The 1,153,433-nt window shown below is 45.0% G+C and overlaps 2 protein-coding genes across 40 annotated transcripts; one reads left to right on the top strand and one right to left on the bottom strand.

The window, feature by feature from the left end:
• The first annotated feature begins 10,709 nt into the window (after positions 1–10,709).
• On the top strand, positions 10,710–432,549 carry LOC119965493 (protein diaphanous homolog 1-like). 4 transcript variants are annotated; one of them, XM_038796349.1, is made up of 29 exons: positions 10,710–11,043; positions 110,940–110,966; positions 127,126–127,269; positions 130,183–130,284; positions 144,640–144,770; positions 149,404–149,484; positions 151,140–151,200; positions 152,809–152,948; positions 154,318–154,426; positions 156,285–156,395; positions 157,721–157,839; positions 167,855–167,971; positions 189,216–189,331; positions 189,562–189,626; positions 198,976–199,155; positions 211,922–212,509; positions 222,923–223,037; positions 228,951–228,959; positions 318,403–318,501; positions 318,801–318,895; positions 319,537–319,638; positions 325,487–325,726; positions 335,493–335,622; positions 346,838–346,962; positions 354,405–354,569; positions 359,795–359,927; positions 396,914–397,003; positions 421,440–421,483; positions 426,715–432,549. In XM_038796349.1, the coding sequence occupies exons 1-29, from the start codon at positions 10,939–10,941 to the stop codon at positions 426,736–426,738; spliced, it is 3,567 nt and encodes a 1,188-aa protein (XP_038652277.1). In that variant the 5' UTR covers positions 10,710–10,938; the 3' UTR covers positions 426,739–432,549. The 4 variants fall into 4 exon arrangements, 3 of the variants coding, with proteins under 3 accessions (XP_038652277.1, XP_038652275.1, XP_038652276.1); XM_038796347.1 differs by lacking the exon at positions 421,440–421,483; XM_038796348.1 differs by lacking the exons at positions 110,940–110,966; positions 421,440–421,483 and having other exon boundaries at positions 426,715–426,887.
• Positions 432,550–507,901: 75,352 nt separating this feature from the next.
• LOC119965489 (protocadherin-10-like) lies at positions 507,902–1,139,680 on the bottom strand. 36 transcript variants are annotated; one of them, XM_038796308.1, is made up of 6 exons: positions 1,136,552–1,139,634; positions 570,288–570,346; positions 562,968–563,197; positions 526,602–526,712; positions 516,363–516,462; positions 507,902–511,152 (listed from the first exon to the last, which is right to left on the bottom strand). In XM_038796308.1, exons 1-6 carry the CDS (start codon positions 1,139,135–1,139,137, stop codon positions 510,996–510,998), a joined length of 3,243 nt encoding a protein of 1,080 aa, XP_038652236.1. In that variant the 5' UTR covers positions 1,139,138–1,139,634; the 3' UTR covers positions 507,902–510,995. The 36 variants fall into 36 exon arrangements, with proteins under 36 accessions (XP_038652236.1, XP_038652237.1, XP_038652256.1 ...); XM_038796309.1 differs by lacking the exon at positions 1,136,552–1,139,634 and adding an exon at positions 819,076–821,764; XM_038796328.1 differs by lacking the exon at positions 1,136,552–1,139,634 and adding an exon at positions 800,050–802,711.
• Positions 1,139,681–1,153,433: the final 13,753 nt, after the last annotated feature.

Below are 1,153,433 nucleotides of genomic sequence, written 5' to 3'. Positions count from 1 at the left end.
CTACGCAGCCGGCCCGCCGATTCTCGGCCTGGGATGGGCCGAGCAGCCGTCGTGAAAACGCCGAGTCCCGCCGGCGCCATCCACACCCACTCTCAGCCGGCAGGAAGGGTCAGGGGGTGTCCGACCCCGGGGGGGGGGGGTGTTCCAATGTAGCCTGGCCCGCGATCGGGGCCCACCAATCGGTGGGCCGGCCTCTCTGGCTGGGGGCCTCCTTTCTTACGTGCCGGTCCCTGTAGTCCTGCGCCATGTTGCGTCGGGGCCGGCTCGTTGAAGGAAGCCACTGCACATGCTCCCGTTGGCACCGGTGCCACTGCGCATGCGCGGAAATGCGGTGCCCAGTTTGCGCTGGGATCCACAGCTGGAGCGGCGTGAACTGCTCCAGTGCCGTGCTGGCCCTCTGTTGGGGCCAGAACTAGTTGTGGGGTCGGCCCATTCACGCCGTCGTAAAACGCGACGGCGTTTACGACAGTGTGGACACTCTGCTGCAGGATTAGAGAATCCCGCCCAGGAGGTTTGAGGCCCAACATCTAGGCTGAGGCTCCAGTTGTTGCATTTCCTCCATTACAACACAACCCACACTTCAAAAGCATTTCATCATTTGGAAAGTGCAAATCCCTAGATCCACCTTTCTTTCTTCTACAGATCTTCCTGTTGGTTAATCTAACGTAACTGTACAACCTGTTTCAATCTTCTTCACCGTACCCGAGTTTCCTGGGGGCACGTCACTTTCAAACAGATTTGAGCAATGTTTTACATTTACAATAACAATTACATTTAAAATGAATTTGCTTGTATTTTCACGCAGCAGACTTTCTCAGAACACAAACCATGCCACAAGGTCTAAAACTAGCAAACCTTTAAACTCAAAATTCTGTCATGCAGAAAAGAGGCATTAAAGATTAACCACAGGTGAATAAGTCATTGGCTTCCGGGCTTGCGTTGAAAAACTGTTCATGTAGCTGTTCCACCTTTAACCTGTCAATGGTGTCACTTGACCTCCTCATTCTGTGAGATGTATCACTTTTTATCAGGTACAAAACAATCCAGAGTACACATAATGCTGGAATCAGCCTTGAGTTCTGACATGCCTTTGGTCCTTCCGATTAAAATTCACAGAAAACTTTAATAACTATTGCCATTGCATGTGTATAATATGGCAGTAAGTAGGGAGCACCAGGTTTTCAAGGAAAAAGTAGATTTTTGCTTACATTTGAGAAACTTTCAAACAATGCACTCAAAAGGGAATACAAGTCATACCTCCCTCTGTGCAGTACTAATACAGAATTTGTAAAAAAAATATATAAAGGACGTAGAGGGAGGGAGTGAGAAAGAGAGAGAGAGAGAGAGACAAAGACTGATTACCATCTCTGGTCAAGACAAAGGAACACGATGGCTGTCTCATGTAAAAGACCTGTTGCTTGTTGTGTTCTCTCCTTAATTGGCTCTGTTTATGGCGGTTAATATGATCGCCTTTCTTAATTCTAATTACATGTGCTCAAGAGTCGCCAGATATTGGGCAGCACGGTAGCATTGTGGATAGCACAATTGCTTCACAGCTCCAGGGTCCCAGGTTCGATTCCGGCTTGGGTCACTGCCGGTGCGGACTCCACATCCTCCCTGTGTGTGCGTGGGTTTCCTCCGGGTGCTCCGGTTTCCTCCCACAGTCCAAAGATGTGCAGGTTAGGTGGATTGGCCATGATAAATTGCCCGTAGTGTCCAAAATTGCCCTTAGTGTTGGGTGGGGTTACTGCGTTATGGGGATAGGGTGGAGGTGTTGACCTCAGGTAGGGTGCTCTTTCCAAGGGCCAGTGCAGACTCGATGGGCTGAATGGCCTCCTTCTGCACTGTAAATTCTATGATAATCTATGATAATCTTTCGATACCGCCACAAGGTTCAAAACCGAATACTGATCAAAAACTCGATACACCAGTTAGTAAGTTCAAAATCAATGCTCATTTCTTTACACACACAGTCAATTATACTCATGCACAAACTCTACCAACTAAACTATCACTACAGTAGTCCCCCTTTATAACGCGGGTGTTGGGGTCCAAGACCCCCACCCGCGTTGTAACCGAGCCGCGGATATCCATGATGGGGGTTTTAAATTTATTTAAAAATCTATGCTAGCGCTTCCCATTGAGTGTCTAGGGGGGGGGGGGGGGGGGGGGGGGGGCGGGGGGAGAGGTCAGACCCCCGTAGACTCACAATGGGAAGCGCTAGCATAGATTTTTAAATAAATTTAAAACCCCCATCGTGGATCCAATTAAAATTTCAGCGGCCGGCTCACTTTGATCCGGAGAGAAGCTGCTCTCAGTGAAATAATCAGCCGGCCGCTGAAATTGACACTGCCCGCTGCTCTCTCCCTCCAATCCAACTTTTAAGTTTTAATGTTTCTGATTGGAGGGAGAGAGCAGCCGGCAGTGTCAATTTCTTTTTTTTTCCTCCGGCTTGCCCCCTCTCCCCCCACATCCTCCAACTAGACCCCTCTCCCCCACACCCTCCGGCTCGCCCCCTCTCCCCCCCCAACAACCCTCCGGCTCGCCCCCGCAGGGGGGTCTCCCCACACCCGCAGGGGGGTCTCCCCCACACCCGCAGGGGGGTCCCCCCCCCACACCCGCAGGGGGGGTCCCCCCCCACACCCGCAGGGGGGGTCCCCCCCCACACCCGCAGGGGGGGTCCCCCCACACCCGCAGGGGGGTCCCCCCACACCCGCCCCCCCTCCTCTCCCCCCCAACACCCGCCCCCCCTCCTCTCCCCCCCAACACCCGCCCCCCTCCTCTCCCCCCAACACCCGCCGCCCTCCTCTCCCCCCCAACACCCGCCCCCCTCCTCTCCCCCCCAACACCCGACCCCCCCAACACCCGACCCCCCCGACCCCCCTCCAACACCCCCCTCCAACACCCCCCTCCAACACCCGCCCCCCCTCTTCACCCCCCTCCAACACCCGCCCCCCCTCTTCTCCCCCCCAACACCCGCCCCCCCTCTTCTCCCCCCCAACACCCCCCTCCTCTCCCCCCCTCCTCTCCCCCTCCTCCCCCCCCTCCTCTCCCCCCCTCCTCTCCCCCCCTCCTCTCCCCCCCCCCTTCTCCCCCCCTTCTCCCCCCTCTTCTCCCCCCCTTCTCCCCCCCTCTTCTCCCCTCCCTCTTCTCCCCCCAACACCCGCCCCCCCCTCTTCTCTTCTCCCCCCCAACACCCGCCCCCTCCCTTCTCCCCCCCCAACACCCCCCCCTCCCTTCTCCCCCCCCCAACACCCGCCCCCTTCCTTCTCCCCCCCCAACACCCGCCCCCCCTCTTCTCTTCTCCCCCCCAACACCCGCCCCCTCCCTTCTCCCCCCCCCCAACACCCGCCCCCTCCCTTCTCCCCCCCCAACCCCCGCCCCCTCCCTTCTCCCCCCCCCCCCCAACCCCCGCCCCCTCCCTTCTCCCCCCCCCAACACCCGCCCCCTCCCTTCTCCCCCCCAACACCCGCCCCCTCCCTTCTCCCCCCCCAAACACCCGCCCCCTCCCTTCTCCCCCCCCCAACACCCCCCCCTCCCTTCTCCCCCCCCCTCCCTTCTCCCCCCCCCTCCCTTCTCCCCCCCCCTCCCTTCTCCCCCCCTCCCTTCTTCCCCCCTCCCTTCTCCCCCCCCCCTTCTCCCCCCCTTCTCCCCCCCCCCTCCCTTCTCCCCCCCTCCCTTCTCCCCCCCTCCCTTCTCCCCCCTCCCTTCTCCCCCCCCTCCCTTCTCCCCCCTCCCTTCTCTCCCCCCCTCCCTTCTCTCCCCCCCCTCCCTCCTCTCCCCCCCCTCCCTCTCTCCCCCCCTCCCTTCTCTCCCCCCCCCTCCCTTCTCTCCCCCCCTCCCTTCTCTCCCCCACTCCCTTCTCTCCCCCCCTCCCTTCTCTCCCCCCCCTCCCTTCTCTCCCCCCCCTCCCTTCTCTCCCCCCCCCCTCCCGTCTCTCCCCCCCCCCTCCCTTCTCTCCCCCCCTCCCTTCTCTCCCCCCCTCCCTTCTCTCCCCCTCCCTCTCCCCCCCCTCCCTTCTCTCCCCCCCCTCCCTTCTCTCCCCCCCTCCCTTCTCTCCCCCCCCCTCCCTTCTCTCCCCCCCCTCCCTTCTCTCCCCCCCCCCCTCCCTTCTCTCCCCCCCCCCTCCCTTCTCTCCCCCCCCCCTCCCTTCTCTCCCCCCCCCCCCTCCCTTCTCCCCCCCCCCCCCCCTCGGCAGTGTCAATTTCAGCGGCCAGCTGATTGTTTCAGTGAGAGCAGCTTCCCTCTCTGGATCAACGTGAGCCGGCCGCTGAAATTGACACTGCCCGCTGCTCTCTCCCTCCAATCCAACTTTTAATGTTTCTGATTGGAGGGGAGAGCAGCCGGCAGTGTCAATTTCAGCGGACGGCTCACTTTGATCCGGAGAGGGAAGCTACTCTCTCACTGAAACAATCAGCTGGCCGCTGAAATTGACACTGCCGGCTGCTCTCTCCCTCTAATCAGAAACATTAAAACTTAAAAGTTGGATTGGAGGGAGAGAGCAGCGGGCAGTGTCAATTTCAGCGGCGGGCTGATTATTTTAGTGACAGCAGCTTCCCTCTCCGGAGCCGGCCGCTGAAATTGACACAACTGACAGTTGGGGTCCATCAGCCCCCCCGCGGTATATCGCGAACCGCGGTATTGCGGAGCGCGGTATAACGGGGGACTACTGTACTACTAAAGCCTATACTTAGCTTCGGGCGCCCACTCAGTCAGAGGAACAATGGCCGTTGTCCGGTTCTGAGGCTGCTGGGGTCGAGCTGCTACGGAATAGTAGCTAGGAGCGTCTATCTCGTAGCGTGCGTTGACTTTAGACTTACTTGTTCTGGTGCAGCTGCTAGGCAGGCCTCTCGTCGCTGAGAGCCAAGGCCAAGAAGAGCGATTCTCTCTTGGGGGCTTCTTCTTATACCCAAAGGGGGCTTCGCACGCTTTTGGGCGGTCCTTGAACTTGGTCCCAATTAATTGGACCATATCCAGATCATTGGTATCGATTTCCTCCAACAAAGGGGTGGCTGCCCTGATTGCTGGGCGGGCCCTAGGTGGCCGTTGGCCTGCTTTGTTCTAGTCTCCCCTGGCGCCGGGGTGTCTGCTTTAGTATCGTTTACATAAATGTTTATCTTTTGTCCCCGGAGATGGCTCATTAGTATGGTAATGGCTTTGCAGTATCGGTCGTCTGGGAGCTGCAAACTCCAATCAACAGACAAACCTTGCACCTGCTTACTTTCTCAGCATTGTCCATTTTTCCCTTCATTCTCTGCAAGTGTCCAATTTGTAATCGGGACGTGGCCACCCCAGGTGGCTACAGACCCAGGGGGTGTAATTGCCTCCCTAGACTGATGAGTGGACTCAGGGTTCAGTTAGAATACACGAAGAAGGGAGTTAAAAAGCTAGCCGAGAGAGTTGCCCTGTGCCTGCCTGCCTGTCTGTGTCTGCCCTAATGATCTGATCTGTCTGTGTGTGTGTGTGTGTGTGTGTATGTTCTGTAAGGAAAAGCAGCTGGAGGGTTTTCCATACTGAGGATGTATGATACAGTTCCCCTTAAAAAGGGAAATACACATCTTTTGCAGGAAAGTTAAAAACTTTCCAGCCAGCAAATAAAAACGCTCGCAGCTGGAAAAATTAACTGAAATCTCTGCCAAACTACAGAACGTTTTAGCTTTTTAACTCCCTCCTTTGTTTATTCCAACTGGATTTGAATCCACTAGTCAGTTTAGGGAGGCAATTACACCAAGGGTCTTTTAGATGAGATAGCCATTGTGTTCCTTTGTCTTGACCAGAGATGACCTGATTCAAAGCATCAACTACTCACCTGCAGATACTGGAATCAATCCATAATGACTGCAACACTTTATCGTCTACTCCTTACAATTTACAAACTGTCCCATAGAACCTTTGATTTATGTTTACTTACTATTGGATTCAGTTCTGATTTGATTTGATTTGATTTATTGTCACATGTACTGAAGTACAGTGAAAAGTATTTTCTGCGATCGAGGGAACGTACACAGTACGTACATAGTAGACATACGTACTCCCTACACACACATAACTGTGTGGCAAGATTTAACTCCAACTCAATCTATAAGTTTGCGGATGATATGACTGTGGTGGGCCGTATCTCAAACAAATCAGACTACAGGAGGGAGATAAATCACTTGGTTGCATGGTGTACCGAAAACAACCTCTCTCTAAATGTTGGAAAGATCATCGACTTCAGGAAGCGCAGCACGATACACACTCCCATCTGCATCAATGGCTCCGAAGTGGAGATGGTCGATAGCTTTAAGTTCCTGGGGGTCACCATCACCAACAGTCTGTTCTGGTCCACTCACATTGATGCAACAGTCAAGAAAGCCCAACAATGTCTCTACTTCCTACGGAAGATAAAGAAATTTGGCATGTCTGCATCGACTCTCACAAACATCTATAGATGTGCGATAGAGAGCATCCTATCCGGCTGCATCACAGCCTGGTATGGCAATTGCTCGGTCCAAGATCGCAAGAAACTGCAGAGTGTGGTGAACTCAGCCCAATGCATCACACAAGCTTGCCACCCCCACATTGATTCTGTATACACCACCTGCTGCCTCACGAAGGCAGACAGCATTATCAGAGACACCTCCACTCAGGCTTTGCCCTCTTCGAGATGCTTCCATCAGGTAGAAGGTACAGATGTCGGAAGACTCGCACATCCAGACATAGGAACAGCTTCTTCCCCACAGCTACAAGACTCCTCAATGACTCCCCCTCGGACTGATCTCTTCCCTGTAAGAACACTATTCATGGTGCCCTATGCTGCTCTTGGCCATGTATTTACTTTGTTTGGCCCCTTGTTCCACACTGTAACCAATCACTGTTTGTCGATGTACCATTTGTCAATGTACTCTGTTGATTATTCTTTTTGTCTACTATGTACGTACTGTGTACGTTCCCGCGGCAGAAAAATACTTTTCACTGCACTTCGGTGCATGTGAGAATAAATCAAATCAAATAAATCATATTAAATCAAACAAAAAAATTTGTTTCTCTCTCTGGGATAACTAGATCCCCGACTCTGTAGGCTTTAGCCTGGCCCCCGATACGACACCCCCTCAATCCGGAGTCAGCCATTTGCATCAAGAGGGATTATCCAATAGTAACATAGAAAGCACGGCAACCAGGCCGACCCAAAATGGCCACCAAACCCACGAACAAGATTAAATAAAGAAATGTCTGCAGTCACCATCAGCGAACTTCCCCTACCCCCTGCCTAACACCCCCCTCTTCCCCGCCCTGAGATACTACACCCAAACACGCATACAGAAAACAGCAAGGCGAACGTAAACAACAAAAACCTACTCTCACTAAACCTAACCCCAAATAGAACAACAACACTAAGCTCATTTTCAAAAATAGAACTACTATAATGAGCTGCAGTTAACCACACAATGCTGCTCCTGTTACCTAACTCTTTGACACAGGGCGGCTCCAAGTCAGAGTGAAGAAAAATGCTTCCAGCACAACAAAACACAAAGTATAAAAATCCCTTCAAACATAGTACTCCAGTACATTCTTCCTGTGTCTGCGTGGGTCTCTCCCCCACAACCCAAAGATGTGCAGGCTAGGCACATAAATCCTGTCTCCTCAAAGCTGTGCACCATCTGCAAGATACAAGTCCAGAATGTGACGGAATATTCTCCCAACGTTCCTGTTAGCGAAAACAGGAATATAAGTTTAGAATGCGACAAAGGTAAAGTTCAATAAGAAATTGCAGCTAAGTTCTGTTATTAATTGCTATGACTGTGCTTTGAACGGCACTGCCAATCGGATGATCATGAAAACATAAGAACATAAGAACTAGGAGCAGGAGTAGGCCATCTGGCCCCTCGAGCCTGCCCCGCCATTCAATGAGACCACGGCTGATCTTTTGTGGACTCAGCTCCACTTTCCCGCCCGAACACCATAACCCTTTATTCCTTTATTCTTCAAAAAACTATCTATCTTTATCTTGAAAACATTTAATGAAGGAGCCTCAACTGCTTCACTGGGCAAGGAATTCCATAGATTCACAACCCTTTGGGTGAAGAAGTTTCTCCGAAACTCAGTCCTAAATCTACTTCCCCTTATTTTGAGGCTATGCTCCCTCGTTCTGCTTTCACCCGCCAGTGGAAACAACCTGCCCGCATCTATCCTATCTATTCCCTTCATAATTTTATATGTTTCTATAAGATCCCCCCTCATCCTTCTAAATTCCAACGAGTACAGTCCCAGTCTACTCAACCTCTCCTCATAATCCAACCCCTTCAGATCTGGGATTAACCTAGTGAATCTCCTCTGCACACACTCCAGTGCCAGTACGTCCTTTCTCAGGTAAGGAGACCAAAACTGAACACAAAAGAAACAGTCTGAACGTATTGCACAAGAGAGTAAATCAGTTTATTGATTGATGTTTAATCCAGATATAAAACCATTGTTTAAACAATTGGCATGTAATCAGTGGTGTAATTTACCTCTTTGCATTACTACAGCGACTCCATTTGAGAACTCCTCATTGGCTTCAGGGAGTCCTGAGGTTGTGAAAGTGTCATATAAATGCAAATCTATCTTTCTTGGCCATTACATTGAAAGCCTCTTCCTGCCAGTAGGGGGAGAGTTAATACAAAATATACACCAGACAGAGAAAATATATAAATGAGAGATTGAAACAATATAAACATTCACCAGAACCGGAGATTACTGTCCCTGTGCTGTGGAAGCCGTTTGGGAGCCTGGGGTTAGCTTAAAAAGCAATGAGGAACAGAGTGGATATACAGTGTGTTGGGCCCCGTGCTCACCTTCAATTCTGCGTCACCCAAACTTCACGCCCCTTCCGACCACACCTCACAAACTATCCCTCCCCGATCACCACCAACACATCACAAACTGTACACCCCCCTCCCCCCCGCGCCCACCTCCCCCCAGACCCCCAGCCCAATCACAAACTCTAGTCCATCTCCCAGATCCCCAACCCGATCACAAACTCTACCCCCCACACCCCCGGAACACCAACCCCATCACAGACTCTACCCCCACCCCCCCCCCCCCCCCCGGAACACCAACCCCATCACAAACTCTACCCCACCTCCAGACGCCCAACCCCATCATAAACTCTACACCCACCCCCCACCCCCGGACCCCCAACCCCATCACAAACTCCCCCCTTCCCCCGGACCCCCAAACCCATCACAAACTCTCCCCCCCATGATCCCCAACACCATCACAAACTCCCCCCTTCTCCCGGACCCCCAACCCCATCACAAACTCCCCCCCCCATGATCCCCAACCCCATCACAAACTCCCCCCTTCCCCTGGACCCCCAACCCCATCATAAACTCTGACTCCCCCCCCCGCCATAGATCCCCAACCCCATCACAAACTCTCCCTCTGTGGACCCGAAACCCTATAACAAACGCTCACCCCATGGTCCCCCAACCACTTTTGTAAGTTGCCTCAGGGTGTAATTCCAGTGCATGTACTTTCACTCTGCGTTACAAGTGGTGTAATTCCAGTGCATGTACTTTCACTCTGCGTTACAAGTGGTGTAATTGCAGTGCATGTACTTTCACTCTGCGTTACAAGTGGTGTAATGACAGTGCATGTACTTTCACTCTGTAGTAGTGGGGAAACTATTGGATAACTGTTCGATTCACATTTAAAAAGTATTCAGATGAGCACCTGAAATGTCAGAGCATAAAAGGCTGTGGGCCAAGTGCTGGAAAATTGGATTAGAGTAAATAGGTGCTCGATGGCTGGCGTGATGATGGGCTGAAGGGCCTCTTTCCGTGCTGTGAATACTCTGTGACTCTGTTCATTGCGATCTCTCTTCCAGTTTGCAGAGCTTGTTTTAAATAAAACACAAAAAGCTGAGTTTGAGAATTAGGACAAGGAAAATATTACCCAGTGTGAGCAGTGGGCACGTCCATCCAAATGAAAATCTCTTATTGTCACGAGTAGGCTTCAATTAAGTTACTGTGAAAAGCCCCTAGTCTCCACATTCCGGCACCTGTTCGGGGAGGCTGGTAAGGGAATTGAACCGTGCTGCTGGCCTGTCTTGGTCTGCTTTAAAAGCCAGCTATTTAGCCCAGTGTGCTATACCAGCCTCTGGTCATCTAAACCATCCCTTAACTTTCCGACTGCACTGCAAACATTTATACAAGCCTTGGAGTCGCTGCGGGTGCAGCGCTGCGGGAGCGCGGCTGTGCCACGGGTGCAGTGCCCCGCCCCCGACCTGTCAATCACCGCCACCACGCCCCCCCCACCTCCGCCCCGCCCACCGCGCTGTCACTCAGCCTTGCGCCCCGCTCCCCGCGCTCCGAGCTGTCACTCAGCGCCTCGCTCCGCCCCCGGGCTGTCACTCAGCATTCCCGTGCCCCGCCCGGTTCGAGCTGCCACTCAGCGATCCGGCCCGCCTCCCGCGCTCCGGCCCGCCCCCCCCGCCCTCCGGCCCGCCCCCCCCTCCCGCCCCGCCCCCCCCCCGCGCTCCGCCCCGCCCAGTCACTCAGCGTTGCGCCCTGCTTCCCGCGCTCCGATCAGTCACTCAGCGCCTCGCTCCGCCCCCGGGCTGTCACTCAGCATTCCCGTGCCCCGCCCAGTCCGAGCTGCCACTCAGCGGTCCGGCCCGCCCCCCGCGCTGTCACTCAGCTCTGCGCCCCGCCCCCCCCCGCGCGGTGACAGCCCATTACAGACTGCTTCAAAAAAAACGTCAGCCAGCGAGAAAGGTGCTCACACCCAGCCTGCTGCCCTCGGCGGGCTTGCGTAGGATTTACAGCCGGCAGCCTGAGCCTAGGCCTCCACCCCACAGCCCGGGAGAGGTTCTTTTTTAAGAAACAGGAAAAAGGAGGCAAGGCAGAAAAAAAAACCCCCTCCCGCCAGCAAAAATAAACTCATCAAAAGTTTAAATTGGCAAGAAAATAAAGCGAGATGGAGGGACATCAGAGGAGTGAGGCTTCGGCTCCTTCCAGAGGCAAAGAGAAGTCCGGCAAGGCGAAGAAAAGCCTGGACGAGGGCGAGAAGAAAACCAAATTTGTGAGTGTCTATCAGCTCTAGGTTTGTCTTGAACCGGGTTGGAGGAAGAGTCCAGAGAAGGTCCTGAGGGAGGGAGTGAGAGAGAGAGGGACTGAAAGAGGGACTGAGTGAGGGAGAGAGGGAGGGACTGAGTGAGTGAGTGAGGGAGGGAGGGAGGGAGGGTGAGGGAGGGAGGGAGGGAGGGTGAGTGAGTGTGAGAGACAGGGAGGAAGAAAGTGGGTGAGTGAATGTGAGTTACTGAGGGAGTGGGTGTGAGAGTGAGGGAGAGAGGGTGTGAGGGAGGGAGTGAGGATGTAAGAGTGAGGGAGGGAGTGTGAGTATGAGAGAGGGAGTGTGAGATGGAGGGAGGGAGTGGCTGAGGGAGGGAAAGGCTGAGGGAGGGAGTGAGGGAGAGGGAGGGAGTGGCTGAGGGAGGGAGTGGCTGAGGGAGGGAGTGTGGGAGAGGGAGGGAGTGGCTGAGGGAGGGAGGGAATGACTGAGTAAGTGAGTGTGGGTGAGGGAGGCAGAGTGACGGAGGGAGACACGGCTGCTCCCCCACCTTGCTGTGCAGGTACCCCCGAGGCCCCTCTTCCCTCAGAGCCTCCCTCCAGGTGTGTGTGGAGGACATACGGCTCTCTCCTCCTCGCCTTGCCCACGAACATCCCTCCCTCCCATTCACTCACTCTTCACGCCGAAGTTTAAACACTCCACTGCTGCTTCCGAATTGTGTCCCTGTGAACTTGTTCTCGTTTTATTCACATATTTCCCGCAGTGCCAGGTCGCTGCTCTTAATTCAAATTGCCGAGCAAAGGGGGTCATTCCTCCAGCATTCTCAGCTACGATTTGAAGTCAGGGAACTTTAAAAAAAAATACAACGAAAAAGTCTGCAAAGTTCCCCCTCTGTTCACCGAAACTTGCTTTACACGTGTTCACCGATTCTGCGGTGCCAACATGTCTCCAGCCAGCTAAATGGAGAAATCATGAGTGCCTGGATTGCACATTAGACAGCAACCTGTAGCCTGACTGTTTGAGATAGGTACAGCAGTTGGGTGCTTGTTCATTCCACTACATACATATGTAACCAGTTGTTTAAGTGTGTCCTGTACGAACTATACCACAGTAGATTCTCTTTCTACTTCGGTCTGTCACCTAATTTGCCTCAATGAAGTTGTCCACTGAGGGAAATACTGTAGATTTTATTATTGATGTCTCTATTCATATTTTGTCCAATTAAAACAATTTTTTTTTGCAAATGTTATGTTCTCTTTGTGTACATCTGAGAAACTTCACAACAACATTCTATCATTTGGCTGCCTGGCCTGTTGCTTTTGATAGATGTAATTTGTTTACCTTTAAACTACAGCCCTTGGTGTCTTTCTCTAATTATCAATCATTCTATTGTTTTTATGCTCTCTCGTGATAGTTATGTCATGGGTTATTCATTGCATTGCTTTCTGCGGGTTCTTGCTGTGCTTGGATTGGTTGCCACATTTGCTTGCAAAAATAATAATGACGATGTTTAGGAATAAAATTTCTTATGTTGCAAAAGACACCATATAAATTTAAGTCTTTGTATCTTGGCAAGCTTATTGGGTCATCTGGAACATTGTGTTTGCAGTGAAAATTATCTCAAATTCCATCAAATTTCAAACTTCAGATTCCTGTGACCGAGCATTAGCTTTATTATACTACAAAGGAGCTATTCAGTAACCTCTGCCTTGTGGGTGCTTGCAGTGGCTCACACTGAAATCTCATCTTTAATCCAGAGGGTTGTGGCCTCAAATCTCGGATTGAGATTTAAGCACAAAATTAAGGCTGACAATTCAGGCCAAGGTTGGATGCAGTTCTTCTGGTATCCAGGTAAATATCGCTCAATCAGCATTTAGGGGTGGGCAATACATGGTGACCGAGCCAACGATGCCTACATCAATAAAATAAATAAAACAAAACTAAAAATACTGACCAGAGAATCTGGTTTTAATCACCTTGGTCACTCCCTCAGGGTCGCGGGTGAGTTGCTTCCACTTCGGGGAGGTGGGTTCTGCAGTGACTGAATCGTCCAATCCTGGATCCGCAGATTCTGCCACAGGTTTGACAGGTGGTGTTTGATGAGGTGGGTGGGTGGGATTCTCTGGATTCTGCACTCTTTCTGCTGATTACACTTGGCCTCTGTGTCCTCCACCCTGCGACGCTCAGTTGATTGGCGTCTTAGCGCTGCTTCTTCCCCAGTTTGTGCATTCTAGGGCAAGCGATTTCCACGTGTCGGTGGGGACTTATTTATGCAGCCTGTCAAGAGTGTCCTTGTAGCGTTTCCTCGGCCATCTTAATGATTGCTTGCCATTGTTTTGGAAGTCTTGTGTTGGGCATGCGGGAATGTGACTGACCTATCGCAGCTGGTCACGGGTGAACGGTGCCTCGATACTGGGGATATTGGCCTGAGGGAGGATGCTCACAGTGGTACACCTATCCTTATTGTCACAAGTAGGCTTCTAATGAAGTTGCTGTGAAAAGCCCCTAGTCGCCACATTCCGTCGCCTGTTCGGGGAGGCTGGTACGGGAATTGAACCCGCACTGCTGTCCTTGTTCTGCTTTACAAACCAGCTGTTTAGGCCGCTGTGCTAAACCAGCCCCTAACATCCTGTCAATGGATTTGCAGGATGTTGCGGAGGCAACGTTGGAGATATCGCTCCTGGATTGGAGGTCTCTGCTGTACGTTTTTCATGCATCTAGGAGGGTGGGGACAACGGCTGCTTTGTAGACAATGAGATTGGTGCTGGATTTAAGGTCTTGGTCTTCGAACACTGTTCCTCAGGTGTCTGACGACTGCACTGGCGCATTGTAGTTGATGTTGGATTTCATTGATGTCTGTTCGTGCCGCGAGGAGGCTCCTGAGGTAGTGAAAATGATCCACAATGTCCAAGGGCTCACCGTAGATCTTGATAGTTATGGTGCAGTTTTGTGTATCAGGAGAGGGTTGGTAGAGGACCTTGTTTTCCGCCGTCTGAGGCCCATTCTCTCATATGCCTTGATGAATGTGTCAATGATGGTTTGTAGCTCAGCCTCTTGAGTGTGCGCACACAGGCGTTGTCTGCACACTACTATCGAGAGGTTGGGCGGTCTTGGTTCTAGTCTAGAGGCATTGGTAGGTTAGCTTCACTCTACCGGAAGCTTCTGGCTGATGGGGTTGAGTGTCCTGCAAGAAAGATGGAGAAGCACGCTGGTGTAATCATGTACCCCTGTTTGACCCCAGTTTACTCACACATTGGGTCTGTGGTGGTTCTGTTGGTGAGGATCACAGCTTGCACATCACCATAGAGCAGGCAGAGAATGATGAAGAATTTCTGCGGGCAGCCGAATTTGAGGAGCATGTCCCACAATTCATCACGGTTGACAGTCGAAGGCCATTGAGAAATCAAAAAAGGCTGCATACGGAGGTTGACGCTGCTCCCTGCACTTTTCCTCGCTTTGTCGCTCACTAAAGATTATGTCCATTCTTTGATGGGCGGAAGTCTCACTGAGACGCAGGGAGCAGCTCTTCAGCCACTGGGAGGAGTCAGTTAAGGAGCGTTCTTGTGGTGATGTTTCACGTGGCAGAGAGTAAGGAGGTCCCTCTGTAATTTCTGACTCAAACCTGTCTCCTTTCTTGAAGATGGTCACAATTAAGGCATGTCTGGGATCACCCTCCATGCTCTCTTCCTTCTAGACAAGGGTGATGAAGTTGTGGATTCTTGCCAAAGAGTGTGTCTCATTTTAATACTTCTACAGGAATTCCATCTGCATCAGGGGCCTTGTTGTTTTTCAGCTGTTGAGTGGCCTATTTGATCTCTCGGCGAGCTGGGGTTGCGCTGAGATAGTGGCAGGTAGTGTGCTGGGGGATGGTGTCGAGGGCACTTGCGTCAAAGGCTGTGCCTTGGTTGACGAGGTCCTCAAAGTGCTCTCTCCAGCGAGCGTTTACTGTATCCCAGCATTTGGTGAGCGCCTCTAGACTTTTCTGCTCTTTGTGGTGATCCTTGGGTAGTTAGACCATAGATGGTTTTAATTGTGCTGTAGAAGTCGAGCGCATAATGGTTAGCAGCGAATTGCTGAGTCTCGTCTGCTCTTTCCACCCACCACCTGTTCATTAGGTCGCGGGTTCTTTGTTGCACCTTGGCCTTCGGTTGCCCGTGGGCTTGCTTCCGCTCACTTGAGTTTTTGTGGAGCTGCCAGTTTAGGAGCGTGTGCAGTTGAGGTCAAGGAGATCCTGGATCTCCTGATCCTTCTTGTCTTCGTGTTTCCTTGCCGAGAGCCCGAGCGTCTCCTCGCAGGTGCTCATTATGGTGGCTCTTCAGGTGATCCGGGCGCGGTGAACACTCTGCGCTCTCGTTCGTTGGTCGTCAGCAGGTTAGCTGTGAGGCGCCAACTGAGTAGCTCTTTCTTCTTGGTGTCATTGAGTCCAGTGACATGGAGTCTCCTGCAGCAGAGATTTTTCTGCCTCAGCGGGTTTGGGGCCTGGGTCATGTTCTAAACATTTTTTGAGGTAGAGATCTCCCTGGCACACCTTTCCAAAGGTTTGCACCCTTCCTGACTCTAGCATTGAAGTTGAGGCGAATCAGCTTGTCTTCCTTTGGTTTGGGGATTTTTTTCTTTTAATGTAAATAATCTTTATTCGAGTTGCAAGCAGGCTTAAATTAACACTGCAGTGAAGTTACTTTGAAGATACCCTAGTCGCCACACTCCGGTGCCTGTTCGGGTACTCGGAGGGAGAATTCAGAACATCCAGTTAACCTAACAAGCACACCTTTTGGGACTTGTGGGAGGAAACCGGGGCGCCCGGAGGAAATTCATGCAGACACTGGGAGAATGTGCAGACTCTGCACTGACGATGACCCAAGCCAGGAATCGAACCCTGGTTCCTGACACTGTGAAGCAACAGTGCTAATCACTGACCCCTACTGACCAGAGAATCTGTTTTTAATAGCAAATTGCTCTTTATGGGAGCTTGCTCTGCTCAAATTGGCTTCCATGATTCATACATTACAACCGTGGCTATGTTTCAAAATTATTTGCTTGGCTTAAAAGGACTTTAGGAAGTCATAAAGTTGAGGGATGCTGTATAAACTGTGATGCTATGTTGATGACACCTAATTTTGGAAATGGCTTATCGAACTTTTGCAGTTTTAGAGTGTGACATTCTTTGGAAATGTCCTTGTGAATGTGGCACTTTAAAATATAAATGCCAAATCGCTAACAAAATGATGAATGTTGGCAAGATGCATGCAGATGAGGAACAAGTTTATATGTAACTGGTGCCTTGGACAGTAACAGTATTTGAAAGCTGAATTATGCATTTCTCAGGCTATATTTTGAGTGCTTTACAGCATTCAGTTCAGCAGAACAATTGTCCTTGGCAGTGATAGAAGTGCTTAATTATTGGATTTATTTTACACTCTGTATCTGAATTTGTCCGGAGGTGGGGAATTGTAAGATTTCCAGTGGCAATATAGTTTGAAAAAGTTTAACTATTAAGACTTTTTTTGCCTCCAGTCAGTGATAGTTGAAAGAATTTCTGCACAAAATGGTCTATGTAGCCTTGATTTCTGTGCATTTTCAAATGGAAGTAATTGAAAAAATGAAAAATACCTGAAATATTTGTCATATTTCAAATGTTAGAAAGTTTTACAACCAATGCTAACCTTGAATTTTTTCTCCCACGCTTTTATAATCTATACTTGAGGTATAACTTGAGGTGGTGCAAAAATCTCTTTTTCCCCCCCCCCCCAACCACCACCACCACATACTGTGGACAGTACAGATCCAGGATAGGAAATCAGTGGATTAAGCTAGGATTAAATTAGAAAATGTTGAAAACGCATGGCAGATCGGGTGGCATCTCTACAAGAGCAAAATGACCTTTTTATCAAAATATTATTTTAGACTTCGTGCAGCTGCAGTATTCTGGTGAATGAAGCTGTTCAGTACCAACACATGCTGAAAGACAGAGGATTAAACACATTGTGAACCAGGTTAAGTTGAATTGAAATAATGATTCACTAGTATTGTTTTCATGGTGTTTGCCATAGTCACAAGTATGACCCCCAGCTCAATAAAGCTGCGCTTGATTAACAAATCATTTGCGGAATGGTCATGGAATAGCAATGGGGTAACACCACCCTTGTTATCATTCCTCTACTTGGACCGTGTGCTGATTTTTATTAGTAAGTGACGTGTGCTGATCCCATGTTGTGTTGTGTCCTGCTGCATGGTTTTTTAATAAATTCCTTCTTGGGATATGAGCATCGCTGGCAAAGCCAACGCTTATCGCCCATGTCCTTGAGCAGGTGGTGGTGAGCCACCTTCAGCTCAGTGACTTGTTGGGCCTTTTTAGAGGGATGTTCAGAGTCAACCACATTGCTGTGGGTTTGGAATCACATGTACATCATACTGGGTAAGGATGGCAGACTTCCTCCCCCACAGGACAGTAGTGAACCCTGTGGAATTTTATGGAAAGCCAGTAGTTTCATGATCTTTCTGAGTGAGACTAACATTTTACTCCAGATTTAGGAATCCAATCTAAATTCCTCCAGCTGCTGCAGTGCAATTTGAACATCTGTCTTCAGATGGTAATGCAATGAAAATCGCTTATTGTCACAAGTAGGCTTCAAATGAAGTTACTGTAAAAAGCCCCTAGTCGCCACATTCCGGCGCCTGTTCGGGGAGGCTGGTACGGGAATTAAACCGTGCTGCTGGCCTGCCTGGGTCTGCTTTAAAAGCTAGCGATTTAGCCCTGTGCTAAACCAGCCCCTCTAGCCTCTTGGGTACTAATATGTTAACATTAGCATCATGCTACTGTTTCCATCCTTGCCACATTGATGAGGTTCAGCTGCCAGTTGTGTACAGACCAACCAGTTATTCCTTTCTTTGGAGGAGGAAATGGAGATAAGCTGAGTCTTTTTGAGGTCCAATTGGTGACACGAGTTCAAAAAACAAGTCCAGGAGCCCTCTGGGAAATCTTGTATGTAGGCTGGGTGGTATGGTTCCTTTTGGAACTCGAAGGGTAGACCTGTTATGCAAAAGGTGTTGATGATCTTTTTCTTGATTTAACTGGAATTTGCACTTTGGGGCGTAATCCTAGGCCAACACAGTATAGAGCATAGTGTAAACTGAAGGGACAATACCTAATCTTCTCATTTTCATTTCTTTCTCTTTGGCACTTTGCAACCCTTGGGCCATAATAATTTTAGACCTCAACTATAGTTCTCATTTTCTCTGGCAGTACATGGAGAATGAGTGTGCCAGAGTCTCTGGTAATGTGGGAAGATAATACCTAGGCACTTGTTGTTGGGACTCTGTGATGGTATCTGTTCTCTTCCATTGAATCTCTGCAGTACAGAAGGAGGCCCTTCGGCCCATCAAGTCTGCACCGACCCCTTGAAAGAACACCATACCTGGCCCATTCTCCTGTCCTATTCCTGCAACTCCACCTCAAAGGGGAAATTTAGCTTGGCCAATCCACCTAACCTGCACATCTTTGGACTTTGGGAGGAAACCCACGCAGACACTGGGAGAATGCGTAAAGTTTGCACAGTCACCTGAGGTCGGAATCGAACCCAGGACCCTGGTGCTGTGAGGCAGCAGTGTTAATTGCCGTGCCACACTAAATTCTGTGTTCTGCCTTGCCAGATTTTTTGGTGCCTTTCCATTTTCGCATTGTTTTTCTGTTCCTTTTTATCTTTATTATTGTCGCATGTAGGTTTACATTAACACTGCAGTGAAGTTTTGTGAATATCCCCTAGTCGTCACTCTCCAGCGCCTGTTCGGGTACACTGAGGGAGAATTCAGAATATCTAATTCACCTAACCAGCACGTCTTTTGGGACTTGTGGGAGGAAATCGGAGCACCTGGAGGGAACCCATGCAGACACTGGGGGAACATGCAAAGTCTGCACATTCAGTGACCCAAACAAGAATCGAACCTGGGGTCCTGGCGCTGTGAAGCAACTGTGCTACCATGCCACCTTTTTTTACACACTCTTCTATCTTATACATTTTTAACATTTCTGTTCTTTCTCTCATTGTACCTCTTTTTGTCACTCAGTGCATTTCACTTCTCCCATTTACCCATCAAACCATTTTACAGAATATTCTACTTCTTGTGCCATGTGTACACTTGTGTGTTATCTTGACAAATTATCTTGACAAATGCTCGGTTGACTGTTTCCAGTGTTTCAAGTTCCTCTTGAAGCTGAACATTACATGATGCTTGTAGGCTGCATGGTTTTACATCCTTTAATGCTACTATACCTGTACACTTGGGTCTTTGCGCCTTGATCCTGCAACCTCTACCGTTATTTGCTGATTTTTCTAAATTGTGGAGAGAGCTTACACCGCTACACTGGGAAACTGAAACTCTCCCTGGATGTATTTCTCAAGAACTTGCTTTGGAGACTCCATTTTTGTGTCAGGCACTTGGTTGACTTGAAAAGTGAGAAATTGTTTTGATTGTTCACGTTCAGGAATCTGGTGCTGCATTGGGCAATTTGCGATTCTACAGTGCAAAAGAAAGAATGTGCCTTTAAATAGCACATTTCGCTACACTGGGACATTCTATATACTTCGTAATGTTGTCACCGTGGGAAACAGGGCAACAATTTGTGTGGAACAAGGCCCCACAGACTAGCAAAGATGCAGTGGTCAGATAATCTGTGCTAATGATGCTGGTTGATGGATAAATATTACTCGACTGTACGGGGGAGCTCGACTACTCTTTGAAATAGAGCCATGGGACCTTTTACATCAACGTGACAGATTTATTGTCCTACCCAATGAGCTGCAATGCTGTCAGTGCAGCGCTCTCAGATTTGTTTTTGCTTTGAATGAAATTTGAACTCTTGTCCTGACAGTGCTGTCACTGAGTTGACGCCATTCATAGGAATGTAAGAAAATCCAATGTAACCATTAATCATCACATTTTGCCAACAAGGTTTGTTGTAATAACAGTATCGATATAAGATCAGTTTCCCCTATGTAGAATATATAGATTTTTTTAAGGTTCTTCAAGTGGTTGTTGGGACAATGGGTACTAATGGCATTGGCGTGCAGTGCTACCATTGAAATATTTCTGCGTTAGCACCAGGATCTACAAAAAAATAACCTAATGATATTTCAGTAGCTGCCTGTTGATTTGGGGTGTGGAGATGGAGAGGTTGTTGCCAGAGGGCTAATCCTGCACACGGTACAATTGGAGTGAAATTCAGCTGTGTCTTATTAGCGTATAAAACCTGAAACCTATTCATGAAGTTATGTTCAATTTCTGATGCTGTTTTTAAAAAATAGTTTTAACCCCTGTATAAAAGATTTTCAGATCGAGAAATTTTATCTGCTGGTATTCCACCTTGGCACAGCAGGTCCTCTGAGCCAGAAGCTCTGGGTTTGAGCTCCACTTCAGGACTTGTTGGCCATGGATGATGTGTTCACAACATGGCCAAACAGGTTGATTGTCAACCTGAAAATCCTTCCAACATCCCTAAGGCAGGTGGAAGAATGGGAGACGACATCTATGAAAAACAGATGCAAGCATGTGCTTTATCTACTTCCAGCTTTTATGTGTGGAAAGTCTTCTAAGCCCAAGTCTCTTTCCAATGTGTAATTTTTAAAAAAAGTCCATGCAAGGGATGTGGGCTACGCTGGCTAGGCCAGCATTTATTGCCCATCCGTAATTGCCCTTGAGAAGGTGGTGGTGAATTGCTGCAGTCCAAGTCATGCAGATGTACCCACAAAGTTGTTCGGCAAGGATTTCCAGGAATCTGACCCAGCAATAGCGAAAACGGCGGTACACTTCCAAGTCAGGGTGTTCAATAGCTTGGAGGGGAACTTGCAGGTGGTTGTGTACCCATATGTCTGCTGCCCTTGTCCATTTTAGATAGTACTGGTCATGGGTTTGGAAGGTACTGTTTAAGACCATAAGACATAGGAGCCGAATTAGGCCACTTGGCCCATTGAGTCAGCTCTGCCATTCGATCATGGCTGATATTTTTCTCATCCCCATTCTCCAGTCTTCTCCCCATAACCCATGATTCCCTTATTGATCAAAAACCTAGTTATCTCTGTTTTAAAGACACTCGGTGATTTGGCCTCCACAGTCTTCTGCGGCAAAGAGTTCCACATATTCCCACCCTCAGGCTGAAGAAATTCCCCCTCATCTCTGTTTTGAAGGATCGTCCCTTTAGTCTGAGATTGTGTCCTCTGGTTCTAGTTTTTCCTATAAGTGGAAACATCCTCTCCACGTCTACTCTATCCAGGCCTCGCAGTATCCTGTAAGTTTCAATAAGATTCCCCCTCATCCTTCTAAACGCCAATGAGTACAGACCCCCAGAGTCCTCGACCGTTCCTCATATGACAAGCTCTTCATTCCAGGGATTATTCTTGTGAACCTCCTCTGGACCCGTTCCAAGGCCAGCACATCCTTCCTTGGATACGGGGCCCAAAACTGCTCACAATACTCCAAATGGGGTCTGACCAGAGTCTTGTATAGCCTCAGAAGTACATCCCTGGTCTTGTATTCTAGCCCTCTCAACATGAATGCTAATATTGCATTTGCCTTCCTAACTGCCGACTGAACCTGCACGTTAACCTTAAGAGAATCATGAACAAGGATTCCCAAGTCCCTTTGTGCTTCTGATTTCCAGCATCTTCCCATTTAGAAAACAGTCTGTGCCTCCACTTCTCCTTCCAAAGTGCATAACCTCACACTTTTCCACATTATATTCCATCTGCCACTTCTTTGCCCACTCTCCTCGCCTGTCCAAGTCCTTCTGAAGCCTGCCTGCTTCCTCAATATTACCTGCCCCTCTACAGATCTTTGTATCAACTGCAAACTTAGCAACAGTGCCTTCAGTTCCTTCCTCCAGATCATTAATGTATATTGTGAAAAGTTGTGGTCCCAGCACCGACCTCAGAGATACACCACTAGTCACTGGCTGCCATCCTGAAAAAGACCCCTTTATCCCCACTCTGCCAGTCAGCCAATCCTCTATCCATGCCAGGATCTTGCCCTAAACACCATGGACTCTTAACTTATTTAACAGCCCCCTCTGTGTCACCTTGTCAAAGGCCTTCTGGAAATCTAAATAAATCCGTCCACTGGTTCTCCTTTGGCTAACCCTTGCTACTTCCTCAAAGAACTGTAACAGATTTTTCAGACATGACCTCCCCTTGACGAAGCTGTACTGACTCAGTCCTATTTCATCATGCACTTCCAAGTACTCCGAGATCTCATCTTTAATAATGGACTCAATCTTACCAATGACTGAATAACCGACCTATAATTTCCCGTCTTCTGCCTCCCTCCCTCCCTTAAACAGTGGTGTTACTACTTTCCAGTCCTCTGGGACCCTTCCTGCCTCCAGTGATTCCTGAAAGATCATCACCAATGCCTCCACCATCTCCTCAGCTACCTCTTTTAGAACCGTGAGATGTAGTTAAGGAGCCTTTGTGAGTTCTTGCTCGGCATCTTGATGGCACACACTGCTGCCAGCGTGCATCGGTGGTGAAAGGTGTGAATGTTTGTGGATGGGGCGCTAATCAAGCAGCCTGCTTTGTCCTGGGTGGTGTTGAGCTTCTTGAGTGTTGTTGAAGCTGCACTCATTCAGGGAAGGAGAGAGTATTCCATCACGTTCCTGACTTGTGCCGTTAGATCATGATAAGACTTTAAGGAGTCATTTGGTGAGTTAATTGCCACAGAATTCCTAGCCTCTGGACCTGCTCTTGTAGCCACAGTATTTATCTGGCTATTGCCTCGTGCTCATGTGGCACAAATGTTACTTGCCAGCAGGAGCCGGGGTATTGTCCAGGTCTTCATCTACAAAGACCAATACAGCAGAGGAACAGACCCGTCGGCCCTCTAAGCCTGTACTGGTCACGATACCACCCTTGGCCAAAACCCTCAGCACTTCCTAGTGCCGTATCCCTCTATACCCATCCTATCCATGTGTTTGTTGAGATGCTTTTGAACGGCGCTAATGTATCTGCTTCCACAACCTCCCCTGTCAGCACGTTCCAGGCACTCGCCACCCACCTCTGTGTAAAAAGAAAAACCTGCCTCGCACATCTCCTAAAATTTGCCCCATGGACCTTAAACTTATGCCCCCTAGTGACTGACCCCTTCACCCTGGGAAAGAGTGCATTCCCATCCACTCTATTCATGTCCCTCATAATCTTGCTGCATTTGGACATATACTGCCTTCGTACTGTACCAGTGATTTCCTGTTGATTTTCAGTGGTGGAAGACAGTAAATATATGGCTAGCATTATTGACTCTTTTTCTCTATAATAACTGATCAACAATTGTCACACTTGGTGGAATCATCTGGTTAAGTTTTAACATCACTGTGATTTTCTGCTGTGCTGAAAGTTGCAATTAATTACTACCTGTACTTGTATTTGCTTCTGGGTAATACCAGGTCTACAAATGGGAAGTATTTGTAACCATTGTTGATATTGGTGTTGCTTTGAATGACGTGATTACTGGGCAAACTTGATTTTCAACATTGCAGAGCAGTTGTTTCTTGAGTTGTGTAGAGCAATAACTTTGAGCAATGCTGGAAATGTGACACAGTTTGATTTTTAATGCTACACTTCCTTTATGCTGACATTTTAAATGATTTCCCTTCCTGGGGCACTCGCTTCCTCTCGTTCAATATAACTGTCATCACCTTCCTTCAGAAATTCCATCTGTCACCCTGATGATCTTGTGGACTATCACCGTATCAGCTTTTCCCCTTTCCAAATTCCTACAAATCTTACACATTCCTGATCTATGCCCATCCCTCCTGCAATTCCCTTTTGGAATCACTCCACTCAGATTTCCTGCTTGTGGCACACCATCGAAAATCAAAGTCACAAAGGACCTTCTCTGCAATTGTGACCTGTGGTACATTATTTCTTGACCATCAACCTTACTGTATTCAAATCTTAACCATCTAAGCAACAGCTGATTCCCACCTTTGCATCATCTTGAATATATCCTTGATTTCCCCACCCCCACCCTAGTAAATTACTTCATATCTCTTGGCGATACCAAGGAGTGAATTTCAAAATATTATGCTGATAACATACAACTCTACCCTTTACAATGTGAATATAGGAATTTTAGACGTGTGGATTTGGTTCAGTAAGCATTAAAAACCTGGGTTAGTGTGTGTGACTGCTGTAGTACTCTTTTAAAAATCCTAGTTTGCAAGATAGCCAGGCTTTTTGGCTACAAGAGGCGAAATTAAAGCATCATAAAAGTTGGGCTAATGGAATTTTGTTTAAAAGAAGAAGGTTCCCTGGGGAATACTTAATTAGAGATATTGTGTTTAGTTTTACTAAGATGTAGTTAATGGGATGAGCCAGGGACTGAAGCCGTCAGGTGTTGAAGTTTCAGTTTGTTGTTCAGTTAAAGATTTGACTGTGAGCAGACCAGCAGCTGCCCTCACAACAGCGTGCTCTGCTCTGTCTGTGAACAGGAGCAGTTTCTCTCAAAACAATAAGTTAAAGATTGTCTGTGAACAGGACAGGAAAGTGTCTCAAAGGCTGGCAGGTTAAACAATAGTTTGAGACAGGTGGGAATCTGCAAATTGTGTCCTGAGGTATATCTCTTTCTCAAAGCGGGGTATCCAAGCCATTTTTATTCAACAGTTTTACCTGGGTCTGCTAAATGCATTGTGGATTTTACTTCAGTGGAGATAAAAGATAATTGGAAATGTTTCATTGTCATTGTTGAGCATTGTTTGTCAGTTATTTTCTTGTGTTGAAGTTAGTAATGCTGTGCTAGTAATAAGGTTTGTTTAATAATCCGTATCCCTATTTGTGCATGGATGAAACGAGGTATCCTTTCCTCACAGTCTTAAAAATTAAATTAAATATTGGGGTGCCTGTCTGGAATCCTAACAGCTGCTGAGGTCTGGTCTGGGATCATAATAGAATCATAGAATTTACAGCGCAGAAGGAGGCCATTTGGCCTATCTAGTCTGCACCGGCTCTTGGAAAGAGCACCCTACTTAAGCCCACACCTCCACCCTATCCCAGTAACCCCATTTAACCTTTTTGGACACTAAAGGCAATTTATCCTGGTCAATCCACCTAACCTGCACATCTTTGGATTGTGGGAGGAAACCCACGCAGACACCGCAAATACAGTGACCCAAGCAGGGAAGATAGCTGCCTATATTGATCCCTCCACTTCCTCTGAAATGTCAGGCTGCTTGATGACCATCCAGCCTGGGATGAGCCATGAGTTAATTCAATCAAGCACTGGAAAAACTAGTTGCCATTCCTCACTTCCACCACATACTCAGTGGCCTGTACCACTGACTCCATCTCTCTTCTTAACCAGTCTCTTTGGCTGAACCCGCTCTTCACGACCAAGGTAGTTCACCCTGATCTGACCTCTGAACTTCTTAACTCCATGTCCGCTCCATACACTTCCACCTCTTAATAATGTATGCCTCCTCCGTCCATGGCTCAGGCATGCCTTGTAACCTTTCATCACCTATCTGATGCTGTCTTAATGGATTACCTTCCTCCACATTGCTGCAATTTTAGTTCCTACAAAATCCTACTGCCCAAATTGTGACCTGCAACAAATTCCTGTCTGACATCTTCCCTGTTCTCACACTCTATCAGCATCTCAAATTTAAAATTCTAATTATTGTGTTTAAATTCCTCTGCTGCCCTTTCCCCTCCCTAACCACAACACTTCCTCAAACTCTTTCTCTGACTTTCCTTCCCCTTTTCCAATTAACATTAATTTGTTTGGCCTCCTGGCTTGCAAAACTGCCGCAGCACTCCTTCTCTTGTATTCACTTTAAAATCTACTTCTTTGACCAAGTATTTGACTTTCCGTCCCATACTGCTCGGCTACCTTGGAGCAAGGAAAAAGTTGAAATGGAACCTGAAAAGGAGTGCCAATATGGTTTTGAGAAATTAACATTCACACGCCAGGTGTTTAGTAAGGCTAAATAGATGCTCATTTGTCCTGAAGAAAGTGATGCCTTGTTTACGAGAGAGTGGATGACACACAGATTGGCCAGGTGGTTAACAGTGAGGTTAAGTGACTTGGGTTACAGGAAGATATAGACGGGATGGTTTAATGGGTGGATAAGTGGCAAATGGAATTTAACCATGAAAAGTGTGAGGTAATATACTTTGATGTGGAGATGCCGGTGTTGGACTGAGGTGAGCATGGTAAGAAGTCTTACAACACCAGGTTAAAGTCCAACATGTTTGTTTCAAACACTAGCTTTCGGAGCACTGCTCCTTCCGCAGGTGAAGGATTCTTTAACCTGTTGTAAGACTTCTTACTGTGATATACTTTGGAAGGGGTAATTTAACAAGGAAGTGTACTATGAAAGGTCTGACACTGGGGAGTTCCAAAGAACAAAGGGATGTTGGCGTGATTGTCCATAGATCTCCTGAAGGCAGAAGGACAGGTTAATAGGATGGTGTAAAAGGCATATGGAACACTCGCTTTTATAAATCGGGGCATTGATTAGGGAGGTCACGTTGAAGTTGTTTCGAACTTTGGTGAGTCCACAGCTGGAGTACTGTGTGCAATTCTGGTCGCCATATTATATAAATAGGAGTAGGAGGAGGTTTTTTGGCCCTTCGAGCCTGCTCCACCATTCATCACGATCATGGCTGATCATGCAACTCAATAGCCTAATCCTGCTTTCTCCCCATAGCCTTTGATCCCATTCTCCCCAAGTGCTATATCCAAGCCGCCTCTTAAATATATTCCAAGTTTTAGCATCAACTACTTCCTGGGGCAATGAATTCCACAGGCTCACCACGAGGGGCTGTTAAGCATAGGGCTAAATCGCTGGCTTTGAAAGCAGGCCAGCAGCACGGTTTAATTCCCGTAACAGCTTCCCCGAACAGGCACCGGAATATGGTGACTAGGGGCTTTTCATAGTAACTTCACTGAAGCCTACTCATGACAATAAGCGGTTTTCATTTCATTTTTCATTTCTGTGTGAAGAAGTCTCCTTATCTCTGTCCAAAATGGTTTACCTGAATCCTCCAGCTGTGACCCCTGGCTCTGGACACAGCTATCATTGGTAACATCTTCCCTGCATCTACCCTGTCTAATCCTATTAAAATGTTATAAGTCTCTGAGATCCCCCCTCATTCTTCTGAGCTCCAGCGAGAACATTCACAACCTAGTCAATCTCTCATGTTTACGGTAGCATGGTGGTTAGCACAATTGCTTCACAGCTTCAGGGTCCCAGTTTCGATTCCAGGCTTGGGTCACTCTCTAGTGCGAGTCTGCACGTTCTCCCCGTGTGTGCGTGGGTTTCCTCCGGGTGCTCCGGTTTCCTCCCACAGTCCAAAGATGTACAGGTTAGGTGGATTGGCCATGTTGAATTGCTCTTAGTGTCCAAAATTGCCCTTCATGTTGGGTTGGGTTGTGGGGATGGGGTGGAGGTGTGGGCTTGGGTGGAGTGCTCTTTCAGCGAGCCGGTGCAGACTCGATGGGCTGAGTGGCCTCCTTCTGCACTGTAAATTTTATGATTCTCCAGACAGTCCCGGCAGCCCTGGAATCAGTCTGGTAAACCTTCGTTGCACTCCCTCGAGAGCAAGAACATCCTTCCTCAGAGACGGAGACCAAAACTGCACACAATACTCCCAAGTATGGCCTCACCAAGACACTGTACAATTGCAGCAACCCATCCCTGCTTCTATACTCAACCTCTTGCAACGGAAGGGTGTAATTGTACTTGAGGGGGTGCCGAGAATATTCGCCAGAATGTTGCCTGGGGTGAAACATTTAAGTTATGAAAAGAGGTTGGATAGGCTTGGGTTGTTTTATCTGGAGCAGAGAAGACTGAGGCGTGACCTGATTGAGGTGTACAAGATTGAGTGGCATGGACAGGGTGGATAGGGAACAGGTGAAGGGTCAGTTACAAGGGGGCAAAGTTCAAAGTGAGGGGTGAGAGGTTTTTTTTTTATAAATGTTTTTATTCAGTTTTCATATTTTATATTGAACAAATTACAAATTGTTAGGAGAGAAAAAGAACAAAAAAAACAAACAAACACGCAAAAATTAACATACATATTTACAGGTAAGCATCTTCGTAGTAGTAACTGCGCCTGCCCCCCCCTCTCAACATGTTTATTTAGTTTGGTTTTGGGCCTTAGCTAGCCATCAAACCCCCGTACCGAACCTGTAGCCCCCCCCCCCCCTCCCGCTACCTTCCCCCGACTATTCTTCCTCTTGTGCATTGGCCACAAATAGGTCCCGGAACAGTTGCATGAATGGCTCCCACGTTCTGTGGAAGCCGTCGTCCGACCCTCGGATGGCAAATTTGATTTTCTCCATTTGGAGAGATTCCGAGAGGTCGGACAGCCAGTCCGCAGCTCTGGGCGGTGCTGCTGACCGCCAGCCAAACAGGATTCTACGGCGGGCGATCAGGGAGGCAAAGGCAAGGGCGTCCGCCCTCCTCCCCAGGAATAGATCTGGCTGTTCTGAAACCCCGAAGACCGCCACTATCGGGCATGGCTCCACCCTCACTCCCACCACTTTGGACATAACCTCGAAGAAGGCTGTCCAGTACTCCACGAGTCTGGGGCAAGACCAGAACATGTGGGCGTGGTTGGCCGGGCCTCTTTGGCACCGTTCACATCTGTCTTCCACCTCCGGGAAGAACCTACTCATACGGGTTCTTGTTAAGTGGGCTCTATGTACCACTTTTAGTTGCGTCAGGCTGAGCCTTGCGCACGTGGAGGTGGAGTTGACCCTATGCAGTGCTTCGCTCCAGAGTCCCCACCCTATCTCCATCCCCAGGTCGTCCTCCCATTTCCTTCTTGTTGCGTCCAGTACGGTGTCGTCCCTATCTACCAGTCGGTCATACATGTCACTACAGTTCCCTTTCTCTAGGATACTTGCGTCCAGTAGGTCTTCCAGTAGTGTCTGTCGTGGCGGTTGTGGGTACGTCCTTGTCTCCTTTCGTAGGAAGTTTTTGAGCTGCAGGTACCGTAGCTCGTTCCCCCCAGCTAGCTGAAATTTCTCTGTCAGTTCGTCCAGTGTTGCGATCCTGTCGTCCGTGTATAGGTCCCTGACTGTCAGTGTCCCCCCGTCCTGCCTCCACCTTTTGAAGGTGGCGTCAGTCAGTGCTGGTGTGAACCTATGGTTGTTGCAGATGGGAGCCCTGTTCGACATTTTGGTCAGGCCAAGTTGCTGCCGCAGTTGGTTCCAGGATTGGAGGGTGGCTGTCACCACTGGGCTGCTGGAGTGTTTTTTGGGTGGGGATGGGAGTGCTGCCGTGGCGAGGGCCCGGAGGGAGGTTCCCATGCAGGAGGCCTCCTCCGCACGCACCCACTCAGCCTCTGGCTCCTGGATCCATCCCCTTACTCGCTCGGCTGTTGCTGCCCAGTGGTAGAATTGTAGATTCGGGAGGGCTAGCCCTCCCCTGGTTTTTGTTTTTTGTAAGACCTTCTTTGGGATCCTAGCATTTTTACCCCCCCATACGAACGCCATGATGAGTTTGTCCAGCGCTTTGAAAAAGGCCTTGGGGATGTAGATCGGAATGGATCTAAACAGGAAGAGGAACCTGGGCAGTACGTTCATTTTGATCGTCTGAACTCTCCCCGCGAGGGAGAGCGGGAGTGTGTTCCATCTTTGCAGGTCCTTTTTAACTTCCTCCGTCAGGCTGGTGAGGTTCCATTTGTGGATCCCTTTCCAGTCATGGGCTATTTGGATCCCCAGGTAGCGGAATTTATGTCGGGCTTGATTGAACGGCAGCCCCTTTAGTGCTGCCCCCCCCCCCCCCCCCCCCCTTGCGGGTGTACTGGGAAGATCTCACTTTTGCTCATGTTGAGTTTGTAGCCCGAGAAGGCTCTAAACTCTTTCAGGAGCGCGATGATTCCGTCCATGCTGCTTTGTGGGTCCGAGATATGGAGGAGCAGAGCATCCGCATAGAGTGAGACTCTGTGCTCTCTACCTCCCCTTCGGATCCCCCTCCAATTTTTTGCTGCCCTGAGCGCGATTGCTAGCGGTTCAATTGCTAGTGCGAACAGCAGCGGGGACAGTGGGCATCCTTGTCTGGTGCCCCTGTGCAGCTGGAAGTATTGGGAGTTGGTATTGTTGGTCTGTACACTCGCCATGGGAGCGTTGTACAGGAGCTTTACCCAAGCGGTGAACCCTGTTCCAAGCCCGAACCGCTCCAGTACCTCTATGAGGTATTTCCACTCGACTCTGTCGAAGGCCTTTTCTGCGTCCAGGGAGACGATCACCTCTTGTGTTCTCTCCCCGGAGGGGGTCATTATCACGTTCAGCAGGCAACCTGATGTTCGCGGTAAGCTGTCTACCTTTGACAAAGCCCGTCTGGTCCTCTGTGACCACCTCAGGTACACAGTCTTCTAGCCTCTTGGCTAGGATTTTGGCCAGTATTTTGGCGTCTGCATTCAGCAGAGATATGGGTCTGTATGACCCACATTCCGTTGGGTCTTTGTCTTTCTTAGGTATCAGCGAGATTGAGGCCTGTGCTAACGTGGGTGGCAACGTGCCCCTAGCTAGCGAGTCTGTGAACATCTCCCGCAGGTGCGGGGCCAGCGCTGTCGCAAATTTTTTGTAGAAGTCCGCCGGGAATCCGTCCGGTCCCGGCGCCTTCCCCGCCTGCATGGAGCTAATGCTGTCCATGATCTCTCCCAGTGCTAGTGGTGCTTCCAGATCCCGTTTTCTGCCCTCTCCCACAACTGGTATGTCCAGTCCGTCAAGAAACCGGTTCATCCCAGCCTTCCCCGTTGGGGGCTCTGAGGTGTACAGCTCTTGGTAGAAGGCCTTGAAGGTTTTGTTAATCCTCTCTGGTTCTGTTTCCAACGTGCCTCTGGTATCTCTGATTTGCGCAATTTCTCTGCTGGCTGCCTGCTTTCTCAGCTGGTGGGCCAACAGGCGGCTGGCTTTGTCTCCGTGTTCGTATAGGGCCCCGCGTGCCTGGCGGAGTTGGTGTACTGCTTTCCTGGTGGAGAGCAGGTCAAAGTTCCTTTGTAATTCTTTCCTCTCCGCCAGGAGTTCTACGGTCGGGGCCTCGGAGTATTTATGGTCTACCTCCAGTATGGAGTCGACCAGCTTCTGCCTAGCCACCCTTTCCTCCCTATCTCTTTGCGCTTTGTAGGCTATGATTTCCCCTCTTAGTACGGCCTTAAGCGCTTCCCAGAACGTGGAGGGTGAGACCTCCCCGTTTTGGTTGATCTCAGTGTACTCCGCTATGGCCTGCGCTATCCTTTCGCTGAAGGCCTTGTCAGCTAGTAAGGCACCGTCCAACCTCCATTTGGGGTGCTGGGCCCTTCCCGTCTCTAGCCGCACATCCATGTAGTGTGGAGCGTGGTCTGATATCACAATTGCGGAGTATTCCACCTTGTCTATCTCTGGAAGCACCGTTTTCCCCACCACAAAGAAGTCAATTCTGGTGTACACGTTGTGTACTGGGGAGAAGAAAGAGAATTCTTTCTCCCCCGGGTGGGCGAATCTCCAGGGGTCTACTGCTCCCATCTGCTCCATATAGTGACTGAGTTCCCTTGCCATGTTTGAGGTTTTCCCCGTTCTGGGGTTTGATCTGTCCGTCGTTGGGTCCTGTACACAGTTGAAGTCCCCCCCCATGATTAGTCGGTGCGTCGCTATGTCCGGGATTTCTGCCATGGTCTTTTGGATGAAGCTCGTGTCGTCCCAGTTGGGCGCATACACGTTAACTAGAACTACCGGCGCCCCATCCAGGGCCCCGCTGACCATGACATACCGTCCCCCTGGGTCCGTAACCGTCTTTGTCGCCGGGGGTGAGAGGTTTGAGGGGATTTAAAGAAAACCTGCTTTACCCAGAGGGTGGTGACAGCCTGGAATGCACTGCCTGGGAGGATGGTAGAGGCAGGGTACCTCACATCCTTCAAAAAGTACCTGGATGAGTACTTGATATCTTACAACATTCAAGGCTATGGGCCAAGTGCTGGCAAGTGGGATTAGGTGGGCATCTCGGGGCCTTTCATGCGCCGGTGCAGACATGATGGGCCGAAGGGCCTCTTCTGCACTGTTATGTTCTGTGGACATTTTGTTGGGCAGTCGATCTGGCGGTATGGCTACTGAGGAGCTCAATCATGGTGGTTAGCAGGGCAGCACAGTAGCATAGTGGTTAGCACAATTGCTTCACAGCTCCAGGGTCCCAGGTTCGATTCCCGGCTTGGGTCAATGTCTGTGCGGAGTCTACATGTTCTCCCCGTGTCTGCGTGGGTTTCCTCCGGGTGCTCTGGTTTCTTCCCACAGTCCAAAGATGCGCAGGTTAGGTGGATTGGCCATGCTAAATTGCCCTTAATGTTGGTTGGGGTTGGTGGGTTATGGGGATAGGTTGGAGATGTGGACTTGGGTCGGGTGCTCTTTCCAAGAGCCGGTGCAGACTTGATGGGCTGAATGGCCTGCTTCTGTACTGTAAATTCTATGAATTACAGGAGAAGGCAGAGTAAAACGGGTAATGGAGAAGGTTAGAGGAATCTCATAGCCCTGAGTGGGGCTCTGTGACTGGAAAAGGGGATACGGTTACTTTGTGACAGCCAACAATGGGAGATGTATTGACTTGGTGGTGCTGGCATGTCTGGAGAAGGGTCACCGAACTGAAACATTGACCACTTCCTTCGTTGCAGATGCTGCCCGATCTGAGTATTTTCTGTGATTTTTGCTTTTTAGTTCAGATTTTGAGCAGTATTTTGTTTTTGTTTTGGAAGATGCCTAGATTGGAACAGGGAGAAGCTTTCGGCCTGTCGAGGAATCTGTGGGATGGCAGGATCAGAAAATTAGCGAAGGATAAGAGTGGGGGGCAAAATGGAGCAGGATAAGCTGTAGGAATGATTTGAGGTGAGAGTTGTGAGAAGGCGTGATCGTAATCTCCACAGGCAAATTAGGTTTTATGCTCCAAGTTCATTTCCTGCTTCCAGCTCTGAAGCCTGTGCTGGGGTGTGGTGTACTTTTGCAGTTTCTGGCAGTGCACTGTTATGTAAACTGAGAGGCTATTCTTCACATGAGCAGTGATATTGGTGATCAACAGGCTGTTCAGTCATGTGATCTGCAGCACGTGAATCACTTGCACACTTTCGACAGTCATTGGATTGCAATCAAGCAGGAAACAGTTGCTAGACAATGCTGCCTTCCTAGTTGTGAACTCCCAGCACATAAGGCAGCATCTCTAAAGAGAGAAACAAGACTTAACCATTAAGGTTGATGACCTTTTCATCAGTACTAAGTTGTTCGGGATGAGTAATTTATAAGGGCGTATAGGTGTCTGTGGCTCAAGATCAACCATTACGCCAAGATGCAATTGGCTGTATACTCCTAAGCAAAGAAAAGTAACAACTTATAGTGTCCACTTTAAGTTTAAAAAAGAACTGGTGATTTAATTTGTTACTGTATTCGCATCCATCCAAGGACTCACCACTCCTTATCTCTGCAAGCTTCTCCATCCTGACAACCCTCTTGAGATGTCCGTGCTCCTCCAGCTATGTGATTTTCTTCCCTTCACTGATGTAGCCTTGCCTTCAGCTGCAAAGTCCCTGAGCTCTGGAATTCCTTCCTTAAATTTCTCTGCCTCTCTACCTCTCTCCTTTTTAAGATGCTTCTTAAAGCCTACATCTTTGTTTACGTTGTTGGTCACCTGCCCGAGAGGTTCCTTTAGTGGTTTGTCTCAACTTTTATTCTGTGTTTTATTATGTTAACTGTGTTATATAAATGTTTTTTTTTGGACTTAAGTGTTTTCTTCTGTTTTATGCTGTTGCCTTTTTTAAAATAGCTGCAGTTCAACTGTTTTCTTGTGCTTTGTCTTAGTTCTTGTCTTGTACCTTGCTTTGAACTAGTGCAGTGATGAATTTTGCAACAAGCTGCTTAGGCGTGGTTCAGTTGGCGTGGCACTTTCACCTCTGAGCTAGAAAGTTGAGTTCAAGTTCCCTTCCAGGACTTCAGTACTTCAGTGCAGTATTTGCAGGGGGGCTGTGCTACAGAAACATAGAATTTCTACATTGCAAAGGCCATTCCGCCCATCGAGTCTGCACTGACCCTCCGACAGAGCATCATATCTCGGCCTCACTGCCTTGCCCTATCCTCATAACGCCATGACCCCACCTAACCTGCGTATCCTTGCACACAAGAAAGAATTTAACATGACCAATCCACCTAATTTACACATATTTGCATGTGGGAGGAAATCGGAGCACCTGGGGTCAGGGGGAGAGTGCAACTCTGTACAGTCACCCAAGGCCGGAATTTGAACCCGGGTCCCTGGCATTGAGGCAGTAGTGCTAACCACCGTGCTGCCATCTGAGGAAATATTTGTCAGATGAGACATTAAACCTTTCATTTGGATGAAAAAGGTTGTTTTAAAAGTACCACATTGGCTGTGACGCTCTTTGAGATCTCCTGTAGTTGTGAAAGCTATATAAATGCATTTCTCTTTCTTTGCCTTGCTACTGGAAATAAGATTCTGGTGCAGTGCTTCATGTGTCAGTGGGGGAAGTTGATGCATTTTATCATAGCAAATAAAAACCACAATATCATCTATTTCCAGCTAAAGAAAGTAAATGATGTCACAGACAGGTGTACTGTGGCTTGTTCATAACTTAATTTCGGATGGATTTTAATAAAATTGTAGTAAATGCAATATGTGAGACTAGATTGCTTAACTTTTCATGGATAATTATCTTTGTTCAAATACGTATTGTAGAGTTTTTGCAGCTCTTTGCTACATTTTCCAGGGCTAGGATTATGTTTAACGTGAAAAATCCATCTATCCTCATCAGCGATGGGTAACTGCAGCCAACATTATAATGAAAATCCCAGGATAAATCACAGCTCCATGAGAAGATAAAAGTGTACCCTGAGTCAGAGGGAATGGTGGAGCAGTGAATAAAAGTTTGATTATTGAGTTATATTTTAAGTGTCTTAAAATTGGGCGAGTGTGTGTGGTTAGGGAGGCTCGGAACCTGGCTGACAGCAGTGAGGTGATAGAAGTGAGGTTACTTGAGACCAGAGTTGGAAAAGCTTTAAATCCTTGGAAGGTTGTGTAGGCTAACAAGTTGCAGAGAAATAGGGAGTGAGGTGGTAAAGAGATTTGAACATGAGGATAATTTTAAATTTGAGGAGTTGTGGATGGGGAGTATACAGGTCAGGGAACATGAGAGATGGATAAGTAGGAATTAACTCCATTACTTGCAACCTTAGTTTGGATGAGTTTAAGTTTATATAGGCTGGAATGTGGGAGATTGGCTGTGACAGAATGGGAACAGTTGAATTAGGAGCTGACAAAAATATGAATTAGAGTTGCAGCTAGGAGGATTAATTAATGTAAGGAAAGAGTAGGGATAAATGTGGAATTTTCAACTTAACAGGCTGTGACTATTGGAGTGCCGCAAGAACATTACAGCGCAGTACAGGCCCTTCGGCCCTCGATGTTGCGCCGACCTGTGAAACCACTCTGAAGCCCATCTACACATTTCCCTTATCATCCATGTGTTTATCCAATGACCATTTAAATGCCCTTAATGTTGGTGAGTCCACTACTGTTGCAGGCAGGGCATTCCACGCCCTTACTACTCTCTGAGTAAAGATCCTACCTCTGACATCTGTCCTATATCAATCTCCCCTCAATTTAAAGCTATGTCCCCTCGTGCTAGACATCATCATCCGAGGAAAAAGGCTCGCGCTGTCCACCCTATCTAATCCTCTGATCATCTTGTATGCCTCAATTAAGTCACCTCTTAACCTTCTTCTCGAACGAAAACAGCCTCAAGTCCCTCAACCTTCCCTCATAAGATCTTCCCTCCATACCAGGCAACATCCTGGTAAATCTCCTCTGCACCCTTTCCAATGCTTCCATATCCTTCCAATAATGCAGCGACCAGAACTGCACGCAATACTCCAAATGCGGCTGCAACATGACCTCATGGCTCCGGAACTCAGTCCCTCTACCAATACAAGCTAACACACCGTACGCCTTCTTAACAACCCTCTCAACCTGGGTGGCAACTTTCAGGGATCTATGTACATGGACACCGAGATCTCTCTGCTCATCCATACTTCCACGAATCTTACCATTAGCCTAGTACCCTGTCTTCCTGTTATTCCTTCCAAAATGAATCACCTCACACTTTTCTGCATTAAACTCCATTTGCCACCTCTCAGCCCAGCTCTGCAGCTTATCTATGTCCCTCTGTAACTTGCAACAACCTTCTGCACTGTCCAAAACTTCACCGACTTTAGTGTCATCTGCAAATTTACTCACCCATCCTTCTACGCCCTCCTCCAGGTCATTTATAAAAATGACAAACAGCAGCAGCCCCAAAATAGATCCTTGTGGTACACCACTAGTAACTGAACTCCAGGCTGAACATTTCCCATCAACCACCACCATTTCTCCTCTTCCAGCTAGCCAATTTCTGATCCAAACTGCTAAATCACCCTGAATCCCATGCCTCCGTATTTTCTGCAATAGCCTACCATGGGGAACCTTATCAAATGCTTTACTGAAATCCATATACACTACATCAACTACATCATTACCCTCATCCACCTGTTTGGTCACCTTCTCAAAGAACTAAATAAGATTTGTGAGGCACGACCTACCCTTCACAAAACCGTGTTGACTATCTCTAATCAAATTATTCCTTTCCAGATGATTATACATCCTATCTCTTATAAACCTTTCCAAGACTTTGCCCACAACAGAAGTAAGGCTCACTGGTCTATAGCTACCGGGGTTGTCTCTACTCCCCTTCTTGAACAAGGGGACAACATATCCTCCAGTCTTCTGGCACTATTCCTGTAGACAATGATGACATAAAGATCAAAGCCAAAGGCTCAGCAATCTCCTCCCTAGTTTCCCCAGAGAATCCTTGGATAAATTCCATTCCTTGACCACTTCCTCCCTGCCTGACAGGTACATACTCTCGAGCGCCCAAACTGAACCTTCACGTCTCATCTTTACATAAGCCTCCTTTTTCCTCTTGACAAGTGATTCAATTACTTTAGTAAACCACGGTTCCCTCGACCGCCCACTTCCTCCCTGCCTGACAGTAGCTGTTCCCTGAACAAGCTCCACATTTCAATTGTGCCCATCCCCTGCCAGGATCCATGCTCGGGCCTCAGCTATTTATAATCTATATCAATGATTTGGATGAAGAGACATGCACTAATCTTGGTGTGCATGTAAGCTGTGAGGAGGACACGGAGAAGCTGCAAAGAAATATAGACGGATTAAGAAATATAGACAGGCTGAGTGAGTGTGCAACAAGACGGCATATACAGTATAATGTGGGGAAATGTGAGGCTATTTATGTTGTAAGACTAGATTAGCAGAATTTTTAAAAAGCAGTGTGAAACTTGTACAAGGTGTATAAAAAGATACCACGCAGTTAGAGCAAGCAATTATGAAGGCAAATTGCATGTTCACCTTTATTGTACCAACCCTCATTCATTGTACCAAGACTCATTCTCCCTTCATCAAGATCAACGGAGAAACATCACCAAACATTCCTGATAGTGCCGCCACCTCTTCTCTCAGGCTGACATCTATGCGGAGGTGCAATGTTGTATCCAATCCGCGAGCACCTCCTTTTGCACGCCTAAGGGCGAGAGTCTTTGACGACCACTACATCTGTGCTGACGCCAAGATCATCAGGTGCAAGGTGGTTGATGGATCTCTGTGTCTATTCAGAACCCTGGATATCCATTATCCCGTCTCAGTTCCCAAATAACAGAGGTCAAGTCTGCTTTTTGGCAAAGTCCACTGGAACTTTATTAGTTAGCTGTAGTGTCCACTGGTAACTTTATTTTCAATACAACATTAAGAGAATTCCGACTAGTCCTTTAGCAAGCTAGTCAGATTGATTGTCTTTATCAAATACAGTAGTTGAGTTTTCATTCAATTACAAATCGTGGTAATTCTTCAAAATAATACACAGTATAAATTGACTGATTTAAACAAATGAAGATGGCGATTTAGCAAAAGCAAGCAAAGAAAATAGGTTTCAGAAAGAGATATATTGATTCGGGAATGATTTTTCCATCCTGACAAGTGTTTCTTAAGGAGATCATTATCTTTAAGGTCTCGCCGCCTTTACAGCTGTGATTGTCTTCAACTAATTTGTAATTCACTCAATTCGGCCAAACTGTCTGTTAATTTGAGAGAGATATGTATTTAAATATATTGATACAAACTTTCCCATACCATCGCCTGAGACAAACACATTCTTCGGTAGGACTTATCGCTCTAGACTGGTTGTTGCCATAGAAACGGAACTGTCCATTCTTTCACACAATGGGGCCTTTTAGCTGGTTGATGTCACTGTCCTTAATCTTAAGCAAGCCTCAAGCAACTTGCAAAATGTTCCCAGCTATTCGGATTTCCTCACTCTCCTGGTTAATATAATTTAGTTAATTACTCTTAATGAGTTTCCAATTAAATCTTTTACCTATATCATCGAGAGCTAACTTGAAAGCCAATTTCTATCAGTGGTCATCCTCCCAACGCTTCTATGCAGCACAGAAACTTGGGCTATGGACAGATACCACCTCAAGGCTCTTGAGATATATCATTGATGCTGTCAGTGACGATTCTCTGCATCAGTTGGGAGGACAGGCTTGCTATCATCAGTATCCTTGAAGGTGCCAAGAGCACCAGCATCGAGGCCATGATCGTCCAAAACCGTGCTGGACATGTCCTTGGGTGCTTAGGGTGTCAGAATCCCAACCTCCAACGCAAATCATCTTTGCCCAGTTCAAGGAAGAATCCCAAACAAGAGGAGGACGAAGGAAGTGCTTCAAAGATACTCTGCAGGCTTGCCTCAAGGAATGCAACATTGATGTTAACGCCTGTGAGGTCATGCTCAGCAGAGACCTACTTAGGCAAAACCTCCTGATTGAAGGAGCACAATTCTTCGAGGACATCCGACGGCAAGAGGAGGCCCGGAAAGAAGTTCGAGAAAGGAATGCCAGCAATCTAAAGTCCAAGGTCCGATCCCATCACCCGGAAACACCTGCCAAACGTGCTGTCGAAGATGCAACTGTAGGATCGGGATCATCAGTCATGCAAAATCTCATAACCATTAAAATGGCATTTCTTAGGTGGATAATCATACTCGTGAGCGAGTAATCACCGAAGAAGGGCATTGGAATGCATGAATAAGTAAATATTACCAGAATTGTAAAGGGTTTTGGTGAGACCACTCTTGGGGTGTACTGTATGCAGTTATGGTTTTTATATTTAAGGAAGGATATACTTGCCTTGTAGGTGGTACAGCAAAGCTTCACTGGATTGCTCCCTGTGTTGATGGGGTGAGTAAGTTGGACCTATACTATCTGAAGTTTAGAAATGTGACTGGTGATTATCATTGAAACATGCATGATACTAAAGGGACTTGACAGTATAGACTCGGTGGCTGCTTCCCCTGGCTGGGGGCGCAGTCACAGGATAAGATGAGAAATTTCTTCACTCAAGAGGGTTGTGTAACTTTGGAATTCTCTACCCCCGAGGATTGTGGATTTATCCATCAATGAATTTATTTAAACCCGAATGGACAGATTTTTGGTTTCTTGGAATCAAGGAATAGGGGGAGTAGGTGCGAAAATGAGGTTGAGGCAGAAGGTCAGCCATGATTGCATTGAATATTATGGCATCTGGGCGTCTTGTGCTCCTATATCTTCTGTTCTGGTGAGCACTGGATATAGGGCAAATCCAAATCGTTGGGATTGTAAAATGTTGAAATCCTCCTTTCAGTACAACAGAATTTCAATTAGTGCAATATACTGTTGGTGATTTGACAGTGGAAAATTCTTTAACAAAAATCAAAATGTTGGGAACATATAACGGATCAGGTGACAAGATGCCGGATGAGAGAAATTTGAGACGGAAAAGTTATGAGGTACATTTGATGACTTGTACACAGTTCCTCCTTTTTATCTGACCATTTTTGTTTCCATCTCCAGTTTCCATGATCTGCTAACTCCCCTAACTTGCTCATCTTCACATATCCCAGTTCTGGTGGACCGTCATCACACTGAAACTTTTACATAACCGTCGTCATTTCTTCTCAGATGCTGACTTAACTGTTGCATTTGTAAATTCTTGCCCTATAAATTCTTCACCTTAGTGGTTGGAAGCTGGTGCTGCTGCACCTCAATTGACTGTACTTGTCTTTTGGTAGTGAAGGATTAAAATATTCAGCTTTAGACCTATGCGTTTTCTCACTAATTTTCTCCTCTGCAATCCGATTATATAAAGTATTAACTGTTAATTGGAAACTCGAGATCATAGCTCGGGAGCCATGCATAATTACCGTGTTGAAATTGTTAAGGACTCGAAGAAATAATTCGGTGAAACTTTTAGTTAATAGGATTAGGGTTTTAGTCTTGGATCTTGAGATACAAGTTTGTCATGAATCATTGCATGGTGAGAAATTAATTTGGCAACAAACTTCATAGCTTGTGTGCATTTAAGTCTTGATGTCAATACATATACATGTACACAGACACACATCTAGCAAATTTTTCTGCATTATTCGATATGCCGTTCACACAGATACACTTAAGCGAAGAAAGCGAAGATACACTGCAGCACTAAAGGGGCTGCCGTTCAAACAAGCCCGACATAAATTCCGCTACCTGGGGATCCAAATAGCCCATGACTGGAAAGGGATCCACAAATGGAACCTCACCAGCCTGACGGAGGAAGTTAAAAAGGACCTGCAAAGATGGAACACACTCCCGCTCTCCCTCGCGGGGAGAGTTCAGACGATCAAAATGAACGTACTGCCCAGGTTCCTCTTCCTGTTTAGATCCATTCCGATCTACATCCCCAAGGCCTTTTTCAAAGCGCTGGACAAACTCATCATGGCGTTCGTATGGGGGGGGGGTAAAAATGCTAGGATCCCAAAGAAGGTCTTACAAAAAACAAAAACCAGGGGAGGGTTAGCCCTCCCGAATCTACAATTCTACCACTGGGCAGCAACAGCCGAGCGAGTAAGGGGATGGATCCAGGAGCCAGAAGCTGAGTGGGTGCGTGCGGAGGAGGCCTCCTGCATGGGAACCTCCCTCCGGGCCCTCGCCACGGCAGCACTCCCATCCCCACCCAAAAAACACTCCAGCAGCCCAGTGGTGACAGCCACCCTCCAATCCTGGAACCAACTGCGGCAGCAACTTGGCCTGACCAAAATGTCGAACAGGGCTCCCATCTGCAACAACCATAGGTTCAAACCAGCACTGACCGACGCCACCTTCAAAAGGTGGAGGCAGGACGGGGGGACACTGACAGTCAGGGACCTATACACGGACGACAGGATCGCAACACTGGACGAACTGACAGAGAAATTTCAGCTAGCTGGGGGGGAACGAGCTACGGTACCTGCAGCTCAAAAACTTCCTACGAAAGGAGACAAGGACGTACCCACAACCGCCACGACAGACACTACTGGAAGACCTACTGGACGCAAGTATCCTAGAGAAAGGGAACTGTAGTGACATGTATGACCGACTGGTAGATAGGGACGACACCGTACTGGACGCAACAAGGAGGAAATGGGAGGACGACCTGGGGATGGAGATCGGGTGGGGACTCTGGAGCGAAGCACTGCATAGGGTCAACTCCACCTCCACGTGCGCAAGGCTCAGCCTGACGCAACTAAAAGTGGTACATAGAGCCCACTTAACAAGAACCCGTATGAGTAGGTTCTTCCCGGAGGTGGAAGACAGATGTGAACGGTGCCAAAGAGGCCCGGCCAACCACGCCCACATGTTCTGGTCTTGCCCCAGACTCGTGGAGTACTGGACAGCCTTCTTCGAGGTTATGTCCAAAGTGGTGGGAGTGAGGGTGGAGCCATGCCCGATAGTGGCGGTCTTCGGGGTTTCAGAACAGCCAGATCTATTCCTGGGGAGGAGGGCGGACGCCCTTGCCTTTGCCTCCCTGATCGCCCGCCGTAGAATCCTGTTTGGCTGGTGGTCAGCAGCACCGCCCAGAGCTGCGGACTGGCTGTCCGACCTCTCGGAATCTCTCCAAATGGAGAAAATCAAATTTGCCATCCGAGGGTCGGACGACGGCTTCCACAGAACGTGGGAGCCATTCATGCAACTGTTCCGGGACCTATTTGTGGCCAATGTACAAGAGGAAGAATAGTCGGGGGAAGGTAGCGGGAGGGGGGGGGGGCTACAGGTTCGTTACGGGGGTTCGATGGCTAGCTAAGGCCCAAAACCAAACTAAATAAACATGTTGAGGGGGGGGGGGGGGGGGCGCAGTTACTACTACGAAGATGCTTACCTGTAAATATGTATGTTAATTTTTGCGTGTTTGTTTTTTTTTTCTCTCTCTCCTAACAATTTGTAATTTGTTCAATATAAAATATGAAAACTGAATAAAAACATTTATTAAAAAAAAACAAAATATATAGATTTCAAGGTGCATAAGCCCATAAATCGGGAAGGCTTCTTTCATTCTGTCTGCTAATTGATTATTTTGGGATCCAACTTCCATTGCTGAATATGCAAAAAGGTGATTAGGGTCATCAGTATTCGCATTATCTATTCGATGGGAAAAACTAACCTCTTTAACTAGTATTCCTAGCTTCGACAGAGGCAGGACACTTATGACAAAAACGGATAAATGGTCACCTGGACTCAAAACGTTAGCTCTACTCTCTCCCTACAGATGCTGCCAGACCTGCTGAGATTTTCCAGCATTTTCTCTTTGGCTTTGGAACAATTAATTCCTCCTAAAGAGAGGCAAATAAGCAGCAGGGCCCTCCCTAGCGCAACCCTCCTGCCAGCTCCAAAGATTCATTTGAATGTGACGATACTGAAGTCCAAAATAAATACTTCCCGTAAGGGTGAAAAACAGCCCTGACTGATCCCTCCAGTAGTGTGACCAGAAAGATGGTTGAAGGACGAAACTTAAATACTATCCATCTCCAAGAACAGTCAGTGGATGGGAGAGAGAATCATGTCGAGGCTGAGAAAGAGGAATGCAGCAAAGGCAGAGAAAAGTAACGTAACGTTCAATAAAGAGAAGCTCAATGGCACAGGTTAAAAAAAAAAAAACGATAAAAGAAAATTACGGCAGGTGCTCGAATCTGAAACAACCAAACCAAAACATTTGGACAGTCACAGCAGGTCTGACAGCATCTGTGGAGAGAGAAGGGAGCTGAAGTTTCGAGTTTGGGTGACTTTGTCAAAGCTGGAGACAACAATTGTTGCTGGGGGGGGGGGGGGGGGGTGGGGGGGCAACGTGGGGCTGGATAGGTGGGCAGTGACGGGTGGAGATCGACAAAGCTGTCGTGGACAGAAAGGCAAAAGGAATGTAAATTGGGGTAATCCGTGCTAAGGAGGGTGCGGATAGTGGCACATTAGCAAGTGTTAATGGCAGAACAAAGGTAAACAGTGTGTCGAAGGACAACTAGGAAGAAGGAGCAGATTATCCAAGTGGAGTGGGGAGGGGAAGACAATGGTGAGGGGAAAAAGGATCAATGGAAAAAATGAAAATAAATTCATAGAAATACAAATAGGCTGAAGGTGGAGGAAAGCGTTCACAGTCTGAAGTTGTTAAACTCGAAGTTAAGTGGAAAACATTACTTGGCAAAGGCAGATGGAACAAGGATACCCAATGGGTATGCCTTGCAAAGTGGTGGTAGCAGAGATAGGCAGGAGGGAAAGCAGATAATCTGTCTTGCTGTGAGAAATGTCACGGGTTGCTGAGCTGCCCGATTTCTTTGCTTCCAACATAGTGGGTGATTCAAAATTAGTAGTTTTGAAGAATATTTTAAAAGTTTACTTAAGCTCCCCAAGTGGATAAAGACATAGAGGGTTGTTGTGCAGAAGAGGTCTAATTCTCAACTGTTGCTATGCTTGATCTTAGACAGGCCAAGGGTGTTGCCATTTCATTTAGTAATCCAGGGCTAGACAGGATTTAAACCTGTTTCTCATCACAGCACAGCAACTTGCAATTTTACGTAGTTGTTAACTTAATTCTAAGGCATTTAGACCATATAATGCAGGAGCAGAGATAGGCCATTCAGCCCATCGAGTCTGCCCCAATATTCAATGAGATAATGGCTGATCTGATATAATACTCAACTCTGCTTTCTCATCTTATACCCAAAACTCTTGATTCCCTTACTGATTAAAAAAAAATCTGCCTAGGGCATACTTAACAACCTGGCCTCTACAGCTCTATGCTGTAAAGAATTCCACAGATTCACCACATTCCAAGAGAAGAAATTCCTCCTTATCTCTGCCTTAAATGGGTGATGCCTTACTCCTGCGATTGTGCCCTCTGGTCCTAGACACTCCCACAAGTCGAAACATCCTCTCCACATCACCCTGTCAAGTCTCCTGAGAATCTTGTTTGTCTCAATAAGGTCGCCTCATTCTTCTAAACTCCAAATGAATACAGACCACCCTACCTAATTTCGCTTCTTAAGAAAATTCCGAGTGAACCTTCTCTGGACTGCCTCCAATGCCAATATATCTTGCCTTGGATAAGGGGACCAAATTGTTCACGGTATTCCAGGTGTGGTCTAACCTGCGCCTTGTATAGTTTTGGCAGGACTCCGGCAACACTCCACTAGTTACAGATTGCCATCCTGAAAATGCCACTCTTTTCCCAACCCTCTGTCTTCAATTCATCCTATATCCATGTCAGTGTACTACTCCCAACACCATGGGTTCTTGCCTTATTCAGTAGGCTTTTGTGTGGTACCTCATCGATCGTTTTTTGGAAATCCAAGTCTAGTACATCTATTGGTTTCCCTTCACCTAACCTCACATGGAAAAGAATTGGTGCTGAGTAATGGAAAAGATTAGTAGGATGGGAAACTGAGTTTGATGGAGAGTTGGACCATGGCTTTTTGAGTTCAAATTGAGATGAGATTAATGGTGTGATATTCTCCTCGGTTTGTTGGTTGTAATTCTGGGTGCTAACAGTCCAGTTCCTACTGTATGTGGAATAAAATCAGAAAATGCTGGAATAGCTCCGCAAGTATGGCAGCATCTGTGGAGAGAAAAATAATTAACGTTTCGAGTCCCTTTGACTCTCCTTCAGAGCTGAGGAGTGTAAGGATAATTGTGTTCCCAGTGTATACTGACTGATTGCATGCAACCAACTGTTTCTGATCTGGAATCAATTATTACTGTTGCATTGGAGGTCACAGGATGGCTGGTGTGGGAAATGGAGAAGTGAAATGTGGAGTAACTGATGTTGGGATTCGATTAAGGCATGTTATTGGGATAATGTAGAGGGAACGTACTCTGCATCAGGCTGTGTTACTGACCTGGGACTGAGGAGAGCACCATTTATTTTAAAAAAAAATTATTTTTAGAAAAGCCCTTGCTTTGAGCCCAAAATACAAAGACGGAGGTGCTCATAGGTGTGACATTGAGAGAGCGGTAACGGGGCAGAAATTTAAGTTATAAACAGCTGCAATTGCTGTGTAGATTAATTTTATGCATAGTGTGCTTGAGGAAGTGGCAATAATAGAATAAGACAGACCAGGGTAAATGCAGCTCCAGTTTATCAGCAAATCAACACATTTGTACGCTATACTATCGGTGAGCAATAACTCAGTCTGTTGTATGAAATGTAGCTAGGTGATTTGGACATTCCGAATACCCCCTCAGTGTACCCGAACAAGCGGCAGAATGTGGCGACTATAATAATTATTGTCACAAGTATGCTTCAATGAAGTTACTGTGAAAAGCCCCCAGTTGCCACATTCCGGCGCCTGTTCGGGGAGGCCGGTACCGGAATTGAACCCGCGCTGCTGGCATTTTTCTGCATTACAAGCCAGTTGTTTAGCCCACTGTGCTAAGCCAGCCCCTAGGGGATTTTCACAGTAACTTCATTGCAGTGTTAGTGTAAGCCTACTTGTGGCAATAAAGATTATTATCATTATTATTGTGGCACCACCATTTTAAAATTGATTTGGCAAAATGTAAAGTCTTCTGAAATCAATGTATAAAGTTCTGCACCATATAATTGAATATGTGAAGGATTTCTGAATCCTTATTAAAATACTTATGTATAATCTGACATTCAGGATATAGAATCATCACCAGATTGGTAATTAACAAAACTTGTTTTGTGACTTTTTTTGTAAACATTAGTATGTTACAATGGAATGAACTAGGCTTGTTGTAGATTGTAATGTATCTACAAATAAGATAGAACATGGGGGAGAGCGCTAGTGGGTTGGCATTAGTTTAATGTTTACTGGCCCATCTAATAGTTTGTATTTCTCAAAATCTTGTCAATTTCCTTTCCTTGGGCGTTAACTGCTTGCTGGAATATTGCTTCTGGCATTTCCTCTTAGGCATCTGTTTGTCCACCTCTTTCTCTCTTTTCCCCCATTATGATGCTCCTGAAAACCTACCTCTTTGACCAAGCTCTTGGTCATTTGCCCTAATTCCTCCTTTATGTGGTTTGGTGTCACATTTTGTTCGATGGTGCTCCTGTGAAGCACCTTTGGACATTTTACTATATTACAGGTGTGATATAAGGACACATTGTTGAATGGCTCAGCTGTTCACTTGATTATTGTGTTACATCTTGCAGGATCCATACATTTCCTTAGGCCAAACTACTTTGTCAGTATACTTGATGGTTAATTATGAGCCTCTTTGAAATCAAGACTTATTTGTCCATTTGTAATAGCATTGTAATATCCTCATACAGTATTTGAGTTCATCGGAGAGTCACATTCTCAGTAGCAATTTAGGCAGAAAATGAAAGATTTTTGTGTGGCAGTCCTGGATGTCATCAAGTGCTCTGTCAAAAGCCTGCGGTGAGCAAGAATAGTGGAAATACTGCGGTTGTAAAATGAAACTGAATTAATAGCAGGATTTCATGTCAATGCCTAATCTGTTGATGATTTTAAAGGATGATAAGCCAAGGATTAATGTGGAATTTGTAGCTAGATTCTTATCTCCTAAGTAGATTGTGCTATGGGTGACCATATTATCCTATCGTTTAGCATCTGTTTTTAAGCAGAATCATGGGATCATCACAGCACAGGAGGTGGCCATTTGGTCCGTGGTGTCTGTGCTGGATCTCCTAAGTAGCAATTCGCTTGGCTTGAGAGATGTGCAAGAGGGTGAGATTCAAATTCCTGGGACATTGCAACCGGTTCTGGGGGAGGTGGGACCTGTACAAACCGGACAGTCTGCACCTGGGCAAGGTCGGAGCCAATGTCCTCGGGGGAGTGTTTGATTGTGGTGTTCTGGAGGTTTTAAACTAATGTGGCAGGGGGATGGGAACCGATGCAGGAAGTCAGAGGGAAGTAAAGTGGGGACAGATAGCCCTGGGGAATGATAGGTCTGACCCAAAAGTTAAAATTCTAAATTGGGGCAAGACCAATTTTGATGGTATTAGATGGGAACTTTCAAAAGTTGATTGGGGGAAGTCTGTTTGCAGGCAAAGGGACGCCTGGTAATTGGGAGGCTTTAAAAGTGTGTTAACCAGGGTTCAGGGTAAGTATATTCCTTTTAGAGTGAAGGGCAAGGCTGGTAGAAGTAGGGAACCCTGGGTAACTCGGGATATTGAGGCTCTGGTCAAAAAGGAGGAGGCATATGACATGCATAGGCAGCTGGGATCAAGTGGATCCCTTGAAGAGCTTGGAGGTTGTTGGAGTAGAGTTAGGAGAGAAATCAGGAAGGCAAAAAGGGAACATGAGATCGCTGTGGCAGATAAAGCAAAGGAGAATCCAAAGAGGGTCGACAAATACATAAAGGGCAAAAGAGTTACTAGGGAGAGAGTAGGCCTTAAGGATCGAAAGGTCATCTATGCGTGGGCCCACAAGCGATGGCTAAGATCCTAAATGAATATTTCTCAATGGTATTTACTGTAGAGGAAGTTATGGATGTTGGTGCTCTTGGGGAAATAAATGGTGATGTCTTGAGGAGTGTACATATTACAGAGAAAGAGGTGCTGGAAGTCTGAAAGCACATCTTATAGGTAGATAAATCCCCGGGACCTAATGAAATGTATCCCAGGACGTTTTCGGAGGCTAGGGAGGAAATTGCAGGTCCCCTAGCGCAGATATTTGTATCGTTGCCAGCCACAGGTGAGGTGCCTGAAGATTGGAGGGTAGCAAATGTTGTGCGTTTGAGTAAGAACGGCCGCAGGGAAAAGCCTGGGAACTACAGACCGGTGAAAAGAAAAGAGTATTGTAAGAGTGGGTAGAGATATCGGGAAGGACTGTTCTAGTCATTTTGTATAGCAGAGTGAAGAGTTTACAGTGTCAGTGCAGATAGTGACGAGGACAATTGGCAATTGTATCAAAGCAAGAAGACTGAATAGTTAGTTTACATATGTTATCTCTATTTAATCTATATTTTTCAAAATTGGTAATTTTGTTAGCTCCCAAAATTCAGTTGTTTAAAAATAAAAGGGCTATTTCCTTTCCTTGCCAGTTGTGAAGAAAGAAGGATGCTTCCAACACGTCAAGTCAATTGCCCAGTGGCCATGTCTCTAGAGGGTTTGGTCCTGATAATACTTCCACCCTTCTGAACATCAAGCTCTCTACGTCATGTGCTATCGTTAACCTGCCTTCGCAAACAAATGGTACCTTGCACATTGGGGGAAACAAATTTTAAATACATTTAAGATGGTGACTTTAAACTCGGACAGATATTTTGAGTTACTGCTGTGATTTGGGAAGAAACATTTTATAAATTAAGGTGGAAGCCGCATATCCCACTTTCTACAGCTCAGATGCTGCAACTGGTAATTCAAGTTTACAGACATGCACAAGGTGAATTTGGAATAGATGCAACTTAGCTTCATTGGCAATGTCTGAAAATTATTTTATTTGGCTTGAACTCTTTGCTCTATTTTGCCATTATTGCCTATTGTATGTTCTAAATGTACCTTGAATTGTGAATATGCTATAAATATGTAAATTTTCTTAGTTGCTTGTGGTGAGGGAGGAGGGTGGTAGGAGAAAGAGAAGGAATCTTCCAAAGCGATTACTTTGCAGTCTTCTAATTCATGTCTGCAAATTGTCAGCTCTGTTTATTTGAAGGGCGTTTGTTTTTGCACTGTTTTAATATTTTCCTTCTCTGTCTTTACTCAAGCCTTCATTACTTCATTATTCATTTGTATTCTGGTCTCATTGGGCACTGGTTTCCCTAGAGAGAGAGACTTTGTTTGCAAAACTCTCTTGTATTTTTTTGAGCTAAGGTTTAAAATAGTGCTTTATGCTTATAATTTCCATTCCAATTAGTATCCTTGATCTTGTAAAATTTCCCTCTTATGCACGGGCTGAGTTTTAGACCCTGGTGCTGGACATCAGCTTTGAGGCTCTTTCCTGACTCCATGTCTTCATGCTTCCCCATAGTTTTGGTGGCCACAATTGAATGTAATTTAGAACATAGAACATACAGCGTAGTGCCTCTCACAGCCTCTGAGTATTCCAAAGCACTTCACACCAATGAAATACAGTTCATTTTAAAGTTTTCTTTTATTCTGTGGGAGTCACGACAGCCGATCTGTCCAAAGCAAGCTCCCGCATAGAGCATTATTACAATAGAACATACAGTGCAAAAGGAGGCCATTTGGCCCATCGAGTCTGCACCAACCCACTTAAGCCCTCACTTCCACCCTATCCCTGTACCCAATAATCCCATCTAACCTTTTTAGTGACTAAGGGCAATTTATCATGGCCAATCCACCTAACCTGCACGTCTTTGAACCGGAGCACCTGGAGGAAACCCACGCAGACAGGGGGAGAAGGTTCAGACTCCACACAGACAGTGACCCAGTGGGGAATCGAAACTGGGACCCTGGCGCTGTGAAGCCTCAGTGCTATCCACTTGTGCTACCATGCTGCCCTTTATTCAAGGCGTGGCTTGACGAGCACACTGCATGGTTTCAGCACGAGGATCACAATTTGTAATCGACTGGCTGATTTAGCTTTCTTTTTAGCTTCTCTGATTCCTGTGCTGCAGTGATTTGGCTATCGTCGTTTAGATTTCTCTACTGGTATTGTTTTAACATGCAGCAATTGGGACTCGCTTAGTGGTAAAAACTGGACGCCATGGACAACTTGGACCAAAGGGCATATTTCCATGCTGTAAACCTCTATGACTCGATGACCAACATTAACCCCCATTTCAGATTTGTCCTGGAATGAATGAATCAGAAAATCTAGATTAAGTATGATGCATTTTGTAGCCCCTCAAATTAATTACAACATTCATTCAGTAAGTAGGTCTCCCATTGTTTGTTCCAGTGTGTAATAACTTGTACATATTGAATTTCGCCTATCATTGTTCTGTTCTATTGTAAAATTTAGTTTCCTGGTCTTTAGCTTCTTGGTTGCTTCATTAGACTTGCCCTGAATTTAGTGTCCCCAGAAAACTATGCCAGATTGCATATGGGTGGCACGGTAGCACAGTGATTAGCACTGTTGCTTCACAGCGCCAGGGACCTGGGGTTGATTCCAGGCTTGGATCACTGTCTGTGCAGTGTCTGCACATTCTCCCTGTGTCTGCATGGGTTTAATCCGGGTGCTCCGTTTTCCTCCCATAAATCGCGGAAGACGTGCTGTTAGGTGAATTGCACATTCTCAATTCTCCCTCTGGGTACCCGAACAGGTGCCGGAGTGTGGCGACTAGGGGCTTTTCACGGTAACTTCATTGCATTGTTAATGTAAGCCTACTTGTGACACTAGTAAAGATTATTATTATTATTATCATCATCATCCTGTTTCCCAATCAAGTTGGGACCAGTCCAACCTAATTGCCATGGGTAATGATTTATCTTTTTTGTAGGAAGAGAACTGTTTGATTGAAAAGAGGGCAAGGATAGATTTGGTCCACACCTGCAGTCTTTCATAATTGCATGTTGTGTTAGACAGCTACCTGGGTTTTATACAGATTTAAAGGGAATGCCTGTTTTTTCCAGATTAAAAGGATGTTTAGGCCTAGCGGCTTTGGAACTATCTAACATGAGATATGAAATAGAAGTCCTGTTGAAAATACTTGTTTTTATTCCTTTTTCTTTCCCTCCTTTTCAACCATACAACAATGATGTGGAGATGCCGGCGTTGGACTGGAGTGAGCACAGTAAGATGTCTTACAACACCAGGTTAAAGTCCAACATGTTTGTTTCAGACACTAGCTTTCGGACCACTGCTTCACCTGAGGAAGGAGCAGTGCTTCGAAAGTTAGTGTTTGAAACAAACATTTTGGACTTTAACCTGGTGTTGAAAGACCTCTTACCGTGCAACAAAGCATCGACTTGCATTTATATAAAATGGGCAGCATGGTACCATAGTGGTTAGCACAATTGCTTCACAGCTCTAGGGTCCCATGTTCGATTCCTGGCTTGGGTCGCTGTCTGTGCGGAGTCTGCACGTTCTTCCCGTGTGTGCGTGGGTTTTCTCCGGGTGCTCCAGTTTCCTCCCACAGTCCAAAGATGTGCAGGTTAGGTGGATTGGCCATGCTAAATTGCCCTTTAGTGTCCAAAATTGCCCTTAGTGTTGGGTGGGGTTACTGGGTTATGGGGATAGGGCGGGGTGTGGGCTTGGGTTGGGTGCTCTTTCCAAGAGCCGGTGTGGACTCGATGGGCCGAATGGCCTCCTTCTGCACTGTAAATTCTATGAAAACCATGAATGCGCTAAACTATCTCGAAGCTCTTTGCAGGAGTATAATCCTAAAACGTGGGCATTGAGGAGCCATTGATGGAATATTCTTCTTGGCCTTTTCGCTCCTTGATGGAGCACAGGCCATGGACAAATTCTCTCCATCTGAACCTGTCTTGACAACAGTTGGAGAGTTTGCTTATATATTGCCTTCTGTTCTCATCTTTTTTGTGTCCCACTTCCATGTGTTGCTTGGTCTGCTTTGCTTTCTCTTTCCTTGCAGGTTCCATCTGAGAGCTTGCCATGTAATGTTGTTCCATCATTTCCTCAAAGTATGGCCAGTCCAATCCCAATTTCGCCTTTTTGTTTGGAGGGCTCCTCTATGCAAGACTTGACAGCTCATTCCATCATGGATATTCATCTTGAGTGAGATTATTTTCCCTGGGATGCCATAGCACGCCATCAACTTCCACAGTGTGCTTTGCTCAGTGCTGTCAAATTGTAGTCTGCAAAATTAATGTAGATTGATAAGTTCCATTCTAATAATAGTTCGATCATTATCCGTAGGGCTGCTGTCTGATCCATACAACATTATCCTTGCTTAGCAACCGGCTCTGGGTCACTGTCCGTGTGGAGTTTGCACGTTCTCCCCGTGTCTGCGTGGGTTTCGCCCCCACAACCCAAAAATGTGCAGAGTAGGTGGATTGGCCACGCTAAATTGCCCCTTAATTGGAAAAAATAATTGGCTAATCTAAATTGAAAAAAAAAAAAAAAATCCTTGCTTGGCAATACCCTGCCTGGTTGTCCCTGAAGATACCTTCTACTGCCCCTTTCATTCTATCCATTATGATGTGGTACAGTACTTTTCCTGGTACAGAGAGAGCAGCATTAACCCACGATAATGCTTACGAAGACCAAGATTGCCCTTCTTTGGAAGATTTGGAAGACTTTGGAAGTAGGGCAGCACGGTAGCATTGTGGTTAGCACAAATGCTTCACAGCTCCAGGGTCCCAGGTTCGATTCTGGCTTGGGCCACTGTCTGTGCAGAGTCTGCACATCCTCCCCGTGTGTGTGTGGGTTTCCTCCGGGTGCTCCGGTTTCCTCCCACAGTCCAAAGATGTGCAGGTTAGATGGATTGGCCATGATAAATTGCATTTAGTGTTGGGTGGGGTTACTGGGTTATGGGAAAAGGGTGGAGGTGTTGACCTTGGGTAGGGTGCTCTTTCCAAGAGCCAGTGCAGACTCGATGGGCCGAATGGCCTCCTTCTGCACTGTAAATTCTATGAAATTCACCATATAACCTTCCTTCCAATCCTATCCTCCTCCTCCTCCTAGTCCGTGTCTCCCCCCCCCCCCCCCCCCCATATTTTCCTCTGGGGTCCATGGAGGATATCCACCAAAATGTTACTTTCCACCTTGAGAGCTTCTGCTAGTATGTCATCTGGTCCAGTTGAATGGCTTTCATTTCTCTGTCAGCCTCTTTGTATTCCCTTTGTGCACTTACTTTTTGAGACATTCATTCACCTCCTCTTTCTTCCTCATTCTGAATTCAATTTTTCCAAGAGTAGCATTTTAAATTCAAGACTTGTGTTGTCTTTCCTTCCGTCCCAATTCATCCTCACATGTTCTCTTCCAAGCAGTCTTTAGGTGTTGCCATAAATGCTCTAATGATGCTTCAATAACCTTCACTGTTGCTTCACAGCACCAGGGTCCCCGGTTGAATTCCCGCTTGGGTCACTGCCTGTGTCTGCACATTCTCCCCGTGTCTGTGTGGGTTTCCTCCAGACTCTCCGGTTTCCTATCTCAAGTCCCGAAAGACGTGCTTGTTTGGTTTCATAGATTATCATAGAATTTACAGTGCAGAAGGAGGCCATTCGGCCCATCGAGTCTGCACTGGCTCTTGGAAAGAGCACCCTACCCAAGGTCAGCACCTCCACCCTATCCCCATAACCCAGTAACCGCACCCAACACTAAGGGCAATTTTGGACACTAAGGGCAATTTATCATGGCCAATCCACCTAACCTGCACCTCTTTGGACTGTGGGAGGAAACCGGAGCACCCGGAGGAAACCCACGCACACACGGGGGGGATGTGCAGACTCCGCACAGACAGTGACCCAAGCCTGAATCGAACCTGGGATCCTGGAGCTGTGAAGCAATTATGCTATCCACAATAGCGTAAATAGCCGGTGAAGTGGACATTCTGAATTCTCCCTCAGTGTACCCAAACAGGCGCTGGAGTGTGGTAACGAAGGGACTTCATAGTGTTAATGCAAGCCTACTTGTGACAATAATAAAAGATTATAACCTGTAACTCATGAAGAGCTTGGAATCTGTTTTGCAATGTGAATTGGTACAAGTCTGATATTGTCCGTGAGATTGTTGATGTTAAATATTACTCTAGCTAACTCTATTTGTGCACCTCTCGAGCTTCAGTTGGACTCTGGCTACGAGATGGTGATGGTCTGAACATGCATCTGCTCCCCCCATTTGACTCTGACATCGAGTAAAGATTTCCTGACGGTCTTACTGATGCAGATGTGATCAGTTTGGTTCTCTGTTGTGTGATTTGCAACTATCCATATGGCTTTGTGGACATCCTAAGAAAAAAGAACAAAGAAACGCACAGCACAGGAACAGGCCCTTCGGCCCTCCAAGCTTGTGCCGACCATGCTGCCCATCTAAACTAAAATCTTCTGCAGTTCCCGGGTCCGTATCCCTCTATTCCCATTCTATTCATGTATTTGTCAAGGTGCCCCTTAAACGTTTATCCCTCTTTGGGGAAAATCGGCCCTCCAGCACCCAGGCCGCTTTCTGCACATACATCTGCCAACTTCTCTCCGTTGTTGCTCGTATCTCCTAAAACATCATTCCCTATAACTAGCTCATGTCCTGTGTTTATGTTACGTCTCTTCGTGTTTATGTCCCCCATCAATGTTATGATCTCTTTCTGTGAGCTGTTGTTTCCTATCACCTGTTGCAGCTTGTTGGAGAACTTGTCTTTATAGTTGGCATTTTTTTTGTGGGAGCATAACACACGGTGACACGGAATTGTATCCTTTGATGCTTTGTTCTGAAGGTTGCTGTTATTATTCGGGAGTTGATTGGTTCCCAACAGATAAATGCTTTGAGCTTCACTGGACAGCATGAATCATAGAATCTACAGTGCAGAAGGAGGCCATTCGGCGCGTCGAGTCTGCACCGGCCCTTGGAAAGAGCACCCTAGCTAAGCCGACACCTCCACCCTATCCCTGTAACCCCACCCCTTTTTGGACACGAAGGGTAATTTAGCATGGCCAATCCACCTAAAATGCACATCTTTGGACTGGGGGGGGGGGGGGGGGGGGTGAGAGAACCGGAGGAAACCCAGGCAGACACGGTGCGAACGTGCAGACTCCCGCACAGTGACCCAAGGCGGGAATCGAACGTGGGACCCTGGAGCTGTGAAACACCTGGTCTAACCACTGCTATGTTCCGCCCTCCTTGTGAGGTGATCGTTCTTTGTCATGCCCAGAGTACAAAACCCATTTGTCATGGGAGTGTCCCTTTAAGAAAGATTTTTGTCTTATCACATGGCTTCAGTAATGTCGTTTTGTGGGTGGAGCTGAGCTGTGGCTGTGAGCTGTTTTTACCTTCGCTTTCAGTTTTGACAGCTGTGGACTACAGATGGAGAACAGAAGTGTTTTAGCCTGTCTCTCCCTATTTTCATTTTAAATATCTGTTCCAGAAGTAAGCAGGTTGTGACTACCTGCTTTGGAACTTAAAAGATATATTCAGGGTAAGCCAGTCTCATTCAAGTGAGAATACAGTGTGCTGGGCCTGTTTACCAACATTACCCATTACCCTTTCCCATGGCATGGATGTCCGGATAGATTCTGGGAGGCAATGATGGAATATTCTAGCAAGATAATCAAAAGATTGGTCAGAGGTAGCTTTTAAGGAGCAACTTAAAGGAGGAGTGGTCTGAAGTTTCAGGGAAGAAAATCCAGAACATGGGGTCTGGGTCATTGAAGCGGTAGCAAGACGTTAGTCAGCACAGAATTCCAGGGAGGTGTAGAGCTGAAACAGGTCGCAGAAGTAATCAGGAGTGAGCCCATGAGGTTATTTGAGCAGCCGTTGAAAATTTTGAAATTAATGATTTGGTGGACTGAGAAACAATATCCGGCAATGCTGACAGAATTAATGGAATCTGGTGCTTGCTAGGGTATTAGTTAGTAGCAGAGTTTGAATGAGCCCAAGTTTGCAGAGAGTGAAAGATGGAAGGATAAGCTGGGAAATCATTGGAATAGTCGAGCTTGGTGGTAACACAGACATGAATGAGTGCTTCAGCATCAGATGGGTTGAGGCAGGAACAGTGATGGGTGATATTGCAGAAGTGAAAGTAGGCCACCTTTTTGGAAATTATATCCAAGAACTAGTGTAAACTTAGGATACAAGCTGCTTATTTCCGCCTGAGCGAGTGACCAGGAAGACGCATGAATCCAAGGTAAGGTAATGGAGTTTGCAGTGTAGAAACCTCTATGTATGCTTTCAAGAAGCAGTTAGATATAGCACTTGGGGTGAAGGAGATCAAAGGATATAGGGGAAGGCGGGATTAGCCTGTTGAGTTCAATAATCTGCCATGATCATAGTGAATGGCAGAGCTGGCTTGATGGGCCGAATGGCCTCCTTGCTCTATTTTCAATGTTTCTACTTTGGTCCTTGCCTCGGGTGGAGCAGCATCCTCGGATGTTCCGGCCAGCTGTGTCGTGTGACCCAAAATATCCAATTAAGAGGAAAATTATGTCATCTGACCAAACAGAACGGTGCGTTCCAACTCCTATTGTCTCTGTGGGGGGGGGGGGGGGGGGGGGGGGGGAGAGGAGAGCTTCACTGCTAATTCAGAGCTATAATGAAACTGCAATTTAAAAAAACAAAGTCTGAAATTTTAGAAAGGGGTTTTAAAATATGGAGGAGACAACCTGTTCATGTTCAGTGTCTTGACATTTTTATCATGATGTGCCCTTTTTACTGCCTAATGCCTATAATGGGATGTTTAAGGAGTGCAAAAGGTTTCAGTGAATATAAAAGATCAGTAACAACACCGCCATGAGTGGCGTGAGGAAAGAACTAGTCTTGTGACTGGACTGTTCCCAATTAATCTGGTATTACTGTAGTACCCCTACCATACCCCAGACTCTACCAGAATATACTTTAGACTGGAGAGTTGACTGGATTAACCCTTCACTTGTTACAACACTGGAGCTTTGTAAGAATTTTTCTAAAATGTTTTTTATTTGCATTTCTCCACAAAACACATTTGGCTAAGTCTTGCTGGCTGTACAATAGTTGAATAGCCCATGACAAATAATGTTCTGTTGGCAAGAAGTAGTGGTAGTTCAACGAAGATTTGCAGCATGAATTGTTCCATTTTAATCATATAATCACCAAAAAAAACAGAAGGAGGCCCTTTGTGTCAGTGCTGGCTCTTTGAAATAGCTATCCAATTAGTCCTATTCCACTGCTCTTTCCCCATTGCATTGCAAATTACTCCTTTTCCAACATTGTATCCAGTTTTCTACTGAATCTGCTTCTGCGTGCCATCTGGTTGCGTACATAACTCTTCACGTTAAAAAACCTTCGCATTCTCCCAGTTCTTGGATTTTCTTTTGTATTTTAAATCTGTGTCCTTTGGTTACAATTCTGTCAGTGGAAACAGTTCATCTTCTATACATCAAAACCCTTCATCATTGTGAACACTTCTAACTCTTGCTTTAATCTATTGCTCGATAGAGAAAAATCCAAACTTTAAAAAATTAATGCATTTGCGAGATGTGGGTACTGTAGGCAAGGTTGGCACTCCATCTGCCTTCACCGTCTGCCATCCCACAAGGTGAAGGTATTCCCACAGTATTGTAAACATATTTCATGGTGGAAAAGGTCATGGGTTAGGGTAATGCTACTAAGAGAGCCTGAGCAAGTTGCTTCCCTGTTCCTTGTAGATGGCACACGGTGTGCTAGTGATGGAGGGAGTGAATGTTTAAGCAGGTGGATGGGGTGCCAACCAAATGGGCTGCTTTTTTGCTCCCTGTTCAAGGCCTTGATATTCTTCTGAGCTGTGTACTGAGGAGTTAAGTGCATGCTGCTTTCTGTTGATAAAACCCGTTGGTTACAGTTACAACAGAAAGCCTTATCGCCTGATTGATTTTCTGTGAGGGCTCTTTTGTTGTCCGAACACAGTTTAGTGGTGTACAAGTTGTCAGTGTTTCAAAATATGAGCACACAGGGCAAGGCTCAGGATTTATAGCCAAACTTGAATTATTTTAAGGCGTTGGTTACTAAATAGAACTGAAAAGGGCGGGGTGCCATTCTTTTGCTTAGTGGAATATTTGTTGCATTGAATTTTGGTAGGTCTAACATAGAGGGGAAATATATCGTAAATGGCAAAACTCTTAGGAATATTGAAAGTCAGAGAGATCTGGGAGAACATTTCCACAGATCGTGGATGGTGGCAACATAAGTGGACAGGTTAATCAAGAAAGCATACAGAATACTTGCCTTCGTTGGATGGGGCATCGAGTGTAAAAACTGGCAAATCATGCTTCAGTTGTATAGAACCTTGGTAAGGCCGCATTTGGAATATTGCGCCCAATTCTGGTCGCCACACTACCAGTCGGATGTGGAGGCTTTGGAGAGGGTACAGAGGAAGTTTGCCAGGATGTTGTCTGGAGGGTGTTTGCTGTGTGGAGAGGCTGAATAGACTGTTTTCATTAAAAAGACGGAAGTTGAGGGGTGACCTGATAGAGGTCTACAAGATTGAGGGACATGGTGTTGCTAGTTTCTTTTCTACTTGGTCTTTTCTGTGGTTCTGTTCCAATTATGGCAATCAGTGAGTTTGCCCTTCTTTCTATGTTATCTGTGTCTGAATGGTTAGAGTCGCCAGGTATCAAATGATACCACCACAAGTTTCAACTGGCTACCGATCAAAGAGCCAAACACCAGCTAGTTAGTTCAAGGTCAAGGGTACTTTATTTACCCACAATTAGTCATGCAACATAAATACTACTAAACCTATCAACTAAGACAACCTGTACTTGACTTCGGGCACCCGGGTTAGGTCAGAACAGTGGCCGCTGTTCAATTCTGGATCTCTTGGTTCGAAGAAGTAACTGCTACTCAGCTGGGCTCATCCGTCTGGTAGCGGGCGTTGAACTTGGACTCGCTTCTGGTGTTGCTGCAATTGGCGATGGCTGTGACCGGAGTACCAAGGCCAAAAAAGAGCGAACATATGGCAAACTCTTCTTCTTCTTCTACTCGGGGGGGGGGGGGGGGGGGGGGGGTTTCGCGCTCTTTTGAGCGGTCCTTCGATTTGGGCCTTAGTAATTGGGTGATCCCTGATCACTCCGTTCTATTCTTTAACCAATAAGTGGGCGGGGATCTGGATGGCCGGGCGTGTCCCCAGCGGCCACTGACTCCGTTGTTTACGCGTCCCCTGAACAGGGAGTGGCGCTAAAATGTCTGGGACTGTCCCGGTTGCTCGAGTACCAGTCCTTTGTCTTAGTGAGGATGGGCCATTAAATGCTAATCGGCCCCATTAAAATGCTAATTGGACGGAGTTTCGATGCCGTCTGGACTTTTTGCTGACAAATATGCATTCCAGGCTCTGAGCCTGCCTGAGTCTTGGCTTCTCCATTTTACCCACCAGGCTTTGCGAGTTTCTCTGTACCTCGTTGGAGGTGGCCATCCCAGATGGCTACAGTGGTTAGAATGGATGGGCAGGCACTCTTTCCTAGGGTGGAGGGGTCAGTTACCGGGGGCTTAGGTTTAAGGTCCGAGGGGCAACGTTTAGAGGAGATGTGCGAGGCAGATTTTTTACGTAGAGGGTGGTGAGTGCCTTGAAAGTGTTGCCGGGGAGGTTGTGGAAATAGATACATTAACGGCGTTCAAAAGGCATCTTGACAAGTGCATGGATAGGATGGGTATAGAGAGATATGGCACAAGGAAGTGATGAGGGTTTTTGGCAAAGGTTGGTATCATGACCGGTACTGGCTTGGAGGGCCGAAGGGTCTGTTCTTGTGCTGTATTGCTATTTGTTCTTGAAAGTTTAAAATATTACTGTACTCCTATGGAGGTATATCTGTAAATGCTGGAATGAATACCTTTTGTGGTATTGTCTCTGTTTCTGCAGGTTTTGAGATGTTCCAGTAACTAGACTGAACAAACCACCTTGATACTGCAATGTACTGTAATACAGGGCTGGAAGCTATTTTAGGAGAGTGATTCTTTCAGCTTACTTGTGCCTCCCTGTTTTTAAGTGGACCAGTTTTACCAACAGGAATACAATAGCACCAGCCAAGGTCTCCTCCTCATCTCGGATTAGAATGGATGATCCCTTGTTCTGGACTCTTCTTCCCTCCCCCACCTGGCATTCCCTGCCTACCCATCCTTCCTGACCCATCCATTTCTCATGGGGTGTCTTCATACGGCAGACCTTTGTTGATGGCAGAATTGGTGAAATCTTTAGAGGCAGGTTCTGTCACAGATGCCACACATGAAACTATCAGGTGCTGTGATGAATTGTTGTCTGTTTCCACGCCTCTGCCGCCATTGGTTGTCATGGTAGTGCATGCCGAGAGCAGCACGGTGGCGCAGTGGTTAGCACTGCTGCCTCACGGCGCCACGGTCCCAGGTTCGATCCTGGCTCTGGGTCACTGTCCATGTGGAGTTTGCACCTCCTCCCCGTGTTTGCGTGGGTCTCACCCCCACAACCCAAAGATGTGCAGGATAGGTGGATTAGCCAATCTAGATTGCCCCTTAAATGGGAAAAAATGAATTGGGCACTCTAAATTTAATTAACAAAATGGTAGTGCATTTTTTCTCTCATCAGCTACTGAATCCCAGGTGTGATGATCAATGTTCAGGGCCTTCATGTCATGTTAAGTTTACACGCATCCTTACAGTGGAGCTCTGGGTGTCCTACTGGTGATCTTGCTTTGGCCCCCTTTCCAGACAAAGTCCATGGGCATGTAGCATAAGGCATAATAGCAGGGGTAGACCACATAGTCCATCAAGCCTGTTCCGCTATTCAGTACGATCACCGTTGCTCTTAGGCTTCAACTCTCTTTACCTGGCTGCTCCCCACATGCCTTAATTCCCTGTCTATCTGTCTATCCCAGCTGTAAATGTACTCAACGATGGAGCATTCACAACCCTCTTTGGTAGAGAATTCCAAAGATTCACAACTTTTTCTATCAAGTAATTTCTCTTCAACTCAGACTGGCCCCTTATCCAGAGACTGTGCTCCTGTGTTTTATATTCCCCTGACCAATGGAAGCAATCTGTCAGCATTCACTCCATCAAAGCTCTTTGGAATTTTGTAAGTTTCAATGGGATTGCCACTCATTCTTCTAAACTCCAGAACAGAGAATACAAGCTCAATTCACTCATCACAGGACCATCTTCCATCCTGTGGATGTGCCCAATACAATTACGCTGCCTCTGTTTGATGAATGCAAACAAACTAGGGTGTTCTACCTTGAGATGACTGCCACATTTGTGATTTTGCCCTGCTAGGATATCCCATAGTATATGCAGAGGAAAATTGTTGAGCTTCTTTTCTGAATAGCTGCAAGACATCCATTTTTCACAGCCATACAACAAGGTGCTAAGAACACAGGCCTTATAAACCATTACCTTGGTCCGAAGGGCCATCTTGATATTCCATGCACAATTTGTGAATTAGCCACATTTCGTGAATTAGCTAAAGGTGGTAGCTGCTTTCCCAATCCATGTACATGTTTTGCATTAAAGAATAGATTGTCGCGAGGCAGCAAACTTTGCAGGGTGTTATTCAGTGTGATCAGGGGCAGAGATGCAAAACTTAACCAGGGTGTTCTTAATGCTCTTACTCAGGAAGAACAAATTGAAGACGTGAAGGCATGTCTGTGGATGGTGGTACGGGATTTAGGGAATAGTTAGATTAGTAGACTACTTTTCTGTTATTCCCATTACATGTTTAACCCTTGTAGTAAATAAACAATTCTTCCTTTGTGTTTCACTTACGAATCTGGTGCCTGTAAGTCATTGGAGCAGTCGAGGGTCAAAGATCTCCAAGAAAATATCCAAATTATTGGTTAATTCGCACTTATGTTGGGACTCCGGGGTCTGTGGGGCTGGATCTGACCCCCAGGGTTCATAACACTCTTAAAGGAACAAAGAGGTTCAGAGAGGGAATTGGAGACCTTCAGGAGTTGTAATGCAAAATACTTGCATTAATCAGCAGTGGCTGGTCGGGAACTCCAGTGCCCAGAGGGGCCTTGGATCTTCTGCGGTGCGCTGGCCAGGAAATGCCTGCACATTGCAGTTGAGTTTTTTTTTCCTACATTTTTCAGCTGAGAACCGGTCCTGCTTGGAAGAGAGGACATCAAATGGCATGAAAAGCCAGGACCAGGAACCAAAGTGCCATCACTGAGGAAGGTGTCTCAGAAGAACATCTCAAGCAGTGACCAAGATATGAAAAAAAAGTCTCGGGGGAGGGAGGGAGAAAGTCCCAGCTATAGGACCAAGTTGGGGATCACAAATTCTTTCTGATAAGCAAGTGAAGGAAAGGAGTAGAGAGATCGGCTGAGTTAAAGAAAGAGCTGCAGGAAGCAGACTTGAAGCAAAGTGGGCTTGCAAGCATCCTTGAAGATCAGACAGCCGAAGGTCAGTGTCTCCTTACTGCAGGACTCTTGCAGCAGTTGTGTTCAGCTTGGCATGGCTGACGATTTGAAATTGTGCTGGGAAGGTGAAGCTTGAGTATACTCTGAGATCGAGGGGAATGGAATCTTGGAAGGTGATTGAAACTCTGGAGGTGCATCTTTGTTGAAGCCGTCAGAGTGTGAGCGACGTTCAAAGATAATTCCTCAGCTGTTTTTCAAATGTGGAGATTGGACTCCCTCGTGAGAACGGCAACGTTTCCACAAGACTGGTTGTCTCACAATGTGACAAATGTTTGGGTGGATTGTTGAGAAATTCATGGAATCTGCTTTGGTAGCATCTGTCATTTACTTTGCAGTGTGCGGTGTCTGGCCACAGCTCTGCCTGTTATTTCACACATTACTCATTCTTACCCATAATATTCGAGTATAAGATAGGTAGCGCAAATTGTTTTAGCTTTCTGAATTTGTATGTGTCTGTAAAGACATAGTTATGGTGAAGTGGTCGAGTATATTTGAATAATTCCCTTGTGTGCATTGAGATTTTTCCAACCTTTTTGTCTGGTGTTATTTCATTTTCCTTCAATAAATATTTTAATTTTTGTGTTTAACATTCATTAGCAGACTCCTGTGAATTTGTTCAGTAACTTTGCTACATATTTTTGAAAAATTAAGTTTTTAAGATCTATCAAGCCAGGTTCCACTAAGATCTGACTTGCCCAGTATTGTCAGCTTATTGTAACAGGATTGTAACACTCTGCAGCTAAAGGCCCAGCTGCCAATAATGAAGTGTCTAAAATTAAGAATGTCTAAAAGACCAGAATTAGTACAGAGCAGATATGGTTGTGGGTCTGAAGGGGATTACAGAGCGAGGGAAGGGTGAGGCCATGAAGGGATTTGAAAGCAAGGATGAGAATTTTAGAATTGAGTTGTTTGATCAGGAACCAATGTAGATTTGAGCACTGAGTTAGAATTAGACTTCTTGCAGTGCAGAAGGGGCCATTCGGCCGATCGAGTCTGCATCAACCCTCTGAAAGAGCACCCTATCTTGGCCCACCTCCCACCCTATCCCTGTAACTCTATCTAACCTGCGCATCTTTGGACACTAAGGAGCAATTTATTAGCACAGCTAATCCGCCTAACCTGTACAACTTTGGGAGGAAACCAGAGAAAACCCACGCAGGCACTGGGAGAAAGTACAAACTCCACACAGCCACGCAAGGCCAGAATTGAACCTGGGGAATCAGTACGCCATGATGAACACCATTTGCGAGAAGTACTGGGGATGGCAAGGTCACAGAATATAGTTTAGGTGGGGACTTCAATGTCCATCATCAAGAATGGCTCAGCAGCACCACTACTGGTCGAGCCCTAATGGACATTGCTGACAGACTGTCTGCAACAGGTGTTGAGGGAACCAACAAGAGGGAAAAACCTACTTCACCGCATCCCACCAATATACCTGTTAAAGAGGCCATAGGTGGCCACTGCACTGTCCTTATGGGGACAAAGTCCTGTTTTCAAATTGAAGATGGCCGTCTTCATGTTGTGTGGCACAACCATTGCGCCAAATGCAATAGAATTCAAACAGACCTAGCAACTCAAAACTGGACATCCATGAGACACTGTGGGCCATCAGTAGCAGCAGAATTGTACTCCACCGCAATCTATAACCTCATGGTCCGACATATCCTTATCTCTACTATTACCATCAAGCCGGAGGATCAACCCTTATTCAGTGAAGAGGAGGGCATGCCAGGAGCCAGGTATACCTAAAAAAATGGGGTGTCAACCTGGTGAAGCTGCAACACAGGATTGCTTGCATACCAAGCAGCAAAAGTAGCATGCGATAAGCATAAAGCGATCCCAAAACCAATGGATCAGATCTAAGCTCTGCAGTCTGGTGGTGAACAATTAAACAACTTGCTGGAGGAGAAGGGTCCTTAAATATCCCCACCCTCAACGATGTGGGAGTCCAGCATATCAGTGCAAAAGGCACGGCTGAAGCTTTTGCAGTCTCTTCAGCCAGAGTTGCCCAGTGGATGATCCATCTTAGTCGTCTCCTCCGGAGGTCCTCAGCATCATGGTTGCCAGTCTTCAGACAATTCTATTTACCGGCATGTGATATCAAGAAACAGTTGAAGGCGCTGATACCGCAATGACTTTTAGCCCTGGCGATGTTCCAGCAATAGTACTAAAGACTCGCGCTCCGGAGTTAGCTGCACCCTTAGCCAAGCTGTTCCAGTACAGCTGCAATGTTGGCATCTGTTCAACAATGAAGAAAAGTGCTTGGGTATATCGTCTTTCCTGAAAGCAGGACAAATTCAGCTCTGCCAGTTACTGCCTCAACTATCTACACTCAAATCATTAGCAAATTGATGGAAGCAATTTTCGACAGTGCTGTCAAGAGCAAAAACCTGTTCAATAATGCTCATTTTGGCTTGGCCAGGGATGCCCAGCTTGATCAGCCCATCTGCCAATTCAACTTGGACACCTCCATCACTGACAGTGTGTGCAATCTACGAGATGCACTGGCACTTCCAGGTTTCTTCTACAACACCCTCCAGACTCTCAACCTCTACTACCAAATGCATGGGAACATCCAGCTGGAGGTTCCCCTCCAAGCCACACACCATTTTGACTTTCACTGCTGCTGGGTTAGAATTCTGGAACTGCTTTCCCAGCAGCACTGTGGATGTACCTGCACCACATGGACTGCAGTGGTTCAAGAAGGTGGCTTGCCGCCACCACCTTGAGGGCAAGTAGAGTTGAGCGATAAATGCTGGTGGAACCAGTGACGCCTATATCCTGTGAAAGAATAAGCAAAAATATATATATTTTTGTAAGATTTACTGGTGAATGGGAACGGAATTTGTAGCTCTTTAAGCGTCCGGACTATAGTTGCTCAGTGGCGACACTTTACCTCCGAATCGAGGCAAGGGACTGAGCGCATAATCTGAGATGCACTCCATTGCAACATTGTGGGCAACTGCATACTTGGAAGTACTGTCTTTTGGATACTTCCAAGATCCTGTAGCACTATTAAGAAGAGCAGTGGGATTCTTTAGTTGTGCCAGCTGATATTTATCTTGCAACCAACATCACTGAAGATGATTAGCTTCCCATTTTATTTATTTGAGTTCAAGCTGTATCCCATGTTCCCCTACATTGCAACACTGGCACTTCAAAAGTACTTAAGTGGCTGCAAAGTCCTTTTGGATTCTGGAAGACTCTATACATATACAAGCCTAGGATGACATTTAATCACAAGTAGATAGTTTGAGTCGGAATATTATTTGGCATCTTGGCCAGTATTACAGATCAGCGAGGAAGATGTGTTTTAGGACCGCCATAGATGTCAATTTACCAGGCTGTTGTCTGAATTGTTTAAATTCTCTAAATTCCACTTATCCACTCTCAAAACTCTAAGTCACTAATCTTCATTGATCATGCTGCCATTATCTTCATCTGCATCAGAAAGCGCTTGCTCAAAACTGTGTCACTGGGTGCATGAATCATAAAACTGAATGCATTTTATACTTCAAAACCTGACTCACCTTTACATGTTTAACTGTTTTGGTATCTGATTTGCCAAACCAACTGTTTTCAAGGTAATCACTGTACTCCAGATTTGATCAAGTGCATTGGGCGCCCTTGCAACATTTGTGGCAACTCACTAAATTTTGTACTGGGGGTGGGGGGCGGTGGCACAGTGGCTAGCACTGCTGTCCCACAGCACCAGGGACCCGGGTTCAATTCCAGACTTGGGTAGCTATCTTTGTAGAGTTTGCACGTTCTCCCCATGTGGGCATGGGTTTCCCCCGGGTCCTCCAGTTTCCCCCCTCAGTCCAAAGATGTGTAGGCTAGGTGGATTGGCCATGCTAAATTACCCATTAATGTCCAGAGATGTGTAGATTAAGTTTGGGTTATGGCAATAGGGCCGGGTGGACGGGGTAGTGTAAATGGGTGTGGTACTCGCTCGAAGGGTTGGTGCACACTCAATGGGCCAAATGGCCTCCTCCTCCACTGTACGGATTCTATGATTCTCCCCACTTAGTCTTCTGGGTTTAAAAAAAAAACACTATAGCTGTTCGAGAGTTTTGCATTATCTTGACCGGCAAAGCCCTTCAACCGGGGATGACAATTTGCTAGTTAAAGTGTGGTGGGGGTGGGGGGGTTAACTGACTGTGTTTGAAACCTTCAGCGCGTGCTTGAACCAATGAATTGGACAGATTGAGTCTGTTTGTTTACTTACCCAGTGGACAATAATGCAGCAATCCTTTGCTATTGCATTGGCCTGCTAATAGAACATAGAACAGTACAGCACAGAACAGGCCCTTCGGCCCTCGATGTTGTGCCGAGCAATGATCACCCCCTACTCAAGCCTAACATATCCACCCCATACCAGTAAACCCCCCCCAATTAACCTTACTTTAACACTAAGGGCAATTTAGCATGGCCAATCCACCTAACCCGCACATCTTTGGACTGTGGGAGGAAACCGGAGCACCCGGAGGAAACCCACGCACACACGGGGAGGACGTGCAGACTCCGCACAGACAGTGACCCAGCCGGGAATTGAACCTGGGACCCTGGAGCTGTGAAGCATTTATGCTAGCTACCGTGCTGCCCTATATGACTCCTATAGTGTTGGGCTAGTTATATATGCACACTAAGAGTCCCCAAATTTATGCTTGGATATTTCCAGAGTTACCTTAGCTCACAACGGTAGCAATTGGTTGCCTAAACCGTCCTCCAGGCCTCTGTAAAGGAAGAGAACAATCAAATACCCAGCAATGACCTCTGCAACTGGGACATGCATAGAGATAAACATCAACTGCAGCTGGAGGAGCATAAAGTTGGTGAGAACTTGTTGGCTTTCCTGTGCAAATAGTACCAAGGGCCTGGAAACCTCATCTCGGGCTGTATAATTGGAATGTAATGATTTGTGTAAATATTAACACATTATAAATGTATGTTAACTTTATAAATGTAATGAGTAATATCCAGCATTGGAAGAAACAAATTTGGTTGTCAACGTTTAGAGGTTATGTAATATATCTCCTTCATAAAAGTACATTGTGGTAGAAAAAAATGCCTGGATATTGGTTGATTGAAGGAAAGATTGCCTTGGGTTCTTGGTTTCCTCCGGGTGCTCCGGTTTCCTTCCACAAGTCCCGAAAGACGTCAATGTTAGGTAAATTGGACATTGTGAATTCTCCCTCTGTGTATCCGAACAGGCGCTGGAATGTGCCAACTGGGGGATTTTCGCAGTAACTTCATTGCAGTGTTAATGTAAGCCGACTTGTGACAATAAGAAAGATTATCATTATTATTATGGTGAAATATTCTGTTAGTTTTTGCTGCCAGAGGTCTCATGGGGATTGACCTCTTGGGCAAGACATTGTTGCTATCTTCAACACAGCAAGAATCGACACCTTTACAGGAGAAAATCCAAGATTTTTTTAAAAATATTTAATTTTAAGCTTTCGGTTACAACGTTTGAGGAAAATTCATTACTCGTTTTAATCCCGTCAGAATCCTCAGCTAAACTACAAATCAAAGAATTTAACCTGGTTATTGTCAAATGGCACTCTGCAATTGCATGCTCAGCGGGAGGATGTAAAAGCCCACATACATTTTCAGATTCAAGCACCAAAGTTAGAAGCTGATATTTCCTGTGATGGCAACCACAAAAGAGAAGTAGCAAAAACGACTATTTCTCTGGAATCAACAAGGGTTGTGGCTCAACCTAGCACGTCATGTAATGCTTGCTTAAACATGCTGCAGCGGATTCAAAACATACTTTTTTATTTCATGGTTTTTAAAAAAATGAGCATTAATTGATTGTGTTTCTGAACCAAACCTTAACAATCCGCACTCTGAATGATTAAGAACTGCATATGGGAAATGTGGTGCGAGTTTGAAAGTCATTTGCAGTTGCACCATTGGCTGCAACAAATTTGTGAACTAACAGTCATTGCTCGTATATTTCGTCATTCACGGAATTATAGGACATGCTAACAGGAAACTATTAATTTTATAGAGTGTGATGAGTCTAGGACTTTCTGTAAAAAATAAAATAAATTTTTTTTTTTAAATTTCTCTTTGAAACTTTACTATCACTGGTTATATCAATCTTCTTATTTTCCTTCAATGCCGTGTTTGTGAAAGTGTTTCCAAATGTCTTTGCTGCTATTTTTAAAAATAATTTTCATTCCTCTTTTCTTGTAAGCTATTCCGTAACAAAAGAGTAATCAAAGAATTCTTCCTTAACTGACTACTTTGAGGTGATTGATGCCTCCTCGACTATCCAGCAACTTGCATTTATTTATTTTTAATGTTGAAAAGCATCTCGGGCACTTTACGGGAGATTATCAAACAAAGTTCGATACCCAGCGCATAATGAAGTATTAAGACGGGTGGTTAAGGACTTCAAACTATTGCTAAGAATCTATTAATTCATGGAATGTGAATGTCGCAGGCTAGGCCAGCATTTATTGCCAATTCCTAATTGCCCTTGAGAAGATGGCAGTGAGCTGATACCATGAACTGCTGCAGTCCTTGTGGTGTAGGTACACCCACGGTGCTGTTGGGGAAAGAACCCAGCGACAGTGAAGGAACAGGAACTGCAAAATAGTTCCAAGTCAAGATAGTGTGAGGCTTGAAGGGGCACAGGTAGTCGTGTTCCCATGCACCTGCTCTTGTCCTTCTAGGTGGTAGAGGTTGTAGGTTTGGAAGATGATGTTGAAAGAGTCTTGGTGAGTTGCTGCAGTGCACCTTCTCAACGGTACAGAGTAACTGTGTTGGTGGTGGATGGTGCCAATCAAGTGGGCTTTTTTATCCTGTTGAGCTTCTTGTGTTGTTGGAGCTGCGCTCCATGGCAAGTGGAAACTATTCCATCATTTAAGTGGCAAGTTTCAAGGAGCATTTAAAAGAGGTGAGAGTGGGTTGGAGAGATTTAGGCAAGGAATTATAGAATATATGGCCCGTGTAGCTTTCGACCTGATTTCCAATGGTGGAACTATTAAAATTAGGATGCGCAAGAGGCCAGAAGTGAAAAAGTGCATGGAATGTTCTGGGGTTAGAGGAGGCTAAAGAGATGGACAAGAGAGAGGCCATGGAGGGATTTGAAAACCAGGATCAGAAATTTTAAATTGAGATGTTGCTTGGCAGTAGGTCAGAAAACATGGGTGATGGTGAATGGGATGCAAGTTTGGACGAAGATAGCAGAATTTTGGATGAGTTGAGATTTATGCGGACAGAAGGGAGAAAACTGCTCCTGTACTAGAATCTTCTCGTAATGAACGCCGGCATAGCATTAGCCTTTCTGCCTGCTGTACCTGCATGCTTACCTTCAGTGTCTTCAGAGGACACCCAGGTCTCATTGCACATTTTCTTCCCTGCCTAATTTCTGACCATTCGGATAATAATCTGCCTTCTTGCTTTTGCTACCAAAGTTGATAACCTAACGTTTCTCCAAATTATACTGCATCTGCCATTCATTTGCCCACTCACTCAATTTGTTCAAATCACATTGAAGGATCGCTTCATCCTCCGACCCAATTTGGTGTCATCTGCAAATTTGGTGATATTCCATTTTGTTCCCTGATCTAAATCATTAATATATATGTGAATAGCTGGTGCCCTCGAACCGATCCCTAAAGTATCCCACTTGTCACTGCCTGCCAATTTAATAAAGACCCGTTAATTCCTACTCTTTGTTTCCTGTAAGCCAACCAGTTTTTTGTCCATCTCCATACACTGCCCCTAATCCCATGCACTTTAATTTTACACGCTCATCTCTTACGTGGGACCTTGTCAAAAGCCTTACGAAACTCCAAATATACCACATCCACTGGCTCCCTCTCGTCAACTCTACTAGTTGCATCCTTTGGTGACTGAGTTATTCAGAACTCTTGAAGAACTCTTGACAGTAGGGTTAAATAAATAAAACTAGTAAAGTATTTTCATCTTTTATTGTTTTCTTGCCCGATTGGCAGTTATCTGTCACAGATAATGAGAGTCTTGCACCGGAAGATAAATGTTCTGACTAATTGTGGTTTTGTTAGTTGATGCTGTAAACGTTATAAATAATGTTTTACGGTTAAATATTCAAACCGTCATTAACAATCTAATCAATACTGATCAGATTGAAATAGTGTTGATTTAATTTTTAAGCACTTAAATAAGCTAATTTTACATGATGTCTGTTAATCTCTCAACTTCCTGTATTCTAAGTAAATGCAAAAGGTGTGGCTTCTTTGCTTGGTGGTTGAGTCATTTTTATAAAAGACACACCAAAAGAGTTCAGAGGAACTTCATAAAACTGTAAACCATTGTTGCTTCCCTCATGCTATTTCTCTTGGTTGGTGCTGAGTTCAAGAGACTGGATTGCACAAGGATTGACTGTGCTCCAAAGAGAAGCAAGGACTTGTGATGATCATTACCTCCTGTTCACTGCAATTGTCTTGTGTGAAAGAGTTTATGACGATACCAATTTAATTTCTAATACTGCACAAAGTCCCTGAAGCAATGGCTTAATTTGCTACAAGATTGGAATTGTCAGACAAAACGATAGGATGTGTGTGGGTTTGGGGAATGAAAGGTACATTGTGGTGCTGATGAGTTGTTCTTGTAGAATAACATAGTACAGAATGAAGCCATTTGGCCCATCATGCCTGTTCCAGTAGGTTGCTTGGTTTTTTGAGGTTGGACTTGAAACACACTGGTTTGGGATGAGTAAGGAGCGATTTACATTGCTTTCAATTTTGCTGTACCTTGCCTGGGAGTACTTCATGCTGCTGTAATATGTTAGCACTAACCATCTTCATCTCGATCCATAAAATGTAGGAAATTCAAAATATGTGCAGAACTGATGACATTCACTGCTCAGATTTCCTGTTTACAAAGTAACCAGAATTTCAAAAATAGATGCGCAAATTGTTTCAATTTTGCCATTTTTTAAACAAAATATCCACGCAGTGTATTTTTTATTTAATCACATGATACCGGCGGAATTGCAGTTAAATGAATAAAAGTGGGGGCGGTGTAGTGGTTAGCACTGCTGCCTCATGGCGCCGAGGATCCGGGTTCGATCCCGGCTTTGGGTCACTGTGCGTGTGGAGTTTGCACATTCTTCCCGTGTCTGCGTGAGTCTTGCCCCCACAACCCAAAGATGTGTAGGGTAGGTGGATTGACCACGCTAAATTGCTCCTTAGTTGGGAAAATAAAAAAAAAATGAATAGAAGTTAGAGGCAGTAAGCATTGTACTGGAGTGTGCCTCTTATTGTTTATTATTGAGGCTTAGTGACACAAGCTGCATATTCCCTAAGAAACAAATTTGGGAACATTTCATTCCCAGAAGTCAAGCTTAGACATTACATGGGAATGGGGAGGGACAGCGAAGGGTTGGACGAAGCTCCTCATTCCTTGCACTCCCTGGGTTGTATGTGCAACCTTTTTGCTAGCCAAGAGCACAGGCAATAAATAAGAAGATAAATTGCTGGAAAAACACAGCAGGTCTTGCCAGACCTGTGTCGAGAAAAAAAGTTAATGCTTTGCATTCATCTTCAAGTTCAGAGCATAGGAAAGAGCCAGTTTGATCCATGTGGGACTTAAGAGAAAATGCTGTGAAATCTGAGCAGGACTGGCAGCATCTGTAGGGAGAGAAAAGAGCTAACATTTCGAGTCTGATCACTTTGTCAAAGCTGACAGACCGAGAAAGCGGGAAATATTTATACTGTGGAGTGAGAATGAAAGCTTTGATCCATGTGGGCAGTCGTTCCATAAAGACTTGGGTGCCCTCATCACATTGAATGATTGAAGTGCTTTTACCTCTAGTGCTCTATCTGGAAGGCTATTTCTGATATTGGTTGCTTATTTCACAAACGAATCCTCCTGACATCAATTCTGCCTGCTTTTTGATACAAGTTAAAGCCCATGTTCTTGCCTGGAGTTCTTGCGTTCGAGTTGACAGAAGTATGAAATGCAGCTCCCGAAAAAATAGTAGCTACCCTGAAATCTGAGTAATAAATGTAGTATTTGAATTATTGGTGGCTACACTTGAGGGATTTGAAGGCTTTGGAGAGGTACAAAAGAGAGTTGCTAGAATGGTTCCAGGGAAGAGGAATTGATTGCAGTTATGTGGATAGACCTGGAGAAGTTGAGTTTGTTCTCCGTAGAGCTGCAAGGCTAAAAACATTAATTGGAGCAAGGAGGCCATTGGCCCATTGAATCTGCACCAGCCCTAGGTCACCCTGTTTAAGCCCACATCTCCACCCTATCCCCGTAACCCAGTAATCCCACCAAATCTTTTTGGACACTAAGGGCAATTTATAATGCCAATCCACCTAACCTGCACATCTTTGGACTTGTGGGAGGAAACCGGAGCACGCGGAGGAAACCCACTCAGGCACTGGGTGAACATGCAGACTCCGCACAGACAGTGAACCAAGTTGGGAATCGAACCCAGGTCCCTCGCACTGTGAAGCAACAGTGCTAACCACTATGCTGTCCTTGAGAGATTATGAAGGTTTTAAATAAAGTAAAGAGAAATTGTTTCCATTGGCTGAAAGTGTCTATCCCGAGGGCACAAATTTAAGGTGATTGTTAAAATAATCAGGAGAGAGATGAGGAAAAACATTTTATGCAGCTTCTGATTAGTTTCTGACTGCTCACCTGTTAGGATGGTGAAAGAGGTTGTCAGCTCTACTCAGTGGATGAGGTCCCTGGGACCTGTAGCAAGTTACATATGCAGGTGCCTTTGGTTGTATGGAGTTCAGTATGTTTTATTTACCAGTGAGCAGTTCATGAAAAACATGAAGAAGTCATAGCATCTTTGAGGCGCATGCGCTCTTGTTTCCAACTTGTATTTTTGAACTGATTTGAGTTGAAACGTTTTGCTGGGGGGCTAATTGTTGGGCTTTTTTAACGTAGGAAACGGGGTTCAATCCATGAAGAAAGAAATGTACTTGGCATTTGATTGACTTGTTTTTCTTGAGTTTTTTTGTCTTGTAACCACAGTCTATTTCATCAGAAGATAATTTCCTCAGTTGAAAAGACGAACACTAGTAATGCTCTCTTGCTGTCTCTTCAAGTCCTCACCCTCCCTATCTCTCTGACCTCCTCAGGGCCTACAAACGAACAGATCTCTGTGCACTCCTCCAATCCCAGTTTCTTGTGTGTCCCTGATTTTTTTGACCATACTTTGGCTGCCGTACCATCTCCAATAATACTTGACGCATCTTAGAATATTTTTATTGCAATGTCGGTGCTTCACCGAAGAGCTGGCATGGACTTGATGGGCCAAATAACAACCACCTGTGAGTTACCATTCTGTGATTATAAATGCAAGTTGTTGTTGATCTTGGATAGCACCTGCCATTACAGAGAGTGATGATGCAATTATAGATCAAGCTCATTATGCTAAGGAGATTTAATGCAGATGTTTAAAATCATGAAGGTTTTAAAATAATTAAGGTTTAAAGAGTAAGTAGATTATGTGCCTGAAGGATTGATAACCAGAGGACATAAATTTAAGATGAACTTCAAAAGAACCATTAGCAATATGAGGATTTTATTTTGGCCAACGAGATGTTAGGATTTGGAACAGTGTGACTGATAAATACTTAAAATAACAGCAAAATGCCGCACATTTTGGAAATCTGAAATAAAAGCACAAAATGCTGGAAAAATCTAGGATGGTCTGGCAGCATCTGTGGAGGGGGAAACAGTGTTAGTGTTTTGAGTCCAATATGACTCTGCTTTAGAAACCAGAATAAGAAGCATTCCATATGAGAGATATATTGGATTCCATGCTGCCGCACCTGCAGCATTTTCCCAGCACTTAGTTTTTATTTCCGATGTAAAGTGTGCAATTAAAGCATCGTAAAAGTAAGGGTTAATTGAATTTTGTTTATATAAAGAAGGTTCCCTGGGGAGCAGATAATGCTTTATCTTAGTAAGGTGATGTAGTTGATGTGAGCAGCCAGGCGCTGAAGCAGTCAGGTGTTGGTGTTTTAGTTCAGTTAACGATTGGGATGATATCAAGCCAGCAACGTCTCTCAAAACGGGTTCTTAAAATGATTTTGTCTGTGTTCTTAAAATGATTTTGTCTGTGAACAGAAGAGCAGATTCTGAAAAGGCTGGAAAGTTGAACAATGGTTTGACACAGACCAGAATCTGAAATTTGGTTCCTGAGGGTTTTCTTTCTCTAAAGGCAGTTTATCCAGACCTCTCTTTCCAGCAAGTATTCCTCAGTCGGCTAACTGCATTAAAAGTGGTTTGCTTGACTGGAGATCAAAAATAGCTGTTTGGAGCTAGTGTTTTTGTTTCATTTTTAAAAAAAAGTCCCAATTATGGGCAATTTAGCGTGTCAATCCACTTACCCTGCACATCTTTTGGTTGTGGGGTTAAGACCCACGCAGACACGGGGAGAATGTGCAAACTCCACATGGACAGTGACCGGGGGCTTGGATCAAACCTGGGTTCTCGGCGTAGTTAGGCAGCAGTGCCGCCTTTTTTTCTTTCTTGAGCATTATTTAACTGATAATTGTAAGAGGAGGAGAGGAAAAGGACAAGGAAAAAGGCCATCGTTTGCATTGATAACGATTTTATAATTGGACTGTTATGTTACATGGATACCACTACCTGCTCAAGTGTGATGCAAAGCCACACTACTGAGTCATCGGGCTTGCCAACACCCTAAAATTTGGCAGGATGTTCATGGAAAAGCATGATTACGAGCCTGTCCGAGCTGTGCAGTAACTCCCAGTGAAACTCTTAGCTTCCCACACTTTCTTACCTGATAAGACAGGAGAGGGGTAGGGCTTTGGCAACCATATTAACAGTAAAAAATGTAAGAAAAAGGTGCCATTTGAGTTGCGGGTTGCGGAAGAGTTAGGCTGAAAACCACCTGCAAATACAAAAATGATTTGAATTATGAAGAAAAACTTTGATAAAAGTCCAATTTCTCATTCAGAATTAATTTTCTGTTGTACGCATACACATTTGCTAAACTGTTTTAACTTCCTGCCTCTTTCACTGTATTCAATTTATCCAAGTACCTTTCTAATTCCCTTTTGAAGGTTGCCAATTTAATCTGTGCACACAAATATTTATCAGGTAATTCATTCTCAGCCCTAACCACTCGTTGGCCAAATAATGTTGTCTCTGGCTCGATTGATACCACTTTAAATTAGTGCTCTGTGGTTATCAACCCTACAGACATTGGGAACAGTTTCTCTTTATTTACTCTATCTAAACATTGCATGATTTTCAATACCTCTATCAAATCTCCTCTTCGCTTGAAGGGGATCCCAGTTTATCTAGTCTATTCATTAACTGTTCACATCCTCTGTGACATATTTAATCCCGGAAATGAGCTTTCAGCGTATATCTGCACCATCAGTGACTGTCTATTTCCACCTCCCTTGACTTTGTCCAGTCTCAGCTCATTGTTACTGAAACCCTTATCCATGCCTGGCTTCCTCCAGGCTTGACTATTCCAAAGCTCCCCTGGCTGCCCTCCTGCATTCTATGCTCAAGAAACCCGAGGGCATCCACAACTCTGCTGTCCATGTCCTAACTTGCACCGAATCCTGTTCAACCATCACCTCTGTGCTTGCTGACCTACACTGACTCCCAGTTAAGCAACACCACAAAATTATTGCCCTTATTTTCAAATCGTCCATAGTCAGGTCTCTCCTCACTGAAATTTCTTCCAGCCCCTGAAATATTTGCATTTTCATAACTCTGGCCTCTTGAGCATCCCTGATTTTAATTGTCACGCCTTCACCTTGTCCTTCCACCTTTAAGACTCCTTAAAACGTACCTATCTTTTAGCCTTCTCCCTAATACCTCCTTACGTTGCCTGGTATCATATTCTGTTTTCTAATGCCTCTGTGAAGTGCCTTAGAACGCTGTTAAAGGCTGTATGAATATAGTTGTCGTTGTCCTAATCCCCCATCTCTGGAATTATTCCAGTTAATACCTTCTGTACCCTCTCCAAGGTCTTTGCAGTCCTTTTATAAAATGTGGTGCCCAGAATTTGACAATACTCCAGTTGGGACGGCTTAGCTTCCTGGCTTTTGTGTTCTATCCCTCTGATTATAAGGTGTAACATCTCTTATGGTTTATTGACTGTTTTGTTAATTTCTCTTGCCAGCTTTTGAAATGTTGTATACCAACTCCTCACTCTTCTTGCACCCCTTTTAAAATTGTACCAGTTAGCCTAGATTGTCTCATTAATTTTTCCTGCTGAAATGCATCAGCTGAGAGTTTTCATCTGCCAGGTAAACTCCCTCTCTCCCAGTCTGACTTTGTCCTCTTGCTACCTTCCAAGATTTGTCATCTGCAATTTTTAAATTTGTTTCCTGTACCCATAAATCTAAGTCATTAATGTGTTACAAAATCAGCAGCTTTTACTGAATCTAGGGGAACTCTAGACCTGCCTCATAATCACAGGAGGAGGCCATTTGGCCAATCATGACTGCACCAGTTCTCCAAATAAGCATCATGACAGTTCCATTCCTCTGCCTTTCCCCCGTACTCCTGAACATTATTTCTGTGCAAATAATCATCTAATGCCCTCAATGCCTTGATTGAGTCTACCTCCACCACACTTCCATGAATGGCATTCCAGACCCAAACCACTCGTTCTGTGAAAAGGTTTTTTCCTTCTTTTGCAAATTACTTTATATCTGTGCCCTCTGCTTGATCGTTAGGAGTAGGAGCAGTTTCTCCCTATGTACTCTGTCCAGCACCCTCATGATTTTGAACACCCCATCAAATCTCTTCTTCACTGCCTTCTCTCCAAGGGGAACAGTTCCAACATCTGCAATCTGTCCTCATAACTGAAGTCCTCATAACTGAAGTTTCTCATCCCTTTAACCATTCTTGTAAACCTCTTCTGAGGTCTAACTTGTGTCTTGTATAAGTCCAACATAACCCTTGAACCCTTTGCCCCTATTAATAAAACCTAGAATACTATATGGTTTGTTAACTGCTCTCTCCTGCCACCTTCAATGATCTATACATATATACACCCAGGTCCCTCTGATCATGGATTCTTTTAAGAATTTTACCCCTTATTTTATATTGTCTCTCCATGTTCTTCCCATCAAAATGCATCATCTCACACTTCTCAGCATTGAACTTCATCTACCACCTATCTGCCCACTCAGTCAACTTGTCTGTGACTTTTTGAAGATCTACGCTGTCCACTTCACAGTTTACAATATTTCCAAATTTTGTGCCATCCACAAACTTTGAAATTGTTCCCTCAATGCCAAGATCTAGATCAGCAATGTGTGTCAGGAAAAGCAAGCTTCCCGATACTGACTCCCAGGGAGCACCACTAGAAACTTTCCTCAAGCTCGAAAAATATCCATTGACCGTTACTCTCTGCTCTTTATTATTCAACCAATTTAGCTGCTGTCCCTTTTGCTCTGTGTGCTTTAACTTTTCTTGCAAGTCTGTTGTGTGGCACTGTATCGAATGCCTTCTGAATGCCCACGTACACCACATCAGCAGTATTATCCTCATCGACCCCTTCTGTTACTTCAAAAACCTCCAGCAAGTTAGTTAGACGCAATTTCCCCTTTATAAATCCATGTTGGCTCTTCCTAATCAACCCACATGTGACTACTAATTCTATCCTGAATAACTGGGGCTGTTTAGCACAGGGCTAAATAGCTGGCTTTGAATGCAGACCAAGCAGGCAAGCAGCACGGTTCGATTCCCGTAACAGCCTTCCCGAACAGGCGCCGGAATGTGGTGACTAGGGGCTTTTCACAGTAACTTCATTTTGATGCCTACTCGTGACAATAAGCGATTTTCATTTCATTTCATTTCAATTGTTTCTGGAAGCTGGTACACCACTGATGTTTTTTTTAAAATTTAGATTAGCCAATTATTTTTTCCAATTAAGGGGCAATTTAGCGTGGCCAATCCACCTACTCTGCACATTTTTGGGTTGTGGGGGCGAAACCCACGCAGACACGGGGAGAACGTGCAAACTCCACACGGACAGTAACCCAGAGCCGGGATCGAACCTGGGACCTCAGCGCCGTGAGGCGGTTGTGCTAACCACTAGGCCACCGTGCTGCCCACACCACTGATGTTTAACTGACTGACCTGTAATTGCTGGGGCTATACTTATAACCTATTTTGCGAACAAAGGCTCACCATTTGCAATTCTCCAGCCCTCTGGTACCTCCACTGAGCCGAGAGAAGACTTGAAGATTATGGATTGAGCCCCTTGCGACAACAGTCCTGGAGCCGTGTCAACTTTCAGCACCGGCAGTCCATCCAACACTTACTCCTGATCAATTTTGCTGCTGTCCCTTTTGCTCTGTGTGCTCTAACTTTTCTTGCAAGTCTGTTGTGTGGCACTGTATCGAATGCCTTCTGAAAGTCTATGTACACCACATCAGTATTACAGGAACAGAATTTCCTTGTCTGTCACCATGTCCTGGGTAGCATCTAACTCCTTGGTAAAGATGGTTACAAAGTATTCATTTAACACCTCAGCCATGCACCCAGCCTCCATTTGTAAATTCCCTGTTCGGTCCCTAAACGGCCCTATTTGTCCTTTTTCCACCCTTTTACTATTCATACGTCTACAAAAGATTTTGAGATTCCCTAATCAGTTGGCTGCCAGACTTTTATCATATTCCCTCTTTGCTTCTCTAATATGCTTTTTCACCTCTCCTCTGAACTTTATGTATTCCTCTTTGTTCCAACTGCATTTTCTACCTGACACCTGTCAGAAGCACACTTTTTATTCTTTGTCTTAATTTTATCTCCTTTTTCAGCTAGGAATCTCTGGATTTATTTACCCTATGCCTTTCTCTTTTAAGGGGATATATCTCGACAGTGTCTGGACCATTTCTATTTTGAAGGTAACCATTGTTCAGCTGCAGCACTTCCCGCCAGCCCTTTGTTCCTGTCTAACTGGCCTAGTCTGTTCTTGCCCCATTGAAGTCCATTCTACCCTCCATTAGTTATTTTGACTCAGAACAGGAAAATAGCAATTCAATCATCATCCTAAATCTTACAAATGATTGCCTCCTAAATGCTCTCCCACTGACATTTGAGCTGCTTGTCCCACCTCATTTCCAAGAACCAGGTCCAACAGTGCATCTATTCATGTTGGATTGGACACATACTGATGTAGAAAATGTTCCTGAGCACAATCTAGCAACCTTTGCCCCTCTGACTTTTATACTAGCACTGTCCTGGTCTACATTCAGGTAATTAAAGTTCCCCATTTAAGCCACTCTATAATGTTTGCATCTCTCTGTAGATTTAGAACAGTACAGCACAGAACAGGCCCTTCGGCCCTCGATGTTGTGCCGAGCAATGATCACCCTACTCAAACTCACATATCCACCCTATACCCGCAACCCAACAACTTCCCCCTTAACCTTACTTTTTACGACACTACGGGCTATTTAGCATGGCCAATCCACCTAACCCGCACATCTTTGGACTGTGGGAGGAAACCGGAGCACCCGGAGGAAACCCACGCACACACTGGGAGGACGTGCAGACTCCACATAGACAGTGACCCAGCCGGGAACCGAACCTGGGACCCTGGAGCTGTGAAGCATTGATGCTAACCACTATGCTACCGTGCTGCCCGTGCTGTAGTTTCTCTGCAAATTTATTCTTCGACATCCTTCTCACTATACTGAGCAATGTTATTGCATCCTTTCTTGTTCCTTGGCTCTAACCAAATTTATTCCATCCTTGAATCCTCTGGGGCATCTCCTTTCTCCAACACTGCAATGCGCTCACAAACCAATTCTGCCACTCCTCCTTCCCTCCTGATGAGATCAACCATGCGGAGTTAGTGAGGTCTTGCAACACTAAAACTCAGTAGAAATTTGAGTTAAACTTCTCAGATGCAAACAAGCATCTTTATTGCCTCTATTTGATTACAATTGGGAGAAACTTAAATCTATTCTCAATAAAGTCCGGCTAGCAAAAGGACTTAAAGAGAAGTAACTTGTACACAATTTAACTTTCAAAATAATACAGAAATGGTTTCTTGCTTAAGGCAAAACAGCTTGCATTTACTTCAAGAGTTAGAGTGGAGAAGTGAAAATATGAAAAATAGAGATGGCGAATAGTTAGATCAAAGTATAGGATGATCCCAGAATAAAGATGGCCTTATGGGCCATCATGTTTAAAGGAAATCTTATCAGTCTTGAGCCATCTATCTACACCTCTACGTCGTCCCAATTGGTTTGGGTTAGAATCAAATATATTTGATTCGATGGTCAACTGTCAATCCTTAATGTGCTGCATAAGTTCTGATTGTTTCATGTTTGAATATTTGTGTATGTTACGGAATGTGATTCTTTGCTTTTATCATGACTGGTTTCTGCTGGTTTTCTGTTGGCTTTGCTTTTATACATATTCTGGACAATGGTGTCTTTTTATTGCTATGGTGCCTACTTGGCCTTGATCTGATTACTGGTACAGCTCATTTCTTAATGTCAAACTATCTTTGAAAATATGTTTATTAGAACAATGGCTTTTTCATCTTGCTTAGTCAAAATGTTGTTTTAATCTTCAATTAGTTTATGCATGTGTCAGGCTTTTTGTGTCTCTGTTGAAGCTGTGTTTTATCATGACCTGAGGTTGAGTGCTGAAACCCTCATTATATAATGGCTATTAAAACCGGGGCTTAATATTTACACTAAATAGCCTCCTTTGATCTATCAGGAAATAGTCTATTACTATCAGCTCCCTTTCCCATCTGTTTTGAACACATTTGTGCCCAGGAATATTTAGCACCCAGTCCTGCCCTTCCTTGAGTTAGATCTTTGTTATCGCCATAACTGCGCCTGTAACTCCCCAATCTTATTTACTTTCAGCATTCGCATACATGCACAAGTAACCCTGATTTAAACGTCATTACTTTCTCCCTTGCTCCAACTCCACTTATTAACGTGCTATTCTCTACACTATTACTATTTGTTCCTCCCAATATTTGTGCTTCCGGGTATTACTCCCTATTTTCCTCCTCGTTCCCACAACCGATAACTCACCTTTTTGGTCCATGAACCAATTTTTTATTTTTATTCCATTAACTGACTGCAGTTTTGATAGCGAGCCTAATATGTGATGTTTTCTGAGACTCCTTTTGAAAGTTCTGAACACACCAGCAGCACAGCCTTTTAATAAGTTCCCACACAGGCGGTTAATAAATTAAAGCGCAAGGGATTGGGGGAGATGCACTAGTATGGACCCAGAATTGGTTAGCAGGCAGAGTAGGAATAAACGGATCATTCACCAGATGGCAGGCTGTTACTGGTGGTGTACAGTGGGAAGTAAGAAGAAACAAAGGGATTTCTGTGTTCAGGATCATATATCAGAAAAAGCTGGTACGTAGCTACAAATGGAATGAAAACCAAAAATGTTGGAAATACTCAACAGCTCTGGGAACATCTGTGGAGTGAGTAATGGGAGTTAACGTAACAGGTTGATGACTCCACCAGAAATTCAGCAAGAAGTCAAAGAAAGGAAGTGAAGAGTTGGAAATGAGCGATCTAAAGGCAAGGAAAAGGTGAAATTTGGAAGCAAAGTTACAAATGGAATGTTGGTCTTAATTCCGAAAGAGCTGTAATCCAGTAATTTACAAAGCTTCAATTACAGATGGGCTTGGTCAGATCGTTTCTGGAGTAATCGACTGTTTTGGGCACCGCATCTCAGGAAGGATATGTGGCATTGGAGGGGGTCGAGCAGAGGTGGAGTTCAGATGAAAGGTCACTGCTCTGAAGCATTAATAATCTTTATTTGTGTCACAAGTAGTCTTATATTAACACTGCAATGAAGTTACTGTAAAAATCCCCTAATTGCCACATTCTGGCGTCTGTTCTGATACACTGAGGGAGAAATCAGAATGTCCAATTCACCAATCAAGCACGTCTTTGGGGACTTGTGGGAGGAAACCGGAACACCCGGAGGAAACACACGCAGACACGGTGACAATGTGTAGACTCCGCACAGACAGTGACCCTAACTGGAATCTAATATGGGGACCCTGGCTCTGTGAAGCAACAGTGCTAACCACAGTACTACTGTGCCACCCTACTCTATATCCAATATTTTCTGTTTCTATTTCATTAACAAGTACTAGGGCTTTATTGTTAAGTGATTTGAACATCGGGCGGCACAGTGGTGCAGTGGTTAACACTGCTGCCTCACGGCGCCGAGGACCCGGGTCCGATCCCGGCCCTGGGTTACCGTCCATGTGGAGTTTGCACGTTCTTACCGTGTCTGTGTGGGTCTCACCCCCACAATCCAAAGATGTGCAGCGCTGGTGGATTGGCCACGATAAATTGCCCCTAATTGGAAAAATAAATAAAAAAAGATTTAAAAAAAAATTATTGGAACAGGTTGCAAAAATGCGACTTGGATTGTCTCTGGTTTAGAAAGTTGAGGGATGATTTGATGGGGTGTTTGAAATGGTGCATGGTTTTGAAGTGAATACAGTAGTATTATACAAGTACCAGGCAACGACCATGTCCAAGATCTAACATCTTCTCTTGGCAATCAATGGCATTGTCATTACTGAATGCTCCAGTATCCACATCTTGGGAGGTTACCATTGACGAGAAACTGAGCTGGACTAGCCATCTAAATACTGTGGCTACAAAGGCAGGTCAGAGGCTTGGATTCCTATGGCTAGCCACTCTCCTCCAGTTCTTTAAACCCTGTCTACCATCTACAAGTCAGGAGTGTGGTGGAATGCTTTCCACTTGCCTGGGTGACTGCAACTCCAACAGGACGCAGGGGTAGCACAAGTGGATAGCACTGTGGCTTCACAGCGCCAGGGTCCCTGGTTCAATTCCCGGCTTGGGTCACTGTCTGTGCGGAGTCTGCACGTTCTCCCCATGTCTGCGTGGGTTTCCTCCGGTTTCCTTCCACAGTCCAAAGATGTGCAGGGTAGGTGGATTGGCCATGATAAATTGCCCTTAGTGACCAAAAATGTTAGGAGGGGCTATTGGGTTGCGGGGATGGGGTGGACGTGAGGACTTAAGTGCAGACTTGATGGGCCGAATGGCCTCCTTCTGCACTGTATGTTCTATTACCCTATTAGGACAGGAGAAGCTGGATGCCAACCAGGACAAAGCACAATTATTGGTATCCCATCCATCAGCTTCAATGATATTGTCCACCACCAGTACACAATGGCAGCAGTCGTGTTTGCCATCTTTGTGCAAACTCCACATAGCCAGTGACCCGGAGCTCGGGTCCTCGACACTGAGGCAGAAGCGCTAACCACTGCGTCACCGTAAAGTCCCATCAAAGTGAATGTTGAGTTATTACAGATCAACCATGATGTAATTCGATGGTAGAATGGTCTCCAAGGACTGAATGGCCTTGACCTGTTTGTGTATTCCAACAGTCAGAAGGATACAAAAAAACAAGTTTTGTTTGTTTTTAATTTATGATATTGAGCTAAATTCTTTTCAGCTCTGTAATGAAAAGTTTTACATAATCCACGTGACATGCAAACTGGTCTTTAAAAGAAACCAAAACGGTTGTTTCGTTGATGCTGTGCCTCATCTTATTTCGTAAACATCTGTTCTGAAGGCAGTAATGGAGACAGTACAAGAAATGTATGATATGATTTATTTCTGTTGTAGGCTGTTTGTTCCAAGCAATTCCATGATCAGAGCAAAGTGAGTTCTCCAGGATGTGTGCTGAGGGAATCTGTCCGTGGATCCACTGCCACGATTGGACTTTCTCTTTGTCCGCTAATAAATTTCACTTGACTGCGTCAAAACGTTTGGAATTAGTTGAATGTCAAAGGACAGATTTGCAAAGATTTCCGAGCTGGAAGGGTTTTCAGGAAATAGGTAGCCAGGGTTTGTGTCCTGTGTACTAACAATAGACTGCATGTATGTAACGAGTCCTGGCATTGAGAATGGGATACTCCCAATGTAATTTCTTTGGTTGTATTCTGATAGCACCGGCATCTAATGGAATGTTGGTTGAGTAAAACCTTTTTATTTTAATGGTATTCAGAATTACTGTCAGGAGTTTGTTACAGTGGACAGGCATAGACAATTTAGCCCCTTGAACCTGTTCCACCATTTTGTCACAGCTGATTTGCGACTGAACTTAATATGCTCATCTTTTCCCTGGCTAATCTGTTTTAAAATTATCAATGTAGCATCAATTGTTGTTTGTGAAAGGGAGTCCCAAACTTAGCCACTTTTTGAGTGAAAAGTGTTTCCTAATTTCACAGCTGAACAGTCTGCCTTTTAATATTTTGATTTGCCCCCAGTCCTAGTCCGAGACACTCCAACTCGCAAAAATATTTTCTCCCAATCTACCGTATCTGTCACCTTTATCTCCATGAAACTTTGCATTGGGGTAGCACAGTGGGTAGCACTGTTGCTTCATAGCGCCAGGGTCCCAGGTTCAGTTCACGGCTTGGGTCACTGTGCGGAGTCTGCACGTTCTCCCTGTGTCTACGTAGGTTTCCTCCGGGTGCTCCAGTTTCCCCCCTCAAGTCCTGAAAGACGTGCTGTTAGGTAATTTGGACATACTGAATTCTCCCTCATTGTACCCGAACAGGCGCTGGAGTGTGGTTACTCAGGGCTTTTCACAGTAACTTCATTGCAGTGTTAATGTAAGTCTATTTGTGACCATAAAGGTTATTATATTATTGAAATAGCTCATCTTGAAGCATATACCAGTAGCTGTTATGTTGTACTCTAACTGACAATTCAGGTTAATTGAGGGTTTTAATAACTACATAATTGGTTGGCCATATAAAACCATTAATGCGGCATTTAAATGTGGAAATGAATGAGAGGAGGCTCCATTTACTTTATTGCTGTGGTTGGACAAAGCACTCTGGCACTATTTGCTGCTTTTATCCTAGCCTGTGCAGGCCTTCTCCTGTTGTCCACAATAATAACTTCAGAACATCCTTGCCACGCTCAAGATTTCTCCTTTCACATGACTGATATGACTTTTCAGAAACTGCATGTGTATTTTATTCAGCATGGAAAATGGAGGCAAATTCAAAGCACTAGCTGCCATAACCAATTGCTTTGACTGGTCCTGAGAATTAAATGGGTATGTTAAGGATTATTTTAGGTGGAGAAAAACACTTTGGCACAGCAGGATTTAAGATTTCGGAACATACTGGGATAGAAAAGACTGCTGTCGTCCATCTGAATATTGAAGAGATCTTTAATGAAGATTCCATTGGTACATGGACCATGATTGCACTACACTCTTTCCAAGTGTCATCCAGCCTCAGTTGGGAATACTTCCACCTCTGACTGAGAAGGTTGGGTTCACTTCCTATATCAGTATGGAATCTTGAGTATTGTCTGAGGTGCCATTCTTCAGATAATTTAAATTGAGCCTCTGCCAAACTGTTCGGGTAGATGTCACAAATCCCAAGCGACTATTTAAAGAATGGCAAAGTATTCTCCCAATTTGTCCTGACCAATTTTCCTCTATCAATAAATACTGCCAAAAAACCTACTCGGATTTGGTTTTTGCAAAGCCTTGCTCTGCTCAAATTTACATCTGAATTAGCCTATGCATCGGAAACCCAATACTATTTAAATGTACAAAGAACAATACAGCACAGGAACAGATCCTTCGGCCCTCCAAGCCTGCGCCGACCATGGTACCTGGTTAAACTAAAACCGTCTGCACTTACGGAGTCCGTATCCTTCCATTCCTACCCTATTCGTATATTTGTCTAGATGCCCCTTAAATGCCTCTATTACACCTGCTCCCACCACCTCCCCAGGCAGTGCGTTCCATATATTTACCGCCCCCTGTGCTTTTAAAACAAAACTTGCCTCGCACATCAGTTCTAAACTTTTCCCCATGTACTTTAAACCTATGTCCCTAGTACTTGACTCTCCTACCCTAGGAAAGAGCATCTGACTATCCATTCTGTCCATACCACTCATTTTTTAAAATATAAATTTAGATTACCTAATTATTTTTCCCAATTAAGGGGCAATTTAGCGTGGCCAATCCACCTACTCTGCACATTTTTGGGTTGTGGGGGCGAAACCCACGCAGACACGGGGAGAATGTGCAAACTCCACACGGACAGTGACCCAGAGCCGGGATCGAACCTGGGACCTCAGCGCCGTGAGGCAGTTGTGCTAACCACTAGGCCACCGTGCTGCCCTTGTCCATACCACTCATAATCTTGTAGACCTCTATCAGGTCGCCTCTCAACTTCCGTCATTACAGTGATGACAGACTGAGGTTATCTAACCTCTCCTCATAGCTATTGCCCTCCATACCAGGGAACATCCTAGTAATCCACTTCTGTACCCTCTCCAAAGCATCCACATCCTTGTAGTGTGGCGACCAGAATTGTACACAATATTCCAAATGAGGCCTAACTAAGGTCCTGTGCAGCTGCAACATGACTTGCCAATTTTTATATTCAATGCCCCGACCGATGAAGGCCAGCATGCCATATGCCTTCTTGACCACTTTATCCACAGGCGTTGCCACTTTCTGTGATCGTTGGACATGCATGCCCAAATCTCTCTGCCTGTCAGTTCACGCAAGAGTTCTACCATTTATTGTGTAATTCCGACATGCATTGGACCTTCCAAAGTGCATTACCTCTCACCTGTCCGGATTAAACTCCATCTACTATTTCCCCGCCCAACACTCCAGAGAGAGAGTGTTCTGCAGCATAAGGGACTTGGGTATCCCTGTACATTACTTTAAAAACTTGATTGTGTGTCTACAGTGAGTCATCAGGAAGGAAAATGGATATTGGCCTTTATAGCAAGGGGGATGGAGTGTAAAAGTCGGACGTCTTGTTAAAATTGTAGAGGGCATTGATGAGACTGCACCTAGAATACTGAGTGCAGTTTTGGTCACTTTATTAAAGGAGGGTATTTTTGCATTGGAGGTTGGTAAGAGAAGGTTCACCAGATTGAACATTTGGAATTGTCTTCTTGAGAGAGCAGTGGAGGCTGGATTATGATTAACAAGGGAGTTGATGGTTTTGTAGGGAAGTAGAGTTGAGGCCACAATCTGAACAACTGTTTTCAAATTGAATTGAAGGGCCAAATGGCCTACTCCTGTTCTTGTGATTCTAATAATCTTTATTAGTGTCACAAGTAGGCTTACATTAACATTGCAATGAGGTTACTGTGGAAATCCCCTTGTCGCCACACTCCGGCACCCGTTCTTGTACACAGAATTCAGAATGTCCAGTTCATATAACAAACCTGTCTTTCGGGACTTGTGGGAGGAAACCGGAGCACCCGAAGGAAACCTACGTAGACACTGGGAGATTGTGCAGACTCCGCACAGACAGTGTCCCAAACCAGGAATCTAGCCCGGGTCCCTGGCGCTGTAAAGCAGCAGTGCCAACCACTGTGCTACCTAGCCGCCCATGAGGTGAAGGGCATTGTCTTATGAGGGAAAAGTTGAGCAGGTTGGGCCTGTATCCATTCGAGTTTGGAAGAATGAGGTGATATTAGTGAAACATAAGATTCTGAGGCTAGTTAGAATTTTGAATTCTCTTCCAGAGCGAGCAGTGGAGGCTGGGTCAGTGAATAGATTCAAGGCCGAGTTGGATCTACAAAGGAATTGAATGTCATGAAAGTGGAAATGAGGCCCCTATAATCAGCCACAATCTTATCGAATGACAGGAGCAGAGTCAAAGGGCAGAATGGGCATATTTCGTCTGATCTATGACATTGCCAAAATAATTCAGTTTGGCAAGTTCAGTGGGAATATAAGATGTTACATTAATGTGAATATCTTTCTTCCTTTTCTCTATTTATCCCAGGCCAATGAAAACTTACACCTTTTGTGTATTCACCCAGTCCATTTGGGAATTTTATTATGCTACAGACAGAATAAATGGATAAATGGAACCAATTTATTAATAATACAGAGGAGTACTAACTATTGGTTCTATTGGTTTGAAATGCTCGAATACGTTACATAAAGGAATTTTGTAGCTTGAGGTTCCCCCCACCTTCCCTGATGCAGAGCAAATGAGAACATACTTGAAGCTAGTGAATTAATTCTAATGCAGTTTGATCATTTTACTTTGGATAATGGCAAGATTAGAGAATGAACTTGATTTTTTGTTTTTGATTTTTACCACTGCCAGAGATTTAATGAGAAGCGCCACCTGAAACGACTTCAGACTTCTCAACATGCAAACGTATTTATGCAAAAACATTTATGCAAAAACATTAGTGGCTTAAGGAAAGGCTGTTGCCAGTGCTCAGTTTCACAGTTTTGACTTTGTCATTTATCTTTTCTATATTAACTTGCTCAGAATGGCAGAGTAGGATTTATGAATACAGCTATGATCCGTGCCACTCATCATACAACCTAAACATAGGAACTAGGGAAGGAGCCTGTTCCCGCCATTCAACAATATTGTAGCTGAATTCTGACTGAATTCCATGTGTCCACCTTTGCCCCATTTCCCTTGATACCTTTTGGTTAATAAAAATCTATCAATCTCCGATTTAAAGTTAGCAATTGTCTTGGCATCAATTACTATTTGCGCAAGCGGAGGGATTTGCTGGTGCTATCTTTTCTTCTCACCCCTTCCCTTCTCAATGGAACCAAACAAAAAGGAGAAAGGCCATGTGGATCATCTACACTCATTCATATTTTGAAAACCACCACACTTTTTTTTTATTGCAATTTTTTTTGCCTTCGCTACCTTAACTGGAACCACATTGCGAATATTAGATCACCGTGTGTGAATGTTAACTTCCTGGTATTGATTCTAAATTATTTACTCATTATTAGTTTGTACCAGTGCCTGCTTGTCTACTCCACTCCTTCACCTTTTCTGTTCTATGCTGCTCAGTTTTAAATAGGATTATTTCCAGTCACTTTCTTTTAAGTCAAAAGAATCCAGTTTTTTCTCATCATTCTGTCCTTTTAGCCAAAACCTTGTGACTTACCTCCGTCGCCTCCTAAACTGGTGCACTGTCTACATGAAAGTACGTCATTTAGACCAGGAAGTTTCCAACTTTGATCTCCTGTCTATGTTGAGTTAACTGATTTCTGCTGAACAGCAAGTTGCAATATGTTGATTTTAAAATTCTCAGCTGTTTTCAGATTTTTCATTGCCTTGCTCCTCCCCATCACTGACTTCTTTCTGCCCGAGACCTGTGAGATACATGCGGTTCCAGAATCCTGGCCCTGTATTTATTGCCTATTTTGATGGCTCCATCGTTGGCTACGGTGTCTTCAACTATCCGACCCCTAAGCTCTGGAATTCTCTTCCACCTCTCCTTTTTGTGGCGCTTCCTTAAGCCTACCTTTTGGCCCAAACATTTGGTTATCTGTGTTAACGGATCCTAATGTGTTTGGTTGTTTGTTGACATTTCTGTGATGTGCCTTAGAACATATTTACTTCCGTACGACACTTACTTCAGCACTGCACTATATAAATGCAACTTCCCGTTCCTGTTGTGGGCAGCACGGTAGCATTGTGGATAGCACAATCGCTTCACAGCTCCAGGGTCCCAGGTTCGATTCCGGCTTGGGTCACTGTCTGTGTGGAGTCTGCACATCCTCCCTGTGTGTGCGTGGGTTTCCTCCGGGTGCTCCGGTTTCCTCCCACAGTCCAAAGATGTGCAGGTTAGGTGGATTGGCCATGATAAATTGCCCTTCGTGTCCAAAATTGCCCTTAGTGTTGGGTGGGGTTACTGGGTTATGGGGATAGGGTGGAGGTGTTGACCTTGGGTAGGATGCTCTTTCCAAGAGCTGGTGCAGACTCGATGGGCTGAATGGCCTCCTTCTGCACTGTAAATTCTATGTAAATATGTTATATTCCATGCTTTTGGGTTAGTGAGGGTAGACCAGCCAAAGCTCCTCTTGCCACAGTGCAGTGACCCCTGTAGGGAAGCTGAATTAGGGCTCAATTGAGGTGGTCCCATGGCCCAATAACCCGCTGACACTTTGAGGCCACAGAAATAATGGGCACTTGGATAAGATACCAGAGGACTGCTGGTAGCCGATCATGCAAGCAAGTACCCCAGCAGTCACCTCCTTAGTCGGTAGCGATTTTGGAGAAAATTTGGAAAGAAAAAAGATGAAACCCTCTGGTTTGGAACCTTGATTTTAGTTAGCATGTTGCATTATTTTCCTAACCTTTAATTGAAGGGAGGAGATTGGAGTTACAGCGATCGTAGGACATTTTGTACAATTAAACAACTAACTGGACAACTAACACGGAGTTTTTAAAATTCTGGAAGTGCAGCCATGGTAACTGGAGAGGAGGCTCTGGCAGGCCAACAGTTGACCCACTGGATGGATGACACCGAAAAGCACAGGGCGGATGGTGATCCCAAAATATTGTTAAACATCAAGAGAGCACTTGTAATGGAGAGTTCAATGAGGCAGCACTGTGGCATAGTGGTAAGCATTGCTGCCCCATGGCGGCAAGGTCCCTGGTTCGATCCCAGCTCTGGGTCACTCTCCATGTGGAGTTTGCACATTCTCCCCGTGTTTGCCTGGATTTCGCCCCCACAACCCAAAGATGTGCAGGGTAGGTGGATCAACCACGCTAAAGTGCGCCTTAATTGGAAAAAAATCAATTGGGTACTCTAAATTTTTTTTTAAAATGGAGAGTTCAAGTTGGCCTGGGATGTTTGTGCAACAGCTTTATGCATCCAGAGTGCAAGGAAAACCAGTAGGTCTTGTACTTGAGTTGGGAAGGTGAAAACATCACTATTTCTGCTCCTGTCCACCTGTTGTAAAGGCTTCTTACCCCCAATTGCTTCTACCAGAAACTAGACCAAAAGGGGTTTGGGAAGAGGGGTGCGTGTATATGTCGGAGCCGATTACAGTGTGTGAATGCAAGGTGAGAGGGCGAGAGATGTCACTGAGTCTTCTATCACCAGGAAATACGGAGAGCCTAAATGAGCTCAAAAACGAATCACATTTTTCCAAAGTACTTTAGAAAGCAGATTTTCCTATTTCTATCATGTTTTATTATATATGATCTATGAATTTCAAGGATTATCTACTGAATATCACGATGCAGATTATTGCTGTTTTCGTTTTGCTTGTACCTGGGATCAAGTTAATTTTCACATCTTAAAATGGGTCACGTTTGTTGCTCATTGTGTTCTCTCTTTAATTGGTTCTGTTTATGGCGGTTAATATGGTCGCCGTCCTTAATTCTAAATATGTTTGCTCAAGAGTCGCCAGGTATCTTTTCGATACCGCCACAAGGTTCAAAACTGAATACTGATCAAAGACTCGATACACCAGTTAGTATGTTTGAAATCAATGCTCATTTATTTACACACACAGTCAATTATACTCATGCACAAACTCTACCACTAAGCTATCACTACTACTAAAACCTATACTTAACTTCTGGTGCCCACGCAGTCAGAGGAACAATGGCCTTTGTCCGGTTCTGAGGCTGTTGGGATCGAACTTGTACGGAATAGTAGCTAGGAGCGTCTATCTCGTAGTGTGCGTTGACTTTGGACTTACTTGTTCTGGTGCAGCTGCTAGGCAGGCCTCGCGTGGCTGAGAGCCAAGGCCAAGAAGAACGATTCTCTCTTGGGGGCTTCTTCTTATACCCAAAGGGGGCTTCGCACGCTTTTGGGCGGTCCTTGAACTTGGTCCCAATTAATTGGACCATATCCTAATCATTGGTATCGGATTTCCTCCAGTAAAGGGGTGGCTGCCCTGATTGCTGGGCGGGCCCTAGGTGGCCGTTGGCCTGCTTTGTTCTAGTCTCCCCTGGCGCCGGGGTGTCTGCTTTGGTATCGTTTGCTTAAATGTTTCTCTTTTGTCCCATAGCTCATTAGTAATGGCTAATGGCTTTGCAGTATCGGTCTTGTCTGGGAGCTGCAAACTCCAATCAACAGACAAACCTTGCACCTGCTTGCTTTCTCAGCATTGTCCATTTTTCCCTTCATTCTCTGCAAGTGTCCAATTTGTAATCGGGACATGGCCACCCCAGGTGGCTACACGTTGGAAAATTGTCTGGGAAGTACCGCTCTGCTGCTTGATTTGGTGCACATCTTCTTGACAGTCTCAAGTATTCTCTCTCTTCATCTTCTGGCCCAGCTCTCACTATCTTGCTTTCTTGCTCTTTTTTTTCCTTCTCCATTTCTCTCCTCTCCCTTCCCTTTCTTCCTTCTTCCCATCAAGGAACTTTGAGTACAGGAATAAAGATGTCTTGCTGCAATTGTATGAAATCTTGGTGAGACCACACCTGGAGTTATGATGTCCTTGACATCGAGGGAGTGCAACAGAGGTTTACCAGACTAATCCCTGGGATGGCGAGGTTGTCGTATGAGGAGAGACTGGGGAGTTGGGATCTGTATTCCCCAGTGTTTTGAAGAGTAAAAGTGGCCTCATTCAAATGTACAAAATTCTTCCAGAGTGTAGCAGGGTGGATGTAGATCAGATGTTTTCCCTGGCTAGTATTCCAAAATAGCAACAGCCATAAGCAGCATTTAAACAGGAATAATCTGCACAGTGACGTTCAGTTCCAGGGCCACTCGGCTCCTGACCTTATTACAGTCTCGATTCAGGCATGGAGGAAAGAGCTGAACTCTTAGAGAGGTGTGGTGAGGAACTGCTCTGATATCAAGGCAGCATTTGACCGACTATGGCATCAAGGATTCCTAACAAAACTGGAGTCGATGGGAATTGTGGGGAGGAGAGGTGGAGTTCTGCTCTGATTGGAGTCATACCTGGCACAAAGCAAGGTGAGGCCAATCATCTCCGTCCCAGACCATCACTTGGGAGTTCCTCAGGGTAATATCCTAGGTCCAAACATCTTCAGCTGCTGCAAAAATGACCGTCCCTCCATCATAAGGTCAGAAATTAGGATGCTTTCTGATGATTGCAGTGTTCACTCCATTCACAACTCCTCAGACACTGAAGCTGTTTGTGCCCTTGAGTAGCAAGACCCGGAGATCAAGTCTTGGGCTGATAGACAATTTATATTCATCCCACACAAGTGGCAGGCATTCTCCAACAAAAGGGAATCTGACCACCGTTCCTTCACGTTAAATGGCATTATCATCGCTGAATCCCGTACTATCAACAGCCCAGAGGTACTGTGATGAATACAAAAAGTTTCATACTTCAAATTTGTGTTTTTGCAGTAATATTACTAAAACCAAGAGCTGTGATTTTATTTGTTTATGGGATGTGGACATCGCTGGCTGGGCCAGCATTTATTGCCCATCTCAGAGGGCATTTAAGAGTCAACCACACATTGTTATTGATCTGGAGTCGATGTAGGCCAGACCAGGTAAAGACAACAGATTTCCTCCCCTAAAGGGCATTAGTGAACCAGATGGGTTTTTACAACATCAACAATGGTTTCCTGGTCATTATGAGACTTTATTTCCAGATTAAATTTTTATTGCGCCATCAAACCCAGTCCCCAGAGCAGTTAATCAATGGGTTTTGTAGAAGTGTTTTGCTAATGGACATTAAAAGCCATTTTACCTTTTTGCAGTTCGAGATCGAATGTAAGAACGGATTAAGCCTGTCTAAACAAATCAAGGCAAATCTTGTAATAAGAGGCAAAATAATGGTGTGTGTTTTGAGTGCTGCAAGTGTAGCTAATGGGAGAGGTTAGACCTGTTAGGACAAAAGTGTTGTTTTCAGGGGTCTAAATGGAGCAGTTTTTCAGTTTGGTCCTAAAAAAAGGTTTCTCTCTCCAAGGGCTCTGCACCGAGATAAGCAGGTAAAACCTGGTTGTTAACTTAAGTGGTATTTGAAATATATGGGTTGCTTAATTGGAATATCGAGACAGGTTTCAGGAAGCAAGTTAAGATGCTGTACCTGTTAACTGGAAAACTATTACTTTGTTGCTAATGTGCTTAATTCTGTGTTCAAATTAAAATGTGTTTTGATATAAAAGTTGTCAGCGGTATCGCAGTTTTACCAAATGCAAATAGTTGGCTTCTAATCTGGGGTCTTGACTAAAATTGGGTTCATGGTCCAGACCCATAACATTATCGTTGACCAGAAACTGAACTGGACCAGCAGTAAAAATACTGTGGCTACAAGAGATATCCGAGACTGCGAGTAAATCACTCTGGTCTCCCGTCAGCGGACCAACATCTACAAGGCACAAGTCAGGAGTGTGATTGAATGCTCTCTGCTTGCCTGGATGAGTGCAATAACACTTAAAGCTTTGCACAATGCAGGACAAAGTAGCCCACGTGACTGGTACCCCATCCGCCCCCCCCTTAAATGTTCACTCTCTCCACCACTGATGTGCGGTGGCAGCACTGTGTATCATCTACAAGATGATATGCATCAAGACTCTTTCAATGGCACCTACAAAACTTGCTACATAACCACCAAGAGAAACAAAAGCAGCTGATGCATGGGAACACCACCTTGAAGTCCTCTCCATCCTGACTTGTAAATATACCGCCGTTCCTTCACTGTTGCTTTGTCAAAATCATGGAACTCCCTCCCTAACAGCACAGTGGGTGTACCTGCACCACCTGGACTGCAGCGATTCAAGATATGGCTCACCACCGCCTTTGAGGGCAATTAGGGGTGAGCAATAAATGCTAGTCCAGTCAGCAGCACCCACATTTCAGTCAATTTGTGCCATTTTGTGCACTGCATGTGAGTCTCTTCATATCTTTCTTTATTCTGTCAACGTCGCCTTCCCTTTCTTTCTCCCTCATGTCTCCCTCATATATCCAGCTCCCTTAAATAGAATTATCTGTTTTCATCAATGGTTTCATGTGGCATCCGGTTCCGCATGGTAATCTTGCTTTTCTCCACTATTATTATCCATTTGGTAACACTGGTGCCGTCACTTAGCCTTGATGAGATGAGGTGGTCTTATCTTAGATGCTAGTACTGCAGCAAGAAACAGCTGCGGTGTCATTTTGTTCTGGCAACTACATTTAATTCAAAGTCGTTTTGGTGCTTAAAATAATTCATATTATCCATTAACTTAATTACATTAACATAGCAGAGGGCCGTCCTTTAGCACAAAATGCACTTCGATTACCTGTTTTTTTGAGATGACATGTGAACTGTACTCGGGTGGGCTCGGAGACACCAATTGAGGGAATCGGGTGGGTCCCAGACTTGAAATCTTAGCTGTTTCTCTCTCCACGGATGCTCCCTGATCCGCTGAGAGTTTCCAGCATTTCCTGTTTATATTTCTAGCTTCCAGCATCTTGCCATTGTCTTCATGTTGGTTTTGCTGAACATACAATTTAAAAATTGCACGGTGCCTATAAAATTTCCACCTGCTGGATATGGAAATGCATAGCACCTTTATTTATAATATTTTCAAATCACATTTCTTATAAAAATGGAGCATTTCAGCGGCATGGTGGCACAGTGGTTAGTGCTGCTCCCTCAGAGCTATGGGCCTGGGTTCAATTCTGACTTGGGTGATTGCCTGTGTTGAGTTTGCATGTTCTCCCCAATGCTATCAAGCACTCAGTTTGGGTTTTGCCAGGGTCACTCAGTTCCTGACCACAATACAGCCTTGGTTCAAACATGGACAATTGAGCTGAATGCCAGAGGTGAGGTGAGAGTGACTGTCCTTGACATCAAGGCAGCATTTGACCGCATATGGCATCAAGGAACCCTAGTAAAACTGGAGTCAAAGAAAATTGGAGGGGGGTGGGAGGCTGTCAATCATCTCAGCATCAGGACATATCACTGCAGCATTTCCTCAGGATAGTGTCCTTGGGCCAACCATCTTCAGCTGCTTCATCAATGACCTCCCTTCCATCATGTCAGAAATGGGGATGTTTACGGATGACTGCAAAGTGTTCAGCACCATTCACAACTCCTCAGATAATGAAGCCGTCCACATGTCCAAGTAAGACTAGACCTGGACAATTTCCAGGCTTGGACTGACCAATGGCAAGTTACATTTGCGCCACGCAAGTGCCAGACAATAACCAGCTACGTTGAGAGAGGATCTAACGAACGCCCTGTGACATTCAATGATATTATCATCGCTGAATCAGTGGGGTTCCCATTGATCAGAAACTGAACTAGACTAGCCATATCAATACTATGGCTACCAGGGCAGGTCAAAGGCTAGCCATCCTACGGCGAGTAACTCGCCTCCTGCACCCACGCACACACACACACACACCCTCAGGAAGCGTAGCACGACACACACTCCCGTCTGCATCAATGGCTCCGAAGTGGAGATGGTCGATAGTTTTATGTTCCTGGGGGGGGGGGGGGGGGGGGGGGGGGGGTCACTATCACCAAGTCTGTCCTGGTCCACTTGCGTTGATGCAACAGTCAAGAAAGCTCAACAACGTCTCTACTTCCTTCAGAAGCTAAATAAATTTGGCATGTCTGCATCGACTCTCAAACTTCTCTAGATGTGCGATAGAGATCATCCTATCTGGCTGCATCATGGCTTGGTGTGGCAACTGCTCGGTCCAAGATCGCAAGAAACTGCAGACTGTGGTGAACTCAGCCTAACGCCTCAAACAAGCTTGCCACCCTCCTCTTGCTGCCTCAGAAAGGCAGACAGCATTATCAGAGACCCCTCCCACCCAGGCTTTGCCTTCTTCCTGACCCTTCCATCAGGCAGAAGTCTGAAGACCCGCACATCCAGACATGGGAACAGCTTCCCCAAAGCTACAGGACTCCTCAACGACTCCCCCTCGGACTGATCTGTTCCCTGTAAGAACACTCTTCGCGGCGCCCTATGCTGTTCTTGCTCATGTACTTGCTTTGTTTGGCCCCTTGTTCCGCACTGTAACTAATCACTGTTTGTCGATGTACCATTTGTCAATGTACTTGGTTGATTATTCTTTTTGTCTGCTATGTACGTACTGTGTACGTTCCCTCGGCCACAGAAAAATACTTTTCACTGTACTTCCGTACATGTGACAATAAATGAAATCAAATCACCCTGACTTGGAAATATGTCGCCGTTCCTTGAAACAAAATACCAACGCTCTCTCTCTTCTCTTATCTCTCTTCTCCCCCCACCCCACACACACACACGCACACACAGCGGATGTACCTACACCTCAAGGACTGCAGTGGTTCAGGAAGGCAGCTCACCACCACTTTCTGAAGGGCAACTTGGGATGGGCAATAAATGCTGGCCTAACCAGCGACGCGCACATCCTGTAAATTAATTTTTTTTTAAATTGGAAAGGCAAATGGAATGCTGTCCTTTATTTCAAAGACAGCAGAGTATAAAAATAGGGAAGTCTTGCAAAAACTATACATAGCACTAGTTAGACTACACCTGGAACACTGGTCAGCTGGCACTGGAGGCAGTTGAGAGAAAGTTCACTGGGTTAAGATGGATATGGAGAGATTTTCGTAGGAGAGATTAAGTGGGTTGGGCCTGTATGCTGAGAGACTGTTCCTCTTGTAAGTGATTTTAAGACCAGAGGGCATAATCTCAGTAATCATCAGCCCTTTAAGGCAGAGAGGAGGAGGAATTTCTTCTTATGGTAGTGAAACTGTGGAATTCATTACTGTAGAGGCAGGGTCGTTAAGTATGTTTTCGGCCAAGATAGACAGATTTTTAAACAGGAATGGAACCTGGGGTTATGGGGTCAGTGAAGTCGAGTTAAAGATCATATCGAATTAACCATTATTTCAATAAATGGTGGGCAGACTCGTGGGTCGAATGGCATACTTCTGCTCCTATGTTTTATGGTCCTATCGTCTTCCTCATTCTTCTCAACTTATTTGCAGCCGTTGACATGTTTGACCAGGAATGGCAATATATTACCAAGTTAAGATGGTGAGTGACATGGAGAGGAACATCCAGGTGGTGGTATTCCCATGTGTTTGCTTCCCTTCTCCTTCTCGATGATAGCAGTCATTGGTTTGGAATGTGCTGCCTAAGGAGGCTTGGTGAGTTCCTGCAGCGCATCTTGTAGATGGAACATACTACTGCTGCCGTGCGTCGGTGGTGGAGACAGTGAATGTTTGTGGAATAGATGCCAATCAAGAGGGTCAGCTTCTTGTGTTGTAAGAGCAGCACTCATCCAGGCAAGTGGAGGGTGTTCCACCACACTCTTGAATTGTGCCTTGTATCAATATTAGCCACAGTATTTATATGGCTAGTCCAATTCAGTTTCTGGTCAAGGGTAATCCCCAGGATGCAGGGGAATCAGCAATGGGGAATGTCATTAAATGTCAAGGGGTGAGGATTAGATCCTCTCTTGTTAGAAATGGTCATTGCCTTGTGAGGTGTGAATGTCACTTGCCACTTGTCAGACCAAGTCTAGGTTTTGTCCAGGTCTTGCTGCATTTGGACATGGACTGCTTCAGTATCTGAGGAGTCGCAAATGATGCTAAACATTGTGCAGTCATCAGCAAACACCTCTACTTCTGACCTTATGATGGAATGGAAGTCATTGATGAAGCAACTGGAAATGGTTGGGCCGAGGACACGAGCATGATCAATTCCTGCAGTGATGTCCTGAAATTGAGATGATTGATCTCCAACCACCATTCGTTTCCTCTACTGGCACATTGCTGTGCACAGGTTTCAGTTGTTCTGTCCAGCCAAACTGTACTTCACTAGCTACCAAGTACTTGGTACATTCTGCAAATACTATTTGCATGCAATCTATCTGAATCCAAGTTCCTTTCATTCAAAACAGATTTAATTTGAACAACACAACGGATTATTTTAGTTGCGCTCCAGATGACATCCCACATCTCTTTACCGGCACAAGTGAAAAGAGTTGCAGTAATTTACTTTTTGCAACCGTTTTCTGTGATTCACCAGAATGATTGGCGGGCAGAAGTCCTGTAATTTGGCACATGAAATGTGTGTCCACCGCGTGTTTGATTGGATGGATGGGACTTCAGACGACTGAGCAATTGTGAATCTTCGCTAACTTGGTTGGGCTTCCCGTAAAGAAATGGTAGACCGAAAATAACTTTGTTTGAATGATGCTAGCATTCTCAGAATTTGTCTGCCACCTTTGCTCTGCTTATACAATACACGTTAGTACTTTCTGAACTGATGGTCAGAAAATCCATTCGAACAAACAGTAACTGGCTGAGTTTACATTGGTGAAAGTTTTGGCCATTGATTGTTGTGCACTTTCTGTTTATTTTAGTTGGTTTATTTAAACAGAGTTAAGCGTATATGAGGAAGGAAGTGCAGATCAGACTTTGAAAGATTTTATTTTGCGACAGTGTATTTTAGAACATTACAAACATTTCAAAATGGCCATCAGAGTGCAGTGATATTCAGGTATTCTATGTAGATCATGTTGCAGTCTGGAGGTGCTTCAATCCAGTCAAAAAAAATTACAGCCATTTCAAAAAGGTAATTACAAATGGTGCAAAGGCATTTAAGTTGTCGACATTAATCAAGTTGCACTCTTGAGGTGTTTCGATACAATAGTGACACATGTAATATTTACTGTATACATTCAATGTGAGTCACACAGCCAGAGGAGTTTCATCCACTTCCCTTCCCCTTGGTGCACTATGAAGTCTTATACAGTGACCTTCCTCATGGCTAGAAGTCAAGTAGAACTACGCTGTGCGTTCAATCCACATTGTCCTAGTTGGCACAGCAGCTGCTTTGTCAAGTGACGATTCATTCACATTCATTACATTCATTATCACCAAGTATTTGTTGTAATCTGGATTGTAAAAATGTGAGACCAAAAAAATGTAACAAGGTTAAAGTGCCCTTCAATGGGGAAACGTTTTAATTACTGCACTAGTTCCTGTATTGTGTCTATTCAGCTCGTTTACCGCTACAGCACTGCATAATTTACATCGCAAAACTGTGTTTGATCCAGACTACGGCACATAGTTCGGGTGCAAAGGAGATCAAATTACATAAAATGCACAAAGACGTTGTGAGGGAAAGCTCTTCCGCCACATCCCTCCCACATGCCCATCAGCAAAGTGTTTATGTGCAAAAAATAAACATTGCAGGTAATTCACGGGTCACCTGTCCTGCATGACAGGCTGGTCCACCCTGTTACATCGCCTCAGGATCTTATCTTTTTGTCTTGGGATGTGTTCTGCCCAAGAGGGCAAAAGAAAGTCTGAGTGTCAGTGAGGTTTTCAATCAAGCATCTGAAGTGACTGCCCCAGTTCTCACCTGATGATCAGGAAGGCGCCAGCCAGAGAAGGCATCATTGAACAACACAAAAGCTAAAATACTCTGGATGCGAGAAATCTGAACAAAAAGCAGAAAGTGCGAAACCACTCTGGTCAGTCTGCATCTGTGAAGGGAGAAACAGATTAAACATTTCAAATGTATGACCTGTTTCTCTCCACACCGACATGTCAATAGGGATCAAAACAGTACAAGAGCAGAGATGTACCTCTGAGGTGGTATAATAATAAACTCTGGATACAAACCTAACCTCCAACCTTTCCTCATAAGACAACCCACCCATTCCTGGTATTAGGGAAGTAAACCTTCTCTAATAATCTTTATTGTCACAAGGAGGCTTATATTAACACTGCAATGAAGTTACTGTGAAAAGTCCCTAGTCGCCACATTCTGGCACCTGTTTGGTTACACAGAGGGAGAATTCAGAATGTCCAAATTACCTGCAGCATGTGTTTCTGGACTTGTGGGACGAAACCGGAGCACCCGGAGGAAACCCACGCAGACACAGGGAGAGCATGCAGACTCCACAGACAGTGACCCAAGGCAGGAATCGAACCTGGGACCCTGATGCTGTGAAGCAACTGTACTAAGCACTGTGCTACCGTGCCGCCCATAAGGCTCTGGTCAGACCCCGTTTGGACTATAGTGAGCAGTTTTGGGCCCCGTATCTAAGGAAGGATGTGCTGGCCTTGGAAAGGGTGCAGAGGAGGTTCACAAGAATGATCACTGGAATGAAGAGCTTGACATATGAGGAATGGTTGAGGACTCTGGGTCTGTACTCGTTGGAGTTTAGAAGGATGATGGGGGGGTCTTATTGAAACTTGCAGGATACTGCGAGGCCTGGATAGAGTGAAGTGGAGAGGATGTTCCCACTTGTAGGAAAAACTAGAACCAAAGAACACCATCTCAGATTAAAGGGACGATCCTTCAAAACAGAGATGAGGCGGAATTTCTTCAGCCAGAGGGTGGTGAATCTATGGAACTCTTTGCTGCAGAAGGCTGTGGAGGCCAAATCACTGAGTGTCTTTAAGACAGTGATAGATATGTTCTTGTTTAATAAGTGGTTCAGGGTTAATGGGGAGAAGGCAGGAGAATGGGGATGAGAAAAATATCAGCCAAGATTGAATGGATTCGATGGGGCCGAGCGGCCTAATTCTGCTCTTGTCTCATGGACTGAATGGCCTCTGTGCTGTATGATTCTACATATCGGTTGGTTACCTCACTTAGCTAGATGGCTAGGATGCGGTGTAGAATAATGCTAACGACAAAAATTTAATCCACTTGCTGACTGGTAGTTCATGGAAGACTCTCCTCACCTTGCCCCACACTTAGAGTGGTGTCCCTTGAAGTATCTAACAAATTGTCTCTAATGGGGAGAGATGTCCATGGTCCTTTGTGGGCTGTGACTAATTGCCTAGGTCCATGTCCATCTGTTAAAGAAGGTTGAAGTTTTGAGCGTAATGTCACTCAGTTCTGATTTATATGAAGTATTTGCCCTTTGGTTTTTTTTCTTGCATCTTTCTTTTGGGTAAAAATACTGAAGGGATAAGGAGCTGTGTTTTCTGTGACTGCACAGTTTGTAAACAACTTGGTTTCCCGTTGTGCCGTCAGTACGCTGCTCAGACACAGCAGACTCATTCATTCCAAAATTGTCAGTCTTCTATACAGATGAGTAATCCTGTCAACATTTGTTCAGACTGGGCGTGTTTGAATTGCTTGCTAGTCATTGCTTCTTTTTATTTCCTTTTTCTATGGTTCTAATGAAGCCAAGTTAAAACATGTGTCAGACTTTAACATGAAAAAAAATAGTTTTCATTAGATATTTCACTTTCAAGTTTGGTTTCTAAAGCTTAATCGGGAAGACAGGTTCCAACAGCCAGCGGGAGATAGAGGAACAGATAGGTAGACAGATTTTGGAAAGGAGTAAAAGCAACAGGCTTGTTGTGATGGGAGACTTTAACTATCCCCCCTCTCCTCAATATTAACTGGGACTCACTTAGTGCTAGGGGCTTGGACGGGGAGAGTTTGTAAGGAGCATCCAGGAGGGATTCTTAAAACAATATGTAGATAGTCCAACAAGGGAACAGGCTGTACTGGACCTGGTATTGGGGAATGAGCCTAGCCTAGTAGGGGAGCATTTCGGGAACAGTGACCACAATTCAGTCAGTTGTAAAGTGCCAGTGGACAAGGATAAGAGTGGTCCTAGGGTGAATGTGCTAAATTGGGGGAAGACTAATTATAATAATATTAGGCGGGAACTGAAGACCCTCGATTGGGAGCGGATGTTTGAGGGTAAATCAACATCTGACATCTGGGAGGCTTTCAAATGTCAGTTGAAAGGAATTCAGGACCAGCATGTTCCTGTGAGGAACAAGGATAAATACGGCAAATTTCGCAAACCTTGGATAACGAGAGATATTGTAGGCCTTGTCAAAAAGAAAAAGAGGCATTTGTCAGGGTTAGAAGGCTGGGAACAGACAAAGCCTTTGTGGAATATAAGGAAAGTAGGAAGAAACTTAAGCAAGGAGTCAGGAGGGCTAAAACGGGTCACGAAAAGTCACTGGAAAATAGGGTTAAGGAAAATTCCAAGGCTTTTTACATGTACATAAAAAGCAAGACTGTAGCCAGGGAAAGGGCTGGCCCACTGAAGGACAGGGGAGGGAATCTAGTTGTGGAGCCAGAGGAAATGGGTGATGTGCTGAATGACTACTTTGCATCAGTGTTCACCAAAGAGAAGGAATTGGTGGATGTTGAGTCTGGAGAAGGGTGTGTAGATAGCCTGGGTCACATTAAGATCCAAAAATATCCAAATATCCAAAAATGGGCAGCATGGTAGCATTGTGGATAGCACAATCGCTTCACAGCTCCAGGGTCCCAGGTTCGATTCCGGCTTGGGTCACTATCTGTGCGGAGTCTGCACACCCTCCCCGTGTGTGCGTGGGTTTCCTCCGGGTGCTCCGGTTTCCTCCCACAGTCCAAAGATGTGCGGGTTAGGTTGAATGGCCATGATAAATTGCCCTTAGTGTCCAAAATTGCCCTTAGTGTTGGGTGGGGTTACTGAGTTATGGGAATAGGGTGGAGGTGTTGATCTTGGGTAGGGGGTAGGGTGCTCTTTCCAAGAGCCGGTGCAGACTCGATGGGCCGAATGGCCTCCTTCTTCACTGTAAATTCTATGTAAAAAAAAAAAAGATGAGGTGTTGGGCGTCTTGAAAAATATTACGGTGGATTTGTCCCCAGGGCCTGATGGGATCTACCGCAGACTACTGAAAGAGGCAAGAGCGGAAATTGCTGAGGCCTTGACAGAAATCTTTGGATCCTCACTGTCTTCAGGTGATGTCCCGGAGAACTGGAGAATAGCCAATGTTGTTTCTTTGTTCAAGAAGGGTAGCAAGGATAATCCAGGGAACTACAGGCCGGTGAGCCTTACGTCAGTTGTAGGGAAATTACTGGAGAGAGTTCTTCGAGACAGGATCTACTCCCATTTGGAAGCAAGTGGTCATATTAGTGAGAGGCAGCACGGTTTTGTGAAGGGGAGGTCATGTCTCATTAACTTGACAGGGTTTTTCGAGGAGGTCACAAAGATGATTGATGCAGGTAGGGCAGTGGATGTTATCTATATGGACTTCAGTAAGGCCTTTGATAAGGTTCCTCATGGCAGACTGGTACAAAAGGTGAAGTCACACGGGATCAGAGGTGAGCTGGCAAGGTGGATGCAGAACTGGCTAAGTCAGAAGCAGACAGTAGCAATGGAAGGGTGCTTTTCTAATTGGAGGGCTGTGACTAGTGGTGTTCCGCAGGGATCAGTGCTGGACCTTTGCTGTTCGTAGTACATCAATGATTTGTAGGAAAATGTAACTGACGACACAAAGTTAGGTGGAATTGTGGATAGCGATGAGGACTGTCAGAGGATACAGCAGGATTTTGATCGTTTGGAGACTTGGGCGGAGAGATGGCAGATGGCGTTTACTCCGGACAAATGTGAGGTAATGCATTTTGGAAGGTCTAATACAGGTAGGGAATATACAGTGAATGGTAGAACCCTCAAGAGTATTGACAGTCAGAGAGATCTAGGTGTACTGGTCCACAGGTCACAGAAAGGGGCAACACAGGTGGAGAAGGTAGTCAAGAAGGCATACGGCATGCTTGCCTTCATTGGCCAGGGCATTGAGTATAAAAATTGCAAGTCATGTTGCAGCTGTATAGAACCTTAGTTAGGCCACACTTGGAGTATTGTGTTCAATTCTGGTCGCCACACTACCAGAAGGATGTGGAGGCTTTAAAGAGGGTGCAGACGAGATTTGCCAGGGTGTTACCTGGTATGGAGGGCATTAGCTATGAGGAGAGGTTGAATAAACTTGGTTTGTTCTCACTGGAACGACGGAGGTTGAGGGACGACCTGACAGAGGTCTACAAAATTGACCTCTAGACAGAGTGGATAGTCAGAGGCTTTTTCCCAGGGTAGAGGGGTCAATTACTAGGGGCATAGGTTTAAGGTGCGAGGGGCGAGGTTTAGAGGAGATGAACAAGGCAAGTTCTTTACACAGAGGGTAGTGGGTGCCTGGAACTCTCTGCCGGAGGAGGTGGTGGAAGCTGGGGCGATGGTGACGTTTAAGGGGCATCTTGACAAATACATGAATAGAGGGATACGGACGCCGGAAGTGTAGAAGATTTTAGTTTAGACGGGCAGCATGGTCGGCGCAGGCTCGGAGGGACGAAGCGCTTGTTCCTGTGCTGTACGTTTCTTTGATGTGGAGATGCCGGCGTTGGACTGGGGTGAGCACAGTAAGAAGTCTTACAACAGGTTAAAGTCCAACAGGTTTGTTACAAACACTAGCTTTCAGAGCACTATTCCTTCCTCAGGTGAATGAAGAGGTATGTTTCAGAAACATATATATAGACAAATTCAAAGATGCCAGACAATGCTTAGAATGCGAGCATTTGCAGGTAATTAAGTCTTTACAGATCCAGAGATAGGGGTAACCCCAGGTTAAAGAGGTGTGAATTGTCTCAAGCCAGGACAGTTGGTAGGATTTCGCAAGCCCAGGCCAGATGGTGGGAGATGAATGTAATGCAACATGAATCCCAGGTCCCGGTTGAGGCTGCACTTCTGTGCGGAACTTGGCTATAACTTTCTGCTTTGCGATTCTGCATTGTCGCGTGTCCTGAAGACCACCTTGGAGAATCACCGAACAGAAACTTATAGGCAAGTTCTGCACACATGAGTTCGGCCTCAAACGGACATGGGATTCATGTCGCTTAACATTCACCCCCCACCATCTGGCCTGGACTTGCGAAATCCTACCAACTGTCCTGGCTTGAGACAATTTGCACCTCTTTAACCTGGGGTTGCCCCTATCTCTGCATCTGTAAAGATTTGATTACTTGCTAATGCTCGCATTCCAAGCATTGCCTGGCATCTTTGAATTTGTCTGTATCTATGTTTCTGAAACATACCTCTTCATTCACCTGAGGAAGGAGCAGTGCTCCGAAAGCTAGTGTTTGAAACAAACCTGTTGGACTTTATTTAACCTGGTGTTGTAAGACTTCTCACTGTACTTTTCTTCTTTGTAATCCTGCTGAATCTTCAGAAGCAAGTCTAATATCTCTGACATGAACTCCACAGCTCCCATTCTCCATAGATAATTGGCCAAAGCTTACAAACATTGCACAACAGTAAAATACACAGGGAAATCTAAAATGAAAACGGAACATTCTAAAAACACAGTAGGTCAGACAGCATCAAATTCTTCCACTTGTTGATCTGCTCCTCTATATCTCGGACCCACAAAGCAGCATGGACGGAATCATCGCGCTCCTGAAAGAGTTTGGAGCCTTCTCGGGCTACAAACTCAACATGAGCAAAAGTGAGATCTTCCCAGTACACCCGCAGGGGGAGGGGGGGGGGGGGGGGGGGGCAGCACGAAAGGGGCTGCCGTTCAAACAAGCCCGACACAAATTCCGCTACCTGGGGATCCAAATAGCCCATGACTGGAAAGGGATCCACAAATGGAACCTCACCAGCCTGACGGAGGAAGTAAAAAAGGACCTGCAAAGATGGAACACACTCCCACTCTCCCTCGCAGGGAAGTCCAGACGATCAAAATGAACGTACTGCCCAGGTTCCTCTTCCTGTTTAGATCCATTCCGATCTACACCCCCAAGGCCTTTTTCAAAGCGCTGGACAAACTTATCATGGCGTTCGTATGGGGGGGTAAAAATGCTGGGATCCCAAAGAAGGGCCTACAAAAAACAAAATCCGGGGGGGGCTAGCCCTCCCGAATCTACAATTCTACCACTGGGCGGCAACAGCCGAGCGAGTAAGGGGATGGATCCAGGAGCCAGAAGCTGAGTGGGTGCGTGCGGAGGAGGCCTCCTGCATGGGGACCTCCCTCCGGGCCCTCGCCACGGCAGCACTCCCAACCCCACCCAAAAAACACTCCAGCAGCCCAGTGGTGACAGCCACCCTCCAATCCTGGAACCAACTGCGGCAGCAATTTGGCCTGACCAAAATGTCGGACAAGGCTCCCATCTGCAACAACCATAGGTTCACACCAGCACTGACTGACGCCACCTTCAAAAGGTGGAGGCAGGACGGGAGGACACTGACAGTCAGGGACCTATACACGGACGACAGGATCGCAACACTGGACGAACTGACAGAGAAATTTCAGCTAGCTGGGGGGAATGAGCTACGGTACCTGCAGCTCAAAAACTTCCTACGAAAGGAGACAAGGACGTACCCACAACCGCCACGATAGACACTACTGGAAGACCTACTGGACGCAAGTATCCTAGAGAAAGGGAACTGTAGCGACATGTATGACCGACTGGTAGAAAGGGACGACACCGTACTGGACGCAACAAGAAGGAAATGGGAGGACGACCTGGGGATGGAGATAGGGTGGGGACTCTGGAGCGAAGCACTGCATAGGGTCAACTCCACCTCCACGTGCGCAAGGCTCAGCCTGACGCAACTAAAAGTGGTACATAGAGCCCACTTAATGAGAAACCGTATGAGTAGGTTCTTCCCGGAGGTGGAGGACAGATGTGAACGGTGCCAAAGAGGCCTGGCCAACCACGCCCACATGTTCTGGTCTTGCCCCAGACTTCTGGAGTACTGGACAGCCTTCTTCGAGGCTATGTCCAAAGTGGTGGGGGTGAGGGTGGAGCCATGCCCGATTGTGGCGGTCTTCGGTGTCAGACCAGCCAGATCTATTCCTGGGGAGGAGGGCGGACGCCCTTGCCTTTGCCTCCCTGATCGCCCGCCGTAGAATCCTGTTTGGCTGGCGGTCAGCAGCACCGCCCAGAGCTGCAGACTGGCTGTCCGACCTCTCGGAATCTCTCCAAATGGAGAAAATCAAATTCGCCATCCGAGGGTCGGACGACGGCTTCCACAGAACGTGGGAGCCATTCATGCAATTGTTCCGGGACCTGTTTGTGGCCAACGAACAAGAGGAAGAATAGTCGGGTGGCCAAGAATCAGGGGAAAATGGATGGGAATCGGGGGAAGGTTGCCGGGGGGTGGGGGGAGGAGGGCTACGGGTTCATTATGGGGGTTTGATGGCTAGCTAAGGCCCAAAACCAAACTGTAAATAAATGCCAATAAACATGTGCCTCGTCCATATTGGGGAATGTAAAATATGTATGCCGGCTAAAGGGGGGAGGCCACAGTTATTATTACGAAGATGCTTACCTGTAAATATATATGTTAATTTTTGCGTGTTTTTTTTTTTCTCTCTCTCTAACAATTTGTAATTTGTTCAATATAAAACATGAAAACTGAATAAAAAACATTTATAAAAAAAAAAAATTCTTCCACTTGTTCAATACTCAGGAAGTAGGCCAGGGTTTCCCAAAGTTTTTAAGGCAGCCTTTTAACTCCTAAGATTCTGGAGAATCCAGCTGCTGATTGGAAGAGTTGGAAATCGCATGCAACCCAAACTGTACAGGTCTGTCTGCCCTTCCGCAGAACTCCAGGGAGGATCTTCAGGAGCCCAGTTTGTGTACCCCTCAACTCCCATACAGTACTTTATCAATTGTGAAACAGGTGACCTTGGGCAGGAGATGTGGAAAAATAACCTGGACATACTGCTCTTGAACTCTTTCCGGTAACACATGCGGAAAATGCACATGTAATGTCAAATTGGACAAAATTTGACTTGGGGGGCAATGCCCTGCATAAACCGAAAGAATGAATGTAATCCTGGAATCTTGGTACAGTGTGTGTAATAACCCTCACCAGACCGTTTGTTTTAAGAATAAATCTGTGTTTACCTCACCTTCTCTGGTCTCCTGAAGAATTTATAGTATGCCACAGCACTTTTGTAGTTGGATGGGGCAGTGTGACATGTATAATTGACAAGTTATCTTTGCAAATCGATGTATTTGCTGTCTGCAGAAATCAAACCTAATCATGAAATACATTTTGTGGGTTGTGTAAGCATTTCAAATGCACCAGCCCCCTCTGGTGGAAATAATCCAGCACTGCATCTAAATCACCCACAACAGCAGTTAGTATTTCCTATAGCTCCTATTCCGCTCCTATATCTTATGAACTTACCAATGTGACCAAAGCATTGATTCAGTAAATCGCGTACTCCCAAGTATTTGGATGTCCAAGAAACCACCTCAATCCCTACAACTGTTTCACAATGATATATTATTATTCTTTTATTTGTTTGTACAATATGGGTGTTGCTGACCAGGCCAGCATTTATTTCCCTTGAGAAGGTAGATGAGCTGCCTCCTTGAACGCTGCAGTCTGGTAGGAAGTGTATTCCAGGATTCTGACCCACAAGGGACAGTAATATATTTCCAAGTCGGGATGGTGGGTGACTTGGACCAGGTGGGGTGTTCCCATATAGCTTCTGCCCTTGTCCTTCTAGATGGTAGAGGTCGTGAATTTGGCTGGTGCTGTTGAAGGAGCCTTAGTGAGTTGCTGCAGTGCATCTTTTAGAGGTTATATGTTGCTGGTGGAGGGAATGAACATTGAAGGTAATGGGTAGGATGACAAACAAGCAGGCTGTTTTGTCCTGCCTGGTGCTGAGCTTCTTGAATGTTGTTGGAGCTGCACTCACCCAGGCATCGAATCATAGAATTTACAGTGCAGAAGGAGGCCATTCGGCCCATCGGGTCTGCATTGGCCCTTGGAAAGAACACCCTACTTCAGCCCACGCCTCCACTCTATCCCCTTAACACAGTAACCCCACCTAATCTTTTGGACACTAGTGGACAATTTAGCATGGCAATCCACCTAACCTGCATGTCTTTGGACAGGTGGGAGGAAACCGGAGCAAGTGGAGATTATTCCATCACGCTCGTGACTTGTGCCTTGTAGATCGTGGGCAGGCTTTGATGGGGTTAAGAGATGAGTTACTTGACGCAGAATTCCCAGCCTCTGATCTGTTCTTCTACCACAGTATTTATATGGCTGGTGCGTTTTAGTTTCTGGTCAATGGTAGCCCCAGAATGTTAGTAGTTGGGGATTCAGCGATTGTAATGCCATTGAATGTCAAGGGGAGATGGTTCAATTCTCTGTTGTTGGAGATGGTCATTGTAAGGCATGAATGGCACTTGCCACTTATCAACCCAAGCCTGAATATTGTCCATGTCTTGATGTATATGGGCACTTGACTGCAACAGTCTATTTTTTTTTCTCAAAATTTAGAGTACCCAATTCATTTTTTTCCAATTAAGGAGAAATTTAGCGTGGCCAATCCACCTGTCCTTGGGTTGTGGGGCGAAGCCCATGCAAACACGGGGAAAATGTGCAAACTCCACACGGGACAGTGACCCAGAGCCGGGAACGAAGCTGGGACCTGACTGCAACAGGTGCAGAAGATGTGAAACAGACACCTTCAAAATCAGGATTGGGGTCAAGCAAGGCTGTGCGCTAGCCCTCATATTATTTGCAACATACCCAACGGTGGCTACCCATCTGATTCAAAATCAATTGCCCTCTTGGTATCAGCATTAAAACTCTCCATGAAAAGTTCAATTAATAGGCAAGGTTATAAAAGTTGAGTCGGGTGATAGAGTTACAATACAGATAGCCATTATCTTACTCAATGGTGGAGCAGGCTGGAGTGGCTGAATGATCTGTTCCCAGTGTTGATTCCTGATGGCAGGGCCAATTTCTTAGGGATTGCTAAAAACATAGTGTTAAGTCCCAAGTGCTCCCTTTCTCTATCTCTGTACCATTAATTATGCATTGGAGCTAAAATGCTGATTATTCCCGATATCACACAATTTGATTTGTCACATGTACTGAGGTACAGTGAAAAGTGTTCTGCATACAGTCCAGACAGATGGTTCCATAACATAGGGCATGCATAAATACACAATGTAAATACGTAGACACAGGCATCGGGTGAAATGATTTCCTTAAAGCTGCTGGAAGGGTGCTGTTTTTGCAGATTGGGTGTTTTGGCTGTTTTCTGAACTGTATTTTCTCTTTGGTGGTGGACTGACACTTATCTGTTTTTCTTTCTACTTACTTCCAATCTATAGACTTTTAAGAAGCTGATTCCCGATGAGGTGAGCATCTTGCATGATTTTATTTTGTTCTGCTCTTCTTTGGTTGTGCTTTCATGTTTTTGCACCTTGTAAATGGCACCTTGTAAATTGCACCTTGTAAATTGCTGTTGTAATGTACGTTATTTTGTGACAACTTCAAGTGTTTTATTTCTCTGATTAGTTGCAAAATGTAGATAAATACTGTAAAAACAGTAACTGTGATGTGTGGAACTTGTGTTATTTACAAATGGATTTCCTACTGTAAACACTCATGAAATGTAATTTTCTTGTGTATATACATCATAGTCAATCTCATTGAACTCGGATAGTTAAAACCCTGTGCTGTTTTTAGATCAGGGGAGGGCGGGAGAAATTACCTGAGTTGGGAGCACAGTAAATCCTTTATTAACGTTGTCTCGCTTTATGCTGGTAATTTAATAGGGCCTATAATCTCATTGATCATCACAAATTTAATTTTAATATTTCTCGTATGGCCATTTAGGAGTGGCCTCTCTCCCTTCCTGGGCCTTGGGCTCTTCCTCCTCCCCCTCCCCCTGGGTCACGATCTCGTTCTCTTTTTCTTTCTCTCTCTCTCTCTCTCTCTCTCTCTCTCTCTCTACTGGCGACAAAAAGATCTTCAAACAAGGATAGAAAAATCCTCCACCAAACATAAAACCCCACCAACCTTAAAAACACATATTTTATTTTCTCCAGACTTAAGAACTTCAATAAATCCCCTAGCGGCGCTGCAAGACCTCCAACTCAATAAAATTCCCAGCGGCCACGACATCGGCCCCTTTCCCCTCCAGCTCCGGCAAATCCGAAACCCCACAAATCACCACCAAAAGGGCACGACGATACCCTATTTCTGACAGGGTCTCGAAAACCGCTGCCCAGAAACTGCTCAACTTCACGCATAAGAACATAAGAACTAGGAGCAGGAGTCGGCCATCTGGCCCCTCGAGCCTGCTCCGCCATTCAATGTGATCATGGCTGATCTTTTGTGGACTCAGCTCCACTTTCCGGCCCGAACACCATAACCCTTAATCCCTTTATTCTTCAAAAAACTATCTATCTTTACCTTAAAAACATGTAATGAAGGAGCCTCAACTGCTTCACTGGGCAAGGAATTCCATAGATTCACAACCCTTTGGGTGAAGAAGTTCCTCCTAAACTCAGTCCTAAATCTACTTCCCCTTATTTTGAGGCTATGTCCCCTAGTTCTGCTGTCACCCGCCAGTGGAAACAACCTGCCCGCATCTATCCTATCTATTCCCTTCATAATTTTAAATGTTTCTATAAGATCCCCCCTCATCCTTCTAAATTCCAACGAGTACAGTCCCAGTCTACTCAACCTCTCCTCATAATCCAATCCCTTCAGCTCTGGGATTAACCTAGTGAATCTCCTCTGCACACCCTCCAGCGCCAGTACGTCCTTTCTCAAGTAAGGAGACCAAAACTGAACACAATACTCCAGGTGTGGCCGCATTAACACCTTATACAATTGCAACATAACCTCCCTAGTCTTAAACTCCATCCCTCTAGCAATGAAGGACAAAATTCCATTTGCCTTCTTAATCACCTGTTGCACTTGTAAACCAACCTTCTGTGACTCATGCACTAGCACACCCAAGTCTCTCTGAACAGCGGCATGCTTTAATATTTTATCGTTTAAATAATAATCCCGTTTGCTGTTATTCCTACCAAAATGGATAACCTCACATTTGTCAACATTGTATTCCATCTGCCAGACCCGAGCCCATTCACCTAACCTATCCAAATCCCTCTGCAGACTTCCAGTATCCTCTGCACTTTTCGCTTTACCACTCATCTTAGTGTCATCTGCAAACTTGGACACATTGCCCTTGGTCCCCAACTCCAAATCATCTATGTAAATTGTGAACAATTGTGGGCCCAACACGGATCCCTGAGGGACACCACTAGCTACTGATTGCCAACCAGAGAAACACCCATTTATCCCAACTCTTTGCTTTCTATTAATTAACCAATCCTCTATCCATGCTACTACTTTACCCTTAATGCCATGCATCTTTATCTTATGCAGCAACCTTTTGTGTGGCACCTTGTCAAAGGCTTTCTGGAAATCCAGATATACCACATCCATCGGCTCCCCGTTATCTACTGCACTGGTAATGTCCTCAAAAAATTCCACTAAATTAGTTAGGCATGACCTGCCTTTTACGAACCCATGCTGCGTCTGCCCAATGGGACAATTTCTATCCAGATGCCTCGCAATTTCTTCCTTGGTGATAGATTCCAGCATCTTCCCTATTACCGAAGTTAAGCTCACTGGCCTATAATTTCCTGCTTTCTGCCTACCTCCTTTTTTAAACAGTGGCGTCATGTTTGCTAATTTCCAATCCACCGGGACCACCCCAGAGTCTAGTGAATTTCGGTAAATTATCACTAGTGCATCTGCAATTTCCCTAGCCATCTCTTTTAGCACTCTGGGATGCATTCCATCAGGGCCAGGAGACTTGTCTACCTTTAGCCCCATTAGCTTGCCCATCACTCCCTCCTTAGTGATAACAATCCTCTCAAGGTCCTCACCTGTCATAGCCTCATTTCTATCAGTCGCTGGCATGTTATTTGTGTCTTCCACTGTGAAGACCGACCCAAAAAACCTGTTCAGTTCCTCAGCCATTTCCTCATTTCCCATTATTAAAACTCCCTTCTCATCCTCTAAAGGACCAATATTTACCTTAGCCACTCTTTTTTGTCTTATATATTTGTAAAAACTTTTACTGTCTGTTTTATATTCTGAGCAAGTTTACTCTCATACTCTATCTTACTCTTCTTTATAGCTTTTTTAGTAGCTTTCTGTTGCCCCCTAAAGATTTCCCAGTCCTCTAATCTCCCAGCAATCTTTGCCACTTTATATGCTTTTTCCTTCAATTTGATACTCTCCCTTATTTCCTTAGATATCCACGGTCGATTTTCACTCTTTCTTCCGTCCTTCCTTTTTGTTGGTATAAACCTTTGCTGAGCACTGTGAAAAATCGCTTGGAAGGTTCTCCACTGTTCCTCAACTGTTCCACCATAAAGTCTTAGCTCCCAGTCTACCTTAGCTAGTTCTTCTCTCATCCCCTTGTAATCTCCTTTGTTTAAACACAAAACACTAGTATTTGATTTTACTTTCTCACCCTCCATCTGTATTTTAAATTCCACCATATTGTGATCGCTCCTTCCGAGAGGATCCCTAACTGTGAGATCATGAATCAATCCTGTCTCATTACACAGGACAAGATCTAGGACCGCTTGTTCCCTCGTAGGTTCCATTACATACTGTTCTAGGAAACTATCGCGGATACATTCTATAAACTCCTCCTCACGGTTGCCTTGACCGACCTGATTAAACCAATCGACATGTAGATTAAAATCCCCCATGATAACTGCTGTACCATTTCTACATGCATCAGTTATTTCTTTGTTTATTGCCTGCCCCACCATCTCGTTACTATTTGGTGGCCGATAGACTACTCCTATCAGTGACTTTTTCGCCTTACTATTCCTGATTTCCACCCAAATGGATTCAACCTTATCCTCCATAGCACCGATGTCATCCCTTACTATTGCCCGGATGTCATCCTTAAATAACAGAGCAACACCACCTCCCTTACCATCCACTCTGTCCTTCCGAATAGTTTGATACCCTCGGATATTTAACTCCCAGTCGTGACCATCCTTTAACCATGTTTCAGTAATGGCCACTAAATCATAGTCATTCACGATGATTTGTGCCACCAACTCATTTACTTTATTCCGAATACTACGAGCGTTCAGGTAAAGTACACTTATGTTGTTTTTTTTTACCTCTGTTTTGAATCTTAACATCTCCAGTTTTATTCCTTTTGTTATTACTGGGCCTATTCACTGTGCTCCCCTCAGTCACTGTACCTTGTACTGTCGCCCTTATGGATTTCTGACTATGTCTTCTCTGCCTTGCACTTTTCACCTTACTTCCTTTTGTTTTGTCCCTGTTTTACTACCTTCCAACTTCCTGCATTGGTTCCCATCCCCCTGCCACATTAGTTTAAACCCTCCCCAACAGCTCTAGAAAACACCCCCCCCCCCCCCCAGGACATTGGTTCCAGTCCTGCCCAAGTGCAGACCGTCCGGTTTGTACTGGTCCCACCTCCCCCAGAACCGGTCCCAATGCTCCAGGAATTTGAATCCCTCCCTCTTGCACCATCTCTCGAGCCACGCATTCATCCTATCTATCCTGACATTCCTACTCTGACTCGCTCGTGGCACTGGTAGCAATCCTGAGATTACTACCTTTTGAGGTCCTACTTTTTAGTTTAACTCCTAACTCCCTGAATTCCGCTTGTAGGACCTCATCCCGTTTTTTACCTATATCGTTGGTGCCTATGTGCACCACGACAGCTGGCTGTTCACCCTCTTCCCCCCCCCCCCCCCCCCCCCCCCAGAATGTCCTGCAGCCGCTCCGAGACATCCTTGACCCTTGCACCAGGGAGGCAACATACCATCCTGGAGTCTCGATTGCGTCCACAGAACCGCCTGTCTGTTCCCCTTACGATCGAGTCCCCTATCACTATAGCCCTGCCATTTTTCTTCCTGCCCTGCTGTGCAGCAGAGCCAGCCACGGTGCCATGAACCTGGCTGCTGCTGCCTTCCCCTGGTGAGCCATCTCCCTCAACAGTATCCAAAGCGGTATATCTGTTTTGCAGGGAGATGACCGCAGGGGACACCTGCACTGCCTTCCTACTCTTGCTCTTTCTTTTGGTCACCCATTTTCTATCTCCCTCAGTAACCTTCACCTGCGGTGTGACCAACTCGCTAAACGTGCTATCCACGACCTCCTCAGCATCGCGGATGCTCCAAAGTGAGTCCATCCGCAGCTCCAGAGCCGTCAAGCGGTCTAACAAGAGCTGCAACTGAACACACTTCTTGCACGTGAAGGAGCCAGGGACAGTGGACGTGTCCCTGAGCTCCCACATCGCACACGAGGAGCATGACACGGGTCTGGGATCTCCTGCCATGTCTTAAACCCTTGGTAAACTTAAACAACTACAATTTCAAAATAAAAATAAATAAATTAGACAATGAAAAGAAAAAGAGAGACTACTTACCAGTCACTTAACAGGGTTAAAGAGCACCTCCTCACACTCTGCACCGAATTACCTCACTGCACCAAATTACCAAGTTTCAATCTCCCACTCTGGATGAGTCTCACTCAGGATGAGTCTCCTGGAAAAGTGCTCGCTCCAGAACAAGTGAGAGTGGTTTGCTGGCACTCTCCCAGATCTTTCACATACATCCTCCAACCCCGGGAAAAACCTCCTCATGCGGACCCGAGTCCTGTGTGCCCTTCCCAATACCTTAAACTGTATAAAGCCCACACAGCATAGGACGAGGTTGAATTGATCGGATGCATTATTTCAATCCAGGCCCCCCCCACCCAAGCTCAATCCCCAATTCCTTCTCCCATTTCTAGTTTATCCCCTGCACCGGAGCCTTCTCCGTCTTCGTCAACCACCCGTAAATATCTCCAATCCGACCCTCTGGAGTTGACACCTTATCTAACAGTGTGTGCTTTGGCAGCTAAGGGAACAAGGGCACCTCCTTCCGTGCAAAGCCCCGAACCTGAAAATATCTAAACTCACTCCCTCTTGACAATTCAAATTTTGCCTTTAATTCTGCTAGCACCGCGAACCTCCCCTAAATGGAAAGGTCCCTTACCTGATCTATCCCTTGCCTATGCCAAATCCTGTACATCACGTTCATCCCTTCTGGAATAAACCTGTGGTTGCTAATACTGACATATATCCTACATTGAAGTGCCACCTCAACTGACTCCTAGCTTTGAGAGACGACCCAACCTGCCGGGAGAAAACAGGAGACAGGGCCCTCCAGCTTGACCCACACACGAGGCCTCCTCCACCTGTACCTACTCTCACACCCCTCCCCACCTTCCCCACCAACATCTCACCTTTTGCCGTCTGCCGCCCTGTAACAATACAACAGGTTTGGGAGCGCCAACACCTGCACTCTGCAAAAAGGTCCTCTGAACCCTAGGTGTTTTGCCTGCCCAAACAAATTCCAAAATCAACTTAGCCACCCTCCGGAAAAAGGCCTTCGCAAGGAATGTTGGAAGGGATTGAAAAATACACAAAACCCTCGACAAGACATTAATGTTCACAGTTTGTACCTTTCCTACCAGAGACAGCCGCAGGACATCCCACATCTTCAAATCTCCTTTGACGACCTCCACCAGATTGGCCAGATTCCATTTGTGCCTCCTGCATACCCAAATACCGAAACTGTATCCTGGCCACTTTGAATGGCAGTGCTCAGAAATTCACTCCTTCCCTGGGCATTCACTGGGAATACCTCGCTTTTCACCACGTTCAATTTGTACCCTGAAAATGCACCAAATTTCCCCAGCAGGTCCATAATCTTCCCCATATTCCAGTGGGTTTGGGACATATAATAACAAATCATCCGCATATAAAGACACCCTATGCTTCCTGCCTCCATCCACAATGCCCTCCCATTCTCTGGAAGCCCACAGCGCAATCGGCAAGGATTCTATAGCCAACTTGAACAACAGTGGGGTCAGTGGGCATCCCTGCTTTGTTCCCCTATATAACATGAAATACCCTGAATTTATCACATTTGTCCTCACACTCTCCATGGGGGGCGCATATAGCAATCACACCCATGAAACAAACGTTGGCCCAAACCACCTCAGAACCTCAAATGGGTAGGGCCATTCCACTCGGTCAAAGATCGTCTCCACATCAATTGAAATGATCCTCGGGCACTCTGCCCTGTGAAGGAGTCAACAGCACATTCAACAACTTCCTGATATTGTCTGACAATTGCTGCCCCTAAACAAACCCTGTCTGGTCCTCCGAGACCACCTCCGGTACACACCCTTCCAACTGCTTCACAAAAACGTTTGCCCATACCTGAACATCTGTATTTAGTAGGGAGATGGGCCTATAAGACCCACACACATTAGATTTTATCCTGCTTTGGGATCAGCGGAATAGAAGCCTGAGCCAGTGTGATCAGCTACTTCCTCTTCGCCACAATTTATTATACATATTCAGGAGGTGTGGTTAACTCTGACCAAAACTGCTTATAAAATTCGACCGGGAAGCCATCCGGCCCCGGTGCCCTCCCCAACTGCATCAACCCCACACACACTGTTATCTCCTGCAACCCCAATGGCTCCAATCCCTGTCTCTTCCCATTCTTTACCTGCGAAAAAACCCAACCCATCCAAAAAAAGTGCCCAATTCGGTGTCCTCCCCCATCCACCAACTCCCGGGGGCTCTGGCCTATACAGCCTCTGAGAGAGAGCCTCAAATGCCGCATTGATCTTTTCCGGTGGCGTCACCAACCCTTGTCCCTTACCTGCGGAATCTCCTGAGCAGCCACCTGCAACCTCAACTGATGGGCTAGCAGCCAACTGGCCTTCTGCCCATACTCATACGGGGCACCCTTGATCAGCAAAATTGACCCACCCTCTTCTCTATTGTCAAAGAGTCCCTGCTGTTTGTTCCTTTCTGCAACAGCTCCATAATCGGTGCCTCGGAGTACCTCCATTCCACTTCTACAAATTAACCTCCCTCCAGACCACCACCTTCAACGCTTCCCAAAATGTGGAGGCAGAAACCTCCCTGTCCTGATTAAGTTCCACCTAATTCCTTATCGTCAATGTGTCTTCCCCCCCCCCCCCCCCCCCCCCCCCCCCCCCCCCCCAAGTTCCTTTGCCACCCCCGAGTTGACCATTGACTTGGGGCCTACAGTCCAACACAATTATAATAATCTTTATTGTCACAAGTAGGCTTACATTAACACTGGAATGACGTTATGACGAGACACCTCTAGTAGCCGCATTCCGGCGCCTGTTCGGGTACACGGAGGGAGAATTCAGAATGTCCAATTCACCCAAAAGCACATCTTTCGGGACCTGTGGGAGGAAACCTGAGCACCCGGACGAAAATCACGCAGACACTGGGAGAACGTGCAGACTCCGCGCAGACAGTGACCCAAGCTGGGAATTGAACCTGGTACCCTGGTGCTGTGAAACAAGTGTTAACCAATATGCTACTGTGCCGCCCATTAAAATTGTCTTCCATAATCAACTGATGAGAATCTAAGTCTGGTCTGGGCGCTATTAAGTTCTGAACAAGGCCAGCATTGTTCCAATTGGGCGCCTATACATTCACTAGCACCACCGATGCCCTGACCAGGACCCCACTCACCATCACACACACATCTCCCCTCCCCCCACCCGCCTCACACCTCCCTATCCATCATAAATGGCACATTTTTTCTGAATAGGGTTGCTACTGTCCCTTGACTTAGAGTTAAAATCCGAGTGGAATGTCTGCCCCACCCAATCCTTCCATAACCTTGTTAGGTCCTTCACCCGTAAATGTGTCTGCTGAAGGATAACCACATCTCTGGACCATTTTAACCTTGCACTTCCATGTTACCAACTTCACCAAGGGTTTCTGACCCCCCCCCCCCCCCCCCTCCTCTTCCCCCACCCTCTACTAAGGCCTGCCGTTGTCACCTAGATCCCAGCCAACCACCTGACACACTCTCACCTGGGCCCACCCAAAATGGCCACCTCCTCTATCCCCTCTTAATCTCAACTAAAGTATCAATTGCGTCACCAGCCTCCCCTTCCCAACCCACCCCACCCTCTCTGGCCACCCACCCCTGCTCTGCTTCCATTTACTAGCATTCCCTGCTGGCCTGGCACCTCCCACCTGGAGATTCAAACAAAGGACCTTACCCAAACTAGCCCTCCCCACTCTGCTTCCACCGCCTTACTCGAACCCAAAGCTCCGCCCCATCCCCTCGTCAACCCAACCCACACTAAGCCAACATGTGCAAATAACAACCGAACGCGCACACATCATGTATAGACATTTAACTACAAAATAACTTGGACCAAAACCCAGCATGTGCAAAAAAACAACATATCAATTACAAAACTAGCATGTACATAACAGGTCATAAAAAAACATAAAAGTTCCCAACATTAACTCTCCCTGAAGCCATGCTCATTGACAAAGTCATCCACCTCCTCGGGCGTCATGATATATTTTCCCTGCCTGTAAAAGTCACCCAAGGTTTTGCTGATAACAACACCCCAAAACGAACCTTGCTCCGAAAGAGCGGCACTTGGCTGTATAATCTTTTTATTGTCACACGTACACTTACATTAACACTGCAATGAAGTTACTGTGAAAAGCCCCGAGTCACCACATTCTGACGTCTGTTTGGGTTCACAGAGGGAGAATTCCGAATTCTCAGCTAGTATGAGAATTGAACCCGCGCTGCTGGCCTTGTTCTGCATCACAAACCAGCTGTCTAGCCCACTAAGCTAAACCAGCCCGTGGTTTGGCCAGCTCAGCACCAATGTTCTGATAGTACCAGATCCGACTCGCTACAGTCTCTAGTTGCCTTCCCCCACCTCAAAATCTTGTCCTTTTCCTGGAACTTGCCTTATCCTGGAACTTCTGCTTAGCACAATCACAGCTCTGAACTTCTATCTCAGTGACTGATGGACATGACGCATCTCTGGGGCCTTCTTGAAGACTCTGCTTCAACCAACTTCTCGATCATCCTCGAAACTTAGCACGTAGTATTCTTTCCCGCCACACCATCTGGCAGACCTACGATTCACAAATTCTGCCGTCTAGATGAATTCTTTGGCAGGTGTTGATGAAGGCCCTTTCCCCTCCGTCATTCTTTCCCCTGGTGTTTCACCAAGTGTATCCTCTAATTCTTGGCCAAGGGCTCTCACCGACTTTTGCCGGGTGTGATACCGTGCTAATATATGACATTCCCTCAGGGTAAAAGAACAAGCCAAAGCCACACCTCCATGCGGGAGGCGCCTTGTGTGTGACCAAAGCTCATGGCCGCCTCTGGAAGTCCTTATTGTCCATTCTTAATTGCCTTTTGAGAAGGTGGTGCTGAGCTGCTTTCTAGAATAGCTACAGTCCGTGTGGTACAGGTACACCCACAGTGCTGTTAGGGAGGGAGTTCCAAGATTTTGACCCATCGACAGTGAAGGAACAGCGATATGTTTCCAAGTCAGGCTGGTGAACGGCTTGGAGGGGAACTTGCAGTGTTTAAAAGTTTTTTAAAAATCAGTCATGGGATGTGGGCCTCAAAGGCTCCGCTGGCAATTATTGCCCATCTTGCCCTTGGACTAGGCCAATTCAGAGAGCATTTAAGAGTCAACCACAGCAGATCTGGAGTCACTAGTGAACCAGATGGATTTTCATAATCATCAACAATGGTTTCATGATCATCATTAGACTTTTAATTCCACAATTGTTTTACTGAATTTAAATTCAGCCACCTGCCGTGGTTGTATTCGAACCGGGTCCCACAGCATTATCTCTCCATTATTCGTCCATTGACAATAATACTACATCACTGTCATGCATCTGCTGCCCTTGTCCTAGCTGGTAGAGGGCACAGATAACAGGTGCTGTCTCATGATCCTTGGGTGAGTTGCTGCAGTGTATCTTGCAGTTGATGCACACTGCTGCCACATCGATGGTGCAGGGAGTGAATGCTTGTGGATTGGGTGCCAATTGAGTGGACTGCTTTGTCCATTCATTTTTTGATTACTTCCTGTACATGTGCACAGGCATTTAATACTTTCTGTGCATAACACCTAAATCTGGTTGTATTTTGAACTGTGAGGAGGATAGTTATGGAATTTATGGTGGCCTAGGCTGCTGGAAGGGGTGTTGTATACAAACCTATGAATTAGGAGCAGGAGCAGGCCACTCAGCCGCTCAAGGCTGTTCCCCCATTTGATAAGCTCATGGCTGATCCGATTGTAACTTCAACCCCACATTCCTGCCAATCCCAGATAACCTTTCACCCCCTTGTTAATCAAGAATCTATCTCGCTCTGCCTTAAAAATATTCGAAGAGTCTGCTTCCACTGGCTTTTGAGGACGAGAGTTCCAGACACTCGGGACCCTCAGTAAATTTCTCATCGTCACTGTCTTAAATGAATGACCCTTACTTTTAAAAGTGACCCCTAGTACTAGATTCTCTGACAAGTGGAAACATCCTCTCCACATCCATCCTGACAATACTCATGAGGAACTTAAAGGTTTCGATCCTGTCTCCTCTGACTCTTCAAAACTCTAGTGGATACAAACCTAACCCCTCCAACCTTTCCTCATGAGACAACCTGTCGATTCTTGGTATTAGTCCAGTAAACCTCTCTGATGTGCTCTCATCAATATTCTGTACAACTGGATCATAACACCCCTACTCTTGTAATCAATTCCCCTCACAATAAATAATAGCATTCTATTAGTTTTCCTAATTACTTGCTGTACCTGTTAACTAGCCATTTGTGAATTCACTAGGGCACCCAGATCCCTCTACACCTCAAAACTCTGCAATCTCTCACATTTAGAAAATAAACTTTTTTAATTTCACATTTGCCCACATTATACTACATTTGGCAGATTTGTGCACACTCAATTAACCCATCGTCTGTACCTTTGCCGCCTCCTTACCTCCTCGTCACAATTTACTTTCCTTCCTATCTTTGTGTCATCAGCAAATTTAACATCCATTCCTTTAGTCTCCAAGCCATTTCTAGAAATTGTGAAAAAACTTGAGGCCTCAGCACTGATCCCTGAGGCACACCACTCGTTACATCCTGCCAACTCAATAAAGACCCATTTATGCCAACTGTCTCCTATGAGTAGCCAATCTTTAATCCATGCTAATATCTTGCCCCCTGCACCGTGTGCTTTTCTGCAATAAACTTTGATGTGGCACCTTATCAATTGCCTTCTGCAATCTTAAGTGCAGTAAACCCACTGGTTTCCCTTTATCCACAGCATGTGTGACTCCAATCAGTTCACCCACCCTGCAGCCCCCCACTCTCATCCAGACAAGCTGAGAGAACCTCAAACCTGTTAAACAATTGCAGAGGTTGATGCACCCTGTCCTCTGGGTTCCCTTACCTACCAGGACTTGTTGGTCTGAGTTATTAGGAGAAGCTGGATAGGCTGGGACTTTTTTCCCTGGAGCGTAGGAGGCTTCAGGGTGATCTTATTAAAACAACGCTGGATCTATTCTTATTGTCAACAACTGGTTATTTCCATTAAATGGCCTGTGTCTTTTAGATCTTTAAGTCCCTTGCGTACCTGCTCTTCCAGGTCCACCACTGAGCACATTGTTTGTCTCTCTGCAGTTTTGTGATGAATATCAAGTCGCTGTTGCGGTGTGAAGTTGTCACTTCTCTTTTTCGAGAACAGAACTTAGTTGGCTGAATTTGATTAACAACTTTTCTATCCTAGCTATCTGTATGACTTGGATTTTCCTCAACTATAGAGTCATAGAGGTTTACAGCATGGAAACAGGCCCATCGGCCCAACTTTCCGTACTGCCCATTTTTACCACTTAAGCTAATCCCAATAGCCTGCATTTTCCCCGTATCCCTCAATACCCACCCTGCCCATGCAACTGTCTCGATGCTTTTTAAAAGACAAAATCACACCCGCCTCTACTATGCCTGTGGCAGCTTATTCCAGACACTCGCCATCCTCTGTATGAAAGATTTGCCCCCCTGGACCCTTTTGTATCTGTCCCCTCTCGCCTTCTAGTTTTAGACTCCCCTACCTTTGGGGAAAAAATGTTGACTATCTACCTTATCTATGCTCCTCGTTATTTTGTGGACCACTGTAAGATCACCCCTAAGCCTCCGAGGCTCCAGTATATCCAGCCTCTCCTTTTAAGTCAAACCATCAAGTCCCGGTATCATCCTAGTAAATCTTTTCTGCACCCTTTCTGGTTTAATAAAGGTCTGTCTTAGCAATATTAGCAAAATGGATGACTTTTGGCATTAGACCACCGGGAAGAACAACCCTTTACATGTTATGATTTGTGAACAAGAGTGACCCCTGCACTTCATTCTTGTCGAACACCTCGTCCTGCCTTTTGCCAGTCTGATTAGGACCGCTTGGCTGTTTCTCTATACTTGTCTACTTTTGCTGCAGGTTTGGGGTGGGAGTGTGATCTGGTGGGTGTATATGGATAAATATTTGGCACATCAGTTTTCCCCCACAAGTGCATGATGTAGCTAGTTGGGAGAAAGCACAGTTTACCTGTCGGTGTCAGTTCGGGCCCTCAGCTGGGATGTGAGCCATTGGGATGGGGTTTCGGGGAGTTAGGCAGGCCATAATACAGGAAAGTTATGTCACTTTAAAACTTGGATGCTCGAGTTTGACTTTTTTTGTGAATATTTTTTCCCCTGCTTTTTCCATCCTATTCCCATTGAATTATTGACCTCTGAGTTTCCCCCCTTGGTCTCCATGTTAGTCGATGTTGGTAATGGCGTGCTCTCTTCAGGTGTTGTCTCTCCTTTTAAACATGCCATCATAACTGCCTCCTCAAAAAAAAACATCTTCCTGCACTGTCTCTGCAAACTTACTCCAACCTTGGTATTCTCTCAAGTGCTTGAATGTGTTATCACCTCCCAAATGCTTGCCAATCTTTGCCAGGGCTCTGAATTCTTCAAATTTGTTTTCTGCCCTGCCAAAGTACGAAAATGACTGATGTGCTTCGTCCTCTACTGTACTCCCTATATACACACGACTGTGTGGCAAGATTTAACTCTAATTCGATCTATAAGTTTGCGGATGATGCGGCTGGGGTGGGTCGTAACTCAAACGACAAGTCAGACTACAGAAGGTTGCATGGTGTACCGAAAACAACCCCTCTCTAAATGTCAGCAAAACCAAGGAACTGATCATCGACTTCAGGAAGCATAGTATGACACATGCCCCTGTCTACGTCAATGGCTCCAAAGTGGAGATGGTCAATCGCTTTAAGTTCCTGGGGGTCACCATCACCAACAATCTGTCCTGGTCTACTCGCGTTGATGCAGCAGTCAAGAAAGCCCAATAACGTCTCTATTTCCTACTGAAGTTAAAGAAATTTGGCATGTTTGCATCAACTCTCAAACTTCGACAGATGTGCGATAGAGAGCATCCTGTCCGGCTGCATCACAGCTTGGTATGGCAACTGCTCGGCCCAAGATCGCAAGAAACTGCAGAGTGTGGTGAACTCAGCCCAAGACATCACACAAGCTTGCCACCCTTCCATTGATCCTGTCTACACCTCCCGCTGTCTCAGGAAGGCAGACAGCATTGTCAGAGACCCCTCCCACCCAGTCTTTGCCCTCTTCCAGACACTTCCATCAGGCAGACGATACAGAAGTCTGAAGACCCCGCACATTCAGACATAGGAACAGCTTCTTCCCCACAGCTACTAGCTTCCTCAATGACTCTCCCTCATCTGTTCCCTGTAAGAACACTATTCACAATGTCCTATGCTGCTCTTGCTCAAGTTGTATTTGCTTCGTTTGGCCTTTTTCCGCTATACTCGATGTACTTTGTCGATTATTCTTTTTGTCTACTATGTACATTCCCTTGACTGCAGAAAAATGCTTTTCACTGTACTTCGGTACATGTGACAAATCAATCAATCAAAACAGCTCTTATCAAAGTTAGAAATGTATCCTGTGTCACTTTGACAAAGGTAAACTATTTCTGTCCTTGACTTGTCTTCAGCTTTTGGCATGGCCGAACACACAATCTTCCTCCAAGGTTTCTCCACAATTGTGCAGGTGGGTGGGCTTTCTCTCACCCTGGTTTCATTCTGCTCCATTGGAACGCAGTCAGTATTATTTGCAGTTGCTTTTTTTCTTGCTCCTGGATAATTATTTATGGTGTTTTGCCCGCCTGCCCTCCAGAGATCTAAACTTCTTTCCCACTTGCGTGCACTCGGTGACATTATGTGGAAGTTTTTGCATGTACATTGAAGCCACCCAGCTCAATCTTGCCACCATCTTTCTCAATTCCTGCTGCACTATTGCTAAATTATTAGGTAACTCAGCTGACATTCCGTACTGGATGAAGAGCAATTTCTTCCAGTTTAATTATTGAAGATTGAAGCCATTGTTTTGAGTCCCCACTCTAAATTCCATTTTCTAGTTACTGACTCCATCCCTCTCCCGAGCTGCACTCTGACTAAAGTTTGTTGGTGCGTTATTTGACCTGTGATGAACTTTATTTTTAATTTAAATTTTAGAGTATCCAATTCTTTTTGTTTCCAATTACGGGGCAATTTAGTGAGGCCAATCCACCTAACCTGCACATCTTTGGGTTGTGGGGGTGAAACCCACGCAGGCAGAGAGAGGACGGGCGTACTCCACACAGACAGTGACCCGGGGCTGGGATCGAACCTGGGTCCTCAACGCCGTAGGCAGCAGTGCAAACCACTGGGCCACCGTGCCGCCCTTCTGTGATGAACTTCTGACCACCTATTTTCATCATCTCTGAGACTGCCTGTTTTCAGTTATGTACTTCATCCCTGCCTCAACTCGTCTGCTGTTGACACCCTCAGCTATTCCTTCATTACCTCTAGGCTTGGAATGTGGCGACTAGGGACTTTTCACAGTAACTTCATTGAAGTGTTAATGTAAGCCTACTTGTGACAATAAAGATGATTATATTATTAAAAAGTCCAATTTTTCCCCATCACCTTTGTGCTTAGTGTTCAGCATTAGCTCCTGGTGAAGAGCATCTTTATTTTAAAATTCTCGCTCGGTTTCAAATCCTTCCATTATCATGTTCCTTCGGATTTGGATTTTGTTTATTGTCACGTGTACCGAGGTACAGTGAAAAGTATTTTTCTGTGAGCAGCTCAAAGATCATTTAAATACATGAAAAGAAAAGAAATGCGTAATAGGGCGACACAAGGTACACAATGTAACTACGTAAACACCGGCATCGGGTGAAGCACACAGGGGTGTAGAGTTCTTATCTCTTCAGACCTTCAGCCTCGCATTCCTTTGAGATATCTGCACTCATCTAATTTTGGTCTCCTGAACACCCTTTTGTGGCTATGCCTTGAGCTGTGTTGATCCGCTCTCCGCTCCTCCCCCTCTCTACCCCGCCTTCCTCTTTTGAGATGCTCCTTAAAACTTTGATCAAGCTTTGGAGAATCTGACCTGATATCTCCCAATATGCCTCTGTTATAATGTTCCTGTGAAATACATTGAGCTTTGTTATATTAAATGGAGTACAGGTGGTTTATTATTTTCTGATCCTGTGTTGCAGCTGGAACGATTCACCAGTATGCGGAAGAAGGAGAAGCCGTACGTTCAGTCAAAACACCCACCAACACCAATTTATGAAACCCAAACCTCCGCGCTGAACTCGCTGTCTGATGCTGAGGTGCTCGATCTGTTTGAGCAGATGTTGGTAGGTGCTCGTCCTTTCAGCATTTTACAATTTGATATTAGATGGCTTCAAACCTTTAAACATACTGTAAATGTGAAATAGAACTGTAAGGTACTGGAGATATGCAGAAGATCCAACAATGTATGGTGGGAGAAAAACTGGCTTATGTTTGAGGTGGTACAGAGTTTCAACAAATTTTATATCCATAAAATGGATATAAATTTTTGTTTGGGAGTCCAGAGCTTCAGCATGCTGTTGAAGCTTTCCATCTTGCTCTCTTAGGACAGATTGATACGAATATCAATTGTAAAAGGCACAACAATGTGTACTGCATGAGAAGAGAGTGCTGATTTCATCAAAGAATATTAATTTGTATGATAAGATAAGTTAAACTGCAAATGACCAGTATTCACTTTGAGACAAGACATTAGGCAGTGGGGTATGCAGGTAATTAGGGGAGCGGGCTTGTGCAGTATGGTTCGATTGAGGCATTGGTTTTACGTTGGTGTTTGCATATTTTTGTCTTTTTTTTCTATTTGTTATCTGTAACTGTTTACAATGCCGAAAAATACCTCCATAAAACTGTTTGTTTAAAAAAAAGGTAAGTAATTAGGTTCTCGTGCTATTGAAAATGAAATGAAATGAAAGTCGCTTATTGTCACAAGTAGGCTTCAAATGAAGTTACTGTGAAAAGCCCCTAGTCACCACATTCTGGTGCCTGTTCGGGGTGGCTGGTACGGGAATTGAACCGTGCTGCTGGCCTGCCTTGGTCTGCTTTCAAAGCCAACGATTTAGCCCTGTGCTAAACCAATCCCTATTGAGCCACATTGGAAGTCTTGGGTTCAATCTATTGTTGGGACCTGGTAGGGACAGGGATATAGTGTTGGCCCAAACCTTGCAATGGTCCTTCAATATAGTGTATAACATTTTTACTTGATAATTAACTTTAAGTAAAGTGTGATGATCAGATTTGCTTTGGATCGTTAGAATCTGAAACTCCACTACCACTAGTTGAGGCGATTGGACAGATAATGCATTTAAGGGGAAACTAGAAGTGAAAATGAGGGAGAAAGAAATAGCATATTGGGCTGATAATTAGCTGGACAAGGGCTGCAAGAAAGTTCAGGTGGAACATATTGGCATACTAGCATAAATTTGTTGGGTTGAATGGCATGTTTCTGTACTATAAATTCTATGTAAGCTTGGAAATTGTGCTCCTGCTGTTGAAGAGGCAATATCTTGTTTCGATTCACACAAGCAATGGCTGGGGGAAGTCGGTCTATATCTGTACCTCAGCGTGACCTTCAGGAAGTGAGGGTAGGGCAGAACAATGGCACAGTGGTTCGCACTGCTGCCTCACAGCACGAGGACCAAGGTTCGATCCCAGCCCCGGGTCACTGTCTGTGTAGAGTTTGCATACTCTCTCCGTGTCAGCATGTGTCTCACCCCCACAACTCAAAAGATGTGCAGGGTAGGTGAATTGGCCACGCTAAATTGCCCCTTAATTGGAGGGAAAAAAAGAATTGGGTACTTTAAATATTTTTTAAATGGAAGCGAGTGTAGAAGTTTGAAGTTTTTACTCCTGTCCATGAGTATTTTTTCCCAGGATTATTATGCTACACTATGTTAGGGAGAGATTTGGGTTTCCGGTGTGCACCATGGAGTAAGTGGTCACACAAAAGGCAGCTCCTGCCCAAGGTTACAGAAAAGAGCTCTTTTTTTAAGCAATACGGGGTGGAATTTTGATGAAACGGCATAGGTGAATGTTGGAGGAGTACTTTCCCCCAGGAATGGTATGTTTCTTGGTTACCAGACCCGCAGAAACAGTGAAAGATTTGGCTGAAGCTACAACAGAGACAAAATCCTCTTCCAGCATGCAGGCGAGGGAAGGGCGAACTTAAAGGCCTCAAGCTGACTTGAGGGCCTTCATGAAAGCTGAATTCTAGCAGCAGAGGGAACAACTGTGAAAAGATCTCACCAAGGCCATTGTAGAAGCGGCGACGGCTGATTTCCGGTGACGGCGGGCGGGAGACAGCCGCGCGTTGGAGGGCTCCCGTTCGGGAACAGCATTGTCGGGAATTGACGCCCGGTCCTAGGGGCGGCGAAGGCCAGGAAAAAGTACAGGGAAGGGATATGTCGAGGACCAGTAAGAAAACGGCTCTGAAAACAGCTGAAAGTTTGTCGGGGAGTGGAGGGGTCACCGCGGGGTCACCAAGGAAAATGGAGGCTGGAGCATCAGGGGAGGCCGCATTGCTTATGGCTGAAGAAATAACTAGTGATGGCTGCGGAATTCGAAAGGCAGTTTACAAAATGCATGGAGACAATGAGGAAGGAGATGAGGGAGATTTTGAGTGTGCTGGTGGAGGAGGCGATTTCCCCGGTGATGACGGCGGTGGCGAGCGCAGTGGCAGAGGTGTGGGAGCAAAGGGAGGAGCTGAAGGAAGTAGAGGAGACATTATTGCAGCATGGTGAACAACTTGCGTAGATGGGGAAGGAGTTGTGGAAGGTACTGGAGATTAATATGGATCTGCGAGGAAAAATGGAAGACCTGGAAAACAGGTCCAGGTGACAGAATTTGAGGATTGTGGGGCTGCCCGAAGGAGTTGAAGGGCCGAAACCGACGGAGTATTTTGCTGCGATGCTGGCGGAACTATTGGGGGAGGGGGAGGATCCTGGGCAATTGTTTGGGGTGGTGGGAGGATGGGATCGTTGTTATTGTTAAGGGGATTGATTTTGTATTTGTTACTGTTTACTGTTTGTGGGTGGGGTGTAAATTTTGGAGGAAAATGCGAAAATGGAGAATAAAAACATTTTAAAAAAAGTTAGGGAGAGATTTTTGAACGTGAGTAAACTGTTGTAAATTAACAACGACCACAACTGTTAATTTCCATTCAAGAAGTAAAGTTGTGAAATTTATTTTTCATTTTTCAATAGCTTGACATGAATTTGAATGGAGAAAAGCAAATGCCTTTGAGAAACAAAGATATGACGATAAAAAGAGAAATGGTTTCGCAGTATCTGCATACCTCCAAAGCAGTAAGTACTGAACTATCTCTGCTACTGAACTCGAGAGGTTCTATGAATTATAATTTCAAGATTTCATGTCATAACTTAATTTCAATGTATTTTGGGATCCTCTTTTATTGTGCTGTTTAATGTATTTAAGCTCCTTCCACAGGCCTATTTGAGTTTGTGGAATTATTAAACATAGAACCATCGACAGGTTATGGCACAGAAAGAGGCCATTCAGCCCACCGTACTGACCAAAAGAAAAGGAAAAAAGGAACTAGTTGCGCATGTATCCCACTTTCCAGCATCTGGTCCATAACCTTACAGGTTACAGCACTTAAGGTACAGATCCAGGTACCTCTTCAATTAGTTGAGCCTTTCAGCCTCGACCATCATTGCAGATGTCCACCACCTTCTGGATGAACAAAGTTTTTCCTCGTGTGCTCTAATCTTTCTGCCAATCGGCTTAAATTGAAGCCCCCTGGTAATTGACCTTTCAGCTAGGGGCAGCAGGTCTAACCTGTCTACCATATCTAGGCCTCTCATAAGTTTGTACACCTCAATCAGGTCACCCTTTAGCCTTCTCTGTTCAAAGGAAAACATTAGCCTATCCAATTTATCCTCATAGCTGTAATAGTCAATCCCTGGCAACATCCTTGTAAATCTCCTCTGCACTCTCCAGAGCAATTATGTCCTACGTGTGATGTGGTGACCATAGCTGCACTCAAAATTCCAGCTGTAGTCTAACCAGTGTTTTATACAGTTCCAGAATTCGATCCCTCCTTTTGTATTCAACAGCACATTCAATAAAATAAAATATTCCATATGCTTTATTTACCACATTCACCTATCCACCTTGTGGTCCTGTATTCCAAGGTCTCTCTCACTTCCTCTACCACTCTCAATCCCCTCTCATTGCATATTCCCCAGTTTTGTTTGCCCTCTCCAAATGACTTACTTGAGATTCTCTGGATTGGATTCCATTTTCCTCTTTTCCGTCCACTCAACCAAACTATTACTATCCTGAAGACAACAACTATCCTCTTTACTGTCAACTACATGAGGGTGGCATGGTAGCACAGTGGTTAGCACTGTTGCCTCACAGTGCCGGGGTCCCAGGTTCGATTCATGGCTTGGGTTACTGTCTCTCCGGAGTCTGCACGTTCTCCCCGTGTCTGCTTCGGTTTCCTCCCACAAGACCCGAAAGACTAGAGAACAGGCCATCTTAGACTGGGTACTGTGTAATGAGAAGGGAATCATTTTCAATTTGGCTGTACGAGACCCCTTGGAAATGAGCGACCATAACATGATAGAATTTTTTATCAATATGTAGAGTGAAGTAGTTGATTCGGAGACTAGGCTGCTAATCTTAATAAAGGGAACTATGAGGATATGAGGTGTGAGTTGGCGTTGATAGATTGGAGAGCATTACTTAAAGAGGTGACAGTGGATAGACAATGGCAAACATTCAAGGAACGCATGGGGGAACTACAGCAACTGTTCATTCCTATCTGGCACAAAAGCAAAGGGGGTAAGAGGGCCAATCCATGGCTTACAAAGGAAATTAGAAATAGTATTCGATACAAGGAAGAAGCATACAGATTGGCCAAGAAAAATAAGAGGTCTGCGGATTGGGAGCAGTTTAGAATTCAGCAAAGAAGGACGAAGGGATTGATTAAGAAAGGGAAAGTACAGTACGAAAGGAAGCTTGCAGGGAACATAAAGACTGACACTAAGAGTTTCTACAGATATGTGAAGAGAAAGAGATTGGTAAAGAGAAATGTAGGCCCCCTACAGACAGAAACAGGGGAATGCATAATAAGGGACAAAGAAATGGCTGAGCAATTGAATACATACTTTGGTTCTGTCTTCACAAATGAGGACACAAATCAGATCCCAGAAATGTTGGAGAATGAAAGGTTTAGTGAGAGGGAAGAACTGAGGGAGATCAACATTAGTAGAGAAATGGTGCTGGGAAAACTGATGGGATTGAAGGCAGATAAATCCCCAGGTCCTGAGAACCTGCGTCCCAGAGTGCTTAAGGAGGTGGCTCTCGAAATAATGAATGCATTGGTGGTCATCTTCTGGGATTCTATAGACTCTGGAACTGTCCCTGCAGATTGGAGGGTAGCTCACGTCACGCCAATATTCAAAAAGGGAGGTAGAGAGAAAGCAGGGAATTATAGATCAGTAAGTCTCACATCGGTAGTGGGGAAAATTAATTATCAAGGACTTTATAGCGGAACATTTAGAAAGCAGTGGCAGGATCAGTCAGAGTCAGCAGGGATTTATGAAGGGAAAATCATGCTTGACAAATCTGTTGGAATTCTTTGAAGAGGTAACCACTACAGTTGACAAGGGGGAGCCAGTCGATGGGGTATATTTGGACTTTCAGAAGGCGTTTGACAAAGTCCCGCATAAGAGATTATTGTGAAAAATTAAAGCGCATGGGATTGGGGGAAATGTATTGAGGTGGATAGAAAACTGGTTGGCAGAGAGGAAACAAAGAGTAGGGATTAATGGGTCCTTTTCAAATTGGCAGGCAGTAACTAGTGGGGTACCACAGGTGTCGGCCAGCTATTCACAATATAAATGATTTGAAATGATAAATGAGGGAACAAAATGTAACATCTCAAAGTTTGCAGATGATACTAAATTAGATGGGATGGTGAATTGTGACGAGGATGCAGGGATCCTACAGCAAGATCTGGACAGGTTGGGCGAGTGGGCAAACCAATGGCAGATGCAGTATAATTTGGACAAGTGTGAGGTTATTCATTTTGGAAGCAAAAACAGGAAGGCAGATTACTATCTGAGTGGTTGCAAATTGGGAGAGAGGAGTGTGCAGGGGGACCTGGGTGTCCATTCGCTGAAGGTAAGCATGCAGGTGCAGCAGGCGGTAAAGTAGGATAATGGTATGTCGGCATTCATTGCAAGAGGTTTCGAGTTTCGAAGCAGGGATGGGTTGCTGCAATTGTACAGTGTCTTGGTGAGGCCACACCTCGAATATTGTGTGCAGTTTTGGTCTCCTTCTTGGAGGAAGGAAGATCTTATGAGGAAAGGCTGAGGGTCTTGAGGCTGTTTTCATTAGAGAGAAGAAGGTTAAGAGGTGACTTAATTGAGGCATACAAGATGATCAGAGGATTAAATATGGTGGACAGTGAGAGCCTTTTTCCTTTTTTGCGGGGAGGTAGGTTCTTTACTCAGAGTAGTAAGGGTGTGGAATGCCCTGCCTACAACAGTAGTGGACTCGCCAACACTAAGCGCATTCAAATGGTCATTGGATAGGCATATGGACGATAAGGGAATAGTGTAGATGGACTTTAGAGTGGTTTCACAGGTCGGCGCAACATCAAGGGCCGAAGGGCTTGTACTGCGCTGTAATGTTCTATGTTCTATGCTCTCGAGGGAGTACAGCGAAGGTTTACCAGACTGATTCCAGGGATGGCGGGACTGTGATACGAGGAGAGATTGACTAGGTTGGGATTGTTCTCGCTGGAGTTCAGAAGAATGAGGGGGGATCTCATGGAGATTTATAAAATTCCAACAGGACTAGACAGAGTAGATGCACGGAAGATGTTACCAATGATGGGTGTGTCTGAAACCAGGGGTCATAGCCTAGGGATTCAGGGTAAACCATTTCGGACAGAGATAAGGAGACACTTCTTAACACGTGAATGGTGAGCCTGTGAAATTCATTACCACAGGACGTAGTTGATGCTAAAACTTTGAATATATTTAAGAGGCGGCTGGATATAGCACTTGGGGAGAATGGGATCAAAGGCTATGGGGGCAAAGCAGGATTAGGCTACTGAGTTGGATGATCAGCCATGATCGTGACGAATGGCGGAGCAGGCTCGAAGGGCCAAAAGGCCTCCTCCGTTCTTCTATGTATCTATGTAAGATGTGCTGTTAGGGGAATTGGACATTCTGCATTCTCCCTCTGTGTGTACCCGAACAGGCGCCGGAATGTGGCGTCGAGGGGCTTTTTACATTAACTTCGCTGCAGTGTTAATGTGATAATAATGGGGATTATTATTATTATGACCAATTTTTGTGTCATCAGCAGATTTCCCAATCATGCCTCCCACATTTAAGTCCAAATCATTAATGTATACAACAATCGGGAATGGCCCCAACACTCAGCCCTGTGGAGCACCACTGGAAACTGCTTTTCATTGGTAAAAACCTTCATTAAACTGCCCTATGTTTCTTGTTGTTTAGCCAATGCTGGATCCACCTTCCTCTATATCCCATGGATTTCACTTTTCTGTGCCTTGGAAGTGATTCCAATAATTCTCCCATAGCCGCATAGCCTATAATTATTTGGCCTAGCCCTCGCACTCTTTTTAAATAATGGTACAATATTTGCTGACTTCCAGTCACCTGGTAACTCACCTGCATCAAGTGAAGATTGGAAAATTATCCTCTGAGTATCTGCTGTTCCTTCCTGGCTTCGTTTAATAGCCTGGGATACAAGTAATCCGGCCCTGGTCACCTTCAAAGATGTCAGTTCCTCTCGTGCTTATTGTATCTAAAATGTCATGCTCCTCTTTAACTAGAAAGTCTCTGTAATAACTTCAAGAATTGGCTCCATCAGTTAACTTATAAAGAAGTGAATTCCCAACTCTCTCCCTGATTGGACTAGTGGGTCACATGACCCTTCCCTCCAAGAATATCCTTTTAAGGGGCTGAGCCCCTTAAAGCGGTGTTACTCCAGTTCCCTTAGCGAGAAAAGGGACAAAGTATTCATTGATAACCTGCCCGCATCTGCTTCACTGCATAAGGCGGCACAGTGGCCCAGTGGTTAACACTGGTGCCTCATGGGCTTCTGGTGGCAGCAATGCGGAGCTAAGCCGCACGCTTGGCAGCTCCCGCTTTTTTTCGGAATTTCGGGCTCTTTTAAGAGCCCGCAACGGCACTGTTTCGACTTTCCCCCGGGGGGAAACGCAGCCAGAGTGCCCAGCGGCCGGTGGATGGGCTGGACTCGCAGTGGACGGTCCAGAAGTCGGCATTGCCACAGAGAAAAGATGAGATGCAGAAAAAGCAAGATGGCAGCAGGCGGGGAAGCAGCAGCAGAGTGGCAGCAGTGGGCGCGGGAGCAGCAGGAGCTGCTTCAGCGCTCCTTCAAAGAGCTCAAAGCCAAGATTTTGGAGCCGTTTAAGGCATCGCTGGACAAGCTGGTGGCGACTCAGACGGCTCAGGCCGTGGAGATTCGGGAGCTGCGGCACAAGGCTTCGGAGAATGAGGATGAGCTTTTGGGCCTGGCAGTGAAAGTGGAGTTGCACGAGGCACTGCACAAGAAATGGAAGGCGAGGATGGAGGAGATGGAGAACCGCTCCCACCGGAAGAATCTACAGATTTTGGGCCTCTCGGAGGGGGTGGAAGGTTCGGATTTGGCGGCCTATGTGGTCCTAATGTTAAATTCGCTGATGGGTGCGGGGTCGTTTCGAGGTCCCCTGGAGCTGGAAGGTGCCCATCGAGTGCTGTAGCGGAAGCCCAGGCCGAACGAACCGCCCAGGGTGGGTGCTGGTCCGTTTTCACCGCTTGGTTGACCGGTTGAGGTGGGCGAAGAAGGAGAGGAGCAGCAGGTGGGAGAACACGCACGTTCGGATTTTTCAGGACTAGAGCGCGGAGGTGGCGAGGAGAAGAGCTGGCTTCAATCGTGCAAAGGGAGTGCTCCACTGGAAGGGGGTGAAGTTTGGCCTTCTACAGCCGGCTCGCCTCTGGGTCACGTACAAGGACCGCCAGCTCTATTTTGACTCTCCGGAGGAGGCCTGGGCTTTTGTCCAGGCTGAGAACTTGGATTCGGACTGAGGAACGGGGGGAAATGTACTTTGTTTGGAGGCTTTGCCCTCTTAGATATCCTTTTGCCTATATTGGCTGTGTTTGCTGATGGTTGTTTCCGGTTTGTTTTCGCTGTTTTTGCTATTTTAGTTATGGTTATTTGGATTCTTTCGTGGTTATGGCAGGAGTAGCCGGGGTCAGCAGAGTCAGCTGACTCACGGAAGCATAATGTTGGGGGTAACGCAGCTCGAGGGGGGGGCTAGCTTGGGGGGAGGAGGGGGGGGGCGTGCCGGGTTGTTGCTGCGGGGACTGAGGGAATGGATGGTGAAGGGGGGAGGGGGGTTTGCCACTGTGGGGAGCGGGCTGGGGGGGGGGGTTCCCTGGGCACATGGTGGGTTGAGGAAGGGCTATGGCTGATCGGCGTCGAGGAACGGGGACGGCCCCTCGGGTTCGGATGGTCACATGGAACGTGAGGGGGCTGAATGGTCCGGTGAAGCAATCCCGGGTCTTGGCTCACTTGAGGGGGCTGGGAGCGGATGTGGCTATGCTCCAGGAGACGCACCTCAGGGTTACGGATCAGGTGAGGCTAAGAAAAAGTTGGGTGGAACAGGTGTTTCACTCTGGGCTTGATGCAAAGAACCGTGGGGTGGCAATTTTGGTGGGTAAGAGCCTGACGTTCGTCGCGTCCAAAGTGGTGTCGGATAGTGCAGTTCGATATGTGATGGTGAGTGGGAGACTTCAGGGGGAGCGGGTGGTCTTGGTTAATGTTTATGCCCCCAACTGGGATGATGCGGGCTTCATGCTGCGTATGCTGGGCCTGATCCCAGACCTGGAGACAGGGGGATTGATTCTGGGTGGGGACTTTAACACGGTGCTGGATCCGGCTCTGGATCGCTCGAAGTCTAGGACGGGCAGGAGGCCGGCAGCGGCCTCGGTGCTGAGGGGGTTCATGGATCAGATGGGAGGGGTGGACCCTTGGAGGTTTTTGAAGCCGGTGGGGTAGGGAGTTCTCCTTTTTCTCTCATGTTCATAAGGCGTACTCCCGGATTGACTTTTTCGTGCTTAGAAGGCCGCTGATCCCGAGAGTGGTGGGAGCGGAGTTTTCGGCGATAGCCATTTCTGATCATGGTCCACATTTGGTGGACCTGGAGCTGGGGGAGGGGAAGGATCAGCGCCCGCTGTGGAGGTTGGATGTGGGGCTTTTAACAGAGGAGGAAGTGTGCGGGCGGATCCGTTGGGATATAGAGGGGTATCTGGAAACCAATGACAACGGGGAGGTGCAGGTTGGGATGATTTGGGAAGCGCTAAAGGCAGTAGTTAGAGGGGAGCAAATATCTAATCGAGCGCACAGGGAGAGGGCCGAGAGGGAGAGGCTAGTGGAGGAGATGGTCAGGGTGGATAGGAGATCTGCAGACACCCCGGAAGCGGGGTTTCTGAGGGAGCGGCGCAGTCTCCAGGCGGTGTTTAACCACCCGTAAGGCGGAGGCGCAGTGGAGGAGGGCACAGGGGGCGGTGTATGAGTACGGGGAGAAGGCAAGTCGGATGTTGGCTCATCAGCTCCAGAAGCGGGAGGCAGCTAGAGAAATTGGGGGAGCCACAGATGCAGGTGGGAACTTAGTGCGGGGTGGAAAAGACATCAACGGGGTGTTCAGATCCTTTTATGAGGGGCTGTACCGGGCGGTACCCCCCGGGGAAGCAGGCGGGATGGACCGCTTTTTGGATAAGCTGTAGTTCCCAAGAGTAGGGGACGAGCGGGTGGAGGGTTTGGGGGCCCCAATTGAGTTGGAGGAGCTGGTGGAGGCGTCGGGAAGCATGCAGACAGGGAAAGCGCCGGGGCCTGACCGGTTCCCGGTGGAATTTTACAAGAAATTTTCAGATTTGCTGGGCCCGCTGCTGGTGAGGACCCTGAATGAGGCCGGGGGGTGGGGGGGGGGGCAATTATCTCTTTGCTCATGAAGTGGGACAAGGACCCCCTTCAGTGTGGGTCTTATAGGCTGATCTCGCTCCTTAAAGTAGATGTCAAGTTGTTGGCAGGAGGGTGGAGGATGTGGTCCCGACGGTGATCCATGAGGACCAAATGGGGTTTGTAAAGGGGAGACAATTGAATGCCAACGTGCGGAGGTTCCTGAATGTTATGATGATGGCGCCGGTGGCTGGGGAGTCTGAAATAGTGGCATCCATGGATGCGGAGAAAGCTTTTGATAGGGTGGAGAGGAGTTACCTGTGGGAGGTGTTGCGGAGGTTTGGGTTTGGTGAGGGGTTCATTAGCTGGGTGAGGTTGCTGTATAGCTTCCCGGTGGCGAGTGTGGTGACGAATGGGAGGAGGTCAGAGGACTTTCGGCTTTCCAGAGGGACGAGGCAGGGGTGCCCCTTGTCTCCCCTGCTCTTCGCGCTAGCAATTGAGCCCCTGACCATGGCGCTGAAGGACTCGAAGAGTTGGAGGGTGATTGTGCGGGGGGGGGGGGGGGGGGGGGGGGGGGGGGGGGGGGGGGGGAGGAGAGAAGAGAGGAGCAGCGGTTGTCGCTGTTTGCAGATGATCTGCTGCTGTATGTCGCGGACCCGGCTGAGGGGATGCCAGAGGTGCTGAGGTTACTTGAGGAGTTTGGGGACTTTTCGGGATATAAGCTCAATGTGGGGAAAAGCGAGCTGTTTGTCCTGCACTTGGGGGGTCAGGAGAGGGAGATAGGGGAACTCCCGTTGAGGAGGGCTGAGGGGAGCTTTAGGTATCTTGGGGTCCAGGTGGCTAGGACCTGGGGGGCTATGCATAGGCTTAACTTTTTGCGGCTGGTGGGGCAGATGGAGGAGGAGTTCAGGAGGTGGGATGCGCTGTCGCTCGTTGGCGGGCAGGGTCCAGTCGGCTAAAATGACGGTGCTCCCGAGGTTTTTGTTTCTTTTCCAGTGCCTCCCCATATTGATCCCGAAGGCTTTTTTCAGAAGGGTGAATAAGTCGATTCTGGGATTTGTGTGGGCGCGGAAGGCCCCGAGAGTAAGGAGGGTATTTTTCGAGCGAAGAAGGGAGGTAGGGGGCCTGGCGCTGCCAACCTGTGGATATTATTGGGTGGCGAACGTGGCGATGATTCGCAGGTGGGTGATGGAAGGGGAGGGTGACGCATGGATGAGACTGGAGGTAGCGTCCTGTGCGGGTACGAGTCTGGAGGCTTTGGTGACGGCCCCACTTCCACTCCCCCTGGCAAAGTACCCCATGAGTCCGGTGGTGGTTGCGTCCCTCAAAATCTGGGGACCGTGCAGGCGGCATAGGGGGGAAGTGAAGGCCTCCGTTTGGGCCCCGATACGGGGCAATCACCGTTTTGCGCCAGAGAGAACGGGTGGGGGATTTGGGAGTTGGCACAGGGCAGGCATCAGACAGTTTGGGGACCTCTTCTTGGATGGGAAGTTCGCGACTCTGGAGGAGCTGGTGGGGAAGTGGAACCTCCCCCCTGGGAACGCTTTTAGGTATATGCAGGTCAGGGACTTTGTTAAGAGGCAGGTGGCGGAGTTTCCGCGGCTGCCGCCAAGGGGGGTGCAGGACAGGGTGCTTTCGGGGACGTGGGTCGGGGAAGGTAAGATCTCGGCTATCTACCAACTGATGCAGGAGGAGGAGGAGGCCTCAGTAGATGAGCTCAAAGCGAAATGGGAGGAAGAACTAGGGGAAGAGATTGAGGATGGGACGTGGTCGGACGCCCTGGAGAGGGTGAATTCTTCCTCCTCTTGCGCACGGCTCAGCCTAATTCAGCTGAAGGTGCTGCACAGGGCTCACATGATGGGGGCAAGGATGAGCCGGTTTTTCGGAGGGGAAGACAGGTGTGGGAGGTGTTCGGGTGGCCCGGCAAACCACACCCATATGTTTTGGGCATGTCCGGCTCTGGAGGGGTTTTGGAAGGGGGTGGCGGGGATTTTGTCGGAAGTGGTTGGGTCTAGGGTCAGGCTGGGCTGGGGTTTCGCGATCTTTGGGGTAGCTTCGGAGCCGGGAGTGCAGGAGGTGAGAGAGGCCGGCATTATGGCCTTTGCGTCTCTAGTAGCCCGGCGCAGGATTCTGTTACAGTGGAAGGATGCGCGGCCCCCGAGTTCGGAGACCTGGGTCAATGACATGGCTGGGTTCATCAAGTTGGAGAGGATGAAATTTGCCCTGAGGGGGTCGGTACAGGGGATCCTTCGGCGGTGGCAGCACTTTCTCAATTTCCTGGCGAAGGGGTAGAGAGTGGTCGGTCTCGGCAGCAACCCGGGTGGGCGGTGGTTGGGGGTTTGTTTTTGCGGCGGTGGGTTTGTTATGTTATTTTCTTCTTTCTTGTATTGCTATTTGTTATTATTTATTTTGCGGGGGGGGAAGAGTTCTTTTCTTGTTTTGGTGTGGGAACACGCCTTGTTTTAATTTGCGGGGAGAAAATTTGTTAAAATCTGTTATTATTAAAAACTTGAATAAAAATTATTTAAAAACAAAAAACACTGGTGCCTCATAGCGCCAACGACTGGGTTTGATTCTGACCTTGGGTGAATGTCTGTATCGAGTTTGCACGTTATCCCCATGTCTGCATGGGTTTCTTCCTGGTGCTCCGGTTTCTTCCCACAGTCCAAAGATGTGTAGGTCAGATGGATTGGCCATGCTAATATTGCCTCTTTAGTGTCCACAGGCTCTGTGCAGATATGGGAATAGGGTGGGGGATTGGGTCCAGTTGGGGTGCTCTATCGGAGCAGCGACCGGTGCAGATTTACAGACCAAATGGCCTCCTACACTAAAGGGATTCTATGATTCTAAGTTACCATGTGCACCTCTGATAAACCATATCCTTCCCTTAGTTATTCTCTTGCTCCTAATGCACTGGTAAAGCATCTTTGGGTATTCTTTGATTTTACCTGCCATATCCTCTCTTTGCTTTCCTAATTTTTCTTTGCTTTCATAATTTCTGTTTTTACTTCATCCCTGTACTTTATATGCTCCTGTAGGCTTTCTACTAGATTAAACCTCCTTGTGACTGTCAGAAGCTTTATTTTTCTGCTTTTTCTTTCCCTGTCTGCTTCTGGATAACCAGTTCTTTAGATTTGGCAATACCGCCCTTATTCTTTGTGGGAACATGACTGCTGTGCCTGTAGAGTCTCCATTTTGAATGCCAACCACTGATTTGACACCGTTTTCCCTTCTAGTAGCTGTATCCAGTACACTAGTGCACCTCAGCTTTGTAAAGTTTGCTTTCATTTTTGCTACCATTTTTGGCCTCCTTTGAGCAAAGTTTCTATTTCGTGATGATATCATGCTGCCATGTATCTGTCTGCATCCTCCACTCATTTGCTTTATTTGCTATACTCCTTGCATTTACATATATATCTCTTAACACTGCCAAATTCCTGTGTTGTACACTTGTTAACTTGTGCTTCATCTGTCTTTCAGAGTCGCTTAACTAATTTTCCTCTGGTTCCCACTCCCTGCCAATCTAGCTTAAACCATCCCCAACAGCACTAACAAATCTCTCGGCGAGGATGTTTGTCCCAGTCCTGTTCAGATGTCGACAGTCGGGCTTGTACAGGCCCCACATTCCCCAAAACTGGTCCCAATGCCTCTGAAATCTGTAGCCTCCTCCTGCACCAACTTTCCAGCCACATGTTCGATTGTACAATTCTCCTCTCCAAATCCATGTAGACTTGGTGTAACCCTGAGATTACTGCTTTAGAGGTCCTGTGTTTCAATCTCCTTCCTAGCTCCCTGATATCTGCTTTCAGGACTTTATCACCTTTCCTGCCTATGTCATTGGTATCCATGTGGATCATGACCTCTGGCTGATCGCCCTTCTCCAGAAGAATGTCCTGCAACTGCTCCATGATGTCCTTGATCCTGGCACCAAGGAGGCAACATACCATCCTGAAGTCACATCTACGGCCACGTAATCGCCTATCTGTTCCCACAACTGACAAATCCCCTATCACTACTGCTCTTCCTTCCATTTTCCCCTGCTTCCTGTACGTAAGAGCATCCTATGATACCGGAAACCTGGCTCTGGCTGCACTCCGCTGAGGAACCAATGCTCTCTCCAGTATCCAAAATGGAAAATTGATTGGTGAGAAGGATCCCAGAGGACTCCTGCTTTACCTGTTTAGTTCTCTTTGACTGCCTGGTGGGTATCCATTCCATTTCCGCCTCTCGGTTCCGAAATTGCATGTGACCACCTCTCAGTACATGTTATACACGTAGCTCTCAGCCTCGCAGATGCGCCACAGTGACTCTATATGACCCTTGAGCTCTGAAACCTGGAGCTCCTGTTTCTGCAGCTGGTGACACTTCTTACACATGTGGTTGTCTGGGGCGCTGGCAGCATCCACAACTTCCCACACATTACAGGACATGCATTCCACATGACCAAGCTGTCTTGTCATGGCTTCAGTTTACTCCCCCTTATGTTAACTTTATTTTACCTTTGGTTTACTTATATAATTTTATTTCACCTTGCCTTGACTTAAGTTTACTTCCCGATTGCTTGTGTTTCTTCACTCTAAGTAGCAATGTCTTTTAAAAATAATGCATTTTTCTAACTTTCAGCTTAGTAAGGACACTCCCTAACCGCAGTTTTGTCACCAAACAATGAACTTGTGTATCTTCTAAGGTGTCACTCTTTGATTTAGTTTTTCAAACTTTAGCCCTTTCGTGCAGCTTTTCAACTCCTGGCCTCCTGGAGGCTGGGAAAAATAGGAAAAAGTGCAAGGAAAGAGCTGCTCTCCTCCCTTACTCCCCTGACTTGCAGTAATTACACTTGGTACCAGCTGCACCCCAAACAAGTGTAAGCTTGTGACTTGTATGCATTTCAGGGGATGTTGACACAGAACGTAACTTCGTTATAATTTTATGACCTATCAGTCCTGCATACGGATTAACGGTTAATAGGTTGGCGGAAGATCTTATTACATTGGCTGTAATAATAGTTGATTAATATCTGCCTGTAGGATCTGATGATGTGCATTTATTGGCAGTTTGAACATGGGACAACATCCCAAAGTGCTTCACAGAGCAAACAAAAACGTTTATAGAGCCAAAGCAGGAGATGTTATGGGTGACTCTTTGGTTAATTGATTGGCTTCGAGGACGACCTCAAATTTGAGGGAGCTGGGAAGTGTAGCCACCTAAGATGGACACTGGGCTACCAAAATGGAGAACTGCTAAGACTGTAGGGAGAAAACAGTTTTAGCCAGGACAAGCAGTTTGCAAAAGGCTAATTAGCATTCTGCACGTATCAAAACCAGTTTATGGCCAGGTGCAAGATCTCAACCAAAGGTGTAAATGGCAACAACGCTTTGCATAGTAATGAGGTGATCCAGATCTGGGCCCACACAATAGAAACATTTGGGTTTGAATGGATACTTTGAGTGGACGCCCAGACGAAACGGCACCAGAAGTATCCATCACAAAAGACCCTAGAGACCGCCCCACCCATCGAGAAGAGACCCTCAGATTGGGGGATTTGTAAGATATCGATTGGGAAATGGCCCAATCGATACATGGCAGGTAAAGGCCCGCCCCGAAGAGGCACGGACATTGGGGGACCTATAAAGGTAGACCCCGCACATGGTTCTGTCTGTTTTTGTGCTCCGGCTTGGACTGCTGTTTTGACTCCGACTCCAGCCTCCAGATCCTGTCTTTCATCACCGGCCGTTGAGCACCAGCCATCGTTCAGTAAGTGCCAAACGACGCTCGCTACGTGACCCCGGCATTACCAATACTCTAGCCGACTATTAGAGAACAGAAGGTGCAGTCCGGAAAGGAACAAAGGCCTTGTCCCCTGACCTTGCTGGTTCCTACTTAGATAAGTATTTAGTCGTTTGATAGTAGAAATAAGTATTAGTCTTTAGCGTATGCATGCGTATTTATTATATTTGTATAATAAATATCAATCGTTTGAACTTACTAATCGGTGTATAGTTTTATTACTTTGAACCTGACCTTGAAATACTTGTGAGGTGTCTAAATACAGCACCTGGCGACTCCGAGCTGAAATTACATACACAGAGCTGTAGTAGTGTTAAGCACACGGCCTTTAAACGGAGGCGTGTTAATACACTCCAATAAACGCGTAATACACTCAAGTAAAACGTGCAACAGAAGGCAAACAACAGCTTTAAGGAGTGAATTCTAGGGTTTGGTGTCTCGATTATGAGGTCTCTATTACTAATGGTCTTCTCTCCACAGCCTCAACCTGAATCTAATATGTTGTGCTTTAGGAATAAATTGGCCCCAAACTAGAGTTGAAATATAGCATTGTCCAGGATTAATCTTCCTAATTTTGAGCACCAAAATGTCCTTTTTGGGAAGATAATTTGGAAAGGACAGCTGCTTGTACTGGGAAATTCAGTACAGGTCGTTTCTTTCCCTCAATTCAGCAGCTAACTCACTTTGCGGATATTGTAAAGGAAGAATCACTGACTGTTTAGTAAACGTAGTATTTATTTTACAAAGAAGATTTGGAATTTGGAGTTTAAAATTCTTAGTAAGTTTACTACAAAATGAATAGCTCTCTTATAACTCTCGCCTACCTTGCTGTTTGTTAAGTTCTATCTCCCTCAGTTGTTCAATCTGAATGAAGTCTTTCTCATGTGAAATTCACTTTTCTCTTTTAGGGGCAAAGTCAGAAAGAAAGTTCCAGATCAGCATTGATGTACATCCAAGAATTGAAGTCGGGAGTACGGGACAATCAGCTGCTAAGTTGTTTGGAGTCCTTGCGTGTTTCTCTCAGCAATAACCCAGTCAGGTAATGCAAACAATAGGATTCCACCAATATGGATTGTTACATTATTGAACAATTTTGCTGACTGTCAGATCTAGTTTGACACCCGAGATATCCATTAAAAATAACCCATGTCTGCTCGTAGCAGCTTATGGGAGGTCTCAATTAAAATGCTGACTTTGATAGGGCACTCGTAGAATGCCTAATCTGAATAGGCATTTCTAATTAGCTTCACATATGTTGAAGAGATGGAATTAAGGTTCTGTTATTAACCTAGAGTATTAAGTTATTTGAGCAAACAATGCCCATGCTTTCACAAACTTTTCAATTCATTCATGGGATGTAGGTATGGTCGCAAGGCCATCATTCATTGCCCATGCCTAATTGTCCTTGAGAAGGGGGTGCTGAGCCACCTTCCTGAACCATTGCAGTCCGTGTGGTGAAGGTTTGTCCATAATGCTGCTAGGAAGGTATTTTCAGGTATTTGACCTAGCAACAGTGAAGGAACGGTGAGGTGTTTAGTTGATGTAGCACGTGACATGGTGGGGAACTTGAAGATAATGGTGATCGCAAATTATTATGACACCCTGGGCGGATGCGCGGTCAAATTCCAGCCCCACAGACCCCAAATAATAATAATCTTTATTACTGTCTCAAGTAGGCTTACATTAACACTGCAATGGCGTTACTGTGAAAATCCCCTCATCGCCACCCTCTGGTGCCTGTTCGGGTACAGAGAGGGAGAATTCAGAATGTCCAATTCACCAAACAAGCATGTGTTTCGGGACTTGTGGGAGGAAACCTAAGCACAGGGAGCAAACCCACACAGACACTGGGAGAACGTGCAGACTCCTCACAGACAGTGACTCAAGCCGGAAAGTGAACCCGGGTCCCTGGCGCTGTGGAACAGGAGTGCGGACCATGGTGCTACCATGCCGCCCAAAGTCCCAACACAAGTTAATTGACCAAGATTTTGCGTATTTTCCTGAGATATTTAACCCTTGACTATTCCAATGAGTTACAGACACCAGATTTATAAGTAAAACTTAAAAAAAAAACATTTTACTAAGGCCTTTGTAATTTTGTAACAGCAATTTCAAAAGCCAACATAACACCCCTTCCAAACCAACAATCACACCCAGCCAACATGGCTAACACACCCAGTTCCCCAATCCCCCTCCTCCACTCACTGATCTCCCCCTCCTCCACCCTATCGTATCTGCTGACAGCATAATTTTCTCCAAAGAAGTCGACAAACGGCTGCCACCGCCAGATGAACCCTAACGTTGATCCTCTCCGGGCAAACTTAATCTTCTCAAGCTGAGAAACCTGGCCATGTCGCTAACCCAATACCCCCAATTTCGGGTGCTCGAGTCCCTCCACACCAGTAAGATGAGCTTCTCTCACCCCCTGGACTCTCGGGTCTTCCGATGCTCCAAACCCTGCCACTTCTGGACTCGGTGCCACTCTTGTTTTGAATACTGTGGACATGACATCGGCAAATCCTTGCCAGAATCCTCCAAGCTTCGGACGTGCCCAGAACATGTGGACATGATTTGCAGGCCCTCCCGTACAACGCCTCTATCCTTTCAAAGAGCCTGCTCATACGGGCCACAGTTAGATGCTCCCTGTGGGCCACCTTGAATTGTATCAGGCTGAGCCTGGCACACGACGAGGATGTGTTGACTCTACTCGGGGCGAAAAAAAAACACAAACTTTATTTATAACGAGGAAAAAGATATGTAAGAATCGAACAATGGTCTGCTAATATAACTATTCCCCAAACCCCATCCCATTTTCCACCCAGCCACACACAAGACAAACATACGGTAGGGTTATAGAGAGGAGTGAAAATAACAGGGATTAAAAGGCGTGAGATGGTTCTTTGCTGCTGAGGTAGCGATCTTTGTAGCCAGCAATCTAATAGTGGTCTTCGACCAGAACCTGCAGGCTGCAGATTGCTCTCTGGTAAGTCACTTTGAACAATGGGGGGTCTTCACACTGAGAATTCCCCCTCCCCAGTTTCAGCTCCCTCGCCTTCAGTCTGAGATTTAAACCGTTGCAGGTCTGATAGGGAGAGCGTGACTAAACCAGCTCTGGGCTGTTCTTGAGGTCTGAACAGAACTGAGATGAAACTGGAGGCTCTGCTCCTGATCAGCCTTTCTTCTAGAAGATTCTGAATGGCGGCACTAATCAGAAGCAAGAATAGGAGATGTCCCAAAATTTCAGATGCACTGATTGCCTGCTTTCAAAGTTCATTAAAATGACATCAGGGGCCATTCCACAGAGCAATCCGCCCAGTACATTAGACCAGGGGTGTTTTCAATTTGACCAAAGTCTGCAGGTTTACAACAAAAATTGCAATGTTGCAGGGACAGGGATTGAAAAGAGAATCACAAAACAGACAAGGATTTAGCCAGTTCCTTACAAAATGGCTGTTGCTCGTGTCTTTTTGAGGGGCAGAAGTTAAAGTTTGGGAGGTTCGTTCTTCTGCATTCCATGAACAATGCTGATTCCAGGCTCTAGATCATGCATCAAAAACGCTAGTCTCCTGAATGTTTCCAGGCAAGCTTTTGTGCTTTTGAATACGGCAAAATAATATGGGCAGTTTCGATACGAAATGAAAAGTGAGCCTAAAATATTTTATTTAGTACTTGCTAATCTCCTACTCAGTAAAGTTTATAAAATAAATATAAAATATATTTTGTTCGTAAGGTCTATGATTCAGGATGTTCTTCACCATGACATAACTATTGGTTTAGATTTGCAGTAAGCACATACTTCTGCACAGTATGCAGACTTTGACCATGTGTTGGTTCATGTTCTTTACACCGCAACCTTAGCAACCCAAAGATGTCTATTTGCTTTACCAATTAGATACTTATGTAACATAGTTACTGTTGTAATGTTGGTGAATGTGGCAATCAGTTTGCACAGAGCCAAGTCACACAGGCACCAATGAGATAAATGTGAAGATAATGTATTTTGGGAGACGGTTAGTCATTGACTATGATGTTGAGAGAACTCCCTTGTTCTTCTTTGAAAATGCCCTATGATCTTTTTCACTCGTCGAAGAGGACAGATGGGTTTAATGAAGATTCACTTGAGGAGACTGGGCCTGTGCGTCAGTCTAGGTTGTGTTCAAGTATCTTCAGTGGGATTCTACCCATCTTCTGACTGATGAAAGTGCTGTGCACGAAACCAAGACTGACTTCTTTAAGACAATTTTTGGCTTCTATCACAGCACAGTGACATTGAGATATGAAACATGCTGTTGTTTAATCTGACTCCTCTGGGACTTTTATGCTTACTTTTTAGTTTCCCAGGAGCCTGCAGTGCTTAATTTTGGTGAACCAGCTGATTTTTTTCAGAACACCAAAGTGATGAAAGATGATCTCACAGCTGGTATATTAGTGGCATGGACCCAAAATAATAATGTTATGACATTCAAAATTGAATATGATTTTGACATTTAACAAGTCAAAGAAAAGCCTTGCATTTATGTTGTACTTTTCACAACCTTGAATTTACCTTGTGTTTGCAGCCAACTAAGTACTTTTGAAGTATGGATAATATTGTAATATAGAAAACATGTAAGGCGCAACAAGAGCAACTTGTATTTTTGTAGCCACTTTACTTTTATTTTTAAGATAGAGATAGATAATTTTTTGAAGAATAAGGGGGTTAAGCGTTATGGTGTTTGGGCCGGAAAATGGAGCTGCGTCCACAAAAGATCAGCCATGATCTCATTGAATGGCGGAGCAGGCTCGAGGAGTTCTTATGCTCTTATGTTCTTACTGTAGTTAAACTGCTCATGGTACTTCACAGGGGTGTAATTGGACATTAATATGTCAAGCCAAAGGAGACATTTGGACAGCCTAGTGAAAAATTGGTATGGAGATACTTAATAGGAGGAGAGGGAGATTTTAGGATGGCACAAAATGAATAGGGGGATTCACAGATTACACTTTACACTGTGCAGGTTTGGTGTCCATGTTGATCCTGAGGTCCAGTGCATTCTTCAGCATAGACTAATACAAAGCAATACCTTTACCAAAAGACACATCCTCTGGAGTTTTCAGCTTGTTTGTACTAACACAATTTTTTTGAAAAAGTAAATGCTGTGCAAAAAGCGTTTGCCTTTTAGCGATTTCTGGTACTCAGTCAGGTTAAGTTTTTGTTCCCCAACACAAAACTGCAACTTGCAAAATCTACCTAAGTTCCTAAGCTGAAACAGTAAGGAATGATTGAAGCTGGTTTCTATGTCGCTCAGGTCATAATAAGGCAAAAACAGTAAACCTAAAAATGCACTGATACACATTTGGTTGTTATTGCACATAGTGGTACCCATTGGTGTCGGGGAAACACTGGCATGATTCAGCACCAAGATGTTAATGCCTTTGGTCAACATTAGCCCTTCACTGACATTGAATAGCATTCATCTATTACCCGAACCAGCTGCTGCTGAGCAAGTCTTGCTATTGGGCACCTTCAGGTTATCTTCAGAGGTCATCAGAACTATGAATATATATTCCTCTGAGTAACATTGGAATGTCCACTGAGCCATAACCCAAGAATTGTCTGAAGCCAAGTCTCACATTTTGTTCCAATGGCTGCAAACCATAAAATAAATAATTGTTTTTTTTCCCTTAAACAGCTGGGTGCAGAACTTTGGTGCAGAGGGGCTAGCAACGCTATTGAATATATTGAAAGGATTGCAGGATGAGCAGGATCAAAGGTAAAGTAATCACACTATTTAGTGACCTCCTTTTCACACCTTGAGTTTGTCTTTGCTGACTTGATCTCCTTGAATCAAGTATCTTCATTAAAAACAGTAATAATGATCTTTATTAGTGTCATAGGTAGTCTTGCATTAACACTGCAATTAAGTTACAGTGAAAAGCCCCTAGTTGCCACACTCCAGCACCTGTTTGGGTACACAGAGGGAGAGTTCAGAATGTCCAATTCACCTAACAAGCATGTCTTTCAGGACTTGTGGGAGGAAACCGGAGTGTCTGGAGGAAACCCACGCAGACACTGGGAGAACGTACAGGCTCCGCACGGACGGTGACCCAAGTGGGAATCAAACCTGGGATCCTGGTGCTGGGAAACAACAGTGCTAAACACTGTGCTACCCTGCTTAAGTGGTCTGCTCTTCAATCTCAGAACAGACTTATTTTAAACCCTGCCTCTTTTCAAACTGTTTGCCTTCTTTAGAAAGTTGTAAATATCCGAACAAAAATTGAAAATACCAAGTGTGCCAAAGGGTTGGCTTGGCAAAGGCACTCCTCCTGTGGCACTGAGGGATGGTCCCAAGTGCAGTCCCTGGTCTGTGTTCAGTGTGTTGATCTCTTCTTGAGATGATCCAGTTTGCAACAGAAACCCTTGGGTCAGGTCTCTTGATAGTAGATACCAAAAATCCCATGCTGGAGGGTGAAGGTAGTGCTGACCTGCCCAAAAGCAGGTCCTCTGCTCGTTTCTCCATGACTTACTGCCCTGCACTTCCTCCATCAGTTTCTCTCAAAAACTTCTCATTTTTCAACATTAGCAAGCAATATGATAGGGAAAGGAATGTACAAGGTGGTTTCCCGTTTCATTCCTTGAGTGCTTAAAGGAAACACAGATCCTTTTCCCAAACCTTTTCCATCTGTTTGATCCTCGAGATACTAACTCTTCCGCCACCATCGGCAAAACTTCACTAATTCTGCAATTCGCCGTGGCTCATAACCATGGACCCTTAGCTGGGCCGGCGTCCATACATGCAGAATAAAAAGTGATGCACCATTGCATACAAGGCTAAGTGTTGGAAAATGAGGGAGAATAGATAGGTACCTGATGCCTGGCAAAGACACAATGGGCCCAAAGACCTCTTTTTATATTGTAACGACGCTGTTAAAATGCTGCAAATGCTCAAGACACCTGGCAGCGTCTAAGAAGAGAGAAGCAGATGCAATGTTTGAGATTGATAGCCTTTTAAAACTGTGTAGAGGTTGGAGATGTACCAGTTTTTAAACATGTGCAGTTGCAAAGACAGGGAGGTGAGGAAGGAACTTCAGGAAGGTTTGTGATCAGGCAGAAGGCAGGAATAAATGAATGACAAAAGGGAAGTTGGTGCAATGCAATTGGGGGTTGTTAGTGGAACAAATGAAAGGTGGGTCATGTGAAGATATGGAACGTATGAAGATGTCAGTAAGGTCAATGCTGAGCTCTTTGAGGAATGGTGCTAAAGCCTGAAAAGTGAGCAGGCGCTTGTTTTTCCACAGCTGCTGTCTTTGCAGCTTTATCTGCGCTGGTTGACCTGTTGCAGTTAGTTGGCCACTGGATTGAAAGCACAATTGGTTGCAGCGCCAACTTCTGCTTACGTGTACTAATAGTGCGTTATTCTCTTTACAGTATGAGCTACAAAATCCAACATGAAATTATTAGGTGCCTGAAAGCTTTTATGAACAACACGGTGAGTGTTTCATTAACAACGGATAGGTTGGTGCTGGAGCTAATTGATGGAACTTCAATTTCTTAACATTTGGAATTTTATCTATATCCTTATTAACCTTGTTTAATTACCTGTAAGTGTCAAATAATATCAACCATAGACCAACTCAGGAATGCAGAAGAGGGGCAGTTTATGCTTTGCAAAAGCATCAGAGACTCTGCGGCTCTCGGAATGTTCAGCTTCTGACTGCAGCGTCACTGAAGGTAGCGCCCAAGGGGGAGAAAATCCACCACATGCGGTGAAATAAAGACTGGGCGGAGTGCTTTCTGCCCTCCTTTGCCCATTTCTCTCTGATTTTTCCCATTGACAAAGATCACTTCTGGCAGCTCGCCACCATCTTCTCGAGGGCAGCCCGCCGTGGCCACATCCCATGAAAGAATAAATTTAAAAAAATAAATAATCTCATGGGTACTCCATTTTTGGATACTTCCTCCTCTGGTTACTGGACAGAATAGGCCACTCGGCCCCTCGGGCCTGTTCTGCCATTCAATAAGATCATGGTTGATCTGATTGTGACCTCAACCCAACACCCTGCCTAGCCCTGATAACCAAAAATCTATCTTGCTCTGTCCTAAAAGCATTCAAACACTCTGCTTCGACTCAGAGATTCACTGCCCTATGAGAAATAAATTCATCTGTCTTAAAAGAGCAACCCTCTATTTTTAAACAATGACTCCCTAGTTCTAGTTCTCCGACAAGACGAAACACCCTCTCCACATCCACCCTGTCAATACCCCTCAGGATCTTAAAGGTGTCGATCAAGTCACCTCTTACGCTTCTAAACTCTGGATACAAACCTAACCTCTCCAACCTTGACAACTTGTCCATTCCTGGTATTAGTCAAGTAACCCTTCTCTAATAATCTTTATTGTCACAAGTCGGCTTACATTAGCACTGCAATGAAGTTACTGTGAAATGCCCCTAGTCGCCACATTCTGTCGCCTGTTCGGATACACAGAGGGAGAATTTAGAATTTCCAAATTACCTGACAGCATGTCTTTTGGGATTTTGAAGTGCTTCTTGCGTATTTACATATTTCCTTAAATAAGGAGACCAATTCTGTACACAATACTCTAAATGTGGTCCCACCAATGCCCTGTACAACTGGAGCATAACCTCACTACTTTTGTGATCAATTCCCCTCATAATTAACAACAACATTCTTTCCTAATACTGTAAATTTTATGCGAAGCCATTCTAAGATTTGCAGAATATTAGAATGTGCATCTGTTAAGATTTGTACAAATTTTGGAGTTGGGTGTAAACCACTAATTCTGCAGAATAATCTGGCTTTGAGTTCTCCACCTAGTCCATGCTTCAGAGCTCTGTTGGGATTAACGGCTCTCCTGAGGCAAGGCATTGAAGATGTGTAAATAAAACACAATGAAAATAAATAATTTGGGCATGAAGAAAGGGCCTCTTAGATTGTTAAATTAGCAAACATAGCTTCATCTTTCTGGTACACACCCTTTATTGGAACACATTTTAACGCTGGCAACTTTTTCTTAACTTATTCACGAGTCCTACTTGTAGAAGGTGATGTTCTTTCTTTCAAATTTCACTTTGCAGTATGGGATAAAAAGGATGCTGGATTCAGAAGATGGCATTCTGTTGTTGGTGAAAGCTGTTGATCCCAATGCTCCAGCCATGATGATTGATGCTGCCAAGCTCCTATCTGCTATCTGCATCATACAAGGTCCCGAGAATATGTAAGCATTCATTAATGATTTATTGATAGCATTGCATGTGTTTTGGTACCAAGGCAGTGTAAACCTTTCAAAACTGCCACCAATGTTTTATCATGCCATTTTCTGAACCTGTGTTTATGCAGTCAGATGTGAATGTTAAAAGGAAGCTGAAGGTGGAAAGGTTAGCTATGCATTTAAAAAAAATGTTTTTCATAGACTGGGCCAGTGTTTATTGTCCATCCCTAATTGCCCAGATCGGAGTGGCTTGCTAGGCCATTTCAGCGTCAACCACATTGCTGATGTTCTGGAGCCACATTTCGGGGAGGCAGTGGCATAGATCATAGAATTTACAGTGCAGAAGGAGGCCATTCGGCCCATCGTGTCTGCACCGGCTCCGGGAAAGAGCTCCCTACCCAAGGTTAGCACCTCCACCCTATCCCCATAACCCAGTAACCCCACCCAACACTAAGGGCACTTTATCATGGCCAATCCACCTAACCTGCACACCTTTGTACTGTGGGAGGAAACCGGAGCACCCGGAGGAAACCCACGCAGACACAGGGAGGATGTGCAGACTCCGCACAGACAGTGACCCAAGCCGGAATCGAACCTGGGACCCTGGAGCTGTGAAGCGATTGTTCTATCCACAATGCTACCATGCATCTAATGCATAGTGGCATTGTCACTGGACTAATAATCCAGAGACCCAGGGTAATGCCCTGGGGACGTGTTCGAATCCCACAAGAGAAGATGGTGGGTTTGGAATTCAATAAAAAGTCTAGACTTAAAAAAGTCTAGTGATGGCCATGCAACCATTGTCGATTGTCGTAAAAACCCATCTGGTTCACTCGTGTCATTTAGGGAAGGATTTCTGCCATCCAGTGACACCAGACCCACAGCAATGTGATTGACTCTTAAATGCCCTCAGGGAATAAGTTCTGGCCCAACCAGCGATGCCCACATCGCCTGAACGAATAGAAAAAAATCTACAGTAAGGATCGCAGATTTCCTTTCCTAAAGGACATCATTACTGAACCAGGTGGGTTTTTACGACAATGGTTTTATGGTCGGCATTAGACTTCTAATTCCAGATCTATTATTGAATTAAAATTTCTACATCTGCCATGGGTTTCGAACCTAGGTTCCCAGAGCGTTACCCTGAGTCACCAGATTACCCGTGCAGCGATAATACCACTATGCCATTGCCTCCCCTTTGAAATTAATTGCTGTGAGCAGGGTTCGAACCTGCTCGAGGAAATCCCATTGGAATTCAAATCCAACACCTTAACCACCCGGCCGTCATAGTTGTGCTTTGTGAAGTGATTATTGGAAATGTTGGCTTGCTCGTGGCTGCTCAACACTAATTTCTGTTAACACACTCCCCTTCTAGACATGAAAAAGTACTGGAAGCAGTGACAGAGCGAGCGGAGCAGAAAGATTGTGAAAGGTTCAAACCACTGTTGGATGGATTAAAGAAGGAACAGAGCATACCACTGAAGGCAAGTCATACTTGTGAGAAAACAAATCGGATAAAAACTCAGTCCATTTTTTAAAATAGTGTAGTTTTACCCTGATTTATGTTGAAGTTATCAATTTCCTTTTGATGAAAAGTACATACCCGTTTCACTGGTCCTGTTATACTTCAAACATACCCTTTTATTCATTTAGAATAGACTGGGTATTTACACATGGATGGTGGTAGGAATGGAGATTTGTGAAGTAATGATAAAAGTTTGAACATCCAGGATGCCGTAATAATGTTGCTCAAATGGCACTTTAACTTGTTACACTGTGATGTGAATCTAACAAGTGATATTTAATATTGGTGTTGATGTAACATGTCGAAGAGAGAATTGTGGGATGTTGTAGTGACATGGTCGCCAAACGCATTGACATCATCAACCTGCAGAGTAAAAAATATTCACGCTCACTTTTCAACCTCTAATACTTGAATGTTTTTATTGCTGTATTCTTTTGTAAATAAAGTAATAAATATCAAATTAAGTACCTGCTGATTGTGAGGTAGAAATATGGCACCATGCCTCAGTAAGTTTGCTGCTGTATCTTTGTTGGACCTTTTCTGTGCAATATCTCTTTCCGGCGAAGTCTCTCCTAACTGCAGTGCATGAGGGAATCGGCAAAGAGGGAGAGTTAATGCAACAATTTAATTGGATTTTTTCCCCATGGTACATGTGCTGTACTGAGCTCAGAGACTCAGTACAGAACTGTACATAGCCGTATGGGCTATGGCTTTGGATTGTGTTTTTTAAACCTAGTCATTCTGTTACCTTTTCGGCTGATGGGCTGCATCTTTAAGGAGGAAACACTTGTAATTATCTCTTGTGTCTGCGTAAAGGAACTTGATGGGCCTCTTCAACCTCCCACCAACCCGATTGAATCTATACCCCGAGCAAGCTCCTCAGCTGCATAAAATTGCCCTAAAGAATTGGGGCACTTCCAGAAAAAACATCCACCACCATCACTCTGAGCAGCTGGTGACGGCCACTAAATGCCAGTCTTGCCAGTGATGCCCAGATCCTCTTTACAATTTTACTTTGATTTGGGCACCATCAATCTCAACAATTACCTTGCAGTTTTACGATTAATGTATATTTTGCTGACGTGCCCAATTTTCTTTCTCTCCACTCATTTTATTTTATTTTTTTCTTGGAGTTTGATTCCATGAGGTACTGGCAAATCAACGCTGACTGTGAACTTTGGCAGTGAGGACCTTTGGGTAGATCACACTTGAACACAGTTGACATCTGGCTTATAACAAAAACAGAAAATGCCGGGCAATCTCAGCAGGTCTGACAGCATCTGTGGAGAGGGAACGGAGCTAGCATTTCGAGTCTGAAAGCCTGGCTTAACAGCGTCCTGTGCCTATTTTCCAACAGGGTTTGATAAAGAGGGAAAATAGTTATATAATATGAGGAGAGTTTGCATAGACTACATCAATAGAGCAGATAAAGATATGATTTAATTGATGTGTTTAAGATGACTGAAGCAGTTGATAGACAGAGAAACTATTTCCTCTGAAGGAAGAATTCAGTACAAAGGGGTGTGGTGTTAAAATGAGTTCAGGAGCAATGTCGTGAAGCACAAAGGGTAGTGGGAATCTGAAACTCTCTCATCCTCAAATTCAGGTGGAGGAACGCAGGCCAATGTTTTTTCTTCTTTTTCTGCTCAGTGGCAACACTCTGACTCCTGCCCTGACTGTGATCAGCAGTCGAACCCGTTGGTTCTTTAAATTATCTCGGCTATATATGTTGTGAAAATAATTGGGTTTTCAGTAATGAGGCGCCGTCGGTAAAACTGTCTTTCAACTGCTCTGCAACTCTTTTCTCTTTTGGTCAGGTGGCATGCATGCAGTTCGTTAATGCCCTCATCATTCCTGCAGATGAACTCGATTTCAAGATTCACTTGCGGAGCGAGTTCATGCGCTTAGGTCTCCAACAGATCTTACCGGTAAGCGCTTTATTATACTCCCTATAGCTGCCGATGAAAGAAGAAACCGAAGCTAATCTTTACTTAGAATAGATTTATTCACAGAGTGAAACATTAGAGGTTTGGACATCCTGATTACATTCGACTCTTGTCCACCTGTAGAAACTCAGTCAATACAATAACACTCATCTCCCGGGGACGTCAGTTTCTATGTGATTTCAAATGAACTTTGCTCGTGCAAATGATCAACAATTTTGATTGGGTAGATGACTTGTAAGCAAATTACACAGAGAAGGAATTATTAGGTTGCATCAGATTCATGACTGATGAGAACATTTTTAAGGGGGGCTGTTAATGGAGGAGATGGAAATGAAGAGATGTTGGGAATCCCGAAGGGAATTCCGGAGTATTCGTCTCAGTTAGCTAGATGTGTCTTTGTTGGTGTTGAGGCAAAGGGAGGAAACATGTTCAAGAGGTCATAGTCTGAAGATCTAAAGTATTTGGGAGTTGTTGAAAGGATGGTGTGAAGGGAGGCGATGGATTTGAACTGTGCAGTGTTTAACTGCGAGAAATTGTGGCTGATCCAATGTTGGATAACGGATGAGTAATCTAACAACGAAGTGGTCAAGAGAGGTGCTGAAGTGTGCGCACACTGTGATCGGCATATACTTGAAGTTTACCTCATGCCATCCCTTTTCTCAAAGCATCTAAACAATTCTCATTTTAAAAAACTTGCCTCCTTGTAGAGAAGATGATCCAAATGTTCACTCGGTTGATCCTGGGTTTTGAGGGATTTTCTTTGAGGAGAGGTTGAGAAGGTTGGGCCTGTACTCACTGGAGTTTTGAAGAATGAGAGGTGACCTTATTGAGACATGGGGTTCTCGGGTGGCCTGACCGGGTAGATGCTGAGAGGTTGTTTCCCCTTGTGGGGGAGTCTAGGATCAGAGACATAATCTCAGAGTTAGGGGTCGCCCACTTAAGACACAGATGAGGAGGAATTTCTTCTCGGAGCGTAGTGTGTCTATGGAACTCTTTACCGCAGAGGGCTGTATAGGCTGGGTCGTTAAGTATGCTCAAGGCTGAGATAGACAGATTCTTAGTCAGTAAATGAAACGAGGATTATGGGGATAAGGTAGGAAAGTGGAGTTGAGGATTATCATTTCTGAATGGTGGAGCGGACTCGATGAGCTGAATGGTCTACTTCTCTTGCATTTTATGGGCATTTGGATTTCTATAATTCTCTACACATCTTGGCATGCTAAGGCGCAAAGTGTTTAAGGGTCAGAAGTGTTAATGCATCCACAGCACCAGGAAGTATTTGTATTGCCTCATTTACTGTTTTCTAGGAATTGAGGAAAATTGGAGCTGAAGAACTAAATGTGCAGCTATCTGTTTTTGATGATCACGCAGAGGAAGATTCGGAAGATTTGAAAAGCCGCCTCGAAGATGTTCGAATAGAAATGGAATATCCTTTCAATCGCACGTGGTAGTGCCCGGTAGCTGTGTGTCTGTCTGTGGCCAGAATGTTTCCGGCCCCATTGTAATGGGTCCCGCTGCGAGAGATTCGGCACCCCACTCAGAAGTATTAGCATCCCTACAGTGCAGAAGGAGGCCATTCGGCCCAGCGGGTCTGCACCAACCCTCCGAGACAGAACCATACCTCAGCCCAATCCCGCACCCTGTCCCTCTAATACCACCTAACCTTTGGGCACCGAGGGGCAATTTCACATGGCCAATCAAAATAACCTGTACATCATTGGACTGTGGGAGGAAACCGGAGCACCTGAAGGAAACCCACACAGGCACGGGGAGAAAGGACAAACTCCACATACACCCAGTCACCTGAGGTTGAAAGTGAACCCAGGTCCCTGCGTTGTGAGGCAGAAGTGCTGACCATTGTGGCGCCAAGCAGGACCAGATGATCCTGACAGCGAGCGGCGAGAAAGTCCAATCCGGTGTCTTTTTGCATGGAGGTAGATTTAGTTTCAAAAGAAAAACCTTGGCACACACAAGGTGTTGAAACCTTCCCACTTTGTGTAGAAATGAACAGTTAAATGTGTTCAAATTCTGTGCACGGTGATCAGGCTGGGCAGCAATCTGGTTTCAGTTGGTTCTTGTGGAGTCTGTTGAACTCCGAATTTCCTTTTCACAATATCCTAGTGTACTGAACTAAAACCGTGGATATCACAGGGACACAATATATGCTCTTTGGAGTTTCACTTGGCCCAAAGGAGAATGCTGCTGGTTGTGGGAAGCCAATCATTTCAGTCCCATGACATTGTAGGAGTTCCTCAAGGTAGTGTCCAAGATTAACCATCTTCACCTTTCCTCCATAAAGTCAAAGTGGGGACATTTGCTGATGATCGCATTGTATTTCATGACCGATACCAAAAACGTTCATGCCCATAGGTAGCAAGACCTCGGCAACATTCAGTCTTGGGCTGTTAAGTGGCAAGTAACATTCATGCCACACAAGTGACCATCTCCAACAAAAGTGAATCTAACCATCTCCCTTCGATGTTCAATTATATGACCATAGTTTAATCTCCCACCATCAACATCCTGGGTGCTGTAGTTCACCATATATTAATTGGACCAACCATATCAATGCTGTGGTTACATAAACAGGTCAGAGGCTGATAAATTTGTAGAGAGTAATTCATCTCCTGACTCCCCCAAAGCCTGACAACCATGTTCAAGGCACAAGTCAGGAGTGATGGAATCCTTTTCACTCACCTGGATGAGTGCAGTTAGAAACTTGATACCACCCAGGACAAAGCAACCGGCTTGATTGGCGCCTCGTCCACCACATTAAGCACTTACTCCCTCCACCGCTGTGCCACGGTGGCAGCAGAATGTTCCATCTGCGCTGCAGCAGCTCGCCCTCCTTCAACAAGTTCTTCCTGACCTCTACTATCTCGAAGGACAAGGGCAGCAGATACAACATGGGAGCACCTTCCCCTCCAAGCCACACACCACCCTGACTAGGGAATATACCACCGTTCCTTCACTGTGATTGGATCAGCATTCTGAAACTCTTGCTGTCTAAAAGCTTTCCTATCTTATTGGGGTGCTCTAATCATAGTTCTTTTAACGTCCTGATTTGCCTGGTGCTAATGCAGTGTTTTTACCCCACCACCCCTGCACTCAGCCTCCAGTTTCTTCTCTTGTTCTGATCACCATGGTTTGCGCAATGCAGGTGGTTAGAACAATGTACTTTTTCTGTTTGTGCCACTGCTTATCTAGTGACCATTCATGTCTACATTGGAGCTGGCTTGAGATTTATTTTATTGCTTTAATGGTGCTATATGAAAGCAAGGAGTTGTTGCATTAATGCCTAAGAGAAATAAAGTGCCGCAGGAGGTGCTGGGAAGTAGTACAAAAGTGTCCGCGCTCGGATGCCACCCGATTTGAATGAGCCCAGAGCGATCTAGTGGAACGTGCTGCTAAAATCCAATTAACTGATAGTAATCAGCCTGGTGTGTGGCACAAACATCTCCCAAGGTAGCTTTATTTATTGGCCTGTTTTGCTTCTCGCTTTCCATCAGGGATTCACCTTCCTAAAAGCTTGTTGTTATTTAAATTATGAGAGTTAATGAACTGATCAAAGATAAACCACTGGACTGCTGTGGCATATTTTTGTGTGATGAAGTGGGCCTCCTGGAATAAAACTGTTTACAGATTCCAGTATGCAAAGTATGTGAAAGTTACTGTGTTATGTCAGAAAGAACAGAAAACTTCCTGTCGTCACTCCTGGGATAGAAATTGCCTGTTGTGCACTCTGAAGGGCCTGTTCTAATCTTAGTTTCTTATGAAATTGGCCTTCTTGGCAACACTGTTTTTTCAGCGAGCTGTCCAAAACACTACGCCAGCTGAAGTTGCTTCAACAGATAAACAACGTTTAACAGGCCTCCTTTATCTTAGGGTATACTCGATTGGTTTTTTTTCCCCCTGGTATCTACCTTAAACATGTGTGATGACTTTCTGAAACCAGTTTTAATTGCCGATCTTAAAAGCTCCAAATTCACTTTATTTTCAACATTAAAAGGTGGGCGAAGATTGAGAGGGGTCCTGCGAGTGGGGGTGGAGAATGATGGGTGCTCATGGTGAAGGTAAATTAAGGCCTAAATAACCAGGGTAAATTCAGAGGAAATCTATGTTTCATTTCAACACTGTGAAAACATCAAGACCATTAACCTCGAAGATAAACGCAAATTACTGCGGAAATTGGAATCTAAACAAAAACAGAAAATACTGGACAATCTCAGCATTAGAGATAGTATTAGATTTAAAGCAGACGCATACAAATTAGCAAGGCCTGGGTCACTGTCTGTGCGGAGACTGCACATCCTCCCCGTCTGTGCGTGGGTTTCCTCCGGGTGCTCCGGTTTCCTCCCACAGTCCAAAGATGTGCGGATTAGGTGGATTGGCCATGATAAATTGCCCTTAGTGCCCAAAATTGGCCGTAGTGTTGGGTGGGGTTACTGAGTTATGCGGATAGGGTGGAGGTGTTGACCTTGGGTCGGGGGTAGGATGCTCTTTCCAAGAGCCGGTGCAGACTCGATGGGCCGAATGGCCTCCTTCTGCACTGTAAATTCTATGTAAAAGCAACAGACCTGAGAATTGGGAAAAACTCAGCCAACGGGGACCAAAGGGTTGATTAAGAAGGGGAAAATACAATATGAAAATAAAAAATCATAGAATTTACAGTGCAGAAGGAGGCCATTTGGCCCATCGAGTCTGCACCGGCCCTTACAAAGAGCACCCTACTCAAGCCCATGTATCCACCCTATCTCCGTAACCCAGTAACCCCCACTTAACCTTTTTAATTAGCAGAGAACATAGAAATTTAGTTTTTATCGGTATGTAAAGAGAAAAAGATTGATAAAAACTAATGTAGGCCCCTTACAGACAGAAACAGGGTAATTTAGAACAGGGGACAAAGAAATCGCTGAGGAACTAAATTCATACTTTGCTTCTGTCTTCACAAAGGAAGACATGAATAATGCACCAGAAGTTCTGAGAAACACCAAGTTTCAGGGAGGAGCTGAAGGAAATTAGTATTAGTCAAGAAATGGTTTGGGAGAAATTAATGAGATTGAAGGCGGATAAATCTCCAGGACCTGATAATCTTCATCCCAGAATACTTAAGGAAGTGGCCCTTGAAATAGTAGATCCATCGGTGGTTGTTTTCCAAAATTCTTTGGACTCTGGAATGGTTCCTTCAGATTGGAGGGTAGCTAATATAACTCTGCTATTCAAAAGGAAGGTAGAGAGAAAACGGGGAACTGTAGACTAGTGAGCCTAACATCTGCAGTAGGGAAGTTGCTAGAGTCCATTATTAAGGATTTCATAGCACAGCATTTGGAAAGCTGTGGTATAATCAGACAAAGTCAGCATGGAATTACGAATGGGAAATCGCGCTCGAAAAACGTACAAAAAATCTTTAAAGATATAACTGACAGAGTTGACCAGGGAGAACCCGTGGATGTGGTTTATTTAGTCTTTTAGAAGTTCTTGCTATGGAGGGAGTGCTTGCTATGGAAGGTTTAACAGGCTGATTCCTGGGATGGCGGGACTGTCATATAAGGAGAGACTAAGTCGATTATGATTATATTCCTTGGAGTTTCAAAGAATTAGAGGGGATCTCATAGAAGCAAAGAATAACATTCTAACAGGATTAGACAGGGTAGATTCAGAAAGAATGTTCCCGATGGTGGGGGAGTCCAGAACTAGGGGTCATAGTTTGAGGATAAGGGGGGAACCTTCTAGGACTGAAGTGAGGAGAAATTGTTTCCACCCAGAGAGTGGTGAATCTGTGAAATTCGCTACCACAGAAAGTAGTTAGGGCCAAAACATTGTGTCATTTCAAGAAGGAATTAGATATAGCTCTTAGGGCTAAAGGGATCAGGGATATGGGGGGGTTGGAAGGTGGGGTCAGGGTATTGAATTTGGTGATCAGCCATAATAATGAATGGTGGAGCAGGGCCGAATGGCCTCCTGCTTCTATTTTCTATGTATGTTTCTATGTCGATGTGACAGCATCTGAATAGAGAGAAGGGAGCTAATATTTTGAATCTGGATGACTCTTTGTTCTTAAGTTCCAACAAGACACAGTTAAGTTGAATGAATTATTTACACAGTTAACAGAGATCACATTTGAGAGTTGGACATTTGGAGGTGCCAGTGTTAATAAAACCTTTAACCCCTCACACTCGAGTTCTGAAATGATACCCTTATTCTTTTATTCAGTATGAGACTTGACCCATGCCAATTTCCACTTTGGGGAGTCTAGGACTAGGGAACATAGTCTGGTTATTCGTTATGTGAGGGACCAGGAAACAAATATTCATATAGCACCTTTACCATAACAAAATATCCCAAGTGACTTCACAGCATAAAGGACTGAGAGAAAGAAAGCTCAGGGGAGACCTTCTCTCTGTTCAAGGCTCTAAGGGTTCTAAGAGGTAACTATTTGCTCGGCCTTGATGACCACACACGGCAAACTCTACCATATAGTAGAAACGATAAAGACTTAACATAAAATGCATGGGCCTGAACACGAGTATTGTCAGCAAATTCAAATACAGTCTAAATTTTCTTTTTCGCAAAAGAAACAGTTTGAACTGCAGACGTTTGGAACATAGAAGGATGAGAATTGTGCTGCCTGTTTGTGCCCCTCATTGCCAGAACTAATATGGCAGGGAGATAACGTGTGGTATTTTGCTTATAACGTTGAGATTGACTGCGTGGACTACAATTTTCTTTACAGCTCCAGGATAACATATTTTATGGGTAACTCTTAGAAATTCAGTTTTTTATTTTTCTTATGCCTGTGTCTGCGTGCTTCATGCCGAGTTGGTGCTTTTGAAGGAATTTTAACCCAACCACTTCTTACGCACATCATTCATTCCTCTGGTGCATTGGTGGTGATTTTAGGTTTGCCTGGTTACTTCATATTTCTGTTTTTGCCACACCCTCAAGAAATCCCCCTCGAGTTAGAATGTGCCCCGATGTCTCCGGACTTGGAAGAAAATTGAGTTTGGTTTTAGTTCAGCTTTGAAGTCGATGCACAACAAAACTTGGCTAAATTATATGTCGTTCAATCAAAAGACCCGGTGTGTGCACGGGGCCTTAATGTAGCACAGTTCAGATTTATCAATGATTTAAACTTTGCCCCATTTTCCCATTAACAGAAAGCAGCCCGGCTTTTCAGTTGTGTGAACCAGTGTTTTGAGAGTGGCCTGTGCTAGGGCAGCTTGCTATGATGAAGTTGAGCCACAGGAGGGCAGCAAAACCACAGCAAAAGGAAACACCCTGAAACTTTTGCAACGATGCTGGAAACATCTGGTTTGAATCTTCTGGAAGCCATGTTCTGGTGAAAGCAGATCTGCAATTCATAAACGCAGTGGCGCCTGCTCAAAATGGATACATAGCTCATTCGTGGAATTTCCTGGTCTTGGCTACTAGCATTTAGCAATAACAGCATAAATCCTGTCCTGAAACTTTCCGTTTCAACAATCTGTCATTCATTTGAGGCTGATCATCATAAACCTAGAGTCTCGAAAATAGCTTTGAGGTAGTAATTAATGGGCTGAAAGCTGGCACAACATGGACAGCCACTAGTTCATTTTACGTTAATTACATGCGCAGAATCAAGTCGGTTTTAATTGTGGGACTAATTTCTGTGCCACCAGGTTTGTTTTTTCTGTGCCCCACCTCCTGCCAGCTTTTTGGTTGTTTTTGGAACAGAGTCCCACAGGCCTTGCATTCTCTCGGTCAGCATTCGTTACTCATTTCTAATTACCACGGCTAAGTGGCTCCCTGAGCCTTTACAGGATAGTCGAGCACAGTGCCTGTGCCTTGCCCATATCATTGCTTGGGTGTGAGTCTAGTTGGTCAGACGTCAGCAGGGAGCGTGCTAATGACAGTTGTTGTTGCTTCTGTGCTCAACTGGAGCACGGTTGGGAGAACAGCTGCCATTTGTTAACATTCCTGGGATCAAATTTAAAAGCGTAGTCGCGAATTTGAAACCAGTCACTGACTTTTTTTCCAAAAGATTCTGCATGGAAACAATGTGGGTGAAAGTGATGGAGTTTGACGTTTGTTTTGCAGAAGATTTTCAAGCTATCACGATGTGATTTGCAGTTTCTGGCAAATCCTTTAGTGACAAATTTCACGGCCGTGAGAGAATTTGAGAAAGGAAACCACCCCCATTGACTCACTTAGGCTGTTTCAGTAGTATTTCTGTTTTCTGCCTTCACATCATCAAGGTTTGGGGCGGGCCAGGCATCAAGTCCTGATCAAACTGCACAGAGCTGTGGTCAGATTGTGTTTTGAGAACAGAGCTCTGGAGACCATGAGTATTAACAACGAATGACAGGAAAACAACTCCTTTGTGCAACAGTCATAATTGCACCTTTTATTTTCTGATCCCAGTACCAGGCTCACAAATTTTGGTCTGATCCAATTTTGGGACCATGGCTTTTTGTTTAAACTGGACAAAGTTTCAGATCCAAAGTCCTCACTAAGAGAATATCACCACTAGATTCCATAGATTTCGAACAAATAAAATAAACAACTGTGCAAGGCCAGAAAAATAAAACAATTTACAATGGGTGCGATCAAATGGCCTCGTCGCACCCGACTTGTTGATTGGATGAGGCCTTTAAATCGCACAATATTCCTCTCCAGAATTGTGAGAAATGGAATACCTGGCGAGATCTCGTCGCGATCTGGATGTCGCCCTTGTTGGGTATGATCCAGATTGACGTATTTAACTGAGCCATTCGGCTAATTTAAATATGTCAGTGCCCGATTCTCCCGAGGCTTCGGAGTGAACCTCCATGTCTGGGAGACCTCACCACGGTGCCGTTTAGCACTGGTCCACACAAACATGGATCAGGCGTAACAGCACCTTGGGGGGGGGGGGTCTCCAGGCCGTCTAGCTCTGGGCAGGACGGTACCCTGGCACTCCCACTGGCACCTTGGCACTGCCAGCTTGGCACTTGGCAATGACACCCTGGTTATGCCAGGATGCTTGGAAAGGCACTGACAAGCTGGCAAGGCACTTCCAGGGTACCAGGCATATTGCCCATGCCAGGGACCGGGTCTGAGACATAACATGGCTCAGCTAACATTCACTTCCATTTATATAAAGTCTTTGTAAAGTAGTGAAATGTCCCAAGGTGCTCTAGTGGTTGAGTGGAATATTTAGATCTGTGACTTAGGCATGCAACTTATGCACTAAATCATCAAATATAACAGTGCAGACAGATGCCATTCATCCCTTCACACCTATGGTAGCTATCCCATTAAGTCAGTATTTTTTTAAACTCAAAATGGGATGTGAAATCTACTGGCAAAGCCAGTAGACGGGTGTGAATCTGCACATCTCTTATAAATCAACTTTGTATTTGCAGTTTGAGCGTTAAACTTTGTAGCACTTTCTTTTAAAAGTTTTAATCGTTTTGATGGTATTTTTAGTTGGGCAAAGCGATTGGGCTATTGAGATTATAATTGTTCTGTAGATGTTATTTGTTCCTTCAAAAAGAAATTGTGTGTGGTTCAGGTAAGACATTCCGACTCCTTCAATTAGAATTGCAAATGAATAGGCAGGGGATAAAAAGGATGTTTCTATTTCACATGCAGATGTATGAATTGTGCAGTGATAATGGGGGAATATTTAAGACCTTGTAATTATGACAGTAGTGCTGAATCATTTAAATTCTGTGGCATTATAAAATTCATGGCAGAGTTCTCTCCTAATTTTGCATTGAAGACTGGTATTAGATACATAATGGGCGCACTAAATGTGGATCCTTCAAACAACGCGGTGTGATTACCAATCAGTGTGTCTGCCTCGTGCATGCAGTTTCCATACTAAAGTGCTTAGTCTATGACAGCAAATGATTCATTTATATAAAAAGGAAAGGATTGTGTCTATATTGCTGCTCCATTAGTTCTGTCATCCTCAGTCACTGAGCTCATCTTGGCCTGCAATACGAATAGAAACCACACCAATTAACCGCTGCTCAAAATCAACTGTTAACTGCGAGGGCTTGCTAGCTCTTAGTCTACTGTTCAGCTTTGGTTAATTTTTGCCTTTTTTCATGGTTCTATCTGGGTGGGTCTAAAATAAAAAGTTGAAATAAATTGTTGAAAATTCTCTGCTATAAACAGAAAGTACTGGAAATGGACACCAGGTTTGTTGGCACCTGGGAGAGAAAAGATGGGTTATGATTTGGGGTTTGGCTGTAATCAATGGAGGAAACGCGTAGGACTATGAGGGTATTGTCGACAGGGAGGGAATGCAGGTTTGTGGGTGTGTTGACTGGGAGGAATGCATGGTGTAGCTATTACTGGCGGGTGGGAGCATAATGAGTAGAGGGAGGCCATATTATTTACGAGGGAAGTGCAGGGATACAGGTATCAGCAGGGGGAGACGTAGTGCAGGGTTAAGGGGTATCATCAATAATGTACTCCCTTACCTTTCCAAACCACTTAGCCCACCATCACTCCCAGAATTGTCCTGATATTAAACTTGGCTTGTTCAGCATTTTTGTGGGCGTCCACAAGTGGGCTGGATGCTATTCGTGGCCATCGGTAGTTGGGTTAATGACAGCAATCACTAAGAATGAGAACTTGCATTTATAAAAAGTGCTGATCCCACAATCCCATAAAATTTTCAATTGAACATAGCACTACAGTATCGCTAACAGAGGCTTCAAGCACGTAACACCTTTTAACATTGCACCAATAAAAATTCAGACATTGACAAAATAAATCATAGAGCAATTTATTATAACCACTTAAAGATATCAATCAAACAAAGTTGCCAATTCCCCTCCAGCTGTCAGAACTGAAATCCCTGCTGAAAACAATATTTTTGAGTCTGGGTTTTCACCCAAACATACATAATGAGGCCAACTACTGTTCTACTGAAAATTGTCTTACATCTGTCCTCATTGTCTGTATTATCCCATATGTGAGGGGCCAGGGCTGGGGGGCGGGAAGGTAACAGTCTTATGCACTGGGGCAAAGAGTCAGAACTGTGTGGACCTGTGAACCAGTCGTTCCTGTGGCTGCCTCCGATTTGCTTCTGGGGGCAGTGGGCCTGGCTCTGTCGTTCATCCATTTCTCCACTGCTCCACCACCCCCGGATGCCCAGAGTGAAAGCCATGCCATTCAGGGGGCTTTTCTACCAAGGTGACTCCGGAGAGCCGGGAGATTTCCCTCGAGCTTCCTCCTTCAGTAGTGAAAACCTGGGCCTGGTTCTCTTCTGTCATGTGGTGTTCCCTCAACCTTTCTGTTTTAATGTGGTAGACATGTCCTTTTACGTTGGAAGGATTTCTTTCCTCCCCGTCTTCCGTTCAACTTTCAGCAACATTCTATGGGATCCTGCGATGCGGAACTGAATAGACTACTTTATCCACAAGAATCAAGGTATTGTTGATATGTTCCCTTAACAATAGCTGTACAGATGTGAATGAAATCTTCCAGATGCTGCTGAACACTGTGAAGGACTCCAAAGCAGAACAGTACTTCCTGTCCATCCTTCAGCACTTGCTTCTGATTCGCAATGATTACCAAGTCAGGTAGGTGTCTTCAGTGTCAGTTTGGAATGCTACTTACCCATAAACATTTCATAATATTTACATCGGGTTGTAAATGTCACTTGTAACACACTAGGATTTTTTCCTGCTCAATACTTGTTTAGGTTTATACCCTGTGTCTGCTCCATCTTGGTTTTGGGTTCTCTGTCCTATATATATGGAAGAATATTTGCAGATTACTCGAGCAATAGTCCAAGCGAAAACAAGCCTGTAACTAGCGCAATGGGTGAGAGGTTGGAGGGATTAAAATTGGCGGAAAATAATGAATGTCTGTGTTTCAAAGATCAGTGAGGAAGAATACTTTGATGATAGGAGTTCATATAATGATCGAGATAATTTTTTGACAATGAAAAAGGCTGATTATCTGCAGCAGATTTAAACAATTTCTCCTGTGTTCTTTCATTTTGTTGATTTTTGTTGGGTGCAGTTCAAGCAACCACTCTCCCAGTACTTCAACCACTCTCCCAGTACTTCAACCACTCTCCCAGTACTTCAACCACTTTTAAAGCATCAGTTTGGTTCATAGTTTTTGGAAGGGTATTCGACCAAGTGCCACTCATCGCCACATAACAGTCCTTTTTATTTGACGTGCGATGTCGACAGAAAGAGTTGGCAGAAAACCTTTGCTGCGGGGATGTCTTTGAGTAGAGAGTGGATTATTGTGCTTCCTGTTAAATTTCATAAGAAAACACACTGGCTGAGAAATCCCACAGATGTGTTGTAGGTGACAGAATACGTTGACCATCACTGATGTAAGTTGTCATGGTAACTTTGCCTCCCCTACAAATGACAATTCTTTTCAGCCTCCTACTTAAAACCTTGTTCGGGTACACGAAGGGAGAATTCAGAATGTCCAATTCACCTAACCTGCACGTCTTTCAGGACTTGTGGGAGGAAACCGGAGCACCTGGAGAACATGCAGACTCTGCACACACAGTGACCTAAGCCGGGAATCGAACCTGGGACCCTGGTGTTGTAAAGCAACAGTGCTAGCCACTGTGCTGCCATGCCGCCACCAAGAAATTCTACCCATTTCCAAGACGCTAAACTCTGCTCTTCCAATTCTGGACTCCTGCACATCCCTCTGTTTCCTTTGCTGCATCGTTGTCGGTCGTGCCTTCAATTTCCAAGGCCCTCGTCTGCCCCAAAACCACGCACACTTTCCCTCGCTCCCTATTCTTTTAATAATAATAGTAATAATCGCTTATTTCACAAGTAGGCTTCAATGAAGTTATTGTGAAAAGCCCCTAGTCGCATTCCGGCGCCTCTTCGGGGAGGCTGGTACAGGAATTGAACCCGCGCTGCTGCCGTTGTTCTGCATTACAAGCCACTGTGCTAAATCTGTGTTTGCTGTGTTTGCACCAGCATTTGTTGCCCATCCCTAATTGCTCTTGAACTGAGTGTCTTGCTAGGCCATTTCAGCAAGGGGGCGGGGGGGGGGGGGGGGGGGGGGGGGGGGGGGGGGGGGGGGCTTTTAAGAGTCAACCACATTGCTGTGGACCTGGAGTCACATGTAGGCCAGACGAGATAAGAACAGATCAGATCTCCTTCCATAAATGACATTAGTGAACCAGGTGTGTTTTTGGAGGTTGAGGGGCGACCTGATAGAGGTCTGCAAAATTGTGAGGGGCATAGACAGAGTGGATAGTCAGGGACTTTTTCCCAGGGTAGAGGGGTCAATTACTAGGGGGCATAGGTTTAAGGTGCGAGGGGCAAGGTTTAGAGAAGATGAACAAGGCAAGTTCTTTATACAGAGGGTAGTGGGTGCCTGGAACTCGCTGCCGGAGGAGGTGGTGGAAGCGGGGACGATAGTGACATTTAAGGGGCATCTTGACCAATACGTGAATAGGATGGGAATAGAGGGGTATGGACCCCGGAAGTGCAGAAGATTTTAGTTTAGACGGGCAGCATGGTCGGTGCAGGCTTGGAGGGCCGAAGGGCTTGTTCCTGTGCTGTACTTTTCTTTGTTCTTTGTTTTTTTCAGCCCGTCGATCCTGTCTGAATTTTGAGGCTGGAAGTTTAGAGGAGCTTTTTTTTTGTAGTGTTCGATCACTAGTATTTGGACCCTCAATCTGAATGCGAAGATCTGTCGGGAAGCTGGGGTTGTTTTTATAGAATAGCTCACAGAATTTACAGTGCAGAAGGAGGTCATTCGGCCCATCGGGTCTGCACCGGCCCTTGGAAGACCACCATGCCCTTTTTAAAAATAAATTTAGAAACCCAATTTTTTTTTCCCAATTAAGGACAATTTAGCGTAGCCAATCCACCTAACCTGGACATCTTTGGGCTGTGGGGGTGAAACCCACGCAGACACAGGGTGAGTGAGCAAACTCCACACAGACAGTGACCCTGGGCCGGGATTCTAACCCGGGTCCTTAATGCTGCATTCTCAGTGATACCACTGCATCACGTGCCGCCCTGGAAGAGCACCATGCCCAAGCCCACACCGCCACCCCATCCCCATAACCCAGTAGCCCCACCCAACCTTTTTGGACACTAAGGACAATTTACCATGGCCAATCCACCTAACCTGCACATCTTTGGACTGTGGGAGGAAACCAGAGCACCTGGAGGAAACCCACGCAGACACGGGGAGAACGTGCAGACTCCGCACAGACAATGACCCAAGCCGGGAATCGAACCTGGGAACCTGGAGCTGTGAAGCAACAGTGCTAACCACAGTGCTATCGTGTTGCCCTTTTGAGATGAAAAGAACAAACGAAGAAAGGTACAGCACAGGAACAGGCCCTTCGGCCCTCCAAGCCTGTGCCGACCATGCTGCCCGCCTAACCTTAAACCTTTTACACTTCCTGGCCCTGTATCCCTCTATTCCCATCCTGTTCATGCATTTGTCAAGATGCCCCTTAAACGTCACGATTGTACCTACTTCCACCACCCCCTCCTCCAGCAGTGAGTTCCAGGCACCCTCTACCCTCGGTGTACAAAACAACTTGCATCGCACATTTCCTCTGAACTTTGTCTCTCGCATCTTAAACCTTTGTCCCCTAGTAATTGACTCTTCCACCCTGGGAAAAAGCTTCGGACTATCCACTCTGTCAATGCCCCTCATAGTTTTTGTAAACTTTTGTAAAGGTTGAGAGAAGATTTGATGGATGTGCTCAAAATGTTTAGGGGCCAGTAGGTGAGGAGAAACTATTTCCACCGGCAGAGGGATAAACTATCTGAGGATACTGTGATTGGCCGAAGAAGTGTTGAGGACAATATTTCTTACATAACAAGTGCTTACAATCTAAAATGCACTGTCTGAAAGGGTGATGGGGGAAGATTCAATCGTGGCTTTCAGAAGATAATTGGATGAGAACCCGGAAAAGGGAAAAGTAATTTGTGGGGGTACAGGAGAAGGACAGAGGAGTGCGACTTACTGAGCTGCTCTTGAACCTAAACATGAGAACTAGGAGCAGGAGGAGGCAATTCAGCCTCTGGGGCCCGCTCCACGTTTCAATCCGACCATGTCTGACCTCATCTCCACCTTCCTACACGCTCCCCACAATCCTTCATCCCATTGCTAATTGAAAACCTATCTATCTCCTCAAATTTGTTTACTATTCAGGCATCCACTGCACCCTGAGCTCGAGAATTCAACAGGAGTGAAGTCATTCCTCCTCATTGCGGTTTTAAATCAGCCCCCCTTACGCTAAAACTATGGCCTCTTGTTCCAGAGTGCCCAACAAGGGGAAACATCCACTCTACGTCCACCCGGCCAATCCTCTATAGCAGTGATTCTCAAACTATCTGATGTGGCGGACCGGCAGTTTTTTTTTTCAGTGTGCCAGGGACCGGCAGTTTCCCATTGCGTTGAATATCACTACTGTCTCTTTCTTTTCTGGAAACACTCCACGTACCGGCAGACGATGGCTTGCGTACCGGTACGCGTACCACACTTTGAGTAGCACTGCTCTATAGCACCTTATAATCCTCAATTAGATTTCCTATCATTCTTCTAAACTCCAGAGAGGACAGGGCTTAACGGCTCAGTCTCCCTTCATAATACAAGTCCTTCATCCCTGGAATCAATCCAGTGCACCTTCTGTGAACAGTCTCTAATGCATCTACATCCTTCCTCAAATAATGGGACCCAAGCTCTGCGCAGTACTCCAGATGCAGTCTCACCATGTCCTGTGCAATTGCAACAGCGCCTCAATTTTATACTCTATTCCATTAGCAATGAATGCCAAAATTCAATTTGTCCTCCTTACTACCTGCTGCACCTGCTCACTAACTTTCTGCGATTTATGCACGAGGACACCCGTATCCCTCTTCTCCGAAGCATTTTGAAGTTTCTCTCCATGTAGATAATTTGCCTTTTTATTCCTCTGACCTAAATGGATAAATTCACACTTCGCCACATTAAATTCTTATGACCGAATATTGGCCTATCTATATCCATTTGTAAATTTCTTATTTCCTCATTGTAACTTGCTTTCCCACCTATTTTAGTGCCATCTGAAAATTTGGCTCCCTGTATCCAAGTCATCAATATAGATTGTAAATAGTTGGGGCCTGAGGACCGAACCCTGTAGCACCCCACTAGTTACAGCATCCCGTCCAGAAAAAGGACCTATTTATCCCGACTCTCTGCTTTTTGTTTGTTTGCAAATTCTCTGTCCAAGCTAAAATATTACCCCCAATCCCATGGGAACTTATCTTGTGCACTAACCTTTTGTGTGTTACCTTATCAACTGCCTTCTGGAAGTCCAGGCACCCTATATCAACAGGATCCACTTGGCTTGTTACATCTTCGAAGAAAATTGAAATGAAATGAAAATCACTTATTGCCACAAATAGGCTTCAAATAAAGTTACTGTGAAAAGCCCCTAGTCGCCACATTCCGGCGCCTGTTCGAGGTGGCTGGTACGGGAATTGAACCGTGCTGCTGGCCTACCTTGGTCTGCTTTCAAAGCCAGCGATTTAGCCCTGCGCTAAATCAGCCCCTCATTAGTCAAACATGATTTACCCTTCATAAAGCCATGCTGACGCTGATGGATTGCGATTTGACTTTCCAAATGTCCTGTGACTAATTCCTTAATAATGGATTCCAAGAGTTTCAAAATAACAGGACATTAAACTAACTGGTCGATAATTTCTTACTTTTTTGCCTTTCTCTCTTTTTGAATATTATTAGCCTTTCCAGAATCCATGGAATTTCAGGAATATTATAGCCTATCCCTCCACTATCTCTGCTGGTACTTCCTTTAAAGACCTGAGGATGTAGGCCATCAGGCCCTGGGGACTTGTCTGCCTTTAATCCCAATAGCTTGTTCAGTATTTTATCCCTCGTGATGGCTTGCTAGGCCATTTCAGGGAGGGGCAGTTAGTCAACTGCATCGCTGTGTGGGTCTGGAGTCACATATAGCCAGGACAAGGACGGCTGGTTTCCTTCCCTGAAGGACATTAGTGAACCAGATGGGTTTTTACGACAATCGGCACTGGTTTCATGGTCATCATTAGACTTTTAATTCCAGATTTTTCAAAAATGTAATTCTTACTTGACCACCTGCCGTGGTTGGATTTGAACCCTTTTCACCTTCTGGTAACAATCAGCCTCATTGACCTGCCCCTCTATCTTCTCACATTTTGATATTTTAAATATCCATGCAACTGACCCCCTCCCCCACTCCCCCGGGCATTCAGTTTGAAGAGCATATGGGCTTGATGGGCCGAATAGCCTCTATGCTGTAACGATTCTCTTGCGATGTTTTCAAGATGCTGCAAATGTTCATTTTAAACTTTTATCGCTGGTAATGAGACTCCCTGGTACACACCTGTGCAACCCACAGAATTGCATACCCTGCATTATTGAATATTGGGAAATCTACTGGAATAGCATTTACTGTCCTCCAAAACAGAGCTTTTCATGTTCGAATGTTTGGGGTTATGTCAGTTCTGATTGTAGTGAATGATGTTGAACAGCAGGTGGCACTATTGCTTTATCAATGAAGATGCTGTCTGGTTTATTCAGTGTGACAATTGTTGATGTCCTTATTCTAGCTGTCTTACAGTCTCTGAAGCATTTATTTTATATTTTTGCAGTTACTTTTCAGATGTCTGGCAGCCTGAATAAATTGCTGATAAACTAAATACAGGGACCATAACGTCCTTGTTCCCCAGCGTCGCATTTAGGGTGGACCCCAAATCCCTCGAAGGAAGTTCCCACGTGAGGGTTTACCCAGCAATGGCCCAGAAGCGCTAACTTCCTCTGGGCAATTGGGCTGGGCTGGGAACCAGCTGACAAGCAATTTAAATCGCTAATGGGTGACACGGTCGCACAGTGATTAGCACAGTGACTTCACAGCGTCAGGGTCCCAGGTTCGATTCCTGGCTTGGGTCACTGTCTGTGCAGAGTCTGTGCACTGACTGTCCTCCCTTCCCGACCCTCACCCCTCATGGTGCGACCTCTTCCCAATGTGACAACTCCTCTTTCCCAATACCATCAGAGAGTTTTGTGAGCATGACCTGAGGGTGGGAGAGAGGACAGAAAGAAGAGTTGTTGCCTGAGAATGCCTGAAGACGGGGGCTAGACAGCTGAACATATGACCACCAATGATGGGGTGAAGAGAAAGGAGGATGGCCAAGAGGACAAAGTGAGCAAAAGTAAGTTTGAGGGGAGGGTGTAGGGCTGGAAGGGATTAGACAGAGTGGGGGAATTGAGGCCGCGCAGCAACTGTAAATAGTTGGGGTTGTCAAACCCAGGAGGACCAGTTGCTTCTGTAAACCTGTCGCACTGTGCGGATTGGAGCAGCCTTATTATTCACTGCTCCCTCTCTCTGCATGGCCATTTAATCTTTTTGGGAGACCAGACAGAAACCCAAGACTGATGAGGGAAGCAATACTCCGGAAATTTCCTCCGAAACCCTCAGGCAATCTATAAAAGCACTTTGCTTTGCCTTCCACACGATGTGACCTCTGTTCAGGATGTAATGAATGCATTATTCTCCTGCGTACTATGCTAGCCCTTGTTTTTCCACAGTGTGACAGCTCTTGCTAGACACAGTAAATTGTTTTGATTTTTGACTGAAGAGTTTTTTTTTTAATGAAAGAAGCATTTCAACATCTGATTAATAAGTTCAGACTGTAGGAAAACATTTCCTCATTGTTCTGAGTGCATGTCAGGTCAGATATACAGGAATTGAACATGGGCTTTTAATGCGTCAATTCTGCTCTTTGTGAAAGCCTTGGCGATACAATATTCTTTTTGTACAAGCTCGCAGACTGCGGTTGAGACAAGTCGCCCATTACCTCATTGTAACTTGTGACCCTTTTCAAATTTGAAACTTGCAGCCTCCAATCAGAATGGCTTGAAGCAAAAGGAGGCCTTGGTCAGTGCTGATTTATTGAATTCATGTCAGAACGTTGCTGAAGAAAAGAACAGTTTCAATATGAGTGACCGAGTGCAAGCGCAAAATTTTACATGAGTTATTTATATACTCCCATTTCAAACCAGCCATTGTAAGTGATGAAGCCTGTAGGTGGCAGTGTTGTTCCATCATCAGAACCACAGTTTTTCCACACAGCGATATGCTTTTAGACTTTGTCCTGAAGTACAGTTTTTAAAAATATAGATGGAATAATTTTCTGTGAAAGGTTCATTATTCTTCCTCCCGATACTTACTTTGGAGTGACAGATTCTGATCGACCCGGAGATGCGTTATCTTGTTTTGTATTCTCTAAACCACTCGAGTCTCTGTTTAGCTGGGGTTCAGTACGCACGCAATTCCCCCCAAAATACCGCACTTGCCCAAAACCCAGAGGATACAGCATCAGCCCTGCCTCACTCTGGAACTTTGCCCTCTGAGCCAGAGGGCTGTGAATTCAGGTCCTACTGCCAGTGACCTGACCGCATAATCTAGGCCGAAATGCTGCCAGTGTAGTACTGAGGAAATGCTGTACTGTCAGGGTACCATCTTTTGCATGAGATATTACACTGATACCTGTTTACCCCCCATGAAAGATGAAAGTTTCTTTGGCATAGCGCAGAAGAGCAGGTGAGTTCTGCTACGGACCCTGGACAATATTTATCTCTCAACGAACGTCGAACATAGCAAAACAGACTTAGTCATTCATCTCCCTGCTGTTTGTGGCAGTTTGCTGTGGATATACTGGTTCCTGCATTTGCCCACATTGCAATAGTGACTACCCCAATGACGATAAAGGGCTTCAGAGGCTTTCTGCAGCTGTGATTGCCGATGTATACATGCAAGCGCTTTCTCTTTTTCAGAACTTAAATGCAGGTTTGCTAGCGCTGACGTGCCCGGGAAGTGTTTGTTTTGACTTTTTTTTTTAAGAATCCACACTCGGTGTGCTGTCCGATTGCTGAGTTCTCCCTCTATGCTTCCAGAGAATCCCTCCAATCACGAAGGAGGCCAATCAGCCCATTGAGTGTACACCGACCCTCCAAAAGACCATTCTACCTAGACCCATTCCCCTGCCCTATCCCCGTAGCCGCCGCACGTTGATTATAGCCAATCCACTTAACCTGCACATCTTTGGACAATGGGAAGAAGCCGGCACACCCGGAAAGAACCCACGCAGTTAAAGTTGCCTCCAAAAACCCTTAAATGTGATGTAGAATTAGCAGTGTAGATCTGCCATAGTGTTTCGTCAGGGGAATAAAGCATGAATTGTCACAATTTGTTGAAATCTTTCAATAAATTGTTCGTATAAGTATTTAATAACCGTTTTGAGTCGTATTTAAACATTTTTAAAAAATAATTTCAGGTGACAGACCAGCTTTAAAAAATAATATATGCAGGGAGTGGGGGCGTGGTTTCTCTCTGACAGGCAGCTGTCAGATTCCAGAGGGCTGTGGTACCGACTGCTTTGAAACAGTAGGTGTCACTGTTGCCCTTTAAGTAAAAGGCTGGGTGTTGTCCCTGTTTAAAAAAAATGCACAATGAAATCTTTATTTTTCTTTATTTTTCTCACTGTTTTACATTTTAAAATGTTCTTTTGCGTGTTTTTCAATTTCCCCATATGCTGTAAGAGACGGCAGTCCGTTACACGATGTTGTTTATGTTTCTGAATTGAACCAAAGTGCACGTCTCTAATTCTGGACAGATGGTCGTAACAATGAATGCAGCTGCATTGCCAAACCACAGTCAGTTTTTATAAAATCTTTTTTAAAAAAAATTCCGAGAAATGTTTTAAACCAAAAAATGCTTGAAACCCTTCCTTTGTTTCTTCCCCAACCTTTTCTGGGAATTTTTGTCCGAGAAAAGCCCTGTTTTGGTGGTGTTATTAAAAAAAAACACATGCAAGCTCCTTTGTGTTCAGTGATTCATTTTCCTTCATGTCTCCTTCACAAACTCCATTTTGCAGCATTCTGCGGTACTGGCACCAATATTATAACGCAGCTCTCTCTCACCCCCCCCCCCCCCCCCCCCCCCCCCCCCCCCTGCACTTCATTCTCTCTCTCCCCCCTTCACTTCATTCTCCTCACCCCACCCCCAGGAGGAACCTGGCAGCTTCAATTTGCGAGAAAGCTTTTTCGGGGATTATTGAGCAAAGGCTTACTCGTGAGCCTCTCTCTAATAAATTAAATTGCGAGACAGTTCGATTAAAGCTATTTTCATCCCTCGCCACCATCACACCAGACTGTCAGCAGTCAGACTGAAAATTGAGGCTGATGAAAATGGGGGAAAATGCAGCGAGTGACTATTATCCTGGAATATGTTGTGATTTTTTTTTTAAAAAACCATTTATTTCTATAAACATACACATTTTTGCAAATAAAATCTTGAGCACACACATCTTGCATGGAATGAATTGGTAATGGCAGTGTAGTTCTGTGTCTGTGTGCTGCACATACTGCAGTCGCAGTGTGCCCTGCTTCAGTGCCCCTCCCTCCTTTGTCTGTCTCAAGGCTGCAGCAGGATTTTCCCATTCTTTCAACTGTTCATTAATCTTTGAATTGCTGAGGATTTTTTAGCGGCGCCCGTTAGATAAATATTTGTGTAAAGTTGATTCTTAATATTAAGTCTGCTGCTGGGGGAAAAACGATTCGGTGGAGGTGAAATAGAGGACATGTTCTGCTCGACCAGAGACGGAATCCAGCCTTTAACCCTCCCAGTCCCAAAGCAGCTTTAACAGTCAAGCAGAATGAGTTTAACATGACCTTTATTTAAAAAACACTATTAAAAGGCAACTCCTTTTTCAGTTCAGGAAGGTTGAATGTTTATTGACGTGGATTTTACTCCACATACTGTTGCTTTCTGTTGACTTCATTCCCCCCCCCCACCTCGCCCCTAAAATGTGATCCATTCCCAGTAGATGCTGGCAAAATGTGTAACCTCAAAAGCCTAAATCCTGAGTGCTAACAGGCGTTCAGTTGAGGTTAGGGATGCTGTCGTCGAACCAATTTAATTCAATCTACACGTAGTTACTACATTGTTACGGGGCTACCAGAGGGTCGGGAGTGTTGGCGTTATGTTGGTCAGTTACCACATTGTTGAGTGCAGCAGAGTCTGTAGACTAGCTGGTGTCCCCTCTGTTTGACCTTTTGTCTGTTTGCCTGTTGATCAGGAGTAATTTAATAGTATAATAAACTGACACCTCTGCAGTATTGAGGGAGTGCTGCGACACTGCAGTTGCTGTCCTTTAGGCGAGGCATCAATGGGAACCCTGATTGTCCTTGTAAGTGGGCATAAAAGACCCCATGGCAGCTATTTCTAAGATGATCAGTGGTATTCTCCCAGGTCAATATTTACCCTTCAAGCAACATCAATAAAGAGCTTGGCTGTCCACAATCTCGTTGCTATTGATGGGACGTTGAAGTATGCATATTGCCTGCTGCATTTCTACATTCGAGCTGTGACTGCATATCAGAAGTACTTTGATTGTGAAGCATTTTCCACAAGCAGCAATTAAATAATGGCTGCTTTTTTTCGACATGCTGATTGGGGGGGGGGGGGGGGAGTGAATATTAGCCGGGAGAAAGAGCATTATATCTGAGTACGTGCTATTGGAGAGTTTGGAAAGGACAGGTCTCTGCAGGAGCTGCTTTGTATCACCATTTCAAAATATACAATCCTTCTGCTTTAATAATGCAGAGGAATTACTGCCAGGAAACGACTGTTCCCTTAAACAGGAGAAGATAGTTAAAGTAAAATTGAGCTGAATGTGGAAAAATGATTTCCTTTCTGAATCATCCGTCAGCGTCCTGTTTACGGAGCAGCACCGGCCAAATCCCTGACCTGTGACAACCTTGAATTGAGGCACAAGAGCAGGAAGCTGGATTCAGTGCTCAGCAACCTTCGATCACGCATACACAATGAATGTTATGTTCTGGCTGATGCCTCTTTGAGGTCCTTCATTTATTAACTGTTTAAATTTTATTTCCAAATATAATGATTGTCATCCAGCCTTGGAGCACATTTTCCATGTACTGAAGTCAGAGGTGGGTTGAGACTTGGACTTGGGAACAATTATTTTGTTTGGCAAAGCTTACTGAAATTGCCTTCAGGAGACCATGGCTTTGCTGTCATAGAGCCATGGAATCTACAGCACAGAAAAAGGAGGCCATTTGGCCCATTGTACCATCCCAGCTCTGCACTTTGCCCCATTCCTGAACTGTTTGCTCAGTGCCATGCAGGTTTTTCTCTTTCAAGTATATATCCGATCCCCTTCACTGCGCTACAGATCACAGCACTCCTTGCAGATGTCACCCAGCTAGCTGGGAGGGTGAGCTCTGAGGGGGTTGCAGAAATCCTTCAGTGTGATTTGAACAAGTTGAGCGAGTGGGCAAATGAGAGGCAGCTGCAATATAATTTGGAGAAATGCGAGGTTATCCACTTTGGGAGCAAAAACAAGAAGGCAAACTGTTACCTGAATAGCCATAAATTAGAAGAGGGGAATGTGCAATGAGACCTGGGTGTCCTCGTACGCCAGTTGCTGAAGATAAGCATGCAGGTGGTAAAGAAGGCAAATGGTGTGTTTGCCTTCATAGTGAGAGGATTCGAGTACAAGAGCAGGGATGTCTTGCTGGAATTATACAGAGCCTTTGTGAGGCCACACCTGGAATATTATGGAATATTGCAGTTTTGGTCTCCTTATCTGAGGAAGGATGTTCTTGCTCCAGAGAAAGTGCAGCAAATGTTTACCAGACTGATTCCTGGGATGGCAGGACTGACGTACGAGGAGAGATTGAGTCAGTTAGGATTGTATTCACTGGAGTTCAGAAGATTTGGGGAGGGGGGGGGGGGGGGGAATCTCGTAGAAACCTTTTAAATTCTAATAGGACTGGACAGGAAGATGCAGGAAGGATGTTGCTGATGGGGAGTATCCAGAACCAGGGGTCACAGTCTGACGATACAAGATAGACCATTTAGGATAGAAATGAGGAGAAATTTCTTCACCCAGTGTGTGGTGAGCCTGTGGAATTTGTTACCACAGGAAGTGGCGAAGCCAAAACATTGTATTTTTCAAGAAGCAGTTAGATATAGCACTTGGGGTGAAGGCGATCAAAGGATATGGGGGGAAAGTGGGATTAGGCTATTAGTTGGATGATCAGCCATGATAATGAATGGCGGAGCAGGATCAAAGGGCTGAATGACCTGCTCCTATGTTTCTATTGTGTAAAACAAAAAAAAGTCTCCCTGTGGTAAGTTTGCAAATTACCTTAATTCTGTGTCTCCTGTTTGGCAACACTTCACTGAATCACGATTGTCACCGTGTAGAAGGAGGCCATTTGGCCCATCATGTCTGCACCAGCTCTCCAAATGAGCATCACAACTTAGTACCATTCCCCTGTCTTTTCCCCATACCCCTGCACATTGTTTCTAGTCAGATAATCATGTTTCCCCCTCTCTATGCACTCGGTCCAGTCCCTCATGATTTTGAACATCTCTATCAAATCTCCCCTTGGCCATCTCTCCAAGGAGAACAGTTCAAACCTCCACAGTATATCTGGATAATTGAATTTTCTCAACCCTGGAACCATTCTTATAAATCTCTTCTGCAGTCTCTCCAATCCATACACATCCTTCCTATAGTGTGGCACCCAGAACTGTGCACAATATTACAGCTAGTGTCTTGTGTAAGTTCAGCAGAACCTCCTTGCTCTTGTACTCTACGCCCCTATTAATAAAGCCCAGGATGCTATCTGCTTTCTTAACTGCTCGCTCCACCTGCCCTGTCACGTTCAATGATCTATGCACATATACATGCAGGTCCCTCTGATCCTGCATCCTTTAAGAATTTTACTCCTGTGTCTGCGTGGGTTTCCTCTGGGTGTGCCGGTTTCCTCACACAGTCCAAAGATGTGCAGGTTAAGTGGATTGGCCATGATAAATTTGCCCCTAAGTGTTCAAAGCTTAGGTGGGTTACAGGGATAGGGTGGGGGAATTGGGCTGAGGTAGGATGCTCTTTCGAAGTGTTGGTGTAGACTCCATGAGCCAAATGGTCTCCTGTGCTACAGGGATTCTATGATTCCATTTTGTATTGCCTGTCCATGTTCTTCCTATCATAACGCATCACCTCACACTTCTCCACATTGACCTTCATCTGCCACCCATCTACCCACTTCCCCAACTCATTCTGTCATTTGAAATCATTACTCTTTCTTTACCCTATCAAGACCTCTCATCGTTTTATGCACTTTAATTATATCTCCCCTTGCCCTTTGCTGCTCTAAGGAAAACAACCATAAACTAGTCTCTTCATCTAACTGAAATCTCTCACACCTGCTAACATTCGGCTGAATCTCTGTATACACTCCCAAGGTCTCCACATCCTTCCTCTGTTGTGATGCCCGTAATAGTTCCCCAGATGAGGCATAACCAGAAATATTTAACGTAATTTCCTTGCTTTCCTGCTCTTCTCTATTTATAAAGCCCAAGGCCATATATGCCTCTTTATCAGCCTTGTTAATTTTTTATAATAATCTTTATTATTGCCACAAAGTAGGCTTACATTGATACTGCAATGAAGTTACTGTGAAAATTCCCTAGTCACCACACTTGGGCGCCTGTTCGGGTACACAGAGGGAGAATTCAGAATGTCCAATTCACCTAACAAGCACGTCTTTCGGGACTTGTGGGAGGAAACTGGAGCACCCGGAGGAAACCCACGCAGACACAGGGAGAACATGCAGACAGTGACCCAAGCCGGGAATCGAACCCGAGACCATGGCGCTGTGAAGCAATTGTGCTAACCACTGTGCTACAGTGCCGTCCTGCCACCTTTTAAATATTTTCATACGTGAGCCCGGTTCTCTTTATTCCTGCACCTCTTTTAGGATGGTACCATTTAGTTAACATTGATTTTCTCATCCTTCCTTCCAAAATGCACCTCCCATTCTGTTGCATTAAATTGCATCTAATTTCGTCAGTATGCCTGTGGCCTCTGTCATTTGCAAAGTGTTTTTATGCATACAGTTGATCTCTGGAACTAGTTGATGTCATCGGGGGTAAGTTGTGGGTTCATTGGGAGTACAAGGATTTGTGGCTCTGCCTGATGCACTGCCTGATTGCCTTGGGGAATGTGCCGGAGCAATTCTTAAACTTGGCTGATTTTTTTTTTACCCTCGAGATTATTTCATTAGGAAGGTGGCTCAATTGTATACGTGGCTGCATTGGAGTCATCGGAGGTGGAAAAAAAAAACATTCATTAGGATGTTCACAGAAGAGTGATTAGCACTATCAGGAAAAACTGAACAAGCTGGGACCGTTTTCACTCGGAAAGTGAAGGTGGCCCAATCGCGAGAATCAGAGTGTTTCACTTGTTGAAGATGCCAATCGAAGCATCATCAATAGAAGGGAACCACCAATAATTCCATTGGAGCATTCTGGAGAAATGTGTGCACTTGGTGTGGTAAGAATGTGGAAGTTGCTATTGCAAGAAGTAGTTAAGGCAATTGGAGCAGATACATTTAAGAATAAACTTAGCACATGAGGGAGAAAGGAACAGAAGATTTCAAGAAGTAAAAATATATTTATATCGCAGCCTCCATGCACACAGGATGTCCCAAAGCACTTTACTGTGTAGTTACTGTTGTACTGTGGGAAGTGGGGAACACGTAATCTACTTGAATTCAGAAACTCCTATAAACAGCAATGTGACCTGGAGTGTCCACATAATACAGTCATAGAGTTTTACAGCCCAGAAACAGGCCCTTTGGTCCATCGTGTCTGTGCTGGCCAGCGAACACCTATCTACTCTAAATCCCATTTTTCAGCACTTGGTCCATAGCCATGTAAGCTCGGGCATTCCAAGTGCTCATCGAAATGCTTCTTAAATGTTGTGAGGGTTCCCACCTCAACCACCCTTCCAGGCAGCGAGTTCCTGTCTCCCACCACCCGTTGGATGAAAACATTTTTCCTCAGATCCTCTCTACATCCCCTGCCTCTCACCTTAAATCATCTTCCTGGATATTGACCCCTCTACTAAGGTGGAAAGTATTCTTCCTATCTACTCTATCTTTTTCCCTCAGAGGTTTGTACACCTCCAATGAGGTCCTCCCTCAGCTTTCTCTGCTCCAAGGAAAACAACCCCAGTCTACCAGCTGCCCTTCATAGCTGAAATGCATCCTATTCAAGTTGAAAGACATCCTATATTCTGGTGACCAGAGCTGCACACGGTACTCCTAAATGTAGCTCCATCATAACCTCCCTGACTTTGTATTCTGCTAATAAAGGCAAATATCCCATATTCCTCTCAACCACCTTTTCTCCCTGTCTTGCTGCCTTCAGGGATCTTTGGCCATGCGTTCCAAGATCCCTCTGGTCCTCTGTACCTCCCAGCATTGTACCATGAATTGTTTATTCCCTTGCCTTGTTAGTCCTCTCAAAATGCAGCACCTCATTTTTCAGGGGTTAAATTCCATTTTCCTCTGTTCTGCCCATCAGATCATCTCACTGTTCTGATGTGAATCTTCCTCCAAATAGCTGCTCCCGTTCCACTTTCACCTATTAAAATCGGCCTTCCCCCGTTCGGAAACCTTGGCTGGATTCTCTGTTTGAGACTGTCCCCACGCCGTTGTAAAAACTGTGGACTTTCACGCCAGAAAAACTGGCATGAAAGGGCCACATATTCCTAGCTCTGCAGGGGGCTAGCATGGACCCCATGTGGATTTAGCAGCTTTTGCTGCAGATACGGGCCCCTGCACTTCTGGGTCGGAGGCCGCGCACAGCTACGGCCTCCAGTGGCCGCGCCGTACTCCATGGTGGACTTGGACCATGGGGCTGGACCCTGAACATTAACCCCCCCCCCCCCCCCCCCCCCGGATCACCCGGACCACCCGCCCAAGACTTTCCCGGCCGCCTATAAGGCTCTCCCTGCCCTCCGATCGGCCCGCCCCCCGACCAGGGCGCCTGCGGACTCAGTATCCTGACCGGCAGAACCATATTAGATCCACGCCATCGGGACTTCGGCCTGTTGGGGGCCGAGAATGGCAGGGCGGCCGTCCAACAATGGTCCCAGATAAGGGGATGTGCGACGCGGCGTACTGTCCGGGTATGCCGCTTTTCGGGCCCGAGAGGATCGGGGAACTGCCACCGGTCCCGATTCCATGCGGGGAACTGGATTCTCTGCCCCGACGCCGGCCGCGATCTACTATCTGCTCTTCTATCTGTCCATGATTGTTTGGAGGCCTATAGAACACTCCCAGGAATGTGCTTGCCACCTTTTTAGGTGTAAAATTTCACCCATATGCCATATGACCTCAACTGAGGCAAGAGCTAAGATATCAGTCCTCACTGCAGTCCCCCCCCCCCCCCCGTCCCCCCCACAAAACAAACCCCTCCGCAGGGGTATTCGTCACATTCTGGTCAGGTGCAACCCGTCTGACTTGTACAGGTCCCAACTTCCCCAGAAACCGATTAAGTGAAATTAAAGACATCACTCGTGCACCATCTCTTTAGCCACAGCTCTTTCCTCCTATTCCTATACTCACCAGCGTGTGGCACCGGGTGTAATCCAGAGATTACAACCGTCATTGTCCTGCTTTACAACCTGCTACTTAGCTCTTATTGCAGGATCGCATCCCTCTTTGTACTTATGTCGTTGGTGCCAATGTGAAGCACGCCCTCTGGCTGTTCACCCTCCCCCTTCAGAATGCTCTGCAGCCATTCAGAGAAAACCTTGACCCAGGCACCACACCATCCTGGAGTCACATCTGCGGCAGCAAAAACACCTGTTTGCACCCCCCCCCCCCCCCCCCCCCAATTGCTCTTCTACTTTTACTCCTGTTCCTTCGTACAGCTGAGCCAGAGCCACACACAGTACCGTGAACTTCGCTCTAGCTGTGCTCCGCAGAGGAGCCGTCACGCTCATCCTTTTCCCACGCAGAAAAATGGTTCTTGGGTGTAATGCACTCTCGGGCTTCCCTGGCTACCTTCCTGCCTCCCTTCTGACTGCACTTCCTTAAGCTGCTATGTGACCACATCTAACAAATGCTGTCCACGACCCCCTCTGCCTCAGTTCTTTTGTGGCAATGATTAAAATGTATTTGTACAGATACCTGGGGTAACCTGCTTGCTCCTCTTCGAGAAAATGCTGTGGAATCTTTTGTGCCCACCTGAGTGGGAGGACGGCACCTTAACCTAACATCTCGCAAAACAAGTCAGGGTAAGGACAATAGATTTCCTTCCCTCAAGGATATTAGTGAACCAGATGGGTTTTTGTGACAATCATGCTCACCGTTACTGAGACTAACTTTTTATTTCAGCCTTATTAAATGACTTGACCAGCTGTTGAGGTGGGATTTGAACCCGTGTACCCAGAGCATTAACCCGGGCCTCTGGATTACTAGTCCAGTGACATTGCCGCTACGCCACTGCCACCTGTAACAGTGCAAAGCACTGTTCAGTTAATCGTAGTGCACAAAGTAACAGTTTGGAAGCATTTGGATCTTGGATACTGGAATTTTATGTTGCGTCCTAGTTGTAGAACTTTGCCTGTAGAATATGGAGAGCCAAGGCAATCTGCAACTGAAGCAGAATTGGAGAACAAGGAGATTTTCAAAGTCTTTATTTTTATATTGTGCATTCCGTCCTCTTTATACTGGCATTATAAACTCCTATATCACCCATTTAGAACAAAAAAGTCAACATAATTGCAGCCACAAACCAGTGGTGACATTGTAATCCTTGTTTGGGATGGAAGGGTGTAATTACAGTGTGACAGGTCGACATAGTCAGTTTCCATTGTACATGTAGACCCAGGAATCTGTGCAGTTTACTTTTTCAAAACATTTAAGTACATATAATGTTAGCAAGAGCTTGCAACCTGCTTCAAAAATAACTCCTTTGTTGAAGGGTCGTAGAGCTTTTGTTGCTTCCATTAAACAAAACTTATCCCGTGAACAGGTTTAATGCAAACCACTCATTCTTTGATTTCACACTGCCACAAATTTCAATATTGGCTTTATGGAAGGAAATATGCAACAAAGGTTTAATTGGCCGAGCTGCCTGGGTCTGAGAATTGATTGTGCTCCTGATTGTTTATTGTTGTGCATCTGTTCATCACAGAAGCTGTTGACCAAGGAAAAAACCAAAAGCCGAAGGAGGAATATGGGCCGTTTTATTTTCCCCTCTTACCCCTGCCCACAAGAGGTGCTGATACATTCTGGGGTGCTACTTGCCTTTATTAATCTCGCTTCTGTCCCTATTTTGTGTGGGTCAACCTGAGTGAATGTTGGCTCTAGTGAGTAGAACATATCACAGGCAAATCTCATTTTCAAGAGGAATTCGGCAGCCCCTGAAGAAGGCGAGCCACCTTTTGTTGATGTTTGTGTCCTTTCCTTCGCCCCTTCTTCCTGTCTGTGGGGGCTCTTATTTTACCTGCGAAGAAGAATCGGTTGTCTGGTTGGTGGGAGATGTCAAAAATATGACTTTATTGCTGATCACTTGGATAAGAACTCCTGGCTTGTTCAAATGAATGTCTGTTACTTAGAGGATAACTTGTTAATCAAACATTGGACATTCCTTAAGATTAACTGATGTCTATCAAAACTAGCTTAGAGTCTGCGTGCGCAGTCTTGGGAAAAGTACTCAATATGTTTTCTCTCACCAGCTATATCTCATATCTTGGCAGAGACCTAGCTAGAAATGATTTGATTGGACAGAGAACAATAAGTTCTCAGTGCTGAATACCCTAGAATGCAATGGTTAATTCATTATGAGAAAATGACTGCGTTCCCATGGTCAAGACACTTTTAATATTTTGCTTCTTTAGCTGTATGCATTCAACTAGCCCCTATATGAATAAAACTAGACTGTATTAATGTCAAAGAGCATTGTGATGAAAGGTCATCTCACACTGAAATATTGGGCCAAATGCTCCCATTTTGAAACTAAGTGCTGTGGTGGGGTCAGGAACATGGTGTGTTGCGGTGGCGAGCGGGAAAACATGCCAAAGCTTTCAGCTCCAATCTCATTAATTATACACCAAGGTGTTTTACAACTTATTCGGTGCACACCTGGATAGTGTATAATGTGCTTGAATGCCAGAATGAAAAGGTGTCCAACATCACTAACCCATCATTGGATAAAGAAAGTGGACCATCTAAAAATGAAGATAGATCTCTGGGGGGACTCTGAGACCAGAATATGGATCCCCAGGAATATTCTGAGGCTGAAAGATTGACCTCCTCCAGGACATCTGATCCATTGCTGTGATGTTCCAGGGTTGCAGGCAGTGCCTATCCCCAACTCCGGAGGCAACCCCAAACATTGATTCCCGACATCTGTATGTTATTCTGAGTGGGTTTCACGTTGGCGTGTTTTCCTGCTGACACCACAGAGAATCTGTCATGGGAGGGCAGGGGGGATGCATTAACACTCTTTCTCTCCACAGAAGCTGCCTGACTTGCTGAGTATTTCCAGCATGTTCTGCTGTTGTGGTAAAATAGTTGTACTTTTGGGCAGCATGATGGCATCATGGTTAGCACTGCTGCATCACGGCGCCAAGGTCCAGGTTCGATCCCGGCTCTGGGTCACTGTTCGCGTGGGGAGTTTGCACATTCTCCCCGTGTTTGCGTTGATTTCGCCCCCACAACCCAAAAGATGTGCAGGGTAGGTGAATTGGCCACGCTAAATTGCCCCTTAATTGGAAAATATGAATTGGGTACGCTAACTTTATTTAAAAAAAATAGTTGTGCATTTCTAATGTACAATTGGGGTCAAACCTGGTCTGTCTAAAAACAAAATTGATTTACTAATAGTCTGGCTGGCAGACTGAAATCTTTAAAAGCAGTGTATTCTGGATATCTGTTGACAGCAGTGACTATTGTCTGGACATTAGATCATACAGATGACCAGAAGCTGCCTAAAATGTTGCCTGTTAACTCTGGACAAAGGCTGTGATGGCTAAGTTTAACTGGCAGTGATCGTACTGGAGCCTTTTCCTTATCACTGCATTCATCACCACTAATTAGCATTACTACACTCTCTCCCAATTTCCAGCTAACTGAAGCCAGTTTTCATGTTCCTGCAAGCTTACTCTCGTACTCTATTTTCTCCTTCTTAATCAATCCCTTTGTTCTTCTTTGCTGAATTCTAAACTGCTCCCAATTCTGTGGACTTTTCCCAGAAAATTTGCATGCCTTTTTCTTGCCTCTAATACTATCTCTAATTTCCCCTGTAAGCCATGATTAGATAATAGTTGATTTGAATAGTAGCTTGAAAAGTACAAGTTTATAGCATGTCAGAAAAAATGTGTAATTTTTGCCAACACAAAAAGGAAAAGTTACATTTATACAGCGCTTTCAAAATCTCTGGATGTCCCAAAATACTAATGAAGTTCTTTTGAAGTGTAGCTACTGTTGTAATATGAGAAATGGAGCAACAAATTTACACACAGCAAGCTTCCACAAAAAGCTTTGTGATAATGACCTGGTAGTCTGCTTTGGTGGGGTTGGTTGAGGGGTAACTGTTTGGCTGGTCATTGGGAAGAAATGTCTTGCTGCTCTTGGAATAGTTCGATGGGAACTTTTACATCCAACTGAGAGGGATGAGGGGGCCTTTGGTTTAATGTCTCACTGAGAGATGAAGCCTCCAACAGTACAGCACTCTGTCCGGGCACGGCATTGGAGCATCAGCTGAGCTTGTGTGTTCAAATCTGGGCTTGTGCTTGAACTCAAATCCTCTTTACCACCTCCACACTGAGCTAATGCCAAAACTAAACCAAATACTGTGCAAGTTGGTTTACTTATCATTTCCCAGAATGAAGCCGGAAAGAAAATAATTGTGTAAAATGTCGTCTTTGTTTTCAGGCCACAGTATTACAAACTTTTAGATGAATGTGTCTCTCAGGTAGTCCTACAGAAAAATGGATCTGACCCTGACTTCAAATGCAGAAAATTCACTCTGGACGTGGAGCATTTAATAGGTAAATAGAGTTTCTGATCATCTTTCTCAAATTGATTTTGCCCCGATAACTACCACTGTGTTGCAAAGTAAACTAATTGTATGTAGTTTTTTGAGACTCCCCAATGAAGTATTAAGATATTGTACAAGGACTAGCATTTATTTTTCCTTTGTTTTGTTTCAATGTTGGAACTGCACAGTGTGTCAGGTTGGAAGTGCCTAACAACATTTGGATGGGTTTATGTTTTGCAGACAACTTGATTGACAAAACCAAAGTGCAAATCAGTGAAACTAAAGCCGCAGAACTGGAAAAAAAGGTAATTCAGCTAAAAAAGTTAATTTAGTTTTGAAGGTAGGTATGGCCTTTGCACAACATGTGATAGACAGCTCTACTCCGAGCCAGCCTTGGAAATGTCAAGCAGTCAGGCTTTTAATAAAACGTTGTTGGAACATTCAAATAGCTGGCTGTTAATAGTTTCACATAGAGATGTTTGCATTTAATAGTTTGACAAAAAAGGTTAGCTGCAGCAGTGCTTAGGAAATAGCATAGTACATTTTCATTAAAAAATTAATTTAGCTGTCAGTGGAAGTACACTTCAAACTGACCCCTGTATTCCATTGCAAGGTGATTCTGGTCTACATCTTCCACACGCACTTCCTGTATTTTTATTAATTTAGGAGTTGTTTTGATGACTGCTAATAATCTGTTAATTTTTTCTGAGATTATTGTTTCCAGTGTTTGATTGGCTGTCGTTAATTTGGTTTAACGTTCTCCCTGTTTTTTGAGCCAGGGTGTAATATTTGCAAACCTCTAGTACTGTGGCACCATCCGTCTTTCTATGGAAGGTTGGAAAATCAGTATCTCTGCACCCTTCTACTCTTACTGTCCTCCGCTGAAATATCTCACCTGAGGCAGGATGGCCCCATACACCCGGAATGAAGTAAAAAAAAAAAGCACAAAACAATTGGCCTCTGCGGGAAAGGGAGGACTGAGTCAATTAGGCAAATGGACAAATAAGACACGGTTTGGAGAAATTGCCAAATTTTAAGTGATTCAAGAGGTTGTCAAAGCCCAGATCATCCATCACTTTATATTTACAGCATTGGTTTGATTGTTACTTGACCTTGCTTTCACTAACCTCCGTGGAATAAGATTGAGTGAGGAAGGAAAGAACAGATGAAAGAGGAAACTGATGAAGATACCCTGATATTCCGGTCTAGTCTCTTTCTTTTTTATAAGGTCCTTTTACTTGATTCTCCAAAAATCATACACTGGGTTATTTTAGTTTATTGTAATTGAAAATGCTTCTGCTTGTGTACAGAATTTATTTTTGTTTCTCATTTTCTCTTTATACCACCTATTTCTTCTCTCTCTTTCCCTATATTTCTCTCTCTGTCTAATTTTCTTCCCTTCTCTTTTCTTATCCTATTCCAAATCTTCATCTTTTCAATGAAAGATATTTGGTGAGTTGGTGCATACATGATGGGTCGAATGGCCTCTGCACAGTAACAATTCTGTGATTATGGATGAATGTTCAAATCCCACCTAGGCAGCTGGAGGATTTTAAATTCAATTAATTAATAAACATGGAATGAAGTGCTGGTCCTATTAATAATCATCACGAAATACCAGATTGTCATGAAAACACACTGGCCCACTCTTGTCCTTCAGGGAAGGAATTCGGGCATCCTACATACAAACCCAGACCGATAGCAATGTAGTTGACTTTAACTGCCCTCTGAAATGGCCCAGCAAGTCGCTCACCACCATTCAAGGGGAAATAGGGATGGGCAATCAATGCTGGCCTTGCTAACAATGCCCATATGCTCAGAAAAAATACTTTATAAAGTACCTATTTGTGATTTTTAAAGCGTTATTCGAACTCTACGTCTTTCTGTAGTTTCTCTCCATTGTTTGTTCATGCCCTTTCTGAGCTCATCATATATGAGGCGCACCTCCTGCTCCATTGACGCTATTTCTACTAAACTGCTGACCGACCAACTTCCCCTCCTTGTCCCCATGCTAGTCAATATTGTGAACGGTTTTCTCTCTCTGTGTCTCCAATTATTGTCACTCTCTCTCTGTCTCCAGTTATTGTCACCACTCTCCTTGTAAAAAAAAAACAATCTGACCTTGCAAACTTTCTTCTCCAAAGACTTTGGATGTGATGTCACCTCCAAAATCCGATACCATCTTTCCTTGACCTCTCTATTTGAATTTCTCCAGTTCAGTTTCTGTTCCTGCCACAGGACTGCAATAGCACTTATCAAAATCAGAGGTGACATTCTGCATGTCTGATAAAGGTAAACTGCCCTTCCTTATCCTTTTTGATGTGTCTGCAGCCTTTGACACTCTCTCTGGTAACAGTCTGAGACTAGCTCATTCTTTTGCAATCTTTAAATTCATGTTTGTCCTCTGAAATTACCTTCCAACAACATACTCACATCATTACTAATACCCTCTATATTTACCTCCAAGATCATCTGACTTTGTCCCCACCTCAGCTCTTCTAATGCTGAAGCACTCATTCTTGCCTTCGCTACCTATGTAATTGATCAATCCAACACCCTCCTGGCTTGTCTCCCACTTTCTACCTGGCATAAACATGAAGTAGTTCAAACCTCTGCTGCATGTGTCTTAACTTGAACCATCTGGTTCACCTATGCCCTTTAGGGAAGGAAATCTGCCATCCTTACCTGGTCTGGCTTACATTTGACTCCAGACCCACAGCAATGTGATTGACTCTTAACTGCATCTTCAAGGGCAACTGGGGATGTTTGTCCAGTTAGTGACACCCATATTCCAAGATCAAATTTAAAAATATATATTGTTCCCCTATCACCCCGGTGCTTGCTGGCCTATATTGGCTTTCAGATGACCAAATGACCAAGTGGCTTGATTTTCGAATTCTCATCCTTGTTTTCAAGTCCCTCCAGGGCCTTGCTCCTCATTACCTCTGTAATCTCCGCCAGCGCCCGCCACCCCAAAAACAACCTCCCAAGATATCTATGCTCTTTTAATTCTAGTCTCTTGAGCATCCCTGATGTTAATTGCTCTACCATTGGTGACTTGACCTTAACCTGTCCATCTCTGGAAATTCCTGAATTCCTTACTGCACCTTGCGCCACTTCTCAACCTCACTTTTTCTCCTTTAAGGCACTCCTTGAAATCTACCTCTTTTGCCAAACTTTTGGTCATTTGACATAATCTCCCCTTATGCCACTCAGCAATGTATTTTATAGTGCTTCTGTGAAGAGCTTTTGGATGTTTTATCATGTTAAAGATGCTATATGAAAGTATGTTGCTTCTATGTTAACTGGAATACATAATTGCCAATGAGTCTGTTATATGGTAGTGAGCAGTACAATATGCTGTCTGGTAATTATGTAGTCCCATCACCAAACTGTCGTCTTAACTCTCGTCCCAGTCACTGTCTCCATTCACATCATCTTTTTTTTTTACAAACAATTTTATTGAGGTATTTTTCGGTATTGTAAACAGTTACAGATAACAAAAAAAAAGGCAAAAATGTGCAAACATCAACCTAAAATCAATACTTCAATCAACCCATACAGCACAAACCCGCTCCTCTCCCATAGACACTACCGGCCTATTTATCCCTCCTACTCTGCTGTAATCTTCCTCCTCCTCCACCCCCCCTTGCTGACGTTCACTCTCCCGCGAAGAAGTCGATGAATGGTTGCCACCTTCGGGCGAACCCCAGTACAGATCCCCTCAAGGCGAACTTAAGTTTTTCCATACCCAGAAAACTTGACATGTCCGAAAGCCATAGTTCGGTCTTCGGGGGTTTTGAGTCCCTCCATGCCAGCTGTATTCGCCGCCGGGCTATTAGGGAAGCAAAGGCCAAAACATCGGCCTCTTTCTCCCCCTAGACTCCCGGGTATTCCGAAACCCCAAAAATTGCCACGCCTGGACTCATCACCACCCTTGTTTTTAGCACCTGGGACATGATCCCTGCAAATCCCTCCCAGTACCCCCTAAGCTTAGGACATGCCCAGAACATGTGAACGTGGTTCGCTGGTCCTCCCGCGCATCTAGCGCACTTGTCCTCTACCCCAAAGAATTTGCTCATCCGAGCCACCGTCATGTGGGCCCGGTGAACGACCTTAAATTGAATCAGGCCGAGCCTGGCACATGTTGCGGTTGAGTTTGCCCTACTCAGGGCTTCTGCCCACAGCCCGTCCTCCATCTCCCCGCCAAGCTCCTCCTCCCATTTGAGTTTCAGTTCCTCCGTCTGGGACCCTTCCCCCTTCATGAGCACCTTATAAATACCCGAGACTCTACCCTCCCCTCCTTCCCCCCTAGAGACTATTCTGTCTTGGATCCCCATTGGTGGGAGGCGTGGGAAAGATGGGACCTGTCTACGGACAAAGTCTCGCAACCGTAGGTACCTAAAGTCATTACCCCTTAGCAGCCCAAGTTTCTCCTCCAAGCTCCTCAAACTCGCAAAGCTCCCCTCCAGGAACATATCGCCCACCCTCCTCACCCCCGCCCGCCGCCATGTTCGGAACCCTCCATCCATGTTCCCGGGGGCAAATCGATGATTATCACATATTGGAGCCCAGACAGACGCACCCACCTCCCCCATATGCCTCCTCCACTGGCCCCATATCCGCAGGCTGGTGGAGTACCTGGCCGGCGACAGCGGTAGGGAAGCCGTGACAGGGCTGCCAGACTGGTGCCCCTGCACGAAGCCGCCTCCACCCGCTCCCAAATAGACCCCGTACCCACCATCCACTTCCTTATCATGACTATGTTAGCCGCCCAGTAGAAGTTGATCAGACTCGGCAATGCCAGCCGTCCCTCGCTGCGGCTCCTTTCAAGCATCACCTTCTTCACCCGCGGGGATTTCCCCGCCCAGACAAAGCTCATGATTTTGCCAGTCCTTTTGAAGAAGGACGGTGGGTTAAAGATCGGGAGGCACTGGAAGATGAACAGGAATCTAGGGAGTATTGTCATCTTTACAGTCTGAACCCTCCCCGCCAGTGACAGCGGGAGTGCATCCCATCTCCGAAACTCCCTCTTCATTTGTTCCACCACTCTGGTCAAATTTAACTTGTGCAACCTGCCCCAGTCTCGTGCCACCTGTATCCCCAAGTACCGGAAACTTTCCTCAACCAGCCTAAATGGCAGCTCCTTCAGTCTATTCTCCTGGCCCCTTGCCTGCACCGCAAACTTCTCGCTCTTGGCCATATTTAATTTGTACCCTGAAAACCGGCCGAACTTCCTCAATGTTTCCAGTATATTTTCCATCCCGGCCAGTGGGTCCGACACGTACAGGGACTAGGTCGTCCACATAGAGAGAGACCCTATGTTTCTCCACACCCCCACCCCTTCGCAGCTCTCAACGCAATCGCCAACGGCTCTGGCCAGCGCAAACAGCAAAGGGGAGAGTGGGCATCCATGTCTGGTCCCGCGATGTAGTCTGAAATAATCTGACATTACCCTGTTCGTCCTAACGCTAGCTTTTGAGGCCTGGTACAATAGTCTGACCCAATTCACCAGTCCCTCCCCGAACCCAAACCGTCCATGCACCTCCCACAAATAGCCCCACTCCACCCGGTTGAAGGCCTTCTCAGCGTCCATTGCCACCACTACCTCCACCTCCTTGCCCTTCGGGGACATCATGATCACATTAAGCAATCTTCTCAAGTTAGCTGTCAGCTGCCTACCTTTCACAAACCTTGTCTGATCACCTCCGGTACGCAGTCCTCAATTCTAATCGGCAGGACCTTTGCCAGGAGCTTGGCATCCACATTAATCAGGGAGATTGGCCTGTATGACCCGCAGGATTCCGGGTCCTTGTCCCGCTTCAATATCAGCGAGATGGTGGCTTGCGACATCGACGGCGACAGGGTCCCTCTGTCCTTTGCCTCATTAAAAACCCGAGTCAAGACCGGTCCCACTATCTCCGAGAACTTCTTCTTAAACTCTACTTGGTATCCATCCGGCCCCGGGGCTTTAACCAACTGCATGGCCTTTAGGCCCCCCAATATCACCTCCGCTCTAATCGGGGCCCCCAGCCTGTCCACTAGTCCCCCGCCTACTTTTGGGAATGTTAGCCCGTCAGGGACCTTTTCATCTCCTCCGGCTCTTCCGGGGGTTCTGAAGTATACAGCTTACTATAGAAATCCCGGAATGCCTTATTCAGTCCTGCCGGGTCCTCCACTCAGCTCCCCTCCCCATCAATCACTCTACTTATTTCCCTGTCCGCCTCCCTCTTCCTGAGTTTCTGCGCTAGCAATCTGCTAGCCTTCTCCCCATGCTCATACACCACTCCCCTCGCCTTCCTAAGTTGTTCCACGGCCCTACTTGTGGATAGCACCCTCAGTTCTGCCTGTAATCTCCGTCTCTCCCTGAGTAGGTCCTCCCCCGGGGAGCCCGCATGCTCCTCGTCTATCCGATAAATTTTCCTAACCAATCTGTCCATTTCTGCTCTGTCCGCCCTGACCCTGTGAGCCCGAATTGAGATCAGCTCCCCCCTCACTAGTGCCTTCAACGCCTCCCACAGGGCCGCTGCTGAAACCTCTCCCGTATCGTTCACCTGCAAGTAGTTTTGCATACACTTCCGAAGTCTCTCACATATCCCCTCCTCCGACAACAATTCTACGTCTAACCTCCATTGCGGGCGTTGGTAATTCCCCCCCGACGTGCAGGTCCACCCAATGCGGGGCACGGTCCGAGATAGTGATTGCCGAATATTCCATATTCTTTACCTCCCCTGCACAGTCCCTGCTCAAGATAGCGAAATCAATCCTAGAGTATACTTTATGAACATGAGTAAAACGAGTAACCCCTTCCCGTCAGCTGTCTGGCTCTCCATGGGTCCACTGCCCCCATTTGCTCCATGAACCCTTTCAGCTCCCTTGCCATTGATGGGAGTCTACCCCTTCTGGGACACGACCGGTCCAGCCCGGGTCAAGAACCGTATTAAAGTCCCCCCCCCAGCCCGGGTCAAGAACCGTATTAAAGTTCCCCCCCCCCCCCCCCCCCCCCCCCCATTATCAACCTACTTGAGTCTAGGTCCGGGATCTTCCCCAGCACTCTTTTGATAAAGTCCATGTCGTCCCAGTTCGGAGCATATATATTCACCAGCACTACTCTTCTCCCCTCCAGTTTTACCCTTACCATAAGGAATCTGCCCCCGCTGTCTGCAACTACGCCTTCCGCCTCAAATTGAACCCGCTTATTGATCATAATTGCTACCCCCCGGACTTAGAATCCAAGTCCGAGTGGAAAACCTGGCTAATCCAGCCCTTCCTTAGCCTAGTCTGGTCAGACACTTTCAGATGTGTCTCCTGCAACATAATTACGTCCGCCTTCAGAGCCCGCAAATGTGCGAACACACGTGCCCTTTTATCTGGCCCATTTAGTCCCCTGACATTCCAGGTGATCAGCCTGGTTGGGAGGCACAACCCCCCCCAACGCCGGTCAGCCATAACCTTTCTCAGGCCCGGCCCGTGCGCCACGCCATTCTTGGCCGCCTCCACCCCTGACCTCCTTCCCATTGCCTACTTCAGATCCCCCCCCACGTCAGCAGAATAACTCCCCCCTCCCCCCACGTCAGCAGAATAACTCCCCCCTCTTTCCCTCCCCCACCCCCCAAGCAACATCCCCCGGTAACCCCACCCCTGCCATCCTTTGGCTGTATTCTACCCCCCCCCCCCACCTGACTCCCTTGACTAGCCAATCTGCTAGCCCGGTGACTCATCACTCCGGCGCCCACTTGTCCCATTTCCATTGTTTCCCCGACCTCATCCCCACTCCCCAGCACACCATCCCCCACTCCAACCCACTGGAGCAATCTCACTAACACAGGAAGGTCAGACAAGATGTAAACCTCAAACCGCCCCGCGAGGCTGCTCCAGGTGCAATACCGTTCCCGCCATGTACACAGAAAAGTGTTAACCCCCGTCCCTTTCCGAGCATCAATAAAATAACACCACAATAACCCAGTACCCGTACAACACCCACCCGCAACAAACATAAAAATAATAAACGTAAATGAAACGAAGCCCCCAACCAACGTCTTTAATCCCCATTGCTGACCGGCCACCCCTTTGTTACAATACCGACTCAGGGAGCCCAACAAAAGGTACCCACCACAGCAGAAAGACCAAGAGAAAAAATAAAAAATAAATAAATAAAAGCAACAAAAACAGGAAAAAGACCATCTGGGGGGGGAGGAGGGGATTTCTCCCCCCCCCCCCCACACAAAAAATACCCCACACGGTACCTTTACAACAGTAAACAGTCGACCAGCATTCCAGGCACAGTCGGCATCCCTTCAAACGGTAGTTCTCGGACTCTAGCTTGCGTCCGTGGGACCTCTTTTTGAGACCAGCCCCTGATCCCTTGCAAAGTCCATTACTTCTTCCGGCTCGGAGAAGTAGTGGTGTTGGCCCTGACGCGTAACCCATAGACGGGCCGGGAAGAGCAGACCAAACTTCACGTGCTTCTTGAACAACACCTCCTTAACTTGTTTAAAGGCTGCTCGCCGCCTAGCCACCTCCTGGCTTCGGTCCTGGTAGATGCGAAGAACACTGTTATTCCACGTGCTGCTCTTGGCGCTCTTTGCCCACCGCAGCACCTGCTCCTTTTCCACAAACCTGTGGAACCTAATCACCATGTGCCCCCTCCAGCTCCGGCGGTCGCGGGAAGGCTTCAGCCCCCATCAGCTGCATCAACAGGTCTGCCACCAACGCTGTGGCATCAGCTCCCTCAGCCCCCTCCGGGAGGTCAATGATCCTCAGATTTTGTCTGCGGGCTCTATTTTCCAGCTCCTCTACTCTGTCCAGCAGTCTTCTCTGTCTCTCCTTCAACCCGTCGACTTCTAGCGCCGCAATCGTCTGCGCATCCGCCTGCTCCTCCACCGCCTCTCCCAGCTCCTTAACTTTTTCGCCCTGGGCATGCAGCCTCTGGTTCAGCTGATCCAGTGCCTTCTGAAGTAGGTCCACGTTATCCAGCTTCAACGACTCAAAGCTGCTCTTAATAACCTGCAGCATGTTTTCCAACGCCTGCTGGGTCCGAGGTCTGTAGGTCCGCCATCTTGGGTCCCGGGTCAGCTTCCCCTGCACCTTGTCTTTGTCCTGTTTACGCTGCTTCCTGCTCTCCCACGGTTCCATGCAGCTCTGCCCGCACCTCCGTGGCCGTCCTTTCACCGCTCCACAATCCCGCAAAACCGGGGAACCAGGTCCTCGAGTCCCGCCGGAGTGAGAGCCCCCGAATGTGCGGCTCACTCACTCATTGCCGCAAACGGAAGTCCATTCACATAATTTTAATTTTTCCTAATCGTGCGTACAATGCTATGTGGAGAGAACAGGTGAATAGCAATCATTAGATAAAAGCAAATTGCTGCAGATGCTGGAATCTGAAACCAAAGAGAAAATGCTGGACAATCTCAGCAGGTCTGGCAGCATCTGTAGAGAGAGAAAAGAGCTAACGTTTCGAGGGTCATCTGGACTCAAAACGTTAGCTCTTTTCTCTCCCTACAGATGCTGCCAGACCTGCTGAGATTTTCCTGCATTTTCTCTTTGGTTATGGGAATCATTGAATGCCTCTACCAAAGAGATATGATTGGCTGAATGGCTGCCTCTGCTGGACTCTTCTGTTTGCGATAAATACTTTTGTTATTTTTACAACAGCTTGATTTGGAATTGACAACTCGACATGAACTCCAGGTGGAAATTAGGAGAAAAGAATCCGAATTTGAAGTGAAGGTCTCTGAGTTTCAAACAAAGCAACAGGTGCTAGAGACTGATAAAACCGAGGTGGAGACTAACAATAAGAAACTGCAGAACGAGATTAGTCAACTAAAGGATGAGGTAATTCACTCAAAATACTGTGTAACATGCTGCATGTTAACTCCCTGGAGTGCTGCAATCTCTCTCTAGCTTTCCAAATGTGCTTTAGTTTGGTAAGGGGTGATCGAATCAAGATGATTGAAATTATAAATGGATTAGGTAGAGCAGAAAAGGAGAAGACCTGTTGGGGAAAATGGCCAAGGCGTGGTGGTACTCAGAAAATTAGGGCCAAGCCATTTGGAGGTGAAATAAGAGATCCTTTTTCACACAAAGGGTGATGGAAACCTGGAACATTCTGTCTCCAGCTGAAGCTTTCAGGACTGCGAGTGATAGATCTTGTTGGGTGAGGTCACCTGGGATATGAAGCATTGGGAAGGGGAATTGAGTTCGGAAATAGATCTGACCTAATTGAATGACAGAAGAGGCTTGAGAGCGCTGAATAGCCTTCTCCAATACCCATGTGTCAATTTTTTCTTAATTAACTATTATTGGAGTGAATGTGAAGCGATGTATAAATAAACATTGTGACTTGTCCTAATACTTTAAAACAAACCTGACAAAACATCCTAAATATTGACTTGTACAGCTGTTTGATCATAAGATATGTTTTTTGTAACTGCCAAACAATGTTTGTTGATGGTAAAATCCAACTGGGTCAGGATTAAGACGGGCAGCATTTGATCAGCCATTTACAACCCACCATGTCCTCTGTTCTTTCTACTACGGTCAATGGCAAGTATGACCTGGGTAGAAGGAGAGTATACTGGGTGATCCATCAGCTACCCTGTTGTCTTCACATTTTAATTACCTGCTTTGGTGACGAGGATGTTTGTCTATCAAGAGTAAAAAATATATTTTGCCACCATACTGTCAAAAATGTAGCCTCTAAGCATTTTGTCATAGGAAACATAAAAATAGGAAAACGCTTTGAAAACACACTGATGACCGTCAGCAGCAGGCCAGGCAGCCTCTCGGAAGAAGACTTAGCCAGCAAACCGCTCAGATTAGAATCCATCATCAAAATTGGTTTTGACTTTGACCACGTCCCGGCAGTTAACATTGCTGCCGTCTGCTCTGATGCAGTCTCACCTGTTGAGTGTTTCCAAAACCTTTTTCTTGCCAGATTTTCACCATCTGCTGCCTATTTATGCTTTTGTGTAACCCGAGTTCAGTTAGTAGTTAATGGCCACGGTGTGCATGTTTCACTTGTGGCTGCCTCTATTCCCGTTGGCGGGGATATCAAAAGGGTTGAGCATTTCTTTCAGTCTGTAGCAGAAACTTGATCTCTTTAACAAACTTATTTTTAATGGATGTCGCATTTGTGCAGACATTCCTCTCATGATAATAATCCACACATGGTAAAACTGCGCCTGGATGCTTACTGTGTTTCCACTTTATAACCGATTAATATTTAGCCAGCCTGGGGCAAGAGTACATTCTTTTCAATCTTTATTAAAATGTTGTCTATTAATAGTGTCATGAAATTGCAGTCATATGTTTTTCAAGTGCATGCCTCAGCCCCATTTGTAACACTGTTTCCCCACCAGAATTCTGTTCACATTTATATAATATCTGACTGCACATCTCCTGGTGCGAGCAACCCAGGAGCGACCCTGATGGCAGTCCCATCTCGTATTTATTACTTGACCTACATATTAAAGCAGTATCTCACAGCAGCGGGTATTTACCTTTCCCCCTTTGCGTTATTCACTCCCGATGAGGGACAGCCAAGGTTTCAGCTTGCTAAAGCAACCCTTTATCAGACTCTTGGGTTAAAAAAGCAGTTCCTTTCTCGACGCTGCCAATTCTCCCACAAATTTGAACATGGATCATATCTCTAGTATTCCACACGGGTGAAGTACGTTAGATTCTTGGTTTTCTATTCCATGTTTTGAAATGAAATGAAAATCGCTCATCATCACAAGTAGGCTTCAAATAAAGTTACTGTGAAAAGCCCCTAGTCGCCACATTCCGGTGCCTGTTCGGGGAGGCTGGTACGGGAATTGAACCGTGCTGCAGGCCTGCCTTGGTTTGCTTTAAAAGCCAGCTCTTTAGCCCTGTGCTAAACCAGCCCCTCTAGGGTGTTTGGCGGTGGAAGAGCAAGGGATTGAGACTAGTTGGATCGCTCTTTCCAATAGCTGTTATAGGTTTGATGGATCAAACTACATCCTTTCGTCTCGAATGATTCTATGGTTCCTAACGCCAACTGATGAGTAAAGTGACCAATGGACCTCTTGCCTGCTTTCCTTGCATTTTTCAAAAGCTTAGCAATAGCTGACTTGTGAAATCATGAATTTGCAAAGATTCTTGGAATGGAAGCTGTCATATAGAATCGTATTGTTGCTCAGGATTTTCTGAAGCATACTTGGCATAAATACTTAGGTGTGGAAATTTGTCATTATCCTATAGCAAATCCTCAGTACTCCTTGCAGTACTCATTGAGTGGTCATTTAAACTCAGCTTCTGTGGTCAATGGGCGTGTTGATTAGCAGAGATTCAGGCAAGGCGCATTATACTTTGGTCTTCAAGAAGGAGACTTAATTTCTGACCAAAGACCCTTTCCTCTCAAAGTCCACCAACTACAACAAGATGACCCCTTTGGCTGAAACGATGGAGCAGGCACTGCACTTGGGTGCTGATACTTGTTTGATATATGGATGATAACCTGCTTCTCAACAGTCACCCTTTTGTTATGGTTCATCTTCATCCTGACTTTATTTTTTGAGTCAGCTTCTTGTAACTTCTATTGAACACCTTCCTCTTTCTAAAGCAAGTACTCTAAAACAGCTCTTGATATTTTTGGACATGTTGGGGATCTGCTTTAGAACTTCTTGCAGTGTCCCAGATTGCTCACTGGCTGTTCCTCTTGTGAAGGAAGGTGACGAGTAGCAGCAGCTGAATATAAATGGGAAGCTGTTGCAAGTGGGCACTGGTGGCACTATATGCCCAACCTTTAGGTTGCAGTTCCATCTCGAGACATTGTATCGTCACAGTTGCTCTTGCTGGTCTGGCAGTATGATCCTGCTGGTATTTGGAAACAGAAGTCCAGTATTTTATTAGCTATTTAAACCATTTGTCAAAATGAGATGTACTTGCCAACAGAAAATTAAAACTCTGAGCCTTCCTTTTCATGTGCATGTTAAGAAAAAATACAGTTCCCTCTAGTTGGAAGTGCACTCCAGAAAAAATAGATCAGTTCATAACATGGGACGGAAATCTTTGACAGAACGGAAGACTTTATTGAACAACTTTCGGAAATTATGCAGTGTTCTGGCAAGTGGAAGCCACACCTGGACTTCTAACCTGCCGTCTTCCTTTGTAGACATTGATGATCCTGCCTGATGTTTCCTGTGTTCACAGTTTATTATATGTAGCTATTTAAGGTGTGGGATATCTGTTCTCTTCCGTTCTGCTCTGGAATTTGCAGACCCACAGAATTCTGAAGTGTGGCCGCTCTGCCAGAGCACTGATCTCCCCCCACCCCCTCAATGGACTGCCCTCCTTTGCAGCTGAAAACTTTCTCATCTGCTTTACACAAATTACCATTCCAAACTTGAAGTCTGGCACGGGCAGTGGGATTATCTCCCAGGAGTTTATGTATAGCATGAAAACATCCCGTGTGCTACTCTAGCTACGGGGATTGTCTTTTTTTTCCTTTTGGGCAGCTTCCTTGTCTGTGGCAAGAATGCTGCATCTGTTCCTGCTGTTATTTCCCTTTCAGTGTATGTGATCCTTCCTCCCAAGTCACAATGGATAATGGGGAAGCAGAAATCTGCTCTGCATCATGACCATTGTTGGCCCTTGTTCTGGTGAATGTGTGTATTTAATGTGATTAATGTAGAACTATGCTGACTTAGGGTGGAGGTTAGAGATGAGCAGAAAAGTTAGTTTGTTTTGAGTCAAACTAACGTGTTTTTTTTTAAACCAAAAACTTAAATTTTCAGTGCTTCGTTGTGATTAGTAGATGCTATAATTTGTACTTCACTGCTGATGTTTAGGGAACAGCTGATTCCTAATGTTGCTGAAAAGATAAAAGAGAGGCAGAACCAACACTATTACCCAGTTTACTTTCGCAGCTGTTCTATTCACTGATCAAGAACAGTGCTTTTTTGTGCACTTTTTTTCTTTGGTGTTTAAAAAGTGCTGCCAGTAATGTTTCAGTCCATTTTTCTTTCTGCGTCAGCACAGTTTCGCAAACAAGTTCACTTTAAAAGTAGATGTTGGTTTGAGATGAATTTCTTTCCAGCAATAATGAACTATGCTTGACTTGATTATAGATTACTCTTATTTTCAATTAATTAGAATTGAGACTGCTGTTTTATTCAAATTGTTTGTTCCATGCTATTAGGCAATTCAATTTTTTTGGGTTTAAAATTATTTTAAATGAACAATAAATTGTTTGTTTTAAACCATTTGAGCCCTGCAGCCTGAAAAGTAAAACTTATCCAGAATTTTTAAATATCTTTCTTAAGCCATTGTAATTTCTTGTGGAAGCCGACAGATTTTGTCGGTGCCACATTATTTTTGAGGCTTGAGCAAGGTATTTAATCAGGAGTTAAAGTTGAATCGATCACTTTCGCGAGAAACATGCTCAACAATAGTTTCTTATAACAAAAACTGAATTAATGAGGTCCATTGCATTTGTAATCTGAGTTCATGTTTAAGTCATGCTTCCTAAATGCGCTCCCTCCCCTTTACTCCAGTCCTTTTAAAGCAAAGTTTCCATATGTCGTGCCTTTGACCTTTCATTCCTGTTGCAGCGCTGTCTGCACCAAATAGCAGAAATTCGGAGTGGCAGACACGGGCCATCTGGCCAACTGTTGCAAGTTGGCTATTATGGTACCATTGTGGCATCCAGAAAGCCGACAGCTTAATGATTGTAATAAACTAGGCACTAATGTAGAGACAGAATAGAGAAGAAAATACTTTTGTGAATTCCATAAGACATCTGCCCAAGCCTCCTGCATTCCACACAAACCCCATTGGATGAAGACACAGCTTTATCATGTTCGTCCATATGTTTGGCCAGGCCTGCTTCAACTGTTTTGCATTACAACGCTGTACCAAAATCCAGCTCACGGGAAGAATCAATATCGTTTCAGTAGCTCCAAGATATGTCATCCTGTGGAAGAGAGAATTTGAAAACCGAACTGCCCACCACGTTGAAATGAAAATGAAAATCGCTTATTGTCACGAGTAGGCTTCAATGAAGTTAATGTGAAAAGCCCCTAGTCGCCACATTCCGGCGCCTGTTCGGGGAGGCTGTTACGGGAATCGAACCGTGCTGCTGGCCTGCCTTGGTCTGCTTTCAAAGCCAGCGATTTAGCCCAGTGTGCTAGATGATGGACAATCTGGGTGAAAGAGAGAAACCAAGTGTATATCTCTGCTGTTAACTCTTGGCTGTCGACTGAGGCAAAGTTGTATCAGATTCCAGCCCACCTTAATTTGAAACGTTTTGTGTCCAAATTAGAGAAGAGCCTATGCCAGATCAATTTCCAGTCTGTTTCTTGTATCAAAGCTAGTGATTCCTTTATGTTAGTTGGGAGGGTAAATTGGTTGCATGCCTTGCGTAGTCACGAAGAAGAATTAAGCAGAACTTAGACAATGTAAAAATAAAATCTGCCTGTAGTTGAGTCTAAACTTGTTTATTCTCCCAAATAATCCATTGGCTCCCTTGTTTTCCAGCCTTTGTTAAATTAAAATAGATATCTGCTTGTACCACATGAATGAGAGGCATTCTGTCTTATTCTGATAGTGAAGGGCAACCGATTAAGATTGAAATTGAAAGAGAGATAAAGATGAAAAATCTCAATAAATGATCAGGTAATACCAGGCCCTGGTTTTAAATGCCTTTTTATATTGTTGGATAAAAGAAAGATTATGGGGGGGGGGGGAAGGAATTCCACAATTTTGTGATTTGAGGAGTTAACATATTAGATGGAAGAATGTTCTTTTTCACAACAAGGAGGCAGGGAGAAGGAAGCGTGCTCTGTTGTTGTACTGGCCAACAAATGGATTGAGCTTTCCACTTGCTGCGGAGAGTGGTTATTCCTATCAAGGTGACATAAACAGCAGCTTGTTGGCAGCGCTCTGAGCAGGATACTGAGAACATAGGAAATAGGAGCGGGAGTAGACCACATGGCACCTTGAACCTGCTCTGCCAATCAATAAGATCTTGGCTGATCGTCAGCATCTACTCCACCTTTGCGCCTGCGTGTCATATCTCTTGATTCCCTGAGAGACCAAAAATCTGTTTATCTCAGTCTTAAATGAATTCAACAATAGAGTACCAACACTCTCGGGTGGAGAATTCAAAAGAATTTAAAAATGTTTGAGTGAACAAACTTCTCCTCCTCTTAGTCCTCAATGAGTGGCCACTTGTACTGAGAATGTGTCCCGGTGTCCTGGATTGGCAGTATGGGGGGGGGGGGGGGCAACCTCTCAGTGTCGACCCTATCAACCCCCTTCAGAATCTTGTACGTTTCGATGAGTTTGATTTTGCAGTGCAAGATTGATGTTTGGCATGTAGATAAAAGGATTCCATGAAATGGTGTAAAATTATCCAATACCTTCCCGTGGGGCAGCACGGTAGCATGGTGGTTAGCATAAATGTTTCACAGCTCCAGGGTCCCAGGTTCGGTTCCCGGCTGGGTCACTGTCTGTGCGGAGTCTGCACGTCCTCCCCGTGTTTGCGTAGGTTTCCTCCGGGTGCTCCGGTTTCCTCCCACAGTCCAAAGATGTGCGGGTTAGGTGCATTGGCCACGCTAAATTGCCCGTAGTGTCCTAAAAAGTAAGGTTAAGGGGTGGGGGGTTGTTGGGTTACGGGTATAGGGTGGATACGTGGGTTTGAGTAGGGTGATCATTGCTCGGCACAACATCGAGGGCCGAAGTGCCTGTTCTGTGCTGTACTGTTCTATGTTCTATGTTCTTTGCCTCAACACTCAGCTATTTCCTTCTAAATGGTGCCTTGTGGATGCGAGAGGATGGGTTGATGGTAAATGAGGTCATGCGTTTTGGAACCGGTATTGATTTAGTTAAGTGTAGCTTTCATGGGATAAAAGTTTATTGGCACCCCACCCACTTTAAGCATTCGCTCCCTCCACCGATGCACAGCGGCTGTGATGTGTATCATCCACAAGATGCACTGCAACAATTCACCAAGGCCTCTTAAATAGCACCTTCCAAACCTGCAACTCTATCACCAAGAAGAACAAGAGCAGCAGGTGCACGGGAGCACCACCACCTGCAAATTCCCCTCCTGATCCACATGCCATCCTGCTTTGGAACTATATCGACGTTCCTTAACTGTGGCTGGGTGAAAACCCTGGAACTCCCTCCCTAACACGTGCTGTGGATGTACCTAGACCACATGGACTGCAGCAATCAAAAAGGTGTCTGAAGGGCAGTTGGGGTTGGGTGATCAATGCTGACCTAGCCAGTGCTGCCCACATCCTCTGAATTAATAAAAACAATGAAATGTTTTTTCACCTGCTTTTCATTCACCCTCCACCGATGCACAGCGGCTGTGATGTGTACCATCTACAAGATTTCATAGAATTTACAGTGCAGAAGGAGGCCATTCGGCCCATCGAGTCTGCACCGGCTCTTGGAAAGAGCACCCTACCCAAGGTTAACACCTCCACCCTACCCCATAACCCAGTAACCCCACCCAACACTAAGGGCAATTTTGGACACTAAGGGCAATTTATCATGGCCAATCCACCTAACCTGCACATCTTTGGACTGTGGGAGGAAACCGGAGCACCCGGAGGAAAACCACGCACACACGGGGAGGATGTGCAGACTGCGCACAGACAGTGACCCAAGCCGGAATCGAACCTGGGACCCTGGAGCTGTGAAGCGATTGTGCTATCCACAATGCTACCGTGCTGCCCCTTGCCAAATTAGATGCACTGCAACAATTCACCAAGGCCTCTTTTGATTTTTAATTCAGAATATTGTTTTGTTTCTGCATTTTTGACTGTGCCCCGATGAATGTACAATGGTTTGAATCAGCATCTGATACTCGCTTCAGATTTCATATCCTCTGAATTATTCAGTGATGCCTTCATAAAGCAATATTATCACCAAATTGTGAAAAGCTTTCATTACAGGAGCTGTTCCATGAACTGCCCTGGTGAAACCAGTGGAACATTGTATGTTTTGTTTCCTTTGCTGCATTGCACAGTCTATCCACACACCATAATGCTTCAACACTGTCTCAGCTCCTCACCTCAGTATATTAGAGGGGCACTGCAGCCAACTTGGTGTCCTTTGAGAAGCAATGACTCATTTGCCAGAAGATTTTAATTGCACCAAGACTGCTAATCTGCAATCTTGATGACCCGAGTTATAAAAACACATTTTTTGACTTTTAGTTACTTGTGGCAAGAAATCATTGTTTTTTTCTTTCCCTGTGAAGTGCAGATAACGATGTTTTCTTTGCTTCAATATAGAAGAATCAATGCAAACACCTTGGTTAATGTACGAAAAGACCAGTCCTTTCTGCTATTGTTATGAGAAGCTTCTGTTCTGAACAGAATCCCGGTGTAAAAATAGCATTCCACTTTTGTGACCCTTTATGCTTCGACCTGTTCAAATTGCATCCAAAAACATAACGTGAGAAATTTGCTTTTGATTTCCTCCACTCCGATGATGTAAGAAAAATGAAATTCTCTCAACGAGTCAAAAGTGCTTCCATTTTATAAATGACACTATGACTATTGATGCGAAGCTACATGTTCTTTCATATTACATACTGGTGTTCAAATGAAGACTTTTTGCAGCATCACTAGTTTAAACCCCCCCCCAGGGAAATTAAAACTTTATACTTTTTCAACTTCCCCTTCCTCCGAATGCCTTTTAAACCCAGGCTTGGCATTGTGATGTTTTCGGTTTGATTTACTCTTCTCTTGTTTTCTGGACTCCTCAATTGAAATGAAAGTACAGAATTTAGTGCTCTATATCTTAAACACGAAATAGAAGCTTGGGTAGACTGACATTTTTGAGCCTGCTCCGCCATTCTCGGGTCATGGCTGATCTTCTCTCTCAATTCCACTTTCCTGCCCTATCCACAAATTCCTTGATTCTCTTGGAGATCGGGTAATCTTGGTCTTGAATATGCTTATATTCTGATTTCTAAAAGGTATGGGTAAAGTGCCATCTAAAAGGTTACTGTGATGTGGAGATGCCGGCGTTGGACTGGAGTGAGCGCAGTAAGAAGTCTTGCAACACCAGGTTAAAGTCCAACAGGTTTGTTTCAAACACTAGCTTTCGGAGCACTGCTCCTTCCTCAGGTGAGCAGTGCATAGAAAGCTAGTGTTTGAAACAAACCTGTTGGACTTTAACCTGGTGTTATAAGACTTCTGACTAAAAGGTTACTGCACAAGCTAAGAACTCATTGGGGTGATATACCAGCATGAATAAAGGATTGGCAAACAGGCAACCAGAGTCTGGATAAATGGGTAATTTGCAGATTGGCAAATTGTATAGGTCATTGGTGAGGCCACATTTGGAGTGCTGTGTGCAGTTTTGTTGTCTATGGAGGGAGTGCAACGAAGGTTTACCAGGCTGATTCCTGGGATGGCGGAGCTGTCATACGAGGAGAGACTAAGACGGTTAGGATTATATTCATTGGGTATTTAAAACAGTGAGCAGGGAAATCATAGAAACTCATAAAATTGTAACAGGATTAGACAGGTAAGTTCAGAAAGTGTGTTCCCGTTGGTGGTGGAGTCCAGAACTAGGGGTCATAGTTTGAGGATAAGGGGTGAACCTTTTAGCACCGAGGTGAGGAGAAATATATTCACCCAGAGAGTGGTGAATCAATGGAATTCGCTACCACAGAAAGTAGTTGAGGCCAAAACATTGTGTAATTTCAAGAAGGAATTGGATATAGCTCTTGGAGTTAAAGGAATCATGGGATATTGAGGGGGAAGGTTGGATATGGGGATTTAACTTGATGATCAGCCATGATCATTATGCATGGCGGAGCAGGCTCCAATGGCATCCTGTCTATTTTCTATGTCGCTAGTGGGTACCACATGTATTAATGCTGGGGTCTCAACTAAATAAAATCTATAGTAAAGATTTGGATGAAGGGACCAACTGTATTGTAGCTAAATTTGCTAGCAATACAAAAGATCGATAAGAAAGCAAATTGTCAGAAGGATATAAAATGTCCGCAAAGGTATATAGATAAGTGAATGAGCAAAAGTTTGGTAGATGGAGTGGGAAAATGTACTGTTATGTCCAGATTGGTATGTAGAATAGAAAAGCAGCATATTATTTAAATAGAGATCGACTACAGCATAAAGAGATCTGGGTGTCCCTTGTACAAGAGTCACTAACAGTTAGCGTGCAGGTACAGCACATAATTAGGAAGCAAAATGGAATGTTGGCCTTTATTGTGTGGAGTCTGGACTTGAAAAAGTATAGAAATCATGCTGCTGAAGGTACAGGGCTTTGGTGGAACTACACCTGGAGCACTGTGTGCCATTTGATCTCCTACTTGCATTGGAAGCGGTTAAGAGAAGGTTCAGCAGGTTCTATTCCTGGAGGACTTGTCGTATGAGGAAAGGTTTAACAGGTTGGGCTTATCCTAAGTATGAATGGTGATCTTCTTGAAACATAAGATGCTGAGGGGGCGGATGTTGCGAGCATGTTTCCTAAGGGGCAATTTAAAACGAAGAAGCATAGTTTAAAAATTAGTGGTCTCCCATTTAATATGACAAATGAGGTGAATAACTCCAGTGAATCTAAGCCCATTGAACTCTATCTCTCTCTCTCCTCACCAAATAGCCCCTCTTCTCAAGAATCAACCTGAACCTTGGTGGCATTTCCTGTTAGGCAAGTTAGGGTAACAAAACTGCCCGCAGTACTCCACAAGGGCTTCACCAAAGCAGCAATTTAATTGCAGCAAGACTTCCTTTCTGTTGCACTTTAATATCTCACCTTCAAGGCTAACATGCTGCTTGGCTTCCTAATTACTTGCTGCACCTGCATGTTAACGTTGCTGGTTCATGTACCAAGACACTCCAATTTCTGAGTTCTTGCTTTTGTAGCTGAGGTTGCCTGCAAAGCAGACGCGTGCTTGAACTAATGTTCTCATGCATTGACTAAAAGGTCCAAGAAATTTGCAAGTGGAACATTTGAGATCATTTCCATTTGATAGTAATGATTCACCAGGGAGCCTCCTGTGGTGCTGGCGGAATATGGAGCATCTGGTTCATATTGGGACTGTATTTGCGGTGTGTAATTTGGGAGGAGAAAATTAGTGTACGTGCTTATTGGCCATGTGAGTTCCATTAAAGAGCCAGTCTCACTCAAATCATGTTGAAATACCCGACTTTGAGAAAACGTTCAGAGTCATGGCAGCAACTTGTCCTTACATTTTAAAAAATGGGCCCTTCGGGGAAACTGGAACCCGACGGCTTGAGAAGCTGTTTAATAATATTTTGGAATCATGAAGCACAGAAGAAAGCCATTGGGCCCCTTATGCCTGTGCTAGTTCTCTGAAATCTGCTCCACTAACCTGTTTCCCATGACCATGCAAATGTTAATTTGCTGGAAGAACAGCATCTCACCTTCCCATTAGGCACCTTACAGACTTCTGGACTAACATTGAGCCCGACAACTTCAGACCATGAACTCTGTTCTCCATTGTGAATTCCTTCTCTCTCTCTCTCTCTCTCTCTCTCTCTCTCTTCCCCCCCCCCCCCCAAGCAAAGCCAGTCTGTATCTTGTTCTCACGTTTTTGCTTTCAGATAGCTCTGGCCTTTATTCTGCTATCAACACCTACCCTGGATCAACGCTTTATTCTTTAATAAAAGCAAAATAGTGCAGATGCTGGAGATCTAACATGTCTGGCAGCATCTGTGGTAAGGAAGCAGAGTTAATGTTTTGAGTCTGAAGAAGTATAATGTCTCCCCTGTATCGAGAAGACGAGCTGCTATCTCACTTGATTTTACACTCTTTCCAGCTAAGTGTGTTTCGCACCAAACTCTCTCAGCAAGTGTTTCATGTGCCAGTAGTTTATTCCTGTTGCAAAATTTCTTCCAGCCTTGCCTCTGAACTGATGAAACTGTGCCATGAAAGAACCCTATTTTGCCATTCATGTAATATTAGTGCATCAACTTGACTGAAAATATTGAGTCACGCGCATCTTGTTTAAAGTCTAGAGTCTGTTGAAGAAACAGTGGTCAAATTAGCATGCAAATTGGTACAGATCTTTGTCCAGCCTCTGTGGCTGTCTTTGTGCACAAGTAAAAGCACTCAGAAGTCATGGGATTATCTACCTCAGTTGGATATGAATCGATTGTTGATTAATGTTTTTTACTTCTTGTACAATTATTCTTGATTTGTTTAAATCATTAGTGTTAGTAAGAAGGCACCATCAAAGATCAGATCGTTAGCTTAAATGTTCGAAGTCTATTATGTAACTGAGTACTCTGCCCTTGGTGGACCTGGCAAAGTTCTGTATTTAGTTACCTTGACTAAAGTTGTTTTCTCCTCAAAGAAAATACATTTTCAGGTTTTTCTGTATTTTTGGTCCTTCTTACATTGTTCCTCTTGTTACTGTGATATGGACAATTAGACCTGTTGAAGACATTGTACCAATATTACTTGTGACTTTGAAATATTAATTTTGTGTTTCTTATCAAGTTATTAGATTTGTGTTTAATTCTAATGTAAGATATTTTTAACTTGATCAATTATTTTGTGAAAACTGCAATAGTTATTTAATTCTGTAACTTCATGAGTTGACAATGTGTTAATTTTGCCACAGCGTACGCAATTATCCAAGGACTTGGAAGATGCAAAGACAAAGTTGGCCAACATTCCAAAAGAGTTGCCCCCAGCACCTGATCAGATGAACAGGCCATCACCACCACCAGCACCACCTCTACCAGGCCAAACGGGAATACCTCCTCCACCTCCATTACCAGGCCAGATGGGAATTCCTCCACCACCGCCTCTACCAGGCCAAACGGGAATACCTCCTCCACCTCCATTACCGGGCCAGATGGGAATTCCTCCACCACCGCCTCTACCAGGCCAAACGGGAATACCTCCTCCACCTCCATTACCGGGCCAGATGGGAATACCTCCTCCACCTCCATTACCGGGCCAGATGGGAATTCCTCCACCGCCTCCGCTACCAGGGCAAGGTGGACCGCCACCACCACCTCCACTACCAGGACAAGGTGGGCCGCCACCACCACCACCACCACCTGGGTTCCCTGGAATTCCTCCTCCACCACTTGGATTTTTTGGCGCTCCTGTTGCTCCAGCTGCTCCCGTTTTGCCATTTGGGCTGGCACCAAAAAAAGAGTACAAACCGGAAGTCCAACTCAAAAGGCCTAACTGGCCAAAAGTAAGGATATCCTGCTTTCAATATTTTAAGTGTTGAACTAGCATATTTATTTGGTAGTTGCCATTGTTGTTTTGATGTTTTATTGGCAAATAATATAATCTGTCATTTTTATTTCAACATTTAACTTCAGAATGTTCGCAAATAATTCCCCTCTTTTCATAGCAAGCACATTATAATTACAAACACTTTGTGGTTGAGATTTTGCTCACCTGTAATACTAAACTAGTTTTTCTTGCTGATGGGTTCAAACTGCTCTTCCCTTGTGTGGGATACCTAACAACACCATAATATATTGTGCTCTGTTCACCATAACTTGTACTGTAGTGTATCTTCGCTTTAGCCTTTCTGCTCAGTTTTTTTTAGTTGTCATTTTGCCATATTTCTCTCTTACAGTGAAGTCACTTGCAATGTGATTATTGGTACTGAAGTTTTTGTATCTGATGCATTCCTCATCTCATAGATGGTGCATAGTCTTGGTTGAATCATGCCTCGCCTTCTGTTTAATCCAACCAAGTGCAGCAGTGGTCCCTTGCCAATGCTGTGACTCATGATCTATCTGAATTATTTCCACCCTCTTACACACCAGGGATACAATTCTATCTTGAGAGTTGACTTTTATGATTCAACTATCTCTTCCAACTGGAATTTGAATGATCTTGGTTAAAAATAAATTATCTTGCTTTGTTCGATGTTACTGTTAAGGCCAATACAGGTCCCTTGAGTTTCTAGATATTTCCAGATCTTTGACAAGATGTGGAATTGCATCCTCTCCCAAGGCTATTAGGCTGTACTCTAGTTGATGGCACTTAACTCAACTAGAGAATAGACTATCATCTCAAGTTAGATGGTTGTGCATTCAGGTCCTACTCCAACTCTCAAGCAGAAAATCTGCTGGCACTTCAGTACATAACTCAGTGACTTATGGCATATGTGCTGGAATTTGGCTGATATTCCTTAATTAAAATTAGCTAACATTTCTTTCCTGCCAAAATAACACCACCGAAACAGATTATTTTTCTGCCTGCTGTGACTTTTAGTCATAGAGGTCCACAGCACAAAAAAGGCGCTTGAGTCTGTCGCATCTGCACCAGTCAAAAACGACCACCTATTCTAATCCCATTTCCAGCACTTGGTTCACCTTGTCTGCCTTGGCATCACAGGTGCACATGGCAATGCTTCTTAAATGTTATCATGTTCTCTGCCTCCACCACCCTTTCAGGCAGTCAGTTCCAGATTCCCACCACCTGCTAAGTGAAAAAGATTTTCCTCACATCCCCTCCAAACCTTCCGCCCTTGCCTTAAATCTCTCTCTTCCTTCCTTTCCCCCCCCCCCCCCCCCCCCCCCCCCCCCCCAAGGTCATTGATCCTTCCATCAAGCAGAGAAGTTTCTTCCTGTCTATCTATGTCCCTCATAATTGTATACATCTCAATCATGTCGCCCCTCTGCTCCAAGGAAAACAACCCCGTCTATCAAATCTCTCTTCGTAACTAAAATTCTCCAGCCCAGGTGATATCCTGGTAAATCTCCTCTGCATCCTTTCCAGTGCTATCATATCCGTCCTAGAATGTGGATCCCAGAACGGCACACAATGCTCTAACTGTGGCCTAACGAAAGTTTATACAATTCCAGCATATCCTCCCATGCTCTTAAACTCTATGCCTTGACTAATAAAGGCAAGTATACCATATGCCACCTTAACCACTTTATCTACTTGTCCTGTGACCTTAAGAGACCGGTGTACATGCACACCAAGGTCCCTCTGATCCTCGATGCTTCCCAGGGTCCTGCCATTTATCACGCAACCAATTTTCATATAATCAATGAACTTACTGATTAACCTTCCTACATTTATGTCTAAATTATTTATATAAACCACAAACAGCAAGGACCCCAACACTGATCCTTGCAGCACCCCACTGAGCACCGGCATCCAGTCAGAAAAACACCCCTTGACCATCACCCTCTGCTTCCTGCCACTTAGCCAATTCTGGATCCAATTTGTCACATTTTCCTGGCTCCCATGGGCTTTTACCTTAGTCTCCCATGTGGGAAGTCATCAAAAGTCTTGCTGAAGTCCAAGTAGACTAAGTCCAATTCATTGCCCTCCTCTTACACACCTGATCACCTCTTCGAAAAACTCTAACAGACATGACCTCCCCTTAACAAAACCACGCTGACTGTTCCTGATTAATCCCTGTCTCTCCAAATGCAGATTGATTCTGTCCCTCAGAATTGCTTCCAATAGTTTCCCCACCACTGAGGTTAGACTGACTGGCCTGTAGTTTCCTGGTTTATCGCTTCTTTCCTCTTTGAATAATGATACCACATTGACTATCCTCCAATCCTCCAGCAGCTCTCCTGTGGCTAGAGCGGAATTTAAAATTATTGCCAGCGCCCTTGCTATTTCCTCCCTTGCCTCACTCAATACCCTGGAATACATTTCATCTGACCCTAGAGATCTATGTACTTTAAGCCTGCCAGACCACTCGGAACCACCTCATCTGTTAATTTATTTAATCTTATCGTAGTCCTTCTCCCTGATTACCCACATTATCCCTCTTTCTAGTGAACACCAACAAAAAGTATTCATTTAGAACTATACCTATGTCCTCCGGTCCATGCACAAATTACCACTGTGGTCCTTAATGGGCCCGACTCTTTCCCTAGTTATCCTTTTACTCTTAATGTACTTGTAAAACATTAGGATTTTACTTTATTTTACCTGCCAGTATCCTTTCATCTCCCCTTTTTGCTCTCCTATGCTGTTTTGAGCTCTCTATATCTGCCATAAGCCTCCCCTTTTCTCTTTATCCAATGCTGTATATCCCTCAGTACTGCTTGATGTATTGAACATAGCTGTATAATATTTGCTTAGATGTGCCTGCATGGGAAAGTGATTTATTTATGTGTGAAGTAATGTGAGATGTTAGTGAGAACTCAAATCATCTAGCCACCCTTTGCACTTTGTGTTACTTGGCAGTTGAACTGTAAATTATCATCTTTCTTTTCATTTTGCTTTTCCACTTCCCTACTTTTTCATCTCCTCCCCACTCCCCCCTCGGCATGCCTCCAGTACGGTATTAGAGAAGTTCTACATTGTCAGGTGCCATCTTTCAGACCTGGTATTAAAACAAAATACCTTCTGGCTTTCCAACTTGACATAAACCGTCACACAAAGACGGGCAGGGGTTGTTATCCCAAAGCTGTGCCCAATATTTATATCTGACTCAGCACTGTTAAAATAGCAAATTAATCATTTTCTTCTTGTTATTTGTGCGACCTTGCTCTGCGCAAAATTGTTGTCATATTTCCATACACCAGTACTGTGACTGGTGGTAGCTTGCTCAAGAGTATGTTCAAGCTGTAAATGGCTTTGTCATCTACTGTGAGCTTTTGTCATGACTAAAGAGTCTGATGCGAGATCAGCATTGACACCCATAATTGCCACCTCTGGGCACATTGGATGTTGCGAGTTTGGTGCAGGCGATTCTTGAAGCACGTTGAACCAAATTTATCTACAGGACAAATGCTCCCATTTCTTTTCTTTTCTAAGTATCTATAGAAACTCTGCCTATCTTTTTATTTCCAGCTAGCTTTCTCTCGTACTTTAATTTCCCCCTCCTTATTCATCTTTTAGTCATTTTCATATTCTGTCCAATTCTTGAGCAATTATATACTTTAAGTTTGGTGTTACCTAGCATTTTTATTAGTGACGGATGGTGGGTCCTCGCCTTTGGATTTTTGTATCTCGTTGGATGTATCTATTTTGTGCATTCTGAAATGTCTGTTTAAAAGTCTGCCACCGCTTCTCTCTAGCCCTGTTCCTTAACTTAATTTGCCAATTCACTTTAAACAGTTGTGCTTTCATACCTTCATAATATATCCCTTATTTAAGTTTAAAATACTAGTCTTGGACCTACTGTTCTCTTCCTCAAACTGAATGTTAAATTCAATCCAATTATGTTTGCCTGCTACCTCAGGGCTCCTTCACCATGCGGTCATTAATTAATCCCACCTCATTGCACAATACCAGGGGGGTCGGAGAATCGCCCGGGACCAGCGTCAATCCCGCCCCCGCCGTGTCCCGAATTCTCCGCCCACCCGAGATTCGGCAGGGGCAGAAATCGTGCTGCGCCGGTCGGCGGGCCCCCCACGGCGATTCTCCGGCCCGCGATGGGCCAAAGTCCCACCGCTGACAGGCCTTTCCTGCCAGCATGGTTTAAACCACCTCTGGTACCGGTGGGATTGGCGGCGCGGGCGGGCCCCGCGGTCCTGGGGGTGGGGGAGCGGGGTGATCTGACCCCGGGGGGGGGGGGGGGGGGTTGCCCCCACGGTGGCCTGGACAACGATCGTGGCCCACCAATCGGCGGGCAGGCCTATGCCGTGGGGGCGCTCTTTTTCTTCTGACCCGCCATGGCCTTCACCATGGCGGGGGCAGAAGAGACCCCCTCCCCTGCGCATGCGCCAGTATGACGTCAGCAGCCGCTGACGCACCGGCGCATGCCTGCCAGCGAAGGCCTTTCGGCCCCGGCTGGCGGGGCGCCAAAGGCCGTTCGCGCCGACCGGCCAGTGGAGCGGGAGCCACTCTGGCGCGGGACTAGCCCCTCAATGTGAGGGCTTGGCCCCTAAATGTGCGGAGAATTCCGCGCCTTTGGGGAGGCCCGACGCCGGAGTGGTTCACGCCTCTCCATCCCGCCGGGACCCCCCCGCCCTGCCGGGTAGAGGAGAATCCCGGCCCTGGTTCGAGGACCATCCAGGACAAAGCCGCCCATTGATTGGCATACCATCAACAAACTTGCAGCATCAAATCACAGTGGCAGCACTGCTTCCCTCCATCATCAGCGCACAGTGGCAGCAGTGTGTACTGTCTACAAGATGCACTCCAGGCCCTCTCCAAGGTGCCTTAAATAGAACCACTCTTCAAGCCAATCATAATCCTGACTTGGAAATATAGTGCCATTCCTTTACTGTCGCTGAGTCAAAATCCTAGAACTCCCTCCCTAACAGCACTGTGGGTGCACCTACACCACATGGATTGCACAGGGTTCAAGACAGCAGCTCACACCACCTTCTCAAGGACAATTGGTGATGGCTGATAGGAGCTGGCCTAGCCAGCAGCGCCATATCTCTTGAATGAATAGTTTTAAAAGTACACTCTGCAGGGAGGTGAAATGTTCCCTTTTGCTGTTCACTGATCCCTGCCGCACACTGGGCTTAGCTGAGAGGCTTGCCTGTTCAAATAGCCTGCAGATCTTCTTAGGTGAAAAGTGGTCAGTGATGTGTTTACCAAGAGACATGAAACTACACATCACTAGGAATCAAAATCTTCGGAAAGTTGGCATGGAAATCAGGATTTCAAAAGAACTTTTTTGATGGGAAAGTTGTTCATACACATTCAGTGATAGCTGAATTTTCAACACAAACTAACATCTAAATTAAGTGTAAATTGCAGCTGCTACATTGTAGCCAGTTGCATCGCATATAATTTGAGACGGGTTTTGGGTAATTTAAAATATAATGTATGGCTGGATCAGTGACTTTGATTAATTAAAAAGCAATTAATCCGAGAAAGAAGATAGAAAAATGTGATTAACAGATTATCAGAAAGCTAGGTACGCACTTGTTGAGTGTCAATTTTAATTTTAAAATTAATGAATAATAATTACTTGCATCTAAATGCTAAGTAATGCTTCACACAGACGTTATGATGACAAGCATTTCTAATAAACCTGGGACACAATTCTCTGGCCTCGTTGCGCTGTCGCTCAAGCACAACGAGGCAGGTGAATAGCGAGAGAGGCCGAAAACAGGAACCGCGCCAGGCAGCAAACCGTTTGCGATGGAACCAGCCAGCTCCCGTAGGTGAAATCGGGATCCTGGAGAGAAACCAATTATCACCACTTAAACCCTATTTCCATACAATTTATGGGAGTCCAATGGCCTCCCGTGATTCAGCGGCCTCCCCAGTAAATGGTCACACTGGTGCTAATTAGTACTCCTTTTTTAAAAAAAAAACATGAACCTGGCGGATGGGCTGCAGAGGAGGTGAGCAGTCATCTTCGCTCATAATAAGCTCTGGGGCACTGGGCATGCTGCCCTTGAGCTCGGGGGGGGGGGGGGGGGGGGGTGTTCGGCCGCCATGGGGCTAGGGATATCTGAGCTGGAGGAGTCGGACATATGCTGGTCTGCTATGCCAACCACTGGACCGTGTGTTCCCATTCTGGGGCCAAACCTAGCCCCTGCATATCTCCTCCACCAACCACCCCTAACTCCCACTGACTGCAGAGTCCTCTGGCCTTGCGGCAGAAGGCTATTTGCTAACAGGGAGATAGATGGAGGTTTGGGGGGTGCTGGTCATGTCTGGGTGGGTGGGTTTCGGTGGGCTGTGGGGGGGTTGTCATCTCAACCGTGCTGCCTTGTGTAAATTGTTGAACTGCCAGTCCCCTTCATCACGTTTCCCAAGCTAACGGCCATTACCATTTCTTCATAAGCGCCACTGGCTGCCCTGTGGCTCAATCTAGGACCCTCGAGGGAACAGGACATTCCTTCTGACCTCGACCGCATCTGTGAGCCTCCTCAGGTCCACGTCTCCAAACCTTAGGGCCGGTCATCAGGGACGTGGCTGTGAGCTGAATGGGGTTGGCTGTGCAAGTACTGAACTCAACCTTGTTAGGGGAGCTGGTGAGCGCGGTCCTGGCAAATCGGTTGACGTGCCTTCATTTGCAGCGTGAAACCCGTGGAGCCTCATTAAATGGACCAAATAATGTTGAATAGACTTGCCGGCATCATCGGGTCAAGCGCTGGGAAGCTCGCAGCAGTTCCCGCTTGCTTCTACGCTTGGAATTTGTTCCGGAGAATTGTGCCCTTGGTATTTTTTATAGTTAGCATTTCATTAATTTTCTCCTGCAAAGGCTTCTGCAACTCAGTTAACCTATCAAAAAGAAAAATTTTTTCAAAATCTGTTGCCTCAGAAAACTGTGCTAATGATGAAATTGGGGTTTTCTCTTGATTTTGTTTAGTTTATATTTTTCCTTCTCTTTCATATCTTTGAGTAAGCGTCCCAATTGGGCAATATGATTGTTTTGGTGCTGAACCAGTTCTTTTGCTGTGAGAGTTTTGCTCCTGATGAATGGAAGTAAGCTAACTCGGCAGGGGTGTGGGAACCAGGAGTAAGTATTAGAGAGAAATATCTCCATGCACAAATACTGGGAGGGACAGAGAGGACTATTATAGAGAAAAATAAGTTAATAGATGAAGTAGGAGAAAGATAGAAACAAATGTGCAGGGAAATCACAATGGGAAATTGTACAGGGAAATGACGGAGTGGGCGGCATGGTGGCGCACTGGTTAGCACTGCTGCCTCAATGGCAGGGACCCGGCTTGATTCCGGTCATGGGTGACTCTGGGAGTTTTCACGTTCTCCCCGTGTCTGCGTGGGTTTCCTCCGAGAGCTCCGGTTTCCTCCCACAGTCCAAAGATGTGCACATTAGATGGACTGGCCATGATAAATTGTCCCTTAGCATCCAAAAATGTGCATGTTGGATAGATTGTCCCTAATCAATGCACAGGGTTATGGGGATAGGGGCAGGAAAATGGGCCGAGGTAGAATGTTCTTTCGGTGGGGTGGTGCAGACTCGATGGGCCAAATGGCCTCATCCTTCACTGTAGGGATTCTGTGGAGATACAAACATTGTCGAATAGTTATAATGGGGGAACTTTTAATGTCAAATGTCGTCTTCAAGACTATAAAGAGGAAAAAGGTAGTAAAAAGGGGCTGGTTTAGCACAGGGCTAAAGAGCTGGCGTTTAAAGCAGACCAAGGGTGCTCCGGTTTCCTCCCACAGTCCAGAGACATGTGGATTGGCCGTGATAAATTGCCCTTAGTCACCAGAAAGGTTAGGCGGTGTTATTGGATTACGGGGATAGGGTGGAAGTGAGGGCTTAAGTGGATCAGTGAAGACTCGATGGGCCGAATGGCCTCCTTCTGCACTGAAGCAGAATGTTCTATGTTCTATCTTCTCTGGCCCCTTTCTGCTTTTTGAGACTGCTTGCATGTGGCCAGAGAGGAATTAAAAATTTGAGTCAGATCCCCTGTAATTTCCTCTTGCCTCCCACTTGTGAGAAAAGTTATAACTCGTGGAATAAAAGGGCCAGTAACAATGTGGATGTAAAATTGGCTGAGTAATAGGAAACCGAGTAACGGTCATTGGATATTTTTCGAGTTGGAGGAAGGTTTGTAGTGGTGCTCCCCAGCGATTAGATTGGGTTGCTTGCTTTTCCTGACCCACATTAATGATCTAGACCTGGCTGTGCAGGGCCAATTTAAAAGTTTGTGGATGATACAAAACCTGGAAGTATTGTGAATGATGCTGAGGATTGTGAGGTATTTTAAAAGGACATAGACAAGTTGGTGAAATGGGCAGATAAGTGGCAGATGAAGTTCAGTGCAGAGAAGTGTGAGGTGATGCATTTTGGTAGGAAGAACATGGAGAGACAATATAAAACAAGGGGTAAAATTCTTCAGGAGATGTAGGAGCAGAGGGACCTGGGTGTATATGTGCATAGATAATAGAAGATGGCAGGACAGGTGGAGAGGGCAGTTAACAAAGAATATCGTACTCTGATGTTTATTAAGAGGGATACAAGAGCAAGGAGAAAAATGCTAAAATTAGTGTACACTTGTGTACAGTTCTGGGTGCCACACTTTAGGAAGGATGCGAACACATTGGAGCAAGTACAGAAGAGGTTAACAAGAATGGTTCCAGGGATGAGAAACTTCAGTTATGAAGAGCCAAATGACCACCTCCTGTGCTGTAACAATTCTGTAATTCCAAATCCGATTTCTGCCAGTTGTATTGGCAACTGCTCCACCCCCATCCCCTCGCCGATAAATCTGTATATCTATGTATCATTCCACCGGATATTATCTCAACAGTGTGATGTAATTTTTTAAAAATCCAATTAAGGGGCAATTTAGCATGGCCAATCCACCTACCCTGCACATATTGGGATTGTGGGGGTGAGACCCATTGAGAAGGGCAGAATATGCAAACTCCACACTGACAGTAGGCTGGGATCGAACCCGGGTCCTCGGCGCCGTGAGACAGCAGTGCTGACCACTGCATCACCGTGCCGCCCTAGTGTGGTGTAGTTAAGATGAAACAACTTTTCTCTAATCCTCATCAGAATACATGCCAGACACCGTTCAGCTTGAAGACAGGAATGGAAAATCAATCAATCGCAGCAGTCCACGGCCAGAATTGACTCTGAATTTGTGAGTCAATAGCAGCCCTCTAGTTGAAAGACAGTGGGAAATACGGTATTGTGACAGACTACCAATTTTTAAATCATACTGTTGATTCATAAGATAATCACGAATGAGCAATGACCATTCAGTCCATTTAAATACATCCACCTTGAAAGATCCTGGGGGGATTCTCTGTCCCGCCGCGCATATTTTCTGGTGTGGCGCGCCCCTGACGTCAGCAGGATTCTCCGTCCCGGCAGCTGGCCAATGGGGTTTCCCATTGTGAGCACACCCACGCCATCGGGAAACCGTGAGCGAGCTGCTGGCGAAATAGAGAATCCCGCTGATGTACAATATTGCCCCCTATCTTTTGTGAATTCTAGTGTTCAGCTTTTTCTTATAGTTCCTGGGTTCAGTCTTGTTTCTATTCTTATTCCGAGGCCACTCTTTGTTATTAACTTCCTGATATCCCAGATTTTCCGTCAACTGGTTTCAACATGTATCTCTTTAGTTTTTTTTATAAATTTAGAGTACCCATTCATTTTTTCCAATTAAGGGGCAATTTAGCATGGCTAATCCACTTGCCTTGCACATCTTTGGGTTGTGGGGGCGAAACCCACGCAAACACAGCGAATGTGCAAACTCCACACAGACAGTGCCCCAGAGCAGGGATCGAACCTGGGACCTTGGCGCCGTGAGGCAGCATTGCTGATCACTGCACTACCGTGCTGCCCTTCAACATGTATCCCTTTTTACATCCTGGCTTGTTTAAGTTGACTTTCCTGATTTTCTATAGGCTTTAACCATTTTACTTATCTCTATAAAGTCACCTCTCCTATGCCCCTTTCCAGTCTGAAAAGCCAAAGGTTCTCCAATCTCGGCCTGTCATTTGGACCTCAGGACCAGGATTAGTTCTTTTGCATTTCCTCCAGACCTTGAATACCTCCTTTGTTTCTCTGCTGCTGAAAGTGGGCATCAAACTCAAAAGGGATGTATGCCTAGCGCACTATCGTTTAGATACACCCTTCTCTAACTTGTATCCTACCAGGTTATCCCTTCGTAATAACTAATCTATCGTCTCTGTAAATCAAGCCCTTTACAATGCTTTGATCCTTTTTTTTCAAAGTAGCTGGTTATATCATAAACGTATTCTTCTTTGCTTTCAGCTTGTGCCGAAAGATATGAATGAAAAGTGTTTCTGGGTCAAGGTGAAGGAGGACAAATACGAAAGTAAAGAGCTCTTTGCGAAACTCACTGTTGCATTCTCTGCACAGACAAAATGTAAGTAACTGGTTGGACTTTCAATTTGTTTGTTCAAATTTTCTCCTCCCAATTTAGATTTGAATTGATCAAGGCGAAGACTAAATCAGATTTTTTAAAAAAAGAAGCTAGATGTGAGGAGATAGAACCTTGGACGTGCTTAAATTGGGATCAATGGGCAAGAGTTTCATCAAAGCATTCCCAAGTTTGGCATCAAATTAGTGGGCTCTGTGTTTCTGGGGCTTGGAATGAAGGAACAGCAAATTTGACGACAAATGTTATAGAACCTAATTATATTGTCAAAATCTTTTCCTATTGCCAAATAATGGAATGGCTGGGGAGAATGGTTATTATTGCACTCAACACACATCTTCAAACTACAAAGCTTGGAAACGGAATAATGCCAGCTCCATTGTCAGAGAAGCTTGATCCTGTTAAATTTGGAAAACCACAGTTTAATCATACCAGATAGTAGAATAGTAATCTGCTGAATTATTCACAAGAAAGGGGGTTAGAAGGGCATGCTAACTGATGGCACATAACCACTATAAAATTTCCAAGGGCGATTATAAATACGACATTCCGACAATGGATATATCGTTAAACAAGTGATCCATTTTGCCTGCCAGACATGTACAATCACCACACGTTTTAAATTCCGTTCAGATTCCACGTCTGCTGTGGTGGATGAAGTGTGCATCTACCTATTCTATTGAGACCAAAAAGCTGATTTCGACTTCAATCCCTTACTTGATTAAACATCACAGTGCACTGGATATAACATTTCTTAGTCTCATCGATAGTATGTGTTTAATAAAGCACAGGAAACGCCATACCAAAATGTGTGCATGCTGTTGAGAATCCTACATCTTCATCTGAGCTCTTGAATTTCAGTGCAACGATGAAGGTCATTGCCTGTTGAAATGAATGCCAGACAGGTTAGGGGTAGACTAATTGACAGCACAAAATAACTTCGTAATGCAACACTACACTGACACTTTTACATTGGGTAGAATCAGAGAATAAAATCATAGAATCACTACAGTGCAGATCGTGGCCATTCGGCCCATCGAGTTTGCACCGACCTAGGCCCATGCCCCCACCCTATCCCTGTAACCCAGCAACCCCACCTAACCTTTTGGACACTGAGGGGCGATTTATCATGACCAATCCACCTAACCAACACATCTTTGGACTGTGGAAGAAAACCAGAGCACCTTGAGGAAACCCACACAAACACTGACCCAAGGCTGGATTGAGCCTGGGTCCCTGGTGCTGTGAGGCAGTAGTGCTAATCACTGTGTCACTATGCCGCCCATAATCCAAGAAATAGCTGAGGACTTAGAAGGATTGGTTGCACTTTTGTATTCTATCTGCTTTCTTGCACTAGCATCTGCTGTGAATTTCTGTCATCTTCAGTCTGGATCAGAGTCAGTGCAGCTGCCATTTTAACTGTTATTAAAACTGAAATGTGTTCACTACACACACTGCAGTAGTTTAAGAATCAGGATTACCATCACCTTTGCAGAAGCAACTATGGACAGGAAATAAATACCGACCTTGACAGCAGGACCCACATCCTGAAAATTAATTATGAAATGGGCAGCACGGTAGCATTGTGGATAGCACAATCGCTTCACAGCTCCAGGGTCCCAGGTTCGATTCCGGCTTGGGTCACTGTCTGTGCGGAGTCTGCACATCCTCCCCGTGTGTGCGTGGGTTTCCTCCGGGTACTCCGGTTTCCTCCCACAGTCCAAAGATGTGCGGGTTAGGTGGATTGGCCATGATAAATTGCCAATTAGTGTCCAAAATTGCCCTTAGTGTTGGGTGGGGTTACTGAGTTATGGGGATAGGGTGGAGGTGTTGACCTTGGGTAGGGGGTAGGGTGCTCTTTCCAAGAGCCGGTGCAGACTCGATGGGCTGAATGGCCTCCTTCTGCACTGTAAATTCTATGTAATTCTATGAAAGGAGTGCAAAGATGAAGTCTGGTCTCTGCAATGCTTTTTGGCCAGAGCATACTGTTGATCCGCCATCTTATCTGGCAGGGCGATACCAAATTCAGAAAGTCCTCTAATATTCCCTAATTCAGTAAACCATAGAATTATAACATTTACAGTGCAGAAGGGGGCCATTCGGCCCATTGAGTCTGCACCGGTCCTTGGAAAGAGCGCCCCATTTAAGCCCACACCTCCACCCCATCCCCGTAACCCAGTAACCCCACCTAACCATTTTGGGCACTGGCAATTTAGCATGGCCAATCCACCTAACCTGCACATCTTTGGAGTGTGGGAGGAAACCGGAGTACCCGTAGGAAACCCACACAGACAACGGGCAGACTCTGCACAGACAGTTACCCAAGCCGGGAAATCAGCCCGGGGCCTGGAGTTGTGAAGCAACAGTGCTAACCACTGTGCTATCGTGCCACCCAATCCAATGTTGGGGTTCACATGCTGGGTCAAAGTTTCGCTCTTTACATTGAGATATCGGTTGGAGTGTGCATTAGGTTATTTTTGTTTCATCAGTGGATGTGGTTGATACTGTGGCATGGCCATATTTATTGCCCATTCCTAGTTGTCCCAAGAAGGTGGTAGCAAGCTTCTTTCTTGAGTAGTAATTGTATTTCCAACAGGTAAGCAACTTCTGAGGGCATTCAGACAGTGTGATGTGTAAGACAAACCCCTCTGGGTGGGGGAGAGATATGAATGGTCAACATAATCAACAAATCTCCATAGAGTTTGAACAGAAATCACTGTGGGATCTTTATCTCCGATTTTATAAAGATCAGAGAATGCTGGAAAATCTTCAGGACTGGCTGCGTTTGTAGGGAGAAGAGTTTTCGAGTCCATATAACTTTGTTGGAACTAAAGGGAATGGAAACTGTATTGGATTGTATACTGTATAAAATTACAGCTCCTCACACTCTGCTTCCTGTAAGGATTCCACCTCCTCACAGTTTCTCCCCCTGCTTCACATCAGTTCTAATGATGCCACCTTCAAAATGGCACTTCTGGCCTCAACATTGAGTTCCACAAGTTTAGAACATAGAACATAGAAAAATACAGCACAGAACAGGCCCTTCGGGAACTTTTGTCCTAGATTAAGAACAAATTAATCTACACCCCATCATTCTACCATAATCCACGTACCTATCCAATAGCCGCTTGAAGGTCCCTAATGATTCTGACTCGACTACTTCCACAGGCAGTGCATTCCTTGCCCCCACTACTCCCTGGGTAAAGAACCTACCTCTGACATCCTCCCTATATCTTCCACCATTCACCTTAAATTTATGTCCCCTTGTAATGGTTTGTTCTACCCAGGGAAAAAGTATCTGACTGTCTACTCTATCTATTCCCCTGATCATCTTATAAACATCTATCAAGTCGCCCCTCATCCTTCTCCGTTCTAATGAGAAAAGGCCTAGCACCCTCAACCTTTCCTCGTAAGACCTACTAACAGTAGATTAAAATTTAATCTGACCTTTCTCCTCTACCATGACGTTTTTATATCCCAAACATTTTTGTTCCTTTCCAAAAACCCTTCCTCCCCCACCGGGCCACCTGTCACTTGTTCTTAAATTTTGCTACAGCTTTGTTGCAATCACTCCCAGCTCCCATTGTCATCCCCCTCATACAATACATAATTCAACAAATGACTCCCTCTGCTTCGTTCTGAGTAAGAGTCATACCGTCTTGAAATGTTAACTCTATGTTCTCTCCCGACAGATGCTGCCTGATCTGTGTTTTTCCAACATTGTTTTTTTTTTCCTGATCCCAGCATCCAAAGTATTTTGCTTTATTTATCAAGATCTGCATCACTATCTCATAAAATGCCTCCAAATTGCAATGCCGGCTCCTACATGTAATATTCATCATAGAAACATTGTGCATATGAAATTAACCAACTTTAATCATATCCCATTGTAATCCTCTGAATGGAAATGGTATTAAAAGGATGCCCAGCCATGCCACTTCAATAGTGAAATAAACAGGAACAGTTGAAAATTCACTTTGCTTTCTAGCCGCTCCTGATAACAGTCGTTAAGGACTATAACCATTACCATCGTTTTGCTAGTCTTGCATCTTGCCAGTCCTCTGTGACGCATCCATATCTTTTTGTTCGGATTCTTGGCTATATTCTGATCACATTGTTTTCCCATCAGCTTGTTCCTGTTCTAGCAGAAGGCTATGGAAGCCAAATCATTGAGTGTCTTTAGGACAGTGATGGATAGGTTCTTGATTAATCAGGGATTATGGGAAGAAGTCAAGAAAATGGGGATGAGAAATATATCAGTGATCGTTGAATAGCAGAGCAAACGCACTGGGCCGAATGGCCTAATTCTGCTCCCATATCTGATGGTGTCATGGTTTCAATTGCCTTCCAGTGAATTCCCTTTAATTGTATTGTAGTTCATTTGTAAATATTACATGTTGATGTCCATCTTTAGTGAAACTAGAGTTTAATTGAATGATCGAGAATATTGTTTCAACGTGCACAATATTATCTCAGTTATTTCTATTCTATCAAATGATAGAACAGTTCTAAGAGCAGAGGAATTAGGAGCAGGAGGAGGCCATTTGCCCCCTCGAGCCTGATCTGCCATTTGATAAGATCATGGCTGATCTGATTGTGACCTATACTTCCCTGCCTTACTCCCAATATCTTCTGACTCCCTTGCCAGTCAGACATTTATCTAACTCGACCTTGAAGATATTCAATGACCCTGCTTCCACTGCTCTCTATGGAAGAGACATGAAAGAAAAGATTTCTCTTCATCTCCGTTTTAAAAGGGAGACTTTTTATTTTTAAACTTGTCGCCTAGTTCCAATCTCTCCCACAAAGAAAAACATCCTTTCAGCATCCACATTGTCAGAATCTTGCATGTTTCACAAAGGTCAACCCTCATTTTTCTAATTTTCAATGGATACAGGCCCAACCTGCCCAGCATTTCCTTGAAAGCCAACCCCTTTGTCCCAGGAATCCGTCAATTGAACGTTCTCTGAACTGCTTCCAATGCAATTATCATAAAAGAATCCTCGAATCGCTGCAGTGCAGAAGGATACCATTCGGCCCACTCCCCTATCGTCATAACCCCACCTAATCTTTGGACCCTAAGGAGCAATTTTAGCATGGCCAATTCACCTAACTTGGACTGTGGGAGAAACCGGCGCACCCGGGGGAAACTTCACAGACACGGGGAGAACATGCAAACTCCACAGATAGTGACCCAATGGTGGACTCAAACCCAGATTCCTAGCGCTGTGAGGCAGCAGTGCTAACCACTTGGTATTGGCCAAAGCTGTACATACTAGTCCAGATACAACACCCTGCACCCTAACAAAGCTTCCCTACTGCTATACTCCTTTTCCCTTGCAAGAAATTACATTCCTTTTATCTTCCCAATCATTTGCCACACCTGCATATTAACATATTTCTGATTCACATACCAGGATATCCAGATCCCTCTACCGTTGAGTTCTGCAATCATTCTCCATTTACATTAAATGCTGCTTTTCTATTCTTCCTGCCAAAGCGAGCAAGTTCACAGTTTTCCAGATCAATTTTAAATTTAGCAGCAAATTATCTCCCTGGTATTGAAAAGTTACTCTAATGGGCTGGCTTAGCACACTGGACTAAATCGCTGGCTTTTAAAGCAGACTTAGGCAGGCCAGCAGCACGGGTTCAATTCCTGTACCAGCCTCCCGAACAGGCGCCGGAATGTGGCGACTAGGGGCTTTTCACAGTAACTTCATTTGAAGCCTGCTGGTGACAAATAGCGATTTTCATTTTCATTTCATTTAATGATCCAACTTGCATTTCTGTAGCTCAACAGGTTGAAGTTTTATTTGTAAAATGGTATTGTGCTCTGGTACTGACGACGACTTTCCTTTCCTTTTCCTGCTTTGAATTTCTCCACAATGGTGACCTGTGCAGCGAGTAAAGGTAAGATCATGTTTTATTTTTTCAAAACTGGTTTTGTCGATATACTTGGTGGTTCCTCAAGCACACCGGTATTGCAGCTTCTTGAGCAGACTGAAGCTTTTGAGAGCTGCAAGAGAGGTTCCATGCACCGCGACTGAGCATGTTTAGAAACAGCTGGCCCATTATTTAGCTTTTGGATTGCACGTTTCAAGTATGAAAAAGAAAACTGGAAATGTTTAATACAAATAGCTAAAAAAGACCAATTTGGTCAAATAATTGGGCACAAAAGTTTAAAAAGAAGTTGCTGGAAACTCCAATCTGAATTTACTTCATGTGGGAGGGAGCTAAGCCAAAATAAATCCGTTTTGATTGCTTTCCTCATCCTTGAGGGATTATCTAATTTATGAGTCTGGAACAAATCTGTTCTTCATATTTCTTATCCTGACTTTATTGAGAGTAATATTGGATTGATTATGCTATTAGTTGCTATTTAATAACGTGTGTTATCCAAACCGACCCAGTAGTTTAAAAAGGAAGCCTTGACTAAAGTATTGACTGGCTGAAATTTCATTTTGTTCCATTTTGTTTTTGCTGGATGTGATTGATATTGAACCATTCACTGCAGTCTTGAACATTCATTTAGATCTTCTTTTATTGTTCCATCGCAATGCCTGGTTTGCATAAAATGGTAAAATTTAAATGAAAGTAAATTAATCCAAACTCTTTATTGTTTTCCTTTCATTGTCATTAAACCACGAGAAAAGTTGCCTACTGGGGAGATGTTTGTAATAACTGATCTCAATTTAATTAGCTTGTGTTGAATAATTGTACGCCTGCAAGCTTGTGGTGAGTTTAGTTTTTGTTTAAAGGTGAAAGCTAATGAACAAATGTTTATTTATTTGGAGAATTGGTCTGTATTGGCATTAAAGTACAGCTGAGGCGTGAGTGTTTTTTCTTGTTTCGGATTATATTTATTTGGTAAATATGGCTGGATCTGGTTCTTCAGATTTAACCTGACTCCAGAACCAGGCGGAGGGCAATTCCTTGGAGGAGAGGATCTTGCTCTGCTTCAACTTTGAGTAAATGTGGATCTTCACATTATTTTATGACACGAAGCGACTTTGAGAGTTGCAACGCTACTTAACTTGTGGAGTGTGAATATCCTCCAAGGGCGTGTATGCTGTGGCTAGCCATGATATATTCTGTTTATAAAGCTTGTAGAGTTTTTCATTTTTGGGACAGGAAGAGGGTTTATTATTTACAGATGAAGAAATCATTTGAAGCTGCTTTGTAATGATGCTGTAATATTCCACAGCAATTCCAAATCAGAGTACAAACTTGTTTACATCTTTGTCACAACGTATATTTCATTCAGTATATGCATTTAACTATGCACCTGAGAAATTGCGCAGTTTCATTGTGTGCATTTTGCATGGTTCTGCTCAAACTTTCTTTGCTGCTATTTGAAGAAAAGTTATGAAGTAGAGAAACTTCACATAGCTCATTAATAATTAGGTTGTGTGATGGAACACAGCAGAATTCTGAGGCTTGGATAGCAATTCAAATGTGAGAATTTAGCTTCAGTGTGGTTTGGACAGTATTCAACAGTATTTAACTCCACAAGCTAAAGATTTAACACCAAATTGAACTTCATCCGAAGGAAGTGGGGTTGTATGTGGGAGCTGACTGGAGGGGTTCATTGTATCAATTGGGTTCATAAAAGGGCCTGAATGCCTGACACTTGTGACATTTCAGTGGTATCTTCGCTGAGTACCCTGTATTTAAAATGGGGGTAAACCCCCTCATTGTTTTCAAAGCTACCCTTTGTTGTTTCCTCTGAGCAGGCTAGCTATTGCATCTGAACTGTCATTGACATAATTCCACAACCCATAAGGATCTGTACACATTTTCAGTAAGATTTGTAATATGCACTTAAATGTACCTCTGTGTCCATGTTGCCAGCTTGTGACAGAGAGCTTATTGTTCACTGCAGTCAGACTGTTTTACCAGCTAGAACAGTCTGCATATATTTGACTTTAATTGTCAGTGTTGTTTATCAAAACAAAGCAGCTTTTTCAAGGACTTTCGTTCTGGAGAGAACCTGTCCGTGCTTCATGTTTGAAACACAAATATCCTGATCTGTGGTGTTTGACTTTGTAACGACAATTTCAAACGATAAATTTATCTACATGTTTTCACTAGCCAGATAACCAAAATATGATCTGTTTTGACCATCCCATTTTAACAGACTCTTGCTTTTGGTGCATGGGGAAAATAAGTTATTTTTCTAAATATTCTTTCTCCTCCTATTGCTTATACAGCACCAGATAGTCCAAATAAATGAGAGGGAGGGGAGTTGTGGGGGTGGGGAGCCCTGTTGGCAGGGAGGAAATCAGCGAAATGCATGTTTACTTTCAAGGTGCTTTGAAACAGCTAATTATAAGCTCCCCACCCCCTCTCCATTGTCCCCTATTGGCCTGTTCCTTAATCTACTGCCCCATCCTGTGTCTCCTGTCACTGCTGTGTGGAGGAACAGATTGCCACAATTTAAATAAAATTGCAGCACGAGTGCAACATTCCATTCCCTCCACATTGGCAGGCCTAGCTCACAGTAAATGATGGCTCCATTGCTGTGGCATCACCCACTCTATCTCCCAAGGCCTGAGGGCACCAATTCTTTCCAATGCAATGTCTTTATCCAATGATCAAGGTACACACTCTCCCTTTACAAGCCTTCCCTCTCTCTCTCTCTCTCTTCAGTCCCTCTGCCACCCCAAGCAAACATTTCTGGACTAATGACCTTATGAATGGATAGATTGGGTCAGAACTGCCCCCCCCCCCCCCCCCCCCGCCTTTGCTCCACCTGCCCACAATTTTAAACTGGTGTCCCCTATTCACCTCTGCTTCAGACCATCTTGAACTTCCATTCCCCATTGAATTTCTTGGATTCCCCTTTATCCATGTTTCTCCTACCTTTCTTTGGCTAGCCTCCACCACCCACCATCCCCAATCCCATACCACTTTCACCTGTTTTAACACGTGACCACATACTGTGAAAACCCATCTGATCCTTTAGGGAAGGAAATCTGGCCTGGCCGACGCATGACCCCGGGCGCAATGAAAGGTGGCTGACTCTTAAATGCCTTCTGAAATTTCCCAACAAGCCACTCAATTGTAGCACACCACTAGAAGTGAAACTAGGCGGACCACCTGGCATTGACCTAAGCATCAGAAACAAAACAGCCCTGTCAACCTTTCTAACATCTGATATCTTGTGCCACAATTGGGAGAGTTGCCCCACAGAATAGTCCAGCAACAGTCTGACATAGTCGTATTCACGGAATCCGAGCTCCCAGCCACCACCATCCTTTGTTATGTCCTGCCCCACTGACTGGACGGATCAACCAGAGATGGTGGCACAGTCAGGAGGAAATTGCCCTGCGAGCCCTCGACATAGACTCTAGGTCCTGTGAAATCTCTCGGTATCAGGTGAAATATGGGCAACAAAAACTCCAACTTATTCCCACCTACATCCCCCCCACCCCGATGATTAATCTACAACTAAGGAGTCACTGTTTAAAAATAAGGGCTCTCCCATTTCAGACAGATGAGGATCATTTTTTTCTGTGGGTAATAATTCTTTGGAACGCACTTCCTCAAAAGACAGTGGACGCAGAGTCTTTGAATATTTTTAAGGCAGAGCTAGATAGACAAAGATAAACAAAGAGGTGAAATGTTATCGGGAGTAGGTGGGAGGTTACAATCAAATTGGCCATGATCTTTTTGAATGACTGAGCAGACTAGAGGGGCCGAGTGGCCTACTCCACCTAATTCGAATGTTCACATGAATCTGTACGATTCCATGTTGAATACCACTCGGAGGAAGCATTAAGGGTAGTGAGGGCAAAGAATGTACTCTGGGTGGTTTATTAAATGCTTGCGACACCTAACTCTCAAAACCAAAGGTGCCATTGCTAAGATAATGTAATTACAAAGTTTATCAACATCTGGGTTTGGCTGTTAAATCTGCAATCATGATTCGGATCAAATGATTTATTCTGGCCAATAATTAACTCAGACCTCAAGGTAATAGCATCAAAGCTGAGGGCAGCACGTTAGCACTGTTGCTTCACAGCACCAAGGTCCGGGTTCGATTCCCGGCTTGGGTCACTATTTGTGCAGAGACTGCACGTTCTCCCTGTGTCTGAGTGGGTTTCCTCCGGGTGCTCCGGTTTCCTCCCACAAGTCCCGAAAGACATTCAAAATTTTCCCTCTGTGTACCTGAACAGGCGCTGGAATGTGACGACTAAGGGTTTTTCACAGTAACGTCATTGCAGTGTTAATGTAAACCTACTTGTGACAAAGATTGTTATTATTAAAACAGCATGATGACTACAATCTGTAAAAGAAAGGAGATGTTCTATTGTTTTATTTGGGGATTTAAATCATAGGGTTGTCCAGCATTTAGTGTACATGCTTTCTTTAAAAAAAAAAGACTAATTTAACATTAAAATATCCAGTTCTGAAATATCAATCCTTATTTTTCTGTTTCATAGTTTACACTGTTGACTTGTATTGACAATTGACAAGTTGAGTCTTGTTGAATGTCGCCACTCTCCAACACTTGTTATTTTCTCTCGACCTTCAATTTCTCTCATCTGGTTGTTTCCCTTACTCCTTGTGAAAGCTGAATCATACTAAGGTGTGGTTCTGCTCTCCTTTACTATTTGTACGCTGGTGTTCTTCATGTACAGATCTGGATAGTGAGTGTTAGTGGCTAGTTTCAACAAAGGAAAGAGAGATGGTGGTGTAGTGGTAATGTCCCTACGGGCTAGTAATCCAGAGGTCCAGGATAGTGCTTTGGGGACAGGGGTTCATATCTGATGGAATTTAAATTACGTTTGTGCAACAAACACTCATCAATTGTTGAACCCATCTGGTTCACTAATGTCCTTTAGAGAAATAAATCTGCCTGCCTTACCTGGCCTGGCCTACATGTGACTCCAGATTCACAGCAATGGCGTTGAGTCTTATCTGCGCTCTGAACTGGCCTTACAAACCACTCAGTTTGATGGCAATTAAGGATGGGCAATAGGTAATAGATGCTGACCTGGCCAGTGGTACCCACAGCCCATTAAATATATATATTTAAAAATAACAAATGATCTCTCCGCTTCCCAACTGCATTTGCTCCAATTGAAAACAAAAAGGAAAAAACTTACATGTAACTGCTTTCACGGCAATACATGGCATCCTAAAGTGTTTCCCAGCCAACAAAATACTTCAGAGGTATTGACAGAAAATTGTGGAAATAGTCACCAAATCGGGCAGTTTTAATGGAGGGGATTTGTAGATAGAATCGGGCACATCACACGATACCTGTCCAGTGTCATTTCTGGACCTTGCTGTTTGTTGGTCATTATCACCCAATGCGGTTTACTGATCTGACTGAGATAAATAGAATTTTAAAATGTACCTTAAATTGAATGTTTAATCCTTCAAGACTTGAGCAATTTTAAAAACAGCATTTCAATAATAAAAGGTGCCACAATCCATTATTCATATCAAAAAATGTTTTGAGTGCAGAAATGCACAATTTGCCATGCCAACGACAATCAAAACAGACAGTATTGGTACTGGAACAGATCTTAGCACCCTTGGTGCTTTTATAGTGTTTAATTGTGCGCTGTTGAGATAATTTAGATGCTTGCCAGATTGTTTGTTCAATGATTCAGATCCAGTCTCTTGGACTCTGTCCCCCACTGAACATTCTTTCCAGAATTTCTTGCATAAGTTGCTGAGGTTTTTTGAACTCGTGATTGCATTTGCAATGGTATAATTTGTTACGAAAGCTTTGATTGCACACTGTGGTTTTAGAATAATTAGTTTATAGTAATTAATGGGACTCAGCATGGTGAGGCCATTTGCAGTGAAACTGGTGCCATCATTAACTGAACTGCTCCCAAGCAGCAGTGCCTGATGAGAGATCAGTTCATACTTTTCCTGTTAGAGTTTCTTTTTCCCCCAACAAAACTCCTGTTAAAAGATATTTTCATGAACAGCAGCCTTCCAGCTCCTCGCCTGAAGAGAGAACATTCTAAATTTTGGAGTAATGGACCTGTTGGCAATGAAAGGACTTCACAGAAGTGTGAAGTAACAAACTTTCAAAGTAAGAATGAAGAATAAGGCAGTAGACACTGTTCAGTTCTGTTGAAAAGCCATCAGTTTGAAGCAGTGACTCAGTTTACCTTTTCACAGATGTTGCCAGATCTGCTGAGTATTTCCAGCATTTTCTGTTTTTATTTTATAAACTACCTGGTACTATTTTTAAGGAGATACAACAGCAGTGAGATCTGGAAGATTACACAAACTTTCAAAAGAAGTAGGTAAAGTTAATAAACTGTAAAATACATGTGCTCCTAGAGTCTATATATAGAGTACAAAAGCAAGGACGTTATGCTAAAACTTCATAAATCACTGGTTAGGCTCAGTTTGGATATTGTGCTCCGTTCTGGGAACCACACTTTGAAGGATGTCATGATCTTGGCGAGAGGTCTGGAAGAGAATTGCCAGAACGTTATCAGAGAAAAGAAACTTCAGTTATGTGAAGAGAATAGAGGAATAGTTCTCCTTCAAAAAGAGAAAGTTAGGAGATTTAATGGAGCTGTTCAAAGTCATGAAGGGTTTTGATATAATTAAGAAGAAACTGTTTCTAGTGTCAGGACGGTAACTAACAAGAGAAGACATGTTTAAAGTAAGCGACTAAAGTAATGCAGGAGAGTTGAGAATTGGTTTCATGCACCAAGCTGTAACAATCTGGAATATACAGTCTGAAATTGTGGTGGATGCAGATTCAATACCATGGAAGCTGGTAGAATTTTTAAAATCAATTGATCAAAATCTAGGATATTGAAAAAAAATTGGCCTCCGCAACAGTGACCATGCAATTATCATTGATTGTTGTGAAAACCCATCTGATTCACTCGTCCTTTAAGGCAAGGAGATTTGCCATCCCTACCAGTCCTGGCCGACATGTGACTCCAGACCCAAAGCAATGTGGTTAACTCCTAACTGTTCTCTGAAATAGCTTAGCAAACCACACAGCTCAGGGGTAGTTAGGGATGGTCAACAAATGCTCACCTTGCCAGAGACACCCACATCTCATGAGAGAATAATTGAAAAAGTAGTAATTTTCAAAAGGAAAATTGGAAACTCGAAGAAATGTATGTAGAATTATAGGTAAAAAGCCTGGCTGGAGGCCTAATTAGAGATGGCACAGGTAGAGTGGGACAATTGGCCTCCTTTGTCCCACATGATTCTATAGTCCCAATCCTGTTCTGTATCCAGTGCCCACAAGGCTCACTTTTTTTGCAAGAAGTCAATGAAAATTGGTCCGTCATGGGAGTCCTGATATAAATAAAATGCACATACAATACTTTGAAAAATATATTGATATTTGGTCATCCAAAGGTTAAGTTTTATAAAGACCACATCTAATCTAATGAACTAGCCTGAAGCAATTCCATTACCAGGGTGATTTGGTAATCTGGCTACAGCTGTTGCATTCAAATATTAATTTGAAAACAAGGTTAGGACCGAATGTGCCAAGTACACTTAATGTGTCAAGTTCACTTGCCAGATAAAACAACAGTATCTGTGGGTGGAAATAATTTAGAAATGCATCACAATTGGGACGGAAACTAAAATGGAGCTCATTGTCCCAATTACAATTTATCGGATCCGTGTGCATTTGGAACTGAGACAAGCTGACTGCAGTTTCATAATCCCCCTGAAAGGTTTTGGTTGCATCAATCTCTGTTGTCCTCGTCTTGAATATTCTTTGGAACACTAGTTTCTATTAAATTATCTTAAATACACAGAAAATGTATTTGTAACTTGCTTTGTTCATTTATATTTCTGGCAAATTACCCTTTTATTGCTAGCACTCTGCCTCATGCCCCCTGTAGTTTTCAAGTCGTGTCTCATTCAGCCACTGCAAAGTTTATACTGTTGATTTGCACAGTTGATTTCCACAATATGAAATATTTTCTAGACCCAAGTGCAAATCAAATTGTGCTCGAGGATAATTGAAAATTGATTTTGAAGGAACAGAGGAAGAAGATCAGGCCATTAAAGCCCTCAAACCTGATGATGCCATTCTGTGAGAGAGCTTATTTGTATCCTAATTGATTTACCTGCTGTGGTGGTATAACTAGGACGTTTACGGTACCTATCTGCCATTGGTGCAGAGCACTCGCTGCCCATTGGCTCAGTTCGGTCATGTGCCTCTCTGCTGATTGGTTGAGGCTAGTCATGTGACTGCTCACCCATTGGCTGAGAGGCAAGTAGTCCCACCTACGAGGCTGGGTATAAGAACCCGTAGGACCCGGCAGTCGGCCTTTCTCTGTAAGTCGACTGTCGGGCACACAACTAGTTGATTAAAGCCTGATATATGGAACTTCTTCACGACTCGAGTCCAATTGATGGTACATCACCTGCAATGGCTCCAACTTCATTCTCGCTCAAAAGTTTATCAATTCCAAATTTGTAGTATCTAACTTCTTTCGTAATTGCGCACTCTGATTTTAAGCTTGTATTCACTTGTCCTATACTCGTTCCTCCAGATAAAAATGTTTCTCTCTCCCAACACACTCCATTCCTTTCAAACTGCTTAAAAAAGAACTAAATTAAATGAACTCTTAATCATCCACGTTCTTCGGAATGCAAACTTAGTTCATGGAACCTTTCCATAATTTGTGGAAACTCTGCTACAGCTTTGAATTCAATGTCAATTTTTTTGGCAAACAGCTCTTTGAGCTCCTTGCAATGTCCACACTGCTGTACAGGTCAGTGTCCGCAAGTTTGACCTTGTGGGCAGAAACAGGTAATGTACACAAAGTTTCAGTTGATCCCTCTTTAGCAGCTGAGTGGACTGGACCTTACTCACACAGTCATTTCCTTAAGGGGATTATTGGGGAGGAACATTTGGCTGTGGATTTGAAAGCGGGTTGAAAGCTCCAGCTTCTGACCACAATGCCATTTGAGTGCATCTTGGCTTTCATTGAAGAGCTATAGGGTCATAAATAACACATCACCCATGTAATGCAAACACTATTGATGAATGAGGTTTAACCCTCAGATCTGTAAAAGAATTGTTAATCAGGTCCAAGTTACAAGCAGAGTTTGAGTAATGGTGTAAACAGAGATTTATTTTCAAGATGTAAATTCCTATTGCCATTTTATCACAGACATGCTATGTTTATCAATAGTTCTTGACCCGTGGCGTTTTGCAAGTAGTTAAGAATTTTCTGAGGTGTATTGATTGTTGTATTGTAGGAAATATGGGAGCCAATTTGTGCACAACAAAGTTCCACAAACAATAATATAATGGCGAGAAAACAAATGTTTGTTGAGGGATGAATACTGGGCAGGGCAGCCCTACTCTTCTTTAAAGGGGGGAAAACTCTTCTGCAAAATGGTGCCGGGGGTCATTTACACCCTGCGAAGACAGGACTTTGATTTAACATCTCGTCCAAAAGATGCCACTTCCAGCACAGCACTGGAGTGTCGGCCTGGAGTTGTTTTGCTGAAGTCCCTGAAATAGAGCTTCGAGTAGTGGATAGCACAACTTGTCCTTGTGAATATTTCTGCCTTTCGTTGTCACACTCCAAATTCTATATTTTGGATAACAATTCATTGGAATGCACACTCGTATGAAATGTAGTTAAGGAAATCCTGTGATTATGAAAGACTATATGCATAGCTATTTATTTATATTATACAGAGACTACAGATATTTCTTGTACTACCCCATTTTTTCCTGAAGTGTTAGTTAAATTTATCATTGATTTTGAGCTCCTGAATATAAATTTTGTTAACTTTAATATTTTTTAATATTAGCACGCATGTGGAGAATAAATGTCAGAACGGTGGTTAAAACAAATTGAATTATGCAGACAGTGTGATATATATGCCTAGCGCATGATGTTTGAACCATGTTCCTTTTGAAGGTTACATCAATATGTTTTCACCCAAAGTACATCAAGCTGACAGCTTTTCAGTTTGTTGGAAAAATGCTATGAATTTAAACTTGTTTTGTGGTTGCTTTTGTTCATCATAGGCCTGGTTTGTAATTCCCAGAACAATAATGTAGACATTGGAAGATCTATGGTTTGGAAGTGGTGAATGAAATTAATTACTCCTGAGCTTTAATGTAGGTTAAGGGTTATGGTAGATTGTTTAAAGCAATATTCAGTGAATAGTCAAGGTTAGGGCCCTATCTGCTCTCAATGCTTGAATATTCATGTCTGATGTTTTGCGTTCCCGTAATCTGAAAAAAAATCTTGCTGGCTGATTGACATATCCACCTCTTAATTGCTTTTCGGAGATTTGCCGTGGAAAGGTCACATCTAGGAGAGTTGTCAGGTTCTGAGAAGCTCAGCTTGAAAAAGTGGCAAAAGCTTAGGGCACAAAAATAATTTTAATGGGGGGGTTGAGGATGAGGAACTTGCAGGGTTACGGACTGAAAACTGGGTGGAAGACTATTCTTTCCAAGAGCCAGCACAGGTTTGACTGGCTGAATGACATCATTCTGTGCTGCGCGTTTCTAAGATTCTATGTAACTTTGGCTTATTTCAGTTTTTTGAGTTGTTTTAAAGTGAAAGAAAATATTTTACGTGCAAATAGAGAACAAATCCTATAATTAAAGCTTCATATTCATGACTATAAAGTTAGTCGCTTTCCGTGTACCAAGCTATTGAGTTCAAAATAAGTACTTTTATGCTCTCAAAGTTTGCGACGCTAATTTTGACTGGGGGAGCATTTTTAACAAAACCAAGCTGAAATTGAATAGTAAATGGCATTAAACATGTGCTTGAAGAGGACTAATTTTCATGGAAAAAGCTAGGAGGTGAGATTAAATTGGACTGCTCTTTCAACGAGCTGCCACAGACCGGTCAGGCCGCATGGCCACCTATTCTGTAGGATTCCATGCAACACCATGGGGATTCAAAGTAGATCATGCTTTTTACACTGATTGTCAACCCGTCAAAAGAGGGAAGTTTCCCCAGTGGCTTCACAGGCAATTGTTAACTCTGCTGTTGACGAGACAAACCACCAGCTCACTAATAGAGGCCAAAAATGCAGTTTCTCACTTGCTGGCTTGTATGTAGAATCTTACCCACTGGAGAAGGTCCAACAGCTGGAAAAGAATGTTGCCATTTGAATACTGTGTGTGTGCAGGTATCTGTGTGTGAGAGGCATGTAGGATCTGGCCCACAACATAAAAACTCCATATTATCTGTGTAAACTGTCTCTTGTTTGCTTGTGGAATAGGAAAGGAGCATTTTGTCTGTCATGCCCAGGAGGTACGTTGCCAACCATAAAACATACAGTGCAGAAGGAAACCATTCAGCCTATCGAGTCTGCACCAACTCACTTAAGCCCTCACTTCCACCCTATCCCCGTAACCCAATAACCCCTCCTAACCTTTTTGGACACTAAGGGCAATTTAGCATGGCCAGTCCACCTAACTTGCACGTCTTTGGACTGTGGGAGGAAACTGGAGCACCCGTAGGAAACCCACGCAAAACGCGGAGAAAGTGCAGACTCCGCACAGTGACCCAGCAGGCAATCGAACCTGGCGCTGTGAAGCTACAGTGCTATCCACTTGTGCTACCCTTTTTTGCATGCTTCGACGGATAGCTGTTCACAACTGTGAAGAAGAGGGGAGGGGAGGAAAGGATGGCCCCATTTGCAACGATAATGTTGTCTCAAATGGCATGACCATAAATGCTAAGAATATAACTTCCAAATTTGATAATGAAGTATAAAACTATTGCATATGAACTGGGGCAAATCAAATACCGGGCCACAGAGGGACAATAGATGGTTTAAGTTATGATCCTTCCTCTTACTATCATAGGAAATGTGTTCCTCTGTAGTTTGCCAAATCCTACATTAGGTTAACACTGCCCTGAAGCACTTACATCTTGAACAAGAGCTACACAACTGTCACTATTTTATAAGCATCATAAAATCAAGCATCTGTGGGAATGGTCTCATGGTTATGTTCCAAATTCTGTGCTAGAGTACTCTTATGAAATAAATTTCTCAATTTGTAGGAAAAACTAAGCTCATGAGAAAAGTATTTTGGATGGGGGGGAGAGAGGAAGTGCATTGATCCAAACAATTATTTGGTCTTGTAGAAATTTTTGTTGGAAGCTTAAATTTCCATTCAATATTATTTTTTAAGTGTTCCATTTTTGTTTGTTACATGACTAAAACAAAATGGTGTAGACTTAATCTATTCCGTAGCCTATTGGAATGATATCTGATTTGAATAAACATATTTTCTGTACTGCAGCTTTTGTTAACTCCATATTCATGCGGCAGTCGCTGCCAAGTTGAGCAGCATCTGGGTAGCAGTGAGGGGCTGTTCAGGTTAAATGGCTCTATTGGGAATGTGAGTGCCATAAAAGAGATGGGGACAGCTGATCTTTAGAGAAAACTGGTTCTGTAAAAAAAAATGTTTTCACAAGACTCTGTGAGCTGTAATCAATTATGGAAGAAAAATGTTGGAGTGAGGTGGGATGAAAGGATCCTTTCAGCATAATAAATATTTCTCAGCTTTTGTCGTCTTTTTGAATGGGCGATTTAAAAAAAAAAAGAAGCCTTTTCCGTGTGAGCAGTGCTTCTGTGCTAATCCTTTATCCACAGTTTGGGGAGACAGAGACATGATGAGAACAGATGTGCCCAATTGATGTCACCACTTTTTCGGTCAGGGAGCACCTCTTCAGGGAATTGCAGATTTTTGTTGCTTTTAAAAAAAAAAAATTCTCATGCAAATCGAGTGCAGCAATTGGCATCATTAGCTCAAGTGTTCCTCTGTTCACAACTAACCAGCAGCGCAACAATGACAGTCCTACTTCAGAAAATGTGTTGCTGCTGCGCCACTTTCTTCTGGAGGCTAATCCTCACGTTGCTTGATGAGCCTTTTCGTTAATAATTTCTGGAGTTGACATCAGGCAGTCATCTCCATTCTTGTGGTGTTTCTCCCCTGGTTTGGTATGTACACTGATAAGATTTCCAAAGTTCAAAGAACACCGGATTACATGGGTGGAGTTATAGAACATAGAAAAAATACAGCATAGAGCAGGCCCTTCGGCCCACGATGTTGTGCTGAACCTTTGTCCAAGATTAATCATAGATTATCATAGAATTTACACTGCAGAAGGAGGCCATTCGGCCCATCAAGTCTGCACCAGCTCTTGGAAAGTGCACCCTACCCAAGGTCAACACCTCCACCCTATCCCCATAACCCAGCAATCCCACCCAACACTAAGGGAAATTTTGGACACTAAGGGCAATCCATCATGGCCAATCCACCCAACCCGCACATCCCCGGACTGTGGGAGGAAACCCACGCACACACACGGAGGACGTGCAGATTCCGCACAGACAGTGGCCCAAGCTGGATTTGAACCTGGGACCCTGGAGCTGTGAAGCAATTGCGCCATCCACAATGCCACCATGCTGCACTTGAGAACAAATTAATCTACACTCCATTATTCTACCGTAATCCAATAGCTGTTTGAAGGTCTCTAATGTTTCCATCTCAACTACTTCCACAGGCAGTGCATTCCATGCCCCCACTACTCTCTGGGTAAAGAACCTGCCTCTGACATCCCCCCTATATCTTCCACCATTCACCTTAAATTTATGTCCCCTTTTAATGGTTTGTTCCACCCGGGGAAAAAGTCTCTGACTGTCTACTCTATCTATTCCCCTGATCGTCTTATAAACCTCTATCAAGTCGCCCCTCATCCTTCTCCATTCTAATGAGAAAAGGCCTAGACCTACTCTCCATTCCAGGCAACATCCTGGTAAATCTCCTTTGCACCTTTTCCAAAGCTTCCACATCCTTCCTAAAATGAGGCGACCAGAACTGTACACAGTATTCCAAAGTGGCCGTACCAAGGTTTTGTACAGCTGCATCATCACCTCACAGCTCTTAAATTCAATCCCTCTGCTAATGAACGCTAGCACACCATAGGCCTTCTTCACAGCTCTATCCACTTGAGTGGCAACATTCAAAGATCTATGAACATAGACCCCAAGATCTCTCTGCTCCTCCACATTGCCAAGAACCCTACCATTAACCCTGTATTCCGCATTCATATTTGTCCTTCCGAAATGGACAACCTCACACTTTTCAGGGTTAAATTCCATCTGCCACTTCTCAGCCCAGCTCTGCATCCTATCTATGTCTCTTTGCAGCTGACAACAGCCCTCCTCACTATCCACAACTCCACCAATCTTCGTATCGTCTGCAAATTTACTGACCCACCCTTCAACTCACTATGAAAATCACAAACAGCAGAGGACCCAGAACTGATCCCTGCGGTACGCCACTAATAACTGGGCTCCAGGCTGAATATTTGCCATCTACCACCACTCTCTGACTTCTATTGGTTAGCCAGGTCGTTATCCAACTGGCCAAATTTCCCACTATCCCATGCCTCCTTACTTCCTGCATAAGCTTACCATGGGGAACCTTATCAAATGCCTTACTAAAATCCATGTACACTACATCCACTGTTTTACCTTCATCCACATGCTTGGTCACCTCCTCAAAGAATTCAATAAGACTTGTAAGGCAAGACCTACCCCTCACAAATCCGTGCTGACTATCCCTGATCAAGCAGTGTCTTTCCAGATGCTCAGAAATCCGATCCCTCAATACCCTTTCCATGACTTTGCCTACCGCCGAAGTAAGACTAACTGGCCTGTAATTCCCAGGATAATCCCTGTTCCCTTTTTTGAACAGGGGCACGACATTTGCCACTCTCCAATCCCCTGGTAACACCCCTGTTGACAGTGAGGACGAAAAGATAATTGCCAACGACTCTGCAATTTTATCTCTTGCTCCCCATTGAATCCTTGGATATATCCCGTCAGGCCTGTGGGACTTGTCTATCCTCAAGTTTTTCAAAATGCCCAACACATCTTCCTTCCTTACAAGTATCTCCTCAAGCTTACCAGTCTGTTTCACACTGTCCTCTCCAACAATATGGCACCTCTCATTTGTAAAAACTGAAGAAAAGTACTCGTTCAAGACCTCTCCTATCTCTTCAGACTCCATACATAATCTCCCACTAATGTCTTTGATCGGACCTACCCTCGCTCGAGTCATTCTCATATTTCTCACATATGTGTAAAAGACCTTGTGGTTTTTCTTGATCCTACCCGCCAAAGATTTTTCGTGCCCTCGCTTAGCTCTCCTAATCCCTTTCTTCAGTTCCCTCCTGGCTATCTTATATCCCTCCAGCGCCCTGTCTGCACCTTGTTTCCTCAGCCTTACATAAGTCTCCTCCTTCCTCTTAACAAGACATTCAACCTCTCTTGTCAACCATGGTTTCCTCACTCGACCATCTCTTCCCTGCCTGACAGTGACATACATATCAAAGACACGTAGTACCTGTTCCTTGAACAAGTTCCACATTTCACTTGTGTCCTTCCCTCACAGCCTATGTTCCCAACTTATGCACTTCAATTCTTGCCTGACAGCATCGTATTTGCCCTTCCCCCAATTGTAAACCTTGCCCTGTTGCACGCACCTATCCCTCTCCATTACTAAAGTGAAAGTCACAGAATTGTGGTCACTATCTCCTCCACAATGCTCCCCCACTGACAAATCTATCACTTGCCCTGGTTCATTACCAAGTACCAAATCCAATATGGCCTCCCCTCTGGTACAAGCTACATACTGTGTTAGAAAAGCTTCCTGGACACACTGCACAAACACCACCCCATCCAAACTATTTGATCTAAAGAGTTTCCACTCAATGTTTGTGAAGTTGAAGTCACCCATGACTACTACCCTGTGACTTCTGCACCTTTCCAAAATCTGTTTCCCAATTTGTTCCTCCACATCTCTGCTGCTATTGGGGGGCCTATAGAAAACTCCCAACAAGGTGACTGCTCCTGTCCTATTTCTGACTTCAACCCATACTACCTCAGTCGGCAGATCCTCCTCGAACTGCCTTTCGGCAGCTGTTATACTATCTCTAATTAACAATGCCCCCCCCCCCCCCCCCCCCCCAACCCACCTCTTTTACCATCCTCCCTAATCTTATTGAAACATCTATAACCAGGGACCTCCAACAACCATTTCTTCCCCTCTTCTATGCAAGTTTCCGTGATGGCCACCACATCGTAGTCCCAAGTACCGATCCATGCCTTAAGTTCACCCACCTTATTCCTGATGCTTCTTGCATTAAAGTATACATTCTTCAATCCATCTCCGTGCCTGCAAATACTCTCCTTTGTCAGAGTTCCCTTCCCCACTGCCTCACTACACACTTTGGCGTCCTGAATATCGGCTACCTTAGTTGCTGGACTACAAATCCGGTTCCCATTCTCCTGCCAAATTAGTTTAAACCCTCCCGAAGAGTACTAGAAAACCTCCCCCCCAGGATATTGGTGCCCCTCTGGTTCAGATGCAACCCGTCCTGCTTGTACAGGTCCCACCTTCCCCAGAATGCGCTCCAATTATCCAAATACCTGAAGCCCTCCCTCATACACCATTCCTGCAGCCACGTGTTCAACTGCACTCTCTCTATTCCTAGCCTCGCTAACACGTGGCACCAGCAACAAACCAGAGATGACAACTCTGTCTGTCCTGACTTTTAACTTCCAGCCTAACTCCCTAAACTTGTTTATTACCTCCACACCTCTTTTCCTACCTACGTCGTTGGTACCAATGTGCACCACGACTTTTGGCTGCTCACCCTCCCCCTTCAGGAACCTGAAGACACGATCGAGACATCCCTGGCACCCGGGAGGCAACATACCTTCCGGGAGTCTCGCTCGCGACCGCAGAATCTCCTATCTATTCCCCTAACCATTTAATATCCTATTATTGCTTTTCTTAGAATTTACAGTGCAGAAGGAGGCCATTCAGCCCATCGAGTCTGCGCCGGCTCTTGGAAAGAGCACCCTACCCAAGGTCAACACCTCCACCCTATCCCATACCCCAGTAACCCCACCCAACACTAACACTATTTTCCCCCCTTCCTTTCTGAGCCCCAGAGACCTGGCAGCTAGGGCCTTCCCCCGGTAGGTCATCTCTCTTTCCCCCCCCTCCCCCCCCCCCCCCCCCCCCCCCCCCCCGGCAACAGCATCCAAAACGGTATACTTGTTTTGAAGGGGAATGGCCACGAGAGATCCCTGCACTGTCTGCTTGTTCATTTTCTTTCCCCTGACTGTAACCCAGCTACTCTTGTCCTGTACCTTGGGTGTGGCTACCTCCGCGTAACTTCTCTAAAACCCCCTCTGCCTCCCGGATGATCCGAAGTTCATCCAGCTCCAGTTCCCTAACACGGTCTCTGAGGAGCTGGAGTTGGGTGCACTTCACGCAGGTATAATCAGCGGGGACACCGGTGGTATCCCTCACCACCCACATCCTACAGGCGGAACATACAACTGCCCTAGCCTCCATCCCCTCTTACCTCACAGAATACAGCTGCACTGTGGACCAACTGGAACTCCGCCCTCCGACTGTGCTCCCAATCAGCTGCACTCTGTAAACTCCTGGTTCCCTTCTCACTCTTTGAGGAAATGAAATGAAAGGAGCACCTTGCTCCTTCCTCACCTGACTCACTCAGTCACCAAACTCTCACTACAGCACTCAAATGCATCAAATTCAGCACTCCCTCAGTCACCGAACTCTCACTGTAGCACTCAAATGCATCAAATTCAGCACTCGGTGCAAACAAAGTCTGCACTGTCGCTAGATCCCTTTTCTCCTATGAATCTAGCCTCTGAAAACTGGCCTAATCCAATCAACTAATTAACAAGCTGCAAGTACCTACAATTAGAACCTTTGTTTAAAGCTGATTGAAAATTCAATTTCTTCTAAACCAATCAGCAACTTTTAAGTTAATTACCTAAATAAAAGAAAGACTAGACTTTAGATAAAAATGAACCCTTATACTCCCTCAGTCACCAAACTCTCACTATAGCAGCACGGTAGGATGGTGGTTAGCATAAATGCTTCACAGCTCCAGGGTCCCAGGTTCGGTTCCCGGCTGGGTCACTGTACGGAGTCTGCACGTCCTCCCCGTGTGTGCGTGGGTTTCCTCCGGGTGCTCCGGTTTCCTCCCACAGTCCAAAGATGTGCGGGTTAGGTGGATTGGCCATGCTAAATTGCCCATAGTGTCCTAAAAGGTAAGGTTAAGGGGGGGGGGGGGGTTGTTGGGTTACGGGTATAGGGTGGATACGTGGGTTTGAGTAGGTTGATCATTGCTCGGCACAACATCGAGGGCCGAAGGGCCTGTTCTGTGCTGTACTGTTCTATGTTCTATGTATAGCACTCAAATGCACCAAATTCAGCACTCAGTGCAAAAAAAACCCAAAAAAAAAACCATGAGTTCTCCCATGACCCCATCAGCGAGTTCAGTAGCAAGCTGGGGGGGGGGGGGGGGGGGGGGGTGGCTGTAGAATTCAGCAGCAGTCCAAAAATTGGTTTTACACCAGTTCCTGCCCCGCTCCCAGCTGTCCATGACACCAATCAGAAAACATGCCAGTTCCAACACGTCCAGAACAACATGGACTGCAGAAGCCGGAACTGAGCTGGTGAATTAATGAAATCAGAATGCCAGTGTAATGGTGACTACAAAACCATGGTCCTAAAAACTCCACCTGGTCCTTTGGGGAAATAAATCTTTCTCACTATACATGACCACAGACTCACAACAAGGTGATTGACTCTAGGTGGAGTCAGTTGAATCAAACTACTAGAAAATCAATAAAAAGGAATGAAACTCGATGAACCACCCAGCATCACTAAGGCAGTGGAAAAATCAATAGCAAACCTAGCCCTGTCAACCTTGCAAAGTCTTCCTTACTAACATCTGGGGACTCGTGCCAAAATTGGGACAGCTGTCTCACAGACAAGTGAATCAAAAACCTGACATACGGAAACCTTTTAATACCTTTTAATGTCCCAGATACCACCATCCAACCAGCAGCGCAGACCCAACCAAGGTGGCAGCATCATTTCTCACCATCCTACACCATATGGACTGCGCTGTCACAAAGACAGTAACCCACTACCTTCTCGAAGGCAATTAGGAATGGGCAATAGATGCTGCCCTAGCCAGCAAAGCACTCCTCTCATAAATGAATGGTTCAAGTTATGATCCTTTCTGGGCCAAGTCTGTCTTTGCGGATCAATTTTTACATGTTCTGAAACCAATGCATATTTTTCTCAATATCCATCTTCACATTTATATATCTGTTTGTAACAATGCAATTCTCAAATTCTGTGTTTTGGCGTGTAAGTACAGTACAGGGTGCACATGGAAACATGCAAACCAAGAAGGTTCCATGTTGAATTCCTGGTCTGTGTTGAGTTTGTCAGGCTGGCTGGAGACGGAATAGTTTGTGGCAATGCACTCGGAGGATTTCTCTCAATGATGTTCCGTATCCCTGGCATTCTGTTGAGTAATTGCTGTGTGGACATATGTGTGCATGCATGTATTAGGCAGAATAAAACTGAAGTACTGTCCACCATAATTTTAGGGTAGCACGGTAGCTTTGTGGATAGCACAATTGCTTCACAGCTCCAGGGTCCCAGGTTCGATTCCGGCTTGGGACACTGTCTGTGCGGAGTCTGCACATCCTCCCCGTGTGTGCGTGGGTTTCCTCCAGGTGCTCCGGTTTCCTCCCACAGTCCAAAGATGTGCAGGTTAGGTGGATTGGCCATGTTAAATTGCCCTTAGTGTTGGGTGGGGTCACTGGGTTATGGGGATAGGGTGGAGGTGTTGACCTTGGGTAGGGGGCTCTTTCCAAGAGCCGGTGCAGACTCCTTCTGCACTGTAAATTCTATGATAATCAAAACACCCATTGGCATTCACGGTCTAAATTTGCAGGTGAAGCATACAGGCAGGGGGTGTACCGAGGGTTGCTTACACTTCTTGGACAACGCAAACTCAGCAAATAGGGGGGAGAGGTTCAATGTTTTTTTTTTAAAAGTTGCCTAACCTGTGTTCATAAACTATTTGTAAATGTAACCCCAATCACAAATATTGTTATCCTGTATATTGAGAGTTTCTCAATATGTACTTTAGGTTATGCAAAGTTTGGAAGAATACGTCTGCTTTTACTTCAGCATTTAATACTAAGCCACCTGATTGAGCAATGTTGCTCTAGAATTCTATTATTTTGGAGATGCCTGATGTGCCTTGCATGTTGTTTCTGAGCAATCTGAGAAACTGTGTCTGACTAACTGACAAAGGCAAAATGAAAGTATTGCTGCATTATCAATATTCTTTTGTCAGGCTGGATGATGCTTCCTTGATATTCTGACTTGGTACGATTGTGCCGCAGACCAGCCCTGAAGACTGAAATAATGCTTGGAGGAGACAAATGTTTTCACCTCTCTGCACCTGCCCAGAGTGTTTAGAAAAAATATGCAATGATCCCCTTGATCTTTGAGAACAATGGGGATTGCAGGAGACGAAAATCAAATGACAAAATTGGCTTTTGTTGCTGCACCGCGAAATAGACACTGAAATCCTCAGTGAAATAGACTGAAAAACCATTAAGCAATTTGTGATTTTTTTTATTAATGTGTTCAAAGTACATAGACTTGGAATGCTTCTGTCTTTTTGTGCCCTGATGCTAATCTGAAATCTTTCCATTAAATACGTAAAAAGGAACGCTGCCAACATGATCTGTGAGGAATCCGTGCAGGATTATCTCCAGTGGTTTTGCTTCTGCCTAATGGTACCTGAGGAACTTACCTTTTATCTACATTTTAATTACTTCCTGATTTTAAAAAGCCAGCAATCCCTCCAAAAATCAGAGTAAAGTTTGCATGTGTTAAGTGGCAGATGAATTGAGCATGCTTTTTGTGAGGTTCTTTCCTCATTCCTACCTCTCCCAGACAACAACTAAACTTTTGAAAGACTTTTATTACTCTACTAAAGTGGGCGGCATGGTGGCTTAGTGGTTAGCACAGTTGCCTCAAGGCCAGGGACCCATGTTCAGTTCCAACGTTGGGTGACTGAGTGGCGTTCGTATGTTCTCCTCATGTCTGCGTGGGTTTCCTCCAGATGCTCCGGTTTCCTCCCACAGTCCAAAGATGTACAGGTTAGGTGGAATTGTCATGATAAATTGCCCCTTGGTGTCCAAAGATGTGTAGGTTAGGTGGCGTTACTGGGATGGGGCGGGGGGTTGTGCCGAGGTAGGGTGCTCTTTCAGAGGGTTAGTGCAGACTCGATGGGCCGACTGGCCGCCTCCTGCACTTGTAGGAATTCTATGATTCTAAATCAGCAGTGGTCTTTATAAGGCTACAGCAGTGTTGGACCAACTTCTGTCCAGTAACTCAGCTGACTGAGAATTCCCTTGTGTAGAATTTGGAAAATTGTAATGCCTGCTTGGTGCTGCACTTAGTTTAATTGCCATGATCACTTGCTTTCTTACCCCAGCTAATGATATGAAGGTTATTTTGAAGACCTGAAAATGTTTGTTGCAAATATAATTTTTTTTTAAATAAATTTAGATTACCCAATTATTTTTTCCAATTAAGGGGCAATTTAGCGTGGCCAATCCACCTACTCTGCACATTTTTTTTTGGGTTGTGGGGGCGAAACCCACGCAGACACGGGAGAATGTGCAAACTCCACGCAGACAGTGACCCAGAGCCGGGATCGAACCTGGGACCTCAGCGCCGTGAGGCGGTTGTGCTAACCACTAGGCCACCGTGCTGCCCTGTAGCAAATATAATTGAACAGCAATTTGAGCTGACACAATTTGTTTTTGATTTCCTTAAACAGTCAAAATACTCAATTTGTCATTTTATTCAGTTGATTTCTCACCAGCCACCTGTTTTATCACTGACCTGCTAATTGTGTTTTTGCCTGACGTATTGAGCACCATGTGCAAACAAAACCTCAGGGCTACGTGGGTTTAAAAGATCTAATGGATGTGGCATATTTGATCTATAGCTTGTGTATTCCTCTGTTGATTTGTATATTGACCGTATTAACAAACTTGGAGAAAGTCATAATCTAAATACATTCTGTCGTGATTCTTAATGAGAAAATATAATTTTTAACATTTAACCAGAAGCTCCGAGTCTGTACTTGGTGAGTTGAGCTCAGTTGGGATGTTGGGTGCGACTTCTTTCGTCTTGGCCAGTAACTCCCACAGTAAAAGATCCGAGGCAGCCATCTGGTGAAATAGCTCGCCTGCAGTGTCTTGGGTGTAAAGCAGAGTTGTCAGGTGAAATACCAGAGAGTATTCATGCGTCTGTTTCCCAGCATGGGTCAGCGCCTTCAAGTGAAAAGAAAATAGGATGGGGAATCAATCCGAAAAGTCAAATTTCCTGAGAAAAGAAGTGCTTGAAAGGCCCACGAGTGTTGCTCCTTGCAATTTTGTCATTGCGATTGCAAATGTGGACGGCCCTTGGCTGCATCTGTAACACAAGTTTTCTTGGATAAAGAGGGCAGCCTAGGTGTTTATTTTCAGTTCAAATTTAAGATTGACCATGATCCAGGGATGAAATTGACAACGGCTACAAGCTGTAACAATATGAAACCACATGTACTGTATTTCAAACTGTCAGAATGTGGTTTGCTACCATTTATCCAAATCGAGAGCTCCCCTGTCCCAGAAAATCCTGCTTCAATATCTGCGATGCTGGAGCAAAAGGCGGGCAGAGTCTGATTCACTAGCCCTATTCAATGCTTCATTTTCACTGAACTTTTTTCCTTCAGGAAAGAAAAGCTAGTTTTCACCTTCCAACACATGAGGAAATGTATTTTCAACCATTGCAAAATCAATATTGAATTCACCACTTGGAGAAGTACTGAATGCTCAAAATGTGATGAAACTCCTGATATTACAGAACAGTCCATTCAGCATCCAAAAGGAAAATGCAGGAGATAAGACCCTCCAGGAGTTCAAATGAAGGGTTTTGCCTGAAATAAGCTTTCTTTTCTCATTCCGATACAGGCTGTGTTCTCTATAGTGGGCGGCATGGTAACACAGTTGCTTCACAGCGCGAGGGATCTGGGTTTGATTCTCGGCTTGGGTCACTGTGCAGAGTCTGCACGTTCTCCCCGTGACTGCGTGGGTTTCCTTCAGGTGCTCCGGTTTCCTCCCACAAGTCCCAAAAGGCATGCTATTGGGCGAATTGGACATTCTGAATTCTCCCTCTTTGTACCCGAACAGGTGCCGGAAAGTGGTGACTAGGGGCTTTTCACAGTAACTTCATTGCAGTGTTAATGTAAGCCTACTTGTGACACTAATAAAGATTATTATTAGTTCCAGTATTTCCGAATTTTATTTCCACTTCCATGAGAATTAGGTATTCTCAACCTCTCGCTCAAAACAATAAAAGTTGCCATAGTTCCACATGACCAAAGGCTGCTTTCCCCTTTGAGGGGGAGAGCTGACTGGTAGTGATTTAACCTGAGGGTCACTGTACCTCGGGCAAGGGGCAAGGTTGAGAAGGTGAGCCTTCATTAGTAACTTCAGCCTGTACGGGGGTTCAACCGGCGCTGTTTGCTTTCCTCTGCATCAAGAACCAGCCGTCCGGCCAACTGAGCTAAACTGGCTCCCTCAAAACAGTAACGTGCATTTCAAACTATTTGTGCCATGTTTTTCTCTTTCACTATCTTGCCCTCCCACGCCCCAACTCTACCCTGAGTAATGAATAGCTGATTTGAAGCGAACCCAACCCACCACCTATTGATGTAAGATGGCTCTTGTGGCAGTCAGCAATTGAGTGTCCATTTAAAAAAAAAAAATCTTTCTATTCTGTGGCTACATGCACAGGTGAGCTTGAACTAATCTTCACTTTCGTTTTGAATTTTTAACCAAATAAAAATTAAAAATTCTGCCCTGCTTTCAGCAATGGCTAATCTGTGCCCATGTGCACACTGCTTTGAATCCCACTCTTGTCATTAAGTAGACTAATCACATTTTTACATTTATTTCTAATGTATTATTCAGGACTGCTCTCAATAATGTATTGCCGACTGTGAAATGAGAGCAGCCAAAAAAAAGAGGAGGAAAAAGCCTTAGACTAATTGAAGAAAATTGCTCTTTACAAATCTCAGAGACAGCCAAGCAAGCGGCAGGGACTGCAATAGCTTGTATCAATAATTACAACCACCCCTCACTTACTTCCAATTACTTGAGAGATCTTCAACTTCCAGCAACAAATCATCTGAAAGAAGTATATCCCACATTGAAACCAGATGTTTGTTTTATTTTCTAATGTTCTGTTTATTTGAGCAATGCGTAATCACTGCTGCTGAGACTGAGATCGAATCAGATACTGATTAGTAAAACTCCTTTTGTTCTAGCGACTTAATTTCCTGTTTTAAGAATTATATTTTTCAGTGTCAGTATGCCTTCTCAAATGTAAAAGCTATCTGGATTATGGTAAAATGTAACACATTTACCCTATTTTCTTTTCTTTCCCCTGAATCATTGTGATCCTGTCTGTAGTCATTGAGCTTTCCCAAAGCCCTGCTGCTTGGCAGAGAGATAATCGGTTTATCCCTTCAAGTATGTAACATCAGTTGTGGGTGTACTTTTGATGTTTCAGCTTTCAGAACATCTTACGTTTTCAGTATGAATCACTACAATTTCCATAAATTCCTCTGTGCTAAATTTTCTCTGTGTCGATACACTCCTTAACTCCATACATTAAATAGAAAATGATTGTTAATTAACCTCGCCAGATCTATGATTGCCCATAGGTCTTGCAGTCTGCCCTATGCTTCTGCACATAGATTAAAAATTAACTACATTCCTTTTGAGTGGCTTCAATTTTAAAAGCACAAGTTTACAATGCTGGCTTACATTAATGGTGTCTGAAAAATGGCTCAAAGGAATTCTGTGGCCAAGTGTTAGTCATGTTGCATGCCTAAAGCAATGCTACCAATGTCCTGGAAGTCAGGAGTAAGACTGGGATTTAATATCTTGTATGTATGGGAGCTTTTGTCATCAACAAGGATAACTTCAACTCATTTCATTCATCTTCACTGCTGCTTCAGCTCAACTATATCTGAAACCCCTCAAGCATGCCATTGTTAGCTCTAGACGTAACTATTCCAGAGCTCTCCTGAACAGCCTCCCAGCTTCAACTTAAAATTTGAATTCTAATTATCCTTATTATTGTCACAAGTATGCTTACGTTAACACTGCAATGAAGTTACTGTGAAAAGCCCATAGTTGCCACGCTCCGGCGCCTGTTCAGGTACACAGAGGGAGAATTCGGAATGCCCAATTCACCTAACAGCATATCTTTCAGGTCTTGTGGGAGGAAACTGGAGCACCCGGAGCAAACCCACGCAGGCATGGGGAGAATGTGCAGACTTCGCACAAACAGTGACCTGAGCCGGGAATTGAACCCAGGACCCTGGTGCTGTGAAGCAACAGTGCTAACCACAGTGCGACCGTGCCGCCCATTCATCCAAAGCCCCTCTGTCGGTATTCTAACTCCAACTCCCACCAAATCGCACTATTCTTGTGCTTGCCGACCCTACATTACCTGCAAGTCTGAAAACTTCTTGATTTTAAAATTCTCATCCTTCATTTCAGCTTTCTTCAAGGGCTCACCTGTACCTATCTCTGTAACCTCCAGCAGCCCCAACCATGCTCCACAACATCTCTGCCCTGCTCCGTGGCCCTTTGGCCCATTCTCGATTTTAATAGCTTCACAATTAGTCGTATGCTTCAGCTGCTGAGGTCTAAAATCTGCGAATGCCCTCTCTAAACATTTCCACCCCTCAACTTGACCAAGCTTTTGGTAAAGTGTCCTAATATGTGGCTCTGAGTCAAATTTTGTGAATGCTCTTGTGAAATGCCTTGGATCTTTTACTGCATTGAAATTCTACATAAATGCATGCTGTTTTGTAGTGACTTCAATGGAGAAAATGACTCGAAGCATTTCCATGAAGAGGAGGAAAACAAAATAAGAAAAATAATGGTTAAAAAGAAACAGACCAGCTGTCAAGCCAGGTTCAAAGAGTTTCAGTAGAAAGGAGTTTTGAAACGGCCATTTAACAATCTTCAGCCAGAGGTGCCGAGTGGATGGTCCATCTCTCTCTCTCTCTCCTCCGGAGGCCCCAGCATCACAGGTGTCAGTCTTCAGCGAATTCAATTCACCCCACGTGATATCAAGAAAAGGCTGGAGACACTGGGTACCGCAAAGGCTCTGGGCCCCAACAATATTCTGGCAATAGTACTGAAGACTTGTGCTCCAAAGCTTTCCACACCCCTAGCCAAGCTGTTCCAGTACAGCTACAACACTGGCATCTACCCAGCAATGTGGAAACTTGCCCAGGTATGCACTGTACACAAGAAACAGGACAAATCCAACCTAGCCAATTTCTGCCCTATCAGTCTACTCTCAGTCATTAGTAAAGCGATGTAACATGTCATCAACAGTGTTATTAAGCTGCACTTAGTCAGCAATAACCTGCTCACTGACACTCAGTGTGGGCTCCACCAGGGTCACTCAGCTCATGACCTTCTTAAAGCCTTGATTTAAACATGGACAAGAGTTCAACTCCAGAGATGAGAACGATTGCCCTTGGCATCAAGGGAGCATTTGACCAGATATGGCATCAAGGAGAGCTGGAGTCTGTGGGAATCAGGGTGAAAACCCTCTGCTGATTGGAGTCATAAGGAAGGTAATTGTGGCAGTTGGAGGTTAATCATCAGTTTAATCATTAGGGCAGCATAGTGGTTAGCAACGTTGCTTCACAGCACCAGGGTCCTAGGTTCGATTCCCTGCTGGGTCACTGTCTGTGCGGAGTCTGCACGTTCTCCCCGTGTCTGCTTGGGTTTCCTCCAGGTGCTCCAGTTCCCTCCCACAGTCCAAAGACATGCAGGTTGGGTGGATTAGCCATGCTAAATTGCCCTTTGTGTCAAAAAAAAAAAGGTTAGGAGTGGTTATTGGGTTCATGGGATAGGGTGGAAGTGAGGGCTTAAGTGGGTCGGTGCCAACTCGATGGGCCGAATGGCCTCCTTCTGCACTGTATGTTGCATGTTCTATCTCGGCTCCAGGACATCACTGCAAGAGTTGTTCAGGGTAGTGTCCTAGGCCCAACCATCTTCAGCTGCTTCATCAATAACCTCCCTTCTATCATAAGGTCAGAAGTCGGGGTGTTTGCTGATGAAGGCACAATGTTCAGTTACGGCCCCCTCGGATGCCACGGATTGTGCACCATGACTGCCACTGAGTGTGAACTCCCCCGGTAAAACAGGGGAAACCTCATTGTATAAAACCTGGATGCAGGTCAGAGAGGATGACCCTTCAGAGTTAGTTGTGTCAACCTGAATTCATTTTATCCTACCTTGCATTCCTGTGTCTCTTCATTGGATTCTACATTGGTGACGAGGCTGAAGTGGAGCTGCCGCAGGCATTGTGTACTGCACCGCTGAATCATTTTGTCTAGGTCCAAGGAGGCCTCTACTTCAGCCATAGAGATGCTGCACATCGGGAAACTTAACTGTTCACTTGTGAGTTTGGGTACACATTGACTGAATCCCTGCAAGACTATTTCATTTGTGCGCTCTGCAGTGCAGACACCCAATGTAAGTTACTGACAGAAACCCACTTGACCCTTCAGTGGGCGATTGACATTGTCATCTCCCTGGAGAGCGCAAGAGTGTGGTGTTCAAGAGCTTCAGGACATGGCAGGCCTGAACCTCAGCCATCGGAGCGACCACCAGCTGGCCGGGACAGTACCCGAAGGACACGACCCCCCTCAGTGTGGGGCCCGCCGCAGGAACAGAGGCTGTTGCCATGGCGTACCTGGGATCAACCGGGAAGAGTCATCCGAGCCGGAAGAGCAAGACGGTTGCCGCAGACAGCAGACCTGGCACCGGGACCGCTGGATGGCCCGTGAAAATGTTGCACCCCACCAGCCCCTCCCCAGACGTTACTGCACTCCCTAGAGGCAGGCACACCATGTCTTGGTGAGAGACTCTTTTGCAGACACTATGCCGTGCCTGGTATTGGTGCAGTGCAATTTTAGAATATTATCAGTGCAATTCCTATATAATATGGATGTGAATTCATCCAAATTGCATTCAGGCAAATGATAAGACACTGGATTGGAATTCCCCAGTTTTGTGTTTCTCGGCGACGTGCCGTTCACTGGTGGCAAGATTCTATCTTCCTGCCGCTTGTCAATGGGATTTCACATTGAAACCACCCCACGCTGCCGGGAAACCCGCTGACAGGGGTACACTGCCATCGGGAAAAGAGAATCCCAATGGCCGGAGAATTCCGGCCACTCTCTGACTGGAGTGTAATTGTAACCTTAGACTTGACTCATTACCATCAGGAATATGCCACGCTGAGACTCTTGTCAAATTGACCTACTTCAAATTTTCTTGTTAGTCTCCTCTTCCTCCCTTAATACAATGAAGTAGGGCAGCATTCACAAGCATAGAAGAGCAGATATGCGAGTACCTTTGAATTAGGTTGCAATTCATTGGCACTCTTTCACTGAGCAGCATGAACTCAGCCTTGCCAGTGGACTCCGCTTAGCTCCAAGTATGTGTATTATACCGGGTAGCACAAGTGGATAGCACTGTGGCTTCACAGCCCCGGGGTCCCAAGTTCGATTCCCCGCTGGGTTACTGTCTGTGCAGAGTCTGCACGTTCTCCCTGTGTCTGCGTGGTTTTCCTCCGGTTTCCTCCCACAGTCCACAGATGTGCAGGTTAGGTGGATTGGCCATGTGTCCAAAAGATTTGGAGGGGCTATTGGGTTAAGGGGATACGGTGGAAGTGAGGGCTTAAGTGGGTCGGTGCAGACTCGATGGGCCAAATGGCCGCCTCCTGCACTGTATGTTCTATGTATATCTACACTTGCCATCATGACTGTGATCTGCCATGTGACTAGAGAGGTGGCTACTAATCATTCCACGACAAAGTGCACTGACCATGCAATGTCATAATAAAATTAATCAACTTGTATAGGAGGTTTTTAATCAATTCAACTTAAGTTAACTAAGTGTGCTGCTGTTAGTTTTATGGTACACTGGGCCAGTAAACCAATCTATTAATTGTTTTCCACATCAAAAGGTTGGCTAGACAGCTTAATTTTCTATTTTATCTCCTGTCTACCCTTGTTCCCATTCTATTGCTGACTGAAATTTGCAATACTTTGACACAGCTAGAATACACCTACTCTCAGTTAATTCAATAAGTAATTACTTGGGCCATTCTAAATGGTAAATTTGTACAATAATCCATAGCAAGCAGGTGCCCTGCCTTTCGCGGTGTAATCAATTGCATTGTTCTCACATCAGTGGTTTATGAAGAAAGTAGTGTACCGTATACTTTTAAGGGATGTGTATTTTTTTTCTCGGTGGCAGGTTTTTCAGCCTTAATTTAAAGCAGCTGAATTCTTTCCAAATTCATTTTGCCCTGGGTTCACACGAGCCTAGATTTCTGAAGAGAGATTTAATGAAACTATTCCTAGTGAAGAGGATAAAATAAACACCATTAATAATGGATCTAAAATAAAGGCCAGCAAGGTCAGTCGACATCTATCTGAAAAAGAAAAGGTAGTTTAATGTTTCAGTTGCAATCTTTTATTGGATTAACTTGCACCTGGAGATTAATCTGTCTTTCCCTTTCCCCTTTCCGAAAACATTCCTGCTAATGAACTGGATAATAATTTCAGGGCCAATGCATTTGATATTAGTATTCCATATCCATACATAACTAGGAAAGTAATTTTGTATGTATGAAGTTGTACACTTACCAAGTATCCATTATCGTGCTGAATATACATGAGGCGCCTATTCCATTAGTTTGATGTTGAATTAACGTAGAAAGACCATGGGACTTCATAAAACGCATGCTTACTTCCAGCTTCCTTCCATGTCGATTTTATTTGTAAATTAGGAGCATAAATGCACAATTTTTCTGACTGCTGTTTTCTCTGTATGGAACGATCATCTATGAAACGATCTGCCTGGACTGTATGCAGAACAATACTTTTTACTATACCTCGGTACACGTGACAATAAATCTAAATCGCTGGTAGTGTCGTGGTTATATTTCTGAATGAGTAAATCTGTAGGCCTTTACTAGTAATTCCAAAAATGCGCGTTCAAATCCTACCACAGGTTCAATTTTAAAATAAAATTCTGGAATCAACAAGCTGGTTCATGAAGAAGTTTGAGTCTGGAGTATAAATGAGTTGCCAAACTTGTTGTAAAGATCCAGCTGCTTACTTATGTCCTTTAGTGAAGGAAATCCACCATCTTTATCCACTATGGCCTATTGATAGCATTATTCCCACATCGTTGTTGACTTTTGGCGGTAGAATTCCATCCAGATGTGGCCAATCAGGGCAGCTAAGGGTGTGCAACAAATGCAGGCCTTGCCAGTGAAACACGTATCCTTAGAATGAATTAAGTGAAGAGAAACATCTTTCTACTTGTTTCACTTCATCCTTTGTCAAAAGTAACTTCATTTTGCTCCATGAATTGCGCTGAAGTCCTTGGAAAATGAACCTCTGGTTTTGATACCCAAATTTTTACAACTTTAAACTAAGTTTGTGGCATACGGTTTGCTCAAATATTTGGGGGAATGACTCTGCTTTCATTGCTCTTTAAGAAGTCTTACAACACCAGGTTGAAGTCCAACATGTTCATTTCAAACACTAGCTTTCGGAGCACTGCTCCTTCCTCAGGTGAATGCTCTTAGCAGAAAAAAGTACTTTTGTCAGATTTAAACTGTTACCAGCAGTTACTATAACACCAAATAAAAAAAAAGGAACCATCTGATAAGGCTTTATTTAGTGTTTAACAGCCTTAAACTTGAGGGTGTAATTCTCACCATCACTGACTATAACTATGCTGCTTTTCACTCAGATCATCCTTTATCACTATACTTTCCTAAAGAGAAACCAGATTAGTTTCTGTCAGATAAATTGAAACTTCAGGTTTTAGGAATCATAAGGAATCCATATTCTTTTTTAAAAAAGATTTTTCACTCTTGCTACTTTTGATTATTTACATGCTTCTTTTACTTTGGTTTCTTTGCCTGATAAACATTTAAGCCTCAGAATTTTTAGCCGATGAATTTTCAAGGAGTGGGCACAGTTCAGTGACTGGTTTTAACCATTAAATGATAGATGCTTGTTGTTGGATTTTTGACTTTCGAATGTTGACTGACTGCCTGTGAATGTACATTCTTTTCTTTTTGCTGCACCGACTTTCACACACACTTTTCAACATAGCGAGTCAACCCTAGGGTGGCTTTGGGCGGTGGCTGGATCTAAACTGGAGGAGAGGACGGGGTTTGGTGGAGCAGAGGGTTGGGGAGGTTGACTTATAGACACTTAAGTACTGCTTGTGAATTGTCCAAGATTATTATATGCAAAGGCCTTGCACCTGTTAAAGAGAGGTCTTTAACGTGTTGGTGATAAGTTCCCGAATTGAAAGGCCAGTGAGCTTGACCCACTGCACTTTCCAGTTCTTTTCATCCAGACCCTTTGAGTACTCATTCTAAGAACAGTAACATGAAATGCGGACCTTGCATTGATACCAGATGTACACTGTTCATTTGTTTCTTAAATCCAAAAACCAGATGTTTAGGTGGGAGAAGTAGGATTTCTGAATTTCTGTAGAGGTTTTCCAGCTAAACAATTAAGACTAATAGAGACTTCTATTCATGGATTGAAATTGTATGATATAAAATGCATTACCTGTGCAAGAAACCAAAACTAGGGTCATAAATATAAGGTGGTCAGTAATAAATCCAGCAGTGAAATTCATGGAAGTATGACCAAATTAAATAATTAAGGTGAATAGCACAACTGCATTCAAGGGGAATGAAGAATGCACAAGGGAAAATGGAGATGATGATTATGTTCAAATGAAATCAGGTGGGAGAAGGCCCCTGTGGAGCTTAAATATTGGAGTGGACCAGTCAGGTGAATGGCCTGTTTCTATGCTGTAAATTTGATGTAATCACTTGGTATGGTAACAACTTTTGAGTTGGAAATGGCAATGAAAAGCTTTTGCAACTGCCTGACATTCAAGCCACTGCACAACTGTTCAAGTGTCACTCTTTAGAAACAATTCACTTTGTTAGCTCTGCCAATAAATGTGGTGAGAAGCCATTACAGCCCAGGAAGGACCCAAGCTTTAATCCACGAGGATTTGTGCTGAGTTAGTGGCTCTCAGCCAGGAGTGCAGTCAACTTCAGATGTCTTTGGATAAATTAGCCAACCGCCTCTGCTCTTACTGGCTATCCTGAGAGTCTTCTGGAAAAATGCATCTCTGGGAGTCAAATGAGGACGAGATTCAACTTGCTGACAACTACTGTCCATGTTTTGTGCATGAAATTGGCACCCAGTGAGGTACTGAAGGCCAGCCAGCATATGTAAAGTCAAGAATCCTTAATTGGAATTGATAGTCATCTTTAAGCTTGTAATTATTAAATATTTGTATTTGGTGTACTGGGATATTTTTTGTCGGTATGGTGTGTGACATCATAAATGTAAGAATTGCAAGGGTTAACAAAATGTCTAAATCAACCACTAGGGGAGCTAGATGTACAACTATATAAGGCATTAATGCTAAGCCTTGTGGGCGAGAGGTTGAGGAGAAAGCTAGAGTGCATCTGAAGGAAAGATAGTGTGAGTGAGAGCAGATCATAGTTAATGTTATAGTGTAGAGATAAGTAGTGCATCAGTTTACATTATATGTTAATTATCAACTGTATTAAATAGGAGTAAGTGTCAAATCCAATTAAGTAGTCTTAATAAATTTATAGCTTTGTTCAATTTAAAAGCTATGTGTGACTACGCCAACCATCCTGAATTTAGCAACACAAAGAACCCCACATGGTGTACATCCAAGTGTTTTTGTTTTTAAAAAATGAGACATATGCTTCCTTCCTCTTTGAAAATATAATTGGCAAATACATTTCAGTATTGGTAATTGTAAGAGGTTACATTTTGGTAAGGAGATCACAAAAGACTTGGGAAAATAAGTATCTAAGTAAGGTATCGGACCAAAAGGATGTGCAGGCAAAAACCTGGGCTAATAGGATCTAGGCCTGTGGTGTATTCTCCCAACCGTGGGTCCTGTGCTATCTTGTTCTGGGGTTAGAGGTGGTCGGGTCGCACCGCTGCCATTTGCAAGGAAGTGAATGGTGTAGAGGTGATGATCGCCTGTACCGTTGATTGTCCGGATTTAACAAGTTCATTTCATGTTTTACCAAAGTTGAATGCGGAATTTGTGCACAATATTTATTCTTTATCCTAAATGTTGGGTTTTCTGTTGGGTTTTACATGGTCTGATAAACCTTAGCGGGGTGCTTTTTGTTGCTTCCTGCTGAGGAGAAAGGTGAACAGAGCCGGAGAGGTGGAACCTGGGAGTTAGTAGAGTAAGTTTGTCCTCTCTATGATTGAAGGAGCTCTCCCCAGTTAGAGCTAACTAGTTTTTGGTTTTTTATCTTTTGACTCCAATCCAGGGCATCCGTGCTCTTATCTTTTTAGGTCCAGGAGATTGCTTGTTATCCTGATGAGGACTGGGCTATATTTGTTGCTTCCCTTGGGTCAAGTCTGTCTTTTCTACTGAGACAGGTCACCTTCTCTAACTGATCTTGCGTGAATGTTCCGTGATCCGGCTGGGTGCTCCCCTGCGGCGTGGGGGGGGGGGGGCTGATTCTTCTCTTTTCCTCCCATCTAGCAGGGCCTGGTGCTTGCCTGCTGTTGGCTTGGGATCATGCCATCCCAGGGGTGACGGGGGGGGGGGTGTACCTTTAAGAAATGGGTCTTGATGACTGCAGTGATGTCAGTGTGTGGGTGGAGCTGAGCTCTGGCTCTGCTTTTTAGTTTCACTTTGAGATCTGTGTTTTTTTGGTTTTGTGTTAGTGTTGGAGCTGCAGCCAGCCAGAGAAGATGTAATGTTGTTCTCTCTGCCATGTAAAGACTATCTCTTCATCATTTGGTTGAATTCAGAGAGACAACTGTTCTCAGTAGTGAATTTAAACCAGATGTGCTTCTGTTAAAATGTTTTTTTTAATGTCTTATGGATGTTAAAAGGAAAGCTTAAGGATTACTTAGTGTTGAATTCTTTGGGGGTTCTTTTTGAATTGTTGGTCGCTCAGATGTTCACTGTGTATTAAAAAGGTTAACTTGAGTTCAGAGAATAATCATTGTTTTGCTTTAAAAAATACTTTTCGATTTCTGCTGTACCACACCTGTAGAGTGGGCCGTGTGCTCCCCATACCACAATCTAGTAAAAGTTGTGGGTCAGGTGAACTCCATGATATACTTTGGGGTTCTCTAAACCCTGGCCCATAACACTGGTAGTGCCATCTTCCTTGGTGCTGGGGTTCCCCATTGGTTAGAGCCAATCTGCATGTCATTTCTTCCAGGGTTGGGAAAGGGAGTGGGTACGAAGTGACTTTTATGATGCTGGGCTAGACTAAACCCAGTACTATAGTTGGTATCCTGCTGTCCCAAGGCAAGGCAGGGAGTGGGGGCATCCTCTCTCAGGTCTCCTGTAGGGGAGTCCGTTGTGTCTGGAACCCGGATGAACAATAACTTTGGGATGGACCGAGCATTGTACATGTGTTACCCTTTTCTTTTTATCCAGGGTTGGAGTGTAGTGCTCATGAGGTTCAGTTGCTAGGCTCTTGTCCATTTTATGTGCCTTGGGTGATAGCCCAGACAGTTCTGTCATCTGAACAAATTGTTCTTGTTCTTTCTTGTCTTTTTCTTCCTGAGAGAACCTGCAGGTGTGGCTTCTGTTGAGTCCCTCACTTTGTTCTTGGTTTTCCCCTGAGCAATTGAGCACAGAACATATAGAACATACAGTGCAGACGGAGGCCATTCAGCCCATCGAGTCTGCACCGACCCACTTAAGCCCTCACTTCCACCCTATCCCCATAACCCAATAACCCCTCCTAACCTTTTTGGTCACTAAGGGCAATTTTTTTTTATCATGGCCAATCCACCTAACCTGCACGTCTTTGGACTGTGGGAGGAAACTGGATCACGCAGAGGAAACCCACGCAGACACGGGGAGAACGTGGAGACTCCGCACAGACAGTGACCCAGCGGGGAATCGAACCTGGTACCCTGGCGCTGTGAAGACACAGTGCTATCCACTTGTGCTGCCCACGGTAGCACAAGTTGTTTGGATGATGGATCTCGGTGCCATGGTTAAAGGAGCAGGCCTCCTTGATAGGTGGTCTTGTATAGCTGTACTGCATTTCCTGAATGATCCTGGTTGTCGAGGTGGGCTCCCAGGTGCTGGAGGTATACTTTTTTTTAAATAAAGGGTCTCCCTTTAAGGCGGAAATGTGAGAAATAATTTTCAAGGGTTGTTAATCTGTGGAACTTTCTTCCTCCGAGGGCTGTGGAGGCAGTCTTAAATATTTTTACGGCAGATGTAGATAGGTTCTTGATTGAGAAGGGAGTCAAAGGCAGGCAGGAGAGTAGAGTTTTTTTGAATTTGTTCATGGGATGTGGAGTCACTGACTAGATCAGCATTTATTGCCCATCCCTAATGGCCCTTGAGACCATGTGTTGCTGGACCACCCGTGGTGCTGAGGCCACAATCAGATCTTATCAATGGCCTACTCCTAATTTGTTTGTTTGTATGTAGGTTGACACCCAGAAGTGTGTCAACAACACCTCTTATTGGACAGCTCTACAACCAGAATTGCCTCCAAGTAAGCATTGTTGTCTCTGCCCTCACTGCAAACTCTGTTCCTTCGTCATTGGTTGCATCTGTCACCCAAACCACTGCCTTAGCTGAACCTGACTCTTGAGTTCATCCAGGGCTCTGCCCTTATCCCAACCCACACGTGGGTTTCTGCTCACCCATGTCCCCTATAATCACTGAGCTACATTGCACCCTAGTCCACCAACGCCGTAAGATTAAAGATATAAGAACATAAGAACTAGGAGCAGGAGTAGGCCATCTGGCCCCTCGAGCCTGCTCCGCCATTCAATGAGTTCATGGCTGATCTTTTGTGGACTCAGCTCCACTTTCCAGCCCGAACACCATAACCCTTAATCCCTTTATTCTTGCCTTGCTCATATTCTTTCATGACATTCTCACCCATCTCTCCATACCTGGAGTCTCCTCCATCCTTCCCCATTTTCTGCACCTTACCTTTCAGCCCACTATTAGCAGCCATGCCTCCAGCTAAGGAGGCACTAAGTTGTGGAATTCCCTCAATAAACCTCTCTGCTTCTTCACACCTCCTTCTTTAAGACACTTGCTAAAACCCATTTCCTTGTCCAGGCTTTTAGTCACCAATCCCAATATATTTTTTCAGCTTTCTGTCTGATTATGCCTGTTAGGATATTTTGCCATAAATGCAGAATTGTGTTAATCTATGATTCTGAGAGATTCAGGAGGCATAGGGGGAAAAGGAATACCGTACACTTATTTTAAAAATAACATTGAGCAAATAAAATGGAGAAGTAGATCTGTTTGGTGGGCAGCACGGTAGCAGAGTGGCTAGCACTATGGCTTCACAGAATTCAGAATGTCCAATTCACCTAACAAGCATGCCTTTTGGGACTTGTGGGAGGAAGCCGGAGCACCCGGAGGAAACCCATGCAGACACTGGGAGAACGTGCAGACTCTGCACAGACAGTGACCCAAGCCGGGAATAGAACCTGGCATCCTGGAGCTGTGAAGCAACAGTGCTAACCACTGTGTTACCGTGCTGCCCCTTTTGAGTATTACCTGCCTCACTTGCTGTAATTTGGGTCAGTAAAAGACTCCCAGCTACTGACCCAAACATTGCTTCAGTGAATCAAACTATGCATCTAGATGAATGCACTGTAGCTTTAATTGTTTCCAAGATTTCTGTTTTTTATTCAGATTGCAGGCTGATAAAGTCTCTTGAGTGGTTTTTACACAATAATAAAATGTCATTGCAGCAGCTTCATGCTGCTTGGTTCCCTGGCAGCAGACATTCATCTTACTGTGCCTAATAGCACAAAGCATTATTTCAAATGCCAGCGACCCTACTGGGTAAGAGCTTCTGCAGCAGAAAACCCATTTGTTTCGATGAAAGAACATTGCGTTTGCTTCTAGCTTGTTTTGGCTGGTAAAAATACTTTTACATAATACTCCTTTATTTGATTCCCATCAGCCTTTGAATAAAGAGGATATGACCTATTGAAGATTGGTATCCTTTTATTCAAGCCTCAATTCTTAAATAGAATATGGAGTTGCTTTCTTCCAGAAATGAGTTACCACTTCTACAGCAATACCTTACCACTTCTACAGCAATACCTATCCACTTCTGCAGCAATACCTCAACCACTTCTACAACAATACCTCAGCCACTTCTACAGCAATACCGTACCACTTCTATAGCAATACCTCACCACTTCTACAGCAATACCTCACCACTTCTACAATAATACCTCAACCACTTCTACAGCAAATACCTCAATCACTTCTACAGCAATACCTCAACCACTTCTACAGCAATACCTCAACCACTTCTACAGCAATACCTCAACCACTTCTACAGCAATACCTTACCACTTCTACAGCAATACCTCACCACTTCTACAGCAATACCTATCCACTTCTGCAGCAATACCTCAACCACTTCTACAGCAATACCTCAACCACTTCTACAGCAATACCTTACCACTTCTACAGCAATACCTCACCACTTCTACAGCAATACCTATCCACTTCTGCAGCAATACCTCAACCACTTCTACAGCAATACCTCACCACTTCTACAGCAATACCTCAACCACTTCTACAGCAATACCTCACCACTTCTACAACAATACCTTACCACTTCTACAGCAATACCTCAACCACTTCTACAGCAATACCTCAACCACTTCTACAGCAATACCTCAACCACTTCTACAGCAATACCTTACCACTTCTACAGCAATACCTTACCACTTCTACAGCAATACCTCACCACTTCTACAGCAATACCTCAACCACTTCTACAGCAATACCTCAACCACTTCTACAGCAATACCTGAACCACTTCTACAGCAATACCTCAACCACTTCTACAGCAATACCTCACCACTTCTACAGCAATACCTCACCACTTCTACAGCAATACCTCAACCACTTCTACAGCAATACCTCACCACTTCTACAGCAATACCTCACCACTTCTACAGCAATACCTCACCACTTCTACAGCAATACCTCACCACTTCTACAGCAATACCTCAACCACTTCTACAGCAATACCTCACCACTTCTACAGCAATACCTCACCACTTCTACAGCAATACCTCACCACTTCTACAGCAATACCTCACCACTTCTACAGCAATACCTCACCACTTCTGCAGCAATACCTCACCACTTCTACAGCAATACCTATCCACTTCTGCAGCAATACCTCAACCACTTCTACAGCAATACCTCACCACTTCTGCAGCAATACCTCACCACTTCTACAGCAATACCTATCCACTTCTGCAGCAATACCTCAACCACTTCTACAGCAATACCTCAACCACTTCTACAGCAATACCTCAACCACTTCTACAGCAATACCTCACCACTTCTACAGCAATACCTATCCACTTCTGCAGCAATACCTCAACCACTTCTACAGCAATACCTCAACCACTTCTACAGCAATACCTCAACCACTTCTACAGCAATACCTCACCACTTCTACAGCAATACCTCACCACTTCTACAGCAATACCTCAACCACTTCTACAGCAATACCTCAACCACTTCTACAGCAATACCTTACCACTTCTACAGCAATACCTTACCACTTCTACAGCAATACCTCAACCACTTCTACAGCAATACCTCACCACTTCTACAGCAATACCTCACCACTTCTACAGCAATACCTCAACCACTTCTACAGCAATACCTCACCACTTCTACAGCAATACCTCAACCACTTCTACAGCAATACCTCAACCACTTCTACAGCAATACCTTACCACTTCTACAGCAATACCTCACCACTTCTACAGCAATACCTCAACCACTTCTACAGCAATACCTCACCACTTCTACAGCAATACCGTACCACTTCTATAGAAATACCTCACCACTTCTACAGCAATACCTCACCACTTCTACAATAATACCTCAACCACTTCTACAGCAAATACCTCAATCACTTCTACAGCAATACCTCAACCACTTCTACAGCAATACCTCAACCACTTCTACAGCAATACCTCAACCACTTCTACAGCAATACCTCACCACTTCTACAGCAATACCTCAACCACTTCTACAGCAATACCTCAACCACTTCTACAGCAACACCTCACCACTTCTACAGCAATACCTCACCACTTCTACAGCAATACCTCACCACTTCTACAGCAATACCTCAACCACTTCTACAGCAATACCTCACCACTTCTACAGCAATACCTCACCACTTCTGCAGCAATACCTCACCACTTCTACAGCAGTACCTATCCACTTCTGCAGCAATACCTCAACCACTTCTACAGCAATACCTCACCACTTCTGCAGCAATACCTCACCACTTCTACAGCAATACCTATCCACTTCTGCAGCAATACCTCAACCACTTCTACAGCAATACCTCAACCACTTCTACAGCAATACCTCAACCACTTCTACAGCAATACCTCACCACTTCTACAGCAATACCTATCCACTTCTGCAGCAATACCTCAACCACTTCTACAGCAATACCTCAACCACTTCTACAGCAATACCTCAACCACTTCTACAGCAATACCTCACCACTTCTACAGCAATACCTCACCACTTCTACAGCAATACCTCAACCACTTCTACAGCAATACCTCAACCACTTCTACAGCAATACCTTACCACTTCTACAGCAATACCTTACCACTTCTACAGCAATACCTCAACCACTTCTACAGCAATACCTCACCACTTCTGCAGCAATACCTCACCACTTCTACAGCAATACCTCAACCACTTCTACAGCAATACCTCACCACTTCTACAGCAATACCTCAACCACTTCTACAGCAATACCTCAACCACTTCTACAGCAATACCTTACCACTTCTACAGCAATACCTCACCACTTCTACAGCAATACCTCAACCACTTCTACAGCAATACCTCACCACTTCTACAGCAATACCTATCCACTTCTGCAGCAATACCTCAACCACTTCTACAGCAGTACCTTTAGCATACTGCCGATGTGAAGCTCTACTATGCAGAGCAGGAAGGTCCAAAGTTCAAATTAGGAGTGAGCCAGGATAGTGTTTTGGGGGGGGGGGGGGTTTGCAGGTAGATTTTAGCTCAGTGAATGAGGCAGAGCAAATTAGCCATGATTGACACTATTTTCTCGGGCCAGTAACACTGGTTCAAAAATACTCTTGCACAAAGATTGGATAAGCTTAATAGTGGGTTGAGGATTGGGCCGAGGTAGCATGCTCTTTGAGAGAGTGGATGCAGATTTGATTGACCAAATAGCCTCCTTCTGCACTGTAGGGATTCAAAGGTTCTAGTAAATTCCAATAGCAAAATACTAATAGAAATTCAGAACAGGTGTTCTGTTTTTAAGTAAATAAATAAATAAATCTGTGTTAAATAAAGACAGACCAAAAGAATGAATAAAGATACACAAAAAAAAGAACAACAGAATGTTGGAAATGAAGAACGATTAAGAGGCATCTTGACAAATACATGAATAGGATGGGAATAGAGGGAAACGGATCCAGGAAGTATAGAAGATTTTAGTTCAGACGGGCAGCATGGTCGGCACAGGCTTGGAGGGCCGAAGGGCCTGTTCCTGTGCTGTACTTTTCTTTGTTCTTTGTGTTGGCATCTGGCAGATATAATGGGTTCATGTTGCGGGAGATGGTCCTTTGTCAGCTGTTACTGGCAGCTTTCATCCTTCTCTTGCAGGCGCTGATCAATGCGTCCAACATTATTTCAAATTTCTAGCACCCCTGATATTTCTGTTCTCCAAAGAATACAAAGGTTCAGAGAATTACAGGGACTTCAATTAACACAAGTACTCACAGTGGATCAAACCAGATAATGAACCAGGTGACATAATCCAGCAGCTATGAAAGCCACTGTGAATGGAGAAGTGCTGTGGGTGACTTGGTTCTTCTCCGGGATGGTCGGAATCTAGCAATATGAACAAGTAACGTTTGGGGAGTGTTGTACTTTCTAAAAGGTGCTTGGGCCATTCAGGGAAATTAACTAAATCTGTTGAGCATGCTTGGATGATGTGTTCAGCCAGATCAAATTGACCTTCCATTGAAAGCTGCCTTCCATCTCCTATTAATGGCTAGATTAATTGAACACATATTACCTAGAATTTACAGTGCAGAAGGAGGCCATTCAGCCCATCGAGTCTGCACTGGCTCTTGGAAAGAGCACCCTACCCAAGGTCAACACCTCCACCCTATCCCCATAACCCAGTAACCCCACCCAACACTAAGGGCAATATTGGACACTAAGGGCAATTTATCATGGCCTATCCACCTAACCTGCACATCTTTGGACTGTGGGAGGAAAACAGAGCACCCGCAGGAAACACCCACACACACGGGGAGGATGTGCAGACTCCGCACAGACAGTGACCCAAGCCGGAATCGAACCTGGGACCCTAAAGCTGTGAAGCGATTGTGCTATCCACAATGCTACCGTGCTGCCATGTGTTGCAGCCCAGTTGTGGAGCACTTCCAAACTAAAAAAAAAATGATATCAATTGGGATTTATATGCCAAAGTGCAATTCTTTAATAGGTTTTTGCAAGGTTTAATGGAACTGTCTGTTCAGTTTCTGTCGATAGACTTTTGTTCTTTCAGTTTTTTTATAAACTCAATCTTGGGACACTTCTTAGATAATTGATGCATCCAATAGCACAGCTAATTACTGTATCGCACTTTTGGATGGGTATATCAAAGCAAATTATGTATGAAATTATTCAGCAACCAGGTATCTAACGACTCTCAGCACTGCTTTAATTAGCTTTACAAATCCTGTCCTTGATGTACTGTGAAGCCCAAACTATGGGTTCTGTCAGTGTTTTGTGTGTTTAAGTTGAATGTTACGGGAATTATAGGGAGATTTTTGTTGCAGAGCATATTCAATAAGAAAAGGGAAAGACAAGCTTCCCACCTTCTTTGGCCCCTCGCCACATGTCCTCTCCATATCATCTATCATGCTGTCATCTCTCTTTTATTCCCAACTCTCTCGCTCTCATCTCTTCCCCCTCCCTCTCGCCTCTCTCCCCCACGCTCTCGCCTCTCTCCCCCACGCTCTCATCTCTTCCCCCTCCCTCTCGCCTCTCACCCCCACGCTCTCGCCTCTCTCCCCACGCTCTCGCCTCTCTCCCCCATGCTCTCGCCTCTCTCCCCCATGCTCTCGCCTCTCTCCCCCAGCCTCTCGCGCCTCTACCCCATGCTCTCGCCTCTCTCCCCCTCTCCCCCTCTCCCCCTCGCCCCTCTCCCCCTCGCCCCTCTCCCCCTCGCCCCTCTCCCCCTCGCCCCTCTCCTCCTCGCCCCTCTCCTCCTCGCCCCTCTCCTCCTCGCCCCTCTCCCCCTCGCCCCGCTCGCCCCTCTCCCCCGCTCGCCCCTCTCCCCCGCTCGCCCCTCTCCCCCGCTCGCCCCTCTCCCCCGCTCGCCCCTCTCCCCCGCTCGCCCCTCTCCCCCGCTCGCCCCTCTCCCCCGCTCGCCCCTCTCCCCCCGCTCGCCCCTCTCCCCCGCTCGCCCCTCTCCCCCCGCTCGCCCCTCTCCCCCGCTCGCCCCTCTCCCCCGCTCGCCCCTCTCCCCCGCTCGCCCTTCTCCCCCGCTCGCCCCTCTCCCCCGCTCGCCCCTCTCCCCCGCTCGCCCCTCTCCCCCGCTCGCCCCTCCCACACCCTCTCCTGCTCATTTGGCCTCACTCTGCATCTTGGGCTCTCTTTTGTCGTTGCAGCTTGTCACGCAATCGCTTTCTCATTCCTTCTGAAACCTATTGACACTCCCTTAATGGCCTTCTGTGCTAACGTATCCCACCAATCTAATCCCTTTAGGTGATTTTCATTCCTATCCTCATTATAAAATAAAGCAAGATATCGGAGCAGCACAGTAGCATGGTGGTTAGCATAAATGCTTCACAGCTCCAGGGTCCCAGGTTCGATTCCCGGCTGGGTCACTGTCTGTGCGGAGTCTGCACGTCCTCCCCGTGTGTGCGTGGGTTTCCTCCGGGTGCTCCGGTTTCCTCCCACAGTCCAAAGATGTGCGGGTTAGGTGGATTGGCCGTGCTAAATTGCCCGTAGTGTCCTAAAAAGTAAGGTTAAATGGGGGGTTGTTGGGTTACGGGTATAGGGTGGATATGTGGGTTTGAGTAGGGTGATCATTGCTCGGCACAACATCGAGGGCCGAAGGGCCTGTTCGTGCTGTACTGTTCTATGTTCTATAGTGGAGAAGCTAGATGTGTGAAACAATAGCACAAAGCATCAAGCAGGTTAGAACATATAGGAAGCATCTGTGGGAAGAAATATTGTTTTGGGTCTATATCCTTCCGATAAGAGTTGCAAGAGCTTCTGAATAAAATCAGAAAAAGCGACAGGGAGGGAAAAATAATTATCAAGCAGACTCCTTGAAAGGTCTATCTAATAGGCTCACGCCCCTACAAATTTTTCCATGGGAAGTAAATGTCAAAGTCCTGGACTGCTGGATGATTTTTTTTATATCTCCCTAGTAATATTGCGCATCTCTCGCTTTATTGTTTTATTTAATGATTTAACTAATTGAGATATGGGAGTATTACTAGGAGGCATCATGTAACAATTAAAATCATTCGAGTGACACAGCCTGGTGATTTTGGTACCTCACTCGCAAGGTTGTGCGTTCAAATTGCACTTTGACAAGCTGTGAAACTCGGTTTAATAAATCGTGTAATTTGTGGGCCTGAAGCAGAAAGATAACCATTGCAACTTCCGGATGGTGGTAAAAACTGATCAGTGCTTTCAGGGAAGGGAACTGGTCACCTCATCAACCTGCGTAATTTCAGCTTTTTGTTTTCAATCTCCAATTTCAGTTTTCATTTCGGCAGCTCGAGAAAAGCGTGGTCGGATCACATGGAAACATAATTTTCATTATCTCACAAACGTATCCAGCTATAAACCTAACAGCAAGCCATGCCCATGCTTTAATCTTTGAATTCTGTGACAAACTGCAGACACAGCTTTTAACTATTTACTACAGCACTGAAATGTAAACCCTGCTTCATTTCACAGAACTGTAGGAGTCAGCTGAGTCAAAATGGCTGGCTGGCTTTTTCACGGCAATACAACAGATATTCATCCAGCAATCCTCTCTGGAACAGCAGTGAGAACTGAAACCTACATCAGTGCTGGACAGCTATTTGGACCCAGCTGTCACTTAAGTACAGCAGTAAAATTTTAATTTACCGAGAGCCAAGAGGAGGGTAAACCTATTAAAAGCCAATTAAATTTGTTTTCTCGGAATTGCAACTTAATACTGAACAGAAAATTGCAAATGCCTGGTGTCATGCTTTTACACTTTATCCAAATTCTATATTTACTGGGTTCTTGTGGATGTGAGTGGATACAGTACTTTGACTTTCTACCGATACCCTAGATTTGCACTCTGGATGGGCAGTTGTGTGACCACATGTCTGAACTGACTGATTGCTAGCTACCCCACCCTTGACAAGTTTTGTAAATCATATTGATGCAAGGCCAAGTGTGCAGTTACCCAGTTGTTGAATGAAAAGTAGCGTGCGAGGAGTCTGGTGTGAAGCTTAAATGCCAGGGATGATGGTGACCTATTGGTAATGTCATTAGATTCTTAATCCAGAGGTCAAGGTTAGTGCCCTAGGGACCTGGGTTCACATTCCACCATGGAAGCTGGTCAAATTTGAACTCCGTTAATCAAATCTGAAATTGCAAGCTAGCCTCCGTAATGGAGATCACGAAACCATCATCAATTGTTGTAAAAAAACAACATATCTAATTCACTAATTAAGGAAATCTGCTGTTGTAGCCACCTGGGGTGGCCACTGCCCAACTCTAAATGGAAGATTACAAAGAATGCAGGGAAAATGGACATGTTGCAAAAGGAAGCAGCTTGCAAAAGCACTTTTGTATTCTGACTGCTGCAGAAACCAGACAGCACTGTGAAAGAAAACAAGTTAACATACTAATGAGGCGATACCAGGTGATTCCCAGGTACAATGGAAACAAGTTAACTCAAATCGCTACAGTGAATAGAAGGCCAGACTTCTCGGCGCCAAGAAACGTCCTAAACAATAAGCCCCAAGAACCGCCCAGTGATCGAGCAACTGCCCCGTTATTGGGGAAATTCAAATCAATCGATTGGGAAGGAACCCAATCGATTGCGAGTGTATAGAGGGTCCGCCCAGGTGGGTGCGCGACCCTGGGAGAGGTATAAGACAGAGACCCCGACCCCAGCTCTCTCTCTTAGACAGCCTCTCCTTGACCAGCTCTCTCTGCCGGCCCTCCCAACAAGAACACCTTTGTAGCAGCTCTCGAACTTGACCACGGAGAGGAGAGGCCTGGCCAGCAGCTGCCATCAAGTAAGTGTCACACAACGCATGCTACGAGAGTAGACACTCCTGACCCCTTTAGTCCACACCGACTGGAAGCCTGCGGATCCAGGACAAAGCTAGAGGCCGTTGTTCCCTGATCCGGCAGTTCCCTTATCCAGATAAGTACTGGCCTGTTAGTGGTAGGATTAGCCTAGTCTTGTAGTGTTATCTGCATAATTAGTAGATAACTGTATTATAATAAACGTGTCTTGTTTGAACTTACTAACTGGTGTATGGAGTTATTGGTCTGAACTTGAACTTGAAACTTATGGGACTATCTTAACGATACCTGGCGACTCTAGAGCTAAGGAACGAAACAGAGCCAAATTGAGTGTAAGCACACTCACCCAGAACGAGCAACACTGTCCTTGCCCGATCTGACCTCAATGACTGCAGATCCACATCAATGTGGTTGAATTTTAACTGTTCTCTGAAATAGCCCATTAAACCATCATTCAGTTGAAGAGCAATTGGGGATCGGTAGCAAATGCTGATCTTGCCGGCGTTTCCCACATCCCACCAAATAATTTTTTTTTAAAGACGTGCAGGGTTGAACGGCTTGTAATGTGCTGCATATTCGGTGCACATTGTGTTTTCCTTGTTTTTTTTATGGGGGTACATAGATGAATAAGTAGATTGTCAAAATATAATTTTTCTTAGTTTGAAAGTCTTTTAATGTTCCTGCGTTGATTTTGAAAAGGTGTGTACCTGCGCTCCTGTTCGACTGGAAAGAAAAACACTTGAAAATTTATGATGAATTATGCTCCATATCACATTAGCTTTTCAACTCTGAATAACATTTTGAATTGAGCTGGTCATATTTAATTATGTAATGCAGAAAAAAAAGGTTGAGGTTAATGCTGCTGGAGAAGGGGCGAGGGGGGGGGGGGGGGGGGGGGGGTTCAGGTCCTGCTGAGTACATAGTGTCAGTGTACCTCTGCCAAGGATGTTGGGAATGCTGTGCTTGCTGTAACGTCAATCTGATTTTGCAAGAGGGAAGTAAAAGTGAATGCACCAAGCAAAACACAGAAAACTCACACCATCTTGTTTCGACTGATGGCTCTTTTAGTGACTTTACTCTTTGTGCTCCACCCATAAATTCATAAAACTGGAGTTGTGGGCCTGTGAAGTTAATGGAACTGCAAAGTCAATATGGTGCATTACAGGGTGAATTAATATATAGATCAACGATGATGTGAAGCCTGCATGCATATCACTACACAATTGTAGATACTGTTGCAAACAAAGTGAGATGGAGAACTCGAGTTGACGCAATCTTGACCGTTTAGGTCAGCATTATAGAATCATGAAATCATATAATCCTTACATCACAGAAGGCCATTTGACCCATCATGCCCACACCAGCTCTCCTAAGGTGCAACTCACTGCCACTCCCCCACCCTCTCACCACCTTCCTCCTTTTCAGATATTTAGAAAAGTTAGTAAAGGTTTATGGCACAGAAGGAAGCCACACTGCGGTTGGTATTCGGTTGGTCAAAAATGAGCCTCCGGCCATATTATGAAGACTGTGTGCGAAAGATCAAGATACATGGTTTCAGCCAATGTGGCACTGGGAGCTCACCAGTTAGATTCATTGACTTGTACCGACAGAGGTAACCATCCTGCTCCATTCCATTCCTGTCTAATACTTTCCTCTGGAAAACCACATGTATAGATCGAATTTAGATAGGATCAGGATTGGACTGTAAAGTCAAATAACCTTCTAACGTACTCCATCTTGGCTCCCATACAAACAGTGACCATTTGGAAAGGTAGAAAAAGGATCCTAACCCACTCCCCCTCACCTGCCACCCCCATGGAAAACTACACCAACACGAATCAACATTTCAAACGTTGGACAGGGTGTTAGGAATGGGAAAGCCTGGAGTATATTTCGCAATTGGGGAAAAAAGTAGCTTTGAATTCAACAATTAAATCCTTAAAAAAAAAAGTGCTGTGACTACTGTTAGTAGTAGGAATTTACAGGAAACACAATGAAAATAAATAAATATTCTGTGCTTTGTGAAAATTGTTTGTTCTCAAAATATTGAAGTCAGTTATGTATAATTATTATGTAAATGTATTTTTTTCCATTTTCAATGATTTACAAATGTCACTCCTTTAAATTGCAGGCACAAGGGTATGCTAAATGTTATTTAGATGTTTAAAAAAACAGCTGAATAAACTAATTCAAAATAGTGATTATTTAGATTACTTTAAATGAATAAACTTTCAAGGCGCACCAAATGTCACAGCTAGGGGCAGAATCTAAATTATTTCTCCATGGGAACCCAGGTTCTCCTTGAGGGTGTTAAACGTCCTTTGTGTTAAAAGGGCACTAGAACAAAACAAAATACTTGGCAAAACATGTTTTTGTTTCTAAATACAACATGATGCAACTGCCCCAAGAAAGCATTACCTCACTTGCATGTAGCCAAAGTGGCACGTAACCTGCACAGGGTCTTCTCTGCTCAAACAATAGAAAGTTTGCCAGAAAATCTTTATCAGAAGGTGGTGCCTCCTTTCAGAGCCTCTCTTTGTCAAGTATCCCTCGTAATTTATTGTTCATTTGAAATTTTGGGCATATTTGTAAGTATATCCTTATAAAAAAACCCACACTGTGAAGCTTATGGTCTTGGGAATGGGAAAGAGAGCAACTTCTTTTAAAAATGTATTTTATTACTTGTATGCATCAAAACAGGTTACAGCAAATAAACACCCCCGGAAACTTACTCCCCAGCAATCAACTATACGGTCTGTACAGATATTTTCCCTTTTTCACCCTCCCGTGACAAACAGCTCCTCAAACATGGTCACAAACATCCCTACCTTTTCTCAATCCCCCCTGCAGAGCCCCTTAACTCGTACTTTTATCTTCTCTAACCGTAGGAAGTTGTGCAGGTTGTTCCTCATTCTGGGTGAGTGTGCTTAACACTCAATTTGGCTCTGTTTCGTTACTTAGCTCTGGAGTCGCCAGGTATCGTTAAGATACCGACACAAATTTCAAGGTCAAGTTCAAAGCAATAAACCATACACCAATTAGTAAGTTCAAACAAATGAGTTTATTATAATACAATTATAATACTACCCATGCACACGCTAAGATGATTAAACTATTCCTACCACTAAATAAACCAATACTTATCTTAAAGGGAACTACCGGATCAGGGGACAAGGCCTCTTGCTCTGCACTGGTCCGCAGACTTCAGGTTGGTACGGGTTAAAAGGGGGTCAGGAGTGTCTATCTCTGGTAGCAATCGTTGTGAGACACTTACTTGCTGGCGGCTGCTGTCCCAAACCTCTCCTCTCTCTCGGTCAAGGTCTTCTTCGGTAAAAGGCTGGTCCAGAGAGGAGGGCTGGTCAAGAAGAACAAACTAAGTGTGGGACCTGTCTTTTATAGGTCCTAGGGCTTTGCGCCCTTTTGGGTGGACCCTTTACCTGCTGGGAATAGATTGGGTCTCTTCCAAATCGATTTGTTTGAATCCCCCCAATACTGAGGCTACCCCTCGGTTGCTGGGTTGGCCTTCAGGTGCTTTGTTTTCGAACCCCGCTGGTGCCGGGGTGTCTGGTTTCCCATACACTGTTGCAATCACTTCCCAATTTGTGTCCATTGTCCCTGGGATCGTTCCATTGCTATGTTAACTATCCCGGAGATTGCCTCATTAGTATGCGGAATGTTCGTTTCGGTGCTGTCTGCTCTCTTAGCAGACAGAATACACATTGGCTTGGTGCAGCCTGCTTGTGCTGCAAACTTTGTCCATTTTAACCTGCAAGCTTTGCGTTCCTCAATTTTGTATTGCGGGAATGGCCAACTTCGGTGGCTACAAGGTCACCCAACCAAGCTGCTACCCCCCACGGCGATGCCAACCGCCATTCCAGTAAAATTCACCACCGTGCAATCCGAGAGGCGAAGGCCATGACATCGGCCTTCCTCCTCATCCTGCGCTCCGGCTTCTCTGAAACCCCAAATATCGCCACCAAAGGGTCCGGCTCCACCTCCACTATTCTGGCTAAGATGTGGAGATGCCGACATTGGACTGGAGTGAGCACAGTAAGAAGTCCTACAACACCAGGTTAAAGTCCAACAGGTTTGTTTGGAATCACTAGCTTTCGGAATGCAGCTCCTTCATCAGGTGAGTGAAGAGGTGGGTTCCACAAACACAACATATATACACAAAGTCAATGATGCAAGATGATAATTTGAATGCGAGTAATTAAGTCTTTACATGTCCAGTTGGTGTAACTAGAGAGAGGGATAATCACAGGTTAAAGAGGTGTGAAGTGTCTCAAGCCAGGACAGTTGGCTGGATTTCACAAGCCCAGGCCAGATGGTGGGGGGGGAGAGGGTGAATGTAATGAGACATGAATCCAGGATCCCGATTGAGGCCATACTCATGAGTGCGCAGCTTGGCTATCAGTTTCTGCTTGGCCATTCTGCATTGTCACGCGCCCTGGAGGCAGTCTTGAAGAACGCTTACCCGAATATCAGAAGCTGAATGCCCTTGACTGCTGAAGTGTTCCCCGACTGGAAGGGAACATTCCTGCCACTAGGCAGATGCTCCACCCATAATACCTCACTACAAGATCCCTCCAATGTGTCCTCCCTCAACACAGCTGTGATCTGCTCCCTAATCCGCTATGCAACTCCCCCACCTCTTTTGTTTCTCCTTCTGCCCTGGCTAAAACAACGATATCCCAGAATGTTAAGCTGCCATTCTATCCTTCCTTCGACCAGGTTTCCATAATTGCAATTAATATTGCATAAAGTTATTCTGATTGCGTTTTTAAGTCCTATCACATGAATTGCTCTAGGAACTTCAACTTGCCTTGAAATAAAGCAGCTTTATGATTGACATTTTTTTTGCTAATTGCTTTCACAAAGATTGAAGGGTGTTGTGTATACTGGTAAAGAACATCAGTGTTCAATTCTAAGCACATTGAGATTCTATTCTTGTATATCCGGGCTGCTCACTTACCGAGTAGTGCAGACAGACCCTCCAGAAATCAGATACTCGTTGCTAACAGGAGGTGAGAACAAAACGATAGCCAAGAGAAGACCCTAAATTTGTTACAAATTTATTCTAATGCTGGAAATGCCACACTGCAGTCGTGCTCACCTTTCCTTGTGAAATTATGAAAATTTATCATCTTTATATTTTAATGCAAATGGAGCATAAAACCCAGTTGCAGATGGTTATAAAAATGAGTGATAATGGTTCTGAAAAGTAAAGCTTGCTGCACAGAATTCCCAGCTGTGACTGAGTTATAATTACACTCTGTGAGCTAAATACCATATGGCATTTAATCAGTGAAGGAGTTGATCACGGTCTTAGAAAATTAAAGAAAAGGAGGGAGAAAAGTCTGGATGGAATGTTTAATGTTACATTTTGGAGAAGGGAGAATATGGGTATTGACAAATTTAAAAAGCTTTACTCAAATATAAACTCCTACATAGTGGGCCTTAACAGCCCACTGAAGACCAGTCGAGTAAACTATAGCAAGCACCTTTATTGTCACCACAGTCGCCATTAGTGTGGTTTGAAATTATATCCTGTATCATCCATCCCTGAGGAAAAATTCACTGCTATCTGGATGTGTGATTTCTGTACCTTCCTCCTCTTTAAAAATGCAGATAATGTTTTTTAAAAGTTTAATTTGTAGAGGACAACTCACCCCAAATATTTTAAATACATATTTGTGTTGACGCCGGCCAGAGGGCTCCCATCTTGTTCTTCCTTCTGTGTTTACCTAGTATTTGTTCTCACTGACAAAACCTGTGAACTAAATGAGGGCACAAGTTGGAGACAAGCGTTTTACATTCATCTAGCACCTTTCATGAAATAAAAGTCTAGATGTTTACTTGGAGAACAGGTAGATAATGATCAATAAGTGGGCCAAATGTTAAGCTCGGCTTCAGCTAAAGAGGTACTTTTTTTGGGTAATGTTGACTACTCAGATTATGTGCAAGAGAGGGAGAGAGTTAGCAGAGGTTAGAGTGTTTTGGAAAATAATTCTAAAGTGCAGGAGTTTATGGCTGATATATTGTTGCCAGCAGTCGGGTAGGGGGGTTTCTTTGGTAAGCCCAAAAACTTTAAGCCACCAAGAATTGCTGACCATATGAAATGAGCAAGTTACGGCAGCCTTGATATGAACCACCAGTCCCCAGTGCATGCTGTCTGTGGAGCTGGTTGGAGCCTAAAGGGAACTGTTACAAGCATTAATCTCCTCTTATTTTGCTAACGTTAGGTCTACGTATGGTGCAACTGCAGTGAGAGAGGCTGTAGGGAGAATAGCAAAGTAGCAGAAAATAAATTATTGTACCTAGTATAGAAAGAAAAAAGCTGTGATTAAATGGAGTGAAAATTTTCCAAAAAACTTAAATCGCCCCTTTCCTGCCAATCTGGAAGCATTTCCAGCGGTGTCACGGTGGACAGCAAGTGTGTATGTTTTCTCTATTTTTCAGCCTTCAGTTGAAAGATACGCAGTTCCCCAACTAAGGAATGGAGAAGGTTGGAGAGTGGTGCTCATTGAAAAAGATGCACATTACTTCACAAGCGTACAAATAGAACAAAAATGTTTTTGTAGGAGGTGGGCTTGAGAGTTCATTTTGTTCAAAATAATTTTCTGTGGCAAAAGGTGAATTCCTGTTAAATTGATTGTAAAACTATGGAACTTCATAGCACAGGACACCACCGGTTCCTTTGTGCCTGAGAGCAATTTTAAACTAATCCCACTGCCCTGTGCTTTCCACCCTGCACTCTCCTCTACCCCTCCTCCATTGCCTCATGTTATCATTGACTTCAGATGTTTGTCCAGTATCCTTTAACTGATGCATTGGCTTCAACTGCTCCCTGTGGCAAAGCATTCCACCCTGCCACAACTCTGCATTTCCCCTACTGTTCCTCACTGAGATTGATGCATCCTCCTCACTGCCTCCCTAACCAGGCAAAGTAATCTCATGATTTTTAGAAACGTGATTAAATTTATTCTTTATTCGCATCAAGGGATTTGCTCCCTGTAGCACAAGCCTGCCCTCATAAAAGCTGCAGCTTCTGGTCCCTGTTTTGAAATTTAAATATTGCACAGTATGGATAGTTTAGGATTCGCTTGTCGTAAGGCCATGGGTATCAATTCAGTTGTATGCGATTTGCCTCCTCATGGTTCAGTGGGTAGCATTCTCCCCACCTTTCAGATGAAAAGTTAAACTGAATTTCTTGCTGCACTCTCGGGCTGTCATAAAAGGTTCCACAATACCATTTCAAAGTCATACTTTTATTTAATATAAATTTAGAGTACCCCGTTCATTTTTTCCAATTAAGGGACAATTTAGCGTGTTCAATCCACCAATCCTGCACATCGTTGCGTTGTGGGGGTGAAACCCACGCAAACACGGGGTGAATGTGCAAACTCCACACGGACAGTGACCCAGAGTCAGGATCGAACCTGGGATCTCGGCGACATGAGGCATTTCAAAGTCATACTTGCCCTTGGATAACTGTTGTCACCTGGCCTAATGAAACCTTGGCCCAACAATTACTCTTTAACCAACACCACTAAAAAAAGATTATTTGGACAGTTATCTTTTCCTGGTTTGTGGGAGTAGCTGTGTGAACACAGGTTGCCATGTTCCCTATGTTACAGCAATGGCTTCACTTCTAAAAGTTCTTAACTTGCAGTGAAACACTTTGGGTCGTTTCAAAGCCTTGAAAAGTGCCAAAAAAATGCAAATTCTTTTTTTGTAGATGAAGTTAACTGATTTGGCCTAAGTTTGGGGAAGACTATTCTACAGGAGCCAGCAGCTGCACATTGGAGGAACCTTTATAATGCAGATTTTTAAAATGCAACATTTTTTCCATATGAAGACTTCAAAAAAGACCATTTAGTTTTTAGTAAGGGTCGTTCAGATTGAATCTGTTTCCCACAGCTGGGTTGTGTTTCTCCTCTGCTGGACTTCTAAGACCAGCACCTCACAATATGCTGTACCTCGGGGAACAGCAGTGTTGACATTAACTGTTTAATCTTGTTTGTACTTCCTGGAAATTGGGCCAAATGGTGCCCTGACTTGACCTTTCAACCCCAGGAGGTCACATGGAATCTGGACTCCTATTGTGTGCAGGGCACAGCAGGGTAGGCAAGAAGTGAAAAGATATTTGAGAGTTTTAGTATAACGGATACCTGGGAGTGATTACAAGGCTGTGCTGTTATTAAGGGACTCTGAAGTTACAAAGAGCAGGCAATTTAGAACTGTTACCTGATCCCATGAGATGAGACTGCTGCCTTGAAAGGTCATGGAGTGCATATATTTCTGTTTCGGGTGCCTTTGTTTATTGTTGGTCAGATGTGCTTATTTTGGTAACCGTGTAATGTTCGTATTGATGGATGGATAACTGATGGAATCACCAAAAGCTTACTGTCAACGAATAGTTGATTACTGGCCGTAGGTACATGATGGCGTATTGCTTTTTCTCCTGTTCACAAAATGGATTCAGCATACAGGAAAGATTGAAATGAATTTTTGTTTGCCTTTCTCAAAAAACCTTTTTCTTGGGCAATTTCCTACAGTTTGAGGATTATTACTCTTGCCTCACAAAGCAGATAGCACTGTTTAAGTTTATCAAAGTCTAGTTGTGGACTGCTAGACTCCCCAAGATCACAAGACGTGTGCTACATAACAAGAGTGACTACAGTTCAAAAGTATTTAATTGGCTTTCATGCATCTGAGGTTGTGAAAGGCACTGTATAAATACAATTCTGCTGTAGGGGAGATGGTTGGCCCATTGTACCTGTGCTGGCGATTAGATCCCCTCCCTGCTCTTTCCCTATAGCCCTGCAATTGTGTCCTTTTTTTGTTATATATCCACTACAGGTTTGAAACTTATTGCTGCACCCACCCCTGGCTTTTTGTGTCCTCTGGTTACTGACACCCCCGCTGCCACGATGAGCAGTTGCTCTGAAGGAGAACAATTCCAGTCTCTCCACATAACTAAATTCCCTCATGTCTATTTGGTACTTTTGTTTTGCACCTTCGTCAAGGCAAAAAAAAAAGGAATGCCAGTCTTTTATCGATATTTCCTGGCACATTAAGAGATTGATTAAAAGGAGGAAAATAGAAGACAGTAAAAGCTTCTATAATTATATGAAAAGCAAAAGATTAGTGAAGACCATACTTCCAAAAAGAAGTAATTGTGATTTTAAACCGACCTCAAAGACTATGCTTTTGGTAAATATTAGTGTCCACTGTGAAGTCGTAAAGTTCGAAAAGCTATCATTGGCCTGCATTGGCACAAAACCGAGAAAAGTGACCCAGCCAGACTTACAAAATAAATTACAGATAGTATTAGATCCAAAGGGAAATCATATAAAGTTGCTAGAAAACGTAGCAAGCCTGAGGATTGGGAGCAGTTCCGAATTCAGCAGAGGAGGATTAATAGACTGATTAAATGGGGAAAAATAAAGTATGAAAGTAAACTTGCAAGTAACATACAAGACAGTAAAGGCTTCTACTATAAGTATATGAAAAGCAAAAGATTAGTGGAGACAATGTAGCTCCCTTATAGTCTGAATGAAACAGAATAATTTATAATAAAGGACAAGGAAATATGGCAGAACAATTAAATAACTACTTATGATGGAAGACACACACAACTTCCCAAAAATGCTCAGAAACCAAGGAGGAGGACTAATTGAAGGTAATTCGTATTACTAGAAGAATGGCGCTGGACAAATTAATGGGCCTTAAAGGCAATAAAACCACAGGCTTCATAATCTACAGCGATGGCACGAAAGGATGTGGCGGTGGAAATAGTGGATGCTTTGATTGTCATCTTCCAAAGTTCTATTTATTCTACATTGGAGATTGGAGGGTGGCAAATATAACCCTGCTATTTTAAAGAAAGGATGGAGGGTGAAAACAGGGAATTACAGAGCGGTTAGCATAACCTCAACAGTAGGGAACCTAGACTCTATTATAAAGGATGCAATAACAGGGTACTTAAAAGGCATCAACGGGATCAGACAAAGTCAACATGGATTTATAAAAGGGAAATCATATTTGACAAACCTATTGGAGTTTATTGAGATCTGAACAAGTAGGTGTCCGGCGTGTGGATGGTCCAGCACCGGCACAGTAGCACAGTGATTAGCACTGCTGCCTCACAGCTCCAGGGAGCCTCGGGTAACTGTGTGCAGTTGAATTTGCTCCCCGTCTCTGCGTGGTGCTCCGGTTTCCTCCCACAGTCCAAAGATGTGCAGGTTAGGTGGATTGGCCCAGATCAATTGCCTCTTAGTGTCCAAAAGGTTAGGTTGGCAAGGGGATAGGGTGAAGGTGTTGGCTTAAACTTAAGTAGGGTACTCTTTCCAAGGGCCGGTGGGGTCCAGCAGGGATCAGTGTTTGGCCCCAGCTATTCGCGATATACACCAATGATTTGGATGAGAGAAGCCAAAGTAATATTTGCAAGATTGGTGAGGAGGATGTCAAGAGTCTTCAAGGTGATTCAAGCTGAGTGAGTGGGTAAATACATGGCAAATGTAGTATAAATGGATAAATGTGCAGTTATCCACTTGGTATGGGGGAACGGAATGGCAGAGTATTATTAAATTGTGATAGATTAGGAAATATATGTTGACTTACAAAGGGACCTGGGTGTCCTGGCACACCATCACTAAAAGTAAGGATGCAGGTCCAGCAAGCTGTTAGGAAGGTAAATGGTACATTGACCATCATTGCAAGAGAACTTGAATATAGGATCAAGGATGTTTTATGCCCCTGTGCAAGGCCTTGGTGAGATCACACACAGTATTCTTTTGCAGTTTTGGTCCCCTTATCTAAGAAAGAGGGAATGCTGTGAAGGTGCACCAGACTAATTGCTGGGATGGCAGAATTTTCGTATGAGGAGAGAGTGGGTCAACTGGCCCTGTAATCACTGGAGTTTAGAAAAATGAGAGGGGATATATTAGAAATGTATAAATTTTGACGGGGCTGGATGCACTCGTTGCAGGGATGTTGTTTCCTCCGGCTGGGGGATCTTGAATCAGGGGTCACAGCCTCGGGGTACTGGGTAGGACTGCGATGGGGAGAAAGGTTTCACTTTTTATAGAATCTATACAATGCAGATTGAGGCCACCGTGTGCATTGAGTCTGCACCGACCCTCTGAACGAGCACCGTACCTAGGTCCACTCCCTTGCGCCATCCCTGGAACACCACCTAATGCAAGTTAGCATGGCTACTCCACCTAATCTGCACATCTTTGGGCTGTGGGAGGAAACCGGCCCGCCCGGAGGAAACCAACGCAGACACGGGGGGAACGTGCAGACTTCACACAGACAGTCAAACCTCTTCACTCAAATGTGGACTGGTGGAACTTTCCACCACAGAAGTCTGTGGGTGGCCAAATCACTGAATATATTTAAGAAGGAAATAGGTTTCGAGACTCTAAAGGTGTCGAGGAATATGAAGAGAGCACTGGAATATGGTGTTGAGATAGAGGATGAGCCATGATATAATTGAATTGCAGAGCAGGTTCGAAGGGCCAAATGCCATACTCCTCCTATGTTTCTATATTAATTGACTTCAGCCAGACCCGAGAGTGAAATGAAAAAAATGAAATGAAAATCGCTTGTTGTCACAAGTAGGCTTCAAATAAAATTACTGTGAAAAGCCCCTAGTCGCAACATTCCGGCGCCTGTTCGGGGAGGCTGGTACAGGAATTGAACCTGCGCTGCTGGCCTGCCTTGGTCTGCTTTCAAAGCCAGCGATTTAGAATCAGCCAGAGCTTCTATCAACCCTTGCTGAAAGCTGTATCTGTGTGGATATCTGTCAGAGAGCCAACTTTAATTGTTCTGGCTGTCACCCACCTCCCATCCTACCCTTGATTTGACTTTCCACAAACAATATCTTGACTTGCAGGTGAAGAATGTGCATCGAGAGGGGATTCAGAAGGCTGCTGCCTCATGAAATGATGTACTTCGGTGGGGTTGAGAGAAACTTGGACAAGAAGTGCAAGCCATTAAAAACGCGACTTTAAACTTTATTTCTGATTACTAACTCAGCTGGATATAAAGTACTTCTATTTCGTGTATAGTTAATTCGTAGTGTGTCACAGATATGCACACCATCAGTGATTTGACCAGTCCTGACATTTTGTTAAATCTGTAATGTGTTTTTCTGAACTTCAGAAAATATTTTTTTTTTTTGCTGATTTAGTGCTTGAGCTCTCGGTCTGTGTAATTTTAAATTTGTTTTTCAAATGTCAATTTGCAATATCTGTCTTGGCTGACATTTCCAAGTGGTATTCTCATTACTCAGTGCCTGCAGATAGATGATAAGGAACCAGCCTTATGTAAATAGATGAAAAAGGAAACAGGAACACGTGGGCAGAATCATTTTGGGTTTTCACGTTGGGAGAGTGTGGAGGGTGGGGTGAGGTATGGCAGCTTTCCAAATGTTTTCACAACTTCTCAGTCACAATTGTTCCACCTTCGCGCAACTTTCGTTAGCCAGGGGAGCAGGATGGAGCAAATTAAAATGAGTCTCATGATCGCCCTGATCACTGCACGAGCAAGTTCAGCTGTCCCGCGACATGTCTTCTGGATCAGGTCAACTACTTCCTTCTAAGGTTCTCACAGTGAAGTGCCTTCTTTGTGTCATGGCTTTTAATAAAACTTCACTCCCAGTGTCTTGTGTGAGTGAATGAATTGCTCAAATTGTTGAGTGACATGGTGCAGAAATGTATCAGGCTTTATATCTGATGCTCATCCACCTGAACTTTATTCTCAGTCAGGTTTCTTTGTAATCAGTCTGTGTTCTTGCTCCTGATTGCTTTCTGATAACTTACGATGAAGTATGTGTGCGGATAGGATTATGTTTGGCAAATGCCTTCTCAATTGCTTTAATCCGCTACCACCAAAGATTTACTATCAAGGCTCTATGAGGAGTATTGGCTCAGTGAGGTATTGAACGGGAGTCATCTGCATGAAACTTTATCCCAACATGAGCATCTAGGGTATAATAGTTCTTTCTGGATAAAAGTGTGAAGAGGGAATGATCAATTATATATCTCTCTTCTTTAATTTCTATTGACGGGCAGCTGAAGCAGTTTTGCCCATCCTTTATTGTCATCCAAAATCCAAATGATCTCTTTCGCCAAGATAAAAGAGTAAAACTCCCACCTGTCATCACACACAGCTGTTGAATTAAGAGGGGGAGTGGAGAGATGGCAGACTTTGCTCCTAATTCAGTGCTTCAAAATAAAGGAGCTGATTCATGGGCTTCACTGCATTAATTTTATCTTCAGGTAAACTTAAGCATAAGTGAATATCAAGAATTGTTCCTAAAACAATCACAGCAATCACAGGATTAAGAAGACATTGTGTTTGAGGGGCACCAGAGGGGCTGTCACAAATAATGTGGGATTGTTTGGGCCCCAGGAACTCTGATCATCTAAAATGTACCGCAAGATTGCAATTTTATATCTTGGGATTAGTGTCTGACATTTCTCTGGGTCAGCGCAGTAGCCACAGTGATGTAAAATGAAGTATCTTAACTTGAGCACTATTAGACTGCTCATGATAAGCTAGCTTTTACTTGGAGATTGACTTGTCACTATGCGTTTTGATCTGCTTTCAGCCCATGCGCAGCAATTTAATTGGTAATAGAGAAAGGAAAACTTAAGCTACATTTGCTGAGCAGCAACTTCCTAAAGAAAAGCAACACTGGACTTTTGTTCATGTTTTTGAAATGAGCAGCCATGTACTTTAGCCAAGCAAGGATTACAGATAAACCGCCGCAAAATAGCGTTTTCCACCTTTACAATAAGGCGACATTGTTGGTTTATTGTCAAGGTTCTTCAATTCTCAAATAAACTTAACTGGCTCTCAGTCGATGTATTATCACAGAGTGCGGGGGTTGAAATGCCACATTTTGCAATAGAAATAAATTGGAATAAGAGCCAGGCGGTGTCCGGGTTTAACCCCATTATGGGCAAATTATCTCGCACTTTTTATGCTTCACTAAATATTTTCATGATGCAGCCATAGATTTATTTTTGCTTAATGCAGTTCTTGAAAGTGTTTGTTATTGGGAGTCATTTTTGAAAGCCATGGCTGTCTTCTATTCTATATACTCTGATAAAAACATTTGTCAATGTGAAAGGAGGGCTGGGAAGTGGTGGAGGTGAGGGCTCACAATGGGGCAAGGAGGATGATGAAAGTGCTGAACAATGGAAGCCAGAGGGAATACCATGCGGATGGAAGCTGTACCCTGAAAAGCTGCATGAAAATCTCACAAACAAGGGGGTCAGAAAGATACTACATACTGAAGGGGGAGGGCAAACAGAGAGATAACATTGTTCACATTGGTACCAATGATATAGACAGAAAAAGGGATGAGGTCCTGTAAACAAAATTAAGGAGCTAGGAAATAGATTTAAAAAACAGGACCCAGAAGGTAGTAATCTCTGGATTACTTCCGGTTCCACGTGTGAGTATAGAAACCGGAGGTTAGTCCAGATGAATCAGTGGTTGGAGAAATGGTGCAGGGGGGGAAGGGCTTTAGGTTTCTGGGACATTGAGACAATTTTGGTGGATGGTGGAACCTGTACAAGGGTTGCGGTTTCTACCTGAACCAAAATGGGACCAGTGTCCTTGCAGGGACGTTTGCAAGTACTGTTGGGGAGGGTTTAAACTAACTAGACAGGAGGCTGGATTTCTGAGAGAATGTTCAGCAGAGCGAGATGCAGAGCCAAAATTAGAAGAGACATCACTAAGTCAGGAAGGCATAGATGCCTGGGCCAGTTAGGTCACAAGGGTGCTTGGCAAAGGTTGGATGATATTTATTTTAATGCAAGGAATCTGACAATCAAGGCAGATTAATTAAGAGCACAAATTAAAACATGGGGGTATGATGTCATCTAAACTGGAGAGGCATAAATATCCTGGCCCCGAGGTTTGCTGCTGTCACACGGGAGGGTTTAAACTAGTTTGGCAAGGGGGTGGGAACCGGAGCTATAGGCCAGAAGGTGAAAAGATTGAGGGAGAACCAGGGAATAGGGCTAGTATAGCTCTGAGGAAGAGCAGACTGGGAGATGCTGCTGAAACAGCGGGACTGGTGGCCTGAAGTGCATATGTTTTAACACAAGACGTATAACAGGTAGGGCAGGTGAACGTAGAGCTTGGATTAGTACTTGGAACTATGTTGTTGCCATTACAGAGATCTGGTTGAGGGAAGGACAGGATTGGCAGCTAAACGTTCCAGGATTCAGATGTTTCAGGCGAGATAGAAGGGGATGTAAAAGGGGTGGAGGAGTTGCGCTACTGGTTAGGGAGAATATCACAGCTGGACTACGGGAGGACACCTCAGAGGGCAGCGAGAACATAGACCATTACAGCGCAGTACAGGCCCTTCGGCCCTCAATGTTGCGCCGACCTGTGAAACCCCTCTAAAGCCCATCTACACTATTCCCTTATCGTCCATATGTCTATCCAATGACCATTTGAATGCCCTTGAGTTCACTACTGTTGCAGGCAGGGCATTCCACGCCCTTACTACTCTCTGAGTAAAGAACCTACCTCTGACATCTGTCCTATATCTATCTCCCCTCAATTTAAAGCTATGTCCCCTCGTGCTAGACATCACCATCCGAGGAAAAAGGCTCTCACTGTCCGCCCTATCTAATCCTCTGTTCATCTTGACTGCCTCAATTAAGTCACCTCTTAACCTTCTCTCGAACAAAAACAGCCTCAAGTCCCTCAGCCTTTCCTCAGAAGATCTTCCCTCCATACCAGGCAACATCCTGGTAAATCTCCTCTGCACCCTTTCCAATGCTTCCACGTCCTTCCTATAGTGCGGCGACCAGAACTGCACGCAATACTCTGTGGGTAGAGATCAGGAATAAGAAGGGTGCAGTCACAATGTTGGGTGTTTACTACAGGCCACCCAACAGCCAGTGGGAGATAGAGGAGCAGATAGGTAGACAGATTTTGGAAAGGAGTAAAAGCAACAGGGTTGTTGTGATGGGAGATTTTAACTTCGCCAACATTGACTGGGACTCACTTAGTGCTAGGTGCTTGGACTGGGCAGAGTGTGTAAGGAACATCCAGGGGGGCTTCTTAAAACAATATGTAGATAGTCCAACGAGGGAAGAGGCTATACTGGACCTGGTATTGGGGAATGAGCCCGGCCAGGTGATGGAAGCTTTAGTAGGGGAGCATTTCGGGAACAGTGACCACAATTCAGTCAGTTTTAAAGTGCTGGTGGACAAGGATAAGAGTGGTCCTAGGGTGAATGTGCTAAATTGGCGGAAGGCTAATTATAACATTATTAGGCAGGAACTGAAGAACCTAGATTGGAGGTGGATGTTTGAGGGTAAATCAACATCTGACATGTGGGACACTTTCAAATTCCAGTTGAAAGGAATTGAGGACCGGCATGTTCCTGTGCGGAAAAAGGATAAATATGGCAAATTTCGGGAACTTGGATAACGAGAGATATTGTAGGCCTCGTCAAAAAGAAAAAGGAGGCATTTGTCAGGACTAGAAGGCTGGGAACAGATGAAGCCTGTGTGGAATATAAGAAAAGTAGGAAGGAACTTGAGCAAGGAGTCAGGAGGGCTAAAAGGGGTCACGAAAAGTCATTGGCAAATAGGGTTAAGGAAAATCCCAAGGCTTTTTGCACGTACATAAAAATCAAGAGGGTAGCCAGGCAAAGGGTTGGCCCACTGAAGGACAGGCGAGGGAATCTATGTGTGGAGCCAGAGGAAATGGGCGAGGTACAAAATGAATACTTTGCATCAGTATTCACCAAAGCGAAGGAATTGGTGGATGTTGAGTCTTGAGAAGGGTGTGTAGATAGCCTGGGTCACATTGAGATCCAAAAAGACGAGGTGTTGGGCGTCTTAAAAATACTAAGGCGGATAAGTCCCCAGGGCCTGATGGGATCTACCCCAGAATACTGAAAGAGGCTAGAGAGGAAATTGCTGAGGCCTTGACAGAAATCTTTGGATCCTCACTGTCTTCAGGTGATGTCCTGGGGGACTAGAGAATAGCCAATGTTGTTCCTTTGTTAAAGAAGAGTAGCAAGGGTACTCCAGGGAACTACAGGCCGGTGAGCCTTACGTCTGAGGTAGGGAAATTACTGGAGAGAATTCTTCGAGACAGGATCTACTCCCATTTGGAAGCAAATGGACGTATTAGCGAGAGGCAGCACGATTTTGTGAAGGGGAGGTCGTGTCTCACTAACTTGACAGGGTTTTTCGAGGAGGTCGCAAAGATGATTGATGCAGTTAGGGCAGTGGATGTTGTCTATCTGGACTTCAGTAAGGCCTTTGACAAGGTCCCTCATGGCAGACTGGTACAAAAGGTGAAGTCACACAGGATCAGGGGTGAGCTGGCAAGATGGATACAGAACTGGCTAGGTCATAGAAGGCAGAGAGTGGCAATGGAAGGGTGTTTTCTGATTGGAGGGCTGTGACTAGTGGTGTTCGGCAGGGATCAGTGCTGGGACCTTTGCTGTTCGTAGTATATATAAATGATTTGGAGGAAAATGTAACTGGTCTGATTAATAAGTTTGCAGACGGCACAAAGGTTGGTGGAATTGCGGATAGCGATGAGGACTGTCTGAGGATACAGCAGGATTTAGATTGTTTGGAGACTTGGGCAGAGAGTTGGCAGATGGAGTTTAATCTGAACAAATGTGAGGTAATGCATTTTGGAAGGTTTAATGCAGGTAGGGCAGGGGTGGGCAAACTACGGCCCGCGGGCCGCATGCGGCCCGCCAAAGGTATTTCTGCGGCCCACCAAGACATTAAAAAAAAAAAAAAATTTTTTTTAATTTTTTTTTTTTTTTTTTAATTTTTTTTAAAGGTTAATGGGGGGGGCTGTTGGGTTACTTACTGGTATAGAGTGGATACGTTGACTTGAGTAGGGTGATCATTGCTCAGCACAACGTCGAGGGCCGAAGGGCCTGTTCTGTGCTGTACTGTTCTATGTTCTATATGAGGCGCCCAGAATCATAACCGGGTGAAGTAATTATTTTACTTAATATACTATGCGGCCCTTTGTGAATTGTGAATTTCTGAATGTGGCCCTTGCACGGAAAAGTTTGCCCACCCCTGAGGTAGGGAATATACAGTGAATGGTAGAACCCTCAAGAGTATTGACAGTCAGAGAGATCTAGGTGTACAGGTCCACAGGTCACAGAAAGGGGCAACACAGGTGGAGAAGGTAGTCAAGAAGGCATACGGCATGCTTGCCTCCATTGGCCAGGGCATTGAGTATAAAAATTGCACGTCATGTTGCAGCTGTATAGAACCTTAGTTAGGCCACACTTGGTGTATCATGTTCAATTCTGGTCGCCACACTACCAGAAGGATGTGGAGGCTTTAGAGAGGGTGAAGAAGAGAATTACCAGGATGTTGCCTGGTATGGAGGGCATTAGCTATGAGGAGAGGTTGAATAAACTTGGTTTGTTCTCACTGGAATGACGGAGGTTGACGGGTGACTTGATAGAGGTCTACAAAATTATGAGGGGTATAGACAGAGTGGATAGTCAGGCTTTTTCCCAGGGCCGAGGGGTCAATTACCAGGGGCATAGGTTTAAGGGGCAAGGTTTAGAGGAGATGTACGAGGCAAGTTATTTACACAGAGGGTAGTAGGTGCCTGGAACTCGCTGCCGGAGGAGGTGGTGGAAGCAGGGACGATAGTGAAGTTTCAGGGGCATCTTGACAAATACATGAATAGGATGGGAATAGAGGGATACGGACCCTGGAAGTGTAGAAAATTTTAGTTTAGACGGGCAGCATGGTCGGCGCAGGCTTGGAGGGCTGAAGGGCCTGTTCCTGTTCATTGAGACATGGTTGATAGATTCAGGATTGGCTCAATATTCCCGGTTATAGGATCTTCAGACTAGATAGGTAAGGAGGTAAAAGAGGAAGGTGATTTCGCAGTTTTGATCAGGTAATCAATTACAGCAGTAAGGAGGGACGATATCTTGGAAGGCTCTTCAACTGAAGCTCTATGGGTGGAACATAAAAAGCAAAAAGGACCAATCACATTGTTGGGAGTGTTCAATAGGCCCCCTTAAAGTCCGAGATAAATAGAAGGGCAGATAGAACCATAGAATTCCTGCAGTGCAGAAGGAGGCCATTCAACCCATCGACTCTGCACCAACCCTCTGAAAGAGCACCCTATCTAGGCCCGCTCCTCTACCCTATCTCTGTACCATAACCCCACCTAACCTGCACATCTTTGGTCTGTGGGAGGAAACCAGAGCACCCGGAGGAAACCCACGCACACGTGGGGAGAAAGTGTAAACTCCACACAGATATTCACCCATGGCCAGAATTGAACCTGGGTCCCTCGCGTCATGAGGCAGCAGTGCTAACCACTGCGCAACTGTGAATCAAGAAACAGACTTCTTGAGACTGCAACCTTTTTCCTCTGGATTTCTGACTTCCTGCACATTCTGGAGACCTCCCAAAGTGCTATGCTATACTAATTAAGCAATTTTTTTAAAAAACGTAGGGCTGAAGTTTATGCTTTCCTGCTGGCGGGAATGATTGCAGGAGGGCACATAATATTCAGCAGGTATCCTGGTTGTTGGCACCTGCCGCAAGTAAGATCATGAGGACCAAGCAGGCTCACCTGCCACAATAAAGGTGGGTCACGAAGGCAGGCCGGTTGTTAAAAATGGCTCCTGGGGAAAAAAGTTTGAAAAACACTGACTTCATCCATAGCTCCCAGAACTGTGGGGAATTGGTATTAACAAATTTTTTTTCAGCTCAAGCACTAGGATGTAGAGGTTAATCATAATAGGTCAACGCTAGCTAACTCATGTTTGTGGATGAGATCTGGAGCCAGACTTTCCTGGCCTCAATTCATGCTCCATCCTGCATTGGGCATACCCAACATGTTATTCGGGGAATGGAAAATGACTTCTGTTAGTCACTTGTTCGGTCTTAAGTCTCTGTGTAACCCTGTAATTCACAGTACAACAGTATATTGTGAAGTAATGCTAAATACCATCAATGGACCTCTTTGCTGATCTCCTGTACAAGTTGTTGAACTCTTATTTCCCCTCTAGAATAAAATCATGTATTGTATTGCGGAATTCATTGAGTTCGAGTTGGTTAACCAAGCAGTGGCGTGTCCTTGAATGACAGGACAGCTGAGTCAGTATCAGTATAATGTCGGTTTGTCTCTGTGTTTTCAGTTTTAGACTCTGGCAAGGCTCTTTTCAAACTGAGAACATATTTTGCTAAAGTTCTTGGGCAATGGAACCTTATGACAATTTTTCGGTGTAAAATTAATGTTTCAAAACAGCAAAATTAGCAATTGCATGACTCTTTACACAAAGAAACCTTCTAGAGCTTTAACCCTGTATTTTCTGTAGATCTGACTGCTTAATTCTTCCTGCCGTCTGATCACAGTGCTTTAGGTAATAGATGGGGTTGCCATGACTACTAAAAGCTGAGGTTGTAAGCACCAACGCTTAATGACTGGACGTTGTTCTCTCACTGTGCAATCCCAAAATATTTTATTTGTGTTTCTTCATGAATATTCTTTTGTTTCTAGCTTCATGTGGAAAATTATTGGTCTGAAAATTGTGGTTTTGGCAGCCAACAAGGTATCACATTGCAGGTAATGCAATGAACAAACTAAATATCTTAAATGAGGACAGTTACATAAAATTATGTTTGACAGTTTTATTTTTGACTTAACAGTTCAGTGACTCTGCATCTGTATAACCTTTTTAGTACTTTTCGATGGTCTTAAAATGGCCATGATTTTGCCAAATAATTACAAAAACTTACAGCAATCTTCTTGAAAGGATAATTCTCAATAAGTGGGTGTCCAAATTTATTACCCATCCCTGTTTGCCCCAAGATTATGATGCAGCGGTGATGAACTTTCTGCTTGAAGAGGTACTGTCCTGCTTGTCACTGTTGCTTCACAGCGCCAGGGTTCCAGGTTTGATTCCCGGCTTAGGTCACTGTCTGTGAAGAGTCTGCACGTTCTCCCCATGTCTGCGTGAGCTTCCTCCGGGTGCTCCGGTTTCCTCCCATAAGTCCCGAAAGACATGCTTCTCAGTTGAATTGGACATTCTGAATTCTCCCTCAGTGTACCCGAACAAGCGGCGGAATGTGGCGACTAGCGGCTTTTCATAGTAACTTCATTGCAGCGTTAATGTAAGCCTACTTGTGACATTAATAAAGATTATTATTATCTGTGCTCCCATGATGGTGATTTTGACCCAGTGACATTGAAGGAACAGCCATATGTATCCAGTTCAGGATGGTGTTTGACTTGGCAAAGAACCTGGAGACGAAGATGGTTTCATGACCTTGCTGTTCTTGTCCTATTTTGTTGCCAAGGATGCAGGGGGCAGAGGTACGGTCAGAATAAGCTTACCTGTTGCAATGCATTCCATAATTAGGACATGCTTCAGCCAGAGTATACAGGTGGAGGAGGGTGTTCACACTTGAGTTCTGTTTCTATATGCTCTAACAGGTGTTGGGATAATTGTGGGTTTCAATTATTTGCTTGTTTTTTTTTGCAATATTCTTATGTGCAAATGTTATTTATCTGCTCATTTGTGCTGTCAAAGCTGATTGGTTCATGGTAACTGTGTGACTGCATTCTGGTCATGAATATTTTCCATATATTGGTTGCCTAGCACAGTTCTGCTCCCAGTGATTCCGTTCTTGCCCTTCTCCAAGTCACCACCCCCCCCCCCCCCCCCCCCAGCACTTGGATTCATCATCCATGATTATTTGCTTCAAGTTCCCCCCAGCCCCACTCTACATTTTCCAGGCCACATACTAATGCTGTTGCAACCTAAATCTGGAAGAAATTGTGATTTGCAAAATAGAATGCCAGAGACTTGTTTATGTTAAATGCATTTCTGTTTCCGTGGAAATGATTGCATTAATACATTTTTCTGGGGTTTTTTTTTGGAGTTTGCAAAGCCTTAAAAGGTAGAAACAAATTTTATTTTTGTCTGTCGGCATCGCATTGGGAGATAATTAAGCAAAGGGGATAAATAATTGGAATTCTAGTGTAATAAAATGCCTCTGGGTAGGACTGACCTATATTTTATATTGAAATGCTCTTGAGTTTCTTTTGCTGTCAGTTATGTACATTTGTTCAATGTATACAGCTAAGTCAGATGTGTTTGAATAAATATTTTTTAGGCTCCAATTTTCTCTGTACTCCTGTTCTGAAGGAATTGACTCCAAACAAATGCAGGAATTCTTCATCTGACAACTGTCAAGGTGCAGCAAATGCCCTTTGTTGTCTTGCATTCGTTCTCACATCTAATGCCTGTTCACTGACTCCCTACTGGAAATTGCATGGTGTGGATAACACCAGGCTTGGCCATAATGCCTTTATGTTTGATTAGTTTTCCAGCACTCGCTGTCCAAGCCAGCACTTAAAGACTAGCCACTTGGATGAGCTCTTGGAAGATGGTCTGTCCCTTGGTGTGGTCATTTAATATGGTAATTTAAAGTGTCAGCTATGGCTCAGTGGTAAGCAAACTCGTCACTAAGTCAAATCCCACTCCAGAGACTTGAGCACAAAAATCCTAAGTACTGGACTGACAAAGCTGCTATCTTTCAAATCAGATGAAAAACCCTCTGTTCTCTCAGGTCAATGTAACAAATCTCCAGCACATTTTCTAAGAATAGGAGAGTCTCCCCAGTATCCTGGACTGTCTTTATCCCTCAATCAGTCACTTTTAAAGAAAACCAATTATCTGGTAATTATCAAATGGCTGTGTGCAGGAGCTTGTTTTGTGCAAATTGGTTCCCATGTTTCCTACGTTACAGCAGTGACTTACATTTCGAAAGTACTTAATTGGCGGTAAAGCACTTAAAGAACTTGCATTTATGTCCTTATTAATCTCAGCATCAATTGGAACCTTCAGAGGAGGGAAGAAAATGGTCAGGATAAAACACACTCTGAAGTACAAAGGCTCAAAAGTACAGCAGATGCTGGAAATCTGAAATAAACACAATGCTGGAAAAACCCAGCAGGTTTGTCAGCCTCTGTGGAGAGAGAGAACGGAGCTGACGTTTCGATTCTGGATGGCTTTGACTGAGTCACCCAGACGCAAAACATTCAGCTGCCTTCTCTCTGCACGGCTGCTGTCAGACCTGCTGAGATTGTCCAGTGCTTTCTCATGATAGTTGGCTGCAGTTTGCTTGGAGATATCGGAGCACTGCTCCTTCCTCAGGTGAATTCATTCACCTGAGGAAGGAGCAGTGCTCCGAAAGCTCGTGTTTGAAACAAACCTGTTGAACTTTAACCTGGTGTTGTAAGACTTCTCACTGTGCTCACCCCAGTCCAACGCCAGCATCTCCACATCTTGGAGATATGAACAGTATTTAACTGCTAAATACTGCCAATTGAATTGAGGATTTTCTTTTTGCCGTGAGTGCATTTCGAGTACACACAGTTCTGCATTCTAGCATTGGAAATTCTGTTCGAATTTTAGACATTTAGAATAAAATTCACAATGCGAACAATGAAGTGATATTCAACCCTCTGTAATTTTCTTTTCAGACATGTTGAATGTTCCTCTTTAGTGAGAAAGTAACAATGTAATCTTTTTCTTTTATGTCTGTAATTAGACTGCCCATGCGATTGTTACTTCATGTGTGCGAAGCTCAAAGGAATCACATCCGTGAGCAACACTTAATAGTAATAGTGTAGGTGTTAAACTGACACTAAATACTGCATCTTATCGTGAAATGTTGTCAATGCCAAATCTGCCTCCAATCATTATTTCAATATTAAGTCAGTATCAGTCCTAATCAACCCATTTTAAGTGATGGTTTCCCCAGATAGTAGGTAAAGTGCCACCAGTGGCAATGATGAGCTGCCATTTTGTTTCACCCTGAACCTTCTAGCTAGATGAGCTGTACGGTCCTCCTCTCATTGTGCCAAGTTTCATAGGCACATGCATCAAAATTGCAAGTGCCACGTAGAAACAACTGCTTGTGAACTGCAATTGTTTATTATGGTTATTTTCAGGTTGCTTCTATAAGCTTTGAACAAATGTTTGTATGACCCTGTATATGCCCCGATTATCCAAATTACACTCTGTAATACCACCAGGGTTATTCAGAGAGTCGAAACTAACAGTACTGGGGTTAAACATCCTGGAGGATTCCCTGGGAGTTGGTCACCTGATAAGCAAAGCTTATCACTGAATGATTGAGAGCGCCAAATCACTCATGGAATAAAGGGATCTGAGTGCACTGCACCTATCACTAAAGATTGTGCCGCCGTTTAGGAAGGCAATAACGAGCAACCAAAACACTTGGTTTTGTTTCTAGAGGGATAGAATTGAAACGTAGGGAAGTTGTGCTAATTCTTTATCGAGCCTTGGTCCAAGTGTTGCTTGGTGTTCTGGTCGCTACACTATGGAAAGCATATGGAGGCTGCAGAAGAGATGTACAAGGATGATATTAAATATTCATGGGTCTGCATATCAGAAAAGGATTGATAGGCTCTCCTGAAAGAAGGTGGCTGAAGGATGATCTAATAGAGTTCTTCACCATTATGAAAGGCTTTGATACAGAATACTGGATACAGAAAGAATGTTTCCTCTTGTGGGTAAGAATGTAACTGAAGATCATCAATTTAAGATGGTCACCAAGAACTCCAGGAGGGAATTTAGAAGAAATCTCTTCATGTGAAGACTTTTAGTAGAATCATAGGATCCCTACAGTGCAGAAGGAGGCCATTCAGCACACCAAGTCTGCACTGACCCTGTGAGAGAGCACTCTACCTAGGCCCACTCCCCTGCCCTATCCCCATTACCTCCCTTAATCTTTGGACACTAAGAGGCAATTTAGCATGGCCCATCCACCGAATCTGCACTTTGGACTGTGGGAGGAAACCGGAGCTCTGGGAGGAAACCCATGCATTCTGGGGGAATGTACAGACTTCACACAGTCACCCAGGGCTGGCATTGAACCCAGGTCCCTGGTGCTCTGAGGCTGCCACTTTGCTGCCCCATGTGGAAGTCAATATCACAGTGCGTGGCTGAAGCGAAGCATTTAAGGGGAAACTGAACAAACCAACAAGGGAGAAGGGAGTAGGGGTTATGCTGAAACATTTAGATGAGAAAAGATGGAGAACAAACATTTGTATGGACCCATTGGGTGACATACTTCATATGTCATGAACCTTCGGCATCATACAGCAAATGTCCCCTCACCCCTTTAGATAACCAAATAGAAACCAGAATTTCCACCATGATCCATGAACTGGACTAGTAATCCAGAGACCCACGATAATTCTCTGGGGATCTGGGTTCAAATCTCACCACGACAGGTGGTGAAATTTGAATTCAATAAAGATCTGGAATTTCAACTCTGATCATGTCCATGAAACTATTATCGATTGTTATAAAAACCCATCTGGTTCACTAATGTCCCTAAGAGAAGGAAATCTGCCATCCTTGCCTGATCTAGCCTATGTGATTCCAGATCCACAGCAATGTGGTTGACTCTCAAAAGCCCTCTGAAATGGCCTAGCAAGCCACCCAGTTAAAAGGCAATCGGGGATGGGCAATAGACGATGCACATATCCCATAAATGAGTTTAGAAACTGCAATGTGAATTAGCAGGGAGCAGATCTGTTAGAATTCAAAGAAAGCTTGGCATGTATTTGTTGTTTCACAGCACCAGGGTCCCAGGTTCGATTCCCAGCTTGGGTCACTGTCTGTGCAGAGTCTGCACGTTCTCCCCATGTCTGCGTGGGTTTCCTCCGGGTGCTCCGGTTTCCTCCCACAAGTCCCGAAAGATGTGCTTGTTAGGTGAATTGGACATTCTGAATTCTCCCTCTGTTTATCCGAACAGGTGCCGGAATGTGGTGACTAGGGGCTTTTCACTCACGTCATTGCATTGTTAATATAAACCTACTTGTAACAATAATAAAGATTATGATTGTTATTTTGTCTTCATTTGTGGTTAACATTTCTTTTAGTTTAAATCTACGAGTCATTTCTCAGTAATAAACAGATCTCATCAAAGCATTAGAATTGCTTGATTAATTTCACAATATTAAGGCAGACGAGGATGTTCAACAGCTAAAATAGACTTAACTAATATAGCTAGGACCTTGATTCAAATAGCTTAATGAAGTTTTCTGTAATTTATTTGCTAAATGCTGATTTTAAAAAAAAATTATAAGCTCCACCTTTTGTCATATTCTTTTGAGTTGGAGTACCCCAGTCTTTATACATCTCTGCATTTTAAACAGCAGATCGAATTGATGGGAACTAGTCGCAGATTGAAGTGCTAAATGGGAGCTGAACAACTTTTTAACCCTTTGACTGTACAAAATCCTTTGTTGCTTTGTGGTTTCTTTGCCACAAGGAACTGTAAATGCATTCCTCTGTTAAACTGCAAATGTAATAAAATTGCCAAAGCACATTACAGCTTCATCTGAAATAAAATATGATGTAATTCACGATTTGACATCTGGTCCAGTCATTGTTCAACTCGAACTAGATTCTTATCTGTTCTATTTGGAATTTAGTTATATTTTTCTGGGGAAAAAAAAGTTATGTATTTTTTAAAAGTCATACTTATGAGTAATCTGAATATTCTTCAGTAAATCTGTTATGAATTAATTGTGGATTTTGGTATCCAAATATGGTGCCATAAATTCTATCTATAACTGTGGTTGGTGCATGTGTATCTCATTTTTCACGTTTTTATTTTCTTGTCGATTGATATCATAGTCCTGCAAGAGTTCAAAGGCAGTATAGCTGTGGAATATTTTATCGTACATTTGGAATATCTTCTGCAGTTAGATAGTAGAACTTCAAACCAAAGGTTGCCTATAAAGCAAACTTGGTTCTGAAGGGAAGATCAAAGGAACATTTTAAATTTATTACAGAGCAAACAAAAAACTAGAAAAAGCTCGAAGGGCTTGAAGGCTCACTGACTTCCTATTGAAACCAGATGTTTGTAATTTGGTTTGCTTTATTTTCTCCTATAATGAACATGAGGAAGACCAAAATGAGCAATGTTATATTTATATATCGTGTAACATGCAGCTGCCATTGGTGCGTCATACCTAAAGATCTGTAGCAGTAAATCGCTGCCAATGGTAGAATGTGTAATACTTTTTAAATGCCAAGGAGTATATGATGTATCCAATGTCTCTCAGTCCTGTGGCATTTTAATCATCCTCATTTAAATTGCTTACAGGGGCACTGTTCTAAGCTTAGCACCACATTCCTGCAGGAAACTTTATGCACCAGGAATTGTACTGCTGAAAGGGACCACGGTAGATTGAAGAGCTGTAATTTTCATTGCACGCTCTGTAATTTGCTGATGTTTCTGGGTTAGGCAGCTTGGTCCTTGGGGATTTCAGCAACACAGATGTGCAAGTAGAGAAAATCAATGGCCTTGCAGCAAATGATTTCAGGACAAGTGAGATCGCATTCGAGAATGGAATATTTTTTTGTCGCTCTATTGTAATATTGCTTTCTTAAGTTACAACTCGAGAAAATATCATAAACAGCTTTGCTAACTAATGATTTGATAAAACTGGTAGATAAGCACAGAGAAAATGTCAGTGAACATACTTCAAGGGTGTGGAAAGGGGGTCAATTGTTGATAAGAGCTGTTTTCATTTTGTTGCCTTGCTGATTGGATGGTTGGTGTGTGAACCTGGACAATATCGGCATGGGATTGTGACCCATAAGCCCCATTTCTATTACAACAACTCTTTTAGCATAATAAAACATCCCAAAGCATTTTAGAGAAGCACTATGAAACAAAGGTTGGCACAAAACCACACAGCAAGGCTTCCATGAAACACCTAGAGATGTTTTACTGCATTATAGGTGCCATACAAACACAAGTGATGTTATACAATGCTGAATTCAATGGCCATCCTCATTACTTCATCCAACATCTTTACAACCATTTTGACTCCCCTTGTTCCCTCTCCTGTTTCCCAGTATTTAAACCGTTGACCACTGTGAGTGGTTTGTCTGGATTCTCTGAACCATACCACTTAGTGTTTTAGTTATGCAGTACATGAGTTAATGACAGTTCTGAGGGTATATACTCTATGAAATAATTAAATGCTTGACATTTATATTTGTGGATGTGAAATGTAAAATAACGGGGCAACAATAGCACCCTGACATTGAAGATGTGCACTTGAGAACAGAGGTTTGCATTCACGCCTGCCAAACGTAGAGCATAAATAATTTTGTGGCATTGTCTCACCTTTGTTTTTTAAATACCCTTGCACGGGACGTGGGCAACACCAATGGGACCATCGTGGTCACTGAGTGACTTCCTCGGCAACCTTGGAGAATGCTGAGTATTAACCATGTGCTGTGGACTGGAGTCATGTAGACCAGATGAAGTTGGCAGATGACACTAACGAACCTGGACCCTGGTGGTGTTTGAACTCTCTGCCTCTGTGTTGTTAGTTCTGTGCCATTGGTATTGAGGTGTTTGTTCAGCAGCAAATCAGTTACCCAATCTGAAACCCATTTTGATCCGTATGGGTAAGGAGGAGAGAGGAATTTCTCCAATTCTATTCCAAAAAACTTAACGGTCCAAAGTCTTGGGTAACTGTTCTGAACGAGGTGGAGTAATTTCAATTGTGATATCATCAGAGATGAGTTTATCATTTATGCCATTTATGACTTGAAATTGACCAGGTTTATTTCTCTGTCAGGTCTATTGTAATTATCCTGGCATGGGCTTCATAGTGCTATTTGCAGATGTATTTTCTTCATTTTAAGGTCCACTGTTGATGTTGATATTTTTACCTTCCACATACTTCTTGACACAATTGTTCTTCCTTCCACAAAATTCTTAGTTTTTGCTGCTAAATTACAATCTGCCAATTTTGAATTGGGACAGAATAGAGGCAAGCAAGCCAGTCACACATTTTGCATTGACGTTATGTGAATGTTTGTTGGTTTTACATCAAATAACTAGATGACTCAGGTTGATGGAAAAAGTGAAATTGTATGGGGTTCAGGGTGTACTAGCTAGATGGATAAAGAACTGGCTGGGCAACAGGAGACAGAGAGAAGTGGTGGAAGGGAGTGTCTCAAAATGGGGAAGGGTGACTAGTGGTGTTCCACAGGGATCCGTGCTCGAACCACTGTTGTTTGTGATCTACATAAATGACCTGGAGGAAGGTATAGGTGGTCTGATTAGCAAGTTTGCAGATGATACTAAAATTGGTGGAGTTGCAGATAGCGAGGAGGACTGTCAGAGAATACAACAAAATATAGATAGATTGGAGAGTTGGGCAGAGAAATGGCAGATGGAGTTCAAGCCAGGCGAGGTGATGCATTTTGGAAGATCAAATTCAAGAGCGGACTATATGGTCAATGGAAGGGTCTTGGGGAAAATTGATGTGCAGAGAGATCTGGGAGTTCAGGTCCATTGTACCCTGAAGGTGGCAACGCAGGTTGATAGTGGTCAAGAAGGCATACAGCATGCTTGCCTTCATCGGACGGGGTATTGAGTACAAGAGTCGGCAGGTCATGTTACAGTTGTATAGGACTTTGGTTCGGCCACATTTGGAATACTGCGTGCAGTTCTGGTCGCCACATTACCAGAAGGATGTGGATGCCTTGGAGAGGGTGCAGAGGAGGTTCACCAGGATGTTGCCTGGTATGGAGGGTGCTAGCTATGAAGAAAGGTTGAGTAGATTAGGATTGTTTTCGTTGGAAAGACGGAGGTTGAGGGGGGACCTGATTGAGGTCTACAAAATTGAGAGGTATGGACAGGGTGGACAGCAACAAGCTTTTCCCAAGAGTGGGGGTGTCAGTTACAAGGGGTCACGATTTCAAGGTGAGAATGGGAAAGTTTAAGGGAGATGTGCGTGGAAAGTTTTTTACGCAGAGGGTGGTGGGTGCCTGGAACGCTTTACCAGCGGAGGTGGTAGAGGCGGGCACGATAGCATCATTTAAGAAGCATCTAGACAGGTATATGAATGGGCGGGAACAGAGGGAAGTACACCTTGGAAAATAGGAGACAGGTTTAGATAAAGGATCTGGATCGGCGCAGGCTGGGAGGGCCGAAGGGCCTGTTCCTGTGCTGTAATTTTCTTTGTTTCTTTGTTTCTCTTTGACTCGAATGTAAAGCCACCCAAATCAAATGTAAGTGAGTGGAGTCAGAGCACCTTGAAAAATTGGTTATCTGCAACTTGTGCAAAATGAATTTTCTTTTACATTATCGGGGAGCTGACTGTATTGTAAGTGCATGCTTAGAGTGGGCGTGATATGCTGTCGGCAGTGCAATTCTGACCTTCCCTTAATCAGTAGGTAATGACTTCAAACCACTATCCGTGGCATAACGTTGCATTTTATGTTGCTACAAAAACCTTTTGCACTTCTATATCACTGTTTAACATGCAATGGGGCGGCATGGTGGCACAGTGGTTAGCACTGTTGCTTCACAGCGCCAAGCACCCAGATTCGATTCCCGGCTTGGATCACTGTCTGTGTGGAGTCTGCATGTTCTCCCCGTGTCTGCGTGGGTTTCCTCTGAGTGCTCCGGTTTCCTCCCAGAAGTCCCGAAAGACATGCTTTTTGGGTGAATTGGACATTCTGAATTCTCCCTCGGCGTACCCGAACGGGTGCCGTAGTGTGGCGACTAGGGGATTTTCACAGTAACTTCATTACACTGTTAATGTAAGCCTACTTGTGACACTAATAAAGATTATTATCAAAACAACTTGGCAGGCATAGAAGTCATTAAGACAGATGGCCAATAGCTTAGTCAAGAGCACGTTTGAAGGAGCATTTCCATAGAGGTAAGAAAGCTGGAGAGGTTAAGTGGGGGAATTTGAGAGCTTCGGGCCCAGATAACTGAAGGTACTGTTGCAAATGATGTAGCAATAGAAGTTGAAGATGCACAAGATTCTTGAAGTGAAGGAAGACTGAGATTCCAAAGCATTATTGTGCTGGGAATGTCACAGACTTTGGAAAGAGGAGGCCATGGAGGGATATGCACACAAAGTTGAGAATTTTAAAATTGAGACATTATGGACCATGAGCCAGTGTAGGCCAAAGAGCTGAAGGGTGATTCAGGGATGGGACTTGGTGCAAGTTGGACATGGGCAGTAAAACTTTGGATGAGATCAATTTTATCGGGTGTGAAATTAGGTTAGGTGGATTGGCCATGATAAATTGCCCTTGGTGACCAAAATGGTTAGGAGGGGTAATTGGGTTACGGGGATAGGGCGGAAGTGCGGGTTTAAGTGGGTCATTGCAGACTCGATGGGCTGAATGGCTTTCTTCTGCATTGTATGTTGTATGACTATGAAAGATGGAGGAATAGAATAATGAAGTCTAGAGGTAATGAAAGCAGGTAAGAATGTTTCAGCAATGCACAAGCTCGGGTAGGATTGGTGATGGGGAATGCTTTGATGGTAGATGCAGCCAGTTTTAGTGATGGGGTAGATATCGGATTGGAAGTGCAGCATAGAATTATTAAAGATGTAAATCATCCCGCTCTTGTCACCTAAACATATTGCTTCATATTATAATTTCCTTGCAGACCAGTCAGTTTTAGCCACTTGTGACAAGAAAGGTTATTTATTTATTATTTATTTTCCTTGCTTTTGTTGACAGAAAATCAAGGCATACAGACTTCTCAATCCATTACTGATTTGGAATTTTCAGCTTCTGGTACTAATGATGCCCCCATCAAAAGGCAAAGAAAGTTCACTTAAATTTTGCAAGGCGTCTTGCTGTGCTCAATATAAAGCAGATTTCCTTCAATTTACGAAGCTAAATTTTATGTTAATCTTTGTTGGTCTTCTGTATCGTTATTCTGACCTACTTGGCTGTAAGATTAATTAAGGAAAGAATTGAAATTCTAATGACTCTTCTTGGGTCTCCTGCACACACAGCCTTGTTCTAATGAAATTGATTGATTGGGTTTTTTTTTTCCTTTGATGAAGATAGCGGTCTTCCTCCCCCGAGAGAGGAGACCTGTTTGTACATTTTCTTCTGTGTGGGCTAATGAATGAGATATAGTAATCAGCTAGAATCTTACTTTTCTGACCTGTTTGATCCAAGAAAATTACTATTCTGAATAGCTGCTGTGCATTAGTTTAATTAAAAAGAGGAAAGGAAGGGGGAAAAAAGACTCAGTGGAGCCAGATTAGACTCTCGTTAATACTGGTACTGAAATACTTGTTGAGAGTTCTTTTTTGATCTTTGGTAAATTGCATATCATCTATTTCTGAAATGATGTTCAGACACAAAGATACGTTCTTTTTGAATTAGATGAAAGGGTGCCTTTTCGTTAGTCCATGGTCTTTCTGCGTCCAGTCATATTAAATTCCAAAAAAAGAGCATCTGCAAATTACTGGCCCAGATCTCTAGTGTCTTTAAGACAGAAATTGATAAATTCTTGATTTCTCGAGGAATTAAGGGCTATGGGGAGAGAGCGAGTAAATGGAGTTGAAATCAACCATGATTGAATGGTGGAGTGGACTCGATGGGCCGAATGGCCTTACTTCCGCTCCTATGTCTTATGGTCTTATGTTCTCTTTGGTGTCATGAGAGATGGAAAAAGAAAGAAAATTTCTATATTGTAATTTATCCAGTCTCTCTCCAATACACCGAGAGTTTTGCATACATTGTATTATGTCAGCGTAGTGGCCGTTGATGTATAGGAAAGTGCAGCAACAATTCTATAGAAATTAAACTTGGGTTGATTAACCTCTGAAGTCGCCAACCCAGATTTTGTGTTAAAGTGGGACTCGACCCCTTGCCTTTTGCCCAGGAACAAGGCTGGTAAAAATTGAACCACAATGATACACCAGACGTATACAGACAGCTGGATCACTCTTGCCCTTAAAAATAACACATGGAGGGAATATAAATGCTGATTTGGCAGATCACTGCTCTGACCACTGTGGTTTTCAGTTGGACAGACCCAGTGTTTGATCCACAACCTGTGCTAAATTGATGCACTCAATCAGGATAGCGGTCAAGCAACTGCAGTCATCTTTAGTGTCCCTCACTACAATATCCAGTTCCCCATATTGAAACGTACCATGTCAGGATGCCCGATGAGGACAGGATTTTGATCGTCTGCAATTCATCTGCCGACCGGTCATTTAAGCTCAAGCATGCAGAATGGTGTTCAGACAAAATACCAGTGATGGGGAGGAGTTCAAAATGCTGCACCCCAGTAAGAGTCATTTGTTTAGGAGGTTAAAAAAAGAGTGACAGTTAGAACAAAAAGGAGAAAACCGAAATGCTACAGAAGCTGCTTTTTAAAGACAGTCTGATGAGGTTTCTGGCATGTTGAACAGTCTGAGCAACAGCAGTAACTAAATCCAGCGTTAGCCAATGTGATGGCAGACTGATGGCCATTTCATCTTAAATGACACATCTTGGTTTTTTGGGGGGAGATTTATAAATTCAGGACACTCAATCTTGATAAGAAACAGTTCTGACTTGTACTTCCTGTTGCTTGATCATTGAGTGACCTGGTTAGGGGCCACAGGGAAGGCCACATTCCAGAATTTCCTGTTGCCTTTGTTGAAGAAGTGAAATCTGTCAGAAGGAAGCATTCAGCCGAAAATTAAAGCAAGAAGCCACGTTATAGTTCCGCCTCAAGTTCTCAAAACCCTTCTCAGCTTTTATTTCTAAGTTCTAGCATCATTGCTAAATTCAAATGAGGCGAACGACGAATTAATCACTTGTATTTTTAAATAGCCATTTGCGAGTAGAGGACTTGAGTATTACTGAAAAACTACATTTTGTCAAAGCTTTTTGACTTGCACTCATCAGGAATATAGTGAGAATGCCAATGTGAGGGGAAACAACAACTTTATACTGAGTGGAGGACAGCACAGTGGCGCCATGATTAGCACATCTGCCTCATGGTGCCGAGGACGCGTGTTCGATCGTGACCCCGTGTTACTGTCCACGCTAAATTGTCTCTTAATTGGGAAAGTTTTTTTTTAATTTATACTAAGTATGCACTGATTTGTTGGCACGTGGACTCTAATTGGTAGAGGTGAGAATTGTTTGCAAATTTGAACGAGGCAGTTTAACCCTTGTCAAAGCATTGCCCTGAGGAATGAACCAATGAATGGCTTTCACTTATTTTGTGTAGCTGTTCCAGCACACAGGCATCAAATCGGCAATGTAGAAAATTGTCCAGATATATCCTGTATATAATGTGTGTTCATGTTCTTTGTCTGCAAAGCTCAGACACCTGTGTATTCATATATGCAACTTTCAGTACATGCAAACAAGCTGCACCTTGAGCCCGACTGACCAGGGTAATTTTTTGCATACTGAGGATTATGTAGTAAATGTTGTCCAAGTGCAAATAGCATCTAATTTTGGACACTTTTGTGTTTTGCAATGGGCTGGTTGGGTCCGGTGTGTACCTTATTCATTGCAAATGATTGAAGGCACATACTGTTTGATACAATCCACCAGTCTTTGGGACGGAGGTATGGCCGACATATCAAGCATCACACTGGCACTGAAATTCATATACCACGTTACTGATGTACTATTACAAGGTGCATGCTCCATGGCACACCTCAACCAATCAGAATCCACTTGCCAACCAATCAGTACTGTTTTCGCATACAATTTGTTGTTTCCCCTGACATTATCCTGATGAGTGCAAGATGAAAAGCTTCAATAAAATGCCTTTTTTTCTACATTTGTATATACTTGTGTTCGACATGTTGGCCAGGACACCAGGAAAAATTCCTGCTATTCTTCAAAGAGTGCTGTAGGATCTTTAGTGCCTAGCTGAACAGGGAGACATTTAACATTTCAGAAGACAGCAGTTCCATGGTGAAGGGGTAGTGCATAAGTATTTAGCTTCATTATAGCTCAAATTCCAGAGTAAGGCTTGAATGTCTTCGAGATGACTTCTGTCAACGAAACCAAACGTTCAAACGCCAAGTGAGCTAAAATGGATGAGGTGATGGTTAACACACAAGAATGATAAAGACCACTGTGCCTGCCCAAATAACTTTCCAACAGATATGCAATGGAGAAAATAAAGTATAAGAGCTTTATGGAGATCAGTAGAACCACAAAATTGAATGACGTATGTATGTACTATTGAGTGAGACTGCAAGAGTAATACACATCTGACAGGTTCCAGTCACCTGCTATTTCTTTGCTGTGTTCTCACTTTCCTCTTTCAAAAATTAGTTTCAATTTCAAAGTGAACCAAAACACAAGCTCTTCACAAATGTTAGAAGTAATGAAAACTTAGGGTTTGTAAAACTTCCCTTGTGTCTGAAATGAATTGACATATTTACTGTTAGATGCATGGTGGAAACAGGTGAGAAATGGTTGAAAACTAGTGTCTTGTAGAACTTTTAATGTTTATCCATTTTGCAGGACATGGGTGTCCCTATTTATGGCCAGTATTGATTGCCCATTCCTAGTTGCCCTTCAGAGGTGGTGCTAAGCTGCCTTCTTGTGCCGCTGCAGTCCCTGAAGTGTAGGTACACCCACAGTGCTGCTGGGGAGGGAACTTCAGGATTTTGAGCCAGTGACAGCAAAGGAACAGCGATATATTTCCAAGTAAGAATGGTGAGTTACTTGAAGGGGAACTCCCAGATGATGGTGTTCCAAGGTATCTGCTGCTCTTGTCCTTCTAGATGGTAGTGGTCTTGGGTTTGGAAGGTACTGTCTAAGGAACCTTGGTGAGTTACTACAGTGCATCTTGTAGATGGTACACTCGGCTGCCACTGTTTGTCAGTGGTGGAGGGTTTGAATGTTCGTGCACTACGTAGCAATCAAGCGGGCTGCTTTTTCCTGGAAGATGTTGAGCGGTTTGAGTGGTATTGCTAAATGCCACTTTATAGCACTGTTAATGACACTTTCCATCACTGCTGATGATTGAGAGTACACTGATGGGGCGGTAATTGGCCAGGTTGAATTCTTGCTGCTTGTGTACAGGATATATCTGGACAATTTTCTACATTGCAGGTTCGATGCCTGTGTGCTGGAACAGCTTGGTTAGGTTCACGGCATGTTCGACTATCGCTGGAATATGGTCAGGGCCCATAGCCTTTGCATTATAGAGTGTCTTCAACCGTTTCTTTATCTCGCGTGAAATGAGTCAAATTGGTTACCCGACGCCGGGCGGCGTGGCGCCAAAGGCCGTTGGCGGCAGTTTTGCCGCCAGTCGGCGGAGCGGGAGCCACTCCGGCGCAGGCCTAGCCCCTAAAGGTGCGGAGAATTCTGCACCTTTGGGGAGGCCCGACACCGGAGTGGTTGGCGCCACTCCGCTACGCCGGGACCCCCCGCCGGGTAGGGGAGAATTTTGCCCCTTGAATCTGTTATCCCTTTGCAAGATTATCCGTCCAAAGATATTTAGCTGCAAAGTGCACCATTTATTATTAAGGCGTTCATTGTAATAAATAAAACCGATGGATCCAAATTAAATGCATTCCCAATGCAATCATAAAATTTCATTGTGCAAAACCATTGCAGATTAGTTTCCAGAAGTAGAGCTTCTGATGTAGCTATGATGTTTAAACATGTAGTCCTGATTCAGAATACAGTGAAAGCTTCCTGTTATTTATGGCTTCTTGCTTGCACGTTGATGATTTGGTGTAACCTACTCAGTTGGTTGAAAGGGAATATTCTTACACAGGGTTTGCAGTCGATTTCTTGTGATAATGCTCCAGGACAGAGTGGGGCAAGGAAGGCAGGAAAATGCAAAGAGGTGAGTGGGTGAAGGAAGGTAGGTGAGCGAGGAAAGCACAATACCACCTCTGTGGCGGACTTCCTTGACTGGGAGGTGGAAACATGGAAAATTTGTTCAACTGACAGGTTGGGAAGGGGTAGGCCTTGTTGTATTCTCAATTTAAATCAAATGTAACTAATTTTTGAAACTTTTTATTCCTCATTAGTGGGGGGGGGGGGGGTGTTGCAGGCGGTGGCAGTACTGGAAACTTCTTGGGGGAATGTGGGAATCTACCAGTGGAAGCTGGGGGGGGAGATGTGTGAGAAACTCCAGAGAGGGGAGTTGGAGTGTTGGGGTAAGCGGAACCAAAGGCCCTTAGGTGAGGGTTGGGGAAATGGTCAGAATGCTCTATTAACATAGGTGGAGATGAAAGATCCTCAGTGGTAGGAAGGATTAATGTTCTTGTGAAGTGAGGCAAAAACTGCTTTAGTGGGGTCGGATTGAAAAATTACTTGATCCCGGGAGGATGCATTCAGAGAAGTCACCAGTGTATGTGGGGTAGGGCTCAATCTATAGAGGGAAAGGCTTCTTGATGTGAGGCGCGGGTTTCAAGGGGATTTCTATATTGCACAGGTCTAAATTTATGGACATTAATGCAGGTTCTGGTTCTTGAGCAGTTTTAACTTGACGCCTAATTCATCAAGATTAATCCAAATGCTGTACAGACTTCATATGTGGACAGAAAGCATTTACAGCTATTATAAATGTTAGTGGAAAACAAACAATTGTCAGCAACAGCAAGACTAATAGTCAAGGTGAGAAACGGAAAGTTCAGATACTGAATGATTATGTTTTGGACCTCATTAAGAAGATTCTGCTGGTGAAGGGAAGGCCAACTGCTGAAAGTGTAATTAGCATTTTATTAATTGCTTAGCGTTAAACTTGTGGCCTGTATTAGCAGCGCAGGTGGTTACTGATTGTTTTTTTTCTACTGAATACGCCACCTCTGTAGGATCTGATTCCAAAGACATTGACTGATGCCTAGTACCTGCCTGTTTATAATCAATTTAGAGTGCCCAATTAATTCTTTCCAATTAAGGGACAATTTAGCGTGGCCAATCCACCTAGCCTGCATATCTTTGGGTTGTGGGGGCGAAGCCCACAAAAACACGGGGAGAATGTGCAAACTCCACACGGATAGTGACTCGGAGCCGGGATCAAACCTGGGACCTCGGCACCATGAGGCAGCAGTGCTACCTGTCTAGTGCTTGCCGAATGGCCATTCCTGACTCGAGTGTTGGAAATTAGCTTTGACAAATTTCACCATTTAGATGAGGCGGGGAAGAGGAAATCTCACCCAAGTGTGATTCTATCCACAGCCTCCATTTTCCGGTAAGACTCATTAGATCGTGAAGTGGAGCAGGAACCCTGTGTCGGCTTTTTTCAATTTTTTTATATTTAACTTGAGCTTATCTCTCGTCCAAGAGCTCTGAGGCCAATTATAACATCCCTACCAGCATCCTGCCTGATGAGATCAGCTAATTAAGCACAGCTGTTTTTCTAAAGCTTGCAGGAACCTTCATAAGTTGAGGTATTGAGCAAAAAAAAAACACAAGGAAGGTATGCTAAATCTTTCTGAGTCACTGGTAATGCTACAGCTGGAGTATCATGTCCAATACTGGTTTCCACAATTTATGAAGAATGTCAAAGCCTTAGCTGGAGACAGCAGATTTTCTATAATGGTAACCAGGTTGAGGGACCTGAGATATGTTGAGAGACTGCAGAAGCTGGAGTTGTTTTCCTTTGAGCAGAAAAGGTTAAAAGAAGATTCAATAGGGGTGTTCAAAATCATGAAGTCTTTTGATGAGCATAAGTGAGAATTATTTTCAGCTTCTGCTGACATTGGGATTGGTACCCAAAGGACACAGATTATCTTGATTAATAGGGGGATTAGGGGTTATAGGGAGAAGGCAGGAGAATGGGGATGAGAAAATATCAGCCATGATTGAATGGCGGAGCAGACCCAATCGGCCAAGGGGCCTAATTCTGCTCCTATGTCTTATGGTCTTGAGGTATTTGATAGGTCAGCCAGAGATCAGATGAGATTTTTTTATTGTGCACCACGTTGTGATCTGGAATGCTTGACCTGAAAGGCTGGTGAAAGATTCAATCATGACTTGCAAAAGGGAATTAGATAAATATTTGAAAGGGAATTATTTGCTGGGTTATGTAGAAAGGGCAAGGTGTGCGACTAATTGGATAGGTCTTTCGTAGAACCAGAAAGGGCATTGTGAGGAAAATGTCCTGTCATGTCCTGTATCATGTATATCACAGGAATCTAAGACTAAAGGTGTTCAATATGGCCCAATATTGAGCCTTGACGGACGCTTTCAGGCGTACAATCTAGCACTCTCCCTCCTGATTCAGAAGCCATTAGGGTTTAAACCCTACCCTAAAAGTTTCTGAATCTGGAGGGCGAGTGCTAGTTTCACTTCAAAGACTTGCACAAAATCAGAGCTGACACTTTCAGTGCAGTACTGAGAAGGGTGCTGTCAATCGAGTGAGACATGTAACTGAGACACCGTCAGCTCTCTCTGATGTACATAAAAGATCCTAAGATACTATTTCAAAAATAGTGAGTTTCCTCTGGTTCCTGACCCATATATATCTCTCAACTAAAATGAATGAAATACTGATTATCTAGTCGTTATTACATGCCGATTTGTGGGACCTTGCTGTCTGAAAATTGGCTGCCGGCTTTCCTGCATGAATAACAACTTTGGTTTACATAGGGTATTTAATGTAATAAAATATCCAAAGATGCTTCGCATGAGGATTACCAAATAAACTTTGACATCAAGCCACATAAGAAAGTAAAGATGGATGAAAGAGGTAGGTTTTAGTAAAGACATTGAAATATCAATACTTCAAGAATATTTAATTGATTACAAGGCTCTTTGGAACTCCAAAAGTACAAGATCATCTTTCTTTACGTAGTACTCAGCAAAAACTTAGAATAGATTCTTAAAATATACATTAAAGCTCGCATACCTGAAAGACAATAAATTGGATAACACTGAAATATCTAATGCCCAGCTTTTATGACTGGATAAACATAGTTACATAAAGTGTTCAGGATTTACTTTCATGGTTACATACATTCTCTGCAATAAGTAAGATGGAAAAACTGCACTGCATTGCAGTACTGCAGATAAATACAGTGGCTGGAGTGTGTCTCCATAAATGTGCTGCTTGTCGTGCAAGTGCAGGCTCAGTCTTGCATGGCTGAATGCCCATTTGTCCTTGGGCCTCTCTGGAAAAACTGTTTGCTTCTATATATAAGAAATATGATGAAGTGTGATTTAGTTCTTGATGAAGCTCATTCAATTCTCCTTCAGTGATGTGCAGCGAACTGAATCTTCAGTATTGAACCAAACATAATACCAGTAGTTGAATATGTCAGGTTTCTGAAGCAGCACTGAAGATCTGATGTTGGATTTGAAAGAAAATTACCGGGGTCAGCCAGTGGTGTAGCCTGATCATCAAATTTAGAATATTTTTAAAGTGGTGTTCAAAACGAATGATTTTTAAAAAAATTGCATGTAATGCTATACAGATGGTTGATATCAGTTTATTGATTCAACTTTTAGCTTCCCTCGGTGTTTTGAGCCCGTGTACGTGTTGTGAGATAGAAATAACGGCAGTAGCAACACAGGAACAGACTATTCTTATCAATCCATATCTGACTAATTACTTAATCAAAAAGCAGAATACTGCAGATGCTGGAAATCTAAAACAGGAACCGAATTCCTGGAAAACTCAGTAGGGTTCAGCAGCATCTGTGGAGAGAAATAGAGATAAGGGGCGAAATTCTCCGACCCCCCGCAGGGTCGGAGAATCGCCCGGGGCCAGTGAAAATCCCGCCCCCTCCAATTCCCAGGTGGCGGAGAATTTCTGCCACGGCGGGGGCGGGATTTATGCCGGCCCCGGGTGATTCTCCAACCCTGCCCCGCCGATTGGCGAGCCCCCCGCAGCAATTCTCCGGCCCGCAATGGGTTGAAGCCCCGCTGCTGAGAGGCCTCTCCCGCCGCCGTGGTTTCAACCACCTCTGGTAGCGGCGGGATTGGCAGCGCGAGCGAGCCCCTGGGGTCTTTGGGGGGGGGGGGCGATCGGACCCCAGGTTTCCCCACCGTGGCCAGGCCCGCGATCGGGGCCCACCGATTGGCGGGCGGGCCAGGGCCGTGGGGGGCACTCTTTTTCTTCCGCCGCCGCCACGGCCTCCACCATGGCGGAGGCGGAAGAGAATCTCTCAGCGCGCATGCGCCGGTGGTGACGTCAGCACCAGCTGACGCACTGGCGCATGCACAAACCAGCGAAGGCCTTTCGGCCAGCCCCGGCGGCGGGCGTCAAAGGCCGCTGGCGCCGGTTTTGGCGCCAGTCAGCGTGGCGCCAACCACTCCGGCGCGGGCCTAGCCCCCAAAGGTGCGGAGAATTCCGCATCTTTCGGGAGGCATGACGCCGGAGTGGTTGCCGCACTCCGCTACGCCGGGACCCCCGCCCCGCCGGGTAGGGGAGAAACCCGGCCAAGGATTCCAGACTGTGAGCTTTCATTAGAACTCCTTGCATTTAAAAAGTACTTGGGTATACTTTTGAAGTGTCATAACCCACAAGGCTACAGACCAGGAGCTGGAAATTAGGATTAGGTGGATAACTCTTTCTTTTGTCCAGCACTGACATGATTAGTCACATGACCTCTGGTGTTGTCAATTTCAATGATTCAATCTGGGACCTCGCTGTGCGTAGATTGGATACCATATTTCCCTGCATTATAACAGTGACTAAACTCCAAACATTATTCATTAATTGCCCCTGATTTGCTTTCTCAGACCCCTGGACTCTGAAAGGTACTACATAAATATAAATTCCTTTCTTTCCAATCCTCTTGTCTTACCAGTTCCACATATCTCATGAAGCTCAGTTGAGGGGCAGAGAGAGGCAATAATCTCTTTTTAAAAATAAATTTTTTAACGCAATGTGTGTTGAAGGCGAGGCTAGCATTTGTTGCAGCCCTTGTGGTGTAGGTGCGTCTAACAACCAGTTAGGAAATACATTCAGATAAAAGTCTTCTCTCAAAAATTGGATCAAGTAAGGTAAACATTTTGATTGAAACATATATGTAAGATCCTGAAGGGTCTTGATAGGGTCGATGTGGAGAGGATATTTCCTCTTGAGGGAATATAGTCCAAAGGATTACTGTTCAGGACCGAGATGAGAATTCTTTTCTGAGGGTGTGGAGTCTTTGGAACCCTCTTCCTCAAAGGACACCAGAAGCTGAGTTCCTGAATATTTTTATGGTCACAGTACACAGATTGTTGATGAGCAAAGGGGCAAAAGATTATCAGGGGTAGGCAAGAATGTGGAGTTGAAGTTGAAATCTGACCAGCCATGATTTTGAATGGCCGAACACGCTCAGGCCGAGTTGCCTACTCCTAATTCATATGGTGAGAGCGCTATGGTTGGTAATTGTCCCAGCTGCTACTCGTTACTCATACGAGAAAAGGAAAACCACGTGCTTGACTGCTTTATTCTTTGATCATAACTGAATTGTTACTTGTTTCCCAAACTTTAAGCCCAGTCTCCAATGCGATCTTCAGCATTTCTTTTCAACGCTTTGTTGACTGAACAGACTGATGATCAGCTTCTTTGTTTATGACCTAATGAGATTTGGGGTATCAGCATAGTGATGTTACCAGTAAGGCATCCCAAAATCCGGAAGGATCCAAAAACCAAACTACATTTGAATGTAATTGGTTTTCAGGTCCTTCAATTTGAATAAGATTCTTTTATTCTTTAGTCTTCATACTTTTTACATGCTTGGCCTGGGACCCAAACCTGCCAATCCCCAAACCTGGCACACGTCTGGTCCTGAGCTGATATAGGGTCTGATAACGTATTGTATTAGTGTAGTGTCTGTCACAAGTTCAGCAACAGTGGCTAAAGGGCGACCGGGGACAAGCAACAAATCCTGGCCCAGTTAGTGAAGTAAAAACACAACTCTTCATAAAGAGCAAATTATGATTCATAACCAATTGAACTTGATCAATTATGTAGAAATGGCGAGATACAAGCTGTTTTGAAAGAAGGAAGTTACATTAATGTTGTGCCTTTCATAACTCAAAGAACTTCATAAATAAAAAGGTCTGGTTACTATTTCATTTAGGAAATGTGACAGCCGGTATGCATTTAGCAATATTCACATACAACAATGTGATGACGACCAGATAATCTATTTTAATGACGGTGTTTGAGTGATAAATAGATGTCATTTTTGTTCTTAAAGTGCCCTTCGATCATTGAGTTGGTAAACAGGGTCTCGGTTTAATATTTCATCCAAAAGAGAGCTCTTTTGACAATCACTCCCTCGGTAATGTTTCAGCTCATCTGATCCTGAAACCCTCATTCATAACCTCTAGACTTAACTATGCCAATGCAGTCCTGACTGGTCTCCTTCATTCTACTTTCAGTTAACCTTTAGTGCTCCCAAACCTGTTGCACATGTGTTGTCTCATGGCAAGTCCATTCCCCTATTATCGTTGACTTACTTTGACCCGTGCAGACACTGGGAGAATGTGCAAACTCCACACGGACAGTAAACTGGGGCTGGGACCAAACCCCGATCCTCGGCCCCGTGAGGCAGCAGTGCTAACCACTGCTCCAGATTTGTGTTCCCTCTTGACTCAATGGCGCTTTGAAGTGTGGTTGTAGTATATATCTAAAAGGAAAACTATTGCGTCCTTATATCGCATTTATCATTTTGATTGTTTAGCCCTCATTGTTAAACATCAAATCTGAGAAACATTGCATGCATTTGTCGGCAGTGGCACAGTAACATAGTGGTTAGCACTGTTGCTTCACAACGCCAGGGTCCCAGGTTTAATTCCCACTTAGGTCAGTCTGTGCAGAGTCTGCACGTTCTCCTCGTTTTCCTCGGGTGCTCTGGTTTCCTCCCACAAGTCCCAAAAGATGTGATGTTAGGTAAATTGGACAATCTTAATTCTCCCTCAGTGTACCCGAACAGGCGCCGCAGTGTGACGGAGTGTCACAGTAACTTTATTGCAGTGTTAATGTAAGCCTACTTTTCACAATAATAAAGATTATTATTATAATTATTATTATAGCCAAGAAGGAGCAACAAGACATGAATGACAACAAAACAACGCAGAAGAAGAAAGTGAAAGAGCTAAAGGTGATGGATGGCAAAACAGCACAAAATCTATGTAAGTACATGGAGAGAATGCAAAAGTATTTATTAGTATGCAATGATATTGATGTGTCTAATCCACTTTTTGTCTCTCTAAAGTAACATCAGTAACTTTATTCAGTGACAAAACAAAATAATCAAAACTAGATAAAATGTTTACTTAATTGAAATTATTGTTTGTGGTGAGTAAACTGCTGAAATAGGTCCTGTGTAGACTGGTTTGAATTTGTCAAATTGCTTCCTGTTTTATCTGTTTGGCCAAACCCGCATGTGGATTGCACTGTATGTATGCATGATGTGTTTTGTTTTATATAGCAATCTTCTTGGGTTCTTTCCGTTTGTCATACGATCAAATCAAAAGAGTAATTCTTGAGGTGGATGAGAAGGTTCTGACAGAATCACTAATCCAGGCAAGTTTTTGCTTTTATCTGGTGTGTAGCTCTGATTTTATCACAAGTATTAAGAGTGGGATGGATGGAAAGCACCTTACAGCAGGAACTTTATGTAGTGGCTTTAGTTTCCCATGCTGCACTCATTCAGGCAGGATGGGATACATATTCCATCACAATTCTGTGTGCTTTTTGAGATGGCGGACAGACTTTAGCGAGTCAGTAGGTGAGTTACTCACTACAGAATCCCCAGCCTCTCAGCTGCTATTGTAGCCACAGTATTTACATGGCTGGACCAGTCATGTTTCTGGTCAATGCGTCCTCTCCCTTCCTCCTCCTCCTCCTCCCCCCACTCCCCCTCCCAAGCCATTGATGAAGCAGCTGAGGATGGTTGAGCCTGGGATGCTCTTCTGAAGAGGTTGAGAAGTGATGTCATGTCAGTGAAATAATTGGCCTCCAACAACCACAATCATGTTATTTTATGACTCATGGCTTCAGTCAATGGAGCATTTTTTTCCCTGACTAATTATGATGCACCAGTGATTACATACTGGTCAACCGGCCATGGTTTCTGGAGTGCATTGGAAAATTTTATGCAGTTTGGCATTGTTAAAATATTACTGGGTACCGTGGATAATAACGTGAATTGATCTTCTTTTCAGAACCTTATTAAACAGCTTCCTCAGCAGGAACAGTTGAATGCATTAGCTGAGCTGAAAGAAGAATACAATGATCTCTCAGAACCAGAGCAGTTTGGAGTAATTGTATGTATTCATTTCTTGCCAACACTATGACAAATGAGCAAATGGTGTGTCATTGTTGTGCAGTTCTGCTGCACGTATCACTCTTGCACTAACACCACAGAGAACATGGGAGACCCCAATTATTTTTGCAGCCCCTGGATTGCTCTAAGCCAGTGACAATGTGTTAACTTTTATTCACTATTATATATAAAGTTACCTTTGCACTGCACTGCTGCATCGGGGAAGCACGGTAGCATGGTGGTTAGCATCAATGCTTCACAGCTCCAGGGTCCCGGGTTCGATTCCCGGCTGGGTCACTGTCTGTGCGGAGTCTGCACGTCCTCCCCGTGTGTGCGTGGGTTTCCTCCGGGTGCTCCGGTTTCCTCCCACAGTCCAAAGATGTGTGGGTTAGGTGGATTGGCCAGGGTAAATTGCCCGTAGTGTCCTAAAAAAATAACGTTAATGGGGATTGTTGGGTTACTGGTATAGGGTGATACGTGGGCTTGAGTGGGGTGATCATTGCTCGGCACAACATTGAGGGCCGAAGGGCCTGTTCTGTGCTGTACTGTTCTAATTCTAATTCACTCAACTGCAGTTATTCTATCACCAGCATGTAACCCAATAGTTCATGAGGCTACCTTCGATAGCGTCACATCTCTTGCATTCCAGTTACCAGCCTAACTCCTGGGTCATACCAACCGTTATGCATTGATACTCAAAGCCTCTTACAATCGATGCAAAACGTAATGAAGCCAGTCTATGAGCTGCCAGTAAATGCTTGTTCGGGCTTAATTCTCAGACTTTGACTGTTACAAGGAAGTCATGCTGTGGATGGTATTAATTGTGCTTTGCAATGTCACTGAAGGATGATACTCCGTGATTATGCTCAAAGAAAATTGCTCACATTTCGCTTCCAGTCTTTGGAATGCATCCAACAGAACTGGTTCAGAGCTGTGACAGTAGATTATTTGAAGCACTGCGGGACTTGACTTTTAGTTGATCACCTTTTATTGCTGTGCCTCTTATCTCACCCTAACATTGCCTGGCAGTACATTAATATTGTATATGTTTTCCCTTTGATAAATATGCTCTTTCATTGTGAGGAGATTTGATTCCACACAAAAAAGTACTTGGTAAAATTCTGGGTATATTTGGATTTCCTCCCATGTTCTGCATTGGAAAGGTTTGAGCAAATGTATTTTATTTCCTCTTCATTTGAGTGCTTTTTAATGATGTGGTTTATAAAAATCAATGCTTTGTATTTCACCTGCCTATCATCCAGCTCCTCGTGTCAGTGGACTTGATACTTATGACTTTCAATATTATATCGGCCAATTATATCTCTTTTTGCTTCAGTTATGATCCTGGACCAGACTCCCCAAGTTTTTGTGGGATCTGATTAGGGACCAATAACCGTCAATTAAGGTAGGCAATGTTTGAAATTCAAGAACTTGCAAAGAGAACAGAGGCACTAGATTTCACAGGTGCTGAACAAACAAAAGTATACAAGTTCAAAAAGATAAAAGAATTTACAATATATATCTTCTACCCAAACATTCAGTATTAGTCTGAGGTACGTGTGAATTAACAAGCAAACTGTGATTAAACACACCACGTTGTTTAAGAAATAGCAAATATGACCAAGATCGATTACGTGGATTTCTCAGCAACCACTCAGACCTCAATAAATACTGTGAGTCAACCAATCTCACAAAGTCTGTCTCTCTCGTGAGAGACTCCAAACGTTTCACTTTTGAAAATTAACGAGCAGAAACTTGTAGCCAAATTCCGCACACGGCCCCATCCCTTGGATTCATGTCGCATTACATTCAACCCCCCACCATCTGGCCTGGCTTGCAAAATCCTACCAACTGTCCCGGCTTGAGACAATTCACACCTCTTTAACCTGTGAATCCCTCTCTCCAGTTGCTCCGTCTGTAAAGACTTAATTACCTACAAAGACTCGCATTCAAAGTATCGTCTTGCATCATCGACTTTGACTATATATATCTGGAGCCCACCTCTTCATTCACCTGAGGAAGGAGCTGTGCTCCGAAAGCTAGTGATTCAAAAACAAACCTGTTGGACTTTAACCTGGTGTTGTAAGACTTCTTAGTTTGCTCAGACCAGTCCAACACCGGCATCTCCACATCTCTGAAAATTAAGCCTCTGAATTCACTCAAGTCACTCCAACTTGGACTATCTCGGTGACTGCACACTTCACAGGGTTTTCAGTCTTGTCTCCCAAGTTTCTGTTCCCCTAGGTTTCCGAATACGCACTCCAGCCTCTACTTACTGGCACAATTTTAGCTCTTTAATATCTGGCTAGCTTCACTGGGCTTACGCTGCCCCTGGGTTTCATCAAGCTCCAATCTCCCCAGCTACACCAAGCTATCAATGACTCCCAAGGCTTCTTCTGAGCCCTAACTACACAGAGTCAACTTAGAGCAGCACCTTTCCATCATGGTTTCGAAGGAGGAAGATGATTAGCGGAATTGTCACTGGACTAGTTATCCGGAAACCCAGGCTAATAGTCTGGGGACCCGGTTCAAATCCCACCAAGGCAGGTGGGAAATTTGAATTCAATAAAAATTCGAAATTAAGAATCTATTGAGATAAATTATCATAACGTATCTGGTTTGTTAATGTCCTATCGGAATATCTGCTGTCCTTCCCCATTTTGGCTCACATGTGACTCTAGACCCACAGCAATACGGTTGACTCTTAATGCCCTCCAGGATGGGCAGTACGTGCTGGCCCAGCCAGTGACGCCCACATCTCATGAATGATTTTTATTTTTTTAAACTAACCCTTTCCAACATGGAGCCCGTCACCTGGCACCTTCACGGCTCCCCAGGTCTTTTCCTAAGCCCTAACTACACAGCCAACTAGCAGCTGCACCTTTTCAGTGGCCTTTTCCCATGCTTCAGAATACTCGCTCCACAACAAACACACACATACATAGAAACCAAGCACTTTCTTAAGCTTCAGCCATCTCCATGACGACATATACAATAACTTTCTATGGGCGCTACGATAGCACAGTGGTTAGCACTGTTGCTTCACCGCACCAGGGACCAGGGTTTGATTCCCAGCTTAATTCACTGTCTGTGCGAAGTCTGCACGTTCTCCCCGTGTCTGCGTGGGTTTCCTCCGGGCGCTACGGTTTCCTCCCACAAGTCCCGAAAGACATGATGTTAGGTGAATTGGACATTCTAAATTCTCCCTCTGTGTACCCGAACAGACGCTGGAATGTGGAAATGTCAGCCTCCTTGTGACAAAACGATTATTTAAATAAGATTATTATTATTTTGCCAATCCTTTAAGATCTTCTCTGTTAATCCTGATGCGTTCAGCCTTAATTTCCAATTGGTAGGTGAATTTTTATGTCTTGCTTGTCTGGTCCCGACACGCCTAAATCCAGAAACTATCGCTCAGAATGCTATTGAAAAATTTGGATAATAGGTCAGCTGCATCCCAATTCAAACTGGAGAATTTTATGACAATTACCTTTTGATCCTCCTTCTGTATTACCTGGGATGGGTGTCACTATAGCCGCTTTTGTGCACTTTTCTGAAGGTCTGCCCACAAAAGACATGTTATGACAGAAACTAGTAATGCCATCATTTGCCTTGCGTTCAATTTATTGTTCAAGTTCTGAAGGCAGGGAAGGTCATCGTCACAACCTTCCCTGGCCCAATTATTATGGCTTTTTTTGTTTGACTCTTGCTTGCTGTTGATCTGGCCCACACCCTGGCCACTCTCCTTTCCTGACTGAGCTAACCAAGTGCCTGTCCTTTCGACATCTTGTTCTGCTTAGCACTGTTGCTTCACAGCACCAGGGACCAGGGTTCAATTCCCGGCTTGGGTCACTGCACGTTCTTCCCGTGTCTGCGTGGATTTCCTCTGGTTTCCTCCCATACATCCCAAAAGATGTGCTTGTTAGGTGAATTGGACATTCTAAATTCTTCCTCGGTGTACCTGAACAGGCGGCAGAATGTGGCGTCGAGGGGATTTTCGCAGCAACTTCGTTGCAGTGTTACTGTAAGCCTACTTGTGACAATAAAGATTATTATTATTACGTAATTGACCAGCTGTAAGCTTGCCACAATAGACCTGTCTACCAGCTCTTTATTTGAGCAGGAGCTCGAAGCTGTGTCTCCGAAGCTTTTCTTTACAGTTGCCATGCTGCGCTCTCAACATTCCAAGGCTGCAGCTTTGTTGCAGTCTGACCAGTCAAAGGTCTTCTCATGCCATGTAACCCAATCTAAGGCTGTTCACCATATCGTACCTGTACTTAATCTTGCTGCCACCATCTCATGATCATCATTGTTGCAATAATACCTTAAGCTTAGTTACTGTACAAGGCACCAATTGCTCAAAAGGGATTTGGTAAACACATTATGGATTCATTTGATAAGACTAGGCTCAATGGGAACAGTAATACATTGATATAAAGTTTGAAGTATCAGAACTCTACCTGTATTCGGCTCAAAAGCAAAAGTGAAACCAAAATTGGATCACATGACACATTTCCCTTCCAGTAATGTCACGCTGATGTCCCTTAAAGACATATTATACAAGCCCCAACCATTTAAGTGTAATAGTTTTAACTGCTTTAGTTGCATTTATCTATTTTCTACAGCTAGGCTTTAATATTCCCAAAACTAAAAATTTATCTCCCAAATTGTAACTGTTATTTATAACACTGTGCTGTGTGAGGAATAAATACAGCTAATGTAAAGTTAAGTTTATAACTTCATTATCTTGTTTCATTGTTAACAAAGTTGAGCTAATTGTATTCCTATTCTATCCTACCTGCTGGGCTTTGCCAGAAGATTGGAGGACTGTTTTAACCTTGACTGAGACAGCCTGCAACTGTTGAGGATAACCAGGGCTCCATTGCTCAAAACAAGGGTTTGTTGCAAACAGTTGTGGGCATTATAATTCCTCATTCTTCCATTGCTTTCCATGATTTCCTGTCTTCCCTTATCAACAACAGGAATTTTTATTTACTTAGCATCTTTGGTGTAACAAAACATGTCAAGGTGCTGATTCAAAGCCTATCTAAGAATAACATGGACTGTGCACTTCTCCCCAACTGTTTGAATGTTACAAAAGCAAAAAATTTTAATCCGACACAAAAACAGAAAATGCTGGAAATAATCTTTATTGTCACAAGTAGGCTTAACACTGCAATGAAGTTACTGTGAAAATCCCCAAGTCGCCACATTCTGGCGCCTGTTCGGGTACACTGAGGGAGAATTCAGAATGTCCAATTCACCTAACAGCACGGCTTTCGGGACTTGTGGGAGGAAACCGGAGAACCCGGAGGAAACCCACGCAGACACCGCGGTGGAGAACGTGCAGACTCCGCACAGACAGTGACCTCAGCCAGGAATGGAACCTGGGATCCTGGCGCTGTGAAATACCCAGCAGGTCAGGAAGCTTCTGTTGAGAGAGAAACAGACTTCACTGTTTCAGTGATTTTTTAATCCAAATTCTAAGTTGCTATTTCCACAAATCAAAGCAAATGTTAGTCATCCCTTTCAAATGCAAGGTTTCTGCGCACTTCTCATAAAAGTTATGTTGGAACAGATGCAAGGAAATTCCCAAACTTTATTTTGAGACCAAAAAGATGGCCTGAATTCAGCTCTAGCCTGTGCTGGGTTAGTTAATCTCATGTGTAATGACTGTCATCCAAAAGATGGCACCTCCTATACTGCTACACTCTTTCAGTGCTTGCACTGGAGTGTCACCCTAGATAATGTGCTTAAGTCTCAGGCTCACAACTGTTTTAGTCTGTAACAAAGATTTTTGTTTTACCTTCTCAGTCACAATTAACCACTTCTGTCCTTTCTAATTGCAGATCAGTTCTGTGACTCGTCTGAGGGCGCGGCTGAACGCAATTCTATTCCTGCTCCAGTTTGAAGAGCAGGTGAATAACATTAAACCAGACATTGTATCGGTGAAGGCAGCCTGTGAGGAAGTGAAGAGCAGTGAAAATTTTTCCAAATTGATGGAAATTGTTCTGTTAGTGGGAAATTTCATGAATGCAGGATCGCGGAATGCTGGAGCGTTTGGGTTCAGCATCAGCTTCCTTTGTAAAGTAAGTGCTATCATCAAAATATGATTACCTAAGTTAGTTTTGTCACCTGGATTGCTTGAAAAATTTGGTATTAATAAGAAAGACTGATTGTAGGCTGTTTCTGAACCTGAGGGTATTTCAGCCTTACTGGCCAGGACTGAACAGATTCATTTACAGTTGTCGGTGTGTGCTTATATTGATGAACCATGCTGAAGGATGATGAATAATGCAATCAACAGTGCTTTGCAACTTCCTTCGTTCCTGTTTGTAGGGGGAGAGTGAGAGAGAGCCAGAGGCTACCCTGATGTTGTAATGATCTTGTCGAATTGTATGCCTCGTGTTCCTTCCTTTTCGTTTAACCCCACAGCTTGACCCCCTTTTTGTTTCAGAACCTTCCCCAGTTATACAGCTTTCTGCCTAAATCAACCAGGCAGTGAAAACAAAGACCAAATTGTATCAACAGGTTCCCGGGACAGAGAGCTTTGTTTGAATGTGGGTGTTTTCTCACCCCCTTGTCTAACTGGTATTGTGGAATAATACGAGCTCCTGATCTGGAATATCATACGATGCGTGAACTGCCATCTGATGGGCCCATCAGCTCCTTCGGTTGATGTCATTGCCTCGCTCTCCTATTTGGAGCTGGCGATTAGGTGATCATAGTCTTTGTTGGGTGGGGATGGATTTGGTTTAGCATTGGAAAAGGTTTTGTCCTTTCTGAACTTGGGACCAACAACCTGTGTTTTGACAGGGTCCTCTTTCCTAAAGCCATGATTTTCTTGGCGAAAACCTGGATTAGCAAAATGATGACCCTACAGGAATTGCATTTATACCATGTCTTTCACAATCTCAGTCAGAATCATTGTGCCTTACAACAAATTAAGTATTTTGGAAATGTCGTCGCTGATGTCATTTAGGGAAATGCAGCATTCAATTTCCAGGCTTCCACCCACTGCCAATGTGGTAATAACTGGGTAATCTGGTTTTGCTGTGATGTGGCTTGAGAGTTATGTATTGACCAGATCGCCATGAAGAATTCTCCTGTTTTTTTGGAAATAGTGCCAAGGAATCTTTTGCATCCTCTCAGAGAGCACTCGAGGACTTAGTTTCATGAGGATGCAGAATAAGGCACCTCGGACCGTGCAGAACTTCCTCTTTAATGTACAGGAGTATCTAATGTAGATTTTGTGCTCCAGTCTCCACTTTGGGATTTGAACCGGCAACTTTCTGACTCTGACAAGAGCAGCAGCGCGAAGCTATAGCTAAAACCTAATACAAAGTGATGCAATAACGCCTAATAGTAACTAGCTGTGATTTTAGTTATATCGAGTTGCGAATGAAGTGATGGCCATTGTTTTTTAAAATAAATTTAGAGTACCCGTTTCATCTTTTCCAATTAAGGGGCAGTTTTAGCTTGTCAATCCACCGAGCTTGCACAGCTTTGGGTTGTGGGGGTGATACCCATGCAAACGCGGGGAGAATGTGCAAACTCCATATGGGCAGTGACCCAGGGCCGGATCGAACCTGGGACATCGGAGTCATGAGGCAGCAGTGCTAACCGCCATACCACCTTGCTCCCCTAAAGTGATGGCCATTGTAACAAAACGTTTGACTGTACATTTGGAGTTAAGAGATGAATAAAAATCATGCCAGTTTTATTTTCTGTATTTCAGATTTATATTTTAATCCAGAAACTAAGATGAATTGATACTTGTGTGGCAGGATATATTAAAGGCTAAAATAATTCTGACTGCCCCGTGCACATTCTCCGTGGTCTTCAGATCTGCTGTTCCATTAGACCTCTATTCAAAGGGTACCCAGTTGTAGGCTGCATTGAGAGCTGTGATTCAGTGCAACTGCCTGCCTTCCTTACAAGAGAAAACTTCTATCCACCACTTACACAGTGAAGGGAGAGGCACACTCCTAAGCTGCCAATTTAAAATTGCACATCTTAAATTGCCAATTCATAGCGTATTTAAAAAATCAGCTTCTGACTCTATTTCGTCCTCTCTTGTCCCATTTTCTCTTCATTTCCCAATGCATCCTTTTTTGATTAAACTTTCTTTAATAATGCAGAGGAGGTATTTCTGTTTTCTTTTCTCTTAGGTACTTTAGCTGCCAAATATTTCAGATACTTAATTGCTAAGTTCTGTATTTCCTTTTAGTCAAAGATAGGTCGGAATTAGGTCATTCTATGTATTTGTACGGTGCTAGCATTTTCCCCCACACCACCTTTTAAATGAATGCCCAAGTACAATATTCAGCCTTTTAAACTGAGAGAATGCCAGGTTTTGTGAGCATGATTAATTCTGCCAAAAAAAATACATCCTGCCAGAGACAAAATGCATTTGTACTTCCTTTTACAGGCTAGAGGGTAAAAGTGCCAAATAAACAAGTTGGAATTTGACAAAAGAGCTAGACATAATAAGAAAATAACATTTTTTTTAAAAAAAGCTTTTAAGGGAGAAATCAAAACAAAAATTGTACCATTAATGAACACATATATATTGCTCCACACAGTGCACATTAACAATTTGAATTAGAGTAGGAATTTGATCCTGTAGCGTCCATCTGGTTTGGCCATTAAACAGCCTCCTGACATACCAATATGGCGGGCAGGAAAAGAACACATTTTGAACCAAAATTGTGGTGCAGGCTGATACGTTGGTGTCAGGGTTGCAGAAATTGCAAACAGCAGAATATTGTATTTAAATTGGCATCCTGCAAATCTTACTGGTCCGTTTTCAATATCAGTGTATTACTCGACACTTGCAGAATATAACCCAAACTGGCAAGGAGGCCCCCTCACTAGCCATATCAGTGCGATCATACTCTGCTTCCAGGTTAGTTGATGGTTTGTCATTTCAGGCTGCTGATTAATTTTTGGGAGGTTTATTTGCCTGTTTTATCACAGAATCCAAAAATGATTGAATTATGGAGTGAGGTCATTCGGCCCATCATTTCTGTGCTGGAACTCTGAAGGAACAATTTACTGAGTGTCACTCCCCATCATTCTCTCCATAGCCCTGCACATTCTTCTTTTCCAGAGAATCTAATTTCTTCTTGAATGGCTGGGTTGAACCTGCCGCCACCACACTTTTCGACGGAATCCCAGATCCCAACCGCTCATCATGCAAAAACGTTTCTCATGTTGTTCTTATTCTTACTGCTTATTCTTTATCCTATTTGAAGCATAGCCATATGTTATCAGGCGATGATAACTTGTCAGAAGTTAGAGTGTGTTACCTTATTCAAGAGATAGCATGGCAGGGAAAAGATAGTTGAAGATGCAGGCAAGAATTTCTTCCTCACTGAACATATTGGGAAGCAATGAAACCTGAGACAATGTCCAGTTTCCACATGGGCACCATAGAATTTCACAACACAAAGTCCACCTCCGTACCTGTTCTCCATATCCCTTTAACCTGTTTGTTTAATCAGAAATATATCTGTCTCCTTGAAACCATTTAATGACTCGGACTCCACCTCACCTCGATATTGAATATCAATCAGAGATGGTTAGATTCTCAGATGTTGATGATGGTCATTGGTGTGGCACAAGTTCACTACCCTCTGTGAGATATAATTCCTCCACATCACAGTTCTAAATCTACCGCCTCTGTGACCCCTAATTCTAGATTGTCCAACACTGCGATGAGGAGGAATTTCTTCACTCGGGGTGGTGAATCTTTGGAATTCTCTACCCTAGAGGGATGTGGAAGTCATTGGGCCATGTTCACAACAGAAATTGATGCATTTCGTGAGAACAATGACATCAAAGCATGGTCAGGAAAATTATGTAGCGGTAAATGATCAGCCGTGATCTGTTTGAATGGGAGAGCAGGCTCAATGGGCCGAATGGCTTACTCCCCACTCCTGTCTTCCTACAAATCGGGCGGGTGGTAGTGGCCGCAAGTTTGGAAGGTGCTGTCGAAGGAGCCTTGGTGAGCTGCTGTAGTGCAACTTGTATACGGTACACACTGCTGCCACTGATGTAGGTGGTGGATTGGACTAGGTTGGTGGACTGTATGTCAATCAAACAAGCTTCTTTGTCCTGGATGTGTCGGGTTTCCTGAGTGTTGTTGGAGCTGCACTCATCAGGCATACTCATCGGAGTTACATTACACTCTTGACTTGTGCCTTGTGGGAGGCTTTGGAGAATCAATGGGTTAGTTACTTGCCTTCCAATTCTCTGCCTCTAACCTGTTGTTGCCACAGTATTTATATGGCTAGTCCAGTTCAGATTCTGGTCAATGGTAAATGCAGGATGTTGATATTGGGGATTCAGTGGTGGTCATGCTATTGAATATCAATCAGAGATGGTTAGATTCTCAGGCGTTGATGATGGTCATTTGTGTGGCAGAAATGTTACTTGTCACTTAACTACCCAGGCCTGAATGTTGTTTGGGTCTTTTATAAATTCATTTGTAGGATGTAGGCATCGCTGGCAAGGTCAACACTTTTTGCTCATCCCTAATCGTCCTTGAGTGAGCTGCCGTCTTGAACCGCTGCAGGCCTTGTTGTGCATATACACCCACAGCGTGCATGTGGACATTGACTGCTTCAGTAGCTGCGGATGGTTACGAATGGTAATAAATATTATGCAATCTTCAGCAAGTCCCCAGTTCTGAATGTGTTATGAAGCGAAGGTGATTGATGAAGCAGTTAAAGATGCTTGGGCCTGGGATACTATCCTGACGAACTCCTACAGCTCCGTGAGGCTGAGTTGGCTGACCTCCAAACATCTTCTGTTTTGCTTGGTTTGATTCCAACTAATGGAGTATTTTTCCCCTGATTCTCACTGACTTCCAATTTTGAAGGGCTCCTTGATGCCACACTTGGTCAAATTCTGCCTTGATGTCTAGGACAGTCACTCGCCTCACCTCACCTCTAGAATTCATTCCTTTTGTCCTTATTTGAACCAAGGCTGTAATAAGGTCAGGAGCTAAGTGACCCTAGCAGACCCCAAATTGAGCATTGGTGACCAGATTATTTCTAAGGAAATGCCGCTTCATAGCACTATTGAACACCCCTTCCATCACTTTGCTGATGATTGATAGGAGAATGAAGGGGCGTAACTGACTTTATTGAATTTGTTGACTTGATTTTAGTGGATAGGATTTTTGTGGACAGGACACACCTGGGCGATTTTCCACATTGTCGGGTGTTTTAGCTGGACTGAAACAGCTTGGTTACGGGAGTGACGGATTTTGGAACACAGATGTTCAGGACTATTGCAGGAATGTGGTCAGTGCCCATAACCATTGTAGTATCCAGTGCTTTCAGCTATTTCCTCTTATCAAGTGCAGTGAAGCACATTGGTTGAAGACTGGAATCAGTAATGCTGAGGACCCTCAAGAGGTGTTCTCCCCTTCCTGCTAGTGGGCAGCACGGTAGCATTGTGGATAGCACAATGGCTTCACAGCTCCAGGGTCCCAGGTTCTATTCCGGCTTGGGTCTCTGTCTGTGCGGAGTCTGCACATCCTCCCCGTGTGTGCGTGGGTTTCCTCCGGGTGCTCCGGTTTCCTCCCACAGTCCAAAGATGTGCAGGTTAGGTGATTGGCCATGATAAATTGCCCTTGGTGTCCAAAATTGCCCTTAGTGTTAGATGGGTTACTGGGTTATTGGGATAGGGTGGAGGTGTTGACCTTGGGTAGGGTGCTCTTTCGAAGAGCCGATGCAGACTCGATGGGCCGAATGGCCTCCTTCTGCACTGTAAATTCTATGATCTGTACCTGCGACAGCAGTTGCAATGTTCTCCTACTGCAGTGCTCTGAGCGATTGAAGAAACTGCTGATGCTCAGTGCTGAGATTTGCGCCTGCAGTATACGTCAGAAACTGATCCCTGAGAAACTGTGTATGCCAACACAACTTGGAGCTCGAGGAAAAACTGGAAAGGGCTCAAGTCGCAACGTTTTTTTTCCAAAATCCTAATATCTGGAGTTTGATTTACGCTGTGTAATGTTCTGAGCAAATTACTGCCTTTCTCCCTCATGTGAGACAGTAACTAGTGAAATCTGTAATTTTGAAGTTCCCATGTTTCTAATCTGTAATTTTAAAATCCTTACTAGTTTAGCATACTTTCTCATTGCATTCATGCACTTTGAGTTTCTTTAAAAGCACAATTTATAAAATAACATGTCAGAAAGTGATTATCGAGGTGGTTGTAATTAAGATTTCCATTTACAGTCACGCAAACCTGATCTATAGCCAACAGCATTTACCCCTGTAAGGTCATTCCTGGGATCGATAGTCTTTGCAGCAGAATGAATTGGATCATTGAATCCACTTCAATATTTTGTCAAGTGAAAGGGCGGCATGGCGGCGCAATGGTTAGCACTGCTGCCTACGGCACCAAGGAGCCAGGTTCGATCCCGGCCCTGGGTCACTGTCCGTGTGGAGTTTGCACATCCTCCCCGTGTCTGCGTGGGTCTCACCCCCACAACCCAAAGATGTGCAGGATAGGTGGATTGACCACACTAAATTGCCCCTTAATTGGGGAGAAAAAGAATTGGGTACTCTAAATTTATATTAAAAAAATGTTTTGTCAAGTGAAGATCCCAAATGCCAACTGAATTAAATAAATCTTTCCATGAAAGAAAGAAAAAGGCTTGCACCCCATCACACTTTACAGCCAATTAAGTACTTTATGAAGTATAGTCATAGAATTTACAGCGCAGAAGGAAGCTATTTGATACATTGAGTCTGCACAGGCCCTTGGAAAGAGCACCCCATTTAAGCCCCCACTTCCGACCTATCCCCATAACCCAGTAACCCATCCAACCTTTTTGGACACTAAGGGCAATTTAGCATGGCCAATCCACCTGACCTGCACACCTTTGGACTGTGGGAGGAAATCAGACCACCTGGAGGAAACCCACGCAGACAAGGGGAGAACGTGTAGACTCCACTCAGACAGTGACCCAAGCCGTGAATCGAACCTGGGACCATGGAGCTGTGAAACAGCAGTGCTAACCACTGTGCTACCGTGCTGCCCACAGTAGTCACTATTGTCAGTTGGAAATGCAGCATGTGTGCTGCAGGGTGCCACATACATGCAATGTGATGATGATCAGATTGTCTGTTTGACTGACATTGGCTTCGGGATAAATATTATTCAAGACACTGAGGAGAGCTCCCTGCTTTTGTTCAAGTGTCATTCAACCAAGAGGACAAGATAGGAAGATGGGAACAGGAGTAGGCCATTCAACCAGTCGAGCCTGTCCCGCCATTTAATGAGATCATGGCTGATCTGTGGTCTAACTCATACCTGCCTTGGTTTAACGTTTCACTCAAAAGATGTTACCTCCAACAGGACAACACCCTCAACGCTGCAGTGAAACATAGCATCAGCCCAGGTCACATCCTCATGTCTCTGGAGTAGGACTTGAACACACAGGCTGCTGACACAGAGACAGGAGTGCTTCCAACAATGATTTCATGATGATTCACTTGAAATTAGGCATTTCTTTATGATGTGCCATCTAATATGTTAAGTTCTGTGAAGTTTAAGTTTTTTTCTACAAACCAGTATTTGTTTTACCTGTGTTAATATGTACTGCTATTGAGAAATTCTGACACCATTAAATGCACCATGTGTTTAACAAAATCAACGGCAAGTTTTTGGAAATAAGTTTGTGATTTCGATACATAGTGCAGGCATGACAAGAATATAATAACAAAATGTGGGTCAGTAATGCCGAATGTCCTTGTCAGCAGAGTTGCCCAGGAAATATGCAAAGAGCCAGTTATGCAAATTGCTTTGCAACACTTTCTCTCCTGATTTATTGATCAGATGGAGACCATCAAGGTCTTCTGAAATAGCCCATTGTATACCCCCATGCACCCGTCTCACACTCGTACATCTAAACAAGCAGCCAACTGAGTTGGAAGAGTAACATTCTGGGAGCGGGTTGCTGTATCTTTATTACAAATGATGGATGGCATGGATCAACTATAAAAGGGAGTGAAAGTCAGTGCAGCTGTCTGAAAATATGATTCTGAACTTTATGCAAGTGTTTCAAAATCGTTGTTTTAACACCACAGTTTTTGCCACTTTTCTCCTTCCTGGTTTTAAACTAGTGCTGTATCATGGACACCTATTATGCCTCAGCTGTGTGCCTGGACAGTGAACATAGCAGGCTATTTGACCATGGGGTGAGAGAAGACCATTGCAGCCAAACTCAATCTTGTCTTCAGCCAGTGATTGCACACTCATTTCTACAACAATTTCTGCAGAGTGATCAGAAATTAGGTCACGGAACTATTGATACTGCTAGCTAACACACTGCCATAAGCACACTTACATCTCTAGTTGCTTCATCTGCAAGACCCACCATGCTTGTGCTTATTATTGGGAGACTTGCATTATAAGACTGTCACAAATTAGCAATAATGCATTTGTGATTGAGTTGGCAAAGCATTTATTGAGTGTGCTTTCAGTATCTATAATCCAAAGTGTTTGCAGCTTTATGGTGAGGATGTGCGTTATGTTGATCTGAGCCACAAAGATTAGGTGGCTCTCCGGATCAATTTCTGATCTGGACTGAGGTATCTGGGCCAGAATTCTCTCTTCCCGCTGGCAGTGCACCCCTGCCCACAGGCTGCAATGGAAAATCCCATTGACAAGTGGCGGTAGTACAGAATCCTGCCGCCAGCGAGCGGCGCTGCTGGGAAACCTGTTGCTGGGGGAATGGAGAACCCCGCCCCTTATTTCGATTAGGGTGGCAGTGAGGTAGACCTCAATAACTCTGAGCAAAGGAAAAGACCAGTAGGTAGACCCAACACTCTTAAGGCAAGGTAAAGTCGCCATAGTCCCAGATGACATTAGGCTGCTTTCCCCTTTGAGGGGGAGAGCTGACTGGTGGTGATTTAACCTGAGGATCACCACATCTCCGTTGAGACTGCGAAGGCGGGACCTCAATGAATAACCTCAGCCAGTACGGGAATTGAACCTGCGCTGCTGGACTTGCTCTGCATCACAAATCAGCTGTCTAGCCATGTGAGCTAAACCGGCCCACAACACTTAAACACTGGTGATGACTGTTGAAGATGAGATTGGTCTTGGCCGAGATTGTTATTTAGACTCCCTGGGGATAATTTTGACTCGGTCGGTAATGTAAAGGTGGTGGCACTGAGTTGGCAGCTCGTTTTATATACCGCCCAAGTTCATTTGCCCCTGACATCAATGGCAAATATCAGGCGAGATGTAAAACTGGCTGCCATTTCATTGTTGCTCACTTTACACCATCTCACAGTCAGAATTGCCCCATCATAGCACGATGAAGAATGGGAGATTGAACAAAATACTTGGAAGTCCAGCATCTTTCAGAATGTGCCACAGCCAGAGTATTGTGCCACTAAATTTTTAGTTTCCGAGGGTGGCACGGTGGCAAAGTGGGTAGCACTGCTGCCTCACAGTGCCAGGGCCCCGGGTTCGAATTCCAGCCTTGGGTGACTATCTGTGTGGAGTTTGCACTTTATGACTCTGCTCCTCCGGGTGCTCCGGTTTCCTCCCACACCAAAGATGTGCAGGTTAGATGGATTGGCTGTGCTAAATTGCCCCTAAGTGTCCAAACATGTGGAGGTTTGGGGGTTAAAGGGATAGGGTGGCGAGTGGGCCTAGTGGGGTGCTCTATCAGAGGTCGGTGCAGACTCAATGGGCTGAATGGCCTCCTTCTGCATGGGATTCTATGGATTCTTTGCAGACAAAAATATATTTGCTTCTCCTGACCATGGATTTAAAATATAACTCGTGTTCCATACTTATTTTGCTTCCTTTTCTTAACAGTTAAAAGATACAAAATCCGCTGATCAGAAGATGACACTGATGCACTTTATAGCGGAAATGTGTGAGGAACAATACCCCGAAATTATTCACTTCATAGAAGAGCTAAATCACGTGGAAAAAGCAAGCCGAGGTAAGAAATGTATAAAGCTTTTACATAGAGAGAGTGACCTAGATAATAAGAGGTAGAAAATATTACACTCATCATCCATTAATGCTCCTGAAAAGTGTGTAGCCATTGATCAGAGCTGGCACAGCAATCCTCTCTGCTCCTGACCTACTTAGCACTGAAAACTCTGCCTCCAGCATTCAATTTGTTTTACAAGCACAGGCGCATTGCACAATGATTTTTGGTTTCTCTAATGTATAATAAAATGCATGATCACATTAAAAGGAGCAAATAACTTGAGATTGATACAAACCTACTGATGTCAGAGGGGTAGGGCTGCCTGCCTGGAGATGTACACCAACAGGGATGTGTGCATGCTTCAATTAGTAATCAGAGCATGGTTTAAAATTTATCCGTTTGGTAATAAAGATTATCATCGCTAGGGCCCACTGTAGCTCCATCAAAAGCTTTCACTGCTTCAACTTGCAGTGTGTGCCTTAACCCTTTGAGGTATTGCCTGCATTAAAAAAATTATCGACGCGCAAATACCATCTAGTTTATTAAACCTGGCCTACTTGTGATGCATGAATCATCATGATTAGAAAGACCCTGATCCACCCACAGACATGTAACCTCCTCAGGAAGCAGAATTGCTGCACCTGCGTATTTGAAAACTTGCACAAATACATGTTTTGTATGGGAACTGGCTTCTGCTGAAATGTTCTTGTGCTATTTAAGCAGCTGTGTTTCTACCAATAGCAGGTTATATTTATAGAGTCACTTTAATGTAGTAAAACATCTCAACATGCTTCAGGGGACAATTGTTTAATAACTATGCCACCGAAGAGATTTTAGGACAAGTGACCAACAATTTGGTCAGAGTTAGGTTTTGTTTTAAAATATTTTTATTCAAGGCATTTTCACATATATGCACAAAATATCAGATTAACAGCAAAACAACTCAATAAACACCCATGACTTGCCTACTTCCTCCCCCCCCACCCCCGGACACCAATTCCCCACCACATCCTGCCTTCCCTGTTTTAACCCCCTTACCCCATCCCCGCTTTGCTGACTCCTCAATCCTCCTCCAAGAAGTCGATAAATGGCGTCCACCTCCGGATGGGTGAATCTCTCTGCTGACCCTCGCAGAGCGTCTTTGACCTTTTCGAGCCTCTGGAATGCTACCTTTTCGCTCACCCACACTACTGCTTTCGGAAGCTCCGAGTCCTGCCACCCCAGCAAAATCCTTCTCACAGCTATCAGGGAGGCAAAGGCCAAAACACGGGTCTCCCTCACCCCCGGTACCCCCGGCTCTTCCAACACCCCAAATATCGGCAGCTCCGGCTTCAATCCCTGCCTGCTGTCCACACCGAGGCACCTTCCAGCCCCAAATGCTGCCTCCACTTTCCCCCCGCACCCTTAGGGCCAATACCACTGCTGGGCTCACAGAGTATTGGCCAATAATAAAGCCTTCAGCCCCGTTCCCCTACATGACGCCACCTCCACCTGTGCCCAAACTGACCCCCCTCCCCCAAGGCTGTTTAGCTCACAGGGCTAAATCGCTGGCTTTGAAAGCAGACCAAGGCAAGCCAGCAGCACGGTTCGATTCCCGTAACAGCCTCCCTGAACAGGCGCCGGAATGTGGCGACTAGGGGCTTTTCACAGTAACTTAATTTTAAGCCTACTCGTGACAATAAGCGATTTTCATTTTTAATTTCAAGGCCCATTTCCACACCATTGCAATATTCACCGCCCAATAATAATATATCAATTTGGTAGCGCCAGCCCTCCTTTGCCCACCTTCCAAAAAAACCTGCCACACCCGCAGGGCCTTCCCCACCCACACAAACCCAGAGATCAGACCATTGACCTTCCTAAAGAACAACTTAACACAAACAGAAACCTAGACTTCACCGTTATTTTCCCTGTCTGCAGCTGGTCATTCCACCTCCTAAAATCAGCTGTCATCTGCTCCACCAGTCAAGCCAAGTTCAATTTATCCAACTGCGCCCAGCTCCACGCTACCTGGATTCCCAAATACCTGAAACACGTCCCCATCACCCAAAAAGGCAACTCTCCTGGCCTCCTTTCCTGCCCTCTGACATTAATTGGGAACACCTCATTCTTACCCATGTTCAATTTATATCCCGGAAACCGGCCGAATTCCCCCAAAATCTCCATAATACCTCCAATGCTGCCTACCTGTCCGAGATAAACAACAGGTAAAAGCTCGCATACGCCGAGCTTTGCCCCCACTGAACCCCTCAACGTCCTAAGCGCCATTGCCAACAGCGCTATCGCAAGACAAAAAGCAACAAGGATAGCGGGCACCTCTGCCTCGTCCCACAATGTGGCCCAAAGTTCTCCGAACTCACTCAGATCATCTGCAAGCTTGCAACCGGCACCTTTATATAGCAGCCGGACCCAATTCACAAACCCCTGCCTGAACCCGAACCGCCCAGCACCTCCAACAAATACTCCACCCGATCAAAAACCTTATTTGCATCCATCGTCACCACTACCTCTATCTCCTGCCCCTCCAAAGCCATTATAATTACATTGAGTAGCCTCCGCACATTTGCCAACAACTGCCCTTCACAAAACTTGTCTGATCCTCACCTATCACCCCCGATATACAATCCACAATGCAAGCACCTTCGCCAATGACTTGGTATCGACGTTCAGTAAATATATTGGATGGTACGACACACACTGTTCCGGATCCTTATCCCTCTTTAGAATCTGGGAGATGGAAGCTTGTGATAGTGTAGATGGAGTTCTCCCTCCAACCCCACCCCCTCGCCTGATTGTACGCTCTCACCAGCAGTGGCCCCAGGTCCACCCCAAACCTTTTATAGAACTCAGGAACCCGTCCAGCCCCGAGGCCTTCCCTGCTTGCATCGCCATCATACCATCCATTACCACCCTCAGCCCAATTTAGGGCAGCATGGTAGCATTGTGGATAGCATAATTGCTTCACAGCTCCAGGGTCCTAGGTTCGATTCCGGCTTGGGTCACTGTATGTGTGGAGTCTGCACATCCTCCCCGTGTGTGCGTGGGTTTCCTCCGGGTGCTCTGGTTTCCTCCCACAGTCCAAAGACATGCAGGTTAGGTGGATTGGCCATGATAAATTGCCCTTAGTGTCCAAAATTGCCCTTAGTGATGGGTGGGGTTACTGGGTTATTGGGATAGGGTGGAGGTGTTGACCTTGGGGAGGGTGCTCTTTCCAAGAGCCGGTGCAGACTCGATGGGCCGAATGGCCTCTTTCTGCACTGTAAATTCTATGGCTATGGTAATTGGGTCCCCAGGCCCTGAACCAGCCCAACCTCCACTTTGGGGGAACTCTAACCCATCCAGGAACCTCTACATCCCCTCCTCCTCGGTCAGGGGCTGTGAAACATACAGCCTCCTGTAAAAGTCCGCCAACACCCCATTCTCCCCCTCCGGGTCCATCACCACCGTACCCTCATCATCCCTAAACTACCAATCTCCGTACTCCTACATTGCCCCTCTGGCCCTCCACAACTTTCCCACCACCTTCCTCATGAAGACTACCCAAACTCCATCTGGAGCCTCTGCCTCTCCTTCACCAAACATGCCTCCTGCACCTCCGACTACCTCCTGTCAACCCTCAAAATCCCATCCACCAGCCTTGCCCTCTCTTCCCCCTCCACCTTCTCCATGTGCGCCTGAATCAAAATAAACTCCCCTGTAACTACAGCCTTAAGTGCCACCCACAACGTGGCAGCTGTGATGTCCCCCATATTGTTCAACTCCACATAACCCCGAATGGCAGCCTGCACCCACTCACAGACCACCACATCCGCCAGAAACTCCACTGCGGCCTGATCCCCCAACTTCAGGTGCATCTCCTGCAAAAATGCCACGTCCGCCTTCAGACTCTTCTGAGGCATGAACACACGCGACCGTTTAACCAGCCCATTCACCCCCCCCCCCCCTCATTCCACGTGGCCAGCCTGGTCAGGGGGCTCTCCGCCCCCTTCCCCTGCTGATCAGCCATATTCCCCCGGCCCGCGCCACACACCCCTCCAGGCCTGCCCTCGGATGTTCACTGCCATTGATCCCTTCCCAACTGCGCCACAGCAACCACACCAATGTCAGCAACCCTCCTCCCCACCCCTCCCTGCACCCTCAAACATAAAAACCAGCTCCATCACCCCCACCCCACCTTCCTCCTGGCAATCCTCCACGTCACTCCAGTTAACTAGCCCACCCAGCTAGCATGGTGGCTCCCACCCAAGACCTCCAACTTCTCCTCTTCCCTCCATTTCCCCCCCTACCTTTGACCATCCCAACCGCTAATGCGCAGAGTAACAATAGGCACACTCACCATCACTTCTCCCTCTTCAAAACCTACCCCAGAATACACACCCCCAGATATTTTGAAAGGTGCACACAACTCCAAAGTTCAACGTCTTCACACTCCTCCCAGTCCATTGTCCCTCATAAAGTCCGTCGCCTCCTCTGGCGCGTCGAAATAGAGCTCCTGTTTCTGGAAAGTCACCCACAGACAGGCCAGGTATAATACTACAAACTTTACCCTCTTCTCAAAGAGGGCAGCCTTTATTGAGTTGAACCCAGCCCCCCTATTCATCATCTCTGCACCCAGGTCTTGGTAGAACTGTAGCTCACGCCCTTCCCAGGTGTACTTGGTCTGCCTCACCCATCGTATGATCTTTTCCTTATCCAAAAAAGCAATGCAGCAGCACTACCATCGCCTCAGCGCCCTATGCGCTGGGTCCACCTCGAGAGGTCGATCAAAGGCCCCCTTCCCCATCAGCTTCTCCAGCATACTTGGTACATACACAGTGGTCTGCGCACCTTCAATGCTCTCAGGCATCCCAAACAACCCTCAAATTTTGCTTCCTGGAGCGGTTCTCCAGATCCTCCAGCTTCTCCCTCAGTCTCTCCTGGCTTTCCCAAATCACTCCCAACTCTGCTGCCAATGTGGCCATCTGCTCCTCGTGCTCCCCCACCGCCTCCTCCACTTTCTGAATTGCCCAGCCCTGGGACTCCAGCCTCTGCTCCACTCGCTCAATCCCAGATCTCAGCGGCTCCACCACCTTGGCCAGGTCTTCCAGGGTCTCTTTCTCTGCTGCAGGAACTGTTGTTCAAGAACTCCACCAGCTGCTCCGTCTAGCACTGGGCAGACAGCACGCTCCCACTTACCTTCCGCCATCTTTACCTGTGGCACACCATGAAAACTCTCCTGCTCCAACTGCTGTTTCTTTCTTGTGGCGTTCCTTGTCTGCTGATCCACGCACCAGCCATATTACCTTCCCTGGGCACCCCTGCACCTTTTTCCCTCAAATACAACACCCTTCGGGCAGGGAAAGACCGAAAATATCCACCTTGAGCGGGAGCCATCAAATGTGTGACCACTCACTCCTTGCCCACCACCAGAAGTCCCAGAGTTAGGTTTTAAGAAACATCTTAAAGGAAGAGAAAGGTATGTAGAAAAGTAATTCCAGAACTTCGTATCCAGGCAGCGATAACCATGGCTACAGTGGTGACGTGATGAAAATTGTGGTGCACAGAAGGCAGAATTGGAAGATTGTAAAGATCTCAAAGGGTTATAGAGCTGGAGAATATTCTAGAAATAGGGTGAGACAAGACAATGGAGGGATTTCAAACCAAGGATGGGAATTTTGAAATTGACATGTTGCCATGAACAACCAAGGTCAACAGCATAGAGGTGAAGGGTGAACATGGTGTGAACTGAGGCACAGTAACCAGAGTGTTGGATGGTGCAGGGTATCATCAAGTTGGGAGGCGGGCAGGAGAGTATTGGTTGAGTCTTGAGATGACAGAAGGCGTGGATGAAGATATCAGAAGCAGGTGATCTGAGGCAGAGATGGGCAGCGTTGCAGAGATGAAAGTAGATGGCCTCAGTGATGGAGCGAGCGTCATGTCAGAAAAGGTCAGCTAGGGGCCAAATGGGACCATATTGTGAGCAGTCTGGTTCTATCGTGTGCCAGGGAGAAGAACGGGAACAGAGCCTGGGACAAAAGAAATGGTTTTCCGGTTATTCGGAGGAAATTTCTGCCCACTTAGTTCTGGATGTCAGACAAGCAGTTAAACATTTTGGCAATACTGAAGGGGTTGAGAGAGGCAGCAATGAGGTTGAGTTGCCTATTGTCAATGCACATGTGGAATCTGACATTTTTCAGATGATGTAACCAAGATGCAGTAATAGGAGATGGCCAGAAGTATTTATTTGCCCACCGCCTTCATCTTTCCTCTCATTGCTGGGCTGGAGTAAGAATAAATCAGCACATCTAATCGCTGTCAGTGGTTTTTTGCCAGACAGTGCAGGGAAGCAGATGATGAACAAACAAGACTTAATCGTCCTCAGATATGATGCTTCTATGGAAAATTGACTGCTCCATGATGTCAGACCTAACTGTTACTAGTTTAGGTTCACGTGTACGCCTTCCTTTGTGCAACCTGTGCATTTACATAGTTTCCAACGGGATCTTTATCAATTAGGCCAGTGGGCCAATGAATGGCAGATAGCGTTTAATTTAGATAAATGTGAGGTGATGCATTTTGGTAGATCAAATCAGGGCAGGACCTACTCAGTTAATGGTAGGGAGTTGGGGATAGTTATAGAACAGAGATCGAGGAGTATACGTTCATAGCTCCTTGAAAGTGCAGTTACAGGTGGACAGAGTGGTGAAGAAGGCATTCAGCATGCTTGGTTTCATTGGTCAGAACATGAATGCAGGAGTTGGAACATCTTGCTGAAATTGTACAGACATTAGTATGGCCACACTTGGAATACTGTGTACGGTTCTGGTCGCCCTATTGTAGAAATGATGTTATTAAACTAGAAAGAGTGCAGAAAATATTTACTAGGATGCTACTGGGACTTGATGGTTTGACTTATAAGGAGAGGCTGGATAGACTGGCTCATATGTCCCTGGAAGTGGAGGAGGTTTAGGGGTGACCTTATAGAGGTCTATCAAATAATATGGAGCATTGATAAGGTAGATAATCAACATCTTTTCCCAAAAATAGTGGAGTATAAAACTAGAGGGCATAGGTTTAGGGTGAGAGGGGAGAGATACAAAAGGATCCAGGGGGGCAATGCTTTTACACAGAGGGTGGTGAGTGTGCCGAACGAGCTGCCAGACACAGTAGTAGAAGTGGGTACAATTTTGTCTCTTTTTTTTTTTACATGTTTTTATTCTCCATTTTCACATTTTCCTTCAAAATTTACACCCCACCCACAGACAGTAAAAGGTAGCAAATACAAAATCAATCCCCTTAACAATAACAACGATCCCATCCTCCCACCACCCCAAACAACGGCCCACCTGTCCATAAATACATCCAATAAAAAAACCCTCCCACTGTGGAAACAAAAAACAAAGGAGAAAAAGAAAAAGGAGTCCGGGACCGCCCATAGTCACCATAGAGTCCGCTCCCCCCACCCTCAGCGCCCTGTGAAAGAATACCGTACATGATACCCAAGAATTGTAAATACCACCCCCCCCCCCTCCCCCTCTCCAACTCCTCCCGTCCACTACCTCTTGTAAAACTCCTCCCCCAACCTCTGTTCCTTCCTCCCAACTTTCCACCCCGGCTAGACCACTCGGACCCTGTTCTGCCAGGCTCCGATGGCCGCAGCCCCTTCCCCCACCTCACTCCTGTTCACTGGCTGGCTTAAACCGGCCAGCGTGGAGGCCCCCCGCCCGGGTCCCTTTCCCCCGTGCCTGGCCCTAAGAAAGCCCAGAAATCTCCTTTTAACACACAAACCCTGCATATCCACCTACACCCAAAAGAGCCCTCATTTCGAGTGAAAGTCCCATCACTTCCTTTGTCCAAATATATACAACATTGGCTCCTTTAGCCCATACACCCACACGCAGTGTAACAAAAAAGAAGAAAATACAGTCATGAGGTTACATCGTCACATGGCCATTTCTCAATTTCTCAGTTCTGCCACAGTCCTTCTGCCTTCGCAAACTCCTCCACTGCTTCTGCCGTTCCAAAATAACAGTCCTGAGCTTGTAAGTCACCCTCAGCTTTGCTGGATATACAATACAACCTTAAGTCCGCCTACCACCAGCTCCCCATCCGCCCGAGTGACCGAAAGTACACTGCGTTCGAAGCGGATGGGCGACCTTACCACTTTTTAAGGGTTCCTTTCGGTGTCACAAATGTGGTCTCGGTCTTCCAAAGGGTGGTGGACCAAATGGTCGACCAACACGGTTTACGGGCAACCTTCCCCTATCTCGACAATGTCACCATCTGCGGCCACGACCGGCAGGACCATGGCACCAACCTCCGCAAATTCCTCCGTACTGCAAAACTCCTTAACCTGACCTACAGTAAGGATAAGTGCGTGTTTAGCATCGACCATCTAGCCATCCTCAGCTACGTAGTGCGTAACGGAGTGCTAGACCCCGACCGCATGCGCCCCCTGATGGCGCTTCCCCTCCCCCACTTCCTCAAAGCCCTCAAGTGCTGTTTGGGCTTCTTTTCTTATTATGCCCAGTGGGTCCCCAATTACGCCAACAAAGCCCGCCCACTCATCCAGTCCACCACATTTCCCCTGTCGATGGAGGCCCGCCAGGCCTTTAGCCGCATCAAAGCAGATATTGCAAAGGCCACGATGCGTGCTATCGACGAGTCCCTCCCCTTTCAAGTCGAGAGCGATGCGTCTGATGTTGCTCTGGCGGCCACCCTCAATCAAGCGGGCAGACCCGTGGCCTTCTTCTCCCGTACCCTCCACGCTTCCGAAATCCGCCATTCCTCGGTCGAGAAGGAAGCACAGGCCATAGTCGAAGCATTACGACATTGGAGGCACTATTGGCCGGCAGGAGGTTTACCCTCCTCACAGACCAACGGTCAGTGGCTTTCATGTTCGATAATGCACAGAGGGGCAAGATAAAGAACGAATAAGATCTTGCGGTGGAGGATCGAGTTGTCCACGTACAACTACGACATCTTGTATCGTCCTGGGAAGCTAAACGATCCTCCAGATGCCCTGCCCCGCGGCACCTGTGCCAACACACAAGCGGACCGCCTCCGAATCCTCCACGCGGACCTCTGTCACCCAGGGGTCACCCACTTTTTCCATTTCATAAAGACCCGCAACCTGCCCTACTCCATCGAGGAGGTCAGGACAGTGACCAGGCAATGCCACATCTGCGCGGAGTGCAAACCGCACTTCTACCGCCCTGAACAAGCGCATCTGATTAAGGCTTCCCGCCCCTTTGAACATCTCGGCTTCAAAGGTCTCTTCCCCTCCAACAACCGCAACACGTACTTCCTCAACGTGAGTGACGAGTACTCCCGCTTCCCCTTCGCCATCCCCTGCCCTGACATGACCACGACCACCATTATCAAAGCCCTACACACCATCTTCTCCCTGTTCGGTTACCCCGCATACCTCTATAGCGATCGGGGGTCCTCCTTCATGAGTGACGAGCTGCGTCAATTCCTGCTCAGCAGGGGCATCGCCTCCAGCAGGACGACCAGTTACAACCCCCGGGATAACGGACAGGTCGAGAGGGAGAACGGTACAGTCTGGAAGACCGTCCTGCTGGCCCTACGGTCCAGGAATCTCCCAGTCTCCCACTGCCAAGAGGTACTCCCAGACACCCTCCACTCAATCTGGTTACTTCTCTGTACCTCCACTAACCAAACGCCTCACGAACGTCTTCATGTTTTTCCCAGGAAGTCTTCCTCTGTGACCCCGCTCCCGACCTGGCTGGCTACCCCCGGGCCCATTCTGCTCCGGAAGCACGTGCGTGTGCACAAGTCGAACCCGTTGGTCGAAAGAGTCCAGCTACTCCACGCAAATCCGCAATATGCGTATGTGGAGTAGCCCGACGGTGGACAGGACACGGTCTCCCTTCGGGACCTGGCACCCACCGGATCCCGGCCACACCCCCCAATCCCAACTGCCCCCAGCAACTCGGCCCCACCGACACCCCCACGGCCCAGTGGACAGGACGCCCCTCCCCAGGCCTGGCCCCCGCTAGCTCCGACCAGGGGTACGGACACAGGAACAGGATCATCGCTACCGGAGTCACGGATGACCACTGCTCTGACGTCGCCAGCACAGCTGCGCAGGTCAAGCAGGACATCAAAGGCGCCCAATCGATTGATTGAATCGATGTGATCTACTGGTGGACTTCTGCCTGCGGATGGACTCTTGTTTCTTTTCCTTGACTGTTCTCCATTCCACCCCCCCTAATTTTATACACTGTACATAGTTGCTGTATTTTGCACATAAGTTGCGGGCCAGTGGGCAGCCATCGATGCAATGGTACGAACTAAACATCTCTAGTCATACTACCAGTTTCACGTACTCACGGGACACGCCCCCCCCCCCCCCCCCCCCCCCCCCCCGCCAATGCCCGCATCCTTCCCCCTCCCCCGCTTCTTTTTCAACAAGGGGTGAATGTGCTAGTATGACTAGGGGTATTACGATACCTTGGAAGTGAGCTGCTATTGGTGCAGAGAACTTGCTGCCCATTGGCCCGGGTAAGTCATGTGCCTTTCAGCCGATTGGCTGAGGTAGGTAGCTCCAACGACAAGGCGGGATATAAGAACCCGTGCTTCCCGGCAGTCGGCCTTTCTTCTGTACGTCTGCTGCCGGGCACACATCTTGTGCATTAAAGCCTATCGTTTGGAACTCATCTACGTTTCGTGTCCATTGATTGTGCATCATCACCCTCGACATTTTCCTTTACTGTGTCTTCACTGTGCCTCCTCTGTGCCTTCTCCCTGCTTTTGCCGCCTCCTTGGACCCTGGGACAGGGCTTAAAACCCCGAAAATGCCATTACCGAACAGGAGCCCTCCATTGCGCGGCTGCCTCCCGCCCACTGTCACCGGAAGTCACAATTTTGTCTCTTAAAAACATTTAGACAATTATATGAAAAAGCTGGGTATGGAGGGATATGGGCCAAATTTGGGTAATCGGAACTAGCTTGGTAGTTAAAAACTGGACGGCATGGACAAGTTGGGCCGAAGGATCTGTTTTCATGCTGTAAACTTATATGACTGTAGAGTAATTAATGATTGGGATACTCGACTGATTCCCTTTTTGAGGATGAATATAACCTTCACTGCTGTGGTAGCTCAGATCATCTAGCTCCACACAGACGGTTTCTGTTCCTGTAATTCCACACAGTGCATATTTAAGAAACTGTAAAGCAACTAGTGCTCAGATAATTGACATATTTATGTTATCTACAGTTTCTGCAGAAATGCTACAGAAGAGCCTCGAACAAATGGGAAAACAGATTTCCACTTTGGAAAAAGACATTGAAACCTTCCCACAATCCAGTGATGATCAAGACAAGTTTGTGGAGAAAATGACAATATCCTTTCTCTTTGCTAAATTAAATTAAAACCTGTTCTTTGTATTTGATTTTTATTGATATTAGCCGGCATAGTTTCAAATGTAGAGTTTGGGAGCTTGAGCTGAAAAGACATGGGTGATGATTAGCATTATTTTAGATTTTCCATTCAGCAATCACCCCTTTTTGTTATTGCTAGAGTTACTGCCAATATTAATACTAATTGGAATATCTAGAATAATGCTAATTATTCTTGTACTGTAGATTTTATGACTAGTGAATTTCAACACCTTTCGTTAAACAGTTGACTGACTGACAATTGCTAGGTGCAAAATGATGTAATTACAATATTTAATGTAGAGGATGTGTATGTATTCATGACACGTTTGTGTTTCGAAGGCCGAGGGGGTAATCTGTGTGGGATGTTTAAATGCCCACTGAGCTTGCTCTGCCATTCAGTACGATCATGGCTGATGTTCAGCTTCACTCTAGTTTCCTGTCTGCTCTCCATATGCCTTTATTCACTAAGGCACTAAGTCTGTCCATCTCGGCCTTAAATATAAGTAAAGTAGCCATAGTCCCAGATGACCATAGGATGGTTTCCCCCTTGAGGGGGGAGAGCTGACTGGCGGTGATTTAACCTGAGGATCACCACACCTCAGGCGAGGGGCAAGATTGAGAATGCAGGGCCATTGTGAATAACCTCAGCCAGTATGGGGATTGAACCCACTGCGCTGTTGTCCTTGCTCTGCGTCAGCTGTTCCGCCAACTGAGCTGAACCAGCCTTAAATATATTTAATGATTGAGCATACTTAACGTTCTAGATGATGCAGGAAGGCGGCATTAAAGGAGAAGATCAGTCATGAACTAGTTAAATGGCCATAATGTGGATAAAACTTTTAAACTTTTCCCTTATTGAAGATGGAGGAGCCAAGAACAGAGACAGTGAGATGAAGCAGTGAAGAGTATATTGCTAAATAAGCATTTTTTTTGTTTCCAACAGGGATGTAAATGATGCAAAGCTGTTTTACGAACATACAAATTAAGAGCAGGAGTGGGTCACTCGGCCTCTCAAGCCTAATCAGTGACACCCACATTCCGTAAATGAAATTTAAAAAATGCTCCATTCTCTTTACATTTGGGGAATCATTGTAATGATATCTCTGCCCCCCCCCCCCCCCCCTCGCCACACACACACACCGTACAGTGGGCCCAATAGACTTACATGGAGCGCTGAGATCAGCAAATGCAACACAAAGTGGGAATCAAAATTGGGAATTTCGAGGGCCATGAACGGAGTAGCAGCACATCACGGACTATGAACCTTACTTAAAGCTTAAAATAAGGATTTTATAAGATTGAACTGAGCAGAAAGATGCTCCTCCAGGCACTACACAATTGTCAGTCAAATTGAGAACACAGTAAGAGCTTTACTGGACGTGCTATTTCTATTTCAATCATCTGGCAAAGATCCACTTTTATGTTTAAAAAAATTAACAGCAGATCATTGATTTTCTCCATTTTCTGTAAAACAACTTTTTGAAGTTTGGCAACTGTTTGGCTGTGGGAGAATGCAATGATTCAACCCAGAGTACAGTTTATTTGATGACTCAAGCAAGAAATAATTCCCTGAAATTTGTAGTTAGATGCCAAAGGAGACAGTAACAATTTGCATCGTCCTCAGGCGCCACTATTATTTGGGCTTTGAAGTCTAGCATAATATAGCCTTTTGGTGTTAGCTCTCGAGATAGTCATGATTTTACATTGACGTAATTTAAGGGAAATGAAAATGCATTCGCAATGGCACATAGCACGTGAAATTACAAATTTAGTCAAACATGAGCCTTTGAGCAAAATACCTAGAAATTAATTGTCCTTTTCCAAATGTTATTTTCACACAATTTGAATGTAGTTTGAGTGTCCTTTTAAAAACTACTTTGAGAATAAAAGGAAAATCATAATCTTTGTCATCTGACTTTAGAATAGGGACCTGAACATCTGATCGGAAAATAAGAAACAATCATACCAGAAATCACAGCCGGTTAGGTAGCATCTGTGGAGAGAGAAACGGATGTATCCACTTGAATGAGATCAGATCTAGGGCTATAAAAATAAAATGGTCGGGAATAACTTCAATAGGCAATTCCGGAGAAACATGTTTTTATTCTTTCATGGATAACTGGACCAACGTTTGTTGCTCTTCCCTAATTGCCCTTGAGAAGATGGTGGTGAACTACCTTCCTGATCTCCTGCAGTCCATGTAGTATAGGGACACCCAGTGCTTTAACAAAGGGAGTTCCAGGATTCTGACACTGTCAGTGAAGGAATGGCGATTAATTCCAAGTTCGGATGGTCTGCAACTTTGAGGGGAATTTCTATGATAGCATTCTCGTATCTGCTGCCCTTGTTCTTCTGAATGGTAGAAGTCATGGGTTTGAAATGTGCTAACGAAGGAGCTTTGGCAAATTTTTCAGCTGTGTTACCCATAGAGTGGTTGGAAAATGGGACTCGCTACCAGAAGGAGAAGTTGAAGTGAGCAGTATTGATGTATGTAAGGAAAAGCTAGATAAGCACATAAGATAGAAATAAATAAAGGGTACGTTGATCAGGTTAGCTGATGTAAGTGGGAAGAGGCTGATGTGGAACATAAACACATTTTGGGCCGTAAAGCCTGTTTTGGTGCTGTAAAAGCGTCATCTTGGGTTGATGCCCTTGCCTATGGTAGAAATATTGGCTTTTATTCAGAGCCAGGTCCTGTAAGAGTCCTGGTGAAGTTGCCACGCAAAATGTTGGCCTGTACGTTTCTGATTGCCATGCTGTTGTTCCATATTTATTTGACCTTGCTTTTTTGTAACTTTTGCTGCATTTGTTTTCAATAATGCAAAGGACACAGTAAATGCACAAACAAGACCAGAAGTAATAAAGGAAGATAATCCAGGAGCATAGGCAAATAGGGTCAAACAGCTTATTGTCAATAGCTCCCTAACCAGTACCTTGAATGACATGTTCCCCACATATAGGTCAGAATAATTTGCAATCTGAAGCAACTTGATTAATATATAAGGGGATACAGGAAACCCATTAGAAATAATCAGACAACTGGCGGAAATAAATGAGAATTAGGAGCGCCATGTACTCGCTGTAAAGCACAAATTCCGATGCAGGGGTCGTGATTTAATTTATCTGCCAATTCTTCATTTGTTCATCCTTGTATTTGTGCTGTTGCATTTTTCCAGTACTTTCCCTGTTTGACTTTTCAAAAGGGTTTTGCGCACACATTGCAAAATAATTATTTATTCTCCGCACGTACACTGAAATGACCTAAAAACGTTGCGTAACACTAATAGCACAGATGTGAACAGACGTAAGCAGAACTGATCCCAACAGGAAATTGATTTGCAGATTATGTTGCCTGCATTCATCTTGTCATTATTTATTGACTTTTGCATGATTGTCTGCAGCTCCTGCAATTCACTGTCTCCCTTCTGTTCCTGTGAATCATGCATTGTAAAACAATTTTGCGAACTGATTTGTAGTTAAAATCGGGACTATTGCTAATGCTATAGAATGTTCTGAACCTTTTGCAGCATTATATCACATAATGGTTGCAAACTGTACTCTGAAGTTGCAACATTTGAAGTAGAGCTTTATAGGAAAATCACATTTGTATTCATGCTACACATCAGTCGTCTCTTTTGTCATCAAGTTCAGTGTAACAGTCGAACAATATATTTCTCTCTGCCCCTTTAGTTGCAAAGAGTTTTAAACTTGCTGACCTGTTAATTCAGTAATTGAAGTTCTAGTGAAGGAAAATAATGAAATAAGAGAAGCAATCAGAGTAAGGCCAAGACAGAATTAGCAACATCCTTGTGTGTTGTCTGTGGTTTTCAATTCACAGCTGAAGAACATTGTATAGAATTAATTGAGGTCACAACATTCAAAATGCCTCAAGGGTAAAGTCGAACATTCAAAATGAGTGATGTAGGTTTTAGACCAAAGCATTGTAATGGCATTTTTAAGAGTGAAATCCTTTTTCTTTGGCTCTTGCATACTTCAAAAAAAAGATGCTCTGAAATTTTTTTCAAAGACCAGCAAACTTGAACATTTGTTGAGTTTTTTTGAAAATGCTTTGATGATCAAGTATTTTAATTTTAACTTGATCATCGGTTTAAGCAGTTTATGAAGTGATGAGGAAGTTTGAACAAAAGCCCATTTATTAAAAGTTTTGATTGATTCACTTGACTTTTTAGAGAATTGTAGCAACTCCACATCAAAGATGATCTTGGACTCCCACCAAGCATGGGCAAAGTCAAAGCCACCATTAAGCACATGAAGAATGGAAAAACCGTAGGCGTGGACGGGATCCCAGTGGAGATTTTCAAACTTGGAGGAGAAGAGATCACCCGGCATCTCCATCAGCTGTTGCTGAAAATCTGGGACAGAGAAATTCCTGCCGAGTTCAGAAATGCCGTCTTCGCCACCATCTTCAAGAAAGGAGACAAAGCGTACTGTGGGTACTACCAAAGAATCTCCCTACTCTTCTTCACCGGGAAGATCATCGCCCGAACCCTTGCTAGCCGCAGTTTCCCAGCTTCTGAAGAAATCCGGAAAGCCACTGTGGCTTCCGACCAAACCACGGTACAGCAGAGTGATTTTCACTGCTCGGCAACTCCCAAGAGAAATGCCAGGAGCAACATCAACCACACTACATTGCCTTCATCAACCTGGCCAAGGCTTATGACTCAGTCAATCGGGAAATGCTATGGAAGACCCTGTCAAAGGCCATCTGTCCAGAAGAGATCACCCAGCATCCCCATCAACGTCCTCCTACACCTTCATTTTCAAGATGTGGGTGACAGACCTCACCGACGGAAATAAGACCGAAACCTTTGAGGCCAAGACCAGATTGTCATCACCCCCACTCTTTTCTCCATCTTCATTGCCACCAACCTTCATCTTGTCAAGAGCAAGCAAGCTTCCGACTGGAGTGGACATTGTCTACAGGATGGACGGAAAACGTTTAAACCTGAACCGGTTGAAACCCAAGAAGAAAAGGACACTGACGTCCCTCATGGAACTTCAGCATGCACATGACATCGTCATCTTCACTCTCTCAAAAGAGAATCTCCAAGCCATGCTTGACACACTTCAGAGAGGCATACCCAAGAATAGGTTTCAGCCTCAACCTCAAGAAGACTCGAGTCCTTTACGAACCTGCCCCAGGGCAAGATCCAGTGTTCCCCTCCATCAAGATCAATGGAAAAACCCTAGCAAACATGGAATATTTCCCATACCTGGGGAACCACCTCTCCTCTAAGGTTGACATCGATGTGGAAATCTAACGTCGTATCCGGCCTATGAGCGCCTCCTTTGGACGTCTCAGGACGAGAGTGTTTGATGACCGTGGCACCATGCTGACACCAAGATTCTCGTGTGCAAGGTGGTCATGCTTTTGATCAATTATACTCCTGTCAACTCTAGTGGGTACAGGCAGTCAGGTTGGAGTATGAAGTTTCTGGGAATAACTGAACGCACAACGTTTGCCATTGATTTGCTTTAGGAGATTAAGGCTCGTGCGTGACTTCCTCAGACAGCTAGTAATTGTGGCACTCGAGGGATCGGGGCTCATTTGGTGAGATAAAGCTGGGTGTTGTCAGTGTACCGAACAGAAGCTGACTGCATGCTTGCTTGTACTATACATTTTTGATGTGTTTGTGGCTTCATAAATAAATGAAGTTTGCTGCACCTACTGAGGCCTGCTCTCTATTAGAATCGACATGTGAAACAATGGTGCAAAACATGCTTATTAAGCTGCCCGAATACCGTTTTAAAAAGTCACTTTGCATAATATTGCATAGAAATGGCAACCGAGAAACAAACCATTTTGCCCAGTCAGTCCTAATCATGCATGTGAACAGAAGTGGTCACAGAATAGAACCCTGTGGGACACAGCTGCCCTGAGCAAAAGCATTGTTTGCTCTCTTCTAATTAGTTTTAACCAATTTTCTACCTTGCCTGTATATCAAACCCATTATCTTTCTCCAGTAATCTGTGTGGTACACAGTCAAAGACCGTCCAAAAGCTCATTCATCCACGCCTACTGTTCTTCCTGTTTTCTACATCTATTGCTTCTTCAAAGACTTCTCTCTGGTTTGTCAAGAATAATCATCCCCCGATATCCATTGTGGCTACTTACAATTCATTTCTCTCCTCCAAATCGATAAATGAAAGGTTTCTCCTGCCACAGATGTTCAGTCAGCAATGTAATCCATGACAGTAGATGTCAAAGTTTTCAGTGGAGAGGGCCGTTTGATAAAATTGACACACTCCTGGAGATCTCCAGACTAACCTCTGGTCTTCCTCTTCCATAGATTCCACTATTCTTGGAGGGAAGATTTGATTTGCATGGGTCAAAAAGCAATGAAAAAATATTCAATATGGTATTTTTGAGTATTAGTTGTGCATTTACCACAGCTAAACTTCAACATATTTTCCAAATGGCGGCTGACATGCATTGTACATTCAGCCTTAACGACATTTATTTAAAATTTTTCGATATATTTTCTTCAAGTATATATTAGACCACTTCCTCAGAGGTAGCTAACGGATTTAATTTATTCAAGTAGGGTTTTACTATGATGAAAAGAGAGGTCGCAATCTGTACACTTCAAGATTTAAAAAAATTTATTTTGAGTATCCAATTCTTTTTTTTCTAATTAAGGGACAATTTAGCGTGGCAAATCCATCTTCTGGGTTGTGGGAGTGAGACCCACACAGACATTGGGATATTTTCAAGCTCCACATGGACAGTGACTCGGGGCAGGGATCAAACCCGGGTCCTCGGCACCGTGAGACAGCAGTGCGCCACTGCGCCACCCTTGTATATTTCAAGATGACACTCGGTCGGATGTGTTGCAGTGAATGTAAATCCAATGCAGTGGGAGAGTCTAGCAAAACATTTTGAAACAAATTCTTAAAGTCAGTTGAGCTTTGTTCATTTTTCAATTTAGCAGTCTTTGGAATCATCATGTTCACTGCAACTAAAGCATAATACTGTGGATACTGAAAATTTGAAATAAAAAAAAGTGCTGGGAATATTGACCCAGTGAGACAGCGTCCGTAGAGAGACACATAGTTGATGTTTCAGGTTGATGACCTGTTATCAGAACTCAAAGAAATGAAAGGTTATTGACCTGAAAAGTTACATTTGTTTCTCTTCATAAATGCTGTCTGACCTGTTAAGTATTTCCAGCATTTTCTGTCCTTATCATGCTCACTAGGATATAGCTCAGTCTTAAAGTGCAATTCACCATCAGTGATAGAAACTGAATGAAGTTGTCTAAGTTATAGTTCCTGTGACAGTGAAAATAACACTGATCTGTGTTAATGAGCAATTGTATGATATTGTGAGTATGTTCCATGTCATGTTCAATGTAACTTTTCCTTAATTAAAGCCTTGGCACAGTTTTGTAAAGGTTGCAAAGGAGCAGTTTGAAAAACTTTCAGGAATGCACAAAACCATGGAGGAGGATTTTGAAGATCTTGGACGATATTTCGTCTTTGACACCAAGAAGATATCTGTTGAGGAGTTCTTTGGTGATCTTAGTAACTTCAAGACTATGTTTTCAGTAAGTGCTTAATTAAATGCAAATGAAGCAATGTAATCGTGAAATGCATACTCTTGTGTAGGGTGTCACCTTTATAATCTGGTCCCATCTGGTGAGTGCCATTTCAGCCTGGGCACTTTCCTTCAGAACAGTTCCACATAGAGGCAAAGGACCTTGATATTTCCCATCCGGCATTAATGACACCAAAAACTCAACATAAGTTAAGCTTGTGGCCAAAGCAAATCATGTTCAATTTTCCTTCATGGAATCAAAATGATCGAACACAGAAGGGAGCCCTCATGCCAGCTCTTTTGTAAAGCTGACCAATTAATCCCAATCCCCTCCTCGTTGCATGTAGACCTGTCGTTATTTTTTTTGCTACCTTCAAATATTTAACCAATTCTCTATTAAATGCTAATACTGCTTTTATTATGCTCTTAGGCAGTACATTCCAGATCACAAATGCTTGTGTAAGAGAGATCAAGGTTTCATCATGTTGACTCTGACTCTTTGTCAATCACCTTAAATCTCTGGTCATCAACTCATCAGTCATGAGAAACCGTTTCTCTTTATTTACTCTGTCAAAACTCTCAATGATTTTCAGTACCCCAGTCAAAGCTTATCTTAATCTTCTCTGCCCTAAGGAGAACAATGTCAACTCCAGTCTCTCCACACGACTGAACTTCCTCATCATTTTATTATGATCCCTGTCCAAACCCCAGTGGCTAGGACATGGACAGAAACCCCAATATTTTATTTTAGTTTTGAAGACTGTGAGGAAAGGATGCCTCACTCCAGGAATTATTTCACTAAAAAATAAGGATGTGATACTTTAAATCAAACTTTATTGCTGAAACACTGTTAAAATATCTTTAACATCACATGAGAAAAGTGCTTATAATTATCCCTTAAATTATGCTAATTAATACAGTGAATATAGTAACCCGTAAATGCTATTTTTGTTCCCACTTGTTGAACAAAAAAAGTTTCAGCACTCAATCCACTGTTCCATACATTTAGCACACAGAAATACCTGCTTTATAGAGATGTCTTTGAGAACGAGAGACCTTTTTTTTAATAAATTTAGAGTGCCCAATTATTTTTTCCAATTAAGGGGCAATTTAGTGTGGCCAATCCACCTACTCTGCACATTTTTGGGTTGTGGGGGCGAAACCCACGCAGACACGGGGAGAATGTGCAAACTCCACACAGACAGTGACCCAGAGCCGGGATCGAACCTGGGACCTCAGCGCCGTGAGGCGGTTGTGCTAACCACTAGGCCACCGTGCTGCCCCTAACGAGAGACCTTTTGACACTGCCTTAAAGAAAAGACCTGACTCCTGTCAAAACCATGCGGAAACTCTGGCTGTGTTCCATTGGAAGATGCTTCTCAGCTTGTTTCAGCTCACCTAAGCAGACAAGCTTGGAAAGAAACTGCTAACATGTCTACAGACAGGGCGGCACGGTAGCACAATGGATCGGACTGTTGCTTCACAGCGCCAGGGACCAGGGTTTGATTCTCGGCTTGGGTCACTGTCTGAAGTGGAGTGTGCATGTTCTCCCCGTAACTGTGTTGGTTTCCTCCCAAGTCCGAAAGACGTGCTTGTTAAGTGACTTGGGCATATTCCCGAACAGGCGCCAGAGTGTTGCGGTTAGGGATTTTCACAGAAACTTAATTACAGTCTAAATGTAAGCCTACTTGTGACACCATTAAAAATTATTATTATGTTTAACTGAACTGCAGTGAGAGTAAAATACTTGACATTTGCTCGCAGCTCCAATTAAAACTGAACTGAATTACTTATCTGCAGAATTCCCGATACCTTTGCTCCACCCAGTAATGGTGACATTTTATCAAGCTGAAATCTAATCAACTCCACAGGCAACCCCCCTTCCCCCATTTAATCCAAGCAAAACTGCATTAGTCAAAGCTTATTACGATGCTTTAATTCACCCCTGCTCCCAACTTTACAAGCCAGGATTTTTAAAACCATGACTGCAGCAGTCATACGCACACATCCCAGGCCTTTAACCCTGACTGCACCAAATACCTATAATACAATATATTTGTATTTCCTACATTCATCGAACCTTGTACCTTTTGACTAAATCCCTTCTTCAATCTCTCCAACATTTATGGATGGCACGGTAGCACAGTGGTTAGCACTGTTGGTTCAGCACCAGGGTCCCAGGTACAATTTACCACTGGGTCACTGTCTGTGTGGAGTCTGCACTTTCTCCCCGTGTCTGCATGGGTTTTCTCCGGGTGCTCCGGTTTCCTCCCACGGTCCAAAGACGTGCAGGTTAGGTGGATTGGCCATGCTAAATTGCCCTTAGTTTGCAAAATGTTAAGAAGGGTAGCAGAGGGGCAGCACGGTGGCCTAGTGGTTAGCACAACCGCCTCACGGTGCTGAGGTCCCAGGTTCGATCCCGGCTCTGGGTCACTGTCCGTGTGGAGTTTGCACATTCTCCCCGTGTCTGCGTGGGTTTCGCCCCCACAACCCAAAAATGTGCAGAGTAGGTGGATTGGCCACGCTAAATTGCCCCTTAATAGAAAAAGTAATTGGGTAATCTAAATTTATTTTTAAAAAAAAATTTTTTTTAAAAGGAAGGGTAGCAGAGTTATTGGGTTATGGGGATAGGGTGGAAGTGCGAGCTTAAGTGGGTCGGTGCAGACTCGATGTGCCAAATGGCCTCCTTCTGCACTGCATGTTCTATGTTCTATTCTTCCTTAAAGTGTGATGCCAGAATTAAACACTACTCCAGCTGAGTCCTAACCCAGGATTTACTAAGGTTTAGAATAACTCCCTTGCTTTGTTACCCTCTCCCTCTGATAATAAAACCAAGGGTTGCCCCTGTCTACATCAATGGGAACAAAGTTGAAAGGGTCGAGAGCTTCAGATTTTTAGGTGTACAGATCACCAACAGCCTGTCCTGGTCCCCCCCATGCCGTCACTATAATTAAGAAAGCACACCAACGACTCTGCTTTCTCAGAGGACTAAGGAAATTGGGCATGTTAGCTACGACCCTCAGCAACTTCTACAGATGCACCATTGAAAGCATTCTTTTTGGTTGTATAACAGCTTGGTATGGAGCCTGCTCTGCCCAAGACAACAGGAAACTACAAAAGGTTGTGTATGTAGCCCAGTCCATCACGCAAACCAGCCTCCCATCCATTGACTCTATCTATAATTCTCGCTGCCTCAGAAAGGCAGCCAGTATAATTAAGGACCACACGCACCCCGGACAAACTCTCTTCCACCTTCTTCCGTCAGGAAAAAAATACCAAAGTTTGAGGTCACGTACCAACCGACTCAAGAACAGCTTCTTCCCTACTGCCATCAGACGTTTGAATGCACCTACCTCTTATTAAGTTGATCTTTTCCCTACACCTTGCTATACCTGTAACATTATATTCTGCAGTCTCTCCTTCCCTATGTACGGTATGCATTGTTTGTACAGCATGCAAGAAACAATGGGCGCGATTCTCCGCTCCCCATGCCGGGTGGGAGAATCGCGGGAGGGCCCCCTGACAAATTTCGCACCCCCCGCGATTCTCTCTTCCTCCCCCCCCACCCCCACCCCTCCTCTTTCTCCCCCCCCCTCCCCCACCTGGCTCGGAAGAATCGCCGCTCGCCGTTTTTCATGGCGATGGGCGATTCTCCGACCCGGATGGGCCAAGCGGCCTGCCGTTCACGGCCGTTTCACGACGGCGGCAAACACACCTGGTCGCTGCCATCATGAAACGGGAGTGAGAAGCCCGTTTGGGGCTTGTAGGGGGCCTGGTGGGGAATGAGCACCACGACTGTGCTCGGGAGGGGACAGACCCGCGATCGGTGCCCACCGATTGTCGGGCCGGCATCCAAATCGGACGCACTATTTCCCTTCTGCCGCCCCACAACATCAAGCCGCCACGTCTTGCGGGGCGGCTGAGGGGAAAGACAGCCACCGCGCATGCGCGGGTTCGTGCCGTCAGCGTCATGACGTCAGCCGCGCATGCGCGGGTTGGAGCTGGCCAACCTGCGAATGCACGGCTGACGTCATTAGGCGCGCCGGCCGCCTCATTCTTGGCGGGACGCCCCCGCGGCCGAGAGATACGGAGCGCCGCTCCTAGCCCCGCCGGGAGGGGAGAATAGGGGGTGAGGAGCGGCCTCCGAGGCCGTCGTGAAACTCAGCCGAGTTCACGACGGCCCTCCCGATTTTTCCCGGGATCGGAGAATTCCGCCTAATAAATCAAATCAAATCAATTCATAGGTCTTCTACAAAGGGAATTAGTTTTGTCTATGTGTAACATCCAGAACCAAGGTGAGAGGTAGGTTTGTGACGAGGAGAAGAAATGTTTGAAGGGGTAATGGGCTCTGGCCTACACTGATCTATCGCTGAACGATGTGGACAGAACATGCTTCTTAGACAAAGCCTTTTCCACAAGAAACTGGATTTTCGGTTGACATTAATCAGCTCTGATACGCAACATTGGTGCGAAGTGGCTAGCACATTATATAATATCCTGTTGGAGGCAATTTTCCATTGACTGGAGACTTGAATACAACATCTAGCTGAACTAACGTGCATTACATTTAACTGAGGCACTGTCTGCCCCTTAGGTGGACACCAAAGGACACATGACCCTATTTCGAAGAACAGCGGGAGAATTTCTTCCCGACATCTTGGCCAGTATTCATTCTCAAAAACATTTAGGTATGGGCAATAAATGCTGGCCTAGCCAGCGAAGCCCACATTCCTTACAGGAATTTTAAAAAAAATTTCTCCAACCAATAGCCCAAATCAATTTATCTGGTTATTGGTCTTCCTTTTTATGGAGCCTTGCGTGTGCAAAATGTCTGTTGTATATCCAAAATGCAACAGTGACTACATTTAGAATTGTTGAATCCCTACAGTGCAGAAGGAGGCAATTTGGCCCATCGGGTCTGCACCGACCCTCCGAAAGGACACCCAAACTAGGCCCATGCCCACCCTTTCTCAATAACCCTATCTAACCTTTTTGGACACTAAGGGTAATTTAGCATGGCTAATCCACCTAACCTGCACATCTTTAGACTGTGGGAGGAAACCGGAGCACCCAGGTCCTCGGCGCTGTGAAGGATCAGTGCTAACCACTCTACCACCGTGCTGCTGTTGGACACTTCAGGCCCACTTCAAAATTACGTCATTGGTTGTAAAACACTTTGGGATGTGCATTATAAAATGCATTTCATTCTTCTAAATGCTCTTCTATTATCCTCAGCAATCTGTAATGGAGAACAAGAAACGGAAAGAAGCTGAAGAGAAAATCAAAAGAGCCAAACTTGCCAAAGAGAAAGCAGAGAAGGAGAGACTGGAAAAACAAAAGAAGAATGCGATCATCGACATGAATGAAGGTAGGAGGTTTATGCACATTTTTCCTTCCTTGTCGATTTTGGATTTTGTTCCAATCAAATTTTAATTCTAGACAGTTTTTAAAAATGGATTTATGGGATGTGGGCATCACTGCTTAGGCCAGGATTTATTGCCCATCCCTAGTTGCCCTTCAGAAGGTGGTTGTGAGCTGCCTTCTTGAACCACAATGTGGAGATGCCGGCGTTGGACTGGGGTGAGCACAGTAAGAAGTCTTACAACACCAGGTTAAAGTCCAACAAGTTTGTTACAAACACTAGCTTTCGGAGCACTGCTCCTTCCTCAGGTGAATTTCCGACATCCCTTCACCTGAGGAAGGAGCAGTGCTCCGAAAGCTAGTGTTTGAAACAAACCTGTTGGACTTTAACCGAGTGTTGTAAGACTTCTTACTGTTCTTGAACCACAGAAGTCCCTGAGGTGTAGGTACACCCACTGTGCTATTCGGGAGGGAATTCCAGGATTTTGACCCAGCGACAGTGACGGACCGGCTGATATATTTCCAAGTCAGAGTGGTGAGTGACTTGGATGTAACCTCCAGGTGGTGGGGTTCCCAGGTATCTGCTGCTCCTGTCCTTCCAGATCGTAGTAGTTGTGGGTTTGGAAGGTGTTTTGTAAGGAACCTTGGTGAGTTACTGCAATGCATCTTGTAGATGGTACACATGGCCGTCACTGTTAAACGTATTTCATTCCAAGCATATTCAAAAGTACAAAAACATAAATAGATCAAAGAACCTTCTCCACAGATAACAGTCTATGCAAATTCTCCTCTTTTTACCCCCCCCCCCCTCCCCCCCCCCAGCGTGACAAACAATTTCTCAAACATGGTCATGAACAGTCCCACCATGTCTCAAAGCCCTCTTCTGATCCCCTCAATTCAAACTTAACCTTCTGCAGCCGGAGAAAGTCATACATGTTCTCCAGCCAGGCTGCCACCCTCGGTGGTGTTGTTGACCCCCATTCCAGCAGAAACCTTCACCGGGCAACTAGAGGAGTGAAGGCCACAACGTCGCCTTTCCTCCCCTCCATCAGCTCCGGCTCCGGCATTTCCGACACCCCAAAAATCTCCACCTTAGGGTCCGACCCCGACCTCTACTCCCACAATCTTTAATAACGTCCCAAACGCCTCCTCCCAGTATCTCTCCAACTTCTCAGAGCCCCAGAACATATGCACGTGATCTGCGGGTCCTCATTCACAGTTCTCTCAGTCGCCTGCCACCCCCTGGAAGAACCCACTCATCTTCGCCCGAGTCAAATGCACCCTATGTACTACCTTACACTGAATCAAACTCATCCTCACGCAGGAGGAGGTTGAATTCACCCTGCGCATCACCTCAGCTGCATGCTCCCCATCCTATCTCTTCTGCCCCCCCCCCCCCCGTTCCACCTTAATCCCCACAACTTCTGTTCCCAGCCACCCGTATATATCCTCAATCCTACCCTCCCCTTCCATATCCAGGAGCAGCAACTGCCCCAATAAGGTAAACTCCAACAAGGCAGCTTGGGAAACCCCCTCCATTCCTTCCATGCAAAGTCCCTCACTTCAGAAGCTCTACCTTCTCCTGCAGCTCTTCCAGACCTGCAAACCTACCTCCAGGTATAGATTGCTCGCCCTCACCAGCCCCACCTGACATGAAATGAAATGGAAATCGCTTATTGTCACAAGTAGGCTTCAAATGAAGTTACTGTGAAGAGCCCCTAGTCACCACATCCCGGCGCCTGTTGGGGGGATGTCCCCACCTCCAGAACTACTACTCCATCCTAACCCATTCTACCGCTCTGCCTTCCCACCACCGCCTCACCTCCATATTCACCACCCAATAGCAGTGCAGCAGATTTCATATAAACTCCAAAATCCAGTTTCCGGAAAAAGGCCTTCGGAATGAAGATCAGGAGGGTCTGGGAAAAAAACAGGAACCTTGGCAAAATGTTCATTTTTACCACCTGGACCCTACCACTGGTGTCAGGTCTAATGTATCCCATCTCCTGAAGTCCTCCCTAATCTCCTCCACCAGCTTTGTCAGGTTCCATTTGTGCATCGTCGCCCACACCCCTGTCACCTGTATCCCCAAATATCTGAACCTATCCCTGGTAACCGTAAATGGCAACATTCCAAGATTGGCACCCCGACCTGCCACATTCACCGGAAACAGCTCACTCTTTCTGACATTCAGCTTATTGCCCGAGAAGGCCCCGAACCTCTCTAGTATGCCCATAATTCTCCCCATATTTTCCAGTGGGTCAGTAACGAACAACCATAGGTTGTCTGCGTATTGCGACACGCGGTGTTCCCTGCATCCCCTCACAATCCTCTGCCACTCTACTGACCCCCATAAGGGCCATCGCCAAAGGCTCTATTGCCAATGCGAACAGCAGCAGTAACAGTGGACACCCCTGTCTCGTTCCCCAAGACAGCCTGAAGCTCCGTGAACTCATCTAATTTCTCCGTACACTCGTCATCGTGCCATGTACTGCAGACGTACCCACGCCACAAACTTCGGCCCAAACCTAAACCTTCCCAACACCTCAAACGGGTACCGCCACTCCACCCAGTCGAAAGCCTTCTCCGCGTCCATAGTGACCACTTCCTTTGTTATCCCATCCCTTCAGTGGGATCATGATCACATTTAATAACTGCCGACTGTTACTGGAAAGTTACCTTCCCTTCACAAAACCTGTTTGGTCCTCTGCAACCAATCCCGGAACCCATTTTTCCATCCTCCCTGCCACTAACAGAGCCAATGCATACACATCTGTATTCAACAATGATATGAGCCTGTACAACCCACACTCCAATGGGTCCTTCCCCTTCTTCGGGTTCCAGTGCTTGGGGCCCCGGAAAGGCACCATCAGTGGTACAGTAATTCAAACAGGGGACACAAGACCAGAATTGGAGGCACATAGGAACCTGAAAGGATTGTAAGACTGGAGGAATTACAGAGCAGGAAAGATGAGGATGTGGAAAGATTTGAAGATGGAGAATAAGAGTTAAAATAGAGGCATTGCCAGACTGGAAGCTGATGTAAGTGTGTGAGCATAGGGTTAAATTTGTGAACAGGACTTCTTGTGTGTTAAAATACGGGCAGCAAAGCCTTGAATGAGTTTAAAGTCATGGGGCCGGGGTAGTATTTGAATTCCCATGCTTAGAGAGCATGGGAATAATCAAGTCAAGAGGCAACCAAAGGTATGGATGAAGGTTTCAGCAGCGGTGGAGCTGAGGCAGAGTGCTGTGGAGATGCAAGGGTGTATGGTGGTGGTTGGAAGCTCACTCATGCCGGTATTTTATTTTGCAAGCTTGTTTTAGCTGAATTGAAATTCTCAAGCTCTTTGTTGAAGTTGAAAACATTCTGTCGCTTATTAGTTTGGGAACCACTGTTCTCCATGCCCTCCAGACTCTACAACCCAGGTACCTCATCTTGTCCCCTGTTGAATAAGAGCTATTCGGAGCTCTGCATGAGATCTCCTTTGCAGTAGGATTAGATTTTAAAAAGCTACTAATGTATTTCCATATTTTATTGCAAAGCCGTTTTTCTTGCTTGCTATTATTTTGGGCAGTTATCGGGGTGGAGGGGCCTCCTATCAGAGAGAAGTGAAAGCAGACATGATGAGAAGGATGAGGGTCTAGGAGAGATTAAGAGAAAGCAAAGAACAAGAGGGGAGGGACAAGTGTTGGACTTGGGTCGAGAGCAGAACCTATATATACACGTGAATGAGCATGAAATATATGGAGACCTATGTTGCTTTTAAGTCGGGGATTCCTTCCGATACCAAAACTATGGAATGCTATCTGTTGGATCTTTCCTATCAAATTATAGTTTGGACAGCAGAGATTCTAGACTACAGCCTGTTGACAGTATAGAAAATTTGAGTTGTCCAGGCAGGTGGGGATTTACCACACATTTTTGGGAATACATTATTTCATCACTAGATTCATAACATAGTTTGGTTCACCACCAGTAGCCTTCTTCATTAATAGTCAAATTAATAATCGAGCATGCTGACAATCTGCAGTTTAAAAAAAATTTTGAATTTAGACAACCTGTGTCCAAAAATAGAAACGGCAGACTAAAGTTTAGAGATCCGTTGAAAGAACATGAGCTGCCTTCTCGTATTTTGAGACCTATTGTGTATTTGCAGCATTTTCTGGTTGTAATTGCAACATTGTAGTTGACAATCACAAGTAACAGCTGTAACTAAGGGGAAAGAACACAGAAAAAATGTTACACTTTTGAATAATAACCGAGGAATGTGTTGAAAATTGATATTGTAGATGCTGTGTATCACAAACGCATGTTTAAGCAGGAAAAAGATGGAATTGGTTACTGCTTAAATTTATTGGAATCATAGATTGCAGGAAATAGAAATGGTGATTTGTAACACCAGATGGTGCTGTGCCTACACTGAGCTTTAAGCAGTAAGAGATGGGGAGGCGTGTACTGTATAATACTGATTGACATCATCCGAGAAATGGGAGTGTTCACTGCTGGGGGGGGGGGTGATCTAATTCTCCTTTCCCTAATCACCTCTTCTCTTTCCCCACCCCCCCCCCCCCCCCCACCCCCCCCATTCCGCATGTCCTTCTCCAACCCCCACCCTCAGCTTGTGCTTTTTCATCTTCTCGTCTGCATGGACACAGAAACGATGCAACATACACCGAAACAAGAATTATCCTCAGTCAAGGACAATATGCCCTTAGCTGTCCCTTTGTCCATTTGCTGTATTTAGCGCACACTGTTTGAGATGCGTGTTTAAGGCGGAGTGGGGCGAGTGCATTTGGTGTTTCACACTGTGTTCAATTTGGCTGTTATTTCCCCCCCCCCCCCTCCCCGTAGTACTGTGAAGCTGACACAGGAAAGCAGTAAGAATAAGCAAGCTGTGATTATCACCATTGCACAGATTGTACTGCTGAGTGCTAAATATCTGACGCAGGCTGCAGTTAAAGCTGTCGAGAAAGCGCGAATCTGCCACATGTCAGCAAAATTAAAAACACCTCGGGAAAGCGGGTGGAGCAAGAGTCGAGGTCAGGAAAAGACACAAAGAGACTGCGGCAATTTATTATGCTGGCAACACACCGATCAGACGCCACCAAAAAAATAGGTTTTAAAAAGGGTGCAAAAAAAAGATTTTTTTTTTCAAAATATATTACAACAGGAATGTATTCTTAAAAAAAATAGATGCTGCATCCCAAAGCAGTTAGCAGGAAGGGCAATTTTTTTACTGCTTAGATTTGATATTGCTGGCTGGTCTCAGTGGAAACCCATATTATTCTCAGTCATGAGAAAACTTGCCTTTAAACCAGAATTATAGTGCATCCAGCAATTTTCAAAAATATTTAATTGCATTTTTATTTTTGTGATATCATTTAGCAGCCCCATGTGATGCTGCTTTCAATATCCTTGAAGGGTGCAGTTTGATCCTGAAGATGGCAGTACCAGTGTACACGATTGAGCACTGCTGCTGAAGCAGTTTTTAATATATTGGACGGTGCCATTTTAAATAATGTTGCAATTGGTTTAAAAAAAAAGAGGTTCTGTTCCTCCTATTTACTTGGGACAATATAATTTAGCAGCATTATGCAAAACACACTGGTTTAGATTTGTAGATCAACAATTTTGAGGAGATCTGTCTTTTAGACTCCGTGGGCTGTGACTATGGCCCCTTACATTTCTTTAATGCTGCTTCGTGTTTCTGTTCCTTTCCATGAAACGTCACAAGCTATCAGCAGATGAAGTCGGTGTAGCTCAGTCTATTTCCTGTGCCACCTTTTGCACCAGGTGGCCTGCTTCTACTCCAATCTCTCTGCACCCCCACTCCCTGCACCCCACCCCCATCCAATAAATTAATCATAGCTTTAAATATGCCACTCCCATGAAAGATAGCTACTCCATTGTTCTGTAACAAATAATGCATCAGATTTTTTTTCAATCTAAAGTGTTGTTTGCAATTTAACATCACATTTACTGCAAACGCTGAATTGTGCTGGGTGCATTTCATGTTGAGTTAAGATACATTTTAAAATGCTGCAGCAGCAGCCAGCAATGATGATTTCAAACATTACATCAGTTTGCCACTAAAATTATTTGAAGCAGGCGATCCATAGCAAGTTAAGAATATTTAAATTGGAGTTTATTGCAGGGGTTGAAATGTGCAGTTAGTTGCACATCAGCTGAGCTACAGGCTGTACCAATACCAAGGTTAGAATTTTGCAACGGTGTGCAACACTTCGCCCTCCCTGCTCCTCTCTTCGCCAGTGGCTCAGTGGACTGTTCCATGGTTTTCAGAGGGATGTGCCAGTAAAAAGACAAGGGGGCATATGTTGCTGAATAGTCCTTGAAAACAAAATAGGATCAGAATAACCATCATTGCTGCTGAATAATATATTTAATATTTACGCTTTTTTGAAATTCCGAGACTATTTTAAAAGGCCTGATAGGAGCCATCTTGGAGTAGTCTGCCAGGGCTTTATTTAACTCCTTGAGGGCAATATTCAATTTTTGTAATTCTAGCAGTGAGCACGGAAACTGGATAATGGTCCTTTGTTCTGTTCTTTTGCCATTATTGTAATGTGTGGAATGAACTGAGGGGTTTTAACAACTGCATGACAGAAACAGCCTTTCTTGTGTTCACTGATCCAACTGGATATGGAATATTGTATCTCATAATTCACAGACGCTGTGCCATGAAATGTAATATAAATTTAGTTTCAGCTGTGAAATCCTTTCAGAGCGCAGGATGTTAATCAATAAATAGATATCCTGTTGCAAGGCGAATGAGTTTCAGCTGCCCTGAATGTTCAAGGTAACGTCAGCAGGAGGTTAACTCTTTACCCCCCAAATGCTATTTTCATTCTTCCATGGTATTCCGTAGTTTTTACAGCAGAGAAACAGGCTGCTCCGCCCAGTAAGTTCATTCTATTGTCCATGCTGCACACAATCCTCCCAGCCTTCTTCGTCTAACCCCATCAATATATGCTTCTTGGTGCTTGCTGAATAGCTTCAAACATTGGAAATTTTTCTGAACCATACTTAATATAGTAAAATATTCCCCGTAATCTGGGTACACCAGCATGTTCCCACAGCTGCAAACCAGTTCTTATTCTGCACTGATCATCATTTATTATGGGCGGCACGGTAGCACAATGGTTAGCACTGTTGCTTCGCAGCACCAGGGTCGCAGGTTCGATTCCCGGATTGGGTCACTCTCTGTGCGGAGTCTGCACGTCCTCCCCGTGTCTGCGTGGGTTCCCTCCGGGTGCTCCCGTTTCCTCCCACAAGTCCCGAAAGACGTGCTTGTTAGGCAATTTGAACATTCTGAATTCTCCATCTGTGTACCCGAACAGGCGCCGGAGTGTGACGACTAGGGGCTTTCACCGTAACTTCATTGCAGTGTTAATGTAAGCCTACTTGTGACAATAATAGATATTATTATTATTGTTCATTCCTTGTTGCCCTGGGAGAGTGGTACTGGTTCTCTTGTCTTGAGCCACTTGATGAGTACCATTTTCTGGCCAGAATCAAATTAAAACATTCTAGCTAATCGTCAGTTTCAACATTTAAAGATAAATTCACATAATTAGAGCTTAATTCTGTTCTTTAGCCCAAGGGAAGGCGTTATTGAAAGTCTACCAACTGGAAATAATGGGTCTTCGAATCCAAAAGTTAGTCCTTTTGTTCAAATAATTGACTGTTTGAGGAGGAAACCCAGAATTGTACTGCCCAATCCTCAGTATTTTCTAATATAAAAAGTGGTTTTATCCTTTTAATGCTTAGGGAGGGTTTGTTGCCAAATTTTTGAGTGTACAGTATTTTACAATGATGGGGAATTTTTTTTAGTTTTGTTGAGGAGTTGCAAGGCCCACATTTTCTTAAACAGATAAAGAATTTCAATTGCATAGCTGTCATGTCGAATGACATTTGCAGCCATAGGCTTTCTGGAAGACAGCATCTGTACAATCTCCACTTTCAAAGCACTAATTATCCCTGCAGGCATTCTAATGCTTAAAGTTTAGCCAGCAGTTCTCTATTTAAATTCTTCATTGAGTCAAAAATCTTTTCCTTTTCATTAACTCTTTGCAGGAGAACAAAATAGAACCTCTTTAAATATTGTCAGTTTATACGATAACACTACAGGTTTAAATTTAGATTCTGATGAAGGTTGGTTGTTTAGATGCATGGTAAGTTGCAGATTACTCCTGCTCATTCCCTAAGAAGTTAAAAATCAGTATAATATGGAGTGTGGAAATGGTGAATGGGAGTGAGTGACATTGTATGCACACAGACTAGATAATTTTCCATCAGATACTATTATTTCACCAGATACAATTCGCTAAAGTCTTATTGGGCGCAATTCAGCCGCCACGTTGCACCTGGTTCTGATCTGGGAACACCGGGTGAATCATGGGAGAGGCCAAAATCAAGAATCATGCCAAGCGCAAGCCATTTTGCAGTTCACCCAGCCTGCTCCTGATGGCAAGTTCAGATCTCACTCAAAAATGGTGAGAAGGTCATTCAGCCTAATTCGCATTCATTTCAATCTCATTGGTTAGGTTGAAGTCTAATGCAGCAGTCTCCCGGGAGTCAGCCGACTCCTCAGCAAGAAGTCAGGCATTGTTTAGTACTCCTTTACAAAATCAGGAAGGAGGTACAATTGCTACTGAGGCGATGTGAGTAGGCCTTTACATTTACTGCCATAACGGGCTGGTTTAGCTCACTCAGCTAAATCGCTGGCTTTTAAAGCAGGCCAGCAGCACGGTTCGATTCCCGTACCAGCCTCCCCGGACAGGTGCTGGAATGTGGCGACTAGGGGCTTTTCACAGTAACTTCATTGAAGCCTACTCGTGACAATAAGCGATTTTCATTTCATTTCATTTTTTCATACAGCTCAAGGGCACCGAAGCCACTTCTCGCTCCTCTGTGAGGGGAGGGGTTGTTTGGGTGGGTGGGGGGCTTGAGAGGTCCAGGTTGGGGTCGTCCCAGGGCTGAGCTTTGCGTCTGATGATTAGTGGATTGGATGTCTTGCCTCCTTTGACGCCTGAACAGTGTGCCTCTACTCTAGGAGTGGCAACACCATAGAGGCAGCTGCCAGCAATCAAACATTAAAAGAACAGGGCTTTACCACTGAGGACCTTCTTGCAGCCAAAGGGTAACTATCAGGGTGAGCAGGTGACAGCTGAGCATGGCCTGCCTAATGTTGCTGGCAGAGATCTGGGGTCTACGGGTTCCTGATCTGGTTGGGAGTGAGTGTGCAGAGCGAGGTTTGCCAGCACAACTGGCTCACTGAACGGCATTCAGAGAAGGCAGGACAGTCATGGGGGTGGCTTGGGGGATTTGAGGGTCCCGGGATGGGGATCCTAACGGATTGTCGGTCTCTCTCCTGCTCCAATTCCTTCCGGATGCAAATCGGTTTGTTGGTGTAGATCCTGTGGAGGCTGCCCTCACTGTGCTCGTTGCAGCTGAGGCAGGCTGACATCGAAGACGGCAGCAAGGCCATCATTGGAGGTGGCACCACATATGCAGGGGGCCGCCGCACACCGTGAAGACCCGGACACCCATCAGGTTGAGGAGAGGCCCAGAATGGGAGGCCAGCAACGTGCCAAGGTGCACAGGAGTCATTGGTCCTTCCATGAGCTAACAGACAGCATATGCCAGAAAAGACTGCATCTCAACAGAGAGACAGTGCGGCACCTGTGCCACGCCCTCGCAGGACATAGCACCATGTGGAGGAGGTGGAAGGCCCACTCCCGGTGGCTGTGAGCCTTTACGCCACCAGATCACTCCAGGGCTCGAGTGGGGACCTGTGTGGCATATCGCAATCTTCAGCCCATAGGTGCATCTGGGAGATGACAGGTGCTCTATATGGCTGGGCATTTGATTGTATCACCTGCGACCTGGAGCAGGCCGACCAAAATGCCCGGGCTGCAGGATTCACCACTCGCTGGGATGCCGCAGGTCCAGGGGGCGATCGATGGCACATATGTCGCCCTACAAACACTGGCGCATCAGGGAGTGCCCTATATTAACGGAAGGGGTTCCAGCCCCTGAATGTTCCTGTAGTGTGTGACCACCGCATCATAATCATGTACATGTGTGCCTGCTACACTGGACCGTGCGTGACAGCTGCATCCTGTAGCGCTCAGAGATGCTCGGTGTCTTTGAGGACCACCCCAGGATGGCAACTTGGCTCGAAGTGGATAAGGGATACCCGCTGAGGTCATCGCCTGAGGATGCCGGGGCAGAGACCTGAGACCGAGACCCATTAAAATGAGGCCCATACTGCAACCCATGCTGTCATTGAGCGACCCTCTCCCCCCGAGGGTCTGTGTAACATCACTCAGGGTGTTGGCACTGTCAGCGGGTCACTATACAAGGGGGCAGATATCTCACTGTGAGGAAAGCTTTCATGCCCCTCAGGATCTGATTAAATCTAACTCGCGTCTTTCTGCTGACAGCGTGTTCACCTATCCTCATGACCGAGTCAGCAATCGGGGCTTTTGAACTTGATCCACTGTACTATTCCCTACCAATGGATAATAACCTCACCAGTGCCCACTCAGTGTTCCATCTAGGTGTGTCCCCAGGATGCACATCAGAGGTGGAGGCAGCTGGCTGCTTTCCGTGCCCAGTGGCCTTTGATGCCTTTGCGGATGTCCTCTGGAGCACCTGAAGCCGGAGGGCCCCGACCTACTTACTGGTGTAACAGGCGTCGCCATGCCACCTTGGTCTGTCCGCTGCCCTTGAGATGAGTCGGTATCAAGAGGGAAGGAATTCAGAAGAACCAGAGGCAACTTCGTCGTCTTCATGGAAGGCCCCAGTTTGAACTTGAGCGCTTCGTCCTCCTTGAGGGTGCCTGTAAGGTCCTGGGTGCTTCCATGGGACAGAGCGGCAGCTGGAGTGAACTCCAGATGCCTCTGCGTTATCTGGCACTGCCAGTCCTGATAGCTCCCCATTGTTTGACCATGGTGTTTATGCCCTCAACAATGTAGAGTGCCTCTGCAATGTCCACCTGTGTCTGGGACATATCCCTCATTGACAGAGACATGAGGGCAGCACGGTAGCATTGTGGGCAGCACGGTAGCATTGTGGGCAGCATGGTAGCATTGTGGGCAGCACTGTAGCATTGTGGGCAGCACGGTAGCATTGTGGGCAGCACGGTAGCATTCTGGGCAGCACGGTAGCATTCTGGGCAGTACGGTAGCATTCTGGGCAGCACGGTAGCATTCTGGGCAGCACGGTAGCATTTTGGGCGGCATGGTAGCATTTTTGGGCAGCACGGTAGCATTTTTGGGCAGCACGGTAGCATTTTTGGGCAGCATGGTAGCATTGTGGGCAGCACGGTAGCATTGTGGGCAGCACGGTAGCATTGTGGGCAGCACGGTAGCATTGTGGGCAGCACGGTAGCATTGTGGGCAGCACTGTAGCATTGTGGGCAGCACGGTAGCATTTTGGGCAGCACGGTAGCATTTTTGGGCAGCACGGTAGCATTGTGGATAGCAGAATTGCTTCACAGCTCCAGGGTCCCAGGTTCGATTCTGGCTTGGGTCACTGTCTGTGCGGAGTCTGCACATCCTCCCCGTGTGTGCGTGGGTTTCCTCCGGGTGCTCCGGTTTCCTCCCACAGTCCAAAGATGTGCAGGTTAGGTGGATTGGTCATGATAAATTGCCCTTAGTGTCCAAAATTGCCCTTAGTGTTGGGTGGGGTTACTGGGTTATGGGTATAGGGTGGAAGTGTTGACCTTGGGTGGGGTGCTCTTTCCGGGAGCCGGTGCTGACTCGATGGGCCGAGTGGCCTCCTTCTGCGCTGTAAATTCTATGATAATCTATGATCAAACATGGCCATCACATACTGAGCCATGCCTTGGACACCACCACTCAAGGCGCGGACGTTGTGCTCCAGCTTTCCCTCTGCAGTCGCCACCCTAGCAGTATTGGCCTAGGTACCACGCATTGCCGACATCATCTCCTGCACCTGAAGGCTTTGGGGCTCCTCCAATCAGCCATGCAGTCGCGGGAATGTTGCTGGCACCCGCTTCTGAATGTCATGCCGGTGTCCTATTAACTGCATCAACTCTGGTACCAAGCTGAATCCTGAGATCCAGCAGACCTCCCACTGCTGCCTCCCTTGGATGTTCCTATCGCCACCTGATGTGCATCAGCTGGTGCTCATCAGATAGTGCCTCCGAAGCCTGACTACGCACGTTGCCACCCAAGGTGTGTGTCTCTGCCGGTGAAAGCTGTGATGCATTGCTGCTGTTCTCCTTTTGAGCTCTCCTTCAAGGTGGTCGGGTGGGGTGGGGATGTGAGGATCAAGACCTCCAGAACCTGTTTCAATTGGGGGGTGAGGACTTGGATTTCTGGGACCCCCTCCCCATCTTCACCCTTTCACTCTAATGGGCTCCTGTGGGGACAAAAGAAGGACATTGTGAGCGTCACACTTGATGGGTCAGGAGGCTCTATAGCACGCAGATTGAATTTGTTTATTGTCACGTGTGCAGAGGTAGAGTGAAAAGTATTTTTCTGCGAGCAGCTCAAACTGATCATTTAGTACATGAGAATAAAATATAAAGAAAATACGTAATAGGACAGCACAAGGTACACAATGTAAAGACATAGACACCGGCATCAGGTGAAGCATACAGGAGTGTAGTATTAATCAGGTCAGTTCATAAGAGGGTCGTTTAGGAGTCTGGTAACAGTGGGGAAGAAGCTGTTTTTGAATTTTTTCGTGCGTGTTCTCAGACTTTTGTATCTTCTGCCCGATGGAAGAAGTTGGAAGAGTGAGTAAGCCGGGTGAGGCGGGTCTTTGATTATGCTGCCTGCCTTCCCCGGGCAGCGGGAGGTGTAGACAGAGTTGATGGATGGGATGCAGGTTTGTGTGATGGACTGCGCAGTGTTCACGACTCTCTGACGTTTCTTGTGGTCTTGGACTGAGCAGTTGCCATACCAGGCTGTGATGCAGCCAGATAGGATGCTTTCTGTGGCGTACCTGTAAAAGTTGGTAAGAGTCAGTGTGGACATTCCAAATTTTCTTAGTTTCCTGATGAAGTATAGGCGCTGTTGGTGCTTTCTTGGTGGTAGCTCTAGGGTGGACCAGGACAGATTTTTGGTGATGTGCACACCTCGGAATTTGGTGGAATTAGATGGAACTGATGCCCTTGCAGCTCATTGTGGTCGTTGGTCATCTTCTGACTTTGGACAGCGGCCCTCCTGATAATTCTGCCTGCACTGCCACTGCCTCCCAGGCAGTATTGCTGACCCTGCTGGTTCTCCGACCCCCTGGGGGACTAGGGTGCCCCTCCTCTCGTCCACAGCTTCAAGAAGCAAGGTCGCCATCCCAAAGCGAGGTGCAGGTCTGCTTGCTGCCATCTTCGTTTCTTGACTGGCAGTAAGTGCTGAGGAAGCAGCTCCCCCTTTTTAGTGGCTAGCAGCTCAAGTCGAGTAAATCAGATGATGAGGGAGCCAATCATGTCAAGATTCACGTCTGGGCTCATTTTTTTGGACTTGTATGCGGTTCAATACAGGCCACGATCTCGCTATTGCAACCGACGCACAACACCCTGCCAAACTCGCCCAAAATGACACTTCACAATAGTTGATTGAATCGAGCCCATTGTCCCTGTTTCTGTGAAAGAAAAAGCAGCAAAGCTTCAACTAATGGAATGATTTTGTGCTTTTGATGCCACCAGCAACAATAACCATTAAATGCACAGAAAAAGAAAGACTTGCATGTATATCACACCTTTCACAACTTTAGAATGTCCCAAAGTGCTTGACAGACAATGGCTACTTTTGAAGTGTAGCAATTGTTGTATTTTAGGGAGCACAGCAGGATACCATTAGTGTGATAATGACCAGATAATTTGTTTTGTTTGGTGCTGTTGGTTCATGAATAATTATTGGCTGGGACACCGGGGAGAAATCCTCTGCCCTTCAAGATAGTGTACTGGGACCTTTAGAGTCTTCCAGAGAAGATATGCAGGGTTCAGGTTTAGCATCTTAGAGTGCACCTCCAGCAGTGGAGCACTCCCTCAATACTGGAATTAAATCCTCAAGTCTTTGCAGTGGGATTTGAATCCATGTTGTCACAAGACAATGGATCATTCACGCAACGTTGTTTGTTCTGATCTAATTCAGCCTCTGATCTCCGGGTAAGCGTTCTCCAAGGCGGCCTTCAGGACGCGCGACAACGCAGAATCGCCGAGCAGAAACTTATAGCCAAGTTCTGCACACATGAGAGCGGCCTCAACTGGGACCTGGGATTCGTGTTGCATTACATTCATCCCCACCATCTGGCCTGGGCTTGCGAAATCCTACTAACTGTCCTGGCTTGAGACAATTCACACCTCTTTAACCTGGGGTTACCCCTATCTCTGGACCTGTAAAGACTTAATTACCTGCAAATGCTTGCATTCTAAGCATTGTCTGGCATCTTTGAATTTGTCTATATATATGTTTCTGGAACATCCTCTTCATTCACCTGAGGAAGGAGCAGTGCTCCGAAAGCTCGTGTTTGAAACAAACCTGTTGGACTTTAACCTGGTGTTGTAAGATTTCTTATTGTGCTCACCCCAGTCCAACACCGGCATCTCCACATCATGTTCTGATCGAAGCATTCCCATCCCACCTGTTCATCCGGGTGCACTTTCAGCAAGATGGGGCCATCACCTGACCCTATCAATAGTTCTGGAATTTGATGATTGGTTCCACACCCTCCACCAGACAGTGGAGACTTAGTGCAACAGATGTTGGATGGCAGGGAGGGCTGCAACACAACATGAAAAGTGGCCCCCTCCCCATCCCGACAGGGGGCATTTACAGGCAGGGGGATGCTGTGTGCGGACCCACCTCCTTCCTGCTTCTGTCCTGATTAAGTCTGTAGTGGGAAGACTCAGGGATGGGGTTAGAATACAGAGCAACTGTGATCTCATTGAATGGCAGAACAGGTTTGAATGACAGAATAGCCTTCTCCTGCTCCTATATGCTGAGTGCACAAGGAATTCCATTAAACACTGAGCAAGGCCTTTGTGAGATCTGTTTGCCTTTACTCATGCTAAAATTCTGTTCCTTTAAGACATTGATTTTCTTAGCCAGACTCTTTTTGCCAGGATTGGATTTTGTTATAGATATTAAAGGATTACTGAGGCTGGTATTGATTCATCTTGTCCTCTTCTGCGTCAGACTTGGATTATGAAAGAAATAGAGCCTTCGATCTCCGGTCTTTTGTTAAATGTTTTCATCTATTTCAAGAATCTGTATAGACTTCCTTGCAATGAAGTCTGTTTGAACAAAATAATTAAATGTCCTTTCCATTAATGAATGTGGTTTTTGGCATTGCAGTTGGAAAGTAGGATGAAAAGAATTCCATTGCCTCGTCTGCTTAATGTACAGTCATAATGGTGTGAGATTAATGCTATCACCCCGCCCTTAGACTTGTACTAAATGTGATGTGTTGAGAAGAGAAAAGATCCATTGATGTCCAACGAGGAGGGCGGTGCTGCCGGAAAGATCCGACACACCTTTTTTCACAAAATCCTGTACCTGCATATACCTGAAACCCTTCCCTCGCGGCATCCCAATTCCTCCAGACTCACCAACCGTCCTTCTAGAAACAGATTCTTTAGTTCCACCAACCCTTTCTCCTGCCACCCCCGAAACCTTGCATCGATCCTCCCAGGCTCCCTTGAATCGGCATCAACTTTAACCCTGCATATTTTCAGCACTACCACCAGACTCGGTGAATACCTCCTTGGGGAAAACAGGAGCGGCACCATTGCCAATGCCGTCAACCCTGACCCCTTACAAAAACCTGCCTACATCTTCACCCACAAAGCCTCCGTCTCCCTACTCCAGCCCCGCACCTTCACAGCGTTCGCCACCCAGTACTAGTATAACCGGTTTGGAAGGGCTGAGCCCCCCCCAACTGTCGCCCTCTCTGGAGCACTGTCCTCCTAATCCTTGCTACATTACCTGCCCGCACAAACAACAGAATCAGCACCTCCACCCCCACAGAAAACTGGTGCGTATCCAAATTCGGTATGGCAGCCAACATCATCTTCATAAATCCCTCATCGTACCAATTCGGGGTGTTTATGCTAATGAACACCACCAGCCCTCCAAAACACCCATTACTATTCTGTACCTACCCCCCTGAACTGCCACCACCCTCTTCATCTAGAAGCTCACTCTTACCCAGCAGTATCACTACTCCATGGGCCCTCCTATCAAAGCCCGAGTGGAACACCTGATCTACCCACACCTTCTGCAGCCTCCCCATGTCCTTCACCCTCAGATGGGTCTCTTGCAACCGCACCACATCGATTTTCAAACTTCACCCTCCCCACCCGTCCTGTCAGTCATAACCACTGCTCCTGGTCTTGCCCAACAAGCGGGATCCAGCCCTACCTCTAGTCCCTGCACAGTATAACTGAAAGTCTGAAGTCATTTCATGTTTTGACCTCGAAAAATGCTGCTCTGGCAGTCCCTTGCTGCATTTTGTTTGAGGTTGTTACCACAGCTAACTAGAATTTAAAATACAAACCCCTCATTGCTGCAGTTCCTTCGATTGCAGTGTCTGATATTCCATTGGTATGTGCTAGATATGATCACAATTTAACATGTTAGCCTTAACCTACATTCACTTTATTTTCAACATCCCCTTGTTAAGCTACAAGAATGTTTTAAAATTATTAAATCATTTTGAGTATATATATTTTTCAATGGCCTTTTTAAAGCCTCCCAGACAGACGTAGGATCCTGGTATCATCTTAGCCTAAAAGAAGCCACGTGATTGAAATTCACATGCTTCTCTGATCCAGTGAAATTGGTCTTTCTGACCGGTTTCCTAGTCAGCTGAAGGTTTTCTCCCTTCTTCTTAGGCAGCCCTCTGGGGTCTAGTAAGATTTGCTTCCAATCTGGTTTGATGCTTTCCAAGATGGCTGACAACCCAATGCATGATCTCTGTAGCATGTCGGCATATGGTGCTTGAAAGATTGATTAGATGGGTTTGTTTGGAGGTTTGTGCACTCCCTCTGATGCCCCTGCACGTTCCCGACAAGTCACTCGATGTGTCCAGTGCCTTCCTGAACGAGTCGTCTCCATTTTGGGCAGTCACAAGCCAGGGTCTCTCCATAAGACCAGGGGTACGTTTAATCTCTTTACGGATGCTGTTCTGAGAGTCTTCTGCCATGACCGAGTCCGGTGTCGTAGGCATACAAAGAGCATGTCCTATCCAGCAGAGCTGGTTTTGAGGTCTCTATGCTGGGCTGGTTGGTTTGGGAGAGGACACTGCTGTTGGGCCACCTTACTTGCCAAGGATTTGGAGGATCTTCAGAAGGTACTGCTAGTGGGACACTTCCAGTGCTGTAGGTTGTCCAAGTCCCTGTAGATATAGGAGCCCAGTGAACACAATATTTCCATTTGTCTGAACTTCCAATGTGACCAACAAAATTAAATGTTGTTGCAATAAAATTTTGATCCTCTTCAGTGTCATTTGATTATAATGGAGATCCTCCACCTGGTTTAGCACAGAGGGCTAAATAGCTGGCTTGTCAAGCACACCAAGGCCAGCAGCGCGGGTTCAATTCCTGTACCAGCCTCCCTGAACAGGCGCCGGAATGTGGCGACTAGGGGCTTTTCACAGTAACTTCATTTGAAGCCTACTTGTGACAATAAGCGATTTTCATTTCATTCATTTCATTTCAAATCACTAGGTTGTTCCAGTCACATTTGTTTTGCTGCTTTCTCTTCCAGCTGGGTAATCTGACTGTGACTTGTCCAACAATTGCTGTCAGTGTACTTCTGTTTTCCTCCTTCTGTATGTAATGTAGAGGATCTACTGCAAAGGTCAGGTGCAGCGAAACTTGGTGGACATGAGAGTTTCAGGATAATTTTGCAGCCTGTCCTTTGACAGAGGATAGGGTAATCACATTCAAAAGGGAGCTGGGAGATATTTCTGAATTGGCAGAAGTACTGGGATACTTTTTACTCATGCTTCACATTTCCTCAGTACCAAATTGATGCAAACATTCAAGTTGAGTTTATAAAATAAAAATGCATTACATAGAATTTACAGCACAGAAAATAGTCTCCTGTTCCTGAGGTTCAGGCCAGCGTCAATGAAGAAGTGCAGAGTTGGACCCTTGGCCTGACTCAACCAAAAGCAGCCAAAAGAAAATATTATTTGTGTATTTATCCAGTTTCCCTCTTTTTCATTCATTAGTGGGATGTGGGCATCGCTGGCAAGCCCAGCATTTGTTGCCCTTATTTCCCTTGAACTTAGTGGCTTGCTAGAGCCATTTCCGAGAACATTTTAAAAGTTAATCACTTTGCTGTGGACCTGGAGTCACATGTAGGCCAGACCAGATAATGATGGCAAATTTCCTCCCCGAACGGACATTAATGAAGCAGATTAGTTTGTGGTATTTTGCCATCTACAACATAACTTGGATCATTGTTTTTCAAATAATTATAAGTGAGATAGTTTTTCACTTATGCAATGCAATAAATGCAAGTTTTTTATGTTACAACATAGGAATGATGAGTTTTTTCCTACCATTAAATTATACACAATTTCCAAATTTGGATATCAAACTCAAAAAGCAGATTTCTGTTAGATTATGATTCAAATACTATTTAAAGGTAAAGTTGCTATAGTCCCAAATGACCAAAGTCTGATTTCCCCTTTGAGGTGATTTAACCTGAGGATCACCACACCTCAGGCGAGGGACCAGGTTGAGAAGGCAGGCTCTTCATGAATAACCTCCTGCTATTTACCACTCTTGTATTGGCATCTGTATTCCTCTCCGAGCTTTGGAAACAACAAAAGACATTGCACAGGGTTTGTTTTTCAGTGATGAAGATTAATTACCACTGTTCCACAATGTAGCAAACATCAAGACAAGCTTGTTTGTTTAGTGTTGAAGTATAACTATTACAATATATGCAGAATTATTTTTTTTGACCTGTTTTTGTAAGGTTATTGGTATATTTATTGATGAAGTGCGATATTGAGCACTGGGAAAGGAGAACAAACAGTGAACCTGTTTAAACTCTGAGAGAGGTTCATCTGTTTTTACAAACACAATATCATACTTCATCATCCCAGCTGGTAGTGCTTGTCAATTAGTCGAAAAATAAGTTCTTCAACAAAGCCAGCACCACTTCGAAGACTTGCAGAAATCAAGTGCCCAGGATATGAACTGTCCTACCCAGCTGTTAAGTTAAATGCCACAGGACCATTCCTTAAAGCGAGAGCCTGTGTCTAATCACTCAGCCAGTATTTAATGTGATAGCGCATTTCTATCCACATAGTGTCATGTGTGGTCTGACCAAGAGGACAAATGAAGGAAATGCAGTAGATGGATTTCTTTTTAATCTTTCTTCAGAATCTTTGCTAAGTTGTTGCACAAGAGGCTGAGAAATAACATATGGCATTAAGTGCAATGAGAGCAGATGGGGAGTGGAAAGAATGAGCCAAAGTGTAATAGTGAAAGGAAGTCACTCAGCTGGAAGATGTGATTAGTATTCCACAGGGCTCAATGTTGGGACTTTGTACATAAAATATCAAGACGAAGGAATTGAAGGATCAGTATTGAAATTTCCTGGTGACATAAGTTAGATGTTAAGGGATAAGATATAAGGAAGAGCAAGGTAAGCAAATGCACCCTAATGACAAACACAAGGTTGGGAGAGATTGCAAATACAAAGGCCATTAAAGGCTGCTGCACAAATTAATGAACATCATAAAGTAAAATTAATTCAGAGATGTGGCATGCAAAACCAAGAATGTAATATTTTGGACTGGGTTAGGATCTTATTTAGTAGGTCATTGAAGGGAAGATATAAAATAAATGAAAGAAAATGCAGTGTAGATTATCACTGCTTTGGAGTGTACAGTTGTGAAGAGAACCTTGAGCAATTGAGCTTTTCTTATTTTAGTTCAAACACGTTCAGATTGACCTGATAGATCTTCAGGCAAACAGTGAGAGATTCTTCCCAGTGGCAAACAAGATGATAGGAAAATGGTTATAAAAACAACTTAATAAAAGGTTAGGAAAAAGATTTGATGCAAACGGGAGTAAAAATTGGAATTTTCTGCCACAACCCAATGGCGAAGCAAGTCGATCAATTTGTTGAAAAAAGATTGCATAATTACTGGAAAATGAAGAAAATGTAGAGATTGGAACAGAATTATGTTACATGGAATGTTTGTCTGTTGTAACGTTCGGTAGTTTGAAAAGTTATGAATTTTGATGTTGAGACCTTACAACTAAAATTAGTGAATGACTGGACATCAATATTATGCAGCAGCACCCTCATTTCATAGAATCCCGACAGTGCAGAATGAGACCATTTGGCCCATCAAGTCTGCACTGTAGGGATTCTTTGAAATGAGTGTGCTGCTGCATGTTATAGATATAGACAGAACCCTTTGCAAAGTCTTCCGAAAGAGCACCCTACCTCGGCCCACTCCCCGCCCAATCCCCTTAACCCCACCTAACCTTTGGACACCTAAGGGTCAATTTGGCATTGCCAATCCACCTAACCTGCACATCTTTCAACTGTGGGAGTAAACCGTGAGCAGCCAGCGGAAACCGGGGCAGACACTGGGAAAACGTGCAGTCCTCTGCAGTCGCCCAAGGTTGGAGTTGAGCCCGGGTCCTTGGTGCTGTGGGGCAGCAGTACTAACCACTGTGCTACCGTGCTGCCCACATTTTATTTCAGCAATTGAGAGCACTGAACTGTGATCTAAGTTTTTTGAAGTGTATTAACTATGTTATGTACTCTGTCGACCCTGCCAAGTTTGATCCATGAGGGAATCCTAAATGCAAACCAAGGCTGATACTCCCAGAAAACCTAAAACATTGAAGTCATGCATGCTACCTTCGCCAAAACCTGCATAGGAGTTGAAAGGACATTTTAAAATAATGCCAGGTCCTTTTGAGTATTATGCAATGGGAGAATTTTGCTATTTATTTTAAAAGCAGCTGGTCACACTTCCATTAATACCCAAAGATTCAATCCATACTCGTTTTCTCATCACAGCTGCAGTAGTTTAGTGAATTCAGCAGGAAATGGGTCATTATTCAGATGGGTTGAAGCTGCTGTTTTTTTTTTTGTAGACTGTACAACTCGTCCTTTAAATGCTCAGTCTAATTTCAAGGGCAGTTTTTCATTACAAATCTGAATCCTTCATAAAATGGATTAAATCCCCACACAGTCTGCAGCATCAGTATTTCTATACTGTCTAGACAGCAGCAAGCACTGTCGTGACATATATGGGTGTCCTGGAAGTGGATTGAAGCAGTAAGTGCTTTCTGTCAGCTTTACGTGGCACGGCGATAAATTATTCGAGTGATTTTTGTATTTAGTGCAGTGTCTATAAATTTAAAGCCGTGCTAGCATTAGTGCATCAGCAATGAATATTATGGAGACTATTCCAGGACATTATTCCTGGGCAGCAAGGTAGCACAGGTGGATAGCACTGTGGCTTCACAGCGCCAGGTTCGATTCCCTGCTGGGTCACTGTCTGTGCGGAGTCTGCACCTTCTCCCTGTGTCTGCGTAGGTTTCCTCCAAGTGCTCCGGTTTCCTCCCACGGTCCAAAGACATGCAGGTTAGGTGGATTGGCCATGATAAATTGCCCTTAGTGACCAGAAAGGTTAGATGGGGTTATTGGGTTCTGGGGATAGGGTGGAAGTGAGGGCTTAAGTGGGTCGGTGCAGACTCGATGGGCCGAATGGCCTCCTTCTGCACTGTATGTTCTGTGTATGTATTATTTGTGGCGTTACTAACCGGCTTCAAAATTCTGTGGTACCTTCTGCTGCGATGCACAATTCCTTTTCACAATTGTCCCCACATTTCAGGTATTGACATGCACGTGTAATGTGACTGCACTGAGTCAGAACCCTTTGCAAATAGCAATCACAGCGATCATTAAAATCTTTTTGTTTTATTGTGCAAGGAAATTTTGTCTCTGAATATTTATTTTTGAACACTCATTGATCTCCCCAGAATGGCTTTGAAGGAAGCTAATGAGCTCCAGCAGTGTGGGCTGAAACTGTATGAATAGAGATTCAGTCATTCGGTCAGTGCTCCAGCATCATCTGGCTTTGTTGAATCAGCTCTCTTGTGTTGCCTGAGTCAGTAATTCCATGCCACTTTCCTGATGCAGTCACTAATGTTTGAAATATGAATGTTCGAAACAAAATAGACAAAGCAACATGATATTCTTCAAATTTAGTTTTAGGAAATGAATCCAGAGGGGGGCACTCTTTAAACATACACCGTTCAAGAAAGTAGGCCAATAATTTCTGCCTTTCACTCCCTCGGGTGGGAGTTTTTTTCAATATTAGCGCATCCTGAACATCCCACAGAATAGAAAGTAGTTCCTAATTTTCTTCAAAATTGAGGGGTTTTTTCTTCTCCCCAACCCACTTTGCCACTCTGACATGACCTATCTTCTCTGCTTCACCTTGGCTCCAGCCCTTAGCCCTATCCCATCACTTTTTCTCCCCATCTACCCTTCCCCTCCTAACCTCGCCTTGTTCCTGCTCGCTTCCTTTTCTCTGCTGACCTCTACTTTCACCCATACCATGCATTAGGGCAGCACAGTAGCACAAGTGGATAGCACTGTGGCTTCATAGAGCCAGGGTTGACAAATTGCCCTAAGTGACCAATAAGGAGAGATGGGGTTATTTGGTTGCGGGGATAGGGTGGAAGTGAGAGCTTATGGGGCCAGTGCAGATTCGATGGGCCGAATGGCCTCCTGCACTGTATGTTCTATCTCCTTCTTTCCCTCTCTTTTGTCACCTCAGCATATTTGTTTCTTCCCTCTATTTCTTACACCTCTGTCTCTCTGCTTGCCACCTCACGCTGCAGTCTCTTTTCCCCTCGCCATTGCCTCGCTCCCACCTCGCCACCGCCTTGCTCCCACCTCGCTGCCGCCTCATGCCCCCTGCCTCCCCTTACTCCCCCTTGCCCCGCCTCGCTCCCCTTTTCCCCTGCCTCGCTCCCCCTTGCCCCCGCCTCGCTCCCCCTTGCCCCCGCCTCGCTCCCCCTTGCCCCGCCTCGCTCCCCCTTGCCCCGCCTCGCTCCCCCTTGCCCCCGCCTCGCTCCCCCTTGCCCCCGCCTCGCTCCCCCTTGCCCCCGCCTCGCTCCCCCTTGCCCCCGCCTCGCTCCCCCTTGCCCCCGCCTCGCTCCCCCTTGCCCCCGCCTCGCTCCCCCTTGCCCCCGCCTCGCTCCCCCTTGCCCCCGCCTCGCTCCCCCTTGCCCCCGCCTCGCTCCCCCTTGCCCCCGCCTCGCTCCCCCTTGCCCCCGCCTCGCTCCCCCTTGCCCCCGCCTCGCTCCCCCTTGCCCCCGCCTCGCTCCCCCTTGCCCCGCCTCGCTCCCCCTTGCCCCCGCCTCGCTCCCCCTTGCCCCTGCCTCGCTCCCCCTTGCCCCCGCCTCGCTCCCCCTTGCCCCCGCCTCGCTCCCCCTTGCCCCCGCCTCGCTCCCCCTTGCCCCCGCCTCGCTCCCCCTTGCCCCCGCCTCGCTCCCCCTTGCCCCCGCCTCGCTCCCCCTTGCCCCCGCCTCGCTCCCCCTTGCCCCCGCCTCGCTCCCCCTTGCCCCCGCCTCGCTCCCCCTTGCCCCGCCTCGCTCCCCCTTGCCCCGCCTCGCTCCACCTTCCCCCCGCCTCGCTCCCCCTTGCCCCCGCCTCGCTCCCCCTTGCCCCCGCCTCGCTCCCCCTTGCCCCCGCCTCGCTCCCCCTTGCCCCTGCCTCGCTCCCCCTTGCCCCCGCCTCGCTCCCCCTTGCCCCCGCCTCGCTCCCCCTTGCTCCGCCTCGCTCCCCCTTGCCCCGCCTCCCTCCCCCTTGCCCCGCCTCCCTCCCCCTTGCCCCGCCTCCCTCCCCCTTGCCCCGCCTCGCTCCCCCTTGCCCCCGCCTCGCTCCCCCTTGCCCCCTCGCCTCGCTTGCCCCCTCGCCTCGCTTGCCCCCCGTACGCCTCCTCACTCCCCCTTCCCCCTCCCTCGCTGCCGCCGCCTCACTCCCCCTCTTTCTTTAAAGACTACATTCTTTCAAGATTTAGCATGGTGTAGCGTGAACCAAATGCCCATAGGGGCAGTGTTCATTCCTGTGCTGCTACCTGTCCCAAATTCCATTCTCCATTAAAGGTTGTTGCCAAGCAGAACTTGCCTACAGCAAGACACAAAGTTGGAGTATAATATGTTTCTGTTTTATAATTGCACACCTAATTCTAAACCGTGAAGATTCGCCACCGCATTCTGATTCTGTTAGAGTCAATGGGGGTTCAGGATAACACCTGGCAGGGGTACGTTTGATATTGAAAATAGCTGGTTAAAATTAGCTTGTTAAATTTCCCAGCACTAACATTGAATGTATAATGTTATTTCTCTGTTCTGATACTTCATAAAATCTAATTTTTGTATTCATGGTGAAATGACATGTTGGTTCACTTTGATTTGCAAAACCTTTTCCGTCTTATGTTCCGAGGAGCTGCTTTTGTGAAGCTGGAATTTTTATTTTCCTTTCGCCAATGAGAGCTGGAGGCTGGAACTTGTAGCTATGGAGAGTACTGCAGTGAAATCTGTCTCTGAATACATTTAAAAGACCTTCAGTAGAGTGAGGGCACTCCAGAGACACACTCACTTCAATTGAAATTGTTCAGTTGAGAGCATTCAGTCATAAAAATGCCAGTCAGGACCATAAAGGTCACCTTAGTCAGAAGTCAAATATTTTTGCATGTCAGGATCACGAGCCTGTACATTTCCACAGCTATGAATGCAGAGCTCTTTGTCTTTTATATTTCAATCACTAGAGTTTCAAAACCTTTCATCGCGCTTCTGTTCAACAGTAAAGCTGACCATTAAGCTACTGTTATGGTGTCATATTCTCTGTCTACTGGTAAAAAATGCTAGTTCAGGAGCTAGCTATGGCTCAGTGGACAGCTCACCTCAGAACAGAAAGTTGGGTATACAAGTCACATTTCAGTGATCCATGCCCAGAATGCAGACTTGCGCTTCAGTGTCATACTGAGGGAGTGCTCCACTGTCACAGGTACCACCTTTCATATAAAGCATTAAACTGCCTCCTCTGGTGGACATCAAAGGGCAATCTTCAGTCAATAACAGAAGTTCTTCCCGCCATCATAACTAACATTTATTCTTCATGATGTGGAGATGCCGGCGTTGGACTGGGGTGAGCACAGTAAGAAGTCTTACAACACCAGGTTAAAGTCCAACAGGTTTGTTTCAAACACGAGCTTTCGGAGCACGGCTCCTTCTTCAGGTGAATGGAAAGGCTTGTTCCAGAAATGTTTATATAGACACAGTCAGAGATGCCCCGGAATGCGAGCACCTGCAGGCAATCAAATCATCAAAGATGCAGAGAGAGAGGTAACTCCAGGTTAAAGAGGTTATTCTTCAAACACCGTTTTTTCTAACGTAAATTAGCGTTTCATTCCCGCATTACAATTTGAGGGACCTTGCTGTGCATTCATTGCCACCTTGTTTCCCATGTCTGACGATGACTGCACTGCAAGTTGCGCCCTGAGGGCAGATTAACAAAGGCTTGGCCAATAAAATGATAGATTAGAGATGTTGGGACTGTTGCCCTTGGAGATAAAAAGGCTTAAGAGGAGATTTGATAGAGATATTCAAAATTATGAGGGGGTTCGACAGAGTAGACGAGGTAAAAACAGTTCCACATTGTAAAATGATCGGGAATGAAAGGGCACCGATTTGAAGTGATTTGCAAAAGAAGCAAATGTGATGTGAGAAAAAATCATTTTCTCACAGCCAGTGGTTCAGGTTTGGAATGCACGGCCAGGAGGTGTGTTGGAGCCAGGTTCAATGTGCAAGGGTATGATAGTAGGCAGTCTTGGTGATGGCATGGATATGTGGTTGGAAGTTCATCTGCAAATGAAGATGAGTCAAATGCAGCACAAAGTTTGCAAACGGGTTCACCCTCACACATTACCAAACGTTCGTGGTTCGATGTTCCTGGCAAGACAACGGCTTCTCAAAATTTAGTCAGAGTAAATTTCTGCTCCAGTACTACGTCTCAGAGGGACAGTGGACAGATTGCAAGAGGTGATGGTGAGGTAAACAGTTAGCTAATTCTCTTTTAAAGGAAATTATTGACTGGTTAGCAGAGAGTCTTTTTTCTTGAACCTCCTTGTTGCATGTTTCATGATCATCTTGGCCTCATGATACTGGCTCCCAACCAGTGTGACGAATCAAAATACCATTTAGCTTACAACACTAAACCTAAAGAGCACTACATGAATCCTCCTTCAGCTTCAGTGTAAAGATCCTGAAGTGTCTATTCATAGTTGTAGGAATTGTTTTCTCTCAGAAGGTCTCTGGAGCTGGAAAGGGTGTGGGAGCAGACTCTTTCAGTATTATAAGGCTGAGCTAATGGATTCTTGATTAACAAGGGAGTTAAAGGTTATTGGGAATAGGATCTCACCTAGGCACCCCCTTCCACATCCATGACCACTACAACCTCGAAGGCCAAGAGCAGCAGATAAATCAGCAGATTCTGACTTAGAAATATATCGCTGTTCCTACACTATTACTGGGTCAGAATCCTGGAACTCCCTCTCTAACAGCACTGTGGCTGGACCTACACTTCGGGCACTGCAACTGATCAAGATGGAAGCTCAGCACCACCTTCTGAAGAGCAACTCTGGATGCACAATAAATGCTGGCCATCCTGTAATTAATTTTTAAGAAGTAAGCAGGACTGTGGGGTTGAAGTTACAATTGGCCATGATCTGATTAAATGGTGGAGCAGGCTTGAGGGGCTGAGTGACCTACCCCTAATTTCAATGTTGATATACCTGATAACATCCTCGTGAATCTGCAACGTGTCTCTTTTGCTCCACTATCCTTCCGATAATGGGATTCCCAAAGTTACATTTCTGTAACTGAAAGTTAACTTCACATGCAAGTTCCTTCACCTACTTCTTTACACTTCTCTTGACTTCTTTCCAATTCTGCCTTGAATGGGTCTAGAGAACGTGTCTGGGAACGCACTAAATATTTTTAAAGCTTAAAAGATTCTCCAGTGATTGATGATGTGCATTCTAAATGGGTCTGGGCAACACTCTTGCCTTTACCTTTTGCCAAATAGGACTGACAGAATGTTTATCATTTCTACCATCCCATCAATTCAGTTGATTATGAGATGACATCTTACCGCTGGATTCAAAACCAACAAAAGTGAAAGGCCATGCCTTTTGTGTTATGTAGTATCCCTGCATTAAAAACATTGGCAGAGAGATAAATAATGTACTGGACAGAGAAAGTAATGAGCTACTAGCACATCATTTCTGTGTGCTAGTTTAATAAATTAGAACTATTTCCAGCAATCAGCTCACCCAATTCTTAAAATGTACAGTCGATAAAAGGGATTGGGCAAGCTGCCAAATACAAAAGCCAAAAAGCTAAGCTGTTTTTTCACCCGGAGCATTCAGTTGGCCAGGACAAAAGCAAACACTGTTAACCTGAGGTGTGGCTCTTAAGTAGACAATTGAATGTATGTAAGACCATACGACATAAAAGCAGAATTAGGCCACTCTGCCCATTGAGTCTACTCCACTATTCAATCATGGCTGGTATTTTTCTCATCCCCACTCTCCTGCCTTCTCCCAGAACCCCTGATCCCCTTATTAGTGACAGGTAAAATGCCAGAAACCATTTTAAGGAATAGGCTGGAGGAGTATGTGTAAAACAATTGCTCAATAAGTAACTACTCTATCCATATTGTGTGTATATATAATAAATATTAAGAAACTACTTCCATAACTATCTCTATTGTCTACAACCTTTTAGCTCCACAGATCTTTTCACCAAATATGATCTCATTAGCATGTCATTTACACTGTCTTTGCTGTCTATGCTTCCTAATTCCCTACTTAAATCGCTCTGGCTCTCCACCTCTCTTTACTCTGGCCATTGGCTTAATATCTCCTTATGTGGCTCAAATACAAATTTTGTTTGCTGTGAAGAAGGCATTTTATCATGCTAAAGGTACATATAAATGCATGTTGTAACAGACCTTGCAGAATCTTAAGGGGAAGCTCAACTTACAGAGGAAGTGGAACACACTATAATATTGTTTTTGTCAAGATCCCAAGAATACTGATGAAACTAAAGTTATGGATATGGCGGCCAAAATATTGGGCTGGTTAAGAAGTCAGTCCTAAAATAAAAAAACACCGAGAACTCGTGAAACATCTAGTACCTGTTGAGGGATGGTGTTGAGGAAACCGCTCCAGTGATCATTAGCTAGTCTTCTGTTGTTTCTCACTTACATAAGGAACCTAATTGCAGACTTGTTAAATTTGCAGACAGCATTCGAATCAGGAGAATAGAAAGTATGGAAGATACAGTTAACAATGTAAAGTAATAGGGTGGCACGGTATCGCAGTGGGTAAGCACTGCTGCCTCATGGCACCGAGTACCCAGGTTCTATCTGGCCCTGGGTCACTGTCCGTGTGGAGTTTGTACATTCACCCCGTGCCTGCATGGGTCTCACCCCCCACAACCCAACAAAGATGTGCAGGCCAGGTGGATTGGCCACGCTAAATTGGCCCTTAATTGGAATTAAAATAGGTGTTTACATTTTTTTTAAATTTAACAATGTAAAATAATTCACTTGGGTATACAAATCGTAAGGAATTGCCTGCAAATGTTAACACGATGGAACAGAACTATCTGAGGGATAAAGAAAGGAGCCTCCAGAGCACTTTAAACATTGAGAATAGATCAAATTATTATTTTTAAACAAATAGAAATCAGTGAGGTTGAGTGCCCACATTGCGCCTAAGTCCTTAACTCCTGGTTTTGACAACTTTTACCTCAGCTCTTTACACTTGATTAAGTAGAACAGGGGGATCAGTGTGAACTGAAACCTGGATAAACAGAAACCGAAAGATAGATATACATCTCAACTTGATTTGGTAGCTCTTGGGATTGAGGGGTATGCACAAGCATAGATAAACTCCACGTCTGCCATGAGGATGAAAAATTCCCAGAAGGAAATGGTTCAATCTGGACTGACTGGATTCTGGCACTATTTAATTTTATTTGAAACCCAGAATCATTTAACTGTGCCATGTTGTCCCTTTAATTACTCAGTTGCTGAGTGCACGCTCTCATGCTTTACTGAACCATATAGACTACGGGGGCCTTCTCATCTGCACTGGTGAGAGCAAGGATAAAATGGCAAGTGAGTTAATATAGGCCTCTGTTTCACAGTAAAAGGGAATGGGAAATTGCAGCTGGAAAGTGTGAGGGCGCAGACAACATTGTGCTTGGCTGTTATGCCTTCCAAACCTGCCAATCCTTTGTAGGCTCCCACATAAATAATGAGCATTTTGGAAGATGGCAGTCGGATCCCAGGGGGACAAACATTGGCATCTTTAAAAGGTGTGCGAGGGGAAGATGTTAAGCTGTACTGTGAAGTAAAAACAAATATGAGGCTTCTCTTTAACCTGACACTATGCCGCAGCCCATCATGTAATCCTGCTGCTGATTCACTGTGGCATCTCCAAGGTGGGCACCGTTAACTGTAATGGGCATTTGCTGCAGACATTACTCCTTTAACAGCTCTGCCTTTGCAGCCCTTGTTAAGAGACCAATGCGCTAACACTGCTAAAGCCTGTTGCTAAGTAACAGTCTCCATGAGCCTGTGAAAGGAGTTTGGCTGCTTCCTACATCAACTGGGAAAACAACTCGTTCTGCACGTATAAACTGTGGTCGAAAATGGAGCCCTCAGCCAGATTCATCAGCGGCGCACTGTTGGGATTTTTGGCTGGTCACAAATTTTCTGACCTGTCCCCTAATGTAACTCACATCCACCAGTTTTATCTGCTTTCAAAACAAATTGCTGATATAATCTGCAGAAGAAAAGATTGCTGACACCAAAGTAACGCGATTAATTTTTATAATGTTCATGCCTCACATGTACAGTGACCTGCAGTCATCCATTTTACCTCCTGCATCTACCAGTTACTGTGTCTTTTCACAAATTTCTGTGACAAAAGGAAGATTGCTGAGTTGTTACTGGGCAGCTGCAGTTGGGTTTGTAGGGAGTGTAAGTGCTTAATCCATTTTTTGAGCTTAAACCAAAAACAGACAACATTAAGTACTCAGATTTTAGACTGTTGGCGCAGATTGTAAGCAAAAGACTAAATTTGTGTGGTTCCTTATGTGTACAAGAATGCCATATGGATTTCAGATATAGAACACTGTTGTCAGATAGTGTTGGAAGGAATTCAGTGCAAGGACATTTCTGATGGATTTGAGGTGGTAATTAATGTGAAGTAAGACTGAAGATGACAGAACTGTATTTTTTTTTAAATTTAGATTACCCAATTATTTTTTCCAATTAAGGGCAATTTAGTGTGGCCAATCCACCTACTCTGCACATTTTTTGGGTTGTGGGGGGGAAACCCACGCAGACACGGGGAGAATGTGCAAACTCCACACGGACAGTGACCCAGAGCCGGGATCGAACCTGGGACCTCAGCGCCGTGAGGCAGCTGTGCTAACCACTAGGCCACCATGCTGCCCTGACAGAACTGTATTTAAACGTCATTCATTATATTTGATCCTTTGACACTTCTAAGGAACAATTGACCCCTTAGTTCTCCAGATGAAATGAGCAGTGCGTAAGGTGGTAAAACCACAAAGTGAAATTAGGTTGGTTTCCGTTTAAACAAAACTGAAATGCAATCTGTTTCTTTGATCTTACTGTGACTGCAACCAGACGTGTAAAGGAGAAGCTCTCGTCACATTTGATGGAGTGTCAAGCTGAAAGGACGCAACATGTAGTGGCAGTGCTGGCAATCTCTCACGGCAATACCTTGAAAAATAGCAGTGTCAATGGAAATGTACTTTTTTGCACTTCAATTTTCTCCTCTTGAAAAATACTGACAAATAACCTCGGTATAGTCACCCATTCTGGCACAATAGATTGCCCCTCGCGCACCCCCACCCCCCCTCTCATTTGGCCTGTTGTACCTTTATTGGCTCCTTCCTGTATCAGCCTCATCGAACAGGTGCCGGAATGTGGTGACTAGGGGCTTTTCACAGTAACTTCATTTGAAGCCTACTTGTGACAATAAACGATTTTCATTTCATTTCATTTCATTTTGAAACAATTATCCAGTTTATTCTACCACACCGCAGCTTTTGCCCCAATAGCCTGTAAATGTACGTGGTCCCACTCTCCTGCCTTATCCCCGTAACCATGCACATTCTTTCTTTTCAGATAGCAATCCAATTCCCTTTTGAATACCTCAATTAAACCTGCCTCCACCACCCTGTCAGGAAGCTGGTTCCAGATTCCAACCGCCCTCCGAGTGAATTTCTTTCCTCATATCAGTTCTTCTCCTTTTGCCAATTATTTTGAATCTGTGCCCTCTAGTTCGTGATGTACTCCTGGGATCTTGAATACCTCTATCAAGTCTCCTCCCAACTGCCTTTTCCCCAAAGAAAACAGTCCCAGCCTTGCTAATGTATCCTCAAAGTTACAGTCCTTTATCCCTGGAATCATTCTAGTCAATCTCCTCTGCGCTTTCTCCAATGCCCTCACATCCTTCCCAAGTATGGTCCCCTGAACTGGACACAGTACGTCAGATGGGGCGTAACTAGTATCTTATACAAGTTTAACATGACCATCCTTACTCTTATGTTCAATGGCACTAATATTGAAAAGACACTATATGCTTTATTAACTGCCTTCTCAATCTGTTGCCGCCTTCAATGAATTATGTTCATGGGTACCGAGGTCCCTGTATACTTGCACCTCCTTTAGAGTTTCTCCCTTTATTTATTACTGTTTCTCCACATTCTTTCTGCCAACATGAATCAGCTCACACTTCACTGCATTGACCTTCATCTGTCACTTGTCTGACGATCCACCAATGTGTCTATGTCCAAAGTTCAAGACCATCATCACAGTTTACAACATTTCCAATCTTCATATCATCTGTACATTTGGAAATCATGTCCTGAACATCAACGTCTAGGTCATTAATATATATCAGGAAGAGCAAGAATCTCAACACTGACTCCCTGACGAACCATCCTCCAGTCTAAAAAAACAACCATCTATCCTGCTTTGCTTCCTGCACTCAGCCAATTCCTTTTCCAAGTGCCTAGTTTCTCTTTTATTCCATGGGCTAGAATTCTGTTCCCAAGTCTGTTGTGTGGCACAGTATCAAATGGCTTTTGAAAATCCATATACACCACCCTTTGGCAACCTTCTCTGTTACCTCCTCAAAGAAAACTCCAACTTTGTTAAACACAATTTCCCTTAATTAATCCATGATAGCTTTCTTTAATTATCCTGCACTTGGCGGAGCAACTAAGTCCCCAAACAATAGTTTCCACAAGTTTCCATATCACTGAAATCAAACTAACTGGTCTGTAGTTGCTGACTTTGTCCTTTGCACACCTTTTTTGAACAAGGTGTAACATTCACAATGTGGGAAGCTGTCCAGGAGTATGTTAGAATGGACATGTCTAGCAGTGACAAAGACATGAATGAGGGTTTCAGTAGCAGATGAGTTGAGGAAGGGGCAGAAAGATGAGATGCTATGTTATGTGATTGGAAACTCATCTCAGAGTCTATTTGATATCAAAGTTTGAACAGTCCAGTTTGTTGTGTTATGCTGCTTCGGATAACACAGGCTGCTATTTGATGCAGTCTTAACTAAAGGATGCTCCAGACTCTGAAATGAGTTCAACGTTTTTCTTGAACTATTAACACAGTTCTCAAATAAGTTTGACTCTCTGCTAATCTAACTGTAGTAACTCAGTCTAACTGTACCAGCTTGCCCTAAGCCACGTGCTGGGGTGTGATGCTGCTGATCAACACTGTCTAACTCTCTAGATGTCTGTCTGTGGAAAGAGGCAGGATGCGAGTGCCTCATCCCTTTTATAGTGTTTATGTCATGCCCCCTTGTGGTGATGCCACCTCTAAGTGTCCTGACTGCCCATTGGTTGTGTCCTATTCATTGGTTGCATGTTTGCATATCATGACACAGTTCAGCCTCAGATGGTTGTCGGGAAAATGATTGAGTCAGTGTTGTGGCAGCAGAGTTTATGGCAGGGGCACAATGGCTTTTTAGAACATACAGTGCAGAAGGAGGCCATTCGGCCCATCGAGTCTGCACCGACCCACCCAAGCCCTCATTTCAACCCCATCCCCTTAACCCAATAACCCCTCCTAACCTTTTGGACACTGACAGCCCCACTTAAGTCCTTATTTCCACCCTATCCCCGTAACTCAACAACCCCTCCTACCCTTGTTGATCACTAAGTGCAATTTAGCATGGCCAATCCACCTAACCACGTCTTTGGACTGCAGTCTTCCCAATATTTAATTATAGGAAATTTCTGCCCATTCAGTACTGAATGTTAGCTGAGGTTGGCCTGGCAATTTAAAGTCAGTAGAGGATTCAAAACTGTGGCTGACTTGGTCTTTGTGTGTATGTGAACAGTTGGGTGTGCAGTAGTGTAGAAACGTGAGAAAAAGTAACTGGGATGAAATGAGAACAGACCGCTGTTCAGGAGTATGTTAGAATGGACATGTCTAGCAGTGACAAAGACATGAATGAGGGTTTCAGTAGCAGACGAGTTGAGGAAGGGGCAGAAAGATGAGATGCTATGTTATGTGATTGAAAGCTCATCTCAGAGTCTATTTGATATCACTGAAGGTACATTCTCTCAATTCTCAGTTAAGTTTCATTTCATCACCAATTAATTTCTGTGCCACTATGATGGGGTGAGGCAGTTTGCCGATGATTTTTGATGCAAAAAAGAGTGATGATGGGATAAAGTTGGTTGTCGTCAGCATATGGCACAGTGGATAGCACTACTGCCTCACAGTGCCAGGGATTTGGTTCAATTCCGGCCATGGGTGACTGCGGAGTCTGCGCTTTCTCCCTGTGTCTGCATGGGTTTCCCCCCCACAGTCCAAAGATGTGCAGGTTGGGTGGATTGGCCATGATAAATTGTCCCTTAATGTCCAAGAATGTGTAGGTTAGGTGGAGTTACAGGGATAGCACGGGGGCGGGGGCCCAGATTGGATGCTCCTTCAAGGGTCAGTACAGACTCGATGGGCTGAATGGGCGCTTTCTGCATTGTAGGAATTCTATGGTTCTATGTGTAGGAACCGGCATTGTGTTTTCAGGTGATGTAACTTAGAAGCAGCCTATGGATGGGAGCAAGGAGGAGTCCAAGGATGGCTCATTGGGGGACACCAGAGGTAACTGCAGAAATGGAAAGAGATGGTGTTGATAGTGATGTACAAGCCAAACCATTGGGGTTTGAGTGGTTATTCACTCACTGGAATTGACACGATCAGAAACTAACTTGATTTTATCCTCAAATGGTGTTGGCCATGTGTATGCTCCTGCAAGAGTTGTGAATTAGTGATTGAGTGTAAGAACCCTTAGTAATATTTTCCTCCTTTTCTAATGCACATGCATAGAGGCCAATTGCAGCAACTCCACTATTAACTGTGGTCAGCTCACTCAGCACAGAAAATTGATTGCTTGGTACCTTCCTTGTCTCAAATCTACATTTGGCAACATAGTTAACCAGAAAAGCTATTCTTGAGCATGCTTTAAGTATATTTTCTCTTGTTGAATCCATTTAATCAATTTAAGCTGTGTTCCAAAATTGATGTTTCTTTAAATTGGACATATGCCATGATTAACAGGAGTTGTGCAATGGTAAAATGAAATCTAATAGCCTGGAGGAGCAGAAGGCAGCTGCTACAATTTGTGGTTTTTTTCCCCTTTTACTTTGGAACTCTTAGATAAAACCAGTCCATTCCTGGATTATAGGGACAATGCTCAATTGTGGCGTGCCTTGTAATTACAGTGTAATTGACCATTATTTCTGTGACACCTGCAAAGCGCTGAAGGAGGCACTGGGCAGATGTTTGGGTGACCCTGTGTGGGAGAGGACAGTCTCAAATTCCTCTTCCGTAGTCCTATCAGAAATGTATTTGTAATTTGATAGTTGAGTAAGTAAATGACATATGGTATATTTCTTTATTCATAGTGGATTATTCTCCTAACCTTTTGAAACTTTTGAACCACGTTGTAGGAATGGCAGTGTCACCTTCAAATATATAAATGGAAGGGGAATATCATTCCTGGCAAAGTCAGGTCCAATAGGAAATCCATCCCTAAGTTCTTTTATTAAGCAAATCAGAATTTTATTAGAATCAGGACTCGAGTGCTGTTATCTGGACTCTTGCCACATCTAGCAGGGTTCCTCATCAGAAGCACAGCCTGGCTGACTTGGCCTTTGTGTGAATGTGAACATTTGGTGTGCGGTAGTGTAGAAAAGTGAGAGAAAGTAAATGGGATGAAATGAGAACAGACCATTTTTACCTTCACTACCAAAGGTACATTCTCACAGTATCATGTTTAGTTTAATTTCAGCATTTACCAGCCCCTATTAATTTCTGTGACACTATGATGGGGTGAGGCAGTTTGTCAGTGATTCCTCGATGCAAAAATAATAAACATGTTAACTGCTAGAAATGTATTGGAAGTTGATTAACATCTGACAGTGAAAAGATTAGCTGAGTTCTGACAGGGTCAAAAACATTTTCTTCCAAATGCTTAAGAATCTGTTCTGAATTCCCAGCAATATGTGAGGTTTGTTAGTTGGGTTTTTTTCCTGCATTGTTTGATGATTTAGTGTACCTAAATTTGGTGTCCCTGTTATATGGAGGCTGGCTCTGGCTGGACAGTCAGATAAACTCCTGCTGTTTTGCTTTAGAACTTACAGTGCAGAAGGAGGCCATTCAGCCCATCGAGTCTTCACTGACCCACTTAAGCCCTCACTTGCATCCTATCCCCGTAACCCAGTAACCCCTCCTAACCTTTTTGGTCACTAAAGGCAATTTATCATGGCCAATCCACCTAACCTGCACGTCTTTGGACTGTAGGAGGAAACTGGAGCACCCGGAGGAAACCCACGCAGACATGGGGAGAACGTGCAGACTCCGCACAGACAGTGACCCAGCAGGCAATCGAACCTGGTACTCTGGGGCTGTGAAGCCACAGTGCTGTCCACTTGTGCTACTGTGCTGCCCTTTGGCATTCACTTTTTACCAAGAGACCAAGTAATCTCCTTTGATACCTTTTTGTTTCGAGATATATATTCTGTGAAATGTTCATGAATATTGTAGCATCTCTCTCGATTTAAATTTCCCTTTTTATTAGTCAAATTAAATATTGTTCTAATTAGCCTGAGAAAGTATTAAATCCTGCTCCAATAATGAATGTATAAATTCCCTGTTTTGTTTCGTACTGCGTCACAAAGGCCAGGAGAATCTAAAGATTTGATTTCATTGCCCGAGTTGAATTATCAATTCTTTCACGAGGAAGTTGTCCTTGAAAGAAGATGTGTCATAGTTCACACGGCTGCATGCTCTTCAGTGATTATAAATGGGAATAGCGTACATGTCATGTAATAATAGATATGGTGCTCTCTATCCTCAGTCCAGCTACTGATGTGTGATCACTGGCGGGGAGGGGATAATGAAAGGTAAATCTGGTATCTACAGCATCAAATTCCAGCAGGACTCCACACCTGCATGAAAGAATGGAAACAAAAGCTAGGTATGATAGGTGAATTATTGACATTTAGACTGCTGATTGGGTTATGCATACTTAACTGGAAGGTATTGTCATTTTTTGTATTAGATATTGTGGAATTATGCATTTGTGAAGGTATTCTATGCACTGATACAGGTTGTTGTTGTATACTTATATTCTACTAATTTTGGCCATTCCAAAGGTCAGCTCAGTAGCACATGTTCATGCTTAAGTCCATTGTAATTCCTGAATCAGTTGAGCCAGCTGAGATTTCTGATTTGTCTTGCGGTATTAACTGGATTAACTGTTGTCTGACCGCCTGTTTGTTGTGCTTTATCCTCATGCAGAGGGTGATTCCACAGGGGTGATGGACAGCCTAATGGAGGCCCTTCAATCAGGGGCTGCCTTCAGAAGAAAGAGAGGTCCGCGCCAAGCTGGTAAGAACAATTTCAGCTTTTTAATGTACAATATAAAACATATTTCTGCACACTTACAAGTCCTTAAACCATTATTAATCAACTGGAACGTGTTGGTTGGAAGGAGTGCCAGTGAAATTTTGTGGAACTTTATCGGCAAGCTGTGATTTTCCAACAGTATTGTGACGAAAGGTTAAGAAAGTATTTTGGCCTTGGCATTACTAATGTCACATATTGTTCTACACACCTAACACAATTTTTTTCAGAATAAAAACAGAAAATGCTGGAACTACTCAGCAGGACTGGCAGCATCAATTTTTTCCAGTTCTGACAGAGTCGTTGACTTATTTCTCTCTCCACAGATGCGAGCAGGCCTGCCGAGTATTACCAGAATTTTCTGTTTTTATTTCAGATTTCCAGCACTCGCAGTATTTTGCTTTTGTAGATTTTCTTGAGAGTTTTCTGTCACATATTTCAAAATCAGGTCTCATCCTGACCTTGGATCATTTAGCAAGGCAAGTGAAAACTATTACATTTTTCTGAAACAATTTGCTATAGCTGGGCAAGGGAAACACTTAGGATCCAGGAATCGAATCCATCCAACTTTGCTCCATTTTCAACTTGTAATAGACGTACATGAATCCGAGAAGGCCACTCAATCTCTTAAACTTGTTCTACATTCAGTTAGATCATGGCTGATCTGTATCTTAACTCAATGTGCCCATCTTGGTTCTGTGACACTTAATGCCATTGCTGAAGAAAAATCTATCAATTTCAGTTTTGAAATTTTCAATTGGTCTCAGTCCAAACAGTGAGATTTTCAATTTTCCACCATCTTTTGAGTGGAAGTGTGGTTCCTGGCCTCACCCCTTAATGGCCAGCTCTAATTTAAAGTTTTGACTCCATGTTCTGGGGGGGGACTCCCACACCAGAGGAAATAGCTTCTCTCTTTTTATGCTATCAACTACTTTAAACATCTTAAATAGCTCAATCAGATCTTTAACCTTGAGTGGTACAGGAATGTTACAGTATTTTGCATATATCCTGAATAAAACATAAGGTTTCAATTTAATTTTATATATATATATATATATATATATATATATATATGAAAATGTAACGAAGGTTGCCATTGTCCCTGAGGACTATAGGCTGCTCTCCCCTTTTGAGAGAGAGCTGACTTGGCTGTGTTTTGACCTGAGGGTCACCACACTTCAGATAAGGGAACAAGATTGAGAAGGTGGGGCCTTTATGGATAACCTCAGCCAGTACAGGAATTGAACCCGTGTTGTTGGCGTCGCTCCGCATAACGAACCAGGTGTCCAGCCAACTGAGTTAATCGATATATAATATATTTATTTATTTATTTACATAAAACTTGCAGATATCATGCAATCCATATTATCTTTTCAGCATAATTTCAGTATTAACTTCAAAGCTGTCAGCAAAAGAGTTTATTTTAGAGGTTCAAATGACCGACCATCATCTTGCATTTAATCAGCAAACTATTTGAATGAATACAGATGTTGAATTGATTTATGTTGCAGTACAGCACTGCGGCACTAACACTGCTGTTAGTTTCTGAAACAAGGCAGTCATATTGTGGAATTGTTCATCTTCTACACTTATTTATGAAAAACACATCTAATGCACATGTCAGCCGTCAGTGCGAATCGGTTTAAAGTCAAGGTTGTGTGCTAAGTTCATCCATAGACTTGAGCACATAACGCAGTGCTGCAGTGTTGGAGATATCACCTTTAGGATGCAACATCTAAACCAAACCATGCCCTCTGAAGGACAAAAAGACCTCCTGGCACTATTCAGTCAAGCTCCCTGTGGTCTCCTGATTAATGTTTATCCCTCAAACAACTTCACTAAATCAGATGATCTGATCATTTATCTCATTGCTAATTTTGGAACCTTGATGTTCCCAAATTGTCTGGTGCATTTTCTCGGAATACAAGTTTTTTTTTCCTAGCCTGTTTCAGATTGATAGATGATCACATCATTCATCACATACACTTCTTTTTCATGGACTTTTCAATCTCGACACAAAACCATTTGCTTGGGAATAAGAACAGAAAATTCCAGAAAACTCAGCCGGTCTGGCAGTATCTGTGGAAAGAGAGCTAATGTTTCAAAGCTTGGGAAATTGGGTTTGAAAGTTTGCTTCCTTTGTTTAATTCCGAATCAATGCATCAAAATGATAACTCTGGATATCCCCAAATTCTGACAAGTGATCTCGAAGTAAACTGCGGCATTATTGTCGGCTGCTGCTTTCCCAGTGCAAATCCTACTCAATACACACACAAAATTCATAATGTCAGATAGCATTTGACAGGACAAGATAGCTCTTTGGTATATTGTCCAAGTGCGTACTATATAAACAAACTGCTCTCTCCTGGGAGGCTATCACAGCTTGTTTTTGTGATGTCGGAGAGAAGAGCTGGTTGCACAGAAAAATGTGATAGTGGGCCTTTTTATCAAGTACTCTTGTATAGCAGAAAAGCCATTTACAAAGGACATTAAGAATCAACCATACAATATGAACTAGAAACAGGATCGCAGATTCCCTGCGTTGAAGAGAATTGGTGAACCCATTGGTGTTTTTTTTTAACAACTATTTGAGTCAGTAAGACTGATTTTTTGCATGTAGCTTTACAAGTTGCCATGGTAGTATTTGAGTTGCAATTTCCAAAGTTCAGCACGCAACCAAAACCTTTTCTTATATTGTTTTAGTGGTGTGAATCACTATGCTTGGTCAAATTGACTACTGAGCACACACTTGGAATTGAGTCTAACACCATGTGTACTTTCTGGCCCAGTGTCATACTAGGTGTTGACATGAAACCTGCAATAAGACGTCAGTTACTGATCTGTTCACAGGCACCACCCTCCCCCACCTCCCAGACTAGGTCGCTTTAGCAATGTAACAAAATCACTTTTTTCCTTGATGCTCACATTAATTGAGAAAAAGAAACAGAAGAACAAATCTGAAGATAGAGAAAATATTCCAGGATACCTGAAAAGCATTATTGAATTATACGTGCCCTGATTTGCCAAAGTGATAATAGGCTGAAAGATTAGTGGACTTAATATTTATTTATTCACTCTATTTTCATGTTGGCAAGACAGTACCCATTATTTCTTAATGCAGCCTTTTCTGAATCAATAAAAAATGGTGGGTTTAAAAAGTTGTTTTAGACGCCTAGACTGGCGGCTGACTCAATTGGCTATTGTGTTGTTACAATAGACTGAAGATTGTGAACGGCAGCTGGATCATGAGCAAGTTTTATAAAAGATATATCAAATAAGACCATGAAATGCTTTCAGAGAACAGTTAAGTAAATAATACTGCCTGACATTGAGCTTAAGATGAAAGGCTTTCTTTCTATCTCAAATTCAGCTGTGCAACCATTACCCAAAATAGATTTTCTGAGAGTGCTGTGTATGTGGGTGAGTCCTAGCTGAATTAATAACATTACAGGAAACAACTGATGATTTTCTAATAACGATAAATAATGGAGCTCTACGTCTGGGAATGCAGCTGGTAAGCATCGGCTCGTCAGTGGTCTTATGGAGCCAAACACTGACAATGTGATAATGCTGGGTGAATGCTGTACTTAAGCCATTTTACTTCAAGACAGCATGACAGTCTTATGCAAAACTCATAATTCATCTCCTCAAGCTAAGCCCATCATCAATGACAACCACTTAAGACTTCACTCTGGTGTTGGATCACTTCGGAAGCTCTCTCCAGACGTAACCCAAATTTGGAAAAGGTTATGTTGTTAAATGTTTTTGCAAGGAGGAAAATGTTACATATTTACCATTGCACTTCAACAGAATCTCAGTGGCAACTATGTGTCTGATGCATAGTAAGCAGTGCAGTTTGTTTCCCATTAATATTCATTTCGCAAGAATCCACTCATAGCCTAGAGCTCCCATGTATCTATTTTGGCTATTTCACTATCCATGGCAAAAATTCACGTGTTGCTTACTTACATTGGTTTGCATAAATCTTTGTATTTTTCTGCTTTCTTACAGCTTTTGTCCAACTCATTCCGCAGTTTGTGAGCTACTTCCTCCATGTCCTAGTTTGACATCCTCTGCAAATGACTACTTTGCAGTGAGCAATTGACCTGTGCAAATTAAATGCAGTTGTGGTCCCAGCACCAAGCTCCACACTCAGTACTCATTTGTACTTCACAGTAATAAGGGCTCAGTGCACGTCTACACCCCAGTATTATGGGTTCTACACACCTCTGCACCATCCCCAATACTATGGGTTTATCACGCCAGTAGACTTTCAGCACCTGAACCAAATAACGTTGTGCTAGAGTTAATAGATGATTTGGTTGTGCGGTATCACAGCCCTGCCCTTCTTTCAATCAATAAGTACAGGTAGGGATCTGGAGAAGGAATCCCGAGTAATTTATTTTTTCCCTGCAGCATCCTAAATGTGCCCAGACCAATTTTAGCCCACAGTCTGGCTCCATTCACAGCCAGTTAACTTCAGTACAGATGAGGAGCAAACCTTGGAACTCTCTACTTAGAATTCACTTCTGTACTAATTAGTTATCTTAGCTGAGCAATTTGAGAACCTTCTTGATCCTGTTTCAGTTAATTTTCTATTCTGAAGAAATAGTTTGCTGTCCTCAAATGTCCAATATAATGTAATTCAACCATTTTTAAAAGATGAGCGATATGGGTGAAATACAGCCAGGTAAATTATTTAGTATTATGTTTCCAATACAGGCTTGTAAAGAATCCAGGCAACTTGATTTCAATTTTCAAATCACAAATCAAGGTGTATCAAACAATTAAACAAAGCTTTTTGAACGCTACTAGAACATTGCATGTTTAAGATCTGTTAGACAATGATCCTATGACTCTTTAAGTCATTCTGTGAGTTCTATTTCAGAATAAAAGTAACCAGGGAACAGGCTTTCTTGGACTTAGCAATGGGTAATGAGGTGGGTTTAATAAATGACCTCAGAATAAAAGATCCCCAGGAAGTGGTGATCATAACATGACAGAATTTAACATTCAGTTTGAGAGTGAGAAGCAACTGTGTTTAACTTAAATGAAAGGGAATTACAAAGAATTGAGGATAGAGTGGACTGTGCAGATAGATTAGTAGGGAAGGTAATAAACATGGAATGGCAGACATTTAAGGAGGTAATTTGTGACTCTCAGCAAAAATATATCCCAGTAAGGAGGAAAGAGTCTGAGAGGGATAAACCAACTATGGATAACCAAGAAAGTTAAGGAGAGTATTAAGTTGAAAGAAGTTTGGATAAATTCAGAATCCAGCAAAGGAGGACTAAAAAGATAATAAAGATGGAGAAAGGGAGAAAATAAACTACAAGGGCAAACTATTGACAAATATGTAAACTGACGAGAGCTTCTTTAAATATATAAAAAGGAAGAGAGAGGTCAAAGTCAACATAGGCTCCTTAGAAAATGAACCAGGGGAGATAGATGTGGGGAACGAGCAAATGGCATCAGTCTTTACGATGAAAGATACTTCAAATGTCCCATTAATACTAAAGAATGCAGGACAGGAATTAAATGCCATCATCGGTATTAGTATTAGACAAACTAATGGGGTTAAAGACAGATAGGCTGTGACCCTGATAGCTTGCATTCGAGCATCCTAAAAGAAGCAGTTACGGAGATAGTGGATGCATTGGTTGTAATTTTTCAAAAATCCTTGGATTCTGGAAAAGCATGGAAAACTGTCAATGTGGCATCCCGATTCAAAAAGGGAAGGAGGCAAAAAGTAGGCAACCGTCAGCCAATTAGCCGAACGTCGATTATTGGAAAATGTTGGAATTAATTATTAAGGAAGTAATAGCACATTTAGAAAATGATAAACTAATCAAGCTGAGTACGCATAGGTTCATGAAAGGGAAATAGTGGGCTGAATTCTCCGTTTCAATGGTTAACCAGCAGAGGGCAGCAGAGCAGAGCTACTGATCAGCTGTTCTGGGGAAATTTGCATACGTGCAGTGCGGTCAGCCTAATTTGAAGGTGGTTTGTGGAGGGGCTGTTGTCAAGTGACAGTTAAACCCAAAACACTTCGTCAGTGTTTCCCACCCTACCTCCTCCTCTAACCAAAAAAAAACCCACGGTCGTTGGGAAGTGGGAGCTGGGGCCTGTCGTGAAGGTGAGTGAGTGCCTTTAAATTTGCTTACCTTTCAGGGGGAGCAGGGTTTGAGGGAATATCAGGTAAGCTCTTCCTTTATTTTTATTTTTCTTGTTTTTTTTTAATCTAGAGGTGATGTCAGGGAAGGCAGTACAATGCTCCTCCTGCAGAATGTTTGAGGTGAGGGACACGTTAGTGTCCCTGCTGATTTCATCTGTGGGAAGTGCACCCAACTCCAGCTCCTCAAAAACCATGTTAGGGACCTTGAGCTTGAGCTGGATGAACTTCGGATCATTCGGGAGGCAGAGGGGGTCATAGATAGGAGCTTCAGGGAAGTAGTTACGCCAAAGACTGGAGATAGATGGGTAACTGTAAGAGGGACTGGGAAGAAGCAGTCAGTGCAGGGACCCCCTGCGGTCGTTCCCCTGCGTAACAAGTATACCGTTTTGGATACTTGTGGGGGGGGGGACTTACCAGGGGTAAGCCATGGGGTACGGGCCTCTGGCACGGAGTCTGTCCCTGTTGCTCAGAAGGGAAGGGGGGAAAGGAGTAGAACATTAGTAATTGGGGACTCAATAGTCAGGGGCACAGATAGGAGATTTTGTGGGAGCGAGAGAGACTCACGTTTGGTATGTTGCCTCCCAGGTGCAAGGGTACGTGATGTCTCGGATCGTGTTTTCCGGGTCCTTAAGGGGGAGGGGGAGCAGCCCCAAGTCATAGTCCACATTGGCACTAACGACATAGGTAGGAAAGGGGACAAGGATGTCAGGCAGGCCTTTAAGGAGCTAGGATGGAAGCTCAGAGCGAGAACAAACAGAGTTGTTATCTCTGGGTTGTTGCCCGTGTCACGTGATAGTGAGATGAGGAATAGGGAGAGAGAGCAATTAAACACGTGGCTACAGGGATGGTGCAGGCGGGAGGGATTCAGATTTCTGGATAACTGGGACTCTTTCTGGGGAAGGTGGGACCTCTATAGACAGGATGGTCTACATCTGAACCTGAGGGGCACCAATATCCTGGGGGGGAGATTTGTTAGTGCTCTTTGGGGGGGTTTAAACTAATTCAGCAGGGGCATGGGAACCTGGATTGTAGTTTTGGGGTACGGGAGATTGAGAGTACAGAGGTCAGGAGCACAGATTTGACTTCGCAGGAGGGTGCCAGTGTTCAGGTAGGTGGTTTGAAGTGTGTCTACTTCAATGCCAGGAGTATACGAAATAAGGTAGGGGAACTGGCAGCATGGGTTGGTACCTGGGACTTCGATGTTGTGGCCATTTCAGAGACATGGATAGAGCAGGGACAGGAATGGTTGTTGCAGGTTCCGGGGTTTAGGTGTTTTAGTAAGCTCAGAGAAGGGGGCAAAAGAGGGGGAGGTGTGGCGCTGCTAGTCAAGAACAGTATTACGGTGGCAGAAAGGATGCTAGATGGGGACTCTTCTTCCGAGGTAGTATGGGCTGAGGTTAGAAACAGGAAAGGAGAGGTCACCCTGTTGGGAGTTTTCTATAGGCCACCTAATAGTTCTAGGGATGTAGAGGAAAGGATGGCGAAGATGATTCTGGAAAAGAGCGAAAGTAACAGGGTAGTTGTTATGGGAGACTTTAACTTTCCAAATATTGACTGGAAAATATATAGTTCGAGTACATTAGATGGGTCGTTCTTTGTACAATGTGTGCAGGAGGGTTTCCTGACACAATATGTTGACAGGCCAACAAGAGGCGAGGCCACATTGGATTTGGTTTTGGGTAATGAACCAGGCCAGGTGTTAGATCTGGAGGTAGGTGAGCACTTTGGAAACAGTGACCACAATTCGGTGACCTTTACGTTAGTGATGGAAAGGGATAAGTATACCCCGCAGGGCAAGAGTTATAGCTGGGGGAAGGGCAATTATGATGCCATTAGACATGACTTAGGATGTGTAGGTTGGAGAAGTAGGCTGCAAGGGTTGGGCACACTGGATATGTGGAGTTGTTCAAGGAACAGCTATTGCATGTTCTTGATAAGTACGTACCAGTCAGGCAGGGAGGAAGGGGTCGAGCGAGGGAACCGTGGTTTACCAAAGAAGTGGAATCTCTTGTTAAGAGGAAGAAGGAGGCCTATGTGAAGATGAGGTGTGAAGTTTCAGTTGGGGCGCTTGATAGTTACAAGGAAGCGAGGAAGGATCTAAAGAGAGAGCTAAGACGAGCAAGGAGGGGACATGAGAAGTCTTTGGCAGGTAGGATCAAGGAAAACCCAAAAGCTTTCTATAGGTATGTCAGGAATAAAAGAATGACTAGGGTAAGAGTAGGGCCAGTCAAGGACAGTGGTGGGAAGTTGTATGTGGAGGCTGAGGAGATAAGCGAGATACTAAATGAATACTTTTCGTCAGTATTCACTCAGGAAAAAGATAATGTTGTGGAGGAGAATGCTGAGACCTATGCTATTAGAATAGATGGCATTGAGGTGCGTAGGGAAGAAGTGTTGGCAATTCTGGACAAGGTGAAAATAGATAAGTCCCCGGGGGCTGATGGGATTTATCCTAGAATTCTCTGGGAAGCCAGGGAAGAGATTGCTGAGCCTTTGGCTTTGATTTTTATGTCATCATTGACTACAGGAATAGTGCCAGAGGACTGGAGGATAGCAAATGTGGTCCCTTTGTTCAAGAAGGGGAGTAGAGATAACCCCGGTAACTATAGGCCGGTGAGCCTCACGTCTGTTGTGGGTAAAGTCTTGGAGAGGATTATAAGAGATACGATTTATAATCATCTAGATAGGAATAATATGATTAGGGATAGTCAGCATGGTTTTGTGAAGAGTAGGTCATGCCTCACAAACCTTATCGAGTTCTTTGAGAAGGTGACTGAACAGGTAGACGAGGGTAGAGCAGTTGATGTGGTGTATACGGATTTCAGTAAAGCATTTGATAAGGTTCCCCACGGTTGTCTATTGCTGAAAATACGGAGGCTGGGGATTGAGGGTGATTTAGAGATGTGGATCAGAAATTGGCTAGTTGAAAGAAGACATAGGGTGGTGGTTGATGGCAAATGTTCAGAATGGAGTTCAGTTACGAGTGGCGTACCACAAGGATCTGTTCTGGGGCCGTTGCTGTTTGTCATTTTTATAAATGACCTAGAGGAGGGCACAGAAGGTTGGGTGAGTAAATTTGCAGACGACACTAAAGTCGGTGGAGTTGTAGACAGTGTGGAAGGATGTTGCAGGTTACAGAGGGACATAGATAAGCTGCAGAGCTAGGCTGAGAGGTGGCAAATGGAGTTTAATGTAGAGAAGTGTGAGGTGATTCACTTTGGAAAGAATAACAGGAATGCAGAATATTTGGCTAATGGTAAAATTCTTAGCAGTGTGGATGAGCAGAGGGATCTCGGTGTCCATGTACATAGATTCCTGAAAGTTGCCACCCAGGTTGATAGGGTTGTGAAGAAGGCCTATGGTGTGTTGGCCTTTATTGGTAGAGGGATTGAGTTCCGGAGCCATGAGGTCATGTTGCAGCTGTACAAAACTCTGGTACGGCCGCATTTGGAGTATTGCGTACAGTTCTAGTTGCCTCATTATAGGAAGGACGTGGAAGCTTTGGAACGGGTGCAGAGGAGATTTACCAGGATGTTGCCTGGTATGGAGGGAAAATCTTATGAGGAAAGGCTGATGGACTTGAGGTTGTTTTCGTTAGAGAGAAGAAGGTTAAGAGGTGACTTAATAGAGGCATACAAAATGATCAGAGGGTTAGATAGGGTGGACAGTGAGAGCCTTCTCCCGCGGATGGAGGTGGCTAGCACGAGGGGACATAGCCTTAAATTGAGGGATAATAGATATAGGACAGATGTCAGAGGTAGGTTTTTTACGCAAAGAGTGGTGAGGCCGTGGAATGCCCTACCTGCAACAGTAGTGAACTCGCCAACATTGAGGGCATTTAAAAGTTTATTGGATAAGCATATGAATGATAATGGCATAGTGTAGGTTAGATGGCCTTTAGTTTTTGACTTCCCATGTCGGTGCAACATCGTGGGCCGAAGGGCCTGTACTGCGCTGTATCGTTCTATGTTCTAACTGCCGGCTCAAACGGAGAATTCACGGGAGTTCTACAACTGCTCACATATTCCGAGTCCACTGAGGGGCTAGCAGCGGCGCCAGGTGAAACTCCCCGCTCCCAAGCCGAGAATGGCCGGGCTCCTGGCCGTGCATGTTCACGGCGACGACCTGCAATGGTCACGACGTACAGCATGGCGCCGGGCATGCATGGACCCGACCCGTATCTAACACTATTGTGACCCCATAGGCCACCCCTCCCCCCAGCCCTCGCGGAAGCCCCCCGCCCCAGGCCAGCAGTACAGATCCCGGCTGAGTGTGGCGGCACTGGACACGGTCGGGCAACAGTGAATTCAGCCCAGTGTCTAATTTATTTTTGAAATTTTCAAGGAAATCTCAATCAGCGTGTATGGAGGGGAAGCAGTAGATGTGCTGCATTTGAACGTCCAGAAGGTGTTCAACAAGATTTCTCACAAAGGTTAAGTCATAAGATAAGAACCCATCATGATGGGCATGATAGAGAATTGGCTGATGGGCAGGAAACAGTGAATGAATATGGATAACGTGTGGCGGTGGTGGGAAGGAGAAGGGGTAGAGTGGGTTAGGATGGAGGAGGAGTCTAGTTTGAGGGCTATGATGATGCAGTTTTGCCAATGGCTCCGAGTAGGTATTCAAGGAGCCCAGTGATGCAGTCCGCAGTGAAGATATGGAATCAGTTGAGGAGGCATTTTATGGTGGAAGGGTTGTCGCTGTTAACACCACTGTGCGAGAAGCATGAGTTTGAGCCGGGGAGGGTGGATAGTGTGTACAGGAGGTGGAGGGAAGTGGGGCTAGTCAAGGTGAGGGATCAGTATTTGGAAGAAGGGTTCGCCAGTCTGAAGGAGCTATGGGAGAGGGTAGAGCTGCAGTCTTAGCCAGGCTAGTGGAGGAGGAGGTGGACCCGGACCATTTGGTGGTGATATTTGAGGTTTCGGAGAAGCCGGAGGTCATGGAGAGGAGGAAGGCCGATGTCATGGCCTTCGCCTCTCTGATTGCACAGTGGCGAATTTTACTGGAATGGTGGTCGACATCGGCATCGGGGGCTAGCGGTTTGGTTGGGTGACCTGTACGACTTCCTGCAATTAGAGAAGATAAAATATGAGTTAAGAGGCTCTTCAGAGAGGTTTGAGGAAAGGTGGGGGATGTTTGTGACCGTTTTGAGGGGCTGTTCGTCCCGGGGGGGGGGGGGGGGGGTGAAAATGGGGAAAAATCTCTGCAGACTGTATAGTTGATTGTTGGGAAACATGTTTCCCGGAGTTTCAGTTTGCTGTAACTTGTTTTGATACATGTTTGTAATAAAATCAATTTTTAAAAATAAAGAAACAGCGAGTGGGGATAAGGTTGACGACCTGTAACCACAGGGATCAGTGCTAGGACTGCAACTGGTCACAATATATATTAATGACTTGGACGAAGGAAGCAAATGTACTGTAGCCAAATTTTCAAACGACACAAAAATAGGTGGAAAGGCAAATTGCGAGAGGGATACAAACAGTTTGCAGAGATATTGATAGGTTAAGTAAGTGGGCAAAATGTTGGTAATGGAATATAATGTGGGAAAATGTGGAATTGATTTCAGAAGGAAGAACAAAAGAACAGTATTATTTAAATGGAGAAAACTGCAGAAAGCTGCAGCACAAAGGAACTTGAGGATACTTGTGTACAAGACACAGGAAGGTAGCACACAGGTGCAGCTGGTAATCGGGAATGGTGTTGGAATGTTGTCCCTTATTTCAAAGAGGTTGGAGTCTAAGTGTAGGGATGTCTGAAGCACTGTGAGCAGTTTTGGTCCCTTGTTTAAGGAAAGGTATTTCAATGGAGGCGGTTTAGAGAAGGTTCACGAGGATGATCCCCGGTATAGAGGGATTGTCTTCTGAACACAGTTTAAACATGTTGGGACTCTACTCATTGGAATTTAGAAGAACGAGAAGTGATCTCATTGAGCCATACTTTAGGGGCTTGGCAGGGTAAATACTGAGAGGATGTTTCCCCTCATGGGGCAGTCTAGGGTCAGAGGGGCATAGTCTTAAAATAAAGGGGTGACAATTTGAGACTGAGATGAGGAGGAATTACTTCTCGGGGGTTGTGAGTCTTTGGAACACCTTGCCACAGAGAGTTGTAGGGGCAGAGTCTTTGTGTATATTTGCGGCTGAGATAGATAGATTCTTGATCAATAAAAGAATGAATGGTTTTTGTGAAAGGGCTTGAAAGTGGACGTGAGGAATGTTGTATCAGCCGTGATCCAACTGAATCGCTGAGCAAGCTCACGGGGGCGAATGGCCAACTCTTGTTCTTGTTTCTTGTGGTCATACTTTAATTTTTCTTCTGTCCTGAGATAGCTGATCCAAATTGGAACAGTTGTTCGAGACTCCATGCACCTGGGCCTAAGATGGGAAAGCGTCAATCCACCTTCCTTCCCTTGGGTGAACCCTGCTGGAAAGTGCACTTGTATAGCAATTGGTTGGAACGTGCTTTGACCTTGGTATACCACCCTGCACCCCCCCCCTAAACTTTCCCAGTGCAGCACCCTGTGGACTACGTTATCTCAGCTTATGTTACGGATGGTTAAGGTAGCAGAGGTTTGAGGTGATATGAAACTCTACCTTGGTGCAAGGGCATCAGTAAGGACCCAGTGCTTTTTTTAGGAGAAGGAGAAGATTAGCAAAGTAGGAACACAACATATACACATTCTGATTAGGTTTTAAAATAAAACTTGTTCCAAAAGAATATTCTTAACAGAGTGATCGTACCTCGATTTGAGGCCACTAGCATAGGATCATAGGAACGAGGAATAGATGTAGGCAATTAAGCCCTTTGAGCCAGTTCCGCCATTCAATCAGATCATGGCTGATCTCTTCCTGGTCTCAAATCCATCTCCCGACCTGTTCCTCATTTCCCTTTAACCATTTTTTAAAATCGGAAATATATATTTCTCCTTCTTGAAACCATTTGCTGACTCAGATTCCACCGCACTCTGAGGCAGCGAGTTCCACAAATTCACCACCCTCTGTGAGTAGTTCCTCCTCATCTCCGATCTAAATCTACCGCCGCTTAACCTATATCTGTGACCTCTTGTTCTCGATTATAAGGGGGAAAATTGAGTTTATGTTTACTTTATCAATTCCTTTTAGTATCCTTTAGTATTTCGATCAGATCCCCTCTCATTCTTCTAAACTCCAGCGAGTATAAGTTTAATCTCTCCTCTTATGTCGACCCTTTCATCCCCGGAATCAATCTGATGAACCTCCTCTGAACTGCCTCCAAATGCCACCACATTCTTTGTCAAATAAGGACCAAAAATGGACTCCCAACTCCAGATGTGGTCTCACCAACACCCTGTACAATTGCAACAACACTTCTCTACTTTTGTACTCCTGTTCTTTTGCAGTTAATGTCAACATTCTATTTGCATTTTTAATTACATGCTGTATCTGCATACCGACTTTCTGCGATTCATGAACAAAGGCACCCAGATCCCTCTGCCAAGACAGACTTTGACTCTGCTTTCCATTTCGATAACTTGCTTTTCTATTTTATCGGCCAAAATGGACAACCCCACACTTAACTATATTAAACTCCATCTGCCAAATTTTGGCCCAATCTCCTTTCCTATCATTATCCATCTGTAAAATCTTTATCTTCTCTTCACTGCCTACTTTCTCACCTATTTTAGTATCATCCACAAATTTTACTACGCTGTCCCTGAAGTGCAGCTAAGCAGTTACACCTAGCAATTTGAGATGATATTTGCTGAGAGCAATTCATGGTAAGTGAAGCTGAGTTCTCCCACTAGCTTTGCAACAAATTATGGCCAAGGAAATTGATACTCAAGCCACCAATTAATCGCTGTTTGAACTATAGTGTTAGATACGGTTATCAAGTATCTAGTAAATACTAAACAGATTAATTATACAATTCCAAGGTTTTTTTTCCTCTTTTTATCTCTCATCTGGTGCCAAAGTGAATCCCTATTTCCTTAAGCCAGTTGGCCTAAATTAATTTTAATTAAAGCTGCCCATATTGCTTCCATGCGAAAACTTTCCAATTGCCGTCATATAAAATGGTCCATTATGTTACATTTTTGGTATCTGCTTTCCACCTGATTCATAACCTCCACATCTGTAAATTAAGTTGAGATGATGAACTTGTAGGCCAGAGAGCTAATTCTTGACTGTCAGATTGAAGTCCCAAAGACCCTGGAACAGTATTAAGTAAGCAGATGTTTGACCTTTTATTTTGGGCCGGTGTATCTGCCAGATTTTTTTGATTCATCATTGTTTCTTTATTTGACTGAGAAAAGCAGATCAGAAACGACCCAATAGGAGAGCTCTCAGCAACAACACACAACACATATCAGAACCAATTGAAAGTTGAGACATGACCCTGCAGCAATCCAATCAGCAAATCTCTCGGAGGATCTAGACAGCACAAATGTGCCTACACAGCATAACCTTGATTTATATTGCACCACATGGCAATACAGTGTGATTCTGATTATACATATGATGCAAATTGCATCTCCTTAAAAGCATCTTCCACTAAACCACCATCACAGTAAAATCGATGCAATCTAATTCAGTCTCTGTGCAAGTAACACACCGATATCATCAATCTAAGAGCCAAATGCACTAAAAATCATAAATTATTACACTCCATTATAGACTAAAGCTGCTCCAGACACAGCCCTGTAGCATGCTTTGCTTTGTGATTCAAACAACATTTTACAAATTTAACACTTTCTATTCTGCTGTAAAAACCTGTTTTTTGTTGTGCTAATACGTTTACTGTGATAGATACTGGCGAGTGAGTTGCTTGATTGTAGCCTAATCAATGTTTAAGATGACACAAATCATGAGAAGCCCGGTATTAGATTGCATGTTGATGCTGTGTTTGCCATATAATATAGCCAGAGTGGCAGTTTCTGCTTTATTCGTGAATAAACCTCTAGTACAATTGGAGAAATTTATGAATTTCCCGTCAGGTTTTAATTTTATTTGCTGTTGGCTGCAAATTATCAGCATATTTCTTCAAACCACCACTGCCAGACTTCTATTTATTTAATTGCTTAGCAAACTGCTTTCAGGTTTTGCTTTCCACTACACTTAATGTGGTGTCAATGTATTATAAATGAACTGATTGATGAATGTCACCACAGTCAGTTAATATGGTAGGATCTGTAATTCACACTGGTTCTATACAGAAGTCCATTTATATTTTTACCCACCAGCCTGACCCAGAGTCTGTCGCATTGATGCCTTACTGCAGCACTATATTTCACAGGCCTCGATACAGCTTGACATTTCTGCATACACACCCAGTGCACGTCAGCTGCCAGAGTACGCTCACTCTATTGGTTGTGATTCTTTTATTGATGCTCAGTGCATAGTCTGCAGATTATCTTCAGGGCAGAGCATTCGGGTTTCGAAACTGTCTGAGGAGATATCGAGCATGAACTTTTACTTGGGGTTATTAACAAAAATGAAAGTTTGCAGATGGGTCAAAAAAGGTGCATGTTTTTTTGACAGATAGCAGATTTACAGTGCAGGTGTGAGCTCTGAACCATCTCGCACTGAATAATTTATTTTGAGGAAGCTCCAGAATCTAGTCAGTAATTTCAAAAAGAATGTGAAGAGGGAGAGATTCAACTATCTATGGATTTGAGCACAGTTGTAGATAATAAAGTTAGCCATTTATGTATCATATTAATCTGAAAATTGAGGTTATGTTGCTGTTTCCTTTCAGCCACGATCAAGGTCCATAACGCAGGATTACAAGCCAAGGTCCCATTTTCCGAAACGGAGCAGAATAATGCTTCCTGACAATTCTAACTAAAATTAGCAGACTCAATTGAATTTTGCATTATCTATAATACATAGAGACTGGCATCTGCTACTTGTGTATTAACCCTTAAAGTGCCATAGATGACCTCTTTTTATTATATATGATCTCAGCACAAAGTCGTTTTGTTGTTGCATCAGTGCCAGCTCTGTAGTCTAATTCGGTTGCGAATGTCAGCCAAAGTGCAGTTAGGCAGATAATCTTGCTCCAACTTCACATCCACTGGGGTTTGATGCAACCAACATAAAGTGCTGCTTGAACAAGGTCACAAGCAATCCATTGTGCATCCTGCAACTTGTAATCCAGCTTGAACTGTCGATTTTTAACTGCTCGCTTGGAGAAAATTGGGCAATCTATGTTTTGCTGACATTAAATTTAACTGACATTCAGATGTTAGCGAATGCAGACCCATTTTCTTTCCTGAACAGAATTTCAATCCAGTAAATGTAATACACAAGTGCCCTCATTTCACCTTTGCCTTGCTCCTCTAAAAGACTAGGCTGGCTTAAGAATGAGTCAGATGAAGAACAGACTTCAGTTTCTATTTTTACGCAGTTTAGGAAGGAAGAGTGTGCATTTATATGGTGCCTTTCACAACCTCAGGATGTCCCACAGCGTTTCACAGCCAATTAATACTTCTGGAGTGTAGCCATTGTTGTAAAGCAAAGCCAGTTTTCACACAGCAAACTTCCACAAACAGCAAGCCGATAATATACAGTGAATTCATTTTAATGTTATTGTTCATGTAGGACACTGGGGAAACATCCCTGCTCATCTCAAAATAGTGCCATGGGATCTTTTGCTTGTCTGAGAGGCCAGATGTTGGTTTAATATCTCGCCCTAATGATGGCACTTCCAACAGTGCAGCACTCCCTCGGTTCTGCAACTTCGAGTCCCAAACACTGATTCACTACTGGCACTTTGAGAGAGCTCTTCTCACAATGCATTATTTATTTCCCTTTTCCTGATTGATAAAAATTACAATTAAAATTGAGTGCACTCAGTGAGCAGCTGATATCCTACAATTAGTTTAGCTCTCGACTGGCATGCGCACTTTGAACATTGAATAACATTTATTGGGTGTCCAAAAGTGAAAACGTGCGAGTGATGCCATAATGTTCAGCTTATTTGGAGATTTGCTAAGGAAGTTTGTCGAATCTTGTGGAAGGATTCTACAGTAGATGATGAGGGTGTGGTTCACTGTGACTGAATAAATCATTTTCCACTTTCACACTGGGACCAGTGATTCTATCCATCAGTGAATATAAAATACTTATAATGTTTAACGATGTAAAAGGCTGCAGTTGCCAAATAATAAGACCCACTGGCTTGTGAAGGGTCTGTAGTTAAATTCCATCTTTATTGCATGTAATGTAAGGCTCAGGTTTTTTGACTCGACTTTTCTCAAAGCTGAGAAACCGTGGCTTTTGATTTGGTTAGCTTTTGCACTATAGGGAGTATGATGCAAAACTCTGCCTTACTTGTGTGATCCACAGAGCTTTGTACTTAAGGAATTCTCTAGAGAAAGCTTGAATATGTCACATTTTTAAACTAAAACAATTAAGTTGATGCATAATCCATTTCTCAATTCGGAAATTGCCGTTCCACATACTGAGGATATACTGATTTGTTCTTTGTCCTTCCTTTGGTGTATTGGAATGGTTGAAGGTGAATTACAAATCTCTCATGCTCGGCTACCACTTTTCCTACCCTCAGTTCAGAGTCAGCGAATAACCTGCAGTGCAGCCTTCTGCAATGAATTGCTGTCCCCCAACCTGAGATTCACTCTCTTTATACCCAGTGCACATTTTAAAGATATATACTAATTCCCAAGTGAAACGATGATGCAGCTTTAGTGCAGGAATGAGGAACAGAGTGCAGGCAAACAGGCTTAATAATAAAGCAGAATATACCACTCTGCGATTGAAGAAAGCATAATCCTACTCAATTGTTACTGAATTGCACAATCTCATACATTTGTTACTTTTTTACGGATGGTACCATATTTGGGATAAAGGGAAGGAAGAATCTAAGGGATACACGTATCCTAAGAATTATTAAATAATCAAGCATAACCATTGGCGTTGTGGTAACACCTACACATCTGAGCCAGAAGGAAGTCTTAACCATGCATTTAGAAAAGCACTGTTTGATTACAAGTTAACATGGTTTTAGGAAAGAGGAATCCTGTTTGACAAATTTAGACGGTAAATAAAGGAAATCAGAAGATATAGCAAACTTGGATTCGAAAGGGTGCCACACAAGATAAGGACTCATGGATAGAGGATTGGTTAGTGAATCGGAAGCAGAGTGTAGGGATAAATGGGGTATTTTCAAGTTGACCGGCTTTTCACTGGTGGAGTGCCGCAAGTTCAGTGCACAAGTTCAGCTATTTACGATCTTTAGGAATGACTTGGATGAAGAGACCAATAGTATTGTATCTAAGTTTGCTAATGATGCAAAGCCAGATGGCAGTGCAACTTGTGAGGAGGACACGAAGAAGCTCCAAAGAGATTCGGACAGGCAAACTGAGTGGGCAACAGGATGGTCGATGGAGTATAATGTGGGAAAATGTGAGGTTTTTCACTTTGATCAAAAGAACAGAAAAGCAAAATTTTTTTTTTCTTTTTTTTAATAAATTTAGAGTACCCAATTTTTTTTTCCAATTAAGGGACAATTTAGAGTGGCCAATCAACCTATCCTGCACATCTTTGGGTTGTGGGGGTGAAACCCACGCAAACACGGGGAGAATGTGCAAACTCCACACAGACAGTGACCCAGGGCCGGGATTCGAACCCGGGTCCTCAGCGCCGTAGGCAGCAATGCTAACCACTGTGTCACCATGCTGCCCGCAAAATATTTTTTAAACGGTAAGAAACTTGTAAATGTTGATGTTCAGAGAATTTGTTGTACTCGTGCAAAGAATATAAAGAATTAGCATGCAGATACAACAAGCAACGTAGAAGGTAAATAGCATGACGCTGCCTATTGCAAGGGGATTGGAGTAAAAGAATAAAGGAGTCTGGCTACTATTGTAGGAGCTTTGGTAAGACCACACCTAGAATGCTGAGTGCAATTTTAGTCTCCATGTTTAGGGATGTGTATACTTGCATTGGAGGCAGTACAGCAAATGTTCACTAAACTGATCCTTGACAAGAGACGGTTGTAAATTGGGGGTCGATATTCTCTAGTTTAGAAAAATTAGGGTGATCCCGTTGAAACATTCATAATTATAAAAAGGCTTGACAGGGTGGATACTGAGAGGCTGTTTCCCCTGGCTGGGAGTCCAGAACAAGGGCAGACAGTTTCAGGATAAGGGGATTGATGTTTTGGAACAGAGATGAGGAGAAAATTCTTCACTTCCAAGTGTTGTGGATCTTTTGAATACTCTAACCCAGAGGGTTCTGGATGCACCATCATTGAATCTATTTTTGGCTTTGAATAGCTGAAGGGCCAAATGACTGCCCTCTGTGTCATAACGACTGTGACATAATATAGGCTGGCACATCAGCGCAGTACAGAGGGAGTACTGTATTGCCAAAGGTGTTGCCTTTCACATGAAATGTTAAGCTGAGGCCCCATTGCCCTCTCAGGTGGGTATAAGAGAGTCAATAGCATTATTCAAAGAAGACCAGATCTCTCCATATTCTGGCCATTTTCTATCCCTCAGCCACTATCAATAAAGCAAATTATCTGTTGTTTCATCTGCTGTTTGTGGGACAAATTGCCTGTTGCTTTCTCGCAACAGGTGCCAATACTTTAAAAGTACTTCATTTGTTTTAAAGTGCTTTGGAGCATCTTGACATCATGAAAGGTGCTATATAAATGCAAGTTTTTTTCAACATTCATGGGGAAGGAATATCTAGGAGAGTTCTCATTCAAAATACTCCCATTTCATCGTCGTCTTGAAAGAAGACAATGACAAAATTACTTGTAAATTATTTGGTATCTTTCTGGAACCATTAATTTACGTGCTACTACGCAATCCCTCTGGTGCTTTCCTGCCCTTCTAGGCTGCTTCAATGATGTCAGTTTCTATGATCGCACAGTATGTCTGGAATTTGACTGCATTACAAATAGCCCAACTGGAACCTACTGCACAACGCCAGAAAAATTAACATTTCCAGAAAAGACATGAAATTAATTTGCTAATGTTATAATGTTCCGCTAGTGAAAGGAGGTATTGCATTCTTCCCTCCCTCCCTTAAGACTTCCCATTGCCTTGAAAATCAGAGAATAGGAAGATTAGGGGGGAAAGCAGATGGCTGGCAGTCATTTGTCAGGTCAGCCGTTCTACTTTGTACAAACGTGTCCTCTGCCCTGGAAATTCAATCGAGGCTGATTTGACATTTTAATTTCTGATGAATTATATTTTGGCACACAGTATCATTTGCGTTTAGGATCTTGGTTTATTGTCTCTGTTCTGTGGAATTCATCAGTTAAAGAGTGCAATTTTTACCATTTGCCCTGAGTGCTTTATTTAATTTGTGGAAAAATTCACCAAAGCAGGGAAAGTTGAAATATCATTAATCACTCAGAGAGAATACTGTTTTCTCATAATCAGGTCATTATGTTGCATAATTTGTTTTATTTCCATCCTGGAACCTCAGTGTCACTGGGAGGCTGATATTTGTTGCTCATCCTTAGTCATTCTGATTAGGTCTTAATACAATGGAGTGGCTTGCTCGGCCACTTGGAGGGTGGTCCGGCGGTGACGAAATGAGGCTGCTAGTCCCCCTCCAGGCAGAGCATCGTGGTGTGGGTGCGGCGCTGACGTTTTGGTCGTAAGACCAGATGCTTCCTCAGGACATAGCTGCAAAATTGGACAATCCAGCCTGTAGTGTTCCCGCCGGACCTGAATAACATGCAATTTGTGTCCCCGTTTTTGTGTGTATGGTTGGGGGTGGGGGATTCATTCTGCGATTTGGACACAAAATGTCGGCCTAAATTGGAAGCGATTCTCAGCCCAGAGAGCTGTGTAACCATTGGTGCTGAAGACCCTTACCAGCTGGAGCTGGTTATAAGTGATCCATTCACCACACACTCATTGCAGCCACGAAGATGACTCGGAGAAGACCTGCCCACCGGATATCGGGCATCTGAAATGGACCCATTTCTTGATGCCAATGAGGAGAGGAGGGACACCCTCTTTCCCAGGATGGGCTGCAGACTCGAGCCCACCCTCCTGAACAGTGCCTGGGCGGAGGTGGCAGAGACCGTCAATGCTGCCAGCCTCACCAGAAAGAGACGGCTTGTGATCCTCAGGTGGGTGTGACTGGTGAGGTCTCTGTTCTGAGAGAGGCAGTGTGCCAGGGAGACTTCCAAAGGCCATTGTGCAGGTGTCCTTTCGTTAGGGTGAGCTTCGGTAATTCCCAGCTTCCTCTGCAGTGGGGCTGCACTTTTGAGGAGTGACAACACATGGTGGGCCACTGATTAAGCATGGCCATGCCCATCGACTTGATGATATCTATGGGGTGTGAGGATTTCCACTGGGGCGGCCTGGGTGGGCTCCCACATCACCAGAGGCTCTCTGAACATTTACAGGACACAGTGAGTAGTCAACAGTGTGAACAGCTCTGGAGCCTGTAAGTAGCACCAGAGGGATGCATTTGGATCACATACTGCAGCAATGGCTGTTTGAACCAGCCATCCCGATGCCAAGGGGGAACACCCTGTATCCATGGACTTGGCACCCAGTCATTCCCTGCTACTCTGCTACTCTCCCCCCGCCCCCCCCCCACAATGTTGCAAACGCAACAAGTTTTGAGAGGTTTTTTTACCCTCTCACCCCCCCCCCCCCCCCCCCCCCCCCTTTAACAGCAATGCCGCCCAGTCCCTGCTTGTAAAGACTTGTACCAAAGCGTGCCCACGTGACTTCCGCCTGAGGGGGTGCAGCATGAAGTGTTCAACCTCAAATGAGATTTAAATCCATGCAAATGACCGGTTTGCATGGGCCAGCCAGCACAGGGCACAAACTTCACCAATGATGCCACCATGGGGGACCGAAGCAAGGCATCAGAATTGGTGCCAGGCATAAATCATGATTTGTCTCGCTGCCAGCGGTGAATTCAGCCCAAGATTTGTATGCAACTAGGTCCCATGAACAACAATTAAGTAAATTACTAATTCATTTGTTTACCTGAAGAATGAAGGAAAAATTCCAATTGATCGCACTTGCCACAAGATGCACCATTTCAGCAGTTTCGTGGCCATCCTGTTAGCTTCAGATTTCCTTTCTGGCCTCCTAGAATTTGTGACATGTTAGGGCCATAAATGGCATCACGAGCGGGATTCATATGACAAGAATTACGAGTCTAGATGGTTGCCGAAAAGTTCTCATAGCACAAAATCCAAACATTTCTTGTCACTTTCTGGGCGTTTGACAGCAAGGTCATGTTTTAATGAGGCTAACCTTGGGCAGAGCCAATTGCCCAGCAATTTGTGGCAATACATATCTCCTGGCATAGTTTTTCAACGCCACACATTGTTGCCGATTGCGATAGTGTTGGGAATCGTATTTGAATCGAATGTGATTTCCATCAAGTAGTGGATCCTCGGCCGATGATCAGTGAATCCCCTAAGTTTTACTTTTTAAGTAAACATTAATTACTTGCAGGAACTGCATAAAACATCTCTCTGGTGGAAAAGTACAAATGTACTATTTTTCTTTCTCCCCAATCCCATATTTATCTAGACAACAGGACTTTTCTAATGTTGAGATGAAATGTTTCTGCTTTGTAGTTAAGCTAAATTTAAATAAAAGCAGTTCTACAAATAAAATGCCTTGAAGTCTCAAAATTCCATTCATTTTTCAACTTGAGATTAGAAAGTTATAGAAATTTCACCAACTCCTTTGTTCCAATGCATCGTTTCTTCTCACTTGTGTTTTCTATTGAACAGAATATTTTACTCCTCATGACGAAGAACAGGATTTTTCACCCATTTTTTTAAACTAATCATAGGTGACGTAGAGTAATGCTCCCTTTACGTCTTCATCAATGTCCCATGATCCCAATTCAGTTAGCTATCCAAAGGCAGCAGAGGAACATTAAAATTCTTATTACTATGGCCTTTAAGTGGCAGCACACATTTGGTTGCAATTTACGATTAATTACCAGTGTCTATGTGCTATTTGTTTATTTGATCTTTAATTTCCACTGAGATTGAGGTTGATGTTTCTTGACTTCAGATCCTCAAAACCATTTGAGGAGAATTCAGTTCTGCCAGTCTGGGATCTATTAAAATTAGGGTTCCCAAATACCAAACACATATTCAGTTCCATGCTTGTTGAACAGTACTTCATAAATAATTATTTGAAATGATTGAATTATTAATTTCCCATTCTGCCATAACCTAAATATGCGTATATCATTCCTGGCAGTGCAGCCAAGAGAAATGAACAGTGTTGCTATTTGATGTCTGCATTTCAGAGCACAACGGATTTATTTCGAGTTATTACAATAAATTGTTAAAACTTGTTTTAGCCACTAAATTAAGGAATCTTGATCACTGACGGTCCGGCTAAAGCGTTGTCTAATATTTGGAGCCCAAACAAGATAATGTGATCCTTCTCGAACATATTCTGGAAATGTTCACCAAGGACAGTAAGAAGTCTTACAACACCAGGCATCTTCACATCATGGCTACCAAGGACAGGACATGGACTTACTCATAGGTCAGGCTGAATTCAGCTATGGAGAAGAAAGTGCCTAGGTTTAATCTCCATGTATACCATATTTTCCACCTCTAGTCAGCTGCAATACTAGAGTTGGGCTGGTAAAGAGGATTCTCTGGTAATGTTTCCATTCTACTTCATTACTCAGTGAATGTTCATTTGAATGTTGTGTGAAGGCAGACACGCTCTCTCTTGGCTACGGGATAAATACTTTGGTAGCTTACTGAAGACTAACCAGCACTTTCCGACACTGAAGAGGAAATTAGGTGGGGCAGAGAGAGGTCAAGAGGTACACTCTGCAAACAGTGTATCTAAGATGTACCTTCAATGATGATTATACCTTTTGATGAATTTGATGAAATCTGATTTGTTCCATGGCAAACTTGTCAGTATTCGTCCCGAGTTACAATCATTCAATATGATGGGAATATGCCGGCTGCATGCATCATGTAACACAAATGGTATTTTTTCGCTTCCAGCCTCCATATCTATTTTCTGATATGAATCAAGTTTGACAGAATGATGGCTTGCGGTACAAGGTTTAATTTGATCTTTTAAATCTAGTTATTATAATAGACTTAGAATTAATTGTGATTAACTAGTTTTTGGTTAATAATTTTTCCTCACCTTCTCCTCCCCTCTCATTCCTCAGGCAAAAGAGAAATATTCTAGTGGTTTATCTGCTTCAGTACCTATTGAAATTACCTGCACAGTTAACATTTTCTCTTTATTCCCTTTAGACTCAATGTTGTCTCTCTCTGATATCAGTGACGGCAGTGATCTGGTAAAAAATGAGAATGTTTACCTGCTTGTTCCAGATTCCTATCCCGTAATCTTAACCCTTTCAGTAATGCTGGGAAACCCCATTTTTGGCTAGCGACGTTAAAGCAGAAAATGAAAATATTAAGAGTCAAGTATTTTGCATACATAACCTGCCATGCTAACTTTTTTTCATCTTGCAAAGAAAATATAATTATGGGTAACAAATATAAATCGCAGGTTGATCATGTTTTCTACTTCTACACCATTTCCCAGCCAGCACTGACACAATTACCCAATGGCTTTCTCTTCACTGATTCACTTCAATGGGTGGGAACTTCCAGACTGGAGAACAAAGTGAAAATGCCCAGGCCTAGAAGTCACTCATGTTTGTACACATCCCACTTTGTCAATCCTGGTCTGAAGTCCTCTGGCAATACAGCTTCAATCTGATCTTCCATCCCTTGGTTTAAGTACTTTCAGTAAAGGCAGACGTTTGTGAGATGTGGCGCCATAGCAACCATTTGCTCTAAACTCAGTTGATATTTATGTTCTGTTGTTGGAATCAAGTATTTCTGATGGGTACGGGGAAATAAAGAATGTAAAGTGGGCAAATAGTTTATAACTTAATGAGGAAAATGTAATTAAAGTGAAATCCATTTTCTGTAATACTTGGGAAATCTACAAAAGTTAACTCATTTTAACTGGAATGTAAACCACGTTTGTTTGGAGTTGGAAAAGGTTTGAGGATAGCAATCTTTTTGTTACAGTTTCTAAAAGATTGACAAAACTCCAGAAACCGTAAATAATATTTAAGTTTGTCTATTTAGTACCAAAAATTAACACCATTAACAGATCATCTGAGTAGATAGTTTTCTGCAAGCATAAATGAGAAAGAGTGTTTTCAGGAATAGTGTTTTTGGTTACAAGGGCAATTGGGGATGGGCACAAAATGCTCTCCGAGCCAGCGAAGCCTATATTCCTTGAGTGAATGTTTTTAATGTTTGGACCAGCTGTGGTTTAGTGGAGGCGAGGGTGGTAGAAGTGGAAACAAGCAATGATTTCCAAAGGAAATTGGATGGGTACTTGAAGGAAGTAAACTTTCAGGGCTACAAGAATCGAATGGTGGAGTGAGCCAAATGATTGCTCTGCAGGGAGCTGGCATGAGCATCATGGGCTGAATGACGTCAATCTGTTTCATAAATTTATGAAAGATTTCTTGAATCATTGGCGTGATTTTCATCTTTGCCCGAGTAGTAATCTGGCGTTTTACAGAATCCGTTCATTCATTTGAACAAAATGGAAATCTGGCGAGTCTATTCCACCGGTTTTCTGCCCAGGCAAGCAATTTCAAAGTTGCCCCGCAATGCCTGCTGAAAATACTTCACTTAAAATCAAGAATAGGTAGTAGCTATGCGTAAATGGTAAACAGGTGTCGAGATGTTTGGCACTTTTGCCACTATGTGTTTCCAATTTTCACTCTGTTGAGGATGGCAGGATCCGAGATGTGGAACTGCATTGCCAGAAGATTGGGAATTGGTTGCATTCCCAACCTTGACTGAATGACCAAATGTGACATTGAAGAAGGGAGAGCATTATTTTTATAATGATGAGGTGAGGCCAAACTGCTGATGAGATAAGCAAAGGAAAATGCTTCCCATATTGAGTTCAGCTAGTTCCTGTTAAATCTCTATTGTGATTTTTCCTCCAGCTCTAAATATCACCAGTCTAGCAACGCTGTCTATAAGTAACTTGTCTCCCTTCAGTCCAAAAATAACTGAAAGTTAATATAAGAGTCTATAGGAACCACTTGGTCACACCCAAGGATGTGTATTCTAAAATTAATTTGAATGCATTGTGCTCATTCCTCCTGATTTTCCACCCCCTTCTGAGAAAGTGACCTCATGTCGGAGTACAACTGCACCGACACACCAGTAGCTCTTCAATAGGCTGGACATTCCTTTGGGGAGTGCAATCCTGTACTTGTCTGAGATGCACTTGCCAGCAGAAATCAATAGAAAGCAGTGAGAATCTTCGGTCATTTTATTTCTCCTTGTCCTATCCACTGAGACACAGTGTAATTCTGCTGGTATCCACAATATTCCAACTTAAATTCAAATTTGTGCCGATGTAGGTGAAGGAGATAGATGTAGTCTGCTCAGTACACTCGTAATTTGATTCTTAAGCAATAATCTTGGCTGTAATTTTAAGAAGTTGATTCACTGACTGCAAACTACCAGTTGCATTGCTACTGTTTGTCGGTGGCGCCTTCATCCAGGGACAGTTTACATCCACCTTCGACAAAGCTTCTCTAAGGATAATGGGTTCAGTGTTTGGCTATCCTGATTTTCTGACATTCAGCAAATTCTTCCCAGCTTTACTGTAGTTTGGTTTATTCCCTCCTACTTGCATTGTTCCTAATCCCCCATTCAATCCCTTGAGTGCTAACAGTGAATCCCTACCATAGAACCTTTGGGCTGAAGGGTGAAGTTTGCATTTTGCTGTGCATCTAAGGACAAAGTAAAGGGAATGCATTTACAACTTGTTTTTCTTCCCTCCACTCCTTTGCACAGGAGTTGAATTAATTGAAGAATCCCTCAGATGACATGAAAATGTCACTCTGGTATGAAGGTTATATTAAATCTATCAATGCAAAAAGGCTTGTTGAAAAAAAGAAAAACATATTTAAAGTTTCTTATCTGTAACTGCCAGTTACTAATAACAGACCTGTAACCTCCAGTAATTTATCCTACACACTATCGGACATCTGTTATTGAACAGACACAGCCCAAGATAATCAGGCCTAGATCTGTAATCATATAACTAGGTGTCTTTCACATTTCCCGTACTTCTACTGTGAAGATTTCATGTACCTGCCGTGACATTTCAATGAAATTCCAGTGGTGGCACTTGCTGTGAAGTCTTTGGGAGGCATTTGATCCCTTGTGAGGAACCTGACAAGGCAGTCACTGCAGTGAGAGAAGCTTCTGATAATTTGTACGGTTACAATGCTGACTTCAAGAAGCTCTACATGTCGTTGTCAGACAGTATGTCATCAATTTCCCCATTCTTTCTTCCCTGCTGCTAAGTTCAGTGGTGCTCACTCAGGAGCATTAATGATTTTCTTGGTCTTCTGTGAAAGAGTTGTCATTTTTTTCTGATTTAAGTAATGAGGCAGTTCTGCATCAAGGTGAAGATCATTCATTATGTCACAAATGATCTATTAGTTTCCATTTTTTTAAACTTCTCACTGTGGTAGGATTCCAAATGGGGAATGTGGGAGTAAGAAATGGCTGCAGTATCTCAACAAATGACCCAAAGCTGTAACTATTGTCTAAATTTTTGACCTTCGGCAGCACCTTCACTAAGCCTAATTTTCCTCTCCCCTGATATCACAGATGCTTTTCCATCAAAGTTACCCAGGTAGCAATCAACCACAATAGGCCTGTCTATTTCCCCTATCTTGTAACCCTTCTAGCATCCTGTTGCCCATTAATTTCAGTTGTGATAGAAGAACTGTCTGAACCATGGACTGCTTCATGACCATTGTTATGCAGTCAGCCTTCCACAGAAACTCAGCTCTACGTGCCAGGTTTAAATCCAGGATTGAAAATTTGAATCTCAATCTCTGTCAAGTATGTCTCCTGTCCTTGCTCAATTGCTGCTGTCATTTCTGAGAGTAGGTGACATCCATTAGTCTGTCCCCCTCCTTTTCCCAAGGTGCAATATTCTATCACCATCAACTACTGAATACGATTGCAAACTCACCACATTTGTCTTAATGAACTCTGGAATAATAATAGAACATAGAATATACAGTGCAGAAGGAGGCCATTCGGCCCATCGAGTCTGCACCGACCCACTTAAACCCTCACTTCACCCTAAACCCATAGCCCAATAACCCCTCCTAACCTTTATTGGACACTAAGGGCAATTTATCATGGCCAATCCACCTAACCTGCACGTGTTTGGACTGTGGGGGGAAACCGGAGCACCCGGAAGAAACCCACGCAGCCACGGGGAGAACATGCAGACTCCGCACAGACAGTGACCCAGCGGGGAATCAAACCTGGGACCCTGGCGCTGTGAAGCCACAGTGCTATCCACTTGTGCTACTGTGCTGCCCAATAATAATCTTTATTAGTGTCACAAGTAGGCTTACCATAACACTGCAATGAGGTTAGAAAATCCCACAGTTGCCACATTCCAGCGCCTGTTTGGGGGAATTCAGAATGTCCAAATTACCTAACAGCATGTCTTTCGGGACTTGTGGGGTGAAATCGAAACCCACGCAGACACGGGGAAAATGTGCAGACTCAGTATGTTTATGTTTCTCAATTGTGAAATAATCCAGCAATGCCTGCTGGACTAAGATGATAAAAATAGAGGTTTCACAAAGTCCAGAGCCTCTTTGATATTGTCTGACCATTTCCCCGATGGCTTTACTTATCATTTTATCATTTTTGTTCAAGTCGAGTCTGGTGAGAAGTTTATCCAAAATGACATGCTGTGCATTTGTGTGGTTTTACTAATCTTTTTGAATTCAAGTTGTTGTTCCTCCCCTCTCCCCTTCTGTGCACCCAGCATGCTTTACTGCCAGTGACTCTTAACTGTTTCACAATGCCTGCATGTTATTTCAGTGATATTAAGCATAGATGTTATCAGAAATCTCCATTTACTTTGACAGAAGATAGCCATTAACTTGACATGCCTGGTCAGTGAAAGGATTAATTTCATCTTTAGCCTTTTCCCAAATGTGAAACTGTCTTCGGGCAAGCAATGGTGACGAATAGTGCACCCACGCTTACAAACAGCACTAATTAAATTGCAGCCATTCCAAGTAAAAATACCAGTGCATACTAAGATTGGAGTGAGGCAAGGTCGATGCATACCTGATGTGACTCTCCAAATGTTTAAATGAACCGGTTGGCATTGTAACATCACTGATACATTGTATGTAAATATAATTACCCATATTAATTTCTAGCAATCAGTGACGATGAATTGTCATTTTGGCAAGCCGAGCTGTAATCTTTTTATGGCCAATCGTCATTTTATGGTTGTCCATGCTGTCACCTAGTTCTAATTCTCATTTTTCATTTCATTTTTCATTTCATTCTTTTGTCCCAGATTCTTATCTGAAATATTGGAAACTTCGTGGATTCAGGCGTCTGATATCCATTTTCTAAAATTGCCGAGGATTATGTTGCAATTTAATAGGAAGTCTGATGCCCTTTGTTTTCTCTCTTTCCCCAGCTAATCGAAGAGGCAATGCTATGACTTCCATTCTAGCCAAAGAACTTACCAAGGACGATGCCGTCGGGCAGACCATGAGTAAGAAGCAGAAGGTAGATAAAGAAGCCAAGGATGTCACGAAACCAATGGAACAAGATGAAATGCTGGAGGGCATTCTTACGCGCTCCAGTTAAACCCATAGGAAAATATCTGGATTTTTAAATTCTGTGCCATAAATCCATTTTTCTGTTTAGATGCTTTTTTATGACCTGAATGTGTTACAGTTGGATTTTTCTGGACTAATTTTATCTCAAATTGTGGCAGTAGCCTGACCGTGTACAGGTGGCTTCTTGTATATTTGAATGGGAGCACGGCAGCCGATATTTCAACGTGTAATACTGTTCTCCTACATCAGTTTTTGGCAATGCTGCAGTGCAGATTTTGTCTCTCATATTTGGACCCCTCATATTTTGGGTGCCTTTGCTTATTTTTCTCAAGTTTTAAACATATGTGTTGATTTCCATCTCTGATGGGTCTTATTACTATCTCAAATTAGTGAGATTAAAATAAACATTTTTGCACATCAGCCTCATAGGCCACTTAAAGTAAATTAGTAGGTGTTTCTATTCACATTCATTCTTAGTAGTATTGCAAACTATTTTATTGGAGGTGGAAGAGGGTCATTCTTACTGTACCATCGATCACGTGACATTTAATGTACAGCTCAAGAGCTGACCAGAGATAATGGTAATGTTATTACAGCACGAAAGGAGGCAATTCAATCCATCGTGACCATGTTACACATCTCCGTGCACAGCACTGTTGAAACACAAATACTGTGTAGGTTTAGTGTATCTCATTACCAGTAATGGTAATTTGTGATTTGCTGTAAAGTTAAAAGATTCAAGAATATTAACGGTGGTCAATATGTTACACAGTTGGAAAGGCAGAAATCTGTCCAGTTTTAGCAACTTTCAAAGATGTAACGGAATGTCACCATTTTTAATATTATTCCCTTTTCGCTACCGCCTCACTTTTACTCTCGCCTTACCACCACACTGAAAATTTGATGCGTTGGGACTAGAAGTTCACAAGTCAGAGTATTTTCTTTCGGAACTACACCAGACAGCTGAGCACACACCATGTGGAAGTAGTTTTCACTTTGCTACAGGTCACAAGTTGGAACTGTTAAAAGAGGAAAAGATAGTTAATTAGCCAATGAATAGTTAATTAGTTAATAATAGTTAATTAATAGTTAATTAGCCACTATTGAAATTTATGGTTAAATAATTTTTACTTATTTGGTACTCATTACTGAATTAGTACGGACAAACGTCCTTAAATGATTCCCGTCACCCTGTTCACATGAAGTTTCATTAATATTCTAAACATTTTGATGGATCATTCCTCACAGATTATTTCTCACAAGATTCCATTTCCAAATCATATTTTATGTTTATTGATAAAATCCTAAAAGCCCCAGATGTGTTGATCATGTATGTTTGATCTTCCTTCGTCGACTCCATTGGGAGGGGAAAAAACCTTCAATAACAAATAAGATGATTGAAAATTGTGTTGTATCTTTTGTTGCCTGTGTCCCCATTTAATATCCACACTGGTTTGAAGAGTTTCATATAAGCATGTTATGTGTAACAAAGGACTGTCTACACATATTAATGCGTAACTTTAATACAGCATCTGATAAGTCATAATCACAAAGGTATGATCTGCCTAAGAAGATGTCCTGTCCATTCAAGATCCATCCAGTTAATTCCCACTAACAACATGTTAAATCCACACTGCAGGACAAAAAGTAAAGAAGTGATTCCAAACAAAGCTCTCCTTTTTCATAACTTGAAGTTAGAGGGGAAATGAGAGCTGGAGGAAAATCCCCAGCTGAGGTGTAATCCATTATTTTACTAAAATAATGCCACAATTGGGTATCATTTGAAATGCATTCATTTCAAACTTTTCCAATTAGCACTGTTTTTGTAAAACCCTGATTAAATGAATGTATGATCAGAAAGAGTGCTTAACTACTAATTTATTTTGGGTGGCTCTGATGTACCAATTCAGGTGATGTACTGCTGTATTTATTTAGGATTGATCCCTGTTGAGGCTGTCAGTTGCATTAAGTGACGGGAGTTGGCTTCAGGTTCATAGGATTTTACCGCTGTATGTGTAGGCAAACTCTGGAGTATGTGTTGGACCCTTTCAGCTGCCCTTCCAATTTGTAACTGCTCTGCTATCTATGTTCTTGGCTGTCTACAGATTTTTTTTTCCCACTAAATAATATTCCTTAAGTTTTGAAAATATCCCGTGATTAGGATGCAACTTCACATCACTTGGTCAAGCAAGTTTTGCTACCTGCAAGTAAATCCCAAATTTACACGTGAAATTCCAACAGAATTTCCATTTTAAAAATTAAAACAATAATGCGTTTGGCTAGCAGAATCTTCCCGTAGTTAAAGCATTATGTGCGCTTGAGGTGTTTAAACCAAGGAAAAACATGAATTATACTGCAACAAACACCCAACAACCCTGAGACCGCCACTGGTGTTTGATTAACTCCCCCTTCTCTTTGCTGCCATCCAAATTTGAGCTGGATTAGGCAGGAAAACCCTTTCAACAATATAAATGTGTTTGCACTCGTTCGCAGAAAATCCCTTCAGCTCACAAACCTGTATTTGCACGAGTTTATGAGCATTCAGAAATTCAAAACGTTCTTCGAATAATTTTTAAGAGGTTTTGAATGGGTGTTTGAAATGTTCTGTTTCATACAATAACAAAATTAAGCTAAAAGCTAATTTTATATCAACCCTGACCGGGGCTGTGCATCAAACTAGATAGCTTTCTCTATTTGTCACGTGTAATTTGATTTACGATCCAATACTGTAATTTTCCATTAGCAGCCAGTTTCGAAGTAATAAGAAATCACTTGCCCTGACAGCAATGTGCGGTTAGGCTATGATGCTGTGAGTCGAGTCTGACTCGAGCAATTTTAATCATCTACCTGGTGAAATCGGTATACAGGATTGAATCCTGATTAAATAATGATCAATTTGAAACATCTTTCTAATATCCAGAACACCACAGAAGATAAGATGCAATTGAGCTTTCCTCCCTTTCTCTCAAATTAACTCTGTATGCCAAGTGATTTTGTTCTAAGAAAGAACATACTTGTTCTGCACTGTAATTACTACTGAAATACTTTGGATATTATCCATTGAATGTTTTCACAATATTCTTACCCTTTAATATATGACTGACTGGTGTTTGCAATAAGCATTTAGCAGGTAGGGTATGTAGTGGTTATGGGTTAATTGGGTTTGGTGAACCAGGAATTGCTAGTATTTTCCCATGTATTTTGCCATTTCTTTTATTGCCACTTCCCCTGCCTGTTCATTAATGCCCACCACCACCCTGTTTATGTTGCTAGTGGGTGTTTTAATAATAAATATTGTAAACATTGCTGTTGATCGTTATTGGCTTCTAATGGAAGCATAATCTGCGTATGGATTGTTGATTTTGTAAAGTTCAGTGCATGTACTGGACCTTGAGCACGTTTGATCTTTAGATCTGAGGGAAATGTTTTGTAGCCAGCAACCCAGTGTAACGATCACCGGTGCAAACAGTTTTTATGGTAGCTAGGTTCATAGAATTTTCACAAAATTTAGTGCAAATGGTAGTACACTGATGTTAGAAAGGATCTGGGTCCTTAAAGACAGGCATTTTTGTGGTGAGGGACAGCAATTTCTTTGGATATGTGAGTTGCATAAGGAAGAAATTCCTCCCAACTGTTAATACTGCACCCTGAAGGGCACTGGAGCACAGTGAGATAGGTGCTAACAGCCACTTTGTCACCTTATCCAAGTGGCCATTCTTTTATACATGAGGCTCGACAGTGAATGATTGCCAGCTAGACATCCCCGGAAGGCATCACCGAGCCTATTACCTAAAACCCCTGCTTACTGAACACCAGATACTCCAGAGTTAGGTTATCACTTGAGTAAAAGTCCTGCTGGAATGATTCATGAATTTGTACTGTAAATATGGCTGTAGTTGACTTAAGTTATTGAAGATGCCAGCAATCCCCCTGAAACTAATATTTATAAGCACTTTGAGGACACCGATGAGGTAATCATAAGGAATGATAATATCAAATAAGGATTCTGCTGAATGAACACATTGAAATATCAAAAGCACGTGTCTTTTTTTGGGAGGGGGGGCGGATTTCGGACATGTTTTTAATTACACTGATTGTTGCTTTATGGAAGATCAGAGAAATGGGTGTTCCATTTAGATCTGAAACCTGTACGTTAATTCGGATTATCCGTCATTTCAAATCATGGCTAGGGTACCATGAAAAAGTGGTACCAGGGCTGGAATTATTTCTTTGGATTTACGTATATTTAGAGGCTGCAATAGAAAATACTGGAAAGTTGTAAATTGGTGTTTTACTTTCAGCGTTTGTTTCATTTATAGATATATATATGTGAAAATTATTTTGATTATACCTTTTTTGTATTTCTGTCTGCAAACATGCCTACATTAGTAAAGGTTGCTGGTCAGCTAATTTTGAATTTCTCTTGCCCTCTGTGCTCTCACACGCTGTTTACTGCAATATTTTAGAGATGGTATCTCCATGGTAACATCGTGAATCAGGAAATGCCCCTCCCTGCCCTCCCTGTAGAATGAATGTATTTTTTCCAGGGAATGACCAGATTGATGCTTTTTCTGGACACAATAATCATATAATGCTCCAGATTATAAATTTGAGTAGTTTTGCAAAAATGCACCAAGTGACCTTGACCCACTGAATCAGCACTGGGAGGAGCAGAGCTCCTGAGTTAGACTACCTTAAGCTGAACTTCTTAATTTCTTTCCCCAGCCATTTGCCCCACTGTTTCATGCATATTTTAACATTAAAAAGTACATAATAAAGAACTTATACATTTTGATGGATATGGGGTGATATCTGTGTAAAGGGCACAGTAGTGGTGGCTGAATGATGTAGTGATGTATGCTGCTTAAGAAGCATTTTCTGGAAGTCACTGCTGGAATGAAGCTATATCACACCAAAATTGTATATTGTACAACCTTATCCAGTAGGGTGCCATCAAAATTGCCGGTTAATATCCATAACTTCAAAGTAGGCCCAATTGAAAAGCAAACCCAACAGCAATACCAGGCACCATGTAACAAGAGTGTAAGTAAGGATGTTCTCTATAGTTGTCCGGGGTAACATGCCAAGATTGATATTCATTCCGTGTTTTGTTACTCAGGGACTTTTTAAAAGCATTGTCAGACTTTTTTTAATTAAAGATATTCAATTTATTTACACTTTACAGCCAGGAGGTTGCCTTAGTGGGGGAGGGAGTGCGAGGACATTTCCAGAACGTTATGCTGTTTTCACCCGTAATAGAGATAGTTCTTTTTCATTTTAGCTTAGCAATGTCACTGGAAGGGCTGAATGAGTATTAGTTGTCCTTAGCAATGTCAATGAAACTGTAAGATGCATGAGAATCAGCATCACTTTTGCCTGCTCTTTTTCTTAAAACCACTTGAATGTGATGGAAATATACATTCAGAATGCTTGGAGTGGGGAAGAAAAGCCTACGGCCTGAGGTATTTACGTCTTGTGACTATTTAATCCGATACAGTAAGTCATTTCATCTCACTTCACAGTGCAGGCACCAAGAATCTAAATGGGCCAAAGCTAAGACTTTGGTCGGTAGGATTATTGTGAAAATAATGAATTTTGTTTTTTCATTGAAATTTGTTTCTTGCTTTGAAATCTAATTATATCAGATTTCTGATTTGAATTGTAAATAAAACAAAAAGTATTTTATCAAACTGCATTGCGTTGTGAGTTTTTTTGCTCACTGGTATCTTGCTGCTATTATCAGATTTTAAACTGCTCTCCGATATGGCTGATACGTATCACAGTACTACCCCACTGCTGCAAAGTTTCGACATACTCACAATATTCTGTACTTTGGTTATTGCCATGATATTGATCAGGTTTACTCTCAAGACAACACTTCAGAAGTAGCTGCTTGATTACAAAACACTGTGAGACATCCCAACGGCGTGAATGATGCTATTTAAATACAAATTGTCTACTTTTTCATAACGGCACAGAAGATACACAAAGCAGTCTTGTACTTCGTGGTAATGCGACCCATCTTAATCAATTCAAGGTGGCCACTTTTCCAAAGGTCAATAAGCTGTGTAGTCCTGATTGATTTGTGAAAATATACTCATTGAGAATAGCAAATCCTTCACTGAATAAATTGCTCAATGTTGGCGGGGTATCGAGCAAACAGAATCCTGCACCAATTGCTTCGCTGAAATTTTTCCTTTGACCACTCACAGTTCTTCTAATCTTGCTTATGGCTCATTGGCTCTACACGCACATCCTTGGGTTTGATACGTATCAGTGTTACCCAACCTGCTTGCATTATTGTTCTTTCTCAGTGTTTTCAAATGCCTCAATTATGTCGGTGTTCCTTCATAGCCCAGAGCACGATATCCTCAATAAGAACATAACGCATAATATAGGAGTAGACACACATCCCATTGACCCTGCTCCCCAATTCAATATGGCTATTGCTGATCTTGGGTCTCAACTCCATTTTCCTGCTCACTCTTCATGTTGCTTCATTCCCTGGGAGTCTAAAATTCTGTTCCCGGCCTTGCATGTATTCAATGATGGAGCATCCACTGAGGGTAGAGAATTCCAAAGATTCACAGTCCTGTAAGGGAAGCAATTTCTCTGCAACTCGGTCCAAAGTAATTGCCCCCTTATCCTGAAACTGTCCCCTGTGATTTAGGTTCCCCGACCATCTGAAACAAACATCCACCCTATCAAGCCCCTTTAGAATTTTATAGGTTTCAATGAGATTGTCTCTCATTCGTAGAAACTTAAGGAAATAGCCCAATTTACTCAGCCTCGCCTCATCGGACAACTCCTTCATCCCATGGACCAATTTAGTGAACCTTTGCTGTACCGTCTTCAAGGCAAGCATTTCTTCGATGTGAAGACCAAAACTGTGCACACCACTCCAGATGCAACAACGGGCAACGTGTCATAGCACAGTGGATAGCACTGTTGCTCCACAGCGCCAGGGTCCCAGGTTCGATTTCCAGCTTGGGTCACTCTGTCCAGACTCTACGTTCTCCCTGTGTCTCCATGGGTTTCCTCCCACAAGTCCTGAAAGACGTGCTGTTAATTTGGATATTCTGAATTCACCCTCCGTGTACCCGAACAGGCGCCGGAATGTGGCGACTGGGGGATTTTCATAGTAACTTCATTGCAGTTCTTATGTAAGCCTACTTGTGACAATAGAGATTATTATTAATTGCTTGCTGCAATATCGCACTTGGATTATTGCGCACAATTCTGGTCACCACGCGACCAGAAGGATGTGAAGGCTTTTGAGGGTGCAGAGGAGGTTTACCAGGATGTTGCCTGGTCTGGAGGGTATTAGCTATGCGGAGAGGCTAAATAGACTCGGACTGTTTTCATTAGAATGATGGAGGTTGAGGGGTGAACTGATAGAGATTTACAAGATTATGAGGACCGTGGATGGGCAGGCACTCTTTCCCAGGGTGGAGGGGTCAGTCACCAGGGGGCATAGGTTTAAGGTCCGTGGGGCAAAGTTTAGAGGAGATGCGCGAGGCAGGTTTTTTTGCACAGAGGGTGGTGAGTGCCTGGAATGTGCTGCCAGGGGAGGGTTTGGAAGCCGATACATTAACGGCGTTCAAAAGGCACCTCGACAATGAATAGGATGGGTATAAGAGGGATATGGCACGAGGAAGTGCTGAGGGTTTTGGCTAAGGATGGTATCATGACGGGTACAGACGTGGAAGGCCGAAGGAACTGTTCCTATGCTTCTTTGTAACTGCATATTAACTTCCTGCATTCCTAAGCGCGCACCCACATATCTTTGAACATCAGCACTTGCAAGTTTTCACCTGATAAAGAATATTCATGGGCAGCACAGTGGCGCAGCGGTCAGCACTGCTGCCTTACGGCGCCGAGGTCCCAGGTTCCATCCTGGCTCTGGGTCACTGTCCACATCTGTGTGGGTTTCGCCCCCACAACCCAAAGATGTGCAGGGTAGGTGGAATGGCCACACTAAATTGCCTCTTAATTGGGAAAAAAAGAATTGGGTACTCTAAATTTTGCTCGATACCAAAGTGAATAACTTCACACTATTATATAATCTGCTACGTTGCTCACTCACCTGGCCTGCCTACATCCCTTTGTAGCCTCTTGCAGCTTACCTTTCCACTTATTTGCTATCATCAGCAAACTTAGATGCATTACTCTCGGTCTGTTCGTCGAAGTCATCAATATAGTTTGTAAATAGCTGAGGCTGCAGCACTGATCATTGCAGTACTCCATTATTCACTGCCTGCCAACTTGAAAAAGCACCCTTTTATGCCCACTCTGTTTTCTATTAATTAACCAACCCTTTATTGTTGCGAATAATTCTTCCTTTTTTTCTCAAGCCCTCTCCATTGTCTTTGACTGTATTGTTAAGAATAAAACCCAACTAATGAAGAATTTGAATATTTGCCAAGAGCCGGGAGAGACAACATTAAATACAAAACGCAGAAGGACTTGAGATTGCTTGCTGCCGGCCAAGGCCTCAAGGCTGTTTCAATTATTTTTATTAAAGCTTTTTCCAACCAGGATTTTTACATACAAAAAGGAAAACAGTAAATGCAAAATATTTAACAAAACGAGGTGGCTTCTATCATTATACAGAATGAAATACACGTTATATCAACAAGTCCCCCCACCTGAGCCCCCCCCCCCCCCCCCTCTTTCTCCCCACCCCCCATTGCTGCTGCAGCTGACACTTTACTGCTCCCCTAGAAAGTCAAGGAAAAGTTGACACCGCCGGGAGGACCCCATCAAGGACCCTCTCAAGGCAAACTTTATTTACTCCAGGCTGAGAAACCCAGCCATATTGCTAACCCAGGTCTCCACGCTCGGGGGTTTCGAGTCCCTTCACATTAACAGGATCCGCCTCCGGGCTACCAGGGAGGCAAAGGCCAACACCTCGGCCTCTTTCGCTTCCTGCACTCCTGGATCCTCCGAAATCCTGGACATAGCCCTCACAAAGCCCTGCCAGAATTCTTTAAGCGCCGGGCATGCCCAGAACAAATGGGCATGGTTCGTTGGACTCCCTGCGAGATGCGCACCTGTTTTCATTCATTCCTCTACCCCAAAAAACTTGCTCATTCTTGTTGTCATGTGAGCCCGGTGCACCACCTTAAATTGAATCAAACTGAGCCTGGTGCATGATGCGGACGAATTCACCCTACCCAGAGCATCAGCCCACAGGCCCTCATCCAGCTCCTCCTCCCACTTGCCCTTTAGCTCCTCCACTGAGGCTTCCTGTGCCTCCTGCAGCTCCTGATATATGTCTGACACCTTCCCCTCTCCTACCCAGATGCCAGACACCACCCTATCCTCTATCCTTCACGGGGGTAACAGCGGAAATGTCCCCACCTGTTTCTTGAGAAAGTCCCGGACCTGGAGATATCTGAAAGCATTTCCCGGGGGGGAAGCCGAACTTCTCCTCCAGCGCCTGCACGCTGGGGAAAGTCCCATCTATAAACAGGACCCCCCCCCCTTAAGACTGTTTAGAACAAGCTGGAAAACACCTGCACAAATACACGTACTGATTAACCCTCAAGAATTCTCAATAAAGTCTTACGAAAATTGATATTAATGTTTGTTCTTAAATCGACAGAATCTCTTTAAAAAGTAGGCACTAAGTCAGATCTGCAGCCACTGGCCACAGAGTAAATGTCTAATACTTGAGATCACCTCATAGAGACCACACAAGGCTATACTTTATACTTTGATTGTGAGTATATATGTTGTTTGTTGAAATGTCCTGCATTTAATTTCAGGCGTGTTGTTATCCTTCATTTGCTCCGCTGGATTTTATATTCTGCATTTATGTTCTAAGTGAATGACTTTGTATCGCTGCAACCATTACGATATTGTAATTCAGGATTTAATCTTATAATAAAATGTTTAGTAAACATTGTAAAAGTTGTCAGCTCATTCTTTGCACCTCACTCTTTATCCCTAATTTCTCCATTCTTAAATTGGAAATTCTGTGTACTGAGAGTACTTAATTCAGAGGAGTTTATTCTGCTCTCAGGATATTTTGTTGTTTTTTCAGAGAACCAGCACGGACAAGATGGGTCCAGTAGCTCTTTCTGTGTTATGTTACCATTATATGATTTAATGAAGAGAGTGACTGGGCGATGGTTAATATTTGTTACTGCTGATTGAGTGCAGTGAATGTGGCACATACAGTAGAGCAGAACAGAGCAGATGGTATGAGCTGGCATGTACGGCTGGAGACGATTGCAACGATGGAGCACAAAACAATTTTAAAGAAGGATATGGATTTGAAAAGCAATACAATATGGAGATGGGTTACCAATGGAGGCCAATTAGGATGGTGTGAGAAATGTGTGGAAGTTTGTATCGGATAGTGTCTCAATATGAATTCTGGATAATTTGTAGCTTTTATAGGGTGAAGTTTGAGAACCCGATTAGAAATGTGTTGGAGGAGTAAAACCTAAACATGATGACAGCATGGAAGAGAGCTTGAGTAATTGGAGGTGATGGCAGACAATAGTCCCACGGTGGTCTTGGTTGGTTAAATGTGGTTGGAAGTTTGACTCAAGGTGAATACAGGGTAACTGTAATTATGGACAGTTGAACTGAATGAGAACAAACAGCCAGGAGTGCATTCCGACTTGAGTCAGACAGTTGGCAGCAGTGTCTCTGAACTCCCTCCCTAACAGCGACGTGGGCGTACCTACACCACATAGATGGCAGTGGTTCTAAAGCACGTCGCCTTCTCGAGGGTAATTTCGGATGGATAATAAGTACTGGCCTAACCCACATCCCATAAAAGAGTAAAATAAAAGCTTCTGCCCTGGGGTGCTAGAGAGATTAAGCTGATTACTTTCTCTTTCTACACATGAAAGCTCTCTGGATGATTAAAACCTGCTGAGCCTTTAGGGCAGCACGGTAGCACAGTGGTTAGCACCATTGCTTCACAGTGCCAGGAACCTGGGTTCGATTCCAGGCTTGGGTCACTGTCTGCGCGTTCTCTCCGTGTCTGCGTGGGTTTCCTCCGGATGCTCCGGTTTCCTCCCACAGTCCAAAGATGTGCAGGTTAGGTGGCTTGGCCATGCTAAATTACCCTTGGTGTCCAACCACGTTTGGTTGGGTTACGGGGATAAGGTGGATGTGTGGGCTTAGGTAGGGTGTTCTTTCCAAGGTCTGATGCAGACTTGATGGGCCGAATAGCTCCTGCACTGTAGATTCTATGATTCTAACTATCCTCCTTTCAGTTGGTCATATCCCACAATTTGTTTCTAATTGTGATCGATACTGCAGATATCTTACATTAGACATTTGGAATTAAAACAAGAATTTTCATTCTGGAGTTCTTCCATTTTCATTGTTAAAGTCGTTACTCTGCTTGACCTTGGTCATGTCTGAATTATTTACAAATTTAGAATTACTTATGACTTTTCAGCCACAAATCTCATATCTTGAGAGATTTGTGCCCAGCTGCTTTTCTACTGTGTAGCGAGGCACACTGTTGCCACGTGCACTCAGAATTGTTTCCTACTGTAACTCAAGATAAAAAATGTAAAGTCACTGTAATCCCAGATGACCATGGACCATGGGCTGCTTTCCCCTTTGAGGGGGAGAGCTGATTGGTGGGGATTTAACCTGAGGGTCACCACACCTCAGGCAAGGGGCAAGGTTGAGAAGGTGGGGCCTTCATAAATAACCTCAGCAGTTAACCTACGGCAATTGAGCCCGCACTGCTGGCCTCACTCTGTATCATCATAGAATTTACAGTGCAGAAGGAGGCCATTCAGCCCATCGAGTCTGCACCGGCCCTTGGAAAGAGCACCCCACCCAAGGTCAACACCTCCACCCTATCCCCATAACCCAGTAACCTCCCCACCCAACACTAAGGGCAATATATCATGGCCAATCCCCCTAACCTGCACATCTTTGGACTGTGGGAGGAAACCGGAGCACCCGGAGGAAACCCACGCAGACACGGGGAGAACGTGCAGACTCCGCACAGACAGTGACCCAAGCCGGAATCGAACCTGGGACCCTGGAGCTGTGAAGCGATTGTGCTATCCACAATGCTACCGTGCTGCCCAGCCAACTGAGCTAAACCAGCCTCCTGTAAGTCAAGGTACCCAAATGGCATGCTGCACAGAACATGCACATGATCTCTGCCATTACAACTACTGAGGCTCAATCAGTTCAAGCCTTTTGCATTTATCTAACTTGGCGGTGGTCGTACTCAAGCCTTTGAGCCAGAAGATTGAGGGTTCGCGCCCGACTCCAGACACCTGAGTACATTATCTTGACTGACACAATAGGTGATGAGAAATTAAACTGTGATCCTCCAGCTGACCTCTGAGATTGATGTAAAAATGTCCTGGTACTGTTAAAGATGAGCAGCGTTGCCCTCGCCTATTTTCATCCTTCAGCCAACTCCACTAAAAACAGGCTACTCCCAACAACAGAGTAAACACTTGCGGAGTGTTCTTCATGTCTAAGTGCTTTACATAAAGGCAGTTGACAGGGAAAAGACCCAATTAAGTCTAGATTAAATTGAACTGGATTTTGCTGATACTGACAGGACAAGGGGCATGAGCTCAAGTTAATAGAAGTTCAAATTCGGATTGACAGCAGGAAAGTTCATGCAGACATCTCAACATGTGGAATTAATAAGAACATAAGAACTAGGAGCAGGAGTAGGCCATCTGGCCCCTCGAGCCTGCTCCGCCATTCAATTAGATCATGGCTGATCTTTTGTGGACTCAGCTCCACTTTCCGGCCCGAACACCATAACCCTTAATCCCTTTATTCTTCAAAAAACTATCTATCTCTATCTTAAAAACATGTAATGAAGGAGCCTCAACTGCTTCACTGGGCAAGGAATTCCATAGATTCACAACCCTTTGGGTGAAGAAGTTCCTCCTAAACTCAGTCCTAAATCCACTTCCCCTTATTTTGAGGCTATGTCCCCTAGTTCTGCTGTCACCCGCCAGTGGAAACAACCTGCCCGCATCTATCCTATCTATTCCCTTCATAATTTTAAATGTTTCTATAAGATCCCCCCTCATCCTTCTAAATTCCAATGAGTACAGTCCCAGTCTACTCAACCTCTCCTCATAATCCAACCCCTTCAGCTCTGGGATTAACCTAGTGAATCTCCTCTGCACACCCTCCAGCGCCAGTACGTCCTTTCTCAAGTAAGGAGACCAAAACTGAACACAATACTCCAGGTGTGGCCGCACTAACACCTTATACAATTGCAACATAACCTCCCTAGTCTTAAACTCCATCCCTCTAGCAATGAAGGACAAAATTCCATTTGCCTTCTTAATCACCTGTTGCACGTGTAAACCAACCTTCTGTGACTCATGCACTCGCACACCCAAGTCTCTCTGAACAGCGGCATGCTTTAATATTTTATCGTTTAAATAATAATCCCGTTTGCTGTTATTCCTACCAAAATGTATAACCTCACATTTGTAAATGGAGTTCTGGTTTGAGCAATGGAGGCAAACATTGAAGACTAAAGATTATTGATTATCGAGATTGAGTGGGCTATCGGAGTGCTGGATAGGTGAGCTAAGGTGGTCTAATTATCTTCATCTAGGAGCATCAGAAATAGGCAATTTAGCCACTTGAACTTGTGATATAATTCCGTTAGATCATGGATGAACTCTATCTGGGGCAGCACGGTGGCACAGTGGTTAGCATTGCTGCCTACGGCGCTGAAGACCCTGGTTCGATTCCCGGCCCTGGGTCACTGTCCGTGTGGAGTTTGCATATTCTCCCCGTGTCTGCGTGGGTTTCACCCCCACAACCCAAAGATGTGCAGGGTAGGTAGATTAGCCACTCTAAATTGCCCCTTAATTGGAAAAAATAATTGGGTACTCTAAATTTATTTTTTTAAATGAAAAGAAAAATGGATGAACTCTATCTTAACCCTGCTATTGGCCTCATGTTCTTTACGTCAAGGCCTTGCCAACCGAAAATCCAGTAATCTCCGTTTTGACATTTCAATTTGGCCTCCTCTTTGAAAATGTACTTTGTCACATCACATCTGAATGGTCCAACTCATTTTAAGATTATGCTCCCTTGTTCGTGACAGCCCAACCCTCCAAAGGAAGTAATTTCTCTCCAACTTGCCAATCAAATCCTTTGATTATCTTAAGCACTTCAGTTCGACCAACCTTTAATCTACAACCCCAGGCAACACAAGCCTACTCTGTGCAACCAGTCTTTCCATTTACTCCCCCTAATCTGGTATCATTCTGATGAATCTCCTCTGCACCTCATCCAAGGCCAATATATCCTTTCTGAGTTGTGATGGTAATAAAACTTTCACATCTTTGTATTCCAACCCCATCCCGTTAGCCTTTTTAAATGATTGGTTATACCTGGCCACTAACTTTTCTGTACTTGGGCCCCGAAACACACTGCTCCTAGTTCTTTGCCAAATTGTAAGTCATCTGATTGATCTTGAATCTAAAGCAAAGGCCTTCACATTCTCTTTACAACTTTCTACTTGTGTGTACAATATTTCTTGTAGCACCCAAATTGGTATCACCAGCCATCTTGGATATATGGCTCTCTCTTCCTTCATCTGAGTCATTTATAAATATAGTGAATTGCTGAAGTCCATTACAGATGGCACGTGTGGGGGAAGGGGCACCCTAGTCGCGTCCTGCCAATTGGGGTGGACACATTATCGGCACCCTACCTGCCAATCAATTCTCTACTTGTCAATGACAATTTTCTATGCTACCAATTTTGTTAGTCTCTTATGACGAACCTTATTGAATACCTTCATAAAGACCGTTTATGTTTGAGTCAAGGTGAGATAAAAGCAGAGAAGATCGATGGAGGTGTTGATGTCGGTGCGCTGCAGGACAGAGAGGGAAGAGATTAAAATTTGAGAGGTCACCCAAGGGGATCTCTTTAATAGAAAATGTAGAAAAATAGAGAAATAAGAAGATGTTTTTAAAGCTAGCTTATTTAGCAGTCATTAAAATGTTGCATTTTCCTGCTACTTTGCCTTGTCGTTCTTTGCAAATGTGATGTTTACTCTTGCGCAATATGTCAAATGTAGTATTAAAATGTTTGCTTGGATATTCTGAGCTGCTGTCTGAATATTGGGGTTATCTAAGCTGGTAATTCTGATGAGATTTCTTCTCAAAGGAACAAGATTATACCAATAAATAGTTTGTCTCCTACACTGGGGTAGTCAAAATAAACTCAAACCTGCATATTGTTCCTGTTTGCTAATTGTAACTTGTCCCTGATCCTGTTGTTGGAGCAGTTCTGTATAATTATCAGACAGCAAAGGTTAGTGGCAAGAGATCACGTCATTCTTCAATATATTCTTCGCAGATGCAGCTGATTACAGTAGTTTCTAGATAAGGTGCTGACTGCATCATCAGTCGAGGTGACTGGTGCTTAACACTGCAAACATTGCCCTGTGTTGAGATGATTCCCAGAACCATGCATAAATATATCAAACCTCCCAAGTTGTGAGTAAATACACAGGCCAGTGTGGTGATTAGATCTCGAGCAGGAAGTTGCCAGGTTTGGTTCTTTGCTCTTTAGGACACTGGCTGTTCTGAACAGGAACAGTCGCAGAGATGCCGCATTTGGCTTCAGTAATCTGCGGCATGGAAGGGGGCAAAATCAGCATCTCTGATTGGTGGCTTAGGGTTCCCTGTTCCAGATGAGTAAAAATCAAATAAGATGCTGGATGAGCTGGTGGGTGACCTACGTAGCCGAATAGCCTGTTCCGCTAGCGGTGAACATGAAGCATGAGTGAGACACCTGGAGAGCTGCTCCCCAATAGTATTCAATAACAACAACAACTTATATTTATGTAACACCTTTAATAAAACACCCCCAGGCATTTTAAAGCAAAATTTGACACATAGAACATAGAACGATACAGCGCAGTACAGGCCCTTCGGCCCTCGATGTTGCACCGACATGGAAAAAAAACTAAAGGCCATCTAACCTACACTATGCCCTTATCATCCATATGCTTATCCAATAAACTTTTAAATGCCCTCAATGTTGGCGAGTTCACTACTGTTGCAGGTAGGGCATTCCACGGCCTCACCACTCTTTGCGTAAAAAACCCACCTCTGACCTCTGTCCAATATCTATTACCCCTCAATTTAAGGCTATGTCCCCTCGTGCTAGCCACCTCCATCCGCGGGAGAAGGCTCTCGCTGTCCACCCTATCTAACCCTCTGATCATTTTGTATGCCTCTATTAAGTCCCCTCTTAACCTTCTTCTCTCTAACGAAAACAACCTCAAGTCCATCAGCCTTTCCTCATAAGATTTTCCCTCCATACCAGGCAACATCCTGGTAAATCTCCTCTGCACCCGTTCCAAAGCTTCCACGTCCTTCCTATAATGAGGCGACCAGAACTGTGCGCAATACTCCAAATGCGGCCGTACTAGAGTTTTGTACAACTGCAACATGACCTCATGGCTCCGGAACTCAATCCCTCTACCAATAAAGGCCAACACACCATAGGCCTTCTTCACAACCCTATCAACCTGGGTGGCAACTTTCAGGGATCTATGTACATGGACACCGAGATCCCTCTGCTCATCCACACTAACAAAAATTTTACCATTAGCCAAATATTCCGCATTCCTGTTATTCTTTCCAAAGTGAATCACCTCACACTTCTCCACATTAAACTCCATTTGCCACCTCTCAGCCCAGCTCTGCAGCTTATCTATGTCCCTCTGTAACCTGCAACATCCTTCCGCACTGTCTACAACTCCACCGACTTTAGTGTCGTCTGCAAATTTACTCACCCATCCTTCTGTGCCCTCCTCTAGGTCATTTATAAAAATGACAAACAGCAACGGCCCCAGAACAGATCCTTGTGGTACACCACTCGTAACTGAACTCCATTCTGAACATTTGCCATCAACCACCACCCTCTGTCTTCTTTCAACTAGCCAATTTCTGATCCACATCTCTAAATCACCCTCAATCCCCAGCCTCCGTATTTTCTGCAATAGCCGACCATGGGGAACCTTATCAAATGCTTTACTGAAATCCATATACACCACATCAACTGCTCTACCCTCGTCTACCTGTTCAGTCACCTTCTCAAAGAACTCGATAAGGTTTGTGAGGCATGACCTACCCTTCACAAAACCATGCTGACTATCCCTAATCATATTATTCCTATCTAGATGATTATAAATCGTATCTTTTATAATCCTCTCCAAGACTTTACCCACCACAGACGTTAGGCTCACCGGCCTATAGTTACCGGGGTTATCTCTACTCCCCTGCTTGAACAAAGGGACCACATTTGCTATCCTCTAGTCCTCTGGCACTATTCCTGTAGCCAATGATGACATAAAAATCAAAGCCAAAGGCTCAGCAATCTCTTCCCTGGCTTCCCAGAGAATCCTAGGATAAATCCCATCAGGCCCCGGGGACTTATCTATTTTCACCTTGTCCAGAATTGCCAACACTTCTTCCCTACTCACCTCAATGCCATCTATTCTAATAGCCTGGGTCTCAGCATTCTCCTCCACAATATTATCTTTTTCCTGAGTGAATACTGACGAAAAGTATTCATTTAGTATCTCGCTTATCTCCTCAGTCTCCACACACAACTTCCCACCACTGTCCTTGACTGGCCCTACTCTTACCCTAGTCATTCTTTTATTCCTGAGCGAATTTACACATTAGCGAATATTAGGGCAGGGGCCCAAAAACTTGGACAAGTCAGTTTTAATGACTTTCAATGGTGAAGAGAGAGATAGAGGGGCAGATTAGTTTAGAGAGGGAATTTTAGAGCTTCGGGCCTCAGTAACTGAAGGTAACTGCTAATGCATAGGAGACCAGAGTTAGTGGCAATTCTGAGTGTTAAACATTGGACAAGAATTGGAGAATTTCCCTCTGCCTCTTGAAATATAATCTGCCCTGGGATCCTTAACATCCACTTGAGGGGGCCTCGATTTAATGTCTAATCTAAAAGGCAAAATCTTTGCCTGTACAGCATTGCTTATGCAAAAATATTCAAGAAAACCAACAACATAACAAAAATACTTTTATTTCTTGTGACTGTTTAGATGTTAAAATGAGTCAGAATAGTGACTCATACTTCTTGCCTTACTGAGCCTTTGTCAGATTCGGGCCCACGCACAGGATTACATTAGCTTGGCTGAGTATGAATTGAACCAAGATGACAAGCAGTTATTGCACTGTGTATACTTGCTGATTTTGATGTTTCTGTAGAGATTCGTCCACAGAACAGTGTGAAAGAATTGTAAGATCTGTTCAATGAACAAGACCTGATTTATTCTCCAACTTCATTACTGTCATTGGAGATGGAATTCACATTTAATAATCTGAACATGTCAGTTTGTGGACACTGCCGGGGGGCGGGGGGGAGATACTGTGAGAAAATGCTGCAACCTCCTCCACAGCTGCTTCCACGCAGACATGATAGCAGGTGAGGCTGCTACAGTTTTAGCTCCAAGTACAGGAAGCAAGAAATGGAACAATAGATCACTAAAATAAACTGGGACATTTTTAATGCACAATCCTGAGCATTCATTCTGTCAATTACCTAAGACGTGGGATTGTTTTCCTGAAACTCCGATTCGCTGTAATATATCAGAAGAGGTAGAATTCCGAACGGACGACAGAAGATACAAAATGGAGTATAGTGTTCAATTCTGGTCACCACGCTACCAGAAGGATGTGGAGGCTTTAGAGAGGGTGCAGAAGAGATGTGCCAGGATGTTGCCCGGTATTGAGAGCATTAGCCATGAGGAGCAGCTGAATAAACTCGGTTTGTTCTCACTGGAACGACGGAGGTTGAGGGGCGACCTGATAGAGGTCTACAAAATTATGAGGGGCATAGACAGAGTGGATAGTCAGAGGCTTTTCCCCAGGGTAGAGGGGTCAATTACTAGGGGGCATAGCTTTAAGGTGCGAGGGGCAAGGTTTAGAGGAGATGTACGAGGCAAGTTTTTTACACAGAGGATAGTGGGTGCCTGGAACTCGCTGCCGGAAGAGATGATATTTAAGGGGCATCTGGACACATACATGAATAGGATGGGAATAGAGGGATACGGACCCAGGAAGTGCAGAAGATTTTAATTTCGACGGGCAGCATGGTCGGCATGGGCTTGGAGGGCTGAAGGGCCTGTTCCTGTGCTGTACTTTTCTTTGTTCTTTGATAGGTATGTCCCTGTCAGGCAGGGAGGAAATGGCCATGTGAGGGAACCATCGTTCACAAAAGAGGTTGAATGTCTTGTCAAGAGGAAAAAGGAAGCGTATGTAAGGATGATAAAACAAGGTTCAGTTGAGTCGCTTGAGTATTACAAGGTAGCAAGGAATGAGCTAAAAAAAAAGGGTTTAGGAGAGCCAGGAGGGGGCATCAGAAGTCCTTGGAGGGTCAGATCAAGGAAAACCCCAAGGCTTTTTACTCTTATGTGAGAAATAAAAGAATGACCAGGGTGAGGTTAGGGCCGGTCAAGGACAGTAGTGATAACTTGTGCATGGAATCAGGAGAAATAGGAGAGGCGTTGAATAAATGCTTTTCTTCAGTGTTCACCAAGGAGAGGGGCCATGTTTTTGAGGATGAGAGTGTGATACAGGCGGGTAGGCTGGAGGAGGTAGGTGTTCTGAGGAAGGATGTATTAGCAATTTTGAAAAACCTTAGTGTTGACAAGTCTCCTGGGCCAGATGGGATATATCCAAGGATTCTTTGGGAGGCAAGGGATGAGATTAAGTAAAGTCTGATGGATGGATGTTTTAATAACAGCTCAATTCCCTTTCCTCTGGGAATCCAGGTCAACATTTGCTCCATGCTCCTTCGTGACGGGTAAGTCTTGCCTCACAAATTTGATTGAATTCTTTGAGGAGGTAATTAAGTGTGTAGATGAAGGAGAGCAGTTGATGTTGTATACATGGATTTCAGTAAGGCGTTTGATAAGGTTCCTCATGGTCGGCTTATGAAGAAAGTAAGGAGGTGTGGGATAGAGGGAAATTTGGCCAATTTGATAAGTAACTGGCTATCACATAGAAGCCATGATGTGGAGATGCCGGCGTTGGACTGGGGTGAGCACAGTAAGAAGTCTTACAACACCAGGTTAAAGTCCAACAGGTTTGTTTCAAACACGAGCTTTCGGAGCACGGCTCCTTCTTCAGGTGAATGATTCACCTGAAGAAGGAGCCGTGCTCCGAAAGCTCGTGTTTGAAACAAACCTGTTGGACTTTAACCTGGTGTTGTAAGACTTCTTACTGTGTATCACATAGAAGACAGAGGGTGGTGATGGATGGAAAATTTTCAGACTGGAGACCAGTTACCAGTGGTGTACCACAGGGATCAGTGCTGGGTCCTCTGCAATTTGTGATTTTTATCAATGACTTGGAGGAGAGGGCTGAAGGGTGGGTCAGTAAATTTGCTGATGACACCACGATTTGTGGAGTAGTGGATGAGGTGGAGGGCTGTTGTAGGCTGCAAAGAGACATTGATAGGATGCAGAGCTGGGCCGATAAATGGCAGATGGAGTTTAACCCTGATAAGTGCGAGGTGATTCATTTTGATAGAAAAAATTTGAAAGCGGATTACAGGGTCAACGGCAGGATTCTGAGGAATGTGGAGGAACAGAGATCTTGGGGTTCATGTCCACAGATCTCTGAAGGTTGGCACTCAAGTGGATAGAGCCGTGAAGAAGGCCTATAATGTGTTAGCGTTTATTAACAAGGGGCTTGAGTTTAAGAGCTGCGGGGTTATGCTGCAACTATACATGACCCTGGTGAGACCACATTTGGAGTATTGTGTGCAGTTCTGGTCACCTCACTATAGGAAGGATGTGGAAGCATTGGAAAGGGTGCAAAGGAGATTTACCAGGATGCTGCCTGGTTTGCAGGATAGGTCTTATGAGGAAAGGTTGAGGGAGCTAGGGCTTTTCTCTTTGGAGCGGAGGAGGATGAGAGGTGACTTAATAGAGGTTGATAAGATGATGAGAGGGATAGTTAGAGTGGACGTTCAGAGACTATTTCCTCGGGTGGATGTAGCTGTTACAAGGGAGCATAACTATAAGGTTCAGGGTGGGAGATACAGGAGGGATGACCGAGGTAGGTTCTTTACTCAGAGAGTGGTTAGGGTATGGAATGGACTGCCTGCTGTGATAGTGGAGTCAGACACTTTAGGAACTTTCAAGTGATTATTGGATAGGCACATGGAGCACACCAGAATGACAGGGAATGGGATAGCTTGATCTTGGTTTTGGACAAGGCTCGGCACAACATCGAGGGCCGAAGTGCCTCTTCTGTGCTGTACTGTTCAATGTTCTATGTTCTATAAGCAGCTCAAACAAATCATTTAGTACATGAAGAGAAAAGAAAATACATAATAGGGCAACACAAGGTACATTATGAACATAGAACATACAATGCAGAAGTAGGCCATTCGCCCATCGAGTCTGCACCGACCCACATTAAGCCCTCACTTCCATCCTATCCCCGTAACCCAATAACCCCATCTCATCTTTTTGGACACTGAGCATGGCCAATCCACCTAACCTGCACATCTTTGGACTGTGGGAGGAAACCGGAGCACCCAGAGGAAACCCATGCGGACACGAGGAGAACGTGCAGACTCCGCACAGACAGTGACCCAAGCCGGAATCGAACCTGGGACCCTGGAGCTGTGAAGCCACAGTGCTATCCACTTGTCCTACCATGCTACCATGTAACTACATAACACCGGCATCGGGTGAAGCATACATGAGTGTGGTGTTCATCAGGTCAGTCCATAAAAGGGTCGTTTAGGAGTCTGGTAACAGCAGGGAGGAAGCAGTTTTTGAGTCTGTTCGTGCGTGTTCTCAGACTTTTGTATCTCCTGCACGATGGAAGAAGTTGGAAGAGTGAGTAAGCCGGGTGGGAGGTGTCTTTGATTATGCTTCCAACTTTCCCTAGGCAGTGGGAGGTGTAGAGTAGAAGGCCTCAAACATCTCATTAACCTTCTCTGGCGCAGGAACTACCTGCCACCTTTGTCCCTGACCCGCTGGGAGGCTGTCTGCTGCCTCAGCTGGTGAGCCAACCAGCTGGCCTTTTCCCCATGCTCGTGGAAAGACCCCGTCGAGTGACGCAGTTGGGTCACCGCTTTACCCATTGACAACAACTCAAAATCCATTTGTAATTTCTTTCTGTCCACCAATAACTCTGGCGTTAGGGCGATTGCGTTGGGGCGATCGCGTACTGGCAGTCCGCCTCAAGAATAGAATCCACCAATCTCGGCCTCTCCACCTTCCCAGATTTATCCCTATGCATGTTAAAGGAGATTATCTCCCCCCTAACCACGACCTTCAGGGCTTCCCAGAGTGTGGAAGGTGAGACCGCCTCATTCCTGTTGCACTTGACGTACACCCCGATTGCAGAGGATACCTGCTCACAAAAACTCTTATCCGCGAGGAATGTCGTGACCAGTGTCCACAGTGTCGGTGAGAACGGCCCGGCTCCAACATCAGGTCCACAAAATATAGCACATGATCCAAAAGAACAATTGCCGGGTATCCTACCCCACCTCACTCCAGGGAAAAGAGACCTACCCACCACAAAGAAATCAATCCAGGAGTAAACCTAATGGGCATAAGACAAAAAAGAAAACTCCTTATCCCCTCGGAAACTTAAACCTCCATGGGTATGCCCCCTACCGCCCCCACCCCATCTGTTCCATGAACACCAATAACTCCTTCCGCACCCTTCTGGATGACACAGTGGTTAGCACTGTTGCCCCACAGTGTTGAGAACCCGGGTTCAGTTCCAGCCTTGGGTCACTGTGCGGAGTCTGCACGTTCTCCCCGTGTGTGCGTGGGTTTCCTCCGGCTGCTCCGGTTTCCTCCCACAGTCCAAAGATGTGCAGGTTAGGTGGATTGGCCATGCTAAATTGCCCCCTTGTGTCCAAAGGTTAGGTGGAGTTAGGTGGTTAGGGTTGGGACGTGGAAATAGGTAGGGTGCTCTTTTGGAGGGTCGGTGCAGACACGATGGGCTGAATGGCCACCTTCTGCACTGTAGGGATTCTATGATTCACCCTTGATGGACTCTGAGGCTTGGGACTCAACCTATCCAATCTAGAATCCAAAGCATAATTGAGGTCCCCCCCCCCCCCTCCCCCCCCCCCCCCCCCTCCCCCCCCCCCCCCCCCTCCATTAATTAGCTGATGTGAATCAATGTCTGGATTAGACGTCAGCGCCTTGTGAATAAAGAGCTGGATTGCTAATGAATGCCATGTCATCCCAGTTTGATGCATACATGTGACCAAAACCCTGCCTCTCTAATGCTTTCAAAATGTCTCTCTTCCTTCCTTGGCTCCATCCAGCAATGACTTCATATCCCCAAGCTAAAAGCAGAAACCTACCAGGGACTGAAAGCACATTAACTCCCCAGGGACTTCCCCAAGCAAACCACAGTGCACTAGCCCAGACTGATAAACATTCCTTCGGCAATTTCACCCATGCCCTGCAGAGCAGGAACAGAATTAGTTTTTTTTTTTAAAAGACCATTGCAGTCAAACACGTTGTAAACCCAGGTGTTTAACCCTTAAATTGCCTAATACATTTATAATCCAGTTCACTTAAAATCTTCCTATTGTCACATTATGGGGGCTGGTTTAGCTCACTGGGCTAAATCGCTGGCTTTTGAAGCAGACCAAGCAGGCCAGCAGCATGGTTCAATTCCCGTACTAGCCTCCCCGGACAGGTGCCGCAATGTGGCGACTAGGGGCTTTTCGCAGTAACTTCATTGAAGCCTACTTGTGACAATAAGCGATTTTCATTTCATTTTTCATTTCATTTTTAAAAACAGAATTTGAAATCATTCACGCAGAAGCTGAAATTCAGTAAGACAAAGTGACTCACGGTATAAAAATCATCTGGGGAGATTTCATCGAATCATAGATTTTACAGCGCAGAAGGAGGCCATTTGACCCATCGAGTCTGCACTGGCCCTTGGAAACAGCATCCCACTTAAGCCCACACCTCCACCCTATCCATAACCCAGTAACCTTTTTGGACACTAAGGGCAATTTAGAATGGCCAATTCACCTAACCTGCACCTCTTTTGACTATAGGAGAAAACCGGAGAACCCGGAGGAAACCCACGCAGACATGGGGAGAACGTGCAGACTCTGCATGGACTGTGTCCCAAGGCGGGAATCGAACCTGGGACCCTGGAGCTGTGAAACAACTGTGCTAACCACTGTGCTACCGTGCCGCCCATTTTGAGGAGAAATCCACAGACATTCTCTTGGGTTCAGAGAGGAGTGCATCTCACCACAGCCATCTTGTGTGCTTAAAAAGGACTTTGTGTCTTAATGAGACCATTGTAGTTTAAGATGTACTTCATAATCTGTGTTAATCTTAAAATCTGTGTGTAATCAGTAAACTAGGGGGGAGTAAAGCAGTATTGTATAATAATCCAATTTTTTCATGTTTAGTAAATGCTTTTGTTCTTGTTGTTAAAACTAATTAACAGTCTTGTGACACTGTTCCTGCATGTTTGATTTAAAAAGTATAGGTAACCGTCATTTGAGCCAGAATTCCATTCTGGGATCTTCCCATCCAGGTGTAACATCAACTGGAATCGTAACAGCATCCATGAGATGCTGTGGCCCACCAGCAGCAGCAGAATTGTACTCAAACACAATCTATAACCTTATGGCCTGGCATATCTCCCAGTCTACCATCACCACCAAGCCAGAGCACCAACCCTGCTTCAATGAAGAGTACAGGAGGGCATGCCAGGAACAACACCAAGCCGACCGAAACATAGGGTGTTGTTCCCGGTGAAGCTGCAACACAGTTCTGTGCTCAACAATATAAGCAGCAAGTAATAGACAGAGAAATTCCACAACTGACGGATCAGATCTAAGCTCTGCAGCCCTGCCGCATCCAGCCGTGAATGGTGGTGGACAATCAAGCAACTCCCTGGAGGAGGAAGCTCCACAATTATCCCCAATCTCAATGATGGAGGAGCCCAGCACATCAGTTCAAAAGATTAGGTGGAAGTATTCGCAACATTGTGGATTTTTGATTCTTTGAGTCTTTTTCTTTTGTGTTCTGATTTAAAATGTTGAGGGCTGTTTGTGAGTGTTTGGGATAAAGGGATTGTTGGCTAGGGGATTGCCATTGTATTTGTTATAATTGATTATTTGTTGGTTGGTGTATATTTGATTAAAAGGAGAATTAAATTTTTTTTTAAAAAGTATTCGCAACAATCTTCAGCAAAAGGGCCGAGTTGACAATCCATCTCGGCCCCCACCAGAAGTCCCCAGTATCACAGATGTTAGTTTTCAGCCTATTCGGTTCCCTCCACGTGATAGCAATAAATAATAATAATCTTTATTGTCACAAGTAGGCTTAGATTAACACTGCAGTGAAGTTGCTGTGAAAAGCCCCTAGTCGCCACATTCCAGCACCTGTTCGGGTACACAGAGGGTGAATTCAGAATGTCCAAATAACCTAACCACACATCTCTTGGGACTTGTGGGAGGAAACCGGAGCACCCGGAGGAAACCCAAGCAGACACAGGGAGAACGTGCAGACTCCACACAGACAGTGACCCAAGCCAGGAATTGAACCTGGGACCCTGGCGCTGTGAAGCCACAGTGCCAACCACTGTGCTACCGTGCTGCCCTCTGGCAGAAACGGCTGAAGGCATTGGATACTGCAAAAGCTCTGGGCCATGGCAATATCCCAGCAATATTACTGAAAACTTGTGCTCCAGAATTGGCCGCACCCCTAGCCAAGCTGTTCCAGAACAGCTAGAACACTGGCATCTACCTGGCAATGTGGAAAATAATTCAGGTGTGTCCTGTACACAAGAAACAGGACCAATCCAACCCAGCCAATTACAACCCCATCAGTCGACTCTCGATCATCAGCAAAGTGACGGAATTGGGTCATCAAAATTGTTATGGCGGTATGGCAGCACAGTAGTTAGCAGAGTTGCTTCACAGCGGGTTTCCTCCGGGTGCTCCGGTTTCCTCCCACAGTCCAAAGGTGTGCAGGTTAGATGGACTGGCCATGCTAAATTGCCCCTGAGTGTCCAAAAGGCTAGGTGGGTTACTGGATTAGGGGGTTAGGGTGCAGGTCTGGGCCTAGGTAGGGTGCTCTTTCCAGGGGCCGGTGCTGACTTGATGGGCTGAATGGCCTTCTTCTGCACTGTAAATTCTATGATCAAGCAACATTACTCAGCAATAACCTGGTCACGGACGATCAGTTTGGATTCCGCTTGGGCCACTCAGCTCCTGACCTCATTACAGCCTTGGTTCAAACATGGACAAAAGAGCTGAATGCCAAAGGTGAGGTGTGAGTGACTGTCCTTGACATCAAGGCAGCATTTGACTGAGTATGGCACCAAATAGCTCCAGTAAAACCTGGAGTCAATAGGAATCAGGGGGCAAACTTCTCCACTGGTTGGAGTCATACCCGGCACAAATGAAGATGGTTGTGGTGGTTGGAGGTCAATCATCTCAGCTCCAGGACATCATTGCAGGCGTCCCTCGGTGTCATGTCCTCAGACCAACCATCTTCAGCTGCTTCATCAATAACCTGCCTTCCATCACAAGATCAGAAATGGGGATGTTTGCAGATGACTGCACCATGTTCAGCACCATTCACGACTCCTCAGATACCGAAGCAGTCCATAACTAAATGCAGCAAGACCTGGACCATATCCAGGTTTGGGTTGGCAAGTAACGCTTGAAATCAAAAAAAAAAATGAAAATCGCTTATTGTCACGAGTAGGCTTCAAATGAAGTTACTGTGAAAAGCTCCTAGTCGCCACATTCCGGCGCCTGTTCGGGGAGGCTGTTACGGGAATCGAACCGTGCTGCTGGCCTGCTTGGTCTGCTTTCAAAGCCAGCGATTTAGCCCTGTGCTAAACAGCCCCTTAGCTTCCAGTAGCTTCGCCACACAAGTATCAGGTGATGACCATCTCCTACAAGAGAGGATCTAACCATCGTCCCTTGACATTCAATGGCATTGCCATCGCTGAATCCCGGGTTACCATTGACTAGAAACTGAGCCAAAATAGTACTGTGGCAACTGGGGCAGGTCAAATGCTAGGAATCCTGCTGCAAGTAACTCACTTCCTGACTCCTCAAAGCCTGCCATTATGTACAAGGCACAAGTCAGGAGTGTGATGGAATGCTCTCCACTTACCTGGTTGAGTGCTGTTCCAACAACACTCAAGAAGCTCAACATCATCGAGGACAAAACCATCCCACGTGATTGGCACCCCTTCTACAAACATTAACTCCTTCCATCACTGATGCACAGTAGCAGCAGTATGCCGCATCTGCAAAATGCACAGCAGGGGCACCATAAGCACCTTCTAAAACCAAGGCCATTAACATCTAGAAGGGCAAAGGCAGCAGATACCTGGGAACCTCACCACCTGGGGGTTCATCACCAAGTCACTCACCACCGTGACTTGGAAATATATTGCCGTTCCTTCACTGTCACTGGGTCAAAGTCTTGGGTGTCCCGACACTTCAACGGTTCAAGAAGGCAGCTCACCACCACCTTCTGAAGTGTAACTAAGGGATAGTGCAATAAATACTAGCCTAGAGACCTCATAAATGAATTTTATGTATTTATGTATTTTAAGGTTCCACCTTTTGGTTGCGACTTAAGGCCCCGTCAACCTTCTCTCAGGTTAATGAAAATTATCCTGTGGTGCTATGCTAAAATGAACTCGAGAATTATTCCTGGTGTCCTGTTCAATATTTATCCTGTGGCCAACATAACTTAAACAGATTATCTGATTATTATTTAGATGCTTCTTGTGGGAGCTTGCTGTGCACAAATTGGATATAAAACACTTTGGGACGACCTGAGGTTTTGAAAGATATAAATTTGAGTATTTTCTAAAAACACATTTTGTAAGCCATTTACTTTTGTTCAGTTCCATCGTAACTGAGATGCAGTTCTTGGGACACTTGTGTTTTTCTGGTAACTCAGCCAAACATCTGTTCTTCAGAGTTAACTATGGGCAGGGAGATTTGGACAGACTATTCAGAGACTTCTCTGTAACAGATCAGAAAACTGCATTTGAGGCGTCCTGAACTTTATTTAAATTTGTGTTTTAAGCCAAGACAATTTAGAAACAAAAGCTCCTGACTGGCAGAATAAAATGAGCAATTTGTCGTTGGGAGGTAGACCTGGTATCTGGGGTCAACGCGGAGCTTGGGCTGATGCCAGAGTTCATTGTTCCAACGCTGAATGAATTGGCCTCCCATGTGGAACGACCCCAGACATTATGTAAATGATGTAAAATATGCAATTACAATAAGGGAAAAAAATGAAAGGAAATTGTACTAAGGAAGGCAGAGCTAATCTCTTTCTAAAATTAAGACCAGATGTAAACAAAAGGTTCCTTCCCGTGAAGAGAGATGGATTTTGTGGAGTTCCGCACTAACATCCTGAGACAGAAATCTAACGCTTTACACCGGTTGGGGGCACTCAATCCTAAACAATTGAGTTCGATAAGGAAGGAAGGAAGGGTCGTGGATAAAGGGAATGACCGTGGTGTTCATTCACATTCAGAGCGGAATATCAGTAAAACATTCCAGTTCATCTGCTCTTTGGAGAATCTCAATGATCCTTCGCCCAATTGCAAACTATTAACATGATGCTAAAACTCGATCATTGCAGATGAAGAAGGCCATCCATCCCCTCTTGAGTAATCCATCAGGAGGATCCCAAGGTTCCCCAATGTAACATCAAATTGATTCTTCAATGATAGTTGGGATTTCACATGCACTGCTCAGCATTGGATTGGATTTGTTTATTGTCACGTGTGCCGAGGGACAGTGAAAAGTATTTTTCTGTGAGCAGCTCAACAGATCATTTTATACATGAAAAGCCAAAAGAAAATACATAAAAGGGCAACGCAAGGTCCACAATACAAATACATAGACACCGGCATCGGGTGAAGCATACAGGAGTGTAATATTAATCAGGTCAGTTCATAAGAGGGTCATTTAGGAGTCTGGTGACAGTGGGGAAGAAGCTGTTTTTGAGTCTGTTCGTGCGTGTTCTCAGACTTCTGTATCTCCTGCCCGATGGAAGTTGGAAGAGTGAGTAAGCTAGGTGGGAGGGGTCTTTCAATTGTCATAATATACACCAGTATATCATGGTGCAGACACACACTGATGGACACACACAGGGACCAATCAACATGTACAAACACCGCAGCCAATCACCAGTTAGAATACACACACTATAAAGGCAGAGGGCACCACGGTTCCCGCTCATTCTGGGTGCTGCCTCTGAGTGTAACAAGAACTCATCCAGCCCAGCACAGACTTACAACACGTGCTGAGAGAATCAACTGGTTCGGACAAGGCTTAGGTCTCCAGTTTAAGTTAGCATCATTTAGACCCACTGTCATCGTGTGTTAGTTAGAAGTAGTTAATAAAATTGAGTTGAACCTTCATCAGTGTTGGAAGTGTCTGTTCATCTCTCAAGTCTACACTAGCCAACACTTCATCAATATGCTGCCCGCTCTCCCCAGGCAGCAGGAGGTGTAGATCGAGTCACTTGCTTGTTCAGTTTCCAAAAAGCTGGGTGGCACAGTGACACAGTGGTTAGCACTGCTGCCCCACTGCTCCAGGGTCCCAGGATTTATTTCGGCCTCAGGTGACTGTCTGTGTGGAGTTTGCACTTTCTCCCCGTGTCTGCATGGGTTTCCTCCGGGTGCTCCGGTTTCCTCCCACTGTCCAAAGATGTGCAGGCTAGGTGGATTGGCCAAGCTAAATTGCCCCTTAGTTCCAAAAGGTTAGGTGGGGTTACTGGATTAAGAGTATAGAGTGGAAGCCTGGGCTGAAGTAGGGTGCTCTTTCCAAGGGATGGTGCAGACTCGATGGGCCGAATGGCCTCCTCCAAATGGCGGGGGGGGGGGGGGGGGGGGGGGGGGGGGGTACGAGGCCATGGAGGAAAATCATGACTTTTCCAGACTGGGAGCCAGTGGAGGCCACAGGAGTAATAGGTGAATGGGATTGAGTGTGAGTTGAAACTCAGACAGAAGAGTTTTGGATGACCCCTGTTGTGTTATGCTGCTTCGTGTAACATAAGCCGCTTCCTTGATGAATGCTTTGACAAAGGAAGCTCCAGACTATGAAATGAGTTCAACTTATTTATTGAACTATTAACACAGTTCTTAAATTAGTTCGACTCTCTGCTAATCTAGCTGTAGTAACTCAGTCTATCTTTACCAGCCGGTGCTGGGTGTGATGCTGTTGATCAACCCTGATGTACTCTCTAGATGTCTGTCTGTGGAAAGAGGCAGAGCATGTGTGCCTTGTTCTTTTATATGGGTTGTGAAGTGTCCCCTTGTGGTAATGCCACCTCTGGGTGTCCTGATTTCCCATTGGCTGTGCCCTATTGGAATGACTGTATGTCTGCATCTCATGACATCTCTGGTGCTCCCTCTTGTGGTTACCTAGTTGTAGTGTATTTACATTAACCCCATGTGTATATACAGTGATATCACCACAACCTCTAGTTTATGAAGAATGCATAAAGAAAATACCTTTGCTTTTACTCTCTCCTCTCCTCCACCTCCGGTATGACTGCTTGTTAGAAGTGCTGCCTCATGCTTGCGTCATTGCAAGATCAAATATGACACCAATGTTGTGAAAAGTCTGCTTCAGTCTCAAGCAGTTGCCAGGGAGGAGATATTTAGAGATGGTATCTATTAAAAACAATCTTCGGTATTCTTCATTTTTGCTGGGGAAAATTTCTGATCATCCAGTACTGGATGTCAAAAGTTTAGTCTCATAATTTAGCAACATTGGAGGAGTCAAGAGTGATAGAACGGAGTGTCAACAGTGTACCTGTGAAAACTCACACCTCCAATCAGCCGCAATTAGTTAACTCAGTACAGGCTGGGAATGTAACAGTGGATGCTCTCGCTGCCCCATTCAGCAATAGATTTATCAAGTGTTTTTATTCTTTGGGCTGTGGATGCTGTGGTGATATGCATCACTGTAAATACACAAGGGGTTAATGTAGATACACTAGAACTAAATAAACACTAGAGGGAGCACCAGAGACATCATGACACACAGACATTCCAACCAATTGGTCAGTAAGATAGGACATGACCAATGGGCAGTCAAGACACACCCAGAGGTGACACTACCACAAGGGGCTACCCATATAAAAGGGCAAGGCACACATGCTCTTTCTCTTTCCATGCTATATGAAGAAGCATAACACAACAGGTGCCACAGATAAGGTCAGCATTAGTTGCCTAATTTCCCTTGGACTGAGTGGCTTACCAGGCCATTGATGAGGGTATGTGAGAGTTGATCATATTGATGTGGATCTGGAGTCACATATCGACCAGACCAAGGACAGCAGAGATTTGTGACCAAGGTGGGTTATCACAACAACAGTTTCATGGTCACCATTCCTTCGACCAGCTTTCAATTCCAGATTTACTTAACTGAATTCAGATTCTACTAGGTGCCATTGTGGAATTTGAACCCTCGACTTCTGAGTCTTAGCCTCTGGATTACTAGTTCAGTGACATTGGCATTACACCAGCAGGTCCCCTGTTAAAGAATGCTGTTTAAAAAAAACCTTCCTTATTGTCCTTTCGGCGAATACTTCTTTGAGAAGACAAAATGATGTATTTAATCTGCGATGAATAGATGAAAGTGGTGGCTACAGGGTGGTTGAGCAAACTGACCAAAGCACCATGGTCGAGGAAGCCAGTTAAGTGTGAGGAGCTAATAGAAATGTAGTGGTAGTTTGGGACATTATGGTCAGTGGAAATAGCCACGGTTCTCTGCAGCTAGGAGCAGGAGTCCAGTTGGTTGTGTTCCCTGCCCGGGGTCAGAGTTTGGGACATCTGCTCTGGGCTAGAGAGGAATTTGCAGTGGGAGGGGGAGGATCCAGTGGTTGTGGTTTACATTGGTAGCAAGGAGCATAGATACAGCTCGAAAAGAGATTCTGCTGAGGGAGTATGAGGGACTAGGGGCTCCATTAAAAAGCAACATTTCTGTATTACTACCTGAACTGTGAACAAATTGATGTAGGGTAAATCAGATCAGAGAGTTAAATATGTGGCTCAAAGATTGCTGTGGGAGAAATGGGTTTCAAATAATGGGGCATTGGCACCAGTATTGGGGAAGGTGGAAGCAGTGCTGTTGGGATGGCTTCATCTGAACTGTGTTGGGACCAATGTCGTATAACAAGGGCAACATAGAGGGTTCTAAACAAAATAGTGGGGGTGAGGGATGCAGTTTGGTAAGATGTGATAATGAAATAGAGAAGACAATGCAAGAGGGCAAGGTAGAAATAAAGGAGATGCAAATCAGAGCATGGTAGGAAGATACAGAATGAATAACCCTAAATTTACAAAAATTAATAAGACAGACCCAAAGGCTTTACATCTGAACGGATGTTGCATCGTAGCAAAACTGATGCATTGACAATGCAAATACAGTAGAAATAAATATGTATGATCTGATAGCCATTACCGAGACATGGCTTTGGGATGGCAAAGACTGGGTGCTGAATATCTAAGGCGATGTAACATTTAGGAAGGACAGGAAAATGTGGAGGGATAGCTCTGATCATTAAGGATGACATTGGTACAGAGCAATGACTTCAGTTCTGGAGATCAAGATGTAGAATCAGTTTGGGTTGATATTGGGATTAGTAAAGGAAAGAAGTCACTTATGGATGTGGTTTACAGGCCCTGTAACAGTAACCACTCTGTAGGACAGGGTATATAAGAATAAATAATGGGGGCTTGTGAGAAAGGTATGGTGATAAACATGGGAGATTTTAATATATAGATTGGACAAATCAGATTGCCAAATGCAGCCTGGATGATGATTTCATAATTTTCTTACAGTTCCTCAGAGCAGCACATTTTTGAACCAGACAGAGATTAGACTAAACTAGATCTGGTGATGTTCAAAGGGATAGAATTAACAAATTCATTTTCAAGGTACCCTAGGTAGCCGTGATCATAATATGATAGAATTCCCCATTCGGTTTGAGGGAGCGAGGGGTGGCTCTAAGACTAGTGTTTTAAACTTAAATAAGGGAAATTATGAGGCATGAGGACATGTAAGAAGAAGTGTATGAGTACACAAAGGTGAATGGCAGATCAGAAAATTGCGCAGAATATAACAGACAACAAAGAATGACTAAAAGATATAAGGAGGGAGAACCTCAGTTGAGGAAAAGTAGACATGTCCGAAGCTCTATTTTTGAAGGTGGCATAATTGTAACAAATCTGGTGGAGACAGAGAAACTGGGAGAATGAAGTGGAGTGCTTACAGGAAGTGGGGTGTGAGGAGCTGTAGTCAAGGTGGCTGTGGGAATTAGCGGATTTGTAATGAATATTGGAGGTCAGTCTATCGTCAGAAATGGAGACAGAGAGGTCAAGGAAGGGAGATGGACATGTGAAGCTGAGGGAGGAGTGGAAATTGGACGCAAAACATTTTTCCAGGCACAGGTGGGAGTATGAAATGGCAGTGGTATAGTCAGCGATGTATTGAAGAAATAGTTTTGGGAGAGGGCTTGAATAAGATTGGAACAAGGAATGTTCCACAGACCCCACGAAAAGACAGGTAGAACTGGGGCCCATGCAGCTATCCATAGCCACACCTTTTATTTGAAGGAAGTGGGACAGATTAAAGGATAAATTGTTGAGTGAGATTCCAAGTTCAGCCAGGTGGAGGAGGGCGGTGGATGGGGATTGTTCAGGGCTCTGCTTGAGGGAAAAACAGAGGGCCCTCAGACCCTGCTTGTGGGGGATGGAGGTGTAGAGGGATTAGACGTCCATACTGAAGAGGAGGTGGTAAAGGCCAGGAAAATGGAATTTGTTGATGTGACTTAGGTGACCGGCAGCACGGTGGCACAGTGGTTAGCACTTCTGCCTCACAGCGGCAGGGACCCGGGTTCAACTCCAGCTCTGAGTGACTGTCTGTGTGGAGTGTGCACGTTCTCCCTGTGTCTGCGTGGGTTTCCTCCGGGTTCTCTGGTTTTCTCCCACAGTCCAATGATGTGCAGGTTAGGTGGAATTACAGGGATAGAATGGAGGAAGTGGGCCTGGACAGTGCTCTAACAGGGGAGTCAGCACATAATGAACATAGAACATAGAACAGTACAGCACAGAACAGGCCCTTCGGCCCTCGATGTTGTGCCGAGCAATGATCACCCTACTCAAACCCACGTATCCACCCTATACCCGTAACCCAACAACCCCCTCCTTAACCTTACTTTATAGGACACTACGGGCAATTTAGCATGGCCAATCCACCTAACCCGCACATCTTTGAACTGTGGGAGGAAACCGGAGCACCCGGAGGAAACCCACGCACACACGGGGAGGACGTGCAGACTCCACACAGACAGTGACCCAGCCGGGAATCGAACCTGGGACCCTGGAGCTGTGAAGCATTTATGCTAACCACCATGCTACCATGCTGCCCCAAATGGATGGGCCAAATGGCCATCTTCTGCATTGTGAGTATTCCATGGAAGAATTACGAATATAGGTGAAGGGATAAGACAAGGAGAGCAAGAATGGAGTCAAGATCATAGAATCATAGAATCCCTATAGTGCAGAAGCAGGCCATTTGGCCCATCAAGTCTGCACCGACCCCCTGAAAGAGTAGCCTACCTAGGCCCACTCCCCTGTCCTATCCCGTAACCCAACATAACTTGCACATCTTGGGCACCAATAAAGGATAGGAGTACCAACTCTCAGACACTTCCTCCTACCTCCTCGATTCCACCACCAAACATCAACCATTTTTTCCAGGACGGTCACTGACCTCATCACCTCTGGAGATTCTCCCTCCCGAGTCTCCAAATTCATAGTCCTCTGACCCCACGCTGCCCACTTCTATCTGCTTCCCGAAATTCACAAACATGACTGTCCAGGTAGACCCAGCGCATCCGCCTCTTTCTGTCCAACTCATTTCTCCCTATCTTGACTAAGTTTAAAAATAAGGAGTCTCCCATTAAAGATGGAAATGAGAAGCAATGTTTTCTCTCAGGGGGTTGTGAATCTTTGGAACTCACTTCCCTGGAAAGTGGTGGAAGCAGGGATATTGAATATATTTAAGGCCCAGGTGGATAGAATCTTAACTAACGAGGGAGTCAAAGGTTATTGGGGGTAGGTGCAATGTGGAGTTGAGACCAGAGTCTGATCAGCCATAATCGTATTGAATCGCAATTCATATGTATGTATGGATTTACGTATGTCTGTACGTTTGTATGCATCGCTGATAGAAATTACAGCATTGGTTGTAACATTCCCTGAGAAGTACATCTAAGAATATTTAAATAAATTATGTACATTAGATATAGAAATAAATACATGAAGAAATGACTTTTGCTCTTCCTTGTCCCGTCTCTCCACGCCCTCCCAGTTTGACTGCGTGCTGTTTGGTGCTGCCTCATGTTCAGGTCGAGTTTTAGAGATGCTTCAGTCCTTGCCTACCTCCTGCAAGAGGCTTTTCTTTAATACACGTGCCTCTGGTTGATTTGCCAGTTCCACGCCACTGAGCAGAGATGTTGATTTAGAATGTAATTGCTTTATTGGATCCCAGTGGAGTGGAACAGAACGAAGGTAAACCTTCTGCAGCTGTAGTGCGTCACTGTGCTTGGCTTCTTAAAGAGCTTGCCGCTTTGTTGTACATATCAGTAAACCAAACAAGATAGTGTGTTCTGGAAACCAGAGAAAGTGCACCGAAGATTTAATAAAATGATATCTATCAGAAACAATTGAGCAAGTTGGTGCTGTTTTCTCCAAAAAAGAAAAGGTTGACCTGATTGATGTCTTTAATCTTCTAAAGGGTAGATAGAACATAGAACATAGAAAAATACAGCACAGAACAGGCCCTTCGGCCCACGATGTTGTGCCGTACCTTTGTCCTAGATTAATCATAGATTATCATAGAATTTACAGTGCAGAAGGAGGCCATTCAGCCCATCGAGTCTGCACCGGCTCTTGGAAAGAGCACCCTACCCAATGTCAACACCTCCACCCGATCCCCATAACCCAGTAACCCCACCCAACACTAAGGGCAATTCTGGACACTAAGGGCAATTTATCATGGCCAATCCACCTAACCTGCACATCTATGGACTGTGGGAGGAAACCAGAGCACCCGGAGGAAACCCACGCACACACGGGGAGGATGTGCAGACTCCGCACAGACAGTGACCCAAGCCGGAATCGAACCTGGGATCCTGGAGCTGTGAAGCAATTGTGCTATCCATAATGCTACCGTGCTGCCCTTAAGAACAAATTAATCTACACTCCATTATTCTACCCTAATCCATGTACCTATCCAATAGACGCTTGAAGGTCCCTAATGTTTCCGACTCAACTACTTCCACAGGCAGCGCATTCCATGCCCCCAGTACTCTCAGGGTAAAGAACCTACCTCTGGCATCCCCTCTATATCTTCCACCATTCACCTTAAATTTATAGATCTAGAGAAGATGTTTCAATTTGTGGGAAGAAAACAGAATTGGAGACGAGAAATATCATAGTCGTTAATAAATCCAATGGAAATCCTTCACCCAGAGGGACTTGCTCTATCTCAACACGACTGGGACCTGTTCTCATGAGAAGGTTGATTAGTGTGGTTGGGGAGGGATTAAACTAAATTGGAAGGGGGTGGCTACCAGCATCAAGTAAAGGTGAACAAGGTGCGTTGAGTGAGAGTATTTGGCAGTACTAGTGAAGGGAATATTTCCATATTAGATAGGACCGGACTAAGAAGGTCTGCGAATAGTACAAAGAGACAATTACAATACACATGTGTAAATGCACAAAGTGTGGTAAATAGGTTTGGTGAGAACACAAATAGCAGTGCGGGAATATAATGTTGCAGCAATAACAGGAACGTGGTTTGAAAATGCTGATGGCTGGGTGTTTAAAGTTCAAGGATATAAAGTGTTGCGAAAAGATAGGGAAGGGAAAAAGGAAGAGGGGGTGAGAATTTGGATTAGGGAAGACATTGATGTGTTGGAAAGAGAGGAGGTCCTTAAAGGGAGAAGGACAGAATCCACATGGGCTAGAGCTGAGAAGCAAAGTGAGTATCACACCAGTTACTGTGTAGGTCTCCAAATAGTGACAGAGAGATAGAGGAACAAATCTGCAGGGAAATCACGGAGATGTGCCAAGATGACAAGGAGTGATATTGGGGGAACTTTAAAAATGTGAATATTGATTTGGATAAAGTTAGAGTAAAGGGAAACAAGGCGAAGGAATTTCTGAAATGTGTTCAGGGGAATTTCCTTGATCAGTATGTCCTCAGCCTGACGAGACATGGGATACTGTTGGATCTTATCCTGGGAATGAGCTAAGCAAAGTGGATCAGGTGTCTGTGAGTGAGCATTTGGGAAAGAGCAATCATCATATCGTATGAACAATGATTAAGGGAAGGCTATTCAGGCCCTCGAGCCTGCTCCTCCATTTAATAAGATCATGGTTGATCTTGTAGTAACCTCAAATCTGAACCCGCCTACTCATGATAACTCATGATAACTATTACCAAGAAACTATCCAACTCTGCCTTAGAAACATTCAGTTTCTGCTTCCACCGCCTTTTCAGGAAGAGACTCACGACCCTCTGATAGAAAAGCATTTGCTTCATCTCCATTTCAAATGGGCAACTCCTTATTTTTGAAAAGTGACCCCGGTTCTCGATCCTCCTACAAGAGGAAACATCCTCTCCACGTCCACCTTGTCAATACTCTCGGAATGTATATGACTCAATCAAGTTGCCTTTTACTCTTTTAAATTCCAGTGGAGTCTGTCCAATCTGTCTTCAGAAGGCAACCCACCCATTCCAGATGTTAGTCTGGTAAACCTTCTCTGAACTGCTTCCCATACATTTACATCTTAACAGAAATAAGGCAACCAAAACTGTGCACAATGTTCCAAATGTGGTCTCAATAGTGTCCTGTGGAACTGAAGGATACCCTCCCAACCTTTGTATTCAATTCCCCTTGCAGGAAGTGATTACAATCTATTAGCATTCCTAATCACTTGCTGTACCTGCACACTGGCCTTTTGTGATTCTTGGAACAAGACACCCAGATCCCTCTGCATCTTGGAGCTCTGCTGTCTCTCATCATTTAGAGAATCATGGAATCCCTACAGTGCAGAAGGAGGCCACTTGGCCTATCGAGTCTGCGCCAGCCCTCTGAAAGACCCCTCTACCCAGGCCACTCCCTATCCCCATAGCCCCACCTAACCTACACAGCCTAGACACTAAGGGACAATTTTAGCATGGCCAATTCACCTAACCTGCACATCTTTGGATTGTGGGAGAAAACCGGAGTACCCGGAGGAAACCCACACAAACACGAGGAGAATGTGCAAAGTCCACATAGACAGATATGCAAAGTTGGATTTGAACCTGGGTCCCTGGCACTGTGAGGCAGCAGTGCTCACCACTGTGCCACCATATCGCCTCAGCATAATATGCTTCTTTTGTTATGCTTTCTACCAAAATGGACAATTTCACATTTTCCCACATTATATTCCATTTGCCCACTCACTTAACCTATCTATATAGTTTTGTAGCCACCTTATGTCCACTTCACAATTCACCTTCCTACCTATCTTTGTGCCATCAGCAAATCTGGCAAATATACCTTCAATCTCTTCATTCAGGTCATTGATATAAATTGTAAACACTTGAGGTCCCAGCACTGACCCCTGTGGCACACAACTCACTACATCTTACCAGCCAGAAAATACCCACAAATGCCAATTTTCTGCTCCCTGTTAGCCAGCCAATCGTCTATCCATGCCAATATTTAACCTCTAAACCATGCGCTTTTATGTTCCACAATAACCTTTGATGTGCAACTTAATCAAATGTTTTCTGGAAATCTAAGTAGACTGGGGCTGTACTCGTTGGAATTTAGAAGGATGAAGGGGGATCTTATAGAAACATTCAAAATTATGAAGGGAATAGATAGGATAGATGCGGGCAGGTTGTTCCCACTGGCGGGTGAAAGCAGAACTAGGGGGCATAGCCTCAAAATAAGGGGAAGTAGATTTAGGACTGAGTTTAGGAGGAACTTCTTCACCCAAAGGGTTGTGAATCTATGGAATTCCTTGCCCAGTGAAGCAGTTGAGGCTCCTTCATTAAATGTTTTAAGGTAAAGATAGATAGTTTTTTGAAGAATAAAGGGATTAAGGGCTATGATGTTCGGGCCGGAAAGTGGAGCTGAGTCCACAAAAGATCAGCCATAATCTCATTGAATGGCGGAGCAGGCTCGAGGGGCCAGATGGCCTACTCCTAGTTCTTATGTTCTTGTATACATCCACCAGTTCCCCTTTATCCACAGCATAGGCTACTTCCACAAAGAACTCCAACAAGTTGGTTAAACATATTTTTTCTTTCACAATAATAATAATAATCTTTATTAGTGTCACGAGTAGGCTTACATTAACACTGCAATGAATTACTGTGAAAATTCCCTAGTCGCAACACTCTGGCGCCTGTTCGTGTGCACTGAAGGAGAGTTCAGAATGTCCAATTCAGCTAACAGCAGGTCTTTCAGGACATGTGGGAGGAAACCGGAGCACCCGGAGGAAACCCACGCAGACACAGGGAAAACGTACAGACTCCGCACAGACAGACCCACGCCGGGAATTGAGCCTGGGATCCTGATGCTGTGAAGCAACAGTGCTAACCACTATGCTCCCGTGATACCCATGTTGACTCTGCCTGATTATCTTGAATTATCCAATTTCCCTGATAAAACTTCTTTGATAATAGCATCTAATATTTTCCCGATAACAGATGTTAAGCTAACTGACCTATAGTTTCCCCCTTTCTGTCTCCCTCCCTTTTTGGATAATGGAGTTACGTTTGCTATCTTCCAATCTAAGAAGAATGTTTGAGGACTCTGGGTCTGTACTCGGAGTTTAGAAGGATAAGAGGGGATCTTATTGAAACTTACAGGATACTGCGAGGCCTGGATAGAGTGGACATAGGGAGGATGTTTCCACTTGTAGGAAAAACTAGAACCAGAGGGCACCATCTCAGATTAAAGGGACGATCCTTTAAAACAGAGATGAGGAGGAATTTCTTCAGCCAGAGGGTGGTGAATCTGTGGAATTCTTTGCCGCAGAAGGCTGTGGAGCCCAAGTCACAGAGTGTCTTTAAGACAGAGATAGATAGGTTCTTGATTAATAATGGGATCAGGGGTTATGGGGAGAAGGCAGGAGAATGGGGATGAGAAAATATCAGCCATGATTGAATGGTGGAGCAGACTTGATGGGCCAAGTGGCCTAAATCTGCTCCTATGTCTTATGGTCTTATAGGATGCTCCCCGAATCTAGGGAGTTTTGGAAAATGAAACCAATGTATCAGCTCACTAGCCACTTATTGTAAGACTCTCGGGTGAAGTCCATCCTGATCAGCCCACAGCTCCAACAATTTACTCAGCACCATTTCGCTAATATCTGTCAATTTCCTGAGCCTCTCCTCTTCCATTTCCTGGTTTATAGCTGCATCTGCAATCTTACTTGTGTATTCTATAATTAAGACTGGTGCAAAATACCTGGTCAATTTATGTGCCATTTCCTTGTTTTCCATTATCAATTTTCCAGACTCACTGGGCTGGATTCTCCGTTTCTGCGGCTAAATGCCAACGCCATCATGGGAACTGTGGTGTTTTACGACACCAAATCTGGCTCCAAACCACACCGATTCCAGGACTGGTGAGGGGTTAGCAGCGGCACCGGGTAGAACTCCCGTCTCCCACACCTAAAACGGCCAGAGAATGGCCAGGTCCGTGGCAGTGCATGCGCACGGCGATTACCTGCAGCAGTCACGCCGTACAACATGGCGACGGCTGCGCACGTACCTGACCTGCCAGACAATGCCCCCCTGGATACCCCCGTTGCCACCCCCGGACCACCCCCCACCTTCCCCCCAGCACCTCGCCAAAGCGCCCCCCGGCCAGCTGCACGGCTCTGCCTCCCCCCCCCCCCCCCCCCCCCCCCAGACTGTGGCGGTGCTGGACACAGTCCACGGCCACCACGCGCGGTTCGGTTCACGAAAATTGAGAACACAAGTGAACCGCGCCGTCGTGAACTCGGCCCATTGGGGGAGGAGCATCGGGGGAGCGCCTTCAGGCAAGGTTCTGAGACCGTACCAATGGCCTGTGGTGTACTCCCCGGTGATGCCGTTTTTGAGGGGGCGGAGCATCCGAAAACAGGCGCCGCCCCCGATTCAGTCATAAAAAGAGATTCTCTGCCCGATCGCCCATCACAAAATTGGCGTCGGCAAGCGGAGAATCCCACCCACTTTCCATAGGACATACACTCATTTTGTTAACCGTTTAAAAAAAAAATATTTATAAAATCTTACTATCTGTTTTGACATTTCTATAACTATTTCTGTACCTTTCTCTCATACACTACTTTTTCCCTCATGATTAATGTAATTAATATTTTAGTCATCCTTTGCTGTTTCTTATATTTTTTCCAATCTTTTGACCTGCTACCTATCCAATCCAATCCAATAATGGAAAATAAAGAGAAGACAGATGAATTGAACAGGTATTTGATTCACTCATGACCATAGAGTGCCTACGTGATATCCCAGAAATTACTGTAAATCAGTAAGTGGAAAGGAGTGAGGGGTTCAGGAAAATTACAGTTACCAGGTCAGTGGTATTGAGCAAACTGTTGGATGTGTGGGCTGACAAATCCTTGGGTGCTGATGGTCTTCACCCTAGGGTCTCAAAATAAATGGCTCGTGAGATAGTTGATACGTTGGTTTTAATTTTCCTAAGTTCCCTGGATTCTGGGAAGGTTCCATTTGATTGATTGGAAAATAGCAAATGTAACTCCTTTATTCAAAAAGGGAGGAAAACAGAAAGCACAAAACTACAGGTCAGGAAGAAGTCAAAAAATGTTAGAAGCTATTATTAAATGTGTTTTGCCAAGGGGTGTAGACAAATTCAAAGCAATCAAGCAATGTCAACATAATTTTGGAAAAGGAAAATCGTCATTAATCAATTTATAGGAGTTCTTTGAGAAAGTAACATGTGCTGTGGATAACGAGGAACTGGTAGATGTACTGTACTTAGATTTCCAGAAAGCATTTGACAAGGTGCCACATCGAAGTTTACTGTGGAAAAGAAAAATTCATGGTATACGGGTAACATTTTGCCAGGAGGAAGGTCTTTCCGACCTTTCCGATAGCACCTGCCTCCTCATAGTTGGAGGAGGTACTGTAGGGGGGGGGGGGGAGGAGGGGGACTGGAAGGGGGGCTGTCTCAGCTTTTATGGCAAGTTCTGGTGGAGGATACGATGTCCATGGAGGGGACTAAGGCCAAGTGGGAAGAGGAGTTAGGGACAGCATTAGAGGAGGGATTATGGTGTGAGGTGTTGCAGAGGGTTAATGCCTCAGCCTCATGTGCAAGGCTGGGGCTGATGCAGCTGAAGATGATGAACAGGGCACATCTGATGAAGTCAAGGGTGAGCCAGTTGTTTGAGGGGGAGAGGACATCTGTGAGCGGTGTGGGAGGGGCTCTGATAACCATGTACATATGTTCTGGTCTTGCTCGAAGTTGGAAAGGTTTTGGAGGTCATTCTTTGGCAGCATCTCAGTGATCTTACATGTAGATATGGAGCCTGGTCCCCCGGGGTCATATTCAGGGTGTCGGACCTGCTGGGGTTGCAGACAGGTGGTGACAGATGCTTTAGCCTTCTTCTCGCTGAGTGCTCACAGGAGGTTCCGTTGGGGTGGAGGTCATCTTCTCCACCCTGTGCCTTACCATGGCTTGGGGACCTAATGGAGTTTTTAGCACTGGAAAAGGCTCTAAGAGGTCAAATTATGGGTTTCAATAGAGTTGGGGTTTGTTCATTTAGCAGTTTGGTGAGCTGGTTACCATCAACCATTAAAGGGCGGCGCAGCGGGGATGGGGGGTGGGGGGGGGGGGGGGGGGGGGGGGGGGGAAGGAGGTTTTCTTGTGTGGGGAGGGTTTAATATGGTGGGTATGTTTTTTTGTCTTTTAAAATGTTGAGAATTAGAATAAAAGCACTCAAAAAACAACATTTTTCCAGGGATAAAAGATTGGCTGTCTAGGAGGAAATGCAGAGTAGGCATAAATGGGTTATTTTCTGGTTGGTAGGATGTAGCGAGTGATGTGTGTCACTGGGATCAGTGCTGAGGCCTCAACCTTTTACAATGTATATAAATGTTTGAGATGAATGGTCGATTGCCTGGTTCCTAAATTTGCTGATGACACAAAAATCATAGAATTTACAGTGCAGAAGGAGGCCATTCGGCCTATCGAATTTGCACCGGCCCTTGGAAAGAGCACCCTACCTAAGCTCACACCTCCACTCGATCCCCATAGCCCAGTAACCCCACCCAACCTTTTTGTACACTAAGGGCAATTTATCATGGCCAATCCACATAACCAGAGAGGAATTGAATACAAAGGTAGGGAGTTTATGCTTCAGTTCAGCAGAGCACTGGTGAGACAACATCTTGAGTATTGTGGACAGTATTGGTCTTCATATTAGAGGAAAGATGTAAATGTGTTAGAAGCAGTTCAGAGAAGGTTACTGGACTAATACCTGGAGTGGGTGAGTTATCTTATGAGGACAGGTTGGACAGGCTAGATATCCGCTGGAATTTAGAAGAGTAAGAGGCGACTTGATTGAAACATTTAAGATCCTGAGGGTCTGGACAGAGCAGAAACACTGACAGAGACCTGATCAGCGAAATGGCCTGTATCTGAACTGAAGGTACTGTGTAAACGAATACAGAGCTTGTGATCTCGACTGCAGCTCTGTCACAAAACATCAAGAGGAGATGACATATTTCATGCAATCGGATCATCATAATCAAATGTCTAAAGGAAAAGGAGAACGTGTGGCCAAAATGATGTATATCATAACTGGGGTTGGTTAAATCAGTTGCTGGTTTGAGTATCACCAACAGCATGGGTTCAATTCCCGTGCCGGCTGAGGTTACAAAGAACAAAGAAAAGTACAGCACAGGAACAGGCCCTTGGGCCCTCCAGGCCTGCGCCGACCATGCTGCCCGTCTAAACTAAAATCTTCTACACTTCTGGGGTCCGTATCTCTCTATTCCCATCCTATTCATGTATTTGTCAAGATGCCCCTTAAACGTCACTATCGTCCCTGCTTCCACCACCTCCTCCGGCAGCGAGTTCCAGGCACCCACTACCCTCTGTGTAAAAAAAAACCTTGCCTAGTACATCTCCTCTAAACCTTGCCCCTCACACCTTAAATCTATACCCCCTAGTAATTGACGACTCTACCCTTAGAAAAAGTCTCTGACTATCCACTCTGTCTATGGCCCTCATAATTTTTAGACCTCTATCAGGTCGTCCCTCAACCTCCGTTGTTCCAATGAGAACAAACCAAGTTTATTCAACCTCTCCTCATAGCTAATGCCCTCCATACCAGCCAACATCCTGGTAAATCTCTTCTGCACCCTCTCTAAAGCCTCCACATCCTTCTGGTAGTGTGGCGACCAGAATTGAACACTATACTCCAAGTGTGGCCTAACGAAGGTTCTATACAACTGCAACATGACTTGCCAATTTATATACTCAATGCCCCGGCCAATGAAGACAAGCATGTTGTATACCTTCTTGACTACCTTTTCCACCTGTGTTGCCACTTTCAGTGACCTGTGGATCTGTCCACCTAGATCTCTCTGACTGTCAATACTCTTAAGGGTTCTACTATTCACTGTATATTCCCTACCTGTATTAGACCTTCCAAAATGCATCACCTCACATTTGTCTGGATTAAACTCCATCTGCCATCTCTCTGCCCAATTCTTCAAACGATCTAAATCCTGCTGTATCCTCTGACAATCTTCATTGCTATCCGCATTTCCACCAACCTTTGTGTCATCCACAAACCTACTAATCAGACCAGTTACATTTCCCTCCAAATCATTTACATATACTACGAACAGCAAAGGTCCCAGCACTGATCCCTGTGGAACACCATGAGTCACAGCCCTCCAATCAGAAAAGTACCCTTCCATTGCTACTCTCTGCCTTCTATGACCGAGCCAGTTCTGAATCCATCTTGCCAGCTCACCTCTGATCCTGTGTGACTTCACCTTTTGTACCAGTCTGCCATGAGGGACCTTGTTAAAGGCCTTACTGAAGTCCAGATAGACAACATCCACTGCCCTACCTGCATCAATCATCTTTGTGACCTCCTCGAAAAACTCTATCAAGTTAGTGAGACAAGACCTCCCCTTCACAAAACCCTGCTGCCTCTCACTAATACGTCCAAATGGAAGTAGATCCTGTCTCGAAGAATCCAGTAATTTCCCTACCACTGACGTAAGGCTCACCGGCCTGTAGTTCCCTGGATTATCCTTGCTACTCTTCTTTAACAAAGGAGCAACATTGGCTATTCTCCAGTCCTCCGGGACATCACCTGAAGACAGTGAGGATCCAAATATTTCTATCAAGGCAATCCTGAAGGCCCTGCCCTCTTTACCATGCCCTTTTCCTGAGATGTGGTGACCATCAGGTTCAATCACTACCAGTCAGCTCTCTCTCAGAAGTGGAGGGCAGCCTATGTTTTCAAGGGACTACGGCGACTTTCATATCAGATGATGTGGACATACCGGTGTTGGACTGGGGTGAGCATCAGATTAAAGTCCAACAGGTTTGTTTCAAATCACTAGCTTTCAGAGTACTGCTCCTTCACTGCTCCTCATTCACCTGAGGAAGGAGCTACGCTTTGAAAGCTACTGATTCGAAAGAAACCTGTTGGACTTTAATCTGGTGTTGTCAGACTTATTTCATATCAGAACCATAGCATCTGTGCATTTATTTTCCTGATTAATCTTTTCAGTTGTTCTCACTAAACCAATGTGTGTTAGTCGCAAAATATAATGTGGCCCTCTCATCGGCCCTCGCTCTTATTTCCCTTTCCTTTTCCAGCCACCCCTACCACTGTCGTTTCTTTACATTTGCTGCAATACTGCATTTTTAATGCAGTTTAAGCGGATGAGCTGTTCACAGTCTGTCGATTTCTATTTTCCTGTGCTGTTTGGACATGTAAAATCAGTGTGGAACAGCACTCACTGCTGTCAGTTCCACGCTCGGCCACAATGCTTCGAAATGATGATTGGAATAAGAAAATGTATGAAATAAGAGCTCTGAACACTGACGATTGCAGCAGAATTTCACAGCGTGACAGGAAAAAGAGAGGATTAGCGAGGACAAAATCAGAAGACTTAAAATACCGATTCACTGAAAAGAGCTGAAAATTTGACGCTCTTTATAAAGGTAGCAGATATTTTTTAGAGTTGCAATGCATTGCCTTCTCACATTACTGATCTCAAGTTGGCAGAAATATGACCTCGGTACAAGTTCGGGCACAGTGTTTAGGATGAGCTCAAGTTGATGGAGGAGAGGAGATGGGAGCCTTGCCAAAAAGAGCATTAGCATAGCCAGGTCGAGGGATAACAAGGGCAGAGATGAATGGCAGATGAGCTGAGACAGAGTTGAATGATGTATCCGAATTGGAGATAGGCAGTCTGAGGGATGGCAGAGGTATGTGCTCAGAAACGTATTTCAGGGTCAAATAGGACACCAAGCTTGTGAATAATTTGGTTAATCTTCAGGCAGTTGCCAGGGAAAGAGGGAAGGAGCCTTGTGCATCTGTAACTCTTACTACCCATTTAGAATTTGACCATTTCAAATATCGTAATCATAAAATAACACCAAATCATAAATAGATAATAACCCATAGACAAAGTCTTATCTCAGGAAAAGGGATATGAACAGCCAGAGTGATTGGCTTCAGAACTTGCATAACTGTACCAATTAATCCTTGTGGGCCTTAACGAAACAAGCCACTTTATATATGGCTTCAGCATTAGAATGATATGCTGTGTGTTACTTATAAAAAAAATCAATGCATTCTGTGCTTCATTCACCCTTCTGTTCTATCTGTGGAAGGAGCCTTACATTGCAGTCTCTATGTTTGATCCACTGACGTAATGACATTAGGAGATATTGAGTAGATTGGTCTCAATTCTCTAGAGTTCATTGTGATATATAGGATTCTGAGAGGGCTTGACAAAGTAAATGCCGAGAAGCCGTTTCCCATAATGGAGTCCAGAATTAGGGGGCAAAAAACTCAGGCTAAAGGTGTGGTGATATGCATCACTGTAAATACACAAGGGGTTAATGTAAATACACGTAGACTAGATAGACACTAGAGGGAGCAGCAGAGACATGACACACAGACATTCAACCAATAGGTCAGTAAGATAGGACACGATCACTGGGCATTCACGATACACACAGAGGTGACACTACCACAGGAGGGCGTTACACCAACCCATATAAAAGGACACAGCACACATTATCTTCCTCTTTCCAGTGGAGACACTCACTGGATACACAGGGTTGATTCAACACATCATACCCACCACCTGGATTGTAGCAGACTGGTTCGTCAATCTGAGTAGCTATAGCAGGATTAACGGGAGAGTTGAATCCAAGTAGAAGAATTGTTAACAGTTTAAATAAACGTGTTAAAGCTATCTCCAAGTCTGAAGCTTCCTTTGTCAGGGTGCACATCAAGGAAGCAGCTTATGCTATGTCAAGAGCATAAAAAAAACAAAAGAGTCAGCCATTTATTTTTTATATACATTTAGAGCACCCAAATCAATTTTTTCCAATTAAGGGGTAATTTAGCATGGCCAGTCCATCTAGCCTGCACATCTTTGGGTTGTGGGGGCGAAACCCATGCAAACACGGGGAGAATGTGCAAACTTCACGCGGACAGTGATCCAGAACTGGGATTGAACCTGGGACCTCGGCGCCGTGAGGCAACAGGGCTAACCCATGCTGCCTTAAAGGTCAGTCATTTATGTTAGGAGAAGTTTCTTCACTGAGAATGTAGTATCTTTGAAATTCTCTACTCCAGAAGGTTGTGGAGTCTTAGTCTTGAGTATATTTATGGCTGAGATTGAGTGAATTTTGGATCATAACTAATTTAAGGCAAAGGGAATAATGTCGGAAAGAGGGAAATGGTGAGACCTCCCGAGTTGGGTCGGAACCACAGGTCATTGAGGCAGAAGCCGTGTGCAGGTGAGCCATTGCGTGTGATTACGGCCTCACGGTAGCATGGTGGTTAGCATCAATGCTTCACAGCTCCAGGGTCCCAGGTTCGATTCCCGGCTGGGTCACTGTCTGTGTGGAGTCTGCACGTCCTCCCCGTGTGTGCGTGGGTTTCCTCCGGGTGCTCCGGTTTCCTCCCACAGTCCAAAGATGTGCGGGTTAGGTGGATTGGCCATGCTAAATTGCCCGTAGTGTAAGGTTAATGGGGGGATTGTTGGGTTACGGGTATACGGGTTACGTGGGTTTAAGTAGGGTGATCATTGCTCGGCACAACATTGAAGGCCGAAGGGCCTGTTCTGTGCTGTACTGTTCTATTATCGTGCGTTTCCACCGCTTCCAGGGTAAAGAAAGAGTTTTATTGTGGACAAAGGATCATCGTGATTGCAGATGGGAGGGCCGTGCGATGAGAATTTGTCAAGGTATTGGAGCACAGCTGGCCAAGAAGTGTACCGCAATAACAAGGCCAGGGCTGCTTTGTATCGCAATAAAATTCCATTTGGCGAGGCTTACCCTGCGCGTCTTCATGTGACTTACAAAAATCGTGGGCAGAATTTTCCGTAGCCCGACACTGAAATCGTGTTCGGCGTTCGAGCAGAGAATGGATTTTCGTGCCGAAATCAGGGCTGGCGCCGGTTTGACGCCCGTCTGTCATGTTCCACCCCCTCCAAACTCCGTCATCGTGACGCGTGCCATTTCGAAGGCGTTGGCGCGGCATTGGCAGGTGCACCCACAATGCTCTGCCCCCCGATGAGCCGAGTTCCCAACGGCGCAGGCCATGTGTAGTCCCAACGGAGCAGGAATGTAGCGTTCCGGCTGTGGACTTTGTCCAGCGCTACCACACTCGGCCTGGATCTGTGCCGCTGGCCGGGGTGACTTCTGCTAGGGCTTGGGGGACTGGTCGGAGATGACCAGGGGGTGGGCTGGGGGGGTCGCGGTTCAGGGATTTGTTTATAGATGGGGGGCTGGATTATCCGTTCTGGAGACTAAGCCCCCATGCCAGCGTGAAAACGGTGGTGTTTTACCCTAGGAAAATTGGCATAAAATGGCCACCGATTTCCTGTTTTGCTGAAGGCTAGCAGGAGGCAGGGTACAGCTCACAGCTCTAGTTGCCGATACGGCCCCAGCACGTCTGGTTCACAGGCCATGCATGCGTACGGCGGCGGCCGTGTCATCTTCCATGGCGGACACAACCTGCGGACTTGGACCGCCAAAGTAGTGGCAACCACTGGCCGCTAGCGTGTCCCAAACCACCTGCCCACAGTGCCCCCAACCCCGAATGAAGACCCCCTGCCCGCCGGTCGGCCCTCCTCCGGCTGCGGTGGCACCGGACTGAGTTCACAGCCCCCACACCCAAGCTGACGAACAGTGTGAGCACACATAAGCCACGCCTTTGGGAACTTGGCCGGTCGGGGACGGAGCATTGCGGGGCGGGCCTCAGCCAATGGCCTGAGCCCGTGGATAATGTTTTTAGGGGACGGAGAATTCATAACCGGCACCGCTCCCTATTTTGGTGCCAACGTGATTTCAGCGTCCGGGGGGAGGTGGGGGGGGGGGGGGGGGGGGGGGGGGGGGATCCCAGCCCGGGACCGTTGCTCGTTCTGAGACGTAGTTGGGAAAGTACCGGCTTCCGAGAGCTAATCCGTTTTGGTTTTATCAGGTTCGCGACTTTGTACCCAAAGACCTTCCTCCTTCCCCTTGGCACCCTCACCCTCATTGATGGATAGGGTTCTTTCAGTGGTGGATGTAGTGGAAGGGAAGATGTCGGATATTCATAGTGCTTGTGTCAATGGAACAGGCTCTACGGGTTTAGAGGCTAGTTTAGCACAGTGGGCAAAATAGCTGGCTTTTAAAGCAGACCAAGGCAGGCCAGCAGCGTGGGTTCAATTCCCGTACCAGCCTCCCCGAACAGGCGCCGGAATGTGGCGACTAGGGGCTTTTCACAGTAACGTCATTTGAAGCCTACTCGTGACAATAAGCGATTTTCATTTCATTTTTTTTCATACTGGATGAGGTCAAGAGGAGGTGAGAGAAGCAGCTGCGGGTGTGCGGGGAGCATGTGGAGCGAGACACTACACAGAGTCAACCCCACCTCCTCGTGCGCTAGGCTCAGCCTGATTCAGTTTAAGTTGGTCCAGCGGGCACTTCTGACCAGGGCACGTATGTGTGGATTCTTCTCAGAAGTAGATGATAGGCTTCTTTGTGTTCTAGGGGTCTGGTGCATCATACGCACAAGTTCTGGTCGATGGAAGTGTTCCACCTGAGGTGGCAGCCATTAATTTCCCACTCGGGAGCTGGTCACCGTCAGGTGCTGAGGAGGGAGGGGCTTGTGTTTTGTTCTTTGTGGGTTTAGTTTTGGGGGTGGGGGCTTTACGGAGGGGGGGGGGGGGGTTGAGATATTGTAATTGGTGTATGAATATGGTTGTGAAAATATTTTGGTAAAACTTTTCTTAAATAGAAATATTTCGAAAAACCAGTAAAACCCTCGCTCAGTCCCAGGATTCAAGTGCTCCGGCCCGATTGGCCCCATGGTTCACGTGACACTCTGAGAACACGCCCCCTGAAATGGCCACGCTACCACAGAAACATATAAAATTCTAACAGGACTAGACAGGGTAGATGCAGGAAACAGGTTCCAGGTGGAGGTGGAGACCAGAACCAGGGGTAAGGATACGTGATAAACCATTTAGGATCGAGATCAGGTGAAACTTCACCCAGAGAGTGCTGAGCCTGTGGAATTCTCCACCACAGAGACCAGTTGAGGCCAAAACCCTGATTGTTTTCAAGAAGGAGTTACATATAGCTTGGGGCTAAAGGGATCAAAGAGTATGGGGGGAAGCAGGAACTGGGTACTAAGTTGAATGATCAGCCAATTATCATAAGAATGGCAGAACAGACTTGAAGGGCCAAATGGCCTATTCCTGCTTTTATTTTCTATGTTTCTATATAATTACTCAGGCTATCATAGCAGGTCAAAGGCTAGGAATCCGATGGTGAGTAACTCACCTCCTGACTTCCCAAAGCCTGTCCACCATCTACAAGGCACAAGTCAGGAGTGTGATGGAATACTGACCACTTGCAGCTCCATGAACACTCAAGAAGCTTGACACTATCCGGGACAAAGCAGCCTATTTGATTGCTACTTTTCCCACAAACATTCAAACCCTCCACCACCGATGCACAGTAACAGCAGTATGTACCACTTACATGACGCACAGCAGTACCTTACCAATGTTCCCTAGACAACACCTTCTAAATCCATGACCACTACCATCTAGAAGAGCAGCAGATACATGTGAACCCCACCACCTGGAGGTTCCCCTGCAAGTCACTCATCATCCCGACTTGGAAAATGTATCGCCGCTCCTTCATTGTCGCTGGCTCAAAATCCTGGAATTCCCTCTCTAACAGCACTGTGGGTGTAACTACACCTCAGGAACTGCAGCGATTCAAGAAGGCAGCTCACCACCATCTTTTGAAGGGCAACCAGCAATGGGCAATAGATGCCCACACCCGGTAAAGAAAAATAAAATGCTTTGGACATCCCGAGAACATGAAAGTTTCTGTATAAATGCTGTCTTTCTGTACTACAGAGTTTTTAATTTGCTCATTGTGGAGTTTGTGCCATTATCACAAATGTAGGAGCTGCAAGGGTTACTGAAATGTCAAACTCAACCACTAGAGGGAGCTAGATGTACAAGACATTATGTGGTGAGAGGTTGAGGAGAAGGCTGGAGAGCAGACTGAAGGAAAGATAGTGTGAGTGAGAGCAGATCATAGTGAATGTAGTAGTGTACAGATTAGTAGTAGATGAGTGTAGATTATATGTGTATCATCAACTGTTCATTATCTACGAGTAAGTGTCAAATCCAAATGAGCAGTGTTAACAAATGTAAAGCTTTGATCAATTTAAAAGCTATTTTGTGGTCTTTGTGAGCACTGCCGACCATCCTAAATTTAGCAACACAATAGAACACCACAGAGTTCAATTGCTTTCCCCAATGAGAAATATTCCTTATCAGATCCGATGAGCTGCAAGATGCTCAACCAAGGCTTAGGGCATAGTCAGTCTGAGTTTGCAAAGGGAGCATTCAGCCTGGAAGCAGTGACATTGGGAGAGCTGCTTTGGAGGGAGATGCAGAATGACAGATCTCCAATCAGGCAGCAATTTAGCCTTCTTCAAAATGTGAAGACATTTATTTATAATTAAATTATTTTGCCTGTACAGTGGAACAAAAATGTATTTAATCAACCTAGTTTCCATTTTAATGGGGTATTTACATGTTCTGTTATTAAGCTGCTGTCTGCAATGTTGTTCCCTTGCGCTGAATTCAGAAGGATAATGTCATATTTTATTTTTCCATTTGGAAAAAAATGAGCGGGGGGGGGGGGGGGGGGGGGGGGGGGGGGGGGGTGCAGAGCTTCATCTTTGATTCATTCAGAACGCTGGAATTGAGCCAGACGCTTGGAGTCTGCTGCAGTATGTCGTGTCTTTCCCTCTGGCAAGACCTAGTTTTTTTTTAACTGTGTGGCTACATGTCTGTTGGAACAGACTCTGTATCTAATTGTCAGGAGGCTCCAGACAGCGGCCAAACAGCATATACCCAGAGCCTGCGACTTCAAATAAAAATGCCTGAAAGAGGGAAATTGAAGATTTTTTTTAAATAGCTGCTTCATTTGATTGGGAACATTTTCTATTTTAAAAAGAATTACAGCCCCTTTAAAAGCCGAGCTTTGACAAACCAAGAGTGAAGCAGCAGCTGCATCAATTTGCTGGTTGCTAGGCTGCAGACTCTCCTTCGTCTACATTTATGACGAATGGATTGATGTGGTGAACTTGTGATAACAGTTCTAAGGAGAAGATTCTAGGTCTTGAACTAATTAACCCTGTTTTGCTTTCATGGACATCAATCTGATATCTAGGGGATTGGGGATTTGCAAAGATTTGCCACGACATGGACAATAAAACTGAGCATCATATTCATCTGCTCAATTTAGGGTGTGGATTTTGCCAATGATTTGTACGATCTTGACTTCATTCTGTACGAAAGCTTTTTTGTATCGTGAGTAGGAAAACGCCCCTCTAATCTTGAGAATTACTGTTCAGAGCATTTCCGGAGCTAATCCAAAGAGAATGCTTCACTGGAGTAATAAAAACAGCAAAGATTGTCAGACATCACGAACAGAGTATTAAGTGGTTTTCACAAAGGAATTTGGAGATCCATCAATTAATAAACCGATGGTTTATTATTCTGCACGGCACTTACTTTACTTCTCTTCATTTTGACGAATGTTATTGCCAAAGGGGTACAAATATAAGGAGCTGATGAATCTTTCTGACAGGTGCAAGCCACATCTCATCCCTCTTTGATCTGAAACACAGGCTGCCCGAAGTAACCTGACTGAAGATTCAATGATACCGAAATGGCCAGCGGATAGATATATGTAAATTTAACATTTCTAACTTTTCCCAGTTCTGTTGAAAGGTCATGAAAGGTTAACTCCGAGCTGGATTTAATGTTGGTGACTACCCACTCCACTCCATTCCCCCCGGTTCCCAATGCTGGGCCCCTCAATGGGGGACTGAATGCCCCCACCCTGGGGTAGGCAGCTAGAAAACAAGCACAATTTGCTGGGTGGTCTTTGGGAGGCATGGGAAAGCTGTGTGCCACCCATTTGATCCCTGAACCACCACTGAATTGCAGTGGGCTCAGGGGTAATTGGTATGAATTGGCTCAGTAATGAGCGTAATTAACATTCTGCTGTTCATGGACGGGTCTCTCACATTGGCCCCTTCCCCTTCTGACATCATTGCTAAGATTTTCCTACCACAGGGAGACTGGATCCCTCTATTAGGTGAGTTCAGCTGCCATGTTTCCCACCATGATGACCTGGATTAAAGTCCCCCACAGATGCTGCAAGACCTGCAGAGAATTTCCAACATTTTCTTTTTTTATTGTAGATTTCCAGCAATATTTTATTTTAGTTCAGATATAGATTTAGCTGGTCAGGCCACAAATCAGCCTTGATCTCATTAAATGGAGAGACAAGAGACTGAATGGTATGCTCCTGTTCCTCTGTGCCCCCCCCCCCCAACCCAGCCACTATCCACCCCCCCCCAACCCAGCCACTATCCACCCCCCCCAACCCAGCCACTAACCACCCCCCCAACACAGCCCCTATCCACCCCCCCAACCCAGCCCCTATCCACCCCCCCAACCCAGCCCCTATCCACTCCCCCAACCCAGCCCCTATCCACCCCCCAACCCCGCCCCTACCCACCCCCCAACCCAGCCCCTATCCACCCCCCCAACCCAGCCCCTATCCACCCCCCAACCCAACCCCTATCCACCCCCCCCAACCCCTATCCACCCCCCAAACCCAGCCCCTATCCACCTCCCCAACCCAGCCCCTATCCACCCCCTCCCCAACCCAGCCCCTATCCACCCCAGCCCCTATCCACCCCCTCCCCAACCCAGCCCCTATCCACCCCCTCCCCAACCCAGCCCCTATCCAACCCCTCCCCAACCCAGCCCCTATCCAACCCCCCAACCCAGACCCTGTCCACCCCCCCAACCCAGACCCTGTCCACCCCCCCAACCCAGCCCCTGTCCACCCCCCCAACCCAGCCCCAATCCACCCCCCAACCCAGCCCCTATCCACCCCCTCCCCAACCCAGCCCCTTTCCACCCCCTCCCCAACCCAGCCCCTTTCCACCCCCTCCCCAACCCAGCCCCTATCCACCCCCTCCCCAACCCAGCCCCTATCCACCCCCTCCCCAACCCAGCCCCTATCCACCCGCTCCCCAACACAGCCCCTATCCACCCCCTCCCCAACCCAGCCCCTATCCACCCCCTCCCCAACCCAGCCCCTATCCACCCCCAACCCACCCCCTATCCACCCCCTATCCACCCCCTCAACCCACCCCCAACCCACCCCCTATCCACCCCCCCAACTCGCCCCCCTATCCACTCCCACCCAACCCAGCCCCTATCCACCCCCAACCCAGCCCCTATCCACCCCCTCCCCAACCCAGGCCCTATCCACCCCCCCTACCCAGCCCCTATCCACCCCCCCTACCCAGCCCCTATCCACCCCCCCAACCCAGCCCCTATCCACCCCCCCAACCCAGCCCCTATCCACCCCCCCAACCCAGCCCCTATCCACCCCCCCAACCCAGCCCCTATCCACCCCCCCAACCCAGCCCCCCAACCCAGCCCCCCCAACCCAGCCCCTATCCACCCCCCCAACCCAGCCCCTATCCACCCCCCCAACCCAGCCCCTATCCACCCCCCCAACCCAGCCCCTATCCACCCCCCCAACCCAGCCCTATCCACCCCCCCAACCCAGCCCCTATCAACCCCCCCAACCCAGCCCCTATCCACCCCCCCAACCCAGCCCCTATCCACTCCCCCAACCCAGCCCCTATCCACCCCCCCACCCCAGCCCCTATCCACCCCCCCAACCCAGCCCCTATCCACCCCCCAACCCAGCCCCTATCCACCCCCCCCCAACCCAGGCCCTATCCACCCCCCCTACCCAGCCCCTATCCACCCCCCCTACCCAGCCCCTATCCACCCCCCCAACCCAGCCCCTATCCACCCCCCCAACCCAGCCCCTATCCACCCCCCCCAAACCCAGCCCCTATCCACCCCCCCAACCCACCCCCTATCCACCCCCTATCCACCCCCTCAACCCACCCCCAACCCACCCCCTATCCACCCCCCCAACTCGCCCCCTATCCACTCCCACCCAACCCAGCCCCTATCCACCCCCCAACCCAGCCCCTATCCACCCCCCCCCCAACCCAGGCCCTATCCCCCCCCCCTACCCCGCCCCTATCCACCCCCCTACCCAGCCCCTATCCACCCCCCCAACCCAGCCCCTATCCACCCCCCCCAACCCAGCCCCTATCCACCCCCCCCAACCCAGCCCCTATCCACCCCCCCCAACCCAGCCCCTATCCACCCCCCCAACCCAGCCCCTATCCACCCCCCCAACCCAGCCCCCCAACCCAGCCCCCCCAACCCAGCCCCTATCCACCCCCCCACCCCAGCCCCTACCCCCCCCCCCAACCCAGCCCCTATCCACCCCCCCAACCCAGCCCCTATCCACCCCCCCAACCCAGCCCCTATCCACCCCCCCAACCCAGCCCCTATCAACCCCCCCAACCCAGCCCCTATCCACCCCCCCAACCCAGCCCCTATCCACTCCCCCAACCCAGCCCCTATCCACCCCGCCAACCCAGCCCCTATCCACCCCCCCCAACCCAGCCCCTATCCACCCTCCCAACCCAGGCCCTATCCCCCCCCCCCAACCCAGCCCCTACCCCCCCCCCAACCCAGCCCCTATCCACCCCCCCTACCCAGCCCCTATCCACCCCCCCAACCCAGCCCCTATCCACCCCCCCAAACCCAGCCCCTATCCACCCCCCCCAACCCAGCCCCTATCCACCCCCCCAACCCAGCCCCTATCCACCCCCCCAACCCAGCCCCTATCCACCCCCCAACCCAGCCCCTATCCACCCCCCCAACCCAGCCCCTATCCACCCCCCAACCCAGCCCCTATCCACCCCACCCCAACCCAGCCCAGCCCCTATCCACCCCCCCAACCCAGCCCCTATCCACCCCCCCAACCCAGCCCCTATCCACCCCCCCAACCCAGCCCCTATCCACCCCCCCAACCCAGCCCCTATCCACCCCACCCCAACCCAGCCCCTATCCACCCCACCCCAACCCAGCCCCTATCCACCCCCCCAACCCAGCCCCTATCCACCCCCCCCAACCCAGCCCCTATCCACCCCCCCCAACCCAGCCCCTATCCACCCCCCCCCCAACCCAGCCCCTATCCACCCCCCCCAACCCAGCCCCTATCCACCCCCCCAACCCAGCCCCTATCCTCCCCAATCTGCCTCGTGAATGCACTCCCTCCTGCTGCATGGAGACTTACACAGTCTCATACCCCGCCCAAGTGTGCTCGTTTAAGCCGTGATGGCCCGCAGTAATGGGCATCCCACATCAGCCTCAATCGGAATCAATTTTCCACAGGAATGTAGCAACATCTTAAAGGATGAGTCACTCCTGGAGATAAATATTCCAAAGGACCAGAGTAGATTAAGGTATAGATGAAGCCATTTTGATTTATCTTTGTCAGCGATTTGGATATCAACTCGAGGAATAATATTAAACTTCCTTATGCACAAACAAAAAAATGTAAAGAAAGAAAGCCTGCATTTATACGTCAAAAAATGATTCCAAGTAAGGGCATGACAAATTAGACAAGTCAGTTGAGAAGGTAGCGAGGTGGCAGAATTTGTTTGATGTAGAGAAATGTGAAGCAGTAGATTTTAAGGAAAAGAGCTTTAAAGGCAGAGTATAACAAATAGCAGGCTAAACAGAAATAGGTTGTTCAGCCCAACTGACCTATTCTCTACATCGGTCTCCTCCTGTAATGATGCTCACAGACTTCATTAGAAACACAAAAGGTATTTTTTAATAAGAAAAACTATACAGAGGCCAGCAGCTCCTGGATGTTTCCTACCTAAGAGAGGACTTCACCCCATGGGGTGATTACCCACTCTGCATCCCAAACATGTCCCCCAAGGTGACCCTTACTCTGCTGTGTTGCTCTTAAAGGGACAATCCTCACAAATCACCACACCTCCTATCCCCCCTTCACCTGACCATATCAGCATAACTTTCTATTCTTTTCACTGTGATGAGCTTCCTCTTAAATGTGGAGGCACCTGAATTGGTAAGATCATCAACAAGAGCAATTGAAATTTGTAAAGGTGCCGTTCCATTTGCCTCTTAAGTTGGAAGTACAAATATAAAGAAACAGAAAGGTAAATGGGACTCTGAATTCTATAAATATTGTATCGAAAAATAAAGAATTAATATTGAATTAGCATAAGATCTTAGTTAGATAATTATTGAAGTTCTGCTACCAGGTCTGTAAATCCAGATTTCAAGCCAAAGTCATGTTACTGTGCAGAATTCCTAGAAATGAGAGGTTATGATTGTGAAGAAATGCTCAAAAAAAAGATTCCCCCACAATACGAAGGAAGGTTCAAGCAGATTTGCAAAATTATGAAAGATTTGATAGGGTTATTATTGAAATTGGGAGAAAGTTTTAATAATGCAGTGTTTTTCAAACCTTTTTGCTAGAGGCCCATTTTTACCAACCAACTATACTGCGGGACCCATGCCGGCTGACCCACACGACCCACCATTTTTGCTTACCTTTAATGTGACAGGTGAACTTGCTTGGTCCTCACAATCTCACTTGCTTTGCTATTCAATGTTCCATTTCCACTAAGGACTTTAGCCGACAATTTAAATTCTCACTGCATCCATTGAAAAAAATCAAGAAGTTTGTCCTTGAACTTGTCTTCAAATGCCCTTGATGTTTTGTGAGTTTTAAATGCCAGTACTTCCCTGCATATAACATACATGATCTTTGTATCCTTATTTACAGTGGCACAATTAAAAAAAACTCATACCTTAAAAAATCATATTTCTTTTGCTTTGTTCCTGATTTCAGCTTCTTCTTCATGGGTTGTTCCCCAGAGGCCCTGGAGCTCACACCAGCACTGCTGGCAGCCACAAAATGGAGGAATCTCTCTTGCCATCACTGACGTGATGTCAGTGTGCGAGGCGTGTGATCTGCTTTCTGCCGCCACTCTGGAAAGAAGACTTCCTCGATATTTAAAAAGAATCTGCCCCTGGGTCAGATGTTAGGAGGAGGCATTCTGCCACGCTGGACTCCGGGCTTGTGCATTGCTGAGGGGGCACGCATGCCTTTTTAAAAGTCGGTCACGGAAGTTGTGCACTTCTTCCCACCAGCGAGAATGCCGTGACCGATGGCCATGCAACCCTCCCGGTGCCCACCCGTGACCCACACGGGTCATGACCCTGATTTTGAAATGACTGGTGTGGTGATATGCATCGCTGTAAATACACAAGGGGTTAATGTAGGTGCACTGCAACTAGGTAAACACTAGAGGGAGCACCACAGCAGCTCAGGTACCAAGGCAATCTCAGTGCAAACTGGTGTGCGTTCAGGCAGAGATTCGATATCTAACTGGTAGCGTCTGACCTACATGGCGTGGCGGATGCAGAGAAAATAAGGCTTCTGCTCACCATTGCCGGTGCAAGTGCAGCAGAAATCTTCAAGACCTTCAAGTACTCCAAAGGGCAAGACAAGAAAGACTTCCAGACAGTCCTGGAAAAGTTTCAAACATACTGTGAGGAAAACAAAAGAGAGAACGGTAAAAGAGGCGCCAATACTCGCCACTTCACCAACACAACAAGAAGGCCACTCGCTGATATTAATTCATGAATTTTGGTATGGTATAGTCATCACTGTCACCATGATTTGTACATGTCATCACTTATCTACCTATTTTGTTCAATTTTCTTAAACACTGAACAGAAAATATGTAACACGCAAAAAGGGGGGATGTGGTGATATGCATCACTGTAAATACACAATGGGTTAAGGTAGGTAAACACTAGAGGGAGCACCAGAGACATCATGACACACAGACATTCAACCAATAGGTCAGTAAGATAGGACACGACCAATGGGCAGTCAAGACACACCCAGAGGTGACACTACCACAAGGGGGCTACCCATATAAAAGGACAGGGCACACATGCTCTTTCCCTTTTCCATAGGTGATACTTAGAGAGACAGGTGCAGATCGGGAAGCATCACACCCACCGCATGGCTTAGAGCAGACTGGTTAGTAAGATTGAGTTACTATAGCAAGATTAGCAGGAGAGTCGAACTCAAGAAGGATAATTGTTCAATAAATGTGTTAAACCTATCTCCAAGTCTGAACCTTCCTTTGTCAGAGTATGCATCAAGGAAGCAGCTTATGCTACAAGAAGAAGCATAACACAACAACTGGAATAAGGAATGGTTTAACCCAAGTAGTTTCTCGGATTGAGCCTATGATATGATGTAAAAGGCAATTAGAATAAGAAAAGAGATGTGGATAAAGGGCAGAAAATGGATGGCTCCTAGAAAAGTGAACAGCCTAATTTTCCACAATTCCTGCCAAGTTCAAACAATCGGGAAGAGGAAGGAGACTGAGGAACAGAGACATTGAGAGGCCTTTGGGGGCAGCTATTCCCTCTACTGCTTCTCTTGCTGAGATAACCAAATTCAGCACAAAATAGGGATTAAAAACTGGGACCACATGATATGTTAATTCTGTGCTGTCTGCAGCATAATATGGCATTTAGGAACATTGTTTTCACACACATTCCACTCTGCATATCCTCTAACAACCGTTTGAGACCTTATTTCGCAAAATGTAAAAAATTAAAACCTGATGCTTGCAGAGAATCTACGCACTTGGCACATAAGCTCTCAGTTGGCTGCTTGGTATGATTTCTCATTGCGCTCACATATCTTATCCCATTTGTGATGCTCCTTATTGATTTGCTATGGCCCAAATTGCCTTAATGATCAGAACTAGGTACAGCAAATAGATATTGTACCAAAGCAACATGCTCACTATTACTGATACTGGATTTAATTTCTCCCCTATTAAATTACAGTTAAACATGCCCACGTGAAAATGAATGAATAAATGATGCATGGTGCTGTGATCATTTCAATCTTGTTCTCTTAATTTCCATGAGGAAAATGTTGACAATATAGAAAACCCCCAGAAATGTGTGTTTACAGCAAAGGATTAGCTCTTAGAACGGAATCATTGGGCGCGATCCAGTGGCCTCGCTGCGCCTGAAAAGCAGCTCGCTGCGCCTGAAAAGCAGCTCGCTGTGCCTGAAAAGCAGCTCGCTGCGGCTGAAAAGCAGCTCGCTGCGGCTGAAAAGCAGCTCGCTGCGGCTGAAAAGCAGCTCTCTGCGGCTGAAAAGCAGCTCGCTGTGGCTGAAAAGCAGCTCGCTGCGCCTGAAAAGCAGCTCGCTGCGGCTGAAAAGCAGCTCGCTGCGGCTGAAAAGCAGCTCGCTGCGGCTGAAAAGCAGCTCGCTGCGGCTGAAAAGCAGCTCGCTGCGGCTGAAAAGCAGCTCGCTGCGGCTGAAAAGCAGCTCGCTGCGGCTGAAAAGCAGCTCGCTGCGGCTGAAAAGCAGCTCGCTGCGGCTGAAAAGCAGCTCGCTGCGGCTGAAAAGCAGCTCGCTGCGGCTGAAAAGCAGCTCGCTGCGGCTGAAAAGCAGCTCGCTGCAGCTCAGCGTGGCCGATGAAAGCCGGGTTCTACCCAGCTTGCAACGCCTCGCAGGATCAAATGCAATCTTGCAAGACATTGCAATGTAAATCCTGGCCATTGTGGGATAGTCTCACTCTAATGTGCAGATTCCCCAGGTACCTGAAGCTTTGGGAATAATCCTCTTTGCCTTGAAGACCTTGGGTGACTCCAGAAATGGGGACCAGACAGAACAGCACTGTTGGGGGTCTCCCAGCAGATCAGAGGCCACCAGTTGCTTTGCTTTTGGGCAGGGTGGTGCCCTTGCACTGCTGGTTCCACCCAGGCACCCTGGTCATGCCATCTGGGTGGCAACCTGGCACTATCAAGGTGCCCACAAGGCACTGGCAGCTCAGACAATCACTTCCAGGGTACAGGTCTTATGGACTGCCAAGGTGGCAACCTGGCATTTTATGCTTCTGTGCCATCGGGTGCCCTCAGTGGGTGTTGGGGGGGATGGGGATGCTCCCATTTTGCATTCGGGCTGGCTGGGGTTGCTTCAAGGGCCTCGGAGTTCCGGCGAGTGGTGCTCCCCAGTGTACAAAACGGGGCTATGTGTGGCCTTGGCTGCGCATTCCCCACTGAGGCGCCTTATACAACTCGAGTCACGTTGTATAGCCACGTGTTTCTCAGCACTGCGAGCACTGGGAAACATGCAGCTACACATCCTCAGTATGGGATTTTGTTCCCAATTAGTTGAATCACATCCAAAGGGTGGGTTTGGTGGTGAGTTTGGTGGCAGGTTTGCAGTGGGTTTGGTGATGAGTTTGATGGTGAGTTTGGCGATGAATTTGGTAATGATTTTGGTGACCGGTTTGGTGGTGGGTTTGGTGGCAGGTTTGGTGACTGGTTTGGTGGTGGGTTTGGTGATGTGTTTGGTGGTGGGTTTGGTGATGTGTTTGGTGGTGGGTTTGGTGATGTGTTTGGTGGTGGGTTTGGTGATGTGTTTGGTGGTGGGTTTGGTGATGGGTTTGGTGGTGGGTTTGGTGAAATGTTTGGTGGTGAGTTTGTTGTCGGGTTTGGTGACCGGTTTGGTGGTGGGTTTGGTGATGGGTTTGGTGGTGGGTTTGGTGAAAGGTTTGGTGGTGAGTTTGTTGTCGGGTTTGGTGACCGGTTTGGTGACCAGTTTGGTGATGGGTTTGGTGGAGGGTTTCGTGGTGGGTTTGGTGGTGTGTTTGGTGTCGGGTTTGGTGGTGAGTTTGGTGTCGGGTTTGGTGACGGGTCTGGTGTCGGGTTTGGTGATGGGTTTGGTGGTGGGTTTGGTGTCGGGTTTGGTGGTGGGTTTGGTGTCGGGTTTGGTGTCGGGTTTGGTGGTGGGTTTGGTGGTGGGTTTGGTGTCGGGTTTGGTGTCGGGTTTGGTGACGGGTTTGGTGTCAGGTTTGGTGTCGGGTTTGGTGTCGGGTTTGGTGACGGGTTTGGTGGGGGGTTTGGTGTCGGGTTTGGTGTCGGGTGTGGTGTCGGGTTTGGTGTCGGGTTTGGTGGTGGGTTTGGTGTCGGGTTTGGTGACGGGTTTGGTGACGGGTTTGGTGTCGGGTTTGGTGTCGGGTTTGGTGTCGGGTTTGGTGTCGGGTTTGGTGGGGGGTTTGGTGGGGGGTTTGGTGTTGGGTTTGGTGTCTGGTTTGGTGGTAGGTTTGCAGTGGGTTTGGTGGTGGGTTGGTGGTGGGTTGGTGGGTTTGGTGGTGGGTTTGGTGGTGGGTTTGGTGGTGGGTTTGCAGTGGGTTTGGTGGTGGGTTTGGTGGTGTGTTTGGTGGTGGGTTTGGTGGTGGGTTTGCAGTGGGTTTGGTGGTGGGTTGGTGGGTTTGGTGGTGGATTTGGTGTCGGGTTTGGTGGTGGGTTTGGTGGTGGATTTGGTGTCGGGTTTGGTGGTGGGTTTGGTGTTGGGTTTGGTGGTGGGTTTGTGGTGGTTTTGGTGTCGAGTTTGGTGTCGGGTTTGGTGTCGGGTTTGGTGTCGGGTTTGGTGTCGGATTTGGTGGTGGGTTTGGTGCCGGGTATGGTATCAGGTTTAGTGTCCGGTTTGGTGGCGAGTTTGCAGTGGGTTTGGTGACCGGTTTGGTGACCGGTTTGATGATGGGTTTTGTGGTGGGTTTGGTGGCAGGTTAGTAACGGGCAAGCATAGAGAATGTGTCAGGAGCCAAAATGGCAGAAATCTGCCGATGTAAAATTCTGTTGCAATTCTCGCAATGTGGGGTTAATGGCGAGATGCTCTTTCCGCTGGCAAGTGGTGTCAATGGCATTTGCATTAATTTGCTATCACAACTGCTCACTAAATAGCTGCCCACTGCTATTCTGTTAGGCCTTTCAACCTTGTGTTACCCAAGAAGTAATTCCCGTCGGCATCAAACCGATCGCTAAAGAGTGCCTTGCACAAGGCAGTCCCCAGCTCACCAGAGACTTTGAGAGGAGTGGAGGGTTTGAGAGTGGTAGTTGAACCAAGGAACAAACTTCTTGAGGCTGCTAGCGTCCACCCTCTGGGTTGCTGACATTATGTACGGCCCGGTGAACAGAGCTAGGGAGACAGAGAGATATGAGAGTGCAGGGCTGGTGTTTAAATACGGGACTGGGACCTTCAAACCATCAGCTGAGGGGGAGCAGATGGATCAGCTGCCAACACGCCAGGAGAGTCGAAGCGGAACCCTCTTGTACATAATTAATGGACGTGCAAGTGCAGAATCTGGTGCAGGATCTCACCATGCTGGTCTGCCGGACAGGTGGCGCTGTAGCCACCTACAACCAGGACTGGCTCAAGGTATCGGCAACTCGGGCAGTCGCCCGGGGCGCTATGTGCTAGGGGGCGCCATCAAGGAGTGCGTGACTGGCGTCAGAGACCCGGCGCCGCGTAAAAGACTCGGGTCCCGCGCATGCGCAGTTGGGCCGGTGCCAACCAGCGCATGCGCGGTGGCCGCCCTCCCCCAGGCCGTCCCGCACAAACATGACGGATGGATCCAGGCTCGCCGGTGGAAGAAAGGAGGCCTGCCGACAGAGAGACCGGCCCGCCGATCGGTGGGTCCCGATCATGTACCAGGTCACTCCGGCTCCCCCCCCCCACCCCCCCCCCCTCCCCCCCCCCCGGTGAACGGAGCCCCCCCCCCCCATAGGGTGCCGAAGTCCAGCTTGCCCGGGGCGCCAGCAACCCTAGGGCCATTTCTGCCTACAACTGCACTTCACTCAAAATGGGAGAATTCGTCCTAGTGGCTGTATTACCTGATCGATAATCTATCGGAATGGATTAAGAATCAAGACAATGTAAATTGAATCCCGCCACGTCAATTTGAGAATTTCAAGATGTTTTTTTTTTAATTCTTTCATAGAAAATGGGATTTATTAGCCATTCCTAGTTGCCTTTGAACTGAATGTCTTGCTGGGCCTTTGCGGTGGATCTGGAGACACAAGTAGGCCAGGCTAGGTAAGGGTGACAGATTTCCTTCCCTCGAGGATATTAGTGAACCAGATGGGTTTTTCATTGACTGTGATTTTATGTACATCATTGGACTTTTAAAAATTGAGTTCAAATTTTGCCATCTGCTGTGGTGGGATTCGAACCTGGTTTCCCCAGACCATTGCCCTGGGTCGCTGGTCCAGTGATAGTTCCACTATGCCACCGCTTTCTCACTGCAGGCTGAGCGTTCACAAAGGTGCTGGGGAAAACGTTTCTACTTTTCAAAAGGTGCCTTGTGATCTTCACAGTCAGCTGGGAGGACAGACGAGAGCACCATTTATGGATTCTTCCATAAGGCAGCATCTCTGACAGTGCAGCACTCCCTCAGTACTGCACTGGGAGTGTCAGCAGAGATGATATGCTCATGTTTCTGAAATGGAACTTGACCCCATGACCTGCCACTGACGTCACCCAAAAAGAGGACAAGAGCCTGTGAGGATAGTGTTGAGCTTTGTTGCGATAACCCCAGGGTGCAATAGACAGTTGACGCAGAAGTGTGAAGACAACTCAACAGCTTCGGGGTCATTTTTACTGATGCCAGGTTTTTATTTTCAACCTGTTAATGTTCATGTGTGAAGAATGGCAAAGAGCCAGCGGGTGACTGGCTGCCTTGGAATCAAACGTACACAAAAGGCAGGAATCAAATGTAGGCATCAGAGGAGTTATTAAAAATAAAAGCAGCAGGGGAAAGGATTGTTTTTCAAGTTTATAATATAATTGTGGTGCTGGGCAGATTGAGCCTTAAAGCTCAGACGATGAAAACAACATACTGGTAGGTGGTGCTGCAGTGGATTAATGTGCCCTTCCACGATTCAAGGGCAATGCATTTAATATTATCTCTGTAATCGCAGAGACCAGTGCCTGTGAGGTTGCTCATTCTGAGCAACACTTAACTCAGGAAATCAGCTATAATGTCAGAAATCAAAGAACTCCCATTAGTGCTCAAATGATCCATCCTAATAATTTATTCAGAATAACAAATCACTGTCGTTAATCTCCCATATCGTGGTGCTCCTACACAGGAACATTTCACTGTTGTAGTTCCATTTTCATCACTAGGGCGGTGATATTGCCCGATAGTGATCTTTGACCATCTTTAGTTTTACGGTGATGCAGAATTTACCTTGTATTTATGTAACACCTCATCACGTCTCTTGCAGACATCTCCAAATGCTTCATGTAGGGTGGGATTTTCCAGTCCTACCCAACTGCCCCAGTGCCAGAAATTCAAGCCTGAGGTCAACAGGCCATTTTCTTGTATGTCGAATTCGCCATTCCACCCGTGATAATTCCTGTGGTGTGCGGGACCGGAGGATTTAGACCGTAACGTCAGAAATGTGACAATTCAATTTACCTGAGGGGCCGATGGAATTCTCTCACCTTATGGTGTCATCTGAAATGTTGCATCTCTGAATGGGGGGGTGGGGTCAGGCCAGGCTGGGGGTTGGGATTGGGGTGGGGATAGGGCCATAAGAGGGCTGGATCGGGCTGGAGGGTGGTGGTCAGGTTGGAAAAAGGGGGATAGGTTGGGCTGGGATTGGGGGTGTTGTGTTGTGGGGGTTCTCCTGGGGTGTCGTGTATGTGTGGGTATTTTCCCGTGCCTCAGAATCATGCTTTGTTTTATAATCCTGTGAACACCTTGGGACTTTTCATTTAGCTTAAGGAGCTACATAAATATAAGTTGTTGTTTTCCGTCTGAGGGTTAGGTTTTTGAAGCCCCTATGTGTGATTTGAACTGACAAAGTTGGCTAGCATTAACTTGTGGTTGTTGGAAGTCAATTATGTCAGTTCCAGGACATCATTTTAGGAGTTCAGGGTAGTGTCCTCGGTCGAACCATCTTCAGCTGCTTCATCAATCTCCCTTCCATCGTAAAGTCAGAAGTTCGCTAATGATTGCACAATGTTGAGCACCATTTGAGACTCCTCAGATACTGAAGCGGTCCATGCTCAAATGCAGCAAGACCTGGACAATATCCAGGCTTGGTCTGACAAGTGGCAAGTTGCATTCGCAAAAGTACCAGGCAATGAATACCTCCAATAAGAGAAAATCAATCCATCGGATCTTGACATTCAATGCTACTAATGTCACAGAATCTCCCACTATCAACATACTGGGGGTTACCATTGATCAGAAAATGAATTGGACTTGCCATAGAAATACTGTGGCTACATGAGCAGGTCAAAGGCTAGGAATCCTGTTGTGAATAACTCACCTCCTGATTCCCTAAAGACTGTCCGCCATTGACAAGGCACAAGTCAGGAATGTGATGGACTACTCCCCAGTTGCCTGGATGAGTGCAGCTCCAACAACACTCAAGAAGTTTGGCCCCATCCAGGACAAAGCAGCCCCGCTTGATTGGCACTCCATTCACAAGCATTCACTCACTCCACCACCAACGCTACAGTGTATATACCGAAAGATGAACTGCAGGAACTCACCAAGGTTCCTTAGGCAGCACCTTCCAAACCCACGACCACTACCATCTCAAAGAACAAGGGCAGCAATACACAGGGGAACACCACCACCTGGAAGTTCCCCTTCAAGTCACACATGATCCTGAATTGGAACTAGTGGCTGGTTTAACACGGGGCTAATTAGCTGGCTTTTAAAGCAGACCAAGACAGGCCAGCAGCACGGTTCAATTCCCGTACCAGCCTCTCCGAACAGGTGCTGGAATGTGGCGACTAGGGGCTTATCACAGTAACTTCATTTGAAGCCTACTTGTGACAATAAGTGATCTTCATTTTATTTCCTTCAGTGTTGCAAGGTCAAAATCCTGGAACTCCCTCCCTAACAGCACAGTGGATGTACCTACACCACAGGGACTGCAGCAGTTCAAGAAGGCGGCTACTCGCCACCTTCAAGGCCAATTAGGAATGGGGAATCAAATGGAATAATTGGTGATAGTTCCATCATTACTGATGATTAACTTTCAATTCCATATTTATTCCACACCCTGCCCCCATGGGATTTGAACCCATCTGCCCACAGCATCAGCATGGGGTTCGGTATTTTTAGTCCATTGCCATTACCATTACATCACCATCTGCCCCATATCTGGGATGCTATTGCTCAATACAATGCCCTGTGGATCATTCATTACTGCAGCAAAGCATATCCAATTTCTGCTCCAGTTCACATTTTAATTCTGTGACTGATTGGAAATAGCGGGCGCGATTCAGAGGGCTTGAAAGTAGAGTTTTGGGTGGGTTTGCCGGAGTGTTTCTTGGAAGGCAGGCCCGAGCTTCACCGTGCTTTCCACAGGCACTTTACTGGCTTATGGGCCTGGGAGAATTTCTCTCCACCGAGGCCACACTTTAGTTGATTTCTTGGCGAGCATAGGGTGGCACTGCCAGGGTGCCAGACTGGCAGTGCCATGGTTCCCAGGTGCCAGGGGGAGTCTCTGGGTGCTACCCTGCCTTTTCCTCGACCATCCGGGAGTCTCCAATGGTCTGCAAGACCCCCCGAGGTCCCGTCACACCTGGTGCACTAGGAAACCAGTTCTAAATGGTGCCCTGTTGATGTCTCGCAGGCGTGGCTGTTGACTCCCATGATTTCTATAATTTCTATGATTTCTATAATTTCTATGATTTCTATAATTTCGATGATTTCTACGATTTTACACAGGTATCCTGGAATTCAAAGTAGAACCACTTTATCCCTGGTTGGTGCTTTTATTGGTTGTAAAAGTATAACTATATTTGGATATTATAGACTCATTGTTTCAGTTCTGGCTCTGTCAGGTTAAATGTCTGCATTTAACTATATCGGTCCATTCTAAACCATGGCATTAAGAATGAAGGGCTCAAATTAATGCTGTGTAACGATCAATCTGCTTTTCTGAGTGTACATTAAATACAATGAAAATTGATTGCTCATTAAAATGATGACTCACGGGTGCGATATGTCATTCTGATGCGAATCAGATTAATTAAAAGTCGAAGGAACATTATGTTCTTCAAAATGGGTGAGGGAGAGAAAGAAGCTTTCAATTCAGAGATTTTTTAACTTGCATGTTACATAGAATCTATTTCACAGGGATGAGTCACTCAGTATAATTGCTCTGTGCCCTGTTTCTGCTCAGCATGAATCTCATCCCACCCCCTTCACTTAACCCTGTCAACGTAACTTTCTATTTCTTTATTCCTCTCCTGCTTCCCCTTCAATGCATCTCTGCTGTTCACCTCAACTATTCCTTGTGAATTGTAACATTAAGTACTGCTTTTACAAGGTGTTAGTAATGGACAATACAACAGCTTTCATATCAGGCATCCACTGTCAGCCTGGAGCACTTCCAGACAAAGATACAGGTGCTGTAATGTCAGAAACTCCACAACTATTCTGTGTACAGCAAACGTCCACAAGGAGCAATGTGGTAATGGGAAATTAATCCGTTTTTTTGGGTGTTGATTGAGCGATAAATATTGGTCAGGGTACTCCCCTACTTTTCTGTGAAAATAGGAGCAGAGAAGGCCATCGGCCCTTCGAACCTGGTTCGCCATTCATCACGATCATGGCTGATCATCCAACACAACTGGTCCTACCTTCCACCATATCCTTCGATCCCATTCACGCCAAATAATATATATATATATTTTTAAAATTATTTTTAAAATTTTCATTTATAGCAAACATAATATCAACACAGTATCAACACTGCGAGCAGATATTACAGCATGCAATATTAGAAAAACACAGCCACCATATAAATCCCACCCCTAGAAAGAAAAACCTTTTCCCCAGCAGTAAGGATTAATCCCCCCCACGCTGCCCCCCCCCCCCCCCAACAGCTGATGCCGGCTAATTCTTTAAAATAAGAAATGAATGGCTTCGACCTCAGTTGAACCCCTCTGACGGTGTACTTGACCTTCTCCAGATGTACCTGAGGACACAGGGCAGACCATTTAGGACTGAGGTTACCCAACCAGGCCGAGGTACTGGGCGGAGTACGAGATCTCCATCCCAACAGACCTCGCCGCCAGGCTATTAACAAGGCAAAGGCGAGTACATCCGCCTTCACGCCTGACTGAAACCCCGGCGAGTCCGATCCCCCAGAATGTTCACCAAATGACAAGGCTCCAGATCAATGTTAAGAATCACTGACATGGTGCTGAAGAAGGAGGTGCTGAAGAAGGACACCCAACAGCTCACCGTCATGGGACATGACCAAAACATGTGGTTTGAGTAGCTAATCCCAGAGAACACTGCTCACACCTGTCTTCCACTCCCGAAAGGGGCTGGTTTAGCTCACCATGCTAAATCGCTGGCTTTTAAAAAAGCAGACCAAGCAGGCCAGCAGCACGGTTCGATTCCCGTACCAGCCTCCCCGGACAGGCGCCAGAATGTGGCGACTAGGGGCTTTTCACAGTAACTTCATTGAAGCCTACTCGTGACAATAAGCCATTTTCATTTTCATTTTCATTTTCAAAAGAAACCACATTCGTTAAGTGAGCCCTATGTACCATCTTGAGCTTAATGAGGCTGAATCGTGGGCAGGAGACTGTGGAGTTTACCCTCTGGGTCTCACACCACACGGCCACATTTAAAGTAGGTCCCGGTCCCCCTTCCATTTTGATTGCGCCTCATCCAGCGGAAGTACCTCCATGGACAGGATCTGCCCATAGTTACCTGAAATGCTCCCCCACCAGACCCAGCGAGTAATAGGATCCTTTTCAACAAGGAGGGTTGCGGACCCAAGGCCCAAGTGCTATATCTTTTTTTTTTTAAATTTAGAGTACCCAATTATTTTTTCCAATTAAGGGGCAATTTAGCGTGGCCAATCCACCTACTCTGCACATTTTTGGGTTGTGGGGGCAAAACCCATGCAGACACGGGGAGAATGTGCAAACTTCACACGGACAGTGACCCAGAGCCGGGATCAAGCCTGGGACCTCAGCGCCGTGAGGCGGTTGTGCTAACCACTAGGCCACCGTGCTGTCCAGCAAGTGCTATATCTAACTATTTTTTGAAACCATACAATGTATTGTCCTCAACTGCGTTCTGTGGTAGTGAATTTCACAGATTCACCACTTCCCGATGTGACATTATACAAATGTACAGCATGTGAAGAGTTAATGTTATGTTAAGCCTGGCCACTAGAGGGAGTTAACAGATAGAACTATAAATTGCACTGGCTCTTAAGCTAAAGGGAGGAGATTAGTTTGGAGCTGACAATGATAAGATTCATAGCGTATTGCAGAGTTAGTTAAGATATAATAGTTATAATTAGTGGAGATGGTGTTGGTGAGTGTAGTTTAACTCTTACATGTATGTTTGCTATTCAGAATATGTGTCGGACTAAAATTTTGTAGTGTTAATAAAATTAGTTTAGTTCTTCAAAAGAGCTTCAAGTATCTTTGTGATCACTATGTATTACATCCTGGAAATAATTCACAAAGATCACCCGGGTGAAGAAATTTCTCCTCATCTCAGTCCTAAATGGTCTACCCCGTATCCTCAGACTGTGACACCTGGTTCTGGACATCCCCATCATTGGAACATCCCTCCTGCATCTACCCTGTCCAGTCCTGTTAACATTTTAGAGATTTCTGTGAGATCTCTCCCCCGCAACCCCCCCCCCCCCTCCCCCCACCATCTCATCCTTCTGAACTCCAGTGAATACAATCCTAACCAACTCAATTTCTCCTTGCACATCAGTCCTGTCATCACAGGAATAAGATAAACCTTCTCTACACTCCATTTGATCAAGAACATCCGTACTCAGATAAGGAGATCAAAACTGGACATAATATTCCAGGTGTGGCCTCACCAAGGCCCTGTATAATTGCAGCAAGACATCCCTGCTCCTGTACTCGAATACCCTCACTATGAAGGCCAACATACCATTTGCCTTCTTTACTACTTGCTGCACCTGCATGCTTACCTTCAGCGACTGATGTACGAGGACACCCTGGTCTCGTTGCACATCCCCTGCCCTCATTTATGTCCATTCAGATAATAATCTGCCTTCCTGTTTTTGCTACCAGGCGCTGGAATGTGGCGACTAGGGGCTTTTCACAGTAACTTCATTGCAGTGTTAATGTAAGCCGACTTGCGACAATAAAAGTTTATTTATTTATAGTCCTTCAGAGTGATGAGATGGGATCTTTTGTATCCAGTTGAACAGGAAGATGGGGCCACGTTTTTACATCTCATGAGAAAGGCGGCTCCTCCAACAGTGCAATGTGCTCCCTCAGTATTGCAACCTTTTTTGTGCTCTAGGACGGGAGTGGGACTTGAACTTAGAACCCTATGATTCAAAGGTGAGGGAATTATCAACAGAGTCATAGCTGGCAACGATTTCAAAAATGGATCAGTTTAGTAAACAAATTGGGAAAAAGATATGAAAACTGGAAGTACTTTACTTGAAGGATTAAAACATCTTTATTGATTCCCAGAATAGACTGTGTTGGTCCAACACATTCTGTGGTCAAGGGAACAGACATCTATTGACACCGGTCATCCTCATTCCACTAGGAGGCATATACACCAACTGGGTAACAGTTTGATCTCTATTACCCTCGACTGAAAATCATTTGCATTGAACATGGAATGAAATGTACAACTCCACACTTCATGCCTGCTAGGTACAAATTCCAGTAAGATGCACTGACATGCCCTATATGTTATATGAAGATGTAACTATGCTCAATCAGCTGGGACCCTAGGCTTTAGATGTATGGGGCTGAATTTTTGTCTCCAAATGGTGGTGGGAATTCGAGTGCAAAACGCCCATTTTGCTCTGCCTTTCCGACCTCGCGACATTTTCATGTGACCGACTTGTGGTCTAGAAGGCGTGATGTGCAAAACACGCACGCATCTCATTTCAAGGTCAGGGTCCCCATTTTGATGACCACAGGAAATTTCTATTTCCTTCTGCAGACCATGTTCATGTGGTAGTGCGCGTTTCGGAAGTCCTAATAAAACACAAGTCACAAAAGGTTTGTATGCAGACACAGCAAGTAGTTATAAGGCAAATGGAATGCTATCCCTTATTATGATAGGAATTGAACATAGAGTAAGGATGCTATGCTCAGGTATACAGGATATTGGTGAGACCACATCTTAAATATTGTGTGCAGATTTGTTCTGCTTATTTAAGGAAGGATGTTAATGTGTAGGAAATGGTTCAGAGGAGATTGATAGCTAGAATTAGTGCGTTGGTTTATAAGGAATGGTTGGACTGACTGGGCTTGTATCCACTGGAGTTTAGAAGAGTGAGGGGTAACTTGATCGAAGTTTATAAAATCCTGAATGGTCTCCACAAGGGGGACGTAGAAAGGATGCTTCCTTTTGTGGATGTGTCCAGAACTAAGGAGCACGATTTTAAAATTAGGAGTTACACTTTTATGAGAGAGATGAGGAGAAATATTTTCTCTCAGAGGGTGGTGCAAGTTTGGAACTCTCTGTCTCAGCGGTTTTAGGAAAACAAAGGTTTTTTTTAATTTAAAGGTAGCTTTAAACATTAGAAATAAAGTATAATTTTAAGTAGGTTTAATTCAATATTTCTGTGTCTGGAAAGGTAAAACCTATATTTAGATTTGAATGTGTGGTTTCAGTTCCAATTGTGTTCCAATCGTGCTTAGAGAGAGTTACAGTGTGAAGAATAAATAAAAGGCATAAACATGTGGGTGTTGCTTATCAACTAGAGCCATTTTAAGGGAAAAGGCTTTTTAAGTTTTAATTTTAGCTGAATACCATGCAGTTGGAGGCAAGACACTGGGCAGTGAATATCTCTCAACTCTGCCAGGAGCAGCTGGACAACACAAGGGAGTTGCAAAGATGCAGCTTCCTAAGGAACAAGTTACAGTTCAGATAAGCATGGAATTGGGACAGAAAGAATGTCCAAGACAGCTGCAGTTAAAAGAATAGAAAGCAAGATATTTATCAGAAGAATTCAAGGAAGAGTAAAAGAGACAAATGCCAGATTTAAAGTGGGGCAGCAGACCTCACAGGTAAATGAAACATTTGAGGCCATTTTCATAAGAGTGTGAAAATCGATAGTCAAAGCAAATGTGAATAGTTAGTACAGCAGTCAAGAAAAGTAAATCCTAAAGGGGCTAGTGTAAAATCCTGGACTGGGTTCACTGTTTAGTGTATTTGTGTAGCTCTGTTCCTTCACAGTTTATTTAAAAGAATAAAAGTTACAGGGCTGGATTCTCCATAGCCCGACGCCTTAATCGTGATCGGGGATCGGGCGGAGAATGGATTCCGACGCCGGGATGGGGGCCGCTGCCGGTTTGATGCCGGTCCGCCATGCTCTGCCCCCTCCAAACTGGTGTCATCGTGATATGCGCTGTGCGCCGTTTCAATGCTGTTGGCGCATCATAAGCTGGCCCATCCGCGATGCTCTGCTCCTGATGTGCCGATTTCCCAACGGCGCGGGCCACATGTGGTCCCAAACTTGTGGGAACCTGACGTGCCGGCTGTGTACTGCGTCCAGTGCCGCCACACTTGGCCAGGATCCCTGCCACTGGCCCGGGGGGGGGGGGGGGGGGGGGGGGGGGGCTTCTGCTAGTGCTGGAAACTGATGTGGGGTGGTCATTGGGTGAGCTGTGGGTTGCAGTTTGCGGGTTGGGTTTGCACATGGCCGGCGCCATGTTTTACGGCGTGACTGGTGCAGGTCATCAGCCATGAGCATATGCGGCCAGGACCCGGCCAGTCTCCGGCCATTTTCGGCTCGATCCAAGGGAGTCTGACTCTGCACCGGTGCTAGCCCCTCACCGGAACCGGTGAGGGTTTGCCGCTGATTTGTCTGTCGTGAAAGTCCACACATGCTCCTCTGGCATCAACACTTAGTCTCAGAAACGGAAAATCCGGACCACAATCTTTTGAGCTAGGCTTCCATTCTGAGATCTTCCCTTTCAGTTATAACATCAACTGGGATCATAGCAGAAGTCAGTGGAGGGGGGGTCATTGAATATTCTGAAGATGGAGGTAGAAAATCCCGGCCACGATATTACTGAAAGGTGGAACAGGCTCAAGTTGCTGAACGGTCTACTTCTGCTTTGATTTTGATTTGATTTGATTTGATTTATTATTGTGACATGTATTAGTAAACAGTTTCAAGTATTGTTCCTTGCATGCTATACAGACAACGCATACCGTACATAGGGAAGGAAGGAGAGATTGCAGAATATAATGTTACAGTCACACCTAGGATGTAGAGAGAAGATCAACTTAGTACATTCAGAAATCTGATGGTAGCAAGGAAGAAGCTGTTCTAGAGTCGGTTGGTACGTGACCTCAAACTTTTGTATCTTTTTCCTGATGGAAGAAGGTGGAAGAGAGTATATCCGGGGTGTGTGGGGTCCTTAATTATGCTGGCTGCCTTTCCGAGGCAGCAGGAATTGTAGACAGAGTCAATGGATGGGAGGCTGGTTTGCGTGATGGATTGGGACCTTTTGTAGTTTCCTGCGGTCTTGGGCAGAGCAGGAACCATATCAGGCTGTGATACAACCAGAAAGAAATGCTTTCTATGGTGCACCTGTCAAAGTTCTGTTCCTAATTTGTATGCATATATGCAAATCTTCTTGAAGAGATTGTGAGGACAAGGGGATGCCTTCTGAGGGGTTGGGAATATTCTGACAGGTAAGTATAAAAGGTTTTGCCATCTTCAAGTATGGCTATTAGGTGGCATTTTATAATTTAGGTGTGTTTTAATGCAGTGATTCATCATTGGAACCTGCCGTGCAGAGGCAAATTGTCCCTCACATGGACCAGGATTTTGTAATTGTTGTCATGTATTACCGCTCCAGTTGTCAAAAGTGACATATGTATTAATTCTTTGAATAAAAGTCTTGTCAGCCTCTGCTGCTATATTTTGTACTGTGATTTAAATTGACTGACAACTAAGCTGTTTAAATAAAGATCCTTCTTTTGAAAGTTTAAAATATCCGAGCACTGGCCCTCCTCCATTGATGAACAGACACTCTGATTCAAAATGGGAATGGACACCATCTATTCTGTCAATTTCAGGCAAATTAGTTGGAAGCTCTTGTTATGACAACTGTCATCATTATGAATCCTTGGCTGGGTTTCAAATGCTTATGGAAGCTTCAGCTCAGAAAGTGGCCTATTGTTCAATTAATAAAGTTTTAAGAGGCTGTAATAACAGAGTATGTGCCTTTTATTTGGTTTATTGTTTATTTAGAAACCTAATAGGCATTTACGGGATTGCATTTTTTAAAATCATGGAGTAGGATTCTTTTCCTTCAGTATCAATGATAATGTGTTTGAATTCAGGACTTTATTAGATTGTTAGAGGTTTGATTGCTTTCAATTATTTTAAAATGGTTCCTGTTTCTGTTGCATGGCTTCTGAGGACTGTGCATACTGGATTCTGGGTGAATGGCTATGGGGGTGGCATGGAATGGAATGAGTATATGAGGGCATGGGATGGCATATGGTGGCATGGATGGCATGGGTTATCTGAGAAGGCATAGTCATCATGGGGGTGGGGGTGGGTGAGGGGACATGGAGGTGGCATGGGTGATCTGAGGGACCATGGGAGTAAAAGGGTGAGACGCATTGGGTGGGATGGACAGCACGGTAGCATAGTGGTTAGCACAATTTCTTCACAGCTCCAGGGTCCCAGGTTCAATTCCCGGCTAGGGTCACTGTCTATGTGGAGTCTGCACATTTTCCCTGTGTCTGCGTGGGTTTCCTCCGGGTGCTCCGGTTTCCTCCCACAGTCCAAAGATGTGCAGGTTAGGTGCATTGGCTATGCTAAATTTCCCTTAGTGTCCAAAATTGCCCTTAGTATTGGGTGGGGTTACTGGGTTATGGGGATAGGGTGGAGGTGTGGGCTTTGGTAGGGTGCTCTTTCCAAGAGCCGGTGCAGACTCGATGAGCTGAATGGCCTCCTTCTGCACTGTAAATTCTATGTAAATATGAGGGGACATAGGGCTCCTTTAAACACATTGGGAGCTATGCTGCTGTTCTGGAGAGGCAATGTTTGCATTTTAACCAGCCGGTCTGTGCATCCATACTCTTCACACACTCCTTTGTGGCTCGCAAAATACACTTCAATCTCTACCATTGTGCAAAAATAGTAAGAAGTCTTACAACACCAGGTTAAAGTCCAACAGGTTTGTTTCAAACACGAGCTTTCGGAGCACGGCTCCTTCTTCAGGTGAAGGAGCCGTGCTCCGAAAGCTCGTGTTTGAAACAAACCTGTTGGACTTTAACCTGGTGTTGTAAGACTTCTTACTGTGCTCACCCCAGTCCAACGCCGGCATCTCCACATCATTGTGCAAAAAGACAGACTTTTTGGGCAAAGTCGCAAATAGGTTAGCTCTGCCTTTCGGAAGGCACAAATGTATGCAGGACTAGTCTTCCTGAACTCACTTGGAAATCGGGGCCACAGAACAGGGAGGACATGAAGTTAAACTAAACTTTATAAAACTTTTGTTCTGTCTCAGCTGAATATTGTAAACGATTCGGGGCACCACATTTTAGGAAGGAAGTGAAGGCTTTGGAGAGGGTACAGCTGCCATTTACTAGAATGTTTCCAAGGCTGAGGGATTAGAGTTATGGGAATAGACTGGGGAAGCTGTGAATGTTCTCTTTCGAGCAGAGAAGGCTAAGAGGAGATTTTATCTTTATCAGGTGTTTAAAATCAGGAAAGGTTTAGATAGAGTCAAAGACAGAAAGAATTCCCAATGGCTAGAGGGTTAATGGCCCAAGGACCCAAGTTTAAGATGATTGACAAAATAAGCGGAAGTGACATGAGAAATAGCGGGCCGAATCTTGATCCTGCCCTCACCACCAGGGGGATTGGCGATGAGGGCTGAATGTCTCACGAGAATCGGGAAACGAGATTCTTGCCGGAGAGATTGCTTTTGCCCTCCCCTCGCTGGTGACATCACGAGATTCACGGGCGTAAATCTCATTTTAATAAATTTCAACAAGGGCGGTGTGGTAGCACATTGATTAGCACTATTGCTTTGCATCGCCAGGAACCTGAGTTCGATTCCCGGCTTGGGTCACTGTCTGTGCGGAGTCTGCACGTTCTCCCCGTGTCTGCGTGGGTTTCCTCCGGGTGCTCCGGTTTCTTCCCACAGTTCAAAGATGAGCATGTTTGGTGGATTGGCCATGTTAAACTGCACTTAGTATCCAAAAAGGTTAGGTGGGATTACTGGGTACAGGGATAGGGTGGGCGTAGGTAGGGTGCTCTTTCCAAGGGCCGCTGCAGACTCGATGGCACGAATGGCGTCCTTCTGCACTGTAAATTCTATAATTCTATGATTTCAATATTATTAGTAGCCCCTCCGCCACATGATTCCCCCTCACTGAAATCATGTCAGTGAGGCTTACCAGTGAGGTTTGTCCAGGCGTCAGGCAGTCAAGCAGATCCCTCTGGGGGTGCAGTGGTAGGTATGGCCCCGGGACGATTGAGGGACATAACCGTGTTGGCAGTGACAAACTGTGCTGGGGGTGGTGATGGGGCGGACCCTAGTGGGAGCTCCATGGCAGATGTGTTGATGTGTGGCAGGAGGGGCAGGAGAGAGCGGCATTGTGTGGGGGGGATGCTGGTGACGAATTTCAAGAATGGGGTGGGGGGGTGATTTGCCGGTGATGAATGTCAGGGATGGAGAGCCCCTCAGAGCTCCATGATATGGGCGGGGGCCGTTAGGCTGCAATGTCGGTCAGGTCGCCCTTTAAAGATGGCACCCCAATCTCTTTGGAGCCGGTCCTTGGCTCTATGAGGACCTGCGCCACTGGAGTGACATCGTAAACCACATCCACTCAGCTACTTTTCATAAAAGGCTGAAGATTCCGTGAGAAAACTAGCTTGTGCAATTGGAAAGTCACACGCCAGGGGCTGGATTCTCCGCCGTTGGGATTCTCTGTTTTTCAGGCTGCCCAGGGGTTTCCCAACAGTGTGGGGCTGGCACACAATGAGAAACTCCATTGACTAGCCGGCGAAACGGAGCATCCCAACGGCATGCCGCACCAGAAATCTGGGGCGAAATTCACCGATGTCCATCGTGACGCCCTTGACCGGCGGGCAAAAACGGCGCTGGTGACTCAGGCGTCGGGGCCCGCTTATCAGCCCGAAATCTCCCGTCCCGAGAGGGCCAGCAGCGGAGTCTGTACGCGTCAGTTTCACCCACTGCGGAAGTGGCGCGTCGGTTGACGTCGGGCAACATCATCAACGCCGCCCGTTGTTTTATTATCCGTCGATGGGATGTGGGAGCCGGTGGCAAGGCCAGTGCTGATTGCCAAATAAATAGCTCCCTAAATAAATCTCAAATGATTAATAAGTAATTTGGCTCAATTTGCAGCATTTCCCTCTGAGCCAGAAAGCTGTGTTTTTGAGTTTCACTGTCGGATTTGTGCACGTATTGGAAACTGATACTGGGGGGAGGGGAAAAAAGCTTCAAATGTCTTGCTTTTAATTGTCATCCTGTGTGGACACTGGGTGAGGACTGGGCCAGGCTTGATTGCTGCATAAGGCTGTACGTTCAACATTTAGACTCATACAAGCGGAATACAGGGTAGGCGAATTGGCCTTGCTAAATTGCCCCTTAATTGGGCACTCTAAATTTCTTTAAAAATACAAGAGGAATAGATACTTTGTCAAGTATTGAGGAAACTGACTCTCTTGCCTCTCACACAATGTCTATGGCTATGTACCCTTTGCAGAAAATCTTGCTATTTGCAGCAGTATACTTAAAAATGCTTAAGTGAATGTAACTCACATGAACCAAAAAATTAGGATGCGGACAAAATTAGAAATGGATGTTATGTAGTCCTGATCTGGAAAGCACTTGACTGTAAGGGTGATGGGGATGGATACAATCATTCATTCCCTTCCAAAGGCAATATAATATGCACTAGAATGAAAATGAACTGCCAGCGTGCAGGGAAAGTGTTGGGGAAGTGGAACTAATGAAATTGCTCTTGTCGAGGGCCAGCATGGGCACGATGGACTGAATGGTCACCTTCTGTGGTCTAACTGTCCTCTGATTCTTTGATTCTAGTGTTAAGAGAATTTAACATTAGATGCTGGATACTCCGACCCCCCCCCCCCGCTGCGTGTTTCTCGGTGGCGTGCCGATCGCTGCCGGTGGGATTCTCCATGCTTGCTGTTTGTCAATGGCACTTCCCGTTGAAGTCACCCCACACTGCCGGGAATCCCGCAGGCGGGCGTGTGCTGCCTGCACGAACAAAAGCACAACAGCCAGAGCATTCTGGGCAAGGGCATACGTAACACAAGCAGGAGTAGATCATACAGCTCATCGACTCTACTCCACCATTCAATGATTGTGGCTGATTTTCAACTTCAACTCCACTTACTCACCTGCTCCCCACATCCCTTGATTTCTTGAGAGGCTAAATATGGGCAGCATGGTAGTACAGCTCAAAGGTCCCAGGTTCGATTCCTGGCTTGGTTCATTGTGTGGAGTCTGCACGTTCTCCCCCTGTATGTGTGGGTTTCCTCCCACAAGTCCTGAAAGAAGTGCTGTTAATGATTTGGATGTTCAAATTCTCCCTCTGTGAACCCTAACAGGTGCAGAGAGTGGCAACTAGGGGCTTTTCGCAGTAACTTCATTGCAGTGTTGATGTAAGCCTACTTGTGACAATAATAAAGATTATTATTAGATTATAATATCTGTCACTCTCTGCTTCAATATGCTCAACAATGCATAACTCCCTGGAGCAGAGTTGCAATGATTTGCCACCCTTGGAATTAAGAGAGTTCTCCCAATCTCTATCCAAAACGACTGTCCGCTTATCATGAGGCATTTATCAGGGGTATCAGGGAGAACCTGTTACTGAATGAGTGAGAAATGTTTGGAATGATCCTCCAGACTCTCTGGCCTCCCCGTAATGTGTTGCTTGGTGGGAGGCCGCCTGCTGTTGGCCGGCGGGGAATCTTCTGGTCTTGCTGTTGTCACTGGGATTTCCCATTGAATCCACCCCATGCTGCGGGGAAACCTGGGACAGGATGCACCAATGGCAGGGCCAGAAAATCTCACCCAGCCGTGGCAAATCATTAGGTTTTCAAGGTACAGTTGGGTATAATGCTGAGACAATAAGAGAGAGGGAAGAGTTTAATGGTATAAATAGTCTTTCTTTACCCTCATTGTTATTTACATGCCCTTGTTTATGTGAAAACTCAGCTCAGTAATATATTCCAAATCTGAATTTGTCACCCTGTTGAACAAGAACCTCTGAATATCAAAACACAGACACAACGGTTGGATTAAAGGAATAATTTTAATGGAAAGACTGAATTTAGAGCAAAACATTACTACTATAATCTACTGCAATTAAAGGAAAGCAATATTTTTTCACTAGGATTACAGCAATTTAGTTTTGAAGAAAAATACAGGACACAATATACTCACTCGGTGTAATACAGGCTATTATCCTGATGTTAGCAATTGCAAGCAAACCTCAGAAATAGACATGTACATTATTAGAAAGAATCTACCACTTCATATTTCACTACTGTAGGATTATTGTACTTAAAAAGCAGTGTATAAGAAATCTACAACACCACACAGTATGATTGTAATAAAACAAGTGTTAGCAAAAAACATCAAAAAACTACAAAGAGATTCACAATGTCTCCAGATCTAATTCAGTCTTTTAATTTTTCTAAGAAATAGGACAGATACTTTAATATGGATATATTCATTTTCAATACTCACAGGACACATTCAGCATGCCTACATATTAAAACAGCTAGACTACTTCTCCTACACTGGCTACCAAGGCTTTAATCTCAAAGCGATGGCTGATTGATCCAATGTTAGAGAAAATAGGTTATAGGGTTATCGCTAGTATTTAAATAAAGTTAAATGACAGGACTTAGAATCTCTAAATAGTTCAAGTCTCTGTTCCACAAAACTTTAGCCCCATTCATGCCTACCACCTAACTGGGATTGAACTGGACGACCCACTTTCTTTTCCCCTCTTCCAATTGCTTTCCCCCTCTCTCCTGTGTTTTCTCTTCTCCTGAAGGCACTGACTCTGACTGCAGAAGTCCATGGGTGCAGCTTGGACTCCCGTAACTTGTCCCAATGGTACTTTTCACATGGATCTTTTCATAGCGATTGTTAGGCTGAAGACTGGAGCTGGAAGGCCAGGTAATTGTTCCTCACTAAGCTCGGGATACTGAGGTTCACTCCTTACTATCTGTGCTGAGGTCAGCTGAGAGCAATGCCCAGGGTTGCAGATCTTAACGTTGTGCAAATCTGCCGCATGGATGACAGCGAGTTGGCAACAGGTTCGACATCTCCACCAGATTTTATTTCCATCTACTTAGAGAGAGAAAAATCTAGAGAGAGGTAACTGAGCTTGCTGACTTACTTATCGTCTGTTTTACACCATCAAAGTCAAAATCTATCCCATGTCTGGAAATTTCTAAACTTTGAAGCAGACACTAAAACCTTCCTGGGTTTTATTCTCCCTTCCATGTCTCTTGAGGTGGAGGAATTATTAAGTTTTTATGAATTGTCATCCTCAGCAAAGGATACCTCAGAACACAAGCCCAGAATTCCATTCTGCAGCTCTGTCTGATCCAACTGCCCTGTCCAGTTTGGGGTCTTTCAGTAAAAGGTGGCAACCCTAGCCCCATTTATAACCTTGACTTTTTTTTTGGTATTTCATTATGCTCTTTTTTCCTCTTTTCTTATTGTCCATTCTTTCCCTCTTGAGAGGCCTTGTTCCATCACATTTTTTACATCAGGCAGATGAAAGGACACTCAAAGTCATGACTTTCTGAATGCCGACCAGTCATCATCACTGCCATCCTAGGGTCAGATGGCACTCCAAAGCAGTAAGATGGACAACATTATGTTCTTTGCTCGATATTGTTTCTATTTAGTACTCCACAGGAACGTAGGAACTTTGGACTTAGGAGCAGCAGCAGACCATTTGGCCCTTCAGACTTGCCCTGCCATTTGATGCGCTCATGGCTGTTTCGTCTGGCAGTCCTGTCTGACACCTGATCCAGTTCAATAATTGGAGGTAATGAGGCCTCAATTATTTTCCTTTTTCAATTGCTTGCTTCTCTTTGCTCTTTTCTGATCTGTTACACCCCCCCCCCCCCCCAATCTAAATACGGGGTGTTAAACAGTGAATAAATTACAGAAAATATAATGCAAGCGATAACCCTCAGTGTGGTCAACATGCACAATGAGAAAATGGACTCTTAAACTGTACCTTAATCTATATTAAGGCTGCTTGACATTTTGGACTGAATAAATGAAGACACGATACAATGACTGGTTGACTGAATTAAAATTGTGGCTGCTAGCATTTTGTGTTACAGTTGTTTACAGAAGGGAATGGATTTTCTTTAAATGTTTTCCTTAATTTCCCTCCATCCTGGTAGTGAGGAGGAATCAATCTTCCATTTCTCCAGGAAAGGCACAATTTCTCTGTGGCTTAAATTGGAAAAGCTCTCTCTACTCAGTTGATGAGTGATGGAGCAAGATGGGTCTATGCCAGTGAGTCTCATTGTATGGCCCAAGGGCTATTCTCAACCTATCTCCTCCTTACTGAGAAACTCAGAAAACTTACTTCTTCTATCTGTTTCTAGACCTCCGGTTACCGCCATCCCAGATGTTGGTGGTCTTCAGCACACTCCCTCACTTCATGAAATTTACACAGAAACAGTAAAGAAATGCTATTTGGTGACAATGCAAGCCCAGCATCCCCTTCAGCAGAACTGAATTCAGGAGCCTATCATGTAAGGAACCACAGCGGTGGAGAAGGACTCAAATCCCAGCAGATCATAGTACACTGTGATGGAATATTCCCAAAATGTTCCCTTAATAATGCCAATGCTAGGGTTTCTACCTCATTGACGGAAATGTTGACAATTGTATTTGTTTCCTGGCATTTTTGATGAAGTGACAGCACTCCTGGCAAGTTCCATGTGGCTCAGATACTCAGAGTCACATCCACATAGTCAGGGGTAAGTTCCAACCCTTTGGTTGCCAGGGAAAATAAACTGCCTCTTACCTTAACCAACGGAGCATGTGCAGTTGGCACCAGTTTGCTTATTTGAGGAGTACCGAAGTGCTCATTGGAAATGCAATTAAAAAAAAACTCCATTCCCTATCAAACTAATACTTAGTGCAGCAAAGGGCCTGCTCTGGCCCAGTGATTTTTTTTTTAAGTGACATTTAGTAATTTATTTTTTTAAAAACGTGCTTCATTCATGCAGCTCTATTTTATAATTCTCACCATTATATTCAATTCCATTCTGCTTCCTCTTAGCTTTATTTACCACTCTTCTTCTTCTTCCCAAACGTAATGAAGGATTTCTTCCCTTCACGCTCAGTAGTTGACTTCCCGGAGAGCGTGGTCGTGGTCCCGGGAATGTAGACGTTGTGTAGATAGTCGTTGGCCTGTTGGTGAACAGGGAATTTCACCGCGAGCCTGGGGGTCCAACTCTGGCCTCCTGCTACCCGGACTGGAGATGCCTCGATGATCTCTGAAAAGGAGATTTTGAGTAAAATGTCAATGATAGCCCCAGGATGAGACAGTAACATGAGACTGCTTTCGCCTCACGCATAGTTGTCCGAGAGCTGCCCAAGCTTCATTTATTTTTTGTTGCTCTTCAATTTGGCGCTGTGGGAAATTGTTACCCATCTGCAATTAGAACACCAGTATGTGGATGCCTGGAAGCACAAGTTTATTCCTATCACTAAAATGGCTCTTAATTATGCCACTTGCTCTCCCTCTTCCCTAAGTAGAATCTTACAGGAAATTCTACCTCTTTTTCTGTTTTCTTCTCTTTATTTCTCCGACCTGTGTAAACACCTTCCAGCTGAGGGTGGTGGCGATATCACTGCCATCAATATCCTCACAAAACTGCCTTAGAATAAATCTTCCTTAATTTTCCCTGATAATTTGGGTTCTTGATTACTCGAACCATCTTGGCTATCTTGTCTTTCAGGCCAGAATCAGTTTTCCAAAATGCAATTTTAAAAATTATTTACTTCATGTTTTTCTCTCTTGGCAAAAATATGTTAAAAAAATAAAATAAAGACTTGTATGTCCGCTGCGCCTTTCATGACTTCAGAGTGTCTGAATGTATCTCAGGAAAAAAAAATCAAAAAGCTTGAAACAAAGGAAATGCAGCTGGCAATTTTGTTGAGAGTGAGATCTTACAAGCAGCAATAGTACATTGACCTGACAATGTCTGTTTGTAAAGAATAACCAGGGAGAACTCCCCTGCTACTCTTCGAATAGTGTCAGGGGAGTTATTACTATTTCCAACTGAGAGCGCAGATGCGATCTTTATTTATTGTGTCATCTGAAAGTTGGTTATTAATACTACAAGATAATACCTTATTAGTGAGAATTCCTATTTTTCAAACTCAAATCAATTGGGAAAAAAGAAAATGCCTATAGATGGTGAGGCAAGCCCAAATTGTTAATGTCACCCTAATTAGATCAACATGTGGAGCTTCAGCCAACATGATTTCCAGATGCTGTGCAATTTCAAGGATGCTTTATAAAGAACAAAGCACTGTTCTTTCTATCACAGTCTGAAATCATTCTCTAAGCGAGCAGTTCACAGCCCAACATATTCCTGATTCCACTACTCATTCTGTGTTGATTTGTCAAAGCTTTCTTTCCCTTCCAAAAAAAAGATGAACATCGGCCTAACGTTTTCAACCATTAAAATATTTCACAGAGAAACGCTTGAGTTATTGAAAGAAAATTGGGCCTGATGGTCTTGAAGCTAATCCTGCTCCATATTTGCTGAGTTAGTAGTGGTTACTCCATGTTGAGGTGTGGGCAATGTTTCCAACCCCCTTCCTAGTGAAGTTCTGCCATTGGAGTGGAGTTAAGGTCAGGAAAACAAGACCTCTGAATCACATCAGAAACAGTTGGGCGCTGTGATGGAGGACTTCAGTGGAAAGATAACAGGCGCCGAACAGGAGCCGGAATATTGCGACTAGGGGCTTTTCACAGTAACTTAATTTGAAGCTTGCTTATGACAATATGCGATTTTCATTTCATTTTCATTTAATTTTCAGATGACAATAGGGCCTTGGCAAATGGATGAGTTAAGAGTGGTGAAATGGCCTTTGTCATCTGTTTAAATCTTAGGGTCCTAGCATTTAAAGGCCAAGTTCAGAGTCAAGCTTGGTTTTACTTCAATGCAACCTTTTTATTCCCAAGTAAGAAATTCAAATAAATATCTTCAGCAGTTGTGTGCCTTGGAATTGAATTGTTTCTTACTCTAATGCTCATGAACTGGTAACATAAATATTTCAGGTGATATTTCTCTTAAATGAAACAATTGATATCTCATCATTTCTGCAGGGGAGCAGAGAAAGCTTTGCCAAATACTAATCTGTTCAATTTAAAAGGGGATTACATTCTCCTGGATTAACATAGTCACCACTGTAAATGAAAGAGTAAAACATTTCTCTTTGCAAGTTTGGATTATGTGAAAGATTTAGCACAACAGGAACATGTTGTGAAGCAGTGTAGTGCTGCTAGATATTCATTCACAGCACAGTAGCAGCTCATTAATGAGCATATCTTTGTCAAATGGAAGGCACATGCAGAAATAAATAAGTTACATTTAAGGGCTTTCTGGACAGTTCTTGTTGAGTGGACTTAATAGGAAGAGGCCAAATTCTTCATCTGTTGTGTGGTCTTCAGCAGCACAGAGAAAAAATGTTTTACGAAACATGCACCGAGCATAAAAACAGGGAAGGCCGCCGCAGTTTGATCCCCTGGTTTTATGCTGATGTCAACTGAGGTAGCAATAGAGATGCCGACGATCCTGCATAAGGGAGGGTGAATAACTCAACCATTGCTGCTACTCCTAGTCACTATTTAGTGACTCCTGCTGGAAAGTGTGTTTTCATTGATGTGGCAAAGTCATGATCAGGCCCATATATGATATGCACTTTTGCCAGACTTTCACATGTATACTGGTAATTTTGGTGAGGTGCAGTACCAAGGACAGCTCAAATCAAACATCAACAAGAGTCAGTGCCTCTGAAACGGAGGGCGCAGACACATTTTAGATTCACAAAATAAATACAAAGGGTCATATGATAGGGCACTGACATGGTTCCTGATGGGATGGAAATGTATACCTGCCTCACAATCTTTCAACGAATAGATGGATCTGATGGAAAAGACTAGGGCCTGGATTCTCCCCTGCCCAGCGGGGCGGGGGATCCCGGCGTGATGCAGTGGTGTGAACCCCTCCTGCGTCGGGTTCCGCACCTTTAGGGGCCAAGCCCTCACCTTGAGGGGCTAGGCTCGCGCCGGAGTGGTTCCCGTCCCGCCGGCTGGCGTGGAAGGCCTTTGGCGCAATGCCAGCCGGGGCCGAAGGGACTTCGCCAGCCGGCAGAAGTCCGCGCATGCGCCGGAGCATCAGCGGCTGCTGCGTCATCCCTGCGCATGCGCAGGGGAGGGGGGCACTTCTGCCTCCGCCATGGTGAAGACCATGGTGACAGCGGAAGGAAAAGAGTGACCCCACGGCACAGGCCCGCCCACCGATCGGTGGGCCCTGATCGCGGGCCAGGCCACCGTGGGGGCACCCCCAGGGTCAGATCGCCCTGCGCCTCCCCGCCAGGACCCCGGAGCCCGCCCGCGCCGCCTGCTCCCACCAGTAAGGTAGGTGCTTTGATCCACGCCGGTAGGAGAGGGTCGACAGCGGCGGGACTTCGGCCCATCGGGGGCCGGAGATTTCTGAGATGAGAGTCCTATGGGGAGAGAAGGAGTAAAATACATGATTATACTCTGGAGTTTAGAGGAACAAGAGATAATCAATGAAACTTAGAAATTGAGAGATTGGCAGTGGAGATGCTGAGAGGTTGTTTCTTCAGGTTGGATAAGTTGAACTCGGGGCCATAGTCTCAGGATAAGAGGTTGGCTATGTGGTGATGTGCGTACATGCATATCTGTATATAACTGTACAAATGTATAAATCCGTTTATCAATGTATGTAATCCCAGGTAAGACCTCCTGCCAGTGGGTGGCGTCAGACATGCATCATGTGACTGACGGGACTGGGTAGTTGGTGGTAGTACGGATAGAAGGACATTCGCAGTTAGAGTAATTCCCTCGGAACTAGAGTAACTTTGGTTGTACATAGATCTGTTAGTTATCTTCCCACGTGTCTAACAATAAACTAGCATTCTGGTTCAACACATTTATGTTCTGCGTGTGTCTTCATCATTGGGGGAACTACAGAACACAACAGGCTATTTAAATCTCAGATGAGGAGAAATTCCTTCACTCAGAGGGTTGTGAATCTTTGAAGTTCTCTATTCTAGAGAATCCTGACTGCTGAGTGGTTAAATATATTCAAGTCTGAAAGCGGTAGGTTTTTTAAACATTGAGGGAATCAAGAGACATCAGGATAATGGGGGTGAGTAGAGTACTGATGATCAGCCATGGTTGTATTGAATGGCAGAGCCAGCCTGCGGGGCCATATGATCTGCTCGAGCTCCTATTTAAATTTGTACTTAAAAATGAAATTCCAATTACTTATTCATCGAAGGATGTTTCAAGGAGAGTACCCATTCCTTAACATTCCTTTTGCCCAACCAGTACTTTAACATTGTATAAGAGCATCTAATGTTATTTATGGAAGGAAATCTGCCATCCTTACCTGGTCTGGCCTATATGTGTCTCCAGATCCGCAACAATGTATTAACTATTCTCAAAGCGCAATTCAGGATGGGCGACAAATGTTAACCTTGTGAGTGATACTCATATCCCATGCAGAATAAATAAGATGAACAGGTGGGGAATTTTAGCGACTACTTTAAAGCGGTGGAATAAATAACAGGATATATGAATCGTTTAAACCAATTTCCGTAAGGATGTAAAACTATATTTTTCTTTTTTTTTTGCAATCCTTTTGTTCCTTTAACTTGCCTGTCTCTTCATTGTCCTCTCCTAATGCTGGCTGCCCTTTCGTGTATCCTTCTATTTACCACTTGTGAAATTAGTGAATTTTTCAGACTGTTTATCTATGGGGATGTTATGGAAGGGACCATACATGTGAACACTTTCCAGCAGGCAAACTATCAGTAATGTGAACACCACTGCCTTTCTCAACAGTGCATTGTCAATAACGTACAGCATTTCTACAGCCATCTCAGGGGACTCAGTGCAGACCAGAGATTGGGTATGGGACCTTACTTGTCTGTCAATAAATCACACAAAACCAATCATAATACATTTCCCAACTTAGCCATTGGGGTCCCATCCTGGCATTAAGGACCTTTGATCTGGCTCCTTACTTCAATGAACGCTGTGAATTTAGTGAATAACTCCAAAAAGAGGTAACAAATGAATATTGAACATAGATGGGAAGAATAGTCTTCACTTTTCCTGCTTGTAGTGGCAGGTTTCCAAGCATTTGGGAATCAAAAAGTGAAAACAGGTACAGCCACCTCCCTATAGAATGTCTTTAAAATCTTGTTGGCCTTGACATTATGGCATATTAATGAGGTTGCATTGATTTATTAAAAGACAACTTATTTATTTCAAATGGTTTATTGCCTCAGCTAAAGTATAGAGCAGAAAGTTAAGCAGGAGCACACCGACATACACATAAAATCATTTTAAAGCTATTATGCAAAAGGGTTAGTGCAATCATTTTGTGCTCAAGGCACAGATTGAAGCGCATATCAGGAATTCAAGTGTTGTGGTTACCGTGTCTGATTTGCAGCCATTGGACCATGCAGGCTGCCAATAAGAGGTGCACTGAACTCCACGCTTGAATTACTGATACGTGCTCCACTTGTATGAAGCTCTGTAAAGAAGATAAAAGAAGGTACATAAAGTTAAAGTTTCACTTGTGTTGCAAAAGTGCGTCTGGGTGTACATTAGACACATTCAACAATTCAAACTCTATCACACAACAGCAGCAGCAACAACAACAATGGCAACCGCCACTTACGTTTGACATGCTAACTCAAAAAAAATCCAAATGCAATTCACAGATTGAGGTAGACAAATACTCATTTGGCCATTCAGAACTTGAGTATCGCTGAAAAAAGAGACTCTGAAGTTTTTCGTCTTGCACACATCAGGACAGATTGGCAAGAACACCAATTGTAAAGGGAACAGCCATTCATGCTGCATAAGAACAGAGTGCTGATGCATTGGAAAGTGGACTCTGATAGGTAGAGGCATTGCCATGCAAAATGCACCTGGGAACAGTCAACTGCAATATTTTTAATTAAATTCAAACTCAGCAGGTCAACTCTGATTGTTTAATGGTAGCCATGATGTGGAGATGCCGGCGTTGGACTGGGGTGAGCACAGTAAGAAGTCTTACAACACTAGGTTAAAGTCCAACAGGTTTGTTTCAAATCACTAGCTTTCGGAGCACTGCTCCTTCCACAGGTGAAAGGTCACCTGAGGAAGGAGCAGTGCTCCAAAGCTAGTGATTTGAAACAAACCTGTTGGACTTTAACCTAGTGTTGTAAGACTTCTTACTGATTGTTTAAGATATTTCCATGGGGAATGAACCAGGGAATAGCTGTTCCCCAAGCTTCTGCTTAGTCAAAAGAGATGCAATACATGGACTTGCTCCTTCTGTGTGCAAAGGACAAGACCCTGTATGTAAATATATGTGGCTTCTAGCATGCACAAATGAATTACACTGCGATCCTGACCGATAATCTTAAATTTGGTTACAGTGCCATTTTTAGCACATTCAGAATTGTTTAGCAAATGCTGTCCAATCACAAAATCACACCTAATGTTGGATACTATGTTTTGGGTTTTGACAGTAAGGGCTGGTTGGGTACAGTTGGTAATTTGCCTGTTGCGAACAGCAACAAAGGGACGTGCCGTTCGCTACAATCCGCCAACCACTGGGACATATGGCCAGCACTGAAATTTACATACCTCATTAGCATTTGTGTGATAGGCAGAATGTCTTTTTGGCTTGATGGTAGCATCCTGCTTATGGAACATACAACTTCTATTGTTACTGCATAGCAACACTGTGAAATGGCTAGCTTCACCAGTTGCTGAGATTTTTGCGAAGCCTTACCCTTCCGGGGTAATCTGGGATAGATTGGGCACTTTTCAGGACTGAAAGAGGCAGCCTTTGACATATTCATGAGTTTTTGTGATGTACAAGAAGCAATGATCTGATCAGAGTATCTGTTCTTCCACAGGATGGCTTTGATGCACCTTATTTCAGCATCAATCTTGCACGGCGAGCAAGTGGCTCTCGCCCTATCTATGAGGGTGCCGTCAATCTAACCAGTAAAGAAAGGTTTAAGATAGACAGTAGTAAAGGATCTATTGCAGATTTCTCAACTTGCTTTCATCAAGGAAAAAGAGTTGATTTAACTCTCTGCTCCATTTCAAAGGTGAATTTGAGAGCAGGATGGAGACTGTTAAGATGTGTAAGGAAATTCTTACATGTGGCGGTGGATTCAAATATAGCAAACATATGCTGTGGGATTCTCCTTCGGTGGGATCCTCCGCCCGCCGGGCGTTTCCCGGCGGCGTGGGGGTGGCTCACTATGGGGAATCCCCATCGGCCGGCTGCAGGACCGGAGAATCCCGGTGCTGGCGAAGGCGCGCTGCGCAGGAATACGGGGCTGACGGGACGGAGAATCACGCCCATCATCTATGTATCGGGAATATGCAAAGGGTAGAAGATTAAATGTCATTTCATTGTGGAAACTGACAAAGATGTTTGTGACAGCTGGGCCTAGGAATCCATAACTTCAACAGCATTTCTTTTTTCAGCAATTTTCAAGATAGGGGTCGGTAGGAGACAGAATATCCTGTTACAACGGGATACATTAGGCCAAATGGTCTAAAGTTTGGTTGAAAAGAAGGATTTTGAAACCTTTTGTTAAGATGTAGTAAGAAATGGAGAGGCAGAGCCGTCTTGTAAGAGTGTTCTAGTGAGGAGGGTAAATGTATCTGAAGGCTCTGTCACCAATGATGGGCAAATAGGTATGGGGGGGGGGTCACATAAGGCCAAAGTCTGAGGAGCAAAGTGGAAGTGAGGGGGCAAAGTCCTTGAGATTAGGTAGGGCAAGACTATGGATGTAACTATAGATAAGGACAGGGACACAATAACAGCTTACATTTCTGTCATGCTCCTCAAACAAAGAATATCCCAAAGTGCTTCACAGATTACAATGAAGAAAACAGATGGTGAGCTGAAAGAGCAGGTTTCAATGTCTCAAAGCTCAGGTAGACACAAGGGCAAGAAATACTGTGATGGTGAAAGTAAATGTTTCTTGTGGTGGGGCCTGAAGCTAAACTCAAGGTTGAACAAGATACCAAGTGTGTGTGTGTGTGTGTGTGGGTGGTGTGTGTGTGTGCTGGGTATGGTTTCTGGGGGGCAGGGGGCTTCAGTTTGTGATAAGACATCAACATTCCTCACAGGGGTGGGCGGCAGTGATGCTGAAGAATTGACTTTGATATTCCTGATGATGTGTGGAAGAATTTGTGTCTCATCCGAGGCTAAATATTGATCAAGGATGACGACGTTGTTTTATACAACAGTTCACACCACATAAAACTGATATATCTTTTGAGGTGTGAGTCAATAATATATACAATGATACATTTGACTTTTTTCTAATTACATTTTTTTTTTAACCTTCCAATTTTTGCTCCCCACCCCTGAAGAAAGGGGTGTAAGAATTACTCTGCTTAGAGGTGATGGCATTTGTAATTATGTTGTGAGGATTTACTCAGGTATTTTCAATAAAATCCAAACCACTTTGAAGTATTGTGATACCCCCCACGAGAAGCACGGGGAAACTATCATTGATCGCCCCATGGAACACAGTAGAGTACGAGTTCCTCAGATAGGAGGCGGAGGCCACCTGACTTGGGTTTGTTATGTACTAATAGAAAAGCTGCCCAAAACCGGGCCTGGTGTGGTTAGTTGTCCTCTCATGGCCTGTACTGGAACGATATGCTGCTTTGCGCGGAACTCTGTAAATAGTTTAATAAATTAATGTTAATTTACCACTGGAATCCTCAAGTTACTAAAGGTATATTTTCTGTTATTCTTAAATGATTAAATACCAGTGTTAAAAATATTGCACAGACAGACTTAGTATGAACGTATCGCACATTAGTAGAACACTACCAATCAGATCTTTACTCTATTCTATCATTAAGTGATATGACTTCACCAGAAATACTGATGAGAGGAAATCTTTACAAATACATTTTTAACATAGCTGCACAAAGCAACCAAAAGAATTTTAACTTCAATAGATCTGAGGGGGAGGACAGGAAAAATAATAAATAATGGAAATCAAAATACAAAAAAAACCTTTCACAAAATGGAGACAAATTAATTGCACAACATAGTTACAGAAACATGAAATCAATGTAACTCAGGCACACTGAAGGTGTAATTTGGGGCATTTTGTATAGGCTGTTAATGTCAGGAGCTCTCAAAGAATAAACGGCAGCATCTTGAGATATTTCAGAGGAACTGCATAAGCTCACTCCTCATCTCGTGTTGCAAAGTCAGAAAATAATAATCACATGTCGGCTTCAATGAAGTTACTGTGAAAAGCCCCCAGTTGCCACATTCCGGCACCTGTTCGTGGAGGCCGGTACGGGAATTGAACCCGCGCTGCTGCCTTGTTCTGCATTACAAGCCAGCTATTTAGCCCAGTGTGCTAAACCAGCCCCTAGAAATGAATTCATCAGTCAAAGTGCCATTAGTAACATTATCCATAACAAGCAGCTTAGTGTGCAGACCACCAATGCATACGAATGGTGTCCATACTATAGTGAACAAAAACCTTCTGAACACACATGCAACACAGTGGAGGGTTAGTTCGGAGAATAGGATTCAGGTATTTGCATCCACCACAAAGCTGGTGCTAGAACGGCCGATGTGTCTAACTGAGTTAACTCAATGACTCAAAACATTAACCGTGGGGAAACTCATGCACCACAGCAAACCAATCCTTTACTCTTTAATGCTGTATTCATTGTCTGATCAGATTTGGAAACCATTCATGAGCCCAGGCATTTGCCAGAATGGGAATATTTATGCATCATAGTTTCCCCCAATGGGTAAGTGAGTCCATATCCTGCCAATTGTGCAGAAGGTCCCTGGGCTCTGCAGAACCAGAGCAAAAGCTGAGTTTCTACATTTTGCTTCATCGTTCCTATGCTAGGGAAAGAAAAAGAAAAACTTCCAGTTATAAAGTACTTTATCACATCCCTCACAAGCATTGCAAAGCGAACACTGAATTACAATCACTGTTGTCATGTAGGCAAATGCGGCAGCCATTTTGCACACAACAATGTCTCACAAAGAGCAATGAGATGAGTGACCAGGTCATCAATAATGTTAGCGTTAATATTTCAGGTTGAAGACTTTATTTGACCCATGTTGCCTTATTGTTTCTGAAAACAAGTTTTGTTTCTTTCAAAATGAATATTATTAACGCATGTTGTATGGTATAAAAGAGTGATCTGCACCGTACCAATTCTCAATGAGTTAAGTTAAACTTGGCACTGACTATGTTTTTGCTAGTGATGTGTTTTTCAAAATGTTAATGGAGGACTAATTGACTCTATTTATTTATTATACTCCTGTTGTAATCCTGTGGGAAATTCAGTGCACTGAATACAGGCGTGGGGCCTGCCAAAGTTATTTTCTAAACACGCTGAACAGCTGCCAGGGATGAAACGACAATTTGTCTGAATTAGATGCAAATCTGGTCCAAGAAGGGAAAGGACAGAAGTATTCACTCTCCTTGCCTCCCAATACTGCTATTCATTCATCCTCTGAACATTCGGTGCTTGTTCTCCCTTGTAGACATGGCCCTTTCTGCCTGGATCCTTCCTATTCTGGAACCAAAGCTCGTCACATCAGCTTACTGGAATCCATTCCTTTCCGGACTTCCAGTCTGGGATTTCATTTTTCACTCAATTTCCCTTTGCTCCTAAGGTTTTTCCAACTATTGGAGTCACTGGAGTCTCTCTAACTTGTCTTTCTTTGTCACTTTACTTAGCCCAGTTCCTAAAGTACAACAGTGTAGATTGTATTTGTACAGTTAATCACTGATTTCATTACGCCATTTACTTCTGTGTATGTTCTCTTGCAGCATCAATTTTGTACAGTGGTTAAGTCAGGAGCATTTCCTCAGTTCACTTGTCTTTTTGGTTTGTTATTTCATGCATGAGAGGCCATATGTAGCATTTAATCCCTTACCTCTTCCAATCTTTATTACAAAAGAGTATTTCTCTCGTCACTCTGTTACCAATTCATCAATTGGCACACTATTCTCAGCCTCGCCTCTACTGGGTTGAACAGCCCGCTCGACAAATCTGTGTACCTGCCTAAAGTGTGGTTTAACTCGACAATACTCCAGACCAACTAGATGTATAATTCCATATAAAGCCTATCAGTTTATTCTATGTAATAATCCATGCCCCTGTATCCTTACACTCATCATCTTAGCTTTGAATTCTCTGATACACATCAAAAACTAATTGCATCTGCTGATTCCAGATACATTTGTTTTATCTTCATGTTCACTAACTAGAAAGTTTTGAAAATATGATATGTTATTCTTTCAATGTGAATACATTTATCAGATTTGTTTGCAAAGTTTTAAATGTATGGTATGAATGAATGCGCTTAAATAATATAAATTAAGCAGACCACATCATTAACATTATTATATTATATATTAGCATGTCCATCATTTAGAGACAAAATACCTACAGGTATCTAACCAGTCAATGAGCTGCCTGAAACGTTAATGTAGTCATAATGCTTGAAAGCACTGTCTGTTACTTATTAACTTTCTTTCAGTTATAATTTAACATAGTGAATCTGAAGTACGACCTGTCAATTCAGATTCTTGTAACTTCTTACAATGGACAAAATAACCTGTGTCTGCCGGATCGTTCTAATGATAGAATATTGAACAAAGAGGAGGGTCACATGTAAGGGAAAACTGAATGCTTAAAAAGGAGGTAAGGCCGTATTGGATTTGGTACTGGGTAATGAACCAGGACAGGTGTTAGATTTGGAGATAGATGAGCACTTTGGTGATAGTGACCACAATTCGATTACGTTTACTTTAGTGATGGAAAGGGATAGGTATATACCGCAGGGCAAGAGTTATACCTGGGGGAAAGGCAATTATGATGCGATGAGGCAAGACTTAGTATGCATCGGATGGAGAGGAAAACTGCAGGGGATGGGCACAATGGAAATGTGGAGCTTGTTCAAGGAACAGCTACTGCTTGTCCTTGATAAGTATAGACCTGTCAGGCAGGGAGGAAGTGGTCGAGCGAGGGAACCGCGGTTTACTAACACAGTTGAAACACTTGTCAAGAGGAAGAAGGAGGCTTATGTAAAGATGAGACGTGAAGGTTCAGTTAGGGCGCTCGAGAGTTACAAGTTAGCTAGGAAGGATCTAAAGAGAGAGCTGTGAAGAGCCAGGAGGGGACATGAGAAGTCTTTGGCAGGTAGGATCAAGGATAACCCTAAAGCTTTCTATAGGTATGTCAGGAATAAAAGAACGACTAGGGTAAGAGTAGGGCCAGTCAAGGACTGTAGTGGGAGGTTGTGCATGGAGTCTGAGGAGATAGGAGAGGTGCTAAATGAATATATTTCGTCAGTATTCACACAGGAAAAAGACAATATTGTCGAGGAGAATACTGAGATACAGGCTACTAGACTAGAAGGGCTTGAGGTTCATAAGGAGGAGGTGTTAGCAATTCTGGAAAGTGTGAAAATAGATAAGTCCCCTGGGCCAGATAGGATTATCCTAGGATTCTCTGGGAAGCTAGGTAGGAGATTGCTGAGCCTTTGGCTTTGATCTTTAAGTCATTTTTGTCTACAGGAATAGTGCCAGAAGACTGGAGGATAACAAATGTTGTCCCCTTGTTCAAGAAGGGCAGTAGAGCCAACCCCAGTAACTATAGACCAGTGAGCCTTACTTCTGTTGTGGCAAAGTATTGGAAAGGTTTATAAGTGATAGGATGTATAATCATCTGGAAAGGAATAATTTGATTAGAGATAGTCAACATGGTTTTGTGAAGGGTAGGTCGTGCCTCACAGACCTTATTGAGTTCTTTGAGAAAGTGACCAAACAGGTGGATGAGGGTAAAGCAGTTGATGTGGTGTATATGGATTTCAGTAAAGCGTTTGATAAGGGTCCCCATGGTAGGCTATTGCAGAAAATACAGAGGGATGGGATTCAGGGTGATTTAGCAGTTTGGATCAGAAATTGGCTAGCTGGAAGAAGACAAAGGGTGGTGGTTGATGGAAAATGTTCAGATGGAGTCCAGTTACTAGTGGTGTACCACAAGGTTCTGTTTTGGGGCCACTGCTGTTTGTCATTTTTATAAATGACCTGGAGGAGGGCATTGAAGGATGGGTGAGTAAATTTGCAGAAGACACTAAAGTCGGTGGAGTTGTGGACAGTGCGGAAGAATGTTACAAGTTATAGAGGGACATAGATAAGCTGCAGAGCTGGGCTGACAGGTGGCAAATGGAGTTTAATGCAGAAGTGTGAGGTGATACATTTTGGAACGAATAACAGGAAGACAGAGTACTGGGCTAATGGTAAGATTCTTGGCAGTGTGGATGAGCAGAGAGATCTCGGTGTCCATGTACATAGATCCCTGAATGTTGCCACCCAGGTTAAGAGGGTTGTTAAGAAGGTGTATGGTGTGTTAGCTTTTATTGGTAGAGGGATTGAGTTTCGGAACCATGAGGTCATGTTGCAGTTGTACAAAACTCTGGTGCGGCCGCATTTGGAGTATTGCGTGCAATTCTGGTCACCGCATTATAGGAAGGATGTGGAAGCATTGGAAAGGGTGCAGAGGAGATTTACCAGAATGTTGCCTGGTATGGAGGGAAGATCTTATGAGGGAAGGCTGAGGGACTTGAGGCTGTTTTCGTTAGAGAGAAGAAGGTTAAGAGGCATACAAGATGATCAGAGGATTAGATAGGGTGGACAGTGAGAGCCTTTTTCCTCGAATGGTGATCTCTCGCATGAGGGGACATAGCTTTAAATTGAGGGGAGATAGATATAGGACCGATGTCAGAGGTAGGTTCTTTACTCAGAGAGTAGTAAGGGCGTGGAATGCCCTGCCTACAACAGTAGTGGACACACCAACACTAAGGGGATTCAAATGGTCATTGGATAGACATATGGTCGATAAGGGAATAGTGTAGATGGGCTTTGGAGGGGTTTCACAGGTCGGCGCCACATCGAGGGCCGAAGGGCCTGTACTGCGCTATAATGTTCTATGTTCTGTTTATTCGTTATCAATCCATTTTCTACTACCAACAATTTTTAAATAAATTTAGAGTACCCAATTGTCTTTTTTCCAATTAAGGGGCAATTTAGTATGGCCAATCCACCTAACCAGCACATCTTTGGGTTGTGGGGATGTAACCCATGCAGACAGGGGGAGAATGTGCAAACTCCCCACGGTCAGTGAACCAGGGCCGGGATTCGAACCTGGGTCCTCAGCGCCGCAGTCCCAGTGCTAACCACTGCATCACCGTGCTGCCCCACGACCACCAATTGGCCAATTTAACTCTCTTATTGTCCAGCTGCCAACTCTGAAACTTACTGTGTTGTCAACTCCCAAACCCTGAATGCTCACTTTTCTAGTTTTGAGTTGCATCCTTGACCAACATAAAGCTCCACCGATTTCCCATGGGCCCACTTCAGTGGTTCATAGATGGAGCATTTGGTTAAAATTCATTGTGGCCAAGTCGCCTCACGGGACAAGGATGACAGGAAATCACCAAGGGATCAGAGAACCTCCCTGTCCTGTAAGACACACCTTACTGTTATATGGTAGACTTATGATGAAATCTGTGGCTCAGACTGTACTGTTGTTCACCTGGAGCAGGACAGTGCGACAATGGAAAAGCACAGGACAAAGACACAAAGAGGAGAAAGGTGGGAGACTATTACAAGTAAAAAGTAAAGCTCCTCAGTGGCACAGGACACCATGTATCATAAGGTTGGACAAAGGTCCCAGGCTCAGGCACCAGTTTGTGTTGAGTAACCTCAGCTGGGGCATTATAGGAATGCTACAATCACCCTCAGTGTTATTGGAGAAGTAGAATCATAGAATCCCTACAGTGCAGAAGGAGGCCACTCGGCCCATCGACTCTTCAAATGAGCACGCCACCCATTTATACTCCCCCGTAACCCTATAACATGACCTGCACATCCCTGGACATTAAGGGGCAATTTAGTATCGCCAATCCATTGACCCACACATCTTTGGACTGTGAGAGGAAACCGGACCACCTGGAGAAATCCCATGTGGACACGAGAATAGAGTACAAACTCCACACAGTCAGTCACCCAAGGCTGGAATCCTGGCACTGTGAGGCAGTAGTGCTAACCAATGAGCCACCATGCCGCCCCTCATTCAGGGTTATCATTCAGGATCCCTGATTGCTCTCTGGTTATTTGCATTGAACAACCTGCCAAAGCAGGTTGACCAGGTCAGGGCAATAACCAGGAAGCATTGGTGCCCAAGAAAGCCCGACTGGCTCCCATCGTTGAAGCCCACAATTGAAGAGTAGCCAGCTGGTTGAGGCAAGGGAGGGCTGCCATCATGGGATGACATTGTTAGGAGGGTGGGAGAAATAAACGAACATGGCAAGTTATAAAACTCAGAAATGTTTGTGCAGCAGCAGCCATACAAAGCTCTGGAGTCAGCAAGAGCAGCCTCGGACAATGAACATATTGATGGTTAAGTTCTTGGCAGCAGAGCAATGACTGCACACCTAATGAAAACGTACTAGAAAATCAAGTGCAAAAGCCAGCATTAGTAATTATCAGTAACAACTTTCAAGAACCGAGTAAGGTAAAAACTTTGAAAGCAAAGCAGAAGGAAGCCCTGGTGAGGAGCTTCACCAATCTTGGCTGAGGAGCTCACCTCGGGGGATGAGATACTGACTTCGCAAGGTTCCTGGTACGTGAGCGCCTAGCGTCATCTGCAACTGCATTCGTGGAGCTGTCCGTGGTAGTGTCCACCCGTCTCTACCGGCTGATGGAGGGTACATGGAGGCGGGAAACGTGGGGAGAAATATAACAAAATCAGGGAAATAAATGCAAAAAATAAGTAAGTCGTGAAGTTATGCAGAAATTATAGCTCCTGCTGCGGAAAGGGATCATGGCAATTAAATAAAAAGTAACCTTGAATGACGATAGCAAATTTAAAGGGGAAAAAGGTGCATTGTAACACAAGAAAAAGTGGAAAGGTTTTAAGCAATAAAGTGAGCATAATGCATGTGATAATAAATAACCCACTCAGTGATGTTTCGCCTTCGGAAGAGAGTCAGGGTAGCCTACCTCTGTCCGGTGAGTGTGATCAATCCTTGACCACATACTGGATGCGCACCAGAACAAGGTAGTGCACTGCAATTTGTCGAAGGAAGGCAGACCTTGTCCATTCCACCCCACTTGAACCGCTCCTCTGACCAACTGATCACAGAGTCTCATTAATGTTTAATATAGAAATACAGTGGTGAATCATACAAGTAATAGAGTAGAAAGAGAGTAACTAACAGAAGGGTCAGTAACCACTTTGAATTAAGATAATTGACAAAAGATCCCAAAGGAAAAAGAGCAGAAATCTTTTACGCAGTTGTTATGATCTGGAATGTACTGCCTGAAAAGGGAGGCGGAGGCAGAATCAATAAGTTTTGAAAGGGAATCAGATATATATTTGTAAAGCTGAAATTTGCTGGGCTATGGGAAAAGAACAGGCGAATAACTGGATAACTTTTACAAAGGACCAGCATAGACATGATGGGCTGAATGGCCTCCTTCTGTGCTAAATCTATCTATGATACCGTTTGCATCACAAGGTAGATCTGGATGATGGTGGTTCTTCAGCCCATTTTGTTTCATCATCCAAGAATAGCAACTCTATAGTCTTCTATTTTCCCTCGTCCAGCCGCCTCGCAAAGTAGTCCAGCCTGGCCTGGAAATCCATTTAAGCAGCCAATTACCCTCAGTGTAAAGGTTAAATTCCTGGCATCTGTCAAATCTAACTATGTATTTGTAGTTCACTTGCTCTTGGCCTATTTTGAAGCATTGTTTCAGGATTGCTTCCTCTATCACATAATTGGCATACGTGTGCCTATTTTTCATTTCATTAAACTTTTTTTATTTAAAAAAAAATTATGAGTATCCAATTAAGGCTGCTATTTAGTGTGGCCAATCCGCCTAGCTGCGCATCTTTGGGTTTGGGGGGGAGGGGGGTGAGACCCACGCAGACACGGGGAGAATATGCAAACTCCACACGGACAGTGATCCGGGGCCGGGATCGAACCTGGGTCCTCGGTGCCGTGAGGCAGCAATGCTAACCATTGCGCCACCGCGCAGTCCAGGGATATATGTACATATAATAATGTCGGAGGCACACAGAGCTTTAGAGGAGATGCATGGTTGCAGCAGCATTAACAATTTCCATGTATGTAGCAACTTCCCTTGGGGCAGTGCTGATCTAAGATGAAATAAATAAATTTGCCCATTTGTACCAGGCACTGTGCAGGCTATCCAGGTATCTTAGAAGGGCTTGAAACTGTTCAGAAAATGGCCTGGGTTTACTTTTATTTTTATTACATGGGGGCAAGCAGAAGCAGGAGAGTGACTCCTGGAACTCACAAGTAATACTGTGTCTGTGTTTCCTCAATATTGCAGGATTGCTTATGCTCAGCCTGCTCTGAGCAGCTCCCAAACCGCCTGCCTGGCATCTGCAACTCGTTGGTAGGCTCTATATCAACTTTGCCTATTCAGCCATATTTCTGCTCGATTTGGATGGAAAAAAGGTTTTCCATCCTATAAATTGCCACACTACCGCGAGCTTGAGGAGCTCAGTGTCCTCATTCATCGTAAACCCAACATGCTATGCTTTGGTTTTAAGATATGCTTGTGACCAGAGCTTGTTTGAGGGGAAGGCAGTGCAAAGTAGATGCTATTGCTCAGTGCTGTCTATTCACACCAATCAGACAGCAAGAGATTCTGTCAAACCAATAATCACAGTACAATGCAATACATTTTATTCATGCAGCTTTCACAGCTTTTTGCCTCAGTGTTTTTTCCAAGACTTTTATTATTCCTACAAAACAGAAAGGATTTTTTTCTCGCGTGTTGCAAGTGCCCATTTGCACTGACGTCAACCAAAGCATGGGTTGGAGACATAACACCGCCCACACGTGTTATGTATTGCGAGTCCTTGATGAATTAAATCCATTTTCGTTAAATTCATTCATGGGTTATTTTAATTGTATGATGTCTTTGTTGGTTTCTGAATGAAAGGAAGTGTGTGAAGGCCTAAAAATACAGTGCGATGCTATCTTGGAAGCGGAATGCTTCAGAATGTGGGCCTTTGCCAGCAAGCAAGTTGAGCACTCAATCACACCATGATGACCCAAATGCGTAAAAAAAATATTTGGCACTCACTCACCCCCCCCCCACCACCCCTCAAGTAGCCATTGCTTATCTGTGAGCCTGATTGGTGAGTTTTGGCAGACTTACAGGGCAGAGGTCACGATTCTCCTCACAGGCGCATGCATGCATTTCTCCAGCTGGGGTCACTGGGTAGGAACAAACAGCTGCGAGACCTGACTCGTTTTGTTTTTTCTTCCCAAGTCCATCGATGCTAACTTGAAACTGCTGCTCTGACTGCGCTCCTATGCAGGCTGGCATTGATTAATCTGAGTTTCCAGTTTTAGTGCGGCTGAGCTGTAGACTGCCTTTGCCAACTGAGCCATCAGGGAGTGGCTAAAAATAGTATAGACATGCGGGCAATCTGTTTAAAAAATACATGCATGCTGTTCTGCCCAAGCTGTGGAACTCAATTGGGAAATTCACTGGTAATGTGGAGATGAGGAATGCAGAAAGGTGGAACTTGCATTAATGGCCCTGTGTTTCCCAAAACCTTTCCCGGTGTGACAACCATTTTAATGTCCCAGGCTTTGTGGGAAAATCTAGGGGATGGGGTGCAGATCTGAGAGTTTTTAACTGGTGGGGTTATGATTGGCCTACAGCTGCTAAGTGGGGTTTCTTTGGGGGGGGGGGCGGGTGCAGTGGGAGGGTGATCTTCAACTGTTTGGCGATGGGGATGAGCTTCACCTCTTGTGAGGCTGGGAGGAGTGAGATTGAGCATGGCAGGAAGTTTTAATCTTAGGGTTTGTCAAAAATAACACCAACTTTCTTGCAGGCTTTTTTTGCAGCAGCATCCAGGCCCCAAAGATCTGTCTGTTAAGCCACGCCCACCATTAGAAAAAATGGGAATAATCAGAAGGGCCTTACAGCTGTTTGCATTCAGTTCTGAGCTCCATGGTAGCCTTGCTGCCTCAGAACATGCAAACCCAAAATTGCATTTCGCGAGTCCACCACTGATCGCGACACACAGTTTGGGAAGACCTGATATGACACATTTCACAACCTTAGGGCCTGGAGATTTCTTAGTTTGCGTAGCTGACAGACTGCATTCACTCATGTTTCTAAATTCATGAAGAAAATATAATACACACTTCACTCCATGCTGTAAACATTGAGATCACAAAATACTAAGTGAGCTGCCAAAATCTGATTTCAGAGCTTGAGACTTTTAGTTCTTGTCCTAAACGAATTGCAGCAACAGCTGACATTTATCTTCAACACAATAAAATGTCCCAAGGTGTTGCGTAGCAGCGTGACCAGACAAAATATGACATCGAACCAAATAAGGAGATATTAGGATATGTGACCTAAAGCTTTTTCAAAGAGGTAGGTTTGAAGGAGCAACTTGAAGGAGGGGAGAAAGGTGGGAGAAAGAGATATGTTTAGTGAGTGAATAACAAAGTTTAGGGCGTAAGTAGTGAAAAGCATGGTCAGCAATGGTGAAACGAAGGAAGTCAGAAGGCGCAAGAGTCCAGAACAGAAGGCGCACAGAGTTCTTGGAGTCTGCAGCGCTGGGAGATTTCTAGGGATATTTAGAGAATGAGACTATAGAAAAATTTGAAAGCAAAATGAAGGGAATTAAATGGTCACTAATGTGCAATGTGTGTTCAGTAAGAATATTCAGATTGACTGATCTCAGGCAGTGGAACCTGGAGATAGGAAGTGAAGCAAATTGTCTTACCTAGATCTTGAAAAAAGACAGAGTAACATACTATTGCTAGCTACCGCAGCATGCCATTTGTTACAACATACTGAGCCTATTTATATTCTGCCAATAATTACAGTGGATTATATAGACATGCTACGCCTGTACTAAATAATCAACAAGTCACTGCTACATCAATTCAATCAGGGTTTGCTGGTACATTGCCCTGACCTTGCCAGTTAATTCAATTGGGCAGGAAAGCAATCTGAATATTGCAGCGACATTTGATTTCTTTCCCAGACCAGAGGTACTGATTGCTAATTGCTAAGTCACCCTGACATAGTGCACTGGTTGATATTTATGAATAAATGACTGATTTAATAATTTAAATACCTTGATTTCTTTTTTTCAGAAACCCCTACTTCCCATAAAACATTTGGCTGACACAATTTAATTTACAATAATATAGTCTGTGATAATTTAATTTTGTGCTTAATTTGATATCTACCTGACAGAAACGGTTACATGCACTGATACGTTATAAGCATTCTCCTAAAAAATATTAAATTGGGATGACGCATAAGCCTGAATATTGCCAAATTATCATATGAATACTTAACGCACTTTACTAAATTCCTCTGTCAAGTACTTTGAACAGAAATATCAATCCATTAAGTGCTTGAAATGAACATCCAGGTTATAATCACTTTTTTAGTGAAGAAAAAAATCTATTCTACAATTTGGAGTCTGGAAAGGTTGTTTTATTTACAGCTCACATTTTGAAAGAGATTAAGCAGTGTCAGTCATCTATAATCATTTCCATTCCTGTCCCCAGCCATTGTCTCAGGCTAATCCAGACTGTTTGGAATCTCAGTGCAGCATTTACTACCTCCAGCTGTGTAGCATCACCCATCTCTGTCCTATCTCAGCCTATCTGCAGCTGAAACCCTCGCTCATGGCTATGTTATCTTCAGGCATGACTATTCCAGTACTCCTTTGGAGAGCCTCCCATCATCCATTCTGCATGAACTTGAACTCATCCCCAGCTCTACTGCTGTATCATAACTCAGGGCAAATCCATGTCACCCATTAACCCTGCCCTTTCTGATCTACATTAGCTCTAGTCACCCACTGCCCCAATTTAAACAATTTCAAACTTGTGATTAAATCCCTTCATGGCCTTGCCCCTTTCTACCTTTCAAACCTCTCCAGCCCAACACAGCAACTACCTCCTGCCCTGAAATCTTTGTTTTTTTGACCTTCATTGGCAACCCACACGCCCAGCATTGCCAGCTGTGCCTTCAACGATCCAGAGCGGACACTCTGGTGTTTCTTTCCCCACTGAACCTCCCTCCTACCTGCCCTTAGATCATAAGAACTAGGAGCGGGAGTGGACAATTCAACCCCTCGAGCCTGCCCCGCCATTCAATACGAACATGGCTGATCTCCTCTCAGCCTCACCTCCACTTTCCTGCTTATTCTCCAGAACCCTTCAACCCTTTACGAATTAAAAATTTGTCCACCTCCTCCTTAAATTTACTCAATGTCTCGGCATCCACGCAGTCTGGGGTTGTGAATTCCACAGATTCATGACCCTTTGAGTAAAGTCATTTCTCCTCATCTCTGTTTTAAATCTGCTACCCCTTACCTAAAACTGTGACCGCTCATTCTAGATTGCTCGACAAGAGGAAGTATCTGCTCTACGTCTACTTTGTCAATACCTTTTATTATCTTATATACCTCAATTAAGGGCGTGATTTAATGGAAGAGAAACAGAGTTCCGTTTTGAGCGTGTTTAACGGCGTATTTCCTGGTCCTGGCAGCGCCGAGAGAGACCCGCCATTTAAATGTGACCCTGTTTCTTTTTCAGGCCCTGTTCAGAAACACCCCACCGAGGTTGTACTTAGACTAATTTCCTGGGCATGGGCCAGATGCCACCAGGGCACCTTGGCATTGCCAGACTGACACCCTGGCAGCATCCCTGCCAGCTTGACAGTGCCACCTGTGTGCCCTGACATTGCTAGAGTGGCACCTTGGTGACACTGCCAGGGTGTCAGGCTTGCAGTGCCACACTGCCCAGGTAGCATCGACAGTGCCAGAGTACCATCCTATCCAGAGCCCAAACACTCGGGGGACCCGATACACTGGGAGACCTCCCTCCAATTGCTTTTACATCTGGGGCATGTTACTGGTTAAACGGCACCCAGTCAGGGTCTCCAATGCGAGGCCATTCGGCCCCATGCCTTAGGTATCTCCGGTGTAGACATATTCAAGTGAGGCTAACTACTCTTTTGAATATGCAAATCTGGCTCCTGCCTGTTCTGGGCGGGATCCAGATTGTGACGCATCGCAAGATCTCATTAGATCCCGCGAGGCATAATGAGGGTCGTAAATCTTGTGAGAGACACTCGCGAGATTTAATTGCCTTGTCACAGTCCTGAGTCTGGCGTGAAGAGGCCGGTAAATCACACCCTAGATCTCCCCCCATTCTCCTAAACACGAGAGAGCATTGGCCGAAACTGGCCAATCTCTCTTCATAAGACAAAGGTTCACTTTAAAACACACCTCCTTAACCAAAGCTTTAGTCATCCATTTTAAGATATCCTTTGTCTTCTATTTTTGTCTCATTACGCCTCTGCGAAGCACTGTGCGATATTTCTCTATGTTAAAGTCACAATATAATTAGAAGTTGCTGCAAAATTCACAATTAGCTTCTTTGGTAACATTTTCCACAAGAGTTTTGGTAAAAACAGTCTGCCTCATTTCACTGAGTTTATATTCATGTTCCTGATTATTTCTACCAAAATGTACGTGTAGCAGCTTTCTTGTTAACAGTGACAGTAAAACTCATCGTTCAATGTGAAAATGCTGTATTGATTTGCAACTCTGCACACCAACAGTCATGTGACTACTTTGCCTGCTGCTTGAGGGAAGGGATTAGCCCATTGTCTCACAGGGGTCAATGCCTCCATTAAAATAGCAGAGAAATTAAGACCATAGCTATGCATTCAACATCCTTACATTAATACTGCTAAATCGCCAAAGAAGAAGAATTATCAGCATTATTTGGAGTGTGTTGCACAGGTAACTTATTCTCCTGTAAATAGATTGAAATAAAACTCAGGCTTACTGAATTTCAAATAACATGGGACAAAAATCCTGCAGTTCATATCCCAAGTCACAGCCACAGATCCCTCCAGATAGTCGCTCTGACATATGTTAGCTTCAAATCCAAAAGTCTATAAATGGAATAAAGAGCTCATAATGGATTGAAAATTATGAGGCGCTTGATAGAACAAGTAGGGAGAAACTGTTTCCTCTGGCAAATAAGTCAATAACCAAAGGACAAAGATGTAAAATAATTGAAAAGGAAATCTGCAAGGGAGGTGGAGGGAAATGATGTCAGAGAAGGGGTTTAATGGTCTGGAATGCATTGACTAAAAAGGTGAAATCAGATTCCACAGGAACTTTCAAAAGGGAATTAGATATTTATCAGAAGAGAAGTAACTTCCTGGGTGATGGAGAGAAATTGCAGCGTGGGATTACTTTGGACAACTCTTCCAAAGGGCTGGCACAAACAAGGCAACCTGAATGGCCTCCATTTGTGCTGTAAGGTTCTATGATTCTATGGATCAGTGTGAAAGTGCACCATGTGGTATGATTGAGGTTTATACACCAGAGAGACCACATTTTATTCCCAGTCTATGCAGAGTAAGCCAACATGTTCAGTGACAGATCTACAACAGGTCTTACTGTTCCCGAGTTTGGGAGGAGAAATTATGCGCTAGGTTTCCAGCTCTCGATCTCTACCCAGTGATCCTTGCTGGGAAGTACCTGCGCACATGGACTCGGTTAACCAGCCATGATTGAGTTGAATGGTAGAACAGCCCCAAAGGGTTGAATGGCCTACCTATAACTGTTCCTATGGGGACAGGGTCAGGGGTCAGGTGCTTGCTGCATAGTCAAAATATGAGCTATCACTCATTGGCTGGGGTTTCAAATGTGGTTTGACTTCTTGCGTAAGACTGCCACTATCCGTAGAAACAAATGAACAAAAGCCACTGCCTTCAGAATAGGAACAAAAACGAGCTGGAAATAGATTGGGACTCAAAACTCTAGTTGTACATACTTCAATAAATTAAGCAGACTGCAATGTGTTTCAAGATGCAAGGGGCTGGTTTAGCACACCGGGCTAAATCGCTGGCTTTTAAAGCAGACCAAGGCAGACCAGCAGCATCGTTCAATTCCCGTACCAGCCTCCCCTAACAGGCGCCGGAATGTGGCGACTAGGGGCTTTTCACAGTAACTTCATTTGAAGCCGACTTGTGACAATAAGCGATTTTCATTTCATTTCATTTCACATTATCAGAACTTTGGAGTCACAGTTTGTAGCATCATCTAAGTCCCTTGATATGTTCATCCCTTGTGACATGTTTCTGTCCAGCTTCTGTCCTATGCATGTAGCAGTAAAATAGCAGGTTCCTATATGGGGCTGGTTTAACACAGTGGGCTAAATCACTGGCTTGTAATGCTGAACATCGGCAGCAGTACAGGTTGATATTCCCGTACCACCCTCCCCGAACAGGCGCCGGAATGTGGCGACTAGGGGCTTTTCACAGTAACTTCATTGAAGTCTACTTGTGACAATACGTGATTATTATTATTATGGGTGCTATTTGACTCAAGTACCAGAACTCACATCCGTCAGTCAGGAGGTTCTGAGATCAAAGATTTGAGTATGCCTCTTCTAATTAAACTAATAAGGTGAGACTAATAACTTCATTGCAGTGCTAATGTAAGCCTGCATGTGACAATAAAGATTATTCTATTCTATTCTATTCTTCTAGTTTCCCCAGTGCTATTAACCAAAAGTCTCCGCTCTCTAAAGGGGGGCACAACTAATAAAGAACTAAACTAGTTAATAATATTATTGCTCATGTCCAGTATATTCCTGCCTCTGTGCTGCCCAGAAGTCACAGCAGCAATTTAGGCCGATGGTGCAGGACAATACTGAGCATGTGCTCGTGACATACATGCTAATCGCAGCACAGGTAATTCGGCCTACCACCACCATGCTGGCCTTTATGCATTGCATCAGCCTGCTGTAATATCAGGTGGAATGTTAAACCAGGAGTATCCCTTGTCTCTACAGTAGTTCAGTTGATTAGATATTAAGGATCAGATGACACTATTCAAAGAAAATAAGGAGCTTTTTCAATGGCCACACCTGCAGGGAAAAACAAATTACAGGAGAGCGGTATTAGTGGGACAGTACTACTAAAGAGCTAGCACAGGCATAATGGCTGAATGGCCTCCTGCTCAGGATTATGATTGTCAGATTCTATTTTTCCTCTCTGATAACTTGATTCATTTCATTGCAGTTTTTGTAATCATTCTGCATACTTGCCTGATTGTCACTGCACTCCAATCATTATGAGGAATAGTTTAGGATATTTCTGAGAGGCATAAAGAAATTAATTACATCACTCTGAACTATTGGATTAATATTTAGCATTTTCACAGTTCACTGAGAATCGGTAAACCAGTTAACCTCAGATACAGTCGCGAGTCACGTGTACACCTACAGTCACGAGTTACACTGGTCATTTTGGGATGAACATCTGAACATTATGAATGTAAGAGGATAAGAACTTTTAGTTTTGGGTCAACACAGCCATTCTCTCTTGATAGATCGCAACTGCATTTGTCTTTTTTTTATCACAGCTTCAATCAATTTTTTCCTTCATAAATGAAAGCTTGACCTTATTTATTCTATTTGTCTCAGTGCTTTCCTCTTACCATATTAATCAAGCTTCCTCCTTTGTCTAATATCATCCATTGAGAAGCCATATTTAACACAATAATAAGACTGACACTGTGGATTTAATATCATACTGTAATGCATGCCAAATGCAAGGGGCTCTGAGCATCATAACTCATAATTGAGATATTTAATGCTTTTTCCCCTCCCCCCCTTTCTGTCACACCAACGCTTCCCACCATTAATTCAATTCTGTTCTTTTTTCCTGAGTTTCCATGGTAACCTGCTTCCTGAGCTGCTTTCCTGCATCTCGAATTTGGCTCAAACCTCTACTGTGTTTCTATGTTAACCTCTGCTTTCGCTATCTTTTTTGTTGCCTGACATTTGCAGGCAGTCACCTTAATTTATTATTAACGTGATATATGAGAGAGAATTTCACATCTCTATTTTTAATTCTTTGTTTAACACACTCAACTGCGTTACCTGATTAAGTACTGAATACAAATGCACTCTGCCACTTTCAACATGCATATACGTTTTTCGCTATTAGACAAAACCTTAAAACAAGAGCCAGGCCATTCAGAAGTGACACTTGGAAAAACGTCTTCTCATAGAGTATAGCAGAAATCTGTAACTCTCTCCCAGAAAAGACTGCAGATGCTGGGAAACAATCAAAATTTACAAGCTCAATAGATTTATGTCAAGTGGGTGTAGCAAGGGATAGGGAACAAAGGCAAGTAAATGGACTCTAAGTACAGATCAGCCATGATCTAACTGAATGGTACAATGGCCTTGAGGAGCTGAATGACCTACTTCTGCTCCTACGTTCATATTATCTTCTGCAAATTAACATTTGTGCCACATAACTGCCTGGCAATGACCATCTCCAACAAGAGAGAATCTAACTATCACCTTTTGATATTCAATGGCATTACCATCATTGAATGCCCCACTTTCATATCCTGGGGGTTACCATTGACCTGAAACTGAACTGAACTAGCCATATAAATAGTATGGCTACAAGAGCAGGTCAGAGGATAGGAATCCTGTGGTGAGTATTTCATCTTCTGACTCCCCAAAGCCTGTCCACCATCTACAAGGCACAATGTCAGGAATGTGATGAAATTTCTCCACTCGCATGGATGAGTGCAGCTCCAATGATCCTCAAGAACTTTGACGCCATCCAAGACAAAACAGCCCGCTTGATTGGCACTGGGTCACAACCCTGGAACTCCCTCCCTAACAACACTTTGGGCGACCTACACCAGATGACTGCAGCGGTTCAAGAAGACACCATCACTTCTCAAGGGCAATTAGGGGTGGGCAATAAATGCTGGCTGAGACAGCGAGATCCAAACACCATGAATGAATTCGTAAAAATTAATAAATTATTTTATATATACCTTCGACTCCTGTACTTTATAAACTAAAATTATAAAAATGTACTGAGCCATTTTGTGAATGACCGCATATTCGAAGTATCTATGAGGTGGCTTAGCCTCAGTGGTAGCTTCCTTTGAACATGGAGATCCGGGGGTCGAATCACTCCCGAGGTTTAAACACAAAATCTCGACGAAAGGAATACTGCACTGTTGGAGGTGATGACTTTTAGGTGAAATGTTAAACTGTGGCCCCACCTGGCCTCTTCAGATGGGCATACAAGATTCCAACATACAGTAACAAAGAGGAACAGGAGTGTTCTACACGTGTCTTGGCTGATATTTTAAAAATTTATTTATTTATGGGATATGGATGCCAGTGGCTAGGTCAGCTTTTTTTTGCCCTTTTCTATTTGCACCTGGGAAGGAGGTGATCCACTTCCTGAACAGCTGCAGACATAGGGAGTGGGATTCTCCGGTCCACCAGCCACATTTTCCTGAGCAGCGCACCGTCGCCGGCAGTGGTATTCTCTATTGCCTCCACCTGCCAATGGGTTTTCCCATTGTGGCCATTACACGCTGTCGGGAAACACATCGGCGGGGTGCGATGCCGGCGCAACGCAGATTCCTGTCAGTGCAGAATCCCGCTGAGGGTGTTGTTAGGAAGGGACATTTTTCCCTCAACCAACATGACTGAAAATAGATGATTTGGTATTACAGTCAGAGAGATCTAGGTGTACAAGTCCACAGGTCACTGAAAGGGGCAACACAGGTGGAGAAGGTAGTGAAGAAGGCATGCAGCATGCTTGCCTTCATTGGCCGGGGCATTGCGTATAAGAATTGGCAAGTCATGTTGCAGCTGTATAGAACCTTAGTTAGGCCGCACTTGGAGTATAGTGTTCAATTCTGGTCGCCACACTACCAGAAGGATGTGGAGGCTTTAGAGAGGGTGCAGAAGAGATTTACCAGGATGTTGCCTGGTATGGAGGGCATTAGCTATGAGGAGCGGTTGAATAAACCCGTTTGTTCTCACTGGAACGACAGAGGTTGAGGGGCGACCTGATAGAGGTCTACAAAATTATGAGGGGCATAGACAGAGTGGATAGTCAGAGGCTTTTCCCCAGGGTAGAGGAGTCAAGTACTAGGGGGCATAGGTTTAAGGTGCGAGAGGCAAGGTTTAGAGGAGATGTACGAGGCAAGTTTTTTACACAGAGGGTAGTGGGCGCCTGGAACTCGCTGCTGGAGGAGGTGATGGAAGCAGGGACGACAGTGACATTTAAGGGGCATCTTGACAAATACATGAATAGGTTGGGAATAGAGGGATATGGACCCTGGAAGTCGGCACAGGCTTAGAGGGCCAAAGGGCCTGTTCCTGTGCTGTACTTTTCTTGTTCTTTGGTTGTTGTCATATTACTGTTTGTGGGAGCTTGTGTGTAAGTCAGTTCCTGCATTTCCTACATTGCAGTAGGGAATACATTTCAACAGTTCCTTGATGTCCCAATCCTGCAAAAGGTACAATACAAATGCATGGTTATATGTCTGTTTGTTTTTCTACATCTGTAACCAGTTAGGGATATTCTGGACTGTCATGGGTCTAGTTTCCCTGAGATCCGCCCATGGACATGGATTTAAGTACACAACACAGAGAATTGTCACTGCAAATTCACAAGCTTCACTCTGGATGAGTGCTTCGTGTTCCCAGTCAGATACTGCCATCAGCATCACAGCCTTAAAGGATCACTGGATGAATTCCTATCGTACCTCCTACCCAACCTTCTGGTGGACCAATGGTTTTGTGTGCTGCTCATTGTTGTATGAAGCCAAATACCGAGAGCTAAAACACATATATTCCATTTCAAATATCCACACCAGAGGTTTTGACGGGAACTGAAGTAATGTGTGTGGGAACATATATTGCCATTCCCTCATTGTCACTGGATCAACATCTTGTATCCCTAACAGTACTGTGGGTGTACCTACACAACATGGACAGCAGCAGTTCTAGAAGGCAGCTCACCCCCACCTTCTCAATGGCCAGTTTCGATTGAAAATAAATGCTGATTTTGCAAGTGATGCCCATATCCAATGAAGACATACATTTAAAAAACGTTGCTTCATTTTTGGAACCCAGACACAAAGGCACTGTAGCACAGTGATTAGCATTGTGGCTTCACAGCTCCAGGATCCCAGGTTCGATTCCCGGCTTGGGTCACTGTCTGTGTGGAGTTTGCACGTTCTCCCAGTGTCTGCGTGGGTTTCCTCCGGCTGCTCCAGTTTCCTCCCAAAGTCCAAAGATGAGCAGGTTAGGTGGTTTGGCCATGCTAAATTGCCCCTAGTGTTCAAAAAGGTTAGGTGGGGTTACGGGGATAGGGTGGAGGTCTGGGTTTAGGTAGGGTGCTCTTTCCAAGGGCCGGTGCAGACTCGATGGGCCGAATGACCTTCTTCTGCACTGTAAGTTCTATCTATCTATGCACTGAAGGTAGATTTGGAACTAAACTCTGTTAACATTTTAATGCCATTCTTCATGGCCTTGTGAAGAAAGTGCACTCAACAAAATTTTAATTTTACATGTAAAAAAAGTCACTGGAGAGTAAATTTATTTTTGGAAATATTTAGCTCCTGTGTAGATCTGGGCCAACTAGCTACAACGAGGGAACTAATCTTGTGATGTTCCTGTCACTTCCTTTGCCTGTGGACGATAATTGGCTTACACTGCCTTGTTCCCAGAAAAACAGTGAATCATTCTGCAGTACAGAGTTAGCCCAATACTTTATAATAATGACACAGTCTCCCCAGTGACTCATGTTACATTTCTTCAAGGTTAAAGACGTTTCCTTAAAGCTGGATTACTGGAATATAATTTACAGTGCAGAAGGAGGCCATTCGGCCCATCGAGTCAGCACTGGCTCTTGGAAAGGGCACCCTAACCAAGGTCAACACCTCCACCCTATCCCCATAACCCAGTAACCCCACCTAACACTAAGGGCCATTTTGGACACTAAGGGCAATTTATCATGGCCAATGCACCTAACCTGCACATCTTTGGACTGTGGGAGGAAACCGGAGCACCCGGAGGAAACCTACGCACACACGGGGAGGATGTGCAGACTCTGCACAGACAGTGACCCAAGCCGGAATTGAACCTGGGACCCTGGAGCTGTGAAGCAATTATGCTATCCACAATGCTACCGTGCTGCCCGAATTATTTGGAGTATGGGGAGAAATGCATGAGAAAGGAAAGTACCAGAAAATCAAATTTAAAATGTTGATCAAAACCATTTTCTACCCTTGCCTCCTCTAATGAAATGATTGATCTCTTCTGGAATTGAGTTCTTCAGGCAGCAGATATCCTAAGGCAAATAGTCATTCTGCATGTATGAACATTGGTAGTCGGTTTTAGCAGGCTGTTCGAGCAGCGAAGGCTGTTGAGCCCAAGTCTGTCCTTACCTGATACACAAGAAGATACTGGGTAATTTTCCCTTCCCTAGCCTAGTGGTGGTGAAGTTAATTCAGAAACCTCTCTGACTTCAGGAGGGTAAATATTCAGCTCAGGGCAGCATGGTGGCGCAGTGGTAGCACTGCTGTCTCATGGCGCCGAGGTCCCAGGTTCGATCCCGGCTCTGGGTCACTGTCAGTGTGAAGTTTGCACATTCTCCCCGTGTCTGCATGGGTTTCACCCCCACAACCCGAAGCTGTGCAGAGTAGGTGGATTGGCCACGCTAAATTGCCCCTCGATTGGAAAAAATGTATTGGGTACTCTAAATTTATTTTAAAAAAATATTCAGCTCAGCTTAGACCTGGGAACATGCCCAAGATCCTCCTGTACTGTATAGCTCAGAACACATTCCATAGTCATAATGCATTTAACAACCAAATCACTGGCATCCCAGAGGACACACGCTTGAAGCCAAGAAGCTCGCAAAGAATTTTAACTCTTGCCTAATTTGTCGTGTTTAAATAGTATATATACACGAGCAATAAAAATAAAATAGAAATCCATAGTCGTTTGGTCAATATTTGAAAGAGGAACATGGATTATTGCTTTGAATGAGATGTCTAATCAGAATCAAATTGATGAGGATTCACCTGCACCTCGTACACATGCAGATACTGCCTAACCTAATGCGTGCTTTTAAATTTATTTTGCCTGCCGAGAAAATGTATTTTTTTAAACGCAAATGTTAAGGACGTCCGTAGTGTAGCGTGTAAAATTCACCAAGCAAATTCAGTTCAGGAGATAATTATATCAGTGCAGGAAAATTGAAAATGAATGGGTTTTGATGGAGGCGGGTGGGGGAAGGGGAATTCTTTGCAGAGCGCAATTGCTGAACAGCACTGAATCCCATGTGGTCGTGCTGATGTGAAGCAAGGGTTTATTTTTAGACCAGCACCTGCAGAGCTGCAGCCGTGACTGACAATGTGAGGAGGAGGCATACGAACGAGGGATTGCAATCGACTTTATTGTGCGCATACCTCTGAGAGATGATGTGACTGGATGTTTCCATCTATCTAGGTCACCAGATGTGCTGGCAGAAAGGCAGGCTGCTTCCTTTGTGGAGGCCTCACACTTTCAGCTTTGCTGATATGCTTAGCAATCAGACTGCCTTGCCTGTGTTGGGCTGGGATTTTTGAATATATTTGGGTAGCATTCCCACCTCTGAGGCCGAAGGATGTGCACTCGCATCCCCCCCCCCCCCCCCCCCCCCCGGAGGCATGAGAGCACAACCTCGGCCGATTTCTGAGGGAGTTCTACATTTCCAGATGAGATTTAAGTGGAGAAGGAGGCCATTCAGCCCATCATGTCTGCACGAATCTCCAAAAGAGCACTCTACCCAGATCCGCTCCCCAGCCCTATCCCCGTAACCCCGCACATTGATCATGGTCAATCCACCTAGACCTGCACATATTTGGACACTGAAGGGCAATTTAGCATGGCCAATTTGCCTGACCTGCACATCTTTATATTATAATTACATCTCCATATTATAGCAGTAAGAGATGATTCAAATACATTTTCTGAATGAGTCATTCAAGGTCATTAGGTACACCATGCTGAGAATCCATTGCAAATGACAAGGTCAAATGCTTGTGGTGGCTCTATTTTATTGACATATCACAGTGTCTAGTTGTCTAGTGTGTCCCTTGAGTGCCAGCCCTGTATAAACAGTTTAATTTGCGAAGCCTAGACTAGAGATCCTTTGTCAAGTCTGCAGGCAAGAACCTTCAAAAATATTGTATATTGGATACGGAAGCTGGATTCTCCTTAACAAGCCCTCTTCTCTTTACTTTGAAAAAGACTCTGCATTAGGTCAAAACATGTCTTGAAAGACATCATTAGAATGCTATTGATATAAGTCTGTGGGTTGGCCTATGCCCCAGGACTATTGTTTGTGTACTCTCTGGCACAATATAGTGTTCCCAAGAACACTTGTGCCAAGTGGATTTGGGGCTTGACATAAGGAAGGTACCATTGCAGCGACAGGAAATTCCTCACAGCTGATGGCTGTAAATGTCTAACTCAAGTTCACGAGACCTGCTACCATAAAACCATAAGACATAGGAGCAGAATTCGGCCACGGCCCATCGAGTCTGCTCCACCATTCAATCATGGCTGATATTTTTCTCATCCCCATTCTCCTGCCTTGTCCCCATAACCCCTGAACCCCTTATTGACCACTTCCATAAACCTGATCACAGCTCACTTGCTGGTGATTATCATACATTCTCACTCTGTACATTAAGCTGACCTCAATTACCAGTGATCACAAAAAATTTGAAAGGGACAGACAAGAAGATTTAGAATACTATATATATAATGAAGGACAATATGGAAAGATTGTAAAAAAACCCGTCACAACTATCACATGCTACAAGGTATATTAAACTCATCGAGAATACTGAATGGACACATGCATAAACTTTACAAATTGGAAGCTGGATGATTCCCTTTAGAGTGGAGAAGGTTGTGGGGACATTTAATAGAGATACTCAATTGAAGGCTTTCGATCGAATAAATCAGGAATAAGGAGAATCTTTTTCCAATGCTTTGAGGGTTAGTAACCGAAGGATGCAGATTAGGATAAGTGTAATAAGAACTGGTTGCAGATATGGTGAAACGGTTTAATCAGTGAGTTGGAATGATCTGGAATTCATTACCTGAATGGGTGAGGAAAGTGGGTTCAATAGTAACTTTCAAAAGGGAATTCAATCTCGAATTAAAAAGGAAAATGAATTGCAGGGCTATAGGGAAGAGACAGAGGAGAATGGGGTTAATTGCTTGGTTCTTTCAAAGGCCCAACTGGTTGGGTTCAATGGCCTCCTTCTGTAGTTCGTACAATTGTATAAAATTCAAACTCGCGAAATGATAATGGCTGGACAGGCAGTGACCAGAAAGGCAATATCCTGCATTCATCCAATTGTGGTCTATAATGCCCCATAGTAATACAAGACTTTTAATTTGATCAGGCCCGGTCTATACTGGCTGGGACTAGTCAGTGGATAGCAGTGTCACTCCTATCATCGTAGTACTGAAGTGCCACTTTATTTAAAGTTTTCAAAGCTATTTTCAGGAAATAAGGGAATGAAATTGCTTTGTGCTGGTTGCACAAACAAGCATTAGCAAAATCAGAATGCAGTTTACAGTGCATTCATGGGGCAGGATTCTCCGAGACCCGCACCGGGCCAGAGAATCGCCGCAACCGCGCCACGCCAGCCCGACGCCGGCATGCGATTCTCCGAGGAGCGGAGAATCAGCGCCATTTGCACCAGCGCGTTTGAAGGGGCGCCGGTCACGGGGGGGGGGGGGGGGGGGCCTCCGATGGGGTCTGACCCGTGATCGGAGCCCACCAATCGGCGGGCCGGCCTCTCCAGCCCCAGCCCTATTTTGTTACGCGGCCGGCCCCTGAACCCCTGCGGCATGTTGCGCCGGGGCCGGCATGCGCGTGTTGGCGCAGCGCCACTGCGCATGCGCGGGTTGGTGCGGCTCCCAGCTGGTGCCGGGAACGGAGGCTGGAGCGGCATGAACCGCTCCAGCACCGAATCGGTAGTGCCTGCGCCCGTTTCGCGCCATCGTGAAACGGAACGGCGTTCACGACGGCGCGGGTATTCTGCCTCCGTTTCAGAGAATCTTGCCCTTGGCCTCTGGTGTCCAGATTTAGGTGTAAATTTTCCGTCTTGCCCACTGCGGGAATTGTCACAGGCGGGACGGACAGTTTGATGGACCATTGAAAGGACTGTTGACCACAGGGCAGGAATTTCTGGTCTTGGGATGGGCAGGACCAAATTTCCTGCCATTAATATCCACCGTCCTCCTGCATTTCTTCTTCTGTCCATTGCGGCACTGACACTGCAGGGATTGGGGAGCTGCCAGCCAATCAGATTGATTAGTAGCTCTCTCAGGCAGGACTTCCTCCTGAGTGAAGGGCGGAAACCTTGCCTGGAGCTACTAAATGGCCATTCAAGCATGAAATAGCTTCAGGGCACTTGGAGCACCATCCCATCAACTCACCAGATGGCAGGAAAAGAAATCTCACCATCCAAAAAATTCAGGCCACATATAGTTCACACTAGGGCATTGGTGAACTATTTGGATTATTATGACAATCTGTTAGTTTCATGGTTACATTTATTGATACTAGTTTTAAATCCCAGATTCATGTAATTGAATTCAAATTGACGAGGTGCTGTGATTGGATTCAAACTCATATCCCCAGATCATTAGCCCTCTGGCACTTCACCCAAGTGTTAAAATTCCACATGTGATTCTATGTAGGAGTATCAGTGGGCAATCTAATCGCAGCAGCCATTGCTTATAACCTATAGCTTGGTACCTACCTATGTAGAATGGCCACTTGTGTGAGATGTGGGATTAGTTGTTCCCTGTGGAATGGTGGGGCAACACGGTGGTGTAGTGAATAGCACTGCTGCCTCACAGCACCAGGGTCTTGGGTTCAATTCCGGCCTTGGGTCTGTCTGTGTGGAGTGTGTACTTTATCCCCCATTACTGCGAGGGTTTCCTCCGGGTGCTCTGGTTTCTTCCCACAGTCCAAAGATGTGCAGGTTAGGTGGATTGGCCATGATCAACAGGAATAAGCCAGGGGAGTAGCCTAGGCAGAGTGCTCCTTCGGAAGGTCGGTGCAGACTTGATGGGCTGAAGGGCCTCCTTCTGCACTGTAGGGATTCTACGATTCTTTTGTTCTATGATTCAGATCTCAACACTAATTGGTGTCTTGAAGAGAAGAGGGGAGATGAGGGAACAAACTATTATAAAGTGGATTTGACATAATTCCATATTTAATTTGTCTGACTCCAATCTTATCTCCTTTTGCCCACTTTAATAACCATGATTTCAGCCATTTAGTTTTCCCTTGCTGTCATTCTCTGCCTAATTTTCTACCTCCCCATCTTCACCACCTTTTCTGACCAAGCTGTTTGTTCAGCCCTCCTGATGATTCATTGGCTCGGCACATGTTTTCCTTAGCTCCCCTGATGCATGCTGGGATGTTTTGCTACATTATATGTGCTCATATAAAAGCAAGTAATTTCCAAATTATTAGAACTCCATAACTTATATCCTCCTAAATACAATTTTCCAGAGTAGCTGGCTGGATTTCTGGAAAACTCAGTGAGCCTGCTGTCTCGTATCAATGCCAGTAAGTATAAGTAAACACTCTAAATGTTCTCAGCAAAATAGAAAAAGAACCATTCATGATTAGAAAACCAAAATTGCCTTGCATTTGAAACAGAAAACAAAAGCTTATTTTGTAACGGCAGCTTCCAACTTGTCTAATGGAAAATATTCCCAATAACTGCCCTTTTCAATTGCCTTTTTTCACTTTCCAAGTTGATGAAGCTTTGGCATCTTTTCATACAATGAATCACATTCATACCAAAGTGGTTTACATTGTCCCAACTATCATAGACCACCGCATGAAAATGCTAATAAAAAGGATTTTTAAGAGGTCACTCAAATCACAAATAAGTTATGTCGAGGATGTTATGAAACCAAGATCAACACATTACATCAGCGTGGTATGGACATGCGAGAACTTTACACTGTTTTGTTTTGATGCATTTTATACTTTGGATTTTTTGCAGTACAGAAAGAAGATGTGGAACTTAGATTTCAAAGTGTATAGATATTTGATAAGGTGCCATACAAAAGATAGGAGCTCATAAGAACACACATAGGAACTAGGAATAGGATTAGGCAATTCAGCCCCTTGAGCCTTCTCTGCCATTTCATACGATCATAGCTGATCTTCTCTCTGCCTGAACTCCATTTTCCTGTCTTTTCTCCATAACCCTTCAACACATTACTAATTAAAAATCCGTCTATCACCTCCTTCAATTTTGTCCCGGCATCCACTGCACTCTGGGGTAGTGAATTCCACAGATTCAAGACCCTTTTGGAGAAGTAATTTCTTCTCATCTCTGTTTTAAATTTGTTGCACCGTATCCTAAAACTATGACCTCTTATCCTAGATTGTCCCATAGGAGGCAACATCGTTCTTCAACTATTTTTCAATACCATTTATCATCTAATAAACCTCAATTAGATTTCCTTTCATTCTTCTAAATTCGAGAGAGTATAAGCCTAAACTGCTCAATCTCATTTCATGAGACAAACCCCTCATCTCTGGAATTAACCTAGTGAACCTCCTCTGAAATGTCTCTAATGTAGCTGCATCCCTCCTCAAATAAGGGGACCAAAACTGTACACAGGACTCCAGGTGCGGTCTCACTAATGCCTGTACAGTTGCAGCAATACTTCCCTACTTTTATACTATATTCCTTTAGCTATAAAGGTCAAAATTCCATTTGCCTTTCTTATTACCATGGTGTTGCATGGATAGAAGACTGGTTAATTCACAGGAAGCAGCGAGTAGCGATACATGGGTCTTTCTCAGGCCGGAAGGCAGTTGGAAGGGGAGACGGTGGTGTAGTGTCATTGTCACTGGACTAGTGATCCAGCCACCTAGAGTAATGCTCTGGGTTCCCAGGTTCGAATCCCACCATGGCAGATGGTGAAATTTGAATTCAATACAAATCTGGAATTAAGAGTCTAATGATGACCATGAAACCATTGCCGATTGTTTGTAAAAACCCATCTGGTTCTAATATTTGAATGTCCTTCAGGAAAGGAAATCTGCCATCTTAACCTGGTCTGGCCTTCATGTGACAACAGACTCACACAGCGATGCGATTGATTCTTAACTGCCCCCCCACTGAAATGGCTGATTAAGGTCAATTAGGGATGGACAATAAATGCTGAGCCAGTGACACCCAGATCGCAGAATGAATTTTAACCCATGGAGTGCCACATGGATCATGGTGGAACCTCACTCCTAACAATTTACATTAATAATTTGCAGATGTTACAAAGGTGGGAAGGAAGGCAGGTTGTAAATAGTTTACAGAGAGATATTGATAGGTTACATGAGTGGCAGAAAATTGGAAAATGGAATTCAATGTAGGAAAATGTGAGATTGTTCATTTTGGAAGAAATAGTGAGAAAGCGGATTATTATTTAAATGGAGAGAGGGTGCAGAAAGCTGCAGCACAAAGGGACTTGGACGTCCTTGTTCATGAAACCCAGCAACACAAATGTGGCACACAAATGTGGAAGGCAATAGGGAAGGTAAATGGAATTCTGGATTTTATTTCAAGGGGGTTGGATTATAAAAGTGAAGAGGTGCTGCTGGAAAGGTACAAAGTACTAGTTGGGCCACATTTAGAATATCGTGTACAGTTTTGGCCCCCTTATTTAAGGAAACATATGTTATTATTGGAGGCAGTAATATGGGGATTGACAGTATATCCGTTACCACTTATTGTTTATTGTTGGTGGGTGCAAATTTGGGTGAAAATGTGAAAAAGGAGAATAAAAAAAATAATAAATTGGAGGCAGTACAGAGGAGATACACATGGATGATCCTGGGTATGGAGGGTCTGCCATATGAGGAAAGATTAAACAGGTTGGATCTGTATTTCTTGGAATTCAGAAGAATGAGATGTGATCTGATTGAAACATGAAAGGTTCTTAGAGGGTTTAGACAGGGTAAATGTTGGAAGGATGTTTCCACTCATGGGAGTGTGTAGGACCAGTGGGCAGAGTCGCAGAATAGAGGGGGTGGCTCATTTAAGATGGCTTTGAGGAAGAATTTCTTTGTTCAAAGAGCGGTGAATCTTTGGAAATATTTAGCCCAGTGGAGGTCAAACCCTGGAACATTTTCAAGGCTGGGATTGATAAATTTTTAATCTGTTGGGGAATTAAGGGTACCGGAGAGAAGGCGGGAAAGTGGACTTAGTGAGCGTTAGACCAACTACGATCTTATTAAATGGCAGAACATGCTCAAAGGGCTGAATGGCCTACTCCTGTTCCTATTTCTTATGGTTTTATAGTCTAAATAGAAATGGCCCTTCACAATCGCATAAGCAGCATTGCCACTATATACAAATACTTGAATGTTGGGTGGTCAAAACAAATTTTAACCGTTAATCTGCAAAATGAACATGAACTCAGCAGATCCAGCAACACAAGAAATTCTGCAATTACAGCTTTAAGAGTTAATATTTGAAGCAGCTCTCAGACATTTTCAGTGAAGACAATGTTTGTGTTTTATTATAATTGGCAAAGTTACTTACGGGAAAATCATTTTTTCAAATCAACAATGATATATGGATTGTGGTAAACAAAGTGCTGCTAATTTATCTGGGATGTCAGAGTACAAGCAAGTCTCAGATTCTGACAGCTTCTCGCACTGTCAATTCTGTCCTGACTTAACGTCGCTGGGCACTGATTGAAAATATTCGTACACAAGCTGCCAGTCTCTAACAAACCACTGATGAGTTCCAGACTGGTTCACATCCTGCAGCCAGGCTGCTAAGTGATCTGTGGAAGCCAAGGGAACAGGAAGGAAACTGCATCCCTTTCTTTTCCTTTCATACCAGCCCACGTTCAGCTGTAAAATTTATAATTAGATCTGCGCTACAGCTCCTGCTGCAGTTGTTTGGCCACATGGACAGTTATGTCTGGACTATGCGCATGGGTTTGATGACTTTGGCTGGACATAGTCCTGGAGATATCTCGTGACCTTGCCCCATACCGCTTCCATTAGTCATCCAACATGTCCATCCTTCTGGTATCCAACCTTTCCAATTGGAAAGTGAACTATTACCCGGTTGGATGTTTCTTGACTGCCAATGAAATCGTTTCTTAGCTTATCTCCAGTATGGCTGATATCAGTATTCCAATAAAATTACAAAATAACAATTTTTTATTGCCCGTACAATGTTTCCCCTGGGTTGCTCATAACAGTATCCTGAAAATTTGTCTTTGATCCCTATAACTCCTGGAAGCTTGGCAATCCTCCTGTGAACAGATGAGGACACAGGATGGGTCCTTCTGTAAGGTGTGTCTGGTCAAGTGTGTCCTTGTTCTGAGATACAATTCTCAATGACCTTGCAGCGCTTGAAGTTTGTGCAAGTGAAATATTAGCATTTTAACATGTTAGCGTCAAAGAACAAAACTAAGCTTGGTAGGCAATGTTTAACTCTTGAATGAATCATCAGCTACAATATATCTAAATAACAGACAATCATGCCCTAAACTCACTTATTCCTTACTAACAATTCTAACAAATGTATACGGGGCTCAATAATTGTCAGAGGTTATGGGGTGTATGTCACATTCCGGGGACTTGAGCACAAAGTCTAGACTGACATTCCAATGCAAGACTGAGGAAATGCGTCACATTCGGAGATGTCTTTTGAATGAGTCGTTAAACCGACTGCCCTTTATTTTGAAGGTTCTCCCTCATGTCCAGGACAATAATTATTTAATAACTACAATAATGCCAATGGTCTGATTGGTATAACATTGTGAGGGATTGCTGTGCCTGAAGTGGCTCCCACATTTCTTACTTTACAGCAATGACTGCACTTCAGAAGTACTTCATTGGTTGTTAAATGCTTTTGGATATCTTGAGGTTGTGAAAGGCGCTATAGAAAAGCAAATTATTGCTTTCAAACTGATCTTCCTCTGACAGTGTGGAAATTGGTTCTTTAATGTTCTCTGTTACGTGAAAATCCCCTCTGAATCAATTCTGATAGTGTCATTCACAATCTTGAAATGGAAGGTTGTATTCAAACATTAAGAGAACACTGGCATCATGAAAAATAATGTCACCAATAATTTTGTACCCGGAGTAAAAGGAAACCGAAACGATTGTGGGCTGGATTCTCCGCTGTTGCGCCGGCAACCCGGGGATTTCCTGACGCCATGGGGCTGGCGAGACAGAGAATCCTTGGGGCGTGCGCACCAGGAATCTGGTGCAGCAGGACAGAGAATCCCGCCCCTGAATATCTTCACCAAGTCATAGGAATTACTAGACAGAAAGAAACTGACGTTCTAATATTAAAGCAAATTACTGCAGCTGCTGGTAATCTGAAATATAAACAGAAAATGCTGGAAAAGTTCAGCAGGTCTGGCAGCCTCTATGGAGAGAGAAACAGATTTAATCTTTTAAGTCTGTATTGCTCAACAGACTTGTTTTCACTCTGTTTCTCTCTCTACAGTTGTCGCCAGATGGATTGAGTCTTTCCAGCATTTCCCATTTTTATTTCAAGTTCCATCTAGTATGCCTTTTATTCATCCTGATATTTGGATTTTAGAACAATAATGGAGTTGTTGGGCAGCAAGGTAGCACAGAAGTTAGCACTGTGGCTTCACAGCTCCAGGATTCCAGGTTCAATTCCCGGTTTGGGTCACTGTCTGTGCGGAATCTGCACGTTCTCCCTGTGTCTGCGTGGATTTCCTCTGGGTGCTCCGGTTTCCTCCCACAGTCCAAAGATGTGCAGGTTAGGTGGATTGGCCATGATAAATTGCCCTTAATGTTCAAAATGGTTAGGTGGGGTTACTGGTTTACAGGGATCGGGTGGAGGTGTGGGCTTAAGTGGGGTGCTCTTTCCAAGGGCTGGTGCAGACTTGATGGGCCGAATGGCTGCCTTCTGCGCTGTAAATTCTATGTAAATCCAAGTGACACTTCAAGATGCTTCAATGAGGAAACAACGCAGGGATGGATTGCAAGGAAATTGAGATCATCATGTATGTTTGGAAACTATAAAGGTGTGCCAAGCATTTTTATGAAGATAATGCCCCTTTAATGCCAAGGCTTTATTTGTTGCATGCAACAAAATGTAATATGTTTTGTGGCATCATGGTGTGTGGCCTTTAACTGCTAGATATTAACAAAGCCCAGATAATCACTTCCATTAAAACAAAGATGAGATCAGATTTGACATAACATATGGCTATTAGTTGTTTGCAGAAGGAATGTGCCTTCGGGAAATTGCCTCAGCTAGTTCTTGCTGGGGATTTCCTGCAGATTTTGTGTCACTATATAAAGCCTTCTGGTTTGTGCACTGGGGCGTGCTGTGAGTTCAGGACCTTGATATTAACTACCCACATCAGGTGGAAACTGGGCTGGAAAAGATAGTTAAAATGAGGCTAGCATCTGACCTCCTCTGATTCCACTGCGTTCCCAATGCATCCTGAAGTTGACCTGCTCTTTTAATTAAACCTTACCCAGCCAATTTGGTAATTATGCCCGATCTGCATGGTTGAAAATGAGACAGTGATAGATTTCCTGTCAGGATGGAGTTGTGAGGAGGGAGATTGTGGGACAGAAGATGTCCAGGAATCTAGCTCTTTTGGATTTTTTTTTTGCTTCCTTTTAAACTAGGAGGGCAGTACCGTTCCCCTGGGAGGGATTGGGCACATTTTCCATTTCTCCTGACCACCTCAGAGAACCTTGTCCCACCCATCATGTGTTTCACTGTCACTTCCTAGCTACAGCCTTCCGTCTCCCACCCAGGCAGTGGATCTGGCTGGGGCCAGGTGGATCCCTGAAAACATATGTGGAAAGGATGCCCAACCATTAAGATTGGCCTGGCCTCCACCTCGCCTGGGTGTGCTGCCACTTTGGGGACAGTGGCCAATGTATTCCACACCCCACCTTAAAACAAAATAAAAGCCAAGGTTCCAGCTTTCATCTCCAATCTTTGCATTGACTGACTTTGCATGAGTTCATAAAGTGTAAAATAAATCAAGTTTAAGATATCACCAGACTGGAAGCACTGTCGCATTTTGCATTTTAATTAAGAGCTAACAAGACAGTCCACTAATCATTCATTTTTAAAAAATCACCAAGGATCTGCCACTGATCAGCCCACACATACAGTTGAGCCCGAGCACAGGAACTTGTACGGTGCCTGCAGTATAACGTGTGCTACTTCCTCTGTTTTGGGGAGCCCAGCACAAGGGGACACAATGTGAATATGAGCTCACTGGAGAAATTGGGAAGCAGTTTTTTAAAATTTGAAAATCTGAATCTCTCTTCCCCAACACAAAATGGTCGGTGCTGGGGGTCAGTTGAAATTTCCAGGACTGCGATCGACAGATTTTCATTATGTAAGAATGCCAATCAAAGGCGAACAAATGAAGATGAAGTATACATGAGCACGATTGAATTGAGTGGTGTGCTGTATGGCCTACCCTGATTCCTAAGCGTGTATGTTAGTTTGAACTATATTCACACTCAAAATGAAACAATGGTGTAACTATAACATTTTGAAGGAGCAATGATACAATTCAAGTGTATATTTGTATATATGAAACAGTTTCAGGCTGCAGGGAGTCGTTTATCATGTTGTTATTTTCAGGTAGATTTAATTTCTAATTCTTCATGAGTGATTGGGCATTAAAATTTTGCATTACTATTGTTACAAACTACAAGTGAAATAAACATTCTTCAATTTTACTTGATGCTTTTGCAGAATCTCGTTCTGGCTGTATCGATATTGCATTTACATCAGAAACTGTGATTTAATTTCTCATGCAAATTAAACTTTACCCTAAAGGTGCTCATTTATGTTGCATGTTGGGAACTGCAGCTTAAAATGAGAAAGGTGGTTTCTCCCAGGGTTGGTATTTCGATGGCTAATTGAGCTTGTGTGAGTTATGATGCAGAGCTGTAACGATCAGGTAAGTTCCAGGTTTGGTTTTTGGGCCCTTCTCAAGGGGCAATTAGAAGTGGGCAATTGGCTTTACCAGCGATGCCCACATCTCATAAACAAATACTTTTAAAAAAATAGCCCAGGACATTGCTGCCGAACTCTATGTACTGACCCCTGGTGGAAAGTGAGTCTATTGCACTTGGGTGAGAGTTAGGTTTTGGGTTGGTTTTGACGACCCTCATCTATCAGCAAATAGCAGCTACAACAGGATATTGGGCTGGGTGGAGGGTGAGAGGTGGAATGGAGAAAAGAAAGAGGGTGTGGTTAAATGAAAATAAATGAGTAAAAACTAAAATCTATTTTTCAGCACATCTTTTTTCATTTGATTCTAATTTTCTACTAAAGTAATACAAAATAAATGTGGGGCCTCGACCTGTAAGATGAATTTTTGTCATAAAATTGTAATTAGGCTTTTGATATTGAGTGCTTATGATTTTGTGCCAAGTTTTTGATTTTTAACAATCGTTTCTGAAGGGACTACCTCATGCTAGGTCAGCTCAAATAGGCTTTAAGTTCATGTAGTGCCTTATGCAACAGGTAATGAGCTCCAACAGTGCTTAAACAACAAACTATTCAACTGCGTTGGGCATCTCAACTCAGTGTGAACCTGTTCTTACTCATACAGAAGGATATTAAAAACTCACAAAATAAGAGCAGATGTAGACCATACAGCCCACCAAGCCTGCTCCGTACGATCATGGCTGATCTTGGGTTCCAATTCGACATTCCTGCCCAACCCACATATCCCTTGATTTCCGAAGAGACCTCAAATCTGTCTATCTCAGTCACCTGAAGAAGGAGCCGTGCTCCGAAAGCTCGTGTTTGAAACAAACCTGTTGGACTTTAACCTGGTGTTGTAAGACTTATTAATGAATTCAACAATGGTGCACAAACCAAAATCTACAAACACTCTCACTTTCCAACACCATTCTCTAAATAAGGTTGGCTTTTCTTTTTCGAGAGCACAGACCTTGAGGCCAATTTTAATGTCCCTATCACTGGCCTTTCTGAGCTCAGCCAACTTAGAACAGACCTGAGGAGCACACAAAATAACACAGCTACTCAATGACCACAGGTCCATCTTTCTCCACATTAAAATGTACAATCTTTGTTCTGGTTAACTGGAAAGGTTCATGCCCATAATAAGAGTAAGTGAATCAAGCTGTAAAAAACCCCAAATAACTCACATTTCTACTGAGCATATCACAATCTCAAGATGCCGAAAGTGATAACAATGAAATGCTTTTGGGGTATGGATACTTTTAGGGAAATGTGGCAGTCAATTTGTCCATAATAAGGTCCCACAAACAGCAATGACCAGATAGCCTGTCCATCTATTTAGTTGCAGATAATCTTTAGTGATGTTCATTGTTAAATATATATTGAGCTGGGCATTGGAAGAATCTCCCGTGCTCTTTGTTGAACAATAACGTGGATCTTTTACATTCACTGGGAGGGCACATGGAGCCTCGGTTTAATGTCTCATCTGAAACACCGCACCTCGCTCTCTCAGCACCTCACAATGTCTCAGCCCAGGCTATGTGATTAAGTCTCTGTAGTGGGAATCTGCTGGCTCTGAGGTGTGAGTGCTAACTACTGAACCAGAGTTGATATTTTTCAAAGCCTACATCTAAATCATGCATGAACAATCTGTATTCTCTTTCTCCCGAGTGACGCCTCAGTACTGTCTGTTAGAGCGATGGTTGTCAATGAGGGCTATAAAGAGGTTGTTGCTAATAGAACTAAATTCTGAATCAGAACAACAAAGGCAGATAAAATGTCCCTTTGAATCGAGGGCTGAACAAAATGTATGAAATTAATTAACTTGACCCTTCATAATAGGGGCTGGTTTAGCACCAAGGCTAAATCGCTGGCTTTGAAAGCAAACCAAGGCAGGCCAGCAGCACGGTTCAATTCCCATACCAGCCTCCCCGAACAGGCACCGGTATGTGGCGACTAGGGGCTTTTTACAGTAACTTCATTTGAAGCCTACTTGTGACAATAGCGATTTTCATTTCATTTTCATAATGCAAAGACTCATCTTCATTTGACATCAAACATGTTCAACATAAAACTGCATTCAACACAATGGGCTCCAAAATCCAAAACTTTGCCATTGCCACATGTTACCTTCAAAGAGAACCTGAGTGATTTCAAAAATACCTTACAACATGATCCTGAAATGCTGACAGATTGACTTGATGTTTTGCAGCATGTACTGCATCTGCAGCCTCACCATCCCCCATTCAAAAATGATGGAAAACACTCATTGCTTAGATCTCAGAAACAAAAACAGCAAATACCAGACAATCTCAGCTGGTCTGACAGCATCTTTGGAGAGAAAAGGGAGCTAACGTTTCGAGTCTGGATGACTCTTTCTCAAAGACATCCAGACTCAAAACATTAGCTCCCTTCTCTCTCCACAGGCGCTGTCAGACCTGCTGGGTTTGTTCAGTATTTTCTGTTTTTGTTTCAGATTCCAGCATCCGCAGCAGTTTGCTTTGATATTAGCTTAAATCTCTGATGCTGCTAATGATGGTTTGACCATTCACCACCGGGGAGACTAAACGCAGGCTGGGTGACGGCTATGCGGAACACCATTGCTCAGTCCGCAAGCATGATTTCAACTTTCCTGTTACTTGCTTCTTCAACTCAGCATCGTGCTCTCATGCACTCATGTTTGTCCTCGGCCTGTTGCAATGTTTCAGTGAAGCCCAGCGCAAAATTGAGGAACAGCACCTCACCCTCCAATTAGACACGTTACAGTGCACAGACTCAACATTGAGTTCAACAACTTTGATTGTGACCTTTGTCTTCTATCTTGACCCCTTTTTTGTTAAAAATAACATTTTTTTCTGAACTCAACCACCCCCACTCATCCATATGTCTTTCATTCTTATGTTTTGCATTCACTGAGCACCTTTGTTCTCTGATTAACATATTCTGCAATTTTACGTTAATTCCACTGCTAGCACCTTCCGTAGTCCTTCACATTGCCATTAACGCTTCCTCTGTCTTGTGCTTGACACATCTTTGTTGTAATCTTTCCGAGCTCCCATCTAAGAATCACAGAATAATAGTGCAGAAGAGGCCCTTCGGCCCATCGGGTCTGCCGCATTAAAGACACCTGACCTGCCCACCGAATCCAATTTTGGCCCCTAGCCTTGAATGTTATGACGTGCCAAATACTCATCCCGGTACTTTTTAAGGGATGTGAAGCAACCCGCCTCTACCACCTTCCCAGGTAATGCATTCCAGACCGTCACCACCCTCTGGGTAAAAAGAATTTCCTCGTATTCTTCCTCAACCAAACCTCCTGCCCCTCACCTTTAACTTGTGTCCCCTCATAATTGACCTTTCAACTAAGGAGAACAGCTGTTCCCTATCCACCCTGTCCATTTCCCTCATAGTATTGTACACCTCAATCAGGTCGCCCGTCACTTCCCTGCTACAGCAAAAACAACCCAAGTCTATCCAACATCTCTTCATAACTTAAATATTCCATCCCAGGCAATATCCTGGTGACCAGAATTGCACACAGTACTCCAGCTGTGGCCTCACTAAAGTGGCCTACCACTGACCTTGTACTCTGCTGCAGCTGCTGCACCCCTGTTACACAGTATATAATCCATGCCACTTCTCCCTGTCTGTAGCTCGGAAGAAGAGTTGTACGGACTCAAAATGTTCTTGTTTCTCTCTGCATCGAAACTGCCAGACCTGATCACTTTCTCCAGCAATTTCAGCTAATATACAGGCTACTTAAAATGTGTGACAGATGGGAATATAGATTTGCCTAACAATACATGAAAATATTGTATTCTTATTATAAATTTGCCATTTTTTGAGATATTTTAACACTTGGGCAGGATTTATCCTCCGCTGTGGATATTTAATCTTCTGTGAATCTTGCTGTAATTTTGCTTAGTGTTTGTTTCATTGTAATAAAATAAATACTAAACCAAGTAAAAAATGTGCCACCGCAATTGATGGAGCATCTAACATGTTGGGACTGATCTGGGACAGAATCCAGCAGATTTTTGGAGGTCAGGTAGCTTTGGAGAGATGAGTGTGTTTATAAATAGGGATGGAGAGGGAGACGCACAAAGAATAAAAGGGAGTTTGATTCGCTCTAGACCTGGGGTGGGGTTTAGATTCTCTTTTATCATGAAGTAACCTTGTCCCCTAATTTTCCTTTATCCCCTCAGAACATTCATCATACAAGTTTAATGATGGAGTGATGTGATTTAAATTGTGCATTAATACATGTGAGGCCTCATTTTAACTTGATTCCAGTTACAATGGCAACAGCCCAGAAATGGGTCACTTGCTGTCCCATTACCCCTGGCATTCCAGCTAATAATCTTTATTGTCACAGGTAGGCTTACATTACACTGCAATGAGGTGACTGTGAAAATCCCCCCCCCCCCCCTTACACTGCAATGAGGTGACTGTGAAAATCCCCCCCCCCCCCACACATAAAATCCAAATTGCAATTTTGATGTATAAACAAATGGGTTTTGAGTGCAGCATTTGCTCCTCTCATTTGACTCAGACATTTTACAGACTAATTAATGGTTCTTAATTGAATGTCTGGAGGCCACTTACAAAACGGCCCAATGAGATTTGACCTTTATTTGCTGGTGAAGCTGGTAAATTGCTGCCCTGAATTAGGCCATTATCCCAATCTGCTACTCTCCTCACCACCCAAGGTTTGGGATGTCGGACTGCTCAGCTCTGGAGCCTGTCAACTTTCTGTAACCAGTGAGCCACAGGAGGTTGCCGGAAACATGCAAATGAGACTTGCGATGGGCCAAGCCTCACTCCATCTTTGCTCAGCACATTCTGATTTAAAATCCTTCCTGTGGGATGTAAATCATGTGTCAAGACCCAACTGGAGTCAATATGTTGCAGAGCAAACTTCCTGAGCGGGGAATCTCTCTGCACTAAACAACATAAGAAATGAAATTAAAGGAAAATCGCTTGTTGTCACGAGTAGGCTTCAATGAAGTTACTGTGAAAAGCCCCTAGTCGCCACATTCCGGCACCTGTTCGGAGAGGTTGGTACGGGAATTGAACCGTGCTGCTGGCCTGCCTTGGTCTGCTTTAAAAGCCAGCGATTTAGCCCAGTGTGCTAAACCATCCCCTGACCAATAACACAGAAATTAGGAGCAGGAGTAGGCCATTCGGCCCCTCAAGTTTGATAAGACCATGGATGAACTGACTGTGGCCAGAACTCCACGTTCTTCTCTCCCCCAACCCTGCAAAGACACCCTTGCTACGAGCTGAAGGAAATTAGGAGCAGGAGTAGGTTGCACTGCTCCACTGTCAGATCAGTTGCAGACTCTGAATTGAGAGTGCACTTGTATTATAATCACAGTGTTGTTGTTAAGTGAAAGTGCTTTGCAGCAGAACTACTGCTGTGTTGCCAATACATGCTGAACGGTAGGTTATGTTACAGATACCATTCTCCAGCACAGTATGTGTGGAATAGCTCACAGATCTGCAATTCCGGAATTAAGCTGCCAGCTCCCATATTGCTGTACACCAGATTGGAGTTCTGCATCTGCCCGCTTGTCCATATGTAAAGAGTCATCTGACACACGTATCCTCATATTAAATAGGTTCAAAATCAAGATTTGCTTTCCAGTAAGTGTTGTGAACCATTTGAGAACTTTTACAATTTGCCTACAAATGCTAGTTATGCATGTAAAAATTAATTTTCACATCGTCTAGTTTACCAAGTGACATCTGACTCACGGTTCTGCACAAAATACATTGAATGATGTTTTGGCACAGCTTAAGGTTTAGACATTGGTCATGAGTGACATATGTCCAAGGTTCAAAATAGTGAGACTCTCTCTCTAACTGACATCTCTGGCATCCACAATCTGCTGAGGAGAACTCAGGTCATATGGACAGCACATGTTGCCAGAATGCCTGAGGAATGCTTGTCAAAAAATCTATTCTATGTCGAGCTAATTGAAAGGAAATGTTCCCATGGAGGCCAGAGAAAGTGCTTTCAGGACAACCTGAAATTGTCAGTAAACAATTTTAACATTGTCCCTGAGACATGAGAGAACCTCGCACAGGGTCACTCTATATCTTAACAGCAAAGGCCCGTCTCCGAAGACAGAACAGCATTGTACTGGCCTTCAGGAAGTCAGAGTTTTAAGCACCTCTTCTGTGCCAACAATGCATGTCTGTCCATCATGTAACAGATTGTTTTGCGCTCAAATTCGACTGAGCGGTTAGCTTTGAGCACATCACACGTGACACACATTGAATTCTTAGTCATGGTCACCTTTGACTACATAGGATGAACACAACGACAGCGTTGATGCCAACAATGTCACTCATGACCAACACCTCAGGTAATTTGTTCCCTGGCCTCCAGCACTGTTGCTTTGAAACTGCCTATGAAATGATGTTTGAGAATCCCCAGTGATTCTACCAACAGGTTCCTGTGCCTTTGCCCAACTTCCTGCGGGTGTGATCTTCAGCCTCTATGACTCCCTTCCCACAAAGGCTTGATTGGCATTGATGTTATCATCAATGGGGAGATTATGTGCACAAGCTCATTAAACAACATACTGTATGTGGCGCACAGTGTGTACCAACATCCTGCAGCACAGGATATTAATGCTGTATCATGAAAAGCACTGGCACTCTGAATTTTAATGGGATCCAGTTGCGTGTGGGATCATTCTTGCGAGACCCATGTAAGATCTGCCTTTCATCATGAATCTATCAACTCGAGGAAGGAAGTCATGTTAGGCTTGGATTAATGCTAGTAATTAGGCTGGTTTCAACTATATTGTTCAGCATTTAATCTTCCACTACGAAACAGGATACAACTCAGTGCCCTACAAACTTCCGTATAAGCATAATTGTGGTATGACGTTCAATGTGGCCTCATTTTCAGTCTATATTCCAGAAAGTAGGGAACACTGCTATAACTCGCTGATGGCATCGCTATATGAAATAATAAGGAAAATGGTACAAACTAATTTCTCGAGTAAATTTTGCTACAAGTTTTTTTCCCCATTCTTTATGACACTGCTACAAATGAGTTAGTGACTTTGCCAACTTCTTTCCTACTCCCTTCCAGTTTGCTTTTTAGACCTCGTGGAATTAAGGAATATTTCTGTAGCTCTTTTCCCACAGAAAATTAAAGAGGCCTGGAGGTTCAGGATGATTATACAGCGATTGTAAATTTTTAGACAGAATGAATAACGTTTCCTGATTCTGAAAGACATGTTCTTAAACAATATTTACCGAGATCTTCTATTTCAAAGGATGCAAGCACTGAGGTTAGCCCAATGATGTGATATATACCTCAGATAGGGAGACTTACATTGATAACAACGTTAGCTTTTGTCCCTGCTCACTCCTGGCAAGGAGAAGTGGGTCGAACAGGGATTTCAGTAACAAAACTGATACAGTTTATATAACTTACTGGAGAGAGTGAACACCCTGATGCTGGCCTCTAAATTGTTCCAACTGAGATTCAGACCAATCTCCAGATGTGGAAATAGAGCATGTGTTTCTACTTTGTGCTTGCAGGATTCTGTAATCTTAACTTACTCTGGAGTTTATTGTGTTCTTATTTATTTCCAAAAATAGCACACAAATGTTGATGAATTTGATCACTGCCTTATTTAGAAAATCTTGACCGGGTAAAACTTTGTGGAGCTGAAGACAGTGATTTTTCTTTAGATCTATGTTATCTTCTTATTTATTAAGGAGGAAGGACATTTGGAGCAAATCCAGAGACCTTCACATCCTGTTCATTCTTTGTCAGAACAAACCATTTACTCAAGGAAACACAGGCCCCCACAGTGAGATACCAGTGCACAAATGTTTAACACATTCAGTAGTATTTTAGTGAAGGCTGTAACCTATTGAAATTACACTCTACAGCCTCCCCTCAAAAGAACAGAGAGAGAAATTTGAGATGAAGGCATTAAGCATTTGGACTTTAATGTCTCACTAATTCCAGCACTTAAAGTATATTTTGTGTTTTGGTTGGAGGGCCTTCTTTCTTTTTTCAGATGCTCATTAAAGTTGTATATTTTCAGTATTTTGGTGGTAAAATTACTGTGTATAATGTATTTGTTAATCTGTTGATGTTGAATGGATTAATAAATGGATTAAAGAAATATCCAGGAATTTCCTACACAATACAGTATCTCTTTTGCTACAAATATTGTTGACAGTGATCCCTGGCTCCTTGTCTATTTTGTGGGTGATGACACTAAAATGGCAATGGGATCTTCCGCCATAGATTGCTATGCACTCTACATACAGAACTTGTTAGTGTCTGGATTGGTTCTAAGTAATGAGGCTTGACATCAAAACGGTTTGTCACAAAGTGATTCTTTTACTAAGCACATCGCATGCCAGATGTTCTGAATTAAAATTATTTTTCCCAACTTATATCTGCTGGAGTTTTTTTTCACAAGCCACATGAATTAATTTTTCTTATGCAGTGAAATTCTGCTATTGAAGTATGGGCGTATGATATTCCTTTGTCTGCTTTAACAGAAATGCCAATGGTTTATAGCATTTCTGTTGAGAAGATGGAGGAAAGCATTTCATGGAAATAGACCAAGGGCTGGATTCTCCGATCCATCAGTTTGTGTTTCTCGGCAGCGTTATTTTCTGGCAACGGGATTCTCTGTTCCCGCTGCTTGTCAATGGGATTTCCCATTGAAGCCACCTACGGTATCGGAAAACCTGTGGGCAGGGATGCACTGCCAGCAGGAACAGAGAATCCCAAAGAATTCCGGTCCCCATGTGTCTTTATGCGAATATTCACACAGCATGATTTCCAAGTCTGTTATGCTCTACACACTCAGGGCGAATCTTGTAATAAGTATATCTTTCTGTTATGACACTGAAAAGGAAACCATCTGAGAAAAGTTAGTTTTGACCTATCTGAACAGTAGACTCCAACATGAATGTTGCTATTTGTCCAGCACTGACCAGGGATGGCAACAGGCCGCGCACACATTGGCTTCCTTGGTCCACCAGGGTCTTTCTCGACAACACGCTGCATATCACACTGCACATCTCGCTGAACTTCACGCTGAATGTTATGGGGCACATCACACTGCACGTCACGAGGTACTTCACGCTGCACGTCGCACTGCACCTCTCGTTGGACTTCACGCTGTATCTCACGCTGCACCCCTTCCTCCTCCAGATACTGAGCACTGTAGAAACAACAGGGACACAGTCACTGGACATGCTTAGGAATGTATGAAAATCACGGCTGAATGTACCAGTGTCTGAGCTGAACTGAGCCAACTAGGGAGTTTTACTTTCCATCGCGAATTCTTCTTACTCTGACCTTTCAAATCAAGGATTTTCTTTCCCCAAGTTATCTTCCCTTCCTTTAATTTCTTGCTCATTTCCTGAAGCTGCAGGATTTACATTGCCTCACTATTGTGCCCAAGATGTCCATTCAGTTTCGTTGGGCCAGAATACTGTAATTGCCTGTGTAAACCACTCCTCTCATCCACTCTCTCCTCCTTTAAGATGCTCCTTAAAACTATAACCTTTACTAAACTTCTGCTCACCTCTCTGATATCCTGATTTGAAGCTAGGTGTTGCAGTTTTCTTGATATTGGTCTTCTGCGGGGCCTTGAGACATTTAATCAAAGGCACTATATAAATGCAAGCTTTTGTTATTTTTAAGATGAGGCAAAATTCTAGTGACATCTTCAAAGGTCTGGTGACAGGAAAGTTAATGTTTCTGGCACCCTTAAATTTGTAATTGGTGGCACAAATTGATCAATTTCTTGAATAAAAGCATGTAAGATCTTGGGCTTTCTACATAAAGCCATAGAGTTCAAAAGAAAGGAATTTATGCTGGAACTTCTTAAACCGCTAGCTGGTCCTCAGCTGCAGTATTGTGCCCAATCATGGGCACCACGCTTTTGCAAGGATCATAAAGCTTTGCAGAGGGTGCAGAGAGCATTTTCTGGAAATTTCCACAAATAAGGGGCTTCAGGTACATTGAGTGCCACAAACATAAAGTATCTGGCAACTAGCTAAAGGGGAGATTAGGTGAAATGAAAATGAAATAAAAATGAAAATCGTTTATTGTCACAAACAGGCTTCAAACGAAATTACTGTGAAAAGCCCCTAGTCGCCACATTCCGGGGGCCTGTCCGCATTACACAACGGGTTTTAATGATTTGCAATGAATGCCTGAATGGCTGGTATAAAAAGAGAATTAGATAGCTAGCTGAAAATAAAAATTTGTGGCGCTACGTTAATGGGCAGCACGGTAGCACAGTGGTTAGCACAGTGGCTTCACAGTGCCAGGGAACCAGGTTCGATTCCCCGCTGGGACACTGTGCGGAGTCTGCATGTTCGCCCCGTGTCTGTGTGGGTTTCCTCCGGGTGTTCCGGTTTCCTCCCACAGTCCAAAGACGTGCAGGTTAGGTGGATTGGCCATGATAAATTGCCCGTAGTGACCAAGCAGCTTAGGAGGGGTTATTGGGTTATGGGGATAGGGTGGAAGTGAGGGCTTCAGTGGGTCGGTGCAGACTCAATGGGCCGAATGGCCTCCTCCTGCACTGTATGTTCTATGTTGAAAGAGTAGGTGAATAGCCACTTAATAGCTTTTACTAAGAGCTGGCCCAAGCATGATGCGCTGTATATTCTGTGATTCAATGAAATAATCTTTCAGCTCACACTTGGCAAGTTCTTATGTGAAAATGGTCAATTGGGCAAAAGTAGAGGGATCTCTATACCCTGCACCTTAGCATTAGTAAACACTTTTGGGGGCTAAAATGTGGACAGAATTGGGGTGAGCGGGCCCTTCCTCTTCCTCCCCATATTCTTGAGTTGAGTGGGTTCCAGAGTTCTCTGGTGACTTGCCCTGATTTGAGCAAATGGCCACTGTGTGAACCGAGAGCTTAGGCCAAAAACCTTTCCAGAAAATGTTACTGATTATAAAATTATTCAGTGCTCCAGTGTGCATGAAAAGATTCCCTGAATTATCCAGTCACTGACTGAAGAAACTCATAAATAAAAGACTGAATGTTGAAAATAGTTACAGGAAGTGCTGGAAATACATGGATACCAGTCGACATCACAAACCCAAAACGCCTTAATCCATCCTTACTCTGCTGATACTAACTGGCTTGCTGTTTATTTCGGCAATTTCTGTTTAACATGTTTGGAGATTCTGTTCAGGATAAGTAATGAAAGGAAAAGTAAATATTTATACCATGAAGATTAATGTGTGTGTGTTTTAGTGCTATTTTATAGTACTTTGCTATATCTTTATCATCTGCTGACAGATCAAACAGTTTTAAATTGTAAGCATGTGCTTGTGGAACGAATATCACTTTATTACTGTGCCTTTATGTCCAGGAATTGTTTTTTTCCTCCAGTTTCACAGCCTGTTCTTATTAAAGGACAAGGTAAGTGGAAACATCCGCTTTCTACCAGTGAATATTTTTCACATTAAAGGAAGTGTAATCACATTCAATTTTAAAAGTAACGTTTAAAGTGGGATTACAGTTTAACGCCAGCCAGTGCAAACACTCGGTAGCCCATTTAAAATAACCTTCAGACAAACCGATATAGAGCACAGAAGGAGAGCATTTGCCCACCATGTCTGTACTGCCACTCTGAAAGAGCACCCTACCTAGGCCCACTCCCCCGCCCTTTCCCCGTAACCTAACCTGTACATCCCTAGACACTAAGGGACAATTTAGCACGGTCAATCCACCTAACCGGCACATCTTTGGACTGTGGGAGGAATCCGGAGCACCCGAAGGAAACGCAGACAGACACGGGGAGAATACGCAAACTTCACACAGTCACCCAATGCCGGAATTGAATCCGGGTCCCTGGCACTGTGAAGCAGCAGTGCTAACCACAGTGCCACAGTAACAAAAAGCACCCTCAGATTGGGGGCAGACATTTCAGACATCCATTCAGAAATTGGAAAAGCAAGTAACATTGTGCTGAATTAGCTACTCAAATTGGGAACAATGTATCCACATACGTTTTTGTATTAGTTAAACTAGCCTATAGGAAGTTCAGGAGTACATATTTGCAAAGTTGCATGAGTAACAGCTTGCAAATGTTTCTTTGTTTACAAGCCAGCTGGTATTCAAATCTGCTGGAAGGTAACAGATTTTAGTCACATTGGCAAAGCATAAAAATAAACCTGCTTTTAATTTTCACTTTGTTACTGTGGGGTTATTTTACTTGGTTCTGTTTAAACTTTAATTTAGTTGAATTTCCTTTCATTTATTTCACAGAGTCACAGGATTTTTTTTGGAGCAAAGAACTTTCATGGGAAAATCTATTTAGCTTATCTTAATTCTTTATTCATCCTGAGGGATCTTAAAATTTAACCCCGCCATAAGTGTTTCATTTATTTTTGAAATCATTTCATGGTTTTCACTTCCACCAATCTATCAGGGGTATATTTCATACTTTGATTACTCTTGATATGGAACATTGCAGTTTGAGAGTTTCCTGGCAATTCTTGTTACTTCGTCCAGCTTTTCCAATTTAATTTAAATGTAATGTTTGGCATATACTTTTTCTATTCACTGAGCTATCTTATGTATCTGAATAAGATCATAAACAAGTATCGTAGAGTAATACTAGTGCTGAGAGACTTCAGTTCCTTGGCAAGACCAGGGAATCTGTGACTGCTCTAATTGGAGCAGAGGTTAGGGAACATTTAATAGAAGTTTGCAAATTAGGAAGAGTTTTGAGAGAGTAAATAAGGAGAAACTGTTTCCATTTGCAGCAGGGTAAGTAACCAGACCATACTATTTTAGAATAATTGGTATGAGAAGCAGAGGATATTTTTTCACCAAGTAGCTTGCTATAATCTGGGATACACTGCCTGTAAGGATGGTTGAAACAGGTTCAACAGCAACTTTGAAAAGGAAATTGTCTGATACTTGAAAAGGAAAAATATATTTTGAGGAATATATTGTGAGACTGTTTAGTTTGCTCTCTCAATTTGCTCTCTCAAGCAGCCAGCACAAGCGCGGTAGGACAAATGCCTAATTCCATTGTGCAGCTTCTTTTCCATAGCCCTATAGGTTACGTCACTTTTGGTGCATTTCTAAGTAATTTTCCTGCTTTTCACTTACCCATTCATGTAGTGATTTTCAGACTCATATCACCCTCCTGGTTGAAAAGATTTCTCCTCCTCTCCCCTCTAATCCTCTACCAATCACATTAAATCAATCAGCCATGATCATAATCATGGGGTGGCATGGTAGCTCAGTGGTTAGCACTGTTGCTTCACAGCGCCAGGGTCCCAGGTTCGATCCCTGGCTTGGGTCACTGTGCCGAGCCTGCACATTCTCCCCGTGTCTGCGTGAGTTTCCTCCGGGTGCTCCGGTTTCCTCCCACAGTCCAAAGCTGGTTGGGTGGATTGGCCATGCTTAATTGCCCTTTCTGTCCAAAAAAGGTTAGGTGGGGTTACGGGGATAGGGTGGAGGTGTGGGCTTGAGTAGGGTGCTCTTTCCAAGGGTGGGTACAGACTCAGTGGCCTCTTTCTGCACTGTAAATTCTATGATAATGAAAGGCAGGTAGGCTCGAAAGGCTAAATAGCTTCCTTCTGCTTCTGTTTTCTATGTTTCTATGTAATCCCACCTGGTTATTGACCTCTTTGTTAATGCAAATTGCTCCTTTCCACATACTCCACTTAGATTCCTCATAACTTTATATGTAGAGGCATTGGTAGGATGCAGAACTGGGCCAAAAAATGGCAGATGGAGTTTAACCCTGATAAGTGCGAGGTGATTCATTTTGATAGAAAAAATTAGAATGCGGATTACAGGGTCAACGGCAGGGTTCTGTGGAATGTGGAGGAATAGAGAGATCTTGGGGTTCATGTCCACAGATCTCTGAAGGTTGCCATTCAAGTGGATAGGGCTGTAAAGAAGGCTTATAGTGTGTTAACGTTTATTAACAGGGGGCTTGACAGATGGAGGAGTTTAAGAGGTGGGATGCACTGACGCTCTCCCTAGCGGGTAGGGTCCAGTCAGTCAAAATGACGGTGCTCCTGTGTTTTTTGTTCTTGTTCCATTGCCTCCCTATCCTGATTCCTAAGGATTTTTTCAGGCGGGTCAATAGGAGCGTTATGGGGTTTGTGTGGGCGGAGAAGACATCGAGGGTGGGAAGGGTGTTCCTGGGGTTGGGCGGGGATCGGGGGGGTTGGCGCTGCCTAACCTCTGTGTGTACTACTGGGCCACCAATGTGGTGATGATACGTCGGTGGGTAATGGAGGGGGAGGGGGCGGCATGGAAGAGATTGGAGGTGGCATCCTGTGTGGGCACGTGTCTGGAGGCGCTGGTGACGGCGCCGCTACCGCTTTCCCCAACAAAGTATACTACGAGCCCGGTGGTGGCGGCTACCCTCAAAATTTGGGGGCAATGGAGGCGGCATAGGGGCGAGGTGAGGGCTTCAGTGTGGTCCCCGATATGGGGAAACCACTGGTGTGTCCCAGGTTGAATGGACGGAGGGTTTCTAAGCTGGCACAGGGCAGGTATTAGGCGGCTGGGCGACCTATTTGTAGATGGGAAGTTTGCGACCCTGGGGGAGTTGGAGGGGAGGTTTGGCCTCCCCCCCGGGGAACACCTTCAGATACATGCAGGTAAGGGCGTTTGTCAGGCGGCAGGTGGCAGAGTTTCCACTGTTGCCGTCAAGAGGGGTTCAGGACAGGGTGGTCTTGGGGATGTAGGTTGGAGAGGGGAGGATCTCGGCAACCTATCAAGTGATGCAGGAGGGGGAGGAGGCCTCGGTGGAAGAGCTGAAAGGTAAGTGGGAGGAGGAGCTAGGAGAGGAGATCGATGAGGGGACGTGGGCGGATGCCCTGGGGAGGGTGAATTCCTCCTCCTCTTGCGCAAGGCTCAGCTTAATTCAATTTAAGGTGCTGCATAGGGCATACATGACCGGGGCAAGGCTGAGCCGGTTCTTTGGGAGAGAGGACAGGTGTGTCAGGTGTTCAGGGAGCCCAGCAAACCATACCCACATGTTCTGGGCGTGCGCTGCGCTGGAGGGTTTTTGGAGGGGCATCGCGAAGACGCTGTCAAGAGTGGTTGAGTTCTTATCTCTTTCTCTTCTTGTTGGTAAAAATTTGTGAAAACTTGAATAAAAATTATTTTAAAAAACAGGGGGCTTGAGTTTAAGAGCCGCGGAGTTATGCTGCAACTATATATGACCCTGGTGAGACCACATTTTGAATATTGTGTGCAGTTCTGGTCACTTCATTATAGGAAGGATGTGGAAGCATTGGAAAGGGTGCAAAGGAGATTTACCAAGATGCTGCCTGGTTTGCAGGATAGGTCTTATGGGGAAAGGTTGAGGGAGCTAGGGCTTTTCTCTTTGGAGCAGAGGAGGATGAGAGGCGACTTAATAGAGGTTTATAAGATGAGGGGGATAGATAGAATGGACGTTCAGAGACTATTTCCTCGGGTGGATGCAGCTGTTACAAGGGGACATAACTATAAGATTCAGGCTGGGAGATATAGGAGGGATGACTGAGGTAGGTTCTTTACTCAGAGAGTGGTTAGGGTGTGGAATGGATTGCCTGCTGTGATAGTGGAGTCAGAAACTTTGGGAACTTTCAAGTGGTTATTGGATAGGCAATTTGAGCACACCAGAATGACAGGGAGTGGGATAGCTTTATCTTGGTTTCTGACAATGCTCGGCACAACATCGAGGGCCGAAGGGCCTGTTCTGTGCTACACTGTTCTATGTTCTATGTCCTATGTCTATCACAATTAAATCGCCCTCAGCTACCTTTTTTAAAAAACAATATTTGTTTCACAATTTCCAAAATATTTCCACTCCCTCGTACATTATTTCATGTGAAATTCTAGAAAGCAAGTGTCCACAAACAATTTAGCTACCAGAAAAGTAAAACTCAAGTTCATAGAATCATAGAATTTACAGTGCAGAATGAGGCCATTCAGCCCATCGAGTCTGCACGGCCCTTATTTATATAGTGTTATTGATGCAGTCCATTTCCTTCAACTTTGCTAGGTCAAAACCCTGGAACTCCCTCCCAAACTGCACTGTGGTTGTACCTACACCACATGGACTGCAGCGGTTCAAGAATGCAGCTCACCTCCACATTCTCAAGGGCAATTAGGGATGGGCAATAAATGCTGGCCCAGCCAGTGACACCTCTATCCCGTGGAAGGATATATTTTTGAAAATTTGTCAATGCCTGTACAATATCTACAACCATGAAGATTGAATCCAATGCATACAAAGCAAATTCCAGAAAAAGAAATTAAGAAATACCTGTTTAGTTCAGCTCTGTGAGTCTGCGCAAAATGCCAGTCAGCATTTGGTTGTTTCACCTAAAAAGAAAATATTATAACAGGTTAGCACGCAAGATATTCTACCTAAGTTTTAAATTTTGTCTCCCACTTTGACCCCACAAAGAAAGCTGCATCTAAAGATGCAGAATGCACAAACGACTGTTATTTCTGATCAAAGTACTTCCTGAATGCTTATATGAAAATAAATTTGGAAAATACTCCTCCTAAAATATAGATATAAATGTACAGAAGTTATAGCATAGAAAGAGGCTATTTAGACCAATCTACTCATTGCAGTATTTGCCTTCTCTGTGAAAAACGAGTTCAAATCCCATTTACTCCCTCTGTTCCCATGTCACTACAACCCATTTTCCCTTCTTCCCCAATCCAGCTTGCTCTTGAACATTGGGCTGGGTTTTCCTGACTCTATGGTAGCAAAAGTGGGGCAGGAGGGTAGGACGGTGGGGTGCATGGAAACCAGTGGTGAACCCTGTTCATTTCTGATGTAGTTGTGGCCTCTGATCATTGCCAAGTGCATGCATGTAGCCACCCATTTCATAGAATCCTAGTATCCTGTAAATCAGAATTTACAGTGCAGAAGGAAGCCATTTGAAATGAAATGAAATGAAAATCACTTATTGTCACGAGTAGGCTTCAAATTAAGTTACTGTGAAAAGCCACATTCCGCGCCTGTTCTGGGAGGCTGTTACGGGAATCGAACCGTGCTGCTGGCCTGCTTGGTCTGCTTTCAAAGCCAGCAATTTAGCCCAGTGTGCTAAACAGCCCCTTAGTGTGCTAAACAGCCCCTTTGGCCCATCGAGTCTGCACCGACCATTGGAAAGAGCACCCTACTGAAGCCCACACGTCCATAGCACTCCTTTATCCCAGTAACTCAAACTAACCTTTTTTTGGGACACTAAGGGGCAATTTAGCATGTCCAATCCACCTAACCTGCACATCTTTGGACTATGGGAGGAAACCAGACACCGGGACAAATTGCAAACTCTACAGAGACAGTCACCCAAGGTCGGAATTGAACCTGGGACCATACAGCTGAGAAGCAGCAGTGCTAACCACTGTGCCACCGTGCCGCCTCTATAATTTAAGTAGTTCAGGTGGGAATTATTGACAAGGATTTATAGCTGTTGGTCCTGCAATTGTGCCAGCTGCCTTGTGAACTTGTTTGACCTCCTTAGTCGGACATCGAGGGAGGAGAGAGCCAATTAGGAGATGGCCTCCCAAAAGATAGCTCACCGGCCTGGTTGCTGGCAGGTGTAGAGTTGGGAGATGTATTTGGGGACCTGCAACCCACAGTAAAATATTACCTATTGGCATAGGTTCTACCTCAATCAATAACCCTGAAAATCAGTCCCACATTCTCATATCTTCTTGTGGAAATAATGTTATCCTGGTCACTGTTCAACATCTTTTACCTTAAACCAATGACTTGAAATTATTCCTAACCCCATAACCAATGCTACTGAATTCTAACTACTCTGTCCTGTTCTTTCAGAATTCTAAAAGCTTCCGTTGTGTTGCCCATAATCAGCATTTACCAGTAAAGAGCCTACATTTTTCAAGCCTTTTTTGTAATGTCTCTTAACTGCCAGAGTCTGGGTCATGTATTTTGTAGCCTTTCCAAAGTCCCAGGATTCTCATTGTGATGTGGATTCACAGAGTACTCTGAAGGCTAAGTCAAATTTTACATAGCCTCATCACTACTTCTTAGCTAATACCTCGAAAAAATCATATTTTTCTTCAACAAAGAGGTCTTAATTTCGTGAATACTATCTATTTACTGTATTTTGATCAGAGTAAATTATATTGGAATAACATCATTAACAGGGCATCATAATTGCTATGCTCACTCAAAAACTGAGTTTCACCAAACAATGGGACTTAAGAGCAAATCAGAGAGCTCCAAAATGCCATATTGCTGATTATGGTCAGTTACTGTGCAGAACCATTTTTAAACTTCAAAATGTTGTGAAAATTAAGCAGGAGAGTATCCAGATAAGGATCAGCATTTGCAGCGGTTGAGGAATACATTGACCTAAACCTTGTGTACTCTAATTGCAGAGGATAATAATATATTAGAGTTGTTTCACAGCAGACAATTTTTCAAATGTACCATGAATATTGCTGTCGAAGAAGACAAAATGGACTAAATGCAAGTGGAATTATTCAGAACAATGTAATGTTGACAGTGCAGTACTTTAACAGATTATTGGCACTGCTATTGTGGTAAAAGATGCATCTTTAAAATTTATACTAGCTACGACCAGAAACAACTAAAATAACCAAGTCGATAACAATTCTGTAAAAAATGTTTGTTCATTGCTAGCACAAAGTGACCAGGAGTTGGCGAGCAGCCAGAAATGCCCCAGTTTATGGCAAACTACAAACCTCTGAGTAAACATGGGGAGCTTCCAGCATTAGGTGGGAAGAGACCAACAACTGATTCATCATCGCACACCGGAATGTACCAGACATTACCTCGTTCAACTGTCTGCTTTGAATGTCATACTACTGAAGGTCATTCTTATATTCTAGTCTGAGATCTATAGCTTTGGCTTTAAACCACCAGATTTGGTGTCACTGCAAGCATGCTGTGTATGCATATCTAAATGGTGCACTGACTCCCCTCATGTTTTATGTAGGTATGAAACCAAAACTGTGTTTCCTACAATGTTTAACTGTGATCATATATCAATTTTGAAAGTCTGATTTAACAGGGAATTCTTCCAGGGACTCTCACATTGGCTCTGTCAAGTGTCAAGCCCGTCACAGACACAGGACTCAGACAATGCAGCAGCAGTGCACAATTTTCCAACAGTTGTTACATAGAAATGCAGTAAGGCTATTTCAGGAAGTGTTGCCAATGTCCCTACCTAAACACGATTTAGGAACTTCACATTAGAGTTATTCTGTATATTTTATCCAAATATAAAAAAGGAAAAGTAAGTTGTATGATTGATCTTTAAATAATAAAATTACGTTGTCCAGGTTGGACCTAGTATATCACATCAAGGAAATAAAACTCAGCATCACTCAAGCAGTATGAAATAAAAGCACATTCTAAATGTTAAAACTATTTTCACATCATGTGACGCCTAATATTGAGTTGAAAATGTTAAATTTGTGATTTACTGGTGTACTTTGGACCCTTCAACATACCTGTTGCTTAGGAATAGTTCCTTGCAGCATATCATCTGAGGTTTTTCTTTAATCACCAACCCCATTTCCAATGATTTAGCTCATATATCATTCCAGTACTCAGTGCATTTATTCAATGCATGCTTGAGAACCCATTCCTTTACACGTTATTCAGTTAATTGGAAAACCTTTTTTTTGACATCACATCATTCTGCAGAATGGTGAGAGAACAAAAAAAAAGATGCAACTTTCCATTTTTTGTAAATGAATGACAAAGTTTCAAATGAATTCTATGAAATTGAATAATTAATCTGATGATCTGAGTTCCGGTCCTACCCTTTCAAATCTCCTCAAATCTTTAATGCGGTTTCTTCTTATAAATTATTTTAGTTTCTGGTGATATACATTTTACATATATTTAGCATGATTTTGGTTTTACTTTAAACCATATGGTACAACTGAGCTGTGACTAGCAATGAGTTTTTTAAAGAAATATTTTATTAAAGATTTTTCACAGATAACACACGCGATCTTAAATTCATTACAGCCCAGAAAATAGCTGGTACATTTGTTGGGCTAATAAAACAAATAAAACCCAAAAGCCACATTTAATTACACTTATAGACCCCCAGTCCCACAATTATACCCTAACTCACCTCCCCTAAAAGATAATGGTAATTAATTCCTTGAAGTATGAGATAAATGGCCTCAGATAGAACCCCTCGATCAACCACCTAACTTTGTACTTGCCCTTAATCCAATTCTTGACAGTGCATAATGAGTAACGCCCATGAATTGTACAACCCCTCCATCCTTCCCCTCAGTTCAAATTTGACCTTCTCAAGAGTCAAGAATTGCTCTTCTCCTAGCTATCGGCAAGGCAAAGGCAAGAGACTACAGCTTCACATCGGTCTGCAGCTTTGGCGAGTCCGATACATCAAAAATGGTCACCAGCGGACAAGGCTCCAATCAATCTTAGAACCACTGACATGGTGCTAAAGAAGGAGACACAAAAGCTTACAATTCTTGGACATGACCAGAACATGTGGGTGTGATTAGCGGGTCCACAAGAGCACCTCTCACACCTATCCTCTACTTCCGCAAAAAATCCACTCATCCTAGTTTTAGTCAGGACCACCCTGTGTGTCACCATGAGTTGGATCAGGGTGAACTGTGCGTAGGAGGAGTTGGAACCGAGCCTACAAGGGCCTCATTCCACATGTCCTCGCCTGGAATGGGTCCCAACTCCTCCACCCATTTCACCCTCACCCGTTCCTGCGGCGCAGGTTACACTGAAATGATCCACTCATAAATATTTGAGATGCCCCACCCTCCAGACCTCACCAACAATAATATTTTTCCCAGCATGGAGGATTGTGGTGCTGAAGTAAAAGTAAGACAACCTCTACAAACAAAGTTGCGCAATTGAAAATATCAGAACAGGTGTGCCCCTGATAATTGAAATTTTGCCGAAAACTCCACCTGGCTGGCAAACTGTCCCTCCATCAGCGGGTCCCTAAAGCATTCTAGCTCCTTCCCATACCTTAGAACCCGCAGTGAATCACAATGATAATGTGTAGTCCAGCCAAAAAGATCCCAGTTATACAGGGGAAATAGTGCATAGTTTGCACATGAAAAAAAAAATTGAATGTTTTCTGTGGTTACTGTTTAATATTGAGGCAGATTCAGTAACAATGTCTTTGTTCCCATATTATTTTTTAAAAGTATCAGCAACGTTTATCAACAGATTGCATGAACACTTTTTAAACTACCTTCTGGCTGGATTATTTAGTGTGTACTCAAAGTAGTGTTGGACAGCTTCCTCTCAGAATCAGGTATGACTTTTAAATTATCCTGCCTCTTTGCTTTGATGGAACACAGGCCATATCACTGCAGCTTAACGCATTACTGGGAGTGCCTCTACATGGGGTAGTCTCATTACTTTAGCTTCACATTAACTTCTATATGACTGTTCATATGGCCTGAAAAGTAATAAAACTTAATGTTTTATGATTCACTTGGCCAAATGGACAGGCAGCTCTCTCTGAACATTAAACTTTAACCAGTGAGAAAAACTTCATTCATGTCTGCAAGCACCTTTTCCACTTTCCCTGGACCTAAGACCTGGAAATATAACTTAGGTCCTCTGGATCCTTCACATAGGTATTGGGTTTAGAAAGATACCCACAACATAGGAACAATCTTTCTCGAATCAGAAGAGCTTACTTTCAGCTAACATATATCCTTTAACAGCTAAAACCTGCACAGATGAAGTGACTACAACATGAATTTCAATATAGTAGCAAAAACTATTTTCTGGGTGAAGGAAAACAGCTCAGAAGTTATGGTGGGACACTGCTGATCAACAAATCTCAGCTTTCAAAAATTAACAAATCTCCGAACATGGAGCAAACTTGCTGTGAAACTTTAATTGGAATGTTTGAGCTTGCAATTGAACAATTTAATGGCTGTTACTTATATCGCTTTTGCTATTTTACTGTTATTCATTCACCCATTTTATTAAATATATTCAAAAATAGCTGAGTTGAACTCAGCTAAATTAGATATTTAACTTAAATTTCCAATGTATGGAAAATCAAACAAAAAAAAGTAAAGAAAACCTCTAAAGCCAATTCACCAAAAACAAAACTCCCAAGAAGTATATCTGAACGCATGCAATAGAATAAGTCAATTCATTGTGGAATTGAGAAGATGCCAATTTTTGGCATCAAAAAACAATTATCAAATCTTATGTGTATCAATGCCTAGGTGTTCATATTGCTGCTAAGGATGAGAGTCCAGCATTCTGGACTTCATGCTGTACTTGTCTATATACATAATGTTTTTCATAACCAAAAGAAAGAAGTGGGTAGATGTTACCATTGTACGATTTTGCCAAGATACACAAATATGTGGAAGGCCCTCCATTACATAGATCTACAGAGTAGAGCAGCAGAACATATATTCTGCTGGAAACATCATGAAGCATATGTATGCTGGCATTATTTTGCAGCAGACAAGGAATATATAACATGCTATTTAAAATGTACCACATTTCCATTCGCACCTGAAATCTGCAGCGGGCTGATTAAATTAGAGAAAGCAATCCATTTTTCTTGATATTGTGGAGAATATTCTAATGGAAACGAATCCACAGCCCAAAATCTATTTGACGATCAGTATATTAACAAGTTCAATTTCAAGAGAGTTTCATAGAAATCATTTTGTTGGGTTTGCCAGAATCTCAGTCAGTTGTATTTACAGTTGGAACGGTGTTTAGTTATCCATTTCGGACACTGTTCATGTAAATGAGCTCCCGGTGCAGTAGAGTAGCAAACTCAGCAGCTTCAGCGGCACTTCACATCTTCGAAAACAGGAATAAGTTTTCATCTACATCCACTCCTTCAGTTGAGTGAACTCATCAGGGTATTTCAAGGTTGGTCTAGAATAGAGTTTCTGCTTCTGAAGGGCCTCCTATCTTTTGATGTCGAAACAGTTCTCCAAACATTTTACCAAATGGCATTTATTGGTGTCAGAGGTGAGCAATCAATGCTGAGCTGCCTGTTGTCTAACATTTGCAACAATACTGTATTTAAGTGTCCAAACCAAGCTATCCTGACTCAACCCTTCTAGAACATCTTATATTTGCAAAGAATTGGATTCCAAAATAGGGACAGAGATAGCCCCCATATTTCTCTAAACTTATATGAGGTTATTTCTTGGTGAATGAAATGAGACCTACAGAGACTGTAAACTGTGAGGCATTGGTCAAAAATAACCGAAGCATTGAAGTCCAAATGTACCATTAATCTGCAGAAGAATTAAAGCCTACTCAAAAAAGCATCCACCACATTCTAGGGGAATTCTAGTGAAAGGCCTTTAATCCAAAAAGTTAACTCTGCCTTTCTCTTCAGCATTTTCTGATTTCAATTTGCAGTATCCACAGTATTTGCTTTTGACTTTCTAACCGTGATGTATCCATGCTACCACTCCACGATTCCACTCAAACCAAGTACTTTGCATTTTGTTGCTTATTATCCCGCTCTCATATGCTTTTATTTCAAGACCGTCACTTACAAATATCTTTAATCCAGCCATTAATATTCATCCTATTAAACTTGATTATACTACAAAGGTGTGTTTGTTTTCTCATACCCTATTCTCAAAAAGAAACACAATATCCTGGTCTGATTTGTTATTTGAACAATCGTACTCGCTCAATCAATTTTAACCTTTAAATTGAAATTATAGATCATAGATCATAGAACAGTACAGCACAGAACAGGCCCTTCGGCCCACAATGTTGTGCCGAACAATGATCACCCTACTCAAACCCACGTATCCACCCTATACCCATAACCCAACAACCCCCCCCCCCCCAAACCTTTACTTTTTAGGACACTACGGGCAATTTAGCATAGCCAATCCACCTAACCCGCACATCTTTGGACTGTGGGAGGAAACCGGAGCACCCGGAGGAAACCCACGCACACACGGGGAGGACGTGCAGACTCCGCACAGACAGTGACCCAGCCGTGAATCGAACCTGGGACCCTGGAGCTGTGAAGCATTTATGCTAACCACCATGCTACCGTGTTGCCCTAAAGTTTTGACATTATTTAACACTCTGGGGTGGAGTAAGAAGCTACAGTGCCAAGGTTCCTCCAATGCTTCAAAACCATTCCTGTGATTGAAGTACAAATTGTTTTGTTAAGCACCCAGAATATTGAAATAGTTCAGCATATATGGATAACCCAGATCACAATGCCTGCCGCAGCCCCGTATTCATATTGTTTTCTATTATATGAATCTAACATGGGCAACACTAACACCAGCGCTGTCTCAATTTCGCCCAGCTGGTAACCGATTTGGACAATTTAAATTTTACAAAATAATGTGCACTTGGAGGACAGCCAATAGAAAACATCGCCTGAGGGGGGCGCTATTTATCTATTCTGCACACCAATAGATAGACTGTTGACAGTGAGTCAGAGGACATTCACAAATCAAATGGCAGCTATTGAGAATCAGCAGGATCCTGCACGATGTACCTCACCTCATTGAATACATTGGTTCTATTATTTACAACGTTTGAAGCCTGAACATATCTTTTGGCCACATTAATGCGGTTTTTCGTCACTATTGGACTTTCAGTCTGGGGAAATGCGTGGCCACTTGTATCTTTATCCAATGTAGAACGTACCTCGTAGCAAAAGTTCGGAGGCAGTGGATCTCGGCCAAAAACTTCAACATAATTCGGGGGGATCTGAAGGTTTACACTGGCCTTCTGTACTCCGTTAAGGGAATGAGCTGACCCCACACAGCAGCAGTATGTATCCAGAGAACAGCGGCGACGGTTCAAAACGTTCCTACTTCTGTGGACCTGAACAGCCAGGATAACCAAAACCACCAGAAAAATGGACGAGATTGCTCCTAAAGCTATGACTAAGTACAGGCTCATAGCTGAAGGGAAGCCGAGATCATTTGTTAGATTACTCACTTCAGAAGGAATTTCGGCATCACTATCCACCAGTGATAAGATGATGCTAATTGATGCAGTTAGCGGTGGGACCCCATCATCTTTTGCCAGGATAACCAGGCGCTGTCTAACTGAATCCGTGTCCACAATGCGACGGATGGTCCAGACCTCTCCTGTGTCTGGGGAAACAGTGAACAGACCAGGGTCAGTGGCCTGGGCCAGTTGATAAGAAAGCCTTGCATTTGGGCCTGAATCAGCGTCAATAGCTGACACCTTGGTCACCAAGTAACCCGGCTCCGCTGATCTCGATACTGTCTCCATCGATGTGGACCCATACTCTGGTCTTGGGGTTATGATGACTGGGGCGTTATCATTCTGATCCAGAATGACCACATCCACTGAAACCTCACTGCTGAGCTGTGGAATCCCAGCGTCCACTGCTTGCACTTGGATTCGAAACTTCTTCAATTCTTCGTAGTCAAAAGACCGCTGGGCAGATATTAATCCACTTTCTGAATCGATAGAGACATAATTAGTTACTGGGACATCGCTGACTCGAGTCTTGAGAATGGAATAGGACAATCTAGAGTTCTGATTTAAATCTGCATCAAAGGCTGGCACCGAGGAGATAGAACTCCCAATGACATTATTCTCTGTCACATAGGCTGTGTATGAAGTCTGTGAGAAATGTGGAGGGCTGTCATTTATATCTGCGATCTGCAGCTCAATGGTTTTGTTCGAAGTCAACACTGGCGACCCTGCATCTCTGCAGCTAATGGTGATGTCATATCGAGAGACCACTTCTCGATCTAGTAAATCTTTGGTGACCAATCGGTAGTAATTTTTAAACGTTGAATCCAATTTGAAAGGAAGGCTATCTGAGATGTGACAGCGAATGTTTCCATTCTCTCCTACATCTGCATCAGTGACACTGATTAAAGCTACCACAGTGCCGGGCTGGACATCTTCAGGAACTGCACTGGACAAAGAGGTGAATGTTACTTCCGGAGCATTATCATTCACATCAATGATCTCCACCAGTACATCACAATGCACAGGCACAGATACCGGGCCTCTATCCACCGCTAGCACATTAATCTCCAACTGCTTTGCTATTTCGAAATCAAGATGTCCTTTAACCCTGATCTCTCCCGTTCTGGGGTCCACACTGAACATTTCCCGCACTTTAGCAGAAGCGTGGCTGCCAAAGGAATAAACCACTTCTCCATTGGGACCTTCATCAAGGTCGGTAGCGTTCACTCTGATCACCAACGTTCCTATGGGCACATTTTCTAACAAACTGACTCTGTAAAGGGGCTGGCTAAACGTGGGGATGTTGTCGTTGGCATCCAGTGCATGGATGGTAATCTGCGCCGTGCCAGACCTCTCTGGGATACCTCCGTCGGTGGCAGTGAGCAGTAACTGCACTGTGGGTTGCTGCTCTCTGTCAAGGGGCTTCTCCATCACCAGAACTGGGAGTTTACCGTCTTCACTGCGAGACTGTACATCCAGCTTAAAATATTGGTTCGGAGCTAACTGATAGGTTTGCAAGGAGTTGGTGCCGACATCCGGATCGGACGCGGACTCCAAAGGGAAGCGAAATCCAGGCACGACTAACTCGGATATTTCCAAACGGAATTGTTCCTTTGGGAAATGGGGAGCGTTGTCGTTTATATCCAGAATCTCCACCTCGACATGATAGACATTCAGCGGCTCCTCAATGACAGCCTCCAGAGTCAAAGTGCAGCCCAGGATTGATCCGCACAATCGTTCCCGGTCAATGTTTTCCTTCACTAGCAAAATCCCCTTGTCTAAATTTACTTCGAAATGTTGCTTCCGAGGACCCGAAACGATGCGAAAATTTCGGGTCGAGAGCTGCTTTACATCTAAACCCAAATCGGCGGCGATATTCCCAACAAAAGCGCCCAGCTGCAGCTCTTCAGGAATCGAATAGCGAATCTGTCCAGAAACCACATCCCAGGAGGAGGACACTAAACACAGTAGTTGCCATTTTAGCAGCCAATATATTTGATAAAATCCCATTTCCAAAACAAAGCATTTCAATTCCTCCGGCACGTCACAGCGCTACCCAAATTATGCATTGGAATAAAATGATTACGTATCATTTTTCAAAACATAAAGGAAATAACTACATTGTACCAGAATACCGGTGGTTGTGACAAATCTCCGAGATAATTTCTGATAAATCCTCTTAATCCTTCTAAAATCACTGTTAGTTGGACATACAAATAATGTCACACAGCTCGCTATCCAATTTCACATTGTATCTGATCTTATGTGATGGCGGGCAGGAAGGGAAGGGGGCAGTCGGGATCTCCAGTCACCATTCAGCTCCTGATTGGGGAATGGAGCCACATCCGTCTTTAGCCAATCACGATAGGCTGCATTTCTTAAAGCCAGCAGCCTTAGATGTTGAACATTTCAAGCTGTGCAATGAAAAATGTAACCAGCATCGCTGATCCATTACGTCAGAGATGTAATATTCCGCGGAAATAATTTCAAGAGGAGCCTCAGGAAGGGTTAGGGTTTGGAACTTAATGAATTACGTTTACGTCAGCAAGGAAGCAATCTTATAGAAATTCCTTGCAAATCATCTGTAGCCACGCATGCAAATTAGCCATCTACAGTCATTTGAACCAGAATCCTTAATTGAACTGTTTCAACTCTAAGCTTAATATGAAAGTTCTAGTTGACTCATTCCTGTATGCATTTTTGATACTTTTTTTGACTTCTGAATCATACATAAGAGATGTAAAAACAGAAAATTCGAAAAATATTCAGCAAGTCAAGCAGAATATGTGTAGAGAGAAACAAAATTAACATTTTAGAATGATGACCTCCCATCAGAATTGTGGAAAGTTGGAAAAGCAACAGGTTTTGAGAAAGGGGTGGGTGGACAAGGACAAAAAAAATTTGTGATCGGGTGAAAGACATGAAGTTTGAATGACAAATGTGTAAGTTTTCCAGGGTGCAAGCTAATGGTGATGGGGAAAGAAAAGAACAAAAAAAGATCCTGGAGCAGGTGCTGCTGCTGACTGAAGGCAGAAGCAAGAGAAAAAACCAACAAACAAAGAAAAGGAAAGGAAATGAAATAGGAAAGGCCATGGGTTAAATTGGTGAACTGAATGTTCATCGCCTCATTGAAAGATGAGGTGCTGTTGCTCAATCTTACTCCACTGAGTCAATGCAGCAGGCTAAGTACAGAGAGGTCAGCGTGAGAGAAAGGTGGGGACTTAAAATGACAGATCGCTGGAAATGTGGGGTGCACTCAAAAGAGGGTGTTTTGCAAAGCAGGCACCCAAACTGAGTGGAGACCTGTTTGTGAACAGCGAATGCAGCACCTCATCCTTCAATTGGTCTCTTTACAACCTTCCAGCCGCAACCCAATCACAAGTTGCCCTATTATGTATTTTATTTTAATTTATTTTCATGTACTTAATGATCTGTTGAGCTGCACGCAGAAAAATACTTTTCACTGTACCTCGGTACACGTGACAATAAACCAATCAATGTAACCTTCCTTTAACTTTTTCTCACTCATTTCTTGATCAAAACGCATCACATTTCCAACTATTCCCAGTTCAGATGAAAGATCATTAACCTGAAACATGAACCGCGTTTCCCTCTTCACAAATACTCAGCATTTTCTGTTTTTATTTTAGAATTCCAGCATCTGCAGCATTCTGCTTTTTCATGCATAAGTTATGCTGGATCTTTGTCACCAAATAACAAATATATTGACAAATACGATTGGTACACCTTTTCCCAGATCAAATTTGAATTCAGCAATAATAAAAACAGAAAATGCTGCAGGTCCGTCAGCATCTGCGGAGAGGGAAACAGTGTTAGGGTTTCGAGTCTGCATGACTTCTTCAGAGCTGAATTCAGCATTTGAAGTAATGCCAGTAAGGTTAGGGTTAGGATATTTTACAGATTTTTTCTTAAGTTCCTCACTTGGAAATGCATTTACTTATCGTACAATATTTTTATGTGCAGCATATTATAATGATATTGTGTATCTCTTTCCAATTGGGAGTAAGTTCCTTAAAGGATCATGATGTACAATTAATCGTAAATGAAGTTGAGCAATGCAGTTGGTGTCACTAAACGATAGATTGCTGGTTTAAAAGTACAAGGAAATAATTGTAACTTTTAGCATAACGTTTAACTTCACATTATCACACAGACATAGTTAATTATGCATTGAAATTCATCATTTGCATTTGATGTGCCACCAAATCAACCTTGTGAGGTATCTATTTTGCCCTGTTTGAAACGATACCTCACCTCACTGTTTACAGTGTTTCTATAATTTGCAGAAGGTGATGAGTGTGGATTTGTTTCATTCCCAATATTTTCACCCCTGACGTTACATTTCAATGCACACGTGTTGGGAAAGGCGAAGTCTCGCCCCAAAGTTGAATATGTCTCGTAGCGGAAACTCTGTGAAAGTGGATCGCCTCCGAATACCTCCACATAATTCGGGGGTATCTGAATATTTCTGCTGGCTTTCTGAATCCCGTTGAGCGAATTTCTTGATTCACAACACCAGCAAACGTCCAGGCCGCAACTGTACACAGCAAACCCAGTTCTGTTTTTGTGCACTTTCACAGCGAGCAGGACTAAAACCACCAGAAAAATGGACGAAATCGCCCCTAAAGCTATCACCAAGTAAAGGCTCAAATCGGAATTAAATCCAGGATTTTCGGTCAAATTGCTAACATCAGAAAGTAGCTGGGTGTCCCCATCGATCACAGATAAACTGATAGTCGTGGACGCTGAAAGCGGTGGGGTTCCCTTGTCTTTTACCACGACTGTTATCCTTTGCTTTGTTGCATCTTTGTTCCCAATGCCACGGACTGTCCAGATCTCACCTGTGTCCGGTGAAATGGTGAAAAGTCCTGGCTCGGTAGCCTGAGTAATGTGGTAAGAGAGGCGAGCATTCTGGCCGGAGTCAGCATCGATGGCAGACACCTTGGTAACCAGATATCCTGCTTCTGCGGAGCGAGACATTGTCTCCGTTACTGTCGACCCGAACTCGGGGAGCGGATGCAGGATCACCGGGGCATTGTCGTTCTGGTCAAGGATAACCACATCCACCGAAATGTTGCTGCTGAGTGCGGGGATTCCAGAGTCCCGGGCCTGAACCTGGAGCTGAAAACTTTTGAGTTCCTCGTAATCGAAAGTTCTGCGAGAGAATATGATTCCGCTCTCCGAATCAATGTACACGTAGTTGGTCACTGACACGTCCTGGATCAGCTCCCTCGGAATGGAATAAGATATCCGTGCGTTCTCCTTCAAATCCGGGTCAGACGCTGTCACCGAAAAAATGGAGGCTCCAATAACGTTGTTCTCCATCACATAGGCTGTGTAGGCAGACTGTTGAAAACGTGGCGCGTTGTCATTTAGATCTGATAGCTCCACCGACACCGTTTTTTTGGAAGTGAGAGGAGTCGATCCTGAATCGCTGCAGTACAGAGGGATGTCATATTTGGAGATATTTTCACGGTCCAGTTGTCCCTGGGTTTGCAGTTTGTAATAGTTTCTCAAGGGCGAATTCAATTGAAAGGGGAGGTTCTTTGGAATTTGGCAATCGACTTGGCCATTTCCCCCCGAGTCTCTGTCTGTGGTACTAATCAGAGCGATCACTGTCCCGGGGGCAGAGTCTTCGCGAATAGGGCTGAACAGAGAGGTGATGATCACCTCAGGTGAGTTATCGTTCACATCAGTAACATCCACGTGTACATGGCAGTAGACAGGAACTGCGGTCAGCCCCTTATCCATTGCTTGGACATTAATCTCAAAAACACTGTGTTTTTCATAGTCCAAATTACCTTTCACTCTGATTTCTCCAGTTTTGGAATCCAGGCCAAAGAGCTCACGCACTATCCCGTAGGTATGGCTGGTGAAGGAATATTCTACCTCACCATTAGGACCATCGTCCAAGTCAGTTGCATTAAGCCTGATCACCAATGTTCCTGCGGACACGTTTTCATTCAAAGTGACCCTGTAAACCGACTGGGAAAACACAGGAGAGTTGTCATTGGCATCCTGCACCATGATCATTATTTCAGCAGTGCTGGATCTCGGAGGGACCCCACCATCTTCGGCAATTAGCTCTAATCTGTGGGTTGACTCTTTCTCTCGATCCAGTGGCCTTTCCAGCACTAACACTGGCAGTTTCTCGGCTCCACTACGAGTCTCAATCTCGAGGGCGAAATGATGGTTTCCAACCAGCCGATAGCTCTGGAGGGAGTTGCTTCCAACGTCCGGGTCGTGCGCGCACTCGAGGGGAAAGCGCGCCCCCGGTGCCGCCACTTCAGAGATTTCCAGTCGGATTTGGCTCTTTGGGAAATGGGGAAGATTGTCGTTTACATCCAGAACCTCCACTTCCACTCGGTAGACATTCAAAGGGCTTTCGATCACAGCTTCTGTAGACAAGAGGCAAGTAAGGCTCGATCCGCAGAGCTGCTCTCTGTCAATGCTCTCCTTCACAAACAGAATTCCATTGTCTAAATTTACGTCCAAATACATTTTGCTGGGACCGGGCACAATTCGAAAATTCCGAGCCGAGAGCTCTCTCACATCTAAGCCCAAATCGTCAGCGATGTTCCCAACAAAGGCGCCCAGTTGCAGCTCTTCGGGAATGGAATAGCGAATCTGTCCCGATACCAGAACCCAGAAGGAGAATACACTGCACAACAGTTGCCATTTTTTTCCAGCAATATATTTTATCATATCCCATTTCCAGCGAAAAACATTTCAAATGCTTCAGCGCAGCATCGCTCCGTTCGCAAAATCGTCTCAGTAAACTTCAAATATCATTTTAAAAGATCTACAACGTGTAAAATACCTGTACTACGTGAACATCCTGCCGTTATTTGTGACAAATGTTCTTACAAATTCTAAAAACATCCATAGATGCTTGTAGAAATCCTAATATAGCGGCACGCAGCTTGCTGTCCATTTTACAGTGTAGCTGATCTTACGTTGATGGTGGATGGGTTGGGAAAGGGGATCTCCGGACAAATTCTCGCTTCTGATTGGTGGACGTCGGCCTGTTCACATTCAGCCAATCACGGCTCTAACCATCGCTTAAAGCGAGAACGGCTTTCTAAACCTCTGCGTAAAAGTACTATTTATGGCTGTGCAACCAAAAATATTTCTTCCCTTTCCCTTCAATATTTTGATTTTATTTTCCCGACCAAATAACCCTTTAAACTGTGAGATATGATTTGCTGACAAAATAACGGTAAGGTTAATGGCACTTGTTGTTATTTATGTCGAAATGGCAGGGCAGATTCTGGCCAAGGTGAAATTCACCTTTAAAATCACTAATGAAGGATCCTGTATAAAACAGGGAATGGAGTTTGTTCATTAGTTTGGTCTATGTGTTTCAGAAAGCAATCTGCTATTTCTACTGTCATATCATTTTAAACCATGAGGACATAAGAAATAAGAATAGGTTCGAGGGCCCATCGAACCTGCTCCGTCATCCAATATGATCATGGCTCAGCTATTTCATCACCTCTTTCCTGCATTACCCCCTCCTCCCTTATCCCACTTCATGTCCAGACATCTATCTATCTCTAGTTTGATGTGCTCAGTGACTGAACATCCTCTGCTGTCTGGAGGAGAGAATTTCCAAGATTCACCAGCCTCTGTCTGAAGAAATGTTCCCCCACCTCAGTGTGAAATGGCTGACCCGTCATCTTGACACTCTGAGCATAAACTTTACATTTCCAGCCGAGAAAAACAGCCTCTCAGCGTCTGAAACATGTTTTTTTTAATGTAACTATAATAACAGATTATGTGTCATGTATCAAAGCATTTTAAATATAGCTTCACGCTGAATAACATTTAAATATACAACGGATTGATCACAAAGGAAATGATAACGATGCCTCTCTAGTTTAACTTGTAAAGAGATAATGATTTAAAAAGCCAAGAACATTGATAGCCCACGCAGACAACTCTTCGACTTCCTCATCCGCACCTGCAGAAATTTTCAGGGTGCTATGTGTAAATCTGAATCAAACACATTCCGTGTTCTCCCACCCCAGCCTTTCAGTGGGCCTCTCACCTCACTATCAGCAATCTTTCTAGAATTTGCATCATTCAAGAACGGCGGGGTCTCTTCCTTGCCAATAGGCCCGGTATGGATGGTCTCCTTGCCCCCATGTGAACTATACATGTTGCGAAACATGAAGTCTCTCTTGATCGCATCTGAAGATGAACACGTCTCGTAGCGGAAGCTCTGAGAAAGAGGATCGCCCCCAAACACTTCAACGTAATTGGGGGGGATCTGAAGGCTCCTGCCGGCCTTTTGCGTTCTTGCCTCAAAGCAACAGCAGGCACCCTGGCAAGTGGTCCGGCCATCAGCGCCCGGCCTGTTTCTGTGAACCGCAACAGCGAGGATAACTAAAATCACTAGGAAAACGACGGAAAGTAAGCCCAGAGATATGACTAAATAAAAGTTTCTATCCGAAACATAAGCAGGTCCTTCAGATAAACTGTCCGTCTCGGATACCATTTCTGTTTTGCCTTCTTCCACTGATATAATGATGGTCATTGTAGCTGAAAGTGATGGTGCACCATTGTCTTTGGCTACAATGACCAACCTTTGCTTGTTGAGATCCTTGTTCAGAATAGCACGGACTATCCATATTTCCCCAGAGTCCGATGAAATTGTAAAAAGTCCCGGATCGGTCGCCTGGAAAATCTGGTAGGAGAGGCGAGAGTTCTGTCCAGAGTCTGCGTCTGTTGCAGACACTTTCGCGACCAGGTAACCCGGCTCGGCGAATCTCGATACAGTCTCTGTCACTGTGGACCCATATTGTGGGGCTGGATGTGTGATGACCGGGGCATTGTCATTTTGGTCCAGGATAATAATGTCCACTGAAGCGTTGCTGCTCAGTGGCACCGTGCCAGAGTCCTCTGCCCGCACCCGGATCTGAAAACTTGTCAGCTGTTCGTAGTCAAACGTTTTCTGAGAATATATGACTCCAGTTTCTGAATTAATGTGCACATACGATGATATTGGCAAGTCCTGACCCCGACTTTCCAGGATGGAATAGGACAAGCGAGAGTTTTGGTTCAAATCTGGGTCAAAAGCTGTCACTGAGAAGATAGAAGAACCAATGACGTTATTCTCCATTACGTAGGCAGAGTATGAAGATTGGGTAAAATTTGGCGCGTTATCGTTTATATCGGAAAGTTCCACGCGGATGGATTTCTTGGCTGCAAGAGGAGGGATTCCTCTATCGCTACATTGGATTGTAATGTCGTACCCTGAGGTATTTTCACGATCCAGTGGCTGCTGGGTGAGTAACCTGTAATAATTCTTCAAAGAAGAATCTAGCCTGAAAGGAGATCCATTTGCAATTTGGCATTGGACCCGTCCATTATCTCCAGAATCTGTGTCCTCCACATTGAACAGGGCCACCACAGTCCCAGGCAGGGTGTCCTCACTGACAGGACTGAACATGGAAGTCAAAGTCACCTCAGGTGCGTTATCATTGACATCGGTAATGTTCACCAGCACATCACAGTATACAGGAGTTGCATAAGGCCCCTTGTCCATCGCCTGCACGTTAACCTCAAAAAGGCTACTTTCTTCATAGTTCACATTACCTTTGATTCTAATTTCCCCAGTTCTGGAATCCACCTGAAAAAGTTCACGGACTCTGGCCGAGGCGTGACTACTGAAAGAATAAACAATCTCTCCGTTGGGACCATCGTCTAAGTCGGTAGCGTTTAGTTTGATTACCAGAGTTCCCTTGGACACGTTTTCTAGCAGCCTCACCCTATACATTGACTGTGGGAACACGGGCGCGTTGTCGTTGGCATCCTGAACGGTAATAATGATCTCAGCAGTTCCAGATTTCTCAGGGATGCCCCCGTCCTTGGCCAATAGCACTAACCTGTGTGTCCTCTGCTTTTCTCTGTCCAGCGGCCTCTGCAGCACTAACACTGGCAACTTGCCATCTCCACTGCGCGACTGGATGTCGACTGTGAAATATTGGTTGGCGACTAATTGGTAGGTTTGTAAGGAGTTGATGCCCACGTCGGGATCCTGCGCCGACTCCAGGGCAAAACGCGCCCCTTGCGCGGCCACCTCGGAAATTTCCAAACGGAATTGGCTTTTGGGAAAACGGGGAGCGTTGTCATTTACATCCAGAATCTCCACTTGAAAATGATACACGTTCAAGGGATTTTCGATGACGGCTTCCAAGGGAAGGCTGCAAAGGGGGCTCGGCCCACAGATCTGTTCCCTGTCGATTCTGTCTTTCACCAACAATATCCCAGTGTCCAAATTCACATCCAGATACTGCTTTCTGGGTCCAGGCACAATGCGAAAACTGCGAGCCGAGAGCTCTCTCACATCTAACCTCAAATCGTCTGCGATATTCCCAACAAAGGCGCCCAGCTGCAATTCCTCAGGAATGGAATAGCGAATTTGTCCCGAAACCAGAACCCAGGAGAATAAGGCACGGTATAACAGTGACCATTTTAACAGCCAGTATATTTCAGACAATCCCATTTCCTGCACAAAGCATCCCAATTACTTCAGCGCGACACGCCATTCAATAATTCCTTGGAGTAAGATTCAGCAGAAACCATTTTTACCGATAAAAGGAAGCAATATTGCAGAAAAATACCTGCATTTGGCAAATATACCTGAGATTTGCTTCTATTCTTCTTATTTCTTTCACAAATTACCACTATATACGGAAACAAAACCGGATAATGTGCCGCGTAGTTCGCTATGCGGGTTTACACTGTATCTGAATATACGTAATGGTGGATGGGGAGGGAAGAGGGCAGTCCAGATCTCCAGACACAGTGCAGCTTCTCATTGGTGAACTGGGATTGAGCCAATCACCATACAGAACATTCCTTAAAGCTGGAATGTCTCTGCGAGTCACTGTGTTATTTACATTTAATGTTGTACAATCTAAATGTCTCCTATCTTCCCCTGAATTGTTTTGGAGATTCTTTTTCCCTTTTCCAAACTTTAGTGGATTCAGAACCAGTTTAAAATTGAATTTAGGTTATCTTTTTTCTGAATGACACATTATGAGAATTAACTGAAGCCTCAGAATGCCTGAGGACCCATCTCGACAGATATTGTCAGGATCCCAATTTGTTCACCTGTAACTTTTAAACCCCACTCAGTCCATTCAGTTATATATACAGCTGACTGACTTCTGATTGAATATTTCACTGAGGGAACTATAGGCCATGTAATAATTCTCCGTTCAAATGCAATTGTAAAACTATAAGTATAACTGGGGCTGGTTTAGCACACTGGACTAAATAGCTGGTTTTTAAAGCAGATCAAGGCAAGCCAGCAGCACGGTTCAATTCCCGTACCGGCCTCCCCGAACAGGAATGTGGCGACTAGGGGCTTTTCACGGTATCTTCATTGAAGCCTACTTGTGACAATAAGCGATTACTATATTATTATTAATATAATATTAATATTAATAATAATATACCACCATCAATATTACAGACCCAGGTGGAATTCTAGAGGGACCAATCTTTCAGTTATTTCTGTTTCTAAAGTGGAGATGACACCGGGTTTGTGGATGGTGCACAATGATAGCTTCCTTTAATAGGCACAATGAGCGTGATGGTAAAGCCATATTAACGCACCGAACGACAATGTATTGAATAGCACAGAAGCTGTTCCAGGACTAGCGACTGGGAATGCAGGTAGCAAAGTAGATTGGAAAAATTCCCTCTTGGGTATAATCCAATCTCCACGATCGATATGTTTCCAGTTGGTATTTGTATTTCCAAATCAAACCCATGAGGTGTTCTTTTCGCCCTCGAATAAGAACCTCACCTCATTATTCAGAGAGTCTCTGTACTGCGCAGTGATTGGCGTCCGTGGGGGAATTCCATTCCCCACAGGGCCACTCGGGGCGCTGTTCTTCCGCGTGGACAGACTGCATCTGTTGGAAGGCGGAAAATCTCTCTTCGTGGATCGTGAAGTTGAGCATGTTTCGTAGCGGAAACTCTGAGAGAGTGGGTCACCCCCAAACACTTCGACATAGTTCGGTGGTATCTGAAGGCTTCTGCTGCCTCTTTCAATCCCATGTCGGGAAGGTCCTGTGAAACAGCCGCACGTGTCTAGAGAAGAACTGTTGTGGACTTTAATAGCCAGAGTAATCAAAATCACTAGGAAAACTGACGAGATGACGGCTAAGGTTATCACCAGGTAAAAGCTGGCATCAGCAATCAATCCAGGATCTTCACTGGTCACATCGGAGAGCATCTGTACATCGGTCCCCGTCACAGACAAGACGAATGTCACTGTGGCTGTAAGAGGCGGCGATCCGTTGTCTTTCACCCCGATAACCAGCCTCTGCTTAGTGGCATCATTACTCATAATGTTGCGGATTGTCCAGATTTCCCCTGTATCTGGCGAAATAGTGAAAAGGCCAGTGTCAGTAGCTTGCAGAATCTGGTAAGTAAGGCGGGCATTCTGACCAGTGTCACCATCAGTAGCAGAAACCTTGGCAACCAGGTAGCCTGGTTCCGCCAATCGGGATACCGTCTCCCGTACCGTGGACCCGACCTCGGGTATCGGATGCACGATCACCGGGGCATTGTCATTTTGATCAAGGATGACTATGTCCACGGATGTGTTGGCAGAAAGCGGGGGAGCTCCAGAGTCCCGTGCCAGAACCTGTATTTGAAAACTTTTGAGATGTTCATGGTCGAAAGTTCTCTGAGAGTAGATGACGCCGTTCTCCGAGTTAATAGAGACATAAGTGGAGGCTGACTCGCCCTGAATCGAAGTCTCCGAGATAAAGTAGGACAGGCGAGAGTTCTGATTTAAATCCGGGTCGAAAGCAGTCACCGAGAATATGGATGCGCCAATGACATTGTTCTCCATCACATGAGCCAAATATACCGGCTGATTAAACTGAGGTGGGTTGTCATTTACATCGGAAACCTCCACCAGGATGGTTTTGTTTGAAGTGAGTATAGGGATTCCTGCATCTGTGCACACGATAGTTACACTGTAATTGGATACATGTTCGCGATCTAGTACCTCCCGGGTGACTAATCTGTAATAGTTATTTAAGGACGAATCCAGTTTAAAAGGAAGAGCATCAGGGGTTTGACATTGCACGAGTCCATTTTCTCCCGAGTCAATGTCTGTTGAACTAATCAGAGCCACCACCGTACCAGGGAGAGAGTCTTCACTGATAGGACTGAACACAGATGTTAGGGTCACCTCAGGTGTGTTATCATTCACATCGACGACGTCAAGAACCACGTGACAGTACACAGGGGTTGCGTAAGGTCCCCTGTCCTTTGCTTGCACATTAATCTCAAAAACACTGTTTTCTTCATAGTCCAAATTCTTCTTAATTTTAATTTCACCAGTTTTTGGATCCAGCCCAAAATGTTCACGGACTCTATTCGAAGTGTGACTGCTAAATGAATAAACTATCTGCCCATTGAGACCCACATCCAAATCAGAGGCGTCTAGTTTGATCACCAATGTTCCTTTCGGCACATTCTCCAGCAAACTGACCCTATAGACTGACTGGGGGAAAACAGGCGCGTTGTCGTTGGCATCTTCCACTGCGATCATTATTTCAGCAGTTCCTGATCTTTCAGGATTCCCTCCGTCCTTCGCAATTAACACTAACCTGTGTGTATTTTCCTTTTCTCTGTCAAGGGGCCTTTCCAGGACTAAAACCGGCAACTTTCCATCACCACCCCGCGTCTCCACATCCAGACTGAAATAATCGTTGGATTCCAGCTGGTAGCTTTGTACGGAGTTGGTTCCAACGTCCAGGTCGTGCGCGCACTCCAAGGCAAAGCGCGTTCCCGGGGCAGCCACCTCTGAGATTTCCAGACGGAACTGGCTCTCTGGGAATCTCGGAGCGTTGTCATTTCCATCCAGAATCTCCACTTGAAAATGGTACACGTTCAGGGGATTTTCAATCACGGCTTCCAATGACAAGATGCATGTGTGGCTCGGCCCACAGAGCTGCTCTCTGTCTATTTTCTCCTTCACAAACAGAATCCCATTGTCTACATTTACGTCCAAATACTGCTTACTGGGGCCGGGCACAATGTGAAAGCCGCGAGCTGAGAGCTCCTTTATATCCAAGCTCAGATCCTCTGCGATATTCCCAACAACGGAACCCAGGTCCCGATCCTCAGAAATCGAATAACGTATCTGCCCAGAAACCAGTTCCCAGGAAGAGATGATACAATATAAAAGTTGCCATTTCAATGACCAATGTATTTTATAATATTCCATTTCCAGCACAAAGCATTTCAAGTGACTGAGCACAACGCGGCGCCGTTGAATAATTCCTCGCAAAAGCGTCAATTATGTTTCCATTTTGGCGAAACAGCCATAATCAACAAACGTACTTGAAAAAAATCTACGAAATTATTTCTGACAAACCTTCTCCTTTCTCTTAAAACCGCCAGTGCGTGGATGTAGAATATCTGATATAACGAGATGCAGCTCTATCCAACGTTAGACAATATATGGCCGTGTATAATGGCGGAAGGGGAGGGGAGGACTGGAAGGATCTCCAGTCGCATTACAGCCTTTCATTGGTGAAAATGACTGACTGACATTCAACCAATCACTACCCAGAGCATTTCTTAAAGCTGAACTGTATTTCCAGCCTTTGCGCAATACTTACATTTAATGTTGTGCAATGTAAAATCCAACTAACCGTTTCCTTTACTATTTTGGTTTTGCTTTAACTCAGTTACACTAATAATTATACTTTGGATAAACGCGCGAAAATCATTGGGCAGGATAACAGGACCTGATCAAACGATACACATCAGCGAAGGCTTCATTGATGAGCCGAGCGTTTGATTCAGCACAGTGCTCATGTTGTCCAATTCATTTCTCAATTAAGCATATCTGGTACATTTAGGCACATTGTGGCTTTCTGCCGGAAAAAAATAAGACGTATGAATTTTAATAAACTCTTCCCGTAATTCGTTTTTCCACAGGGAGCACCCTCACCCCCCCCCCCCCACATTGAGTTGAAATAGGTTGCTTGCTACAGTGATACTGCCTCATATTAGAGATCTTGGTTTCACAACTGAAAAATGGAAACAAATTATGAATTATCCACGATGTACTGTTAAACACAATTACTGAATGAATGACAATCTTTCCGATTTAGCCCTATAAATTACCCTTAGAAGTGGGATGAAGAGGTAATCTTATGAAGAAGGGGCTCGTGTAGCACAGTGGGCTAAACAGCTGGCTTGTAATGCAGAACAATGCCAGCAGTGCGGGTTCAATTCCCGTTCCAGCCTCCCTGAACAGGCGCCGGAATGTGGCGACTAGGGGCTTTGCACAGTAACTTCATTGAAGCCTACTTGTGACAATAAGCGATTATTATTATTAAGAAAAGTTGAGCAGGTTGGACCTATATTCATTTTATATAGACGATTGAACGGTGATCTTATTGAAACAGGTATGATTCTGAGGGGCTAGACAGAGTAGATGCTGAGAGGGTGTCACCTCTCGTGGAGGGAATCTCGAGCTAGGAAGCACAGTTTAAAGATGGTGGGTAATCCTTTCAAGATGGAGATGAAGATGAATTTCTTCTCTTTGGGGCTGGTTAATCTTCGAATTCTACAAAGTGCATTGGAGGCGGAGTCATTAAATATGTTCAGGTTATTGATTGATAATGGAGTTAAGGGTTATGGCGGTCAGAGAAGGAAGTGACATTAAGACCAGAATATGATCAATGATGATTGGCGGAACAGAATTGATGGGCCGAATGGCCTACTCATGCTCCTATTTTTCACGTCATGAACAGATAGCTTAGCTGTAACAAATAAACACGTAATCTAGTAGTTAATGACCCACTGTGTGTTGTAATGGAGAGGGCAGGTTGGGGTGGGGTACAGTATAACGGCAGCTGCACCAAATGCCACCTATAAACGAATGTTAAAACATCAATTTGTTACCCCACATCCAGGCTGATTGTTAAATGGCCATTGGAAATTGCATATCAACAGTAAAGCGAGTATTCTAAATTCCTGATGCCAATCCACATGCTTTTGCTCAATTAAGATCGAATTTTCTTTCCATTCAGGCACCTCACCTCGTTAAGTAAAGCATCCCCAGAATGTGAGAACGATGTCTCCCCCCCGTTTGCCATTATTTCATTTCTGACTTTGTTCTTTTCCAAACTGCATGTGTTGGTAAACTGGAGGTCCCTCTTTAGCGAATACGTCTCATAGCGGAAACTTTGCGAAAGTGGGTCACCCCCGAATACTTCCACATAGTTGGGGGCTATCTGAATGTTCCTGCTGGCTTTCTGAATTCCATTCCGTGAATGCTTTGATTCAATACAGCAACACGGTCCCAAAACACCTTGATGCCCACCGAAGGGATTCCTGCTTTCATGAACTTTAACGGCTAGAATAATTAAAATCACCAGAAAAATGGATGAGATGATTCCTAACGATATGACTAAGTAAATTCTTGTATCCGAAGTGAAGTCAGGGCTTTCAGACAAACTGCTTGGGTCGTTGAGCATTTCTCCATTTCCATCCACCACTGACAGGATAATAGTCATAGTAGCTGAGAGTGCAGGTGTCCCATTGTCCTTTACAAGGATGACCAAACTTTGCTTGGTTGCATCTGCCTTTGTAATACTGCGGATAGTCCATATTTCGCCCGTTTCCAGTGAAATAGTGAAAAGTCCCATGTCGGTTGCACGGAGAATCCTGTAGGACAGGCGAGCATTTTGCCCAGAGTCCGCATCAGTGGCCGTGACCTTAGCTACCAGAGATCCCGGTTCCGCGAATCGGGATATGCTGTCTGCCATTGCTGCCCCGTGCCCCAGTTTTGGATGCACTATCACTGGGGCATTATCATTCTGGTCCAGGATAACGATGTCGACAGAAACGTTGCTAGCGAGTGGTGGTACTCCAAGATCATGCGCCTGAACGTGAAACTGAATATTTTTTAATTGTTCATAGTCAAAAGATCTATAGGAATATATAACGCCACTCTCTGCATTAATATAGATGTATTTTCCGATTGACTCGCTCTGAACCCGACTCTCCAGGATAGAATAGGATAGCCGACCGTTTCCATCTATGTCGGGATCAAATGCTGTGACTGAGAAAATGGACGTCCCGATATTATTGTTCTCCATCACGTACGCTGTTAGGCTCGGTTGCGCAAATTGCGGCGCATTGTCATTTTTGTCCGAGACTTCCACCAGAATGGTTTTGTTGGTTGTGAGGGGCGGGGTTCCTCTATCGCTACAGGTGATAGTCACGTCGTAGGTGGAGATATGTTCGCGGTCCAGCAGGTCCTGAGTGAGCAATTTTAAGTGCTTCTTCGAGGTCGAATCAAGGGCGAAAGGAAGATTGTTTCCGATTCGACAGAGCAACTGGCCATTTTCACCCGAATCTTTGTCTGCCGCACTGATCAGAGCGACTACAGTCCCGGGCACAGAGTCTTCAGGTACTGGGCTGGGTAATGAAGTCAGTGTCACCTCAGGCGCGTTATCATTTACATCAATAATGTTCAGTAAAACGTTACAGTACACTGGGATTGCGTGAACTCCCTTGTCCTTTGCTTGGACAATAATCTCAAAAACACTCATTTCCTCATAGTCCAAATTCGCTTTCGTTCTTATTTCACCAGTTTTGGAATCCAAGACAAACAGCTCACGGACGCTGGCAGCTGTATGGCTACTGAATGAATACACAATCTCCCCATTGGAGCCAGAATCTAAATCAGTGGCATTTACCTGCAGTACCACGGTCCCTCTCGTCACATTCTCAGCCAGGTTGATCCTGTAAATCGGCTGAGGGAAAAGCGGCGCGTTGTCATTGGCATCTTCTACCATGATGTGGATCTGGGCAGTGCCAGATCGTTCGGGTACCCCGCCGTCTTTGGCCAACAGCAGTAATTTGTGCGTCGATTGCTTCTCCCTGTCCATGGCCTTCTGCAGCACCAGCACGGGCAACTTGCCGTCTCCAATACCCGCCTCAACATTCAGCAAGAAGAATTCATTAGCAGCCAGTTGGTAGGTTTGTACCGAGTTAGTTCCAACATCCGGATCGTGCGCGCACTCGAGGGCGAATCGCGTCCCCGGCGCAGCGACCTCGGCGATGACAAGGCGGATCTGACTCTTTGGAAAACTGGGAGCGTTATCATTTATATCCAAAATCTCCACTTCGATTTGGTAGAGATTCAGAGGATTATCAAGCACAGCCTCCAGAGACAAAACGCAAGTCAGGCTCGGGCCGCACAGTTGTTCTCTATCAATCTTTTCCTTCAGGAGTAGAATCCCATTGTCTACATTCACTTCAAAATGCCGCTTTCCTGGACCTGGCACAAGTCGAAAATTCCGAGCAGAAAGCTGGTTAGCGTTCAATCTGAAATCGTCCGCAATATTCCCAATAAACGCACCCAATTGCAATTCTTCAGGAATCGAATAGCGAATCTCTCCAGAAATTAGATCCCAGGAAATAAAAAGGCAAGATAGCAGTTTCCATTTTAAAATACAGAATGCGTTGGAACATCTCATCGCCAATGTTAAACATTCCAATTATTCCAGCTCGGCTCCGAGGCGTTCTGCTTCTTCCTGAGATTGGAATAATGCTGCCTAATTTATTTTCTTAAAAAGTCTGCAGCGTAGAGAAAATACCTTGATTTTTAAGCAATCGTCGAAGTGGTGTCAGAACTGTCTCCATGTTGTTGCTAAAACCCCCAATTGAAGGATCGGCAAATATCTGCGGTTACCCTCTGCGGCTCGCTGGCCAATTTCCCATTGTTTCGGGTGGTGTGTGAGGGTGGATGGGAAGGAGCAGTCCGGATCACTCGGCACTTACTTGTCTCTGATTGGCTGACTCATATCCAGCCTATCAAAATACCGTTCACTTCTTAAAGCTAGGATGTCCTGTTAAGGCATTATTATCTCCGTTTTTTTGTTGTACAACTAAAAATATAATATTTTCAAAATACTTTGACATTTTTGTTCGTTGTACAAAACTATTTTATAGTCATGGATACAATGGATATATGAAAACTCAGACTGCTTAGAGAACAAGGTAGGAACACCTTTTTTTATCGGCATTTCATAATTGAAACGCCGAGGACACTCAGCTAAATGTTATTGACCTTTAGATAGATTTGCTTGGCTTTATCTAATCTTTTGGCACATGTGGCTTCACCACAAGCCAGTAATGCTAATGAGATTCTGATGTGAAAGGACAAATAGATCATTGGCTTAATAGTAAACCTTGAACCATGGATCCAAGTCCATTCTATCGTGATAACATCTGTGTCTGCTGGCCTTTTGGGTACAACATTCACAAAGTTTAAGCCGAGGGAGCTCAGTGATGAATGCGTTCACCAGCGGTGCTAGGTTCATGCACTGGGCAGAGAAGATCACATAATCGTATCAGAGAGAGGATGCTATTTGATCCCCCATGCCTGTGTGGCCTGTTTGAAAGACTAATCCTATTTGTCCCACACACTTCCTTTGTCCCAATAGCTTTGCAAATGATTCTTTTCAACTATATATCCAAATGTATTGAAAGGATTGATCGACCCTTTCAGGTATCTATCGTATTCCAAACCTAACAACATGCAGCATTAAAAAAAATCTTAATCTCCCTTCTGGCTCTTTTTCTCAGCTGCACCTTTAGTGTATAGTTACCGGTGTTCTACCTCAAATCAATGCACAATACTGTGGATGGTGGAAATCTGAAATAAAAACAGCAATGCTGGAGACAATCGACAGGCCTGGCAGCACCTGGGGAGAGAGGAACAGAGTTCTTTTAATTTTTAAAATTTTTAAAATAAATTTAGATTACCCAATTATTTTTTCCAATTAAGGGGCAATTTAGCGTGGCCAATCCACCTACTCTGCACATTTTTGGGTTGTGGGGGCGAAACCCACGCAGACACGGGGAGAATGTGCAAACTCCACACGGACAGTGACCCAGAGCCAGGATCGAACCTGGGACCTCAGCGCCGTGAGGTGGTTGTGCTAACCACTAGGCCACCGTGCTGCCCTGAGAGGAACAGAGTTAACGTTTGGAGTCCGTATCACCCCCCTAGAGAACTGTCGATGGCTCATTAGGACTTGGCACGTTAACTATATTTCACTCTCCACAGGTACTGCCAGACCTGCTGAGTTTATCCAGCATTTTCTGTATATAGTGCTGTGTTTTACCGAACAAGAAGGTATTAGAAGCACTACTGTACAGGTAGCTGTGTTACAGCGAAAAGGACAGTGTTAGAATCTTTATTATACAGATAGCCGTGTTACACCTAATAGGAAAATATTAGATGCTCTACTATACAGGTAGCTGTGTACATCTAACAGGACGGTATTAGATGCTTTACTCTACAGGTGGCTGTGTTACACCTAACAGGGCAGTATTAGATGCATTGCTGTACAGGTGACTATGTTACACCTAACAAGAGAGTATTACATGCTTTACTGTAGAGGTAGCTCTGTTACACCTAACAGGACAGTAATAGATGCTCTACTGTACAGGGAGCCGTGGTACACCTAAGAGGACAATATTTGATGCTTTACTGTACAGGTAGCTATGTTACCATAACAGGAGAGTATTAGATGCTTTACTGTACAGGTAGCTGTATTACACCTAACAGAACAGTATTGATGCTCGACTGTACAGGGAGCCGTGGTACACCTAACAGGAGATGATTTAATGCTTTACTGTACAGATAGCTATGTTACCCATAACAGGAGAGTATTAGATGCTCTATTGTACAGGGAGCCGTGTTACACCTAACATAAGATTATTGATGCTCTACTGTACAGGTAGCTGTGTTACACCTAACAGGACAGCATTAGATGCTTTACTGTACAGGTGCTATGTTACACCTAAGAATAGCGTATTACATGCTTGACTGTAGAGGTAGCTCTGTTACACCTAACAGGACAGTATCAGATGCTCTACTGTACAGGTAGCTATGTTACCATAACATACCATAATAGGAGAGTATTAGATGCTCTATTGTACAGAACAAAGAACAAATAAAATTACAGCACAGGAACAGGCCCTTCGGCCCTCCCAGCCTGCGCCGATCCAGATCCTTTATCTAAACCTGTCGCCTATTTTCCAAGGATCTCCTTCCCTCTGTTCCCCGCCCGTTCATTTATCTGTCTAGATGCATCTTAAATGATACTATCATGCCCGCCTCTACAACCTCCGCTGGCAAAGCGTTCCAGGCACCCATCACACTCTGCGTAAAAAACTTTCCACGCACATCTCCCTTAAACGTTCCCCCTCTCACCTAGAAATCGTGACCCCTTGTAATTGACACCCCCACTCTTGGAAAAAGCTTGTTGCTATCCACCCTGTCCACACCCCTCATAATTTTGTAGACCTCAATCAGGTCCCCCCTCAACCTCCGTCTTTCCAACGAAAACAATGCTCATCTACTCAACCTTTCTTCATAGCTAGCACCTTCCATACCAGGCAACATCCTGGTGAACCTCCTCTGCACCCTCTCTAAAGCATCCACATCCTCCTGGTAATGTGGCGACCAGAACTGCACGCAGTATTCCAAGTGTGGCCTAACCAAAGTCCTATACAACTGTAACATGACCTGCCTACTCTTGTACTCAATACCCCGTCCGATGAAGGCAAGCATGCTGTATGCCTTCTTGACCACTCTATCGACCTGCGTTGCCACCTTCAGGGTACAATGGACCTGAACTCCCAGATCTCTCTGGGATCAATTTCCCCCAGGACTCTTCCATTGACCGTATAGTCCGTTCTTGAATTGGACCTTCCAAAATGCATCACCTCGCATTTGCCTCGATTGAACTCTATCTGCCATTTCTCTGCCCAACTCTCCAATCTATCTATATTTTGCTGTATTGTCTGACAGTCCCCCTCGCTATCTGCAACTCCACCAATCTTAGTATCATCTGCAAACTTGCTAATCAGACCACCTATACCTTCGCCCAGATCATTTATGTATATCACAAACAACAGTGGTCCGAGCACGGATCCCTGTGGAACACCACTAGTCACCCTTCTCCATTTTGAGACACTGCCTTCCACCATTACTCTCTGTCTCCTGTTGCCCAACCAGTTCTTTATCCATCTAGCTAGTACACCCTGAACCCCATGCGACTTCACGTTTTCCATCAACCTGCCATAGGAAACTTTATCAAACGCCTTACTGAAGTCCATGTGTATGACATCTACAGCCCTTCCCTCATCAATTAACTTCCTCAAAGAATTCTATTAGGTTTGTAAGACATGACCTTCCCTGCACAAAACCATACTGCCTGTCACTGATAAGTCTATTTTCTTCCAAATGTGAATAGATCCTATCTTACCCTATCCCTCAGTGTCTTCTCCAACAGTTTGCCTACCACTGACGTCAGGCTCACAGGTCTATAATTCCCTGGATTATCCCTGCTACCCTTCTTAAACAAAGGGACAACAATAGCAATTCTCCAGTCCTCCGGGACCTCACCCGTGCTCAAGGATGCTGCAAAGATATATGTTAAGGCCCCAGCTACAGGGAGCCGTGTTACACCGAACATGAGAGCATTGAAGCTCTACTGTACATGTAGCTGTGCCAAACCTAAGCAGAGTATTAGATGCTTATTGTACAGGTAGGTATGTTACACCGAAGAAGAGAGTATTACATGCTTTACTGTAGAGGGAGCTATGTTATATCTAGCTGGGGAGTATTAGATGCTCTACAATATAGGTAGCTGTGTTACACCCAATAGGACAGTATTAGATGCTCCACTGTGCAGGTAGCTGTGTTACACCTAATCGGACAATATTAGATGCTCACTTGTACAGGTAGCTGCGTTACACCCAATAGGACAGTATTAGATGTACTACTGTACATGGAGCTATGCTACAGCTAACAGGACAGTATTAGATGCTCTACCATACAAGTAGCCATGTTACACCTAAGAGGAGAGAATTAGATGCTCTACTGTACAGGTAGCTTTGTTGCACCTAAAAGGAGAGTATTAGATGCTCTACTGTACACATAGCTGTGTTACACCTAACAGGAGAGTATTAGATGCTCTACTGTACACATAGCTGTGTTACACCTAACAGGAGAGTATTAGATGCTCTACTGTGTAGGTAGTTGTATTACACCTAAAATGAGAGTATTAGATGCTCTACTGTACACATAGCTGTATTACACCTAACAGTAGATTATTAGATGCTCTACTGTACAGATAGTTGAAGCACACCTAATAGGACAGTATTTGATGCTCTACTGAACAGGTATCTGCATTACAGCTAACAGGAGAGCAGTAGATGATCTACCAAATAGATAGCTGTGTTACACCTAATTGGACTGTACTTTATGCTTCACTGTACACGTAGCTGGGTTACCCGTAACATGAGAGCATTATATGCTCTACTGTACAGGTAGCTGTGTTACACATAACAGGAGAGTATTAGATGCCCGACTGTATAGATATCTGTACTACACATAACAGGAGAGTATTGATGCTTTACTGTACAGGTAACAATCTTCGAGACAAGAGAATATTTGGTGGTTTACTGTACAGGAAACTATGTTCTAGCCAATTAGAGAATATTTTATGTTTTACAGTACAGGTAGTTGTGTTAGACCCAACATGAGAGTAGTTGATGTTTTTCTGTAAAGGTAAATATGTTCTAGCCAACAGGAGAATATTTGGTGTTTTACTGTATAGGGGGCTGTGTTGTAGGCAACAGGAAAGTGTTTGATGTTTTATTGTATAGGTAACTGTGTTCTAGCCTACTGGAGAATATTTGATGTTTACCGTCGAGAGAGCTGTGTTCTAGCCAACATGAGAGTGTGAGATGTGTTACAGTGCAGGTGACTGTGTTCTAGCCAACAGGAGAAGTTTTGATGCTTTACTGTACAGGCAGCTGTGTTGTACCTAACATGAGAGTATTTAATGTTTTCTTGTATAGGCAACTGTGTTATACTCAAACTAAGAGTGTTAGATGCTTTATTGAATAGGTAGCTCAGTTACACCAAACAGGAGAGTATTAGAAGATTTACTGTACAGGTAGCCGTGTTACACCTAACTGGAGAGTATTAGAAGCTTTACTGCACAGGTAGCTACTTTCCACCAAATAGGACAATATTAGAAGCTTTACTGTACTGGTGGCTGCGTTACACCTAACAGGAGAGTGTTAGTAGCTTTACTGTACAGGTCGCTCTGTTACACATAACAGGAGAGTATTAGAAGCTCGACAGTACAGGTAGCTGCGTTACACCTGACAGGAAAATATTTGAAGCTTCACTGTAGAGGTAGCTGCGTTCCATCTAACGAGAGTGTTGGAAGCTTCACTGTACAAGTAGCTGTGATAAACCTAACACGACAGTATTAGAAGCTTTACTGTACAGGTAGCTACTTTAAACCTAATAGGACAATATTAGAAGCTTTACTGCACAGGTAGCTGCGTTACACCTAACAGGCGAGTATTAGTAGCTTTACTGTCCAGGTAGCTGTGATACACCTAACAGGAGAGTATTAGTAGCTTTACTGTTCAGGTAGCTGCGTTACACCGAACCGGAGAGTGTTAGAAGCTTTACTGTACAGGTAGCTCTGTTACACATAATAAGAGTGTATTAGAAGCTTTACTGTAGAGGTAGCTGTAATACACCTAACAGGAGAGTATTGGATGTTCTACCCTACACATAGCTACGTTACACCTAACAGGAGAGTATTACAAGCTTTACTGTACAGGTAGCTGCGTTACACCTAACAAGAGTGTATTAGATGCCTTACTGTACGTAGCTACTTTACACCTAATGGGACAATATTAGAAGCTTTACTGTACAGGTAGCTGCGTTACACCTAACAAGAGAGTGTTAGATACCTTACTGTACGTAGCTACTTTACATCTAATGGGACAATATTAGAAGCTTTACAGTACAGGTAGCTGTGTTACACCAAACAGGGGAATATTGGATGTTTTACTGTACATGTAGCTTTATTATACCTAATATGAGGGTTTTTCTTTATGTTTCACGGTGCCGGAAATCGTGTAATACCTAATAGGAGAGTATTAGATTTATTTTACTGTTGAGATGGATGTGTTACACCGAGCATGAAAGCACATGTACTGTACAGGTAGCTGTGTTGTAACTAAACCAAGAGTATTTGATGCTTTATTGTATAGGGAGCTGTGTTCCAGCAACAATGGGAGTATTTGATGTTTCACTGTATAGGCAGCTGTGTTACACCTAACAGGAGAGTATTATACATTATACTGTACAGGTAGCTGTGTTATACCGAGACCGAGCATGAAGGTAGTTGATGCTTTACTGTACAGATAGCTATGTTATAGCCATAACACTATTTCATGCTTCATTGTACAGGTACTTGTGTTCTAGTCAACAAAGGTATTTGACTCTTCACTGCACAGGGAGCTGTATTTTCCCTAACATGAAAGTATTTGATGCTTAACTGTACAGGTAGCTGTGCTATACTTACATAAGAGTATTTGATGTTTTATTGTGCAGGTACTTTGTTGTAAGATTATCTGGCGTGTTACTGTACGGATTGCTGTATTAGATCTTACATGAGAGTATTTCATACTGCACTGAATTGTTTAACTGGAATGTCAAACTGATCCCGAGTACTGAAGTATCTCAGAGAAATTTTAGGAACCAACTATTGCAACTCAGAACAAAGCACTGTTCGTCCTCATATATCATGACATCCTGTTATCTTTCCATCACACCTTTCATTCTCTTCTTTTTGCACTGAATTGATTTGATTAATGTCCATCCCCACACTGCACGCACATTTTTTTATCGTTCGTATGACTTTCGCCTTTGCAGTTTGATTTTCAGTTCGGGCATTCTCCTTTCTTTTGGTACTGCATGTATTATTAGATTTTCCCATTGAATAATATTCAGGTGGATTTGACACCCAGAGCCCCAGTTACCAGAAAGATAGTTCAATGCTTCTGAATAGTGCTGCAATACTGTTCGTTATTTGCCTGATCCCCTGTCTCGGCATCCCGTGATCATGCGCGCGCACGCATACCTGTCTATAGGATCATATAATCCCTGCAGTGCAGAATAAGGTCATTCGGCCTATCAAGTCTGCACCGATCCTCTGAAAGAGCACCCTACCTTGGCCCACTCCCCCACGCTATCACCGTAATCCTGGACACTAAGGGAATATTTTAGCATGGCCAATTCACCTAACCTGCACATTTTTGGATTATGAGCGCGCTTTTGATGTCGTCATGCCCTCACCAAAGTAAATTTAGACTAATTATAAAAATAACATTCCTGAACTTATTAGTTATATGTCTTCCATCGAATATGGATCAGCAATGCACTTGACATTCCGTCCAAATCTGACAACTAAGTAGTCTCTGGATGGACATCTTCCTTTTATTTGATTGCGGTGCATGTTTATGGTAAACTAACAATGAATTGATCTGAGGTATAATGCACATTAACATGGCAATATGGGGACATAGGAAAGAGGAGCAGGAGTAGGCTATTCGGCCCTTCGAGCCTGTCCTGCCATACAACTACCTCAACGACAATATCCCGCACTATCCTCATATTCGTTGATATCTTTAATAGCCAGAAATCTATCGATCTCTGTCTTTAAAACATTCAATTGGGGATTATTCCCAGACCTCTGGGGGAAAGATTTACCACCATCTGAATGAGGAAGTTCCTGTGCATCTCAGTTCCAAATGGATTTGTCCTTGTTCTGGCCCTGTGCTCACTGGTTCTTGCACTCCTCCATCAACAGTCGCCCCATCCCCCACTCTCCCCAGCCAGGGGAATCATCCTTCTTACATCTACCTTGTCCAGCCATTTAAGAATTATGCACGGTTCAATTAGATTATGTCATTCTTCTAAACTCTAGGAAATACAGGCTTAATTTCCTCAATATCTCTTTGTAGGTCAATCAGCCATCCCAAGAATCCGGCTGGCGAAAATCCATTCAATCCATCTGCCCTCTTGACTGAGTGTGAGATCACATGGCATTTTCAAAAAAGAGAAAGAGAGTTGTTCCAATGTCTTGGTCAACATTTAACCCTCAACCAAAGTATATTATCTTCCCATTCATTCCATTAATTTCAGCTAATCATAAAATGTACAGGTCATTCGAATCTGTACCGGCCCTTAGAAAGAGCATCCGACTTAAGCCCAGTCTTCCATCCTATCCCCGTAATCCGACCTAACCTTTTGGACACTAAGGGAAATTTAGGGTGGCCAATCCAGCTAACCTGCACATCTTTGTACTGTGGGAGGAAACCGGAGCACCCGGATGAAACCCTCACAGACAGGGGAGAAAGTGCTAACTCCATACAGACAGTCACCCGAGGCCGGTATTGAACTTGTGACCCTGGAGCTGTGAGGCAGCAGTGCTAACCACTGTGCCATCGTGCCGCTGAGATGGAGCATAGACGTATGCCAAGAACCATTTTGTATGAGGCTGGCATCCACGTGGATACCACACATAGTTTGATTGCTTTGAGCAGGATAAGTCAGAAAAGCAAAGCGAGACTGAACAAGTTTAGTTGTCCATATTGCAACTCAGCACCAGCAAATGAACAATTACAACAGATATTTGTAAGTCTTACAACACCAGGTTAAAGTCCAACATGTTTGTTTCAGACACTATCTTTCGGAGCGCTGTTCCTTCCTCAGGTGAATGTTTCACCTGAAGAAGGAGCAGTGCTCCAAAAGCTAGTGTTTGAAACAAACATGTTGGACTTTAACCTGGTGTTGTAAGACTTCTCACTGTGTTCACCCCAGTCCAACGCCGGCATCCCCACATCATAACAGATATTTGTGGATCAGATGTAACTAATGAAGTGAGAATAAAAATGGAAAATACTGCCGGTGCTGGAAATATATATATTTTTTTATAAATTTAGAGTACCCAATTATTTTTTCCAATTAAGGGGCAATTTAGCGTCGCCAATCCGCCTATCCTGCACATCTTTGGGTTGTGGGGGCGAAACCCACACAGACACGGGGAGAATGTGCAAACTCCACATGGACAGTGACCCAGGGCCGGGATTCGAACCCAGGTCCTCAGCGCCGTAGGCAGCAATGCTAACCACTGTGCCACCGTGCTGCCCCTATGTGCTGGAAAGATGACATAGAAACAGAAAGTGCTTGAGACACTCAGCAGATTCAGTAGAATCTGTAGAGAGGATATAGACTTAATGTTTCGAGTCCAATATGATTCTCCTTCAGAATTGCTGTAACTTCGAAAGTTACATTACAACTGGCTCACCTCACTAATGTTCCTACAATTGGTGGAATGTGATGCCGATGGCTTTTCTTTATCCCATTTAGATTGGTTGTTGGTGTTATTCCTGCCGGTAGAGGGACTACACTTGTCGGAGTACAGGGCCTCTCCTTTGGTCCAATCTGAAGTGGAACAGGTCCCATAGCGGAAACTTTGGGAAAGTGGATCTCCCCCAAATACCTCAACGTAGTTTGGGGGGATCTGGATATTTTGACTGGCTTTCTGAATCCCATTGAGCGAGCTCCTTGTTCGAAAGCAGCAACACATACCCAGAGCACAGGCATCACCACCAAAATCATTCCTGGTTTTATGAACTGTAATTGCAAGCGCAATTAAAACAACTAGAAAAATGGACGAGATTATCCCTAAAAATATAACTATGTAGAAACTTGCATTATTAGTCAAACTAGGGTCTTCAGATAAGTTGCTCAGATCAGCGAGAATTTCTATATCGCCCTCCACCACTGACAAGATGAGTGTTATTGTGGCTGAAAGCATTGGTGTTCCATTGTCATTTATCCCAACAACCAGCCTTTGCTTATTTGCATCTCGGCTCATGAAGCCACGGATTGTCCAGATTTCGCCTGTATCAGATGAGATGGTGAAAATTCCAGGTTCAGTGGCCTGGAGTATCTGGTAAAACAGTCGAGCATTCTGGCCCGAGTCAACATCAGTGGCTGTTACCTTAGTGACCAGGTAGCCTGGTTCTGCTAACCTGGACACTGTCTCCAACGCCGTTGAGCCGTACTCCACGAATGGATGGATGATCAGCGGGGCATTATCATTTTGATCAAGGATAATTACATCGACCGAAGTATTGTTCACCAATGGTGGCACTCCAGAGTCCCGTGCCTGGACATGGATCTTAAAGTTTTTCAGTTGCTCGTAATCAAAAGCCCTCTGAGAAAATATGACCCCATTTTCGGAATTGATCTTAACATAACTGGACACGGGCTCGCTCTGAACCTGGCTCTCGAGGATAGAATAGAATAACCGGGAATTCTGGTTCAAATCTGGAACAAGAGCTGTCACTGCGAAGACCGAAGTCCCAATAACGTTGTTCTCCATCACATAGGCTGTATAGGCAGTCTGCGTAAAATGTGGCGCGTTGTCATTTATGTCCGAAATTTCAACTCGAATAGTTTTCCTGGTTGACAGAGGGGGGAAACCGGAATCATTGCAGATAATGGAAAGGTCAAACTTTGAGATATTTTCTCGATTCAGCAGCTGCCCAGTCAGTAGTCTGTAATAGTTCCTTAATGACGAATCTAACCTGAAAGGCAGATTCTTTGCGAGTTCACAGTCTACCTGTCCATTCTCTTCTGAATCCTTGTCCGATACACTGATCAGAGCAATCACAGTCCCCACTTTGGAGTCTTCACTGACAGGACTGAATAAATAAGTTAATGTCACCTCAGGCGCGTTATCGTTGACATCGATGATGTTAACAAATACGTGACAGTATCCGATATTTGCATTGATCCCCTGGTCCAGCGCCTGCACGTTAATCTCAAACACAGTGACTTCTTCATAATCCAAATCCCCTTTAACTCTGATTTGCCCAGTTTTGGAATCCACATTAAACAGTTCACGGACTCTAACTGAGGTTTGGCTGCTGAAGGAATACAATATCGCCCCATTGCGACCATCATCTAAATCAGTGGCGTTTAGTTTGATAAGCAATGTTCCTCTAGGGGAGTTTTCTAACAGGCTAACCCTGTAAGATGAATTTGAAAATACCGGTGCATTGTCGTTCTCATCTTGCACTACAATCATTATTTCAGCAGTACCTGAGTTTGGGGGAATCCCGCCATCTTTGGCAATCAGCTCTAACCGGTGGGTTGATTGCTTTTCTCTATCCAAGGGCCGCTCCAGTAATAATACTGGCAGTTTTCCGTCCCCGCCCCGCGAATCGATATTTAATGCAAAATATCCGTTAGCAACCAGCTGGTAGGTTTGTAGGGAATTTGTTCCAAAGTCCGGGTCATGCGCGTACTCCAGGGCGAAGCGCGCTCCCGCTGGAGCAAGCTCGGAGATTTTAAGGCGAAGCTGGCTGTTTGGAAAACGAGGAGCGTTGTCGTTTACATCGACAAGCTCCACTTCGACGTGATACACAGTCAGTGGTTTTTCGATCACGGCCTCCAGAAATATCATGCATACGAGGATCGGACCACACAACTGTTCCCTGTCAATTTTTTCTTTGACGTACAAAATACCATTGTCTAAATTTATCTCCAAATACTGTTTTCGGGGACCAGGCACCACCCGAAAATTGCGAGCAGAGAGCTCCTCTGCACGTAGACCCAGGTCGTCTGCAATGTTTCCAACAAAGGCGCCCGGTTGTAGCTCCTCAGGAATCGAATAGCGAATCTGTCCAGAAACCACAGCCCAGAAAACGGGCACACAGCACACCAGTTGCCAATGTAGCCACCAGTATATTTGATAATATCCCATCGCCAGCACAAAGCATTCCAATTGCTTCAGCGCTATACAGCGCCGTTCATTCAATTCTTAAAGTCGGGGTCTTTTACGCATCGTTTTCTTGGAGAAGAGGACCTAAAAGGCAGAATACGTCTGCACGATTTTCGCCCCACCGAGATAATTCCCGATAAACGTTCCTGTTTTCCTGAAAACCCTCAATAGCCGCAAAGACCTCAGATGTGCTACGCAGCAAGCCATTCGGTGTTACAGTGTATCTGATTGTGTGTGATGGTTGGTGAGCAAGCAAGGGGGCAGTCAAGATCTCCAGTCACATTTCAGCTTCTGATTGGTTAACAGCAGCTCTCACGTTCGACCAATCTTTATACGTTCCACTTCTTAAAGCTAGAATGTCTTGACAAGTCATTTTGTTAGGGTTGCGCAGTTAAAAATATGGCTATCTTACTTCCTTCATGATTTTAGTTCCCAGTGATAAAGTATTCACTGAGAAATATTTTAGTGAATATTGGATGAGTGTTTCCTTCTCGCTCAGCAAAACAGATCTCTTTGGGCACGACTTATCACAAAAACTATTAATGTTCTGAGTTTTTATCCATTAAATACATTTAGTTGAAGTTAACCTTATACTTGGCAACATATAGTATCCATTACCTACTGATCCACAGCGGCAGCATTTAATGTCTCAGCAATAGTATTGCTTGGAGAAAATAAAAGATTGAGAAGTCTGAATTCAGTGACTGCTCCCGAACAAGATGGATTTTGGTTGGTACTGTATCCGCTGTGGGAGTGGGGACGGGGTGTAGGCCAAGGTGAGGTGAAATTGGCCAGGTAGAATATGTAATGTACACAGCTTGTGAGCACATGACGGAACCTCCCTCCAGTTCTCGTTATCACTCAGCATATATAATAATAATAATTGCTTATTGTCACAAGTAGACTTCAAATTAAGGTACTGTGAAAAGCCCCGAGTCGCCACATTCCTGCGCCTGTTCGGGGAGGCTGGTACGGGAATTGAACCCGCGCTGCTGGCCTTGTTCTATATTACAAGCCAGCTGTTTAGCCCAACAGTGTGATGTGCTGCAACCGCAAGGAACTGCAGTTGCATAGAACGTTATTAAATTTGCAAGAAAGCTCTGAAATAACAGCATATTCCATGAGTCACTTCGGTGTTAATCAACTGTACAGCACTTTCCAGGTTTACGGAAAGGAGGGTTCCGCGACTAGAAAGGTGATCAGTTGATTTGTTAAAATGGAAATGATGGCAGAGAGAGGAGTGTCAGTCACAGGGTCATCAAATTTCAGCTCTTTATTTTGGACCCATACCAGATGTCGCTAATACGGAAAGGCTTTAAGAGCCCGAGCTGGAACTGCAATTCTCGATCATAGGTATGTCCAAGCTTAGAGTTTTTGGTCAGTTAAAAATTAAATGTTTAGTGAGTGTAGATAGTGTCTGCACTTGCTAAGCATTTAATTAAATGCTTATAATGCACCCACGGGACTATGTGGATAACAGAACTTATGCTAAACACAGCTTGAAAATGCATTGAAGTTACATCTAATCAGAAAGCAGTGTAAACATATCCTGTCAGATACCAACACCCAGCAGGCAACAAGAGATTTGGACTGGAAATGGATCTAGAAAATCTCTAATTCTCTCATTTACAGGTGCTGGTTTTATGAGGATATCCAACTGAATTAAATTTATTTCCTTTCTCTAAGCGGCTCACCTTATTGTTCATCTCATTGTAATTTTCAGAACTCAAAAACCCTGGATATTCTTTACCAATCGACTCATTCCGGACATCATTTTTGTCTGTAGATGAACTGTATGTGTTGGCGGTTATGAAGTTTTTCTTTGTTGACTGCAATGTTGAACATGACTCGTAGCGGAAACTCTGTGAAAGTGGATCACCCCCGAACACCTCAACATAGTTGGGTGGTATCTGAAGGTTTCTGCTTGTCTTCTGAATTCCATTCAGTGAATACTTTGTTGCAAAGCAGCAACACACACCCAGGGAACAGTGCTGAGCCCCCAAAGCATTTCTGCTTCGATGAACCTTCACAGCGAGAATAATCAAAATAATCAGAAAAGTGATTGAAATTACTCCTAACGCTATGACCAAGGAAAGGCTCACATCAGCAGTGACTTGTGAACCTTCAGATGATTCACTGACGCCGGAAAATGTTTCAGTGTCACCACCGACCACAGATAAGATGATGGTCACTGTGGCAGAAAGTGATGGTGTTCCATTGTCTTTTACCACAATCACCAACCTTTGTTTAGAGGCATCTTTATTCTCAATACGACGGATTGTCCAAATTTCCCCAGTGTCTGGTGAAATAGTAAATAGATTATGCTGTGTAGCCTGAAAAATGGAATAAGAAAGGCGAGCGCTCTGACCAGCATCAGCATCAGTGGCCGTTACCTTAGCAACCAAGTAGCCTGGTTCAGCAAACCTGGATAATGTCTCTGTTACCGTTGAGCCATACTCGGCTAATGGGAGCACGATCACTGGAACATTGTCATTCTGATCAAGGATAATAACATTCACTGAAACATTACTGGCGAGTGGTGGGGTTCCAGAGTCCGTGACCTCAGCCTGGATCTGAAAGTTTTTCAATTGCTCGTAGTCAAAAGATCTCTGAGCGAAAATGACCCCAGTCTCCGAGTTAATAGAGATGTAAGTGGATATCGAGGCATTCTGAACTTGTGTCTCCAGATTAGAGTATTTTAGTCGAGCGTTCTGTCCAACATCTGGATCAAAGGCTGCAAGGGAAAATATAGAAGCGCCAATAACATTGTTCTCCATGACGTTTGCTGTGTATAAGGACTGGGTAAACCGTGGCACATTGTCATTTATATCTGAAACCTGTACCCGAATGGTTTTCCTGGATGTCAGAGGAGGATTTCCTGCATCCGTGCATGTCAGAGTGACGTCATACTGTGAGACATTTTCACGATCCAGTGGATGTTGAACAAGTAATTGATGATAATTCTTCATGGAAGAATCTAGTTTAAAGGGGATTTCCTTTAAAATTTGACATTGTACATGTCCGTTCCCCCCGGAATCTTTATCAGCTGCACTGAACAGAGCGACTACAGTTCCAATTGGAGCATCTTCTGAAACTCTACTGGACAAAGACGTCAATGTCACCTCAGGTGCGTTATCATTCACATCAATAATTTCCACCAAAACATCGCAGTGTCCGGACATTGCGTCGGAACCCTTGTCCATTGCTTGTATGTTAATCTCAAAGGCGCTACTTTCCTCATAATCTAAATTCCCTTGTAGTCGAATCTCACCAGTATTGGAATCCACTTCAAACATTTCCCGAGCTCTCGCAGGAGTATGGCTACTGAGCGAGTACGTTATCTCTCCATTGGGACCACCATCCAAGTCAGTGGCATTTAATATGATTACCCGCGTTCCTGTGGGTGCTGTTTCCAATAGGGTGACTCGATAAACAGACTGAGGAAAAACAGGGGCGTTGTCGTTCGCATCTTTTACTATGACTGAGACCTGAGCCGTGCCGGATCTCACAGGGACCCCACCATCCTTGGCGATTAACGTTAAAATGTGGCTGGATTCAGTTTCCCTGTCCAAGGAACTCTGCAACACCAATACTGGCATTTTCCCTTCCCCACTGCGCATCTGTACATCCAGAATAAAATAATGATTCGAAAGCAGCTCATAAGTTTGCAAGGAGTTTGTTCCAATATCCGGATCGTGCGCGGACTCGAGTGGAAAGCGCGTTCCCGGTGTTGAACTCTCTGAGATTTCAAGGCGGGTTTGTTTTTGAGGGAAACTGGGGGCATTGTCATTCACATCGAGAATCTCCACTGAAACCTCGTACAGCTTTAAGGGATTTTCAAGCAAACAGTCCAAGGATATCACACAACTCAAATGTTGTCCGCAAATCTCTTCTCTGTCAATTGTCTCCTTGACAAATAAAAAGCCAGAGTCCAAATTTATATCCACATATTGTTTCCTGGGCCCGGGTACAATGCGAAAACTGCGAGCCGAGAGCTGCTTTATATCTAATCCCAAATCATCTGCGATATTCCCAACAAAGGCGCCCAGTTGCAGTTCTTCAGGAATCGAGTAGCGAATCTGCCCAAACACCAGATTCCATGAGAAGAATACACAGTAAAATAATTGGCATTTTAGCAACCAATCTATTTTATATCTCATTTCCAGCGAAACACATTCCCCTTGTTTCAGAACGTGCCCGTATCATCAATTACCTTTTCATGTCAATATATTTTAAACGTGAAACAACTGCGATGTGGCAAATACCTGATTGCTTTATGAATCGCTCGGATTATTCCTTTGAAATCTTCTATTTTTGTGTAAAATCGCCGGTGAATTCGTGGAAAAATTCTGCCGAGCTGCTCGCTCTCCAATTTTACACCGCGTCTGATGGTGCGTGATGGTGGATGGGTAGTGAGGGGGCAGTCCGGATCCCCAATCACAGCTCCGCGACTGATTGGTGAACACAAGTACTTTGAAATTCAACCAATAAAAAGTCGTTCATTTCTTAAAGCTGGAATTTCTGAAATCATCGCAGATACTTCGATTTATTGTTGCGCAATTAAAATTTGAATCAAGATAAACTATCAATATTTGCATATTTCCGCGTCGCCAAAATGTCTCTGGAACTGAATTACAGCGAACATATTCCAAGTGATGTTTACAGAATATATCACGGGAGAAATAAGAAAAAAAATACCATCTGTGTCCACGAAACACGTTGGTCTGATTAATTGAGTTGAATTCATATTTAAATTTATAAACCGCAAATAGTTGTGAAGGGAACAGATATGCTGGCATTCATTACAAGAGGACAGGGAGCCCGGATGACTCACTGCAGCTGTGCAGGGCCTTGATGAGGCTAGACCGGGACTATTATGTGCAATTTTGTTTCCTCACCTAAGAAACGATACTTGCCATTGAGCGAGTGCAGCATAAGTTCACCAGACTGATTGTTGGGAGGGCTGCATTGGAGTATGAGAATCGGTTTGGTCGACTAGGCCTGTGATCACTGGAACGTCAAACGTTTAGAGGGAGCAAACTGAAACTTACAAAATTATATCCGGGGTACGCAAACCTGATGCAGGTATGATGTTTCTTCTGTCTGGGGTTGGTTGGTAGGAGGGGGCGGGGGTGGAGTGTGTGGGGGGGGGGGGGGGGAATGGCGGGGGAGGGGCGAGAATGGCAGGGGAGGGTTTGTCTCGCAGAAGGGGGTCACAGTTTCACTATAAGGGGCAGGACATTTAGGACTGAGTAGTGGGGAAAGCTCGTCACTCAGAGGGTGGGGAAACTGCCGAATTCTCTACCACAGAAGAGCTGTGGTGATCAAGTCATTCAATATGTTTAAGGAGGAAAAATATAGATTTGTCGACTTTTTAAAAAAGTATCAAATATTATGTGGAGAGCGTTGGAATATGCTGTTGAGATAAGGGACAAACCATCATCATATTGAATAGTGGAGCAGCCTTGAAAACCCAGGTGACCTACTCCTGCGCATTTTTTATGCTTCTATAATCCATGCATGATGTCTCCATTATGGATGTCTATTCCCAAGAAACTGATCATTCTTACCAAAGGAAGTCGAAACGATTCTCTCATTTTCCTATAAAATTAAACACTGGGCGTTACTGTACTGACAATTCCAAAATCCTCTGCTTCTGTTCCAGGCATTCAGCTGGCCATTTTAATTAAGTGTTTCTGGATCTACACCAATCTCCGTGCTCTGCAGCACAAACCCCACTGTCCTGTGAAAACATATGTGTTTTAATCTCGAACTTTGCGCGAATATCGATAATTGCACGTTAGCACCCCCTATTTTTACAATCATGTTAAATATTTTGTTATTGTCAGTTACACCTGTAAAGCTCAGTACTTTAAAAACACACATGCAGGAACTCATTCATCCTCTGTTCTAATATTGGTACATGTAATTCTTTAAAATGTTCTAAAAACACCTAATCCCACAACCAAAAATCATCATGGTTATATTTCAAGTTCTAAAGCAGGACTAATATTTTTTATCAACACCACAGACCGTACACCAGAATTGGCCAGGTAATAGATGTCCACGATTCGAAGCGACTAACGTCCAGCTGCTTGGCCATTTACAAATTGTTATATTACTACACCTTTCTCATTGCTAAAGTCCTCACGCTGGCCAATGTATGTTCATTTCCAGTTTTTCTTATTTTCAGACATGGATCCTATACCAATCAGCTTATTGTGGTCCATATTGAATATATTTCATATCTTCACGCCATATTTTTTATGATTTTTAAATGTGACTCTGAAAAGGACCATGTTCCTTTGATCTCACAAGCTGCTCATAGGTAAATGCATCACTTAGAATCATAGAATCATATGATTCCTACAATGCAGAAGGAAGTTATTCGGCCCATCGAGTCTGCAAGAGAAAGCTATTTAGGCCGACTCGCCCTCTCTAACATTGTAACCCCATAACCCCACCTACATTACACATCTTTGGACACTAAGGCATAATTCAGCATGGCCAGTTCACCTAACTCATTTGTCTTTGGTTTTGGAGATACAATTACACAGACACATCGTGACATATCATATGATTTACAAACATTGTGAAAAGTTGACATCCAAGAAAGGATTTATGAAGAATAAGCCAAGAAGTTCTCCTGCCACTTTGTTAATTTAAATGCACAGGAGGTGTTGACTTCGTTGCACACACACTAAAAATATGCTGCGAGGAACTCTGTGCAGGTACATAACCATGCATTGAAAGGAAAGTTTCCTTGACAACAGATTGGGAATTTCAGCCAAGTACTGTAAAACTGATTAGTTCCTAATATTTACAGCCTCAGGTTAGCACTTCTAACCAATCTATTTCAGGATACTTTTAAATATCGGATCATGCCAAATTGATCAGATTGAATTGTACTGTAAGGAAATCTTCAGTTTTCTGGCATCAATCCAACTCTCATTTCACCGACTCAATCCTCCATCTCTGTTGAGTCTGGTAATCCAGATGCTCCCTCGCTACCGGACTGTTGTCAAGTGTCTAATCAACACTTCCTGAACAATATTCTAGGACCAGCTGATCAACTTAGAATGATCCGATACTCGGAAACATGCAGATATTCGTAAATAGGAGCTAACGCACTGAGACCATGGCCACTCAAAACTAAGATGTGGAGATATCGGCGTTGGACTGGGGTGGGCACAGTAAGATGTCTTACAACACCAGGTTAAAGACCAACAGGTTTATTTGGAGTCCTTTGCTTTCAGAGCGTAGCTCCTTCATTTGATGAAGGAGCTATGCTCTGAAAGCTAGTGATTCGAAATAAACATGTTGGACCTGAACCTGGTGTTATAAGACTTCTTACTGTACTAAAAACTAAGCAAGTGACTTAGAGGAGCTGTTGTGGAACAGTTATTCGATTATCAGTGAAAGTGTTCTGTATTTGCACGGTTTCCTGACTGCAAAGAGTTCCTCATGAGATGGTTCCCTTAAAACTTTTACATCATGTGAAATTAGGGGCATGTTTAGCACAGGGCTAAATCACTGGCTTTGAAAGCAGACCAAGGCGGACCAGCAGCGTGGTTCAATTCCCCTATCAGCCTCCCTGAACAAGCGCCGGAATGTGGCGACTAGAGGCTTTTCACAGTAACTTCATTTGAAGCCTACTTGTGACAATAAGCGATTTTCATTTCATTAAGTCAAATTTTCCTGCGATTTAACTAAAATCCAGGGGTTTTTAAATTTCAAAAGGCGACATGAGATTCCGCTGCAACATTTAACTCAGATTCCTCCGGGTGCTGCAGTTTCCTCCCACAGTCCAAAGATGTACAGCTTAGGTGGATTGGACACGCTAAACTGTCCTTTCATGTCCAAATATGTGCAGATTAGGTGGGGTTACGTGGTTCCAGGGATAGGGCGGGGTAGGGGCCTACCGAGGTTGCTCTTTCGGAATATCTGGGATCATTCGATGGCCCGAATGGCCTCATTCGGTAATCTAGGATTTTATGATTCTATGAACAAAAAACAATGCACCTACAACATGCAGGACAGAAGATAGGGCTGACCAACGGATGTTGTCAGGACATAGAAATAATGTACAAAGCTGTGCATAATCTAGTTAAGGTATTACTTTCATTCTAAGTAAGTTAACATGCTCCATTGACATCCAAACCCACTGCACAACCAAAAGAAATCTGTGAAGAGCTACTTCACTTTTTAACTGTGTCTCACCTCTGTATTTACAGCTTTGCTGTAATTTGGATTATTAATCATTCCGGTGTTTTCTTTCCTGATAGGCTCACTTCGGGCATAATTCTTGTCTGTAGATGACCTGCATGTGTTGGGGGTTATGAAATCTCTCTTTGTTGACTGCAATGTTGAACATGACTCGTAGCGAAAACTCTGAGAAAGTGGATCACCCCCGAATACCTCGACATAGTTGGGTGGCATCTGAAGGTTTCTACTGGCCTGTTGAATTCCATTCAGAGAATGTCTTGTCCAAAAACAACAACAAGCACCCAGTGAAGAATACTGACCCACTAATGAGTTTCTGCTTTTATGAACCTTCACTGCGAGGATAATCATAATCACGAGAAAAACGATTGAAATTACTCCTAACGCTATGACCAAGGAAAGGCTCAAATCAGGAGTGAATCCTGGATCTTCAGACGATCCACTGACGCTGGAGAATGTTTCAGTGTCACCACCGACCACAGATAAGATGATGGTCACTGTGGCAGAAAGTGATGGTGTTCCATTGTCTTTTACCACAATCACCAACCTTTGCTTAGAGGCATCTTTATTGACAATACGACGGATTGTCCAAATTTCTCCTGTATCTGCTGAAATAGTAAAAAGGTTATGCTGTGTAGCCTGAAAAATAGAATAAGAAAGGCGAGTGTTCTGACCGGCGTCGGCATCAGTGGCCGTTACCTTAGCAGCCAAGTAGCCTGGCTCAGCAAACCTGGATATTGTCTCTGTTACCGTTGAGCCATACTCGGCTAATGGGTTCACGATTACTGGAACATTGTCATTCTGATCAAGGATAATAACATTCACTGAAACATTACTGGCGAGTGGTGGCGTTCCAGAGTCCGTGACCTGAGCCTGGATCCGAAAGCTTTTAAATTTCTCGTAGTCAAAAGATCTCTGAGCAAAGATGATTCCAGTCTCCGAGTTAATAGAGATATAAGTGGATACCGAGGCATTCTGAACTTGTGTCTCCAGGATAGAGTATTTTAGTCGAGCGTTCTGTCCAACATCTGGATCAAAGGCTGTAATGGAAAATAGAGAAGCGCCAATAACATTGTTCTCCATGACGTTTGCTTTGTATGAGGACTGGGTAAACCGTGGCACATTGTCATTTATATCTGAAACCTCTACTTGAATGGTTTTCCTGGATGTCAGAGAAGGATTTCCTGCATCCGTGCATGTTATAGTGACGTCGTACTGGGAGGCATTTTCACGATCCAGTGGATGTTGAACAAGTAATTCATAATAATTTTTCAAAGAAGTATCTAGTTTAAACGGCAACGTTTTTGAAATTTGACATTGTACCTGCCCGTTCCGCCCGGAATCTTTATCGGCTGCACTGAACAGAGAGACGACAGTTCCAACTGGAGCATCTTCTGAAACTGTACTGGACAAAGACGTCAATGTCAACTCAGGTGCGTTATCATTCACATCAATAATATCCACCAAAACATCACAATGTTCAGGAAATGCGTCCCAACCCTTGTCCATTGCTTGTATATTCATACGAAAAGCCTTGTTCTCTTCATAGTCCAATTTCCCTTTCAATTTGATTTCACCAGTTTTGGAATCCACTTCAAACATTTCCCGAGCTCCAGCAGAAGTATGGCTACTCAGCGAGTACGTTATCTCTCCATTGGGACCGTCATCTAAGTCAGTGGCATTTAATATGATTACCCGTGTTCCTGTGGGTGCTGTTTCCAATAGGGTGACTCTATAAACTGACTGTGGGAAAACAGGGGAGTTGTCGTTCGCATCTTTTACGATGACTGAGACCTGAGCCGTGCCCGATCTCACAGGGACCCCACCATCCTTGGCGATTAACGTTAACATGTGGCTTGATTCCACTTCTCTGTCCAAGGAACTCTGCAACATCAATACTGGTAACTTTTCTTCTCCACTGCGCATCTGCACATCCAGAATAAAATAATCATTCGGAAGGAGTTCATAGGTTTGCAATGAGTTTGTTCCAATATCAGGGTCGTGAGCGGATTCGAGGAGAAAGCGCGTTCCCGGTGTAGAAATCTCTGAGATTTCAAGGGGGAATTGTTTTTTTGGGAACCTGGGAGCATTGTCATTCACATCGACAATCTCCACTGAAACCTGGTGCAGCTTTAAGGGATTTTCAAGCAAACAGTCCAAGGATATCACACAACTCAAACTAGATCCGCAAATCTCTTCTCTGTCAATTTTCTCCTTGACAAATAAAAAGCCAGAGTCCAAATTTATATCCACATATTGTTTCCTGGATCCGGGCACAATCCGAAAACTGCGAGCCGAGAGCTTCTTTATATCTAAACCCAAATCAGCTGCGATATTCCCAACAAAGGCGCCCAGTTGCAGTTCTTCAGGAATCGAGTAACGAATCTGTCCAAACACCAGATTCCACGAGGAGATTACACAGTAAAATAATTGGCATTTTAGCAACCAACATATTTTATATCTCATTTCCAGCGAAAAACATTCCCCTTATTTCAGGACGTACCCGTATCATCAATTATCCTTTTTATATGAATATATTTTAAACCTGGAACAACTGCGATGTTGCAAATACCTGATTGCTTTAGGAATCGCTCGGATTATTTCATTCAAATCTTCTATTTTTGTGTAAAATTGCCGGTGAATTCGTGGACAAATGCTGCCGAGCTGCTCGCTCTCCAAATTTACACCGCGTCTGATGGTGCGTGATGGTGGATGGGTAGTGAGGGGGCAGTCCGGATCCCCAATCGCAGCTCAGCTTCTGATTGGCGAACAGAGGCACATTGAAATTCAACCAATAAAAAATCGTTCATTTCTTAAAGCTGGAACTTCTGAAATCATCGCAGATACTTCGATTTATTGTTGCACAACTAAAATTTGAATCAAGTTTTTCTGTCAATATTTGCATGTTTCCACGGCGTCAAAATGTCTCCGGAACTGAATTACAGCGAATATATTCAGAGTGATGTTTACAGAGTATACCACGAGAGAAATGAGAAAAAAGGTACCATCTGTGTCAGTGCAACACGTTGGTCTGATTAATTGAATTCCATTTATAACTCAATTTATGAACTTCAAGCAGTTGTGAAGGCAGCAGGTATGTCGGCCTTCATTGCAAGAGGACAGGCGCACGGATGTCTCACTGCAGCTGTGCAGGGCCTTGGTGAGGCTACTTCATCAGGTGTGTGAAGAGGTGGGTTCCACAGACACATTGAAGAGGAACCCACTATTTCACTCACTTGGTGAAGGAGCTGTGTTCCGAAAGCTAGTGATTCCAAACAAACCTGTTGGAATTTAACCTGGTTGGACTTCTTAGTGTGCCCACCCGAGTCCAACGCCGGCATCTCCACATCTTGGTGCGGCTACATTGGGAATATTATGTGCAATCTTGTTTCCTTACCTCAGAAAGTATATACTTACCATTGAGCGAGTGCAGCATAAGTTCACCGGACTGATTCTTCGGAGGGCTGCATTGGAGTATGAGAACCGGTTTGGTCGACTAGGCCTCTAGTCACTGGAGTTTCAAAAGTTTAGAAGGTACCAAATTGAAACTGAAAAAATTATGTCTGGGGTAGGGAAAATGGATGCAGGTGTGATGTTTTTTCTGTCAGCGGTAGGTTGAGGGTGGGGGCAGGGGCGAGGGCGGCAGGGGGGCGTCTGTCTAACAGAAGGGGCCACAGTTCCACTATACAGGGCAGGACATTTAGGACTGAGTGGTGGAGAAATCTCGTCACTCAGAGGGTCGTGAAACTGTAGAATTCTCAACCACAGAAGGCTGTGGTGATCAAGTCACTCAATATGTTTAAGGAGCAAAAATGTAGATTTCTAGACTCTAAAAGGTCAAGTAGTATGTGGAGAGCGTTGGAACGCAGTTGAGATAAGGGACTAACTATTATCATATTGAATTATGGAGCAACCAGATGACCTACTCCTACCCATTTTGATGTTTCTATAATTCATGCATGATGTCTCCATTATGGATATCTATTCCCGAGAACGTGATAATTCTCACCAAAGAAAGTCCGAACTATCTCCTTATTTTCTTATAAAAAGAAGCACTGGGCGTTACTCTACAGGCACTTCCAAAACCCTCTGCTTCTGTTCCAAACATTCTGCGAGCCATTTCAATAGATTGTTTTTGGATCTACACCAATCTCCGTGCTCTGCAGCACAAACACCACTCTCCTGTGAAAAAGCATTTGTTCCAATCTCGAACCTTGTGCGAATATCGATAATTGCATATTCAGCACCCCCTATTTTTACAATCAAGTTAAACATTTTGTTATTCTCCGTTACACCTGTGAAGTACTGCACTTTAAAAGCATACATGCAGGAGCTTATTCATCCTCTACTCTGATATGTAGCATGCATGTAATTCCTTAAGATGTTCGAAAAGCACCTAATCCCACAACCACAAATCGTCATGGTCACCTTTCAAGTTCTAAGGCAGGATCATTAGGTTTGATCAACACCACAGGCTGTATGCCAGAATTGGCCAGGTAATAAATTTCTCCGATTCGATGCCACTTTCTTCCAACTACTTGGCCATTTACAATTTACTATATTGCTACCCCATTCTCATTGCTAAGGTCCTCACACTGTTTACTGTATGTTCATTCCAATTTTTCCCTTATATTTCGTCATGGATCCGACACAAATCAGCTTATTGTGGTCCATATTGAATATATTTCATATCTTCACGCAATATTTTTTATCATTGTTAAATGTCACTCGGAAAATGACCATGTTCCTTTGATCTCCCAAGCTGCTCATAGGCCAATGCATCACTTATAATCATAGAATCATATGATTCCTACAATGCTGAAGGAGGCTATTCGGCCCATCGAGTCTGCACCGACCCTCTGAACGGAAAAGTTATTTAGGCCTACTCGCCCACTCTAACCCTGTAATCCCATAACCCCACCTAAATTACAGCTCTTTGGACACTAAGGCGCAACTCAGCATGACCAGTCCACCTAACTCACAGGTCTTTGCATTTGGACATACAATTGCACAGACTCATCGTGACACATCATAGGATTTATTAACATTGTAAAAAGTTGGCATCCAAGAAAGGATCTATGAAGAATATGCCAGGAAGTTCTCCTGCCACTTTGCTAATTTAAATGCACAGATGGTGTCGATTTCGTTGCACACACTCTAAAAATGCTCCAACATAAGTATGCTGCCAGGAACTCTGTGCATGCACATAACCATGCATTGAAAGCAAAGTTTCCTTGACAACATACTGGGAATTTCAGCCAGGTATTGTAAAACTGATTAGTACCTAACTTTTCTAGCCTCAAGTTAGCAATTCTAACCAATCAATTTCAGGATTTTTAAAAATATAGGATAATTCCAAATTGATCAGTTTGCATTGATTTGTAAGGAAATCGTCACAGTTTTTTGACACCAATCCAATTCTCATTTCACCGACTCAATTCTCTATCTCTGCTGAGTCTGAAAATCCAAAAGTTGTCTCGCTACTGGACTGTTGTCAAGTATCAAATGAACACATCATTGGCAATAATATAGGACCAGCTGATCAACTTGGAATGATCCGGTATATGTAACCATGCGGATATTTGTAAATAGGACCTAATGTGTGGAGACCATGGCCACTCAAAACTAAAATGTAGATATGCCAGCGTTGGACTGGGATGGGCATTGTGAAAAGTCCTACAACACCAGATTAAAGTCCAACAGGTTTATTTGGAATCATTAGCTTTCGGAGCATAGCTCCTTAATCAGGTGAGCTACGCTCCGAAAACTAGTGAGTCCAAATAAACCTGTTGGACTTTAAGCTGGTGTTGTAAGACTTCTTGCTGTACGCAATACTACGCAAGTGACTTAGAGGAACTGATGTGGTGCAGTTAATCGAATATCAGTGAAATGATCCGTATTTGCACGGTTTACTGACTGCAAAGAGTTCCTCATGAGATGGTTACCTTTAAGTGTTTACAGTGTGTGAAATGAAGACAAATTTTCCAGATATTTAACTAAAATCCAGGGGTTTCTAAATTTCAAAAGATGGCATGAGCGCCCAGTGGAACATTTAAGTCCGCTTCCTCCAGTTGTTGCGGTTTCCTCCCACAATCCAAAGATGTACAGCTTTGGTGGATTGGACATGCTAAACTGCCCTCTCACGTCCATGGATGTGCAGGCTAGGTGGGGTTACGGGGTTACAGGGATAGGACGGGGCAGGTGCCGAACTAGGGTGTTCATTCAGAGGGTCGGGGTACTCGATGGGCCGAAAGGCCTCCTTCTGCACTGCAGGGAATTTATGACAATGTTCAAAAAAACAATGCAAATACAACATGCAGGATACCAGACATAGCGGTGACAGGGCATAGAAATATTGTATAAAGCTGTGCCTAATCCAGTTAAGATATTACTTCTATTCTAAGCAATTCAACGGACTCGATTTCCCTCCAAAGCCTCTGTACATTCAATGGAAATCTATGAAGATCTTCTCCAATTCTTAACTGTGTCTCACCTCTGTATTTACAGGTTTGCTGCAATTTTCATAATTAATCATTCCAGGGTTTTCTTTCCTGAGAGACTCATTCCGGGCATAGTGCTTGTCAGTAGATGACCTGCATCTGTTGAGGGTTTGGAAGTCTCTCTTTGTTGACTGCAATGTTGAACATGACTCGTAGCGGAAACTCTGAGAAAGTGGATCACCCCCGAATACCTCAACATAGTTGGGTGGTATCTGAAGGTTTCTACTGGCTTTTTGTATTCCATTCAGTGAATGTCTTGTTTCAAAGCAGCAACGCACACCCAGGGAACAATGCTGACCCCCCAAAGAATTCCTGCTTTTATGAACCTTCACAGCGAGGATAATCAAAATCACGAGAAAAAGGCTGGAAATTACTCCTAACGCTATGACCAAGGAAAGGCTCAGATCAGGAGTGAATCCTGGATCTTCAGACGATCCACTGACGCTGGAGAATGTTTCTGTGTCACCACCGACCACAGATAAGATGATGGTCACTGTGGCAGAAAGTGATGGTGTTCCATTGTCTTTTACCATAATCACCAACCTTTGCTTCGAGGCATCTTTATTGGCAATAGGACGGATTGTCCAAATTTCCCCAGTGTCTGGTGAAATAGTAAAAAGATTATGCTGGGTAGCCTGAAAAATGGAATAAGAAAGGTAAGCGTTCTGACCGGCGTCAGCATCGGCGGCCGTTACCTTAGCAACCAAGTAGCCTGGTTCAGCAAACCTGGATATTGTCTCTGTTACCGTTGAGCCATACTCGGCTAATGGGTGCACGATTACTGGAACATTGTCATTCTGATCAAGGATAATAACATTCACTGAAACATTACTGGCGCGTGGTGGGGTTCCAGAGTCCATGACGTGGGCTTGGATCTGAAAGTTTTTCAATTTCTCGTAGTCAAAAGATCCCTGAGCGAAAATGACCCCAGACTCCGAGTTAATAGAGATGTAAGTGGATACTGAGGCATTCTGAACCTGTGTCTCCAGGGTAGAGTATTTTAGTCGAGCGTTCTGTCCAACATCTGGGTCAAAGGCTGTGATGGAAAATATAGAAGCGCCAATAACATTGTTCTCCATGACGTTGGCTGTGTATAAAGACTGGGTAAACCGTGGCACATTGTCATTTATATCTGAAACCTCGACCCGAATGGTTTTCCTGGATGTCAGAGGAGGATTGCCTGCATCCGTGCACGTTATAGTGACGTCATACTGGGAGGCATTTTCACGGTCCAGTGGATGTTGAACAAGTAATTCATAATAATTCTTCAAAGAAGAATCCAGTTTAAAGGGGAGTTTATTTTCAATTTCACACTGTACCTGCCCGTTCCTCCCCGAATCTTTATCAGCTGCACTGAACAGAGCGACTACTGTTCCAACTGGAGCATCTTCTGAAACTGTACTGGACAAAGTCCTCACCGTCACCTCAGGTGCGTTATCATTCACATCAATAATATCCACCAAAACATCACAGTGTCCGGACATTGCGTCTGAACCCTTGTCCGTTGCTTGTACATTCATACGAAAAGCCTTGTTGTCTTCATAGTCCAATTTCCCTTTCAATCTGATTTCACCAGTTTTGGAATCTACTTGAAACAGTTCCCGAGCTCTTGCAGAAGTGTGGTCACTGAGCGAGTACGTTATTTTTCCATTGGGACCCTCATCCAAGTCAGTGGCATTTAATATGATTACCCGCGTTCCTGTGGGTGCTGTTTCCAATAGGTTGACTCTATAAACTGACTGAGGAAAAACAGGGGCGTTGTCGTTCCCATCTTTTACTGTGACTGAGACCTGAGCTGTGCCCGATCTCACAGGGACCCCGCCATCCTTGGCGATTAACGTTAAAATGTGGCTGGATTCAGTTTCTCTGTCCAAGGAACTCTGCAACACCAATACTGGCATTTTCCCTTCCCCACTGCGCATCTGTACATCCAGAATAAAATAATCGTTCGGAAGGAGTTCATATGTTTGCAAGGAGTTAGTTCCAATGTCCGGGTCGTGCGCGGATTTGAGGAGAAAGCGCGTTCCCGGTGTCGAAAGCTCTGATATTTCAAGACGGGTTTGTTTTTTGGGGAAACTGGGCACATTGTCATTCACATCGAGAATCTCCACTGAAACCTGGTGCAGCTTTAAGGGATTTTCAAGCAAACAGTCCAAGGATATCACACAACTCAAACTGGGTCCGCAAACCTCTTCTCTGTCAATTGTCTCTTTGACAAATAAAAAGCCAGAGTCCAAATTTATATCCACATATTGTTTCCTGAGCCCGGGTGCAATCCGAAAACTGCGAGCCGAGAGCTGCTTTATATCTAAACCCAAATCATCTGCGATATTCCCAACAAAGGCGCCCAGTTGCAGTTCTTCAGGAATCGAGTAACGAATCTGCCCAAACACCAGATTCCACGAGGAGAATATACAGTAAAATAATTGGCATTTTAGCAACCAATCTATTTTATATCTCATTTCCAGCGAAAAACATTCCCCTTGTTTCAGAACGTGCCCGGATCATCAATCAACCTTTTTTTAGTTATATCAATATATTTTAAACCTGGAACAACTGCGATGCAGCCAATACCTGATTGCTTTGGGAATCGCTCGGATTATTTCATGAAATCTTCTATTTTTGTGTAAAATTGCCGGTGAATTCGTGGACAAATGCTGCCGAGCTGCTCGCTCTCCAATTTTACACCGCGTCTGATGGTGCGTGATGGTGGATGGGTAGTGAAGGGGGCAGTCCGGATCCCCAATCACAGCTCCGCTTCTGATTTGTGAACAGAGGCACATTGAACTTCAACCAATTAAATCACAGTTGATTTCTTAAAGCTGTGAGTTCTCAGTTGAACGCAGATTCTTAGATTTATTGTTGTACAATTTAAATTTGAATGAAGATTTTCCTCCAATAATTACATATTTCTGTGTCGCCGAAAATGTCTCTGGAACTGAATTACAGTCAATATATTCAGAGTGATGTTGACAGAGTGTATGGTGAGAAAATGAGAAACAAATGTACGTTCTGTGACACCAAATCTCGTTGGTATGATCAATTGAATTTAATTTATAATCAGTTTAGAAACGGTAAGCAGTTGAAAAGTCAACCGATATGTTTGCCTTCTTTGCTTGACTTGAACACAGGACCAAATATGTTTTGCTGCAGCTTTACGGAGCCTTGGCGAGGCTACAGCTGGCGTATTGTGTGCAGTTTTGTACTTCTGACGTAAGAAATTATATTCTTTCCACATAGGGTCACCAGACTGATTCCAGTGAGGGATGGGGAATGAGCAGTGGTTCGGTTGACCGGGCCTATATTCACTGGGTTCAGAAAGATGAGAGTGGATCAAATTGAACGTAGAAATCTTTGACTGGAGTAGGCAGAATGGATGTATGAGTGATGTTTCCTCTGTTGGCGACATCGAGCAGAAAGGGTCACAGCCCCACGATACTGAGTACACCATTTAAGCTGAGAAGAAGAGAAACCTTTCACTCAGAGGGTGGTGAATCTGTGACCTTCTCTAGCACCGAAGGATGGAGAGTTCAAGTCTATGAATATATTTAAGGTGGAAAATATAGATTTCTGGTCTCTGAAGGCATCAAGAGGTATGGGGCTTTGAGGTATTAAGATGAAGGATCAACCACGATCACATTGAATAATGGAGCAGCCTCGAAAAGCCAAATTACCTACTCCTGCTCATTTTTTATGTTTCTATAATCCATGTATGATGATTCCATTATAGATTTCCATTCCCAAAACGCAGCTAATTATCACCAAAGGAAGCCAAAACTATCTCCTCGATTTCCTATAGAATGGAACACTGGATGTTGCTGTACTCACACTTGCAACATCCTCCCTTCGCTTCCAGGCATTCAGCTCGCCATGTCAATAGTGCTTTTGGATCTACACCAATCTCCGTGCTCTGCAGCACACACCCCACTATCCTGTGAAAGAAATATGTGTACGAATCACGAACCTTGCGAGAAGATCGATACTTAGATGTTTAGCACACCCTATTTTTACAATCAAGTTAAATATTTTGTTATTGTCAGTTACACCTGTGAAGTTCAGTACTTTAAAAACAGACATGCAGAAACTCATTCATCCTCTGTTCTAACGTGTAGCACACATCTAATTCCTTAAAAGGTTCGGAAACGCCTAATCCCAAAACGAAAATCATCATGGTCATATTTCAAGTTCAATGGCAGGACCAATGTTTTTAACAATATCGCAGACTGTACATCAGAATTGGCCAGGTAATAAATTTGCATAATAGGTTTCCATGGCTCGAAACCTCGAGCTACATCTCCATTTACAATTTCGATACTGCGACCTCTTTCTCGTTGCCAAGGTCTTCTCACTTCTCAATGTAAGCTCATTCCGATTTTTTTTTACTATTAGTCATGGATCCTGTACCAATCAGCTTATTTTGGTCCATATTGAATATATTTCATATCTTCACGCAATATTTTTTATCATTGTTAAATGTCGCTCTGAAAATAACCATGTTCCTTTGATCTGAGAAGCTGCTCATCGACGTATGCATCACTTAGAATCATATAATTACTGCCCTGCGGGGGAGCCATTCAGCCCATTGAGTCTGCACTGACCCTCTGCAAAGGCACCCTCCCGAGGCGCATTCCACCGCCCTCTCCCTGTAACAAAGAACAAAGAACAAAGAAAAGTACAGCCCCACCTAACCAACACATCTTTGGATACTGAGGCGCAATAAGCATGGCCAATCCATTTAACTCGCCTTCTTTGGACTTGGAGATGCAATTGCACAGGTACAACGTGTAAACGATATGACTGACAAACATTGTGAAAAGTTGGTATCCAAGAAAGGATCTGTGCCGAATATGCCAGAAAGTTTCCCTGCCACTTTGTTAATTTAAATGCACAGAAGGTGTTGACTTCGCTGCCAATGCTTCTAAAAATGCTCCAATGTAAGTATGCTGCGAGGATCTCTGTGCGTGCACATATCCATGCATTTAAAGGACAGATTCCTTGACAGCAGTCAGGGAATTTCAGTAAGGTACTATAAAACTGATTAGTTCCCAATTTCTATAATCTCAGGTAAGCAGTTCTGAACAGTCAATTTCAGGATGCTTTTAGTAAGAAGTCGGACAACACCAGCTCCTTCATCAGGTGAGTCCACTCACCTGAGGAAGGAGTTGTGCTCCGAAAGCTAGTGATTCGAAACAAACCGGCTGGAATTTTACCTGGTGTTGCAAAACTTCTTACTGTGCCCACCCCAGTCTAACGCCAGAAGCTCCACAGGATATTTTTATATATCGGATGATCCCAAATGGATCAAGTTGGATTGTATTGTCAGGAAATCTTCAGTTTTCTGGCACCAATCCAATTCCCATCTCACCTACTAAATCTGCCACAGCTTCTAAATCTTGAAATCCAGAAGCTGTCTCGCTACTGGACTGTTGTCAAATATCCACTATAAACGTCCTTCACATTAAGATAGAGGAGCTGATGAACTTGGAATGATCCAATGCTTGGAAACATGCTGCTATTAGTAAATATGAGCCAGCGCACTGAGACCATGGCCACTCAAAACTAAGCAAGTGACTGAGAGGAGCTGTTGTGGAACAGTTATTCGATTATCAGTGAAAGTGTTCTGTATTTGCACGGTTTCCTGACTGCCAAGAGTTGGTGATTAGACCATTATCTTTAAATGTTAACCGTGTGTGGAACAAAGTCACATTTTCCTGAGCTTTAACCAAAATCCAGGAGTTTACAAAACAGAGGACATGTTCTCCCAGTGCAAAATGTAACCCGGCTTCCGTCACATGTTCTGATTTCCTCCCACAGTCCAAAGATGTGCAGCTTACGTGGATTGGACACGCTAAATTGCCCCATAGTGTCCAAAGATATGCACATTAGGTGGGGTTACATGGTTACAGGCATGGGACGGGGTACTGCGCCTTGGTAGCGTGCTCTTTGACAGGGCTGGAGCAAACTCGAGAGGCCGCAAGGCCTTCTTCTGCACTGTAGGGAATTTATGATTCCCTGATCACAAACCAATGGAAATACAACATTTAACCAGAAGATAGCGGTGAGAATTGGATGTTAATAAGACATTGAAATATTGTATAAAACTACGCACAATCTAATTAAGATATTACTTCCATTCTATGCAGTTCAACAAGCTCGATTTCCCTCGAAACGTTTTATGCATCCAACGGAAATCTGTGAAGATCATCTTCACTTTTTAACTGTGTCTCACCTCTGTATTTACAGGCTTGCTGTAATTTTCATGATTAATCATTCCGGGGTTTTCTTTCCTGAGAGACTCACTCCGGGCATAGTGCTTGTCTGTAGATGACCTGCATCTGTTGGGGGTTAGGAAGTCTCTCTTTGTTGACTGCAAAGTAGAACATGACTCATAGCGGAAACTCTGAGAAAGTGGATCACCCCCGAATACCTCAACATAGTTGGGTGGTATCTGAAGGTTTCTACTGGCTTTTTGCATTCCATTCAGTGAATGTCTTGTTTCAAAGCAGCAACGCACACCCAGGGAACAATGCTGACCCCCTAAAGAATTCCTGCTTTTATGAACCTTCACAGCGAGGATAATCAAAATCACGAGAAAAACTATGGAAATTATTCCTAATGCTATGACCAAGGAAAGGCTCAGATCAGGAGTGGATCCTGGATCTTCAGATGATCCACTGGTGCTGGAGAATGTTTCAATGTCACCACCGACCACAGATAAGATGATGGTCACTGTGGCAGAAAGTGATGGTGTTCCATTGTCTTTTACCAGAATCAACAACCTTTGCTTAGAGGCATCTTTATTCTCAATACGACGGATAGTCCAAATTTCCCCAGTGTCTGGTGAAATAGTAAAAAGGTTATGCTGTGTAGCCTGAAAAATGGAATAAGAAAGGCGAGCGTTCTGACCGGCGTCCGCATCAGTGGCCGTTACCTTAGCAACCAAGTAGCCTGGCTCAGCAAACCTGGATATTGTCTCTGTTACCGTTGAGCCATACTCGGCTAATGGGTGCACGATCACTGGAACATTGTCATTCTGATCAAGGATAATAACAGTGACTGTAACATTACTGGCGAGTGATGGGGTTCCAGAGTCCGTGACCTGAGCTTGAATCTGAAAGTTTTTCAATTTCTCGTAGTCAAAAGATCTCTGAGCGAAAATTACCCCACTCTCCGAGTTAATAGAGATGTACGTGGATACCGAGGCATTCTGAACTTGTGTCTCCAGGATAGAGTATTTTAGTCGAGAGTTCTGTCCAACATCTGGATCAAAGGCTGTAATGGAAAATATAGAAGCGCCAATAACATTGTTCTCCATGACGTTTGCTGTGAATAAAGACTGGGTAAACCGTGGCACATTGTCATTTGTATCTGAAACCTCTACCCGAATGGTTTTCCTGGATGTGAGAGGAGGATTTCCTGCATCCGTGCATGTTATGGTGACGTCATACTGGGAGGCATTTTCACGATCCAGTGGATGTTGAACAAGTAATTCATAATAATTATTCAAAGAAGAATCCAGTTTAAAGGGGAGTTTCTTTTTAATTTCACATTGCACCTGCCCGTTCCTGCCGGAATCTTTATCTGTTGCACTGAACAGAGCAACTACAGTTCCAACTGGAGCAGCTTCTGAAACTGTACTGGACAAAGACGTCAATGTCACCTCAGGTGCGTTATCATTCACATCAATAATATCCACCAAAACATCGCAGTGTTCGGGAAATGCGTCTGAGCCAATGTCCATTGCCTGCACGTTGATCTCAAAAGCATTGTTCTCTTCATAGTCCAATTTCTCTTTCAATCTGATTTCACCAGTTTTGGAATCCACTTCAAACATTTCCCGAGCTCTTGCAGAAGTGTGGCTACTGAGCGAGTACGTTATCTCTCCATTGACACCATCATCCAAGTCAGTGGCATTTAATATGATTATCCGCGTTCCTATAGGTGCTGTTTCCAATAGGGTGACTCTATACACTGACTGGGGAAAAACTGGGGCGTTGTCGTTCGCATCTTTTACTATGACTGAGACCTGAGCCGTGCCGGATCTCACAGGGACCCCGCCATCCTTGGCAATTAACGTTAACATGTGGCTTGATTCCGCTTCTCTGTCCAAGGAACTCTGCAATACCAATACTGGTAACTTTCCTTCCCCACTGCGCAACTGTACATCGAGAATAAAATAATCGTTCGGAACGAGCTCATAGGTTTGCAAGGAGTTTATTCCAATATCGGGATCGTGCGCGGACTCGAGGGGAAAGCGGGTTCCCGGACTCCCAATCTCTGAGATTTCAAGACGGGTTTGTTTTTTGGGGAACCTGGGAGCATTGTCATTTACATCGAGAATCTCCACTGAAACCTGGTGCAGCTTTAAGGGATTTTCAAGCAAACAGTCCAAGGATATCACACAACTCAAACTGGGTCCGCAAATCTCTTCTCTGTCAATTGTTTCTTTGACAAATAAAAAGCCAGAGTCCAAATTTATATCCACATATTGTTTCCTGGGCCCGGGTACAATGCGAAAACTGCGAGCCGAGAGCTGCTTTATATCTAAACTCAAATCATCTGCGATATTCCCAACAAAGGCGCCCAGTTGCAGTTCTTCAGGAATCGAGTAACGAATCTGCCCAAACACCAGATTCCACGAGGAGAATACACAGTAAAATAATTGGCATTTTAGCAACCAATATATTTTATATCTCATTTCCAGCGAAAAGCATTCCCCTTGTTTCAGGACGTGCCCGTATCATCAATTATCCTTTTTATATCAATATATTTTAAACCAGGAAGGACTACGATGTAGCAAATACCTGATTGCTTTAGGAATCGCTCGGATTATTTCATTGAAATCTTCTATTTTTGTGTAAAATTTCCGGTGAATTCGTGGACAAATGCTGCCGAGCTGCTCGCTCTCCAATGTTACACCGCGTCTGATGGTGCGTGATGGTGGATGGGTAGTGAAGGGGGCAGTCCGGATCCCCAATCACAACTCCGCTTCTGATTGGTGAACAGAGGCACATTGAGATTCAACCAATAAAATTACCGTTCATTCCTTAAAGCTGTGACTTCTGAATTGAGCGCAGATACTTAGATTTATTGTTGCACAATTAAAATTTGAATGAAGACTTTCTGCCAATGGTTGTATATTTTTATGTCGCCGAAAATACCTCTGGAACTGAATTACAGTTAATATATTCAGATTGATGGCAGGAAAATGAGAAACAAAGGTACGTTCTGTGTCACTAAATCTCGTTGGTATGATCAATTGAATTTAATTGATAATCAGTTTGTTAACGGTGTTCAGTTGAAAAGCCAACCGGTATGTTTGCCTTCATTGCTTACCTTGAACACAGGACCAAATATGTTTTGCTGCAGCTTTACCGAGCCTTGGTGAGGCTACAGCTGGAGTACTGTGTGCAGTTGTGCTCTACTGACGGAAGATAGGATATTCTTTCCACAGAGGGGGCGCCACATAGGTTACCCAGGTTGATTTGTGGGAGGGATGTGAAGTGGTTCGGTTGACCGGGCATATATTCACTGGAATTTAGAAGGATGAGAGGGGATCAAATTGAAACTTTAAAACTTTGACTGAAGTAGGCAGAATGGATGCATGGGTGATGTCTCTTCTGTTCGAGGCATCTAGCAGAAGGGGTTAAAGCCCCATGATACTGGAAATGCCATTCAGGACAGAGAAGAAGAGAAACCTCTTCACTCAGATGGTGGTGAATCTTTGACATTCTCTGGCAGCGAAAGCTGGAGATGTCAAGTCTATGAATGTATTTAAGGAGGAAAAATATAGATTTCTAGACTCTAAAGGCATCAAGTGGTATGGGGATTTGTGCTATTGAGATAAAGGTTCAACCATGATCACATTGAATAATGTAGCAGCCTCAAACAGCCAGATTACTTACTACTGCTCATTTTGTATGTTCCATTATGCATGTATGATGATTCCATTCAAATTACAGGCAGCACGTAGCACAATGGTTAGTACTGTTGCTTCACAGCTCCAGGGTCCCAGGTTCAATTCCCAGTTGGGTCACTGTGCGGAGTCTGCACGTTCTCCCCGTGTCTGCGTGGGTTTCCTCTGGGTGCACTGGTTTCCTCCAACAGTCCAAAGACGTGCAGCTTAGGTGGATTGGCCATGAAAAATTGCCCTTCGTGACTAAAAAGGTTAGGAGGATTATTGGGTTACGGGGATAGGTTCGAAGTGAGGCCTTCTGCACTGTATGTTCTGTGATCTGTTTCGGTTTCCATTCACAATAAGCTGCCATTTATCACTAAAGGAAGGCAAAACTATCTCTTCGATTTCCTATGAAATTAAACACTGGGCACTACAGTAAAGACACTTCTGTTCCAGGCATTCAGCTAGCCATTTTGACAGAGTGATCTACACTAATCTCCACGCTCTGCACCACAACCCCCACGATGCTGTGAAACAACATGTGTTCTAATCTCGAACTTTCGGCGAAGATCAATAATTGCATATTTAGCACCCCCTATATTTACAATCAAGTTAATTATTTTGTTATTGTCAGTTACACCCGTGAAGTTCAGTACTTTAAAAGCATACATGCAGGAGTTCATTCATCCTCTGTTCTAATCTGTAGCATACATGCAATTCCTTAAAATGTTCGGAAACTCGTCCCAAAACCAAAAATCTTCATGGTCATATTTCACGTTCTAAGGCAGGACCGATATTTTGAACAATATCGCAGACCGTACATCAGAATTGACCAGGTAACACATTTGCATAATACGTTTCCATGACTCAAAACCTGGAGCTACATCTCCATTTACAATTTCTATATTGCTACCCCTTTCTCGTTGCTACGGTCCTCACACTGGTCAATGTAAGATCATTCCCATTGTTTCTTATTATTAATCATGAATCCTGTACCGATCAGCTTATTGTGGCCCACATTAAATATATCTCATATCTTCACGCAATATTTTTTATCATTGTTAAATGTTACTCTGAAAATAACCATGTTCCTTTGATCTGAGAATCTGCTCATCAACGTATGCATCACTTAGAATCATATAATTACTCCACTGCAGAAGAGCCATTCGGCTCATTGAGTCTGCACTGATCCTCTATAAAAGCACCCTCCCTCGGCAAATTCCCCCAGCCTATCCCTGTAACCCCACATAACCAACACATCTTTGGGTACTAAGGCGCAATACGCATGGCCAATCCATCTAACTCGCCTTTTTTGGACTTGGCGATGCAATTGCACAGGTAAAACGTGCCCATGATATGACTGACAAACATTGCGAAATGTTTGTATCCAAGAAAGGATCTGTGACGAATATGCCAGGAAGTTTTCCTGCCACTTTGTTAATTTAAATGCACAGGAGATGTTGACTTCACTGCACATACTCTAGAAATGCTTGAATGTAAGTCTGCTGCGAGGAACTCTGCACGTGCACATAATCGTGCATTGAAAGGAAAGTTTCCTTGACAGCAGACTGGGAATTTCAGTCAGGTACTGTAAAACTGATTAGTTCCTCGTATTTACAATCTCAGGTAAACAGTTCAAACCTATCAATTTCAGGATGCTTTAAAATGAAGTCTTACAACACCAGGTTAAAGTCCAGCAGGTTTGTTTGAAATTAGTAGCTTTCGGAGCGCAGCTCCTCCATTAAATATCCACTGCAAACTTCCTTCACAATAAAATAGGACCGGTTGATCAACTTGGAATGATCCAATACTTGGAAACATGCTGCTATTAGTAAATACGAACCAGGGCCCTGAGTCCATGGCCACTCAAAACTAAGCAAGTGACTGAGAGGAGCTGTTGTGGAACAGTTATTTGATTATCAGTGAAAGTGTTCTGTATTTACACGGTTTCCTGACTGTAAAGAGTTCCTCATTAGACGGTTACCTTTAAAGGTTTACCGTGTGTGGAATGAAGTCAAATTTTCCTGATATTTAATCAAAATCCAGGGGTTTGAAAACAGACGAAATGAACTCCCAGTGCTAACTTTATACAGGCTTCCTCTAGGTGTTGCGGTTTCCTCCCACAGTTCAAAGATATGGAGCTCAGGGGGGGTTACGTGGTCATAGGCATGGGAAGAGGTCGTGGGCCTCGCAGTATGCTCTTTCACAGGGTTGGTGCAGACTTCACGAGCCGAATTGCCCCCTTCTGCACTGTAGGGAATTTATGATTCTATGATCACAAAACAATGCAAATGCTACAATTCACCAGAAGATAGCGGTGACAATTGGATGTTGACAGGACATTGAAGTATTGCATAAAACTACACATAATCTACTTAAGATATTACTTCCATTCTATGCAGTTCAACATGCTCATTTCCCTCCAAACCCTCTGTACATTCAAAGGAAATCTATGAAGGCCATCCACATCATTTTTCAACTGTGTCTCACCTCTGTATTTACAGGCTTGCTGTAATTTTCATAATTAATCACTTCAGGGTTATCTTTCCTGAGAGTCTCACTCCGGGAATAATTCTTGTCTGCAGATGACCGGCATGAGTTGCGGCTTATTAAATCTCTCTTTGTTGACTGTAATGTTGAACATGACTCGTAGCGAAAACTCTGAGAAAGTGGATCACCCCCGAATACCTCAACATAGTTGGGTGGTATCTGAAGGTTTTTACTGGCTTTTTGTATTCCATTCAGTGAATGTCTTGTTCCAAAGCGACAACACACACCCAAGGAACAGTGCTGACCCCCCAAAGAATTCCTGCTTTTATGAACCTTCACAGCGAGGATTATCAAAATCACGAGAAAAACAATAGAAATTACTCCTAATGCTATGACCAAGGAAAGGCTCAGATCAGGAGTGAATCCTGGACCTTCAGATGATCCACTGACGCTGGAGAAGGTTTCAGTGTCACCACCGACCACATATAAGATGATGGTCACTGTGGCAGAAAGTGATGGTGTTCCATTGTCTTTTACCACAATCACCAACCTTTGCTTAGAGGCATCTTTATTCTCTACACGACGGATAGTCCAAATTTCCCCAGTGTCTGGTGAAATAGTAAAAAGGTTATGCTGTGTAGCCTGAAAAATGGAATAAGAAAGGCGAGCGTTCTGACCGGCGTCCGCATCAGTGGCCGTTACCTTAGCAACCAAGTAGCCTGGTTCAGCAAACCTGGATATTGTCTCTGTTGCCGTTGAGCCATACTCGGCTAATGGGTGCACGATTACTGGAACATTGTCATTCTGATCAAGGATAATAACATTCACTGAAACATTACTGGCGAGTGGTGTGGTTCCAGAGTCCGTGACCTGAGCTTGAATCTGAAAGTTTTTCAATTGCTCGTAGTCAAAAGATCTCTGAGCGAAAACGACCCCAGTCTCCGAATTAATAGAGAGGTAAGAGGCATTCTGGACATGTGTGTGCAGGATAGAGTATTTTAGTTTAGCGTTCTGTCCAACATCTGGATCAAAGGCTCTAATGGAAAAAATGGAAGCACCAATAACATTGTTCTCCATGACGCTTGCTGTGTATAAAGACTGGGTAAACCGTGGCACATTGTCATTTATGTCTGAAACCTCTACCCGAATAGTTTTCCTGGATGTCAGAGGAGGATTTCCTGCATCCGTGCACGTTAGAGTGACGTCATACTGGGAGGCAATTTCACGATCCAGTGGATGTTGAACAAGTAATTCATAATAATTCTTCATGGAAGAATCTAGTTTAAAGGGGAGTGTCTTTTCAATTTCACATTGCACCTGCCCATTCCTCTCGGAATCTTTATCTGTTGCACTGAACAGAGCGACTACAGTTCCAACTGGAGCAGCTTCTGAAACTGTACTGGACAAAGACGTCAATGTAACCTCAGGCGCGTTATCATTCACATCAATAATATCCACAAACAGATCACAGTGCTCAGAAACTGCGTCAGGACCATTGTCCATTGCTTGTATGTTAATCTCATAAACCTTGTTCTTTTCATAGTCCAATTTCCCTTTCAATCTGATTTCACCAGTTTTGGAATCCACTTCAAACGTTTCCCGAGCACGAGGTGAAGTGTGGTCACTGAGCGAGTACGTTATCTCCCCATTGAGACCATCATCCAAATCCGTGGCATTTAATATGATTACCCGCGTTCCTGTGGGTGCTGTTTCCAATAGGGTGACTCTATAAACGGACTGGGGAAAAACAGGGGCGTTGTCGTTGGCATCTTTTACCATGACTGAGACCTGAGCCGTGCCGGATCTCACAGGGACCCCGCCATCCTTGGCGATTAACGTCAACTTGTGGCTGGATTCCGCTTCTCTGTCCAATGAACTCTGCAACACCAATACTGGCAACTTTGCTTTTCCACTGCGCATCTGTACATCGAGAATAAAATAATCGTTCGGAAGGAGCTCATATGTTTGCAAGGAGTTTGTTCCAATATCCGGGTCGTGCGCGGACTCGAGGGGAAAGCGCGTTCCCGGCGTCGAAAGCTCTGATATTTCAAGGCGAAATTGTCTCTTTGGGAACCTGGGAGCATTGTCATTCACATCGAGAATCTCCACTGAAATCTGGTGCAGCTTTAAGGGATTTTCAAGCAAACAGTCCAAGGATATCACACAACTCAAACTAGGTCCGCAAATCTCTTCTCTGTCAATTGTTTCTTTGACAAATAAAATGCCAGAGTCTAAATTTATATCCACATATTGTTTCCTGGGCCCGGGTACAATCCGAAAACTGCGAGCCGTGAGCTGCTTTATATCGAAACCCAAATCATCTGCGATATTTCCAACAAAGGCGCCCAGTTGCAGTTCTTCAGGAATCGAATAACGAATCTGCCCAAACACCAGATTCCACGAGGAGATTACACAGTAAAATAATTGACATTTTAGCAACCAATGTATTTTGTATCTCATTTCCAGCGAAAAACATTCCCCTTGTTTCAGAACGTGCCCGTATCATCAATTATCCTTTTTACAGTTATAACAATCTATTTTAAACCTGGAACAATTGCGATGTAGCAAATACCTGATTGCTTTAGGAATCGCTCAGATTATTTCTTTGAAATCTTCTATTTTTGTGTAAAATTGCCGGTGAATTCGTGGACATATGCTGCCGAGCTGCTCGCTCTCCAATGTTACACCGCGTCTGATGGTGCGTGATGGTGGATGGGTAGTGAAGGGGGCAGTCCGGATCCCCAATCACAGCTCCGCTTCTGATTGGTAAACAGAAGCACATTCAAATTCATCCAATGAAAATTCCTTTCATTTCTTAAAGCTGCAATTGCTGAAATAAGCGCGGCTGTTTCGATTTATCATTGCACAATTAAAAATAGAATGAAGTTTTCTACACCCTATTCTGCATTGTTTTTGGAAAGGAATTCTAGAATCCATTTACAACGAAGACCTTGAGAGTCAATTTTGTAGAATATTCGAAGGAAGAAATCCAAGCACACAACTCATTGGTCCAAATAATTCAATTCAATTAGTAAACCGTATATGAATGATCACTCATAGCTTTCCATTAAAATGTCACTTTTGATTATCGCAAAAGGGAGACTAGATTTACATTTTAGGAGGGCAGCACAGTAGCACAGTGGGCAGCACTGTTGCTTCACAGCTCCAGGGTCCCAGGTTCGATTCCCGGCTTCGGTCACTGTCTGTATGGAGTCTGCACGTTCTCCCCGTGTCTGCGTGGGTTTTCTCCCAGTGCTCCAATTTCCTTCCACAAGTCCCGAAAGGTGTGCTGTTAGGTAATTTGGACATTCCGAATTCTCCCTCTGTGTACCCGAACAAGAGCGGGAATGTGGTGACGAGGGGATTTTCACAGTAACTTCATTGCAGTGGCAATGTAAGCCCACTTGTGAAAATAAAGATTAATATCATTGTTACTTGAGTACTTGAGTTTGGCGGAAATAAGAGACGTTCTGTCGAAAGTATTTTGACTTGACTCATCGGGAAGATGCAAGATTGACATTTTAAGAGGCGACAGGTAATTAGAAAAGGGCCTTGATAAGTTGGCATGTGGAGTCTGATTGGTCGAGGTTTTTCCATGGAGAATGCAGGAGGGGCATATTATGCTCGATTCTTTTGTTTAATTCGAAAAGGCGTCGACAAGTTCATTTGCCTGACGAGGACAGGGCTCTCATTATGAATATATGACGCTTCTCACCAACGTAAGTGAGCAACATTACCATCCCAATGATAATTTTAAATAGTTTTAAAATTTCCATTCTTCGTGGTCTAGCAGTTAGTGAGTAAGTGCTGCCAATTGCAGAACCACATCTAATGTTCGACATTATTTTCTAAGGTTTGAAAGCATGGTCTGGTTGATTAGAGTCTGACTGGTATCCAGTCTTGTTCAAATTACCCTCGAACGGTTAGGTATCTCAAAAGAAAAATAAGCAACAGTAGAAGCTAATTGTATCACTTGGCTGCTATGCGGTTGCAACACAAGTTATATTTTTCACGACTGGGATACTGCCATCAAGTCAAAAATAAGTTATTCCTACTATTAAATGCGTGATGGGGTACATGAGTCTCACTGCCTGTGTGATGCAAGACATATATGCCAACATCACAAAACTGGCAAATCTACATCAATTAATGTGATACTTTTGCACAGACCTGCATTCTACTAGCCCATGCTTACAAAGCTCAGACATAGGGCGGGATTCTCCGGTTTCCAATCCGCCCTTCACGTGTGGGGAACTGTAGACCTACATGTCCAGATCCTTTTCTATGTTAATGAAATGAAAATGAAAATTGCTTATTGTCACGAGTAGGCTTCAATTAAGTTACTGTGAAAAGCCCCTAGTCGCCACATTCTGGCGCCTGTCCGGGTAGGCTGGTCCGGGAATTCAACCGTGATGCTGGCCTGCTTGGTCTGCTTTAAAAGCCAGCGATTTAGCCCAGTGAGCTTACTAAGGGTTCTGCCAATTACAGTTTAATTGATAACTAGAGTTGATCCTCCAAAATGCACCACCTCGCATTTGTCTAGATTAAACTCCATTTGCCATTTCTGTGCCCAAGTCTTCATTCTATCTATATCCTGTTGTATCTTCTGACAATCCTCGGCACGATCAGCAACTCTACCAATCTTCGTGTCATCTGCAAACATACTAATTAGACCATCCACATTTTCCTCCAGATCTTTTAAGTATAATACAAGCTACAGAGGTCCCAGCACTGATCTCTGTGTAACACCACTAGCTACAGATCTCCATTCTGAAAAACACCCTTCCACCGTTACTCGCTGCCTTCTATAATCAAGCCAGTTCTGTATGCATTTAGCCAGTCCACCGAATGCAATGTGATTGTATTTTTGTACCAGTCTGCCATGTGAGACCTTGTCAAACACCTTACTAAAGTCTATATAAAATACATCCACAAACCTTTCCTCATCAATTTTCTTTGTGACCTCTTCCGAAAAACTCAATCAAGTTTCTGAGACATGACCTTCCCTGTACAAAACCATTCTGCTTGTCACTAACTAGTCCATATTTCTCCAAATGTGCATATATCCTGTCTCTCAGGATATTTTCAAGTCAGGGTAGTGAGTGACGTGGAGGGAACCTCCAGGTGATGGAGTTCCCAGGTATCTGCTGCTCTTCTCCTTCTAGATGATAGTGGTTGTGGGTTTGGAAGGTGCTGGTTAAGGAACCTTGGTGAGTTACTGCAGTGCAACTTGTAGATGGTACACACGGGTACCATTGTTCACCAGTTGTGGTACATTTGAATGCGTGTGAAAGGGGGAGCAATCAAGCGGGATGCTTTGTCGTGGTGATGTCGAGCTTCTTGAGTGTTGTTGGAGCTGCACTCATCCAGGCAAGTGGCGAGTATTCCAATAAACCTCTGACTTGCGCCTTGTAGATGGTGGACTGGCTTTGGCGGGGTCAAGTACTGGGTTGTGCACCGTAGGACTCCTAGCCTTTCCCTTGCCCTGGTAGTCACAGTGTCAATATAACAATCCAGTTCAGTTTCACGTCAATGGCAACCCTCAGGATTATTGGGGATTCAGCAATGGTAATGCTATTGAATGTCAAGGGGCGTTGGTTCGATCGATCTTTTAGGAGGTAGCCATTACGTTCCATTTGTGTGGCACGAATGTAACTTGCCACTTGTCACCCCAACCTGGATATTATCCAGGTCTTGCTGCATCTGGACCTGGACTGCTTCATTATTTGAGGAGTTGCGAATGGTGCTGAACATTGTGCAGTCATCGCAAACATCCCTACTGCTGACCTTATGATAGAAGGAAGGTCATTGTTGAAGCAGCTAAAGATGATTGGCCCGAGGACACTACGCTGAGGAACTCCTGCAGTGATGTCCTGGAGCTGAGATGAATGACATCCAACCACCACAACTATCTTCCGTTGTGCCAGGTATAACTCCAATAAATGTAGAGTTTCCCCCCTGATTCCCATTGACTCCAGTTTAGCTAGGCCACCTTGATGCCATACTCCATCAAAAGCAGTCACCTCACCTCACCTCACCTGTGGCATTCAGCTCGTTTGTCTGTGTTTGAACCAAGGCTGTAATGAGGTCAGATGTTGAGTATCCCAGGTGGAACCCAAACTGAGCGACCATGAGCAGGTTATTGCTGAGTAAGAGTAGACTGGGCAGCACGGTAGCATAGTGGTTAGCACAATTGCTTCACAGCTCCAGGGTACCAGGTTCAATTCCCGGCTTGGATAACTGTCTGTGCAGAGGCTACACGTTTTCCCCGTGTGTGGATGGGTTTCATCCGGGTGCTCTGGTTTCCTCCCACAGTCCCAAAGATGTGCAGGTTAGGTGGATTGGCCATGCTAAGTTGCGCTTAGTGTCCAAAATTGCCCTCAGTGTTGCGTCGGGTTACTGCGTTATGGGGACAGAGTGGAGGTGTGGGCTTGGGAGGGTTCTCTTTCCAAGAGCCGGTGCAGACTCGATGTGCCGATTGGCCTCCTTCTACACTGTAAATTCTATGATCAAGGATAAGTGCCACTTAATAGTACTGTTGATGACTCCTTCCATCACTTTGCTGATGATGGAGAGTAGACTGATAGGGCTGTAATTGGCTGAGTTGGATTTGTCCTGCCTCTTGTGTACAGGACACACTTAAACAATTTTCCACATTGCCGGGTAGATGCAAGTGTTGTAATCCCCCACTCCTCTTCCGGACATTCAGAATACCACCTTGTTAGAGTATTAGCTGACCTATAGTAAACTCTATTCTTCGTGCTACATATGCATTAAATTGCACAAAGCTGCTTCTGGTCTCGAACATGGACATCGAGAATCATATCCTTGAAAACCAGCTTCCTCTATCTTGCTTTCTGGTCCGAGTAAAATAGTTGTTGTCTTCAACTTTATTTGCCATGTTCAATATTTCAAAGATATGCAAACATCACTCTGCTATTCTTTTTTTATAAAATCAAAGGTGAGCTGTTCAAAGAAGCAAATCACAAATGCCTAAAATCATCAAAATCGTCTTTCTAGTTCTCAGGTCGGAAATATATTTTTGATCAATATTACTGACTATACTCCAGAATTGTGCATATCATTACTTTGCATAATAGCTTGTCGTGACTCAAAACTTGCAGGTGATTCTGCATTTTTAATTTGTTGTATCACTGCACCTTTCCGAGTGCTGGGATCCTTTCAGTGTTTACTACAGGATCACAGCCATTTTTCTACTTTTTGACTCTGACCATGTACGTATTAGCTGATTTTCATCCATATCAAATACATGTGATGCATTGAGGGAATTTTTATAATTATTAAATGTCACCCTGAAATTAATAATTTTACGACCATCTTGCTCCCTCTCCACACATTTATGTGTCACTTGGGAAAGTCCAGAATGAGTATGCCAGGAATTCAACTAATCCTTTCTAAAGTTAAATGCACAGGGTATATTGACTTCATTCTACACATTCTAAATGTTTGAATGTAAGTATCTTGAATGCACACAACTATGAAAGTACAGAACTCTTAATTTTGCACGAGACTAGGAATTTCAGGCATGTACTCTAAACCAGGAGGTTATTTTTCAGGGGTTATGGTGTCAGTTTGGGAATTCCAACTAATCAACATCAGGTCTTTTGAATATCGGTTAATCCGACATTGATCAGGTTGACTTGCATTGTAGGAATGTTACTGACAGTTTTTTTTGGCAGCAAACACTCCCCATTTCATCTAGAAACCCTGCTACAATTCTATGAGTCTTAAAATCCAGACCATTCTTACTCTGGGCTGCTGTCAAATGCCCATTGAAAAGTTTCATTAACCATAACTATTTATTTACCCGAGTTTAGATTATCTCAGAGAATGCTATTGTATTTTATGTTGCAGTCTGCCGTTGATCAGGTTGTCTGAGCATTTCCCTGGTCTATGGCTGCCATTTGATTCAGAAATGTTTTCACAGTTTGGAACACAGGTGGGCTGGGATGTCAACTAATGTTCACTAGATTTTTAAAATATGGTATTGAAACTGATTCGTTGCCCTGAGGTCTCTAGGTGCTGATTTATAGAAGTTTGAAGGAAGTAGTACCATTGAAGTGATTATGTCCTTATGTTGTCGTAATTTACCAAAGCTACAACTTTCTGTTCTAAATCCCAATCATTTTAGGCAAAGTTTGACCGTCGTTTAAACGAGTGTTGCTGAAATTGAGAATCCAGGATAGGTGTTTGGCACACTGCATTAACAAAGCCCTTGTTGCATATTGTAGGGGGTTAAATTGATCTCAGACAGTTTGGATAAAATATGCTGTTGAGGGCCAGATTTCTAAGGTACCAGACTTTGACCGTACCCGGACAGGGAAAGTGACGTTAGGGATGAGTGCAATTAAACAATAATCGCTGCGGAAACATTTTCCAATGAGGAAGGTTTTCTTTCCACTAATTGTTCCAATAAATCTGCAATTTCACTATATCGTAGTGTTGGGTGGGGTTACTGGGTTATGGGGAGAGGGTGGAGGTGTTGACCTTGGGTAGAGTGCTCTTTCCAAGAGCCGGTGCAGACTCGATGGGCCGAATGGCCTCCTTCGGAACTGTAAATTCTATGATAATCTATGATATCTAAATATCAATTCATTTTTTTAAATTTGGAGAACCCAATTCATTTTCTCCAATTAAGGGGTAATTTAACGTGGCCAATTCACCTACCTTGCACACCATTGGGCTGTGGTGGCGAAACCCACACAAAAACGGAAAGAATGTGCAAACTCCACACGGACAGAGACCCAGAGCCGGGATCGAACCTGGGACCTCGGTGCCGTGAGGCAGCAGGGCTAACCCATTACGCCACCGTGCTGCCCTTGTAAATATCAATTCAAAGAACGATGGCACAAAAATACACAAAATTCATACTTGTAAAACTGACTCAAGTCAGTTTCTCTGCAGCTTAATTAAAATATAGGACGGCCTGAACTATTCACAATGGCCTGACAGTCAGATAATTGCAATTATCACGCTGTGGCCAAGATGACCAGGAACTAAAAACTGACTTTCAGAAGATTTGTGGAACTGTTATCAACGACTGTATTCTGTATTTTGACTATTTCGTGCACTGATTTCCACGCAAGATGGTTGCGTTTGACTGTTTAAAGAGTGTGGACAAAGTTAACAATTCTCAGACACGTAATCAAGTGCCAAAGTGTTGATAAAGTGCAGCAAAGGACATGGGCTCACATAACATCCTTTTGAACCGAGCTGAAAATGTAATAAGTTAGATATTATCAAAAAGAAATGCAAATAATCGTACAAGATACCATTACGATGGCACAGGAACACTAGGAGGAATAAAGAAACTACAGGAACTGGCGATAACGCCTTTAACTTGTTACTTCCATTCTATTCATTGCACTGTGAAGATTTTCCAAAATTATCTTGAAATCCAAATACAATCTTTGAAGACCTTATTCACTTTTAAAAAGCATCTCACCTCAGTGTGTACAGGGTTGCTGTAATTTTTAGAATTACTCATTCCCGGGTTTTCTTTCGTCAGAGACATATTCCGGACAGAATTCATGTCTTTGGTTGACCTGAATATGTTGGGGGTTATGAAGTCTCTCTTTGTTGACTGCAATGTTGAACAAGACTCGTAGCGGAAACTCTGAGAAAGTGGATCACCGCCGAATACCTCGACATAGTTGGGTGGTATCTGAATGTTTCGACTGGCTTTTTGAATTCCATTTAGTGAATGCCTTGTTTCAAAGCAACAGCAGACACCCAGGGAACAGTACTGACCACCCAGAGCATTTCTGCTTTTATAAACTTTCACAGCGAGGATAATTACAATCACCACAAAAATGATAGAAATCACTCCTAATGTTATGACCAAGGACAGGCTCAGATCAGGAGTGAATCCTGGATCTTCCGATGACCCACTGACGCTGGAGAAAGTTTCAGTGTCACCACCGACTACAGATAAGATGATGGTCACTGTGGCAGAAAGTGATGGTGTTCCATTGTCTTTTACCACAATCATCAAACTTTGCTTAGAGGCATCTTTATTTGCAAGTCGACGGATAGTCCAGATGTCTCCAGTGTCTGGTGAAATAGTAAAAAGGTTATGATGGGTAGCCTGAAAAATGGAATAAGAAAGGCGAGCATTCTGACCGGCGTCAGCATCAGTGGCCGATACCTTAGCAACCAAGTAGCCTGGTTCAGCAAACCTGGAAATTGTCTCTGTTACCGTTGAACCATACTCGGCCAATGGGTGCACGATCACTGGAACATTGTCATTCTGATCAAGGATAATAACATTCACTGAAACATTACTGGCGAGTGGTGGGTTTCCAGAGTCCGTGACGTGAGCTTGGATCTGAAAGTTTCTGAATTGCTCGTAGTCAAAAGATCTGTGAGCGAAAATGACCCCAGTCTCCGAGTTAATAGAGATGTAAGTGGTTACCGAGGCATTCTGAACTTGTGTCTCCAGGATAGAGTATTTTAGTTTAGCGTTCTGTCCAACGTCTGGATCAAAGGCCGCAATAGAAAATATAGAAGCGCCAATAACATTGTTCTCCATAACGTTTGCTGTGTATAAAGACTGGCTAAACCGTGGCACATTGTCATTTATATCTGAAACCTCTACCCGAATGGTTTTCCTGGATGTCAGAGGAGGATTCCCTGCATCCGTGCATGTTAGAGTGACGTCATACTGGGAGGCATTTTCACGATCCAGTGGACGTTGAACAAGTAATTCATAATAATTCTTCAGGGAAGAATGTAGTTTAAAGGGGATTTTTTCTGAGATTTCACATTGTACCTGCCCATTTTGTCCAGAATCTTGATCATCTGCACTGAACAGTGCGACTACCGTTCCAACTGGAGCATCTTCCGAAACTGTTCTGGACAAAGTCGTCAATGTCACCTCAGGTGCGTTATCATTCACATCAATAATATCCACCAAAACATCACAATGTTCAGGAACTGCGTATGGGCCCTTGTCCATTGCCTGTATACTAATCTCAAAGACCTTGTTCTGTTCATAGTCCAATTTCCCTTTCAATCTGATTTCACCAGTTTTGGAATCCACTTCAAACATTTCCCGAGCTCGAGCAGACGTATGGCTACTGAATGAGTACATTATCTCTCCATTGGGACCATCATCCAAGTCAGTTGCATTTAACATGATTACCCGCATTCCTGTGGGTGCTGTTTCCAATAGGGTGACTCGATAAACAGACTGAGGAAAAACAGGGGCGTTGTCGTTCGCATCTTTTACTATGACTGAGACCTGAGCCGTGCCCGATCTCACAGGGATCCCGCCATCCTTGGCGATTAACATTAACATGTGGCTCGATTCCGTTTCTCTGTCCAAGGAACTCTGCAACACCAATACCGGCAACTTTCCTTCTCCACTGCGCATCTGTACATCCAGAATAAAATAATCGTTCGGAAGGAGCTGATAGGTTTGCAAGGAGTTTGTACCAATATCCGGATCGTGCGCGAACTCGAGGGGAAAGCGCGTTCCCGGGGTAGCAATCTCTGCGACTTCAAGGGCGATTTGCCTCTTTGCGAAACGGGGAGCATTGTCATTCACATCGAGAATCTCCACTGAAACCTGGTACAGCTTTAAGGGGTTATCGAGCAAACATTTCAGGGATATCACACAACTCAAACTAGGTCCGCAAATCTCTTCTCTGTCAATTTTCTCCTTGACAAATAGAATGCCAGAGTCCAAATTTATATCCACATATTGTTTCCTGGGCCCGGGTACAATCCGAAAACTGCGAGCCGAGAGCTGCTTTATATCCAAACCCAAATCAGCTGCGATATTCCCAACAAAGGCGCCCAGTTGCAGTTCTTCAGGAATCGAATAACGAATCTGCCCAAACACCAGATTCCACGAGGAGAATATACAGTAAAATATTTGGCATTTTAACAACCAATATATTTTATATCTCATTTCCAGCGAAAAACATTCCCCTTGTTTCAGAACGTGCCCGTATAATCAATTATCCTTTTTTCACGTATATCAATATATTTGAAACCCGGAACAATTACGATGCAGCAAATACCTGATGGCTTTAGGAATCGCTCGGATTAGTTCATTGAAATCTTCTATTTTTGTGTAAAATTGCTGGTGAATTCGTGGAGAAATGCAGCCGAGCTCCTCGCTGTCCAATTTTACACCGCGTCTGATGGTGCGTGATGGTGGATGGGTAGGGAAGGGGGCAGTCCGGATCCCCAACCACAGCTCCGCTTCTGATTGGTGAGCAGAGGCACACTGAAATTCGTCCAATCCAAATTCCCTTCATTTCTTAAAGCTGGAAGTTCAGAAATAACTGCGGATGTTTAGATTTATTGTTGCACAATTAAAAATAGAATCAAGGCTTTCTATTCACTATTCTCCTTTGTTTTTGAAAAGGAATTCCAGAACCCTGTTAGAACGAAGATCTTGGAAGTCAGGTTTTTCGAATATGCGAATGAAGACATGAAAACACAAATAAATAATTAGCTAACGAATGGGCATAACTCATTGGTCCAATTCATTTAATTCTATTATTAAACCGTGTATGATTATTCACTCACATCTTTCCATTTTAATGTTGCTTTTGATTTTCATTAAAGGGAGACTGAATTAGTTCCTTTACATTCAGTATTTGAGTATTGCTGAAAAAAAACAGCCATTCTGTCGAAACCTTTTCACGCCTTCATCGGGAAGGATGCAAGTGTGCCATTTGTGAGGGACGACTCTGCATTAGAAAATGGTCTTGATAATTTGGCATGTGCAGTTTGATTGGTCGAGGTTGCAGTGGAGAATGCTGCAGGGGAATATTATCCCCCATTCTTTTGTTTAATTCGAAAAGGCGTGGACAAGTTCATTTTGCCTGTAGAGGACAGAGCTCTGCTATGGATACACAAAGCTTCTGGTAAGCATAAGTGAGCAACATTGCGGGCCCAACTGATAGTTTATTTACTTTAATTCTTCGTGGTCTAAGGATTGGTGAACACATGTTGCCAATTGCTGAACGACATCGAGACATTCGACATTAGTTTCGAATTTTTCAGGCATAGTCTGGTTGAAACGGGCTGGTTGTTGGCCAGCCTTCTTCAAATTATCAGCGATCGGTTAGCTGTCTAGAAGGAACATTAAGCAACAGTTGAAGTTAACTGTTTCACTCAGCTGCTAATTGGTAGAACACAAGATGCATTTTCAACTCCCTGGATATTGCTCACAAGCCAAAAATAAGTTATTCTGACTGCACAATCGAGTAATGGGGTCTATGGGTTCAGTACCACTATCATAGTATCATAGAATCCCTGTAGTGCAGCACGAGGCCATTCGACCCATTGCATCTGCACCGATCTTCTGAAAGAGCACCCCATCAAGGCCCACTTACTCACCATATCCCTGTAACCACACGTAACCTTTGGACTCTATGGGACAAGTTATCATAGCCAATACACCAAACATGCACATCTTTGGACTGTGGGGAGGAAACTGGAGTACTCGAAGGAAACCCACGCAGACACGTGGAGCACATGCAAGCTCCACACAGCGACACTGTGAGGCAGCAGTGCGAACCATTGTGTCACCGTGCCTTCGCTATGATGCAAAATATATGGGGCATGTATCCCAAAAATGGCCAATTGTGTAAAATAATATGTTCCTTTGGCTCTTAACTGTATTCAACCAGCCTATGCTTACCAAGTTCAGACATCATGTCTAATGTTAAATTGAGTCTGCAATTGGGGAGCACGTTTTGAATAATACTGAGAGTCAAAGGAATGACACTAACAGCCAGTTTAACAAGTATCATTTGGGCACAATACGCTTGTTAGAAGGTACATATATTCATACATGGGACATGCTCTGTGCAGAAAAGGAGAATGTGCAGGAATTGCAGTTTTAAAAAATAAATAAACAAAAGCATGAGGATCAATAGATGTTCGCGGAAATGCCTTGACCAACCAGAGTCAATTGATAACCATTTAGCACTCTTTTCTCATGCATTATAAATTGCTGTTACCTTTGAAATTTACCATCCTTGCAGCTGTCCTGAAGCGTGCAAGATGAGAAATATTGAAAACATGTTCATTTGCTGAGAAGTGGAAAGGTATATTCGCGCCACACAAGTACCAGGCAATGGCCATCTGCTACAAGAGAATTTAACCACTGCCCCATGATATTCAGCGGCAGTGCCATCAATGCGCCCCCCCCACAATCCACAACATGGTGGTTACTATTGAACGGAAACTGAACTGGACTGGCCATATTAATACTGTGGCTACCGGGGCAGGTCAAAGGCAGGAATCCTACGGCGAGCAACTCACCTTCTGACTCCCCCCCCCCCCCGAAAACCCTGTCCACCATCTTGAAGACACAAGTCAAGTGTTTAATGGAATACTCTCCATTTGCTTGGTTATTGCAGCTCCAATAACACTCAAGAAGCTTGACACCATCCAGGGCAAAGCAGCCCGCTTGATTGCTTCACCCTCTACAAGCATTCAAACCCTCCACCACCGATGAACAGTGGCAGCCGTGTGAACCCTCTACAAGAAGCTCTGTAGCAACTCACCAAAGCAGCAGGGTAGCATGGTGGTTAGCATAAATGCTTCACAGCTCCAGGGTCCCAGGTTCGATTCCCGGCTGGGTCACTGTCTGTGTGGAGTCTGCACGTCCTCCCCCTGTGTGCGTGGGTTTCCTCCGGGTGCTCCGGTTTCCACCCACAGTCCAAAGATGTGCGAGTTAGGTGGATTGGCCATGCTAAATTGCCCGTAGTGTCCTAATAAAAGTAAGGTTAAGGGGGGGGGGGGGGGGTTGTTGGGTTACGGGTATAGGGTGGATACGTGGGTTTGAGTAGGGTGATCATGGCTCGGCACAACATTGAGGGCCGAAGGGCCTGTTCTGTGCTGTACTGTTCTATGTTCTTTAAACAGTACCTCCTAAATCCACGACCACTTCCACCCAGAAGGACAAGAGCCACAGATACCTGGGAACACCACCACCTCCAAGTCACTCATCACCTGACTTGGAAATATATCACTGCTCCTTCACTGTCGCTGGGGAAATATCCCGGAACTCCCTCTCTAACAACACGGTGGGTGTACGTACATGTCAAGTGCTGGAGCGGTTTAAGAAGGCAGCTCACCACCATCTTCTGAAGGGCAACTACAGATGGACAATTACATGTTCACTAAGCAGCTTTGACAACATCCCGTAAATTAATCTTTTAAAAATTGTTTCAGCAATGCTACAGACAAAAATATTTCCTCAGTCTTCTTTAAACGTTACCTACTGGCACTACTGTATTGCAATTTTCCATAATTCTCCACTTCTCTTCAAGACATCCAGCAACCCATCACGTTAGAGTGTTAGCTTACCTATAGTAACCTCTATTCTTTGATGTACATATGCATTAAATTGTTCAAAACTGCATTCTGATCTCGAACATTCATGGATATCAAGAATTCCATTCTTGAAAACCAACTTGCTCTGGTCTTACTTTCAGGTCCAAGTTAATATTTTGTTGTCTTCAATTTCATCCATAGTGTTCAATATTTCAAAGGCATGCAAGCATCAACTCCGCCATCGTCTTCTATAAAATTAAAGTGTAGCATACAGGGCTGAATTGCCTACTTCTGCTCCTAATTCCTATATATTTCGGACCTTAAGCTGTTCAAAAACGCAAATCCCAAAGTTTCAAAATCATCATCGTCGTCTTTCTAGTTCTAAAAGACGAAATATGTTTTTGATCAATACTGCAGATCTTATTCCAAAATTGGCCATACACTTACTTTGCATAATAACTTGTAATGGCACGAAATTATTAACTTACAGGTGCTTCTGCATTTTTAATTTGTGACATCACTACTCCCCTCCTATTGCCAGGATCAACCTCAGTGTTTACTGTATGATCACGTCCATTTTCCTACTTTTTGTATCTGATCATATATGTATTAGATGATTTCCATCACTCTCAAATACTTTTAATGCCTTGAAGACATTTCTACAGTTGTTAAATGTCACCCTGAAAATAGTAGAATTTCTATCACCTCGGTACCTGCCCACACACCTGTGTAACACTGGGAAGAGTCCTTGAAGAATATGCCAGGAATTCTACTGATCCTTACTAAAGTTAATGCAGAGGGAATGTTGACTTCATTCTATAGATTCTAAATGTTGTAATGTAAGTATCTTGTGAGGAACTCCGAGCATGCACACAACCGAACAAGTACAGGGTTGTTAATTTTGCAATTGGTTCATTGATTGATATTTATTGTCGCATGTATCGAAGTACAGTGAAAAGTATTTTTCTGGCCAAGGGAACGTACACAGTACGTACAGAGCAAGTAAAAGAATAATCAACAGTGATGCATCAAGAAATAATGATTGGTTACTGTGTGGGACAAGGCCAAACAAGAGCATCCTAGGGCGTCGTGAATAGTGTTCTTACAGGGAACCGATCAGTCCAAGGGAGAGTCGTTGAGGCGTCTAGCAGCTGTGGGAAGAAGCTGTTCCTATGTCTCAATGTGCGGATTTCTGTATCTTCTGCCTAATGGAAGGGTCTGGAACAGGGCAAAGCATGGGTGTAAGGGGTCTCTGGTAATGCTGTCTGCCTTCCTGAGGCAGCACGAGGTGTATACAGAATCAATGGGAGGATGGCAAGCTTGTGTAATGTGTTGGGCTAAGTTCACCACACACTGCATTATCTTGCGATCTTGGGCCGAGCAGTTGCCATACCGAGCTGTAATGCAGCCGGATAGGATATCCTCTGTGGCACACTGGTAGAGGTTTGTGAGAGTCGATGCAGACATGACAAATTTCCTTAGCTTCCATAGAAAGTAGAGACGTTGTTGGGCTTTCTTGACTGTTGCATCAACGTGAGTGCACTAGGATAGACTGTTGGTGATGGTGACCCCAGGAACTTAAAGCTATCGACCATCTTAGCACAATTGCTTCACTGCTCCAGGGACTCAGGTTCGATTCCTGGCTGAAACATTGTCTGTGCGGAGTCTGCACGTTCTCCCTGTGTCTGTGTGGGTTTCCTCCCACAGTCCAAAGATGGGCGGGTTAGGTGGATTGGCCATGCTAAATTGATCTGAGTGTCCAAAAATGTTAAATGGGGGTTAATGGTTATGAGGATATGGTAGATATGTGGGTTTCAGTCGGGGGCTCTTTGTAAGGGCCGATGCAGACTCGACAGGCCGAATGGCCTCCTTCTGCACTGTAAATTCTATGGTTCTATGGTATGGTATGGTATCTCTACTTTGGAGTCATTGATGTTGGATGCTGTCCGTTTTGGCAAAGGGTCATTGGACTCGAAACGTTAGCTCTTTTCTCTCCCTACAGATGCTGCCAGACCTGCTGAGACTTTCCAGCATTTTCTCTTCCAAACCAAGTGTTCTATCAAAGCTCCAAAACCTAGGACTTGGCTCTCCACTCTGGAACTGGATCCTCGATTTTCTGACCAACAGACCACAATCAGTAAGAATGAACAACACCTCCTCCACAATAGTCCTCAATAACGGGGCCCCGCAAGGCTGCGTACTTAGCCCCCTACTCTACTCCCTGTACACACACGACTGCATGGCAAAACTTGGCTCCAACTCCATCTACAAGTTTGCTGATGGTACGACCATAGTGGGCCGGATCGCGAATAACGACGAGTCAGAATACAGGAGGGAGATAGCGAACCTAGCGGAGTGGTGTAGCGACAACAATCTCTCCCTCAATGCCAGCAAAACTAAAGAACTGGTCATTGACTTCAGGAAGCATTGTACTGCACACACCCCTGTCAGCATCAAAGGGGCCGAGGTGGAGATGGTTAGCAGTTTTAAATTCCATGGGGTGCACATCTCCAAAAATCTGTCCTGGTCCACCCACGTCGACGCGATCACCCAGAAAGCACAACAGCACCTATATTTCCTCAGGAAACTAAGGAAATTCGGCATCTCCACAATAACCCTTACCAACTTTTACAGATGCACCATAGAAAGCATCTTATCGGGCTACATCACAGCCTGGTATGGCAACTGCTCGGCCCAGGACCGCAAGAAACTTCAGAGTCGTGAATACCACCCACTCCATCACACGAACCTGCCTCCCATCCATTGACTCCATCTACACTTCCTGCTGCCTGGGGAAAGTGGGCAGAATAATCAAAGATCCCTCCCACGCGGCTTACTCACTCTTCCAACTTCTTCCATCGGGCAGGAGGTACAGAAGTCTGAGAACATGCACGAACAGACTCAAAAACAGCTTCTTCCCCACTGTCACCAGACTCCTAAATGACCCTCTTATTGACTGACCTCATTAACACTACACCCTGGATGCTTTATCCGATGCCAGTGCTTATGTGGTTACATTGTATATCTTGTGATGCCGTATTATGTATTTTATTTTATTCTCTTTTCTTCCCATGTACTTAATGATCTGTTGAGCTGCTCGCAGAAAAATACTTTTCGCTGTACCTCGGTACACGTGACAATAAACAAATCCATCCATCCATCTCCCTTCTGTAGTCTGATTCGTCGTTGTTTGGGATATGACCCACCAAGGATCCACCATCTGCAAAGTTACAGATTGAATTGGAGTTGAATCTCGCCACACAGTTGTGTGTGTATAGGGAGTACAGTAGAGGACTGAGCACACATCCTTGCAGGGCCCCGGTGTTGAGTACTATTGTGGAAGAGGTGTTGTTGCCTATCCTGACAGGTTGTGGTCTGCTGGTGAGGAAGTCAAGGATCCAGCTGCACAGGGAGGAGTCAAGTCCAAGGTTGCAGTGTTTGGTTATTAGTCTTGTTGGGAAGGCGGAGCAGTAGTCTATGAACAGCAGTCTGACGTGGGGATCCTTGTTGTCGAGATGTTCTAGAGTTGATAGTAGGGCCAGAGAGATAGCATCTGCTGTGCATCAGATGCCGTGGTAGACAAAATGCAACGTATCGAGACGATCTGGGAGGCTGGTGTTGATCTGTCTCATGACTAGCCGCTTGAAGCATTTCATGATAACAGACATCACAGCCACCGATCGGGGGTCATTGAGGCAGGCTACCTTGTCTTCTTTTGTACTCGTATTCTGATGGTATTCTTGAAGCAGGTAGGGACTTGGAATTTCAGGCAGGTATTCTAAACCAGGTGATTAGTTCTTTGTCGTATGTTGTCAGTATGGGAGTTCCAACAAATCAAGACTAAGATGTTTTGGAATATCGATTAATCCTGTATTGATCAGGTGGTCTTTCATTGCAGGAAAGCATCTGACAGTCTTCTGGCAGCAAGGAATCCCCATTTCGCCTGGAGTCCCAGCCATAGAATCATACAATGGCAACAGTGCAGAAGGAGGCCATTCAGCCCATCGAGTCTGTACCGGCCCTCTGAAAGAGCAACCTACCGAGGCCCAAACCCCACACTATCCCCGTAACCCCTCCTTGGTCCAATTTAGCATAGCCAATCCACCTAAACTGCATATCTTTGGTCTATGGGAGGACACCGGAGCACACGGAGTATACCCACGCAGACACGGGGAGAAAGTTCAAACTCCACACAGACAGTCACCTGAGATAGGAATCGAACCGGGGTCCCTGGCGCTGTGAGGCAGCAATGCGATCCACTACGCCACCGTGCCACGCATCAATTCTAGGAGTCTAAAAATCGAGAACCATTCTCATTTTTTGGCTGCTGTCAAATGCCCAAGTAATTATTTATTTAGCTTAGCTTAGGTATCTCTTAGAGAATCGTATTATATTTTATGTTGTAGCCTTAAAGCTGTCGGAGCATTTCCCTGCTCCATGGCTGTCATTTGATTCAGGATGATTTCAGAATTTGGATTGTGGGTGGACTGGCATGGAATCGAGTGTTCACTTAAAAAAAAATTTCAACATTGAAACTGATCAGTTGCCCGTAGGTCTTTAGGTGCTGATTTATAGAAGTCTGAAGGGTACAGAAGCTCCATCTAAGTGACTACTTCACTGTGCTTACAACTTTCTCTTCGAATTCCCCAACATGTTCGGCAAAGTTTGGCCGTCATTTTAACAAGTGCAGCTGAAATTGAGAATCCAGGTAAGATGTTTGGCAGATTACACTAACACCCGTCCATGTTGCATATTATAGGGAATTCAATTGATCTCAGACCATTTGGACGAAATTTGCTGTTGAGTTCTAATTGGTAAAAGTTCCATACCTTGACCGTACCCGGGGAGTGAAAGCGAACTTAGGGATGAGTCTAGTAGAATAAGTCTCAACTGAAGCATCTTCCAAACAGGAAGGCTTTCTTTCCATTTGTTTTCCCACGTGATCAGCAGTTGGTATCTAAATACCAATTCAAAAAACACGACACACATCCAGATGGCACGACAGCGACACAAAACGGATATATTTTGAATATTAATTTGACCCAAGTCAGTTTCTTTAAAGCTTAATTAAAAAGTGGGACTAACTGCACAATTTAGAATGACCTGGCAGTCATCAACACGTGACAGTTTTTTGTGGAACTGATATCAGCGAATGTATTCTGTACTTGGACAGTTACATATGTGCACAGAGCTCCACGCAAGATGTTTACGATTAACTGTTTCGAAAATGTGGGACAAAGACAACAATTCTCCACCAGGTAATAAAGTCCAGAGGGATTAGAAAGTGGCAGCACAGAATATGGATTCACAGAACATCCTTTTGAATCGAGCTGATAATGTAATATGGTAGATATAATCACAAAGAAATTGAAATACATCATACAAGATACCATTACACAGCGACTACACAGGAATACAGAGAGCAACAAAATAGAGCAAGAAGTGGCGATGGAGCCTTTAACTTGTTAGTTCCATCTTATTCATTTCAATGAAAAAGATTTCCAAAATTACCCAAATAAAATCTGAGGGACTTTCTTCCCTTTAAAAAAACATTTTACCTCAGTGGGTGCAGACTTGCTGTAATTTTCAGAATTCATCGTTCCCGGGATTTCTTTCCTCATCGACTTATTCCGGACATAATTCTTGTCTGTCGATGATCTGCATGTGGTGGCAGTTATGAAATCTCTCTTTGTTGACTGCAATGTTGAGCATGACTCGTAGCGGAAACTCTGAGAAAGTGGGTCACCCCCGAATACCTCAACATAGTTGGGTGGTAGCTGAAGGTTTCGACTCGCTTTTTGAGTTCCATTCAGTGAATGCCTGGTTTCAAAGCAACAACAAAGACACCGGGGACAATACTGACCCCCCAAAGCATTTCTGCTTTGATGAATCTTCACAGCCAGCACAATTAAAATCACGAGGAAAATCATAGAAATTACTCCTAACGTGATGGCCAATGAAAGACTTAGATCAAGGGCGAATCCTGGATCTTCAGGTTCACTGACGCTTGAGAATGTTTCAGTGTCACCACCGACCACAGATAAGATGATGGTCACTGTGGCAGAAAGTGATGGTGTTCCATTGTCTTTTACCACAATTAACAACCTTTGCTTAGAGGCATCTTTCGTGCCAAGTCGACGGACAGTCCAAATTTCCCCAGTGTCTGGTGAAATAGTGAACAGGTTATGCTGGGTAGCCTGAAAAATGGAATAAGAAAGGCGAGCATTCTGACCGGTGTCAGCATCAGTGGCCGATACTTTAGCAACCAAGTAGCCTGGTTCAGCAAACCTGGACATTGTCTCAGTTACCACTGAGCCATATTCGGCTAATGGGTGCACGATCACTGGAACATTGTCATTCTGATCAAGGATAATGACATTCACTGAAACATTACTGGCGAGTGGTGGGATTCCAGAGTCCGTGACCTCAGCCTGGATCTGAAAGTTTTTCAATTTCTCGTAGTCAAAAGATCTCTGAGAGAAAATGACCCCAGACTCCGAATTAATAGAGATGTAAGTGGATACCGATGCATTCTGAACTTGTGTCTCCAGGATAGAGTATTTTAGTTGAGCGTTCTGTCCAACATCTGGATCAAAGGCTGTAATGGAAAATATAGAAGCGCCAATAACATTGTTCTCCATGACGTTGGCTGTGTATAAAGAGTGGGTAAACCGTGGCACATTGTCATTTATATCTGAAACCTCTACCCGAATGGTTTTCCTGGATGTCAGAGGAGGATTTCCTGCATCCGTGCATGTTAAAGTGACGTCATACAGGGAGGCGTTTTCACGATCCACTGGATGTTGAACAAGTAATTCATAATAATTCTTCATGGAAGAATCTAGTTTAAAGGGGAGTTCCTTTGGAATTTGACATTTTACTAGCGCGTTTTGCCCATAATCTCGATCATCCGCACTGAACAGAGCGACTACAGTTCCAACTGGAGCATCTTCTGAAACTGTACTGGACAACGACGTCAATGTTACCTCAGGTGCGTTATCATTCACATCAATAATATCCACCAAAACATCACAGTGTGCGGACATTTCGTATAGACCCTTGTCCATTGCTTTTATGCTAATCCGAAAGGCCGTTTTCCCTTCATAGTTCAATTTCCCTTTCAATCTGATTTCACCAGTTTTGGAATTCACTTCAAACATTTCCCGAGCTCTTGCAGAAGTGTGGCTACCGAGCGAGTATGTTATCTCTCCATTGAACCCATCATCCAAGTCAGTGGCATTTAGTATGATTACCCGCGTTCCTGTGGGTGCTGTTTCCAGTAGGGTGACTCTATAAACGGACTGAGGAAAAACAGGGGCGTTGTCGTTCGCATCTTTTACTATGACTGAGACCTGAGCCGTGCCCGATCTCACAGGGACCCCGCCATCCTTTGCGATTAACGTTAACACGTGGCTGGATTCCGCTTCTCTGTCCAATGGATTCTGCAACACCAATACGGGCAATGTTTCAACCCCATTGCCCATCTGTGGATCCAGAATGAAATAATCGTTCGGAAGCAGCTCATAGGTTTGCAAGGAGTTTGTTCCAATGTCCGGATCGTGCGCGAACTCGAGGGGATAGCGCGTCCCCGGCGCAGCAATCTCTGCGATATCAAGTAACATTTGCCTGTTTGGGAAACTGGGAGCATTGTCATTCACATCGAGAATCTCCACTGAAACCTGGTACAGCTTTAAGGGGTTCTCCAGCAAACACTTCAGGGATATCACACAACTCAAACTAGGTCCGCAAATCTCTTCTCTGTCAATTTTCTCCTTGACAAATAGAATGCCAGTGTCCAAATTTATATCCACACATTGTTTCCTGGGCCCGGGTACAATCCGGAAACTACGAGCCGTGAGCTGCTTTATATCTAAACCCAAATCATCTGCGATATTCCCAACAAAGGCGCCCAGTTGCAGTTCTTCAGGAATCGAATAACGAATCTGCCCAAACACCAGATTCCACGAGGAGAATATACAGTAAAATAATTGGCATTTTAGCAACCAATCTATTTTATATCTCATTTCCAGCGAAAAACATTCCCCTTGTTTCAGGACGTGCCCATATCATCAATTATCCTTTTTATATCAATATATTTTAAACCTGGAACAACTGCGATGTAGCAAATACCTGATTGCTTTAGGAATCGCTCGGATTATTTCATTGAAATCTTCTATTTTTGTGTAAAATTGCCGGTGAATTCGTGGACAAATGCTGCCGAGCTGCTCGCTCTCCAATGTTACACCGCGTCTGATGGTGCGTGATGGTGGATGGGTAGTGAAGGGGGCAGTCCGGATCCCCAATCACAGCTCCGCTTCTGATTGGTGAGCAGAGGCACATTGAAATTTGTCGAATCAAAATTCCCTTCATTTCTTAAAGCTGGAAGTTCAGAAATAACTGCAGATGTTTAGATTTATTGTTGGACAATTAAAAATAGAATCAAGGTTGTCTATTGGCTATTCTGCTTTGTTTTGTAAATAAATTCCAGAACACTGTTACAACGAACATCTTATTGTCGATTTACTAGAATTGCGAATAAAGGCATCAAAACACAAATAAAAATAAATAATTACCGAACGAGTGGGCATAACACATTGCTCCAATTCATTTAATTCCGTTAATAAACCGTGTATAGTTATTCACTGACAGCTTTCCACTCAAATATTGCTTTTGATTTTCACTAAAAGGAAATTAAATTAGTTCCATCACATTTCAGTATTTGAGTAATGCTGAAAAAACAGCCGTTTTGTGGAAACCTTTTCTTGCACCCATCGGGAAGGATGCAAAAATATAATTTGTAATGTGCTACACTGCACTAGAAAAGCGCCTTGCTAGGTTGGCATGACCAGTCTGATTGGCTGTGGTTTTGTAATGTAGAATGCTTGAGGAAACTATTATCCCCCATGCTTTTGTTTACTTCGAGAAGGCGTGGCCAATTCATTTTGCCTGTGGAGGACAGAGCTCTGCTATAGATACATAAAGCTTCTGGCAAGCATAAGTGAGCAACATTGCGGGCCCGACCGATATTTTTCTTTGTGGTCTGAGGATTGGTGAGCAAATGTTGCTAATTGCAGAACTACATATAGACATTAGACATCATTATCCAGGTTTTTCAGGCATAGTCTGGTTGAAACGGGCTTGCTGGTGTCAGCCGTCTTCAAATAACCCTCGATCGGTTAGGTATCTCAAAGGAAAATTAAGCAACTGTTGAAGCTAACTGTTTCGCTCAGCTACTACGTGGTAGCAACACAGGTTACATTTTCCATTACCAGGATTTTGCCGTCAAGCCAACAATAAGTTATCCTACTGCACAATATGTATCGGGGTCTATTGAATTCAGTACCACGATCATAGTATCATAGAATCCCTATAGTGCAGCACCAGGCCATTAGGCCCATTGAATCTACACTGTTCTCTGAAAGAGCACCCCATCAAGGCACACTTCCCCGCTCTATGCCTGTAAACCCACCTGATCTTTGGACTCTATGGAACAATTTAGCATGGCGAATCCACCTAACCTGCACATCGTTGGACGGTGAGAGGAAACTGCAGCATTTGGAGGAAACCCACACAGACACGGGGAGAATGTGCAAACTGTGAGGCAGCAGTGCTAACCACTGTGCCGCAATGGCGCCCCCTATGATGAAAGGTATATGGTGCATACATCCCCAAATTGGCGGATTGTATCAAATAATATGTTCCTTTGGCTCTTAACTGCATTCAACCAGCCCATGCTTGCAAAGCTCACACATAATGTCTAAAGTTAGACTAAGTCTGCAATTGAGTAGCACGGTTTGAATAATATTGAGAGTGATCAGAATTACACTAACAACCAGTTTAACAATTATCAGTTGGGCTCAATACGCTTGTTAGAAGGTACATATATTCATACATAGGACATGTGCTGTGCAGAGAAGGAAAATGCCCAGCAATTGCAGTTTTTAAAAAATAAACAAGAACAAAAGGGTCAATAGATCTTCACGAAAACGCACTGACCAATCAGTGTCAATTGACAACGATTCAACACTCTTTTCCCATACAGTATAAATTGTGGTTACCTTTGAAATTCACCATTCTTGCAGCTCTCCTGATAAGTGAAAGATGAAAAGCATTGACAGCATGTTCATTTGCTGACAAGTGGCAAGTTATATTCGCGCCCCATAAGTGCCAGATAATTACCATCTGCGACAGGAGAGGATCTCACCTCTGTCCCTTGATATTCAATGACATTAACATCATTGCATCCTCTATAATCAACAACCTGTGGGTTACCATTGATGAGTAGCTGAACTGGACAAGCCATATTAATACTGTGGCTATCTGGGCAGGTCAAAGGCTAGGAATCCTACGGCGAGTAACTCACCTCCTGACCGCCCCCTACCCCAAAACTTGTTCACCATCGAGAGGACACAAGCCAGGAGTGTAATGGAATGCTCTCCACTTGCCTGGATGAGCGCAGCTCCAAGAACACTCAATAGGTTTGACACCATCCAGGACAAAACCGCCCGCTTGATTGCTCCACCTTCCACCAACATTCAACCCATCCACACCAGCGAACAGTGTCAGGGGGTGTACCATCTACAAGATGCGCTGCAGTAACTCACCAAGGTTCCTTAGACAGCACCTTCCAAACCCACGACCACTACCATCTGGAACAAGAAGATCAGCAGGTACCTTGGAACCCCACCAACTGGAGGTTCCCCTCCAAGTCACTCAGTACTTGGAAATATATCCCTGCTCCTTCACTGTCCCTGGGGCAACATCTTGGATCTCCCTTCCGAACAGAATTGTGGATGTACCGACAAGTCAAGGACTACAGCGGTTTCAGAAGGCAACTCACCATCACCTTCTGTCGCGCAACTAGAGATGGGCAATAACATTCTGGCTAACCAACAACGTCAAAATCCGGTAAATTAATTTTAAAAAATTGTTTCAGCAATATTACAGACTAAAATATTTCCTGAATCTTCTATAAAAGTTACCTATTGGCATTACTGTATTGTAATTTTCCATAATCCTCTACTTCTCTTAGAACATAGAACAGTACAGCACAGAACAGGCCCTTCGGCCCTCGATGTTGTGCCGAGCCATGATCACCCTACTCAAACCCACGTATCCACCCTATACCCGTAACCCAACAACCCCCCCCTTAACCTTACTTTTATTAGGACACTACAGGCAATTTAGCATGGCCAATCCACCTAACCCGCACATCTTTGGACTGTGGGAGGAAACCGGAGCACCCGGAGGAAACCCACGCACACAGGGGGAGGACGTGCAGACTCCACACAGACAGTGACCCAGCCGGGAATCGAACCTGGGACCCTGGAGCTGTGAAGCATTTATGCTAACCACCATGCTACCCTGCTGCCCAGACATCCAGCAAACCATCACATTAGACTGTTCGCTGACCTGTGGTAAACTCTATTATTTGTGCTGCATATGCATTAAATTGTTCAAAACTGCATTCGAACCTTTCATGGATATCAAGAATTACATTCCTGAAAACCAGCTTGCTCTGGTCTTGCTTTCAGGTCCACGTTAATAGTTTGTTTTCCTCAATTTCGTCCACAGTGTACAATATTTCAAAGGCATGCAAATATCAACTCCGCCATCTTCTTTTATAAAATTAAAGTGTACCATACAGGGCTGAATTGTCAACTTCTGCTCCTAATTGCTATGCTCCTACACATCTCGGTCTTTAAGCTGCTGAGCAACGCAATTCCGAAAGACCCAAAATCATAATAGTCGTCTTTCTAGTTGTATCAGACGAAACATGTCATTGAACATACTCCAGAATTGGCCATATCATTACTTTGCATAATAACTTGTAATGACACGAAATCATTAACTTGCAGGTGCTTCTGCATTTTTAATATGCGAGATCACTACTCCTCTCCTATTGCCGGGACCGGTATCAATGTTTACTGTACAATCACACCCATTTTGTTACTTTTTGTATCTGAGCATAGATGTATGAGCTAATTTTCATCCCTCTCGAATACATTTAATGCCTTCAAGAATTTTTACAGTTCCTAAGTTTCACCCTGAAGATAGTGATTTTTCTATCACCTCGCTACCTGCCCACACATCTATGTAACAATGGGAAAAGTCCTTGACGAATATGCCAGGAATTCCACTCATCCTTTCTGGTTAAATGCATACGGAACGTCGACTTCATTCTACACGTTCAAAACTTAGAAATGTAAGTATATTGTTAGGAAGTCTGAGCATATAAACAACCGAACAAGTACAGATTTATTTTGCAATAGACTGAGAATTTTGGTTCTGGTGTCAGTGTGGGAGTTCCAATGAATAAACGGGAGGGCGTTTTGAATATCAATTAATCGTATATTGATCAGGTTGTATTTTATTGTAGGAAAGTCACTGACAGTCTTCTGGCAGCAAAGGATCCACATTTCATTTGGAAAACCTGCCGTCAGTTCTATGAGTCAAGTATAAAAATCCAGAACCATTGTCACTTTTGGCTGCTGTGAAATGCCCAGTCAAAAGTTTCTTTAACAGTAATTATTTATTTATCCTCGTTTAGATAACTCAGAGAATGTTGTTATTTTTTATGTTGCAGCCTCTCCTTGTTAAAGCTGTATTAGATTTTCCCTGCTGCATGGCTGTCATTTGATTCAGATATTATTTCACAATTTGGATTATAGGTGGACTGCGATGTAAATTAATGTTCACTTTTTCTAAAATACAGCATCGAAACTGATCAGTTGCCCTGAGGTCTCCAGATGCTGATTTATAGAAGTCTCAAGGATGGCAGCAGCTCCAATGAAGTGACTATTTCACAGTGCTTACAACTTTATGTTCTACTTCCCCACCATGTTCGGCAGTTTGGCAGTCGTTTTAACAGGTGTAGCTCAAATTGAGAATCCAGGACAGGTGTTTGGCACATTACACTAACACACGTCCATGCTGCAGATTGTAGGGGGTTCATTTGATCTCAGACCATATGGATGAAATTTGCTGTTAAGGGCCAGATAGTAAAAGTACCAGACTTTGACCATACCTGGTAAGTTATCGGGAACTTTGGGATGAGTGAAGTTGAACAGTGGCCTCAACTGAAACATCTTCCAAACAGGAAGGTTTTCTTTCCAATTGTTTTCCCATGTTGTCACACCAATTGGTATGCAGATACCAATTCAAGGAAATATGACACACACCCAGATGGCACAAGAACAATTCCAAATTGATATATTTTAAATATTAATTTGACCCCAGTCAGTTTCTCTGAAGGTTAATTAAATTACAGGACTACCTGCACAAGTTAGAATGACCTGACCGCCAGAAACACGTAACAGTTGTTAATTACACTTAGCACTCTGTGACCATGATGACTCGAAACTAAAAGCTGGCTTTCAGAAGCTTTGTGGAACTGATATCAACAAATATATTCTGTACTTGGACGGTTTCACACATACACAGAGATCCACACATGATGGCTACGATTAACTGTTTAGCGAGTGTGGGACAAAAACAACAATTCTCCACCAGGTAATAAAGTCCAGCCGGATTAGAAAGTGGCAGCAGATAACATGGGCTCAGAGAACATCCTTTTTAATCGAGCTGATAATGTAATAGGGTGTTAGTTCCATCTTATTCATTTCAAAGTAAAGGATTTTCCAAAATTCTCTATAAATCCATATGAAATCTGTGAAGACTTCATTCCCTTTTAAAAACCATCTCACCTCAGTGTATACAGGCTTGCTGTAATTTTCAGAATTCATCATTCCGGGTTTTTCTTTCCTCATTGACTCATTGCGGACAGACTTCTTGTCTGCCGACGACCTGCATGTGATTGGTGTCATGAAATCCCTCTTTGTTGACTGTAATGTTAAACATGACTCATACCGGAAACTCTGAGAAAGTGGATCACCCCCGAATACCTCAATATAGTTGGGTGGTATCTGAAGGTTTCTGCTGGCTTTTTGAATTCCATTCAATGAATGTCTTGCTTGAAAGCAGCAACAAACACCCGGGGAACAATACTGACCCGCTAAAGCATTTCTGCTTTGATGAACCTTGACAGCGAGGATAATTAAAACCACAAGGAAAATGATAGAAATTATTCCCAAAGCGACGACCAAGGAAAGACTCAGATCAGGAGTCAATCCTGCGTCTTTTGATGATTCATTGAAGCTGGTGAATGTTTCCGTGTCACCACCAACCACAGATAAGATGATGGTCACTGTGGCAGAAAGTGATGGTGTTCCATTGTCTTTTACCAGAATCACCAACCTTTGCTGAGAGGAATCTTTGTTCTCAATACGACGGATCGTCCAAATTTCCCCAGTGTCTGGTGAAACAGTAAAAAGGTTATGCTGGGTAGCCTGAAAAATGGAATAAGAAAGCTGACCATTCTGACCTGCGTCAGCATCAGTGGCCGATACCTTAGCAACCAAGTAGCCTGGTTCAGCAAACCTGGATATTGTCTCTGTTACCGTTGAGCCATACTCGGCTAATGGGTGCACGATCACTGGTACATTGTCATTCTGATCAAGGATAATAACATTCACTGAAACATTACTGGCGAGTGGTGGAGTTCCAGAGTCCATGGCCTGAGCTTGGATCTGAAAGTTTTTCAATTTCTCGTAGTCAAAAGATCTCTGAGCGAAAATGACCCCAGTCTCTGGGTTAATAAATATGTAAGTGGATAACGTGGTGTTCTGAACTTGTGTCTCCAGGATAGAGTATTTTAGTTGAGCGTTCTGTCCAACATCTGGATCAAAGGCTGTAATGGAAAATATAGAAGCGCCAATAACGTTGTTCTCCATGACGTTTGCTGTGTATAAAGACTGAGTAAACCGTGGCACATTGTCATTTATGTCTGAAACCTCTACTCGAATGGTTTTCCTGGATGTCAGAGGTGGATTTCCTGCATCCGTGCATGTTATAATGACGTCATACTGGGAGGCTTTTTCACGATCCAGTGGATGTTGAACAAGTAATTCATAATAATTCTTCATGGAAGAATCTAGTTTCAAGGTGTGAATGTTTGACATTTGACATTGTACCTGCCCATTTTGTCCGGAATCCTGATCATCTGCACTCAGCAGTGCGACTACAGTTCCAACTGGAGCATCTTCTGAAACTGTACTGGACAAAGACGTCAATGTAACCTCAGGTGCGTTATCATTCACATCAACAATATCCACCAAAATATCACAGTGCCCGAACATTGCGTCGGAACCCTTGTCCATTGCTCGTATACTAATCTGAAAATCCTTCTTCTCTTCATAGTCTAATTTCCCTTTCAATCTAACTTCGCCAGTTTTGGAATCGACTTTGAACAATTCCCGAGCTCTTGCAGAAGTGTGGCTACTGATCGAGTACATTACCTGTCCATTGGGACCATCATCCAAGTCAGTGGCATTTAATATGATTACTTGCGTTCCTGTGAGCGCTGTTTCCAAGAGGGTGACTCTATAAATTGACTGAGGAAAAACAGGGGCGTTATCGTTCGCATCTTTTACTATGACTGAGACCTGCGCGGTGCCCGATCTCACAGGGACCCCGCCATCCTTGGCGATTAACGTCAACATGTGGCTGGATTCCGCTTCTCTGTCCAAGGAACTCCGCAACACCAATACTGGCAACTTTCGTTCTGCACCGCGGATCTGTTCATCCAGAATAAAATTATCGTTCGGAAGGAGCTCATAGGTTTGCAAGGAATTTGTCCCAATATCCGGGTCGTGTGCGGACTCGAGGGGAAATCGAGTTCCCGGAGTAGAAAGCTCGGGGATTTCAAGACGGATTTGTTTTTTTGGGAACATGGGAGCATTGTCATTCACATCGAGAATCTCCACTGAAACCTGGTACAGCTTTAACGGATTTTCAAGTAAGCACTTCAGCGACATCACACAACTCAAACTAGGTCCGCAAATCACTTCTCTGTCAATTGTCTCCTTGACAAATAAAAAGCCAGTGTCCAAATTTATATCCACATATTGTTTTCTGGGCCCGGGTACAATGCGGAAACTGCGAGCCGAAAGCTGCTTTATATCTAAACCCAAATCATCTGCGATATTTCCAACAAAGGCGCCCAGCTGTAGTTCTTCAGGAATCGAGTAACGAATCTGCCCAAACACCAGATTCCACGAGGAGAATATACAGTAAATTAATTGCCATTTTAGCAACCAATATATTTTGTATCTCATTTCCAGCGAAAAACATTCCCCTTGTTTCAGGACGTGCCCGTATCATCTATGATCCTTTTTATATCAATATATTCTAAGCCTGGAACAACTCCGATGTAGCAAATACCTGATGGTTTGATGAATCGCTCGGATTATTTCATTGAAATCTTCTATTTTTGTGTAAAATTGCCGGTGAATTCGTAGACAAATGCTGCCGAGGTGCTCGCTCTCCAATTTTACGCCGCGACTGATGGTGCGTGATGGTGGATGGGTAGTGAAGGGGGCAGTCCGGATCCCCAATCGCAGCTCCGCTTCTAATTGGTGAGTAGAGGCACATTGAAATTCGTCCAATCAAAATTCCCTTCATTTCTTAAAGCTGGAAGTTCAGAAATAACTGCGGATGTTTCGATTTATTGTTGCACAATAAAAAATAGAATCAAGGTTGTGTATTCGCTATTCTGCTTTGTTTTGTAAAGGAATTCCAGTAGACTGTTACAACGAACACCTTAGGAGTCTGTTTTCTAGAATTTGCGAATAAAGACACCAAAGCACAAATAAAAATAAATAATCACCGAACGAGTGGGCATCACTCAGTGCTCCAATTTATTTAATTCCGTTAATAAACCGTGTATAGTTATTTACTGCCAGCGTTCCTTTCAAGTGCTGCTTTTGATTTTCACTAAATGGAGACTGAATTAGTCTCTTTACATTTCGGTATTTGAGCATTGCTGAAAAAACAGCTGTTCTGTTTTCTTGCACCCATCGGGAAGGATGCAAGAGTGCCATTTGTAAGGGGCGACACTGCGTTAAAAAAAGGGCCTTGATAAGTTGGCATGACCAGTCGGATTGGCCGAGGTTTTGCATTGGAGAATGCTAGATGGAAATATTATCCCCCATTCTTTTGTTTACTTCGAAAAGGCGATGACAAGTTCATTTTGCCAGCATAGGACAGAACTCTCCTATGGAGACATAAAGCTTCTGGCAAGCATAAGTGAGCGGACACAACTGATATTTTTCCTTACTCTAATTTTTCGTGATCTAGGGATTGGTGAGCAAGTGTTGCTAATTGCAGAACTACAGATAGACATTATTATCCTGGTTTTACGGGCATAGTGTGTTTGAAACGGGCTAGTTGGTGCCAGGCTTCTTCAAATTACCCTTGATCGGTTAGATATCTCAAAGGAAAATTAAGCAACTGTTGAAGCTAACTGTTTCGCTCAGCTACTACGTGGTAGCAACACAGGTTACATTTTCCACTACCAGGATATTGCCGTCAAGCAATAATAAAGGTATTCCTACTGCACAATGTGTATCTGGGTCTATGGATTTCAGTGCGACTATATAGTTGATCGAATCCCTATATTGCAGCACGAGACCATTCGGCCCATTGAATCTGCACCAATACTCTGAATGACCACCCTACCATGGCCCACTTCCGCCCCTTATGCCCGTCACCCCACATAGTGTTTGGATTCTAAGGGACATTTTAGCATGGCTAATCCACCTAACCTGCACATCTTTGGACTGTGGGAGGAAACTGGAGCACTCGGCACGTGGTGAACATGCAAACTCCACACAGCGACAATGTGAGGCAGCAGTGCTAATCTCTGAGCCATTGTGCCGCACTCTGTGATGCAAGGTATATGGGGCATACATCCCCAAACTGGCGAATTGTATTAAATAATATCTACCGTTGGCTCTTAACTGTATTCAACCAGCCCATGATTGCAGAGCTCAGACATAATGTCTAATGTCAGATTGGGTCTGCATTTGGTAGCACGTTTTGAATAATACTGAGTGTGATAACAATTGCGCAGATAGCCAGTTCAACATTATCAGTTGGGCTAAGATGCTTGTTAGAAGATACATACATCCATACAAAGGAGATGCGCTCTGTAGAAAAGGAACATGGCCATGCATTGCAATTTAAAAAATAAATAAACGAAAGCATGAGGGTCAATAGATTTTCACGAAAACGCCTCGACCAATCAAAGTCAATTGACAACCATTCAGCACTCTCATGCAGTATAAATTGTTGTTACCTTTGAAATTTACCACGCCTGCAACTGTCGTGATATGTGCAAGATGAAAAACATTGACAGCGTGTACATTTGCTGACAAATGGCAAGTAATATTTGCGCCACACAAGTGCCAGACAATGACCATCTGCTGCAAGAAATGATCTGACCACTGCTTCTTGATATTCAATGGCATTACCATCACTGCGTCCCCCGTAATCAGCAATCTGCGGTTACCATTGATCAGAAACTGAACTGGACAAGCCATATTAATACTGTTGCTACCAGAGCAGGTCAAAGGCTAGGAATCGTATGGAGAGTAACACACCTCCCGACCCGCCCAAAGCCTGTCCACCATCAGGAAGACACATGCCAGGAGTGTAATGGCATACTCTCCACTTGCAGCTCCAAAGACACTGAAGAAGCTTGACACCATCGAGGACAAAGCTGCCCGCTTGATTGCTCGACCTTCCACAAATATTCAACTCTTCCACCACCGACGAACATTGGCAGCCAGGTGTACCATCTACAAGTTGCACTGCAGGAACTCACCAAGGTTCCTTAGAGAGCCCCCTCCAAACCCACGACCACTACCATCTAGAAGGACAAGAGCAGCAGATACCTGGGAACCCTACCACCTGGAGGTTCCCCTCCAAGTCATTCACTATTTGGAAATATATCACTTCTACTTCACTGTCGCTGGGGCAACATCCTGGAACTCCCTCCCTAGCAGCATGGTGGGTGAAACTACAAGTCAAGGATTACAGCGAGTTAAGAAGGTAACTAACCACTACCTTCTGTCGGGTAACAAGAGATGGGCAATAAAATACTGGCTAACCAGCGACGCCAACATCCCGTCAATTAATTTTTAAAAATTGTTTCAGCAATACTACGGACTAAAAGATTTCTTCAATCGTCTATAAACCTTACCCTTTGGCACTACTGAATTGTAATTTTCCATAATCCTCTACTTCTCTTCCAGACCTCCAGCAAACTATCACATTAGACTGTTGCCTGGCCTGTGGTAAACTCTATTCTTTGTGCTGCACATGCATTAAATTGTTCAAAACTGCATTCTGATCTCGAACCTTTCATGGATATCAAGAATTGCATTCCTGAAAACCAGCTTGCTCTGGTCTTGCTTTCAGGTCCAAATTAATAGTTTGTTTTCTTCAATTTCGTCCACAGTGTTAAATATTTCAATGGCATGCAAGCATCAACTCCTCAATCCTCTTTTATAAAATGAAAGTGTAGCATACAGGGCTGAATTGCCTACTTCTGCTCTTAATTCTTATACATCTCGGTGCTTAAGATGTTCTAAAACGCCAATCCCAAAGGGCCAAAATCATCATAGTCGTCCTTCTGGTTCTTTCCGATGAGATATGTTTTTGATCAATACTACAGATCTTACTCCAGAGTTGGCCATATAATTACTTTGCATAATAACTTGTAATGACTCTAAACCATTATCTTGCAGGTGCTTCTGTATTGTTAATTTGTGAGATCACTACTCCTCTTCTTTTGCCGGGATCGGCTATACAATCACACCCATTTCCTGACTTTTTGTATCTCATCACAGATTTACTAGCTGATGATTTTCATCACTGTCAAATACTTGTTATGCCTTGAAGGAACTTTTATAGTTATTAAATAACACCCTGAAGATAGTAATTTTTATTTCACCTCGCTATCTCTCCACACATCTATGTGACATTGGGAAAAGTGTTTGAAGAATATGCCAGGAATTCAACTGATCATTTTTAAAGTTAAATGCATAGGGAATGTTGACTTAATTCTACACATTCTCAATGTTGAAATGTTAGTATCTTGTGAGCAAGTCCCTGCATACACACAACCATACAAGCACAGAATTCTTCATTTTGCAATAGACTGGGAATTTCGGGCAGGTACTCTAAACCACGTGGTTACTTCTTAGTGGTTCTGGTGTCAGGATGGGAGTTCCAACGTATCAACATCAGGACGTTTTTGAATATCAGTGAATCCTTTATTGATCCGGTTGTCTCGTATTGTAGGAAAATCTCTGACAGTCTTCTGGCAGCAAATATTCCCCATTTCATCTGGGACGCCTGCCATCAGTTCTATGAGTCTATCAATTCAGAATCATTCTCACTTTTGGCTGCTGTGAAATGCCCAATGAAAAGTTTCATTAACAGTAATTATTTATTTACTCTAGCATAGGTAGCTCTCAGAGAATGCTGTTATATTTTAGGTTGCAGCCTCTCAGTGCTAAGGCTGTCTTACCATTTCCCTCCTCCATGGCTGACATTCCATTCAGGAATGATTTTAAAATTTGGATGGTAGGTGGACTGGCATGTAAACTAATGTTCATTATTTTGTTTAAATACAACATTCATACTAATGAGTTGCCCTTAGGCCTCTAGGTGTTGATTTATAGACGTCTGAAGGACGGCATCGTCTCCATTCTAAGTGACTATTTCATTGTGCTTTTGTTGTGGTCATTTAACAAAGCTATAACTTTCTGTTCTAAATCCCCATCATGTTAGGCAACGTCTGGCTGTCATTTGAACAAGTGTTGCTGAAATCGAGAATCCAGGCCAGGTGTTTGCAACATTACACTAACAAACGTCCATGTTGCACATTGTAGGGGGTTCATTTGATCTCAGACCATTTGGCTGCAATTTGCTGCTAAGGTATTAAAATACCATACTTCGACCATCCCTGGTGAGTGATGGGGAACTTAGGGATGAGTGCAGTTGGACAGGGGTCTCAATTGAAGCGTTTCCTAGACAGGAGCTGGTTTAGCACACTGGCTTTTAAAGCAGACCAAAGCAGGCCAGCAGCACAATTCAATTCCCGTACCAGCCTCCCCGAACAGGCGCCGGAATGTGGCGACTAGGGGCTTTTCACAGTAACTTCATTGAAGCCTACTCGTGACAATAAGCCATTTTCATTACATTTCAATAGGAAGCTTTTCCTTCCACTTGTTTTCCCTTGCGATCAGAAATTTCACTGGTATCTAAATATCAATTAAAAATACATCTGACAGACACCCAGATGGCACAAGAACGATTCAAAATTGATATATTTTAAATATTGATTTGAAGCAAGTCAGTTTCTCGAAATCTTAATTAAAATATAGGACTTCCTACTTAATTTAGAATGACCTGACACTCAGAAACACATGACAATTGTTCCTTACACTTATCACGCTCCGAGCATGATGACGAGAAACTAAAAACTAACTTTCAGGACCTTTGTGGAGCAGATATCAACAAATGTATTCTGTACTTGGACGGTTTCATCTATGCACCGATTTCCAAGCAAGATGGTTACGATTAAGTGTTTAGAGAGTGTGGCACAACTACAACAATTCTCCACCAGGTAATAAAGTACAGAGGGTTTCGAAAGTGGCAGCAGATAACATGGGCTCACAGAACTTTCCTTTTAATCGAGCTGATAATGTAATAAGGTAGATATAATCACAAAGAAATGCAAGTACATCATACGCGATACCATTGCACAGCGATTACACAGGAATGCCGAGAGGAACAAAATAGCGCAAGAAGTGGCAATGGTGCGTTTAACCTTTTAGTTCCACCTTATTAATTTGAAGGTAAATTATTTTCCAATATGATCTATAAATCCCAATAAAATCTGTGAAGACGTTTTTCCCTTTTAAAAACCATTTCACCTTAGTCTCTACAGGCTTGCTGCAATTTTCAGAATTAATCAATCCCGGATTTTCTTTCCTCATAGATTCATTCCGGACATAATTCTTGTCTGTAGATGACTTGCATGAATTGGGGGTTATGACGCCTCTCGTTGACTGCAGTGTTGAACATGACTCATAGCGGAAACATTGAGAAAGTGGATCACCCCCAAATACCTCAACATAGTTGGATGGTATCTGAAGGTTTCGACTGGACTTTTGTATCCCAGTCAGTGAATGTCTTGTTTCAAAGCAACAGCAAACAGCCAGGGAACAATACTGATCACCCAAAGCAATTCTGCTTCGATGAATCTTCACAGCAAGGATAATTAAAATCACCACAAAAATGATAGAAATTACTCCCAACGCTATGACCAAGGAGAAGCTCAGATCAGGAGTGAATCCTGGATCTTCAGAATATTCATTGACGCTGGAGAATGCTTCAGAGTCACTCCCGACCACAGATAAGCTGATGGTCACTGTGCCAGAACGTAATGGTGTTCCATTGTCTTTGACCACAATCACCAACCTTTGTTTCGAGGCATCCTGAGTGGTAAGTCGACGGATAGTCCAAATTTCCCCAGTGTCTGTTGAAATAGTAAAAAGGTTATGCTGGGTAGCCTGAAGAATGGAATAAGAAAGGCGAGCGTTCTGACCGGCATCAGCGTCATTGGCAGATACCTTAGCAACCAAGTAGCCTGGTTCAGCAAACCTGGATATTGTCTCTGTTACCGTTGAGCCATACTCGGCTAATGGGTGCACGATCACTGGAACATTGTCATTCTGATCAAGGATAATAACATTCACAGAAACATTACTGGCGAGTGGTGGGGTTCCAGAGTCCGTGACCTCAGCCTGGATCTGAAAGTTTTTCAATTTCTCGTAGTCAAAAGATCTCTGAGCGAAAATGACCCCAGTCTCCGAGTTAATAGAGATGTACGTGAATACCGAGGCATTCTGAGCTTGTGTCTCCAGGATAGAGTATTTTAGTCGAGCATTCTGTCCAACATCTGGATCAAAGGCTGTAATGGAAAATATAGAAGCGCCAATAACATTGTTCTCCATGACGTTTGCTGTGTATGAGGACTGGGTAAACCGTGGCACATTGTCATTTATATCTGAAACCTCTACCCGAATGGTTTTCCTGGCTGTCAGAGGAGGATGTCCTGCATCCGTGCATGTTAGTGTGACGTCATACTGGGAGGCATTTTCACGATCCAGTTGATGTTGAAGAAGTAATTCATAATAATTCTTCAAAGAAGAATCTAGTTTAAAGGGGAGTTTCTTTGATATTTGACATTGTACCTCCGCATTTTTCCCAGAATCTCTATCACCTGCACTGAACAGAGCGACTACAGTTCCAACTGGAGCATCTTCTGAAACTCTACTGGACGAAGACGTCAATGTCACCACAGGTGCGTTATCATTCACATCAATAATATCCACTAATATATCACAGTGCCCAGGAACTGCGTTTGTACCCTTGTCCGTTCCTTGTACACTAATCCGAAAGGCCTTCTTCTCTTCATAATCCAATTTCCCTTTCAATCTGATTTCACCCGTTTTCGAATCCACTTCAAACATTTCCCGAGCTCCAGCAGAATTGTGGCTACTGAGCGAGTACGTTATCTCTCCATTCGGACCATCGTCCAAGTCAGTGGCATTTAATATAATTACCCGCGTTCCTGTGGTTGCTGTTTCCAATAGGGTGACTCTATAAACTGACTGGGGAAAAACAGGGGCGTTGTCGTTCGCATCTTTTACTATGACTGAGACCTGAGCCGTGCCCGATCTCACAGGGACCCCGCCATCCTTGGCGATTAACGTTAACATGTGGCTGGATTCCGCTTCTCTGTCCAAGGAACTCTGCAACACCAATACTGGCAATTTGTCTTCTCCACTGCGCATCTGTACATCCAGAATAAAATAATCGTTCGGAAGGAGCTCATAGACCTGCAAGGAGTTTGTTCCAATATCGGGGTCGTTCGCGGATTCGAGGGGAAAGCGCGTTCGCGGCGCAGCAAGCTCCGCAATTTCAAGGCGAAATTGTTTTTTGGGGAAACTGGGAGCATTGTCATTGACATCGAGAATCTCCACTGAAACCTGGTACAGCTTTAACGGATTTTCAAGCAAACAGTCCAAGGATATTACACAACTCAAACTAGGTCCGCAAATCTGTTCTCTGTCAATTGTGTCCTTGACAAATAAAAAGCCAGAATCCAAATTTATATCCACATATTGTTTCCTGGGCCCGGGTACAATCCGAAAACTGCGAGCCGAGAGCTTCTTTATATCTAAACCCAAATCAACTGCGATATTCCCAACAAAGGCGCCCAGTTGCAGTTCTTCAGGAATCGAGTAACGAATCTGCCCAAACACCAGATTGCACGAGGAGATTACACAGTAAAATAATTGGCATTTTAGCAACCAATCTATTTTATATCTCATTTCCAGCGAAAAACATTCCCCTTTTTTCAGGACGTGCCCGTAACATCAATTCTCCTTTTTACAGTTATATCAATATATTTTAAATGACGGAGACTCTGCGATGTAGGAAATACCTGATTCCTTTAGAAATCGCCCCGATTATTTCATTGAAATCTTCTATTTTTGTGTAAAATTCCCGATGTATTCGCAGACAAATGCTGCCGAGCTGCTTGCTCTCCAATTTTACACCGCGTCTGATGGTGCGTGATGGTGGATGGGTATTGAAGGGGGCAGTCCGGATTCCCAATCACAGCTCCGCTTCTGATTGGTGAACAGAAGCACTTAGAAATTCAACCAATGAAATCAGCTCAGGTTCTTAGATTTATTGTTGCCTAATTAAAAATAGCTGGAGATTTTTTTTCACTATTCTGCATTGTTTTTGAAAAGGAAATCCAGCACGCAGTTACAACGAAGCTTTAGAGTTCGTTTTGTGGAATATCAAACAAATGAATACATAGATAAATAAGTGCCAAAGGAATGCGCATAACCCATGGGCCAATTTTATTTTATGCAATTTGTAACCGTTCATGATTATTCACTCAGAACTTTCCATTGAAATGTTGTTTTTGATTATCTCTAAAGGTAGACTGAATTCCTCTCTTTACATTTCAACAGTTGTGTATTGCTTAAAAAGAGACGTTCTTTCGAAATGTTTTTGACTTGTAATCATGGGGAAGGGTGCAATAATGCCATTTTTAAGCGATGCCACTTCATTAGAAAATGGTTTTGATAAGATGGCATGTGCATTCTGATTGGCTGAGGTTTTGAAATAGTGAACGCTGGAGGGAACAATTGACCGCCATGCTTTTCTTTAATTCAAAAAGGCATCGACAAGTTCATTTTGCCTGCAGATGACAGGGCTCTTCATATATCGGAATGTATGAAGCTTCTAGCAACCATATGTGAGCAACATTGCGAGCCCCAATGATAATGTTTTTAAAAAAAATCTAATTCTTCAAGGTCTAGGGATTGGTGAGCAAGTGCTGCGAATTTCAGAACTACGTCTCATGTTAGACAGCATTTTCGAAGTTTTCCAGACATAGTCTGGTTGAAAACCGGCTGGTTGGTGCCCAGTCTTCTTCAACCCTCGAACGGTTCGGCATCTCAAAAGAAAAATAAGCAACAGTTCAAGCTAACTGTGTCACTCAGCTATTATGCGGCAGCAACAAACGTTGCTTTTCTCACTACCAGGGTACTGCCATCACGCCACAACAGGTTATTTCTGCTACACAGATGTGTACCGTGGTATATGGGGTTCCGAACCACTATGATGCAAAGTCATACATCCCAAAGCTGGCTAATTGTATAAAATAATGTGTTCCTTTGGTTCATAATTGTATTAAACCAGGCCATGCTTGCAGAGCTAAGACACATGTCTAATGTCAGATGGAACCTGCAATTGGGAACGTTTGAGGACTCTGGGTCTCTACTCGTTTGAGTTTAGAAGGATGAGAGGGGATCTTATTGAAACGTACAAGATACTGCGAGGCCTGGATAGAGTGGACATGGAGAGGATGTTTCCACTTGTAGGAAAAACTAGAACCAGTGGACGCCATCTCAGATTAAAGGGACGATCCTTTAAAACAGAGATGAGGAGGAATTTCTTCAGCCAGAGGGTGGTGAATCTGTGGAACTCTTTGCCGCAGAAGGTGTGGAGGCCAATTCACTGAGTGTCTTTAAGACAGAGATAGCTAGGTTGTTGATTAATAAGGGGATCAGGGGTTATGGGGAGAAGGCAGGGGAATGGGTATGAGAAAATATCAGCCATGATTGAATGGCGGAGCAGACTCGATGGGCCAAGTGGCCTAATTCTGGTCCTATGCCTTATGGGTAGCTTCTTAAAATAATACTGAGTGTCATAAAAATACACTAACAACCATTTGAACGTTATCAGTTGGGCTCAGACTGTTGCTCACGTATTCTTATTATCCTATGTATATACAGACATAAGACATGTGCACTGCAGGGAAAACGAACACCTTCAGGTATCGCACGTTTTTGTGAACTAACGAAATGCAAAGGGTCAATAGATCTTCATGAAGACTCCTCGACCAATCAGAGTCAATTGACAACCGTTCAGCACTCTTTTCTCATGCGGGAATAATTGTTAGTACCTTTGAAATTTACCATTCTTCTAGCTGTCCTGATAAGTGCAAGATGAAAAGCATGCCCGTTTCCTTTAGCAATACTACACACTGAATTATTTCCTCACTCTGGTATAAAATTTACGAGTTGGCACCACTGTATTGAGGTTTCCAGCTAACGACTTTGTTCAAGTGTTAGTTGACCGGTGGTAAACTCTATTCTTTGTGCTACACATGCATTAAATTGTTCAAAACTGCATTCTGATCTCGACCCTTGCATGAATGTGGTGAATTATAGCCTTGAAAACCAGTTTCCTTTGGTCTTGCTTTCAGGTCCAAGTTAACAGGTTGTTGTCTTCAACTTCATCTATAGTATTCAATACTTCAAAGGCATGATGGCATGAATTCCGTTACCTCTTTCCTAAAATGGAAATGGGACATTTCGGTCCTTAAGTTGTTCAAAAACACAAATCCCAAAGGCCGCAAATCACCGTAGTCATCTTTCTAGTTCTAAGACAGGAAATACATTTTTTTTTATCAATACTACAGATCGTACTCCAGAATTGGCAAAATAATTACTTTACGCAATAGTTATAATGACTTAACCATTAACTTTCAGGCGCTTCTGAATTCTTAATTTGCTATATCACTACTCCTTTCCTATTGCTGGGATCCTTTCAGTGTTTACCATACGATCACAACCATTTATCTACTTTTTGAATCTGATCCTATATGTATGAGCGGATTTTCATCCATGTCAAAGAAATGTTATGCCTTGAAGTAATTTAATAATTGTTAAATGTCACCCTGAAAATAGTAGTTTTTCTATCACCTCGCTTCCTCTCCGCACATCTATGGGTCACTGGGAAAAGGCCTTGAAGAGTATGCCAGGAATTCAACTGATCCTTTTTAAGGTTAACTGCATAGGGAATATCCATTTCATTCTACACATTCTAAGTATCTTGTGAGGAACTCCGATCATACACACAACCCTATACGCACAGAATTCGTCATTTTGCAATAGACTGGGAATTTTAGGCAGGCACTCCAAACCGGGTGGTTGGTTGTGTGTGGTTATCGTGCCAGTGTGGGAGTTCCAACTAATCAATCTCAGGCCGGTTTTGAATTTCAGCTTTGCACATTGATCAGGTTATCTTGTATTGTAGCAAAGTCACTGACAGTCTTCCGGCTGCAAACAATCACCATTTAATGTAGAACCACTCCCATCAATTCTATGAGTCTAAAAATCCACAACCATTTTCACTCCTGGGCTGCTGTCAAATGCTCATTGAAAGGTTTAAATAACAATAACTATTTATTTACACTAGCTGAGGCAACTCTTACAGAATGCTATTGTACTTTATGTTGTAGCCTATCATTGTTACGGCTGTCTTAGTATTTTCCTGCTCCATGGCTATCACTTGATTCAGAAATGTTTTTGCAATTTGGATCGTAGGTGGTTTGGCTGTAAGCTCATGTTCATTCGTATTTTAATAAAGTTTTGAAACAGATTAGTTGCCATGAGGTCTCCGGGTGCTGATTTATAGAAGTCTGAAGAACGGCAGCAGCTCCACTCTACGTGAGTATTTCATTGTGCTTATGTTGTGGTGATTTACCAAAGCTACAACTTTGTGTTCTAATTCCCCATCATGTTAGTCAAAGATTGGCCACAGTTTTAACAAGTGTTACTGAAATTCAGAATCAAGGACAGGTATTTGGCAGATATCATTGGCACACGCCCCTTGTTGCATATTATCGGGGATTCAATTGATCTGAGACCATTTGGATGAAATATGCTGTTCAGGGCCAGATACCAGACTACGACCGTACCTGGTGAGTTACAGGGAACATAGGGATGGGTGCAGTTGAACAGTGGTCTCAGCTGAAGCATCTCCCAAATAGGAAAGGTTTCTTTCCACTTGTTTCCCCATGTGCTCAGCTATTTGACTGGTATCCAAATATCAATTCAAATAAATCTGACACGCACCCAGATAGCACAAAAACGACTGAAACTTGATAGGTATAAAATATTGAATTGACCCAGGTCAGTTTGTCTAAAGCTCTAATTAAAATGTAGGACTACTTGCACAACTTTGAATGACCTGACAGTCAGATAATTACAATTACCACGCTGTGACCATGATGAGCGCGAATCCACAACCAGCTTGCAGGACCTTTGTGGAACTGATATGAACAAACGTATTCTCTACTTGGACGGTTTCATGTATGCACAGAGTTCCACGCAAGACGGTTACGATTAACTGTATAGAGAGTGTGGGACAAAGATAACAATTCTCTGAAACGTAATCAAGTCCAGTGGTATTAGAAAGTGGCAGCACATATCATGGGCTCACAGAGCATGCTTTTGAACCGAGAGAACAATGATGTGGAGATTCCGCCGTTGGACTGGGGTGAGCACAGTAAGAAGTCTAAGAACACCAGGTTAAAGTCCAACATGTTTCTTTCAAACACTAGCTTTCGGAACACTGCTCCTTCTTCATCTGAATAAAGAGGTATGTTCCAGAAACATATACATAGACAAAGTCAAGGATGCAAGACAATGCTTTGGATGCGAGCATTTGCAGGTAATTAAGTCTTTACAGATGCAGAGATAGGGGTAACCCCAGGTTAAAGAGTTGTGAATTGTCTCAAGCCAGGACAGTTGGTCGGATTTCGCAAGCCCAGGCCAGATGGCGGGGGATGAATGTTGTGCGACTACATTCGAATGACATTCGTCCCCCATCATCTGGCCTGGGCTTGCAAAATCCTACCAACTGTCCTGGCTTGAGACAATTCACAACTATTTAACCTGGGGTTACCCCAATCTCTGGATCTGTAAAGACTTAATTTACTGCAATTGCTCGCATCCAAAGCATTGTCTTGCATCTTTGACTTTGACTCTGTCTATATATATGTTTCTGGAACATACCTCGTCATTCACCTGAGGAAGGAGCAGTGCTCCGAAAGCTAGTGTTTGAAATAAACCTGTTGGGCTTTAACCTGGTGTTGTAAGATTCTTACCGAGAGAACAATGTCATAAGTCGGATACAATTACAAAGAAATGCAAATACATCTTACAAGATACCATGACACAACGGTAACACAGAAATGCTGAGTGAAAAAAGAAATAGATCAGGAATGGCGGTGATGCCTTCAACCTGTTAGATCCACTGCATTGATTTAATATGAATACTATTTCCAAAATTATAATCAAATCCAAATGAAATATAGGCGACTTCATTCACTATTAAAAAAACATCTCACCTCAGTGTGTACAGAGCTGGTGTAATGTTCAGAATTAATCATTCTCGGATTTTCTTTCCTCAGAGACTCATTCCGGACATAACTCTTGTCTGCAGATGATCTGCATGTATTAGGGGTTATACAATCTCTCTTTGTTGACTGCAATGTTGAACATGACTCATAGCGGAAACTCTGGGAAAGTGGATCACCCCCAAATACTTCAACATAGTTGGGTGGTATCTGAAGGTTTCTACTGTTTTTTTGAATTCCATTCAGTGAATGTCTTGTTTCAAAGCAGCAACACACATCCAGGAAACAGTGCTGACCACCCAAAGCATTTCTGCTTCGATGAACCTTCACAGCGAGGATAATCAAAATGACCAGAAAAATAGTAGAAATTACCCCTAACCCTGTGACCAAGGAAAGACTCAGATCAGGAGTGAATCCTGGACCTTCAGATGATCCACTGACGCTGGAGAATGTTTCAGTGTCACCACCGATCACAGATAAGATGATCGTCACTGTGGTAGAAAGTGATGGTGTCCCATTGTCTTTTATCTCAATCACCAAACTTTGCTTAGAGGCATCTTTATTCGCAAATTGACGGATAGTCCAGATGTCTCCAGTGTCTGGTGAAATAGTGAAAAGGTTATGCTGGGTCGCCTGAAAAATGGAATAAGAAAGTCGAGCGTTCTGACCGGCGTCAGCATCAGTGGCCGATACCTTAGCGACCAAGTAGCCTGGCTCAGCAAACCTGGATATTGTCTCTGTTACCGTTGAGCCATACTCGGCTAATGGGTACACGATAACTGGAACATTGTCATTCTGATCAAGGATAATAACATTCACTGAAACATTACTGGCGAGTGGTGGGTTTCCAGAGTCGATGACCTGAGCTTGGATCTGAAAGTTTTTCAATATCTCGTAGTCAAAAGATCTCTGAGCGAAAATGACCCCAGTCTCCGAGTTAATAGAGATGTAGGTGGATACTGACGTATTGTGAATTTCTGCCTCCAGGATAGAGTATTTTAATTGAGCGTTCTGCCCAACATCTGGGTCATAGGCTCTAATGGAAAATATAGAATCGCCAATAACATTGTTCTCCATGACGTTTGCTGCGTATGAGGACTGGGTAAACCGTGGCACATTGTCATTTATATCTAAAACCTCTACCCGAATAGTTTTCCTGGATGTCAGAGGAGGATTCCCTGCATCCGTACATGTTATCGTGACGTCATGTTGGGCGTCGTTTTCACGATCCAGACGACGTTGAACAAAAAGCCTGTAATACTCTTTGAATGAAGAATCTAGTTTAAAGGGGAGAGTACGTGCGATTTGACATTGTAGCTGCGCATTTTGTCCAGAATCACGATCATCTGCACTGAACAGAGCGACTACAGTTCCAACTGGAGCATCTTCTGAAACTGTACTGGACAAAGACGTCAATGTCACCTCAGGTGCGTTATCATTCACATCAATAATATCCACCAAAACATCACAGTGCCCGGACATTGAGTCGGAACCCTTGTCCATTGCTTGTATACTAATCTGAAAAACTTTGTTCTCTTCATAATCTAATTTCCCTTTCAATCTGACTTCGCCAGTTTTGGAATCCACTTTAAACATTTCCCGAGCTCCAGCAGAATTGTGGCTACTGAGCGAGTACGTTATCTCTCCATTCGGACCATCATCCAAGTCAGTGGCATTTAATATGATTACACGCGTTCCTGTGGGTGCTGTTTCCAATAGGGTGACTCTATAAACTGACTGGGGAAAAACAGGGGCGTTGTCGTTCGCATCTTTTACTATGACTGAGACCTGAGCCGTGCCGGATCTCACAGGGATCCCGCCATCCTTGGCGATTAACGTTAACATGTGGCTCGATTCAGTTTCTCTGTCCAAGGAACTCTGCAACACCAATACTGGCAACTTTCCTTCCCCACTGCGCATCTGTACATCCAGAATAAAATAATCGTTCGGAAGCAGCTCATAGGTTTGCAAGGAGTTTGTTCCAATGTCCGGATCGTGCGCGGAAACGAGGGGAAAGCGCGATCCTGGAGTAGAACGCTCTGAGATTTCAAGGCGGGTTTGTGTTTTTGGGAAACTGGGAGCATTGTCATTCACATCGAGAATCTCCACTGAAACCTGGTACAGCACTAACGGGTTGTCGAGCAAACACTTCAGGGATATCACACAACTCAAACTGGATCCACAAATCTCTTCTCTATCAATTGTCTCCTTGACAAATAAAAAGCCAGAGTCCAAATTTATATCCACATATTGTTTCCTGGGCCCGGGTGCAATCCGAAAACTGCGAGCCGAGAGCTGCTTTATATCCAAACCCAAATCAGCTGCGATATTCCCAACAAAGGCCCCCAGTTGCAGTTCTTCAGGAATCGAGTAACGAATCTGCCCAAACACCAGATTCCACGAGGAGATTACACAGTAAAATAATTGGCATTTTAGCAACCAATGTATTTTGTATCTCATTTCCAGTGAAAAACATTCCCCTTGTTTCAGAACGTGCCCGTATCATCAATTATCCTTTTTCCAGTTGTATCAATATATTTTAAGCCTGAATCAACTGCGATGTAGCAAATACCTGAATGATGTGCGAATCGCTCGGAATATTACATTGAAATCTTCTCTGTTTGTGTAAAATTGCCGGTGAATTTGCGGACAAATGCTGCCGAGCTGCTCGCACTCCGATTTTACACCGCGTCTGATGGTGCGTGATGGTGGATGGGTAGTGAAGGGGGCTGTCCAGATCCCCAATCACAGCTCAGCTTCTGATTGGTGAACAGAAGCACATTGAAATTCGACCAATGAAATTACCGTTCATTATTTAAAGCTGGAATAGCTGAAAGCAACGCAGTTACTTCTATTTTGTGTTGCACAACTGAAATTTGAAGCAGGGTTTTCTTTTACTATTCTGCTTTATTTCTGCGATGTTACCTCTAGAACAGCACGGCAATGGACATCTGCAGACTCACTTTGCTGAAAATGCGATTAAAGAAATAGTAAAGGAAACGTCCGTGTCAGCATGACTTATTCATTCTGTCATTTAATTTAGTTTAAATTCCGTGCACGATTATTCATCAATGCTTTCATCATAACTGCAGAAGACATTGGAGCAGGAGTAGGCATTAGGCCATCTGAACCCACATTCAATGAGATCATTCCTGATCGTCTGATTCAACACCGTTTTCCTGCTATATTATCCGATCATCTGTTGTTTCCCTTATGAAGAAATCCACCGCTCTCGTGTTTGAACTTATTGAATGACTGAATTTCAACAGCCCCCCGGGGAATAGAATTCCAAAGTATCACCACCAACAGAATGAAGAAATTCCTCCCGATTTCTGTCCTTCTATCCCTGAACCATATTTTTAAACTATGCAGACTGGTCGTTGCCCTCACAGCCAGGTGACACAACCTTTCTGCATCTACGCTGCCGAGCCCTGTAAGAACTTTGTAGGTTTGAATGAAAACACCTCTCACCCCTTTAACCTTTAGAGAATAAAAGCCCAGGCTATTTACTATTCCCCTCCCCTCTCACGGCGAATTGCCCGTTGCAAGAAAACCTCTGGTGAATCTCAGTTGCACTCTGTTAATGGACAGCATATATTTCCTGAGGTAAGGAGTGAAACGCTGATCACATAACTCCAGGTGCGGTTTCACCAAGGGTTTATACAATTGCAGTAAGACATCTTTACTCCTATACTCAAATCTTCTTGTAATGAAGGCTAACGTACAATTTGGCTTCTAAATTCCTTGGTATTCCTGTATATTATCTTTTTGAGATTCAGGGTGAAGCACATCCAAGTCCCGTTGAAGTTCAACACTTGACATCCTCGCATGGTTAATTAACTATTCCGTATTTCTGTTTATTTTCCTACCAAAGTAGATAATCTCACACTGCTCTGCATTGCATTATATCTGCCAACTTTTTGCTCATTAGCCGAGCCTCTCCAGAGCTCCTTGCATCCTTCTCACAGCTGACAATTAACCTAGTTATGGACCATCTCCAATATTGGAAATATGACATTTACTTCCCACATCAAAATCATTGCTATAGATTGTGAATAGCTGACATCCAAGCAACGATCCTTGCCGTTCACCACTAGTCAGAACCTGCCAACCTGAAAACGACGCACTAATCCCTGTGCTCTGTTTCCTAAAGATTTCTCAATCCATGCCAGTCCTGGAGTAGCCGTTTCTTCTCAATAAAATAAGTCTAAATTATTTCTTCATTCTCTCGCAAAGTTAATAAATCGGCGCTATTGCACTGATATTTCCATAATCCTCTGATTCTTTTCCATCTAGCTTTCTTGGTCGAGTGTTATTTGACTAATCATGGACTCAATTCCCTACGTCACACATCTATCATTCTATGAAGAATTGCTGATCTTGAGTCTTTCATGAGTATCGAGTTATATAAACTTACAACGCATCCCAAAGAAATGCATACATGAACCGTACCATACTCTTTTGGGAAGTCCAGCACACATGTAAGTTCTGAAGGTTTTTGAGAAAAGCTAATCCCAAGGACCAAAATGATCCTGGTCAGCATTCAATTTTTAAAGCAGGAAACATAATTTTCATAGAATTTACAGTGCAGAAGGAAGCCATTCGGCCCATTCGGCCCATCGAGTCTGCACGGGAAAGAGCACCCTACTTAAGCCCACAATCAGCCCTAGCCCCGTAACCCAGTAACCCCACCTAACCTTTGTAGACACTAAGGGCAATGCAGAATGGCCAATCCACCGAACCTGCACGTCTTTGATGGATACTCCTGGTCATACATCAGACTGGACCTTTTAATGAATGTGTTTAACACCACAGAATAACATTTCATGTTCAGGACACTATTAACGTCCACGTCGTTCTGCATGTTTACGTTGTTATATTATGACTTCTTCCACATTGCATAGATGTTTTAAATTTTGCCAAACGATCACTCACGTTTTTTTCTTACGTTTGGTACCGGATGCTACATGTATTAGCTTATTATTTAGCATCTTAAATATAGTTCTTATTATAAGGAATTTTTAACAGAAAGGGTTAAATGAAACGCTGAAAATTATCATTTTTCTTTCATCTCACTACCTGCCCATATACTGTGCGTCACTTGGAAAAGTAATTACACGGTTCCAACGTGTCCATATCATTTAGAAACATTGTGAAAGGTGGGGTCGAGAATTGATCCTTGATGGATATGACAGGAAGTTCTACTGTTGCATTCTAAACTGAAACTCATAGGAAATTTTGGATTTGTTTGACGCACTCCAATTGTAACTACATTATGAGGAAATCCGAGCATTTGCATAACGGTGCGAGTACAGGACACTTTCCTGACAATGACGTGCAGTTCCAGCCAGGTACTTTAAACAGAATGGTTTGCGTTGTCTTTAGTCAGGGAGGCAGTTCTATTTAATCACTCTCAGGAAGTTTTGGGATTTTCGGTCATCATAAATTGATCAGGTTGCCTTGTATTGTTGGAAATGCACCACACAAATCATGGGGATAGTAGAGTAATTCGGCCCGTTTTCGGGTTAGAAATTGAATATGGATAAGAGCGAAGTCTTTCTCATTCAAGCAATGGGACAGGACAGGAGATTGAGGACATTCAAGGTGGTGGGAGGGAGCTTTCGGTATTTGGGCATCAAGGTGGCGCGGGAGTGGGAGCAGCTACGCAAGCTGAATCTGGCTTGGTTGGTGGAGCAGATGAAAGGGGACTTCAGAAGGTGGGATATTCTCCCATTGTCACTGGTGGGGAGGGTGCAGATGGTAAAGATGACGGTTCTCCCGAGGTTTCTGTTTGTGTTTCGGTGCCTGCCTATTTTTTATCCCCAAGGCTTTCTTTAAGAGGGTGAATGCGGTGATTCTAGGTTTGTGAGGGCGGGTAAAACCCCGGTGTCCAAATTTGCATCCACATATTGTTTCCTGGGCCGGGTTCAATCCGAAAACTGCGAACCGAGAGCTGCTTTATGTCCAAACCCAGATCAGCTGCGATATTCCCAACAAAGGCGCCCAGTTGCAGTTCTTCAGGAATCGAGTAACGAATCTGCCCAAACACCAGATTCCACGAGGAAATTACACAGTAAAATAATTGGCATTTTAGCAACTAATATATTTTATATCTCATTTCCAGATAAAAACATTCCCCTTGTTTCTGGATCTGGCCGTGTCATCAATTATCCTTTTTACAATTAAATCAATATATTTTAAACCTTGAAGCTCTGCGATGTAGCAAATTTCTGCTTTCTTTAGGAATCGCTCGGATGATTTAATCGAATTCTTCTATTTTTGTGTAAATGTGCCGGTGAATTCGTGGACAAATGCTGTCGAGCTGCTCGCTCTCCAATTTTATACCGAGTCTGATGGTGCTTAATGGTAGATGGGTAGTGAAGGGGGCAGTCCGGATCCCTAATCACAGCTCAGCTTCTGATTGCTGAACACAAGTACATTGAAATTCAACCAATTAAATCACAGTTAAGTTCATAAAGCTGGAATGCTTGAAATCAGCACAATTAAAAATAAAGTTACTTTCTTTTCCCGTTATTCTGAATTTTTCTACCGACTGCAAAAAGTACCTCTGGAACACGAATTCAATGACTGTCTTTATGGTCAGGTTTGTAGAATGTTCAGTTCATAATATCAATAATTCAATGATACGAATCCAAGTTAGATATAGATATAGAACAGTACAGCACAGAACAGGCCCTTCAGCCCTCAATGTTGTGCCGAGCAATGATCACCCTACTGAAACCCACGTATCTACCCTATACCCGTAACCCAACAACCCCCCCCCCCCCTCCCCCTAACCTTACTTTTTAGGACACTACGGGCAATTTAGCATGGCCAATCCATCAAACCCGCACATCTTTGGACTGTGGGAGGAAACCGGAGCACCCGGAGGAAACCCACGCACACACGGGGAGGACGTGCAGACTCCGCACAGACAGTGACCCAGCCGGGAACCGAACCTGGGACCCTGGAGCTGTGAAGCATTTATGCTAACCACGATGCTACCGTGCTGCCCCGTTGTCAGCACAAAATGCTGATCCCATTAAATTATTTCAACTTATAAGCTATGTATGATCAATAAGTGATGGCTTTGCAACCCCAAATCATTGTACATTTTTACTGAAAGTAAATTAGTTATTCTGAAATACTATGATGAAGCTTTATATTAGCTTCAAAGTTAAATTTTGTTGCTCTCTCCGCTGACGCTTCCAAAGCTGCTGGGCTTTTCCTGCATTTTCTGTTTGTAATTCATTTCTGCAAAAGATTCAGTATTTTTCGTTCATGCAAGACTAAATTATTTTCCCACAATCCTACGAAAAAACTATAAATTTTCAGTCATTGGTTACGATTTCCACATTTCCCCCTTCATTTCTAGACTTGCCGCTTGTCATCTCATCAGAGTGTTGGTTGAGTTGAAATAAACCCTAATCTCCTTGTGGAAAAACAGGGGTTCTAGTCTCGAACTTTGCATGAATAGCAAGAATTCTCTAGTTAACAACGACATTCTACCGTCAATCTTACACTTCGCTGCATACTAAGTAGTTTATTATCTTCAATTTGACCTGAAGTGTTCCATATTTTAAGGAACCTCCTATCCTCTCCTCTTACGTGAGTAAGTGAACAATATGTGTAATTCCTTAAACTATTCGAAAACTCCTAATCCGAGAGACTTTAATTTACCATGGCCGTCTTTCAAGTTCCAATATTGTAACAGTATTTTTGATCAATTTGATCAATTGGGAATTCTCCAGAACAGGTCATATAATTAATTTGCACAAGAGCGGCATAATAATTTCTTATGACTCGAAAACCGTTACCTTTCAAATATTTCTCCATTTTCAATATGCGACTTTACTTATTAAAATAAAATCACTATAGTCTCAGATGACCATAGGTTGCTTTCCATTTGAGGGGGTCACCTGACTGGTGGTGATTTCATGTGAGAATCACCACACCTCAGGCGAGGGGCAAGATTGAGAATACCCTCAGCAGTAGGGGAATTGCACTTGTGCTCATGGCCTCGCTCTGCTTCACGATCCTGCCGGTCAGCCAACTGAGCTGAATCAGAAGCATCAAGGGTGGCAAGCGAGAAGAGTATACTCTGAGTGGGAAGTCCACTCACCAAGAGTGGCTCGGTAATACCACAGAGCTGGCCGGGTCCTGAAATGCATAGCTGCTAGATTGGGACTGCAGCAGGTAGTGAGGGAACCGACAAGGGGGAAAAACATTCTTGACCTCATCCTCACCAACCTTCCTGCTGCAGATGCACCTGTCCATGACAGTATCAGCAGAAGTGACCACCATACAGTCCTCGTAGAGACAACGTCCGGCCTTCACATTGAGGATATCTTCCATCATGTTGTGTGGCACTACCGTGTGCTAACTGGGATGGATTTCGAACAGATACAGCAACTCAAGACTGGGCATCCATGAGGCGCTGTCGGCCATCATCAGTGGCAGAATTGTACTCAATCTGTATCCTCATGGCCCCGCATATCAACCACTCTATAATTACTACCAAGCCAAGGGATCAACCCTGGTTCAATGAAGAGTTCTAAGCGTATGCCGGGAACACCATCAGGCATACCTAAGAATGAGGTATCAACACGGTGAAGCTACAACACAGGACTACGTCTGTGTCAAATACCTTAAAGAGCAAGAAATAGACAAAGTCAAGTGTTTCGATAATGAACACATCAGATTTAAGCTCTGTCGTCCTGCCAGATCCAGCCATGCACGGTGGTGGACAATTAGACAACTCACCAGAGGAAGATGTTCCACAAATATTCTCATCCTCAATAATGGAGGAGCCCAGCACATCTGTGAAAAAGACAAGGCTGAAGTATTAACAATAATCTTCAGCCAGAGGTGCCGAGTGGTTGATCCATCACCGCCTCCTCTGGAGGTCTCCAGGATCACATATGTCAGTCTTCAGCCAATATGATTCACCACTCGTAATATCAAGAAACGGCCGACGGCACTGGACACTGCAAAGGCTATGGACCCTGACAATATCCTGGCAATAATAATGAAGACATGCACTCCAGAACTTGTCGCACCCCAAACAGCATGGTCGGACAGAGGTTAGCATTGCTGTCCCAAAGTGCCAGGGACCGGGGTTCAATTCTGGCCTCAGATGACTCTCTATTTGGTGTATTCACATTCTACATTTCTCCGTAGGTTTCCTCTGGGTGCTCTGGTTTCCTCCCACTGTCCAAATATGTACATGCTACGTGGATTGGCCATGCTAAATTGCCCCTCGTGTCCAAAAGGTTAGCTGGATTAATGGGTTATAGGGATAGGGTGAGGGCATGGGTGCTCTTTCAGTGAGTCGGTGCAGACTCCGAGTTGCCTCCTTCTGCACTGTAGGGGTTCTATGATTCTAGTACAGTTACAACACTGGCACCTACCCGGCAATTCAGAAGATTGTCCAGGTGTGTCCTGTACACAAGAAACAGGTCAAATCAACCCAGCCAATTACCACCCTATCAGTCACCTCCATCATCAGCAACGTGATGGAAGGAGTCATTAGCAGTGCCATCAAGCAGCACTTTCTCAGCAATAACCTGCTCACGGATACTCAGTTTGGGTTCCACCAGGGTTACTCAGCTTCTGATCAAACTATGGTCTTGGTTTAAACATGGTCGAAAGAGCTGAATGCCTGAGGTGAGGTGAGAGTGACTGCCTTTTACATCAAGACAGTATTTGACCGAGTATGGCATCAATGAGCCCTAGCAAAACCGGAGTCAATGGGAATAAGGGGAAAAACTCTCCATTTATTGGATTCATACCTGGCACAATGGAAGATGGCTGTGTTGGTTGGAGGTCAGAGATCTCAGCTCCAGGACATCACTGCAAGTGTTCCTCCGTACAGGAAGGAAAATTATGCTTGACAAATTATTTGAAGATGTAACTAATAGAGTTCACCAGGCAGAACTGGTGGATCTGGTTTATTTAGACTTTCAGAAGGCTTTCGACAAAGACTCACATACCAGATTACTATGTAAAGTTAAAGTGCATGGAATTACGGGCGGTATCTTGAAATGGATAGAAAGCTGGTCAGCAAACAGGAAGCAAAAAGTTGGAATAAATCGGTCTTTTTCTGATTGGCAGGCAGTGACTCGTGGGATACCGCAGGGACCTGTGCTCGGCCTCCAACTGTTCACATTATGTATTAATGATTTGGACGAGGAAACTAAATGTATTATCTCCAAATGTGCAGATGATACAAATTTGGGTGGGAAGGTGAGCTGTGGGGAGGATGCAGAAATGCTTCAGCAGGATTTGGGCAGGCTAAGTGAGCACATGCATGGCAGATTCAGTATAATATGGATAAATGTGAGGTTTTCCGCTTCAGTGGCAAAATAGGAAGGCAGAATATTATTTGAATGGGTGTAAACTGAGAGAGGTGGATAGTCAGCGACAGCTTGGTGTCCTCATGCACCAGTCACTGAAAGTAAGCGTGCAGGTATAGCAAGCAGTAAAGACGGCAAATGGTATGTTGGCCTTCATAGAGAGAGGATTTGAATATAGGAATAGAGATGTTTTGCTGCAATTATATAGGGCATTGGTGAGACCACACCTGGAGTAATGGGTGCAGTTTTGATGCCCTTATCTGAGGAAGGATATTCTTGGTATGGAGGGTGTGCAGCAAAGTTTTATCAGGCTGACTATTGGGATGGCGGGACTGTCACATGAGGAGACACTAAATCGGTTAGGATTATATTAATTGTAGCTTAGAAGAGTGAGATGGGATCTCATAGAAACTGACGAAATTCTAACAGAATTAGACAGGGTCGATTCATAAAGAATGTTCCCGATGGTGGGCGAGCCCAAAACTAGAGGCCATACTTTGAGGATCAGGGTTAAACCTTGTTGGACTTAGTGGAGGAGAAATGTCTTCACCCAGAGAATGGTGAATGTGTGGAATTCGCTACGACAGAAAGTAGTTGTGGCCAAAACGTTGTGCAATTTCAAGAAGCAATTAGGTATCGCTCTCGGGGCTCAAAGGATCAATGGATATTAGAGAGAAGGTAGGATTAACATATTGAACATGATGATCAGACATGGTCATAATTAATGGCGGAGTAGGCGCGAAGGGCCGAATGGCCTCTACCTGCTGCTATTTTCTATGTTTTATGTTTAGTGTCCGAGGCCATACCATCTTCAGCTGTTTCATCGATGACCTCCCTTCCATCATAAGGTCAGGAGTGGGGATGTTCGCAGATGACTACACAATGTTCAGCACCATTTGCCACTCCTGAGATAATGAAACAGTCGATATCCAAATGCAGTAATGCCTGGACAATATCCAGGCTTTGGCTAATAAGTGTCAAGTTACATTAAGAACCAGGCAATGACCATCGTCTACAAGAGAGTATCTACCCTTCGCCCCTTAACATTCAATGACACTAATTTGCTGAATCCCCACAATCGGGCATGGTATCACAATGGCTAGCACTGTCGCTTCACAGCGCCAGGGTCCCAGGTTTGATTCCTGGCAATTCCCATCTGTGCGGAGTTAGAACATTCTTTCCGTGTCGATGTGGGTTTCCTCCGGGTGCTCCAGTTTCCACCCACAGGTCCCAAAAGACGTGCTGTTAGATAATTTCGACATTCTGAATTCTCCCTCTATGCACCCGAAGAGACGCCGGAATGTGGCGACTAGGGCTTTTCACAGTAACTTAATTGTAGTGTTAATGTAAGCCGTCTTGTGACAAAAAATATTGATATATTATGTTTGTTACAATCAACATCCTGTGGGTTACCATTGATCAGAAACTGAAGTCAACAAAGCATTTTAATACTGTGGCTACGAGAGCAGGTCAACGGCTAGGAATCCTAATATGGGAAACACGCCTCCTGACCTCCCAATGCCTGTCCACCATCTGCAAGGTGCAAGTCAGGAGTGTAATCATAGAACTTACAGTGCAGAAGGAATAGAATGCTCTCTACTTGCCTGGATGAGTGCAGCTCCAGCAACACTGAAGAAGCTCGGCACCAGTCAGGACAAAGCAGCCTGCTCGATTGCTCCCCCTTCCACAAACATTCAGTCCCTCCACCACAGCCGAACTGTGGCAGCCGTGTGTACCGTCTACAAGATGCATTGTAGTAACTTATCAAGGCTCCTTAGGCTGCACATTCCTAACCCACGATCACTACCATCTAGGAGGACAAGATCAGCAGATATTTGGGAACCCCACCACTTGGATGGCCCCTCCAAGTCACTCACCACCCTGACTTGACACTATATTGCCGTTCCTTCAGTGTGGATGGGTCATAATCCTTGGAACTCCCTCTCTAACAGCACTGTGGGTGTATCTACGCTAATGGGACTGCAACGGTTCAAGATGGCAACTCTCCCCCACCTTTTGAAGGGCAGCTCGGGATGGGCAATAAATGCTGGCCTAACCAGCGTCGCCCACATCCCGTAAACAAATTAAAAAATGCCAAGACTTTTTACCGTTACTTTCTGAACAAAAATGCATAGGAAGCGTTGTCCTTCGTTCTCCTGCCTCCAAAGATTGAAATGCGAAATTCCTGAGAGAAACGCTGTGCATACAGATCAATGTGGAGGTGTAGAACCATAGAATCACTACAGTGCAGAAGAAGGAGTTTGGCCCATAGAGACGCACAGAACGCACTCCCCGCCATATCCTGTTAACCCCATTTAACCTTTCGAGACTAAATATTAGCATAGTCAACCCATCTAACCGGCACTTCTTTGGACTGAAAAAAACGTGAGCACCGCAGGAAACCTACGTGCACATGGGGAGAACAAACACATTCCACGCAGACTGTCACCCGGACTGTTTCTCCCGGATTAATTGCTTGAAATTGTCGTTTCCCTTTTCGCTGTTAGGTGTCAGATATTGTAGATGCCACATTCCTATCATACTTTTACCACAACATGGGGTCGCAGAAAGTGACAGGATTGGAATGGTGGCCTAACATTCACCCTCTAAGGGGCATTTATGTTCACACATTTACACATGTGAACTATTCTTCAGTCGCGGCGATCGAAATATCAGTTCGAAAAAAATATAACACCCATCCCCTGTAAAGACTAATGCTATTCAAATCGGTTATTTTTATACCTTGAAATGCGCAAAAGTCAGATTTCCATAAGCTCATCTGAAGTTAAGACGACAAAACAATCAAATGAGTTTAGAATTCGCTGACACTCAAAATCGCGCGATGATGTGTGTACAGAGTTCATCATTAGAAATTAAATTAAAATCGCTTATTGTCACGACTAGGCTTCAATGAAGTTACTGTGAAAAGCCCCTGTTTAAAGTTTACACTGCCTGTGATAAAGCCAACAGCTATTTTACAATTGCATACACTGTAGTGGGTTTAGAAAATGAAAGCAGACAACACGGACATCCAAAACCCGCCGTATACTCGGCTTCACAGGGCAATCCGTGACATGGAACCAGAAAAGAAGACAAATGCGCCCTCGAAGACACCGGTGGAAAGCAATGACACAAAGATTTTGACAGGAAACGGAAATCGTACAGACTGCAAATGTCATGCTTTTCGGTTCAACGTGCACAAGTTCCCCAAATACACATGTGCAACCAAATGAGACCTGTGAAGACCTTATTTACTTTTTCAAAGCAGCTCACCTCAGTGTTTGAAGGGTTGTTGTAATTTTGAGAATTATTTCTTCCCGGGTTTTCATTCCTCATCGACTCATTCCTGATATAATTCTTGTCTGTAGCTGCCCTGTATGTGTTGGGGGCTATGACGTCTCGCTTTGTTGACTGCAATGTTGAACATGACTCGTAGCGGAAACTCTGAGAAAGTGGATCACCCCCAAATATCTCAACATAGTTGGGTGGTATTTCAAGTTTTCTACTGGACTTTTGAATTCCATTGGGAGAATGTCTTGTTCCAAAGCAGCAACAAAGACCCAGGGAACAATACTGACTACCATTTCTGCTTTGATGAACCTTCACAGCCAAGATAATTAAAATCACGAGAAAAATAGTAGAAATTACTCCTAATGTTATGACCAAGGAAAGGCTCAGATCAGGATTGAATCCTGGATCTTCAGATGATCCGCTGACGCCGGAAAATGTTTCAGTGTCACCACCGACAACAGATAAGATGATGGTCACTGTGGCAGAAAGTGATGGTGTTCCATTGTCCTTTACCACAATCACCAACCTTTGCTTAGAGGCATCTTTATTGACAATACGACGGATTGTCCAAATTTCTCCTGTAACTGCTGAAATAGTAAAAAGGTTATGCTGGGTAGCCTGAAAAATTGAATAAGAAAGGCGAGCGTTCTGACCGGCGTCGGCATCAGCGGCCGATACCTTAGCAACCAAGTAGCCTGGTTCAGCAAACCTGGATATTGTCTCTGTTACCGTTGAGCCATACTCGGCCAATGGGTGCACGATCACGGGAACATTGTCATTCTGATCAAGGATAATAACATTCACTGAAACATTACTGGCGAGTGGTGGGGTTCCAGAATCCATGACATGGGCTTGGCACTGAAAGTTTTTCAATTTCTCGTAGTCAAAAGATCTCTGAGCGAAAATTACCCCAGTCTCCGTGTTAATAGAGATGTAAGTGGATACCGGGGTATTCTGAACTCGTGTCTCTAGGATAGAGTATTTTAGTCGAGAGTTCTGGCCAACGTCAGGATCAAAGGCTGTAATGGAAAATATAGAACCGCCAATAACATTGTTCTCCATGACGTTTGCTGTGTATGAGGACTGGGTAAACCGTGGCACATTGTCATTTATATCTGAAACCTCTACCCGAATAGTTTTCCTGCATGTCAGAGGAGGATTTCCTGCATCCGTGCATGATATAGTGACATCATACTGGGAGGCATTTTCACGATCCAATGGATGTTGAACAAGTAATTCATAATAATTCCTCAAAGACGAATTTAGTTTAAAGGGGAGTTTCGTTCCACTTTGACATTGTACCTGCGCGTTCCTTCCCGAATCTCTATCTGTTGCACTGAACAGAGCGACTACAGTTCCAACTGGAGCATCTTCTGAAATTGTACCTGACAAAGTCCTCACCGTCACCTCAGGTGCGTTATCATTCACGTCAATAATATCCACCAAAACATCACAGTGTCCGGACATTGCGTCTGGACCCTTGTCCATTGCTTGTATGTTAACCCCAATGACCTTGTTCTCTTCATAGTCTAATTTCCCTTTCAATCTGATTTCACCAGTTTTGGAATCCACTTCAAACATTTCGCGAGCTTTCGCAGATGTATGGCTACTCAGCGAGTACGTTATCTCTCCATTGGGACCCGCATCCAAGTCAGTGGCATTTAATATGATTACCCGCGTTCCTGTGGGTGCTGTTTCCAATAGGGTGACTCTATAAACTGACTGAGGGAAAACAGGGGCGTTGTCGTTTGCATCTTTTACTATGACTGAGACCTGAGCCGTGCCCGATCTCACAGGGACCCCGCCATCCTTGGCGATTAACGTTAACATGTGGCTGGATTCCGCTTCTCTGTCCAAGGAACTCTGCAACATCAATACTGGCAACGTTTCTTCTCCACTGCGCATCTGCACATCCAGAATGAAATAATCGTTCGGAAGGAGCTCATAGGCTTGCAATGAGTTTGTACCAACATCCGGATCGTGCGCGGACTCCAGGGGAAATCGCATTCCCGGAGTAGAAAGCTCTGTGATTTCGAGGCGAAATCGTTTTTTAGGGAAACTGGGAGCATTGTCATTCACATCGAGAATCTCCACTGAAACCTGGTACAGCTTAAAGGGATTTTCAAGCAAACAGTCCAAGGGTATCACACAACTCAAAATAGGTCCGCAAATCTCTTCTCTGTCAATTGTTTCCTTGACAAATAAAAAGCCAGAGTCCAAATTTATATCCACATATTGTTTCCTGGGTCCGGGTACAATTCGAAAACTGCGAGCCGAGAGCTGCTTGAGATCTAAACCCAAATCATCTGCGATATTCCCAACAAAGGCGCCCAGTTGCAGTTCTTCAGGAATCGAGTAACGAATCTGCCCAAACACCAGATTCCACGAGGAGAACACACGGTAAAATAATTGGAATTTTAGCAACGAATATATTTTGTATCTCATTTCCAGCGAAAAACATTCCCTTTGTTTGGCGCCCGTATCATCAATTCTCCTTTTTACAGTTAAATCAATAAATTCTAAACCTGGATTAACTGCGATGTTGCAGATACCTGATGAATTTTTGAATCGCTAGGATTATTTCATTAAAATCTTCTATTTTTGTGTAAAATTGCCGTTGAATTTGTGGACAAATGCTGCCGAGCTGCTCGCTCTCCAGTTTTACACCGCGTCTGATGGTGCGTGATGGTGGATGGGTAGTGAAGGGGGCAGTCCGGATCCCCAATCACAGCTCCGTTTCCGATTGGTGAGCAGAGGCACATTGAAATTGAACCAATGAAACGCCATTTCATTTCTTAAAGCAGGAATGACTGAAATCAGCTCACATACTTAGATTTATTGTTGCACAATAAAAAATAAAATTACTTTTTATTCGGAATTGCACATTTTTCTGCTTGATGCAAACCGAATCTCTGGAACATGAACACCTTCAGACTCAAGCTTGTAGCATTCACAGTAAAAATATAAATGATTCAGAGATACGAACCCAAGTTTTCAGGATTGCAGATTGTTCTCATTAAGTTATTTCAAATTGTGATCCATGTATGATTATTAAGCGAAGGCTTTGAAGCTCCAACACATTGTTCATTTTTACTGAAAATAACCTGAGTTATTCCTAAATACTGCGACATAGTATTACATTGGCTTCAAAACGTACTTATGTTTCTCCCTCCGTTGATGCTCCCAAAACTGCTGCATTTTCTGTTTTCATTTCATATCTCCAGCAACCACAGTATTTTTCTTCCATGCAAGTCTAAATTATTTCCTTTTTATCCTCCGAAACATTAATCAATCACCACTCATTGGCTAAGATTTCCATAAGTCCGTTTTTCATTTCCAGACATGCAGCGTGTCATCACATTAAACTGTTGGTTGACCTGACAGAAACTCCAATCTCCCTGGAACACATTCATTATCATGGGGATACATAGGGCTTCTCATCTCGAAATTTGCATGAATACAGAGATATGTCCTTAACATCGACATCCTAATGCCAGGCTTAGAGTTAACTGCATACAAAGTGCTTTGTTATCTTCAATTTAATCAAAAGTGTTCAATATTTTGAGGAACTCCCCATCGTCTCTTCTTAAGTGAACAATATATGCAATTCCCTAAACTATTCAAAAGCACTAATCCGAAAGGCGTAAATTCATCATGGCCACCTTTCGAGTTTCTATACTGGAAAATTATATTTGATCAACCTTAGGAGGAATACGCCAGAATTGGTCATGTAATTGATTTGCACAATGGCTGCATAATTAGTTCTTATGAATCGAGGCAGCAGTACTTGACCATTGTACCACTTTGCTGCGCGATGGCACAATGTGTCTAATCATATACATATTCGTTTTAAAATCTCGATCACTTCTTGATCAGTCACGGGGCGATAGGTTATAGGGAGATGCCGGAATGTGGATTTGATGTTATTCAACGGTGTAGCAGGTCCGAAGAGCTGAGTGGCTGCCTCCTGCTCCCAATACACATGTTCTTGTGTATGTCCGTCAAATACCTTTCAAATATTTAAGTAATGTTTCTCATGGTTAGCGTTCACTTTGAAAATAACCAATGTTCTTTCTCCACACTAGCAGCCACATATCTCTGTACCGCTGTGAGAAATCACAGCATGTCCCTATGCTTTACACACACCGTGAAAGGTCGGGGTCCAGGCAGGGGTTCAAGAGGCTTATGCCAGAACACTTTACCGTTACTTTCTAAACTTAAATGCATCAGAAGTGTTGCTACTTCGTTCCATTGTCTCTAAGAGTTAAACTGTTTATCGTGTGAGGAACTCGGAGTACACAGATCACTGTGCAGATATGGAACACATTCCTTCATACCAGACCAGGAGTTGCAGCCAGATACTCTAAGCAACTTGGTTAGTTCCTAGTATTTAGAGTCTTCGTGCACCGGTTCCAATTCATTGATATGAAGAGTTTTTGTTCATAGAATTAGTGAGCTTTACATCAAACAAAGTGGTCCTTTGACCCATTGTGCCTGTGCCGGCCATCAAGCTCTTCACTATTCCACTCCCAGTTTCAGAGTGCTGAATATCAGCTCATTCTAAATTGATCAGATCCTCTTGTACTGTCGGAAAATTGCCGACAGCTGACTTCAGGCAAGCAGCCAATTTGCATTTCATCTGCCTCACCGTCCATCAACTCGACTTGTCTTTAAAATCCTGAAAAACTCTCAGTTCTGTGGCCATATCATGATCGAGTTCTACAGCACAGAAATGGCCGGACTGGTGCAGCCAGTCCTGTTTTCAAAGTTTCTGTTCGACAGTTCTCACGAACTAATAGCGACATCCCATTCAACAGAAACTGAAGCAGACCAGACATATTTTGCCCACAAGAGTAGGTCTAAGGCTGGGAATTCTGGAGAGAAGAATTCCCCTCCTGACTTCCCAAAGCCTGAGAACCATCTACAGGGCACGAGTCGGGTGTGTGATGGACTAGTCTTCACTTGCTTGGCTGACAGCAGCGCCAACACCAATCAACACTGACCGGAACAAACCAGCCCAAATGAACACCACACCAACCACCATCTGAAACATTCACTCCCTCCACTGCCAACGCACAACAGTAGCAGTGTGTGCCATCTACAAGATGCACCTCAATTAAACAATGCTCCTGGCAGAGAATCTTCCAAACCTTCAACATCTTCCAACCTGGAAAGACAAGATTAGTGAATGTATGGAAACACCAGCACCTGCAAGTTCGCCTCTAAGTCAAGCACTCTGCTGACTTGGAATTATATTATCATTCCTTCATGGTTGCTTCGTCAAAATCCTTGACTTCCCTTGCCAACAGCACCGTGGGTGTTCCTACAGCACATAGACTGCAGTGGTTCAAGAAGGTCGCTTTCTACCACCTTCTCAAGTGCAATCAGGGTGGTTAATCAACACTGCCCCAGCCAGCGATGCCCACGTCACATGAACGAATACAAATATGATGTTTCCAAGTGTGAAACCCTTCTATATTGATTAGCTATTTCTACATAATTTGGTTTCATTAAGCTACAGAGAAACTAATTTCAGGTCAAGTTAATATTGAAAATATATTCATTTCGAATCTTCTTGTCAGCATGGCAGAGGTGCCATATTTATGCGGGCTAATAATTAGAGTCCAGTGTAAGGATACTTGTTCACATGTGTAAATAAGTGGAAAAAAACTTGGTGCTTGGGAGAGGCTGCAGGTGGGTCACTGGCCAAATCCACACATCCCTCTCACCTCATTGTACTCCAAAGGTCAGAGTTTGTTACCTGTAATGTCTGACAGCAGAAAAAATGGAAAGATAATTAATTAAATTGAATTATTCTGTATGGAATTGAAACCCCGAAATTAAAGTAAAAAGGGTTGCGTGCTATGTAATTTGCCAACCTTGGCTCATGGATTTGAAATGTTATCAAGACTGTTGAAAAAACGTTGTAAGGGTAGACTCACCAATTATAGGTCAGTCAGTTTAATATCAGTAATGGACAAGCTATTGGAAACATTTATCTGGGATACAATTAGTAGTCACAGTGGGAAATGTGGGTTGATTAGGAAACGGTAGCATGGATTTATAAGGGGAAATCGTGTTCTGTCAACTTACTGGAGTGTTTGAGGAGGTACCAGAAATATTCTATAAGGGTGCTGCTGTTGATATGGTTGCCTTGGAATTTGAGAAAGCATTCCATACTTTTCACAACGGACTTGTGAAAAATGTGATGGCTCACGGAATGAAAGGGACAGTACCAACATGACACAAAATTGGTTTAATAATAGGAAGAATCGAGTAATGGTTAATGAATATTTTTCAGGCTGGTGGAAGTTTTGTGGTGGTGTTCCCCAGGGTCAATATTGGACCCTTGCTTTTCCTGCTTTATATTAAGTGTCGAGGCCTTGACCTGCAGGGGGCAGTTTGAAGGTTTGCGGACGATACAGAACTTGTAATTATTGTAAACTGTGAAGAAGACAGTGTAGAACGTCAGAAGGCCATAGCTATGTTGGTGGAGTGGGTAGATAGGCGACAAATGAAGTTTAATGCAGAGAATAATAAGTTGATACATTTTGCTCAGAACAACATGGAGAACCAATATAAAATAAAGCGTGACATTTTGAAAATGGCACAGGAGCAGAGGGGTCTGACTTTATATGTGCAGAGATCATTGAAGGTGGCAGGGCAGATGTCAAAGAATCACAGAATCATACAAGTTACAGCACATAAAATACTCTTCAGCCCTTTGCATCAGTGCACGTCAGAAACAAACATCTAAGTATTCTTGTCCTCTTTTTCAACACTTGGCGCATTGCCTTGCATGCCTTAGCATCGCAAGAGCTCACCTAAAACTTCTTTAAAGTTATGAAGGTCTCCGCCTCCACGATTTTTCAGTCAGTGAGTCCCATACCCCCACTACCATGTGGGTGAAAATGCATTTCCTCGCATCCCTTCTAAACCTCCTGCTCCCTTCCTTAAATCTATGCCTCCTGGTCATCGACCCCTTTCCCAAAGGGAAAAACGTATTCCTGTCTACTCTATCTATGCACCTCATATCTTTATACATCTCAACCATGTCCCCACTCAGTCTTCTCCGCTCCACGGCAACCAGCCCCAGTCTATCCAAACCCTCTTACTAGTTAAAACTCTCCTGCCCAGGCGACATCCTAGTAAACCCTTCTGCACCATTTCCCATGCTATCACATCCCTCCTATATTGTGGATTCCAGAATTGTACACAATATTCTCGCTGTGCCGAATCTCTGTTTTATACAGTTCCAGCATAACCTCGTAGCTCGTAATTTCTATTCCTCGGCTAATAAAGACAAATACACCACGAGCCTTCTTAACCACTTTAACCACCTGCCCTGCTGCCTTAACGACAGGTGTACATGAACGCCAAAGTCCCTCTGATCTCCAGTGGTTCCCTGCCTGACATCTTCTATTCCCTTGCTTTGTTTGTCCTGTCCAAGTGCATCGCCTTACACGTATTCGCATTGAATTCAATTTGCCACCGATCATCCCATCTGACCAGCCTATCTCGATCCTCCTGTAATCTAAGGCTATCCTCCTCACTATTCACCACCTCACCAATTGTTGTATCATCTGCGAACTTACTGATCAACCTTCCTCCATCCAAGTCTAAATCATTTATCTCATCCCAAAACAGCAAGGGCCCCAACACTGATCTCTTTACGCTCCCGGTGGTTCAAAGATTTCAGTCAGAAAAACAGCCCTCAACTGCACACCTTTGATTCCAGCCACTCATCCAATTTTGGATCATAGTTGCCAAATTTTCTTGGACCCCAGAGGCTCTTCCATTCGCTATCAGGCTCCCATGGTTGACTTTATCAAAAGTGAGGTCCAAGTAGACTACGTCAAATTCATTTCCCTCATATAAACATCTGGTGACCCCTTCGAAAAATGCAATCAACTTGGTCAGATATGACCTTCCCTTACCAAAACCATCCTGTTGTTCTTGATTAATCCATGATTCGCCAAATGCAGATTAATTCTATCTCTCACAACCGCTGCAATAGTATCCCCACCAATGAGGGTAGACTGAGTGACCTATAGTTTCCTGGTTTATCCTTTCTTGAATAATGGTGCTGTTGGCAAATTTGTGTTGAGAATCTCAGCAAACGACAGGTTATCTTGTTTAGCTGCCTCTGAAAGTATTATGTTAAATTTTTAGGGTGCAGCCTATCATTTCTAAAAGCGTCTCATGATGACTACGCTTCCTGTTGTCATTTGTACATTAGTCGAAAGGTTCAGAGTTGTGAACACAAATTAGATGATATTTATCTGACTGGTACGTTATCACCAGTATAGTTCTCTCCTTTTTTGAAAATTGTAACAGAGTAGTTGTCCTTAGATCCCCAGCTGCTCCATTTAGAGACCTTTAAAACACGTTATCCGGTCTAAATAACCACAGCATTATGCTTGTGTTGTATTGATTTACCAAACATAAAAAGCTCCCGTTCTAATTATACAACTTGCTCTCAGTTGGGCGCAATTGTGGGCTGAAGTTTTAACATGTGCTGATGAAATTTCAAGACAATGGCGAAGATTGGCATGTTGCATATTTCCCTTTTTGTCATAATGGAGGGGCTTGAATTACAACCAGACTAATTGTATGAAATCGACATCTCCAGTTTTGCTGTTGTAGAAACAACATTACGATCATAACGTTACAGCGAAATGAGAGCAAATCAAGTCACTGGAGGTGAATGATGGTCTCACCTTCAGCCTGTCCCAAGCAGGGACATTTATGTTCACACGTTTCCATACGTGAACAATTCTTCGTTCACAGCTCTCTAAATATCAATTCGAAGATTCATGAGATACATTCTGTGTTGACACTAAAGCAATTCAAATTGGATATTTTTAAACCTTGTAATGAATAGAGCGAAAGATAGATTTTCACAAGCTTCTCTGAAGTTAATTTTGGAAAAGAATTTGATCAATTTAGAACGCTCTGACATTCAGAAACATTCTGCTATTAGGTAATTAGGACTGCGCAGCTAAGGCTGTGACAACTAGGAACTAACATATTGGTTTAAAGTATGTGTCTGGAAATGCTATTCTGCTACCAACTAAGTATTCAATACTTGCACGGTTTAGTGTATGTATAAAATCCGTCATAGGATAGTTTACAGTTTAAACGTTTACAGTGCCTGTGATAAAGTCCACAACCACTATATATTCAAATACACTCCAGTGGGTTGAGAAAGTTCAAGCAGAGAGCACGGACTTCCTCAACGCACCTTATAATAGTGTGTGACAGGAAAGTACGTTACATATAATTGGAGAAAAATGCATATATATGCTAGAAGAGACCACGAGAGAGCAATGGCGCATAGATGACGACAGGAAATAGGAAAAGTGCAGTCTCAAATTCCACCCTGTTCATTTCAAAAAATTTCGCAAGTTCGAAAACATCTCACCTCAGTGTGTACAGGCTTGCTGTGATGTTGAGAATTAATCGTTCCCGGATTTTCATTCCTCATAGATTCATTCTGGACATAATCTTTTTCTGTAGATGACCTGCATGTGTTGGCGGTTATGAAGTCTCTCTTTGTTAACTGCAATGTTGAACATGACTCATAGCGCAAACTCTGAGAAAGTGGATCACCCCCGAATACTTCGATATAGTTGGGTGGCATCTGAAGGTTTGTGCTTGCCTTCTGAATACCATTCGGTGAACGTCTTATTTCAAAGCAGCAACAAGCACCCAGAGGACAATACTGACCCCCTATAGTATTTCTGCTTTGATGAACCTTCACAGCGAGGATAATTAAAATCACGAGAAAAATGATAGAAACGACTCCCAACGCTATTACCAAAGAAAGGCTCAGATCTGGAGTGAATCCTGGCTCTTCAGATGATTCACTGACGCTGGAGAATGCTTCAGTGTCACCGCCGACCACAGATAAGATGATGGTCACTGTGGCAGAAAGTGATGGTGTTCCATTGTCTTTGACCACAATCACCAACCTTTGCTTAGACGAATCTTTATTCTCAATACGACGGATAGTCCAAATTTCCCCAGTGTCTGCTGAAATAGTAAAAAGGTTATGCTGGGTAGCTTGAAAAATGGAATAAGAAAGGCGCGCGTTCTGACCGGCGTCAGGATCAGTGGCCGATACCTGAGCAACCAAGTAGCCTGGTTCAGCAAATCTGGATATTGTCTCTGTTACCGTTGAGCCATGCTCGGCTAATGGGTCCACGATCACTGGAACATTGTCATTCTGATCAGGGATAATAACATTCACTGAAACATTACTGGCGAGTGGTGGGGTTCCAAAGTCCATGACTTGAACTTGGACCTGAAAGTTTGTCAATTTCTCGTAGTCAAACGATCTGTGAGCGACAAGCACTCCGGTCTCCGAATTAATAGAGACGTAAGTGGATGCCGAGGGATTCTGAACTTGTGTCTCCAGGATAGAGTATTTTAGTCGAGCGTTCTGTCCAATATCGGGGTCAAAGGCTGTAATGGAAAGTATGGAAGCGCCAATAACATTGTTCTCCATGACGTTTGCTGTGTATAAAGACTGGGTAAACCGTGGCACATTGTCATTTATATCTGAAACCTCTACCCGAATGGTTTTCCTGGATGTCAGAGGAGGATTTCCTGCATCCGTGCATGTTATAGTGACGTCATACTGGGAGGCATTTTCACGATCCAGCAGATATTGAACAAGTGATCCATAATAATTCTTCACGGAAGAATCTAGTTTAAAGGGGAGTTTCTTTGAAATTTGACATTGTACCTGCCCGTTGCTCCCCGAATCTTTATCTGTTGCACTGAACAGAGCGACTACAGTTCCAACTGGAGCATCTTCTGAAACTGTACTGAACAAGGTTGTCAATGTCACCTCAGGTGCGTTATCATTCACATCTATAATATCCACCAAAACATCACAGTGCCCGAACATTGCCTCTGAACCCTTGTCCATTGCTTTTATGCTAAAGCTAAAGGTTTTTACCTCTTCATAGTCCAGTTGCCCTTTCAATATGATTTCACCAGTATTTGAATCCACTTCAAACAATTCCCGAGCCCTCGCAGAAGTGTGGCCACTGAGCGAGTACGTTATCTCTCCATTGGGACCATTATCCAAGTCAGTGGCATTTAATCTGATTACCCCCGTTCCTGCGGCTGTTGTTTCTAATAGGGTGACTCTATACACTGACTGAAGAAAAACAGGTGCGTTGTCGTTCGCATCTTTTACTATTATTGAGACCTGAGCCGTGCCGGATCTAACAGGGACCCCACGATCCTTGGCGATTAACGTTAACATGTGGCTGGATTCCTCTTCTCTGTCCAAGGAACTCTGCAACACCAATACTGGCAATTTTTCAACCCCATTGCGCACCTGTACATCCAGAATAAAATAATCATTTTGAAGGAGTTCATAGGTTTGTAAGGAGTTTGTTCCAATATCCGGATCGTGCGCTGACTCGAGTTGAAAGCGCGTTCCTGGAGTGGAAAGCTCTGAGATTTCAAGGCCGAAGCCTTCTTTGGGGAAACTGGGAGCATTGTCATTCACATCGAGAATCTCCACTGAAACCTGGTGCACCTTAAAGGGATTTTCAAGCAAAAAGTCCAAGGATATCACACAACTCAAACTTAGTCCGCAAATCTCTTCTCTGTCAATTGTCTCCTTGACAAATAAAAAGCCAGTGTCCAAATTTATATCCACATATTGTTTCCTGGGCCCGGGTACAATGCGAAAACTGCGAGCCGAGAGCTGCTTTATATCTAAATCCAAATCATCTGCGATATTCCCAACAAAGGCGCCCAGCTGCAGTTCTTCAGGAATCGAGTAACGAATCTGCCCACACACCAGATTCCACGAGGAGAATATACAGTAAAATAATGTGCATTTTATCAACCAATAGATTTTATATCTCATTTCCAGCGAAAAAACATTATCCTTGTTTCAGAACATGCCCGTATCATCAATTATCCTTTTTCAGTTATATCGACATATTTTAATCCCGGAACAACTGCTATGTAACAAATACCTGATTGTTTTAGGAATCGCTCGGATTATTTAATTGAAATCTTCTATTTTTGTATAAAATTGCCGGTAGAAAACATAATATAAAATAAAACAATCAGTCCCTAAATACGAGTCCATTACTGGTCACAAGTCGTTGAACTATTTATATATATGATTATTGCGTCATGGCTTTCCAACCCCAATTTTTTTGGTCTTGTTGAAAGGTATTTATTGAAATATTTTATTCTCCTTTTTCACAATTTTTCTCCCGAATTTACACCCAACAACAATCAATAATCAACAACAACTATCTCAAACCCCATAACAGTAACAACGATCCCATCCTCCCACCATGCCCAGACATCAGGCCGCATGTTAACAGAAACAATGACAAAAAAAATGAATCAGGGATTACCCACAGCCATCTTTAACATACCCTTAACATAACATAACCTTCCCCCAACCCACCCATCCGCCCCCCCGCCACTAATGTTCGACATTATCCAGTTCTTGAAAGTGCATAATAAATAGTGCCCATGACTTGTAGAACCCCTCCGAGCTTCCCCTCAGTTCGAACTTAACCTTCTCAAGGGTCACGTATTCTAACAGGTCCCCTCGCCATGCCAGGGCACAGGGTGGAGAGGCCACTCTCCATCTGAGCGTGATCCGCCTTCAAGCGATCAACGAGGCGAAGGCTATGTTTTCTGCCTCTGCACCCGTTTCTAACCCTGGCTGGTCTGACACCCCGAATAAGGCCTCCCGGGGACCCAGGTCAAGTTTCACATGCACCACCTTGTAAATTACCCTAAATGCCTCCTTCCAGTACTCCCCAAGCTTTGGACAGGACCAAAACATATGAACGTGATTGGCGCCCCCCCCCCACCCCGCAACATTCACACACATCTTCTACCCCTTCAAAGAACCGGCTCATCCTCGCCCTCGTGAGGTGTGCCCTGTACATCACCTTTAGCTGTATCAGCCCCAACATCGCACACGAGGTGGAAGTATTCACTCCTCACACTAGACCTTCTCCTCTGTAACCTCTCCCAACTCTTCCTCCCATTTTGCTTTGATCCTCTTCAGTGGTGCCTTATCCTTTTCCAACGTAGCTCCGTATACCGCTGACACTGTCCCCTTGTCCAGTCCCCTTGCCGCCAGCACCTCCTCTAACAACGTGGAGGCCGGTTCCTCTGGGAAGCTCTGTGTCTCCTTCCTGGCAAAGTCCCGAACCTGCATATGTCTAAACACTTCTCCCTGCTCCAGCCCATACTTCGCTTCCAGATCTCTCAATCCCGCAAATCGACCCCGAAGAAACAAATCTTTTAGGGTCTTAATCCCCTTCTCTGCCCATTTCCGAAAGCTTCCGTCCTACCTCCCTGGCTCAAATCTGTGGTTCTCCCGAATCGGCATTTCCCTCGACCCTGCCCCCAACCCGAAATGTTGGCGAAACTGCCTCCAGATTTTCAATGAAGCTACTATTACGGGACTCCCTGAGTATTTCCCCGGAGCTATCGGGAAAGGGGTCGTTGCTAGTGCGTTCAGCCCATCTCCCTGCACAAACTCTCCTCCATTCTGATCCACTGGGAATCAACCCCTCTGACCCAGCTCCGCACCTTCTCCACATTCGCCGCCTAGTAGTAGTACATCAGGTTCGGGAGACCCAAACCCCTGCCTGCCTTCCCCTCTGTAGCAGCACCTTTCTCTCTCTGGCCACCTTCCCTCCACATATAAACGAGGTAGTCCTTGCCTCAATCTCCCTGAAAAAAGACTTTGGCAGGAAAATCGGTAGGCATTGAAAAATAAACAGAAATCGTGGCAACACATTCATTTTAACCACCTGCACCCGACCCGCCAGTGCAAGAGGGAGACCATCCCAGCTCGCCAGGTCGGCTTTCACTCTCCCCACCAAACTAGTGATGTTGTATCTGCGAAGCCTTCCCCAGTCCCGGGCAACCTGCACCCCAAATACCTAAAGTGGGTCCCTGCCCTACGGAATGGCAGCCCCCCCACCCCTGTCCCCACCCCCGGCTGACACACGACAAAATACTCACTCTTGTCCAAGTTCAGCTTGTACCCCGAGAAAGACTCAAATACCTGCAGCAACTCAAATATTCCTCCTATCGACGCACTTGGCTTCGACACATGTAGTTGCAAGTCGTCGGCATACAAGGACACCCTATGCTCTACCCCCCCCCCCCTACTATGCCTTTCCATGCTCCCGAACTTCTTAATGCGACGGCCAACGACTCAATCGCAAGTGCAAACAGCAGGGGGGGGGGGGGCGCAGAGGTCATCCCTGCCTTGTACCACGGTGGATAGAAAAGTATCTCAAACTGATATTGTTCATGCGGACACTCGCCTTCGGCTCCTTATATAATAACTTTACCCAGTTCGCCAATCATTGTCCAATCCCAAACCTCTTCAGCGCTGCCATCAGGTACCCCCATTCCACCCGAACAAACGCCTTCTCGGCATCCAATACCACAACCAGCTCTGTTTCCTTCCCTTCCGCCGATGCCATAACGACGTTCAAAACGCTCCTAATATTCGAAAACAGCTGCCTCCCTTTCACGAACCCTGTCTGATCCTCACCTATCATCTTCGGGAGGCACCCCTCCAGCCTACCCGCCAGTACCTTCGTCAATACCTTTGCGTCCACATTCAGAAGTGATATGGGCTTATACGACCCACACTCTGTCGGATCCTTATCCTTTTTAAGCAACAGTGAAATCGATGCCTGCCCCAAGGATTCCGGCAGCACTCACTTCCCTATCGCCTCTTCAAACATCCCCACCATCAGGGGTGCTAATTTATCCTTACAGTTTTTGTAATTTTCCACCGGAAACCCATCTGGCCCTGCCACCTTCCCCGACTGCATCCTCCCAATCGCATTCTTTATCTCCTGCTCCAGTATTGCTCCTTCTAATGAAGCCCTGTCCGCCTCCCCGAGCCTCGGGCACTCCAACCCATCTAGAAATTCCAGCATCTCACGATCTCCCCCAGGTGGGTCTGACCTGTACAACCTCTCGTAAAATTCCTCAAAAACCTTGTTAATCAGCTCCAGAGCCACCACCAACTTCGTGGCCCTATCCCTTACTTGAAGAATTTCCCTTGCTGCTACCTCCTTCCGGAGCTGACCTGCTAACATACTCCCACCTTGTCTTCATGTTCATAGACTGCACCCCTCGCTTGTCTCAGTTGGCGCACCGAGTTCCTGGTGGATAGTCGGTTGAAGCTCGTCTGTAGTTCCTTCCTCTTTCCCAGCATCGCTGGGTCTCCATCCTCTGCACAACTCCTATCTGCCTCTCATCTATTAGCCTCTGCCGCACCAACCTCTCCTCTTTGTCCACGCTGGCCTTAAACGAAATTACCTCACCCCTCACTACCGCCTTTAGAGCCTCCCAGACGACTGCCTTCGACACCTCACCCGTAGAGGTTAATCTTACATATTCCTTAATTACCTTTTCAATTTTTTCACAGAATACTTGGTTCCCCAAAAGCCCCACATCCAGTTTCCACCCCGGCCTCTGCGCTACCCCCTTCTCCAGCACCATATCCACCCAATGTAGCGTGTGATCTGAAACAGCAATTGTAGAGTATTCCGACCCTTTGACGCCAGCCAACAAAGCCTTTCCCACCACAAAAAAGTAAATCCGCGAGTATACCCTATGGACAGCTGAAAAAAACGAGTACTCCCGTTCCTCTGGGTGGAGGGACCTCCAAGGGTCCTCCCCTCCCATTTCTACCATTAACCCAGCCAGCGCCTTTGCCCCCCCTGATGGGACTAGTGAGCGCGGCCGTGATCTGTCCAACCTTGGCTCCGGCACCAAGTTCCAGTCCCCCCCCCCCCACAATCAGCTCGTGTGTCGGGAATGGCTCCAAACACCTTCCTTGCAAATCCCACATCGTCCCAGTTGGGACCGTATACACTTACCAGCGCCACTAATCTCCCCTCCAGCGCCCCTGCCACAATCACAAATCTACACCCCTGATCTGCCACCACCGTTTCTATCTGGAAGTGTACCCTTTTGCTGACAAACACCGCTACCCCTCGAGCGCTTCCATCAAATCCAGAGTGAAACATTTGACTAACCCAACCCTTTTTAAGTCTCACCTGGTCTTTCACCCTCAAGTGAGTCTCCTGCAGCATTGCCGCCTCAGCTTTCAGACTTTTAAGATGCGCAAGCACCCTTGACCTCCTAGCCCTCTCACGTTCCACGTGACTATCCTTACTGGGGGTCTCTCACCACCCCCCCACCTTTCTTATCCACCATCATCATACCGCCGGGCCCTGCCCCATAAGCCTGATCCGCCCCTCTCCATTGCTAACATCGAACTCCTTCCCCGCTCCCAAAAACTCCTCCTACATATCCCCCTGAAACAACATCCCCCGGCATCCGTCCCTTCCCCCCCTTCTACTCGCCTCGTAGGCCCATTTAAGCCTGCTATCCAGGCTCCAACGTCCGCAGCCCTCCTCTCGCCTTCACTCCCTTCACTACCTGACTTTAGCTAGCTAGTGCGGGTGGTATCCCCCCGCCAAGACAAATCATCCCCTTCCACCCAGTCCTAGAGAAATAAACAAAACAAACCCGACAATCCAACCCCTACAATTCACTAACATAACGTTTAACCATTGGAACACAGAACGCCCATCGACCCACCATTATGTTGAACTCTATAACACTGCAAAGAGAAGTAAATTACAATACAAATCCGTAAATAAAAAAAGTTATAATATTTATACATTTTCCCGCTGTTGAAACACAGTCGACAGTCTCTCTTCCAGTTCCGCTCTTCATGTCTGTCCCAAGGCTCTGCCTTCACGAACGCCTCAGCCGCATCCGCTGTCTCAAAGTAAAAGTCTTTGCCATTATACGTTACCCTCAACTTCGCTGGGTACTCCATACCAAATCGCACCCCCTTCTTGTACAACGTCACCTTCAATCGCCCAAACGCCGCTCCTCTTTTTGCCAACTCCACCATCAAGTCCTGGTAGATCCAGACCGTAGTACCATCCCATAGCACCTCCCGCTTCTGCTTCGCCCAGTTTAACCTTCTCCTTCATGCAAAACCTATGGAAGCAGATAATTACTGCCCTTGGCAGCTCATTCACTTTGGACTTCGGCCTTAATGACCGATGGGCTCGGTCTAGTTCGAACCTGGAGGGATTCTCACCCTCCCCCATCAGCTCCGCCAATTTCTTAGCGAAGTATTGTGTTGGCCTTGGACCCTCTGTCCCTTCGTGTAAGCCCAAAATTCTCTATTTATGCCACCTTGAGCGGTTTTCCAAGTCTTCCAGCTTGTGCTCGGAGTCCTCTATTAACCTCCACAACCCTCCGCAACTTTTCTCCCATCGAGGTGAACTGGTCGCTGTATCGTGACATGGCTTCCTCCACTACTTTCATCTTCTCGCCCTGCTCTCTCACCTCAGCCAATGCCATTGCTACCGCCACCTCCATCGGGGTGATTGCCTCCTTCACCAGTGACTTCAAGGCGACTGCCGTCTCCTTTCTCAAGGCCTCCATGTGCCTCGCAAACTGTTCTTCCAGCTAACCACCATCACCTCGGTCATCTTCTCCAATGTAAGTAGTGCGGCCCCGCTTTGCAGTTCGGCTTCCACCATCCTGTCACCACTTTTCATTGTCTTCTCCTTCAGCACTGGCGACCCCACGTTTCCTCCTTTCTTCGACGCTGCTTTTTGCATCCTTTAGCGGCTTATTGTCTTTTACTTTCTTTCTCTTCTCCTCTCCCTCCCTCCACCCTTCTGTCCTTTATCAATCTGAATTATTCTTTTTTTTTAAAAAGGGGAGGAAAAAAAACTTCACCAAGCTTCTTTAAATCTCCAACTTTCTTTCCTTCTCCTCTGCATTCATCCAGAGCTCCCGTGGGACCAGGCTTCAGCCTTCTTTCTTCCTCCTAGGTGGGAGCCATCGATGTGGGACACCCCACTTACATTGTGCCCTGGACTCGGGCTTGCCTCCTCGGCCTCCACGTAGCTCCGCCCCCGCTACTCTGTCCTCGACGCCGCGCTGGACCCAGGGCCTCAGCCTCCGCTGCCCGACACCCGCGCGGGGGTTCTTCACCGGTTTTTAACCGGCCCCGCTGGCTGCTCGCGCCGGCCCCAAAGGCCGACGGTAGGGGGGGGTGGGTGCGTTGGACTCGGGGATGTCCCCGAAAACGCCGCGACTCAAGGCCACCGGCGGGAGCCCTGCACGCCCACGCCACCGGAATTCCCTTTCTTGTTGAGAGTTAACAAAATCATTTAACTGCCATTCACAGAAATATCGTCAATTGGATTAACTGAGACTTCGATAAGCCTCCCTTCTTTTCCAGATCTCCAGCTAACAATATACTAATGTGCTCTTTGACTTATAAACCACAGGCATCCATTAAACTATTAAACATGATTGCTCTAGTCTAGAAACGTGACTGTCGATGGACAATTATATCCTCAGCCATGCGCCACCCAATCTTCCACTTGGATCCACTGTAAGTGGTGTCCTCCATGCGGTCTCCTCCACATTGTGGAAACTAAATGCAGACTGGATGATCACTTTGCAGAACTCCTTTGCTCCATCCATAAGGATGATCGCCATCCTCTAGTCACTGGCCATTCCAATGCAGCATCTTGCTCTCGTGCCCACACATCCATCCTTGGCCTGCTGCACTGCTCCAGTAAAGCCCAACGCAAATTGTGGGAACAACATCCCATCATCCGTTTCGGCACTTGATAGCCTTCTGGACTCAATATTAGGTTCAACAACTTCAGACTGGGAACTCTCCCCTCCATCGTGACAGCCCTCTTTTATCTCCTGGCTTCTGCCAACAACCCCCCCCCCCCTTCCCTCCCACGCATGGCCATTGTCCCATGTTGTTCAGTTTGCGCTCACTGAGTACTGCCCTCTCTTTTCCTATTAGCACATTCTGCTATCCTACCTTTGCCATTATTAACATTATCCATTCCATAATGGTAGTATTAACAGGCTCTTTGTACTTTTGGACTGATGCCACATATCCATCGAAAATCTAAATAAACAATACCTTCCATCGCTTACGTACCAGACAAAGTATTATATTTTATGATGCAGCCTATTATTTCGAAAATACTTCTTTTGGATATCTGTGCTATCACTTGTGCCATTGTGCGAGTCTTCCAGAAATGTTTCTCAGTGTGGATTGTAGGTGTACTTGATGTCAATCACAGTTTTGTTTGACAATGCTTTTTTGAATATTGAAACTGGCTTGTTGTCGTTAGGTCATACAGCTGACTCTGAAAACATTTGTAGGTCTAACTGCAGATTTCAGAGAATCATAGAATCCTTACAGTCCGTAAGGAGTCCATTCGGCCCATCAATCCCACACCAATCCTCTGAAAGAGCACCCTGCATACTCCCACTTCCCCGCAAACCCGTAACCCCATCTAACCTTTGAACACAAAGTGGCAATTTAGCAGGGCCAATCCACCTAACCTGCACATCTTTGGACTGTGGGAGGAAACCGGAGCCCTGGAGGAAACCCACGCAGACACGGGGAGAATGTGCAGCCTCCACATAGACAGCTGCCCAATGTCGGGATCGAACCGGTCCCTGGTGCTGTGAGGCAGCTGTGTTAGACATTGTGCACTGTGCCACCCTTCATTTTGTTCATGTTATGGTGATTTACCAATCCAAACTCCTATTATAATTACAACACTGATCTTGGTTATGAAAGTCTGGGCTCCATTTTAACATATGCTGATCACATTTCAAATCCAGGATCGAAGCTTGACATATTCCATGAGCACATTGTGTCTTTTTGAATTCAGAGGCTTCAATTTCACTCAGACTAATTAGACAAAGTTAAACAGTTTTCAGGGAGAATCGTGTACAAGGAGATATGACAAACCTAAGAAAAACAACGAGGAAATAGAGCAAGGTTGCAATTTGGGTAATGACAACTAGAGTGTGGCAGGAAGGGACAGTATGTATTGTTGGGGAAACATGGGTAGTTTGATGGAATTTATAGCTGCATTCGTAAACATGAGAAAAAGGCATAGTTTTAAGTGGGTTTAATGTAATTTTTATGTGCTCGGAAGAGTAAAACCTAGAGTTACAGTCATGCTGCGTTAAGATGTTTATATGTGGATGACCAGAGACACCAATTCAACGGTGCAGGTCAGCGATACTACACAGGATGTCGTTGCTGGAAGAAAGCCAAGTGAACAGTTTGCCAAACTCCATTAAACCTCTACTGAGATAGTTCCAAAATTGTGCAAACGAGTGAACGGGTTAGAACGAACTATGAAACTTCACAGAGAGGAAGTAATTGACATGGTTCAAATTGAATTAAAAAGAAAACGGAACTGGGTGAATCAACAAGATCATAAAAATCTCAAAGAACAAACAAAGCAAGAGTACAATACTCTTTTGAGAGAACCTAAGAAGCACCATAACGACATTATTGGAACAGGTTAAATAGATTTTGACAAGAGACGAAAAGAGCTGTTAACAAAGAAAATGACATTTTGACTGTGTTAAATCGAAATGCAAATTTATCGCATGTGAATTTGGAAAGTAGGCTTGAGAGTAGATCTATGCCTACAAGTGATGAAAAGGACGATTGCACTGTAGACATAAATGTAATATTCTTTTCTGAGTTGAAAATTGGAAATCAGAAGAAAAATAAACACGTCGGATAATGTTACCATGTATAGATTCTGATGATGATGTTAAACGACTGTCTTCATTTTGGTTAAATCATTGTGATCATATTGTATTACATGAATTATTGTGAACTAAGTCGACTGTACTTGTATGATATAATGAGTTACTTTGGTTCAATACTTGTCACGTTATGTTTGTATGAAGTGGATGTAAAACTTGTGTATGGAAATCTTTATGATTTTAAAGATTTATTCCTTTCAAAGGGGGAATTGTTTAAAAAACAAAGGTGATTTTAACGGATTTATATATGTATTGGAAAACTTTGGAACTAATGTGTAGCTTAGGTGGGTTTAATTTAATGTTTCTGTGCCTAGAAGAATAAAACCTAGAGTTCGATTCATGCTGGACAAAGGTGTTTATATGTGTGAGGTTGGTTAAATTCCAGTGGTATTGCAAGAGAGCCAGCAGCGATTTGTGGGTGTTACCTAGCAACTGGGGTCTTGTAAGGTAGATAAACCTTCAGGTTTTAGGTTAGCTATTTTTAAAAAATAGATATTATATTGTAAACATACACACCATTAAAGGAATACACAGACCACCAAAGCATCAAAGCATAATCAACAGTTTGTACAGTTTTCCCGTTTATTCCCTCCCATTCCCCCCTGAAAGGAACAGTTCCTCAAATAGGCCATGAACTGCGTCCACCGCACCTCGAAACCTTCTTCTGACCCCCTGAATGTGAACTTTATCTTCTCCAGCAGAGGAGGTTGTATAAGTCACCCAGCCTGGCAGCAACCCCTGGCGAAGTATCCAAACTCCAATTCAACAGGATACTTTGCTGGGTAATCAGAGAGGTGAAGGCCACTGCATCGGCCCTCTTTCCCTCCAGGAGCACCGACTCCACCAAAACCCCAAAGTTCACCACCATAGTGTCTGACCTGACCAAAGCCCCACTGTCCTGGCCTAACGTCTCAAACACGACCTCCCTAAAGTTCTCCAGCTTCTCGCAGCCCCAGAACATGTGAGTAAAATTCGCTGGACCCCATCCACACTTCTGACACCCATCAGTCGCCCCCTGGAAGAACCCACTCATCCTCGCCCGAGTCATGTGTACCATATGTACTACCTTGAACTGAATCAAGCTCATCCTCGCACAGTTGGAGGTTGTGTTCACCTGCCGCATTGTCTCACTCCGAGTCCCCAACCTATCTCCCTCCCCACCCCCCCCCCCTCCCACTTACATTATATGCTCAGCAACTGTGCCTTGCCCTGGTCCCTCCACCATCTGTATATATCCACAATCCTACCGTCCCTCAAATAATCAGAGAGCAGCAACTGCTCCAACAATGTGCACTCTGGCAACCTGGGGAACGTCCTGCCACTCCTTTCGCACGAAGTCCCGCACCTGCATATACCTAAACTCACTGCCCGAGGCCAGATCAGACCTCTCCCGCAGCCCATCGAGCCCCACAAACTCCCATCAGAGAACATATCCCTCACCTGCTCCAGCCCTGCCTCTCTCCACTTCATATACACCCCGTCCTTCGCCTCCCTCTCCCCATTGGCTTAAACCAGTGGTTTCCACACAATGGCGTCAACAGAAACATTGTATCCAAGTTGAAGTGTCTCACCTGGTTCCATATCCTCATCGCCGACTGCACAATCAGACTCCGCCTATACTGCCCCGAACCCAACAGCAACAACGCCATCACCTGGGCTCTCAGACGAGACCCCCTGCAGGACACCTCCTCCAACCTGATCCACTTCGCAACCGCCACGCCCCCCACCCACCAATGCCTCACCTTCACCACGTTTGCAGCCCAGTAATAACACAGCAGGATTGGTAGCGCCAACCACCCTTTCTGTCTCTGCCTATGCAACAGAGCCCTCTTCACCCTTGAAACCTTCCCCGCTCAAATATCCTCCAGGATCAGTGCCTCCACTTTCTGGAAGAAAGTGTTCGGCAGAATGACCATGAGGATCTGAAAGAAAAACAAGAACCATGGCATTGCGTTAATCTTTACCACCTGAACCTCCCTGCCAACGCCAAGTGCAAAGTATCCCACTTCTTGAGATCCCCCGTAATCTTCACTAATGCTGTCAGGTTCCCCCTATACATCATGGCCCACTCATGCATTACCTGAATCCTCAAATACTTAAACAATTCTCCTGCCACTTTAAATGATAGCGCCCCCAAATTGGCCCCCTGCCTTACCTCATTCAGCGAAAACACCTCGCTCTTCTCTAGATTGAGCTTATTCCTGGAACAGGCCACAAACCTCTCCAGCAGGGTAATAATTCTGCCCCTACTCTCCAATGGGTCCGAAAAATAAACAACAGCACAGGTCGTTTGCATACAGTGACACCTGGCGCTCCCTGCCCCCTTCACAATCCCTCGCCACTCGGCCGACCCCTGAAAGACCATCATCAAGGGCTCGATCGCCAGTGCAAATGACAAAGGCAACAGCAGGCACCCCTGCCTCGTTCCCCTGTGTAACCCTAATTACCCTGAACTCATCTCGTTCATACGCACATTTGCCAACAGGGACGCATACAAAAGATACACCCACGCCACAAACTTTGGCCCAAACCCTTACCTACCCAGAATTCCGAACAGGTACCTCCACCCAGTCAAAGGTCTTCTCCGCGTCCATGGATAGAATAAAGTCCGATACCGCCCCCCTGACGGAATCATAACTATATTTAACAGCCTTCTAATGTTGCTGGAGAGCTGCCTACTTTTCAAAACATCTGTTGGATTCTTCTCGACCACACCTGACACACACCGCTCCAACCTACATGTCAACTCCTTCACCAGTACTTTCACATCTGTGTTCACCAAAGAGATGGGCCTGTGGGACCCAAACTCCTTCCTCGTCTTCGGGATGAGAGAAATCGACGCCTGTGACAATGTTGCTGGCATCACCACCCTCTCCAGCGCCTCAACTTATCGTAGTTTTTTTATAAATTTTGTCCATGGCATGTGGGCATCGCTGGCTGGTCCAGCATTTATTGTCCATCCCTGAGGGCATTTAAGAGTCAACCACATTGCTGTGGGACTGGAATCACGTGTAGGCCAGACGAGGAAAGGATGGTAGATTTCCTTCCCTGAAGGACATTAGAGAAACAGATGGGGTTTTATGACAATCGAGAATTGTCTCATGGTCATCATAGAACATAGAACAGTACAGCACAGAACAGGCCCTTCGGCCCTCAATGTTGTGCCGAGCCATGATCACCACCTTAACCTTACTTTTATTAGCACTACGGGCAATTTAGCATGGCCAATCCACCTAACCCGCACATCTTTGGACTGTGGGAGGAAACCGGAGCACCCGGAGGAAACCCACGCACACAGGGGGAGGACGTGCAGACTCCACACAGACAGTGACCCAGCCGGGAATCGAACCTGGGACCCTGGAGCTGTGAAGCATTTATGCTAACCACCATGCTACCCTGCTGCCATCATTAGACATTTTCAATTCCAGATATTTTATCAATTTCAAATTTCACCATTTGCTGTGAATTTGAACCCAGGTTCTCAGAACATTACCCTGGGACTTTCTATTACTCGACCAACGACATTAACACTACGTCACTGCCTCTCCTGAGCACCTCATTTGCCTTTTCTGGCTCCGAAACCACCCCCCTTACCTTTAAAATCTCCCTAGATGCTGCCTGATGCCGCAATTTGTGGGCTAACATATGACTCGCTTTCTCTCCATGCTCATAGTGCATCCCCTTGCCCTCCGCAGCTGCCCCACCTCCTTGCCCATCATCAACCTGTCAAACTGCCCTTGCAGCCTCTTCTTCTCTGCCAATAACTATTGCATGGGCACAACCAAGAATCTCCTATCCACCTCGACTATCTCGTCTAACAACCACCTGTGCTCCCCCCTCCTCCTTCGAACTCAATGAGCCTAAAATAAAATAATGTCACCTCGGCCCACCGCCTTCTGTGCTTCCCAACATGTGGTCACCGACATCTCTTCATTTTGATTAAGTCCTACATAATTTATAATCACTACTCTCACGTTTTCACAAATGCCTTGCACGCCAGAAGTCCTGAATCCAACCTCCACCCCGGCCTCTGCACCTGCCCAAACTAGGCCTCACATACAGCAAATTTGGCGTGGTCGGAAATCACAATTCCCGCATATTCCGTCGCTACTACCCCCATCGGCACCGCCTGACTCACCACGAAAAAAAAATCAATTTTAGAGTATACTATATACACGTGCGCGAGAACGAGTACTCCCTCCCTAGTTCCTGAAACTCCACGGATCCACCATCCCCGTGCTCTCCATAAACCATCCCAGCTCCTTCAACGTCCACGACTTTTCTATCGACTTGGCACTCGACCCGTCGACCGTCGGCTCCATTACATAGCTAAAATCCCCTCCCATGATCAGCTGGTGCGTATCTAAGTCCGGAATCGCCCCAAGTAACCTCTCTGCAAAGCCGCTCGACTTCGAATCAAACCCGAGTGAAATTCATGTCCCACTCGTGCCTTCCTCAGCCTAACCTGGTACTTCACCCGGAGATGCATCTCCTGCAAGAAAATCACTTCCGTTCTCAAACCCCTAAAGTCTACAAAAAACCCGGGACTTCGCCAGTCCAATTAGCCTGAGGACATTCCAGGTCATATCTCTTACCAGAGGTTTATGCCTCCACCCCTCCCTTTAGCATCCGGCATCGTCCCCCTTCAGTTCTGCCGAACCGAATCCACTGTGAACCATCCAAGATGGCCCCCACTACTCTCTCAATCGCCTTCGACCAGTCACTGTGCATCTCTATCCTCAGCTGTAGAAATTCCTCCTTGATGAAGTTCATCAATTGCTCCATCTGAGGCTTAACCACCGACAATCACTCTTCCTTCTCCGCCATTTTCACAATTGGTGCTGCACCCACAACACTCCTCCAACTCCTGAGCCAGGTCTTTCACTGTCTGATACCGGGTCAGATAGCCAGTAAAACGAGGGATTTTTTTCTCTTACACTTTCCGCTCCACGTTCTGCCGAAGCTATCCAATACACTGGTGAAAAATGCCAAAACCAATGCCTTCATTCCGGAGCTGCCCTGTGGAAACACTGTCTCCATGGCCGCCACTAGAAGTCCTAGTTTAGCTAATTTGATTGTAGGGGGAGACAGGAACTCTGGAATGAACATCTCCCAGCCAGAAGAAAGACTCAACAGCTGCAAAGAGGCAGACTTCCTAATGAACAAGTTACAGTCCTGTTAACCAGGGAATTCGGGCAGAAATAATGTTTGAGACGACTGGCTATAAGTGAACAGAGAGCAAGGAACCGTTCAGACGAATTGAAGAAAGAGTAAACAGACTGCACTGAGTTAAAAGACACAGTTGCAGTAACATGTTTTAAAGTGGGGCAGCAGCCTTCAAAGATGAATCAAACGTCTGATGCTGTTTTCACACAGTCAGGGAATGGAGAGTTAAAACAATTTGGCGCAGCTTGCACAGCAGTCAAGAGAAAGAAATCGAAAGACGATTGGTGTAAAATCTTGTAATGGGTTAGCTGTTAAAAGTGGAGTGGAAGCTTTGTTTAAAAGTATAATTTGGAAAACCTGGTCTGGATTGCGGAAATCAAACTGCTAAAGGAAAACATACTTCTAAGACACTACGTTGAAACGTGTTTTTGGAAGTGGAGGGAGGTTGGAAACTCTCACGTGACAGTCATCTGCGGGCGTTGGGGGGGGGGGGGAGTGGGTGGCGGATTCTCAGGAATCATCCACAAACATTCACATGGGTTTCAGAATGGAGAGTGCATTTGCTCATAGTCATATTGTATGTTTAAAACAAACTGTGTGTTAATGAGGCCACTGCAGATTAATGTGTACGTTGCAATCCTTGTTAATCCAAAAACCCGTGTGTGTTTGTCAAAATGGGAGGGGGGGGGGGGGGGGGGTCGGTGGATGGCGTGGGGCTCAGAAAAAACTATTATTTTATACTCCAATTTTTCCATGTTTGATAAATGTTATTTCTTTGTTGTTAAAATGTATTAGTGGTCCTGTGATTCTGTTGTTCCACTGTTAATGCACTAAAAGTGAGAGTTACAATCTTTTGAGTTAGGGTCCCACTCTAAGATCTTCCTATCCATTTATAATAGCAAATGGGTTCATCACAACCCCGTACAAACCTTAAAGTGCACCAGAGAGAAGGCCAGGCATTAAATTACGTTAACGTGCAAATTTTAAAAAGTGAGTCAAAAACTCTGCATCTGAATGCCCATAACATTCTCAAAAATGGATGAATTGTTAACACCAATAGCCATTGAGGAGACATGGTGCAAAGTGACTAAATCTTGGCGCTGAATATTGAATGGTACCTGACATTTCGAAAAGACAGGAAGTTCAGTAACGATGGTGGAGTAGCTCTGTTAATTAAGGATGTCAGGAATAAATGGCGCTTCTTCTGATTGGCAATCTGGTACTAGTGAAATGACACAGGCATCCGTTCTGGAGCATGAACTATTTACAATCTAGACCAATGACATGGATAGCCGGGCCCAATATGGTAACATAGAATTTGCCAATTACACCAGAATAGGTAGGAAAGTAAGTTTTCAAGAGGAAGTAGATGCGCTGCATCGAAATATAGATGGAATAAATAGTGGGCAAGAATTTGGTAGATACTAATAATAATAATGCAGCATAATGTGAACGTGTCAACTTTGGCAGGAAAAATAGAACATCGGGATTGCATAACTTGGTGGCACCGAGTGATGTGGATGTTCTGGTACATAAATCAGAAAAATCTAGGACGCAAATACAGCGAGTGATGCGGGAGGAAATGGAATATTGTTGTTTATTGCAAGTGGAATGGAATATAAAACTAGGGAAGTTTCACTGCAGCCATAGAGTGCCTTGGTGAGACCAAATCTGAATTGCTGTGCAAAATTGTGGCCTCCTTATTTGAAAAACTATGCTATTCCATTCGAATCAGTTCAGATCAAGTTCACTTGACAATTTCCAGGAAAGAAGGCATTATTTTATGGAGAAAGGCTGAACAGGTTTCCCTTTATCCATTGGAGTTTAACAGAATGCGAGATGACCGGATTCAAACGTACAAGATCCCGAGGAGGTTTGTTGGAGTGGATACCCAGGGGGATTGTTTCTAGTGTGGGGAAAGTAGAACTAATGAGAAATGGTTTACAAATAAGATCGTCCAATTTGCCTTTTAAGATTGAGATGAGGGAAAATGATTTCTCTTAAAGGGTCGTTAGTACGTGGAATTCTTTCCCCAGAAAGCAGTAGAAGTTAGGTCCTTGGATTAATGAATTCTGACTTCGGTAGATTTATGATAAACAAGGGATCCAGAAGTTATGGTTGCAGATCGGGTGGAAGTGCAGTTGAGACCACAGCCAGTTCAAGCATGCTCTTAAAGAATGCGGGAAGCAGGCCAAAGTGCCTATTTCTGCTCCAAAGTCCTATGTTCCTGTGGTTACAGGATCAATATTCAACTGACACCTAGAACCAACATAAGCACGTTCTAGTTTCTCAAACGATAGTCACATTTAAAGCTTTACAAAGTGTGCGACATGATTTGAATTGGCTCGACAATGCGTTACATATAATCACATAAGAATGCTAATTCACCCTAAAGATACTTTAACACAGCAACGAGAATGCTGTTGACTGGGAATGGAAATAGAGCAGAAAACTGTCAATGATAAAGTTAAGCTATTATTTCCATCCCGTTCATTTAAAGGTGCAGAATTTAGCGAATATATCTGTCAATACAATATCTGTGAAGATCTTACATTCTTTTGTAAAAGCAACTCACCTCGTTGCTTCCAGCGATGCTGTAATGTTGAGAATTAATCATTCCCGGATTTTCATTCCTCATAGACCCACTCCGGACATAATTTTTGTATGTAGCTGACTTGCATGTGTTGGGGGTTATGAAGTCTCTCTTTGTTGATTGTAATGTTGAACATGACGCGTAGCGGAAACTCTGAGAAAGTGGATCACCCCCGAATACCTCAACATAGTTGGGTGGTATCTGAAGATTTCGACTGGCCTTTCGCATTCCATTCAGTGAATATCTTGTTTCAAAGCAGCAGCAAACACTCAGAGAACAATACTGAGCACCCAAAGCATTCCTGCTTCGATGAACCTTCACTGCGAGGATTATTAGAACCACGAGAAATATGCTAGAAATTAGTCCTAACGCTATGACCAAGGAAAGGCTCAGATCAGGAGTTAATCCAGGATATTCAGTTGATTCACTAACGCTGGAGAATGTTTCAGTGTCACCACCGACATCGGATAAGATAATAGTCACTGTGGCAGAAAGTGATGGTGTTCCATTGTCTTTTACCACAATCACCAACCTTTGTTTAGAGGCATCTTTCATGCCAAGTCGACGGATAGTCCAAATTTCCCCAGTGTCTGCTGAAATAGTGAAACGGTTATGCTGGGTAGCTTGAAAAATGGAATAAGAAAGGCGAGCGTTCTGACCGGCGTCAGCATCAGTAGCCGATACCTTAGCAACCAAGTAGCCTGGCTCCGCAGACCGGGAGATTGTTTCTGTTACCGTTGAGCCATACTCGGCTAATGGGTGCACGATTACTGGAACATTGTCATTCTGATCAAGGATAATAACATTCACTGAAACATTACTGACCAGTGGTGGTGTCCCAGAGTCCGTGACCTGAGCTTGGACCTGAAAGCTTCTGAATTTCTCGTAGTCAAATGATCTCTGAGCGAAAATGGCGCCATTGTCCGAGTTAATAGAGATATAAGTGGATGCCGAGGCATTCTGAACTTGTGTGTCCAGGATAGAGTATTTTAGTCGAGCGTTCTGTCCAACATCTGGATCAAATGCTGTAATGGAAAATATAGAAGCGCTAATAACATTGTTCTCCATGACGGTTACTGTGTAGAAAGGCTGGGTAAACCGTGGCACATTGTCATTTATATCTGAAACCTCTACCCGAATGGTTTTCCTAGATGTCAGAGGAGGATTTCCTGCATCTGTGCATGTTATAGTGACGTCATACTGGGAGGTATTTTCACGATCCAGTGGATGTTGAACAAGTAATTCATAATAATTCTTCAAAGAAGAATCTAGTTTAAAGGGGAGTTTCTTTCCAATTTCACATTGTACCTGTCCGTTCCTCCCGGAATCTTTATCAGCTGCACTGAACAGAGCGACTACAGTTCCAAGTGGAGCATCTTCTGAAACTATACTGGACAAAGTCCTCACCGTCACCTCAGGTGCGTTATCATTCACATCAATAATATCCACCAAAACATCACAATGCCCGAACATTGCGTCCGAACCCTTGTCCATTGCTTGTATGTTCATACGAAAAGTTTTGTTTTCTTCATAATCTAATTTCCCTTCCACTCGAATCTGACCAGTTTTGGAATCCACTTCAAACAATTCACGAGCTCTCGCAGAGGTTTGTGTACCGACCGTGTACGTTATCTCTCCATTGGGACCTTCGTCCAAGTCAGTGGCATTTAACATGATTACCCGCGTTCCTCTGGATGCTGTTTCCAATAGGGTGATTCTATAAACTGACTGGGGGAAAACAGGGGCGTTGTCGTTCGCATCTTTTACTATGACTGAGACCTGAGCCGTGCCCGATCTCACAGGGACACCGCCATCCTTGGCAATTAACGTTAACGTGTGGCTGGATTCCGCTTCTCTATCCAATGAACTCTGCAACACCAATACTGGCATTCTTTCCACCCCGTCGTTCACCTGTACATCGAGGTGAAAAAAATCGTTCGGAAGTAGCTCATAGGTTTGCAAGGAGTTTGGTCCAATATCCGGATCATGCGCGGTCTCGAGGGGAAAGCGCGTTCCCGGGATAGAACGCTCTGAGATTTCAAGGGGTATTTTTCTCTTTGGAAAACTGGGAGCATTGTCATTCACATCGAGAATCTCCACTGAAACCTGGTACAGCTTTAAAGGATTTTCAAGCAAACAGTCTAAGGATATCACACAACTCAAACTAGGTCCGCAAATCTCTTCTCTGTCAATTGTCTCTTTGAGATATAAAAAGCCAGAGTCCAAATTTATATCCACATGTTGTTTCCTGGGTCCGGGTACAATCCGAAAACTGCGAGCCGAGAGCTGCTTTATACCTAAACCCAAATCATCTGCGATATTCCCAACAAAGGCGCCCAGTTGCAGTTCTTCAGGAATCGAGTAACGAATCTGCCCAAACACCAGATTCCACGAGGAGAATACACAGTAAAATAATTGGCATTTTAGCAACCAATCTATTTTATATCTCATTTCCAGCGAAAAACATACCCCTTATTTCAGAATGTGCATCAATTATCCTTTTTAAAGTTATATCAATATATTTTAAACCTGGAAAAGTTGCGATGTTGCAAATACCTGTTGCTTTAGAAATCGCTCGGATTATTTCATCGAAATCTTCTATTTTTGTGTAAAATTGCCGGTGAATTCGTGGACAAATGCTGCCGAGCTGCTCGCTCTCCAATCATCACCGCGTCTGATGGTGCGCGATGGTGGATGGGTAGTGAAGGGGGCAGTCCGGATCCCCAATCACAGCTCAGCTTCTGATTGGTGAACAAGGCACATTACGTCCAATGAAAATACTGTTCATTTCTTAAAGCTGGAATGTCTGAAATCAGCGCACATACTTCGATTTATCGTTGCACAATTAAAATTGATTTGTTTTGCTAATTTCGTTCACCATTCTGTATTATTTCTCTGTGTTGCAAACCGTTATCGCTACAACGGTATTACAATGGACCTGATCACCAACTTGATAGAACATATGGCAGAAGGAATAAAGGAAATAAGTCTTTAAGGTGCAAGCATAATTCTTTGGCGATCCCATCAATTTAGTTGAATTGATAATCAATGTATGATATTTCTGTCCTGGTTTCCCAACCCTAAGTAGCTGCTAATCCCTACTGGATAAAGTCTCAGTTATTTCCTCATTTGACTCTAAATCTAACGAAACAGCATGATCCTTTATGGAGATTTCCAAAATCCTCTACTTCCCTACCAAAGAACCAGCTGACCAACGTATCAGTCTGTTATTTGACCTGAAGTAAACTCCATTCACTGCATCTGAAGTCAATTGATTCATGATTAAAATACGTTCTAATCTGAAATAGAAAGAACAAGTGCTGAAAACATTCTGAGGAAATCTTATTTGATTCTACTGTAATTCTACTTCCCTCTCCTCAGATGCTGCCAAACACGCTCAGCATTTACAGCATGTTCTGTTTTTATTCCTGATTTCCAGGATGCGCAGTTTTTGGGCAACACTGTTGCATAGTGGTTAGCATTATAGCTTCACAGCTCCAGGGTCCCAGGTTCGATTCCCGGCTTGGGTCACTGTCTGTGCGGAGTCTGCACGTGCTCTACGTGTCTGCGTGGGTTTCCTCTGGGTGATCTGGTTTCGTCTCACAGTCCAAAAATGTGCAGATTAGGTGGATTAGCCATGTTAAATTGCCCTTAGTTTAGATGGGGTTACTGGATTCCAGGGATATGGTGGAGGTGTGGGCTTAAATAGGGTGCTCTTTCCAAGAGCTGGTGCAGATGCGATGGGCCGAATGGCCTCCTTCTGCACTGTAAATTCTATGATATCTATGATACGATTTTTTTTAGACTTCTCATTTGAAACATTGCATGAATGTTGAGAATTACATCTTGAACCCTCCAGCTTTACAGTCATTTCCAAGTGATGTTTTTATTATATACAATTTCTTCTGTGATATTCAATGTATTAAAAGTGTTCACACATTAACCTCTCTATTCTCGTTTCTAAAGTGAATTTAAGCGGTTTGGATTTGAAAGATCTAATGATTATAGTCTTCTTTGAAGTGCAAAGGCTATAAAAAAGGTAGATGTTATATGTCATGCTCAATAATTGGCCATATACATATTTGGCACAATGCTGGCATAACAACTTGTCATGACTCGAAAACCATTAACTCCTGGCGCCACTGCATATTCAGTTTGCTATATTACCTCTTCCATTCTGCCGAGGAGCTTTCAACGTTTGATATATTAAATTTGTTCTTACTTTTTGTTTTAGATTACGTACCTATTAGCTTGTTTTCTTGAATGTTACATATATTCCATGTTGTTGTATAATTCTTTCATGTGATCTGGACGTCACTGGCAAGGCCAACATTTGTTGCCCATTCCTTATTGCCCACGAATTGAGTGGTTTGATAATTCAATGAAGAGGGTCAAGACTCAAGCACAATGCTATGTGTCTCGAGTCACATGCAGGCCAGACCTGACAGCAGATTTCCTTCTGGTAACGGACATTAGTGAATCAGATGGCTTTTTACAAGAGTTGATCACAATTTAGTGGTCTCCATTACTGAGACCAGCTTTACACTTCGGAATTATTAATTACACCGGCTATGTAATTAATTACACCGGCCGATGTCTAGCATTCACCTAGGCCTCTGGTTTACGAGACCAGTGACAGGAGCACTGGTCACCATTCACTCTTTAAACAGTTTTTGAATCGTTACCTGCGACTCTGAAAATAAACATTTTTTACCAGCGGTGTGCCTCAGGGATCGGTGCTGGGTCTACTGTGAATGATTTAGATAAGAATGTAGGAGGCATGGTTAGGAAGTTTGCAGAATACACCAAGATTTTTTTTTCAGATGACACCAAGATTGGTAACATAGTGGATAGTGAAGAAGATTATGCAAGATTGCAACAGGATCTTCATCAATTGGGCCAGTGGGCCGATGAAATGCAAATGGAGTTGAATTTGGATAAATGTGAGATGATGCATTTTGGTCAAATCGTTCCATGACCTACTCAGTTAATGGTAGGGAGTTGGAGAGAGTTACAGAACAAAGAGATCTAGGGGTACGCATTCATAGCTCCTTGAAGATGGAGTCGCAGATGGACAGGGTAGTGAAGAAGGCATTCAGCAGGCTGGGTTTTATTGGTCAGAATATTGAATACAGGAGATGGGACATCTTGTTGAAGTTGTAAAAGACATTGGTAAGACCACACATGGAATGCTGTGTTCAGTTCTGGCCACAATATTATGGGAACGATATTTTTAAACTAGAAAGAGTGCAGAAGAGATTTACGACGATGCTACTAGGACTTGATGGTCTGAGGTATAAGGAGAGGCTGGATAGGCTGAGGCGTTTTTCCCTGGAGCGTAGAAGGCTCAGGGGTGATCTTTTAGAGGTCTATAAAATAATGAGGAGCATAGATAACGTAGATAGTCAACATATTTTCCCAAAGGTAGAGGAGTCTAGAACTAGAGGGCATAGGTTTAAGGTGAGAGGGGAGAGATACAAAAGAGACCAGAGGGGAACTTTTTTCAGACAGAGGGTGGTGAACATCTGGAACGAGTTGCCAGAGACATTGATAGAGGCGGGTACAATTTGTTCCTTTAAAAAACAGTTAGACAGCTACATGGGCAGAATGGGTATGAGGGATATGGGCCAAATGCGGGCAAGTAGGACTAGCTTAGTGATAGAAACTGTGCGAAATTGGCAGCCTGGGCCAAAGGGCCTGTTTCCATGCTGTAAACATCTATGACTCTACGACTCTTATCACCATGTCCCCGCACAGCTATGTATCACTGGGAAAAGTAATTTCAGGAATACATCACGTCCATAAACACCGTTAAAGGTTGATATCCGAGAAAGGATCTTTGAAGAATGTATCAGGACGTTACACTGGCAGTTTCAAAACTTTTTAAAAAAAAATAATTTTTATTCAAATTTTCAGAAAATATCAATAACAAAATACAATAAGAAAAGAGGAAACAAACCCCCCCCCCCCCATACATACAAAAAAGAAATAAATTAACACCCGCCATCAACAATGAACAAATATACACGCCCGTTCAACGCAAAACAAAGAGACGAACACCCCCCATCCGCCCCCCCCCCCCGGGTTGCTGCTGCTGCTGACCTTTTTTCTACTGTTCTGCCAGGAAATCTAGGAATGGTTGCCACCTCTTGAAGAACCCCTGCACCGATCCCCTTAGGGCAAATTTCACCCTCTCCAATTTAACAAAACCCCGCCATATCGTTGATCCAGGCCTCCACGCCTGGGGCCCGCGCATCCTTCCACTGAAGAAGAATCCTCCGCCGGGCTACCAGGGACGCAAAGGCCAGAATACCGGCTTCTTTCGCCTCCTGCACTCCCGGCTCCTCTGCAACCCCAAATATTGCGAGCCCCCAACTCGGTTTGACCCTGGATCCTACCACCCTCGACACCGTCCTCACTATGCCCTTCCAAAGTTCCTCCAGCGCTGGGCATGCCCAGACCATATTGGCATGGTTTGCTGGGCTCCCTGAACCTGTCCTCACTCCCAAAAAACCGGCTCATCCTTGTCACGGTCATGTGAGCCCTATGCAGCACCTTAAATTGTGAGCCTCGCGCAAGAAGTCGAGGAGTTCACCCTCCCTAGGGCGTCCGCCCACGTCCGCTCCTCGATCTCCTCACCGAGCTCCTCCTCCCACTTGCCCTTCAGCTCCTCCACCGAGGCCTCGTCCTCCTCCTGCATCACTTGGTACATTGCCGAGATCCTCCCCTCTCCAACCCACACCCCCGATAGCACCCTGTCCTGGACCCCCCGCGGTGGCAACAGTGGGAACTCTGCCACTTGCCGCCTGACAAACGCCCTTACCTGCATATACCTGAAGGTGTTCCCCAGGGGGAGCCCGAACCTCTCCTCCAGCTCACCCAGGCTCGCGAACTTCCCATCCACAAACAGGTCTCCCATCCTCCTAATACCTGCCCTGTGCCAACTCAGGAACCCGCCGTCAATTCTCCCCGGGACAAACCGGTGGTTCCCCCGTATCGGGGACCCCACCGAGGACCCCACCTCCCCCTGTGCCACCTCCATTGCCCCTAAATTTTGAGGGTAGCCGCCACCACCGGCCTCGTGGTATACGTCATTGGAGGGAGCGGCAGCGGCGCCATCATCAACGCCTCCAGGCTCATGCCCACACAGGATGCCATCTCCATCCTCTTCCATGCTTCCCCTTCCCCCTCCATCATCCACTTGCGCACCATCGCTGCGTTGGCAGCCCAGTAATACCCACAGAGGTTGGGCAGCACCAGCCCACCCCGCCCCATCCCTACGCCGCTCCAGGAACACCCTTCACACCCTCGGGGTCCCCTGCGGCCACACAACCCCGTAATGCTCCTATTAGCCCACCTGAAGAAGGCCTTCGGGATAAGGATGGGGAGGCACTGGAACAGGAACAGAAATCTTGGGAGCATCATCATCTTTACTGACTGCACCCTACCCGCCAGAGACAGCGACAGTACGTCCCACCTCTTAAACTCCTCCTCCAGTTTATCCACCAGCCTCGTGAGGTTAAGCTTATGCAAGGCCCCCCAGCTCCTGGCCACCTGGACCCCCAAGTACCTGAAGCTCCTATCCACCCTTTTTAGTGGGAGCTTACCAACCCCCCCTCCTGGTCCCCTGGGTGAACAGCGAACAGCTTGCTCTTCCCCATGTTGAGCTTGTACCCTGAGAAATCCCTAAACTCCCTGGGAATCCTCATTTCCTCCGGCATTCCCCCCACCGGGTCTGCCACATACAACAACAAGTCATCCGCATAGAGCGACACTCGATGTTCCTCCCCACCTCGCACCAGCCCCCTCCAGTTCCTCGACTCCCTCAACGCCATGGCCAGGGGTTCAATTGCCAGCGCAAAAAGCAGTGGGGACAAGGAACACCCCTGCCTCGACCTTCGGTATAGCCGAAAATACTCCGACCTCCTCCTATTCATGGCCACACTCGCCACCGGGGCCTTATATAACAGCCTCACCCACCTGACAAACCCCTCCCCAAACCCGAACCTTTCAGCACCTCACACAAGTACCCCCACTCTACCCTATCGAAGGCCTTCTCCGCGTCCATCGCCACCACTATCGCCGCCTCACCTTCCACCGCCGGCATTATTATAACATTCAAGAGCCTCCGTATGTTAGTATTCAACTGCCTTCCTTTCACGAACTCCGTTTGATCCTCATGAATAACCTGCGGCACACAGTCCTCTATCCTCGTGGCTAAAATATTCGGCAACAACTTGGCGTCTACATTTAAGAGTGATATCGGCCTGTATGACTCACAGTGCAGGGGATCCTTGTCCCTCTTAAGGATCAAGGAAATCAGCACCCGAGACATCGTCGGAGGCAAAGCCCCTCCTTCCCTTGCCTCGTTGAAGGTCCTAACCAACAGAGGGCCCAGCAGGTCTGCATACATCTTATAGAATTCGATCGGGAACCCATCCGGCCCCGGCGCCTTCCCCGGCTGCATGCTTCCTATCCATTTGACCAACTCCTCCAGCCCAACCGGCGCCCCCAGTCCCTCCACCTGTCCCTCCTCCACCCTTGGGAATCTCAGCCGGTCCAGAAAACGCCCCATCCCCCCTCTTCCACTGGGGGTTCGGACCGATACAGTTCCTCATAGAAGTCCCTGAAGGCCCAATTGATGCCTAACCCACTTCGCACCGCATTCCCCCCCCATCCTTAACTCCACCAATCACCCAATCCGCATCTCGCTTCCGAAGCTGGTGCGCCAGCATCCGGCTCGCCTTTTCCCCATATTCATACACCGCCCCCTGTGCCTTCCTCCACCGAACTTCCGCCTTCCTGGTGGTCAACAGGTCGAATTCGGCCTGGAGACTACGCCACTCCCTCAGCAATCCCTCCTCCGGAGCCTCCGCATACCTCCTGTCCACCCTCACCATCTCCCCCACCAACCTGTCCCTCTCTCTCTGCTCTCTCCTCTCCCTGTGGGCCCGAATGGAGATCAACTCTCCCCTAACCACCGCCTTCAGCGCCTCCCAGACCATCCCCACTCGGACCTTTCCATTGTCATTGGCCTCGAGGTACCTCTCAATACATCCTTGGACCCGCCCGCCCACCTCCTCGTCCGACAGCAACCCCACCTCTGAGCGCCAAAGCGGGCGCTGGTCTCTCTCCTCCCCCAGCTTGAGGTCCACCCAATGCGGGGCATGATCAGTAATGGCTATTGCCGAGTACTCAGTATCCTCCACTTTCGCAATCAGCGCCCGACTCATAAGAAAATAGTCAATCCGGGAATAGGCCTTATGCACATGGGAGAAGAATGAAAAATCCCTGGCCCTCGGTCTCGCAAACCTCCATGGGTCAACCCCTCCCATCTGGTTCATAAACCCCCTCAGCACCTGAGCCACCGCTGGCCTCCTACCCTTCCTGGATCTGGTCTGATCCAGTGCCAGATACAGCACCGTGTTGAAATCCCCCCCCCACCCCCCCATTATCAGGCCCCCAATCTCCAAGTCGAGAATCCGGCCCAACATGCGCCGCATGAAACCCGCATGGTCCCAATTCGGGGCGTATACATTGACCAGCACCACCCGCTCCCCCTGCAGCTTGCCACTTACCATCACATACCTCCGGGCACTGTGTGCCACAACATTCGACGCCTCGAACGACACCCTCTTTCCCACCAGGATCGCCACCTCCCGATTCTTTGCATCCAGCCCCGAATGAAACGCCTGCCCTACCCATCCTTTCTGCAATCTAACCTGATCCGCCACCTTCAGGTGCGTCTCCTGAAGCATGACCACATCCGCCTTCAGCCCCTTCAGGTGCGCAAACACGTGGGCCCGTTTGACTGGCCCATTCAGTCCCCTTACATTCCAGGTTATCAGCCGATCAGGGGGCTACCTAACCCCATCCCCCGCCGACTAGCCATTACCCTTCCTCAGCCCGCTCGGCCCTTTCCCCACGGCGGTAGACCACCATCCCGACCCCCTCTACCTGCTCCAGCTCCCTCTTGGCCATTCCAGCAGCAACCCGGTACCCCACCCCCACCCCGCCCACCCTCCCCCAGCTAGGGCCCCCCCTAGCTGCGTTGCTCCCTCCATTTCACTCCCATAAGTCAGCCGACTCCTGCTGACACCGGCCACTCCCGCCACTCCTTCGACCCCTCCCAGTATGGGGCTTCCCTTCCTCCCCATTGCCCACCAGCAAGTTCTCCTCCTCCCCCTACCGCTCTCAGTGCGGGAAATAGCCTGCGCTTTCCACCTGCCCGACCCTGCCTCCTCTGACGCAGCTCCCTTAACCGGCCCGGTCCCCTCGCGGGGCCCCAACCCCCCTTCCCGCCATCAGCCCCCCACACTGCAGGTCTGCCACCCTCCCCGATCTCATCCGACAGACCCAAGCAAAAATAGTGCTCCACCCACCCTAAAAGCAACAAAGAACCAACAATAAACAGAGAACCCCCCCTCAAAATGTAACACAGCTACACGCAAACCCCCGTACCCAACCTTCAGTTTGAGTCCAATTTCTCGGCCTGTACGAAGGCCCACGCCTCCTCCGGGGACTCAAAGTAAAAGTGTCGGTCCTTGTAGGTGACCCACTGACGCGCCGGCTGCAGCATGCCTAACTTCACTCCCTTCCTGTGTAGCACCACATTCGTCCGGTTGTACCCGGCCCTCTTCTTTGCAACCTCCGCACTCCAGTCCTGGTTGATCCGTACCTCTGTGTTCTCCCACCTGCTGCTCCGTTCCTTCTTGGCCCACCTGAGCACACACAACCGGTCAGCAAACCGGTGGAACCGCACTAGCACCGCCCGCGGCAGCTCATTAGGCTTGGGCCTTCTCGTCAACACTCTGTGGGCCCCCTCCAGCTCCAGGGGACCCTGAAAGGACCGAGCTCCCATCAGTGAATTTAGCGTGGTGACCACATAGGCCCCCATGTCCGACCCCTCCAGCCCCTCCGGAAGGCCCAGGATCCGCAGATTTTTCCACCTCGAACGGTTCTCCATCTCCTCGAACCTCTCCTGCCATTTTTTATGGAGCGCCTCATGCGCCTGCACCTTCACCTCGAGGCCTAAGATCTCGTCCTCGTTTTCGGAGACCTTTTGTCGGGCCTCTCGGATCGCCACCCCCTGGGCCGTCTGGGTCTCCAGCAGCTTTCAATTGAAGCCTTCAACGGCTCCAGCAGCTCCGCTTTAAGCTCTCTGAAGCAGCGCTGAAGAGACTCCTGCTGCTCCTTCGCTCACTGCATCCATGCCGCCTGGTCTCCGCCCGCCGCCATCTTTTGCTTCTTCCCTCGCACCTGCTTTGGCTTTGCTACCACTTTTTTACTCGCCCCACTACTGGTCCAGGCCATACACTGCTGGGGAAATGTTGCTGACTCCTTCCCACGTCGGGAAACGTCGAAAAAGTACCGCTGGGGGCCCTAAAAAGAGCCCAAAACTCAGTTCCGAGCGGGAGCTGCCGAACGTGCGACTTAGCTCCGCATAGCCGCAACCGGAAGTCGGCAGTTTCAAAACTTAAATGAAAATTAAAATCGCTTATTGTCCTGAGTAGGCTTCAATGAAGTTACTGTGAAAAGCCCCTAGCCGCCACATTCCAGCGCCTGTCCGGGGAGGCTGGTACGGGAATTGAACCGTGCTGCTAGCCTGCTTGGTCTGCTTTAAAAGCCAGCGATTTAGCTGAATGAGCTAAACCAGCCCCTCTCAACATTTAAAAGTAACATTCTTGTGAGGAACACGAAACATTGCACATAACCCTCCAAGCACACAAAACTCAACTTGCTATCAGCGCAGAGGTTTCACCCAGGTACAATAAACAGGGAGGCTCGATTTTCCTTATGACAATCTCAGTGCGACAGTTCTAAATAATTAATATAAGGACTTTTTTGTGTGTCAGATCATTCTAAAATGTTTCGGCTGTCTATATTGTATAAGACACTCATTCGACCTCAACTGGACTTTTGACTATATTTTGGTCACCACAGCTCAGGAAGTATGTGAACGCATTGGCGAGAGTGCAGAAGAGATTTACAAGAACGTTTCCAGATATGATAAACTTCAGTTATTCAGTTATGAGGATGGATTGGAGAGGTTAGGACTGTTCTACTTGATTTAGATTGATATTTAGTTTGTTGCCACGTGTACCAAGGTACAGTGAAAAGTATTGTTCTGTGTACATATCAGACGGACCGTTCCATACACGAGAAACATAGGATATACGATAAATACTCAATGTAAATGAATAGATATAGACATCGGGTGAAGCACATGGAGCGTAGTGCTATGAGGTAGAGAAGATACATGGAGAGATTAGTTCAGTCCATAAGAGGGTCACCAGGAGTCTGGAAACAGCGGGGAAGTAGCTGTTTTTGAATATGTTAGTGCGTGTTCTCAGACTTTTGCATCTCTTGTCCGACTGAAGACGTTGGAAGAGAGAATGATCCAGGTGGAACGAGTCTTTGTCTATGCTGCCCGCTTTCCCAAGGCAAGGGGAGGTGTAGGCAGAGTCAATATATGGGAGGCTTGTTCGCTTGATGGACTGCGCTGGGTTCATTACTCTCTGCAGTATCTTATGGTCCTGGATCAAGCAGTTTCCATACCAGGCTGTGATGCAGCCAGATAGGATGCTTTCTATGCTTCATCTATAAAAATTGGGAAGAGTCAATGTGGACATGCCGAATTTCCATCGTTTCTTGAGGAAGTATCGGCACTGTTGTGCTTCCTTGGTCATGGCGTCGATGTAGGTGGACCCGGACTTTGTTGATGTGCACACCTCGGATTTTGAAACTGTCAACCATCTCCACCTTGGCACCATTGATGCAGACAGGGGTATGTACAATACTTCGCTCCCTGAAGTCAATGGCCAGCTCCTTAGTTTTGCTGACATTGAGGGAGAGATTGTTGTCGCTACACCACTCCAGTAGGACAGAGGTGCTCGAATTTATGAGGGAACGGGACAGAGTAGATAAGGAGAAACTGTTACCACTCGTGAGAGGATCGAGAACAAGTGGGCGCCGATTTAAAGTGATTTGCAAAAGAAGCAAATACGATATGAGGAAAAACCTTTTCACACCACACGTGGTTCGGGTCTGGAATGCACTGCCTGGAAGTGTGGTGGAGACATGGTCAATCGAGGCATTAAGCTGGCATTAGATGACCATTTACATGGAAACATTGTGCAACGGAAAACGCATGAGAACGGCAAGAATTCATCACGCTCATTTGGGGAGCCCGTGCAGACATGATGAGCCGAATGACCTGCTTCTGCAACGTAACAAGTCTGTGGTTCTGTATTGTCGTAAAACGACTCATTTAATGTAAATAACCTGCGTCAGTCCAATTAGTCTAAAAACCCTTAACCAATCTGACTTTTTGGGCTGATGTTAAATGACCATTGTAAATAGAAGTAAACATTTCCAATACTTTTCCCTATCTTGGAATTATATTATGTTTGAAGGTGAAACCTTTTACTTCGAAAATCTTTTTAGGATACCTGTGCAACCGGACTGCCATTTGTAGCTTCTGGGTGTAATTCAGAACTGTTTGCTCAAATTGCGTGGTGGATGGATTGGTATGTTATCACTAGAATTATTATTTACTTAGTTTATTGAATACTGAAACCAATTACTAGTCTTTAGATACCTCGGTGCTGCATTTGTAGAGGACTGAATGACAATCAAGTCTCAATGAATATTGCGTTATGCGTACACTGTGATGAATACGTCAAAGCTGAAACCTGCTGATTTAATTATATATCTTGATTTGAGATAGAAACACAGAACTATAAAAATGATACAGCATAGAACGGGTCCATTCACCCCATCTTGTCCATGCTGACCCAAATACACCCAGGTACCCTTTCTAATTCCATCTTCCTGCACACGGCCCACAGCCCTGCAGTTTACAGCACATATGGTGCAGATTTATGCAAAATTTCACATCCAGTTTGGCATACTACTGGGGCACTTTGCCATTTTGTGCTAACGCATGGGTTTCCATTCCACCCGGATGAACTTTTGTTATTAAGGGCAGATAATTCAGATGTCAGATTCTTGCCGCATCTTCGGAGCACACTGGGACCCACGGGTGAGGGTGAATTTGGATAGTGGTCCACCTGCAGCCTTTTCCAAATAACGTGATCCACCCCCCCCCCCACGTTTGCACATGCGAACAGCAATCTGTTCAATGATATCGATATTGTAGTTAGAAAAATATGACATGGCGACGCATTGATAGTAAAGCGGTTTAAAATATTAGCATTGAAGTGACCTAAAGTCATGTTTTTGTAGCTTCAGTAAAGCCTAATACCATGAGATTGCCTTATCAATTTACAATAAACTGATACTGAGGAACACTGATGAACATTCGAACTATCGCGCTGAGACCGTGCCAATTAAGGGATAACCAAGTGGCCACAGTACTGTAAGTAAGAGATGCATCCTGCACTTGCGTGTTTTCGTGTGTGAACAGCATCCCTCGCAAGATCGATCAATGTAAACGTTTCGAGTGTGTGGAATAAAGGCAACCATTGTCACACATTTAAGGACACCACAGTGGATTTAGAGTCTGCCAACAGGCAACAAGAACTTTCAGAACGCATTTCAAACTTAGTATGGCAATGTAACGCATTACATATATTTACAGACGAATGTGTATGCATCTTACTACTTCATAGAAATAATACAGGGATAGTGACAGAAAACAGAATTCGTGCAGAAAACTGAGTTGATTCATCTGAATTATTACATTCAACCGTCTCGTTTCAATGTTCAGCATTTCCCCAAATATATGTGCATATCCAATTTAAATTTGTGAAAACTGGTCTCATTTTAAAATCAACTCACCTCGGTGTTTACAGGGTTGCTGTAATATTTAGAATTGCTCATTCCCGGGTTTTCTTTCCTCATAGGTTCATTCCGGACATAATTCTTCTCTATAGATGACCTGCATGTGTTGGGGGTTATGAAGTCTCTCTTTGTTGACTGCAATGTTGAACATGACTCGTAGCGGAAACTCTGAGAAAGTGGATCACCCCCGAATACCTCGACATAGTTGGGTGGCATTTGAAGGTTTTGACTGGCCTTTTGTATTCCGTTCAGTGAATGTCTTGTTTCAAAGCAGCAGCAAACACCCATGGAACTATTTCTTCTTTTATTAACCTTAACAGCAAGGATAATCAAAATCACGAGAAAAACTACAGAGATTATCCCTAAGGATATTACCAAGGAAAAGCTCAGATCCGAAGCGAATCCAGGATCTTCAGATAATCCACTGACGCTGGAGAATGTTTCAGTGTCACCACCGACCACAGATAAGATTATCGTCACTATGGCAGAATGTGATGGTGTTCCATTGTCTTTTACCACAATCACCAACCTTTGCTTAGAGGCATCTTTAGTGGCAAGTCGACGGATAGTCCAAATTTCCCCAGTGTCTGCTGAAATAGTAAAAAGGTTATGCTGGGTTGCTTGAAAAATGGAATAAGTAAGGCGAGCGTTCTGACCAGCGTCAGCATCAGTGGCCGAAACCTTAGCAACCAAGTAGCCTGGTTCAGCAAACCTGGATATTGTCTCTGTTACCGTTGAGCCATACTCGGCTAATGGGCGCACGATCATTGGAACATTGTCATTCTGATCAAGGATAATAACATTCACTGAAACATTACTGGCGAGTGGTGGGTTTCCAGAGTCCGTGACCTGAGCTTGGATCTGAAAGTTTTTCAATTTCTCGTAGTCAAAAGATCTCTGAGCTAATATGACCCCAGTGTTCGCGTTAATGGAAACATAAGTGGACACTGAAGCGTTCTCAACCTGAGATTCCAGGATATAGTATTTTAGTCGAGCGTTCTCTCCTCTATCTGGATCAGAGGCTGTCATGGAGAATATGGAGACCCCAACAACGTTATTCTCCATCACGTTCGCTGTGTACAAGCGCCGAGTGAATTGCGGCGGATTGTCATTTATATCTGCAACCTCGACCCGAATGGTTTTCTTCGATGTGAGGGGCGGATTTCCTGAATCGGTGCAGGTAACAATCACGTCATATTTGGAAGTATTTTCGCGATCCAGTAGATGCTGAATAAGCAATCTATAATGACTCTTCAAAGATGCATCGAGTTTAAAGGGGAGCTTATTTGAAATTTGACATTGCACCTGCCCATTTTGTCCCGAGTCTTTATCGGCTGCACTGAACAGAGCGACCACAGTTCCAACTGGAGCGTCTTCTGAAACTGTACTGGACAAAGTCCTCACTGTCACCTCAGGTGGGTTGTCATTCACATCAATAATGTTCACTAACACAGCACAGTGCTCGGGCATTGCGTGAGGGCCCTTATCCATTGCTTGAATATTGATCTCAAAGGCCTTGTTTTCTTCATAGTCCAATTTGCCTTTCACTCTGATTTCACCAGTTTTGGAATCTACATCAATGAGTTCACGAACTCTGGCTGAACTATGGCTACTGAGCGAATACATAATCTCTCCATTTAAACCAGCGTCCAAATCAGTGGCATTTAGCGTGATTATTCGGGATCCTAGCGGAGCGGTTTCCAAGAGATTGACTTTATAAACCGGCTGGGGGAAAACAGGCGCGTTGTCGTTTACATCTTTTACTGTGATTATAACATGAGCAGTGCCTGACCTCACAGGGATCCCGCCGTCCTTGGCTACTAGCGTCAACCTGTGGGTTGATATCGCTTCTCTATCCAAGGAGCTCTGCAACACCAATATCGGTAGCTTTCTTTCCTCGCTGTGCATCTGTACATCGAGAATAAAATAATCGTTCGGAAGGAGCTGGTACGTCTGTAGGGAGTTGTTTCCAATGTCCCGATCGTGCGCCGACTCGAGGGGAAAACGCGCGCCAGCTGCAGCATTCTCTGAGATTTCGAGGTGGAGCTGGTTCTTTGGGAATATGGGAGCATTGTCATTCACATCGAGAATCTCCACTGCAACCTGGTGCAGACTGAGGGGGTTTTCAAGCACAACATCCAAGGATAATACACACGTGAGGCTCGACCCGCACAGATTTTCTCTATCAATCTTTTCTTTCACAAACAGAGCTCCATTGTTTAAATTTACGCCCATATACAGCTCCCTGGATCCGGGGGCAATCCGCAAACTGCGGACCGAGAGCTCTTTTACATCCAAACCCAAATCCGCTGCGATATTTCCGATAAAAGCGTCCAGTTGCAGCTCTTCAGGAATCGAATAATGAATCTGACCCAAAACGAGACTCCACGGCAATATGCAGCACAATATTTGGCATTTTAGGAAGCAGTATATGTGATATCTCATTTCCAGTCAACACATTCCAATTGTTCAGCAGTTGCACGCACCAATCATTATCCTTTCAAATATTATTAGTATCGTTTGAAAAATAAAATCCGTTAGCTACGATGTGCTAAATACCTGTAAGATTTGCGAATCGCTTGATTTTTGTTTCATTTAGACCTGTGTTTTCGCCTAAATTCGCACAAACCCTGCCGAGCTGCTCGCTCTCCAATGTTACACCACGTCTGGTCGTTGCGTGATGGTGGATGGGTAGTGAAGGGGGCAGTCCGGATCCCCAATCACAGCTCCGCTTCCGATTGGTGAGCAGAGGCACACAGATATTCAACCAATCAGAACGATATTCGTTTCTTAAAGCCAGAAGGTCTAAAATGCTTGCAATTTCGGGTGCACAATGAAAATTGGGTCCAGCTTTTTTCAGCATAGTAGATATTCCAGTTTCTGTGAAAAATGATTTTCAACTGAATTGCTCAATAGTATAAGATTATAAATGACCAATCTGCTGAGGAGAAATAAAGACAGAAGAAGGGAAGAAGCCAACATAATTCAACACGCTAATCTATTCAATTCCATTTACACCTTTCCTATGATTAATCCATTAAAGTTTCTCAATCTCACCACATGCTGATTACTCCTTAAGAATGACTAAAGTATTATCTCATCTTTACACAAAAATAATCAATCAGCGCCATCTATTAAAATCAAAAATCCATTCAGTCGGTTTGTAAAATTATTTATTGTATTTCCATTAACTCCATCCACTAAATTGTTACCAAAGAGAAAATGCTGGAAAATCTCAGCAGTTCTGGCAGCATCTGTAGGGAGAGAAATGAGCTAACGATTCGAGTCCAGATGACCCTTTGTCAAAGCACCAATGGAAATAGATTTAATTACCTAACCTTCTCGATTATTGAGGTGCCAATGCCAGAACTGGTCTTACAATTAGTGTCCGGGCGAAATAGTTTGTTATCTCTAAGTATGCAGAGAGCTTTGGCTATGTTAAATGCATGAGTGAACATATACATCTGTCTACTTCTCTAAAGTGGAAACGAATCCGGATTAATTTGATGAAAACCTACTCCAAAAGATCTAAAATCATCCCCACTGCTCAAGCTCTTTCTAATGCATCCTTCTGAAACAGGTCGTACTTCAGACAGGATACAGCAATATTTGGCAAAATGTAAGTCATGAATTTAAAACCACCACCTTCCAGGCATTTCACATTTGCCTCATTACTAACCCTTTCACCGTGACTGGCATCTTTCAGGTTATGATATATGATCGTGACAATAACTATTATTATTTGATTTATCAGCCTTGGACAGTGGATAGCTTTTCCTTCTGCCTGCATGCTTGCTAGAACGAATTATCTATAGAAATTACCTCACATTCAATCCATGTGCATATTTCATACCTCAACACAATGTTTGTAATCGGCCCAAGCGATTCTGAGATTAATTATGTTTCTTTCACCCCTAACTTCCCGCATACCCCTTTATCGCCAAGGAAAGTATGAACACCATTAAACTTCTTCCATTTGAATCACAACATTAGTGAACTGAAGGAAGTGACAAACAATGTTTGGAAAAAACTCCTGGAAAAGGTAACCAATGACACCTACATTCTGGCACTCAGGCAATTTTCATTTCATAGATTCTATGAGCCTGAGAATTCAGAGCCCGTATCACTTGTGGACTGTTGTCAAACGTCCATTTACAATCTAAGTAACATACATATTTTAATTGACTTTAGTTCAGGTAAATGGTATCTAAGAGTGGTTAAACCGTGCAGAGGAAGCCATTCCATTCTTTGTGCATGTCGCTTCTCTGCAAGAGATTCTCATTTTGTCCCACTTCCTTGCATTCTGCCGTCGAGCGATTATATTTTTCTCTTCACATAATTATTCAATTCCTTTTTAAAGCTATGATTTAATCTGCCATCATTACAACCTTTGGAAGCACATGGCAGATCCTAATCGCCTGCAGCATAGAAATGCATTTCCTTCTGTTGCCTTTGCTTCTTTTGTCAATCCTCTTAAATTGGTGTCCTTTGGTTCTGGACCCCTTGCAAATGAGATAAGTGTTCTTCTCTTTCTACTGTGTCCAGATCCCACATGATTTTGAACACATCTGTAAAATCTCCACCCAACCTTCAATACTCTAAAGGGAATAACCCAAGCTTTGCTAATGCCCCAACGTAAGTGATGTCTCTCATCTCTGGTAACATTCCCTATTTTGTTCTTCACCGATTCCAATTTAATCACATCTTTTATGAAATGTGATTTTCAGAATCGGGTACTGTACTTGAGCTGAGGCCCAGCAGTGGTTTAGAAAGGTTAGCTATAACTTACTTGCTTTTGACAGTACAAATCTTGAACTAAATCTTGCTAATATTTGAGACATGCTTTCGATGCTTTTGGCCACTGCTCAGGGCAGATGCAAAAAGAGAATTTCAAAGGGATTAACAATTTATACTGCATGAGAGAAGAATATTGATTGACTGACCAGTGGAGTCTGATTGGGCGAGGCTCTGCCATGGAAAATGCACGAGGGAACAGTTGTCTCCCATGATTGTGTTTAATTTGAAAAGTACAATGTTTGGGCATCATATTTCTGTTTGCAGAGGACATAGACCTGTGCATGAATATAGATAATTTCTAGCAAGTATAAGTGAGCAAGATGGTGAGTCTGACTTTTAACATCCAAATGTTTGTTAGTGTAATTCTTAGCACACTCAGGATTGTTCTTTCACCATGATGCATTCCCCGTGGCAATGCCCCAACCGATCTGACTTGGCTTGCCCGTTTTGGATTTAAAAAAAGCTTATGGGATAAATCCCCCATGTAGTGCCCCAGCTAAATAAAATCGACGTGCCAAGAAATTAGCACCATTTAATCATGGAGTATAAATTGTTTCCTTTGAAATTTGACATTCGTGCACATTGAACAAAATTGAATTTTGTCCTTCATTGCTAGAGGGATGGGGTTTAAGACTAGGGAGGTTATGCTGCAATTGTATAAGGTGTTCGTGAGGCCAAACCTGGAGTATTGTGTCCAGTTTTGGTCTCCTTACTTGGGAAAGGACATACTGGCACTGGAGGGTGTGCAGAGGAGATTCACTAGGTTAATTCCAGCGCTGAAGGGGTTGGATTACGAGGAGAGGTTGAGTAGACTGGGACTGTACTCGTTGGAATTTTGAAGGATGAGGGGGATCTTGTAGAAACATTTAACATTATGAAGGGAATAGATAGGATAGATGCGGGCAGGTTGTTTCCACTGGCGGGTGAAAGCAGAACTAGGGGACATAGCCTCAAAACAAGGGGAAGTAGATTTAGGCCTGAGTTTAGGAGGAACTTTTTCACCCAAAGGGTTGTGAATCAATGGAATTCCTTGCCCAGTGAAGCGGTTGAGGCTCCTTCATTAAATGTTTTTAAGGTAAAGATAGATAGTTTTTTTGAAGAATAAAGGGATTGAGGGTTATGGTGTTCGGGCCGGAAAGTGGAGCTGAGTCCATAAAAGGTCAGCCATGCTCTCATTGAATGGCGGAGCAGGCTCGAGGGGCCCGATGGCCTACTCCTGCTCCTAGTTCTTATGTTCTTATGTTCGTGATGAGTGCACATAACATGCAATGATAGCATGCTGCTTTTTCATCATTGTTGCTTGGTTTTACACTTTCTGCCTTTATTTATACACCTAGGATCTGCTTTACTTTGTTCTCACTTTAAAACATTTTCAGTCAGCTTGTACGATCTGTACACACATGTCTCCAGGACCCTTTGAATCAAACAATCTTTTGAATTGCATCGTTTATTTTGTATTGCCTTTCATCCTCGTCCTACTTAAAGGTATTACCCCACACGTCTCTTCTCTAAGTTTCATCTATCATGTGCTTGCACATCCCACCAGGCCACCTTTGCAGCCTTACATCCACTTGACATCTATCACTATCCCTTTCCCAGTTCACAATACAAGTTTTGCATTATTTGCAAATATTGAAATTGTGTTATCCAGACCCAATGTAGAGGAAAAAGTGGAAGTGAACAACACAGAGAACCTGACAGTTAATATTCAGTTGGTTGTTAGTGTCATTCTTAGCTCAGCATTGTTCATTCAACACGATGCATGGCCCATGACAATGCCTCAACAGATCTGATTTTGCTTGCCTTATTTAGATTTATACAAAGATTGTGGGATAAATTGTCTCTGCTGCATTCTCCATGGTAATGCCTCTGCATCGAAACAAAATCGACTTGTCAAGCAATTAGTATCCTTGAATCATGGAGTAGAAACTTTATCTCTGAAATAATTCCATCTTCGTTAGTACAATAATAATAATCGTTATTGTCACAATAGGCTGACATTAACACTTCAATGAAGTTACTGTGAACAGTCCCTAATCTCCACACTTTGGCGCCTGCTCGGGTACACTCAGGAAGAATTCAGAATGTGTAAATTATCTAACAGGACGTCTTCCGGGACTTGTGGGAGGAAACTGGAGCACCGGGAGGAAACCCACACAGACACGGGGGGGATGTGCAGACTCCACACAGACAGTGACATAAGCCAGGAATCGAACCCGGGTCCCTGGCGCTGTGAAGCAACAGTGCTAACCACTGTGCTACCGCGCCATCTATAAATCCTTCACTTCCAAAACCTTTTTGCGATACCTATGGCTTCTCCTGTCATTTGCAGCATCTGGAAGTTGGTACTGCTCTTTTAGTTATTCAGTTAGAATGATTATGTCATCGACTTCAAACTTTTGTTTGGAATTCATTTTAGCAGATCAAAAATTGCACATTGAACAACGTTTCAATAAAACTTTGGAAAGTTCATTCATAGGATGTGACCAATCACTGGGAATACCAGAATGTGCCGCCTATTTCTAATTTCACTTGCGAAATAGAGGTCTTGAGCCACCAAATTAATCAAATCTAATTAAACTTTGGTCTTACGTGTTGGATAATCACTCCGGTTCCCATGAGCGCATTGGTCTCCAAATATATCTGGAGCAGGAATGGATACCACATACTCCCAATGCAGAAATCCCCAGATGTCAAAATCACATTGAAGAGAGGCATTGGATGAATGATCGCTCGACTGTGAGCTGCCTGGGTTTGTTGATGACTTCCTTGGCCATGTACAGGTAAGTACTACACGAATATTTTCTGATCTGTCCCGCCCCAATTGCACTCGATTGCCAAAGGTCCGAGGTCTGCCGCTACTGGGGCTGTTTAGCACAGGGCTAAATCGCTGGCTTTGAAAGCAGACCAAGGCAGTTCAGCAGCACGGTTCAATTCCCGTACCAGCCTCCCCGAACAGGCGCCGGAATGTGGCGACTAGGAGCTTTTCACAGTAACTTCATTTGAAGACTACTTGTGACAATAAGCGATTTTCATTTCATTTCATTTTCAAACAAAACTGGGAACAACCTTTTCAAATAGTGGAAGGTGGGCTTCAGCCTTTTTCATGTATATTAAGCTCAACCTATCCAGGAATTCCAGCTAGGCTGAGTGTCACTGAAACCTCGTAAATAGCTATTACATCGGAATGCTTTATACCCCATCCTTCAGAGCAAATCCCAATGGAAGGGGAGGACTCCCACTTAGCCAACCTCTCACTGGCGACGCCAGATATGTCTGAAAGGTATGAGAAGATGGTGACGTAGAAACAGCAGGGGTAGCCAACACAGAATGCTTCTCTGCGCAGAGCAGAGGTACACGGGGTTATTTTAATTGACTGCTCAATTTGTGAGGCTCCAGCTACTGGGGGCGGATTTTGGGGTTGGGGTTTGATGGGAAATTCTGCCTGGCTGTGGGTTAGCTGAACTTGAATCGCTTTACATGATTGAGGTTCCTCAGCATATATCACAGTTAGGATGGAATATTATACTAATCATCTTAATGGCCATGAGACAGACGCTGTCCCAAAGGTTATGCTGCGTCAGCTCCTCTGGAAATCATCCAGTCTCTCCTCCTCAATGCAGTACATATGCAACTCTTATCAGCTTGACAACCACGTCCCTGACCTCTGCCAACCAACTTAAATTGCACTGACGAAAATTTGTAATTGTGAGCAGCAACCCCCTGAGGGCAATTGTCACAATGAGAAAAGTTATGTTTGGCTGGACACAGTTCCAGGTTTAATCGGATTCTGGTAAAAAATAGAGAACACCCGTACGGAGGGCCCTCTTTGCAATGCCTGAAGATGGAAAGCGACAACTTGAGTATGGGCACACACGGGAAGATTCAGAACAATGGCAGCAGCAAAACACATTATTTCCTCCTCGAATAGGTTGATAAGCTTTTTTACTTTGGCGATGACTTCACACATGTTGAAATTGTACCTCCGTACAGCACAACAGTCGGCACATGCAGTTATAAAATCATAGACTTCCCACACTACAGAAGGAGCTATTCGGCCCATCGAGTCTGTACTTACACGCAGAAAGAGCACACTACCTAGGCCCACTCCAGTCTTTATCCCTGCAACCTCATAACCCCACCTAATCTGCACACCAAGGGCAATTTAGCATGGCCAATCCACCTAATACGCACTCGTTTGGAACCCAGGTCCCTGGGTTCAATGCATGAGCATTGCCACCGTGCCCATCTGCAGAAGAGTACTGTCAATACCTTAGAAAAAGAGTGACTTTGGTCTTCAGTACTTTGCAGTTGGTCAGGCCGACTTCCTTGAGAGAATTAAGGTGCATTCTGAATTGGAGGAATTTACAAGTGTTCCAAGGAGAGAAATTGAGTTTTGCTGACTGGAAACCGACTCACCATTGACCCACCAATTGTAAAGGAAATTACTCCCAAGGGATTATGTTGGAACATTTGAAAGCAAATTACTGCCGATGTTGGAATCTGAAACCTAAAGAGAAAAAGCTGAAAAATCTCAGCAGGTCTGGCAGCATCTACAAGGAGAGAAAAGAGCTGACGTTTCGAGTCCAGATGAACCGGGTCATCAGGACTCGAAACGTTAGCTCTCTTCTCTCCTTACTGATGCTTCCAGAACTGCTAAGATTTTCCAGCATTTTCTGTGTTAGAAGATTTCATGGGGTAGACCTGCTGGCACATGCTCATTCTTGTCACTCAACAAGTTGTCCTTGACAGAGTCTCCCACAAAGATCTCTCAATATATTTGCTAGAAACTTGAGAGAACAGTTTCTTTAACAGGCACAGGTCTCCATACTCATGCACACCTGATGCAATACAAGGGATTTCTCATAAGCCAATCGTCCTGAGAAATGCTTATGGACGCCTTACCCCCAACCCCACCTTTTTTCCAGTCAACAGAAGAAAGGGGATCAGGGTGTCAAGTATTTCCTCACTTGAGACATTAGTAAAACTATTATGTAATTAGCAATAAAATACCTTAAATCTTTCTGAACACCGAGGCACTAGTTACCCTTAGTTTGCCAGGCGCTGTGTTTATCAAACTTAGAAATATACTAACACATTGTAATTAGCATTTCATTTTGATGTGTTGTTGTGATTCAGTCAAACATACAATGTGGCGGGATTCTCTGTTGGCCGCCGCTGAATTCAGGGTGCGCGATCAGGTGGAGAATAGCCTCCAATACTGAAATCAAGGGCTGCATTCTCCCCTACCCGGCGTGACGGAGGGTCCCGGAGTAGGGGAGTGGCGCCAACCACTCAGGGGCCGGGCCTCCACAAAGGTGGGGAATTATCCCCACCTTTTGGACCAGCCCCGCGCCGGAGTGGTTGGCACCAGAAGACTGGCGCAAAAAACCGGCGCCCCCCGGCAGCGGGGCTGGCCGAACGGCTTTTGCTGCCGCTGACGTCACTGCCGGCGCATGCACGATGTGGGGTTCTCTTCCGCTTCCGCCATGGCGGCCGCGGAAGGAGAAATAGTGCACCCAGGGAACTGGCCCGGAGTCTGAGCGGGGGGCCCCGATCGTGGGCCAGGCCACCGTGGGGGCACCCCCCGGGGTTCGGTCGCCCCCCGCCCCTCCCAGGACCCCGGGGCCCGCTCGCGCCGCTGATCCCGCCATTCCAGCGGTGGTTCAAACCTCGGCGAAGGGAGAGGCCTCCCAGCGGCGGGACTATGGCCCATCCGGGCCGGAGAATCACCGCAGGGGCCTCTCCAATCGGAGTGGCGAGATTCCGCCGCCGCCACTTTCTGGGTGGCGGAGAATCTCTGCCACAGCGGGGGCGGGATTTTAGGCGAACCCAGGCGATTCTCCGACCCTGCTGGGGGTCGGAGAATTTCGCCCCTGAAATCGCGTTCGGCGATGGTACGGGGAATCCCTTTCACCGCCAAAATCGGGAGCGGTGTCGGTTTTTGAATCCTCCACCCCCTGAAAAGTGGATACTTTAGGAGTCCGCTGCACCGATTATCCACGGTCACAGGTCATTACCTGGGCCTGCCCCATGATGCAATATCATGGCAAATGTGGTCCCTTTGTTCAAGAAGGGGAGAAGAGATAACCCCGGTAACTATAGGCTGGTGAGCCTCACGTCTGTTGTGGGTAAAGTCTTGGAGAGGATTATAAGAGATACGATTTATAATCATCTAGATAGGAATAATATGATTAGGGATAGTCAGCATGGTTTTGTGAAGGGTAGGTCATGCCTCACAAACCTTATCGAGTTCTTTGAGAAGGTGACTGAACAGGTAGATGAGGGTAGAGCAGTTGATGTGGTGTATATGGATTTCAGTAAAGCGTTTGATAAGGTTCCCCACGGTCGTCTATTGCAGAAAATACGGAGGCTGGGGATTGAGGGTGATTTAGAGATGTGGATCAGAAATTGGCTAGTTGAAAGAAGACAGAGGGTGGTGGTTGATGGCGAATGTTCAGAATGTAGTTCAGTTACGAGTGGCGTGCCACAAGGATCTGTTCTGGGGCCGTTGCTGTTTGTCATTTTTATAAATGACCTAGAGGAGGGCACAGGAGGTTGGGTGAGTAAATTTGCAGACGACACTAAAGTCGGTGGAGTTGTAGACAGTGTGGAAGGATGTTGCAGGTTACAGAGTGACATAGATAAGCTGCAGAGCTGGGCTGAGAGGTGGCAAATGGAGTTTAATGTAGAGAAGTGTGAGGTGATTCACTTTGGAAAGAATAACAGGAACGCGGAATATTTGGCTAATGGTAAATTTCTTAGCAGTGTGGATGAGCAGAGGGATCTCGGTGTCCATGTACATAGATCCCTAAAAGTTGCCACCCAGGTTGATAGGGTTGTGAAGAAGGCCTATGGTGTGTTGGCCTTTATTGGTAGAGGGATTGAGTTCCGGAGCCATGAGGTCATGTTGCAGCTGTACAAAACTCTGGTACGGCCGCATTTGGAGTATTGCATACAGTTCTGGTCGCCTCATTATAGGAAGGATGTGGAAGCTTTGGAACGGGTGCAGAGGAGATTTACCAGGATGTTGCCTGGTATGGAGGGAAAATCTTATGAGGAAAGGCTGATGGACTTGAGGTTGTTTTCGTTAGAGAGAAGAACGTTAAGAGGTGACCTAATAGAGGCATACAAAATGATCAGAGGGTTAGATAGGGTGGACAGTGAGAACCTTCTCCCACGGATGGAGGTGGCTAGCACGAGGGGACATAGCCTTAAATTGAGGGGTAATAGATATAGGACAGACGTCAGAGGTAGGTTTTTTACGCAAAGAGTGGTGAGGCCGTGGAATGCCCTACCTGCAACAGTAGTGAACTCGCCAACATTGAGGGCATTTAAAAGTTTATTGGATAAGCATATGGATGATAATGGCATAGTGTAGGTTAGACGGCCGTTAGTTTTTGACTTCCCATGTCGGTGCAACATCGTGGGCCGAAGGGCCTGTACTGTGCTGTATCGTTCTATGTTCTATGTTCTATGATGCGCCATCCCCGATTGGCCAAGTTCCCGATGGAGTGGTTTACACGCGCTCACTCCATGCATGAACTCGGCGTGGCTTCTGCAGACTCAGTCCGGGGTTGCAACAGTCGGGGGAGAGCCGGTCTGCACACAGGGGGGCTTCAATCGGGGCTGGGAGCACTGTAGGCAGATGGTCGAGGCTGCACGAGCAGCCAGAGTGGGTACTACATTGATGGTCCAGGGGCGGCATTCTCCCCTACCCGGCAGGACGGGGGTCCCGGCGTAGGGGAGTGGCGCCAACCACTCCGCCGTCCAGAATTCTCCGCACCTTTGGGGGCTAGGCTCGCTCCGCTGCGGTTCGCATCACGACGACTGGCGCTAAAACCGGAACTAGCAGCTTTTCAGGCCCGCCGCCCGGCGCCGGGGCTGGCTGAAAGGCCTTCGCCGGTTCGCGTATGCGCCGGTGGTGACGTCAGCGGCAGCTGGGGGGTGCTCTCCCGCTTCTGCCATGGTGGAGGCCGTCACGGCGGCGGTGGAGAAAGAGTGCCCCCAAGGCACTGGACCGTTCGCTGATCGGGGGGCCCCGATCGTGGGTCTGGCCACCATGGGGGCTCCCCCAGCGGTCCGATCACCCCACGCCCCCCCCCAGGACTCCGGGGGCCCAGTCGCGCCGCCGATCCCGCCGCCACCAGAGGCGGTTCAAACCTCGGCGGCGGGAGAGGCCTCCCAGCGGCGGGACGTTGGCCATCGCGGCCCGGAGAATCGCCGCAGACGTCATGCCGATCGGCGGGGCATGATTCCCGCCCCCGCCAATTCCCGGGTGGCGGAGAATCTCTGCCATGACGAGGCCGGATTTTCAGTGGCTCCAGGCGATTTCGCCCCAGGGTCGGAGAATCGGCTGGGGGCGCCTAAAATCCCGCCCACGCAGGGTCGGAGATTCTCCGCCACCCGGGAACTGGCGGGTGCAGGAATCTCACCCCGCCGATCGGAGAGGCCCCTGCATCGGTTCTCCTGCCCGGATGGGCCGAGGTCCCGCCGCTGGGAGGCCTCTCCCGCCGCCGAGGTTTAAAACACCTCTGGAACGGTGGGCTCAGCGGCGCAAGCAGGCCCCCGGGGTTCCAGGGGGCGGGGGGCGATCGGACCCCGGGGGTGCCCCCACGGTGGCCTGGCCCGCGATCGGGGCCCCCCCGCTCAGACTGTGGGCCAGTGCCCTGGCTGCACTCTTTCTCCTTCCGCGCCACCACGGCCTCCGCCATTGCGGAAGCGGAAGAGAACCCCGCATCGCGCATGCGCTGGCAGTGATGTCAGCGGCCAGCTGCCGCTGACATCACTGCTGGTGCATGCGCTGACCGGCGAAAGCCTTTCGGCCAGCCCTGCTGGCGGGGGCGCCGGGTGTTTGCGCCAGTCTTCTGGTGGCAACCGCTCCAGCGCGGGGCTGGCCCCCAATTCCCCACCTTTGGGAGGCGCGACCCCTGAGTGGTTGGCACCACTCCCCTACTCCGGCACTCTCCGTCACGCCGGGTAGGGGAGAATGCCGCCCCTGAAGCGCATCATCAGATCGCCAATGCACCATTCAAGGACAGTGTTGGCCTGGGTGGCATGCATTGTCAGAACCACCTCCTGCTCCTGCGGGCAGTTGGACATCTCCAAATACACCTGCAGGCACTCAAGTGTCGCATACACCCCCACAGGTAGTCCCCAGCTGTGCATCAGCATGTCCAGCATTGATGGGACTACCCTTTCCAGAAGCGCAACGTCCATTTGACCGGAAGCTAGTCCCTGGGATCAGGCCGCTCTCCGATAATCTGTCCCCTTGGGAGTTCCTGCCTCCATCAGATGGAGCACTGCGTGTGTTTGTGGCGCTGCATATGATGTCCCAAGAGCCTCTTCACTTACGTGCCCAATTGAGGTGAATGAATCTGGGATGCTGGAGGGTGTAGGTGACAGCAGCGATGAGAGGTCGGTGTAATCCTTTTGTGTTCCAGGGATGTGTAGGTTAGGTGGGGTTACGGGGATAGGGTGGGGGATGGGCCCTGCATTTTCAGAGGTATGTTGGAGGCTCGATGGTACGAATGACCTCATTCTGCACTTCAGAGATTCTGTGACATCTTCGATTGGGGAATGTTACTTGACGGTGGATATGCATGGCAAACATTCAAAACGCAGATTGGTGAACTGCAACAATCGTTCTTCTCTGTCTGACACAAAAATACAACCGGAATAGTGGCCAAACCATCGTTTACAAGGAAAGTTAGAAATAATATTAGATCCAAGGAAGTGGCAGACTTATTGGCCAGAAAAAATTGCTGAGCTGAGGGTCGGGAGCAGTTCAGAATTCAGCAAATGTGGACAAAGTGATTGAACAAGAAGCGGGCAGCTTGTAGGGTACCAAAAACTGGCTCTCCGAGCTTCAAGAGGAATCTTCTGAAGAAGCAATTCATCAAGACAAATGTCGGCCCCTTACAGTCACCAAGAGGGTAATTTGAAATGGGGAACAAAGAAATAGCCGACCAACTAAATACATACTTTGATTCCGTCTTCACAAAGCAGGACACAAATAACAGACCAGAAATTATGGGGGGGGGGGGGGGGGGGGCTGGGAGTCTAGTGACAGGGAGGAACGGAAGGAAATCAGTTTTAGTCGGGAAATTGTGTTTGGAAAATTAATGGGATTGAAGGCCGATGAAATCCCCGGGTCCGATATTTTATATCCCAGACAACTTAAAGAAGTGATCTGAGATATATTCGATGCATTGGTGGTCATCTTCCAAGATGATTCGAGACCAGGGGCGAAATTCTCCGACCCCCAGCAGGGTCGGAGAATCGCCTGGGGGCGCCTAAAATCCCGCCCCCGCTGTGGCAGAGATTCTCCGCCACCCGGGAAGTGGCGAGGGCAGGAATCTCGCCCTGCCGATCGGAGAGGGCCCTGCGGCGATTCTCCGGCCCGGATGGGCCGACGTCCCGCCGCTGGGAGGCCTCTCCCGCCGCCGAAGTTTAAACCACTTCTGGAACGGCGGGCTCAGCGGCGCGAGCAGGCCCCGGGGGTCCTGGAGGGGCGGGGGGGCGATCGGATCCTGGGGGGTGCCCCCACGGTGGCCTGGCCCGCGATCGGGGCCCCCCGCTCAGGGGCCGGGCCAGTGCCCTGGGTGCACTATGTTCCTCCGCGACCACCACGGCCTCCGCCATGGCGGAAGCGGAAGGGAACATCACATCGCGCATGCGCCGGCGGTGACATCAGCGGCCAGCGCTGAGGTCACTGCCGGTGCATGCGCCGACCGGCGAAAGCCTTTCGGCCAGCCCCGCTGCCGGGGCGCCGGGAGTTTGCGACAGTGTTCTGGTGCAAACCGCTCCGGCGCTGGGCTGGACCCCAAAGGTGGGGAGAATTCCCCACCTTTGGGGAGGCGCGACCCCTGAGTGATTGGCGCCACTCCCCTCCTCCGGCACCCTCCGTCACGCCGGGTAGGTGAGAATGCCGCCCCAGGTCCGTGGGCTGAGTACGGCCTGGAGCACGGCATGGCCACTGCAGGCCACCGTGCACATGCGCAGCCTCAGAACCGGACATACTGAGGGCCGTATCAGCTGCCAGGGATGCGAGCTCAACTCTGCCTCCCTTCTAGCCCCCAGCAAAACGGGAAATCGGTGGCCGTTTTACGCCAATTCTATGGCGTAAAAGACCACCGTTTTCACGCTGGAATGGGGACTTAATCTCCAAAATCAGCCCGTGATGTTCTGCGTCCGCGAAAATGGCATCAATGGCGAAGCACGCCACGAGTAGTTGAAACACTGTTCATAGCTCATTAGTGAGTCCACTTGCGATGTTCCACCTCCAAGTGGCTGAGTCCCTGATGGCGCGGTCCAAGTATACTCTCACAAATTATGACTTGGTGTGGTGGCTGCTGAGAGAGTGAGGTGGCGTACGGACAGTGTCCAGCGCCGCCATACTTCGCCGACAGTCGTGCCACTCGTCAGGGGGCTTCTGCCAGGGCAAGAAGAAGTAGTAGGGGGTGTCCAGGAGCTGTGGTGTCCCATCTTTTCGGCCGTGCTCAGTGTGTGTGTGTATGGGGGAGTGTAGTTTAAGCGAGGCTGCTGATTGTCAGCCCTGCGTGTGTCCATCATGGACCCTGCGATACTTGCAACATTTTTCATGGTTTTGCTGCTGATCTATGCATTGCCAGTGCTAGCCACTCACCGATAGCAGAATCGGTGCAGGTGTGGCGCCGATCTTTCTGACATGAATCTCCATGGATTCTCTGTTGGCGTCAGCACTTAGACTCAGAAACGCAGAATCCAGCCCATAATGTTTTTATTGCCCCCTTTAATTTGATTTGTGCCAAAGTACATTCGTAGATTCACATATGTGAATGAAATTTCAAATCCAGAACAAGATTGGCACATGCATGAGCATATTGCCCTTTTTGCTCTTGTGCATCAGCTTCAATTCCGATTTGAATTATTGTTTGAAATGATCGTTACTATTTTTGCTGGCAAAGGCTACATAATACAGGCATCAGTCTCATATCGATGGTGTTTGAAGGAGTGAGTGGAGTTGTCAGGTCAAGTCTCCCAATAAATAAAAGGAATTTTTGCACATGTTCATACATATGCACAGAAATTCTTTCACTGGTATCTGATGTAATCACTAATTCCCTGTTGACAGATAAGTATTCAACAATAGTAGTCTTAATTTTTGACATGACCTCAGCTCCATATTTCTGTAACTAGTGAGCAGCAGAGTGATACAAATGGTCCTGATCATTTTTTTTTCCAGGACTCAGTAACATCCAGATATTATTTAATTGTAGACACTGTGCTCAGACTACTTCATCTGAGAACTAACCAAACTGTTTACACAATCCGTACTCCTTTTCTGCTGCGAAAGAAACTGTTCTGCACTTGCATGGACATGCATGGTGCTCAGCTGCAGTCTCCATTAAGTTAAAATGTAAACTTTGACGGCGTAAGGGAAATTCAAACATGTCCTTCGAATTTTGCCAAGCTCCAGTGGCTTTTACAAGAGTCTTTACACGCCCTTGAGCCTCGTAAACTTTATAGCGTTAACTGAACAGTACTCAACATTTACCTAGGAAAGTAAAAAGGCTGGAAACACATCCTGAGAGGGACCACAACGCAGCAAGGAAACTAGCACATTAACTAAAAATGGAAATGTTGCAAAATACTGTGACTGACACACGTAAGATATCACTTCTTCCTTTCCTTTCAATATGCTGAATTTTCATGAATATATATGTACATACATAAAACCTGTCAGGATTTAATTCGCCTTAAAGTTGGGGCTCACCTCATTGTTTACAGTTTGAGGGTAATTTTCAGAATTAATCAACCTTGGATTTTCATTCACGATAGATTTACTCCAGATGTAATTCTTGCCTGTAGATGACCTGCATGTGTTGGGGGTTATGATGTCTCTTTTTGTTGACTGCAATGTTGAGCATGACTCGTAGCGGAAACTCTGAGAAAGGGGATCACCCCCGAATACCTCAACATAGTTGGGTGGTTTCTGAAGATTTCTACTGGCTATTTGAACTCCATTCAGTGAATGTCTTGTTTCAAAGCAGCAACACGCACCAAGGGAACAATACTGGCCACCCAAACGATTTCTGCTTTGATGAACCTTCACAGCTAGGAAAATCAAAATTACCAGGAAAATTATAGAAATTATACCCAAGGCTATTACTAAGGCATAGCTCAAATCAGCAGTGAGAACAGGATCATTCGATAAGCTGCTCACATCAGGAAACGTTTCACTATCACTGCCCATCACAGAGAAGATGATGGTCACTGTGGCAGAAAGTGATGGTGTTCCATTGTCTTTTACCACAATCACCAACCTTTGCTTAGAGGCATCTTTACTCTCAATGCGACGGATAGTCCAAATTTCGCCATTGTCTGATGAAATAGTAAAAAGGTTATTCTGAGTGGCTTGAAAAATGGAATAAGAAAGGCGAGCGTTCTGAACGGCGTCAGCATCAGTGGCCGATACCTTAGCAACCAAGTAGCCTGGTTCAGCAAACCTGGATATTGTCTCTGTTACCGTTGAGCCAAACTCGGCTAATGGGTGCACGATCACTGGAGCATTGTCATTCTGATCAAGAATAATAACATTCATTGAAACATTACTGGCGAGTGGTGGGCTTCCAGAGTCTTGGGCCTGAACTTGGGCCTGGAAATATTTCAATTTCTCGTAATCAAATGATTTCTGAGAATATATGACACCACTCTCCGAGTTTATAGAAATGTAAGAGGATATTGACGCATTCTCAACTTGAGTCTCCAGAAGAAAATACTTGAGTCGAGCATTTTGTCCCACATCTGGGTCAATGGCTGTCACGGAGAATATGGAGCTCCCAATAACATTGTTCTCCACAACGTTTGCTGTGTATAAACCCTGCATGAACTGTGGCACATTGTCATTTATATCTGAAACCTCTACCGGAATGGTTTTCGTGGTTGTGAGGGGAGGATTCCCTGCATCCGTGCATGTTATAGTGACATCATACCTGGAGGTATCTTCACGATCCAGTAAATGCTGGATAAGCAATCTATAATAATTCTTCACGGAAGAATCTAGTTTAAAGGGAAGGTTTCTTGAAATTTGACATTGAACCTTCCCATTTTGCCCCGAATCTTTATCAGCTGCACTGAACAGAGCGACTACAGTTCCAACTGGAGCGTCCTCTGAAACTGTACTGGACAAAGTCCTCACCGTCACTTCAGGTGCGTTATCATTCTCATCAATAATATCCACCAAAACATCACAGTGTTCGGGCACTGCAGCAGGACCCATGTCCATTGCCTGTATGTTAATCTCAAAAACATTTCTTTGTTCATAGTCCAGTTTTCCTTTGACTCTGATTTCACCAGTTTTGGAATCCACTCCAAATAATTCACGCACTATCCCAGAGGTATGTCCACTGAGTGAGTACATTATCTCTCCATTGGGACCAGCGTCCGGGTCAGTAGCATTTACTGTGGTTATTAGGAATCCTAGCGGAGCGGTTTCCAATACACTGGCGCTGTATACTGAATTGCCGAAAACTGGCGCGTTGTCGTTTGCGTCTTTTACTGTGATTAGAACATGAGCAGTACCTGACCTTACAGGGATCCCGCCGTCCTTGGCTATTAACGTTAACCTGTGGGTTGATATTGTTTCTCTGTCCAAAGGCCTCTGCAACACCAAGACCGGTAGTTTTCCTTCCTGGCGACGTATTTGTACATCTAAAGCAAAATATTCGTTCGGAAGGAGTAGATACGTCTGTAGGGAGTTATTTCCAATGTCGGGATCGTGAGCGGAGTCGAGGGGAAAACGCGCTCCAGGAGCAGCAATCTCTGAGATTTCGAGGAGGAACTGTTTCTTTGGGAAACTGGGAGCATTGTCATTCACATCGATAATCTCTACTTCAACCTGGTACAGACTGAGGGGGTTTTCAAGCATAGCATCCAAAGATAATAAACAAGTCAGGGTGCGCCCGCAAATCTGTTCTCTGTCAATTTTCTCCTTCACAAATAAAACGCCATTGTCTAATTTTACGTCCACATATTGTTTCCTGGGCCCAGGAGCAATTTTCAGCCTCCGAGCCGAGAGTTGCTTTACGTCTAAACCCAAATCGGCTGCGATATTCCCAACAAAGGCGCCTAGTTGCAGCTCTTCAGGAATCGAGTAACGAATCTGCCCAAACACTAGATTCCACGAGGAGAATGCACAACACAATAGCTGACATTTTACCAATAAATATATTTTATACCTCATTTCCAGCGTAAAACATTCCAATTTTCTCAGTACGATACTGTACTTTTCATATCGTTTCAACAGTCTTTTGGGGATTTGTTTTAAATCCGAACATCTACGATGTGAACAATACCTGTACGTATTGCGAAACACTCGTCTGACTTCATTGAAATCTTCGCATTCTGCCTAAAATTGCCATTGGATCGGTGCACAAATCCTACCGAGCTGCTCGCTAGCCGATGTTACACTGCGTCTGATCGTACGCGATGGTGTCTGGTGAGTGAAGGGGGCAGTCCAGATCCCCGGTCACATCTCCGCTTCTGATTGGTGAGCACAGGCACTGAGAAATTCAACGAATCAGAATGCTCTCGGTTTCTTAAAGCTGGAATGTTCCAAACCAGTGTAAAATATCTGTAATTATTGTTGCACAATCAAAAATTGATTTCCCCCTTTTTTATCAGAGTCGCTAATTCTGCCTGCTGTGAAAGTTTCTCTCTAGAACAGTCGTATAATTAGCATACTAGGAATCAACAGATTTGTCAACGTGATGAAGGAAATTAAATAAAAGAATATAAGATGGCAGTGGAACTCATTGAGTTTGAAATTGAATTCACTGCATAATCACGGTTTCAATATTCATCCATTGTTTTCTAATCACCAGCACTTGTCGAGTGCCGCTTAATAATGTTGAAGTATTTCCCGTGGAAAAAAATCAAGTTGATACTATGATGATATATGCACACTCCGCCTCATAGCCATAGAACTTTTCAGTTCAGGGGACTTGGGTGCCTCAGGCTGTGCCAGCAATTTTCCCATCCCTGATTGCCCTTGAGGGCCAGTTAAGGGTCAACCACATTACTGTGGACAGATCAGGTGGCAGATTTCCTTCCCTAAAAGACATAAAACCATATGGGTTTTTATGACAACGGACAATGGTTTTATGGTCATCACTAGATTTTTGTTATTGAATTTATCTGCAGCGTCGGTATTTGAACCTGGGACCCCAGAGTCGCACTCTGGATTACTAGCCTGGTGACAATATCACTGCGCCACCTCTTAAGACACATCATGAAGGTGTTTTTTTGTCTGTTACTAAACTATTGAAAAATACTTATACCTCAATCTTTAATCCTACTCGACTATTACAAATTTCACGTTCGCAACTCATCACATTGCACTCACTCAAATTTAAATAGCATCTTGTTATTAATTTTAATTATAACTGTTCACATTTAAGCAATCGGTTGTGTATACCATCTTTTGCAACGTGAAACAATTTCAGTTCTGTAAATGTTAAATGTAGTTTCTGAATATATAATGTCAGAATACAGATCGCCCAAACTGTTGCTAATAAAACTTTATTTTTGAGATCACGTGTATGCCAAACTCCAGAAGGGAGTCCTTTGTTCTGCAAACCAAGTTCAATTGAATGAAGCCAGTAGAACTTGAAACTTAGCACCTTCCATGTGCTTCTTCTTTCTCGATTTGTCTGATTGTTTTAAATTTTTCAAGGTTTAGTGCTTTCATAAAATGTTCAACCTGGCTCCCATATCAATTTATTCTCTTTCAATCTATGCGAGTGTAGATCTATTTTTGTTGTGCACATGGGTACTGATATTGTAACTGAATACTGAATACTTTGCACTTCAATTTTATTTTAAAATTATCCTCCCTGAAAATAATAACATTCAGGTTATCTTGCTATCTGCCCACTTCAAGTTCCCGTACCAGCCTCCCCGGACAGGCGCCGGAATGTGGCGACTAGGGGCTTTTCACAGTAACTTCATTGAAGCCTACTCGTGACAATAAGCGATGTTCATTTTCATTTTCATTTTCAAGTTCGTGGCTGCTGGGAAGGCGATGGTGCCGTGCCATTTTCATTGAGCTAGTAATCTGGAGACCGACGGCAATGGGGACTCAGGTTCGAAATATACCACGGTGAAATTTGGATTTACTAAATATCAGGAATTTAAAGTCTAACGATGATGACAAAGCCATTGTCAATTGTTGTGGGTTTCAAGTCACATGTAGGCCAGACCCGGTACCAATGGCAGATTTTATTTCGTAAAGGGCGAACAAGGTGGGTTTACACAACAATTGGCCTTGAATGTAATGGCCATGCAATCAGGGATGGGCAATAAATGCTGGACCAAGCAACGATGCCCACATTCCATCAATTAATTTTTAAAAATGAGTATCACTCGCTTTCTCTACTCGTAGGGTTATAAGGAAACATCTGTGTGGAATACACATGGAAACGGTCACCACAGATCTCTGTGTTTTGGTGCAAAACCAGTGTTTATCCAATCTATATAAAATGTCCTCTGTTCTGCAAACCATAGACAATCATGACAATCCCATTGGTTACGGGACATTCATTGGAAACGTAAAGAAGCTACATGTATTCATTTATCGTGGCTTAGTCGCCTCTCAAATCATTTTATTATATTTGTTAGGTATGGCTTCTTAGGAAATCTGTCGATGGGAACATCCTGCAAGAGTTCTCAATTGTTGAAGAAAAATACTGTAAATGCTCAAAATCCGTAATAAAAATGGAAAAGGCAGGAAATATTAAGGAAGCTGACACTATCTGGATGATTCGGTTTCGTATCACAGTCCAAAGATGTGCAGGTTAGGTGGACTATGGGGAAAGGGTGGGGGAGTGGGCCCAGGTACGGTGCTCTTTCGGAGGGAAACATAAACAGGATGAATGATTAGGTTAATTACCTTAATCGGAACTGAAGAACGGTGGAAATGTAATAGGTTTTGAGCAACTGAATAATAATAATAATCACTTATTGTCACAAGTATGCTTCAATGAAGTTACTGTGAAAAGCCCTGAGAGAAGCAACAAAAGAAGCGGAAATGGTGTGGGTTGGGGTGGGGGCGGAGTGGGTGTTTGGGTGGTGTCAACAAAAAATGGAAGTGATAGGGTGAAGTGCGGGCCAGATTAAATAATTACACTTTCGTTGGTAGACCTACTAGTATGCCATTACTGGAATGTCATTTTCCCTTTCTGAAACTACAATTAGTGTGCTTTGTCCCCGAGTTGCTTAGAACAAAGCTGCTGAATAGAACATTGAATAACATTAAATAACATTGGAATCATATTAAAATATTAAACAATATGGCGATAAACCGAAATCTTATCGAACTATAGTTTCCCTACAGTGCAGATGAAGGTCATTCGGACCATCAACTCTGCACCAGCCCTTCGAAAGAGCACCGTACCTGGGTCCACTCCCTCACCATTTCCCCATAGCCCACCTAACCTGCACATCTTTGACTACGGGAGGAAACCGAAGCATCCAGAGGAAAGCCACGCAGACATGGGGAGAAAGTGCAACACACCAGTCACCCGAGGCCGGAATTGAACCCGGGGAGTTAAGGGGCTGATTTAGGACAGGGCTACATAGCTGGCTTTTAAAGTGGACCAAGGCAAGCCAGCAGCATGGTTCAATTCCCGTGCCAACCTCCCCGAACAGGCTCCGGAATGTGGCGACTAGGGGCTTTTCACAGTAACTTCATTTGAAGCCTACTTGTGACAATAAGTGATTTTCATTTCATTTTCCTGTAACTTCATTTGAAGTCTAATTGTGACAATAGCCGATTTTCTTTTCATTTTTCATTTCAGCAGTGCCACCCATTGTGTCATCGTGCAGTCCGCATAATTACACTCAACCATAGCATTTTGTTTTGCAAAGGTTGATCATAGTGTGAACGTGGGGAATAAATAAAATCACGAAGAGAATGTTGGTACACTGCAATTGTGTTTTACCTTTAGGTGTGGGCTCGAACTCCAATGAGGCTAATTGGATCAATTTTTTCCTCTTCTCTCAGGCGGCAGATTATTATAAGAACCAATCTCCTACCACGTCTTTAGATGGCAATGGGCTTACACTCTCGTGTGATTTCTCTTCACAGGCTATCAGGTATTTTCATATCATTCCATGCAAGTAGAGTAAGGTTCATTCACTGGCTTCTAAATGTCAGGAGCATTAAATTGTGAGAGCACAAGAGGAGGTCATTCTGCTCTTTGGATATGTGCTATCTCTCCAATGAAGCCATTTTCTAGTGCCAATCCACCATCTTCGCCTCATAGCCCTGCACATTCTTTTTTTTTCATTTCACAATTCAATTTCCTCTTGAATACCTCAATCGAGCCTACTTTCACCACACTCCCAGGCAATGTATTCTGATCGCAACCACTTGCTGCATGAAAAAAGTTTCCCTGTGCTGCCATTGCTTTTTTCCCAATTACTTTAAACATTTGCCCTCTTGTTCTCAATTATTTGAACAATGGGAAAAAATTATCCCTCTCAACTCTGTCTAGCCCCTCGTGATTTTGCATACCTCAAAAAATCTCCTCATGACCTTCTGTTCTCCAGTGAAGCAGTCTCAAATTCTCTATCCGGGAGAACTCCAGCGCCTCTTTCCTGCACTCTCTAATACCTTCATTTCTTTCATAAAGTCTGGTACCCAGAACTGGATGCAATATTCTAGTTCACTAGCCACCACAGTCATTTATAATTTGGTGCAGCGTCAATTGGCTTAGGGCAAGGCTTCTTCCCCCAGCAGTCAAGGAGTCACTCGTGGGAGATCTGCATGATAAAATCCGACTAAGTCAGCAGGGCTTCGTTAAGGGGAGGTCATGTCTGACAAATCTTTTAGAATTCTTTAAGTAACTAACAAAGAACTTAAACAAAGGGGAACCAGAGAACGTGATGTATTTAGATTTCCAGAAGGCCTTTGAGAAGGTGCCGCAAAGGAGACTTTTAAATAAATTAAGAGTCCATGGTGTCAAACGTAAGATCCTGGCATAGATAGAGGATTGGCTGACTGGCAGAAGGCAGAGAGTGGGGATAAAGGGGTATTTTTCAGCCTGTGACTAGTGGTGTGCCTCAGGGGTCGGTCCTGGGACCACAACCTTTCACAATATTCATTAATGATCTGGACAAAGGAACTGAAGGCACGCGTGCTAAGTTTGCAGAAGGTAGAAATATCTGTAGAGGGACAGGTAGTATTGAGGAAGCAGGCGGGCAGCAGAAGGACTTGGACAGGGTAGGCGAGTGGGCAAAGAAGTGGCAGATGGAATACAATGTGGAAAAGTGTGAGGTTGTGCACTTTTGAAGGAGAAATGGAAGCACAGACTTTTCTAAATGGGAGATGCTCAGGAAATCAGAAACACAAAGGGAATTGTGAGTCTTTGTTCCCGATTTGCTTAAGGTTAACGTGCAGGTTCAGGCGGCAGTTAGGAAGGCAAATGCAATGTTAGCATTCATGGCGAGAAGGCTAGAATACAAGACCAATGATGTAACTCTGAGGCTATATAAGGCTCTGGTCAGACCCCATTTGGAATATTGTGAACAGTTTTGGGCCCCGTATCTAAGGAAGGATGTGCTGGCGTTGGAAAGGGTCCAGAGGAGGTTCACATGAATGATCCCTGGAATGAAGAGCTTGTCATATGAGAAACGGTTGAGGGCTATGCGTCTGTACTCGTTGGAGTTTGCAAGAATGTGGGGGGATCTTAATTAAATTTACAGGATACTGCGAGGTGTGCATAAAGTGGACGTGGAGCGGATGTTTCCACTTGTAGGAAAAACTGGAAGCAGAGGACACAATCTCAGACTAAATGGGCGAAACTTTAAAACAGAGATGAGGAGGAATTACTTCAGCCAGAAGGTGATTACTCCGTGGAACTCTTTGCCACAGAAGGCTGTGGAGGGCAAATCATTGAGTGTCTTTAAGACAGAGATAGATATGTTCTTGACTAATAAGGGGGTCAGGGGTTATGGGAAGAAGGCAGGAGATTGGGGATGATAAAAATGTTAGTCATGACAAAATGGCGTAGCAGATTCGATGGGCCGAGTCGCCTTAGTCCGCTCCTATGTCTTTTGGTCTTATGGCTATTCGGATGGCTAGCTGCTGTGTAGTCCTAGTAGCGCCAGTGTCGAGTGTGACTACTGCCAGGATTACAGACAGAAGCGCAAGAAGAGGAGCTGTTGGAGACTGGACTGAGCTCAGTACATGGTATCGATGGGGACTAATTTGCAGACTTCAGAAAGGGAACTGAGAAGCGGGGTTTGCGTGACCAAAAATGATAGCGTTACAGGCAGTTCATGACCTTGGGTCGTGCCTTTGATAGATAGAGAGTGTACCCCAAGGGTGGTACCCATTCCTACTCATCACCCACCTGTGCAGTTGAAGCTGTCAGCCTACCTTTTAAAAAATAGTTGGAGTACCCAATTCATTTTTTCCAGTTAAGGGGCAATTTAGCATGGCCAATCCACCTACCCTGCACATATTTGTGTTGTGGGGCGAATCCCACGCAAACACAGGGTGAATGTGCAAACTCCACATGGACAGTGACCCAGAGCCGGGATCGAACCTGGGACCTCGGTGCCATGAGACTGTAGTGCTAACCACTGAGCCACCGTGCTGGCTTTCTGTCAGCCAACCTAATGGTCCTGCCCATGCCGTGGGTAAAATGGTGGTGGGGGACGGATGAGGTCATTACGTTCCTCCGTAGTATAACTTCATCCCATGCAATGGGATATAGTTTGGGAGCAGTTGGCTAATTGGCAGGCAGGCCCGCTACTGCATTTGAAGATCCCACTTAACTTCTACCTTCGAACGTGTCGGTAGAACATACATTGCTGCCATTTTGTGATGTTCACTTTTATACGTCTGGAAATCCATGGACACTGCATCTGGAGCAGTACCCTTAATATTCTGCTCTTATTTTTTTTCCAGGGAACACGGCCTTGGTAAAACAGAAGGTAATTCAGATGTTGAAGGGGTTTCAAGTGTGAGATATTATTATATAGGCTGTCTGAACTTAAAAGTTGATCAACGCTCTGTGTTAATTCATCAAAAGACTTCAGCAAGTTAGTTAATCACAATTTGCCCATAATACATCTTTGCCTGCTTTTTATAACTAACCCATGCTTTCCCAAGTGACAATTAATTTTGCACTAAATATAATTTATAGAAGCTTCCTCATCACTAAAGTTAAACAACTGGCCTGTGATTGCTCGATTTATCTTTGCACCTTTTGTTGACCAGAAGTGTAATGTTTGCAATTCCCCAGTGCAGTGGAACCATCCCTACGTCTCAGAAAGACACAAAAAGTATAGCTGGTGCCTCTACAATTTTGACTCTCACTTGCCTCAACATATTTGGTGACATGTCACTTGGTCCTGTTGTTTTATCAACTTTTACGTTCAGACAGCCTATATAATAGCTCACCCTTATCACTTTAAACCCCATCAACGTCTGAAATACCTTCAGTTTTACCATCGCTGTGTTCCCTGGAAAAAATAGGAGCATAGTATTCAGGTAATACCTCAGCCGTGTCCTCCTATTCAATGAGTAAATACGCTCTTTGATCCCTAGCTGGCGAGTGTAGATCACAAAAGGCCACGGAAACCCTGCCGATGCTGAATGGCTTCAGAATTCATCATTTTAAATAATTGAGCCGAAGAGATCTCAGTTATCTTGAAAATTGGAAGAAGCCCAATCATACAAGGCAAGATGTCCCTTTTAAGATTATCTGAAACTGAGAAAGCAGCTGCTCTTCAGTTTTCCGAGCTTTCGATCTGAGATCACGTTCAGCAAAAATCACATTTAAACAATCTCACTGGAAGTCCAAGACTGCTACGATATAAAGTGGTCTGTACCTTCATAGTTACATACACTCTATGAATTCCCCACCAATTCATTCAAATGGAAATATTTAGCAAGCGTGGGACAATGGTCCGCCGTTTTAAGCATTTAAATAAAACGCAGTAGGTTTAAAAGATTGTTGCCCTTCTCGGCCAACTGTTGCACTCAGTTGGACAATGCACCTGAATTACCTATAATGAGGACAGAGCAGAATAACATCGTGGGAGACATAATTACATAGCTATATTACGGGGTAGTGGTGACATGATAGAGCACAGACAGCTAAAAATTTCAAAGTCAGGGTATTAGTTCTGTCCGTCCCTTCTTTCAATGTTTTACGTATTCCCTTAGACATCCAAGACTTAAAAACTAATATGTGAGACTTATTTTGGTTGCCACCACCTCACCTCATTGCTTATGATGTTGCTGTACTTTTCATAGTTCATCAACACTGAAATGTCTTTCCCAGTAGACATATTCTGTATCTTGCACTTGGTTGGAGAAGGCCCACATGCGTTTGGCGTTTTGAAGTCTCTCTTTGTTGACTGCAATGTTGAACATGATTCGTAGCGGAAGCTCTGAGAAAGTGGATCACCCCCGAATACCTCAACATAGTTCGGTGGAATCTCAAGATTTCTACTGGCCTTTTGAATACCATTCATAGAACGTCTTGCTCCAAAGCAGCAGCAGACATGCAAGGAACAATGCTGACCACCCAAATCACTTCTGCTTCGATTAACCTTTGCAGCGAGGACAATCAGAATTACCAGAAAAATGGCAGAACTGATCCCCAGGACTATGACTAAGGAAATGCTCAGATCCGGTGTGAAAACAGGAGTTTCTGATAAAATGTTCACATCAGAGAGTAATTCAGCCTCAGTGCCGACCACAGTTAAGATAATGGTCACAGTGGCAGAAAGTGATGGTGTTCCATTATCTTCCACCGCAATCACCAGCCTTTGTTTGGAGGCATCTTCATTCTCAATGCGACGGATAGTCCAAATTTCCCCAGTATCTAATGAAATAGTAAAAAGGTTATGCTGGGTAGCTTGAAAAATGGAATAAGAAAGGCGAGCGTTCTGACCGGCGTCAGCATCAGTGGCCGATACCTTAGCAACCAAGTAGCCTGGCTCAGCAAACCTGGATATTGTCTCTGTTACCGTCAAACCATACTCGGCCAATGGGTGCACGATCATTGGAACATTGTCATTCTGATCAAGGACAATAACATTCACTGAAACATTACTGGCGAGTGGTGGGGTCCCAGAGTCCATGACCTGAGCTTGGAAATGAAATGCCTTCAATAGCTCGTAGTCAAAAGCCTTCTGAGAATATATGACCCCAGTCTCGGAGTTAATAGTAACGTAGGCCGGTACGGAAACGTTCTGATCTTGTGACTCCAGAATAGAATATTTTAGACGTGCGTTTTGTCCGACATCTGCGTCAAAAGCTGACAAGGAGAATATGGATGTCCCGATAGCATTATTCTCCATCACATTTGCTGTGTGCATATGCTGTGTAAACTTTGGCACATTATCATTTATGTCTGAAACCTCTACCCGAATTATTTTCTTGCTGGTGAGGGGAGGATTTCCTGCATCCGTGCATGTTATAGTGACATCATACCTGGAGGTATCTTCACGATCCAGTAGATGCTGGATAAGCAATCTATAATAGTTCTTCATGGAAGAATCTAGTTTAAAGGGCATGTTTTTTGAAACTTGACATTGAATATCCCCATTTTGCCCCGAATCTTTATCAGCTGCACTGAACAGAGCGACTACAGTTCCAACTGGAGCATCTTCTGAAACTGTACTGGACAAAGTCCTCACCGTCACCTCAGGTGCGTTATCATTCACATCAATAATATCCACCAAAACATCGCAGTGTCCGGACATTGCGTCTGAACCCTTGTCCATTGCTTGTATGTTAATCTCAAAGGCGCTGCTTTCCTCATAATCTAAATTCCCTTTCACCCTGATCTCACCTGTTTTCGAATCCACGCTAAACAGCTGTCGAGCTCTAGCAGAACTATGACTGCTGAAAGAATAAACTATTTCCCCATTGGGTCCATCGTCTAAGTCAGTGGCATTTAATGTGATTATCAGAGTTCCTCGAGATGCATTTTCCATCAGACTGGTTCTATAAACTGACTGAGAAAAAACAGGGGCGTGATCGTTTGCATCCTTTACTATGATTATAACATAAACTGTACCTGATCTGACAGGGGTGCCGCCATCTTTGGCTGTTAGAGTTAATGTGTAGGTTGATTGTGTTTCTCGATCTAAAGACTTTTCCAACACCAATACCGGCAATTTTCCCTTTCGGCTGCGTATTTGTACGTCGAGAATAAAATACTTGTTGGGAAGGAGGTCATAGGTTTGCAAGGAATTTTGTCCAATGTCAGGATCGTGCGCGGACTCGAGGGGAAAACGCGCTCCTGGTGCAGAAAGCTCTGAGATTTCAAGGCGGAGCTGCCTCTTTGCAAAATTGGGAGCATTGTCATTCACATCGAGAATCTCCACCGAAACCTGGTGCAGACTGAGGGGGTTTTCAAGCATAACATCCAGTGATAGCACACAAGTCAGACTGCGCCCACAGAGCTGTTCTCTGTCAATCCTTTCCTTTACGACAAAAATCCCATTGTTCAAATTTACATCCACATATTGGTTCCTGGGCCCTGGCGCAATTTGTAAACTGCGAGCCGAGAGCTGCTTTATATCTAAACCCAAATCGGCGGCGATATTCCCAACAAAGGCGCCCAGTTGCAGTTCTTCAGGAATCGAGTAACGAATCTGCCCATAAACCAGATTCCACGAAAACGCACAATAAAATAATTGGCATTTTAGCAACCAATATATTTTATATCTCATTTCCAGCGTAAAGCATTCCAATTTGTTTTTAGTCTGACGCGGTACCATTCATATCCTTCAAAAAGTTAAAACAAAATCTCGAACAACTACAGCATTTAAAATACCTTCACAGTTTACGATTCTGTCGGTTTATTCAATTTTAATTTTCATGTATTAAATTGCCGCTGGATTCGGACACAAATCCCTTACCGAGCCGCTCGCTATCCAATTTTACACTGAGTCTGATGTACGCGATGGTGTCTGCTTTGTGAAGGGGGCAGTCCAGATCCCCAGCCGCATTTCGGTATCTGATTGGTGAACACGAGCATTCGAAATTACAACCAATCACAGTGCTCTAGGTTTCTTAAAGCTGAGACGCCTCAAACCTGCTCAAAATATTTTTATTTATTGTTGTGCAACTAAAAACTGAATTTCGCTTTTCTTTCACTATTGCAAACTTTTCTTTCTCCTTTGAAACTTATCCCCGGATGAAAACTGCACTGAATATCTCACAGATCATTCATGAAGAAACGTATTCGATTTTTACTTTAAATCACCCATATCATTTAGGACGATCTATTGGAATCCGCTGATCGTCCGTTTATGATACTCCATCATGGTTTTGTAATGCCGACCTGTAATTTCTCCTTGAAATCGACTAAATCAGTACCCAACTCTCAAATGGAAGCAACGAATTGATACCTTGGCGGCACGGTGGCACAGTGGTTAGCACTGCTGTCACAGTGCCTGGTACCTGGGTTCAATTCTCCCCGCGTCTGCGTGAATTTCCTCCACTGCTCTGGTTTCCTCCCGCAATCCAAATATGTGCACGTTAGGTGGATTGGCCACGCGAAATTGCCCCTTATGTCCAAAGTTTAGCTGGGTTTATGGGGATGAGGTGGGGGATTGGGCTCGGTAGGGTGCTCTTTTGGAGGGCCGGTGTGGACTCGATGGCCGAATGTGCTCCTGAAAACTTTGATTATTTGATAAAGATTTAGGCAACCCTACACATGACATCCAAGCGAAGTTACACCCAGTTGCTTTATAAATGTATCGTTTCACCTCAAATCATTTGCTTTTTCTGGAGAGAGTCTGGTTCGGCTGCGGTTGTTTTCCTTAGAATAGAGACAACTGAATGATGTATTCAAAATTATGAGGGAGAGAGGTAGGATAGGGAGGAGTACGCCGTTCTCCTTGGGAGCGGGGTCAATACCGGATGGCATAGCATTAACCAAAAGGGCAGGATATTTCCGGGGGGGGGGGGGGGGGGGGGGGGGGGGGGGGGGGCATTTGAGGAAAAACATGTTCACCCACGGTGTGATGGGAATGTGGAACTCACTGCCTAAAAGACTAGTATAGGTGGGAACCCTCACAATATTTAACAAGCATTTCGATAAGCACTGCAACTGCCACAGCATACAAGGCTGTAGACCAAGAGCTAGAAAATGCCATTAGAATAGATAGGAGCTAGATGGCAGGTGTAGACAGGATGGGCTGAAAGACTTCTATCTGTGCTGTCTCTATGGCTTTGACACCACACGTCCACTACATTATGAAAATACTCTCTTTTCCAAGCTCTCACCATGCTCGAATATTGAGAATTGTATCTTTCCACTTTCCAAACTTATACACAGACCCACGTTAAACAGCTTGTGATTTTCAATTTTGTCTGCTGCTCTCAACAGCAATAAACTTTCGGATGCAGTAACATTAATGTTCTCTTAAGTGAAAATTCAGTCTCCTGAACTTCTTCCTCAAACTTTAATTCCCGATGTTCCCGAATCACCATTTGGCCCATTAATTTCTCTTTAAAACTTACATCAAGGTTTTTGAGAAAGAGTGGTCAAACCCGTAAACTAGACACCAGAACTAGTTAGACAATAGTCTAACCAGTCCCTTAAAGACATCTCTGCAATCTCAATTTGCCTTCCTCCTCACTCTTTGATGCTGTTGAGATGATTTCAGGGCATGATCGGTGATCATCCTGTTATGTAAGGTTTTCTTGTTGTGCACAGGGTTACGTAGAAACAAAGAAAATAGATGCAGGAGGAGTCCATTCGGCCCTTCGAGCCTGCTCATCCATTCATTATGATCATAGCTGATCATGCAACTCAGTAGCCTAATCCCACCTTCCCCCACATCCTTCGACGCCATTCGCATCAAGTGCTATATATAACTGCTTCTTGAAAACACAATGTTTTCCTATGAATTGTTTTCTGAGGTAGCGAATTCTGCAGGTGGGCCATTCTCTGGGCGAAGGAATTTCTCCTCATCTCAGTCCTAAATGGTCTACCGCATATCCACAGACTGTGACCCCTGGTTCTGCACACCTCCACCATATGGAACATCCTTCTTGCATCTACCCTGTCCAGTCCTGTTAGAATCTTCGAGGTTTCTATGAGGCCATTCCTCATTCTTCTGAATTCCAGCGAATACAATCCTAACCGACACAGTCTCTCATCCAACGTCAGTCCTGTCATCCCAGGAAACAGCCTGGTAAACGTTCTCTGCACTCCTTCTATAGCACGCACCTTTCCTCAGATACAGAGCCCAGAACTGCACACAGTATTCCAGGTGGCGCCTCAACAAGGCACTTTTTGACTGTAGGAAGTCATTCCGGCTCCTGTACTCGAATGATCTCGATATGAAGACCAGCATACCAAATGCCTTCTTTACCACTTGCTACATCTGCATGCCTACCTTCAAGGACTGGTGTACGTGGACACTAGTTCTCGCTGCCCATCCCCCCTCCTATTTTTTTTTACGTAAGAGCATCCAATTATTTTTTTACAATTAAGTGGGAATTTAGCGAGGCCAATCCACCTACCCTGCACATCTTTGGGCTGTGGGGGCGAAACCCACGCAAACACGGAGAGAATGTGCAAATCCCCACAGACAGAGACCCAGAGCCGGGATCGAACATAGAACATAGAACATAGAACAGTACAGCACAGAACAGGCCCTTCAGCCCTCGATGTTGTGCCGAGCAATGATCACCCTACTTAAACCCACGTAACCCGTATCCCAACAATCCCCGCATTAACCTTACACTACGGGCAATTTAGCATGGCCAATCCACCTAACCCGCACATCTTTGGACTGTGGGAGGAAACCGGAGCACCCGGAGGAAACCCACGCACACACGGGGAGGATGTGCAGACTCCACACAGACAGTGACCCAGCCGGGAATCGAACCTGGGACTTCGGCGCTGTGAGGCACCAGTGCTCTCCACTGAGCCACCATGCTGCCCTCCCCTCCTAATTTATGGCCATTCAGATAATAATCCGCCGTCCCGTTCTTGTTACCAAAGTGGATAACCTCACATTAATGCAAAGTATATTGCATCTGCCGTTCATTTTCCATCATTTAAATTGTCCAAGCCACACTGAAGGATCTCCTCATCCTCCTCACTACTCAGCCTCTCACCCAGCCATGTGTCACCTACATTACGTTCCCCTATTCTCAATCATTAACATATATTCTGAATAGCTGGGGTCCCTTAAGCGGTCTCTACAGTGCCCCACTAGTCATTGCCTGGAAAAATATCTATTTGTTCTTTGTCCTTGTTTCCTTCCTGCCAACAATTTTCTATTTCTCTCAATACAGTACCCCTCATCCCACACGCTTTACTTTTGCACACTAACCACTTATGTGGGACTCTGTTGAAAGCCTTTTGAAAGTCCATGCAAACCACAATCCATTGGCTTCCCTATTATTTACATCGTCAAATTATTCCAGTAGATTTGGCAAGCATGAATCCACACTGACTCTATCCCACCCTGCCACTGTTTTCCAAGTGATCTTCTATAAAATCTTTGATAATGGATGTAGAATTATCCCACTACCGATGTCAGACTTACAGGCCGACAATTCCCTGTTTTCTCCCTCGCTCCCTTCATAAATACTTGGGTTATATTAGTTACACTACAATCTGTATGAACTGCACAAGAGTCTGTAGAATCTTGGAAGATGATCACCGATGCATCCACTATTTCTCAGGCCATTTCTTTAAGCACTCTAGGATGTAGATTATCTGGCCCTGGTGATTTATAGGCCTGCCATATGTTATTCTATGTATATTCTTATATTGTTTCATATCTTGCATATTTCAAATCGATTTGTTAGATTGGTGCATATCTGACTGAAAATAAGTTCAGTTCATCTCACTACCTGCCGTATACAGTTGGCATGGAGAACAGTACTAGATCTTGTACATGCAAATCTGAAACATGGGGTACAGTGGAAATCAAAGCAAACTCCTTGAGGAACAGTTAGCACTGGATTTACTCTCACATTACTAAGCCACTTCTCATTCCGCCCGGATAATACGCAAGTTCTTCCATGAGCCTTAAATCCCACTCTCTATCCCATTTGTGGTCGGTCAAATTCTCACTGAAAATCCAAGTTAAATTACTTAAATTCAGTTGGCTCTCAAATAATCCCAATGTATTTACGAAGCTGATTAATTCTAAAACATTATTAGGATACCTTTAGAATATAGAACATAGAGAAATACAGCATAGAACAGGCCCTTCGGCCCACGATGTTGGGCCGAACTTTTGTCCCAAGTTAATCATAGATCATAGAATTTTGGACACTAAGGGCAATTTATCATGGCAAATCCACCCACCCTGCACATCTTTGGAATGTGGGAGGAAACCGGAGCACCGGGTGGAAACCCACGCACACACAGGGAGGATGTGCAGACTCCACACAGGCAGTGACCCAAGCCGAAATCGAACCTGGGACCCTGGAGCTGTGAAGAAATTGTGCTGTCCACAATACTACCGTGCTGCCCTTCAGAACAAATTAATCTACTCTCCATTATTCTACCATAAACCATGTATCTATCCAATAGCCGCTTGTAGGTCTCTAACATTTTCCTACTCAACTACTTCCACAGGCAGAGCATTCCATGCCCCCACTTCTCTCTGGGTAAAGAACCTACCTCTGACATCCCCCCTATATCTTCCACCATTTACCTTAAATTTATGTCCCCTTGTAATGGTTTGTTCCACCCGGGGACAAAGTCTCTGACTGTCTACTCTATCTATTCCCCTGATTATCTTATAAACCTCTATCAAGTCGCCCTTCATCCTTCTCCGTACTAATGAGAAAAGGCTTAGCACCCTCAACCTTTCTTCGTAAGACCTACTCTCCATTCCAGGCAACATCCTGGTAAATCACCTTTGCACCTTTTCCAAAGCTTCCACATCATTCCTAAAATGAACTGACCAGAACTGCACACAGTACTCCAAATGTGGCCTCACCAAGGTTTTGTACAGCTGCATCATCACCTCACGGCTCTTAAATTCAATCCCTCTGCTAATGAACGCTAGCACACCCTAGGCCTTCTTCACAGCTCTATCCACTTGTGGCAACTTTCAAAGACCTATGAACATAGACCCAAGATCTCTCTGCTCCTCTACGTTGCCAAGAACCCGACCATTAACCCTGTATTCCGCATTCATATTTGTCCTTCCAAAATGGACAACCTCACACTTGTCAGGGTTAAACTCCATCTGCCACTTCTCAGCCCAGCTCTGCATCCTATCTACGTCTCTTTGCAGCCGACAACAGCCCTCCTCACTATCCACAGCTCCACCAATCTGCGTATCATCAGCAAATTTAATGACCCACCATTCAACTCCCTCACCCAAGTCATTAATGAAAATCACAAACAGCAGAGGACCCAGAACTGATCCCTGCGGCACACTACTGGTAACTGGGCTCCAGGCTGAATATTTGCCATCCACCACCACTCTCTGATTTCTATCAGTTAGCCAGTTCGTTATCCAACTGGCCAAATTTCCCACTATCCCATGCCTCCTTACTTTCTGCATAAGCCTACCATGGGGAACCATATCAAATGCCTTACTATACTCCATGTATACTACATCCACTGCTTTACCTTCATCCACATGCTAGTTCACCTCCTCAAAGAAGTTAATAAGACTTGTAAGGCAAGACCTACCCCTCACAAATCCGTGCTGACTATCCCTAATCAAGCAGTGTCTTTCCAGATGCTCAGAAATCCGATCCCTCAGGACCCTTTCCATTACTTTGCCTACCACCGAAATAACACTAACTGGCCTGTAATTCCCAGGGTTATCCCTATTCCCTTTTTTGAACAGGGGCACAACATTCACCACTCTCCAATCCCCTGGTACAACCCCTGTTGACAGTGAAGACGAAAAGATCATTGCCAACCGCTCTGCAATTTCATTTCCTGCCTCCCATAAAATCCTTGGATATATCCCGTCAGGCCCGGGGACTGCTCTATCCTCAAGTTTTTCAAAACGCCCAACACATCTTCCTTCCTAACAAGTATCTCCTCGAGCTTACCAGTCTGTTTCACACCGTCCTCTCCAACAATATGGCCCCTCTAATTCGTAAACACTGAAGTAAAGTACTCGTTCGAGACCTCCGCTATCTCTTCGGACTCAATACACAATCTCCCGCTAGTGTCCTTGATCGGACCCACCCTCGCTCTAGTCATTCTCACATTTCTAACATGTGTGTAAAAGGCCTTGGGGTTTTCCTTGATCCTACCCGCCAAAGATTTTTCATGCCCTCTCTTAGTTCTCCTAATCCCTTTCTTCTGTTCCCTCCTGGCTATCTTGTATCACCCCAGCGCCCTGTCTGAACCTTGTTTCCTCAGCCTTACATAAGTCTCCTTCTTCCTCTTAACAAGACATTCACCCTCTCTTGTCAACCATGATTCTCTCACTCGACCATCTCTTCCCTGCCTGACAGGGACATGTATATCAAGGACACGCAGTATCTGTTACTTGAACAAGTTCCACATTTCACTTGTGTCCTTCCCTGACAGCCTATGTTCCCAACTTATGCACTTCAATTCTTGTCTGACAGCATTGTATTTACCCTTCCCCCAATTGTAAACCTTACCCTGTTGCACGCACCTATCCCTCTCCATTACTAAAGTGAAAGTGACAGAATTGTGGTCACTACCTCCAAAATGCTCCCCCACTAACAAATCTATCACCTGCCCTGGTTCATTACCAAGTACCAAATCCAATATGGCCTCCCCTCTGGTCGGACAATCTACATACTGTGTTAGAAAAGCTTCCTGGACACATTGCACAAACACCACCCCATCCAAACTATTTGATCCACTCAAATAGTTTGAGTTTAAGTTTCCACTCAATTTGAGTTTCCACTCAATGTTTGGGAAGTTGAAGTCACACATGACTACTACCCTGTGACTTTGTTCCCTGGTTTTAGATGTTTGCTTCCAACAAACGTTTCTTCGGTTTTTTCCAACTTCGGCACCTGATGTGACCAGAACAATACATTAATTCTTTATAGAATATCAAAACAACAATTATTTTCTTAGTTTCCTCGATGCTCTGATTCTGGATGTTCTATGGAATTTAACAAAATATGAAAAAATATCAAAGAGATTGTAATGTGTTAGAACAATCCAACTAAACTTCCAAAGTCCTATTTTAATTGTTCATATTACCGTATTTTTGACAAACTATCTGTTGTCGATTCTACATGTGCTGAAAAAACCCTCAAACCGTGGAGGTTCGGCTCGTATAATACATTTGCACAAAATCCTTTTCACCTTGCTCGTGAGTTTTAATCGAGCTCAGTGTAATTAGATAGCATTATACCATCGCAGAATTAGACCATTCGGCCAATCATGTCTGCTCTGCTATTCTATCGTGGCTGATATGTTCCTCGTTGGCTACTCACAATGTTACAGACCAAGAGGTAGATTGCGAAATCAGCCATAGCATCTCCTCCCTAATACAGATGACCGAGGAGCGGGAGTAGGCAATTTAGCCTCCCGAGCCCACACGATGATGGCTGATCCCATCCTGGCCTCAACTCTACCGTCCTGCCCGTTCAATCGTGGCCACATCTTACAACTACCGATTTCTACTGCAGCAAGAACGAGCGTTGTGCTGTGGGGTTTGATTGGAGATGGACTGTGGTCTCCTGTGCACTTTCTGCAGAATCAGTGAGATTTCACATGCGTTTATGGATGGAGAGGCATATCCTTCCAATCGTTTCCAACGCCCAGTTGGAAGAAATCTGGCAAAGCCACCGATTTTCGGTTGGCACTGAGGGGAATAAAATGAACTGATTCTGAAATGGCCATTAATGCAGTTGATCAGAATTTCGCGCGTGTAGCCCAATGATCCCTGCCTTTCTGATCTATTTTGGTGTGCACCGCAGCCGCTCACCAGTGGTAATCAGTGTTTTGTTATCAGAGTTTTCATGTGTTGTTGGTCAGATTCAAAGCGGTTTTAAAGTAGTTTATGGCAAACTCAGCACACTTCCTTGGTAGGCCGTTATGGCGCCACTTGCAAAACTGACCGTTCTCCAAAGTTGCGCTGACGCACGACTGGTGTACATTGAAATGTTGCAATTTTGGGATTTTGTGCGCAGACTGAAATGACAATACATTCCACAAAACATCCATCCGGTAACAAGCCTCTCGACCTATTAGGCGGTTGTCTCACGTCAATGCACTGCTATTTTGATGGGGTTGCAAAGAAACTGTAATAGGGGCCTCCCCAATTTAGTTACGCACCTTATTTTTTACTGTTACCCCACGGTTGGTTGCTGTTCTGCTCTCTGCTAATATTGACATTGAACCAATTGTTAGCCACATGTCATTGAGTAATGTAGAGGTATGTACACATCCATACTGAGTTCAAATGTCGCAGAAAGGAAAGCATGGTTTTGACCACGCATCCGCTGTCTACTCATCCCTATAATTTGGCGCATGTTACAAATCAGTGTCCGCAGTATGACTGTAGCTTTGTGCTCCACAACACTGTGCTGCATGCGAGCTGGCAGAGGATATATGCGATAACAAATATAATAAGCTAATGTAAATTATGGCAGTTCAAACGTTTAATGTATCTCCCGTGGCCATACTTCATTGCTTAGAACAAGCTGTTAATGCATCAATTAGTAATATCTATTCACAAATTCTGCCACATATTATGATGGGCATTTACACAAATAATCGACTTAGCCGAGGATCAATAAGTAGATTCCGGCAGGAATGCCATCCTGACCTCTGCATGTTGCTACTTTGTAGTTTCTGGTTGGATTTTAAGCTTAACAACGCGATGGCGCAGTAATACAGTATGAACGTCGGAGTGAAGTGGGGAAGGATAGAATTAAGAATCGGAAACGTTGCAGTTATTAACCGTACAACACATTTAGTGTGTTGTGAAATGAATTTCGGAGGCGGGGTTAGCCATGTTGACTAGAAAAGGGGAAAATAATTATTGTTTCATAGAAATCCAGAAGAGATTATTTTAATGGTTAGCTGTGAATCCAGACAGGACCCGCGAGCTGTTCATTACCAGTACCTCACCTCATCGTTCACCGTGTTCCTATTGTTTGCAGATGTTGTTTTCAGCATGCTTTCGTCTCTCCCCGTTTTCTCCCTGCAGTAAAAGTCCTTCCCTGTGGATGAGGTAGAAAGTTTGGGAAATGGGGCATTCCTTTGGGACGAATTTAAAGTTGAATAGGTTTCATAGCGGAAACTTTGTGAAAGTGGGTCCCCTCCAAATACTTCAACATAGTTAGGGGGTATCTGAATGTTTCGGCTGGCTTTTTGAATCCCATTCAGCGAATTCCTTCCATCAAAGCAGCAACACACATCCACATGGCAACTGCGATCGTCAAAATTATGTCTGCGCTTCCGGATCTTGACAGCCAGGATAATTAACACCACTAGAAAAATCGATGAGATAACCCCTAAAGATATGACTAAGTAAAGACTTATGTCAGGAGTCAACCCCGGATCCTCTGATAAGGTACTTGCATCAGACCGTATTTCTGAATCGCCTTCCAGAAGCGATAAGACAATAGTCACTGTAGCAGATAGGGGCGGTGATCCATGATCCTTCACCAAGATGAGCAACCTTTGTTTTTTTCTATCATTGCTCACGATTCGACGGATTGTCCAGATTTCCCCAGTTTCAGGTGAAATAGTAAAAAGATCAGGATCTGTAGCTTGACGAATCTGATAAGAAAGCTGAGCGTTTCGGCCAGTGTCCGCGTCGGCGGCGGATACCTTAGCAACTAAGTATCCAGGTTCAGCGAAACGGGACACTGTTTCCATCACAGTTGAACCAAACTCGGGCAATGGATGGACAATCACCGGGGCATGGTCATTCTGATCAAGGATGACAAATTCCACGGAAACTTCGTTGGCTAGCGCAGGGACCCCGGAGTCTTCAACCTGAACTTGGAGCTGAAAGTTTTTAAGGCGCTCGTAATCAAAGGATTGCTGGGAAAATATGACACCGCTCTTCGAGTCAATGTGCACATACGAGGATGTCAAAGCGCCCTGGATCTGTGTCACAAGGATAGAGTAGGATAATCGAGCATTCTGGTTTAAATCTGTATCAAAAGCTGTCACTCTAAAAATTGATGTCCCGATAATAGTATTCTCCATTACATAAGCGGTATACAAAGGCTCCGTGAAGCGTGGGGCGTTGTCGTTGACATCAGAAATCTGCACGAGCACCGTTTTATTGGAAATTAACGGAGGATTGCCCCCGTCCCTGCATGTGACAGTCACGTCATACTGAGAGACATTTTCACGGTCCAGCAGCCACTGCGTGAGCAATCTATAATAGTTTTTTAAAGATATGTCAAGCTTGAAGGGAAGGTTCTTTGGGATTTCACATTCCACTTGTCCATTTTGTCCCGAATCTTTGTCAGCTGCGCTGATCAGAGCAACTACTGTGCCCGGCTGCGCATCTTCACTAACTGGACTGGACAAAGATGTGAAAGTCACTTCCGGGGCGTTATCGTTAACGTCAATAACATCCACCACAACATCACAATACACGGGTATTGCCGCAGTACCCTTATCAATAGCCTGCACGCTAATGGCGAATACATTGTTTTCTTCATAGTCCAAATGTCCTTCAAGGGTGATTTGGCCACTTTTGAGACTTATTCGGAACAGCTGAGGCACTCTGACTGCTGTCCGGCTGCTGAATGAATACTCTATTTCTGCGTTAGTGCCAGCATCCAAATCAGTCGCATTTAACTTTATTACTGAAGTTCCTTTCGGAGCGTTTTCTAACAGCATGACCTTGTAAAGCGCCTGGGGAAAAATAGGGGAGTTGTCGTTAGCATCCTGCACCAGGACGGTGATTTGAGCACTACCCGACCTTTCGGGAGATCCCCCGTCCTCGGCTATTAGCACTAATCTGTGGACTGAGTGTTCTTCTCTATCCAGAGGCCTTTCCAATATCAGAACTGGAATCTTCCCCACTCCACTGTGCGTCTGGAGATCCAGCGTAAAATACTCGTTCGGGAGGAGCTGGTACGTTTGCACGGAGTTGCTTCCTACATCTGGGTCGTGCGCAGACTCGAGGGGGAAGCGCGCTCCAGGCCCAGCAAGCTCGGGGATTTCAAGGTGAAACTGGTCCTTTGGAAATCTGGGAGCATTGTCATTTACATCCAGAACCTCCACTTCGACGTGGTACAGATTAAGGGGCTTCTGAATCACAGCCTCTAACGTCAGCACACAGGAGAGGCTCGGCCCGCAAAGCTCTTCTCTGTCTATTTTTTCCTTTACAAAGAAACCCCCATTGTCTAAATTTACCTCCAAATACTGTTTCCTCGCACCGTCCACGATTCGCAAACTGCGAGCCGACAGCTGCTTTATATCTAAACCCAAATCGCCTGCAATATTCCCAACAAAGGCGCCGAGTTGCAGCTCCTCAGGAATCGAGTAACGAATCTGCCCAGAAATCAGATCCCATGAAAGCAAACAGGAGAACAATGGTTGCCATTTTAGCAACCAAATTATTTTGTATCGCATTTCCACACTGAATCATTCCAAATTTTTCAGCTCCAGGCGGCGCCGCTCAAAATCTTTGTGAACGCGAGAAAATTGATTGTGCGGCAGGATCTCTTCGTGTTTCGAGAACGACCTTATCTGTTTCGTTGAAATCGTCTCGTTTCGGCTGAAATTGCCGGTGTAACATTGCGCAGCTGCTCCCACTCCAGTCTGACTCTGGTGTGATGTCAGGAGATGGAGGGGGTTGTCCAGATCGCCAATCGCAGTTTAGCCTCTGATTGGCTGCCAAGCGAACAGTTGCATTCAACCAATCAGAACGCAGTTCAGTTCTTAAAGCGACCACGTCTTCTTACTTGCAACATATTTACATTTATGGTTGTTCAATTAAAAATCAAAACAGGTACTTAATTTAGTATTTTGGGCAATTAGTTCTCTTTTGGCGAATGCAAAATTATACTACAGTTTCACAACAGAACTTAAGAGTCTACAAGTCAAAAGTACCGTTAAAATCACGTTCTGAATGAATGTATAATGACTGAGCGACTGTGCAGGGAGGCTGGCCATGTTCAAAATTGCATTCTTCTTTGTTTGTTACATTCAGTAATTGTCGTGTAACTTTGATCCTTGTAATTTATGTTTGACTTTGTGCATGACTCATAAAATTCAAATTCCGGAGCGATTGGGTGTTGCAATTTCAAAACGTGATCGCGGATTTGAATTCAGCCTATTCTCATTATATATAGGTCGCCAGTCATATGAGCGTCATCATATTCATGCTATATATTAGAAGAGAACGCGGGCAGTAAATTTAGAAACTATCCTGCATTTTCTCTTTGATTCAATATTCATGGCCTTTGTGCCGCCGAAATGCAGATATGAATAGAACCATTGTCACTGGCTTGCAGATATCAATGAATCGCTGATGTTGATAGGTATTCCCTGTGGCTCATTTATCAATGATAAGATGGTTTAAAACTACGTTTCAATTTTTCTTAGAAACTGGAAAGCATTTTAGCAGCAGACCAGGCAACGTAGAATGGTGTTGGCTGCCTAAGGTTTGGTGTGATTGGCTGAAACATGCACTGCCACCTTCCGAATTTTACTCAAGGTTTCATCCAGATGTAGATCTGAAAATACACAGTGGGCCTTCATCAGATAACTACGGGCACATACACCCCAGTATATGTAAATCCACCGAGATAACTGGCCTCATATTTACACATGTAGTCTTCCAAGACTACATACCTACATATGAAAAGGGCAACGAACATATGATCAGGTAGATTAATATTCAAGATACGATACAAGCTTTAAGAATAGGAGAAAATAATATTTAGCGAAAGGTGTAAAACCTGTAATTGCTGATGTTCAAAGGAACTTGGGTGTGAATGTCCAAGGAACTCAAAACGTTAGCATGCCAGATTTAGCAAGGAATTAGGAAGGCAAGTGACATGTCACTTTTATTGCTGGAGATTGGAGTGTCAGAACAAATACTTTTTCCGGCAGTTGTACAGAGTTTTGGTGAGACCACATCTGAAATACTGTGTGCAATTTTGGTCTCTGCATTTAAGAAATAATACACGTGCAATGGAGGCGGCACAGCAAATAGAACAGTACAGCACAGAACAGGCCCTTCGGCCCTCAATGTTGTGCCGAGCCATGATCACTCTACTCAAACCCACGTATCCACCCTATACCCGTAACCCAACAACCCCCCCTTAACCTTACATTTATTAGGACACTACGGGCAATTTAGCATGGCCAATCCACCTAACCCGCACATCTTTGGACTGTGGGAGGAAACCGGAGCACCCGGAGGAAACCCGCGCACACACGGGGAGGACTTGCAGACTCCACACAGACAGTGACCCAGCCGGGAATCGAACCTGTTCAGGAGATTTGCCCTTGGGATGAAGGGGTTGTCCTATGCTGAGATGCGAAGTAAATTAGTTTTAGATTATCTAGTGTTTAGAAAAATGAGAGGTAACCTCATTGAAACATGCAAATTTAAGGGGGTTTTATCGCGTCGACGCTGATACATTGTTTCAGTTGGTTGGGGACTCTACAACATGGGGTCACCATCTCAGGTTAAGGGGATGATCATTTAAGACTGAGGTAAGGAGAAATGTATTTTCTCCAAATGTTGCGAATCTGTGTAATTCTCTAGCCCAGAGGATTGTGGATATTGCATCGCTGGATATATTTATCTCTGAGACAGATTTTGCCTCTCTCAGGAAATTAAGGGAAATGGGGAACGACCAAAAAATGATTTTGAAGCCCAAGATCAGCCATGATCAGAATGACGGATCAGGCTCGATGGCCAAATAGACGACACATTTTCCTATTTCTTGTGTTGGAAAAAAAACTCGTGCCCAATCTTTCACAATTACTGATAATATTAACTCGATGGGAATCCAATTCGATTGCAAAATCGTGGGCAATTCTTTTAAACCAATCTACCAAAACCTTGCAGTGCTAATGAAAGGTTGAAACCTTCACTCTGTTTCTCTCTCCGTATCTCTCTTTGCAACATTTCCAAGATTTTCTATTTTTACTTCAGATTGCCAGCACCCACAACATGTATCCTCTGGCCATATTTTCTAAGACTCCCCAAATCAATTTTAGAAATTTCACGTAATTATGTGAGAACCATTTACATTATTAAAAAACCGGCACAACTACCTATTTACGCCCCATTTTCTTTATACTAACGCAGGAACTCAAGTCCATGGACAACATTTCTCACCTATTCTCCAGGTGTGGGCCGCGGCAGGCAGAATTCATAGGCAAATGTATTTCTCATATGCTTCAGACTGCGAAATATGCTTGCAATTTGAAATTTGTGAAGCAAGAGTAACGTCTTCATATCGTTAATTCAATATAATGAAAAGTGCAGGGGGTACTTCTGTATTTCTATTGAATTCACAATATGAAGACGTTAAAATTGAACTGGCTCTCTATTTTTGCTAGCTAAAACTTGTGACAATATTGAGTATATTCCTATGATGCAGGCACTTTGCTCCCTTTAAGATATACCAATCCTTAATCAGAATGTAGTAAGCTACTTCTACCTGATGTAAACATCATGAGAACCCACAGTCACACTTTGCAATTTAGGTGTGAAAGCAGATAATTCTGGAAATGCTGAGCATGCCAGACAACATCTGTGTAGAGAACAAAAAAAAGAGTTAATGTTTCAGCTCGTTGACCTCTCAGTAGACTGACAATGCTTAGATATTCAAAAGGTTTTAACCAAGGTCATTGGAAAGGAACGGGTGGAACGAGGGAAATAAAAGTGGTAAGATGGCAAATTAAATGACAAAAAGGAATCATGAGGCGATAGTAATGAAGAAGTCAAAAATGGTTGGAGGGAGGTGTATAATTCTTGCTCCCCATCTACCCAGCCCATTCACAGGAGGAATAGCCATCTTTGTGAGCAATGGGAAGGTTGTAAAGTAAAGTCGCCATAGTCCCAAATGACCATAGGGTGCTTTCCCCTTTGAATGGGAGAGCTGACAGGTGGTGATTTAACTTGAGGATCGCTGTACCTCAGGTGAGGGCACGAATGAGTCTGTACGGGAATTGAACTTGCGCTGTTGGCTTTGTTCTGCATCACAAACTAGCTGACGAGTCAACTAAGCTAAACCGATCCCCAAGTGTGCATCTAACTCTTTAAAATTTGTTTCCAATTGAACAAGTTCAGGCCTACTAACAATTCTGGATTTTTGTAGCATATATTTAACAACCATTTGTAGTCCCATACGATATGTACATCCTTCCCTTAATCACATTGTGTGGATCTGTTTCATAACTTCATCGAATAATCAATAGGGGTATATCAGTGCTCATATAATCTCATCAACACATTCTCGGTTGTTAGATCCCTGTTTGGCCTTCTGTCATTTTGGATTTCTATCAATGCGTTGGGCTCACAGTGCTCGGTTTCAACAGCTACGGTAGAGCTGCAACTCTGCCAAGGCAATGTTAAAGTCTAACAAGGTAATATGGGAGATTTCTATGGCTATCAGCACACAGGAATCGCGATTATTTTACTCTGTGCAAAGGATAATGCTGAGCTGGTGGAACGGATGTTCCCATTGGCTCGACTTCCCTTTCGGCGGCAGGTCGCCAACTCCAGCCAGTAACTGTGTTATAACTGTAACTTTACTTTGCTGCTAACTGTGTAGACGTTTGAGTTGAGAATACATGGTTATGATTGGTTATCTCAAAAAGGAAATTGAAAGAACACTTAGGCCAAGCATACATCGCCATGATGAACAGAAACATGGAAAAATAAATAAAATGATTATCAACTGACAATTTCTCCAGAAGCAGAATATTGTGAAACTGTCGTTTATGGAATATTGCAGAACAATTGTGTCACCGGGGCATCACTATTTTGCACATCTAAGTTGTTTGGAGCAGAATCTAATTAGTGGATGTTTGGACATATATCGCGAGACTTAATCTTTCTGCGGCTGATGGTTAACATTTCATTTTAGAGTTTGTCTGTGCTATCACATCTAATGATCCATTAGTTTCGCAAGTAAGGATCTCCATTTGGCCAAGCAATATCGCGGACATCGGTATTGGGTGCACGGCCACTGGGGCATTATCATGCTGGTCAAGGATAATTACATTTACCCAGACGTTACTGGTAAGTGCAGGGTTACCAGTGTCATGTGCTTCGATGTAGATTTGAAAATATTTCGGTAGTAAATAGTCAAAAAAATTCTGAGGAAATAGGCTACCACTAAGTCCCACATAAAAGATTAGCGCATGGTTGGCGAGCAGGAAACAAAGAGTTGGAATGAACGGGTCTTTTTCAAATTGGCAGGCAGTGACTGCTGGGGTACCTCAGGGATCACTGCTAGGACATCCAAATTTGCTGATGTCACGAAGTTGGGTGGGAAGGTGAGCTGTGAGGAGAATGCAGAAATCCTTCAGTGTGATTTTGACAAGTTGAGTGAGTTGGCAAATGAATGGTAGATGCAGTATAGAACATAGAACAGTACAGCACAGAACAAGCCCTTCGGCCCTCGATGTTGTGCCGAGCAATGATCACCCTCCCTAAACCCACATATCCACCCTATACCCGTAACCCAACAACCCCCCTTTAACTTTACTTTTTAGGACACTACGGGCAATTTAGCATGGCCAATCCACCTAACCCGCACATCTTTGGACTGTGGGAGGAAACCGGAGCACCCGGAGGAAACCCACGCACACACGGGGAGGACGTGCAGACTCCGCACAGACAGTGACCCAGCTGGGAATCGAACCTGGGACCCTGGAGCTGTAAAACATGTATGCTAACCACCATGCTACCGTGCTGGCCCTTTTTGTGAAATTTTGTGAAATGTGAGGTCATCCACTTTGGCAGCAAAAACAGGAAGGCAGACTATTATCTGAATGTCCATCAATTAGGAAAGGGGAATGTGCAACGAGACTTGGGTGCCGTCGTACACCAGTCACTGAAGGTCAGCATGCAGGTGCAGCAGGCGGCAAAGAAAGCAAATGGTATCCTGGCCTTCATTGCGACTGGTTTCAGGTACAGGAGGAGGAATGTATTGCTGCAATTATAACGGCTTGGTGAGGTCACTCCTGGAATATTGTGTGAATTTGTAGTCCCCTACTCTGAGGAAGGATGTTCTCGATATAGACAGACTGCAGCAAATGTTTACAGTCTGATTCCTGGGATGGCAGGATTGGCGTACGAGGAGAGATTGAGTCAGTTTGGATTCTAGTCGCTGGAGTTCAAAAGGACGAGGGGCTTCTCATATAAACCTGTAAATTTCTAACAGCAGTGGACAGGGTAGATGCAGAGAGGATGTTCCCGATGGTGAATGTGTCCAGAACTGGGGCCATATTCTGACAATACGGGGTAGACCATTTAGGACAGAGGTGAGGAGAAATCTCTTCACCCAGAGGGTGGTGACGGCTGGGGTGGGGGCGGGGCTGGTGGGGCACGGGTTGTCCTGTGGGATCGTATTTGGCCGGTCAGGTCCACGCACGACCGGCGCCATGTTGTGTGGCACAACCATTGCAGCTCATCGCTGTGCGCATGCGCAGCCACGGACCTGGCAATTCTCCATCCATATTTGGCGTGGGAGTGGGATGTTTTACCCAGCGCTGCTGCCAGCCCCTCACCAGTCCTGGAAACTGTGCGGGTTCGCCGCAGATTTTGGCTCCATGAAATGCCAAAGTTCCCATGCCGGTGTCGGCATTTAGCCGCAGAAATGGAGAATCCAGCCAAATGTTTCTTGTTGAGGGCAAGAGCGCAACTGGAGACCATTAATGTACGATAGTCACCAAGAAACCTGGTAGGAATTCCGAAGAAACATCTTCACTCAAAACTGGTAAGAACATGGAACTGGCTGCAATGGGTATTGGTTGAAGGGAACAGTACAGATGCATTTAAGGGCAAAATCAACACGGCTTGTGGAGGTGGGGTGCTGGCGTAGGGAGCGTTGGGATAGTTGCTTCAAATGGGAAAAAATGGACTGAGGCTGGAGTGGAACATGAAGTCAGACATGGACTGGTTGGGCCGAATAGCCTGCTTCTGTGAGTTATACCATATATAATCACAATGTCAGAATTAATCACCCGGATTGTTTACTAATTGTTTTCTCTGTCCAAACAATATTTGTTTTCAATATAGGCATATTTTCATTGTCAATATGTGTTTTACTGTGGAAAGTAATGATTCTTTCAGACGCCCCTTGCAGGTTTAGATAGAACATAGAACAGTACAGCACAGAACAGGCCCTTCGGCCCTCGATGTTGTGCCGAGCCATGATCACCCTACTCAAACCCACGAATCCACCTTATATCCGTAACCCAACAACCCCCCCTTATCCTTACTTTTATTAGGACACTACGGGCAATTTAGCATGGCCAATCCACCTAACCCGCACATCTTTGGACTGTGGGAGGAAACCGGAGCACCCGGAGGAAACCCACGCACACAGGGGGAGGACGTGCAGACTCCACACAGACAGTGACCCAGCCGGGAATCGAACCTGGGACCCTGGAGCTGTGAAGTATTTATGCTAACCACCATGCTACCCTGCTGGTTTATAGGTAGTTATTTCCAAGATTGAAACTTGTGCATATGGAATCACAAAGCGTGTCCCCGGTACAATCTCTCAATTGGAGCAAACTTTCTGATGCAAAGATTTGCATCTGGAATCCCAATATTTATTTTCCCGAGACTTAACAGATTTTTATGCTCACCCTGTTCACACAATATACAAGTGACACACTGCTTACAAAGATGTTATTTTCGCATTAGATTACATTCATGAAATTTACGTTCAGACATAATCCTAAACTGCAAACTGAGAACATAGACTCAAGTGTTTTGTTCATAGAATCATAGAGTTTACAGTGCAGCATCATGCCTGCACCAGCCGTTGGAAAAAGCACCCTACTTAAACCCATTCCTCCACCGTATCCCCGTAACCCGGTAACCACACCTAACCTTTGGGACACTAAGGGGCAATATGTCATGGCCAATCCACCTAACCTGCACATCTTTGGACTGTGTGAGGAAACCGGAGCACCCAGAGGAAACCCACGCAGACACAGGGAGGAAGTGCAAACGCTACACTGTCAGTCACCCAAGGCCGGAATTCAACCAGAACCCTGGAACTGTGAAGCAGCAGTGTTAACCACTGTTCGCTATTATTTCTAACAAAACTACCCAATCGTTTCTCCTAATGTACTAAGAAAATGCACCATAAACTATCTTACCAAGGAAACAACCACAGCATTTGCCAATTCAGCAAAGCATTTATTTAACATAGGTCACTTTAAAATCTTCCAAATAATTCAATGCGTCAAATACCGTCTATATATTTCAATGTCTAAGGTTAATCGTGTCAGAATTGTAATCAGCAGTGGTCTGCTTCTTAAAATTTCGACCATTTTAAGGAAACCTAACGTGAAAGCGCACAACTCGCCGTTTATTTTTCCAATACATTTGGTGCATTATAATTGTTTGTCATGATCTCCAGTCATATTTTATCTTCTCATTGGTGAAAAGAAGAGCATCTCAGATTACATCAATGATAATTATCAATGTTAATATAATTTAAAGTCAGTGCTTCCTGACAATGTTTTCTGCAAATTTACTGTACTGCAATCAAGTTATCAAGCAAACTTTACTTTTTATTATCTTCGAGCTTTCCCGACTAAACTTCCCCTTAATAATCTTAATGTAGATTTTCCAATCGGATGCTAATCCGCCATAAATTGTTGAGATTAATATATTTCAGTTTTAGATATATAAAGTATATATGAATTGCAATTGGGCAGACGAAGGAAAGTTCGTGCCAGGTGTGATTCTGCTGCAAGGTGCTGTGTCCAATCTGGCACTCAGTTGACAAAATTAATCTGAAGAATCAAATATAGTGTGATGGTGTGAAATATCGCACTGTTGCAATGGACCACTGTGCTATAATTAAGATTGAGGCACATTGTGTATCAAAGAAAATTCACTCTGCGTTTAAATTCAGTTATGCCTGACCTCTGACTGCTTTCCAATGACATTGCTTGCATTTCTATTTTGCAATGCTAACACCATTCTGCTCCAAAGTTTCAACAATAAAGTTCAAATTAGATCGTATTATTTGGATTTCTTCCTGACTTTAACGCAAAGCATGAGAATAAATATGTGTCTCAAAATCAGATATGAACAAGAACGTTACACCGACTAGTATGACCAATGAGAAAACAATTGCAAATCCACCGTTTGAAATGCTTCTGCTGCAACTAAGTATTTACACGTAATGGCACATTCCTGCAAATACATAACAGCTCTTGCCAGCGTTAATGTAACAACATAAAGTTTGCTCATGTGAGGGCACTTCTTATACTGCAAGTATACCACTGAAAGATTTAAAATAATTAATTCAGAATTATTTCGAACGCAGTCTTCGGGTTACCACCATATTAAACCCAAAAGCTGTTGGCTGTTCGGGTATCCTTCTCTCATCACAGAGTTAAAAGCTTTCCTTCTCTCTATTTTGATTAGTAATAATAATAATCGCTTATTGTCACAAGTAGGCTTCAATGAGGTTACTGTGAAAAGCCCTTCGTCGCCAGATACCGGATTCCGGCACCTGTTCGGGGAGGCCGGTACAGGAATTGAACCTGCGCTGCTGGCATTATTCTGCATTACAAGTCAGCTGTTTCGCCCACTGTGCTAAACCAGCATTAATAGTATGTGCTGTTTTAAGCGCCTTTATCTTTTCCCTCGCCTAAACTTCAAGCATATACCTTCTCACACGTCTTCTCCTAATTTTAGGCTAAAAGTATTATATTCCAACCCATTCACATGTAGTAATTTAAACGTTCAGAATAAAGCTGAACCATTCGCAAAACTCTTCAGCCAGAAGTGCCGAATGAATGATCCATCTGGGTTTCCTCTGGAGGTCCCCAACAGCACAGACGTCAGTCTTCCGCCAATACGATTCGCTCCACCTGGAACCAAGAAATGGCTGAAGGCACTGGATACTGCAAAGGCTATGGCCCCTGACAGTATCCCGGCAATAATTCTGAAGATTTGTGCTCCAGAATTTGACACGCCCATATACATGCTCCAGGACAGCTACAACACTGGCATCTGCACACAGTGTGGAAAATTGCCCATGCGTCTCCTGCAGACAAGAAACAGGATATTCCCAACCCAGCCAATTACAGCCCTATCAGTCTACTCTCCATCATCAACAAAATAATGGAAGGAGCCATCAACAGTGCTAACAAGCGGCACTTACTCAGCAATAGCCTGCTCACGGATGCCCAGGTTGGGTTTTGCTAGGGACACCCAAATTCGGACCGCATTACAGCCTTGTTTCAAACATGGACAAAAGAGCAGATTACCAGAGGTGAAATGAGAGTGACTGTCCTTGAGGTCAAGACAGCATTTGGTCGAGTATGGCATCAAGGAGCCCTAGCTGAACTGGAGTCAATGGTAATCAAGGGGAAACCTCTCTGCTGGTTGCAGCCATCCCAAGCACAAGGGAAGACGGCTGTGATGTAAATGTAAATCGCTTATTGTCACAAGTAGACTTCAATGAAGTTACTGTGAAAAGCCCCTAGTCGCCACACTCCGGCGCTTGTTCGGGAAGGCTGTTACAGGAAACGAACCGTGCTGCTAGCCTGCCTTGGTCTGCTTTCAAACCAACGATTTAGCCCAGCGTGCTAAACAGCCCCTTGTGATGGTTGGAGGTTAATCGCCTTACCCGGAGGACATCACTGCAGGCGTTCCTCAGGGCAATATCCTCGGCCCAAATATCTTCAGCTGCTTGATTAATGACCTCCCTTCCACTACAAGATCAAAAGTGGGAATGTTCAAAAATGGCTAAACAATGTTCAGCATCATTCACGACTCCTCAGATATTGAAGTAGTTCTTGTTTAAATGCAGCAAGACCTGGACCATATCAAGGCTTGGGCTGACCAGTGGCAGGTAACATTCCCACCAGACAATTGTAAGGCAATGACCATTTCCTACAAGAAATGATCTGACCATCACCCCATGACATTCAATTGCATTACCATTGCTGAATCCCCCACAATTAACATCCTGGGGTTATCATTGATCAGAAACTGAACTGGACTAGCATATTAATACTGTGGCTACCAGAGCAGGTCAAAGGCTAGGAATTGGAGTTTCTTACCCTCCAAAGACTATCAGCCATCTACAAAGCACAAGTAAGGAGTGTAATGGAATACTCTCCACTTGCTGGATGAGTGCAGCTCCAAGAATACTCAAGAAGTTGGACACCATCCGGGACAAAGCAGCCCGCTTGATTGCCCCCCCCCCCCCCGCCCCCTCCACAAACCTTCAATCCCTCCACGAAAGATGAACAGTGGCAGCCCTCTGTCCAATCTACAAGATGCACTGTCTAAAATCGCCAAGGTTCCTTAGGCAATAACTTCCAAACCCACAGTGAGTACCACCAAGAAGGAAAGGAACAGCAGATACAGGGAACCCCACCACCTGGAAGTTCCCCTCTAAGTCACTCACCACCCCGACTTGGAAATATACCGCCGTTCCTTCACTGTTACTGGATCAAAATCCGAGAACTGCTTCCCGAACAGCACTGTGGGTGCACCTACACCTCAGGGACTGCAGCGGCTCAAGCACCTTCTGAAGATGAACTAGTGATGCACAATAAATGCTGGCCTAACCAGCGAAGCCCGCAGCCTGGAAGTGAATAAAACAATCATATAATTCCTACAGTGCTGAAGGAGACATTCGGCCGATCGAGCTTGCAGGGAACCTCGGAAAGAGCACCCTATCTACACCCTCGCCCGACTCACCGGCCCTATCTTCACAACCTGACTTAACCTTTGGACATGAAGGAGAAATTTACCATGGCCAATCCACCTAACCTGCACGTTTTTGGACTGTGGGAGGAAACCGGAGCACCCGGAAGAATCCCGTGCAGACATCAGGAGAGCACTGAAACTCCACACAGTTGCCCAAGGTCGGAATCAAGCCCGGGTCTCTGCCGCTGTAATACAGCCGTGCTAACCACTGTGCCACCGTGCCGCCCAACTTCTAACCACAAAGCTCAAATTATGCCATTTTGGCTATAAATTAAAGGGCAGAGTAATATTAGATGTTCAGATGTGCAGCCTTTACTCCAATTGGCATTATCTAGCTAAATATAGAATGTTTTGCTTCACATCTTAAGGGAATGTCTGTAACTACAAATCAATCTTAAAAACATTTGTTACGAGCTCCTCACCTCCCTGTTTATGGTGCTCTTGCAGTTAGAATTAAGGAGAAATTCTTCATTAGGACCCGTGAAAGGAATCATGCCTGAACTGTACATGTTAGGAAACCTCTCTTGTCTCTTGGCTGCCCCTGAAGTCAAATACGTCTCATACTGGAACCTTTGTGAAAGCGGATCACCTCAAATACTTCAACATAGTTGGGAACTATTTCAGGGTTTCTGCTGGCTTTCTGAATTCCATTCAGCGAATTTCTTGCTCCGAAACAACAACAGGTGCACAAACAATCATTCTGAGCAGAAAATCGGAATCTGCTTCGATGTACCTTGATGGCCATTGTTATTAAAATGACGAGAAAGATAGATGACGTTATCCCTAACGCTACGACGACGTAAAGGCTGATGTAAGTAAAGGACACCGGATGTTCAGACAGACTGCTCACGTTAGGAAGCATTTTAGTATCACCCTCTGTCAGTGATAAGATGTTATTGTAGCGGAAAGGGGCGGTGAACCGTTGTCTTTTGCAGCGATTACCAACCTTTGTTTTAAACCATCTTTGCTCCCAATGCCTCGGATAGTCCAGATTTCACCTGTATCAGGTGAAATTGTAAAAAGTCAAGGGTCTGTACTCTGCAGCACGTGATAAGAGAGGCGTGCATTTTGACCCGAGGCACCATCTGTGGCCGATACCTTGGCAACTAAATACCCTGGTTCTGCGAATGGAGATACAGTCTCTGTTACTGTAGATCCAGTGTCAGGCTATGGGTGTCTGATGACAGGAGCATTATCATTCTGATCAGTGATTACCACTTCTACAGAGACGGTGCTGGATAGTGAAGTGGCTCCAGAATCCCTAACCTGAACTTGCACCCTGAAGGTTTTGAGTCTTTCGCAGTCAAAAGATTTTTGAGCAATTATGTTTCCTTTTTCTGATTGGCTGTGGACGTAATAAAATACTGACTCGCCCTGTACTTGTGCCGGTTGGAAGGAATAGTTTAGTCGAGAGTTCTGGTTTAAATCTGGATCGAAAGCAGTCACTGAAAATATAGACGCTCCAATAACATTGTCTTAGGAACCCATATGATTCAATAATATAATTGAGGGAAATCTGCCGACCTAGTCTGCCTACATGTGACTCCAGATTCACAGCAGTGTGGGTGACTCTTAAATGGCCTCTGAAATTGTCCAGTAAGCCACTGAGTTGTTCCAAAACCTCTGAAAAGTCGAAAATGAATGGACCCGACTGACTCACCCAGCTTCCCACGGGCAGCGGAAACGATGATGCCAAACCTGTCCTCCCTGAAAAGTTCTCCTTATGAACATCTGGAGACTTGTATCGAAACTGGGTGAGTTGCCTCACAGTCTAGTCAATTGCCATCCCGGCATAATCATACACACAGAATCATACCTTACAAATAATGTGCCAGACACTGACTTTGGACATCATTAATTCATATGGCATCACATCACAAATGATCAGAAAACCTTCTGCTGATTACCAAGCGTTGCACTCTCCCAGCACCTCAGCTTATGAATCAATAAACTTCCAATACTCTTCCATGTTGCAAACGACTTGGAACAAGCAGTAAGGGTGGAAAGAGTACAGAATGCACTTTGGTGGGAGACTGCATTGTCTGTTCGTAGCACGACTGGAGGCTGGGCTGGCCGAGTCCTAAATGAATTAGCTGAAAAAACAGGCCTGACCTCATTCTCACCAACCAACCGCCGCTAATGCATATAGTATCAGTACGAGTGACCACCACAATTCTTATGAAGATGATATACCCTTCATATTGAGGATATCCTCCCTTGTCTTGTGTGGCGCTACCACCGCGGGGAATAGGCTGTGTTTCTCACATATCTAGCGAATGGAGATTGGACAGCAATGAGTCACATTCAGCCATCAGCATAAGTAATGGACTCAACCACAATCTGTAACCTCATGGCCCGGTATATCCCCCACTGTACCATTGCCACCAGGCGAGGGGAACAAGCCTGGTTCAATGAAGAGAGCGGGGGGCGGGCCAGGAGCAACAAAAGACGCACCTAAAATGAGAATTTAAACTGGTGCAGCTACAACAGAGGGATTATTTGCGTGCCAAACAGCATAAGAAACAAATGTTATTCAGAGCTGAGCGATGTCACAACCAATGGATCAGATCTCAGCTATGCAGTAATGCCACACCTGATTGTGAATGATGCTGGACAATTAATCACTCGGTCCAGGTGATTTGCCAAACATAGACATTTCGGATTCCCCAGAACCTTCTCCTTAGTGATGGCCACTACACTCCCCGCTTCCCCGTCATTCTCCTGACGTTTTAGTATCCCACTCGTGTCTTCCACCGTGAAGACTGACGAGTCACTAGTCAGTACCTCTGTTATTCCTTTGTTTCTCTTCATACTTCGCCAGCCTCATTTTCAAGTGGTGCAATGTCTATTCTTGTCTCTCTCTTACCTTTTGTATATTGAAAGAAAACTGTTGCTGTTTTATTTTATATTATTAGCTGGCTTACACTGATATTTCATCTATTCCCTACTGGTTGCTTTACAGTTATCCTCTACTCGCTTTTAAAGGCTTCCCAATCCTCTGGATTCCTACTAATCCTCGCCACCTTGTATGCTTTTTCTTTTGGTTTTATGTTGTCCTTGACTTCCTTCGTCAGCCATGGAAGCCTCGTCCTCCCGTTAGCCAATTTCGGACACCTTGAGATGAATTTCTGTTCTGCCTCCAGAATAACCCCCCAAAATCCCGGCCAGTGCCGTTCTAATGTCTTCCCTACGAGGCTCCCCTTCCAATGAACTTTGTCCAGATCCTCCCTCATGTCTTTGTAGTTACCTTTAGTTAATTGTAATACCGTTACATCTAATTCCAGCGTCCCCTCTCAAACTGCAGGGTAAATTCTGTCATATTGTGGTCACTGCCCCCTAAGGGCTCCTTCACCTCAAATTCCCTAATCAGGTCTACCTCATTACAATTCACCTAATCCAGAATTGCTTGTTCCCTAGTGGACGCTACCGCAAGCTTCTCTGGAAAACCATCTCCTAGGCATTCCACAAATTCTTTTTCTTGGGATCCACTGCGAACCTGATTTTCCCAGTCCACCTGAATGTTGAAGTCCCCCATGATTATTGTAATGTTGCCTTTCTTAAATTCCTTTTCTATATCCTGATTTATTTTCTGCCCCACAGCCTGACTCTGCAAGCGGGCCTGTACATAACTCCCATCAGGGTCTTTATTCCTTTTGTCATTCCTCAACTCTCCCCACACAGACTCTGTGCCTTCTGATCCTATATCGTTTCTTGCTATCAATATAATTTAATTCCTTACTAACAATGCAACACCGCCCTTCTGCCTATATGCCTGTCCTTTCGATAGGACATATATCCTTGGATATTTCGATCTCAGCCCTGATCCCCTTGCAGCCCCTTGTCTGTGGTCCTCACAACATCGTACCAGCCAATGTCAATGTGCGCAACAAGCTCTTCTATCTTGTTTTGGATACTACAGGCAGCCTAGACAAGTACATGAAGTGCAGGGACAAGTTCAAAAAGAAAATAAGAATATCAAAGAGAGGGCATGAAAAAAGATCAGCAAGCATTGCCAAACAATTGTCAGCAAAAATAATTATCGAACGACACCAAACTTGGCAAATACAGTAACAGAGAACAAGGAAAATACGGGTGAAAGATAGGACGAACGGCCGAAGCGGAGGCGAACGCGCGACGACAATGGCAGCAAAAACCATCCAGGAGAGGCCAGTAACAACACCAACACCAGATCCATTCTAGTATTGCCCACTCTGTATTGAACATAACTAATGTAATTGTTTCTCCGGCACCCAAATGTATATGTACCTCCCCATTTTCCCCGCCTACCACAAACAGGTGTCTCCTTATTTGTTAAAAATAATATTACTAAGTGTACAGGCTGCTGCTGTTGAGCTCGTGCACAATATCATACCATTTTTTTGTTTTTTCTCTCTCTTCTCTTGCATTTTTAAAAATTTTGTTCTGTGCACATAACTGTAAATATACTTTGTTCAAAAAGCCCAATAAAAACATTTATAATAAAAAGTATTGTCAAACAAATCCCAAAGATGTGTTACCAATATATATTAATAGTAAACGATTAGTTAAGGAAAACGTGGAATCTACAGAGATGAAGAAGAGAATTTGTATCAAGGCTGTAGGAAGGGTTTTAAATCATTCTTTTTTTCTTTCTGTGTTTTTATAGGAAATGAATGATACAGATATTGTAGCCCAGGAGAAACACTGAGATATTGCAGGGGATAATCATAAAGAGAGAGGAAGTACCTAAAGGGGTGGAATCCTGGAAAGTTGGCAAGTCTCCAGGGCGAGATGTTTCTGAGGCTATTGAAGGGGGTCAGGGAGGATATAGCAGATAATCTGAGAATGATTTTCCAATCCTCGCCAGATACAGGGCAGGTACAGGAGGACTGAAGAAATGCAAATATGGTTCCATTAATTAAAAAGCAATTGAAGGAAATGCCAAACTATAGGCCAGTTAGACTTACGTCAGTGGTGGGCAAATTCCTAGACTCAATCCTGAGAGATAGCATTAACTATCACATAGAAAGGCACGGACTAGCCAGGGATAGTCAACACGGATATAAAAAAAGGGAGGTTTCACAAATATTGTTGGATCCTTTGAGGCAATGTCGGAAGGGTTGATGGAGGTAGGGCAGAGGATGTGTACATGGATTTTAGCAAGGCACTTGACAAAGTCCTACATGGCAGATTCAAAAATGTAAAAGCCCATGGGATTCAGGACAATGAGGCAAACTGGCTAAAACGTTGGCCCAGTATCGGGAAACACAGTATGATTTGCTCGACGGCTCCTGTTGTAATTGGAAAATTATTTCAAATGATTTCCCACAGGGCTCAGTGCTGGGGCCCTCACTGTTTGTGTTATATATTAACGATTTGGATTTGAACGTGGGAGGGGCGGGGGGGGGGGGGGGGGGAGTTTGGGAAATTCACAGACGACACAAAGATTGGCTGAGTGGTGGACAGTGTAGAGGATAGCTATAATCTCCAAAATGATATACATGGGTTGTTGGTGTGGGTAACAAAATGACAGATGGAATTTAACGCAGAGAAGTGTGAAAAATTGGTAATACGTTTAGGGAGTTTAACTGTTATAGGGAGTACACAATAAATGGGAATATATGAAGAGGGGTAGATGAAATGGCAGATCTTGGCGTAGAAGTGCACAGGTCCCTCTCGGCAGCGGTTCAAGCAGACAAGGTTTTCAAAAAAGCATGTGGGATGCTTTCCTTGGTGGTGGTCGCAGGGAACCTAACCCGTTTTAAAACGTACCTGGGTCTGCACATTAACTGCTTAAGCTACAGGGCCATGGACCTAGTACACGAAGGTGGGATTAGAAAGCACATATAGGTGTCTTCGGGATTGCATGGACAAGATGGGACGAATAGCTTGCTTCTGTGCTTAAATTCGTCTATGGTCTTTATGGGTTTTGTGGTTTCTACGAATAAGGACGGATTTCATAGAAACCCACAAAACTTTAACAGGGCTAGCCAGGGTACACACAGGAAGGATGTTCATGACGGCAGGGAGTTCAAAACTGAGAGATAGCGGTCACAGTCCGAGAATACGGGTTTAACCATTTAGGATTGTGATAAGCAGATCTTTCTTCACCCAGAGAGTGGTGAGCCTATGGCATTCGCTGCCATAGGAATCAATTGAAGTTAAAACATGTATGTTTCCAAAGAGTTAGTTATAGCTCCTCTGGAAAAAGGGATCAAAGGTCTGGGGGAAAGTTGGAACAGGTTATTGAGCTCAAAGGGCCAAACTGCCTACTCTTGCTTCAATTGGCTATGTTTCTATACTTCTTTTCAACTCCACGTCTAAAACTACAAATAGTTCTTCTTTCTGAATTAGACAAGTGCATCATCACGGGCATGCAAAATTTCAAAGAGTGAAAGGTTCATTGTTTCAGACCCTCTTCTATTGAAATTTCCGCAGGCTGAATCTGGGCACTTTTTGTTTGCGAATATTTGACTTCTGTCATTCCAGGAATGTGGGTGTTAACGAGATTAAGGATTAAGTTGAGATGAAAATAAAATAACAAACAAGTAACAAGCCGAACAGGCATGGATGAATAATGAGATGCGATTTGCCCAGAAACAAAATTAGTAAGGGTCGAGAGTCAATGAATTCCAAAAAAAATCAAAAACATTATTCACCAGAGCTCAGTGGCTATACAGAAGGTAACTTCTGAAGGCAAGGAATTTGACCGAGGTAGACAGCAGAATGCACAGAGGGGAAAACCAAAGAGATTGAACAATAGAACTCCCCCCACCTTATTGGAGCCGTAGAGCAGTTGCCACCCAACAGCCAGACAAGCCAATTCCCACTGTCATCCGAGCCACGGAGGCCTGTTCCAGCTAACATGTAAAGCCACAGGATATTGTAGAAATGCTCCTCTGAAAAATGCCATTTCGAACCTTCGCTGTACCAGGAAGAGACATTTTCCCGGACTTGGTCATTCACGAGCTATTGTGTGTTAACTATTAATTGGATTTTCGCTATCAAGTTCTTGAAATTGGATGTTCTTTGGGAAAAGGGGAGTGTCAAGCGAGGTCAATGAACATCGCATATTTGGGGGAAAAGAGGCAACTGAAGACACAACGGTGCGTTTATTTATTCATATATCCCGGTCATGGTGTATATCAGTCTTGTGTGTTTTTGTTTTACTTTAATAAGCATTATGTATTGATTGGTTAAATAACGACTGCACTGGTTCCTCACTGGGTTGTACGTGGTTCCTCACGTTGCTCCAAACAAAAATGAACAACTAAAAAACCGTGTTTCATGTTATCCTTTGGGATTTTGAGACTTCTCAGGTAAATCAGTAGGAATTGTAATACTCAACCTTTCCCGATAATTTACTCTAAACTGCTATTTTGCATTATGACCCTTGACACTTCGCCTAGACTTCTCTATTTTTATCAATGGCGCATTGATTAGTCGTAATTATTAAGGTCAGAAATAGCAAAATAGGTTCAGATGCAAGATAATTGATTGATCTGCCTTTTCTCTGCAACAACTGCTTAAAAACCGGCATGATGTTCCAAACTTTCAACGGGTGCCTGGAAAACAAGAATCAACTCAAAATATTTTCTTCCCAGATGTACCTCACCTCACTATTTCCGGAGCTCCGGATGTGTGAATTACGGAGAAGTTCGTCATTCCCGGTCTGTACCTGTTTCTTGCATGCGGATGACCTGTAGATGTCGGGGAACATTGTATCCCTCTTAACCGTACTTGAAGCCGAACATGTGTCATAGCGGAAGCTCTGAGAAAGTGGATCGCCCCCGAAAACCTCGACATAGTTCGGACCAAGTTCCAAATTTCTGCTGGCTTTTTGAATTCCATTCAGGGAATACCGGTCTTCGAAACAACAACACCTGTCCAGGTAACCGACATGGGCTCCAAACCGGTTCCTGTTTTTATGCACCTTAATGGCCAGGATAATTAAAACTACGAGGAAAAGAGCTGATACCATGCCTAAAGATATGACTAAATAAAGGCTGACGTCATTAAAGGAGCCGCGATCTTCTGACAAACTGCTCACGTCAGAAAGCATTTCAGTATCACCGTCTGTCAGTGATAAGATGATTGTCATTGTAGCTGAAAGGGCCGGTGAACCATTGTCCTTTGCGCCAATAACCAACCTTTGCTTCGTGGCATCGTTGCTCCTAATGCCACGGATGGTCCAAATTTCACCTGTATCATGTGAAATAGTAAACAGTCCCTGTTCAGTAGTCTGGAGAACCAGGTAAGAGAGACGTGCGTTCTGACCAGAGTCGGCGTCTGTGGCCGACACCTTTGCAACTAGATAGCCTGGTTCTGCGACTCGAGATACAGTCTCTGTTACTACCGATCCGTAGTCAGGCAATGGATGTACGATCACAGGGGCATTATCATTCTGATCAAGTATTACTACCTCTACAGAGGCAGTGCTGGAAAGTGATGGGACTCCAGAGTCCCTAACCTGAACTTGTATCTGCAAATTTCTGAGTGTCTCATAGTCAAACGACTTTTGAGAAATTATAGTTCCCTTTTCTGAATTGATTTGGACATAACCAAATATTGACTCGCCCTGTACTTGTGTCGGTTGGATGGAATAGTTTAGTCGAGAGTTCCTGTTTAAATCTGGATCAAAAGCTGTGATTGAAATTATAGACGCTCCAATAACATTGTTCTCCGTCACATAAGCTGTATATAAAGGTTGCGAAAAGCGTGGCGCATTGTCATTTATATCCGAGACTTCCACCAGAATGGCTTTCTTAGATGTGAGAGGAGGAGATCCCGAATCACTGCACAGAACTGTGACTTCATACCTGGAGACATTTTCACGATCAAGTATCTGTTTCGTCCGCAATGTTAAATATTTCTTGGACGATGAATCTAATTGAAAGGGGAGGTTTTCAGTGACTTGACATTCTACCCGCCCATTTTCTCCTGAATCTTTGTCTGTTGCACTGATCAGAGCTACAACTGTCCCCGGCATTGAGTCTTCGAGAACTGGACTGAACGACGTAGAAACAGTCACTTCTGGAGCGTTATCATTGATATCCAAAACATGAACCAGCACATGACAATAAGCAGGAACTGCATAAGGTCCATTGTCCATTGCTTGTACATTAATCTCAAATAGATTGTTTTCCTCATAGTTTAAATTCCCTCTGATTCTGACTTCACCAGTTTTGGAATCCAGACTAAACAATTCACGGACTCTGACGTTTGTATGGCTCGTGAAAGAATATGTAATCTCTCCATTTGAACCATCGTCCAAGTCAGTAGCATTTAGTTTGTGCACCAATGTCCCTTTGCTTACATTTTCTAAAAGGCTGACGTTGTAAACTGGTTTGGCGAATACAGGAGTGTTGTCGTTCGCATCTTGTACACTGATTATGATCTCAGCCGACCCTGACCGCTCAGGGACTCCTGCGTCTTTGGCAATCAGCACTAACCTGTGATGTGACACTGATTCTCTATCCAGCGACCTTTTCAAAACTAACACAGGCATATTTTCATTCGCATTTCGACTCTCAACATTTAAAACAAAGTTTTCATCTGTCAGTAATTGATACGATTGCAGCGAGTTGCTTCCTATGTCTGGGTCGTGCGCAGATTCAAGTGGATACCGGGCTCCCGGTGCGGCCGCCTCGGAGATTTCGAGGCGGAACTGATTTTCTGGAAACGTCGGAGCATTATCATTTACATCCAGAATCTCCACCTCAACATCGTGGAGGAGGAAAGGGTTTTCCATCACTGTTTCTAAAGATAAAAGGCACGTCGCACTCGGTCCGCAGAGGTTTTCTCTGTCAATATTTTCCATCACAAATAAATTTCCATTGTTCAGATTCACGTCGAAATATTGTTTCTTGTGACCAGGCACAATCCGAAAGCTGCGAGCTGTGAGCTCTTTCAGGTCTAATCCCAAATCATCTGCGATATTCCCAACAAAGGCGCCCAATTGAAGCTCTTCAGGAACTGAGTAACGAATCTCTCGAGATATTTGACCGCAGACGCAGACACAGCATAACAGTGACCATCTGAGCAGCCAGAATCGTTTATTTTCTCTCATTGCCAGCACAAAGCATCCCAATTGTTTCAGGCGAATGCTCCGTCACGTCGAAATATTTTTCAAAGTAAAATTTTCCAGTAAAAGATTACATTAAAATATCAGCAGATTTAGAATTCAGGGTATTATTGCTCACCGACCATCTTATATCTGTGAAAAATCACCAGTTGTTCGTGTTCCAGCCGCTGCAAACTGCCTGCTCCTCTGCTCGGCTGAGCCTGAACGTGCGCAATGTAGGATGGGAAGGGAAGGGGGCCAGTCAGGATCTCCAGACACATTGCAGCTTCTGATTGGCGGATGGGACAAAATCACACACGGCCTATCAGGCTTGCGAGCAACTCTTAAAGCTGGAATGACGCGGAAAAACATTCTGTCGATTTGACATTTATGGTTGTTCAATCAAAAATACAATTAGACAATTTTTTAAAGGAGAGGTTGGCATCTATCTACTAATACCTCCTTTAGTCCAGAACCCTACATAATTCGGTTGAGATGAACAAAAAACCCTTGAATACGAATTTTTGGAGGTCCTGCTGAAAAAGTAATTCTATTTAATTAAATCGAATTAGATTACATTATCAGCAACTTGACTCCAATTTGCAGCGAGCGTAATTTCAATGCACGTTAGAACTGAAAACAGGTCTTTTCACGAAACGCTGCTTTTAAATAATGATTTCCCTTTCCCACTGAGTAGGAATGAGGCAGATTCTCACGGATAAGTAATTGGGTGGCAGGGTAGCGCAGTGGTTATCATTGTTGCATCACAGCGCCATGGACCCGGGTGCAATTCACGGCTTGGGTCACTGTCTGTGTGAAGTCTTCACATTCTCTTCGTGTCCGCATGGGTTTCCTCCGGGTACTCCGGTTTCCACCCACAAGTCCCAAAAGAGGTGCATGTTAGGCGAATTGGACATTCTAAATTCTCCCTCAGTGGACCCGAATAGGCGCCGGAGTGTGGCCGAGGGGGTTTTCACAGTAACTTCATTGCAGTGTTAACGTAAGCATAATAAAGATTATTAGACTGCTTACCTGGAAGGAACCTCAAAATTGTACCGAGAATATTTCGAGGGCGGCCTCAAAGAATATCTTTCAGTCCAAATCTGGAATGTTCCATACAAAAATGCCAGAATACTGGAATAATTGGAGCTTTAAAGGTTGATATTGATATATTTGGTACACATATTAGGAGCTAGGCAGCAAAGGCAGGTTACGTGGATTTGGAGTGCAGATTAGCTATTGTCAAACTGAATGGTGAGGCAGGCGTGAGAGATTTAATAGCGTCCTGGCCCTAACACACTGCAGCAGAACAATCGCTCAAGTTACTGGAATTTCATTTGATTCTAAGAGTTCCTTTAGGTGACGCCTCCAAAGGACTAAACTTGTGAACTGACAAGGGAAACAGCAGCACGCTGTTGTTCGCATCCTTACATCAATTACCATTAGGCAGTATAAAGTATTTTAGGGATGCTCATACATGTGGCGATTATGTCCAAGATGTGTTTTGTCATTTTTCTCTGTTCAAGGTGTTTTCTAATGCATGCGGAAAACATTTCATTGCCACTCCGTGCTCGTGTCTTTAGAATGAAATAATGGTTCAGAACACCGTGTGCAAGCCCCAAAATTCCACACGCTCAAGGGCAAAGCGTAGCCATGTTGTAATTACCTGTGCGATTTCGAAATGGACCTCAGGGCAGTACGTTGGGACAGTGGTTAGCCCTGCCGCCTCATAGGGCCAGTGGGCCATGTTCGATTCCGACCTTGGGTGACTGTGTGGAGTTTTTGCGTTCTCCCTGTGCCTGCGTGGGTTCCCTCCAGGTGCTCCGGTTTTCTCCCACAGGTGTGGTGGACTGGTCATGCTAAAATTGTCCCAGAGTGTCAAAAACGTTTACGTGGGGTTACTGTCTTACGAGTATAGGACAGGGGAATACGGCCTAGGTAGGGTATTCTTTCAGAGGTACAGCCTCGATGGGCCAAAAGGCCTCGTTCTGCACTGTCAGGATTCTATGACTCATTCTTTGCGAAACTGATGGAATTGTAATTTACGTCTAGAATTTGTAATCACTCTGTTAGGCCCTGAGGTCTTCCGTTGCTTTTTATGGAAGTTTGAATTATATTCTTTACAGAAAGTGCTTATTTGATTTCGTCATTCCATCGCCCATAACATTGAGGGGCAGCACGGTAGCATGGTGGTTAACATCAATGCTTCACAGCTCCAGGGTCCCAGGTTCGATTCCCGGCTGGGTCACTGTCTGTGCAGAGTCTGCACGTCCTCCCCGTGTGTGCATGGGTTTCCTACGGGTGCTCCGGTTTCCTCCCACAGTCCAAAGATGTGCGGGTTAGGTGGATTGGCCAGGCTAAATTGCCCTTAGTGTCCTAAAAAAAATAAGGTTAATGGGGGTTGTTGGGTTGCTGGTATAGGGTGGATACGTGGGCTTGAGTAGGGTGACCATTGCTCGGCACAACATCGAGGGCCGAAGGGCCTGTTCTGTGCTGTACTGTTCTAATTCTAATTCTAATTGTTTTCGTACAAGGCACAATCCAAAAAATGTGATTTGGGAGTTGTGACATAGCCACACCTAAATCAACCGGAATAATTCGATCGAATGCATTAAGCTGTAATTCTCCAGTAATCGAATAGCTTGTCTATTCATAAGCTCAGCAGGAGGAAACGATAATAACCTAAATAGACTGTTTAGCAATGCCCTTATGTTAGTTTGTTCAACGTGCAATAAGCAGATCTTCCAAGTGAATGGGTATCGTAGAATTTTTTTGACTTCTTTAAAGATCTTAAAGCTACATTAAATGTCGATCTTCTAATTCTTTCGCAGTCTGTGGCCTCTAGTGAATCCACAACTAGCATTGACCTTAGGTTCACAAAATCCTCCCACGTTCTTTAAACTCTTATCACAATGATACACCAGGTTATACATATTCTACTTAACAACAATAGTTAGACCATCCATTGAAATATTCAGAGAGCGCAGAATCCAGAGTGCAGAATCTAGATCGTCCCACCTACCCACCTCACCATACACCACCTGCCAGCCTGTGGTAGAGTCTGCGGATCCAGGATTGGACTATTCAGCCACCGCAGAACCCATCTCCCCGGAGTGCAAGCAAGTCATACTAGAACCTGAGGAACTGCGTAAGAAGAAGAGGAATGGAATATGCATACAGTTCGGAGTGAACAATATTTCACTTGTTTTGTGAAGCCAGCGTTCTTATTCTAAGTGATCATGAGTAGCTACAGACGCCACATCATTCTCGACTTGTATGTAGGCTTGAGGTCTGATGTTTTGAGAATTTCAGCACTTGCCAATAGCACCTTTTCTCTCGAGCTGGGGTGTCGTGATCTGGAAGGGTCTGCATTTTGTATGCCTGTAATTGCTGCAATGCTGCTGTAAGATACGTGTAGGAGCCAGGCAGGCGTGTTGTTTTAGCAAGTCTCAAATTGAAGTTCAGTTCATAGAATTTACAGTGGAGAAGGAGGCCATTTGGCCCATTGAGTCTACACCGGCTCTTGGAAAGAGCACCCTACCCAATGTCAACACCTCCACCCTATCCCCATAACCCAGTAACCCCACCTAACACTAAGGGCAATTTTGGACATTAAGGGCAATTTATCATGGCCAATCCACCTAACCTTGTTGCACTTCAGTTCGATTTTATCTGAGATTTTATCTGCACCTTCTCCCCATTCTGACTTCATTGTAATAAAGTTAATGTCAGGATTTTACCCTGAAAACCTAATAAACTAGTGCTTCTTTGAAACAATTACTTATATCAATTTCTCCAAGGCATTGCATTCATACTAATTAAGCATTACACTCTATTTAACATATAATAGTGAGAAATGGCAAAAGTGCGTCATTACGATCTCTAGACTAGATTTCAGGTGGCCTTTCGGAAAAAGACGAACTTTCAGATTTAACAAATTAGGTAGGGGAGGCGGTGCCATAGTGGTATGGTCACTGGAGTGACAATCCAGTAATGCAGTATAATGCGCTCAAGACGTAAGTTCGAATCCCACTATTTAAATTCAATAAACATCTCGAACCAAATCAGGTTTGAAACAGACCTGTTGGACTTCAACCTGGTGTTGTAAGACTTCTTACCGTGCTCACCCCAATCCAACGTCGGCATCTCCACATCATTAAATTCTAATTTTGCCAATTGTTGCAAAAACCCATCGGGTTCCCGTATGTCCCGACCTGGTCTGTCCTACACGTCACTCCTGACACACATTCACACCAGCAATATGGTTGACTCTTAACTGCCCTCTGAAATAGCCCCGGTTTAAGAGATATTAGAGGTGGGCAATAAATATTGGCCTCACCGACGCTGACAACATTGTGTAAGGCAATAATTTTTTTAAATAAGCATGTCACAAACGAAATTGCGCTGAAAACGTTGTCCAAATTTACTGTTGTGTTGTCAAAAATACAAATATTTTATTTTAATACTTTGGAGCTCTTTGGACCTCTTCATTACCCACCTGTACTAGTCTTCAAGAATATTCTCCCAGTTCAATTTCAGCTGAAAATTATCATGAAAAATACACATCTAAAATTAATTTCAGGTTTATCATTTAGAGTTCTGTTGATTCCTTCTGGATAGTCTCCATGGCATCACAGTTGTTCTGCGGCAGTGAACAGATGAAACACTAGCTGCTGATACTAACTATGTTGTGGAAACGATGACAGTGAGTTAGCATATTGTGTTTTATGTTAAAAGTTTAATTGATCTCTGATAGTTAGGAGCACATTAATCAGACTTCCGGTGGCGGCAATGCGGAGCTAAGGCGCACGTTCGGCAGCTCCCGCTTTTTTTGGAATTTCGGGCTCTTTTAAGAGCCCGCAACGGCGCTGTTTCGACTTTCCCCGGGGGGGGAACACAGCCAGTGTGCCCAGCGGCCGATGGATGGACTGGACTCGCAGTGGAGCGGTCCAGAAGCCGGTATTACCACAGAGAAAGGCGAGAGGCAGAAAAAGCAAGATGGCGGCAGGCGGGGACGCAGCAGCAGCGTGGCAGCAGTGGGCGCGGGAGCACCAGGAGCTGCTTCAGCGCTCCTTCAAGGAGCTCAAAGCCGAGATTTTGGAGCCTTTTAGGCCTCGCTGGACAAGCTGCTGGCGACTCAGACGGCTCAGGCCGTGGAGATTCGGGAGCTGCGGCACAAGGCTTCGGAGAATGAGGATTAGCTTTTGGGCCTGGCAGTGAAAGTGGAGTCGCACGAGGCACCGCACAAGAAATGCCAGGCGAGGATGGAGGAGATGGAGATCCGCTCCCGCCGGAAGAATCTGCGGATTTTGGGCCTCTCGGAGGGGCTGGAAGGTTCGGATTTGGAGGCCTATGTGGTCCTGGTGTTGAACTCGCCGATGGGTGTGGGGTCGTTTCATGTCCCATGGAGCTGGAAGGCACCCAACGAGTGCTGCAGCGGAAGCCCAGGCCGAACGAACCACCCAGGGTGGTGCTGGTCCGTTTCCACCGCTTGGTTGACCGGGAGTGCGTGTTGAGGTGGGCGAAGAAGGAGAGGAGCAGCACGTGGGAGAACACGGACGTTCGGATTTTTCAGGTCTGGAGTGCAGAGGTGGCGAGGAGAAGAGCTGGCTTCAATCGAGCGAAGGGAGTGCTCCACAGGAAGGGGGTGAAGTTTGGCCTTCTACAGCCGGCTCGCCTCTGGGTCACATACAAGGACCGCCAGCTCTATTTTGACTCACCGGCGGAGGCCTGGGCTTTTGTCCAGGCTGAGAAATTGGATTCGGACTGAGGACTGGGGAGCTGGGGGGAAACGTACTTTGTTTGGAGGCTTTGCCCTCTTAGGTATCCTTTTGCCTACATAGGCTGTGTTTGCTGATGGTTATTTCCTGTTTGTATTCACTGTTTTCGCTATTTTAGTTTTGGTTATTAGGGTTCTTTTGGGGTTTCTTTGGGGCTGTTGGTTATTTATTGTGGTGCTTGTTTTGCTTTTTTCACTGGTGGGTTGGAGAGTAGTTTGGGGTACCGATGGGTCATGTGTCCGTCTTTTTCCCGCGTGTTGGGTCGAGGGGCAGGGCTCAGGTTGGAAGCGCGGGCTTTCATCCCGCGCCGGAGGAATTGGGGGCCTGGCCGGTGCTGGTAGGGACGGATTGGTGGCTGTATTGCACCGGGGGGGGGGGGGGGGGGGGGGGGGCGGGCGGTCGTGGTTATGGCGGGAGTAGCCAGGGTCAGCAGAAGTCAGCTGACACACGGAAGCATAATGTTGGGGGTAACGCAGCCAGGGCGGCCCTAGCTTGGGGGACGTTGGGGACGTTTGGGGGGGAGAGGGAGGCAGTGCCAGGTTGTTGCTGCGGGGACTGTGAGGGAATGGATGGTGAAGGGAGGGTTGGGAGGGGGCTTTGTCACCTTGGGGAGCGGGCTTGGGGGGTTCCCTGGGCATGTGGTGGGTTGAGGAAGGGCTATAGCGGATCGGCGTAGACGGAAGGGGACGGCCCCTCGGGTTCGGTTGGTCACATGGAACGTGAGGGGGCTGAATGGTCCGGTGAAGCGATCCCGGGTCTTGGCTCACTTAAGGGGGCTGGGAGCGGATGTGGCTATGCTCCAGGAGATGCACCTCAAGGTTAAGGATCAGGTGAGGCTAAGAAAATGTTGGGTGGGACAGGTGTTTCACTCGGGGCTTGATGCAAAGAACCGTAGGGTGGCAATTTTGGTGGGTAAGAGCCTGTCGTTCGTCGAGCCCAAAGTGGTGGTGGATAGTGCAGGTCGATATGTGATGGTGAGTGGGAGACTTCAGGGGGAGCGGGTGGTCTTGGTTAATGTTTATACCCCCAACTGGGATGATGCGGGTTTCATGCGGCATATGCTGGGCCTGATCCCGGACCTGAAGACAGGGGGATTGATTCTGGGTGGGGACTTTAAAACGGTGCTGGATCCGGCTCTGGACCGCTCGAAGTCTAGGATGGGCAGGAGGCCGGCAGCGGCCTCGGTGCTGAGGGGGTTCATGGATCAGATGGGAAGGGGTGGACCCTTGGAGGTTTTTGAAGCCGGGGGGTAGGGAGTTCTCCTTTTTCTCCCATGTTCAGAAGGCGTACTCCCGGATTGACTTTTTCGTGCTTAGCAATGCGCTGATCCCGAGAGTGGTGGGGGCGGACTATTCGGCAACAGCCATTTCTGATCATGCTCCACATTTGGTGGACCTGGAGCTGAGGGAGGGGAAGGATCAGCGCCCGCTGTGGAGGTTGGATGTGGGCTTTTGGTAGAGGAGGAAGTGTGCGGGCGTATCCGTAGGGGTATAGAGGGGTATCTGGAAACCAATGACAACGGGGAGGTGCAGGTTGGGAAGCGCAAAAGGCTGTAGTTAGAGGGGAACTGATATCTATTCGGGCGCACAGGGAGAGGGGTAGAGGGTCGAGAGGGAGAGGCTGGTGGAGGAGATGGTCAGGGTGGATAGGAGATCTGCAGACACCCCGGAGGAGGGGCTTCTTAGGGAGCGGCGCAGTCTCCAGGCGGAGTTTGACATTTTAACCACCCGTAAGGCGGAGGCGCAGTGGAGGAGGGCACAGGGGGTGGTGTATGAGTATGGGGAGAAGGCAAGCCAGATGTTGGCTCACCAGCTCCGGAAGCGAGAGGCAGCTAGAGAAATTGGGGGAGCCACGGATGCAGGTGGGAACTTAGTGCGGGGTGGAAAGGACATCAACGGGGTGTTCAGATCCTTTTATGAGGGGCTGTACCGGGCGGTAGCCCCCGGGGAAGCAGGCGGGATGGACTGCTTTTTGGATAAGCTGGAGTTCCCAAGAGTAGGGGACGAGCGGGTGGAGGGTTTGGGGGCCCCAATTGAGTTGGAGGAGCTGGTGGAGGCGTTGGGAAGCATGCAGACAGGGAAAGCGCCGGGGCCTGACGGGTTCCCGGTGGAATTTTACAGGAAATTTTCAGATTTGCTGGGACCCTGAATGAGGCCAGGGAGGAGGGGGGGGGGGGGGGGCTCTGCTCCCGACGATGTCCAGGGCAATTATCTCTTTGCTCCTGAAGCGGAACAAGGACACCCTTCAGTGTGGGTCTTATAGGCTGATCTCGCTCCTTAACGTAGATGTCAAGTTGTTGGCAAAGGTGCTGTCCACGAGGGTGGAGGATGTGGTCCCGACGGTGATTTCTGAGGACCAAACGGGGTTTTTAAAGGGGAGACAATTGAATGCCAATGTGTAGAGTCTCCTGAATGTTACGATGGTGGCGCCGGTGGCTGGGGAGTCAGAAATGGTGGCGTCCATGGATGCGGAGAAAGCTTTTGATAGGGTGGAGTGGAGTTACCTGTGGGAGGTGTTGCGGAGGTTTGGGTTTGGTGAGGGGGTCATTAGCTGGATGAGGTTGCTGTACAGCTCCCCGGTGGCGAGTGTGGTGACGAATGGGAGGAGGTCAGAGGACTTTCGGCTTTCCAGAGGGATGAGGCAGGGGTGCCCCTCCTTGTCTCCCCTGCTCTTCGCATTAGCAATTGAGCCCCTGGCCATGGCGCTGAGGGACTCGAAGAGTTGGAGGGCGATTGTGCGGGTGGGGGGGGGGGGGGGGGGGGGAGGGTGGAGCACCGGTTATCGCTGTATGCAGATGGTCATCTGCTGTATGTCGCGGACCCGGCTGAGGGGATGCCAGAGGTGCTGAGGATACTTGAGGAGTTTGGGACTTTTCGGGATATAAGCTCAATGTGGGGAAAAGTGAGCTGTTCGTCCTGCACCCGGGGAGTCAGGAGAGGGAGATAGGGGAACTCCCGTTGAGGAGGGCTGAGGGGAGCTTTAGGTACCTTGGGGTCCACGTGGCTAGGACCTGGAGGGCTATGTATAGGCTTAACTTTTCGCGGATGGTGTGGCAGATGGAGGAGGAGTTCATGAGGTGGGATGAGCTGCCGCTCTCGTTGGCGGGCAGGGTCCAGTCAGTTAAAATGACGGTGCTCCCGAGGTTTTTATTTCTTTTCCAGTGCCTCCCCATATTAATCCCGAAGGCTTTTTTCAGAAGGGTGAATAAGTCGATTCTGGGTTTTGTGTGGAAGGGAGGTAGGGGGCCTGGCGCTGCCCAACCTGTGTGGATATTATTGGGCGGCGAACGTGGCGATGATTCGCAGGTGGGTGACGGAAGGGGAGGGTGACACTTGGAAGAGACTGGAGGTAGCGTCCTGTGCAGGTACGAGTCTGGAGGCTTAGTGACGGCCCCACTTCCACTCCCCCCAGCAAAGTACTCCATGAGTCCGGTGGTGGTTGCGTCCCTCAAAATCTGGCGACACTGAAGGCCTCAGTTTGTGCCCTGATCCGGGGCAATCACCGTTTTGCACCAGGGAGAACGGGTGGGGGATTTGGGAGCTGGCACAGGGCAGGCATCAGACAGTTTGGGGACCTCTTCTTGGATGGGAAGTTCGCGACTCTGGAGGAGCTGGTGGGGAAGTGGAACCTCCCCCTGGGAACGCTTTTAGGTATATGCAGGTCAGGGAATTTGTTAAGAGGCAGGTGGAGGAGTTTCCACGGCAGTCGCCAAGGGGGGGGGGGGGGTGCAGGACAGAGTGCTTTCGGGGACGTGGGTCGGGGAAGGGATCTCTGCTATCTACCAACTGATGCAGGAGGAGGAGGAGGCCTCAGTAGATGAGCTCAAAGCAAAATGGGAGGAAGAGCTAGGGGAAGAGATTGAGGATGGGAGGTGGTCGGACGCCCTGGAGAGGGTGAATTCTTCCTCCTCTTATGCACGGCTCAGCCTAATTCAGCTGAAGGTGCTGCACAAGGCTCACATGACAGGGGCAAGGATGAGCCAGTTTTTCGGCGGGGAAGACAGGTGTGGGAGGTGTTTGCGAGGCCCGGCAAACCACCGGGCATGTCCTGCTCTGGAGGGGTTTTGGTAGGGGGTGGCGGGGATTTTGTTAGAAGTGGTTGGGTCAGGGCAGCACGGTGGCCTAGTGGTTAGCACAACCCCCTCACGGCGCTGAGGTCCCAGGTTCGATCCCGGCTCTGGGTCACTGTCCGTGTGGAGTTTGCACATTCTCCCCGTGTCTGCATGGGTTTCGCCCCCACAACCCAAAAATGTGCAGAGTAGGTGGATTGGCCACGCTAAATTGCCCCTTATTTGGAAAAAATAATTGGCTAATCTAGATTTTAAAATAAATGAAAAAAAATAAAAGAAGTGGTTGGGTCTAGGGTCAGGCCAGGCTGGGGGCTCACGATCTTTGGTGTAACTTCGGAGCCGGGAGTGCAGGAGGCGAGAGAGAGGCATTCTGGCCTTTGCGTTTCTAGTAGCCCGATGCAGGATTCTGTTACAGTGGAGGGATACGCGACCCCCGAGTTCGGAGACCTGGGTCAACGACATGGCTGGGTTCATCAAGTTGAAGAGGCTGAAATTTGCCCTGATGGGGTCGGTACAGGGGTTCTTTCGGTGGTGGCAGCCCTTTCTCGATTTCCTGGCGAACGGGTAGTGAGTGGTCGCTCTCGGCAGCAATGGGGGGAGGGGGGAGGGGGAGGGGGGTCTGGGTTTGGGGATGGTTGGGGGATTTGTTTTTGCGGTGGTGGGTTTGTTATGTTATTTTCTTCTTTCTTGTATTGCTATTTGTTAGTATTTATTTTGGGGGCGTGAGTTCTTTTCTTGTTTTGGTGTGGAAACACGCCTTGTTTGTTTTAAATTGCGGGGGGGAAATTTGTTAAAAAATTTTATTGTTATTCTTATTAAAAAACTTGAATGAAAATTATTTTTTTTAAAACGAACACATTAATCTATTCCTGATTTAAGAGTTTAGAATCGTAGAATTTACAGTGCAGAAGGAGGCCATTCGGCCCATCGAGTTATCACCGGCTCTTGGAAAGTGCACCCTACGTCAGCCAACGCCTCCACCCTAACCCATAATGCAACCTAACCTTTTTGGGCACTAAGGGCAATATATATGATCAGTCCACCCAATCTGCACATCTTTGGACTGTAGGAGGAAACCGGAGCACCTGGAGGAAACCCTCGCAGACACGGGGAGAACGTGCAGACTCCACACAGACAGCAGCCGAAGCGGGTAATCGAACCTGGGGCCCTGGAGCTGTGAAGCAACTGTTCTAACCACTGTGCGACCGTGCTGCCAATTTTAAATGAAATGCTTTTGCACTTTTTGATTTAAAACCTATTTTTCTGTTTCTTTCTGAACTTATATATCACTTTTACAAAATACAACTAGCTTACGGGAAGGTACATTTTTATGATGCAAAAGGGTACTGAAAAATTCGCCAAAATGGAAATGAATGTACATGACAATACGACATCCATCCAACATAGTTTCACAATAATTGACCCCTCTGTCAGTGATGGCCTAGCATCTTTCATCTTCTCTCAGTACTCTCTATGAACACAAGTGATGTGGCACAGAAAATAGTGCGTGTGGGAACAGCAATTTCAAGGCACATTGTGAGGTTAAAGCGTGGACAAAATACGGCGACTGACCTCAGTGTTAGAAAATAGGAGGTCAACCGTGGCTCAGTTGGCCGTATTATCGCTTTGTATTTACTGTATTACTGCTTCATGTTCGACTGCAGGACTTAAGAACAAGCTCAAGGCTAACGCTCCAGTGCAGTACTTTGGGGGTCTTCACTGTCAGAGGTTCCCTTGTAGGGTACGGTAGTCCTGAAATTGTTTTATGAACACATATATTTGTTTGTCCACTTCGAATGTAAAAAGAAACATCGGAATATTTTCAGAACGGCAAAAAATACGGAGTATGAATGAACAGAGATTTCAGGGTGCAAGTAGCGACATAACTAAAAACTAGCGTACTGCTATAAAATAGCATTTAGCACATTGGAATGTTGGTCTTTATCTAAAACGAGCTGACATACTAAGTAGTGGATGATGCGTCACGGTTTCATGGAGCTTAGGTGAGGAGCCGTCTGGAGAACTGCATTCAGTTGAGCGCAGCACACTTCTGGAAGTATATCTTAGTTTTGGGGTGGGTTCCCTGTAGATTCACTAGTATGATACCGAGTCGAAAATAGTTAAGTTATGAGTACTGTTTGCATCACTTCTCGACCTTTTAGCTAAGATCAAACGTCAGATGAATCCCAAGATGACTTGAAATGCGTTCATTGTCAGCTTGGATCTTATTATGTCTCTCTTATGGGGACTCTGAATTGGCTTCAATTTGAAATTGAGTTGTTTTTTGGAGCAAGCAATGAGATTTCCACTCTATGCATTGGCTTTCCACATGAAGGATGGGATAAAAAATGAATACTGATTGTATAGATCGATTTTGCATTTACTTGTAAGTTATCCATTAAGATGTGATATCAATTAAATGGTTAAGACATTTATCAAAGATTAGATGGAGGAATGTTATTTTCTCTGGCGTGAGAATCCAAAAGAAAGGGATGTAACCTAATAAACTCCAGGCAGGTCATTCCACTGATACCAGTGCGCACTCCTTCACACAAAGTGAGTGGAAATCGCGACCAGCTCCCAGAAATGCTGATGTGGATTCTCAATTGAAATTGTCCATGCAAATATTGGTATATTTAAAGTTGTCTTGAGGGCAATGGAAGCAAGGCGGGTAGCTAGGCTAAGATATCAATCTGACATGCTTTGATTGAAGAAAGGTACAGATTCAAGGTGCAGGTTCCTAAGTTGATCCCATCTTTTCTGACAATCTTGTCCATAAGACTTGAGTGCTTTAACAGCTTTCTTGCTGCAGAATATCATGGAATAATATAGCTGACTCTTAAATGCCCTCTGAGCAAGCCACTCAGTTGTTTTTAACCGCTACGAAAACACAGAAAAGGATGAAACGGGACGAACCACCTGGCATCAAATCAGAAATAACAAGGGTAAACCCAGCCGTGTGGACCCTGCAAAGTCATCTTTACACCTGGAGACCTGTGCCAATGTTGGGAGAGTTGTCTCACAACTCGTTAAGCAACAGCCTGACATAGTCATACTCACAGAATCATACCTTACAGATAATGTTCGAGACACCACTATCACCATTCCTGGGTATGTCCTTTCTCAGCGGTAGGACAAACTCAGCAGAGATGCTGCACAGTGGTATACAATCGGGAGGGAGTTGCCCTGGGCGTTCTCAAAATCGACTCTGGATCCCATGAAATCTCATGACTTCAGGATAAACATGGGCAAGGAAACCTCCTGCTGATTACCATGATTTGGCCAGCATCATCTAATGAATCAGTACTCCTCCATGTTGAACACCACTTGGAGAAAGCACTGAGCGTGGCAAAGGATATGCTGTGGTTGGGCGTCCTAATTTATTCGTTCATGGAATGTGGGCGTCGCTGGCTGGACCAGCATTTATTGCTAATCCCTAATTGCCCTTGAGACTTCGAATACCGATTTTTTATTGAATTGATATTTCACCATCTGCCATGGCGGGATTTGAACCCGAGTCCCCAGAACATGACTCTGGGTCTCTGAATTAGTAGTTCAGCCACAATAACACTACACCACTGCCTCCCCTCCAATATCCGTCAGCAAAGCTGGCGCGGGGGACCACCACAGACCCAACTGGCCAGGTCCTAAAGGACATTGCCACTAGACTGGGACCGCAGCAGATCGTGAGAGAAGCTACAAGAGGGAAAAACTTACTTGACCTCATCCTCACCAATCTGTCTGCCGCAGATGCATTCGTCCATGATAGTATAGGTAGAGGTGACCACCGCACAGTCCTTGTGGAGCCAAGTCCCGTCTTTACATTGAGGATACCCTCCATCGTGTTGTCTGGTACTACCACCGAGCAAATGGGATAGACTTCAAACAGATCTAGCAATTCAAGACTGGGATTCCATGAGGCGCTGTGGGCCATCAGCAGCAGCAGAATTGTACTCAACCACAATTTACAACCTCATGGCCCAGTATATCCCCACTCTACCATTATCACCAAGCCAGGGGATCAACTCTAGTTCAATGAAGACTGCAGGAGAGCATACCAGGAGCAACATCGGGCATACTCGGCATACTTCGAAAAAGGAGATGTCAACGTGTTGAGGTTACAAAACAGGATTACTTGTGTGCAAAACAGCATAAGCGCAAGCAATAGAGGGCTAAATGATTATGCAATGAATGCATCAGACCTAACATGCCACATCCAGCCGTCAATGGTGGTGAACAATGCAACAACCTATCACTGATGGTGGAGTCCGGCACATACTTGCAAAAGACAAGGCTGAGGCATTCGCAACAATCTTCAGCCAGAAATGCCGAGTGGATGATCAATCTCGTTCTCCTCCGGAGGTCCCCAGGATCATGGATATCAACCTTCAGTCAATATGATTCACTCCACGTGGACCTTGACAATATTCTGGCAATAGACTTGTGCTTCAAAACTTGCCGCAGTTCTGGCCTAAGCTGTTCTAGTACTGCTACAACACTGGTATCTACCCGGCAATGTGAAAAATTACCCAGGTGTGTCCTGTAGAAAAGATACAGGAAAAATGCAACCTACCAAGTTACCGCCCTATCGGTCTACTCTCCATCAAGAGCAAATGGTTTTCTCAACAGTATTATCAAGCAGCACTTACTCAGCAATAACCTGCTCACGGACGATTAGCTTGGGTTCTTCTAGGATTACTCAGCTCCTGACTTCATTACAGCCTTTGTTCAAACATGGACAAACGAGCTGAATGTAAGAGTTGAGGTTTGAGTCACTGACCATGACGTCAATGCAACCTTTGACTGAGTATGGCATCAAGGAGCCCGAGCTAAACTGGAGTCAATGGTAATCAGGGGAAAATCACCATTGGTTGGAGCATACCTGGCACAAAGATAAATGGTTGTGCTGGTTGGATGACAATCATCGCAACTCCAGGACATCACTACAGGAGTTCCACAGGGTTGTGTCCTAGGCCCAACCATCTTCAGTGCTTCATCAGTGACCTCCCTGCCATCATGAGTTCAGAAGTGGGGATGTTTCCAATTGACTGCACAATGTTTAGGACCATTCGCGACTCCTCAGATAATGAAGCAGTCAGTGTCCAAATGCAGCAAGACCTGGACAATATCTAGGATTGGGCTGACAAGTGGGAAGTTACATTTGTGCCACACAAGTGCAAGGCAATGATAATCTTCTCCAAGAAAGGATCTAATCATCGCCGCTTGACATACAATTGCTATCCCCGAATCCCGCACAATCAACATCCTGGGATTACCATTGATCAGAAACTGAACCAGATTAGCCATATTGATATTGTGGCTATCAGGGCAGGTCAGAGGATAGGAATCCCGCGGCGAGTAACTCACTTCCTGACCCATCCTCCAATCCCGTCCACCATCTACAAAGCACAATTCAGGTGTGTAATGGAATACTCTCCACTTGCCTGGAAGAATGCAGCTCCAAAAACATTCCAAGAAGCACGACAATATAGAGGACAAAGCATACCGCGTGATGTTCCTCCTACAAACATTCACAGCCGCCAGGACTGATGAACAGTGGCAGCCGTGTGTACCATTCACATGATGCACTGCAGTAACTCACCAAGATTCCTTCGGCAGAACCTTCAAACCCACGACCACTACCATTTGGAAGGACAAGAGCAGCATATACCTGGGAACCCCACCACCTGGTTCCCTCCAAGTCACTCACCACCCTGACTTGCAAATGTATCGCTGTTCCTTCACTGTCACTGGGGCAAAATCCTGGAACTCCCTCCCTAATAGCACCGTGGGTGTACTTATACCACAAGGACTGCAGCGGTTCAAGAAGGCAACTCACCACCACCATCTGAAGAGCAACTAGAGATGGACAGTAAATGCTGGCCTAACCAGCGATGGTAAATTAATGAAAAGTATGATATATCTATGACTCATTCCTCTTCTCAATTCCAGTAATCCCATGCAGAGTTTTAAGGAATATAAAATATCTTGATTATTTCAGTTTCTTTACTGCGGCCACCGACAATAGACGAATCCCTAAGTCTTTTAGCCATTAATTACCTGAGCGATTCATTTCGCCAGTGGAGCAAAGAACAAAGAAATTTACAGCACAGGAACAGGCCCTTCGGCCATCCAATCCTGTACCGACCATGCTGCCGGTCTGAACCAAAACCCTCTACCTTTCCCGGGTCCATATTTCTCTATTCCCATCCTCTCCATGTGTTTGTGAAGACGCCCCTTAAAAGTCATTTGCTTCCACCACCTCCCCAGGCAGCGAGTTCCAGGCTCCCACCACCCTCTGCGTAAAAAGCGTGCCTCGTAAATTTCCTTTAAACTTTGCACCTCCTACCTTAAACCTATGTCCCCTAGGAAATGACGCTACCATCCTGGGAAAAAGCTTCTGACTATCCACTCTGTCCATGTCCCTCATAATCTCGTAGACAGTGAGAACAAACCGAGTTTCTCCAAGCTATCTTGGGTTTCACTTTTACGCAATGATCCTTGGCATTTCTTCTAGAACTCCGAGATTGTAACAGGATTAACCTTTGGTGGCTATTTGGAACAGAAATAACAAAATACATTCAGATTCGAGACGACAAACTGACATTTTGCTTCCATCAACGAGAAAATGCTGGACTTCCCACAGAGGCTCGTCATTGCGAATATCGAGTCCATGCCTGTACATGAAAAACAAACGCATATATACATAAGATTTTAGGAGCTGCTCACCTCTATATTTAGGATGTTGTTGCAGCTGACATTTCGTAGCACTTCTTGATTTCCGCTAATAATGTTACTCTTGCAACTGGATGAACGGTATTTGTTAGAAAACATGGCGTCTCTCTGGGCTGTACCTGAAGATGAACACGTGTCATAGCGGAAACTTTGGGAAAGTGGATCACCTCCAAATACTTCGACATAGTTCGGAACTATTCCAAGATTTCTACTGGCTTTTTGGATTCCATTCATGGAATTTCGTGTTTCTAGGCAACAGCACGCGCTTGCATATCCATTTCGTGCACCAAGCATGTTTCTGTTTTTGTGAAGCGTAAGGGCGAGGACTATTAAAACGACGAGGAAAATCGATGAGGTTATCCCTAACGATATAACTAAGAAATAACTGATGTCACCAACAGGACCAGAACCTTCTGCCAAGCTGCTCACTTCAGAAAGCATTTCCGCACCGCCGTCTGTCAGTGATAAGATAATTGTCATTGTAGCTGAAAGTGGTGGGGAACCGCTGTCTTTAGCAGCGATAACCAACCTATGTTTTAAAACATCTTTACTCATAATACCACGGATAGTCCAAATTTCACCTGTATCAGGTGAAATGGTAAACAGTCCCGGATCAGTAGTCTGGAGAATCTGATAAGAGAGGTGTGCGTTCTGACCAGAGTCGGCATCTGTGGCCGATACCTTGGCAACTAGATAGCCTGGTTCTGCAAATCGAGATACAGTCTCTGTTATTGTAGTTCCATAGTCAGGCAATGGATGTACGATTACAGGGGCATTGTCATTCTGATCAAGGATAACTACCTCTGCAGAGACGGTGCTGGATAGTGATGGGACTCCAGTGTCCGTAACGTGAACTTCAAACTGAAAATGTTTGAGTCTCTCGTAGTCAAAAGATTTTTGAGAAAATATTGTTCCCGTTTCTGATTGGATGTGGACGTAATTAAATACTGACTCGCCCTGTACTTGTGTCGGTTGAATGGAATAGTTTAGTCGAGAGTTCCTGTTTAAATCTGGATCAAAAGCTGTCACTGAAAATATAGATGCCCCAATAACATTGTTCTCCGTCACATAAGCTGTATATAAAGGTTGCGAAAAGCGTGGCGCATTGTCATTTATATCCGAGACTTCCACTAGGATGACTTTCTCAGATGTGAGAGGAGGAGATCCCGAATCACTGCACAGAACTCTGACTTCATACCTGGAGACATTTTCACGATCAAGCATCTGTTTTGTGCGCAATGTTAAATATTTCTTGGACGATGAATCGAGTTGAAAGGGGAGGTCTTCTGTGACTTGACATTCTACCCGCCCATTTTCTCCTGAATCTTTATCTGTTGCACTAATCAGAGCTACAACTGTCCCGGGTACTGAGTTTTCAGGAACTGGACTGAACAATGTCGCAACAGTCACTTCTGGGGCATTATCATTGACATCCACAACATGAACCAACACATGACAATAAGCAGGAATTCCAGAAAGTCCCCTATCTGTTGCCTGCACATTTATCTCAAAAACACTCTTCTCTTCATTGTTTAAGTCTCCCCTGACTCTGATTTCACCAGTTTTGGAATCCAAACCAAACAACTCACGGACCCTACCGGAGGCATGGTTACTAAAAGAGTACAGAATCTCCCCATTGAGACCGTGATCCAAATCAGTGGCATTTAACTTTATTACCAATGCTCCTTTGGGTGCGTCCTCTAACAGGCTGATGTTGTAAACTGGCCGGGAGAACACAGGAGTGTTGTCATTTGCATCTTTTACACTGATTATTATCTGAGCAGACCCGGATCGCTCCGGGACCCCTCCGTCTTTGGCAATCAGCACTAACCTGTGACTCGATGTCTTTTCTCTATCCAGTGACCCCTTTAACACTAACACAGGCATGTCTTCATTCCCGTTTCGACTTTCCACATTTAAAGCAAAATATTCGTTTGCATCAAGTTGATAGGATTGCAATGAGTTGGTTCCTACGTCTGGATCGTGGGCGCGCTGAAGGGCATAGCGAGTTCCTGGTGACGTCGCTTCGGAGATTTCAAAGCGGAATTGTTTTTTTGGGAAAGCCGGTGCGTTATCATTTACATCTAGAATTTCAACTTCAACATCGTACAGACTAAACGGGTTTTCAATCACTGTTTCCAAATTTATCACGCACGTCGTGCTTGACCCGCACAGTTCTTCTCGGTCTATATATTCCTTCAGAAGGAGCTCACCATTGTTCAAATTTAGGTCGAAATGCTGTTTCCTGGGCCCGGGCACAATTCGAAAAATCCGAGTTGAGAGCTCCTTCACATTTAAACCCAAATCATCTGCGATATTCCCAACAAAGGCGCCGAGTTGCAGTTCTTCGGGAATTGAATAGCGAATCTGACAAGAAATGGAATCCCAGAAGGAGAATGCACAGTACAACAGTGACCATTTTATCAGCCAGTGTCCTTTATAATATCGCATTTCCAGCACAAAGCATCCCAACTGTTTCAGCGCCACAACTCGATTCGACAATTCGTTCCAATTAATGTACGATCCCTCATGGAAGTAACGCATTAAACTAATGCACCAGTGCGTTTTAAAATCTGCTCATTGCTTATTTGTCGATCTTCTTACAAATCGGAAAAATCAGCACTGGTTTCGCGTGTAAATGCCGCTCAGAATGCTGCGCGGCTCCAGGTTTCAGAATGGACTGTGGCTGCAACTGTGCAATGCTAGATGGGAAGGGAAAGGGGCCGGCTCGATCTCCAGGCACACCGTAGCTTCTGGTTGGTGGATAGAAAAATGCTCGCAAACATCCAATCGGATTTTTGAGCATTCCTTAAAGCTAGGATGTCTCGAAAATAATTGCGTCAATCTTGCATTTTTGGTTGTCCAGTCAAAAATATAATCAGCCAAATGTATGCAAAATGTGCATGGCTTGCATTTCTGTGATAATCTGTTTTTTTAATATGACCATACTACAGATATATAATTGGGATCACCTTTCCAAATTCATTAAATAAACCATACAATTGATTTTGTTTGCTGGTTGTAGCAATAATTTATAGCAAAGGGATGGATCGCTAAATAATTCTGGGAAATAAGCTGATAGGAAATTGAAATTTCTGATTTTTAAATGTAAACAGACACAGAGCGTATTTAGGCCACATTCCTGCCTTATTTCTTTGTCTGCAGTTAAAGCGCTAATGAGCCTAATCCCACACTGCATTCCTCATTCCAACACTCTGTTGATTCTGAGAGGTCAAGAGCATATCCCCATATATTTTAATATGATGATTGTCTCTATCACAAGCATCCTGTCAGGTAGTAAGTTACGGACCCCCACCACACTCAGCATGGAAAAACGTTGTTCTCAACTCCCCTCTAATCGTTTCACCAATTACATTAAATTTATGTTCCCTGCTTTTATATCTTTGTAAGACAAACACATTCTTCACTGGCTTCTCAACTCAGTTAATTATTCCCTCAGCTTCCGAAAGGAAAAACAACCCAGTTCATCCATTCCTCATCACACACATATTTCCAATCCTGACAACATTCTCATAAAACCAATCTTTACCATCTCTCCTCCCACCTCACCCGTCCATCCACATTTGCTTGCAGTATCAACCACACAGACATATTCTAGATTCCAAATTATATGTACTTCCATCCAGATATCTCGAGCAGGGCCTTATCCATACTTAATTGGAGGAAGTTTTGCCCATCCAGTTCTGGGTAATATATTGTGGCTGCACTTCAATAAACGTCATTGCCTGTCAAGCGCTGGGAGATCTCCAGTGTCTGTGAAATACATTATCTTCTGGCAAGTCTTCTTTTAGGATCTCTAAAAGAAGTCAAACAGTATAGAAACAGTGGAAGGGTGGAGACATGGCTGGGAGTAAAAGCTGGTTGCCATCAGCCTGCATGTGAAAGCTAATGTGTCATAGGTAACACGAGGTTTATGATCCAGAAGTAAGAACTTTGGGAGCTAAGTAAGAAATTAGTAAGCAAGACCTGAAAAGTAGTGATCTCCGGGTTTCTCTAGGTACCACGTGAAGTTGAGTACAAAAACCAGAAGCATAAAGCATTAGTGAAGTGGGAGATTTACATCCTTCCCCCTCGAAGTCCACAAGTTCCTCTGTCATTGAGAGTTGATCAGGTCTCCTTCAGTGCTTCGCCCATGTTTCCACTTCCAGAGGTTGTGGGACTGGGTTACGGTGTGCAACGGGTCGGGGAATGTCACTTCTGCACCGAACGTCTGGGGGCTGCTTTCGGCGGTCTCACCCTGGTTAGAGGATATGGATGCTTCTGTCTCAATGTCTGACCCTGCATCTTCCATTTCGCGCATTCCTGCGTCCTGAACCCTTGAGGAGTGTAGTCCCTTAGCCTCTGGATGACGGTTGGAAAGGATGAAGAGTTGACTCCTCGGGCGTATCCAGGCTTGGTACGAGCTCCCTGCCTTTAAGGTGGTCCATATGCTTTCACACCACCCGCTGCTTGTCATGTTTATCATATTAGAGACGGTTCTGTCTACTCCACTGCAGACCCTGCTACTGACTGGGCACCATCTCCTAAATTCCAAACATATACGGTTTCCCTTGGGCGGATCCCCTGTCCTGATTTAGTTGGCTATGATATTGTTTGTGGAGATCCACCTTTCCGCCAAAAGTTGGAAATGTCATGCTAAGGTGGGACCGCGGACTTCAACCATCAGCAATTCTGCCGGTTCCACCTCAGTTGTTATATGCAGTATGGTCCGATAGTTAAACAGTAACTGCAAATGTTTTGTCTCCATGGATCACACTGCGTGTTTCCTTCTGCCTCTCTTAAAGGTCTGCACTCCCCGCTCAGCCAAACCATTCAGGGCGGTCTAAATCTGTTTTACACTGTTCAACTTCATGAAGTGACAGAATTCCTTGTTAGTAGAACAAAGAACAAAGAACAAAGAAAAGTACAGCACAGAAAACGGTCCTTCGGTCCCCCACGTCTGTGCCAATCATGATGTCCTAATTAGAAATAAATCCTTCTGACTTCCGGTTGCGGTGATGCGGAGCTAAGCCGCACGTTCGGTAGCTCCCGCTTTTTTCGGTCTTTCGGCCTCTTTTAAGGGCTCGTAGCAGTGCTGGTTACACTTTTCCCGTGTGGGAACACTCTCTCTACGATTCTCCGCCTGTGGATGGCCTGGACTAGGAGCGGAACGGTCAAAAAATCGGCTTTGGAGCAGAGAAAGGTGCGAGGCAGAAGAAGCAAGATGGCGGCGGGCGGGAAAGCAGCAGTAGCGTGGCAGCAGTCGGCGCGAGAGCAGCAGGAGCTGCTTCAGCGCTCCATTAAGGAGCTGAAGGCAGAGATTCTGGAGCCGTTTAAGGCCTTCCTGGACAAGCTTATGGCGATCCAGACGGCTCAGGGTGCGGAGATCCGAGAGCTTCGGCAAAAGGCCTCGGAGGGCGAAGACGAACTCCTGGGCCTGGCAGTGAAGGTGGAGTCGCACGAAGCACTCCATAAGAAGTTGTCAGCGAGGATGGAGGAGATGTTGAACCGGGCCCGTCGGAAGAACCGGCGGATCCTAGGCCTCCCAGAGGGGCTGGAAGGTTCGGATTTGGGGGCCTATGTGGCCATGGTGCTGAACACACTAATGGGTGCGAGGTTGTTCCAGGGGCCTTTGGAGCTGGAGGGTGCGCATCGGATGCTGCTGAGGAAACCCAGGCCAAATGAGCCGCCTCGGGCGGTGCTGGTCCATTTTCACCGCTTTGTCGACCGCGAGTGTGTGCTGCCTTGGGCGAAGAAGGAGAGGAGTAGCAAGTGGGAGAATGCGGAGGTCAGGATATACCAGGACTGGAGTGCGGAGGTGGTGAAGAGAAGGGCTGGCTTGAACTGGGTGAAGGCAGTGCTTCACAAGAAGGGCGTCAGGTTTGCCTTGTTACAGCCGGCACACCTGTGGGTCACATATAAAGATCACCAGCTATATTTTGACTCCCCTGAGGAAGCCAGGACTTTTATTCAGGCAGAGAAGATGGAGTTGAACTGAGGACTGAGGGCTGGGGAATGCTGTATACAGCCCGGAGGCTTTGCTCTCCTGGGTATCCTTTCGCTTTATCGGTTCTATTGGATGATCTTTTTTTGTTGTTCTGCTTTTTTTTTCCTGTTGTTTGGGTCTGTTATCTGTTTATTTGGGTGTTTTGTCATGGTTGGGGTCTGTATTTTGTTCACTGGTTGAGAGTTTGGGTGGGGTTCGCGGTCCCGTTGGGTCATGTGCCCATCTTTTCCCACGTTTTGGGTCAGGGCGGCGGGGCTTGGGATGGAAGCGCAGGCTTTTCTCCCGCGCTAGAGGAGTGGTGGGTGGGGCCGGCACTGGGGAGGTGGTTGTGTTGCACTGGGGGGGAGTCGTTGGGGTGGCGGGAGCAGCCGGGGTCAGCAGGAGTCGGCTGACATACGGAAGTATAATGGAAGGGGTTACGCAGCTAGGGGGGCCCTAGCTTGGGGGGGGGGGGTGGGTGGGTTTGGAGGGGGAAAGAGGGGGAGTACCGGGCTGCTGCTGGAATGGCCAAGGCAGAGCTGGAGCTTGTAGAGGGGGTCGAGATGGGGGTCTGTCGCTGTGGGGAACGGGCTGAGCGGGGGGCATGGGCACATGGCGGATTGCGGAAGGGTGATGGCTAGCCGACAGGGGAGGGGGGGCAGGCGGTCCCCTGATCCGGCTGATCACCTGGAATGTGAGGACACTGAATGGGCCGGTCAAACGGGCCCGAGTGTTTGCGCACCTGAAGGGGCTGAAGGCGGATGTGGCCATGCTTCAGGTGATGTACCTGAAGGTGGCGGATCAGGTTAGATTGAGGAAGGGATGGGTGAGCCAAGTGTTTCATTCGGGGCTGGATGCACAAAATCGGGGAGTGGCGATCCTGGTGGGGAACAGGGTGTTGTTTGAGGCATCGAATGTGGTGGCAGACAGTGGCGGGAGGTATGTGATGGTGAGTGGCAAGCTGCAAGAGGAACGGGTGGTGCTGGTTAATATATACGCCCTGAATTGGGACAATGCGGGTTTCATGCGGTGCATGTTGGGCCGGATTCTAGATTTGGAGGCGGGGGTCTGATAATGGGGGGGGGATTTCAACACGGTGCTGGATCCGCCACTGGATCGATTCAGTTCCAGGACGGGTAGGAGGCCTTCGGCGGTTAAGGCGTTGAGGGGTTTATGGACCAGATGGGAGGGGTGGATCCATGGAGGTTTGCGAGGCCAAGGGCCAGGGAATTTTCATACTTCTCCCATGTGCATAAGGCCTATTCCCGGAACGACTTCTTCGTTATGAGTAGGGCACTGATTGCGAGGGTGGAGGATGCTGAGTATTCGGCGATAGCCATTTCCGACCATGCCTCTCACTGGGTGGACCTCGGGCTGGGGGAGGAGAGAGACCAGCGCCCACTTTGGCCCTCGGAGGTGGGGCTGCTGGCGGATGAGAAGGTGGGCGGACTGGTTCGAGGATGCATTGAGAGGCACCTGGAGGCCAATGACAATGGGGAGGTCCGGGTGAGGACGGCCTGGCAGGCGCTGAAGGCGGTGGTTGGGGGGAGTTGATCTCCATTGGAGCCCACAGGGAGAGAAGGGAGCAGAGAGAGAGGGAGAGATTGCTAGGGGAGATGGTGAGGGTGGACAGGAGATGCGCGGAGGCCCCGGAGGAGGGATTGCTGAGGGAGCTGTGCAGCCTCCAGGTTGAGTTCGACTTGTTGACCACCGGAAAGGCAGAAGCTCAGTGGAGGAAGGCACAGGGTGCGGTATATGAATATGGGGAGAATGCGAGCAGGATGCTGGCACACCAGCTCCGTCAGCTGGATGCGGCTAGGGAGATTGGTGGAGTTAAGGATCGGGGAGGAAATGTGGTGCGAAAGGGGGTAGACATTAATGGAGTCGTCCGGGACTTTTATGAGAAACTGTATCGGTCCGAACCCCCGGCGGAGGAGGGGGGATGGGGCACTTTTTGGACAGGCTGAGTTTCCCGAGGGTGGAGGAGGGACAGGTGGAGGGACTGGGGGAGCCGGTTGAGCTGGAGGAGCTGGTCAAAGGGATAGGGAGCATGCAGTCGGGGAAGGCGCCGGGTCCTGGTGGGTTCCCGGCTGAATTTTACAAGAAGTATGCAGACCTGTTGGGTCCATGTTGGTTAGGACTTTTAACAAGGCAACGGAAGGGGGGGCTTTGCCCCCGATGATATCTCAGGTGCTGATCTCCCTGATTCTTAAGCGGGACAAGGATCCCCTGCAGTGTTGATCATACAGGCCGATCTCACTTTTGAATGTGGACGCCAAGCTGTTGGCAAAGATCTTGGCTGTGAGGATAGAGGACTGTGTGCCGCAGGTTATCCACGAAGATCAAATGGGGTTTGTGAAGGGGAGGCAGCTGAACACCAACATAAGGAGTCTCTTGAACGTTATAATGATGCCAGCAGTAGAAAGGGAGGCGGAGATTGTGGTGGTGCTGGACGCGGAGAAGGCCTTTGATAGGGTTGAGTGGGGGTACTTGTGGGAGGTGTTGGAAAGGTTCGGGTTTGGGGAGGGGTTTGTTAGTTGGGTGAGGCTGTTGTATGAGGCCCCGATGCTGAGCGTGGCCACGAATAGGAGGAGGTTGGAGATTTTCGGCTATTCTGAGGGATGAGGCAGGGGTGTCCCTTGTCCCCTCTGCTCTTTGCGCTGGCAATTGAACCCCTGGCTATGGTGCTGAGGGAGTCGGGGAGTTGGAGGGAGCTGGTCCGGGGCGGGGAGGAGCACTGAGTGTCGCTCTATGCAGATGACCTATTGTTGTATGTGGCGGACCTGGTGGGGGGGAATGCCGGAAGTGATTGGGATACTCCGGGAATTTGGGTATTTCTCAGGATACAAGCTCAACTTGGGGAAGAGCGAGCTGTTTGCGGTACACCTAGGGGATCAGGAGGGGGGAATTGGCAGGCTTCCACTGAAAAGGGCGGAGAGGTGCTTCAGGTAATTGGGGGTTCAGGTGGCCAGGAGTTGTGGGGCCTTGCATAAGCTTAATCTCACGAGGTTGGTGGAGCAAATGGAGGAGCAGTTTAAGAGGTGGGACATGTTGCCGCTGTCTCTGGCGGGTAGGGTACAGTCAGTCAAAATGACGGTGCTCCCGAGGTTTCTCTTCCTGTTCCAGTGCCTCCCCATCCTTATCTCGAAGGCCTTTTTCCGGCGGGTTAATAAGAGCATTACGGGCACACGGGACCCCGAGGGTGAGAACGGTGTTCTTGGAGTGGGGCAGGGACAGGGGGGGGGGGGGCTGGCGCTGCCCAACCTCTTTGGGTACTACTGTTCTGCCAATGCAGCGATGGTGCATAAATGGGTGATGGAGGGGGAGGGGGCAGTATGGAAGAGAATGGAGATGGTGTCCTGTCTGGGCACGAGCCTAGAGGCGCTGGTAACGGCGCCGCTGCCGCTCCCGCCAACGACGTATACCACGAGCCCGGTGGTGGCAGCTACCCTCAAAATTTGGGGGCAATGGAGGCGGCTCAGGGGGGAGGTGGGGGCCTCGATGGGGACCCCGATACGGGGCAACCACTGGTTTGTCCCAGGGAGGATTGATGGCGGGTTCCTGAGTTGGCACAGGGTATGTATCAGGAGGTTGAGGGACCTGTTTGTAGATGGGAAGTTTGCGATCCTGGGTGTGCTGGAGGGGAAGTTCGGGCTCCCCACGGGGTGCACCTTCAGGTACATGCAGGTAAGGGCATTTGTCAGGTAGCAGGTGGTGGAGTTTCCTCTGCTGCCACCGCGTGTGATTCAGCACAGGGTGCTCTCGGGGGTGTGGGTTGGTGAGGGAAGGATCTCGGCAGCGTACCAGGTGATGCAGGAGATGGATGAGGCCTCGGTCGAGGAGCTGAAGGATAAATGGGAGGAGGAGCTGGGTGAGGAGATAGAGGAGGGGACGTCGGCGGACGCCCTGGGGAGGGTGAACTCCTCCTCTTCTTGTGCGAGGATTGGCCTCATACAGTTTAAGGTGCTGCATAGGGCTCACATGACGGGGACAAGGATGAGTCGGTTCTTCGGGAGTGAGGACAGGTGTATCAGGTGCTCAGGGAGCCCAGCAAATCATGCCCATATGTTCCGGGTTGCCCAGCACTGGGGGAATTTTGGAAGGGCGTATCGAGGACGGTGTCGAGGGTCGTAGTATCCAGGGTCAATCCGGGCTGGGGGCTCGCAATTTGTGGGGTTGCAGTGGAGCCGGGAGTGCAGGAGGAGAAAGAGGCCGGTGTTCTTGCCTTTGCATCCGTAGTAGCCCGACGGAGGATTCTTCTTCAGTGGAAGGATGTGAGGCCCCCAAGCGTGGAGGCCTGGGTCAACGATATGGCAGGGTTTCTTAAATTAGAGAAGGTGAAATTTGCCCTAAGGGGATCAGTGCAGGGGTTTTTCAGGAGGGGGCAGCCAATTCTGAATTTCCTGGCAGAACAATAGGAAAAGGCCAGCAGCAGCAGCAGCCCGAGGGGGAAGGGGGGGAGGGAGGGAGGGGGGGGGGGGGATGTTTTGTTGTTTTGGACTGGAGGGACGGGCACAGTTGCTCTATGCTAATGGCGGGCGTTGATTGATTTCTTTCTCCAAGTATACACGGGGGGGGGGGGGTTTGTCGAAAGGGCGGGCGCGTGTTTTGTGCGAATGGCGCGTGTTAATGTACCTCTTCCTTTGTGTATGCGGGGGGGGGGGGGGGGTACTGTTTTTTTCTTTTTTCTGTTCTTTGTAAAAAAAAATGTTACTTTTTGTTGTTGATAGATTATTTGTTTTTTTTTTTTTTAATTTAGATTACCCAATTATTTTTTCCAATTAAGGGGCAATTTAGCATGGCCAATACACCTACTCTGCACATTTTTGGGTTGTGGGGGTGAAACCCACGCAAACACGGGGAGAATGTGCAAACTCCACATGGACAGTGACCCAGAGCCGGGATCGAACCTGGGACCTCAGCGCCGTGAGGCGGTTATGCTAACCACTAGGCCACCGTGCTGCCTGTTGTTGATAGTTTATGAAAATTTTGAATAAAAATTATTTAAAAAAAAAAAATCCTTCTGCCCTTAATCGGTCCGATTTCCTTCCTATTTTTGTACCCATCCAGATGCCTGTTTATTGTTGCTAATGTGCCTGCTCCCGCCACATCTTGTGGCAGCGCGTTCCAGGCACCCACCACTCTCTCTGTGAACAACTTGTCCAACACATCTCCCTTAAACGTTTCCCCTCTCACCTTGAACTTGTGCCACTTTGTACATGACACTTCCACCCTTGAAAAAACTCTCTGACTATCCAGCCTGTCTATGTCTCTCATAATTTTGTAGACCTCTGTCAGGTCTCCCCTCAGCCTCCGTCTTTTGAATGCAAACAATCCGAGTTTATTAAGCATCTCCTCACAGCCAACACCCTCGAGACCAGGCAACATCCTGGTGAACCGTGTTTGCACTCTCTCCAATGCTTCCACATCTTTCTGATAACCTGGTGACCAAAACTGCACGCAATACTCCAAATACGGCCAAACCAATGTTTTATATAGCTGCAACTTGATTTTAGAACCCCTGCAAGGGCGGCACCGGTGCACAGTGGTTAGCACTGTTGCTTCACAGCGCCATGGACCCAGGATTGATTCCTGGTTTTGGTCACTGTCCATGCGGAGTCTGCACGTTCACCCCGTGTCTGCGTGAGTTTCCGCTGGGTGCTCTGGTTTCCTGCCACAAGTCACGAAACAAATGCTTGTTAGGTGAATTGGAAATTCTGAATTCTCCCTCAATGTACCCGAGCAGTCGCAGGAGTGTGGCGACTCGGGGATTTTCACATTAACTTCATTGCAGTGTTAATGTAAGCCTACTTGTTATGCGAATAAATTACTCAATGCTTAAAATGGTAAGCATGCCATGTGCCTTCTAAATCACCTTGACCACCTGTGTTGCCACTTTTAGGGAACTGTGGACCTGCACGCTCCCTGAATATTATTTTCCTAAGAGTTCTGCCAATTACATTATAATTCATATCTATATTTGATCCTCCGAAATGCATCACCTCGCATTTGTCCGGATTAAACTCCATCTGCAATTTCTGTTCCCAAGTCTCCAATCTATCTATATCCTGTTCTATCCTGTGACAATCCTAGGCACGATCAGCAACTCCGCCAATTTTTGTTTCATCCACAAACTTACTAATGAGGCGTCCCACATTTTCCCCCAGATCAGTTCTATATACTACAAAAATCATAGGTCCCAGCACTGATCCCTGTGCAATACCACAAGCTACAGATCTCCATTGTGAAATAAACCGTTCCACCACTACTCTCTGTCTTTTATAACCAAGCCAGTTTTGTATACATCTAGCCAGCCCAACACTAGTATTAGGGGTATACGTATCAGTAAAGAGCACCTCCGGGATGCCTTGGATTCAAGTGAATGGTACATCTTCACGATAGCAACCCTGAAAGTGGCGGATGGCATCCGGTAAACGTCCAACAATTTTAAGTGCGCTTCAATGAGTCGCATGAGCTTTGACTTTTGAAAAGGTACAGCAAAATCGGTGTGTAATGTACCCAGCACTGGCCTCGCCACGCCCAGGTGTGAAGTTACGGTGCTTCCGATGAGAGCTTTTGATGCTTTTGACATGATTCTTGATGTTGCCATCGAGTCCTGGCCACCTCACACAAATTCTGCCAAGCTTATGCCTCCAATCCCCTCTATCATCTGTCATCTTTCCCAATTAACTCCCGGCCCTTTAATTCCACCCTGTATTTAGTCCGTCCCAAATGGCCCCTTTCTCTTCCCATGACCATGTCATCTCTTGCCTCCTGCCACGTCGCAACAATCTCCCAGCCTTTCCCCCTCACCCCATGCCCTCCTCCCCTCTCCCCTCCATGTTCCCCTTCCCCCTCCCCCGGCCACCCCTCGCGGCCTTCTCCCCCATCACCTTCCTTCCGTTCACAAGCATAACCATCTATGAGTTAAGTTAAAAAGTAGGACCTCAAACGCAGAAATATCAGGATTGCTACCAGTGCCACTGGACAGTCAGAGTAGAAATTCAAGAATAGTCAGAATGAATGGCTTGAGAGATGTTGCAGGAGGGAGGGGTTCATATTTTTGGGACATTGGAACCAGTTCTGGGGGCGGCCGGACCATTACAAACCGGATGGTCTACACCAGGGGAGGACTGGAACCAATGTCCAGTTTTTGCTAAAACTGTTGGGGAGGTTTTAAACTAATCTGGCAGGGGGATGGGAACCAGATTAGGAAGTCAGAGATCAGTAAAGAGGCAGCAACTAAAGCCAGTGAGGTACTAGACAATAAACTCAATGTGACTAAGGGGAAGAGTAGACAGGGAAGAGACGATGAACGCAATGTGTCAGGTGATCTGAGGTGCATTTGTTTTAATGCGAGAAGTGTAACAGGTAAACCAGATGAACGCAGGGCTTGGATTAGTACCTGGGAATATGATGTTATTGGTATTACTGAGACTTGGTTGAGGGAAGGGCAGGACTGGCAACTGAATATCCCAGGGTATAGATGCTTCAGGAGGGATAGAGAGGGAGGTAGAAGGGGTGGAGGAATTGCATTACTAGTCAGAGATGGAATCACAGCTGTGATTAAGGAGGACACTATGGAGGATTCGAGCACTGAGGAAATATGGGTGGAGCTAAGAAATAGGAAGGGTGCAGTAACATTGTTGGGACTTTACTACAGGCCTCCCAAAAGCGAGCATGATGTAGAGGTACAAATATGCAGACAGATTATAGAAAAATGTAAGAGCAATAGGGTGGTTGTGATGGGAGATTTTAACTTCCCCAACATTGAATGGGATTCATGTAGTGTTGGAGGCGTAGATGGAGCAGAATTTGTAAGGAGTATCCAGAATTTTTTAGAGCAGTATGTAAATAGTCCAACTCGGGAAGGGGCCATACTGGACCTGGAATTGGGGAATGATCCCAGCCAGGTGGTTGATGTTTCAGACGGTGATTACTTTGGGAATAGCGATCACAATTCCGTAAGTTTTAGAATACTCATGGACAAGGACGAGAGTGGTCCGAAAGGAAGAGTGCTAAATTGGGGAAAGGCAGAGTATAACAACATTCGGCAGGAGCGAGGGAATGTGGATTGGGAGCAGCTGTTTAAGGGTAAATCCACATTTGAAATGTGGGAGGCTTTTAAGGAAAGATTGATTAGAGTGCAGGACAGACATGTCCCTGTGAAAATGAGGGATAGAAATGGCAAGATTAGGGAACCATGGATGATAGGTGAAATTGTGAGACTTGCTAAGATGAAAAATGAAACATACATAAGATTGAGGCAACTCAAAACTGATGAAGCTTTGGAGGAATATCGGGAAAGTAGGACGAATCCCAAATGCGCAATAAAGGGGGCTAAAAGGGGTCATGAAATATCTTTGGCTAACAGGGTTAAGAAATATCCTAAAGCCTTTTATTCGTATATAAGGAGCAAGAGGGTAACTAGCGAAAGGATTGGCCCACTCAAAGACAAAAGAGGGAATTTATGCATGGAGTCAGAGGAAATGGGTGAGATTCTTAATGAGTACATTGCATCGGTATTCACCAAGGAGAGGGACAGGACGGATGTTGAGGCTAGGGATGGATGTTTAAATACTCTAGGTCAAGTTGTCATACGGAAGGGGGAGGTTTTGGGTTTTCTAAAAGACATTAAGGTGGACAAGTCCCCAGGGCCGGATGGGATCTATCCCAGGTTACTGAGGGAAGCGAGGGTCGAAATAGCTGGGGCCTGAACAGATATCTTTGCAGCATCCTTCAGCACGGGGAAGGTCCCGGAGGACTGGAGAATTGCTAATGTTGTCCCTTTGTTTAAGAAGGGTAGCAGGGATAATCCAGTGAATTATAGACCTGTGAGCTTGACGTCAGTGGTAGGCAAACTGTTGGAGAAGATACTGAGGGATAGGATCTATTCACATCTGGAAGAAAATAGACATATCAGTGATAGGCAGCATGGTTTTGTGCAGGGAGGGTCATGTCTTACAAACCTAATATAATTCTTTGAGGAAGTGACAAAGTTAATTGATGAGGGAAGGGCTGTAGATGTCATATACATGGACTTTAGTAAGGCGTTTGATAAAGTTTCCCATAGCAGGTTGATGGAAAAAGTGAAGTCGTATGGTGTTCAGGGTGTACTAGCTGGATGGATAAAGAACTGGCTGGGCAACAGGAGACAGAGAGTAGTGGTGGAAGGGAGTGTCTCAAAATTGAGAAGGGTGACTAGTGGTGTTCCACAGGGATCCGTGCCCGGACCACTGTTGTTTGTGATATACATAAATGACCTGGAGGAAGGTATAGGTCTGATTAGCAAGTTTTCAGATGATACTAAGATTGGTTGAGATGCAGATAGCGCGGAGGACTGTCAGAGAATACAACAAAATAGAGATAGATTGGAGAGTTGGGCGGAGAAATGGCAGATGGAGTTCAATCCAGGCAAATGCGAGGTGATGCATTTTGGAAGATCAAATTCAAGAGCGGACTATATGGTCAATCGGAGAGTCCTGGGGAAAATTGATGTACAGAGAGATCTGGGAGTTCAGGTCCATTGTACCCTGAAGGTGGCAACGCAGGTGGAAAGAGTGGTCAAGAAGGTATACACCATGCTTGCCTACATCGGAAGGGATATTGAGTACAAGAGTCGGCAGGTCATGTTACAGTTGTATAGGACTTTGGTTAGGCCACATTTGGAATACTGCGTGCAGTTCTGGTCGCTACATTACCAGAAGGATGTGGATGCTTTAGAGAGGGTGCAGAGGAGCTTCACCAGGATGTTGCCTGGTTTGGGGGTGCTAGCTATGAAGAAAGGCTTGAGTAGATTAGGATTGTTTTCGTTGGAAAGACGGAGGTTGAGGGGGGACCTGATTGAGGTCTACAAAATTATGAGAGCTATGGACAGGGTGGATAGCAACAAGCTTTTTCCAAGAGTCGGGTTGTCAATTACAAGGGGTCACGATTTCAAGGTGAGAGGGGGAAAGTTTAAGGGAGATGTGCGTGGAATCTTTTTTAGGTGGTGGGTGCCTGGAACGCTTTGCCAGTGGAGGTGGTAGAGGCGGGCATGATAGCATAATTTAAGATGCATCTAGACAGATATATGAACGGGCGGGGAACAGAGGGAAGTAGACCTTGGAAAATAGGAGACAGGTTTAGATAAAGGATCTGGATCGGCACAGGTTGGGAGGGCAGAAGGGCCTGTTCCTCTGCTGTAATTTTCTTTGTTCTTTGTTCATTGTTCAAAGGCTCTTACCAATGACCTCTCACTACCCCCCCCCCCCCCCCCCCCCCCCCCCCCCCCCACCCCCCAACTCGTCAGCTCAAGGTGGAAGACTCCCTGTTGACCTTACCCTCCCCCAGCCAAACAATACTTCTCCTGAACTCCAGGCAGCCATCTCAAAAAGCAAACAAACAAATGTTAAACATAAACATCCCTAAAAAAAGAGGATGGGGGGGGGGGGGTACGGAACATCCAGCCCCACACAGACCTTCCAACCCCTCACCATCCCAACAGTAACCAGCAACCACACCCAAAAAAGAAAAGACGAGCATGCCCCAATCTCAACATCCAATTCAAATATGCTCCCAACCATTGAAAAGTGCCAGCAGCCCTGTTCCCAAGCATTGTCCGATCAGGTTGCATTAGGCCTTCCCCCGCCTGCATGGTTAAAGAGGCTTTTGTTGTTGCTGCAGCACAAGTCTGCTCCAAATTTTCAGCCAAATCTCTCACTGTTTTCTGCCGGGTCTGGTAACCAAGAGACATATTATTTCCCGGGGGAAGTACTCCTCCAACAATCATCGACGTCTTTTCAACAAAACTCCACCCCATTTGGTTAAAGGGAGCTCTTTTCTGTGACCTGGAGCAGGAGCTGCCTTGTATGCGACCACTCACTCCATGGTCCACATCGGAAGATTATCATGGCTGGACCTTTAACTCAGCGACACACATCCATTTTAAAATATACGTTTAACCCATTAGAGCTCAAAGATCTATCTATTTCCCTCTTAATCGGATAAGAACAGATCCAATTGAAACGTATAATATTTTACCAGAGCTGGACAGACCAAATCCAGGGAGGGTGTTTTCCTTGGTTGTGGAGTCTGGAACCAGAGGATACATTCTCACGAGACGGGGACCATTTAGGATTGAGATATGGAAGATATTCTTCACACAATGAGTAGTGGACCTCTGTAATTTTTTTGCACAGAAGCCAGTGGAGGCCAAGTCACTAAATATATTTAAGAAATAAATAGATATATTCATAGATTTTAATGGCATTAAGGGGCACGAGGAGGAAGCGATAATGTGTCATCGAGATTGAAGATCAGCAGTGATCACATTGAATGGTGGAGCAGGCTATAAGGGCCAAATGGCCAGCGCCTGCAACTAGTTTCTATGTTTAACGATATTGAGTGTCGTGACCTCCACAGTCTTCAATGGCATGAATTCTACAAGTTCACTACCTTCTGAGTGAAGTCGTTTCTCTTAATTTCAGTGCTAAATGGCCCGTATCCTCAGACTGTGACCGCTTGTTCTCCACCCACAAGGCAGAGGAAATAACTGTCCTTCAGCCAATCTGACCAGTACCATCAGAATGTTAAACGTTTCAATTATATCCCCTCGTATTACTCTAAATTCCAGTGAATACATGCCCAGTTGAACGACCACACTACTCCTCATACGACAATCCTGGAATCCAAAAATCAGTCTGATGAACCTTTGCTGCATTCCTTATCAGACAAGGAGATCAAAACTGCACACCATATTCGAGGTGTGGTGTCAAAAAAGTCCTGTACGCGAATATTTTTGAATGAAGGGTCTTTCTAACTGCTTGCTGTGCCACTTTCAGCAATTTCGTTCAGTGACTGGTGTACAAGGATACCCAGGTACCTTTTTACGTCAGCATTTCCCAATGTATCACCATTTGAATACTATGCTGCCAGTCTGATTCTCCATCCCAAGTGGTCGACTTCACATTTATTCACAATTTAATGCATCTGCCACTCAACAAACCTAAATCATCTTGAAACATATTAACAGCCCATTCCCCTTGTCACTCACGTCCCCACCACATTTTGTGCCGTCAACAAACTTGGAAGTTTTCCTTTTGGTTCCCTCCTCCAAATAACTGACATATATGTTGAACAGCTGGGGCCCAAGCATTGAATCCTATGGGGCCCGACGAGTCACTGCCTGTCGATCAGAAAGAGTATTGTTGAAAAAAGAGATCTGCTGTCGAAACTTTTCATCTTGCCCTCACCATCACAATTTGGCGAGAATACCAAATTCCAAACGGAGCAACAATTTATACTGAATGTGAAGAGGGTGCTAAATATTCTTTGTTATGGGCAGCATGGTGGTGCAGTGGTTAGCACTGCTGCCTCATGGCGCCGAGGTCCCAGGTTCGATCCCGGCTCTGGGTCACTGTCCCTGGGGAGTTTGCACATTCTCCCCGTGTTTGCGTGGGTTTCGCCCCCACAACCCAAAGATGTGCAGGCTTGGTGAATTGGCTTCGCTAAATTGTTCCTCATTTGGAAAAAATGAATTGGATACACTAAATTTGTAAGAAAAAAAAAATTCTTTGTTAAATAAACAATGTGGCAATGTGGGTCACTTCGGATTGTTCATCGCAATTCAGGTGATATGCATGGTATTCAGTTCTTTGATCATTGACGTTGGAAGCATTCAGATACTCCGAGGTCGACATGTTAATGAAATGTTTCAAGCACCGACAGGCGAACAGTTCCAAGAACGCATGAAATTCAACAGATTATTAGAAAATCCATATGAAGCAAAGGCATTCTGACACGATTTTGGTGTGCAACGACATTCTTATTTGGCAACGTTTCATTCCAATTTAGAACATTCACTGAGGCCATGTACCCTTGTCGACCACGACCGGTTCGTGATTTCACAGTATCAAAAATCATATAGCAGAGAAACAGCCTATTCTTCCACCATGGTTATGCTATTTATTTTTTAGAAATCTGGTGAGCACCTCAACCATGCCCCCTGACCTTGCAAGATAATTTCCTTCAGCGTTCATAATTGTCCCCACCCTCTGTTGGAAACACTGTTTACTACTTATTTGGTTGGAAACATTTTTTTTACATTTCCTTTGTTTGGAACAATTAAGTTTAATCTATATTTGTCTTTGCATGTTAAGAAAGGTGAAACCTAGTTTGTGAGGATCCATAACAGGGCCTCCCGGAGGACAGGGAGGGATCGGATGCAGGGGCATATGTGGCGTGTGCATTCGAGAAGGTGCTGGGAGAAGGTGCATTTACTCGGCCCTTGGAGGTGGACAGGGCACACAGAGCGCTTATGAGGAAGCCGCAGATGAATGAGCCGCCGCGGGCGATGGTGGTACAAATGCACCGGCTCCTGGACAAGGAATAGATTTTGAGGTGGGCCAGGCAGATGAGGAGCTGCAAGTGGGAAGATAACGAGCTGGGTGCGGTACTCGCCAAAAGAAGGACGAGTTTCAATAAAGTTCAATCTGCCCTCTTCAACAAGGGGATGAAGTTCAGCATGTAGTACCCAGCTCATTTGTGAGTCACCTATGAGGGTCAAAAACGTTATTTCTGATCGCAGGGTAAGGCGATGAACCTTATTAAGGGCAGGGGACTGGCAGGTGATGGAGGGCATTGATCGTGGGAGCGAGTAATTCTGTACCTATGCTGCTAAATTTCCTTTCTCTTTCGGTTTTGTATGTATTGTTTCTGTACCAATTGTTTGGCCGTTCCTCAGTTCTGTATGCAGGTGACGTTTATTCTTAACGGGGGATGGTGGGTGGAATGTTCTTCATTGTGTTTGTTTTCAGATTGTTATGTTTTGCATGTGTATGTTCGAGCGGCGGGGGGGGGGGGGGGGTTGGGGAGAAGATCAGTGAGGGGTAGGATGCTTGCTGCCATGGGCGGGGGCTACCAGGCTAGCTGGGCGGGCGAGCTCACGGAAGCACAGTGGGGAGCGAGCAGGTGATCAGTTTGTTGTTATGGGTTGGGATTGCTATTTTGTTATTGGTGGGAAGGGGGTGGGAGGCGGAATTGTTCTGCTGACAGGGAATGGACTGGCGCTTGGAGACAATTTGGAGGTCGATGACGGTGAACACCCAAGGGCGGGCCTGAGGAGGCCTAAGAAGTGTGATGGCTGTTCAGCAGAAGGGGCGGAGTGCCCCACGATCAGGCTTATCACAGTGAACGTGAGAGTGCTGAATAGGCTGGTCAAGAGGGCTCACGTGTTTCCACATTTAAGGAGTTTGAAGGCTTACGTGGCAATGCTACAGGAGACAAACCTGAGAGTAGTGGATCAGACTAGGCTGAGGAAGGGGTGGGTTGGGCAGGTATTTCATTCGGGGCTAGACTTTAAAACTAGGAGTGTTGAAATCTTGATCATTAAGCGGGTGTCACTTAAGGTAGGGAATATAGTAGCGGACTCGGTGGTTGGGGGGGGGGGGTATGTTATGATGAGTGGCAAGCTGGAGGGGATGCCGGTATTATTAGTGAATATTTACACACCAAACTGGGACGACGTGGAGTTTATTTGGTGGGTATTGGGGAAGGTTCCGGACCTGGACTGTCATAGGTTGATTGTGGGGGTGGAGGTGACTTTAATACGGTCATTGATTCGAGGCTGGATCGTCGAGTTCAAGGACAGGGAGGGTGCCACCCGCGCAAAGGACCTAAAAGGATTTATGGAGCAGATGGGAGAGGTAGATACATGGAGTTTCAGACGGCGAAGAGCAAAGGACTTTTCTTTTTTCTCCCATGTTCACGAAGTGTACCCCCGGATTGTTTTTTTCATTTTGAACAGGGATTTGCTGACGGGGGAGGTAGATGCCGAGTATTCGGTGATTGTTGTGTCGGACCATGCCCCACATTTGGTGGATTTCCGGGTGAGCAAGGAGGAGGGTCAGTGCCTGCAATGGAAATTTAATGTAAAACTGTTAGTGGATGAGGGGGTGTGCGGACGAGTGCGGGAGGCCATCCAGAATTATTGGGAGATAAATGACATGGGGTAGATTTCAGAAGCAACGGTGTTGGAGGCGCTGTCGGCAGTGGCTGGGGGAGCTAAATTCGATACTGGTTCATAGGGAGAAGGTAGAGCGGCAGAGATGGATCAGCTGGTTAGGGATATGCTCCAGGTCAACAGAAGGTATTCTGAAGCCCCGGAGATGGAGAAAGAACGGTAGAAGCAGCAGATGGAGTTTGGTCTGAGATCCAAAGGGAAAGCTGTGGGGCAGTTGAGAAAGGCGAGAGGGGCGATATATGAGTATGGTTAAAAGGCCAGTAGGATAGTAGCACAGCAGTTCAGGAAAGGGGTGGCGGCCAGGGAGATAGGAAGAATGAAGGGCAGAGGGGGGAACACGGTGTTGGACCCAGCGTGGGTGAACGGGGTGTTCAAGGAGTTTTACAGTGGGCTGTATGCGTCGGGCCCCCCAGCTGGGGTCGAGGGGATGAGACAGTTTGTGGAAGGGTTGAAGTTTCCGAAGGTAGAAGAAGGCTTGGTGGTGGGGTTGGGCGTACCGATCGGAATTGTAGAAGTAATAGAGGGATTGGAGGTCATGCAGTCGGGTAAGGCCCCGGGGCCGGATGGCTACCCAGTGGAATTGTGCAGCACTTTTTCTGGTATGTTGGTCCCTCTGTTGGTGAGGGCATTTAATGAGGCAAGGGAGCTAGGTGTTCTTTCCCCAACAATGTCACAGGCTTCGATCTCATTGATCCTAGAGCGGGAGAAGGACCCAGAGCAATATGGGTCACATAGACCAATCTCTCCACTGAATGACACGCCAAATTGCTGGCCAACATTCTGGCCTCGAAGATAGAGGATTGTGTTCTGGGCTGATTGGGGAACACCAGACGGGGTTTTTCAAAGGCAGGCAGCTAACAGCCAATGTTAGAAGGCTCTTAAATGTAATCATGATGCCCTCTGAGGGGAGGGAGGCAGAGGTGGTGTTCACTATGGAAGCAGAGAAGACCTTTGACTGGGTGGAATGGAATGATATGTGGGAGTTCCTGGCACAGTTTGGGTTTGGGCAGGGCTTTCTTGACTGGGTTTGGTTGCTGTAACAAGCACCGGTGGCGAGTGTGCAGACGAACCGAGTGAGTTCAGACTACTTTAGACTGCACCGGGGGATAAGGCAGGGATGTCCCCTCTCCCCACTGTCGGAGATAGTGCCATTGGCGATGACGCTGAGAGAGCCAATGGACTGTAATGGGCTAGTCCGGGCGGGGGGAGGGGTGGTGGTGATGGAACACAGGGTCTCGTTATATGCAGACGACGTACTCCTGTATATTTCTGACCCGTTAGGGGGGATAGGGGAGATTGTACGGATTTTAGGGGAATTTGGCTAGTGCTCGGGGCACAAATTGAATATGGGTAAGAGTGATATTTTTGTGATTCAGGCTGGGGCAGGAGAGGAGACTGGGTGAGTTGCCATTTAAAGTGGTGGGAGGGAGTTTTCGTTAGTTGGGAATTCAGGTGGCATGGGGATGAGAGCAGCTACATAAATTAAATCTGGCCCGGTTGAAAAAATGAAGGAGGACTTCCGGAGGTGGGACATGCTCCCGTTGTCACTGGTGGGGAGGGTACAGACCGTAGAAAGGACGGTTCTCCTGTGATTTTTGTTTGTTTTCCTGTGCCTCCCTATTTTTATACAAAAGGCCTTTTTGAAGCGAGTGATTACGGTGATCTCTGGGTTTGTGTGGGTGGGTAAAACCCCGTGAGTAAAGAAAGTGCTGTCCGAGCGGAGCCGAGGGATGGAGGGTTGGCGCTGCTGCACTTTCGGAACTACAACTGGGCGGCACATATTGCCATGATTAGGAAGTGGGTCGTCGGGGAGGAGTCAGTGTGGTAGCGGCTAGAGCCGGCCTCATGGAAGGGCACAGGATTGGAGTCATTGGTAACGGCTCCACTGCCTTCTAGCTGGCCCGGTACTCCACAATCCTAGTGGTAGTGGCGGCGCTGAGAATTTGGGGGCAGTGGCGTAAGCATATGGGAGTGGAGGGAGCATCGGTGTGGACTCCAATTTGTGGCATTCATTGGTTTGTACCGGGGAGGATGGATGGGCAGTTTCAGAGGTGGCTGAGAGCAGGGATTGAGAGGCTGGGGGATCTGTTTATTGATGGGAGCATTCACTGTTTGTAGGATCTGAAAGAGGAGTTTGAATTGCCAGGAGGGAATAGGTTTCAGTATCTGCAGATGAGGGAATTTGTGCGAAGGCAGGTTTCGACCTTTCCACTTCTACCACCGCAGGGGATATAGGAGGAGGGGATAAGTTTCAGTATCTGCAGATGAGAGAATTTGTGCAAAGGCAGGTTTCGACCTTTCTGCTTCTACCGTCGAAGGAGAAGGTAGTCTCTAGAACGGGAGTTGGGGAGGGGAAGGTATCAGAAATCTATAAAGAACTTATGGAGTGGGAGAAAACCCAGATAGGTGAGCTAAAGTGTAAATGGAAGATGAGTTGGGAAAGGAGTTAGAGGAGGGTCTGGGGGAGGATGCTCTGAGCAGAGTCAACGCAACCTCATCGTATTCCAGGCTCAGCCTGATACAATTCAAGGTGGTTCACTGGGTACACATGACGGTGGCTCGGATGAGCAGGTTTTGTGGGGTTGAGGACAGGCGTGTGAGGTGTGCAGGAGGGCTCGCAAGTCATGTCAACATGTTTTGGGCATGCCCGAAGCACAGGGGATTCTGGCAGGATTTGCAGATGTCATGTCTAAAAGCATGATTGGCGCCGAGTCCAGGGGAAGCGATTTTTGGAGTTTCGGAAGACCCGGGAGTCCAAGGGGGAGAGAGGCCAACGTTTTGGCCTTCGCCTCCTTGGTAGCCCGGAGACGGACCTTACTAGCATGGAGGGACTCGAAGCCCCTGAAATCAGGGGTATGGGTTAGTGACATGGCTGGGTTTTTCAGGCTTGAGAAAATGAAATTCGCCCTGAGAGGATCGATGTTAGGGTTCGTTCGGAAGTGGCAGCCGTTTATCGACTTCTTCGGTGAAAACTAAATTGTTAGCAGATTCAAGAACGGGGGCATTAGGGAGTAAGTGTGTTGGGGGGGGCGGGAAGTGGGAGTTAGGTTATTTTTGTCTGGCTTTGGCGGGAACAGTGGGAGATGGAAGGGTACGTTACGAACTGAATTATGTTTACATTTGTGTTTGCATCTTTTGTTGTTATAAAACCATAAATGCCTTAATAAAATGTTTGTTTTTTAAAAAATGAAAAGGTAAGCCAAATGTTTCCCCTTGTGGGGCAATCTAGAACTCGAGGTCATGGATATAGATTGAGAGGCGGTAGATTTAGAACTGTGATGAGGAGCAACTACTTTCCACAGAGGGTGGTGAATTTGTAGAACTCGCTGCCCCATCGGTTGAATTAGAGTCATTAAATGTGTTCAAGAAGGACATAGATATATTTCTGGAAAGGAATGAGTTAAATGGATATGGGAAACAAGTGAAGAGGTGGATTTGTAACCTGAAAGAGATCAGACATGATCTGATTGAATGGCAGAGTAGGCTCGAAGGAAGGAATTGCCTATTTCTGCTGCTAACTCCTATGTTCCTATGCCCTCTGTTCCTAAAGTTCTGTGCTGTTGCCGAACAGCGGTGGTCTCGGGCGACACGAAGAGACAGGGTAATACAGAAGGGCAGTTTTTGTCTACTGCATGGTGAAGGCAGAAATTCTAAGCTTTCCGGTAAGCAATGCTGATAGACTGCTGGGAACTAATTTTAGGAATGCGTGTTTGCTTTGAAGTTGAAGTAATCGTATGTTTGGGTGATTTTTTAAAACTGTCTCAGGGACAGATATCAGTTGAGTGCAAGCATTTAAGGAATAATTTGTAATCCGTTGAAGGTAAATCGTTTGCAAATGAGCCAGTCGAAACTAGAAGCCGTGGTGTTGAGAAAGTGATACAAACTCACTGGAACTTTTTGTCTGTGAAAGTATTGCATGAATAAAATAAGTTGCTGGGAAAAATAAAGGGCCTAAGTTTGAATCAGTTTCTGGTGCTTGCATTGAAATGTTTCCAACTTTTTTGCCTGGTGAAATATGGTTTATTTTTCATGATTAAAAAACGTTTCATTCCTTGTGCTAAAAGCAGATTCTTGTGACCGTGTTCAGCGATTGACATTGACGGCCTAAAAAAAATAAGGTTTTGGTCTAACAAGCCTGGTTTCACTATGGGGTTTGGCTTCGCCAGTATTCACATCAGCTGGGATCATAACGCATTCAAGTTCTGAGTAGATTTATTCCCGGGCACTCATTTTGCCTCTATTACTTTCCCCAATGCACGTTCCATATGTGAATGTACCATCTATTTAATATGAACCTAATGGTTATCGTTATTCTCCACTGTCAATTTTAAAAATTATGTTATTGGCTTTTTGTTAGATTACATCAGTGTGCAGGGAGCATACTGTGAAAACACAGCCACACGCTAACAGATATAAGATATAACAATAGTCCAACCCTAATCGAATGAACATATTTACACATTTCTCTGGCTTGCTCGGACACCCCCACGCACCCCACGCCTGTACAAGATGTGGTTGGTGCGCATATACTTTTATTCTGCCCCGGAACCTTTTGACGCTGCTTTTGGGTCCTTCATCTGCGCATGTCTTTTCAACCTTCCGCTGTCTACCTTGTTGCTTTCCACCCCTACCCCCCTTTCCCACCCACACCCCTCTTCCTCGTCCTCCGCCTTCTGCCTTCCCTTTCCTTTGTGCTCTGTGGATTCCCCTCCCCCTCTATTGGTTGTTGGCTACAAACTGGTCCTGGAACAAGTTGGCGAATAGCTTCCACATTTTCTGGCTAGCCCCTTCAGACCCCGGGATAGCGAATTTTTTTCACCAGTTGGAGTAATTCCGACAGGTCGGACAGCCAGTCTGCAGCTTTGCGTGATGGATTGATCACCCGCCAAGCAGGATTCTTCAGCAGGCGATTAGGGAGGCAAAGTATACGCCGTTGGCCCTCCTCCCCATGAAGTGTTCTGAGTGTTCTGAGACCCAGAAGACCATCACTTCTGGCCATTGCTCTACCCTGACCCCCACAATCTCTGGAATTACTTCAAAGGAGGCTGTCCATAATCCGACAAGACTGGGGCATGCTTGGCCGTTTACCGATGGAGGAAGATTTGATATGTATGTGTCGTAGCTCGTTGCATTTGGACAGTTGAAACCTCTCCGTCAGTTCTTCTAGCGTCGCTAGTATATTGTCGATGTAAAAGTCATTAACTGTCAATGTCCCCCGCCCTGTTTCCACCTTTTAAAGGTGCACACATTATTGAGGTGTTTGAAATTCTGAGCAACTGTGACAGGGTAAAGAAGGATATTCGATGTCCATTGGTTGGTATGTCAGTGACTAGCCGTCACAATTTCAAGATAATCAGCAAGAGGCGTAGGAGTGAGATCAGGAAAAACTTCTTTACTCAGAGAATTGTTGGGGTTTCCAATGCGTTGCCTCAGAGAATGGAGGAGGTGAGTTCCAAGGGAGGTTTCAAAAGAGAGCTAGATATATATTTCAAAGTGATGAATTTAGAGGACTACGGAGACAATGCTGGGGAATGAGGCTAGCTTGGCTGCTCTTTTGGGAGCCGGTGCAGACAGCATGGATCGAATGGCCACATTCTGTTCTGTAAATAAATAACAATAACAAACAAACCTGTGATCGCTATCCATGAGGGCCATGTGAACATTTCGGTCAGGCCGAGGTGTTCCCTTGACTGGTTCCATATTCAGAGCATGGCTAATACCACTGGGCTTGTTGATTGCTTGGCTGGCAGGGCTCGTAGTGCTCTTGTGGCAAAGGCTCGGAGGGACACCCCTATGCAGGAGCTCCCCTCCATCCTAACCGATCTGTTTCCGGCTGCTTCACCCATTCCCTCACTCTTTTTGCTGTAACCAGCCAGTCGTAGGATTCTATGTTTGGGAGAGACAGGCCACCGATGCTTCTTTTTATTTGCAGGTCTTCTTTGGAGATCCTTGGATTCTCGCTCCCCTCGCCCACCCCCCCCCCCCACCCACACACACGCGCACAAAAGCACACACACCATTATCAGAATGTCTACTGAGTTAAAAAAAGACATTGGGGATGTAGATCAGTATGGATCTGATCAGGAAGAGGAACCTACCTGATTGTCTTAAACGTCTGCACTCTCCCTGCCCGGGACAGTGGGAGTGTGTCCCACCTCTGCCGGTCCTTCTTTACTTCGTCCACCAGACCTGTCAGGTTCCATTTGTGGATCAGTGTCCAGTCATGGGCAATTTAGATCGCCAGGTAACTGAATTTGTTTTGGGCTTGTTTGAATGGCAGTTCCTCCAGCTCTGACCACCTCACTTGCGCGCTTTCCAGGAAAAGTTCACTTTTCCTCAGGTTGGGTGTGTAGCCCAGGAAGGCTCCATACTCTTTCAGGAACCTCACTCTCCCTTCCATGCTGCATTGGGGGCCCGAGACGTAGAACAGCAGGTCATCAGCATAGAGTAAGACCCTGTGCTCTCGGTTCCCTCTCTGGATCCCCTTCCTATTTTCGCTGTTCTGAGGGCGATCGTCAGTGGCTTTAATGCCAGAGCGAATAGAAGTGGGGACAAAGAGCATCCCTGCCTTATGCCCTTGCACAATTGGAATTATTTAGAGCTGGTGGTGTTATTTCACATTCTCGTCATGAGAGCACTATACAGAGGTTTCACCCAAGTCGTGAACCGTGCTCCAAGCCCAAACAGCTCCTGCACCCCTATGACGTACGTGCACTCGACTTTGTCGAAGGCCTTTTCTCCGTTCAGGGAGATGATTACTTCCAGTGTTCAGAAGGCGCATGATGTTCGATGTTAGCTGCCACCCTAAACAAAGATTCCCATGTCCTCTGGGACCACCTCTGGTTCGCAGTTGTCCAGTTGCCTAGCCAAGATCTTGGCAAGTATTTTCACGTCTTCATTGAGCAGCGAGACGGATCTGCAGAACCGGCATTCGGTCGTGTCTTTGTCTTTCTTGGGGATTAGCGAGATTGAGGCTTGTGATACAAATTTTTTGCAGAAGTTCGCCGGGAATCCATCTGGTCCCGGTGCCTTCCCCGATTGCATGGACAATGCTCCCTATGACTTTTCCCAGTTCGAATGATGCTTCCAGCCCCCGATTTCTACCCTCCCATGACTGGCATGTAATTTCATGGAGAAATCGCTTCATCCTCGAGTCCCCTCCGGGGGGTGGGGGCTCGATTGTGTACAGCCTCTGGTAGAAGGCTTTAAATGTTTCATTGACCTTTTCTGGCTCATCTACCAGTCTGCTATTGTGGTTCCTAATCTGTGCCATTTGCCTCCTGGCTGCCACCTCTCTCAGCTGGCGAGTCAAGAGGCGGTTTGCTTTGTCCCCGTGTTCATAAAAGGTCCCCAATATCTGGCAGAGTTGGTGCACATCTTTCCTAGTGGAGTGCAGATCAAAGTCCATTTGTAGCTTCTTCTTCTCCGCCAGAAGATCTACTGTCGGGGTCTGGGGGAATTGCTGGTCATTTCTCCATTATGGATTTGACCAGTTGAAGCCGAGCCACCTTCTTCTGCCTGTCTACGTGCTTTATTATCGATAATCTCACCCCTCCTCAGAGCCTTCAGCGCCTCTGAGAACATGGAGTGTCAGGCCCCCTCCATACTGGTTATTGATAATATATCCATCTATCATCTGTGATATTTTGCCGCCAAAAGCCTTGTCGGAAGGAGGGCCATGTCCAAACTCCATGGGGGCATTGGGCACGGTCCGTCTCTAATCTCACATCCATGATTGGAGATTACGATCGTGGAGTATTCCACTCTTTCTATCCTTGGAAGCATTGATTTTCCCACAAGAAAGAAGTCAATGCGTATTTATACCTTGTGTACCTGAAGAAGAAGGAGAACCCCTGCTCCCCTGGGTGTGTGAACCTCCACGGACGTATCCTGTTCCATAAACATGCCTACTTGTTTGACCATATTTGAGGTCTTCGTCGATTTGGGGTTTGAACAGGCTGACGTGGGTCCTGTACACCGTTCTGTTTCTCTCCCCTTCTCCCCTCCCTACTGTTGCCCCCTGCTGTTTTCAGCCCCCCCCCCTGTTGCTGGTGTATACCCCCTGTCACAAGGCACTCTCTACCCGGCGGGAGGTGCGCCTCGGTTCCACAGTTATTCGTACCTCCAAGCGCTAGTTTTCCCGCCAGTGTTGCTGGCACCCCTCCTGGGGTTGGTCTGAGCTGCTCCTTCGCCCGTAACGTTTCTTCGCCATCGTCCTCCTCCTCACCCTCTTCTGAGCTCTATTGCCCCCACCCCCTCCTTTCTACGTTTTAGCGCTCAGGTTCAGAGCAAGGCATACAATCCACGCAATTTGTCTTTTAGCACTTCGGTCTTTCCAGGTGACAGTTTCACTGCTGCTGCCTGTTCAGCCCATTCTCTTGGATGAATTCGTCTGCGGCTGCAGTAAAATAGTGTTCACTGCTCTGGAACGTGGCCCATAATTTGACTGGGTATTGCACCCCAAACTTCACGGCATTTTTGATCATGGCCGCCTTTGCTCTGTTAAACTCTACCTGGTTGTTGGCCATGCCTGCCTCAATGTCCTTGTGGACCGAATATGCTGTTCCTCCCATTTGCAGGCCGTTGTCTGCCTCGTCTAATGTAGGAGTCTTTTGCGGTGCTGGTACCGGTGCATTTCGGGGATTATTGCCTTCAGCTGATCCCCGGCCTGGGTTTCCGCTGGAGTGACCTGTGGGCTCTGTTCTTCTCTGGTGGGTTGAAGAAGCTGTCCCTTCCCAGCAGGATTCCCAGCATTAGGACCATGTAGTCTGTGGGCTTCCTGCCTTCGGTTACGACCGGCTGGCCCACTATAGTCAGATATTGGAACTGCGACTTGTTTTCCTGGTCTTCTATCTTCCCCTTTAGGTTCCTCTGTGTTGCCATCAAACTTGTTACCTCCGTTTCAAGGGTGACAACCAGGTGTCTCTCGTCTGTTGAGGCCTTTTCCACATCTTTAATTGTGTTCCCCCTGAGCGTCGAGTTGCGTTCCCGCCTTGTCCAGGGCCACGTGCACGGCGGCCAGTGCTTCCGCGACTGCCACCATGACCACTGCCTTTATGTGGACCTTGATGTCCGCTTTGAGCTCCCTTAACCTGCTAGCGAGGGGGAGCTCCGTGTGCGGCCTTTTGGTCCCTTTCTTTCGGGTGTGGCCGGAATTCTTTCACCCTATGTGTCCACCGTCCCATTCGCTCCTTCTGGCTTCTGTTGTTCTTTTGCTTCTTTTCAGCCTCTGGAGCTGCTATTCTTCGGCAGCGCTCTTAGTATTTCGTTTGAAAAGGTTGAGGGGATGCTTTTTCCCTGGTTGTGGCGGGCTGTTTTCGACTAAATGTGTCTAGCTTTGATTCATAGGAGGGGGACCATCTTTTGTGCGCTCAATCAGCACATCCCCGTCACCGGAAGTCCTGCTGTGTCATTTTATAGTCAGCATTCACCCTAGCAATTACAGATTTGCATGTCCTCCCTTCTATGGTGTTATTGTCCTAAATCTGTATCTGACTTATCTACTTTTTAAAGACTTACCATTTTTCACGTACTGTTTTTGCCAGCCACACGTGGACTGCAATATAAATGAGTCAGACCCCCTGACAGCGTCGTGAAATTAATCCCGCTTCAGTTGTGCATTTCGAACGATTGACCCTCGTCTTTTTACATAACCACTTTAACCCTGTATTTTCTATTCACTCATTGGATGTGGGCATCAATTTATTGCCTATTCCTAATGGTACTTGAGAAGGCAGTTGTGTGTCGAGTTCTTGAACCGTTGCATTATTTGTAGTGTAGGTATACCCATCGTGCTGTTCGTGGGGGGCGCACTTACAGGATTTTGACCCAGCGACTTTGAAGGAACTACAAATCATTCCAACTCAGAATGGTGAGTGGCGCAGAGGCAAGCTTCCAAGCGATGGTGTCCCCAGGTACCTGTTGTCCTTGTTCTTCTAGATGCGTTTGGACGATGCTGTCAAAGGAGACTTGGTGAGTTGCTGCAGTGTATCTTGTGGACCGTAGACACTGCTGCCACTGTGGGTTGGTGGTGAAGGGAGTGAATGGTTGTTAATGGGTTGCTAATCAAGCGGGTTGCTTTCTCCTTGATGCTGTCAAGCTTCTTGGGTGCTTAACTCATCCAGGGAAATATTCCATTACAATCCGCTCTTGGGCCTTTTGTCGCCAGAAATTGTGTCACACGCCAAAGGATGCATAGCCTCTGACCTTATCCTGTAGCCATACCATTTATATGGCTAATCTAGTTCAGTTTCTGGTCAACGGTTTCCCCCAGAATGTTGTTTCTGGAGGATTTAGCGATGGCAAGGCCTTTGACTGTTAAAGACGATGGTTAGATTATCTCTTCCTCGAATAATAGATTCTTATTTGTGATGGCCATTGCCTCGCACTTGGTTAGGACATCATTTATTGAACGGCATGGCTTGTGAGCCCATGAAGAGCCCATTGAAGAATCAACCACATTGGAGTCTGAAGCGGACCAAAGTAGGGAAGGATGACATACTTCAATCTCTCACGGGCATCAGTGAACACATTTTTAAACAAATGACAATCGATAATGTTTTCATGGCCATTATAATACGTTTAATTTCAGGTTTTCTATTCAATTCTAATTCCAACAAGCACCACGGTGGGATTCGAACCTGTGTCGCCAGAATATTATCTTGGATCTCAGATTAGTATTCCAGTGAAAATATCACGACTTGCCACCTGCCAGCCTAAGCCTGGATATTGTCCAGGCATTTGGACATTAACATGGACTGCCTCACTATCTGTGGCGTCCCGAATGGAGCTGAACATTGTACAATCATCAGCAAACATCCGTACTTCAAACATTATGATGGAGGGAAGGTGACTGATGAAACAGCGGAATATGGTTGGGCCTAGGATACTACCCTGAAGAAACCCTGCAGTGATCTCTTGGATCTGAGATGATTGACCTCCAACAACCACACGCATCTTCCGATGTGATAGGCATGACTCTAAGCAGCGGAGACTTTCCCCAGATACACATTGACTCAAATTCCTCTGGGGTTTCCCGATGCTACACCCGTCCAAATACTGCCTTTATGTCAAGGGCAGTCGCTCTCAACTCAACTTCGAGTTCAGCTCCATCGACCATTAACTCGTGCGCAGCACTCTCTTCGAGAAGCATCTTCCCTTCATCAGGGAAATCGCAAAAATAGCAATTTATGATTGGCAATCAGGCTCGCAGCGTGACATATCTGTGCATAGTCAAAGCTACATGAATTAATACACAGGGCATTTTTCTTTGAAGGCAAAATATACAGGTATGTATATTTCGCCTGATGCAGCTAAACAGAATACGTTGAAGCCATTTGGTGTTTCATTCTTCAGCCTCGACCAATCAGAGTCAAGCTGCGTGGTTTAGTTTTTCAAACAACACTTGGCAGCTAACTGTTAATCTCCGTAAATTCGTGCACAACGCTCTCTTATAGAAAAAGCAATAGGCAATTTAGTCACTTGATCCTGTCCTGCCATTTAATGAGATGATGGCTGATCAGCGGCTGAACTCCACACATCTGCCTTTGGCCCATATCCCTCAATACATTTGCGACACAGAAACATATCTCAGATTTAAAATGAACTGTTATACCTTCAACTGATGTTTTTGGGAGAGATCCAAATCTTTACCACACTTCGTGAGAAGACATGCTCACTAACATCTCTCCTGGGTGATGTGGCCATACAGTAGAGACTATGCCCCCTAGTTTTAGATGCCCAACCAGTGGAGACAATTTATCTTTATCTACACTGTATTTTCCTGTAATATCTCCAAGATGACGATCAGATCACCCCTTAACCTTCTAAATTCGCACGAAATGATAGAATTTACAGTGCAGGAGGAGGCCATTCGGCCCATCGAGTCTGCATCAGCTCTTTGAAAGAGCACCCTACCCAAGCCCACATCTCCACTCTATCCCCATAACCCAGTAACCCCACCCAATACAAAGGGCAATTTTGAACACTGAGGGCAATTTAGCATGGCCAATCCACCTAAACTGCACATCTTTAGACTGTGGGAGGAAACCAGAGCACCCGGAGGATACCCACACAGACACGGGGAGAACGTGCAGACTCCGCACAGACAGTGAACCAAGCCGGGAATCGAACCTGGGACCTTGGAGCTGTGAAGCAATTGTGCTAACCACCATGCCACCGTGCTGCCCAGCACACCCAATTTGATTAACCAATCCTCGTGACTTAACCCCTGTATGCAGGTATCATTTTTGTAAACCTTTGTTGCAATCACTCCAAGGCCAATATATTCTTCCTAATGTGTGGTGCCCAGAACTGTTCACAGTGGTCTAAGTAGGATCTAACCATGCTTTTAGACAGCAGCAGCATAACTGCTGTGTCTTTATTCTTCAACTCTCTAGATATCACTGCTAGCATTCCATTAGCCTTTTTGATTATTGTATCTGCACTTGTTCGTGGCATTTTAAAGATCTATGCACCTGAACCCCCAGGTATCTTTGGGCCATCAACTGGACCTACCGCAAAGAACAAAGAACAAAGAGCAAAGAAACAAAGAACAAAGAAACGTACAGCACAGGAACAGGCCCTTCGGTCCTCCAAGCCTGCGCCGACCATGCTGCCCACCTAAACTAAAATCGTCTACACTTCCGGGGTCTGTATCCATCTATTCCCATCCTATTCATGTATTTGTCAAGATGTTACTAGCGTCCTTGCTTCTACCCCGCCCTCCGGCAGCGTGTTCTAGGTACCGACTACCCGCTGTGTAAAAAAACTTACCTCGTACATCTCCTCTAAACCTTGCCCCTCGGCCCTTAAACCTATGCCCGATAGTAATTGACCCCTCTACCCTGGGACAAAGTATCTGCCTATCCACTCTGTCTATGCCCCTCATAATGTTGTTCACATCTATCAGGTCGCCCCTCAACCTCATTCGTTCCAGTGAGAACAAACAAAGTTTATTCAACCTCTCCTCATAGCTAATGCCCTCCATACCAGGCAACATCCTGGTAAATCTCTTCTGCACCCTCTCTAAAGCCTCCACGTCCTTCTGGTAGTATGGCACGAGAATTGAACACTATACTCCTAGTGTGGCCTAACTAAGGTACTACATAGCTGCAAGATAACTTGTCAATTTTTATGCTCAAAATACCTCCTCCCATTTAGAAATTCCCCGCTGTAGCCTTTTCTGTCCAAAATGGACAACCTTACACTTGCTTACATTCAGATCCATCTGCCACAATGTTGTCCATTCACCTGGTCTCTCAATATATCCTTTTAATTTTCTGCTATCATCTAGTCTGTCTGCAATGCCGCCTAACTTTGTATCATCACAAATGTGGATACACGACTTCTATGCTGTCATACAGGCCTTCATGGATAATGTAAATAATTGAGGCCCCGGTAATTGAGATCACTGGGGCACCACCACTAGTCACATCAAGCCAATTAGAATACTTATCCATTATCCCCACTCTTTGCTGCCTGCCGCTCGACCAATTTCCTAGCTGTATCAATAATGTTCCGTCGCCCCGTGGGCTTCCACCTTACTTAACAGTCCCTTTTATGGGTTTTCATCAAATGCTTTCTCGAAGTCCATATAAATAACATCCATACGCATTCCCCTGTGCACTACCTTAATCACCTCTTCAAAAAATTCAATGTGATTTGTCAGGCATGACTTTCCCTTCACGAATCAATGCTGCCACTCGCTGACTGACCGAAACATTTCGAGGTGTTCAGTTACCCCAGCCCTGTTATACATTCCAGCAATTTCACCACCACAGATATTTTGCTAACTGGTCGGTGATTCCCTGGTGACCCCCTTACACCATTCTTTACAAATGCAGTGATATGTGTAAATTTGCAATCCAGAGGGACGATTCCTTCATCTAGAGAATACTGAAAGATTGAAGTTTGGGCATTTACAATGTGCTCCCCTACTTCCTTTCCTACAGTCTGAACAAAACCGTCAAGTCCTTAGGGATTGCCACTGCTCTTGTTCAATTAGTTTGCTAATTACTGATGCTGTACTAACATTAATTGTATTAAGTCCCTGCCCTCTATCGTCTATTATTTTTTTAGGGACTTCCAGAAAGTTAGTCTCCTTTCCATTTGTAAATACTGAGGTCGAGTAACATGTCAGCCATTTTCCCATGATCAATGACAATACCCTCCGTTTTCAGCTTTTTGTGGGCCTACATTACTCTTGATCACCTGCTTTCCCTGAATATAATTCTACAAGCTTTTCTTCTTGATTTTGATGTCCTGGCACGTTTCCTTCCATAAGCGCTTCGAGTAGCTCTTATAAACTGATTTGTAACCATTTGCTGGTCTTTGTATCTATCCAATTTCTCCGGATCTGTGCTGTGTTCTGAATTCTTGTATTTATTTTAGTTTTATGCTGTCCCTAACCTCCCTAGTTGTCAGTGGCTGTTTCCTTTCTATGCAATGTCTTCATTCAGCAATACTCAAGTTGTGTACTAATAAACGACTACTTAATGCTTTCATCACAAGACACTTGCCTTTCCTTTGTATGTCAATTAGAAGCAATTTTGACAACCAGCAGAGAAATAAAAGACCTGTTGCTAAGGAATTGCAGCTGTGTCAATGTACTCTATTGCCCCTTGTTTGTCTGTTCCTCACCTTCTTATCAAAACCAATATAAAGAATTTTAAAACATGTTTCCACCGTCTCATCATGAAAGTCCCGTACCAGCCTCCCCGAACAGGCGCCGGAATGTGGCGACTAGGGGCTTTTCACAGTAACTTCATTGAAGCCTACTTGTGACGATAAGCGATTTTCATTTCATTTTCATTTCAAATTGTTTTCCATCATCGATAGAGGTGGAATATCAGTGTTTCATCATATAATGCAATGCATACTGCTGGGTGAAAGCAGCAAATATTTTCGATTTACTTTTAGCAATTTCGATTTCACTTCTAGTTGATATGTTATTGAAAGGGTAAAAGTTGTATTTCATACTTTTTATGATAGATGTTTTTAATACAGATGAATGACGATTGGTTCTGTCCTCCAACATTACCACAACTAAATGTATGGCTTCCAAGATAACTTTATCAATGGAAATTAAAAGGAACGTTGTTTGATATCCCATTGCAGCTTGAATTGAGATTAAAAAGGTACACGATGACAGATTTCTCTGAACCAGACTTCATTTATTTGGTAAATTGGATTCACTAACACCGAGATGCACTTTTCAAAACATTGACAATGCTATTTACCACTACGGATGGTCCTTTACGTACAGATGATGATATCGAATAAAGGAACAAGAGAAAAGTTAATGGACGTAATCACAATCGAGTAAAAGCTTGAAACACGTAGGTTAAAAGCAAATTTCAATGCACAAATAAGTACAGTAGCTTTAGAAGTACAGAAAGTGTCTAACAGAGATCCAAAATTTCTTCCTGATAGCTCACTGCTGCCCTTCGTTCACAGGTGTAAATTTCTTCCAGAACGGTGTCAATAGCTGTCTCCATTCCCGAGCTGGACGTGCAATATGTATTGCCTGTCATCATTTCGGTCTGTGATTAATTCATCGTTTTCATTCAGCTCTGTTCCATTCAACGATAACTATTTCCCCGTGCAGTGACGAGAAATAGAGGATGAAAAGTCTACCAGAAATTGAGGATCTAATCCAACCAGATAAATTCAGAATCATCGATTAGGAATGTTTTTTTAAAAACTAGGAGGTATTGTGGATTAGCAATAATCCGGTCAGGATGCGTCACATATGAGGGCTATCTTTTCAGAATACGAAGACTATCAGGCCCATTGGACAGGTGACAGTCTTTCTCTGCAACATCCCAGAACGTTCGAGGAACGTTATGTACCTGAGGATCTATATAACGAGAAATTTCCCTGGTTCATGCTTATGTGCAGACTAAGATTATTCAAACACACGCCATCATGGCTCATTTGGGAAACATGCAATCGGACTGTACAATTGGACTTGATTCAACACGGTACACCACGAGATTGAAACTTGCATAATATTAATCAGGGAACTTAGGCAGATTAAGCAGAACAAACATAATATTATCAACCTGCTCACCGCATGAACAAAAACACATTGCTTCGAGCTGTTCTGAATCCATTGATAACTCTTAAAAGGCGCGCGAATGTATTTCGACGAGTCTTCTGGGATCAGGCCCAACGTCGTATTTCTCAGACGTGTACAACCCTATCCCATATTGTCCTGAAGAACATCTTTCAATGGTGGATTGCTCCAAATCCTGTTGTCGGGTCCCGTATATCTGAAAACAAAAATGAGAAAGTAAGTTTAGTGACATCCTTTCATGTGCACCTCTTCGAGCAAAACTGACGTTACTCTGCGAACAACACCCGTTATTTTCACATGTATTAACAAATATTTGCATATGCATGGGAAACATTGTACGACTGAACGTTAAATTATTCCATACAAGTCATCTATTGACTTCCTAAATCACCTTACATTGCAGTGGCTATAAAACAAATTGCATCGTGCATTTCTACTGAACAAGATTTTATTTACCTGAAATATTGCTCTAGTTGTTGGAAACCTGCTTTATAGGTGGATTGGAAGCATTCACTGACGCAGCTGTTCACCCTTCTGGATGGAACTATAACTGGTCATGTTAATGTTCTGTTTGATTTGCTCTCTTGTCTCCTGTTGTTCTCGCCATTTATATGGTCAAATGGAGGGTAACTTCCTGGTATCAATTCCCATATTTTCTTTGCATTCAAGGTCGCCTCACAAACGTTACTTGAGCACATATATGTCTATATGTAGTTGCAACGCAAAACATACTTCAGTCCAGATAAGTAGTGTGCAAACTATCTTTGCATCCGAACATACGAACTAGGAGCAGGAGTAGCCAATCATCTCATCAAGTCTGCTCCTATATTCAATAGGATCATGGCGGCTCTGCGGAAAACTTGACCCCACATCTTGCCTCCCGATAACTTATCAATCTCTCGATAATCAAGCATCTACCCAGCTCAGCCATAAAAAATATTAAAAGGCTCTGCTTCCAATGCCTTTTGAGGAAGAGAGTTCCAGAGATTCACGACCATCTGCCAGACAAAATTCCGGCTTATGTTTGTCTTAAATGTGCGACCCTCTTTTTAACTGTGACCCCTAGTTCTACATTCTTCGACAAGAGGATACATTCCACGTGCATCCTGACAATATCATACAGAATCTTAAACTCTAAGATTAAGTTGTATCTTATTTTTCGAAACACTGATGATTACAAAGATAACCTCTCCAAACTTTCCTCGTATGGCAACCAGCCCTTTCTTGGAATTAGACGAGTAAACTTTCTCTGAACTGCTTCTAACGCATTGACACATTTACTTAAATAAAGAGGTCAATGTGTACATGTATCCCAATGTGGTCTCATCAATGCCCTGTACTAGTAACCAATAACCTCTATACTTTTGTGATTCATGCACCAGGTCACTCAGATCCCCAAGCACCCCAGAGGTTTGCTACCTCTCATCTTTAAAAAAAAGCTCCTTTTTAATATTTCCTGGTAAAATGGACAATTACGATTCACCCACATTATACTCGCTTTGTCAGATTTTTGCAACTCACTTACCCTATTTCTCTTCTTTCGTGGCCTTGTTACGTCATTTCCAAAATGTACTTTCCTACATATCTTTGTGTCATCAGAAGGTTTAGCAACCATGCCTTCAGTCCTTTCGTCCAAATTATTTACGTAAATTGTAAATAAATTGAGGCCCGAGCACTGATCATAGAATTTACAGTGCAGAAGGGGGCCATTCGGCCCATCGGGTCTGCACTGGCCCTTCGGAAGAGCACCCTACCGGAGTCCACTCCTCCCACCCTATCCCCGGATCCCAGTAACTTCACCCAAACTGTTTGGTAACTGAGGGCAATTTAGCATGGCCAATTCACCTAACCTGCACATCTTTGGACTGTGGCAGGAAACCGGAGCATATGGAGGAAACCCACGCAGACACGGGAAGAAAGTGCAAACTCCACACAGACAGTGGCCCAAGCAGGGAATCGAACCTCGGACCCTGGAGCTGTCAAGCAACTGTCCTAACCACTGTGCTACCCGTGCCCCCCCCGATGTCTGTGTCACAGCATTCCTCACATCCTGCCAAACTGAAACGTGCCCACTGACGGAAACTCCATGTTTCCTGTTAGCTACCCAATCTTCGATCCAGGCCAATATGCTATCCCCGACAGCATGAACTTTCATTTTACGCCAAAGTCTTTGATGTGGCACCTTATCAAATGTCTTCTGGAAACCGAAGTGCAATACATCCACTGGTTCCACTTTACCCACAGCACATGTGTCTCCTTCAAAAACTCCAATAAATTGGTTAGCCATGATTTCCCTTGCACAAAATAAATCAGGTTATGCCTGATTGCCTTGAATGTTTCGACGTTCCCTGCTATAACAAATGTAATAATATCTATTAACATATTTCCTGTGTCAAATGCTCGGCTAACTGGCCTTTAATTTCCTGGACAAGGTAGTGAAGAAAGCATACGGAATGCGTGTCTTCATTGGACGTGGCATCGAGCATAAAAACTGGCAAGTCGTGCTCCAGTTGTATAGAAGCTTGGTAAGGCTACACTTGGAATATTGCGCACAATTCTGGTTGCCACACTACCGGAAGTGTGTGGAGGCTTTGGAGAGATTGCAGATGAGGTTTACCAGAATGTTGCCTGGTCTGGGGGGGGGGGGGGGGGGGGGGGGGCATTAGCTATGCGGAAAGGATGAATAGACCCGGACTGCTTTGATTAGAACAATAGAGGTTGAAGGTTGGCCTGATGGAGGTCTACAAGATTATGAGGGGCATGGACAGAATGGATGGGCAGGCAGGCTTTCCCAGGGTGGAGGTGTCAGTCGCCAGGGGGCATAGATTTATGGCCCATGGGGCAAGGTTTAGCGGAGATGTGCGAGGCAGATTGTTTTACACAGAGGGTGATCAGTGCCTGGAATGCGTTGCCAGTGGAGGTTATGGATGCAGCTACATTAACAGTATTCAAAAGGCATCTCGACAAATACATGGATAGGATGGGTATAGAGGGATACGGTACTTGGAAGTGCTGTGGGTTTTGGCGTGGGGTGGTATCATGACCAGTGCAGGCTTCTGGGGCCGAAAGGTCTGTTTCTATGCTGTATTGTTCATGTTTTCTGTTTTCTGTTTGCCTCCCTTTTTAAATAAAAAAGCTCAATTTGCTAACTTACGATCTAATGGAACAGTCCGCGAATCTATGGAATTTTGGGAAACTAAAATGAATCCATCAACTATCTTATTAGCTGCTTTTATTTAATCCATTTATTGAATATGAGCGTCATCGCTAGGCCAGCATTTATTGCGCATCCCTACTTGCCCTTCAGAAGATGGTGGTGAGCTGCCTTCTGGAACCACTGCAGTCCCTGAGGTGCAGGTACAACCATGGTGCTGTTCGGGAGGAGCAGGGGATTTGTCAGCCCACAGTCAATTTGCTCAATATCGCTTCCCTGTTGATTCCAAGTTTCTTGAGGTACTCCCTCCTTTCCATTTTATGATTTATAGGTATTCCAAGAATGTTACTGGTGTCATCTATAGTGAAGCCGAATGCTAAATACCTGTTCATTCACCACAATAGCTTTATGTTCCATTATCAGTTCCCCAGCCGCACGTTCTATACGACCTGTGCTCATTTCGTCAGCTTTTTTCGTATTTAAATATCTGTAGGAACTCTTTCTGTCCAGCTTTGTATTACTGGGTAGTATTTTTCTCCTGCTCTAATTTTTTCTTCCTCATCAATTTTTTGTCAACCCTCATCTTCTTTATCTAACCATTTATTTATTTGCGCAAATATGGGGTTTTACTTTCAATTTGATACTGCATGTAACTGTTGATTAAACACAGATGATGGGCCCGCCGCATGCAATTATTCTCCCTAATTGCTGTACATCTATTCTGAATATTCTGAAATAACCCTTTAAATATCTGAGCTATCGCTTCAGCATATATGGCAGTTCAGTTTACTTAGCCTTCTCTACAATATCATGACTTTTTTTTATTAGTTCATGGGATATGTACATTGCTGGCTGGGCGAGAATTTCTTGTCCATCCCCAAGGACATTTAAGAGTCAACCACATTTCGGTGGATCTAGAATCACATGTTGGCCAGACCATGTGAGGACTTCAGAGTCCGTTCCCTAAAGGGCATTAGTAAACCAGATGTGTTGTTGCAGCAATCAACAATGGTTCAATCGTCCTCATTACAAATTCAAATTTCATCAGCTGCTATGGTAGGACTCGAATCAGTTTCATAGGCAGCACGGTGGCTAGCACTTGCTTCACAGCGCCAGGGATCCGGGATCGATTCCCGCCTTGGGGCACTGTCTTTGCGGTGTCTGCACATTCTCCCCATGTCTGCGTGGGTTTGCTCAGGGTGCACCGGTTTCTTCCCACAAGGCCCGAAAGACGCACTTGTTATTTCAATTGTACATTCTGAATTCTCGCTCAATGTACCTGCACAGGCTCCAGCGTGTGACGACTCGGGGATTTTCACAGTAACTTCATTGCAGCGTTGATGTAAGCCTACTTGTGACACTAATGAAGATTATTATTATTAACGAATCTCTGGGTTACGAGTCCAGTGACAATGTCTCCACACCACTGCCGCCCCAAGATTGGATTAGGTTGGCACTTTTCGTCCCTGGTCCCAGATTCCAGCATGTCATTGAGCCGCTGCAACATTCCTTGACGAGGAAGAGTGAAACCCAGTCGTCAGGGTCCATGTCGGTACCAGAGTCATAAGTTGTACGAGGAATGTAGTCTTGCAGGCAGTGCATAGCGCTCAGAAACAAAGCCGAAAACAGAACATCCAAGGTTGTTATCACAAGATTATTTTTGGTGCCATGTGCTCGATGCGCAGGAATAGGATTACAGAACATATGAATCCGTGGATGATGCAGAGTGGAAGGTTTGTATTTCTGGAAGCTTGGGAAAAGCATAGGGGGAGAAAGGACCTGCAGATGGTTGCGCTGCACCTCAACTGAACCAGAACCAATATCTCTGCAGGCTCATTTGCTAGTTTAATTGGGAATGTTCAAATTATCTTGTCAAGGATGTGGAGACCAGGAAATATTACCGAGGTGAGACAAGATGAACATATAATTAGGAGGGGCAGTTAGGACAAGAATAGTAAATAATATTTTGTTAGGTTCGGTCAGAGTGAGAGTGAATGGAGTAAATTCGAAATTATTTTTACCGTGCATGGAGCTGAATGTGTGGGTTATGATAAATCAGGTTGGTGATCGTCAGGCAGAGATAACTAAGTGGGTGGATGAGGCGCATGTTGTAACCGAGACCTGGTTCAGAAAGGGTAGAACTAGATACAAAATGTTCCTGGATACAAGGCTTTCAGAAAAGACCGGTTAGAAAATAAATTAGATCACATAGATGTTCTGATTAAGGAGATCATTACGGACTGGAGAGGGAGGATATCCGACAGAAGTCAAGGACAGAATCCAATCAAGGTGTCATTACACGCCTGGATGAATTCTGTAAGCCACCATCTAGTGGCAATGGTAGAGTAGATCGAATTTGCAAGGAATTTAGATAATTGTGCAATAGGTGGAGTGTAGTCATAATGGCGAAGTTTAATAATCATAAAATAGACACGGGTGGTAATATGTAGAGGGTCGAGAGGTTGACAGTTTATGATCTGTTTCCATGTGAATTTTCCAAAGCAGTGTGTTCTAGTCCCAACGAAGATGGAAAATAGGATTCGAGGCAATGACCTGAATCAAGTGAATCAAGTTTCTGTTGGGGGCTGTTTAGACGACAGCAGTCATAGTATCATAGTGTTCCAGTTAGCTATGAAAAATATGCGGAGCAATAGAGAGTAAGAGGAAGTAATTGGACGAAGCCTAAATTCAGTGGGGTAAGAACTGATCTGGCCGAAGTAAATTGGAATCAAAGATTAGACTCCAATGACCTCCGATGGCGGGATGTGCTGAGCTGACTCAGGAAAGGTGGCTCTCCACTTGAAATTTGGAATTAGGCATATTAAACACTAAAATCGGCCGCGAAACCATCTAAAAACCCCTCGCCCTTCCCCAAAACCAGCACAATAGCAGGAATATGCTCTCAATCCAGCCAAAGGGCCGAAAACGTGGTAAAACCAGTCGGAAGCTGGAGAGAAAGATAGAGATGGCGGACACGTGGAGCGAGGCGGAATGGAACATGGCTGAACGAGCCGGATTGGAGACACCAGTTCTGGCCTACCCGTCAATAGCCAATTGGTGGAACGCCTAACCCAGGAGCTCCTTAAACATACTGAAGCCATAGAAAAGGAAATGTTGCTGACGGTGAAGTCAATGTTCATGGATGCCATGGCTCCCTTCAAGGAGGTGTTGGACAGGACAGAGTGGGGACTGGAGGTATAAGAGGCGACGGTGCGGGAGCTCGAGAAGGAGGCTACATGCTTATGTGACCGGAACGCCTCATTGGACGTGGAGGTGGCAAAGCAGATGGCGAACCATGGAGTGCTGAAGGGTAACGTGGTGGATCAAGAGAGCCAGTCATGCCACCAGAATCTTTGAATGATGGGTCTGCCAGACGGAACCGAGAGCAGAAACCCCACGGAGCGATCGGCATAAATGGAGACGAAACCTTACCCAGACCCCGAGAAGTGTACAGGGCCCAGAGGTCAATTGGCTGAGACCAAAAACAGTGGAAGCACCGGAGGCCATCATCACCAAGATCCACCGGCTCAAACAAATCCAATCACAGCCCTCCTCGCCAATAAGGCATTCTGTGAAAGGCTATCACAGGCCATCGATGGGTGTGTAACCTGCAACCAGAATGAGGCGGTCTCACCCTCCACATTCTAAGACGCACTGAAGTCATTGATAAGGTAGGAGATTGTTGCATGCAAGCGCTCAAAGATCGGAAGGAGAGGGTGGCTAAGCAACAGTTTCTGGACTCCATGCTGGAGATGGATCGGTCGGAAAGCCTACAAAGGTAGCTTGATCGGCTCTCCGCCGGGAAAGCAGTGAATCAGCTCTGCCAGACACGGAGAACCTTCTGTGAGCATGGAGACAATGTCAGTTGCCTGCTGGATCACTAGCTGAGAAAGCAGGCAGCCACGTGGGAGATAGCACAGTTAAAAGCAAAAACAACTAGTCGCAGCGCCAGACGAGATTAATGAGACTTTTGTGACTCTCCCGAGAGCTGTACATTTTCAAACACCGAAAGTAGGACTCGAAGATGCCCTCATTGCCTGGACATATCGGTCGTGGGGGAGGAAAAGAGTCTGGGCCTGGAAGCACCGTGAGAACTGGGAGAGTATTATCTCCATTCAGGTGGGAAAGACGCCAGGGCCAGATAGATTCCCTGCGGACTTCTACAAAAAGTATGTGCCAGTCCTGGCCCCGCACCTGCAGGAGAGGTTTGTCGACTCTGTATCAAGGGGAACCATGCCACCAAAGCTGGCACAGACCTTGATATCATTGATCTCCAAAAAAGGTCAAAGACCCAGCAGAATGAGAGTAATACAGAACCACCTCACCCCATAATATTGACACCAAGATCTCGGTGAATACCCTGGCTAGGCAACTGGTAAGTTGAGTGCCAGAGGTAGTAACGGAACATCAGACGGGTTGGGGGTGGGGGAGGTGGATACGGAGCGGGTGCAGAGCTGGGGAGGCTGCCATTCAAGCTGGTCCGGACCACATTCTGATACCTGAGGATCCAAATAATCCATGACTGGACATGTATCCACAAATGGAATCTGACGAGTCCGGTAGAGGAGGTAAACATGGACCTACAGAGGTAGGACGCACAAATGCTCTCCCTGATGAGGAGACTGCACCCGTTCAAAATGAACGTTATGCTACGGTTCCTTTTCATATTCAGATCGCTCCCAACGTTGCGAGACCTGTTGGTTACCATCAACCAATGAAGTAGGGACACACACACACACTAGAGTAGAGCACAAAACAAGGAGGGAGATGTGGGAGTAGGAGGGGAGAGGACATGGGTAGGGGGGTGTTGGAGGCACCACAGGAAACGCAGGGCAGCCAGAAGGAGGGAACTGGAAGGGACGAAGTACAATCGGCAAAATCAATCATAGAGGCGAAAATACCGAACGGACATGCCCCCTACCCCTCCCCAGCATGGCCCTGTGCCAGGAAGCCACCAAGGCGGGGCAAGGCCACACAGCAGTATTGGCTGACCACTGGGGAGACTCCCAAACAGGAACCCCCATAACTAGATAAAAACTACCTTTCGGGGAGTACAGCTAGTTATCGATCCCAAGTGACCAAGAGGACATACCTTGGCTGTCTGTATGGCCCAGCTTGCAGTCAGCTGTCCTTTTTCAGGAAATGTTCTCCCTTTCTTTTGTAGCTATCTCGACTAGTTTTTGGCCTTAGTAAACCCACCCTGTAAAATAGGATCTCTATGTCTGATAATCGAAACTAGCGTTATTGTTGAAATTAGTGTTGATACATGTGTTGGTTTTTCATACTCTGTAACTTTGGATGTAAATTGTAAAAAATCCAATAAAATATTTTTCAAAAAAAAGATTAGACTACAACTCTGTCATGGAACTAAATACAGCTCAGGTGTGGTTAAGGTGTCAAGACGGAAATGGTAGGAGAGACAAGTGTAGAGTCTCCTGGGAAATAACATTGATAGAAAGTAAGTTTAATCAGAGAAAAAAAACAGACGTCACTCGGACAATACAACTGAGAACCAGGCTGAATATAAAGTCATTGGAGGGAAATTAGCAAAGCATTATAATCAGCAAATAGAAAGTGTGAGAAAAATTGGCAGCTGTCACAAAATGGATTCCAAAAATCTTCTTTGCCATACAAATTCTAACTAGGTGGTGAAAGGAAGATGCGGCCAATTAGGGAGCAAAAGGGGCAAATGCGTGGAGGCCTCGGGTATGGCTGAAATAATAAATAAAGGCTGTGCACTTGCGCGTACCAAGGAAGAAGACTATTCACATGTCATGGTTAAACAGGAGCAGGCTGAGTCACAGGATGGGCAAACAATTGCTGAAGAGGAAATACTGGATTGGTTAGAGGCGCTGAAAATTCATGAAGCCACATCAGCCAGATGTGATGCATCCAAGAATACAGAAGCAAGTAAGGGTGGAAATTATAGAGGCAGTGGTCATAATCCAAGGTTCGGGGTGGTGTCAGTAGACTGTAGAATTGCAAATGATCGTCTTCATTCAGAAAGCGTGTGTGAGGATAAGCCCAGCAACTCCTGGCCATTTAGTTCAGCCTGGGTAGTGGGAAAGATTTTAGAAATGATAATGCGGAGCAAAGTTAACAGTCATTTCAACAAATGAGAATTAATAAATGGAAGACAGCATGTACTTGTTGAGGATGTTAAATCGTATGTTAGTAACTTTCTGAAGATTTGTTTTGATGAGGTATCAGAGGGACAGAAGAGGCATCGTGCAGCTGTGTAACATACATGGGCTTGCAAAAGGCACTTGATAAACTGCGACATAACGGTGACAGCAGGAAAATTAAGAGTATTTGGCAATTTGGCAATTTGGCATAAAACATAGCTCTGACTGTGAGTTGGCGAAAAGAATACGTTTTGGAACTCTCTACCCAACTACTACCTTTCAAGAAGATGGTTCCGCACCATGTTCTCAAGTAGGAATTTGCAACCTGTGCTGAGGTTCCCAGCAGTGCTTCCATCTCAAGCATTAATTCCAATAACATTTTAATTATATTATAGTACCTTATGATTTAACGTTCTGATTCAACTTGTTCATTTTTGTTTCAAATATAGGACCTTCGTGGAACAGGTGTTCCCTGGATTTTTAACGTGTCACTTATTTTAAGGAAAAGCGCCTAGATTAACTTTAGTGTTGTTAGGCTTGCCCAGCTTTCTAATTTACGCATCTTACTACAATGGCATTCGTGTAGTAGACTAAGTGATAGATTTGTGGTTAGACAGTTAGGGTTACATTTTCTGGATCCCATACCAGGAAACGTATACCAAACGTATACCAACATGAAACCCATGTTGAATTTTGGATGATTCGGGCTATGTTAATTTACATTGGAGGCGCAGCGTATTCTGAACTGATGCTGCGCCAATAGAGCATGGCAATAAACGTAGGTTATTTTTTAATAGCGGACCCGTTGGTTTTCATAGATAGACGCACACAACACAGAAGGAGGCCATTTGGCCCACCGTGTCCATACCAGTTGATAAAGATCTGACGACTGTCATCCCATGTTCCAATGCTTGGCCCAGAGTCCTGGGAAATACAGCAATGCAAGTGAATATCAAAATACTTATTAAACGTTACAAGAGTTCCAGGCTCCACTGCCCTTTCAGGTATTGAACTTCAAAATCCACTGCCCTCTTTTCTCTTCCACTCCACTCTTAATTTAAATCTACGCTCTTTGATTATTGCCCCGTACGAATGGAAAATTGATTTCATATCCATCCTGACGATGCCCTTCCTCACCTTACAGATGCCCTCTCAAACTTTGCTGCTGCATGGAAAACAGCCCCAGCCAACCAATCTCTGCTCATAACTCTGATCCTCCAGCTCAGACAGCAACCTGATAAATCTCGTCTGCATCCTCTCTAGTGCAATTCAATCCTTCCTAATAAGTCGTGACGAGAACTGCACACAGCACTCCATCTGTGGCCGAACCAACGTTTTATACGGTTCCAGCATGACCTCCCTGCTCTTGTATTCTATGATTCGGTAAATAAAGGCAATCGACCCCTGTCTCTTCCTAACCCCCTCATCTATCTGCCCTGTCACCTTCAGGGATCTATGGTTCTGCTGTTAACGTTTGTTGTTTTTACAGACAGTCCCTTATCTTTATCTATATTGATGTAAATCTACCAATTCTCAAGCTAACTGGCTAATTGCCCTCTGATTCCCTGAATAATATGTTGTTAAATCTCTTTTGTTCTGTAAGATACCCGGAAAACATCACTTTTTCAAAATTTACAAATGATAATAATAATGATCACTTATTCTCACAAGTAGGCTTCAATGAAGTTGATGTGAAAAACCCCTATACATTTATAGGGTGTGAAAGTCGCTGGCTGCGTCAGCATTTATTGTGCATCCCCAATTGCCCTTGAGAAGGAACGTAACCATACAGCCAATCGTGTCGTTCCACGAGCTATGGAGAAGAATTAGAACATAGAACATAGAACAGTACAGGCCCTTCGGCCCTCAATGTTGTGCCGAGCCATGATCACCCTACTCAAACCCACGTATCCACCCTATACCCGTAACCCAACAACCCCCCCCTTAACGTTACTTTTTTATTAGGATACTACGGGCAATTTAGCATGGCCAATCCACCTAACCCGCACATCTTTGGACTGTGGGAGGAAACCGGAGCACCCGGAGGAAACCCACGCACACAGGGGGAGGACGGGCAGACTCCGCACAGACAGTGACCCAGCCGGGAATCGAACCTGGGACCCTGGAGCTGTGAAGCATTTATGCTAACCACCATGCTACCCTGCTGCCCAAGAATTGCTACAAGAATAGTTTCAAAGCTTCTGGAAACAAACAGATGCTTAAGAAACGTCATTGATTCATGTTCCACAAGTAGACACATTTTCACTGCCACTGTTTGCTTATCTCGAAGGGTAACATACAATGGATGTTGGGAATCCAAAATAAAAGCAATATTTTCTGGAATACTGGAAAATCTGGCAGCATGTGTGGAAAGCGAAACAGCGACAAAACGACCAGAGAGGACATGAGGAAAACGCAATTACACAGAGCGTTGTTAATCTCTATCTTGCATTGCCCGATAGAATGTTGAAGCGAATGTTAAACCAGCTCGGGGCTGGTTTAGCACAGGGCTAAATCGCTGGCTTTGAAAGCAGACCAGGGCAGGCCAGCAGCACGGTTTAATTCCCGTACCAGCCTCCCCGAATAGGCGCTAGAATGTGGCGACTAGGGGATTTTCACAGTAACTTCATTTGAAGCCTACTTGTGACAATAAACGATTTTTATTTCATTTCAACTTGGCAGAATCTGGCATTTTGCTTTGCTGTGATGACTAAGCAATACCATCTAGTTTTTTTCAATACGATCACCAATGCTGCCACTGTTAGGTATGAGTTTATATGTCATCCATGTAGTCTGAAATGTTTGAAGCAGGACTCACCTCACGGGTCTCCACACTTCCCTTAATTGTAGAATTCAGTGTTTTTTCATTTTCTTGCGACACACACGACCCTGTCTTGATATTAATCATTGGTGCAGCAGGGCCATGCAGTTGTAGAAACATAAAATCACTTATGGTAGGGTCTGGGCACAATTCGTACTGAACCGTTTGAGGGAGCGTGTCGCTTTCGTAAACCCCTGTAAAATCTGGCAGTGGAGGAACATTACCACCAGGCTTATGAATTCCACGCCGCGCATCCTTCTGTATTAATATGGGCCAAGAACAACTGCAGTCATGTATTCCATCTCTGCCTCTGTGGATCTTCATTGCGAGAATTATAATAGCGATTAGGAAAATCAACGAAATGGCAGCAAAAGATATAATTAAATAACGCCTTAAATCGGACGTCCACGGTTCCGAATTCCCCAAGAGGCCGTGAGTTGATGCATGTTCTGTATTACTCTCCAACACGGATACCGTGATGCTGGCTGTTGATGAAAGGGATGGCTTTCCGTTGTCCCTGACCAAAATGTGGAGTTGCTGTTGAGGTAAATCTCTGAGTCCAAAACGCCGGATAGTCCAGATTTCCCCCGTCTCCCGGGATACGGTAAACAGACTTTCATCATTTGGGTGCAGTAGTTGATAGAAAAGGAGTGCGTTCTGCCCAGAATCTGCATCGGTGGCCGTAACTTTCGCAACTAAGTAACCCGGGTCAGCGGATCGAGGCATTGTCTCCTCTGCTTTCGACCCTCCACTTGTCAGGGGCGATGCAATCACAGGGGCATTATCATTCTGATCTACGATGATCACGTTGACTGTTACGTTTTCGCTGAGCGGAGGGGTACCAGAATCCTTCACTTGCACAGAAAGCTGAAAACTTTTCATTTGTTCGTAATCAAACGAGCGGCGAGCAGACATCACGCCGGTGGCTGAATTGATTGAGGCGAACGTCGACGCAGCAAAGCCACTGACCGGGTCATCGATAATGGAATAAAACAGATTGGCATTCTCGTCAAAATCTACATCTAAGGCTGACACGGAACCAATAGACGCACCGATTCGGTTATTCTCTGTTACATACATAACAAAGGAAGGCTTCGTAAAGTGGGGCGGGTTATCATTCACATCTGAGACATGAATATGGATCGTTTTGTGATTCGTGAGCGGAGGTGACCCCCTGTCACGGCAGGTGATTGTAATGTTGTACTCAGGCACTTTTTCACGATCGAGGTGACCAGCAAGCACTACTGTGTAGTAGTTACTGAAAGATCTGTCAAGATTGAAGGGAATATTTTGGGGGATATAACAGTGAACATTTCCTCTTTCTTCAGAATCCTGATCTGTTACTTTTAAAAGTGCGACAGGGGTTTTGGGAGGAGCGTCCTCTGGGATCGGACCTGAATTTGAAGTCACTGTTATTTCAGGAGCATTATCATTTATATCCAGGACCTTTATAAGGACGGTACAATATGCTGGCACAGCATGTGGACCTCTGTCCAAAGCTTGCACTGAAATTTCATAATCCTTTGTCTCCTCAAAGTCCACAACGCCTTTCACACCAATTTCTCCGGTTTGCGAATTTACCCGAAACAGGCTCCGAAATCTTCCTGGGGTTCGATCGCTGAGAGAATAGGCGATCTCACCATTCAGGCCTTCATCTACATCATTGGCAGTTACTTTCGCTATCACAGAGTCCTTCGGCACATTTTCCGAGGTGGTGACCTTATACACGGTCTGTTCAAAAACGGGAGCGTTATCGTTCACATCAGATACATTGATAAGAATGTGGGTGGTCCCGGATTTTTCAGGGGTGCCTCCATCAATTGCAGTCAGCGTTAGCTGATGGGTTGCCTGCTGTTCCCGGTCAAGAGGCTTTTGAAGTACTAATTCTGGGGTGACAGTGTGCTGCTCACTTGATTTCAACTCTAAAATAAAGTGATCACTTTCACTGAGTTGGTAGGTCTGGACACCGTTGGTTCCAGCATCCGGATCAAGCGCGCTCTGCAGTTGGAAGCGCGCTCCGGCTGACACATATTCGGCGAGTTGAAAGTGGAACTCGTTTTCCTGGAAGACGGGTGGATTGTCATTTATGTCGAGAATCTCAACTTCCACGCGATATAGCTTTAATGGATTTTCTACCACAGCTTCCAACATCAGCACACACCCGAGGCTTTGTTCACAAATCTCTTCCCTGTCTACTGTCTCTTTTATGAACAATATTCCTGTGTTTAAATTGACGTCAAGATATTGCCGTTTATACTCCGATACAACTCGAAACCCACGCAACGAGAGCTGGTTCACATCTAACCCGAGGTCCTTAGCAATGTTTCCAACAACGGAACGGAGCTTTAATTCTTCAGGAATTGAGTATCGAATGATTCCAGAAACTGAATGTATGATATAAACCAACATTAAATAAAAGACGCGCCAGTGTGTCACACTGCAGTTTAACGTGTAGGCCATGTTTGGATGAATGTTCTGCAAATCTAGCTGCCGGATTCTGCGATTAATTGTTCGGCGTTTGCTGTGTTTCGCATCTATTTGTTAATTTCTCTGGTTTCCAGACGAAGAGTTATGTTTAGCGTTTGCCGTCCAGCTGACTTTCTTTGGCAAAATCACCGAAAACATTTGACAAATACCTTATAATTTCGCGGAGCCTCCCTCAGGAATGAATTGAGACCGGCGATTGAGTAGTTCTGTTCGTTTGCTCGGCACTGCGCAGTGTTTGGTGCAGGAGGAGTGGTGCTGGATCTCTCGCCACATTTCTTCACCTCATTGGTAGACAGCGACACAAAGAGACTCCGCCAATAATAACAGCAAAAACTCTTAAAGCAATAGTGCCTCTACCGAACATCAGAAGTACTGCTTTGTCCATTTACCATTGTGCAACTTTAATTGTAAATGCTACAATATTTTCTACTTTATTAACTCGGCTACATTATTTATGGCTCGTAATTTACTATGAATTTAACTCGGACCTTCTGCAAATAGATCCTTGGTTTAAAAATTTGACGGTTCCTTTTCTTCATCTACTGTTGGCACGTCCAGGAAGAAAAAAATAATTGGCACAACACTCTGTTGGATTTCCACTGGTAATATGTTCCACTGTTTTATGACCGATACAAATTATTGTGATTATGCGACCACTATAGAGCTCTGACATTAACAATACAAAATATGCTTACGAACCAAAGGGATGCTTAATGAACAGTAAATACAGTTTCTCCCATTTGTTGGCAGTAATTCGGGAAAATATCTCATCGCTAATGGCATGCAGTGTTGCCTGACTTTAGAAGGCAGCGAAACGAAGGCTACATTCTGTGATAGACATGTATTGTGTTTACCTATAGAGGATATACCCCCTATGCCACTTTCCCTCAATTGCTTGTCTAACGTCCCCTTAACTGCATCAATATTATTCACCTGAACCAAGCCCTGTGGTCATGGATTCCACATTCTCATCAGTCGGTGGGTAAACACGTTTCTTCTGAATTATCTGCTGGATTTATTGGTGATTATCTTGTATTATTGACCTCTTTTTATGCTCTTTCCCGCAAGTAAAATTTCTCTCTTGTTCTACTTTATGAAAAAAAACTTAAAATAAACTCTATTAGCTCAACATTCAGTTTTTTTTGATCAAGATAAAAGAGATCCATTCTGTCAAATCACTTTTTGGTATGTATACTTACGCATGAGGGTGTAACACTTCCAAATTTCCACTGAAGTCTCTCTGTGTCCCTATGTTGTTTTATAATATTGCATGAAGTGTTCTAAGTGTGTTCTAAACAATCTTCGATGACATTGACTGAATGGCGTACTCCTGCTCCTATTTCTTATGTTCTTATTGTTTTGTGAACTGTTCTCAACAAACAAAATGAATAGATCCAGGGCCTTTTTGAATTATCTGAAAGACAGAGACATTATTGTTTCCCGTTGCAATCTGCATGGTAACGCCTTGGCCAATAGGACTCGACCTGAAAACCAACAGCATCCCTTTCCTCCTGTACTATTCATTGTATCGTCGTTTGTAATTTGGCATTCTTGTGTTTGCCCTGATGAGTTCAAGATGAAAAGCTTCAGCAACATGTCTCGCTTCATAGCAATGTTCAAGTTCTGTACTAATAAGTGGTTACATTATTTTATCACATGCAATGCTCAGTCTCGTAAAATTAGCTTTTGTCCTACCCAGTAACTTTATTTTAATCATATCACGCCCTCCAGATCATCATCTTAAAGTATATTCTGTCATGGCCAGTATTGTCCAGATATTCCCCTACTTCTCCTTCCCTTATCCGATCTTGGAACATCTCCGTTTCTATACCTAATAACGAACTCTCCCTTCGAGAAAAATAACTACTGCAGGGTACGGAAATCTGAAATGACAACAGGAAATGTTCCAAGGCTTCCATCCACACCAATCAATCCAATACCCATCTCTCTACGATGTGCTTCAATCCAGTGAGAACATCTGGGAAATCAGGCTGCCTGCTAAAAATTAGGGCTTAGATTATCTATAACTCCACAAAGCATCAGCAAGTCTTAAGTAATCATATTGGGATGCCTTCTTGAGCTCATTATCACCACAACGCAAAATCGATCGATCATTCAGGTCATTCTCACTTGAACAGCACCATCCTTTGCATCCTCATGGCCAGGTTTGAACCTGGGATGAGTTTCTGACTGTACGCGTTTTTTATTACAAACACCAACAGTTTCCAACTCTGTTAAGACATACACTTCCACCTGGGGTATTGGTCCGTGAAATAATTATACTGAAGAGTTTAGAATAGGAAGCGTGTGGCCATCTGGAAACATAGTAAGAGTTAGAGAGGGATCCCCTTTGGGATGGCACCACTCTCAAAGCTATGGCCAGCATTTAATTCTGTGGAACGTAATGATACCTCAAAGGAGGTGCCAAACTGAGGCAGTGGGGATAAGGACTGTTTGGATGGTAAAGTGAAGTGTAGGAATCCAGTAGTGACTGGTGATTCATTAGTCAAGTTCTGCTGACGTCAACATACAATATGTAGGGTCCTTCATCCTTGAATAAGGATGTCTTGGAGCAAGTAAATAATTGTTCTGGGGGAAACCAGAATTGCCAGAAGTTATGGTACTTGTTGGAACCAATGGCGACGGGAGGAATCCAAACCACCCATTGCTGCCCTACGTATATACTCTGCACCACTGACATATTGATGGAAGGTTTTATTTACAGTGCTGTCAAGCAGTTACACAGCAATAATATACTGACCGATATTAATTCTGGATTCTAGCCATGTCACTTGGCTCCTGTTATCATTCCAGTCTTTATCTAGATATGAACCAAAGAGCTAAATTGAAGAGGATATCCGAGAATGATTGCCATTGACATCAGGATAGCAAAAGATAATCTTGCATCGGTCAGCCCCAACAAAATTAAAGTCAGTGAAAATTAGGGGTGAAACACGTCACCGATAGAATCATACTTAGCAGAACGGATGTTGGATGAGATTGCTGGATATCAATCATCTCAGCCCCAGAATGTTATTGCAGGAGTTCTGTATGTTAGTGTACGAGGCCGAGCTATCTTACGTTGCTTCAAGGTGTCCTTGCCTCCATCGTCCAGCCAGAATCAGGAATGTTCACTGATGTTTGCATTATTGCTATAATTCGCACATCCTCAGACACTGAATTAGCCATTTACATTTGTATCAACGCTGGACAACTTTAAGGGTTGGGATGATGAATGGTAAGTAACCTTCACACCACACAAGTGCCAGACAATGGCCATCTCCAATAAATGGAAATCTAACCGGCTCTCCTTGATATGCAACGGCATTACCAACACTAAATAGGAAAAGGGATACTGCAGAAACTATTATATCTAAAGGTTGACAAGTCCCCTGGATCTCACGACTTTTATCCTTGGGTCTCAGAAAGTGGCTGCAGAAATAAGGGATGCATTGGTTGTGATCTTCCAAAATCGCCTAGATTCTGAAAACGTCCCTGCGGATTAGGAAAGTGGCAGCTAAACATACTGATGGCACAAATATTGAGAGGAATACAAGCTATTAGAAGGACATGAATATACTGCAATTTAATTTAAATAGGCTAAATGAGTGGACAAAGCATTAGGAGATGGAGTTTAGTGTGGCAACATTTGAACTTGCCCACTTTGGCAAAAAGAATCGAAAAGTAGTGTATTATTTGAATGGAGACGGACTGCAAAGCTCTGGAGCATAGCATCTAGGCCACCAATACCAAAAGTCTGGTATAGCGGTGTAGCACATGATTAAGAAGGCAAATGGAATGTTATTCTTTACAGCAGGAGAATTGAGTGTAAAAGTACGTAATTTATGTTAACGTTGTTCAGAACGTTGCTGAAACCACATCTGGCATATTGTGAGCAATTTAGATCCCAATTTAAGAAAGGATATCATTGCATCAGTCACAAGTCAGACAAGGTTCATTGAATAGGTTCCTGGGATGAAGGGGTTATCTTATGAGGAAAGGTTGGGTAGCTTGAGCCTGTGGCCTTTGGACTCTCGAAGTATGAGCGGTAATCTTATTGAAACATATCAGAACCGGAGGGGAATTGGCACTGTGGATGCTGAGAAGATGTTTTCCCTTGTGGGGGACTCGAGAAACAAGAGACACGGTTTAAAACATAGGCGTCTGAAATTTAAGACAATTGTAAGAAATCTCCCTCAGCGTCTTTAGCCTGTGGAATACTTTATCCCAGATATTGGTGGAGGCGAGTCAAGGAATATATTCAAAGCTGAGTTGGATTTTTGATCGGTAAGAGGGTGAATGGTTATGGGGGTGGCATTAGATAGTCAGTAAATTGGTGCTGAACAGATCCACAATATGACAAAATGACGGAGCGGTCTCAAGGGACAGAATGGCCGACTGTTGTTCTTGACTCTTCTGTGTTCCTGTGCGTAAATACTACCGAATCTCTGACAGGGAATTGTAAAATAATACACATTAAGTATTAGACCGATGCTTGACCAATAACTGAAGAATCAGACGATCACACAAATTCGGAGCAGAGTAGGTCACTCGGCCCTTTGACCTTTTCAATAAGATGGTGGTTCATCTGATTGTAACCTCAACTCCACATTCCCACGTACCCCCCAATAACCGTTAACTTCCTTGCTGATCATGAATCTATCTAGCTCTGCCTTAAAATTATTCAAAGCTTCCGCTTCTACTGCCATTTAACGAAGAGAGTACCAAAAACTCACCATCTGAGAGAAAAATAGGTGTCCCCTCATTTTCAACAATGACCTCTAGTTCTACATTCTCGCATAAGAGGACACATCCTTGCCATATTCATGCTTTCAAAACCATCAGGATGGTATATATTTCATTCAAATCGCCTATTACCCTTCTAAGCTCCAGCGGATAAAAGTCTAGTCAGTCGAGTCATTCCTCATAAGACAATCCTCTGATTGCAGAGATTAGTCGAGTAAGCCTTCTCTGAGCTGATTCTAACGCTTTGCACGTCCTTCTTAAAAAAGGAGGCCACAGCCATATATAATACTCCAGATGCGGCCTTACCAATGCCCTGTATAACTGAGGCATAACTTCTCAACTTGCTATTCATTACTTCTCGCAGTAAACTAAATCTTTCAATTAGCTTTCAGAATTACTTAGTCTACCTGCATACTAACATTTTGCAATCCATGCACCAGGATGCCCAAATCCCTCTGCGTCTCAGAGCTCTGAAATCTCTCACCTTGTAGACAGTATGCTTTTTTTTATTATTCCTTCCAAAATGGGCAACTTTATATTTTCCCACATTATACTCCGTATTCCATATCTTTGCCAATCACTTACACTACCCACATCCCGGTGTAGCCCTCTTGTGTCCTGTTCACAACTTTATTTATACTTATTTCGTCTCATCAGTAAATGTATCGACTTCATCGAAGTCATTGATATAAATGGTAATATTTGAGGCCCCAGACTGATTCCTGTGGCACATCACTTGTTTCAACTTGCCATCAACAACTGACCCACTTATGCCTCCTCGTGTTTCCTGTTAGCTAACCCATCTTCTATCCTTGTCCATATGTTACCACCCACGCCATCAAACTTTGTGTTCTGCAATAACGTTTGAACCTTTGATGTGGCACCTTATCAAATGTCTTCTGGAAATCTAAGTACAATACATTCACAATTTCCTCTTTAGCCTCAGCACGTGTTACTTTTCGTTAATAAAGCTCTAATAAATTGGATTAACACGGCGTCCCTCCTGTTTTCTGCCTCTCTCCTTTTTTGAATAAAGATGTTATATCCCCTATTTTCCTGTGTGATGGAGATTTCCCCGAATCTACGGAATTTCGGAAAATTACAACCAACTCATGAACTATTTCGCTAGTCACTTACTTTAAGACCCTCATCCGGAGCCGGTGACTTGTTAGCCCGCAGCTCTGACTATTTACTCAGTAGTTTACCCCTGGTAATTGTAATTTTTCTGTGTTCCTCCCTTTTTCTGGGATGTCACTTGAACCATCCATAGTGAATATTGATGCAAAATACGTGTTCGATTAATCTTCCATCTCCTCCCCCCACTATTAATTTCCCAGACTCCATATCTACAGGACCAACACTGAAATTATTATATATTTTCTTTTCAAAGTATGAATGGAAATTCTCACTAACTGTTTTACGTTTCAAACTAGATTTATTTCCTCTTATTAATCTTAGTCATTTTTTGTTTTTTTATATTCTTTTCAATCATTTTGCCTGCCACCCATCCTTGCACAATACGTTTCTTTAAGGTAGATACTGTTTAATTTTATTAGTTGGCCACGAATGTATCTGTGCTCTATATTTTGAAATAGCCCATTAAATGTCAACCACTGCATCTGCATAATCGTTTCACCAAATTTGACAGTTCACTTTAGTTGGAAATTAGGTAAGTTCCTACCCGTACCACATAAGAATTGATGGGACAATACAGTAATTTGAACCTTCAAGCAACAATACGTTTTCCTTGATTTTTTGATCACTAGCACATTTTAAATTGTTTATTTTTCCACTCCACGTGTTCAGCATTCTCCTGCAGCGAAATAATTGAATTGATATCTATATTTCCATTTCAGATGGTGCACACATATTGCACTGTTGATTTAATGTGTATAATATCGCTCAGCAATTAACCCTCTGATTCAGATTAGGCAATCGTCCCTTTGAATTCCTGTCCATTTTACTTCGATATTACGAATTGTGCTGGTAACCAATTACAGTTCTAATGCAAACATAGCTAGTAAGTGGATTGCAAACGTTGGGACTTGAAAAAATAAACAGATATCTCACCAGATGAGAGTGAAGCAGTGCCATTCTTCTTCACGGCACTTGGGTCAATTACGATATTAATCTGAGAGGGAGCAGCTATTTTTTAAAGTCTAAAAACATACAATCATTCAAAGCTGAATCTGAACTTGGATACATTTCATGGCGAAATTGTTCAGGTGGGTTTTGCTTCCGACCACATCCATATAATTAGATGGTAATTCAGTATTCACGCGGTTCCGTATATTGTATTATCTGCGCAGCTATAACCCCGAATGTTACCTCCACTGTTCTGGAGAGTATACCTGGTATTGCTTCTGGGATGCCCTCCTGCGCTCTTCATTTAACAAGGTAGATCCCCTGGCTTGTTACAAAGAACAAAGAACAAAGAAAAGTACAGCACAGGAACAGGCCCTTCGGCCCTCCACGCCTGCGCCGAGTGGGGGATATGGAGAGATTACTGAATGTGGTTGTGTACAATTCTACTGCTTATGTTGGTCACATGACCTCCGAATGTCCTGTTTTCAGTTGCTGGATCTATTCAAAACTATTCAATTTCGCATGGTGATAGTGTTGCACAACACGATGGAGGGTATCCTCAATGTGAAGACGGTACTTCATTTCCAGAAGGCCTGTGCGATGGTCACCTCGAATGATACTGTCTTGGACAGATGCATCTGAGGCAGGCACGTTGGTGAGGATGAGGTCGAGAATCGCTCTTGTTGGTTCTCTAACCACTTGCTGCTGTCCCAGTCTAGCAGTAATGTCCTCCAGATTCCTGCCAGTTCAGTCTGCGGTAGTACTACCAAGCCATTCTTGGTGAGGAAAATCGAAGTCCCCACCAATAATACATTACACGCGCTTTGTGACCCTCAGCACTCTTGCAAATGGTTTCAACATGGAACAGTACTGTTCGTCAGCTGGGGGGGGGGGGGGGAGGGAGATACGTGATAGTCAGTAGGAAGGTTCCTTCCCATGTTTGACCTGGTGCCATGAGTCTTCATGGGGTCCAGAGTCTATGTTGAGGACTGCTAGGGATACTCCCTCCACACTGTGTCCCTCTGTGCTGCCACCTCTGTTGAGCCTGTCCTTCTTGCGATACATGACATATCCAGGAATGGTGATGCTGGTGTCAGGTACATTATCTGTAAGGTATGATTCTATGAGTATGACAATGTTAGGCTGTTGCTTGACTCATCTGTGAGACAGTGCTCCCAATGTTGTTAGTGAGGAGTTCTTTGCAGGCTCGACAGGGCTGGAGCTTTGCTGTCATTTCATTTGTCAAAGTTGATGCCGGCTGGTGCGTCATGTTTCATTCTTTTGCTTTCTCTATAGCTGTTGGACAGAACTGAGTGACATGTTAGGCCAGTTCAGAAGACATTTACCAGTCAACCATTTTGTTGTTGGTCTGGAGTTACATGCAGGCTAGACTAGCTAAGGATTTTAGATTCACTTCCCTAAAGTACATTTCCTTTGGGCAACTCATACGCGTTTTCTGCATGGCATCTCAGGTAATGCAATGAGTCCGATCTTCTTTCAATAACAAGAAAAAACATGTATTGAAACAGAGAAAATGCATTATGATACACTACATCTTTATTGCCCCCTTACCTTAGCAATTACACACAGTTTTAAAGATTAACACGGGTTACCAGGTACCTCTTAAACAACAATGGTCTCATGGGGACAAAAAGTCCATTTAAAGCACACAGGATAACTCTGAAGTACATGCAGACATGTACTCTGCTCTGAACCGAAGTTAGTGTCTGTAGATTTCTCCTCAGAATCCCCCCAGATGATCGTCACAGTCCAAAGTGTCCAAGAGTTAGGTGGAGGGTTGGGGCAGACTTGATGGGCTGAAAGGCCTCCTTCTGCCCTGTATGGATTCTATGAATCCAAGAGAGTGTGCAAACTCTACTCCCAAAATCCCGCTGTAAAATCTTCTTTCACAATAATGTTTGCTGTTTGCATTCCGATATTAAGTCCATGTTTTACAAACGATTATTTTAACCCAAGCGTAAAGTTTAACAGTCCAGGATTTTGCACAAACCCGTTTAGATTAAGTTGTCTTAACTGCTTTTACTCAAACTCCGAGAATCAGTCACTCACTTTCCACAGACTGTAGCAGAATCTCACAAACCTGAAAATTACTTCAATTTCCTTCATGGCATCTCAGCTTTCTTTTCAGTTCTGTCTATCTTCACTGAGCATTGTTCTGTTCTAGTGCCTTTGAGCTGTTCCTTCTTGCAAACATCTATTCATTGCTCTAGTTTCCGTAACAATCGTCGCTTCAGGTTTCTCAACTGGTTTTTTGAAACATTACTCGATTGTCTGGATTTTCTTCTAGTAAAGCCGAAAGAAATGTTCCCTCTTGCCTTTAAACCAAATATTTCCAGCAGAGCTGTCAGAGCTGCCTATTCTCTTTCTGCCTCTCTGCAACTGCGAACAAATTAGCTGAACTAAAACCTAACGTTTCTCCACCATACAAGGCCCCAGTTGCTAAGCAACCACTCCTGGCTTATTTATTCATCATGCGGTAGCCCTCACTAAGCACTGTTGGAACTTATCTACCCCACTCATACAAATGCTTTTGTCCAACATGAAGCTAATGATAGGTTTTACACTTCCAGGTACAGAAACATTAAATTCAACGCACTTAAAACTTTTAAAAACTAAATGTTGAGCACACAATTGCTTTTTCCAATTAAGGGGATATTTAGAGTGGCCAATCCACCTAGCCCGCACATCGTCTCAGTTGTGGCGGTGAGGCCCACGTAGACAGAGGGAGATTGTGACAGTGGCCCACGGCTGGGATCAAACCCAGTTTCTTGGCGCTGTGAGACAACGTTGCTAACCACTGCGCCACCATGCCGCTCTATGCCATGGTAATAAATTCTGGTGGAGAGGAAACCCGAGACACTACACGTGTAGTGTCTCCCACCCGCCCTCCTCCTCTAACCTAATAATAAGACCCATTGGGGTGAGCAGGTGAGTGCCTTATTACATTATTATTTCTCTTTTTCTTATTTGTTAACCAGAACTAGGTTGGAAAAGACTATAGCAGAGGTCTCCAAGTTTTTTTTTTTAACTGAAATTTATACAAAGTAATAAATTAATTAACTAATCAGAGATGGCTGGGCAGGTGATGTGCTGTAGCTGTATGATGTGGGAGCTGGCTGTTCCCCTTGTGAATGGCAATGACCACATCTGCAGCAAGTGTTGGTTGCTGGAAGATCTCCGGCTCAGAATTGATGATCTGGAGTCTGAGCTTCAAACACTGCGGCACATCCGGGAGGGGGAGAGTTACCTGGACACTTTGTTTCAGGAGGCAGTCACACCTGGGAGATTAAGTAATTCACATTCAGTAACTGATCAGGGACATCAGAGTGTGACTGTAAGTGAGGCAGGCAGAGGGAACCTGAGTTCAGGAGTGCAGGAGCCTCAGCCCTTGACCTTGTCCAACAGGTATGAGACTCTTGCTCCCTGTATGGATGAGGAAAGGGGCTCTGGACAGGATGAGCCAACTGACCACGGTACCATGGTGCAGAAGGCCATTCAAGAGGGGGGAGTAAAAAGACAAGTAGTTGTTATAGGGGATTCTATAATTAGGGGGACAGATAGTATCCTATGCAAGCCGGATCGGGAGTCTCGCATGGTGTGTTGCCTGCCCGGTGCCAGGGTGCGGGACATCTCTGACCGGCTTGAAAGGATACTGGAGCGGGAGGGGGAGGATCCAGTTGTTGTGGTCCACGTTGGGACTAACAACATAGGTAAAGCTAGGGTGGAGGACCTGTTCGGGGACTATCAAGCACTAGGAAGAAAATTGAAGTACAGGTCCTCAAGGGTCATAATCTCTGGATTACTGCCCGAGCCACGTGCCAATTGGCATAGGGATAGGAAAATTAGGGAAGTAAACACGTGGCTAAGGGATTGGTGTGGGAAAGAGGGATTCCACTTCATGGGACATTGGCATCAGTTTTGGAACCGGGGGGATCTGTACCGTTGGGACGGTCTCCACCTGAACCGATCTGGAACCAGTGTTCTAGCGAAGAGGATAAATAGGGTGGTCAGTAGGACTTTAAACTTCTGAGTTGGGGGGAAGGGAAAGTGAAAGCGACAGGGAGCAGGGAGTTAAATGGCAAGATACGCAGGAGGGTAACATGTAGGCAGGTGGATTTAAGCTTGAGGCAGACTAGGAATGCAACAAAAAGGAAGGATAACTTTGGACATCTTAGGACTTCCAATATCTGTACTGATAAGAAAGTTAACATTAAGGCACTTTACCTGAATGCTCGTAGCATTTGTAACAAAGTAGATGAACTAATGGCACAGATCATCGTGAATGATTATGATGTGGTAGGCATCACAGAGACATGGCTGCAGGGGGTTCAGGACTGGCAGTTAAACATCCAAGGATATACAACCTATCGAAAAGACAGGGAGGTGGGCCGAGGGGGTGGGGTTGCCTTGTTAGTTAAGAACAAAATTAAATCTATGGCACTAAACGACATAGGGTCGGATGATGTGGAGTCTGTGTGGGTAGAATTGAGGAACCACAAAGGCAAAAAAACCATAATGGGAGTTATGTACAGACCGCCTAACAGTGGTCAGGACCAGGGGCGCAACATGTACCGGGAAATAGAAAAGGCATGTCAGAAAGGCAAGGTCACAGTGATCATGGGGGACTTCAATATGCAGGTGGATTGGGTAAATAATGTAGCCAGTGGATCCAAAGAAAAGGAATTCATGGAATGCTTACAAGATGGCTTTTTGGAACAGCTTGTCATGGAGCCCACAAGGGAGCAGGCTATTCTGGACCTAGTGCTATGTAATGAACCAGACTTTATTAAAGATCTTAAAGTAAGGGAACACTTAGGAAGCAGCGATCATAATATGGTTTAGTTCAGTCTGCAGTTTGAAAGAGAGAAGGCAAAATCGGATGTAATGGTGTTACAGTTAAATAAAGGTAATTACGAGGGCATGAGAGAGGAACTGGTGAAAATCAACTGGAAGCAGACCCTAGCAGGGAAGACAGTAGAGCAAAAATGGCAGGAGTTTGTATGCATAATTGAGGACACTGTACAGAGGTTCATCCCCAAGAAAAGAAAGATTATCCAGGGAGGGATTAGACAGCCATGGCTGACAAAGGAGGTCAGGAAATGTATCAAAGAAAAAGAGAGATCCTATAAAGTGGCCAAAAGCACCGGGAAATCAGAAGATTGGGAAGGCTACAAAAACAAACAGAGGTTAACAAAGAGACAAATAAGGAAGGAGAGGATCAAATATGAAGGCAGGCTAGCCAGTAATATAAGAAATGATAGTAAAAGTTTCTTTCAATACATAAGAAACAAACGTCAGGCCAAAGTAGACATTGGGCCAATTCAAACTGATTCTGGAAGGCTAGTGATGGGAGATGAGGAAATGGCTGGAGAACTTAATAAGTACTTTGCGTCTGTCTTCACAGTGGAAGACGTTAGTAATATCCCAAAAATTATAAAGGGTCAGGGGGCTGAGTTGAGTATGGTTGCCATTACAAAAGAGATGGTGCTAAAAAAGCTAAAAGGTCTTAAAATTGACAAATCTCCTGGCCCCGATGGGCTACATCCTAGAGTTCTGAGGGAGGTGGCTGAAGAAATAGCGGAAGCGTTGGTTGAGATCTTTCAAAAATCACTGGAGTCAGGGAAAGTCCCGGACGATTGGAAGATCGCTGTTGTAACCCCCTTGTTCAAGAAAGGATCAAGACAAAAGATGGAAAATTATAGGCCAATTAGCCTAACCTCGGTTGTTGGTAAAATTCTAGAATCGATCGTTAAGGATGAGATTTCTAATTTCTTGGAAGAGCAGGGTCGGATTAGAACAAGTCAACATGGATTTAGTAAGGGGAGGTCGTGCCTGACGAACCTGTTAGAATTCTTTGAGGAGGTGACAAGTAGGTTAGACCAGGGAAACCCAGTGGATGTGGTCTATCTGGATTTCCAAAAGGCCTTTGATAAGGTGCCACACAGGAGGCTGCTGAGTAAGGTGAGGGCCCATGGTGTTCGAGGTGAGCTACTGGCATGGGTTGAGGATTGGCTGTCTGACAGAAGGCAGAGAGTTGGGATAAAAGGTTCTTTTTCGGAATGGAAGCCAGTGACCAGCGGTGTCCCACAGGGTTCAGTGTTGGGGCCGCAGCTGTTCACCATATATATTAATGATCTGGATGAAGGGACTGGGGGCATTCTAGCGAAGTTTGCTGATGATACGAAGTTAGGTGGTCAGGCAGGTAGTGCTGAGGAAGTGGGGAGGCTGCAGAAGGATCTAGACAGTTTGGGAGAGTGGTGCAGGAAATGGCTGATGCATTTCAACGTGAGAAAATGTGAGGTCTTGCACTTTGGAAAAAAGAATCCAAGCATAGACTACTTTCTAAACGGTGAGAAAATTCATAATGCCAAAGTACAAAGGGATCTGGGAGTGCTAGTCGAGGATTCCCTAAAGGTAAACATGCAGGTTGAATCCGTGATTAAGAAAGCGAATGCTATGTTGTCATTTATCTCAAGAGGGTTGGAATATAAAAGCAGCGATGTGCTACTGAGCCTTTATAAGGCTCTGGTTAGGCCCCATTTGGAGTACTGTGTCCAGTTTTGGGCCCCACATCTCAGGAAGGACATACTGGCACTGGAGCGTGTCCAGCGGAGATTCACACGGATGATCCCTGGAATGGCGGGTCTAGCATATGAGGAACGGCTGGCGTTCCTGGGATTGTATTCATTGGAGTTCAGAAGGTTAAGGGGAGATCTAATAGAAACTTACAAGATAATACATGGCTTAGAAAGGATGGACGCAAAGAAACTGTTTCCGTTAGGCGAGGAGTCGAGGACCCGTGGGCACAGCCTTAGAATTAGAGGGGGTAAATTCAAAACAGAAATGCGGAGACATTTCTTCAGCCAGAGAGTGGTGGGCCTGTGGAATTCATTGCCGCAGAGTGCAGTGGAGGCCGGGACGCTAAATGGCTTCAAGGCAGAGATAGATAAATTCTTGATGTCGCGAGGAATTAAGGGCTATGGGGAGAATGCTGGGAGGTGGAGTTGAAATGCCCATCAGCCATGATTGAATGGCGGAGTGGACTCGATGGGCCGAATGGCCTTACTTCCACTCCTATGTCTTATGGTCTTAATTCTTGAAGTCTGGTGTCAGGGTTGTGGGCTCCAAGGGCAACTTCTTCCCAAATCTACACTACTTCTCTATCATCATTGATGGGTTTGTCCTTTCGGTGGGACAACATGTAGCCGGAAACGTGATGGTGATGTCTTGTATATTTTCTTCTCTTTGGTTTGGTGAGTACCGCAATGTCAGGATGTTTCTTGTGTGACAACTGTCCCAATTTTGGCACAAAGCCCCATATTTTAGCTGGAGGGATGTTTCAGGATCAGCAGAGCTGGGTGTACAATTGTAATTTCCGGTGTCTCGGCCAATGTCTGCTGTTTCATCCGGTAATGAAAAAAGAATGTGCTGGAAAGGGTTAAGTACCATTTTGGTGCAGTTATTGTTTTGGCACAATAATATCTAAACAATATGCTTAAATGGTTACTATAAAACATTTACACAATACATATCTGTTTTTTTAACTTTTCCAATTGAGGGGCAATTTAGCGGACTCCTTTAACTGCACTCTTATTTGATGTTTTTAAGTTTCCTTTGATCTTTGTTATATTCGGGTAGTGCCCCAAACAGGAGCGTCCCTTTTTTTCTTTGTCCCTCAGTTTGTTTCCTTTCTTCTGTTTTATTGGTGGACCTCAAAAGAGTGGCCCTCCACTTACCCTGCACATTTTTGTGTTGTGGGATTGAGATACATGCAGACACCGGGAGATTGAGAAAGCTCCACAAGGACAGTGACCCGGGACCATGATTGAACCCACGTGCTCAGTGCCATGAGGTAGCAGTGCTAACTACTGCGCCACCGTCCCGCCCAATAATGATCAGTTTTTGATTGTTAAAGTCTTTTGGAAAAGAGTGTCATATATGGTAGAGATAAAAAAAAGCACAATCTTTAAATGCTGTGTCTTACCTAGCTTGTCGGAATGATAAATGGTAGTGTTTTATAACCACATGCATTCAAACATATGTTGTCATGATAATAAACAGATTTTTATTCACAATTCATGACTATTGTTCTCAGATATTCTTACATAGATCTTACATAGAATTTACAGTGCAGAAGGAGGCCATTCGGCCCATCGAGTCTGCACCGGCTCTTGGAAAGAGCAGCCTACCCCCTACCCAAGGTCAACACCTCCACCCTATCCCCATAACTCAGTAACCCCACCCAACACTAAGGGAAATTTTGGACACTAAGGACAATTTATCATGGCCAATCCACCTAACCCGCACATCTTTGGACTGTGGGAGGAAACCGGAGCACCCGGAGGAAACCCACGCACACACGGGGAGGATGTGCAGACTCCGCACAGACAGTGACCCAAGCCGGAATCGAACCTGGGACCCTGGAGCTGTGAAGCGATTGTGCTATCCACAATGCTATCGTGCTGCCCTTATTGCAACGATAATCACCTAAACGGCATAATGCATGTTGCCAGCATTTAGAAAGTAGTAAAGTATGTTCATTTTGGCAATAAATTAACATATCCATTATACTTCTCAGAAACACACTGCCCCAATTCGAATATTTAATTGGCAAAGGTCACGTGAACTTTTCTTCCTGAAGATTGTAAATTCCAAAGAGCTAAAGAGATGCCAAGATGGTATTTAAACTGCAACTCCCATTTAACCTGGGTTCAAAGCAAGACAACAACTCCGGAAAACAGCTGAAGCCAGGGGTAGGTGCTTCTGCTAGGAGCATTGTTTAACACCTGATTGTCAGAAAATACTTGCTGACTCATTTAAAGAGATCTCATGTAACTTAATCTTGAACACTTCAAGTAATACCCTCTCCCTCTAGGGAGCAGCAATTTAGGATTAAATACCGCATTGATTTCGACTTCAATCGCCATTTTGCTAACCCCCATCCAGCCTTCCCGAACAGGTGCCGGAATGTGGCGACTAGGGGCTTTTCGCAGTAACTTCATTTGAAGCCTAAGCGATTTTCATTTGATTTCATTTAGTTTCATTTATGTTCATGTGGTCTCTGCTACTGGAGTTGTGAAAAGGAATACTGGAACACATTAAACTATTTTCCGCAACACCTCGCTGATACTCGAGCACCATTTATTCATGAATCTCCGAGAACCTCACGGGATTTCCGGTGATGGCCATGTTCTGAGCGGTCACACATTTGGCATCTGTGTTCGAGGCGGTAGTTTTGGTCCTCTTCCCTGATTGCTGGATGGATGTTTTGAAACAAAAGGATGCGGGGATGGTGGAGGAAGACTATAATCCACCGGTGAATGGATTCGTGGACCAGAAGTGGATTTATAAGAAAGGGGCTGCAAGAGCAAGAAACTCCTTGTGCGACACAGGAAAAGATGGAAGAGAGCAAGGGGTCGGCCCTACCAGCCCATTGGTCGACGGGGCATTTGGTGAACGTTTTGAATGAAAATTCAGCCAACAGAGGTTCTGGAGGGCCTGGTTAAGGTGATAAACCGCTGAAATCCGGGGTCGGCCTTGTGAAGCTGAGGCTGCAGATCCAGAGCCACGCGATCCCGATCCAGAGGTGGGGGAGGTGGTGGGGGCGCACAAAGAGCAGCTTACCTCATTTGCTGCCGAAATTCTGAGATTGACGGACACCCAGAAGCGGCTTAAGGAGACAGTGGAGGACCTGCAGAAGCGCTCCCAGAGGCAGAATTTGAGAATTGTAGTGATGCTGGAGGGCATTAATGGAGGGCGCAGGCTCTTATGTAGCCAAAATGCTGGAGAAGCAGATCGGAGAGGGGGCCTTTGACTAGCCCCTGGAGATTTATTGGGTGCATACTGCGCTGATGAGGAAGTCGCAGGCGAATGAGCCACTGAAGGCGATAGTGTTGAGGGTACATCGATTCTTGGATAAGGGTAAAATCTTGAGGAGGTGTACATGCAAGGGTAATGAGCCTCGGGTGTGGAATTGACCAAGAGGAGAGGAGGTTTCAACTGACTCAACACTGCCCTCTTTAAGAATGCGGTGAACTTCGGGATGCTGTACCTGGCCCGACACTCGGTGACTCACAGTGGTCACGAGTATTATTTTGCAACACCGGAGGTAGCAATAGAGTTGTGAGAGACAATAGACTGGCAGAAGAAAGACGGCATTGAACTTTGGAGTGAGGGGGTGTTGGTTCTCTCTGCTCCCCTTGTTGTTTTTTTGTTAGTGTTGTTATTGCTCTTTTTATTGGGGGGGGGGGAGTCAGGGGAGAACCTGTTTCACTCAGGGGTCGTTTATCTGTCTTGTGGGGCTCTTTGGTGTTCGTGTTGGATGTTCGTGTCGGGTAAGTGCACCTCTTTTGCCTTATTGCTATTGTTGTTTGCACCATGGAAATATGCGAACGGTGTTTGGCACCATGAGTGGGGGTTGCCGGACTAGGTGGGCGGGCTAGTTCACGGGAGTGACCAGGTGGTTAGAGTACTGGAAGTGGTGAGGATTGTTGTTTTCTTTAGGGGGGACTGCTGACAGGGGTGGGGCTGTTGAAGTGCGATAAGGAGGGCTTTGTTGATGTTGGGCATCTGAGGGCAGGCCTGGAGTGTCGCGTGACATGGGCCGGGGGCTGGCCCAAGAGGGGTTACAGCTGATCAGTGGGAGGGCGGGGGAGGTGGGTGTCCTCTGACTAGGCTGGTCATATGGAATGTGAGAGGCCGGAAGGTTGGGTCAAGCTTTCATCCGGGTTCACGCATTTGTGGAGCTCAAGCGGCATTTTTACAGGAAACACAGTGAAGATCGTGGATCAACTGGGCAAAGGAATGTGTGTGTAGACCACCTCTTGCACTCAGGATTAGACATGAAGACTCATTGGGTGGCGGTCCTAATAAATAAACGGGTATGGTTTGAGGTGAGGAATATAGTAACAGATTCATCCGCGGGGGTTGAAGGGGGGGGGGGGGTGAGGAAGGGTCGTAACAGTCAGTGGGAAAGTGGAGGGCATGGCAGTGGTTCTAGTCAACGTCTAGGTCCCAAATTGGTATGACGTAGAATTCTCTGGACTCGCACCAGCTAATAATGGAAGGAGAGATTTTAATACGGTCATTGAGCCGAAATTGGACTAGTCAAGTTCACGGTCGGAGAGGGTATCGGCCGTGGTGAGGGAGCTAAAACGGTTTATGGAGAGCATTGGGGTGTGGACCCGTGGAGCCTTTGTGTGGCCTCGGGTGAAGGAATTTTCGTACTTCTCCCATGTACACAGGATGTACTGCCGGAGTGATTACTTTGTGATGGCTAAGACTCTGCAGATGGGGAAGGTCGGCTCGGAGAATTCGTCGATTCTGGTCTCAGACCACGCACTGTAGTGGATGAACTTGCAACTGGACTGGGGGTACAGCACCCGCAGTGGAGGTTAGATGTGGCATTGCTAGCAGATGAGGAGGTGTGTGAGCGGACGAGAGTCACTATTCCGGGGCATGTGGAGTAGAAAGATATGGATGAGGTTTCAGCCACTATGCAATGGAAGGCGCTTAATGCAGTGGTCAGGGGGGAGTTTATATTGACACGGACACGTAGGGACAAGAGATAATGGGCAGGGATGGCGAGGCCGGTAGATAAGGTCCTGCAAGTTGATCGGAGGTACTCGGAGGCTAAACTGTTGAAAGAGAAACAGAAACACCAGTTGGATTTCAAGTTGGTGCTTGCGGGCAAGGCCGTGGGCCATTTGCGCCGGGACAGGGGGCAGTCTATGAGTCTGGAGAGAAAGCGAGTAGAATGTTGGAACATTAACGGAGGAGGCTGGAGGTAGGGAGGGAGATCCTTAAGCTGAAGGAAAGGTGGGCAAATATCGTCTTAGACCCGGTGGGGGCGAATGGTTTTTTTCAAGGACTTTTACAAGAGGTTATGTGATTCAGAGCCTCCGACCCGGGGTGAGGGAATGGGGCGTTTTTAGACTGGTTGGAGTCCTCATAGTGGAGAAGGACCTGGTGGAGAGGCTGGGAGCACCCATGGGACTGGTGGAGGTGATGAAGGGTATGGGGGCAATACGGGTGGGGAAGGCCATGGGCCCGGATGGCGTTCCGGTAGAATATTATAAAACATTTTTGGAGACCTAGGGCCTATGCTGGAAGGACATTTAATGAGTTGAAGGAGAAGGGGAAAATCCCCCGCCGCCACCCCCCCCCCTCCACATTATTGTGGGCCTCGATTTCCTTAATTCTGAAAATGGATAAGTACCCGCAGCAGTGTGGGTCCTACCTTCCAATTCCACTACTGAATGTAGATGTCAAGGTGCTGCAAAGATCATGGCCTCACAGATTGAGGACTGTGCACCGTGGGTGATAGAGGAAGACCAACTGTTTGTTAAGGAAAGGCATCTATCGGATACCATTAGGGATTTATTAGACGTTACAATTATGCCCTCGGAGGGACGGGATATGGAGGTGGTGGTCGCTATGGAAGCGGAGAAGGCCTTTGATTGGTTGCAATGGGGATATTTTTGGGATGTACTGGGGCGGTGCGTGTTCGGGCAGAGTTTTGTCGATTGGGTCCGGTTGTTGTATCCGGCATTGGCAGCAAATGTAAGGACGTATTGGGTGATTTCAGGTATTTCAGACTGCAACATGGGATGAAGCAGGGATGCCAGCTCTCTCTCTTGCTTTTTGCCACGGCGATAGAGCTAATGGTAATGGTGTGCGGAGCGCCAAGGGGTTGGCAGTGGATGGTGTGGGGTTGGGGTGGTGGAGCATAGGGTCTCGCTATATGACGACGATGGATAGCTTTAAATAGCGAACCCATTGGGGGATCATGGGCATTTTGGCGGATTTCGGCCAGTTCTCTGTGTATAAGTTACACATGGGGAAGAGTGAGGTCTTTCCGATCCAGGCAAACAGCCAGGAGAGAATTTTGGTCTGCTGCCATCTGAGGTAATGGGGCTAGTTTCAGGTATCTGGGCATTCAGGTGGTTCGGGGATTGGAGCAGCTACATAAATTCAGTTTGGCACAGCGGAGCAGATGAAGGGGGATTTTAAGAGGTGGGAAGTGCTCCCACTTTCGTTGGCGGTGCAGGAGGCCGTGAAGATGACGGCTCGCCCGAAGTTTTTACTTGTGTTCCAGAACTTTTTGATCTTTATTACAAAAAGTTTTTTCATGAAGATTAATGCATTGATCTGGTGGTTTGTGTGGGCGGGTAACGCCCCACGGGCGAAGAAGATACTGCCGCAGCGGGGACGTGTGTGTGTTTGTGTGTGTGTGTGTGTTGGGGGGGGGGGGGGGGGGGGCGGCAGGCCGGTCTTGCCAAATTTGATGAACTATGACTTGGCAGCAAATATAGTCATTGCCTGGTAGTGGGTAGTGGTGGAGAGGTTGATGTGGGAGGAGAGAGAGGCAGTCTCTTGTAAGTACATTAGCTGAGGGCACCGTTAATGCGCCTGTGCCATTCTCGATGGCTAGGTACTCCACAAGTTAGGTGATGCTGGTGGCCCAGAGGATGTGCGGACAGGCAGCACCTGAGTCTGGAGGGTGATTCGGTTTGGCACCGATTTGCGGGAATCACAGGTTTGGTCCAGGAAGGGGGGGGGGGGGGGCGATAGATGTGGGGTTCAGGGGATGGCGGCAGGCGAGGATTGAGCAAAATGGATACCAATTCGTGTTGAGGGGGTAGCATTCAAGCTTCGAGGGATTGGTCGAGGAGCATTAGCTGCCCAGTTGGAATGGGTTCCAGTACTTTCAGAAGGGGGGCTATGTGTGGAAGCAGATGTCCTCCTTCCCCAACCTGCCCCCGGGACTGCCGGACAATGTGGTGTCATAAACAGTGGTTGGCGAGGGTAGTGTGTCAGAGATTTATGAGGAATTGATTAACTGGGAGGGGTCCCAATAGGAGAGGTTAAATGGAAGTGGGAGGAAGGGCTGTAGAGGGCGTTGAAGGTTGGGCTGTGGGAGAAGGCTCGAAGAGGGTGAATGCATCTTCCTCGTGTGCTAGGCTTAGCCTTATTCAATTTGAGGGAGCCCACAGGGCGCACATGACGGTGGTCAGCATGAGCAGGTTTATTGAGTTGGTGGAGGATATGTGTGGGCCGTGCACGGGCGGCCGTAAACCATTTCCACATGTTTTGGGCCTGTCCGAAACGGACCGTATTCTGGTGGGGGTTTGCTGACGTTATGTTCGAGGTGTTGAGGATGAAGGTTGTCCGGAGTCAAGAAGTGGCGATTTCTGGAGTGTGGGAAGACTTGGGGGCTCAGGGGACGAGAGAGTTCGCTGTTTTTGCCTTTGTGTCCCTGGTGGCCCAGAGACGGATCCTGTTGGAACAGAGACTCGGGATTGCTCAGACCGAGGGGTATGGGCGAGTGACCTCACGGAATTCCTGAGGCGAGAAAAAAAAATCAAATTCACCTTGAAAGCGTCAATGGAGGTGTTTCCCCAAAGATGGAAACAGTTTATGTAATCCTTGAGGGATAGTTAAAAGGTCAGCAGGGTCCGGGCGGGGGGGGAGGGGGGATTCTGGGGTTTAAAAAGGAGGCAGAGAAGGTCGAGGGTTACTGCAGGGAGGGTGGGGTGGTGGGGTGTTATTTATTTATTTGTGATATTAATTTCTGTGTGTTCTCTTTTTGGTTGTGGTTATGTTTGATGTATATATATATATATCAATGCCTTAATTAATACATTTAAAGAAAATAATCACTTTGAACCTCAAATAGAAATATTACGCGCTGTCCGACGCCACTTTCATATGTACTAATAGGAGACAGGAGGGACTGCACAATGCCTGATAAAGCAACAATAACTGCTGCAGGAGAGAGCGAGAAGAGGTCAGCGAGAGTGAACATTCCTACATTCCTTCGCTTTCTTCACCCCTATATATGCAGGAAGTGTCTCCTTGGAATTCTCCGCCAGATATCCACTGGCAAATCCAACAATATGTGTACAATCTCTGCTACTTCCTGACCTATCCTATCGCATGCCAAAGTGGGCAGTTACACATTCAGTAGAAATGTTTAAGCGGCCCGCGTGTGCTGCTAAACCAAAATTGCATCTAATCAGAATTTGAATGTTAAACCTGCAAGTTTCTGCCTCAACAAATGCTAATTATGGTGATCCGCAATTACATAAAACATTGTGCGCAATGTTAGGACTTTCAAACAAGCTGGTCTTGCCAGTATTGTAGCCATTTGATGCCCTTTTTTTTACGCCTTGACGAAATAATCACACATATTCAACTAATTTGACATGAAATTATACTGATATGGTCACCCAATATAGACTGAATTCTAAAGTATTCTAATATTTCATGTGGAAACCAGGTAGCTGCTGAATGATATGCCAGAAATTCCTTTAGGGTAAAACAAAGGACAGGTTTTCAATCTGTAATTTTACGTTCTATTTGTTCCCACTATTATTAGAACATAGAACAGTACAGGGCCTTTGGCCCACGATGCGATGCAGACCATTTATCCTCATCTAAGATCAACCTAACCTACACCCCTTCAATTTACTGCTCTCTATGTGCCTGTCCAAGAGACGCTTAAACGGCCCTAATGACTCTGACTTCACCACCTCCACAAGCAGTGCATGCCATGCACCCACCACTCTCTGTGTAAAGAAACTACCTCTGACGTCTCCCCTATACCTTCCTCCACTCACCTTAAAATTATGTCCCCTCATGACAGCCACATCCACCCTGGGAAAAAGCCTCTGGCCATCCACTCTATCCATGCCTCTCGTCACCTTGAACACCTCTATCAAGTCACGTCTCTTCTTTCTTCGGTCCAGTGAGAAAAGGCCTAGCTCCTTCAACCTTTCTTCATAAGACATGCCCTCCAGTCCAGGCAGCATCCTGGTAAAACTCCTCTGCACCCTGTCCAAAGCATCCACATCCTTCCTATAATGAGGCGACCAGAACTGGACACAATATTCCAAGTGTGGTCCAACCGGGTTTTTATCAAGCTGCAGCAAAACCTCGTGGCCCTTAAATTCAGTCCCGCTATTAATGAAAGCCAACACACTATATGCTTTCTTAACAACCGTATCAAGCTGAGTGGCAACTTTGATGGACCAATGCACGTGGACCCCAAGATCCCTCTGTTCCTGCACACTTCCAAGAATCCTGCCTTTAACCCTGTATTCAGCATTCAAGCTCGACTTTCCAAAATTAATCACTTCGCATTTATCTGGGTTGAACTCCATCGGCCACGTCTCAGTCTAGCTCTGCATCCTGTCAATGTCCTGTCGTAACCTGCAACAACCCTCCACACTATCTACAACTCCACCAACCTTTGTGTCATCGTCAAACTTACTAATCCACCCTTCCACTTCCTCATCCAAGTCATTTATAAAAACCACAAAGAGCAGCAGCCCCAGAACAGATCCCTGCGGGGCATCACTTGTCACTGACCTCTCGGCGGAATAATTTCCATCCATTACCACTCATTGTCTTCTTTCGGCCAGCCAATTCTGTATCCAGAAAGCCAAATTTCCCTGTATCCCATGCCCCCTAATTTTCGGAAAGAACATACAATGGGAAACCTTATCAAATGCCTTACTGAACTCCATAAACACCATATCCACTGCTCGACATTCATCAAATGTCTCTTCACATCCTCAGAGAATTCGATGAGGCTTGTGAGGCCTGACCTGCCCCTCACAAAGCCATGCTGACTATTCTTAATCAAACTGTGTTTGTCTAAATAATCATCAATCCGTATCTCTCAGGATCCTTTCCAGTATTTTGCTCACCACAGGCGCAAGACTGACTGGTCTGGAGTTCCCAGGGATTTCCCTATTCTCTTTCTTGAACAGGGGAACAACACTTGCCTCCCACCAATCATCCGGTTTAACTCTAATGGAGACTGCGGATGCAAAGATCATTACCATCAGTGCAGCAGTCACCTCCGTTGCTTCCCATAACAACCTTGGGTATATCCTGTCTGGCCCAGGGGCCGTATATCCTGATGCTTTTCAACATTTCCAGCACATCCTCCTTCTCAATATAAACGTGTTCGAGCCTATTAACCTGGTTCACGCTGTTCTCACGAGCAACAAGGTCCCCCTTTCTCGTGAATACTGAAGCAAAATATTAATTTAGGGCATCCACTACCTCGTCAGACTCCCGGCACAAGATCCCTCCACTATCGCTGATAGTGGATGATGACTCTGATCATCTTTTTTCTCACACAAGTGTCGAACACCTTGGGGTTTTCCATAATTTCCGGCAGGGCTTTTTCATTCCCCCTTCTCGCTCTCGTAAGTGCATTTTTGAGTTCCTTCTTGGCTACTTTGTTACCCTCGAGAGCTTTGGTTCCTCAACCTTAAGTAAGCTTCCTTATTCCTCTGGGCTAGAAGATCCACTTCTCCTGTCATCCGAGGCCCTTCACCTTACCATTCTTCCTTTTCTCAGTGGGACAAAAGTATCCAGCATTCTCCTTAAACAACCCCCACATTACTGTTGTGCATTTCAATGGGAAAAGCTGTTCCCAATTTATGAATCTCAGTACCTGTATAACAGCAGCATAATTTCCCCTCTCCAATTAAATACCTTCCCATGCTATAAGACCATAAGACATAGGAGCAGAATTGGGCCACTCGGCCCATTGAGTCTGCTCCGCCATTCAATCATGGCTGATATTTTCTCATCCCCATTCTCCTGCCTTCTCTCCATAACCCCTGATCCCCTTATTAATCAAGAACATACCTATGTTTGTCTTCAAGACACTCAGTGATTTGGCCTCAACCGCCTTCTGCGGCAAAGAGTTCCTCAGATTCACCACCCTCTGGCTGAAGACATTCCTCCTCATCTCTGTTTTAAACGATCGTCTCCTTAGTCTGAGATGGTGTCTTCTAGTTGTAGTTTTTCCCACAAGCGGAAACATATTCTCCACGTCCACTCTATCCAGGCCTCCTGTAATTTTCAGTAAGATCCTCCCTCATCCTTTTAAACTCCAACGAGTGCAGACCCAGAGTCCTCAACGGTTCCTCATACGACAAGCTCTTCACTCCAGGGATCATTCTTGTGAACCTCTCCTGGACTCTTTCCAAGGCCAGCACATCGTTCCTTAGATACGGGGCCCAAAACTGCTCACAATACTCCAAATGGGGTTTGGACTGAGACTTATACAACCTCAGAAGTACATCCCTGGTCTTGTATTCTAGAATGCTAACATTGCATTTGCCTTCTTAACTGCCGACTCAAGTTGCACGTTAACCTGAAGAGAATCGTGAACACCGACACCCAAGCTCCTTTGTGTTTCTGATTTCCTAATCATTTCCCCATTTAGAAAATAGTCTTTGCTGAATTTCCTCATTTCAAAGTGCATACCCTCACACTTTTCCATATTGTATTTCATTTGCCACTTCATTGCCCACTCTCCCAGCTTCTCCAAATCCATCTGCAGCCCCTTGCTTCTTCAATACTACCTGTCCCTCTACAGATCTTTGTATCATCTGCAAACGTAGCAACATTGCCTTCAGTTCCTTCTTCCAGATCATTACTGTATATTGTGAAAAGTTGTGGTCCCAGCACAGACCCCTAACACACCCCATGGGTCACCGGCTGCTATCCTGAAAAAGACCCCTTCACCCCACTCTCTGCCTCCTGCCAATCAGCCTATCTTCTATCAATGCCAGGATCTTACCCTTAACGCCATGGGCTCTTAACTTATGTAACAGTCTCCTATGCGGCACCATGTCAAAGGCCTTCGGGAAATCTAATTAAATCACGTTCACTGGTTCTCCTTTGTCTAACTTTCTTCTTATCTCCTCGAAGAACTCTAACAGATTTGTCAGACATGACCTCCCTTTAACAAAACCGTGCTGAGTCAGTCCTATTTTATCACGGACTTCCAACTACTTTGCGATCTCATCTTTAATAACAGGCTTTAAAATTTTACAAATGTCCGAAGTCAGTCTAACTGGCCTATAATTTCCATCTTCTGCCTCCCTCCCTTCTTAATCAGTGGTGTTACATTAGCCACTTTCCAGTCCTCTGGGATAGTTCCTGCCTCCAGTGATTCCTGAAAGATCACCACCAATGTCTCTACAATTTCATCAGCTATCTCTTTTAGGACCCTGAGGTGTCGTCCATCCGGTCCAGGTGATTTATCCACCTTCAGACCTTTCAGTTTCCCCAGAACCTTTTCCTTAGTGATGGCCACTGCACTCATCTCTGCCCCCGAGTTCTCTTAGAGCTCTGCCATCCCACTGGTGTCTTCCACTGTAAAGTTCCCATCTGTTCCTATCCCTCTCCATGACTATGGTAAATGTCAAGGAGTTGTGATCACTGTCACCGAAATGCTCTCCCAGCGAGACATCTGAAACCTGAACTGGTTCGTTGCCAAGCACCAAATCCAATATGGCCTCCCCCCTAGACAGTCTATCTTCAAATTGAGTCAGGCATCCTTCCTGGACACCGGAAAAATTTACTCCATCCAAACCTTTTGCACTAAGGATGTTCCAGTCAATATTAGGGAAGTTGAAGTCACCCATGACAACAACTCTGTTACTTCTGCATCTTTCCAAGATCTGCCGCCCAATCTGATCCTACATCTCTTTGTTGCTATTGGGGGCGGGTGGGGGGTCTATAGAAAACTCCCAATAAAGTGATCGCCCCTTTCTTGTTTCTGACTTCCACCCATACTGACTCAGTAGACAAACGCTCCTCGACTTCCTCCGTTTCTGCAGCTGTGATGCACTCTTTAATTAACAGTGTCCCTCATTTTTACCTCCCTCTCTATTCTTCTGAAAACATCTAAACCCCGGAAAATCTAACAATCGTTCCTGCCCCTGTGAAATCCATGTCTCTGTAATGACCACAACATCGTAGTTGCAAGCACTAATCCACACTCTAAGTTTATCTCCCTTATTCCTGCCACTCCTTGCATCGAAACAGACACACTTTAACCTATCCCTGCATTATAAGGCTATATTATAGGGGCTGGTTTAGCACAGGGCTAAATAGCTGTTTTTTAAAGCAGACCAAGGGAGACCAGCAGCACGGTTCAATTCCCGTACCAGCCTCCCCGAGCAGGCGCTGGAATGTGGCGACTAGGGGCTTTTCACAGTAACTACATTTGAAGCCAACTTGTAACGACAAGCGGTTTTCAATTCATTTTCATTTTTTCATATCCCACTGAGTGCAACTTTGCCCTATCAATCGTCTATCCTTCCTCACAGACGCGCGGCATACTATTTCTGCCTGTTCAACAGCTACCCTATCCTCTGATTCGTAGCTCTGGTTCCCACCCCCCTCCCAAACTAGTTTAAACTTTCCCGAATATCTGGCGCAAACCTCGCCCCCAGGATGTTGGTGCCCCTCCAGTTTAGATGCAACCCGTCCTTCAGGTGCAGGTCCCACCTTCCCCAGAAGGTATCCCAATGGTCTACATTTCTGAAGCCTTCCCTCCTGCACCAGCCCTGCAGCCATGTGCTTGGATGCTCTCAGTCTCTGTTCCGTGCCTCACTGGCACGTAGCACCAGTAGCAATCCTGAGATTACTACTCTGCTCGTCCTGCTCTTTAGCTTCCAATCTAACTCCCTAAAATCACTTTCTTATCCTCACCTTTTCTTAGCTATGCCGTTGGTGCCAATGTGCACCACGACTTCTGGTTGCTCCCCCTCCCCCATAAGAATCCTGTAGACTCGATCTGAGACATCCCTGACCCTGGCACCCGGAGGCAACATATTTTCCGGGAGTCTCGTTCGCGACCACAGAATCTCCTATCCGCTCCCCTCACCATTGCATCTCCTATTATTATCGCTTTTCTATTCTCCCCCCTTCCCTTGTGAGCCACAGCACCAGGCTCAGTACTAGTGATTATTGATTCAATTTCAATTCAATAAAAGTGTGTTTAAATAGGGGATTGAGGAATTAAAAATAAATGCACTAACATTCTAATGTGCTTGACAAAAGTAAATTTCATTTGAAAATGATAGCACTCTAAGAAGCACAAGCCCTCACGAAACGTGCTTGTTTCCTTATGCCCCTCATACTGCCATTTACATGACATGTTTCTTGTGACAATAAGCTGTTATTATTATCAGATTTCTTTTCGTTGACAGCAAGGAATGAGCTCCAGTCTTCCTGGTGGTGGTCTATATTAATTGGGATCTATCTTCCCAATTAATATAGACCACCTCCAGGAAGACTGGGAGCTCATTCCTTGCTGTCAACGAAAACAAATCTGATAATAATAACAGCTTATTGTCACAAGTAGGCTTCAATTAAGTTACTGTGGAATGCCCCCAGTCGCCACATTCCGGCGCCTGTTCGGGTAGGCCGGCACGGAAAGTGAACCCGCGCTGCTGGCATTGTTCTACATTACAAGCCAGCTATTTAGCCACTATGCTAAACCAGTTCCTGATACTTTATACCTGGACATTTTATTTATTAGTAAATGCACTAACTTTCTCCCGTATTTTGTTAATTTATATGATCTTATTTAGTTCCCAATGATTGTGGCGACGACAGGTTTCTGTGAAGTCAATAATTAATATGAGTACATGCAATATCCCACATTTACGTAATGTTTGTAGATATTGGATTCAGTCTTGACGATTTAAAATAATTAACAGGTCTCGGCTTCACGTTTTTGATGATTGGTTCACAGTAATTCTCCTTAAACTTTCCCCTACCTGATGGAGACATTTTTCTCCCCAACCTTCCCTTCCACCTTTACAAAACTTACTCAGTACCCATATTTTATATGTAGTAAAATTCCTTGTCCTGTAGTTCCTCGCGGCCCTTTTGAATTCCTAGTAAACATATCTTATCCAATAAAGCTTTAACTTTCAGTACTTACTAAAGTAATAAATCCGTTCTGAGTTCAAGCAATGTGTTCGGCAGATGTGTTTATGTTTTGCTGAGTTTCATCGTGCTGGAAAATTGTTCAAGTCCCCAAGTAATTAGTGTTCAATTAACTATTAGTGTCAGTAAGTTATCAATACATATTGAAACTGACACTTACGAAAATTATTTATATGAATGTAATGTCGTGCCTTCCCGTAATAGCCCCTACCTCAATTAGCGTGGGTCTTTTTTCACGCTGATTGCAAGCAACAAATAGATTGACATACGTCCCCTGTAATAATGGCAGATTCCTCAATCCAAAGAGAAACACGCCGAGTATCAACACCTCGGTTAGGTGGGGTGCAGGGATACAGGGATAGGGTGGATTTGTGAGTTTAAGTAGGTTGCTCTTTCCAAGGGCTGTTGCAGACCCAATGGCCGAATGGCATTCTGCACTGAAAATTCTATGATTCATGATTCTATGAACACGTTTAAAAGAAAAATAACTTTCCTTAAATTATATTTCAGTTAACAACGCTTTGCTTTCTTCTTTACGTTTTACAGGTACTCGGTGTTAATTAGATAAATTCATGAAAAATATTTAGTAAGCACCACTCACCTGCTGAGTTGTGTCCTTGTTCGTCGAGATTGATGGATTTTCATGTTTTGCAGCGACACATGTGCCAGTCTTGAGATCAATCGTGGATGCAGACGAACCATGTAACTTTAGAAACATTATATCATTCATTGCTGGATCATAGTGAAGCTGCTGTGGAAGTGTTGCGTTTTCATACGCCTGCGAATAATTGGATGGTATCTGAAGATTTACACTGGCCTTTTCAATTCCATGGCGCGAGCTCGTCCGGGAAAAGTATGACGTTTTCCAACAACAAAAGTCGCTGTTGATATAATTTCGGCCTTGGCAAACCTTACTTCCGAGAAATAAAATAGCCACAAGTAAAAGAAATGAAGTTGTGCCAAATAAAATCATTAGGTAAAATTTCAAATCCCATTTCCACGATCCACTGGTCCCCAACATTCCAATATTAGACGCATTTTCTGCTGTATCATCCTGCACCCATACATTGATAGTGATTGTAGATGAAAGCGATGGGGTTCCATTGTCCCTCACCAAAACGACGACCTTTATCCTGACTGGATCTTTACTTGTAAAGTGCCGAATCGTCCATAATTCTCCTGTATCTGGAGCCACGGTAAACAGACTTTCATCAGAGGGTTCATAGAGTTGGTAAACAAGTTGAGCATTCAGACCAGAATCGGCATCAGTAGCTGTCACTTTTCCAACTAAGTAACCTGGTTCGGCCGATCTCGGTATTTTGTCCTCTGCTGCGGATCCTTTGATAGGCGAAGGTGAGACGATCACAGGGGCATTGTCATTCTGGTCCACGATGATCACACTGACTGTTGTATTACTGCTGAGTGGAGGTGACCCAGAATCCTTCACACTCACATGCAGTTCAAAGCTTGTTAGTTGTTCAAAATCAAAAGATTGGTGAGCAGACATCTCACCACTCACTGCGTTTATTGAGACGAAAGTGGGTGCAGACAAACCGTGTATCAGGCTATTCAAAAGAGAATAAGAAAGTTCGGCATTTTGATTGGAATCTGGATCAAAGGCTGACACTGAACCAATTGAAACGCCAATAACGTTATTTTCTGTTACATGTACGGTAAAGGAAGGCTGCGTAAAACGTGGCGCATTGTCATTTATATCTGTGACCAGAACTCTGATGGTTTTCGTGGTCGTCAAGGGAGAGTTGCCTGTATCAGTGCATATAATAGTAATGTTGTACTCTGGCACATTCTCACGATCTATGTCACCTTGAGTGACTAACGTATAGTAATTGTTAAAAGGAGTGGCAAGTTTAAACGGGATATCTCTGGTGATCCTGCAATTAACAACGGCCGTGTTTCCGGAATCGCGGTCTGTAATTCTAAGAACAGCGACTGCAGTGTCCGGGGAAGCGTTTTCTCTGATAGTGCTTGAAGTGGAGGTTGCTATTATTTCAGGAGCATTGTCATTGATATCAGTAACAATTATCAAAATCTTACAGTAGACTGCCACTGGATATGGACCTCTGTCCTTAGCCTGTACCGATATCTGGTAACTCTGCGTTTCCTCAAAGTCCAGAATACCAGTTAGCCTGATTTCTCCCGTTATTTCCTCCAAACGGAATATCTGGCGCACTTTATCAGGCGTATGATCGCTGAAAGAATAGATTACCTCACCGTTTAGACCTTCGTCCATATCCACTGCAGTTACTTTCACAATCAATGTATCTCTGGGTGTATTTTCCGCAGTCGTAACTTGATAGATGTTTTGTTGGCAAACTGGGACATTGTCGTTCGCATCAACCACAATAATTTTAATTTGCATGGTCCCTAATCTCTCCGGGTTCCCTCCATCAAACGCCGTCAGTGTTAGTCGATGAGTCGATTCCTGCTCTCGGTCTAACAGCCGCTGCAGCACCAGTTCTGGGACGCCAGCTTCCTCACCCTCTGACTCCGATTTCAATCCGAAATACTCGTTTGAACTCAGCTGATAGGAGCGAACACTGTTTGTTCCAGCGTCCGGATCAAGAGCACTCTGTAGTGGAAAAGATGTTCCAAGCGGCGTCGATTCTGCTATTTCTAGGTCAACCTCGCTTTTGCGGAAAACGGGAGCATTATCGTTTATGTCGAGAATGTCAACTTCAATACGATATATCTGAAGTGGATTCTCAATCATAGCCTCTAACATTAATACGCAACTGAGGCCTTGCCCATAAAGCTGCTCTCTGTCTATTATTTCTTTTATGTGCAAAATTCCAGTTTTTAAATTCACTGTTAAATATTGTTTATTGCTTTCAGATGCGATGCGAAACCTGCGTTCAGCTAGCTGGTTAACATCTAAGCCGAGGTCTTCAGCAATATTTCCAACAAAGGCACCTAGCTCTAATTCTTCAGGAATTGTGTAGCGAATGTGCCCAAAGACCGATTCGGAAACAAATAAAATTATCATAAAAAGAACCGACCAAAGCGGCACTCGGCTATTTAGCCAGAAGGCCATTCCGGATCAACGTACTGCAAATGTAACTGTCTGATGCGGAGATTAATTTTAGGCGCCCTGTCGTAAAAACAAGAACCTAATTGATCATTACCTTGAATTTCCAGATTTAAGCAGGACTGGTTTTCGTCTAGTCCCTGGTGTTGTTTGTAAAATCGCAAGGGTAATTTGTGCAAATTACGTTAAATATTCTCGGACTCTTTCTGCGATGTGAACCAAGCGCCTGGAGAGATGAATGCTCCTCCTCTCATCGATACTGCGCAGTGTTTGTTTCAGGGGGCGTAGCGCTGGATCCTCAGCCGCATTTCCTCACCTCATTGGTAGACAGCGACACAAAGAGACTGGGCCAATAATAACACCACATAATCTTAAAGCAATAGTGCCTCTACCGAACAGCGGATGAATTGCTTTGTGCATTTAATGTTGTACAATTTTAATTCACATTTGTGTGTAGTATTCAGCATGTGATTCTTATGATGTCACCATTAATGTGAAGGATAATTTCATGGACCCGTACACCATTTATCTGACCAATGACGTACATCACTGCTTCGGAATGTCAACAAAATTGAATGTAATGAATGAAACGGCACTGCTGTGACGGATTGTTCACACGCTTGAATGAATGTTCGATTTATCATCAGTCTAATCATGCAATATTTTAATTGTAATAAAGTTATCATCCTTTACGGGCTGTTTAGTTACTTTTAAATAATCTGTCGTAAACATAAAGTGACTGTCACATAAAAATACACTTTTTCTCTTGCAAGGTCGTACTTACATTAAACGCTCCTGGACCACGGTGTCTTCACAGGCCAACTAGTGATGGCCAGTGGTACACGATTATTGTAGCCTGGACTGTAATTTAATACTACTATCTATGCGTCATTCAGAATTACTTTTGGGTTTTGGTAATTTATGTCACTGTCGGTACAACCAGATGTATTTTCAAATAAATTCCACATTATGAAGCTCCTGTACGCATCACAGTGAGGCGGATACCATCCTGAACGATTCCATGAAAACATGTTTATTGGTCGCTAAATATTTTTTTAAAGGGCAACATCTCCCTGCGGCTTACCTTTGTAAAGAAATGCATCAGGTGCAGGCACAAGAAACAGAGCATCTTGTTGGATGTGTTTTCGTACTTGCGTGTGTTTATTCTGCACGAAAAGCCATCATCCTAGATAAGCTATAGATGTAATTGCAATTTCAAAACAAAACGCAATGGATGACCATTTTTAAATTAGAATCAAACATTGCAGGAATGCGACAGATCAATTTTGCACATGACAAATAGTTGCAATTTGGTGCAGGTAGAATTAACTTAATCAAATATTTTCTTGTTCACTTCGACAGGAAAAGTAGAAAAGCAGAAAAGTAGAAAAGGAGAAATACCACGTCAATCTCCCATGCGGAGGGATCTGGCTGCCTCGGAACATTAAGCAGAGCAGGTTGGTGTGAAGATGCAACACGTGGTTGCAAATGCCAATGTCATGTTATCGTTAATTGCAAGAGCAATTGATTGTAAATATAGCGAAATTATCCTTCGGTCGTACAGGGCATTTCTGAAACCACATCTGGAATGTTGCCCGCAGTTTTGGACTTGTAAGTTAATAAAGGCTGAATTTGCATTGGAAATAGTTCAGCTAAGTTTCACACGACTGGTTTCTGGGAAGAAGCGTCTGTTTTGTGAGTGAAGGGTGGACAGGTTGATACTCTCTACTTTGGAATGGGGAAAAATGAGAGTGTATCTTATTGAAACAAATCCGGGGACTTGACTAGATGGATGCTGAGAGGATCCCTTTTGGGGGAGTCTAGAAACAGGGGGCACAGTTCATAATTTAGATGCCAACCATTTAAAACTAAAGCAAATTATTATTTTTTTCTCAGAGAGTTGTTATTCTGCGTAATTCTCTGCACCAGAGAGTGGTGGAGGACCATTGCTTAAATGTGTCCAAGGGTGAGCTAGAGTTTTGGTCACCAAGGTAGACAAGTGTAATGGGGCGGAAAATTGGTGGTGTGAGGGTTGACAGTTAGGAAGGTGCAGTTGACACCAGAATCCGATCATAGATGGTCTTCTCTAATGGCGCAGTGGGCCCGAGGGACCAAATGGCCTACTCCTACTCTTAATTATTGTATGTACAAAGTGCAGGATCTCTGAGAGGAAAACGTGGAAGAATGTTATTACATATGCTGCAGAGGTAGGTTGCCGTTTTAACAACAACTACAGGAAAGATAGGCTTCAATTTCCTACACAATACTGCATCAGAATTGTTGGGAAATGTCATAATTTGGAAATGCAAAGGAAAATTATGTATCATCGCTTATTGACGTCCATTACATTTTACGTGTATCTTCTTTTTTTCTACATATTTGCAGTATTCTCCTGGGGCGTTTGGATTGATATCAAAATTTCCACTCCATTAAATCAGCGCAGGACCTACTCAGTTAAAGGTAGGGAGATGGGATGTGTTACAGAACAATGAGATCTTGGGTCTGGTCCATAGCTCCTTGAGGGTGGAATCGAGGTGGACAGCGTGGTGAAGAAGGCAATCAGCATGCTAGGTTTATTGGTCAGAATTTCGAGTACAGGAGTTGGGACGTCTTGTTGACGTTGTCCAAGACATTTGAAAGACCACACATGGAATACTGTGTTCAGTATAACCCTATTATAGTAACAATATTGTTAAACTAGAAAGAGTACAAACGTGATTTACGAGAATGCCCACAGGACTTGATGGTCTGAGCTATAAGGAGAGGCTGGATAGGCAGGGATTTTTTGTCCTGGAGCGTAGCAGGGTTATGGGTGATGTTACAAAGGTCTATAAAATAATGAGGGGCATAGATGAGGTCGACAGTCAACATCTTTTCCCAAAGGTAGTGTCTAGAACTAGAGGGCACAGGTTTAAGGTGGCAGGGGTAAGATAGAAAAGAGACCAGAGGGAAAAGTTCTCCACACAGAGGGTGGTGAGCATCTGGAACGAGCTGCAGGAGGCAGTGGCAGAGGTGGTTACATTTGTTTCCTTTACAAAACAGATCGACAGTTACATGGGCAAGATGGGTAAAGAGTGATATGTGCCAAATGCGGGCAAGTGGGACGAGATTAGTGATATAAACTGGGCTGCATGGAAAATTTGCGCCAAAGGGTATGTTTCCATGCTATAAACATCTATGACTCTATGAGCTGGTGCATAATCAAATCAGAATGTGGAGATGCCGGCGTTGGACTGGGTTGAGCACAGTATGAAGTCTTACAACACCAGGTTAAAGTCCAACATGTTTGTTTCAAACACGAGCTTTCGGAGCACTGCTCCTTCCTCAGGTGAATCAAATCAGCGTACTGTTGATATATGGGAGGAATTTACCGGCTATTCACGCTGGCGGGATATTCCGATCCCACCGAAGGAGCATCCCTGCCTCGGGTTTCCTGGCAACGAGGGATGCATTCATTGGGCAATCCCATTGGCAACGACAGGACCAGAAGATCCCGCTGGCGGGCCACCTCCGCCGCCACAAAACATGCGCCGGGTTGCTTGCTAAATCTCGCGCGTAATGTGTACAATTTCGCTCATCAATGAATCCCCTGATTCAGATTAGGCAGTTCACACTCTCATTTCCCGTTCGCGTTGCACGGATTTTACATATTTGCTGTTCAATGAATCACAGCTGCTATTACAGAGTTAGAGAGTGCACTGGATGTAATAGAACTTGAAAAAGATAAACACATGTCACACGTCAGGAGAGTGAATTCAGTTGTACCGGAGGAAGCAGTCCCGGTTTCCTCCACGGCCAGTTTGTCAGAATTGATACATGTCTCAGGTAGAGCAGGGATGTTTAAATTTAAAAACATGAAATTATTCTTGACTCCATCTGAAGTTGGATACATTCAATATCGAAACCGTTCATGCCAGCTTTCGGTTTTGTCCACATCGGAATTCCTCCCTGGTATTTGAATATTCAGACGAGAATTGTCTTTTCGCTGTAGCGTGTTTTGGCAGAGCAGCAGTGACCTTTAATTTCACCTCAATGTTTATGGTGGGAACCGGTAGGGATCATAGCAGCTATAAACAAAACAAAGGAGAATATCTCGAAAGATGACTAAAACCTGATATCGGATGTCGCTGAACCGTGTGCCCCAACATGTTGACATGACACGCAGACTCAAAAATACGATTCCGCCTGATAAAGCAGCAACGATTGTACATAAAAGCGATGTTTTCCATCTTCCTTTAGCTTGATCATGGGTTTCTGTTAAAGTGAATTCTTGCCTCCCAAAGCGCCGATTTGTCAAGATTTATCAAGTCTCACAAGTTACATTCAACAGACTGTCATCAGTACCAGCCTCCCTGAACAGGCGCCGGAATGTGGCGACTAGGGGCTTTACACAGTAACTTCATTTGAAGCCTACTTGTGACAATAAGCGATTTTCATTTTATTTTATTTTATTTCAAAAAGCCGGGCGTTTTGCCCAGGATCGGCGTCCGTAGCTTTTAACTTTCTGACCAACTAACCCGGATCGGCAGATGTGGGTATGGACAACTCTGCAGCTGAGTTCTTATTTGTCATGGGTGATGAGATTACAGAGGCATTTTTATTCTGATCGACGATGATCGCATTCACAGTTGCGTTGCTGTTATGTGGTAGATAACCTACATTTTCTGCTTGCACTGAAACTTTGAAACTATCGAGCCGTTCGTAATCGAAAGAGCGCTGCGCAAAGAGCACGCAATTGTCTGAATCAATTGAGAGGAAAGTGGATGGACGGGCAAATGTAACACCCATGAAATAAGCAATTATGTCATTTTGGCTAAAATCTGCATCACACACACAAGTAGCACCAATGGCCTCTTTTTTTGTCAGATGCCTAATGAACGAGGGTTTAGTAAGGTTTAGTGCGTTGTCATTTATATCTGAAACTTGAACTCGGAAGGTTTTGTTGGTGGTTGGGGAGCGGAGCCTGAATCTGTGGATGTGATGGTAATAGTCTGTTGGTGCACTTTTCTACGATCAATCTGAGAAACATTGAGCACACTGTAATAATTGTAAAAACAGCATCAAGTTTAAGCATGATATCTCTGGTGATGTGGCAATGAATATTTCCCAGAAGTTCGGAAATTCTGTCTGTAAGTCGCAAAACTGAAGTTTCCGATGGAGCGTCCTGTGTAATCCAAATTGATGCTGATCTTATATTATTTCAGGGGCGTTTTCATTAAATCAGTAACTTATAGAATGACTTGTAGAATATTGGTACTGCATGAAAACCTCTCCTCTGAATCTGTACCCAAATCTGATCATTTTCAGATTCTTCAATCTTCACAATACCGATTACTCGAATTCATCCAAGTGTTGTGTGCAAGCTAAATACTTCACGCACTTCATTCGTTATGTGCTCGCTGAAAGAATATATTAATTACCATGCAGGACCTCATCCAAACGCAGAGCATTTGCTTTCTTTTCGGTAGTGGTGATTTGATAGACGTTCTCTTCGCATACTGGGGCATTGTCGTTCATATCAAGTACAGTATTTCTAATCTGGGTCATCTCGGTTCTTTCACGCTTCCTTCCAAAAAACGCCACCTGTGCGAATTGGCTGCCATTCACGGTCAAGGGGTGGTTCAGTCACAAGTTCCGGGATGTCAGTTTGTTCACTGTTCACATTCTCGCTTTGGCTCAGTTTGTAGACTCGCGCTCTGTTCATCATTCCAGCGCCTCGGTCAGTCGCGCTCGGTAACATAAAGTGCGCTCCAGACGACTCTTTTTCTGAGATTTCGAGTTCAAATTCAGTTTATGTCTCAAGTACAACGACAGTCACCTTTAGGGGATCTTGAACCACGGCTTCCAACAGGAAAAAAATATGAGACTTTGCTCATAAAGATTTTTCCTGTCTATATTTCCAAGTCATGATGATTGCACCATGGGGGTGATGTTGTTCCCATGCCTCTGTTTCTCTTCTCCCATGTGGCAATAGTTCTCAGATTTGTAAGTTGTTATAGAAGGAGGTTTGGTGAGTTGGTGTGATGCATCTTGTATCTAATATATACTTCTTCTTCTGTATGTCCATGCTGGAGGAACTGAAAATTTACGTTGGTGAATGCGCTGCCAATCCAGTGTCTTACTTTATGCTGGATTGTGCCGACCTTCAAGAATATTGTTGGAGCTGCACTCATCGTGGCACAGTATAGTTTTCCATCACACTCCTGATTTGCGCTTTATCAATGGTGGACTGGCTTTCGAGAGTCAGTAGGTTTGTTAATAACTGCAGAACTCCCAGCCTCTGACCTGCTATTTTAACCAGAGTAATTAAATGACTGGTCCAGTTCAGTTGCTGTTAAATTGTAAATCGCGGATGTTGATGAGGGGGATTCAGTCAGTAACGGCAATGCAATTCAATGGAATGGAAAATTATAAAATGCTCTGTATGATGCTCATTTACAGGGTTTGTGTTGCTGGAATGTTATTTTCTATTTAATAGTTCAGAGCTGAACATTGTCCTGTCATTTTTGGATGTATTCCTGGACTGTTTCGTCTCTTAGGAGTTGTGAATGCCACTGCACATTGTGCAATCATCAACGACATTCCCCATTTCGAAAGTCATTGATGAAGCAGCAGAAGGAATGAGCCGAGGGCAAAATTATGAGGAGCTCCTGTAGCTGTGTCCCAGATGAGAGATATCTGGCCAAAATAACGAGCTTCCTTTGAGTTATGTGTGACTCTATTCAGCGGAACGTTTTTAAAACGTTGCCCATGGAACCCATTTCTTCTCGGGCTCCATGATTCTGTATTTGTTCAAATGCTGCATCGAAGTTCGGAGTTATTACTTTCTTCTCCCCTCCGAATAGTCAACATTTGTCCACATTTGGAATAAGGCTTTAATGATGTCAGGATCCGAGTTGTCATTATGAAGCTCAAAATGAAGAAGAAGAAATAATTTATTGTCAAAGTACGCTTACATTGCAATGATGTTACTGTGAGAATCCCCTAGTCGCCACATTCTGTCGCCTGTCCGGGGACACAGAGGGGAAATTCAGAATGTCCAATTCACCTAACAGCACTTCTTTCAGGACTAGTTGGAGGAAGCCGGAGCACCCGGAGGGAACCCACGCAGACATAGGGGGAACGTGCTGACTCAGTACAGACATTGGACCAAGCCGGGAATCGAACCTGGGACCCTGGCGCTGTGAAGCCACAGTGCTATCTACTGTGCTACCGTGCTGCCCGGACCACCAGTCAGTGGGTTATTGCTATGTGTTTGTCACTTATCAGCACTGTCAGCGACAGATTTAGTAATTTGCTTAATGATCGCAAGGAGGCTGATGGGGTAATAAATACACAAATTGCACCTGCCCTGGATTTTCTGGGCGGAACATAGATTGGGCGTTTTGCACATTTTCGAGTCAGTGCCAGTGCTGCGGCCGTGGGAAAAGTTCATGGCAAAAGGCATGGAGAGTTCTGGAGCACAAGTTTTCGGGACTATTGCTGGAATGTTGTCATCTCCCAGAGCTTTTGAAGCATCCAGTGCCTTCAGTTGATTCTTCATATCACGTGGAATCTGAAGTCTGGCATTTGTGATCCTGAGGAATTCGAGAGAAGGCCCAGCCATTCTATTATTTTGACGGGAGATGTTTGCAATTGATTCGAAATGATCTTCTGCAGTGATTTTCTGACGCCCCCTTCCTCGCAAACATCCACAGGTCATTGAGAATGGGTACAGTTGTGAAGCCTCCAACTCCAATTAGTTGTTTAATTGCCTACCACCATTTAGGACTATGTTTGGTAGGACTGCAGGGTTGAGATCTGATCGTTTGCTTCTGGGATATTTTACCTCTGTCTGCTGCATTTTGATTTATCTTTCTGTTATGCAAGTAGTTCTGTGCTGTAGTTTCAACATGTTGCCAAACCATTTTCTCGTGTGCCTGCAAGTGATCGTGGCTAGCTGTCCTCCACTCTTCCTCTGTCCCCTGCTTTGTGACTAATGATAGAGTGGAGCTGCCGGACATATGCTGGGCATACTTACATACTTTGTAGGCCTCCGATTGTGGTATAAGCGGTTCAGGAAGGTTAACTGGATTAATACCTGGAATGGACGCATTGTCTTACCAGGAAAGGCTGAACAGACTACTAATGTATCTGATGGATTTTGGAACAGTCAGAGAAAACATGTAAGATCCGGAGGGAACTTCGCAGGGCGAAAGTGGAAAAGATGTTTCTTCTTGTGCAAGAATCTAGACCTCGACATCACTGTTTCAAGACTTGTGCTCACTCATTTACGACAGGGATGAGGAAATATATTCTCGCCGAGATTGTGACAGGTGGTGGCAGGGGGTTTCCTTGTCCAAATGTCACCTGATGCCATGGGACATCGTGGGCTGGAGTTCCTGTCGGTTACATATAGATCACATTCTTCCTGACTGTATAACATTTTCCACGGCCTCCAATAGATCCATCCGCCTGGTGGGACAGGACAAACTTAGTGATTGTGATGGTGGTGTCATGAATATTTTCTATAAAATTGTATTCGGAGAGATTATTTGTTGACATTCATTCCAGTGATGTGGACGTCATCTGATAGGTCAGCATTTATTGTCCATCCCTAACTGCCAACGAGAATGTTGTGATGAGTAGCCTTCAGGAAGTGCTGGACTCCATGAGGTGTATTGCACCCACAGTGCTCTGAGGGAAGAGTTTCAGGATTTTGTTCCAAAGACAGTGAAGAGATGATTATATCGGTCTAGTCAGGGTCGTGTATGATTTGTAGGGTAACTACCAGGTCGAGTTCTTCCCATCAATCTGCTGCCCTAGTCCTTTAAGATGATAGCAGTCATGGGTTTGTAAGCTGCCGCCGAAGGAGTCTTGGTGAATTCCTGAAGTTCACCTTGTAGATGGTACACTGTGCGCCGGTGGTGAAGAAGGTCAATGTCTGTGGACCGCATGACAAACAAGTTGGCTGCTTTATCCCAGATGGTGTCAAGTTTCTTCAGTATTGTTGGAACTTCACTCATAGAACATTGAACATGGAACATTACAGCATAGTACAGGCCCTTGATGTTGCGCCGACCTGTGAAACCGCTCTAAAGCCCATCTACACTATTCCCTTATCGTCCAGATGTCTATCCAATGACCATTTGAATGCCCTTAGTGTTGGCGAGTCCACTACTGTTGCAGGCAGGACATTCCACACCCTTACTACTCTCTGAGTAAAGAACCTACCTCTGACATCTGCCCTATATCTATCTCCCCTCAATTTAAAACTATGTCCCCTCGTGCTAGACATCACCATCCGAGGAAAAAGGCTCTCACTGTCCACCCTATCTAATCCTCTGACCATCTTGTATGCCTCAATTAAGTCACCATTTAACCTTCTTCTCTCTAACGAAAACAGCCTCACGTCCCTCAGCCTTCCCTCATAAGATCTTCCCTCCATCCCAGGCAATATCCTGGTAAATCTCCTCTGCACCCCTTCCAACGCTTCCACATCCTTCCAATGATGTGGCGACCAGAATTGCACGCAATACTCCAAATGCAGCCACACCAGAATGTTGTACAGCTGCAACATGACCTCATGGCTCCAAAACTCAATCCCTCTACCAATAAAAGATAACACGCCGTACGCCTTCTTAATAACCCTCTCAACCTGGGTGGCAACTTTCAGGGATCTATGTACATGGACGCCGAGATCTCTCTGCTCATCCACACTACCAAGAATCTTACCATTAGCCCAGTACTCTGTCTTCCTGTTATTCCTTCCAAAATGAATCACCTCACACTGTCTGCACTAAACTCAATTTTCCACCTCTCAGCCCAACTCTGCAGCTTATCTATGTCCCTCTGCAACTTGTAACATCCTTCTGCACTGTTCACAACTCCACCGACTTTAGTGTCTTCTGCAAATTTACTCACCCATCCTTCTACGCCCTCCTCCAGGTCATTTATAAAAATGACAAACAGCAGTGGCCCCAAAACTGATCCTTGTGGTACACCACTAGTAACTGGACACCAGTCTGAACATTTCCCATCAACTCAGCCAGGGAGGTTGGGAGTATGTCTTCAAGCTTCTAACTTATGTTTTATCTTTGTTGGGCAGGCTTTGGGGAGTGAGGAGGTGAGTTAATGGCGACAGGTTTCCTAGTCTCTGACATGCTCTCTTGTTGCCACAGTATTTATAAGGCTAGTCCAGTTCAGTTTCTGGTGTAAGAATACGCTCAAAGACGTTGATAATGAGAATTGGGTGGTGGCAATGCTATTGCTTTCCAAGGGGCGATGGTTGCATTCTGTATTGTTACAGATAGCCATTGCTTGGCATTCACATGGCGCGAATGTTGCTTGCCACTTATTAGCCCAAGCCTGGAGATTGTGCATGTGTTGCTGCATTTGGACATGGAGTGCTTCAGTATTGGAGGGGATCAGGAAATGTAGAATCATCAGCGAATATCCCCACTTCTGGCGTTATGATGGAAGTAAAGTAATTGATAAATCAGCTAAATATGGGTGACCTAACACACGACTCTGAAGAATTCCTGCAGTGATGTCCTCGAACTGCGAGAATTGACCTTCAACGAGTACAACTATCTTCATTTGTGCTAGATCTGACTCCAATCAGCGAAGCATTTCCCCCTGATTCCCAGTACCTCCAGTACAGCGCAGGAATCTTATTACCACACTCAGTCAAAGGCTTCCTTAATCTCAAGGACCATCTCTCTCACCTCACCTCTGCAGTTCAGCCATGTGTACCATGTTTGGCCTCAGGCTGTCATGAGGTTAGTAGCTTAGTGATCCTGGTGGAGCCCAAACCGATCGTCAGTGGGCAACTTAATGCTAAGCAAATGAAGCTTGCTAGCAGTGCTGATGACCCCATTCTTTACTTTACTGATGATCCAGACTACACTGATGGGGCGTTAGTTAGCTGGGTTGGATCTGTCCTACTTTTCCTGTGCACGTGATAACTGAGCAAGTTTCCGCATTCCTGAGTAAATGCCTGTGTTGTAACTGTATTGGAACAGCTTTGCTGGAGCCGTGACTAGTTCTAGAGTACAACAATTTCGTACTATTGTCCAATCATTGCCTGAGCACATAGCCTTTTTACTCTACTGTGCATTGAGTAGCTTCTTGATATCACTTAGGGTGACTAGAATTGGCTGAAGAGTGACACCTGTGATACAGACAACATCAAGAGGAGGGCGAGATGGAGCATCTGCCACGCAATACTGACTGCAGATTGCTGCAAATGCTTCAGCCTGATTTTATGCACTGATGTTTTGGGCTCCCCACCACGGACAATATGTATATTTATGGAGGCACCCTACTTGTTGGTCGTTTAATTGTCTGTGAACATTTATTATTGTATGTGATTGGACTGGTGAGCTTAGATTTTATCAGTTGGTTGTCTGTCTCTGTCTTTTGCGAGCTGATTATGCAGGTTGGCATGCAAGAAGTCCTGAATTGTAATTTAACCAGGTTGAGTCCTCATTCTTGGTAAACCGAGCGTTACTCCTGGCATGCCATCTTGTACTCTTCATTGAGCCAGAGTTGATCCCCTGGCAAACTCGGTTTGTTCTGACTGAAACGACGGAGGTTGAGGCGCGACCTGATAGAGGTCTACAAAATTATGAGGGGCATAGACAGGGTGGATAGTCAGAGACGTTTTCCCAAGGTAGGGGGTCAATTACTAGGGGGCAGAGGTTTAAGGTGCAAGGGGCAAGGTTTAAAGGAGATGTACGAGGCTAGTTTTTTACACACAGGGCAGTGGGTGCCTGGAACACGCTGCTGGAGGGGGTAGTGGAAGCAGGGCCGATAGTGACGTTTAAGGGGCATCTTGACAAATACATGAATATGATGGGAGTAGAGGGATACGGACCCCGGACGTGTAGAAGATTTTAGTTTAGACACGCAGCATGGTAGGCACAGACATGTAGGGCCGATGGGCCTGTTCCTGTGCTGTACTTTTCTTTGTTCTTTGTTCTTCTTTGTGTTAACGGCAACATGGGGACAGTGCCGGGTTATTAACTTTCCCATTGCAATTCAGTGCAATGCTGCAGCAGTCCACAACTCCTGATAGATGCCCACTCTTGAGTTGCGAAAGCAGTTCAAAAACGTTTGAGCACTTCTTTAAAGACGCACATCACAATAGGGGTACCATCATGTGAAGACGAGCGTTTCGCCACCAGGATCATACAGTGGTCACGCCCATTGACACTGCAACGGATAGGTGCGTCTGCAGTAGGCAGATTGGTAAAGGGGAGGTCAACTACGTTATTCGCTTTTGTTTGTCCACCCACCGCCTGCTGCAGACCAGTCTAGCAGCTATGTCCTTGACGGTTCGGTCAGCCCGGTCAACCATTGCCATCCTTAGTGATGGAATTTGAATACACCCACCCAGAGTACACTCTGTGCCTTTACCACTTAAATGGTTCCTGCAGGTCGTGTTCAATGTGGAGCAACACCGATTCATCATCTGAGGGCGGGGTTGCCAGTAGTGTTGCGGTGTGTGGTAGTCATCAAGAGGTTTGTTTGATCATCTTGGACTTGACGCCATAACACGTCATGGGGCCAAAGTTGCGGATTCCCAGGATAACTCCTGCCGGATTGCATAAAACTATGCTTCCATACCTGCTAGTGATGCAGGACATACTCAGTATGCAGGAGCTGGTGTCTGTGACAATTCCTGTTCGGTACGATTCGGTGAATGTAACTATGCCAGGCTGGGAACAAGAACTCCCACGTTTTGCAAAAGCCCCCAGTTATTATTAAGGGGGACTTTGCAGGTTCAAGAGAGCTGAGTTTGCTATTGTCCTTTCCGGAGCCGAAGTCGATGCCGGATGGGCTGTCCTTTTTCTTCCCTTGTTCACTTCCTAGTGGTTTAATGTAACTAAGTGGCTTGCGGGGCCAGCACAATTTGGCCAGACCACGTGTGGTCTGCAAATTTCCGTCCCTATGAATATTAGTGAGGCAGATGGGTTTTGACAATAATTGACAAGCGTTTCATTATCATCAGTTCATTTTTGATTGGGGATTTGTTTTTGAAGAGTTAAGTTTCCATCACCATGGATTCCCAGCGCATTTCCTTTAGTCTCTGGATAATGAGTTCAGTGAGAACAGCACTAACCACCACCTTTCCCGGTTTCATTGCTGTAAATTATTTCAACACAGAAATAAATACTATATTGGTGCAATTCGTTTCAATGATTAACTGATTTCTACATATTTCTTGATTGATCATCATAAAGATTTTACGCAAAATACTATACTTCTTTACTATCTTGAAACAGATCTTTTGAATATAAGTTCATTATGTTGTCGAGACAAAATGCACATTCCTCAAATACCGCAATGTTAAGAAGTCTTACAACACCAGGTTAAAGTCCAACAGGTTTCTTTCAAATCACTAGCTTTCGGAGCACTGCTCCTTCCTGAGATGAATCTGAGAAATGTTTAACTAGTTTATCGAATTCATAAACGGTCAGTTTTATAAAAGCATGCAAACAACTATATTTTGTCATGATAGGAAACATATTTTTACAATCCACGACCATTGTCAGAGTCATAGAATGTCAACAGCGCAGAAGTAGGCCATTCGGCTCATCGAGTCTGCACCGACCATTCAATGGATACACACGGCCAATCGCTGAACTCCCCCGAAACTTTGCACACTAATGGGCAATTGATCATGGCCAAGCTATCTAACCTGCACATCTTTGGACTGTGGGCGGAAACCGCAGCACCCGGAGCAAACCTGCGCAGACATGGAGAGACTGTGCAAACTCGATACAAACAGATTGAAATCTAACCCTGGTCCCCAGCGCTGTGAGGCAGCCCCTAACGTTTCTTTGATATGGGCAGGATAATTATCTAACAGAGACATGTTTCTTGCATTTAGGGAAGCATTAAGATAGCTACTGTTTTGGTAACAAATTAATAAAACATGTTTCCTCCTCACAAACATGCAAACAGAAATCAAATATTTAATAGGCAGATAGCCCCTGGATGTGTTTTACTGGATATTTTATGGAGATAAACAAATGCCGACTGGGCCTTAAGCTGCAACTGTTGTTTAACCACCGTTCACTACAATGTTTCATAAAGGCGTTGAGGCCGTGGCAAAGGCTACTCTTGGGTGAATTGTTAAACAGCTGGCTGGCATAAAATTTCTGATTAACACGGTTGTACGTGGTTTTGGCGTGAACACAGAATCACAGAATTTACAGTGCAGAAGGAGGCCATTCGGCCTCCTTGCAAAGAGCACTCTACTTAAGCCCACATCCTATCCCCGTAACCTTCGACCCCTACCTAGCCTCTTTGGACACGAAGGGGCAATTTAGCCTGGTGATTTCACCTAACCTGCACATCTTTCGTTTGGGGAGGAAACCTGAGCACAATACTGAGGAGGCCTGGGGAAACTAAAAGGTCTGAAGGTGGATAAATCACCTGGACCGGATGGACTACACCCGAGCATTCTAAAATAGATATCTGAGGAGATTTTGAAGGCATTAGTGATAACCTTTCAGGAATCACTGGAGGCAGGAAGGGTTCCAAGGGACAGGAAACTGGCTAATGTAACACCGCTGTTTTAGAAGGGAGGGAGGCAGAAGACGGGAAATTATACTCCGGTTAGCCTAACTTCTGTCACTGGTAAGATTTTCGACTCCATGATTGAAGATGAGATTGTGGAGTACTTGGGAATGCATGATAAAATAGGACTCGGTCAGCACATCTTCGTCAAAGGGGGCGTGTGTCTGACAAATCTGTAGAGTTCTTTGATGAAGTAACGAGGAAGTTAGACAAAGGAGAACCAGTGGACGTGTTATAAGTTTGCAAATGATACAAAGATCTGTAGAGGGGCAGGTAGTATGGAGGAAGCAGGGGGCTGCAGAAGGACTTGGGCAGACTAGGAGAGTGGGCAAATAAGTGGCAGATGGAATACAATGTGGAAAAGTGTGAGGTTATGCACTTTGGAAAGAGAAATGGAGGCATAGACGATTTTCTAACTGGGGAAATGCTTAGGAAATCAGAAGCACAAAGGGGCTTGGGAGTCCAGGTTCAAGATTCTCTTAAAGTAAACGTGCAAATTCAGTCGGCAGTTAGGAAGGCAAATGCAATGTTAGCATTCATGTCGAGAGGGCTAGAATACAAGACCAGGGATGTACTTCTGAGGCTGTATAAGGCTCTGGTCAGACCCCATTTGGAGTATTGTGAGCAGTTTGAGGCCCCATATCGAAGGAAGGATGTGTTGGCCTTGGAAAGTGTCCAGAGGAGGTTCACAAGAATGATACCTGGAATGAAGAACTTGTTGTATGAGGAACATAGATACATAGAAGATAGGAGCAGGAGGAGGCCTTGTGGCTCTTCGAGCCTACTCCACCATTCATCACAATCATGGCTGATCATCCACCTCAATAGCCTAATCCTGTTTTCTCCCCATAGCCTTTGGTCCCATTCTCCCCAAGTGTATATCCAGCTGCCTCTTGAATATATTCAAAGTTTTAGCATCAACTACTTCCTGTGGTAATGAGTTCCACAGGCTTACCACTCTTTGTGTGATGAAGTGTCTCCTGATCTCTGTCCGAAATGGTTTACCCTGAATCCTCAGGCTGTGACACCTGGTTCTGGACACCCACCATTGGTAACATCTTCCCTGCCTCTACCCTGTCTAGTCCTGTTAGAATTTTATAAGTCTCTATGTGATTCCCGCCTCATTCTTCTGAACTCCAGCGAGAACAATCCCAACCTAGTGAATCTCTCCTCATATGACAGTCTCGCCATCCCTTGAATCAGTCTGGTAAACATTAACTGCAATCCCTGGAGAGCAAGAACATCCTTCCTCAGAGAAGGAGACCAAAACTGCACACAATCCTCCAAGTATGGTCTAACCAAGGCACTGTACAATTGCATCTACACATCTCTCCCTCTATACTCGAAACCACTTGCAATGAAGCCCAACATACCATTAGCCGCCTTTGCCGCCTGCTGCACCTGCATGCTTACCTTCAGCGAATGGTGCACAAGGACACCCAGGTCCCGATGCACACTCCCCTCTCCCAATTTACAACCATTCAAGTAGTAAACTGCCTTCCTGTTTTAGCTTCCAAAATGAATAACCTCACACGTATCCAAATTATACTGCATCTGTCATTGGTTGGCCCACTAGCCCAAAACTGTCCAGATCTTACTGTAGGATACCTGCATAGAATTAGAATATACAGTGCAGAAGGAGGCCATTCGGCCCACCGAGTCTGCACCGGCTCTTGGAAAGAGCACCCTACTAAAGCCCACACCACCTAATCCCCATAACCCAGTAATCCCACTCAACCAACACTAAGGGCAATTTTGGAGACGAAGGGCAATTTAGCATGGCCAATCCACCTAACCTGCACATCTTTGGGCTGTGAGAGGAAACCGGAGCACCCGGAGGAATCCCATGCACACACAGGAGAACGGGCAGTGTCCGCACAGACAGTGACCTGGCCGGGAATTGAACCTGGGACCCCGAGCTGTGAAGCAATTGTGCTAACCACTATGTTACCGTGCTGCCCGTTGCATCATCGTCACACTTCACCCTCCCACCAAATTTGGTATCATCACCAAACTTTCAGATGTTATATTTTGTTCCCTTATCCAAATCATTAATATATATTGTGAATAGGTGGAGACCCAGCACCGATCCCTGTGGTACCCCACTAGTTACTGCCAGCCAATTTGAAAAGGACCCATTAATCCCTACTCTTGTTTCCTCTCTGCCAACCAGTTTTCTATCCACCCCAATACATTTCCCCCAATCCCATGCGCTTTAATTTTGCACAATAATCTCTTATTTCGGTACTGTGTCAAACGCCTTCTGAAAGTTCAAATATGCCACATTGACTGGCTTCCCCTTGTCGACTCTACTGGTTACCTCTTCAAAGAATTGCAACAGATTTGTCAAGCATGATTTTCCCTTCATAAGTCAATGCTGACTCTGACTGATCCTGCCACTGCTTTCTCAATGTTCCGCTCTCAAGTCCTTGACAATGGATTCAAGCATTTTCCCCACTACCGATGTTAAGCTTTCTGATCTATAATTCCCTGCTTTCTCTCTACCTCCCTTTTTGAATACCGGAGTAGCGTGAGCTACCCTCCAATCTACAGGGACAGTTCCAGAGTCTATAGAATCCCGGAAGGTGATCACCAATGCATCCACTATTTCCAGAGGCACCTCTGGGGTGCAGATTCTCAGACCCTGGGGATTTATCGGCCTTCAATCCCATCAGTTTTCCCAGCACGATTTCTCTACTAATGTTGATCTCCCTCAGTTCTTCCCTCTCACTAAACCTTTCATTCTCCAATATTTCTGGGATCTGGTTTGCGTCCACGCAGGGGCTGGTTTAGCACAGGGCTAAATGGCTCGCTTTTAAAGCAGACCAAGGCAGGCCAGCCCACATGGTTCAATTCCCGTACCAGTCTCCCCTAACCGGCTCCGGAATGTGTCGACTAGGGGCATTACACATGTGAAGCCTACTTGTGAAAATGAGCGACTTTCATTTCATTTCATTTGTGAAGACAGAACCAAAGTATGTATTTAATTGCTCAGCCATTTCTTTGTCCCTTATTAACACATCAACTAATGCTCTCTCCGAAGGTAAGCAGCTGTTTGGAGCAAATACATAAAGTGTCATAGTCCCAGATGACCATATGCTGATTTCTCCTTTGAGGGGAGGGGCTGGTGGTGGATGGGGCGAGGTCGGTTTTAGCGGGGGTGGGAGAGATGGTTGAACGTGATTTAACCTGAGGATCACCATCCATCAGGCGAGGGATAAGATTCACACGGCGGGTTTTCATGAATAACCGCAACAGGTACGGGAACTGAACCCTCATATGCTCACTGTTTTGGGAATTTTAAGTGGACTGGAAGCTCAGAGGCACACAAAGGATCTTGTGGTGCTTGTCCAGGGATCCTAAAGACGGCAGGACGTTTTAGTAGGGTAGGTAAGAAGGCATATTGACAAATGCCTTTAGCAGGGTGCCATAGATTATAAGGGCAAGAAGGATACGTTGGAGTTGCACAAAACTTTGGTGAGGCTACAACGGGAGTACTGTGTGCAGTTCTGGTCGCCTCATTGGTGACGGGTGTGCTGGAGGGATTGCAAAGCAGATTGTTTTGGATTGGATTATTGTCACGTGTACCGAGGTACAGTGAAAAGTGTTATTCTGTGTGCAGTTCAGACAGATCATTCCGTACATGAAAATAAAGTACATAATACGGCAAACACAAAATACACAATGTAAATACATGGAAACCGGCATCGGGTGAAGATTTGTGAAGAGATCAGAAAAGTCCATGTCCACCAGTCTATCAGAGGGTCGATTGGGAGTCTTGGAACAGCGGGAAAGAAGCTGTTTTTGAATCTGTTAGTGCATGTCCCCAGACTATTGTACCTCCTGCCCGATGGAAGAAGTTGGAAGAGTGAGCTAGCCGATGGGAGGGGTCTTTGATTATGCTGCTCGCTTTCCCAAGACAGCGGGAGGTGTAGACAGAGTCAATGGATGGGAGATTGAAAAAGATTTTACGTAGAATGAAGCATTTTAGCTACGAAAGCTGGATAGGCTCGGGTTGTTTTCTTTGGAGCATAGAGGGCCGATGGGGGACCTGATCGAGATGTGTAAGATTCATAGAATCATGGAAGTTACTGTGCAAAAGGAGGCCATTCGGTCCATCGAGTCTGCACCGGCCCTTGGAAAGAACTCCCTACTTAACCCTACACCTCCATCCTATCCCGTAACCTAGTAACCCCACCTAACCTTTTCGGTGCTAAGGGCAATATAGCATGGCCAATCTACCTAATCTGCACTTCTGTGGACAGTGGGAGGAAACCGGAGCACCCAGAAGAAATCCACGCAGACACAGGGAGAACGTGCAAACTCCACACAGAGAAGCCGAAATTGAACCTGAGACCCCATAGCGGTGAGGCAGCAGTGCTAACCACTGTACTATCGAGAGATATAGATACGGTAGATAGTAAGCTTGGGGTTACCCACAGTTGAAGGTCAATAATGATGGGGCATAACTTTAAGGTGAGAGGCAGAATAGTTACGGAGATTTGAGGATGTGTATTTTTACCCAGAGGGCACTGGCTGTCTGAAATGCACTGCGTGTGCGGTAGTAAAGGCGGACAACCTCACAACGTTTCAAAAGTATGTGAATGACCGTTTGAAATGTCACAACATTCAAGGCCATGGGCCAAGTGCTAAGAAGCAGGATTAATATAATTTTAGCATCATCTTGTTGCTGCAGAATCGCTGGTCCGAAGGGCCTCTTCTGCACGACATGATTCTATGACTATATTAAAATAAAAAGAATATTTTATTGTCACAAGTATGAAGTTACTGTGAAAAGCCCCTCGTCGCCACATTCTGGCGCCTGTTTGGGTAAGCTGGTACAGGAATTGAACCCGCGCTGCTGGCCTTGTTCTCTATCACAAACCAGCTGTATAGCCCCCTCATCTAAACCAGCCCTCCGTTGTATAACACTGCACCGATGTGGAAAAAACTTTTATTCCTGAAATCCTCTTACGACCTCACATAGAAAGATTGTGTGATGTAGTAGCCCATCTCTGTGGAAACTTTGTGAAGGACAATAAGTGAAAAGGACTGGTTGATCGTTTGTATCGTGCTCGATGCCTCTCTCGGCCTGGATAAAGAATGGAAGCATCACATGAAGCCAGAAGGAGCAGTAAGACCTGCTGCAGGAGGGCGGTACAGAGAAGCAGTAAGGGTAAATGTGGCTTCCTTCACCCTTCTGGATAAAATACACCTTTTGTCTTCTGAACATTCTCCACGAGGATATCCATTGCCACGTCCGAAGAGTGTGCACTATCTTTTCCAGTCCCTGAACCAACCTATGAAATCTCACACTTTCAGGGGAAATGGAGCAAGGAACCCACAAAGGCTTCTTTATCAACGTTGCAACAGTCAGCACTTCAGTGACTTTCAAAAAAGTTTGTTATTTTAGCATTGCAGCCATGTCATGCCGCTTTTCACATTCTGATCGAATATTCAATAATGTGTTTAACTAATTTGATATGTAATTGTAGTAAAATTGTCATCCGTGATGACTATTCATTTACATCATTTTTAAATTTAATTATTATATATCTAATGTCACTGCAAATAAAAGTTTTTTTAATGCTGAGTGGAGAGATGATAGATAAATACGCTAACATTCTTATGAGCACAGTAGTTAGCACTGTTGCTTCACAGCGCAGGGGTCCTGGATTCCCGCTTGAGTCATTGTCTGTGCGGAGTCTGCATGTTCTCCCTGTGTCTCAGTGGGTTTCCTCCGGGTGCTCTGGTTTCCTCCTACAAGTCTCAAAGACGTGTTTGTAAGGTGAATAGGACATTCTGAATTGCCATTCTGAATTTCCCCTCTGTGTACCTGAACTGACGCCGGAGTGTGGCGACTGGGGGATTTTCACAGTAACTTCATTGCAGTGTTAATGTGAGACTACTTGTGTCACCAGTACATATTATTTTTACAGAGACGTGCAGCAGACCAACTGGGGGGACAACATTTGTTACCTACAAGCAGAAAATGCATTTTACGCCGTGAAATATTTTCTTAAAGACACAAACATCCCTCATCTTTTGCAACTAATATTTACTTTTGTCACCATAGGTATTTAGCTCTCAGCCTTTCTGGCAAGTATCTATGAAGGTTATAATTTATATGAGTCCCATATAATACACAATGGTTTACACATATCAGCAAGTGTCAATTTCAGGTATTAGATTCCACGTTCATAGAGAATTTTTAAAACTCCTTCCCGACGGAGACAATATTCTCTACACCACTGCCGCTCGGATATTTTCTGCCTTTGCAATACTTATTAATAACCCACATTTTGTTTGCACAGAGATTCATTGTGTTTGAGGAATATTGATTTTTTGCGATGTTTTAATGTTAAGGCGAATATAAATGGTTAGTCCAATCAATCTGCAACTTTCTAGAACGTGCTGAAATAATCGATTCACTCAAATAATGCATTGGGCACTTTTTTATATTCTGATCAACCGCTCAGCCTCAACAAGTTACTCAAATCACGAAGTAATTATTGCTAGCTTAAGGTCAGCAATGTATATTTACGTATTCAAACTGGAACTTATGCAAGTTATTCCAAAGTATACAATATCGTGCCTTCCCACAAAAGCTCCCACGTTAATTATTGTGATGTTTTGGCTTTGATAGCAACCAATGTGTGGATTGACATTCGGCTCCTGCGGAGGAGGGGTGTCCAACTTTCACACAGAATCTCTCTGAGCACCAACATGGGCTGTTCCTTTTAACATAACTTCCCTGAAATATCTCAGATATATGCCAAGCTCTGCTTCCTCCTTTACGTTTTCACATCCCCTCAATGTTTTCTGGTTGACATATGCAAGATATATTTAGTAATGCACCTCTCACCTCGTGAACTCCGTCCTGCCTAGGACAGATGGATGCATCTTCGTGATTAGCAGCGACACATGTGCCAGTCTTGCGATCAATCATTGATGTAGCCGAACCATGTAACTTCAGAACCATTGCATCACTCATAGCTGGATCAAAATGAAGTTGTTGTGGAAGTGTTGCATTTTCATAGGCCTGTGTATAATTGGATGGTATCTGAAGATTGACACTGGCCTTTTCAATTCCATGGCGTGAGCTCATCCGGGAAAGGTATGGCGTATTCCAACAGCGAAAGCCGCTGTTGGTATATCTGCCTTTGCAAAAATTAATACCGAGGAATAAAATAGCCACAAGTAAAAGAAATGAGGTTGTGCCAAATAAAATCATTAGATAAAATTTCAAATTCCATTTCCACGGTCCATTGGTCTCCAGCGTTCCAACATTAGACGCATTTTCTGTTGTATAATCCTGCACTGATACATTGATAGTGGTTGTCGATGAAAGAGATGGGGTTCCGTTGTCCCTCACCAAAACGACGACCTTTGTTCTGACTGGATCTTTATATGTAAAGTGGCGAATCGTCCATACTTCTCCTGTTTCTGGAGCCACAGTAAACAGACTTTCATCAGTGGGCTGATAGAGTTGGTAAACAAGTTGAGCATTCAGACCAGAATCGGCATCAGTAGCTGTCACTTTTGCAACCAAGTAACCTGGTTCGGCCGATCTCGGTATTTTGTCCTCTGCTGCGGATCCTTTGATAGGCGAAGGTGAGACGATCACAGGGGCATTGTCATTCTGGTCCACGATGATCACGTTGACCGTTACATTACTGCTGAGTGGAGGTGACCCCGAATCTCGCACTCTCACATGCACTTCAAAGCTTGCCAGTTGTTCAAAATCAAACGATTGGTGAGCAGACATCACACCACTCACTGCGTTTATCGAGACGAAAGTGAATGCAGGCAAACCGTGTATCAGGCTATTCAAAAGAGAATAAGAAAGTTCGGTATTTTGATGGAAATCTGGATCAAAGGCAGACACAGATCCAATTGAAGCATCAATAACATTATTTTCTGTTACATACATGGCAAACGAAGGCTGCGTAAAACGTGGCGCATTGTCATTTATATCTGTGACCAGAACTCGGATGGTTTTTGTGGTCGACAGGGGCGGGATACCAGTATCAGTGCAGATAATAGTAATGTTGTACTCTCGCACACGTTCACGATCGATATCACCTTGAGTGACTAACGTGTAGTAATTATTAAAAGAAGTGGTAAGTTTAAACGGGATATCTCTGGGGATCCTGCAATGAACATCTGCTGTGTTTTCAGAATCTCGGTCTGTAATTCTGAGAACAGCGACTGCAGTGTCCGGGGAAGCGTTTTCTGAGATCGTGCTTGAAGTGGAGGTTGCTATTATTTCAGGAGAATTGTCATTGATATCAGTAACAATTACCAAAACCTTACAGTATACTGCGAATGGATGTGGACCTCTGTCCTTAGCTTGTATCGACATTTGGTAACTATGCGTTTCCTCAAAATCCAGAATACCAGTTAGCCTGATTTCCCCGGTTGCTGCCTCCAAGTTAAATATTTCACGCACTTTGTCAGGAGTGTGATCGCTAAAAGAATAGATTACCTCACCGTTCGGACCTTCGTCCATATCCAACGCAGTTACTTTCACAATCAATGTATCTTTGGGTGCATTTTCTGCAGTGGTAACTTGATAGATGTTTTGTTGGCAAACTGGGGCATTGTCGTTCACATCAACCACCGTAACTTTAATCTCAGTGGTTCCGAATCTCTCCGGGTTCCCTCCATCAAACGCCGTCAGTGTTAGTCGATGAGTCGGTTGTTGCTCTCGGTCTAACTGCCGCTGCAGCAGCATTTCTGGGGCATCAGCTTCCCCACCCTCTGACTGCGATTTCAGTCTGAAATACTCGTTTGAACTGAGTTGATAGGAGCGAACACTGTTCGTTCCAGCGTCCGGATCAAAGGCACTCTGGAGTTGAAAGGACATGCCAAGTGGCGTCAATTCTGATATTTCAAGGTTAGCGTCGCTTCTCCGGAAAAGGGGCGCATTATCGTTTATGTCCAGGATGTCAACTTCAACACGATATATCTGAAATGGATTTTCAATCACAGCCTCTAACATTAATACACAACTGAGGCCTTGTTCACAAAGCTGCTCTCTGTCTATTTTTTCCTTTACCTGCAAAATTCCAGTTTTTAAATTCACGATTATATATTGTTTTTTACTTTCAGATGCGATCCGAAACCTGCGTTCAAATAGCTGTTTAACATCTAACCCGAGGTCGTGAGCAATATTTCCAACAAAGGCACCTAGCTTTAATTCTTCAGCAATTGAGTAGCGAATATTCCCAAGTGCCGATTCGGAAACAGACGTGAGAATGATGTAGAGAACGGACCATTGCGGCACTCGGCTATTTAGCAAAAAGGCCATTCCGGATCAACGTACTGCAAATACCGATTGATGCTCAGATGAATCTAATGCTCCTTATTGTAACGACGAGTGCGTAATTGTCCGTTACCTTGGTTTTCCAAGTTTTAAGTAATCTGCTTTTCACCAGTCCCCGAGTGTTCTTTGTCAAAATCGCAAAGGTTACTTGCACAATTCCCGTTCGATTTGCTCGGATTCTTTCTGAGATGTGAACCAGGCGCCTGGACAGATGAATGTTCCTCCTCTCCTTGATCCTGCGCAGTGTTTGTTTCAGGGGGCGTAGCGCTGGATCCTCAGCCGCATTTGCTCACCCCATTGGAAGACAGCGACACAAAGAGACTGGGCCAATAATAACACCACTTAATCTTAAAGCAATAGTGCCTCCACAGAACAGCGGAAGAATTGCTTTGTGTATTTAATGGTGTACAACTTCAATTCACATTTGAGTGTAGTATTTAGTATATGTTTCGCATGCTGTCTTGATTAATTATTCATTACTTGGATACGTCAACAACGTTTAACCTAATGAATGAAACCATCTATTTGAATTGCTCTGATCCTTGCTTGTATTCTCTACTTGTCAGTTATTAACATAAATACCATTAACATCAGTCTAATCATGTAATGTTGCAGATGTAATATGAATCTTAGCCTTGACGGACGTCTTTGTTAGTTTGAAGTAATTTGCCCTAGCCTTAAAGTGATAGGCACAGAAAAAGAAAAAGAAATTCCAGGTTTTACTTGCAATAATTGCCCTTGGGCCACGTGGACTTTCAGGAAGACGCACCATCACTTGCACGGGACAACTAGGGATGGGAAAGAAATGCTGCCTATATCGTACGGTAGGCGATAATTGTTGCCTGCAATGTAACCTCATTCTAACTATCTTCGAGTTATACATAATTACTTCTGATTTTACTCATTTCTGAGACTGATAATAGAACCAGATGCAACACAAATGATAAAAAGCCGGCTTCCAGATGCCGCAAGTGGTAACGAGATTGCATTGGAATGTTACCATTCATTGCAAGGGAAATCCAGTGTGGAAGTAGGGAATGTATCCTCCAGTTGTGCAGGATGTTGCTGAGACCATCATATCAGGAATATTCTCCACTGTTTTGGTCTCCTTGTTTTAGAAACGATGCGACTGCATTCGACGCAATTCAGAGAAATTTCACTCGATCATTTTTTGGACTGAAGGGGTTGCCTTATGAGCGAAGTTGGACAGGTTGAGTCTCTATCCTTTGGAGTTTATGAGAATAAGAACAGGTACGGTAGCACTATGGTTAGCACGGTTGTATCACAGCTCCAGTGTCCCAGGTTCGATTCCCGGTTTGGGTCACTGTCTGTGCGGAGTCTGCACTTCCTCCCAGTGTCTGCATGGGTTTTCTCCGGGTGCTCTGGTTTACTCCCACAGCCCAAAGATGTGAGGGTTAGGAGGATTGGCCATGCTAAATTGCCCTTAGTGCCCTCAAAGGTTAGGTTGGGTTACTCGGTTACGGGGATAGGTTGGACCTGTGGGCTTAAGTAGGGTGCTCTTTCCAAGGGCCGTTGCAGACTCGATGGGCCGAATGGCCTACTCGTTCACCGTAAATTCTACGATGTTATGATCTTATTTCAGCATATAAAATCCAGCGGGGACTTGGCAGGGTGGATTTTTGTGAGGAGTCTTGGAACAGTGGGCACAATTTAAAAATCAGGTTTCGCCCATTTAAGAATGAGATAAGGGTTTATTTCTCTCTCAGATCCTCGTTATTCTGTGTCTGTCTCTGCCCAGAGAACGGCGGAGATATGGTCAGAAATATGTCCAAGGGTGAGTTGGACTTTTGCGCAACAATAGAATCAGCGTTTATGGTGCTGGGGATGGGGGGCGAGGTGAAGGCGGGATGTTAGGAAAGGTTTCAGAAGGTTTTTGACAAGGTCTCACATAGCAGATTACTAAAGTTAAAGTACATGGCATTGGAGGTAGAAACTTGATATGGATAGAAAGCTGGTTAGCAGACAGGAAGGAAAGTGTTGGAATAAATGGGTATTTTTTCCGATTGGCAGGCAGTGAATAGTGGGGTGCCGCAGGGATCTGTGCTCGGACCGCAATTTTTCATATTATATATTAATGGTTTGGACGAGGGAACTAAATGTATCATCTCCAGGTTTGCAGATGATATTAAGTTTGGTACGTGGAAGAGCTGTGAAAGATGGTTTAGCGTGATTTGTACAGGCTGAGTGAGTGGGCATATTCATGGCAGATGCAGTATAATGTAGATAAAGTAAGGTTATCTACTTCAGTAGCAAAATTGGAACATAGATTATTATTTGAATGGCTGTAAATTGAGAGAGATGGATGCTCAGCGATACTTGTACCTTTGTGCATCTGTCACTGAAGTTAAAGACAGAAGAACAGCAGTGAGCAAGTAAGGCAAGTGGTAGTTGGTCTTCATAGTGCAGAGATTTTAATATGGGAACAGGACTGTTTTGCTGCAATTGTATTGCAATTAAGGGGCAGCAGGGTAGCATGGTGGTTAGCATAAATGCTTCACAGCTCCAGGGTCCCAGGTTCGATTCCCGGCTGGGTCACTGTCTGTGTGGAGTCTGCACGTCCTCCCCCTGTGTGCGTGGGTTTCCTCCGGGTGCTCCGGTTTCCTCCCACAGTCCAAAGATGTGCGGGTTAGGTGGATTGGCCATGCTAAATTTCCCGTAGTGTCCTAATAAAAGTAAGGTTAAGGGGGGGGGGGGGGTTGTTGGGTTATGGGTATAGGGTGGATACGTGGGTTTGAGTAGGGTGATCATGGCTCGGCACAACATTGAGGGTCGAAGGGCCTGTTCTGTGCTGTACTGTTCTATGTTCTATGTATAATGCCTGGTGAGGCCACGTTTGGAATATTGTGTGAAGTTTTGGTGTCCTTATCTGAGGAAGGATGTTCTTGCTATGGAAGGAGTAAACACACGTTTACCAGGCTGTTTCCTGGGATGGAGGGACTGTCAAATAAGGAGAGACTAAATTGGTTAGGATTATTTTCACTGCAGTTTAGAAGAGTGAGGAGGTTCTCATAGAAACCTGTAAAATTCTAACCGGATTAGACAGTGTAGATTCAGAAAACTATGACCCCGATGCTTGGGGAATCCATAACTCGGGGTCATAGTTTGAGAATAAGGGACTGAGGTCGGGAGAAATTTCTTTACAGAGTGGCGAATCTGTGGAATTTACTACCACAGAAAGTAGTTGAGGCCAAAGCATTGTGGCATTTCATAGAATCCTAGAATACGTACAATGCAGAAGGAGGGCATTGGACCCATCGACTCAGCACCAACTCTATGGCAGCACACCCTAAATAGGCTCAATGGCCTGCCCTATTCCGTAACCCCACCTCAACTTTGGACACAAAGGGGCAATTGTGCGTTGCCAATCCATCTACCGTGTATATCATTGGACTTTGTGAGGAAACTGGGTCACCCGGAAGAAACCCACGCCACATACGGAGAGAAAGTGCAAACTCCACCAAGTCACCCGAGGCCGGAATTGAACTCAGATCCCTGGCGCGGTGACGCTGCAGTGCTAACCACTGTGCCGCTGTGCCGTCAACATGTTGACGTTAGCTGCAGTTGCAAAAGCGTGATTCAGTATGATAAGCCAGTAATGATTGGAGATGAAAGCAACAGGATTCCATTATCTCGCATCATGAGTATGAGTTTCCGTAAATCCTTGACCACCCCCCCCCCCAAACACGCAGAAATCTCAATATATCTGCACTCTCTTGAGTTACAGTCAACCGGCTGACATCTCTAGGCTTAAGCCATTGATAGGAACGACACTGGAGGCTTTCCAGTGACGTCCACCGACGTCACTGCCCTGCAAGATACCCGAAGCGTAGGCGAAGGGCAGCTGAAGGATCGTGGCAGTAGTTACATCTTCCTCTGGCGCGAAAAGCCGACGATCAGCCCAGGACGCAAGGAATTGGTTTTGCCTTCAATAACTAACTCGTTAGCTGCCTCTCAAAGGGTAGAGTGTCTATGGGATTCTTTATATCGGTGGGCTGTTGAGGCTGGGCCGTTAAATATGTTCAAGTCTGAGATAGATAGATTTTTAGTCAGTAAGGGAATCAAAGGTTATGGGGATAAGACAGGAAAGTGGACCTCAGAATTATTACATCAGATCAATCATGAATGGCAGAGCTGACTCGATGGACACAGTTTCCTACTTCTGCTACAACGTCTCATGGTATTGTATATGGTGATGCGACAACGAGCATTTTCCATTTCATTGTCACTCATAAGACAGCTATTGTAGTTTCGGAAGAGCCATCCTCCGCTCTGCAACCTAACCAATTCTGATGTTACCATTATTTCCGGAGCATGATCATTAACATCAGTAACTTGTGAAAGATTTAAACAGTGTACTGATCTGGCATGGAAACATCTATCCTGAACTTGGACCAAAATATCGATAATGTGGATTAAGAAACGGAAACAGTAAACAATTAATGCAGATTTTAGGTCAAAATGGTTGCCGAACATTTTGGTGGACGGCTGGTTGTCAGATGTGTTGGGAAAAGTTAAACGTTTCATAATGCTATAAGTCTCCACACCGCAAACTATGAGGAGGGTCACCATCTGTCTGTTGTCCTCGACTATGTTGTTCAGATGAAAATGTATTCCATTCACTCTGGGTCCAATCCCCAGTCTTGCACCGAACACTTCAACCGATAAGTAGCATGTTTGCTGTCTGGTACAACAGAATGGCTTGAAGGCCACGACATAAAGGCCCGACCAGGTATGGTTGGCAGATTTCCTTCCCTACGGACATTAGTGAACTAGATGGTTCGTCATTTCATGTTTAATGCCACATTGTTTAATTGAGTTCCAAGTCCACCATCGTAGGTTAATAGCGCATTTTCTTAGGCCTTTGGACTACTAGAACCGTGAAAATATCACTAATTACACCTCTCCCTGTTTCATAGTTATAAAAACTATCTAACTTATTCATCAATAAGCCATGTTTATTCATGAAATTATCTTAGAACCTAACCGAAAAAATGTTGCGTATTGTCCGACTCCGTCTTACTGGATATCAATAGGAGGCAGAAAGAGAAAGGGAATGGGTGTTCATTGGTATAATGCTCGAGGTCTCCCTCGGTCTTGATGAAGAATGGAAGCATCATATGGAACCAGGAGGAGCAGGAATAACTGCTGTAGGAGAGAGGGACAGCAGGGTGGCAAGCATGAAGTTGACTTCCTTCACCTCTGGATTCAGGCCATCTTTGATCTTCTGAAAAATCATGGTGTTGTATATGGTGATGTTCATCGGGACATCTATTGCCACACCAGAAATATGTGCACCACCTCTTTCAGTTCCTGAACTAGTCTATAACATGTAACTGTGTGCAGCCACATTTTCAGAAGAAATGTGGCAAGGAGCCCAAAAATGCTCTTTCCCGAAAAGAGTCCTGAACAATTCCAATCCACCACCACAATCCGCCGCCTTGCTGAACTCGTCCTATCTCTCAACAAGTTCTCCTTTAACTCATACTACTTTCTCCAAATCAAAGTTGTAGCAATATGTACCCGCATGGGGCCCTGCTACGCATGCCTGTTTATGGGCTGTCCATTGCCACATCCAGAAATATGTGCACCACCTCTTCAAGTTCCTCAACTAGCCTATAACATGTAACTGTGTGCAGTCACACTTTCAGAAGAAAAGTTGCAAGAGGGTATGTACAACCTGCCTTGTTCCAGGCCAACCGGGACCCCTCCCTCAACTCTTTTACCGGCACATCGATGACTATTTTGGTGCCACTTCATGCTCTCGTCCGGATCTGGAAAATTTCATCAACTTCGCTTCCAGTTTCTACCCGTCCATCACTTTCACTTGCTCCATCTCAGACACTCGCCTACCCTTCCTTGAACAAAGGAGTGATATCTAAATGTGCGAACATTCTAAAGTTTTTGAGACAAGTTGAAATTTTTTTGCAAATACGCAGTATAAAATCCAATGAAACTCGTCTGTTACCACGCATCTCTCACGCTGCCTTTCGCATTATCTGAGGCCATTACTGGTGTGGTAGACAATGGGGAGCCTATGGTTGTGGTACATCTGGATTTCCAGAAAGCCTTTGACAGGATGCCATACAAAACGTTGCTGCATACGATAAAGATGCTTGGCGTTAAATGTAAAATAGTAGCACTGATAGAGGATTGGTTAATCAATAAAAAGGAAAGAGTGGGGATTAATGGGTATTTCTCTGGTTGGCAATCAGCAGCTAATGGTGCCCTCAGGGATCAGTGTTGGGCCGACAATTGTTCACAATTTATATAGATGATTTGGAGTTGGGGACAAAGTGTAATGTGTCCAAGTTTGCAGACGACACTAAGATGAGTGTTAAGCAAAATGTGCAGAGGACACTGGAAGCCTGCAGAAGGATTTTCATAGTTCAAGTGAATGGGCTAGGGTCTGGCAGATGTAATAAAATGTTGACAAATGTGAGGTTATCCATTTTGGTAGTAATAAGAGCAAAAGGGATTATTATTTAAATGATAAAATATGAAAACATGCTGCTTTGCAGGGAGACCTTGATGTCCTAGTGCATGAGTCGCAAAAAGTTGGTTTACAGGTGCAACAGGTGATTACAAAGGCGAATAGAGTTTTGTCCTTCATTGCTAGAGGGATGGGGTTTAAGACTAGCGAGGTTATGCTGCAACTGTATAAGGTGTTAGTGAGGACACACCTGGATTATTGTGTTCTGCTTTGGTCTCCTTACGTGAGAAAGGACGGACTTGCGCTGGAACGTGTGCAGAGGAGACTCACTCGATTAATCCCGGAGTTGAGGGGGTCGAGTTACGAGGAGAGGTTGAGTAGACTGGGACAGTACTCATTGGATTTACAAGGATGTGGGGGATTCTTACAGAAACCTATAAAAGTATGAAGGGAATAGATATAATAGATGCTGGGAGGCTGATTCCATTGGCATTTGAAAGCAGAACAGGGGGACATAGCCTCAAAGTAAGGAGAAGTAGATTTAGGACTGAGTTTAGGAGGAACTTCTTCATCCAAAGGGTTGTGAATCTATGGAATTCCCTGCCCAATAAAGCAGTTGAGGCTCCCTAATTAAATGTTTTCAAGATAAAGATAGATAGTTTTTTGAAGAATAAATGAATGAAGGGTTACTGTGTTCGGGCCGGAAAGTGGAGCGAAGTCCACAAAAGATCAGCCATGATCTCATTGAAGGTGGAGCAGGCTTGAAGGGCCAGATGATCGACTCCTGCTCCTAGTTCTTATGTTCTTATATATTCTATGTTGCAATTTCTATCTGCCAACTGAATATGGACCTCCACCAAACTGAGTTGGAAAACAATCTTTGTTACTCTCAAGAAAAAAATGTATTTTACCCTTGGAATTTTTTTAAATGAAGGACTTCACTCGTCTTTTACATTTTAATATTTTCTCAACATATTATCACCATAGGGATTTAGCTCACAACATTCTGGCCATGCTATACTTCTGTCACGTTTTTAATGTGTATGAGCGCACAGAGCTTCCCAATGTTCTGTGCATAGAGTTTCCAATCATCACGATTAAAACTCATCACCAGAGTTCCGTTTCAGGTCTTTGGTTCCATGTTCGCTGATGTTTTAAAACTCTCTCCAGTCTGACGGAGAAGATTTACACCACACCCCTCCCTATCACGTTATATTTTCCACGTTTATAATAGTTGTTCTGAACACTTTTTTTGTCTGGACTGGGAATCGTTGTCTTGGAGAAATATTGATACCTCGCAACGCTTTTAAATTCATGCTAATATAAGGTGCCTGTCCAATACTTCTGTAACTTTCTAGAAGGTGTTGAAATGATAGGTTCGCTCAAATACTTTATTAGCCACTTGCTTTTTTTATTTAGTTTCAGCGCGTAGCCTGAACATGTTTCCAAAATCACTGAGTACTCACTGCAGGTTTAAACACAGCAAATTAAATACTCCTATTCAAACAGGCAATTATGCAAGATATTCCTCTAAATCCAGTATCGTACCTTCCCATAATATATCCCACTTTAATTATTGTGATTGTATGCTGTTGATACCAACCAGTGTATGGATTGACATCGGGGTCCTGTACTAAGAGGAGCGTTCAGGTTTCATCGACACACTCTCTGACAACCAGCAAGGGCAGTTGTTTTGTTTTTACAGAATTTGTATGAAATGTTATCTTATTAATAAGGAAAACTCTCCTCCCTCCATTAAGTTTTCATATCCCCGCAATATTTTCTGGTGAACATTTCCAAGACAATTTTTAAAAGGCACATCTCACCTCATTAGTTGTGTCCTTCCTTGCCGAGATTAATGCTTTTTCATTTTTTGCAGCGACACATGTGCCAGTCTTGAGATCAGTCAGGGATCCAGCCGAGCCATGCAACTTTAGAAACATTAAATCATTCATAGCCGGATCACAGTGAAGCTGCCGTGGAAGTGTCGCGTTTTCATACGCCTGCGTATAATTGGATGGTATTTGAAGATTTACACTGGCCTTTTGAATTCCATGGTGCGAGCTCGTCTGGGAAAGGTATGACGTACTCCAACAGCAAAAGCCGTTATTGATACAATCTCTGCCTTTGCAAACCTTAATACCGAGAAATAAAATAGCCACCAGTAAAACAAATGATGTTGTGCCAAACAAAATCATTAGGAAAAATTTCAAATCCAATTTCAATGGACCACTTGTCCCCAACGTTGCAATACTGGACCCATTTTCTGTTGTATCATCCTGCACTGATACATTGATAGTGATCGTCGATGAAAGTGATGGGATTCCATTGTCCCTCACCAAAACGACGACCTTTGTCCTGATTGGATCTTTACGTGTAAAGTGGCGAATAGTCCATAATTCTCCTGTTACTGGAGCCACAGTAAACAGACTTTCATCAGTGGGCTGATAGAGTTGGTAAACAAGTTGAGCATTCAGACCAGAATCGGCATCAGTAGCTGTCACTTTTGCAACCAAGTAACCTGGTTCGGCCGATCTCGGTATGTTGTCCTCTGCTGCGGATCCTTTGATAGGCGAAGGTGAGACGATCACAGGGGCATTGTCATTCTGGTCCACGATGATCACATTTACGGTGACATTACTGCTGAGTGGAGGTGACCCAGAATCTCGCACTCTCACGTGCACTTCAAAGCTTGTTAGCTGTTCAAAATCAAACGATTGATGAGCAGACATCTCACCACTGACTGCGTTTATTGAGACGAAAGTCAATGCCGGCAAACCGTGTATCTGGCTGTCGAAAAGAGAATAAGAAAGTTCGGCATTTTGTTTGGAATCTGGATCAAAGGCTGACACCGCACCAATTGAAGCACCAATAACATTATTTTCTGTTACATAGATGGTGAAGGAAGGTTGCGTAAAACGTGGCGCATTGTCATTTATATCTGTGAGTAGAACCCGGATGGTTTTCGCGGTGGACAGGGGAGGGTGACCTGCATCAGTGCATATAATAGTAATGTTGTACTCTGGCACATTCTCCCGATCTATGTCACCTTGAGTGACTAACGTATAGTAATTTTTAAAAGAAGTGGTTAGTTTAAACGGGATCTCTCTGGGAATCGTGCAATAAACATCTGCTGTGTTTTCAGAATCTCGGTCTGTAATTCTGAGAACAGCGACTGCAGAGTGCGGGGAAGCGTTTTCTGAGATCGTGCTTGAAGTGGAGGTTGCTATTATTTCAGGAGAATTGTCATTGATATCAGTAACAATTACCAAAACCTTACAGTATACTGCGAATTGATGTGGACCTCTGTCCTTAGCTTGAACCGAAATCTGGTAACTGTGTGTTTCCTCAAAATCTAGATTACCCTTTAGCCTGATTTCCCCGGTTGCGGCCTCCAAGCTGAATATTTGGCGCACTTTGTCAGGAGTGTGATCGCTGAAAGAATAGATTACCTCACCGTTCAGACCTTCGTCCTTATCCACCGCAGTTACTTTCACAATCAATGCATCTCTGGGTGTATTTTCTGCAGTGGTAACTTGATAGATATTTTGTTGGCAAACTGGGGCATTGTCGTTCGCATCAACCACAATAATTTTAATTTGGATGGTTCCGAATCTCTCTGGGTTCCCTCCATCAAACGCCGTCAGTGTTAGTCGATGAGTCGGTTCTTGCTCTCGGTCTAATTGCCGCTGCAGCACCAATTCTGGGACGCCAGTCTCCCCACCCTCTGACTGCGACTTCAATCCGAAATATTCGTTTGAATTCAGTTGATAGGAGCGAACACTGTTAGTTCCAGCGTCCGGATCAGCAGCACTCTCGAGTGGAAAGGACGTTCCAAGTGGCGTCATTTCTGATATTTCTAGATCAACCTCGCTTCTCCGGAAAACGGGTGCATGATCATTTATGTCGAGTATGTCAACTTCAATACGATAGATCTGAAGCGGATTATCAATCATAGCCTCTAACATTAATACGCAACTAAGGCCTTGCTCACAAAGCTGCTCTCTGTCTATTTTTTCCTTTATCTGCAAAAATCCAGTTTTCAAATTCACGGTTAAATGTTGTTTATTGCTTTCAGATGCAATCCGAAATCTGCGTTCAAGTAGGTGTTTAACATCTAACCCGAGGTCTTTAACAATATTTCCAACAAAGGCACCAAGCTCTAATTCTTCCGGTATTGAGTAGCGAATGTTCCCATAGACCGATTCAGAAACAGACGTGAGAATTACGTAAAGGACCGACCAAAGCGGCACTCGGCTATTTAGCAAACAGGCCATTCCGGATCAACGTACTACAAATATAACTGACTGATTCTCAGATTAATTTTACGCTTCTTTTCGTGAAGACGAGAACTTCATTGATCATTACCTTGAATTTCCAGGTTTAAATTGGACTGGTATTCGGCCACTCCTCGGTGTTCTTTGTAAAATCGCAAAGGTAATTTCTACAAAATATTCTCGGACTCTTCGATGTGAACCAGGCGCCTGTGGACATGAATGTTCCTCCTCTCTCGGATACTGCGCAGTCTTTGTTGCAGGGGGCTTGGCGCTGGATCCTCAGCCGTATTTTCTCATCCCATTGGTAGACAGCGACACAAAGAGACTGGGCCAATAATAAAACCACGTAATCTTAAAGCAATAGTGCCTCTACAGAACAGTGGAAGAATTGCGTTGTGCATTTAACGTTGTACAACTTTAATTGGCATTTCTGTGTAGTATTTACCATATGATTCACAGGCTGACACCATTAATGTAATGGATATTTTCATGGGTCCATATGCCATTTATCTGACTAATGATGGACATAACTTCTTGCTCATGTCAACAAAATTAAATCTAATGAATGAAATGGCATTGCTGTGACTTTTGTTCACACTCTTGCATGAATGTTGTACTTATCAGTCATTCCCGCTAATAACATTAACATCAGTCTAATCACGTAATATTTTAATTTTAAAAAGTTATCATCCTTGACAAGCTGCTTAGTCACTTTGAAATAATCTGTGGTAGACTTAAAGTGACTGTCACAGAAAAATAAACTCTTTTTTGCCAGGTTGTACTTGCACTAAACGTTCCTGGGCCACGATGACTTCACAGGACAACCGGTGATGGCCAGCAGTACACGTTTATTGTAGCCTGTACTTTCATTTGATCCTATCTATCTATGCGTCATTCAGAATTACATCTGAGTGTTAGTCATTTCTGTGACTATTGGTACAACCAGATGTATTTTCAAATTCATTTCACATCGGGAACTGCTGTAAGGATCACATTGAGGGGGATACCATCCTGAACAATTCCATCAAAACGGCTTTATTGGTCTCCATATCATTTTTAAAAGGTTACGTCTGATACGGCTTGCATAAGTAAAAGAATATTGCATAACGTGCAGAGACAAGAAACAGAGTATGCTTTGACAAATAGTCATTCTGACTCGAAACGTTAGTTCCCTTCTCTCCCCACGGATGCTGTCAGACCTGCTGCGATTGTCCAGTATTTTCTGTTTTTGAAACATAGTGTGGTGTTGATGCCTATACTTACCCGCTTGTGTTTATTCTGCACGAAAAATCATCGCAATATGTATGCTATAGAGTTTGTGTTGCAATTCCAGAAAAAAACTGAATGGATGGCCGGGGTGTTAAATCAGAACAACACTACAGATGTGCGATTGCATCTTTACTTCAATTCTCATATTAGGAATAGTTGCACTTTGGAGCAGGTGGAATTAATGTAATCAAATGTGTTTGTGTTCACTTCGGCACGAAGAATAGAGAAGTAGTGCTCTATTTGAAAGGAGAATTGCCACATCAATGTCCCATGCAGAAGGGTCTGGCTGTCCCGGAACATGAAGCAGAGAAAGTTGGAATGAAGGTGCAGCAAGTGGTTGCGAATGTCAACGTCATGTTAACGTTAATTGCAAGCCAATTGATTGTAAAATTAGCGAAGATTTATTTGGGTTGCACAGGATATTGAAACCAAATCTGGAATACTGTCGCAGTTTTGGTCTCATAGTTTGGATTGCATTGGATTGGATTTGGATTTGGATTGGATTTGTTTATTGTCACGTGTACCGAGTACAGTAAATGTATTGTTTTGCGTACAGCAGAGACAGATTATTCCGTCCATTTAACGGAAACACATAGGGCTAACTTAAAATAAACAATGTAAATGCATATATGCAAACTATCTTGTCAGTAGAGAATATAGGATGTAATTGCATTAGAAAGCTTTGAGAGACGTTTTACTCGATGGTTTTCTGGGATAAAGGGGCTGTCTTATGACTGAAGGTTGGATAGGTCCAGATTCTATCCTTTGGAGTGCAAAACAACGGGAGTGTATCTTATTGAAACAAATAAGATCCGGTGTGGGCTTTGCAGCGTGGATGCTGAGAGGATGTTTTCCCTTCTGGCAGAGTCTAGAATTAGGAGACCCAGTTCAAAATTCAGGGATCACGCATTTAAAACTGAGGCAAATATTTTTTTTCTCTCAGAGCATCGTCAATCTACGTAATTCTCTGCGCCCGATAGCGGTGGTGGAACGTTCCTTAAATATTTTGAACGTTGATCCAGAGTTTCGGGAAGCGAGAGAGTCAAGTGTAATGGGGCGTAAGATGGGGGGCGGGATGGTGAGGGCGGACAGCTAGGAAAGCGGAGTTGACACCACAGTCAGATCAGAGATGGTCTTATCTAAAGATGCAGTGGGCCCGAGGGACCAAATAGCCCACTCCTACTTTTAATTATTGTATGTCCAGGCTACATGATCTCTGAGAAGAAAACGTGGAAGAGTGTTATTACATATGTTACAGAAGTAGATTGAAGTTTTAACAATAACTGTAGGAAATATAATGTTCACATTCCGACATAATGCTTCATCAGAATTGTTCGGAAATGTATTAATTTGGAAATGCAAAAATAATTATGTCTCATACGTTGATTGGCCTCCAGTATATTTTTAATTAGTCCTCTTTTTTCGACAAATTTCCAGTGTTTGCCTGATGCGTTTATCTTGATCTCAAAATTTCAATTACAGATGACGCCTAACAAAATCGGTGTTATTGATATAATGGATCTGATATATTTACTGTTTAATCAATTACAGCTGCTATCACTGAGTTAGAAACTTAATTGGATGTAATACAACTTGAAAACAATAAACATGTATCTCGCGTCACAAGTGCCAACGATCTCATTAGTTATATCGGGTGAAGCAGTCCCACTCTCCTGCACGGCACATTGTTCAGATTGGATATATATCTGAGGTGGAGCAGAGAGTTATTTAATTTTTTTTTAAAGTGAAATTATTCTTGGCTCCATCTAAACTTGAATACATTCAAGATGGAAATCGTTCAGGCTGGCTTTTGCTTTCACCCACATCCATATGCCTCCATGTTATTTGAATACCCACACGATAATTAGGCTATCGAGTGTTGGCAGAGGAGCATAACCTTTAATCCCGCCTGCACTTTCATGCAGAAAAATAATAAGGCCCACAGCAGCTATAAATAAACCACAGTAAAATTTTGATCAGATGCCGATGAAGCCGTCTTCCCCAACAGGTTGACATGAGATGCAGTTTCAAAAACATGAATCTTATGCTGAGCCAGCAATGAATGTAGATGAAAGCAATGGTTCTCCATCCTCCCTCAGCATGGTCGCGAGTTTCTGTTTGAGTGAACCCTTCACACCCCAAAATGCTGCATTTTTAAGATTACTCCAGTCTCACAAGTTACTGTCAACAGTCTGTTACAATGAGCTTCAGGGTTTGTTGAGTAAGCCGGGCGTTTTGTCCAGGATCCGCGTCCGATGCTGTCAACTTTCTGACCAAGTAACCCGGATCGGCAGATCTCGGCATGGTCGCCTCTGCAGTTGAGTTTATATTTGTCATAGGTGATGGGATTACAGAGGCATTTTCATTCTGATCGACGGTGATCACATTTGCAGTCACGTTGCTACAGTGTGGAGGAGAACCTACGTCCTTTGCTTGCGCTGAAACTTGAAAACTACCGAACTATTCCAAATAGAACATAGAACAGTACAGCACAGAACAGGCCCTTCGGCCCTCAATGTTGTGCCGAGCCATGATCACCCTACTCAAACCCACGTATCCACCCTATACCCGTAACCCAACAACCCCCCCCCCCCCCTTAACCTTACTTTTAATAGGACACTACGGGCAATTTAGCATGGCCAATCCACCTAACCCGCACATCTTTGGACTGTGGGAGGAAACCGGAGCACCCGGAGGAAACCCACGCACACAGGGGGAGGACGTGCAGACTCCACACAGACAGTGACCCAGCCGGGAATCGAACCTGGGACCCTGGAGCTGTGAAGCATTTATGCTAACCACCATGCTACCCTGCTGCCCCAAATCGAAACACCGCTGCGCAAACAGCACGCAATTGGCTGAATCAGTTGACACGAAAGTGGGCGGAGGGAAGCCGAAACGAAAAGTAACGCTCATGAATTCAGGAATCGTGTCATTTTGACTAAAATCTGCATCAAATACACAATGACGTTTTTTTTGTCAGTTACCTATCGTACGGGGTTTGAGTAAGGGTACGTGCGTTGTCATTTATATCTCAAACTTGAACTCGGAAGATTTTGTTGGTCGGGGTGCGGAGCCTAAATCTGTGGATGTGATGGTAATGTTGTGTTGGGACACATCTTCACGATCAATGTGACAAACATTGAACACTGTGTAATAATTGTGAAAGCAGCATCAAGTTTAAAAGTGATATATCTGGCGATGTGGTAATGAATATTTTGCAGTTCTTCGGAAACTCTGTCTGCAGCTCGTAAAACTGAAGTTATTGATGGGGCGTGCTCTGCTATCCAAGTCGATACTGATGTTATTATTTCAGGAGCGTTATCATTAAACGAGTAACTTGTAGAAGAATGTAACAGTATACTGATACTGCATGGAAATATCTGCCCTCAACCAGTATCAAATCTGATCATTTTCAGCTTCTTCGATCTCCACGATGCAGATTAGTCTAATTCCTCCATTTGTTCCGTGTAAGATAAATGTGTTAGCCTGAATGTGATCGCTGACAGGATATATTATCTCACCTTGCAGAACTTCACCTATAAGCAGTGTTTTTAGTCTCGCAATCACCCTCGGTATCCATGGGTACGTTTTCGGTGGTGGTGATGAGATAAACGGTCACTTCGCAATCCGGGTCCTTGTCGTTCACATCAAGTACAGTATTGGCAATCTGGGTGGTCCCGAATTTCTCCGGGTTCATTCCAACAAACGCTGCCTGTATTGGCGATTGACATGTTGTCCACGGGCTTGGGGTGGATCAATCACCTGTTCCGGGACGTCAGTTTGTTCATTTCTATTGCGAAGTTCTCGCTTTGGCTCAGTTTGCATTCGCTCACTCTGCTCGTTCCAGCGCCTCGATCAGTCGAGCTCAATCACGTAAAGCGAGTACGGGCGATTCCTTTTCTGAGATCTCGAGTTAGAATTCAGTTCTTGTCGAGAATCTCAACTCCAATTTTAGGGGATCTTGAAACACAGCCTCCATCAGGAAAATAAAACATGTGAGTCTTAGTTCACGAAGATGTTTCCTGTCTATATTTGCAAACCATTGTGGTTGCTACACGCGAGTGACGCTGTTCTAATGCTTCTGATACCCTTTCTCCTTCCAGCCAGTATAATTCGCGGATTTGTAAGGTATTATAAAAGACAGTTTGGTGAGTTGCTGTGGTGCATCTCGTATTTATTCCCTACCTCTGCCTCTGTTTGCCTATACTGGAGGAAGTGAAGGCTGACCTTGGTGAATCTGGTACCAATGAAGTGAATTAACTTCGTCCTGAATTGTATCGAGCTTTTAGAATATTGTTGGAGCAGCAATCATCAAGGCCCGGGATAGTACTCCATCAAACTCCTGCCTTGCGCTTTATGAATGGTGGACAGACTTTCGAGAATCAGGAGGAGTGCTAATCATGGCAGCATTCCCAACCTTTGACCTGCTATTGTAACCACTGTATTTACCTGGCTAGTCCGGTTCAGTTTCTGGTCAATTGTAAATCGCGGCTGTTGATAGGGGGATTCAGCAGTTGTAATCTCATTCAATGACATAGAAAATTCATATATGGTCTGTACGATGCTCATTTAGTGGGTTTTGTGTGGCGAGAATGCTATTTGCCATTTAATAGTTCACGTCAGAACGTTGTCCTGTCCGTACTCAATATTTTCCTGGACTGCTTCAGTATCTTAGGAAGGGTGAATGTCACTGCACATTGTGCGGTCATCAGCGAAATTCCACATTTCGAATGTCTTTGATAAATCAGCTGAAGATCTGGACGTAGGACACAATCCTGGGGAACTCCTGCAGCTATGCCTCGGAACAGAGGGGAATGACCAAAACAACCACAACCATCTTACTTTGAGCTACGTGTGACTTCACTCAGCGGTGTGTTTTCAACTTGATGTCCATGAAATTCATTTCTTCTCGGCCTCCTTGATGCCGCACTTGTTCAAATGCTGCGTAAAGATTAGGGGCAATAACATTCTTCGCCCCTCTGAGTTCACAGCTTTTATCCAAATTTAGAAAAAGGGTTTAATTAGGCCACCAGCTCCAGTAGTAATTGTGAAACCTAAAATGCGCACCAGTGAGTGGGATATTGCTGCTTATTTGTCACTTGAGAGCACAGTCACCGACAGCTTCAGTCATTTGGTTGATGATCGCGAGGAGACTGGTGGAGTAATAACTGTTCAAATTATACTTGCCCAGGTTTTTCTGGTCAGGATGTATCTTGGAATTCGGGCCTGTGCCAATGCTGTGCCTTTGGGAAAGCATTGGCCGTGACATGGCGAGTTCTGGAGCACAAGTCATCTCTTGCTGGAATGTTGTCATGTCTGGGGCTGGTTTAGCACAGGGATAATTAGCTGGCTTTTAAAGCAGACCATGGCAGGCCTGTAGCGCGGGTTCAATTCCCGTACCAGCCTCCCAGAGCAGGCGCCGGAATGTGGCGACGGGGAGCTTTTCACAGTAACTTCACGTGTAGCCTAGTTGTGACAATAAGCGATTTTCATGTCCCAGAGCGTTTGCAGTATCCATTGCCTTCAGCTGTTTGTTGATATCATTGGAGTCTGAAGACTGGCATCTGTGATGCTAACGAATGCAAGACGACATCTGACTGAAGATGTTTGCAAATGCTGCGAATGTATTTTCTGCACTGATGTTCTGCACTCACCTCCGTCATTGGGAATGTGTATAGTTGTGGAGGCGCCAACTCCAATTAGATACATAGAACCATAGAATTCATACAGTTCAGAAGGAGGCCATTGGGCCCGTGGAGTCTGCACCGGCGCTTTGAAAGAACACCCTACTACCTAGACGCACTCCTACGCAAACCCCATAGCCCAACTAACCTGCACATCTTTGGAGTGACGAAGGAAACCACCGTAGACACTAGGAGAAAGTGCAAACTCCACATAGTCAAAGACGGAATTGAACCTGGCCCAGTGGCGCTGTGAGGCAACAGTGCCACCCACTGTACCAACGTGCCCTGTGTTGTTTACTTGCCGACCACCGCTCATGACGGTATGGGGCAGGAGTGCAGAGCTGAGATCTGATCCTTTGCTTGTGAGATATTTTAACTCTGCCTCTTGTATTCTGATTCCGTTTTCTGCATGCAAGCAGTTCTTTGTTGTAGTTTTAACATGTTGACAAACCATTTTTCTGTCTGCCTGGATGTGATTCTGCTTTACTACCCTGCACACTTCCTTGAACCAGTCCTGGTTTGCTTATGAGGAAAGGCTGAACTGGCTAAGTGTCTATCTGTTGGAGTTTATAACAGTCTTAAGAAACATGTAAGATTCTGAAGGACATAGCGAAAAGGTAGACCTCATCTCACTGTTGTAAAGTAAATGCTCGCTCATTTAGGAAATGAAATGAGGAAAGATAATCTCTCAGAGAGCTATGATGAGGGTGGGAGGTGGTAGTCAGCAGGGTGTTTCCTTGTCCATATGTAACCTGATGTCATGAGACTTTGTGGATCTGGAGATCCTGTGGGAGAAACCCAGGTCACTTACTTCCTGACTGGATAACATATTTCCGCGGCCTCTTTTTAATCTGTCCTCCTTGTGGGCAGGAAATACCCATTGATTGTGCTGGTGGTCATAAGCATATTCTATAAGATTGTATTCGGCGAGGTTCTTTTTTGTATTCATTCCAGGAATGTGGACATCGCCTCATAGGCCAGTATTTATTGCTGATCCGTAATTTGCCCTTGAGATATTTGTGGCGAATACGATTTGAACTGCTGCCGTCTATGTGGTGTGTTGCACTCACAGTGCTGTTAGGGTGGGAGTTTCAAGATTTTGATCCAGAGACAGTGAAGCGATGGCTATATAGTTCCAAGTCAGAATAGTGTGTCATGTGTAGTCTAAATACCAGGTCGTGCTGTTCCCATGCATCTGCTGCCGTTGTCCTTCTGGATGGTACTGGTTGTGGGTTCGTCAGCTGCTGCATAAGGAGCCTTGATGAGTTCATGCAATGCATCTTGCAGATAGTACAGAATGCTGCCATTGTGCGTCGGAGGTAAACACAGCCAATGTTGTGGTTTGCATGCCAAGGAAGCAGGCTGCTTTGTTCCACTCAGCGTCAATTATAATGAGTGCTGTTGGAGCTGCGCTCACCGAAGCAATTTGGGAGTATTTCATCAAGCTCCGGACATGTGCTATGTCTTTAATGGGCTGGCTTTGGGGAGCAAGGAGGTGAGTTATTGGCTGCAGGTTTCCGAGCCTCTGACCTACTCTTGTAGCCACAGCATTTATATTCCCGGTCCATTTATGTTTCTGCTGAAAAGAAATGCCCATAGATGTTGACAGTGAGCAATTAAGCTGTGGCAATGTCATTGGGTGTGAAGGGGAGATGGTTGCGTTCTGTCTTGTTGGAGATGGTCATTTCTTGGCATTTACACTGCACGAATGCTACTTGCCACTTGTCAGCCCAAGTCTGGATATTGTCCAGTGTAGCTGCATTTGGGCATTGAATGCTTCAGGACCTGAAGGATCAGGAAATGTGGAATCATCAGCGAATATCCCAATTGCTGACGTTGTGATGAAAGTAAGGTCATTGGTGAAGCATCGGAAGATGGTTCGGCTAGTACACTACTTTGGGTAACTCCTGCAGCAATGTCTTCTAACGGAGATGATTAACCTCCATCAAGCACAACCATCTTCCTTTGTGCGAGATATGACCCCAATCAGCGGAACACTTCCCCACTAATTCCCATAGCCTCACGTTTTGCGCGATGCAATCGTCTCGCCACATTTGGCAAATGCTTCCTTGCTGTCAAGGGCAGCCAATCTCACCTCACCTCTGTAGTCCAGCCAATTGTTTCATGTTTGGCCGAAGGCTGTCATGAGGTCAGGAGCTTAGTGGGCATGGTGGAACCGAAACAGATCAAACAAAGAACTAAGAACAAAGACCAATACAGCACAGCAACAGGCCCTTCGGCCCTCCAAGCCTGCACCGACCATGGTACCTGCTTAAACTATAACCGCATGCACTTATGGATTCCACATCCTGCCATTCCCACCCTATTGATATATTTGTCTAGATGCCCCTCTGTCTTCTGTGCCCACGCCAGTTCTGTATCCAACTTGCCAGCTCTCGTCTGATCCCATGTGACTTCACCTTTTGTACCAGTCTATCATGTGGTACCTTATCAAACGCTTTACTGTAGTCCATGTATACCACACCTACTGCCTTGCCACAATCTATCACCTTTGTCACTGCCTCGAAAATGTTGATCAAATTAGTGAGGCACGATCTCTCCTTCACAAAACCATGCTGTCCATCACTAATAAGATCGTCAGTGAGCAGCTTCCTGCTAAGCAAATGAATCTTGATTGCACTGTTGATGATCACTTTCAGTAATTTACTGATGATCCAGAGTACTATGATGGGCGGTAGTAGACTGGGGTTTGGCTTGTCCTACTTTTTCTGTTCCGGTCAAACCTCAGCAACTTTCCACAATTCTGGTTAAATGCCGGTGTGCAGCGGTATTGGAACAGCTTTGTAGGGCTGGTTCTGGAGTACAGGTATTTCGTACTATTGACAAAATATTGCTGGCGTCCATAGCCTTTGACATCGACTGCGCATTGAGTGGTGTCTTGATATCATGCAGTGTGAATCGAATTGGCTGAAGAATGACACTTGCGACAATGGCAACCTCAAGAGGAGGGCGAGATGGAGCCTCCGTTAAGCAATACTGGCTTAAGATTGTTGTAACTGCTACAGCCCACTGAGGTGTTGGGCTCCCCACCACGAACTATGGGAATATTTATGGAGACATGCCCCCTGTAGGACGTTTAATTGTCTGCCATCATTCATGATTGGACATGGGAGGACTGCAGAGCTTCGGTTTGTTCCCGATGGTTGTAAGATCACTTGACTCTATATTTTGCCTGCTGTTTATTCTGGGTTGGCTCGTAAGAAGACCTGCATTGTAGCTTCACGAGGTTGGCACCACATTTTTGGTGAGCCTGGCGCTATATCTGGCATGCTCTCTTACACTCTTCATTGAGCAGAGTTGATACCCTAGCTTTGTGGCAATGGGAGCATGGGGCATATGCCTGAATGTGCACTTAACCATTGCGATTCAGTGCATTGCTGCTGCTGCTGCTGATAGCCCACAGCCCATTCTTGAGTTGTGGAAGCAGTTAAAACTCTTTGGCATTGTTTTAATGCCACACACCACAATCAGGTCTATCCTCGTGTGAGGGCAGACCTTTTTCTGGATCGTGACCATACAGTGGGCAGGCCTACTGACATTGTCACGGTCAGGTGCATCTGGGGCACGAATATTGGCAGCAAACACGTAAATTACGTGTTTTGCTATTGTTGGTTCACCCACCCCTGCCGCAGACCCAGACTGGCAGCTCTGTCCTTTAGGACTCGGTCAACCAGGTCAGTTGGTGTCACCCTTAGTAATGGAGATTGAAGTTCCCCACCCAGAGTACACTCTGCACCCTTGCCGCCCTCAGTCCTTCCTCCAAATTGTAGTCACATGGTGCAATACTGCTTCGTCAGATGAGGACGGGGTCGGGACTGATGCGGTCATATGTGTTAGTTAGCAGGAGGTTTATATACTCGTCTGTGACGAGGCACCATAATACGTCATGGAGTTCGGAGTTGATGTTCAGGATTCCAGGGCAACTCCCGCCTGACCGTTTACCACCGTGCATTCACCTCTGCTGATGGGGCAAGGCATACTCAGGATGCTGTGGGTGGTGTCTGCGACATGACGTGTAAGGTACGATTTGGTGAATATGACTATGTCAGGTTGTTGCTTGAAAACCTGTTCCAGTTGTTAGTAAGGAGGACTTTGCAGAATCGACAGGACTGAGTGTGTCATTGTCTATTCTGGAGCCTAAGTCGATGCTGGATGGATTTTCCTTTTTTATCCTTGATACACTTCCCAGTGGTTTGATATACGTGAGTGGTTTGCGAGGTCAGCACATGTAGGCCAGACCATGCGTGGCCTGCATATTTCCGTCCCTCTGGATGTTAGTGAGTCAGGTGGATTTCGACAAAAATCGACAAGCGTTTGACGGTCATCGATCCATTTTTGAATGCAGATTTGGTTTTGATAAGTGTTCAATTTCCACCACCCCGCATCCCCAGCGGATTTCCTTGAGTCTCTGGTTTATGAGTCTGGTGAGAAAAGCAGTAACCAGCACCTCTCCCTATTTCGTTGCTATAAGTTGTCTCACCATTGACATTAATACTGTATTGGTGCAATAATTTTGAATGATTAACTGGTCTCCAAAGACGTCTTACTTTGTTATCATAAAGGTTTTATACAAAATACTCCATTTCATTCCGATCTTGAAACAAATATTTTGAAAAAGATTGTCTTATGTTGTGGAGACAAAGTATGCGTTCCGCAAATACCGAATTTGTATCCAGCTTATCAAAATTGTAAAGGGTAAATTTTATAAGTGCATCCGCACAATCATATGTTGTTATGATAAGAAACAGATTACTACAATGCATAACCCTTGACCTGAGATATGGCCAGGATAATTACCTAACAGTATAACACGTTTCTTGCATTTGGGAAGTACGGAGGTAGCTACTGTTTGGGCAATAAATTAAATAAAACATTTCCCCTCCTTACAAACATGCAAACATAAATCAAATATTTTATTGGAAGATTTCACATCAGCAATTTTATACTGAATATTTTAAGGAGATAAAGAAATGCCAAGATGAAATGAAAAAAATGAAAATCGCTTATTGTCACAAGTAGGCTTCAAAGGAAGTTACTATGAAAAGCCCCTAGTCGCCACATTCCGGCGCCTGTTCGGGGAGGCTGTTACGGGAATTGAACCGTGCTGCTGGCCTGCCTTGGTCTGCTTTCAAAGCCAGCGAATTAGCCCTGTGCTAAACTGCCCTTTTTTGGGTCTGACTGGGCCTGAAGCAGCAACACCTGTTCAACTTCCATTCAACTGTAAGAATTAGTGAAGATGTTGAAGGCAGAGTGCGAAGCTGCTGGGAGAACTATTAAACAGTCGGGTGTCAGGATATTTCTAATTTACGCGGTAGCACGTAATTTTGGCGTGAGCACTTCAACAATGCCCTCTCAAAAAGCAAGTGGCTGTTTAGCAGCAAATACGGCATTGTCTTCGGCGTGAAGGGCTACTTTAAATTATGCACAAACTTGACTTTCAAATGCTCACTGCTTTTGGAATTTTAAGAGGACTGAAGCTCAGGTGCACAGGGGGATCTTCCGACGGTTGCGAACAGATCCCTGAAGTCGGCAGGTCGTATTAATAGGGCAGTTAAGAAGGCACATGGACACAAGCCTAATCAGTCGTGGATTCGATTATAAAAGTAGGGAAGATATGTTGGAGCTGTACACAACTTTGGATAGGCTACAACGGGTGTACTGTGTGCAGTTCTGGCCGACTCACTGTGGGAAGGATGTGATTGAACTATAGGGGGTGCACAGGAGATTCACCGGGAAGTTGCCTCGGATGAAATATTTGATTAATGAAGAGAGGCTGACTCAGATCTTATTGTTTTCTTTGGAGCAGAGAAGACTGATGGCGGATTTTATTCAGGTATATACGATTATGAGGGGTATAGTCAGGGTGGAAAGGCAGCAGCTGGCTCCTTTAGCTGAAGGCTTCAAAATGAGGGGGGATAATTTTAAGGTGAGTGGCAGGATGTTTCGAGGGGACTTGAGGATTTTGTTTTCACCCAGATGGAGGTGAACGTCTGGAATGCACTGCCGGGGAGGTTAGGAGGGACAATCAACATCGGAACCATTAAAAAGTACGTGGATTAGTACTTGAAATGCCACAACATTCAATGACTCTATGGTTCTATACAAAATGCGGTTTGGGATACTTCATCGACATTTCAAGTAATCTTTATTCCTGAAATCCTCTTAGGGCCTCACGTCGTAATATTGTGTGATGTACTACTCCACCTGAGTGGAAACTTTATAAAGGATAAAAAGTGAAATGGACTGGTTGATCATGCTGGATGTCTTCCTCTGCCTGGATGAAGAAGGAATGCATTACATGAAGCCAGGAGGAGCAGTAAGAACTGCTGCAGGAGGGAGGCACAGGGGAGCAAGTAGGGTAAATGTGTTTTCCTTCGCCCATCTGGATAAAATAGGTATCTGGTCTTCTGGACATTCTCCATAGGATATCCATTACCAACTCCAAGGAGTTGTGAATTATATTTTCTAGTCCCTGAACCATCCTATTAAATGCCATTGTGTGCAATCACACTTTCAAAGGAAATGGTTGCAAGGAGCCCCAAAAGGCTTCTTCATCAACGTTGCAACAGTCAGCACTTTAGAGACTTTCAAAAAGGTTGATTTGTTTAGCATTGCACCCATTTCGTGCCGTTGTTTACACTATGAACAATCAAGCATGTGTTTAATTAATCTGATTTTTAATTGTAGTGAAATTGGCATCTATGATGACCAATCATTTACATCTTATTTTAGTTCTATAATTGGTTTAATTTCAACGCAAGAAAGGTTTTTTTTAATGTTGAATGGAGGGAAGATGGATAAATAGGCAGTGATTTTAATGTTTTGGAGACATTCATTTGGGATGGAAAGGTGACAAAGTAGTTAGCACTATTGCCTCACAGCTCCAGGGACCTGGATTCAATTCGGGCTTCGGGTGACTGTGTGGAGATGGCATTTTCTCCCCGTGTCTACATGGGTTTCCTCTGGGTGTTCCGGTCTCCTCCCTCGGCCCAAATATGTGCAGGTTCGATGGATTGGCCGTGCTAAATTTCCCCTTAGTATGCAAAAAGTTAGGTCGGGTTACTCGGGTGCAGGGATAGGGATGAGGCGTGAGCTTAAATAGGGTATTCTTTCCCAGTCTTGATGGGCCGAATGGCCTCCTTCTGTATTGTACATTCTATGTACCATAGCACTGTACGCAGTACAAAATCCCATGAAACTCGTTTAACACCATACGTCTCTCACGCTGCGTTTCACATTTTCTGTTTATGTTGAACCTTCTACCTTCCAAATGAATATAGACATCCACCACACTGATTGGGGGAACAACATTAGTTACGAATAAGCAAAATAGTCTTTTACGCACAGAAATTTTTAAAATTCGTACACCAATATTACCTCGACTTTTGCTTCTTTATATTTCGTCGAAATATATTCATCATAGGTATTTAGCTCAGTCTTTCTGGAAACTCCATTTTTTTAATGAAGTCTATAATTTCTTTGAGTGGGCGGAGGTCCATTATAAAACACAATGATGTACTCATGTAGCTTTCCATATCACGATCAATGGTCATCAGTGGGTGTCTGTTCTAGGCTTCTGTTTCTATGTTCACAGATATTTTTAAAAACTCTTTCCTTCCTGACGGAGACAACTTTCTCCACACCAGTGTCTCTCACATTATGTTTTCCACCGTTACAATACTTAGCATGAAGCTATATTCACTCAAATAATGCACGGGGCATGTTTCTTTTATATTTAGTTCGTCCGCTCAACCTCAACAGGTTGCTCAAGCCACTAAATAATCATTGCTCACTTAAGGTCAGCAGAGTGTATATGGGTATTCAAACTGGCACGTATACAAGTTATTCCAATGGATGCAGCATCGTGCCTTCCCATAATATCTCCCACATTAATTATTATGATCCATTGGCTTTGATAACAACCAATTTATGGATTGTCATTGGTCCCTGGACCAGGAGGGGTTCAAGGTTTCACACAGAATATCTCTGAGCACCAACACGCGCTGCATTTTTTAAAGAAACACAACTTTTTGAAATATTATTTCAGTATATGTCAAGCTCTGATTCCTCCTTTATATTTCCACATCACCCCATTATTTTCTGGTTTACATGCCCAAGATATATGCAGTTAAGTTCCTCTCACCTCATGAATTGTGCCCTTCCTGGTCGAGATTGATGCCTCTTCATATTTTGCTGCTACACATGTGCCAGTCTTGAGATCAATCATGGATGCAGCCGAACCATGTAACTTTAGAACCTTCAAATCATTCATAGCTGGATCATAGTGAAGCTGCCGTGGAAGTGTCGCGTTTTCATACGTCTGGGTATAATTGGATGGTATTTGAAGATTTACACTGGCCTTTTGAATTCCATGGGCCGAGCTTGTCCGGGAAAAGTATGACGTATTCCAACCACAAAAGCCACTGTTGATATAATGTCTGCCTGTGCAAACCTTAACACCGAGAAATAAAATAGCCACAAGTAAAACAAATGAAGTTGTGCCAAATAAAATCATCAGGTAAAATTTCAAATCCCATTTCCACGGTCCACTGGGACCTAACGTTGCAATATTAGACGCATTTTCTGTTGTAGAATCCTGCACTGATACATTGATAGTGATCGTCGAGGAAAGCGATGGGGTTCCGTTGTCCCTCACCAAAATGATGATTTTTCGCCTGACTGGATCTTTACGTGTAAAGTGGCGAATCGTCCATAATTCTCCTGTTTCTGGAGCCACAGTAAACAAACTTTCATCAGAGGGCTGATAGAGTTGGTAAACAAGTTGAGCATTCAGACCAGAATCGGCATCAGTAGCTGTTACTTTTGCAACCAAGTAACCTGGTTCGGCCGATCTCGGTATTTTGTCCTCTGCGGTGGATGCTTTGATAGGCGAAGGTGAGACGATCACAGGGGCATTGTCATTCTGGTCCACGATGATCACATTGACCGTTACATTACTGCTGAGGGTAGGTGACCCAGAATCCCGCACTCTCACATGAACTTCAAAGCTTGTTAGTTGTTCAAAATCAAACGAATGCTGTGCAGACATCACACCACTCACTGAGTTTATTGAGACGAAAGTGGATGTAGTTAAACCGTTTATCAAGCTATTCAAAATAGAATAAGAAAGTTCGGCATTTTGATTGGAATCTGGATCAAAGGCTGACACAGATCCGATTGAAGCACCAATCACATTATTTTCTGTTACATACATGGCAAAGGTAGGCTGCGTAAAACGTGGCTCATTGTCATTTATATCTGTGACCAGAACTCGGATGGTTTTCGTGGTGGACAGGGGAGGGTTACCTGCATCGGTGCACGTAATAGTAATGTTGTATTCTGGTACAGTTTCGCGATCTATATCACCTTGAGTGACTAACGTATAGTAATTTTTAAAAGAAGTGGTAAGTTTAAACGGGATATCTCTGGGGATGCTGCAATGAACGTCTGCTGTGTTTTCAGAGTCTCTGTCTGTAATTCTTAGAACAGCGACTGCAGTGTCCGGGGAAGCGTTTTCTGAGATTGTGCTTAAAGTAGAAGTTATGACTATTTCAGGGGCATTGTCATTGATATCAGTAACAATGATCAAAACCTTACAGTAGACTGCCAATGGATATGGAGCTCTATCGTTAGCTTGTACTGAAATCTGGTAACTCTGTGTTTCCTCAAAATCCAGATTACCAGTTAGCCTGATTTCTCCGGTTGCTGCCTGCAAGCTAAATACCTCACGCACTTTGTCAGGAGTGTGATCGCTGAAAGAATAAATTACCTCACCGTTGATACCATCGTCCTTGTCCACCGCAGTTACTTTCACAATCAATGTATCTCTGGGTGTATTTTCTGCAGTGGTAACTTGATAGATGTTTTGTTGGCAAACTGGGACATTGTCGTTCGCATCAACCACAATAATTTTAATTTGGATGGTTCCGAATCTCTCCGGGTTCCCTCCATCAAATGCCGTCAGTGTTAGTCGCTGAGTCGGTTCTTGCTCTCGGTCCAACTGCCGCTGAAGCACCAGTTCTGGGATGCCAGATTCCTCACCCTCTGACTGCGATTTCAATCTGAAATACTCGTTTGAACTCAGTTGATAGGAGCGAATACTGTTAGTTCCAGCGTCCGGATCAAGAGCACTCTGGAGTGGAAAGGATGTTCCAAGCGGCGTCATTTCGGATATTTCTAGGTCAACCTCGCTTCTCCGAAAAACGGGCGCATTATCGTTTTTGTCGAGAATGTCTACTTCAATACGGTATACCTGAAGCGGATTTTCAACCATAGCCTCCAACATTAATACGCAACTGAGGCCTTGTTCACAAAGCTGCTCTCTGTCTATTTTTTCTTTTATATGCAAATGTCCAGTTTCCAAATTCACGATTAAATATTGTTTATTGTTTTCAGATTCAATCCGTAGCCTGCGTTTAACTAACTGTTTAAGATCCAACCCGAGGTCCTTCGAAATATTTCCAACAAAGGCACCAAGCTCTAATTCTTCAGGAATTGAGTAGCGAATATTCCCATAGACAGATTCAGAAACAAACATGAGAATGACGGTAAGAAACGACCGTCGCGGCACTCCGCTATTTAGCAAGAAGGCCATTCCCGATCAATGTACAGCAAATATAACTGTCTGCTTCTCAGATGAATCAAATGCTCCTTACTGAAACGGTGAACACGTAATTGTTCATTACCTTAAATTCCAGAATCTAAGAAGACTATTTTTCACCAGTCCCCGAGTGTTCTTTGTCAAAATCGCAAAGATTATTGATACAAATTCCGTTCTATTTCTCGGAGTCTTTCTTTGCTGTGAATCAAGAGCCTGGAGAAATGAATGTTCCTCCTCTCATCGATACTGCGCAGTGGTTGTTGCAGGGGGCGTTGTGCTGGATCCTCTGACAGATTTCCACAACCCATTGGCAGACAGCGACACAAAAGAGATTGGACCAATAATAATGCCCCTTATTCTTAAAGCAACAGTGCCTCTACAGAACGCTGGAAGAATTGCTTTGTATATTTAAGGTTGCACAACTTTAATTGACGTTTCTGTGCACTATTTAATGTATGTTTCATAAGATGTCAACATTAATAGTTAAGATAAATTCATGGGTCTATACACCATTCCCTGACTGAAGTTGTTAATCGCTACTTATTTATGTGAACAACAAATAGCCGAATGAATGAAATTGCCTCTTTGCATTGCTCTGCCCCTTGCTTGAATTCTTTATTTATCAACTGTTACCAGTAATAACGTTATTATCAGTCTAATCACGTCTTATTGCAAATGTAATATTCTCAGCTTTGAGAGACTTTTTGACTGTTTTAAATCATGTGTCCTAGCCTTAAAGCGACACGCGCAGAGAAAAAAACTTTTTTTGCCATGTCTTATTCCATTAATCGCTCTTGCGCCACGGGGACGACCGAGTTTCAGGAAAACACACCATCACTTTCACAGGACAACTAGGGGTGGAAAAGAAATATTGCCTTTCTGGTGGGATATGCGATGATTGTGGGCTGCACTGTAATCTCATTCGAACAATGCATCGTTCAGAATGACTTCTGAATTTTGCTAATGTCTGACACTATCGATCCAACCAATGTATTTTCAAATTCATTCCTCATCGGGAAACTGCTATCTTGATCATATTGAGGAGTATGACTTCCTCAGCCAAGCCATCAAAATGTGTTTCTTGGTCTCTGAAGTATTTTGAAAAGAGAAATATCTGGTGGAGGCTTGCATTTATAAAAGAATATTATATGAAGCGCACAGACAAGAGACAGAGTATCTTGTTGGATGCCTCTATCTCGCTATATGTATTTACTCGGCACAAAACGTCATATTTGAGGAAAACTTAACGGATCGTCGATATGTTGATGCAGGAGTGCAGCTGCATCTTTTCCTCAAGTCTGCACATTAGAAAAAAGTTTCAATTTGGAGCAGCTATAATATAAAGCAAGAAAACATGAACAGTTCACTTTAGCAAGACGTTTGCAAAAACAGTGATCAGTTTGAAAGGAGAAAGGCTGCATTACTCTTCCATATAGAGAGAGGGTTTAAACTAGTGTGACGGGGGTGGGAACGGGAACAGCAGGCCAGTAAATGTAGAGACTGGGGGGGGGGGGGGCGAAAGTAAGACTGAGATAGACACAGCGCAGAATAAGAGCAGGCAGAGGGAAGGTGCAGGGCTCAGTGGGACTATAGGTCTGGAGTGGAACCGCAAAAATTGAGTGAAATCCTTAATGAGTACTTTGTATCGGTATTCACCTGAAAGAAGGAAATGACGGAAGTTGATCTCAGGGATAGGTGTGTGAACGATCTTGAGACCGTCAATATATCAAAGGAGGAAATGTTGAGTATCCTAAATGACACTAACGTGGACAGATCCCCGGCACCAGATGGGATCTATCTGCGGCAGGCAAGGGGAGAAATAGCTGGGACCTCAGAAGATATCTTGACATCCTTTTTGACCACAGGCGAGGTCCCAGAGGACTGGAGAATAGCCAATGTTCTTCCCTTGTTTAAGCAAGGAAGCAGGGTTAATCCAGCAAATTATAGGCCGGTGAGCCTGACGCCAGTGGTGGGGAAGCTTTTGGAAAATATATAGAGGGGCAGGATATCTGCACATTTGGAGACAAATGGACCAGTTGGTGACAGGCAGCATAGTTTTGTACGAGGAAGGTCATGTATTTCCAAATTGATTGATCTTTTCGAAGAGGTGACAAAGGAAATTGATGAGGGAAGGGTTGTCGATGTAGTTTATATGGACTTTAATAAGGCATTTGACAAGTTCCCACATGACAGACTGGTAAAAAACTATAACTACACGGGATTCGTGGTGTGTTGGCTGGAAGGATACAGAACTGGCTTGGTTACAGAAGACAGAGAGTAGCAGTGGAAGGGTGTTTTTCAGAAATTAGATCTGTAGCTAGCACTGTTCCGCAGGGATCAGTGCTGTGGCCTCTGTTGTTCGTAGTATATATCAATGATCTGGATGAAAATGTGGCTGGTCTGATTAGTATGTTTGTGGATGATACAACAGGTAGAACAGGACATAGATAGCTTGGAGACTTGTTCACAGATATTGCAGATGGAGTTAAACCGGACAATTGCGAGGTGGTGCATTTTGAAGGATAGGAAGATTAGCAGTGCTGCTGGTAGTGCCGAGGATTATCACAGGATACAACAGGACATAGATAGCTTGGAGACTTATGCACAGATATTGCAGATGGAGATAAATCCGGACAATTGCGAGATGATGCATTTTGAAGGATCAAATCTAGGTATGAGTTATACTGTAAATGGCTATTCGTGTACCCGTCCCGATTCCTCTTAAATGTTGCTAAAGTGCGCTTCCCCCACATCCCTGGAAGCACGTTCCAGGCACATTAGGAACATTAAGATACGGAGGGATCTGGACGTGCAGGTCAACAGTTCCCTCAACGTGCCAAAACAGGTGACCAAGGTGACTAAGAAGGCATATGGCATGCTTGCCTTCATCAGCCGGGGGATTGAATACAGGAGTTGGGAAATCATGTTGCAGCTGTATAAAACCTTGGTTTGGCCTCATTTGCAGTATTACGTGCAGTTCTGGTCACCACATTATCAGAAGGATGTGGAAGCTTTGGAGAGAGTGCAAAGAAGGTTCACCAGGATGTTGCCTGGCCTCGAGGGTGTTAGCTATGAGGAGACGTTGAATAAACTAGGGTTCTTTACAGTGGAAAGCCGGGAGTCTACAAAATTATGAGGCGCATAGATAGGGTGGATAGTCACAGGATTTTCCCACGGGTGGATGCGTCAATTACAAAGGGGAACAGGTTCAAGGTGAGAGGAGGAACGTTTAATGGGGATGTGCGGGGTACGTTTTTCACACAGACAGTGGTGGGTGCCTGGAACGCGCTGCCAGGGATGTGGGGGAAGCGCACATTAGCAACATTTAAGAGGAATCGGGACGGGTACATGAATAGGGAGGAAATAGAGAGATACGGACCGAGTAAGGGCAGAATGTTTTGTTTTTAGTTAGGGCATCGTGATCGGCAAAGGCTTCGAGGGGGCCTGTTCCTGCACTGTACTTTTCTTTGTCCTTTGTTCTTTTAGGATTTCAGGTGTCATGCAACGTGAATCACAAATCACGGGCAGGTGGTTGAGATTGTCAATAGAAAATTATCATTTATTGCAAGGGGAATCGAGTGTAGAAATAGGGAATTTATCCTCCAACCCCTTTTCTGCCTATAGCGTTGGTACCAATGGGTAGCACGGTATCTGTCTGCTTACCTTCAGTATTCCCTGCAGCCGTTCAGTAATATTCTTGACCCCGGCAGCAGGGAGGCCTGAAACACCTGTCCGTTCCCCTTACAATCAAATCCCCTACCACTAGAGTCTTTGTCATTCATCCTCCTCCCATTTTGTGAAGCTGACCTGCCCCCCCCCCCCTAGTTCCAGCTCGGAAATGCGGTGGCTGCAGTTCGACACACATCAGGCACACATGGTCACAAGGGACAACTAAAGCTCTCATGATTCGCTGCATAGCACCAGAGGAGCTATGGGTTCAAGCTCCCCTGCCATGACTACCCTAGCACCCTTATCTGCTCCCTTTTTATATACTATGTAACAATATTATTTACTTATCTCCCTTACGATAGCTTTAGTTTAATTACTCTATCTTGTTTACTGATATTATTTTGTGGTAATATCTGTGCTGTTTTTCAGTTGGGAAAGTGGCATCGACACCACAATCAAATCAGAAATGGTCTTATGGGTTGGCGGGGAAGTTTGAGGGAACAAATAGCATATGCCTTTTAATATTTTATATGTACGGGCTACTAAATCTCTGGGAGTTAAATCTGGAAGAGTGTTGCATCTATTGCAGAAATACGGTGAAGTTTTATCAACAAGTGAAATAAATATATAAGAACATAAGAACATAAGAACTAGGAGCAGGAGTAGGCCATCTGGCCCCTCGAGCCTGCTCCGCCATTCAATTAGATCATGGCTGATCTTTTGTGGACTCAGCTCCACTTTCGGGCCCGAACACTATAACCCTTAATCCCTTTATTCTTCAAAAATCTATCTATCTTTACCTTAAAAACATGTAATGAAGGAGCCTCAACTGCTTCACTGGGCAAGGAATTCCATAGATTCACAACCCTTTGGGTGAAGAAGTTCCTCCTAAACTCAGTCCTAAATCTACTTCCCCTTATTTTGAGGCTATGTCCCCTAGTTCTGCTGTCACCCGCCAGTGGAAACAACCTGCCCACATCTATCCTATCTATTCCCTTCATAATTTTAAATGTTTCTATAAGATCCCCCCTCATCCTTCTAAATTCCAACGAGTACAGTCCCAGTCTACTCAACCTCTCCTCATAATCCAACCCCTTCAGGTCTGGGATTAACCTAGTGAATCTCCTCTGCACACCCTCCAGCGCCAGTACGACCTTTCTCAAGTAAGGAGACCAGAACTGAACTGAATATGATTCAATTTCCTACAAAGCACATAATCAGAATTGTTGGGAAAATGTATTCATTTGGAAATACATAGCAGAATTATTTTTCAGACGTTCATTGACCACTTCATTTGTTTCATTCTCTCCAAACTTTTAACATTCTCTTGCTACGTTTCTCTTAAAACTAATATTTCCATTAGAGATGTGCAAAGTACAAAGTAGCAGCCCCGCTCTCCCCCACAGCACATTGATCAGAATTGATATTAATCTCATGTGGTTCAGGGGTTATTTAAATTTTAGAGCATGGAATTATGTTTGGCTCCATCTTAAATTGGATACGTTTAATACCAAAATCTTTCAGGCTGGGTTTTGCTTTCGCGCACATCCATATAACTCAATGGTATTTAGCTACTCACACTAGACTTTTCAGTTTGCCATAGCGTGCTGCCAGAGCAGCAGTAGATTCTGATTGAATTTACAGTTTAATGGAGAGAAATAGTCAGGACTAAAAATGTATATATTTGACAAAGGAGATTATTCCAAAATATATTATTCAATTGAATCGTACATCAAATGTCGATGGTCCCTCATTTCCCAATAGGTTGGCATTAGCTACAGTTGCAAAAGCATGATTCTGTATGATAAGCCAATAATGATTGTATACGAAAGCAATGTTTTCCATCGTCCCCACCATGATTGGATTTCTGTTTCAGTGAATCCTTGACCCTAAAGCGCAGCATTGTCAAGATCTTTCCATCCTCACAAGCCAAAGTAAACAATCTGTCATCTCTGGACTTAAGACGTTGGTCAGGAAATGGACATTCTGCCCAGTTTCAGTGTCCTTGGGGATTGGAGAGCGACTGCAGAAAACTGCAGCAGGGAGGAATTTGAAGATCCTCGTGCATAATTCAGAATATTAGGCTAGGTAGTGATATGAAAGATGATAGTAAGACATTTTCTCAGTACAACAAAAGTGAGACAGAGGCAAGGATAGACAGCGGACGACTGGAACATGAGGCTGGAAAAGTAGTTATAGGAAAAAAAGAAATGGCAGAGGAACTGGACAGTTACTTTGCATCAGTCTTAGCAGTCCCAGTTCACGATTCTCTAAAGGTTTACATGCAGGTTCAGTCTGCAGTTAGGAAGGTAAATGCAATGTTATCATTCATGTCGAGAGGGCTAGAATACAAGAGTGGAGACGTACTTCTGAGGCGGTATAAGGCTCTTGTCAGACGCCATTTGGAGTATTGTGAGCAGTTGTGGATCCAATATATAAGGAAAAATGCGTTGGTCTTGGAAACGCTCCAGAGGAGGTCACAAGAATGATCCCCAGAACTAAGTACTTGTCATATGAGGAGCAGTTGATGACTCTGGTTCGGTACACTTTGGAGTTCAGAAGGATGAGGGGGTATCTCATTGAAACTTACAGGATACTGAAAGGCCTTGATAGAGTGGACGTGGGGAGGATGTTTCCACTCGTAGGAAAAACTGGAACCAGATGCCAGAGCCTCAGACTGAACACACGATTCTTTAAAAAGAGATAAGAAGAACTTTCTTCAGCTGAAGGGTGGTGAATTTGTGGAACTGTTTACCGCAGAATGCTGTGGACGCCAAATCACTGAGTGTCTTCAAGAGAGAGATATATATTTCCTCGATTAATTATGTGGATCAGGAGTAATGAGGAACATGCAGGAGAATGGAGATGAGAAACAAATCAGTCGAAGGGCTGAATGGCCTAATTCTGCTCCTGTGTCTTATGATGGAGAGATTATTAGTTTCTCTACACTGCGCTGATTTCTTTGCACTTGTGTGCGAGAATGTTACTTGCCAGTTGTCAGTTCAAGTCTAAATGTTGTCCTGCCTTCACAGAATAGTTTCATGGACTGCTTTATTATGTGAGCAGCTGTGAATGCCAGTGCACATTGAGCAATCATCAGCGAACGTCCCTATTTTTGAACTCATGATGGAGGGAATGTCGTTGATGACGCAGCTAAAACAAAATGTACCTGGAACATTGTTCTTTCGTGCCACCCTCCGATTTTCCATATTTTGTCCAAATTTGGATCAAAGCTGAAATTATTTCAGGAGCCAAGTGATCCATATGAAACCAAATTTGAAGATCATCACGTAGATTATTGCTATGTATTAGTCACTGGAGTGCATTGTCAAAGATGTCTTCAGTCATTTGATTGATGATCGCGAGGAGGCTAGTGAGATTATAAATGACCAAACGGTGCTGTTTTGGATTTTGTGGACAAGGCATACCTGTGGAAGTTCGCATATTGTCGGCTGCTGTAGCCAGTGCTGCTGTCATTTGAAAAGCACAGCTGGGGCGTTGACATTCGATGTAGAATGGATGTTTCCTCCTGTGCGAGAATCTGAAACTTGATCTCCATTTTTCCAAATAAATGGTCGCTCATTTAGGACAGGGATGAGAGAAAAGATTCTCTCACCGAGCTCTGAAGGCGTGTGAAATTCAGGTGAAAATCGGATCAGCTATGATCTTATTGAGTGATGGCGCAAGAGGGAGGTATTGAAATTCCTGGGACATTGGAACGGGCTCTGGAGAGGGGGACCTGTACAAACCGGACCGTCTGCACCTCGGCAAGACTAAAACCAATGTCCTAGGGGGAGTGTGTGCTAGTGCTGTTGGGGAGGGCTTAAACTAATGTGGCAGCGGGGTAGGAACTGATGCAGGAAGTCGGACGGGTGTATAGTGCGGACAGAAACAGAAGGCTTTAAGGGGAAAAGTGAAAGGCAGAGACAAATATCAAAAAGGGCCACAGTCCAGACTACACAGACTGTGGCGAAGTCAATGAATGGGTCCAGTAAGGCTAAGAGAAATAAAACCCAGGGAGAGTGGACAAAACATGACTGGACAGATGGTTTTTGAAAGCAAGGCAGAGAGCAAGGAAAGTCTAGGTTAAACTGCTTATTTGAATGCAAGGGGCCTGACGGGCAAGACAGATGAACCAAGGGCATGGATGGGTACATGGAACTTGTATATTATAGCCATTACTGAAACATGGTTAAGGGAGGGGCAGGACTGGCAGCGCAATGTTCCAGGATACAGATGCTATTGGAAAGGTAGAATAGGAGGTAAGAAAAATCAAATAATAATAAATAAAATCGCTTATTGTCACGAGTAGGCTTCAAATGAAGTTACTGTGAAAAGCCCTTAGTAGCCACATTCCGGCGCGTGTTCGGGGAGGCTGGTACAGGAAGAGAGGAGGAGGAGTTGCGTTTTTGATTAGGGAGAATATCACAGCAGGGCTGAGAGGGGATATATCCGAGGGTTCGTCCACTGAGTCTGTATGGGTAGAAGTGAAAAATAAACAGGGAGAGATCATTTGATTGGATTGTACTATAGGCCTCCAAATAGACAGCGGGAAATTGAGGAGCAAATATGTGTGGAGATTACGGATAGCTGCAAGAAAAATAGGATGGTAATAGTTGGGGACTTTCACTTTTCCAACATTGACTGGGACTACCATAGTATTAGGGGCTTGGATGGGCAGACATTTGTTGAGTGTACTCAGGAGGAATTTCTCATTCAGTATTTGGATGGCCCGACTGGAGAGGGGGCAAATCCCGACATCCTCTTGCTAAATAACGAAGGGCAGGTGACAGAAGTGTTTGGGAGAGGTCACTTCGGGACCAGTGACCATGATTCCATTAGTTTCGAGATAGCTATGGAGAATGATGGCAAAAAGGTAAAATTTTAAATTGGGGCAAGGCCAATGTTGATGGTATCAGACAGGAACATTCAAAGATTGATTGGAGAAGTCTGTTGGGAAGACAAAGAGAGACTCTCAAAAGTGGGAGGCTTTCAAAAGTGTGTTAACGAGGTTTCAGGGTAAGTACATTCATTTTAGAGTGAAGGGCAAGGCTTGTAGACGTAGGGAACGCTGGATGAGCCGCGATATTGAGGTCCTGGCCAAATCGAAGAAGTAGGCATATGACATGCATGGACAGCTGTGATCAAGTGGATCCTTTGAAGAGTATAGAGGTTGTTGGAGTAAAGTTAAGAGAGAAATCATGAGGGAATAATTGAGACAAGGCAGGCTTCTCCGTCCCAACGCACCAGTTTTCTGGAGTGGCACGCCCCGGATGGTGGCTCGATTCTCCGTCTCGCCAGGCGGCCAATGGCATTTCCCATTGTGGGCAGCCCCACGCCATCGGGAAATCCCTGGGAGTGGGTGCACTGCTGATGCAATGGAGAATCCCAACAGCGGAGAATCCAGCCCACGTTTGCTTTGACAGATAAAGCAATGAAGAATCTAAAGAGCTTCTACAAATACATAAAGAGCAAGAGAGTAATGAGGGAGAGAGTAGGGCCTCTTAAGAATTTACAAATCATCTATGTGCGGAACCACAAGAGATTGGTGAGATCCTAAATTAATATTTTTCTGCGGTATTTACAGTTGAGAAAGGCATGGATTTGTAGGAACGTGGGGAAATAATTACTGACGTCTTGAGGAGTGCACATATTACAGAGACGGAGGTGTTGGAAGTCTTATACTGCATTACTTAATCGGTAGAATCACTTCCTACTGAAGACCATGTCGGAGGCGTTCACGTCAGGCGACCCTGACCAATACATGAAATCCATGTACGTCTTGCAAAAAGTCATCAGGGATGCCAAGAGACAACTTGAGACCAGGTTAGATGCAGAGACTAAGGACAGGGACTCTCGTATGTTGTGGCAAGACTTAAAACACATAATGTGCTACAAAGCAAAACCGAGCTGAATCTCCGGCGGCAGTGCACCCCTCCCTGATGAACTCAATACATCCTCTGTTCGGTTCCAGCAGGACACCATCAAACCACTGTCAACTGCCCCAGAAGCCCCGTCCCACCGATACGCACCGTCACAGCTTTCAGACTCAAATCGGTGTTCTTGAAAGTGAACCCTTGTAAGTCGACGGGTCTTGATGGGATCCCTTGTGGTCCACTGAGATACTGTGAGGACCGGCTGGCAGACATGTTCGCGGACATCTTAAATTCTCCCTATACTGTTCCAAGGTCCGGAAGAACCAGGTAATATACCTCAATTACTATCATCCGGTGGCCTTTACATCGATCATAATGAAGTGCTTCGAGAGGTTGGTCATGAGACACATCAACTCTATACTCCCAAAATGCCTAGATATACTGCAATTCGCATACTGCCACAACTGGCCATCTCCTTGGCCCTACGCTAATCCCTGGCGCATCTCGACAATATGGACTCCGACATCAACTCCTATTTATTGTCAACAGCTCCGCCTTCAACACCATAATCCCAGCCAAACTCATATCAAAGCTCCATATCCTAGGACTTGACTCCTCCCTCTGCTACTGGATCCTCGACTTTATGACCCAGAGACCACAACCAGTAAGAATAATCAACAGCACCTCGTCCACAGTAGTCCTCAATGAAATGAAATGAAATGAAAATGAAATGAATAATGAAAACCGCTTATTGTCACAAGTAGGCTTCAATGAAGCTACTGTGAAAAGCCCCTAGTCGCCACATTCCAGCGCCTGTCTGGGGAGACTGGTACGGGAATCGAACCGTGCTGCTGGCCTGCTTGGTCTGCTTTAAACGCCAGCGATTTAGCCAAGTGAGCTAAACCATCCCCTGGGTCCCAATACCAGGGTCATGCAAGGCTGTATACTTAGCTTCCTACTATACTCCCTGTACACACATGATTGCGTGGCAAAATATGGCTCCAACTCCATCTACAAGTTTACTGATGAGACGACCGCAGTAGGTCGGCTCTCGAACAACGATGAATCAGAATACGCGAGTGAGATCGGGAACTTAGTGGAGTAGTGTAACGACAACAATCTCTCCCTCAATGTCAGAAAAACTGAAAAGCTGGTCATTGACTTCAGGAAGCAAAGTATCGTACACACCCCTGTCGGCATCAACGGCGCCATGGTGGAGATGGAAAAGTCTTGGAACCACAGTCTGGTGAGTCTAACGTATGTAGTGGTTAAGTTGTTCGAAAGTATTCTGACAGACTGCAGCTACAAGCATTTAGAGAGGCAAGGTATGATTAGGGACAGTCAGCATGGCTTTGTGAGTGGAAAATCATGTCTTTGTAACCAAGAAGGTAGATGAGGGCAGTGCAGTCGACGTTGTCCACATGGACTTTAGCAAGGCATTTGACAAGGTACCACATGGTAGGTTGTTTCACAAGGTTAGATGTCACGGGATCCAGGGTGAGGTCGCCAATTTGATGCAAAATTGACTTGATGACATAAGGCAAAGGTTGGATGCAGAGGGTTGTTTTTCACACTGGAGGCCTGTGGCCAGCGGTGTGCCTCAGGGGTCAGTGCTGGATCCACTGCGATTTGTTGTTTATATTAATGATCTGTATGATAATTTAGGGGGCATGGTTAGTAATTTAGCAGATGGCAGCACGATTTGTGGCATAGTGTACAATGAAGGAGGTTATCTAGGATTGCAACGGGATTTTGATCAATTGGGCCAGTGGGCCGATGAATGGCAGATGGAATTTAATTTAGATAAATGTGAGAATAGAATAGAACAGTACAGCACAGAACAGGCCCTTCGGCCCTCAATGTTGTGCCGAGCCATGATCACCCTATTCAAACCCACATATCCACCCTATACCCGTAATCCAACAACCCCCCCCTTAACCTTACTTTTATTAGGACACTACGGGCAATTTAGCATGGTCAATCCACCTAACCCGCACATCTTTGGACTGTGGGAGGAAACCGGAGCACCCGGAGGAAACCCACGCACAGAGGGGGAGGACGTGCAGACTCCACACAGTCAGTGACCCAGCCGGGAATCGAACCTGGGACCCTGGAGCTGTGAAGCATTTATGCTAACCACCATGCTACCCTGCTGCCCCTGAGGTGATGCATTTTCGTAGATCGAATCTGGGCAGGATCTACTCAGTTAATGGTAGGGTGTTGAGAAGTGTTATAGAACAAAGTGATCTGGGAGATCCTTGTTCTTCTCAGTAACACTAATGATAAAGAAGCTAATATCGTCATTCCCAAGGTTCTCCGATTGAGTTTCATAATTCCCCAAGATTAGTTACAGCAAACTTCATCAAGGAAGTTCTTCCGAAAACGATCAGAACTGATTCTCCGCAACACAATCAACAACTCATTCAATATTTTGTTAGTGAAACTATTCATCATGCCACAACTCGACAGATCATGCAGCTCTCAGCAATGTCCCTGCAAGAGGAAAGCGTATGAGAGTGATACTAGTGGTGTGGCCAGATTAACAAGCGTGAAGTTAATCCTCTCTTTGTCCAACTCATCAGTTCGTTCGAACAGAGTTTGAAGTTAACAAGCAGATGATATTGTAAATCTAATATATATTTAATTGTGTCGACCTTAGCACAAGTAATAAGCAAGCACAGCTTCCATAAGTTACCATTTAGAGCTAGGAAAATTGCTAGAACGTATTGAGGTAACACTGTAGAGATTATTAAGAAAAGGATTACATACGTACAGACGAAATAGGAGCAGAAATATCCCATTCGGCCCCAGAGCCTGTTCCGCCATTCAATAAAGATAATTGCAGATATGTTTCTCCTTTGAGTTCCACAATCCCATCTGCTCCCCGTAATGTTTGATTTCCTAGCCGATCAAACCTTTGTCTACCTCGATCCTACATTACCCTACTTCTACCCTTTTGAGGCCGAGAGACCCCCAGTCGCATGACATGCTGAGAGAAAATAATGTTAATTATTTGACTCTTTTAAGGGCAACCACTAACTTTGATAGAATGCCCCTAGTTTCAAAATTACCCTGAAGCGGAAAATCCTTTCCACGTGCTCCTTGAAGCAGTATTCAGGATCACATATGCTTCAGTCACGCCATCCTTCACTCTTCTGAACTCCAGTTGAAACAAGGCCGGACATTCCAATCTTTCTTCACAGAACAACCCTTACATTTCAGGCATTTTTTTCATTCAATGGATGTTCACTTCGCTGGCTGAGGGTATATGGTCCAATTACTCTTCGTCTCAGGGACAGTGAATTTCAGGTGCACATTTAAACTGAAGAATATAACATGGAATCGATTGGTGGGATATATCCGCCAGACCACAGCGGGGAATCGAAGTAAAAAATATCAAATTATAAGACCTTGATGAAGGATTGTAAATGTGACAGCAGAGGTCGAGGCATGAGTAGAAGCCACAGGGATTAAGAATTTAAACACTTCAATGATAAGAGCGGATAAAAAAGTCTGAGACGTGGAGACTTCACCGGTGTAATTTAGAAATTAAAGAAGGATTTAAAACGGCAGGTGGATTTCGACAAATCCGCCCCTCCACCATCCATCCCACACATACAGATACACATCACATCCTGCTCCTCCTTCTGCGAAGTGGTCATCAACATGAATATAAAGTTTTGGCAAGGCTAGAAAAAATACAGCGGTCTTGCTTGAAGTTTTTAACTTTCTTTGAGATTGGCTCAAACAGGCAAGGTCGTGTAAGGAATAATGTGAATTTCTTGTTTGTGCAAAGCATATTTTCTTGCAACAAGAGACAAGAAATGGGGGTGGCATTTTAGTTTTCATACAAAGAACAAAGAAAAGTGCAGCACAGGAACAGGTCCTTCGGCCCTCCACGCCTGCGCCGACCATGCTGCCCGTCTCAACTAAAATCTTCTGCACTTCAGGGGTCCGTATCCCTCTATTCCCATCCTGTTCATGTATTTGTCAAGATGCCCCTTAAATGTCACTATCGTCCCTGCTTCCACCGCCTCCTCTGGCAGCCCGTTCCAGGCACCCACTACCCTTTGTATAAAAAACGTGCCTCATACATCTCCCCTAATCCTTGCCCCTTGCACCTTAAACCTATGCCCCCTAGTAATTGATCCCTCTACCCTGGGAAAAAGTCTCTGACTATCCTCTCTGTCTGTGCCCCTCATAATTTTGTAGACCTCTATCAGATGGCCCCTCAACCTCATTTGTTCCAGTGAGAACAATCCAAGTTTAATCAACCTCTCCTCATAGCTAATGCCCTCCATATCAGGCAACATCCTGGTAAATCTTTTCTGCACCCTCTCTAAATCTCCACACCCTTATGGCGATCAGAATTGAACACTATACTCTAAGTGTGGCCTAACTAAGGTTCTAAACAGCTGCAACATGACTTGCCATTTTTTATACTCAATGCCCCGGCAAATGAAGGCAAGCATGCCGTATGCCTTCTTGACTACCTTCTCCACCTGTGTTGACCTGTGGACCTGTACACCTAGATCTCTCTGACTGTCAATACTCTTGAGGGTTCTACCATTCGCCGTATATTCCCTACCTGTATTAGACCTTCCAAAATGCATTTGGACATCTCTCCGCCGAAGTCTCAGAACAATCAAAATCCTGCTGTATAGTTTGACAGTCCTCAGCACTATCCACAATTCCACCAACCTGTGTGTCATCCGAAAACTTACTATTCAGACCAATTACATTTTCCTCCAAATCATGTATATATACCACCAACAGCAATGGTCCCAGCACTGATCCATGCGGAACACCATTAGTCACAGCCCTCCAATCAAAAAAACACACTTCCATTGCTACTCTCTGCCTTCTGTGACCTCTGCAGTTCTGTATCCATCTTAACAGCTCACCTCTGATCCCGTGTGACTTCAACTTTTGTACCAGTGTGCCATGAGGGACCTTGTCAAAGGCCTTACTGAAGTCCATATAGATAACATCCACTGCCCTACCTGCATCAACCATCTTTGTGATCTCCTCGAAAAACTCTATCAAGTTAGTGAGATACGACATCCCCTTTACAAAACCGTGCTGTAATGGACTATATTTAGTTGACAAGTAAATGGTACATGAAAAATTATCTCATAGCAGCATAATTTGATCAAGTTCAATGTAATGTTTGATGGGGAGAAGATGGAAAGGCTGCACTGATTAAAATGTAGGGAAATCTGACGCCAGCGTTATACAGGAAAGTCTCTGATCGTCGGCTAAGCAAATCTATCCAGCAGCAAAACGATGGACAGTCAATGGGAGATATTCAAAAACAGACATTAATGTCGTAAAAAGCAATCCAAATATCCAAAGGGCGGAGTTCTTACTCCACTTGACGAAGCAAATTAATCTTGGATAATTGAAGACATGCAGGGCATGGTTAAATTAAAAGAGAAGTTTACAAAAGGACCTGGACTACTAATATTCAAAATTCGACTCAGGGTGTTGAGCTTCAAGAATTCAAAGTTTACCTGTGAACGACGAAGTTGATGGAGGTAAAAAGTCACATACCTAAGGGTGCAGTTGACACCAAGATATATGGCATTGTAAACACGGCAGATGGAACCATAAAATTTGAACGAGGTATTAATATAATAATTGAATGAGGATATCCGTGCCAAATGGCTCCAATGTAGGCATAGTGTGTTTTCCGTATTGGACATGAAAAGTATAGAGGAGAGTACTTTGAAGTTGGTGAAATCCTAGATGCAAGCTCTGTGCAAACAGAGTTGGTGATGAATTTACAAACAACACCACATGGACAAATGCAGAAAAAAATCGGGAAGGTTGATTCATTCCTTGCCTTTATATCTGGAGTGCTAAAACACAAGGAGTGGATGTTTTCCATCAGCAATATAAAGCCGTGATTGCACCACGTGGTAAAAATTATACTCTGCACCAGACCTTGGGAGTGTTCTAATTTGCTTGAAGTGAGTACAGCATATATTTATCAGTATTTGTATCAAATCATGAGAAGAGATAGCACAAACGAAGATTGTGTTTCTGAAAGTTAAAAGCTACAAGGTGACTCGACTGATTTATGCAAGGTACTGAGGGGAGCTGATAGGCAAGATAGAAATATAATATTCCCACGGTGCACTGAAACTGGAACTGGGGCCAAAGTATGATAAGGGTGACTGGCCATTTATAAGTGAAATACATACAAAGAATACAATTCACAGCTCTTTTCGAAAAATGGGAACCGATTTTAGCTCAATTGTTAAACTTACATTTCGGATTGACAGACGTTGTTGCCAAAGATGTATGACGCGCATTATGGGGCAATGTATGTGATTCCTGCCAGACATCAGCCATTGCCTCATTGTGTGGGTTGGTTTAGCACAGGGCTAAATCGCTGGCTTTGAAAACAGACCAAGGCAAACCAGCAGCAATTCCGGGACCAGCCTCCCCGAATAGGTGCCGGAACGTGGCGACTAGCGGCTTTTCACAGTAACTTCATTTGAAGCCTACTTGTGACAATAAGTGATTTTCCTTGTATGCTGAGACAGTTTCCGACCGTCATGTGGCCTATCATGTTCTTATGTCCTTGCGATGCTTTAAACATCTGTGCAACCGTTTCTGTGCTTATTGTCCAAGTGTTCATCAACTTTTCTTTAATCCTTATTTCCTTGTTACTTCGAATCAAATTCATCTGCTTACCTTGCAGATTAACATTTCACGTCCCTTCACGGTTATTACTATCTCATCTCCCAGCCGCGCAAATAGTTGATGTTTTATCGACTTGTCAGTGTAATTCAGGTATGCTGCTGTAAATTTTCTTTTCATTTGCTGATAGAATTAATTCAATTTTCTAAAGGGCGGTCGTGCGTAATTCGTGGTCTAACTATGTAATCGCCATTGAAACTGTTTTCTCCAGACCGAACTTTGTGTCTCGATAATTGAGCTGAATATAAACAATATATTTGAAACATCTTAACACTTCCAAGTCTGCTATTGATTTGTTTCGTTGGGAAATATGGATGAAAACGGAGTAAACACATATGAGGTAAAAGTGAACTCATTGCACTGAAAAGTTGCAATTTATCTGAAGCATTGAACTACCTACTCTTTCCCCTATGTTCCTATCCTTAGGTAGCCTATGATTTCCTACGTCATAACAACTTGGCAGTTGCACTCTTATAGACCTGCAGCCGTGTGTAGGTTGTACCTGCTATTCTCGAAATAAGATTCGTGAGACGAATGACAATTTGGTGTTTTACAACATTTCAGTTTTATTTGTTTCAATACTTATGTTAAATGACTGCAATCTCCAAAAGTAACGTTTTAGCATTTGCACTCAAGTTCTCTCAATTATTTGTCCAGCCTCTGGATTTCGAGCCCAGTTGCAGAGCCCCATAGCACCTTCCCAGTAGATGCAATATCTAAACATTTATCATCTCCCAAATCCCGGTCGCAGGGCACAACCATGCCTTTTTGATGTAATGACGATGTGGTTGCATTTCTTTCAATTCATTATTAAGCATTGATTGCCTGCAATGGTCTCAGCATTGGGAGCGGACGGGAGAGGGGCGTGAGCCTGTTCCATCATAGAATATAGAACATAGAATTTACAGTGTAGAAGGAGGCCATTTAGCCCATCGAGTTTGCACCGGCCCTTGGAAAGAGCACCCTACTTAAGCCCACACCTCCAGCCTATCCCAGTAACCCACCTAACATTTTTGGGTTTCTTTTTTTGGACACTATGGAGAATTTGGCATGGCCAATCCACATAACCTGCACATCTATGGATTGTGGGGGCATACTGGAGCACCCGGATGCAACTCACGCAGACATGGGGAGAACGTGCAGACTCCGCACAGACAGTGACCAAGCCAGGAATCGAACCTGGGACCCTAGAGCTGTGAAGCTAATGTGCTAACCACTGTGCTACCGTGCCGCTCACGTGCAATGAGATAATGGCTGATGTCGGACACAAGCCAGATAAATTGTCCCATGCGTAATATCTTACAAATACTCATCAATTCTGGATGTAAAATCAACACTTGATCTAACATCAGTTCCCATTTTTCCAAGAGCGTTGAAAAATTCGACCTGCGCTGCTTTGCTGATATTTCACTCCTGAAATGCAATGCACTCTACTTGAATTCAGTGCTCAGTGGGAATATTTATTTCTAACGATACCATTTAATATTGCTTCGGGGAGACCTATCACTGTTTGGCTAATTATCGTGCAAAACATCACTTTTCAGTCCACGAACGTCGTCCAGAGCTACTGGTCACCTATCATTTTAATTCCCCCCTCCATTTCCAACCTGACCTTAGTCTCGATAACCCCCTGCACTGCATCAATAAAGCGGAAGGAAAGCTTGCGAATCGCATGTCATCATTTCACTGTGCACTGTGCAGCACTTAGGACTTAACACTCAGTTCTACATTCCCGATCGTAAATCTTTCAGCTTTTCAGATGTCAGCCGTTCGGGATGATTCTGATCCTTCCAAGTACAGTCTCTCTGGCCACCATGCTTTTTCTTGTTCTATCATCATCGCTTCATTTTGCCTTGCAAGGCCTAGCCTTTTGTCATTTAATCCCTTCTTCTTTCAATCCGACCACATATTTTCTTGTTTCACCATTCCCTTCATACTCCTCTGTACATTAAAAACTACTACATCTCGAAGCAATCCCAGGTCTGACGATAGGACACTGACCTGAAACATAAATTATGTTCCTCTCTCCAGATGGATGCCAAAATTGCTCAATTTTCCAGTATTTTCAATTTTTACTTCAGATTTATGCAACCATAATGTTTCTGTATTGACACTAATGTATCACATAAGCGACATTCACTTACACAACACTCACCTCCAGAAATTTAGCTGTATCCTTGTTCGGAGAGTTTGATGCAATTCCACATTCTGCAGGGTGAAATGTCCTTTTCTTGATGTCAATCCTAGGCGCGGCCACACCTTCTAACTGTAGAAAGGTCAAATTGTTCATGTCAGAACCTTGGCAGGCTCCATGGTCAAATGGTTGCTGGAGGTTCCCACTTTCATACACGTCTGTGTAATTGGGTGGAATTTGAATGCTCGCACTCGCCTTTTGGGCTCCATGTAGATAATCTTCTCTCGAAAAATAAGAAGGGTGCCAACAGAAACAATAACTATTAATATCGTTTCTACCTCTGTGAACCTTAACAGCGAGGATTACAATCGCCACAAATAGTAGGAACGAGGTTGAGGCAAAAATCATCATTAAAAAAAGTTTTGAATCATATTTCCATGGGCTAACATTGCCCAATGTGCCGATATTAGATGCATTTTCTGTGGTATCGTCCTGCACTGACACATTGATGGTGACTGAAGATGAAAGTGACGGGGTTCCATTATCCTTCACCATTATAACGATTTTTTGCTTGCGTGAGTCTTTCTGACCCAAGTGACGAATCGTCCAAATTTCTCCTGTTTCTGACGCCACAGTGAACAAACTTTCATCAGTCGGCTGACGAAGTTCGTAAATAATTTGACCGTTTAGTCCAGAATCGGCATCTGTGGCAGTCACTTTTGCAACCAAGTAACCTGGCTCTGCAGATCTTGGCATTGTTTCCTCTGCTTCAGATCCTTTGATTGGCAAAGGTGACACGATCACAGGGGCATTGTCATTCTGGTCCACGATGATTACATTCACTGTCATGTTATTGCTCAGAGGAGGGAATCCAAGATCCTTCACTTGTATATGGAAGTGAATTTGTTTTACATCCTCAAAATCAAAGGAGCGTTGTGCAAACATTTTGCCACTGGCTGAGTTTATTGAGATGAAAGTGGATGCCGGAAAGCCGTTGATCAAGCTATCCAAAATAGAGTACGACAGCTCAGCGTTTTGATTGATATCTGGATCAAAGGCTAACACCGCACCTACTGAAGCACCAATAACATTGTTTTCTGTTACATACATGGCGAAAGAAGGCTGCGTAAAACGTGGCGCGTTGTCATTTATATCTGTGACCATAACTCGGATGGTTTTGCTGGCCGAGAGGGGAGGGGAGCCAGTATCCGTACATATAATGGTGATATTGTATTCTGGTTCTTTTTCACGGTCTAACTCGCCATTAGTAACGATTGTGTAGTAGTTGTTAAAAGAGCTTTTGAGCCTAAATGGGATCTCTCCGGTGATTCGACAATAACTACTTGTCTTCTCATCAGAATCTCGATCCGTAACTCGGAAAACCACGACTGCTGTGTCCTCGGCAGCATCCTCTGGAACAGCGTTTGATGCTGTAGTTATTATTATTTCTGGGGAATTATCATTAATATCAGTAACCTTTATCAAAACTTTGCAATATACTGACAATGACCGTATACCTCGGTCCTTAGCTTGTACCGCAATCTGATAATTTTCAGCTTCTTCAAAGTCCAGGATACCGCTTACTCTGATTTCTCCGGTTGTTGAATCCAAGCTAAACACCTCACGCACTTGATCAGGAGTCTGATCGCTAAAAGTATAGATTATCTCACCATTTAAATCTTCGTCTATATCTATCGCAGTGACTTTCACAATCAAAGTATTTTGGGGGGTGTTTTCGGCAGTGGTGACTTTATAGATGTTCTGTTCACACGATGGGGCATTGTCGTTCACGTCAAGCACTGTAATTTTAATCTGGATGGTTCCAAATTTATCTGGGGTCCCCCCATCAAATGCGGTCAGTGTTAACTGATGAGCTGGTTGTTGCTCTCGATCTAAGGCTTGTTCCAGTACGAGCTCAGGTACATAATTTTGTTCACTCTCTGACTGTGTTTTCAAAGTGAAATATTCGCTTGAGCTCAGTTGGTAGAAGCGAACACCGTTGCGCCCAGCGTCCGGGTCAATTGCTCTCCGGAGAGGGAAGCTCGTTCCTGCTGGAAGCAGTTCCGGGATTTCAATATTTAACTGGCTTGTCTGAAACACGGGCGCGTTGTCATTTATATCGATAATCTCAATTTCTACACGATATACCGTCAATGGTTTCTCAATCACAGCCTCTAAGATCAGCACGCAAGACAGGCCCTGCTCGCAAAGCTGCTCTTTGTCCATTTTTTCTTTAATAACGAGAGCTCCAGTGCTTAAGTTCACGTCCAGATATTGTTTCGCTCCTCCAGTTGCAATTCGAAAGCTGCGCCCCGATAGCTGCTTTACATCTAACCCCAGGTCCGTAGCAATATTCCCCACAAAGGCACCAACCTCCAATTCTTCCGGAATGGAGTAGTGAATTTTTAAACAGACGGAATCCGAAACGCACATCAGCATCAGATAAAGAACAGGCCATTGCGACAAATGGTTGTTTAACCAGTCGGCCATCCTGCTCAAAGTACTGTGATTATCACTGCTAGAATACCGTTGAATTATATGCGTCTTGATTTAAGACTGAGAATGCGTTTGTTGATTACGTTGCTCACCCAAACGATATGTGAAATGCCATGGACAGCGAGGACGCCTTTTTGCCACCAGCTCCGAGCTGATTTGCAAATTCTTTGAGAATTAACCTTCCTTTCTTCGATGTGTATTGAGAGCGCGGAGCGAGGAATGCTGTTTGTTGAATCTCCTGTGCGCAGTAAATGGTGTAGGGGGAGTGGTGCTGGATCTCTGAACATATTTCTCCTGCTCATTGGTCGACAGCGACACAAAGAGACTCGGCCAATAATAACAGTACAATATCTTAAAGCAACAGTGCCTCTACTGAACACCGATGGAATTACTTTGGGGATTTAATGTTGTGCAACTTTAATTGTCTGTATTCCTAATGTGACTTCGTTGTTAGCTGATTAATAATAAATACATTTACAGCTATGCTATACCTGCCTAAAATGCGTATGTTTTGTCGCATGGACTCGCTTTTAATCAAGTCGTCATAGAAGTAAGGCTGCCGAATCATATCAATTCGAATTGCTTCATTGAATTGTTTCATTTTTGTTTGATACGTTAGCACGATTGTGTCAACATTTCCTCCGTCTTTCTTAACTGTTTTACCTCCGTTGACAGCATTAAATGAAATGGCCTGGATTGATAAACAATAGTTAACAGATATATTTCTCCATATGTTTGAAAGAGAGGCGGAAAGAAAGAATGAGAGAGGGCGATGTGGGGTTTGGAAGTGAGAGCGAGGGTATCTTTCCTTTGTCAATCCTTACCTCCAACTTCTGCGAGGTTTGCAGAGTTTGAAAACAAAACATGTCACCAACTACCTGTAGCCACCTGGGGTGGCCACTGCCCAACACAAAATGGAAGATTGCAAGGAAGGCAGGGAAAATGGACATGTTGTAAAGCAAGCAGCTTGCAAAGCGATTGTATATTGGGACGTCTGCAGAAACCAGTTTTGACTGCTGTAGAAACCAGACAGCACTGTGAAAATAAACCAGTTAACATACTAATGAGGCGATACCGGGCGATCCCTAGATACAATGGAAAAAAGTTAAACACAGATCGATACATTCAATGGAAGGCCAGACGTTCGGCGCCAGAGAAGCCCAAAACAATAAGTCCCAAGAACCGCCCCAGTGACCGAGGAACTGCCCCATGATTGGGGGGTTCAAACATATCGATTGGGAAGAGACCCAATCGATTCCAAGCAGGTAAAGGAGTCTGCCCAATGGGGTGCGGATCCCCTGGGACCTATAAAAGGCAGGTCCCACACATGGTTCAGTCTCCTGTCTCCTGGCTCCTGATCCAGCCTTCGGACAGCAGCCACCAACAAGTAAGTGCCTCACAACGATCGCTACAAGAGATAGGCACTCCTGACCCCTTTTTAATTGATACCAACCTGAAGTCTGCAAACCAGAGCAGAGCAAGAGGCCTTGTTCCCTGACCCAGCAGTTCCTTCGAGATAGGTATTAGTTTTAGCGGTAGGAGTAAGTTTAATCCTTTTAGCGGGTGCATGGGTAGTTATTATAATTGTATTATAATAAACTCAGTTGTTTGGACTTACTAATTGGTGTATGGTTTTATTGCTTTGAACTTCACCTTGAAGCTTGTGGCGGTGTCTTAACGACACCTGGCGACTCCAGAGCTTAGAAAAGAAACAGAGCCAAATTGATTGTTAAGCACAATCACCCAGAACGACCAACATTTAGGGGCAGACTCTGCCGGGACTCGATTAGAAGTGGCCCCCCACTCCGAGAGAACCCAGAAGTTTGAATTGGAAATCCAATTGGGAAAAGGAAAAACCACAAGTGTTCAAGGAGTTCAAATCAATAGTTATAATTCTGAAGTGTGTTTTTGCATGCGTAACTAACAGGGATGTAAGGTTAAACCAAGAGATTTTTGTTGCGTCAAACTGTCGGGAGTTTTATAATTGGAACATAGCGAAAGCCGTACCCATATTTGAAAGCATTACCTGATCATCCCCTGTTCCAAATTAAAGAGAGAAAGAGGAAATTGCCATGCAGGCAATGGAACGCCTCATGAACCCAGAGCAGTTCGTGGTCGCAGCGACCAGCAGTAGCAGAATAGGCCAGTGTCCCGTATGGGAGCTGGAACTCAGAAAATATCTCAAAGGGAAAGGATGGCCCCTTTGGAGTGAGTTTTGTGTGAATGAGGAGACAGGTCCCGGGAGTATAGGACATACTTGGTGGGAAAATCATTCTCAAATTAACAGGAAGAATTTAAGTAAAGCACGCAAGCCGATGGCAATTCTGTCCTGCTTGGCACAATTGCGAGGCACAGAGGAGGTCGTTCAGAAGCTCCGAGCAGAATTAGAGGAAAGGAATAGGATGAGCAAAGTGGATGTCAGGGACATCGAAAAGGAAAACCTAGAGTTAAGAAGGAAGCTGGCAGAGAAGGATAGAGAGGTGGATGATGCCAAGAGGGCACATCAGTCCTGTCTAGCCCATCTGAGCAGTTCCCAAACCCAATATGAAAAAGACTATCAAGATGTGCAGCGTGCAGTCCTGATAAGAGAAGAGTCAGAAAAGCAGGTAGAGGCACTGCAAAGGCAATGCTCTGACCTAAAGGCAGCTTTAAGAGCACTCCATTCTGCCACCACTGAGCAAAGACAAAGCACAGTGGATCACGCAAAGTGGAGGAAGCAGATTGCGGAGCTGCAATCTCTGCTTTCCGTACACAATGGGTTCCAAAGGACCTTTGGAACACAGTTAGATGAGGTAAATGCCCCAGATTGGCAAGAATTGAGCGAGACAGCGCAGCGCTATGTTCAGGGAACATATGCGCCAGCAGCGCAACAGAAAAGGAAAGCGCCCCAACCCCCCACAGAGCAGATAGCACCCGCACCTATGAACCCAGTCACCACCCAAAGAAAGGCAACCACAGAAGGCGCACCCGACATCACTTACACCACCCCCTTAACTGTAACACAACTCAGGGATGCATGTGAGAAAATCATCCCGTTCCTCCCCACTGTAGACCCCCACCAATTTTTGCAACAGTCTACCATGTACGACCTGGATGAGCGAGAGCAAGTGAAGGTCACAGTTTTGAGTTTAGACTCATCAGTAGTTGCAGCCCTCCCCGACCCACAGAACGTTGGAGGAGGCACCCTCGAGGAGATGCATACATCTATTTTAGACGCGATAGGGTACAATAGAGGAGACCCAGTCGAAGGCCTAAATAGGTGTAGGCAGAAGAGGACAGAGCATCCCACAGCATTCGCAGGAAGGCTGTGGATTCATTTCACTGCAGTTTTTGGCGATTTAGACCGAGCGCATTTAACCCGCGATAATATGGTCAAATGGATCCGCACCATAATCTCCCACGCCACAGATGCAGGACAGAATGTCTGCAGTAGTTATGACCCCTCAGAAGAGGCCCATAATGAAAAATGGGTTTTGAAAAGATTGTCCCGCGCTTGGGAGCAATCTGTCCAAGGCAAGGTTCAGGTAAAGACCCCAGAAGAAGCTCAGGCTGCAGCAGATATACAGGCAGTAAGAGCGCACCAAAACCCCGTTAGGACATTTCACAAGGAAATGCAATGGCCCACAGAGATCTCAGAGAGGCCAGCAGACAGGCACTCTGAACAGGAACAAAGCTAAGCCTATGCACAGTATAGGGACGCAGTCAGGACAGACCAATGTGGACGGAACGGACTGACGGTGTTCAGCATCCCCCACTTGGGTCTGTGACACCCTCTGGGACCGATCCGGAAGGCCGGTGGTCACAGCAAAGGTTAGAGAGAAGCCCATAGAATTACTTTGGGACACAGGAAGGTCCCGCACAACAATTAATTCCACCATTACAGCATAGGCAGACACGTCCCCACCACATCCACAATTACACTCAGCGGATTTACAGGTCACTGGCAGCAGGGACACATTACAGCCCCTGTATCAATTCAGCTAGGGAACATCTCCACCAGACACCCCATTGTTTTAGTTAGTCTGCCCCGCACAGCAGAACACATACTGGATATTGATTTTATGAATGCCCACAGCCTGTCGTTCGATCCAGTCAATTAGTGTGTCTGGAGAATGGCAAAATCGGTCAGAGCACCCGCAACTCTCACAGTAGGAGAGTATGCAAATAGGATTAGCGCAGTAGGCGACTATTGTTTCGACCCGACCACGCTTAGCACGGACAAACAGGTTAGGGCAGTTTTGAACCGACACAGGACAGCATTTGCCAGTCACTGGCACAACTGCGGCAGAATGACTGGACAAGTTCAAGTTACTGGACCTGACCCGAGACCAGAGACAGTATTGATTTCCCCGAGAAGCAGAGGGAGAAATTGGAAAGGTTATAGAAAGCTTATTAGAGCAGGGTGTACTAAGGACAGTAGCCTCGACTAATAATGCACCTATTTGGCCAGTGAGGAAGCCCGATGGATCATGGCGTCTGACCATTGATTATCATGAACTCAACAAAGTAACCCCAGCAGTAGCTCCCACGGTAGCAACAAGTCCCGAGACCATGTTCAAGCAGGGACACCACTCCAAATATTTCACGGTATTGGACATTAGCAATGGCTTCTGGTAAATCCCATTGGCAGAGGCGTGCCAGTGCAAATTTGCCTTCACATTTAAAGGACATCAGTATACGTGGGCATGCCTCCCACAAGGATTCCACAATTCACCCTCCATTTTCCGCCGACAGCTGGCAAATGGATCAGCCAAATTTTCCTGACCCGAACGTCTGGTACAGTATGTGTACGACCTATTACTGCAGACAGACACCAAGGCAGAGCACATCACGCTTATGTCCGAGCTCCTGGAAATTTTACAAGACATTGGATGTAAAGTTAACCCCAGAAAGGCCCAAATATTAGAGAATCAAGCGATGTATTTGGGTACAGTCATCACGCATGGCAAACACGAGATCGAGTTCAAAAGAATTGAATCGATTGTCAAATTGCCCCTTCCCCAGAATGTTTCAGCCCTCCGGTCCTTTTTAGGACTGGTTGGGTACTGTCGGATCCATATTGATGGTTTTGCGACAAAGGCAGCCCCACTCACAGACCTCCTTAAGAAAGGAGCCCCTTGGGAATGGCTTCCGCAGCATTCAGAGGCTGTGGAAGAGTTAAAAAAAAGGCCCTTAGCGCAGCACCCACGCTATAAGTTCCAGACCAATTCTCCCCCTATGCAATAGAGGTAGCTAGCACAGATATGACCCTCTCGGCCGTGCTCCTTCAGGAACGGCACGAGCAGCTACGACCCGTGACTTTTAGACCCCGTAGAACAAGGATTTTCAGCCTGGGAGAGGCACCTACTAGCAGTTTTTTCATACATTCTTCTCATACATTACCGGACTTAATCCCAACACCATTTTGACCGAGCACACCCCCACACAGTTACTTTTAGACGGTCGACTGAAGGATGGTTCAGTGAGCCAGATAAGAGCAGCTAGGTGGACACTACTGTTACAAGGACGGGGCATAACAGTTAAACGGACCAAAACACACACATTTTTAGCGGACAACCTCCAATATCCAGGACAACCCCATGAATGTGAGATTGTAGCACCCCTACACAATACAGGACCCTTCATTGCAAAGACGCCCCCCCCCAGGAAGATAGGGAATTCAAGCCAGAGCCCCCAGCACACAGACACGTGTGCCCCATTGAAAATCTATGTGGACGGTTCATCCACAGTTTTAGATGGAGAACGGATCACTGGATGCGGGATCTATGTTGAGGATGTGCAGGGTCGCGCACTAGACGAGATTGCGTTAAAATTACCAGGTCACTTAGGCACGCAGGCAGCAGAGCTTGCGGCCATTGCTTATATAGTGGACCACCCAGATTCGTTCCCCAGCCCAGCAGACATATATTCGGACAGCTTATATGTCTGTAACAGACTGACCGATTTTCTACCCCTGTGGAGGACAAGAGGTTTTGTCTCCACAGACGGGAAGCCCCTTCCATCAGCCCCATTACTCCGCCATATCCTAGAGAAGGCGAAGGATAGGGCGTATGGCATTATTAAAGTTAGAAGTCACCATAGGTCATCCCCCCTGGAAAAGTAAATGCCGACGCACTGGCAAAAGCAGGTTCCAGGCGAGGTCACTTTTGGACACCCCCAGCTAGCGCACCAGCTAGCGCCCCTGTGAGTGCAGTTCAGGTCTCACAGACAGAAATCAAAGATTTAGTACAGGCACAGAAGCAGGACGAAAATCTCTGGGAGATTTTTAAACGAAACTTTGTGGCCCAGTACGATAGATTCAAACACACTTTGACCACACATGAGGGTGTGATCATTAAAGATAAATTGTATGTGGTTCCTGAACAGGACAGGAATCAAATGATTGCCTTATTCCATGACAGTCCTGGACACCAAGGGATCGACCCTACCACAAGACGCCTTAGACAACTCTGTTGGTGGCCCAACTTACGACAAGATGTAACCCACTATATTGAGAATTGTTTAATTTGTGCACAGAATAACCCGGAGAGGTATTCAAAGAAGTAACAACTCAGCCACACTCGCCCCGTTAATGGCCCCTGGACAAACCTCCAGATCGATTTTATAGGACCATTGCCCCCTTGCCGGAATGGCTATAAATATGTTCTGGTGGTCATAGATACCTTTACCAAATGGGTAGAGGCATTCCCTTCACGCACCAACACAGCTAAGTCAGCTGCAAAGATCCTGACACACCCTATCTTTACGAGATGGGGTCTCCCCAGAAGTATAGAGTCAGATCAGGGAACTCACTTTACAGGACGGGTCATGAAGAACGTCCTGACCATATTCGGCATAAAACAGAATTTCCACATTGCGTATCACCTCCAGTCAAGCGGGATAGTAGAACGCATGAATCGGACCCTAAAACCATGCCTTAGGAAGATGGTACAGGAGAACAATTCGACTTGGGATTCAGTGCTCCCATTCGCACTAATGTTCATCCGAAATACAGTTTCATCATCTACAGGTTTCACCCCACACACACTCATGACCGGACGCCCTGTGAAAGGATCAGAATTCCTTTTAGGACTGGACATGACCAGCCCAGAAGTGACGGCCCTCACACACGAGAAAGCAGTCAAAGAATTAGTTGAGACTGTGAGGTCTGCACAGTTAGCAGCCGCAGTAACATTGGGAAAACGACGGTAACAGAGCACGGCCTGTTTCAACAAGAATGTACACTCCACAGAATTTCAGGTTGGGCAACAGGTTATGCTATCTGTTTATAACCCCAGCACGTTTTTGGCTCCTAAATTTTCCGGCCTGTACTCAATTTCGGACAAAATCAGCCCCTCAATTTATAGGATAAAGTACCCCAACGGTAAGACTGCGTGGTTTCATATTAACCAACTGAAGGCTAATGGAACACAGTCAAACCACTCGCACCATGTCCTGCTCGATGCAGCAGAACACCTCGCTCCACCCACAAGAGACACATTTCCACCCTCCCCCTCACAGGCCAGTTCCTCATCGGACTCGACCTCGACTCCGCCCACTGACTCCAGACCACGCCTCGGAACGCCCACAAGCGCTGTCCTTTCTGATGGAACCTGCACGTATGCATGTTTGTTTGTATGTTAAATGTTTGATTTGGAGATTGGCCACTTACTTTTCAGCTGAAAAGCTTGTGACCACCTCACATACACGTTAGTTTGTCCGCCGAAATTTCGGAGAACTTCACTCAATTGAAATGTCCTCTGCAGAACCGACAATGTTCACGACTTGTCTTCTGTTTACAGATGTTGGAGCATCTTGGCTCCTCCCTTTTTTTTATGTGCCCCTCTATTCTGGGAATAGAGGCTGCAATTCCATATGACTACATTCTTGCCCGTTCATTTCAGGTTGCTCAGGCAGTGGAGAAACGGCATTGAGGACCCGCCCTGTCTGAGGACCCCCCCTTTGGTCAGCTAAGCTCGGGTACAGCACAGCATGCCCTACCCGGGATCCCATACAACTCTTACCCGTCGCGGCCCATACGCAACTCATTCGACCTTTTCGTTTCTAAACTTTGGATTCATTTTTGTTCACGGTAGCCCTTCGGCCGCCATCCCATATGCTATTTACATCCAGGAACATTCGGATGGTAAATCGCAAAACCTGCGAGACGGCTCGCAGTGGCAAAGTTGTTAGGTGTATGTCTGGTCCTAAATTCGCTTTTGAAAAAAAAAATGAGGGGAGTCACAGGGTGTGACTTGGCCATTCATTTAAGGGACAATTGGAATGTGAGGACAGATACACTAACATTACAGGTATTAAACGAATTATTGACAGATACTGTGCTTGATCCCATAGCTTTCGAACGTTCGAAGGAAGGATCAGGGCAATATCAGCAATACAAAAGGACAGAAGGAAGAGAAGGAAGAAGACCACGATGAAAAACTACATGCTTTTAGTTACTGTTTTTGTATTTTTGTGCGCGGACGCAAACCATTTTTCCCCTATGACCCCCGCCGTTAATGTTTCCCACACACCGACTTCTCAAAGCCCAGTAATGAACAGCATGGACCAGACCTGGTGCACAAAATTCATGAACTGGTACTCACTTTCGTACATCATTGAATCACTTTTGGTGATTGCAGTTCTCTGCATCATAGTGCAGACCCTCCGGTTAAGAAAATGGAGAAGGAGAGACTCCCGCTCTTGCGCCTCAACCATTTACAGAGTACAATCCCCTATTTTCGGCTTCCACCAATCCCCCCAACCCCTTGATGTGAATAAAGGATTTAATTAGATTTGATACGATCTGTAAATAAAGATTACTGCGGATGTATTATAATGTTCTGCGCTCGACCGCCGAGTCAGAAAACGAAATGTAAAGATGCTGTTGTATGAATGAGTAAGGGTTTAGAATGTTATAGGTTGTTTTAAATGTGAGATGAGAATAGTTTATTGCGATAGTTAGACGTTCCCGATTCGAATTGGTAATGCATGTCCCCTTTGACATAGCGCCAATCAGAAAATGTTAGGTAAAATGTTTTTGCCATAGTTGAGGAAAGAATAGAAGCCATGGAACTCGCTGAGATCAGGGAACACAAAGACACCGAACTTGGGTTATCCTTCATGATTTCTCATGAGGATCACAAGGAGGGAGTGTAGCCACCTGGGGTGGCCACTGCCCAACACAAAATGGAAGATTGCAAGGAACGCAGGGAAAATGGACATGTTGTAAAGCAAGCAGCTTGCAAAGCGGCTGCATATTGGGACGGCTGCAGAAACCAGTTTTGACTGCTGTAGAAACCAGACAGCACTGTGAAAAGAAACCAGTTAACATACTAATGAGGCGATACCGGGCGATCCCTAGATACAATGGAAACAAGTTAAACACAGATCGATACATTCAATGGAAGGCCAGACTTTCGGCGCCAGAAAAGCCCAAAACAATATGTCCCAAGAACCGCCCCAGTGACCGAGGAACTGCCCCATGATTGGGGGGTTCAAACATATCGATTGGGAAGAGACCCAATCGATTCCAAGCAGGTAAAGGAGTCTGCCCAATGGGGTGCGGATCCCCTGGGGCCTATAAAAGGCAGGTCCCACACATGGTTCAGTCTCCTGTCTCCTGGCTCCTGATCCAGCCTTCGGACAGCAGCCACCAACAAGTAAGTGCCTCACAACGATCGCTACCAGAGATAGGCACTCCTGACCCCTTTTTAATTGATACCAACCTGAAGTCTGCAGACCAGAGCAGAGCAAGAGGCCTTGTTCCCTGACCCAGCAGATCCTCCGAGATAGGTATTAGTTTTAGCGGTAGGAGTAAGTTTAATCCTTTTAGCGGGTGCATGGGTAGTTATTATAATTGTATTATAATAAACTCAGCTGTTTGGACTTACTAATTGTTGTATGGTTTTATTGCTTTGAACTTCACCTTGAAGCTTGTGGCGGTGTCTTAACGACACCTGGCGACTCCAGAGCTTAGAAAATAAACAGAGCCAAATTGATTGTTAAGCACACTCACCCAGAACGACCAACATTTAGGGGCAGACTCTGCCGGGACTCGATTAGAAGTGGCTCCCCACTCCGAGAGAAACCAGAAATTTGAATTGGAAATCCAATTGGGAAAAGGAAAAACCACAAGTGTTCAAGGAGTTCAAATCAATAGTTATAATTCGGAAGAGTGTTTTTGCATGCGTAACTAACAGGGATGTAAGGTTAAACCGAGAGATTTTTGTTGCGTCAAACTGTCGGGAGTTTTATAATCGGAACATAGCGAAGTCCGTACCCATTTTTAAAAGCATTATCTGATCAACCCCTGTTCCAAATTAAAGAGAGAAAGAGGAAATGGCCATTCAGGCAATGGAACGCCTCATGAACCCAGAGCAGTTCGTATTCGCAGCGACCAGCAGTAGCAGAGTAGGCCAGTGTCCCGTATGGGAGCTGGAACTCAGAACATATCTCAAAGGGAAAGGATGGCCCCTTTGGAGTGAGTTTTGTGTGAATGAGGAGACAGGTCCCGGGAGTACAGGACATACTTGGTGGGAAAACCTTTCTCAAATTAACAGGAAGAATTTAAGTAAAGCACGCAAGCCGATGGCAATTCTGTCCTGCTTGGCACAATTGCGAGGCACAGAGGAGGTCGTTCAGACGCTCCGAGCAGAATTAGAGGAAAGGAATAGGATGATCAAAGTGGATGTCAGGGACATCGAAAAGGAAAACCTAGATTTAAGAAGGAAGCTGGCAGAGAAGGATAGAGAGGTGGATGATGCCAAGAGGGCACATCAGCCCTGTCTAGCCCATCTGAGCAGTTCCCAAACCCAATATGAAAAAGACTATCAAGATGTGCAGCGTGCAGTCCTGATAAGAGAAGAGTCAGAAAAGCAGGTAGAGCACTGCAAAGGCAATGCTCTGACCTAAAGGCAGCTTTAAGAGCACTCCATTCTGCCACCACTGAGCAAAGACAAAGCACAATGGATCACGCAAAGTGGAGGAAGCAGATTGCGGAGCTGCAATCTCTGCTTTCCGTACACAATGGGTTCCAAAGGACCTTTGGAACACAGTTAGATGAGGTAAATGCCCCAGATTGGCAAGAATTGAGCGAGACAGCGCAGCGCTATGTTCAGGGAACATATGCGCCAGCAGCGCAACAGAAAAGGAAAGCGCCCCAACCCCCCCACAGATCAGATAGCACCCGCACCTATGAACCCAGTCACCACCCAAAGAAAGGCAACCACAGAAGGCGCACCCGACATCACTTACACCACTCCCTTAACTGTAACACAACTCAGGGACGTGTGTGAGAAAATCACCCCGTTCCTCCCCACTGCAGACCCCCACCAATTTTTGCAACAGGCTACCATGTACGACCTGGATGAGCGAGAGCAAGTGAAGCTCACAGTTTTGAGTTTAGACTCATCAGTAGTTGCAGCCCTCCCCGACCCACAGAACGTTGGAGGAGGCACCCTCGAGGAGATGCATACATCTATTTTAGACAAGATAGGGTACAATAGAGGAGACCCAGTCGAAGGCCTAAATAAGTGTAGGCAGAAGAGGACAGAGCATCCCACAGCATTCGCAGGAAGGCTGTGGATTCATTTTACTGCAGTTTTTGGCGATTTAGACCGAGCGCATTTAACCCGCGATAATATGGTTAAATGGACCCGCACCATAATCTCCCACGCCACAGATGCAGGACAGAATGTCTGCAGTAGTTATGACCCCTCAGAAGAGGCCCATAATGAAAAATGGGTTTTGAAAAGATTGTCCCGTGCTTGGGAGCAATCTGTACAAGGCAAGGTTCAGATAAAGACCCCAGTAGAAGCTCAGGCTGCAGCAGATATACAGGCAGTAAGAGCACACCAAAACCCCGCATGGGTAAATGAAGGAAAGAACAGCCCCCCAGAGAAGTCGCAGGAATGTTACAACTGCGGACAGTTAGGACATTTCACAAGGGAATGCAATGGCCTACCGAGATCTCAGAGAGGCCAGCAGACAGGCACTCTGAACAGGAACAAAGCTATGCCTATCCACAGTATAGGGACGCAGTCAGGACAAACCACCTGGGGTGGCCACTGCCCAACACAAAATGGAAGACTGCAAGAAACGCAGGGAAAATGGACATGTTGTAAAGCAAGCAGCTTGCAAAGCGGCTGTATATTGGGACGGCTGCAGAAACCAGTTTTGACTGCTGCAGAAACCAGACAGCACTGTGAAAAGAAACCAGTTAACATACTAATGAGGCGATACCGGGCAATCCCTAGATACAATGGAAACAAGTTAAACACAGATCGATACATTCAATGGAAGGCCAGACGTTCGGCGCCAGAGAAGCCCGAAACAATATGTCCCAAGAACCGCCCCAGTGACCGAGGAACTGCCCCATGATTGGGGGGTTCAAACATATCGATTGGGAAGAGACCCAATCGATTCCAAGCAGGTAAAAGAGTCTGTCCAAAGGGGTGCGGATCCCCTGGGACCTATAAAAGGCAGGTCCCACACATGGTTCAGTATTCTGCTCCAGCCTTCGGACAGCAGCCACCAACAAGTAAGTGCCTCACAACGATCGCTACCAGAGATAGGCACTCCTGACCCCTTTTTAATTGATACCAACCTGAAGTCTGCAGACCAGAGCAGACCAAGAGGCTTTGTTCCCTGACTCATCAGTTTCTCGAGAAAGTATTAGTTTTAGCGGTAGGAGTAAGTTTAATAATTTTAGCGTGTGCATGGCTAGTTATTATAATTGTATTATAATAAACTCAGTTGTTTGGACTTATTAATTGGGGTATCGTTTTATTGCTTTGAACTTCACCTTGAAGCTTGTGGCTGTGTCTTAACGACACCTGGCGACTCCAGAGCTTAGAAAAGAAACAGAGCCAAATTGAGTGTTAAGCACCCTCACCCAGAACGACCAACATTTGGGTAACAGATATATTTCTCCATATGTATGAAAGAGGCGGAAAGAAAGAACGAGAGAGGGCGATGTGGGGTTGGGAAGTGAGAGCGAGGGGATATTTCCTTTGTCAATCCTTACCTCCAACTTCTGCGAGGTCGACAGAGTTTGAAAACAAAACATGTCACCACCTACCGGACAACTAATACAGCTTAGCTTGCAGCGCCCACAGCCCCCAACTCCTGTTCATAGTCTTCGTTGAAGGGTGCACGGTAGCATTGTGGTTAGAACTGTGGCATCACAGAGCCAGGGTCCCAGGTTCGATTCCCTGCTGGATCAGTGTCTGTGTGGAGTCTGCACGTTCTCCCTGTGGCCGAGTGGATTTCCTCCGGGCGCTCCGGTTTCCTCCCACAGTCCAAAGATGTGCAGGTTAGATGGATTGGCCATATTAAATTGCCCTTAGTGTCCAAAAAATGTTAGTACGGATTATTGGGTTCGGGGATAGGATTGAAGTGAGGGCTTAAGTGGGTCGGTGCAGATTCGATGGGCCGAATGGCCTCCATCTGCACTGTATGTTCTATGTTCTATGTTATACATGCATAACAAAGTTGCACAGTTCAGTTTCTCCTTGACAATTGATTAATACAGAATCACATTGATTGCAACGTTCACAACATACAACCTTGTTCAGAGATGATACTGGGGAATGATCAAATTTAAAACATGATTCTGAATGTTGAATCATTATCAATCCATAATATCCGTGTTTCGGGCTCTTCCATGTTGAACATGTCACGATGCCCATCCCAGCCATTGCATTTTCTTATCCGTCCACAAAAAACGAAGCGCTGTTCTAACTCCTCAAATACAGAACAACTCAATTCACGCCACAGTCAGGGAATTGAATGTCTTCCCAGTTGCACAGGGAAATATTTTATATGTCTCAGAATTTGACACTGTTGAACAATAATATCTAAACTGCAAGTTGGCAGAGTTAAACTATAAGTATGCCAGCCCGGTAAATGAACACAACCAAACTGAGGGAGATGGCAAGTTAACACCATTGCAATGATACACCAATCGACAGAACTGGAAGCACCATTGGACTCCGTTGCCGGGCATCTTCTAACTGAATTCTTCTTCATAACTCCATTCAAGGTGGGTTCATTCCTACTTTCCACAAACCCGCCATGTCCACATGATATCGACTTTGATTCCTTGATGCTAACAGTGCACTGCTCATCCCGGATGTGACACATATTTATTTATGTGGCATCTTGGAGTTTCCACTCTTAGCTTCCACTATTTTCCTACACTTATTGAACATCTGGACTGTGCCGTTCTTCACCCTAACATTAAATTGTTCTGCTCCGTTATTTCGGCTCTTCCAGAAAGCCTTTTCAAGCTGAGCTGCACTTCAGTTGCATTGCGTTTTCCGCTATGGTAGCACCGTGGTTAGCACTGTTGCTTCACACCTCCAGAGTCCCACGTTCGATTCCCGGCTTGGGCCACTGTCTGTGCGGAGTCTGCGCGTTCTCCCCGTTTCTGCGTGGATTTCCTCCGGGGCCCTCCGGTTTCCTCACACAAGTCCCGAAAAACGTGCTGTCAGGTGAATTGGATATTCTGAATTCTCCCTCTGCGTACCGGAACAGGCGCCGGAACATGGCGACTCGGTGCTTTTCACGGTAACTTCATTGCAGTGTTCATGAATGCCTACTTGTGACAATAAAGATTATTGTTATTATTTTCGGCGCTCGGCAGAGAAACATTTTCCACTAGCCTGAATGGTATTTCCCCTCTGGCTTCCGGTTTTTGCGGTAATGTATTTTCTCCCACGGCTTTCCAATGAGCATTCTTTGCGGGAGAATCCATATTTCACTGTTTGGTCGTCGTTTTCAGGCTTTTTTTGCATATGTTATTTTTCTTCATACTGGCAACTTTCGAATGTTATCATCCTGGGTCTGAACTTGATGCTGATCCCATGTTTGATTTTCTCGTATCGGCGTGTTTCCGGCGGACACTAACTGTGCTCAGTACGTTTTGTCTTCGGAAAGTTGAGAACTGCTGCAATCCCTGTCTCTGTCTTAGCTTGAAACAACCCCTGTGTGAACTGATTCGCCTTCTCTGTACTTCAAGATGTCTCTGCACAGACGCATTAAAAGCGACCTCTTTATGTTGGTCATTACAACTACCCAAACGTCCACAATCCTTCCCAAAGCAACCACTGAGTTATCGCTTCAACACCCACCTACGAGGTTCGCTCATCCGACCTAACTTGACCCTTTGCAGTCTGTTGTTTTACCTTATTACCATTTCATGCCTAGGTCATTTACCCGCCGTCTCTGGTATTTTCTCAATCTCTTCAGCACGTGGATCAATATCCTGCGTGTTTAAAATGGTCGTTTGAGCACTGTCACCACCTCCCCCCCCCCCCCCCTTCCCTTTTCCTGCGCATTTGAATGATCGCTACCTGAACCTCTCCATCAGAAAGAGACCCATTATTCACCTGATCACCGGAAACAGAAAATCCATCGATACATTTGTTTCACTTATAATCCACAGTTTTATTCTTGATTCCACGACCTCTGGTGGCAGAGTTTCGCATATCATTTGGGGCTGAAGTGAAGTGATTTACCACCTGAAACTTTCGCTTTGACTCGAACAGTAGATAGCCATTTCAGTCCCGACTCGGCCACACCTTCGATTCTGCCATCTTAAATATTTATATTCCTAAATAAGACATTTGGAATACTTAAAATTCGAGCAAACTACTTGTTCTCACACACTCTCGCTGTCTCGTGTTCATTCCTTTCTCGATTCACCTCTATGTTACGCTGAGCCTGATTCTGAAGTGCAATACCAAGGTTGCATCGTTCATTTACTCGCTCTCTCTACTTCGTCCTCCCCTTTAACTTTAGTAAGAAGTCTTACAACGCCAGGTTAAAGTCCAACAGGTTTGTTTCAAACACGAGCTTTCGGAGCACTGCTCCTTCCTCAGGTGAGTGGAGAGGTATGTTCCAGAAACATTGAACCGGAACAGCAGACCACGAGATCTGCGGTGCAGCAAACGAAAAGGAAAGAGTCGAATTGGACCCCTCCGGAAGGCCGCTGCCCTAGACTCGACATGTATGCTCAAGCCGTCAGAAGTCGTGTCAATGCCAAATTCATCAGTTGCATTCACAAGGCAGCCCCGAACGTCACCCAAGCACAATGCAACACCATCCGCGCTCTCAAGACCAACCGCAACAGTGTCATCAAACCAGCAGACAAAGGAGGGGCCACCGTCATACTGAATAGAACGGACTACTGCAAAGAAGTATACAGACAACTCAACAACCAGGAACAATACAGACAGTTACCCACAGATCCAACCAAGGTACACATCCGCCAACTCAACAGACTGATCAAGACCTTGGATCCAGACCTTCAGAGCACCCTACGTGCTCTCACCCCACGTAATCCCCGCATTGGAGATCTCTACTGCCTCCCGAAAATACACAAAGCCAATGCACCAGGCCGTCCTATCGTTTCAGGCAATGGGACCCTGTGTGAGAAGTTCTTGGCCACATCGAGGGCATCTTGAAACCCATCGTACAAGGTACACCCAGCTTCTGTCGCGACACGACGGACTTCCTACAGAAACTCAGCACCCATGGACCAGTTGAAACAGGAGCATTCCTTGTCACAATGGATGTCTCGGCACTCTACACCAGCATCCCCCATGATGACGGCATTGCTGCAACAGCCTCAGTCCTCAACGCCGACAACTGCCAATTTCCAGACGCAATTCTGCAACTCATCCACTTCATTCTAGATCACAAAGTCTTCACCTTCAACAACAAATTCTTCAGCCAGACGCATGGAACAGCCATGGGGACGAAATTCGCCCGTCAATATGCCAACATCTTCATGCACAAGTTTTAACAAGACTTCCTCACCACACAGCACCTGCAACCAACGTTATACACCAGATAGATCGATGACATTTTTTTCCTTTGGACCCACAGCAAAGAATAACTGAAACGACTACACAATGAGATCAACAAATTCCATCCCACCATCAGACTCACCATGGACTATTCTCCAAATTCTGTTGCATTCTTGGACACACTCATCTCCATCAAGGATGGTCACCTCAGAACTTCGCTTTACCACAAGCCCACAGACAACCTCACGATGCTCCACTTCTCCAGCTTTTACCCGAAACACATTAAAGAAGCCATCCCCTATGGACAAGCCCTCCGTATACACAGGATCTGCTCAGATGAGGAGGAGCATAACAGACACCTACAGATGCTGAAAGGTGCCCTCGTACGAACGGGATATGGCGCTCGACTCATCGATCGACAGTTCCAACACGCCCCAGCAAAAAACCGCACCAACCTCCTCAGAAGACAAACACGGGACACAACTGACAGAGTACCCTTCGTCATCCAGTACTTTCCTGCGGCGGAGAATCTACAACATCTTCTTCGCCGCCTTCAAGACATCATCAATGAAGATGAACATCTTGCCAAGGTCATCCCCACACCCCCACTACTGGCCTTCAAACAACCGCGCAACCTCAAACAAACCATTGTTTGCGGCAAATTACCCAGTCTTCAGAACAGCGACCACAACACCACATGACCCTGCCAGGGCAATCTCTGCAAGACATGCCAGATTATCGACTTGGATACCACCATTACACGTAGAAACACCACCCACCAGGTATGCGGCACATACTCGTGTGACTCGACCAATGTAGTCTACCTCATACGCTGCAGGAAATGATGTCGCGAAGTGTGGTACATTGGCGAGACCATGCAGACACTGCGGCAACGAATGAACGGGCATCGTGCGACAATCACCAGGCAGGAATGTTCCCTTCGAGTCGGGGAACACTTCAGCAGTCAAGGGCATTCAGCCTCTGATCTCCGGGTAAGCGTTCTCCAAGGCGGTCTTCAGGACACGCGACAATGCAGAATTGCCGAGCAAAAACTTACAGCTAAGTTCCGCACGCATGAGTGCGGCCTCAACCGGGATCTTGGATTCATGTTGCATTACATCCACCCCCCACCATCTAACCTGGACTTGCAAAATCCTACCAACTGTTCTGGCTTGAGACAATTCACACCTCTTTAACCTGTGATTATCCCTCTCTCTGGATCTGTAATGATTTGATTACCTGCAAATGCTCGCATTCCAAGCATTGTCCGGCTTCTCTGAGTTTGTCTATATACATGTTTCTGGAACATACCTCTCAATTCACCTGAGGAAGGAGCAGTGCTCTGAAAGCTCGTGTTTGAAACACACCTGTTGGACTTAACCTGGTGTTGTATGACTTCTTACTGTGCTCACCCCAGTCCAACGCCGGCATCTCCACATCATGGCTACCCTTTAACTTTGCCATTAGCCATGGAGTTCCAACTTTTGGTGTTCTTTTCGGAATGTAACTGGCCTTTGTCTATGTCATCTCCTCTTTCTACATTGCAAAATCAAATTTTAGCCTACCCGTATTTGATTTCAGATCCTTCCATCATTCAGTTCTATATTTCTTCATCCTATGTTTTCGCTTGTCCTTCTTCAGAAGTAAAATAAAGTTCTTATATTTTTCCAAGGTGCCTAATCCCCCGCGCCAATGCCGTCCCTTGGTTCACCTTGAATCCCGGTTAGCAACGTTCCTCTAAACAGGATCAGAAATGCTTCCCCTTAACACAAGCAATTACATATTCATTATTCTGCTAGTTAAAGCATTTTCACGACTCTGCAAACCATGTAGTTCTCCACAATTCTGCTCCTTTATCTCCGTAGAACCCATTGTCACAGATCATCATTTTACAGCATAGAAATGGGACATTCGGCCTATCGTGTCTGTGCCTGCTATCAAGCACCAATCTGTTACAATCCCATTTTCCAACACTTGGTCTGCAGCCATGTATGCTATGGCTTTTCAGTATGCATCTAAATGCTTCTGAAATGTTAATAATCTTAATAATCTTTATTGTCACAAGTAAGCTTACATTGCAATGAAGTTACTGTGAAAATCCCCTAGTCGTCACATTCCGGCGCCTGTTCAGGTACACAGAGGGAGTATTCAGAATTTCCAAAATTACCAAACCCTTCTGGACTAATGGGAAGAAACCGGAGCACTAGGAGGAACCCCACACAGACGCAGGGAAAACGTGCAGACTCCGCGCAGACAGTGACTCAGCCGGGAATTGAACATGAGACCCTGGCGCTGTGAAGCAACTGTGCTAGCCACTGTGCTACCGTGCTGCCCCAAATGTTGCGAGCGTTCTCGCCCCTACCACCCTTTCAGGCAGAGTGCCAGATTCCCACCACCCTCTGGATGTAAACCCGCTTCCTCACATCTCGCAAATTTCCCACCACTTACAGACTCCAAGTGGTTTACTTTTTGAAACCAAACCAAACAGATGTGGACATTGAACCCCGTAAGGATATTCTCCCTCATGCTGCAGTAGTTTCCTCATCCAAAACTGCAAGCCTTCCTCCTTCATTCATTTTCTATTTATCCTGAATATCTTGCACCTAGGAATATTTTGCTTGCCATTCTTTCCCTTTTTGAGCCAGACCTCGATCACTGCAATAATATTTTATCGTTACTTGGCAAATTGCACCGACAACTGAACAATCTTGTTGAGCAAACGTCTTGGGTGCACATAGATGCTGTCTAAACGTATGTTTTTCCACTGATTATTTTTCTATGTTCTGGTCACATATGGAGGTATTCAGACTCCTCACGACATTTCAATGACAATTGGATACGCAGATGAAGAGGCAACATTGCAGGCTATGGAGAATGCACAGTTGAGCAAGACAAATGTTATGACCAGATTGACAGGGGTAAACTGACTTCTCTCTTTGTGCAATTCCTGATTTCCTTATAACAGGGTTTGAATTCAAAAGGGGGAACAATATGGTCAACAATATTATGTTGCTGAAACAGGGACATGTCAAAGCGTTTCAACTTACACTCATCAGAACACTTTGCAAGAACACCACCAGAATGGGGAAAACAATAACCTGTACTATATGAGAAGAGAATGTCGACGGTGTGGAAGTATTGCCAACCAATTGTTGTTTCCCCCTCATACGCTATTCTTGCGAAGTTTTCTGCTGAATGCAAGATGAAAAATTTCGACTTGTCGCTTTATTCAGCAGTTTAATATACATTTAGCAATGTAGGGCACGGTGCAAGAATAAGTCAACCAGTTTCCTTAAGTTAAGAACTTCAATTGGTTTCAAAAACTCACTCAAGTAAAGATTCAAGATGAAAAAAGGTCGAAAGAATAAAAGGTCTGAAATGATACAGAAACGTTCAGCTACCCACGATTGCAAAAACAACACGCACACAATGAAAACACCACTCTCCATCCTACCCACATGTCAGGTCCACAAAGCGTGCTAAAATGTATGAAACTTTGCAGAGCATCAGGCTATAAAACATCTTTGCCAAGTAGCAAGTGAAGTGAGGAAAAAGTAATGGACGGCCCCGAGTCTTCCTTGCAATTGAAGGACCACTTTCCACAGTAGCTTCTGGTGCTCGGTATTACTTACGAGAGACAGGGGTGTTGAATCGGAATGCTTATTTAAATGATTTGCAGCGATGAGGTGTTCAGATGTGGTTTTCCAATCGCAATCAGTTCACTTTTCATGAGAATGGTTTCAGGTAGAATAGCTTTTGCATATGTGGCACGCCCTCTCTGACTATTCTAAATTGAAGGCATTTTCACGCAAGAACTGGATCACATAATTTGTCTCTGAGACATGCTTAAGACGGTGTCCTTTGCAGATGCAATAGAGTAACTGCTGGGGACAAGTATCATTTGTTGAGGAAAATGTTACTTTCGGTAAGTTCAGTGAATACATGCGTCCAGCCTGATGATGCTATAAAATAATATTAATTTAATACATGGTTATAACACTCAGTAATGCGCTCCTGTATAGTGTAATTCATTGATTGCTTCAATTCATATCTTGCATTTAAATTTTCTCCTCAGCTCCAAAACTCCAAGGGGAGGCCATCAACCGCCATCTTGCATATAAATCATGCCAAATATGTAGTAATTCTTATGGAGAAATTAAAAGATTTTCACCGACATAGTTTTCTGTGTGACAGAATTCGCCAATATATTTACCGAGGTCTGCCATTAACGTTTTACATTCCATCCTCCGGCAACTCAAGTCATTTCAATATACGCGTGTTCGTATCTTTAAATGTATCTCTATGAAATTCCTGAGGACAGAAATGCATTGTTTTCAGTGGAGCCATGGATCTGTTACGAACCCAGTTGATGTTACTACTGGACAGGAAGATCCCAGAATGCAATCCTGGCTCAGCCGACCGTAACTTACCATTTTTTTTGTAAACGTGGACAAACGTGGGCATCTGGTTCAGCACAGGGCTAAATCGCTGGTTTTGAAAGCAGACAAAGGCAGGCCAGCAGCACGGTTCAATTCCAGTACCAGCCTCCCCGAACAGGCGCCGGAATGTGGAGACTGGGGGCGTTTCAGAGTAACTTCTTTTGAAGCCTACTTGTGACAATAAGCGATTTTCATTTCAGAGTTGCAGCAATGCCAATTAAGGTTTAGAAACAAAATCACATTTATTAAATATGAAATGTTTGACTGGAATAAAATATTATTTCACTTACCTTCACAAATGTTCACAAATGTAAAGGATAACCCATGTTATAAAACATATCCTCTCAGTGAACACATAGTCCCTGTACCACAACAAGCTAAGTGTGGTCAGATGCACCCCCTTCTGAAACCAAGTGACAGATGCCACCCAATGGAACTTAGTTGTATTTCTCATCAAATCCCCCAGGTGAGCATTACACCATGAGTTGATGTATTTCACTGGACGCGGCTTCAGCACAATTGTTTCCAAATGTCACTCTCCAAAAGACACCTTAGAACTTTGTTTGAAAGAATGCTTTCCCTCAGGTATTCCTAGCAAGGAATTGTCTCCCGTTTTTACAACCCTCATTTCAGTATCCCGTTGTCTTAAATAATCACGCAGACTCTCTGATCCAGCCGCCAATGTTTCAACTATGCATCACATGCTGTAGTCAGGCCTCATGAGCCTTACGATTGTATGAGATATCTTTGGCTTTTCACCAGTTAATTTCACCCAAGTCTGCACTTCTAATGTCTACACTTCTAATGTCTGCTGTAACTTCAGCGATCAGCACCATGGTGAAATTACAGTTCCTGATTTCCTTTCGTCTTATATTTATGGAAACTTCTCTTTTCATTACCTAGTTTCCAGAATTAGCTATGCTTTAGTTCCCCGCACTTGCTTCCTTGCTCATTACTCCATTGAATGGCCTTTCTTCCAGCAGAGCTGAAAGCTGCTCTTTATCGACCTTCCTAGCTTAAACTGCTGCGAATTCTGTTCATCAGAATCAGAAGGTCTGCCTTTCCAAAAGTTGCCCTTGGCTGCTAGGCAACATCTAATTTTGTCTCCAATCCAAGCCCGTTTTTTACTTTTCCCGTGGTAAACTATCGAAATACAATACAGACTCACTTTCAAATGAAACCCAAATTCCACATGCATGCAAATACCTTTGCTCAACATGTCACCACAATCACACTAAATTAAACTCACATAAACCTGTACCTAATTCTAACGTCTTAGAATGCAAACATAGATCACTTCAAACTACCTCTGCTTCCTGACACGCTCAGTTTTCCAAGCCGCCCATCTGTCTATGTTCTTCATTGTGAAGCCACTGAAATGTCATGTCCCTAAAGATTTGATTTTCATATTTGAATCAAAAAGCCAACTTTCTTTCAAGACGTAAATCTGGTGCTTAGATATTTATTCTAGTCACTAAACTCAATCTCCACTTTCGATGGTCCAAATATGTCAAGTAATTAACTAGGAGGAGGGAGGGAGAACTGTGCGCGCGAAGCATTTAGTGCACAAGTACAGTAAGCATATATGCTCAAGAGGAGCACTTGTCCTTTGGATGTATTGGAATTGCTTTGTATTAGATTAAAGCATTTTGCGAAAGCTCCCACTGTTCCTACGTAATTTTATTGGTTAATTATTTTCTTCGTCGACTATGTTGTTTTCCCTTCTAACACTGGTGTCAGATTTGCATACATTAATAACCTTGGTATATGGTCCGTTCAAATTTTACATTTAACATGATCATATTATGTTTGTTATGAAATACATTTCAGCACACCACCAAGCATTTCTCTAAATCCGGTACATGGCTGAGAGTAGTATGCAATGCCTCTTTTTAATTCTTGGACATATTGTCGCAGAAAACGATTCTGCACCCACTCAGAGAAAACATCACCCAATTCCTGACACGAGCTGGTCCGTTTGGCCCAATCTAGGTGAAAGTTAAAATCCCTCAAAATGATCAGCTTTTGCTACATATTTGCCAAAAGTTTTTATTTAAGTCATCGAGCCCTTTGCAGCCGTTTACGATGACAGTGGAACTGGTGGTAAGGAGGTGGTGGGGGGAGGGGCGGCTAGGGTCGCCTGGTAGTTGCTTTACATAAGTACCACTGCCACATCAATCTTTGTTAAACTCTATATTTACACTACTGATGTCTCCACGTTTTGACTTTCGTATCGTGTCTCCTCATTTAAGTGATTGCATCCTTACTCACTGAGGACACTGTTTTTAAAAAAAATACATTTATGATATTCAGACAACTTTGGCTCGGCCTGCATTTATTGCCCATACTAGTTGCACTTGAAACCGGCGTGGCGAGTTGCCTTCTTGGACCGCAAAGGAACAGAGACATTGTTCCAAGTCATGATGGCGTATGACTTGGAAGGGAAGTTGAATGTATTTTAAGTCCCTTACATTTACTGCCCATGATTTTAGATGGCAGAGATTTGGGAAGTGCTGTCGAAGGAGCTTTGATGAGTTTCTACAGTGCATCTTGCCGACGGTACACATTGTTGCCACATTAAATTTATAGCGCAGGGAGTAAGTACTGAAATCGGAGAATTGATTTCTATGATTTCAGTACTCACTCCCCGTTCCAGTGATGTACTGTGGCAGCACTCTGTACCATCTGCCAAATGTATTGCAGAAACCCATTGCGGCTTCATCTCCAGCACGTTGCTGGATTGTTTGATGGTGGATAGGGTAACAATCAAGCGGACTGCTATGTACTGAATGGTGTTGAGCTGGTTGAGTGTTGTTGGAGTTTCGCTCCTGCAGGCAATTAGATGGTATTCCATCAAATTCCTGTGTGCGCCTTGCCGATGGAAAACACGCTTTGTGGAGCCAGGAGGTAAGTTACTCGCCAGAGAATTCTTGACCTTTGACCTGCTCATGTAGCCGCAGTATGTATATAGGTAACCCAGCTCAGTTTCTGGTTAATGGCGTCCACCTGGCTGCTAATTGTGGGGGCTTCAGCTATGGCAATGCCATTGAACATCAAGGGACGATGGTTACATTCTTACTTGTTTGACGTGTCATTACCTAACACCTGTGTGGCGCGAATGTTACTTGCAACTTTTCAGCTGATGCTTGGATGCTGTCCAGGTCTTACTGAAATCCGGCATGAACAGCTTCAGTATCTAATAGTCGTGAATATTCCAATACATTCTGCAACCAGCAGTGAGCTTCTGCACTTCTGACATTGTGATGGAAAGAAGGTCATGGGTGTAGCAGATGGAGGTGGTTGGGCCTAGGACACTATTCTGAGGATCTCCAGCACTCATATACTCTGTGCAGCATATTACCAATATCGCATGGCAGTACAGCTGCAAAGCTTCGAGGACGCATTGCCACTGCCCCTCCCAAATGCCTAAGTGTTGCTGAATCCATCTGCCTGCTGTAGACAAAAGGCCAACTTGCATGTAGATCTCTGATGGCAGATGGTTGAGATAAGAGAATTGAACTGTGTCTCACCACTTTTAATTTACGCTTTGTTTATTTTCTTGTGGATCAGTATGTACTTCAAATATGCCTTTCATCACTAAACCAACTGCACTGCAATCGATCAGACATAAACCTTTCTAAAGATTGGAATATTTAACTCTCATCATGCTGAACCTTTCTGCTAAATTTGTACTGCAAACTAATTTTAGTTCTGACACCACATGTAATTATCTACAAAACGCCTTATTTGAGTAGCTATTCCCATCCTGTCTATATGTCCTTTTGGCTTCTTGTATGGATTTTCCCCTTCCCTTGCTTAATTTGATTTTTTTATGTCTCTATTCTCCTTTGCTATTGTGCTTTAATTACTGACACACTCTCCTTTTGTCTTATCTTACTATAAACTCCTGTTAATTTATTGTTCTCCTGTTTGCCGTCATATCAATTTACAGACCAATAATCTCCTCGTGTTCTTGTGGCCCTTATTCCCATCGCCATTTCCGTAAACGCTGTTCGCCTGTAACAACATTTAGTTTTGGTGAGTCGTAAGATCTGAAATGTCAACTTTTTCATGTCACTACAAGTGCTTCTGACCTACCAAGTGTTATTTACCTTTTTATGATTTTATTTGTGATTTCCAGCATCTGCAGTATTCTGCTTTTCATTTTTCAATTGTTGACGTAAAGTAAAATATATTAGTTACAGATTTATTGATTTTTATCAAGCAGATGCAGCACAGGTTACTATCGTCATTGTTAAAAGTCCAACCTGGTTTGAACTTGTGTAGTGGGTTCACCTATGTGTATCTGTCATTGAGGAGATCGTTAAAGTCATCTTGAGCAGACTTCGGTTGCCATTTTATGATCATGGCTCTCTGTGAGTAAATTAAACGTTTAGGAAGAATGTTTTGTTCTTTAATGAGATGTAGCCTCATTTGTGCAACATATCTATATTTTGTTCCTCGCCTAAAGTTGGTAACATTTATAATTTTCAGAACATACGTCTACAATATTGTCAGTACAACTTTCATAAATATATTTCACAAATAAGCACACCTGAAGAGTGGGGCAGAAAAAACCTAGTTGTTTTTTGGAAGTTTGGAAGTGTTATGCTCTTCTAAACTCAAGCTGCGTTTGGACTAATATAATGAACTCTAGTGTGGATAAATATTGGTCGTAACTGCAGATGCAATTTGAGGCAAGGAAGTAAGATCATAAGATTAAGATCCTGGCCCTGATGGAATGCATCCCAGAGTGCTAAAAGAGATGGCTAGGGAAATTGCAGATGTACTAGTGATGATTTGCCAAAAGTCATTAGACTCTGGGGGTGGTCCCGGTGGGTTGGAAATTAGCAAACGTGACACCACTGTTTAAAAAAGGAGGTAGGCAGAGAGCAGGAAATTATAGTCCAGTGAGCTTAACTTCGGTAGTAGGGAAGATGCTGGAATCTCTCATCAAGGAAGAAATAGCGAGGCATCTGGATAGAAATTGTCCCATTGGGCAGACGCAGCATAGGTTCATAAAGGGCAGGTCGTGCCTAACTAATTTAGTGGAATTTTTTGAGGACATTACCAGTGCAGTAGATAATGGGGAGCCAATGGATGTGGTATATCTGGTTTTCCAGAAAGCCTTTGACAAGGTGCCACACAAAAGATTGCTGCATAAGATAAAGGTGCATGGCATTAAGGGTAAAGTAGTAGCATGGATAGAGGATTGGTTAATTAATAGAAATCAAAGAGTGGGGATTAATGGGTGTTTTTCTGGTTGGCAATCAGTAGCTAGTGGTGTCCCTCAGGGATCCGTGTTGGGCCAACAATTGTTCACAATTTACATAGATGATTTGGAGTTGGGGAGCAAGGGCAATGTGTTCAAGTTTGCAGATGACACTAAGATGAGTGGTAAAGCGAAAGGTGCGGAGGATACTGGAAGTCTGCAGAGGGATTTGGATAGGTTAAGTGAATGGGCTTGGGTCTGGCAGATGGAATACAATGTTGACAAATGTGAGGTTATCCATTTTGGTAGGAATAACAGCAAATGGGATTATTATTTAAACGATAAAATATTAAAGCATGCAGCTGTGCAGAGAGACCTGGGTGTGCTAGTGCATGAGTCACAGAAAGTTGGTTTACAGGTGCAACAGGTAAGAAGGCAAATGGAATTTTGTCCTTCATTGCTAGAGGGATGGAGTTTAAGACTAGGGAGGTTATGTTGCAATTGTATAAGGTGTTAGTGAGGCCACACCTGGAGTATTGTGTTCAGTTTTGGTCTCCTTACTTCAGAAAGGACTACTGGCACTGGATAGTGTGCAGAGGAGATTAACTAGGTTAATCCCAGAGCTGAAGGGGTTGGATTATGAGGAGAGGTTGAGCAGACTGGGACTATACTCGTTGGAATTTAGAAGGATGGGGGGGGGGATCTTATTGAAACATTAAAATTATGAAGGGAATAGACAGGATAGATGTGGGCAGGTTGTTTCCACTGGCGGGTGAAAGCAGAACTAGGGGACATAGCCTCAAAATAAGGGGAAGTAGATTTAGGACTGAGTTATGCAGGAACTTCTTCACCCAAAGGGTTGTGAATCTATGGAATTCCTTGCCCAGTGAAGCAGTTGAGGCTCCTTCATTAAATGTTTTTAAGGTAAAGATAGATAGTTTTTTGAAGAATAAAGGGATTAATGGTTATGGTATTCGGGCCGGAAAGTGGAGCTGAGTCCACAAAAGATCAGCCATGATCTCATTGAATGGCGGAGCAGGCTCGAGGCGCCAGATGGCCTACGCCTGCTCCTAGTTCTTTTGTTCTTATGTTCTTATGTAAGTCATTTTGCCAAAAGTGGGTAAATCTGGCAATCTTAACAAATATTATATTGTGATTTTAGTCTGGTCTTCTGACTGGACAGCTGAAGAGCATTGTACAGATCTCAACACAGTTTACCCAATTGCAAAATTTACTTCAAATGTAATTATTAATTCTGTGCCCCCCTCCTCCGCCACCATCAGCGGTATTTACTACCAGCTCCACCACCCCCTTCCCCCAATCCCCAGGGCACCAGCAAGACCAGAAAACGCAGCCGACAACAATGGCTCGAAAATTTCAGCCACTGTTTGCCTTGTTTTAATTTGAAATAAATGGTGTGTATTTTTCTTTGAAAAGCAAATAATAATAAAATATTAAACAAGGTTGTGTATTCAGGATCAAGACTGTCAACGAGTAGTACATGCTGAGAAAATTTGAAATCGTTAATTCTGACTGCTATGAAATGGGTAGGTTCCTTTTTGAGCTTGTAGGAGAGATTGCACTCTTGAGATACAAAGTTGTATTGAGGGAGTATGTAAGAATCTATTAAAAACATATCTGCACTTCACTCTATTGCCTCCTAATTGAATTATTCAGGTAAAAGTTGGCGATTATGTACACATGAGAGGCATGGTGAAGCGGTGACATACTGGTATTGTCACAGGAGTAGTAAACCAGAGACTCGGTGTAATTCTCTATGAACCCAGGTTCAAATCCCGCCCTTCTTCAGCCCCGCCTCGTTCCCCCACTTTCAGGTGCGTCTCCTGAAGAAACTCAACGTCTGTCTTTAAATTCCTTAAATGTGTGAAAACGCGCAACAATTTGACCGGGCCATTTAAACCACATAAGTTCCATGTCATCAACCGGGTCGGGGGGCTCCCCGCAACCCCCTCCGCCGATCAGCCATTCCCCCTGTTTAGCCAGCTCTCCCCAGGTGAAGACCTCACTCACGCTCGGGCCCAGCCCAAGATGTGTACCGCCACCTCCACTTAACCGACTGCGCAACATCAACAGCTCCCACATCAGCATCTCGCCTCTCCATTTGGGATACAAGCTTGTTTTGAGGGAATATTTAAGAGTCTATTAAAAACATATTCTCACTGGCCCCTATAAACAAAGACAAAAAAACCCCAACTACCTGACCCCTCAACCTCCCCCAGTCTCTCCTCCGGTCGACTCTCATTTTATACCCCTTAATGAGCCAACTAGCTGGCATGGTGGCTCCCTTTCGAGGTCTGCACCTCCCCCTTCTCCACAACCGCTCTTCAATCGTAAATTCCCCCAATCATTAAAAATGCACACTCACCCACTGTGCACCCATATTCATTGAATACAACAATCCACCCATTGTGTAAATCCAGATTCCCCACTTTAGCATCTTCACAGTTCAGTGTCCTCACACACCTCCCAGTCCATGGTCTGTGGAAAATTCACTCGCCTCTTCTGGCGTGTCAAAACTCTCGATTCTGATGAGTGCCCACAGTAGAGCATTATACAACACCCCAAACTTTACACTTCCTTGCAGAGGGCAACCTTGAACCGATTAGAAGGACGGAAAACTTTCCCATGTCTTTTTTTCATCAACATGACTTCTATTTAACGGTGGTGATCTCGGTTTAAGAAATCAGTCAACAAGTTTCCTTAATTTTACATATGGATTTGTTACCAAAACACACTCTGGTAAAGAATCACAAACGGGTAGCAACATATTTAAAACGCAGGTTGATTCGAGTTGTTTATTGTCACGTGCACCGAGGTACAGTGAAAAGTATTTTTCTGTGAGGAGCTCAACAGATCATTAAGTACATGAAAAGAAAAGGAAATAAAGGAAAATACGTAATAGGGCAGCAAAAGGTACACAATGTAACTACATAAGCACCGGCATCGGATGAAGCATACAGGGGTGTAGTGTTAATCAAAACAGGGTCGTTTAGGAGTCTGGTAACAGCGGGGAAGAAGCTGTTTTTGAGTATGTTCCTGCATGTTCTCAGACTTCTGTAAATCCTGTCCGATGGAAGAAGGTGGAAAAGTGAGTGAGCTGGGTGGGAGGGATCTTTGATTATGCTGCCCGCTTTCCTGAGGCAGCGGGAGGTGTAGATGGAGTCAATGGATGGGAGGCAGGTTCATGTGATGGACCGGGCTGTGTTCGCGACTCTCTGAAGTTTCTTGCAGTCCTGGGCCGAGCAGTTGCCACACCAGGCTGTGGTGCAGCCAGATAGGGTTTTCTGTGGTGCGTCTGGAAATGTTGGTGACAGTTAATGTGGACATGCCGAATTTCCTTAGTTTCCTGAGGAAGTATAGGCGCTGTTGTGCTTTCTCGCTGGTAGTGTCGACGTGGGTGGACCACGACAGATAGAACATAGAACATAGAACGATACAGCACAGTACAGGCCCTTCGGCCCTCGATGTTGCACCGACATGGAAAAAAAACTAAAGGCCATCTAACCTACACTATGCCCTTATCATCCATATGCTTATCCAATAAACTTTTAAATGCCCTCAATGTTGGCGAGTTCACTACTGTTGCAGGTAGGGCATTCCACGGCCTCACCACTCTTTGCGTAAAAAAACCCACCTCTGACCTCTGTCCTATATCTATTACCCCTCAATTTAAGGCTATGTCCCCTCGTGCTAGCCACCTCCATCCGCGGGAGAAGGCTCTCGCTGTCCACCCTATCTAACCCTCTGATAATTTTGTATGCCTCTATTAAGTCACCTCTTAACCTTCTTCTCTCTAACGAAAACAACCTCAAGTCCATCAGCCTTTCCTCATAAGATTTTCCCTCCATACCAGGCAACATCCTGGTATATCTCCTCTGCACCCGTTCCAAAGCTTCCACGTCCTTCCTATAATGAGGCGACCAGAACTGTACGCAATACTCCAAATGCGGCCGTTCTAGAGTTTTGTACAACTGCAACATGACCTCATGGCTCCGGAACTCAATCCCTCTACCAATAAAGGCCAACACACAATAGGCCTTCTTCACAACCTTATCAACCTGGGTGGCAACTTTCAGGGATCTATGTACATGGACACCGAGATCCCTCTGCTCATCCACACTACCAAGAATTTTACCATTAGCCAAATAGTCCGCATTCATGTTATTCTTTCCAAAGTGGATCACCTCACACTTCTCCACATTAAACTCCATTTGCCACCTCTCAGCCCAGCTCTGCAGCTTATCTATGTCCCTCTGTAACCTGCAACATCCTTCCACACTGTCTACAACTCCACCGACTTTAGTGTCGTCTGCAAATTTACTCACCCATCCTTCTGCGCCCTCCTCTAGGTCATTTATAAAAATGACAAACAGCAACGGCCCCAGAACAGATCCTTGTGGTATGCCACTCGTAACTGAACTCCATTCTGAACATTTACCATCAACTACCACTCTCTGTCTTCTTTCAACTAGCCAATTTCTGATCCACATCTCTAAATCACCCTCAATCCCCAGCCTCCGTATTTTCTGCAATAGCCGACCGTGGGGAACCTTATCAAATGCTTTACTGAAATCCATATACACCACATCAACTGCTCTACCCTCGTCTACCTGTTCAGTCACCTTCTCAAAGAACTCGATAAGGTTTGTGAGGCATGACCTACCCTTCACAAAACCATGCTGACTATCCCTAATCATATTATGTTTGGAGATGTGTACGCTAAGGAATTTGAAACTGCTAACCATCTCCACCTCGGCCACGTTGATGCTGACAGGGGTGTGTACAGTACGTTGCTTCCTGAAGTCAATGACCAGCTCTTTCGTTTTACCGGCATTGAGAGAGAGATTCTGGTCACTGTACCGCTCCACTAGGTTCTCTATCTCCCTCCTGTATTCTGACTCATTGTTATTTGAGATCCGGCCCACGATGGTCATATTGTCAGCAAACGGGTCGTTGGAGTTGGAACCAAATTTTGCCACGCAGTCGTGTGTGCAGAAGGAGTAGAGTAAGGGGTTAAGTACGCAGCGTTGCGGAGCCCCGGTATTGAGGACTATTGTGGAGGAGCTGTTGTTGTTTATTCTTACTGATTGTGGTCTGTGGGTCAGAAAGTCGAGGATCCAGTTGCAGAGTGAGAGGCAAAGTCCGATGTTTTGGAGCTTTGATATGAGCTTGACTGGGATTATGGTGTTGAAGGCAGAGCTGTAGTCAATAAATACGAATCTGATGTTGGAGATTTTGTTGTCGAGATGCTCGAGGGATGAGTGTAGGGCCAGGGAAATGGCATCTGTTGTGGACTGGCTGCAGTGGTATGTGAATTGCAGTGGATCAAGGCGTTCTGTGAGTATGGAGGTGATGCGCTACATCATCAATCTCTCGAAGCACTTCATTTCGACTGAAGTCAGGGCCACCGGACGTTAGTCACTCAGCACGTTGCCTGGTTCATCTTTGGCATGTTATGATGGTGCCTTCTTGATGCAGGTGGGGACCTCAGACTGGACTAGGGACATGTCAAAGATGTCCACGAACACATCTGCCAGCTTGTCTGCGCAGCATTTCCAACATTTTTTATTTTCATTCCAGTTTTGTACAAACAGAGTGCTTCGGTACTGACTCTCATGTATCCCATAAGTGGAGTTTAATGATTTCCCTGCACAACAATCGCCTCCGTAAATGTAGCTGTGTCCTTGTTCGTAGAGTGTAATGCAAGTCCATGTTCTGCGGAATGATATCTTCCTTTCTTGACATCAATCCTCGGCGCGGCCACACCTTGTAACTGCAGAAAGATAAAAGCTTTCAAGACAGAATCTTCGCACATGCCATAATCAAATGTTTGCTGGAGGGTCCAGCTTTCATACACCTCTGTGTAATTGGGTGGAATTGAATATTTTGGATTCATTTGAGAGAATCCTTTCTCGACAAATAAGGGCAGGTTTAGCGCAGTGGGCTAAACAGCTGACTTCTAATGCAGAACAATGCCAGCAGCGCGGTTTCAATTCCCGTACCAGCCTCCCCGAACAGGCGCCAGAATGTGGCGACTAGGGGCTTTGCGCAGTAACTTCATTCAAACCGAAATGTGACAATAAGCTATTATTATTATGGTTGCCAACAGCAACATGAACTGTTCATTTAATTTCTGCCACCATGCGCCTCTATGCGTCTTCATAGAGCGGATTACAATCGCCACAAGTAGCAGGAACGCGGTTGCGCCAAAAATCATCACTAAGTAAAATTTCACATCGCGTTTCCATGGGCCAGCATTCCCCAATGATCCGATATTAGATGCGGTTTCGGTGGTATCGTCCTTAACTGACACATCGATGGTGACTGAAGATAAAATTGACGGAGTTAAATTATCCTTCATCAAAGTTATGATTTTTTTGCCTGAGTGAATCTTCCTGACCCAAGTGACGAACCGTCCAAATGTCTCCTGTCTCTGAGCCCACAGTGAACAAACTTTCATCAGTCGGCTGACAAATCGTTTAGTGCGGAATCGGCAGCAGTGGCGGTCAATTTTGCAACCAAGTAACCTTTCTCTGCAGATCCTGGCATTGTTTCCTCTGCTGCAGACCCTTTGATTGACAAAGAACATAGAACATACAGTACAGAAGGAGGCCATTCGGCCCATCGAATCTGCACCAACCCACTTAAGATCTCACTTCCACCCTATCCCCGTAACCCAATAACCCCTCCTAACGTTTATGGACACTAAGGGCAATTTCGCATGGCCAATCCACCTAAGGTGCATGCCTTCGGACTATGCGAACCCATGCAGACACGGGGAGAACATGCAGACTCCACACAGTGACCCAGTGGGAAATCGAACCCGGGACGCTGGCGCTGTGAATCCACAGTGTTATACACTTGTGCTACCGCACTGTCAAACGTGACACGAGCACCGGCGGGGCATTGTCATTCTGGTCGACGATGATTACATTCACTGTTATATTATTGCTTAGAGGAGGGGATCCAAGTTCCTTTATTTGTCCGTGGAGGTGAATTTACTTTAAAAGCCCAAAATCAAAGGAGCATTGCTCAAACATTTCACCGCTGGCTGAGTTTATTGAGGCGAAAGTGATTGCAGGCAAGCCGTTTTTCAGGCTATCCAAAACAAAACCCAACAGCTCGGCATAGTGGCACAGTCCTGATCGCTGCTGCCTCACCGTGCTAAGAACCCGATTCACACCCCCATCACACAAAAAATGTGCAGGGTAGGTGGTTTGGCCCCGCTAAATTGCCCCCTAATTTCGTACTCTAAATGTATTTATTTTTCAAAGAGAATACGGCACTTCACCGTTTTGATTGAAATCTGGATCAAAGGCTGACACCGCACCAATTGAAGCAACAATAACATTGTTTTGTCTGACATACATGTTGAAAGAAGGCTGCGTAAAACGTGGCGCATTGCCATTTATATCTGTGACCAGAACTCGGATGGTTTTGCTGGCAGAGAGTGGACGGGAGCCAGTATCCGTACATATAATGGTAATATTGTATTCTGGATATTTTTCACAGTCTAACTCGCCATTAGTAACAAATGTGTAGTATTGATTAAAAGAACTGTTAAACCTAAATGGGTTATCTCTGGTGATTCGACAATGACTACTTGCCTTTTAAACCGAATCTCGAGTCCAACGTGTCCGAGTCCAAAGATGTGCAGGTTGGGTGGATTGGCCATGAAAAATTGCCCTTAGTCTCCAAAATTCTATGATTAACCGAGGACAAAAGTTCGGCACAACATCGTGGGCCGAAGGGCCTGTTCTGTGCTGTATTTCTCTATCTATCGATCTCTAACTGGTACAAGGACGACTGCTGTGTCCTCGGCAGTAGCCTCCGGAATAGTATGATGCAGCAGTCCTGAATATTTCAGGGCAATTATCATTAACATTTGTCACCTTTATCAAAACATTGCATTGTGCTGTTAATGAACCTATATCCTTAGCTTGTACCGAAATCTGATAATTGTCAGCTTCTTCAAAGTCCAGGATACCGGCTACTCTGATTTTTCTGGTTGTTCAATCCAAGCTAAATACGTCACGCACTTTATCAGGAGCCTGATTGCTACGAGCATAGACTCTCTCACCACGTTGCTGCATCAAATTTCCCTTTGCCCCAATTTGACTTCAGATCCTTCCGTTGTTCAGTTGTCTTTTTTCCATTCCATGTTTTTGCTTGTCCTTCGTCAGAAGAAAAATAAAGCTCTTGTATTTCTTCCAAGGTGCTCCGATAGAGCGGCGCAATTCCCAACCACTAGATGCAGCAATGCCTTTCCCTGGATCGGCATGAACCCCGGTCCGCACAGTTCTTCTAAACATGATCAGAAAATCTTCTCCTTAACACGGGCAGTAACATATTCGTTATTCTGATATTTAAAGCATAATCACGACTCTGCAGCTCATGTGGTTCTCTGCAATTCCAATGCAGATCTGCTCCTTTGTCCACGTACAGCAATGGCCATTGTCATAGTTTTACAGCGCAGAATGAGGCCGTTTGGCCCACCCTGTCTGCGCCGGCCATCAAGTATCTATCTATTCTAATCCCATTTTCCAACACTTGGTTGTTGCCTTGTATGCTAGGGCGTTTCAACTGATCATCTAAATGTTTCTGCAATGTTATGGGGGTGCCCGCCCCTACTACCTTTTTAGGCATTGAGTTCCCGATTTCCCCCACGCTCTGAGTGAAAACGTTTTTTCCTCAAATCCCGCTGTTTTGCAACCATTCATACCCCAAGTGGTTTAATGTCTTAACTCCAACCAAACAGATTTGAACATTAATCTTCGCAAGGATATTCTACCTCGCACTGCAGCATTTTCCGATCCAAAACTGCTACCTTTCCTCCTTCATTCTTCCCGATTTATCCTGATTATCTTGCACCGAGGAATATTCCAATGGATATGTTGGATTCAATACTTTCTCTTTTTTTGAGCCATGCCGCGATCATTGCCTCGATGTTTATTCGCTCCTTGGCAAATTGCGTCTACAACTGAACAATCGTATTAAGCAAACATCATGGGTGCACACACAATCTCGGTAAATCTAGTTTTTTTTCCCCCTCTGATTCTTTTTCTCTGCCCCGGCCACACCTATCGGGAGTCAGATTCCTAAAGACAATAGCAATTGGATACGCAGATGAAGGGGAAACAAAGCAGCGCTATGGAAAATGCACAGGGAAGTGAGATTGATGTTATGACAAGGTTAATAAGGGGAAACTAATGGCTCCCTTTGTCCCATTCAAAAAAAACGAATTGGAACACGAGACGAAGATGGAATGGCTATTATAATCTATTGCTTAAAAAGAGACACCTCGAAGCTTTTCGTATTACACACATCAGGGCACTTCGCAAGAATACCAGCATAAGGGGGGAACTTATCACCCATTTCCTGACACGAACTGGCCCGTTTGATCCAATCTAGATCACCCGGGGTCGTAGGCTATTGGAGCACCCGCGAGGTTGGAAACAGGGTCGGCGCTTCCTCTGGCACCCTGGCAGTGGCAACGTGGCACCCTGGCTCAACTGGCATTCTTAGGGTAGCAGTGCAGGGTTCTAAGGTTGGTACCTCAGCCAGGGGCTGTGCCAGGGTGCTAATGGGTAATACCAAGGGGCGGAGCTTGCGTAGCTCCATGGCTATGAAAGGGGGCGCGGTGAACGGCGTGCAAAACCGGGACGCCCAAAGCGGGAGGTCTGGAGCAGTGAAGGACGTGTGAGCGCATGCAGGGAGTGTATAACGGTGGGGGGGGGGGGGGGGGGGGGGGGTGCGGGTTGAAGTGTGGGTATGAAGAGGGGAGGAATTGGTTGGTATGAAAATGGGGCTATGAAGATTGGGAGGTATGAGGGGTGAAGATGAAGGGGTGAAGGTAAGTATGAACGGCCGAGGAAGGGGGTATGCAGGCTGGGGTATGTGAAGGCGGTCGGAAGCGGGCATGAGTGGGGACGCGAAGGGGGCTGAAAGGAGGCTGTGGTGGTGGGGGGGGGGGTTGGGGGGGGGGTTGAAAGCGGTTGGCCTTAATGTTGGTGAGCCTCAGCGACCATGTAGTTGAGTGTGCTCTCTTGGGAGATGCCCGGATGCCGACGAAGCTGGATGGGCGAGGGGCCGACTCACCCGCATGCCTGCGTTATGTGGGTGTGGGGCGGGGGGGGGGGGGCGTGGGGGCGTGCAGTGACGCTGGAATGTATTAATTGGGGGAGATTGGTCCAGTATTCTGGGTTGTGCCCTAGTCTGCGGGAGGTCGCTATATCCGTGGGTGGGGCGTGTGGGGGACCTTCAACTCAACTTTGAGATCTGCGCACCATTTAAAAAGGAAATCTCTATCTCTGAGGAACTGGTCACGCCGGCGCCGTTCAATCGCCGCTCCAGAAAATGCTCAAAGTGACATTTTTCAGTGCGAATCATCTCAGGTTCCGAAAACATGCCATTGAATATCAGGAGGTAACCGTTAGGATGCTCATTTGTTTGTGGTGTATTTGCCTGGCACCTGTGTAGTGTGAATGTCACTTTCAACTTGCCAGCCTACACCAGGATATTTCCCAGGCCGTGATGCATTTTGACAGGCAGAGCGTCAGAAACAGCATGCAGCTATCAGCAAATATCTTCACTTCTGACCTTGTGATGGTCATTGATGAAGCAGCTGAACATGACTGAGCCTACTACACTTTATTCGGTCAAATGCTGCCTTGATGTCAAGGGAGGTAACTGTCACTTCACCTCTGGAACTGAGCGTCAGTGCGCATGTAATCGCTGAGCAAATGCCGTTCGAAACCACTGTTGACAACCCCTTTCTTCACCTTATGATGATCGAGAGTAGACTGACAAGGCAGTGCGCAGGACGATGCCGGATGGTTCGTCGGGTTCATTACCTTTTGTTTTCTTTGTAGTGGTTGTATACAACCGAGTACCTTTCTAGGCCTTTCCTGAGCGCATTTCGAAGTCAAGCACATTTCTTTGGGTCTCGAATGGCATGTAGGCCAGGTAAGGACGGAAGACATCACTCTCTGGAGGACATTAGTGAACCCGATTGTTTTTTTATGACAATCATTCATGTTAATCATTGGACTTTTAATCCCCGATTTTCTTTTAAATTGAATTTAAGTTCCAACACAGTGGTGGTGGGAGTTAAACGTGCGCCCCCATTATCCTGGCTCTCTGATTTGCTGCTCCTGGGATAATACCCTGTCCCACCATCGACTACCAAATCCTTCCTTTAGGTATTTTAATTAACTTATTATACGGTTGCGGTGGTTTACTGGTAATGCCACTTGACTGGTAATCCAAAGGTCGAGGCTAATTTTAAATATAAGGTGGTCTCAAGAATACCGACCACGAAACCTTCATCGAGTGTCCTATAAACTCATATGGTTCACTTATGTTTCTTCAGGGAAGCAAATCTGCTATTCTTACGTGGTCTAGCCTACATGTGATTCCACGCCGAGAGCAATATGGTTGACACGTAATTACCCTCCGAAATAGACTAGCAAAGAACTCAGTTGCAGAATGGGCAACAAAAGTCGGCGTTGCCAGCGAGGCCAACGACCCATCATGGTGGTGGGTCGAAATCGAAATAACCATTGATACCTAGTACATTTAGCCCAACATGAAAATAAGCATGTAATATAGACAGGAACTCTAATTGTCAAGATGTACTCAAGGTGCTGGGGCTTCAGCTTTTTACACTATCCATTAACCGCTGAGATGATGGGACGTTATGTCACATATATAATATGCCAACGACACCAAGGTAGGCGTCAATGGAAACAATGTGTTGAAGGATCCATAAGACTTATGGAGCCACACATAGATTAAGATAACGGGTAGAAATGTGCCCAATGTGTGATTTTTTCCACTTTGGACAAAAGATAATACTTTAATTTGACGAAAGGCGAGACACAGGATGCGTCCAAATTGACTTGGTGATCCATTTACAAATTTCAGAATGTTGAAATGGAGAATACATAAAATTATCATAAAGGCGAATTGAATCCTTGTTTTTTGTCCAGACAACTAACACCCATGTGCTGGATGTTTGACTACAGCAATACAACGTGCTTTTCCGAGCACACTAATGAACTGTGAGTATTTATGAACACCAATCATCTGCATCAGGCTTAGAGGCAGTGCGTGTGGAAATATCAGAATCTGTACCAATTCAACGAAGAGGTTGCACAGACTAATATTGCATTCCCTGGCATTTAGAATGCAAATTGTGGCTTGATTGATATGCGCAAGGTATTAAAGGGAGCTGGTAGGAATGTTTTCCCACTGGACTTTCACTCTGAAGCTGGAATGCGTGCCCGGGCTTCACAGAGTTAAATTAAAAGGGTGATAGTATATTATATCGCACTTCGAGAAATGGGAAATGATGTGAGGTCAATTGCTTGTTTTGCGTCAAGATTTGGTTATTTTTTATGGATTACAGATGTTATGCCATACACGCAATTTATGGTGGGCATCGGTCATCATTTCTTTGCATGGTAGAACTGGCTCACGGGGTCACATGGATACTCCTTATATCCCCATGATGCTTCAACCACGCATGCAAGGGATTCCAATTTTGTTTTTCAAACGATGATCCAATTTCCTATAATCCGTACTTTCTAGGTGCTAAGAATAACATTCGTTTCCTTATCAAACAGGTTTCCATTTGTTCTTATCTAATCTCGCATTTGCACTTGTGCTTGGTGTTTTCTTGACTTCCGGTGCGATTTAGCACTCTGTCCTAGGTTTTGTTTTTGTTTGCCAATAAAGTCAATAATTTGTACCAAAGGAGCATCGTGTGTAATTCAGGTTCGAATTATTTAAACCTGAATCGCTGGCTTTTAAAGCAGGCCAAGCAGGCCAGCAGCACGGTTCGATTCCCGTACCAGCCTCCCCGGACAGGCGCCGGAATGTGGCGACTAGGGGTTTTTCACAGTAACTTCCTTGAAGCCTACTCGTGACAATAAGCGATTTTCATTTTTCATTTCATATAACTGTTTTCAGAAGCCTAATCATTCAATTCGAGCGGAAATTGCAATATAAACAGGATGCTTTAAATTAAATCATTTGAATCTTTCGAGTCTGAGATTGACCAGTTTTACACAACGTGATTAGTGCATGTTGGCACAGGCCGAGTGAACACAATCGAGGTTCCAATCAGTAAAATGGGGTCCAAAGTTTGAATTTATCTGAGGTAGTGAATGATTTCGTCTTTCTCCTATGGTGCTATCCTTGTTTGTCCTGACTGAGTGATTTGCTGGACTATCACAACATGACAGTTGAGAGTCATTTGCATTATTGCATGTAAGACATAGCTGGTAAAGGGAGTATCTACTCGACCATGATGGGGATGAGGGGGCGTAATGACAATGTGGGCATTTGTGCTATTACAACAGCTTGGTCGTCAGTTCTGCTGACCAGTTTGTTATTGAATGTATTTCCAGACGTATTTTTAAGTGAGTGCGTTTTATGAAACTAACATTTCAGCTTTTATGCTCACGTTCTCTCATTCTTTTGTCCAGGCCCGTAGATCACTAGTCCAGTTGCATAATGTACGACATCCCCGTATCACTATCCCAATCACGCACAGGGGATGCAATAACTAAAATATTATCTCATCGCCAGTCACGCGCGAAAGCTTTTCCGATGTATTCGCAATTTAGTTGTCTTTTCAATTTACGATAATGCATTCTTATTTAAAATGCGCCCTCCTCGACTTGGAGGAGGTCTGTTGCAGTTTGACTAAGCACTTTGCAAAAAGCCACTTTACAGTCGACGAGCGACAGTTAACTGGTCAAGCTGACCATCTTTCCCCTGACCACTTGCTTTGTTCCAATGAAGCACAAGGTAAATTCAAGGAATAACGCCTCCCTCCTCTCTACTGGGCACTGCACAACATGTCAAGCTCAGCTCCGAGTTCCAGTATCAGGTCATCAATCTCCCCCTCTTTGGGTCGGTAGCTGTGCTGATGATCCCGATTCTGCCCAGCACACCTTCTGAGGGCACATGTTTTTTTTGTTGTTGTTCTACTACCATCTCTTTAATTTGCCTTACCCTATTCTGCTGTTTACCAGGTATTCTCTGATGCTTAGTTGTAATGCATATACCTTCTCGTTTAGATTCTTCTTCCCACCTCCTGTGTTCATTATGCTACAACTCTCTAAAGAATCATAGTTTGCATAGAGGGTCACTGACCCGAAACATAAAATTCTGTTTCACTGTCCAATTTGACTATTAAACATGTATTTGTTATTCCATTTCCAGAAGTTATACAAACACAATGTTTTGCTATTGACACCAATACATCCCATAAGCGGCATTTAATGGGTTCCCTAAACAACACTCACCTCTCGAAATTTAGCTGCATCCTTGCTCCTGGAGTTTGATGCAATTCCATGTTTCTTGATGTCAACCATGGGTGTGGCCACATCATGTAACTGTAGAAACATAAAATCGTTCAAGTCTGAACCTTGGCATGTGCTGTCGTCAAATGTTTGCTGGATGGTCGCGCTTTCATACACCTCTGTGTAATTGGGTGGGATTTGAATACTCGCACTCGCTTTTTGGATTACATTGAGAGGGTCTTGCCTCGAAAAATAAGTTGGGTGCCAACAGCAACAGTAACTATTAATTTCATTACTACCTCTGTGCACCTTCGTAGCGAGAATGACAATCGCCACAAATAGTAGGAACGAGGTTGAGCCTAGAATCATCGTTAAATAAAATTTTAAATCGTATTCCCATGGCCCAACATTCCCCGATGTGCCGATTTTTAATGCATTTTCTGTGGTGTCATCCTGCACTGACACATTGATGCTGACTGAAGATGAAAGTGACGGTGTTCCATTATCCTTCACCACTATCACGATTTTCTGTCTGAGTGAATCTCTCTGACCCAAGTGACGAATTGTCCAAATTTCTCCTGTTTCTGAGGCAACAGTGAACAAACTTTCATCAGTCGGCTGACGGAGTTGGTAAGAGATTTGACCGTTTACTCCAGAATCAGCATCAGTGGCGGTCACTTTTGTAACCAAGTAACCTGGATCTGCAGATCTGGGCATTGTGTCCTCTGCTGCAGACCCTTTGATTGACAAAGGTGACACGATAACAGGGGCATTGTCATTCTGGTCCACGATGATTATATTCACTGTTATGTTACTGCTCAGGGGAGGGGACCCAAGATCCTTCACTTCTACATGGACCTGGATATTTTTTAATTGTTCAAAATCAAACGAGCGTTGCGCAAACATCTCACCACTGACTGAATGGATTGAGACGAAACTGGTTGCAGGCAAACCGTGTACCAGGCTATTGAAAATAAAATACGACAGCTCAGCGTTTTGATTGAAATCTGGATCAAAGGCTGACACCGTACCAATTGAAGCACCAATAACATTGTTTTCTGTTACGTACATGGTGAAAGAAGACTGCGCAAAACGTGGCGCATTGTCATTTATGTCCGAGATTTGAACTCGGATCGTTCTATTAGCCGAGAGGGGAGGGGCGCCGCTGTCTGTACATATAATAGTAATGTTGTACTCTGGCTCTATTTCACGGTCTAACTCGCCATTCGTAATTAACGTGTAAACCCCGTTAAAAGTACTGACAAGCTTAAATGGGCTATCTCTGGTGATTCGACAATAATTACTCGCATTCTCGTCTGAATCTGGATCCGTAACTTGAAAATGGGCTACTGCTGTGTCCTCGGCAGCATCCTCTGGAATAGAATGTGATGCAGTAGTTATCATTATTTCAGGGCAGTTATCATTAACATTAGTCACCTTTATCAAAACTTTGCAGTATACTGATAATGACCGTGCACCTCTGTCCTTCGCTTGTACCAAAATCTGATAGTTTTCTGCTTCTTCAAAGTCCAGGATACCGGCTACTCTGATTTCTCCGGTTGTTGAATCCAAGCTAAACACCTCACGCACTTTATCAGGAGTCTGATCGCTAAAAGTATAGATTATCTCACCATTTAGATCTTCGTCCATATCGATCGCAGTGACTTTTACAATCAAAGTATTTTGGGGTGTGTTTTCGGCAGCGGTGACTTGGTAGATGTTCTGTTCACACGATGGGGCATTGTCGTTCAAGTCAAGCACAGTAATTTTAATCTGAGTGGTTCCAAATTTTTCTGGGGTTCCTCCATCAAATGCGGTCAGTGTTAACTGATGAGCTGATTGTTGCTCTCGATCTAGGCGTCGTTCCAGGACAATCTCGGGGACATAATTTTGTTCACTCTCGGGCTGTGTTTTCAAAGTGAAATATTCGCTCGAACTCAGTTGGTAGGAGCGAACACTGTTGGTTCCAGCGTCCGGGTCAACCGCCCTCTGGAGAGGGAAGCTTGTTCCTGCTGGCAGCAATTCCGGGATTTCAATGTTTAACTCGCTTGACTGGAACTGGGGTGCGTTGTCATTTCTATCGAGAATCTCAATTTCTACACGATACACCTTTAATGGTTTCTCAATAACAGCCTGTAAAACCAGTACACACGTCAGGTCGTGCTCGCAAAGCTGCTCTTTGTCCATTTTTTCGTTTACAATCAGATCTCCACTGTTTACATTTACGTCCAGATATTGTTTTTTGCCTCCGGTTTCCATACGAAATCTGCGTCCCGAAAGCTGCTTTACATCTAATCCCAGGTCTGTAGCAATATTCCCCACAAAGGCACCAACCTCCAATTCTTCCGGAATTGAGTAGCGAATTTTTAAACCGACGGAATCCGAAATGCAGATTAGTATCAAATAAAGAACAGGCCATTGCGACAATTTGCTGTTTAGCCGGACGGCCATTCTGCTCAAGGTACTGCAAGTGTAACTGCTAGAATCTTCGTTGAATTATGCACGTCTTGCTTTTGGACTAATAACGCAATTGTTCATTACCTTGCTTTTCCGAGTGAAATGCAATATAGCGCCTCGACTTTCCTTCTTCCGATTTTCAAGATGATTCCCAAATACCCTGAGATATATTCTTTCTTTCTCCGGGCTAAGAGCGTGGAACGACAAATGATGTTCGTTGAATCTCCGGTGCGCAGTATATGGCGTTGGGGGTGTGGTGCTGGATCTCCGGCCACATCTCTTCATCTCATTGGGAGACAGTAACACAAAGAGACTCGGCCAATAATAACAGTACATTATCTTAAAGGCTCTACTGCCTCTACTGAGCACCGGTGGAATTGCTGTGTGGATTTAAGGTTGTGCAACTTTTATTCTCGTTTCCCTCCTTTGCTCATTTTAGGATTTGCCTTATTATTTAATGAACGTTCAATGTAATTAGTGTAATGCTGTATCTCTCTCAGAGTTGTACCTTTTGTCTAATATATCATTTTCTGATCAAGTGTCATGAAGTAAGCCTGTCGAACGAAGTCGACTATTCCAGTTATTTTGGTAAACTCCTTCAACTTTGATTGATACATTTTCACGATCTTGTGAAAGCTTCCTCCACATTCCCTGGTTGCCAGGTTTAAATGAAATGCCGTCGATTGACAAACAACAGTCAACATATATGTTGAGAGAGACAGAGAGAGGGAGAAAGCTGGTAGATACATTTCGTTTGTCGGTTTATACTGCAAATTCTCCGAGGACAGCAGAGTTTGAAATCGAAAATGCATCATTACATTACCGAAGATCAAATACCCCCGTGCTTGCCGCTCCCTAATTCGAAGCATTCATTTTAATTTATTTTGTTATATGTGTCACATGGTTTCACAGTTCAGTGTTAATTACTTAAAACTTGATGAATTATGTAGCAGCGTCAAAGTAATGCTCGCAATCTGCAGTCCACTTTGTTCACAACTGATATTGAGAAATGCTCAGATGTAAAATCGTAATTCTAAATGCAGAATCATTTGTGACAAGTGTTAGTTACAGAAACCTTAACATTCAGGGTTTTACGTTTTTGGGCTCTTCCAGGTACAAGGTGTCACATCCCTCCCCTCCCTGCCCAAGCAATTGCATTTTGTTTACCTGTCCACATAAAAGGAGATGCTGTGCGACCTGCCCAAATACAAAGCATTTAACGTCAACCGACAATTAGGGATTTGAAGATCTCCCCAGTTGCGTCTGAAACATTGTTCATACGTGTGAAATTTCACATTTTTGTACAATAAGATAAACTGCAATTTTGCAGAGTAAAAGTACATGGATGTCTGCTCGTGTAAATGAAGACAGCTACATTGAGGTAGGAGGCAAGCTGACAAAATTGCAATGGGACATTAATAGGCACAATAGAAACACAATTTCCTTAAAACGAAACATTCCGAGGCCTTGTTCATCGTGGCTGAGGACTTCAATCAAGCCAAGCTCAAGAGCGTACTACTAAGTTCACACCAACACGTTACCTGATCCACCAGAGGCTCAAACAATCTGGACCACTGCTGCACAAATATCAAACATGCGTACCGCTTTATCATCCGCCCACACTTTGCCAAATCTGTCCACAAGGCTGTGCTCCTGCTTCCGGCTTTTAAGCAAAAACTGAAGCGGGAGAATCCGTCAAAGAAAGTCGTGCTATGTAGGTCTGAGAAAACGAATGATCTTCTTTGTGATTGCTAGAGTGAGTGGACTGGTCAGTATTTAAAAACTCTGCGACCATCCTGAATGAGTACGCCACAACAGTAACTGACTTCATTAGCAAGTGTGGAGAAGACTGTGTGCCAAAAAAAGAAATCCGCGTGATTCCCAACTGGAAACCCTGGATGAACAGGAAGATCCACTGCTTGCTGAAGTCGAGGTCTGAGGCATTCAATACAGGCTACACTGACCTATACAAGAAAATAAGATACGATCCAAGGAGATCCAGCAAAGGTGCTAGAAGGCAGTACCAGACCAAGCTCGAGTCCAAGGCTAGCCACACGGACCCCCGCCGAGTATGGCAAGGTCTACAAGACATAATGGGCTGCAGGTTGAAGGCACGTGAAATCGTCGGCACCAACGAACCCCTCCCTGATGAGCTCAACTTTGAGAAAGAGGTCAGCAAGAGCACGTCCTCCACCCCAGAAGCCTCGGATGAATTTATATCTGAGATGACCATTGCAGACGTCAGAGCAGCCTTCTCAAAGGTCAACTGACGGAAAGCCACTGGCATGGATGGGGTACCCGGACAAGCACCCAGGTGGTGCGCAAATCAGCTGGTGGGGGTATTCACAGACATCTTCAACCTCTCTTTACAACAATCTGAGGTCCCTATATGCTTCAAGAAGACAACCATCCTCCCTGTACCAAAGAAAAGTCTAGCAGCGTGCCTTAATCACTATCGTCCAGTGGCTCTGACAGCCATTATTATAAGTGCTTCAAGAGATTAGTCCTGGCACGAATCAACTCCAGCTTTCTGGATTGCCTTAAATAAAAGCAAATTACTGCAGATGCGGGAATCTGAAAGGAAAGAGAAAATGCTGGAAAATCTCAGCAGGTCTGGCAGCATCTGTAGAGAGACAAAAGAGCTAACGTTTTGAGTCCGATGACTCTTGGTGCTTTGACGATTATCCTGAACACCAATGCCGCACAAGGCTGTGCCCTCAGTCCCCTACTATATGCCTTATACACCTGTGACTTTGTGGTTAAATTCCCCTCCAAATCGATTTTCAAATTTGCTGACGGTAGTGGGTCGAATCTCAAACAATAACGAGACAGTGTACAGGAATGAGATAGAGAATCTGGCGAACTGGTGCGACAACAATAATCTCTCCCTCAATGTCAACAAAATGAAGGAGATTGTCATCGACTTCAGGAAGCGTAGTGGAGAACATGCCCCTGTTTACATCAATGGGAACGAAGTAGAAGGGGACGAGAGCTTCAGGTTTTTATGTGTCCAGATCACCAACAACCTGTCCAGGTGTCCCCCCCCCCCCCCCATGGCGACACTAGAGTTAAGAAAGCCCACCATGACTCTACTTTCTTAGGAGAGTAAGGAAATTTGTCATGTCAGCCACGACTCTCACCAACTTTTACAGATGCACCACAGAAAGCATTCTTTCTGGTTGAATCATAGCTTGGTATGGGTCCTGCTCTGCCTAATGCCGCAGGAAACTACAAAACGTCATGGATGTAGCCCAGTCCATCACGTAAATCAGCCTCCCCTCCATTGACTCTGTCTACAATTCCCGCTGGATCGGAAAGGCAGCCAGCATAATTCAGGATGCCACGCACCCCGGACATATGCTCTACCACCTTCTTTGGTCAGGAAAAAGATACAAAAGGTTGAGGTCACGCACCAACCGATGAAAGAACAGCTTCTTCCCTACTGCCATCAGACTTCCAAATGGACCTACCTCGTATTAAGTTGATCTTTTCTCTATGCCTGAGCAATGACTGTATCATTATATTCTGCATTCTCTCCTTCCTTCCCTATGTACGGTATGTATTGTCCGTATTGCATGTAAGAAACAATACTTTTCACTAATACATGTGACAATAATAAATAAAGTCAAGTGAAATCAATTGGATCCGTTGCTGGGCAACATCTAAATGAGTTCTCCTTTGCAACTCCATTCAAAGTGCATCGATTACCATTTTCCACAACACGCTCTCCTCTCCATCTCTACATTTTAATGACTTAGACGTCTTTCTCCACGCAGTGCAATGCTCGTGTATGTTCTGTTATGTATTTTTCCTATGGTGTCCAAAAAGTGTTGCATATGGTATCATACAAAAGACTACATTATCAGATTAGACCTCACCGTGTTGGGGATAGTACATTAGCATGGACAGAGGATTGGAGAACCAATGGAAGACAGACTTAGGGGAAGGGAGGAATTTCCGGAATGGCAATCTGCACCTATTGGAGTGCCACAGGCGCCACGATTACTTACAAAATATATATGAATGACTTGGACAAAGGAAGTGAATTTACTGTTGTCAAGTTTGCAGACGCACAAATATAGATAGGGTGGCAAATGGTGAACATGGCACAAAGAATCCAGAGAAGGATGCAGACAGTTAAAGTGACTGAGCAAATCTCGGCAGATGGAATATAATGTGGGAACGTGTGAAGTTTTGCACTTTGGTCGGAAGAATAAAGGAACTGAATATTAATCAATTTGAGGAAGACTGCCGAAATCTGCAGAACAGCCGGAGTTGGAGTCCTCGTGCATTAATCACAAAAAGCTAGCATGCAAACTCAGCAGGTCAGCAGGAAGGAAAATGAAATGTTATCCTTTATTTCAAAGGGAATGGAGTACAGATATAGGCAAGTCGTGCTGAAATAATATAGGGTACTGGTTAGGCGACGTCTGGAATATTATGAATAATTTTGTCCACTTATCAAAGGGAATATATGCTGGCATTGGAGATACACCAGGGGTACGGTTGGATTTTCTGATGAGGAGAGGTTGAGTGGGTTGTGCCTATACTCATCGGAGTTCAGAAAAATGAGATGTGACCTTATTAACACATGCAGCACTCTCAAGGGCTAAGACAGAGTTGATGCTGAGAGTTTGTTTCTGTTTTTGGGGGAGCCTACGACCAGAGCGCAAAATCTCAGATTAAGGGATCACCATTTAAGACAGAGGTGAGGAGGCATTTATTCGCTGAGAGGGTAGTGAATCTGTGCAATTCCTTACTGCGGAGGGGGAGCTTTAGAGGCTCGGTCGTTGAGTATGTTCAAGACTGAGCTAGATTTTTAATCAGTAAGGGAATCACGTGTTATAGGATGAGGTGGGAAAGTGGAGTTGCGGATTATCATGACCTTATTCAATAGCAGAGCAGTCTTAATTGGCCGAATGACCAGCCACTGATGGCTGAATAATCATGTTAAGCAAACTGATTGGATGCACACTAAGGTTCTCGAACCCGAACCTTTTCATTTATTTTTTCTATGCTCTGGTCACATCTGAAAGCAGTCAGATTTTTCACGACCCTCAAGGCAATTGGACTCGCAGTGAAGAAGGCGCAATGCACGGCTCTGAAGAAAATATAGGGGTGTGAGACTAGTGTTTGAAAGGGGCGAACTGACTCTTTCTTTTGTCTCGCTCCTGAGTTTATAATAATAAGGTTTGAGTTTGAAAGGGAGATGGTATTGCTAATAAAATGTATTGCTGAAAATGAGATATGACGAAACTTAGCGTTTTGCAATCATCAGCACACTTTGCAAGAATGCAAGTATAAAGTAAAAATGGCAATTTATACGTCGTTCAAAGAGAAAGCTGATTGGTTCGGATGCGTTCCCAACCAATCGGCATTCTTCTCCCATAAAGTATTAATTGTTGCTTTCATCCTTTCTCTGTATTCTTGTCCTGATGAGCCCAGGCCGACAAACTTCGATATGTCTTTTTTTCATCAAAATAATGTATATTTACCTGTATAGATATAGGTGCAATAAATATGTCAACCATTTCCCATAATTTTACAAGTCAGATTTGTTGCTAATACTCACTGAGGTAAGACCCTAAATTATAAGCAAAATGTATAAAACGTACATGTTCAGGTAACGTAAAAAGACGAACAAAATGCACTCTTGCAGCTCCACAGCCACTTCCACAACACCTTAAGATCATAAGATACAGGAGTAGAATTAGGCCATTCGACCCTGCTCTGCCATTCAGTGATGGCTGATATGTTTCTCATCCCCGTTCTCCTGCCTTCTCCCTATAATTATTGATCTCCTTATGAGTCAAGGGCCTATCTATCTCTGTTTTAAAAACACTCAGTGAGTTGGCCTCCGCAGCCTCACACGGCAAAGTGTTTCACAGATTCTCCACACTCTGGCTAAAGACATTCCTCCTCATCTCTGTTTTAAAGGATTGTCCCATCAATCTCGGGCTGTGCTGTCGGGCTCATCAATCTAGGGCTGTGCTGTCGGGCTCTAGTTTGTCCTACCAGTGGAAACATCCTCACCACGTCCACTATATCCAGGCCTTTCAGTATCCTGTAATTTTCAATAAGATTACCCCTCATCCGATTAAATTCCAACAAGTACAGGTTCAGAGATCTGAGCCGTTCCTCATCTCGCCATATCACAAGCTCTTTATTCTCGGGATCATTCTTGTGAACCTCCTCTGGACCCTTTCCATGGTTAACACATCCTTCCTTAGATAATGAGCCCAAAACTGCTCACAATACTACAAATGGGGTCTGGCCAGAGCCTCATGCAGCCACCGACATACTTGCCTTGTATTGTAGCCCTCTTGATATGAACGCGAATATCACATTTACATTCTGAACTTCCAACTGAACCTGCATGGTAACCATAAGAGAATCCTCAACTAAGACTCCTACGTCCCTTTGTGCTTCGGATCTCCTACCCTTTTTCCAATTTTAAAATGGTCTATGACTCCATTCTTCCCACCAAAGTGCATAACCTCACATTTTTCCACATTTCATTCACTTCTTTACCCACTCTCCCGTGCTGTTCGAGTTATTTTGCAGCCCCTTGCTTTCTCAATACCACCTGTCCCTCTGCATATCTCTGTATCATCTGCAAACTTAGCATCTGTGCTGTCAGTTCTTTTTTTAGATCGTTAATGTATATTGTGAAAAGTTGTGTTCCCAACACACACCACTAGTACACCACTAGTCACCAGTTGCCATACTGAAAAAGACCCCTTTCTCCCCACTCTCTGCCTTCTGCCAATCAGCCAATCCCCTATCCATGACAGTATATTACCGTTAACATCATGGGCTCTTTAGTTATTTAACAGCCCCCTCTGTGTCATCTTGTCAAAGGCCTTCTGGAAATCTAACTAGATCACGTCCACTGGCTCTTGTTTGTCTATCTTCCTTGTTATATCCTCGAAGAATTTCAGGGATTTGTCAAACATGACTTCCCTTTGACGAAGCCACGCTGATTCAGTCCCATTTATCATGTACTTCCAAGTACTCCACAATCTTATCTTTAATAATGGACTGTAAAATCTTCCAGTGACCAAAGTCAAGCCAACTGGCCTATAATTTCCCATATTCTGCTTCCTTCCCTTCTTAAACTGGGGTGTTACATTAGCCATTTCCCAGTCCTCTGGGAGCCTCCCTGCCTCCATTGGTTCCTGAAAGATCAACACTAATGCCTCCACAATCTCCTCAGTTATCTGCTTCAAAATTCTGGGGTGTAGTCCATCTCGTCCAGGTGATTTATCCACCTTCAGACCTTTCAGTTTCCCCAGAAACGACTCATGACTGAAGACCACTATGCTCACCTCAGCCCCTTCATTCTCCTGAAGTTTTGGTATACCATTGGCATCTTCCACCATGAAGACTGATGCAACAATTCAGTTCCTCGGCCATTTCATGCAGAAACATACAAAACTACAGAGGATCATATTTTAAATAAACTTGGACAAGTAAAAGTGAAGGCAAGAAAAATAATTATTGTCCAGAGGATTTCTCACAGCTGAAGGGCATATTTTTACGGTAGCTGTTAGTGCTGCCTCGAGACAGTGGTGTTGATTCGGAAGTTTCCTTTCAATGCTTAGCATCAATGAATTCTTCTGATGCGCATTTCAAAGGACAAGCATCTCAACTTTGATGCGAGTGGTTTCAGAAAAAAATAAATCTTTTGTATCTGAGGCACAATCTCTCTGAATATCTGAAATCCAATGGCCGTGAGTCTCTGTTTCTGAGGCTACGCAGTGCAGAATTTGTGGACTTTCACGGCAGAATAACTGCCACTGCATGTGGACCTATTCCGCTACTGTTAAAGGGGCAACACCGGCACCACATGGAACACAATCGATCCCAATGAAAAACGGTACCAGATTCGCTGGATTCACAATTGACACCCAAAGACTGACAGGCTGCTACCGCATATAAACAATTCCCCCCCACATACACCATCCCAGCCAGCAAGATGGCAGCGAGTGGAGCAGCCCCAAGATTCGTAGACGCCGAGCTGGAGATCATTTTGGATGAGGTGGAGGAGGGCAGATGACCCTGTACCCTGGCCGGAAAGGAGGCTAATGGCCACCGCCGTTTGCTGTGCCTGGGCGCAGGTGGAAGAGTCCGTGAGCACCATGAGCAATACCATCTGGACGGGCCAACAGAGCCGGAAAATAACTGCACGGCCTCCTAAGGGCGCCCATGGTGAGTAGGCAGCAGTGTGCTCCTGTTACATCCCCCTCCCACACACCAATAGCTCCGAACCCCCACCCTGCACCACATTCCGGTACCCATACTGGCCACCATGTCCGAGTGCCCTGGCAAATGAGACAATGACTTACTCACTCCCTGGGCTGCATGCATCGGATTGTCTTTAACACTTATCTTTTTATGTGTTCCCCAACCTCCCCCACATAGCACAAGGCTATACTCAACTGCTAGTAGCACGAGAAGACAGGAGGCGGACCACCGGACCTGCTGCCCCTCACCGTCGCAGAGCAGAGGGTATTGGACATGGTTGATGGCCCGGAGAAGGGATGTCACTGAGGTGGAGCTTGGCTTGGGCAATGAAATGAGACCCTGCTTAGTTGCGGTTCCCTGTGACGCGTGTGACAAACGTCCCACCCCCCCCCCTGCAACACCACCCCCGCACCACCTTAGGCCCCACACCACCGTCCTGCCAACACCACCATCACCCCCACACAACTCTCACCCCCATCCACGCCCGCCCCGACCACCTAATCATGCTGGAGGTGGAGCGAGTCCATCTGGCGTATTCTGCCCCCAGCCAGTGCCACATCGGAACCCCTCCCCGCCATGAGCTAAGCACTGACGACTTTAGCAGCTCAGACACCAGCCTTCCACCCGAGACTCAGGACACCCCGGAGCTCGGGTTGGTGGATGACACAGATTTCCCATCACAGCTGTTTCCAGCACCCTCCACCACCCTGGACACAGTCATCTCGGTTTATACTTTAGTGAAGAAGCTCCTGGATACTCTCTAATATGTACCACACAGCTGATTGGGTGCAGCAGGCGGAGGTAAGGACACTCTAGGGGGCGGCCGGCTGAAGGGCAGGCCAATCCGAGGAAATGGCTGCCACGCAGATGGGTCTCAATCTTCTTGAAAGGGCAGTCCCAACGATTGTGGAGATGCAGTTGCAGAGCCAGGGGCTACATCAGGACTTGTTGGCGAGCATCCTGTACCTAGGTGTGCAGTTGGAGGAGTCCAACCACATGTAGCAGCAGGAGGTGGTGCCGACCATGCGTGCCACCCAGGCCAATGCCGTACGGCGGTGTCCATGGTCGAAGCATTGGGGGCGACGATTTTGGCTATGGCTCAGCATGTCCAAGGCCTGGGACAGTCTATGCAGCGCTGTCCGAGGCCCAGAACAAGATTGCTGCATCACAGACGACCATGTGCCAGAGCCACCTGGAAGTCGAATCGGCGCTCCTGAGCGTGGCCCAGTCATAGCAGGTCGTGGCTGAGAATGTCTGTGGCATTCCTGAGGTGCTGGCCGACATGGCGCAGACACGAGGAGGTGGTCCAGTCCCAGATGGAGATGGCGCAGCCACGGCCTGATGTGACACAAATCCAGAAGATGGTGGCACAGTTGCAGCATGATGTGGCGCAATCCATGATGGAGATGGTCCATTCCCTGCGCTCCATGGCTGTGAGACCAGAGTGGGCCTCCACGACAGGCAATGCCAGGTGTCGGTGAAGCCTCAGGGTATAGCTCCACCCCCACCCCCGTCCAATGGAGTAGCCTGGGGGAGTAGCGAGGGGGAGGGCAGTGATGGTGGAAAGTGACCAAAAGCAGGGGTCAGATGTTGTCGTGTGATGGGGGCACCAGAGCTGATCGCAGAGTTGGTTGTCATCATCCTCCATCCCATGGATCAGACCCGGTGTTACTGCCAACCCAGGGCCCACATCCTGTAGTGTGGCAGGCATGTATCATGGCGGGACAAAGGAACTTTGACCTGCTCTCCACCAGGAAAGCAGTACACCAACTCCGCCAGGCACGCGGGGCCCTATACGAACACGGAGACAAAGCCAGCCGCCTGTTGGCCCACCAGCTGAGAAAGCAGGCAGCCAGCAGAGAAATTGCGCAAATCAGAGATACCAGAGGCACGTTGGAAACAGAACCAGAGAGGATTAACAAAACCTTCAAGGCCTTCTACCAAGAGCTGTACACCTCAGAGCCCCCAACGGGGAAGGCTGGGATGAACCGGTTTCTTGACGGACTGGACATACCAGTTGTGGGAGAGGGCAGAAAACGGGATCTGGAAGCACCACTAGCACTGGGATAGATCATGGAGAGCATTAGCTCCATGCAGGTGGGGAAGGCGCCGGGACCGGACGGATTCCCGGCGGACTTCTACAAAAAATTTGCGACAGCGCTGGCCCCGCACCTGCGGGAGATGTTCACAGACTCGCTAGCTAGGGGCACGTTGCCACCCACGTTAGCACAGGCCTCAATCTCGCTGATACCTAAGAAAGACAAAGACCCAACGGAATGTGGGTCATACAGACCCATATCTCTGCTGAATGCAGACGCCAAAATACTGGCCAAAATCCTAGCCAAGAGGCTAGAAGACTGTGTACCTGAGGTAGTCACAGAGGACCAGACGGGCTTTGTCAAAGGTAGACAGCTTACCGCGAACATCAGGCGCCTGCTGAACGTGATAATGACCCCCTCCGGGGAGAGAACACAAGAGGTGATCGTCTCCCTGGACGCAGAAAAGGCCTTCGACAGAGTCGAGTGGAAATACCTCATAGAGGTACTGGAGCGGTTCGGGCATGGAACAGGGTTCACCGCTTGGGTAAAGCTCCTGTACAACGCTCCCATGGCGAGTGTACAGACCAACAATACCAACTCCCAATACTTCCAGCTGCACAGTGGCACCAGACAAGGATGCCCACTGTCCCCGCTGCTGTTCGCACTAGCAATTGAACCGCTAGCAATCGCGCTCAGGGCAGCAAAAAATTGGAGGGGGATCCGAAGGGGAGGTAGAGAGCACAGAGTCTCACTCTATGCGGATGATCTGCTCCTCTATATCTCGGACCCACAAAGCAGCATGGACGGAATCATCGCGCTCCTGAAAGAGTTTGGAGCCTTCTCGGGCTACAAACTCAACATGAGCAAAAGTGAGATCTTCCCAGTACACCCGCAAGGGGGGGAGGGGGCAGCACTAAAGGGGCTGCCGTTCAAACAAGCCCGACATAAATTCCGCTACCTGGGGATCCAAATAGCCCATGACTGGAAAGGGATCCACAATTGGAACCTCACCAGCCTGGCGGAGGAAGTTAAAAAGGACATGCAAAGATGGAACACACTCCCGCTCTCCCTCGCGGGGAGAGTTCAGACGATCAAAATGAACGTACTGCCCAGGTTCCTCTTCCTGTTTAGATCCATTCCGATCTACATCCCCAAGGCCTTTTTCAAAGCGCTGGACAAACTCATCATGGCGTTCGTATGGGGGGGTAAAAATGCTAGGATCCCAAAGAAGGTCTTACAAAAAACAAAAACCAGGGGAGGGCTAGCCCTCCTGAATCTACAATTCTACCACTGGGCAGCAACAGCCGAGCGAGTAAGGGGATGGATCCAGGAGCCAGAAGCTGAGTGGGTGCGTGCGGAGGAGGCCTCCTGCATGGGAACCTCCCTCCGGGCCCTCGCCACGGCAGCACTCCCATCCCCACCCAAAAAACACTCCAGCAGCCCAGTGGTGACAGCCACCCTCCAATCCTGGAACCAACTGCGGCAGCAACTTGGCCTGACCAAAATGTCGAACAGGGCTCCCATCTGCAACAACCATAGGTTCACACCAGCACTGACTGACGCCACCTTCAAAAGGTGGAGGCAGGACGGGGGGACACTGACAGTCAAGGACCTATACACGGACGACAGGATCGCAACACTGGACGAACTGACAGAGAAATTTCAGCTAGCTGGGGGGAACGAGCTACGGTACCTGCAGCTCAAAAACTTCCTACGAAAGGAGACAAGGACATACCCACAACCGCCACGACGGACACTACTGGAAGACCTACTGGATGCAAGTATCCTACAGAAAGGGAACTGTAGTGACATGTATGACCGACTGGTAGATAGGGACGACACCGTACTGGACGCAACAAGAAGGAAATGGGAGGACGACCTGGGGATGGAGATAGGTTGGGGACTCTGGAGCGAAGCACTGCATAGGGTCAATTCCACCTCCACGTGCGCAAGGCTCAGCCTGACGCAACTAAAAGTGGTACATAGAGCCCACTTAACGAGAAACCGTATGAGTAGGTTCTTCCCGGAGGTGGAGGACAAATGTGAGCGGTGCCAGAGAGGCCCGGCCAACCACGCCCACATGTTCTGGTCTTGCCCCAGACTTGTGGAGTACTGGACAGCCTTCTTCGAGGCTATGTCCAAAGTGGTGGGAGTGAGGGTGGAGCCATGCCCGATAGTGGCGGTCTTCGGGGTTTCAGAACAGCCAGATCTATTCCTGGGGAGGAGGGCGGACGCCCTTGCCTTTGCCTCCCTGATCGCCCGCCGTAGAATCCTGTTTGGCTGGCGGTCAGCAGCACCGCCCAGAGCTGCGGACTGGCTTTCCGACCTCTCGGAATCTCTCCAAATGGAGAAAATCAAATTTGCCATCCGAGGGTCGGACGACGGCTTCCACAGAACGTGGGAGCCATTCATGCAACTGTTCCGGGACCTATTTGTGGCCAATGTATAAGAGGAAGAATAGTCGGGGGAAGGTAGCGGGAGGGGGGGGGGGGGGGGGGGCTACAGGTTCGGTACGGCGGTTCGATGGCTAGCTAAGGCCCAAAACCAAACTAAATAAACATGTTGAGGGGGGGGGGGGGGGGGGGGGCGCAGTTACTACTACGAAGATGCTTACCTGTAAATATGTATGTTAATTTTTGCGTGTTTTTTTTTCTCTCCTAACAATTTGTAATTTGTTCAATATAAAATATGAAAACTGAATAAAAACATTTATAAAAAAAAAATGTATCATGGCGGGGGTTGCAGGCGGGGGGGGGGGGGGGGGGGGGGGGGGGGGGCGGGGGGGGAGCGGGACTATGGGATTGGAATGCGATGACTGTGTCCCCAGGGTGTCCCCCCCTATGGCTCCTTGTTGGTGCACGTTGGCCTTGCCACTCATGTTGTGAGGCCTCACGTGCCTGGCAGGGCTCTTGTCCTGCCCATCTCACCCTGCTGCACATTCTTCTCATTGGACATTGCCTGCCTTCATCCTCCCCCTCCAGCATGTTGCAACTCTACCACGTGGTGTTCTGGAGGACACAGGAGGCTGCCGCGATGCAGTCGGCTTTCCCAAAATCATAGTGGAGGGTCCCACCAGAGCAATCCAGGACGGCATCATCAGGAGCCCGCAGCACCGCATGATCACACCCCTGGTCGCTGCATGTGCATCATTGTGGCGGGTTTCCATGTCAGTCTGTGGCTTCCGGATAGGCCTCAGCATCCACGACCACAGTGGATAACTCCGGTCACCCAAGAGTCAACACCTCAGCAATAAGTGCTGTCGAAGCTGTCAGGAACTACTGAATGTGTCATGATGAAGGCATCACAGATCAGCTGCACGTTCATCGAGTGGAACCCCTTTCAGTTGGTGGAGAGTGGCCTGTCATCACCCATTGCTCATGGGGGCAACATGCATCCTGTCGATCACCTCCTGGACCCCAGACATCCCATTCATGGTAGCAAACCCTGCTGCCCGGGCATCTTGGTGGGTTCCATCCACATTCAAGTGGATGTATTCATCTGCCTGGGAATATATGGCCTCTGTGATGTGGCGGATGCACCTGTGTACCGAGCTCTGTGAGATCCTGGACCGGTCCCCACTCTGCACCTCGAAGGACCCCATCGCGTAAAAGTTCAGGATGACCATCAACTTGACGGCCACCGGGAGCGGGTGTCCTCCCCCATTCCCCCACTGTGCCAGGTGTTACATCACCTGGTAGATGTGCCATGCTGCCTCTCTGCAGCCGGTGTCTTCAAAGGCATGACAGGTCCAGCTGGTCCTTGAATGACTTGCGGTGCCAGTAGACATGAGGCCTCATGCGGTGCCTTCTTGGCAGCACCCCTTCCTCGGCCTGTTGGGCAACCTGGCTAGCTGCCACCAGCCAACCGCTCTGCTGCACCCTCTGCTGCTCAACTCCTGCAGCTTCCCCCTCCTCCTCAAACAGCTCCTGTTCGTACAGCTGCAGGGCATCCCCCAGGGCTGCAGCGACTAACAGGAAGGCCACCATTGTTGTTTGTGTTCTAATATCCATTGTCTGCAAGGGGCGAAAGCTCCACAGGTTAGCATAGTGCATTCCCCCTTCCCAACCAGGTCGACTGGGTACATGGTGGTCCCGATTGACATTGCGGGCTCTGCCCCAGTCATTTCCCCTTCTCTTCCCTGCACCCCTGGCCCTGTCAGTGCCCAACACCATGGGGGCCTCTGGCCCTGGGGCCCATCCCTGATGCCAGGGGAACCATTGCCTGGCACTGTCCTCACCAATGGCTACTGTGGGGGTTCCACTGGGTGGGCCGCCGGTGGTTGGCGGCCAGGTGATACGGGGATTGGATGGGAGGGGTGGTTTGGGTGGGGGGCAGTGCATGGCTCGGGGGTGGGTGCACCCATATGGTCAGTGCACTCTGCAGAACCAGGGGTCAAGGTGGGTGATCAGAGGGTGCCACAATATGGTGGCCACCATAATGGCGGTCTGTGCCTGGACACCAACCCAGTCCTGTGGGGGGGGGGGTGGAGTCACCCCAGCCACTCGGCCTGTTCTCCACAATACACCCGCTCCAACAGCCCTGTCAACAGCCCCCCACAGGCAGTTCCCCTCCCCCCTCGCTCCTGTCCGGGCCCTACCTCCTCTCCCTGAGTAGCCACAACGCCAGTTTCACGATTTTTAAAAGCACAAGTGAACTGTGCAATCCAGAACTGTAGGTTGAAAATCGCGGAGCCCATGGAGAATACCGGGTCGGGCGGCTAATGACTTGCAAACGATGTCTACTGAATTTGTGTTTTGGAACGCAGCTGTCGACGTGACGGAGAACAGTGGGCGCGATTCTCCCAAAACGGGAGAAATCGTAAGGCTGGCGTCAAACCCGGGCGGGTTTGACGCCAGCGCGCCCCTTCCCGACCGGGAACCGATTCTGGTCCCCGGCCGGGGCTAGCAGCCCGACGCCGCAAGCTCCGGCATCACGGGCTTAACGAATTTCGTTAAGCCCGCTTGCCGGAGTTAGCGCCGGCTGACACGTCATATGACATCAGCCACGCATGCGCGGATTGGAAGACTCCAACCCGCGCATGCGTGGATGACGTCATCGCGTATTTGCGCGAAACCCGCGCATGCGCGGGCCGGGATGCCCCTCAGCCGCCCCGCGAATGGATACTGCGGGGCGGCGGAAGGACAAATAGTGCGCGGGCATCGGGCCCGCTGCCCGCGATCGGTGCCCACCGATCGCGGGCCCATGGCACCCTTGGCACCTCCGTGGTACTGCCGTGCCAATCGGTGTCATGGTTATAAAAAGCGAGTTGTTCCCGCCGTTTTTACGAACGGCCAGTCCAGGTCTGTTTGCCGTTCGTAAAAACAGCGTAAAGGGCTGGGACTTCGGCCCATCGAACAGCTGTGAATCGCTGCCGGCCGTAAAAAAACGGCGGCAGCGATTCGTGTCGGGAGTTGGGGGGGGGGGGAGAATAGCGGGAGGGCGGGAAAAATGTCGGGAAGGCCCTCCCGCTATTCTCCGACCCGTCGTGGGGGTCGGAGAATTTCGCCCAGTGATCTGACCACAAATCGGCACCCGCCGCATTTTTGGCCTCGGAACTGATTCAGCCCCCAATCGTCATTCCCGATTTTGGCGTCGGCAAATGGAGAATCCCACCCAATATCATTTCATGCAAGAACTGGATCACATAATCTCTCTCTGAGAGCGGCATAGACTCTGTGTCTCCATAAATGTGTCCTTTGGAGATGCAACAGAGTAGCTGCTGTAGGCCAACAGCTTTGCGTGAGGGTAATTGATAAATTCAAAATGTTCGATGCATATGTGTGTCCAGCGATGACTTGATAAATGACTGTTCATCTTACACACCGTTATAACACTAGGTAACGCGCTCCCGACGTAAGTAATTCAGTCATTGTTTCAATTCACGTCGCACATTTTAGGTTTCTCTCCAACAGTCCGCCAACCGTGATCTTGTACATAAATCAAGCCAATAATTAATCATTCTGAAAGAGAAAAGTCAAACGCTTTGCTCTGATATAGAAATCGCAAAGACTTATCAATAGCTTATCCAGGTCTGCCATGCAATGCAACCTCTGCAATTCAAATCAGTTCAATATACTCGTGTTTATATTCTTCCAAAGGTCTAAATACGGCATTCATTAAGACAAATGCATCTTGCATTCACTTATTGAGGTGGCCTACTTATTGATTTTACTTCGCAGTGCAGCCCCAGAATTTCTACATCACTGAAAATCTGATGTCCACAATCACTTCAAAAGTAGCCGACCTTCTTCCACAGCAGTGTGTCCAATGCCTGTGTTTTTATTCTTGTCACTAAAGTCAAATTCCACTTTTAATGGTCCAAATATGTCAATTAATTAAACCAGGAGAAATAGTGGGTGGGGGGGGGGGGGGGGGGGGGAGGTGTATGTAAAACATAAAATGCCAAGCGCAGAGAGCTCTCGTCCTTTGGACGTATGCATTGATTCTGTATGACAGTTAAAACCTTTTTGAACATTTCCCACTATTCTTACATCGTTTTGTTGGCTAATGGGTTTGCTCGGTCTACTGCGAAAAGTATTTTTCTCATAACACCTGTGCCAGATTTACCTACATTTGGAACCTTTTTAGCTTTCGACCATATATGTCTTATATTTAACTTGAACATGTTATGATTGTTACGAAGTACATTTTCAGACACCATTAGCGTGTTAACTAAATCTGGTTCTTTACTAAAAGTCGAATGACATACCGCTTCTTACCTCTGACATATTATTGCAGAAAACGATGCTGTACTTTCTCTGAGAAACTCACCCTATTCCTATCATCAGCTGGTCCTTTTGAAACAATATATATGATAGTTTAAATTCCGAAACAAGACCACTTCAGCACTTGCTTCATACTTGCCACACTTGACATTCACATCGACGAGGAAATGTCAGCTTCTGATGCTGGCCGTGCTACTGGTGGTAATGACGAAGTTGGCGTGGCTAGGTCGGGGGAGGGGGCGGTGGGCCTTTGCTTCACTTAAATCCCAGTTCTAATCCTTTTTAATGTTTTAATTTCACTCTCGAAGTCTCCACCGTTGACTCTCATACCCACTCGCATAATATAAATGATCGCATTCTTCAAATGATTGCATCCTTACTCACTGAGACAACTGCTCATGCCTCACCCTCTTCCCAGATTTTATACAAGCACAGTGCTTCGGTATTGAAAATACCGAATTACATCGCCGAAGTGTAATATCTTCCGGACACCACACTCACCTTCCGGAATGCAGAATCCTTGCTTTAGATTTTAATTGTGCCAATATAGGATGGTGTAGTGGTAATCTCACCAGACTAGTGATTCAGAGGCCCAAGATGATGCTCTGAGGGCTTGGATTCAAATATAAATGTAAAACATTTAATAGTGATCATGGCCTAATCAGGAATTGTCCTAAAACTCCAAGATATTCAATAATATCCTTCAGGGAAGGAAATTTACTCTCCTCACGAGCACAGTGGTTAGCACCGTCGCTTCACAGCTCTGGCTTGGGACACTGTCTGTGTGGAGTTTCCACCTTCTCCTCGTGTCTGCGTGGGTTTCCTCCGGGTGCTCCGGTTTGTTCCCACAATCCAAAGAAGTGCAGATTTGGTGTATTGACCATGATAAATTGCCCTCAGTGTCCAAAGCGATTGGGTGGAGTTGCTGGGTTCGGGGTATGGCGGCGGAGGTGTGGGCTTAAGTGGCCTTGGTAGCATTTAATATCCCGCGGGGCGGGGAGGGAGAAAAAGTACAGGATATGTATGGGACAACATAAAAGTAAAATCATGCAATATGGACAGAATTTTGAAATGGGAATCTGGTGTTGGGGCTTCACCTATTCACAGTATATATTAACCCCGAAGATTACATGATATAAAATTTTGCCAGACATCAGTCTAGGCTAATAAAATGAATTATTTGGAGGACACGAGCACAACTGAAGTTCCAGTCAGCAAAATAATGTGGAAAGTTTGAATTTATCTGAGGTATTGTATGATTTCCTGTTACTTTTCAGTTCCTATCCTTAGTTAACCTGGCGGATTGATTAGCTAGGCCAGGACAACATGGACGTTGAAAGTAAAATGCATCCTTGTAGGTCTCGAGCCTAAAGCAAGTCATACCTGGCGGAGAGTGTCTATCATAGAATCATAGAAGAACTACAGAGCAGAAGGAGGCCATACGGCCCATAGAGTCTGCAGAGACCCTTCGAATTAGTCTATCCATACCCACTCCCACCTATCCCCGCAATCCCACAACGAGACGTGCACATCCCTGGTCACTATGGGGCAATTTAGCATGGCCAATCCACCTAACACGCACATGTTTGGACTGTGATAGGAATCCGGAGCAACCGGAGGAAACCCACCCAAACACGGGGAGAATGTACAAACTGCACACAGACAGTGATCTATGGTCGGAATTGAACCGGGGTCCCTGGCGTGTGAGGCATCGGGTCTATTCTCCCCGAAGGCGACGAGCAATGAGAATTCATTTTTTAAAAAATAACATTTCATCTGTTAGATGGTTATTATTGCTGTAAACACTATATTGATTGATTATTTCCCTACTTATTTTAATCAGTGCAATTCCGTTAACAAACACTTTTTGCTGCGCTCTGACGTTCTCTAATTTATTTGTCCAAGTCTCTGGATTACCAGAGAAGTTGCAGAGTCTAGTAGGTTCCAAAATCATCCTCCCATGCAGACGCAGAAGATGCAATATCTAAGATACCATCTCCCCGCAAGTCCTCGAAGACGACAGCCACATTTCTCCGGTATGATAGCGATTTAGTTCCACTTCTTACAACTTAATATAATGCAGCCGTTGATTACAATGTGAGCTCCTAGTTTGGACTTTCCTTTCCTCCTGCCGCCTTCATTAAAATCTGCTGCACCTCAAAGCAATCTCGGTTTACATGAAGAGTCACTGACCCAAACCACTGAGACTGCCAAACAGGCTAATTATTTCCAACATTTTCTATTTTCATTCCACATTTTACACAAACACAGTGCGTTGGTATTTACACTAATGTATCGCATAAGCGGAGTTTAATGGTTTCTCCACACAACACTCACCTGCAGAAATTTAGCTGTATCCTTGTTCGGAGAGTTTGATGCAATTCCACATTCTGCGGGGTGACATGTGCCTTTCTTCCTTTCAATATTGGATGCGGCCACACCTTCTAACTGTAGAAAGGTAAAATCGTTCATGGCTGAACCTTGGAACGCGCCATAGTCAAATGTTTGTTGGAGGGTCCCGCTTTCATAAACCTCGGTATAATTGGGTGGAATTTGAATACTCGCACTCGCCTTTTGGACTCCATGGAAAGAATCGTTTCTTGAAAGATAAGACGGGTGCCAACAGCAACAGTAACTATTAATTTCATTTCTACTTCTGTGCACCTTAACAGCGAGGATTATAATCGCCACAAATAGTAGGAACGAGGTTGAACCAAAAATCATCATTAAATAAAATTTTAAATCATATTTCCATGGGCCAGCACTCCCCAATGTGCCGACATTAGATGCATTTTCGGTTGCATCATCCTGCACTGATACATTAATGGTGACTGAAGATGAAAGTGACGGGGTTCCATTATCCTTCACCATTATTACGATTTTTTGCCTGAGTGAATCTTTCTGACCCAAGTGACGAATCGTCCAAATTTCTCCTGTTTCTGACGCCACAGTGAACAAACTTTCATCAGTCGGCCGACGGAGTTTGAAAAACATTTGAGCGTTTACTCCAGAATCAGCATCTGTGGCAGTCGCTTTTGCAACCAAGTAACCTGGCTCTGCAGATCTGGGCATTGTGTCCTCTGCTTCAGATCCTTTGATTGGCAAAGGTGACAGGATCACAGGGGCATTGTCATTCTGGTCCACGACGATTATATTCACTGTTATGTTACTGCTCAGTGGAGGGGATCCATGATCCTTCACTCGTACATGGACCTCAATGTTTTTTAATTGTTCAAAATCAAAGGAGCGTTGTGCAAACATTTCACCACTGACCGAGTTTATTGAGATGAAAGTGGATGCAGGAAAGTCTTGCACCTGGCTTTCCAAAATAGAATACGACAGCTCAGCGTTTCCATTGAAATCTGGATCAAACGCTGACACCGCACCAATTGAAGCACCAATAACATTGTTTTCTGTTACATACATGGTGAAAGAAGGCTGCGTAAAACGTGGCGTATTGTCATTTATATCTGTGACCATAACTCCGATCGTTCTAGTAGTTGAGAGGGGAGGGGAGCCGCTGTCCGTGCATATAATGGTAACGTTGTATTCCGACTCTTTTTCACGGTCTAACTCGCCATTAGTAACTAATGTGTAGTAGTTGTTAAAAGAGCTTTTGAGCCGAAATGGGATCTCTCTGGTCATTCGACAATAACTACTTGCCTTCTCATCAGAATCTGGATCCGTAACTTGGAAAAGGGCTACTGCTGTGTCCTTGGCAGCATCCTCTGGAATAGAGCTTGATGCAGTAGTCATTATTATTTCAGGACAGTTATCATTAATATTAATAACCTTTATCAGAACTTTGCAGTATACTGACAATGAACGGGTACCTCTGTCCTTAGCTTGTACCGAAATCTGATAATTTTCTGCTTCTTCAAAGTCCAGGATACCGCTTACTCTGATTTCTCCTGTTGTTGACTCCAAGCTAAACACCTCACGCACTTTATCAGGAGTATGTTCGCTAAAAGCGTAGATTATCTCACCATTTAGATCTTGGTCCATATCGATCGCTGTGACTTTTACAATCAAAGTATTTTGGGGGGGGTTTTCGGCAGTGGTGATTTGGTAGATGTTCTGCTCACACGATGGCGCATTGTCGTTCACGTCAAGCACAGTAATTGTAATCTTGGTGGTTCCAGATTTTTCTGGGGTTCCTCCATCAAATGCGGTCAGTGTTAACTGATGAGCTGGCTGTTGCTCTCGATCTAGGGTTCGCTCCAGTACGAGCTCAGGGACATAATTTTCTTCACTCTCGGACTGTGGTTTCAAAGTGAAATATTCGCTTGAACTTAGTTGGTAGGAGCGAACACTGTTGGTTCCAGCGTCCGGGTCAATCGCCCTCTGGAGAGGGAAGCTAGTTCCTGCTGGCTGTAATTCTGGGATTTCAATATTTAACTCGCTTGTCTTGAACACGGGCGCGTTGTCGTTTATATCGAGAATCACAATTTCTACACGATATACCCTTAATGGTTTCTCAATCACAGCCTGTAACAGCAGTACGCATGTCAGCCCGTGCTCGCAAAGCTGCTCTTTGTCCATTTTTTCTTTTATGACGAGAGCTCCAGTGTTTAAATTCACGTCCAGATATTCTTTTTTGCCTCCAGTTGCAATTCGAAATCTGCGCGCCGATAGCTGCTTCACATCTAACCCCAGGTCCGTAGCAATATTCCCAACAAAGGCACCAACCTCCAATTCTTCCGGAAATGTGTAGCGAATTTTTTCGCAGACAGAATCCGAAACACTCATTAGTAACAGATAAAGAACAGACAATTGAGTCAAATTGATATTTAGCCAACCGCCCATTGTGCTAGTACTATAAATATAAATGTCAGGATCTCCGATTAATTTTACGTGTCTCGATTTTAGTCTGAAAGCGTATTTATAAATTACCTTCTAATCTAGAAGAAATGCAAAATTCTAGGTATTTGTCCTGGTTTCCAAGCTGATTCAAAAACCCTGAGATGTATCCTTCCTTTCTGCCCGGAGCGCCGAATGATATGCGTTGATTCTCCGGTGCGTAGAATATGGTGTAGGGGGAGTGGTGCTGGATCTCCGGCCACATTTCTCCATCTCATTGGTAGACAGTTACACAAAGAGACTCGGCCAATAATAGTAGTACATTATCTTAAAGCAGCAGTGCCTCTACTGCACGCGGGAGGAATCGCATTACGCATTTATAGTTGTGCAACTTTAATTTGCTTTTCTGGTCGATATTGTTCATATGATTTGTTTTATTTCCTGACTAGTGTTCAGTATAATTGCTTTGACATTGCGTGTGTCTGATTGATGTATCTTTTGTTTGATATACAGATTTACTCATCCAATCATCACGAAATGATCAGCTGATTGTAACCCACTATCCGATTTGGATTGGCAAATGTTTTATCCTCGTTTGAAATTGTACGACGATCGTTGGAAGTTACACTCGCCTTTACAAATTGTCTTTCCCCATTTTCCATTGAGAAGAGTGGGGGGGGGGGGGGGGGCGTATAATTCGCTTGTCAGTCCTTGGCAGTATTATTTGCGAGGACTCAGGGTCGAGCATCTGAAATCAATCACTACATTACCGGACAAGTGATATTGCCTTCCTCGCTGCATCTATAGAACATAGAACAGGAGAGCACAGAACAGGCCCTTCGGCCCTCGATGTTGTGCCGAGCAATGATCACCCCACTCAAACCCACGCATCCACCCGATACCCGTAACCCAACAACCCCCCCCCCCCCAACCTTACTTTTTAGGACACTGCGGGCAATTTAGCATGGCCAATCCACCTAACCCGCACATCTTTGGACATCTAAATTGGAATACGAAGATTACTCGGGGGTGAGGGGTGCTGGGGTCATGGGCGGGAGGGGGGTGTATGCAATGAATTATCACCACACAAACTACACTTTAATGGCAAATTTTCGTTATGCGCATCTGTTAAGAGGTGTAACAGTCCGGTGTTTTATTGTTTGATAATTAATAAATTGGGCAAATTTCTAATTGAACGCCAACAACCTGGGAACGAACTGTCGATCTTGTTCAGAACATATTGAGCGGATACTAAAAAACGTTAAAATATAATATCATAATTCGGAATGCAGTCATTATTGGCATTGTCGGATTGATTGAAATTCGGATGAACATTTGATAATTTCGCTTTCCCCAAGTCTTTTCGTTCTCTTTGTTAGTCTGTTATAAAAGAAGCGGGTCTGGTAACTGCGCACTTGCAACACCATTCAATTTAACATACAGACGCGGAATTAAATGCCTCTACAGTTGCTGGCACTTGTCTGAAATATTCTTAATAAGGTTGAGAACTTTAAATATGAGGGTAATAACAATGATCACAACTTTTTGCCAGCGTAAAAACAAATAGGGATGCCTGGTCTGGTAACTGAAGACCTTGTGGTAGCAGGACAAGTTCAATTCATTATCATTGAACACGAATTAATGCAACGTGAATCACTATTTTACCTAGTTTCCTGAGATCATTCCACAGAGTTTTCCTTCACAACCCCATTCAAGGTAATCCATGACCACATAGCACGTTCAGTGAGTTGGTCACACCGCAGATTAGGATTGGTGAAGGAGACAGGGAACGGGTGACCAAAAGGGAGAGAAAGAGCAGGAAGGCACTGCAGGTGCCCCCTGCGGTCATCTCCCTCCAAAACAGTTATACCGTTTTGGATACTGTTGGGGGAGATGACTCACCAGGGGAAGGCAGTAGTAGCCAGGCGTATGGCACCGTGGCTAGCTCTGCTGCCCAGAAGGGCGGGAAGAAGACTGGCAGGGCTATAGTCATAGGGGATTGAATCGTAACGGGAGTAGACAGGCGTTTCTGTGGTCGAAAACGAGACTCCCGAATGGTCCCGAAGGGGCAGCAGGGTAGCATGGTGGTTAGCATAAATGCTTCACAGCTCCAGGGTCCCAGGTTCGATTCCCGGCTGGGTCACTGTCTGTGTGGAGTCTGCACGTCCTCCCCCTGTGTGCGTGGGTTTCCTCCGGGTGCTCCGGTTTCCTCCCACAGTCGAAAGATGTGCGGGTTAGGTGGATTGGCCATGCTAAATTGCCCGTAGTGTCCTAATAAAAGTAAGGTTAAGGGGGGGTTGTTGGGTTACGGGTATAGGGTGGATACGTGGGTTTGAGTAGGGTGATCATGGCTCGGCACAACATTGAGGGCCGAAGGGCCTGTTCTGTGCTGTACTGTTCTATGTTCTATGTATGTTGCGTCCCGGGTGCACGGGTCAGGGATGTCTCAGATTGGCTGCAGGACATACTGAAGGGGGAGGTGAAGAGCCAGTTGTCGTGGTGCATATAGGCACCAACAATATAGGTATTAAAAAAACGGGATGTGGTCCTACAATCAGAATTTAGGGAGTTAGGAGATAAGTTAAAAAGTAGGACCTCAAAGGTAGTAATCTCAGTATTGCTACCAGTGCCACGAGACAGCCAGAGTAGAAATTCAAGAATAGTCAGAATGAATACGTGTCTTGAGAGATGGTGCAGGAGGGAGGGGTTCAGATTATGGGGACAATGGAACCGGTTCTGGGGGCGGTGGAACCATTACAAATCGGATGGTCTACGCCTGCGCAGAACTGGAACCAATGTCCTAGGGGGTGCTTTTGCTAACACTGTTGGGGAGGTTTTAAACTAATGCGCCAGGGGGATGGGAACCATATTATGATATTAGGGGTCAATAAAGAGGCAGCAACTAAAGCCAGTAAGGTACTAGATAATAAACTCAATGTGACTAAGGGGAAGAGTAGACAGGGAAGAGAGATGAACTCAAAGGGACAGGCAGTCTGAGTTGCATTTGTTTTCATGCAAGAAGTGTAGCAGGTAAGGCAGATGAATTTAGGGCTTGGATTAGTACCTGGGAATATGATGTTATTGATATTACTGAGACTTGGTTGAGGGAAGGGCAAGACTGGCAACTAAATATCCAAGGGTATAGATGCTTCCGGAGGGATAGAGAGGGAAGTAAAAGGGTGGAGGAGTTGCATTACTAGTCAGATATGATATTACAGCTGTGATTAAGGAGGGCACGATGGAGGATTGGAGCACTGAGGCAATATGGATGGAGCTAAGAAATAGGAAGGGTGCAGTAACATTGTTGGGACTTTACTCCAGGTCTCCCAAAAGCGAGCGTGAAGTAGAGGTACAAATATGTAGACAGATTGTAGAACAATGTAGGAGCAATATGGTGGTTGTGATGGGAGATTTTAACTTCCCCAACATTGAATGGGACTCATGTAGTGTTGGAGGTGTAGATGGAGCACAATTTGTAAGGAGCATCCAGGAGAGGTTTTTAGAGAAGCATGTAAATAGTCCAAGTCGGGGAGGGGCCATTCTGGACCTGGTATTGGCGAATGATCCCGGCCAGGTGGTTGAAGTTTCAGTCGGTGATTACGTTGGGAGTAGCGATCACAATTCCGTAAGTTTTAGAATACTCATGGACAAAGACGAGAGTGGTCCTAAAGGAACGGTGCTAAATTGGGGAAAGGCCAAGTACAACAAAATTCGGAAGGAGCTAGGGAATGTGGATTGGGAGCAGCTGTTTACGGGTAAATCCACATTTGAAATATAGGAGACTTTTAAGGAAAGGTTGATTAGAGTGCAGGACAGGCATGTCCCTGTGAAAATGAGAGATAGAAATGGCATGATTAGGGAACCATGGATGATGGGTGGAATTGTGAGACTAGCTAAGATGAAAAAGGAAGCATACATAAGATCAAGGCGACTCAAAATTGATGAAGATTTGGAGGAATATCTGGAAAGTAGGATAAATCTCAAACGTGCAATAAAGAGGGCTAAAAGGGGTCATGAAATATATTTTGCTAACAGGGTTAAGGAAAATCCCAAAGCCTTTTATTTGTATAGAAGGAGAAAGAGGGTAACTAGAGAAAGGATTGGCCCACTCAAAGAGAAAAGAGGGAATTTATGCGTGGAGTCAGAGGAAATGAGTGAGATTCTTAATGAGTAATTTGCACCGGTATTCACCAAGGAGAGGGACATGACGGATGTTGAGGCTGGGGATGGATGTTTAAATACTCGAGGTCACGTCGGCATAAGGAAGGGGGAAGTTTTGGGTATGCTAAAAGGCATTAAGGTGAACAAGTCCCCAGGTCCGGATGGGATCTATCCTAGGTTACTGATGGAAGCGAGGGACGAAATAGCTGGGGCCTTAACAGATATCTTTGCAGCATCCTTGAGCACGAGTGATGTCCCGGAGGACTGGAGAATTGCTAATGTTGTCCCTTTGTTTAAGAAGAGTAGCAGGGATAGTGGGAGAAAAACTGTTGGAGAAGATACTGAGGGATATGATCTATTCACATTTGGAAGAAAATAGACTTATCAGTGATAGGCAGCATAGTTTTGTGCAGGGAAGGTCATGTCTTAAAAACCTAATAGAATTCTTTGAGGAAGTGACAAAGTTAATTGATGAGGGAAGGGCTGTAGATGTCATATACATGGACTTCAGTAAGGCGTTTGATAAAGTTTCCCATGGCAGGTTGATGGAAAAAGTGAAGTCGTATGGGGTTCAGGGTGTACTAGCTAGATGGATAAAGAACTGGCTGGGCAACAGGAGACAGAGAGTAGTGGTGGAAGGGAGTGTCTCAAAATGGAGAAAGGGGACTAGTGGTGTTCCACAGGGATCCGTGCTCGGACGACTGTTGTTTGTGATATACATAAATGATCTGGACGACGGTAAAGGTGGTCTGATGAGCACGTTTGTAGATGATACTAAGATTGGTGGAGTTGCAGATAGCGAGGAGGACTGTCAGAGAATACAGCAAAATATAGATAGATTGGAAATGGCAGATGGTGTTCAATCCAGGCAAATACGAAGTGATGCATTTTGTAAGATGTAATTCAAGAGCGCACTATGTGGTCAATGGAAGAGTCCTGGGGGAAATTGATGTACAGAGAGATCTGGGAGTTCAGGTCCATTGTACCCTGAAGGTGGCAACGCAGGTCGATAGAGTGGTCAAGAAGGCATACAGCACGCTTGCCTTCATCGGACGGGGTATTGAGTACAAGAATCGGCAGGTCATGTTACAGTTGTATAGGTCTTTTGTTAGGCCACATTTGGAATACTGCGTGTAGTTCTGGTCGCCACATTACCAGAAGGATGTGGATGCTTTAGAGAGGGTGCAGAGGAGGTTCACCAGGATGTTGTCTGGTATGGAGGGTGCTAGCTATGAAGAAAGGTTGAGTAGATTAGGATTGTTTTTGTTGGAAAGACGGAGGTTGAGGGGGGACCTTATTGAGGTCTACAAAATTATAAGAGGTATGGACAGGGTGGATAGCAACAAGCTTTTTCCAAGAGTGGGGGTGTCAATTACAAAGGGTCACGATTTCCAGGTGAGAGGGGGAAAGTTTAAGAGAGATGTGCGTGGAAAGTTTTTTACACAGAGGGTGGTGGGTGCCTGGAACGCTTTGCCAGCGGAGGTGGTAGAGGCAGGCACGATAGCATCATTTAAGATGCATCTGGACAGATATATGAACGGGCGAGGAACAGAGGGAAGTAGATCCTTGTAAAATCGGCAATAGGTTTAGATAAAGGATCTGGATCGGCGCAAGCTGGGAGGGCCGAAGGGCGTGTTCCTGTGCTGTTATATTCTTTGTTCTTTGTTCACATTCACAAACCACGCCCCCTCGCGATTTCGTCACATTAACGACATAGACTTCTTTTTTTCGCTAACAGTGCAATGCACATCTAGGCTATTTCCTGCACTGTTACTGCTGTTACCAGACTCCTAAACGACCCTCTTATGGACTGACCTAATTAACATTACACTCCTGTATGCTTCACCCGATGCCGGTGTTATGTAGTTACATTGTGTACCTTGCGTTGCCCCATTATGTCTTTTCTTTTCTTTTCATGTACTTATTGATCTGTTGAGCTGCTCACAGAAAAACACTTTTCACTGTAAGTCGGTACACATGACAATAAACAAAATCTAATCCAAATCCAATGTCCCTGTGTAGCACTGGAGTCCAGGCATCTACTTCCATTGGTTTCTGCTGGATTGCTCGAGTTTCTTCGGTCACCGTCAATTACCTTTTTTTAACAGTAAGAAGTCTTACAACACCAGGTTAAAGTCCAACAGGTTTGTTTCAAACACGAGCTTTCGGAGCACGGCTCCTTCTTCAGGTATTTGAAACAAACCTGTTGGACTTTAACCTGGTGTTGTAAGACTTCTTACTGTGCTCACCCCAGTCCAACGCCGGCATCTCCACATCATGACCTTTTTTTAAAATTGAGAGTACCCAATTGTTTTACTGTTGTTTTTTCCGATGGACATCCCTGTTGTTTGGGGCACTAGGTTTCAAATAGACTGAATGGTACTTCATTTTTGGCTCCTTGGTTTTGCAGTAATCTATATTTGCACAAAAGCTTTCCAAGAAAACTTTATCCATATTTCACTCTGTCTGCTTTTTCATGAAACCTCTTGTTCTTTTAAATCTTCCAGTGCGATCCTGTTGGTTCGGTGCTTGGTTTGATCGATTATCTGATGTACTGTTACTGGTACGTTTCCAGCAGACAATAATGTTACTTTGTGCGACTTGTCGGTCGGATGGCCCCTGGCAGTCCTGAACGTAGTACCCCTGTCACTATCTTAGCTTGAATCATCCCTAGTGTGAGCTCATAGACTTACTGTGCTTTGAGCTTGCTCTGCCAAGCACCTTCAAAAGCAACCTTTTTAAAGCGGACATTACAACTGTCCATAGTTACACAATCCTTGTGCACCTATATAAAATATGCAATGCAGAGACTTTTGACCAAGCCACTTTTGACATCATCCTGCAACTGGCAACCGCTGCCACCACGAAGGGTAAGGCAACAGAGGCATTGGAACAACACCAACAATTTAATAGTAATCTTTATTGTCACAAGTAGGCTTACATTAACACTGCAATGAAGTTAGTGTGAAAAGCCAATAGCCCCGAGTCGCCACATTCCGGAACACAGAAAAAGAATTAAGAATGTCAAATTCACCTAACAACATGTATTTCGGGACTTGTGGGAAGAAACTGGAGCACCCGTAGGAAACCCACGCAGACACAGGGCGCAGGTGCAGACTCCACACAGTGACCCAAGCTGGGAATCGAACATAGGATCCTGGCGCTGTGAAGCAACAGTGCTAACTACTGTGGTACCGTGCCTCGGGTCAGATATTGTGTGGTCCCGTCACTCTCATCACTTTAAAACGTCATATAAAATGATTGATTCAGCCTCATGCATTCTGGTGACACAAGGCTCAATGTTCGCACCAGATTTATCCACTTTTCCCATGCCTATGGTATCAGATATCCCCGCGGTGCCGGCACAACGGAGAATCCCGGCAGCGTAAATTATGACTTTGGTACGACAATGTCTTTCAGTTAAACATTTGAAAACCAAGGCTTAAATCGTAGGTATTCTGATAGAAGAGGCAGAATAAGCCTGTGAAATACACTTCACATATTTATAGTCATTATGAAATGGCTGGCGGAGCAGCACGGTGGCGCAGTGGTTAGCACCGCTGCCTCACGGCGCAGAGGACCCCACTTCGATCCCAGACCAGTGTGGGGTTTGCACATTGTCCCTGTGTTTGCGTGGGTCTCGCCCCCACAACCTAACGATATGCAGGCTGGGTGGTTTTGCCACGTTAAATTGCCCCTTAATTGCTCACAAATAATTGGATACTCTAAATTAATATTTTAAAAATGAAATGGCTGTCCAAACCCATTACCTGGGCGAGTTGTGTCATGATTGTACGGGGGCGGGATCTCTGGTGTGGCGCGCCCGGGGGATTCTCTGTGTCGCCAGCCGGAGTCAACCATTGTGGGCAGCTCCGTGCCGATGAAAAATCCCCGGCCTGCCGGGGCAACGGAGAATCCCAACAGCAGAGAATCCAACCCATTATATTTTGAAAGCTGCAGGGAAGGAATGGACACTCATTTATGGAATTTACGCATTGTAATACATAACTAAAGATATAAAATTATTCACAACAAGTAGGGCAGCACGGTAGCTTAGTGGTTAACACAGTTGCTTCACAGCTCCAGGGACCCAGGTTCGATTCCTGGCTTGGCTCACTGTCTGTGCGGAGTCTCCACATTTTCCTGTGTCTGCGTGGGTTTCCTTTGGATGCTCCGGTTTCTTCCCACAGTCCAAAAATGTGCGGGTTAGGTGATTGGCCATGCTAATTTGCGCTTAGTGACCTAAAAGCTTAAATGGGGGTTACTGGGTTCCGGGGATAGGGTACACAGAAACATACATGGAAGATAGGAGCACGAGGAGGCCTTTTGGCCCTTCGAGCCTGCTCCGCCATTCATCACGATCATGGCTGATCATCCAACTCAATAGCCTAATTCTGATTTCTCCCCATAGCCTTTGATCCCATTCTCCCCAAGTGCTATATCCAGCCGCCTCTTGAATATATTCAAAGTTTTGGCATCAACTACTTCCTGTATTGGATTCCACATGAATTCTTAGTGTGAAGAAATGTCTCCTTATCTGTGTCCGAAATGGTTTACTCTGAATCCTCAAGCTGTGACCCCTGGTCCTGGACACACCCATCATTGGTAATATCCTCCGTTCATCTTTCTTGTCTAGTCCTGTTAGAATCTTATAAGTCTCTATGAGATCCCCCTTTATTCTTCTGAACTCCAGCGAGAAAAATCCCAGCCTGGTCAATCTCTCCTCATATGACAGTCCCGCCATCCCTGGAATCTCTGCAATTGTAGATACGTGGGCTTGAGTAGGTGCTTTTTGTAAGGGCCGGTGCAGACTCGATGGGCCGAATGGCCTCCTTCTGCACTGAAAATTCTATGACTTCTATGATAACTTATTAACTCATCTTCACACTAAATGCGATTTTTGCAAAGAAGATACACAGAACGTGAGCAGGTTTAGAATCCTCATTTGCACTGCTCCTTTGGTAATAGCAATAGGCCAGACCAGGGAAGGACGACAGGTTTCCTTCCCCAAAGGGAACCTGATGAGTTTTTACGACAATCGACAATGGCTCATGGTCATCATGAGACTTTTAATTCCAGAGTTTAAAAAAAATGAATCGAGGTTTCACCATCTGCCATGGTGGGATTTAAACTGGGTCCCAGCAAACGTTACGACGCCATTGCCTCCCCGAGACTGCAGAAGAAGTTCTTCCTCGTTGGCACTGTTTGAGATTGTAATCCTTTATTTATTCGATCACAGAGACAAGCTAGTTTTAGCTGCAGAGCATCCCATACTTCTGGCGGCAATACGTCACCAATATGCAAATGTCAACCTCATGCATTATTTTACCATTTGCATCATTCTTTTTTTCCCTTTCCAGTGACATATCCTTCAGTCCAAGCATTATACAAACTCATCCCTTCTGCCTGTATCTGTCCCAAAAAGGCTGCTTAACAAAAGTGAGGGTCATATAACAGGAGTGTGAAAGTCAACTTGGAAATAAAATTGGCTTAAGTGTAGAAAACAGCAAATCATGGTAAGTAGTTGCATTTCAGACTGGAGAATGTCAGTTCCAGAAATTCACCAGTTCACCGCTATGATTACATTTTTGATTTGTGCATATCATATTGGAATACAGAGTAAAAATATAATATTTGCTGATGATGCAAACATGGAGGTATGGCAAAAGGGGGTGGTACAAAACGAGTCCAAGAAAAATGGGCAGACCAGTTTCAGGTGGTATTTAATGCAGAGATGTGCGAGTAAATGCATTTTGGCAGAATGAAGAGGGAATTGCAAAAACGAGTTAATTAGATACATTCATTAAGCGTGTGCAGGGGCATAGGGTTCATACAATTATATCTTTGAACGTGAGAAGATATGTTGAGAGAAGAGTGAACAAATCATGGCTTTAATAAATAAAGGTTATGTGCAGAAAAACAAAGAAGTTGTGCTCAAGATATATAAAGTTCTGGGTTTGTTTTATTACTTAAGGCAGAAGGAGATTACTGTGTCCAATTCTGGGTTACCATAATTTAGGAAACACGTGAGGGTCCTTGGGAGCATGAAAAGGAGATTTACCAGGATGTTTTTTAGGCACGAGAGGTTATGGCTACGAGGTTAGGCTGAACAAATTGGGCCTATTCTCCTTGGAACAAAATAGATTGAGGTGACATTTCACCGAGAAATACAAGAGTATTTTCGGTTTCGATAAGGTAGAAATATAAAATCGGTTCCCACTTGATTATGGTACAAGAACTGGGGGACACATATAGACGTTTTAGGCAAGAAATGCAAAGGAGTGTGAGGAAGGTCAGTATTATGCAATGAGTGGTGATGACCATGAAGTTACTGAAGATTGTGGGGACGATTAATTATTCAAAATAAATTAAATTGACACTCCAGCGGCGGCAGAGGGAGAAGGATTGCAGCGGTGTCGCGATAGAGCGGGGGAATGGGACTGACTGGTTTACTTTTCAGAGGACATGCACGCACTCTATGGCCCGAATCGACTCCTTGTTTGCCGTTATGATTCTATCAATTATAGACTTCTCTTATTTTCTTCCTATCCTCTGACTCAATGGCGCGTAACACATTGGCCCCCTGATAGTCGAGAGTCAACCCCATTTTTGTAGGCCTCAATCACGGGCGCAGTCACTCCAACAAACTTTGGAAAGAGATCATGGTAGAATCCTGAGGCACACCATAGGGAAATGGCGGGGTGAAAGTCCCTCTTTCATACACCTCAGTGTAATTGGCTGGTATTTGAATGTTCACGCTAACGTTTTGAATTCTATGTAGTTAATTCCTCCTGGGGACATGTGCAAGCAGCAACAGTAACTATTAGTTCTCTTTCTACCCCTATGTACTTTAATTCCAAAGATCACAATCGCCGTTAGTAATTGGAATGAAATCGTGCCAAAACATAGCATTAAGTAAAATTTAAAATCGTGTATCCAAGGCCGAGAGTTCCCCAACATGCCGATGTTAGATACATGTTCTGCAGTCTCATCCTGCACTGATACATTCATAGTCACTGTGGCGGAAAGGGACGGGGATCCATTGTCCCTCACACAAACTGCAATTATTTGCCTGAGTGGACCTTTACGCCCAAATTGGCGAATCGACCAGATTACTTCTGTTTCTGAAGCCACGGTAAACAGGCTGACATCGGTAGAGCTGAGTTGGTAGGAAAGTTGAGCGTTCTGTCCAGAATCGACTGCAAAGGCTGTCACTTTCGCAACCAAGTTATCGGGGGTCGGCAGAACTTGGCAAGGTTTCTCCTGCAGCGGCCCCTGTACTTGGTAAAGGGGATATAATTACAGGGGCATTGTCATTCTGATCTGTGATAATCACTTTACGCTCAGTGTATTGCTGAGCGGAGGGAATCCCGAATCCTTCGCCTGCACATAGACACGAATTTCTTTAAGTTGCTCAAAATCAACAGACTGTCGAGAAAACACCACACCAGTAGCCGGACGTATTGAGACGAACGAGGACGCGGGCAGTCCGCCTATCCGGTTATCCAAAATATAAAAAGTTATTTTGAGCATTTTGCTTGGAATCCGCATCATGAGCTGAAACAGCACCAATTGAAGCATCGACATCATTATTTTCTGTTGCATATATGGTGAACGAACGTTGAGTTGTCACTGAGATCTGTGATTTGAATTCGGATGGTTTTGTTCGTCGAGAGGGGAGGGGGAGCACGTATCGGTACACATAATGGTAATGTTGTACTCTGGCGATTTTGGGGTTCTATATTACCCTAAGTGACTAAGGTGTAATAGTTATTAAAGGAGCTATTAATCTTAAACGGAATACCTCTGCTGATTCGGCAAGAAACTGCTGCTGTAGATTTGGAAGCCCCGTCTGTAACCCTTAAAACAGCTACTTCAGTTTTCCGAGCAGCTTTCCTGAAATGGAGCTCGACGCAGAAGTTGTTATTATTTCATGGCAGTTATCATTAATATCCGTGACCTTAATTAACACTTTGCAGTATCCTGGCAGTGGAATGCGCCACGATCCTTAGTTTGTACCATAATCTGGTACTTAAGCGAGAGAAAATGCTGGAAAATCTCAGCACGTCTGGCATCTGTGGGGAGAGAAAAGAGCTGACGTGTCGAGTCCGATGACTCTTTGCCAAATCTCCTCAGTATCAGTTCGGGAATGTCAGTTTGTTCACTGTTTGGTTTCAATGTAAAATGGTTGTTTGGGCTCAGTTTGTCGAAGCGGACACCGTTGGTTACAGCGTCTGGGTCAATCGCACTCTGCAGTGGGAACGTCATTCCAGACGGCATCAGTTCTGAGAGATATTTATATTAAACTCCCTTGTCTGGAATAAGGACGAATTGTCATTTACATCAATAATTTCAACCTCAACACGATATAGCTTTGGCGAACTCTCAACAACAGTCTCTAACATCAACACGCATGTGAGGCTTTGTTCACACAGCGCCTCTCTGTCTATATATTCTTTTAGAAACAAAACTCCAGTTTTTAAATCCACGCCTAGATCTTGTTTCCTGTCTTTAGACACAATTCGAAACTTGCGCGGCAACCGCTTTTATATTTAACCACAGGTCCTTCGCAATATTGCCAACAAAGGCGCCAGTTTATGTTTCCTCAGGAATTGAGTAGCGAGCGGACTGGATGCGAAACATAGATGAGTATCACATAATCAAGGTGCCATTGCGACAATACCCATTATTCAGCAGAAAGGACATTCCAGATTTATCGCTCAATTATACGCCATCTTACACGATATGAGGAACGTAATTTTTCATCACCTGAGTTATCCAGATGCAAAGCTGTTTGGTGCGTACAACAGCGCTAACCCTTCGCTTGTACACTGAGAGGTGTACACATTTTTACCAGCCTTCTTTTCAGAATATAGGCGTAGAACATGGACTGCTGTTCGCTTCTTCGGTACTGCGCAGTTGTTAGTGTTGGGGGAGTGGTGCTGGATCTCCAGCCACATTTCGGCATCTCGTCGAAAGATAGCGACACAGAGAGACACGGCCAATAATAATATGAAATACTCTTAAAGCAATAGTGCCTCTATTGAATACGTCAGGAATTATTTTGTGTATTGGACGTTGTGCAGCATTAATTCAAGTTGAATACATTTGTTTTAACATAATTATTTATTTGATGAATGGGGAAGATGCAAGCTCTTTAGTATCATGGTTACTGTGCGCCGGCCCATTCGTTTTAGCTAATATACTCATGTAAATTAAATATATATCTCTGCATCGAACATTTGTAGCTGGACGGTACAAACAATCTGCTCGATTAAAGAGAAAGAGGTTCCTTTGGCAGATTGTTTACGGACTTATATTTTTCTTTGTCACATCGAGAAGTAATACCCGTACCAACCGTGTGCTTACATGATGCAATGAGTAATGATTTGACATTCCAATCATCTGCTTTATCAAGTAAAAGTTAAAATTACGTGAAGCAATTGCAATAATTCGAAGACTCGTTTTTCGGATAAAACCCATTATTTTTTACTTTTCAGCCTGCATTCTCTATTGCATAAGCATGGCGCGCAAGGTCGGTTAATTTGTTAATGGAAGGCCGGCGATCAGCACACTAATGCAACTGGGGACGGTCGAGAAGAGCGGCCCAACTGGCATTACCAATTGCAAAGAAGAAAGGACATTCATCAAAATATTGACGGACATATTTGTTTCTACAAATGCCGGGACGTCATGATGCTGATTTTATGTGACAGAACTTATTTCCGTATATTTATTACAAGCATTGTTAGACTTCCATTTGGTGCAAGTTCCAAAAAATAATCAATGTAATTCCACGGGCCGTCCATTATGCCAAAGAACGTTTGTTTTTCCTGGATAATGATCCAATATTTAACATTACATTTTTTTCTCTAGCTTCAGTTTGTTTAACTGATCTGGAAATGGTTGTTGAATTAGAAAGCGTGAAGCTCAATTCTAAACCTGAAATGATCTGTTACTATGGTTAACTAAAGAGATGCTTTCTCATTAACATTCCTCACACGGAATCTGTTTGGGTTTATCAGTTTGACCATGTCACTTTCAGCAGCTGGACCTGTGCAAACTGATTATCTCCGAATAAAGAAGAGGCAAGAGTTGGTGATCCGTCACCTGCGATCCATGAGTACGTTTATTTCAATGCAAAGTCGCTTGTCGAACATCTCCGAACTGCACAACCTCGGTCGCCTAATTATAGGGTAAATAAAGGCAGCTTCTCGAGCATCGATTCTTTGCAGAATCCAAGTAGACGAATATTGGAAGAACAGGTCTTCGGCAAAATATGTTGCAAATTAAATCAAGGTCTCAAACAGTGGGTGCAAAGATATCAATGCTTAGAATTTTTCTGCATCAGGTTGTGAAAACGTTGGCGTTAAACATTTAGAATACCCTTGATCTGGGGATATATTTTGAGTCTCCTTCCTCGGCGGGCAGCTTGCGACTGCCGTCTCCACAACTCCATATAGCTATTCATTGCGATTCCCCCTACTCGGCCCAACCTAATTACATAGAGCCCCGTCCTCCTAATGCTGGACAGATTTACCTCAATTACGAACAACAAAATACTTCCATGGTGCATTACTCAGCTCGAGGATGTTTGCTCTATGCTTTCATATGATTTAGATTTGAATATAATATAAACTAGAAAAGTTCACCATTTCGACTGTGCTCATCCCTTGTGAGCAATTGAAACTCTACATTGCCAACCGTATGTTTAACCACATAATCATTCCAGAAATACTATGGCCGGTGACTTTCTGACACCCAGCGTCAGCTTTGGGGTACATCAAAGATAAGCTGAGGAATCCCTCTCAGAAGTTCCAAGATAAGGTTGTAAAGAACATTGGTCCAGAAGCACTAACTTCCCTTGGACAATTGCATTGCGCTGGGGTTGCATCAACATGGGGATTTCAATTGTAATCTTCGGATTGTTCTGCAGTTTGACACTCGGTTACTCTGAAAATGTTAAACAGAAAAACACCCTTCTAACTTCAGATTAAATACGTTAAACACGCTAAAGAATCCAGGCATGGTGTAGGCCTACACTTCCGACCCGCAAACCACCCCCGTCTGCGCTCCAACTAAAACCCCAGCCGCCAATGCTGTTCCGCACATGCACGGGATTCCCCAAGAGCCCTGACTTGCCCTCCGACCTGACCAAACACAGCCAACCAACCCCAACCCTATCAACACCCTGATATGCATCCCCTACTCGATACTACTCTGGCCAGACCAGGCCACCACCCCCTGCCACCCCCCATCAAAACGACAACATCCGATCCAAATGATGGTCCCGGACCTAACTCTAGCCCGCAGGCCATGTCCATGTTCCATGTCCAAAGTCCTCCGCACCCCGCCTATGTTCTGACCCCCAGACCCACATGCCATTCAATATCCTTGGTAACTTACCTTCTCCCTTTCAATGGGCCCTTTAAACTGACCTGGTTTACGACAGTCCCTGCCGTAAAACGCAGTGCATCCTCCTTCGCTTCGCTCCTTTTGCACAAAGTCGCTGCAACTGGATTCGCTGCCGGAGTCTGGCTTGGCCTGAGTCAGGAAGGTTGGGCGAAACAGACGTTTTCCATTTGAAGCTCAGATAAGATGCTACCGTTTGGCAATCTGGGGTTAATTGCCACTCCAAGGAAGTCACGGGCCAATACTAATTATAACCTCAGAGTAACTATTTCAAACATTCAGGTCATGACCCAGATGGTTCACCCCCATACTCCGGTTTCGTGCCCACTAACCAATCAGCAGGATATTGGGGTAGAGTCTGCTCCTGGGTTCCTGGGTGGAGGGAGGGTTAAGGAGCAGTCAGCTCCAGTTTGCGGGTGGCGGCGGAGGATCGGGGGAATCTGCTCCGTGTCTGACCTGGGAAAGTGCAAACCGCTGGCCTGAATATCGGGGTCATTTGCTGTGCCGGGCTGGGGGTGTATGTCGTTTCCGATGGGTGGTCCAATTCCGCTTAGGTTGGAGGCCGGGGAGATATTAGTCAGGTCCTCAACTGGCATGGATACACCTACACCCCCGCCCCCGCAACTGTGGCACTGCATCAAATGCCTTTTGGAAGATCATTTACACCTCATCAACAGCATTACTCTTATCGACCATTTCTGTTACATCCTCCAAAAAATTTCAGCAAGTTAACTAAACCTTTGCGGGCTTTTCCTAACAAACGACTATTAATCCACGTGATTACTAATTATTTCATGAATAATTGTTTCCAGAAGTTTGTCCGCCACTGATGTTAAATTGACTGGCCTGTAATTTCTGGAGCTATCCTTACACATATTCGTTGTAAAATGGCATAACATTTGCAATTTTCCAGTTCGCCTGACAGACTGCCAGCAATTTCCATTCTCACTTCTTTCAATTTCCTCCTCTGTTGAGACTCCACCTTCTCAGTTTCCTGAATTTCCTCTCTTATTCAATTCATCCACTTTGAATCACAGAAACGTATGTTCAGATCGCACACCAGTAGAGCTGCTTGCCGAGAGGAAAATCCTCCCAACGGACTTTACCTGCTATCCACCAGGAAAGCAGTGTACCAACTCCGCCGGACACGGGGGACCCTCTGCGAACACGCAGACAAGGCTGACCACCTATTGGCTCACCAGCTGAGAAAGCAGGCAGCCACGAGAGAAATAACACAGGTAAAGAATAGCAGATGCAGACTCGCTGAGGAACCAAAAGAGGCCAATCAGGCGTTTGAGGTCTTCTAATGAGGACTGTACACCTCCGAGCCCCCTGACGGGGACGTGGGGATGAAACAGTTCCTCGACGGACTGGAACTGTCAGTTGTGGGGGAAGACAGATGGGCGGAGCTGGAAGCACCAATAGATCTGGGGGAAATCATGGAGAGCATCAGCTCCATGCAGGCGAGTAAGGCAGGGTGACCCGATGGGTTCCCGGCAGATTTCTATAAACTGTTGTGCCACTCCTGGCCCAACACCTAAGGGACATGTTCGTGGATTCACTGGAAAGGGGCACTTTGCTCCCCATGCTAGAGCAGGCCACAATCTCACTGATACCCAAAAAAAGATAAAGACCAAACAGAATGTGGATCATACAGACCAATTTAACTGCTGAATGTTGACGCAAAAATACTTGCAAAGGTCCTGGTCAAAAGGCCGAAGGGCTGCGTACCGGAGGTGGTCACAGAGGACCAAACAGGCTTTGTCAAGTGTAGGAAGCCCACAGCAGACATCAGGCCGCTGCTGAACATAATAATAACCCCCCTCCCCACAGCGCCCCCCCCCCCCAGGGAGAGAACACCAGGGGTGATTGTCTCCCTGGATGCAGAAAGGGCCTTCAACAGAGTCGAATAGAACTACCTCCTCGAGGTACTGAAACAGTTTGGCTAGGAGCAGGGTTCACCACCTGGGTGAGACTCCAGTACATAGCTCCCAAGGCGAGTGTCCAAACTAACACCACCAGCTCTCAAAACTTCCAGCTACAGGGAAGAACAAGACAGGGCTTCCCCCTGTCCCCACTCTTGTTCGCGCTAGTGATTAAACCCCTGGTGATAGCCTTGCGGGATGCGAAAATCTGGAAGGGTATCCAGAGAGGAGACATAGAGCACAGAGTTTCACTCTATGTGGATGATCTGATTATTTTATGTCTCGAAGCCATAGGAGGGACTGAAGGCAATACTGCAAATCCTGACAGTTTGGAACCTTTTCAAGCTACAAACGTAATCTGTGCAAAAGTGAGGCATTCCCAGTGAACCCAATTGGAGGAGGGACAGAGCAGCAGGGGTTCCCATTTAAAACAGTCCATAACGGATTCAGTTACCTCGGGATCAGATAGTCAGACACTGGACACAGATCCACAACCTGGAACCAGCCTGGTGGAGGCAGTAAAAACGGACCTACAGAGGTCGGGCTCACTCCCACTGTCCCTGGTGGGGAGAATGCAGATGCTCATGATGAACGTACAGCCAAGGTTGCTCATCCTGTTTAGATCCAAATCGATCTTCAACCCCAAGGCCTTTTTCCAAAATGTAGATGGCCTAATCATGGCATGTGTGTGTGTGTGGTGGTGGTGGTGGTGGTGTGTGTGTGTGTGTGTGTGTGTCGGGGGGGGGGGGGGGGGGGGGGGGGGGTTGAGGGGGTAAGACTCCGAGAATTCCCAAACCGATACTGCAAAGTAGGAAAATCAAAGGGGGCTTGGCTTTACCGAACCAACAGTACTACCACTGGGCAGCAACAACAAATGGAGGAGACCTCCTGCAAAGGAACAACCCTCCGGGCACTGGCTACAGCAGCACACACATTCCCTTCGACAACATACACAACGAGCCCAGTGGTAGCGGCCACAATGTGACCGTGGGTCCAACTGAGACAACCCTTCGGGCTAACTAAGATGTCACCCATGGCCCCCATCTGCGGCAATCAGAAATTCACCGAGCCATGCTAGACACAACCTTCAAAAGGTGGAGATGAGACGGGGACACACTGATGGTCAGGCACACTTACGTACGGCACAGACTGGTGACACTTGACGAACTTGTGAGGAAGTGGAAACTAACAAAAGCCCAGGAAATGAGGTACCTTCAAATAAAACACTTCCTACGTAAAGAGACAGTAGGGTACACCAGGGCCCCAGTAACCGCACTATTAGTGGAGCTAATAGGCACAAACAGAAAAGCAGGAAAATATACAGACAGTTACTGGCCAGAGCACGGACACCACTGGACGGGACCAGACAAAAGTGGGATGATGGCGTGGGGTGGTGACACTGGAGTGAAGCCCTGAGCAGGGCTAACTCCACCTCCTCCTGAGCAAGGCTGAGCCGAATGCAGCTCAAAGTGGTGCACAGAGCGCACCTGACCAAAACCCGAATGAGCAGGTTCTTCCTGGAGATGGAAGACAAATGTGAGTGGTGCCAGAGTGACCTGGCCAACCATACCCACATGTTTTGGGCCTTCCCCACACGTGTGGGGTTCTCGGCAGCCTTCTCTGAGGCAATGTCCAAGGTTCTGGGGGTGAGGATGAAGCCATGCCCGATAGTGACAATCTTCGGGGTATTGGAGCAGCCAGAACTACACATAGGGAAGGAGGCCAACGCCCTTGCTTTCGCTTCCCTAATCTCACGCCAGACAACCCTGCTCAGCTGGCGATCAGCAGCACCACCCACAGCTGCAGACTGGCTTGCAGACCTTTCGTAATTTCTCCATCTGGTGAAGATTAAGTATGCCATCCGAGGGTCGGAGGAAGGTTTCCTAGATATATGGGGGCAGTTTGTCGTCATGTTCCAAAACCTGTTCGAGGCCAGCAACGAGGAGTAAGATAAGAAAACGGTAAAGAGAGGAAGAAAAAGAGGGAGCTCAGGGAAAAAACCAAGATAGATGAGGAACGAAGGGAATGCAAGACCCGGGGGTGGGAGGGAGGGGGAGGAGAAGATAGATTGAAGGTGGGAAAGCCATGAAAGAGGAGAACAGGTGGGAGGGTGGTAACCCCCTCTCCTCGAACACAAAAGCAAACACAGCCGAAGTCCACACGGGGAGGGGGAGAGAAAAGGGAGAGGGGAGGGAAAGGGGGAGTCCGCAAGGGAGGGTGAGGGGGGACAGGGGGATGTGGGAGGGTGGGAATAGAAGGGACCATAGCCCGAGCCAGACCTGGGGGGGGGGGGGGGGGGATGTATATAATTTTAATTAAAGAAACAACAAGATAAACCTTTCTGTAAATGAAAGTAAATTAGCGCGGTTAAGAAAAATATGTATGTACAATTGTTTTTAAAAATTGAGAATGCAAATAAAAAGATTTTAAAAAGAAGATTGTATACCAGACCCCAACACTTGATAGGATACGAGACAAGAGCCCCAAACGCTTTTTAAATGCATTTGTAAAACTGTGAGGAAAGGATACTTCACTCCAGAAGTGATTACTCTGTCCAATAGGTATCTTTACATGAAAACTTTAATTTAAACATTGATTAACCACGATGACATCAAAGAAAATGACTTTACCATTCTCAAGTGGACAGTTGTGAAACACAAGCAAAGCCTGACTTGTGCCTTACACATTCTCTAACTCCAATTACGCATTTCAAATGCCACTTAATACTAAATTTAACAGAATAGGTTTACTTGATTATCTGTGTGGATGCGGTTTTTAGAGATTTCTTTGGGGGATTTTTTGAAGAGGAGGACCCTTTCGGGCATCACCTGAATATCCTTCTGTGTTGTCAGATGATCCTGTTCAACCTGACAGCATTTGTCAATCCTGTTGCTCAACTGTGCAAAGGTCGAGGAGACCTAGTTACCCCAATACGTTACACTGTCTGAATTCCACTATGTTCCAGGACCTGCTTAGCTAGGACTAAATAATCACTCATTAACCGTTTACTCTTCAAGTAATCTACAGCAATCATAAAACAGTTGCATTTGGCATCTTCCAGTAAAAGGTAAATGGTTAAAATTAACCATGGCTGATATATCTATATACAATATCTTACATTCATCACACATACAATAGAATATTAAGCCACAAGACCCAACTTCCTTGGACCTGCTCTTTGAAATATATATCTAATTGTGGCCATTCTCTTGTCATTCGGCCATAGCTCTGATCATTTTTCCATTTCCATAATTTATCCAATTCCATTTTGAACGTTGAATTTGAATCTATATCCACTAACCATTTCAGGAAATGCATGTTAGTTCGTAACAATTGGATGCAGTGAACAAGTTCTCCTCATGCCCTCGTTGGTTCTATTACCTTAAATATGAGGCCTCAGATTACTGGTCCTTCTGCAATTGCAAACACTGACGCAATACTCTTGGCGTGTTCTGCCGGCTGCCGATTCTGGTGTGCCCTGAGAATAGCAGGAGATTCCTTAAATGGGCTTCACGCCATGCGCCGAATGAATCGTGATGCTCCAGAACTGTGGGCGCAATTCCCCGCTCTCACGAAAATTCGGAGAATAGCGGGCGGCGTAAATTTTTACAGACATGCTGGTCCGACGCCCTCCCACTATTCCCCCCCCCCCCCCCACGCCCGCCTCCCGACACGAATCGCTGCCCGCCGTTTTTTTACGGCGAGCAGCGATTCTCTCCTGGCCGATGGGCCGATATCCAAGGCCTTTACGGCCGTTTTTACAAGCGTAAAACACACCTGCTCTGACCGTTCGTAAAAACGGCCGTAAAGTCCCGTTCTCGGGAACCATGGCACCGATTGGCATGGCCGTACCATGGCCATGCCAAGGGTGCCATGGGCCCGCGATTGGTGGGCACCGATCGCAGGCAGCGGGTACTTACCCCGCGCACTCTTTCTCCCTCCGCCGCCCCGATGGATCCATCTGCGGGGCTTCTGCAGGGCATAACGGCCCGCGCCGGGTTTCACGCACAAGCGCGATTACGTCATCCGCGCATACGCGGGTTGGAATCGTCCAATCCGCCCATGCGCGGCTGACGTCATCTGACGCGTCAGCCGTCGCTAACTCTTCGTTAAGCCCGCGATGCTGGAGTTCACGGCCGCGCGATACTAGCCCTGACCGGGGAGCTGAATCGGTTCCCGGTCGGGGGGGGGGGTGGAGGCTGGCGTCAAACTCGCCCGTTTTTGACGCCAGCTTCCCGAGTTTTCATAACTCGGGAGAATCGCGCCCTGTGGTTCTAACGTGATCTGCATCACCTCGCTCAACGTGATCCACATCAACGTATTTAAATAAGCCTTAAAACTCAATTAAGTATACGCAGTTCGGTCGAGGTCGAAGTCTCCCGGCTTCTGCTATTCACCAGCCCCACCAGCTCAACGCGTGGCAGATGCCAATCAGTACTTGTCTCCAGCAACAGACACCAGACATGATGACCGTGATGACCATGCCAGGGAGCCTGGAAGCCATTGGAGCCCATGCGTGATACACTGAATGTGCCAACTTGGCATACAAACAGTGCCAACGTGTAACTCTGGCAGTGACAACCTGGCTCTCTGGCAGCGTCAATTTGTCTCCATAGCAGTTACAACCTGGCACCCGGGAATGCCAACCTGGAATCCGGGCAGCACCAAACTGGAACCATGGCAGCGCCAACCTGGCACTCTGGCAATGCGAACCTTGACCCAGGGAGTGCCAACCTGGCTGCCTGGCAGTGAACCGTGCGTATAAAAGGAATGTATTAAAGGGGGGGGGGCGTGAATGTGGGCATACAGGGTGTGGCGTGAAGTTTAAGGGCGGTGCGGGGGGAAACCTGAAAAGTCAGCAATGCGGGGTGGTCCTCAGCGAACCCATAGCAGGGTATATAGTGGCGTATGCTCACTTGGGAGGGGGGAGTTTTCTCAATGCTGACGAAGTTGGTTGGTTTGAGGCCGTATCACACTCATGCCTGGGTGAAGATGGTGGATGCAGTTGTCATCGACATTTATTGATGTTGGCGGGGTTGCTATGAAACTAACCGCAATGTTTATAACCTCAAGCTTTGATTGACATCTCTTGGACCACTGCAGAGTTAACTGATTTCTGTTTGTTTCACAACTGACCACTTCAAAGTCAATAAACCGAGAAGGGAGATGAATGGAACAATGCTGACAGGTGTGTGTATGTGGAAGCTGTCAATCACAGCCTAGTGAAATCAATATCAAAGAGAAATTAATGAGTGGCTTGCCCAAACATCTGAGGGCTATTAAACCCACTTGACTGGTTATCTCTTTCAAGGAATCGCCAGGGGCATCTTCCTGTGCATGAACCAGCAGCTGCATTGCACAGGTGAGTTTTGAAGCAGTATTCTTTTTCACTACATTTGTCTGGACTGCTCTCTAGCTCCTTGATAGGGTTCTCTCTTCAGAGGCAGTCCAGTCTGGGATCTATCTTCCTATGCGATTGTGGGGGGGTTGGGGGGGGGTCTTTATTAAGGGTGTCTCTGGGAGTCATTATTTAGCGGTTCTTGGGGTCTGATTATATCGAGGATCTCGGGGAGGGGGTTAATTAGGTTGTCTCTGATTAGGGTGGGTTGAGGGGGACGGGGGTCTGGTGAGGGTAGGGTTGGCCAGGTCTTGCATTCTGGGTGTGGGAGGTTGGCCATTCGATGGACCTTGGGGGCAACTCCCTTAAAGGGTTAACCCCTTGGCCTACCATGAGGCCCACTGTGTCAGATACACACTGGTGAGGACCTGCACCAATTTTCGCCCATGTGATTCCAGTCCCAGAGGATCTGAGAATGACGAGGACTGGAGAATCATAGAATCATAGAATTTACACTGCAGAAGGAGTCTGCCCATCGAGTCTGCACAGGCCCTTGTAAAGACCACCCCACGTAAGTCTACATCTCCACACTTTCCCCCGTAAATCCACCTTGGCAGCATAGTGGCACGGCAGCACAGTGGTTAGTACTGTTGTTTCACAGCACCAGGGAACTGGGGTCGATTCCTAGCTTGGGTCAATGTCTGTGCGGAGTCTGCACGTTCTCCCGTACCTGCGTAGGTTTCCTCCGGGTGCTCCTGTTTTCCCTCACAAGTCCTGAAAGCCGTGCTTGTTAGGTAATTTCGTCATTCTGAATTCTACCTCCGTGTACCCTAACAGGCGCCGGAATGTGGCGACTAGGGGCTTTTCACAATAACCTCATTGCAGTGTTAATGTGAGCCTACTTGTGACAATAATAAAGATTATGACAATAACCAATTTAGCTTGGCCAATCTACCTAAAAAACACATCATTGGACTGTGGGGAGGAACCGGGGCACCCAGAGGAAACCCACGCAGACTCAGGGAGAACATGCAGACACCACACAGACAGCGACCCAAGCCCTGAATCGAACCCAGAACCTAGCGCTGTGAAACAACATCGCTAACCACTGTGCTACCGTGCCCAGCCCAGTAATAGAATGGCATTGGATCAATTAAGTCTTACTGATCAATTTGCATACACTCACTGGCACGGGACATGAATCTCGCTAATCCCGTTTTTTCACCAACGCTGGATTTTCCACTGCATCGGGACCTCTGCCATCGACGGCGCATGGTGGATAATACAGCCCTATGGGCGTGATTCTCCTGAGTTACGAAAAATCGGGAAGCTGGCATCAAAAACGGGCGTGTTTGACGCCAGCCTCCGCCCCCCCGACCGGGAACCGATTCTGCTCCCTGGTCGGGGCTAGCATCGCGCGGCCGTGAACTCCGGCATCGCGGGCTTAACGAATTTCGTTAAGCCCGCTAGCCAAAGTTAGCGACGGCTGACGCGTCAGATGACATCAGCCGCGCATGCGCGGATTGGACGACTCCAACCCGCGTATGCACGGATGACGTCATCACGCATATGCGTGAAACCCGCGCATGGGCGGGCCGGTATGCCCCTCAGCCGCCCCGCGAATGGATCCAGCGGGGCGGCGGAGGGAGAAAGAGTGCGCGGGGTAAGTACCCGCTGCCTGCGATCGGTGGGCACTGATCGCGGGCCCATGGCACCCTTGGCACGGCCATGGTACGGCCGTGCCAATCGGTACCATGGTTCCCCAGATCGGGACTATACGGCCGTTTTTACGAACGGTCAGACGAGGTGTGTTTTACGTTCATAAAAACGGCCGTAAAGGCCTTGGAAATCGGCCCATCGACCAGGGGAGAATCGCTGCTCGCCGTAAAAAAACAGCGAGCAGCGATTCGTGTCGGGGTGCGGCCGTGGGGGGGGGGGGTGGAATAGCGGGAGGGCGTCGGACGAGCGTGTCCGTAAAAATTTACGCCGCCCGCTATTCTCCGATTTTTCCTGAGTCCGGAGAATTGCGCCCTATGCGCGCGATTCTCCAGACTCTACGAAAAATCGCGCGATATCGGCGGGAAAAACGGGCGCGTTTGACGATGGTCGGGAAGGGTCCATTTCCCGACGTATTCACTTCCGGGAAATGGGCTAGGAACGCGGCCGCGCCAATTGCATGCGCCATTACGATGGAATGCTACGACGACACGAACACGCCCACGTGACGCCGCCCGACGCGGTAAAAAGGCGCGGGCGAGCACAGAATCTGTTGGCCATGATGTCGGACCCCAGGAGAGCTGCCTCTCGGTTTGTTGAGGCTGATGTGGAGGCACTGCTTGATGCCGTCGAGCAGAGGAAGGGCATCATCTGCCCATGTAGAGGGCATCGCCAACCTGCCAGCACGGTACGCCAGGCCTGGCGTGAGGTGGCTGCTGCCGTTAGTGCTGCGGGGCAGACCCCTTGCTCTACAGAGCAATGCAGGAAAAAGCTGCACGACCTCACCAGGGTTGCCAGGGTAAGTGCCAAGAGGGTGCCCCTGGTCACAACCATCCCTCCCCTCTTAACTTAATCACCCACCTGCCCCCCTGGCACGGGGGGGGGGGGGTTGGAGGGGGATTGGGGCAGAGTTATTTGAGGGTGGTTCACAAAGTTGTCACAGACCTAGCGCTCTGGCCTCCGTGGAGAGATGCAATGGTCTTATGACAACTTCACCCCCAAACTGTGCCAGTATCTGAACGGACTGCTGATACCTACCGTATTGTAATGATCTTCCTATGTCCCCTCCCCCAACAGGCCAAGTCCGCTCACAACACCCGTGAGCGGCACAAGGCTGGAGGGGGTTCGCCCAACCTGCACCCCCTGACCACATTTGAGCTGAGGGCACTGGACCTTGTTGAGGGGTCTGGCACCCGGGAAATCGCGCTATGTGAGGTTGGCGGATCTGCAGCAAGTGAGACAACCCTCCTTGACAAACACGCACCCCTCCCCCATCCTCTGTGCCTTCACACACCCTGCCCACTTGGACACCTCCCCCATCCTCTGTCCGTTCACACGCTGCCCACTGGGACGTCCAGCAGCCGGCCGAGCGAATCTAAATAACGCATTTCATTCTCTTCCCTAGGACGTTATGCCGAATTACCAGGGCCGTCTGGCTGCAGACGGACACAGGCATCTGCCCCCACCTCACCTGGGGCCGAACGACAGAGGGTGCTTAATCAGCGGGGAGTCCCATCCTCCCCAACCCAATCTGCGGAGCAGGACGCCCAGAGGGTGGCGATACCACAAGCCACACAAATGGCCAGCGAACACCCTGCCGACTCTCAGTGGCCCCATACCATAGAGGAGGCGTTAAATACAGACGATCTCGGGCTTGCGGCACTGCTATCTCCCACACCATCCATCATCCCACAGACACTCACCTATTTAGTGATGAGTCTCCTGGGTCACAGTCTGGTTCGCACATCACAGCTGAGCAGGTACAGCAGGTGGAGGTCGGAGCAACCGAGGGCCCGGACTGGCGGAGGCCAGGCCAGGCCCAGCATGCAGCTGGCTCCCAGACGTTTTCTGAGTTCCTGGAGTTTCTCAACCGACCCGCACAGCCGATGCCTCAAGAAACCCAGGGTAACAATGACGGGATGAGGGCTGTCTTCCAGACTCTGCAGACGCTGTTAGAGGAGTCGAACCGCGTCCACGAGCAGGGAGTGGTGCCGCTCATGGCAGAGACCCAGGCCGACACCGCACGGGTGGCATCAGCGGTGGAGGCAATGGGTGAAACGGTTTTGGCCATGGGTCAGGTTATGCAAGGTATTGGGGTTAATGTGCACGCGTCATCCTCTGCCCTGGACAGGGTTGCCCTCTCACAGGCAGCAATGTGCCAGAGGCAAAACGACATTGCCGGCGCCCTGCAGGCCTTGGCCCAGTCTCACCAGGTCATGGCCCAGTCGCAGCAGTCAGTCGCCGAGAGCATCAACCGCCTGACACATGTGCTGGATGGTGTCGTGCACTCACAGGTTGAGGTCGCACAGTCCCTGGCGGGAATGTCTAACTCCCTGGACTCCGTGTCTGCAAACCTTCGGATCATGGTCGATACCATCGCAGGCCTCCAGGACTGGCAGTGCCAGGTGTCGGTGGCACGACGGGGCACCTCCCCGCTCGCACCTCTGTCCCAAAGTGAGGCACGGGGGCCACCGGGCTCCCCGAGGGAGGAGGAGGTTTCGGGGCCCGTCCCATTAATTCCATCACGGGACGTCCCGGAATTCTCGGCCTCCCCCCGTCCCATCCCTGGTGCATCGGGTGGGCAGCATGCAGAGCAGGGTGGCACAACGTCACCCGAGACGCCCACAGAGCAGCCTGGCCCATCAAGGCCGGGTCGCCCCAGGAAACACTTGCCGAAGGAGAAACAAGTCAAAGGGGGCGATTTGCAGCAGTCCTCCACTCCTGCTGTATCATCTGGGGACTCACGTAGACATAGTGTTAGGGCCCGTAAGGCAACAAAGTGAGACACAGAGTAAGTTGGCACGGGTGAAGGGCACAGTTTAGTTGTAGGGGCTAGGGCACCTGTAAATGTTTGTTCACATTAAATGCACTGTTCTACCTTACTTGTAAAACCGTGTGATTGTTCCACAGCCACAGGAATCGTGATGGTGACAGAGTGTCGCTGGGGTTGACGAGCGGTGAAACTTCGGTGCCGGGTGTGCAGTCCCTGCCTCTCCCCCCACCCCTCCACAGCTAGCCCACGCGGGCACGTGATGGAGTGTCCATGACGAACTCAGCGGCCACCAAGGTGGATGGTTCAGCTATTGCCGTGGGTCAGACTCTCTCTAACGATTCTGAGCTCACAGTTCTTCGCAGATCGGGCTGTCATTCCACATGGCACTGATCACACCCGCTGACACAGCCATCAATGTTGTACCGGTGCTATGTCTTTTCGTCCGACGTCATTTCGTCCAACGACACTTCGTCCACGTCTTTTGGTCCAACGTCTTTTTGTCCGCCCGTCATTTGGTCCAACGTCACTTCATCCAATTATCCAATTACAAATAGTTTAATTTAGTTTTTCAATGTTACTGTTCAAGGATCCTCTCCACCTATTTCGCCTCTTGAGGTTGAGTTCTGCATTTGTGCTGCTTGATCTCCAGACATTATTAAGATAAGCTGCAGGATATTCGCCCATGTATGCTCCAGCGTGATGAGAGCCATTGTATCTGATGGAATATTTGATCATTTCAGACCTGTAATGTCAGAACCCACTGCCAACCAGAGGTTTTAATCACTCGACGAAAATCGAGTTTAAATCTGCTTCTTTCAGAACTGCACTCATTGTCTAAATCCAATTAGACTCCCACTTATATCTGTGTCTGTCGGAATTGTAGAATATCAAATCATCTTGTCCTCTCCCCATTATTCTCTCTCGGGTACAGTTCTGGAAATTTAACTTTTAGGGAATTTCGGGAATTTACAATTTACATCAATTTTAAGTAATTTCGGGAATTTTAAGTAATTAGTAAACTTTTAGATTTTTTAATTGCATTTTTAGACTTTTTAACTTTTTAACTGCATTTTTCAACTTGCATTTTACTTGCATTTTATCAATTACTTGCATTTTATCAATTAAATGGTTTTATACGGAGTTAATTTGTAATTGGATAATTGGACGAAGTGACGTTGGACCAAAAGACGGGCGGACAAAAAGACGTTGGACCAAAAGACGTGGACGAAGTGTCGTTGGACGAAGTGACGTCGGACGAGAAGACGCAACACGGTTGTACCATACCGTCTGGACCCAGTGGTAAGGGTGATGTCGAAGTGGAGCACTGTACACTGAGAGGGGGTGGGGGGGGCTGTGGTGGTGGCAGTTATGTGTTGACCCTCTGCACGACTAGCGATGCAGGTGGTGGTTTGGTGTTCAGCGGGGACATCACATGCGACGCGTGAACCGTGCTGCCACCAAGGCGTCGCGTGCCCGCCGTCCTCGCCGGGTCTGTTGTGCTGCCTCCTGAGCATCACCAGCAGCACGGTCGTGTCTGCATGCTGCGCCCACCACTCCACCAGCCTCCTCCTCCTCCTCCTCCTCCTCCTCCTCCTCTGTGCTGGCACCACTGCCACTAGCTTCTCCCTCCGCCTCATGCAGCACGTCATCTCCCCTCTGCATCGCGATGTTGTGCAGCGCACAGCAGACCACAACAATGCGAGCGACCCTTTCAGCCTGGTGCTGCAGGGCCCCTCCGGAGCGGTGCTGGCACCTGAATCTCATCTTCAGGAGGCCAAGGCAGCGCTCCACCACACCCCTGGTTGCTGCATGGGCCTTGTTGTATCGTGTTTCCGCATTGGTCTGAGGCCTCCGTATAGGCGTCATCAGCCAAGATCTCAGCGGATAACCCCTGTCGCCTAGCAACCAGCCCCTCAGCCGGGGGGGACGTCCCTCAAACATCACAGTAATGAACGATTGCGCCAGTATGTAGGAGTCATGCACACTCCCTGGGAACCTTGCACAGACATTCATGATCCTCATGTGAGGATCGCATACCACCTGGATATTCATGGAGTATGTCCCCCTCCTGTTTGTGAACACGTCCCTGTCCCCTGCAGGCCGGCGCATGGGGACATGAACACAATCGATTGCCCCCTGCACCCTCGGTATCCCGGCCACTCTGGCAAATCCACGTGCTCGTGAGTTTTGACTTCCTTGGTCCTCGTAAAAGGTGATGTCGATGTTAGCGATGGCATAGAGGGCATCGGTCACATCCCGGATGCACCTGTGCACCGATGACTGGGAGATCCCGGAGACATCCCCGCTCAGAGACTGGAAGGAGCCGGTAGCATAGAAGTTAAGAGCGACCGTCATATTGATGGCAACCGGGATCGCATGTCCTCCCCCCCATTCCACGTGGGGCGAGGTGCGCCACGAGGTGACAGATATGTATCACCGTACCCCTACTCAGCTGGAGTCTCCTCCTGCAGGTGATGTCCGTCATTGTTAGGAAAGAGACCCAGACACGGTACACCCTCGGCCTTGGTCGTCGCCTCTGGCGCCGTGGCTGCACCCTCACTCTCTCCTCTTCCTCCTCCTCCTCCTCCACATGCTGCTCGACGACTGGCAACTCCTCAGCCCTTCCCTCTGCTGCTGCAGCTGGCCCTGCATCCACTGCGGTTGTGGGTGTGGATGCTGCAGCATGTCCAAATGCAGTGCAGTGGCCCCAACCACTGTGCAGAACATAGCCGTTCTGTTCACAGACATTGTGCAGACCTACAGAAGGGTGGTGGGGGCAGAGAAACGGGACATGTTAGACGGAGGTTAGTCGACAACTCGGCAGCCGCCAGCCACGGGATACCTGTGTGTCACAGTGGCCTGGACGTGCTGATGACACGCGGGCAGCCTAACCCCTGGTCACTTTCTGCATCCAACGGCCAGTAAACTATGTCCTCCTCATGGGTGCATCAGTGGCCTGTGGCCGTAAGCCACAGGGCAAACAGCGGCCTTTCCTTGTGACCGGCATGCCACGGCATGGTGGCAGACATTTTGTTACGGGGCTGGACGGCTCACTCGCTCACTCTCTCCCTAACACCCCCCCCACTCCCACTCCCCCCCTCCGTCTCCCCCACTGCCCCCCTCCATCTCCCCCCTCCGTCTCCCCCACTCCCCCTCCGTCTCCCCCACTCCCCCCGCCATTTCCCCACTCCCCCCTCCGCCTCACCCACTGCCCCCCTCCATCTCCCCCCTCCGTCTCCCCCACTCCCCCCTCCGTCTCCCCACTCCCCCTCCATCTCCCCCACTCCCCCCTCCGTCTCCCCCACTCCCCCCTCCGTCTCCCCCACTCCCCCCTCCGTCTCCCCACTCCCCCCTCCGTCTCTCCCACTGTCCCCCTCCATCTCCCCCCTCCGTCTCCCCCACTCCCCCCTCCATCTCCCCCACTCCCCCCTCCGTCTCCCCCACTCCCCCCTCCGTCTCCTCCACTCCCCCTCCGTCTCCCCCACTCCCCCCTCCGTCTCCCCCACTCCCCCCTCCGTCTCCCCCACTCCCCCCTCCGTCTCCCCCACTCCCCGCCACTCTGGACCCCCCTCCCGTTCTCAGGGATGCCTTCCCCGTTGTGGTCAGACTCGAGCGGTGCGCTGAGCGGTGCGCTGAGCGGTGCGCTCACCTCCTGGAAGCAGTCGTCAGCCAGCACGACTGGTTGACAAACTTAAAAAGCAGGTGTGTTTGACGCCATGTAAACAGTGCGCAATTCAGTCGGGACTTCGGCCCATCCGGGCCGGAGAATAGCGGGGGGGACCAATAACTAGCGATTTGGGTCATGTCGGGGGCGCAATAGAGGCGTTTGGCGGGAATGGCGACCTGGAGTTTGTGCAGGGTTCGGAGAATAGCGGGAGGGCTTCGGACCAGCGTCGCCGTAAAAATTTGCGATGCCTGCTATTCTCCGATTTTTCATGACTCCGGAGAATCGCGCCCCCTGGGCGAAATTCTCCCCCCCCCCCCACGACGGGTGGGAGAATAGCGGGAGGGCCTTCCCGACTTTTTTGACGCCCTCCCGCTATTCTCCCCCCTCCCCCCCCCCCGCCGAAATCCCGACACGAATCGCTGCCGCCGTTTTTTTATGGCCGGCAGCGATTCACAGCTGTTAGAAGGGCCGAAGTCCCAGCCCTTTACGACCTTTTTACGAACGGCAAACACACCTGGTCCTGCCGTTCGTAAAAACGTCGTGACCACCTGGAAAAAAATAACCATGGCACCGATTGGCACGGCAGTACCACGGCCGTGCCAAGGGTGCCATGGGCCCGCGATCGGTGGGCACCGATCGCGGGCAGCGGGCCCGATGCCCGCGCACTATTTGTCCTTCCGCCGCCCCGCAGTATCAATACGCGGGGCGGCTGAGGGGCAACCCGGACCGCGCATGCGCGGGTTTCGCGCAAAAACGCGATGACGTCATCCGCGCATGCGCGGGTGGAGTCTTCCCACCTGCGCATGCGCGGCTGACGTCATATGACGCGTCAGCCGGCGCTAAGTCCGACAAGCGGGTTTAACGATTTTCGTTAAGCCCGACTTGTCGGAGCCTCCGACGTCGGGCTGCTAGCCCCGACGGGGGACCAGAATCGGTCCCCCGTCGGGAAGGGGCGCGATGCCGTAAAACCCGCCCGGGTTTTACGGCAGTTTGACGATTTCTCCCGTTTTGGGAGAATTTCGCCCCCTGTGTTTCAGCTGGAAGTGGGTCGCATTGATGTCACATTCCCATTGGCGCCGCTGCAGTACCGAGACTCAGGCCCTGCAAAAGGGCCTGACTGTAGGCACGAAATGGAAGCAAGTCAGATCACCCCTTGCAGTGTAACCGCTGGGGCCAGAATTCGCACTGCTTCTGTGTGCTCAACTCACCAGACACTCATTCCAGCCGCGAAAAAGGCTGAGAGCAGCCCTGCGCCCAGATACCAAGAGTCTGAATCTGACCGACAGCTAGGTGCCTATGAGGAGAGGAGGGGCATACTCTTCCCCAGGGGAAGAACTACAGACTCTAGCTCGGCCTTCTGAACAGTGCCTGTGCGGAGGTGGCAGAGGCAGTCAGTGCTGCCAATGTTGACAGAGGAGACAGCTCGTGATCCAGTTGGGTGGGTTATACTGTTGATGCCTCTGTTCTGAGAAGTGCAGTGTGCCAGTGAGGCGCGGGTGTCCTTTGGTTGGGGTAAGCTCTGCTGATCCCATGCTCCCTCTGAAGTTGGGCTGCCCCTCTGATGAGCGCAATTGGGAGTGCCAACACCAGACGGACCAGTGATTGAGAAGGACTATACCCATCCCCTTGATGGCACTGCTGGGGTATGAAGGCTTCAGGAGTAGTGGCGTGGGTGAGATCCCATCTCACCAGAGACTCTCTGAATATTTTCAGGACACAGTGAGCAGTGTGAACAGCCATGAGCCTGTACTTAGCATTAGAGGCGTGTGTTTAAAAATAAACAGTCGCAGTGGTGATATGAGCCAGGCCACCCCGATCCCGAGTGGGAAATCCGGAGCACACGGACTTGGCACCAAGTCGTTTCCCGCAACTCCACCTCGCCCAAGCAGCCAACCTCACCATGCCCGACAAGCTTTGATCGTTTTTTGGGAGTTTTCTTACATTCTGGCTCCTCTTCAACAGTCATGGCGCCCAGGCCCCTCTTGAAAACACTTGTACCAATCCGCAACGTGTGCGACCGAGATGGGTGATGCAGCGCGGATGGGTGGAGCATGCAGTGGCCAACACATTAATGCGTTCTACATTCATACTAATGGCGGTTTTACATGAGGCTATTGAACCGGAGGTAACTTCCCGCACACGGCCAATACGGGGACCGGAGCATGGTGTTGGACTCGGCGCTGGGCGCAAATCGTGATTTCTCCATTGCGCACGCTGTTGTTTGCTGGTGGGCGGAAGTGTACAATTTAACCTCCTACCGAAGGCACCCACGCCGCGGGGAAACCCACAAGCGGTGTTGCCTTTCCCGCCAGAATCTCTTTATTTTCTCTTTCAGGACCCTTAATGATTTCTAAAATCCAATTAAATGTCCATTTCTTGTGTTCTGTTCAAAGAAGAATATTTTTAGTTTCTGCACTCTCATCAAATATCGAACGTGCATATTTCTGGTATCATAGTATCCCTACAGTGCAGACGGAGGCTATTCCACCCATCGACGCTGCAACAAACCTCCAAAAGAGCGCCCCACCCAGAACTACTCCCCTGCCGAAATCCCCTTCATGCCACCTAACTTGCACATCTATTAATTGTGGGATTAAACTGGAGCACCTGGAGGAAATCCACGCAGACATGGACAGAATATGCAAACTCCACAGTTACCCAATGACGAAATTGATCCCGGGTCCCTGATGCTGTGAGGCAGCAATGTTAACACCTGTCACATCATGTGGTAAATCCTTGCATTCCTCCAGAGCCAAGAGTGTCGACTTAAAGTGCTGTGTGGAAAATCAAGCTCAATACTCCACACGGGGCCAGCTTAGCATAACTTTCTTCAGTTTTTCTTCTAGCCTATTTATTCACAATGCCCTAAAGACTTGTGTAAATGCAGAGCGCGATAGCAGCGGGGTCATTTACAGAGAGAAAGTGCGACAAGAGCGGACCATTGGCGTGTTAGAGCGTGTTAGACGACTGGCCATTGACAATGAGAGTAAGGGAGGAGCGGGACCTAAAATAGAACCCCTGACTCCAGAGACTCCGCGCCTGAACTGAAACGTCTGACATCAATTTTTGAAAAGTGACCTAGGCAGTGGGAAAGGTTTTTTTTTCCACTTTACAGCGATGTTAAAGAAAGGTGAGAATTCAAGTTTTAAGGAATAAACTGAAATTATTTTCCATTTGGCATGAAGTTAAGGTGAGAGTATTTTAAGGCAAAAGATGATAAAGAGCGCAGTACCGTGTTTTCCATGGCATGAAACATGTGGTAATTGATAGGCACTCCTTGCAGTCTGGGGAACCACCTGTACTAGAAACACCATCAGTTTGACTACATTGAGAAGCGGATTTTGAGGTTAAGGGTCATCTGGAGGCACATACGTGCATGCGCGAGGCAGAGTCATAGACTCATATGGCACAGTTAATGCCCGTCGGCCCATTGCGGGTTAGCACCGGTCGAAAACAGCCACCTAACCATTCTAACTAAATTTTCAAGCATTAGGCCCATCACCTTTTGTGCCCTGAGGTCACAAGTGCACACCTAAATACTTCCTAAATGTTACGAGGTTCTCTGCCTCCATCATTCTTTCAGGCAGCGATTTCCAAACTCCCACCACTTTCTGGGTAAAAAAGGTTTCCCTTACATCCCCTCTAAATGTCCTGCCCCTCACCTTAAATCTATGCCCCCTGGTCATTGACCTCTCCACCAAGGGGAGACGTTTGTTCCAGTCTATTCTATCTCTGTCCCTCATAATGTTATCCGTCTCAATAACGTCCCCCTCAGTCTCCTCTTCTCCCAAGAAAACAATCCAAGTCTATCCATTCTCTCTTCATAACTAACACTCTCCAACCCAGGCTGCGTCCAGGTAAATCTCTTCAGCACCCTTTCCAGTGCGATCACATCCCTCCTGTAATATGGATTTTAGAACTGCATGCAATATAGTGGCCCAACCAACGCTTTGTACAGTTCAGCATAACCTCCCTGCTTTTAAATTATATGCTTCGGCTAATAAAGGCAAATATACCATGTGCCTTCTTAACCACTGGATTGATCTGTTCTGCTACATTAAGGGATGTATATGCACACCAAGATCCCTCTGATCCTTGGTGCTACCCAGGTCCTGCCGTTTATCATATATTCTCTTGCCTTTTTTGTCCTGCCCAAGTGCATCACCTCACAAATCCAGATTGAATTCCATTTGCCACTGATGCGCCAATCTAACCAGCTCATCCATCTCCACCTGTAATCAAATGCTATCCTCCTCATCATTTAACACCCCACAGACTTTCGTATCATCCACAAACTTGCTGATTAATCGTCGTACATTCATTTCTAAACCATTTATGTAAACTACAAATAGCAAGGCCCCTGACATTGATGCCTGTGGGACCCCACTGGGCACAGGCTTCCAGTTATAAAAACAACCCTTGACCATCACTATCTTGACTGGAGCACCTGGAGGAAATCCACGCAGGCATGGACAGAATATGCAAACTCCACAGTTACCCAATGACGGAATTAAGTGGCTGCCTGCCACTCAGCGAACTTTGGATCCCATTTGCCATATTCCGTTAGGTCCCAAGGATTCTTACCTTCTCTATCAGTCTTCCATATAGAACAGTACAGCACAGAACAGGCCCTTCGGCCCTCGATGTTGTGCCGAGCAATGATCACCCTACTTAAACCCACGTAACCCGTATACCCGTAACCCAACAATCCCCCCATTAACCTTACACTACGGGCAATTTAGCATGGCCAATCCACCTAACCCGCACATCTTTGGACTGTGGGAGGAAACCGGAGCACCCGGAGAAAACCCACGCACACACGGGGAGGACGTGCAGACTCCACACAGACAGTGACCCAGCCGGGAACCGAACCTGGGACCCTGGAGCTGTGAAGCATTGATGCTAACCACCATGCTACCGTGAGGCCCCATGGTACCTAATGAAAAGCCTTGCTGAAATCCAAGTAGACTACCTCAAATGCTTTCCCACATCTGGTTACCACTTCAAAAAAACTCAATAGAATTGGTCAGACATGACGTCCCCTTAAAAAGTCCTGACTCTTCTTGATCAATCCCTGCCCCTTGAAATGCAGATTAGGTTTGACTGTAAGAATTGCTTCCAATAGTTTCCCGACCATAGAGATTAGACTGACTGGCCTGTAGATTCCTGGTTTATCCCTTCCTCTCTTCTTGAATAATGGTATAGCATTTGCTGTCCTCCAGTCCTCCGGCACCGCTCCAGTGGCCAAACACGAATTGAAAATTATTGCTAGTGCCCTTGCTATTTCCCCCCTCGCCTCACTCAGCAGCCTGGGATATATTTAATTTGCTAATGGAGATTTATCAACTTTTAAGTCAGACCTCTCTGACCGTAACAGCCTCCCCGAACAGGCGCCGGAATGTGGCGACTAGGGGCTTTTCACAGTAACTTCATTTGAAGCCTACCCGTGACAATAAGCGATTTTCAATTCATTTCATTTCACTTCTCTGTCAATGCTAATCTCTTTAATTTTATTACAATCCTTCTCCCTGATTTCTATACCCACACTGTCCCTCTTACGAGTGAACACTGTCACAAAGTATTAATTTAGAACCCTACCTGCATCCTCCAGCTCCAGACACAAATTACACTTTGGTCCTTAATGGGTCCTACTCTTTCCCTAATAATCCTTTTACCCTTAATCATAGAATTTGCAGTGCAGAAGGAGGCCATTCGGCCCATCGAGTCTGCACTCTATCCTATCCCCGTAACCTAGTGACCCCCACTTACACTTTGTGGATACTAAGGGTAATTTAGCATGGCCAATCCACCTAACGTGCACATCTTTGGACTGTGGGAGGAAACCGGAGCACCTGGAGGAAACCCATGCAGACACGGGGAGAACGTGCAGACTCCACACAGTGACCCATCCGGGAATCAAACCTGGAGCTGTGAAGCAACTGTGCTAAGCACTATGCTACCGTGCTGTACTTTTAAAACAACTGAGGGTGTTCCTTTATTTTACCTGCCAGTATCCTTTCATGTGCAATTTTTGCTCTCCTAATTCCATTTTTAAGTTCCCACTTGCCCATTATATACGCCTTTAGGGCTTCTGCTGTTTTGAGTCCTCGGTATTTGCCATCAGCCTCCTTTTTTCTCCTTATACAATGCTGTATGTCCCTTCATGTGCAGGGTTCACTGGATGTGTTGGTCCTCTTATTCTGATTTTTGATTGGAACATATTGGCCCTGCACGCTCCCCATTTCCTTCTTGAATGCATCCACTGTTCTGATACAGATTTACCGAAAAGTGTCCGCTCACAGTCCAGTCTGGCCAAATCATGTGTGATCTTATTAAAATCGGCATTCTCCCATTTTAGAACTTTAGTCTCAGGCCCATCATTATCCTTTTCCATAATAATCTCGAATCAAGTTGAGGTATGAGCACTACCTGCGAAATGTTCTCATACTTCAACCACCTGCCCAGCTTCCTTACCGAAAATTAAGTCCAGGACCGCCCCCTTCCTTGTAGTTCCTTCTATGTGCTGGCTTAAAAGGTTGTGCTAAATGCGTTTTACGAATTCCTCTCCCTCTATACCTTTCACACTTTGGCTTACCCTGTTAATATTGGGGAAATTAAAGTCCCTCGCTATAATTCTCCATTACTTCTACTTTTCTCTGAAATTTGCCGGTATATCTGCTCTTCTATTTCTCTTGGACTATTTAGGGCCTATAGAACATGTCCACCCATGTGATGCTCCTTTTCGTTTTTTTAGCTTCCTCCCAGTTAAAGTGCCTTCTGAGATGTCATCCCTACTTACTGTTTTAATTGATTCTCTGATCACAATTGCGACACCCCCTCCTCTTTTACCTTCCATTTTATCTCGCCTGAATATTTTGTATCCGGGAATACTATGGAGCCACCCTGCCCCTCTCTCAACCATGACTCAGTCACAACAACAACATCATACCCCCATGTTGTAATTTATGCCCTGAATTCATCTGCTTTATTCGCCAGATATCTCGCATTAAAATAAGTACGATCCAAGCTTGCCAACATACCTGGTGAGTTCACTGGTCTAGACTATTTATCTCTTCCTACTTCACTTGATGTCTCCTCTAATTTTGGCAGCGCATCTATTCCTGCTGAACCTTCTCTCAGGGTCTCAGGCCAATGCCATCTTAGTTGAAACGCTCTCCAACAGCATAACCAGACATCTTTGCAAGGACACGTGTCCCATTTTGGTTCAGGTGCAACTCGTCCGACTTGTACAGGTCCCACCATCCCCCAAAGCGGTCCCAATGTCCCAGAAATCTAAAGCCCTCCTTCCTGCACCATCTTTCCAGCCACACGTTCATCTCGACTAGTCTCCTATTTCTATACTCGTGAGCATGTCGCGCTGAAGTAAGAGATTACTACATTTGTGTCCTGTTTTTCATCTACTTCCCAGCTCCACGAATTCTGCTTTCAGGACCTGATCCTTGTTTCTGCCTGTACCGTTGCTACCAATATGAATCACGATATCTATTTGTTTGTTAGCCGCGTTCAGTATTCCCTGCAGCTGTTCAGTGAAATTCCTGACCCTGGCCCAAGGCAGGCAACATGCCATCCTGGAGTCTCTTTTGCAGCCAATAGGAAAACCTGTCTGTCCAACTCACAATTGAACCCCTTAGAACTATAGACTTGACATTCTCGTTCCTTCCCTGCTGTGCAGCAGACTCACCCATGGTGCCATGAATTTGGTTGCCACTGCTTTCCGCTACACACTCCTCTCCCCCAACATTATCCAAAACGGTATGTCTGCGACAAAGGGCGATGGCTCTAGATCACTCCTGCACTAGGTACTTCCCCTACGCTGCCTGTTGGTCACGCACATCCTTTCTGCCTGTTCAATCCTCATCTGACCACCTCATTGAACGTGGTCACCCCGGAGCTTAAAGAAGTACAGCCCGAGGGAATGGATGACCGTCGGTCAGAAGAAGGGGGTCAAGCACGTGGTCAGGCAATCCCCAGTGTGCATATCAGTCAACAACCGTTTCTCTGTGTGGGAAAACGGTAAGATTGAAGTGTTCTCTGGGAGTGTAGCCGGAGTCATGCTGACGGCACTGTGAGTGACTCAGCTGCACAAGGCAAGATGAGTAACAGCGGAAGAACGATCGTGGCAGGAGATCCAATAGTGGGGGGTGCAGGCATGTATTTTTGCAGGTGTAGCGGGGACTCCAGGATGATACCAGCTTCAACTATATCACTGAACGATTGCAGGACGTTCCGAAGGGGAAAAGTGAACAGTCAGACGGTTATAAATGTAAACACAAATGTATCAAGAACTATAATGAAAGATGCAACAAATACAACTGGTTAACTATTATCTAATTCCAAATTCCCAATTTAACCCCCCCCCCCCCCCCCCCCACCCTCTGCACACACAAAGGAGACAGGGACATATAGGCGGTTGCAAAGAAGTAAAAAAAAAAACTACGTGTAAGGAAAAAAAGTCTTTGTTTCACATGGTGATTTTTAAGTACATTACTCCTCTTCAAACTTTGCTGTCAGTTCGAGGTCTTTACAGTACATTCGTTCAGACTTCTGGAGTTTCAGAAACACAGAATGCACAGCTTTTCTGGAGAGTGATAACTGATTCTGGTCTTTGTTTGATGATTGCAATTGTTTTCCTGCAGATTCATTCACTCAGGTTCTCTCGAGTTTCAATAATACAGCACTCACAGCTTTTCTGAAGAGAACACCGAAAGAAAGAGTAGGAAGACGTTGTCTCTCTGCTGCAAATCAAAAGGAAACTCCGCGGTACTCTGGAAATTATTTTAGCCAATAGGATTCAATCAACATTCAATCAACGGGGCAGCAGGGTAGCATGGTGGTTAGCATAAATGCTTCACAGCTCCAGGGTCCCAGGTTCGATTCCCGGCTGGGTCACTGTCTGTGTGGAGTCTGCACGTCCTCCCCCTGTGTGCTCCGGTTTCCTCCCACAGTCCAAAGATGTGCAGGTTAGGTGGATTGGCCATGCTAAATTGTCCGTAGTGTCCTAATAAAAGTAAGGTTAATGGTGTGGGGGGTTACGGGTATAGGGTGGATACGTGGGTTGAGTAGGGTGATCATGGCTCGGCACAACATTGAGGGCCGAAGTGCCTGTTCTGTGCTGTACTGTTCTATAAAAAAAAAACACATGTTTGCAGGCAGTTTACGATGTTTGGGCCTGTTCATTGCCACCAGATAATGGATTAAACCGAGTCCACCCCATTTTTTTGTCTGCTACTGAAACGTCTGGAGCTCCTGTTTAAACCAGCAGAGACTAACAGTGGGTTATCTCCTGTAACTTATGAATTTTGCTGCTTTACTTAAAGATACATGTCCATAAATCATCCTTGGGTCAAACATAAAACGACAAAATAAAAGAAAGGATAAATGAAAGAATAGACAGGAATCACCCTCACACGTGCCGCAAAGAGTCAGTTGGATACTGGACAGTAAATGCCTTTGTGAGAAAGAATGACCTTGGTGAATTCGCAGGATGGAAGGCAACATAAATCACTGATAACAAACACATCCTAATTGATCAAATTCACTAGTAGAGGAAAGGCAGTACTAAACTGATCCAGGACAGCAGGTCAGGCATACTGTAATAGACACATTTTAACAATATGCCTTCTCTGTCGTGCTCATGAGAAGAAATACGACCCCTGAGTGACTCACGGCTTTTTGCGAATTCATGACCAGAAAAGACAGTGATTGTTTGTGCTGCCATGTGAACACATGATGGAAGCATGAGATCAGTGCCAGGGAGATATGCATAAGAAGAAAAGACAAAGGGCGCGATTCTCCGGACTCACGACGGTTCGGAGAATAGCGGGCGTCGGAAATTTTTATGGCGACGCTGTTCCGACGCCCTCCCGCTATTCTCCGAACCCCGCAAATTGTCGGAGTCGCGTTTCCCGACAGACGCCTCCTTCCCGCCCCTGACACGACCAGAATCGCCACTGAGAGCCCCCCCCCGCTATTCACCGGCCCGGATGGGCCGAAGTCCCGACATCATGGCGCCCTGTTTGGACGTCGTGAAACACACCTGCTTTTTAAATTCGTCAACCAGTCGGCCTGGCTGACGACTGCTTGGAGGAGGTCAGGGCACCACTCTGCGCACCGCTCAGCGCACCGTTCAGCGCACCGCTCGAGTCTGGCCACAACGGGGAAGGCATCCCTGGGAACGGGAGGGGGTCCAGAACGGGGGCAGTTGGGGGGAGACGGGGGGGGGCAGTGGGGGCGACTGGGGAGGCAGTGGGGGCGACGGGGGAGGCAGTGGGGGAGATGGAGGGGGCAGTGGGGGAGATGGAGGGGGCAGTGGGGGGGAGACGGGGGAGGCAGTGGGGGAGACGGGGGAGGCAGTGGGGGAGACGGGGGAGGCAGTGGGGGAGACGGGGGAGGCAGTGGGGGGCGACGGAGGGGGGGGGGTTAGGTAGAGAGTGAGCCGTCCAAGCCCGTAACAAAATGTCTGCCACCATGCCATGGTGTGCAGGTGACGAGGACACGGCCGCTGGTTCCCCTGTGGCTTCCGGACACAGGCCACTGACGCACCCGTGAGGAGGCCATAGTTTACTGGCCGTTGGATGCAGAAAGTGACCAGGGGTTAGGCTGACCGCGTGTCAGCAGCGCGACCAGGCCACCGGGACACACTGGTATCCCATGGCTGGCGGCTGCCGAGGTGTCGACTAACGTCCGTCTAACATGTCCCGTTTCTCTGCCTCCTACCACCCTTCTGTAGGTTAGCACGATGCATGGGAACAGAACGGCTATGTTCTGCGCAGTGGTTGGGGCCGCTCTACTGGATTTGGAGATGCAGCTGCATCCACACCCACAACCCGCAGTGGCTGCAGGGCCAGCTGCAGCAGCAGAGGGAAGGGCCGAGGAGTTGCCAGTCGTCGAGCAGCATGGGGGGGGGGGGGGGAGGAGGAGGAGGAGGAGGAGGAGGAGGAGGAAGAGGAAGAGGAGAGAGTGAGGGTGCAGCCACGGCGTCAGAGGCGACGACCAAAGCCGAGGGTGTACCGTGTCCGGGTCTCTTTCCTAACAATGCCGGACATCACCTGCAGGAGAAGACTCCGGCTGAGTAGGCAGACAGTGATACATATCTGCAAACTCCTGTCGCACCTCGCCCCACGTGGAACGGGGGGAGGACACGCGATCCCGGTAGCCATCAAGGTGACGGTCGCTCTGAACTTCTATGCTACCGGCTCCTTCCAGTCTCCGAGAGGGGACGTCTCTGGGATCTCCCAGTCATCGGTGCACAGGTGCATCCGGGATGTGACCGACGCCCTCTATGCCATCGCCGATCGCTACATCACCTTTCCCGAGGACCGAGCAAGTCAAGACTCACGAGCCCGTGGATTTGCCAGTGTGGCCGGGATACCGAGGGTTCAGGGGTCAATCGACTGTGTTCACGTCCCCATGCGCCCGCCTGCTGTGGACTAGGAAGTGTTCACAAACAGGAGGGGGACATACTCCATTAATGTCCAGGTGGTATGCGACCCCCACATGAGGTTCATGAACGTCTGTGCAAGGTTCCCAGGGAGTGTGCATGACTCCTACATACTAGCGCAGTCGTTCATCCCTGCGATGTTTGAGGGACGTCCCCCCTGGCTGAGGGGCTGGTTGCTAGGTGACAGGGGTTATCCGCTGAGGTCTTGGCTGATGACGCCTATACGGAGGCCTCAGACCAATGCGGAAACACGATACAACGAGGCCCATGCAGCAACCAGGGGTGTGGTGGAGCGCTGCCTTGGCCTCCTGAAGATGAGATTCAGGTGCCTGGACCGCTCCGGAGGGGCCCTGCAGTACCAGGCCGACAGGGTTGCTCGCATTGTAGTGGTCTGCTGTGCGCTGCACAACATCGCGATGCAGAGGGGAGATGACCTGTTGCAGGAGGCGGAGGGAGAAGCTAGTGGCAGTGGTGCCAGCACAGAGGAGGAGGAGGAGGAGGAGGAGGAGGAGGAGGAGGAGGAGGAGGACGCTGGCGGAGTGGCGGGCGCAGCACGCAGACACGACCCAGGTGCTGGTGATGTCCAGGAGGCGGCACGACGGACCCGGCAAGGACGGCGGGCACGCGACGCCATGGTGGCAGCACAGTTCACGCATCGCATGTGACGTCCCCAATGAACACCAAACCACCACCTGCATCGCTAGTCATGCAGAGGGTCACCACACAACTGCCACCACCACAACCCCCCCCCCCTCAGTGTACACTGCTCCACTTCGACATGACGCTTATCACTGGGTACAGACGGAATGGCACAACATTGATGGCTGTGTCAGCGGGTCTGATCAGTGCCATGTGGAATGATGACAGCCCGCTCTGCGCAGAGCTGTGAGCTCAGAATCGTTAGAGAGAGTCTGACCCATGGCAATAGCTGAACCATCCACCTTGGTGGCCGCTGAGTTCGTCACTGACACTCCATCACGTGCCCGCGTGGGCTAGCTGTGGGAGGGGGGTAGGGGCAGGGACTGCACACCCGGCACCGAGGTTTCACCACCCGTCACCCCCAGCGACACTCGGTCACCATCACGATTCCTGTGGCTGTAGAACAATCACACGGTATTACAAGTAAGGTGGAACAGTGCGTTTAATATTAACAATTATTTACAGGTGCCCTAGCCCCTACAACTAAACTGTGCCCTTCACCCGTGCCAACTTACTCAGTGTCTATCTTAGTTGCCTTACGGGCCCTACCACTACGTCTAAGTGAATCCCCAGATGATACAGCAGGAGTGGAGGAGGATTGCTGCGAATCGCCCCCCTCGACTCGTTTCTCCTTGGCCAAGCGTTTCCTGGGGCGACCCGGCCTTGATGGGCCAGGCTGCTCTGCGGGCATCTCGGGTGACATTGTGCCACCCTGCTCTGCCTGCTGCCCACCCGATGCACCAGGGATGGGACGGGGGGAGGCCGAGAATTCCGGGACGTCCCGTGATGGAGTTAATGGGACGGGCCCCGAAACCTCCTCCTCCTTCGGGGAGCCCGGTGGCCCCCGGGCCTCACTTTGGGACAGAGGTGCGAGCGGGGAGGTTCCCCGTCGCACCACCGACACCTGGCGCTGCCAGTCCTGGAGGCCTGAAACGGTATCCACCAGGATCCGAAGGTTTGCAGAGACGGAGTCCAGGGAGTTAGACATTCCCGCCAGGGACTGTGCAATCTCAACCTTTGTGTGCACGACGCCATCCAGCACATGTGTCAGGCGGTTGATGGTCTCCGCGACTGACAGCTGGGACTGTGCCAGCGACTGCTGGGACTGTGCTATCGACTGCTGGGACTGTGCCATGGCGTGCTGCGACTGGCCAATGACCTGCTGAGACTCGGCCATGGCCCGCAGGGCGCCGGCAATGTCGGTTTGGCTCTGGCACATTGCTGCCTGTGAGAGGGCAACCCTGTCCAGGGCCGAGGATGACGCGTGCACATTAACCCCAACGTCTTGCATAACCTGACCCATTGCCTCCACCGCGGATGCCACCCGTGCGGTGTCGGCCTGGGTCTCTGCCATGAGCGGCAGCACTCCCTGCTCTTGGACGCGGTTCGACTCCTCTAACAGCGTCTGCAGAGTCTGGAAGGAAGCCCTCATCCCGTCATTGTTTCCCTGGGTTTCCTGAGGCATCGGCTGTGCGGGTGGGTTGATAAACTCCAGGAACTCCGAAAACGTCTGGGAGCGAGCTGCATCCTGGGCCTGGTCTGGCCTCCGCGAGTCCGGGCCCTCTGTTGCTCCGACCTCCACCTGCTGTACCTGCTCATCTGTGATGTGCCAACCAGACTGTGCCCCAGGAGACTCATCACTAAATAGGCCCGCCGGGGTGTGTATCTCTGGGATGATGGATGTGGTGGGAGAAAGCAGTGCCGCAAGCCCGACGCTCTCAATGCTTAGGTCCTCGTCCATGGTGTGGGGCTGCTCAGCGACAGGAGGGTTGTCCCTGGCCATTTCTGGTGGTGGTGGTGGTGGACTTCGAACCCTCTGTGCATCCTGGTCCGCAGATTGGGTTGGGGCGGATAGGGCTGCCCGCTGATCGGGCACCCTCTGTTGTGAGGCCCCGGGTGAGGTGGCGGCAGATTCCTGTCTCCGTCTGCAGCCAGACGGCCCTGGTCGTTCGGCATCACGTCCGAGGGAAGAGAATGAGATGGGTTATTTCGATTTGCTCGGCAGGCCGCTGGACGGTCCCAGTGGGCAGGGTGTGTGAAGGGACAGAGGATGGTGGAGGTGACCCAGTGGGCAGGGTGTGTGAAGGGACAGAGGATGGGGGAGGGGGGGTGTTTGTCAGGGAGGGTTGTCTCACTTGCTGCAGTTCCGCCAACCTCGCATTGCGCAATATCGCGGGTGGCAGACCCCCCAACAAGGTCCAGTGCCCTCTGTTCAAAGGTGCTGAGGGGGTGCATGTTGGGCGAACCCCCTCCAGTCTTGTGCCGCTCACGGTGGTTATGACCGGCCTTGGCCTGTTGGGGGAGGGAACATAGGTAGATCATTACAAAACGGTAGGTATCAGCAGTCCGTTCAGATACTGGCACAGTTTGGGGGGGGCAAGTTGTCATCAGATGATTGCATCTCTCCTCGGGGCCAGAGCGCTGGGTCTGTGACAACTTTGTGAACCACCCTCAAATAACTCTGCCCCAATCCCTCTCCCCCCCCCCGGGCAGTTAAGGGGGAGGGATGGTTGTGACTAGGGGGCACCCTCATGGCACTTACCCTGGCAGACCTGGTGAGGTCGTGTAGCTTCTTTCAACATTGCTATGCTGAGCGAGGGGTCTGCCCCACAGCACTGAAGGCAGCAGCCACGTCACGCCAGGCCTGGCGTACCATGCTGGCAGGTTGGCGATGCCCTCTCCGCGGGCGGATGATGCCCCTCCTCTGCTCCACGGCATCGAGCAGCGCCTCGACGTCTGCATCTATAAAGCGAGGAGCATCTCGCCTAGGCTCCGACATCCTGCCCGACAGATTCTGTGGTCGCCCGCGCCTTTTTACGGCGTCGGGCGGCGTCACATGGGCGGGTTTGTGTCATCGTCGCGTTCCGTCGTCATCACGCACGTAATTGACGCGGCCGCGCTACTAGCCCATTTCCAGGAAGTGAATCCGTCGGGAAATGAAGCCTTCGCGACCGTCGTAAAACGGTCCCGATTTTTACGACGGGTGGCGACTTTCCGCGGGTGCGGAGAATTTCGCCCAAAGAGTTTTCTCAAGTTAAACCTCGAGGAACAACATCGCAGAAGACGAGCTCAAGTCCTGAGCTTAATGGGTCCAATCCCTCTCTTCATCCAGCCAGCACAAGTGGGTACTGACCCTCCTACAGATGCATTGCATAATTATTTGCACTTCGAATCTATGCTTGTAATCGTACAGCGGTAGACGTAGTGGAATATAAGCATTTATGTGTGTGATGCAGTGTAAGACAATCAGTCTTGTCACAGTCAAAAGTGCTTATATTTTGTTCAGATTGTTTCCAGTAAAAACGTCATTCGATTTAAAGTCAAAGTTGTTGTGTCTGTCAAATGACTGGAGGAAGAATCTACAGGAGCAAGAAGCAGCTGAATGCATGAGTGCTAATTGTAGTGTGATTGAAATTGGAAATGCATATTGGGCCCGAATGGGAGGAATGCAGAGATGTTGGGTAATTGCAACACTCCAGCGGGTAATAGCAGTAGGTGATGTGAGACTTGATCATTGAAGGATTTGGGAGGAAGGGCCTGGTTTACATGATGAGAAAATAAATGGCATTCATTGATTGAGGTGCACAACAGCTGCAGCCGGCATTCACTCTGAGGCCGCATTTGAGGCAGTTTTCTGGACAAAAGCCTTGGACAGTGCAGAAACTGTTGAAGAATTCCCATTATTGGTGTGACAGATTGAATCTAGTGAGAAGACTGTCGGATCTATGTTGTGGTAGATTTTTTCATGGTGGTATGTTCGTTCCAATCCTGCTGCTACGTCGCCTCCATTTTGTATTCCTTGGCATGGTGGACTTAGCCATGAAGGCTGGCAGGATGGGAAGAAAGAAACAGGGGTCTGTCAGGTTGCTCGGTGGAACAGTGGTGAGCACTGCTGCCTCACACCACCATCGATCCAAGGGTTCTATTCCAGCCTTGGGTAACTGTCTGTGTGGAGTTTGCACATTCTCCCCATGTCTATTCTGGTTTCCTCTGGATGTACCGTTTTGCATGCCCAGTCCACAGAAGTGCAGGTTAGGTGAATTGGCCATGCTAAATTTCCACTCAGTTTCCAAAGATGTGCAGATTAGGAGGGGTTAGGGGATAGGATGAGGGAGTGGGGCCAATGTTGACGTGCTCTTTCGACGGGCCATTGCCTATTAGACTGGCCTAATGGCCTCCTTCTGCAATGTATGGATTCCATGGTACAGTGCTGGTGCATTAACAGGCTGGTGGTTGACCTTTTCCAGGATCCTTCTTGTTGCAATTGACCTCCTTCTGTGAAGGGACGGGATATTGCTCAGAATTGGGAGCTAAGGGAGTTGAGTTGATAGGAGGCTACCCAATATGTTATGTATTGTTCGAAACATTTTTTAAGAAAACAAAAATAATTGTAAGTATATTTATGTATTCCATAATATTAGAGATAAGATATATTTTTTAAGTGAGTTGAATGCAGTTTTTCTGTCTAAGGAAGGACAACCCTATAGTTAGGTTATTTTTTGTTTAGTACAGTTACTGTCTTGCCAGGCAAAGGTGTTTCTATATGTCCGATGTTTTTATTTCATTGCAAACTGTGCTTTTATTGTGCTGAGAGAAGTCACAGCGTGAAGACCAAATAAATGCCAGCAGAAGCAACCGCAGGCTATTTTCAGTTTTAGCTGGATTATATTACAGTTGGAGAGAGGACACCGGGGACTTAACATCTCTCGACTCTTCCAGAAGATTGGTGGACAGGAAAAAGAGGCTGCAAAAAGACAAACTTTCTGAAGAATCATATGGTGTCCAGAATACCAGGGAATTGGGACAGAAAGACTTCGGGACGCTAAAGTTAAGAGAACAGAGACCACGAAATTGAACAAGGTACTGTAAAAAGTATACAAGGGAAAAGCAAGTGTCCTGTGTTGGGGCAGCAGTAGTAACGAGTTTTAAAGTGGGAAAATAGTCTTCAGAGGTAAATTAGAAGTTTGATGACATTTTATTACAATCTGGGAATCGACAGTTAAAGCAACTGTGAAGACGAATAAATCCTGAAGGGGGAGGTGTAAGATCTGGACGCGAATCCTTGATGGATGCATCTGAGGGAAAACACTGTTTAAAAGAAGATTTCAACGTGTGTATTTTTGAAAGCAGAATTTGAAAACACTAATGAGGAAGTCGGAGTTCAGTGAGACAAGGTTGCTCACAGTATAGAAATCATCTGGGAGGACTTTTTGGGAAGAAATCCACAGATATCCAATTGGAGTCAGAGTGAAGTGTATGTCTTACCACAGCCAGTGTGTTTGTTTCACCAGAAATAGTGCTGCTGCGATAATTATAAAAATAATAATAAGCTTTATTTTCACAAGTAGGCTTACATTCTCACTGGAATGAAGGCACTGTGAAAAGCCCCTAGTCGCCGCAGTCCGTCACCTGTTCGGGGATACAGAGGGAGACTTCAAAATGTCCAATTCACCTCATAGCACGTCTTTCAAGACTTGTGTGAAGGAACGAATCAGCCGAAGGAAACCCACGCAGACACGGGGAAATCATCCAGACTCTGCACAGACAGTTACCTGAGCAGGGAATCGAACCTGGGACCCTGGTGCTGTGAAGCAACAGTGCCAACCACTGTGATACCATGCCGCCCAATTTACTGATTTAGATTGGCAATAATAAATTGACAGAGGCAGCCACGAGAAAGAATTCATAGAGTGTATTCAGGACAGTTTCCTGGAATAATACATTGTGGGCTCAACTAGGGATCAGGCCACTTGGGTTTTGGTAATGTGTAATGAGCCAGGCTTATTAAACAATCGCAGAGTAAAAGATCCCCCAGAAAGTTGTGGCCACAGCATGGTACATTTCAGAACTCAAATTGAGATTGAGAATCTTGGGTCAGAAATAACTGTGAGGGGCATAACAAGGAACAATTATATAGGATTGAGGGCAGAGCTGGCTGGAGAGGACTCGAATGGAGTTTGGCTGGAATGACAGGGAGATGGTGGTGCAATGGTGATGTCACTGGCTAGTAATCCAGCGGGCGAGGCTGATGTCAGCATTCATGGGTTCACATCTCACCATAGTAGCCAGTGGAATTCAATTCAGTAAATCTGGAATGAAAAGCAAATGGTGACCAAGAATGATCATTTTGGCAGCACGGTGGCACAATGGTTCACAGTTTTGCCTTACAGTGCCAGGGACCTGAGTTCAATTCCAGCCTTGGGTGTCTGTGTTCAGTTTGCATTTTCTCCCCATGTCTGCCTGGGTTTCCTTTGGGTGCTCCAGTTTCCTCCCACGGTCCGAAAATGGGCACGCTAGCTGGATTGACCATACTAAATTGTCCCTTAGTGTCCGTAGATGTTTAGGTTAGGTGGAGATATAGGAATAGGGTGGTGGAATGGGCCTAGGTAGGGTGCGCTTTCCGAGGTTCGGTGCAGACTCGATGTGTTGAGTGGCCTCCTTCTGCATGGTAGGAATTCTATGATTCTATCATTTGAAGGTGTCTTTGAAAATACTTCATGACTCACAACAAAGTCATGTCTGAGTGAGGAAGAAGGATTCTGGAAAGCCTCCCCGAAAAGGCGCCGGAATGTGGCGACGAGGGGCTTTTCACAGTAACTTCATTTGAAGCCTACTTGTGACAATAAGCGACTTTCATTTCAAGAGGATGTATCACCCTGGGTTAGCCAAGAAAGTGGAGGATAATATTAAACTGAAATAAGAAACACATAATGTGGCAAAGATTAGTGGCAAGCCAGAGATTGGAAAAGTTTTAAAAAGGAACAAAAAATGCTCAAAATAATAATAAAGAAGGAGCAGATCACCTCTATGGGTGAACTAGCAAGTAATATCAAAACGGACACCAAGAGGTTCTTTGAATGTCTAACAAGGAAGAGAGGCCAAAATGAACATAGGCTCTGAGAGAATGTGGCTGGGGAAATAATAATGGAGAACCAGGAAATGGCAGAGGAGTTAAATGAAGACGTTGTGTCACTCTCCACGGTGGAAGACACTGATAACCTTTCAAAAATATTAAATAATCAAGGCGCAGAATTGGCGGGACGTGGTGGGGGTGGTGTAAAGGAATACAATAAGAATTATTCAGCAAATAAGTACGAGGGAATCTGATGGGGTTAAAGACCAATGAGTTTCCTGGACCTGATGAGTTGCATACCAGGATATTAGAGGAACGTACGACAGAGGTAGTGAATACACTGACAGTCATTATCCAAGAATACCTAAATTCTGGAAAAGACGAAGGATTGGAAAATTGCCAATGTAATGCCTTCATTGAAAAAAAGGGTGGAGACAATAAGTAAATAACTATAGGCCAGTCAGCATAACTTATGCAATTGGGGAAATGTTAGATTTAATTCTAACTCTGCTATTGCAGAGCATTTAGCAATATATGATATACTTATGCAGAATCAGCATGGATCCACGAAGTGGAAACCATGCCTGAGAAATGTATTAGAATGCTTTGAGGTGGAATCGAGTAGGATCGGTGAAGGGGAACGGATAGATGCAATATACTTGTATTTCAAAAAGTGTTTGATAAGGTATCACAGAAGATGCTACTTAACACGGGAAGAGAAAATGGTGTTCAGGTAACAGACTAGCATAAATGGAGGATTGGCTATCCGAGAGAAGACAGAGGGTTGGGAAAATAGAGGCATTTTCAGGATGTCGCAAGCCATCCTGATTAGCAACTATATCGCCGTTCCTTCTCTGCCTCTGGGATAAAATCCTTGAATTCACTCAATAACAGCATTTTTGGGTGCAGCTGGATTACTTGGGCTGCAGCGGTTCAAGGAAGGCTCAATATTGTCAGTGGCAATTAGGGATGGGCAAGAAATGCTGGCCACAACCACGCCCACATCTTGTGGAAGAACAAAAAGGGTTCTGTCTAGAAATCTATAGAGAACATGAGAAAAAAAATGCATGATTTGCAGACTCAAATTCATCAGAACTGACATGTGACTAAAAGGTCGAAATTGATAAGTAAAATTAACAGACTACAAAATTTTCAGAAAAGTTATGGAAAATCGTAAGAGGAAGAAGTTGCCTTTGTGTTGAGATTAAATCACATAGAATCATAGAATTTACAGTGCAGAAGGAGGCCCTGAGATTTAAAGGCTCTGTGAACTGATGAACAGATTTGAAGGCTCTGTGAACTGATGAACTGATCACACAGATAGATATAATTGGGATTACGGAGACATGGCTGCAGGGTGCCAAGAGATGGCAACTGAATGTCCCAGGGTATTCAGTATTTAGAAAGGACAGGCATAAAAGAAAAGGTGGTGGCATGGCACTGCTGGCTAAATAGGAAATCAACACAATAGTGAAAAAGGATATTAGTTCTAACAAGGTGGAATCTATATGTGTAGAGTGAGAAATACGAAGGGGCAAAACACATAGGTGTGCGTCATATATAGACGCACAAACTACAGTGGTGGTGTTGGGAATGGTATTAAGCACGAAATTAGAGATGCATAAAATAAGGGACTATTGGTGATCATGGGTGCTTTTAATCTGCAGATAGATTGGGCAAATCAAATAAGCTACAATGCCGTAGAGGAGGAATTCCTGGAATGTATGCGGAATAGTTTTCGTGATGAAATGTAGAGGAACCAACTAGAGAGCAGGCCATCTTAGACTGGATACTGTGTAATTAGAAGGGAATCATTTCCAATCTGACTGGGTGATGAGCGACCATAACATGAGCGAATTGTTGGTCAAGATGGAGAGTGAGGTAGTTGATTCGGAGACTATGGTGCTGAATCTTAATAAAGGAAACTATGAAGATATGAGACGTGAGTTGGCCTTGATAAATTGGGGAGAATTACTTAAAAGGACGACAGTGGATAGGCAATGGCAAAAATTCAAGGAACGCATGGGGGAGCTGCAGCTACTGTTTATTCCTGTCTGGCTCAAAAGCAAAATGGGTACGAGGTGTAATCCATGGTTTACGAAGGAAATTAGAAATAATATCCGATCCAAGGAAGAAGCATACAGATTGGCCAAGAAAAATTATAGGTCTGAGGATTGGCAGAAGTTTACAATTCAGCAAAGAAGGATCAAGGGATTGATTAAGGAGGTGAAAATACAGTCCGAAAGTAAGCTTTCAGGGAGCATAAAAACTGACATTAAGGATTTCTACAGACATGTGAAGAGAAAGAGATTGGTAAAGAGAAACGTAGGCACCCTACAGACAAACAGGGGAATGTATAATAAGGGACAAGGAAATGGCTGAGCAATTGAATACATACTTTGGTTCCATCTTCATAAAAGAGGATTCAAATCAGATACCAGAAATGTTGGAGAATGAAAGGTTTGGTGAGAGTGAAGGACTGAGGGAGATCAACATTAGTAAAGAAATGGTGCGAGGAAATTCATGGGATTGAAGGCGTATAAATCCCCAGGGCCTGAGAATCTGCATCCCAGAGTGCTTAAGGAGGTGGCTCTGGAAATAGTGGATGCATTGGTGGTCATCTTCCGGGATTCTATAGACTCTGGAACAGTCCCTGCAGATTGAAGGGTAGCTGATGTCACTCCAATATTCAAAAAGGGAGGTAGAGATAAAACAGGGAATATAGACCAGTAAGCCGAACATCGGTAGTGGGGAAAATAATTGAATCCATTATCAAGGACTTTATAGTGGAACATTTAGAAAGCCGTGGCAGGATCCGTCACAGTCTGCGTGGATTTATGAAGGGGAAATCATGCTTGACAAATCTGTTGGAATTCTTTGATGTAACTAATACAATTGACAAGGGGGAACCAGTCGATGTGGTACATTTGGACTTTCAGAAGGTGTTTCACAAAGTCTCGCATATGAGATTATTGTGTCAGCTTAAAGTGCATGGGATTGAGGGTAATGTATTGAGGTGGATAGAAAACTGGTTGGCAGAGAGGAGACAAAGAGTAGAAACGAATCGGTCCTTTTCAAATTGGTACAACGTAACTAGTGTGGTGCCACAGGGATCGGTGCTGGGACCAAGGCTATTCACAATGTATATTAATGATTTGGATGAGGGAACAAAATGCAATATCTCAAAGATTGCAGATGATACTAAAATGGGTGGGGGGGTGAACTGTGACGAGGATGCAGAGGTTCTACAGCATGATCTGGAGAGGTTGAGAGAGTGGGCAATGGCCCACGATGTTGTGCCGAACTTTTGTCCTAGGTTAATCATAGAATTTTAGACACTAAGGGCAATTTTCATGGCCAATCCACCCAACCTGCACATCTTTGGATTGTGGGAGGAAACCGGAGTACCCGGAGGAAACCCACGCACACACGGGGAGGATGTGCAGACTCCACAGACAGTCACCCAAGTCGAAATCGAACTTGGGACCCTGGAGCTGTGAAGCAATTATGCTATCCACAATGCTACCGTGCTGCCCTTAAGAAGAAGTTAATCTACACTCCATTATTCTACCCTAATCCATGTACATATCCAATAGCCGCTTGAAGGTCCCTAACGTTTCTGACTCAACTACTTCCACAGGCAGAGCATTCCATGCCCCCACTACTCACTGGGTAAAGAACCTACCTCTGACATCCCCTCTATACGTTCCACCATTTATCTTAAATTTATGTCCCCTTGTAATGGTGTGTTCCACCGGGGGAAAAAGTCTCTCCATTCCAGGCAACATCCTGGTAAATCTCCTTTGCACCTTTTCCAAAGCTTCCACATCCTTCCTAAAATGAGGCGACCAGAACTGCACACAGTACTCCAAATGTGGCCTGACCAAGGTTTTGTACAGCTGCATCATCACCTCACGGATCTTAAATTCAATCCCTCTGCTAATGAACGCTAGCACACCATAGGCCTTCTTCACAGCTCTATCCACTTGAGTGGCAACTTTCAAAGATCTATGAACATAGACCCCAAGATGTCTCTGCTCCTCCGCATTGCCAAGAACCCTACCGGTAACCCTGTATTCCGCATTCATATTTGTCTTTCCAAAATGGACAACTTCACACTTGTCAGGTTTAAACTCCATCTGCCACTTCTCAGCCCAGTTCTGCATCCTGTCTATGTCACTTTGAAGCCGACAACAGCCCTCCTCACTATCCACAACGCCACCAATCTTCGTAACATCTGCAAATTTACTGACCCACCCTTCAACTCCCTCATCCAAGTCGTTAATGAAAATCACAAACAGCAGAGGACCCAGAACTGATCCCTGCGGTACGCCACTGATAACTGGGCTCCAGACTGAATATTTGCCATCCACCACCACTCTCTGTCTTCTATCGGTTAGCCAGTTTGTTATCCAACTGGCCAATTTTCCACTATCCCATGCCTCCTTACTTTCTGTACAAGCCTACAATGGGGAACCTTATCAAATGCCTTACTAAAATCCATGTACACTACATCCACTGCTTTACATTCATCCACATGCTTGGTCACCTCCTCAAAGAACTCAATAAGACTTGTAAGGCAAGACCTACCCCTCACAAATTCGTGCTGTCTATCCCTAATCAAGCAGTGTCTTTCCAGATGCTAAGAAATCCTATCCCTCAGTACCCTTTCCATTACTTTGCCTACCACCGAAGTAAGACTAACTGGCCTGTAATTCCCAGGGATATCCCTATTGCCTTTTTTGAACAGGGGCACGACATTCGCCACTCTCCAATCCTCTGGTACCACCCCTGTTGACAGCGAGGACGAAAAGATCATTGCCAACGGCTCTACAATTTCATTTCTTGCTTCCCATAGAATCCTTGGATATATCTCGTCAGACCCGGGGACTTGTCTATCCTCAAGTTTTTCAAAACGTGCAACACATCTTCCTTCCTGACAAGTATCTCCTCGAGCTTATCAGTCTGTTTCACACTGTTCTCTCCAACAATATGGCCCCTCTCGTTTGTAAATACTGAAGAAAAATACTTGTTCAAGACCTCTCCTATCTCTTCAAGCTCAATACCCAATCTCCCGCTACTGTCCTTGATCGGACCTACCCTCGCTCTAGTCTTCTCATATTTCTCACATACGTGTAAAAGGTCTTGGGGTTTTCCTTGATCCTACCTGCCAAAGATTTTTCATGCCCTCTCTTAGCTCTCCTAATCCCTTTCTTCATTTCCCTCCTGGCTATCTTGTATCCCTCCAGCGCCCTGTCTGAACCTTGTTTCTTCAGCCTTACATAAGTCTCCTTCTTCCTCTTAACAAGACATTCAACCTCTCTTGTCAACCATGGTTCCCTCACTCAACCATCTCTTCCCTGCCAGACAGGGACATACATATCAAAGACACGCAGTACCTGTTCCTTGAACAAGTTCCACATTTCACTTGTGTCCTTCCCTGACAGCCTGTGTTCCCACTTCTGCACTTCAATTCTTGTCTGACAGCATTGTATTTACCCTTCCCCCAATTATAAACCTTGCCCTGTTGCACGCACCTATCCCTCTCCATAACTAAAGTGAAAGTCACAGAATTGTGGTCACTACCTCCAAAATGCTCCCCCACTAACAAATCTATCACCTGCCCTGGTTCATTACCAAGTACTAAATCCAATATGGCCTCCCCTCTGGTCGGACAATCTACATACTGTGTCAGAAAAGCTTCCTGGACACACTGCACAAACACTACCCCATCCAAACTATTTGATCTAAAGAGTTTCCACTCAATGTTTGTGAAGTTGAAGTCACCCATGACTACTACCCTGTGACTTCTGCACCTTTCCAAAATCTGTTTCCCAATCTGTTCCTCCACATCTCTGCTGCTATTGGGGGGCCTATAGAAAACTCCCAACAAGGTGACTGCTCCTTTCCTATTTCTGACTTCAACCCATATTACCTCAGTAGGCAGATCTCCCTCGAACTGCCTTTCTGCAGCTGTTATACTATCTCTAATTAACAATGCCAACCCCCCCCCCCCCCACCTCTTTTACCATCCTCCCTAATCTTGTTGAAACATCTATAACCAGGGACCCCCAACAACCATTTCTGCCCCTCGTCTACCCACGTTTCCGTGATGGCCACCACATCGTAGTCCCAAGTACCGATCCATGCCTTAAGTTCACCCACCTTATTCCTGATTCTTCTTGCATTAAAGTATACACACTTCAACGCATCTCCTTGCCTGCAAGTACTCTCCTTTGTCAGTGTTACCTTCCCCACTGCATCACTACGTGCTTTGGCGTCCTGAATATCGGCTTCCTTAGTTGCTGGACTACAAATCCGGTTCCCATACCCCTGCCAAATTAGTTTAAACCCTCCCGAAGAGTACTAGAAAACCTCCCCCCCCAGAATATTGGTGCCCCTCTGGTTCAGATGCAACCCGTCCTGCTTGTACAGGTCCCACCTTCCCCAGAATGCGCTCCAATTATCCAAATACCTGAAGCCCTCCCTCCTACACCATTCCTGCAGTCACGTGTTCAACTGCACTCTCTCCCTATTCCTAGTCTCGCTATCCCGTGGCACCGGCAACAAACCAGAGATGACAACTCTGTCTGTCCTGGCCTTTAACTTCCAGCCTAACTCCCTAAACTTGTTTATTACCTCCACACCCTTTTTCCTCCCTACGTCGTTGGTACCAATGTGCACTCATCCTCCCCCTTCAGGATCCTGCAGACACGATCCGAGACATCCCTGGCCCTGGCACCCGGGAGGCAACATACTTTTTGGGAGTCTCGCTCGCGACCACAGTATCTCCTGTCTATTCCCCTAACCATTGAATCTCCTATTACTATTGCTTTTCTAAAAGAGCAGGCGGATTGGCCATGCTAACTTGCCCTTAATTGAATAACAAATTGTGCACTGTAAATTTATAAGGGAAGAAAAAGCATCTATTTAAATCCAAGGAATACAGCATACAAAGCTGATGAGCTGAGGACACACCGCAGGATGAAAGAATAACAGCTCAATATCCCTGGATAGAGGGTTTCAGGCAGATTGAAATGGAGCCATAAAAAAACTGCAGGTGTAGCATTATTCGTTAAAGAATCAATTGGAGCTTTGACCAGGGATGATGATGTACTAAATGAACCATCAAATGATATATATGGATTGAGTTCAGAAACAAAAAGGGGGCAGCTACAAGGAGTGCACTATAAATCCCCAAATAGTGAGAGGGAGTTAGAGGAACAAATGTGTCGGCAAAGCTATGAGTGGAAAAACAATAGGGCAATAATAGCTCTGGACATAAACTACGCTCATATTAACTGGGATTCGAAGAATGCAATAGGCACAGTGGTACTCGAAATGTAGACAATAATAACCTACCCATACTTACCCAGGGTTTTTCTTACCCTGGCTTACCCTTGACAGCCAGAGTTGACTCGAGTAGCGGTACGTTTATTTAACATGTTTCAATCGTATACACTGGAGCAGGATTGGCTTTGTGGACTAAAATTGACAGTGTCTCCAACCGGTATTAACTGAAGGAATGTTTCTACAGCGTCCAAAGAACGATTCTCCAGTAAGCCTGCCTGAGCATCCGCTTGGTTGCATCGAGGCTCCTCCGGAGACCAGTCACTTCACAAACCTTCGACTTTATTCTGTGTTGTGGCACTCAATTGCGGGCAAATGTCCCAGTGCCAAAGCGAATGAGAACCGCCAGGCCTAATAATGGACAGGTCTCCCGCCAGGATCATTGGGCAGCCTGTCAATGACTAGCGCCGACTGCCCGCCAAAAGTACACTTGCGAGATCAATCTACTCGTGCGCGTTAACATTTTTTGCTGAACTTACTCCCTCTTGTGGTGGCACTGTAAAAGTATTTCCCCCATTTAAACAGTCTGTAATACGAAGAATGTCCTTTGCTCCAAACAGCATTTATTCTATGCCATGTCTTGTTCTTTAAATATGGCTCAATTATTGGACCAAAACGTTACATGGCTTTTAGAACGTAGCATATTAAAATGGGAGATAATTTATTTCAATGCAGTATGCTGCAATTACCCTGATATCCACATACGCCTGACAGCAAATTTGAATGATTCGTAAACAGTGAGGAAGTTGGTACCTGGCTTTCGGAGGACATCACCTGCTTGTGGAATGAGCGGGACATGACAGGGAAAATTTAACGCAAACGCACGTGACCGGAATGACGTACGAGAAGTGATCGAGTCGGTTGGATTGTATTCGCTGGAGTTCAGGAGAATGAGGAGGGATCTGTTTCAGATTTCCAGAATCTGATGTATTTTGTTTTTATTGCAGTATAGTATTGGATGGCATCAGCTGAAGAGAGAATACAAGAAGACAGGGGGTGCTTGTGTGTAAACCCTCAGCGCGTCTTACGTGCGTTTGAAGAGTTGCAGGTGCTGATAGCCGTATGGGGGCATGCTATAATGCTGATATAAGACACCAATATGCAAGCAGTGCAGGATCATGTAGTAAATATTCCTGATTGTATGGTGTTCAGGAAAGGTACGGAATGCATGGCAAGTGTGTGCGCCTGGAGGAGCGGGAGAATGGCTGATTTGCTGATGCTGGCGACATTGTTTAAGGAGAATATTGCAGTACTATAGAGAAGACACCCTGAAGGAGTCGAGGGCAGAATCTATCTTGGTTAGATCGAAGAAGCAATGCAGGTCCCATGACACTACTGTGTGCATCCCACAGGCCACCAAATACTGTGACGTGTGTGGAATAGCATGATTTCACAGAATTAGAGGTTAGGTAATGGGGACTCCAAATTTCCTATTGTAGACCAGGATAATAATAGTTCAAAGGAGAACACGTTTCAGAAGGTTGTTAATGAATCTGTGCCAGGTAAACTAAAATCGTTATGACTCCAGTCAGTGTTATAACTGGACAGGTGGATCCCAGGATGGAAACCTTGGTCAAAAGACTAACGTTTTTTTTTAAAAACATGGAGGAACAGAGTCACAGGCCACCTAAATAGTTTTAACAACAAGAAATTTTTTTATTAAACATGAAGAGTTTGATTATGATACATTATTCCTCCGCCCCCTGTCTTCACAAATAATAATAATCACTTATTGTCACAAGTAGGTTTCAATTAAGTTACTGTGAAAAGCCCCTCGTCGCCATATTCCGGTGCCTGTTCGGGGAGGCCGGTATGGGAAGTGGACCTGCACTGTTGGCCTTGATCTGCATTACAAGCCAACTATTTAGCCCATTATGCTAAACCAGCCCCTATGTATGCAGATTTCAAGGTTAACACGCATTGCAAAGTATATTTTATACCCTAATGGTCTCAATGACACACTCCCATTAAATACACAGGCTGGCTGTGCTAAGACACAATCCTCTCAGTGATGTTGTGTGGATTTCTCCTCAAAATCCCCCTATATGATTCTTATACTGCGAGCCACCCTCTCGCGCTGTACTATGGCTTCTACGTAAGTAATTTCAAATGCCGATTTCAAAAAGCCACATTTTCAAAACTTTTGCAGAAAGAGTTCATCACGGTTTCAATTTCAGGTTCTGTCTGTTGCGCAACCAATGATTCCCATACTGTATCAATGTGGCAGCAAACTTCTGATTTTCCTCAGAAGGCTGCTTTCCCACTTTAAATCTGGTTACTATAGCTGTCTCTTCAATTTAGAACACTACCTCCTTTTCCATTGAATGCGATTGAACAATATCTTCTTCATCTTTTTGGTCTCTGTTCCCCGAACTTCAGTTTTCCTAAGATATTCTGCCTCTCCCAATTTCTTGACTGTCTGGGCATTTGGGAAATGTGCCTTCTGCAGCCCCCTTGTCCTGTCCAGCTTGTCTTTTTGCAGAGCAAACAGATGTTCACTCGGCGTCCTATCTTCACCTGCAAACAAATTCAGCTGAAACTAAATTCTAAGTGATTTTATACCTTAAAAGGGTCCCAATTATTAATCAATGACCTTATGCTTCTGATATATTTTATTTACTCTTCACGCTGTAACCTATGTCAGCAGAATAGATGCACAGTTTAATTTTAAAACCAAAACCCCACACAAATAAACATATTTGTCCTGCAGGAATTTAAGTATATTTTTAACCATCCTTACACAGAACATGAGGTAATATAGGTAATATGGGTTGAAGTCAGAAATAGGAAAGGAGCAGTCACCTGGTTGGGAGTTTTCTATAGGCCCCCCAATAGAACATAGAACATAGAACAGTACAGCACAGAACAGGCCCTTCGGCCCTCAATGTTGTGCCGAGCCATGATCACCCTACTCAAACCCACGTATCCACCCTATACCCGTAACCGAACAACCCCCCCCCCTTAACCTTACGTTTATTAGTACACTACGGGCAATTTAGCATGGCCAATCCACCTAATAGCAGCAGAGATGTGGAGGAACAGATTGGGAAACAGATTTTGGAAAGGTGCAGAAGTCACAGGGTAGTAGTCATGGGTGACTTCAACTTCCCAAACATTGAGTGGAAACTCTTTAGATCAAATATTGTTTGGATGGGGTAGTGTTGGTGCAGTGTGTCCAGGAAGCTTTTCTAACACAGTATGTAGATTGTCCGACCAGAGGGGAGGCCATATTGGATTTAGTACTTGGTAATGAACCAGGGCAGGTGATAGATTTGTTAGTGGGGGAGCATTTTGGAGGTAGTGACCACAATTCTGTGACTTTCACTTTAGTTATGGAGAGGGATAGGTGCGTGCAACAGGGCAAGGTTTATAATTGGGGGAAGTGTAAATACAATGCTGTCAGACAAGAATTGAAGTGCAGAAGTTGGGAACATAGGCTGTCAGGGAAGGACACAAGTGAAATGTGGAACTTGTTCAAGGAACAGGTACTGCTTGTCTTTGTCCCTGTCAGGCAGGGAAGAGATGGTCGAGTGAGGGAACCATGGTTGACAAGAGAGGTTGAATGTCTTGTTAAGAGGAAGAAGGAGACTTATATAATGCTGAAGAAACAAGGTTCAGACAGGGCGCTGGAGGGATACAAGATAGCCAGGAGGGAAATGAAGAAAGGGATTAGGAGAGCTAAGAGAGGGCATGAAAAATGTTTGGCAGGTAGGATCAAGGAAAACCCCAAGGCCTTTTACACATATGTGAGAAATATGAGAATGACTAGAGCGAGGGTAGGTCCGATCAAGGACAGTAGCGGGAGATTGTGTATTGAGTCTGAAGAGATAGGAGAGGTCTTGAACAAGTATTTTTCTTCAGTATTTACAAACGAGAGGGGCCATATTGTTGGAGAGGACAGTGTGAATCAGACTGATAAGCTCGAGGAGATACTTGTCAGGAAGGAAGATGTGTTGCACGTTTTGAAAAACTTGAGGATAGACAAGTCCCCCGGGCCTGACGGGATATATCCAAGGATTCTATGGGAAGCAAGAAATTAAATAGCAGAACCGTTGGCAATGATCTTTTCGTCCTCGCTGTCAACAGGGGTGGTACCAGAGGATTGGAGAGTGGCGAATGTCGTGCCCCTGTTCAAAAAAGGGAATAGGGATAACCCTGGGAATTACAGGCCAGTTAGTCTTACTTCGGTGGTAGGCAAAGTAATGGAAAGGGTACTGAGGGATAGGATTTCTGAGCATCAGGAAAGGCACTGCTTGATTAGGGATAGTGAGCACGGATTTGTGAGGGGTAGGTCTTGCCTTACAAGTCTTATTTACTTCTTTGAGGAGGTGACCAAGCATATGGATGAAGGTAAATCAGTGGATGTAGTGTACATGGATTTTAGTAAGGCATTTGATAAGGTTCCCCATTGTAGGCTTGTGCAGAAAGTAAGGAGGCATGGGATAGTGGAAAACTTGGCCATTTGGATAACAAACTGGCTAACCGATAGAAGACAGAGAGTGGTGGTGGATGGCAAATATTCAGCCTGGAGCCCAGTTATCAGTGGCGTACCGCAGGGATCAGTTCTGGGTCCTCTGCTGTTTGTGATTTTCATTAACGACTTGGATGAGGGAGTTGAAGGGTGGGTCAGTAAATTTGCAGATGATATGAAGATTGGTGGAGTTGTGGATAGTGAGGAGGGCAGTTGTCGGCTTCAAAGAGACATAGATAGAATGCAGAGCTGGGCTGAGAAGTGGCAGATGGAGTTTAACCCTGACAAGTGTGAGGTTGTCCATTTTGGAAGGACAAATATGAATGCGGAATACAGGGGTAACGGTAGGGTTCTTGGCAACGTGGAGGAGCAGAGAGATCTTGGGGTCTATGTTCATAGATCTTTGAAAGTTGCCACTCAAGTGGATAGAGCTGTGAAGAAGGCCTATGGTGTGCTAGTGTTCATTAGCAGAGGGATTGAATTTAAGAGCCGTGAGGTGATGATGCAGCTGTACCAAACCTTGGTCAGGCCACATTTGGAGTACTGTGTGCAGTTCTGGTCGCCTCATTTTAGGAAGGATGTGGAAGCTTTGGAAAAGGTGCAAAGGAGATTTACCAGGTTGTTGCCTGGAATGGAGAGTAGGTCATACGAGGAAAGGTTGAGGGTGCTAGGCCTTTTCTCATTAGAACGGAGAAGGATGAGGGGCGACTTGATAGAGGTTTGTAAGATGATTAGGGGAATAGATAGAGTAGACAGTCAGAGACTGTTTTCCCGGGTGGAACACACCATTACAAGAGGACATAAATTTAAAATAAATGGTGGAAGATATAGAGGGGATGTCAGAGGTAGGTTCTTTACCCAGAGAGTAGTGGGCGCATGGAATGCACTGCCTGTGGAAGTAGTTGAGTCGGAAACGTTAGGGACCTTCAAGCGGCTATTGGATAGGTACATGGATTAGGGTAGAATAATGGAGTGTAGGTTAACTTCTTAAGGGCAGCACAGTAGCATTGTGGATAGCACAATTGCTTCACAGCTCCAAGGTCCCAAGTTCGATTTCGACTTGGGTCACTGTCTGTGTGGAGTGCACATCCTCCCCGTGACTGCGTGGGTTTCCTCCAGGTACTCCGGTTTCCTCCCACAGTCCAAAGATGTGCAGGTTGGGTGGATTGGCCATGAAAAATTGTCCAAAATTCTATGATTAACCTAGGACAAAAGTTTGGCGCAACATCGTGGGCCGAAGGGCCTGTTCTGTGCTGTATTTCTCTATCTAACACTAAATTACACCCACTCAAAATAATACTTTATTTATTTATTTTTATTTATAAATTTAGAGTACCCAATTCTTCTTTTTTCCATCTACCCTGCACATCTTTGGGTTGTTGGGGTGAAACCCACGCAGACACGGGAGAATGTGCAAACTCCACACGGACAGTGACCATGGCCGGGATCGACAAACTATACCTTATTTCTATGTTTACCATGACAATTTCGCCATTGTGTTCTTTATGAATTCTGCTTTGTCCAAGATGAGAGTGTACAGATTTACAAGGACTACTGGCGCCCCTTCCAGGACACCATTAACCTGACGTTAAATCCCCCTTGGTCCATAACCATCCTCGATGCTATAAACGCTGTTTCCTTATTGAGAGTATGGCCACCACCATTGTCCAATAGTGGGGGTGTGGGCAGGGCTGCTGAAATATGCCAGAAATGCAGGGTTGTGCTGCACGAATCCATTTCGGAACTGGTACTCAAAGACAGTAAACGGGGACAGGGCTGGAAGGAAAAGTTGAATAAGAGACACGGAAATCTGAACAACGCTCCTTGCCATGGCCTCTATTCACAGAAGTGCCGGTGCCTCAAGTGAGGCGGAGCAGAAACCGCGAGAGAGGGTTGAAATCACAACTATGGCAGAGCAACAAGCTCAGGGCCAATAAGCGAGTCTGACACAGTTTGGGAGTACAGAAGAAGCTTACAGGAATAACTAGCACCATACCCCTGAGGGCAGAGGTACCGCAAAGAAACTGTCTACAGTCAGAGGTTCAGCCGAGCAATAGCTTTGCTCAAGACAACATCTCTCCAGAGACCATCACTAATTTATGTGACATGATGTGTGACACGATGAAGCATGAGTTGGGCCCTATAAAATGTGGTGGTCAGAAGATGCCAGTGACATTGGAGATTATCATGACAATGAAGATATACACCTCCTGATGTTTCCAGTGATCCAATAGAAATGTGTGCGAGACTTAGGGTGGTGACAGCCCAGTGACCATTGATAAGGGACTAAAAATGTCTAATTTATGTGAACACGCTCAAGGCACCTTGCTGCAGCCATGGACCACAGACGGGTATCTCTCATCAAGCTGTACCCATGCCTCTGATAGAAAATGCCTGACCCCATTGACATTGACTGGGTGGTCACTTCCTCTGCACCAAATTCATGTTTAATTTTCTATTTGCAAACCTGAAGAGAAAAGAGTTATAGAGTTTCTTACCTTGGCTGAAGAAATAGGGCCATTGGCATGCTTGTGGTGCTACACTGAAATGGTGAGTTAACCTCACGGCTACTGAATTCCTTTGTATCTCCAACAAGGCAAGTTTGTTCACTGGGTTAGCATTCCCCTCCGGTCGATGGAAAAAAGGACCACCAACTCCCACACTGGAGGAGAGCGTAGGCGGAGACATCACTGAACTGTAGGTCTTTTAAGGGTCTTCCTTTTGCCACTGTCTCTGTTGATTTCATTCCCTTCTGCATATGTTCTGACAGGCCGCATGTTACTGAGTTCTGGCATCCCTTTACACATGATGCCAACATCATGTGGTCTCATGTCACTTCTTTCATCTCTCATCCTATATTCATTCCATTCTGAGTCGGTCTGTTCATCTGACGATTCATAATTGTCTGGCTGCTAGACGATCACATGATGCTGGTCAATTCCTGCCCAAGTGGTAGTGGCTGAAACAGGGAATAAGCCACAAAATCCATACCCTCTGCCCCACATTCACCTGAGGAAGGAGCGGTGCTCTGAAAGCTAGTGATTCGAAACAAACCTTGTGTTTAACTTTAACCTTGTGTTGCAAGACTCCTTACTGTGCTCGACCCCACAATTGGACGAAGCAGGACAGATTGCAGAGAAATTAACTCTTCCCCCTAATATTTTGAAAACTTCCAACAAGTAACAATTTAGCTGTCTAAAACCTTTTTAAAAAATCATTTTATTGCATTTCTCATATTTATAAACAGTTGTGTATATACATTGCATTTTTCTTGCCCGTGCTAATTTACTTTATTGTACAGAGAGATTTACTTGGTCCTTCATTTAACAGACTATGTACATTTCGTTGCCCTCTGGATTGGTTGATAGTTCCACCCCTTCCCCGTCATCATCCCCTCTCCCTTCCTTGCCCCCCCCCCCACCTTTGGCTTCAGCACCCCTCCTCTTCACTTGTGGTTTCCCCACCTTCCTTCCGTCTCTTCCCCCCCCCCCCCCCCACCCCCCACCCCCCCAACCCCCTCACCCCCGGGTTGCTTTGGTTCCTCCTCCATCTTTTTTTTTTAATTCTTAGTTTACTCCTCATTGCTGGCCTCGAACAGGTTTCGGAACAGGCCAATAAGCTGCCCCCCAGAATTCAGAAAGCCTTCCTCCGACCCTCGGATGGCGTACTTAATCTTCTCCAGGTGGAGAAATTCCAAGAGGTCAGCGAGCCAGTCTGCAGCCGTAGGTGGTGCTGCCAATCACCAGCCAAGCAGGATTCTCCGGCATGCGATTAGGGAAGCTAAAGCAAGGGCGTTAGCCCCCTTCTCCAACTGTAACTCTGGCTGCTCAGATACCCCAAAGATTGCCACTATTGGGAATGGCATCACCCTCACCCCCACAACCTTGGACATTGCCTCAGAGAAGGCTGTCCAGAACCCAACAAGTTTGGGACACGCCTAAAACATGTGGTTGTGGTTGGCTGGGCACCTCTGGCACCGTTCACATTTATCCTCCACCTCTGGGAAGAACCTGCTCATTCGGATTCTGGTCGGTTGCGCTCTGTGCATTATTTTTAGTGGCATTAGGCTGAGCCTTGCGCCGGAGGAGGAGGAGTTAGCCCTGCACAGTCCTTTGTTCCAATGTCCCCACCCTACCTCTGTCCCACAGTTCATCTTCCCATTTTTGTCTGGTTTCGTCCAGTGGTGTTCGAGCTCCGTGCAGTAGTTGTCTGTATAATTTCCCACGTACCCCCCCCCCCCCACTTCTCGCTGCTTGTGCATATCAGGTCCTCTAGTAGTGTGTTTTCTGGGTCCCTGGGGTACCCTACTGTCTCTTTGCGGAGGAAATGGGTTATTTGGAGGTGTCTAAATTCCTGTCCTTTTGTTAGTTTCCAATTCCTCATCAGTTCGTCCAGTGTCACCAGTCTACGCCCTACGTAGACGTCCCCGACTGTCAGTGCGACCCCGTCCCGCCTCCATCCTTTGAACATGGTATCTAGCATGGCTGGGGGTAATCTGTGATTTCCGCAGATGGAGGCCATAGGGAACATTTTAGTTATGCGAAGTGTTGTCTCATCTGAGTCCATGCTCTCAGCATGGTCGCTACCACTGGGCTTGTTGTGTCTTGCGTTGAGGAGGATGGGAGTGCTGCTGTAGTCAGGTCCCGGAGGGTCGTTCCTTTACAGGATGCCACCTCCACTTGTACCCACTCTGCGTCGGGTACTTGTACCCATTCCCTCTCTCTTTCTGCCGTTGCTGCCCAGTTGTGACATTGTAAGTTTGGGAAGGGCAAGCCCCCTTTGATTTTCCTTCTTTGCATTGTCGGTTTGGGGATTCCCGGGTTCTTCCTTCCCACCTACTCCACCCCCACCACCACCACCACCACACACACACACACACACACAAACGCCATGATTAGACTGTCTACGTTTTGGAAAAAGGCCTTGGGGATGAAATTTGGAATAGATCTAAACAGGAAGAGGAACCTTGGCAGTACGTTCATCTTCATCGTCTGCACTCTCCCCGCCAGCGAGAGTGGGAGTGAGCCCCACCATAGACATCTAAATCATGAGTGACACAAGCTTGGTTTCTGTCATCTTTGTAACATAACCCTCGGACTCTAAATATCATTCTGTAAAATGTATACTACACTCTCTCCTCGACCATTGTATCTTTCCCAAGTTCTAATGCGAAAAATTGCTCACAGTATTGCAAGTGTAATCTGACCAGGGATCTGTGTAGCTCAAGCATGATTTAAGCCACATCATTTTACATTCTTACAAACATAAATGCTAGCATTCAATTAGCATCTCTGATTATTTTCTGGCCGTTCATGGCGTTTTAATTGCTTTTTTTACAAATCGTAAAGTCTGGTAAAACATCGCTATTTCTCACGTTTCTCCGTCTGGAACGTATCTTTTTGAGGTTTCAAGCACAAAAGAGCACAAGGGCTAGGAGCAGGGATAGACCACGTGGACCATCAAGCAGCTTCGACATTCAAAATGAACATGGCTGATCTTGTGTTTCTATTCCATTTTCCGGCTGGCTACCAATATCTTTTCAATTTCTGAGAGACCAAATATTCTGTCTATTGCAACCTTAAATGTATTAAAGTATGGAGAATCCACAACGCTCTTTTGAGATGGATAATTCTAAAGATTCACAAGCATTTAAGTGAAGTAATTACTCATCATCTCAGTTGTAAATCATCTGCCCCTTATCCTGAGAGTATGACCTCATGCGGTTGATTCCCCTACCAGTGGAAGCAAGCTGTCAGTTGCCAACTTATCAAGTCTCTTCAGAATTTTGTTGGTTTAAATGAAATCGCATTTAATTCTTCTAAAGTCCAGAGAATGGAAACTGAATTTACTTAACTTTTCACCATGGAAACCAATTTAGTGAACCTTCTGTACTGACTCTGATGCAAGTGGATGATTTCTTAAATGTACAGACCAAACTGCACAAAGTACTCCAAATGTGCCCTGTACAGCTATAGCAGGACTTCTTTATTCCTCTGCTCCAATTCCCTTGCAATAAAGGCCAACATGCCATTCGCATTCCCAATTGCTTGCTGTGCCTTGTAATACTCTGGTCATTCTACTGTGTTTCAGAACCTGTAACATATATTGACGTTATTCCCGAACCACAATTCAAAACTAAAGAATTAAATATTGACTTGTTGTTGGACAATTAAAGGACAAGACAGTTGGGGAAACATGAAAAGCAGTTGTTTGCAAAGAAACAAAATTGTTTTATGATGGAGCACATTTGGGTGTGGGACTGAAACTATTTTCCTGGCGAAAATACGATTTGGTGTTTGTTTTTCAATCAGATTGAAGAATTAGCTAAAGAATCATGAAATTAGAATGACAACTTGTGTTTAAGGAAACCATGCATTGTTTGAACCAGAGAGGAAACATTTATTTTCTGAAATTATGACAAAAATGGTCTTAACTGGTGATTTTAATAGTCCTGGTGTGGAGTTTGGTCTAAGATGTGTTGATGAGGTAATGTGACCTCATTTATAGCTTTTATGTAGCTGGAAGCAAATGTGCATTTGTTTGTGAAGTAATGTAAACTTCTGGAGTTTTTGATCCATAAAGCAGGGTTTTTTTTGCAAAGGTTGGGTTAGACAAGATGATTTTCCAATAAGAGAAGTGAATTTGGACTATCTCCAAAAAAGTAAGTAGGAATGAGAGACGGGGGGATAAAAGTTGAGAAATTGTAATTTTCTTTGGCACAGTGATACCAGGGACCGAGTATGACTCTTCTAGACACAGCTCAACATCACGTCAAAGTCACTTGCATGTGTTGGCAACACCAAGAATTATTGTGATCTTGGGAGATGAGAAACGTTCCTGTTGTCTTCACTCCTTGTTGTTCAGTATATGTAAAATCTTGCTCAACAACTTCAACTTGATTCATAGATATTAATTATTTGTACCTTATAGGTAAAGCACGACTGAAGGCTAGTGTTAGAAATAAAAAAAATGGACCGTTTTAATTAGAAGGGTTTATAACTCAAAACCTTATAACCTGAACGCCAATTCGCTGCGTTCTTTGCACAAGCATGCACAAGTCTCTTTGAACATCAACACTTACATGTTTCCCACCTTTGAAAATTATTTTGCTTTCTTATTCTTATGACCAAAGTAAATCACTTTGAAGTTCCTGATATTACACTCCAGCTCTTATCTTGTTGTCACTCACTTAACCTGTGTATAATATCTGTCCAGCCTCTCTGTGTGCTCCCCACATTCTACGTTTCAACGGTGTTTTGTATCATCATCAAACCTAAATATGTGGCTCTCTGACTCTTTATTTAATTCATTAATATAAATTGTCTTTCTCCGAGGCCCAAGAACCGATCCTTGCAGCACTCCACTATTCACATATTGCCAAATTGAAAAGGCCCTTTTTATGCCAACTGTCTTCTTTCTATCCAGAAACCAAAACGTTATCCTTACAGATATATTACCCACGACTCTATGAACCCTTATGTTATATAAAAAGCTTTTGTGCAGTACCTTATCAAATGCATTTTGGAAATTCAGGTATACTAAATCTACTTATTCACCTTTATCTACGCAAATAGTTCTGTACCCAAAACGATATAAGTAATTTGCTCAACAGGATTTCCTTTTGGCAAAACCATATTTAGATGTGTAATCATACTTTACCTTTCAAAGTACAGTTTTAATACTTCCTTCGGAATAGATTTCAGTGTTTTTCTATAACTGATGCTAGGCTAATTGGCCTGTAGCTAAATGTTTCTTTCTTACTTGTTTCTTGCAAAGTGCTGTAACATTAGTCAACTTCCATGGCGTGGGACCATTCCTTAATTTCAACAATTTTGGAAAATCATAGTGAACACTCATCATGTGCAGAGGATATGTCAGAATTTAGTATCGTACGTTTCTCAAATATTTGCTCTCTGCTGATACTAATTTCCACAATTCCCTCTCTCCTATGGTGAAGTGAGGTGCAAACATTTGTTCAATGCTTTCATCATTCATGCATTCCCTATGATAATGGACATTTCTCCTTCTAAGTGACCACTGACGAATTTCGTTTAATGTTCTCCCCCCCCCCCCCCCCCCCCCCCCTCCTCTGACATTTTTTTATTTTCTGTTTCAAGATTGTAAGTCCCTTCTTTTTAATTCAATATTATAATTAACAGCCTGATTGAGCCACGGATGGGTCTGCCTTGCTGAGATTTTAGGCTGGATTCTCTGGTCACCAGCCCCGTATTTCTCGATGGTCCATCGTTGCCTGGCGGGAGGAATCATGACTCTCGTTGCTTGTCAATCGGATGCCCCATTTAAGCCCACACACGATGCTGGGAAACCCATGTACGGGGATGCACTGATGGTGGGAACAGTCAATACCAATGGCCTTGTACAGAATTATTGTTTGAATGGTTTGAATTGTTTATTCAAATGTTTCCCACTGTTCACTTGCCTCCATACCTTTTAACCAACTTGCACAATTCACCTTAGCCAGTTCTCCCCTCATACCTATGTAATTGGTTTGGTTTAAGTTTAAGGTTTTTGTTGGCAATTGGAAAATGTCCCTTTGAAACGTACCATGAAATTGAATGGTGTTATGGTTACTATTTCCTAGATCTATTTCTGGGGAGGAGGGCAGACACCCTTGCCTTTGCCTCCTTGATCGCCCACCATAGAATCCTGTTCGGCAGGCGGTCAGCAGCACCACACAAAGCTGCAGACTGGCTGTCCGACCTCTCGGAATCTCTCCAAATGGAAGAAATCAAATTCGCCATCTGAGGGTCAGACGGTCGGCTTCCACAAAACGTGGGAGCCAGTCACCCAATTGTTTCCGGACTTGTTTGTGGCCAACAAACAATGAGAAGAATAGTCAGGTAGCCAAGAATCAGGGGAAAGTAGCCAAAGCATAGAGAGAGAGGTAGACTGGGAGAGGGAGGGACAGCTAAACCACAGAGGAAAGAAAGGCGAAGCACAGGAGGGGGGATGGGGAGAGGGAAGTGACAGGGAACAAGAGAGGAGAACCAGGGAGGTGGGGGGGGGGGGTGTTGGCAGGGAAATGACAGTTGGAAGGAGGGCACGGGATACGATAACAAACTTGGCATCTCCAGTAACAGAGAACAAGGAGAATACCGGTGAAAGACAGGAGGAACGGCTGAAGCGGAGGTGAGAGCGAGACGACAATGGCAGAGAGATCCGTCCGGGAGATGCAAGTGACATCAACACCAAACCCATTCGAGTATTGCCCACTGTAAATGTTTCTCTGGAACCCAAATGTATATTTACCTCCCCAGTCTCGACCCCCACCACAAACAGTCGCCTACTTATGTGTTGTAAACAATTTTACCAGTTCTACAGAGTTGCTGTTATTGAGCTGGTGCACAATACCCTACCAGTTATTCTATTTTTTTTTCATTATTATATAATTTTTGGGAATGTCTGGGTATGCCCTTCTCTTCTATATGTATATATTATATATATATCTTATTTTGTGTGCATAACAGTAAATATACTTTGTTCGAAAAACCCAATGAAAGCATTTATTTTTTAAAAATCATTACTATTTCCAAGTGGATCTTCTCCTATGACATTGGTAATTAACCCTGCTTCATTACACAATACCAGGTCGAAGATAGCTTTATCCTCAGTCGATTACAAGATGTAGGGCTCCAAGAAAATGTCATTAAAACATTCTACAAACTCATCTTGTCGAGCATTCATGCCACTTTGATTGTTCCAGTCTCAATGAAGATTAAAGTCCCGCACAATTCTCACATGTTTTATGTTACAGGCTCCAATACTTACACATTTAACGTTCTGCCCAACTCTCCAACTACTGTTAGGACTCTATAAATTAATCACAGCAGTGTCTTCTGACTCATGGTGTTCATAATTTCCATCATTCTGATTCTACTTTATGACCGTTACAGGCTATATCCATGCTCATTACTGTCCTGATGTAATCCTTTACTATCCAAAGATGTGCAGGTGAGGTGGAATACCTATGGTAAATTGCCCTTAGTGTCAATATATATGTGGGTTAGGTGGAGTTGTGGCGATAGAGTGGGGCAGTGGGCTTGGTAGGGTGGTCTTTCAGAGGGTTGGCAGAGAATCGGTGGGCAGAATTGCTTCCTTCTTCGCTGTGGGGAATCTATGATTTTATAATATCAGAGTCACCACCCCCCCCCCCCCTCCAATTTTCCGTTTTGTCCATTTTCCAATGTATTGTGCACCATGGAATACTTATTTTCCAAACATGATCACCTTGTAACCATGTTTCTGTCATGAGAATTAGATTTAAATCATTTATCTCTATTTGTGCCTTGGTTCATCTATCTTACTTCAGATGCTTCACGTATTCAAACAAAAAACATTTCATTGCATGGTCTTACTTCTGTTCTCTAACGGCCATATTCACTGATACTTATCTTCAGTTAAACTCTCTGCCCCTTCCTGTCCGACTCTGTTTGCCTTTACCCACACCACTATACTGTCCTGAACCCTGACCTTTCTCTTTGGATTTGTGGGTCTCACTTTACCCTAACACGCCCGTCCCCCGCACTCCTCAACCCCTCCCTCCAATCCTCTCTGTTATTCTAAAGCTCTATCCTCAACCCTAGTTATATGATTGACCGGGATACTGGCCCAGCAGAGATCAAGTGGAACTTATCCCAAGGTAATTTCACAACCTTTCCTCAGAACTGATGGCAGTACCCCATGAATTGAAAGCCCTTCTTTCCACACCACCCTTCATTTAATTTTCCAATCTGTTTAACCCTACAGCACGTTGTGCAACAATCCACGGATGATTACCTTTGATGTTCTGCGTGTAAATTAGAATCTAACTCCTCAAATTCTCTCATCACAGCATCAGTCCTCACTAGTTCCCATCTGGACCACTACATTGGAATCCTACTACTCACATCCCAGATATCTCGAGCCATGACGAGATGTCCTTACCGCTGGCATCAGGGAGGCAATGCGACCAACCACCGCTGCAGAGAACCTCATTATCCACCTGACTATACTTCTTTCAGTACCACATTCCTCTTTATTCCACCCACATGAATTATATCCTTCGAAATGGTGCCATGGCCAATTAACTCAATTATCTTTCAGTCCTTTTTCTCACCCACACTGGTCGCAAGCACATCGTCCCTGTTGCACAACGCTCGGAGCTCGTCCGTCACTATATCTATGTGTCTATGGATGTATCTATATGCTGTGTCGTCATACCTGCATGACCTGAGTTCACACCCTTTGTCATTGATAAAGTTCTGCCTAGGCAAAAGGGTGCATCCGCTTTCTGGAATCCTGGAATCAAGCCAGGTGCCCCCCCCCCCCAACTCCCCCACTCACATCGCACCCCAGTGCCTACAGCTCGGGGTCCAGTTGAATGAATCTGCGCTGAAGCTCCTCAAGTTGCACACACTTACTGCAGACATGTTTTCCCTGGTTCACACTAGTGTTCAACACCTTCCACTTCCTGCAGTCGCAAGACATCAGCTGCTTTGCCATCTTTATTGTGGGCTAATTCATTACTTTTACCTTCATTACGTCATTATTAATACACCCTACCTCTCCCAATAACTGTTGCTGATGCTAGCAAACCTTAACGTTATAATTAAATCGTACAATGACTGATGAATTCCGCTTTTCTGAAAGAGAAAGGAGCAAAATAGTCACAACCAAACACTGACCTCTGATGACCGCATAATGCATCCGTCTACATTTATTGGCCGCACTTTTGTGCATTCAATTAATCCATCAAATACCCCTTCAACCTCAAACGTCCATCTGCAGTGCTTAAAGTTACGATTTCTGTCTTTGTGTCCCAACTCACAAGTTATTGATAAATACAGTGAAAAGCTAAGGCCGCAACAGAGATCCATTGATACCAGTGGTCAGATCATACAAAGTAGAGCACCTGCCCATTTTTTCTACATTTATTTCCGTCTGCTCAATCAATTTCCTCAACAGGTTAATTCTTTATCTTCCATATCATGGGCGTTATATTCAGCTGAAAGAGTCTAAGAACAAAGTTATCAAGTGCTGGGTAACCCAGAAAAATAACTATTTTAGACAGTTCCCTAACATTACTATAGCAATTGCCTTCAGAAATGTCACGGATATTCTTCAGACATGACCTACTCGTTATATATTCACACTAATGTTTTCTTATCAGCTGAAAAATGTCAACAGGTTCAGTCGCCATCTTAATTACAGTTTCAGGAAATTCCCTGTGAACACATGTTCGGCCATGAAAACATGATTTTCCTCTTTCAACTTTCTCAAATGCTGGATTGATCCCAAATGCCCAGCAAATTCCCCTCCAAATCAAAGTATCCTGACTTGGATATATATCTTCATTATGATTGCTCAACATTCATAGGCATTCCCTATCAAACAGCACAATGGGACTACCTTCACCATGTGGTCGGCAGTATTACGCAGGGTGGTTGGCATCACCCTTTCAAATGGAGATGGCCAGTAAACGCTGACCTGGCCAGTGAGGCATACAGTGTGGCAAAATAAAATAGCAATAAGAACAAAGAACAAAGAAATGTACAACACAGGAACAGGCCCTTCGGCCCTCCAACCCTGTGCCGACCATGCTGCCCATCGAAACTAAAATCTTCGACACTTCCTAGGTCCGTATCCCTCTATTCCCATCCTATTCATGTGTTTGTCAAGATGCCCCTTAAATGTCACTATCGTCCCTGCTTCCACCACCTCCTCCAAGAGCGAGTTCCAGGCACCCACTACCCTCTGTGTAAAAAATGTGCCTCGTACATTGCCTCTCAACCTTGCCCCTCGCACCTTAAAGCTATGCCCCCAAGTAATTGGTCCCTCTACCATGGGAAAAAAGCCTCGGACTATCCACTCTGTCTATGCCCCTCATAATTTTGTAGACCTCTATCAGTCGCCCCTCAACCTCCATCATTCCAGTGAGAACAAACCCAGTTTATTCAACCGCTCCTCATAGCTAATGCCCTCCATACCAGGCACCCTCCTGGTAAATCGCTTCTGCACCATCTCTAAAGCTTCCACATCCTTCTGGTAGTGTGGCGACCAGAATTGAACACTATCCACCAAGTTGGCCTAACTAATGTTCTATACAGCTGCAACATGACTTGCCAATTCTGATACTCAACGCCCCGGTCAATGAAGGCAAGCATGCCGTATGCCTTCTTGACTACCTTCTCCACCTGTGTTGCCCCTTTCAGTGACCTGTGGAACTGTACACCTAGATCTCTCTGACTTTCAATACTCTTGAGGGTTCTACCATTCACGGTATATTCCCTACCTGCATTAAACCTTCCAAAATGCATTACCTCACATTTGTCCGGATTAACTCCATCTGCCGTCTCTCTGCCCAAGTCTCCAAACGATCTAAGTCCTGCTGTATCCTCTGACAGTCCTCACCGCTATCAGCAATTCCACCTACCTTTGTGTCATCTGCAAACTTACTAATCAGACCAGTTACATTTTCCTCCAAATCATTTATATATACTATGGACAGCAAAGGTCCCAGCACTGATCCCTGCGGAACTCCACTAGTCACAGCCCTCCAATTAGAAAAGGACCCTTCCATTGCTACTCTCTGCCTTCTATGACCTAGCCTGTTCTGCATCCATCTTGCCAGCTCACCCCTGATCCTGTGTGACTTTACCTTTTGTACCAGTCTACCATCTGGGACCTTGTCAGTGGCCTTACTGAAGTCCATATCGACAACATCCACTGCCCTACTTGCATCAATCATCTTTGTGACCTATTCGAAAAACTCTATCAAGTTAGTGAGACACGACCTCCCCTTCACAAAACCATGCTGCCACTCGCTAATACGTCCATTTTCTTCCAAATGGGAGTAGATCCTGTCTCGAAAAATTGTCTCCAGTAATTTCCCTACCACTGACGTAAGGCTCAACGGCATGTAGTTCCCTGGATTATCCTTGCTACCATTCTTAAACAAAGGAACAACATTGACTATTCTCCAGTCCTCCGGGACATCACCTGAAGGCAGTGAGGATCCAAAGATTTGCGTCAAGGCCTCAGCAATTTCCTCCCTTGCCTCCTTCAGTATTCTGGGGTAGATCCCATCCGTCCCTGGGGACTTATCTACCTTAATATTTTTCAAGACGCCCAACACCTCGTCTTTTTGGATCTCAATGTGGCCCTGGCTATCTACACACCCTTCTCCAGACTCAACATCTACCAATTCCTTCTCTTTGGTGAATACTGATGCAAAGTATTCATTTAGTACCTCGCCCATTTCCTTTGGCTCCACACATCGATTCCCTTGCCTATCCTTCAGTGGGCCAACCCTTTCACTGGCTACCATCTTGCTTTTTATGTATGTGTAGAAAGCCTTGTGTATTTCCTTGACCCTATTTGCCAATGACATTTCGTGCCCCCTTCCAGCCATCCTGACCCCTTGCTTAAGTTCCTTCCTACATTCCTTATATTCCACACAGGCTTCGTCTGTTCCCTGCCTTCTAGCTCTGACAAATGACTTATTTTTCTTTTTGATGAGGCTAACAATATCTCACGTTATCCAAGCTTCGCGAAATTTGCCGTATTTATCCTTCTTCCGCACAGGAACATGCCAGTCCTGAATTCCTTTCAACTGACATTTGAAAGCCTCCCACATGTCAGATGTTGATTTACCCTCAACCATCCGCCCCCAATCTAGGTTCTTCAGTTCCCACCTAATATTGTTATAATTAGCCTTCCCCCAATTTAGCACATTCACCCTAGGGCCACCCTTATCCTTGTCCACCAGCACTTTAAAACTTACTGAATTGTGGTCACTGTTCCTGAAATGACCCCCTACTGAAACTTCTATCACCTGGTCGGGCTCATTCCTCAATACCAGGTACAGTACAGCCCCTTCCCTAGTTGGACTATTTAAATATCGTTTTAAGAAGCCCTCCTGGATGCTCCTTACAAACTCTGCCCCGTCTAATCCTCTAGCACTAAGTGAGTCCCAGTCAATATTGGGGAAGTTGAAGTCTCCCATCAGAACAACCCTGTTGTTTTTACTCGTTTCCAAAATCTGTCCACCTATCTGCTCTTCTATCTCCCGCTCACTGTCGGGAGGCCTGTAATAAACCCCCAACACTGTGACTACACCCTTCTTATTCCTGATCTCTACCCATATAGCCTCGCTGTCCTCTAAGGTGTCCTCTCGCCGTACAGCTCTGATATTCTCCATAACCAATAGCGCAACTCCGCCACCCCTTTTTCATCCCCCCTATCCCGTCTGAAACATCTACATCCTGGAACATTTAGCTGCCAATCCTGTCCTTCCCTCAACTAGGTCTCTGTAATGTCAACAACATCATAGTTCCAAGTACTAATCCAAGCTCTACATTCATCTGCTTTACCACTAATACTTCTTGCATTAAAACAAATGCACTTCAAGCCACCAGACCCGCTATTTTCAGCAACATCTCCCTGTCTGCTCTTCCTCAGAGCCATACTGGCCCTATTCCCTAGATCTCTCTCAATGATTTTACCTTCTGACCTATTGCTCCGGTACCCACCCCCCTGCCAATAGCGCAGATCAATACAGATAAACTACATATCAATATCCCCACGATTGATGCTGGTTGAAAACAGGGGGCTATTAATGCATGAGCAACCTGGCTCTTCTGGATAGGAGCACAAAAATGCATCAAGACTAAGAGTAACTTGACCATGGAGTGAATGGTCACATATTGTGCAGCTCCTGCTTAAAGCCACTGAAAAGAGCTCTATTAACACAATATTGGGTGGAATTTTGATGAAAAGGCGCAGGTGAATGTGAGGGCAGTAGTTTCCTCCGGGAGTGGTATGCCTTCTTATCATCAGACCTGGCAGAAAAGAGAGCTTTGGCTGAAAAGTTGGAACAGGCTTCGGCTGCTGCAGCAAATGCAGCATCCATTTTAAACATCCATGCGGGGGAAGGGCTGATGCAAGCTGGAAGGCCCCAAATAATGGGGCTGGTGGCGTTTATCAAGGCAGAATTCCATCAGCAGAGGAAAGAAGTGAGTGAGGATCGCGCAAAGGACATTGCAGAAGCTATGGTACCCCTGAAGAGTTCTCTGGAACGATGGAGAAGTGTTTGGAGGCGCAGGGGTTACAGATTTAGCCTGGTTTAGCTCACCAGGCTAAATCGCTGGCTTTTAAAGCAGACCAAGCAGGCCAGCAGCACGGTTCGATTCCCGTACCAGCCTCCCCGGACAGGCGCCGGAATGTGGCGACTAGGGGCTTTTCACAGTAACTTCATTGAAGCCTACTCGTGACAATAAGCGATTTTCATTTTCATTTCATTTCAGATTCGGGAGATCGAAGGAGTGATCTTGGACCACAGCGATTGTGTGGTGGCTCTGGAGTCAGTGGTGGGGCTCCTAGGAGACCTGTGTAAAACTTTGAGGGCAAAAGTGGAGGAGCAGGAGAATAACTCGAGAAGGCAGAACCAGCGAATAGTGGGCCTGCCTGAAGGAATAGAATGTGTGAGTGCCAGGAGGTACAACTCAAAGATGCTGGCAGGGCTGATGGCAGAAGGGTTAGATAAGGTGCCTGACGTGGACCAAGCACATAGATCCCTGAGGCAGAAGCCTAGAACTGGGTAGCTGGTCCAGGTTGGGATCATGAGACTCCACAAATTTGAAGAGAAAGAGAAGATTCTGTGATGGGCCAGGGAGATGTGTACCTGCGACTGGGAGGGGAATAAGGTCCAAATTTATCAGGACATCGGAGCCGAGTTGGCAAAGCGGTAGGCAGTGTTCCACATGGCCAAGGTGGTGCTGTACCGGCAGCAGAGCAGGTTTGGGGTGCCCTACACGGCAACATTTTGGGTGACATTCGGAGGCCAAGAGTATTATCACAAGACCCCAGAAGTGGCCGAAGACTTCATTAAGGAGCATAAACTGGGTGAGAACTGATCGGACAATGCTTGGGAACCGGCAGGCTGGCACTTTGTAATGGTCGGGGCATGTTTGAAGCAGGGGTAGGGTTTGGGGGATTTTCGTCTTTTCTGGAGGGGGGTTTGCTGTTTAATGTTGTGATTGTAAGGAGTTGTTGGGGCGAAAGGATTACGTGGTGATGGATGTTCCCATATCACCTCCTGTTTATGGGAATGTTTGCGTTTAACATTTGTTTATTTGCTTTTGGAGAAGGCTGTCTGGAGTTCAGGAGAAGTCCTTGTTTGGGTGGGGGAGGGTAAGGTCAGAGGAGTAGGGCTTTGCATCTAAACTCTGCGCAGTATAAACTCCACCTCCAAATGCGCAAGGCTGAGCCTCACGCAGATAATGTTGATACAGAAGGCACACCTAATCAGGACATGTATGAGCGGATTCCGCCCGGAGGATAAGTGCGAGTGGTGTCAGGGGGTCTGGTCAACCATACCCTGACCCACAGTCATCGGAATCTGGACCACCTTCTTTGTGGCCATGTCTAGAGTGGTGGGCGTAAAGATGGAGCCATGCCCCTCAGTGGTGGTCTTCAGGATATTGAAGCACACAGTGCTCTTTATGGGGAGAGGGGTGACGTCGTTGCCTTGACCTCCCTGACCGTCTGCTTAGATGGAGGTCGGCAGCACCACCCAGTCTCAGACTGGCTCTCCGACCTAGCGGAGTTCCAAAGTTACAAAAAATAAAGTTTGCAATCAGAAGGTCAGATGATGGATTCCACCAAAAATGGAAACAATTCACCAGCCTCGTCAGAGACCTGCTTGTGAGCAACAACAAGGGGGAGGGGGCAGCAAGGGAGTGAGATGGGAGCAGAGGCGGAAAGAGGCAGGAACAACTGGAGAAAGGGAAAGGGGATAGGCAGGACTGGGGGAAGAGGGAGCGCCTACACCACAAATTAGAAAAGTGGAAATCTACCCCATGCACCAAGGGGTGGAGGTGCCCATGAACGGATGTGCCAAATAAAATGTAAACGGTCTGTAGTCTCAAGAAACGCAAGGGATTAAAAGCGGCTCAGAAATGAAGTAGTCCGTGTAAATGTATATGAACCCCAGTTAATGCAATGAAAATAGACCACATTATTTTTTGCTGTAGACTTGATCCTTGAGCAGACTCTCGACTCGGCGCACATCAGGGCACTGAAAATTATTGCTGTGAACACTATCCAGAGCATAGATCTGAGGTCCGGTTTGCTGACAAAAAAATTTGAGTGCTCATTCGGCCAACCTACAGAATCATAATAAGGTGATAATGAAATGGAGGAAAGAATCCTGACCATCAAAAATGTTCCTTCTACCATTGAAACTCATATTTTATCCTTCTTTTAATAAAAACATTTTATTAGGGTATTTGTAGTTTTTAGAATAACGATAACAGCTACATAAACATGGTACATAAAACATTTCCATGCCAATCACGTTCTTTGCACCCCCAACAATGAAACAATAGGCTAAGCGCCCCCTTCTCCCCCCACCCACCCCGCTAGATTTCTGGCTCAGCTGACGTTTTCATTTTCTCCAAGAAAGTCAACGAATGGCTGCCACCTCCAGAAGAGCACGAACATTGACCCTCTTAGGGTGAACTTTATTTTCTCCAGACTGAGAAACCTGGCCATGTCACTAACCCAGGTCTCTAATTTCGGGGGCTTCAAGTCCCTCCACATGAACAGAATCCGTCTCCGGGCTATAAGGGAGGCAAAGGCCAAAATGTCAGCCCCAATCACCACGTGGACTCCTGGGTCTTCCGATACTCCAAAGATCGCCACCTCTGGACTCGGCACCACCCATGTTTTAAGTGCCATGGACAGAGCGTAAGCAAAACCCTGCCAAAACTCTCTAAGCTTTGGGCATGCCAAAAACATGTAGACATGATTTGCTGGACCTCCAGCTCACCTCACACACCTGTCCTCTACCCAAAAAAACTTGCTCATTCGGGTGGACTACCTTAAATTATATCAGGCTAAGGCTGGAATATGATGAGGATGTGTTAACCCTGCTTAAGTAATCCGCCCACAGACCCACCTCTATCTCTCCCCCTAGCTCATCTTCCCATTTGCCCTTTAGTTCTTCTCTCTGAGTTTCGTCCAACTCCTAAAGTTCTTTACTGATACCTACCCCTCTCCCACCCATGTTCTGGAAACTATCCTGTACTGTATCCCCCATGGTGGCAGCAGCGGGAAGGTCGGAACCTGCCTTCTCATAAAATCCCGTACCTGTAGATAACTAAACCCATTCCCTGCTCGCAGTTCAAATTTCTCCACCAAGTCCTTCAATCTAGGAAAGTTCCCATCTATAAATAGATCTCCCATCCTCTCAATTCCTTCTCCCAGCCATCTCCGAAACCCTCCATCCAGTCTTCCAGGCACAAATGGATGGTTGTTGTAAATCGGGGCTCAGACCGATGCTCCCTCTGTTCTCCTATATTTCCTCCACTGCCCCCAGACTCTCAGAGCCACCAATACCACCGGCCTTGTGGAGTACCGGGCTGGCGAAAATGGCAGAGGTGCCATTATCAATGCCCCTAAACTTGTGTCCTTCCGCAATGCCACCTCGATTCGCTCCCAGACCAACACCCCCACCCCACCCCACTACCCACTTGCTAATCATGGCTATATTAGCCACCCAGTAGTAGTTACAAAAGTTCGGCAGCGCCAACCCACCCTCCACCCCCGTCTATCTCCAACAACACTTTCTTCACTCATGGTGTTTCACCCGCCCACACGAGGCCCAAAATCACCTTATTGACCCGTTTTTAAAAGGCCCTCGGGATAAAGATGGGGAGACACTGAAAGACAAACGGAAATCTGGGGAGGACCGTAATTTTCATGGTCTGTATGCTCACTGCCAGTGACAGCAGGAGCATGTCCCATCTCCTAAAGACCTCCGTCATTTGTTCCACAAGCCGACATAAGTTTAACTTGTTGAATGCCTCCCATTCCCATGCCACCTGGATTCCCAGAAAGTGAAAGCTCCATCCTACCATTCTAAACAGCAGCTCTCCCAGTCTCCTCTCCCGCCCCGTCGCCTGGATGCGCACATCTCGCTTTTCCCTGTATTCAATTTGTACCCCGTAAACCTGCCAAATTCCCCTAAGAGCCACATTATCTCCCCCATCCCCTCTCATGGGTCAGGAATGTACAGGAGCAGGTCATCCGCATAAAGTGAGATCCGATGCTCCACCCCCCACCACCCCGGATGAGTCTTTTGCAGTTTCTGGAAGCTCCTAATGCCATAACAAATGGCTCTATGGCCAGAGGAAACAACAGCGGGGAGAGGGGACACCCTTGCCTTGTCCCTCAGAACAGTTTAAAATAGCCCGACATGAGCCAATTCGTATGCACACTTCCTACTGGTGCCTGATACAGCAACCGCACCCAATCAATGAAGCCCACATTGCTCCGGATCCTTCTCTTGGTTCAGAATAAATGAGATCGAGGCCTTCGACATAGCTGGGGTAAGGACTCCCTTCTGACTTGCCTCATTAAATGTCTTCGCCAACAGTGGGGCCAATATCTCTGAGAGCCTCTTGCAGAATTCCACTGGGTAGCCATCCGGCCCCGGGGTCTTGCCCGACTGCATGACTTCCAGCCACTCCATTATTTCTTCAATCTCCATTGCGGCTCCCAGCCCTTCCACCAGTTCTTCCACCACGCTCGGGAACCTCAGCTGACCTGAGAAGTGCCTCATCCCCTGCACCCCAGCAGGGGGTTCCGACTCCTATAACTTGCTACAATGGTCATTAAACACCTCATCCACTGGGTCCAGGACCGCATTCCTACCTCTGTTCTTTACTCTGCATAGCTCCCTGGCCGCCTTCCTTTTCCTCAGCTGGAGTGCTGGCATTCTACTGGCATTTTCCCCATACTCATATACCACTCCCCTTGCCTTCCTTCGTTGTTCCACCACCTTCCCTGTAGGTAACAGCCCAAACTCTACCTGTAACCTCCGCCGCTCCTTCAGTAGCCCCGCATCTCGGGCTTCCGAATATCTCCTATCCACCTGGAGCATCTCCCCAACTAACCTATCTGTCTCTGCTCATTATACCTTTTCAATATGGGCCCCTCTCGAAATTAACTCCCCCATAACCACTGCCTTCAGAGCTTCCCACGCCGTTGCTGCGGAGACTTCCCCATATCATTTATTTCCAAACAGTTCTGGATGGACTTGCTCACCCGCCCACACACCTCCTCATCTGCTAATTGTCCCACATCCAACCTCCATAATGCGCGCTGCCGGCCCTCCATAATAGCCTGTAGATCCACCCAATGTGGGGCATGATCCTACACCACAATTGCCGAGTACTCAGCAATACCCACTCCCGGCAGTAGAGCACTCCTCTGAATAAAAAAGCTGATCCGAGAATATACTTTGTGGACATGGGAGAAAAAAGAAAACTTCTTCACTCTTGGCCATCTGAACCTCCATGTGCCCACTCGCCCCATCTGCTCCATAAACCCCTTTAATTCCTTTACTACGGCTGGCAGTCTCGCTGTCCTAGATTTTGATCGGTCCTATCCTGGATCAATGACTGTATTGAAATCTCCCCCCCATGATCAGATTATGTGACTCTAGGTTCGGGATCTTACCTAACACCAGCCTCATAAATTCCACATCATCCCAGTTTGGTGCATATACATTCACAAATACCACCCGCATCCCCTCAAGCTTCCCACTCACCATAATGTACCTGCCCCCTGCATCTGACACGATTCCCCCTGCCTCAAATGCCACCCATTTGTTAATCAAGATCACAACCCCCCTGCTTTTAGAGTGCAACCCTGAATGAAATACCTGGCCAACCCACCCCTTCCTCAATCTGGTCTGGTCTATAATCTTTAGGTGTTTGTCTCTTGTAACACTGCCACGTCCGCCTTCAATCCCCTCAGATTAACGAACACATAAGCCCTCTTGACTGATCCATTTAGCCCTCTGATGTTCCAAGTTGTGATTGTATATATCACATACGTGAGATGTAATACGATAAGGCTCCTGTACTACCTGCTCATTGCGCCCAGTAGGCGGAGTATAAATGTGTGTGCTCACTGAGCTGCAGCCATTTTGGCAGCAGCTGCAGGAGGCGACACATCTGTGCTTAATAAAGCCTTGATTACACTCTACTCTTTTCTCGTCGTAATTGATAGTGTATCAATTTATTAAGCAGAGATTTTACAATGATGGGTCTCCGCATCAAGCTAGATCGTCTGCTGCTGCACCCTCAAGCAGACAATGCCAAGTCGGCCTTCGCCCACTGGCGAGCTTGCTTTGAAGCTACATCGGATCTGCGCCAGAACCACCCACAGAGGCACAGAAACTCCAGATCCTGTATACATGACTGAGCTTTTATACTCCACTCACCTGGGAGGCACGCACCTACGCTGAGGCCATGGCGCTTCTGAAAGAGAACTACACCCAGCAGACCAATAAACTCTACACCAGGCACCTCCTGTCCATGCGGCATCAACTCCCCGGTGAGTCTTTGGAAGAATTCTGGCGTGCCCTGCATGCTCTAACGAGGGACTGCAATTGCCAGGCTGTTTCACCATTGAACATTCTGAACTCCTAATCAGGGACGCTTTTGTTGCGGGCATAGGGTCGGCGTATATCCACCAACGCCTCTTAGAAGGGGCTACCCTCGACCTTGTGGCAACCAAGAAACCCACGACCTCACTAACGGTTGCCTCCCATAAAGTACAAGCGTACGCACCCGACTGCATGGCGCCCCCCCCCTCCTGGACACCGTGGACCCCACCAGTGAACACCACACCATGGACCCCAACACCAACCGCCCCATCATTCACCCCACCAGCGACCGCCCCCAGCCAACCTGAGGCCTGCGCCGCGTGGCAGCCAGCCAACCCTAGGTGACCGAAGTGCTACTTCTGCGGACAGGCAAATCACCCCAGCAGCACTGCTCAGCATGGAGCACATTCTGCAAGGCCTGTGGTGTGCCAGGCCCAGTCAATCACCACTGTAACCAGGCCCATTGTTCCTGCACCCCCCCACATGCGACCCATGGGCGGCGCCATTTTCACCCCCGCAACGCACATGAGGCCCGTGGACGCCGCCATCTTCCTTGCCTCACAACATGTGCGGCCCGTGGTCGCTCCATCTGGCTTGCCTCAGGACAGGTGCGGACCGTTGGCACCACCATCTTCCCCCATCAGGCCTTGTGCAGCCCGTGGGCACCACCATATTTCACGCGACCGCCACGTGCGCCCCGTGGGTGCCATCATCTTCCCCGCCTCAGGACCCCTGCTCGTCGGACACCTCATCAGGCCACTCATCACCTGCAACCGCTGCCGACCAGCCAGGGGCCTTCCAACACCAGCTACAGCTCGCCTCCATCACAATCGACCAGTCCAGGTCGCACAACCTCGCCACCGTGTCGACGACGGTAAAGGTGGATGGGCACAACACATCATGCCTTCTTGAATCCGGGAGCACAGAGAGCTTCATCCACCCTGACATGGTAAGGCGCTGCTCCCTCATGGTACACCCCATCACACAATGAATCTCCCTGGCCTCTGGATCCCATTCCATCGAGTTCCGGGGGTACTGCACCGCCACCTCACCATCCATTGTGTAGATTTCAGAGACTTTCGGCTCTACGTCCTCCCCAACCTCTGCGCTGCCTTGCTACTCGGCCTGGACTTCCAGTGCAACCTCCAAAGTCTAACTCTGAAATTCGGTGGGCCCCTACCACCCCTTACTGTATGCGACCTCATGACCTTTAAGGTCGACCTGCCTTCTCTGTTTGCAAACCTCACCCCGGATTGCAAACCCGTCACCACCAGGAGCAGACGGTACAGTGCCCAGGACAGGACCTTCATCAGGTCATGGGTCCAGCGGCGACTGCAGGAAGGCATAATCGAGGCCAGCAACAGCCCCTGGAGAGCCCAAGTGGTAGTTGCGAAAACTGGGGAGAAATACAGGATGGTCGTTGACTACAATTAGACCATCAATCGATACACGCAGCGCAATGAGTACCCGCTCCCACGCATATCTGATATGGTCAGGCACATTGCACAGTACCGGGTATTCTCAACAGTGGACCTGAAATCTGCCTACCACCAGCTCCCCATTCGCAAGCAGACCACCCGTACACTGCATTTGAAGCGGACGGCCACCTTTACCACTTCCTTTGGGTTTCCTTCGGTGTCACTAATGAGGTCTCGGTCTTCCAATGGGAGATGCACCGAATGGTTGACCGGTACAGACTGCTGGCCACCTTCCCGTACCTGAATAACATCACCATCTGTGGCCACGACCAGCAGGACCACGATGCTAACCTTTCCAAATTCCTCCACACCTCCAATTTCCTCAACCTTACGTACAACAAAGAGAAGTGGGTGTTCAGCACCAACCACTTAGCCATCCTTGGTATGTGGTGCAAAATGGAGTTCTAGGGCCCGACTCCAATCACATGCGCCCCCTCATGGAACTCCCCCTTCCCCACAGCCCCATGCTCTGAAACGATGCCTGGGGTTCTTCTCATACTACGCCCAGTGGGTCCCTAACTATGTGGACAAGGCCCGCCCGCCCATTCACTCCACCGCTTTCCCCCTGATGGCTGAGGGTCACCAGGCCTTCAACCGTATCAAGGCCGACATCGCCAACGCTGCGATGCACACGGTCGACGAGATGCTCCCCTTCCAAGTCGAGAGCGATGCATCAGACATCGCTCTGGCCGCCACCCTCAACCAGGCAGGCAGACCCGTGACATTCTTTGCACGCACCCTCCATGCCTCCTAAATTCAGCACTCCTCCATCGAGAAGGAGCCCAAGCCATCGTAGAAGCTGTGTGGCCTTGAAGGCATTACCTGGCTGGCAGGAGATTCACTCTCCTCACTGACCAATGGTCGGTTGCCTTCATGTTGAATAACACACAGCGAGCCAAGATTAAAAATGGTAAAATCTTGAGGTGGAGGATCGAGCTCTCCACCTGCAATTACAAGATTTTGTATCACCCCGGTAAGCTCAATTAGCCCCCCGATGCCCTATCCCGAGGTACATGTGCCAGCACACAAGTGGACCGATTACGGACCCTACATGATGCTCTCTGTCACCAGGGGTTACTTGGTTCTTTCACTTCACAAAGGCCCGCAATCTGCCCCACTCAATTGAGGAGGTCAGGGCTATCACCAGAGACTGCCAGGACTGCGCGGAGTGCCAACTGCACTTCTACTGGCCAGACCGCGTGCATCTAGTGAAGGCCTCCCGCCCCTTTGAACGCCTCAGCGTGGATTTCAAAGGGCCCCTCCCCTCCACCGACCGAAACACGTACTTCCTTAATGTGGTCGAAAAATACTCCAGATTCCACTTCACCGTCCCATGCACCAATATGATGCCTGCCACAATCATCAAAGCACTCAACACCATCTTTGCCCTGTTCGGTTACCCCGCCTACATCCACAGTGACTGGGTATCCTCCTTTATGAGTGATGAGCTGCGTCAGTACCTACTCAACAACAGCATCGCCTCGAGCAGGACGACCAGCTACAACCCCCGGGGAAACGGGCAGGTGGAGCTGGAGAATGGGATGGTCTGGAAAGCGTCCAGTTGGCCCTACGGTCCAAAAATCTCCAGGTCTCCCGCTGGCAGGAGGTCCTCCCCGAGTTGGCAGCTCCAGGACCCGTTCTCCTCCACAAGCACGTGCGGTTCCACAATGTAGACCCATTCGTCGAGAGGGTACAGCTACTCCAGGCAAACCCGCAGTACGCCTAGGTGTACCCCGACGGCCGCCAAGACACAGTCTCCCTCAGGGACCTGGCTTCAGCAGGTTCCCGCCCCCCCCCCACCTGTCCCGGCGCCACCCTTCCTCCCCTCAGCACACCTCACCACAGACCCCGCTCCAGGACGACCCATCCTCCCCTTGGTCCCACCCGGGGGTGAAGATGAGGTCTGCACACTTCCAGAGTCACCAGCGACCCAGCCGGCACCTGCATCACCACCGGGACTGCAGCACTCACAACGGAGGATCAAGCCACCCAATCGGTTGAATTTGTGAACTTTCCCCAAAATGTTAACCTTAAAATGCATGTAAACAGTTTTTCACCACCCCCGCTGGACTCTTTTTTAACAGGGGGTAAATGTGGTAGTCACCACTTTTGTATATATCACATACATGAGATGTAATACAGTAAGGCTCCTGTACTACAGGTATGAGGGTAGATCCCTGCCTGCTGGCTCCTCCCAGTAGGCGGAGTATAAATTTGTGTGCTCACCAACCTGCAGCCATTTCAGCAGCAGCTGCAGGAGGCTACATATCTCTGCTTAATAAAGCCTCGACTACACTCTACTCTCGTCTCGTCGTAATTGATAGTGCATCACAAGTAATCAGTCTGGTCGGGGGGCTTCCCACCAGAACCCCCCCCCCCCCCCCATACCGCTGCTATCACCCTTCTTAGGCTACCCAGCAGCTCGCATCCCTTGCCTTCTCGGGCCTGCCCTTGGGCATCTGCCGCCCTTGGCGTCCCCTTTGTCCCCAAGCAAAAGATCTTCTCCTCTTAGCAGAGCAACTCCCCCCCCCACCCCCCCCCCCCCCCCACACCCCTAGTAAGAGCACCAGAAACCCAACCCACCATATCAAACTTATCACCTGCTCATGTCCCGCTGCGCTTCCATGAGCTAGCTAACTTAGCTAGCCTGGTAGCTCCTGCCCTTGGCACCAAAGATCCTATCTCCCCAATGTTCTCCCCCCCCCCCCCCCCCCCCCGCTTAGGATATACATATTCAAAGCATCACAGTCCCAATAAACAAACAGTAGAGAAAATCCCTCCACCCAACTTCCAATGGAACAGAGTTAACTTTACATTACTGAGCAGCTGCTCAGACATCTTATCACAACGAAAATCAAAGAAAAAGGAAAGGGCAAAAACAACCAACAGCATCCTGCTGCTGGCAGGAGCACGCTGCACCAAAAAACGTGGCTGATGGAAAGCAACCAAAGGAAAAAATTAACAAGAAACAAAACCAACCACTTGTTACTGAGAACACTGCATATATTCAAAACAACACAGAAGTGATTTTGACCAAATCGCCACCGCAATGCCCTCCCCAAGGTTCACTGACCTTAAAGCCCTGCGAGCCTTTTGTCCTTGATAAAGTTCATCACTTCGTCCGGTGATTGAAAATAAAGTTCTTGGCCTTTAAACATGACACAAAGATACGCTAGATACCACATCCCGAACTTCACCCCCTTCTTGAAGATTGCCAATTTTGCCCGATTAAATCCGGCTCGCCTTTTGGCCAGGCCCGCGTCCGTGTGGTAGATGCACACTCACAGTTCTCCCCCTTGCAGCTCTGTACCTGCTTGGCCCACCGCAAAATCTGTTCCTTGTCCAGGAACCGGTACATTCGCACCACCACCACCCTCGGAGGCTCATTTGCTTGCAGCTTCCTTGCAAGAGTCCTATGCACTCTGTCCACTTCCAAGGGTCACATAAATGTCCCATCCCCATCAACTTTTCCAGAATACCTGTCACATATGTCCTCACGTCCGATCCCTCAATGCCCTCAGGGAGGCTGCCGATCTGCAGGTTCTGTCTCCTGGACCCGTTCTTCAAGTCCTCCAACTTCTCCTGCAACCTGTTCTGGTGGTCATTCATCAGCTCCACCTCAGCCTCCAAAGGGGTTTGATATCCTCGTGCTCAGATACCTTTTCTTCCACCTTCTGAATCGCCCATCTAGACCCTCTTCCACCTAATCATTCGATGCCTTAATCGGGTCCACTGTACCTTTCTTTAACTTGGCGAAGCACTCCTCAAAGAACTTCACTAGCTGTACCATCAAACACTGTGCCACCACCCCAGGATCCTGTACCTGCGCCATGTTTTCCTCCGCTGTTGGCTCTGCATGTGGCTTCCCTGCTTGACTAAATCTCCTTACAAAGCCACTTCTAATCCAATCCTCCATACACTGGTGGGGGATTTCTCCTCACTGCCTCACTCTCCACCGATTTATCCAGTAAAATTCTGAAGAATACTGAAAAATACTGGAGAAAAGGTCCAAATGTTTCGTCACAAGTGGGAGCTACCAAATGTGCGACCTCCTCCTCCATGGCCACCACCGGAAGTCTCATATTTTATCCTTTGTGGCAAGTCAGAAATCCTGGAAGATTTCGTGAGCAGCATCAGAGAAAGAACAGCCGGGTTGTCAGTCTGCTAGAATGAGTGGAGGGTAACGATCCTGTTAGGTTCTTTGAGAACTGGCTGCCATGTTTTCACAAGCTGGAAGTGAAGACTGGGCAATTCAAATTAGAACCCAATATATCCTGGACGCGTTCCCCAGTCCGCCAGCCAGGGGCAAGTGCAGCGTGCCCCTGCCAGCAGCGGATTCTCTATTCCCTCAGCTGGCCAATGGAGTTCCCCATTGTGGCCACCCACGCTGTCGTAAACCTGTGGGAATGGGTGTTCTGCTGGGAGACCAGTGGTTCCCGCCGATGGAGAATTCCGCTGTCTGTCTTTGAGGCTAATTGATGGAGCCTTTGAGCTTCATTCTTTAATCCTAATTCTGGGTCTTCCACATGGGAGAATTACTGACATTAATGGTGGCACAGTGGTTAGCACTACTATTGCACCATGTCAGTGTCCCAGGTTCATTTCCCAGCTTGTGTTACTGTCTGTGTGGAGTCTGCATGTTCTCCCTGTGTCTGCATGGGTTTCCTCCAGATGCTCCGGTTTCCTCCCACAAATCACAAAACACGTGTTGTTAGGTCATTTGGACATTCTGAATTCTCCCTCAGTGTACCCGAACAGGTGCCAGAATGTGGCAACTCGGGAATTTTCACAGTAACTTCATTGCAGTGATAATGTAAGACTACTTGTGACAATAAAGATTAATATAATGAAAAAAGGCTGTAAAAATATCCTAACCTTTGCAGGTCGTAAAAATATCCTCTCCTGCTGGGTCAGTGACAAATATCCTTCATTTCAAAACTGGCATAAAGTTGTTGTGGAATGTATTCCTCTGAAATTCCTGACATCTATGATCAGTGCCGAGTCTGATGCATTCCATAAAGTTTGAGACGTCTATCCGAAGATGGCTTGTCTGACGTCCTCCTGTTAGGTTTACCTTGAGCCATATTGTATGTCTTGTTCTCACAATACATAAAAGTATGTGGCCTGAACTATTATCCAATCTTACTTATATGTCATTATCTTTTTCCACCTCCTAATTGTTTTTTTTATTGATGATGTATTAATGCTGGAGGCACCAGTTTGTTCTTTGTGTTAATCGAAAGTTATGGTGTCTTGTTTGCTCTTGTATTTGCAACAATTCTTGTTCTGTGCTATACCCGCTGTACACTGACATTTTTTTGTTGCATTATTCGTAAAAAAAATATAAAAACGAATAAAAAATATATATTTTAAAATAAGTTAGGAGAGCGAAGAGATAGCATAAAAAACACCGATTGGCAAAGGAAAGAACAATCCCAAGGTGTTTTATAAGTCTATTCAGGGCATGAGAGCAATCAGGGAAAGGGAAGAGCTCACTGGGGACAAAATTGGCAATCTTCCAAAGTCAGATTGGCCTTCTTGAAAGTGAACTCTTGGAAAGTAACAGGTCCTGACAGAGTCCGTGCTCATGCAGTCAGATCATGCATGGACCAATTGGCGGATGTGTTTGCAGACATATCAACCTCTCCTTACTCCATTCCAAGGTTCCCACCTGCGTCAAGAAGACCATGATCATACCGTTGCCAAAGAAGAATCAGGCAATGTGCCTCAATGGCTGCCGTCTGGTAGCCTTGACATTGATTGTTATGAAGTGCTTCGAGAATTTGGTCATGTGACACATCAACTCCATACTCCCAGAATGCCTTGATCCACTGCAATTCGCGTACCACCATAACCGATCCACAGGAGATGCCATCTCCCTGGCCCTACACTCATCCCAGGAGCATCTCAACCACAAGGACTCCAACATCAGACTCTTATTCATTGACTGAAGTTCAACCTTCAACACCATAATCCCAGCCAAGCTCATATCAAAGCTACAAAATCTAGGACCTGGTTCCTACCTCTGCAACTGGATCCTCGACTTCCTAAGCCATAGACCAAAATTAGTGAGGAACAACAGCAACCTCCTACACGATAGTTCCCAATACCAGGGCCTGGCAAGACTGCATACTTAGCCCCTACTATATACCCTATACACATACGACAGTGCAGCAAAATTCGGTTCCAACTCCATCCACAAGTTTGCTGATGATACAACCATAGTGGGTCAGATCTCAAACAATGTAGAGAGTACAGGAGGGAGATAGAGAAGCCAGTCAATTGGTGTAACGACAATATTTCCCCAATGTCAACAAAACTAAAGAGCTGGTCATTGACTTGAGGAAGAAAACCATCGTACACACCCCTGTCTGCCTCAATGGTGCCGAGGTGGAAATGGTTGACATCTTCAGATTCATAGGTGTGCACATCACCAACCATCTGCTCTGGTCCACCCAGATTGACGTTATGACCAAGAATGTACAACACCGCCCATACTTTCTCAGGAATAAAGGAAATTCGGCATGTCCACATTGGCACTTACCAACATTTACAGATGCACCATGGAAAGCATCCTATCTGGCTCCATCACAGCCTGGTATGGTAACTGCTCAGCCCAAGACCGTAAGAAACTACAGAAAGTCGTGAACATGACCCACTCCAGCTTGCGGATCCCCCTCCCATCCATTGACTCTGTCTACTAGAGTTTGCACATTCTCCCCTGCCTGTGTGGGTTTCACCCCCATAACCAAAAGATGGGCAGGGTAGGTGGAGTGGCCACGCTAAATTGCCCCTTAATTGGAAAAAGTCATTGGGTACTCTAATTTTTTTAAAGACTCTGTCTACAGCTCCCGCTGCCTTGGCAAAGCAAAGACCTCTCCCACCGGGGTATTCACTCTTCCAACTTCTTCCATCCGCCAGGAGAAACAAAAGTTTGCGAACATGAATGAACAGATTCAAAAACAGCTTCATCGCCGCTGTTACCAGACTCCTGAATGATTCTCGTATATCTGCTCTGATCTCTTCAAACATTTCTACTGAGCAGTACTCCTGTATGCTTCACCCGATGCCGGTGTCTATGTATTTACATTGTATACCTTGTGTTGCCCTATTATGTAATTTCTTTTTATTTTACTTTATTTTCATGTACTTAATGATCTGTTTGAGCTGCTCGCAGAAAAATACTTTTCACTGTACCTAGGTACACGGGAAAATAAACTAATCCAAATCCAAATCTGTCTGGATTGTACGCAGAACAATACTTTTCACTGTACCTTGTTACACGTGACAATAAAACATCTAATCCAATTCAATCCAGTTTTGCATCTGTGTTCACTATGAGGGGGGACAATGCGGCTGTAGAAAGTAGGAAGAGGGGCTGTGAAATAATTGAGCAGATTAGCATTGAGAGAGAAGAGCTGTTAGCAGCTTTAATGGTCTTAAAAGTGGATAAATCCCCAGGCCGCAATAACATGTAACCTAAGGTGCTGTGTGAGGCAAATGAGGAGATTATGGGGGCTCTGGTGCCCACCAGATCCTTTCTGGTCAAAGGAACGTGTCAATTGACTGGAGGACAGTTAATGTTGTATCATTAGTCAAGAAGGGAAGTACAGAAAAAACAGGTAATTACAGGCCAACGAGCCTAACATCAGTCATAGGAAAATTACTGAAAATATTTCTGAGGGACAGAATTAATGTCCAATTATTGAGGCAATGATTAATCAAAAGTAGTCAGCCTGAGTTTGCCGGGATGGGGGGGGGGAGGTTGGGAGTTGTGTCTAAGAAGTTGGATTTAATTTTTCGAGGTAGTAGCTAGGTGTGTAGATGAAGACACTGCAGTTGATGTAGTCTACATGAACTTCAGTAAAGCCTTTGACTAGGTCCCCATGGGGGAATCAAGAAATAGGGGCCCATAGGATTCAGGGCGGTTGACAAATTGGATTCAAAATTGGCTCAGTGGCAGAAAGCAGAGGTTGGTTTTGGTCCAAGGTTGTTTTTGGTCAATAATTTCTCAGATTATACGCAATTTAGTGGCGTGGTAAATAGTGAGGAGGAAAGCCTTCGATACAGCAGGATATAGACGGCTGGTCAGATGGGCAGGACAGTGCGAAATGGGATACATTTTGGGAGAACCAACAAGGCAAGGGATCACAAAATGATTGGTAGAAAGCCAGGAAGTACAGAGGACCAGAGGGACCTTTGGGTGCAGGTCCAAAGATCCCTGAAGGCAGCAGGGCACGTAGATAAGGCGGTTGAGAAGGTGTAAGGCATATTTGACTTTATTAACTAAGACATGAATATAAGAACAGGGAGGTCCTGATGGTGCTTTATATAATGCATGTTAGGCCATAGCTAGAATACTTTATGAAGTTCTGGTCGTCAGACTATAGGAAGGATGTGTTTGCACTCGAGATGGTGCAGGAGAGGTTCAGCAGGATGTTGCCTAGGCTGGAGCGTTTCAGCTATGAAGGGAGGCTGGTTAGGCTGGGGTTGTTTTCTTTAGAACAGAGAAGACTGAAGGGGGCGTGGGGGGAAGGCAGACGATTGAGGTGTACAAATTATGATGGGTATAGAAAATGTAGGTAGGAATAAAGTTCCCCTTTGTAGTTGGGCCAATAACCAGGGTGCCTGGGTTTGGGCGAAGAGACATGAGATTTAGAGGGGATTTGAGAAAAATAACTTTTTATCCAGAGGGTGGTGGGATTCTGGAACTCACTTCCTGAAACTGTGGCTGAGGCCGGACCCCTCACAACATTTAAGAAGCATTTAGAAGAGCACCTGAAACAACATCACAAACAAGGCTGTAGGCTAAGAGCTGGGAAATTGGATTACAATAGAATGGTGCGTGATGGCTAACGCAGACATGATGAGCCGAAAAATCACTTTCTGTGCAGTAAAACTATGTTTCACTCTATGTGACTCTATAATAATGAGTTGGATGGCTCCCTTCTAGCAATGGTTGGACCTTTCAAAACGTGGCTTCCAATTGTAGCATATGTGTGAGATCAAGACTTGTGAAGGTACCCCATAGCTGTTTTCACAACTCTTGCGCAAGTATGTGCCTGTAAATCTCCAAATCACACTGCTCAGGTTGCTTCCTGCTCAACGTAAAATTATTGACATCCTTCAGGAGCTGTGTTCTACGTCATAATGCGGACTGGATTTATGCTTTAGCAACTGATATGCTGCTCGTGTGGAAGAATCTCCATCCTAATTGAATATGAGATGGAATCACAGCGAGAGGTTCAGAACACAAATTTAGTCAAAACGCATTCCACCTTTGGATGTGTAGCCTACAGTTGATTGCCTGTCCCTCATCTTATTAGTTGTAACATTGAAACGTTGCTAATGAATCATAAATCACAGGTGTATCTTTAAATACGGATAGTCAGATGTTTTTGACCAAATGATTAAGGTACAGATGACACAGATAATACTTCATTCACTGGTGGCTTGTATGTTTGCCACCAAGGGATATGGTGCACTTTATCCTTTTCTAAAATTGGATCAACTATATTATTTCTATGAGCAGTTCTTTACTAACTTGCACAGCATACAGTTAAAAACATGTGTATTTAGATGCATTTCGGCAGCATAGATAGCAGAGGAAATTAATTCATCTCATGTTTTGCTCACGCATCAGATTACTACGCAGCAAGTTAACTGATAGAATCTTTAACAATGTAAAGTACAAGGTTGTCAAAAAAATAGTTCAATGTCAAATGAAAACAATGTTGCTACATATAAAGCCCTAATGTTGATTGATTGATTGTCTTATATTGTCTTATTGTAGCATATACCAAGTATAGTATCTGCTTAAAACATTAATTTACATTAGAATAATGAATTGCACAGAACAGAATTTCTACATCGTAGTTTAATTTCTATAAACATTTTAAATGCAACTATCTTGCACTTGGTTGCTTTACCACTTCCATAGATTTATGGTGCTCAGCCGTATTATTTTGCAACAGGTCGATAAACTACGAAATAGTAACACTATTATCAGACAATGGCAATGCCATGTGTAACACTTAAAGTTAAGTTTTCAATTAACTTGACATAAGACCAGTCAACCATCCATTAAGTTAACAAAAACTTATTTCCATAAATTAAGGGTAGTTGGCACGTTGGACGACATTCATAAATAGCCAAACAAAAAAGATGGTGAATTAAAGCACTACAGAAAACCGAAAATAGAAAAAATAATCCAATGCAGTTTAACAAGCTTAATGGTTGGACAAATAACTGTCTCACCTGACTGGATATATTTTCATCCCACTCACGAAACTGAATGACTTGCGCATTGACACTGGACGTCGATAGCTCGCTGTTTAAAGTTATTGGTGGGTCCCCATTCCAATCTACCGCACCTGGGTCAGCAGTACTGGTCCTGTCTTTGGGTTTTGATTGGCTGAACGGTTTGAGGAATGTGAAATCACTTTTGGCAGATTCCGGAGTCAGACATACCTTGTAGTAATAGGTTTGTGAGACGGGCCCACTTCCACCCATCTCTAAAAAGTCAGGTGGAACTTTCGGGCTGGTCGTTACTTGGAGGTTTGTTTTAGATGTCTTCAGAATATCTGCAGAATTCAAATGCTGAATGCAACAATTCCCGATGGCCGTGTTGCAATCTTGGGCATTATTTCTATATTGGCGGCATTTGATGGTGACCACGATAATTATGGCCACAATGAATAGAAATGAAATGGATCCCAGTGTGATAATTATGTAAAATAGTAAGGCAGAATTTTGTCCTGGGTTCTCAGATACATCGCTGATTTCAGGCAAAGTTTCTGTAATGTTGTCCATTATTGAAAATATAATGGTAACTGTGGCCGAAAGCGAAGTTTGCCCGCTGTCTTTCACAAGGATGACCAGCGTTTGCTTCGGGACATCTCGGTCCCCGAAAGGGCGGGTTGTCCTTACTTCTCCTGTGTAGAGCGCTACTTTGAACAGTGTCCGATCTGTTGCTTTCAGTAATTGATAGGAGAGCTTTGCATTCTGCCCACTGTCCGCGTCTGTAGCAATGACTTTGATCACTACTTGCCCGGAATCCACGGATTGCGGCACCTTCTGTAATGCAGCTGAACCGTTATTTGGTCGGGGGAACACAATGAGGGGAACGTTATCATTCTGGTCCAAGATTATCACGTTTACCTTTGTAGTGCCACTGAGTGGTGGAAATCCAGCATCCTGAGCTTGGATTTGGATTTGAAATTCTTTTAGTTGTTCGTAGTCGAAGGAGCGTAACGCGTAAACCTTGCCATTATCCGAATTGATTGAAACATAGGATCTGGAAGGTAGTCCGCGGATCAAACCGTCCATGATAGAATAGGACAGATAGGCATTTTGATTCGAATCCGGATCTAATGCTGTTACGGAACAAACGGTAGCGCCCGGTGCATTGTTTTCTGTAATGTACACTGTATAGGAAGGTTTAGAAAATGTTGGAGCGTTGTCATTCACATCTGAAACCTTTAGAAAGATAGACTTGGTGGTGGAAAGTGAAGGATATCCCGAGTCAATGGCTGTGATTGTGATATTGTATTCGCACACTCTTTCACGGTCCAGAAGACGCGTGGTCACCAGTGTGTAATGATTCTTAAAGGAGGATTGAAGCTTAAATGGGACACCCTGAGAAATCTCACAGTTGATATGTCCATTCTTTTCAGAATCTTTGTCTGTAACACTGATGAGAGCTATGACCGTACCGATCATGGCGTCTTCCATAACTGGGCTTGACAGTGAAGTCAGGATCACTTCGGGCGCATTATCATTCACGTCAATTATGTCTACTAGAACTTTGCAATGCACAGGTATTGCATATGGGCCACCTTTGTCTTTGGCTTGAACATATATTTCAAACATATTCAATTCTTCGTGATCTATCATGCTTTTAACTCTGATCTCACCTGTGTGGGTGTCCACACTGAACAGTTCGTGCACTCTAGGCGGAGTGTGACTGCTGAAAGAATATAGTATATCACTGTTAGAGCCTTCATCCAAATCGCTGGCATTCAATTTTAATACCAATGTTCCTTTGGGTGCATTTTCTTTCAATGAAACTTGGTAATTTGTTTGTTCGAAGACAGGTAAGTTGTCATTGGCGTCCAAGACGGTGACAGTGATCAGGGCAGTACCAGATCTCTGTGGGATTCCACCGTCAACGGCCGTTAGAACTAACTGATGGGCGCGCTGTTGCTCTCTGTCTAATATGTTCTCCAACACAAGTGCTGCAAATTTGCTACCATCGCTTCGCCTTTCCACATCCAAGATAAAATGGTCATTTGGGCTCAGCCTGTAGGTGTGAACTGAGTTAGTCCCCACATCTGGATCGTGAGCGCTCTCCAGAGGGAAACGCATACCTGGCAAAGCCGATTCTATAATGTCCAAAGAGAACTCCTTCCTCAGGAAAGTTGGGGCGTTATCATTTATATCCACAATCTCCACTTCAATACGGTATAATTCGAGAGGATTTTCGATAACAACTTCGAGATGCAGAAAACAAGTGAAAACCGGACCACATAGCTGCTCTCTGTCTATTTTTTCATTCACGAACAAAATTCCATTGCCCAAATTTACCTCTAAATACTGTGTTGAAGCACCAGAAACAATGCGCAGTCTTCTGGCGGATAGCTCACTAACATTCAAACCTAAATCATCAGCAACATTCGCAACAAAGGCTCCGTGCTTTAGCTCTTCCGGAATTGTATAGCGAATCTGTCCTGAAATCAAATCCGTAAAATAGGACAAGGCAATGAAGCATAAGACTTGCCTTGTTTGTGTCCACGATCTCTTCCCAGTCGTCATTTCTCCGGCAATCGAGGTCAGCCTTTTCATTACTATCGACAGGTTTTGAGATGAAATCGTCCCCAGAACTTATTAGTTAAGAACTTATTTCAGTGGCGAATACATTTTTGCATGCAATCTTCAGATATCTTGCATGGTTTCAATAAAATCTTTCTTCCGAAGGAAATGCCGCGTTTTGTTGGAGCCTTGTTTCCATCTGCTCTCAGTGTGGACAGACGAACTGTAATGATATCTGTAATTCCAATGCTGTACTTTAGATAGCACCGCGCGCCGTGCGCGTGTGTGTGGAGGTGGCTTCTTTGTGTGTTGGGTCTGAAAGCTCTCCGCTCTCATTTCAGCACTGGGTGGCGGACAGCAACAGCGGGAGAAAATGCAGTGCGTCACATTTGGCATTCCCTGTCGATAGTTGTATGCAAAAGAATTGATCAAGTTTCTGTCTATTAGTTCCAGTTTTAAAACAACACCACGTTATTTAATGCTCCGGGTTGATCAATTTTGAAATCAGCACAACTCTGAGTTGTGAAATATGACAGAACGCGCGACTCTCTCCTCCGCCCATGTTATTTGAATGCCGATTATTAGAATTCACATTTTCTGTGCAAAATGCCCGCTGAGCATATTATATTGTCACTGGTTTACATAGGAAAGCTGTCGAGTGTTGGTAATGACCTATTTTTTCTCCAGAAATCAGCCTATTTCAAGTGAATGGAAATCAAGGGTCTTCGGGGCAATCAGATGATACGGACAATATGGAAATAAAAATCGTTACTATTACATGTGCAAACAATTTGCATATTCGACACTATTCATTTTTTTTTACATTTTGAGTCCACTTGTTAAACTCATTATTGTGCACTCGCATGAAAACTTGCTTCCGGAGTTACCAGTGAATGTCCAAACCTAATGAGCCATGAAAAAAATCTTCAATGGACCTTTGGCAGAAATCCCGAAGGGACCTGAATTGCTTCTGCACTGAAGTCCAGATAATAGGCAACGTAATTATTTTCGCGCGTATCCTAGCTGGGTTATTTAGATCCGCAGATTGAAGTCACATTGATTTAAATGTACATACAAATCCGTTGTATTTTCAGAAAAAGTATGTATCTATAAAACGAGTGACTTGGAGCATGACAGAGATATAGGTTGTTAGATAGGCGGCTGCACTAAAATGTAGGCCAAGTAGTCAGGAAGTCGGATGTGTCATGAAGTGAATGCAAATTGAGACATCTTCTCGCGTAATTATAGTCAAAGCTGTGAAAAATCAGTAAATGTTAGCAGAGGGGACACTACAATATGCGCGATCCAGACATACATAACATTTAAAACTTTCAGTTTCATTCCAGAATATGATGCATGGAATTTCAAACTGAAAGATGTGGTCGGACTCAAGAATTGTCGAGTCTGCAGCAACACAGGCGAAATTTACCCAAAATTGAATCAAGAGTGTTAGTTGTGTAAAAAAAAGTTGACATTTTTCAAAACACGTGTCTTGTGTCAAGTAATTATTTTCAGGGGCCAACAAAGATAAATTAGTTCCCGCTGCAATGAAGCCTTGGAAAATGTTCCAACACTTGTCTGAAAAGAATATTCTTTGCCCAACCAGGTGCCTGTTTCCTATCTACCAGTCGCGGACCTACAAAAAACTGTTTGCTAACATGTTGGAATGAAGTTTGAAATACAATATATGGAATCAACATTTTAAAATTTACTGTGCCGTCTTCTGATCATAATGGTCTTCTGTCAGCTGATTTGTTGCTGGACAAGAAGACGTTGAATATGTGTGTGCAGTTTTGCATAACAATAAATATATGTTTGACCTGAGCTTTCTTCTGTTGAAACTCCTTGGCTGGAATGTGATATTTAGAAACAAACTGCAAGCAGAATTTGCAGTACTGGTTCCCATGGAAACCAAACTATCCTACTTGTTTGGTGTCTTAAGGTATTAGATATGGAATGCAGGTGCTGTGAGCGAAATTACTCCGAAGTGGGGGTTTTGTGGGGCGGAGGGCGGGGGGGGGGGGGGGGGGGGGGGGGGGAGAAGAGATGCTGCATGAGTGGGTGAGGGGGTGTGGATTATCGAGAGCGAAGACGCGAGACCTGGGGTTCTGAAGAAAGTCTGCAGACTTAGCGCAGAGCCACCCAGACACAGGTTCTCCACTAATTGAACGGCACAAGCAGCAGAAATTATGTCTCTTGGTGCTGCAATTGATCCAGAATGCCACTGGCAAGAACAATAATTCCCCTTGACACGAAGGGATTAGACACAATAGTTATATAAAATAGAAACGGTTGCTCTGAGTGCAATGTATTGAGATGCAGGCTTGAATGAAAAGCATGAAATCCTTTTGAACTGGAACCTGAGCTGGCTTAGAGATAAGAATTTAGCCCTAAAGGTAAGAATCTGAAATGTGTCTAGCTGAGCCAGGGGATTAGAGAAGAGCTGGGAATTTTCCTCCAGAGCTTGTAAAATATATCTTCTGAAAATGCCTGCCAGGGTTCTTAAATTATATGTGCAAAAGTTAGATGTATTTTCTTTTAACTACTTGCTTTTCAATTACACTTAATCGACAGTATTTTTCTGTCCATTATATGACTGTTTTTCTTCTCTCTCTCTGATGATCAATGAAATCATATCATTGATCGAAGTCCCTTTCCGACGACACGTTAGATGGCCAAGGCATGTTAAAATAGATGTGTTAGATATTCCACGTTAAGTAGGGGAAACTCCAACTAGTAAGCAAGTAGTATTTTGGTGATGAACTTTGATAACTTTGACATCGCCTTCCCCTACCTCCTTCAGAATGCTTCTCACATGTCAAGCACTGCCACACTTGAGGAGCCTCAAACACGCAATATCAGGGCTACGAATATACACTGCTAACTTGGGTAAAAGAATGAAGAGGAGGACAACTGGTGCTATCAAAACATTCGCCTATTGAGGTCAGAGTATTCGGAAAAGAATGACGGACAATTTTGATAATTCTGTGTTAAACCAAACCCACCCACCGACTCACACAGGCATAAAAATCGCTTCAAAGTTATTAACATTGAATTCCTCATTGACTGTAAGTTACACAATATAGACCTTTTAAAGGCAATATACAAAATTTGAAAACCGAATGCTCCATCCAATATTTAAACAATTTAGCTAATATAAACACCAACAATTGTTTACTGTTGAACACATTGCTGTCGAAAATTAAAATGCGAATGGAGTCTGCTGGTCAAGATCATGGCAATTTGATTTATCCACACAATGAACTGAAAATTGACATTGGGTCCATGAAGCTGGTTCTTTCGAGGTGCAGACCAAGAGACGTCGATTAGGGAGGAGCCGGGCACCCGTGGTGATCCTCGGGTTGGTAACACATTCATACAGCCTGTGAAGCAGTCTTCTGTTGGAACGGCTGAGTACCTGAGAGATTGTGGGGAAGCTTGAATGAATGTGATGATCCAGGGCCGAGGAATACTGAATACAAGGGTTGAAATCCTAGATCCTTGATGACGGCCCCAAGAGAAAACATTGCTTGGGAGACAATTCTGAGATGTGTTCTTTGAGAGCAGAGATTGAAAACCTTTGAGTGAAAGTGAGAGTTCCAGTGAGACCGGTTGGCTCACTATATGACAACATTTGAGGGAATGTGATAAGAAATCCAATGAGTTGTTTTGAGTGGCATCTGTCAGTTGGTTTCTGAGCGTAATTTTCCTATTAGTTTACATAAACTGTGTGATGACTAAGAACGTTGGAACATATCATACACTTTTCAACCTGTGTTATCCTTATCAGTCTGTAGATATCTGTAGAAGAAAAGTTGAGAGAAGGAGTAGTGTATTAGAATTAATTGTTTCTTGCCTTTGACAAGGTACCACATGGTAGGTTGTGGCAAAACGTTAAATCTCACGGAATCCAGGGTGAGGTAGCCAATGGGATCCAAAATTGGCTTGGTGACCGAAGCCGAAGGGTGGTTGTGGAGGGTTGTTTTTCAAACTGGAAGTCTGTGACCATTAGTATGCCTCAAGGATCGGTGCCGGGTCCACTGTTATTTGTTATATATATATTAATGATTTCAATGAGACTGTAGGAGGCATGGTTAGTAAGTTTGCAGATGACGCCAAGATTGGGGGCACAGTGGATAGTGAAGAAGGTTATATAAGGTTGCAACAGGATCTTGATCAATTGGGCCAGTGGGCCGATGAATGGCAGATGGAGTTTAATTTGGATAAATGTGAGCTGATGCATTTTGGTAGATCAAATCAGGACTGGACCTGCTCAGTTAATAATAAGGAGTTGGGGAGAGATACAGACCAAAGAGATCTGGAGGTACAGGTGCATAGCTCCTTGAAGGTGGAGTCGCAGGTGGACAGGGTGGTGAAGAAGGCATTTAGAACACTAGGTTTTATTGGTCAGAATATTGAACACAGGCGTTGGGTCATTTTGTTGAAATTGTACAAGACATTGGTAAGACCACACATAGAATACTGTGTTCAGTTTTGATCACCCTATTATAGGAAGGATACTCTTAAACTAGAAAGAGTGCAGAAGAGATTTACAAGGATGCTACCAGGACTTGAGGGTCTGAGTTATAATGAGAGGCTGAATAGGCTGGGACTTTTTTCTCTGGAGCGAAGGAGGCTTAGGGGTGATCTTATAGAGGTCTATAATATAATGAGGAGCATAGATAAGATAGATAGTCAACATATTTTCCCAAAGTAAAGGAGTCTAGAACTAGATGGCATAGGTTAAAGGTGAGAGGGGAGGGATACAAAAGAGACCAAAGGAGAAAATCCTTCACACAGAGGGAGGTGAGCATGTTGAATGAGTTGCCAGAGGCAGTGGGAGAGGTGGGTACAATTTTGTCTTTTAAAAGACAGTTAGACAGTTACATGGGCAGGGTGGGTGTTGAGGGATATGGGCCAAATGCGGGCAAGTGGGACTAGCTTAGTGATAGAAATTGGATGGCATGGACAAGCTGAGCCGAAAGGCCTGTTTCCATGCTGTAAACGTCTATGGTATCCACACTGTCAATATGGCTAGTCCAATCCAGTTTTTCCAGGGCTCCTTGCTGCCATACTCGATCCAATGCTGCCTTGATGCTGAGGGAAGTCACGCCCACCTCACCTCTGGCATTCTGCTCTTTTGTCCATGTTTAAATGAAGGCTGTAATGGGGGCAGGAGTTGAGTGATCATGGTGGAAACTAAACTGAGCACCCATGAGTAGGTTATTGCTGAGTAAGTTAGCACTGTTGGTGACTCCTTCCATCACTTTGCTAATGATGAAGAGTAATTGGCTGTGATGGTTTTCCTATTTTTAGTAGACAGGACATACCTGGGCAAATTTACACATTGCCTAGTTGATGCTAGTGTTGTAGCTTTACCGGAACAGCTTGGCGAGAGATGCGGCAAGTTCTAGAGCACAAGTCTTCAGCACTATTACTCGAATATTGTCAGGGCCCACAGCCTTTGCAGTATTTTGTACCTTCAACTGGTTCTTGATATCACGTGGAGTAAATCATATTGGCTGAAGACTGAGATCTGTGGTGCTGGGTACCTTTGGAGGAGAGTGAGAGGGATCATCCACTCTGCACTTCTGTTTGAAGATTGTTGTGAATTCTTCAGCCTCAGCTTTTGTACAGATGTGCTGGGCTCCGCCATCATTGAGGAAGGGAAGTTGTTTAATTGTCCACAACCATTTATGGCTGGAGGTGGCAGGACTGCAGAGCTTAAAACTGATTTCTTCATTGTGGAATCACTTAGCTCTGTCTATAGTTTGCTGATATGTTGCTTGGCGCACAAATAGTCCTGTGTTGTAGCTGCACCAGGCTGACACCTTATTTTTATGTATGCCTGGTGTAACTCCTGGAATGCGATCCTGCACTCTTCATTGAGCCAGGGTTGATTCCCTGGCTTGATGATATTGGTGGTGTGAGGGATGTGCTGGGACATGAGATTGTGGCTGAGTAATATGTTGCTATTGCTGATGGCCCACTGTACCTCGTGGATGTCCAGTCTTGAGTTGTTAGATATGCTCCAAGTTTATTCCATTTAGCACAGTGGTTATACCACACAACATGATGGAGGCTATCGTCAATGTAAAGACAGGACTTTGTGTACGCATGAACTGTTCAGTGTTCACTTCGACCTATACAATCATGGGCATATGTGTGTTGTTCCTCGTGTCTTAATAAAGCTCGTAGTCTCAAAGGTGGAGAAGATGCTTTATTGTGAATTCGTTCTGTCTTCAGAGCTTAACTTACAGCTACCTCAAATGCTGCCTACCTGTGTGTCTGTGTCCTGCTACGAGTTCTGCCGTCCGTGAAGTGTGTCCTCACTTCCTGTCTCTATGTATTTATAGCTTTCCCGTGCTCCCTCTAGTGCTTGCTCAGTTGTATTACATCTACTCAGATCTACAATCACCACAATATGCAAGTGCAGAAGGCAGGTTGGTAAGGAGGAGGTCAAGTATGTTTTTCCCTGTTGCTGGTTCCCTCACTATCTGCTGCAGTCCTAGTGTAGCAGCTATGTCCTTTCGGACCTGTCCAGCTCAGTCTGTAGTGGTACTACTGGACCATGCTTGGTGATGGACATTGAAGTCCCCCAAAGAGTATACTCTGCGCCCTTGCCACCTTCAGTGTTTCCTCTGAATGGTGTTCAACATGAAGGAGTACTAATTTATCAGCTGATGATGGATGGTACGTGGTAATCATCAGGAGGTTTCCTTGCCCATGTTTAACCTGAAGGCATGATATTTCATATTGGTCAAAGTCAATGGCCGGGATTCTCCCCTACTAGGCGGGGCAGGGTGTCCCGGCGTACCGGACTGGCGAGAGCCACTCTGGCGTTGGGCCTCCCCAAAGGTGCGTAATTCTCCGCACCTTTAGGGGCTAGGCCCGCACCGGAGTGGTTGGCGTCCTGCCGACCAACGTGAATGGCCTTTGGTGCCCTGCTGACCAGCGCCACGGCTGGCCGAAAGACCTTCGCCGGTCGGCGTGAGTCGACGCATGCGTCGGAGCGTCAGCTGCCGCTGACGTCGCACTGGCGCATGCGCGGTGGAGGGGGTCTCTTCTGCCTCTGCCATGGTGGAGGCCGTGGCGGCAGCGGAAGAAAAGGAGTGCCCCCACAGCACAGGCCCGCCCAGCGATCGGTGGACCCTAATCGTGGGCCAGGCCCCCGTGGGGGCAGCCGCCGGGGTCAGATCGCCCTGCGCCCCCCCCCCCCAGGACCCCGGGGCACGCTCGCGCCGCCTCCTCCCGCCGGCACCAGAGGTGTTTTAAACCACATCGGCAGGAGAGGCCTGACATCGGTGGGACTTCGGCCCATCGCGGGACGGAGAATCGCTGCGGGGGGCCCCCCGACCGGCGCGGCACGATTCCCGCCCCTACCAATTCCTGGGTGGCGGAGAATTCCGCCCACGGTGGGGGCGGGATTTACACCAGCCCCTGGCGATTCTCCGACCCCTGGGGGCTCGGAGAAATCCGCCGAATGTTGAGGACTCCAAGGACAACTCCCTCCTGATTGCATTGTACCACCACCTCTGCTGGGTCTGTCTTGAGTGAAGAGATACCCAGGAATGCTGATAGTTGTGTTTGGGACATTGCCTGTAAGATATGATTCTGTAAGAATGATTATGTCATGCTGTTGCTTGACTAGTCTGTGACACAGCTCTCCCAACTTGGACACAAGCCCCCAGATATTAGTAAGGAGGACTTTGTTGGGTCACCAGGGCTGGTTTTGCTGTTGTAATTTCTGGTGCCTGGGTTAATGCTGCGTTGTCCATCCAATTTACTTACTTTTGCATGTTTTTATAGTGGAATACAATTGAGTGGCTTGTACAAACTATTTTAGAGAGCATTGCTGTGGGTCTGAAGTTGCATGTAGGCCATGTAGGCAGATTTTGTTCCATGAAAGGCATTAATGTACCTCATGGGCTTTTATAACAATCAACATTAGACTTTTAATTTGAGATATGCTATTGAGGTTAAATTCCACTACCTTCTGTGGTGGGATTCGAACCTAAGTCCCCAGATGATTGCCCTGGATCTCTGATTACTAGTCCAGTGATAATACCACTATGCAACTGCCTCCCATATCAAATCACGTCCCATTATAAAATCTGACTTACCCAGTAGTGACATCAGCAGGGATGGTAAGAAACGTGGGGGCTCACCCAGGATATTTGAAAACTTGGAGAGTGGATCCCATCTAACTTTCTAACTTTCCAGTAGTAATATTCAGCTACCACAGAACCCACTTCCCTGGAGTGGAAGTCAGTCATCCTCGACCCTAAGGAACTGCCGAAGGAGAAAGGCATGGCTGAAAAAGTGCTGAGAAGGGGAGGGTTCCAGAATCCTGGGCCAAGGAACTAGTTCTGCAGAAGGTAGGCCCAGTAAAAACTGAACTGGTTACACCTGTGCAGGACTGGGACTGATGTCCTCGGGGGAGTATTTGCTAGTGTGTTTGGGGAAAGTTGAAGCTAAAAGGACAGAGGAATAGGAACCTATGCAACTCAAAGGAGGGGGAAACACGAACCAGAACAAAAGACAGAAAGTGAAACAAGAAAAGTAAAATAGGCAGTGAAATCAAAGGCCAGAATTAAATAGGCCAGAGTGATATATAATGGATACGGGACAAGGAATGTTAAAAAGATAAGCCTTGAGGCTTTGTGCCTTCATGTGCAGACCATTCGCAATAAAATGGAAGAATTAGTCATGCAGATATATGTGAACAGGTATGATAGAGACACAAAGGGAAAGGCAATGGGCTTATTTTTGTGGTTAAAGAAGAAATTAACTCAATAGTGAGGAATGATATTAGCTCTTATGATGTGGAATCTGTAGGGGTAGAGCTGAGAAGCACCAAGGGACAAAAACCCTTAGTGAGGCTTTGTACAGATCCCCAAACTGGTGATGTTAGAAATGGCATTAACAGGAAATTAGAGATGCATTCAATACAGAAACATCTATAACTATCCGTGACTTTAATCTGTACATAGATTGGACAAGGGGGAGCCAGTAGGTCTGGGTTTGTTTTACTTTCAGAAGGCTTTCGACAAAGTCCGACATAAGAGATTAGCATTTGAAATTAAAGTGCATGGGAATGGTCTAGTGCATTGAGATGGATAGAAAACTGGGTGGCAGGTAGGAAACAAAGAGTAGGTACACATGTGACTTTTCTCATTTTGGAAGGTGCTGACTAGTGGTGCACCGCAGGAATCAGTGCAAGAATCTCAGCTGTTCACTATATATATTAATCATTTAGATGAGGGAACTAAATGTAATATCTCAAAATTTGCAGATGACACAAAACTGCATGGGAGAGTGAGCTGTGAGGGGAATACAGAGATGATTCAGTCATTTGGACAGTTGAGTGAGTGGGCAAATGCATGGCTGATGCAGTTCAATGTGGATAAATGTGAGTTTATCCACTTTGGTAGTCAAAACAGGATGGCAGATTATTATCTGAATGGCTGTACATTGAGAGAGGGAAATGCACAATGAGACCTGGGTGTCCTCGTACAGTACATGCTGAAAGTAAGCATGGAGGTGCAGCAGGTGGTAAAGAAGACCTGTTGGCTTTCGTGGAAAGAGGATATGAGTACAGGAGCAGAAATGTCTTGCTGCAATTATAAATGACCTTGGTGAGACCACATCTAGAATATGGTGTGCAGTTTCGGTCTCCTCAGCTGAGGAAGAATTATCTTGCTATGGAGAGAGTGCAGCAAAGGTTACCAGACTGATCCCTAGGATGGCGGGAGTGCCACATCAGGAGAGATTGAATCGGTTAGGATTATATTCACTGGAGTATAGAAGAATGAGGGGATATCTCAGAGAAACATATAACATTCTAACAGGGCTAGACAGGAAAGCAGCTGGAAGGATGTTCCCAATAGCAGGGGAGTCCTGAATAAGAGGGTCACAGTCTGACAATAAACCATTTAGGAAAGGGATGAGGAGAAATTTCTTCACCCAGAGACTGTTAAGCCTATAGAATTTGCTTCCACAGAAAACTGCTGAGGCCAAAGCATTATTTTCCAGAAGGAGTAGATCAAGCTCTTGGACCTAAAGGGATCAAAGATATGGAGGGGAAGTGGGAATAGGTTACTGAGTTGAATGGTCAGCCATGATTCTAATGAATGGCCTACTCCCTTTACTATTTTCAATTTTAAAAATTGGCATGACCTTTCCAGTATGCCTTTCAGTCTGAGGACGGATGCTGTCATCCTTTCTGATGCTCAGAACTCTGCCTTTGTAGCTCCAGTTGCTTTGGGGTGATTGCACCCAGGGGAATATTATCACCAGAGCCCTGGGCTCCGGCATTCCTCCAAGTTTCAGATTCCTGGGACAATTTTTCCTCCATCTGTTGCGGATATTCAGCTGTGAGGCGCTTACGAGTGAGTGACCTCAGAAGCCTGCCTACTAGTTATTCCTACCAGGATGCTAGTGTCTGCGCTAGGGTGTGGGTGAGAGCCGTGATGCCTCCTCAATGCTTGACTCAGATGTCTCCCTGTGAGCTGCTTGAGTCTGTGGTCTCCAAATGGCCTGAGGATGGTTCGGGCTGGTCGACTGATTGACCTGCAAGTGAAGTGAGGTGGCATTGGTGCATCACAAGGGCAGACTGATGGGAGAAAGTTAACTCACATGAGGCTTCACCATGGCTGCATGTGTTGAGAATTCTCAGTTTTCTCTCTTGCCCCCTGCACAGGTGTGGTCCTGATCCTCCCCCGCCAGCTCAAGGACACGAGGGTTTTCAGCTCAGGCTTGACTCCGGCAGCCTGTGCCCACTCACGCTGTTTGTGATCGAATTTGTCCTGCAATGAGATAAATGGAGAGCATGTGGCCGGGTGGCCTGCCAGGTCAGATGGCAATGAATTCTGGCATACATGGGAGGTGAGTGGCCATGGTGATGTGAGGAGCAGTTTGTCAACTGGATGGACCATGGGGGTGATGGGGGGAGCGGGGTGGAGGGCGGCATGGCAAGTGTTGAGACTCCATGTAGTGGTTGGGAGACAGATCACTGTGGAAGTGCAATAGGTGTGTAAAGGGGTGGAGTGGGAGACATGAGGTGGCAGACCTGCCCTGGCTGCCTGAGATCATTCATTCTCTTTTGCCACTGTAGACCCATCCTCTTACAGAGTGAGCTCGCACTCATTATCATGGCCACAGCTTCCCAGGTGGGTTTAATGACCCAGTTTGCTGGAAGTCTGTCTGATAATGGGTACAATATGTCAAGCCTTTGCTCAACACCATTCAGGAGTTTGGTGAACGTGGTACTGGTCAATGTGGTGCTGTCTTCCTAGCAGCTATCCCTTCGACTGGACTCTGAACAAATGCTGGGGAGTACTGAGGGGCATTTTAAAGAAGCACCTTTCTAATTCCAGATTTTAAGTTTTCCCAGGACAAGCAAATCAGAGTCAAGCCACCATGAATGCAGCATAAAACGGGTGGAAAAGACATATTTTTCAAGAGGCTGAATATACGGCTAATTTTCTCGTTGACAGCACAGCAGGTTTCTACCTGGTTTCTTTTCTGGAACTGGCGCTTCGAAAAAACATTGGTAAATTGCACCCTGTTGAGCTAGTCATCTCTCACTACTGAATGAATGACATCCTTAATTAACAGGTCTGTCCCATTCCCTTTTTCTAGCTTCCAACTTTTCAAAATGTCAAATATCCTTCAATAATCAGGCCAAATAACCCTGAAACCATGTCACTGTGATGACCATCAGGTTCTACAGATTTATTTCTATCTGTGCCTATACCTCATCCATTTTTATTGTCAATATTCTGCGCAAGCAGGTACAAAACCTTTTGACATTTTACCATGTTTGCACTCTCTGTCCTTATCTACTGGTGCAGTCCTACGTTTATGCTTTCTGTCCCTCCCTACCCCACTCTGGTTACCTTTACGCAAAATCTCTAAACTACCATAGTGCATCATTTTTACCTTTTGATTTCCTACATTTCCTCTCATGCGATCCCTACCCACTCTATTTAATTTAAAGCCTTCTCTATTAATCTATTCTTATGATTCACCACAATATTCACCCCAGCACAGTTCAGGTAAAGACTGACCCGAAAGTACAGCTCCCACTTTCCCCATCATTGATGCCGGTGCCTACTGAATCAAAGCCCATTGCTCCCACACCAACCATTGAGTCATGCATTCATATCTCTAATTTTGTTTACCCAATGCCAATTTGCACGTGGCTCAGGTAATAATCCAGAGATCATTATGTTTGAGGTTCTGCTTCTTAGCTTCGCCCCCTAATTGGTCATAATTCCTAAGCAAGACATCTTTTCTAGTCCTATCTATGCCATTGGTACAAATGTGGACCACAACAACTGCATCATCCCCATACCACTACAAGTTCTTCTCCAGCCCCAAGCAGAGTTCCTGAACCCTGACAACGGGCAGGCAACACAGTCAACTGGATTCATGCTTTCAGCTGCAGAGAACTGTGTCAATCCTCCGGTGTCACTCCCTACTATGACAACATTCCAATAAATCTCTCCACTTAAATAGCTTCCTGTACCATGGTGCCATGATTTGTTCACTCATCCAGCCTGCAGAACCTGTTTGTGCCTGACAAACTGTAAGAACCTTGAACGTATTGGACAACCTCAGGGGTTGGGACTCCTCCAATGCTACTTTCTCCATCCCCTTCCTGCCTCACTTACAGCCACACCTTCCTGTCCCTGACTGCAGACCAAATCAGATTACCCTCACCTAAGGAGTCTGACTGCCTCCTGGAATAAAGTCTCCATGGTAACCTTCACCCTCCCTGATGCATCTCAAGGTCTACAGGTCAGCCTCCAGCTCAGGGGCTCAGACCCAAAGCTCCTCAATCCACTGACATTTATTAAAGATGTTCTGCTCTGGATCTCACTGGTCTCCAGGGACTCTGACTTTCTGCAATCACAACACATCACCTGCTCTGTCATCTTTACTATGTCGAATGAATTTTAAAAAATCAATTAATTTATTATTAATAAACCATATTACGACCAATGATCTTTACTGATGCTAGCAAACCTTAATTACTAATATATTGCACGAGTTTTGAAAAAAAAAGAGCAAAAAGCTCACCAACCAATCAGTTGCCTGTTTCCCTTCTCCCACACTGACCAAATTCCCCAGTTCACAGTCTGTGATGAGCAGCAATCAGTGGTAATCGGCTGTCATCATGCTTGCTGACTTCCAGGAGTAACATGTGAACACATTGGATAAGGTGACAGGACAGATTGAGAAAGTAGTTAAATTGCATAAAAGAACCTAATCTTTATAAATAAAAGCACAGAGTCCAAGAGCATGGAGCCGATGATGAACTTTTCTGAAACACTGATTTGATCTCAATTGGAGAGCTGTGTTTAGTTTTGGATACCACTCTTTGGTAAGGCTGTGAAAGGTGGGCAAAAGTTTCATGAGAATGGTTGCAGGGCAAAGGGACTTCAGTTAGTTGAATAGATTGGTGAAGGGTCAGTCACGGGGGGATACAAGTTCAAGATGAGGGGCAGGAGGCTTGGGTGGGGGGGGGGGTGAAGTGAAGAAATACTTTTTCATCCAGATGATAATGATGATATAGAATGCATTGCCTGGGAGGGTGGTAAAGGTGGGTTGCCTCACATCCATTAAAAAATGCCTTGATGAGCACTTGGCATGTCATAACATTCAAGGCTATGGGTCAAATGCTGGCTAATGGGATTAGTTAGGTAGGTCAGGTGTTTTTCATTTGTCGGTGCAGACTTGATGGGCCAAAGGGCCTCTTTTGTACTGTGTATTTCTGTGATTCTGTGTTGGCTTATGACGATGTCCTTGACCTCAGTATTTCGGAGATGATGAGAGGCTAGTCATAAATTCTGTACTGGTCCGTATCTGGAATGTTTCTGAGCTTTTCCATGTCTCAAATTTCTCCCTGCAACATTTCTTCTTTTCTTACAAAGGCAACTATGCAAGGTGCCATTTTATGACAATAATGATTTTGGTCACACAATCACAAAGATGGAGATTTACAACAGGCATCCTGTTGTATTGCACATTTGATCACCATGATGTTTATGTTTCGTTCTGAACTTCAATATCCATCATAAATGCTTGAAATATACTATGAAGAAGCTTTTACAGGGAGTTGTTCTTCATACCCACTATTTCCTTCGTTCCAGTGTTTTTGCACACAGTGGTCTAATGTACAGCACATTTAGATTGTTTTGCCAAAGGCCCTTGTTTATTAATATATAACATGCTGCAAACATTTTTTCTTTGCTAAGAGAAGGCAACAGACACACAATAAGTATTGCAAAATATATAATTTTTTGCAGATAGTACAAGTTGC

The sequence above is a fragment of the Scyliorhinus canicula genome, chromosome 4, assembly GCF_902713615.1.
Source record: "Scyliorhinus canicula chromosome 4, sScyCan1.1, whole genome shotgun sequence".
NCBI lineage: Eukaryota > Metazoa > Chordata > Chondrichthyes > Carcharhiniformes > Scyliorhinidae > Scyliorhinus > Scyliorhinus canicula.
The sequence above is the reverse complement of the archived record's forward strand: the minus strand, read 5'-3'. Positions and strand labels throughout refer to the sequence as shown.

Coding starts and splice junctions, on each gene's coding strand:
- LOC119965489 (XM_038796308.1), bottom strand. CDS start 1,139,137: ATGAAAAGGCTGACCTCGATTGCCGGAGAAATGACGACTGGGAAGAGA. Junction 563,198..570,287: donor CACAGAGCTGAACTAAACAG/GTATTTCTTAAT, acceptor TTGTTTCTACAG/TGCTCAGTATCTGGAGGAGG. Junction 526,713..562,967: donor GCGGCCTGTTGCCATCCCTG/GTCAGTGCTGGA, acceptor ACCCTCCATCAG/CCGGTAGAGACGGGTGGACA.
- LOC119965493 (XM_038796347.1), top strand. CDS start 10,939: ATGGAGGGACATCAGAGGAGTGAGGCTTCGGCTCCTTCCAGAGGCAAA. Junction 156,396..157,720: donor GTCTCCAACAGATCTTACCG/GTAAGCGCTTTA, acceptor ACTGTTTTCTAG/GAATTGAGGAAAATTGGAGC. Junction 318,896..319,536: donor TGACAGAATCACTAATCCAG/GCAAGTTTTTGC, acceptor TCTTCTTTTCAG/AACCTTATTAAACAGCTTCC.